At 46.7% G+C, this 1,153,433-nt stretch overlaps 1 protein-coding gene and 1 pseudogene across 11 annotated transcripts; one reads left to right on the top strand and one right to left on the bottom strand.

Moving 5' to 3' along the window:
• Positions 1-203,746: 203,746 nt before the first annotated feature.
• On the bottom strand, positions 203,747-1,100,473 carry ZNF280D (zinc finger protein 280D). 11 transcript variants are annotated; one of them, XM_085644119.1, is made up of 22 exons: positions 1,100,355-1,100,451; positions 1,024,373-1,024,443; positions 1,001,630-1,001,778; positions 972,492-972,557; positions 972,017-972,381; positions 934,315-934,429; positions 895,725-895,910; positions 895,425-895,534; positions 894,985-895,202; positions 874,597-874,754; positions 857,681-857,781; positions 857,447-857,593; positions 747,693-747,827; positions 733,756-734,240; positions 681,019-681,159; positions 633,552-633,614; positions 543,905-544,017; positions 481,226-481,247; positions 355,589-355,634; positions 320,385-320,449; positions 297,288-297,372; positions 203,747-205,622 (listed from the first exon to the last, which is right to left on the bottom strand). In XM_085644119.1, the coding sequence occupies exons 1-22, from the start codon at positions 1,100,364-1,100,366 to the stop codon at positions 205,620-205,622; spliced, it is 2,856 nt and encodes a 951-aa protein (XP_085500245.1). In that variant the 5' UTR covers positions 1,100,367-1,100,451; the 3' UTR covers positions 203,747-205,619. The 11 variants fall into 11 exon arrangements, with proteins under 11 accessions (XP_085500245.1, XP_085500248.1, XP_085500247.1 ...); XM_085644122.1 differs by having other exon boundaries at positions 320,429-320,449; XM_085644121.1 differs by having other exon boundaries at positions 1,024,362-1,024,443; positions 1,100,355-1,100,445.
• On the top strand, positions 469,462-470,483 carry LOC146860268 (casein kinase II subunit alpha' pseudogene; annotated as a pseudogene).
• Positions 1,100,474-1,153,433: the final 52,960 nt, after the last annotated feature.

The following is a 1,153,433-nucleotide window of genomic DNA, read 5'->3' as shown; positions in this document are numbered from 1 at the left end:
TGTTTGGTGCATAGAGTCCAGTACCATGGGTGTTGGTACTGCATGGCTCCGGTTGGTTCTAGTGTCTTTACACTCGGTGGGTAGACAGATCTGATCTTCCAGAGCATGAATACCTTCTCCTGATCATCTGCAGCATCGGTCAGGCCGGGGAGCTGCAAGGCAACGGACTGGACTCTGCTTGTCGGTGCCTGCAGACTACAGGAGAGTAGTTTCTCTACTCCAAGGAGACTGTCGGCCATTTTCAAAGTGCAGTTAGGCTACTCAAGGCTTTGGTAGTTCTCCAGCTCGCAGGACAAATCACTCTATCATGAATGTCACTGAAAACGGGCAGGGTTTGGGGCCAAAGTCCACAGATCTGCTACAGTTCTCGCCAGACAGTGACTCTTCATCCTTCTTCTCTTGATTCAGTGAATCTGAGTTCTTGGGATCCGGGGTGCCACCTAAATACTCAATTTAGTGGCGATTAAGTTGAGTGACAGATAGTAGCCAATGGACTTCTGACCTTTAGGGTGGCAACACCCTCTAAAGGACCACTTAATTTGGGAAGTGGGTATAACCCTGACCCTAGAATGCTAATTCCATCCAGAACAAGATGGAGGAATCTGAAAAGTGGGGTCCACATCAGCTAGCCCACCCAAGGGGTGGTGCTGGCTGAATGTGGGCACACCTCCTGATCTTATTGATTTTTCCACCTGTCTTGCCAATAAAGAGTGGGGTCAGGAAAGGGGGGTGGGCATCTCCACTATCTGGAGAGGCCTGTGTCACATAACCAAGACGACAGGGCCTTTGAAGCTTTCCGCCCTGTAATGCACATTTTGTGTGGAGGAGGTGTGAACACCTCCACCCAGAGCAGTCTTTGTTCCTGGCCTCCAAGAGCAAAGGCTCTTACCTCAGAAGGTCAACAACCTGTCTATGGTGACAGGCTGGTTAGGAATGGTCAGTCAACACACTAGTAGTCGGTAGGTTTTCATGGGCACCTTTAAAGTGCTCTTTGGGTGCATTTATTAATAAATCCAGCTTTGGCATCAGTATGGGTTTATCAATACGAAGTGTTCGGTATCAAACACCTTGGGGTACCCTGAAGCCATCATGTAGCTGGGGTATTCGTAATCAAGAGTGTCCAGCCCATCTACTCGTCATGGCTTCCCTTTGCACTTGAAGTATCTATGGGTGAGATTTCTAGGACAGGATAGGTAAACCCTGTCTATGTAACAATTTAGACATGACATAACGACTGTGATGAGGAAGGCTATGAATTGGAGTAATGAATAATACTGGTAAGTAATCAGGCATCAATCATTCCTCAATTACAAGATTTTTCGCAAGTATGCTTAAAATTGCTTACTTTGAACTGATTAAAAAATAAAATACCTCAACTCTACTAGCCCTGTGAACTATTGTCTAATGCCCTTTAATACATTTTCATGCAAACCTGTTGTAAGATCTGCCTCCAGATAAATGTCAGCCTTTATAGAAGATAACCACATCCCCCTTTATAATACTAAGCTGGGTTAAACCCCAAACTGAGATGACAAAGCAGAATTGTTCACCGCTTGTGAGGACAATAAAACTACTAATTACTCTAATGGAGATCTGGCATATCTGTTAATTGCTATTTCCTTTTCATTAATATTGCCCATCACCCTATGATGCTTCCGAGTCTTGACAACATAGCAATGCATAGAACTGTCTTTAAATAGACTACCTCCTTACTCAATGACATATCCCATATCATGAAGCATCCTCCCTTCTCCTTGACTCTTTTTGCCAATTATTCGTTCTTCTCTCAACCATTTCCCTCTTCAATGAATACCTTAGCGCCCTACCTGAATTTATCTGCATCTTCAACTTCAAAATCAAACACTACAACTTTGTCCATGAAACACAAACCATGCAATAGCAAGAAAATCTATCAGATCTCAACTACAGAATCATCATCTTTCAATGTATCCAAGTGGTTTGGTGAACCACCTGATGCTATCTAATCCCTAAATATAGTCAAGTCGAAAGGCTAGATTCTGGCTTGGGGCAAATAAATCAAATACCATCTCTTAACCATCCAGCCACGGAAACAAGCCCCACCACCAAACTACTCAACTCCATTGATATAGTACTATCGCACCGCACCTATGACAATGTATATCAACACAGGTCGGCTCATTTCCTACTTTGCAAATAACAGAGAATCCAGAACAAAACTGCCAGACAACTAATCAGTCTATAACTAAAAAGCCTACAATTGCTGCCACTGGCTAGACATATCACCTTTAATGAAAATGCTTATCACATATGCTATTCATGGCCCAGGACCACATTTCCATCAACATAAAATCTTCTCCTACTGACAAACAAGATCACTGAGTCTTCATAACATCTCTAACTGGCTCTTCTATCTTCAGACATCTGCAGTAGAACTAGTAAATCTCCACAGCACATCGTGCTATACACCACCATCAATTAAAATGTTTAGAGCACATGCTGAACCCTACCCAGTACCTCCATCTAGGCCAAACTACAACCAACACCCTTGCAAACAGGCATGCTAAAAGAGCATTATGAAGTGCTTTGAGACCTCACCAGAGTCATTAAGCACTATATAATGTGTACAGCACAATACCCTATGTGGGAAAAATCTAGTTTGACAGTTAGATTCACAAATAGTAAATCTGAATTGGAATTTCAGCTCGGCCTTCTATGTATGCAGTACAATATTATGAAATGCTGAAGGGTCACAAAACACAAAACAGCATTGCGAAACAGTCACACAGCCAATGGAAAGGCACAGGAAGAAAGTGGAATAGTTGGCGAACAGAAAATGTACCTAGACAATAAAGGACAGTGAGCTATGCCAAAGGAGGTTTGAGTGGTCAGGATATTTAGGAAACCGCTAGACCTTCGCCCGGCCAACATGTGCAAGATGTTCCACCGTCTTGTTCATTGCTGGTTCTGGGGAGCAAACTTCTAATTAGAGGCTATTCTGGCCCACAACTGTTGAAGCCATGTTGGGGTCATGCACCCACAATTGTATTTGTTCCAAATTTATGAGTCCCATTTTTTAAATATTCTAAGCAGAAAATATTTATCGTGTTAACGGACCCACCAACCCACCTCATATTTATTGCATCTTGGGCTGTTTACTGGATGAAAACCTGTGCCCGAGTTATTTTGTATTTTAAATCAAGGTTACCTTTTGTCCTCTAAATTCTGATCCTGAGGGATTCGTAGGTTCTCTCATCACTGAGGCTTTAAGGGAAAATGGGTCTACAACACGGCCACTGTAGTACTTTATGACATTAATGGGCTGATTTTGCCCTTTTCTGGCATCTGTACGTATCATGCTAGTACTGCATCAGAGAATGGAAGAATAGATGAATACCTCAATCATCTCAGGGTGTGATCCCAGTTGGTCAAATCACAGCCAATGAAAGAGAGTCTAAAAGTGATGTTAATAAAATATGGTCCAATACAGTGTTTGGGGCTCTCATAATGGGTCTCCCATTCTATCTTACCCTAAACACCAACTGAGGCAGTTTTGGGACGTAGTCTTTGTTTGATAATAATCATGCCTTATGTGGATTCTCAGAGTAACTGAAATAATCTGTAGTTGCTGGGATATAAATGTTAACCTCCATAGCAAAAAGCAAAATCTTTGTTGTGTCCAAAATCTTTCAGATTTGCTGAACACATGGGAAATCTCAAAAGTTGCCCGATACCTGGGAAACAATAGCTTACAACCATAATTCCTCAATGCACTGCTCCTGAAACCACAACCAAAATGACAAATGCCTGTCCATTTGGGTCTACAGGTTGCTCTTGTGGTATATGCATACCTCAGACCACACAACATTACTGAATATGATTCATATGACATCAGTGATGAAATTACTGATGCCATGACATACATCACCAATTAAATAATTGATATCACATACATTGGTTCACATCAAACATCCTAAATGGCATGTGTTAGACCTGGTATCCTTACGGTGGTCTTCCCTCAATCTTTTTGCCTGCTTTCCTCTGCACTTTTTGCTGCATCTTTTTGTGGGCCTTGGGACTCAGAGCACTTTACCACTGCTAACAAGTGCTAAAGTGTATGTACTTCTCCCCTAAACGTGGTGAAATTGGTGTATACCTGACTGGCATATTAAATGTACTTATAAGTCCCTTCTAAAGTGGTATACATATATACCCAAGGCCTATAATCTAAATGCTACTAGTGGGCCTGCAGCACTGGTTGTGGCACCACACTAGTAGCCTTTCAAACTTGTCTCCGCCCTGCTATTGCAAGAATGCTTGTGTGTGCAGTTTATTGACATTTTAACGACATTTAAAACTACTTGTCAAGACTTAAACTCCCCTTTTATTACACATTAGTCACCCCTAAGGTAGGCCCTAGGTCTCCCTAAGGGCAGGTTGCAGTGTAAGTAAAAGGTAGGACAAGTACTGTTAAGTTTTACATGTCATGGTAGTGACAAATACCTAAATTTGTTTTTCACTACTGTGAGGCCTACTCCTCTCATCGGCTTACCACCCACAGATAGCCTGGCAGACAGGGTTGGGATGAAAGGCTACCTGTGCACTGGAAGGGCTTGCTTTGAAGTCACCCCCACTAAAAAGCCACATTTGGGTATAAGTAGTGGGGCTCTGACCCTACCAAGAAATTACACTACTGGACCTGTGAAGAACTCTGCCAGGAGTAAAACCTGCTGTGCTACAAGGATTGCCACTCTGCCTGACTGACTGTTCTGAAGGAACTGCTTCACCGAGTTGCTGCCCTGCTGGCTGCTGATCTCTGTCCTTGTTGGACTTGGCCCTGAGCACTTTGGCACTGCAGTTTGGTGTAAAGTGCCTGTGCTCTATGCCCTCCATAGGGTAGCAATGGGAACTCCTCCCCCATGGATAACCCCTAAAGGAAACCAAATAAATATGTTATGATTGGTGTGGTTGAAGTGAAAATAATAAATGCTGCGCAATGGTGTACACAGGTTTATTTACACTGTTGTAGAAATGTCACTTTTAGCAGTCGCCATTTTGGTGTGCTTTGTGCCTGCCTGCCTGAGGTGGGTTGCCGGTCTAGTTCTCGAAGTGACATGGTGCTCTACACCTCCCCCAAAACCAATTGGGACCGGTTTCACTGGGGAGCCTTCCAGAAGCTTCTGGCATTTTCCAGTAGGTGGGGTGAGGGGTGTATATATAGAGGAGCTGAGACTCCATGTGGTGTGCGGTACTTGGACTTTGACTTGGAGGGGACACTCTGCCAGGAGGTACCGCCGCAGGGGCCTGCGTGCTGGCCCCTGTGTCCATCTGTACCCCTCTGCTGTCCACAGGGCCAGGGAGAAACCTTTACTGGAGTGAAGACTGCTGTGCCAGGAGGAGTGCCACATTATGGGGGTTGACTGTTCCTAGTAACTGTTGTCCTGTTCTGATGAGCTACCCACTGCCTGCTGATCTTGCCCAGCATGGACTGTGCTCTCCTACTTTCCTAAAGCCAGCACCCGGTGAGCGCCATAACTTTATTCCAGCTCTGCCTGCCTTACAGCGCCCTATGAGTGCTTTGTCTGCCCAGGAGTGAGGAGCTGACGCCTGCAGCGCTGTGCTGCCAAGGTGCTACTTTATTGCATGGGTCCCTGCTTTCCTGCCTCCTAGCGCCTCGTGAGCGCTACATCTAGAAGCTGCCCGGGACCTGAATGCGCTGTGTAGCGCTAAAAAGTGGAGCGCTGCCCGGGAGAACTGCCTGCTTAAAAATACAGCTGGAGCCTACCCCGTATATCTGCAGACGGTCGCGGGTGCCCACTCCGTGTTTTCACCCCTAACGGGAGCCTACCCCATTTCATGCCGATTTTGCCGCACGGGTGCCCACCCTGCGTTTGTGCCGGCTTTGCCTGTTCGGACCAGTGGGAGTCCACCCCGCGGTCTTTGTGCCAATTTGGCGGGAGCCCACCCCTCATTGCCACTGAGAAAAGAGATCACCACAGCAAAGCACCACCGCGGCCCGAGCGAAGGAAGCGAGGCAGTCTGCCTGGGTGTAGGCAGAGCCTCGCGGAAGCCATCTCTGCCTCCCCCTACCTGGGGAAGCCATCCGGAGCCTGGCGGGCTCCACGTCAAAGTCCCGGGTCCCAGGAGGGGGCCTGGGTGAAGTGGAGGCGGCCTGTTATTGGCGGGGCTCCCGGGAGCAGGAGGAGAGCCCTGCATGCTGCTGAAGAGGCCGGTGCCTCCCCCCCTACTAAGAGGAGTCGGCCGCACATCAGGAGCGACCGGAGGAGAGGCCCCGGACTGCCGGTGAGTGGGGCTTGGGTTTGTCTGTGGTGGGTGCCTCCCCCCTGCTGGAGGGAGCTCCCAGAGAGCCCGGTGAGGTGGGCCGGGAGGAGAAGCAGCGCGAGGAGTGCCCAGCAGCCCCGGTGAGGGGAACGGTACTAACAGCATTGCGGCGCTCCCGGGGGCACCGGGGCGCCGGAGCTGATTTCTGTGGGGGCACTCCAGTGGTAGAGCCCCCAGCGGGGGCTCCAGAGGGCACAGCCGTGCCTGTGAGTCTTGTTCTCCACAGCTGCGCCGCCCCAGCACGGGCAGCTGCAACGGGAGGCATTCCTGAGTTCTAGAGTCCCAGAAGAGGGACGCCAACAGGCCAGTGACTTGTGAGCCTCATTCTGCCCAGCTGTGCCGCACAAGAGCCGGCAGCTGCAACGTTGGGCATTGTCTTCATTGGAGAGTCCCAGAAGAGGGACTCCAACTTTACCAGTACTTGCTTCCTTTCCCCCACTGTTGCGCAAGTTGGCAACAGTTGCAACGTGGGGCACCTGCCTGCATTAGAGTCCCAGAGTAGGGGCTCCCCAGGCGCAGTGGCGCCAAAGACTAACCCGCAACATTAGGGGGCATTTATCATGTGTGCCTAAGGTATCTGATACCCCCCCTGTTAATGAGGTTTATGCCTATCTTTAGGCATCATGTGTTCTTGCTTATTGAAAGGCCTCATGGGTCATGCCCCATGCTGATTGTTACATAATGCATTGGTACCTATATTGATGCCTAATGACAGGATTATTATGTCCCAAGGTTATGCTTTTACGCTAATGTTAAGGCCTAATATCATGCAGTGATGTGCTAAGTTCATGCCAGATTACGTTTTTGCACCTAGGGAGTTGCATCATGATTTATGCCTAATGATATTGCCTTTATGCCTCATATGTTTAGGCCCAATGTACTGCATGATGTGATTAATGCATGTGATAATGCCTGTCATGCACAATGTGTCTGATGCCCCTAATGGGGTCTAATGTTATGATGCCTAACGTTATTACCATGATGTTTTAGGGTTATGCCCACTGCTAATGTTGTTTATGCTAGTGAGATACTCACACTGCTGAGGATTTTGTGCATAAGGAGTCTGATGCCTACTCCTACTGTCCTGCAGTGAGGTTTCCATGCTACGCCTACTGCAAATGTTCTTCATGCTCCTAACGAGATGCCTAATAGGATGTTTTAGGCTACGCCTGATCTCATACGTTCCTGCTTAATGCTTCACGCTTGCATGTTTATGCCTAATGCTAACGTGTTTAGGCCCAGTGCTTTTCCCTGAGGTGTGCATTGTTGATTTCATACCTAGTGTACTTATGCTGATGTTATGCTCACATGTTAGGCCTAATGCTCTTATGCTAATGGGATGTTTCTAAGTTCAGGATTTTGCCAGAACTTCTGCCCGTCATACCTTTATTGCTGATGGACTTTACATTTATTCTTTGTACTTTGCGATGGTTCTGGCAGCGGCCGATTGGCGCTGCCTTGTACATAATCCCCCTGTAAATGTTGACCTGGCGCCAGTTGGCACAGTGTACAGATTTCTGTGATTATCCTGTGTTTTACACAATACAAAAGCTATTTTTACATAACCTTGTGTAGAGTCTCTTTGTGGTGTGCCAGGTGTGGCGTTGTGGTGCTGCGCAGATGCTTTACACATTGCTCCTGAGTTTAGCATACCCGCTCCACGCCAAGCTACCTCGTTTCTAACAGTCCATTTGAGGACAAGGACTGCACCCATCCCACTTAAACCCAGAGTGACTCCAAGGGCACGCTGGCTTGACCCCTGTTCTGAAGTCTCAGGGCCATCAAAGACTTCCTTCAACTCTACAACAGCACCTGATCTCTGCTATCTGTGAGTCCTGCCCTTCCAAGTGGTGCCAATCCAGTCCTCGGCCCTTGAAATGTGATTATCGCTAATTAGAACCATTGATGTTGCCGCAGTAATCACTTTTGGTAGATCTGAACCGATGCATTGTCCTTCGCCACTGACACAGAAACCGATCAACGACATTGCCTCGACAGACTGCACGGTTCGATGATGACAGACAGTGTGGTTTGACAACAACGCAGTTCCTGCATGGCAAAGGGGTTCAATGCAAAGCCGTCATCGAATGCGCGGATCGGCCTGTCGCTGCGCCTCCATCCCCTGGATCGACGACGACATAGCGACTCCTCGCAGCGAGTCTTTGATGTCGACGCTTGCTCCATCCAAGGTACTTTGTCAGCAGGATCTGTCTGAGTCCAGTAGCCGGTCTGCCCTCCATCACAGTCAGCCTGAATTTTGGATTTACCCCGGGTTAGCGCGACCTCAAGTAACACCGTAGAGCTATTGACTTCTAAGCACTGTTTTTGCTTTATTCTTTAAAAATTCATAACTCTGGGTCTACTTATTGGATTTTGGTCCGTTTGGTCTTGTATTATTCATAAAATCAGTCTCTATTTTCTAACCCTGTATGGAACATTTCTGTGATATTTTCATTGTGTTACTGTATGTGTGCGTGTGTGTGTTGGAATGTGTGTGCTGCACAAATACTTTACACATTGCCTCTTTAGAAAAGCCTGACTGCTCTTTGTCAAGCTGCCAGATGGTGAGCACAGGTAATCTTTTACTGTGTATGCATCTAATCCTGACTAGGATTGTGGTCCCTACTTGGACAGGATGCATATATCTGTCAAGTAGAGACCCAATTTTTAACAGCATGATATCTGGCTAGTTAACTAATTTGGGGGCGTGGGTGTTGAAAGGGTTCACACACAATGGGACAGGACCCAATTCTTGGTGTTACACATACCTATCAGGCATCAAAATTAGAAACAAATATTTTGAAACTGCGATGGGGAAAAGAAATCCCAAAATGTAATGTTACGTTTTATTATAGTATTCTGTATTTTATCGTTATCATAAATACACGTAGCCAAAAGAACAGCCAACACGTGTTTTGCCCATATGGCCAGCAGGCCAAGGGCTTTCTCAAGGCTTATTGGAAAAGGGCAGGCATAATATTTGTGCAGAATATATAACTAAAGATAACATAATCACATATGGTCCAGGCTCAAAAAAAGATCCAATGCTAATATAATATCGTATTATTATGGCAAACGAATGGCAGGGTAGGGTAAGAATAAGATTGGTAGGAAAGAAAGATCAGTAACATCCTGTTGTGATAAAAGGGAGATAGGAAAGGTGGCCCAGGTAGGAAAGTAGATAATAGGGTACACTTATAGGAAAAATTAGGACTATAAGACATCAGTCGAGTTCTTAACACCATAGTAGGGGGAGAGGGTCGGAGGTGACAGATTGACAAGCAAAAAAGGAGAAGAGAGGTATAAGGGAGGAAAGAAACAGATCAGCAAATTAGTAAATATATATTGATGCAAATGCATAGTCAGCTGTAACGATATGGAATAATCAGCAAGTTTGTAAATTGATAGCAATGTATAGTCAGTTTAAACCAAAAGAGATCAACATCTGGCAAATGAGGCGCATCCTCATTTTGGGAACAACAGTGCAATCATTGTGTGTCCTCATATTGGAAACAACAGTGCAATCATTTATCAGTAAAATACCAGGGAAATCTATATGCACACAAGAGTCTAACTCTAGCTGGAGAGGTTATCTTTTAGTGTGTCTCTAGCTTACCCTGACAGCATGATATCTGTTAAGCTATAGTGCTTCTGCAACACAAAGAAATGATGGACGGAATGCTTATCAGCCAGGCTAGCTTGAAACCGATGGTGTAGTGAGCACAGGACCCACATCAGGGCATACCCTTCCCACTTAGGGTGAAATTGCAACACAAAAAGATGATGGACGCAATATTGAACATTGGTAAACATTCACTCCCTGTCACAGATCTAGGAATAATCCATTGTTATTTTTCTCACCACGCCATTCCAGTTTGGACCCAGCCATATGCAAATCATACTTGACCCCTGTTCTGTTTGTAAAACTCTAGTAATCAGCAGTTGCACGTTTCTCGCGGTCTCCTTTTTTCGGGTATCCACGACTTTGAGCACGCGGATACATACTACGAGCAATATCTGTATCAAGAGTTGGGGAAGGGTAAATGAAAAGCAATCCAGGTATGCGACGTGGAGAGTGCAAGCTTAGCAGATATGCTTTAAGCGTATGTATAAATCAGAAGTGTCTGTAGGGGATACACGTTGACTGTTAATTGTGTAGATCACAGGGATTCATCAGTGAGAAGCACAGTGGGAGGCGCATTAGTAGAATCGGCAACTCTGAATGGATATGAACATAAGACGTGTATGTGGATAATACTTGGCTGCCAAAAAAGTTATTGGAGAGCACACTACAGCCACATGATTGGACAAAGAGCGTGTACGCCTTTGAGGTGTGTGCAGAGGCTACAGAACTAGCATCAATTGTGTTCAGAATGTATTGATGCCAGAGGTGAGAATTGAGTAAGGGCAAATGGAAAATGAATACAAGGAGTGGGTCTTTACCCACTTAGGGGCAGTTTTACAAGAAAGTGACGCATCTGTAGAGATGCGTCACTTTCCCTGCGCCACCATGCAAAACCCTTATGTCACCATGGATGCGCCGTATTTATAATACGGCGCACCATGGCGCAAGGATTGACAGATGCATCAGAAATTCTGACGCATCTGCTGACGGAAAAGTCACGCATTTCTGGAGTCGTGTTGCAAGCACGACGCAACTCCAGCAATGCGTGTTGCGGCCTATTCCCAATACACTGCGTCACTTCTTACGCCTGCTTCAAGCAGGCGTAAGGTTTTGACGCAGTGGCGTCCTAAAAGTCACACCGTGAAATCTTGTAGATTTTACTGCGTCACTTTTACGAGGCTTTCCTGCGTGGGAACGCCTATCCTGCATACATTATACCTGACGCAGGTATAATGTCACGCAGGGCTTTACAACGTGACGCATCTCCCTAGATGCGTCACGTTGTAAATGGGCTGCAACTTTTACGCCGCCGCTGTGACGCAAGGGGCTTGTAAATCTGCCCCTTAGTTTGAAAATCCTATTCTTCGATTGATGTTCAAAGATGCCGTCATTGACAGGTAAATGTGGCCCGATCATTGATATACTTTGTGCTTGTGCTGTCAGGCATGATGACATCTTTGAAGTTGTGAAAATATTCTTAAATCATGTTGTATCACGCTTATATGTATATTCATGAAGTATATATATATATATATATATATATATAAAAATCACAAACGTATTCATTGTTAATCGAACATAAGTATTGTTTTCTATTTGTCTGACCGACACATAGTATTGTGTCAGTTGAAAACCTTCCATGGCCTCTGGAGCCCTTGGAGCGTTGTGCCCATGTTGTGCATTGCAACTTTTAAATAAGCGTAACATTTTTTGAACACATGGCAAAGGGAAACAGAATTTTGTGGGAAGAACGAAGTCAGTGTTTGGGGATATGAATGATGTCTCCCCTTCACGGGAGGCCACCCTGAGCTTCTTTGGAATGCAGATCCTGACAGATGCGCACTCTGCACGTTTCTGCTGGGAACAACAAATTCCTCTCCTGTGGTCGTACTGCATTGACTTGTATCGTCAGAAAGTGTATATACACTAGGACGATTGTACATGTGCTTTAGCCATAGTTCCAACTGACCATTTCTAGGGAGAGCCCTGGTCGGCTTAAATGACCATTGTCTTTTGCTTTGCTGCCTGCTATAGTTGGACTTTAACCTTATACTATAACACGGGATGTGTTTTATCTTTAACAAAGTCAAGAATTAGGATTGCAATTTACCCTGACAGGGGTACTTACGAACTTTTTAAATTTTGCTTCATAAATTCGGGGCTGCACAGTGACCTTACTAAAGGAATTTGGGGACTTATGATGTGCACAAGTGATATTTTGTAATGAAATGTCTATGATTTCTGTACTAGCATGGCAAGCATTCGGGTTTCCTGTTAATTTAAAAAGGTTTTGGTATTAGCTTATCTCTGCCGTCAGCTGGATGTGAAATGTGTTGCTTATTTTATTATAGGAACTAAAGATTTGCATTTACAAATGAGTATATTTATTATTACACATTTGCACGAATTGTTGCCATTTTTATGAAGGAAGATATATTTTCACGCAGTCGTCTTTACATGCCCCTTCCAGCACTACCACCTTGGGAATGCTTAAATTCAGGCAAAGATTCTGGGGGAGGTCATAAATTCCCTCACCGTGCAACCAGGGGGTCAGTTTTCAAAGCTTAAGGAAAGGGGGCTGCTGCATTCCGGCTGCCCACAAGCACATTTGTAATGCTGTTGGTGGTGCCCCTGTCCGCCTGGGTCCACCACAAGAAGCAGACAAATATGGAAATTAGCTTATCCTCAGGCATTATCGGGTGCTTTAGTGGGGTGCTTTAGTCTGGCGCAGGCCCGGTTCTAGAGGGTGGCCCACCCAAACATGAGCCTTGGCCCTCGCAGCGAATCTGCCACCGATGTACAACAATAAAAACTGTTCAGATAACTTGTGATTTACGATCCTGCTGCAGAGCAACCATTTGTCTGTTGGTAGTTTTTAAATGCTGATAAACTGAATTTTATGGGAATAGCTCAGTGGGTTACTGCCTTTGTCACAGATATCCTTGTGTTACTTGCAGTTCAGAAGTTTCTATCCTAACATACGACAGTGACCTATGAACTGTCATCAAAGAGCTGCATACAAACTTCGCTTTTTTGTGATGTGATATAGTTAGAACTTCTCCAGTCTTTTGTAGTATGGGTTAACCACTCCCTATGTACAACGCTAAGTTAGCATAACCTCGTCAGCTGTTAGAAAGCCAGCTTGCCGCTTTTGCTGCTTTTGCACGCGACACTGTTGTTACATGTTTTTCATTCGAGAACTGCTGACTCGACTTTGCTTCACATGAGAACCGTCTGTTGTTTAACATCTTTAACAGTGAGTAGTGACCTTGGTCTGTACACCGTGTAAAGAACGAGTTTGGGTCACTAGACGGTGCAGGTTGTTGTGTTCAGGTTGATCGTACCACTTCTTAGCCATAACATACATACAGCTGCCAATACCTGAAAGACGAGTCCTTTAATATTGCAGAGCAGCATGTTTTCACTTGCGTTCTAAACGAAGAGCTGTTGCAGGAGAGAGCCTAGCTGATCCTGTGATGTGATTCCACTAAGCTGATCCATAAGGTATGGGGTCCCCCATGCAAGCCTAAGAGACCTTCTATTAGTCTTATAATAACCTATTAGTTGCTAGAGAAAGGAGGGTGGTCGCTTTCCACTGTCATTATTATTATGATTGCTCCTTTCATTTTCTATGGTATTGTAACAATGCTGATGGTTCTGATCTTAACCATTTGTCTGCTTGTGTTAGCCAAAATACTGCATCTTAGGACGCGAGGTTTATAAAATAAACTCTTTAAACTTTACCGTGTCTTTGTTATTCTGTTGTGGACTGATATATAGATACAAACGGGTATTTCGGATTCCCACCACTCCTGAGAATATCTAAGTCGCTTGTTCTGGGTTGTCTATAAATTGGGACCGCCGAGCTAAATCTCGGATAACGAATGGGACACTAAGCTAGTCGGATAGGGGTTCTTGGTTCTGAGGGGAGTTTCTGGTACACCACAATTCTCTGAGGTCCTGGTTTCCTGCGCATAGTTCTGTGCATAAGCAGAATCCCCGCAACATGGCGCACCTAACGTTTGGTCTTTTGATCTGAAACGCCTTAGTAGTGCTTTTATTAGTCCACAACGCCCTCACTCTAGTTTCCGGACAACGGGAGTGACGGCTTAACCTACCTAGGTGTCGATTAAAGGTTCTTTCAAGCTAGATAATTAAAAAGGTTTTCTTTTTCTGAACCCCAGTGCTACTGTAGAGCTTGTTGTTGATCTTCTGTGTGTCCCGATGGCGGTCAACTTTGCCGCACATAGTCGGGTTCCCCTGACCGCACATTTACGGGTCTACGGGGTTCCTGATGATGGGTTGGCTGTTATTTTTGTGGTAGGGGCTGATGCGGCGTTCCCATATGAGTTGTTTTACTGTTGGGTGACGTTCGATGCAGTGGATGCGAACGATAATTTGTTCCACGAATATACTGCCACAGCGATGCCTGCAGCCTATGCCCCTTATCGGACACTTGAAATTCCTCTCATTGCCTGGCAGCATACCATTTGGTTTAATGGCGCCCTTCTCCATGTGGTAGTACCGGCGAGAATGGGCCCGTTGTCTATTGCAGGGGCCACATGGCCGGTGCTGGCCGGTTATACGCCCCATCCCCGCTACATGACTGTGGGGGTGGCGGAGTTGCGTGTGCTACACACTGCCCTGATTACGGTCCATAGGGCGTTAGTGCAGTACGTGTCTCGCAATGTACAGGTGGGGGCACCTGCAGTTGCGGGCCACACGACTGACCATCACGCGGTGGTCATCAGTCCAGTTATAGTTAATGCAGTTGTCGGCAAGCGCCCCCAAAATAAGGATGAATTTCCTTACTGGCTTGCTGAAAAGTTTGATCAATTAGAAGCCGTGTTTCCGCATACTTCTCCTGTGGATAAACACAGGATACTCACTATTACTTTGCCGAAGGACCTGGTCCCGGATATTGTCGACTGTGACAATTGGGGCAAGGTCTTTGCTGCGACCTATGCGAAGTGCTATGGCACTCCGTCTATGTCCATACTACCCTCTGTCATCAAGAAGGTCCAAGACAATCATGGTGCAGAGGCAGCCATTGAGTTGGGAATGAGGCTTGTCGACAGCTTCGATGTGGTTTGTTCCATGGTAATGGGCAACCTCAAAGGAGATGCCATGCAATTCCAAGTGGGCAATATGTTGGCACTTGTGGATCCGGCCGACAGGCCAAAGGAATTCGCTAAAATTATTGCGAAAGCCTACAGAATGGTGGGTCGTAGCGCCTTGGGTGTGAAACCCACCGTGATCATTCCTACTGTAGTACAGCGACCTAAAGTGAGTTCGTCTACCAACGACGAAAAGCCCAACTTTCCAAAACAAAGTTGGCGAGCCAAAAAACAGGGGAAGCAGCAAGAGAAACGGAGGTCTCGTTCTGCGTCGCCGGTGCAGATACAAACTGAACGCACTTATGATTTGCGTAATCGTTCTAATATTAAGTCACCTGATAGATTTCAGGTTCCTGAACAACGCTCTCCTCGTTCTTCACAGGAAACATCGGCTTTTCAATCGGTGGCGGAGATCGTGGGAAAGGAAGGGGTGCTCAAGGTCGTGAGCAGCGCCGTCAGACTGACGGTAAAGGCAAGCAGGACGAATCTGCACGTCAAAGACCCCCGTTTCAGAAGAAAAAAGTTGCTGCTCTAACTGCGAGATATGCCTCAGATGGTACGGACACAGCTTCTGAACCAGACATGGGCGCTAACGCTGCTAGACAGCGCGGCGGAAGTTACAGTAGTGCGACAAGCGCTGCATCCATATCTGGCGGCGACAGCAACTGATACATTTGTAAGTGTTGAAACTGCTGATACTTGCGTATCACCCCCTGAACGGATGTTTGAAATTGTCCTTATAATTGAGGGTGACATACAACGTAAAATTAAAGTGGTATTTTGGGATAATCTAACCTCCACCTATGATATCCTTTTGGCGGAGGCGGATTGGCCCCCGGCTTTTGTTTTAGATGCTCCTAGAGGGGAGGTAGTGATCCTCCCGTCCTTTGGGCACACGGTGCCACTGGAACATTCTAACAGGTTAGCCGGGGAGTGGGTGCAGGTGCTTGCGCCTGCGTTGTACCGTACTCAGTTGGGCTGGGACAAATTTTCTCCCAACCATACGATTCCGTTGCGGTCAGAACCCCAGCCACAGCCCCAATATCCCATGCGTCGCGAGGCTAGGTCTCACGCCGCGTCTATCCTTGAACAATTGGAATATCAGGGAGTAATTGAAACATGTGTGTCACCCATGAATAATCCTTTATTCAATGTGACGAAGCCTGACGGATCGTACCGCCTAGTTTTGGATTACCGGCACTTAAATTCGCACTGCCGGACATGTGCGGTACAAAATACTCACAGTTCGGCTCTCGTCGATAGTCTCGTGAGAAAACGGTTTAAAACCACACTTGACATCTCCAATGGCTTTTATAGCCATAATCTGGGTAGGTAGGGTGCTGCTTTCCTGGTGGCCGCCTGCTCCTCTCAGACATGGGCATGGGGGGCGAGCCTGCCAGCATTGTGGTGGTGGGGGGGCGCAATGGTGCTCCCCCTTCTTGCTTCACTGCAGGGGCCCAGAGATGAGGTCCCAAGCGCCCTTTACTATTTAGTCGGTCCAGAGAATGGGGTCCCAGGCCGAAATGAATTAATCTTGCTCCGACCCCAGACACTGGCCTACCCCGTGGGTCATTTTTGAGAACAGTGTGTAGCCCCATGAATGCCATTTTCTCCCAGGGGTCAAAGGTCAAATCGTTCACACACAAAAAAGGCCATAACTCCAGCCCCATTGGACCAATGTGGACAATCTTGGACTCATTTTACTACTGGGGGTGAGCTCTAGTCACCATTAGCATTTCCAGCATACTTTCTGGCCTCAAAAGTAGTGTAATTTTCAGGGAGCTGGATTTACTGGCTCCCTATGCCAGCTTTCCTCCTTTACTTTGTCTCTGGTGCTCCTCTCCTACTTCTGAGGCACAGAGGTCCAGATCTTTCCCCAACTGGTCCTCAGGGTATATAAGGGGGCCAGCATTACTGGTCCTTGGAGAGGCCAACTGGTCCTGAGGCAACTGTGGGCAAAGTCCTTAGTTCTTTATGGCTTCATGGGGCTTGTCCTTTCAGTGGTCGTTGACTGTTGCTGCCGTCCATTTCTAGCAAAAATGCACCCTTTCTCACTTGTGCAAGGGTATTCAAATGGTGGTGGAAGGTTCTAGAAGCCACGCACTCCTGGCCTATCCTAGGGTGCCACATCACCCTCTTTCCCTGTCTTAACTCTCATGCACAGCATGCTGAGACAGTAAATGTTGGTACAATCCAGAAGACACTGATCACATCTCCTCTTGGAGCCTCAGCTCCACCCCTCGCTGACATCACTGCCAGGGTCTTTCCCACCAAAACTTCCAAGAGGAGGCCCCTCCTGTGTTGGCTCCACTTGTCCGAGTTTTATCTTTTGTTCAGTGGGCCTGGGCAGTCACCATCCCTGGCACAGTGTGACAGATAATTAAGAGATTCATATTTTCTTCCTCACAGTTTTCCCCTAAGGAGCTGAGGGAATCACTGTTAACTATTCCTTTTGTGTGGGTAGCTTTTGTTCCTTCTGCAGGGAAGCAGGGTAATTAACCTGGTCCAGCAGGGTGACCAAAGCCCTGTACTCTGATCCTGAGCTGACCCAGAGAAATATGAAAATTCTGGAAGACCCATAAGAATTGCATATATCTGCTTGGGACTTGCATATCTAAACTGGGTGCAGAAATTCCACCCCCGTTTAATATCTTGCTGGACTTTGTAGGCCTAAGGGACGTGGAACTGCCCTCTAAGGCAGAATTTCCCGTACTGACTTTACATATGAGTGCCCACTAATATTAGAATGTCTACCCCAGGTCAATATTTAATCTTGCAGATTCCCCTCTGCGCCAGACTACCTGTGCCCGCACACTTGTTCATATGTAGCCAGGCAAAGGCACTTTACCAGAACTGCATCACAGCCAGTGCTTAATTTGAGCCGGAGCTTTCCGGTGCTGAGCACCGGCACTTAATTGGTTTCTGAGAATTGTCAACACCACACTTAGGGCAGTCTGCCACAAGGTGGTGCTGCTCATGAACTTTAGAGATGAGCAGTATAACAGATGTTTAGGAAAACAATATACATGAAAAATTACTAATACCTGCCTCCCCAGCCATTCCTTTAGCTTTGGACACCTGGACTAATCGGAATTGTCGCATTTACATGCGAGAGAGATGGTTAGTAGTTGTTTTGGCAGCAATGACGGGTTGATGGGTGGTGCAAGCTGCAGTGGCCTCCTGGTCAGGGCCCAGGCACTTAATATTTTACAAATTAAGCACTGATCACAGCTGTCTTATCTTAAAAGGAGGATACTGGTGGAAAACATGCACAGTTGGTTTACCATATGATTACAGTAGGTAGGAAAAGATAGTGAGACTCAACCACAGTAAAAAGTCCAAAACTGGGTGATCAAAAAAGGAAAAATCTGGGCATACTAAATGGGTGGAACCCAATTGTAACACAGGTTATCAACTTGAGATGTGAATAAATGCTTGTCAGTGTTTTTAGTCCCACGATCCAAAATAATGAAATCTGAAGTCACAAATACGTATATAACAATGAACATGTATTTACTGGACTACAGAATCGGTCTGCAGTATTTAATGTGCAGTATATCCCAGCATTAAAATGCTTTCCCCCTCCTAGATGATTTCCTGTGCACTTTTAGGATATGGCTCAAAGTTATTTTGGGGATTATCCTCCATTTCCTCTCACTCATCATATGGTGAGGGTTTTATAGGATAGAGATGTTTCAGCTACTCATCTGCTTCCTTTTGGTAAAAAAGACAATACTAGGACATTGCAGTCTTAGGGTCAATGTCATACTGGCTCTGCCTGTGGTCAATGCTAAAAAGTTCTAAAAACACTTATTTTGAAGAGAAACATCTACACCCAACCGATTGATGGTACATTAATGCACAACATGTAAATTACTGTAGAATAGGCTCTTTCTGCAAATCAGGTTTTTTTAATTTTTCTGTTGGGTTACAGTAATAAGTGTATTTGATTGCCCTACTGTACACCTGACATCAATACGCCCTCCATTTCAGGGTGGATTTAATTCCTCGGTTGGTGCACATTAAGAACCAAGTTACTTGTCTGTAACTACGGTTCACCTGCATAAGTATTGTTACTAAATTCACATGCTTCCATACCTGGCTATTGTCGAGTTGGAAGTCCCACAGTAATCTTCCATAGCAGTATTCGCTATGCAAGGCCATAAATGACCAATGACACAGCCACTTTATTAGTACAATAGCCTCTGAGAAAACAACCAACACTTTAGCCAAAAGGAGAAAACACTTTGCACACTCCTCCCCTAAGAGTCCACCATACCTTAGATTTTGTAGTGTGAAAGAATAATACATAACACAGGTGAGCCTCAGGCAGGGAGGAGGGATGGACAGCTCATGAATCTATGAAAAATACAAAAGTCTAAAAACACCCCGACCAGGGTGGGGGGGTGGAGTAAAGGGTACTCTGGATGCTTTTATCACAAGAGCGAAGTCCCTGTTAATACATGAGATACAGCGGACTGAGAAGAGACTGTCATTAGACACCCTTATAGCGCAGAAACGATCATCGATGGGCAAAATAGCAAAGTGCTCCACGCCTCGAGCAGAAACCCCATCTGACTAGGGCAACCCAGCGCATACTATACTCTCCCGCCTCACCAAAGCACAAGATCATGTTAACACTCTAGCACATGGGGTCACTGAGTTAGCTAATACAAACAGGTTGGTCAGCACCGACCAAAATTCCGACCAGCAATTTTTAAGCAGAGAGGAAGGGAATGCGGTTATTATACCCGGAATTGTGGAGATCGGTGGATTGGGTGATGGGATCTCCCCTACAATAGAAGAGAGCGAATCAGACCCCTCACGGGGATGGCTAGGGAAGTGGTCACACGCTCTAAAAAGTCCCTACTCGTATAAACCCCCCCTCCCCACAGCCGTACCACTAGAAGTTAATAGGGTCACTGGGAATTCAGTTAAAAGTGGGTTGCACACAACAAGACCCACAACTAAACCCAAATGGAGAGGGGCCGATAAAGCTAATAAAGTAGTAGGGGAGGGAGTCGAGAGCACAGCATGCCAAAACTGCGTAAGCTTTAGTGGGGCGGATTGGTCCCAGGGAATCGTCAAGGCGCTAGAGGTAAAGCTGGAACTGCTCCTAACCAAATATTTAGGGCCAGTAATGGAAGAAATTAACAGACTTGAAGGGAAAATAAGCAGGTTATTAGAACAGGATAGGGGGCAGTTATCCGTGACCATACCACGGGTGGTGGAGGTGGGGACAGGGCCCGCACAATGCCCAGAATCAGCATGTGCCAATAAGGGGACAGAGGAAGGAAACTCTAGGGGCACTAAGCCCACAGACACAAAATTGACAGTTAAAGAGGGACCAAGGGGCACCATCAGGAGTCCAAGTAATAAGGGTCCAAGCACTACTTCCGCCCCTGCTATTCTCATGGCACATATTGAAGGAAGAAAGGAGCTCGCTAATGCTCCTATCAAAAATTCTGCTGATCAAGTACGTAGCACCCAGGGCCTGCAGACGCTGGATTTACCACCAGCATCTTGTCACTATACTGTAGTATTAGTAGGGGTCCCAGCACTCAGTAAGGACAGAGAAGAAACAACAAGATCTCTGATTAATAAGGCCACACACTGGATGCATAATAACACGAATGTGAGTAGATTCCATCATAGACACATTCTCATGGCAAGGAGGGTGGCATGGATTGGAGACAGCAAGAAGAAGTTTGCAGGAGATTGCGTAATTGTTAACCTCAGGTACCCAGAGCTGGTAAGAGATTTGCTTGCCTCCCATTACTGGGGCCTAGAAAGCGGGACTTGTACAAAAATGCTGCCCTTGAACTTTTTATATAGGGACAAAGCGAAAGAGGTAGGCTCTGCTGACCACAGACGGCTGGCGAACACCCAAGGCTGGGAGGATAGGCCCGGACCAGCAACCAACAGATTTGTTCCGCTCTCCAGTGCATCTATATTGGATGAACTGGACTGACTGGGCATGGGAGGGAGATTGGAGAACGCTACAACACATGAGAGCTGCTCCAAGACTGACGCCAAAGGCACGCCAGGAGTAATAGATTCTAGTAACGCAACCCACACGGTAGCCCAGCGGGAGAAGTGGGGGGAAGGTATGGAAATAGTTGTAAGCAGGTTACAGACGTCATCATCCCCAGGGAAGGACAGCACAGAGAGAAGGGCGGATGACCCAGCAGCTAATGAGATTGGAGTGGTCTCTTGGAATATTGCAGGGATCTCAGCCAAAATACAAAACAAGGAATGGCTAGATTTCATCAGACAACACCATATTATCTGTCTCCAGGAAACCTGGGAAACTAACATTAGTGCCCCACATCTAGAGGGTTACAGAATGTTTTTTGCCCCGGCTAGCAAAACAACCATGGGCCGCGCTAAGGACGGCCTAATAACCTATGTGGTCCTGACAATTCAAGGGACCTGGGAGGATTTGGGATGGGACTTGGACTGCATCCAGGGAATTAGGTATCGTAAGAAGGGCCTAAAACTCATTTTTATAAATTTTTATAATGCAGGACAATCCATGCAAAGGTTGTGCGAGCTAGATGATAGATTGGCTAGCATACAAGATGCAGGGGACACACGTTCCCAGCTGATATTAATGGGTGATTTTAATTGCCATCAGTGCCCTTACTTGAAATGGGGCAGGGTAAAATGGGCTTCATGTCCATCTACCAAGGATTGGCACCTAGAGCATTCCAGAGAGGGTAGGGAACTAAGTAAGATTCTGGGCACATATGACCTAACACACACGATGGACCTGATCCGAAGCGGGAAGCATAATACAATCAACCCATCTTTTAACGGCTGACAAGAAACAAGGCCGCAGGCCCCAATGGGATTCCACCAGACCTATTTAAAAGCCAGGTAGACCTATGGGCCCCCATACTCACAAGAGTCCTCAACACAGCAGTGGAAGCAGGAATGCCCAGGTCATGGTCCACGGCTATCATTGTACCATTGTTTAAAAAGGGAAATAGGAGTGACCCGCAATGTTACCGCCCAATATCATTAATAGACGTGACAGTGAAAGTCCTAGGGAGGGCCATCCTTAACCGTCTGATGGACTGGGCTGATGAACACGAAATTATTACAGACACACAGTACGGGTTCAGAAATGGCCGCTCCACAACAGATCAGTGCCTTAATCTCTACCATCTGGTGGCCAAGTACACCATGGCAAGTGAGGGGACGGTGTACTTGGCCTTAATGGACCTGACAGCAGCATTCGACCGGGTCAATCTGAGGAAATTGTGGGAAACCTTAGGGCTCCTGGGTGTTGACCCAGGTCTGATAAACATCTTAAGAATGCTACACCAGAACACAACAGCACAGGTTAGATTTAGCGAAGAGGGGAATCTAACTGATCATTTCCCGTGCTCCATGGGGGTGAGGCAAGGATGCATCCTGGCGCCTTTTCTATTCACGCTATACATAAACGGTTTAGACAAGGCGCTCGGAGACTTGGGGGTAGACTGTCCACGCATTGGGAGGACAAGTATACCCGTCCTCCTATATGCGGACGACGCGGTCCTCTTGTTCCGTACAGCAAGGGGCCTACAGTCTCTCATTGATGGCTTCGTTAGTTTTATGGCGGATTTAGATTTATCACCCAATCTTACCAAATCATACGTTATGGAAACAGGGAAAAGACCAACAAAGAACTTTATCTTTACAATTGGGGCTCACAAACTAGAAAAAGTAAAGGTTTTTAATTGAATAAATAGAATGGATGATTGATCCCTGGTCGATATTGGCGCTCACCACTTCCAATATGTACTGTGTTCAAATATTAAGGGTGCTCAAAGGAAGAAGGGTCATCCACCCTTCTAACTGGTGACCCCTAGAGATCACAAACAATATAACACAACCTGAGCACGCCAAACAAGTATACACCAATATATTCAAAATAATATGATGCAGTTTCTTGGGATGTGAAATCAAGTCTTCATTTATTGATTCTTGCGCCAGCCAACACGTGTTTCGTCGCCTGGGAGTACCCGCGACTTCCTCAGGGCAGGAAAATGAATAGATATACATAATATACTTTATCTATATAGTAGACATTGTCTATATATCTCTCAATCCATATTCACTCATATAGTGAGAGAAAGGTGGAGCCCAAGGTGAGGAGCACATCTATTGAGTGGCATATCTTACAAGTGGTCTGAGAGTTACCACATATATACATAATTTTGAGACACCCACGATGCTAACATAAAGTGACATCAAGAGATATGTCCCTTAATGGACAAGATAATGTAGCGTGTTGTTCACCCAGAAAAGTGTATTAACTATGTCAATGGTGAGAACAGGGACCCAGAACCACGACACACTGACTTTACGGGTGTATCTACCTTTCGTTAGCCAATTATCTCCTTTGCATTAAATGGATGGACTCAAAATTCTCCGTTCTGAAAAGTATATGAATATGTATAAATAAATATCACAAAATGTATACATATGAGTACCACAGTGCATCATAAGCATGGTAACTCAAGGACTCATGAACTTGAAATGCTATCCTGACATTTGCAATTGTTAATCGGATACTAACAGTACTGGGGTGCAAAATCTGCATGGACGACCGTGTGCCAAAATTAGTAAACTAAACACCTATTATTCCAAAACGTCATCTTTACTTACTCCCCAAAGCCATAATTCGCAATCATTTAGAACTCACTTGTTAGAAATTACATGAGCATAATCGATTCACCATCAAGAAATGTAAGTAAACCAGACTCACGTGGTCAAATATTAGGTGGAAACCTTATCAGGAAAAAGAATTCTTCTCGTTTGTCGGCAAATCGCCATAGATAGCAGACACTCTAAAACCGTATGAAAATTAGCAAACAGTCAGACCTTAGTCTATGCCGTACTTTGAAGATCAAACAATTGTAAATGCGAATCGAGTAATTATTTGATAACTTACCAAATAGTGTGGTCACGTAATATCGACATGACTCCTAGTTTCAAGTATTGTGCGGAGTAACGTGACCCGGAAGTCTAAGTATTTAAAACCAGTGCAGCGTCAATGACGTCAAGTCAAACATGGGTAAATATCCGCATTAGCCTAATGCAGCGGCCATGATGCAGTTATCACAATAACGTGGCTCAAATACAAAAACAATCTTAAAATGTGCCGTGAACTGGATATATGGAGAATTACAAATATTAAATATGCTAAGTCACAAAATATCCGCATGACTCTCGATTTGGAAAATTCCACGAGTAATAAGACCCTAATATAAGTGTAGACACCAGTACTACGTCTACGTCATCGGAATGACTCTGTGTATTAAACACCCACCTCATAAGGCTGCCATGATGCAGTTGGCAATAATACAAACTCTATAGTGTAAGCGATGTGCCATGAGTAAATTGCGGAGAATAAATTCGAAATTGTATATGTGCAAAAGGCCAAATTGACCCCTATGCAATGTAAAGTAACTAACAAGATAACATTGAATCGACTGGAATATTTACATAATAAAATGTTGTCACCCTGTGTTAGCATCGTGGAAACAAAATTCTTTGTGATTTGAAAGGGATAAAGGTTGATCACACAACAGGTATGAGACATATTTCTTCTCCTTCTATACAAAGTCAACAATTATACCATTGTTCACAGCTAGTAATTGTATCTATATTTCTTGTTGCACAAATGGGGCTACTGTAATTAAAGTTTTATATTCTATTTGCCCAAAAAATAATGTAGCTCATGATCTAAATTGAGCCCATACTCAACAGCTCTCATCTTCATGATCCATACAGCTTCTCGACGTCGTAATTTTAGCTCTGTGTTGCCTCCTCTGGGATCATACTCGATCTTATCAATCCCACAGAAAGTAAATGGTTTCTGTCTATCGTGCATCGAGCAATCATTGATATGTACTGCGGTGGAATATCTTGTATCTTTATATCTAATCGCTCTTAAATGTTCACTGATGCGTACCTTTAAAGGTCGGATGGTGCTTCCTATGTAGAATTTGTTACATTTACATTACAACATGTAGGGGCGTGGCTAAGCAGCCGGAGATGGCGGACGCTTTCTAGATGAGCTCCGGGCCGGGGCTCCATTATCCTGCCGGTGACAGCATTCCCGCGAGCGGAGGAGCAGTCTGTCTCCTCGGCGATACATCTGCGGGTCAGCAGACTGCCCCGGTGATCCCCTGGTGGCGGAGCGGGACGCAGATTCCGCGTACGGCCGAGCGGCGGCTTTCTGACAGGTCGAGGCCTGGAGTGGAGCGAACGGGCTGCAGCCACGGAGCTCGAGTGCCGCGGAGCCCCAGGACGTGAGGTGGCGTGCGGCTGCGGGGTGTACCCGGCCTCCCGGATTGCGGCCTAGTGCCGGTTGGGCCTAATGATCCGGCCCCACATGCGGAGTCCCCCCGCTGTGCCCGCCTGCTTGCCCCGCTGCGGAGCCTCCGAGTAGCTTCACTGGATGCCGGCTGTGAGACCCGGTGTGCTGCGAGTCCGGCGGCGGAGTGGGAGCCAACCTTTGCGATCGGCCTGCACTGAGGCGCTCACGGACACACCAGAGGAGTGCAAGGCGGGAATATCCCGGAGGGCGACCTGAGCCTGGACCCCTATCGCGCTACAGCTCGGTGGCGAGGGGGACGGGGCCTGTGGTGGACATATACCAGATAGGGGGTGCATCCGGGGACCTGCTGTGTTTCGGGGGCTGGTTGCCCGCCTGCGCGGGGTCGTGCCTGCTGAGACGCCCCCCTGGTGATATTGGCCTCCGGGTTGGGGCGACTGCCGAGCGGCGGCTGGTTGCGGAGGAGGCACCCGTAACGTCCAAGGCGCCCGCGGAGTGGCGCCCGCTGCTGGGCCCGCGCTGGCCTGAATCCTGGAGCTGTGGCGGAAGGGGGCGAGTGGAGTCCGCGCCAGTAGTCCTCCCTGATTGGGCGGCCCCCCTCGGACCAGTGATGGGTGTTGGCTGCTAATGGGATAGCTGGGATGGGCGCACAGAGTCCTGCATAAGGGGACGCGGGGCTGTTGGGACTGTGCCCCCTACCCCTCGCTTCCGACAGTGATCTAGAGGGCCTACTGTTTCACTGGCCAGCCATTTCCTCGTGTTTTCCTACACACTGGAGCCTCTTGGCCGGTTGGGAGCCCGCTCGCCGCGCAGTGACTGTGAGTGTGTCCGAGGTGGGGCTGCGGAACGGAGCTGGCGGACCCGCAATTTCCTCTGCCTTTGGCGGGTCTTTGCTCAGGAGTGTTGACCCTCGAGAGATAGCCCGGCCGTTCCGGCTGGCGATCAGCCCTTGGCCTGAGTGCCGCAATGGGCAGGACTAAATCCAGGGTACCTACACAGCCATCTGGCGAACATCCTAGCATGATCCTCCAAGAGATCAGGGACACGCAGTCGGCGTTGGAGGGCCAACTGGGAGTGATATCCGTGGACCTGAACCTCCTGAAGGATGACCACAAGAGGCTGGCCGATAAGGTGCGACACACGAATCAGACAGTGGAACCTTTGGTATCGCAGGTGGCGACCCATGCAGAACAGCTGTCCCTTGTGCGCCAACAGATCGAAGCCCTACAGACACGGGCGGACGATGCGGAAGGGCGCGCGCGCCGCAACAATCTCCGTATAGTGGGATACCCGGAGGGCGTAGAAGGCTGGAACCCCACGACCCACATTGAGAACTGGTTGAAAACGGTGGTCGCCCCTACTGGGCTATCCCCTCACTTTACTGTGGAATGACCGCACCGTGTTCCGGCGAGGAAACCGCCGCCGGGTGCGAATCCCCGTCCTATGCTAGCACGCATCCTCAATTATAGGGACCGCGAAACCTATTGCAAGCAGCCCGAGCCGGAGGACCTCTCCGCGTGGACAACACCACCGTCCTCATTTTTCCTGACTACACGCAAGCAGTCCAGCGTAGGCGCTTCTCCTTCATGGAGGTCAAGGCGCGGATCCGAGCTGCGGGCCTGCCCTTTGCGCTGCTTTTCCCGGCCAGGTTGAAGGTAATGCATCAACAAAGAGCGGTCTTCTTTGACACCCCGGACAGTGCATGGGACTGGCTGGACAGGAACTTCCCGGAGGTCCTCCCGGCGAGGAGGATGGACTCTTCCAGACCGCAGTTGCAGCGGCCCCCGCGACGCCGTAAAAAGACTATGCTGACGAAAAGCACATCCTCCAGCGTCCCGCAACAGCAGCAGATCAGCGACGGTCAGAGGGAGGCGCTGTGCTCGGCCTCTTCCTTTCGCTCTGTACGACCCCCGCTTAGCACTAGCCCATCCTTGGGAAATTCCCCAGACTCGGACACGGAGGGCAGTGTGCCGCTGTTTCCGTCGGACTCCACGCGCTTGAGCGGGGACCCCCTGGAGACCCTCCCGGACTGACCTTCTTAGAATGCGACTGATTCTTGGTGGGTGAGAGGGAGGGGGAATACCCCCCTAGCTGCATACAAGTGAGAGCTCCTGAGTAGTTTGCTCACCTCAGTGGGCCAAGGGCCCGAATAGTGATCTTGGTTTATGTATGAGTAGTTCCCCGGCCTGCCCTGTCTTGGGCGCTTCCACGTCTGATATACGCTACTGTTAATTCACTGTGCTGTTAACCCCTTTTTTTCCCCCTTAGGCGATAGCACTGGTTTAGGATCTGAAGTTATGATTTGTTTGCAGTTTGGTCGGCTGCTCATTCTTAGGGCGGCGCTGTGTCAGCTAGGTGCGCTACTGATTTTAAAAGTTACCTTTTTTGGCTGTATTTGCTTTAAACATTAGTTTTAATATTTTTCCCTGCTTTTAATCGTCCCCCTTACACGCACTATAAATTGGGTCCTCACCGCTGTTTGGCGGGTCCTACATAGCGCGTTTAGCGTCCTTCCCGTAATTCTTGGGCGACATCTTGGATAGGGAAAGCTGTTTGGGCGCCAGGCGACGTAGCGCTACAGCTGTTAGGGATCAGGTGGGCTGCTTGTGGCAATCACCAGGAATCTATTTAAGCTACCCTGCCAGTTTTGCTTGCAGGTAAGGCTGCTCATTCTTAGGGCGGCGCTGTGTCAGCTAGGTGCGCTACTGATTTTAAAAGTTACCTTTTTTGGCTGTATTTGCTTTAAACATTAGTTTTAATATTTTTCCCTGCTTTTAATCGTCCCGCTTACACGCACTATAAATTGGGTCCTCACCGCTGTTTGGCGGGTCCTACATAGCGCGTTTAGCGTCCTTCCCGTAATTCTTGGGCGACATCTTGGATAGGGAAAGCTGTTTGGGCGCCAGGCGACGTAGCGCTACAGCTGTTAGGGATCAGGTGGGCTGCTTGTGGCAATCACCAGGAATCTATTTAAGCTACCCTGCCAGTTTTGCTTGCAGGTAAGGCTGCTCATTCTTAGGACGGCGCTGTGTCAGCTAGGTGCGCTACTGATTTTAAAAGTTACCTTTTTTGGCTGTATTTGCTTTAAACATTAGTTTTAATATTTTTCCCTGCTTTTAATCGTCCCCCTTACACGCACTATAAATTGGGTCCTCACCGCTGTTTGGCGGGTCCTACATAGCGCGTTTAGCGTCCTTCCCGTAATTCTTGGGCGACATCTTGGATAGGGAAAGCTGTTTGGGCGCCAGGCGACGTAGCGCTACAGCTGTTAGGGATCAGGTGGGCTGCTTGTGCCCTATATAGAGCTCTCATGCAGGCGCGCGGCGTGTGTGCCGCAGTAACGCCGGAGTCACGCCAGAGTCCAGCCCGTCTGCGCCCGTCCGCGCTAAGGACGGGCGGGACAGCGGGGAGACATGGCGGATTGACCGGGGGACCATCGGGACCGGCTACACGAGGCAGGACTTTATGACTCTGAAACCGCCCACGCTCCCTTGTCATCATCGGTACGTGCCGGAAGGGTTCCTGACCCCCTTTAGTTGTGACTGTTTCCGGTCTTCTACCTCCGAGCAGATTCCTGTTACCGTAAGTTCATCTCTATCGTCGAACTCTATGCCAGGTCCTAACCTGAGGACCGATAAGGGTTTCCTCGTCAATGCGAGGTCATTGATCAAAAATAATCTCGCTTTCAAGGACTTTGTATTGGCCAGAGAACCCGCCTGGGTCTTTATAACAGAAACCTGGGCAAAAGATTCCTCGGGCCCTGACTTGGTTGAGGCGGTACCAGAGGGCTATTCTCTTGTGAGGAAGGATAGAGTGGGTCGAAAGGGAGGGGGGCTTGGTATCCTTCATAGGGACTATCTGAGCTGTAATATCACTCCCCTGGAGGACTTTCAGGACTCTTTTGAGGCCATTCAGTTCTCTATTTATGGACCCTATGCCGTACCGTTTATGGGTTTTCTTATCTACAGACCCCCTGGGACCAAAACGGATTTCGGCCCTCAAGTGCTTAATATTCTAGAGTCACAGTTTGGCTGTGAGCACATCACTGTTCTTGGGGATGTAAATTTTCATTTGGAGAACTCAGAGTCAATTGAAATTTCATCCTTATTGGATATGTTCTCTGGTTGTGGGCTGAGACAGTTAGTCAAAGGTCCCACCCATCAAGCTGGGCATACGCTTGATGGGGTATTCTCCAATGATATTCGGTTGGAAACCGAGGCTCCTATCCCTCTCTCTTGGTCCGACCATTATGCGATCCCTTTGGTTTTTACAACTACCTTGAACAGTAGAAAGGGCAATGTGCCCAGTAAGATGGTATGGAGACGTAATCTTAAAAAGGTTACCAATAATCTGCTTGCCCCTAAGCTGTTGAGTCTAACGACTTCTCAGGAGGAAGATGTAAGATCTGCAGTTGACAGGATGGACAATGTCATTAAGACTGCTCTTGATGAACTGGCACCAGCTACCCTGCGTTATTCTGCTAGAAAAAGTCCCTCCGCCCCATGGTTTTCTGAACCACTGAGACTTCTTAGGCATGGACTACGGAGACAGGAACGTCTCTGGAGGACCAGTTGGGACTTGCGTGAGAGGGAAGAGCATAAAGCTCTCCTAAAGAACTACAAGAAGGAGGTTATAAAAACTAAACAAGAGTACTTCACCTCTCTTACCATCTCTCTCTCCTCTCTGAAAGATCTTTTTAAGATTGTGGATACTCTCATCTCACTGAAGACGCCTGACCCTGTGGTTAGTTCACAGCAGCTCTGCAATGATGTTGCACAATTCTTTAATTCTAAGATTGTGGACATACATTCTTCATTAGAGCGTTAAAGGCTAACGCTATCTACCCCCCTGGGCACCTCTGTTATTTCGGCAACATTACCGGAGGAAATATCATTAGGGGGCCTGTCTAGCTTTCCTCCCCTTTCCTTACAGGAACTTGAAGTCCTTTTGACTAAGATTAGGTCGGGGTCTCCATTAGACCCTTGCCCTTTGACACTTCTGAAACAATGTAAGGAGTGTTTTCTTCCCCCCTTACTAGACATTATGAATAGGGCAATGAGGGAAGGGGTTTTCCCCCCTCAATGGAAAAAAGCGGTAGTAAAACCTCTGTTAAAGAAGGCCACGCTTGACCCTGGGGTTCTTAAAAACTTCCGCCCCATCTCGCTGCTCCCAGCTCCTGCAAAGATGTTGGAAATCCATCTCAACCATCACCTTGCTGCTTTTCTGGAAACATCTGGCCGGTTAGATCACTCGCAGCACGGTTTTAGGAGAGAACATAGTACTGAGTCTGCCCTGACTATTGTGCTTGATAACATCCGCACTAGAGTAGACAGGGGTCAGACTACTCTACTTATCCTGCTGGATCTCTCGGCTGCGTTTGACACCCTGTCTCCCTCAGTCTTAACATCTAGGCTGAGAGAGATAGGGGTTGAGGGGCCCGCACTTAGTTTGCTGGCCTCTTTTCTCAACCAGAGGGAGCAGAGAGTAAAGCTGGGGGAGTTTCTGTCTCCATCCCATCCTGTGATATGTGGGGTTCCTCAGGGGTCGGCTTTAAGTCCGACCCTTTTTAACATCTATATGACCCCACTTGCCAGGCTTATTAGATCGTATGGGATGGAGACAATCTCCTATGCCGACGACACACAGATTCTTCTGTCTTTCGCCCAACCCGACACTCTTGTGGCTTCCAATCTTAGAAATTGCATGGAAGCCATTGCTCAATGGATGACTTGTAATTCCTTGAAGCTCAACGGCGAAAAGACAGAGATTCTGGTGTTTGGAGGAAAGGAGGATTTCTGGTCGGCTGAGTGGTGGCCGACCTCGCTGGGGCTGTGCCCGACCCCTACGACCCTGGATAGAAACTTAGGAGTCATGATTGACCCGACCTTGTGGATGGACCAACAAGTTAGGAGAACTATCTCCACTTGCTGGGGCCTAATAAATATCCTACGGAGGATTAGACATTATCTGTCTCCTCAAGCCAGAAAACAGATCGTCTTGGCAATGATAGGCTCCAGATTGGACTATTGTAATGCCCTTTACTTAGGCATTAACAAGGGCCTGCTAACACGACTACAAATGGTGCAGAATGCTGCGGCCAGGTTTGTTTTGGATTTGCCCAAACGGGCTTCGGTCCAGGCTGCCAGAAGGTCCTTGCATTGGCTCCCAATTGAGGCCAGGATTTCTTTTAAATCCCTGAGCTTGACATATTGGGCTCTGGCCTCCAATAGGGCTGGAGGCTTGAGGGACTTGCTGACCCCCTATACACCCTCTAGAAATCTCCGCTCTGCCAACAAACTTCTGCTATCTGTTCCCCGAGTCCGTAAAGCCAAATGGGGGGGCAGAGCTTTTTCATCTTTAGCCCCCAGGCTGTGGAATATGCTGCCAGTGGAAATCAAATCTCTTCCCTCCATGCAAGCCTTTAGGAAGGCTCTTAAAACGTGGCTATTTGCCAGGGCCTACCCCTAGTTCTGATCAGTCTACTTTTGAACTTTTTTTGGTTAGGCGCCTTGATGCCTTCGGGCTTAGTAGCGCGATGATAAATTTTATTTCATTCTTTCATTCATTCATTCGGATGCAGTTGGGGCGTCGGACCCAGTATTGGGCATGGGAGGTTTTGTTTACAGGACTGCCACATAGTCTGGGGGACAGAGGCGGGGGGTTGCGGTGGGGGCGGGGTGCGGGGGGTGGGGGGTGGGAGTGGGAGGGTGTTTTTTACCCTGACGTGATGACGACTCCAAGGTCATATGTCTTCATATCCTGGAATGTACGGGGTATGGGATCCATTCAGATGCGCCATCGGGTGGTGGCCCAATTACACCGCCGAAAGGCCCAGATTGTATGTTTCCAAGAAACCCACCTGATCCATACAGAATCCCTGAAGTTGCAGCGACGATGGAGGGGTCAATTCTATGCCACTTCCTACTCTGCCTTTTCTAGAGGGGCTGCAATATGGTTACGTGCGGGGGTCCCCTTTTCGTTACAAGAGAGCCGGATTGATGATTTGGGTAGGTATGTGCTGTTACGGGGCCTATTGGATGGTTCACCTGTAGTGCTGGGCTCTTTGTACGCCCCTAATGTAGAACATGCCCAATTTCTCTCCCGAGTGTCTGTGGCCTTGTCGGTCTGGAGTGATTGTCCATGGTTGCTAGGTGGCGACTTGAATGCTGTGTTCGATGTTGAGTTGGATCGATCTCACCCTCCTCTGGCGGGGACTGCGGCTCAGACTAGGGCCGCGGCCATGGGTCAGTGGACACGAGGGTGGAATTTGATAGATCTCTGGAGAACGCAGCACCCGACTGACAGAGAGTACTCCTTTTATTCTTATCCCCACCGATTGCATACCCGGCTGGATTACTTCTTGGGCTCGCCGTCATTGTCCTTCGCGATCTCCCATTGCACTTATTTGGGCAAAACCCTGTCGGACCATAACCCTATCGAGTTGGGCCTGCAGTGGGGGCGTTCCCCGGCACCAATACCGACTTGGAGGATGCAGCCCCTTCAGTTAGAGGACCAGGTTTTCCGTGATACCCTACAGAGGGCAATAGATACTTACTTTACTGTCAACGAAGGCACTGCCTCGTCCCGATCCATAGAGTGGGAAGCCTTCAAAGTGGCTATGAGAGGGGTGTCCCTAAGTTCTTTGGTGAGGGCCCGTAGTAGTGTAGTCCGGGACCTAGCGGAGCTGGAGGAGGTGCTCCAGAGGCAAGAGGTAGAGGCCCAGAGGGAAGAGCGGGCGGCAGAATCCTTGCAGGAGACCAGAATAAGGTATGCGGAGGCCCTGGAGCGGCTCCGCTTATTGGACCATAGAGCATACACCCAGCGTACGCACTCGGAGGCGGATAGGGCAGGCCCCTTACTGGCATGGCTGATTGCCCCCCCGACCTGCCCTACTCCCATCCTGGTGATTAACACCGCACAACACGTACAAGTCCGGACTCAGGTGGGCATAAATTCGGCTTTCCGGGCTCACTACGAGGCACTTTATGGCGCACATCCAGCGCCCAGTACAGAGGCCGTGTCAGACTTCTTGACACAGGCAAATCTCACAGTGCTGACTGCAGCGGAAATTCACGACTTAAAGGCCCCGATTACTTCGGCCGAGATTAAAGTAGCTATTAAGTCCTTGGCACACGGAAAGACCCCCGGTTCTGACGGACTGCCCATCGAATTTTATTCCACTTTCTCGCCTCAGTTGATCCCCAAATTATTGCAGCTCTACACGACTGCACTCGCAGAGGGAAGGCTCCCCCCTACCACTCGAGAGGCAGTCGTTACCTCCCTCTTGAAACCAGATAAAGACCCCTTGGATATGTCATCCTACCGGCCGTTATCGATCCTTAACACAGAATACAAAATCCTCAGTAAGCTCCTTGCTAGCCGCCTCCTTCCACTCCTGCCGCAGTTGATCCACACGGATCAGTGTGGGTTTGTCCCGCGGCGCAGTACCTCCCTTAATCTACGACGATTTCACGCCATCTTGCATGCGTCTGGGCCCCGGCCGGTGGGGGCGGGGTGCTTATCCTTAGACATATAGCAGGCCTTCGATACTCTTAGTTGGGCTTATATGCTGGACGTATTGGCAAAGATGGGCATTCCCCCAGAGCTGTGTGCCTGGATTCGGCTGCTCTACACCGCCCCTACGGCCCGGGCAAAGACGGGCTCGACTATCTCTTCTGCATATCCCATCTTTCGGGGCACTCGCCAGGGTTGCCCGTTATCTCCTATTTTGTACGTACTGGCGCTGGAACCGTTAGCACAAAACCTTCGGCGGGTCATGATACCCCATGGCATTCAGATGGACGGATGCCTCCATTCAGTCTCGCTATACGCGGACGACATGCTGCTGTACTTCCGGGATCTCCAGGCTGACTTGGGGGCAGTGGCGGACCTCTTTTTCCAATTTGGAGAGATATCCGGGCTACGCATCAATGCCTTGAAATCATTAGCCTACTCCTTTAGTGGGGTGCTGACGGCCCCGGAGGTCCGCTTTGGACCCTTGGCCTTACGAGTGGCACCAGTCACGTTTAGGTATTTGGGGATTAATATCTATCGTTCCAGGTCCGATGTCATAGCAGGCAATCTAGTACGTACGATCTCTTCCATACGTTCCCAAATTGCATTTTGGAACACTTTGCCGCTCACCATCGCGGGACGGATAACGATCTCTAAAATGGTGATGCTGCCTCGCTTACTTTACCATTTTATCAACATTCCGGTGGTATACCCAGCTTGGATTTTTCGTGAATTAGATACGCTGCTGACCTCGCTGGTCTGGGGCCCGGGGCGGCATAGGATGTCATTAGCTAAGTTGCGGCTGCCGAGCGGGGCCGGAGGAATGGGGGCTCCCGACATTAGGGCATACTGTATTGCGGGCCAGCTGCAGTGGCTGGCCTATTGGCTGGCTGGAAAAAACCTGTTTGACATCGGGTACACCCCGGCCCAATTGGCGCGCGGTACCTTACAGTCATTGTTGTGTCCTGGGGCCCCTAGACTATTAGGCCCCCCGGCCCTCCTGCACATAGCGCTGCTGTATTGGAGAAGGGCATGTAAATATGCCAAACTCCAATCTCCATATGCTTCCAACATACCACTGTGTGGACTCCCCACGAGGCGGGGGATCCTGAGGGCCGGTCAGGTGCGGCCTTGGTCGCAGCACGGAGTGGAAACGATAAGCGCATTCTTCCAGGACGGCGAGCTGTTGTCCCATGAGGACTTTGTGAGTGCAAACAGGGTACCTGGCACTCAATTTCTACTACATGCGGCGATCTCCAGGTATATTCGGGAACAATGGCCGGAAACGCCGCGGGAACCCTCGACATTCCAACTCCTGCGCTCCCTCCATATAATGGGGCATGGCCGCTACCTGGTCCGTTGGCTATATCGGGGCCTGGTGGAGCATAACCGGGTCTCCTTGGATCCTCTTCGGTTGCGGTGGGAAACAGACTTGTCCCGAGCATTTAGCGATAGGGAGTGGACCTCGGTGTTGGAATACCCTAAGAAAGTGTCCCGCAATTGTCAATTGAAAACTATTCAGGTGTTTGTTCTCCATAGGGCTTACCTTACACCCCATACACTAGGTAGGATGTATGCTTCAGCAGTCGCGTCCTGTCCACGATGTCCGGCGCAGGATGCCGACTTGCTGCACATGCTGTGGCAGTGCCCGGCGCTGCGGGGATACTGGGGCAGGATAACACATGTTTTACATATAATTACTGAGCGCCCCTCCTGGGACACAGCAGAAGCTTGCCTACTGGGTCTGCTGCCGCTCCCCCGTAAAGCGAAACTGTTGCGCCGTTTTACCAATCTGGCCTAATGCTGCCAAAGCGCCTGATCACCCAGCGTTGGAAGTCTCGGGCCCCGCCGCGGGTGGAGGTCTGGGGAGAGGAAGTATTGAGGTGGTTGGTAGCGGAACGAGAGGCGTTGTACCGGGAGGAGAGTCGAGGACTGCGAAAGCGCCCTATTTCCCTAGAATGGGCACACCTGACCGAGCTATTCAGGGGAGAGGTGGAAGAGGAGGATGGGGAGGCTGTGGGGAATGGTCCCCGGAGTACCCCAGTCTGAGATAGTATACGTACCAGCGGATGCGTTTGGGAGTGACTGGAGCCGGTTCCCTGGCACTGAGTATTGTAAATTCTAGTTTGACAGAGACCATTTTCTGGTGGGACATGATACAAGCCTTTCCCCCCCCCCGCTGTTATACTGGTCGGACACCATCGGATTCTCCCCCCGGGCCCCCCCTTCCCCAGCTGCTCACCATCCTCCCCTCATTCCGTGCTGGGAGGGGGGTGGACCCCGTCCGCTCCCCATCACCCCATCTTCCACGGGAGAGTGGAGATCTGAAACCCCCAGACTGAAAGTTGTGGTGCGTTTGCGTTGAATGGGTGGGTTAGGGTGGATTGGGAGTTAGAAGGTTGTTCGGGAGGCGTTGCCCCCATACATACAGAGCCTTGAAGATGGGGGAAATAACACGTAGTCGTGATCAGACAACTAGCAATGCATATATCTAATGTAATGTCAACCGCTCATATGGTTTATTTGATGTGCATTGACAAATACATGATACCAGCTGTGAGAAAGTTTAAGATACTTGCATAACATTCCTGGAAATATGTATAAGTACTGCGTGTAATACAGATTGTATCTCAATGATCCTTCTATGCAAAATTCGAATAAAGATTGTTTAAAAAAAAAAAAAAAAATACATTACATGTAAATAACAAATTTGCTATTACAATTAATCATTTGACTGATCGTAAATCGCTTGCCTCTAGGATTTTTAAACTCTTTTGTCTTGTCCATCGCTAGGTCACATACTTTGCAGCTTCCACATTTGTGGAAACCCTTACAACTTAATGATAACCAGTTTTCTGATGATCTGCTTATTGGATAACTCGGACTAAGAAGGGATCTGATGGTATCTGATGGTACGACCTCTTCTATATGAGATTAGTGGAAATTAGTGGAACTTCACCTAATTGGTGCTCAAAGTGTTTATCTGATTTGAGTATGTGCCAGTGTCGTTTTTAATTATCTAGGGATTTTATTTGACAAGCAGCTCAATTTTAAAACTCTGATCTTTGACAAATGCAGCCAACATATCAGATCGGTGGGTTCAATCATGAACTTTGCAAAAAGATTAGGTCGCTGGTCACCAAATGAAATTTTGCACTTGTACAGCTCGGTATGTTGCGCTAAGACCCTGTATGGGAGTGAGGTATGGGGCTTTAGAGATACGCCACTGATTCAAACTGAGGAAAATAAGTTCCTCAGAAGGGTCCTGCAAGTACCCCAAAGTACGCCTTCCCACACTGTTCATGAGGAGCTAGGCCTCACCTATATCAGCGAAAGGTCAAGTCTTAAACCTATTACATGCTGGATAAAAATATGGACTAACCCGGAGGCAACTCTAAGCAGACAAATACTTGAGGACTGCATCGCCCGGGATAAAGGTCATCGGATACCCTGGCTCAAATATGTAAGGGATACCCTGAAATGGTTGGGCTATGCCAACTATTTTGATGAGCCCACCACACTTACTACCAGAGGCAAGGGCACTATAAAGACTGAATTCCTACGGCGTTTAGCATGCGAAAGGGAGGACAGAGATATGATAAAAGTCTCAGTGAGAGCCCACCTGCTAACAAAATCAATGCCGGTAATGGAATTTTATCTGTCTAATATATACAACAAACATGACAGATTCTTAATGACCAGATTTAGATTGAATCTTTTGCATCACATTTTATCAGTTCCTGTAGGGTTCACAGCAGACATTGACACAAAGGGCCCTTGCGGCTGCGATCAGAGGTCTCCGCAAGATACTCTCCATTTTGTTTTACTTTGTCCCTTTTATGCGTACCCAAGGTCAATGTTTTAAAAAACTATTTTAAGACTAACTAAATTTAGCCAGGCTAAGGTGGCACTTTTGTTCCTGAAACTTTCCTCAGACCCATTTCGCTGTTCAGCACCGTGAATTTTTTAAGACTAGCTGTAAAAGTAAGGAACACTAGAAGTGAGGAGTAGCCACCCACGATTTTATGGGGTACAGATGTGTATGTTGCTTCAATATAGCCTAGGTTTCTCGTTTTTATTAGCTAATTTTATTCTGAACGTTTCTTACTTCTTAATATGTCCCGGTCGCGGTCTTAATGTACACTTTCTGCTTCCTTTTTAAAACTGCACCATCCATGGATCCGTTTAACATTGTTTAATAGTCAGACTAATAATAATAGGGAGTCTTACGTTGTTTACATTGGGCCGGGCTATGATAAAATATCCCGCCTCAACTCGCCAAATCCCTGCACTTTACCATAATATGCTGCTATATCCAGAGTCCCACTTCATTAGTGGCCCTACCGAATTCATACGCCCATGACGATTTAGTGACGCTGTTTTGCATAATTGTAGAAGCCGCGAAGTATTTATTGTTTTTAATTATGTGTATATTGATCTAAACATGCATTATTTTTTATTCTTTGTCATGCTCTTTTATGGATATTTGTATATCCGAATAAAGATTAAAAATAAAAAAATTAAAAACCTAGATAATTGTAGTTGCCGTCATGCAACTTGTTTCTGTTTCAGCACTGGATCATTAGAAATGACTTTATAAAAAAGTGTGTTTATATAAAGCAGAAAGAGGCTCAGTTACTGAAATAGCTGTTGCAGAACAGTTTCTATAATTAGGGAATCTCTGGATTTTTCTGTAGCTAGGTAGCCATGTTTTGTAAAAGTGAGGCACTTTTTCCATGTAGCTGTCCTGCAGATGTCAGCCAACTGCAACCCAGCATGCTGCTGTAGTGTCATTGCCATAGTCAATGTACTGACAAGGTATTACTGAGTGAGCAATCAGCTGTTTTGTGGCAGAAAGCAAATTTAGAAGCGATCCACCTTCCAGGGACTTACTTAGAAAGAGGGTTAGCCTTTTGTGGATGGCCGAAGGAGACAAAAAGATGGTCTGTTTTTTTAGAACCCTTTAGGTCCATCAGTATAACACTTGAGACATGTATCTAAGGAATTTAGTGATCATTATTTCACAGTTGTTAGGTTTTGAAACAATGCTTTCAGAATTAAAGGTTCATCCAGGCATAAGTATATCTTTAGGGCTAGTTCGTGATAGAAACTTGTCTTTATGGCATCTAAGGGATGGGCATTTTATCGTAACTCATGTATCTCGCTTACCATACACATGGTCATTAAAGCTAATAGAGTAGGTTACCTCCAATGATAAAAATGTTATGTCCATCTTGAAAATTGGTTCATACAGGCTTTTAGGCAGCGATCTCAGTACTGTCACCTTTTTGATATGCCTATCCATTCCTTTGAACTATTTATAAGTAATCCCTAACATAGGCATTATTACCAATAAGGGTGTGCAGTATTTCAAAGTAGGATATGAAGAAATTAATGTTACACATATCCTGACAGTGAACAGGTCCCAAAAGCCCTTATCACTGCACCAAAGATAGCTGTTCCATAGGAAAACACTGGATTATTCAAAATCTAATTTAAAGCCGAAATCCAATTTTGACTAACAATGTTGGAAAACACACTTTTAGAAAAGTTACCTGTCCTTGCCTAAACTTCAGGAGGTCTTTCTGCCAGTATTCAAATGTCAAAACAACAAGAAGGAGCACAAGGGGGTAAGCAGTCAGGTCACCCAACACTCAATATAGTATAAACAGACCAAGACCCGACATACTCAGAACAGTTAACTGTATTTTTAAGACAAAGGGAGAGCTTTTAACAAACATAAAACTTCCCTCACAGTACAGGCTCACTGCCACTGACCTGTTAGTCCAACTGTTCAATTTCAAAAAAGTGTCAATGTAACCACAAAGAATTGTGACCAAATTGGTGAAAAAGTGTGAGAAAGGTCAGAAAGTACCTCACCTTAGCATCACCGGGGGGGCTGCTGGTTGGTACTCACCAGTTTGCCCACGTTATCATCATCGGTAACCTTCTTGACCAGAAACGAAAAAAGTGTGTGTTGTCAAATTCCTCGGAGGTGAGAAATAAAAGAAAGATAATCAGTGAAAGCGTGTAAAAGTGCACTGTCAGTGCAAATGTCACTCAGTGCCCAGCTGGTCCCCGTGAGAAAAGAAATGCAATCCTCAGAATTAAAATGGGGGAAGACTCACTTGCGAAACGTAATTTTATTAGGTGCCGGGAGTGTCCTCAAATTAAAAGAATGGTGTATGCATGGCCATTTAGAAACAAAACGCCAACATGTTTCGTTGCCTAATCATTTACGGCAACTTCATCAGGGCTGATGGGGAAACCAGTATTCACCTCACTTGTCAGTCGCACCAGACTGAGTGGTTGCTGTCATCCTTCGTACCTGCGAAACACTCAAATGGGAGTAACGCACCAACTGGTCACATATCCCAACGATAACTGCAGTCGTCAGTATCACCGCATCCGTGCCGAGCCTGCAACTTGGTGCTCCGTCCCGATGATGATTTCTCACCTCCGAGGAATTTGACAACACACACTTTTTTCTTTTCCGGTCAAGAAGATTACAGATGATGATAACGTGGGCAAACTGGTGAGTACCTACCAGCAGCCCCCCCTGGTGATGCTAACATGAGGTACTTTCTGACCTTTCTCACACTTTTTCACCAATTTGGTCACAATTCTTTGTGGTTACAAATTTCCACTTGAAGCTTGTATGGAATGTGGTGCATTGACGCTTTTTTTAAATTGAACAGTTGGACTAACAGGTCAGTGGCCGTGAGCCTGTCCTGTGAGGGAAGTTTTATGTTTGTTAAAAGCTCCCCCTTTGTCTTAAAAATACAGTTAACTGTGCTGAGTAAGTCGGGTCTTTGAGTATTCAACTTTCACCTGATTGCTCCAGTGTTGTGAGATGTGTATTGCTCCCAGACAGAGGGTTTGGGTGTGGGGAGATGTTGGCCTTTCCTTAGCAGAATAGACCTGGAGCTGTGTTCAAGGACTAGTTACACTTAAAAGCGACCTACTCTGGCACCAGCAGATGAACTTTACATCAGACCTGCCACTTCCTTTGTCTCTCTAGGCAGCTTGGCTAGAAACCCAGTTGGAGGGGGAGCTGCTTTAGAACTGGTTTGGAATGACCACGAGGTAGGGTTGGCCCACAATCACAGCCACACCCATTCGTGTGCCCAGGGAGCACTGGCTAAGGGGAGAAGGGTCCTGCCATCTTGGCTTTAGGTAGAGAGGGGCACTGTGAGATAGTTAACAAAACTCACAGGAAGTGTTGTAAAAGTGGGCAGGGTTTTCTCTAGGAACCATACTTCATTGGCTAGGGTGTGACCAGTGGTCGTCTCCCACCCCCGTCTGGCACTGCATTAATGGGGCTTCCCCAGTACTCTCCTGGTCCTGAAAATAATCAGGACTGCTCTATTGTCTGAAGAACCTGAAGGAAGATTGGACCTGCTTGCCTTAAACCCCCAACCTCAGAAGTGACCCCAAGGGTAGGTGGCTTATCTGCTGTCTGAGCTATAGGGCTACAACAACCTTACAGAGGCCTTTCCTGCTTTCCACCTGACCAGTTTCAACTAGATCTGACCTGGTCCCCTCTGCTGCCCTCTGTGGGAGTGATTCATGAACCCCAATGTCTGTCCCCAAGATTCTAGACTTCTGGTTGTGGTTAGAGTGTACTCCTACCTACCCAATGGAAAGCCTTAATAGACTCTACGCCGAGCATTGACACTGACCACCTTCGTTGATGGCCTCACCAGATTCGACATAGAGGAGCACCCAATCAATGGCTTACACAGACTCAACACCAAGCAGCATCAAAGCAATGACAACATTTGTTAACAGTGTCACTGGGCTTGAGACTGAGCAGTCTACAAGAAACTCAGAGACCTTTTGCAATGGCTCCCCATCATCACAGAGCCCTTCATCAAATTCAAATAACTGCATGAACACGCTGATGACTTTCTACCTCCATAAAAGCTTCTAAGTGATCTGTCTTGAGTGGGGCGACATAAATGTAACAGGGAGAACGTCAGGGGGCACTAAGAAGTATTTGGACAGTTACCTTTTCACCAAAGCAGTCTCAAGTCCAGTTTCACACTTTACATCAAGACCACCATAGATTTTAATGGAGTGGTTCTGATGCTGGGGATACAGGATCATGCTGAAAGATGCTCTAGGTGCTGTGCGGTTGACTGAGGGGTCCTTGTGGTTATTCTTTGTTCCACAGGTAAGGTGGGGAGACTTTGGCTGCAGGGGTCGCTGTGTCTTAAACTTCTCTTTGAGCCAGTAGATGGGCAGTTGTTAATGGGCTACCGATCTCCGTACACAGTGGGTCTCGTGACTTCTGGGTCAAGCAGACTCATGTTCAACTTTTGGCCAATGAGGAACAGTCTCTTGAGTCGCTCAGCCGTGAGCAGCGGCGATTCAAAGCAAGTGGCTATTGCCTTGCCTGAATGGGCTTCTTCTGCTTTGTCGGCCCTGGTGCTGGTTCCAGGGGGTCAGCCGACTGACCTTATGTGTCACTTCTTTGGGCTGGGGCTCAGGAAAGAGTTTTCCATGAGCCAGGAGCCACAGGCACAGTCAACTCTTTGGTAGCCCAAGATGTAGTCTATCAATGACTGCAGCCTCTCTTGCCAGGTTTAGGGATCTGCAGGGTAGCCTGACTTTGGTCCTTACTCCAGTTCCATTATGAACCGAGGTTCAGGGTGCCATATTTATGCCTAGAAAGTGGCCTGGGGGGTTGATGCAGTCACTAGCCAATGGGCTACCCGGATCCTTACCACCCTATGATGATTTCTTGCTATGTGTGGCATCGACCAATCCCAGAGTGCACTGTTCTTCCCACTCTCAAGATGTCTGAACCCTTGTTCGGATGTTAGGGGTTTGACAGTCTAACCTAGGCGTGGCTACCTGTGGGCTACACTCCCATGGGAAAATCGGTTTGGCCATGGTTTCCCCTCTATCTTCCCGCCGCAACCCTGTGTACTAGAACAAAGGGGCAGCCCTTCAGTAGTCTGATCGCCATTTGGCCACCTAAGTCGGCTTCACCTTTGAAGCCCGTCTTCTGGACCAACACCTGAGTTGCTTTCTGCAAGGTGGGAGTTTACTATCCCCTCCTTGTAGCAGGCTTCTATTGTTCCTGAGCCTGGGAGTCATTCACACTACTCCGCAGGAGGGCAGAAGGCCGTCTGGTGGCTGGTTACTGTGCAAGGCCACTGGATAAACTGGGCAACTTCCTAAAAGTTGCCTTACCTTAAAATCAAGTCGGGTTTAATGCCACGATTAATTTGACACCTTGCAGTACCCACTGTAATAGATCATTCAGAAGTTAGCCAGACTGGGAAATCAGCTGGTAACTCTGAGTTAGCCAATGGGGCTACTAACCTTTCCACAGCAAAAATTACAATTTGGAAATGTTTGGGTTAGGACATATTAGAAGGATATGTAAAACTTAGGGGAAACGTGTATATTGCTAAGAAAATGTGGGGGCTTTGCCATTGGTTTAAATGCCTAAGTTAAACCATCAGTTTAAAGCTGCTCTTCCAGGCTGCAGTGGCAGGCTGGGAGGCTTTTTGTACTTTGCCACACACAAGGCGGCACAATCAGTGCTGGGGGGACACTGTCTTACATGCACTGGGTACTCTTGGTACCATATACAAGGGACTTATCAGTAAGTCAATTTATGGCAATTAGGGGAAGCTAATTCAACATACATTTTGTAAAGGGTCTGAACACTGGCACTGAGGTCTGGTTAGCAGGCCTCAGTGCACTTTGAGTCGGAAAACCAGCAGCGTCAATCCAAACCTCTGAGGTGATCATGCAAAAAGAGGAATTTCCTCATATGGCCACCCTCCAGATGAAAGATAATGGAAAATCAACCCTTGTCCTAGTATTACTCATCATCTAACTGGAAGAACCTGGAAATGTCATCTGTACTAGCATGGTCAGTCCTAGGTCTGTGTTCCACTCTATAGTCCATACCGTGTAAGGAAATGTACCACCTCAACAGTTTTGGGGTTCACTCCTCTCATCTGCATCAACCAGCTGAAAAGTCTGTGGCCAGTTTGAACTCTGAAGTGAGTCCCAAACAGGTAGGGTCTCCGCTTCTTCAGGGACCAAACGACAGCAAAGGCTTCCCTCTCAATGGGACTCTAACCCTGCTCTCTGGGGAGTAGTCGCCTGCGGATAAAGACAACTGGTTGATTATGACCCTGGTCATCCAGTTGCGAAAATACTGCCCCAATCCCAGCATCAGTTTGGACGACAAACTCTTTGGTAAAACCAGGTGCCTTGAGGACTGATGCTGAGCGCAAAGCTTCCTTTAGGGTGTCAAAGTCCTTTTGACACTGGTCTGTCCAGGTGACTTTTCTGAGCTGTTTCTTGGAAGGTAGCTCTGCCAAAGGTGCCACTATGGTACCATAACCTTTAAAATATCTTCTGTAGTACCCAGTAAGCCCACACCTTTTCTGGTAGAGACTCTATCTGGTCACAGATTACTTACCTTAAAATATTCAGACTGGACCTGGAAACTGTTGATAAGCAGTACCTCTGTGCACTGGTAGGTGGCGTCATTTGCACCAGAAATGATGTGCTCGGTGCCTATATAGGTGCCACCTCAGTGCGCTGACGTCAGTTTCTTTTTGCAGCTTTCCATGCCAGAAGCGGGGAGCCACAAGGAACACTGATCATTGGTGTGCAAAGCTAGTGCCCTTAGAAAGGGTGAACCCTTTACACTATAATCCGTTCGCAGAGCGGGGAGGATAGCAGGGTCTGTAAGGAATCTACATGTAGATAGAATCTCTACCAGATAAGTGGGTCCCCGAAGGTGAGTAACTTGTTTATCTGATAGAGACTTGTAGTTGCAGATTCCTCACCTTAGAATAGATACCCAAGTAATACATCTCCAGAGGTGGGCTGCGATACAGCTTAGACTAAAAGGTTCTGTAAAATTGAATGGGTGAAGTGACTGTCATGCTTGACTTGACAGCCCAGGCCGCAGAGCTTCATAAATGTATGCAAATAAGCCACCATTGCTCCCTGACCGATATCCAGGACAGGAACACCATGAGCGAACACAGTGGTCAAATCCTTGGTTCTGGTAGAGAGAAGACACAAGCCCTAGGGGTTTGCCTTTTGTCCAGTGAATAGCAGATTTTGATGAAGCGCACTATCTATCATGAGATTGTCTATTTCTGCACCCCCTACCCTTTCTTGGCACCAAAATACCCCACAAAGAGTTGATCGTCCACCTGTAACTCTTTTGTGCAGTCAAGGTAGAACGACAAAGCTCTTTTTGGGCCTAGCAGGTGGAGTCTCTCCTCTTCTTTAGAGAGATGAGGCGGAGTATAGAAGTTAGACTGAATCATAGACTGGCCTATGTGGAAATGCGTTACCACCTTCAGTAAAAAGGATGCTCAGGTATGAAGTACCAGCTTGTCTGGATAGATAGTAAGATACAGAGGATTTCCAGACAATGCCTGTAACTCACTGACCTTCAGGCAGATGTTATCGCCACTAGAAAGACAATTTGATGGAAAGCAGTCTGAGTGGGCAGTTGTGGAGTGGCTCAAATGGACCACACATCTGAAACCTAAGAACTACATTTAATTCCCACTGTAGCATAGTAAAAGGCGCTGGTGAAAACATATTGGACACCTTTCAAGAACCTATGTGCAAGAGGGGATTTAAAAAAGATGGCTGAAATGCCGGGATGGCTGAAATGCCGAGATGCCAAAGATCAACATTCCCAAAGCAGGGCACTGCTGGTCCAAGGAAAGAATAAACGGGAGATTTCGGAAAAGAGGTGTAGACAGAGGATAAACATGTTGGTCAGTACACCATGTCACAGAACTTGCACCAAAGGCAGATGTATACAGTCTTATTGGAGGGACACCTGGCTTCCAAAATAACATTGCAGAATTAGAGAGCAAGATCGAAAACAGTTGCCACTGAATTTCTACGCATGATGGCGAAGCTTCAGGTTCGGGTGCCGAAGCCTGACCTTTTGTTGCAACAGAAGATCCTCCGAAAGCGGAAGCCTGATTGGGGGACCGATGCTCATGCTCAACAGCTCGGGTTACCAGAGTCTCCATGCCCAATGACTTGGTCTGGTCGTTCCTGATCTTCTTGAAAACTCTGGGCAAGAGTGGTATTGACAGACAGGCAGGCAGGAGGCCAGGGCTCCACTCAATGCAAAAAGTCGCTGAGTGAGAGGTACCTTGGAAAATCGAGAGGGCAAAACTGCTGACATTGTGCGTTCTTGGCAGTGGCAAATCGATCTAACCAAGGCTCTCCCCACTCTTGAGAGGTCTTGCGCCACACCCGTATGAGGACGCTAATTGTAATCCACTGGACATCGATGACGGGATTCATCCACCCTGACGCTCAGAGAGCCTGACAGGTGTTGAACTACTAAGGATATGCCTTGGTGTTTCAGCCACGTCCAGAGACGCAGTAGCTCTGGACAAAGAATACACAACTTCACCCCACCCTCTTTGTTTCAATACCACATGAGGAGTTGGTGTTGTCTGTAAACACCTGTACCAGACTTACCCTGATTGAAGGAAGAAAGGATTTTAATACCAAACGGATTACCTGAAGCCCCAAAAGGTTGATGTGGATCCCAAAATCTGCTGGAGACTAGAGTCCTATGATCTCAACCTCTCCCAGTCAGCCACACCAGCCCAGGAGTGACACATCTGTCACTACAGTTGTCTCCAGGTGGTGGAAGAGAGAGTGGTCTGCCACTGACCCAATTGCAGTTCGTCAGCCACCACTGAAGATCTTTCGCAGTTCCCTCTGAAATTTGGACCATGTCTGAGAGATTCCCTTGATGCTGCACCCACTGGGCCTTCTGGTCCCACTGGGCCTTCTGGTCCCACTGCAGAGCCCGCATATACCAACGGCCATGAGTAACAAGCAGGATGCAGAAGGCCATGAGGCCTAACAGCCGCAGAGTTCATTTCACCAAAATCAAGGATAGAGACAGAAATATAGCCTGAAATTCCTGGACTGGCTGTTCAAAAGGATAGGCTTGAAATGCAGTGTGCCCAGAACAGCTCTGATGAAGTGGAGCATTTGAGAGAGAGCTTAGTGTGACTTTGGCACATTAGTAGTGAACCCCAGCGAGTGCAGAACGTTTGCCTTAGTCTGGAGGTGGGAGACAACTACCTGGGCTGAGCCCGCCTTCAACAGCTAATCGTTGAGGTAGGGAAAGGTTGGAATCCCTGACTTCCACAAATGAGCTGCAACCACCCCCATCACTTGGTGAACACCCGAGGGGCACTGGTAAGGCCAAAGGGGGGCACGGCAAACTGAAAGTGCTCTTGGCCCACTGTGAACCACAAGTAATGTCAGTGGCCAGGCAGGACGGGGATGTGGACATATGTGTCCTGTAAGTCCAATGCTACTATCCAGTCTTCCGGGTCCAGGGCAGTGGGGACTTGCACGTGCATGAGCATTTTGAATTCCTCTTTTTTAAGGAAAAGGTTGAGAAGGCACAGATTGCGAACAGGATGCAGGACTCCATCCTTCTTGGGCACCAGAAAGTAGCAGAAGTAGTTACTGTAATAAAGTCACCACACTGGATAAATGAATAGATTCAACAGAGGCTTTTTTGTCAAACCCCCTCCATCGGTGCCTTCAGCCAACTGCCCAGGTAAGAACCCCATCAACACAACACTCCATGTTCTAACATGGAACCACGCTACATCACACTTCTTCCTCTTTACATTTTAAACAAAATAGCAAAAGAAACAACACACACTTTACTTCCTACAATTGAAACACAGAACAATAGGAATCCCAAACCTTTCCTTCCTTATAACACAAACTAATTTTTTTTTTTTAAACAATAATTATCACTATTCACAAAAGAAGTGCTAACTTCTTACAAAGTCTTTGAGATAATCAGGAATTTTGCAAGATCTTAAGCTTTTGCGTACAGGTTCCAAAGACTGCTTTTCAGAAGAAGATGCTACAGAATTTCCTTTTTCACAGACACCACCACTTCTTGGTCCAAAATGAACTACACAGCTATGATTCCAAATGCGACCATCATTTGTCTTCACAGCATTTCTTTAACAATTTTACCACAGACTTTACACCAGTGAACTTAGACCAGTTCAGACAGCCCACAGGCGCTTTGATTTTAACTTTGTCTCCAACACTGAATTCAACAGGCTTAGCCGATTTGTGAGAGTCATGATAAAACTTCCTTTTCTTTAGCAAGGCCAATTCTTTCTCTCTCCACTGACCAATGTCATTATCCTTAAGTCCTTTGACCGAACACATCCAGCCAGGACAGATGATGGTATTTGCAGACCTTCCTTTGAATAACTCAAAAAGGGTTTTCCCGTTGATTAGTGCGGAGTAAACCTGTAAACTGAAATCCTATTTTACAATTCATCCCTCCAATTCAAATTGTTGACTCTTGCCAGTTGAATGCCTTCCTTCATAGTTTTATTCAACTTTTCAATGGCACCATTGCTCTTGGGATGATAAAGAGAAGTTTTTTATGTTTAATTCCACACTTTACTAAATATTCCTCCATTTCACCTGAACAAAATTGTGGACCATTATCAGAAAGCAAAGAACCAGGAAAGCTTTCTCGCTTGAAAACTGCATCCAGAAACTTAATAACAGACTGTGTCGGATGTCATGCACTGAGCTCACTTCAATCCAACGTGAGTACAAATCAATAAAACTATTGAGTATGGAGTTTGATGTTCACCATGAAGAGGACCGACAATATCAATGGCTACTTTATCCCACAGACATAAGGGTAATCTTCTACAAACCATGGGAGATTGTCTGGGCTTGAGAATCTTGTCGCTCAAAGAGCAAGGGGCACAATCACGCACCACCTGTTCCACCATGAGATCTGAACCTGGCCACCAGAAATCTTGTCTAATACGTTCTTAGGTTTTACAAATACCCATGTGTCGTCTTGTGGAAATGTGGATTTTCCTGATCAGTTATGTCCCCTATCTTGGACCCCAACGGTTCTATGGGCATGTCACAAGTACATGTATGTTCCCTCCAGTTCCAGTTTCCAAACGCAAACATATGTGCGTCCACCGCCAACATGTTCTCTGTCAGATCCGCCATCAATGGGCTGGATATTCGATTCCTAAGTATGAAAGGCCACCGACTTTATATGGCTAAGTTACTCCATTTTTACAGTTCAGGCAAGTAGGCCCGATTCTGTCCTTAAAGCCTTCCCTGCTCTCTGTCTCTGACAGCTTCAGCTTGAGCTCGCATCTGTATCCATGAACTTTGTCCTACTCCCTGTGCAGCTAACGGTGCCTGCCTCGGCCAGTTTTCGCCTGCCTGCCAAGAAGCTGTATTTCACCTTCGAATTATCTACTTTGCTCTTCAGCCGATGCATTCCTGTCCAGTGATTTAGGTAAACATTTCCTTTAGCTCACAAGCAAAGGACTCGGCCTTTCCGTCCTCCTGCAAGTAATTCATAGCCCTGTTGCCATGGAAAGTTTTCTGCCCCTCGCATCTCATATAGACACTTAGACGCTTGTACACGCACACAGTCAGTATAGAATAGATTCTGTCCGAGAGTCTTTTCTTGTGGATAACATAGTTCTCTAAACATAGGATGTTAGATATGATTTGGGATTAGGTTGACTTGACCCCCCAGACTTCTCGTCTCCACATGTAGAGCTAAATGTCAAGTCCCCGTCACCCCCTAGTTGCACGTCAATCACACGTCATGCTGCTGCGCGCGCATCTATGTTAAGTATTATCTTATAGATCCACCTATGCATGATAATCAGAGCCAATCATGTTTCTTTCTGCTCCTTATTACGCCTAGTTTCGATTACGTACCAATATGTCACTTCTCTTATCAATTGTTACGCCTTTTGCATTCATTTCATTGTAATGTGTGACCTATAAAAGTTACTTCTTGTCAATAAAGTATGGTACTTCACTTCCTGAACCCTCGTGGTGACGGAACCTGAAGGCCGCCACTCGAGTCGGCCATTTTGGAATAAAGCCCATTCAGAAAATCTCTTATACCACGGATTCTGCCTCTTGTTATTCTGAGCTATTTTACTTTATTTTCCGCATGAAATTCAGTCAAGGTAAAAAGAATATTTATTTACCACATAATGGCGCCCGAACAGGGACACTTTCTCATCTCACGCGCCGGCGGTGCGTTGCAGGCCCGGTCTCCTGCCACAGCTGGACGGACCATAAACGCGTACCAGCAGGATTTCCTGTAAGCTCCCTCCGGTCAAGCGGGGGCGACTGAGGCTGCGATCAACCCAGACGAGGCGGTGAGAAGTGCGAAGTATCCCGACCAGAGCCTAGCTGAGAGAGCAAGATCCGAGGTATACAGAGGCCCACCAGGTTTTCGAAGTCCCGATGTCCAGAGGGTCCGCTATCCGCAGTCATCAAGTCCCGTTCATTCTCTGAGGCCTTCCGTTTCAAGGAGCTACTCGGTGAGTACCATCGCCGGGGAGGCGTGTTGACGCGCACATAGGTTGTGCCGGTCAAGACGGATTTGGGTACACAAATTTGGTCTGCACTGTTTAGCAGTGTATATGTACTGTTTAGCAGTATATCAAGTATTCCGAAGTATCTAGCTATCGTCAAGAATTCTGCTTGGTGATTAGTTATGCAGACTGTCATCATCGTCGGTCATTTTTAAAAAAATGTTTAATGTTTAAATGTTTAAAGTGTTCAAATGTCTTGCATATTGTGGTATGAATGATTGTTCATTGTTCACCGTTCATTATTGTGTTTTTCGTATTAAGTGAATTCAAGAGTAAGTATCAGATCAGTTGTCAAGATGCCGCTCTTCTCGAAGTTAAGACAGATTACTACCAGAAAAGGGGTGCTCGAAGAAGCAGTTCCTATTCCTCCTAGGGACACCCCAGGGCATTTTATGTATCACAAGCATGGCTTAGATGCCATATTGTTTCTTGATCTATGGGTAGATTATACCAAGGGATTGCCGGAAAGTCAAAGGTGGCCCGCAGCGGGAACCTGGGATGCAGAGTGCATCATGAAAGTGGAGGAAGAGTTATGGAAAAGAAAAGTCAGACAGTCACAGAAAGACGCTGTTGAGTTATGGCGTAAAGAATCTCATAGACGTACAGAAAAAGCACGTAGACAAGAAGAGAGGAGTAAAGAGAGTTCAAAGGAAGTTCAAGAAAATATATTAATTGAGGAAGGTATCCGAGTGAAATCAGAACAAGTAGATAGACAAAGAAACGCTCTTATGAGTGGTATGTATCCTCTCCTAGCCGAAGGACTACCTAAGGCTGTTCCAGAGATGCCAAAAGACTTGCCACCCCCATTATTTCCAATTAAGGTACATCCAAAAGGGCATCCCAGAACCGCAGAAGATGTTTTTCTTTCCTCATATCTAGATGACGCAGCTCCCGAGTATGCTAACCCCACACCACATAGACCGTCTGGCGGAGGGGTTCAACGTCAGGATCAGGTATCTGTCCCCGTGCAACAGCAAGTCCCGACACGAGCTCCGGCAAGCACATCTGTTTCCGCATCTGTCCCCGCAATCGATTCTACAGTGGTATCGACACCTATAGTTGCTGTGTCACGTTCGACGAATCCATTCACACCCGACGCCCCTGAAGGGGCCACGGGAGGTGCAAGCAATACTTTTACGCCACCTAGAATAAATAAACTTGTTTTTCAAGAATCAGCGCATTCACGTACACCCAAATTCGTAAGTGAACGCACGCTTAAGGAACTCCTTATAGATTGTAGGTATGACCCGGTGGTCGGGAAAGAGGACGAAATGGTCCTGGCATCATTACGTATCAGACGAGCCGCAGAGTATTTAGCGAGGTTACCAGGAATGACTACGCATCTAGATAACATATATCATTTTGTCCAAACAGGGCGAGACCCAGAATGTATTAACAGAGCTATGGAATTCCAGAAAGTAGAGATACAGGGGGAACTGTTACGTTTCCTCATAAACTGCGTGATCAGAAATCAAGACCGTCCGGGGGTAGACCCGAATACAATGCTTATTCTTACAAAATGGAGCCAGAATATATCAGAAGGGAGACACGATAAGAAAAACTGTATAATAGCCATGTGCCGAAAAATCCGTAGGGAAATAGAACGTATTCATGAAGAAAGATTGGAAACAGACGAGTTCGAGCAAGATGAAGTCTCCGAATCAGGGAATTCCGCAAGACAGTCAGAAACCATAGCATACGTAGGCAGAGGAAGATCCTGTAATAATACTAGATGCTTTTCTGATCCCATACACTCTGTATGTCCAAATAATAGCAGAACGTATCCGACGCCTGTAATAAATTTAAAGTCTCCTGAACATCTGTTCCAAGCCGCAGATAAACTACTACGAGAACGAAGGGGTTACCACCTCCTCGATTCCATGGATGAGCAAGAATTAGCCAGATCAGCCGTTCACTGGATTGACAGTCCTGAAAAATACGGTGATGAGACCGTAGCACACACGTTTTTTAACCTTAGTGCAGATGAACAACGTTTAGCTGGAATCTATATGATTCAGCAACTCCTTATACTATATAAGAGCCAACATGCTGACCCTGGTCCTTTACCTGATATATTAACGGAACTACTCACGAACAGATGGAGAGGTTCTAGTAACAAGTTAATTAAGGAAATATTAGTGTCACGTAAACAGTATGTCCTTTTTGTAAGTCCGGATTCTTTCCCGCTGCCCCGCAGAGAAAGAACGCCGTATTATATGGATAGACAAAATCCCTTACGAGAAGTGCACCCAATAAAAGGCGAAGACAATGAGTTTCACCGTGTATTTGTATACACACCCATATCAAAAATTGAATTGTTAGAAATGAAGAAAGTAGTGCCAAGTCATGACAAAGACCCAGCGGGTTTCCACCGAGAAATTAAGGACATGTTGCTGATGGGAGAGTATACCTATCCTGATATTATGACGATATTAAAGGTGCTCTTACCTGCTGGTATTTATGAAAAACTGAAAGAAAAAGAGTGGGAAGTGGGAAACCAAAAGATAGATTGGACAGCATTAGAAACGGAAGAAAAGGCCCGAGCTGCAGGTTCAGGGCTCGGGGATAAAGTCAAAGCATTACCAGGTTTACTAGTACAAGTACTGCCACGTTTATTAACTACGAAAAAGGAAGATTGGGGTGCAATCACGGCCTGTAAACAAAAGCATGATGAAGACACAAGTGACTATTATGCCCGTTTTGAAAAATGTTTTGGAATAAATAGTGGTATAAAAACAAGTAGTGAGTCGTATCCACATTTATTTGTGACAAAATTAGTAGAAAATGCATTACCTCCAGTAAAGAATAGAATATTGAAATTCGAGAGTACCTGGCAAAGTAACACTCCGTCACAAATGCTACAAATGTTACAGTATCATCACAATAGAATTAGAGATGAACAAGAACACGAACAAAGACGTATGAAAGATACAAAAATGAAAATGCTAGTGTCTCAGACAGTACCGGCTGAAGGACATAAAAAGGGTATGACACAGTCCGATTCAGCAGGACCGGTAAAAGGGACATGCAATTATTGCAAAAAGCCAGGTCATTATGTACACGATTGTCCAGTTTTAAAACACAATATCGCCATAGGAAAAACACAAGAAAGATCACGGCCACTCAGACAAGATCAGAATGAACAAGGAGCTATGCCACATTCCCAGGCCATGCCAGCCGCACAACAGCCAATACAGTTTGTGCCAGCTGCACCACCGTTGCCTGTTACTGCCACACAAACCACCACACGACAAATGTATCAGACTGCACAGTATGAATATCCTGAGTATCAGCGTTACGCATGAACCAGCCTAGAGAGGGAAGTTGACTTACCGCTTATCGAGATTCCTGTAGATCAAGAAGGACCTTATGTACATAGTGAATTATTAGGTCAAGATAGAAAATTCTTACTCGATACAGGGGCAAGTCGAACAACTATAAAACGTAGTGAAGTTCCAGGGGCACCCCTCTCAGGCTCTCAAAATGTTTCCCTTGGTTTTTCAGGAAAACCTATTGTTAACGAAGTATCACAGCCTCTTCCACTTACGATAGGACCTTTGACACGAACTACAGATTTATTGCTTACTAAATCATGCCCAGAAAATCTGTTAGGAATTAAAACTCTGAAAGCACTAGGAGCCATAATATGTTGTTCTCCGGGAGGAATAAGGTTGTTTTTACGTGATTTTAAAGGTCACTATGTGTCTAGAGACATGGATCCCCGACTACAGACTTTACCAGCGCATCTATGGGCACAAGGCCCTACTGATGTTGGTTGCATGAACATTACACCATACCGAGTTACACTCAAGGCAGGAGTGGTATTACCACGAATGCGACAATACAAGTTACCGCAAGATGCTGTAGTGGCTTTGCTGAAAATCATTGATGAGTTAATTGCCCAAGGAGTAGTTGTAGAAACAGACTCCAATGTATGTAATTCGCCGATAATTCCGATTCTTAAACGAACTGACCCTACTGCTCCGCCAGTATACCGATTGGTTATTGATTTGCGTGAACTAAACAAGTGCATTGTGCCACAATTTCCTGTGGTCCCCGATATATCATCATTATTGACAGCAATTGATTCCGAAGCAACATTCTTTACTGTAATTGATCTCAAGAATGCCTTTTTTAGCGTCCCAATAGATCCGGAAAGCCAATATTTGTTCGGATTCAGTTTAAATGGGCGCAGCTTTAAATTCTCACGCGCTCCCCAAGGATTCACAGAAAGCCCCAGCATCTACAGCCAAGCACTGAAACGAGAACTTGACAGTATCCACATGCCAGTTAACACTGCACTGCTTCAATATGTCGATGATCTGCTGATCACCGCGAGAAGCGAACCTGAATGTGAAAAGGCTTCTCTGACAGTTTTACATTTTCTAGCCGACAAGGGGCACAAGGTGTCCCCTTCTAAGCTGCAATTCTGTGTCCAGCGAGTTATTTATCTTGGTCACTCGCTGTCCAAGGAGGGAAGGCAGCTTACACCAGATCGCATCCAGTTAATTGCTAACATGTCAATACCCAAGACACAAAAGGAGGTGCGGGCTTTCATAGGCCTCACTTCATATTGTAGGCAGTGGATCCCTCAGTACGCATTTCTAGCAAAACCACTCATTCAGTTAACCACACAGGAGGCAGCCACATCGACTGTTCTCCCTTGGACTCAGGAACATACACAAGCTTTTGAAAGCTTAAAGGAAGCTTTATGTCAAGCACCTGTTTTAGCAACACCATGTTATAGCAAACATTTTACACTCTTTGTCACAGAACGCGAAGGTACTGCTTTGTCAGTGCTCACTCAGGATCAAGCAGGATCACGCAAGCCATGTGCTTATTTTTCCAGTACATTAGATCCCGTAGCTCAGGCTTTGCCCGCATGCCTGAAATCAGTGGCAGCAACAGCTTTAGCAATCAGACAAAGCGATGCCATAGTGTTAGGACATCCATTGACAGTACAAGTACCACATGCAGTAGAAGTTCTTGTGAACCGAACACAAACACAACACTTGACCATAGCAAGACTTACCGGTTATGAACTGACATTGTTTCAGCCACACATAGAGATCCGACGGTGTAATACATTGAATCCTGCTACACTATTACCTGTAATTGGAACAGACCCACTAGCTCATGATTGTGTGGAAATTATTGAAATAAAGACGAAACCTAGACAAGACTTGACAGACGTTCCATTGTTAGATCCAGACCTGACGTTGTATGTAGATGGATCGTGCATGAGAGCAAGTACAGGAGACTTAGTGGCCGCGTATGCAGTCACAACAGACACTGAAGTTATTGAGACAAATTGTATAGATACTTTGTCAGCCCAAGCAGCAGAACTTATTGCCCTAACACAAGCCTGTATTCAAGCCACAAATAAGAAAGTTAATGTATACACTGACTCACGTTATGCATTCGGAGTTGTACACGACTTCGGCGTGCTGTGGCGAGAGAGAGGTTATTTAACCTCCCATGGTGCCCACATTCAGCACGGAACCCTCATTCATGCCTTGTTAGACGCAATACATCTACCAACTGCCATATCGATTATGAAATGTAAAGCACACACGAAGGTTACTGATATCATTTCTCAAGGCAATGATTTAGCTGACAGAACAGCTAAACAGACTGCTCAGAATCGCACATTAGACATGACAAAGCCAATAGTTCAGACACCAACACAGTGTATGACAATTAAGGATCCCGCACTTGACGTAATTGACATACAGACACATGCTACTGCAGAAGAATTAAAGAAATGGACTGAACTAGGAGGGATCCAGACAGATCAGGGATGGATGACGAAGGAGAAATCTGTATGGTTTCTTCCTGACTCTATGGTCCAAGCCATTATAGCTACAATTCACAGCCCAGCGCATTTAGGAGAGAAAGCTATGCTAGATAGCATTCAACACATTTGGTTCAACAAACATTTACGAGCAGCGGCTAAACAAAAAGTCCGTACCTGTATGATATGTTGTCAGTTCAACCCAGGAAAAAGTGTTCCCGTAGAACAGGGTGGATTCCAGACTCCTGATCATCCTTTTGAAGTGCTCCAAATGGATTATATCCAGATGGAACGATGTCGAGGATTCAAATATGTTCTGGTAGTTGTCTGCGCTCTCTCCCGATGGACTGAGGCATACCCAGTATCAGATTACACGGCCCCGACTACTGCCAAACAGTTAGTTCGAGAATTCTTCCCACGGTACGGTTTACCACGTGTTGTATATTCAGATAACGGCCAGCCTTTCTCATCCGAATTAATGAAACATGTCTCACTTTTGTTGGGATATCAGTGGAAATTCCACTGTGTCCGACACCCCGAGGCAGCAGGTCTCGTGGAACGACATAATCAAATTTTGAAAATCAGATTGTCTAAAATATGTAAGGAGAAAGGTGTTGACTGGATAGTAGCATTACCAGTTGCACTATTTTACATAAGAATGGTAGCACACTCTCGAACAGGGCTATCCCCGTATGAGGTGATCTTCGGAAGACCACCAAATATGTGGGGGACGCCTATACCACGTAAAATAACTGATGTTAATTGTAATATGCTGACAGATTACTTGGCTTCCTTGATGTCTGCACTACAATCTTGTCGTTCACAGGTAGCTGCAGCTTTTCCTGACAACACTGAGGTGAAACCCCATGACGTTGCTCCGGGGGATCTGGTGTTTGTGAGGAATTTCGATCGGAAAACCCAATTGGAGCCCAGGTGGAAAACACCGAAGCTAGTCCTGCTGACCACAAGAACAGCCGTGAAAGTGGAGGGCCGCAAAGGATGGATACATTCCAGCCACGTTAAGAAATTTCATGGACTATCCTCGGATATAGACACTGTGCCCTGCACTCCCTCACAGACTGATTCAAAACTCCCTTTTGTTGAACAGAATGACTCTCAGTGCTATAAATTAAAGCTTAGGCCCAAACAGTCGAGCAATTTGATTGTTTAAGTCCTCTCCAAGGTGAAGCGGTTGAATTGTCTCCGACATGTATCCCTTGGACCTGAGTAGAGAAAATACCCGAGAAATGTTGAAACGACAGGCGTATTGTAAATCACTGCGTAGCTACTGTATGAGGACATTATTAATTTTGTTTTTATTGAGTGTTTTAATAATTATTACAAGTGTGATTTTGCACATATATCATCCTATTTCTAGACATGTTTATAATGTTGCTGCTGAACATTCTTTTAGTGACCTACCGCCACATGAATTATCTTATAGACTTGCGCTGCGCAATAACACTTTCATTAGTATGTTACATCATTCCCATCAGACTAGTAATGCCACCAATTGTTGGGTGTGTGGCCGACTCCCTCCCTATCAGAATAACAAAGGAGTTCTGCCTTTCTTTCCACATCCGTTCACACACAATGGCTCCTGTGGAGCATGGTTTAGTTTACTAAATTCCATAGACCCAGACACAGCAGTTTATCAACAACATTGGATATGGGGAAATCTGAATCTAGTTTTATTCAAAGTCTGTCATCCTAATAAGGAGGGTCACCCCAGTAGAACAGGAACTGATCTAGAAAACGAAGTGTATAAATTAGGTAATTTTACACCTAATCTTATGATTCTGAATGTCAAATCCGAAGTTGAACTAATTCTGCCCACTATGTCAGTATTTCCAGTTAAGGGTGAATTATGTGTAAGAAAAGTTGGTTCCATACATATGGGCCATAGCCAATGCGTTACTACAGTAGAATATAGTGATCAAGGTAAATCTTCATTTAGAGCTTCTCGCCATTCTTACTTTATATGTGGTCAGACGACATATATGCTTCTGCCTCTGGATTGGGATGGTACCTGTTACATAGCATTCCTTCTGCCACCTGTTTTCCTAGCTCCACCTGATTATTATCGGAATGTTCATTTAGTACACAATAGAGAGCGAAGAGATCTCCCAGTTGTCGATTATACTGAGACGGCATGGGACAAGTATGTAGATTTCAATAAAGGTATCTTTCCCTATATAGGTACAATATCAAATAGTAAGCTGATACGCAGACTAACCAAGACTCTTGAAGCTGTAGTAAACGAGACTATAGCCGCCCTAGGCAATCTGACAGAGGAACAATCAGTGATGAGAATTGTTGTTCTCCAGAATCGTCTTGTCCTTGACGTCATCCTGGCCGATAGGGGCGGAGCTTGCAGGGTCATCGGATCCAGCTGCTGCATATTCATACCAGAAAATTCGCCATCTGTATATAAAGCTATAACGCGCCTTCATAAGATTGTGAGCCAGATACACGAGAATCCAGGCACTTGGACGTGGTCCGGGTGGTTTTGGAGTGTGATATCAGCCTGGGGATGGAGAGTTCTATCCTTCCTAGGTATTGGCCTTCTTATGCTCTTCAGTTGTTGTTTATGCCTGCAATGTGGACCAGCGATTTGTGGTCTGTGTGCCACATCATGCATTCCATATCAAAGTTCTCGTTCAAAATGCCGGAAGAAGAAGGAAGAAGAAATGATGCTCCATGAGCAAATCGATGGAATGATGAAGATTGATATCTCTTGAAGGGCAAGTAGGGGACAAGGAGGGAATGTGGAAATGTGGATTTTCCTGATCAGTTATGTCCCCTATCTTGGACCCCAACGGTTCTATGGGCATGTCACAAGTACATGTATGTTCCCTCCAGTTCCAGTTTCCAAACGCAAACATATGTGCGTCCACCGCCAACATGTTCTCTGTCAGATCCGCCATCAATGGGCTGGATATTCGATTCCTAAGTATGAAAGGCCACCGACTTTATATGGCTAAGTTACTCCATTTTTACAGTTCAGGCAAGTAGGCCCGATTCTGTCCTTAAAGCCTTCCCTGCTCTCTGTCTCTGACAGCTTCAGCTTGAGCTCGCATCTGTATCCATGAACTTTGTCCTACTCCCTGTGCAGCTAACGGTGCCTGCCTCGGCCAGTTTTCGCCTGCCTGCCAAGAAGCTGTATTTCACCTTCGAATTATCTACTTTGCTCTTCAGCCGATGCATTCCTGTCCAGTGATTTAGGTAAACATTTCCTTTAGCTCACAAGCAAAGGACTCGGCCTTTCCGTCCTCCTGCAAGTAATTCATAGCCCTGTTGCCATGGAAAGTTTTCTGCCCCTCGCATCTCATATAGACACTTAGACGCTTGTACACGCACACAGTCAGTATAGAATAGATTCTGTCCGAGAGTCTTTTCTTGTGGATAACATAGTTCTCTAAACATAGGATGTTAGATATGATTTGGGATTAGGTTGACTTGACCCCCCAGACTTCTCGTCTCCACATGTAGAGCTAAATGTCAAGTCCCCGTCACCCCCTAGTTGCACGTCAATCACACGTCATGCTGCTGCGCGCGCATCTATGTTAAGTATTATCTTATAGATCCACCTATGCATGATAATCAGAGCCAATCATGTTTCTTTCTGCTCCTTATTACGCCTAGTTTCGATTACGTACCAATATGTCACTTCTCTTATCAATTGTTACGCCTTTTGCATTCATTTCATTGTAATGTGTGACCTATAAAAGTTACTTCTTGTCAATAAAGTATGGTACTTCACTTCCTGAACCCTCGTGGTGACGGAACCTGAAGGCCGCCACTCGAGTCGGCCATTTTGGAATAAAGCCCATTCAGAAAATCTCTTATACCACGGATTCTGCCTCTTGTTATTCTGAGCTATTTTACTTTATTTTCCGCATGAAATTCAGTCAAGGTAAAAAGAATATTTATTTACCACAGTCTGGAGGAACTAATCTTGTCCCTCTTGTTAGAATGTCGTTATAAATAGCTAACTCATCACACACCAATGACCAAGGTTTATCAAGCTTGCTTCCTCTATCTTGTGAAACCATCTCTATGACTGTCAACATTTCAGGATCCTTTTTTATCTCTTCTTTCCATTCATCCTCTTTGATAGCACCTAAAGTGATTTCACACAACTTCACATCAAAATCATCCATAAAATCATCATCTCCCTTTATATCTTCAGATTCCACGCAGTCTACTAAACATGAGAGACAATCTGCCGAAACATTTGTAGCTCCAGGAATATATTCCATTCCAAAGGCAAAATCTTGAAGAGCGATCACCCACCTCCTGATCCTAGAAGAAATAGAGTCCATACCCTTCTTCTCAAATATCTCTTTAAGTGGCTTGTGATCAGACCGAACAATGAACCGAGTACCCCAGACACATTTTTTTAAACGAATTCAAAGCCCAGAAGATGGCAAACACTTCTTTCTTAATGACTCAGTAGTTCACCTCAGCACCTCTTAGGCATCTTGAAGCACATGCAACCAAACTCTCTTGATTATCTTTCTTCTGACTCAACAAGGCCCCAAGTCCTTTTTTACTCGCATATGTTACAATGTATGTCAGATCACCTGGTTTGAAAGCCTGTAAATCTGGAGCATTCTTGATATCAATCTTAACTTTTGCAAATTCTTCTTTGCAAACTTCATCCCACACAAACTCAGTATTTTTACACAATAAACTTCTTAGATGACAAGTTTTATCCGCAAAATTTCTTATAAACTCGCAGTAAAACTCAGCCAATCCCAAGAACGATGCAAGCTCTTCCTTTGAACACAGTTCTTTTAAATTAGCAATAGTATCTACCAAATCTTTCTTTGGTTTTACACCACACCCAGATATGTGATGACCAAGATAATCTACTTCAGTGACCCCAAATCTACATTTGTCAAAACGTAAAGTCAAACCTGCTTTAAGAAATCTCTCCTACACTTTCTCCATGCTACAATAATGTTCCTCAATGCTCTTACCATAAATTAAAAGATTATCCTGACAACACCTGACCCCCGAAATTCCCTTGACCACATCACTCATAATCCTTTGAAACACGGAGACCGCTGAAACCTATCCGAAAGGCATTCTTAAGAACTTGAACGCCCCCATAGGAGTAATGAAAGCAGTAAGCTCCTGAGAACCCTTATCTAGAGGCACTTGGTGATATGCTGAAGCCAAGTCTAGTGTACTGAAAAAAGATGCACCATCAGTGTCAACACCATCTCATCTATATTCGACAGCGGAAACTTGTCCACAACAACCTTCTTATTGAGCGCACGTAGATCAACACATAAACGAATCTCATTGTTACTCTTTCTCGCTACCACAATGGGAGCCAACCACTCTGTTGCTTCCACAGGCTCAATCACACCAGATTCAAATAGTCTGTTCATCTCTTTTTGTACAGACTCTTGCACACTCTGTGGAATCCTCCTGACCTTTGCTGCAATAGGCTTGGCACCCTTCAAACGCCCCAACGTATCCTTGAATAATTCTTCAAACTTCTTCACATATTTATTTTCAACATTCCCTACAGACTGCACTTGCACAGGGGGATTTCCATTGGGATTTAGTATAATTACAAGGCGAGCCTGGTGTGTCCAACTCAGTAAGTTATCTCCCTTCTCTGCCACACAGATTTTTTAATCAGTAAATCTCTTATTGCACTTCACACATGCCTAAAAATACCCCAACATTCTTATTGGAGTTCCTCTTGGTGCTAACTTCCTGAGAGCAGTCACATATTCTTCAACAGTTTCCTCTTTCCCTTGTTCTCTTAAACCAAAATAATAACGTTCCACGATGGTACTCGCTTTAGGTAGATAATGTATATCTAACTGCTTAATACATACTTCATACTCATTTAATCCTCTTTGGCTCACAGGGCTTAATTGAGGCAAATTCTCCAACACCTCCTGCTACTCACCACCTAAACAGTGAAGCAAAAGTGCCTGTTTCTTCTCTGCACTCAAATTTGTCCCACACACTCTGGAATAATTTTCATATATTTTCTTCCATTTCTGCCACTTTATAGGTGGTTTCCCTTGACTTGTCATAAAAAAAGGTGGAGCAGTTACATTTTGCATTCTCCTACCTCTTTTTACACTTTAAAAAAAAAATTGCACTCTAACTTATCTTTGTATGTTTCAGTATAATTACTTCTCCGGTTTCTTTTGTCTCTTAAACGTCAATTTTAATTATATACCAACACAACATATATTTTTATATTTCAAATTTAAATACATACAAGTGTTTCTCAAACAGAAAACAATCTTATTACTGTCAAAATCTGAAGATATTTAAACCTCCTGTGATCTTTACTCTGAACACTACTTCCTGTTGTTAACACTTTAAATAGAATAAGGTTTCTTTTAAAAAAAGGCAAACTCCTATTAATTTCCCGTTCAGCTGCATTTAAAATGGCCGCCGACGTCGCAACCTAAACATTGGTGCCAGTTTCCTTTGTTGATGTAGCTTGTTTTCTCCCCGCCGATAAAACTTTGCACTCAGTCTTATTTCTATGGGAGATCGGCTTTTAAAATGGCCGCCGACGTCGCTACGTAAACATTGGTGCCGGTTTCCTTTGTTAATGTAGCTTGTTTTCTCCCCGCCGATAAATCTTTACTCTCAGTCTTATTTCAATGGGAGATTTAGCTCACACTCACGCAAGCTGGATTGTCATGGCGCCTGACATGCAGCGCAGACGAGCTGTGCGTTCCACCTACTTGCGCTTTTCCTCCACTTGTCTTTTCGGCGCCTTTCTCCCCATCATACTTGAATTCAGCGATCCACACACCGTCCGCTGACTTCCGCTTGCCAGATCTTCATTTTCCAAACTCCTGCAATGTCGTAAATAAATTATTACGAGTTCAGAATTTCTAGATATCAATATGATTATGCATGAAGCAAGAGGCTGAGTCCGTGGTATCAGGTTCAAAAGGGCTTTATTCAAATAACTCGAGTTATAGGGAGAATAGTTCCATCACCACAAGGGATCAGGACCAGGATTCTCAAAAAGGTATTCTCAAACTTTATTCACAGAGTACAGTATATATACGTTTGTAATAATATACGTAAGCAAGAGTGCTTCAGGCGGAGCAAGAGAGAATGAGATAAGAGCATGTGGGTGTGTAAGTAGGCGTGAAGGTGGCCGTCCACTCGATGATAATAGGTAAGTGTCATAGGTGGGTGGATGCCTAGAGGGGGTTGCGTGATCAGCTGGAACTTTACTGGAACTTTGCCTTACTTGTGCTCAACTCGAGCATGACGTGTAACTGACGTGTGAAAGGGTTGCTATGCAACCGGGGAGTCTGGAGTCTGAAAATGAGGCCTTCAGTGTCAGGGCGACCAGTACATCTCATATTATCTGGTATCTAAAGTTTGGAGCAGGGACTGATTCGTGACATAGGTTGCCCATCACCAAGGGCCAATGTGGCATTTATTTCTTCGTTTACTGCTGAAGGCTATGGGCTTTTCACTGACGTGAGTTTTGTAATCACACAAAAAGAGACAGAAAGGCTAGGCTTTCTCCCTTGCAGATGGGTCATGTTTATCCCTCCTTCTCCAGGCAGGAATGTGGTTTCGGTAGGAGTAAGCAGATAACCGTGCTCAAAACTGTCTCGGACAGGGCCCCTTTGGCTGAGGCCCAAGTGTGCAAGGCCAAGGATACGCAGCTACAGCTTTCAGAGCGTTCTGAGGCCTGAAGCCTCTTTTCGGCTCTGGCTGGGCCACAATAATGGAAATGCGGGAAAACGTGATGCAAAACGTGTAGGCCTCAGAGCAGATTTGTCGTTTCTCTCATGGGAGACTGGATTATGGCAGGCCACGTTACAGCATAAGTATCATGGTAGACAGGCCATGGAGGGGAAATACATAGGTGACATGTATGTGCACATGAGTGTGGGGGAACACACGGGGACACATAGGCCTCATGATATTTTATTTTCCTCATTCCCTCCTTGTCCCCTAGTGGACCCTCATGTCATATCTATTCTCATTAGACAGTCAATCTGTTCTTGCAGCATTATTTTTCCATTTTCAATGCTTTGTAAATGGGGATGTGGGACACATGCAGTAGCGCACAGGCCGCAAATGGCCGGGCCGCACTGCAGACATAGGCAACAACTGAATATCATCAATAGTATTAGTCCACAGACGGTCAACACTTTCCATCCCCATGCTGATATTATTTCCCAGAGCCAACTGGACCAAGTCCACGTGCCTGGGTCTTGGTGTATGCTTTGGGCAATCTTGTGGAGCCTTGTTATTGCTTTGTATACAGACGGTGCATTATTAGGTATGAAAACGCAGCAGCTGGAACCGATGACCCTACAGGCCCTGCCCCTATCCGCTAGGATGACGTCAAGAACAAGACGATTCTGAAGAACGACCATTCTCATAGCAGACTGTTCCTGGGTCAAGTTCCCCAGGGCTGATGCAGTCTCATTAGCAACTGTTTCTAGAATCCTTGTTAGTCTGCGGATAAGTTTACTATTCTGGACGGGACCTATGAAGAAAAAGAATCCTTTGTTGAAATCTTTATATTGCTCCCAAGCTGTTTCAGTCTGGTCGATGCCAGAGGCATCGAGCCCTCGTCTGTGTCTGATAAGTGCTAGTTGAAGATTTTGATGATAGGTCGATGGGGCCAAGAAAACGGGTGGTAGGAGAAATGATATATAGCACGTCCCACCCCAGTCTAAGGGCAGTTGTACATAGGCTGTCTGGCCACAAATAAAGTAGGTGTGTCGTGATGCTCTGAAGTAAGACTTTCCTTTATCTTTGAACACTAGTATAGTGTTACACTCGCTGTGCCCCAAATGTACAGAGCCTTCTTTTCTGACACACAAGTTCCCTTTTACTGGCAGGACTGTGATTGAGGATGGACCTAAATTGTGTATGGGTTTGACATTCAACGCTATAAAGTCAAGGGTCGCATTTCCTTGCAGATACTCTTCATTTTCTAGATCGGTACCTTTCCTTTGGGGAAGACCTTCTTCATCTGGGAAACATGCTTTATTCATGACTTTGTTCAAGTTACCCCATACCCAGTCGCCCCTACACTCCTTGTCTTGACATTCTTTGGCATCACCATTGATGGATGTCATTAAGGCAAACCATGCTCCACAAGAACCATTATGGGAGAATGGAAAAGGGAAAAGAGGCAACACTCCCTTCACCTTCTGATACGGGGGAAGTCGGCCACAGACCCAGCAGTCTGTAGCATTGCTAGTCTGATGTGAATGGTGCAGCATCTGAATAAAAGTATTGTTGCGTAAGGCAAGTCGATATGATAGCTCATGGGATGGCAGATCACTAAATGTGTGTTTTATGGTATCATTGGTAGAGTGTAAGAGTGAGGCAATAGGAGGAAAAATAGCATGTAGTATTAAGCTGATACATATCATCGTGATGCACAGAAGAAATAAAAATATCAGAGTCACTATACATCTACCACGTAATATTTTACAGTATTTGCTTTTCATCTTGCTCTTTTTCTCATCCGCGGTATCCAAGATCTTATGCAAGCCAGAATACATGTTCAACCGCTTCACCACCTAGTGGACTTAATTGATCAAACGGGTTCTGACTTGTTAGATCTAAGTTTGGTTTTGTACTCCTGCTGGGGAGTCTCTTCTAGTAAAGGGGGCTCAAAGTCTGAAGTCTTTATGTCTTTTTTAAACGAATCGTTATTTCCAAAGTAGCGTTTACAATGATGAAGATGAACCCATCCTTTCCGTCCTTCGACTTTAACAGCGGTCCTCGTAGTTAACAATACCAATTTAGGCGTCTTCCACCTTGGCTCAAGAGGGCTCGTTCTGTCAAAGTTCCTTATGAGAACATAGTCCCCAGGAGCGAGGGAGTGTTCCTTGACCTGGGTGTTGTCAGGGAAGGCGGCAGCAACCTGCGAACGACAAGAGAGTAGTGCAGACATCAAGGAAGCCAGGTAATCTGTCAGCATGTTACTATCAACATCAGTGATCTTTTTAGGCATTGGTGTGCCCCACATATTCGGTGGTCTACCAAAGACCACTTCATAGGGAGATAAGCCTGTTCTAGAATGGGCTACCATTCGCATGTAAAAGAGGGCAACCGGCAGGGCTACCATCCAATCCACACCTTTGTCTGCGCAAATCTTTGCTATTTTTATCTTTAAGGTCTGATTATGTCTTTCTACAAGGCCTGCTGCCTCAGGATGTCGTACACAATGGAACTTCCAGGTATACCCTAACAGAAGGGACACTTGTTTCATGAGTTCAGAGGAGAAAGGCTGACCGTTGTCGGAATATACGACACGCGGTAATCCATAACGTGGGAAAAACTCTCGCACCAGTTGTCTGGCGGTAGTTACAGCAGTATAATCAGGGACTGGATAGGCCTCTGTCCATCTTGATAGGGAACATACTACTACTAGGACATATTTGTAACCTCTGCATCTGTCCATTTGGATATAATCCATTTGAAGGACTTCAAAAGGATGGTCAGGTGGATGGAAACCACCTTGTTCCATTGGAACGCCTTTACCTGGATTGAATTGGCAACAGATCATACATGTTCTGACCTTTTGTTTCGCTGCTGCACGCAGGTGCTTGTTGAACCATATATTCTGTAAGCTGTCTAGCATTGCTCTCTCTCCTAAGTGTGCAGGACTATCTGCGGTATTTATGATCACTTGTACCATCGAATCAGGAAGAAACCATGTTTCTTTGCCCTTAGTCATCCAACCCTGATCAGTCAGTACCCCTCCTTGTTCCGACCATTTCTTTAATTCGTCTAGAGTAGCATGTGTCTGAATGTCTTGTACGTCCTTGGAAGGATCCCTAACTGTCATGGCTTTGGACATTAATGGTACCTGTGATTTTGTCATGTCTAGTGGGGTCTGAGCTGTCTGTTTAGCTGTTCGGTCTGCCAGATCATTGCCTTGAGAAATGGTATCTGTGGCTTTAGTATGTGCTTTGCATTTCAGGATAGCTATGGCTGTTGGTAAATGTATTGCTTCCAGAAGGGCTTGAATAAGGGGGCCATGCTGTATCTTGGCCCCGTGAGAAGTCAAGAAACCTCTTTCCCTCCATAGGACGCCGAAGTCATGAACTACCCCATATGCGTATTGTGAGTCAGTGTAAATGTTTACTCTCAGGTGCTTAGCTCTTATGCACGCTTGGGTCAGAGCGATGAGCTCTGCTGCTTGTGCTGACAGTATGTCTATTCTTTTAGTCTCTATAATTTCAGTAGCAGTGGTCACGGCATATGCTGCCACTAATTCTCCCGCCCCCGTCCTCATACATGAACCGTCAACATAGAGTGTTAGGTCAGGGTCTGGGAGTGCAACATCTGTCAAGTCTTGTCTTGGTTTAGTCACGGTATGTATCACTTCAACACAGTCATGTGGGGAAACGTTTTCTTTACTGGAGGGCAAAAGAGTAGCAGGATTCAGTATATTGCATCGTCTGATCTCTATGTGTGGTTGAAATAACGTCAGCTCATAACCTGTCAGTCTCGCTACAGTCAGGTGTTGTGTTTGTGTTCGGTTCAAGAGAACCTCTACTGCGTGTGGTACTTGTACTGTCAGGGGGTGGCCCAGCACTATCGAGTCACTTTGTCTTATGGCTAAGGCTGTTGCTGCAACAGATTTTAGGCACGCAGGCAAAGCCTGTGCTACCGGGTCCAATGTACTAGAAAAATAAGCACAGGGCTTGTGTTTTCCTGCATGATCTTGTGTTAGGACAGATAGTGCTGTTCCATCCCGCTCTGTCACGAAAAGCATAAAAGATTTGTTGTAATCAGGGATCGCTAAAACTGGTGCTTGACATAAAGCTCTTTTTAATTCTTCAAATGCCACAGTGTGTTCTTGTGTCCAAGGGAGGACTTTAGTAGAAGCTACCTCCTGTGTCGTCAACTGTATTAGGGGCTTGGCTATGTGAGCATACTGGGGAATCCACTGCCTGCAATATGAAGTGAGGCCAATGAATGCACGTACCTCCTTTTGTGTCTTGGGCTGTGAAAGCCAAGAAATCAATTGAATACGTTCTGGTGTTAGTCGCCTACCCTCCTTGGATAGCAAGTGCCCAAGGTACGCCACTTGCTGTTCACAGAATTGTAACTTCGAAGGGGACACTTTGTGCCCCTTGTCAGCCAGGAAATGTAAAACAGTGAGTGATGCACTTTCACAGTCAGTTTCCGATCGTGCAGTGATGAGAATGTCATCTACATACTGTATCAGTGCTGTGGTGGTAGGCATATGAATACTGTCTAGTTGTCTTTTGAGCGCCTGACTGTAGATGCTAGGACTTTCCGTGAAGCCCTGTGGTGCTCTTGTGAATCTGAAGCTGCGGCCTTTTAAACTGAAACCGAAAAGATATTGGCTGTCCGGATGTATTGGGATACTGAAAAAGGCGTTCTTCAGATCGATAACTGTAAAGAACGTAGCCTTCGCATCAATGGCAGTCAATAATGAAGAAATGTCCGGGACCACAGGGTACTGTGGCACCACACATTTGTTTAATTCTCGCAGGTCCACAACTAATCTATAGACAGGTGATGCATTAGGATCAGTGCTTTTAATAATAGGAAGAACAGGTGAATTGCATATGTTTGACTCTGTCTCTATCACCACCCCTTGTGCGATGAGTTCATCGATAATTTTCAGCAACCCTACTTCAGCTTCAGGTGGAATTTTATATTGTCGAATCCGTGGCAGCACCACTCCTTCCTTGAGGGTGACCTGGTATGGTGTAATGTTCATGAAACCTACGTCAGTCGGGCCTTGTGCCCATAGGTGCTGTGGTACATTTTGAAGCCTGATGTCAATATCTTTCATAACAAAATGTCCCTTGAAATCACGTAAATACAGTCGCACTCCTTCTGGCGAGCAACAGATAACTGCTCCCAGTTCCTTTAATGTTTTTATGCCAAGTAAGTTTTCTGGACATGATTTAGTAAGCAGTAAGTCTGTTGTATGTATTAGTGGACCAACTCCTAAAGAGACTGGTTCTGAAACCTCATTGATAATAGGCTTTCCTGAAAAGCCCAGGGATATACTCTTTGAGCCCGAGAGGGGTGCCCCTGGAACCTCAGAATGACTGATGGTAGTTCTACTTGCCCCGGTGTCAATCAAAAACTTTTTATTCTTTCCTAGTAAACGTGCATGCACATAGGGACCCGCTTGGTCCACAGGAACTGGAATGAGGGGCAAGTCGAATTCCCTCTCTGGGCTCCTTCATGAATATGCTTGGTATTCTGGATAGTTAGTCTGAGCGTGCTCATACATTTGTGCTGTGGCGTGGGCTGGTGCAGGTGCATGGACAGGCGGCGGCGGTGGTGGAAATGTATCTGATGTCTGATGTGTGTTATTTTCTTTGGGAGGATAAGATCGTGGCTTTGTTTTACCTATCGCTATATTGTGTTTCAGGACCGCACATTCATTTACGAAGTGGCCTGGCTTCTTGCAATAATTACAGGTCCCAGTATTTTGTTTCGTGCTATTCTTGTTCGTGTTTGTGTTTGCCGGTGTCGATTGGGCCACCAGCATCTTCATCTTTGTGTCTCTCATGCGTCTCTTATCCTGTTCGTGTTCCTCTCTAATTCTGTTCTGGTGGTATTGTAACATCTGTAACATTTGTGAAGGGCTGTTTGCTTGCCAAGTACTCTCAACCTTTAGTACCCTATACTTTACTTCTGGTAGGGAATTTTCTACTAGTTTGCTCACGAAAAGATGGGAATATGAATCACTACCGGGCTTAAGACCACTATTGATAGTGAAACATTTCTCGAACCTAGAGTAAAAATCGCTAGTGTCTTCGTCTGGTTTCTGTTTACAGGCCGAAATAGCATCCCAGTCTTCCTTCTTGGTGATTAGTAATCTGGGCAAAACTTGTACAAGGAGTTCAGGTAGGTCTTTAGCTCGGGGACCCAGACCAACCCCCGGGCCTCTTCCCACTTACTCTCTTTCCAACAGATCCCAACTGAGCCTTTTCTCTCCCACCTCCCAGTCCTGTCCTTTCAGTTTCTCGTAAATACCAGCGGGCAATAGTACTTTTAATAACTTTAGAATGTCAGCATATGTATATTCTCCTAAGCGAAGAATGTCCTTTAGTTCTCGGTGAAAACCCCCCGGGTCTTTGTCATGGGATGGTAACATTTTCTTCATTTCCAGTATTTCTAATTTCGACAAGGGGGTGTAGACATACACCCGTTGCAGGTCATTGTTTGCATCCTTTACAGGATGAACCTCTCGTAGGGGGTTCAGCTTGTCGTACGACTGTTCCTTAACCTGGGGTGGAGCGGGAAGCAGGGATCTAGTCACGTATACTATATACTTGTGTCGCTGATCCAGAATGACATTAATCAGTTCAGTACCCATGTTCATCCACCTGTCTAGTATGATGTCGTCCAGCAACTTATACAATAGACCAGGACCAGAATATTGACTCTCATATAACGTGATCAAATGTTGGACCATGTAAACACCAGCTATGCGCTGTTCGTTTGGTGGGAGGCTCAAGAACGTTTGGGCTACGATATCATTATTATATATATCATATTGGGATATCCACAGGGTGGCTGATCGTGCTAATTAATTTTCGGTCGGGGTGAGGGGCTGATCGTTACCCAGCCATTTATTCACCGCTTTTTCGGTGATCTGGAACAAACTTTCAAGGGAATATCTTTCCTTTATGGCAGTTCCCTGTTTACGGTGATTGAGGCCCTTGGACCTTTCGAATCGCCGGGCACGGCCCACATAATGTATTCTGTCTTTGTCCCCTGCTTCGTCATCAGATGATAACTCAGCTGTTTCATTCGGGCTTCCTTCGTGTGATGCTATTATTGCCTTTCGGATTTTGGTCAACATGTTGTCTGTCTGGCCTGATTTATCATGCTGACCGGCATCTATGTGATCACTCCAACCAATATAACAACGGTCTACATCACCATCACCTTCGTCTTTTTCCCTGATCAGACAATTAATTAGGAAGCGAAGGATATAGTTCTTAATAATTACCTTTCTATTTTGTATGGCTTCTGCTATACACTCAGGACCTTCCCCTGTTCTTATGAATGTGTAGATTTTCTTTAGATGTTTATCCATATCTGGTAATTTTTCCAAATCTGCGACTGCTCGTCTAAGCCGTAATGAAAACACGAGCATTCTGCCCTTTCCTGGATCTGGGTCATATATACATTCGGAGATTGCTACTTTTACTGTCGGCCCCCCTCCTGATGTTGCCCCGGATCCTCCCTCCCCGCCGTCCTCGAGCTCCTGGAGCTGTTCTTGCGTTGGGGGTGCAGGGAAAATTCCGTCCACGTATGATGGTGGGGGTTCCTCTAGGTAGTTGTTAATGAACGTGTCGGATGCTGTTTGTTTTATTTTTCGGGGTACTGGCGGTGGCACTCTAACTAGTTTTTCTACTGGGGCCACTTTTGCTAGTTCCTCTGAAAGGACGGGATAAATACCAGCAACGGCAGTATTTCTTTCTCTTTCAGCCTGCTCTCTTTTTACCCGCTCCCCTTCTTCCTGTGATTTTTCTTCTTTGGCTTTTTCGGACTCCTGTCTACTTCTCTCTGCTTTGTGGAACTCTTTCTCTGTTCTTCTATGTGATTCCTTGCGCCATAACTCAATGGCATCCTTCTGAGCAGGTCTAGATTTTCTCTTCCATATCTCTTCCTCTACCTTCATGATGCATTCCGCATCCCACGTTCCCGTAATGGGCCATTTATACTTTGTCTCTAAATCCTTCGTGTAATCCACCCAAAGTTCTAAAAACAACACAGCATCTAAACCATGCTTACAGTACATGAAATGTCCAGGTGTGTCTCTAGGCGGAATGTTAACTGGTTCCTCTAGTACACCTTTCCTGGTACCTATCTTACGCAGTTTTGAAAATAACGGCATGTTGGAATGTAACCGAAAACGAAAATCACAATGAACAAAAAAAAAAAAAAAAAATCACAATGCAACAAACTTACACACAAACCTGACACATTCAAACCTAACTGAACCTAACTTAAGACGATAACATTCATACAGTTATATCGGTGCACCTAAAAACTTGGCCTCTAAATCTTGAAACATTAATTCTTGAATGCATGCTCTTGAACATACCGGTCTCACAAGTGAGACACGTCTTTACCGTGTTCATTAAATGAACCCGTCATGATTGCAACCCCCATGAGAAACTCACCGGGAAGCAGAACTTGAACTTGAAGGCCTCGGACACTTGACGCTGCGCAGGGAATGGCGTATCTTAGGTGGATCTCTAGAAACCTCGGACACAGCTCTCTCGCATGGTGGGCTCTGGGTCGGGACGATCCGCAATCCTCACCGCCTCGTATGGATGCCAGGTCGCAGTCCTCCTCCTTCGGTGGCCTGAGGGAGTTGGCGGGAAAACCCGCGACGTGTACACTCGAAGTCCGTCACGGCTGTGGAAAGGGCAAAACTGGACCTTCATCTCCGGCGCATGGGGAAGGAGATTTGTCCCTGTTCGGGCGCCATTATGTCGTAAATAAATTATTACGAGTTCAGAATTTCTAGATATCAATATGATTATGCATGAAGCAAGAGGCTGAGTCCGTGGTATCAGGTTCAAAAGGGCTTTATTCAAATAACTCGAGTTATAGGGAGAATAGTTCCATCACCACAAGGGATCAGGACCAGGATTCTCAAAAAGGTATTCTCAAACTTTATTCACAGAGTACAGTATATATACGTTTGTAATAATATACGTAAGCAAGAGTGCTTCAGGCGGAGCAAGAGAGAATGAGATAAGAGCATGTGGGTGTGTAAGTAGGCGTGAAGGTGGCCGTCCACTCGATGATAATAGGTAAGTGTCATAGGTGGGTGGATGCCTAGAGGGGGTTGCGTGATCAGCTGGAACTTTACTGGAACTTTGCCTTACTTGTGCTCAACTCGAGCATGACGTGTAACTGACGTGTGAAAGGGTTGATATGCAACCGGGGAGTCTGGAGTCTGAAAATGAGGCCTTCAGTGTCAGGGCGACCAGTACATCTCGTATTATCTGGTATCTAAAGTTTGGAGCAGGGACTGATTCGTGACATAGGTTGCCCATCACCAAGGGCCAATGTGGCATTTATTTCTTCGTTTACTGCTGAAGTCTTGCACGGGGGCTATGGGCTTTTCACTGACGTGAGTTTTGTAATCACACAAAAAGAGACAGAAAGGCTAGGCTTTCTCCCTTGCAGATGGGTCATGTTTATCCCTCCTTCTCCAGGCAGGAATGTGGTTTCGGTAGGAGTAAGCAGATAACCGTGCTCAAAACTGTCTCGGACAGGGCCCCTTTGGCTGAGGCCCAAGTGTGTAAGGCCAAGGATACGCAGCTACAGCTTTCAGAGCGTTCTGAGGCCTGAAGCCTCTTTTCGGCTCTGGCTGGGCCACAATAATGGAAATGCGGGAAAACGTGATGCAAAACGTGTAGGCCTCAGAGCAGATTTGTCGTTTCTCTCATGGGAGACTGGATTATGGCAGGCCACGTTACAGCATAAGTATCATGGTAGACAGGCCATGGAGGGGAAATACATAGGTGACATGTATGTGCACATGAGTGTGGGGGAACACACGGGGACACATAGGCCTCATGATATTTTATTTTCCTCAGCAAGGCTATATCGCTCTCCGTTTCTTCCTTGATGCACGCTGCTCGCGTGTTCTGTTCTTCCTCACCTTTTCACGATGTTGGGGTTGACATATCCTGTATACACGCAATCGTTGCCAGTGTAATAAAGTCGCCACACTGGATAAATGAATAGATTCAACAGAGGCTTTATTGTCAAACCCCATCCATTGATGCCTTCAGCCAATTGCCCAGGTAAAAACCCCATCAACACAACACTCCATGTTCTAACATGAAACCACGCTACAAGTGGAGAAGTGTGGTGCAGCGGACAGGGCAGCTGACTTCGAAGCACATGGCTCACGGTTCGATCCCGGCTCCGGCGGCAGCTCAGCTCAGCTCAGCACCGTGTGACTCTGGGCAATAGCTCACTTAATTTCCATGATGGCCCCCAGCGCCTTGAGACTCACAAGGGTGAGTAGTTCAAGCTTTACAAATACGGATTTATTTATTTATCACAGTAACCATCACCTACTTCTGATACCGGAACACTCTCTGAGACTCCCTTCGCCAAGAGAGCTAGCACTTCCTGACAAAGCAAGGCGAGGTGGTCCTCCGTCAGCCTGTCGTAAGTGGGTGGCATGAGTAGAGGAGTGGTCACAAAGGGGAGGGAGTAACCACTTTGGACAAGCTACAAAACCCAAAGGTCTGATGTTATTGACCTCCAGTGGTGCAGGTGATGGCGTATCCTGCCCCTCACTGTATGTTCCGGATAGTCGGAGGGCAAACCAAAGGAGTTTGGAGGCTGCTGCTGCCGGGGGGTGGTGGACTGGCCGGACTTCTGGCTACCTGTCCCATGTGGTCTGTGGGAACCGTGTCTTCAGCCATGAAAAGATTGGGAAATTTGCTGGCTGTGGTGGCTGGGAGGGTAGAGATGCAGTTGAAAGCCCCTTCCGTGGTCACAAAAGCAGCGTAAGGTGGATTGGGGTTGGTGAGGGGCCATGGAAGGGCACAAGGGCCTGGCCGTAACCCTACTATACCTTCAAGGGCTCCGTCGCATGAATCCCAGATCATATGGGAGTATTGGCCCAAGAGGATCATGGTGTTCACTGACCGCAGTGCTAGGCTGGCAGAGAGAACAAGCTCTTTCCAACGGTATCCAGCCCTCTTGGATTCCCTATCCAGTGGAGTGGTAGGGGACACGCCAGGGTTGATTTTGGAGGTAGAAGCCTGGACCACCAAGCTCTCCGGGGAGGGGTGCTGGATGAGGAAACTGGGGTCCCCTGGGGGGGGGCAAATGGGGGAGAAATTGTTCTGTGCACAGGAGCCCCTGTGCAGAGCTTGGGCCAGACCCGAGCAGGCCGTCAATGAGGGTTTCATTGAAAGGGAGAAGTGGTTCAGACGGGGTAACACCCAGTTGAAGAACCTCCGTGAAGACTTTAATCCTGACTACCATGGAGTGCAATTGAAGGTCCAAGACCTCAACTGCCCTTCTCACCATCATAGTGAATAAGGCACCCTTCTACGTAGCCACGTTAGGGGGAGAGACCAGGCCAGTGTCTGGGGAGGTGTTCAGCTCACTGGCATCTGCCATATCCTCATAGTAGGTGTCCTCTGGATCATCTAAGGTGTGGCAACCATAATGGTCCCCAGACCCCTCCCAATCAACAACTGATCCAGGCAAATAGTAGGAATAAGCCTATTGCTTCGATATGGGGAGTCTACCCCCGGTTAGCGACAGAACTGGAATCTAGAAATGCCTGCCCGGCTCTGTGTCAGAGTAGGGAATGATGATAGGATGGTGCAGCCACTGGGCACTGGTAGCATCGTCATTGGAGCGGGCGTCGGGGAAGGTCGCTATTGCTCGACCAATGCCGCTCTGGATCCGTCACTGGATCCCTGGTGTCCAACTAGCACCGAGGGTAGTCTGTCGGCAAAAAACAGTTGACGCCCCTCCCTGGACCCATGGGGGCATGAGGTTGCTCCAGAGGGGTCAGGCCACCCAAAGATAAATTGCATGGACCTCTTAAAATTATTTTAGCTAGGTAGGAGTCACTCCGGCTCTCAGAAACTCAGGGAGGTGCTGAAATGGCCCAGGTACAGGCTCCACCACAGAGCTAGGCCCTGAATGGTGCCGGTCCAGTGACTCATCCAAAGACTTGCTAAGTCGACAACCTCTTCTATTACTTCTATTTCATATGGGACTTACCTGATTCTGCCAACGACTTGGATGATCACTGGGTGCAGACACAATTTATCTCGGAACGTTCCTCACGGCCTAGATCTGGAACGTCACAGGGGTTGGTCAGCATCAGGCAATGAAGAGCTTGAGGGACTGCTCCCTCAGCAACTTGGGAATGCATGGTAAAACAATCCTCGCACATATTGGTGACGTGATGGTGCTTCAAACACCAAAGGTAAACCAAATGCGGGTCTGCCTCCGACATCTGACGGTGACAGGCGGTGCATGGTTTGAAACCTACCTTTTTGATGGACATCCTCACACCTGGAGACAAAGTCTCAAAGAAATATCAAAACAAAAGGTCAGTCAAAAAATTAGAGAGGGTAGCTCTCTAGAGATCTGTGCTGACTGGTGCGGGAAGAAAAGAACTGATGTCAGCGTGCTGGGGTGGCACCTATATAGGTACCGCACACATAATTTCCAGTGCGGGCGCCACCTACTGACACTCAGGCTTACTGCTCATCAAAAGTTTCCTGATCCAGTCTAAGGAAAGAAATTTGCGGCTAGAAGTCTTTATCAGATAGGCTCTGACTTGGGTTTTGCCTTAGAACTGTCTGGATTTTGGGCTAGAGCGGTTGAACATGGCCTCCACCTATTTGGTGGTCCAGGTACACAACAGAATCTAGCCCTATCTGGCATTTGCTTACCTTGATAGTCATCCTTGCCTATTGTAGGGATAGAAGCACTGAGGTGGACCACGTGATCCTCCGAGGAGGAACTAAATATAGCAGTATCATCCAGATAAGCTACACTAAAGTCTTCTAAACCTGAGAGTACTTTATTCACCAACCTCTGGAAGGTGGTAGGTGCATTTTTCAGCCCAAAGGGCATCACTTTAAATTGAAAGTGGCCATTAGGAGTTGAAAAAGCAGACCTATTATTAGCTGCTGGTGTGAGGGCTATCTGCCAATAACCTGAAGTCAGGTCAAAGGTGCTCAGATATTTTGGAGCCTCCAACTTCTCAATGAGCTTATCAGTTCTTGGAATGGGGTGGGTATCAGTCTTGGGGACTGCATTTAAGTCTCTGGTCCACACAAAATCTAATTTCTGGTTTTCTTCTCTTGGAGTGGGGCTTAGGCACCAGAACTCCTGGTCCAAACCATGGACTACTAGAGGGATCAATCACCCCCAACTCTAGCATCTTTGCAACTTCAGCTTTAATGTTTGCTTTGAATTGGTCTGACAGCATGTAAATGATACTTTCGACAAGCAAGCTGTCACCAGTATCCACATCATGGGTACACCATATTATTATTCATGGGGTCAATGAAAAAAGACTAGTAAATTGACTGAACAGGTTAGAACAGTCTATTGTGGGTTATGTTAAAGTGGAAAGAGAACTACTCCGTACACTGAGCCATCTTTGACATTGTTAGACAGCAGGTCAGTAAGAGGTTCACTTTCCTCCTTTTCTCCCCCACCTCTCACAATGAGCATTGTGATATTTGCTCTGACATGATGGAGCATGAGCCTATTCACATGTATCCACCAGATATTTGACTTCATCCTTCTTTTGCAATATAGGGTAAGGCTCAGTCAATGTGTCTTGGAGGGCACTGAGGGCCACAGGCGGCTCTAGGACCCACACGAATTGTACAGGTTGGTATTCAACCATGGAGGACTTCTGGTCCTATCATTGATTGATAAGCTCCTGGCTGGCCACCAACTTTGTTTGCTTTCTTCAATAAATTAGCCATTCTGGAGCGAAGGCCTAGCACATAGTCCAAGATATCTTGTCCAAGATATCTTGTTTTGATTCTTTGAGAGGTCGCTGCCAACCTTTTCTCACCAAACTCAAGGAACCTCTTACAGGGGGTCCAAAAAGTAGTTCAATAGGATTGAAACCTTCTCCTTTCTGAAGAACCTCCCTGTATGCAAGTAGTAGGCATAGTGAGAAAACATCCCTTCTGAGTTTCTTAGCTAAACCCATTGTCACGCCCTTCATGGTCATATTGAATCTCTCCACAAGACCATTCCCTTAGGGATGGTAAGGGGTAATGAACGTATTAGTCACTCCACACTCATCCCACATACCTTTTGGATTAGAAGACATGAAATGTGTGACCCTATCTGAAATGACCTCCTATGGGAGCCCAACCTTGGTGAAGATAGCAAGTAGGGCTCTAGCCACTGCAGGAGCAGTAACTGTCTAAAGGCAAATAGCTTCAGGGTATCTGGTGGCATGGTACACTACCACCAGGATGAACCTATTGCAGAGGCAATAGGTGGGTCCAGGGGACTAAACATTTAAATCCCAATCCTCTCAAAGGGAGTCCCCACCACAGGCAGCGGTATAAGCGGAGCTTCTGGCTTGTCACTGGCTTGACAAGTAACACAGACACAACAAACCTCCTTCACCTTTTTGACATTTGGGATCAGTAGAAGTGATTGACCAGCTTTTCCCAGTTCTTGGCTTGACCTAGATGTCCAGCCAAGGTGATGTCATGGGCCAGGTTAAGGAGGAATTCTCTGTACAGTTAGAGGACCACCACTCTCTTGGTTGCTCCCAGTTTGGGGTTCCTTACCTCCTTGTACAGGATTCCCTCCTCCCAGTATACCTTAGGGTTTCCAGTGACATCTCCCTCCTGTTTGACAACCAGCTGTCTCAGGCCTTCAAGAGTGGGACAAGCCTTCTGCACTTCACTCAAGTACTCTCTTGAGAGTCCACCTGCTACTTGCAATTCTGCCAGGTCAGAAAGAAGCCTCCTGTTCAGACACCAGAACATCTGCCTTAAGGTTAGTCTTCTTCCAGGCCTGAATACTTTTGGAAGCGGCCTAGCCAGACCTCCTGCTCTTTCTTTTGGAAATAGGTCTTTGGGACATGTTTCCAGATTTCAAGGTCTCTTGACTTTCCCTAAAGGCCTTATGCGCTCCAGTGGAAACATATACCCACTCAGGGAGAGCCACTGTTGCGCGAGTCCCCTCCACATCGGCCCAGGCAGACATTTCAAAGATATTGCCCAGCAGACACTCCATTAGGATGGCAGGGAACACAGCTACTTTCTTAGGATCAGTAACTGCTCCCTACTCAAAGTCTACCATAGCTATGGTATGAGACTTCGTAACATTGTCAGAGTCAATTATCTGGTGCACCTCATTCGGTATGATATGCCCTGTGGAATCCAGCTTGGCCATGACCATCATGATGCTGGAACCTGTATCCCTCAAGGCCTGGACTTCAACCACATTGATTCTTGATCACGGTCTTCCTTTCACCATACTGGCAGGCCAGTGAGCCATGGTTTTAAATTCCTCCTCACCGGTGGAGACACAAGGGCTTTAGTGTCTCACTGGAAATCCCCAGGGACAACTTCTACCCCTAACCCTACACTTACAATGCCTACACTTGCAATGCCTTAGGGATGGTCACCAGTGGGTTACATTTTGGTGCACACAGTATCTCCTCTCTTGTGCTCTGGCTGGTTACAATGATAGCACACCCCAGCCTATGTAGGGTCAACATTTGTTTCCAGATGCCCCATCCACCCATCAAATGGGATGTGGATCTGTGCCCCCCTTGGAATTTCTTTAGGGGACTCTTTGGAATTTTCTAACTTTATATGTTTGGCCCCATCTTTTCCCTAAAGGGAGGCCTGTCCTCCTTTCTTGTGATCACCACCTTGGGACTTCTTGGGCATCCCCGAATGTGTATCCATTCATCCGCTATCTTCCTCAGCCCTCTAGAGCTAGAAAGCTAGAAACTACTAGATACAGATGTAACTTCTCTGAGGTTCTATCTGTAAATGTGTGTTCTTTTACCACTAAATTATAGAGCCCGTCACACATACCTACCTGATTACCTTTGATCCAGTCTTCCAGTGAATACACAGAAGCATCTACAAAGTCTACCCATGTCTGAGTTGACCCCTTGTGAGTATTTCTGAACTTCTGCTATATTCTTCAGGTGTTCGACCAAACAGCTCAATATGTGCCTCCTTCATACATGAATATACTCTACCACATCATCTGCTAATGTCAGCAGCCCCCCTCCCCTGTTGGAATCAGTTCCCACAACACAACAGGCATTCCCAATGGTAGGCACCCACCCTTCTCATCTGGAATGCTCTTGCCTAAGATGCTAGATATGGATCTATCTCATCCCCGTAAATATACTTTGAGCAACCTAGGGTCATAGGCACCCCGCATCTACATCTGTGTCTTTGTTGCTGTCACCATGTTCCAGCTTGACCTTTCTCTTCTCCAGGGCCAGCTTTCTCTAAGAGGCTGAGCTGTGCCTCTAGGTCCTTGGGCCCCCTCATTGAAGTAGTACTCTTCTCACTTCCAGATGTAGGGGGCCACACTCTTGTTGTTCCCCTCGACTTCCTCATTAAAGAGATCTCTGACATCCTTCTCATCCCCACTACTGTCAGGGGTGATCACCTCTGCAAGTCCTTAGGGGCAGGAGCCTCTCCAAGATGGTCGCACAGAGTTGATGCTCCGATGTGAACCCTCTTACCAGCTTCCTGAGCGGTGTTCCGACATGCTGTTGCCCCATTCAGTACAGCGTTTTCGAAACCGGAATGCAGGCTGACCACCTGAAGCCTGAAATCGCCTATCTCCGATCTTGCATCCCGGAGATCTGAGCCCCAACGTCCCTGCCAGTCACCTTGCCAAGATGGCGCCTGGAGAGCTGCGAGACCGCACCTTCAACCTGTGGTCGCTGGCCTCCGTGCGACGGGACGGGCACCAGTAACACTAGGGCGTTGATCCCGGCATAACGGAAGGCCTTCACGGTGACGAGCTCGGCCTTTACCTGCTGGGGTCCAGATAACCATCGACAGGCCCATCTCGCTCGGCTCGGCCTCATCGGAGCCCATCAGCCACCTGCGGTAAGACAGCGGAGGGGTGCCCTAGACTCCGCCACCACCACGAAGAAACACAGTTTTTACTCCTCTCGCCCCCGTGGGGGCCAGCGACAGTGTCCTCCCTTGGTCCTATCAGAGACAGATACCGAATGTGCAGTAGTGATTGGGCAGAGAGCTGCTCCAGGATATGCTCCAGAATACCCTCCAGGTATTTTATTATTTTCCTATGATTCATTAGTTTTACCAATGATCAGCCTGTCTTCAAAATGGCCACGTAACTCAGTAAGATGGCTGGGTAGGTGTTTTTTGCCTCGGATCCCGGTCCGCGCAACACTCCCGTTCTCTTAAGCGCTCTAAACTTCTCCAATCTGAGCACATGAAACTCCTACCTGATGCGGAGCAAGTAGAGCAAGAACGGGTTGCCGCGGCATGGAACGGGTACCCCGGTTCGCTGAGGTCCGGGAGTACGGCGGAGGAGCAGTGCAAAATGGCGGCCGTCATTCAAAAAGAGGTGAGGGGCCATTAAGCAACTGACGACAACTCCGCTTGGTCTGAACGGATCAGGGGAGCCCACCCCCTCCCTTACAAGCGCACTGCACTGGTGACCGAAGTGCGGCAAATCGCATCGGCCTGAGTGTACTGTGACTGGACTGTACAGCACTGCGGCGACGGGCCACCATGAGGGACGTCACCCTCCTAATGACTGGTGGCGGGGGGCTTTAAATCGGCCCACGATGATTCAAATGGTGGCGGGGGGCAACCCTGCTCTTAGAGAGATCGGATTGCTCCTGGATATCGGTTGCTGACCTTAACATGGCGTCCAGAAGCTCTTTCACAACCCTAATCCCGGCGCTACTCATCCAGATGCAGGCGTGTCCCCGCTCGAGGCCCCCCTCGAGCGAAAGACTAAAATGGATACCGGCTGTTTCTAACTCCAAGGTCAGAATTCCTGGCCTGTCCCCAAGATGGCTGCCACAGTTTTCCCTACCACCAGACTCCGACCAGACCTTGATCACATCCCCCATCGGCCTATATGGTAGCCCCAGCTCCTTCTCTGGATTGTTTTTACTCCCTCCCCCCACCTCTTTCTTTTACCTCTATCGTCGTAGCCTATGTATCTATTCAAAACTGTTTTTCCTGAACGTTGAGACCTGAGCAACCTGGCAGATGCCTGGTGGAGTTGCTAGACAGCTAATGAGGAGATTGGCCCTGGTTTCCCCCTCGACCGTCACCTACCCAGCCGGATATTAGACAGTTCTTCCTCGTCTCCCTGCTATGGCTCCTTCCTCCCCTCCTTCACTACAAATCCTCTCAAACTCATTGTTTGTTTACTGTACCTTACTACGCTATTGTAACTGATGTAATTTGTAACGCAATGTTCCTCTAGTATAGCGCTCTAATCCCTCCGGGTCTAGCCAGCGCTATTTAAACCTTTTTAGATGTACCTTGTAATGCAACGATCCTCTGGTTAAGCACTCTGATACCTCCGGGTCTAGCCAGCGCTATATAACCTTCTCAAATCAAATAAACTAATGACTGGTTTTCCTGAACGCTGAGATCTGAGCAACATGGCTGATGCCCGGTGGAGCTGCCAGACAGCTAATGAGGAGATTGGCCCTGGTTTCCCCCTTGACCGTCACCTACCCAGCCGGACATTGGGCACAGTTCCTCCTCGTCTCCCCGCTATTACTCCTTCCTCCCCTCCCTCCAACGAATTCTTGAAACATTGCTCATGTGTACTATACCTTACTATGCTCTTGTATCTGATGTAACTTTTAACGCAAAGATCCTAAATGTAAAGCGCTATGATACCCTCTTGGGTCTAGTTCGCGCTAAATAAAACTTTATAAATAAATAAATAAAAATAAGTTGGGATTTCTGGTATCCTTCTCATTCCCACTACTGTCAGGGGTGATCTCCACAAGTTGGGTTTGAGCTCTCCTGGCTTCCTCTCAGGCTCGGAGGGCCTTCTCCAGGTCCTCTTTCTTGGCAGTGAGCCCCAGACTTATTGTCCCTGCCCCTGCACAGCACCCTTCTTGATTTTCAATGTGGGCAGGATAGGCAAGTCGATTTCCATGTTTTCCATACTTTGGAGACTCAGCAAAACTTTTACAAAACTTGTTAAACCTTTTTTACTTTGTGACCTTTTACTGCAAGTCCATAAACTCCTGGAAATAGATGGCTGGTGTAGAAAAGTAGGATCTGCTTTCATAGTTTCCCCCACTTTATGCTGGTATTATTCTGGTTTCTGACAAGTCTGACTGGGATTCTGCGGATCAGGACCCCAGTCACTGTGCTCTCTCCCTAAATCTTACTATGGTAAGTAATTTGGTATCTTCCCAATTGGCTACTGGTGTACACCTTCTAAGTCCCTAGTATATGCTAGTAAGGTACCCAGGTCATAGGCACACCAGGGGTCTCCCATTGGCTGCAGCATGTATTATGCCACCCACAAGAGGCCATTCAAACTGTGACTACAGGCCTGCCTTTGCAGCCCATGTGTGCTGGTACTAGCACCACTCACATCAGATATAAGCTTTCTTATATCTGAGGTCAGTGCACTTATAACCTATAAGTCACCCCTAAGGCAGACCTTTCAATCATGAAGGCAGGGTGCTAGGTTGTAAGTGTGAGGGTGCCCTGCATGAGCAGGACATCCCTTATAAACCCTGGTGTCGATTCACCAGGCTTTGTAAGTATAGTCAGCCATTTTATACATATAGCGGTCATCAAGTCAATTACGAGATGTCTAACTATATAGTGGCTGCACTGAAACTGGTCATGTTTGGTACCAAACATGTTGGACTCCTACCCAAAGACCTATTCAGGTGTTGGATGTAGGGTCCCATGTACTGGGAGGCTGCCCTAGGGAGCCCCCCTTTATTCCCAGTACCAGCCTTTCAGGGTCTAACATCAAGCTAGCGCTGCTGCCGACCATAGACACGGTTCTGTCCTCCTGCTGCTGAGCTAAGCTCGAGCATGGGAAGGTAGAACAATAGGTTTCCTGGCACAGGGAAGTGTGGGGGTGCTTGGCAGAACCAGACTTCTTTGGAGGGCACATTTTGTGCCCTCCTTGTATACTCCAGTTGAAACCAGTTCAGGGAGCCGCTGGCTCCCACTGAGGCGTGAAACTGGACAAAGGACATGGGAGTATCCTCCCCTCAGTCCAGCCCCTCCTCTGGGAGGGACCTCTGAATTGTCTCAACCCTTTCCCTTAGGTACTTACGAGCTTACCTGTGTGTGGCTCTTCAGATTTGTTGTGGACAAGATTCTGATCCAAAACCACTTCTACTTCTACCATCTGGTCACTTTGGACTTCGCTTTGGGAACCGAGACTGCATCAAGGAAGTAATCTCCGTTGGAGTGAAGGAGTCACACCCCTGCATCTGCAGACAAGGCAACTAAGCTGACCAGTCCCACGGACTCTGAAAGGCTCAGCAACACAGGTGGGGGTTCTGCAACTCCCTTAAGGCCTGCACTGTCTTCTCAGCCGGTTTGAAGCCAGTATCCCTCGTCGGAACTGCTGGAAGAGCACCCCTGCCTTTGCCAAGCCTTCTTGACTCTGTCCCACAGAGATCTACGGGCTGAACAAAGCTCCAGCATCTCTTCCTACCAAGATCTTTGTCCTCACTACATCCTTTGCACCGTGTGCCTGCATCCTTGGTGAGCTGCTCGAGGTCCTCTTGCAACTCCTGTGCCTCTGACCTGTGGGTCCTCTTGAGGGTCGTCTTTGGCTTCAGTGGGCTCCCCTGCTGGCTCAGGGCCTGCTCACACCCGCCTGCATTTGGAGACTCTCTTGGACCTTGCTGGCCCCGACACTGCACCTTCTTCATTTACCATGTCTGTTGCTACTGCCCAGGCTTGTTGGTGCTCCCGTCGGACACCGACCCCCTGGTTCTAGATTTCCGATGTGGGACAGCTTGTGAACGGCTCCTGGTCTTCCACAGCGTTGCCTGGTCCTCACAGCTGCAGGGACACGGTCACAGTCAACTCTCCTGCATCTTTAGTCATCTGTGTTTATTGGTATTCCATGCCTCCTGGTCACTCCAGAGTGGCATAGGCTCTGTCCCCTCTGCTTGCAGGTACTTCTCTTCAAGAAGTCATCCTTGGATTCCACCGGACTCTCACCTTCTTCGCCAGCGGCATCTTCACTAAAGTCCTCTATTGTGGTCTATGGTGTTTTCCGAAGTCACTTTGCACCTATGCACCTGACTTCCTTGGCGTAGGTATCATGGCTCCTGGGGTATCCACAGGTGGGGAGACCCTCCAACCTTCCACCTTCCACAGGATTTCTTCAGGGTCCCCTGGGAAGGGTCCTTCTTCAAAACTGCAACCGCGACTTCCTCATTGACTTGCATTGAGTACGCAGCTGTGTTTCCACTCTGCACACAGCCTCTCTTGGATTCCTGGGTACCTACCTTGGGTGGTTCCTTGGATCCCCAGCTCTTCTGAGTCTTCTGGGTCAAGTCTTTACTTTAGTCACCGTTTACAATCTACTTCAGTATATGGTTTGGTCTCCCCCTGGAGACCACTGTGTATTTTTGTCTACTTACCTGTTTCCTTTTTAAATATTGCGTGTATTGTGTTCGTATCTCCGGGTAGGTGATATACCAATGTGTTAGTGAGTGTGTATAATAAATATACCTATTTTTATAACTACTCTGTGTGGTTCTTTTTCTTTTAACCTACACTATATGATTAGTCCTGGTAAAATAAGCTGCTCAACATGCCTTCTGGACTAAGCCTGACGGCTTTTTCCAGAACTACCAGTTAGATAGCTTCCTATGGTTTTCTAAGACCACTAAAATCACTGTGAGGGTTGTTTGGTTTAGTGCAGGAAGCTTTACTTAAATAAGTGTGCACCATATACTAAGCCAGCCTTTTAAACCTTGGATGTTGGGAACTTGGCAAAAACATTTAAAACATTTACTCAGTGTCGAGTTGGCAGATTTTTGGTGGTTACCGACTTGATAATTGTCTGGTAGAGCTAAACACAAGTTCTGGACCCAACCTTAAGCACCAATAAGAGAACTGTGGTATATCATATGGTGTGGTTGTCAATCCTTACCATGTAATATACTCGAAAACTGTCTTGGGTCCTGTCAGGATGGTTTTTATAAAACCTTTAGCTCAACCGTGGGTAGTTGTAGCTTCAAGCAGGAAGGTTTTAACAAAGGAACTTGTGTACAGCCTATAGAAGCACCAAACAAAAAAAAGTCACACAATATGAAATAAATCCAATACCGATTAATAAACATAGAATACATTTTTATGAATTCTTAGACACCAAGATGAGTAAAATCTACTGGATGGTTCCGGAGATATAGAATTTTAGGTAAAACGTAAATCTTAGCTTTTAATCCAAAAGCACAAACAAGCTGTGTAAGGTTTAGAAACTATTGAATAGTTGAAAGGGTTGTGTTCAGCTACTCTGGCCCAAGTGGGTCAACTACATCAGACAGGAAGAAGGTCAAGGGGGTCACTAAGAAGTATTTGGACAGTTACCTGGTCACAAAAGCAGTCTCAAGTTAAGCTCCACACTTTATTTCAAGACCACTATAGACTTTATTGGAGTGGTCCTGATGGTGGGGGTGCAGGATGCTGAAAGGTGCTTTGGGTGCTGTGCGACCGATGGGCTACCGATCTCCATATAAAGTAGGTCCAGCAGTATCCGTTGGTGAAAGCTGATGTCCCTCTTTGATGAACAAACTCCGACAATGCCACCAAGAGGAGCAGGGTCAGGTGCAACGTTTGGCCATCCATAATAGCCCAAAGTGAGGCAGGTGCAGTCCAGCAGTCGGTGCAGTCCCTCTTGCCAGGGGTCAGCAGGTTAGTCATCCTTCGGTACTTTCACCAGTTCCTTCATGATGTGAGGTTCAGGGTGCCAGGAGTGCCATGTTTATGCCCAGAAAGTGCCATGGGGGATCATGTGGTCACTAGCTAAATGGCCCACCAGGATCTCTCCTCTCTATCTTGACGTCCGGCTATGTTTGTCATCTAGCAATCCCAGAGTGCACTATACTGCCCACTCTCAGGATGTCTGAGGAGCTTGGCATCCCACCCGAGAGGTGTGACTACCTGCGGGCTACACACCCACAGAAAAACCGGTATCCCCACTGGTTCCTCCTCTCTGTTGCCGCGGCCAGCCTCTCTACCTAAACAAAGGGATAAACCTTGAGTAGTACGATTCCCATTTGCCTTTAAAGATTGCCTTCTGGTCCAGCACTATGAGTGGCTTCCTTCAAGGGGGAGTTAATACCTCTCTTTAGCAGGTTTCTATTGTTTTTGAGCCTGGGAGTCATCAACACAACTCCCCCAGGAGGGCAAAAAGCTGTCTGGTGGCCAGCAACTGTGCAAGGCTACTTGACAAGCGGGGCAACCGAGTGGCATTTTTCTAAAAGTTGCCTTTCCTTAAATGTGACATTTAATTCAACTAGGGCTTCAAGTAGAGTTTAATACCATGGTTAATTGGATAGCTGGAATTACCAACTTTAGTAGTCCCATTTAGAAGTTAGCCAGACTGGTAGGTAATCCGGTAATACTGTTGTAGCCAAAGGGGCTACTAATGTTTCCACAGCAAAAACTACAGTTTTGGAAGTTTTGCTGTCAGGACATATTAAATTGTTATTTCCCACTTAAGAATATACAGCTCCCTGCTTTAGGGCTCCATAGGCCTTCCTTACGGCAACCTTAGATATATTGCTATGGGAATTGGAAGCTTTGCCTTTGGTTTAAATGGCAAAGCCGAACTAGCAGTTTAGCACTGCTCTTCTAGGCTGCTATGGCAGCCTGGGCGGCATTTCATACTTTGTCACCACCAGGGTGGCACAACCAGTGCTCCAGCCCTGTGTGGACACTCTGTCTTACATATCCTGGATACCCTTAGTACTATATACAAGAGACTTATAAGTAAGCCAGTCAGCTTATGCCAAATGTAAATGTCAAGGTACTTATAGAGCGCACTGTCACCAGACGGCCACCTTGCAGTGTCGCCTTTTGCGGTTTCCTGGCGCTGATACTCATACCGCTGTGGAACCCCTCCTGGCTTTCCCTGTGAAGTGTCCACTCCTGGGCACCCCCAGGGTGAAGCCAGGCATCCTTAGCGCTGTTGGGGCCGGTGTGGAGACTAAGCAAGCTATTGCCCAGAGTTGCAGCGTGCAGCCCGTGATTAGAATAGTCACCGAGGCGAGAATAGACAGGTCCGAGGAAATTGAGCCCGAGCCCCGCCGAGGCAGGAATCGAACCCTGGTCCCTGGCCAGAACTCTGTTTCAGGGTCTGCCGCTCTAACCATTGAGCCACACTCCTCCACCAATGCCAATTGGGGGTAGTCAATTCAACATACATTTTGTAAGGTTTAGAACACTGGCACTGAGGTCTGATTAGCAGGCCTCAGTGCACTCTCAGAGTTGAAAAACCAGAAGCATCTTTTCAAACCTTTTGGGCTGATCATGCAAAATGAGGCATTTCCTTACAAGTATCATCTGCATGTCACCCAGAAACACCAGGGTAATATTGACACTGCTCCCAAAACTAACATGGACAACTCTACAGCACTACAATGACAACGCCTGGTGTGGGCCCTGTAGGGAGGTGGTGATTGTTTTCTGGACAGATGGCATCTACCTTCTATTGCCAAATAGAGATAGTCATTACAGTAGGACTGGTAAGGTCCCATGGGTTTCTTCTAACTCCTCGGAACCTTCCTTGACACTGGTGATTATGCATCGGTCACCTTTTTTCCCAAGCTCTCCGAGCACAGTGCGTTGGCTGTCTATCAGGTGATGACACAACTCTGTAAAACAAATACTTAAAATATGCCCATTAATCAAATTGTACAGCTCATCATAATATACTTTGCTTTCCTTCACCCAATCATCCAGTGCCTCACTGGCAAAATCAACAAAATCAGTACATGACTGGTACAACTGCTTCTGGCTACCCTAGAAGTTCAGGTAATACTTCTCAGGAGTCAGAGCAAACTTAGTGATAAGGGCTGTCTTCATGGGGGCATACTTCATCTGGTCAGTCTTGGAAATGTGCCTCTTCTGTAGGGTCACCCTGATTTTGTTTTGCATATTTTACTGAACCCATGTTTTTGCTGGCTATAGAGCTCAGTGCACATTAGCCTTTCTAACCAGTAGTTAGGTGGCCCTGCTCCTCTTTCAATGTTATGAAATTGGCATACCCCTGAGTGGCATATTTAACTTCCCTACAAGTCCCTAGTATATGGTACCTAGGTGTACCCAAAGCCTGTAAATTAAATGTTACAAGTGGTTAGCAACATCCATTGTGCCATCCACTACAGTGACAAGGTAACCATAACTACAGGCATGCCACCTGTAGCCTGGCTATACAGGTTTTAACTGCACATTCAACCTTTCAAAATAGCCCCTTTTGACAGGCCTTAACCTTCCTTTTAAATATTCATAAGTCACCGCTAAGTAGTCCTATAACACCCATAAAGGCAGAGTGCATAGTATTTTTCTCCCAGGGTGTCAGCACAGTAACATTGACCAAATAAACGAGACAACAGAAATGCAAGGTTTTGGGAGAGGTAAGAAATAATTCACAGGGTCAAACAGATATTTAAGCGATATACAAAGAGAGAGACAAAACAAAATATAGATGAGCAAGAAAAGGTAACCAATTATAGCGACATAAATTATAGCCTAAGGCACATTACACATAATTTGATTATACATGACCCATTTATAACAACCTGCTATTAGATTTAATCCACTAATAAGTTTCAGTCAATCAGATTCTTTCCATCTTATTATAGGAGCCCAGATATTCTGTCCCAGCAGCTTCGCTTTCTTCCCCCTCCTTTCATAAATTGCCCTCTCTAGTGTGTATATAGAGGGTAGCCGAGCCAACCATTAAAGAAAGGTCGGGGGGCGAGGATCTAACCATGCAGAAGCAATATTAATCCTCAGAACCGCCATAGCAATAAACAGGAATTGACAAGCTATCTCATTTGAACTCATACTGCTGAGTCCTAACAAAATTAGTTCTGAGGTTAATATAATTTTTAGCCCAAGTGAGAAGTCTATAAATTCCCTAATTGCTTCCAATAACCCTTGCAACCGAGGGCAAGATGCAAACATGTGCACTAAATCCGCTTCGATCCCCCCGCATCTAGGACACGAGGTCCCCGATAGTCCACCCCACTGGGCTATTTTAGCCGGAGTATAGTATAGAGAAAAAGCAGTTCGATAGTGTTGCGCCTGAAGCCCAGCAGAATATAGAACAGTCTGGGCAAGCTCTAGAGATTTTATAAGTGCGTCTGGAGCAGCCCCTACGCGTTCAGCCCATTTAGTCCCATGTTTAATTAAATCATCCGGTTTTAAGTTAATCAGTTCTGCATATATTAGCTTAATAGATCCCTTAGCGTTGCGTTGCATAATATCAATGATTACATTGGTATTAAACCCACTCGCCCCACCAATTTTTTTACCAAAAAAGCTACAGAGCTGCAGATATTTAAAAAAATTACCCCTTTCCAGCCCGAACTCTACCTGAATATCGCTAAATTGGCGAAACCCTTCGTTCCGCATTTAGGTCCCCAGCCTTTTGAACACCCTTTGTGGCCCATCTTGCCATAGTCTCATCTGAAAAGATTTCCGGAAGGGTGGGATTTTTGTAAAGCACCATATAATGACTGAATCTCCCCAGACTAATCTTCTTTTTTAGGGCCCCCCAGATCTTAAAAGCCGATAGCAAGGTCTTAAATGTTGTCCTCTTATAATAGCTGGGCTATGTAAATTTCCAAAAGAAGTTCTCGGCATGTTCACCCAATAGTAATTTATAAACATCTGGGAGCTCAATTTCCCCTTCCATATCCCCGGAACGTAACCCAACTAAAATCCCCATGTATTGCAAAGCGGCTGCCCAATAGTAACTGCGGAAATCAGGAACTGAGAATCCCCCTTTTTCCAATGGCATAGACATAAACCGTAAAGCCCTCCTTGTTTTCCCCTGTGCCCAAATAAATCGATTAACTAAACCCTCCAAAATAATAAACCAGGATTTTTAAAATTCCATAGGGATTGCCCTAAACAAATAAACAATCTTTGGCAAAAACATAATCTTAATGACATTACACCGTTCCACCAAATAAAGATGAAGATTATTTAACCTGTCAAAGTCAAGCCTCGCCTTCCTAATTACAGGTTCCATATTTTTAGCCACCAGCTTTTCGAAGTCAGACGTCAACTTTATGCCTAGATATGTTGCCGATTCTACATCCCGGGAATCCTCATAGTTAACAAACCGATTCTTTACTATTTGAGTTTTAGAACTGTTAAGTGCATATCCGCTGTATATGCCAAACTCTAATGCGGTAGACCCAACCACTTCCATTGCCTAAAGTGGGTCACCAGTGATAATAGCCACATCAATCATCGGCATAGGCAAGGATTTTAGATTCAGCCCCCTGACTTACCACTGGGCAGATTCCGATGTTGGACTCAAATAACCTTATTAGGGGGTCCATATAAACAGCAAATAATAATGGTGAGGACGGGCCCCCCTGTCGTGTCCTTCTCTGTATATTAAAAGGAAGAGTATAATTCCCGTTTAACCTTAAGCGAGCAGTAGGTGCCACGTATAACATTTTAATAGACTTAATTAACCTTTCCCCCAGCCCAAACCATCTCATTGATTCCCAGAGGAAATCCCAGGAGACCCTATCAAATGCCTTCTCAGCATCTAATAACAAAGCAGCCATAGGGTCCCCTGAGACCTCCAATGCATCAAAGAGAGTGATCACCCGACGCACGTGTTGTGTGGTTCCCTGGCCCATTATAAACCCATGTTGACAGGGGTGAATAGTTCTTTTTAAAATCCTGTTTAATCGTGTTGCCAAAACTTTGGAGAAGATTTTAACATCACTATTCAGTAATGTAATAGGGCGGTATGAGCCCGGCTCTCTAGCTGGTTTGTCTTTCTTCAGAAAAACAACCACATCTGCTCCTGCCCAGGATTCAGGGACCAACCCACCCTTTTGGGCTAGCATCATAACTTCTATCAAATCCGGACCGATAGAGTCTTTGAAAATCATATAAAACTCGAGCGGGATCTGATCCGGACCGACTGCCTTTCCGGAGGGCAGACCTTGCAGAGCGTCCCATATTTCCTCTTGGGAGAACCCCTTTTTAAGTCCCTCACTGTCTGCAGGGTCTACTTTCGGTATAGCTACCTTATCTAAAAATTTGCGAATATACGCGACCGCCACTGATGGTCCTCTGCTATATAGATGCTGATAAAATAGCCTAAAGGTTTCTTGAATACCCGATGTATCTGTTATTAACTTTTTGTTGGCATCATAGATTTCAGAAATCTCCCCGGCTGCCATTTTTTGCCTAAACCTTACGGCCAGAGTATGTCCCACCCGCTTGTTAAATTCATAGCAGTGCTCTTTTTTAGACAGATATACCTCAGCTGCCCTCTTAGCCATATGATCTCCCGCCTCGGCTTTTTTTATAGCCAGCTGAGATAGTATTCCGTCTATCACTCCTCTAGTGCAGATAGCAGTAGCTAAGGCTTCCTCAAGCTTATTTAGTTCTTCCTGAACTGCCAGTACCCAAAGTTGATCCTTCTTTTGGCGACGTAAGCTATAACTTATTGTTTCTCCTCTCACCCCGCTTTAAAAGCATCCCAAGCAATTCCAACACTAGTACTCCCCCGATTAAAATCCCAGAATTCCTTGATCCACACTTTCATAAATACTATATAGTCTGGATCATATAGCAACCTCCGTTCGAAAGTCCATACCACATCTTTCTTCTCTATCATTGTAAAATTAACTGTCAAAATTAGCGGGTTATGATCCGATATAATGCGAGGGAGCCTCTCTATGCCACAATTAGTGATAAATTGTTTTGAAACAAAAAAGTAATCCAGCCAGGAAACTACCTTATGCGGGGTGGAGAAAAAAGTATTACCTGACTCAGAGGGCTTCAAGTATGCCCATACATCGGTCAGACCATTGTTACGCACTAGGTTAGTTAGGGTGCAACCAACCTTTCTTTTTTTCCCTGAATACGTACTTCCTGGCAAGCCCCATCGTGTACCCAGACCATTAATAATAAAATTGCCGCAAATAATTATCGGAGCAGGCCATATTGCCAGACTAGAATCTAAGGTTTCTAGGAGTTCCGGATCGTCACATGTTGAGCCATACAGTGAACAGAGTGTAAATTTAGAATTATTGAGCAAACACTCAATCACTACCCACTGGCCCCATTGGTCTACGGACTTTCTGAGAACCCTGACGTCATTCCTCCATGTAAGAATTGCCACCCAAGTTTGAGAACCCTGTGTGGTGTATGCCAGCAATTTAAGCCAGAGCTGTTCCATTATACGAGCTCTACTGCCCTCTATATGTGTCTCTTGAACACAAAGGAAGTCTGCACGTAGAGATTTCAACCAAATCGCTGCCTTATTCCTCTTGTTCTGGTCATTAAGCCCACAGATATTCACTGTCAGAATCCGCAGACTCATGTCTTAGATTTCTCAATTCTGTACAGTAAATCCTTCTTACAATTAGTCTCTTGTACCCCGCCTTTCCATTCATACTCGTTATTTGAACCTCCTTAAATGACCTGACCAGTCCATCTTGTATCCAATTCTGCTGCATCCTCATTAGCCTCGCAAATCAATATACCTCGCACTGTGCTGAACCCACACCAACCCCCTCCAACAACACCCCAGACCTCCTCCCCAACCCCCCCCCCCATGTTATGTTATGTTAAAAACAATTTATACAGCGCACGTTCATCAACGGTTTCTTTGCGCTAAGCGGGGTCAGTCAATTGCTGGAGCAGAAAAAAAGGAAAGTTCAGTTGTATGCCTGGACAAACAGCTAGGTTTTGAGAGACGTCCTAAACTGAGTATAGAAAGAAGACAGGCACAATTCAAGGGGGAGATAATTCCAGAATTGTGTCGCCAAAGTCCAGAATCGAAGACCCCCGAGTTTTTTACGCTTAAACGGACAAGGGGTCCCTTACAGGCAATTAGGTCAAGCGTGACCTAGATATGACCGAGATGACTCCCTCTCAGGCAGTGCCAGATCCCTCCCCCCGAGTGACCCCCAAAAAAAATACTTCAAATACTCTAAAACCCCAGTGCAAACTCCTTAAATCAATCTAACAAATAGTGATACCCCCTGACCCCGACCCTGCAAGGAGGCAGCCTCAATGGCCTCAATAGTAAGCAAACCACATCCTTCATGGCATCATTTTTTTCCCTTTTCCCCAAGCCCTATGACCCGTACTACATTGATGGTCGATTAGTAACTAACCAGGCTAAATTTCATATACATTTATACATTGAAAGTCCAGGACAAAGAACAGTCTTCGGGGGGCAGGCGGCCGTGCCTGAGAACAGGCCCAGTGGTAGTCATCTGATAATGCCAGAATGTATTCAATCACAAGTGGGGGGGGCTCCTCCAAACTAAGATCAGAAGAAGTGAACACTAGTATGGGAAGAGCGGCTCACCATCAGAAAACACCTATGGCAGAATCCTTTTCCACCCGTCTGTTGCAAGCAGTTCCTGCTGTTTTCTAAGTCTCACTTCGCCAATATGGCCACAATTCCCTCCAGACAGTCCTCGGTTTCATCGCTAACGCAAGCCATCCCACCACAGGCTGGTGTACCTCTACTCCCCTGCACGTTACAATTGGATAATACCCAAGAGCCCACAGCTCACCTTTCATCAGCATGTGTGACTGCAATCAGCAACAGTGCGGCCCTCCAAACTTCAGAGGTTGGGAAAGGGTCGGATCCAGCAATTCAAAGTATGATTGAAGTAATCCTCTCAGAGATCAAAGAACTTCGGGTCTCACAGACGATGGAAATCGCCTCACTGCACGCTAGGCTTTCCCAAATAGAAGACTCTTTGCGGAAAATTCCAGAACAGCTGAATGGAGTTGAAGAGTGTTATCCAGTCTTGAAGACAGAATAATAACTTATGATCAGGAATTCTCCCAATTAAAACAAAATACCGAGGATCTTGAATCCAAACTGCAGGACATAGAAAATTTCAACAGAAGGTCTAATCTACGGTTGGTAGGTGTGCCTGAGGCTGTTGAAGGAACTCCGGTGCGAGAATAGGTCAAGACCCTACTGAAGAAAGCAATCCTTGCAATCGAAGGGGACCTAACCATCACTAGAGCCCATAGAGTCCCTTTCCAGCGCTCTCTAAATGCTACATTTCCTCGCACCATTTTATTAAACGTTGCCGATTTCCGAATAAAGGGAAAGATCCTTTCCAAGGCCATTGAGAAAAGATCATTGTCTACACAAGAAGCACCAAATTTCAGAATTTTCTCAGACATGTCAGCTGTGGCGGCAAAGGGGCGTCGGGAATTTGTAAGAATGATTGACTCCTTTAGATCAAAGGGCGCGCAGGCAAATATTGTCCAACAATCGAAATTGAAAATTCTGTCAAAAGGAAAATTCTACATATTGGACAATGTCATCAAAGCACATGAACTGTTACAGCAGATCTCGAGCCTAGGCTAGGGCTATCAGAAAAAAATAAGACACAATCAGTGTACTGTAGGCTTGAGGTACTTGGGCCCTCTAAGATATTGATGATTCTATCGCTCCTGAACAAACAGGGCGGGGGAGCAGGGATCCGGAGGCAGTTTCGCCTCCGGCAGTGGAAACGCACAAAGAGAGGGTTGCAGTTACATGGCACCCAATGACCTCAAGGGGGGATTGGAGGAGAAGTGGGTTACTCTTCGACACACACAGGGGGAAGAACACTTTGAGGGTGGGGGGTGCACAGGATGTGAAGAGGAAGCATAGGGGTAAAAAAGGAGATAATTCTTTTTAATCTCAAGGCTTCCACAAGATGGCCAGGGAAAGCAACATATAAAAATCAAGCGCGAGCCTTGGGTAGTATTGCAACTTTCATACGCACTTTAGGCGCTATTTACACTTTATGGTCACTATATGGTCACTTTACTTGGACTTGTATTGCACGGACACTTTATTCTTGTTAAAACTTTTAGCACTGGAATGTATATCAGTCATCTTGCAAGTGATTATGAGTGCCAAGATAGGTATTGGATGGCCCTAAGATTTCCTATAGAGTTTCTTGAGGATCAAGGGGCCTTTAGGAAAGCACAGGTCTGCTTATCTTAACCAATTTACTTGTGCTGTCACTTTAATTGTCAACTGTTAACAGATTATGATCTTAGTCCTGTTTTACGTAAGCTTCTCTAGGAAAATTGTATCATTGCGAAACTCTGCTTAGCATTTTTATTTGCAATGTCACTTTATACCTATACAATTTATAGATTAAGCTTATTGCCTAGTCTCATTTCATTAGGTACAGATCGTCCGATGTGTTGTCGGATGGTCTTCAGGTGCCAGATAGAGTTTCTTAAGGACCAAGGGTTAGTATGTCTTCAGGAATCTATGGATTTGCTTACCCTAATTAAGTTTTTTACTTGCATTGTCACTTTATTGGTCAATTGTTTACAGATCAGGTTCTTAGCCCAGTCTTGTGCAAATGCTTTTAGGAAATTTACACTATTGTTTAATTCGGCTAAGTACCTTATTTGGATGGTCGCTTTATGTTTATATGACTTATCTTATATTATCGTGTATAATCTTGCTTAAAGGACTTAGGGATAGGAATTCGCAGACGCATACTAGGTTGAGTATTTATTATTATTAGTAATGGCGCTTATTGCATTAGAATTCGCTCTTTTACGCCAACGGCTTGAATAATAAAATTAAAGCGCAGGCTGTGGAAGAATGGCTCAAAGGTAACTCCCCAGATATTATCCTGCTGCAGGAAACCCACTATGTTGCCAATAGGAAACTCCCATTCAACATGTTCCAGCAGTGGGCTGGCAGTAGCTGTCTCTCATTGATAGGCATGGTTCAAAAAGGGGTAGCAATAAATTCTTCGCCTTCCAGACAACATACTCCCAGATAGATAAAGAGTGCAGACGGGGATTAGTCAACGGTATAATTAATAACACTAAGCTGACTGTAGCCACACCCTACGTCCCAATAGAGGATAATCCCGCTCCCTGTTGGATCTGTATCATGCATTACTGCTAATTCCTGGATTGATTATTTTAGGCGGGGATTTTAATTGCCTACAGAATCCAGAGGTAAATTTATCTTCAGGGTTGCAGAAACAAAAAGAAACACGGGCAGGAGCTGCATTAAAGGAATGCATGACAAATCTATACTTAGTAGACCGCTGGCGGTCAAGATACCCAGAGAAAAAAAAGAGTATTCATGTTATTCAGCAAAACATAACTCGGCCGCCAGGCTCAAATACTTTTTGATCTCTAGGGAATTATCTCAGGCCACCTGCACTTATACACAAAATAGTTTTTCAGACCATGCATTATTAAAACTGGATCTATCTGGAATTGGCAGGGATAAAAATACCCCAAAATGGACATTTAATAGAATTCTGCTGGAAGATGAAGACTGGTGTACAGGAATTCAAAGGGAGATAGAGGGTTTCTTTCAGATTAATAAGGGCACGACCTCACTGGAGAATGTATGGGAGACATTTAAAGCCACAATTCTTGGCGTTATATCATCCAAGCAGATCGCCATCAGACTGGCTTAAATCTTGGAGAGAAACCATCTTGAAGCCAAAGTTGAGCATTGAAATTAGCAATATCTAAGGGATAAAAATAGGAAGAATCAACTGGCACTAGAGCAGGCCTGACAGGAGATTCAAGATTATTAATACACCAAAGTCTACACTGCAAACTTTGCTTATCTTCAGAAAGTGTATGAAGACAGTGAGTTCACAGGCAGATTCCTAGCCTGGCAAATAAAGACAAACAAGCTCAGAATAGGGTGCATGCACTGACCAATAAGCTCACTAAGAGCCGCACCACAAACAAAAATACAATACAAAGCAAATTTGTCAGGTGTTATGAATCTATTTATTCCATTAGGCAAGAGGTGGATAGTAGAAAATTAGATTCTTTTTCTAATGGACAACAAATCCCAAAACTAATCTTGGACCAATGTACAAATTTAATGGCCGGTGTCTCAATACAAGAAATGGACGGTGTGGTTCAATCTATGGCAAATGGCAAAGCGTGTGGGGAAGACGGTATTCCGATTGAGTTTTAAAACAAATTCAGCGCAAGTCTGAACAATGAACTTGTGATATTAGCCAATCATATTCTACACGGTGGGGCAATACCATCCTCTTTTCGAATAACTGTCGTTGTCAGCTTTTTGAAAAAAGACAAAGATAAGTTCTCAACATGAACCTCTGAGGATTATCTGTTCTTCTAACCAGAGAAGAGTCTTCACCAGCAAAAAGGACACTAACATCCAATCCGGTCATTAGGCCGAACGTGGCCACCTTTCGGTCCGACGGCATCTCTAAGTCCCCAAGAGGCAATACACTTTATACATCAAATGAGCAAAACAATTATTTAACGATTATTTCTTGGAATGTGGCTGGTCTTCAGAAACTGAATAAAAATGATTCAGCCCTAGATTATCTTCAAAGCAGCGACATAATCTGTCTCCAGGAGACATGGGCAATGTCTACCACAGCTCTTTCCGGGTACTTTAAAGTCAATGTCCCAGCTTCAAGATGCAACATTTTTGTTTACATCAAGCATTGCCGAAGGTTGGAAGTAATCACACTTGCACCTCCCTCATCTGGATTCCAAGTATTACTTATTAGTGGAATAAAAAATCACTATAGATCGTTTCGAATGATATTATTTAACTGTTATGTCAATCCAGTTTTGCATCAGAGAAACCAAGCACATGATGATCAGGCGGCAATCATTGGCGATCTCCTCATCAAATATCCTTACCATAATCCACTTATAGTCGGGGACTTTAACAATAGATCACTGGACAAGACAGGATAGGAAAACAAACAACCTAAAGAGGTCGCCGTACTACAAACTTTATATGACGCCTGTTCTATATCATCCGCTCATAAACTCAAGAAAGCACAGGATCAGACATGGGCCCCGCTTCCAACATACAGGAACATCTCTACAATCGATTATATATTTATCGGCAGTACACTAGCTTTACATCTGAATGACTTTGATATTGACAATCGAGTAGAGAGTGACCACAGGCCCCTTAGAGCATCTTTCAGTCTCTCCACTGTTGTATCTTGCAAATTCATACCTATAGGCGAATCAACGGGCGAAGAATGCGATAAAGTCCAGCGCAGGATAAAATGGACCGCCAATCTGGTACAAAATTGTCCGCATGTATAATTAAAAATGAACAATTAAAAACTGCTTTTGGTTCGCAAGCCCTCTTAGACTTCTGGCCCACTCTCCTGATCGACCTGCATCGGGTGCTGGGGGGAACACCGGATGCTCAACAAAAACAGGGGCCAAATGATCTAAACCAGCTCCCAAATAAGGAAAAGCCAGAAAGCAAATGGAAGTGCCAATATACCCCAAATACAAGACGAGGGGGAAAAGCGTTGCAGGGCGCCACAAATGGATTACATCGAGCTGTCTACAAGAAGCGTGCATGGGAGCAACGTGCTAAATGAATTGAGGATGCCTGGCTTAAAATGTTCTCTCTTCTTAAAGAAAAAAATCCAGCTCCATTTTGGAAATATATTAACCAAGTCAGCAATAGTGGCCAGTCCAAGGAGAACGGGGTATCCGAGAATGTTTGGGTGACTCACATCAATCAGCTCTACAGTAGTGGGACAGAGGAGCTGTCAGCCCTCTACTCGCCTCAAGCACCAAATCATGAAAACATCCAGGGTCCAGGCATCGCCTAAGTGATCAAGATCATCAGCCGTATTAGGAATGATGGAGCGCGAGGGCCAAATGGAATACCAGCTACAGTTTTTAAATCAAATCAATCTTTCTGGGCAGAGCTCTTACACCGCTCTGTAAACAAACCTTTCTTACAGCTACAATTCCATCTACCTGGCAGTGTTCAATATTACATCCACTTTACAAAAAGCGTAACCGCTCAGATCCAGCCAATTATAGGTTAATAGCTTTATTGGACATCGAAGCTAAGGCCTATGCTCACGTCTTGTTGGCAGAACTCGAAAACTGGGTTACAGAAAACAGCATCCTCCCCCGCACTCAGTCAGGCTTCAGATCAGGCTGTTCCACGACAGATAATATAATAGCATTGTCCTACCTGTCATGGAGAGCCACTCTGGCCAATCATCTACCTCTATTCTGCTGTTTTGTGGATTATAGTGCAGCATTCGATAGAGGCAATCGAGGGACGTTATGGAACAAATTAAACTCCTGGGGGATACCATCCACACTGCTCTCTGCACTAATGTCACTGCATCAGAAAACTTGGGTGAGGATTAAAACAAGTGCCGCAACAGTATCTGCAAAAATTACAACAAAAAACTGGTCTGAAGCAAGGCTGTTTACTAGCTCCTCTACTATTTAATCTTTATACCGCCGACTTGTCTAAAGAACTGGCAGGCGCAACTCTGGTAGCTCCAAAATTGGGTGGTATACGACTACAGATTATGCAATATGCAGACAACATCATTATTATGGACCATACAAAAACAGGTCTACAAGGAGCGCTCATTGCCCTTAATACATACAATATAAAAAACAATCTTCTAATGAATGAGTCAAAAACTAAAGTTGTGATTTTTGGGAAACATCAAAAAAAGAAAATGTTGTCTTGGCGAGCAGGAGGTCTACACATAGCGACCTGCACTCGCTATAATTATCTAGGAGTTTGGTTTAATGAAAGAGGAAATCAAGTAACCCATCTCAAACACCTTCGGCCCAAGGGAGCAGGGGTCATACATAGTCTGAGGTGCTTGAATCGGCATTTACACAGTCCCACAGCCGAATCAATCCTGAGGGTCCTACGAGCCAAACTACTTCTGGCAGTGTCCTAGGGTCACCTAGCTTTCCCTGGTTAAATTGACTCATTTTTAGTGAATTATCAAATAATGGCCTATAAGAAAATATTTTCGTCTCCCCAGCATGCAAGGAGGGCGAGGCTTAGACTTGAGCTAGGCCTGGCAAGTGCAGATCTTCACTGTCTAGGAGACCTAATTAAATTCTATATCTATACTTTGCGTGCACCAGCTCAATCCATGAAAGAACAATTGCAATCAGTGTTCACGGACGAACTCTCTCCCTGGTACAGACAGCTGCACCTGGCCACTTCCACACTGAAGATTGAAATCATAAGCCTCTCTAATTCAATCATTCCTCTGTCAACGTGGAAAAAAATGATAAAAAGCCGAATCACTTTAGTGTCATTTGAGAGAGACATTGCTCGGCTTCCCCAAAAACCACTCCTTACAGCTCTTGATGCCGCTCTGCAATTATCTACATGAGTCCTGGTTACATCTGCTATGTTGTTGCCCCCATCTTGACAACGAACGTCGACGACTACTGGTCCCAGTCTATCGGGAAAAGTTACTGAGACATTGCAGGGAAGCATCTGATTTGTGCTTCAGTAATAATTCAGCCCATGTTCTAGCAAGGGCTGGGAAGTTTGTTAATATTATTTTAACTGCACTGCATAATGCCCAGTACTAAGAGAAGAAAAGTCTATCCTTACTGCACAAACGACCGTTAATGAAAGTTAACTATCAGTAATAAGCATTTTGACATTTTGTTATTGTCTCTCACTATATACTCCCTCTTTTGGACAAATCGGCTAATTGGGACTTATTGCCATAAACCTAAAATGCTCCTTTTGTAATTGACATTTTTTGTATTGCCAGATTTTATAAATGTGTATACAATTTTAATCTTTGAAATTTTATCAAGTACTACTATGAAGTATGTCACGGTTTTAATTAACTGTATAATAAATAGACAACGATAAGGAAGACACAAATTCATATACCTATCAATTTGCTCAACTCAGATTACAAAATTATAGCCAAATTACTTGCTAATAGGATTAGCAACTGTACAGGGTCAATAATCCATAAAGATCAATGTGGCTTCGTGGCAGGGTGACCATTATCTTTTAACATTACTTTTCTAATCAAAGCACTGGATTATTTTACCCAAAATAAAATTCCATCTCAGAATATGTTTTTAAGCACAGAAAAGGCTTTTGACCTTGTTTGTTGGGAAAGCCTGTTCTACTCACTTGCTAAATCTGATTTTCCTCCAGAGTTGATTGCAGTTATTTCAAAGTTTTATGAGCGGGCTATGGCTCAAATAATTGTAAATGCCAAGAGGGTGGGCTTTTGCAGAGTAGTTAGGGGGACTAGACAAGGCTGCCCCCTTTCCCCTCTGCTCTTTGCGTGTTTTATAGAGCCTCTAGCCATAGCCATCCATTATATAATCAGTATAACATCTCCAATGCCTGGTATGACTAACATCAAATTATATGCCGACTATATGGCCCTTTTTTTAAACCTGAAAGGGAAGTTCAAATGCAAAATTTGTATTTGTTTAGGGAGTTCCAATCCATTGGGGGCTATAAAATAAATACATCCAAGACGGAGATTCTGGTTTGTAATTACACATCTGAATTATTAATGACAGATTTAGTATTACTGGTTAATACGCGGCCCAAGAGGTACTTAGAGGTATACGGAACGGAAAATATTAACGATCTTTACGCCCTAATCATCAATAGAATAAAGAATAAACTGTTAAAATGGAAAGATCTTTCAGTATCAATAATGGGCTGAGTAGCCATAATTCGCATGATGCTTTTACCACTATGGAACTTTCTTTTCTTAGCTATCCCTAACGCGGTCCAAATGAATTTTTTTAAGGAAGTCCAAGGCCTTTTTTCCACATTCATATGGGCAAATAAGGTGTCTAGGCTTTCAATGGACATGCTTTTTAGACCAGTGTCAGAAGGGGGACTCGCTCTCCACGACTTGAAAGAGTACTACTATGCAAATGTACATACATATACAGAACTACAGAGGTTTTAAATATTAACAGGTACAATAATTTCTTTTTAGATTTCAATTATAAGGAATATCTCATCCAAGATTATATGCATTTAATAAAACCCCTCAAAAAAGTGGGATATATAAAAATACAATGGAGCATCAAACAAAAATAACAGCTGTTTAGGTATTTTTCGATTCCCACTTTAAATGCAGAAACTTTACTCTCTGACGTCTACGTAGGCCAAGATCCATTACTAGACCCTGCAATTATGGCTAATTGGAGAAGTCAGGGCTTTAGCAAAGTAGGAGACTTTCTACTGGGAGATTGGAAAACCTGGGCTGAAATAGAACCATTACTTAAAACATAGTAAAATTATTATGTGATTGTCGTTTATTAGGGTTAGAGGCTTTCTGTTGGAACTTAATCCAACACATATTAGCGACGCCAGTGATCTAGTGGGGCACCTACTAAAGCATACACATTGTATTTCAATAAGTGGCTGGTCTCCCTGTTCCGGACCGAGGGGCAGATAAACTATATTGGAAAGTACAGAGAAAATGGGAAAATCAAGAAGGGTGCATATCTCTAGCATAGATTGGAATCAGATCAACAAGTTTAATAGTTTCTTGTTGAAAGCAGCAACATTGTACTCTAAATGGTTGCTGTACAGCACTCCGGACTTTTTGCATAAAATCTAGAGGGAGGGCGGAACTGGACCCATACCATCTGTGGGTGTTCGAAACTAGATGGATTTGGGGCGAGGATTAATAGATATTGTCATGACACACTGAAAGTTTCTCAGACGCTGGATATCCAGACAATGGTTCTAACATATTCCACAGGCTTAACAGCAACAAAAAAAATATATATATTTTGATCCTGGCTGCTCAGTCGCTGATCCTTCAAAGGTGGAGGTCGGAGGGTATTCCAACTTTCTCACAGCTACTTAGTAAATTAAGTAGGATTAAGGAGTATGCTTTAAGAGCAGGCTGCTATAGGACATTTAAGGCCTTATGGGAGATCTCAGGTTAAAATGTAGCTTGGGGTTACTACGCTGCCAAGACGGATATACTTTTAGAACATTGTTAAATCCGATTTTACGATCATTGATGTGAATTATTGCACTTTAAAAATCTTTGTTTTAACTGTGTATGGTTTTAATATCGGCTCTAATCATGTGGATATGTTATTCGCGATACTAATGTATTTCTTCCTTTTAATGGTATTGTATTAATGGATTTATGAACTATCTCCAAATAAGTTGATACCCCTACTACCACTTGCGCTCTCCCCCCTCCCTTTGACTCAATGAGTACTTCCCCTAAGATACCTGGTATTTATCCACAAACACAGCTACAGGAAATCACACAGTAAAAAGGATAAAAGATAGCAAAAATAAGAAAACGACGCAAAGTTGAGAGTTACATCCACAACACAACTGTTGGCCATACAGGAGTGGAGATGAAAACCAACGAACGTCAGAAACAACAGCAGAAATAACAACTAGAATAATGGAAGAAAAAAAGTACTCCTAACAGAAGAATAAATGAAGCTCAGGAATAACACTGGAGTACGAACTTAATTAGAATAAAACCTCAATTGCCAGGAAAATTCATGAAGTAAAACCTTTGCGCAAAGTAGAAAACTGGCATACAAATAGAATAAAATCATAGAGCTCCTGAAAATCAGAAAAAGGTTTTGTGCACTAAAACTGAGAACTGACGTCAGCAATTAACCTTACAAACCGGTGTATGTAAATAATGTACGTACTTTCATTAGAAATACAGAAATATGAAAAAATTCATTAAAACTTGAACAGCAGAACTGCGAAATGAATCATTTTGAAATTAGAACCAAACATTAAAGCTTGAGATTACATTCTTAAAGAATATGAACATGTACAACCATCATTCACAAAATAGGAATCAAAGAAACTGAAGGTTCGCTCAAACATTTGAATGAATAAAACATTGAACACCTGAAACCATTAGAACATTATGGTGGTGATAATAAATTATCAACATTAACGTTGAACACAACGAAAATGCAAGTGGAATTGAATTTAAAATGAGTAGCACAGTATGACGAAATAAATGATGTACTGGAAAAAATTCTAACATGAAAATGCAGAAACTATCAACTAAATCCAGCAAGAACTAATAACACCGGTACTCGACCTAGTACCCGAGTGTGCACTAGAATGAGAAAACTTGTTAAGAAATGAAAATAAGCCATTTCAAAATAAACACAAAAATGACGCACTCTACTCAGATAAAAAAATAATGTTCACTATGCCAAGAGAAAATAAACATCCTTGTAAACAAAACGACAAGGCAGAAATATTTAGGGACATGACGAATTTTTGAAATCAATGCAGCAAATGTAAGCACAGTGATGAAACGACTTGCAATTGTTATGAAGAAAATGCCACGGAAAATGACACACTCGCAGAGTCACAAATCCTTCTTACACATCCTGGGAGAAAAGACTGTTCTGACGAACTTGCACTGTGACAGAACCTGAAAAATGTACCTTCGGTAATGATGAAACTGCCTCACAGCCGATGAGAAAAAACTCGGTTGGCAAAAGAAGAAAGTACCGGAAGATTTCAGTATGCAAGCAGGTGTCAGCCATAAGATGGCGGCACGTACAGCACGCCGTGCAGGATGGCTTCAGGCAGAAAATTGCACCAAACGTTGCTCCACTGCCACGGAGGCAGCATCCAAGGCAGAGAAAAAGGTACGTCATTGAAGAAAGCATAGTTGCAGCTGAGTCTTGAACTATGAAGGTAAGAACGCGCGCTAAGCATGGCGCACGCTGTTTTTCAAAAATGAGAGGGCGGTTAAACTGTTAAAAGAAAATGATGAATCCAGGCCCCTTGTTACTATTAAAAAAATTACCGCAAATGTTACAAAAACTGCCACCACAAGCAGATGAAGTATATAAGCGTGTACACAAAGTCATGAAACAGGCTCCAAAAATAATTCTTATGAATGGCACTTGTTAGAAGGATAAAAGAAACATTTAGCCTTTATGTACGAAGCTGGCATCAAAACGATAAGTCCACAGAATGAGGAGAATGTCATTCCCGTCACAGCCCCAAATCGTTGGCTTCTAATAGACAGGGACTACGCTCGCTGAATGAAGAATACAGCTTGCTACCATAGTCCAGAAAACCACAGCAGGGTCATCAGGCCAACTGCTTCTCTGTCAAACTTGTATTTGAAGATGTTGAATATGGTATGGCAAGCAGTGAGTTGCTGAGGGCACACAAGTAAAATGGAAACTGCAAGACACCGACTTTAAATTTGGCAGGACATCAGCATTAAATTTGAAATAAGGCAAAGTGAATCACTTAGACGCTTATCAGCAAAGCAAAAACTGGTCGTTGTGAAATTGGAGGCACACTCTCCAAAAGTGGCATGACAGGAACGTCATTCATGAAGTGATGGAGAGAAACTGGAAGTCAGGAACTTAGACTTTATTGAACCAGCCTCTAAAAGTAGAAGAAAGTTACAGCAGGGACTGGCTTGTTGAGATGAGGGCGACCAGTATGGTAAAACGGTCACTGGTGGGGTTCTGTCCTTGGGTTGCCAGTATGCTAGGAAGTCACTTGAAGAAATTAAAATTTAAACGTTTACCTTGTTGAAGAAAGTCCATTTGATGTCTGTAGAAGAAAGATAAAGTTGAAGTGCCCAGATCGTCGCCAAAATTGTAGTGATGTGAAATGATGGTCAGGTCCACGTAGGTTCTTGTAGAATAAGTATTTATTTATGTAGATGGTACAAGGTATCAAGATGAAGAAAGATGGAAATAAAAACCCCACCAGGAGCTGTCTCCTCACAGCTCAGCCCCAAGCTCCCAACTGAATTCACAGAGCTAGGAACCCAACATTCTAATGTGTCATCATGAATACCAACATTCCACATGGTGACAGCAGAGGATGAGCTATACAGGATGAGTAGCAATCACTACAGTTGATACCCCTACTACCACTTGCGCTCTCCCCCCTCCCTTTGACTCAATGAGTACTTCCCCTAAGGTACCTGGTATTTATCCACAAACACAGCTACAGGAAGCCACAGTGAGATTTAAGAATCCTTAAGTTGAGACCCCTTCACAATCCCCAATGCGACCCCCTAATGTTGCCCCACAGGTGTCAAAACCAAGACAACAAGTAAGGATGTACTTGAACTGGATCAGTCGAAGCCTAGTCGTTATGGCTGCTTCCTGCAGTGAACCCAGAATCTCTATTCAATCTTCACTTTCCAACTCCCCAACATCCTTCTCCCAGACTGCACGGGGTTCCTGGCTGATTAGGAATGAGTGTCTGATAGATTTGTGTGATTTTATGGGCACCTAGCTCACCCATAATGAGTCTGTCCTCTAAGGGATTAAATTTAGGAAGATCTGGCAGAGTGTTAATTAAAGTGGTCAGTGCATGACTGAGCTAGAGATATCTGTAAAATTGACTGTGGTGTAATTGAAAGTTAGTCTGGAGGGTTTGAAATGATTGGAGGACTATGCCTTGCATGACGTCCCCAAAGTAGAGATCCCAATGAGATTCCACTTCAGAAAACCAGTTAACGTGGCCACTTGTAAGTATTTTCCAATGCCATAACCACATCTGCTCCGTTAATCTACCCCACCACTTCATCCGTCGAAGTGTTGACTGCCACAAATTTAGGAAAGCTTTAGTTGCTGGGCAAAGAGTAGTACGATCCCCTTCCAATACAGCTAAGCTATCAGTCGAGTATTACCCATTGTCAATCTATCTAAAGCACAAGCTGGGTCCACCGTGCGCCACACCACCACTCATGTATAATAAGGAGCTGAGCTGCCGGTAGTATGACATCTGCTACTGTGATGCCCCCACAATATGTGGGCTGAAAACATTTGCTGAGGGCCACATGAGGAGTATCCCATCCCACAGGAAGGCATTCAGGATAAAATTCAATTTATGAAACCACTGTCACAGGATGTCGTACGGAAAATTCTGTAGTTGGTAGAGGAACTTGGGCATCGAGACCATTTTAAAGAAGCCCAACCATACAATCAGGGCCAGTGAGTGAACCAACTATATCTTTATATCATCCTTAGGGCGATCTGGCCCTGGTTCATCATTAACATTCCATACTAATGCCTCATTCAGGGACAAGAAAACGCCCATGTATTTGAACTCGTTAGTGGCTACCCATAATTCAGACACCCACCCAAGTCTGTGAGGGCCAGTGCCTACCATGAAAACTGTAGACTTAGAAGTGTTGATGTGGAGGCCCGATGTCTCCCCAAATGTGCGCATTATCTGTAGTAGTCTCGGTCCTGTCGTGTCCGGGTCTGTAATAAAAGACGAGGACGTCATCGGCATAGAATGCTATTCTGTCCGACAGCCCATCTCCCCATTCAAAGCCTGGTACCTGTGCATCCATACTCACCCACACCGCTAGCGGCCCTATGACAAGAGAAAACAGCAGGGGGAACAGGAGGGGATCCTTGCTGCATCCCCAACGAAAAGGGAAGGTGTCCAACAGGGCTCCCGCCACCCTCACTGAAGCAGTCAGGTATGTATACAATAATCAGAGATAGGGAATTAATCGTGGACCAAAGTTGAGGTGTTTGAGAAGGATAAATAAATTTTCCCAGCTCACAGAGTCAAATGCTTTGTCTATGTCTCCCAGAAGAAGCACGCTCAGCTTGGTCAGCCTCTACACTATCGCCATTGCAATATATACCCGACGAACATTTTGGCAGGTCACAAAACCAGATAGATCAAGGTGGACCAGATCCAGGATGTGGTGTATCAGTCTATTCGGTAACGCCTTAGCTAAAATCTGTACTTCTAGGTTTAATAATGAAATTGGGCAATATGAAGTGATGTCATCCGATGGGCGACCCTTCTTTGGAAAAACTACAATCTCCGTGTGGTGCCACTGGTGGAATGATCACTGCGGCTGCAGTTCCCGTGTTTGGGCATGGAGCCTTTGAAAAATATGAAGGGGAACCCGTTTGGCCTGGAAGCTTTGCCAGTATTCGTCGGCCACTGCTGACATAAGTTCCTCTCCTGTGAGCATACCGTCTAGCGATTCACAGAGCGCCGGGGAGAGTCAGTCCAAAGCAGGAATGCCCATACAAATGCCTCAATCTATGCCTGGAACAGTACCTCTCCCTTGGCACAGACCCGTTCAATGTAAGAAGTGAAACTATGCGCTATTTCCCTCGGGTCTATAAGTAGTGGACCCAACTCTTCTCTGATCAGGGGACAGGGAATTGTTCTAAGGACACCCTGGCATAATCAATGAAGCATTTGGCTCACCTTTGGCCCCACTGGTAGATACGGCTTTAGGATGCTTGCCAGGCTAATGGCGTCTTGCTTATCAGGGCCTGATGGTACTGTTACTCCACTAGACCAGTTTGTTTACGTGCACCCTGGGCGTCGTGTCAGCAGCCTTGCAAGTCTAGCTCCGCAATCTTGGCCTCAAGGTCTACTAAATCACGCAGTTTACGCCGTCTCTCTCCAGGGCAAAAGCTGATGTCTGCTCCTCTGAGTGTGGGTTTCAGAGCCTCCCACAGTGTCCGAGGGGATGCCACTGCACCTACATCGTGCACAAAATAACCATCTATAGAGCGTTCAATAGTCAAGGCTCTGAAGATGCCAAGGCGATAGGCGCCAGCGGAATACCTGTTGCCGTTAACCCACCCAGAGACACAAGACCACTGGGGAATGGTCCGACAGTTCTCTAGAATGCACTCTGATATCTGCTACTCTGTGCGACTAATTGTGGGGAACCAGGAAATAATCAAGCCTAGAGTACTGTGGTAAATATTTCATTACCGGTACTATTTTTTATGCGGTAAAGTCTAGTAAGAATAACTCAGTAAATATAAGAGGCAGAATCCGTGGTATTAGAGGTTTTAAAAGGCTTTATTCCTATACAAAGGAATACAATTCGAATTGCAGGCTTTCTATTCCATCACCACGAAAGTTCAGGAAGGAAGGGCATACATTATTGACAGATAAGCAGTTTTATAGAAAATACATTACAGTGAAACAGATGCAAGAGGCGTAACAGCTGATAGTACAGATAAAATGTGCATACGTAACTAATAGAGGCGGATATATGGGCGTAATTTAATAAACGTCATCATACATGATGTCACAAGTGGGTGGATCCATAAAAGAATCCTGCAATGTCAGCAGAAATATTTGGCAGAGATGCGCGCGCAGCCGCATGACGTGTGATTGACGTGCAACTAGAGGGTGAAGGGGACTTGACATTTAGCTCTACATGTGGAGACAGAAGTCTGGGGGTCATGTCAACCTAATCCCAAATCATATCTAATATCCTATGTTTAAAGAACTGTGTTATCCAAAAGGAAAGGTCTCTAGGATAGAATCTATTCTATACTGACTGTTAGTGCGTGTACAAGCGTCTAAGTGTCTACATGAGATGCGAGGGGGTAGGAATATTCCATGGTAACGGGGGCTATGAATTACTTGCATGAGGACAGCGAGGCCTGGCCCTTTGCACGGTAGCTGGAGGAATGTTTACCTAAACTACTAGACAGGAATGCATCGGATGAGGAGCGGAGTAGATAATCTTGAAGGTGAAATACAGTTTTTGGCAGGCAACAGGCTGGATCAGGCACCGTTAGCCGCACAGGGAGTAGGACAAAGTTCATGGATACAGATGCAGGCTCAGACTGGAGCTTTCAGAGGCAGAAGGCAGGAAAAGGCTTGATGACAGAATTCTGGGCCTACTCGCCTGAATCTGTAAAATGTGGAAAGTGAACCACATAAAGTCGGTGGCCTTTCATACTTAGGAATGGAATATCTGACCCATTCATGGCGGATCTGAAAGAGGACATGTTGACGGTGGACGCACATATATTTGCGTCTTCAAAACTGGAACTGGAGGGAACATACATGTACGTATAGCATGCACATGGAGCCGTTGGGGTCTACGATAGGGGACATAACTGATCACAAAATTCATATTTCCTCATTCCCTCCTTGTCCCCTACGGACCCTCAGGAGATATCGATCTTCATCAATCCATCGATCTGTTCATATAGCATCATTTGTTCTTCTTTCTTCTTCCGGGATCTTGAGCGAAAACTTGGATGTGGGATACACGATGTGGCACACAGACCACAAATCGCTGGCCCACATTGTAGACATAAGCAGCAACTGAATAGTATGAGAAAGCCAATACCTAGGAAGGAAGGAAGGATAGGATTCTCCATCCCCAGGCTGACAACACGCCCCAGAACCAACCGGACCAAGTCCAGGTGCCTGGACTCTGGTGTATCTGGCTTACAATCTTATGAAGGCGAGTTATGGCTTTATATACTGACGGCGAATTTTCTGGTATGAAAATGCAGCAACTTGATCCGATGACCCTACAAGCTCCGCCCCTATCGGCCAGGATGACGTCAAGGACAAGGACAAGACGATTTTGAAGCACAACAATCCGCATAGCAGACTGCTCTTCTGTTAAATTGCCTAAGGCGGAAATAGTTTCGTTCACTACTGCTTCAAGGGTTCTGGTTAATCTACGTATCAGCTTACTATTAGTGACTGTACCTATATAGGGAAAGAAACCTTTATTGAAATCTGTGTATTTTTCCCATGCTGTTTCAGTGTAATCGACAATTGGGAGATCTCTCTGCTGTCTATTGTGTACTAAATGGGTATTTCTATGATAATCAGGAGGAGCTAGGAAAACAGGTGGCAGAAGGAATGCTATGTAACAGGTACCATCCCAATCTAGAGGTAGACGTATATATGCAGTCTGGCCACATATGAAGTAGGAATGACGAGAAGCTCTAAATGTAGACTTGCCTTGATCACTGAATTTTATTACAGTGGTGCATTTACTATGGCCCATGTGTATGGAACCATTCTTTCTTACACATAATTCCCCTTTTACTGGGAATACTGACATGGCGGGCAAGATTGGTGTAGCTTCAGATTCAACGTTCAGGATCATGAGGTTAAGTGTAAAATTACCTAATCCATATACTTCATTTTCTAGATCAGTTCCTGTTCTTTTGGGAAGTCCCTCCTTGTTAGGGTAGCAGACTTTAAGCAAAACTAGGTTCAGGTTTCCCCATACCCAGTTGTCTTGATAAACTGCGGAATTTGAATCTAGGGAATTAATCAAACTAAACCATGCTCCACAGGAGCCATTGTGTGTGAACGGATATGGAAAGAGGGGCAAAACTCCCTTATAGTTCTGATAGGGAGGGAGTCGGCCACATATCCAACAATTGGTGGCATTGCTGGTTTGATGGGAATGATGTAACATACTAATAAATGTGTTGTTGCGCAGCGCAAATCTATAGGACAATTCATGCGGAGGTAATTCGCTAAAAGAATGTTCTGCAGTTACATTGTAAGCACGCTTAAGAATAGGGTAATACATGTGCAATAGTATGCTGACAATGATGATCAGAAGACTTAGAAAAAACAAAATTAATAATGTTACTGTGCAGTGACTACGAAGTGATTTACAATACGCATGCTTCTTAAGCTGCATCTGTTGATTTCTTTCTCTATTCCGGTCTAGAGGATACATGTCAGAGACAAATTCAACCGATTCACCTTGGAGAGGACTTAAACAATCAAATTGTCTGACTTACTAGACCTTAATTTTAGTTTGTAAAGTTCAGAGTTTGTTAATTCAGCCAAGGGGAGCTTTGAGTCTGTTTGTGAGGGAATGCAGGGCTGAGCGTTCACACTAGATGGTAATCCATAAAATTTCTTGATATGACTCGAGTGCAACCACCCTTTCCGTCCTTCAATCTTCACGGCTGTCCTTGTAGTTAGTAGAACCAATTTTGGCGATGTCCATCTAGGCTCCAGTTGGGTCTTTCGGTCAAAATTCCTGACCAAAACCAGGTCGCCAGGAACCACGTCATGGGGCTTCACCTCAGTATTGTCGGGAAAAGCTGCGGCTACCTGTGAACGACAAGATTGTAGTGCAGACATCAAGGAAGCCAGGTAATCTGTCAGCATATTACAGTCAACATCAGTGATTTTGCGAGGTATAGGCGTCCCCCACATATTTGGTGGTCTACCGAAGATCACCTCGTACGGGGATAGCCCTGTTCGAGAATGTGCTACCATTCTCATGTAAAAGAGCGCAACTGGTAAGGCTACTATCCAATCGACACCTTTTTCCCTACATATTTTGGACAATCTAATTTTCAGAGTTTGATTATGGCGTTCCACGAGACCTGCTGCCTCGGGATGTCGGACACAGTGGAATTTCCATTGGTAGCCTAACAAAAGGGAAACGTGTTTCATTAGTTCGGATGAGAACGGCTGGCCGTTATCTGAGTAGACAACACGTGGTAAACCGTACCGTGGGAAGAATTCTCAAACTAACTGTTTGGCAGTAGTCGGGGCAGTGTAATCTGAAACCGGGTAGGCTTCTGTCCAACGGGAAAGAGCACAGACAACTACGAGAACATATTTGAATCCTCAACATCGTTCCATCTGGATATAATCCATCTGGAGGACTTCAAAAGCATGATCGGGAGTTTGAAATCCACCCTGCTCTACGGGGATGCTTTTACCTGGATTAAACTGACAACATATCATACAGGTACGAACTTTTTGTTTAGCTGCTGCTCGCAAGTGTTTGTTGAACCAAATGTGTTGAATGCTGTCTAGCATAGCTTTTTCTCCTAGGTGCGCTGGACTATGTATAGTGTTAATGATGACTTGAACCATTGAGTCGGGAAGAAACCATATAGATTTTTCCTTCGTCATCCATCCTTGATCCGTTTGGATCCCTCCTAATTCAGTCCATTTCTTTATTTCTTCTGGTGTAGCATGTGTCTGTATGTCAATTACATCAAGGGCGGGATCCTTAACTGTCATGCAATATGTTGGTGTCGGAACTATTGTCTTTGTCATGTCAGTTGTGTGAGTCTGATTCTGAGCAGTCTGTTTAGCTGTTCTGTCAGCTAGGTCATTACCCTGAGAAATGATATCGGTAACCTTTGTGTGGGCTTTGCATTTCATAATCGATATTGCAGTAGGTAGATGAATCGCGTCTAATAGGGCTTGAATGAGGGGTCCGTGTTGGATGTGGGCACCGTGAGAAGTTAAATAACCTCTCTCTCGCCACAGTACGCCGAAGTCATGGACGACTCCGAATGCATAACGTGAATCTGTGTATATGTTGACTTTCTTATTTTTGGCTTGAATACAGGCTTGTGTCAGAGCGATGAGCTCTGCTGCTTGAGCTGACAACGTGTTAATACAATTTGTTTCAATGACTTCAGTGTCTGTTGTGACTGCGTAGGCGGCCACTAACTCTCCTGTACTTGTTCTCATACATGACCCATCTACATACAATGTCAAGTCTGGATCTGACAAAGGGATATCTGTCAAGTCTTGTCTAGGTTTCGTCGTGATAGTAATGACTTCGACACAATCATGTGCCAATGGATCTGTTCCGCCTACTGGCAACAGTGTGGCAGGATTTAACGTATTACAACGTCTGATTTCTATGTGTGGCTGAAACAATGTTAATTCGTAACCGGTGAGTCTCACTATAGTCAAGTGTTGTGTTTGTGTGCGGTTCAAAAGAACCTCTACTGCGTGTGGTACTTGTACTGTCAATTGGTGTCCTAACACTATGGCATCGCTTTGTCTGATTGCTAAAGCTGTTGCTGCCACCGATTTCAGGCACGCAGGAAGAGCCTGAGCTACTGGATCTAATGTACTGGAGAAATAAGTACATGGTTTGTGTGATCCTGCTTGTTCCTGAGTGAGTACTGACAAAGCAGTACCTTCGCGTTCTGTAACAAAGAGTGTAAACTGTTTACTGTAACATGGTGTTGCTAAAACAGGTGCTTGGCATAAAGCTTTCTTTAAGCTTTCAAAGGCGTGTGTATGTTCTTGAGTCCAAGGGAGGACAGTCGATGTGGCTGCCTCCTGTGTTGTCAACTGGATGAGTGGTTTTGCTAGAAATGCATATTGAGGGATCCACTGCCTACAGTATGAAGTGAGGCCTATAAAAGCCCGCACCTCCTTTTGTGTCTTGGGTGGTGGCATGTTAGCAATTAACTGGATGCGATCAGGTGTAAGCTGCCTTCCCTCCTTGGACAGCGAGTGCCCAAGGTAAACAACTCGCTGGACACAGAATTGCAGCTTAGAAGGGGACACCTTGTGCCCCTTGTCGGCCAGAAATTTCAAAACCGTCAGTGACGCTGTTTCACATTCAGGTTCGCTTCGGGCGGTGATCAGCAGATCCTCGACATATTGAAGCAAGGCAGTGTTAACTGGCATGTGGATACTGTCAAGTTCTCGTTTCAGTGCTTGGCTATAGATGCTGGGGCTTTCTGTAAATCCTTGAGGTGCGCGTGTGAATTTAAAACTTCGTCCATTTAAACTGAATCCGAACAGATATTGACTTTCCGGATCTATTGGGACACTAAAGAAAGCATTCTTGAGATCAATTACAGTGAAGAACGTTGCTTCTGAGTCAATAGCTGTTAGTAATGAAGAGATATCTGGGACCACAGGGTATTGTGGTACAATACATTTATTTAATTCGCGCAGATCAATAACTAATCGATATACTGGTGGTGCTTTTGGATCCGTTCTTTTAAGAATCGGAATTATCGGAGAATTACATACATTGGAGTCAGTTTCGACAACCACTCCTTGTGCAATGAGCTCGTCAATGATTTGCAGTAAAGCCACAACAGCATCTGGTGGTAACTTGTATTGTCGCATTCGTGGTAGTACTACTCCTGTTTTCAGTGTAACTCGATATGGTGTAATGTTCATGCAACCAACATCAGTGGGGCCTTGTGCCCATAAATGTGTAGGGAAATTCTGCAGTCGGTGATCCATGTCTCTGGACACGTAGTGACCTTTAAAGTCACGTAAAAATAGTCGTACTCCTTCCGGAGAACAACATATTATGGCTCCTAGAGCTTTCAATGTTTTTATGCCTAACAAGTTTTCTGGACATGATTTAGTAAGTAATAAATCTGTAGTACGTGTCAATGGACCGACCGTAAGTGGAAGAGGTTGTGTTACGTCATTGATTATAGGTTTTCCTGAGAATCCAAGGGAAATATTCTGTGAGCCTGAGAGGGGTGCCCCTGGAACTTCACTGCGTCTTATAGTTGTTCTGCTTGCCCCTGTATCAAGTAAAAACTTTCTGTCTTCCCCTAATAGTTCACTATGTACATAAGGTCCCTCTTGGTCTACAGGAACCTCAATAAGGGGTAAGCCAACTTCCCTCTCTAGGCTATTTCATGTGTATCGCTGATAATCGGGATAATCTGCTTGTGCATACTGATACATCTGTTGTGTCGTTGCTTGTGTGGCAGCAATAGGCTGCGCTTGTGGTGGTGCTACGATCTGTTGTGGAGCACCCTGTTGCGGAGCTAGTTGTTGCGGAGCTAACCTAGGTTGTGCATGCTGAGGTATTTGTTGTTGATTCTGATCCTGTCTAGGTAGACGTGGTCTTTCCTGGGTTCTACCTGTGGCAATATTATGTTTCAGGACTGGACAATCGTGTATATAATGACCTTGTTGTTTACAATAGTTGCATGTCCCTTTCGTAGGACCTGCGGAATCACCCTTTAGGTGACCATCAGCTGGAACTGACTGAGCAACAAGCATTTTCATTTTTGTATCTTTCATACGTCTTTGTTCATGTTCTTGTTCTTCTCTAATTCTATTGTGGTGATATTGTAACATCTGTAACATCTGTGATGGGGTATTACCTTGCCAGGTACTTTCGAATTTCAATACTCTATTCTTGATTTGCAGCAGAGAATTTTCAACTAATTTTGTTACAAACAGATGTGGATATGACTCGCTACTTGCTTTTATGCCACTATTTATACCAAAACATTTTTCAAATCGGGAATAGAAATCACTAGTGTCCTCATCTGGCTTTTGTTTACAGGCTGAGATTGCACCCCAGTCTTCCTTTCTCGTAATTAATAAACGTGGCAGTACCTGTACTAGTAGCCCTGCTAGTGCTGTAGTCTTTTCCCCAAGCCCTGCTCCTGCAGCTCGGGCCCTTTCTTCGTTTTCTAATGCTGTCCAATCTATCTTTTGGTCTCCCACCTCCCATTCCTTTTCTTTTAGTTTCTCATAAACACCGGCGGGTAATAGGACTTTTAATATTTTCATAATGTCGGGGTAGGTATACTCTCCCATGAGTAACATGTCTTTTATCTCACGGTGGAAACCTGCTGGATCCTTGTCATGGCTGGGTACTACTTTCTTCATTTCTAATAATTCCAATTTAGTTATAGGCGTGTACACAAACACGCGTGTAAAGTTATTACCGTCACCTCTGATTGGGTGTACTTCGCGTAACGGATTCTGTCTATCTATGTGATACATTCTTCTTCCCATGATGGGAACTGGAACGTGTTCTGGGCATACGAAAGTTAAATATTGGTTTCGAGATTCTAGAATTTCTTTAATCAAATCAGTACCTGACCCTCTCCATATATTCGTGAGTAGTTCTGTCAATATGTCAGGTAAGGGTCCTGGATCGGAGTGTTGGCTTTTATATAATATAAGGAGGTGTTGAATCATGTATATACTAGCTAAACGCTGTTCGTATGGGTCAAGGTTCAGAAACGTGTGTGCAAGTACATCATCATTGTATTCGCTGGGACTGTCAGCCCATTGTACTGCTGACCTGGCTAATTCTTGTTCGTCCATGGAATCGAGCATATGGTACCCCCTTCGATCTCGGAGTAATTTATCAGCGGCTTGGAATAAGTGTTCAGGGGATCTTGTATTTAACATAGGGTTTGGAAAATGTCTATTATGTTCTGGACGTATCGGACGTATCGGATCATTGAAACCTCTGGTATTATTATGGGGTCTTCCTCTACCTACATAAGCTATCGTTTCTAATTGCTCTGATTCTTGCTCCTCCTCTTCTTCTGATTCTACTCTGTCTATTTCTCGTCTTTCTTTATGTATTCGTTCTACTTCCTTTCGGATCTTTCGACACATGGCGATTATACACGCCTGTCTATCATGTTTCTCTTCTGATATGTTCTGACCCCATTTGGCAAGTCTTTGCATGGTATCGTGATCTGCCCCAGGCCTGTCTTGATTCCTAATTACACAATTTATGAAAAAACGTAGTAGTTGTCTTTGGACATCCACTTTCTGGTATTCCATAGCTTCATTAATACTTTCTGGACCTCGCCCTGTTTGGACAAAGCGATATATTTCGTCTAGGTGTTCACCCATTCCTGGTATCGTCATTAAATATAATGTAGCTCGTCGTATACGTAGTGATGATATGAGCAATTTGTCCTGTCTACCTGGTACTGGGTCGTATCTACAATCCACAAGCTGTTCTTTAAACATGTCGGATGTCGCTAGTTGGGGTGTACGTTGGAGTGCTAAATCTCTAAGGGTCTGTTTATTTCGCGGCGGGGTGGCAAACATGTCTGTCGTACCTCCTGTAGCACCATCTGAGGTGCTAGGCACGAAAGGATTCGTTGGGCGTAGGATAGAGATTGTAGATGCGGGAAAAACTGTAGAAACGGACGGACCTGTTGGGACTTGCGTAGGAGTTTGTAGTTGCGGGGATACAGACGGATGCTCTTGGTGTTGAACACCATCGGCAAGCGGTATGTGCGGTATGGCATTAGCATATTCGGGAGCTACGTCATCTAAATAGGAGGAAAGGAAAACGTCCTTTGCTGTTTTGGGATGTGTTTTGGGATGTGCTTTTATCGGGAGCAATGGAGGAGTTAAGTCTCTTGGTATTTCCGGGGTAGCCTTAGGTAACCCTTCGGCCAGAAGAGGATACATACCATTCATAAGAGTGTTTCTTTGTCTATCTACTTGCTCTGAGTTTACTCGGGTACCTTCCTCAAGTAATAGATTTTCTCGGGTTTTATTTGAATTCTCTCTACCTTTCTCTTCCTGTCTGAGCGCTTTTTCTGTACGTCTATATGATTCTTTACGCCATAATTCAATGGCATCTTTCTGTGACTGTCTGGCTTTCTTTTTCCATAATTCTTCTTTCACTCTCATGATGCAATCTGCATCCCAGGTCCCCGCTGCGGGCCATCTCTGACTTTCTGGCAAATCCTTGGTGTAGTCCACCCATAAATCAAGAAATAATACGGCATCTAGGCCATGCTTATGATACATAAAGTACCCTGGAGTGTCCCTAGGTGGGATGGGAACAGCTTCTTCAAGTACACCTTTTCTAGTTTTGATCTGTCTTAGTTTCGAAAAGAGCGGCATTTTTAGATCTTATTACTAGAACACAATTTATACAATAAACACAATAATGAACAGTCATTCATACCAAAATATATAGAACGTATTTAAAACATTTAACACTTAACAGTTTTAACGAACGATGATAACTAATAGAAAACTAGTTACTGACATAATACTGACATTAGATAATACTTATTTATATGCTAGACATACCATATATACTGCTAAACAGTACAGATACACTGCTGAAACAGTGCAGACCGGATTTGTGTACCCAAACCCGTCTTGACCGGCACAGACTATGTGCACGTTAAATGCCTCCCCGGTAATGGTACTCACCGGGTAGCTCGGAACGGAAGGCCTCGGAACGGAACTGAAACTGGACCGGACTGGACTCGACTTGACTGGACTCGGAACTTCGGAACCTGGTGGGCCTCTGTATACCTCGGATCTTGCTCTCTCAGCTAGGCTCTGGTCGGGATACTTCGCACTTCTCACCGCCTCGTCTGGGTGTTGATCGCAGCCTCAGTCGTCCCCGCTTGGCCGGAGGGAGATACAGGAAATCCTGCAGGTACGCGTTTTTGTCCGTTCAGCTGTGGCAGGAGACCGGGCCTGCAACGCACCGCCGGCGCGTGAGATGAGAAAGTGTCCCTGTTCGGGCGCCAATTTATGTGGTAAATATTTCATTACCGGTACTATTTTTTATGCGGTAAAGTCTAGTAAGAATAACTCAGTAAATATAAGAGGCAGAATCCGTGGTATTAGAGGTTTTAAAAGGCTTTATTCCTATACAAAGGAATACAATTCGAATTGCAGGCTTTCTATTCCATCACCACGAAAGTTCAGGAAGGAAGGGCATACATTATTGACAGATAAGCAGTTTTATAGAAAATACATTACAGTGAAACAGATGCAAGAGGCGTAACAGCTGATAGTACAGATAAAATGTGCATACGTAACTAATAGAGGCGGATATATGGGCGTAATTTAATAAACGTCATCATACATGATGTCACAAGTGGGTGGATCCATAAAAGAATCCTGCAATGTCAGCAGAAATATTTGGCAGAGATGCGCGCGCAGCCGCATGACGTGTGATTGACGTGCAACTAGAGGGTGAAGGGGACTTGACATTTAGCTCTACATGTGGAGACAGAAGTCTGGGGGTCATGTCAACCTAATCCCAAATCATATCTAATATCCTATGTTTAAAGAACTGTGTTATCCAAAAGGAAAGGTCTCTAGGATAGAATCTATTCTATACTGACTGTTAGTGCGTGTACAAGCGTCTAAGTGTCTACATGAGATGCGAGGGGGTAGGAATATTCCATGGTAACGGGGGCTATGAATTACTTGCATGAGGACAGCGAGGCCTGGCCCTTTGCACGGTAGCTGGAGGAATGTTTACCTAAACTACTAGACAGGAATGCATCGGATGAGGAGCGGAGTAGATAATCTTGAAGGTGAAATACAGTTTTTGGCAGGCAACAGGCTGGATCAGGCACCGTTAGCCGCGCAGGGAGTAGGACAAAGTTCATGGATACAGATGCAGGCTCAGACTGGAGCTTTCAGAGGCAGAAGGCAGGAAAAGGCTTGATGACAGAATTCTGGGCCTACTCGCCTGAATCTGTAAAATGTGGAAAGTGAACCACATAAAGTCGGTGGCCTTTCATACTTAGGAATGGAATATCTGACCCATTCATGGCGGATCTGAAAGAGGACATGTTGACGGTGGACGCACATATATTTGCGTCTTCAAAACTGGAACTGGAGGGAACATACATGTACGTATAGCATGCACATGGAGCCGTTGGGGTCTACGATAGGGGACATAACTGATCACAAAATTCATATTTCCTCAGTACGCGCCGCCAAGAAGGTGTAGCCTCCAGGTGTGGTGTGGTGAGCTTGCCACATATCTGTAAAACCCAGAGCTGAGATAAAGGATGATAATTGGCTGTTGAGGTGGGCCCCCCGACCTCTCAGATACCAGTTCTCCTAAGTGTTTATGGAATAACTGTCCACTAGTTTGAGCCTATCTTGGACTTCCCTATGCATGTTTCTACAGGTGGCCGCACAGTGTGGTGAGTAGGTGTTCTCGCTGCCTTAGATAGTTTGTTAATGTTGGATGAAGGGATTCATTGGGATGGGCTGCAATGGGCTCCCAGTTGTGGTCTATTGACAGTCTGTCCAGTGACAGATACTTCCAGTTCTCAAAGTATGGGGAGTGGGGTGTTTATTACCCGTTATACTTGTAGCAGTTATTGCGTCAAGAGTGTTTCAAAGTTGCTCATAGTTTATTATTTTCATTGCTATTTTTTAATGTTTTCCTTTTTATGTGCCTGCCTGCTGGCCACTACATCATACACCCAGTAGATAGGCATTGCATCTCAGGGCAAGACTTTTGGATACCTGACAATGAATTGATATTGCAAATAGAGGCCCTAATTAGAGATAACACCAACAGTATGGCACTCTCATAGCTAGAGATCATGATCATGTCTTGTGGGCATGTGCTATATTGACTGAGCCAGGTAAAAATGGTTTGAGAAATACTAGATGATCAACTGTTTGACGATAATACTAAGAAAACAGTTGCAATCTTTCAGAATGAAATACTGTTGAAGACAGTATTGGAAGCAAGGATGCCCACACTGGGTAGAGCTTTTGATTCTGTTTGGGATGCAGATCTTTCCCAAGCACCAAATGCCTTGTGGACTATAGGCCCCCATCATGTAGGCTTTATTTGTACAGCTACACCATTCAGAATTACAGTAAAAGAAGGTGCTATTATACCTAGGGTAAGACAGTATCCTCTTTATAAATAAACAGATTTGGGCATTGCCCCTACTATACAGACGTTTCTAGAGCAAGGAGTGATTTACCCTGGAGTGTCCCCTTGTGATACATCTACTTAACTGGGTTAAGAAATCTAAGGGTAATCACTTGGCATATGGTTCAAGACCTGCACCCTCGAATGATGTAGCAGTAAGAGCAGAATTTCCAATTGTTCCCAAACCTTCCATCATTCTGACAAATATCCTTCAGGATGCTAAATATTTCTCCGTTCTAGATCTCAAGAATGCCTTTCTTAGCGTCACTCTCAGGGTTCTCCTATCGCAGGACTCAAGATTTGTATTCTCATTTTCCTCAAAGGTATTGCGAGTCTCCTAGGCAGAGTCCCCAGGATTTTGCGATTTGTAAAAGAATCGCGAAATCAGCACTTTGTAAAAATGCTGCGATTTTTACAAATGTGCCCGCAAAATATGTAAAAATAAAATGCTGTTCACCCTCTCTTTACTGGTTCTGTGCTGCCACTGAGCCATTAAAGGGAGGGTGAACAAAATGCAGACAGCAGAGGTGATAACTTCCTCTGTCGCCTGCCTTTGAAATGCACCTTGCCCCCTCCTAAGCTGGTCATCCAATCGGAATAGTTTTGTGCGATCCAGGTAAAATGATATCGCACGTTTTGGATCTAGACGGTGGAGCCTCTCCTCCTCTTTAGAAGGATGCGGGGGCGGGGAGAAGGTGGGCAAAGTGATGGTCTGTCCTATGTGGAAAGAGGTAACCACTTTGTGAAGAAAAGAAGGTTGAGTCCGAAGGACAACCTTGTCCGGATGAACAGCAAGGAAAGGAGGCTTAGAAGAAAGAGCCTGAAGCTCACTCACCCTGCGAGCCGGGGTGCTGGGCCAAAGAAAGTAGGAAGAGGAGATCCTGAAAAATGGGGGCAGAAAGGAGATCCACAGCCTTTGCTGAGCACCATGCCACAAATTTGCTCCATCTACCGGCGTATACTGTTTTAGTAGCGGGACGCCTGGCTGCCAAGATAACATTACAGACTTTAGGAGGAAGGTCGAAGGCTGTTGACTGTCGCCGCTCAATCTCCACGCAGGGAGGTGGAGGCTGGACAGGTTCGGGTGGAGGTCGTCCCCTGCTGCTGCGACAGAAGAGCCCCCCTAAGGGGCAGTCTGATCAGAGGATTGACGGCCATGTTCAAGAGCTCGGGATGCCAGACTCTTTGTGCCCAGTCTGGAGCCACAAGAATTACTTGGGCCCGGTCGCGCTTGATCTTCTTGAGCACTGTGGGCAGAAGTGGTATAGGCGGAAAGGTGTATAGAAGAACCCAACTCCACTTGTGACGAAAAGCGAGTGCCGCCTTGGAAATTATAACACACAAAACTGCTGACATTGCGCGTTCTCTTTGGTGGCGAATAGATCTAACCAAGGCTCCCCCCACTGCTGAAAGAGACCTTGCACCACCTTTGAGTGAAGACGCCATTCGTGACCCAAAAAGCACCGGCAGCTGAGTTTGTCCACCCTGGCGTTCAAGGAACCTGCCAGGTGTTAAACCACCAGAACATGCCCTGATGTTCCAGCCACTTCCAGAGACGAAGGACCTCCTGACAGAGGGCCAATGATCCCACTCTGCCCTGCTTGTTGCAATACCACATGGCGGGAGATTTGTCTGTGAACACCTGCACTACTCTTCCTTTGACAGAAGAAAGGAATGCCTTCAGTGCTAGATGAATTGCCAAGAGCTTGAGAAGGTAAATGTGGAGCCCGTACTCCACCGGAGACCAGAGACCTCTGATCTCCACATCTCCCATGTGGCCGCCCCATCCCATGAGTGACACATCTGTCACCACTGTGCAATCCAGTTGAGGAAGGGAGAGGGATCTGCCATTCACCCAATCCAGGTTTGTGAGCCACCACTGCAACTGATGTGCAGTCCCCGCCGAGATCTGGAAGACAGATTCCCCTGATGCTGCGCCCACTGGAACTTCAGGTCCCACTGCAGAGCCCGCATATGCTGCTTGGCATGATCACCCAGCAGGATGCAGGAGGCCATGAGGCCCATCAGCCTAAGGGTCATTCTCATCGAAATCCGGGATAGAGGCTGGAACATCGGTATCCTAGCCCAAATATCCTTGACTCGCTGTTCGGGAGGATAGGCCTGAAACTGCGCTGTGTCCAGAACCGCTCCGATGAAAAGGAGCTTTTGAGAAGGGTGTAGTTGCGACTTCGGCACGACTGTAAACCCCAGTGAATGCAAGAGCTCCGCCGTACTCTGGAGGTGGGGGTCCACAACCTGGGGCGTGCTCGCCTTCAACAAACAGTTGTCGAGATAGGGAAAGACTGGAACCCCTGATCTGGGCAGATGAGCTGCGACTGCCGCCATCACTTTCGTGAACACCCGAGGGGCGCTGGGAAGGCTAAAGGAGAGCATGGTAAACTGAAAATGCTCGTGGTCGACAGTGAACAGTAGGTAATGCCTGTGGGCCGGCAGGACGGGATGTAGAAATAAGCATCCTGCAAGTCCAATGCTACCACCCAGTCTCCAGGGTCGAGGGCAGACAGGACCTGAGCCAATGTCAGCATTTTGAACTTCTCCTTCTGGAGGAAGCGGTTGACGTTCCTGAGGTCCAAGATAGGACGCAGGCCTTTGTTCTTCTTGGGCAGCAGAAAGTAGCGGGAGTAGCACCAACGACCTTCTTCTGGCACAGGGACTTGCTCAATGGCTTCCTTGGCCAAGAGAGCCGCAACTTCCTGATGGAGAAGGGCCAAATGATCCTCCAACATGCGATGGAGTATAGGTGGCATGGAGGAAGGGGTAGTCTCGAAGGGGAGGGAGTAGCCCCTTCGGACTATCTGCAAAACCCACCTGTCCGATGTGATGTTGTGCCAGTGGGGGAGGTGATGGCGAATCCTGCCGCCAACTGGTGGCCCTGAAAGGTCAGTCTAGGAAGGTTTAGAGGCTGCTGCAGAGGGGGCACTGATGGACTGGTCCGCCCGCTGGCCCCCAGGACCGTGGGTCCCACGTCTCCGCAGAGGCTGGCAGCCTGCGCGGGTCTGTGGCTCTGGGCAGAACGTGGTGGGGCACCCCTCCCATACCCACGAAAGGGACAAAAAGCAGACTATGCAGGGAAGAGGTGGTAGCAAGGCCCAAGGATCTGGCCGTAGCCCTAGAGTACTTGAATCGCTCAAGTGCATTTTCCGCCTTGTCGCCAAACAAGCAATGGCCATCAAAGGGCATGTCTAAAAGAGTCGATTGGACATCGCCCGAGAAGCCAGTGGACCTCGGCCAGGCGTAGCTTCTCAGGGCTACCGGTGTTGAAATTGTCCTGCCTAGCGAGTCAGTGGTGTCCAGCCCACAGAGAATTGGGAACTTTGCAGTATCCCTCCCTTTCGTGACCGGACAGGAGTGTATGGCCCGGGCCTCCTCTGGGCACTGTGGCAGCACCTGCCTGCGGTGTTCACCGACCGCAGCGCTAAGCTGGCGGAAGAAAACCTCTTCTTCCCAAGATGGTCCAGCTTCTTGGCTTCCCTATCTGGGGGAGCAGTAGGGAATGCGTCTTTGGATGTTGAGGCTTGGACCACCAAGCTCTCAGGGGTTGAGTGTTGGGCGAGGAAACTGGGGGCGCCCAGGGCCGGGCAGTGGCGGTGGGCAATCATCTTATCCACAGCCCCTGTGCTGGGCTTGGACCAGGTGCCCAGAAGGATGTCGATGAGGGCCTCATTGAACGGCAGCAAGGGCTGCGAAGAGGCTGCTGCTGGTTGAAGCACCTCAGTCAGGAGGTTAGTCCATCCTGCCACAGTAGGTAGCTCAAGGCCCAAGCCCTCAGCCGCCCTAGGCAACACCACAGAGTGAGAAGCTCCCTCCTCTGTAGCCACGGTAGGAGGAGAAAGCACACCAAAGTCTGGGGATGTATCCAGACCACTGGTTAAACCCAGTTCCTTGCTCCAGTCCGCCTCTTCCAGCTGGTCTTCTAGAGGGTCAGGAGATCCCTAGCAGTCCTCCTCACCCTCCTCTGGCTGCCACTCAAGGCGATAAGGAATGCCAGAATAGAAAAGAGGTACAAAAGTGTTGGTCGATGCCGGTCCGGCTCCGTGTCCATGTCAAGGGGGAGGCAGAGGTCAATGTAGGTTGGGGACACAACCGGCGTCGGAGGAGGCAGAGGTGTCGCCAATGGATTTGACGCCGTCGTAAGGTCAACCGGTGCCGATCCGGATCCAGGCCTTGTCACTGGGGGCTCTGCGGCACCGGAGCCGAAGCCGCTGGCATCAAAGGCCTAGAACCCCCAGCAGAGTCCGCTGGGTTCGAAGGCGCGCCGGCGGAGTCGGGCTGCCCAAAAATGGAGTGGACGGCTTCGTATAAGCTACTAAGTTGGGCAGGGGTTGCTCTGGCTCCCAGGAAGGGAGGACAGTTCGGAGACGACCCAGCAGGCTACGCGGGTGGAGCCGGACAACTACCTTCTGCATCCCGTGTCAACTGACGGACGGGTGAGAAGGCAAAGAGCAACAGTGCTTCTTCACCTTCTTCTTCTGCTTCGACTTACCCGAAGACTAAGACTTGAAGAGGAATGATGGTGGTGACTCGGCGACCAGTCCCGCGACCTCCCTCTCGACCGGGACCTCAAACGACGGAGAGCTGACTGCCGGGCCTCGAGAAGCTTTCAGGACCGTTCCCACAAAGACTTCGGGTTCATGGCCCGGCAGTCAGAGCACGACTTTCGGGTCAAAAAAGACTAAGGGTAATGCTCTCTCTGGATCTGCGTTGGCTGGCGCAGAAAAAGAATGAACTGGCGTCCAAGTAGATAACGCAACTTCATTCCGGCGATCACGACACCAAAGATGAACATGGAGTTGACCGAAGCCACCTACCGACGCGCAGGGGTACTGCTGAAGAAAAATTCTCCAGATCCAGTCTGACGCCTGGGGGTAGTTCTAAGGTAAGGAATCCATAACTAATAGTCTCTTTCAGATAGAGAGTGACAGAGACCTATGAATAGGCAAATATCTGCCACTAGATGTAATATATAGGGAGAAAGTACAGCTGGAATTTTGAATGACGAAATGCATGTTTATAACTCTGATTTAACTAAAGTTGTGAAGTTCACTTTTAAACAGGAAACAAAGGAGAAGCGTGCCACCACTGAGGTCGACATCCCAGTTGAGCACAAAGGTGATAGTGACCAGAAATGGAGAGAGCCAAAGTTCGACTGGCCTTTCACTGTGACAAGGTCCACCCCCACTGCCCTCCAGGTAGATGGTAGGAAGCCTTGAATTCATCTATCGGACATTCGACTAAATGCAGCATCACGTCAAAAACAAGAGGGGGGAGAAGACGGATCGTAAAAATACCCCCCTCCATCTTTGCTTAACAATAATTTTTTTTAACTAGGGAACCGAAAGTAATGTATCCTCATTCTCCTTTTTTGTCTCTTAATACTACCACTTCTACTATTGCTCTTTTATAGTAATGTACATTTTAGCTTGAACATCACACACCTGCGAAAAGAACTCTACTCTTGCTAATGGGTCCCATAATATCCATACCAGATTATTAGATAATATGCAGCATCAGCACATGTCGGACATAGGTTCCAATGAATCATGTTTCGTTTGCTCTGTAATTTCTCATGCCACAAGATCAGATAGGCTACATTCTACTTAAGTACCACCCCAAGCACAGCTCTATGTCTTTTACATCTCTACCTGATGTTTTATACATCCTTACAGATAGGCATGACGTTAATTAGGAGATAGGTAGGACATTAAGTGTGAGATAGAACGAATGAAGAAAACAGGTCATCCTGAAGAACCTAGACCTTATGGGCCTGGCGGTGCAGGGTACGCCTTAATCTCCTGAGTTCACCTGCTTTGTCGAACAGAGACACAGGACACTCCGTTAGGCGTAGAAGGTTTGGTTTATTAGCTGCAGCTAAGTACAGTTGTCCCAGAAGTACACTCGGTATGTTCTTAGGAGACTGCCACTTTCCTTCGTGGCGCACAATCTTTTATAACACACAAATTCACAAAGAACACTCCCAATGCATACAGGGTTAACCAATGAGAAGAATGTGAAAACAATAGATCAAGTAACTCAAATAAGCCTCCCTTCCAACTGTGATTGTCACCCTTCCCCACAGGTTAATCAGTGGTAGTGTTTATAAGTCGACTTGCAGGTGACAGGACGCATTTGTATGCCCCGCAGGACACTTGTGAAATGAGAGAATACGAGTAAAGAATAGCAAAGGCCAGAGGATAAGATAAAGTCAGGAAAGAATGGTGCGAACCAACAGATAGTCGAGACAGGGATCAGTCAAACCAGACGAGGATTAGTGGAGTCGGCCAGACCCTGATACCAGCTATAAACAGAGGCAGGAGGTTATTTGACACGTTGCAGTAGGATGAGGGAAAACAACACCTCGTTCACACCCTGCCTGAGTGAGGGCAACACAAAATGGCAGAAAGACACAAAATGGTGGCTAAATACGAAAACTGAATTACCTCAATCCTAACACTGCAGAATGAATACAAATGGTCTTAGATTTAGGGGTACCATGCCCGCCCACTGAGTGGAATAGTTATATAGTACATCCTTTACCCCCAGATTGTGTTCGTAGGCCACAATTTAGAGTTACTGGATCAGTTTATGCCCATGATCAATGTCATTCCGACATTGAATTTTCCTTTAGGGTCATGTCTTTATGGAATGGCATTAATATTAGTAAGGGTGCAGTAAAAAAAAGGGTGCGTGTGTATGGGATGATCATTTTGCGTGTTACACTAGGATAGATAGTACAATAAGTCCTCAGACAGTCATGAGACTAACAGCGGTTTCTGCAAGAGGAAACAACACCGCTAATGTAGGCAGGAATATCAACTGCAATAGAGCTTTGTTTGCCTTGCCAAGAGGATTCTTGTCCTTTTACTTTATCTTTTATTTACCTAGTGTGAGAAGCTGGCTTAGTATATGGTGCTCACTTATGTAAGTGTAGCACCTTGCACTAATCCAGACAGCCCTTATGGTGATTTTAGTGGTTTCAGACAACCTTAGAAAGCTATCCGAGTGGTAGCTGTGGAGAGCAGCCTTCAGGTTTAGTCCGGAAGGAGTGGAAAGCAGCTTGTTTTACCAGACCTTAATCTTATTGGTATACGTTAAGTGAAGAAGAACCACACAGTGTATTTATAAAAATAAGTATTTATTATAAGACACACATTAAAACATAACAATATCTCCTACCCAGAGATATAACACAATGCACATAATACTTTGCAAATAAAACAGGTATGTAGCACTAATACACAGTGGTCGCTAGGAGGAGACCAATCCACATACTAAAATAGTGGAATGCGAACCACGACTCAAGACAAGGGTGGACCCAGGAGACGTAGAAGAGCTGGGGACCCAAGGAACCACCCAAGGTGAGTATCTAGGAACCCCATGGAGGTAGTGTGCAGAGTGGGAACACAACCGCATATGTCGATTGAAGTCAATGGGTAAGTCGCGGTTGCAAATTTAAAGAAGAAGGACCCTTCCCAATGGACCCTGAAGAAACCCCGTGGAAGACAGACGGTTGCAGAGTCACCCCACCCATTGATACCCTAGGACCTAGGATACATACACCAGGGAAGCCGGGTAAGTAGATGTGAAGTGTAGTCGGAAACTACAGTCGAACCCGAAGGAGGACTTCAGGAAGATGCAGCTGACAAAGAAGGTGAAAGTGTCTGATGGAACCCATATGTGGGTTCAAGTTGAGAAGTACCTGCAAGCAGAGGGGACAGGGTCTATGCCACCCGGGAGTGACCAGGAGGCATGGAAGATGAATGCCCACCGATGTGAGGAGAGTTGACGATGATCTTGGAGCTACAGCTGTGTAGACCAGGCGGCGCTGAGGAAGACTAGGAGACATTCATGAGCTGTCCCATGCCAGATGTCGAGAGTTGAGGGGGTCGGTATCCGTAGGGAGCACCGACAAGCCTTGGCAACCGCAAACAACATGCTAGTCGAAAAAGGTGCAGTGTCGGGACCAGCAAGGTCCATGTGACTAACCACGAGCAGGGGAGAGGGGGTAGGCCCGAGCAAGCAGGGGAGCACCTTGTAGCCAAAGAAGACACTCAAGAGGACGCACAGGCCAGAGGCACAGGAGTCGCAAGAGGACCTGACCAAAGATGCAGACCCACGGTGCAAAGGATGCGGTGAGTACAAAGGTCTTGGCTGCAGGAGATGCTTGAGGCCGGAGCTTCTTGGAGCCTGAAGATCTCTGGTGAAGAGAGACAACAAGCCTTGGCAATGGCAAGTCAACGTGGTGCACTGGGGTTCGGTTCCTGTTTTTCCGACGAGGGATACTGGGCTCAAACTTGGTGAGAAAACAGTGCAGGCCTCAAGGGAGTTTTAGAAACACCACCTGTGCTGCTGAGCCTTTCAGAGTCTGTGGGAGCCCAGGATCAGGAGACCGGTCAGCTGTGTTGCAGTGCCTGCAGATGCAGGGAAGTGACTCCTTCACTTCAAGGGAGATTACTTCAGGTGTCTTGGCTGTCCACAGGCCTTGGAAGGTTCCTGTATGGGGCACGGATGTTGCAGCAGGCTTGCAGGATGATGAAATCAGGAGCAGGAAGAGTCTTCCCAGTTGCAGTCTCAGTGTCCAAGGTGAAGTCCAGCGTGCCCAGACGGTTCAAAGATTAAATGGTTTCGGATCTGAATTTTGTCCCACGACTATTCTAGGGACCCACCCACAGGTAAGCCCTTCAGTACGCTCAGGAAAGGGTTAGGACGATGCAGTGGTCCCTCCCAGAGGAGGGGCTGGACAGTGGGGAGGATACTCCCATGTCCTTTGTCCAGTTTTGCATCAGAGCAGGAGCCAGCGGCTCCCTGAACTGGTTTGAAGTGGAGTATGCAAGGAAGGCACCAAATGTGCCCGTCAAGCAGTCTCAGTGGCACTGAGAAGCACCCCCACCCTGCCCCAATACCCTAAACCCTGTCTGGGAAGTGGTCACACCTCCGTGTGACAGGATATCTACTGTTCTGCCTTCACATGCTTGAGCTTGACTCACTAGCAGTAGGGCAGAAACATGTCTCTGGTCGGCAGCAGCCCTAGCTTGCTGTCTGTTTCTGGAAGACTGGTACCAGGAGCACGAGGGCCTTTACTATCTGTCTGGTTCTATATACATCTTTGTTAGAACCCTTCTTGACATAAATCGAATCGAGTGAAGATATTCAGATTTAACTACAGCTCCCAGCATGCTCACTCATTTTACGTTTTCTGACGCATATGGCGTAGAAGCGCCCTTGTCATGTGACGGGGGCTCCGCTGACGCTGCGCTCGGCGTTTTGCAGACATTCTTTGAAGTCCGTCATATAAAACTGTTACGTCTATGCCTGTCAGGTCACCACTCGGAACAACTAGGAAGAAGGTCCGGGGTAACGACGGACAGGTAAGACCGGTTTTTGACCCTAGTACCTCTCATTTAGAATTACTTGATTTTGGCGCAATGGCGCCGTCATTACAGGTCGTGTTCACATGTCTCATGGTATTATCTGATTACTTGTTTGTCTCACGACCTTTTAACACTCACAATGCCTGGTGTAATAGTCACTGTGCTCTCAATGAGAGGCAAGTGGTTTTTTGGTCTCTCCTCTGATCATAATGGTATTCATTAGAGAATATGTACGTAAGGACCTGTGTGTGATGCGTTGTCTCAGTTCAGAACAACACTTGTTTAACCTTGTTTTTACACTTGGTTTTAGACGTGTATACATCTTTTGCACTATGTTTATTTATTTTATGTGCAGTTAGAGATTAGGCTTTACTAGTCTTGCTATGGAGAACAATTAAGCTCCTGTTTTCCCCATGGCACTAGTTCTTGTCTCTTTGTTTTTGTCTCCATAGAGCGTTGCCTCACGCCCTGAGTTGTTACCAGGAGTGTAGGACGCATCCCCGATTGTTTACGGGTAAGGAGGTTATTTAGATTCCTCTACGACAAGTATTTACTATTTAAACATTTGTTTCAAGTCATTGAGCATTTTGACTCCAACCAGCATTTTCCATTCACATTTTCCCCTGTCTTCATCTCTTTTAACAGGTGATTAATTTACATCCCTACTGTTCCGCCTATCTGAAGATAAGCAGGTACATTAGTAGGTTGTATCGTTCCATTTATGTTGTGACACTCACTTCACTTACAATATTTGCAGTAGTTCTACTATTTGGTCCTGATGACAGCCACTATCATAATGTTTAGATTCTAGTTGGCTGTAACATGTAGACCGTCGAGGACGTGTTCCAAAAATTCATGTGGACACGTTTTCCTCTATTTTTTGCTTTTTACTTTGACACCATTAGATACTGAAAATATATATATTTTTCTACTGGTAGTCAATTTTAAAATAACACTTTTCCTTATATACACTGCACTTAGGTTCACCACACCATTGGCAGCTTCTGTCACTAGGAGATTTTTTATCCTCCATGTTATAACTTAAAACATCCGTGAGCTCCTCCTTTTTATAATAAGTAAGGGAGTTGTAGCTCCTTAACTGCACCAGGTGCGGTTAAAGGAGGTCCCAGATGATGAAGCATGCCACTTCTGTGGGTGATAGGACTTTGTCCTTTCTTTGAGGACTGTTTGTGTTTGAATTTGCTGGTCTTTTGTCTTTTTGTCTCAGTTCGGCTGGTGTAGACCCCCGGATTCTTTGTTGTTATAGTACTGGTGCTACCACCAGCTTCCGCAGGCTGCAATGGCAGGCCTCTAGTCACAATTTGAGTGGTCTCCCATGGGTGGCATATTACATGCTTCGGCCCATGGGAGACGCCTGGTGTACCTATGCCCTGGGTACCATATACTAGGAACTTGGAAGGGTAACCCAGTAGCCAATCTGGAGTGTACCCAAGTACTCACCATGTCCAATTTAGGGGCGAAAGCACAGAGGTTTGGGTCCTGGTTAGCAGGATCCCAGCCAGAAACAGCATCACACCAGGCAAAAAGTGGGGGTAGCATAAAAGCAGATCCTACTTTCCTACACCCCGCAACAAAACTGTGTTGAGAGCAGACAAGAGCAGGGCCAGTGTGAGCATTTTGAATTTCTCCTTATGGAGAAAGTGGGTGCAAGTCTAAAATATGAGGAATACCTCTGTCCTTCTTTGGTACCAGAAAGTTGAAGGAATAACAATGTGTCCTACCTCTGGTGTGGGCACCCACTCTGCTTGTTTGGCCAAAAGGTCTTGCATTTTCTGCCACAAAATGGGGAGATGATCCTCAGTCAGTTAGTTGGGTTGAGGGGGGTAACTGGGGGGGGGGGGGGGGTTGTTGGATGGTGTGGTAGTGAGAGAATAAAGCGGCATATCCCTGCTGAACAATTTGCAGGACCCACCTAGCTGATGTTACGGACTGCCAACCAGGCAAGAATCGTCGCATTCTGCCTCCCACAGGTTGGTTGCGGTCCACTAACGGCAAACATAAAGGGGTTTTGTCAGGTGGTGCTGTGAGGGGGAGGGTTAGAAGACTGGGAGCCCATTTTACCTTTACCATGGAGGCAGTGGGCATCAAGGCCTCGACAGCAAAACCATTGGGAGCCTTGTAGAGGTTGTATTGGCTGGTGGTATGGGGCACCTCTGCCGAAACTGCAAGCAAAGCGGTAGAGCTGATGTGCTAGCAAAGTGAGGCAAATAAGACCAGGGAGAATGCTGTGGTGCTGCTCTCCTTCAAATGCGTGAGAGTGGAGTCTGTCTTGTCCCCAAAGAACAAATTACTTACCTTCGATAACGCCTTATCTGGTTAGAAGGTTCCTTACTTTAGAACAGGGGTTTCCAACCTTTTCTGCATTAAGAGCTACTTCCGATCACTGATAATCGTTGTAAGCTACTGAGGCTAAGCAACGCTCGCATTGTTACTAGAAACCTCCACGCCCAACTTGATTGACTTTAAGCCTAATGTCCACAGAGCCAGATACTATGATTTGAACAAAATACTTTTACTACGGACACAAGGACATGGCTGCCATGTGTGTCAATGAGTGCATGGTCTTTGGGGCTGTATGAACGTGTGTGCGTATGAATGGGAAATATTTGTATGGGTGACTGCGAGCCTGTGTCGTATGAACTTGCAACACAGGGCAGACCTTTCGCCATATGTGAAACCGTTACATGTAAACCAAAAACATACTATCATTTCTTTTTCCAATGGGAGTAATTTAACATGCAGAAAAATATTCTGCAAAAATGTTCATAATATGGAACATTATTCTGCACTTCAGATGTCTCATTTAAAAAAAATAGCTGTACTTTTCAGTGTCTACTGGTAAGGTCTGTTTGGAAATGCAACAATTTGAATTGGGAGAGAATTAAAATGAAGAGATAACTTAATCATTCAGGTAATGTTTCATTTACATTTTCTCCCATTTAAAAGCATTCAGAAACATCATTTTATTCACAGCTCCAATACTGGGTTGACAAGGACTTTTATTTAAAAGTAAAATACCTCAGTGCTTCAGTTGTTCACCTCTGTGTCCTGGGTCATACATGTGACTGAGCACTGCTCATTATCAGGCCCTGCTATCTGAAGCCTGAAGTTAATAATGTAAAATAAACACAACATTCCCTTAACTTTAAAAGCAAAATATGACCTTTTGCTAATTTAAAAATGAACTTGGGGCGTGGCCAAGTCATGAATGGAGTAGGACGCGCGCTAGTGGAGCTCCGCTTCTCCACGGCCAGTTACAGCCTCTACGCCACAAATTTTAGTGGCTGACTGGCTCGACTGCGGGGTCAGGGTCCTGGGAACACGCCGGGGGGATCCTGCGGCACCGGAAAATTGCAGAAAGCCACCCCGGAGACTCCCAGCCTCCGGGGACTAAACAACCGCGATCAGAGCACCCGCCACCTTGGGGCCGCTGGAAGGCCTGGCATCAGCGGCCTGCCTTTGCTTCCTCTGGCGACCTTGGAGGCACCCATCCAAGGGCGGTGCTACTACAAGGGGGTTGCCTTCCCCCCCTCCCCCAACGGAGGTCCCGGAGGCCTGATCCTGATACACGGGACTGCAAGGCAGACCTGATCTTGAGGGCCCATCGGCACACAGACTCATGGTGAGCGGCCATTGCTCTAACCCCACTGCGTAGGGGATGCTCTGGTGACCAGCCCCGGAGAAGACTGTGGCCCTTACCTGGGGCGGACACTTCTGGCCCATCCCCGCCTGCTGCATCGGCAGCTGACCGCCGCCGCGGAAAGAAGGGATCGGCTGCAGCGATCGTGCAGCGGGACCTTTTTCCCCCCCTCCCTCAGCTCGCGAGCATTCCTGAGACCCTCTTGCTGCCGGCTTTTCGCTTGAGGCTGGCTCTGGTTCTTGCCTGGAAGCCTTTTTCCTGCCTCCGTCCCCTGTGTGTGCTGCACATCTTGGGCCTAAGCAGCTGGGAAAGCCAGGGTGTTGCTGGCGGAAGAGGCAGGAACCTGACATTGCACTCGGCGACGACGAGGGGCAATGTCTGGCTGCTCACAGGTAGGGAGATCAGCTGCGGAAGCTGAGCAGCAGTAGGCCTCTATCCCCCTCCCTCTCCTGTTAGACCCATGGTGTTGCCCACGGGGCCCCGAACACTGAACTCTTCGCTCTGCCCACGGGGCTCACGTGGGCCCCTGCCTAGCTGTCTTTCCGGCTCCCTAAGTTTTGGAATGCCCTGGGGGAGGTTCTCAATTTGGTTTATGTCCTTCAGATAGCGGGCCCCGCATGCATCTCTAGCCAAGCACGTATCATTGCGGCATCTTCAAGTTCTTGGCCACTGCACGCAGCGAGAACCCACTTGCTGATCCTACCTTCACCTCCCACCTGGTTTGAAACCCCCTATTGGCTGCAATTTGTGCCCCCGGGGCGGATTGTTGCTGGCGGCCCCCGAGACGGTGGACCACAGACGATTTTGTCTCTTTCAAAGGCTGGAGGAAATGGCTGTGGGGAGCACACAGCAGGGCCCCATGTGTGGCCATATCCCCCTCAAGGCCTTAGCTTCTGAAGTTCTTGACAGCATTGGGGCTGTGAACATCGCGAGGACTGACAGGGAGCCAGTACTGAGCCTACTAGCCTCCCCTATACCTAAGCACACCCACCGTTGATATGGGCTTTTAATCTCTTCCTTGGAACTGAAATCTCCCATAGTCGGACCATAACGTTACTGGACTGGCTTACCAGCCAGAAAGCTAGCACTTCTTCCCCAGTCTTTTTAGACTTCCCCCTGTGGAACGTGACAACGAGGAAAGGCTGTCCTCCACTACGCCGCGGCCCAAAGCAGGCAAAGACTCCTTGCCTACCCCAGCTAACGATACCCTTGTGGATTCTCTATGGCTGAAATCCACTCTCCAACCGCAGTCTACCTCGGACCTCCCGAATACCTTGTCAATTGAAGACTCGATGGTAGCCCCAATAGCGCAAGCTTACATTACTTATTTTCTGCAAGAAATCAAGGCTGAAATCGGATCACTTAAGAGTGACTTTAAATCCTGCTTACAAGAGATCCGAGAAGATGTCACGGAAATTGGGGGCCGGGTGGATGACCTCGAGCGCACAATGGACACCTGAGCAGAAGACCACGAGAGCCTTTGGCGCAGAATGACCGAATTGGAAGACCAGCATATTAATCTACAGTTGAAGCAGGAGGATTTGGAAAATAGAAGTCGGCGAAATAATAAACGCATCAGGGGAGTACCGCAGGGAGCAGAGGGCCAAAATATTATGACCTTCACTGCCAACCTTCTACACTCAATCAGGGTGGATGATGATGCCTCCCCTCCGGCCCTTGACCAGGCACATCGAGTTGCTAGCCCCAGAGATCGCCCAGGCTTCGCCCCAGATATCCTCACCGAGCACATTTCTTTGTAGAAAAAGAAGTCATCCTTCAGAGGATAAGGGGTGAAACAAATCTAAGGTATAAAGGTCACGCCATTCAGGTCTTCCAGGACATTGCCCCGGTCAATCTCCGCTGCCGCAAAAAATTCAAACCCATCACAGACAAGCTACAGGATCTTCAAATCAAATATCAATGGGGACACCCTTTCGCACTGATTTTCTCATGGGAAGGCAAGCGCCAAGTTCTCTGCTCGCTGCATGAAGCAAAAAGGCTCCTTCAAATTTCAGCAGAATTAGATGACAAAGGACACTCTCCATCGGGATCTCCCCGCAGAGGGGCAATAAGACCGGAATGGTCCACCGTCCTGGCCCCCAAACGCAGGCCACGAGCCAGCGAACAGATCTACTCCCAAACAAAGCAAGAAATCATTAGCCATCTACACACCATGAGCGCTACACACTCGCCGACCCATAATTTGGAGGCCTCAGACAACAACAACCACGCCAAGCTGCCAACTACGCTCTAAGCCACTCAGAAAGGTCCTCTGATAAGCAAACTTCTATGTTCCTAACTTTAACTGCTGCACTGCAACTACTATATCCCTCACCTGCGTAAATGTCTTCGTGTGCTTTTCCTGACTCAGTATGCCTAGAAGTGACTCAAACTCTCCTTCACAGCCTTAGTCTGTCTCAATCCAACACAGTCACTCTGCCACCTGGCATACTCTTTTACACCCTCATTGGGCCATGGTGGCCCGTAGAGGCTACCGGCCTGCCCATGTTGATTACTCCGCCAGGTCTTCTCCCTGTTAACTAAGAGCTCTGCGCCTCCAACCGTCATCCTGACCCTGGCCGTGGAGCTCGCACTACCCACATTTACTCTTAACACACCCCCAACATACGTAGTGCCTATGGGTGGAGTGACTTCCTTGGAATAGCTCCTGTCTGGACTTCCGAACCATTCCAGAAGAACAAGTTACTTACCTCCAGTAACGATATATCAGTAAGACACATAGGTTAGTTATAGATTCCTTACCTTAGAATTACACCCCGGCGTCAATCTGGATACGGAAAGTATTTTGTCAGCAGTACCCCCGCGTGTCAAAAGGTGGCGTCGGTTGGCTCCGAGTTCTCCGTTGGCGTCGTGGTCACCGGTATGACGTCGCAGTAGCTACTTAGACGCCGCCCTCGCATGCTGACGTCAGTTCTGCACACGACTTTCCACGCCAGAAGCGCAGAGCCATGCAAGACACTGACCACTGGTGCACAAAACTAGGGCCCTGTACAGAATACCTTAACCCTAGAAGTCAGTTCGCAGAACAGGGAGGATGGGTGGGGCGGTAAGGAATCTATAACTAACCTATGTTTCTTACAGATACATCGTTAACAAAGGTAAGTAACTTGTTCATCTGAAAGAAACAGTTATAGATTCCTTACCTTAGATTAGATACCCCAGCAATGCCAACCCAGGAGGTGAGTCACACCAGTTCACACCAAAAGTCCTGGAGAACTGAACGGCCAAAGAAGCTGTCTCTCCGGACTTGGCTCTCCAGGCAGTAGTGTTTTGTGAATGTGTGCAGCGATGCCCACGTAGCTGCCTGACAGATGTCATTGAGGGGAAACTCCTCGTCCCAAAGCACTAGTAGCTGCCGTCACCCTGGTGGAATGGGTGCAGAACCCCACTGGGGGGGGCCCTTCTTTGCCAAAGAATAGCACGCTTTAATGCACAAAACGACCCACCTAGAGATGGTCCGTTTGTGCACACCCCGACCTTTTTTGGCGCCCACGTAGTCAACAAAGAGCTGGTCATCCACCCGGAATTGCTTTGTGCGATCCAAATGAAATGAGAGTGCATGTTTGGGATCCAGACAGCGGAGCCTCTCTTCTTCTTTGGAAGGATGCGGAAAGAAGGTGGGCAAAGTGATGGTCTGTCCAATATGGAAAGGAGTAACCATTTTGGGAAGGAAGGATTTAAGGATGGACAAGTTCTAAGGAAAGTCAGAAAAGTGGGTTTTGAAGAATTAGCTTGGAGCTCACTCACCCACCGGTAGCACATGGCGGTGGTGTTGTCTGTGAACACCTATAGTACTCTTCCCCGGACAGAGGGAAGGAATGCTTTGAGTACAAGACGAATCGCCCGAAGCTCCAGAAGGTTGATGCGGAGCCCGGACTCAGCCAGAGAGTAGAGGCCTCTGATCTCCGCCTCCATGTGACCGCCCCATCCCAGAAGTGATGCATCGGTCACCACTGTGAACTCTGGTTGGGGAAGGGAGAGGGATCTGCCCTCGACCCAATCCTGGTTCGTTAGCCACCACTGCAATTGGTGTGCAGTGCCCTCCGAGAACTGGACGCAATCAGTAAGGTTCCCCTGAAGTTGTGCCCACTGGAACTTCAGGTCCCACTGCAGAGCCCGCATATGCAATCTGGCATGGACCACCAGCAGGATGCAGGAGGACATCAAGCCCAGTAGCCAGAGGGTCATCCTGACCGAAACCTGGGATAGAGGCTGAAAGATCGGAATCATAGCCCGAATATCCCAGACTTGCTGTTTCGGGATGATAGACCTGAAACTGCATCGTGTCTGAGAGGGAGTTAGATGTGACTTCAGCACGTTGATGGAGACACCCAGCGAAAGCTGTCTGGAGGTGGGAGACGACAGCCTGGGGCGAGCCCGCCTTCAACAGCCAGTCGTCGAGATAGGGGAAGACTGAAACCCTGATCTGTGCAGATGAGCGGTGACCACTGCCATCACTTTCGTGAACCCCCGAGGGGTGCCGGTAAGGCCAAAATGGGAGCATGGTAAACTGAAAGTGCCTGTGGCCTACCGTGAACCGTAGATAACACCGGCAGGACAGTGATGTTAAAGTAAGCGTCCTGCATGTCCAATGCTACCATCCAGTCTCCAGGGTCGGGGGCAGACAGGACCTAAGCTAGCGTCAACATTTTGAACTTTTCCTTCCAGAGGAAGCGGTTGACATCCCGAGATCCAAGATAGGACGCAGGCCTTTGTTCTTCTTGGGCCCCAGAAAGTAGTGGGAATAACAACCACAACCTACTTCTGGGACAGGAACTCGCTTGATGGAACCCTTGGCCAAGAGTGCCATAACTTCTTGTTGGAGAAGGGCCAGATGATCCTCCGAAATGCGATGGTACTGAAGTGGTATGGATGGAGGGGTAGTCTCGAAGGGGAGGGAGTAGCCCCTTTGGACTATTTGCAAAACCCATCTGTCCGACGTGATGGTGCACCAGTGGGGGAGGTGATGGCGAATCCTGCCGCCCACTGACGATTGGTGGCCCTGAAAGATCGGACTAGGGGGGTTTGGAGGCTGCGGCAGAGGGGGCTGTGGTGGACTGGCCTGCCCGCTGGCCCCCAGAACCACAGCAGAGGTTCCCACGTCCCCGGCCATGAGGGAGCTGAACAGCTTGCGCTGGCCTGTGGCTCTGGGTGGAACGTGGCGGAACACCCGTTCCGTAGCCACGAAAGGGGTGAAAAGCAAACTGCGCAGGGCGGGTGGTGGAGAGGCCCAAGCACCGTGCCGTAGCCCGAGAGTCCTTAAAGCGCTCCAGCGCATTGTCTGCCTTGTCCCCGAATCGGCGACGGCCATCAAAGGGCATGTCCATAAGAGTGAATTGGACATCCCCTGAAAAAACATTTGACCTCAACCAGGCGTAGCGCCGAAGGGCTACCAATGCGGAAATCGCCCTGCCTAGTGAGTCGGTGGTATCCAGCCCACAGCGGATGGCAAACTTTGCTGCGTCTCTTCCTTCGGCAACTGCACGGGAGAGTACGGCCTGGGCCTCCTCCAGGCACTGAGGCAGCACTTGTGCCACTGTATCTCACACGGAGTGGGTATAACTGCCCAACAGACATGCAGTGTTTACCGACCACAGTCCCAAGCTGGAGGAAGAAAACATCTTCTTCACAAGATGGTCTAGCTTTTTGGATTCCCTATCAGAGGTGCTTTAGGGAATGCGCCTTTGGAGGTGAAAGCTTGGACCACCAAGCTCTCAGGGGTGTATAGGATCCTAAAATAATTTACCAATCCCCCCTCTTGTCAATCAACGCAGATCACCTCACAGGGGTGGATTGACTCCCTTTCAGCCTTCTTTGTGAACAAAATTAATATAATTCATAGACTCTTTCCCAACCAACCGGAACACCACCCCCAGAATAAACCATGACAATCCCCCCCCCCACACTCCAACCTTCTTAGAGAATTCCGCTTAGTCACTGAGGATGAAGTTTTAACGACCCTCACAAGGATTAAATCTGGCTCCCCCACAGATCCAGCCTCCACCCAGAGTATATCCAAAATCGGACCAGCCCTCCGGCCAGACTGACCAAACTATTTAATCATTCACTATCTCTGGCAACTGTGCCATCAATCTGGAAATAGGCCATAGTCAGACCCAGTCAGACATCAGTCGGCAACAGGAACCGCAAGCATTGAAGCCGGGCATCCCTGACGTGCACCAGGAGTCGAAGACTCGAAAACAGTGTCGACAAAAGTCAGCAAAAAAAGTCAGTCAAAAAGTGACTGGAGGTACCGCTCTCTCCGGATCTGCGCTGGCTGGTGCGGGAAAAAAAACGAACGGACATCAGCTACCATGACGTCCTCCCAGCGACCACTACGCCAATGACGAACGAGGAGCTGGCCGACGCCACCTTTCAACGCACAGGGGTACTGCTGATGAAAAACTTTCCGGATACAGTCTGACCCTGGGGGTATTCTAAGGTAAGGAATCTATAACTAACTGTTTCTTTCAGCTATTGCAGTACACCCAATAGGCCCTGTGGGCAGTTATTTGTTTTTTCCCCATCTGTGTTTTTTTCTCCCTATACTTAGGGCAGGACGAGTCCGACTTAATTATCCTCTCATGCGCCAGCATGCACGATCTCTCCACTGGGAATGCCCATCACCTGTCTCATAAGCTTTGTCTCCTTTCCCTAGGAGTGCACCAACCTCCCAACCATGGCTACACTACTACCTTCAGGCACTCCCCGTGACACTATGACCACAAATCCACCAATTACAATTCTTACTCTCAATGTCAAGGGCCTCAACTCTCCTAATAAAATGCGACAGATCAGGAGATACCTACTCCTCCAAGACCCCGACATTATCTTCCTCCATGAAACTCATTTACTTTCTAAAGATACCCAAGTCATGGCCCACCCGAAATACACTCGCCAATACTGGGCATCGGTGGCTTCCAAAACAGCAGGAGTTGCTATACTAATTAGATCCAGACTGGTGGCAGCGACTTCTCGAGTAACACGGGACGCTGAGGGACGGTATGTGAAATTTCAAATTCAACTGGGAGCGCAGCCATTGACCCTTATCAACATCTATGCGCCTAAACAGGTGAAAGATGCCTTTCTCAGATCCTTCTTGAAAGACCACTTGCACTCTCCAGAGTGCTCAGTGATTCTTGGGGGCAACCTCAATATGGTATGGGACCCTATACTGGACAGTAGTGCTGCCACATATCAGACCACAGGGGCAATGTCAGCTGCTTTGCAGAGGGACTTCACAGAAGCTGGCCTGACGGACGCCTGGAGATACCATAACCCAGGCACACGTGACTACACCTTCATCTCTCATGTCCATCGTTCTTACTCAAGAATTGATTATTGCTTTCTCTCACACTCTCTGATTAAATCCCTAGACTCAGTAGAGATCTCGGAAATATGACCTTCCGAGCCCCAGGTAGACGATATGACACCCCCTGTAGATGGCGTCCTCCTCCCTACGTCCTATGGGATCCAGTAGACGTGGCGGAAGTCCGTCAAGAGATCTTGGCTTACTTTGAGGCAAACACACCCCCAGAACTGCCCGTAGCCATAAAATGGGATGCTTTTAAAGCAACCATCCGAGGCGTCATCTCCTCTATAGCAATTACCCGTTCCCGTTTGGTTGAGCACAACTTAACCAATGGCATTAAGGCCTTGGAACGCAAAGACTATGCCACACCCTCGAAAGTACACAAGAAACACCTTGCCATACTTCGGGGCCAATTGAGACTACTTTGCACTATTAAGGCAGAACATGCTCTGATGTCACTTAAGCAGAGATTCTTCGAGGGGGAGACTAAGTCGCATCCAGGCTCAAGTCGCTAAATTTCATGTCTCCAAAATCAAACGTCTAGACAATACCTGGTTCACAACTGAACGGGACAAGGGTCAGGTCTTTGCCTCATTCTACACTCAACTATACACCGCAGCTGTCCACACGCCCGACGAAACCTCCTCTTTTCTTAATGCATGCATAACTGAAAATGTGGCTTTACACCCTGTAAACCGGACTTGCACTGGTTCCTACACACACAGATGCTCTGTGGACTTCCTTCATAAGCGCCTAGACGCCCCCGGGTAGTAGAGCGCTATATAAATACACAAATAAATAAAGGGCATACCTTTTGGGGGCCATGATCATAAAGTGTCCCTATTTGCAGACAACCTAATACTCTCGCTCACTACTCCGGATACGTCTATTCCAGCCCTAGCCTATCTTCTCCACTCCTTTGAAATAGCCTCAGGCTTTAAGATCAACATGTCCAAATCCCACGCATTGAACCCCACTATTTCTCCTCCAGATTTACAGAGACTTCTACTCCTTCCCTTCATACACTGGGCAGATCACTCCATTCGCTATTTGGGCCTCAACTTGACTGTCCCTCTCTACCTGGACACAGGCCAACTGCCAAGCCTGTCGTAGAGACATTCGAGAAGAATTACAACGCTGGAAAAAGCTCCCTATCTCCTGGTTGGCCATTACAAAAATGGGGTAACCCAAGGAAGAAGGACCTGGGTGGATTAGTGATACCAAAAACAATGGTCCTTATCCAATGATTAATAAATCTGAGATATGTTTTACTTAGTCAGTTAGTTAACTAATCATGAGCCTAAACAAAATTTTTCTTAAACAGAGGCTCGTAATATTCAATAGATAATTCAAAACAACGCAGGACAACAACCAAAACACTGAAAGCTGTTATATATACATTTATTTTTTAGCAATTTTTGCAATATTCATAGAACAGAACAAGGTTGCTCCAAGAGGAAACGTGCATCAGAGGAAAGTGATTGAAAAGTGCGTGGATAGGACAAGGAATGAAAGATGCATAGTAGTAGGAGTGATCAATCAATTACAGGCAATGTGAATCGGTTGTAATTCACCGTCCACAAGCCAAAAAACCTGGTCACATTTATTGAATACACAATTAGTATAGTTCAGAAAAAGACCCCATTGGTGGTCTTGCACGAAGGACTGGAATTGTGTCCCAGGTAGCAAAGGGTGGGCGTCGACGTTTCGACCCGTCTTGATGGCCTTTGGGGATTTTAAGCCTTGGCCTTGCGGGTCTTCATCAGGACCAATAAGGGGCAACCTGACTGGAGGGTAATTTTAACTGAACCACCTGAAATATCAAAACAATGGGGTGTGAGGAAGTTGTCCTGATTAAAAACATTTAAAATTGCGGTATGTTGGGAATTATTCGCCTACCTAGTGGTTTGGTTCCACTGGGAGAATTGCCGGGTTAGAGGGCTTGGTTATGAGGGGTCTTTTAATTCGTGTCTAATGGAAAAATAATTTAAATCAATTAGGGTAAGTATACCAGACAACCAATGATACAAAACATATTGGAATTAGCCAACAGTTAAAGGAACTGACAAAGTAATGGCTATCCATCAAGCTCTTCGTGAATAGTGGAAACCCGGGCACCTTACCGCTTCAAAGGATCAGTCGAGACTAGTAGCGATGTATCCAATGTCCGTTCATGGATACCCAAGGCAGAGATTCAATCAGGGCTAAAAACAAGGAGGGGGCATGGTTACTTAAAAATCCGCCCGGGTGAGTGATTGATCTACAAACTGTAAACGGTGGCACTGGTAGAGCTTACCATGCGGTTCACAACAAATGTGCTCGGAGAACCGGAGCGTCTGTCTCCGTTGAAAGCCCGGCGCAGTGTGAGCTCGTCCGAGGCTCCGTGCGGTTACCAAGGTAACCGTATGTGAGTTTATGTCAGAAGGTTAAGAGATAGTAGACGGACTGTAAAGACACTTCGCGTCTCGATAGGATTAACAAGAACGCTGCATGGCGGGAGTGAGCATGTCCGAGGCTCCGTGCGGTTACCAAGGTAACCATGCGTGGGTTTATGTTAGGAGGTTCGGAATTAGTGAGGGGATTTTCAAGATTGCTGCAGGGTATTAGATCGCGGTACAGTCCACCTCTGCTGCTAGATAGTGGATCGTAAATCTCCCTATTTGGGCAAAGTGGGAGGCGGGACCCCATTGGTTCCCGTGTTGTTACCATTGGCAACCCCAAACAATTTGATAGGCAGCGTGAAAAATGTGCATTGGGGGAAATAACATGTGTTACTCGAAAGAGATCCATTCTGGAACATGATGAAAACAATCAGCTTATTAGAACAACTTATAATCACAGTTTGGATGCTGCAATACCTTACAGACACTGCCTAGGGCAACAGATGCTGTTCACAAACCATGTATTGACAATTAGTGACAGAAACAATGATAAAAATTAAGTTCACAAACATTATATACACACATATTGACAATTATAAAACACAATATATACATTACTGTCATCCTACAATGGACTGGTATCCAGGTGATACTAACAGTCTATTCCCACTCAATACGTAACGCTGATTAAAGATCCCTTTAATCACAGAATGAGTTGGGGAGGAGATACACTCTATCTTTGATTCATGGTAGAAACTTGTTTGTTAGTTTCTTCCAGTTCGTTCAGGCCCCTGGTGACCGTGTCAAGAGAATGAATCCATCTATACTCACGTTTATTCAGTATTTCAGTAAAGTCACCACCTCTAGGGTTAGGTTTAACTTTTTCCAAAACCCACCACCTCAGGCTGTCTGCTGTGTGTTCAAAATTGGTGAAGGGTTCCACCAGAGGGGCCCCAGGTGTCTTGCATCGGATACGACTACAGTGTTGCAGTATACGGCACTTAACCTTCTGGATGGTTTGACCCACGTATAGAAAGTTACATGGGCAGGCGATAACATAAATTACTCCTGAGGTGTTACAGTTGCTGTGTTCCCTTAATTTGTAGGTGTGGTTGTTGTGTGTAAACTCTTTGATGGGTCTAGTTAGAGCGCATGCTTTACATGAGCCACATTGGTGGTGGCCCATGACCGGAGTACCCCATAGGGTAGTCTGTCCTACCGTGTGACTAGTAGGTAATAGAGATTTGATAAGATAATCTCTGATGTTTTTACCTTTTCTGAAGGCGTGAAGGGGAGAGGGCATGTTGCCTAATTCGTCAGCCACTAGGTGCCAATGCTGATTAATGGCCTTCTTGATGGCATTACTTTTTGTGTTGAACGTGGTTACACAAACCAACCGTTCCTCTTGGGTGTTATCTTTATTTTTGGGTGTTAGTAAGAGTTCCCTGTGGTTGTACCATGCGCGCTTACGCGCTTTTTTCAGAAGCCTGATTGGGTAGCCACGGTCTATCAATCTAGATAATAGGCCTGCGGACTCTTCCATGAAATTCTCTTTTTTAGAGCAGTTTCGCCGAATCCGTAGAAACTGTCCAAAAGGTAAGTTATCACGTAAGTTGCGTGGATGGTGGCTGGAGTAACGAAGAAGTGTATTTCTTTCGCTACTTTTCCTAAATAGTGTAGTGTATAGTTTCCCTGATTCTGAGTCTGATTTGATTGTGATGTCAAGGAAATCAATTTTTTCTCTACTGTAGTTCATCGTGAATTGTATATCAGTTGAACATGTGTTCAACCAATGATGGAAATTTTTGAGATCATCCTCCTCACCACGCCAGATGAATACAATATCGTCGATATATCGACGCCATAGTTCTATACACTCACTATATGGGTTAACCTGGTTGAGGACATAATATGTCCTCAACCAGGTTAACCCATATAGTGAGTGTATAGAACTATGGCGTCGATATATCGACGATATTGTAATATCCTCAACCAGGTTAACCCATATAGTGAGTGTATAGAACTATGGCGTCGATATATCGATGATATTGTATTCATCTGGCGTGGTGAGGAGGATGATCTCAAAAATTTCCATCATTGGTTGAACACATGTTCAACTGATATACAATTCACGATGAACTACAGTAGAGAAAAAATTGATTTCCTTGACATCACAATCAAATCAGACTCAGAATCAGGGAAACTATACACTACACTATTTAGGAAAAGTAGCGAAAGAAATACACTTCTTCGTTACTCCAGCCACCATCCACGCAACTTACGTGATAACTTACCTTTTGGACAGTTTCTACGGATTCGGCGAAACTGCTCTAAAAAAGAGAATTTCATGGAAGAGTCCGCAGGCCTATTATCTAGATTGATAGACCGTGGCTACCCAATCAGGCTTCTGAAAAAAGCGCGTAAGCGCGCATGGTACAACCACAGGGAACTCTTACTAACACCCAAAATACTAATTGTGTATTCAATAAATGTGACCAGGTTTTTTGGCTTGTGGACGGTGAATTACAACCGATTCACATTGCCTGTAATTGATTGATCACTCCTACTACTATGCATCTTTCATTCCTTGTCCTATCCACGCACTTTTCTATCTCCTGGTTGGGCTGCCTCAATGAGGTAAAAATGACATTTCTTCCTAAAATGTTTTACCTCTTCCAAAACCTACCTACCCAGATTCCTCAGGTAGACATCAAAAGCATGCAGCGCAACCTAACTTCCTTTATTTGGGGTAAAGGCCGCCCGTGCTTCTCGAAGAAAGTGCTTATGTTGCCCCGAGACCGTGGAGGCCTTGCGTGCTCTAATCTCCAGGAATATTATTGGGCAGCCCACCTTCGATATATATCTGAATGGGTGGTTCGGGAGAGCGAAAAGCATTTGTTTCACATGGACCGGGCAGTTGCTTGCAGACCCCTGTAGGACCTGGCATGGGTCTCCAGAGCGGCCAGAACCTGCAGTGCATATGTTGCAAACCCCATGAAAACAGTTCTTGAGATATGGGATAGGATTGCGGTCCCAAAAGGTCTGATGACCTTCCTCTCACCTAACACACCCATCGCTCGGAATCCTTTGTTCCCTCCAGCTCTACAACCACATGCATTCCCCGAGTGGAGTCAGGGGGAGTGCCAAGTTATCCAGGACCTTTTTGAAGGTGATACATTTAAATCTTTTGACAATTGCAAACAATCCTTCCATGTCACTGAGGCTAGCAGCCTTCAAAATGATCAACTCCGCCACTGTCTGCTCACCTCCAAACACACTCAGGAAGCCAGCAGACCGCTTACGCCCTTTGAGTCCCTGGTTCGAACCTTTGAAGGCACACAGTGTCTAATTTCTCGCACTTAACAAGTGTTACAACACTCGCAACACCGTCTCCATACATACCTGAAACAATGGCTCATGGATATGGAAGAGGAGCCCTCCCAGCAGAACTGATAACAACTATGGCGCAACATACCTAGGACCTATAGGAGAACTACACATCATGAATCAACATATAAACTAATGACTTGCTCGGATTACACTCCCACACTTTTACACAAAATCCTTCCTAGCCTCTCTCCCCTCTGCTGGAGATGCCAGTCTGAAGCAGGAGGCTTCCTCCATATCTGGTGGACGTGCCCACTTGTGAAGGTGTTCTGGAAAGAGTTTTTAAGCCACATCAAATACACTGTGGGGTACCCTATCCCAAACTTCCCCTCGTTATCCCTACTATGCATGACACCAACACAACTCAAAGCCATGACGCACTCTGATTGGCGCCTCATCATGCAGAGCTGCGAAACAAACCATAGCCCTTCTTTGGAAGACAACACCCCCCCGACCCCAATATCTGCCTAGTTCCTATGCCTATGGCATGTCATAGCAATGGAACTTCTGACAACTCGTCTCACCCACACAGGTACCAAATTCAAGCACACTTAGCAACCACTTATATCTCATCTCTGCCAAACTGCACATGCCCGCTACGCCCCCCCCCTACCCCCAGGCTGCGGGCTCTGCAACTCTTTGAGGACTCCCATCTACCATGCTCTTGAGAGAATGCCCAACGAGACCCCTTGATGTGAGAGGCAGAGGGTAGCCCCCCCTACTACCAAGCAACATACATGGGAGTAAAGGATTGCCCCCGACCCCCCTTTCATCAAAACTAACTCAACCTCCCTCAAACCCTGTACATTTATGGTTCCCCCTGGTTCTTCTTTATTATTTTAAATGTTTTTATGTTTTATTTTTGTAAATGGTACATCAAACAGAAGCAGCTGACGCTACTTTGGTCTCACCAGGGCCCTCTCAGACTAATTATTCACTTTGACCTTACAATACGGATCTTGATTGCTTTGTTTCACTTGCACTCTGACACTGTATAAGATATGTCCCTAATCTTCACAGCACTGAACACTTCTCCTCTAGCAGCCCAGTACCAAACTGCACTCAATATTGGCAATATTAACATGTTCTCTTGCACACTATGGCGAACTGATTTATGCCTGTAAGGAGAACGTTTTGTTCAGCACTCCTTAAAATGTATCTCTCCCTTTGTAACTTGTTGTTATCCGCGATGTGTCACAGCTTGACAGCTAAATGCTACATGTAAGGCAAGTACTGATTGATGCCATGTTTAACCCCGCTGCTCTCCACCCAGCTTGTATTATACAAGATGATGTATGTACAATTATTGCTTATAAAAACAAAATGTTTTAACTTTTCTTCCGACAAACAGTGTGTGGTATTCGGGAGTCCCTAACAGGGAAGGTGACCCAATCAAATGAAACTCTCGGAGTTCAACATGTGCCTTTAGTCTGACTCTTTATTCTAACACGCCCGTTACGTAAGATAGGGGTGTATTCCAGAAGGAGTTGGCCGGATAAGTCCTCGTAACAATACAACAGTTCATTCACGGTCTCTGGAACCTTCCTTGCGGTGGCCGTCCGGTATGGGGGGGGGTCCTTGGCTTCCAGGGTTCGGACCTTGCTTCTTGCGATGCTCGGTAGGTGAGGGAAGGGAGGAAAACAACAAAAAAAACAGGTCTGAGTCAGGGCTGCTATTATTGAGCTGTATGTCGTGCTACCACCACTGTGTGTGGGTAGGGAAGTGAGGGAGTTCGGTAGGATCTCACCCTCGTTCTAGTGCCTGCCCCCTCCCCTTAGCAACTCCACCGACCCCACCCGAAAGGTCCCCGAAGGTTCACTTGCCTTGAGCCACGGCCCGTTACACGGACCGCGGCGCTGGGACCCGGGGCGTCTTCTCCTCCCTTCAGCCCACCGGGTTTGTTCGCCGTGTAAATCCCTTTCCTGGGTTCGCCGTCTCTCGTCTCGCCTTCCTCCTCCGGTGCTCCTTCCAGTCGCCGCTCGCCTTCGTCCTTGTCCTCTCCTACTCCGTCGTACTCTTGCCTTCTCTCCCTCTTCTCTCCGGTATCGCGCACCTCTCGTCCTCTCTCTCCTCGCTTTTGGCTCCTTGAGTTTCCTTCTGTCCTTGGCCCCGCCCCCAAGGCCGAGTCCGAGACTAGACCACGTCCTGCTTCCGGAGCGGCGTTCAGAGGCTCCGTCCCGCCCCACTTCCGGTACGATCCGTCCTCCTCCTTACATATCTCTCCCTCTAGGAATGGACGGTGGGGCCATTCAGTTGAGGGATTCCTGGATAGGTAGTCTGCACAGCCTTGTCTGGCACCCGGTATATGCAAGGTCTGGAAAGAGAAAGGTTGTAGGGACATGAACCACCTGAGTATGCGTTGATTGGAATCCTTATGTTTCACGAGCCATGTTAAGGGGGCATGATCAGTGAGGATGGTGAAGCGGCGTCCTAGCAGGTAGTACTGGAGTGCTTCAACTGCCCACTTTATAGCCAGGCACTCTTTTTCGATTGTGGAATAATGAGATTCCCTAGGAAATAACTTTCTGCTAATGTAGAGAATAGGTTTGAGCTCCCCCCCAGAGTCAGGTTGTTGTAGTACTGCACCTAGACCAAGACCGGAAGCATCTGTCTGGAGGACAAAGGGCTTATGGAAGTTCGGGCAATGAAACACGGGAGCCTTACAGATGGCGTCTTTGAGCGCTTGGTAGCTGTGTTCGTGCTCTTCTGTCCACGAGTGTATCCGGGATGGATATGTTTTGGTTAGTAGATCGGTGAGGGGGCTCGCCAGGGAAGAGAAAGTAGGGACGAATCTCCTATAGTACCCTATGAACCCAAGAAAAGAGCGAATATCGCGTTTGGTTTTAGGGTTGGGAAGGGATTTGATGGCCTCTACTTTAGTCAGCTGTGGTTTTATAAGACCTCCTTGTATGGTGTAGCCAAGGTATTGTATGGTATCTGTGACTAGAAGGGACTTCTTTGGGTTTATTTTTAGACCCGCTTCTTGAATGGCTGAAAATACTGCTGCGAGGTGTTGCAGATGGTCTGTTCAGGTTGGGCTGAAAACGACTATGTCGTCCAAATAAGCTGCTGCATAAGTGGCATGGGGTTTCAGCAGGCGATCCATAAGACGTTGAAACGTCGCTGGTGCCCCATGGAGGCCGAAAGGGAGCAACCGGAATTGATAGAGCCCGGAGGGGGTGGCAAAGGCTGTTTTCACTTTGGCTTGAGGGGTTAGGGGGATCTGCCAATAACCCTTAGTAAGATCAAGGGTTGTTAAGTATCTGGCATTTCCCAACTTCTCTAATAATTCATCTATGCTCGGCATAGGATAGGAGTCGAATTTTGTGACACTGTTTACCTGACGAAAGTCCATACAGAAACGCAGACTTCCGTCGGGTTTCGGTACTAAAACTATAGGCGAACACCAGTTGCTTGTGGAGGGTTCTATGATATTGGCCTGCAACATATCAGTAACTTCTTTTTCTACCGCTTCTCTTCTCGCTTCAGGGATGCGATAAGGTTTCAACTTTACGATGCTGTTATCCAATGAAATTATGTCATGGTGGGTTAGGGATGTCAGCCCTGGGGTGGACGAGAACAGACCAGGGAAGCTGTCAAGTAGAGAGGATAATTGTGCCTGCTGGATAGCTGATAGAATATTCCCAACAGGGGCTTTCTCCCCTGTTGCTTCTTGTGTGTTGGCCGTGGATATTTCTAGGGGCTTCTCTGTGTTTATCGTAAGTATCGCTCGCCCTGGCTCATCGGGTGTAGTGGGTTCTACCCATTGTTTGAGCAGATTAACGTGGTAGATCTGTTTGCCCCCAGACCTGAGGGGTTGGAGGACGCTGTATGTGACTGGGGTGACTTTTCCATCTATAATGTAGGGTCCTTGCCACTTGGATAGCAATTTGTTCTCGGTCGTTGGGACTAATAGGAGAACTTTGTCTCCGGGAGCGAACTCTCTTACTCGGCTATTTCTATCGTAATACACCTTTTGAGAGTCTTGGGCTTTTTCCATGTTTTCATGTACCAAACCCCAGATCTTGGTCACAGCGGATTTTAAATCGGCTGCGTATTTGGGCAGTGTTTGTCCCTCCTCTTCCTCTGCCTCCCATTGTTCGGCTGCCATGTCTAATAGGGTTCGGGGTTTTCTTCCGAATAATAACTCATACGGGGAGAAACCAGTAGATTTCTGCTCGTGTGTTCGGATTGCAAACAGGACCAGGGGTAGTTGTTGGTCCCAGTCCCTCCCGGTTTCAGAGATAGCCTTGCGGAGCGTACCTTTGATGGTTTTATTGGAGCGATCCACAAGGCCGTCCGTTTGTGGGTGGTAAACCGATGTTCGGATTTGGTGGATACCCAAGATCTTACACACTTGGGACATTAACCTTGACATAAAAGGGGTTCCTTGGTCCGTCAGTATTTCGGAGGGAAAACCCACCCTGGTAAAGAAGGAAATCATGGCTCTAGCCACAGCAGGGGAAGTCATTGTGGTCAAAGGAAAAGCCTCAGGATATCTGCTGGCATAGTCTATGATGACTAAGATGTATCTATGCCCTCTAGCAGAGGGGGTGAGAGGGCCTACCAAATCCATGCCAACACGCTTAAAGGGGACATCGATTATTGGTAACGGATATAGAGGGGCTTTTTGGATCCCTGCGGGGTTGGAATATTGACACCTCACACAGGAGGTACAATGTTTCGCCACGTCCCTATAGACCCCGGCCAGTAAAACCTGCCCAAGAGATACTTCAGCGTATTCTCCTTCCCATAGTGTCCACCCCCTATGTGATTGTGGGCCAACTGTAATACGTGTGCACGAAAGGAAAGGGGCACTAAGAGCTGGGTTTTGACCTGTTTCCCCTCTTTTACAACGCGATACAGCAACCCTTTAGTAAGAACAAAATATGGTCCTACCTTGTCTGGATCTTGCTCCTGTGCCTGTTCCCAGGCATGTACCAGGGTTTGAACATCCCTCTGGGCTGAGCGGAAGCTAATCGGGTCTGCCTCAACGGGGTCTGTAAGGGAGATAGGAAAAGCGTGATGTGAGTTGTGAGTCTCTATGTATAGGTGTTTTGCTTTCCTTCTTTCCGTCTTGCTTTTCCTTTCTTTGCCTGCCCCATTCTCCAGGACACACTCGCGAAAGGGTGCCTCATGTAACCATGCTAGTGCTTCTTGCTTTGTCTCATTTAAGTACTGTTCGAACTTAGGGTGATCTGTACCAATAATGATAGCCTCAGGTAAAGACGGGATAACCCCTACTCTCCGCATTTGGGGATCGCTAGAGATATCGAGGAGTACCTCCGCGACGGGGTATGATTTTGTATCCCCGTGTACACAGGTGACTTGTACTCGTTCAGTTCCTTGTAGTTGGGTTTGGGGGACCAGTGATCTATCCACTACGGACACGTGACACCCCGTATCCAATAATGCCTGTTGCTTTTTCCCGTTAAGTAGTATGTCCTTTTTGTATCGAGGGGACCCCTGACCGCACACAAATATCCTTCCCCTAGAATACCCAACCTCCATGGGTTCCACTGTCGGGGTTTTATGGGGGCATTGTCGGGCTATGTGTCCCCACTCAGAGCAATGATAGCATTGGGGACCTGGACTACCTATACTCGTAATGGGAGGAATTGGTCTAGGCTGTGTACGAGGTTTTAACTCGGGTCTGGCTATATTTCTCGGTGGAAAAGAGGAGGTCCGGGCTACTCCGACTTTAAACTCAGGTGATCGGTGGAAAGCACAAGCTAAGTCGACCGCTGTTGCGGTTGTAAGGTTAGGGTGTTGTTTCACCCATGAACGGGTTGTTGGGGGAAGAGCATCGAGGAACTGTTCCAGGTATACTCTTTCTGTCACTTCCTCAACTGTGGATACATGGGGTGTTAACCATCGGTTTCCCATGTCTCTGACCCGGTAATATAGGGCCCGTGGAATGTCTCCGGTGTTCCACCTCTCTTTCCTGAATTTGGTCCTGTAATATTCTTGATCACAGCCTAGTCGTTCTAAAATTGCTCTTTTCACATCCTCATAGGCTGTCGTTCCAGCGGGGTTGGCGGCCTGATAGGCGGCTTGTAGTTCCCCCGCCAGGAGAGGCGCAATATACTGACTCCACCTTTCCTGGGGCCATGCAGCGGTAGTCGCTACCCTCTCAAAGTTAACGAAAAAATAATCAGGGTCATCTCCTTCTTGAAATTTTTGTAAGACCGACCCAGGAACATTTGGACGGACCCTTGTACTGACGATAGCGTCTGTCAGTCTAAGTATCGCTGTGTCTTGTACTTGTTGGTTGGAGGCGAGTATGACGGCTTGATCCCGTAATGCCCCATGCAACACTTCCCTGTCCTTTCGGGCTGCTTGGGCCTGTTCCTCTAGTGCCAATTGGAGGTGTCTCTGTCCCTCGGCCAACTGGTTGATGATGCTTTCCACAGTAATAGGCACGGGTTGTGTCATTGTCGACACCCTAATAATTCCCACTTCTGACACCAAAACTGTGGTATTCGGGAGTCCCTAACGGGGAAGGTGACCCAATCAAATGAAACTCTCTGAGTTCAACATGTGCCTTTAGTCTGACTCTTTATTCTAACACGCCCGTTACGTAAGATAGGGGTGTATTCCAGAAGGAGTTGGCCGGATAAGTCCTCGAAACAATACAACAGTTCATTCACGGTCTCTGGAACCTTCCTTGCGGTGGCCGTCCGGTATGGGGGGGGGTCCTTGGCTTCCAGGGTTCGGACCTTGCTTCTTGCGATGCTCGGTAGGTGAGGGAAGAGAGGAAAACAACAAAAAAAACAGGTCTGAGTCAGGGCTGCTATTATTGAGCTGTATGTCGTGCTACCACCACCATCGACTGTGTGTGGGTAGGGAAGTGAGGGAGTTCGGTAGGATCTCACCCTCGTTCTAGTGCCTGCCCCCTCCCCTTAGCAACTCCACCGACCCCACCCGAAAGGTCCCCGAAGGTTCACTTGCCTTGAGCCACGGCCCGTTACACGGACCGCGGCGCTGGGACCCGGGGCGTCTTCTCCTCCCTTCAGCCCACCGGGTTTGTTCGCCGTGTAAATCCCTTTCCTGGGTTCGCCGTCTCTCGTCTCGCCTTCCTCCTCCGGTGCTCCTTCCCGTCGCCGCTCGCCTTCGTCCTTGTCCTCTCCTTCTCCGTCGTACTCTTGCCTTCTCTCCCTCTTCTCTCCGGTATCGCGCACCTCTCGTCCTCTCTCCTCGCGTTTCCTTCCGTCCTTGGCCCCGCCCCCAAGGCAGAGCCCGAGACTAGACCGCGTCCTGCTTCCGGAGCGGCGTTCAGAGGCTCCGTCCCGCCCCACTTCCGGTACGATCCGTCCTCCTCCTTACACAGAGTTGAAACAAAAACGAACTCAAGGCTGTGAGCTACTCTGAAGGTGTCTGGGAGCTACTGGTAGCTCGTGATCGACTGGTTGGAGACACCTGCCTTTATATTATTATTATTGACCAGACATCAAACTGGATCTGGAAATTGGCTATGCGCCAGTATGTGGAGTCGTTCGGATCCACGTGGCATCGTCCGCACCGGAAATGACGTATGCGGTGCCTATATAGAAGCCACCCAGGTGCGTGGATATCAGTTGCTTTTCGCAACTTTCCATGCCAGAAGCGCAGCGCCACAAAGTACACTGACCACTGATGTGGAAAACTAGGGCCCTGAAAGGGAAAAGTCATGTCCCTAGAAATTTGTTCGGAGAGTAGAGAGGATGGGTGAGTAAGTAAAGAATCTGTAGCTAGATAGAGTTTATACCAGATAAGGCGTTACCGAAGGTAATTAACTTTTTCAGCTGATAACAGCCTTTTACTGCAGATTCCTTACCTTCGAATAGACACCCAAGCTATACCTCCCAGTGGGTCTGTGGACAAATTTCACACTAGGAAGTCCTGCAGGACTGAACGGGCAAAATGCATATCCCTACGGACCTGACTTTCCAGACAGTAGTGTTTGGTAATCCTGGGCATGGTGCTATCTGGCAGATGTCCAGGACAGTAACTTTGCGCGCTAACGCAGTGGTTGCAGCTTTAGCTCTGGTGGGATGAGCATGTAAGGCGTAGACAGTCTTCGTGCAGGGACGCCTGGCTGCCAAGATAACGTTAAAGACTTTGGGAGAAAGGTTGAAAGCGGTCAACTGTTGCCACTAAATCTCCACGCAACAAGGAGGGGCGTTGACAGGTTCAGGAGGAGAACCGTCTCCTGCTACTGCAACAGAAGATCCTCCTGAAGGGGCAGTCTGATCAGAGGACTGACAGCCATGCTCAATAGCTCCAGATACCAGACTCACCATGCCCAATCCAGAGCCACAAGGATGACTAGGGCATGGTTGTTCCTGATCTTCTGGAGAACGCATGGGTGGTATGGGCAGAGAGGTGTACAGGATGCCTGAGCTCCACTTGATAGAAAAAGCATCACTGAGCAAGAGCCGGCTTGGAAACTCCAGCATGAAGAACTGCTAACATTGCGTGTTCTCGTTGGTGGCAAATATATCTAACTAAGGCTCTTCTCACTATTTAAAGAGACCTTGCACCACATCCGGATGGAGATGCCATTCGTGATCTCAAGCCAGCGGAGTTTGTCCGCTCTGGCGTTTAGAGAACCCACCAGACGTTGATCCACCAGGGATATCTCCTGCTGTGTCCAGAGGTGCAGGCTCTCTTGACAAAGGGTCCACAACCCCCCACCGACCAGTTTGTTGCAGTACCACATGGTGGTGGTGTTGTTCCCGAATACCTGTACTAGCCTTACCTGGATCAAGGGGAGAAAGGATTTCCATGCCATTCGGATTGCTTGGAGCTGCAACAGGTTGATGTGGAGTTTAGATTCCTTTGGAGAGTGGAGTCCTCTGATCTCCACCTCTCGCAGATGACCTCCCCATCCCAGGACTGACCTATCTGTCACTACTGTGAGATCTGGCTGGGCAAGGGAGGGGGGGTCTGCCACTGACCCAATGGCAGTTTGTTAACCACCACTGCAGATCAGTTGCAGATCCCACAGAGATCTGGACCATGTCAGAGAGATTACCCTGATGCTGTGCCCACTGGAACTTTAGGTCCCCCTGCAGAGCCCACATATGCCAACAAGAATGTGTCACAAGCAGGATGTAGCCATGAGGCCCAACAGCCTCTGCATCAATCTCATTGAAACTCAGGCTGAAACATTGGCCTGATTATCCTGGACTCGCCGGTCAGGAGCATTGTCCCCAAAATGCACCATGTCCAGAGCAGCTCGAATTAAAGGGAGTGTCTGAGAGGGAGCCAAGTGTGACTTTGGCACGTTAATAGTGAAACCCAGTGAATGCAGTAGGTCCACCTTAGTCTGAAGGGGGAAGACGACAGCCTGGGGCGAATCCGCCTTCAACAGCCAGTCATCGAGATTGGGGAAGACTGGCACCCCTGATTTCTGCAAATGAGCTGCAACCACCGCCATCACCTTAGTGAACACCTGAGGGGCGCTGCTGGGGCATAAAAGGGAGAACATCGAACTGAAAGTGCTTGAGGCCCATCATGAATCACAGGTAACACCTGTGGGCTAGCAGGACAGAAATATTGAAATATGTGTCCTGCAAGTCCACTGCTACCATCCAGCATCTTGAAATTCTCCTGGAGTATGAAATTGAGAGAGCACGGGTCTAGGATAGATAAAAGGCCTCTATCCTTCTTGGATACCAGAAAGTGTCTCAAGAGCCTCAAGACCTGGCTCTTCGGATGAGCCGGAACTGCCCGAAACCCCCATCGCCCTCAGTGCTTTGAGACCCTCACGGGTGAGTATGGCGCAAACCCGATTGATTGATTGAAGGTAGCAGGAATAACAACCACTACCCACTCTGGTGTCAGCATTCTTTGGCCCCTTTGGCCAAAAGAGCTGTCACTTCCTGGCTAAAAAGAGACAGGTGTTCCTCACTTAGCCTGTCGTAAGTAGGTGGCATGGAGGGAGAGGTAGTCTCAAATGGGGGTGGAGGGTGGGGTGGGAGTAGTCCCTAATGGACAATCTACAAAACCCACCAGTCCGATGTTATGGACTGCCAGTGCAGCAGATGAAGGCAAATCCTGCTGACTACTGGGTGCCCAGTATGGCAAATGGGCAGACTAGGAGAGTTTGGAGGCAGTGGCTGATGGGGGTGGGGAGGGATATGGACTGACCTGACTGCTGGCCAACCGACCCTAAAGTTGGTAGGTACCATGTCCACTGCAGCACAGAGACTGGAAAGGTTGCGTACCACGGTGGCTGAGCAGGTAAGGATGCTGATGTACACCACTTCTGTGCTCGCGAATGGAGGATTGAGGGGGTCTAAGGGCCATTGAAAGGCCGAAGGGCATGGCTGTAGCCCTGCTGTCCTTAAAGCGCTCAAGCACCTAATCTGCCTCATCTTCAAAGAGACAATAGAAATCAAAGGACATGTCTGGACATCCCCAGAAAAGCAAATAGCCCTCAACCAGGCATGGCATCGCAGACCCACTGTTGATGGAGCCGCTCTACCTAGTGAGTCAGTGGTGTCTAGTCCACAGCGAATGGTTAACTTAGCTGCATCCCTCCTGTCATTAACAGCCTGGAAGAGCATGGCCCAGGCCCCTTCGAGGACTGTTAGCAGCACCTGCGCAACCGTATCCCCCAGGGCATGGGAATAGTGGCCCAAAAGGCATGCAGTGTCCACCGACCACAATGCCAGGCTGGTGGAAGAAAGCATCTTCTTGCCTAAATTGTTCAGCGTCCTGGATTCCTGATGTGGCGGTGAGGTTGTGAATGCGCCAGGATTTACATGAGATGTGGAGGCTTGGACGACCAAGCTCTTCAAGGTAGGGTGTTTTGTGAGAAATCTGGGGTACCCAGGAGGAGGACGGTAGTGGCAGGCAACAGACCTGTTCACAGGAGCCGCTGTGTCGGGCTTAGACCAGTTCCAAAGCAGGACAGGTCAGAGTTTCATTAAAGGGGAAAAGCAGCAGGGGACACTCCCAGCTGAAGCACTTCCATCAAGACATTAATCTTCACTGCCATTGAGGGTAAGTTAAGGTCAAGGACCTCAGCCACCCTCCATACCTCCATTGCGAATGATGCTTCCTCCTCCTTAGCCACAGTAGGCTGTGGGAACCAGGCCAGTATCTGGAGAAGCATCCAGTCCGCTGACTTCACACAGATCCTCACCCCAGTTCAAGGAGTCATAAGCCTGGTATTCTCCAGGGTCCAGCGACCCCTTCCATTCTTCCCTGAGTTACAGCCAGTAGAAATTGGGCTCAGTCTCCGGTCTGGAAGGCATGGCTCCAGTCGGACCCAGACGATGCCCCTTCAGCTCAGTTTCTGAGTAGGGAATGAGAATGGCACTGCGGATGGGTACTGGGTGCGACGACCTCAGGACTGGCGCCGGAGAAGGTCGACATGGAACGACTGGCACAGATCCAGATCCATTTATTGATCCTTGGGGCGCCAGAGTCCCTGACGTGGATCTAGTAGGAGCCCCACCCGAACTTCTGGGGCCGAAGGCGCACCAGAGGGAACGGGCTACTCAAATAGGGTGTGCATGGCATCACAAAACTGTTGTATTTGAGAAGAGGTCGCTTTGGCTCCCCGAAATTCGAGGAGGTAGGGAATCGGCGCAGGTGCTGGCTCAACCATGGAGCAGGCCTCGAGGGATGTTCCCTAATCTCATTAGCCAAGGAAGTCAAAGCAGATTTCACTTTTTCTTGTTTTGGGACAGTGACTTAACCAAACGGTTTGATGACATGGACATCGGACTCCGCGACCGCTCCCGGGACCTTCCTGTCGAGCCGCCATACGCTTGAGGGATCGCTCTCTCAAGGGCTTCAGATGCATGGTGTGGCAGTCGGGCCAGGCCTTCAGGTTGTCTTGTAGGAGGCACCACAGGCAAACAAGGTATCGGTCCGTCACCGACAAAAAAAATAAAAAACGTAGAAAAAAGCTTAGTCAAAAAGTGACCATGCTGTTTGGTGCAGATAGAAAAGAAGTGATGTCAGTGCATTTGGGTGGCGCCTATATGGGCACCACAAACGTAATTTCTGGCACGGATGTCGCCACCTGGATCCAAACAATGCTACCCAACAGCATACATTGGGACTGCTCACTCTAAGGTAATGAATCTGCAGCTAGAAGTCTCTATCAGATAAGGCGAGTCCCGTCAAGCAGCATGTACATGAGGGACTGGACATCACCTGAGGACCACAGCAAAGCACAGTGGTGAATGGAGTCACTGGTGCCAATGGCCTGTCCAATGAAATCCAGTGTTAAACTCACAATGAATTGTGAACACATCACAACCATCCCATATGGCCTCGATGAGGACAGGTCTGAGAGCTTAAGGAACACCTGGGAGGACTTGAGCTACTGAATGCGAAAGGGCGCAGGAATAGCACCCCAGGAAACAGCTAGTATTCACAGATCTTAGCACCAAGCTGATGGTAGAGAGGACCCTTTTTCTGAATGTCTCCTCCCTACCGCAAGGAGTATTTTTGAAAGTGTTGAGGTTAGTTTTACTATCAGACGCCAGAACCACCAAGCTTTCAGGGGAGGGGTGCTGAAAAACATGCCGGGTCACTCGGGGAGGGGGGTGCCATTGTGAAACCTGCTAGTTGACAGGGTGCCCGAGCATGCTGAGTCGTTTGGGCAGGGCGATGCCACCGTGCACTCTGCCAGTTGACAGGGGGCCTGAGAGAAGTTTGGCCCATGCCTCCAACAAACAGGGGCTCAGTGGAGGTTTGCCCTGACTGCAGGACTGCCATAAGAACATTGGTCTTGACTTCCAAGGAAGCTGGAGGCCAACAACCGTGCCTGCCGTAAGCATGACCATGGCATAAGAAGAACTCTCCTCAGTCACTGGATCAGGTGGTGAGAGTTGACCCAACTCAGGGGAGGTATCAAGGCCACAAATCTCTTGTAACTCGTAGTATCACGTGTCCTCATATTATGGCTGGGCAATCTCATCATACAGGTCATAAATGTTATACGAATCTGTGCCAAACAAGTTACTTACCTTCGTTAACGATATATCTGTAAGAAACATTAGTTATAGATTCCTTACCTTAGAATTACCCCCAGGCGTCAGACTGGCTCCAGAAAGTTTTTTCGTCAGCAGTACCTCTGCGCGTCTGAAGGTGGTGTCGGTCGGCTCTGCGTCCACTGTTGGCATCTTATCGCCAGGATGACGTAGCGACAGCTACTTAGATGCCGCCCTCGCGCGCTGACGTCAGTTCTGTACACGACATTCTGCGCCAGAAACGCAGAGCCATGCAAGACACTGACCACTGGTGCACAAAACTAGGGCCCTGAAGGGAAATCCTTAACCCTAGAAAACAGCTCGCAGAACGGGGATGATGGTTGGGGTGGTAAGGAATCTATAACTAACTAATGTTTCTTACAGATGTATCGTTACCGAAGGTAAGTAACATGTTAATCTGAAAGAAACACGTTAGTTATATATTCCTTACCTTAGAATAGATACCCCAGCAATACCAACCCCGGTGGTGGGTCTGTGAACCAATCTCACACCAGAAAGTCCTGGAGAACAGAACGACCAAAGAAGTCGTCTTTCCGGACCTGCCTGTCAAGACAGTAGTGTTTTGTAAACGTGTGCAGCGAGGCCCACGTAGCTGCCTGACAGAGGTCATTGAGAGGAACGCCACGTCCCAGAGAAGTAGTTGCTGCCATCACCCTGGTAAAATGGGCACGCAGCTCCACTGGAGGCTCATTTTTCACCAGAGAATAGCAGGCTTTGATACACAAAATGACCCATCGGGAGATAGTTAGTTTGTGTACGGCCTGACCATTCTTTGCACCCACGTACCCAACAAAGAGCTGTTCATCCACCTGGAACTGTTTTGTGCAATCCAGATAAAAGGATAGCGCATGTTTTGGGTCCAGACGGTGGAGACTCTCCTCCTCTTTCAAAGGATGTGGAGGCGGAAAGAAGGTGGGAAAAGTGATGGTCTGCCCAATGTGAAAAGCAGTGACAACCTTGGGTAAGAAGGATGGACGAGTCCTAAGGACCACTTTGTCTGGATGGACGGACAAGAAATGAGGCTTAGATGAAAGAGCCTGGAGCTCACTCACCTTCCTGGCAGAGGTGATGGCAACCAGGAAAGCAGTCTTAAGCATGAGAAACCTTAAAGGACAGTTGTGAAGCGGCTCAAAGGGAGCGCACATTAAATAGGTTAAAACGAGATTCAAGTCCCACTGAGGCATAACGAAAGGAATAGGAGGAAAGAGGTGAGTTATGCCTTTCAGAAACCGATTTACAACTGGGGACTTGAAAAGAGAAGGCTGACCTGAAAGTCGAAGGAAGGCAGAGATGGCCGAGAGATAGCCCTTGATAGTGCCCAGAGCAGAGCCTTGCCGGGCCAAAGAAAGGAGGTACAAGAGGACCTCAGAAAAAGGGGCATAGAGGGGATCCACAGCCTTTGCTGTGCACCATGCCACAAATATGTTCCACCGACAGGCGTATACCGTCTTAGTGGAGGGACACCTGGCTGCCAAGATTACATCGCAGATTCGGGAGGCAGGTCAAATGATGTCAACTGCCACTGCTCAATCTCCAAGCATGGAGGTGGAGGCTGGACAGGTTCTGGTGGAGGACCGTCCCCTGCTGCTGCGACAGAAGATCCTCACGAAGACGCAGTCTGATCGGAGGATCGGTGGCCATGTTGAGCAGCACGGGATACCAGACTCTTCGTGCCCAATCCGGAGCCACAAGCATGACTTGGGCCTGGTCAAGCCTGATCTTCTTCAGCACTCTGGGCATAAGCGGTATAGGTGGAAAGGCGGACAACAGACCGCAACTCCACTCGCGACGAAAAGCCTCGCCGAGCGAGTGCCGCCTTGGAAATTCCAACGTGCAGAATTGCTGACATTGTGCGTTCTCTTCGGTGGCGAATAGATCTAACCAAGGCTGTCCACACTGATGATAGAGACCTTGCACCACCTCCGAGTGAAGACGCCATTCGTGATCCATCATGCACCTGCGGCTGAGTTTGTCCGCCCTGGCGTTCAGGGAAACTGCCAGGTGTTGAACCGCCAGGGATATGCCCTGATAGTCCAGCCATGTCCAGAGACGGAGAGCCGCCTGACTTAGGGTCCACGACCCCACCCCGTCCTGTTTGTTGCAGTATCACATGGCGGTGGTCTTGTCGTTGGAACACCTGCCCTACTCTTTCCCGGACAGGGGGAAGGAATGCTTTTAGTGCAAGACGAATCGCCCGAAGTTCCAGTAGGTTGATGTGGAGCTTGCACTCCGCGGGCGACCAGAGGCCTCTGCTGTCCACCTTTCCCATGTGACCGCTCCATCCAAGAAGGGACGCGTCTGTCACCACTCTGTGTTCTGGTTGGGGAAGGCAGAGTGATCTGCCGTTGACCCAATCCTGGTTCGTGAGCCACCACTGCAATTGTCGTGCAGTTCCCTCCGAGATCTGGACACAATCGGACAGATTCCCCCGATGCTGCGCCCACTGGGACTTCAGGTCCCACTGCAGAGCCCGCATATGCCACCTGGCATGATCGACCAGCAGTAAGCAGGAGGCCCAGCAGCCTCAAGGTCAGTTTGACTGAAACCCGGGATAGAGGCTGAAAGATCGGAATCATAGCCTGAATATCCTGGACTCGCTGTTCGGGAGTATAGACCCAAAACCGTGTCGTGTCCTGAACCGCTCCAATGAAGAGGAGCTTCTGAGAGGGAATCGGGTGTGACTTCGGCACACTGATGGAGAAACCCAGCGAATGAAGGAGGTTGGCCGTAGTCTGGAGGCGGGAGACGACTGCCTGGGGCGACCCCCCCTTTAACAGCCAGTCGTCGAGATAGGGGAAGAATGAAACCCCTGATCTGCGCAGATGAGCTGCATCCACCGCCATCACCTTCGTGAACACCCCAAGGGCGCTGGTAAGGCCAAAGGGGAGCATGGTAAACTGAAAATGCTCTTGGCCTACCGTTAACAGCAGGTAACGCCGGTGGGCCGCAAGGACGGGGATGTGGAAATAAGCGTCCTGCAAGTCCAACGCTACCATCCAGTCTTCCGGGTCGAGGGCAGACAAGACCTGAACAAGCGTCAACATTTTAAACTTCTCCTTTCAGAGGAAGCGGTTGACGTTCCTGAGGTCCAAGATAGGACACAGGCCCTTGTCCTTCTTGGGAACCAGAAAGTAGTGGGAATAACAACCACAACCTACTTCTGGGACAGGAACACGCTCAATGTCTCCCTTGGCAGGGAGAGCCGTAACTTCCAGCTGGAGAAGGGCCAGATGATCCTCCGACATGTGGTGGTATCTCGGTGGCATGGCTGGAGAGGTAGTCACAAAGGGGAGGGTGTAGCCCCTTCGGACTATCTGCAAAACCCACCTGTCTGACGTGATGGTGCACCAGTGGGGGAGGTGATGGCGAATCCTGCCGCCCACTGGCGATTGATGGGCCTGAAATGTCAGACTGGGAAGGTTTGGAGGCTGCTGCAGAGGGAGGGGGTGGGTTGGTGGACTGGCCCACCCGCTGGCCTCCGGAACCAAGACGGTTGTTCCCACGTCCCCGCGAAGGTTGGGTAACTTGCTGCAACCTGTGGCTCTGGGTGAGATGTAGCGGGACACCCCTTCCGTAGCCACGAAAGGAGTGAAAAGCAGACTGCGCGGGGTGGGTGGAGAGGCCCAAGGACTTGGCTGTAGCCCGCGAGTCCTTGAAATGCTCTAGAGCGTTATCTGCTTTGTCGCCAAAAAGGAGACGGCCATGAAAGGGCATGTCTATCAAGGTGTTCTGGACATCCCCCGAAAAGCCAGTATATCTCATCCAGGTGTAGCGACGAAGCGCTACTGACTTTGAAATGGTCCTGCCCAGGGAGTCGTCGCTGTCCAGCCTACAAAGGATGGCAAATTTCGCTGCATCCCTCCCGGCGGCGACAGCCTGGGAGAGCACTGTCCGGGCCTCCTCCAGACACTAAGGCAGCACCTGCGCAACCGTATCACACAAAGAGTGGGAATAACAGCCCAAGAGACATGCAGTGTTTACCGACCGCAGTCCTAAGCTGGCGGAAGAGAAAATCTTCTTCCCAAGATGGTCCAGCTTCTTGGATTCCCTTTCCGGTGGAGTGGTAGGGAAAGGGCTCTTGGAAGTGGAGGCTTGAACCACCAAGCTCTCCGGGGTGGGGTGTCGGGAGAGGAAAGTGGGGTTGCCCGGAGCCGGGCAATGGCATCGGGCGATCATCCTGTCCACTGGAGCCCCCGTGTTGGGCCTGGGCCATGTGCCCAAAAGGACGTCAGTGAGGGCCTTATTAAACGGTAGTAGGGGCTCCGAAGAACTCACAGCCGGTTAAAGCACCTCTGTCAGGATGTTAGTCCTGGCTGCCACCATAGAAAGCTCAAGGTTGAGAGCCTTGGCTGCCCTACGCAACACCACTGCTTATGACGCTCCCTCCTCCGTATCCACGGTAAGGAGACGACAACATGCCAAGGTCAGGGGAGGTGTCAAGACCACTGGCATCCCCCAGTTCCTCTCTCCAGTCCTGCTCAGATCCCATCTGATCAGTTAAAGGGTCACCTGACCTCTCCCAGTCCTCCTCCTCATCTCTGGGTGCCAATCTGGCTGAAAAGGAACCCCATGAGTGAACAGGGGCACAAAAACCCCTCTCTGCGTCAGAGTCGGCATCGGGTGACGCCGGTCCGGCTCCGGGTCCACACTAGGATGGAGGCCGGGGTCGATGCTGGCCGGGCGACTGACCGGCGTCAAATGTGGTAATGGTGCCGAAGGAAGCAGCGCAGGTGGAGGTGTAATGTGGTCAACCGGTGCGGATCCAGGCCTGGAACCAAGGGGGGCCTGCAGCGCAAGGGCAGACGGCAGAGAAGGCCTAGGCCTACCAATCGCTTCTGCTGGGCCCAAAGGCGCGCTAGCGGATTCAGGGTGCCCAAAGATGCCATGCATCACCTTGTAGAAGGTACAAAGCTGGGAGGGAGTTGCTCCGGGTACCGGAAAGGGATGGAAACGCTGAGGCTCTGCACACGGAGCCGCAGGAGGGCATCACCCGCATCCCTCGTTGGGTCGGCCGACCGACGAGGAGAAGTCTAAGAACGATGATGCTTCTTCGCCCGAGTGCGAAGACTTCGATGACTTGGACGAATGGTGGTGGTGGGTCCGCGACCGGTCCCTCGAGCTCCCTCGAGCTCCCTCGCGACCAGTCCCTCGAACGGCACGGAGCCGACTGCTGGCGCTCAAGCAGGTTTCGGGACCGCTACCGCAAAGTCTTCGGCGCCATCGAACGGCAGTCAGAGCACGACTTGGGGTCATGGTCGCGCTCCAGGCAAAAGAGGCACACTCGGTGTGGATCCGTCACCAACATCAGTCAGTTGCAGGAACCGCATGCCTTGAAACTGGGCTTCCCTAGTGCACAGGAGTCGATAGAATCAAAAAAGTCGACAAAAGTCGAGAAAAAGTCAGTCAAAAAGTAACTGGAGGTACTGCTCTTCCTGGATCTGGGCTGGCTGGCGTGGAAAAAGAATGAACTGATATCAGCCCACGAGGGCGGCATCTAAGTAGCTGCCGCAATGTCATCCTGGCGACACGATGTCAACGACGGACGCGGAGCGACCGACGCCACCTTCAAACGTGCAGAGGTACTGCTGACGAAAAAACTTTCCGGATCCAGTCTGACATCTGTGTGTAATTCTAAGGTAAGGAATCTGTAACTAACGTATTTCTTTCAGACAGAGAATGCAGAGTATGTGTTCCCACTCCTTTATGAAGGCTCAGATGTAGGATGCGGTGCTTTGACAGCAGCCGGGCATGACCAAGGTGGAGGTAGCCGCGTACAAACCCTACAGCGTTATTCCGGATGGATTGCCGCTGTGGGGCATGAAGGCGTTCCAGAGGGAGTCGGCAAGGATCCGAAAAGTTGGAGCATGGCCTTGTGGAACTCTTCAATTTGTTCTGGCATGGTTGATAGCACCGGAAACTCTGGCTGTCCTAGAACAAGTTGCAGGATAGGCTCTGGCATTTACCAACTTCAGGTGTGAGACCGATAAGGATGGCGCTGCCCCTGCAATGTCTCAGGAGAGTGAAAGTAGCGGGCAGGGGCAGTGTTCTCACTTAGCTTTCTTGTGTTTTTTCCCCGCAACTTTGATCGAGACGAAGACAGACCCCTGGAGCAACTCCTGCTACTTCTGGAACTGGAATGGGACCGGGATCAAACTTTCAGTTTTAAGCAGTCCCATCAAGGAGCCTCAGAGTCTTATGGTATTAGGTGACTTAGAGTATTGCCTCAATGCCTTGGAGGATCTTTGGGTTTGTCGACAAGCAATTGCTGTAGGCCCCAGATTTGTGACTCAACCACAGGAAAACCTGATGAGAGTCTGTCACAGACGTATGTAAGCGACAGTCCCTACAAGGTTTCAAAACAGTCCTATTGAGAGGTAACATTTCCTTTGCACATTGTTTACAATTTTGAAGAGGTCAAAGTAGCCTCAAAGAGACGAGCTGGAGCTATGGATTCGCGTCTGGTGCTGTGGAAAGAAATAAACTGACATAGGCACGTGGGAGAGGCGCCTGCATAGGCACCGCACGTCTTTTCCAGAGTGGAATGCCATCAGTGTGAAGCCGCAAGGTGCCACCCACTGGTGTCCAGAAGTACTGTTTGAACTGCAGTGTTATGTGCTTGTCAACCGGAATTCCTCTTTCAAAAAGCTCCGTACCATTACTTCCAGTGCTCACTATGGGATTAAGCCATGGCGGGATACTTACCCAACCAGCCAGGTGCCTGCTGGGAACTGTGGTTCGCCGATGCGAACTGCAGTGAGGCTCCACCAATTAATATGTCTCAGCTGGACTGTGGCAATTAACGCGGGAGCAATTTGCATATATATATATATATTACCTACTGGCGGTCGCCAGTAGGTAGTTATAGTTAGGACCCTGTTTCCATAGGAAAACCGCAACATTCTATTTTGAATAACTTTGGCGCCGGTCGACGAATCCTCGCGAAATGTTCAAAATAGGTGGGGCGCTACGCTCCGCTCCTACCCTGAAAGTCTCGGGGGGATTCGTCAAGCGGGGGCTGAGATAAAAGGGGGGTCCCAAAACGCATTTTTCCCATGCATTTTTCCATAGGACCTTTAGACACAGCTACAGCCCGAACGGCTGAACAGAGTTCCTTGAAATTTGGCAGAGAGGTAGTCTACAGGTCAAGGAAGTGCCTTTTGTAGGTTTGGTGTAAATCTGTTCAGTAGATTCTGAGAAAATAGCCTTTAAATCAATATATATATCTGAGCCAGCTTACGGTGCGCTTACGGTGCGCTTACCGTACGCGTACGGTGACGTGCGCGAGCGCGATTCTGATTGGCTGTTCAATCTAAGTAAACATTCGAATCGGTCGAAACCAGGAAGCGGCGGCCGCCATTTTCTCTCTCGCACTCTGAGGGGGGCAGCAAAAACAAAGACAAAAAACATCTAAAGGGGCAGTATATTCAGTTCTTAACCACCCAGCATTGATATAGGTGTCCCCAAACAACCCCCAAGGCCAAAAAAACAATTTAATTTTTTTCCGAAAAATCGCCGATTACGCTTACCGTACGCGTACGGTTAAAATTAAAAAAAAAAAAAATTATCCACACTATCCCCACCCCGTGTGCAAATGGTGCCTGAAGGGCACCATCTGTGCATGGCATATCACCTAATGAAAAGTACAAATGAATACCTTTCACAACGATGCGCATAATATGTCCCCCATGTGTTGACCACCGTGCGTGCACGGCACTAACTGCGTAAAGTGGGCGCGCGGTGCGCGAAGCGCACCGCGTGCTCACTGTGCGCGCACGGTGCGCAAAGCGCACCGTGCGCGCACGGAACGAACTGCGTTAACTGGGCGCGCACGCCACGAATGGCGTAAAGTAACTTAGCATTTAAAAAAACGTACAAATTCACTGAAAAAACCATAGGTTTCACACACGTTATAGTTAGGAATTAGCATTTAAAAAACCTTGCAAATTCACTGAAAAAACCATAGGTTTCACACAAGTTATAGTTAGCTGTACATTTCACTCGTAAAAAAACAATGAAATTCCCCCGTTATAGTTAGTGCAGGCAACTATAACTCACGCGACCGCAATCCTCTGCTGATGACATATGTGTCTTTATGAAAAAAAAATATTTGTAATATATGTATAGCTAAAATTTAATGGAAGAAGACATGGGCAAATAAGTGTCTAAATACAGTATTAGCATCAGCAGAGGATTGCGGTCGCGTGAGTTAGTTGCCTGCACTAACTATAACGGGGGAATTTCATTGGTTTTTTACGAGTGAAATGTACAGCTAACTATAACTTGTGTGAAACCTATGGTTTTTTCAGTGAATATATATATATATATATATATATATATATATTTTACCTACTGGCAGCCGCCAGTAGGTAGTTATAGTTAGGACCTATTTTCCATAGGAAATCCGCAACATTCTATTTGGAATAACGTTGGCGTTGATTGATGAATCTTCACGAAATCTTCCAAACTTTTGGCCAGCTCCGGTCCGCTTCTATCCTGAAAATTTCACGGCGATTCGTCAAGCGGGGGCCGAGACAAAAGGGGGGTCCCAAAACACGTTTTCCCCATGCATTTTCCCATAGGACCTGTTGACGCAGCTACAGCCCGAAGTGCTGAACGGAATTACACCAAATTTGGCAAAGAGGTAGTCCTCAGTTCAGACTCATGCCTTTTGCTTAAATGGTGTAAATCCGTTCAGTAGTTCCTGAGAAAATCAAAAGTAAAATCACATATATATCTGGGCGGAGCCTAACCATACATCTCATCGTGTGATCTGATTGGCTGTCAGCACTTCATCCAAGAAGTGTTGGCAGCCATCTTGGGACCAATATACATGATAGCACCTCATTAAAAAGCATTGCAGTTAATAGAAGGTTTTAAGACTTTAGTTACATTATAAATCATTTGATGATGGTACCATACTCATTTTAGGAATTGTGGTGTGTTCTAAGGTGATTTTACCATGTGAAAAAGCCTTCTGCTGTGATATCATGAATCATGATTGAGAGAAAACTATTTTCTCATGCTTTTCCCACAGAGGTTTGGAAGGTGATCTAGAAGCTAAACTGAGAGCATATTTTCTGTAAATTCACATTATCTTTCTCAGTCATGTGAGAATGAAGTCTGACATTCTCAGTAAAACATGTACATCCAACAAGGGCAGAGACTGTCAGTTGATTCCTTTGTGTTCTACTGCAGCTTCCCAGAGTGTTCTAAAGAACAACTAGAGCGCTAACAGTCCTACTTATGACAAACGTATGGCACACCTGAAGCCATCTTGGTTGGAATAAAGTGGTAACTCTTAAAACATTTAATTTAAAAAGGAACAACATGAGGGGGTTCATTTTGCCATAGAAAGTATGATTAGTGCTGCAGAAAGAAAAATTAGGGCACATTTTGAGTGACTTCTCAAATCCTCTTCTATTTCATTAAAGAATTCTGACATGCAGACTGAAACATGCACTTTCAATACCAGCAGCAGACTTCCCTGGTGAGCAGTAGCTTTACTACAGTGATCTAATAAGCAACTAGAGTGCTAACATTCTGAATTTATGGCAAATGTGTGACACATCTGAATGCCTTCTTGATGGAATCAAAGTAAAAAACTGAAAGTATTTCCTACTGAGGAGACTGTAGTAAATGAGGAAATTAGGAAACATCATAACAAATAAGTCTCCCAAAATGGCCACCAGAGACAAAAGAGCCCAAATATCACCCAGATGTAGCCCAATGACAGCATGTCCCAGAGTGTTCTAACGAACAACTGGAGCGCTAACAGTCTTACTTATGACAAAAGTATGGCACACCTGAAGCCATCTTGAATGGAATAAAGTGGTAACACTTAAAACATTTAATTTACAAAGGAACAAAATGAGGGGGTTCATTTTGCCATAGAAATTATGATTAGTGCTGCAGAAAGAAAAATTAGGGCACATTTTGACTTCTCAAATCCTCATCTATTTCATAAACAATTCTGACATGCAGACTGAAACATGCACTTTGAATACCAGCAGCAGACTTCCCTGGTGAGCAGTAGCTTTACTACAGTGATCTAATGAGCAACTAGAGTGCTAACATTCAGAATTTATGGCAAATGTGTGACACATCTGAAGGCCTTCTTGATGGAACCAAAGTAAAAAACTGAAAGTATTTCCTACTGAGGAGACTGCAGTAAATGAGGAAATTAGGAAACTTCATAACAAATAAATCTCCCAAGATGGCCACCAGAGACAAAAGAGCCCAAATGTAGCCCAAATATCACCCAGATGTAGCCCAAGTATAGCCCAATGACAGAATGTCCCAGAGTGTTCTTAAGAACAACTAGAGCGCTTACTGTCTTACTTATGACAAAAGTATGGCACACCTGAAGCCATCTTGATTGAAATAAACTGGTAACACTTAAAACATTTTAATTTAAAAAGGAACACAATGAGGGGGTTCATGTTGCCATAGAAATTATGATTAGTGCTGAAGAAAGAAAAAATAGGGCACATTTTGAGTGACTTCTTAAATCCTCTTCTATTTCATTAAAAAATTCTGATATGCAGACTGAAACATGCACTTTTAATACCAGCAGCAGACTTCCGTGGTGAGCAGTAGCTTTACTACAGTGATCTAATGAGCAACTAGAGTGCTAACATTCAGAATTTATGGCAAATGTGTGACATATCTGAATACCTTCTTGATGGAATCAAAGTAAAAAACTGAAAGCATTTCCTACTGAGGAGACTGCAGTAAATGAGGAAATTAGGAAACTTCATAACAAATAAATCTCCCAAGATGGCCACCAGAGACAAAAGAGCCCAAATGCAGCACAAATATCACCCATATGTAGCCCAATGACAGAAGTGGGCAAAACACTTATTTTTTGTGTATTTGCAGTTTAATATAGTGCAGACTTGTCAGGTATTGGAGTGCTTTACATGAGCATTGGTTACATCACACAAGATCAAATTCATTTTGGTTGTAGACATGGGGAGATTAAGTGATTTGACCAGAATCACAGAATGTTGAGCTGAAGCAGAAACTCCAACCTGGTTCCCCAGTTGCAAAGTCTGCAGCTCTGGAAGTAACACCACATCCTCTCCCCTAGGTGCAACATTTAATCAAGTGGTCAACTGGATAAAAAAACGTTAAGATTACAAATAATTTAAAAGTTCTTTGTCGCTATTTGAAAACTCAGAAAATATGTCTTCATTTTAGTTTTTTAGAGCACTAACCATAATTTTGATGCAAATAAGACCCTCTCATATATGTAATTTCTATAGGAAATACTCTAGGTATTACAGTTTTGATTACATCAAGATGACGTCAAGCGTTCCACACTTTTGTAATAAATATAGAATGTTAGCAATTGAGTTGTTCATTGGGATACTGTTGAGAGGGAGAGGCCAGGGGCACGGACTCTGAAAATTGAAGGCAGGTAGAAGAGTGCAGAGGCAACAATTTGACCACACTGGGCAGGCAGGAAGGGCAGTGGCAGCACAACAGACTATGGAGGGCAGTAAAAAGGGGGGGGGGGCAACAAACCAACAATACAGGACTGGCAAGAAAGGCTGTGGCAATATAATAGACCACTGTGGGCAGAAGGAAGAGGCAGTGGTAGTACAACCATACATGTCAACAGACCCGTTTCAGTCAGGAAACGTCCAATGTTTTTAAGCTCAAATGGGCTTTATTTGATCTGTCTCCTGTCTACAATCTCCTCTTTTTCAATGTAACTCAAAGGGGAAAATCAATACCCCAGTAGCTTTGACCTGAAGATTAACATCAAAAAAACCTTCGTAATGTCTGTCGGGTCAAGGATCAAGGACATAAAATCTATTTTTATTGAAAACCAAAAATTAGAGAGCACCACTACATACCCGTACCTGGGCATCGTATTTGACCATAAAAGCTCTTGGAAACACGCTATTCATTCGAGAAAACTCACTTTTATGAGAACTACAGCTGCCTTGGCTAACTTCGCAAATAAACTAGGCCAGCGACCTACTGTAGAACTCTTAGAGATCTATAAGGCAAAATGCATCAGTAGCGTCATTTATGGGGCTGGTGTGTGGGGATTTGCCAAGGTCACGGAGGTGCAAAAGGTAGAAAATACTTTTCTGAGATTCTTGTTAGCTGTTCCGCGGGCCACGTCCACCTCTGCTTGTCATTTGGAAGCAGGTCTGCCCTATCTTACAGACCTGATCAGGATTCAACCCCTCCTCCTATGGCATGGCATTTGGTCAACAAATGATACCATCTTTTCTCAAGGCTTTATTGAGGAATGTCTTTCCCTAGATAACGCACATAGGATCGGATGGATTTCTTATATTAAGGAATTCCTTAGCGACCTTGGCATGCTACAATATTTTTATTCTCCCACTTTAATCGCTGTAATACCAAGAAAACAGCTGAAAAAGGTATGTTTGGCTCATTTAGAGTCCTTGAGACTGTCCAGTGAAGCTTCCAAATCCACTGTTCAACATTCTCTACTGATCTAAACAACCCTGACAATTCAGCCTTACTTAACTTTCAATTTCTCGGGCTACGAGAGGTTCTTGCTAACCAGATTTAGATTGAATATTTTCCATCATCTGGTTACCTTCCCCAAAATTAACACCTGGGAAAAACCTTTGCAAGTTTGCCCCTGCGATGAGTCTTCACCTCAAACCACAATTCATATCACGCTATTCTGCAAATTCTATCAGGATTTGAGGAAACAGTGGCTTATTCCGATTTTAAAAATTTGGGGTCTCCGTAGGTGCCGCCCTGCATTTCTTGCTCTCCAACATCTAGATGCAGAACCTTACGCCAAATCCATAGTTTTATTCCTGAAACAAACTGTTAGGCACAGACAGAACCTTGACTAAGCACGGGCTGTGTTTTATTTCTTTCTTACAAGCTTTTGTGAATCGTGCAAATGTTTTTAGCGCCTGTCTTGTAGTTTTTAAGATTGTTGTCACTTTGTTATGATTGCAATTAGCATTTTTCATATATTCCATCTTGAATTTCTGATGTCAGAAATCATCTTTAATAAGAAAATTGTTTCCTTTGCGGTAGATTGAGTAACTTGCACCGTGCTTAAATGAACTTGCTAGCCGCTTGGTATTTTTAGTATGGTTTTTTTATATCCCTGAAATCTTTTAACCTTGTTAATATATTGTGCTTTTATGGCTTTTTTTCTTTGCACAACCAAATAAAGCTCGTTTGTTTGGTTTTGTTTGATTGAATACCCCAGTTTTTTTCAAAATCTCCCTCTTACCAAGTTCAAAATGTTCGCAAGTATGCTACATTCGATCATGGTAGGCAGGAGGAATTGGGGTAGGGACATGGACTCGGATAACAGAGGACAGGAGGGACATGGAGAGGTGCACCAAACTGGCCCTACAGGGCAGGCATCAGGGTTTGGAGCAGCACGATACACCACACAGCGCTTACGGGGCGGGAGTGCAGCACAACAATCCATAGAAAGCAATAGGGAGGGGACAGAACCATGCACATGGACAACAGAGAACAGAGGGGAAAGAGGCAATGGTAGCTAGCTGACCATAATGGACAGACAGGAGAGAAGCTGCAGCATAGCAGACCTTAAAGGGCAGGAGGGACGGATCAGGGGCATTACAATGGAACAGACAAGCCGGGAGGGAGGGAATAGGGGTCTGCACATGGAAACAGAGGGCTGGGGGCAAGGGGGCAGGGCAAGATGACCATGGAGGTCAGGCAGGATGGGCACTAGAAACAAGACACACCATGGAGAGCAACAATGAGACTATGATGGCATACACACAGACCATGGAGGGAAGGTGGGAGGGGGTCAAGGGCAGCTAGCTGACCACACAGGGAAGGTGGGAGGGGCCATGGCAGCACAGAAGACCATGCATGGCAAGCGGGAGGGTTGGTGGCAGCACAATGGCTATGAGGGGCAAGAAGGAAGGTGCAGGGGCATGCACAAAGGACCATGGAGGATAGAAGGGAGGGGCCAGGACCTGGGCACAGACAAGAGAGTTCAGGGGAAGGGGCCTCACAACAGACCGCGCGGAGCAGGCAGGAGGAGCAGTTGCAGCACAACAGACCAGGGAGGGCAGAAGGGTGTGGCAGTAAAATGGACCATGGAGGACAGGAGGAAGGGGATAGGGGCATGGCATGTGGACAGGCAGGGTGGAGGTGGCAGGGACAGGTTACAGTCATCTGACAATGCTAGGCAGGTGGGAGGGGAGTGGCAGCTCAACAGAACACTCAGAGTAGATAGGGGTGGCAGGTCCATGGAACATGGTGGGCAAAAAGGATGGAGCAGGGGCATGCACAAAGACATCGGAGGGCAGGGGGAAGGAGAATAGGGGCAGCAAGCTAAGCACAGAGGCTAAGCAGGAGGTCAATGATGGGCCATAGAATTGGGCAATGGAGGGCAGGAGGAGTGGACTGGTACATCATGCTAAACAGAGGGCAGTGGCAGCACATCAGACCATGCATGGCAGGAGGGAGGAGGCTAGTCCATGGATTCAGACAACAGAGGATAGGGAGGAGGTGGATGGGGCAGCAAGCTAACTGTTCAGAGAAGGTGGGTATTAGGAACTTTATTGTTTTTAAAATGTGTGTCTGTGCGAACTACTTAAAATATGAACAAGTATGCAGCATAATCTCACTTTTATTCAGGAAGAAGAGGACGTTTGTGACTGTGACTCCGGGCTCACTTAGCAGAAACACCCCCTGACCCTCCACCCCCTGACCCTCCACCCCCCCATCGCAAAATGTAATGCCGGTGAAAAGGGTAGGTGGACGCAGTGTTATATAGAACATAGTCCTGAGAGCACGATTGAAAATGATAACTAGATATAGTATATGGTATAAACTATGCACCAAAAAGTGTGATATAAGATGAACTGGGGCGTGAAATATAATATGCAATACATTGTGCGCAATGACAGATTCATTGGAGAGCACGAGATAGCACAGGCACTAGCGCGTGGTATGCAATATGCGCTTTGGAGTGTAATATGCACAGGGCAGTGTTGTGTAACCTAACTAGTCTCTAAAGTTGTAATATAAAATATGTACTGGGGAGTGTAACGTTGCATATGCACTGTGACAAACATATGGATCCCAGATTGTAATATGTATGGCATAGCACTGTGCGTTATAACATAGGCATCGAGGAAGGTTAGATGGGGCAATATAACCCGTGCGAAGGCAAGTGTGGCATGACATATTCACGGAGTGGTGTTACAGTGCACATGGGCTAGAGAGTGTCATAGCATACGCACTAGCTGGTGGAATACAACACAGAGGTGTGAGGCACTTGGCGGGCACTGGTGGGTGTAATACAGCATTGGGCTCAGCCAGGAGCACGCTGTGACTCTCAAGTGAGGTTTGTCTCCTTTCCAGAGAGTAAAATAAAAAGTATTACACATCCGGCGGTGGATGTGTGTTTTATTAACCGTGAGGGGGGTTTCTTGCATAGTTTGGTCGAATTTTTGTCGAACCCCCTTTGAATGGCTTGGTGTGCGTGTATATTAAATGTGCCCGTCAATAGCTACCCATGTTTGTATAAATAAACGACAAGGGTGTCTACTTGGAGAGTACCCACCGGCGGGGCGCCGGGATTAGGCACGGTAGGGCGTCAGACACGTCAGAGCTTCACTAGCGGTGTAAATACATTCCATGTGGATTCATTCTATGCATACTCGCCTTTTAATGAATATCACGCAAATCGTCATGGTGATGGGTAGATACGGTTTGTCCAGCATGTCCTAGGTGTTTCTATAAATATATATATTTTTTAAAATATTAAAAAACAAAGGCCGGCCCCGGGGGATGGGGTCCCCGGGGCCATAAGTGGCCTGAGGAGGGGGGCAACGCAGCCCCCTCCTAAAGAAAAAAAAAAAAAAAAAAAAAGGCCATGACCCGGGGGTTGGGGCCCCCGGGGCCGATTAAGGCCTTGGGAGGGCCACATTTATTTTTTTCAACAAAATAAATTAGGGTGCAGGCCCTGGGGCATGGGGCCCCCCAGGGCCAGTAAATTGAAAAAAGAAGGGGGGCCACAGCCCTCCTTCTTAAAAAAATAAAATAAATAAAAGACCGGCATCGCGCTGGAGGCCACGACCCCTCCTTGCAGCCCCCTGGCCAGTTGTAAGTTGGGGAATTAATTCCCCTTCAATACGGAGGGTCCCTGAGGGCCAACTAGCCCAACAGGTATCTCCAGTATGCGCCAGGGAGCTGCGTTGCAGACAGGTGTTCTGAGGCCACTCCCCTTTTTACACCTCTATGCAACGCAGCTCTGTGGCTGCGTTGCATGGAGGTACCTAGTGGGCTAGTTTGACCCTAAGGACCCTTAGGATTCAAGGGGACTTAATCTCCCAACTTAAAAACGGCCACAGGGAGTGTTTTTACAGTGGGGAAGGGAGGGGACGGGTCCTGAGGTGACGTGTGCAAACACGCCTTATGGTGCGTTTTAAGTTGGGGAAATAATTCCCCTTCAATCCTGAGGGCCCCTGGGGGCTAACTAGCCCACCAGGTGCTTCCAGTAAGCGCCACTGAGCTGCGTTGCAGAGAGGTGGTCTAGGCTGTGCCCCTTTTTACATCTCTCTGCAACGCAGCTCTGTGGCGCTTACTGGAGGTGTCTAGTTGGACCCTAGGGACCCTCAGGATTCAAGGGGACTTAATCTCCCAATTTAAAACGGCCACAGGGCGTGTTTACACAGTGGGGAAGTGAGGGGACGGGGCCTGAGGTGACGTGTGCAAACACACCCTGTGGCTCATTTTAAGAGGTAGTTTTAATCCCCTGCCCTATTATATACTAGGGGCTTACAGAGGAGGTCATGCTGATCACAGGGGGACCCCAACGCATAGTGTTCCCTAGTGTATGTAGGTGTTTTCACTGTATTCTGAGTGTCTTTTAACATAGCACTGGCTCTAGGACTGGTTAGTCAGACTCAGTTACCACCAGTATCCGTCTGAAAAAGTTGAGGGTACAGGATGATTTTGCAACAAGGCTTTTTTCTTCTTTCTTCACATGTCCTCTCTAGGCATAGTTAGAAATTAGCATTTAAAAAACCTTTGAAATTCACTGAAAAAACCATAGGTTTCAGGCATGTTATAGTTAGGAATTAGCATTTAAAAAACCTTAGAAATTCACTGAAAAAACCATAGGTTTCAGGGGCGTTATAGTTAGCTGGACTTTTCACTCGTACAAACCCATTGAAATTCCCCCGTTATAGTTAGTTCAGCTAACTATAACTCGCGCGCCCGCAATGCACTGCTGATGACGTCACATATTACATCACTCATGACATCACTGATGACATCATCCTTGTGATAGAGAGTGGCAGACCTCCTCTCCCCCGAATATAACCTTTGATACACACATTCAAAAATAGAAACTAAAATTTTCAAAACAATGGACATACCAATATCAGTTACAACAACCTATTCAGTAATTCTAAGATCCACATACACATCCACTCATTCACCAACAGTCCTATACAGTCACTCATATATGTACTCACTCATCATATGTACTCATACACCTATACATCCTGTTACACAACGCCACTCATCCAGTTACTCACACAGTCACTCATGCTAATAAAGAATCAAACTTCCATTTACTTGCATATACAGTTATACACACACTGTCAGGATCCACAGGACAGCGCACCGCCGGCCAGGAATTAACTGCGAGCCGATTACGTTCCAAAGGCAGACTACAATTCCCGACGGGCGTTGCGATAGACGCGGCACGTGACTCGCGCTACGTCCGTCGCGGACGTAAGTGGGGAAAGGTCGACTCCATCGGAGCCGATAATTCTTGGAATCAAGACGCGACCATGAAGCGCTGGGTGTCGGTGAAGGAGCCAAAACAGAAGAAGGATTAGGTAGCAGTACGCAGGAGTCCCCGAAGTCATCACTACCGAGGTACGCGTGTTGGTTGCCGAGTTCTTCCTTCGGCTCTTCCTCGAACCGAAGAACAAGTTACTTACCTTCGGTAACGATGTATCTGTAAGAAACATTAGTTAGTTAGATTCCTCACCTTAGAATATCCCCAGGCGTCAGACTGGATCCGGAAGATTTTTCGTCAGCAATACCCCTTGCGCGTCGCTAGGCGTCGTCTGCGGCTCCGCGTCCGTCGTCGGCATCGTGCGCCGGAATGATGTCGTCGGAGTACTTAGACGCCGCCCTCGCGCGCTGACGTCAGTTCTTGTACATAGCCTTCCGCGCCAGGAACGCAGAGCCATGCAAAGACCGACACTGGTGCCAAAAATAAAATCTAGGGGCCTGACAAGGATAACCTTAACCCTAGATGTCAGTTCGCAGAACGGGGAGGATGGGTGGGTCGGTGAGGAATCTAACTAACTAATGTTTCTTACAGATACATCGTTACCGAAGGTAAGTAACTTGTTCATCTGAAAGAAACACGTTAGTTAGATTCCTCACCTTAGAATAGATACCCAAGCAATACCATCCCCGGTGGTGGGTCTGCGAACCAAGATCACACCAGAAAGTCCTGGAGGACAGAACGGCCAAAGAAGCCATCCCTCCGGACTTGGCTGTCAAGGCAATAATGCCTGGCAAACGTGTGTAGCGAAGCCCACGTCGCCGCCTGACAGATGTCCTGCAAAGGGACTCCCCGTCCCAAGGCAGTAGTAGCCGCTGTGGCCCGAGTAGAATGGGCGCGCAGACCAACGGGAGGGTCCTTTTTTGCCAAAGAGTAACAAATTTTGATGCACAAAACGACCCACCGAGAGATGGTCCGTTTGTGCACAGCTTTCCCCTTCTTAGCACCTACGTATCCAACGAAAAGTTGGTCGTCCACCCGGAATTGATTTGTGCGGTCCAAATAAAAGGAGAGCGCACGTTTTGGGTCCAGACGGTGGAGCCTCTCTTCCTCTTTGGAAGGATGCGGAGGCGGAAAGAAGGTGGGCAAGGTGACAGACTGCCCAAGATGAAATGGAGTCACCACTTTCGGAAGAAAGGAGGGACGAGGCCGAAGGACAACCTTGTCCGGATGAACAGACAGAAAAGGAGGCTTTGAAGATAAAGCCTGGAGCTCACTCACCCGTCTAGCCGAGGTGATGGCTACCAGAAAAGCAGTCTTAAGAGTCAGAAGACGAAGAGGACAATTGTGAAGAGGCTCGAAGGGAGCGCACATCAGGAATGTCAAGACCAGATTCAAGTCCCACTGAGGCATTACAAAAGGGACAGGAGGGAACGTGTGAGTAATGCCTTTTAGAAAGCGTGTAACCACAGGGGACTTGAAAAGAGAAGGCTGATCAGGAAGCCGCAAGAAGGCAGAGATGGCAGCAAGATAACCTTTCAGGGTGCCCAGGGCAGAGCCCTGCCGGGCCAGAGAAAGAAGAAAGAGGAGAACCTCAGAAAGAGGGGCAGAAAGGGGATCCACAGCCTTTGCTGTGCACCATGCCACAAATTTGTTCCACCGGCAGGCGTATACCGTCTTTGTGGAGGGACGCCTGGCTGCCAGAATGATATCACAGACTTCAGGAGGCAAGTCGAATGGCATCAACTGCCGCCGCTCAATCTCCACGCATGGAGGTGGAGGCTGGACAGGTTCGGGTGGAGGACCGTCCCCTGCTGCTGCGACAGAAGATCCTCCCGAAGGGGCAGACGTATCGGGGGATCGGTCAACATACTGAGTAGCTCGGGATACCAGTATCTTCGTGCCCAATCCGGAGCCACCAAGATGACTTGGGCCCGGTCGTGCCTGATCTTCTTCAGCACTCTGGGCAGAAGTGGTATAGGCGGAAAGGCGTACAACAGACCGCAACTCCACTCGTGACGAAAAGCGTCGCCGAGCGAGTGCCGCCTTGGAAATTCCAACGCGCAGAACTGCTGACATTGTGCGTTCTCTTCGGTGGCGAATAGATCTAACCAAGGCTCTCCCCACTGCTGAAAGAGACCTTGCGCCACTTCGGAGTTTAGACTCCATTCGTGATCCATCATGCACCGGCGGCTGAGTTCATCCGCTCTGGCGTTCAGAGAGCCCGCCAGATGTTGAACCACTAGGGTGACGCCCTGGTGTTCCAGCCACGTCCAGAGGCGCAGAGCCTCCTGACAAAGGGTCCACGACCCCACCCCGCCCTGTTTGTTGCAATACCACATGGCGGTGGTGTTGTCCGTGAACACCTGCACGACACTGCCCCTGACAGAGGGAAGGAAGGCTTTCAGTGCAAGTCGGATCGCCCTCAACTCCAACAGGTTGATGTGGAGACGAGACTCCGCCGGAGACCAGAGGCCTCTGATCTCCGCCTCTCCCATATGGCCACCCCATCCCAGGAGGGACGCATCCGTCACTACGACATGCTCCGGTTGGGGGAAGGGAGAGGCTCCTGCCCATGACCCAATCGCGGTCCGTGAGCCACCACTGCAACTGCTGTGCAGTGCCCTCCGAGATCAAGACATGGTCGGACAGGTTGCCGTGATGCTGGGCCCACTGAAACTTCAGGTCCCACTGCAGAGCCCGCATGCGCCGCCTGACGTGATGCACTAGTAGGATGCAGGAGGCCATCAGCCCCAGAAGCCGCAACACTAGCCTGACCGAAACCCAGGATAGAGGCCGAAAGATGGGAATCAGGGCCTGTATATCCCGGACCCGCTGTTCCGGTGGATAGACCCGGAACTGCGCCGAATCGAGAACCGCTCCGATGAAGAGGAGCTTCTGAGAGGGACTCAGGTGTGACTTCGGCACGTTGATGGAAAACCCCAGCAAATGCAGGAGATCCGCCGTAGTCTGGAGGTGGGAGACAACTGTCTGGGGCGAGCCCGCCTTCAACAACCAGTCGTCGAGATAGGGGAAGACTGGAACCCCTGATCTGCGCAGATGAGCTGCGACCACCGCCATCACTTTCGTGAACACCCGAGGGGCACTGGTGAGGCCGAAGGGGAGCACGGTAAACTGAAAGTGCTCTTGGCCCACCGTGAACCGCAGGTAACGCCGGTGGGCCGGCAGGACGGGGATGTGGAAATAAGCGTCCTGCAAGTCCAACGCTACCATCCAGTCTCCGGGGTCTAGGGCAGCTAGAACCTGAGCCAAAGTCAACATCTTGAACCTTTCCTTCCGGAGGAAGGCATTGACGTTCCGAAGGTCCAAGATAGGGCGGAGGCCCCCTTTGCCCTTCTTGGGAACCAGAAAGTAGTGGGAATAACAACCACGACCTACTTCTGGGCTCGGAACGCGCTCGACGGCCCCCTTGGCCAAGAGGGCGGAAACCTCCTCATGGAGAAGATGCAAGTGATCCCCCGAGATACGGTGGTGCTGCGGTGGCATGGCTGGAGGGGTCGTCTCGAAGGGGAGGGAGTAGCCCCTTCGGACGATTTGCAGCACCCACCTGTCCGATGTGATGGACCGCCAGTGGAGCAGGTGATGGCGAACTCTGCCGCCCACTGGCGTGGAATGGGCCTGAAAGCTCGGACTAGGAAGGCTTTGAGGCGGATGCTGCCGGGGTGGATGTGGGCTGACCTCGTCGTCCTCCAGATCCGCCTCGGCGGAAACCACGTCCGCGACCGCGCGCAGGTTGGTTCTGCGGCTGGTGGCTAGGCGCACGTGAGGAGGCACCCCTTCCTTGGCCACGAAAGGGGCGAAAAGCAGAAGATTGCGACCGCGGGGCCGAGAGGCCCAAGGACTTGGCCGTAGCCCGGGAGTCCTTAAAGCGGTTCAGCGCACTGTCCGCCTTCTCGCCAAACAGGCGAGTGCCATCAAACGGCATGTCCATGAGAGTGCTCTGGACATCGCCGGAAAACGACGTGGACCGCAGCCAGGCGTGACGTCGAAGCGCCACAGTGGTGGAAATGGCCCTACCTAGCGAGTCCGTGGTGTCAAGCCCACAACGTATGGCATGTCGCGCGGCATCCCTCCCATCGGCCAGAGCCTGGGTAAGTCGTGTCCGGACCTCCTCCGGACACAGGGGCAGCGCGTCCTCCACCGCATCCCACAGAGAGTGGGAATAACGGTCCAAGAGACAAGCGGTGTTCAAAGACCGCAGGCCCAAACTAAGGGATGAGAACAGTTTCTTGCCAAACTGCTCCAGTCTCTTGGAATCCCGGTCCAGCGGGGCGGTCGGGAAAGAGGATTGGGAGGTGGAGGCCTGGATAACCAGGCTCTCAGGGGTAGGGTGTTGGGACAGAAAACTGGGGTCGCCCGGAGCAGGGCGGTGGCGCCTGGCAACGTTCCTGTCCACAGGAGGAACTGTGGAGGGCTTGGACCAGGTGCCCTGGAGAACGTCAGTGAGGGCTTCATTGAACGGCAGCAGAGGCTCAGTGGAGCTTGCTGCAGATTGAAGCACCTCAGTGAGGACGTTCGTCCTCACAGCCACGGCAGGTAGCTCGAGCCCAAGGGCTGCGGCCGCCTTGCGCAGCACCACGGAGAAAGCAGCACCCTCCTCCGAAGCCACAGTCGGAGGAGAGATGAATCCAGTGTCTGGCGAGGTATCCAGACCACTGGCCTCCCCCAGTTCATCTGCCCAGTCCTGGGACAGTTGGGCCTGATGGGCCATAGGATCCTCGGATCCCTCCCAGTAGTCCCCATCATCCGACTCCTGGTGTAGAGGAGAAAGTAACGGAGCCGGGCGGTAGACAAAATGTGTCTCTAGCGGCGTCGATCTCGGCGTCCATCGGCGCCGGGCCCGGACCGGGACTAAACTGGGGCACGGCGTCGAGCGGAGTCGACGTCGGCGTCGGGGGTGGAACCGGAGTCGACGCCGGTGGAGGAGTGACAAGGTTGACCGGCGTCGACGGGGACTCGAGAACAGGTCCCTCGGGCGCTTGCGGCGTCGAGGCCGGAGCCGTCAACGGCGCCGGGGCCGCCGGCTGGCAAGGCAGCCCAGTCGGGTCCGCGGGGCCCGAAGGCGCACCAGCGGGCGCCGACGGCGGAGCCAGGTTCCTCATGGCCGAGAGGAAGGCACTGACTTCCGCCGGCGTCGCGTTAGTCCCAGGGACCGGAGGGTATGGGGACGGACGCGGCGCCTGCGGCTCCGCCGGAGCCGCGGGGGTGGAACCACCCTGACCCTCGACCGAGTCGCGCGACAGGGGGAGGGGAGTCCGAAGAGCGATGTCGTCTCTTGGACTTCTTGGAATGCTTCGACTTACCCGAAGACTTTGATCCCGACGACCGATGGTGACGTCGGCTGCGGCTCCGCGACCGATCCTTGGACCTCCTCCTGGACCGGGATAGAGAGGCGCGCGGAGCCGAGTGGCGAATCTCGAGAAGCTTACGGGACCGCTCCCGTCTAGCCTTCGAGGTCAGGGCCTTACAGTCCGAGCACGACTCCGCGTCGTGGTCGAGGCCCAAACAGTACAGGCACCGGCGGTGATGGTCCGTAACCGACATCAATCGGCTACAGTCCGTACAGGCTTTAAACCCAGGCATCCTACCGGCACCGGTGTCGATAGACAGGATCAAAAAGGATCAAAATGTTAGTCAAAAATTGACTAAAGGGGTAGCTCTCCCGGATCTGCGCTTACTGGCACGGAAAAAAGAAGAACTGATGTCAGCGCGCGAGGGCGGCGTCTAAGTACTCCGACGACGTCATTCCGGCGCACGACGCCGACGACGGACGCGGAGCCGCAGACGACGCCTAGCGACGCGCAAGGGGTATTGCTGACGAAAAATCTTCCGGATCCAGTCTGACGCCTGGGGATATTCTAAGGTGAGGAATCTAACTAACGTGTTTCTTTCAGATGTTTGAGACGATGTCTCAGCAGACTTGAAACGTATTCGGGAAGTTATCCCGGAACTTTTGCACATTATCGCCCCTCTGTTGGAGAGACCGGCAGGTCTCATGCAGAGGAGCAGTGGTATACTATTGGCCAGCCGAGTATTAACATGCATGTAAAAAGCAAGTTCTGTCTCTCGAAGTGAGAGAGCCAAAAGACTTAAGAGAAGATTCCAAAGAGATGTAATGTTCCCTGTGTTTGCTCTGCAGTGATAATCTATACATATGATCTCTCTTTTCATTTGTATTAGTTGCCTGAGACCACTGGTCACTGCCTCTTGCTCTCCCATATATGTCTTGACGTACCTTCTTTGCTTTACAGGTGAGGGGGCAATCTAGGTTTGAAAACGCTGATGTTTATGATGACGCAAGTGTCTCATTATACCTAGAAAAGGGTCTCATAGGTGTCTTGTTGTTCTTTGCTTTTCAGATCTCCCTCCCTGCAGTCCCCACCCTTTCCTTCCCCCGCTCGATCACCCCAAAAGTCCGTGTTCACACACACGCCGGACTTGGGGTCATCCAGAGGTGGGCCCCCCTAGAGCATCAACACAGCCCCGGGGACATCGGAACGGAGGAACCTGACACACACCACCCCACTTACTTCTACAGAAACTTACACATACTTAGTCTTTTAAACAATCACTTATAGAAACAAATACTTATTCATACAGGAACTCTTTCAATTTCTTACTCTCACATATACTCACTTATATACAGCAATAGTCACATATACTAGTTTAAAACATATTTAGTTACTCATAAAGACACTATTGAGACAGTCATTCACTCACTAACACACCCATGCACACACTCATCCACCCATACAGTCCTGCACACATGCTGTCTTCAACACATACAGTGAGTCACTCATTCATGCACCTATGCACTATGTAATACCCCCCAACGAACCATACAGACACTCATACTGATACTCAAAAAACCAACTAATAACCTATATAGACATTCATGTAGCTACTCACCAACCCATGCAGCCACTTATACACAGTGAGAGACTGATACAGATATTTAAACATTACTCACTAAGCCATGTATTCACTAAGATACACTTAATCAGTCAGTTACACAAACATTTTAGATGTCATGAGTGATGTCACTGACCATGTCATGAGTGATGTAATATGTGACGTCATCAGCAGTGCATTGCGGGCGCGCGAGTTATAGTTAGCTGAACTAACTATAACGGGGGAATTTCAATGGTTTTGTATGAGTGAAAAGTCCAGCCAACTATAACGCCCCTGAAACCTATGGTTTTTTTCAGTGAATATATATATATATCCATAATGCATTATGCTAATCTAATTACTGTGAGGACTACTAAAGCCGATCAGTGACGTAGTGCGTCTAGAGCACCGAAATCTTCCACCACCACCCCAGGGCTTTGAATTATGTGGGAGGGGGGCCGCGCGGCCCCCCCCTCCCCCCCTGGAGCCAATAATGGCCCTGGGGACCGCCACCCCCCAGGGCCGGCTCCTGCAGTGTCCCGGGGTGCCCACTGCTGTTTGCAATGGCAGGGCGGGAGCCTCGCGGCTTCCACCCTGCCATTGCAAACTGCTTTGCTTCATTGAAGCGAGAGCAGGGAAACCTGGCTCCCGCTTCAATGAAGCAAAGCAGATAAGCGGTAGCCGGCTGCGGCCGTGTGGGGATCGGGACCCACCCACGGTCCCCAACGAGGTGGCCAGGCCCCGGGGGATGGGGTCCCCGGGGCCATAAGTGGCCCGGGAGGGGGGCTACGCGGCTCCCCTCCCCCGTTAAAAAAAAAAAAAAAAAAATCAATGGCCGGCCCCGGGGGGCCTTAAGTGGCCACAGGAGGGGGGCTACGTAGCCCTCCTCCCTAAAAATATATATATTTTTCTTTAAAGGCCCATGCCCCGGGGCAGATTAAGGCCTGTTTACAAAAATTAGGGTGCGCCACGGAGCTGCGTTGCAGTGTTGTAAAAAGGGGCATGGCCTCTGATCAACTCCCTGCAATGCAGCTTCCTGGCGCATACTGGAGGTACCTGGTGGGCTAGTTGGCCCCCAGGGGACCTCAGGATTGAAGAGGAATTAATTCCCCAACTTAAAACGCGCCACAGGGGTGGATTGTTTGCATAAGTGTGTAGGATGACTTCATAAGTGATTAGGATGTGTGCTGGTGTGTAATGTCGATATAGGTGTATAAGTGATAGTGCTCTATTGATCATTGACAGCATGTATGAGTGAATCTATAGGTAAGTGATTAGATGTGTGTATAGATCTTGGAATCACTGAGTGGGTGTCTAGAAACTTGTATTGGTTTGTCAATGGTTTTAAATCTGGCACTCTGTATTTTACAGTGAGTGATGAAAGGTTGTACTAGTGTATGATGAGGTGTATCGGATTGTCACGTGGATGATGCCATCAGTGATGTCATTTGAGATGTCATCAGTGATGTCACTGACCATGTCATGAATGATGTAATATGTGACATCATCAGCAGTGGATTGCGGGCGCGCGGGATGTAGTTAGTACATCTAACTATATCGGAGGAATTTCAATGGTTTTGTTCGAGTGAAATGTCCAGCTAGCTATAACACCCCTAAAACCTATTGTTTTTTCAGTGAATTTCTAAGGTTTTTTAAATGCTAATTCCTAACTATATCAGGCCTGAAACCTATGTTTTTTTCAGTGAATATATATGTATATATCCAAAACAAAATCCCGAGGTTCGTCACGCTGGAGTAACACACGGGCACAGACTCCAAGTAGATGAAAGAAGGTGTTGATTGTAACATCACAAGGTCCAAGTGACTCATTTCGGCCGCCGTACTGCGGCCTTGATCACATGGCGCGCTGTAGGTAAGTTACAGCTTAACCCCTTCAGTGCCCATGACGAGATGGTCTCGTCATGGGCCGCGGTTGCGCTGTGCCCATGACGAGACCATCTCGTCATGAACTCCGCCCGCTAATAGAAAGCCCGGCACAGGGCGGGGAAAGGGCGGGGCACGCAAGAGGTTAAGTAGACATGTAAGTATTCTACTATATTCGTTTTTTGCATTTTTTCCAACTCAACGTGAATTCTGACCAGATCCCGGAGGGTCACATGCAAGTGACTCATAGTTAACACAGCCTGTGTTCAAAAGAAATAATAAACAGACTGCAATCGTGAAGTACACTAGAAAGCTACCTGTTGATGCTGCTGCACGATGGGTAAATACACTTTAATATTCCACGCACAGATGACCGGGATAAACCTCTCTTCTCTTTCCTTCTCTTCCTTTCTCTACTTCTAGTTTAAACGAATGTTCCCCACCGGTCTGTGGATGTAGGTGGCACCTAATGTAATGCTTGTCTTTTCAAAATCAATAAAAGCTTTTAAACCATAAAATAAGTATCGACCTGCATAACAGTGTACGGAAGTGTGAAACGTAACAAAACAATGGAAAGGTAAAAAAATAAAGCCTAAGCTAGTGTGGTTAAAGAGTTTGCCCAGAACTTAGGTCAACTACATGGCCCCAAATAGAGACAGGACACCAGGAAGAGAGGAATGAACTCCTGGTGGTGTAACAAAGGGACATGAGTGAGAGATAAGGCATATCACAATTATAGAGGCGAGCTCGAATATCAAAAGCACAAATGCGTGGCATGCATATCAGATTGGGCTATGGTCAGATTTAATGTGCAAAAACAACAGTAAAGATAAATGAGAGAATAAAAGAAAGAATGTCAAACTAAAGAGGCAGGAACAGACAGAGGTGCTAAAATAGTCAATATTGTGGTCACCGTGCAAAAAGCGAACGCTAAGTGGCAGTAGTGTTAGAAAAGTCGAAATTAGGTAATCAAACATGGTCACAGAAATGAGTCCAGAATGGGGACATCATAGAATTAAAATACTAAACCACAAAGTGGTTCCAGCCGGAACTAGTTATATAAAATTGTACACAACAATTATAACTGGAGTACAAAATGGCAACGGGGGGGGGGGGGGGGGGGGGAGTACTGTTGGCATACATATGGGAAAAAGCACCAACAGGCTCAAGCTAGAGATCAGCAGAGGAGCAGGACACAGGAAAGAGATCAACTTAATAGAAATATGAAATACAAAGTGATTGATCCATGTGTCCGAAAAGGAACGCAATGAGAGTGTAACAATACAGCAGGTACTGGAGGAGCCTAGCGCTTGACCAAGATGGCCGCGTGAGCTCTGAGCTCCCGAGACCCTCGCGCCCTCCGTCGACTATCCTGTCTCTAATCCTGTCTGTATGCATGGCATCGTGTAGTTGACCTGCCAGGGAGGCGATTGATGCTACCCGCGGTCGGATCGCCCACCGGGAACCGGAGCTACGCATGGCGGAAGATTGCGGCCTATCTCCGAGGAATGCCAGGGGCTAGAGTTGGCAGGACGCCCGACTTCTAGTTGAACAACAACGGCCAGGCGAGGTGTGAACTGTCGGATGGAGGTCCCCGTCCTTTCACTTTCGCTTTCTCTCCCTTTGTCTGCCCAGCCCCTGGAGAGCTCTTGGTGGCTTCATTATCCCTTGGACGCTCCACATGCTACTCTGGCGGCCCACTGCAGAACTGATCACTCCTGATTCCTCTCGTTGAGGGAGGGCCGTCTTATCTGAACCGACCTGCTTGGTACCAACCATGTCGGGCAAAGCAGAGGTGGATCGGCTGAAGCCTAAATCTACTAGGCGGGGGGCCTATACTCAGGTCAATAATATGGACCGCTATGCTCTGCAGAAGGGATCACCGAGTGGGTCGAGCCAGTCGCCAGATACCCAGAAGGAGGCCTCGCCCTTGGCCCCGGAGCTCTCGCTGCAGGATGTCATGGGCGCGCTTGAAGGGATGCAGACTTCGATTGGGAGGCAGTTTGATGCCCTGGCGCATAAGGTGGATGCCATCTTGGTGGATGTCAACCTGATCCGTGCGGACTTGGGCAAAACGAATGAACGGGTTAAAACCCTGGACCTCAAAACCACGGGCCTCGCCGATGATATCGCGGAACTGCAGACCGAGGTTCGTAAGCTAAGGACCGAGAGTGATCTCGCCGCCCGCAGGCTGGAGGACTTTGAGAGCCGGGCCAGGCGCAACAACGTGCGCGTTATCGGGGTCCCGGAGTCCTCGGATGAGGCTTCGGTTGACCTGCTCGTCGAGGACTTGGTGCTTAACCATCTGCAGCCTAAGGGTCTTGGAAAGTTCTTCGCGGTTGAAAGGGCCCATAGAGTGCCGGGTGGGAGGCCCAAGGTGGGAGCCCCACCGAGGCCGATCGTCGCCCGGCTCTTTCATTTTCGAGATCGGGACGCTATCCTGCAAGCATCGAGGGTGACGGGCCCGGTCCCCTTCCAGAACGCGTCGGTGAATTTCTATCCGGACTTCACCCAGCAGGTGCAGAGGCAGAGACAGGGCTTTCTGGGGGTGAAGAGGCGACTTCGGGAGAGGGATCTGAAGTATGCCATGCTCTTCCCTGCCAGACTACGTGTGGTGTACGAAGATCGGGCATTCTTCTTTGAGTCTCCTGTTATGGCCGATGAATGGCTGGACGCTTTGCCTCGGCGGCGGACGGGAGAGGATACTGCCGTGGATGGGGACAGTGGCCGGGATGGGCAAGGCTGATCTCTTGAAGCCGGTCTGACTCGATTTGACTTTATTTGATGACTTGATTAGAGTGCAGTAAATGCGGAGGGTTGCGGGAGGACGAGGGGAGCTCTTTCCTCCCTTAGGGTGCTTTTTGTAGATGTTGGGTTTTGTAGGGCGACAGGCACACTGCAAGTTGGGGGGCTTTGTAAGCTGCAGCAGGGGTGCAGGGTGGGGGGGATGGTTGGGATTTTGGGGTTGTTGTTGGGGGGTCTGTTTCTGCAAGGCGTAGTGATCATCTTCGGTATTGTCCCATGGTGGCTCTTCGGGGGGGGTGGGCCTCTTTGTGTTTGGGGATGGGAAGTAGAGGTTTAAGTGTTATTAGCTGGAATGTTAATGGTTTGGGGGATCGCATTAAGCGTGGGATAGTTTTGCAACACTTGAAACGGTCAATGCCAGATGTTGCCCTACTGCAGGAGACACACCTTATAGGTAACACGTGCTATGCTCTTAATAGGAAGGGTTATAAATTCATAGCTCACTCGGGATTCTCCTCCGGGTCTAGGGGTGTGGGCATCCTTGTCAGGGCCTCGCTGCCATTTGAGGTGGACTCCACCGTTGTTGACGATAGGGGGAGGTTTGCGGCGGTGGCGGGGAGGTGGGAAGGTAGAACTTTGGTTTTAGTTTCGGTTTATGTCCCTCCAGCCCTGCAGGCCTCCACGTTTGTGGATCTGGGTAGGGCCTTGCTGGATCTCCCGGGGGGTATGCTAGTGGTAGGGGGGGGACTTCAATGCTGTCGGCTCTGGGCTGCTGGATAGGCACCCGCCCAGAGACACAGGGGGGGCTCAGAAGTGGCTTCCAGACTTCCTAGACACACTCGGCCTGATAGACTGCTGGAGGCTCCGACACCCCACACAGCGTCAATACACCTTCCACTCCGGGGCGCAGCCTCTCTAGGATTGATTATCTGCTTACTTTGGCTGTGCACGCCCCTTTGGTTTCTGAGGCCAGGCACATGGCACGTGGCATATCGGACCACTCGCCAGTGTGGGTCAGGTTGGATGTCGGCCGAGAGGGAGGGGGCAGGGTGGCTCCTATTAACCCCTGGTACTTTCTAGATTCCAAGATGCGCAGCGCACTGGTGAAGACAGTTGATAATTTTTTCAAGGATAATCAGGGGTCCGTGGACTCGGCAGTGTCGCTCTGGGAAGCATTTAAGACCGTTCTGTGAGGGGAGGCCCTCTCACTTGTAGTGGCGGCCAAGCGGCGGAGAGATGGCGAGGTTATGCAGGTGGAGGAGGAGATCATGGCTTTGGAGGGAGCGCTAGAGGAGGAGGTGACAGTGGCTTCACTGCATGAGCTGAGCTTGAAGCAAGCCGAGTATAAGGACCTTGTGACAAATGCCGCTAAGACCCTCAGTAGGGAGCAGCAGGGCCGCCTGTATGATGTTGGTGACAAGGCCGGGAAGCTCCTAGTTTGGCTGGATAAAAAAGAACGGGTTAATAGAGTAGTGCCGGAGCTGACGGGAGAGGGGGGAGAGGTGATTGTGGACCCTGAGGGGATTGTCCAATCTTTCTCGGACTATTTCCGTAAGGTTTATGCCTCAGTGTCGGATAGGCCGCCCGGGGACTCGCGTGACCACTTGCGGGATATCGCTCTGCCCTGTCTTTCTGATGTAGATAGAGATGATCTTGATGGAGACTTAACGGTCGATGAGGTGGCGGGAGCTATTCGCGCGCTAAACTCGGGCAAGGCCTCGGGCCCGAATGGCTTGCCGATTGACTTGTATAAATTGTTCCCGGATAGGGTAGCCCCTCACCTGCGCGCCATGTTTGTGGAGGCGCGGGAGAGTGGGACCCTCCCGTTGGACCAGAGGCTGGCGGCAATTGTTGTGATACATAAAGATGGTAAACCCCGAGATAAGTGTGCCTCATATAGGCCCATATCACTCCTCAACGCCGAGCCGAAGATCCTGGCTAAAATCCTGGCGGGCAGATTGGTCAGGGTACTTGGAGACTTGATTCACCCGGATCAATCCGGTTTTATTCCGCATCGCAACACCGCCTTGAACCTTCGGCGCCTTCATGGGGTGATCGCCAGGGCTGGCACGCTGCGAGAACCGGCGATTGTGGCGTCTCTTGATGCCACGATGGCCTTCGATACGGTGGAATGGGAGTATTTGTGGGCTGTGCTAGCCAAGTTCGGCTTTGGCCCTGGTTTTGTGAGCTGGGTGAGGTAGCTGTATGAGGGACCCCTTGCGAGTGTGGTGGTAAATGGCCGGGCATCGACTCCGTTCCGGCTTGGGAGGGGGACTCGGCAGGGATGCCCCCGGTCGCCTCTGTTGTTCGCCCTTGCCCTTGAGCCTCTGGCGGCGTGGATACGCTGGCACCCGGATATCCGTGGCCTTCGGTGGTCGCCCGAACACGAGGACCGCATTTCGCTATATGCTGATGACATCTTGTTGTATCTTGCCTCGCCCAAGAACTCACTCATAGTGGTCTGTGACGTTCTTACGTCCTTCGGTAGGAATTCGGGTCTCGTCATCAACTGGAGTAAATCGTATTTATACGTCCTGAGTGGTGAGGTTCCGCCGGTCCCGCGAACTTGTTCGATCCAGGTTGCTCAGCAAGGTTTCGTGTATCTGGGGATCTTTATCTCCATGGACCCCGCTTTGCGGTATGAGAGAAACCTGCTCCCCCCCCTGGCGCGCCTGCGGCGGGATGTTGAGGGCTGGCGGAGGCTGCCGCTCTCCCTCGTCGGGTGCGCTGCCTTGTTCAAAATGATGTCCCTTCCTCGGTTCCTCTACGCATTGCAAAATACTCTAGATTGGGTGCCGGCCAAGTATTTTCGGGAGGTCGAAAGCCTCCAACGGACGTTGCTGTGGGATGGGCGACCGCGGATAGCGATTGCGAAATTGACGCTTCCATGGTATGACGGGGGTATCGCGCTTCCAGACATCCGACGCTATTACTGGGCCACTCAGTTGTCCGCGATTAACCACGGTTTCTATGGCCCGGCCCTCAGCCCTGGTTATGCCATGGACAGATGGTTGTTGCGCGGTGGGAACTATCTTAGGGCGTTGTACTCGCGGTCCCTCGACTCATCCCTCACGGGGCCCACTGGGGTGGCGGTGCGTGTATGGAAGATGGCGACTGACTCTCTGGGCTGGAAGGATAGGCTCACCCTAGCTGCCCCGTTGTTTGAATCTGAAAGGTTGGGTAGGCTTTGGCATACGAAAGGGTTTGATAAATGGGACTTGATCGGCATCTCCAGGGTTGGAGATATGCTGATTAAGGGTAGGGTGAAGTCCTTTGAAGAGTTGCAGAAGGAGTACGAGTTGGGGGCAGCTGAGTTTTTCCGATATGTTCAGGTGCGTCATGCCCTGCGGTCAGTCCTTGTGGAGGGTGAGAAGGTGCCTGAGTCCTCTCCTTTGGAGGACCGGATCCTTGATGGCCATATGCCGGAGAGCACGATCTCGCTCATCTACAAGAAACTAATAAATGTTCGGGCTGATTTGCTACTGGGGCTGCGGGACCAGTGGACTAGGGACAGACTCGAGTTGGATGATGAGGACTGGCAGTCTGCTGTTTCCTCTCCTAAGGAGGTTGCGATCCCGTCGCGTCTGAGGCTGGTGCAGCTCAAAATCCTGCATCGAGTGTATGTGACGGGGCCGCGACTGGTTCATATGGGATTCTCTGAGGAAGGCCTATGTAGGAGGGGATGCGGTATGGTGGGTACTTTCCTACATATCATCTGGGAGTGTGGTGTCATCACGGAATTTTGGAGGCGAGTTCATGCGGTGATGGGGGAGGTGACGGGCATTGCTATGCAGCCGGAAGCGCGGTGTTGTCTCCTGAATGTCTGGGGGCCCACTGACCATGATGAGGCACAGACCCAGTGGGTGACCCTGGGTAACATGATTGCTAAGAGGGACATCGCGCGCTTGTGGGGTTCCGGGGGGCCCCCCACGTTAACTGCGTGGAAAGAAAATATGGACTGGAGTATGCTCAGGGAGAAGACAGTATATTGCGCCAGAGGCCGCCCTCGGAAGTGGCATGCCATCTGGGGGCGGTGGAATCAATACAGGGGGGGAATATGTCTTGCCCCTGATCTGGATCCCCCCGAGGAACAGCTTTCTTCTTGACCTTCTTTCCAGCTCAGTTGCAGATGTGATGGTTAATTGACTTCTTGGGCCTCTGCTTTTCCCCCCTTTTTCCTCTTATCATAGTACTCTGACAGTTAGACGATTGGGGTCCGGCTCCCCCTGAGGGGCTGTCACCGTGGGCATTCAGTGTTGTTGCCTTGCTGGGGTTTGTTGTGTGTTTGTAATTATTAAAACTGGAACCTTCTCACTGCTCCTTCAATGTACTGTGGACGATTCTCTATACTCTCCTAATGAAGCTGCCGAACCTCCGGGTTGTCGGCTGAATAGCTGTGTCCAGATTCTTGAAGAAATAAAGGTTTTAAAAAAAAAAAAAAACAATACAGCAGGTATGAGATGAGAATGAGAAAATACCCAACTAGCAGGAGTACTATAGGTAATTGTGTAAGTACTCACTGATGTCAAGACCTGCTGGTGATTTTGTGTTTAACTCCAAATTATAGCGTGTTTCCAGTTGCCTAAGCTGTTTTTCGCAGTTGCCTTGCCACCACGTCTGAGAGGGGGTACACTATCAATAACAAAATATTTGAGATGGTCTAAGTTGTTGTTGTGTACATCCTTAAAGTGTCTTGCTACTGGGTACGTGGGACCGCTGTTAACAATGGCATGCAGATGCTGTAGGATGCGTAGGTGGACTTCGAGTTTGGTACTGCCAACATACCTCAGACCACAGTCGCACTGAAGTACATAGACTGCAAATTTTGTTTTGCATGCAAGTCTGCTTTTAATGGTAAAGGGTTTGTTGCGAAAAGTGGAATTGACTTTAGTGGTGTTGAGGCCAAACTTACATCCTCTGCAGCTACTGCATTTAAAAAACCCTTTGATATCAGTAAGCCTATTAGATTTGGAGATGACTTCTGGGCTGCTCTTAACCAAAGCGTCATGCATATTGAAGGCGCGTCTATATGTGATGGCTGGGCGTTGTGCTACAAGTGCCCCTAGGATAGAGACAGACAGAATGATCTTCCAATGTTTGTTAATAATCGATCTTATTACTCGCTCCTCCTTGTTATAGGTAATAATGAGACATGTGTTGACTACCCCCTCATTATAAGGCTCTTGGTGTCTGATCTGCCAGTCAGGAGCTCTTCCCTGGGTATAGTGTTGGCTCTGTTGGTAGCTTTAACTATGATGTGTTCAGAGTAATGCAAATCAACACCACCCCCTTTTGTACCACTTTGTTCGCCATAAGTTGGCAGGGTATGCTCAGACGCGAGTCCCTTGCTCACTTTGCCACTGGATTCATGCAAGCCTGGTTGAAGACGGCTCAAATGTCAGAAACCGGTCCTAGGAAGCTTGTTTCCGGTCCAGCGAAGGCATGGCTTGGCAGTTCGGGCTGGACTGTTCCCATGAGGCACAGGGTCAGACAGATTTACATATGGCCATGTCTGAACTGGGGTGGCAGAGTGGGCTAAAGAACGGTGATGGATCAAACCCAGATCTGTTGACTGGGTGTGAGTGTTTGACTGGTTCTGATGCTCAGTCCATCACCACCTCCTTTTGTACCGCTTTGTTCGCCATAAGTTGGCAGGGTATGCTCAGACGTGAGTCCCTTGCTCACTTTGCCACTGGATTCATGCAAGCCTGGCTGAAGACGGCTGAAATGCCAGAAACCGGTCCTAGGAAGCTTGTTTCCGGTCCAGGGAAGGCATGGCTTGGCAGTTCGGGCTGGACTGTTCCCATGAGGCACAGAGTCAGACTGATTTGCATATGGCCATGTCTGAACTGGGGTGGCAGAGTGGGCTAAAGAACGGTGATGGATCAAACTCAGATCTGTTGACTGGGTGTGAGTGTTTGATTGGTTCTGATGCTCAGTCCATCACCACCCCCTTTTGTACCGCTGTGTTCAGAGTAACCCCGTTCTCTGAATCTCTGGTGCACCTCGGTTTGGCGTAGTGCGAGGTCACTGTTAAGAGCTGTAGCCATAGCATTTCTACGTAAGGGATGCTGGCAATGAGATGTCTCGGATGGAAACTGGAGGCATGCAAAGTGGAGTTACCAGCAGTGGGTTCCCTGTTTGGAATGTAGTGTGCCATTGGAGATCTAAACATTGACATCGAGCAATTCAACAGAAGTAGCACAGATGTAGCATCAAACTCAAGGTTGAGATCATTGGAATTAAGAGCAGAAATAAATGGCATTGCACTGTTGATGGTACCATTCCAAATAACAAACGCGTCATCAATATAACGTAGCTAAGTCACAATGTGTCTGTTCCAGGCAGCAGCGTGTGTCACCCTGAGAACCTGCTCCTCCCACCAGCCCACATGGAGAAATGCGTAACTGGGGGAAAAACAGGCTCCCATGGCCACACCCCTGAGCTGCTGGCAGACCAATTTGTGGAACATGAAGTTATTATTCAGACACCACTCAACCATGAATAGGATCAAGTCATTGAGTCTATAGCACTGGATAGGTCGCTTTTTGAGAAATTGATGACAAGCAAAAAGACCATCACTATGACAGATACTCATGTACAACGAGGTGATATCCATAGACAGAAGGATGTAGTAATCAGACCTTAGGATATCTTTGATCTTTGGCAAGAAATCACTGGTGTCACTAAGATATGAGGGTAGTTGGGTGATAAATTCCTGAAGAAAAGAGTCTACGTATTTAGAAATAGGCTTTTGCGGGCTGAGATGATCTGGCGTCCTGGGACAGGTGAGATGCCTTTGGGTACCTTGGGAAGGAAGTATAGCACCGGGAGTACTGGGGAGTCATTACAGAGGGATAGAAATTCATCTTTAGTGAGGATTCCCTCTGATCCAAACGAGTTCAGTTTCTTTTTATGTTCCTTGCTTTTGGATGCTACTATCTTGTGGCTGGATAACTTGTAACAGGTGTTATCATTGAGATATTTGTTAGCTTCTTCGAGGTATAGAGCTATAGACCAGAGTACAATGTTGCCAACATGAGGGTGAATCGCGTGGAAATAATAAAGCTCGAAAACAGGCACGGAGCACTCGCGGGACATTCATTATTTTATTCTTAGTAAATGCATTTTGGCCCTCTGCCTTCTTCAGTGCTCATTCAAACTTCATTGAAACCGACACGTTTAAATAACTTCAAATATGATTTCATTGGTGCAACAGAGTTCGGCAGCTGGGTGAAACCTTGGAGCGTCAATTTAATTACTGCCAGAACCACCATGGTGGAAATATGAAACTTTCCTTTCAACCTAGAGGGATGTCAATCATTGAATTGAATGGATGCAGTCATACAGACAAAAACCTGTGGGAAAGAATACAATTTAAAAATCACAGCAGTGGCGATGGACAGAGAGATTGTTACCAAGGAACCTTGTTTGGGGCTACAAAGGCTGTTATCTCACAAAAGACTGTGTGGATTTGCCTGCATGTAAGCTACATCATGAATATTTCGTTGTTTACTCTATGTAAGGTTTAACATTGCATTGTCTATGAGAGACTTAAGAAGTTTGACTGAAGGCAAAAGTGTTTTACATCTGGTTTGAACAACTAATATACATGCCACAAAAATCGGCATTTGCACCAAGAACTCTGACAGTCCTTTGTTGCTTGCCATTTAGAAGTTGCACCAATGAAATCATCTTTGAAGTTATTTAAACATGTGTCAGTTCCAATGAAGTTTGAATGAGCACTGAAGGCGGCAGAGGGCCGAAATGCATTTGCTCAGAATAAAATAATGAATGTCCTGTGAGTGCTCTGGGCCGGTTTTTGAGCTTTTTTTATATAAATATATATAGATAATATATATAAATATATCTATATATAAAAATGCAGAAAAGGTGGAGTTCCCACAATTGTTTCCTACATTCATGACCAGGCCCAATGGTGCTCAGTGGAGTTGGGTTGTAAGATCTTAGATGGGCCACTTGTATAACCATAAAGTTGACCTTACTTTAGCCTGGGGGAAAAAAACCATAGTCCAGTCTGTATTTTTATCAGTTCTTGACCCCGCTGCCAACACTGACACGTGCATAAACTTTACTCCTTCATAACACATATGGTTTACTTTGGCTACTGATTTCACCACCATCCTTGGAGGCTCTTCAATACCATAAAAGGAGCAACTAATGCCTGAGAAAGTAACTACGAGTGCAGAACACTAAAGATGCTACTCAACCAATACATGGAATGAAAAGAATCCACCAGGGAGGGAAAAGCGTCCCCAAAGGCAGGTGCCACACATTCATCCCATTTGTCTCGATGACATGCTTCGTCCTCAGTCACTACTCCGGCCACATCATATGGGTGTCTAGGTATCAATTTGGTGAAATTCTCTACAGAATTCACACAAAATGCGCAATAAAAATTGGATTTTGATGTGGCAATAGTGACTGCAGTGCAGGTTAGGGGATGCCAAAGGTTGTGGTGGCAGAGGTATTTTGTAAATGTTTGTTCACAGACACTTGTAATTTCAAATGTGCCTTGGTAAGATGGCTTCTTGTAGTATTTTCTATAGCAGCGTTCATAATAAGTGATCAAACCCCCACTACAGTTCAGTCTTTTGTAGTATGAGTGACAGGTGTTTTCCTCATTTTATCTAATTTGGATACCCAGGTCCTGGTCAGCCATAAGTTCACTGTCACGTATGTTCTGATACTAGAGAGAGCTGTGATACTTGTAACTGGGCTAAGCAGGTCCTGGGATTTGTTCTTAGTTTACAGGATTTTTGGTAGTAAATGTGGTGGTACCTTCCTAGGTGACATGCGTACGCAGGACTACTGCTGACACGTGAAGGCAGGACTGCATGGATCAAGCTTATTTCCTTCACAGGGGTTTCACCTAATACCACTGTCAATGACAGTGTTCACAATGCAGTAATCACATATGTTAGAGAAAGATCTGTGCTAGATGGCTCTGCAGTAGTAGTAGTCATTGTTTAGGAAAAAGGTGACAAAGGTTATAGCAAAGTCGACACCTCAGCCCGTGTCTAACACAGCCGGTCTGGCTTCTTAATGGACTTTCTAGCAGTCTTATACAGAGATGGATGGTGCTTCTTCAGCCGATGCTCCTTTTTTGAGGTCTTAACATCATTTCTACACTTGTTTGGACAAACCTGAGAGAGAGAGGATTAATCTCCAGAATATGGCATGGTACTGGGCGTAGCCTTATTTTGAAGCCACCACAGAAGTAGAATCTCAAAGTAATTCAGGGTTTTCACTGAGATTAAACTGCAGATGTTCAGTCCTTTGCCTTATGCCTTGTGTAAAGGCAGTACATTAAGTCCTTGTGGGTGTCATCCATACAGAGTCAACAGAAGGTACAGCTCCAAAAGAATGCTTTTAGAGGCGAGTATTCCATGAAAAATAATTATCCTCTGGACCAAATCTATAGGCAGCTAGCTTAAAGAAAGTGCCAATAAAAATGGAAACATTTCCAAGAAAGAGGAAAAATTAAACTGAAAAGAAGCTAGAACAGAGCATTTGAGAGTACTTCCTTACGACGACGTACTGTGGAAAGTTTAAAGCATGATGATCACTAGGTGCACAATTTACTGAGTGGGTGAAACTGGTCTGTCTCACTGATCGTGGGCTACTAAAGTGGCAGAGTTTGCCACTTTCAGACCTTGTTTGAAGAGAACCTGTAGAAAAGTACCCCTTTTGGCATCGTTACCCCCCACTTTTTGCCCGAGTCTGATGCATCTTTGACTGATTGTGCACTGGGTTCCTGCTAACCAGGTTCCCAGTACCTATGTTATTTCCCAAAACTGTACCCTTGTTTCCACAATTGCCACACCTCTGGTCCACATACAAGTCCCTTGTAAAAGGTACCAGTGGTACCATGGACATTGTGACTAGGGGCAGTAGCATGTACTGTGCCACCCTAAGAGATCATTCGGCAAACACATGCACATTGCAGACTGTGTTTTTTGGTGCAAATAAAACTGAACAGTCGACCTGACACAGATACCGGTCTCAGGCCTACCAACACTGCAAGGGGCATAGGTAAGTCACCCCCTATGAGGGAATAACTGCATTAGCAGATATGTCCCTATAGTGTCGAAGTCCATTCTTCGACATTACAAGCGCACAGTGAAGCCATACTGAGTACATGGGCTGGGGAGCTTATTACTACGAGTTCTACAGCTCCATGATGGCTTCACCCAATTCCAAGAGGTCTGGTACCAAAAATCTCAGATTAATGAGCCCACACTGGTGCCACTGCTAGTTTCATTAATAAATGCATTCAGAGGGAGGGCACCTCAGAGTTGCCCCCTGAAAAACTAGCAACTCACTAGTGCCTGCCTGGTCTGCACCAGTCTGCCACCTCTAGACACGTTTCTGACCCCTGAGGTGGGAGTCTTTTGATCTTGCGGGTCAGAAACAAAGCCGGATCTGGGCAGAGGTGCTACACACCTACCCCCAAGCAGGAACAACATTGAAAAGCGGTGAGCCTCAAAGACTTCTTGTCCTTTGTCATGCAGACCAGGGCCTCTCCAGCTAGTGGAGAGCCCTCCTCCCCCTTCCCCCACCCAGCCAAAACCCACCTTTGGCCACAAGGTCGGCGGGAAAATTAGTAACAGGGGGAGGTGTGTCCCCTCTCAGCCAGGGCCACCCCTAAGGTGAACTCAGCTGAAGCGACACTCCCTCCTTTCAAAATCATCATTATTGTTGTAGAGGATTCTAGCCAATAGGGTTAGGGGTATGGCCCCTTCCAGAGGGATGGGACATACAAAGGGTGTGGGCACCCTACAGGTAAGTAGCCAACTGACTACTACCTTCTAACTCTTATAACTCCCCTAAATTGAGTATTTAGTGGCACCCCTGAACATTAATGGTCAGATTACCGAAGAACTATGAAGAAAAGGGCAAAGAAGAGCAGTCCAGCAGCAAAAGCCCAACTGACTTGTCCCCAACCCTACAGGCCTGTCTGCAGCCCTCAAAGACCCAGTTACAGAAAAGTGTCTCGTCCCACAGCCCTGCGACCTCAAAAACCCTGGGAGGACTGCCTGCCTTCTAAAAATACTCCTAATCTCTTGTGGACAGTTAAGCTGTCCAGAAGAAATCCAACTTTAAAGACAAAGTGCTCCGTCTGCGACACTGACCACCTCTGCCACAGATGCCCACAGACTGAGTCTAAGTGGCTCACAAGTCCAGCAAAGGTTCTCCAGCAATCTTGAGCAACAGTCCTCGTGGATTAACCCCTGCCGGACTCAACGTAAACCCCTGCACGATGATCCTCCCACCACGACCTGCACCGGAAAGCTTATTTCCAACGCCAGACACCCCTGCACCCAGAGCACCTGGGCCTTGGGGAGATCAACCAGCGGTGTCCCAATGCCCCAGCACATCCCAACTTACCTGTACAACTGTAGGTTTCCTAGATCGGCCTACTGGCCTGAGCCTGCAGCCTTTTTGCAACTTCGAGATTCTCCATTTGTTTGCATTGGGCATCTGATGTCTTGTTGGCACTCTGCACCCAGCCACCCCAGAGCCGCTGAGGGTTTAAGTTTGGTGCTGCCTTGTGCCTCCCCCCTTCCTTTGCTTACCTTAACCCTCAGAAACTGGGTTACCAAACCATTCTATTTACCTGTAAGTAGTACCACTTCGATTGCCCTTTTTCTCCATTGGGAGCAGATCCAGAGTTTGACCTCTGCACCCGGCTCCCTAAGTGACGCTGGTGGTGCAGTTTTATCACTTACCTGAACCTTGCCTGGTACGGATTCTTCAACCAAATTGTTTACTTACCTGCATATTGCTGAGGGTGTTTCCTCCCATAGGATAACATTGTACTGATTGAAAAATGCAGTGTCATCTTTTCACATTGAAGAACAGTGATATTGCAAAACGTATTTTAATGCAACATAGTATCTTCAAAGTATCTTTGGACCTATAAAATAAATATACTAAGTAATATTTTTAAAAACCATTGGCCTCAGATTTAGTCAATGAGTGTGTGTAATCATTTCTCGTCTGCGTGTGTATGACAAATGGTTAGCACTGCCCTCTGACAAGCCTAACTGCTCGCCCACACTCACACAAAAGAGAGCATTAGTATTATCTACTTTAACCTCTGTAAATCCTCTGGCGATCCACTGGACTCTGTGCACACTATTTCAGAGATGAAATTGTCTGGGTTCCAACAATGTTTTTCTTGAAGTCTATAATCGCTTAGGTGTCGGACGTATAGATGGGTTTAATTCTCATTTCAAGGTAGATCCTATAGAGGTTAGTTCTCATTTCATTTTGGACGCGGGCATAACTAGGGCCAATTCATGAATAGTGTAATGCATACTTGCTTGCTTTACCAGAGATTCCCTTTTTAACTACCTCAGTGTAAGTAAAGTCATCTTCACATAGGTGCCCTGCAGATGACTGCAAATAGGAAAGAGTGCTAAAAACTGCAGTCACTGCTCTACCGGACACTTTGCTATAATTGCGCAATAGGTCAGACAAGTCTAAAGCAGACACAGCTCCTTGAGGTAAACTTTGATATTAGGCAACAAGAGCATCTCCGCACACAATAACTAAATGATGCTGCCTGTGAATTAACACACAAAATTCCTGACGGCAACAATGCAGAGATGTCGGACACAATAAACATGATCCTGGGACCAGCTAGAGAAAAACCCATCACTGATCCAGTCACATACAAAGTAACTGGAGGATCGTGATATGCTCCAACATCTGAATTTATAAGATAGTTGCTGTTTAATGTGAAGGGGTTTTTGCTCTCCTGAACAGCTCCTATGTGATGGAAGTTCAAAAGAGGAGCAGTGGAAAGGGGGATGCTGTGATAAAGTGAAGTTATAGGTTTACACTCAGTTTAGTTTCCTAGATTTTGAACAGCTTGGGGTATTCTCATGCCACAGAGTTTGCCACAAATTGAGAATTCCTTTTCAATACGGAATTTGGTGTATATTACCACTGTACTGTCCCTTTATCCTAGTTTAAGATTATGTGCAGAAGTTAACTCTGTTTGAATCTAGTTTCCTTTTGGATAACATTAGGCAGGTTTTGAACGCACAGCAATGTTTTAGCAAGAATTAAACAGCACTAGCAGTCAACACTTAAAAATGGCCTGTTTCTTTAGGTAAAAAAAGGTGAAGGTTAAACATTATGTTAATCCTGCTTATTTACACATGAAATATAATCAAATGGGTGTCATTTGGGTTGAAATCTGTACCTGAAAGAGAAATGTAGCAATGTTTGACACTTATCTGTATGAAGAGTGAAAAATATGTATTCTACTTGCTTGCTAATTACCATGGTTACACATTTGATCTATATTACAGAAACAAGGTGGAGTATTTCATACTACAATACTGAAGACAAGATTATTGGTGGAGTACATATGCAGTATATCGATATATTAACACTACTAAAATCATCATATTCTTATTAGCACTACTAAAATCATCATACTATTCTTAAGAGCTACACTGCAGTGTTTTTTGCCTTTATAAGGGAAACATTACAAAACAGTCTAAATATGTAATGTAAAGAGAGCACAAGAACTTCAGTTTTGTTGCAAATATTTACTCAAAAAGAAGTAATTACTTACAGGGGTTTTAAAACATTTAACATTCATCAAAATCTAATTAACTGACATGAGTCCGATCAACAGTCTATGGGATTTAATGTTTTCAATGACGTTTGTTGGTACTTTAAGGCAAGCTACTTTTATTTACAAAACATAGTCCTATTTGCTAACCACATGACAAAAACTAAAGAATCGCTCAAAGTCTATGTACATAACCGACCTTAACTGAAAAGTATGTTAACAATTCCCCATATTCTTTAAATTTCTTGCAATAATTAGCAAGAAGTTGCTATAAAAATGGCAGTTGCCAATGTGTTTCCAGTTCTACTGATTTAGATTACCTACATTAAAACCATACTTTGGTTTAATTAAGGGACTGTGTGCATGGGGTCTACCACTAACAAGGACCATTAAATCTTTAACAGCCTAAATCTATAGCATTTTGAGCATTACGTTGTAGTGTACAGTATAGGATTAGGATATCGGGCCTTCTGCACAGCTTGCAAACCAACAAAACCCACAAATGTATTTGTCTGCATATATGTATTACTTATTACTGTAATTTCACTTTCACTGAAAGTTTAAAGATAAGCTTGCAGCTTTGTAGGATGACACCTGTATAGAAAGGTGTATAGATTTTTAAACAGTTGACATGCTTTGACATACAGGAATATAACTTTACCCCCAAAGTAAGCGTACACTGTGTAAAGTGGCTTTGAACCAACAAGCTGCCACCACACGAGGCATCCTCCCTTACTGATAAAATAATACAGAATGTTTTTTGATACCTTGAACCAACCGGTTACAAATTGATGTACTATGTAGTTAGAACCTTTTAAGCTATTTGAAGCATCATGAACACTACCTCAACGGAGGTATACTTTCAATATAGTATAGACATTTTTCAAATGAAAAGTCTATTGTTCGACTAAAAAACTTCAAATACTTCTTATCGTTGCCAATGTCACCAAGGATACATCATTTGATGCTAATTTTCATGAAAGGAGTTGCAATCAAATACTACCTTGAAAAAAAGTATTATTTTATTCTCTGCAATAATGTCAAACTATAAAAAGGTGAACTTGTGTAAATGTTGTAACATGGAAAATTCAGCTCTTCTGTGTGCTACCACTACATCAGTATCAATCAAAATACTCGGGACAAAGGTCAACATATGTTAATACTATATCTTTTAGCAACTTAAATGAAAAAGGCTGATATTTCAGCTTTTCTTATTGGCCTGTTTCAGACTTAAATTTGTCTCTATTTTGCTAGGACTACATTCTAAAGGAATGTCATCTGTCTGCTCAGAAAAGTGTCCGGCTTCCTTTGTGGAAGGAGAAATACCGCCTTTCTGAAGAATCTCAGTTGCTTCATATTCTAGCATTTCTGATGGTGTCAGAGGCTCCAAATGAATACTGCCTTGATCGCTGATATCAGAACAGACAGATTCAGGTTCATCCTTTCTCAAAAACTGCTCAAAAATAGCAACACCTGATGCAGGTTTTACGCTTGCTTTGTCATCTGCTTCTTCACTGAATTCAGCTTCCTTGTTTTCTTTAATCTGATCAATTGCCAAAGTATTCTCCATTTTTAGAGGCATCTTCACAATACTTTTATCACAAACGTATTTTGTTGATTTAACAACTAGGGCTTCAGTCTGTTCAGCACCGTCACTGGTCAGTGTTTTCTCAGAGGTCTGTTCCTTTGAGCTTGCTTTCTGGAGCTCTTCAATAGGGTCAGTCTCATTCTTTAATGGTGATTTGCTATTTCCATTCTCTTCAACAGTGTTTTTAGCAATTTCAGGATCATTGCATTTCTTTCTCTTTTCCAGTAATGCGTCATTCTCCTCTTTACTAAAAAACAATAAAAAAATAAATAAAAACAATCAATGTCAAACAATATAACCAAATTTAAATAAAAAATATGCTACAATTGGTAAGCATCCTGGCCAAGTGAACTTCTATTTATCAACGGAAAAAAATGGTGACACAATAAATACTCTTTGGGAGATGTGCAAGTTTAACAAACCACTGGGTAAAGTTTTCTCTGGTTGTTGCACATAATTTCCAGCACTTTTGTGTCTTTGGAGTTTCCACAGCAGTCAGACTGGATCTGGAATTACTTTTTATCAATATACCAATATACACTAGGGAGTGCTGTTATGATGCTATCTGCTATAGGTTATCCTCGGAAGCAACGTTGGTTTCCTAAAGGGACTACCGTGCCATTGACTTTGGGTGTGTCCAATTCCCTAGCACTAGAGCTTTTCATAAAGCTCTAAAGTAGAACCAGAAAGAGTTACCAAGTAATTATTCACTTGCTCAGAAGCTGGTAGGTCAATGAGAAATCTGCAAGAAAATCCAGTATTCCTAAAGAACAAGTTACTTACCTTCGGGAAAAATGTATCTGGTAAAGACATATGTTAGTTGTATATTCCTTACCTTAGAATTCATCCAGAGGGCCATCCTGGATCCCTAGATTTTTTCTTTGGCAGTACCGCTGTGCAGCTTTAAGTGACATCGTCGGCGCCGGGATAACATAGCGGGACCTACATAGATGCTGCCCATGCACGCCGACGTCAGTTCCTAACACGAAATTTCATGACAGAAGTGCAGAGCCATGAAAGATTGATGATTGGTGCGTCAAAACTAGGTCCCTGTGAGGGAGTTCCTATCCCTTGAAATCAGTTGGCAGAGCACTGAAAATGGGTGGAGCGGTAAGGAATTTACAACCAACATATGTCGACCTTAGGAAGGAATGTTTGGTCCAAAGACGCCACTTTATCAAGATAGACAGATAAAAAATTGGACTTAAAAGATAAAGCCTGCAGCTCAGTCACTCTGCGAGCAGGGGGGATGGCAACAACGAAGGCAGTTTTGAGAGTCAGAGACCTGAGGGGGAGAGTTATGAAGAGGCTTGACTGGAGCACACAAGAAAAGTGAGAACCAGATTTAGGTACCGTTGGGGCATTACAAAAGGAGATGGAGGAACAGATGAGTAAGGCCCTGAAATAATCTATTGATAGGAGATTTGAATAAAGGCTGATATGGCAGCCGAAGAAAAGCAGAGATGGCTGCATGATATCCTTGAGGAGTGCCCAAAGCAGAAGCCTGCTGGGCCAAAGAAAGTATATACAAGTGAACCCCCGAAAGAGGGGCAGAAAGGGGATCAACAGCCTTTGCAAACTTGTTCCATCGACAGGTGTACACCATCTTAGTGGAGGGATGCCTGGCTACCAAGCAGACATTACCGTTTTCGGGTGGAAGGTCAAAAGCTGTCAACTGTCGCTGCTCAATCTCCACGCAAGGATGAAGAGACTGGACAGGTTCGGGTAAAGAACTCTCCCCTGCTTCTGCGACAGGAAATCCTCCCGAATGGGCAGTCTGATCGGAGGATCGATGGCCATGCTCAGGAGCTCTGGATACCAAACTCTTTGCGCCCATTCCGGGGCCACAAGAATGACTTGGATCCGGTTGTGCTTGATCTTCTTCAGCACTCGGAGCAGAAGTGGTACAGGTGGAAAGGCATACAAGAGGCCGCAGTTCCACTCGCGAAAAAGACGTCGCCAAGCGAGTGCATTGGAAACTCCAACGTGCAGAACTGCTGACAATGCATGTTCTCTATGGTGGCGAAAAGATCTAATCAAGGCTCTCCCCACAGCTGAAAGAGACCTTGCACCATCTATAAGTGAAAATGCCATTCATGATCAACCAGGCACCGACGGCTGAGATCGCCCACTTTGGCGTTCAGAGAACCTGCCAGGTGTTGAACCACCAGGGTCATGCCCTGATGTTCCAGCCATATCCACAGGCGAAGAGCCTCCTGACAAAGGGTCCACAACCCCACCCCGGCCTGTTTGTAGCAGTACCACATGGCGGTTGTGTTGTCTGTGAACACCTGCACTGCCTTCCCCTTGAGGGAGGGGAGGAATGCCTTCAGTGCAAAGCGAATAGCCCTGAGCTCCAACAAGTTCATATGGAGCCTGGCCTCTACTGGAAATCAGACTCCTCCGATCACCGCCTATCCCAGGTGGCTGCCCCATCCAAGGAGTGATGCATCGGTCACGACCGTGAGGACTAGTTGGGGAAGGGACAGGGATCGGTCTCTGACACAATCCTGGTTAGTTAACCACCACTGCAGTTGCTGCATAGTTCCCTTCGAGATCTGGACGTAGTCGAAAGATTCCACTGATGCTGCGCCCAGTGGAACTTCAGGTCCCACTGCAGAGCCCGCATATGTCATCTTGCATGATCCACCAGCAGGATACATGAGGCTATGAGTCACAGCAGCTTCAGGGTCATTCTCACCCAAATCTGTGATAGAGGCTAAAACATTGGTATCATAACCCGAATATTCCGGACTCGCTGTTCGGGAGGACAGGCCCGAAACTGCACTGTGTCCAGAACAGCCCCAATGAAAAGGAGCGACTGAGAGGGAGTCAGGTGTGACTTCTGCATGTTGATAGTGAACCCCAGCAAATGCAGGAGGTCTGCTGTAGACTCGAGGTGGGAGGAGACAGCCTGGGGAGAGCCCGCCTTCAACAGCCAGTCGTCGAGGTAGGGAAAGACTGGAACCCTTGATCTGCGCCGATGAACGGCAACCGCCATCCCTTTCTTGAACACCCAAGGGGTGCTGGTAAGGCCAAAAGGGAGCACAGCGAACTGAAATACTTGTGGCCTACCGTGAACCGTAGGTAGCTTCTGTGGGCTGGCAGGACGGGAATATGGAAATAGGCATCCTGCAAGTCCAACGCCACCATCCAGTCTCCTGGGTTGAGTGCAGACAGAACTTGGGCTAGGGTGAGCATTTTGAGTTGAGGGCCCCGCTGGTCTAAGATAGGACGCATGCCTTTGTCCTTCTTGGGTACCAGAAAGTAGCAGGAATAGCAATCACGACCTACTTCTGCCACAGAGACACTTTCTACAGCTCCCTTGGCCAAGAATGACGATACTTCTTGGCAGAGAAGTGCCAAATGATCCTCTGAAGTGATCATACGAATGTGGCATGTTGCTGCGACTCCAGTCAATGTGCTAAGGGTTGTGGGAAGGTGGGCACCTTTTTTCACATCCTCTGGCCCAGTCCTAAGATTCAGAGATACTGGGAGGGGGTGTCTCGGGAAATGGTAGCAGTGGTGGGTATGCAGGTTCCAGTTGAGGCGTGATGGCAATTGCTGGGTGTGACAGGGGAATTAACCTGGCCCAAGCATACTAAAACATGGCTGGTGCTGGCATCTGGAGTTGCAAAGAGGAATATAGCGAGAGCGTGGGGTGTGGCTGAGCCGTCAAGGGTGGGGGTCTAAAAACTAGACCTAGACTAGTGTCAGCAGGCAAATAAAATGGTTTATACAAGTAGAGGATGCCCCAAAACATGGGAGAAAGTCTGGACCCTGTGGGAAAAATATAGAAGTTAATAAACACTGGAGCTGGGGAATTGTTAAAAATGGAAGGGATTACTGCTTAAGATGATTGGCTACGAATCGTGAGATCTAATTGTTTGCAATGGTACGGCTCTTTAAACTAACAGGATGCCATATTTCAGCCTATATTGACAATGTATACTAAGCAAATGGTTAATAAAAAGAATTTAAAGAAAAAGAATGCGGCATGGAGGGAGGAATAATCTCGAAGGGGAGGGAGTAGCTCTTTCGGACTATTTACTGAGCCCACTTGTCCGATGTGATGGATTGCCAGTGAAGTTGTGATGGCGGATCCTGCCTCCAACTGGCTGGTGATGGGCCTGAAAGGTCTGACTAGGAGGGTTTGGAGGCTGCTGCTGGGGGTGGGGGGTGAGGAGCCCACTGGCTCCCTGACCCCCGAGGATGCTGGGTACCACATCCGCGGCCAAGCATAGGTATGGCAGCTTGTGTAACTCAGTGGCTAGGCTGGAGAGGAAGTGGTTGGGCGTCCCTTCCGTAGCCACAATAGGCAGACTGACAAAAGGCAGACTGAGGTGGACGAGAGGTAGCCACGATGCCTAAGGATCTGGCCGTAGCTCGAGAATCCTTGAAGTGCTCATGCGCCGAGTCTGCCTTGATGCCAGAAAGCAGAGCAGCTTGGACATCCCCCGAAAAGCCAGACGTCCTCAACCGGAGGTAGCGCTGAAGGGCTACCGACTTGGCAATCGTTCTGCCCAGTGAATCAGTGGTATCCAGTCCACAGTGAATCATGAATTTTGCTGCGTCCCTCCCATCTGCCACGGCCTGCGAGAGAACGGCCCGGGCCTCCTCCGGGCACTGAGGCAGCACTTGCGCAACCGTATCCCAGATTGTATGGGAATATTAGCCACCACAGCATAGGACGCTCCCTCCTCAGTAGCCACAGTAGGGGGAGAAAGCATGCCCAGGTCTGGTGAAGTGTCCAGACCACTGGCATCACCCAATTCCTCTCTCCAGTCCAGTTCTTCCAGCTGGTCTGCCAAAGGGTCCTGCGACCCCTCCCAGTTCTCATCACCACCTTCAGGGCGATAGGGAACACCTGGGATGAACAAGAGAACAAAAGTACTCTTCAGCGTCGGATACGACGTCGGTCCGGGTCCATCTCAGGGATGAGGATGGCGTCGGCCGGGGGCACCGCCGACGCTGGGGCATCGTCGCCAGGTATGGTCAAGTAAGGTCGACGGCGTCGATCCGGATCCAGGCCTGGACCCACGTGGGCCCTTAAGTGCCGGAGCAGCCGGTATCGAAGGCCAGGGTCCCCAACCGACTCCGCGGGGCCCAAAGGCGCTCCAGTGGAGTCGGGCTGCCCAAAGATACGGTGGAGGTCTCCGTAGAATGTACAAAGCTGGGCAGGGGATGCCCTGGCTCACGGAAAGGGTGGGGCAGAGGGGGAGGAGGGGGAGCACGGAGTCGTCCCTGAATCAGGCATGGGAGACAGAGCTCTAGAGTGAAGACGCTCCGGATTCCGCGTCGCGTCAGCCGATCGATGGGGAGAAGGCGAAGATAGACAGTGCTTCTTCGCCTTCTTCTTGTGCTTAGACTTACCAGAGGAGTGCAAAGACTTGGACAAGGTGTGGTGCCTCCGTGAACGGTCTCGAGACCTTCCCCTCGAGCGAGACCAGGAGGGACAAGGAGCCGACTGCTGGGACCGCTCCCGCAAAGACTTCGGATTCATGGCCAGGCAGTCGGTGCACGACTTCGGGTCACACTCCAGACACCAAATGCACATGAGGTGTGGGTCCGTCAGAGACATCAGTTTGTGACAGACCTCTCAGGGCTTGAAGCCGGACAGACGATGGAAAAACCCTCGCGCACCAGGAGTCGATGACTCGAAAAAAAGTAAATCAAAGTTTATTCAAAAAATGACTTAAGGGGTAAGCTTTCTCACTAGCCTGGCGGGGAAAAAGAAAAGAACTGATGTCAGCGCGCAGTGGTGGAGTCTAAGTAGGCACTGCAACGTCATCCCGACGACCACAACGCTGCCGTCGGATGCGGAGTTGATAGACGCCACCTACAGACGCGCAGGGGTACTGCTAAGAGAAAAGATTCTTTGGACCCACTCTGACGCCTGGGGGCGATTCTAAGGTAAGGAATCTATAACTGTCTCTTTCAGGTAAAGAACTCGACATAAGTCGAAAAAGACTAACAGGTAAGGGGTAGACCTCTCCGGATCTGCGCTTCGGCTGGCGCGGAAAAAGAAAGAACCGACGTCAGCGTGCATGGGTGGCGTCCATGTAGGTCCTGCGACGTCATCCCGGCATCCACGAAGTCGGATGCAGAGCCGACTGATGCCACCTAACGAGGCGCAGAAGTTACTGTTGAAGAAAAAATCTCTAGATCCAGACTGACACCTGGGAGAAATTCTATATTAAGGAATCTACAACTAAAGGTCTCTATCAGATAAATTAAGTAACTGGTACACCTGGATCATGCTTCATGCATAGAATCTAAATCTTTGTACAGCTGCCAGTGCCACACATTTCAGAAAACAGTTTTGTGAATCTTTAAGCTACTAACCAAGTCATTTTGTAACTTTATAGGTGCTCTATTTGGGGAACGCTTTAAGTAATGATTAGAGTGATACATCGCAGAAGTATGAAACTGAGTTGCTTCCTGAGTGCGCAAAGGTAGCTGCCTTCACTTTCATATACTGAATTCCAATGCTGTCAGGGGACAACAGTGAGCAAGCATACAGATGTGTTTAATCAGAACATGATGTCTCACTGCTTTCCCTTTCTATACTACAGTAAATCTAACCTCAACTTCTTTATTTTATTGGATTGAGTCTTTCTAGGCCTCCGCTTTCTCAGATAGATGCTTTGTAGAACAAGTTACCTACCTTGGATAACGCCTTATCTGGTAGAGACTTGCTGCAAATTCCTTACATTGTAATATTGGTCGCAGCTTTGACTCCGGTACAGTGAGCACGCAAACCCTCAGGGTGTGCTTTTGGCCAATGCGTACAGGTTTGATGCATATAACTATCCTGCGAAAGATGGTGCGCTTCTGCACCACCTTCCCTTACTCTGCTCTGACATACCACACAAACAGCCGACTGTCCATCCAGAACTCAGGAGTACGATTAAGGTACGACGACAATGCTCTTTTTGGGTCCCGTCGGTGGAATCGCTTCTCTTATTTGGAAGCATGAGGCGGAGCACAAAAGGTAGGCAGCGTGATGGAGTGGCTTACATAGAAGGGATCTTCTGTAAGAAGGATGCTCTAGTTTGAAGAACCAGTTTTTCAGGGTAGAAGGTAAGGTATGAAGGATGCACAGAGTGCGCCTGTAGCTCACTGACCCTGCGGGAAGACGTGATCACTCTCTGTACCTAATACGGAGCCACAAGAATGACTTGGGTCTGGTAGTTCTTGATCTTCTCTGGGCAGGAGTAGTATTGGCAGAAAGGCTCAGAGGAGGCTGAAACATCAATCAAAATTAAAAGCGTCTTGGAGCGAGAGCTGCCTGGAAACTCCATCATCCAAAACTGCTGACATTGCAAGTTCTCGGCAGAGGCAAACAGTTCTACCCACTCTAGGAAGAGATCTTGCGCCACCTCCGGATGGAGACACAATTCTTGATCTGGACCGTGTCAGGTTCCACTGAGTCACAAGCAGGATGCAGGAGGTGATGAGGCCCAACAGCCTCAGTGTCAATCTCACCAAAATCAGGGGCAGAGGCTGAAACATTGGTATTATAGCCTGGATACCATAGACTTGTTGCTCGAGAGGATAGGCCCAAAACTGCACTGTGTCCAGAACAGCTCCAAAGAAAGGAAGAATCAGAGAGGGATTCAGGTGTGACTTTGGTACGTTGCGAGTGAACCCCAGTGAATGCAGAAGGCCTGCCGTAGTCTGGAGGTTGGAGACTACTGTCTGTGGCGAGCCCATCTTCAACAGCCAATTGTCGAAGTGGGGAGAATAATGGAACCCCTGCAACCACTGCCATCACCCAGGTGAACAACTGAGGAGTGCTGGTAAGAACGAAGGGGAGCACAGCCAAATGAAAGAGCTCTTGGCCCACTGTGAAATGCAGGCAACATCTGTGGGCAGGCAGGACAGGGGTGTGTAAAGTACAGCAAGTCCAATGCTACTATCCAGTCTCCCATTGTTCAAAACAGGCAGGACTTGCCCAAGCATCTTGAATTTCTCATTTTTCATGATGAGGGTGAGAAGGCGCAGGTCTAGAATATGGCAAAGGACGCTGTACTTCTTGAGCACCAGAAGGTAGCTAAAAAAGCAAACATGAACTACTTCTGATGAAGGCACCCTCCCTATAGCTCTCCTGGCCAAGAGAGAAAACACTTCCTGACAAAAGCAAGGAGAGGTGGTCCTCCATCAGCTTGCTGTAAGTGGTGGCATAGGAGGTGGGGTGGCCACAAAGGGGAGGGTGGAGCCCCTTTGGACGAACTGCAAAACTCAATAGTCAGATGCTATTAACCTCCAGTGGTGCAGATGACTGTGTATACTCCCTCCCAACCCTCCACCACATGCCTATGATGGTTGGAGGCTGTGGCTGCTGGAGGGTGGTGGATTTGCCCAAATTCTGGCAATCTGTTCCACGTGGTCTGTGGGAACCACTTCCTCGTCCACAAAAAGATTGGGAACCTGCTGGCCGTGGTAGCTGGGAGTGCAGAAACAGTTATAAACCCCTTCCATGGCCACTGAAGGGAAGGAAGGCGGATTGGGGTTGTCAAGGGGCCACAGAAAGGCTTAAGGGCCGCTCCAGTGAAGAGTCTATCTTCTCATTGAACAGATGGCAGCCATCAAAGGGCATTTCCATGAGTGAAGCCTGGACATCCCCCTAAAAGCCAGTGGTTTTCAACCAGGCAGGTCGCCTAACGGCCATAAACGATAAAATGGCTCTGCCCAGCAAGTCTGTCGCGTCTTGAACTTGGTGCATACCTTCCATCAGCAATTGCTTGAGAGAGTATGCCCAGTGCATCCTCCAAGACCATGGGCAGCACCTGCCCAACCGAGTCCCAGATATATATACGAATATCGGCCCAAGAGGCAAGCGGTGTTCGCCAACAGCAGTGCAAGTCTGTCAGAAGAGAACATTCTCCTCTCAAAGGTATCCAGCTGTTTGGATTCCCTATGCGATGGAGTGGAAGAGAATGAGCTAGGGTTAATTTTGGAAGTGGAGGTCTGGACCACCAAGCGCTATAGGGTGAGGTGTTGGGTGAGGAAAATGGGGTCACCTCAGGCAGGGTGATGGCGACGGGCAATTGTCTTATGAACAGGAGCCAGTGTGCAGGACTTGGACAAGGCCCCAAGTAGGATGTCGGTAAGGACTTCATTAAATGGGAGCGATGGTTTAGTGGGTACAACTCCTGGCTGAAGCACTTTCGTCAAGAAGTTTGTCTTGTCTGCCACTGAGGGTAGACTAAGGTCCAAGACCTCAGCCGCAATCTGCACCACCATTGCAAATGAGGCACCCTGCTCCGTAGCGTTGTTAGAGGGAGTGTTTGGCGAGGTGCCCAGTCCATTGGCATCCACCAGATGCTCATACTAGGTGTCCTCCAGATCTTCTAATGTTTGATGACCATAAGGGTCCTCAGACCCCTCCCACTCATCATCCAATCCAGACCAGTCATAGTAATAAAGCACTGGCTCCGATATGGGGAGCATGTCCCCAGTGCGAGCCGGAGTTGGCGTTGGACGACGTCAGTCCGGCTCTATATCGGAATCGGGAATAATGATGGGCGCAATGCCACCGCAGGGAGTCGGTGGTGCCATGGTGTGGGAAGCTGGCTTTGTATATACTATACCAAAATGAGGTATAGTGTGCACAGAGTCCAGTGGAACCCCAAAGGTAGGTAGAGGTAAAAGTAGATAGCAGCTTACTCTCTATTTGTCGTGGTGGCTTTATCAGAGGGTAGTGTTAAGCATTTGTTGTACACACTTGGGCAGCAAATGATGTCACACACTCAAAGACTGAACTCAGACCAATTTGTTTGTATAAAAAATATTAGTTATTTTATTTCTAGTACCAAGCGAAGCCTGGTGAAGGCAAGTGAAATAAATGCTCTGCAAAATCTTATGCAGTGTTTTACAGTTGAATGCAGGTTCAAATGGAGTTGGTTGAATTACAGGTAAATCAACAGTTTGGAATAACTTTTTAGTTACTTTACAGATTACTAGGTACATTACTTTTCAGATGACTTTTGCTAATCAGTGTGATATGCCTAGATATCACACTGAGACATCTCCTAGACAAAACGTAAGTAATTTACTTTTAGTACATATGCAGTTTTCAATATTCCATACAAACCAACTCCACACTTAGAACAACTTTCAAGAAAAGCTGTCAATGCAATCCTATGGGAGGAAATGGAGTGATAGTTTTACAGGTAAGTAGTTATTTGTGGGAGTTGGTATTCTGGGATTAGAACCGGGGTTACCCCAGGGTCGAGGATGCACTCTCAAAGCACCCTCAGCAGCACTACGGCGGCCGGGTGCCGAATGATGAGGTCCAATCTTATCCAATGGGGGAAATGAGGCCGCCAGTTGGTGGATGCTCACGAGCCGACCACAAGGCTGTGGGAGCAAAGCTCCTGGTGTTCGGCTCAGTCCAAAGTGGGATCCGAGTCAGCACACAGCACACAGCGGCAGGGCAGGGTGCTGTTTTGGCGTCGGGTGCCCTGTTTTCAATGGGAACTGCCGGTTTTGGATTTTGGCTGCAGGCTTGGTCCAGGAAGACGTCCGAACCAACAGCTGGGCAGGTAAGTTGGAGGGCTCGGGGACATAGGTGTACCTCGGGTTATCTTCTCCAGGGCGCAGGGAGGCTCGATACAGGGTTGTCTTTTGAAGTCGGATTTTACCTTACCAGGCCACTGGCGAAGGTGGGGAGGGGTGGGGTCCCTGTGCAGAGGCTGCAGGTGAGATCGGGGAGTCCTGGAGGGGTCAACTCACGGCAGTGGTGGTACCAGGCGTCGGGTTTCTTTTTCCTCAGCAGGCTCAGAGTCTATCTTGGGAGTTTCTTTTGAACAGAACTGCTGTTCACAGGAGATCTGGTCTTTCTTGAAGGCAGTCAGTCCTCCCCGGAGTTCTGGAGGTCGCTGGCTGCAGGACAAGGTGACTTTTGGCATAGGATCTCTGGAAACTGCAGAAGGGCCAAGGCCAAGTCAGTTATTGTCTGCAGTCTCATCTGCTGGGCGTCTTCTTTAGTCCTTCGTAGGTTGTGGGAATCTAATTTCTTGGTTTAGGGCTGCCCTCTAAATACTGTATTTATGGGGTGTTTTAGGGGTCTCTAGGTCAGTAGCCAATGGGCTACTGACCTTAGGGTGACTACACCCTTGGTGTGCTCACCCCACGTGGGGGAATGGGCACAATCCCTAATTCTGATTGGAGAGTGCCTGCACTCTGCAAGATGGAGGGCACTGAAGAGTGGGCTTCACCGCCTTCCTCACTTGAGGGGTTATGTTAAGTGGAATTTATAGAGCGCACTGACACCGTGGGTTTCCTGGCGCTGTAAGACAGAGGTGAGTCTGGGGTCAGAGGAGGCGGAATTTAGCAGAGTGAGGGAAAAAGGAAGGTTTTGAGCAGTTTTCTGAAATGAAGGGGGGGAGCTACTGGATTTGATGGTCAGGGGAAGAGGATTCCAAAATTTGCCAGGGGTGGGGTTGGCAGAGGTGGACACACCTACTGGGTTGTTTTACTTTTTCTCGCCTGTCTTCCCGCCAAAAAGAGAGTGCGGAGTACAAGATCTTGCCTGGAAATTACTGAAATCTTTTTTATCTGACAGACTACAGACAGTCTCACTAGGCACATTTTCAGCCAAACCCTATTCTCTGCCCTGTGGGGTCCCCCAGGAGTCCTTCTTAAGCCCAACACATTTTAACATCTATGTGTCACTTCTGGCTCCCCTGATCGAATCTTTCAGTTTTATCTGACCTCATATGCAGACGACACCCAAATTGTGGTGTCGTTAAGGCCAGGGAAGCTGCAGGGTACGGCTTCCAGTTTCCATGGTTGTATGTTAGCGGTGGGTAATTGTATGGTCAAAAACTGCCTCAAATTGAACTCCAGTGAAACGGAGGTAGTGTTGTTTAGTAATGACGCTAATTTCTAGACTCCGGAGCGGTGGTCTGACACACTAAGTCCTCTCCCCACTCCTGTAAAAAAGGCAAAAAACTTGGGCGTCTGGATAGATGAAAGGCTCAGTCTTAAGGACCAAGTGAATGCAGTGGTCTCTTCCACCTCTTGTATTTTAAGAGCCTGCAAGAAAAGTATGCCATCCTTGCCCAAAGAAAGCCAACAGTAAGTCATTACGGCTCTAGTCATGTCCAGACTGGACTATTGTAATAGTCCCTATGTCAATATTCAGGAAGGACTTTTAAACAAACTGCAACTACTGCAGAATGCAGCTGGCAGACTGCTTACTGGCACCCCAATATATGCCTCCATCTCTGCCGAGATCAGAAGGCTTCATTGGCTGCTGGTGCGAAAACTGGTTCAGTTTAAGGCTCTATGTACGCCCAGTTATGGAACCAGTCCCCGCTATCTGAAAACGCAATTCCACTGGTACATACCAACTAGATGTCTGCGCTCTTCAGAAGCTAAACTGGTGTTGGTACATTTTGTAAAAAAAGCTAACTGGGGTGGCAGAAGCTTTGTGGTTGGTGCAGCTAAGGCATGGAATGGTCTTCCGTTGCATCATAAGAGACATGACAGGCCTGCTTGCCTTTAGAAAGGCTCTGAAGACCTGGCTCTTTTCTGTCTAGACCCTGTCTGGTTTCTCCCTTTCATCTAGGACAGTAGGACATCACTCAGCGCCAGGACACCTTCGGGTATCATTTTGCACTTTGGAACTGTCAGTAACATTGACATTAACCACCTCCACCCAGGAAAGGCTTTGTTTCTGGGCTCAGGGAACGAAGGCTCCCACCCCAGGGGTCCAGAAACATGTTTTGTGGTGGCAGGCTGGTGTGTACCAGTCAGGGAAACCACCAGTGGCTGGTTGTTTTTCAGGGGGCACCTCTAAGATGCCCTCTGAGCATCAGTGTGGGTTTGATGTGCTGAGAATTTTGATACCAAACGTCCCAGTTTTCAGTAAACCCATTATGGTGCTGAGGAGTTTGTTATAAAACTCCCAGCACCATTTACTCTTAATGGCATTACTGCACTTACAATATCTAAGAATTGATCTAGACACTATAGGGGTACAAGGCTCATACACCTGTACACTCACCACTGGCATAGTGCACCCAGCTAGTTGGTTGGCTGACCTATGCCAGGGCAGTGGCATGGCACACAGGGATGTGCACCATGTCTACTCTTCACTTTGATCTGCACCAAAACACACAGTCTGCAATATGGGGGGGGGGGAGTGTGTGTGTGTGTGTGTGTGTGTGTGTGTGTGTGTGTGTGTGTGTGTGTCTATCCTTGTGTCTGCAATATGGGGGGGGGGAGTGTGTGTGTGTGTGTGTGTGTGTGTGTGTGTGTGTGTGTGTGTGTGTGTGTGTGTGTGTGTCTATCCTTGTGGGGACTTGGGTGTGATAACACACTCACGCTGTGGGGACTTGATTGCACTGTGGGGACCTGAACCCAGGTCCCCACAAGGCAATATCTTCTAAATGGTAAAAAAATGACTTCAGGAACATCTGTGCTAATTTTTACAACTTTTTAAAAAATTACCTTGTGGGGACCTGTGTTTCATCAAGTGTGTTTATATTTCTGCTCAGCTCTGCCCCCGTAGACAGGAGGCGGTACTGCAGTCTTAAACACACTTTGCATTTAAACACACTTTGCTGACCAGAAACACCCAGTAGCAGCAGAAAGGACAGATATTTCAAAGGAAAAGCTCCATAAGTTGTGCTTATCCAAATATTTTTCATCCAAATTAAACTTTTCTCTATTTATTTAAAATAAAAATGTATTTACATGAAGCTATTGATGTTAGATATTTTTGTATCTAAAAATTATTAGTGGTTTTATGAACATCGCTAAAAGTAATTTGGGTCAGTTTCAAATCCCAACATTCTTTGCTCTTGCCATTTGATCCTTATTTGTAACTAAACAATGATGGTGCACTACACTGTGATTCAGTATAAACTGAATTGATCATTTTTGTGCACATAACCTACAGGCATCAATGCCTATTGTTACAATTCTGAATTCCTGGTACAGACATTAAAATGTATGTTGCTTTTCCTCAGTTTACATATTTATATGCACACTAATATGTTTTTTTAGATGATGGCTAGATAAGCGAGTGACTAAGCTTCCACTTTGCTATGGGTTACGTTCTTTCAGACAGTGAACTGAAGTATGTTCTTATAAAATGAATGAACTTCTTAGAAGATATATTCTATTATTATCATATTATGCAATTACATTTAAATTGTTTGAATTGCTTAATTTAATTTAAAAACTATTCCTAAAGCTTTACAAATAAGCATTGGCAAATCCAATAAGTCTCACCTATGCGATTGCTATTGGCTTTGGCAATGTGTTTTAGCCATGTTGTACACCACTGTGGCTGCTGTTCAGCAAGGCTAAAAGTTCATGGGGTGGGGTAGGATAGACTGGAGAGGGGTAGATTGGGGTATAGTGGATGGTAGACTGCCATACATTGGAGTGGGGTAGATTGGGGTAGAATGGAGTGGGGTGGATTAGGGTAGATTGGAGTGGGGTGATTGTAGTGGGGTAATTTAGAGTGGTGTAGTTGGGTAGATTAGCGTGGTAGATTGGAGTGGGGGCAAATTGAAGTGGGGTGGGTTGGGGTGGAGTGGGGTGGGTTGGGGTGGAGTGAGGTAGATTGGGTGGAATATTGTAGACTGGGGTGGAGTGGGGTTGATTGGAGTGGGGTAGATTGGAGTTGAGTAGATTGGAGTGGGGCAGATTGGAGTGGGGCAGATAGGAGTAGGGTCGATGGGTTAGATAGGGTGAATTGGAGTGGGTAGATTGGACTGGAGTGGGGTAGATTTGAGTGGCATGTGGTAGTATGGAGTGAAGTAGAGTGGGGTAGATTGGCTAGAGTAGAATAGAATGTGGTATATTAGGGTAGACTGGTGTCAAGTAAATTGGGTGGATTGTAGTGGGTAGAATGGACTGAAATGGGGTAGATTACAGTGGCATTTGGTAGTCTGAAGTGAATTGGAGTATGGTAGATTGGGTAGAGTAGAATTGAGTTTGGTTGGTTAGGGTAGAGTGGACTGCAGTGGGGCAGATTGGATTGGACTACATTGGACTGGTGTGGGGTAGATTTGAGTGGCATGTGGTGGTATGGAGTGAGGTTGAGTGGGGTAGATTAAACTTGAGTGTGGTTATTGGAGAAGAGTAGAGTGGGGTGGATTGAGGTAGATTGGAGTGGAGTTGGCATGTGGTAATATGGAGTGTGGTAGATTGGGGTATAGTTGAGTAGGATAGATTGGGTGGATTGGGGTGAGTGAATAGGATTGGAGTGGGGTAGATTTGAGTGGCATGTGGTATTATGGAGTGGAGTGGAGTAGATTGGGTGGATTGGAGTGGGTTACATTGGACTAAAATTCAGTAGATTTGAGTGGCATGTGGTAGTATGGAGTGAAGCGGAGTGGGGTAGCCTGAGTAGAGTGGACTGGAGTGTGGTAGATCGTAGTAGAGTGTAGTGAGGCAAATTGGATGGATTGGAGTGGGGAAGACTGGACTGGGGTAGAGTGGAGTGGGATAGATTACAGTGGGGTGGAGTGGAGTTGGATAGATTACTGTGGAGTGAGCTAGGTTGGGGAAGAGAGGAGTAGAGTAGGATAGACTGGCATTGAGTGAAATGGGATAGATTAACGTGGAGTGGGGCAGATTGGGTGGATCAGAGTAGGGCAAATTGGAATGGAGTAGGGTCAATTGGAGATTGCCAGACCTTCACTTGACCAAGACTGGTCCTACCCTTGCAGTGGGACACACACTGGACCTCATTTTCTCTACTCTCCACTCTCTTCAAGCTAACACCCCAATTTCCCTAATCTGGACCGACCATTTCCTGATACGTTTTCAGATTCCTACCAGGATCAGATCTGCCAAACCTACAGTTCAGAAGGGCATTAGTTTGAGACAATGGAAGCAGATTACTATGGAAACTTCCCAATCTGTTTTTACTGCTCCCAATTTAGACAACTCACAGGACATAAACTCAGCTTTAGCCCTATTCCATGACACCTTTTCAGGAGGCACTTGATATCGTTGCCACTTATAAGTAACTTCCCGCAATAATGTCTAGGCCTAACGATTCGTGGTACACAGCTGTTGTGAAAAATGACAAAAAAATGCATGTAAATGGAGAGCTACTAAAACAAATACAGACAAACAAACATATAAATCTGCCCTTCGAACCTACCACTGTTAAAGATCAGCCTGAAGGCATTTCCTTGTCAACCAAATAGAACAAGCAGGCAATTCCTCCAAAGAATTATTTAAAATCTTAAACAACTTTGCTAAACCTCAAGCCTGCTTAGCGGCCATCCCTGCTTCTCAACTACTCTGTGACACCTTGCAAGACATTTTCACACTAAAATGGGCAATATTCACAATGGTTTTAATGCACCAGACCTTTCTCTAACCAATGGGTCACCTCAAACGACTGCATCAGTAATATTGGAAAGATTTAACCCTATCTCTAATACACAGACGCATGACCTGCTGCATAATGCAAAATCTGATTCTCCTTCTGACCTCTGTCCCCCTTATATCATTGCCACTCTCTCTTCTCGCTCCAGTTATCACAGTTCTATGCAACCAGTCCCTGACTCAAGCCTCTATTCTGCAACATTGGGAAGCAGCCCAGGTTACATAAATTCTGATAAGAATAAATGCAGACCCGAGCAATCCAGCTAACTATTGCCCGAAATTCTTCCTCCCTCTATTGGGTAAAGTTCTGGAGACCCACATCAACAAACAATTGTCCTCGTATTTGGAGACTTATGGCCTGTCGGATGCTTCTCAAACAGGTCACAGACCTTCCCACAGCAAGGAGACGACCCTTCTTGACTCAGCAGATACTGTCAGGCTATCCCTTAATGCTGGAAATCCAGCCATGTTGGTTTTGCTTGATCTGTTGGCGGCATCCAATACCATCTCACATTCCATGCTAACACAAAGGTTTTGAACAGATTGGCATCAAGGGCGCCGCACTCAACTGGCTGAAGGGCTTTCTTATGACAGGGTCTAGACTGTCTCTATTGGCCCTTATCACTCTAAACCACCTGCTTGGACAAGAGGTCCCTCAGGACTCCTCCTTGAGCCCCTCACTTTCTCACAATCAATGTGGTCCCACTAGAAAAGTTGGTAAATTCCTGCGGGTTTGAAATACTCTCCTATGCTGATGACACCCAACTAGTTATCTGATTCGGGTATGACATCAAGAATGTCAAACAGCAATTTGTTACTTGTATGAGGAATTTGGATGTCCCATAATTGTCTCCAACTGAAAAAACTGGCAAAACTGAGATTCTTTTGTTTGGTAAAGCCCAACTTTATTGGTCGAATGACTGGTGATCGGCTGAACTCCCCCTGAGCCCAGCAGAATAGCTAGGAATTTGGGTATACTTTTGGATGACACTTTGTCCGTGAAAGACCAGATCATCTCCATCTACAGTACCTGCTTTGGTACGCTGGTCCTTCTTAGAAAAGTCTTCCAATGGCTTCCTATGAATTCTCAGAAGACACTCGTCAGGAATTAATCATCAGTCGCCTAGATTACGGCAATTTGTTCCTTTGCATAAACGAATCTCTGGTAGCTAAAATGCAGGTGGTTAAAAAAAATCACTGTCTGAATGGTTAACAACCTGCCTCCACACACTCCGTCAGCCCTCACACTTAGAGCACTCCACTGGCCAACCATAAAAAAAGAGCACTGTTCAAACTCCTTTCCCTCACCTATAAATCTAGGTCAGGATTAGGCCTAAAATATCTCCAGGAATGATTTACCCCATACCTCCCTGACAGTAAACTAAGGTAACAAAATCAGCTTCTGCTACAACCTCGATGCATTCACACATCAAAATATGAAGACCAGGCATTTTCCGCTTCACTGGATTAAACACCCGCTGTTTATTTGTCCGTTTTAAAAAACATCTTAAATGTGGGTGTTCAATCAAGATGATCTTACAACGCCCTCTCATTTCCTGCCTGTTAAAGTGCTGAGATGTCCCTTCTCGGACAAGTTGCACACTATATCAAAACCCAATTAACATAACCTAGGTTGAAGAGGGATGACTGGCGCGTGGTAGTTTGCAGTGCGGTTGATTGGAGTGGAATAGATTGGAGTGGAGTAGATTAGAGTGGGGTAGGGTTGGGTGCGATAGAGTGAGGTTGGGTAGATAGCAGTAGGATGGGCTGGAGTGGGATAAAGTCAGGTAGACTAGGGTAGAGTGGGGTAGATTAGAGTGGAGTGGATAACAGCTCTACTGTCCCGTACTTGCTACAGCATGTCCACTTGGGAGGCCCTGTCCCTTGCAGTGGCTAGCAATACAAGATGATGAAAAGAGTGCTGAATCTTTTCAAACACCCACTCCCAGGCAAGAGCTCTGCATTGAAACCATCTTTCTTTTGCTCCCCATGCCATCCCAGTTTGGACCCAGCCATATGCAAATCAGTCTTGATCCTGCTCCCATGGGAACAGTTTGTTCTGAACTGACAGGCCAGGTCCTCCCTGGACCGGAATCAAGCATCCTGGGACCGGTTTTGGAGTATTACCCCTCATCAGCCAGGCTAGCTTGAATCCAGTGGCACAGCAAGCAAGGGATCCACATCTGGGCATACCCATGGGCAACGTCATCTGTGCATTTCAGCACCTCGCTGCCACATATGACATGCATAGAATACATATCTACCAATGCTTGCAGTTGTGTCATGCCCTCAAAACACCCCTAGTGCAACAGCACACCTTACCTGATTACAATCCTGTAGAGGCACGCATCACTATGGAAACACACAACAAGAAGGTGATTTTTCAATTGTGATCAATAACACTATTGACTGCATGCTAATGTTTGTGAGCCTTTTATAAGCCGCTTCTTTATATTCTAATGGTCTTCATTTTCTTATAATTCTTGTAACATTTTGTTCCCTTCATAAGATCACCTCATGAGCAGCGTTTCTTTTAGTTACAACTTTTTCCAGTGGACTGGTCTTTCCATATCTCATGGTGAACTTCTCCCAAGTCAATGACATATAATTCTACATTAATAGGCAGTATCCCTGTCTGTAAACAAAGTGGTGCATAGCAAAGAGTTCCTGCCTATATCCCACTTGTGACTACGGACCAGATGAAATCTTATCTATATTTTCCTCTGCAGCACTCACAGAGAATTAATTTAATACGGTCCAGATTTAATATAGTGCACTTCCTGGTCTCATATCCTAGCAAAGCTTTTCATGAATCTGAGCTCGTGTCCTTGTGTCTCAAGCTCTCCCCATAATACACTTACTTTCTTTTTCTTTTGCTAGCGAAAGGTTTTTGCTCCCACTCTTGAGCGCCCAAAATGTTAGATTATGTCGACCCGCTCTGCACCAACTGCAGATGCTATCATCCCAATACACATGTTTGATGGTATATACATTTCTCTCTGCAGCTTTTAGACTGTGAAAAATGATGGGGAAGTTAACTGCCTATTATACTCTGGTGTTATGTGTGTGGGGGGATGTTGATTGGTTATCGGTGAAACGTGATAAAATTGCACCCTTTTGTATATTAATTGTGGTATTTTTAACATTTGCACAAGCATGTTTTAATGGCAATTTCTTTTAAGTTATATGCTGTATCGTATTCTGTATTTTAAACATGAATCATGGCTTTCGGTGTCTTTGCTTTTATGCTCATATGTTTTTTTTATTTTCCTATCAATCAAATAAAGCTTAATATGACTACGAAGAAGTGACACACTTCTGCGCTTTCCCTGCACTGGCACAATTTCAGCAGGTATGCACCAATGCAGACACCCTAACAGTGCAAGGGTGTCTGCGTTGTGGTCAGCATACTTTTTTTGTGCAGGAAGGGGTCCCTTTCTGCAGAAAAAAATATGCTTTAAGGTAATTTTCTCTTTGTATGTGTGCTGCAGAAATATTTCAAGAGACAGTAACTCATTATATTTAATCTTTTTTTTTTTACGAAATGGGCACCGCATTTCATTTATAAGATCATTTTGTGCTAACAGCGCACACCAGGTACTTAACAGAAAATCGTAACGTTCTGTATGTGTTAATCTCTAAGGATGGCACTAGTTGAGAAGGATAGAGTAACATTACCCACAGTTAACTGAGTTGGGATTAACAATGAGCAGTTTTATTTTTATTGTGAATATGTGAATAGAAAACAAATAAATACACTGATCCTACCTACAAAAATGTAATGTGCACTTAAGGATATTCTCCAATAGCATTGTTTTCATACAAATATATATGCACGCTCTCTTTCTCGGGTGCCTTCTAAATGTTTGCATTCATTTTCTTGTTTATCGTGACAATCACTTTGCCTTGTGAGAACTTCGACACATAATATTGGGTTATCCATACTTTGAAATCAGATTGGCGTTTTATGGGTAAAAACCAAAGAGGCATAGATAAGGAGGCGCAGAGCCTGTGTGGGCTTGGGAAGGCTCTCACTGCCTGACATCTTTATGAATGGTATCCATGGTAGGTCATGAATGCACTGCAATGCAGAGATGGGGAAGCTGCCATGCCTTGAACCAGAAGCAAAGAAGAAGCTGTGTCAGACACAATACTGAGCGGTTCTTGTTTGATAACAGTAAAACAAGCTGCCATGCAGTGCATCCTGTATGTTCTCCAATACAGCAGTGCATGCATCAGTCTGCTGCTTTGTTGCTTTCTGTTCACTACAGGCCGAAGCAACAGGGCGAGGCTTATTTGCGTGCTGGATAGGTTTATTGACACTCTGCTGCAGTGGTCTAGGATGCTATCTTACCTTTTTAGCCCGCTTAATGCCTGAACTTTAGAAGGCGGCCACCCAATGAGAATGAAATAGACATTTTAACTAAAGCAAAAACAGTAGTTCTGTACAGTTCAGTACAGCTGAATATGCAGGCCAGACCGATTTGCTTTGCCAATGCTTGTTGCATTCTAAGGCTTATTGTTCTGCATTTAAAATTGGAAAAGCTGAACTACAACTTGCAAAACTTTAAGGATAGTACCAGAATTTTATAGGAGACTCTATGAAAGCCCATCCTGTATGCACTCAGCTTCCCATTTCAAAGGGAGAGACTTGCTACAACCCAGTGGTGAATCACACAGACAGCACAGAATTAAAGCCAAATATATTATCGGAGATAAAATTCAAGCCAGCGAAAAATTGCAAGCGCATCCAAAGTGTGTTGTAACCTCTTGCAATAATGCATGCGTACAGATTGTCTTTAAAAAAAAAAATATCTACAGATTTGAGATGAGACATTTTGTATTTCGCTCGAAATGTAAAATGTTGACAGAGATAGACTGCAGTCATTGTTTAAAAATCGTTTCTTAGAATGTGGTGAAATGATGCTTTTCAAAGACCTGAGACTGGGGGTCCCCTTTCTCCATCTCTGCATACAGGACAGTATTGTACTTCCAAAGAGAAGAGCTTCGTCAGTGTCTCTTCTCTGAAACAGCCCCTTCCCCCTCCTGTTGACGGGCGACTGCCGGGCTTCTTTTGTCATGCCTAAAGCTGACGAAGAGGTGTGAATGCGCGCCGTCCCAGGCAGCTCTGAATGTCAAAGGGCCTAGACCTTGACACTCCCAGCTCCAGCCGAGGCACGTTCACCCACTGGCACCGGTGTATGTGCATTTCTATTGAGCAGCAGCACTTCTCAACAATCTGGAGTCACTTTCTTCGAAGTCAGCACAGCGCACAAGCTTAAAACAAGACATTCTGAAAATGCTAACATTTATCAAACATTTATCATCCTTTAATTTATGTGAAAAGGCCGCCACACCTGCTACAAAGACAAAAGTTGAACACAAGAAAAGTATATTTTAATACGATGTGGTGATTTCTTTCCAGATTCAGTGGCAAAGCCAACAGTCCTGGCCTTAACATGCATCCATGCGCCGATGCAAGCTGCATGCCAATGTTTGTGCTATTTCGAAGCAAGTACTTCATGGTTTAATGTTCTTGTTCTTCATTAAAACATACCCTTACAAGATCCTTAAATATGCATTTATTTTAGTGACCGATTTTTTAGTTGAACCTTTCATAGCTCATGGTGTTCTGCCTAAAGTAAATGAGTATGATTTCACAGTAGTAGACAGAGGAATGCAGTCTTTACTCCGCAGGACGGCTTAACACAGTTAAGTACTATGCAAGACATTTTTGGGAACTTTCCCACACAATAGTTTATCACGAAGATAATTATTTTTTAAATGTCACCAATATTATGTGATTAAAAAAAGGGGATTTTAGGGAAATGGAATGGGTAAGTGTTCAGGGTGATACAAGTCTTTTACGGTCCCAGGGTGGGTTAAGGTACAGGATAGTAAGTATAGTAATAGGGTTTTTAGGGTTCAGGGTTGGGTAAGAAAACAGGGAAATAAGTTTTTTTGGGGTTCAAGGGCGGGTAGAAGGAAAGGGAAGTAAAGGATTTATAGAGTTTGGGGATAGGTAGAGGAAATGAGAGGTAAGGGTTTTTAGGGTTGAGGGGCAAGTAAAAATACATTGAGGTAAGTGTTAGGGTTCATGGGCGGTAAGACGTAAAGGGAGGTAAATGGCTTACAAAACGAAGGGATGAGGGATTACCGCAAAAAAGAAAACATTCAAAAAATGTAACAAAAAAGAGGATGTTGGCGGAGTAACCCCCAATATAAAAAATATTTACATATTTTCCCCAATGGAAAAACAAGTGTGTGTGTATATGTATATATACATATATATATTTATATAGGAATATCAGAAAATACCATTGCATTGTGTGGTAAAGGAATGGGTGGTAAAGCCCTGTATTACACCATGTTGTTAAGGCCAATCCATTGTAAAGCTTGCGAGATAAAGGCCTGTGTGGTAAAGAATGTTATTTGCAGGAAGTTTCCCTGCCTTTACATGAGCAATGGCAAAGCCAATAGGTCCAGCATTCAATGGCAGCCTTTTAACTTTGTCAATGCTTGTTTTTTGGGAAACCCATTGTTGGGGTAGCTGCTAGGCAATGTCCTTCATTAAAAAAAAAAAAAAAAAAAAAAAATGAGGCTAACAGTAGAATGAACAGATTTTGAAATCCAAAGCTGGGGATTACACAAACAAAGAAGGACTACAATTCTACATCGGCCACGCAACATAGAATGACTTATCTGACAGTGCTCAACAACACAGAATGTAGCACCAAGGGAACTAACTGGGATCTTTAAACATAACATTATCTATGTTAACTAAATTGATTTCTGCTACGGGATTCTTCAATTTCTGTACTGCAACACAAGAAACATGGGGGCAGATTTATGTCTGCTGGCGCATCTCTGCTAATCAGCAGAGATGCGCCAGAAGAGTTGAGACGCATCTGCCCACCCGTGTGCCACCACTGATGCGCCGCATTTACAATGCGGCGCACCGTGGCGCTCGGATGGCCAGATGCGTGACGCATCCCCCGTCGGAAAGGCGGCGCATTGCTGGAGTTGCGTCGCAAGCGCGACGCAGCTCCAGTAAGTCTCGGGAGTGCCCTATCCCTAACATGCTGCGTCAATCCTTACGCCTGCTTCAAGCAGGCGCAGGGTTTTGATGCAGCATGGCCTTAAAAGTGACTGGGGGAAATCTTGTAGATTTCACTCAGCCACTTTTAGGAGGCGTTCCTGCGCCGGAACGCCCCCCCCCCCGCGCCGGAATGCCTATATGTGGCGCAGAGCTTCATAACGTGACGCATCTCCCAGATGCGTCACATTATGAATACCCCGCACCATGGTGCAGGGTTTACGCCGCCGCTGCGTCACGAAAGTGACGCAACGGCGGCGTAAATGAGGCGCAAGGGCCTCACAAATCTACCCCATGGTCTCCCTCTGAGGTCTGCCAGCCCTGTCTGAAAACAGCAAGTGGTATATTTAGAGAATTTTACCTGGACAGGTCATAATTCTTACTGCATTTGCCACATTGTCCATCATCTGCTGCATAATCTGCAGATTTTACCCCCTCCAAAAAATCAAGTTGCTCTGCACTGAGCACAAGAAATGATAAAAGTACCTTACTGGTTGCTCATGGACAACACTGAAACGCTTCCACATAGGATCATAACAAATACAGCACTCTGTCAACCACACACACACCCACTGTGTAGCATGCTGCCATCTAATAATGTGCTTCAGAACCCCTTATAGGATATGAAGCACTATCTATGTGTTATAATACAATACAACAATAGCAGCACCCCAGTGCTTTGCGCTGGGAGCAGTCTGCAGTTGACTTTTAATTCGTTTGGGCAGCATTCCCACTGTACCAGCTGTACTAATGTTAGCAATGCTCCTGTGCTCTCTTCTGAGAGCCTATCTCACAGAATACTAACCCTTATGTAACCTGGGAGCAGTTTGCAATGGGTCCTCCGGCCCATGTGCCCTCGTGGAGTGCTCCTGGAGCACTAATGGCTGCTGTGGTCTTGTGATCCATGCTGGGAGGAGGATGCAGTGGGCTCCTGAAGAATATGAGGCCCTGTGCTCCCTGCACCTGCTCAATCCTCTTTTCTGGATTTTCCAAGCATTTCTCTCAGTAGAATATATTTTAGTATATTCAGCAAGTGAGTGTCTTTACCCTGTGCAATGCACTACAGGATTATGACGAAGCCCAATCGCACCTCCAGTCAACAACTGGAAGATGAGAGTGAGCCACACATTGACAATGCATTTCACAGTTTCCATTATAGCACTGGAGTACACAATATCATAAAATCCGCTAGTTGAGGATGTAAATTCAAGATATGGTGACCATTGTGACTGTGTGACTAGCTAAAATGAGTGTCTGCTTATTATCAATGATCCATTTTATAGCTTATTGTGAAACACTGCCTCTGGTCTTAAAACCACCAGTGATGGATGGCAGGTCTAACTTGGTTCCACTGTACACAACAACACTTTACACCAGTCTAGGCTGTTCCACTCTACGCCACTCCACTCAGCGCTGTTCCACTCTACGTCACTCCACTGTATGCCTTTCTAATCTACGGCACTCCATTATACCCTACTCCACTATATGCTATTCCTCTGTATGTAGCTAAACTCTGTCACTTCACTCTATGCTATTCCACTCTATGGGACTCCACTCCATACCACTCCACTATACTGTATACCACTGTACGCAACTACATTGTATGCCACTCCACTGTATGCTATTCCACTGTATGACACCCAACTCTATGCCACTCCTCTGTACACTATTCCACTGTACGCCACTCCACTGTGCCCTAGTGTGTGCCACTACACTCTACACCGCTCCACTGTACAACATAGTAGTGTACACCAATCCACTCTATGCCACTACACTCTATACCAGCTCACTCCACGCTACACCTCTAAACTCTATGCCACTCCACGGTAGGCCACTCCATTCTACACTGTTCCACTCTACTGTATGCCACTCTACTGTATGCCACTCTACTGTACACCACTCAACTGTACACCACTCAACTGTACACCACTCAACTGTACACCACTCCAGTCTCCGCCACTCCAGTCTATGGCCCTCCTCTCTATGCTATTCGACTGTACACCACTTGACCGAACGCTATTTGATTCTACGCCACTCCACCTAGGGCACTCCACTCTAACTTATTCTACTCTATGGCACTCCACTCTAGGTATTCCACTCTATTCCACTCCACAGTATGCCACTACACTCTACTCTATTCCATTCTATACCACTCCACTCTACGCCACTCCCCTCTATGATATGCTACTCTAAGCTACTCCACTATATAATATTACTCTCTACGCCACTCCACTCTACACCATTCCACTCTGTCATTTCACTCTATACCACTCCACCCTGCAATACTTGACTCTACTCCACTCTACGGTAATTCACTCTACCCTATTCTGCTCTAAGCCACTCCACTGTACGGTATTCCACTCTACTCCACTCCACTGTATGTCACTCCATTCTATGCTGTTCCACTCTTGCCACTCTTTGCCACTCAACTTTACACTATTCCACTCTATGCCACTTGGTCAGCCGAAGGTGGATGGGGAGGGAGTTCCAGGTCTTGGCTGCTAGGTAGGAGAAGGATCTTTCTCCGGTGGTGGCTCTGTGGATGCGTGGTACGGCGGCGAGGGCGAGGCTGGTCGATCGTAGCTGGCGGGTGGGCATGTAGAAGGTCAGGCAGCTGTTGAGGTACTTTGGGCCCAGGTCGTGGAGAGCCTTGTGTGCGTGGGTGAGGAGTCTGAACGTGATCCTCTTGCTGACGGGGAGCCAGTGCAGGTCTCTCAGGTGGCCGGAGATGTGGCTGGGTCGGGGTATGTCCAGGACGAGTCGTGCGGAGGCGTTCTGGATGCGTTGAAGTTTTTTCTGAAGTTTGGCTGTGGTTCCGGCATAGAGGGTGTTCCCGTAGTCCAGTCGGCTGGTGACGAGTGCCTGGGTGACCGTCTTCCTGGTTTCGGTGGGGATCCATCGGAAGATCTTGCGGAGCATGCGAAGGGTGTTGAAGCATGATGATGAGATGGCGTTGACTTGTCTGGTCATCGAGAGGGAGGAGTCCAGGATGAAGCCCAGGTTGCGTGCGTGGTCCGTTGGCTTGGGAGTGGCGCCCAGGGCAGGGGGCCACCAGGAGTCGTCCCAGGCAGAGGGCGATGATCCCAGGATGAGGACTTCCGTCTTGTCTGAGTTTAGTTTCAGGCGGCTGTTCTTCATCCATTCGGCAACGTCTTTCATCCCTTCCTGGAGGCTGGTTCTGGCGGTGGCGGGGTCGTTGGTGAGGGAGAGGATCAGCTGGGTGTCGTCGGCGTAGGAGATGATGTTGAGGTTGTGTTGGCGTGCGATGGCTGCTGAGGAAATAAAAATTATGAGGCCTATGTGTCCCCATGTGCCCCCAACGTTTATGTGCACATGCATGTAACCCATGCATCTCCCCTCCATGGCCTGTCTATTATGATGCTTATACTATAAACGTGGCCTGCCATCATCCAGTCTCCCATGAAAGAAACGACAAATCTGCATTGAGGCCTACACGTTTTGCTTCATGTTTTCCTGCATTTACATGAAAACCCATGTTTGTGGCTCAGCCAGAGCCGAAAAGAGGTTTCAGGCCTCAGACGCTCTAAGAGCTGCAGCTGCGTATCCTTGGCCTTGCACACTTGGGCCTCAGCCAAAGGGGCCCTGTCAGAGGTGCCGAGACAGTATTGAGCACGGTTATCTGCTGAACCACATTCCTGCCTGGAGAAGGAGGAATAAACATAACCCATCTGCAAAGGAGAAAGCCTAGCCTTTCTGTCTCTTTTTGTGTGATTGCAAAGCTCACGTCAGTAAAAAGCCCATAGCCCCCATGTAGGGCCTACGCAGTAAATGAAGAAATAAATACCACATTGGCTCTTGGTGATGGGCAACCTATGTCACAAATCAGTCCCTGCTCCAGACTTTAGATATCAGATAATACAAGATGTGCTGGTCGTCCTGACACTGAAGCCCTCACTTCCAGACTCCCCGGTTGCACAGCAACCCTTCCCCACGTCAGTTACACGTCATGCTCGAGTTGAGCACAAGTAAGGCAAAGTTCCAGTACAATTCCAGCTGATCACGCAACCCCCTCCAGGTATCCACCCACCTATGACATTCACCAATGATCATCAAGTGGACGCCCACATGGACGCCCACCTTCACGCCTACTTACACGCCCACATGCTCTTATCTCATTCTCTCTTGCTCTTCTGCTTACGTATAATATCAAATGTATATATACTGTACTCTGTGAATAAAGTTTGAGAATATTCTGAGAATACTTTGAGACCCTTCCAGATCCCTTGTGGTGATGGAACTATTCTCCCTATAACTCGAGTTATTGGAATAAAGCCCTTTTGAACCTGATACCACAGACTCAGCCTCTTGCTTTATGCATGATCATATTGATAAAGAAATTATGAGTACGTAATACTTTATTTACGACACTGCGAGGGGGCTCATGTAGATGTTGACGAGGGTTGGGCTGAGGGATGATCCTTGAGGTACGCCGCAGATGACTTTGGTGGCCTCCGATCTGAATGGGGGAGGCGGACTCTGAGTTCTTCCGGCGAGGAACAAGATGATCCCCTTAGGTGCCTTCTCTTGGATCCCGATGTTGCGGAGGGGCTGTACTAGGGTGCGGTGGCAGACAATGTCGAACGCTGCAGAGAGGTCCAGGAGGATGAGGGCTGCTGTTTCCCCGTTGTCGAGCAGGGATCTGATGTCATCGGTGGCTGCGATCAGTGTGGTCTCGGTGCTGTGTTTGGCTCGGAAACCGGACTGCGAGGGGTCGAGGGATCCGTTCGTCTCGAGGAAGGCGGCGAGCTGTCTGTTGACGGAAAAGGGAGGAGCGAGATGGGGCGGAAGTTCTTGAGGTCGGTGGGGTCCGCTGTTGGTTTCTTCAGGAGGGCGCTGAGCTCGGCGTGCTTCCAGCTCTCCGGGAAGGTGGTGGTGTGGAAGGAGGTGTTGATGATGTCCCGTAGTTGGGGTGCGATGATGGAGTCGGCCTTGTTGAAGACGTGGTGGGGGCAAGGGTCGGCAGGTGATCCGGAGTGGATGGTGTTCATCGTCCGGGTGGTGTCTTCGGTGCTGACCGGGGTCCAGACGCAGAGGGTGGTGGTGGGGGGCGTTGGTTCGGCGGTTGGGTGCGTGGTTGGTGCGCCGAAGCTGTTGTGTATGTCGGCGATCTTGCGGTGGAAGAACGAGGCGAGAGAGTCGCAGAGGTCTTGTGAGGGAGTGATGTCATTGTTTCCGGCACTGGGTTTGGAGAGCTCTTTGATGATGCTGAATAGTTCCTTGCTGTTGTGGGGGTTGTTGTCCAGTCCTTCTTTGTATGCTGTCTTCTTGGTGGTGCGGATCAGCTGGTGATGCCTGCGGGTGGCGTGCTTGAGGGCGGTCATGTTGTCTGCGGTCTGGTCGTGGCGCCAGGCTTTCTCGAGGGGGCGGCAGTTCTTCTTGGAGTCCTTGAGTTCGTCGGTGAACCAGGGGGCTTTCTTGCTGCCGGGTCTGCTGGGAGGATTCTTCAGTGGTGCGAGGTCGTCGGCGCAGGCGGTCAGCCACTGTGTGAGGTTGCTGGCTGCTTCGACTAGTGTGTTGGAATGGAGAATTTGGGCAGGACTGTCAGACCATTCCCATTTAACCTTGATATATGAATTAGTGAGAACTCGGCCTAATGTACCCAGATGATGACTCCGAGTTGAGGCCCTGGGGGATTGAGCCTTCCAAACAATTCTTAATGAGGAGCGGAGTGTACATTTTTATAAGAAAAGTAATAGGGTAGGGTAGGGTACTAAAATATCATAATTACATATTGTCCTATCTTAGTATTGAAGCACAAATATGGACAGAAATATCAAAAGGCAAGTATATATAGGTAATTATAGGTTTATTATTCTTAACTCTACAGTTCAACTAAATGTATGGCAATTAAAAATTATAAGTACAGTCACCTGCCCATAATCAGGGTTTTCAAGACTTTTCAGACACTGAATTTGCACCAATCACCCCAAAAATCATTGATTATTAAGATAATCTAGGCAAAATCAATCTTCATGGCCTCATGGGTGAACAGAGAAATGTTAGATTCCTGGCTCATGATGGAAGAGCTGAATGCCTCATTAAATTGGCCTACAAATAGTCTTCTATGTGGATAGATTTGAATTCCCTATGTAGGAAATCTGATGCTATTAGATCCATCACCCATTCAGAAACTATTCGTTCGGTTTGTCACAATACCCCACTGCAACCAAAGACAGAGAATGCAAGCTCCCATTAGAAGGTAGTTTTAAGTCGAAGACAGGAAAATAGGCCCGGGGCATGGCCACAGATCGGCGCACTAGATTGAACACTACTAAACATATGCTACTTTTGTTTCTTAGACATGTATATTTTAGAAAGATTTTGTCAGAGTCTAAACAGCGATCTCAAAATAATTTGGTTAATTTTTCTAGCTTCCCCCATGTAACTTCATGGCCCACCCAGGCTTCTTCATAGCCTTCCTAGATGTAGAATCCTGGAGCTGGGCCTGATGCAGCAGCAGAATTGTCACGCCATACCATTCCTGTGGTGGACTTATTTTCGCTTGAAGATTCTCTACTGGCAGCCAATCCCCAAAGTGCATATGAACTGGTCCAGAAGAAAATATACCCCATGGGGCAGATTTAAAATAAATACATGAAATGCAGCGCAGCACCCGAAGAGGATGCAGTACGCTGCGTGACAGGGAGGGAGCAGGAGATCTCCATATCTTTTATATGGCTATTTCCTCCCCTCTCCTTAGCGCCGGCACTGATTTTAGCTGCCGAGTGCCAAGCACACACCTCAGCGCCATAGCACGAGGGTGTGTGCATGAGTCTAGCATAGGTTTTATACAGGAATGGTACCCTTCCTGTACAAACACCATGCCTAGACAAGTTTAAACGTTTTCCCCACTGTGTATGTGTGCTGCACAGTGCAGCACGTATGCAAAGTCGGAAAAGAAGAAATTAAAACATTTCTCCTGTTAGCGCCTCCTATGAGGTGTTCTTAACTTTTAGCGCAAAACCCTGTCTGCAATTATTTGTAGATAGGGTTTTGCCTCAAAAGGCATTGGTGGTTGTATGAGAATGCCCATGTACCCCCCATGTAACGCCCTGTTGGGGCTAAGTAAAGCTAAGTAGTGCTTCTCGCGGATTTGCACCACTTTTAGGGAACTTTCCAGCACATACCAAGTTTTGCGGAGGAAAGTAAATTCCCCCCAAAAAACTTTTGTGCTGGTTAGCATCACTTTTGTGATGGTAATCCAGCCCAAAATGTTTGAAAATTTGGCCCAATGGAGCAAATGTTTTAAAACACATAAGCAACGCAGTACCCAAAGAGGCTGTGCTGCGTTGCATGACAGGGATGAAGCAGGAGAGTACCATATCTTCAGAGATATGTCTCTCTCCACCCTCTTCCTAGCACTGGTGCTGATTTCAGCTGCTGAGCACAACGCACATACCTTAGCGTCATAGCGCTAGGGTGTGCGCCTGTGTCTAACATAGGTTTTGTATAGAAAGGGTACCTTCCTGTACAAAATACCATGCATAGACAAGTTTAAAGGCTCTTTCCACTACAAAGTCGGAAAAGAAAGGAAAAAATAAAATTAATTCTCCTGTTAGCGCCTCCTTTGAAGCTTTTGGTGCAAACCTGTGTCTACAATTCTTTGTATGTAGGGCTATGCGTCAAAAGGCATGGATGTTTACATGGGAATTCCCATGTACCACCCCTTTAAGGCCCCCTTGGCGCTAAGTTACGCAAAACAGTGCTTTGCACATCTTTCACTTCTTTTAGTGTACTTTCCAGCACAAAACAAGTTTTACGCTGGAAAGTAACTTTCCCCAAAAACATTTTTTGCTGGTTAGTGTCAATTTTGTGATGCTAAACCAGTGCAAAATGTTCTATCCCTATGGGAAGATTTTCAAAAAATACACGCAATGCAGCACCCAAAGAGGCTGTGCTCCGTTGCGTGACAGGGAGGGAGAAGGAGAACACAATATCTTCAGAGATATGCAGGGCTTGAAGTGGGATGAAATAACTGGGGTGTCCCTTAAAGGGGCGGGCCAAGAACGTGGCTTAAAAGACTTAAGCTTAAAATCTGTGCTTAGTGTAGCGCCCGACTTGTATTTTGCTGTTTCTGTCATTGCAGCCAGATATATGATGCAATAAGTAACATCACACCTACAACAAGTCAGGACTATTGGCTGTGTCAATGGTTGTTAGTTGCATAGGATAAATAAGCAGCAACTATGACTTGTATATAATATTGAAAAACCTTCCACTTAAAGCTCTGGTGACACCACAACAATGTTGCTGCTCCCGAGTTTCAAAAAGAAAAGGGAAATCCAGAGAGAAAATGACTCTCTTTAAAGGATTTCCCTTCCCCAACAACGCTCACCTGGCATGACATCATGCTGCAACTTCTCCACTAGTGAGCAGTTTGAGCACGCGCACATCGATGTGCTGCTGTCACTGCAGTCCGGGAAAAACAGACCGCGTGTGCCAGAGCACAAAACAGAGACTGATAGAGACCCGTTTCGAGCCCCCCTTTAAAAAACTGCAGGTGATCAGCACCTGTGAGACACGGCCAACTTAAAGCCCTGGAGATATGGCTGATTCCTCCTCTCTCCCTAGTGCCAGTGCTAATTTCAGCTACTGAGTGCTACGAACACACTTTAGTGCCACAGATCCAGGGGGTGCGCGTGAGTCTAGCATAGGTTTTGTATAGGAAGGATACCCTTCCTATACAACCTACCAGGCTAGACATTTCTCTTGTTAGCGCCTATCTTGGAGTGGTGTTAACTTTTGGCGCAAAACCCTGTCTACTATTCTTTGTGGATAGGATTTTGCGTCAAAAGACAGGGATGGTTGCACAGGAATGCCCATGTAACGCCCCCTTGGCGCTAAGTAATGCGAAACAGTGTTTCGTGCTCCTTTGCGCTACTTTTAGGGTATTTTCCAGCGCAAAACTACTTTTACGCTTTCAAGTACATTTGGAAAAAAACATTTTGTGCTGGTTAGCGTCACTTTTGTGATGCTAACCCACAACAAAATGTTTGAAAATCTATTCCTAAGTGTCCTTGCAACACAAAAGAAGAGCAAACCACTTGTTAAAAGGACAGACAAAAACTGAATGTAGTGATAGTGACGATACACTGGCCTCTAACAGATAAAAATCACTATTTAAACAGAGTTTTCGTTTATTTGGATTTCTATCGTGCAATGTAATTGTAGCAATTTAAGAAACAACCTGTACAAAACCATAGTTAAAGATAAAAAGCTATTGAAAAAATAACCAGCATGTCAAATAACTGAAAATTTACAATCTGAGAAGGGCTTAAAAATATCAGACCCTTCCTGTGCAGCGTTTTTATTATTCTCTGCAAATGTTTGACAATATATCCAGATATTCGGTTGTTTTGCAGACATTTAGTTTAAAATTACATGGTTCTTTCGATTCCTGTTAAAAGAATTCGAAAGGCTCTGCCCAGCCTTCCTGTGCAAAGAAAAAAGAAAGGGCTCAGGGCGTTTCCATGGTCAGCCAAAGATGTGCAGATTCACATATCTGCATAACAAAGGGCCAAGTAATCAACGTTGCTGATACCTGCTGGCCGTGACTGTCGGAGATTGGGGGATGGGCGCTCCTGCAGCCTAATACACACACCTTAGCTGTGTGAGCAGACAGAGCAGGAGGCCAAGAGCAAGTAGCAGTGGGTGCGCCTTGCTGAAAGGCTGAAGATCTTGTCAAAGCTTTTTTCTCTCTGCTCACAGTAAAGATGCATGTCTGTGATTACAGCAAACACGTTTGTCCAAGCTCACGAAAAACACGTAAAAAGTATTGTTTTCAACTGCAGTAAATGATGAGCAGTAGCATTCCTATAAAGGCTACAGCAGCCTACTTTGGACATTAGTATCCTGGTTCGAGTCCCATGGTTTGCTAAACCGCCCATGATTATGGGAAATTATATTTATTCTCTTGGTAGTGAAAGAAACACAGCCCAGCCATGTAATGTCCTTGAGTCAAGTTCGCGCTAGAAAATAAAAATGCCAATAGCTGAGGCACCCTCGTGATTTAATAAGGGCTAAGCACCTTGTACAACTGCATTTATTGAACGGAACAGCACAGGGATTTCAGATGCACAGGCATGCAGAAAGTTTAACACCAATCCTTGTTTTGTTTTTATTAGAAAGCACCAATGCTTTCTTTCGTTTTAAATTCATATTTCAGCTTCTAGCCATTATTTTTCCTTGAGCATTTCAAATCCTCACCATCTTCTTTTTTGGGTCTTTTTGAAGGGGGATGATTTTTTTTTAAATTAATCAAACTCCTACTTGCAAAAATGTGCTGCTATTTCAAACAAGCATTGGCATAGCCAATAGGCCTCACCTTTGGGACCTTACGTTTAGCCAGAGCTTTTGTCTTTCCCAATGTCTTTAAGCTATGTTAAAGAGCAGCATAGCTGCTGTGCAGCATGTTGAAAAGTTATTATAAAAAAGTGTTATAAGCATTTGAAAGTTATTATAAACAGTGTTATAAGCATTTTTGTTCCCTTATATATAACCAAGAAGACATTATGTACAACTGAACACCATATTAAAAAAAGAACTAACATAAAAAAGTCTTCTGTTTTGTTTGTCTTTGGAATGCTGCCAAATTTTTCCTGCCTGCTCTAAAGTTGGTTTGTTATAGCTTTTTTTGTTGGGGGCGGGGGGGGGTCAGAAACACAAAAAGGCTTAATGAGGATAGAGAATGCTGCTGCACCAGCGAATGACATGAAGCCCTGTGCGCCGAGAGCCGGAGCACAATACTGAGCAGGCACTCTAAGGTAGTCAGTCGAGCCCCGGCAGGGAGATTTATCTCAGGGGTACACATTTTTCATATATACACCCGCCACGGTATGAGGGCTTGCGTTTCACTCTTGCACAGATTGATACCTTTATAGCTGTGAGGTGGAGTTGCCACACGTGATGCTTTCACCCAGTGCTTTTAAGATACAAACAGAATGTTTTGATTACTAATACTTGTAGAACTATTAGAAGTAATGTAACATTTCCTGTAATTATTGTGTAGTTGTCTGAAAACAGCATAGCAAAGGTGTTGTTAAACATGACATTGAACCTTGTAGGGACCTATATTTTGGTGATGGAGGCTTGCCATTGAAGGCCCCTGCTCAGGATACCGCACCTATCATACACACGAGGGCACCACTGAAAGAGCAGCATTAACATATAATTGTGCCAGGGCACCACCACACACAGTAACACCCAGGACACACTATAACACCACCAACCCCGTACTAATGGGCACGGTTAAACCAGTGCCACACCAGTGTTCTACCAAAAGCAGAGAAGTTCAAATACAGAATAGCACGAGCCACTACCAGACACAGAAACACCCATAGAAACCTACCATAACACTATAGCACCATGACACAAGTAGACCCTGTGGATTGCCAGACCCAGTGCAATAACTGGGCACCACCAGAAACACTGAAGCAGAAACACAGTAGCGCCAGTTCACATACAAACCGAGCAGCAGGCTAATCCTGCAGTATCTGCAGGGCATTGACAGACCAAAAGTACCAGCAAGGCACGGCCTGAGCACAGTGGGACCCTGAGTAGCATCAAACCATAACCAAAACAAGGCAGTGCTTGGCTTTAACCCAGAACGATACGATGAAGCTGACAGAATTGGCAAAAAGGTAAACCAATAACAGCACAAAGGCCGAACGTCACCCAAAACTCCACCAGGGCATGGCCAGAGCTTCACCAGGCCATGGCAGAGCTCCACTGGGCACGGCGAGGTGCAGGGTGCACCAAGCATACTGCCATACTACCCTGTGATCCAGACCTGCACCAGTGTAGGGCCAGCACAGCAATATGGCACAGCGGAAAGTAAAGTTGCAAGGCACAAGCCAGTAGTGCCAAGGTAAGGCAGACCCAATACTTGTGAGAACCTCACGTGATAGCAGGGCAAAGCAAGACCTAGCGCAGGGCAAATCAAGACCTATCGCAGCACCAGAGCAGCCAGATCTGCCAACAAACAGATCAAGGGAAGGGCAAATGCCACAGGTGGCAGGGAGCGAGCAAAACACTAGCAGGACAGGACCTCCTGGGTAACAGCAGCTGGGTGCTGTGACCATTGGCAGTCCGAGGCTGTGTGCGGCTGGGGAAGGCTGCCTGCCATTCATTCTCAAGAGTGTCCTTGTGTAGGGGTTGGGGGTTGTGGTCAGTTTCTACTGCTCTTCACCATCCCTTCTAGCTGTGCTCCCTCCAGAGCTCTTAAGCATACCCAACGCCATGCTTGGCAGCTGCATCAATGCACCTTCAAGTGTCACATTTTATCCATCTGTACAGCCCCTGAAGTCTGCCATCCAGACCGACCCCGTGGCTCCATCATGCACAGCTCACTATCTGCCGTGTGATCTCGGTGGCCGCCATAATGTTCAGGCTCAGAGGGCAGCAGCAGCCACAAAAAGAAACTGTTCCAGGGGGGTTGACACCAAGTCAGTAGCTGGGAGGGGCCAAGCAGGGGTTGGGCTGTGTGTAGTGAAGAGCAGCCTCACAGGCCTCAGTGCACAGTTGGACTGCACGCATTGAGCCTGTTTTAAAGTCAAAGGAATGAGCTGTATGTCTTTCTTTGATCTCCATAATGATAAAAGAAAGGCACCTGTCCACCTTGCTTAAATATAAAGCAGGTGCCATCTGATTAAGGTGTTCATGACCATGTCATGAATGATGTAATATGTGCAGTCATAAGCAGTGCATTGCAGGGGCGCAAGTTATAGTTCTCTCAGCTAACTATAACTGATGAATGTCTCCGGTTTTGTATGAGTGAAATGTCAGCCTAACTATGATGTCCCTGTAACCTTTGTTTTTTTTAGTGAAAATATATATATAAATATATAATCTACTGGCGGTCGCCAGTAGATAGTTATAGTTAGGACCTATTTTCCATAGAAAATCCGCAACATTCTATTGGGAATATCTTTGGCGCCGGTTGATGAATCTTCGCAAAATTTTCCAAACTTTTGGCCAGCTCCGCTCCGCTCCTACCCCGTAAGTTTCGTGGTGATTCGTCAAGCGGGGGCTGAGAAAAAAGCGGGGTCCCAAAACGCGTTTTCCCCATGCAATTTCCCATAGGATCTGTTGTCGCAGCTACAGCCCGAACCGCTGAACGGAATGACACCAAATTTGCCAAAGAGGTAGTCCTCAGTTTGGACTCGTGCCTTTTGCATATATGGTGTGAATCTGTTCAGTAGTTTCTGAGAAAATTAGGGTAAAAAAGTTAGTGACTAGGACAGTGGCGTACCACATGCACCCGCAGCCCCGGTGGTGCGGGGGGCCCCGAGCTGCAGGGGGGCCCCGAGCTGCAGGGAACCCCCTCAGCACAGTACTCTGGCCTGGGAGCTCTGGAGTAAATCCGGAGTGGGGCCCCTCCATGTACCTTGCAGGGGGCCCCCCTCAAGTTTCATTACCTACGTGGACTAGGATTGATTGCTGCTTGACCCCAGTCAACCAGGAACCCAATTTCCAACACACACACATACACACACACATAAATATATATAACAAGTATTGGTATAGCCAATAGGTCTCGCCTTTGGGACCTTATAAGTGTTTAGCCATGCAACAGCAGAGGGGTAGAAGGGTGCAAGGCAGAGCATGAGGAGCGTCTAGCAGCACCGGGCATGTCAGCATTTTTTACGGACCCCTATACAAACAACTATGCTGGGCCCCAAGTCACAAGCGCCTGTTCTGAAGTTTTAAAATAAAGTGTTATGGGAAAGAAAAAACACAGTAGCTCCAGTCTCCGCCACCAACTAATGATTTCAAATGCATCAGCTGAGATGAAAAAACACAAAATGCTAGCTTCGAAACCTATGCATAGATTTTATAGCACAAGCACCGGTGCTGTCAAAGCACAGGGTCTGAGGAAAAGAGTCCCTTTGGCAGTCCTAAGCATTAGTGCTTTCAGTGGGATGAGAATGGTAAGGGTTATCTTTAAAAGGGGCATGGTTAATGAAGCTTTATCTCGAAATCCTTTACAAGAGACGTGGTCTTAGATGAGCAAAACAAATCAAATAAAAATTGGAAATATCTATGTACGTGAGTCACACAGCGCACCAACAGAAGTGTCAAAGGAACTTCAAAAAAGTCACAAAGTACCAATTATCGGAGTTCCCTAGCTCAGAATCCTCTCCTAACTTGGTAGGTCTGGTCTAGAAAAATTCAAAGCAGCTCATATTGCAGTGGGCTGGATTTTTCATCTTCTCAGGATGAGGTCAGCAGCCTATGAAAAGAGAGCTCGGTGAAAGACTACACCACAGCCGGCCCAACTGGGACTTATAGTCTTTCCAATGTCCTTCATTTTGAGGATGAAATTCCTCCAAGCTTATTCAAAGAAAAAAAAAAAGCTCCCTGCACAGATTCGCAGGGCGGAAAGCTCCATGCAAGGGCATGAAATGTAATCTCGGTCCCTGCCAGGCAATGCAGCCCTGGTTACACTGCCTGAAGGTCACCAACCTAGTGGAGAAGTCAGATAAGCTTGGTGAACTTCCAAGGCAGACGAGTCCGATACTGTGAGCGCGGGGCACACAAGAGTTCTCGAGCTCACAGAGAGGGGGGTGACATTAGCTGTTTATAGCGCAGGTGGAAATGCTACGAGGTACAGTCGAGTTATTGTGATCTGCGCACAAGCTGTAGATACTGCCTGTTCTCACTTTAAATTAAAAAGAAAAAGGCTGGTAAAATGTCATCAGGTAAATGTCAACTACGGGATACATAATAGAATATTTCCAATGGTGCATTGAAAGAAACACGTTTTGCCTCATTGGATATTAATTATATATTTTATTATTATATAAACTGAAGCAGTTTGTGCTTTGCCCAGGAGTGAATATCATTTGCTAAATTCCTGTTACACAAGCAGAAAAACCAGGAAACAAATGCACATACACAAACAGCATATTTAATAAGTGATATTTTAAAAGATAGCCGTGACCTGATTTCCTGCACTTACACCGATGCATAACACGCTAGGTTGGGTCAAAACGGTATTGGACTTTTTCACCGTTATAGGTGTGGAATTAAAAAACAACAAACGAAGGAGTGCAAGGGGGGCTTACACTGTTTCCAGGGGCACTCCGGTTGGAGAAAAAACTCCTAAATTCTAATTACATCAGTACATTTCGTATAGTTCAAACACGTGTAATCGAGGTAATCATGCTTGAAAGGTCGTTTATTTAGTGGGTCACATATTAAATCATCATAGTAACTCCTTTGTGAAACGAAGCATTAAGGAAAACGATTTAAACAACATCCATGGATCTATGCATTATCCCTATGCATTTCGGGCAGAGCCCTTCGTCAGGGGATAGCGAAGAATCTGCAAGTAAATAAATAGATATCAGGAAGGGGATCTCGCAACCACGGATAAAAACAACGTTCTATGTGGGTGAAATGAAAACATGCATGTCTAAATTGACGACTGAAAAAAAAAAAAAAGAAAAGAAGCGAAAAATGAGCCAGTGTCGACCATATCGTGTTGTCAGGAGTTCAAGAGAAACCCGAAGTGGGTAGAAAAGAATCACCGTGTTATAGATGAAAAAAACCGGAAAGCACCCGATAGATCCGAGAACCATTGCGTGCGCGTAAAGTTGGTGACAATCGGAAACTGGAACTTCAAATGGTGGAGTTTTAGTGAAGTACCAGTGGAAGAAAATAGCCATACGAGTAAGGGTGAGGAGGAAAAACGCTTACCGATGGGTCAGAGTCGCAACGCGCCAAGCGCCGTGTTGCCAAAGGTTGGTGAACAAACGAGGGTGATGCGGAAGGAAATAAACTACCGTGAAAGTAAAAGACGGACTAATGAAAATGTGGGTGGGTGGAAATGTCGTATCTGTAAATACTCAAGTTAGAAACATCATAAAGTACACAGGAAGGTGTTGTGAAACATTAATCCAACGTTTCGGGTGAGGATAAAAGCCGAAGATTTGCGTGAGCTTACACAACACTAATACTCGAAAGTGGCGGCCATCTTGAAGTGGGCTCTGGGAGGTATACATACACAGTAGTAGCCTTGCTGGTATAACGGTAAATGGATGAAAAATAGACAGAAGGTATAAGTGAATAGTAAGTGAAACAAAAAAAAGGTGGAAAAACAGCTGGAGTGAAAAACAAAGACCAGAAGTTAAAGAAAAAATAAAAAAGGTAGGGAAAATTCTACCAGAGAGATTATAGACAGGGGGAAAATAGAGTGTACAACGTCAGACGAAAACGAAGAGAAAAATAGCAGTGAGAAACCACTTAAACAGAAGAAGAGGGGAGAGTAGGGAAGGTGAGAACGTGGAAAAACACAATGTAAGCATGTGGTTTCAGACAAAAAACAAATGAATGTATATAGGTTGGGACAACAATTATCTATAAGAAGCAACTATATTCCAGTCTGTCATTAAGCCCCTTAGGCTGGCAGGCATCCAGTCTCTTGATCCACACTATTTCCCTTTGGAGTAGTAGTTTCTTGTTATCTACGCCCGCTTTCAGTGGGACAACCTCCAAAACAAGGAACTTCAGTTGGCTCACGTTGTGCTGGTGTGTGGTGAAGTGAGCAGCTAATGGTGCTTTAGTAGATCTGTTCCTGATAGTGCTTTTGTGTTCGGTTATGCGAACTTTAATCTTTCGTTCGGTTTTGCCTACATAAGGCAGTCCGCAGGGACATTTGAGTAGATACACTAAGTTCATAGAATCACAAGTGGCGTTGGTTCTCAATTTGATGGCTTTTCCTGACGATGGATGGTTGAAGATATTGCCCGGAATAATATTGTGACAATGACTGCAATTGTGGCACGGTATGGTGCCGCAGTAGTTGGTGGAACAAAGCATGTAATGGTGGAGTCAAAGAAAAAAAACAGGGCTAAGCAAAAGTGTCGAAAGACACCACTGACTTGAAGGCATGAATAGGAGGCATTGCTGCAGAAGTACCTTCTTTCTTTAAAAAATAAAACCTCTTAATATATAGGGAAAAAAACACAAAATCAATGTGGGACTGGCGCATTAATGGAGAGGCAAAATGAGGGCGAGTGAGTGGGCGATGAGACAGGCACGTGAAAGTGAACGCGATCGCGTGCTGTAAGGGTGCCCAGGAGCAATGCGCCTAATGAGCCATGACGAGAAGAAAGCCAGATGGCACCTGTGCGTGTAACTGTGCACGTAACCGCACGCTCTAGGCCACACAAAGCGTGTGGTGAGATTTTTGAAGCCCACTTACTAAAAGTCTCAACAGTACAGTGCATGCGCTGGCTCAGGCGAGACCTAAAAACAAGGTTAAAGGGACATTAGGAATTGTAATTATATCTTACTTTACATTAAAAAACGAAAACCTTAGAAATTCACTGACTAAACCAAAGGCTAAAGCTACATTATACTTAGGTGAAAAAGACAGTTCACATGCCATTTTAAACTAAAAACAACACTGCAATTCACCAGTTATAGTTACCTCAAGTAATTATAAGTTGAGCTGAGTGGAAACACCAGGATTCAAACTGTGAGTGGGAGGTCAAACACTGATCCTTCAAGTGAATACATGAGTGTACAGATCCATCAGACTAATATAATCTGTTTGGTATCTTCAACATAGCATCATTGCACACATTATTGTGGAGACTTGAATTTGACTATGGTCACACACTATCAGGGTGGGGACCGTGACATCCCTATAATCACACACCATCTCTCTGGGGACCTGAGCATCCCTATCTCTGTGGAGACCTGGCATCTCTATAATCACACACTATGTCTGTGAAGACCTGGCATCTCTATGATCACACACTATCTCAGTGGAGACCTGAGCATGCCTATAATCACAAACTATCACTGTAGAAACCTGGCCATCAATATAATCAAATACTATTTCTGTCCGGACATGGCATTCCTATAATCACACACTATCTGTGTGGGGACCTGGGCATCCCTATAATACTGTAATAACACACTATCTCTGCCTGTGGAGACCAGGCATCTCTATAATCACACACTATCTCTGTGGAAACCTGACCATCAATATAATCACACACTAGCTCTGTGGAAACCTGGCCATTCCTATAATCACACACTATCTCAGTGGGGACCTGGGTATCCCTATTATCACACACAATATCTGTGGGGACTTGAACATTACTATAATCACACACTATCTCTGTGGGGACTGGCATCCTTACTATCACATACTATCTCTGTGGAAACCTGGCCATCAACATAATCACACACTATCTCTGTGGGGACCTGGGCATCCCTATAATCACACACTATCTCTATGGGGACCTGGGCATCCCTATAATCACACACCATCTCTGTGGGGACCTTGACATCCCTATAATCACACACTATCTCTGTGGGGACCTGGGCATACCTATAATCATACAATATCTCTGTGGGAACCTGGGCATACCTATAATCACACATTATCTCTGGGGGGACCTGGCCATCACAATAATCACACACTATCTTTGTTTGGACCTGGGCATCAATATAAACAATCACGTGCTATCTTTGCAGTAGGACACTGCACCTGCCTTCTCTATGGGGAACCTGGTAACACCATTCTCACACACCATCTCAGTGAGGACCTAGACATCCTCAAAATCACACACTATCTCTGTGGGGAGCTGGACATTCCTACAATCACACACTATCTCTGTGGGGATCTGGACATCAATATCATTCATCACACACTATCTTCTTGAGGAATTGATCATGGCTATCATCACACACTATCTCACTGGTGACCTTGCCATGTGTATAATCACACAGTGTCTCTATTGGGACCTATGCATCAATGTAATTACACTACTGCTTTGTGGGAATTTGAACATTATCATCATCACACACTATCTCTGCAGGGACATGAGTGTGTCTCTCATATCATTTTTCCATAGAGAGACTTGTACTTGACAGTTGTCACACACTTTCGCTGCAGGTCTACAGTCACTATTGTGGGGATGTGGGCAACCCTATTATCACACATTATCTCTATGGGGGCCTAGGCTTCATTATAATCATACAACACAACAATCCCTGCAGGACTTGAGCAAGACTATAATATGTGCACACAACTGGGTATGACTATAATAACCTACTATCACTACAGGGACCTGAGCATTACTATTATAACATTCTCTATGTGGGGACTTGAACATAACTATGCTCACTCACTATCTCTGTGGGGTTTTGAACATAACTATAATCACACAATATATTTGAGGGACCTTCAATGTGAATATACCCACACACTATCTCAATATGGTCTTCAAGGTGAATATAATTAAACGCTTTATTTGTGGGGACCTGAGCATTAATGTAATGACACACTATTTCTACATGAACATCAGTATGACTATTATCGTATCCTATCTCTACATGGACTTGAATATGACTATTATAACATTTTCTATGTGGGGACTTATGACACACTCTCTCTGCACGAACCTGAACCTGACAATCTCACACTATCTCTGGGGGAACTTGAACATGCCAATAATCATGCACTATCTCTGCGGGGACTTCAGCATGACAATCACACACTATCTCTGAGGGGACTTGAACATGACAATAATCACACACTATCTTTGCGGGGACTTGAACATGACAATAATCACACACTATCTTTGCGGGGACTTGAACGTGACAATAATCACACACTATCTTTGCGGGGACTTGAACATGCCAATAATCACACACTATCATTGCGGGGACTTGAACACACCAATAATCACACACTATCTTTGCGGGGACTTGAATACACCAATAATCACACACTATCTTTGTGGGGACTTGAACATGCCAATAATCACACACCATCTTTGTGGGGACTTGAACATGCCAATATTCACACACTATCTCTATGGGGACCTGGGCACTTCTTGAATAACACTCTATATTTGCATGAATTGCAGCATGACTGTCATTGAACACTATCTGTAGAGGGACCTGAACCTATTGGGGACTTAAGCATTAGTAAAACCACACATAATCTAGGCAGGACTTGAACATAAATATAAACACACACTATGCCTATAGGAACTTGGCACTGACTACATTGAAACACAATTTTAATAAAATCACGCCCTATCTCTGCAGTGGCTTAAAAATGATTATCATCAATTACTCTCTCTGTCAGCTGTAGAACATTACTATAATACCATACAAAATCTTTGGGGCTTATCATTGCATAACATGCAAAGAAAATGATGCCTAGTGGTGAGGTTGATGAAAATGAACTAGGTAATCTCAACTTGACTTTCCTATCCAACCACATTGCAGGATGTTTGGCCTCTAAATAATCTTAACGTTGTGTTGTTTACTTATTCTTGAAAGTTTGTGAGCACTCAGTAACAGGCTAAATATCTGTAAATCTCTTTCCAGGGACTTCATATGCTATAGGCCTCCGCTGAGAAATTCATTATCATCACAGTCCATGTTCTGTGTGCTCGTAGGACACAATGAGCTATTTATATATGACTAAACTATCATGTAATTTAAGTAGAGCATTGAAAAATTACATTTAGCCATTTGTTTATGAAGGCATTCAATCACAAATGATAATTATTGAGTAAGTCCCCACAAGGATGGTAACACATGTTCAAGACCCCACAAGGATGATTCTGTGCGCACGATTAAAAAACAATATTTTTGCAAATTTGAAGCAGGATCCTGTATTATGAATTTTTTCTTAACATATTTCTGTTATTGGTATATTTTTAAACCATTGGGGAAGGTTAGTCCCCACAAGGCAGGTGTTCACACATAGTCCCCACAAGGATGGTAACACGTGTGTGTGTGTGTGTGTGTGTGTGTATATATATATATATATATATATATATATATATATATATATATATATATATATATATATATATATATATATATATATATGTATATATATGTACAGGGCCTCTAAGGGCAGCACAATAAATCAATAAATGCTGCAGCCCTTAGAGGCCTTCCCTGTCCGGTGTCCTTGGTACCCATGGTACCTTTTACAAGGGACTGATATGTGGCCAGAGAGGTGCCAATTCTGGTGGACATCTTGCATAACAGAAGACAAAGTCTCAAAAATTCTTCGACTAAATGACTATAAAGGGTCCGTCAAAAGGTGACTGAGGGTATCTCTATTCGAAACTGCATTACTGGCACTTAAAGAAAAGTACTGAGAGTGTGTTGTGATGGCACCTTTATAGGGACTACACATGCCACGCGGAGCAGCAAACGCCATGTGCCTGTGTGCAGGGGTAGTGCTCACTAAATGTTTCCGGATCCAGTCTGACGCCTGGGGAATATTCTAAGGTAAGGCATTTGAGGTTAGAAGTCTCTATCAGATTAAAAAAAAAAATTTAAAATGCAGAAAGTGTCTTTTGTGAAAACCAAAAAGCTTATATGTTTAATACAAATGCTGGCAAACTACATTTTAGAGGAAAGTTTTGTCTCTGGTTAACCGATAATGCTTACAGCTGTGCTACTCCGCATGTTTCTGCTAAAAGGAATAGTACTTTTACATTTGGCAAAGTATACATGAATATTGGTGTTCAAATGAAACCAGATCCAGAAATTCAGCACCAAGTCTTATTATTATTATTGGGACTCTAGGTGATAATCTGGCAAACATACACAACAGTGCCCTCGGATTTGGAATGCCAGAAACCATGTTTATAGGGCAGAAGTAAGGACAAGTTAAGAATCAATCATAGATTACTCCCATGAGTACATCTAAAAAGTTGTAAAAATAATTTGCTGCAGTCAAATCAGTAGTGACATGAGTGTTAAAGTGCACAAAGGAGAAGTTACAAAGCTGTTGCTTGCAGATACAATAATACACCAACTAGAATGTTCAGTTTGGGTATGAATTATGTACCTTTTCAGATGAAGACCCAGTTTTAAAGGAACAAGAGTCCCTATGGCCAACAGTCACACATTCAATAAATAGAAAAAATTAGAACCAGATGTCTATGAAAGCAAGTAACATCACATTTTTTTAACAAGTCAAATGGAGGGTGGAGACCGAAAATACTAAATAAATCATATGAAGAGATTCAGGCAGTTATATGTGTCGCAAAACAGAAAAATACTGTCACAAATGAACATATAGCAGCAATTCTGCGCCATATAATATATAAAAAGTACAGGGTCTGCGTTTTAATCCTATATTAATGCAAGGATCATCATCAGGATATTACGATGCCTGAGAGTATTACTCAGTAGAAATAGGGATGGTATACGTTATCAAAGGGTGGTGACTAGGGACCAACCAACCGTGGAGAATTAGCACCAAAGCTATGCAATGGGACAATGCGAGGAAGTAGAGGAGTCCCGTAAACCAGAGCACGCCTGAGGTACCTGGGTTATTTTATCTCAAAGCTGCAGCTCGTGCAATGCAGAGAGCGCCCCCAGTCCAAGACTGGGTGTGAGAGGCATGCAAAGGATTTGATCACGTTGCAGTCACTAATGAAGGCAGTAAGTTGAAAGACGCACAGAAACCACCTGCGTCTTCATGTGTTTGGGCAAGAACCCCAGACTTCGGCGTGTCTTTCAACCTCCTGCCTTAATTAGAGGCTGCAACGTGATCAAATTCTTCACAAGTTTAAAGAGACTTCAAACTAAAACCATTCAACAATGGTAAAAAAAAAGGACTCCAAATAAACACTCTTAAAGAAGAGTAATATACACATAACGAAATAACTAAACTTGAAAAGAATAGACAAAATAATTGATCTCGAAATGCCCTAGCAACTGAATATCCACTGCACCATCTGATTTGATTAATATTTGTAAAGTGCAACGAATGCCCAAAGGCGCCTTGGCGCTGAAGTCTATACTACCAGGGACCACTAAAAGCATGACCAGAAAAAAACATTAGCGGTGGGGGGGGGGGGGGGAAGTCAAGTTTTTAAATGTTTCCTAAAACTCATCAAGTTCAATTGACATGGCATGCACAAAACCTCTGCAACCCCAGGAGGGTTTACAGTTCTTGGGGACTTGAATAGTCTTAGCAAAAGCTGATCACAAATATCTTCTGGGAGTGCACAATATTTTTTTTTTCTTCAGATAGACGGGGTCATGCAGGGCTTAATGTGCCATACAGAGCACTTGGGATGCAACTCTGCTCTTAATAGGCAACCAACGAAGTTCCTTGAGCCCTTAGGCTTCAGATTCGTATTTCCTAATATTTTTCAAAAGACGGACTGCTGTAAACTGCAGCCTCTAGAATTTACCAGACCTTGTTGCATGGTCAAATAGATGCTGTTACAACAGTCTATCCGAGAAAGCACAAAAGAAACAACCACTATTCTCTGAAGATTTGTAGAAATGAATGGCAGATTTGTATTTTCAAGAGACAGAAGCAAGAGGAGGATCAGCTAATTTTTCCCGTATTTCAATGTTAATTTGGAATCAAAGATCACTCCTAGATTTCTTACTTTGGTGACTGGAGTGTGTGAAGGGCCAATCGTAGAGGGCCACCATGGAGAATTTAAAAAGGCACATCTGACCCAAAAAGAAGCACCTCCGTCTTATCGGAGTTCAATTTTAAGCATTGACTTCCCATCCAATTGAGGTCATACAGTTCTTAAATCGAATGGCTACCTCATCTACATTGTGTGAATAGAGAACAATTTCAATGCCATCCGCATAAGATATTGTGTTGAAGCCAAAAGATTTAATCAGTGCTGCCGGTGGTGCCACATAAATGTCTTACAATGTGGGGCTTAGTGAGGATCTCTGCGGGACCCCACATGGCAAAGAAAACCAAATAGAAGTAAAGTCTCCAAAAGAGTGACTGGGTTCTGTTGCTGAGGAAAGATACCAAGAGATTGATGGCAGTTCCCTCTAGCTCGATCCCCATTATACAGTGAATCAAGACCCGGTATCAAAGTCAGTGGATAGGTGGAAAAGGACCACCGTAGCCTTTCCACCGCTATCCAAGATTCCACTAATCTCTTCTGTTGCCACCACAAGTCCGTCCTGTGTGATTTGCTGAAGCCAAATTGTGCTCCAGCTAGGATCTTGTAGTAAAATACAAAAATGCAAACAAAACTAATCTTCAGCAGGAAGGAATAGTGTATTACCCAGAATTCTCCTTCAGGGGAATCTCCATCGAAATCATAAGCACTGAATAGTCCACGCCCAAGTGCTGGAATCCTAGAGCACTTTTACTAAATTCACATATTGCATAGTATTGTTGCCTTACTGTGGAAAGGCCAGGAACTACATGTGATGCAAATGTGTAAATTAGCAGCCGCAAAACAGGCTAAATTAACAATTCCATTCATTTACTTTGAAATATGGAATTAACTACTTAAAGCTCAATTAACTACTTAAAGCCTACTGGCTACCAACCTAGAGACTACTAAACGCCCTCTAAAAACAGTATTGAGGGGGAAGCCCTGAACCAAGAAGACCGATTCTTGTAACCTACGAAGGAGGACTAAAGAAGACGCCCAGCAGAGGAGACTGCAGAGAAAAACTGACTTGGCCCCAGTCCTACCGGCCCGTCTGAAGTATCCAGAGATCCTGCGCCAAAAGTCGCCTTGTCCTGCAGCCAGCGACCTCCAAAACCCCTGGGAGGACTAACTGCCTTCACCCAAGACCGGATCTCCTGTGAACAGCAGCTCTGTTCAAAATAAACTCCCAAGACAGACTCTGAGCCTGCTGAGAACAAAGAAACCTGACGCCTGGAACCACCATTGCGCCCGACGCCCCGAATCCGGGTGGCCCACCGGTCCCAGCGAGGTCCCCAGGCGCACCAGAGTCAGAGTCCACCATAAATTGACCCCTCCAGGACTCCCCGACTTCGCCTGCAGTCTTTGCGCTGAGACCCTCCCAACCGCGAGAGGCCCGGTAAGATGATATCCGACCTCAAAAACACACCCCTGCATCCAGCCGCTCTGTGTCCTGGAGAAGAGAACCCGAGGTGCACCTATGTCCCCGAGCCCTCCAACTTAGCTGCCCTGCTATTGGTTCCTCCTGGAAATCTTCCTGGACCAAGCCTGCAGCCAAAACCAGCAACTTCCATTGAAAACAACAGGTCACCCCTTGCCAAAATAACACCCTGCAACCAGCCGCCTCTGCGCCGCAGCAACTTGTGTGCTAACTCGGATCCCCCTTAGCCCTGAGCCTAACACCAGGAGCTTTGCTCCGACAGCCTTGTGGCCTGTTCGTGAGCAGCCACCAACCGGAAGCCCCCTATCCCCCATTGGGCCTTAGCACTCTGCACCCGGCTGCCCTAGTGCCGCTGAGGGTGTTCCGCGAGTGCATCCTCGACCCTGGGGGAACCCTGGTTCTAATCCCAAAATACAAACTCCCACAAATAAGTACTTACCTGCAAACCGTTTACTGTATTTCCTCCCATTGGATTGCATTGACTGCTTTTCTTGATATTTGTGAAGTTGGTTTGTATAGGATATTGAAAAACTGCATATGGACTAAAAGTGAATTACTTACGTTTTGTCTAGGAGATGTCTCAGTGTGATATCTAGGCATATCACACGGATTAACAAAAGTAATCTAAAAAGAAATCTGAAAAGTATGGTACATAGAAATCTGTAAAGTAACTAAAAAGTAATTCCGAACTGTTGACTTACCTGTAATTCAACCAACTGCATTTGAACCTGCAATCAACTGCGAAACACTACATAAGATTTTGCAAAGCATTTATTTCACTTACCTTCACCAGGCTTCGCTTGGTTCTAGAAATAAAATAATGAAATAATATTTTTTATGCAAACAAATTTGTCTGAGTTCAGTCTTTGAGTGTGTGACATCATTTCTTGCCCAAGTGTGTACAACAAATGCTTAACATTACCCTCTGATAAAGCTTTATTGCTCGCCCACACTACCACAAACCGAGAGTAAGGTGCTATCTACTTTTACCTATGCCTACCTTTGGGGTTCACCTGGACTCTGTGCACACTATACCTCATTTTGGTATAGTATATAAAGAGCCAGCTTCCTACAACGTCACCCGCTGTGTTTTGCACTAGTCACTTGCGCCGTCACATTCTTGTCACGAGCACAACGTGCATTTTGCCTCCTTGATTGCCAGCACAATTTATGCTCACAGTGCTGTTGAAACTAATGGATAAGGAATATGCTACTTACCAGTATGCATCTGTTCTTGGCATGTAGAGCTGCAGATCTATACACTGTGCATAGCTCGTCATCTGGTGTTGGGCCCGGATGTTTGCAGTTTGTTTTTCCTCTTGGAAAGTCTTTGGAAGTCACAAGTTCGGTGACTCCTCCTTTGGTTCATATTGCGCATGGGCTTCGGCTCCATCCTCAGATTGTTTTTCACCAGCAGGGAAAGATGGAGCGTAGTAGTAACAGTAAAGAAACCCATGTGTCTTTTATCTAAATAAGATAAAACTGGAACGGATACAGGTAGCCGGGGAGGCGGGTGGGCGTGTATAGATCTGCAGCTCTACATGCCAAGAACAGATGCATATTGGTAGGTAGCATATTCCGTTCGAGGCATATGAGCTGCAGATTATACACTGTGCATAGATTATATAGCAGTACTCAGCCCTAGCGGCGACCACCGGCATCCGTTGCAGTTGTTTGAAACAGTGTTTTTAGTACAGCTTGGCCCACACTAGCTTGTTGCTTGGTTTGCACATCTACACAGTAATGTTTTGTGAAGGTGTGCGGTGTTGACCATGTCGCTGCTTTGCAGATGTCATCTAGTGGTATGTTCCCTAGGAAAGCCATAGAAGTCCCTATCTTCCTTGTAGAGTGGGCTTTAGGGGGAACAGATAGCGTTCGTTTTGCTTTGTGGTAGCAAATCTGTATGCATTTTACAATCCACCTAGCTATCCCTGATTTAGAAATAGGGTTGCCTTTATGTGGTAGGGAGAAGGAGACAAATAGCTGTTTGGTTTTCCTGAAAGGTTGTGTCCTTTGGATGTAGTAAAGTAAAGCCCTTTTAACATCCAGTGTGTGTAAAGCCCTTTCCGCAACGGTTTGGGGTTGCGAGAAAAAGACTGGTAATTCTACCGACTGGTTTAGATGGAATGGGGAAATGACTTTGGGTAGAAATTTGGGGTTGGTGCAGAGTACAACCTTGTTGTGATGCATTTGGAGAAAAGGTTCCTGTATAGTGAGTGCTTGTATTTCACTAACCCTTCTGAGGGAAGTGATGGCCACTAGAAAAGCTGTTTTCCATGTGAGAAATTGCAGCTCACATTTATGTAATGGTTCGAAAGGGGGTTCCATTAACCGTGTGAGGACTATATTCAAGTTCCAGACAGGTGAGGGTGGTACTCTGGGTGGAATTACTCTTTTGAGGCCTTCCATAAAGGCTTTGATGGCAGGCACTTTGAAAAGTGAGAAGTGCAGCCTGTTCTGTAAATAAGCAGCAATTGCAGCGAGGTGTAACCGAATGGAAGTATATGCTAGGTTACACCTTTGTAAATGGAGTAAATAACATATAATGTGCTGTATGGATACATTTAAAGGATTGATTGTGTTGTTGTGGCAGTAAACAACAAATCTTTTCCACTTTGCCGCATAGCACGCTCTAGTAGTAGGGCGTCTAGCTTCCCTGATAATATTCATGCAATCAGGGGGAAGGTTAAGGTATCCGAATTCTAGGACCTCAGGAGCCAGATTGCAAGGTTGAGCTGAGCTGGGTTCGGGTGCCTGATCACTCCATGGTTCTGGGTTAGGAGGCATGGTGAGAGGTGTAGCTTTTGGTGTGGTACTACTGAGAGTCCCAGCAGTGTGGTGTACCACGGTTGTCTGGCCCATGTCGGAGCTACTAGGATCAGCGTTAGGGAATGCTGTTGTAGCTTTCGCACCACTAATGGAATTAGTGGGAGAGGTGGAAAAGCGTATGCAAATTTGTTTGACCAGTTCATCCATATCGCATTGCCTTTGGACAATGGGTGTGGATATCTGGCGGCGAAGCTTGGGCATTTTTTGTTTTCGTGGGTGGCGAATAGGTCTATGTGTGGATGCCCCCACTTCTGAATGAACGGGTGAAGAACTTGTGGGTGAAGTTCCCACTCGTGGATCTGCTGCGTTTGTCTGCTGAGCAGATCTGCCACGGTGTTTTGGACTCCTGGGACGTGTTGGGCTAGGAGAAAGATCTTTTGTGGAATTGCCCTTCTCCATATGCTCTGTGCTAATTGAGAGAGCTGTGGAGAGTGTGTGCCCCCCTGTTTTTGAATGTAGTACATGGCAGTCATGTTGTCTGTGCGAATGAGGACTGCCTTGCCTGAAATCTGCGTCTGGAAGGATTTTAGGGCGAGGAAGATTGCCAGTAACTCCAGATGGTTGATGTGGAGTAACTTCTGTTGCGGCGTCCATGTGCCCTGTGCTGTGAGATGTAACAGATGAGCTCCCCAGCCGGAGAGCGATGCATCTGTTAGGATTATTTGTGGGACCGGGTCCAGGAACGGTCGACCTCTGGAAAGGTTTGTGGTGTTCCACCACTGCAGAGAGTGATGGGTGCGACCGTCTACCAACACCAGATCTGTCAGTTGTCCCTGGGCCTGGTTCCACTGGCGCGCTAAGCACTCTTGGAGTGGACGCATTTGGAGTCTTGCATGGGGCACTATAAAGATGCAAGAGGCCATCATCCCTATGAGCTGCATAAACACTCTTGCTGGGAGAGAGTGTTGGCATAGGAATTTTTGACGCAGAGCGTGTATTTTTGCAATCCTGGCAGGATTGGGATAGGCTATGGCTTTTGAAGTGTCTATGGTGGCACCGAGGTATTGTTTTGTGTGTGATGGTACCAGGTGGGATTTTTGATGGTTCACCGTGAAACCTAGCTGGTGAAGTAGTTAGACCATAGTGGCCGTATGTTGCACACATTGTTGGTAGGACGTGGCTTTTATTAGCCAGTCGTCCAGATTCTGGAAGACGTGAATGTGCTGGCTTCTGAGGTGTGCAGCCACTACTGCTAGGCACTTGGTGAAAACCCTTGGTGCTGTTGTTACCCCGAACGGGAGCACCTTGAACTGGTAGTGCTGTGCATCCACCACAAATCTGAGGTACTTTCTGTGAGACTGGTGTACTGGGATGTGAAAGTATGCGTCTTTCAAGTCCAGAGTAGTGAGAAAATCGTTCTGGGAGAGGAGTGGAAGAACCTGTTGAAGGGTTACCATGTGAAAATGGTCTGAATGTATGTTAGTGTTTAGAGGTCTGAGATCTAGGATAGGTCGTAGAGTCTCGTCCGTCTTTGGAATCAGAAAGTACAGAGAGTAGGCCCCTAAATTTTGTTGATTTATGGGGAACTGCTCTATTGCTCCTTTTTGCAGGAGGGAGATCACCTCTTGTGTTAGTAGCGCAGTATGTTCTTGAGACATAGGGCGGTGCCTGGGTGGAATGTTTTGGGGGTAGATGTTAATTCTAGGCAATACCCTGACTGGATAATTTGTGTCACCCATCTGTCTGAGGTGATTGTCTCCCAGACGTGAAGGAAATGTTGTATTCTGCCTCCGACCAGAGTGGAATGGTCTGGAGGGAGCGGGGGAAAGTCATGGGGCAGGAGGTGTGGCAGAGCGGGCGGTATTTGTTTTACCTCTGCCCTTATTATTATTGCCTCTGTATCCGCCTCTTTGATAACCCTTTGTGAAGGTAGATTGAGGAGGGGATTTGTAGGACGTGGATGCACTATCCGAGGAGTAGCCTCTGTCCGTGCCCCGAAGGGAAGAGCGGCGAAAGGAGTACGTGGGAGTATGTGACTGCAGGGCTCCCATGGATTTCGCAGTGTCTGTATCTTTCTTCATCTTTTCGAGGGCTTCGTCTACTTTGGGGCCAAATAGATGATCTTGGTCGAATGGGTGGTTTAATATAGAGGCTTGTACCTCAGATTTAAAACCTGAAACTCTGAGCCAGGCATGGCGACGGAGAAGGACACTGGTGTTTATGGCCCTGGAGGCTGTATCTGCTGCATCTAGGGCACAGCGTATCGAGGTATTAGTTATTGTTTTTCCCTCTTGAATCAATTCATTAGCCCTAGTCTTGTACTTTTCAGGGAAATGGTGCATGATGGTCTCTAGCTAATCATAATGCGCCCTGTAGTATCGGGCCAACAGTGCTTGCGTATTGGCGATACGCCATATATTGGCAGCTTGTGACGCAGTGCGCTTCCCTGACGCGTCTAGGAGCTTGGACTCTTTGTCAGGGGGTGGTGCTTCGCCTGACGCCTGAGAATTTGAGCGCTTCCTAGCTGTCGATACCACTAGGGAATCCAATGGTGCAGGGCATTTAATGTATGAAGGGTCTGGGGGGGCGGCTTTGTATTTCTTCTCTATACGAGGGTTTAGGACCCTGGCCCTGACTGGGTCTTTAAAAACCTTAGGTGCATGTTTAATTACGCCCTTTAACATAGTTAGAATGACAGTAGACCTATGTGCATCGTCAAAGGTGTCTAGGAGAAAATCTTCCTCCACTGGGTCAGTATGTAACTCCACCCCGTGGTAGTGTGCCGCCCTTTGTAACAAGTGGTGAAAGCCCAAGGAATCTTCAGGTGGGGATGGCCTAAATGGGTAAAGGTCATCCTGTGGGACATCTGGGATGTCCGGATTGTTATAATCATCCCATGGGTCTGGAGATCCAGTAGGGATGGGGTCTTGTGGCACATCTGCTGGATCATAATAAGGTTCTCCCAAATCGTCTGGGACAGGAGACAAGGTGGGGGAACGATGAGGTGGAGGGGGTGGAGGTGGAGAGGGTGGAGGAGGTGGGGAAGGCAGCCTGAAAGGAGAGGTAGCAATGTCCTTTCTCTTGGAGGTGGAGCTGGTTTGTCCAAGTGTCTCTTTTTTGAAGACAATGTCAAGTGTCCAGTTTTTGGATCCTTGGTGAGTGTTTTTTGCAGAGGATCCGGTGTGAAAAGTTCCTGCGACACTGGTTGTCCGGTCGGCGCCGAAGTTTTTGGGGCCGACGGCTTTTTAGGCTTATCTAAGCCGTGCTTCTTTGGAACCTCCGATTTTTTTGGTCGGTGCCGAAGAAGGCCTAGGCACGGGAGTGTCGGTGCCGAGGGTCTTGTGATGTTTGGTCGGCGCTGGAGGAGCAGGTTTCGACACCGAAGGCTTGGGTGCCGGGTTCAGTGTGGAGGTGGAGGCTGATTTTTTCTTCGGTGCCGAAGGGTGTTTTTCAGCACCGGTGGTCGGCTGGCTCGAGCCCGAGCTGCCGGGAGGCTTAATAGGCTTCTTTACTGGGCCTGAAGGCGGGGTGTTAGAAGCAGTGTCCTTGGTCTTGCCTAGGCCCGGAGGCGAAGGCGTGACCGAAGCCTTTTTCGGTATCGACGTGGGCGTGGGAGGGGGTAGTGTACTCAAGACACGCTGCGCTGGGGTGATGTCCTCCACATCTGAGTCGTCGGCCTCGGAAGCGCTGACGAGGTCGTCGTCCTCCTGTTCGATGTTCTGCTGTCCCGGAGGATCGACGTCGTCTCCGAAGATGTTGACTGGAGCGGAGGTCGATGAGTGCGCCATGTTGCGTATAACCCGTCGATCTCGAATGGTCTTTTAGAGCGAAAAGACTTGCAGGCGGGACAGTCTCGGGCCTCGTGTTCTGGGGAGAGGCAGAGTTTGCACACCTCATGAAGATTGGTGTGGGGAAACTTGGACCCACATCGAGGGCACTTCTTGAAGGGAGTTCTTTCCATCAGCCGAGACCGGAGCCGGAATAGGCCCGAAGGCCGCCGTCGACTACCGGAATCGAATCAGTGCCGAAGAGAAGGTGAGTAAGATGATTTATTATCTGAAGAAGCTCGATGAGCGAGGATTTTTGCGTCGATCATTGAACTGGGAAGTTCGGAACCGGAGCGTGAAGTATTATATCCGAGCCCGATGGCGGTAAAAAACAATCTGAGGCTGGAGCCGAAGCCCATGCGCAATACGAACCAAAGGAGGAGTCACCGAACTCGTGACTTCCAAAGACTTTCCAAGAGGAAAAACAAACTGCAAACATCCGGGCCCAACACCAGATGGCGAGCTATGCACAGTGTATAATCTGCAGCTCATATGCCTCGAACATCATGTTTTTTAAATATATGATGCCAAGAGCACATTTATAGAAACAATTTTTTTTCCCTTTCTTCCTTTTGCAGTGTCGTGTACATGCTTGTGTATTTATCTTCCTCATTGAATCCAGTTGAGGTATTGTTGTTAGCTTTTATTTCATCATGCCCTTGAGCATAGGAAGTGTTTGCGACAACCTATGTGTGGACTCTAAGGATTCAAACAAAAAAATCTTCCTCTAATGCCTCTTGGTGTAGTGCCACCCCATGATATTGAGCTGCCCTGGCAATGAGTTCTTGGTAGGATACATTGTCATCTGGGGGACGGATTGGCAGGGTAAAGGTCTGGGTCGTTATCAGCTGGGGGATCAATAGTATAATCGGACCATGAGTAAGCAGGTATATATGTACCCTCTTCATCAATATCATGATGAGATTGTGGAGAATCCAGAGATGTAATTTGTAAAGGATCTGAAGGAGGAGAAGATGGTGGTGGAGTGGATGGCAGTGTTAAGTGAAAAGGACTGGTGGCAACCGATTTCCTCTTTAAAGGAATTTTGTAAGAAGTGTCCTCATCTGGAAGTTTGTGTTTTTGAGGCAATTTATTTATTTTTATGAATTATAAAGCGCATAGCTTCCCAGGGGCTTCCCAGCGACGCAGAGAGGGCGGAGGATTGATGTGTAGGAGAGGTCAAGGAAAGAGCCAGGTTTTAAGTTTCTTCCTGAAGCAGCGTAGGTCTTTTAGAAGTCACATTTCATATGTCATTGAGTTCCAGAGTTTTGGGATCAGATGGGTGAAGATCTTCCACCCCATCTGGCTCTTTTTATTCTCGTAGTACACGTGAGATGATCAGATGAAGACCTGTGGGACCTGTTAGGGACATATGGGTAGACGAGGGACTGTAGCAGGGACATGCATAGCTTTGTGGGCTATGCACAGTGCCTTAAACTTTAGTGTGTATACGACCAGTGTCAGGGTTACTATAGAGTTCTTTTTGTTTCCGATACTTTTTTGGTGGGACATCTACATTCAGATCGGACAAGGCATGTTTTGTTGTCGGCGTCGACATGTGATGCTCTTTGGACGCGGACGATTTCAGTTCCAAAGTGTTTCCCTTTCGGCATGGAAAGTTTCGGCTCGGAGCTACATTTCTCCTTGGATCCGGATGGGTTTGGATCCGAAGAAGACTTTTGGTGAGTAAGTACGGAGCCAGCAGGTTTGACAGAGTGTTTCGGGGCAGAGTCTGGAGGTGGGGCGTTGGAAATATCGTCTTGATGTCGACCTTGGCCAGATAGCAGAAGTGGTGCTGAACCTTGTCTTTTTTCTGGAGAAGTTAGCTGGGCAGGGGGTCTTCGGTACACACGTGACCCAGTCCTGCGGCAATTCCTCAATGTCTAGCTCTATCTCGAGGTCTGAGCCGAAGAAGATTTCTTCTTCCTCCGTTGCTGATGACCCCACATCTTCCAGATCGGAATGTTCACCTAAGATGTCCAGTGTGTCTTTGATGCTTTGACGTTGCATTTCTCGACATCGGGCTCGACGATCGTGAAGAGTTTCTTTCGATCTAAATGATTTGCAGGCGTCACAGTCTTCCTCCTTGTGCTCCGGGGACAAGCACAAGTTACACTCTTTGTGTGACTCAGTGCGCGGATACTTCGCGTGGCACTGAGGGCAAAATTTGAACGGTGTACGTTCCATCAATGGAGAGCTGACCCAATGCAGTTAGGTCTGTGTAGTAATATCCAAGACATCTTTTAAAGGATTCTTTTATGAATTTCACCGGTAAATGCCAACGTTTTGACGAGTGCAGTAGCACCAAGTTCAGAAAGATGACGTGCGTACACGAGCAATGTCTTAACCAGCACCTCCTGCCCAGGGTTTTCACCAATTGAGCTGATGTTTTCTGCACATGGTAAGCCAGAAAATGGTGGAATGCTATCTTTAGTATATTACATGTTTCGGTGTACAGCCAAAGATTAAGTAGTATGCCAAAATCGTAACAAGAGTAAAATAAGTTAAATATAAAAGGAATTTTTATTCACCAAAGATATATAGCTAACCATCACTTTGACACTACTAAGAATCATACCTAAGCATTACTCATGAAGCGCAACACTGTGCAAAATGGAGTGGGAAACTAGCTGTACGAGTGGGTATGCTTTGAAGAACAAGTCCCTTATATTTGTTAACGCTTTTTCTGGTGGAGACTATCCGCAGATTCCTCACCTTAAAATCTTCCGCAGGCGTCAGGCTGGAGCAAGAAAATTGTGGGCAGTACCTATACACATCGTTAGGTAGCGTTGTTCGTATCAGAAGTGAAGTCACAGTACCCTTGTAAGTACCACCTAGTGCACTGACACCAGATTCTTTTTGGACTATTTCTGCGCCAAAATGCAGAGCCAAGTAAAACCAATGTTTGACTATTGTGCAGTGTCCAAAGCAGGGGTCTCCAACTGGTCGATCACATCCTACCACTAGACCGGTGGTGAGACGTTTGAGCTGTGGCTGGGAGCATTGAGAAGGCGCTGCCGCGCAAGTAGTGAGAGACAGAGAGGTGGCAGAACTTAAATTCTTGGCATTAAGCACTCAGCAAGCGCCTCACAGAGACGGCTGGCATCAGGCTAGTGCGACTGTGACGCATTTCAAAAGGAAGTCTCACATGAGAATTTATAAAAGAGCACTTTAGGATCTCGTTTGCTCACCACATACTCTTGCGTCCCTTTCCTATAAGCAAGATCAGCAGAACGTAACGTAGTCTGGAGCCTAGTGTTTGCATGTTCACACAGTTACACTCTTGGATCTTTTACCATGGTGAATTGAGAATTTGATCCCAGGATCTCAAAGGAGTATCAAGGGGGTCCTGGTGTGCAACATCTGTAAAGAGACCAGCGCTATCGAGCCTTCTTTCCCAAGTGTGAGTGTATGGCCAGCAGTAGGCCACCTAGTAAGCTAAGTTCACCTACAGTGGCTATCGTACAGTATTCAGACCTAGAAATTGCTCCTAGCTTACAACAATTTTAGAACATTCGACCGCAATTAGTGCACGCTGTGACTCCATCTAATTAAAAAGGGAAATCTATTGCTCTACCATGAAAATTAAAAAGCTAAGAAATTGTACTGTGGTTATGAAGAGGTTGGAACGGTGCAATCAGTGAGGAGAAGAAAGCAGAAACAGGAGCATATTGGCACTCTTGAAGAGCTAACAGTGATACCTGATTTGTTTCCCTACGATCTCGTCCACAACAAATGAAAATGGAAAAATGGCAAAAGGAGGGATCGCAGAGATTGGCGTAAAGCCAAGTGAGATCACAACTGGCACAGTTAAAAGCCAAAGAAAAAGCTGAGAGCAATTAGATAGATTGTCCCACTGAATCAAGTCAACAGCAGTCAACCCCCAGACTGCTTTAATCCATACTCCAATAAATTATTTCACACTGCCTCACTTAGACCTGAGCCATGTTCCTCACGCGGTTGAGTGTAAACCACTGAAAGAGACTCTTCAATTATTCAACAATACCCCAAGCAATGTATCAGGTCTTGAAGTCAATTTATCTCAATCACCGAATTTTCCTCTACTGACATCATCTCATCCCAAAAATAACTATTTTATTCATGTTTTCTTCATTTTCTAGTTATTTGATTTCTTTTTTACATTGTTTCCTCATGCAATAAAAATTCATCTCTTTTTTGGGGTGAATGAACAAACTTTACAAAAATAGTAATGTCTTTTTTTAAATACAAAAATGAGAGAAAATAAAGTTTACCCGTAAATAACCTCCCAAACAGAAGGCAACCAGACGGTAATTAATGTAGCGTGTAACGAAAAACTGCTCGTAAGGTCTGTAATATACCTACTCTACCCAGGGGAGAGATAATATGGGAATTAATTCTTAACCCATGTTTGTTGAGAGTGGTTGGGAACATGGCAAAGACGTACAACTAACGCGTAGTGAAATATATATACCGCAATGGCAATGGATGATGCATTATAGCCATGGATTATATATCTACAGATACCGGTCCCGTGATCGAGTCAAACAGCTAACCCTCCTCTCTCCCTCCTATGATTGATTAGGGTGCTAACAAACACATCGTAGATCCCGACGCAAGTACCCCCAGTAGGAGTGCCGATAGAGGAATAATCGGAAAAAGAACAGATTAAGAGAAAGCGAGACCAGGACACGAACAAAACTAGTAGGTTATATATCAACAATAGATGGATTTTTTTGAAACTTTCAATAGGCTTTTCTCTCAGTATCAGGCAAAGCCCATGAGGCAATAACTTTTAGTCTCTGCTATTAAACATAGGCAAGCAAAGTTTGCATGAGCGACGAACACAACCATGCTCCTTCAATCAAAGATCCTGATCGTATACTATGTGGTGATACTACGGCTCCAGCCCACGGACATTGTGCGACTAAGACACATACAAGGTATGCTAGAGAGTGACACATGGGGTTACCATGTAGGTATTGAAGATACGTTATACATAATTAGTGTAACCATCCATAACATCATAATAATTGTTTTTTATAGCAACGGCCAGAGTTAAGCGAGTCTTACAATAGAAGTTACTCGAAGAAGAAGTACAACAAGTGACATCGCTACCGGAGTATTGAAACAAAACAGGTAGATTAAGTCACATTGACTACCTGACTCTGAATAAACATGGAGTAGGCTCTATGATCTAATATCATACTGCACACCAGCCCATCACACTAAGTGATAATGTTTTTTAGCATCACATGAGAACGGACGTGGAATTAGGTGCCAAGAATGCACATCCTCCTATTCCTCATCTATCCTCCTTTCCTTTCCTTCTCTTTTCCTCTCTCAATAGATCTTTTAAATGACAGCCAGAGAGCAATGAACCCAGTAGCGCTGTTTGCTAGCTTGACAGACAAAATGAGCCCAATAGAATAATTTTATGGAGAACAATTGTATATTCTCCTGTGGGTTACACACTTGGTAACAAAATAATACTAAATAAATAATTGTTTCTAATAACATTCTATCTACTTTCAGACAATCAGGCCCCCACCTTTGCCCGTGACAAAAACACGTAGCAACAGGTCCTGAGGAAGGTGGCATCTAAAGAAAATTAGGCTACCGAAACGTGCGTCGACCAGCTTGAATGAAACACCCCAACGTTTAGCACAACATCTGAGGATCTAGCGGCTCGCTCTTGTTTGACGAGCATTGTACTCGCTGTTCCTTTTTTCCTTGGGGTGTAGTATGAAATGTGTTGTATGAAAGTGATATGCTTGTAGTATTTTTAGAGGTGTGAATGGTGTGGGGTTTTTCTTTGAATTATTGTTACGTTTTGTATGTTTTTCATATAAAACTTTATTTTCTCTCATTTTTGTATTTAAAAAAAGACATTACTATTTTTGTAAAGTTTGTTCATTCACCCCAAAAAAGAGATGAATTTTTATTGCATGAGGAAACAATGTAAAAAAGAAATCAAATAACTAGAAAATGAAGAAAACATGAATAAAATAGTTAAAAAAAATGTAAACATAGTTGCGGTATTTTTTCCCCATGTGTACCCACAATAAGTAAGTAATCTAGGTTTAGAGGGATACTATTTATCTATTTTGGTTATCTCTAATCTCTACATTCCCTGCAGAGGCTACTCATATCCATATCCATACTAGCACTGTTAAATCTGACCATTTACTAGAAATTCAGACTACAACACTAGAGTTTTTAGTGAATTAAAACAATCTGCCTACAGCTGCAAGGGTTGACCTCGAAGTGGGAGAGCAAACAAGACAGGCTGCAGACAGCCTCAAAACAGAACTCACACTGGAAATATACAAAAATTCAAATTCAACTCAAACAAGTAAGAGACCTGCGAAAAGGAAAAAAAAAAGAATAGGGGCAGGAACAGTCTATTCGCTCCGTAGTTTGTTCACAGAATATTTTATCAGATATGATGCCTGTGAGGAAAAAGATGAATCAAATGCAGAATCATAAAGCATAAGTCTTGTAAAATAACATTTTCTTCGTCTGCTGTCCCTACAAGGGATGCGGCAAAGGGAGCAAGTGGCCCTGCAAATAAAAATATGCTAACCACAGAGGTCGTTCAAACTTCAAGCAGGACTCTTCATCCTCTAAGGAAGCAAGGGCAGTTGCAATTAAATCCTCAGGCTGACCAAACCGTTGTTGATTTTTACAAAGGGTTATATTATCGGTGTAACCTGCCTCAGGAGGTCGCCAATGACCTTCTAGACACCAAACCGCTGCAGACTATACCCAGTGCCTTGGCCCAGGAGCTGGACCAAGCCTTGATGCTTGAGGAGGTGAATGCCACGGTATCGGGGCTGTAACCCCGGAAAACAGCCGGCCCTGAGGGGTATCCCATCGCATATTACAAGGATTTCCATGAGATCCTTTGTCCCAATCTCTGGAACTTCTACATGGCAGCCTTGCGGCAAGGGTCCTTTCTGTGGAAATTGGGTTGTGCCACCATCGTTGTCCTGCCGAAAAAGGCCTCCAGAGGTACCAGTGTTCCACCTACTGCCAGATCTCTCTGATCAACACTGACATCAAGATTTATGCAAAAGTGTTGGCTGAGCAGCTGGGTCGGGTTTTACCTCACCTTGCCCACTCGAATCAATGTGGATTCATGCCAGACCATAACACACGTCACTGTATATGGAGGGTCCACTTTGCTCTGATCTGGGTGTCGGAGCTTGATGGTAGCCTGGCCCTTTTGCTAGTCGATTTCACGAAGGCATTTGACACAGTGTCATAGGCCTATATGGATGGAGTCCTTCGTCGGGCTGGGGTGGGGGAGGGGTTTCATCAGATGGTTCAACACTCCCAGACCGCACAGTTCCGGGTGAACTGAGTCTTATCCCCAACCTTCCCCTTTGAACAGGGCATGTGACAGAGGTGCCGTCTGTCCCCACTGCTTTTTACATTGGCGATAGTGCCTCTGGTGCGGCTAATACGCTGCAAAGCTCAGATTTCAGGGTAGCGATGGGCGACTGGATTTGAAGACTGCGTGAGGTTATACGCCTACGATGTGCTCCTGTTCCTGAGGGATCCACAACGCAGGGGCCCTGCTGCTTAACACTTCTTCGGCTGAATGGCGAGGCATCTGGGTTCCAGGTCAATGAGGGCAAGTCCTGCTTGGCGGAGGTGAGGGGGGACCTGGGGAAAGTCTGGTGCCCCAACATTCCCATTCAACATAACTCTTAAGTATTTAGTGGTGCGCATGTCTCCTATGCCGGACCTTACTTGGGCTCTTAATTTCCAGGGGCTGGACCAGCGGCTTGAGCAGGACGTTAACCACTGGGCCAAACTGCCACTGAATGCCATGGGGCGCAGAGTCCTGTTCAAATTGTGATGTCTCCCGCGCTATCTGTATGTGTTGGCTAAGTATCCCTATTGTATTCCTCGCAAATGGTTTCACTCAGTGATTACTAAAATAACTAACTTTGTATGGGCTGGGGGTCAGCACAAGGTGGCATTCTATTTGTTGCGCAAATCTCCTTTCGATAGTGGCTTGGGCTTATCCGATCTGTACCTGTACTACCTTGCATCCCACATGGTGCGATTAACGACTGGTTCACTGATGCGTGGGATGATCCAACATATCAGCTGGAAATTTGCTCATTGGGCATAAACTGGGTGCTCGACGTCTACGGGACGCGATTACCAAATGCGCTGCCTTCCAGCACACTGGTTTACCTTAACTGCTGGAGGGTGGATCTTGGTCTCACAGGTTGGGACCATCATCTGAATGGGATGCCCCCATAATGGCGCAGGACGTGGCTTGGTCGGCTGCTGACAGAGGTTTTTTTTTGGCATGGGATCGCATTGGGATCACATACCTGGGAGATGTTTTTAGGGGAGGAACTATTTTGACATTTCAGGAATTAAAAGCAGATTACTATCTAGCTCGCAGTTCTTTCGATATCTTCCATTGCATCACACCCTGCTGGCACAGGAGCTTCCGGGTGAAGCTCTACCGGAATATAATCGGTTAGAGGCGAAAATCTTCTTAAGACGGTTGGGCAAAAGGGCCACAGCTGCGATTTATCCTTCTTTAGTAATTCATACTTGGGACAGTCTCAGGAGGGCCAGACAGAGATGTGCATCCTAGGTGGAGGACCCGGATGAGGATGATTGGAGGGAGGCGTGCAAGGCGCCCAGCGAGCTGGCAATTTCGGCACAGCTGCAAATGGTGCAACTATTTACATGCCACATATGTTGCGATGAGGTGGGTCACATACTATCTGCTGTCTTAACCATGCCCGGGAATTGGTGCCTCGTGTTGCATTACTAGGGCTCATGGAGGAGGTGAGAGGCCAGAGGGCGGACCGTGCTTTCCTGGGGACGGCATATTTGATAGCTAAGCGGGATGTGGCCAGAGTCTGGAGCAAAAACATCCGCCGACTGTTTGAGGTTGCCGTACAGGAGTGAATTGGTGTGCGCACCAGGAGAAGTCTATCTTTGAGGCCCGTGGTTGCATGCAGAAGCATGACCGGAAATGGGGGAAAGTGGTGGGACTTATGGCATATCCATATGATGAAGTACTGTTACACAACTTTGGTGTCGGAGCTGGTTACTATGCCGTACTTGTATGTAGATCAAATTTCGTACTGTGCTATGCTTTGCCGTAAAACTTTTAATAAAGTTGGTTATAAAAAAAAAGATCTGCCGGCCTCTAACTTCGAGAGCTTTACTCTTCCACAGGAAAAACCAGTCCACGCACAACCAGCTCTGAAACTCTATTGGACGGTCGGCGTTGGCATGCCCAATACAAAACCTACACTGCGTTCTTGAGATATCGCACCTCTTTGCAACTGCGAATGACACTTTAAATCGTCAAAGAGTTTTAAAGCTTCTGCACAACCTTACTCAACTTCAATCTCTCACTTCTTCTAAAAATAAAATTGGTGTATTTTCCTAATATGCAGGACTCCTCTACAGCACAGGTAGAATTTTGATCCAGCGTGATTCACCGTTGGTGCTTTAGGAAAGTGAAGGACTCCACATAAATGGTTTTGACATGGTGGGTATTCGTCATAAATCTCTTTCATCTCCTCCTCCACTGTTTGTGCCTAACAGGGGAGCAAATCATTTGTTTTCTTCTTCTAGCTGAAAGGACGATGAGTACAATGATGGTCAAGTGGATTCACTAACAATCCACATTGAGGATGGAGGTAGACAGATATGGAATCAAAGTCTCCCCAAAGTGGACAAAACAAAAACGGATGCCTCCTGGTCATTGCTCCTAAGGAGTCTAAATGAAAACAAACCAAGAGGTGTCTCTAAACTCCATTTTTAGCAATAATATTGCAATTATCTCTTGGAACGTTGCTGGACTGGAAACATCAAAGTTGCACAGCTTAAGATTCTCTCCCGAAGTTGGTCTAAGGCTAAATTAGATTGGAACAATTATTTTGTCTTTGATGTCCCTGCCACGAGGGTCAGACGTGGTCATGCCAAGGGAGGCCTTGCCATCCATCCTGCTTACAGTTGAGATAAAGTGGGACTTCGAAATTATTAATCTCCCAAGTGATAATATTCGATGCACCAAAATAAATCTTCCAAAAGTAAGAGCTAGATCAGCGGATTCTCTATTCTTATTTGATATATATGCTCCTCCCGGTTCCAAATTCAATCCTCTCTTGGTGAAAACGTTGGATTTAATAGAATCAACCCTCGAGTCCGGTGGAAACTCGTATATGATAATAATGGGTGACCTCAATGGAAAAATCTCCATTGCTATGTCTAAAGCATAAAAAAATAAATATCTGGAAGAAGCCTGGCAATTCCCTGATACAGTCTTTCCTGACACCATTAAGGCAGATAAATGTAGAAGAATACTACTGGAATCACTAAATGTAATAATGGAGTGATCCTAAATGGAGGAAGGGAGGGGGATGTTGCAGCAGCCTACACCAGAAAAGGGGTCACCGGCTACTCTATACTGGACTATAGCATAACTTCTCATGATTTATTTCAGTAATTTCTACTCCTTAAAACCAGATTTGTACAAGGTAGTGACCATGCAATATTATACTCGGAACTAGAGCTAACTATACAGAAAACTGTGTTGTGGCCCATAGCAGAAAGAAACAGTGAGGCTTCAATAGCCTGTTATCTGGGACGAATCATATCGAACTGTACCAATAAAACCAAGATAAATGCAGAAATATTTCATGGCAAGTATATCAAGCATTTGAAGCAAGTAATTCAATTCTAATCTTTGAAAAGATCATTTCTGCAGCAGTCCTCAAGCTTCAGAGGAGGTCTATAATGTGGCACTTAAGAAAAAGGAGTTTCCAGAAGTCGAACTTTCCCACAAGTTGAATAAACTAATCCGTCATCAATTCATCGCCTTCTCAGTTTCAAGGGGAAAAGAAATATCAGCTCTATGGAAGATACGGAGGAAACTTCACTGGAAAAACAGAGCCACCATGGACAAGAACTGGGCAGAACTGCAGCAAGCTGCCTTACAAACAACTGCAGAACCTTCTGGCTGCTTATCTCCAAGTTTATGGGTAGTAGGAAAAAGCCATCTGCAATTCCCATCCCACAGAAGGAATGGAGAAAGTTTTTTTCTGAACTGTATTAGATAAATCTCACCCTGCCTAACAGCAGGGTGTCCACTGAGTTTACGTTAGCCCCTGAGCTTTACCAGCACATATCAGCCCCTAGGGAAAAATTGATCACGCATATATCAGAAAAGCAAGATCCTTGACAGCGAAAGGCCCAAACAAGATATCCATAAAACTTCTTCAGGATGATGCTTTGGATTGGATTAAGCTCCTTACATCACTTTTGTCTCACTGCTATTAAACTGAACAAACTCCAAGCTCATGGTCTGGAAGTATAGTGGTGCCTCTTCAGTAAAAAGGTTCTCGCCTCTCCCCCTGCAATTACCATTAAATTGCACTTCTGGATGCAACAGGGAAGATCTTCGCCACCGGTGTTCTGGATCATCTCAAGGATTGGGCCTTTTCTAGGGAAGTGATACCCATTGTCAAAGCAGATTTTCAGCCCAATCATTCTGTTACAGATAATACTGCAATATTTCAAACGGTAATAGATAAGCATGTTGTGGCCAAATCGCAAGTGGTATATTGTGTGTTGATTTTCTAACCACATTAGATAGGGTTGATATACTCACTTTGTGTAGGAAACTTGAGAGAATGGAGATTCCTAGTGCTTTACTAGGACTTACAATTGCACTCCATACATCCACCTGGTGCAGATTTCTTATGGAAGGAGACATGGGGTTGCCCCTAAAATATTAACTCAAAATGTCCTTAAACAGGGATGGATTTTAGCTCCACGTGGTTTTCCATATTCCTTGGTGACTTACCAGATTGTTTTTTTGAATGCAAATTATTTTCCCCTAAAAAATTGCATCTCAAACTATATATGTCCTAATGTAAGCCAAGTACGTGGTCATTTTTGACCTTACACCTATCGGTCTACAGAGTAATTTGGATATCTTTATAAGTATACAGAAGACATTGTTTTTTAAAGCAAATATCACCAAAACAAAGGTGGTACCATTTAGAGGGAGGAAATGGTACCGTCCCTTTGACTGGAAGCTGGGTGGAAGGTCCGTTGAAGTAGTAAGAACATATACCTATTTAGGCAGGGTCTTCTCCCAGTCATTAGAATGTGCCACACACTTCTCTCATTATGGGTTTAAAGCTACCTCTCATGCAGGTGCTTTAAAAAGATTGTATTGCTCTTCGGGAAAAAGATAATGTGCACATGTTATAATGCCTGCAAAAGCAAAATTAAGCTACAAGCGAAGATTCCCTTTTAAAAACCTTTTGTTTAGGTCGAGACTAGCGCAGCGCGCATGCGCTGCTCTAGAAGAACAACTTCTTGGAATCGCTCTGGGCTTTTTTTTTTGCTCACACACTATTGGCCTTTGTGTGCGTCTTTCTAAAAAAGACTGCAAGCAATTGGGCAAAAGCAGGTGCATGTCCCATCTTTGTATCCGCCCACTGCATACGGCTTGCGAGAGCGAGCATCACGCCATATGTTCCCAATTTGCGCGCCCGCGTCTCGCATTAATTGGAAACAGATGGCAGTCGCGCTGGCCCTGGCTTTTTTGTCCCCTTGGTGATCTCTGCTTTTCTGTGCTTGTTTATCTGCTTGTTTAGCATGTTTTGTTCCCGCAGTGACTTCTCAGCCCTCGCGGGGTTATGCCCCTTCTCCTGGTCGTTGCCCCCAGAGAAGGACCGATGCTCAGCCCTGGTTCGGGCGCTCTCCCGTCTGGCGATCCACCATGAAGTGCTCCCGGGCTGCGGGACGCCCCAGCAGGGCTCCTGTTAATTAAGACAGGCGAGGCCAAGCTCCGCCGGGGCTGTAATTCCATCCCCCGGGCCAGAGTGATGTCATGGGCAGAGCCAGGGGGCAGATGAGGAATGCTGATAAGGAATGAGCTGTCAGAGCCCAGTCTGGGGCTGCGGAGATCCGCTGCAGTGTGATCCTCTCTGGGTTAGACTGAGGACTCGCTCACATACGATATCTCTGTCACTGGGCGAGAGCCGTTCCTCACGCTGGGGCGCCCTCAGTCCCTGCTCTCCATCCCTGACTTGTACTGCTGAGAGCTCATTCTCTGAACTTCTCATCATTGGGCAGGAGCCTTTACCTAAACCTGGGACTGCTGAGATCCGCTGCAAGGAGACCCGTCTTTGTCTGGCGCACATCCCATGCTTATACTGCCAGGAACTCACTCATACTCTTAAAAAAGTCATCATTGGACAGGAACCTTTCCTCACGCTGGGACTGCTGAGATCGGCTGCAAGGAGACCTCAGTCTCCGCTCCACACCTCTCACTTACACTGCCTGGAGGAACTCACTCACTTTGAGAAATCCTTAGCAGTGGGCAGCAGAATCCTCTATCCTGGGGCTTGAGAAACATGCCACAAGGAGACCTCAGTCCATCCCTCACTTATACAGACAAGGAGTCCCTCACTCCCTGAAATCTTTACCTCTGACAAGAAGCCTCCCCCTATCATGGAGCTGGTGGGGTTCACACCAAATTGGCGACATATCCTGCTTCCCAACCTCTTACACATACAGGGGGGCCTCACTCTCTGTGAGATCCCTCCCATGGACGTGCAGGAGGCTTCCCACGTCACGAGGCTGATGTGAGGTCTCACACCCCGCACTCCATAACTCTCCTAACCACACAGGGCTGCCACACTTTCCATGAGCTTCACACATCAATGGGGGATCTCACGCCGTCTTCTTATCAACGTCTCACGCTGCAAAAGTCTCACTTTCTCTCAAACCACTGATGTCACTACAAACATTAACGGCCACTCCCCCTCCCCCGTCTGCTTACACTGCAGACTCACCTGGTCTCGTGCTCCCTTCATTGCTGGCCCCCCACACATCAATGGAGGCTCACCAGCGCCCTCTCAATCATTCTCTCCCACTGCAAGGGATACCGCTCAGTCCCCATGCCTCAGTGGCCTCACTCCTGACTGGAGACCCCCTCGTGCCCCCCTTCATTCCTATACTGTTCCATGTCTACGTGTCACACATTGAGTCTCACAAACATATAGGGTTTTACAGTCACCAACACATCCCAGCTAGGCCCACACTGATGGAGTCTCACCGCTTCTTCCCAAGGACTCTCGCATCTTCTGACCATGCAAAGGAAAGGACCAGCTTCATCCACGCTGCACGTTACTCAGTCAACTAGTGTAAACTCCTCACTCACTCCCACATCACTTGCTGGTGCACTTCATAGAAGACTCAAAGTGCCAACCCTTAACTCTAGTATGCCTCTTCCTACGGCGTCCTCCTCCGCCCGCTCGCGAGTGCACTCCTCCGAGCACGCATAATGGTCACTTGATGGCCGCTATTGGACAGGTAGACCATGGCTAACTGTATAATGCTCGTTCTCATGAGTTTCTCCTCTGCTGCCCCTACATGGGCTCGATAGGCATACATACTACGAGTAATGCAGGAGCTCCTCTTCTTGAAGATGACACTCTTTAGGCCCTTTGTCAATGTGGGACAATGCTCACCATTCCAAAGTTGGTAGGTCCCCACATGCAAAACTAGTCTCATATCTTTGTCCTTGGCCAAAATGTATTTAGAGCTACATGCTTACGGCAATATAGCGTTAGCAACAACCTTGAGCATTCATTGGCCTGACAGCACTGACTCATTCACAATCCATCCATCATTCCATCCATCCATCCATCCATCCATCCATCGGCTCTTAGCTAATGCTTAAGCATAGTAAAAACACAATAACAGCACAACTCTGGTCCACATGCATAACTTGCAAACACTGCGTAGGCAAGACCACAGCCCCACACATCCATGGCTCCCCATGGAGCGGCGTGCTACCCATCTGCAAGTCAGGAGCATAAAGCATCCCAGAAAGGCACCTTCAATGCAGTGCAAAGTCCATACCTGTTGTACACAGCACTAGCCTCCCTCTCATGTACCTTTTCATGCCATTGCACATGTAGCCCACCCTGAACATCTTTCTGAAATGTGTGAACCCCATCACATAAATCAAATTCCCAGCTCAGATCTCTCTCAGAATTATACAAAAGAGCCACGGACATTGGAAAATACACAATTTCACAGGGCTGACTCAGTTTTGAAGCAACAAAACATGTATGCCGTACGCTCTGCAGCATTATCCTCACACATGTTAACATACATAGAACAAGCATTGACATAGCCAATAGGTCTCGCCTTTGGGACCTTATAAGTATTTAGTTATGCAGCACAATATCCTTGGTGCAACAACATCAACTGCTGCGTGGGTAAACACATAAGGTCCCAAAGGCGAGACCTATTGGCTATGCTGATGTTTTAAATATGTGTCTAGAATCAATGAGTTGATTGCATTACTAAGGCCACTGGTGAATTTGAGTGCTATAATCTGTATAAAGAATTTCAAATAGTTTTTATCTTTGTATTCACCAAAGAAAAATGTAGAGTTTGAAAAGTTTTTGAATTTTGTTGAAATTATTTGATTGTTTATATTGTTGACCTCTGTAGAGGTCTAAATCAACAAAAACAAATTGAATTGAATTATCAGTAGCTCTCAGGCTGCCTGTGAGTGGCTCACACATGACAATTAACTCATCTGGTTCGACAACACGCAGCTGTTCAAAGGCTATGATAGCACTTTAAAACACAGTGCAAAGCTTTCTGTGTGACATAGGAATCGGAAATTGCAGAAATATGCATTGCCTTCTTCGGAAAAAAATACTTTTTGTTTCTTTTCTTCCATTTTCTTTCTTCCACTACATTTCATTATTTCGCTATTTGTTTCTTTTCCTCCTTTTCTTCTGGTTCGTTAGCTCTTTCTTATGCTCCCTTTCATTTCTCACTTTCTCTCCTTTCTCCTACTTTTTCTTCTTCTTGCTTTCACACCGTTTTCAAATTATCTTCTGTCTCTTCTTTATTCTTCCGGCCTTTGTTTTTGATTTCTTGCTGTCTTCCTATCACCTTTCTCTTGTCTTTTCTCCTTTCTTACTCTATTCTCCTTTTTCTGTCCTGTTTTTTGTCACTCTTTTTCCTTTCACTTTCATTCTTCAGTCCTTTTGATTTTCCTTTTTTTGCCTGTATTTCTCTTTCACTTATATTTCTTATCTTCTTTCTTTCTCTCCTTTGACTGTTTCTCTTACTTTTATCTTCCTCTTTCTATCTCGACTTCTGCTCTATTTGCTCAACTTTTTTCTTTCCTGTTCTCATTTTTTTCTGACTTGCCCTTTCCTTGTTCTCATTGTTCTACCTTTCTTTTTCTTTCTTCTGCTACTTTCACTTCTTATGCTAATTTTTCTTCTTAATTACCCAAGTCTTCTGTTTTTTTTCTTCTTACACTTTCCTATTCTGCATTTTCACAATCCCTTGTTCTCTTTTTTGTGTCTGCTTTTATAGTCTTGTACTTTAGTCCTCTCCTTTTTTCTCCTTTGTTCTTGCTTCTTTCACCTTCACTTTCTAAAGCTCTTCTCATCTTTTTCGCTCTCTTACTTTCAATCCTGTTTCTTTCCCCATGTTTTTCTCTTTTTGTATCTTTTCTCTTTCACTGGCATGCTCGGTCTCTTCTTTACTGCTTTAATTTCTTTCTTCCTCTCCTTACATTTATTTCTCACTGTCTTTTTCTTCCTTCCCCCTCCTTTCTTTCTTCCTGATTTCACTTTTCCCCCATCTTCTTCCATTTTATATCGTCCTCTTCTTTCAGCTTCCTTTCTTTCGCTCCTTCACATTTAAATGTTGCAGTGAAGTTCGGTTACACTTTTTAAAAACGCATTCAAATACACGATTGCCAAACATACTATTCTGGTCAGCCAGGCCAGTGTGATTATCGGTGATGGTGGGAGGGAGAGGTTTAAGGAATATTTGTAGTCCCTTCAAGCAGCAGAACCTGGGGGCGCACGACAAAGGCGGCAAAGCCTTTGAAGCTTCCATCTCGTGTACTGTGCCTGCCTTGGCGAGGAGATATGACAACCCACCCAGGATGGTCTTTGTTTCAGGCATCAGAGAGCAAGGGCTTTCACCCCATGGGTCAAGAAACATGTTTGGTGGTGGCAGGCTGCCTAAGGTTTTCAGGGTGCACCTCTGAGGTGCCCTCTGGGTACATGTTTCAATAAATCCAACACTGGCATCAGTCTGTGTTTATTAAGAGGAGTTATTTGATACCCCACACTCCTGGGGAACTCGAGTTGTTGAGTTTCCAGCCCATGTACTCTCTATGGCTTACCTGGCATTTACAATATTAAGAATAGACTTAAATATTGTAGGGGCATATCTACTCATGTAGATATGCCCACCCCTGAGATATTGTGCACCCTGCCTTAAGGCTTGTAAGGCTGGCTGGAGAGGCGAATTAGGTAGAGCTGCTTGAGATGGCACCCAGGCTGTGTGCCATGTCGACTTTGTCATTTTTCTCAGCATTAAGGCATGCCGACGGCAGTGGCAGTTTGCATAGCCTTGGTGAAGGGTCCTGAGGGGATCCTCTTCAGACCCAATACCCCAGGTACCAGGGGTACCATTTACTAGGGACTTTCAGGGAGGTCTGAAGTTGCGCCAATCATGGTACAGTTTTAGGGAAGGAGCTCTGGCAAAGGGGACCTGGTTGGCAGGGACCCTGTGCACTTTCAATCGAGACTACATCATATTCCAAGCAAAAAGTGGGGGGGGCTAACCATTGCAAAAGAGGCACTTTCTCACACTCGATGTCACTGATGAGGCCAAAGTGGAGCAGAGCTAACGGAAAATGCTCTTGGCTACAGTGAACCACAGGTAATGCCTGTGAGCTTGTAGGATGGGGATGTGAAAATAAGCTTCATGTAAGCCCACCACTACCATCCAGTCTCCACGGCAGACTAGACCTGAGCCAAGGCGAGCATCTTGAATTTCTCCTACCATAGAAAGGCGCTGAGAGTAGCGGGAATAGCAACTATGTCCAATTTCGGGTGCAGGCTCCTTTGGCGAGAAGAGCCTGCACTTCTTGGCGCAGCAAGGAGAGATGGTCCTCCACCAGCCGTCCTTGGGATGGTGGCAAGGGTAGAGAGGTTTCCATGAATGAAGGGTGTTCTACTACTGCAAAATTTTGAAGCACCCACTTGGAGGGCGCTAGAGGGCGCCAAGCAAGATGGCGACACTTGCGTGAGGCTCTTGCAGCTCGGGCTATGATCCGTTAATTATCCTTGTCATCTCGGACGACTAGGGCGCTGGAAGCTGTGTTTCAAGCATTGGAATAGCGCAGCTTCATAGCGTGGCAAAGGGCGAAGTACCTGCTTGCTGAACTCCATAAACCGCAATCTGGCCTCTGCGGCCGCGACCCAAAAAATGACGGCGGCGCGAGCTGGTTGAACTGAGCCGGACGAGGCAGAGTAGAGCGGCTGGGGCTGGCCACCTGGGGCTGCGGCTTCGCGGGAGACGCCAGTGTGGAAGGTCCTGCCGGGCTCTGTGTGAGAAGCTGAAGAAGGCATATCTTTTCCCCCTGCATCAACGCTGTACCTGTGCTCCCTGGACAGGTCCGCCGCGACCCTGTGGTCTGCTGCGGCGTGGTGCGACCAGCGGACGAAGCGGATTTGCTGAGGACCCGGATGCGCTGGTGCGGTGTTGGGGAGGTGAGTGCCTGACGTTCCCCGGTGCGGCCGGGCCTTCCCCTGCAGGGGCGAACTGGGCGCTCCTCCACTGTGACCGGGTAGGAGCTCCGATAGCATCCCTGCTGCCCCAGCGGGGGACGGCCGCGCACTGCCACCCGGCTGCGCCCCCTTGCATGACTGAACATTTGCGAGACAACTGGTGCGGCGACAGCACTGACCACCGCGTGAAACCGCCTAGGCCCCACTCAAAGCACTGTATCAGTACCAGCCTGGCCCCCACTGCACTCCCCCTAAGGCCTGTGACGACTGCGAGACCCGTGCTCCTGGGCCCAGACATGCACTCACCATAAATGTGCTAAACGGCGTGGGATCCCGGTCTGTTGCTGAGGCCCTGCGGAGCCTGCGCGCCCTCTTCCCCTGCTGTTCCTTCTCGGGGGGAGACAATGCCCTGGGCCGGGTAGTTACGCACCGGAGATACCGTTGGTGACTGCGCTAGCGGTGACGGGACATTGGCACTTGGGCCAGGGACTATAGGTGCCCCGGCTGCTGCCTTGACACGCATTAGGCCCCAGGAGTGAGAGCGCACGACTGGCCCCTCCGGATTGCGGTGGACCTGGTAGCCTCATATCGCTGCTTGTGCTTGAGGGTCCAGCGACGAGGACCAAAGGCCATCCTGACCACAGGGAGAGAGAGTCTGAGTTCGCCAGGGAGGTCATAGTAGTGGGGTGCTTGACCCAACGAGGTGACGCTAACCGAACGGCTGAAGGGGCCCTGGTACGTGGCATAAGGGTCAGATGCATTCTGGGGGCACAGGGCAACCCTTCTGCGATAGCGCCCTATGACCACATAGGGCGTGACACATGCGGCTGGGGGGCGTTGGGGTGAGGGTCGGGGGGTGCACCTGCTGCACCAGACACTCTAGCTGCGGCATACACCACCGCCCTGCGGGCCCCTAATCGCCCCTACAAAAGCCGGACGACAGCCCTCCGGCCACTCTCCTTGCATTGAACTTCATATCCTGTCGCCATGGGGAAGCCGGATGGGCGCCAACCGAAACTCAACTTTGATGCGCGGAAGACCACCCGCTTCCAGACGGAACTCGAGGAAGATCAAGCTGAGGCCCCGGCCCCCTCCACTGCGGACCTAAAAGAACTTTTACTAGTCATGCAGTCCAGCCTGACTTCCATAGAATCCAAAATAGACTCCATGAATGCTAGACTCGATGGCGTCAAACACAGAGTGGACACACACGATGATCGGCTGGCTGAGGCAGAGCGTCGCATTTTGGACTTGGAGGACACCTCCACAGCAAACCACAACACGCACACTAGGAATGGAGCGGGTCCTTAAAGTTATCGCGGCCAAAAATGAGGATTTAGAATCCCGCTCTAGGCGGAACAACCTTCGCATCCTAGGGGTGCCGGAATCGACAGCTACTGGCAAGATGGAGGAATATGTCGAGCGCCTCCTCATAGCGCTGTTTGGTAGGATGGCCTTTTCGCCGGTCCTGGTGGTTGAGCGTGGCGGCTCGCCCTGTTCCTGGGGCCCGCCCCGCCCAATAAAAGCCAAGATACTCAATTACCGCGACCGCGACACAGCCCTCCACCTCTCTAGAGAACATGGTCAACTCCGCTTCGAGGGGATGGACATCTCGATCTATCCAGACTTCACCATGGCTGTTCAAGAACAGAGGCGGAAATTCCTCCTCGTAAAGAAAAAATTGCAACAACTTAATATGCCCTACGCAATGATATTCCCTGCCCGTCTAAAAGTCACGCTCCACGGAAAACAGCATTTCTTCAACACACCGCAATACGTGCAGGACTTCATCAAGACCCTGCCGAAGCAGCCCGCAGGCCGATCCTCCCCACCCCACCGCCCAGATGGTAGAGGTGACACTTCAGACATTGAATGACGCACTGCTATTCAGCTCTTGGGGTGGACGTTGCCGACCAACCATCCCGCAGTTGATGTAATTGAACAAGATATTACTAGGGGGGTACGTCACCCTGCCAGGTGAAAGCGCTAACTAAAAAGCAATTCTTCACACTACAACGAGATGAAAATACATGTTACCACCTGAGCACCCTCACTTTTAGCCTTCTAGAAGCCCAACAGGCAAACCCTTACAGCTTTCTAACGTAAATGGGTAATTTGTTGTACCTATCGCACCCTGTTGAGGCGGTGGAACTGGTTTTTTTTTCTTTTTGGGAGGCGGGAGGCGAGGGGCATGGTGAGATTAGGTCACTGCTTTGGGAGGGTCTGGGGAATGTCCCCATGTCGCAACTCAGGGAGATGCACGTCGTGACGAGTTGGGGACTCAGTTAGGGGGGGGATTGGGGAATGTTCTTTACGCACCATTTTGCACTGTTCCACTTCACCCACATATGTTGATGTCGCTCTTTATAACCATACGAATCGCACTCTGCACCAATACATTTCTCCATATGCACCATACTCCCGACCCAGAACCCTCCAGTATAACTTTTTGACATGAAACGTACGAGGCCTGGGGAACCCTCGCAAGCGTCGCCATATACTGGTCTACCTAGACCGTCACAACATCCACTGTGCCCTGCTCCAGGAAACACACTTTGCTCCAACTTCATCCTTCACTTTTGCAACCTGATGGGCCAGCAAGCAGATGCTTCTCATCCTATTCCTCATATGCCTGGGGTACTCTCATTCTGGTAAAACACACGCTTCCCTACACCCCCATCAGTTTTTACGGAGACCCGTAAGGCCGCTACAGTATCCTGTGGGGATGGGTATCCGCACAATCCATAATACTAGTGTTGTGCTACGGGCCCAACACTGATGACCCGGAATTTTTCCAGATATTATGGGGAAAAAAACAGGACATAGGGTCTATGCACCTTCTATGGGGTGGAGACTAATGTTACTATCAAACCGAGTTTGGACGGGTCGCACCCGCAGCCTCACCACTACACTAATGTGCAACTTACCCTAAAAAACATTGTAGAGGATCATGATCTTATAGACCCCTGGAGAACTCTCCATCCGCGGACTCGTGAAGTTCTTGCTACTCTTCTGTGCACTCCTCCTGGTCGCGTATAGACAATTGGTTGGTCGACAAAGGACTAGCATCCTGGGTGTCACATGCGTCACACCTCCCTCGTACATATTCGGACCATTCACCTCTGCTCCTCACTCTCACGCTACCGCATGAAGATCCCCCTTCTTCTGGCGCCTCAACCCACAGACACTCCCAGACCCCGTTTTCAAAGACGGAATCGAGCAGGAAATATCAGACATCTTTCTCCGTAATAACGGCTCAAACCCGCAATACTCCACGCTATGGGAGGCCTTCAAGGTCACCATGTGTGGCATCTGCATAGCCAAAAGTGGGGGAGTATTAAAAGATATTCGCAATACACTCTGGAAGCTAGAACTAGACATTAAACAAACTGAGTGGTCTATACAGTCCACATCCTCCCCTACATTGCAAACGCACCCTGCTTACAGAGTACCAGGAGACGGCGGAACGAGAATGCAAATTTAGGGGGAAATACCACCAGGCCCGTCGCTACGAAGAGGGGGAGAAACCGGGAAGGGCACTGGCCTCCTCGATCCGACCCCCTGCTTTGCTAACACTGTCCTTGCGATCGAGGATGAGGACGACCTAACGCACAGAAACACTTTGAATATACTTGCTGTTTTTAAACGGTTCTATAAACAACTGTATGCAACCCACCCACGAACTCCAGTAGATTTCATTTCATTCTTTGAAGACACTGCTATCGCTTGGTTAGGAAACGGCCAAAGAGAATTCCTTCTTGCGCACCACGAGGATGAGGAGATTATCTCAGCTATTATGCAGCTACAATCCGGGAAGGCCCTGGGGCCAGATGGCCTCCCGGACTAATTTTATAAAATACTTCGCCATCTACTCATCCCGATGTTGCGACATGTCTTTGAAGAAGCTCGGGAGTCAGGCATTTTGCCCCAAACAATGCGCGAAGCGCTCATTATCTCCCTACCCAAACCAGGAAAACCGACTACGCAAGTCGATTCGTACAGGCCCCTGTCCCTCATAAATGTAGACGCCAAGATCCTAGCTAAATTAATTGCAAACTATATTAGCCCTCTTATGCCAGTATTGGTCCTTCCTGACCAATCGGGGTTTATCCCGACTAGAAGTACATCCCATAACCTACGCACTCTTTTTGCACTGCTCCACGATATTGACCCCGACGAGGAGGCTGCCGCTATCTTCCTTGATGCCACTAAGGCATTTGACTCCCTGGAGTGGGACTACTTATCCTTCGTACTACACGCATGGGCTTTCCCCTCCCATTCTTAGCCTGGATAAATTTACTGTACACAGGCCTTCGTGCTACAGTGATGATCAATGGTATGCGATCCTCTACCTTTACACTGGCCAGAGTCACTAGGCAGAGGTGCCCTCTGTCTCACCTTCTTTTTGCCCAGGCTATTGAGCCCCTCGCCGCCAAGGTCCGACAACATTATCGAGACCACACCATTACTTATCCAAGCAGACAAATACTTATCTCTTTATACACAGATGACCTCATGCTCTACTTACGACATCCGGACGTCAGCCAGAATCCCATACTCCGGTTGTTCATTCTTTTCGGGCAGCTCTCCGGAGTCAACATTAACTGGGGTAAATCCCAGATATATCCCCTCACCGACTCCACTTTAAAATGCACACCGGATTATCCCCTCAAATGGTGCGATGACACGCTGACTTTTGGCATAATCATCTATCGCACCCGTGAGGAGCTGATGAGAGTCAACTATGGCCGCACGCTGGATTCCATAACTGATAAAATCACGAGATGGATCGCAATTCCCCTATCCATGGCTGGCAGAGCCACCCTCATAAAGATGATCATATTGCCCAAGCTTCTATATCTTTTTGTCAATATTCCCTATGCCCCCAGTCGCCATTTCTTTTCGTCCATTAGGACTCCGCTCATACGACTCACCTGGGGAGGGAAACAGGCGAGGCTGCAATGGGACACCCTCACACGTCCATTCTGTGCAGGCGGGTTTGAAATACCAGATAAAGAGTTATACTATAGTTGCGCACAAGCCCAGTTTGCCGCATACTGGATGAAGCCCCCCCTTACATGACCCACCTTGCGATTGAAGATGGCTATATGGCCCATAACCTGTCTACCTCAGCACCCCCGCAGTCCCGCGTCGCCTCGCCTCTACTACTGTTCAATGCGCTTCCAGCGCCTGGCGTAATATAGCTAAGCCCACACAGTGCACACTGATGTACTCCCCGCTCCTTCCAGGGCGTCAGGATATCCCGGTTACACAGGAGGGCGGATGCCATTGACTACTCTGTAAACTATCCATACAAACATGGGGACAACTCTACACAACCGGACAATTCCTCACAAGCGATTATTTGTTTAGCGATACAAATCCCACCCCCCCTAGAGCGATTTTATCATATCAGACTGCGCCAGAACGTGAAAGCTATTCCATCTGATTTCCCGCAAGAGCCCCTTATTATGCCCCCACTGCACGCACTCCTGCAACAAACTGCCCCTGCACATGTGCTTTCACTATTATACCGCACGATACAATCTAACAGAGTATGATCCACCTCTGGCCTGGGGCAGATGGGAGGAGGAATTAGGACACGCGTACTGAGGAGCAGTGGACATTTTGCTGCAAGCAAACGGGAGATATATCCGCTAGCATTAGATTTAGAATCGTACATTATAAATTCGTACATTGCTTCTACTACACCCCAGTGCGTCTGCACTGCCTATGACTGAGGTAACGACAAATGTGACCTCTGCGGAGTAGATGGTGCAGATTTTAAACACAGCCTGGGACTGCCCGCCCATCCAACGCTTCTGGTTGGAGAAACGAACGGCGCTAGATCACATGACGGGAGTACACATTCCGGAAGACCGCACTTCTCAGCTCCGTGAGTCATTATGGTTCACCATAGGGAGTCGATGGCCCAAAGAGGGCATGCATAAAGTCTAACTTCTTCAACTGAGCAGAAGATGCTATGACCCCAGGAAACTCTAGGAAGTGCGGAGGTGGAGTATAAAAGTGGGGCCTCGAAGCACGAGGCCGAGAGGGGAAAGCCGAAGAGTAATTAGAATACTTTTTGGGTTTCTTCAACTTTACCGGCCTATGAAGTGGACGACTTGAAGCAAGAAGATTAACGTCTGCAGAAACTGTCCAGAGATTACCTCGGGATGGAAAATTGCACGGAGCCTTCTGCCGTGTTGCCAGGAGCTTCAGCGACTACTCGCCTTGGGGTGCATAGACTTTCACTCAGCAGATGCCTTGGGGGTCGTGGCCCGATCCCAAGCACAAGAGAGAAACTAAGTGAGGGTAACACACTATCCATTGTCTTTGGCAGTCCCCACGATGTTTAAAACCTGTAGGTTTTGGCAGGATATATCCCTTAACGCACAGGTAGACAAAGCTCAAAAGAGGATCGGCAAAATGTCAAAAAAGTGGTTAAAAAAAGTGGCAGAGGTGGATCCAGTCGAACGCCCGGGGAATATTTAACATGAGGAATCTATAATTAGAAGTCTGTACTAGAAGAACAAGTTACTTACCTTTGGTAACAATGTATCTGTAAGAAACATTAGTTAGTTAGATTCCTCACCTTAGAATATCCCCAGGCGTCAGGCTGGATCCGGAAAGATTTCTCGTCAGCAATACTCCTTGCGCGTCGCTAGGTGTCGTCTGCGGCTCCGCGTCCGTCGTCGGCGTCGTGCGCCGGAATGACGTCGGAGTATTTAGACGCCGCCCTCGCGCGCTGACGTCAGTTCTTGTACATAGCTTTCCGCGCCAGGAACGCAGAGCCATGCAAGAGACCGACACTGGTGCGAAAAAATCTAGGGCCCTAGAAAGGATAGCCTTAACCCTAGATTTCGGTTCGCAGAACGGGGAGGCTGGGTGGGTCGGTGAGGAATCTAACTAACTAATGTCTCTTACAGATACATCGTTACCGAAGGTAAGTAACTTGTTCATCTGAAAGAAACACGTAGGTTATATTCCTCACCTTAGAACAGATACCCCAGCAATACCAACCCCGGTGGTGGGTCTGCGAACCAAGATCACACCAGAAAGTCCTGGAGAACAGAATGGCCAAAGAAGCCATCTCTCCGGACTTGGCTGTCCAGGCAATAATGCTTGGCAAATGTGTGCTGAGAGGCCCACGTTGCTGCCTGACAGATGTCCTGCAAAGGGACTCCCCGTGCCAGGGCAGTAGTAGCCGCTGTGGCCCGGGTGGAATGGGCTCTCAGCCCTACAGGAGGGTCCTTTTTAGCAAAGGAGTAACAAGCCTTTATACACAATACGAACCACCGTGAGATGGTCCACTTGTGTACTGCCCTTCCCTTCTTAGCACTGACGAATCCAACAAAAAGCTGGTCGTCCACCCGGAACTGTTTGGTGCGGTCCAAATAAAAAGACAGCGCCCGTTTTGGGTCCAGACGTGGAGCCTCTCTTCCTCTTTCGAAGGATGCGGAGGCGGAAAGAAGGTGGGCAAGGTGACAGATTGCCCGATGTGAAAGGGAGTTACCACTTTTGGAAGGAAGGACGAGTCCGGAGGGCAACCTTGTCCGGATGAACAGAAAGAAAAGGAGGCTTAGACGAGAACGCCTGGAGCTCACTCACCCGTCTAGCCGAGGTGATAGCTACCAGGAAAGCAGTCTTAAGAGTCAGAAGACTAATGGGACAATTGTGAAGAGGCTCAAAGGGAGCGCACATCAGAAAGGTCAAAACTAAATTCAAATCCCACTGAGGGATTACGAAGGGGACAGGAGGAAACATGTGAGTAATGCCCTTAAGGAAACGAGAAACAACAGGGGATTTGAAAAGAGAAGGCTGATCAGGAAGTCGTAAGAAAGCAGAGATAGCGGATAGATAACCTTTCAAGGTGCCCACAGCAGAGCCCTGCTGGGCTAGAGAGAAGAAAGAGGAGAACCTCAGAAAGAGGGGCGGAAAGGGGATCCACAGCCTTTGCTGTGCACCATGCTGTAGGAGAGTAGGGTCTGCAATCCTATGATCACCCAGATTTTTTGCTTTTGCTTCATTGGTTTATGACTTTCCCCGGCTGTGGGCCTGCCAATCAGACCCACAGCCTAGCTGTTCTCTCTCGAAATTAAACACATGTACATTAGGTGCATCCACCAGTTGGAACTGGGCCGCCTTGTCAGTCCCTGTCTCAGCATACCACAGGTATCCAGGGCATCGGTGTACCCAGGGCCTACCAGGGGCTGCAGCATGTATTATGCCACCCCTGGAATGGCCGCCCAAATCTGACACAACTGGCTGCACGACAGCTGGGGCACCGTGGTGTAATCACCCGTTGCTGTAGGTGTAGTATTCCTACACCTAACCCTAAAATGGACACATGGATTCCTATCAGTCACTCCTATGGCAGGCCTTATCAATCCTGAAGGCAGAGTGCAGGGAATCATGTGGGACGGTGCTCTGGCGCGAGCTGAGCCAGTCGACGGCTTGCGGAACCAAGTCCTAATAGCCGTTCCATGGTGACGCGGGCCAACTACTTTTAAATGCATTATAATCCTCGCGGTTATTTGCTAACTTTGGCATCGCATCACCTACACATGTCGAGTAAGGTGTCATACGAATCGGAATACGAATCCCTCGCCAGTTCTGGCGACGGGGTTAGCATTCCCCCCTTTTAGAGGGGCACGACATGGAAGTAACCTTGAACCCCGGTTAAAGTTGACTCAAGCCTCAGCATCACAAAATGGATGCTGCCACCAGACACAAGTCTGACCTCCTGCTGCTGGGAGACCTTCCAGCGAGGGGAGCTTGGACAAAGGGTTTCCTGTCGAGGGCGGTGTTAGCACCATCCCAGACAGGGTTTGTGTATCCCAGGTAGGAAGGGCTGAAAGGAAGGTGATTGCCAGTGGCACCCCGGTGCTCACTGTGCATAGCCCGGCTCAAACCAGTTTCGGGGGCACACCAGCCCCTGAGCTGGGGCGAAGCCGGACAAAGGATAGGGGTGTAACCACCCCCCTCCTGGCTCCACCCATAGGTAGAACCTAGTCACGGGCCAGCCCCTTTTTCTTAGAATAAAGGTAGGAGCGAGTCCCCTTCCCAAATTGGATAATTCTGAATCTTGAACTACTTTACACGAAAGGAACTCTTGACTATTTCTGAAGACTCTCCCTTGTGGCTAAGGAGTAGCCACCCTGCACCAGCAGGCACCACCTAAGCGCTTGCGGTTTGCTGTAAGTCTCTCCCACGGATCAAGACTGCCCAGCTCGACGAGACCCGAGTTCCCTGCCATCTCTGACCTTTTACCTACCTCATCAGCCCAGGTGAGAGTCGTAGGTGTGACGAGACCTGCGGGACCAGCCATCTTCAGAACCTGCACGACGCTTATCTAGCACGCCCACCGAGGGACCCTCGAGTGAGTGCACCTAGGGTTTGAGAAGCCCTAACCCTGAGCAGCTCCAGCACCGAAGTCTGCCTCCCCAGCATCCCCGAGATCTGCGTGGGGGCCCTTCCGCTCCTTGCTGTTCACCGCGTTGTTCGACCACTTGCCGACCGGCTTGTGGCCCTCTTCACGACGCACCACGTTTGTTTCATCACTAGTCTAGTTGCTCCAGACTGGCTCTTGCTCCCCTTCAACAGAGGAGTACCACGGACCCTCCTGGTCCACTCCAGACGCCATCTTGACTCCACCGCGTGGGCTTGCCACTGCCAAGATCCGCTGCCCCATTCCTGGGCCCAGCATCATCGACAGCAGACACCTTCGTGGGACAGCTCGCCCTCCATCCTGGTCGCCGCCGCGCCTCCTGGTCCGAGGAACAGCCGAGTCCGACGTCATCCACTCACCTGGTCGAGGTGACTTCAGCCGGTACCCTCCCGGTGCCCACACGATCGCTGGCTAGCGGTTGAGAACTGAGTCCCCTCTGCTTTCAGGTTTCCTTCATCACCGATCCAGGTTTGGATCTCGCTGAACATCGACACTGGTCGCCTGCCAGCAACTCTTCTTTCAGGCTCCTGAGACTACAACGAGGACTTCCGACATCTTGCCGAACCTTCCACAGCCGCAGCCTCTGGGCTAGGTAACTCGAGCATTTCGGTGCTCCATCACAGGTTCGCTTTACAAGTGTCCAGTTCCTTTTACGTTTAGTCCCACTGATCGGATCACTCCGGAATCAGTAACTTTAGACTTTCTAACTTCTCCCCTTCCACTTGCAGTGTAATGGTTTCGTGCCCTCGGGCATTTGTGTAAATTATGCAACCAGAAGTATTTTCCTAAGAGTTTTGTATTGTGCTTAGCTCCCTGACTCATAAAGAGCCAGGGTAGTCTTGTTATAAATAAATATCCTTTATTTTCATAACAACTTGTGTGGTGTCCTTTCACTTGGTGTTCAAGGGGTATATGTGATGGTAAACAGCTGGCTTAACACGCCCTCTAGAGTTTAGCCTAAGACTGCTCGTATCCACGCTACTAGGATAGCTGGTCTATAAGGTTGACTTACAACCAATCATCAATAAGGGCTGTTTGGAATGATACACAGTGATAACTAGAATAGTGAGCACTACATATCAGGCCAACTTCTCACACATGCCACAAATTTGTTCCACCTGCAGGCGTATACCGTTTTAGTGGAGGGATGCCTGGCTGCCAGAATAACGTCACAGACTTCAGGAGGCAAGTCAAATGGCATCAACTGTCGCCGCTCAATCTCCACGCATGGAGGTGGAGACTGGACAGGTTCGGGTGGAGAACCGTCCCCTGCTGCTGCGACAGAAGGTCCTCCCGAAGAGGCAGGCTTGTCGGAGGATCGATTGACATACTGAGTAGCTCGGGATACCAGTACCTTCGTGCCCAATCCGGAGCCACTAAGATGACTTGGGCCCAGTCCCGCCTGATCTTCTTCAGCACTCTGGGCAGAAGTGGTAAAGGCGGAAAGGCGTACAACAGACCGCGACTCCACTCGTGACGAAAGGCGTCCCGAGCGAGTGCCGCCTTGGAAACTCCAACGCGCATAACTGCGGACATTGCGCGTTCTCTTCAGTGGTGAATAGATCTAACCAAGGCTCTCCCCACTGCCTAAAGAGGCCTTGCGCCACGTCAGAGTTTAGACGCCATTCATGATCCATCATGCACCGGCGGCTGAGTTAGTCTGCTCTGGCGTTCAGAGAGCCTGCCAGATGTTGAACCCAGGGAGATACCCTGGTGTTCCAGCCATGTCCAGAGGCGCAGAGCCTCCTGACAAAGGGTTCACGACCCAACCCCGCCCGGTTTGTTGCAATACCACATGGCGGTGGTGTTGTCCGTGAACACCTGCACCACACTTCCCCGGACAACGGGAAGGAATGCTTTCAGTGCAAGTTGGATCGCTCTCAGCTCCAAAAGGTTGATATGGAGCTGAGTCTCCGCCGGAGACCAGAGTCCTCTGATCTCTGCCTCCCCCATGTGGCCCCCCCATCCCAGGAGGGACGCATCCGTCACTACTACGTGCTCCGGTTGGGTAGGGAGAGGGATCTGCCGCTGACCCAATCGCCGTTCGTGAGCCACCACTGCAACTGCTTCGCAGTGCCCTCCGAGATCAAGACATGGTCGGACAGATTGCCACGATGCTGGGCCCACTGAAACTTCAGAGCCCGCATTCGCCACCTGGCGTAATGCACCAACAAGATGCAGGAGGCCATCAGCCCCAGCACCAACTTGACCGAAACCCAGGATAGAGGCCGAATGATGGGAATCAGATCCTGAATATCCTGGACCCGCTGCTCCGGAGCATAGGCCCGGAACTGCGCCAAATCTAGAACCGCTCCGATGAAGAGGAGCTTCTGGGAGGGTCTCAGGTGTGACTTCGGCACATTGATGGAGAACCCCAGCAAATGCAGGAGGTCGGTCGTAGTCTGGAGGTGGGAGACGACTGCCTAGAGCGAGCCCGCCTTCAACAGCCAGTCATCGAGATAGGGGAAGACTGGAACCACTGATCTGCGCAGATGAGCTGCGACCACCGCCATCACTTTCGTGAACACCCGAGGGGCACTGGTGAGGCCGAAGGGGAGCACGGTGAATTGAAAATGCTCCTGACCCACCGTGAACCGCAGGTAACGCCGGTGGGCCGGCAGGACGGGGATGTGAAAATAAGCGTCCTGCAAGTCCAACGCTACCATCCAGTCTCCTGGGTCTAGGGCAGCTAGAACCTGAGCTAAGGTGAGCATCTTGAACCGCTCCTTCCGGAGGAAGGCGTTGACGCTCCTGAGGTCCAAGATAGGGCGTAGGCCCCCTTTGCCCTTCTTGGGAACCAGAAAGTAGTGGGAATAGCAACCACGACCTACTTCTGGACCAGGAACGCGCTCGACGGCCTCTTTGGCCAAGAGGGCCGTAACTTCCTCCCAGAGAAGATTCAAGTGATCCCCCGACATGTGGTGGTACTGTGGAGGCATGGCTGGAGGGGTCGTCTCGAAGGGGAGGGAGTAGCCCCTTCGGACGATTTGCAGCACCCACCTGTCCGACGTGATGGAACGCCAGTGGAGCAGGTGATGGCGAACTCTGCCGCCCATTGGTGTAGCATGGGCCTGAAAGCTCGGACTAGGAGGACTTTGAGGCGGATGCTGCCGGGGTGGATGTGGACTGACTGGCACGTTGTCCTCCAGTACCACCTCGGCGGAATCCACGTCCGCGACCGCGTGCAGGTTGGTTCTGCGGCCGGTGGTTAGGCGGACGTGAGGAGGCGCCCCTTCCTTGGCCACAAAAGGGACAAAAGGCGGAAGTTAGCGGCCGCGGGGCCGAGAGACACAAGGACTTGGCCTTAGCCCGGGAGTCCTTGAAACGAGCCAGCGCACTATCCGCCTTCTCGCCAAAAAGGCGAGTGCCATCAAAGGGCATATCCATGAGGGTACTCTGGACATCCCCCGAGAAAGACGTGGACCGTAGCCAGGCGTGGCGACGAAGCGCCACCATGGTCGAAATTGCCCGCCCCAGCGAGTCCGTGGTGTCTAGTCCACACCGTGTCGCATGCCGTGCTGCATCTCGCCCATCAGCAAGCACCTGGGTGAGCCGTGACCGGGCCTCCTCCGGACACAGGGGCAGCACGTCCTCCACCGCATCCCACAGAGAGTGGGAATAACGGTCCAAGAGGCAAGCGGTATTCAAGGACCGCAGACTAAAACTCAGGGAAGAGAACAGCTTCTTTCCGAACTGTTCCAGCCTTTTGGATTCCCGATCCGGAGGAGCGGACGGGAAGGAGGATTGGGGAGTCGAGTCCTGGATAACCAGACTCTCGGGAGTGGGGTGTTGGGACAGAAAACTAGGGTCGCCGGAGCAGGGCGGTGGCGCTGTGCCACGTTCCGATCCACAGGGGGTACTGTGGAGGGCTTGGACCAGGTGCCCTGCAGAATGTCTACGAGTGCCTCATTGACGGGCAGCAGAGGCTCTGTGGAGCTTGCTGACGGTTGAAGCACTTCTGTGAGGACTCACGGCCACAGCAGGCAACTCCAGCCCCAGGGATTCGGCCGCCTTGCGCAGCACCACTGAAAAAGCTGCACCTTCCTCCGAGGCCACAGTCGGAGGAGAGATGAAACCAGCGTCCGGGGAGATGTCCAGACCACTGGCATCCCCCAGTTCGTCTGCCCAGTCCTGTGAAAGGTCGGCCTGTCTGGCCATAGGGCTTCAGACCCCTCCCAGTCGCCCCGCCATTCGATTCCTGATAAACAGGAGGAATAACCAGAGCCGGGCGGTAGATGAAATGCTCATGCATCGGCGTCGGATGCGGCGTCGAGCGGCGCCGCACCGGCCCCGGACTAAACCAGGGAACGGCGTCGTCCGGGGACGGCGCCGGGGGTGGAACCGGTGTCGGCGCCGGCGGAGGATGCGTCGTGCGGTCGACCGGTGCCGGCAGAGATCCAGGTCTGGATCCCTCTGGGACCTGCGGCGTCGGGACCGAAGTCGGCGCCGGAGTCGCCGGCTCGCGAGGTCGCCCAGTCGAGCCCGCCGGGCCCGAAGGCACGCCGGCAGGCGACAACGGCGGAGCCAGGCCCCTCATGGCCGAGAGGAAGGCGCTGATCTCCGCCGGAGTCGCGCAAGTCCCAGGGACCGGCGGGTATGGAGACTGACGCGGCTACGATGTGACCACCCTGACCCTCGACCGAGTCGCGCAACCGGCGAGGGGAGTCCGAAGAGCGGTGTCGCCTCTTGGACTTCTTCGAGCGCTTCGACTTACCCGAAGACTTTGAGCCCGACGAGCGATGATGCTGACTGCGGCTCCGCGACCGGTCCTTGGACCTCCTCCTGGACCGGGAACGGAGTAGAGTGCCGAAGCTTGAGAAGCTTACGGGACCGCTCCCGCCTAGCCTTCGAGGTCAAGGCCTGACAGTCGCGGCACGACTCCGCATCGTGGTCGGGCCCCAGGCAGTAAAGGCACCGGCGATGGTGGTCCGTCACCGACATCAGTCGATGACAGGAGTCACAGGCCTTAAAACCAGGCATCCTACTGGCACCAGAGTCGAGTCGACAGAAGACCAAAAAGAGTCAAAAAAGTTTAGTCAAAAAGTGACTAAGGGGTAAGCTCTTCCCGGATCGGCGCTGTCTGGCGCGGAAAAAAAAAGAACTGACGTCAGCGCGAGGGCGGCGTCCAAGTACTCAGACGACGTCATTCCGGCGCACGACGCCGACGACGGACGCGGAGCCGCAGACGATGCCTAGCGACGCGCAAGGGGTATTGCTGATGAAAAATCTTTCCGGATCTAGCCTGACACCTGGGGATAGTCTAAGGGAAGGAATCTAACTAACGTGTTTCTTTCAGATACATATATCAACATTACCAGGGAAAAACCAAAATAAACGACAACCAAACAATAATTGCAGAACTCTATACAAGTCACTGAAAAATGCATAACTAAAAAAGTATGGCGATTAACATGAAATCTTACAATACTTAAACTGCTGCTGCCATAAGCTACAGTGAGTGCGCAGCAGGACCTGGGTAGGAGAGATCAGCTTAGATGGCAGTTTCTATTGTATCAACAAATATATGTGTATGTATGCGGTGCACACCTAGTACTGTGGTTTAAACCAATTTGTTGCTGTAGTTTTATCAATGTTTGTCTATTCTAAAGATCTAAGTTTCAATGTGCTACGTAGTATTTGTGGGCTGCCTGTCCCACATCTGACTCAATACAACACTATCAAGCGAACACTCACTTGAGAAACTACGTGCACTATCATTCATTTTAAGTACATTGGCCAAAATAATAAGATAACATTGCTTTTGATTCATAAACAGCTATGGTTAGCCCAATGCATTTCGGGACGCTAAGACCCTTCCTCAGATTAAACATTTAATCTTCTTGGCAACCGTTTGGGAGAAGGATGTACTTTGTAACAATGATGTGACGCTGTAATTCCAGTAACAGTAGGTTGTCGCTTTGTTGTGAATTTTACTAATACATGTGTCGCCGTTCAGTTACTAAGCCATAAGCACAGTCTTGATCACCATATTTGTATGACAATGGCCCCTGAGGAAGGGACTTAGCGTCCCGAAATGAATTGGACTAACCATAGCTGTTTATGAATCAAAAGCAATGTTATCTTATTATTTTGGCCAATGTACTTAAAATAAATGCATCTGTGTATAGGCTAAATAGAAACAAACAATTTGATGTATTCATTTTGATGTATTTGCGTTGTCGTATGTATTTATTCAAATCATACAACAAGAAAATATTTTTGAACACTATTCATCCTTTGTCTGTAGCGTTATTTTGAACTATTTTTGATATATATGGTTGAGCTTGTCGAAATTTCACTAGATTTATAGAACACACAATTATAGTGCACGTAGTTTCTTAAGTGAGTTTCTATTGTATGCCAGCAATAAGATCTCTTGGATAGGCATAGAGAATGAGACCACAAATATAACTTTCATCCCAAGGTTGTCTGGCACTGGTCTTCAAAATGCAGAACAATTTTAAACAGACAGTTGGTAAAATGTTAATAGTGGAAGAAACCTAAAGGTGTTACACACTCAATGGTAGCATTTATAGAATGTATTCTAAAATGACATATTGGAGCTGTGCAAAGTGGCAGGTAAATACACTGATGCTATTGGACTATCTCATGATCCCATTTAAGAGTTGTTAAAACAACTGCAGAAATGCTGGCAGTCAGTAGCAGAATAGATTTTAAAACGATGTATTGACTAAATACACTGGCAGTGAAGCACTGCCAGTCCACTAAGTCTTGGCAATGCTCCTGGATACTTTTCTGCATCCATTGTCCAACACAGCTCATGAAAGGAATATTCTGCTAACTACTGGTAGGAAATACATTGGCTCACGAAACATTTCAGAGGGATGTATGTCGTTACAACGCACACTTTTACAACGCATGCACTTACAACGCATTTTTTACAACGCAAAATCCATTACAACGCATTGCATTACAACGCATGACACTACAACGCATTTTTAAAAACTACCTTTACAACGCATTCCATTACAACGCATACTACCTTTACAACGCATACCATTACAACGCATAATATTAAATTGCATTTAAGGTAAGTATTAGATAGTATAGGGGTAAAAATTACTTAATAAGTGTTGGATAGTATAGGGTTAAAATTACTATTCTAACTCCAGAGGGTGCAACAGTAGGGTAAGTGTTGGATAGTATAGGGGTAAAAATTACTATTCTAACTCCAGGGGGTGCAACAGTAGGGTAAGTGTTGGATAGTATAGGGGTAAAAATTACTATTCTAACTCCAGGGGGTGCAACAGTAGGGTAAGTGTTGGATAGTATAGGGGTAAAAATTGCTATTCTAACTCCAGGGGGTGCAACAGTAGGGTAAGTGTTGGATAGTGTAGTGTAATATTATGCGTTGTAATGGTATGCGTTGTAAAGGTAGTATGCGTTGTAATGGAATGCGTTGTAAAGGTAGTTTTTAAAAATGCGTTGTAGTGTCATGCGTTGTAATGCAATGCGTTGTAATGGATTTTGCGTTGTAAAAAATGCGTTGTAAGTGTAGTGCGTTGTAAAAGTTGCGTTGTAAAGGTTGTTCCCCATTTCAGAGAGTAGAAGGCATACTACACCTCAGAGCATGGAGGTACATAATCCAGAATTCCCACAAGTGATGGTCAGCAGATCAGTGGCTTAAGCCAGAGACATACATATAGTGGCAATTCAAATTCGACTCATCAACAAGCAAAGGCAATGCAATTCAATTGATCAAAAAGCAAAGGCACATAAAAGGGGAACACATCTCCTGGGGGAATACTAATGAATGCTCAATGACGAAGTATATCCGATGAGTACATTTATCACCCCTGCAGGAGAAGCGAAATTCTGAAACTTTCCATCCCAGTCCCCAGAGTTGCACTACAGAGAATAATGGTCATCTGATAATCTTGCTATAGACGTCTGGCCATAAATCTTCAATACAAAGGTTCGGATCTAGGACAGACGCAGTTCGTTGTTCTAGACTGACCATAGTGTGGTACCCAGATGTTCTCCTATTTGAATAAGTAGGCAGGAGGCCTCCCTGGAAACTGGGCCAACTATCCGGAACTTCTGGATGTGCAACTTGCACAAAAGCTTGCTCTTACATTCTGATATTGAGAAATAAATAAACTCCAACGATAGACAAGTTATAAGTAAACTTCCATCTCCAACAAAGCTTCTATTTTATTAACAACCCTCCTGCTACCTCAGAAACCTGGAAGACCAGATGAGTTCTTATACTTATTTTAAACTTCGTAACTGTGCTAATTGGCACTGCACTGAGTTCATTTGGTGAGTCATTTCAGTTCAAAATTCCCCACTAGTATGGGTGATGCACAAGAGAATTAAAGTGTGATTTTCAGGTAACGTTCTTCTAATATAAACATTGATTCTATCTGGAAACAATGTTGAATTTAGATTGGTATTCTTTTACTTCATATATTCATTTCACAAGAACACACAGCTTTCAAGTATTTTTTTCCCACAGGTTTGGGCTGAGATCAAATAGCAATCAGGCCATGGCTGTTAAAAACTGGAGATTGAAAACGGACCAAACATAAATGTGAACTAAGAAAATATTTGACCAAAACTGCAAAGGAATGACTTTGCCAATATTATGTTATCACACTTGCATGTACTACAACAGAGACTCACGATATCCAAGGAAAAACAAAATCAGTCCCAGTGCACCACTGAATTTAATATAAATAGTCACTAAGGGGTTTACAAAGACTGCAGCCTACGGAACATAAATTATAGGTACAGTGTCATCTATTCCCATTTAGTTTCTAAAATGTTCTTACTGAGGTTATTGAAGGAAAAGACTTTGTAGACAACAGAACGTAAAGGACAGAGTACTTCACTAAAGTACTTGTAGATCTGTACCAGGAGAAAACAAGTTATTTACCTGCAGTCCTAGTTCTCCATCATGGGTAGCTTCATTGAACTCATTAACACTGAGAACTCCTCCCTGGGTGAGATCCTGGAAACACCTATATCAAACAGAAACTACTGTTTAAAAAAATAAAAAACACAAAATTGCAAACTGCCTATCTAAAGACCGAATGTGTTGCCTTTAAATGCAAATAGAAAGATAAATAAGTTTTTAACTGGACTGAAAATAAATTGTTTTTAAAAGCAGAAAATGGTTATAGGTAGGGCAGGAGCCTAGGAGTCAGACATGGTAACATTAAAGCAGCAGGCTGCTGGTGTATCTCCAAATTGAGTGCAGTGACAGTAAATTTCGGCAGCAAGAAATAAGATTTCTATTTTAATTTCAACATCCCCACAATAAAGGATAGTGGGTTGTTTATTAATCTATTGAAAATAAGAATTTGATAGAACTATAACTATAGGTAAGTCTTCCATTTTCAGCCTGAAATAATAATTTCCATTTATAAGGTTATCAAAATTTAAGATTAAATACTACAAAAACGCGTCTCTTCAGCTTCAGACATCCAAAATTTCAAACACTGCTTGCATATCATCTAGACTAGTGACCCCAGTACCTGACTGAAGCTCAACTGAACCAAGACAGCATTCCTGTTATCTGCCAAGAACAATGAACAGGGTACGGTACAGATCAGTCAACTGGATTCACCCTCGACAAAAACATCACTCGTAAGAAACACACCACAAAAACCAAAGCAAGTCAAACCATTTCTTTCCTACTCCATGGCCTCCCAGACTCCACACTGGTATCCCTTTGGGGCATTATACATGTCGAAACACTTCTCATCCAGGGCCTGGAGAAATATGATCACTTCCATCCTGATGGATCTCTACTGGTTCCCATCTTCGAAACCAGCGGCATCATTTGCAGAGCTATCAAGACCAGCACCTCCGCTGATACTGCAGATAAGCTCACCATCTCGGCATACCCGCACAGCCAGGACACCGTAATACTGCAAACTAAAAAGTATAAAAAAATAACCTAAACAAGACCGTAGCACCCAGGATCTGGAACAACGTCGCTGTATCCATCAGAATAGCCCCAATGCCCATTTAATAAAGAGTTGAAGAGACTCCTCTTCAAATGACCCACCATCAATGCATTAGTGGTCGGGGTCTTCGTCAGGACAAATTCTTGGGGTGAGCACTTGTGTAAGGAAGGACGGGCAATGTACGATCCTTAATGGGCTCTCAAGAAGCTCCTGAAAATTTCTGTCGCTTATCTTGCAAATGGGGTAGTAATTCTCCCGGTGCAAAAGATGGAGTGAATCCAGATCAGGGTCTCCTCAACGTGGCTGGGTAGCTCGAACAAAGGATCGTACATTGCCCGTCCTTCCTTACACAAGTGCTCACCACAAGAATTTGTCCTGACGAAGACCCCGACGTAAGGACACCACTCACCCTCCATCTTGCTGGGGTCGACACGTAGACCGTTTTACCCAAACACCCACGAGCTCATAGAATGGAATAAATCAATTGAAAACGTACCTATGAGCAATGTGTGTATAGGAACTAACAGACCTTTAATAGGCTGGAAAGGTCATTTTGTATATAATTTGAATTGTGTCTTTGTCACAACACCTTTACCCTGCCCCTCACTCGCCAATCCACTACCATTACCCCATCTTCCTTTCTTCTCACACTGAGAGCACTGTGAATACTTTATGTACTACCAATGTTTTGGAACTAATACATTGCGACCCATTAATGCTTTGATTGACAATCACATTTAATGCTGGTGTTACCAATGGAAATTAAATTTCTGTTTTTGAATTTGCTTTTGAATCTATAGTGGTGAATTGTTTTCTGTTGTAATTCTTATGAGAAATAGAACTACCACCTCGACCATTCTTTTCAACCTACTGTAATACTGACCCGGGCCGGGTAGTTTTTTCTTGGGGTCCACCCCGTAAAAACTTATCACAGTAACAGTATAAGGGGATAGTAAATTCATTGCGTCCTCATTGTCATCTTCATTGTGTGACATGTGTTAGAGGCCTAAAACGCATTGGAATCATAAGCTAAAACGGCATCCAACCTCCAATAACAAGGAAGCTGAGACAAGAGAACAGTAGGGGAATCAAGCACTACTGGAGTTGAGACAGGTGCTGAGCTGGGCACAGCTGGTAGGACCTGTGGCATAGAATTCAGTGCAAGGCCTTTTGCCAGCTGAGGCAGAATGAAGTCAAGTTACCACTAACCTTTAGAGGCAGCAAAGTCGAGATGTTAGGGATCTAGAACTTTTATTTAAAAGAGATTTTACATACTGGATTATTTTATAAAATAAACACTGTTCCAACATAATCTACGGGGCTATTTTCAGATCAACTAGTCAATGAGTCAATTATACAATATAGCAATCCTACTACAATATGTTTGGCCCTCTGCTACAGAGGATTATTATTCTTTGCACAACATGGATACTCAGTGTGCTGAAAGCATGCCTAGTGGTTACCCAACATCCGTGAATTGATGAAGCCCAGAGGTAATAGCGGATCAGCCCAAAAATGTTGGCATTTCTTATGAGCTAGGTGGGAAAGTCAGATACCGTCATTTCAATTCCTACATTTATTGGGATGGACTCTCAAATGGTGTTACAGGAAAACTACAAGAACTAGGCACTATTTCTCTAGGTCCTAATCTTACTTCTTGTGGAGCACCGCTGCAGGGTACTCAAGCCATTAGCAAAATGTTGCATCCTTGAGGCTTCTTCCTTACAGGTGGTCCACCCAGCTAAAAGTTAAAAAAAATCTGGAAATCAGGTGAAGCAAAATGGATAGCTGGTTCCATAATGAGGCACTGACTACTTCTAGGTGTTTTCTGTCAGGTTTTAGCACTGCACATTTTTGGAATTCAGTTTGAGATCAGCAGCAGATCTCAAGAGTGTTTGCATCTCCCTTACTATAACAAATCTCGAAAAGTAGAGGTTTATTTATTGATTTCCACATAATGAGAAACACCCTTAGTTTAAGCTAAGTAGCCACAAGCATCAAATCGATGTCTTGTTGCACACTTGCCACAGGATACTAACCCATTAGACTGAACACTGACAATATTTATTAATATTTAACATACTGCAGTTTGCAATGCAATGTCTTATAGAAAGGAAATCTTATTTGTAACTCCCAGGATGGGCACATTTTTTCATAACTGTACAAATGCAAGTAGGTGACCTTGAGAACAGCAAAACTCAAATGGGCAATGCAAAGAGATCCTGAAAGTATAGTAGCGCCCAGTCCCAAAATCTCTGCTTTACTTGCACTGAGACACAAGTAATTTGTAGATGACAGGAAAGATTGATTATTAACATCACTGGTACCTATGTGGAGGGCCAGTGTATGCAGAGTATCATAGGCATACATCAAACAGACCAAGGGCCCCCTATGTTCTCTGTCAACAGAATCATATTGTTGTGAAGAGTTCCAATAAGGTGACAGCCTGAGGTATGTGACTTCTCAAGATATACATTTTGAAAACAAACGGACCAGGATGGACCCGGCGATTTGTCAAATAATTGTATCCATTTGTGGGCAATACCACCACTTACAACCATGTTCCAAGAAGATAAGAAATGCAAATTGCCAGCATTCATCCACAACTGTTTCTATTATTTAGAAAGCAGTGTCTTTGAAAAAGCCTGATTGAAAATCCAAAACCAGGGACTACCTCTCCATCTACTCCTGTAACTAACCAAGAGCAAATTACATTTTCAACATAAAAGATATAGACATCATTTTGTGGATAACCAGAGCACTTGGGTCTAAAGAACATGCAAAGGTCATTGGGATGAATGTATACAAATAGTCTAACCACTGGCCATCGCTTGCGGTAGCATTCCAGCGCATCGTTTTTTGTCCACTGTCAATCTCAGCCCAGTGAACAAGGGACTCACATCTGGGCATACACTTGGCCACTTAGAGAGTTACATAAAACACACAGAAGATGAGCAGTTGGGTCAAAATCTGCCTTTTTAAAAGCAGAGTCATCATTTGAATCTATAAAGTATCTAGCTACATTTCCTCTTTGCAGTGAAGTGTTCCGTATCAGGCATATAATCTTAGCCAACAATGCAAAAAATGTATTGGCAAAGGAGACACGTGTCTTTATGCTCTTGCAAGTGGGTACTCTAGCCACAGATTCCTCGCCTTAAAAGGCTCCGCAGGAGCCACCCTGGATATGTAAAGCTTTCACCAGCAATGCTCTCCCATGCAGGGAGGTGGCACTGAGCAGCTCTATGTTAATTACATACCGCCCCAGAAGTGACAGAGTGGAGCCGCATACAAGTGTCAGCCTTGCATGCTGATATAGGTTTCTAGTGAGTCTCTTTCAATGCCATCAGACTCAGAGCATGAACAATTGGTAGAACTGGTGTGCAGATTTTTAACTTGGGATGTTTTTTGATGATAAAAAGAGACTACTCAACAGAACAGGGATGTGGGGGAGGTGGGAGGGCATTGACAAATATGTGGTTAGACAAGGTCTCTACCAGAAAGAGGGTTACCAAAGGCAAGTAACTTGTTCTTCTAATGGATACTCCTAACTGCAGATTCTTCACTTTACAAAAAGAAACCAAAACAGGATCTCCTCAGGATCTGTAGAGAAGTCTTGGACCAAAAGGCTCTATGGGACGTAGAGGGCATAAAGTCTTTCTCACCAAACCCAGCTAATGAAGCAATAATGCTTGGTTAACATGTACACTGACTCCCACGTTGCAGCCTGGCAGATGTCAAGGACAGGCAGCCTGTGAACTACCACATTGATAGCAGCCTTAGCCCTGGTGAAGTGGGCTCTTAGACCTTCTAGCAGTTGCTTCTTGGCCAGCATATAGAAGATCGTAATGCAAGTACTATCCACCTTGGAATAGTCCTCTGTCAAATTATAAAAAGCAGAAAGAGACGACAAATAACCTTTCATAGTGCCCACTGCAAGGCCTTTGTAGGCCAAAGAACAAGCGAACAGCCGATCAGTCAGCAGTTTGGCTTATATAGGGTCTGTGTTAAAGACCACATCAAGCCACAAATTTGTCCTAGCACCTGGAATAAATGGACTGCATAGAAAAGAAACTGGTGACAATTAGGACATCCACTTTGGTTGGCTGATAAATGCAGTTTGCTGCTGCTCAATCTTCACGCAAGGAGGTGTAGACAGAGCAGTTTTCAGCGAGGAAGCCTGCCATGATGGGCAGGCAGATGCTTACACCCAGATGTTCTGGGTACCACTCTCCTGTCCAAATCCAGAGCCACTAGGATGATTTGTGACCGGCTGTTTCAAATCTTTTTCATAACTGGGGAAAGGAGAGTCAGAACCAGTAATGCTTACAAGAGTTCTGAGTTGCATGTGAACCAGAATGCATCTCCTATTGAGTATCTGTGCAGAAACTCAATTATGTAAAAGTTTTGATACTGCGCTTTCTCAACAATGGTGGAAAGTTCTAGTCAAGGCTCTCCCCACTGTCAAAAGATGCCCTACATCACTTTGGGATTTAGGCGCCATTTATGATCAGCTAGATGCTGTGTGCTATGCGCGTCTGCTCTGGCTTTCAAGGTATCCGCCAGGTGGTTATCGATCAGGATATTGGAGACGCTCCGGCAAATTCCAGGGGTGAAGAGCCCCTGACACATCATTCTTCTCCACAATGCTAGTTTCTAGACCACATGGCAGTGATGGGGTCTTTGAAAAACTGCACCAGCCTCCCCTTTCTGAACGGTAGGAAGGCCTTCAACAGAAGACACATGGCCCACAACTCCAACAGATTAATAAGGAACTTGGTTGCCTCTGATCTCCAATTCCCCCAGATGCCCTCTAAAACTCAGAAGTGAAGCAAACGTCAGCTCTGTGTGGGGTTGAAAGAAGAGCCTGCATCTGGTCCAACTGTGAACAAGTAGCACCACTGCAGATCTTTGGCAGTCGTCTCAGAAACCTAGATAGAATCAGGTGGTTACCTTGTTGCTGGGCTCACTGGAACTTTAGATTACATTGCAGAGCCCTAATATGCCACCTAGAGTAGCAGAATAGGAGGATGCAGGAGACTAAAAGGCAAAGAAGCCTCACAGTTGTTCTCAACAAGATCCAGGACCGAGGCTGAAATATCCGCATCATAGCTTGAATCTACTGGACTCACTGCAATGGGGAAAGGCCCTGGCCTATACCGTATCTAGGGGACGGAGCACAGAAGTCGAGGCTGCCCGAGGACGCGGTTGACACTGACTATTGCAGTCGTGAAGGAGATACGCGACCATCTGGCGGGCCATCCTTTAAAGAGGTGGTTTGCAGGTATGAGGGATGACAGCAGCCACTCGGTTGGGTGTGATAAACGATTGAGGTGAACACTGGTACTCCATCAGCCCTGATGAAGTTGCCGAAAACAGGCAGGCAACAAAACATGGTGGCCTTTCGTGTTTGAAAGTGGGCCATATACATGCCTTTCTTTTAACCTGAGGACACTCACAGCATCAAATAAAGAATGTTTTGCATGTGAGTGGTACCCCATTTTAATTGTGAGAATAATTCTATTTTCACGGTTGGGGACCAGTGGGAACTGAGCGACACTCGTATTCTCAGTGGTATTTGCCACATTTTTTGATTTATTCTCTGTATATCTTCTCTGATTTCCAACCTCTGAGGAATTTCAGTACACACCTTCTCTTTTTCTGTATGATCATGAAAGCAACCTATGATAAACGTGGGCATAATGGAGAGTACCATCCAGCAGCTCCTTGGGTGTGCGCACATGAGGTGCTTTCTGGCCTTTTTCACATTTTTTCTGTTGTACACATTATTGTGAAGGTTTAAAGACACTCTGATGTGTGTATGTTATGTGGTTATTGATTTTTTTTTAAATTGACTGGTCGGACAGGTCACTGGCAGTTAGCTGTACCTGTAGGAAAGTTACAAGTTGTTGAGAAACTGGGAATGGGATAGAAGCAGCAACACACTGGCGCCAACTGCTCTTCCCAGACAATCATCAGTATCAAGGCCAGTACAAATCATATTTGTCCATATTTTGAGCATCCTGAATGGTTTGAGCCAGTGAGGCTCTAAAATCTTCCCAAACTGGTAGCAAGATCTCACTGGCCATGTACCAGAACACAGGCATATATCGGCCCAATAAACAAACTGCATTGACTGACTCAGTGCCTGGCTAGCCGAAGAAAACATATGTTTTTCGATAGTCTTAATCTTCTTAATGCCTTACCTGGGGGTTTTGTGCCAAAAAAACTGGGGTTTACCTTGCTGGTTGAATCCTGAAAAACCAGGCTCTCAGGAGTAGACTGTTTAGTGAGAAAATCAGTGTAGCTAGGAGCCGCTCTGTGATGTGTGGTCACCTGCCTATCACCACTGAGAAGAAAAAGGCTTTGACTAGGTACCCATTAAAGTGTCAGTGAGGGCCTGATTGAAAGGAAGCAAGCTCTCATGTGCAAATGGCCAAGATTTTTAAATTTCAATAAGAACGTTTGCCTTAATCTTAATAGAGGACAGCTGTAGATCCAAGTCCTCAGTGTTTCATTGAATTCCCATTGAAATTGATGATTCGTCTTCCTTTGGATGTCCAAATGACAAGGTTAATCTGTTTCGGGGAAGCATCAAGCCTACAAGTCCATGTATAAATTGTCATCATGATAATGAGGGTTTAAATCATCCTCATCTTTGGGTTGAGCAAGCTTTGATCAGAATCTATGCCAAAAAGATAAGGGAGCCTCTGATGGAGCATTCGCCTTAGCAGTGGTAGAGGATAAGAATCAGGCAGCATGGTGACCAGTCGCACTTCAGTAATTTTGTAAAGGGACATTGGTCGGGTAGGTCAGAAAGTTGGTTTGGGGTCAGACATAGGATCAAGCAACAAATTCTTCTTTGGCGATGTTGATTCCGGCATAGATGAGGGAGGGACCAGTGCAGGTTGTGGAGCCGGGTGAATGGTTGTACCAGAGCAGGTATGGAGCCTGTAACCAGTCCAAGGGGATCAGACAGTACACGGATGGATTTGCTGGTGATAACCCAACTGATGGCCCCTGTAGTACCTTGGGACCCAAAGGCACACTGGAGGAAGCCAGAAGAGTGCTAAAAATCTGAAGCATAGTTTCTTTAAAGGCTTTCATTTGCTGCTGCGCGCAGATGGCCTGGGAAATTTGGGGAGCATCAGGACAAACTGTGGAATCTGCTCTGCAACTTGGCATCTGGAGGGAGACCAACTGACACCATGATAACCTTGCGCATTCTCTTTGGGTAGAGAATGGCGGGATGGGATTGAGTCCTGCTTGACTCACTTGTGCTTTTGTTTGGACTTCGATTTTGACTTAGCAAATGACTGACCACGAAGTAGAGCTCTCTCTGGAGAAAATCTATGCCTTCAAATTGGAGCAGGACTTACACGAGGCCCATGACTTCATCTTGGATTCTGTGTCGTGCAGCTTTGCTTCTTGGACCCGGACTGCCTTCGGGCATACTAATTGCACAAGTTAAGGGTTGTGTCACAAGCTTGAGAAATAGAGACCTGCCTCGTGCGGGTTCGAGACTGACATCTGTTTTCTACACTCACTGCATGATAGGAAACCTGTAATCTTAAGAGGGGATATTGTTTCCTGGCACAGTGGAGTTTGGGGTTTTAGGATTCATTGTAAGGGAAATGAACAAACAACTTACTTATGTTCAGTAACGCCTTAACTTAGAGACTATCTAGGTGCAGAGTCCTTATCTCACATATTTCCACAGGCATCAGACTGGATCCGGAACCTTTTGGTGAGCAGTAGCCCTGCGTGCTGGTAGGTGGCATCGTTCAGCTTCAAGTGGCATCACCTACACTGGAAGGGATGTGGGTAGTGCCCTTTTAGAAGCCACCCCAGTGCACTGGCTTGTGTTTCTTTTCTTGACTTTCCACTTCAGAAGCTTGGAGCCATGAGGAACACTGACCACTGTTGTGCCAAGCTATGGCCCTTATAAGGGGTGAACCCTTTACACTAAAATCCATTCACAGAGCAGGGAGAATCGGTAAGGAATCTACAGCTAGATAGAGTCTCTACCATATAAGGTGTTACCAAAGGCAAGTAACTAGTTCATCTGATAGAGACTTCTAGCCGCAGACGCCTTACCTTAAAAGAGCCGCCCAAGCAATACATCCCCGAAGGTGAGTCTGTGGACCAATTTCATACGGGGAGGTTGGGCGGCAATGCGGATTACACAAAAATGTCCTGTAAGACCAAATGGGCACAGTGATGGTCATGCAGGACCTGACTGCCCAGGCAGTAGTACTTTCTAAACGTGTCAAGGAAACCCACTTTGCAGTCTGATAAATATCCAGGATGGGAACTCTGTGAGCTTAGCCAGTAGTCGCTGCCTTGCACAACCAAATCCCAGATAGTATGGGAGTATCGGCCCACGTGGCCACGGTGTTCACCTACCACAGTGTCTGGTTGAAAGAAGAGAACATCCTCTTCTAGAAGGTATTTTGTCTTTTAGATTCCCAATCAGGTGGAGTGGCAGGGAACGTGCCAGGGTTTATTTTGGAGGTGGAAGCCTCGACCACCAAGCTCCCTGGGTTGGAATGCTGGGTGAGGAAACTGTAATGCCTTGGGGTGGGACAATGGTGGTGGGCAATTGGCCTTTGCACAGGAGCCCCTGTGCGGGGCTTGGATCATCTCAGAGTAAGACGTAAGTAAGGGCTTCTTTTAATGGGAGTAATGGTTCGGTGGGGGCAACTCCCAGCTAAAGCACCACCATCAAGATGTTTGTCTCGACTGCCACCGAGGGTAGCAAAAGGCCCAGGACTTCAGCTGCTCTCTGCACCACCAATGAAAATGAGGCAACCTCTTCCATAGCCACGGTAGGGGGAGAAACCAGTCCAGTATCTCAGAAGGTGCCCAGTACACTGGCATCCACCAGATCCTCGTTCAGGTGTCCTTAGGATCTAATGGTTGGTATTTATAAGGGTACCCAGACCGCTCCTAATCATCACCCAATCTGACCTGCTGTAGGAATAAGGTAATGGCTCCAACATGGGAAGTCTTTTCTGGTCGGCGCTGGAGTCGGACGCCGCCCATCCAGCTCTGTGCCAGTGTTGGGAATGTTGGGGTGCCCATCACCATGGCCAAAGAATTCAGCTTATTCAGCGGTGCCTAGGTGATATGCTTGTGTGGATATTCTCAGTCTTTAACAACCTCAGCAAAATGTTCTTTTGGATGATCATGGAGGCTCTGGGCAACCATCACAGCCATGTCCTACATCCAGCAAATAAGGATAAAGCATTTATCAGCACAAAGCCAGACTCCTTCCAACAGAGAGCCTTCTTGCTGAGGGTTCAAGTTTTTTAGTCTCGGTCTTGAGTTAGACTCATTTGCCACATTAAGTGACCATTATCACTAGGCTCTCTAGTGATGGATAAGAAAGATGAGAAGGGTAAGTCTACTGGGGCTGGCCTACAGCTCCAAGCCACAGCCTTGCTGACATCAAGTATTGAAGAGAGCTTGCTGCACACGCCTTCAATAGGTTTCATGAAGGCTTAATTAAAGGGTAGAGAGGTTCAAAAGACATAGCAGGCTGAAGAATGCTGGAGAAGCCTCTACTGAGGACAAAAGCAGCTCCGGGACTTCCACTGGCTTTCTCACTATTGTGCACATAGAAGTCATTTCAGTGCAGACAAGACCAGGGGAAGTGTCTATTTCTATGTCAGGTGACATATCCAATCCACAGGCATTTTTCAATGCCAAGTAATCAAATATGTCTATAGCATAGGAAAGTAAGAGATGCACCCCACCATCAGAATCATCTGTCTCTACATGGTCATCTACCTATTGAAATGGTGTCTGAATTAGTGCCAAAGAGGTCATTCATTCTTTGTAAGGAAGCCTGTCTAAAATCTCGCACCAAATGGAATTATTTAGTCTCAATTCTGCTTTGATTCCTGAAGTGACGTTTAATAGGAGGAACAGGTATTTCTAACATTGGAGGAGGAGGAAGAAACAGTGGCAACTGAATCAGTACTGAGCCAGCTATATATAGGTGTTATATGAGGAACACTTGGCGCCATGGGATGTCCCATCGGTATTAGCCCAAGTGCACCACATTTGGACCCAGGGGCTTGAAGGCGCACAAAGCACAAAACCTCACAGGAACATGTTCTACATTGCATGCAAGAAGGCAGAAGAATCTACTCCCGGAACAGCGAACTCCACTTAAGCCAGCACCAGTGGATACAGCTTTGGTGCCAGTGGAGCTTGTGACAGTGGAGCCATAAGCGATGCTGGGGGAACTACATGGTTGCCTTTTGACGGATAAATTATGACTAACTAGTTCAAGCTCTGATGAACAAGACCTCAAAGGAGCTGGTGACTTACCCATTGATCTAGGCGAGGAAAAAAAACCAATGAAATAATTTGTTATTCAAGATAAAATTAATCTGAGAGGGTAGCTCTGGATCCACGTCGGTAGCTGCGGAAAAAAAGGAACTGACATCAGTTAGCTGATGGAAATGCTTTATGGGCTTACATGGCATTAAAAGGATGCCACTTCCAACAACAATGCCACCCCCATCAACACAGAGAGCTAATAAAAAAAAATTGAGATGCAGTCTGACACCTTGAGAGATATTCACAGGCCAAAAATATGCAGGTAGAAGTATCCATCAGAAACATTAAAAAACAAATATATGAAAAAGCTCCTCTGAATTAAGTTTCTATTCGTATTTGAATGAAGTCAGCCTACTTGGTCTAGTCACCCTAATTGTGTCCAAACCACTTCTTCCCTATTGGTTACAAGGTGCACCATTGTTGTATTGTACATCAAAAAACTCAAACTCATTTCTCTCCACCAAGTGGATAAAGGTCTTCAGTGTTTAATCTTTGCACAGTGGTGCAACTCTTCTACACCCCAAAAATCAAATGGTAAACTGTTCTTTATCCATGGAGAGCATTGCTCCCCACCATGGAGGCACTTCTAGCCTTAATTAATTCCTCTCATGCAGTCGCAGCATACACCACGAAAAGCAATTATGGTGAAAACGTCCTTGTTTCCTACTTTCTCTTAAAGCATTAAATTCTTGTGATGCTGGAGACTTTAGACCCAAAGGCGAAGTATAAATGGAGATAATCATATGGCATAGTAATTGAAATCTCAATCACATTTTTCAAAACCACTAGTCCCCTTAAGGTCCATAGGCAATTTGTCACCTTCTCTCACAAAATTAACACTCCAATCATACATGTCCAATTGCCTTTGGTTCAGGATAAACTAGTCAGCTCTATGCATAAGTCTTGGAATTTTTTTACAATCAGCCTACTTCTGGGCACTTAATACTCTGATCTAGGTGCCTGTGTAAATATTCACAGCATTATAATGTGGAGAGGCAGAACTGTTATATTTACAAAGCTCACCCTACTCTGGCCCACCTACGTTGCAGCCAGATCTTTTTAAGCTGTACCTTGCTCTGAAGTAAGAGGCCTGCCTGAGCCATCAATTTTCGTTTCTGACAGTGTTGGAAACTTTAGAGGCAATATTATGACAACCACAGGCAGACTCGGTTGGATTACGCTTCAGCAGTTGCAAAATTACGTCGTCCCATTTTGCCTCACTGTGATAAGGAAAATAAATTAAAACACACAAGTTGCCGCGATAAGTCTCCAACTGTGAGTATATATCGAGCATCCGGATAGGAGTTCACTTACACGGACGCTCAATAAACAATAATACTAGGTGCGTACGTCTTAGCTGACGCAGGCCCAATCTTTTGATGTTCCTGATAACTTTTACCTATGGATAGTGAAGTGATTTTTCACATTTAACATCGACTTCTATGACACTTCATTCCTTTGTTTGGACAGAGAATGATTTCCTAAACTGGATTTTTGATATATCCAACGGCTGACGTGAAGATATTGGACCTTGAACAAGTCGCTGTTGTGGCTGCTGCCATTTGATGTGTAATAAAGCACACAGCAAAGCTATTGAATATGCTACTTACCAGTATGCATCTGTTCTTGGCATGTAGGGCTGCTGACATTCATATCTGTGCATAGATCGCCGCCTAGTGTTGGGTCCGGATGTTTGCACGTTGTTGTCCTGGAAGAGTCTTCGAAGTATCCTGGGATAGGTGACTCCTCCCCTGGACTACAGTGCGCATGGGCATCCTCTCCATCCTCAGATTGTTTTTTGCCATTGTGGCAGTGATGGAGTAGATACAGAAAGTGATGACCATGCTTACAGTAATTCTGAGAGCTGCAGCTGCTACAGGCGCCGGGGAGGACGATATGAATGTCAGCAGCCCTACATGCCAAGAACAGATGCATACTGGTAAGTAGCATATTCAGTTCGAGGCATGTGGGCTGCTGAATTCATATCTGTGCATAGAATACATAGCAGTACCTCCTATTAGCGGCGGCTACCAGTGCCAGCTGCAGCGGTCTGAAAAAGAGTTTGAGAACAGCCTGTCCTACAGCTGCCTGCTGTTTTGATTGCACATCTACACAATAGTGTTTGGTAAATGTGTGTGTAGTGGACCAGGTGGCTGCTCTACATATATCATGCAAAGGGATGTTTCCCAGGAAAGCCATGGAGGCCCCTAACTTGCGTGTTGAGTGGGCTCGTGGGGGAATCGTTAATGTGCGTTTAGCCTTTTGATAGCAAATTTTAATACATTTAACGATCCATCTGGCTATACCTGCTTTGGAGATAGCGTTACCTTTGTGGTGTGGGGCAAAGGCAACGAAAAGTTGTTTAGTCTTCCTAAAGATCTTAGTCCTGTCGATATAGTACATGAGGGCTCTCACATCTAGTGTATGGAGTGCTCTTTCTGCGACAGTTTGTGGGTTTTGAAAGAAAACGGGCAGTTCAATAGTTTGATTCATGTGCAACTGCGATATTACCTTGGGCATGAATTTGGGGTTGGTATGTAGTACGACCCTGTTGGCATGAACCTGCATGAATGGCTCTTGAACGGTTAGTGCCTGGAGTTCACTAACTCTTCTTAAAGAAGTGATCGCTACTAGGAAAGCTACTTTCCAGGTAAGGAATTGAATCTCGCATGAGTGTAGAGGTTCAAAGGGTGGACCCATCAGGCGTGTGAGGACCAAGTTGAGGTTCCACATCGGAGCCGGTGGGTGGCTTGGAGGAATTACTCGTTTGAGTCCTTCCAAGAATGCTTTGATGGCAGGCACTCTGAATAAAGAGAGGTGCTGCCTGTTCTGGAGATAGGCTGATATTGCGGTCAAATGGACACGTATCGAGGTGTACGCCAGATTGCATCGGTATAGGTGTAAGAGGTAACAAATTATGTTTTGGATGGATGCGTCTAGCGGGTTAATGTCATTATTATTGCAATAGATGACTAATCTTTTCCATTTGGCTGCATAGCAAGCTCTGGTAGTGGGTCTTCTAGCTTCCTTAATGATGTCCATACAGTCAGGTGGCAGGTTCAGGTAGCCAAACTCTAGGACTTCAGGAGCCAGATTGCCAGGTTCAGCTGTTGCGGATCTGGGTGCTGAATCTCTCCATGGTTCTGCGTCAAATGCGCAGGTTTGATCCGCAGCCTTTGATGCGGCACCACGGAAAGTTCGAGAAAAGTGGTGTACCATGGCTGGCGTGTCCACGTTGGAGCAACCAGGACGAGTGTCAGTGAGTGTTGTCTGAGTTTGCGAGCCACCAGCGGTATCAACGGTGCTGGGGGAAAAGCGTACGCAAATCTGCCGGACCAGTTCATCCATATCGCATTACCCTGCGACTGTGGATGTGGGAACCTGGCGGCAAAGCTTTGGCATTTTGCGTTTTCGCTTGTGGCGAATAGGTCTATCTCTGGATGACCCCATTGCTGGAAGTACGGTTGGAGTACTGATGGGTGTAACTCCCACTCGTGCATCTGGTGGCTGTGTCTGCTGAGCAGATCCGCCATCTGGTTGTCCTTGCCGGGGAGGTGTTCCGCCATGAGGAACATGTTCCTCTGAATGGCCCACTTCCACATGCTCTGAGCCAGATGAGACAACTGTGGAGAGTGTGTTCCTCCCTGCTTCTGTATGTAGTACATGGTGGTCATGTTGTCCGTCCGGATCAATACGACTTTGTTGCACAAGTGTACTTTGAATGCTTTCATAGCTAGGAAGATTGCCATCAGTTCTAGGAGGTTGATGTGCATCTTTTTTTGTTGTGTTGTCCATAGTCCCTGCACTGTGTAGTTGAGTACATGAGCTCCCCATCCCTGGAGAGACGCGTCCGCCGTCAGTATTATCTGTGGAACAGGCTCTTGGAACGGTCGGCCCTTGCAAAGGTTTTGTGGATTCCACCAATGCAGAGAGTTGTATGGCCGACCGCTCACCAACACTAGGTCTTTTAGTTGTCCGTGAGCCTGGTTCCATTGACGTGCTAAGCACTCCTGAAGCGGGCGCATATGTAGTCTCGCGTGTGGGACTATGAAAATGCAGGAGGCCATCATGCCTATCAACTGCATGAACACTCGCGCGGGAAGGGAGTGTTGTGGTTTGAACTTGGAAATCAGCATTTGCATGCTGTTGATTCTCACTAAATTTGGCTGAGCTGTGGCCGCCAGAGTGTCTATGGTCGCACCTAGGTACTGTTGTACGTGTGCGGGTTGGAGATGTGATTTTGGGTAATTTAGTGAGAACCCCAGACTGTGAAGGAGGTGAATGGTGCGGAACATGTGGCTGGCACATTGCTGGGCTGACTTTGCTTGAACAAGCCAGTCGTCCAGGTAAGGGTAGACGTGTATGTGCTGCCTCCGTAGATGTGCCGCCACAGTAGCTAGGCACTTTGTGAAAACTCTGGGTGCTGTTGTGACGCCGAAGGGAAGAACCTTGAATTGGTAGTGCTGCCCTTGAATAGTGAACCTGAGATATTTCCTGTGTGATGGGTGAATGGGTACGTGGAAATACGCATCTTTGAGGTCTAGTGTGGCCAGGAAGTCTCCCTGTTTGAGCAGTGGGAGGACTTGTTGCAGGGTGAGCATGTGGAAATGCTCCGAAAGAATATAGCGATTGAGGGGTCTCAGGTCTAGTATAGGTCTGAGTGACCCGTCCTTTTTTGGTATTAAAAAGTACAGGGAGTACACCCCTGTACCTTGCTCGTGGACGGGTACGACCTCTATTGCGCCATGCTTAGCACTTCCTGCTGTAATAGCGCTAAGTGCTCTGAGGACATAGGACGGTGTTTTGGGGGTATTGTGGGTGGAGTAGAGGTTAATTCTAGGCAGTAACCGTGTTTGATAATATCTTTGACCCACCTGTCCGTGGTGATGGAGTTCTACGTGTCCAGGAACTTTTGCAACCTTCCCCCGACAGGTGTTGTGTGGTCGGGAGGAAGGGAGAGGGCGTCACTGTTTGTTCTTGGGAGAGGATCTGGTATTGCCGTATCCGCGTCCTCTGCCCTTTGTGCTTGAACCACGATATCCACCCCTGGTGTTTTTATCGTAGGTACTTTGGGTGTTGCCCTTGTTGTAGGTTTGCTGTGACCCCTGTCCTCTACCTGCTCCTCTATTACCGGGGCGACGAAAGGAGCCACTCCGAAAGGACTGCGTTTGGAGAGCCCCCATGGACTTTGCAGTGTCTGTGTCCTTTTTTATTTTTTCTAGTGTGGTGTCAACCTCTGGCCAGAATAAGTAGTCTGGGTTGACCGGCTGGTTGAGGATGTTATTTTGCACCTCAGGTTTGAATCCGGAGATTCGTAACCAGGCGTGTCGTCGTAACATGACGCTAGTGTTTATGGCTCTGGCAGCTGTATCTGCGGCATCCAGTGCACACTTGATGGATGCGTTTGTGAGGAGTTGTCCGTCTCTGATGAGGATCTCTTCTCCCTCTTTGTATTGGTCAGGGAGATGTTGTAGTAATGTTTCTAGTGTGTCATAATGCGCTCGGTCGTAGCGAGCCAGGAGCGCTTGAGTATTGGCAATACGCCATATGTTAGCTGCTTGGGCCGCAACCCGTTTGCCGGAGGTCTCTAACACCTTGGACTCTTTGTCCGGGGGAGGGGCATCCCCAGTCGTCTGCGAGTGCGCCCGTTTACGAGCATTCGCGACTACTATGGAATCTAGAGGCAACTGTCCTCTAATATAGGTAGGATCCCCAGGCGCTGACCTATATTTTTTGTCGATTCTGGGGTTTATTACTCTGGCCCTGGTGGGTTCTTTGAAAATGTCCTTTGCTGGTTTGAGGACACCTTTCAACATGGGTAGAGTTTTAACATGTTTTTCTGAGGATGCGAAAGTGTCCATGAGAAAATCGTCCTCGATGGTGTCAGAGTGGAGTTGAACACCATGATTGGCCGCAGCACGTTCAATGAGGGCGTTGAATGCGGCAGTGTCCTCTGTGGGAGACGTTTTTGCTCCATAGAGTTGCGGGTCCTGTGTATCCATAGGTGCACCCGAGTCTACAGGGTCATCCCAAGCTTGGTCAGGGTCCTGTTGGCCTTGAGGGTCCATCTCTCCGGGGTAGGGGACTTGGTCACCCATGTAGTCCTCCAAAACGTCTGTGTCGGAGTGTGTCGGAGAGAAGGACTGTGGATCTTGGTAAGAGGCATGGAGAGGCTCGTAAAGAAGTGGTTCCGAATCCACTGGCAGCTTTTTCTTTAGTGGGATCCGGTAGGAGTCCAAAGCTGGCTCAGAAGTTATCCTCCTTTTGTGAATCATCATTCTGCCTGTTGCGGCATCGATGATGTGTGAAGGCGACGTCTCCGTAGGAGAGTGTTCTGCAGGTGTGATCCTGGTGTGGGTGACACGTGTTCTGATTTCGAACAGTTTTGGCGCCGTGGATGGTGGCAGGCCAAAAGTGATGTTGGCCGGTGCCGGGGAAGCTTTTTGAGCCTTTTTCGGCTCTGAGCTTCATGTGTCCTGGAGGGCCGCCTTATCTTTGATGCGTTGCAAGGATGCTGAAACTTGCCGCACCTGGAACGCCGACGGTTCTTTGGCGCCGACCGGTTCCGTTGAGGCAGGCGTGGACGTTTTCGGTGCCACGGGCTCATCGAGTCGAGGAGAGGTAGCGGCTGTCGACGGCGTCGATGACTGTGCCTTTGGCGCTGTTTTGGAAGTGGTGTGAGATCCAGCAGCCATTTTGACCTTTGTGGTCGGAGCCGATTGTTTCGGTGCCGGGAGCCGAGGCGGCTTGGCGGTACCGATGGTCTTTTTCCGTGCGTCGGCGCCGACGTCGGCTGCTGCAAGCTCGGCACCGAAGTCCCGTTTGGTGCGGTCGGTGCAGACGGGTTTGGCTGGCGTCGAAGGCGTGGTGGGCTTCGATCCGACCAGTGTGACTTTCAGTTTCGGTTTCTGCTGAACCGAGACGGCTTTCGGTTTCGATGAAGGGAAACCAGCCGTTTTGGATAGTATAGGCTGCCGCTTAATGTCCGTGGCCGGGCCAGAGGGCGGGGCCGAATGGATGCGGGATAGGTCTTGGGTAAGGCCCGAAGGCGATCCCTCGACCGGAGCCACAGACTGACGCACTGGGATATCCAAAGTCTGTTCGGGAAGGCCTTGCTCGTCACCGGAACTACTCTCTTCGGCCCCTAAGGCCTCATTGTAGTCTCCTACCTCGGTGTCGGCTTAGTCTCTGTGGAAGAGTTGTTCTTCGACGTCTTCCGATCCGGAGTCGTGTCGGGAAGCGGGGCTGGAGGGTAGGTTCTCCACGTCTTGCACATCTTCGTCCTCGGCGTTGAAGATGTCAGTCGGGGCCGGTGCCGCTTGCTGCGCTTCGAGCCTCGCTGCTCGACGATTCCGGAGAGTCTTCTTGGATCGGAATCGGGCACAGGCCATACATGTGGACTCGTCGTGATCCGGTGAAAGGCATTTGTTGCACACCGGGTGGACGTCGACATGGGGATATTTCGCATTGCATACAGGGCACCGCTTGAAGGGCGTCCTCGATTCCATCGTCGATGTCGGGTCGATGGTCGGGTATGATGCGAAAAAGTTGGTTTCTGGAAGTTAGTAAACTAACAAATAACTATCGATACCGATCGGGAACAGTACCGACGCGAACTAAAGGCCTTTTGGCCTGTAAAAAGTTTTTCCTAACTTGAGTCAAGATAAGCACATCCGAACCCAATGGCGGAAAAAAACAATCTGAGGATGGAGAGGATGCCCATGCGCACTGTAGTCCAGGGGAGGAGTCACCTATCCCAGGATACTTCGAAGACTCTTCCAGGACAACAACGTGCAAACATCCGGACCCAACACTAGGCGGCGATCTATGCACAGATATGAATTCAGCAGCCCACATGCCTCGAACTTATGGAAATTCGGACCATAGCTGATGGACTCTTGTTTACTGGACTTTGTGAAGAGTGCTTCAGCATCATTACTTATAATCTGATGATTACAAACCTTTTGGTTCTTGATTCTCATACACCCTATGGTAGCAGGCAGTAGTCCACTATAGGTCATTTTTTGTACCAGACCCTATAATTGTATGTTTGGGATGTGCGGTTGCTAAACCGCGGCTACCCAATGGATAATCTTCCCCAGGTGATGGATGTAGAAATTATTAATGAAAAAAGAGGAAAAATAATAACTGGCTGCGATTCTACCAAATATGAGCACATGCTGCTTCTTATTGGAAATTAAGCCTGTTTATAACCATGTTTTACATAGATGTGTAAACAATATATGCTTACAAACAATATTTGAGCAACAGCAGCCCTGGGGCATGTTTTTCAAAGTGGAGAAACTTCATATTAAGTGAGCACATTTTCTGCAACACATCCATGGCACAATCCGGTCTTAGGTAAGGCATGAGGAACGACCAGTAACAAATATGTTGATAAGTGGATTCTCTTATGAGGCACAAGGTTGTCAAGCTCTTGAGTAAAAAGACCATTGTTTGCATTTAAGAAAAAGACCTGAAGTTTTTAACTTTCAGCCTATTCAAAACATGTCAAGTAATGTTGCAAAGTGGTCTCTGGTGCACAAGCCTGGGCAGAATTTATATTACGCTGGAGTAATCAGAGTAATTTTGATAATCCTGCGTTACTCTTTGAAGAGGTATTACCATTAATTACGCAATTACGACTGTTCACGTAAATTAAGAGTAACTTTGGGGAAAAATCCTACTGCAAGAGCACATTTAGCGAGTGCGAGCAGCTAAGCGCTATTCATGTTCTGCATTGAGCGCTGTTTCTTAGTGCAAAATGCATCCTTGCGTTCATTTTGGACATGATGACACTAAATGCTAATAGCAATTTGGGGGAAAATCCAACCCAAAACACATTTAGTGAGTGCTCGTGGCTGCTCGCACTCGCTATTCGTGTTCTGTTGCATTTAGCACTATTTCTTATTGCAAAATGCATCCTCATGTTCATTTTGAGCGTGAGGGGACATTTTTGTTCTACGATATAGAGCTAAACGTAGAATTACTCTTCTCCTGTAATTAAAGCGTAATCTTGTGGAATTCTTAGGTATTTCCACAGGATTACATTGCATGGAATTACACAAGTTACAACCAACCTACCATAGGACCCCCAGGCTATGCTATGGGAATGGAGTACAGTTCATTTAACACACTGATAAAAATGTAGCAGTCTTCACTAACTTCAAAGTGTGGGACCATCTGACATTAGTAGAGTGTTGTAAATCATTCAATGGAGCAAGAGCAGGCCTGGTGCTAGCTGTGAGGCGTTGCGTTCAATGCCCTCTTCTGTGACACAGGGAATACAATGTATAGAGACTGATTGTCAGATAGATGTAGTTCCAGAAATTGCTATAAGACTAGTTAGCAAAGGTGATTAATCTAGTTTGTGAAAACATTGATTTTGTACTAAGTACATTTCCAACAGCGCTCAGACGCTAAGGTGGTCAGGTGCCCGCATTTTAGGTGCTGAATCTCAAGTTTTGCAAACCCGTAGATATAGACATAGATAAAGAGACTAGTGAGTGGATCCAAGCCAGGAACACAGATAGGAGGTACTGCAATTTAATGTCAACATTTGGTATGAGAAGTAATAGGCGTCCTACTTGGAAGATTTCTGTGTGAGAAGTACCCCCGCACACCTGTAGACTCCCTGTGGCAAAAATCTTCCCGATCCAGTCAGAAGCCTGGGAAATTCAAAAGTAAGGAATCTGCGACTAGGTGCCCATCAGATACCCACTTCATCTGCGTGCAAATGACAGTTCTTGCAACAGCCACACACAGTATTCTTTAAAAAGAACTCCCAAAGGTGAATACAGCTTATTTCATTGTAGACATCTTGAGTGCAAAAAGATACCACAGTCTCACACTGACTCTGTGTAGCAACCTAAAGCTAGTTTGCAAGCAGTTTGCAAACACAAACATTTCAAATCTTTACTTTGTACACAGTGCAGCAATACCCCAGAAGCACATACTAATCGCACAGATATTACTTTCTTATGCTTGAGAGCAAACTGAGACTAGGAGGTCTTATTCGACTGAGCCACGGCCAGAATGCTTGATTAGTATTGGCAATGTGGAGGGTCCCCGCGGAAGTCGGAAAAGATTGGGGGGGCCTGGATGGCATTCCGGGGGTGATTTATTGACTGATTAAGGGGCATCACCTACCATCTTGCGGGGGGGCTCTTGGGAAAACAGTGATCACCTTGGGGATATTAGAGAATTAAGGGAAATGTAGATTAGGAATAATGATGTGTAACTGTATTTGCTTACCCACTGCTGAGTAACTTGTCTCATTGAAAGGAAAGCATTTTATTTTCTTGTCAATAAAATGGTGTTTTATCAAAAAAAGAATTGGCAATGTTCATCGTAGATTCATTTGTGAGCAAATGCAGAACAATTCAGAGTTCGAGTAACATTTTGAGATTTTGACCCATGAACTGTACATGGCTGTGATAACATAATTGGAGAATGTTTTACTGTACTGATAGTAATGCAAGGTTGTGCTGGGCCTGAATTCAATTTTGACTAAGGAATCGCTGACGTACGCCTGTTCTCAGATGAGAGGCTATTTTTCCTTTGCAGAAAATGCGACTTTTAAATGTGCTATGAATGGAAACAGAAGACAATTGCAGATGTACTTGTGAAACTTGTAGGTGTCCAAATATATAAAGGGATTGTTTTTCTCTCTTTATTGAATTAAGTGCTAATAAAACTGTTTTTCAAGAGACTGTTTAATAAGTTCCATTAAATCCTATTGCTAACCTGACTGAACTCTGGCTAGTTATTATGCATACTAAAATTAATCTGTGTAATGAGATTTTAGAACACCAGTGCATTAACATTTATTCTAATTGTAAAATAAGAGTAAATTCACCTCGAGCTTAGTAGTCTTTGACCTTTATCCAAGCGCAAATTACTTTCCACGCATAAATCATAAACTCTGAACCCAAATATATCAAACTGCTTAATTTTCCTTCCAGGTGCAGGGCTTCAGATTGTTGTAAGCTGCGCAACATCAAGGATCACCCAAAATGACTAGGGTGCGTGAGGAAACCCTGTGTATCGGAGGGACAGCAAGGACTGAGGTTGGGAGAAGGTCAAAGTTGAGATAAAGCATAACGTTCACCACGATGCATGGACCATAGGCACAACGCTGTCCAGAAGGCATTCATACAACAGAGGAAGGAAAAAACAAAAAAAATCATTCTGTCTCAGAAAGCAAGCAACGGGAGCAAGAGGAAAAGAAAAGAAATATTCCGATCAAGAGGAAGATTTTGAAAAAAGGGGACGGTCTCAAGAAAGTGCTTAGGATTCTTGCTCCAGAACAGAGAAGCTAACTTATGAACCTATTGTCACTGCACGGAAACCAAAAATGCAATAGCAGCCTGCCATTTATTCACATTTTCTGCATGTTTCCTTCTATGAAGTAGAAAATGAAACCTTTAATCAACCCAGCTAAAAAGTTATACTTTTTAACAAGCATTGCAGTTACAAACAAAACAGGGCAATTGTCTTTAGATAAGCTGTAAGACTTTTCCGTAATCCGTGGTATCCAATAGGCGTTTTCGGGATCTTACCCACAGGTAGAGACTAATTGTTAATAGTTATTAATGAAGATCCTGTGTCAGATAAGTTGAATGTTTGAGTTTATACTACTCTTCTTTTAACCACTTATTACAGCTGAAAATGTAATATTTCACTTAATAATGAAGCAATAACGTCATAACAACCTTTCATGTGATGCATTGACTGAATCCGCATTGTCTTCATTTACCTCAACATGCCTGGAGAACTCCTGAAATTAGTTGAAAGAAAATGGTGTCAATGTCATTGAAAACAATCTAAATACATCACTTAAGAGTGATTTGTAAATAACAGATTTACCAATTATCTGGAGCCAGTTTAGTTCAGACATTTTCAGGTTGATGTCAATACAGAAGTACTAGGATGTAATGTATGTAAATGTCGCTCTACTACAAAAATGAATTCTGTTGACTTTTTGGTATTGTGCACATAGGTACATGTCTTGGCTGTTTAAATAACAGGTTTTGCATGAAGGCTAAAAATTACATAAATATAGGATATTGTTATACTCTTATATACTGCACTGAAGGACCCAGTCGTGTTTAGGCAAACCTTTTAAATGTACCAACCCTAATTCCGTAGGATCTGAGCGAAAAACTGAAATATTCACTTCACCAATATATGTAAGGTGTAAGTATTGAATGTGAAATATACAAGTTACTCACCTTTGGTAATGCTCTTTCTGGTGGATAGTCGATCTAACCACAGATTTCACACCGTTAGGCTATTCTCAGGTGCCAGACTGGACCTGGAAGATTTAACAGAACTGCTCCTCTGCCCAAGTAGGTAGAGCTGAGCAGCTCTGCATGAACTTCATGTCATCCCAGAAGTGATGCACAGAACTGCTTATACGTGCCACTCCTGCGCAGAAACATCAGTTTCTTTCTTGACTATGTCCGCACCCTTGAACGCAGAGCCCAACAATACTCACCAATACTATTGTGCAGATTCTTTGATTAGTCTTCTTTCCAATCTAAAGAGGTTCCATTCCACAGAACTGGGAGGCAAGAGACCAGTGAGGAATCGGCAATTAGGACGAGTATCCACCAGAAATAGCCTTACTGAAAGTAGGTAACTCGTTATTCCGATAGATACTTCTAACCACAAATTCCTCATCTTTAGAATAGATACCAAAGCAGTACCACCCAAGGTGGAGGATATGTGTAATGGGTGAGATCACAAAGTCTAGGACTGAAAGAGTGAAATGTCCTTCCAGAATGACATGAACGTCAAAGCAACAGTGCATCCTTAACATGTGCACGAACTACCACAACGCCGTCTATCAGATGTCAAAGACATGCACTCTGCTTGCCAGTACAGTGGTAGCAGCTTTGGCCCTGGTGGAATGGGCCCTCAACACTTCCAGAGGCTAATTCTTAGCCAGTGAGTAATACCTCACGATGAAGAGGACTATACACAGTGACAAAGTTCTTTTCTGCTCTGCCTTTCTTTGCCCCCCACAAAGAATCGTGCACACAGCAAGTCCTTGTTGGGCCAGAAGAAGAAACAAATAAAGCATTCAACAGCTTGCACTGTGTAAAGGCTCAGTACTGCAGGTGCCATGCCAGGCTATAAACTTATCACAGTGCCCAGCATAAACAGAGTTTGAGAAGGGGCATTGTGTCATTGGGCATAACCCTGTCACAGAGTTCCTAAGTTTGCCTTCACAAAGTTGGCAGACTCTGAAAAGTCGTATCCACTTCAGGTAGCCCACCTTACGGTTGGTACTAGCCTGAGGGTGGGCACACCTATCCGATTAATAATTTTCCCACCTTGCCCAGGTGCCAAACAGGCTTTGTTTTTGACCTCCTGAGAGCAAAGGCCCTCACCCCTGTGGTCAAAAGCTTGTCTGTGGTGACAGGTTTGCTAAGACCAGTCAGCTAGCACACTACAAGTTGGTAGATTTTCAGGGGCACCTCTAAGGCGCCCTGTGTGTGCATTTATTAATAAATGCAATACTGGAATCAGTGTGGGCTTATTAATACGAGATGTTTGATATCAAACATCTCTGTTTTCAGTGAAGCCGCCATGTAGCTGGGAAACTAGTTGTCATCAGTGTCCAGCCCATGTTCTTAAAATGGCTTCCCTGGTCACTTGTACTGGTAGTATTGGAAAAGACCAACACAAGGGCATATCTGCTTATGAGATATGTCCTCACATGTGATATAATGCACCCTGCCTTATGGCTTTAAGGACTATCGCGCTAGGGTACATGGCACTCAGGGATGTGTGTCATGTTGTTTTTTCACTTTTGTCTGCAACAAAACACATCTGCAGTGGTATTCTGTATGTGTTGGATGAGGGGTCCCTTAGGCTAACACAATACATGCTGCAGCCGGTCGGTACACTCTTCAGCCTCCTTGCCCGAGGTATGCAGGAACCCAGTACACTTTCAGTCAAAATCACACCAAATAACAGTAAAAAAAGTGGGGGCGTCCTTGTAAAAAAGGGACTTTCCTACACAAGGCAATATCGAGTAGATCTTTTGATCTGACTCCTCAATTTCTGACATAACTTTCAGTTGCTTTCAACACATTTTTAAGTTTCTTCAGACTTGTCTGATTCTTATTAGCAATTTATGATACATATCATGCTTGATGGAGTTAAATCATAATTTATTCCCGATTCTTTTTCCCAATGGCTTCTGATTCTGTGTTCGAGGCTTGATTATTCCGATTAGAATTTGTTAATTGATTCATAGGTCTGCGTTGATCACATTACCAACACTTGTGATTATTTTAGGGTATTGTATTAACTCTGTAGTGTTATGTGTATGTGCATGAACTTACACAGTTGTGTGATTTAATTGTTTTTATTAATTGTGATTTTAAATTCCAGGTTTAAAGTCACTCTGTGGTTCCCCCCCCCCCCCCGAGCTGTTTTTTTTCCTCTACCATTGATTGCAGTAAATTTTGTACGACTTAGTGCAAAAAAAGGGGAGAGGATGTAACCTCAGGGTTAGAGCGGTCAACCTCGAAGCTGGGGAACCGGGTTAGAGTCTCTGCATCAATGCTCAACATCCTGTGATTCTGGGCAAATCACTTAATCACCCCGTGCCTAACAAAAAATGAAGGTGTCCTGTAACGAAACTGGTGCTATGTAAAGCGTTCTGATACCCGATGTCTCGGGTCTAGTTCGCGCTATATAAAACTAAAAACAAAACTAAAAAAAACCCTGCCGGTCTATCTGCTGACTTCGACAATTGCACCACAAGACAACTTGTACTGTGGCTGCTGTGTCTCCAAAGCCTAGGAGAACTGCCAGTGCCCAAAGCCTAGGAGAACTGCCAGTGCTTCGCCCAAAGAACCAGGAGGTGACCTACTGGTGCTGTCTTGGACCTTGCACCATACTCACCTTAAGTGCAGGAGATTGGTCTTGTAAGTCGCTGTACTCTATCTTTATGTCGTATTTGTTTTTTCTCCAACGGGATATCATGGCAGCCTTTGAAAAATACATTAAGTGTTGACTTTTGAAAAACTAAAGTATTCCTATCTCGAAAATACTTACCTCATCGCACTGATTCTGGTGCCTCAATATATATAGGATACTTGTTATTTTTATAAATTATTGAGTCGTGTGCATCATTTATTGTGTATTTTGCAGAAGTCTAACACGCCTCTCTGATAAGCCCAAGGCTGCTCGAACACACTAACCCCTAAAAGAGAGCTTTGGGATTGCTAGAGTGAGCCCATGTACACTCCTAAGGGAATACCTCGATGACAGGTTGATAAGAACGCAAGCATGCAGCAGTGTTTGGCCCACATACTGGTCACCATCGACCTTTTACACAATCTTGGTTGCACCATCAATGTGGGTCCGTCACTGACATGGCGTGGAGACAGGCATGGCACGGTGTGAATCTATAGTCTTCTAACACATGATGGAAAAAACCTACACACTAAAAAAAAAAAAGGAGGTAGACAAAACAATAAAAAAGGCTGTCAAAAAGTAATAGACGGTAGCTCTCGTCATGGATCTGGGCTGGCTGGCACAGAACGAAAAGAATGGATGTAAGGGCACCAAGGTGGTGCTTATGTAGGAGACGCGGACGTCACTTCTAGCGTAGACAGCAAGGTAAAGCAGAGCGACTGACGCCACCCATGGACACGCAGCGGTATTACTCAAAGAAAAATCTTCCAGATCCAGTCTGACGTCTGGGAAATTCAAAGGTAAGGAATCTGCGGCAAGATGTCTCTATGAGATAAACTCTGCAGGTACTGTAGGTTGAACAAACATTGGTCCAATTATGTTAAGATCAAAGTACTGGAATTCACATGCTGCCAGCTCACTGGGCATATCTGGAATTTAGATGGGAAAAAAACTATTCAAAAAGCACAATCCCAAAAATACCTAGGGGTGGAGTTTCAATAAAGAGTAACCTATAAACTGCATCTTCAAGTGATGGAAAACAAACCTGCATCATTAAAGTTTGCAATCATAAAACTATCCAAAACACCCGATGGTCCATCCATATCACCACTTCTGAGACCAGTAGGACATAAAAAATACATGCTACAAATTAGGTTACACACAAAAGTGAAAGACAAATTGCATTTTATTTGAAACAGCCTCCTTAACGTTGATACCTTGCAGCGAGAGTAAGCCTGTAAACATTCACTCACACTGTCCTGAATCATGGACGAAAGGTACATTTTTAAGCTTACATATTTTTTAACTTGAGAATCACAACAATTGTCCACACTGCTCCATTTGCACTGTGACATGCTTAGTACATGTGCCCAACATTAAATGTCATTAGTGTGAATTACTTGGAGTTATCAGCTTCCCCGTAACAATAACCAACAATTGAACACATTTGAAATCAAATAAGAGGCTTATACTACTAAAGGAGTCAAGTCAAATATACTTTTATTTGAGTTCATTAAAAAAAATCATAAAAGGGTGGAAATACCACCATAGGTAAGGAATACATAAGATGTATATTTTAAAAACTTTAAAAATATGGAAAAGCACAAAGAAGATATTCGGACCTTGTAGCGGTAATTTGAGTCAAAAAGTATTAAAACATACAAGTAGTACAGTAGAGGAGTTACGAGACTGATTATTCTAAAACTACTTGAGTTGGTTGGCAATTTCTAGTCTTTCCAATTCTTTTGCCGCGATTTTCATAAAGTTTATGGCATTAGAGGACAATTGAGCTGCTGACCCTCCAAAGACAATGGATAACTGCTGCTCTACAGGTTCTTATTTGTTCCTTCCTAAAGACTTCCCGAAGGATCGTTTTTCGAGTTTCTGCTAGGAAGGGGCAGATACATATTAAATGCAGTAAAGACTCATCCCCTTACTCTGCATAGGCGGCATTCCTTTGATTGCCACAGGTATTTCCATTTCGGGGTTAGGTCCTTTGATGGAAATGACCCAAGTCTCAGTAGCGTGAAAAAGTGCTTTTTCTGGTGAGGGAAGTGATCTAACAAATAAGGTTGAGGTTGCAGCCTCTGGTATGCCTGTTCAGGCATGAGATTTTTTTGCCAGGGCTGTTTTGTCTATTAATAAAGAATTCCGTTTAATAGCTTTGTTGACCAGAGATTTAAAACCAGAGTAGGTAGGGATAGTGAGCCAGGGCTCCTCTAGCTTCAGTGCTGAGAGGGAAGCCTTCAAAACTTTGAAGATTGAATAATTAAACCTGGCTTGGTTTTCGATCTCTACCCAGCAGTAATGTGTGAGGGTGTGGTCCTCTGCGTCTCTCATCCTCCAATAGTACTGGACTAGTGCACCTTGTCTGTCGGGTATCTGATTTCTTAGACCATATTCTAGTCTAATTTGGGCTTGTGGAATATGGAGGGGGATTGCAAACAGATTCTTGAAGAGAATTGATTGTGCTAGGTTTAGACCTGTGGCGTCTTTGACGTTCAAGATTTCGGTGCCATATGAGATGGAGGGAAGGAATTTTGCTAGGATAACTTTTACCAGGTGACTGGTGGAAAAGCCTGTGAGCTTGTTTTTTAAGATTTTGAAAGCGAACTGCAGCTGTTTGGCTTTCGTGCGACCTTGGTCCAGATGAATCTTGAAGTTGAGGTTGCGGTGAATTTGAGAGCCCAGGTATTTGTACGAGTCCACCTGGGTCAGGGATTGCTTATCCAAGGTCCAGATTAATTTACGATCTTTCACTGCATTAAGTTGTTTGGCAAAGCGCATCACCTTCGTTTTTTGGTGGTTCATGGTTAATCGAGCCGAGGTGATATAGGCTCCTAGTTTGGTGATTAGTCGTTGCAAACCTACTGGTATTTGTGCTAGTAGAACGATATTTTCTGCTTATTGAATACTAGGTGTAAGTATTTTGCCAAGTTTTGGAGGGTCGGCTTGAATTGACCGAAGGTGCTTATCCAGGTCAGCGATGTAAATGCTGAAAAGGCAGGGCGCCAGCATGCACCCTTGTTTTAACCCATTAAGAGTTGTGATCTTATTAGTTATACTGTGCCCGTCTCCTTTTCTGATCTGGCCCCACGTCTGAGAGGACAAGTTTATTATGGCCTCCAGCAACTTAGCTGGAACACCCCCCCCCCCCCCCCCCCCCACCCCAATTGTGCATTTTTGCCCATAGTTTGGCTTTCGAGACTTTGTCAAAGGCCGCTTTGAGGTCGATAAAACGTGTACAGTGGCCTCGATTTTGCGAGGGCTTGGTTGGCTAGGAGGGTTACTGCAGAGATGTTTGTGAGAGTGCCCATACCAGTCTAAATTCGGTTTCTGTATGAGGAATAAGATTTATTCGGGCCGCCCAGTCCTCCAAGTCTGCCAGCAGGTTCGATGCGTATATTTTTGCCTCCACATCGATTAACGTGATCAACCTTTAGTTTGAGGGGTCAGAACGAGAACCCGACTTGTATATTGGGCTTAGGATACTTCTCCTCCAGGAGTTGGAGGCGAAAACGTCGGTGAAGAGAGGAGTCAGACGGCTCGCCCACAATAGAGGAGCGTGCCGGAACAAGGCGTTTGGGAGACCGTTGGGCCCAGGGGCACCCTCGGATCTTAAATTTTTTTATTGTTTTTAAGACTTGCTCTTTCAGGATCCGCGGGGGAAGGTCTAGTAAATCGGAGGTGAAGTCGTCTTTTACTAGATCTCTGGCAGCGACTCCGTTCCTTGTCTGAAGGCCACGGCCGACGATGCCTTGGGTTGGACATTCGTTGTATAGTGATTCAATACGAGCTCTCCATGTTTCCTCCATTATGTCCGAGTTATGGTGTCGGTTCCTGCCATTGGTTAGCTGGTTGATAATTACCCAAAAGCGCTTGGAGTCTCTTTGTTTACAAGTGTAATGGAGATGTTCATGAAACGCTTTCTTGGCCGCCTTTATGTCTATTTTAAGGTCTTTTCTGGCTTTTGAAGGTAAGAGGTCATGGGAGGAAGCTGGGCCCCTGGTTCTTAGTTGTCGCAATTGTTTGTTCAAATTTTGTTTTTGGGTTCTGAGGCTTTTAGTGAACCATGCTGCCCCTGAAGGTTTTCCTACTTTGCTGACTGTTGCCCGATTTGAGCATTTGTGATTTAGTTCTCTGATAAATAACTCCCAAGCCTGGATGCTTGATGGTTCTGTTTTAGATTTCTCCAGGATACTAGTGCATGTACCCATGAAGTCGTATATGTTGTCCTTTTTTCCATGTGAGGCGTTTAAAGGAGTTTTGAGGGATTCATCTAAGATCAGCACCTATTTTCATTGTATGTTACAATCTAAAGGCCTATATTAAAGGCATCACACTCAAATGTATGGTAGATCGCAATTGAAAGCTTCGCAGTTAGGAAACTCAGCTTCACTCTGATTTATTCAATTTAGAGTATGCGAACGCAAGTGCAAATTTATCAAAAAGACCGATCCAAAAGGAATTGCTGTTTGCATATGATTGAGTGTTGCAGTAGATTCAATCGTATTTTGGGGGACAAAGTAGCTGCTTCTTACATGGTGCAGAAGAGGTGTGATTACAAGTACAGAGAGTCTATTGGGAAAATATTAGCCTATAAAATTAAAGAGAAACTGAGAAGATCCAGGGTACAGTATACTTACAAATGACAAAGAGCAAATCTGATCTCAGCCGCAAGAAATCCTACAGCAATTCGGCATAATTTATCTGATTATAGTCCAGAAAATCAAGCAGACTCACATGCTATTTATTGCCCAATATCTGGAAACCATACAGATTTTGCTTTTGAGCAAACACCAAACCGACATGCTCGAGGCTTATACAACTATGTAGGAAGTTAATGTAACTAGCTTATCACTCTCTTCTGGTAATGCTGCAGGCCAGGATGGACTGCTTGTAGAATTTCATAAATTGTTCATGGGTACAGTAGCTCTTATTTAACTCCACATTATTAAGGCCATTTCGTCAATATTGCAATCTTTTTAAAAAATGAAACCTCTTTATGGAGAGAGGATCATACTGACCAAGTTCCCTCATCAATACAGTCACACAAACAGTGGCGGCTGGTGGGATCTGAAAGTAGTGGGCGTAAAAGTCCGAAACAGTAACACACAGGTTATCACACAGAACACAACAGTAACACACAGGACCTTACACAGAGCACAACCGTAATACACAGGAAATCACACAGAACACAATAGTAACACAGAACACAACAGCAACACACAGGACATTACACAGCATCCTACGCCCGATTGGTTGTTGGGAGAATACTTGTCACAACACGCATCACACAATACTGTCCACAGCTGACTGCCTGAATGATTCTCGTTGGTCACGCTTTGAAGACTAGACACCCAGAGGTTTTGAAGTGAACCTCCCTGGGACTCTGCAGGAAGGCTCCTGACTCGGACTTAAGCGAGAAACCACACAGGGTCAATCACACCAACTTCTCTCTCCTGCTCTGGGGGACAGTCCTATGGAGCCAGTCTGTTTTGCCCATACTACTTTTGGCCAGTAGAACAGTCGAGAACTCTATTAATCAGGTGTGGTGTTATGTAGACCAATTACACCCTATTTTGCATTTTCTGGGCAATAGGACGCATTTTTGGGAGGCATGAGCTCACATATCGGACTGTTTGGCCCTTTAATGTCTTGGGTTTGCACTTTGTAGTGTTACAGAGCATGGTGAAGCAATAAATGACACACTTAACCATACGTGGTTTGTGCTGGCAAGTTCAAGCAATACTTATATTACTGGCGCAGGCGCACCAGTAAGCAGCAGCATTCAAGAGGCAAGCAGTGAACACTGGAGGTGTATTTCCATATTCAGAAGCCTCAGGACACAAGCTACGCATTGGGAAATAATACGCACCTCAAGTTAGTAGAATCCTGAGAAGGGCCTGGTTTACCCTGACAGTGATGAATAGCTGCAGAAAGTGCAAACAGGAGTCTCAGTCCGGTATTGTCAGTTGAATGTTTTTGGAGTAGGCCCAACATCACATATTTTAAACAAAAAACTCTTGAAAACGATTTTCAAGGTTGAACTCAGGTTGTGCCGACCCCTGTAATACTTTTATGATGCCGGTGCCCCAAGACCAGTAATGAAAGTAATTATTCCGCCTTCCCAATGTAAACACTTATCGGTGCTCGGAAGATAAGGGCTATAGGACTAAAAAGGTGTTTTATCAGATGGGGCTGAAGTTTGTAAATGCTTTACTTTTTTTGAGGAAGCAAGGAAAATTAAAGCCCCCACTGCCCCAAGCCATGAATTAATGTACCTTTAAAGGCAGCAGCAGCATGAGGGACGCTGAAACTCGATCCTGTGGGAGGTTGATGAGCACGGTTTATTTTGCTCTCCAGGTTACGGCAACCTCCCTGCATGAGTGAGAGGCTCAGGCATGTGCTGGTGTGACTCTCTTCGCTCGGGCTGCATCGCGCTCCGAGCTGATGCACTGACTGTGCTCCTAGTCTCCACGCCACACTCGCACCGCAACCAGAGCTTTCCCTGGAAGCTGAAACACCAATATCACAGGAGCTGTGCCCGTACGCTAATGTTCACCCCAACCACCAGCATAAAAACAACAATGTAAAATCAGATCTTAGTAAAAAACACACTGCATAGTATCCTTACCTTCAGGCTCCATGTTGAAATTCGTGCTCTGAAATGCACCTTTCTGCCCAGCATAAAGACCTGTTGGTATTTAGCAGGCCTCGGAAGTATTTCGCATATTGCTTGACGTTATTCCAGGTGGAATGCCTGACGTCTGTATGCTTCTGCCTGACTAGTTTAGGGGAATTGGTTTCACAGGGCGATGCAAACTGAAGCCCCGCATGGTGCCATTCAGTCGCGGCCGGTGGACTCGCGGCCCTCGAGTCATGATGCCGCCGGCCACGACTTAACATGGGAGTCAATCACAACGCTGCAATGGCAGCGCTGCGATTGGTGAGGCGCAGTGGAGAGCGCCTCAGCTGTGCCATTTCCTCTATGTAGGCTGCATGCACCAGTCTACATAGAGAAAAAGGGAGAGTGGGCGGTCCTGCTCGAGGGCGGGGGGGCGGGTGGGGGGTTGTGGAGAGTGGCTTACCCACTGTTGGTACTGACTGTTTGGTCAGCTCCAGGGCCGACCAAACAGTCAGTACCCACAACAGTGGGTAAGCCAGTCCCCCCCCCCCCCCTGCCATCGAACAGGACCTCCCGCCCCCAAATAGGCACTTCTGCTTTCTCGCATTGCGAGAAGCAGAAACATAAAATGGTAGTTTTTACCATTTTATGTTTCTGCTTCTCGCACAGAGAAAGCAGTTGAGCGACGCCCAAACGCCCCTAAGGCGGAGCCGCCACTGCACGCAAATCTACGCTAGACTTCTAGCCGCTCCGCTTATTGCAGTAATAGATGCAATCGCTAGAATGGTTTTATCTCTGGCCAAGATACTACCATTCACACTAATACTGCAATAGCCCTTTTCGTTGAAGCAAATCATTTATGGAGATCGGTCTGTATGTTCCTGAGAAGATCTCTGATAGGTACATGTACCGGGTTAATAGTCTCCATCAAAATCCCAACGCCTGGGTACTTATTGGTGAGGAACATGTGAAGCTTTCGTGATTAAGTGGGGGCACTTGTCAGAGGTGTTTATAGTCTCCACTACTATTCATTATATATCTTGAGCTATTTTTATCTTGGCTTTTTAACAATGACTATCTACTAAAGATACGATTGGTTCTAGAGGCCTGCTAACCATGTACGCGGATGATGAACAAGTTACTTACCTTTGGCAACACATTAGCTAGTAGAAGCTATCTAACTGCAGATTCCTTACCTTTGACTTTCCCAGGCGACAGGCTGGATCCAGAAACTTTTGCTGACCAATACCCCTTGCGCGCACCTTCGGGCGGCTCCATTCGTCTCCGTGAGACGTCGTTGGCGTCATTAGCTGCAGATTCCTTACCTTTGAATTAGATACTCAAGCCATACCATCCCGGCGGTGGGTTGCGGACCAATACCTCAAGCTAGGAAGTCCTGCAGGACTGAACAGGCAAAATGCCCATCCCTGCAGACCTGACTGTCCAGGCAGTAATGTTTGGCAAACGTGTGCAAGGATGTCCACATTGCTGCCTGACTGATGTCTAGGACTGGGACACCCTGAGCCAAGGCTGTAGTCGCAGCCTTCCCCCTGGTGGAATGGGCCCTTAATCCCTCAGGGGGCTGCTTCTTTGCCAGGGCACAGCAGATCGTGATGCAGAGAACGACCCATCGAGAAATTATCCTTTTCTGCACTGCCCTTCCCTTCTTCGCTCCCACGTACCCCATAAACAGTTGGGTGTCCACCTGGAACTCTTTTGTGCGGTCAAGTTAGAATGACAACACTCTTTTAGGGTCAGGTGGGTGGAGACGCTCCTCCTCCGAAGAGGGATGCGAGGGAGCAAAGAAAGTGGGCAATGTAATGGATTGACCCAGATGGAATGAGGGTACAACTTTGGCAAAAATGAAGCCCGGTTGCGAAGCACCACTTTGTCCGAAAAAGACATCAGATATGGAGGTGAGCAAGATAACACCTGCAATTTACTCACCCTCAAGGCAGGTGTAATCGCCACTAAGAAGGCTGTTTTGAAGGTCAACAGCCGGAGGGGACATTTATGTAAAGGCTTAAATGGAGCACACATCAGGTAGATGAGGACCAAATTAAGGGCCCACTGTGGCATAACAAAGGGCGCAGGTGGAAACAAGTGAGCCAGCCCTTTAAGAATCCTATGTACAATTGGAGACAAAGAGAGCTGGTCTGGCAGCTGCAAAAAAGCAGACAGAGCAGAAAGGTAACCTTTGAGAGTTTACACAGCAGAGCCCTGCTGGGCAAGGGTCAGAATGAATAAAAGGACAGTAGAAAGAGAAGTAGAAAGACAGTCAATAGACCTTTCTGTACAGTAGAATACAAATGTCTGCCAACGGCTGGTGTAAACCGACTTAGTGTAGGGCCGCCGAGATAACTTTGCATACTGCGGAAGAAAAGGCAAAAGCCATAAACTGCTGCGACTTAATCTCCACGCATGAAGGCGCAAAGTTGACCGGTTCGGATGGAGGACCCTCCCCTGCTGCTGCGACAGAAGATCCTCCCGAAGGGCCAGCCTGATCGGAGGATCGATTCTCATTTTCAGAAGCTCTGGATACCAGACTCTCCTTGCCCAGTCCGGATTTACAAGAAAGTCTTGGGCCCGGTCACCTCTGATCTTCAGAACCCTGGGCAGGAGTAGTATGGGCGTAAAGGCGTACAGTAGGCCTGAGCTCCACTGACGGCGAAAGGCATTGGTGAGCGATAAACGCCTTAGAAACTCCAGCAAGCAGTACTGCGGACACAACGTGTTCTCTTCGGAGGCGAACAAATCTAACCGAGATTCTCCCCACTGCTGAAAGAGACCTAGTACCACCTCCGACTGGAGAAGCCATTCGTGATCTGCTAGGCATCAACGGCTGAGTTTGTCGGCCCTGGCATTCAGAGAACATGCCAGGTGTTGAACCACGAGGGTTATGCCCCGCTGTTCCAGCCATTTCCAGAGACGCAGGGCCTCTCGACAAAGGATCCATGACCCCACCCTACCTTGCTTGTTGCAGTAGCACATGGCGGTGTTGTCTGAACACCTGCACTAACTTCCCCTTGACAGAGAGCAGAAATGCCTTTTAATGCCAAACGAATTGCTCGGCGCTCCAACAAATTTATGTGGAGCCTGACTCCGCCGGAGACCAGTGCCTCCTGATCGCCACCTCCCCCAGATGGCGGCTCCATCCCAGAAGTGATGCATCGGTCACTAAATTTGGTTGGGGAAGGGAGATGTGTCTTCCGTTGACTTAATCACAGTTCTTCAACCACCACAGCAGATCTTTTGCAGTCCCCTTCAAGATCTGAACCACATTGGTGAGATTTCCCCAATGCTGTGCCCACTGGAAATTCAGGTCCCACTGGAGAGCCCACATACGGCACCTGGCATCCTAACAGGATGCAGAAGGCCATGAGGCCCAACAGCCTCAGAGTCAGTCTGACTTAAATCCAGGATAGAGGCAGAAATATGGTATCATAGCCCGAATATCCTGGACTCGCTGCTCAGAAGGATAGACCCGAAACTGCACTGTGTCCAGAACAGCTCCGATGAAAGGGCGCGTCTGAGAAGGAGTCAGGTGTGACTTTGGCACGTTTATAGAGAACGCCAGTGAATGCAGGAGGTTCGCCGTAGTCTGAAGGTGGGCGACGACTGCCTGGGGTGAGGACGCCTTCAACAGCTAGTCGTCGGGGTAGAGGGAAGACTGATACCCCTAACCTGCACAGATGAACTGCAACCACCGCCATTGGTTAATACCCGAGGGGCGCTGGTGAGGCCGAAGGGGAGCACAGTAAACTGAAAGTGCTTGTGGCCTACTTTCAACCACAGGTAAAGCCGTTGGCCGGGCAGAACGGGGATGTGGTAATACGAATCCTGCAGGTCCAACACTACCATCCAGTCTCCTTGGTCTAGGGCATTCAAGACCTTAGCCAAAGGGAGCATCCTGAATTTCTCCTTCTTGAGGAAGAGATTGACCGGCCGAAGCTCTAAAATGGGCCTCAGCCCTTTGTTCTTCTTCGGAATCAGAAAGTAGCGGGAATAACAGCCGCAGCCTACTTCTGAAACCAGGACCCTTTCTATAGCTCCCTTGGCCAAGAGAACTGTAACTTCTTCCTGGAGCAAGGGCGCATGCAAGATGGCAGCACTGGTGTGAGGCTCCAGCAGCCCGGGACATAAATCAGCAATAATCCTGTCCCAGCGGGCAGCATTGATCACAAACACTGAGAGGCAATGGATTGCACAACCGAGGGTGATCTTGAGAGGCTCCTTATGTCACCGATGATATGATGAGACGCCCTGAGGCTGCGCTGCGGTTTATTACCTATAAAGATGGCGCTCGCCTGAGAAGCAGGCCGTACAGATTGTGGGGCTTGCTGTGGTGGGTGACTTACCCAGAGATTGCTGCTCCTGGATACCTCCCATGCTGCTGCCTCTCAGCTGCCTTTTGATCGCTGAGGCCGCAGTAAGTGAGGATGACTTCGCAGGAGCGGCGGCTGCCGGTAGGAGGGCAAACTGGCAGACGCCGAGGAGGGAGACCAAACTCCCAGATGCCTGGGGAGCAGCCGCGGAAGACCGAAGGTGAGAGGCGCCACAGCGAAGGGTAGATTGGGAGGGCCGCTCCTAACTGCCGAGCAGGCACGGCCACAGTCCCCGACCTGCGAGACTGCCGGCACGTGGGGGACGGAGCGCCTCCTGACTTTCTGCTGCTCTGTACGAGGTGTCCTGCCAGTGCAGGGAGGACGAGTCGAATCTGTGGCCGGACGGCCTGTAGTACACTACCACTGAAACCCAAGTGGGGAATAAAGCAAGAAATAAACAGGTGGCAAATGGGCATTGAAGCCATCGGCTGACACGCTGGATGTAAGAGCTTTTGACAATCACATGGTGGCGATCTGAGACCTTGGTGACATTTTCAAACATAAGCGCCAGGTGACTTCGCTGCTAGAGAGCAGGGGTTAACCTTCGAGCCAACAACACTATCCATTTCACTGAAATTGGATAAGACGTCTGACAGCCTGCCAGGACGTGAGCTGCAGCGCACTGGCTAACCCTAGAAAGCAGGCGGACATGGACTGCCTCTAAAGAGGGAAAGATGGTAGCTGGCAGCAGAACAGCGGCAGCTAATTCTGACCCCTCCTTGAAGCCCAGAAAGCAGGGTGGACCGACTACGATGCCCGGCTTAGAGGTTGACGTGAACACTAAGTACAACACTAGAATATCGAGGTCACTACTAAATGGTCATGGGCAGGACCGAAGGAAGACAAGCCAAGCTACAGTTTGAAGTCCGAAAACCTCCCCATGTGCAAAATAGCGTCACTGACTCAACCATGGGGGAAGGCTCCAATGAATATAGCCAAGTTCTGGCAGATGATCTCAAAACAGTGCTCACAACACTAGAGCACAGCCTCTCGACCATCGAAACGAAAATGGACTCAATGTGTAGCCGTATAGATGTGATGGCCCAGAAAATTGTAAAACACGACGGGCGGCTCGAGGATGCTGAGCAACGGATATCTGTGCTGAAAGATACATCGGAGGGCAGCCGGGAAAAACTACTGAATATGAAAAGCCTACTGAAAGTGATTGCGGACAAAAACGAAGACCTAGAGGCGCAATCACGACATAATATACGCATCATCGGCGTCTCTGAATCCACAAACACTGGGTGGATGGAAGACTTCGTGGAGCGGCAGCTAACCACTGTCTTTGGGACAGGAGCATTCTCACCACAACTTGTGGTGGAAAGAGCGCATAGGGTGCTGGCGGCGCGGCCACCCCCAGGACTATCATTGCCCGGCTAAATTACAGAGACCGGAATACTGCGCTCCGCCTAGCCAGGGAGCAACGCCAGTTCACTTTTGAGGGACTGACCCTTTCCATCTACCTAGTCTTTACCCTGACAGTTTAAGGGGCACGCAAAAAAATTCTACTGGTAAAAAGAAGCTGCAGCAAGCGAATATGGCGTATGCTATGCTCTACCACGCTCAATTAAGAATCACACACCAGGGAAGACCGCATTTCTTCACCACCCTGCAACAGGCAACAGAATTCTTGAAGAAGATGCCTAGTGGATACCCTCCAAAAACAAAGGCCCCAGGCTGCCACCCGCTCTCCCTCACCTATGTCTGAACTGGGTTGAGAGCACTCGCAGCTGACCTCACATGGCTTGATCTGAACTGCATAACAGACTTGACTCATGAACTGGACTACGAAGATTAAGTGACCCACGATGCAGCGACTGTTTTCCAGAGTAGAAGGAGCTACTGGGACACAGCAAATAAGCGATTGACCAGGATGATCCTCAATCTACCTGGTTAATAAACTGGCCTATTAGAACCACATCCAAAGGTTCCCAGACACCCTTGCTTAGGTAAGGGGGGGTCCATGCTGTCAGACCCCAGAAGGAAACTCCTAATGCAAGAACATTCTCTCTGCTGGATTGCACTCTTTCCTCTGTGTTCTATGCTTTCTTGCTTCCTCTCTCCTTCCTTTTTCCTCGCTCTGTGGTACCCAAGACAGGCCGTAAGATGCGTTCAAAGCGAGTGCCTTCAGCAAAACCTCGATACATGCTACAATACGGCAGACGCAGATACTTTTAACTTTATCTCTATTTCTTCATGGTTTGTTGGGACAGAGTGGGGTAAAGACTCCTACAGGTTTGGGCTACCGCTGTGGGTGAGAGGAAGGAAGGGGAAATTGATTGTTTTTCATGTTGCTACGAAATCTATGCTATGGTCTGGCACTAATAAATGGCAGGATACGTAAAATCCGGTAGCAGTCCACACCGAACAAATAGACAGACCCAACGTGAGTGCTCTAGTGATTTATTTCACTCTTTTTGTCGCCATGATGCGTTTCAGCTCGAAGAGCCTTGTTCACATGATATATATATATATATATATATATATATATATATATATATATATATCGACCGGCCAAGCTCTATCACAGACTGCTACCTATAGATGATGAACAACCATGCTAGATGAGAGTATATCTTCCTAAAATGGAACGTCCGAGGTCTAGGTAATCCCCATAAACGCAGGCACATCCTGGTTTATTTAGACAGGCACAACATACACATTGCTATGCTCCAGGAGACACACCTGAATCCTTCACTCCCAATCACTTTTGCTTCTCGTTGGGCAGCCCACAGCAGCTTCGCAGCATATTCCACCTACTCCAGGGGCACGGCGATACTTATTGAGAAGGGCGTCCCTTATGTAGCCAAGGGGTCCATGCAGGACACTTTGGGATGATACAATATCATGTGGGGCAGGCTAACTTCACTATCCCTAACACAGGTCTGCTCTTACGGACCTAAAAGCGATGATCCGGAATTGTTTAACAATCTATGGGGAAAGGTCATGAATATAGGCTCTACGCACATCAAATGGGGAGGAGACCTAACCATTACCATGGGCTCGCAGCAGAATAGGTCGCATCTGCAGTCCCACCACTACACAAAAGCCCAGCGGCAGGTCAGAAAAATAAGAGTCAAACCACTTGCTAGATGCCTGGAGATCTCTACATCCCTCATGTGCTGAGGGAAGGTACCACTCAGCAGTCCACTCATCATGGTCACGACTGGACTACTGGCTTATCTCTCGAGGGCTTAGCCCTTGGTTGAGAGAGACTGTTCATTTTGCCCGCACTCATTCAGATCACTCCCCGGTCGTGATGAAATCGGCGCCTCCTGACGTCCCGTCTCCTCACTTGTCTTGTCGACTCTCCCCCCTCGCCCTTCTAGATGCTGCGTTTCGACATGAGTTGGGGCAGGATACACAGGACTTTTTCCAACTAAATGCTGGGTCTGTGTCACTATGGCAACAGTATGGGAGGCTTCCAAGGTCACCATGCGAGGTATGTGCATAGCAAAGTGAGGAAGTATACTACTGATACATTCGCACCACCCTTCATAACCTGGAGACAGACATCAGAGGGATAGAAAGGGAGCTAGAAGAGGCTCCTAGCAACACTTAGACATATACTGTCTGAATATCCAGAAAGAGCAGCACATGAATGTCTGTTCCGAGGGAAATATTGCCAGGCCCGTAGATACGGAGAGCGAGCTGGGAGAGCACTCGCTGAACTACTTCGCAAACCCAGATTCTCTATCACGGTCGTAGAGATCACCACCGTGGATGGGAACGTATGTAGAGACACACCAGACATTACTACAAGCAGTTCACACCTTTTATATAACATTATATACTACACAGCGCGAGGAACCCCCAGATATCGACCAATGTATGGAGTACGTGGCACTGGGGTGGCTGGGGGATTCTCAAAAAGAGTTCTTCTTTGCGGATATTGAAGATCCCCGGGTCCGGTTGGCCTCCCAGCCGACTTCTACAAAACAAAAGTAGATTACTTAATCCCTATTCTGAAAGGCCTATATGAAGAGGCCCGGGAGTGCGGCATCCTTCCGCCGTCTATGCTGGAAGCCCTAATCATCTCAATTTTGAAACTGGTGAAACAGGGAAATAGATGCGAGTCCTAAAAAACTCTGTCCTTGATAAACCATATCACAATCTTGAAACCCTCTTTGCGGTAATACAAGACATTGACCATGATCTCTCTGCAGTGGCAATTTTTCTAGGCGCCACTAAGGCATTTGATTCCTTTGAATGGGACTATCTCCTGGTGTCTTGCGTCGTATGGGATTCCTATCTGGGTTTCTAGCCTGAATTAAATTGCTATATAGCCAGCCACGAGCGCAGTATCACCGGGAATACCCACTCGGATTCCATACACGGTACTTATTAATCTTCTTCTATGCAGCCGGCATCACACTATACCTTCAGAACCCCAAGTTCAGACTCAATCCGTTCCTGCGAGAACTCATTACTTTCGGTGTATGCTCCGGAATACAGATCAACTGGGAGAAATCCCAAATTTTCAGTCTTACCGCAACGACCCAGAAATTCATCACAGACTACCCTCTGGCCTGGTGTGATTCACAGGTTAAATACCTGGGGATAGTAGTCAAGAGATAAAATAGAATGGACGCGTTTACGGACTCCATAACGAGATGGATCTCCAGGACTATCTCTCTGGCAGGCTGCATCTCATTAATTAAAATGGTAATATTGCCAAGACTTCTTTATCTCTTTATTAACATCCCATTTTACCTGGGCAGACACTTTTTCAAAATCTTGAAAACCCAGTTGATCCGCCTGACCTGGGGAGGGAAGCAACCTAGACTGCTCTGCGAAGTGCGGACCCAGGCCTTTTCTAGAGGCGGATTTGAGGCTCCGTATATGGAGCTTTATTTCCTATATGCCCAGGTACATTTCGCAACATACAAGTTTAAACCCCCACCATATATGCCCCACTTGGCCACTGAACAGGGCTACATAGATCCAGTCCCGATGTCTGCTTTCTTCGGGGCTCCCACTCGCCCCAGAACATCAACAGTTGCTTGTACCTCGGCAGCTTGGTGGGGTTTGGCTAAACTACTACAAGCGCCCATGCTGCACTCCCCATTGCTGGCCATTTCTTGGCAGCCAGACCTTCCGGTAACGCACAGAACTGGGTGTCGCCAGTTGCTTCAGAAAGTGAGGTGGGGGTAGAGACATATATGAGCAGGGTATATTTTGAGACGAGGAGGCGTTCTTTCAGGGAGCGCAGCCTACCCCGGAGGGGTTCCTATATGTGCGGCGAGACAAGACGTTAAGAAAGTCTTCCCAGTGAATCCCCGGTGCTGCGTCCTTTGCATAGGCTACTCCAAAGCGGCAGCCCGACACATGTGATCTCGCTACTCTAACATACTACTCAGGCTGAGAGCAATGAGATAGATCGAGGCTCGCAACTGCATTGGGATCGGGAATTGGATACACCACTCGAAAAGGGTCAATGGCGATACTGCTGCCAACAGACAGAACAGATATCAGCAAGTAATATGCTGCGAATCGTACATTTACCATTTTTGCATAGGCTGTACTGCACCCCTGCTAGACTCCATCGCTTTCACTTATGAGCCGATGACAAATGCAATAGATGTGAGGGATGGGGGCGGACATCCTACACTTGGCGTGAAAGTGTGTGCCGGTTATAGCATACTGGGCAATGGTGTTCAAAGCACTGGAGCAGATGACTGGATATGTAATTCCTGTTACCCCACTTACAGCATTGCCGGGTTACACTGAGGAGCTACTGCCCTTGATCCGAAAGTATGTCTCCCTGGGGTTACTACTGGCTAAACAAAGGGTGGCCTGCAGATGGGGAAGGGGCGAGTCCCTAAGCTTAAGAAATGGCTGCAAGATTTAATATATTGCCAGGACCAATCACTCATTTACGATCAACTCTTACCTCCCCCCTCCCGCACCACGGACATATACGACTCTTTACAGGGATACCTATTTGAGTTGTGTGGACCTGCAAAGCTGTTATTGAGTATTAACCCCACGATAGGCACGATTTATTACCATAGCTAGCAATGATGAATTAGACTTTATGTACAAACTACTGAATGATCTGCAAGACCCATTTGTCCGATGCTATGGACCTACACCAGGGGAGATGAAGATGTTTCTCCCAACAACTGGAGTGGGGTGGTCTTGTAGGGTCAGACTAGGAGTGCTGGGAGGCTGCGGTTGCCGGGGGCAGGGTGGCCGACGATTTCTGACTTCCATTCCAAGGTCGAAATGAATTGCGCCCTCGTCCCCGCACAGTTTGGGAAACCTACGCAGGTTGGTGGCTGGTATAGTGCTGACGCGACTGGGAACTCCTTCCGTCGCTGCGAAAGGAAGACTGGCCACGAGGAGCAGTAGAGAGGCCCAAGGATCTGGCCGTAGCTCGAGAGTCCTTGAACCTCACTAGGGCCGAATCTGCCTTTTCCCCCAGAGCATGTCCATCAGATTTGCCTGGACATCCCCCGAGAAGCCAGTTGTCCTAAGCCAGGCGTGGCGCCTAAAGGCCACTGTTGTGGAAATCGATCTGCCCAGCGAATCTGTCAAATCAAGGCCACACCCGATGGTGAATTTTGCAGCATCTCTCCCTTCTCTACAGTGCCAAACTGTAACAAGTGTGCAAGATCAAACGTCTTCATGTTATCAGTCATTGAAGGGTGCCCACAGACTCCAGTGATTAACTAGAGGGCTACAGCCACGACCAAAAACTGTCAAGTGTCTAATATAACAAGTGACGCACACCATAATGTGTGCAATTCTAAGAATAAAAGCCTGAGGACAATAAAGGGTAAACGTGCAAAGCAGAGTTTGGCAAGCACAGGAAAACAGCTCTAAAAGTGGACTCCCAGGAAGTAAACACAGTCAAAGAGAGCTACGTGAATGCAGTACTATAATACACACAAAGTAGAGAATAAGAATCAGTGGAACAAAACAACAAAATGCTACACTTTGGTATCATATTAGAGTATGTACAATAAACCCATTAGGGTATGAACACAATACCTATGTTTTCCAAATTCCCCAATTAATCATTACACTGGTGTGCTTTAAATCCATATATTGTCTTTTAATTCTATGAAAGTTAATCTCTGCGTTCACCTATGGTCAGTAACATAACTTTAGGATACTATAAATATGGAGGTAAAGTAAAATTATGTTTCCATAAATATAACCGGAGACTGTTTTTTTATTACCTAGCATAATTTTCATAATCACAATACTTCATATTTCTTAGCTCAACATGCTAACGTCACTGCTGCACAAATCACTGACAACCTAAATAACACAAAGTTAACACACACAAAAAGGAATATGCTACTTACCAGTATGCATCTGTTCTTGGCATGTAGAGCTGCAGATCTACACACTTTTGCATAGATCGCCATCTGGTGTTGGGCCCGGATGTTTGCAGTTTGTTTTTCCTCTTGGAAAGTCTTTGGAAGTCACGAGGTCGGTGACTCCTCCCTTGGTTCGTATTGCGCATGGGCTTCGGCTCCATCCTCAGATTGTTTTTCGCCAACAGGGAAAGATGGAGCGTAGTAGTAACAGTAAAGAAACCCATGTGTATTGTAGCTAAATAAGATAGACTGGAACAGATACAGGTAGCCGGGGAGGCGGGTGGGCGTGTGTAGATCTGCAGCTCTACATGCCAAGAACAGATGCATACTGGTAAGTAGCATATTCCGTTCGAGGCATATGAGCTGCAGATTACACACTTTTGCATAGACTATATAGCAGTTCCCAACCCTAGCGGCGACCACCGGTATCTGTTGCAGTGGTTTGAAATAGTGTTTTTAGTACAGCCTGGCCCACACTAGCTTGTTGCTTGGTTTGCACATCTACACAGTAATGTTTAGTGAAAGTGTGCGGTGTTGACCATGTAGCTACTTTGCAGATATAATCTAATGGGATGTTCCCTAGAAAAGCCATAGAAGCCCCTATCTTTCGTGTAGAGTGGGCTTTAGGGGGAACATATAGCGTGCGTTTTGCCTTGTGGTAGCAAATCTGTATGCATTTTACAATCCACCTAGCTATCCCTGATTTAGAGATGGGGTTGCCTTTATGTGTTGGAGAGAAAGAGACAAACAGTTGTTTGGTCTTTCTGAAAGGTTGTGTTCTCTGGATATAGTAAAGTAAGGCCCTTTTAACATCTAGCGTGTGTAGAGCCCTTTCTGCAACAGTTTGAGGTTGCGAGAAAAAACCCGGTAATTCTACCGATTGGTTATGATGAAAGGGGGAAATGTCTTTGGGTAGGAATTTTGGGTTGGTACGGAGGACAACCTTGTTCTGGTGCATTTGGAGAAAAGGTTCTTGTATAGTAAGTGCTTGTATCTCACTGACCCTTCTAAGGGAAGTGATGGCTACAAGAAAAGCTGTTTTCCATGTGAGAATTTGCAGTTCGCATTTATGCAAAGGTTCGAAAGGTGGTCCCATCAGCCTTGTGAGAACTATATTTAAGTTCCACACAGGTGAGGGTGGTACTCTGGGGGGAATTATTGGTTTGAGGCCTTCCATGAAGGCTTTAATGGCAGGCACTCTGAAAAGTGAAAGGTGCTGTCTGTTTTGTAGGTAAGCGGCAATTGCTGCGAGGTGTAGCCGAATGGATGTATATGCTAGGTTACACCTTTGTAGATGGAGTAAGTAGCATATGATGTGCTGTATAGATACGTCTAGAGGGTTGATTGTGTTGTTATGGCAATAAACAACAAATCTTTTCCACTTTGCAGCGCAGCAGGCTCTAGTAGTAGGGCGTCTAGCTTCTCTGATGACATTCATACAGTCAGGGGGAAGATTAAGGTATCCGAATTCTAGGATCTGAGGAGCCAGATCGCAAGGTTGAGCTGAGCTGGGTGTCTGATCTCTCCATGGTTCTGGGTTAGGAGGCATGGTGAGAGGTGTAACTTTTGGTGTGGCACTACCGAGAGTTCTAGCAGAGTAGTGTACCACGGTTGTCTGGAGCTACTAGAATCAGTGTGAGGGAGTGCTGTTGTAGCTTTCGCACCACTAATGGAATTAGTGGGAGAGGTGGAAAGGCGTATGCAAATTTGCCTGACCAGTTCATCCATATCGCATTGCCTTTGGACAATGGGTGTGGGTATCTGGCGGCGAAGCTTGGGCATTTTTTGTTTTCGTGGGTGGCGAAGAGGTCTATCTGTGGATGCCCCCACATCTGAAAGAACGGGTAAAGAACCTGCGGGTGAAGTTCCCACTCGTGGATCTGTTGCGTCTGTCTGCTGAGCAGATCTGCCATGGTGTTTTGGACTCCTGGGACATGTTGGGCTAGGAGAAAGATTTTCTGTGGAATTGCCCATCTCCATATGCTCTGTGCTAGTTGAGAGAGCTGTGGAGAGTGTGTGCCGCCTTGTTTTTGAATGTAGTACATGGACGTCATGTTTTCTGTGCGAATAAGGACGGCCTTGCCTAAAATCTGTGTCTGAAAGGATTTTAGGGATAAAGATTGCAGAAAGATTGCCAGTAACTCCAGATGGTTGATGTGGAGTAACTTTTGTTGCGGCGTCCATGTGCCCTGCACTGTGAGGTATAATAAATGTGCTACCCAGCCGGAGAGCGATGCGTCTGTTAGGATTATTTGTGGAACCGGGTCCAGGAACGATCGACCTCTGGAAAGATTTGTGGTGTTTCACCACTGCAGAGAGCGATGGGTGCGACCGTCTACCAACACCAGATTTGTCAGTTGCCTCTGGGCCTGGTTCCATTTGCGCGCTAAGCACTGTTGGAGTGGACGCATCTGGAGTCTTGCATGAGGCACTATGAAAATGCAAGAGGCCATCATCCCTATTAGTTGCATAAACACTCTTGCTGGAAGAGTGTTGAGGTATGAATCTTTGAGGCAAAGCCCCAATGCTTGCAATCCTGGCAGGATTGGGGTAGGCTATGGCTTTTGAGGTGTCTATGGTGGCACCGAGGTATTGCTTTGTGTGGGATGGTATTAGCTGGGACTTTTGGTGGTTCACCGTGAAACCTAGCTGGTGAAGTCGTTGGATTGTAGTGGCGGTGTGATGTACACATTGGTTGTAGGACGTGGCTTTTATTAGCCAGTCGTCCAAATATGGGAAGACATGAATGTGCTGTCTTCTGAGGTGTGCCGCCACTACTGCTAGGCACTTGGTGAATACCCTTGGTGCTGTTGTGACCCTGAATGGGAGCACCTTGAACTGGTAGTGTTGCCCGTCCACTACAAATCTGAGGTACTTTCTGTGAGCATGGTGTACCGGAATATGAAAGTATGCATCTTTCAAGTCCAGTGTGGTGAGAAAGTCGTTCTGGGAGAGGAGCGGAAGTACCTGCTGAAGTGTTACCATGTGAAAATGGTCCGAATGTATGTATGTGTTTAGAGGCCGGATTTAGTAACGTGGAATGTTCTTGTGACATTGGGCGTTGCCTGGGTGGAATGTTGGGGGCGGGGGGGGGGGGGGGGGGAGGTAGATGTGAGTTCTAGGCAGTACCCTGAACGAATAATTTGGGTCACCCATCTGTCTGAGGTGATGGTCTCCTAGACGTGAAGGAAATTTTGTAGCCTGCCCCCGACCGGAGTGGGATGGTCTGGAGGGAGCAGGGGGAAGTCATTGGGTAGGCGGTGTAGCAGAGTGGGCGGTATTTGTTTTGCCTCTGCCTTTATTGTTATTGCCCCTATAGCCGCCTCTTTGATAACCCCTTGTGAAGGTGGATCGAGCAGGGGATTTGTAGGAAGTGGACGCGCTATCTGAGGAGTAGCCTCTGGCCGTACCCAGAAAGGAAGAGCGGCGAAAGGAGCGCCTAGGAGGGTGTGACTGCAGGGCTCCCATAGATTTCGCCGTATCGGTGTCCTTCATCTTCTCGAGGGCCTCATCTACCTTTGGGCCGAATAGATGTTCTTGATCAAATGGATGATTTAATATGGAGGCCTGTACCTCAGGTTTAAAGCCTGAAACTCTCAGCCAAGCATGGCGACGGAGGAGGACGCTAGTGTTAAGGGCCCTAGAGGCTGTGTCTGCTGCGTCTAAGGCACAGGGTATAGAGGTGTTAGTTATCGTCTTACCCTCTTGATTTAATTCATTGGCCCTATTTTTCTATTTTTCTGGGAGATGGTGCATGATGGTTTCTAGTTCATCATAATGCGCTCTGTCGTATCTGGCCAAAAGCGCTTGAGTGTTGGCGATACGCCATATATTGGCTGCCTGTGACGCAGTGCGCTTTCCTGATGCGTCCAGTAGCTTTGACTCTTTGTCAGGTGGTGTTGCTTCGCCAGACGCCTGGGAGTTTGACCTCTTCCGTGCAGTGGAGACCACTAGGGAATCTAGTGGCGCTGGCCCTTTGATATAGGCAGGATCTGTGGGGGCAGCTTTATGCTTTTTCTCTATGCGTGGGTTAATGACCCTAGCCCTGACTGGGTCTTTAAAAACCTCTGGCGCATGTTTTATTACCCCCTTGAGCATAGGTAGTATGGAGGTAGACCTATGTGCGTTATCAAAGGTGTCGAGGAGGAAATCTTCCTCTACTGGGTCAGTGTGTAGCTCTAGCCCGTGATAATGTGCCACCCTCTGAAGTAGGTGGTGAAAACCTAATGAGTCTTCTGGTGGAGATGGCCTGGATGGATAAAGGTCATCTTGAGGGACATCTGGAATGTCTGGATAATTATAATTTTTCCATGGGTCTGGGGATCCTGTAGGTGTGGGGTCTTGTGGCACATCCCCTGGATCGTAATATGGGTCCCCCTGATCATCATGGTCTGGAGATGGGGTCGGGGAGCGATGAGGCAGGGGTGGAGAAGGCGGAGGTGGAGAGGGTGGAGAGGTGGGGAAGGCATTCTGAAAGGGGAGGTAGCAGAGTCTTTACTCTTTGGAGGTGGAGGCGGAGCCGGTTTGTCCAAATGTCTCTTTTTAGAAGAGTGCCAAATGTCCAGTTTTTGGATCCTTGGTAAGTGTCTTTTGCAAGGGATCCGGTGTAAACAGTTCCTGAGACAATGTTTGTTCCGTCGGCGCTGAGGGTTTCGGGGGCCGATGACTTTTTAGGCTTGTCCGTGCCGTGCTTTTTCGGAACCTCCGATTTCTTGGTCGGCGCCGAGGTAGGCTTCGGCACGGGAGTGTCGGTGCCAAGGGTCTTATGGTGCTTGGTCGGTACCGAAAGGATGGGTTTCGACAGCGAGGGCTTTGGTGTGGAGCTCGGTGTCGAGGTAGAGGCCGGTCTCTTTTTCGGTGCCGAAGTGTGTTTCTCGGCACCGCTGCCAGGCTGGCTCGAACCCGAGCCGCCGGAAGGCTTATTAGGCTTCTTCACCGGGCCCGAAGGTGGGGTGTTTGAAGCAATGTCTTTGGTCTTGCCTAGGCCCGGAGGCGAAGGCGTGACCGAAGCCTTTTTGGGTGTCGGCACGGGTGTGGGAGGGGGTATAGTACTCACGACCCTCTGCGCCGGAGTGATGTCCTCCACATCCGAGTCATCGGCTTCGGAAGCACTGACAAGGTCCTCTTCGGTGTGCTGCTGTCCCGGAGCTTCGACGTCGTCCCCGAAGATGTCGACTGGAACGGAGGTCGAGGAGTGCGCCAAGTTTCGTCTGGCCCTTCGATCTCGAATAGTCTTTCGATCTGAAAGACTTGCAGGAAGGACAGTCTCGAGCCTCGTGTTCAGGGGAGAGGCAGAGGTTGCACACCTCATGAAGATCGGTTTGGGGGAATTTGGACCCACATCGAGGGCACTTCTTGAATGGAGTTCTTTCCATCTGCCGGGACCGGAGCTTGGATAGGCCTGAAGGCCGCCGTCGACGACTGGAATCGAAGATGTGTCGAAGAGAAGGTGATTGAGGAGATAAGGATCTGAACAATACCGCGATGAGCGAGGATTCCGCTTCGATCGTCGAACTGGAAATGTTCGGAACCGGAGCACGAAGTATTACATCCGAGCCCGATGGCGGAAAAAAACAATCTGAGGATGGAGCCGAAGCCCATGCGCAATACGAACCAAGGGAGGAGTCACCGACCTCATGACTTCCAAAGACTTTCCAAGAGGAAAAACAAACTGCAAACATCCGGGCCCAACACCAGATGGCGATCAATGCAAAAGTGTGTAATCTGCAGCTCATATACCTCGAACATAAACTTTTCTCCAGCGTCATTTGCATACATCTTCAGTTCCACGGACGCTGAATAGTGCCAATAGCCCTGGGGCCGACCAAACAGTCAGTATGTACAACAGTGGGCAAGCCACTCCCCCCCCTGCCCTCGAGCAGGACCGCCCACCCCCAAACAGGCACTTCTGCTTTCTCGCGGTGCGAGAAGGCAGCAACATACGATGGTAGTTATTACCATTTATATTTCTGCCTTCTCGCACCGGGAGAAAACAGTGTGGCAACGCCCCCACGCCCCAATGGGAGAGACGCCACTGCTTCTCTAACAGATTAAAAGAGCACAGCCAGGGCCTCTTTCGGGACTTGTGAAGGCATGAGCGCAACTGTCTCCCAAAGGGAGTGGGAGAAACGGCCCAATAATCTCGCGGTATTCACCGACTGAAATGCCAGGCTGAAAGAAGAAAGCATTTTCTTCCCCAGCGGATCAAGCCTCTTGAATTCCCTACCCGTAGGAGTGGAAGGGAACGTGCCCAGGGACGTAGAGGCCTGCGCCACCAAACTTTCTGGGTGGGGTGTTGGCTTAAGAACTTTGGGTTCACCCGGAACTGGGGGACGGCGGCATGCAATAGTCTTATTCACAGGACCCCCTTTGCTAGTCATGGACCACGTGCCTCGAAGGACATCAGTAAGTGCTTCATTAAAGGGCAAAAGGGGTTCTGAGGTGGAAGCCTCAGGCTGCACCACTTCGGTCACGAGTTTAGTCCTGACCTCCACTGAGAGCAGCTCCAGTCCAAGGACCTCAGCTGCCCTCTTAACCACCATGGCATAAGATGCCCCCTCCTCTGTAGCCACAGTCAGTGGAGAGAGCATTATCTGGAGAAGTATCCAGTCCACTGGCTTCCCCAAGTTCCCCATACCAGTTTAACTGCTCTGTAGGGTCCACAGACCCCTCCTATTCCTCTCCCGAGCCTAGCACGTCCACTAAGTGCTCAGCTGACAACATAGAACCTCTGGGTTCAATCAACATCAGAATCGGCATTAAGCTCCGTGTCGTCAGGGATGGGGTTGGCACTGCAGGCACCGACTTAGAGTCCGACGCCTGAGAAGGTCGCGGTGGCACGAACAGCGTCGACCCAGATCCTGGATCGGATCCCTGAGGCCCCACAGGCGCCGTGGCCGAAGCAGACTGCGTTGAATCCGGCGGGCCCGAAGGCTCACCACAGAGGGTCGGTCCGTTCAAATACATAGCACATAGCCTCATAAAACTCGGAAGGGGGAGCGCGAAGTCGACCCTGGCTCCAGCTCCACAGAATTGTGCCTAGAGCGTCAGTGCTCCTTACATCCTTAATCAACGGACGACATTCGAGGTGAAGACGAAGTACTCTTGGACGACAACTTCTTGCACCTCTTCCTCAAGTGTCCGGATTACCTCGAGTGAGACAAAGAGGACTTTGGGCTTCAGGAGTGCTTCCGCAACCTCCTCTTCGATCGGGACCAGGACCTCCGCAGAGTCTCGCTTGACTGTGTCAACTGCAGGGCCGCAAGGAGCTTCAAAGCCCGCTCCCTCAAGGTTTTAGGAGCCATGGCAGACAGTCCAAGCACAACTTTGGATCATGGTCACGCTCGAGACATCATAGGCAGACGAGGTGGCGGATCGGTGTTCGACATCGTGCAGGGACAGGCCCTGCACGGCTTAAATACTGTCTTCCTCGAAGACATCCTCGCACACGATGGAAATATACAGAATTCTACAAAACATCGAAAAAAAACGTGTCAAAAAGCGACGGAGGGGTAACTCTTCCCAGATCGGCACTCAACTGGTGCCGAAAGAAAAGAACTGACGTCCACGCACCTGGGTGGCGCCTAAATAGGTACTGCAACAGCATAACCGACGCAAACTTAACGCGGAGCCGAATGGAGCCACCTGACGGTGCGCGCAAGGGGTATTGCTCAGTTAAAGTTTCTGGATGCAGCCCAATACCTGGGAAATTCAAAGGTAAGGTATCTGAAGCTAGAAGTCTATCAGATATCGCTATATATTCTGGCAATGCAATCTCACATATACTGCATAACGAGCAAGAGGCAGACTTCAGAAAGGTTCCTGGTTATAAATTAAACAAACAAAACACAAATTATATTAAATCAACCAAATTAAATACCTGATTCAAGGGTTACTACCCATGCTACACATTTAGATGTTATATAAAATAATATGCACTCAATTTCTAAGCTTAATCATGAGACCTTTCTCTCCAAATATATCTTGCAGATTAGACTATGGCACCAGCTATCAATTTCACTAATTGGGAGGTGTAACATGCTAAAAATGAATGTGATGATGTAGTTTCTGTATCTATTTCATGCTACCCCGCTCGTGGTTAAAATTCTTTTCAAGAACCTAGAGGGGGAGGATAGAAAGTACAAAGGGTGATAGACTGGCCAAAGTGGAAGAGATTAACCACCTTTGGCGGGAAACCAGCCCTGGTTATCAATATCAATTTGTCTGCATAAAAAGTCGTGAAGGGAGTTTTTACACAAAGCCTGTGTAGGAAAGTAGGACCTGCTTTTATGATTACCCCCTCTTTTTGCCTAGTGCTATGCGGTTTCTGACTAGACTGACTGAGATCCTGATAATCAGGACCCCAGTCTCTGTGCTTTTTCCCCTATATTGGCCATGGTACTCCGGTACCCTCCTAATTGGCTACTGGTGTACACTTCTAAGTCCCTAGTATATGGTACTAAGGTTCCCAAGGCATAGGTACACAAGGGGCCCCCCCATGGGCTGAAGCTTGTATTATGCCACCCATGGGAGACCACACCAACTGTAACTGCAGGCCTGCGATTGCAGCCTGTGTAAGCTGGTGCTAGCACCACTTATGACACATATAGGTTTCCCTATATCCAAGGTCACTGTACTTAAAACCTAGAAGTCAACCCTAAAGCAGGCCTTTCATTCCTTAAGGCAGGGTGCTTGTTCTAAGTGTGAGGGTGCCCCTGCATGAGCAGGACACACCTACAACCTTCGCTGTCCATTCTCCCAGGTTGTAAGTGCATCAGCCATTATGATGCATAGAGTGGCCATGTTCCATTACGCAATTACCATCTCTAAACTGGCTGTAACAAACCCTGTCATGCTTGGTATCAAACATGTTGGAATCATACACCCACACCGGAAATGGTGTGGGAGGTATGATCCCCTGCACTGTAAAGCTCCTCTGGGAGGCCCTCAGTACTCCCGGTACCAGTCTTCTAGACCCGTACAGCACAATATGGCTGCTGCCGATCAGAGAAACGATTCTGCCCTCCTGCTGCTCTGCCAAGCTCAAGCAGGGGAAGGCAGAACAATAGGTATCCTGTCACAGGGAGGTGTGACCACCTCTCAGACAGGGTTTAGTGTATTGGAGCTGGGTAGGAGCGCTTGCCAGTGCCACTAAGTTTGCTTGAGGGGCACATTTGTTGCCCTCCTTGCATAGTCCAGTTCAAACCAGTTCAGGGAGCCGTTGGCTACCGCTCTGGCGCAAAACTGGACAAAGGACAGGGGAGTATTCTCCCCACTGTCCGACCCCTCCCCGGGAGGGAACCCTGAATTGTTCCAATGCTTTCCATAGGGTACTTAAGGGCTTCCCTGTAGGTGGGTCCCTTGATTCGTCGTGGGACAAGATTCATATCAAGACACCACTTCTTCAACCGTCTGGGCACTCTGGACTTCGCTGGATTTGGCTCTGGGTATCGAGACTGCAACTGGGAAGACTCCTGCTGCTCCGGGTCTAGTCGCTCTGCTCGTCTGCTGCAACGTCCATGCCCGTGCTCCATACAGGAACCTTCCAATGCCTGTGGACATCCAAGACACCCGAAGGAATCTCCCTTGAAGTGAAGTAGCCACTTACCTGCATCTGCAGGCACCACAATGAAGCGGACTAGTCTGCTGATCCTGGGCTCCCATGGACTCCGAAAGGCTCAGCAACACAAGTGGTGGTTCTTGACATCCCTCAACGTCTGCCCTGTCCTCTGACCAAGTTTGAGGCCAGTATCCCTCGTCGGAGCCGCAGGAACTGATCCCCTGTGCTCCGCGTCAACTTGCTGTTGCAAAGGCTTATTGGCTTCCTTCCACCAAGATCTTTGGGGTCCAAGTAGCCTCAACCTCAAGCATCTGCTGTAACCAAGATTTTCGTCCTCACCGCATCACTTGCATTGTGGGCCTGCATCTTCGATAAGCTGCTCGAGGTCCTCTTGCGACTCCAGTGCCTCTGGCCTGTGGGTCATAGAGGGTCTTCTTTGAATTCAGCGGGCTCCTGTGATTGCTCGGGGCCTGCTCTGACTCCCCTGCTTGTGGTGAGTCACCTGGACCTTGCTAGTTCCGAGACTGCACCTTTTTTGCTTTCTATGTTGGTTGCAGTTGCCATGGCTTGTTGATACTCCCGACAGACATCGAACCCTCAACTCTTGACATCCGAAGTGGGACAGCTCGTGAATGGCTCCAGTGTGTCGCTTTGTCTGCACAGCTGCAGCTCCAAGGTCACAGTCAGCTCACCTGCAACACCAGACATCAGTGGGCATTCGTCTTCCGTGCCTCCTGGTCACTCCTGGGTGGCATAGACTCTGTCCCCTCGCTTGCAGGTACTTATCTTGAATCCAACTTTGGGTTCCACCGGACACTTTCACCTTCTCCTGCAGCGGCATCTTCCTGAAGTCCTCCATTGTAGTCTGCGGCGGTTTCAGATGTCACTTCTCGCCTATGCATCGGCTTCCCTGGTGTAGGTATCCTGGTTCCTGGGGTATCCACAGGTGGAGTGACTCCCCAACCTCCTGTCTTCCACTTGGATTCTTCAAGGGTCACTGGGAAGGGTCCTTCAAAACTGCAACCGCGACTTCCCCGTTGATTTCTATGAGTACGCAGCTGTGTTTCCACTCTGCACACAGCCTCTGTGGGGCTCCTGGGGTCGCCAGCTTTCACGAGTCTCCTGGTCCAAGTCCTGACTTCGGACGCAGTTCGCATTCCACTTTTTTAGTATATGGTTTGGTCTTCCCCTGGACACCACTGTGTATTGTGCTTACCTCTTGCAATTTAAGTATTGTTGTGTATGTGTTGATATCTCACGGTAGGATATATACCTTTATGGTTTAACCTACACTACATGATTATATCTGGTAAATCAAGATGCTTAACACTCATTCTGGATAAGCCTGAAGGCTGCTCTCCACAGCTATCACTTAGAAAGCTTTATAAGTTTGTCTAAGACCACTAAAATCACCATAAGGGTTGTCTGGATCAGTGCAAGGTGCTTCACTTAAATAAGTGTGCACTATATACTAAGCCAGTCTCCTACACTGCCTATAATCTTTAGGCTGTGACTGAAGGCCCAAAGATCTCGTCGCTGCTTTGCGGTCCTTGAACCTCTCCAGGGCAGAATCCGCCTTGGCGCCAAAAAGCCATGAACCATCGAATAGCAAGTCCATTGAAGTTGCTTGCACATCCTGCAAGAAGCCTTTCCCCCCCCCCCAGCCCCTCCTTAACCAAGCGTGTCTCCTTGTGGTGACTGAAGATCCCATCGCCCTGGCGACATAATCACTGGTATCCAAACCCAACTGAATGACTTGATGGGCAGTCACTTGACTATCGTTCTGTAACTCTGAAAAATGTCCCTGAACATTGTCAGACAACTTAGGGACCACTGCCTTGGCTGATTCTATTAACGCATGGATGTATCGCCCTAACAAACTAGTTGCATTAGTCGACCTCAAGCACATGCTACAAGAAGAAAACACTTTTTGCACACTGTTCCATTCTCTTGGACTGCCATTCTGCAGGAAGCATTGAAAATTATCATCTCAGCGTTAGCTTTGAGGAACAGGAAGTTTGTACCACCAAACTCTAAGAAGTAGAATAAGACACGAATGGCGGATCACCAGGAGCAGGCTTATACCTTCTTGCAACAGACCTAGACACAGCTGCAGATGTCCAATATTTGAAGAATCGGCTCAGTGAGAACTTCATTGAAAAACAGCAAGGACTCTGTAGAGGATGAAGAAGAAAATTACTTTTAAATTCGGTAGAAGGCAAAAGGTAGCTCCATCATCTTGGCAGCCTTTTTAATCAGTGATATGCTGCGACTTCAGACAGTGGATTCCTTTTGCAGACAGCAACTCACATTCTGGGGAGGTATCCAAATAAATCGCTACATCAAGGCCTGCAAACTCCGGATCTAAAGATACGATTTCACCCTCTTCCACATCCGGATTCTGCTCATAAAAATACTGCTCCTCCTCAGTAAGCTTCTGGGCCTCTCTCCGAGACCTATACTTGACCATAACATCACTGAATGCAATACTCGCATCGCCAACTGTGCAGGATACTCAACCACCTGATCAGTAGAAGTCAGCTACACCAGAGTGAAGCGGCATTATGTTGGCACGGATCCAATTGACGCTGGAGATTCAACCAGCGCTGGAGACTCTTGGCAAACCTCTTGCATTGGTAATGGCGTAGCTCTTCTCGGTGCTGGAGGAGACCAGGAAACCTGGGCCATCATAATAAATGACAGGAACGGCGTCTGCTAATAGTATGCCAGAAAAGCACCCAAGGAGTAATAGTGGACCCATGAGGCCCGCAGGTGCATCAGAAGGAGCCAACGTTCTACTGAAAATGCTATACATAGCATTCAGTAAACTCGACGGGTCAGACCCCGGAGTCAAAAACACCAGGTACTTCTGCTCCTGTCTAGTAGGCATAGGTGGTGGCAAAACTGCATCACGAACAGTCTCCGAATCAGGGTGTCCAGGTGGAGTCAAGGACCTAGAACGCAAGGGTGACACCGGAGCAACCTCCGGAGATGGAGTCTTATCTCTGCCTTCATGAGTCTTTGAAACTCTGGGACACATGACTTTGGCGAGTTCTCTCGAAGAACGGCGTCGGGAACCATAATGTTACTTCTTATGCTTTCTCTAGGACGACTTGGAAGAGTGGGGAGACGGCGACTTCGACCAAGAAAGAGACCTGACATCTTGTCTTTTCCTTTCTCGCCTTGGCCATAAAAAGCTTTCCCTCCCTCTCTTTGGCAATAACAGGCGTTGACGTTGTGTTCCGAACTTAAGACAGTCGTTGTAAGGGACTGTGATCAACATTTGACTTACATTCCCTGCAAGGCTTGAATACAGACTTCCTCTGAGGCAATATTCTTCACATGCAACAACCTAGCTATTTTGAGGCAAAAATGTCACAAGAATTCATAGTACTATAGAGAGCCTAGAAAAAATTGTTTCGCATCGAAGGTGCGGAAAAAAGTGAACTGCCGTCATCATGCCGACGAGGGCTTCTTATGGCTCCGATGTCTTCACGCGGAGTCATGTGCGGAGCCGTGGCATTATGACATCCTCCTCAACATGAGAGAGCTGTAAAGAAAAGTTTCAGTGGAATGCTGGCGCAATGGGATATACAAAAATGAGCAATCCACAGGTGGATGTATCCATTAGAAATGCCTATTTGCACAAATTGAGTAAACCTGTTCCTATGACAAAATATCATGACCCAAAAAGGGTACTTGCATGGCAAAATCTCTTAGCACAAGTGGTGGAACTGAAGCAGTTACTCTATTGACACTGGCCTTAGACAGGACACGGTAGCAATCAAGCTTGGTTCAGGCAATGCTGGAGACCATGCTTGATCCAAGTATATATATGCACAAATAACACATCTACATTTTCCAATGCTTATCACAGTGTGGGTGTATGCAATCACAAACACTCCATGCCCTGAACTAGCTATCAGCTTCGAAATAAACCGGCAACATTCATTTGTAAAATATTATCAAGGTGGATGTGTGGTGGTGTGGAGTCTCATACTGTCTAACAGTGGCCACAACACGCTCCTATCAACATATTTTCAAACCTGGTACATGCAATCACATTACCTCTTACCTCAACATTCAGTAGTTTCTTTTCAATTGAAGCCTCAGTCTTAGGCCTATTGCAGAATAAGAAAAGATTACTCCAGATCCATAGTAAAATAACTTAACTATGCATTGAATGGTTATATTATAAAATAGGTTTCCAACAATAAAGTACTCAAACGCAGCTATATTTGCACTCCTATTTCTTTTAAGTAACTAGTGGGGAGCAATGAGTTACTTGTAGTTGTCAACATAATGAATGTCTTACACATGCTTAAAAAAAGAGTTACCAAACATAGATATCTAAAGGGGAAGATGTAATACACGCACAATGAATGTGCAAGATACATGAACATTAGTGAATGCAAGTAACATTAATCTGCAACAGTAAGGAAAGTGTTACTCACTCTGTACCCAACAGTTTATAGTGATGCAGACTGTTATCTAGTGTTGGCGTGAATATTTTCAAGTCTTTCTTCTCTGAAGAAGTCTTGGAACTTAAACCTTGGGAAACCTACCTGAGCCCACAAAGCACTGGCACAAAGAGTCTACCATAACATTGAATTTACCCCAGCGGGTGAGTAATATGGATAGTTGAGTAGCTGGGCAGACCATATTTATTGTACAATGCGAGAACCAACGGAAAATGTGAAAATAGTCTGAATCATTGGTCACAATTCTGGGGATAAGGGACTGTGTTTAAACCTACAGCACTACATGCTACAGATGGTTACAGTGTATCTTTTTCCATTTGTAGCATGTGGTGCTGTAGATACACATGCTCTGCATAGACTATAAACCTGTAGCTCCTGAAAAATAAGTTACTTCTCTTCGGTATTGCTCTGTTTCCTCACCTTGTGAATACCCACAGAAGACAGAATCTGGAGATTTTTCTCATAGACTCCTTTACGTGGCGTTGTGCGACGCCGCATCAGTTTCATCTGGCTATGGAATTTATGTCACGGCCAACTATAACCGGCACTTCATTGTGTCAACGTCTGGTGTAGAGCCCTTATTAATCCAATTTGACAGTGTGCAGATCTCTAAAAGGAACCTTTTTAGATGTAGAAAATAAAACCTATACCATCGAACAGGGAGCAAGGAGGGTTGGTGAAGAATCTGCAGTCAGATAAGAGTATCCATCAGAAAGAGCATTATCAAAGGTACCGTGGTAATCGATATCAAAGCAGTACCTTCCCAGGTGGTGGGTCTGTGGACTGGCTTAGACCAAGTAGTCCTGCCCTCATACCATCCAAGGTATCCAGACAATAGTGCCTCATGAACATGTGAATGGATATCCATGCAGCAGCCTGACAGATGTCCAACACAAGAACTCCTAACAGCAAGTTACAGTGTGGTGGTGGCAGCCCAGGACCTGTTCAAATGCACCTACAGACCTTCCAGAGGCTGTTTCTGGGCTAATCTATAGCAGATCTTTATAAAATGCACAGTCCAACTAATAGTCTGTTTATACACCGTTATTCTCTTCTTTGTCCCAGAGATGCGTTGATCGTCCACCTGACAGCTCTTGATGTGATGGATATAGAGGTTTAAAACTCTCTTTGGGTCCAAGCAAGAGTCTTTCTTCCTCCTTGAATGTTTGCGGTCAATCAAAGAACAGCAGCAGTGATAAACTGTGCAACATGAAAAGGCATCACAACTTTTGGTAAGACCGCTAGGCAAGCCCTTTGCACTAATTTGTCCAGAAAAAACATGATACATGGCTACCGGACAGAGATTGTAGATTACACATGCAAAGAACTGACTTAATAGCAATGAGGAACTCAGTTTTCAGGATTTTAAATACCTTTGAGTGCATTGGCATAGGATTCCTAGCGTAAGTGTGTTTATATGCATGGTGGTCTACCCAAAGGGGGCTCTTTTGTGACTAAGGTCGTTTTTGGTACCCTTCTCCTTTGGTGTCTGGGTCCCTATCTCTTTTTCTTGTGATCAATAGGGATTACATCAGAAATGTGAGAACCAAATTCGGATCCCACTGAGGCATCACAAAATGTTTCGGCAGCAACATGTGGCACTTTTAAAAAACGCATCACAACAATCAATCAATCAATCATAGCATTTGTATAGCGCGCTACTCACCCGGAGGGTCTCAAGGCACTGGGGGAGAGGGGTCCGCTACTGCTCGAAGAGCCAGGTCTTGAGTTGCTTCCTGAAGGAGAGATGGTCCTGGGTCAGCCGAAGGTGGGTGCGGAGGGAGTTCCACGTCTTGACTGCCAGGTACGAGAAGGATCTTTCTCCGGCGGTGGCTCTGCGGATGCGTGGTACGGCGGCGAGGGCGAGGCTGGTCGATCGTAGCTGGCGGGTGGGCGTGTAGAAGGTCAGGCGGTTGTTGAGGTACATGGGGCCCAGGTCGTGGAGAGCCTTGTGTGCGTGGGTGAGGAGCCTGAACGTGATCCTCTTGCTGACGGGGAGCCAGTGCAGGTCTCTCAGGTGGCCGGAGATGTGGCTGTGTCGAGGGATGTCCAGGACGAGTTGTGCGGAGGCGTTCTGGATGCGTTGGGAGTTTTTTCTGAAGTTTGGCTGTGGTTCCGGCGTAGAGGGTGTTCCCGTAGTCCAGTCGGCTGGTGACGAGTGCCTGGGTGACCGTCCTCCTGGTTTCGGTGGGGATCCATCGGAAGATCTTACGGAGCATGCGCAGGGTGTTGAAGCATGATGATGAAACGGCGTTGACTTGTCTGGTCATCGAGAGGGAGGAGTCCAGGATGAAGCCCTGGTTGCGTGCGTGGTCCGTTGGCTCGGGAGTGGTGCCCAGGGCAGGGGGCCACCAGGAGTCGTCCCAGGCGGAGGGCGATGATCCCAGGATGATGACTTCCGTCTTGTCTGAGTTCAGTTTCAGGCGGCTGTTCTTCATCCATTCGGCGACGTCTTTCATCCCTTCCTGGAGGCTGGTTTTGGCGGAGGCGGGGTCGTTGGTGAGGGAGAGGATCAGCTGGGTGTCGTCAGCATAGGAGATGATGTTGAGGTTGTGTTGGCGTGCGATGGCTGCGAGGGGGCTCATGTAGATGTTGAAGAGGGTCGGGCTGAGTGATGATCCTTGTGGTACGCCGCAGAGGACTTCGGTGGCGTCGGATCTGAACGGGGGGAGGCGGACTCTCTGGGTTCTTCCGGCGAGGAACGAGATGATCCACTTCAGTGCCTTCTCTTGGATCCCGATGTTGCTGAGGCACTGTACTAAGGTGTAGTGGCAGACAGTGTCGAACACTGCAGAGAGGTCCAGGAGGATGATGGCCGCTGTTTCGCAGTGGTCGAGCAGGGATGTGATGTCATCGGTGGCTGCGATCAGTGCGGTCTCGGTGCTGTGGTTTGCTCGAAAACCGGACTGCGAGGGGTCGAGGGATCCGTTCGTCTCGAGGAAGGCGGCGAGCTGTCTGTTGACGGTCTTCTCGATGACTTTGGCAGGAAAGGGGAGGAGCGAGATGGGGCGGAAGTTTTTGAGGTCGGTGGGGTCCGCTGTTGGTTTCTTCAGGAGGGCGCTGAGCTCGGCGTGCTTCCAGCTCTCCGGGAAGGTGGCGGTGTGGAAGGAGGTGTTGATGATGTCCCGAAGTTGGGGTGCGATGATGGAGTCGGCCTTGTTGAAGACGTGGTGGGGGCAGGGGTCAGTTGGAGATCCGGAGTGGATGGTGTTCATCGTGCGGGTGGTGTCTTCGGTGCTGACCGGGGTCCAGGCACAGAGGGTGGTGGTGGGGGGCGTTGGTTCGGCGGTTGGGTGCGTGGTTGGTGCGCCGAAGCTGTTGTGTATGTCGGTGATCTTGCGGTGGAAGAACGAGGCGAGTGAGTCGCAGAGGTCTTGTGAAGGAGTGATGTCGTTTCCGGCGCTGGGGTTGGAGAGCTCTTTGACGATGCTGAAGAGCTCCTTGCTGTTCTGGGCGTTGTTGTCCAGTCTTTCTTTAAATGCTGTCTTCTTGGTGGTGCGGATCAGCTGGTGGTGCTTGCGGGTGGCGTGCTTGAGGGCGGTCATGTAGTCTGTGGTCTGGTTGTGGCGCCAGGCCTTCTCGAGGGTGCGGCAGTTCTTCTTGGAGTCCTTGAGTTCGTCAGTGAACCAGGGGGCCTTCTTGTTGCCGGGTCTGCTGGGATGTTTCTTCAGTGGTGCAAGGTCGTCGGCGCAGGCGGTCAGCCACTGTGTGAGGTTGCTGGCTGCTTCGTTGGGGTCCGTTGTGCTGGCGGGTGGGTTCTGGCTGAGGGAGGTGGTGAGCTGCTCGGTGGTGATCTTGCTCCAGCGAGGAACCTGTTGCGGGTGGTGGTGGGTCGTTGTTCTTCTGAAGCTGAAGTGGACGCAGCTGTGGGTCGTCCAGTGGAGTTCGGTGGAGTGACTGAAGTAGACGTGTTTGCTGGAAGAGAAGACGGGGTCAAGCGTGTGGCCGGCGTAGTGGGTGGGGGTGTTGACCAGTTGCTTGAGTCCGAGGTTGGCAAGGTTGTCCAGCAGGGTGGTGGTGTTGTTGTCGTTGTTGTTCTCCAGGTGGAAGTTGAGGTCCCCTAGGAGGATGTAGTCAGCGGAGGGGAGGGCGTGCGGGCTGATGAAGTCTGCGATGTCTTCGCTGAATTGTGTGCGTGGTCCCGGGGGTCTTTAGAGGAGGGTGCCTCTGAGGGTGGTCTTTGGGTCGGTGTCTATCTGGAAGTGGAGGTGCTCGGCGGCTGTGAGGGTGTCGTCGGAGTTGGTCGTGCTGTGGATGGTGGTCTTGTGTACGATGGCGATGCCTCCTCTGGTCTAGTTGATGCGGTCCCTCCGGGTGATCTTGTATCCATCCGGGATGGCTATGGCGATGTCCGGCGCGGAGGAGGCGTTCATCCAGGTTTCCGTGAGGAAGGTGACTTCTGGTGATGTTGTGTCAAGGAGGTTCCAGAGTTCGACGGTGTGTCTGTGGACGGAGCGGGTGTTGAGCAGGATGCACTTGAGGTGGTTGTTGCTGGAGTTCGGCTTGGCGGGTGCGGTGCAGGTCCGGAGGCAGGAGAACTTGCAGGTTTGGCAGGTGAAGGGTCCGTGGGCGCGTTTCGGGGTGGCTCGGTAGCAGGCGGGGTCCCGTCCGGTGTTGAGTGCGTAGAGGGTGGCGGTGTCGTAAGTCCGTCGTGTGGGCTGGCATCCACGGGCGCCAGGGGTCCTGGCGCTGGGCGTGGCCCAGGCGCGGACGGGCGTAGACGGGCTTACCTTTGGCGCGCCTTCGGAGCGCAATCGGCGCGCCCGCTGCGCGTGCTCGCTGCGCGTGCCCGTGGACTCCGCCATAAATGGCGAAGTGGAAGGGAGGAGCAGCTGGGAGGCGGGAGCGGGGCGGCGAATGGGTGTACAGAAGAAAAAGGGGGCGGGGCAGCAGGGGAGCAGCGGCGGGGAGTGGGGGACAGGAGAGCGGGGAAAACGGGCGTGGGGGCTGGGCTAAAGACGGGCAGACAGCGGGCACAGAGACAGGCAAAATACAACAACCAAGACCACAGTACAGAGTACAATACGTAGCAAAATCACAATACTTAGCGGGGCGGCGGCAAGAACACGGGAGGAAACCGTCTCGGGAGGGAACACAAGCTCAGCTGCAGGTAGCGGCGAACTCGAGGCAGCAGCGGTGAGGGCTGGCACACTCACGGGGAGTCACGCAGTGTGTGGAGCGACCGGCCCTGAAGCAGGGACAAGGGTCACAGCTCACCACTACGTGGACTCCGCCATAAATGGCCAAGTGGGAGGGAGGAGCAGCTGGGAGGCGGGAGCAGGGCGGCGAATGGGTGTACAGAAGAAAAAGGGGGCGGGGCCGCAGGGGAGCAGCGGCGGGGAGTGGGGGACTGGAGAGCGGGAAAAACGGGCGAGGGGGCATGAAGCAGGGACAAGGGTCAACAGGACAACAGGTAATTTAAACCGAGATGGCTGATCAGACTACCACTAGCCAGAGGAAGGCCTTGCTATGCTAAGAATAAGAAAAAAGAAGGGCATCAGACAACTGGGCTATGAACCTCTCCCAGCATTCAGCATAAGCTGTTTTGGTGGAAGGATGCCTGGCTGCTAGGAATACATTCACTATCTCGGGTCAAAGTTAAAGGTTTTGGGTACCACACTCTCCTGGGCCAATCCAGAGCCAATAAGATGATCTGCTAGGCAACGTCGGCTGAGTTAATTCTGCACTGGTGTTTAAAGATCATGCCAGATGTTGAGTGGTCAACGAAATGCACTAACAACTTAGGCATTTTCAAAGGTGTGGAGCCTCCTGACACAGGACCAACAACCCCACTGTGCCCTACTTGTTGTAGAACAATATGGCAAAGGTGTTGTCCATGAGGACCTGCACCCGTTCCCCTTTAATGGTCAGAAAGAAGACTTAATGCCCACAACGCCAACAGACAACTGTAGAGACAGGTTTCAGATGGAGCCCAGAGTCCTCTAAGCTCTACCTCTCTCATATGGCCTGCCTCAACCTAGCAACAATGCATCCATCACAACTTTTGGCTGTGTGTGGGGTAGGTAGGGGGTCTGCCACCATTCCAACTGGGGTCTAGCAGACAACACTGGAGGTCATTCACAGTCTCCTCCAATATCGGGATGGAATCTGGCAGGTTTTCTGCTGCTAAGCCGACTGAGACTTCAGATCCCACTGAAAAGACTGCATGTGCCACACTGTGTGGTCCACCAGCAGGAGGCCACGAAGTACCAGAGCCACTCTCACTGAGACCCAGGTCAAATGTTGACAAATCCGAATCATATCCATAATGTCATGGACTCTTGTTGAGGCAGAGGCAAGGCACAGAAGACTACCATATCCAGGATAGCTCTAATGAATGGGTGCCTCTAACAAGAACTAAGATGTTACTTCAGCACACTGATGGAGAAATCCAGTGATGCTAACAGGCTGGCCTTGCCTGAAAGTGGATCACTACTGATTGAGGTAAGCCTGCTTTCAGCAACCAGTCTTTGCGGTATGGGACGACTGGTATTCACAACCTCCGAAGACGCGCAGAAACCACCATCATCACTTTTGCAAACACCAGAGGGGTGCTGGTGAGGTAAAAAAAAGAGCAAGAAAAAATAAGCATTTGTGGCCTGCTTGAAACTAAAGAGAATACCCCTGGGTTTAAAGGATGGGGATCTGAAGATAGGCATTCTGTAAACTCAATAATACCAACCATTAGTATGGAGCCAGAGCAGAAATTGTGCTAGAGTGAGCATCTTGAACATGTCCATTTTGAGGAAACATTCAAAGGGCGGATTTCTAATATACAGCAGTCTTACATCCTTTTTTGGCATCAGAAAGTAACAGGAGTAGCAACCAGTGGCGATTTCTAAAGCTAGCACCCTTTCTGTTGCTAGGTTGTCCAAGAGTCTGAACTTCCAACCATAGAATGGGCAAGTGTTATTCCAGTAGCTTGTGTGATGTAGGTGGCATGTTTGGAGGGGTGGATAGAAGTGTATGGCTTAACCATTCTGGGCAATTTGAAGCACCTATCGGTTTGATGTGATGCTTTTCCACCAGAGGAGGAATTAACTCATCCTTCCTTCAAATGGGTGATTATGTGCCACTGAGAGCAAACTAAAGGGGCTTTGCAGCAGTGGGTGAGACGTGGATTGAGTAGTGCATTGCAATAAAGGACATGGACGCTCTTGGCTGGATCCCCGATCTTCATCATGAAATGGTTGAGAGGTCTGTTGTTGATGAGGCAGATTTTGGTGCTGCCTTTATTGGATGCCTCTTCTGAAGCCTCCAAAAAGGAAATCTTGTTGGGGAACCAGCTACAGCAGCTCTTAAAGGAAGAATAAGCGGGCTGCAGTTTCTCTCCTTAAAGTGCTCCATGGCTGACTCTGCCATGTCTCCAAAGAAATGGGTGCCCCTGAATGGCATGTTCAAGAGTGATGCTTTGAAATCACATGCAGAGGCTCATGGATCAGATCACCGAATGGCACTGCAGAACCACGCTGGACCCAACTGCCCTACCCAAAAAGCAGGTAGAGTTCAGGCCTGACCAAATGACATTTTGCTGTGTCTTGGCCATCTTGAAGGGTCTGCTGCAGATTAGCTCAGAGGTAATCAGGGCCCACAGGCAAGATATCTTTTGCAATGTCCCACAAGTGCGAGTAGCACTCCAGGCAGCAAATTGAGTTCACCGATCTGAGGGAGAGGCTGGCAGAAGAATTTTTTTTCCCAAAGGCATCCAAGTATATGAAGTGTCTGTATGTATAGTTGGGAAGGATTTAGATTTCAACCTCCTAGTTGAAGCATGTCCCATGCGAATTACAGGAGTGGGATGCTGGTGGAGGAAAGATGGGTCCCCCGGATCTGGTCTACGTCTCCTAGCAATGTGCCTATTGACGCTGTACGTGAGGGTTCATTAAAACGGAAGAGAGGCTCTAAGAAGATATGCTCCGATTGCAGGACTTATGAAGACGTGTTTTGACCTCTACTGGAGGTAGCTGGGGGTTAGGACCTCTGTCGCGCTACTGAGCAGCATGACAATGGAAGTAGATTCCTCAGTGGATGAGCCCCACAGAGTGTTGAGGCCATTATCAGGGGATGTGTCCAGGCCACTGGCCTCTTCGAAGCCCAAAAATAATGTTACTTCCCCCGTAAGCATCTATTCATGGCATGTAGAGCTGTAGACTCACATGTTCTGCATACTCCTGCCATACAGTATTGGGCTTGTTTTTCTTCAAAGAAGTATTTCGAACCACTAGGTATAGTGACTCCTCCTATGGTAATGTGCAGAAGACTGAAAAAGAGTCTGTAGCCCAGTTTGGCCAACCTGTACTTGTTGGTGTGCTAAGATATCCACACAATAGTGTTTGGTGAATGTTGGTGGAGAGGGCCAAGTAGCTGCTTTACCTATGTCAGCTGTATGGATGTTGCGAAGAAAGGCCATAAAAGCACCCTTTTTGCAGGCAAAATGTGGTCAGACAGTAGTCTTTTGGCTTTAGTGTAGCATGTATAAATACACTTGACAAGCCATCTGTGAGAAGTGGGCCTGGTATATGCTGTTCACTAATTAAAGTGACCACCTTGTACCATGCCAAGCAACCCTTATGGTGTGGTTGTAAGTCAACCTTTTCTGACCTGCTGCCCTAGTGGTAGCGACTGCTAAGCAGTCTTTCAGGCTAAACTCATTTTGGCATGTAAAGCAAGCTGTTTTACCATATGTAACCCCCCTTTATACCAATGAAAGGACACCACACAGATATATATTCAAAATATATATGTATTTATTACTCAAAGTATCCCCTAGACTCTTTATGAGCACAGGAGCACAAATCGTTAAACAAGAAAGTATTACAATATACAGAAGTTGCACTTTATATGGATAGGCCCTGGTGGCCGCTCGAACCATATACTAAAATTGTGGTATAAGTACCACGAATAGGAAAGGGAAAAGGCCTAGGGCCTCTAGAATCGCTGGGCCTACAAGGAGCTAACTTCAGTTAGTGACCAGGAGGTCCACGGGTCGCGTGTGCAGTGAGGAAAGTTACATGCGGGCTCCCATAGGTTTTCAATGGGTGCGTAAAAGTTCAAAAGTTACTGCTAAAAGGGTCTTCTGGATGGACTACGAACTTAAGACTTAAAACACAGACACTAGAGATGTTTCTCTACACTTGTGCACCGGAGTGCCAGCTTTACCTCACCCACAGGAAGCGGGTGCATAGGTCTCGAAGTGCGTCGGGTTTCGTTATCTGTTCAATGGAGCCTGATGACAAAGATGCTGCAGGCGGTCGGTCCAGAAGAGATGCGGTGGACCCAAGGGTGGATCGGAGTTGTAGAAGACCTGTAAGCAGAGGGGACAGTGTTCACAGTCACTAGCCAGTGACCGGCGTGGCACCAGGTAGGTACCAGGCGATGTCGGGTGCAAACAGGCGAAGAGGTGTAGCTTGTCTCTGCAGCCACGTGGTCCCTGAAGGTCGACGACGTCCAGGAGTCGGTTCACGAGCTGTCCCACGCAGGCTCTCGCTGTCGGCGGTGTCGGCGACTCGAAGGAAGCAAACAAGCCTTGGCAAAAGCAGGGGTCGTAGGAATCGAAGAAAGCTTGTGGTTCTGACCAGCAAGGTCAGAGGGGCTGCTCCTTCGGAGGGCAGCAGGGGCCAGTCTGGAGCAACCAGACCAGCGTTGTAGTTTTCAAAGTAGGTCGCCAAAATGGCCACTAGCCAACGGGCCAGGGACCGGGCAGGCGCGTCGAGGTGCAGAGGGGCCCCACGCAGATCGTGGAGATGCTGGAGGGCTGAGATGTTGGGCTTCTCAGGACCCAAAGCACAACTTGGAGGGAGCCTCTGTTGTTGCGCTTGCAGCTTGTCGTGGGTCTTCCAAGATGGCTGGCTCCACGTGTCTCGGTGCCTCCACGGGTTCCTTCTTTGCAGGGACTGTGGATCGGGCTGTGAGAGGTCTGGAGGTCCAGGTCTTGTCGGGCTCTGGCTCCGGCAGGAGGCGACGGCAAAGCAGACGTCGAGTAGCTGGTTGGTGCTTGCGTTAGCAAGATGGTCACTCCCTGACCATAGGGGAGATTTCCTTCTGTCCTCTGTGCAGCAGAGCGTCGAAGTTCCCGTCTTCTTCTTTGTAGTAAGTTGATTCCAGGATGTCTGAAGTCTTAAGACACAGCTCCTACCTTTAAGCGGATTCTAGGGGCCGGTCTACCTGCTAGGTCCCTCCCTAAGGGTGGGACCAGGAAGGGGGGTGGTTACACCCCCAATCCTTTGTCCAGCTCGCCCCAGGTCTGGGGCTGGTGTGCCCCAGGACCGGTTGAACTGGCATATGCACCGAGGCTCCTTGTGAGCCTCAGGCATGTCTGAATCTATTCAAGCCCTACCTGACCAATACACAAAATCCTGTCTGGGGTGGTGCACGCACCTCCCCTGGCAGGAAACCCTTTGTCCATGTCTCCCAAGCTGGAAGGACTCCCAGCAGCAGGAGGGCAGACTTGTGTCTGTGGTGGCAGCGTCCATTTTGTGGAGCTGAGGCTATGTCTGATTTTACCCGGGTTTCAGGTGCTGTACATGTCGTGTCCCTCTAGAAGGGTGGAATGCTAACCCCGTCCCCAGAATTGGCGAGGGGTTAGTATTCCAATTCGTATGACACCTTGCTCGACATGTTTTGGTAAAGCCAAACCAAAGATAGCATTTAACCGCGAGGTTCATAATGCCCTTAAGAGTATATGGTATGACGATATCTGGAAACGGTAGAAGGAAGTTGTTCCGACCACTGCAGACAGGCTCAGCTCATGCCAAAGCACCATCTCACATGGAACCAAGCACTCTGCCTTCAGGATTGTTAAGGCCTGTCACAGGAGTGACTTATAGGTTAACATGTGTCCCATTTAAGGTTAGGTATAGGTATACTACACCTAAGTAAGAGGTGGTTACACCAACTTACCCCAGCTGAGTGATCAGCCAGTTGTGTCAAATTGTTAGGCCAGCCCAGGGGTGGCACAATACATGCTTCAGCCCCTGGTAGGCCTTAGATACACCAATGCCCTGGGTACCTAGTGTACACTGGTACAGGGGGCTCACAGGGTGATCTAGTTCCAATTGGTTATGCACCTAGAGTGCGTAGTGTCAATTTAGTAGAGAGAACAGCAGGCTGGGGGTCTGATTAGCAGGCCCACAGCCTCAATATGTCAAAAACCAGTGAAGCAAAAAGCAAAAATTTGGGGTGACCATAGGATAGCAGACCCTGCTCTCCTACACCATCTGACTATGTGCCCTTTAGATAGGGCGGAACCTTTGGGAGGTTTCGTGAAAAAGACTAAGAGCTGCCATATGCCAAACCTGATCTTTGAGGGTGGAGGAGGTAGCAAACTACAGCTTGGACTCCTTGTTTTAGTGGATCTGTTTTAGAAGACAAACCTTTTCCCCTTGGCTGCATAGCATGCACTCATGGTGGGTATCCACGCATCTTTGACATACATTCTGCAGTGAGATCAAGGTAACCAAACTTTAGTATTTCAGGAGCTATATGGCAAGACTGAGCTGCCTCAAGTTTGGATGCCTGATGGCACCATGGTTCTGGCCGGTTAGGTATTTTGCCATGAGGGACGACTGACAAGTCGAGAAGGATTGCGAACCAGGGTTGTCTGACCCATGTGGGGGTCACCAGGAGAAGGGTTAGAGATTTTTGCTGAAGCTTCCAAACCATGTACTGAAGAAGTGGAAGAGGCAGAAAAGAGTAGACAAATACCTCTGACCAATTCATCCACAGTGCATTGCACATGGACGGAGGGTGTGGAAACCTGAAGGCAAAGTTTTGGCAGTTGGCGTTTTGGGACGTTTTGAAGAGATCCAAGTCTGGGAAGCCTCAGTGCCAGAAGTACTGGAGAAGAACTTGAGGGTGGAGTTCCCACTTGTGGACTGGTTATGCATCCTGCTGAACATGTCTGTATAGCCTTTGTCCGCTCCCGGGAGGTACTCAGCTAGCAGAAGTATCCTGTGGTGGAGCACTCAACTCCAAATTGTTTCTGACAACACTGACAGCTGCGGAGTGTGTGCCTCCCTGTTTCTGATGGTAATACAAGGCTGTCATACTGCCTGTCTTGATGAGGACTACCTTATGTTGGACTTAATAAAGGAAGCTCGATAGCCAGCATCTCCAAGTAACTGATGTGAATGCCTTGTTGGTGGGACACCCGCAAGCGCTGGACGGTCGAATGCTGCAAATGTGCCCTCCAGCCCACAAGGAAAAGTCCATTGTGATGGTCACCTGCCGAACTGGGTTTAGTAGCCGACATCCTACAACAGGTTGTACCTGTTCCACCACTGTGGAGAGAGCGACGGGTGTTGGCCCAAATCAACACTTGATTGTTCCATTGAGTCTCTGTATGCGACCACTGTGCCGCCAGGCATTCTCGCAGAGGATGCTGGTGTAATCAAGCATGGGAGACTATGGTAATACAAGAGGCCATCACGACAAGAATACTCACCCCTGTTCTGATCTTTAAGTGGCGATATGGCTGAAAAAGAGGAAGTAACAGTTGGAAAGCTTGGACCAGCGCCTGACTGGCAAAAGCTTTACCGGTGACTGTGTTGAGAACTGCACCCAGGAAGAGCTAGAATTGGAGGAGTTGAGGGTGGGATGTGACTACGGGTGGTGAAGCTTAAATAGTGCAGAAGGTCTTTTTAGGTCTGAGTGTGGGAGAGACACTGTTGCTTATTCACACTCTTGATCAGTCAGAATGTCCTCATTGAGATGTCTGAGGTCAAGTATAGGCCAGAGTGTCCCGTCTTTCTTGGGTATGAGGAATTGGGAGGAATACACCCCTGTGCGCAGTGGTTTAGCAGCACATATTCAACTGCTCCTTTGAAAATTACCTGAAACTCCTCTTGACCGAGGCGCTGATGTTTTGTGGAGAGGGTAAGTCTGAGCGGTAGGATGTTAGGTGGGCATGCAGTGAGCTCTAAACAGTATACCTGCCGTATAATGGAGAGATCTATTCGTTGGAGGTGATTCCTTTCCACTGGGAGTGGCCCCATGCAACCTCCCTTGGCTGATACTGTGTTTTCTAGGGGTCGAGCAAGAGTCACTGCTTTTTTGGGGGGTGGTGTGGTGGTGTTGGGGGGAGGATGGGGGAAGAGACCCTTTCGTCGAATCCCCATTACCACAGCTCCTGGCATTGGTGACCCTGTAACCACATGTTGACTGCTACAGGCAAGTGAAGGGTCAAAAGAGATGTTCGCCGTCGCACAGAAGGTTTAAAAGAAGCCGCCGAACCCTCTGGCTTAATTCCAAAGACATGAAGCCAAGTGTGGTGCCGAATGAGGACTGTGGAATTAATACCCCTAGCCACAGTATTACTGGTGTCAAGGGAGCAACGGACAGAGGTGTTAGATATAATCTTGGCTTCTGAGGCTAGCTTACTGCCCCCAATGTTGGTACTGGTCTAAGAGATGTTGACTCCACCTCGTCCAAGTGGAAATATCGACAGAGCTAGCCGATCGAATTTCCAATCCTACAGTGTGTGGTAGATTATGCAGCGACCCTCTTGCCTGCCATGTCAATCTTCTTGACCGGGGTATTGTGCATCACCAGGTCATTGTGAATTTGCATCTGAAAGGCATGGAAATAAAGGAACAGACGTTGACTCGCAGAGGTTACGGTTATAGGTAGCCTGGCGTCACTTCTGGGTAGGACTAACCTGAAGAGTAGCCGCACAATGCAACCTACAGGTGCGTGTACAAGGCAATAGCTGAGAAAAATATATGGATCCAATCTGGTGCCTGGGGATATTCACAATGGGTGGAATCTGCAGGTAGAAGCATCAATCTGAAAGCGGTGGATAGCAAGCACGTGATAAACATGTTTGACACAAACTACTTTAAACAGTTTTTCTATCCAAAGTCTATTGACAGGCCCAAAATATCCACACAATAATGCTTCGCGAAAGTGTGAGTTATTGACACTGTAGCAGCTTTTCGCAGGTTCACAGCATAGTAGCTTTCTTCTTATGAGTGGAACAAACCCTTGGCACTGCATGTACTGTTTGACGATCCATCTGGCTATGCCACCTTTTATAATTAGTTTGACGGATGGATTTCATCCTGTCAACGTAATATCCTAATGCCCCTTTGATCTCTAGTGTCTGTAATGTCCTTTAAGCCAAAGTCTCTAGGAAGAAATGCATAAAAAGGGGAACCACCTTTTGTGGAAACATCGGGTTTGTTAGTAAAACCACTCTATAGCTGTGCACCTTAATGAAAGGTACCTCTACTGTTAATGTCTGCAGATCATTAATTCTAATTAGTGAGGTAATGACTACAACAAAGGCCAACTTTTAAGCCAGATCGCATTTCACAAGAGAGTAGTGGCTCAAAAGGAGGCCCAATAAAGCTGGTTAATAATACACTGATGTTCCAGACTGAGCTAGTTCCTGGAGGAACGGCTCTTAAGTCTCTCCCTGCCAGCCTTGACCTTGAAATTTAAACAGGGAGAAGTATTTTGGGTTTTGTTCGTAAGCCACCCTTTCAGCTAAATAAAGAAATAGAAGTGTATTCTAATCATGCCTTTTGAAGATGCAGAAAGTAGCAGATATCTTCAACTGAGACTTTAAGAAGCTGCATGTTTTCCTAAGCAGTAATAGAATTTTTTCTTTTGACAGGGTCATGTGGTTGGTTTGCATGATTTACCCAGGATTTGCATACACTCCTCTGGAAGTTTGAAGTAATCAAATTCTCAAACCTCTCGAGCCAGATGGATAGGTTCATCTCCATGAGGTTTGGATGTCTGATTTACCCCTGATGCTGTCAGGAGGTGGGGTCTCAGTGATAGTTTATAGTGTGGATGCATTAACATTTCCAGAAGCATCAATTTGTTTGTCGCACACAAGTTGGGTCGACAAAATTGAGGGTCATGGAGGTTTGCCTAATTTTTCTCATTATGTAGGTGATCAGTTGATGGAGAGGAACAGTACAGGTAAAGACCTCTAAACAATTCATCCCTGGTACTTTAATCCATGGACTGTGGGTACCTGGAGGAAAAGCTTTGGCATTTGATGGTGGTACACAGACCTACTGGTGAAATGCCCCATATTTGGAAGTACTTCTGAAGAACTTGGGGATTAATCTCTTGATGTGTCCAGCTGAACAGATCAGCAAAGTTGTTGTCCACTGCAAGCAGATGTTCCGCTTACAAATGAATGTGACTTAATATCCCAATGCCAACATTTCCGAGCTAGCACCGACAGCTGGACCAAACGGGTCCTACCTTGTTTTCAAATTTAAAACATGGCAACTATGTTGACAATCTTTATGAGGATTGCATTGCCTCAAATCTGGTTGTAAAATGCCCTGAGAGCCAAGTGGATTGCTGCCAATTCTAAGGAGTATATCTGGCAACCCTGCTGTACCTACATCCATGTACCCTGAACCGTTCTGTGGATGAGGTGTGCTCTGCAGCCCAGGAGGGAGACATACATAAGGGTCGAGCAATTGCCTACCTATGAACATGTTTGTTCCACCGTTTTAGGGATTGCTGAATACTGGGCTCCATCAAGACTAGATCTTCTCACTGACCATTCCCCTGCTAAACACTCCTGCAGTGGACATGTGCATTATTGCATGAGGCACAATTGCTATGCAGGAAGACTTCATCCCTAATAGTTTAATTTTCATCCAGTGAGGGGACCTAATGTCTGAAAAAGAGGTAACAACCTTTGTAACGCTGGAATTGGAAAGGTGTGACATGCAACTTGTTCACACTGATGGTGAACTCTGTGTACAACAGAGACACTTGTCTGTTAAGTGTGTGCTAGGCATTGTTGATGGCTGCTTCCCTTTATCAGACAGTTATCCAAGGATGGAAATATGGGCATAGCATTCCACACTGGGGTCCTGCCACCACCGCCAAGTGCTTGGTAAATACTCTTCGGGCTGACAAATTGGTGAACTTTAAACTGGTAGTGTTGTCCAGTAATAAAGCACTGGTAGCAGTGACCAATTAATCAATCAACCAGTCAATTTGTATAGAGCGACTAATAACCCAAGATGGTATACAGGCGCTGGAGGGTCGTGAGGCTTCAACGTCTCAGTTGAACTGCCAGGTCTTGTGTGCCTTCCGGAATTCCAGAACAGAGGTGCAGGTTATTTCAAGTTTTCACCACGAGGTAGGAGAAGGGGCGTCTTCTGCTTTTCCTTCGATGTATGGGGGGGGGGGGAGGGGGGGAAGAGTGAGAGGGACGTGGGTGGGTTGGTGGAAGTTCAGGTGGTGGTTGGTGTAGGTTGGTCCTTGGTTGTGCAGTGCTTTGTAAGCGTGGATCACCCGCTTGAATTGGCACCTCTTCAGTATAAGGAACCAGTGGAGTTTCCTGAAGTGAGGAGCGCTGTGGGTCCATCTGGGCAGATCGAGGATAAGCCTGGCAGCGGAGTTCTGTAAGGTCTGGAGTCTCAGCATAGAGTCCTACGACTAGGTCCTGAGTGAGGGTACATCTGGTATTCAGGAGGAGCCATTTGAAGATTTTTCTCGTAACACGCGAAGTGCAAGAAAGCAGGCTGGAGACTGCATAGATCTGGGACTTCATGGTCAATTCGCTGTGCAGTATAATGAGGCTTCTGGTGTGGTCAGTTGATTTGGGTGAGGGCTACAGGGAGTCATTCCAAGAGATGGTATTGTTGCTGAAGACTAGCATTTCCATTTTGTCTGTGTTGAGCTTCAGGCAGTGTCATTCATCCAGTCAGCGACGCTCGTCATGTACCTGTGGAAGCTTGTTCTCATGGTGGTGGGGTCTTCGGAGAGTGCGAGAATGAACTGGGTGTCGTCTGAATAGGATATGAGGTTTAATCTGTGGCATCTGATTATGTTGGCCAAGGGGGTCTTGTAGGTGTTGAAGAGAGTGGGGCTGAGGGAAGAGCCTTGAGTAACACAGCAGTTGTCCTTAGGTTCGGAGGTGAACGGTAGTAGGCGGATATTCTGTATTCTTCCAATGAGGAAGAAGGTGATCTACTTGAGAGCGTCTCGTTGGATACCAATGTGATACAGCCATTTGATCAGAGTGTGGTGGGATATGGTGTAGAAGGCTGCGGAGAGGTCGAGAAGAATCATAACTGCTGTTTCTCCTCGGTCGAGAAAGGCTCTGATGTCATTAGTGGCTCCCACCAAGGCAGTCTCAGTGCTGTGGTTGGTGCACACTTTGGTGGTGAAAGGGAGCTAGGAGTGGGAGGTTGAGTTTACCGGTGTCAGCAGATGGTTTCATGAGTTGTGGTTTGTCTTCTGCATGTTATAACCAAGTCCTGCGCACACGTTTCTTTTAAATGTCAATTTCAGTGTAAGAACCATCATTTAAGATTATTGCTTGTACAAAATTATGAAGGTCAACATCAGGAATGTCTTTCAAGTTGAAGATTATATCACGTGACCTCAAATAGATACAGAAAGTAAATCCAGCCGACACGCGTTTCGTCACTCGGGAGTTATCCCGCGATTCTTCAGGGCTGTAGGAGAGGAAAACACGGCTGTGAGAGATGTCGCTGGACCGGTGATAATTCCAACCCGGTCTATGAAACGGGTTAAATTCTTACGAGTGGTACGTGGAAATGCCACGAGACATGTTGGGGAGGACAGGTCCGTCGCTCTCCCCAAATGCTCCGTATTGTGTGACAAGTAGGAGGACGTGTAAGTCCGTCCTACGGGTGGACCGTAACTATAGATCCGATGCAAGACTGCTCAGTCTCGTCTTCCGGTTAGTCTTCTGCATGTTTCCAGTCTTCTGGAAAGGTGGCCGTGGTTAGTGAGGAGTTAAAGAGGGTGGTGAGCTCGCTGCTGATCCTAGGTCTTCTGGTGTTTAAAATGTGGTGCAGGCAGGGGTACGTAGGGGCTCCAAAGTGAATGGAGTTTATGACGGTTGTGGTGTCCTGGGAGGTGAGCTGATCTAATGTGCTAAGTCAGAGGTTAGTGTTGGATTCAGTGAATGCGTGGAGGAAGTCTGAATGCTAGGGCTGGGGTTCGAAGTTCTGGTAGATGGTGGGGATCTTGTTGTGGAGCACATGGAGAAGTCTATTTATCCTCATTCCTTGACCCATCTCAATCAGATACTTTCCTCCCTGCTAATATACTTTCAGTACTAGCTGAATGAATGATGTACTCACGGAGTTGAACACTCATTAGGGTTATAGGACTACAGTCATAATTCTTCTGCTGCTTCCTTTAATCTTCTGTGATACTCCTAAGACAAGTGTCTTTATTAACAACATACTATCCTTTTCAGTCACATGTATATAGTATTGTATATAACACCAGTGCACTATTTATTCACGTTATCACTTTTCACTGCGACCTCGAAAGATAAGAGCACCGTGATTCGAATTTTGGATGTTACTTGATATTGAAATAATTTGTTGAAACTAAATAAAATGCATTACAGGTATGAATAATCCTTACTTGTTCATAAAGAAGGACTCTATAAGAAACTATTGCCAAAGAAGTCAAGGGCTACATTTCACCCATCTGGACCATTTGTGTCCTTAAATCTATTTTACCCAGGTTCCTGTTTTAAAGGGTGCCCCTCCCTTTTTTCTAAATATCATGAAATGAGAACTAAATGGTGTTAATTGAGAAGTGATTCAACAGGATGCACCACTTCAATGGCCTTATGTCTTAGCTAGACCTCAGATTTGTGTTCTTTTGGGTAATGAGGAAGTACATGGGTTAGACTCTGGTCCACTAGCGAGGGGGTACTTGCTCATTGATACACTTATTGAGGAGTGTCTTCACTTCCTCAGCAATAGTCTTGACTCGCTGTGTGACGACAAGGTGGTATGTGTGGTGGTGAGGTGAAGAACTCTAGCCACCACCCATGTCAAACAACTGAGAGGAGCCTCTTATCGAAAGTCATTTCCTCCTATTGTGGAAGAAATAACCTTATTTTGCCCCCAAGAGGTGTGGAGTGATCAGAGCGAATGATTGGCGAGGCACTGTTTGGAGGTATAAGTGACTGTGCTGAAGCCACCACTACCCTTGCCTGTGCAGTTTCCCAGGTAGCCAGATCTTTAATAGGCTCTAGATGCCTGGACTTCCAAAAAAGATTGATGTTGCTACTATTCATCTGGAGATGGACTGTAGTCTTGGTTCCCCCTCCTGCTTGCGAAAGACAGATTTGGGTGTTTGGGTCTGCAGAGTACCCATGGCTTTAGCAGTATTTATGTCCTTAATCTACTCAAACATGTTGTCCACATGAGGACCAAAGAGATGTTCCCTGTTGAATGCAACATTAATGAGGTGCTTCTATACCTCTGGCTTGAATCCAGACACCATAAGGCGTGCATCGTGGTAGAGTGCGGCGACAATGCTTATCTCCCTGGAGGAAGCATCGCAGGAATCCAGAGCACACTGTGTGTTACCAACGGGAATTACTTATGCCATCTGTCAAAAGTTCTTGTCCAGTTTTGTGATATGTCTCCGGCAGGTGCCTAACCAACTGCTTTTTCCCCTTCCAGTGGCATATATTTTAGTGAGAGACCAGTCCTACTGAGCTGGCCATTCTACAGTTGGAGGCTGCCATCACAGCCACTCGCAATCTTATTGCTCTTCTTTTCTGGGCTTTTTTATTGTGTTTTTTCGGACCCTTTGGTGACGATTCATACCTTGACTGGGTTCTTGAATTGTTTTGTAGCTTTTACGATTTGGGAAGTACTGATCTGAGCACTCGGTCTTGACAGGATCTCCACAAGAAAATACTTTGCTGTCCTTAGGATAACATCGTGGTACACCATGGTGTCATCTGAGGAGTGAGGGGGCCTATAGGTCATAACCGCATAAGCGCCTCAGTCAGAATCATCCTGTAGTTTGACGTGATGATCCTCCAAGGTATCATCCCCCATCCCCAGCTATTTGAGGCTATAAATATAGGTTCTGCTTATCACAGGGTTTCCCTTGCATAGTCTGTGTGGTCTGAGTGAACAGACTGCTGAGGTCACTGATGAGGTGGGAGGATTTGTGTCCTTTGTAAAGGCTGGGGGGAAGAGGAGGGAATTTTGGTTGAAGACTAGTGGTCATGTCCCTACATTTCTTATGCACAAGATAGAATATTAACTCTCGCAATAAAGGCAAAAAGGCTCAAAGGGCTGCCACAGAAGCAAGAGGCGTGCCCAAACCAAAGCCTTGCCAGACCAGGGACAAACACAGAAATAGATTACTTGGCCTGAAGAGGGTCCACCTAATGGTCCAAGCTCTATGAACTTTGTCCAACAAATCAGAATAAAGACCATTGGTAGACAGGCGCCAAACCACCAGGAAATCATTGCCACTCCTGCAGGGAGGTCACACCCAGTCCCACTCAGTTGCTGCCCATGTAGATGTAGGCTGAGGGCATTCAGGTGCAAAATCCAGCTGCTGTTGGGAGACAAATTCCTGCCGAAGGGAGGAAAGTGCAAAACCTCAGACTCAGCAAGACAGAATACCATATCTAGGGCTATCAAGATGAGCTGTGTTTTGGCCCTCCTGTTGTTCTTCAGAACTCAGGGCAGACACGCAGCACAGGTGGCATGCAGAAGACTGGAGTACGCTGTAGGCAGATTGCATCTCTCAGCACACAGCAGTTGTGCTAGTGCTCACAGCAGTGGTGAAAAAATGTTCCCCTGGCACGCCCCACTGCACAAAGAAGCCTTGGGACGCCTCTGGATGCAGACGCCATTCCTGGTCTGCCAAATGAGACCTACTAGGTTGATCAGCACCCTGAAATTCAGCAACCAAGCTCCAGAAACGTAGAATAATGTCAGAGTTTAATTTATAAAGGACTGAGGGCAACTACTCAAAGTTCTGGTTAGAAGTCCAGGGGTTTCAATGCCTTCACACTGGATACAAAGGCTGCAAAATTTGGAACCCACTGCGGACCTCCAATCCACTACCAGTTACACCCTGCCCCTTTATCTCACTCTTGTCTTTTTAACTTTCGGGCATGTTTTTCCAGGCTTTTTCTCTTCCTCCTTCCTGCCCCTTTGTGGTCAGTAAATAACTGATGAGGAAAAGTGCTGGTCCCCAAAAATGAGTGTCAGTGGGGTCCACCGGCAACCACCTGCTCAAATTAAGCACTGGGTGTCTCTGCTCCACGGATGAGCAAGGTCCCTTGTTTGCATCTCCTCCAAGTAACCGCCCAGTCCCAAACTAAATTTATGTCTCTAATTTAAGATGTGGGTGCGGTAGGGAGAACAGCATGCAACAGCTCATGTTGGCTTCTGTCAGTAACCAGTGAAGGTCCCAGGCTGCCTCTTCCGAAATACAAATGTTGTCCAAGAGGCAACCCAAAGTGGTGGGGTCATTACTGGCATAGGCTCCACTGCACAGCTCATATATGCCCACAAGCATAATGCATGAACCTAATAGGCCAATAAGTCTCAGTCATCTGCCCTGGAACCCAGGATCAAGCTCAAAACACTACAGTAACTTCACTTTCTGAAGTGTTTGAAAGGGGTCTTTAAAGCCAATGTGCCCAGGATGGACAATATGTAGGAAATGCTCTGCTTTGGACACTGAATTTCAGCTCACTGAGAGAGAATCACAGGCTTGACAGCAGGGATACAATAGTCTGTAGGTAGTCTGCGACTAACTGCAGTGAGCTTGTCTTCAAGAGCCAGTCGTTGAGGTACAGGAATGCATGCATCCCTGAACTGTGGAGATGGACCCCAACCCCAGTGACAACCTCAAACACTCAGTGGCTGAGGTGAGACCGAAGAGCAAGGTGGTAAACTGTAAGTGTTCTACCCCCATAAAGAACCTAAGGACGAATTGGTGGGCCTGCAGGACGTGCACAGTCCTGCTAGTCCAAGGACACCCTCCAGGTCCACCGATCCAGGGCGGAGAGGATCAGAGTCAGCATTTTGAATGTGGCTTACCGAAACAAGGTGTTCAAAGTCCTAAAGTCTAATATTAGCTGCTGCCTCTGTCTTTTTGGCACCAACAAATACAGTGTTAACACCCTTCTGTGTCTCAGGGACTCTATAGTCTCTTTGGCCATCAGTGACTGAACTTCAATGGCAAGAATGGAGGCATTATCCTCAGATATCTGAAGAAAAACAGGTGGATTAGGAGGGGTAACAGATGTAAAAGGTAGGACATAACCATGTTGCACAACCTACAGCACCTACTAGTCTGAAGTAATTGCACACCAATCAGGTTGGCCACTGCGGTGCTGATGTCGCTCGTCAGCTGGTCGGTCTCTGTGGAGTTGGATTCCATATTGGACTCAAATAAGCTTTGGTAGCTGCAAGCGGTCCGGTACCCTAGGTATTGATGCAGGGTGGCTCTGGTAAATCCTGGCTCTTCTGACTTGGTGGGGAGACGGATCTGACCTCTTGGAGCACGGTGACCTCCTACTGAGCAGCTTCTGCGTCGGTGTACAAGGTAGTCAGACGAATGGTGAACCGGACGTTGCTGTTAGTGCCTGCAGGCAAGTAGCTCCTCCACTGCAAGGAAAATGCTGACGGCTTGGCCAAGTTCTGGAGGCCCTCCGAGGCTCTTGGGAGGATGAACAACTGCAGGAAAAGTCGGGCTGTAACAACAGTCGAGACAGGAGCAGGCAAGCAGGCCAGATTTGGCACCAAAGTCCACCAGAAGTATGCAGTTCTCGCTTTGACTCTTTTTTTTGTCCTCTATCTTCAGTCGGAAGAATATGAGTTACTGGTGTCAGAGGGCCACCTATATACTCAATTAAGGGACATTAAGGGGAGTGAAGGGTTGTAGCCAATGGGCTGCTCCCCCTTGGGGGTCACTACACCCCCTATATGAACACATCGTCTGGGGAGTGGGCATAATACTGTCACATAATTCCTAATTCCCCCAAAATCAAAACAGCTGAACCCTTCTTTCATGAAGCACATAAGGCAGACCAACTTAGGGGTGTGACTGGCCTGGCAGAGCACAACATTTCCTTGCATAGATAATTTCCCGCCAATCCTGGTGCCAAGATGGGCCGCAAGGCAGGGGGTGGCATTTCCCATGTCTGGGCGAAGCCGGGGACGCAGATCAAAGGAAAAAGAGGCTTTTAAATCTCTGGCATTGGTATGCAGATTCACTAGCCATCCTGCTGGTGGAGGTGTAAACACCTCCTGCCAGAGCAGGCATGGTTTCAGACCTCTGAGAGCCGGGCTCTCACCTCCAGGGGGTCAGTAACTCGTCTGTGGTGGCATACTGGACGATACCAGTCAGCTAGCACACTTAGAGGGTGTTAGGTATTCAGGGGGCACTTCTAAGGTGCGCTCTGTGTGTATGTTTTTAAAAAAAACACTACTCTTATCAGTATGGATTTCCAAACAACATAGGTTTCAGTGAAGCTATCATGTAGCTGAGGAACTTGTAATGACCAGTGCCGAATAAATATATAACAATTGGCTTCCCATCTCACTTATACCTCATAGCAATTAAACTAGACAACATAGATGCATATCCGCTCATAGAGCTATGTGGTCACATGTGATATAATGAACCCTGACATAGGGCTATAAGGTCTGCTGTAGGGGTGACTTGCATATATAGTTGCTCAAAAGCATTTTCGAAATTCCTGATGAACGGATGGCAAGCTCTTGACGGCAATATCCAAGGTGACATACATATTACATCCCAGAAGACCCAACACTGAGGGATGTCAAAGCCAAAACCAGCAAACAAGATGATTTTACCCAAATGAATCAGAAGAAGCAATGAAGAATGCACTGGGATTGATCTTGCTTGCGGAAGCTTGAACCATCAAGCTCATAAGAGTCAGGTGCTGTGTCAGAAATGCCAGATCACAGTCGCCATCAATGTATCTGTCACAGCTTTGTTAAAGGGCATCAAGGGTACTAAAGTGTTCGTAACCGTCTTCGTCAAAAGGGTTGTCTTAGGCATAAGGGCAACACCACTTTCTGCAGAAGGGAAACACACGATGCAGAACCACATTATCCTGAAAAGTACTGGTATACGGAGGCTGAACTGCCAGCAACTGTAGCTCACTGACAGATGCATAAGTATTTGCAATGAGGAATACTGCTTTAACTGACCACAATCTCAGACAAACTGTGCATAAGGCGTATAAATCAAGAGCATTAAGACAAAAGAAGATCCCACAGAAAAGTGATCAGAGGCACAACGTAGCATATATGTGAGTCTGTTTAAGAAACCGATCACAACCGGTGACTTGAATAAGGGTTGGGCAGGAAAACAGAGAAAGGTTGAAAGGGCGGATACATACCCTGCTACAGTGCCTACTGCCAGAGATAAAACAAACATCAAAATATCAGACTGTTTAGCCTGAAGAGTGCCATCTTGACAGACCCCACACCAGTCCTCTAAATTCAACCAATGAAAAGCATAAATATATTTTGCCAGATGGGGGGTCTAGCTGCAAGATTACATCTACAATTCTGCAGACAGATCAAACCTTCTAAGTTGTTGGCACTCAATTTCCACACAAGGTGTAGGTTGAGGTAGATATCAGGGCCAGTACCAGCTCGGTGTGTGCCCCTGCTCAGGTTTGTTTTGGTAGATACTGAACTGCTTGTAGCCAAATGTACACTTCCCAGATTGTCAGGATGGACTAACGGGAAGAACATATTTGTGGCTTGGGTGAATGGTCAATACAAGGCTTCAAATGCCAGAGCCTACTGAGACATCCTCTATTTTCTACCCATTTAGCCTGAAGACTTACCAGACTCCCAAACTCAAAAATAGAGGGCCTACTGAAAAGACCAGAAGGAAAGAGCTGCTGATGGAACAGTACAGCCAGAGATACTCAGACACAATACAGAGTTTGCAGAAGCAGGCAGAGTTGGACTGGCCTAAAAGGCAATCAGGCAGTGCCTGATGAGCTGGTCTAACAGTTCAGTGTGTGGGCCCATTCTGTAGCTGTTTGTGGGCCTATTTAATGGTCTGCGGGGACATTTTTTAGTGTTGAATTCCCTGCTTTTTTAACCAACATTGCCTGCTGCAAGCTTAAATCAATGGAGTTCTATACACTAAGCAGAAAAATTGTAGAGCCTGTCTTTACAAGTTTAAAACTCACAAGTTACTTACATTCAGTAACGCCTTATCTGGGAGAGACGATCTAGCTGCAGATTCCTTAGCTTAGAATAACCCCTGGTGTCAGACTGGATCCAGAAGATTTTTGAGTGGTATTCTGGCTGGCTGGTAGGTGGCATCGTTCTGTTCCACATTGCTGTCATCCGCACCAGAAGTGACATGTGCGGTACCTATATAGGAGCAACCCTGGCCCACAGACCTGTTGTACTTTTGCAACTTTCCATGCCAAGAGCACGGAGCTAGATGAAAACTGACCACTGGTGTAGAAAAACCTAAGGACATGAGAAGGGCGTGCCTGATATTACAATGGGCTCGCAGAGCGGGTAAGATGGGAGGATTGGTAAGGAATCTGCAGCTAGTGTCTCTACCAGACAAGGTGTTACTGCAGGTAAGTAACTTGTTCATCTGATTGAGATGTCTAGTCTCAGATTTCCTACCTTAGAACAGATACCCAAGTAAAGCCTTCCCCAGAGGTGGGCCTGCAAAGCCAATTCTAAGCCTCAACATCCTGTAGGACCAAACAAGCGAAGTGCCCATCAGAACAGACCGGGCTGCCAAACAGTAGTGTTGGATAACATGTGCAAAAATGCCCATGTTGCTGCCTGACCGATCTTCAGGACAGAAACTCCGTAGGCTACAATAGTGGTTGCAGCGGAGGAGGAGCCAAGATGGCGACCGGGACGGCAGCGTAGGCTCCCGGCTCCGTGAACCTCCGCACCCCGCACAGATATCCTGCACGAGATCCTTAGCCTGCGCCATCTACCCGTGTTGGTGAACGCGAGCGGCAACCGGCCGTGTGACCCCGAAGTTTCTGGCAGCGGTACCGCCGGAGAAATGTCCGTCTGAAGTTTGCGGCCTGTGCAGCCCCGGAGCCGGGACCTCGAGTGAACGCCGTGGCCGGGCGGCAGTGCAACAACAACGGCCTTTGGTGACTGGGTGTGGTCGGACTGCCGGAGTGGTGCGAATGTCGGACTGCGCTTCGCCGTGGTCGCTCCTACCACTAAGCGTAGCTGAACGAGTGCGTGCCCGTGGTGGCAACTCCAAGACTCTCCGGTGATTGCTTCAGCCTTCGCCGGTGAGCTGCCCGGACGCCGCCCGTGACTTGTACCGATTCTTGCGGGCTGCTCCCGGATTTTCGCGGGCGCTGGTCCGTGGTGGGGACGACCGTGGCCCGTGACCACACACCGGACACATTGTTTGCCTGCCCTCGGAACCCAGTTACCAGTGCCATGGAACCCGAGGCGCTTGTGTCTGAGCCCCGGCCCCGATCTGGGATGGACCTACCCAGCGGCCATTTTGGTATGCCTGAGTCCACCATCCTGTACACCGGGTTGCAGCAGGATAGGGAGGGTGCGACTGAGGAGCGTAGCGGAGCGAGCGCCGGGAGCTATACTGGGGTACGGTGACCTTCTCGAGGCTCTCGGTGCCCTTCACTCCACCCTGATTCACGGAGCCTGGGTGTTGGGGAGCAAGCTCGATGGAGTGACATCAGCGTCGGAACAGTTGCCGCCTGCCTATCCCCAGGTACACTGGGACTTCTCACGCCGCGCACGGGGGGACAGTGTCGTGGCCGCCCCTGTGAATAGTGCACGCCTGGACTCTCCGGACAGTATATTAACGTGCGATCAGCTGGCTGTGGATTTGGTCTGTCCCGGAGGTTTCGGACCTGAGTGGGGGGTGGTGGCCTTGCCCCGTGCGCGGTCTCCGACGACCCAGGCAACGTCCAAGCAACGGTCGCCCGCCCTGGCTGATTCCGCCTTCCTGGGCCTGGTGTGCAGTGTAAATCCTGGCTCGGCATCGGGAAAGACGATCCTCCCTAGAGCTGACTGTGTCGATCTTCAGAGCCCTCTACCCTACCTGTGTGTGTCGCTTCCTGAGTTTTATTGGACACTTCTCTTCCTGGTAACATTGGACATGGCACTGGGACGAGGGGTATGCATGGGTGGGTTTGCAAAGAGTGGCCAAGGATGATGCTGACCCTTCCGAGGTGGTCACCTACTAGGCGGGCGGGCTCGGGAGTTGTGTGCTCTCACGGCATAACTGTTAGTGTACCAAGTGCGTAATGCTCCTTACTCCTCTTTGACAGGGTCGATTTTGTGTTCTTTATTGTGTGCTTTATGGGAAACCGTGTGGTGCGGGAGGGAGAAGCCGGGGGCGTGTTTTGCAGGCCCTCCTCCAGTTTATTAATACTCTCTCTACCCCCCCGTCTGGTGGGGGCTCTTTTCCCACTTCTTTTCTCTGTTTCTTCTATATTTCGGGTCTGGTTCCGGGGCGACAGGCACACTGCTGGGGGGGGGGGGGCGTACTCATCTGCAGAGGTGCAGGGTGGGGGGTTGGGGGGGGGGATCCTCTAGTCTTTCATCTCCTTTTTCTATGGCCTCCTTTTCTTCTCTTATTCTTCTTTGTCTTTTTCTGGGATCAGCATGGTAGTACTCCTTTGTTGTTAATCACTGCTGTTTCCGGAGTGCCATAATTTCCGTGGAGTTTCCTGGGTCTTGGGGCAGGGGGTTGCAGGCGCAAATGGCCGTGTCATTCCTCTACATCCTGAACTTCCTGTTTCAGCGCCATTGCTTAGATAGACTGCTGTGTATTGTTTACGTTCATCGTTCTGCCTGCCATTTTTCGCTGCTGGGAAACTGTTTGGCACCTGATCCTTCCATCCTTTTCTATTATAAAATGTAAACCTTTATTATCCTGGTCTCCTACTTGGGCTGTTCAGAGACTGAGAGAATGCTAGCGTCGAGATTCTGCTCCCCGAGGTACTGACTGTGATAGACCTGCTTTCTGTTATTCTGATTGTTTAGCGGCCGGCCCCGGGGGTTGTAGGCCCATATGTGTAATTGATTGAAATGTCAATAAATGTTTTCAAAAAAAAAATAAAAAAATAAAAAAATAGTGGTTGCAGCCTTAGTTCTGGCCGAATCAATAAGCAAACCCTCAGCGGGTTGCTCCTTAGCCAGGATGTAGCAGATCTTGATGCAGAACACTTGCCATCTACAGATAGCCCGTTTCTGTACAGGCTTACTCTTCTTAGCTGTCATGAACACCACGAGGAGTTGATCCTCCACACGGAAGTCTTTCATAAGGTCTAGGTAAAACGGCAACGCTCAAAAATATCAACCAACCTCTTGCACTGGTGGTGTAAGGGATCACCACTATGGTGTACTGTTGGGTGGCGCCATCATTGGGTTTCCCACCTAAGCACTCGCTTCCCTAGGTGAGTACCACCTCCTTCAGAGGTAAAGTACTGGTCTGGTCCGTGTGGTCGTGCGTAAAATTACCTCTTGTATCCAAAAACTGACCTTTTAATATGGGTGAAGTATACATGAGTAAGGTTAAAAAATGAAGTTGTGATGCTGTACTGACATGGTAATTGTTCTTAACATCACATGTGAGCAGTCAACATGTTTCGGCCTCTGGTGCCCATGAAGACGTCCATACAACATCACAACTTCACTTTTTAAACTTCTCCCTGTATACTTTACCTATATTAAAAAGTCTTTAGATACATGAGGTAATTTTACGCACCATCACACGGATCCCACCAGTACTTTCCAGCAGAAAGCAGCTGTACTCACCTAGGTGAGAAACCCCATGATGATGCCGTCCAACAAGACACCACAGTAGTGATCACTTACACCACCAGTGATAGAGGTTGGTTGAGGGTTTCGATTCAACACTGAAGATACCCAGATCGCGGAGAACCAGCAGAGCTCACTCTCCTTTGATTATGGAGAACAACATCACAGGCTTCGAGGGGAAAGTCAAAAGCTGTCAACTGCGCCGCCTAATCTCCACATATGGAGGTGAACGGTGCGCAGGTTGGCGTGCAGAACTCTCCCATGCAACAGAAAATTCTTTCAAAGGGGCAACCTGTTCAGAGGAAAGATTGTCCTGCTGAACAGCTTGGGATACCAGACTCTCTGTACACAGTCGGAGCCACAAGAGTAACTTGGACCTGGTCGTTCTTGATCTTTGAAGAACTCTGCCGTACAGGAGGCTGGAGCTCCACTCGAGGTGAAAAGCATATGAACGAGAGCTGCCTTAGGCGCACACAACTGTGTGTACTCGGGGATGGCAAGCAAATCCGACCAAGGCTCTAAACACTCTCTAAAGAGACCTTGCACCACCTCCAGATGGAAACGGCATTCGTGATCTACTAGGCATAATCGGCTGAGCCCGCCAGGTGTTGATCCACCAGGGAAATGCCCTGGAGCTCCAGCCATATTAAAAGAGACACAGAACCTCCTCATAAAAGTGTCCACAACGGCACATCTACCTGTTTGTTGCAATAACACATGGAGGTGGTGTGGTCCTTCAACAACTCTACCAACCTTCTCTAGCTCAAAGGAAAAAAGGCTTTCAATGCTACAATGATTGCATGTGACCAGAGTCCTCTGATCTACACCTCTCCCAGATGGCCGTCCCACCCCAGAATCGATGCATCTAGCACCACAGTCTGCTCTGGTTGGGGGGGTGGAGGGGTTGGCTGAGGGGGGGAGGAAAATGGGGAGGTGAGGGGGGAGGAAAATGGGGAGGTGAGGGGGGAGGAAAATGGGGAGGTGAGGGAGGAGGAAGATGGGAGGTGGGGGGACTTTCACTGACCCAATCATGGTTTGTTAGCCACCACTGCAGAACTTTCACAGTTTCCTCAGAGTATTTTCCAAAGAAATCCAGGCCAGAGGCTGAAGCATCGGTTTCATAGCCTGATTATCCTGGACTCACCACTGGGGAGGATAAGCCCAAACTGCACTGTGTCCAGAACAGCTCAAATGATAGGGAGCATCGGAGAGGGACTCAGCTGTGCCTCTGGCACGTTGATAGTGAACTCCAGCAAGTGCAGGTTAGCTGAATTCTCAAAGGTGGTAGACAACAGCCTGGGGTAGCCCTCCTTCAACAGCTAATCGTCAAGCTAGGGAAAGACAGACTGGAACTGCCAATCTCCGCAGGTTAGCTGCAAGCAACGCCATCACCTTGGGGGGCATGGGTTTGAGCTGGTAAGGCCGAAGGAGAGGACGGTAAACTCAAAGTGCTCTTGGCCCAATGTGAAACGCAGATAACATCTGCGGACTGGAAGTATAAGGATGTGGAAATGTTTCCTGCAAATCCAATTCCATCATGCAGTCCTCCGGGTCCAGAGCAGACAAATTGCGCAAGCACTTTTACTTTCTCCTTTTTCAGGAAGAAATTGAGAAGGCACAGGTCTAGGATAGAATAAAGACAGCTGTCCTTTCTGAGCACCAGAAAGTAGTGGGAATAGCAACCATTACCTATTTCTGATGCTGGCACCTACTCAGTGTCTCCTTTGACCAAGAGCGCAAGCACTTCCTGACTGAGCACGGAGAGGTGGTACTCGGTCAGCCGGTCGTAAGTGGGTGACGGGATGGTAGGGTAGTCACAAAGGGGAGGGAGTAGCCCCTTTACTGACTGCCAGTGGGGCGGTGATGGCATATCATGCCTTCCACTGGATGCCCATGATGGTCACAGGGCAAACTAAAGGGGTCTGGAGGCTGCAGCTGCCAGGGTTAAACTGACCCGGCGTCTGGCTGCCTGTCCCACATAGTTTATGGGACGCACATCTTCAGCCACAGAAGGCTGAGTAGTTTGTTGGCCGTCGTTACTCGGAGGGTATGGAAGAGGTTGGAGGCCCGTGGCCACGAAAGGTGTGGAAGGCAAACGGGGTGAAGAGAGGCCACAGACAAGCCCAAGGACCTGGCCATAGCTCTGCTGTCCTTAAAGCACTCCAGCGCCAAGTCTGGCTTCTCTCCAAAAAGACTAAAGTCATCACATCAAAGGACATGTCTATAAGCGAGGCTTGATCATCCCCTGAAAAACCAGTCAATCTCAGCCAGGCATGGTGCCGCAGGACCTCAACGATGAAATCGCTCTGCTCAGCGAGTCAGTCGGGTCAATTTCACATCGTATGGTGACTTTTGCTTCGTCTCACATGTCAGCCTTGCTTGGGAGCGTATGAAACAGGCCTCCTCTGGGAAAATGGGCAGCACTTGCGAAACTAAATCCACGATGGGAAGGGAATATTGTCCCAAAAGGCAAGTGGTGTTGACCGACCACAGTACAAGTCTGGCGAAAAGAATAATCCTCTTTCCAAAGGTATCCAGCCTTTTGGATTCCCCATCCTATGAAGTGGTACGAAACGCACTGGGGTTGATACTAGAAGTGGAAGCTTGGATCACCAATCTCTCTGGGGCGGGGTACGAGGTGAAGAAACTGATCCCCGAGAGCAAGGCGATGGCAGCGGGCAATGTCCTATGACCAGGCCCCAAATAGCACAGAAGAAGTAACAGCTTCTTTAAATGGGAGTAAGGGTTCGGAGCTGGTGACTCCCAGCTGAAGCACCTCTGTGAAGGCGTTTTTCCTGAGCATTACAGAGGGCAGGTTAAGATCCAATACCTCTTCCGCCCTGCGCACCACCATAGCTAAAGAGGCTCCTTTTTCCGTAGACGCGGTAGGAGGAGAGAACAAATCAGTGTCAGGCAAAATCGATCTCAATGCCTCCACCAGTTGCTCACACCAATTGTCCTCCTCATCTAAGGGATACAAGTAACCACAAGGGTCCTCACCCCTCCCATTACTCTACAGAGCAAAAGGCACTAGCTCTGTTCCAGAGAGCATGGCTCTGAGGTGGAGTAGGGAATGAGAATGGGGATGGTGCAGCTGTGTGGTGTTGGCAGCAATGGGGCAGGCATTGAGGAATGTCTTGATCTCGCTAACTGCTTCGCTCTGGATCTAGCAAGGGATCCATGGGGCCCGACTGAAGCCAAGTGCAAACCTGTCGGCTGGAATCAAGTAGGGGCCCATCATGCACCCATGGGACCCAAAGGCGCTCCAGAGGGGTTGGGCCACCCAAAAATGAGATGCATGGCCTAAAAAATTATTTGAGCTGGATTGGGGGTCACTCTGGCTCCTGGAAAGTCATGGAAGCGCAGACCAGACACTGACTCAAGCTCTACCGAAGTGGAAGGCCTAGAATGCAAACGCTCCCGTGCCGCATCGGACAATTTTGACAGGCACGGATAAGTCAAAGACCTCGCTGACTATATGGATTTTTTGTGCTTGTGGAACTTAACCAATTTTCCTGATGACTTGGAGTGTGATAGCAATTGCATGGTGCTGCTCCACAAACAATCCCGGGACTTTCCACGCAACCAAACTCTTGAGCGTTGCAGTCTCGTCGGATGCCAGGTGGCAAGAAGCTTGAGAGATAGCTCCATCAGCATCTTTGGGTGCGTGGCAGTGCTCACAGATCTTGAAGTTGTGGTCACGCTCTAAGCACCCCAAACACACCAAGTGGGGGGTCAGACATCTGCCTGTGACAGGCTCCATAAGGCTAGAAACTAGCCCGGTTCTAGGGTGACATTCCTCACACAAGAATAGAACTAAAAAAAAAAAGAAAAAAAAAAGTAGACAAAAAGTTGCAAAAACATGCAATATTTTGCAACCAGCTCTGACCGGATCAGCATTATTCGGCATGGAAAGGAATGGATTATACCGGCATACTGCAGTGGTGCTTATGCAAGTACTGCACATGTCACTTTCGGCAAGGGCACCACTGACTCGGAGCTGAACAATGCCACCTACCGGCATGCAGACGTACTGCTTAAAAATGTTCCAGATCCAGCCCAGGGATATTCTAAGGCAAGGAAGAATAAGTTACTTACCTTCGGTAATGCCTTATCTGGTAGAGACAAGACCTATCTGCAGATTCCTTACCTGAGAATTATGCCAAGGCGCCAGACTGGATATGGAAACTTTTCTACAGCAATACCTCTGTGCATTGGTTGATGGCTTAGAGCGACTACCTAACAACGTCGACCACCGGATGTGACGTCAACAAAGTCCATATCAGCCCTCCCCCAACACGCTGACGCCAGTTTCTTCCGTGACAACTTTCCGCACTAGAACACAAAGCCACATATAGAAACTGCAATGGAAACAGTGTGTCCAAAAAGTATCCTCTTTTTGAGAAAGAATCATATATTTTTTTTAGTGTTAAATATGTGTTATAACTTATTTTTTTTAAGAAAGAGAGAGGATCAGGTCGCAGAGCAGGGAGGATGGGTGGGTCAGTAAGGAATCTGCAGCTAGATCTTGTTTCTACCAGATAAGGCGTTAACGGAGGTAAGTAACTTATTCACTTGATAACAGCCGTCAAGTCGCAGATTCCTTACCTTAGAATGAGATACCCAAGCAATACCATCCCCGGAGGAGGGTCTGCAAACTGGACAGCAAAAAAGATCTACCATCAGGCTAACCTTTCTGAAATAAGAAGGAAAAGAGCGACCAGTTGCCAGGAAGGGAGGTGATAGAGAGACATCTCACCTGAAACATTAGGGAGAAGCCTGCACTGAACTAAATCCGCAACTTGGGCAAAAACATGAGAAGAAGAGTAAAGATGATTTGGAAAGACCAGTCCATTGAAACACCTGTACAAGAAAACTAAACCGGAAGGCCAAGGACAGTAGCTAAAACTATGGAGTCAAAACTCCTAGCCATAGAAGAAAGAAATGCATACAGTACCAACTAATAGTATGAGAAAAGACTGTGGCCAATAACATCAATTGAGGCAACAGACCACACGTGGTCAGAGTGACAACTCAAGAGGGATAGGAGCTCTATGGGACTGTTCAATATAAATTCATCAGGGACAACAGAGGAGAGGCCCAAGCAACAACATGTGCATGCCTTCCCAGGGGGCGAGGAAGAGTGCAACAAATTAAGCAGAAACACACTCATCCGAATCAGAGGCAAAAGATCACTCACTATAGAGATACCAAGCAAGGAAGTTATAAAAAGATAAGAAAAAAATAATAATATATATATATATATATATATATATATACACACATACATACACACACACACACACACACACACACACACACACACATATATATATATATATATATATATACACACACACATATATATATGCAGCCGCATGTTCCTTTTTAACCGCGACTGCCTTTGAAGAAGAGGAAATCTCGAAACGCGTCAGGTGGCGGCTAACTGCTTGTGAAGGACTGGAGTGCGTTTCAGCTCGCTCCAATAAATGCTTTTATGGGGAAAAAAGCGTCTGTGGTTTTGAGTGCGGCTCAAATTGTAGGACCCCTACGGAGCTATAATTATTAGGTGGCTGTCCAGCCATCGAGCCAGCACCACCCCAGAAGCAGGGGGCCACAGAGCCCGATGTTACGGGACTCAGAGTGGAACACAGACTTATGGATTGGAGTTGGAAGACACTCTGGGGCTCATTGCGAGCTCTATTTCAGCAGGGATCACAAAAAGACATCCATCTAAGGAAAGTAAAAGACTGCTAATCCAGAATGCAATCTGTTACCTCATTTCGAGCGGCCCAGTCAGGGCGCACAATAGCGCTATTTAGGACGCTGCAGCCTCATGTTCCTTTTTAAGTGCCTTTGAAGAAGAGGAAATCTCGAAACGCGTCAGGTGGCGGCTAACTGCTTGTGAAGGACTGGAGTGCGTTTCAGCTCGCTCCAATAAATGCTTTTATGGGGAAAAAAGCGTCTGTGGTTTTGAGTGCGGCTCAAATTGTAGGACCCCTACGGAGCTATAATTATTAGGTGGCTGTCCAGCCATCGAGCCAGCACCACCCCAGAAGCAGGGGGCCACAGAGCCCGATGTTACGGGACTCAGAGTGGAACACAGACTTATGGATTGGAGTTGGAAGACACTCTGGGGCTCATTGCGAGCTCTATTTCAGCAGGGATCACAAAAAGACATCCATCTAAGGAAAGTAAAAGACTGCTAATCCAGAATGCAATCTGTTACCTCATTTCGAGCGGCCCAGTCAGGGCGCACAATAGCGCTATTTAGGACGCTGCAGCCTCATGTTCCTTTTTAACTGCCTTTGAAGAAGAGGAAATATCGAAACGCGTCAGGTGGCGGCTAACTGCTTGTAAAGTACAGGAGTGTGTTTCAGCTCGCACCAATAAAAGCTTTTATGGGGGGGGAAAAAACGTCTGTGGTTTTGAGTGCGGCTCAAATTGTTGGACCCCCACAGAGATATATATATATATATATATATATATATATATATATATATATAACTGAGCAGCTGTTTCCTGATATATATATATATATATAACCTACTGGCAGTCGCCAGTAGGTAGTTATAGTTAGGACCTATTTTCCATAGGAAATCCGCAACATTCTATTTGGAATAACGTTGGCGTCGATTGATGAATCTTTGCGAAATTTTCCAAACTTTTGGCCAGTTCCGGTCCGCTCCTATCCTGAAAATTTCACGGTGATTCGTCAAGCGGGGGCCGAGAAAAAAGGGAGGTCCCAAAACACGTTTTCCCCATAGGACCTGATGACGCAGCTACTGCCCGAAGTGCCGAACGGAATTACACCAAATTTGGCAAAGAGGTAGTCCTCAGTTCAGACTCGTGCCTTTTGCTCAAATGGTGTAAATCCGTTCAGTAGTTCGAGAGAATCAAAAGTCAGGGGTGGGGGAATCATATCGCCCGACGCCCGAACCAAGTTGTTTTTATCGGTGGGCAAGAAGATTTAATGTCTATTTCGTCCGACGGACAAGTGGACATTAAATCACGTAAATGAAACAGGCTGTGAGCACTATGGGGCTCACAGCCAATCAGAGAAGCGTGCCGGGAGCCTTTGGAGGCTTCCGATTGGCTGGCAGCCCATAACTGGGCTCTAGACAGTGATTGGCTGAGGGAGTGAAACGTCACTCAGTCTCTGCAAGTAGGAGTTTGTGGCCGCCGCGAGGTAAAATAAGGCGCACTAGCATAATGCCCGCCATAGCACTCGTAGAGTGTTCAAAAGGGTTATATTTTGCTCAGCTTGCAGATCGCTCCATAATTAGAATAGAACCGGTGTGCCTGCTGTGAGAGACCGTGTGTAACCTTGTGGTTCCAGAAAGCGCGGGCTCTCATCCCTGCTATTGGAGCGTGAGACGGAGCATAAAACGTGGGGGCGCTGAAGCAGAGGGCACAGTAAAGCAGTGCCGCAGTACCGGGGGATCCGCAAATAAATTGACATTCTGCCCCCACTTGTTTACACGAGGCCCCCGTTGTGTTGCAGGACCCTGCCGCCGCCTCTACCTAGTCCTCCTGTCCCATGGGCACCCGGAGATCACTGCTGCCACCGGCTTCCGATCCTCATTGCTTCGGGGTTAAGTGAGCGAGAGCCGACTGTGGGGTTTTGGAGGGGCTGTGGCCGAAGCGCTAGCAGAGACCACTGTAAACATCACTGGTTTCCACTTCCAGAGAAGCCCGCCAAAGTATCCGGTTTACGCGGCATTTGCATCAACCACGGTAAGGTGGGAAGTCGGATCGGCCTTTCCAGCCTACAGCTCTTCACGCTGCTGCTCCTGTCTTATCGGTTCAGGTAGGAAAGTTCCATCTGTGTGCTTTGAGGCTGCAGCCCTACCCCCTGTCCCCCCAACCCCCTCTTCCACCTGGTGGATATTGCACTTCAACAGAGGCGCAACTAGAGCCAAATTTCGGGGGGGGGGGCTAAGAAAAAATTTCGGGGGGGCTGAAACTTTAAGCAATAGGCAGAGTGGAGCTGCAGGGGCTCTTAGAAGGGGTGAGCAATAGGCAGAATGGAGCTGCAGGGGCTCGTAGAAGAGGTGAAACAACAGCAACAGGCCTCATTAACATGGAAATGGTCTTTTAAAGACCTGTGAATTGCTCGGGTGCGGCTGTGTGACTGCCCGGGAAGCTGTCTCATCCCGGGCTGCCACACGCGCCGGGGGGGGGGGGGGGGGGGCTGAAGCCATGTGAGTCCAATGGGTGTTGCGCGCCTGCACTTCAAAGATTATCGGGTTTCAAGCCTGGCTTGACCATGAACCCACTGAGTTCCTATTATTGGGGCCCAGTCACTGCGTGTTTATTATGGCTTGTGACCTTTTACCAAATCCTCCCAGCACTACGCTGCCTCAGTTTGTAGGGTTTTGAATATTAATATATAGCTGTTAGCAGCACTTTCATTTCAACTTCCCTTCCCCCCCTCCCGTTTTGTGCTGTGCTGTTGATAACATGTCAGGAAAGAGTGTCTTTGTTGCCCATGCTGTTCGGCGTCAGTGCCCTAGCTCCGGGAGCCCCAGAATTCAGTTAATTCCACACCTGAAGTACCAACAGATGTGACCAACCGTTGCTATTGTAGCCGTGCTGCAAGTCCTGCCAACTTCGCACGTTTCCATTGCTATGCAGAGAGCTGATTAGAACCCCCGGGGACCCCCTTTCACACCAGATGTGTGACACAGAATTGCCATACTGGGCAATTTCCCTCACAAATGGGCGATATCTTTCCCATTTGTGAGAGAAAATGCTCAATTGGCCGGTGCCTAGTATTTTAGTGTGTATAATTAAGTCCGTTGTAGGCATTTCATTTAAGCTGCCGCAGCGCTGCAGTTTCTTTCTTGAGCTGCCAGGATTGCTTAAATGCTAACTTTAACTGTAAAAGGACACTGGATAATTAATAGGTAAAGAGGTTGTCCAGATTATACCACGTTGGTAAAGCGGGGACGAGAGCTTGGATTAGAAGGCGCATTTTCGGACTCTACAACCAAATGTCCCCTCTGCATAACACATTTGATTTACAGTGCAGTGGCGCCAATTTAATAGTGCTACTTAATAAGAAAAATAAATGAATGTGACAGTCCTTGAGTAAATGTAACTGGCGCTCATGTAAAGCGCTCCAATACCTTCAGATCGAATTCGCGCTCTATAAAACCGCAAAAAAATGCCATTCTTTTATTAGCACTCAAAGTCTTATGCAAGCGTATTCAGGCCATATTAAAATTCACATTGATCCATCGGGTGAAGAAAATGAATGTCCTGCATTTTTTAAGTGCGTGCGCACAACCTAACCGTGCAAGTGGCTGTGTGCACAGGCCATCCGCTCAGAGCATGGATACCCCTTTAAAAGCAAGACATTCTTTCCCTCCTTTATTGTGCCCCAAGGTGAGAGAACCGCACAGGGGGTCTGCATTAGGGACTGCATTTCTGCAAGCCTCACCGCCCACGGGTATTTCCACAATATCTGCACACAGCAACAGAAAAGGCGAAACTTGACCCAGGCGAGAACAGGCAGCGCAATGGCTCTATTTCCATTTCAAAAGGTTGAAGCTGTTTGTTCCTCACCTTCTTATCTGTAACTCAGTGGTGTGCTGAACCTTCCCCCACCCCCTCGCTCTGTCAGCTGGAAGAGGGAGTGAGGGCTACAACTGGGCCCCTCTTAGCCTGTCAACCTCAAAATAAAGAGCAATGAATTCTACTTATGTTTGATGTGTGGACGGGAGTAGGTGGGACAAGTGGATTTTACAGGACATGTAGATCTCAGTGGCATTTTGTCCCATGGACAAGTAGATTATTTTGAAAATTCCACACCCCTGAAAAGTAAAATCACATATATATCTGGGCGGAGCCTAACCACACATCTCATCGTGAGATCTGATTGGCTGTCAGCACTTCATCCAAGAAGTGTTGGCAGCCATCTTGGGACCAATATACATGATAACACCTCATTAAAAAGCATTGCAGTTAATAGAAGGTTTGAAGACTTTAGTTACATTATAAATCATTTGATGATGGTACCATACTCATTTTAGGAATTGTGGTGTGTTCTAAGGTGATTTTACCATGTGAAAAAGCCTTCTGCTGTGATATCATGAATCATGTTTGAGAGAAAACTATTTTCTCATGCTTTTCCCACAGAGGTTTGGAAGGTGATCTATAAGCTAAACTGAGAGCATGTTTTCTGTAAAATCACATTATCTTTCTCAGTCAAGTGAGAATGAAGTCTGACATTCTCAGTAAAACATGTACATCCAACAAGGGCAGAGACTGTCAGTTGATTCCTTTGTGTTCTACTGCAGCTTCCCAGAGTGTTCTAAAGAACAACTAGAGCGCTAACAGTCCTACTTATGACAAACATATGGCACACCTGAAGCCATCTTGGTTGGAATAAAGTGGTAACTCTTAAAACATTTAATTTTAAAAGAAACAAAATGAGGGGGTTCATTTTGCCATCGTAATTATGATTAGTGCTGCAGATAGAAAAATTAGGGCACATTTTGAGTGACTTCTCAAATCCTATTCTATTTTATTAAAAAATTCTAACATGCAGACAGAAACATGCACTTTCAATACCAGCAGCAGACTTCCCTGGTGAGCAGTAGCTTTACTACAGTGATCTAATAAGCAACTAGAGTGCTAACATTCTGAATTTATGGCTAATGTGTGACACATCTGAATGCCTTCTTGATGGAATCAAAGTAAAAAAATTGAAAGTATTTCCTACTGAGGAGACTGTAGTAAATGAGGAAATTAGGAAACTTCATAACAAATAAGTCTCCCAAAATGGCCACCAGAGACAAAAGAGCCCAAATGTAGCCCAAATATCACCCAGATGTAGCCCAAGTATAGCCCAATGACAGAATGTCCCAGAGTGTTCTAACGAACAACTAGAGCGCTAACAGTCTTACTTATGACAAAAGTATGGCACACCTGAAGCCATCTTGATTGGAATAAAGTGGTAACACTTAAAACATTTAATTTACAAAGGAACAAAATGAGGGGGTTCATTTTGCCATAGAAATTATTATTAGTTCTGCAGAAAGAAAAATTAGGGCACATTTTGACTTCTCAAACCCTCTTCTATTTCATAAAAAATTTCTGACATACAGACTGAAACATTCACTTTCAATATCAGCAGCAGACTTCCCTGGTGAGCAGTAGTTTTACTACAATGATCTAATGAGCAACTAGAGTGCTAACATTCAGAATTGATGGCAAATGTGTGACACATCTGAATGCCTTCTTGATGGAACCAAAATAAAAAACTTAAAGTATTCCCACTGAGGAGACTGCAGTAAATGAGGAAATTAGGAAACTTCATAACAAATAAATCTCCCAAGATGGCCACCAGACACAAAAGAGCCTAAATGCAGCACAAATATCACCCAGATGTAGCCCAGATGTAGCCCAATGACAGAAGTGTGCAAAACACTTATTTTTTGTGTATTTGCAGTTTTATATAGTGCAGACTTATCAGGTATTGGAGTGCTTTACATGAGCATTGGTTACATCACACAAGATCAAATTCATTTTGGTTGTAGACATGGGGAGATTAAGTGATTTGACCAGAATCACAGAATGTTGAGCTGAAGCAGAAACTCCAACCTGGTTCCCCAGTTGCAAAATCTGCAGCTCTGGAAGTAGCACCACATCCTCTCCCCTAGGAGCAACATTTAATCAATGTCCTTATTTTAGTTTTTTAGAGCACTAACCATAATTTTGATGCAAATAAGACCCTCTCATATATGTAATTTCTTAAGGAAATACTCTAGGTATTACAGTTTTGATTACATCAAGATGACGTCAGGCGTTCCACACTTTTGTAATAAATATAGAATGTTAGCAATCTAGTTGTTCATTGGGACACTGTTGAGGCAGAGGCTAGGGGCACGGACTCTGAAAATTGAAGGCAGGTAGGAGAGTGCAGATGCAACAATTTGACCACACTGGGCAGGCAGGAAGGGCAGTGGCAGCAAAACAGACTATGGAGGGCAGTGGAAAGCGGGGCAGGGGCAACAAACCAACAATACAGGACTGGCAAGAGAGGCTGTGGCAATATAATAGACCATTGTGGGCAGAAGGAAGAGGCAGTGGTAGTACAACCATATATGCCAACAGACCCGTTTCAGCCAGGAAACGTCCAATGTTTCTAAGCTCAAATGGGCTTTATTTGATCTGTCTCCTGTCTACAATCTCCTCTTTTTCAATGTAACTCAAAGGAGAAAGTCAATACCCCAGTTTTTTTTCTAAATCTCCCTCTTACCAAGTTCAAAATGTTCGCAAGTATGGTACATTGGATCACGGTAGGCAGGAGGAATTGGGGTAGGGACATGGACTCGGATAACAGATGACAGGAGGGACATGGAGAGGTGCACCAAACTGACCCTACAGGGCAGGCATCAGGGTTTGCAGCAGCACAATACACCACACAGCGCATGCGGGACGGGAGTGCAGCACAACAATCCATAGAAAGCAATAGGGAGGGGACAGAACCATGCACATGGACAACAGAGAACAGAGGAGAAAGAGGCAATGGTAGCTAGCTGACCATAATGGACAGACAGGAGAGAAAGCTGCAGCATAACAGACCATAAAGGGCAGGAGGGACGGATCAGGGGCATTACAATGGAACAGACAAGCCAGGAGGGAGGGAATAGGGGTCTGCACATGGAAACAGAGGGCTGGGAGCAAGGGGGCAGGGCAGGAGCAGCAAGATGACCATGGAGGTCAGGCAGGATGGGCACTAGAAACAAGACACACCATGGAGAGCAACAATGAGACTATAATGGCATACACAGACCATGGAGGGAAGGTGGGAGGGGGTCAGGAGCAGCTAGCTGACCACACAGGGAAGGTGGGAGGGGCCATGGCAGCACAGAAGACCATACATGGCAAGCGGGAAGGTTAGTGGCAGCACAATGGCTATGATGGGCAAGAAGGAGGGTGCAGGGGCATGCACAAAGGACCATGGAGGATAGAAGGGAGGGTCAGGACCTGGGAACAGACAAGAGAGTTCAGGGGAAGGGGCCTCACAACAGACCGCGAGGAGCAGGCAGGAGGAGCAGTTGCAGCACAACAGACCAGGGAGGGCAGAAGGGTGTGGCAGTAAAATGGACCATGGAGGACAGGAGGAAGGGGATAGGGGCATGGCATGTGGACAGGCAGGGTGGAGGTGGCAGGGACAGGTTCTAGTCATCTGACAATGCTAGGCAGGTGGGAGGGGAGTGGCAGCTCAACAGTACACTCAGAGTAGATAGGAGTGGCAGGTCCATGGAACATGGTGGGCAAAAAGGATGGAGCAGGGGCATGCACAAAGACATCGGAAGGCAGGGGGAAGGAGAATAGGGGCAGCAAGCTAAGCACAGAGGCTAAGCAGGAGGTCAATGATGGGCCATAGAATTGGGCAATGGAGGGCAGGAGGAGTGGACTGGTACATCATGCTAAACAGAGGGCAGTGGCAGCACATCAGACTATGCATGGCAGGAGGGAGGAGGCTAGTCCATGGATTCAGACAACAGAGGATAGGGAGGAGGTGGATGGGGCAGCAAGCTAACTGTTCAGAGAAGGTGGGTATTAGGAACTGTATTGTTTTTAAAATGTGTATCTGTGCGAACTACTTAAAATATGAACAAGTATGCAGCATAATCTCTCTTTTATTCAGGAAGAAGAGGACGTTTGTGACTGACTCCGGGCTCACTTGGCAGAAACACCCCCTGACCCTCCACCCCCCCATCGCAAAATGTAATCCCCGTGAAAAGGGTAGGTGGACGCAGTGTTGTATAGAACATAGTTCTGAGAGCACGATTGAAAATGAAAACTAGATATAGTATATGGTATAAACTATGCACCAAAAAGTGTGATACAAGATGAACCGGGGCGTGAAATATAATATGCAATACATTGTGCGCAATGACAGATTCATTGGAGAGCGCGAGATAGCACAGGCACTAGCGCGTGGTATGCGATATGCGCTTTGGAGTGTAATATGCACAGGGCAGTGTTGTGTATCCTAACTAGTCTCTAAAGTTGTAATATAAAATATGTGCTGGGGAGTGTAACGTTGCATATGCACTGTGACAAACATATGGATCCCAGATTGTAATATGTATGGCATAGCGCTGTGCGTTATAACATAGGCATCGAGGAAGGCACGTTAGAGGGGGCAATATAACCTGTGCGAAGGCAAGTGTGGCATGACATATTCACGGGGTGGTGTTACAGTGCACATGGGCTAGAGAGTGTCATAGCATACGCACTAGCTGGTGGAATACAACACAGAAGTGTGAGGCACTCGGCGGGCACTGGTGGGTGTAACACAGCATTGGGCTCAGCTAGGAGCACGCTGTGACTCTCAAGTGAGGTTCGTCTCCTTTCCAGAGAGTAAAATAAAAAGTATTACACATCCGGCGGTGGATGTGTGTTTTATTAACCGTGAGGGGGGTTTCTTGCATAGTTTGGTCGAATTTTTGTCGAATCCCCTTTGAATGGCTTGGTGTGCGTGTATATTAAATGTGCCCGTCAATAGCTACCCATGTTTGTATAAATAAACGACAAGGGTGTCTACTTGGAGAGTACCCACCGGCGGGGGCGCCGGGATTAGGCACGGTAGGGCGTCAGACACGTCAGAGCTTCACTTGCCGTGTAAATACATTCCATGTGGATTCATTCTATGCATACACGCCCTTTAATGAATATCACGCAAATCGTCATGGTGATAGGTACATACGGTTTGTCCAGCATGTCCTAGGTGTTTCTATAAATATATATTTTTTTTAAATAAAAAACAAAGTCCTGCCCCAGGCCATGGGGCCCCCTTGGGCCATAAGTGGCCTGAGGATGGGGGCAACGCAGCCCCCTCCTAAAGAATTAAAATAAAAAAAAGGCCATGACCCGGGGATTGGGTTCCCCGGGGCCGATTAAGTCCTTGGGAGGGCCAAATTTATTTTTTTCAACAAAAAAAATTAGGGTGCAGGCCCTGGGGGATGGGGTCCCCAGGGCCAGTAAATTAGAAAAAGAAGGGGGGCAACACAGCCCTCCTTCTTAAAAAAATTAAATATATAAAAGACCGGCATCGCGCCGGAGGCCACGTTCCCCTCCTTGCAGCACTCTGCAAACGCGCCCCCTGGCCAGTTGTAAGTTGGGGAATTAATTACCCTTCAATACTGAGGATCCCTGAGGGCCAACTAGCCCAACAGGTATCTCCAGTATGCGCCAGGGAGCTGCGTTACAGACAGGTGTTCTGAGGCCACGCCCCTTTTTACACCTCTCTGCAACGCAGCTCTGTGGCGCTTACTGGAGGTACCTAGTGGTCTAGTTGGACCCTAGGGACCCTCAGGATTCAAGGGGACTTAATCTCCCAACTTAAAACGGCCATAGGGCGTGTATACACAGTAGGGAAATGAGGGGACGGGGCCTGAGGTGACGTGTGCAAACACGCCCTGTGGCGCGTTTTAAGAGGTAGTTTTAATCCCCAGCCCTATTATATACTAGGGGCTTACAGAGGAGGTCATGCTAATCACAGGGGACCGCAACGCATAGTGTTCCCTAGTGTATGTAGGTGTTTTCATGTATTCCGAGTGTCTTTTAACATAGCACTGGCTCTAGGACTGGTTAGTCGGACTCAGTTACCACCCGTATCCGTCTGAAAAAGTTGAGGGTACAGGATGATTTTGCAACAAGGCTTCTTTCTGCTCTTCTGTTTGTTCTCTCTGCATGTTATCCTTCTTCCTGCACTTTTCTTCGTGTATGAGGACTTCTGTTGCTTCTTTCTGCATTTCTTTTTTTGATTCTCTGCGTTTTTTCTTCTTTCTTCACATGTCCTATCTCTGTAGGCATAGTTAGAAATTAGCATTTAAAAAAACCTTTGAAATTCACAGAAAAAACCATAGGTTTCAGGGGCGTTATAGTTAGCTGGACTTTTCACTCGTACAAAACCATTGAAATTCCCCCGTTATAGTTAGTTCAGCTAACTATAACTCGCGCGCCCGCAATGCACTGCTGATGACATCACATATTACATCACTCATGACATGGTCAGTGACATCACTCATGACATCTCAAATGACATCACTGATGACATCATCCTTGTGATAAAGTGGCAGACCTCCTCTCCCCCTAATATAACCTTTGATACACACATTCAAAAATAGAAACGAAAATTTTCAAAACAATGGACATACCAATATCAGTTACAACAACCTATTCAGTAATTCTAAGATCCACATACACATTCACTCATTCACCAACAGTCCTATACAGTCACTCATACATGTACTCACTCATCATATGTACTCATACACCTATACATCCTGTTACACAACGCCACTCATCCATAGAGTTACTCACACACACAGTCACTCATGCTAATAAAGAATCAAACATCCATTTACTTGCATATACAGTTATACACACACCACCACACTTACTTCTAGGGAAACTTACACATACTTAGTCTTTTAAACAATCACTTATAGAAACACATACTTATTCATACAGGAACTCTTTCAATCTCTCACTCTCACATATACTCACTTATATACACCAATAGTCACATATACTAGTTTAAAACATATGTAGTTACTCATAAAGACACTATTGAGACAGTCATTTACTCACTAACACACCCATGCACACACTCATCCACCCATACAGTCCTGCACACATGCGGTCTTCAACACATACAAACAGTGAGTCACTCATTCATGCACCTATGCACTACGTAATATCCCCCACCGAACCATACAGACACTCAGAAACTCATACTGATACTCAAAAAACCAACTAATAACCTATATAGACACTCGTGTAGCTACTCACCAACCCATGCAGCCACTTATACACAAAGTGAGAGACAGATATTTACATATTTAAACATTACTCACTAAGCCATGTATTCACTAAGATACACTTAATCAGTCAGTTATACAATCAATTTTTCAAAAACAAATCATCCATTTAGACACTTATATACCCATTTATTCTTCCATCGACCTTGAGATATATATATATAAAACATATGTAATTTCCAGAAAAACACACATTCACTGGATGATGTCATCAGTGATGTCATCAGTGATGTCATTTGAGATGTCATCAGTGATGTCATGAGTGATGTCACTGACCATGTCATGAGTGATGTAATATGTGACGTCATCAGCAGTGCATTGCGGGCGCGCGAGTTATAGTTAGCTGAACTAACTATAACTAACTATAACGGGGGAATTTCAATGGTTTTGTACGAGTTAAAAGTCCCGGTAACTATAACGCCCCTGAAACCTATGGTTTTTCAGTGAATTTCTCAGGTTTTTTAAATGCTAATTCCTAACTATAACGTGGCTGAAACCTATGGTTTTTTCAGTGAATATATATAAGTACACAGTTCTCCAAATATGTAAAAGAACGCCAGGACACCTTGGATTTGCAGTGAAATAATACTGACTGCACCAGCAACGCGTTTCAGCTTTCGCCTTGGTCACAGCGTGACCAAGGCGAAAGCTGAAACGCGTTGCTGGTGCAGTCAGTATTATTTCACTGCAAATCCAAGGTGTCCTGGCGTTTTTACGTATTTGGAGAACTGGGTACTTATATTTCAGGGTGCCGATACCCTGTGCGAGGACCGCCCTATATTGACAGCCTCTACGCATTTATCGGGATTGGTATATATATATATATATATATATATATATATATATATATATATATATATCTCACTGAAAAAACCATAGGTTTCACACATGTTATAGTTAGCTGGACATTTCACTCGTACAAAACCATTGAAATTCCCCCGTTATAGTTAGTTCAGCTAACTATAACTCGCGCGCCCGCAATCCACTGCTGATGACGTCACATATTACATCACTCATGACATGGTCAGTCACATCACAAATGACATCACTGATGACATCTCAAATGACATCACTGATGACATCACTGATGACGTCATCCAGTGAATGTGTGATTTTCTTAAAATTTTCAATATCTTTTATATATAGGGAAAGGCCTGTTAAAGAATGAGTGGGTGTACAAGTGTGTAAAGGGATGATTTTCTGTGTTGCGTAACTGACTCTATAAGTGAGTCGTTTAACTGCATCTTACTTCACACTAGTGACTAAACTGTATAAATGTTTGTATGTGTCTGTGTGTTGGTGTATAAGTGGCGGCATGGTTTTGTGAATAGCTATATAAGTGTATATATGAGTTATTGATTGCTTGTCTGAGTATCTGAATGAGTTCCTGAGTGTTTGTGTGGGTAGGGTGTGAGTGACTCTGTGCATAGATGAGTGAGTGGGTGATTCTATGAGTGGATGTTTTTAAAAGAGCATCTGTGATGGACTGTATGGTTGAGTGAGTGTATATATGGCTGTGTTATGGATTGAATGTATATCTCAGTGGTACATTTGTGACTAACTACATATGTGAAAGGCAGTATATATGTGTGTAAGAGTACAGAAGTGGCTAGATGTGAGTGTGTGTGATTGTGACAGTGACTGTATGGATGAGTGTGTGCTTGTGTCAATGATTCTAATAGAGCATAAGCATGTGATACTATTTTTGTGAGTAAGGGAACTTGAGTGTGTATAACTGCATAGATGAGTAAATGGCAGTGTGATTATTTGCATGAATGACTAGGTGTGAGAGTACCTCTATGGATGATTGGTAGTGTGTGAGTGTCTATATAGGTGCGTGTATAAATTCATACGATACTTTTTTATAGAGTGAGTAACTATGAGTGACTGTACAGGTGAGTATGTGGAGGTGTATGAAGACCTAAAAGTTAATATGTGGGTATGCAGTTATTGGTATTGCATTATGTATGGATTTGAGAATGGAACTCTGTAATTTTGAGTTGGTATATCAAAGGTTATATAAGGGTGAGAGAAGATATGGTAATTTTTCACATGGATTGCGTCATCAGTGATGTCATCAGTGATGTCATGAGTGATGTCACGGACCATGTCATGAGTGATGTAATATGTGACGTCATCAGCAGTGGATTGCGGGCGCGCGAGTTATAGTTAGCTGAACTAAGTATAACGGGGGAATTTCAATGGTTTTGTACGAGTGAAATGTCCAGCTAACTATAACATGTGTGAAACCTATGGTTTTTTCAGTGAATTTGCAAGGTTTTTTAAATGCTAATTCCTAACTAGAACATGTGTGAAACCTATGGTTTTTTCAGTGAATTTGCAAGGTTTTTTAAATGCTAATTCCTAACTATAACGTGTGTGAATCCTATGGTTTTTTCAGTGAATTTGCAAGGTTTTTTACATCCTTTTTTTTTTCTTTTTCTTTTTTCCTTTAAACACTATGCTACCTATGTATATATTCATGGATTTACTGCATTCTGCAATATAGAAAGATTCACCTTTTTTAAATAAATGGTTAGATATAGTTCTATAACATAGTTAATATCTTTAACAAACCTTTATCTTTTTTTAAAATAATTTTTTACCGTGCGCGCACGATAAGCTTACCGTAAGCGCACGGTTCGCTTTATGTACGGTGAGCGTACGTAATATTTATACTCCTTGTGCGCATGCTTACGCAATTTACGGACGCGTCCGTACTTCCTGCGCGACGCGTGAGCGCATGCTTCATACGCGCACGCGGGCACGCACGTTACGCGTAAGCGTACCTCTAATACGCATGCGCGCGTCTTCCGTACGCGCATGCGTACTTTTACCGTACGCGCTCGGTAAGCTTAACGTGCGCGTACGGTTGGTCATGTTATCAAGAAACAACACTTTTGATTGGTTTAAACTACTTTCAGTTCCAGAATCTTCCTACACCGCACCCATTCCCCTCATTACTGCTTGTGATTACCTAGGAGAAGGAGCTGAATTGTCTTTGGGATACAATGGCAGAGCAGCAGTCCTCTTCTGAGAGTGAGCAGGGCAGCACCATCATTAGACAGAGAAGGAGGAAACAAAAGAATTCTTTTGTTTGGGAATATTTTACATTTCCAGAGGGGCAGAAAAAGGTAAATGCTCCATTAGTCACCTGCTCACTTTGTGAGCGTGTCTTATCTAGAGGTGATCCAAGGAAGAAGTATTCCTTTGGTAATCACACTATGGTTAGACACATTAGGGATGTACATCCCAGGACTTTTGCTCGACATACTGAAGAAACCTCTCCAGTAAGTCACCCGAGCACATCCGCAGAAGCTCAGCCGAGTACATCTTCGGCAGCTCAGCCGAGCCCTTTCTCTGCGGTGGGAGCATCACCCTCTTCTGCTCCTCTGGACATCTACCCTCGGTTTCAGAGAGTACAGATAAGGTGCAACACTTGCTATGCTCTTATTGCTTATGGGGAGTCTAGTATTCCTCTTATAGACAATAAGATTGCGCAACACAAGTGCGGTACCTTCTAATATTCCCATTCTTTCTTTCCTCTGTCCCTGTATTAACACAAGGGCTCTTTTAAGAGCCACCCTAGCTCACAATTTTTTTTAGTTCTTTTATCACTTTATTTTTTTAAAAAATTGTTGCCGTGCGCGTACCATTTAAAAAAAAAAAAAAAAATGTTTTTATTTCACCCTTCAATGTACTTGAGGGAACACAAGGGAAATGACAACAGCAGAGTGAGGAGAAGTAAAAACAAGCGACTACGAAAGTAAATGTGTGATAAATAAAGATATTTCGAAATCACCTGACCAACTAAATTTTCATTAACTGGTTTTTTTTAATTAGTAGAAAAAAGGATTAATTTTCCTCAAATTTATTTCACAATATGTAACAAGAAAAAAAGTATTAATATTTAATAATACATTTTACAATACAGTACACATATTTTCATATTTAACAAAGACATGTTTTGCCCTTTTTTTGCTGTTTTCAGAATATATTGAATTTCACTGCAAATTGTGAAACCAATTGCATTCATCACTTAACAGCGGGCAAAAAAATTTACAATCTGAAAGATTGTTTAAAAAAAGCCCTGAATCTCTTCTCAGTAAAACATACCTTGATAGAAATATAATTTATATAATAAAAATATCATCTAACAACAATAACCTTTTTCCAATAAATAACGTCTGTAAATCTTGTAGCTTAAGCTTATACACCCAAATAATATCTGTCAAAGAAGTCCACAAGAAAAATTATTACCTTTCCATGAGGCCAAATGGTAATTTTAAAATTCTTTTTTGATGAAATATCCAAAGATAATCCAATAAAATTGCAAAAAATGATTTGTTCAGATGTTGCAATTTGTATCTAAAATATTGGTTTTAGGAAAAATAAATAGGAATTTGGTAAATCTGCAGGCAAACGTTGCTTGAAAATCAATTTAGAATCATTACACAGTGTCCAGCCTTTTTCACATTTCAGATAAACTGTGTAATGACCGGAGGTTATCGAAGGTCCATCATGGAAAATTATTGCAACTGCAACAAAAGTTTTTCCTGATATTGATAATTGTTGTCCTACAAACTTCTTTATAGAAGTGTCCAATTTTGTTGCATCAGCTCTACAACGTTGCATCATTAAAATTACATACTGTCCATATTTCTTTAAAAATAACGTTGAAAACATGTCTGATTTACAATTAGAACATTCCATGCTGTGATTGGCATCTTTAACTAATTTACTAAAAGTGACTGATTGACTCTCTGGTAATGTTAAATATATGAACCTTTCTGAATCAACATTAGAGCTGCATGTCTGGAAACAGTTTTCACAACTATGTTACCATTTATAAGAGACACCAAATATATTTTCTACTTCTACCCCTTCATCTTCCAGTACCATAAGCATATACATTAAGAATTCCTGTGCATCTTGCTGGACATTTTCAGTAAACTCTGTACTTCCTGAACATACATCTAAAAGTTTTCTAACATCAGAAGTACTTTCTATATTAGTTTTATCATTACTCAGCTTCTCAAAAAGAAAACTCAGCAGAGAACAGAATCTTTTTTCATGATTTAGTATTATCTGCTCTTGCAAACTTTCAATATAAAATACAACATTCAGCACTACATTAGCATAGCAGTTGACACCAGAGCTATTTTCAAAATGACAACCAACAACCTCTTCAGCATTATCTTTTTTCTTTTTGCTTGCAATCACATTGTGGTAAATAAAATACCGGACTGAATTTCATACGGAATCTTAAAATAAAGTAAATAGCTCAAAATAACAAGAGGCAGAATCCGTGGTATAAGAGGTTTTCTAATGGGCTTTATTCCATTCAAAATGGCCGACTCGAGTCGCGGCCTTCAGGTTCCGTCACCACGAGGGTTCAGGAAGTGAAGTACAATAATTTATTAACAGACATGTATTTTTATAATAAGTACATTACAATGAAACGAATGTAGAAGGCGTAACATTTGATAAGAAAAGCGACAAAACAGTGACATAATCGAAACTAGGCGTAATAAGGAATAAAAGAAACATGATTGGTTAGAATTATCAGACATAGGTGGATCTATAAGATAATACTTGGCATAGATGCGCGCGCGGCAGCATGACGTGTAATTGACGTGCAACTAGGGGGTGAAGGGGACTTGACATTTAGCTCTACATGTGGAGACGAGAAGTCTGGGGGTCAAGTCAACCTAATCCCAAATCATATCTAACATCCTATGTTTAAAGAACTATGTTATCCACAAGGAAGAGACTCTCGGACAGAATCTATTCTATACTGACTGTGTACGTGTACAAGCGTCTAAGTGTCTATATGAGATGCGAGGGATAGAAAACTTTCCATGGCAACAGGGCTATGAATCACTTGCAGGAGGACGGAAAGGCTGAGTCCTTTGCTTGTGAGCTAAAGGAAATGTTTACCTAAATCACTGGACAGGAATGCATCGGCTGGAGAGCAAAATAGATAATTCGAAGGTGAAATACAACTTCTTGGCAGACAGGCGAAAACTGGCCGAGGCAGGCACCGTTAGCTGCACAGGGAGTAGGACAAAGTTCATGGATACAGATGCGAGCTCAAGCTGAAGCTGTCAGAGACAGAGAGCAGGGAAAGGCTTTGAGGACAGAATCGGGCCTACTCGCCTGAACTGTAAAAATGGAGTAACTTAGCCATATAAAGTCGGTGGCCTGTCATACCTAGGAATCGAATATCCAGCCCATTGATGGCGGATCTGACAGAGAACATGTTGACGATAGACACACATATGTTTGCGTCTTAGAAACTGGAACTGGAGGGGACATACATGTACTTGTAACATGTATATAGAACCGTTGGGGTCCAAGATAGGGGACATAACTGATCAGGAAAATCCACATTTCCACATTCCCTCCTTGTCCCCTACTTGCCCTTCAAGAGATATCAATCTTCATCATTCCATCGATTTGCTCATGGAGCATCATTTCTTCTTCCTTCTTCTTCCGGTATTTTGAACGAGAACTGTGATATGGAATGCATGATGTGGCACACAGACCACAAATCGCTGGTCCACATTGTAGGCATAAACAACAACTGAAGAGCATAAGAAGGCCAATACCTAGGAAGGATAGAACTCTCCATCCCCAGGCTGATATCACACTCCAAAACCACCCGGACCACGTCCAAGTGCCTGGATTCTCGTGTATCTGGCTTACAATCTTATGAAGGCGTGTTATAGCTTTATATACAGATGGCGAATTTTCTGGTATGAATATGCAGCAGCTGGATCCGATGACCCTGCAAGCTCCGCCCCTATCGGCCAGGATGACGTCAAGGACAAGACGATTCTGGAGAACAACAATTCTCATCACTGATTGTTCCTCTGTCAGATTGCCTAGGGCGGCTATAGTCTCGTTTACTACAGCTTCAAGAGTCTTGGTGAGTCTGCGTATCAGCTTACTATTTGATATTGTACCTATATAGGGAAAGATACCTTTATTGAAATCTACATACTTGTCCCATGCTGTCTCAGTATAATCGACAACTGGGAGATCTCTTTGCTCTCTATTGTGTACTAAATGAACATTTCGATAATAATCAGGGGGAGCTAGGAAAACAGGTGGCAAAAGGAATGCTATGTAACAGGTACCATCCCAATCTAGAGGCAGACGCATATATGCCGTCTGACCACATATGAAGTAAGAATGGCGAGAAGCTCTAAATGAAGATTTACCTTGATCACTATATTCTACTGTAGTAACGCATTGGCTATGGCCCATATGTATGGAACCAACTTTTCTTACACATAATTCACCCTTAACTGGAAATACTGACATAGTGGGCAGAATTAGTTCAACTTCGGATTTGACATTCAAAATCATAAGATTAGGCGTAAAATTACCTAATTTATACACTTCATTTTCTAAATCAGTTCCTGTTCTACTGGGGTGACCCTCCTTATTAGGGTGACAGACTTTGAATAAAACTAGATTCAGATTTCCCCATATCCAATGTTGTTGATAAACTGCTGTGTCTGGGTCTATGGAATTTAATAAACTAAACCATGCTCCACAGGAGCCATTGTGTGTGAATGGATGTGGAAAGAAAGGCAGAACTCCTTTGTTATTCTGATAGGGAGGAAGTCGGCCACACACCCAACAATTGGTGGCATTACTAGTCTGATGGGAATGATGTAACATACTAATGAAGGTGTTATTGCGCAGCGCAAGTCTATAAGATAATTCATGTGGCGGTAGGTCACTAAAAGAATGTTCTGCAGCAACATTATAAACATGTCTAGAGATAGGATGATATATGTGCAAAATCACACTCGTAATAATTACTAAAATACTCAATAAAAACAAAATTAATAATGTCCTCATACAGTAGCTACGCAGTGATTTACAATACGCCTGTCGTTTCAACATTTCTCGGGTATTTTCTCTACTCAGGTCCAAGGGATACATGTCGGAGACAATTCAACCGCTTCACCTTGGAGAGGACTTAAACAATCAAATTGCTCGACTGTTTGGGCCTAAGCTTTAATTTATAGTACTGAGAGTCATTCTGTTCAACAAAAGGAAGTTTTGAATCAGTCTGTGAGGGAGTGCAGGGCACAGTGTCTATATCTGAAGGTAGTCCATGAAATTTTTTGACGTGACTTGAATGAATCCACCCTTTGCGTCCCTCGATCTTCACGGCTGTTCTTGTGGTCAACAGGACCAACTTGGGTGCTTTCCACCTGGGCTCCAGTTGACTTTTCCTGTCGAAATTTCTCACAAAGACAAGATTACCCGGAACAACGTCATGGGGTTTCGCCTCAGTGTTGTCGGGAAAGGCTGCAGCTACCTGTGAACGAGAAGATTGTAGTGCAGACATCAAGGAAGCCAAGTAATCTGTCAGCATGTTACAGTCAATGTCAGTTATTTTGCGTGGTATAGGCGTCCCCCACATATTCGGTGGTCTACCAAAGATCACCTCATACGGGGATAGCCCTGTTCTAGAGTGTGCTACCATTCTCATGTAAAAGAGTGCAACTGGTAATGCTACTATCCAGTCGACACCTTTCTCTCTACATATTTTGGACAGTCTGATTTTCAGTGTCTGGTTATGTCTTTCTACGAGACCTGCTGCCTCGGGGTGTCGGACACAGTGGAATTTCCACTGATATCCCAACAAGAGTGAGACATGTTTCATTAATTCGGATGAGAAAGGCTGACCGTTATCTGAATATACAACACGTGGTAAACCGTACCGTGGGAAGAATTCTCGAACTAGCTGCTTGGCAGTAGTCGGGGCAGTGTAATCTGATACGGGATACGCCTCTGTCCAACGGGAGAGAGCGCAGACAACTACGAGGACATATTTGAATCCTCGACAACGTTCCATCTGAATATAATCCATCTGGAGGATTTCAAAAGGATGGTCAGGAGGCTGAAATCCACCCTGCTCTACGGGAACACTCTTTCCTGGATTAAACTGACAACATATCATACAGGTACGAACTTTTTGTTTAGCTGCTGCTCGTAAATGTTTGTTGAACCAAATGTGCTGAATGCTGTCTAGCATAGCCTTCTCTCCTAAATGTGCTGGACTGTGAACTGTAGCTATAATGGCTTGAACCATGGAATCAGGGAGAAACCATACAGATTTCTCCTTCGTCATCCATCCTTGATCTGTCTGGATCCCTCCTAGTTCAGTCCACTTCTTTATTTCTTCTGCTGTGGCATGTGTCTGTATGTCAATTACGTCAAGTGTGGGATCCTTAATTGTCATACACTGTGTTGGTGTCTGAACTATTGGCTTTGTCATGTCTAATGTGCGATTCTGAGCAGTCTGTTTAGCTGTTCTGTCAGCTAAATCATTGCCTTGAGAAATGGTATCAGTAACCTTCGTGTGTGCTTTACATTTCATAATCGATATAGCAGTGGGTAGATGTATTGCGTCTAACAAAGCATGAATGAGGGGCCCGTGCTGAATGTGGGCACCATGGGACGTTAGATAACCTCTCTCTCGCCACAGCACGCCGAAGTCGTGTACAACTCCGAATGCATAACGTGAGTCAGTGTATACATTAACTTTCTTATTTGTGGCTTGAATACAGGCTTGCGTTAGAGCAATAAGTTCTGCTGCTTGGGCTGACAGAGTATCTATACAATGTGTCTCAATAACTTCAGTGTCTGTTGTGACTGCATACGCGGCCACTAAATCTCCTGTACTTGCTCTCATGCATGATCCGTCTACATACAACGTCAGGTCTGGATCTAACAATGGAACGTCTGTCAAGTCTTGTCTAGGTTTCGTCTTTATTTCAATGATTTCAACACAATCATGAGCTAGTGGGTCTGTTCCAATTACAGGTAATAGTGTAGCAGGATTCAATGTATTACACCGTCGGATCTCTATGTGTGGTTGAAACAATGTCAGTTCATAACCGGTAAGTCTTGCTATGGTCAAGTGTTGTGTTTGTGTTCGGTTCACAAGAACCTCTACTGCATGTGGTACTTGAACTGTCAATGGGTGTCCTAATACTATGGCATCGCTTTGTCTGATTGCTAAAGCTGTCGCTGCCACTGATTTCAGGCATGCAGGCAAAGCCTGAGCTACGGGATCTAATGTACTGGAAAAATAAGCACATGGCTTGCGTGATCCTGCTTGATCCTGAGTGAGTACCGACAAGGCAGTACCTTCGCGTTCTGTAACAAAGAGTGTAAAATGTTTGTTATAACATGGTGTTGCTAAAACAGGTGCTTGACATAAAGCTTTCTTTAGGCTTTCAAAAGCTTGTGTATGTTCCTGAGTCCAAGGGAGAACAGTCGATGTGGCTGCCTCCTGTGTGGTTAACTGAATGAGTGGTTTTGCTAGAAATGCGTACTGAGGGATCCACTGCCTACAATATGAAGTGAGGCCTATGAAAGCTCGCACCTCCTTTTGTGTCCGGGGTATTGACATGTTAGCAATTAACTGGATGCGATCTGGTGTAAGCTGCCTTCCCTCCTTGGACAGCGAGTGACCAAGATAAATAACTCGCTGAACACAGAATTGCAGCTTAGAAGGGGACACCTTGTGCCCCTTGTCGGCTAGGAAATGTAAAACTGTCAGAGAAGCTTTTTCACATTCTGGCTCGCTTCTCGCGGTGATCAGCAGATCATCGACATATTGAAGCAGTGCAGTATTGACTGGCATGTGGATACTGTCAAGTTCTCGTTTCAGTGCTTGGCTGTAGATGCTGGGGCTTTCTGTAAATCCTTGAGGAGCGCGTGAGAATTTAAAGCTGCGCCCATTTAAACTGAATCCGAACAAGTATTGGCTTTCCGGATCTATTGGGACGCTGAAAAAGGCATTCTTGAGATCAATTACAGTAAAGAATGTTGCTTCGGAATCAATTGCTGTCAACAATGATGATATATCAGGGACCACAGGGAATTGTGGTACAATACACTTGTTTAGTTCACGCAAATCAATAACCAATCGGTATACTGGCGGAGCAGTAGGATCAGTTCGTTTAAGAATCGGAATTATCGGTGAATTACATACATTGGAGTCTGTTTCTACAACTACTCCCTGGGCAATTAGCTCATCAATGATTTTCAGCAAAGCCACTACAGCATCATGCGGTAACTTGTATTGTCGCATTCGTGGTAGTACCACTCCTGCTTTCAATGTAACTCGATAGGGTGTAATGTTCATGCAGCCAACATCCGTAGGGCCTTGTGCCCATAGATGTACTGGTAAAGTCTGTAGTCGGGGATCCATGTCTCTGGACACATAGTGACCTTTAAAATCACGTAAAAACAACCTTACTCCTTCCGGAGAACAACATATTATGGCTCCTAGTGCTTTCAGAGTCTTAATTCCTAACAGATTTTCTGGGCATGATTTAGTAAGCAATAAATCTGTAGTTCGTGTCAAAGGTCCTATCGTAAGTGGTAGAGGCTGTGATACTTCATTAACAATAGGTTTTCCTGAAAAACCAAGGGAAACATTTTGAGAGCCTGAGAGGGGTGCCCCTGGAACTTCACTACGTTTTATGGTTGTTCGACTTGCCCCTGTATCGAGTAAGAATTTTCTATCTTGACCTAATAATTCACTATGTACATAAGGTCCTTCTTGATCTACAGGAATCTCGATAAGCGGTAAGTCAACTTCCCTCTCTAGGCTGGTTCATGCGTAACGCTGATACTCAGGGTATTCATACTGTGCAGTCTGATACATTTGTCGTGTTGTGGTTTGTGTGGCAGTAGCAGGCAACGGTGGTGCAGCTGGCACAAACTGTATGGGTTGCTGTGAGGCTGGCATGGACTGTTGCTGAACTGGCATGGACTGTCCATGCTGCATAGCTCCTTGTTCATTCTGATCTTGTCTAACTAATCGTGGTCTCTCCTTTGCAATACCTGTAGCTATATTACGTTTCAGGACTGGACAATCATGTACATAATGGCCTAGTTGTTTACAGTAATTGCAGGTTCCTTTTACAGGAACTGCAGAATCACCAGAATGTGTCACACCCTTTTTGTGACCATCTGCTGGTACTGTCTGAGAAACTAGCATTTTCATTTTTGTATCCTTCATGCGTCTATGCTCGTGTTCTTGTTCATCCCTAATTCTATTGTGATGATACTGTAACATTTGTAGCATTTGCGACGGAGTGTTACTTTGCCAGGTACTCTCGAATTTCAATATTCTATTCTTCACTGGAGGCAATGCATTTTCCACTAATTTTGTCACAAATAAATGTGGATATGAGTCACTACTTGCTTTTATACCACTATTTATACCAAAACATTTTTCAAATCGAGCATAATAATCGCTTGTGTCTTCATCTTGCTTTTGTTTACAGGCTGTGATTGCACCCCAATCTTCCTTTTTTGTAGTTAATAAACGTGGTAGTACCTGTACTAGTAAACCTGGTAATAGTTTAACTTTATCCCCGAGCCCTGAACCTGCAGCTCGGCCCCTTTCTTCCTCTGCTAATGCTGTCCAGTCTATCTTTTGGTCTCCCACTTCCCACTCTTTTTCTTTCAGTTTTTCATATATGCCAGCAGGCAAAAGCACCTTTAATATCGTCATAATATCAGGAAAGGTGTACTCTCCCATCAGTAACATGTCTTTAATTTCTCGGTGGAAACCCGCTGGGTCTTTGTCATGACTAGGTACTACTTTTTTCATTTCTAATAATTCCATTTTTGATATGGGAGTGTAAACAAATACACGGTGAAACTCATTGTCTTCGCCTTTTATTGGGTGCACTTCTCGTAGGGGATTTTGTCTATCCATATAGTACGGCGCTCTTTCTCTGTGGGGCAGCGAGAGAGAATCCGGACTTACAAAAAGGACATACTGCTTACGTGACACTAATATCTCTTTAATTAGCTTGTTACTAGAACCTCTCCATCTGTTCGTGAGTAGTTCCGTTAATATATCAGGTAAAGGACCAGGGTCAGCATGTTGGCTCTTATATAATATGAGGAGTTGCTGAATCATATATATTCCAGCTAAACGTTGTTCATCTGTACTGAGGTTAAAAAACGTGTGTGCTACGGTCTCATCACCGTATTTTTCAGGACTGTCAATCCAGTGAACGGCTGATCTGGCTAATTCTTGCTCATCCATGGAATCGAGGAGGTGGTAACCTCTTCGTTCTCGTAGTATTTTATCTGCGGCTTGAAACGAATGTTCAGGAGATTTCAGATTTATTACAGGCGTCGGATACGTTCTGCTATTATTTGGACATACAGAGTGTATGGGATCAGAAAAACATCTAGTATTTTCACAGTATCTTCCTTTGCCTACATAGGCTATGGTCTCTGACTGTCTTGCGGAATTCCCTGATTCGGACACTTCATCTTGCTCAAACTCGTCTGTTCCCAATCTCTCTTCATGAATACGCTCTATTTCTTTACGTATTTTTCGGCACATGGCTATTATACAATTTTGCTTATCGTGTCTCCCTTCTGATATATTCTGACTCCATCTTGTAAGAATAAGCATTGCATTCGGGTCTACCCCCGGACGATCTTGATTTCTGATTACACAGTTTATGAGGAAACGTAACAGTTCCCCCTGTATCTCTACTTTCTGGAATTCCATAGCTCTGTTAATACATCCTGGATCTCGTCCTGTTTGAACAAAATGATATATGTTATCTAGATGCGTAGTCATCCCTGGTAACCTTGCTAAATACTCTGCGGCTCGCCTGATACGTAATGATGCCAGGACCATTTCGTCCTCTTTACCAACCACTGGGTCATATCTACAATTTACAAGGAGTTCCTTAAGCGTACGTTCACTTACGAATTTAGGTGTACGTGAATGCGCTGACTCTTGAAAAACAAGTTTATTTATTCTGGGTGGTGTAAAGGTACTGCTAGCACCTCCCGTGGCCCCATCTGGGGCGTCGGGTGTGAATGGATTCGTTGAACGTGACACAGCAACTATGGGTGTCGATACCCCTATAGGATCGACTGCGGAGACAGATGCGGAAACAGATGTGCTTGCCGAAGCTTGTATCGGGACTTGCTGTTGCACGGGGACAGATACCTGATCCTGACGTTGAACCCCTCCGCCAGACGGTCTATGTGGTGTGGCGTTAGCATACTCGGGAGCTGCATCGTCTAGATATGAGGAAAGAAAAACATCTTCTGCGGTTCTGGGATGCCCCTTTGGATGTACCTTAATTGGAAATAATGGGGGTGGCAAGTCTTTTGGCATCTCTGTAACAGCCTTAGGTAGTCCTTCGGCTAGAAGGGGATACATACCATTCATAAGAGCATTTCTTTGTCTATTCACTTGTTCTGATTTCACTCGGATACCTTCCTCAATTAATAGATTTTCTTGAACTTTATTTGAACTTTCTTTACTCCTCTCTTCTTGTCTACGTGCTTTTTCTGTTCGTCTATGAGATTCTTTACGCCATAACTCAACAGCGTCTTTCTGTGACTGTCTGACCTTTCTTTTCCATAACTCTTCCTCCACTTTCATGATGCACTCTGCATCCCAGGTTCCCGCTATGGGCCACCTTTGACTTTCCGGTAATCCTTTGGTATAATCTACCCATAGATCAAGAAACAATATGGCATCTAAGCCATGTTTATGGTACATAAAATGCCCTGGGGTGTCCCTAGGAGGAATAGGAACTGCTTCTTCAAGCACCCCTTTTCTGGTAGTAATCTGTCTTAACTTCGAGAAGAGCGGCATATTGACAACTGATCTGATACTTACTCTTGAATTTTCTTAATACGAAAAACACCATAAATGAACAGCGAACAATGAACAGTCATTCATACCACAATATGCAAGACATTTCTGAATACTTTAAACATTAAACATTAAACATTATAACAATGATCGACAATGATGACAGTCTGCCTAACTAATCACCACGCTGAATTCTTGACAATAACTGAATACTTCGGAATACTTGATATACTGCTAAACAGTACATATACACTGCTAAACAGTGCAGACCGGATTTGTGTACCCAAATCCGTCTTGACCGGCACAACCTATGTGCGCGTCAACACGCCTCCCCGGCGATGGTACTCACCGAGTAGCTCCTTGAAACGGAAGGCCTCAGAGAATGGACAGGACTCGATAACTGCGGACATCGGACCCTCTGGACGTCGGGATTTCGGAAAACCTGGTGGGCCTCTGTATACCTCGGATCTTGCTCTCTCAGCTAGGTTCTGGTCGGGATACTTCGCACTTCTCACCGCCTCGTCTGGGTTGATCGCAGCCTCAGTCGCCCCCGCTTGACCGGAGGGAGCTTACAGGAAATCCTGCTGGTACGCGTTTATGGTCCGTCCAGCTGTGGCAGGAGACCGGGCCTGCAACGCACCGCCGGCGCGTGAGATGAGAAAGTGTCCCTGTTCGGGCGCCATTATGTGGTAAATAAAATACCGGACTGAATTTCATACGGAATCTTAAAATAAAGTAAATAGCTCAAAATAACAAGAGGCAGAATCCGTGGTATAAGAGGTTTTCTAATGGGCTTTATTCCATTCAAAATGGCCGACTCGAGTCGCGGCCTTCAGGTTCCGTCACCACGAGGGTTCAGGAAGTGAAGTACAATAATTTATTAACAGACATGTATTTTTATAATAAGTACATTACAATGAAACGAATGTAGAAGGCGTAACATTTGATAAGAAAAGCGACAAAACAGTGACATAATCGAAACTAGGCGTAATAAGGAATAAAAGAAACATGATTGGTTAGAATTATCAGACATAGGTGGATCTATAAGATAATACTTGGCATAGATGCGCGCGCGGCAGCATGACGTGTAATTGACGTGCAACTAGGGGGTGAAGGGGACTTGACATTTAGCTCTACATGTGGAGACGAGAAGTCTGGGGGTCAAGTCAACCTAATCCCAAATCATATCTAACATCCTATGTTTAAAGAACTATGTTATCCACAAGGAAGAGACTCTCGGACAGAATCTATTCTATACTGACTGTGTACGTGTACAAGCGTCTAAGTGTCTATATGAGATGCGAGGGATAGAAAACTTTCCATGGCAACAGGGCTATGAATCACTTGCAGGAGGACGGAAAGGCTGAGTCCTTTGCTTGTGAGCTAAAGGAAATGTTTACCTAAATCACTGGACAGGAATGCATCGGCTGGAGAGCAAAATAGATAATTCGAAGGTGAAATACAACTTCTTGGCAGACAGGCGAAAACTGGCCGAGGCAGGCACCGTTAGCTGCACAGGGAGTAGGACAAAGTTCATGGATACAGATGCGAGCTCAAGCTGAAGCTGTCAGAGACAGAGAGCAGGGAAAGGCTTTGAGGACAGAATCGGGCCTACTCGCCTGAACTGTAAAAATGGAGTAACTTAGCCATATAAAGTCGGTGGCCTGTCATACCTAGGAATCGAATATCCAGCCCATTGATGGCGGATCTGACAGAGAACATGTTGACGATAGACACACATATGTTTGCGTCTTAGAAACTGGAACTGGAGGGGACATACATGTACTTGTAACATGTATATAGAACCGTTGGGGTCCAAGATAGGGGACATAACTGATCAGGAAAATCCACATTTCCACAACATCACTCTCCTTTTTTTTTCTCTTCTGTACATCCTCATTACAGATATTCTCAAATCTCCTTTTCCGACAAACAACACGTTTTTCAAACACAGGATACTGACCTAAATGAGGAGCATAGGTTCTTCTTAACCTATTATACTCCTTTACACAATTTGCATCAGCACTAACTTTTGAGTCATCAAAGTCTATCATGAATAGACCAGATATTGTTTTCACTCGTGATAAAGCAACATATGCCATACCTTCTTTGAACACAGTTGAACCAATGTTTACAAAAGCACTATCTACAGTTAATCCTTGAGATTTGTGAATAGTTACAGCATATGCTAGAGAAAATGAAAACTGCTTCCTACGTACATATAAGTCTTTCACAAGCATGAAACGAACTGAACAACGACAAATGTCTTTAACCTCTTCAATCTGATCAAATTTTATTTTTAAAAATTCAATTCCATCTTTTTTCTGGTAATTCACAAAACCCACTACTTTACCCATAGCTCCATTCACTAAACCTTTTTCTACATCCAAATTTCTTCTTAAAAATACTCGACAGTTCATACAAACAAAGATTTTTTTTCTAATCCAGCTGTTTTCGAAATGTTCTTCTCTAGAGAATCCAATTTATTTTTCAATTTTCCTGTTAATGTAATAGTAATACCTTCATGCTGAATTTTGTCTACTGCTTCCATTTTCTTAATCTCTTCCTTTTCCAATTTCAAAAGTTGCTCATTGAATATCGAGCATTCACAAAGTGTTGGCATTAAGCAGATTACAGTATTTTTTTTGCAATGTTCTGGTATATTTTCTCTGCAACTATTTCTTCATTTGGAAATAAATTATGTAGCAACCGACTCTGTAATGCTTCTCTGCCAACTTCTGTGAGTAGTCCAATTCTGATATCTTTCAGAATACTTGCATAATCTTCATCGTTTGCTTGCCTCATATTGGTAGTGAGTTCTTTGTACTCAAAGAACGACCAAATATTCGCATTACCAATACTTCCTAATGACTTCTTCGTGTCTTAATGTGTCACAGTATTAAACACTGGTTGTCCTTTAACTGGAGTGAGCTGCAGAAGATCTCCAAAAACTATAACATGTTTTCCTCCAAATAAAACGTCATAGTCTCTCTTCAGAATTTGCCGCATTCTTAAATGCACAAAGGCAAGCATTAGGTTTGATACCATGCTTACCTCATCAATTATGAGGACTTGCATCTTCTTCAACACTCTTGAAACTTCGAAGCATGCTTCTCCTGTTAGCTTGTAATATTCTATTTTGTTCTCATGCTCCACTGGTAACATTAGCAAGCGATGTAAGGTAATTCCTTTTATGTTATATGCTGCTAACCCAGTTGGAGCAGTTACAACACAAGACAAAGTTGAATCTGTTTTTTGCTGTAGGTAGCTTCGGATGACTTTAATTAAGAAACGTTTCCCAGTTCCAGCTTGTCCACTCACATACATCCTGATTGGTTCAAATGATGCACAAGAACACTCTTTCTTTTCATGTAGTAATCCATGATCTATTTTTTTTGTGACTTCTTCATAAATTTGTTTTTGTTCTTCATTCAGTTGCTGTTCCAAATTTGGTAAGTCTGTTAAATCTTCCTGAGCTTGATTCATAGCTTTTTCCACTTCAGTCATTGCTATTGCAGCTTCATCTTCTACGATTAGTTGTCCTAAAGGATCTTGACTGAGCGTCCCCGAACTTTGGCTGTCTTGAGAACTGTCTCTAGCTACTTCAGCTGCAATTGTAGCTTCCTGTTCAATTTCTTCATTTAACATTTGCACATAATTTGTGAAAGTACTGCATCCAATCGTTCCTTTACATGCATTAAAGGAATCTTCATAGCTCTGACAATCTCGAAGTAATTCATCCTCTGAACGCCATGGTTTAAACAGCTGTAAAAGTGCTAAGTAGTAAAATTCCTTTTTGTTGGGAGTGTCACAACTCAGCTTCCTGTGATTAATCAAACTTCCTTTTGTTTGCTTCACCAAACATCCTTCCTCACCAATGACTTTATATTTTCCATTGTTGATGTCTTCTGTGGCTTTCCGTGAAAAAATATAGTTCTGCAGCACTTCATAGAGACACATGTTCTCACGATGACAACTTCTTTTTGGGTAATATGTGTCCAACATGTTTGATTTCAAAATATCTGTACTTTCCGGGTCATTCTCTGCCAAATATTCAATCTCTCCAACAGATTTCAGTACCCGATTTCGCATTCCTGCAAGGCCTAAACTTACCCAAATTATTCTTCTGGATTTGGAGTAAAGACTCGCAGATGATAACCTATCTGAGCATTCGTAGGATCCAATTTCTCGATGCGATAACATCTTTAAACTGAAACTGCATAGCTTTTTACTGACAGTCTTCTCGTGAGAAATCTCTTCCCACATTTCTTTCAATTCCGTTTTCTCAGATTTAGTGATGTAAGAAGTGACATACCGAGCAACAGCAATAGAATTGTCAGCTACATACTGTATATCCATGTTAGTATTCCACATAGATAAAATGACTGGGTTGTAGTCATTTATATATTTTGACTCTTCTTTTCTTCTTAGGTTGTAGGTATTTTTAGGCGATTTTCTTGTAATAGTATGTCGCACAGCTGACATAAAACTGTTAACTCTTCCTTTTGAAAGAACAGGTCGTGGAAATCCAAATCGACATTTTGTGTAGAATTTTTCTTTACTCTTGTACTTTCGTCGACAGTATTTTCCACAGCGATGACTTTGGAAACGTAAAACTTGCTCTTTTAAGTGTTTCTCTTCTGTGCTTTTAGGTATAGCACATGTTGCATATCCTCCGATGAAACTTAAAACTGCATCATCAGAATCTGTTCCAAATTTTGGGGCATCCTTGATCCACAACAGCATATGAATATGAGGAGCACCTCTTGCTTGGTACTCTTTTCTCCAAAAGAAATCCACAACTTCTCCAAGAGGTGGATTTTTTTTATTGCAGATGAAGGACATCATAGCCTCAAATCTATGATTGAAATATCTAAAAACATTAACCGGATCCAATGAGCACAATTCTCCTGCTGTCTTGTATTGGATGTTTTCAATATTTGAATTTGCCTCTCGAAGAAAATCCAGAAGATCATCCCAAGCGTACTCAGCACAGCTTAGGGTGACAAACCATGTTGGAGTTCCTAAATTCCGTAACATACACTTCAATTCTCCATGGCGTCGGTACCAATATTCATTGGTCCCACGCTGACAAGCCATTAGATTAATCAATTGAGATTCCAAATGATCATCTCGCTGTTGCACTTTGTTCATAAAATCCTTTGCAGTCACATTACGTAGATGTACTCCAGTTTTCAAAATGTGATTTACTGCATAAGATAGCGCTGACAAGTCACATTCAAATTAAAGATGGAACAAATAAGGAATACTTTGACGAAATCTGGGATCTTCTGCATATAATCTTGTAGTCCGATACTCAGAAGCAGGAATCTGTACTGGACTGTAGAAAATAGGCCTCAGCTAGGCCTACCAGTGCAAGGGGTTCGCCCTTCTCTGCACAGAGTCCTCAGACTATTAGAAAGAAGTTGGCACAGAAACTGAAATAGAAAATACATAGTTTATTAAACCTCATGAGGTGGAACCACATTCACCCAGCACCCTGTGGTGCTGAATGAAGGTAGCACACAGAGTAGAAGAACCATGGTCTTTTATACCCACACAGGGGCTCAGGAAAAGGGCGGTGCAAGCATACATGAGAAGAGTTACATACATAGATGGTCATACAGAAATGCACCGTCAACAGTAAAGGAGGAGCTAGCAGTTGCTGACTCTGGTAGAAACAACCTGATGGTTACAGACTAAAAACAGATGCATGGACAGTTAGATATTCCTGCATATGTGCAGGGTAGCAGAGTCTTAGTATAGCCAGTCCTTTAAACAGAGCACAAGGGAAGACAAAATGGCTGCCAGAAATACAAAATGGATTCCACAAAATGTACAGGATAGCCTCTAAATACCAGATGGATTCTGCTAACGCTAATTTAATCGCAGCCAATTTACGACAGACGACCCTTTTAGCGTTAGCTGAAGACATCTCCCATAATCCAGTAGGAAAAATGAAAAATATGCATATTAATTTTTAATAATTTATTTTTTCCCCCATAAATTTCCTAATTCATTGCTAGGTGGGCATTTCTCATTCTAAATATTGTTAAGCGGGTATGTATGAGGTATAAACAGAAGTACAAAGGGAACAGAGAATTGGGTCATACAGATAGCAGGAGAGAGTAATTACTATTATCAGAAACAGAATTATTAGCTTTCTAGTCCTAAGCAAATCCTAGAACCATCCAGTAAAAATATTTTCAAGGCTCCTATGCATTTCAGTTACCATCAATTTCAACTTCAAAAACATTTTCGCTAGACTTTTCCAGTGTTTCCTTTATGAGGGCTAGAGTATCTATCATTATACCCAATACAAACATTAAAGCAGTCAGACATATTATTTACAAAAAATGATCCTGGATCCAGAGGACCAGGAGAACTACACAGGACCATGAGAATTAGGACGAAGAGCTGCAAAGGGTTGTTCCTCCTCAAAAATGGGACGATCAATGGGGTACTCTTTCCACAGAGAATGGACTTTGTTCTGCTTTTACTAAACAGAATAGTACTTTAAAACAATGGCAGCAAAACAATCCGTCTCCTAACACCTAGTCTATACAATCACACGGAAACCTTTTGTGAAATCAACTATGCCCAGAGTCCGTTCAAAAAGCCTCTCTGGCAGGCTTCTATTGTCCATCAAATCTTCTTTTGTTGTTTTCTTTCGCATAGGCCTCTCGATTCAGGCCTCTTCATGAGAAAAGTACTGCTTAGTTGGAGTGCCCTCCTGGCAAACACCCACAGCTCACTCGAAAGTCTCAATGTCTCAAGGCAGTGCACCAGTATCTCTCCTTTGCGGCAGGCACTACAGGTAGTGTGCTCTCCATTGATCAAGGGCACAGGTCATCTCGTGCAGACCCGGGACCATTCTCAGGCTCCAACACTCATCATTCAGTGTCAGAGGACGCTCAGGCTGCTCTTTCATGGGCACCAGAATGTAGTGCTTTGTGTCAATCTTGGATCCGCCGGTGCACTGCACTTCCATTGGAGCAAAGGAAAAAGGGGTGTGTGTGTGTGGCCAAAAACTCATGCCAAGGGGCTCAAGGGACTGCACACTGTCAGAGGTTGCCAGCACATGACAGGCGCTCTTTTGTACTGAAAATCTGGTTCTATGGCAAAACCAGCTCCTCCTTCTTTCCTGATGTTGAACGCCTTCTGATGAAGCAAGTGCGATGCTTTAAACAGTTCATTGTATAACAAGGAGACTGCAAACAGGTGGCCTGCAATCTTCAAAGGAGTGGCCACACGCCATGGGACAATTTTGGTCTAGAATACACTGTCATTCTCAAAAAGCAATACAAATATAAAGGCAGTAGGCAAAACAGTGCCCCTAAGCTTTTCAATTGGGTTTCCGTGTGAGAGCCTTCATCATCTAAGGGTAGATAACTACACGAGAATTCTATCTAAATGGATGTCGTCACATATGGTGGCATTGTCTAATGGGGTAATCACATATTTTCCTCAATGATCGCATAGACCTCTTCCCTGCATTCTACTTTTTCACAATCCAAACTATGCAACATCAGTTCTAGTAAGGACTGTCAGTTTATTTACACAGACTAGCTAATAAAACTAGCAATGCCCTTGCAAAACTGTATGTAGCATGAGAATAACAAACAATAGTGGTGTTGTCACCTGAGAATTTTCAAACAAAAACTACCCACAGCTAGTTCCCCTTAAAGATCAAATAAGGAAGCAGCAATCTAGACTACTCATCCTCTCATAATTCCATCAGAGAAGACGGGTAGTAACATAGCAAAATATATTTATTCGTTTTATTAATGCTAATAATGTTTAAAACAGTATTACTGAATAGCCAATTAAATGTCTCATGGTTATTTCACAGAAAGTTTAGACAGGCTCGAAAAAAATTAAGAAAAAGAGAGAGAACACAAATTTGCCTACCCTTAATTTGTAGAGGAGCTAGCCTCCTCTCCCCAGTTTTGACAGTAAGAAACCTGTAACAGGTTTCATTCTGTCAACACTATTAGCCCCAATTTGTAGCAACTGGGCATAAACAAACTCTGAGGAGCTAAATAGCGCAGTAAACTTAGCTAAAGAACATATTCCCTCAGCAAATGTAGTATAGCAACAGGAGGCCGCATGAATTCAAACTGAATCCCATTGCTTCCTGAATTCAACCCTAAAAACATTTATACTATATATATATATGGCAGAGCCATTGTCTTTTAAAGAGAGGTCACATATACTATGTTCATTGAGTGCACACAAAAACTTGCTTTTACCAAATAAAAGGTAAGCAAAAACCTCTTTCTTCCCCTGCCATTTCGTCTTTCAAATGTCGAAATGTCAAAGCTCATGTGAAGCCGAGCCCTGCCAGGCTTCTAAATGTAGGAGTTCGGCCTTTAACCGAAGCAGCTGTTCCAGCTTGTATGCAAGGTTGTCATGCGGTGCTCCCAAGTCAAAGTGACCCTAGAGACCGAAGGCAGAGCAACAAAACACACTCTGTGTGTCTACCAGCAATTTCAGAGGTAAGCTTAATAACTTCTGCCAGTTTTTGTACATAGGTATATTGAAAATCAGGGTGCTGAGTGCTTGAGCAATATAAATGTCAGCTATGAAGTTTTATGCGTACATATGTGCATTTACTTGAGTCTAAGGCAGTTTAAAAGCTGCTCTGACTGGAGAAATCTCATTTAAATAGTGAATTTTTACTCAATTTCGACTTTGATTTTTAGGGCACTTAAAAATTAATATCCTACAATGTTTTTGCATAATAGTCATCCCCAGAATGTCCTCTACATATCCCATAGATGTACCATCAGAAATGTATAATGTATGCCCTTATAAAAATGAGTTTTGTACGCCTGGATAAAGTGACATTTTCACATGTAATTGACCCCCTATTGCTGTATAGCACGGCTTAAATGCAATTTGGATGCCAGGAGGTCACAGTATCATTATTAGGCATTATAAATATTGAAAAACGAATTTAATGCACCTATTTGAAATCACAAAATAATAAAAATATATGTATATATATATATATTTTTTTTTAAATAAATCTAATCATTTTGATGAGTCCACATATGAAAAGCAAGCTGCATCCCTTTGCCTATCATATTGAAACACATTAATTCTTAGCCCTAAGCACAGAAGCTTATCTTGAAACATCTTAAGTCTGCGCCACTTTTAAATGAAGGACAGTCATTATTATTTAACATCAAAAACCACTCTTATCCTTATTTTAAAAAAAGGCATTAAGAAAAGAAATCCCTACTGTCAATCTGATCTGTTTATCAAAAATCATGAAACTATATTTCTAACTTTTAAAACAGCAGTCTGAAATGCCGCATTTTACAACGTGTTTGACTTAAGCTGTTCTCTGTGGCCGGAGTCCGCAGAGAATAGAAATAGTCTTGCTGACACAGCTGTTTGACACGTAAAGGCGTCGAATTCACACGCCTTTAAAGTCAACCTTGCAAGCCAACACAACTCTGTCGTTCTGTATAATGTGAATGCCTTTGAATACCCTATACAAAAGATAAATGCTGTGACATTTTGTATCTGAATTTAGTCTATTGTAAAACACACAATTTCGTTTTTCTCTTTACACAGGTCATCTTAATTTTAACTTTCTAAAGGTAAAACTCTTATCTGACAGTCCATGTTAGCTTTGCGCCACAATTTCCACTGAGAAAATTAATTCTCAATTGGAAAATCGTTTTTTAATAGGCATATAGCCCTTAAAATTTCAAGCAAGAGCATCATTTTACTTTTTGTCTAGGATTATTCCAACAGTTAAAAAAAAAAAAAAAAAAAAAAACAGTTTTCTATGGAAAGTCTAACTGGTCTTTGCACAAAATAGGGCCGAGGAAGGCTCCTTGAGTTTCGTTCCTCAGCTGCCTTGTCTCATCCGAGAAGCTAAAAATAGCCCCTCAGCGCAGAACCGGGCCACAGCGAGTGCTCCTGGCCCCCACCTTTCTCCAAGGCTGTCCTGCTGCAAGCATTACACATTTTCATGTCAGTGAAGCTTTCTAAGCAGTGATTTCACCTCCTGGTTCACTCTCCTATTTCTAGCCCCCCAGCTTACAGGCGGCAAGGTCAAAATCTGCCTTGCACAGCCCTGAAGCTGTCAAAGACAAAAAGTCTTCCTAATTTTATCTAAACTGCAATAATTTGCCCTATGGAAAAATTTATTTTAATATACAATTTCTTTTCAAGGGTCATAAGTTTAAGTTCAAATCTCAGATTAGCAGGTTCAGCTTAAATTAGAACCTACAACCCTGTGGACCCAGCACATTGGCTCACTGAACCACCAAGAACACAAAGCTGCATAGGAACAATTTGCAAATTCGAAATACCCACAATTTTTTTCAAGCTAAACTTTTAACCGGTCCCTAATTACTCTTCATTAATACTTTTGTACATTAAGGGTGTCATCAAATCACAGGGGTTGCTCTTTCTCTAGCTACACCCCTCTCAATTTCCTTTTGCGACTTATTGATGGTGATGAGACCAAATTAAATTTACTCCTTAACAATTTCACTTCTCAGAAGTCTTTCACATATTCACAGTCATTCAATCACACGCTTTTTCCAGTGCTAGCAATATCCAAAACACAATTTACCACACCATAACATGTAAACACACATTTAACCCACAGATCAACACTTAAGACAGAAACAAAAGACAGCCCACAGACTGTACTTAAACCAAACCATTTGTAAATACTAGTTGCAAGTCATATTCACCAGATTTGGCTGGCAGAACACCAAAAAAACGCTCTGCATCTCATCACTTATGAATGTTACTAAGTGCACAGACCAGGATCCTTTTATGTACATATTTAGTTCCTCGGGGTACTAGTCACCACTTACAAGTATTTTTATTCCATAATGCGCTGTACATTATAGAAGAAAGACCATACTTAATATACATATCCCTATTAGGCGTCCCCTCCGGGGGTGGGGACCAGTTGTGCTTCATCAAGTCTCATTTTGGTACCATTCCAAAAGCACCACATCCTTTGAAGTGTGCTAAAGACAGGCATGCCAAAAATAGTGCAGAATATGCAATATTATAATCAAAGTAGCACTTAAGGTACGATGTGCCGTTCAAATCAATTCAGTTAGAGAAAATTCTCCTCATTACCTGCCTATGTGAATTGCAAGTCACATATGTCAAAACAAACCAAGTTGGCCAACACAAAATATACCATACTCAAAGCCACAGTAAGTGTTACTAAACTACCTTACCAATCACAGGCATCAAAACCAACAGCAAGCGCCGCAGACACTTACCAATCACTTGGTGTCCAGATTCATCCTGCCAAGTTCCAAAATCGACCAAATGGTCACTGCACAGTGAATCAACAGAAGAGATCTCAGTCGAGGACCGGTGCCACCTGGATGGTCAGATCAGAAAGAAAGGAAAAGTCGCCGTGGATGCCAAGACTCTGGTCTTATCGGGCAGTGATCACGTCCAGAGCGAGATTCCAATCCTTCGTCGCGACCAATCCTTTGAGCATCCGAGTCACCGATGAGCCCCAAGTTGAGGCGCCAATTGTAGAAAATAGGCCTCAGCTAGGCCTACCAGTGCAAGGGGTTCGCCCTTCTCTGCACAGAGTCCTCAGACTATTAGAAAGAAGTTGGCACAGAAACTGAAATAGAAAATACATAGTTTATTAAACCTCATGAGGTGGAACCACATTCACCCAGTACCCTGTGGTGCTGAATGAAGGTAGCACACAGAGTAGAAGAACCATGGTCTTTTATACTCACACAGGGGCTCAGGAAAAGGGCGGTGCAAGCATACATGAGAAGAGTTACATACATAGATGGTCATACAGAAATGCACCGTCAACAGTAAAGGAGGAGCTAGCAGTTGCTGACTCTGGTAGAAACAACCTGATAGTTACAGAATAAAAACAGATGCATGGACAGTTAGATATTCCTGCGCATGTGCAGGGTAGCAGAGTCTAAGTATAGCCAGTCCTTTAAACCGAGCACAAGGGAAGACAAAATGGCTGCCAGAAATACAAAATGGATTCCACAAAATGTACAGGATAGCCTCTAAATACCTGATGTATTCTGCTAACGCTAATTTAATCGCAGCCAATTTACGACAGGACGTTCATCATATCGTCCACCTTTTCCTGTAGGAAATAGCTGGGGAAAATAACGAGCTTACAAGCTCTCCTCCCATACACTCACGGGAGTTCCTTGTGCTTTCTTCATCTGAAATAGATCAATAGTGTTTGCCATAACTTCTTTTGAATGAAGAGGATGTATGCTGAAATGTTCATAAATTTCTTCTTCTTTTGACTTATCCACTTTTTCAATTTGCCCAGCTTGTATTCCTGAGTCTGGTGGTAAAACTTCTTCCTCTTCATCCATATAAATTGTTTCATACCATTTTTTTTTTTCTTCAAATATACATTTGCTCTTTGTACTTTTCGTACATCTACCAGCCCCTGACAAATTTTCTTGTTCTTTGTTGGTACTCCATTAACCAAAATAACTAATGGTTCATTTTCCAATGTATCTGCATCAATAGTTTCCATATTTTTTTTCAAATCCAATGGCAAATAGACAACTCTCCCTTTTAAACCTCTTTGTAAATCCGAAGGAGGTAATTTGCCTGTTTTTGGCTCCATACGAACTATAGTCTGGAACGGATGGACACATTGTATGAGTATAGACTCATACGTATTTAAATCACTAAGTTCTGCAGGAATTTCAACCAATTCTAAATTATTATGTACAGCTCTTGCTGGCATTTTATTTTCTTCTAACTTGTTATAACAGTATTTACAAATACGGTGATATTCACCCAAATCAAAACAATTTTCTATAAATAAATATGTAGCAAAATCCAACCACTTAGTATTATTTTCTTTTTCACTTTTTTTATAGAGATCAACATACCTGGTTTGATTTTTAACCTCTTCGATGCCGATGACGGAACGGTTCCGTCATGCACGCCGGTTGGGCTGTGCTTATGACGGAACCGTTCCGTCATGGCCCCGCCCGCGCTCAGATCTTTCAGCACTGCGCGGGAATCCGCGCAGCGCTGAAGAGGTTATAATGGCTTCTCCGGCAACAAATACAAGTAATATTTGGTCTTTCATTAGAGACGATAGTAAATTTTGTCATTTGATCTTCAAAATTTGTACTAACAGTGGGTTCTACATTCTCTTTCCCATTTTCTTCAATAACTGTATCATTATCTGCACCTTCTTGTTCCGGACCAAAGTAACAAAACTGAATTTCATCAGTAACCTTCTCTACATCTGATACAGATCCACGGAACAAAGCCCTATTCAACTCATTTAATTTTAGTGATGGACTTTTAGCAGAATACAATCTTCTCACAAACTTTCTCATTTCAGTATGATGAACTGCCAGCATCCTAAAATGGTGAAAAACACTTTGGCAAACTTTCCTAGAAAGACAAGCCAGAGAATGTCCTTGCAAACCAGTATTCTCTCTCACTCTGCATGGATCTAGTCGTTGAAGCACCTTAATCTTCTGTTTAACACTCTTTTTACTATATTCTCTTAAAAACTGATGTAATTTATCAATAGATTCCTGTCGTACAGTACAAATACTACTACAATTCCAAGTGTACACTGGGGCCTTAGGACGTCTCCCCATAAGCTCATCAGCTAACACTTCTTCCTCATTTCTTGGAACCATTTTCTCCTTTTCCATTATACAACCATCTTTCACTTCATAAGCTCGGCCACTGGTGTCAACTGCATGCAGCAAACTATTACTTTGAAGTTAACTCTCTTTATTAAAAAATGGTTCAGTACTTGAACTATGCATCCATTCTCCTAAAAACACTTTACAAAAGTTATTTCTTTTCACTACTCTTTTGGTTTTGCTTTGGGACTTCATTACATTAACCATTTTATCTAATGTACGGATCCTGTTCAAAATTAAAATGAATAGTTCTCTTTTTAAATCTAAAGCCTTAGCTACAATTCTTTCAACATCTCTTTTTCGCTTATAAAATTTAACTTTCTTCTTATATTTTTTCACATCCTTTAGCAAATTTGACATCACTCTTCTCTGAAACATTTTTCTACGAATGTCTTTAAATGCTGTTTTTCTTTTTAAGTCAATCTTTAATGCTTCTAATTCGACATTAGCATTTTGTAATTTCTCACTTTTGTCCAGTTGTTTTCTACTTGAAACTCTATTTGTGGCAGGGACATTTTTCAAATTTGTTCTTTTTTTGAAGATATTTTTTTAAAAATCCTTAGTTTGCTTACCAGAAGACTTTTTCCTTTTTCCAACATGAGCATCTTCAACTAATTTGAGTCCTCCAGTTGTCTTCAAATATAAATGTTTTTTCTGTTCTTTTCTCTTCCTTGATTTTCTAGGCATCTTTAATTTATTTCACGGTCAGCAATATCTGAAAGAAACTAAAATAAAAATACCTTTATGTAATTTAAATTTATTGCTATATTTTTTATTGTGCTTTTCAAATCTTATAATACTATCTACCCCTTTCCTACAAGTGAAAAACACAATTGAACCAACACATATTAAAGCTTCCCCTTTCCTACGAATGTAATTCTAAAAGAAGCAGAGTTAGACGAATTGAATCTCTGAGAACAATTCCTGTGTGCGCACAGACTCATGGTGTGATTCTAGGCAGAAAACGAAATCTGATTTGCTATTTAAAAGCACACTTAATACTGTGGTAGAGCAAGTGATAATTACTCTAACAGTCTGACACATTTTCATTATTTGTTTCAGAAACAGAAAACAGCACTTGCCCAAACAGCTTTTTGAGAACATGGACATGTGCAACCTGAATGACGTACTACACTTTGGTAAAGGAAATGAGCCTTGGTGATGTTCAATGTATTAGCATTACTCACTGCTATGTGAAACACCACACAGCGCTGAATAGTAAGCATGACTGTACATGAGAAACAGCTTGCTCTCTGCTAAAATTGTCCTTCTAGAGACTGTCTACTGTCAGGTGCAAAAGAGATCTGCATGGACGCTTGCGCAAATGCATAAACATTGGAGACATGTATGTACCACTACATGTGTAGTAAGGCTGACACATTTTCATTATATTTTTCAGAAACCGAAAACAGCACTTGCACAAACAGCTGTGTTTATGCTGAATACAAACCATCACAGTTCTAAAAAACAAGCTGCGCCTTTCCTATGAATGCCATTCTTACAGAACCAGACCAACACAAATTAATTCTCTGACAACAATTCCTTTGTGCACACAGACTCAGTGTGATTGTAGGCAGAAAACAGTATTCCTGGGTGATACCAGTACACCTTAACTTATGGTGAAGACATACTCCATAATATCTGACATGTTCAAGGCACTTAAATATCTTCCTTAACATCAAATGTAAAACACAACTTTTAAAGTGCTAAGAAAATGTACCATGCTATTTTCAAATGTGTTTGCATTTGCCTCATTTGAGAGAAAGTGATTTCTGCTGAATGCTAACCATCATAGTTCAAGAAAACAAACTGCCCATTTCCTGCAAGTGCAAGGCTAACATACCAAGAGCAACACAAATTAATTCTCCGACAACAATTCCTGTGTGCACACAGACTCATAGTGTGATTCTAGGCAGAAAACATTATTTCTGGGTAATACCAGTACACCTTAACTTATGCTGAAGACATTCTCAATAATATCTTACAAGTTCAAGACAATTAAATATCTCCCACAATACAAAATGTGAAAAACATCTTTAAAAGACCAATCACATTTCTATTATTTATATCAAAATGCACCACATACATTCCCTCTCAAATTCATAACTCACCTTTAAAAGTAGTTAATTCAGAAAGCAATGCGGCACTTAAACAGCAGATTATCAGAGCCAGAATCTCTGAGCTGTACACCTCTCTCCTCTCACCAGAACCAGTTAATGGCAAAGTTTCCTTCTCTTTTTCCACACATATACATGTTAACTCCAAATCACAGTGTTTCCCTCATTTTTTCAAATGGAATCACACATTTCTATTGGTTGGTAATTTCAACCCTTTCCAAATGATCCCTTCCCCCAACTTGACTTCTGCCTGCTACCATAGCAACAGGTCATGGAACACTGGTGTGAGCAGAGAGGTCAGAAGTTCAGCACACAATGTTTCTAATCCAAAGAGCAAGAGTGCTTGACTTTTCAAACCTAACAGCAAATCCAAATTAATGTTCTGTGGGTACACATTTTTCTGCACCAATACAAAACATGCTTGTAAAAATCTAAACATACAGCCTAGTTTTAACCGTAAAATGGTTTGAATCAACCAATCAGTTATTTTTTTGTACAAAAAAAAAGTATGTTATCCTCCATTTTACATCTTTCTTTCTTTACATATTACCATTCTACTGAAACACACCTTCTGAGTGCATCCAGATCTCCTTGGAAGATGCTCACAGTGTGGATTGTAGGTCACAGCTGTCTTCTGGAGTGAAAAGTTTGCAGAAAAAAGAGGTATTGTGAAAGATCCTGCTTTGCCAAATGTAGACATTAAATGGATTGGTCAGAGAGGGTTAAAGTGGCACCAATTAATGCCTTTGGTGAAAACCTTTCTACATCTCCCACAGCCTGACCTTATTATTGTGCACTGTGGTGGAAATGACCTAGGCACTTTAACTGGGGTAGGTCTGGAAATGCTCATTAAGGACACCTTTGTGCAATTAATGTCACTTTTTCCACAAACTGCCTTTGTATATTCTAATATATGCCAAAGGCAAAAGTGGAACTGGTCCAACCAATTTTGTCCACATATTGACAAAGCGAGAAAGCAATTCAATAAGTCTGTTTCTGCTTTCCTCAGAGACTATGGTATGGGTTCTATATACCACAACAACTTGCGTTACAACATGCAAGACATTTATAGAGGAGACGGTGTACATTTCAATGATGAAGGGAACAGAGTCTTCCTCTTGAACTTTAGACTCTGCATCGGTACTTACTTGTAGGTACCCAAAAAAAACACTCAAACACAACGGCTCATTTTAGAGCCAACCAACATTTAAACATTTATTTTTGATTTTTAAGTCTTTTTTACCGCCGTACGCTTACCGTACGCGCACGGTACGCTTACCCCGCAAATTCTTTTAAAAAAATTAAAATGTATTTTTCACACTTCTGAGTCCTTCTTGGACCCCCTGACAAAGGCTAGGGGTTCTCCAACTCTCTACCTTTCCCCCTTTTCACGTTCTCCACCTTTGTTTTTTAGTGTGAGACACACAAAATGGCGGCCGACACTTCCTGATTTCGACCGAGGGGAATGTTTACTGTCATGTAACAACCAATCAGAATTACGCTCGCGCACGGCATCGTGCGCGTACGGTAAGCTTACGGTGCACGCTTATAGATATATATGTACTTTTAACTGCAATTTTCTCAGGAACTACTGAACAGATTGACTCCAGATATCCAAAAGGCACATCCCTGAGCTGAGGACTACCTCTATGCCAAATATCAATTAATTCTGTTCAGCCGTTCGGGCTGTACCTTGGACTAAAGGTCCTATGGAAAAATGCATGGGGAAAACGCATTTTGGGACCCCCCTTTTTTCTCAGCCCCCGCTTAACGAATCCCCCCCAAGACTTTCAGGGTAGGAGCGGAGCGCCACACCTATTTTGAAAAATTCGCGAGGATTCATCAATTGGCGCCAAAGTTATTCAAAATAGAATTTTCAGATTTCCTATGGGAACACGGTCCTAACTATAACTATCTACTGGCAACCGCCAGTAGATAATATATATAAATATATATATATACATATATATATATACACACACACACACACACACACACACACACACACACACACACACACACACACGAGGCCTGGGCGGTGAACTTCGCATCGATAGATATTATATATGCTCCACACTCTATTGGGATAGCCCGCTGCCTCCAAATCAAAGGGCGCGTTGACGAAATAGATCTCCCAGTCACGGTCCAAATTAATTCACCACACTTTCGAAACAGAAAAGGTCGACGCCGTGTCTGTGCGCAGAATTTGAATGCCAGCTGATAATGGTCGACGTATTTCGCCTGTCCTATTCACTAGCAAGTCAATAAAGTTTTCTTCGCATTTTTAACTGTGTGTGTGAACCTGTCACGTGATGAACTACAATGATAGAGTAAAAAAACAGACTGGTAGTTTAACACGTAAGTGCAGTGCATACAAAATTTACAATAATGCGGGTTGTTTTTAGCATTATTTTCTAAATTCATGAAAACCCACTGCACAGATACAGTATACAATTACAGCTTCAAATGCTAATTTGCATCACTCGTATCATTTACAATAAATAATACACTTTGCGCGCACCACGCTTAACTGGAATTCTGACCTTAGTGATCTAACTTACAACCTAAATTTACTGTGCCAATTCAGTTCTATACACGCAGTAAAATTTAGTCAAATATCTGATGCAATGGGTAAAATCATTAAACATCAATCAGTTGACTTTCTGATAATGTTAATATAACAATAACCACAATTCTGCCCAAGTGGGCTAATCCAAATTCATATGGATCATAACTGTTCCAAAAGACTGCAAGCAAACATGTTCCACCTAAACGGTACACTTCTTACATACTCAAACATCTGTTAAAAAAGTGCTCGTGTTATACTAAAAAGTTAAAAACAGCAGAGATACAGGAGGAACCTATAAATGTGTGTGTAGGTCTTCTTCCATGTTAAGACCTTCTGGAATATTGGTATTGAGTTTAATGATGTAACTGGATTCAAGTTTTTGTAATCTTTTCTCACGATCACCACCCCTTATACTCAAAGGGACAGCATCGATTACAAAGCAAAAAAGACCTTCAGCATTTTTGGTATGGTACTGCTCAAAATGTCGCGCCACGGGGTAAGATTTATCCCCATTCTTAATGGCACGTAGGTGTTGTAGCACCCTTTTATGAACAGGAAGGATAGTGCTGCCTACGTACTTCAACCCACAAGGGCATTGAAGCACGTAGACAGCATACTCCGTTTTGCATGAGAACTGGCCCTTGATTTTTTGTTGAATATTTTGTCCAAAACCCAATGGGAAACTGACAGCATTTCTTCCAAACGGGCAAGCCTTACACTTCATGCATCTGATAAAACCATCCCTTCTACTCAACCACGATACAGGTGGTTTTTTCACAATTTTACTCTGTAGTATACTGCTGACCAATGCTTGTTGAAGGGATCGAGCTTTTCTGAAGGTGAACTAAGGTCTAGTTTATACAAGTTTACCCAAAATTGGATCATTACGGATGATGTGCCAGTGCTTGTAAATGATATTTCTAAGCTCACCTTCCTGTCTGTTGTATGTAGTGATTAGTCTACACTGGTTGCTCCTCTCTTGTAATGCTTTCTCTTTCTTGCTCTTAGTGTTAAAGAGTATTTCTTCTCTGGTTTTACATTTTGCCTTGCAGATCGCCTCATCAAGGTAAGTCTCAGAATATCCTCTTGCCAAAAAACGTGATCTGAGGCATGATAATTCCGCCTCTAAATCTTGCCTACTGCTGCAATTACGCATGGCCTGAGGTATTCCCCATAGGGGATACTCTTTACCAATTTACCTGAAAGGAAGCTCGTTGCATGTAGTAACGTGTTCCCATCTGCAGACTTTTGATACAACTTGGTCTGCAATTTACCATTACGCACATACACTGTTAGGTCCAGAAAATTAACCTCAGATGCATTAATGTCACTAGTCAGTTTCAAATTCAAATCATTAGATTGGAGTTTTTTAAATAAACTCCTTAGCACTCTTTTCAGTGCCCCTCCAAATGACCAAAAGAACGTCGACATACCGACATTGTTCTGCCACTTGTATGCCACAACGTCTGGACCACCTGCTCCTCCCACCAGCCCATATGTAAATTAGCATAGCTGGGGGCGAAGCAGGTGCCCATCGCTGTCCCGCACACTTGATAGAGCTCACCATTAAACAGAAAACAATTATTCTCAAGGCAGATGGTAATCCTCTTGAGTAACATTTGTGTGTGGTGCCAGAATTTTGCTGGACGGCTACCCAAAATGAGTTTAGTGGCATTAATGCCATCCTTGTGACATATACTGGTATATAGGGTAGTGGCATCGGTGGTCATTAAAAGAAAATCTGCCTCCCAAGGAACATCATACACTTTACGCAGGAAGTCCCCTGTATCTAGGATAAATGAAGAGCCTCTTTTAGGATATTCAGACAGTCTGGTGGTAATTGTAAATAACCAAACTATGACTTCAGGAGCCAAATCACTAGGTTGAGTTCTCTGGGATTTGGTTGCTGATTTATCCATGGCTCTGAGTGAGGAGACTGGAATTGAGATGGAGCTTTTGGTGTGGAACTACTGAGAGCTCCAGCAGAGTGATGAACCAAGGCTGACGTACCCATGTGGGAGCTATGAGAATCAATTTGAGGGATGTTTGTCTGAGCTTGCGAACTACTAAGGGAATGAGTGGGAGAGGCAGAAAAGCGTAAGCAAATATCCCTGACCAGTTCATCCGTGGGGCATTGCTTTTGGAGAACAGATGTGGGAACCTGGAGGGGAAGCTTGGGCACTTTGCGTTTTCTCCTGTGGAGAACAGGTCTATGTGATGAAATCCCCATTCCTGAAAGTAGGGGAGGAGAATCTGGGTATAAAGTTACCACTTGTGGATTTGCTGTCTCTGTCTGCTGAGAAGGTCTGCAATCTTATCGTTTACTCCTGGAAGATGTTCTGCTAGGAGATACATTTTGTGGTGTATAGCTCATTCCCAAATGGCTTGTGCTGGAGAGAGTGTCACGCCTTGTTTCTGTATATAGTACATCGCTGTCATGTCTGTGCGGACTAGGACTGCTTTGCCTATGAGGTGATTTTGAAAAGCTCTTAGCGCTAGAAACACTGCTAGTAGCTCTAGGTGATTTATAAGGAGACTCTTGTACTTCAGACTCCATAACCCTTAGATTGTGTAGTTCTGTAGGTGAGAGCCCCAACCAGTGACCGATGAGTCTGCTGTTAGCACTGTTTGTGGAACAGGGTCCAGAAAGGGCCGCCCTTTGGATACATCTTGTGGGTTCCAAAACTGCAAAAAGCGATGGGTGCGGCCATCTACCAACACTAGATCGGTCAACTGACCCTGAGACAGGTTCCACTGACTTGCTAAGCATTCTTGAAGGGGACGCATGTAAAGTCTCGCATGGGGAACAATTACAATGCAAGACACTATCATCCCTAGCAATTGCATGAACACTCTTGCTGGGTATGATTGGTTGGGTTGAAACTGAGTGAGAAGGGACTGAATGCTGTTAATTCTGGCTGTATAGGGAGAGGCAAAAGCTTGTTGAGAATTTATTTTGACTCCCAGATAGGTTTGTGAGTTGGAAGGCTGTAGGTGAGACTTCAATGCGTTCACTGTAAATCCTAGTTGGTGAAGTAAGTGAATAGCGGCTTGAGTGTGTTGGAGACACATTTGGTAAGTGCTGGCTTTGAGGAGCCAGTCGACCAGGTATGGGAAGACGTGGATGTTCTGACTTCTCAGATGGGCTGCGACTACTGCAAGGCATTTGGTAAATGGCCTGGGAGCAGTGGCAACTCCAAACGGTAGTACTTTGAATTGGTAATGGTGATACGCTATCATGAATCTGAAGTATTTTCAATGAGCGGGATGAATTGGAATGTGGAAATATGTGTCCTTTAAGTCTTGAGTAGACAAAGTCGCTCTGTTGAAGAAGGGGGGAGCACTTGTTGAAGTGTCACAATGTGGAAATGTTCTGATAGTATGCAGTGGTTTAGCTCTCTGAGGTCCAGAATAGGTCTGAAGGAGCCATCCTTTATGGGAATTAGAAAATATAGGGAGTACACGCAGGACCCTTGATATTGTAACAATACAGGCTCTATGGCTTCTTTTAGCAAAAGACTAGACTTTGTTTGGGTAGGTGTAAATGTTCTGGTGACATTTTTTGAGAGCGTGGGGAAATGTTTGGAGGATTGTCGGTAAGCTCCAGGCAATAACCATATTGGATAATTCCTAACACCCATTTGTCTGTGGTGATAGATCACCAAATGGGGAGAAATTGTAGAATATGTGCCCCGACAGGTGTTAAATTATCAGGGGGTAAGTGTAGTCAAGTCACTGCTTGTTAGGGGAGGGGGAATTATGTGGTGTCGAACCTTTGCCCCTACCTTTACCGTTGTTACCTCTGTACCATCCTCTAAAGAAACCTCTTGTAGAGGAAGATTCATTGTTGATTTTGTACGAGTTGGTAGTATTATCTGAGGACATAGTTTTTGACCCTCCACGATAGAAAGAGCGACGAAAATTAGAAGGGGACTGCAGAGCTCCCATGGACTTGGCTACTTCTGTATCTTTTTACATCTATTCTAATGATTTATCTACTTCGGGACCGAAGAGATGCTCCCTGTCGAAATGAGTATTTAAAATGGACTGATGGGACTTCAGGTTTGAAACCTAAAATCCTTTACCATGCATGCCTCCTTAATAATACACTGGTGTTGATCTCTTTAGCTGCGGTGTCCACAACATCTAAAGTACATCTAATTGATGAATTAGAAATGCTTTCCTTCCTGCACTAAATCTCAAGCTTTTGCTTTGTGCTCATCTGGAAAATATTGGAGCAGTTGCTCCATTTCCTCCCAGTGTGTTCTATCATACCTTGCTAGTAGGACTTGGGTGTTAGCAATGCACAAATGATTTGCTGCTTGAGCAGCTACCAGAGGCGTCTAACAGTTTTGACTCTGTTTGGAGGGGGGCCCGTTTACAGGCATTAGAAACAACCAAAGAGTCTAGTGGCAACTGCCCTTTAATAAAACCTGGATCTGAGGGAGCAGGCTTTATATTTTTTTGCCTATTCTGTGTGTGAGAATACGAGCACGCACAGGGTCTTTAAAAATATCATCGGCATTTCTCATCACACCTTTGAGCATGGGTAGAGTGTGGCTAGCCCTTGGTGTGTTACTGTGTGTTTCAAATTAGAAATCTTCCTCCAGAGATGCCTTGTGTAACAATACTCCATGATATTCTGCTGCTCTAGCTAGTAATTCTAGATATCCCACATTATCGTCAGGAGAGGAAGGCTTTGCAGGGTAAAGATCTGGGTCGTTATATGTGGGTGAATCAGTGTTGTAGTTCTTCCTAGGATCTATTGGTAAAATGTCCCCTCCCCCTCCACCCCCCCACCCCCGTCTCCCTCATCATCATCATCATCATCAGGTGGTGGACAGTTAGTTGGTGTAATGAGTAAATGCTCCAATGGTGGTGCAGGGGAACGTTGTGATGGAGGGGAGGGGTTAGCACCTACAATCTTCTTCTTCAAAGGAATATGATGAATGTGTCTCTTGCGTTTCTGAGGCAGTTTAGAAAGGACGTGCCCTGCATGTGGATTTATATAAAGTTCCTTTTGTTTTGGGTCAGATTTCGGTGGTGGGACGTCCAAATTCGGATCCTGCGGCTTGGGAAGAACATTTTTCGGTTTCGGCACCGAGGACTTCGGTGCCAGGATGGGGAGACTTTTCACTGCGGAAGATTTCAGTTCCGAAGCAGTCTTATTATTTCGGTGTCAGTGATTTCGGCTCCGAAGCGGTTTTCGGCTTCAGGCCTGAAGGTTTCGGCTTGGTGCCTGACTTTGGCCAACCCTATCCCGAGCCGGAAGGCTTAGTGACGTGTTTCAGTGCCGAGCCGGAAGGTGGGGCGTCAAACATCTTCTCCGGTTCCACCCTTGAAGTTGGAGGTGGAACCGAGGCCATTTGTTTGGGCTGATTTGGAGGCAAGGGGTGTTTGGTACTCCCGGGACATTGACCTTGTGGCAAGTCTTTTTCCATCTCGGTGTCCGATTCCGGAAGAGGCAAGTTCTTTTTTTTGCTCCCAGGCCCCTTGCACATCTAATTCGAGCTTGGATCCCTCACCGAAGATGTCTGGCATGTATTCAACGGTTTGAGTCTGCATTTCGCGACGTCGAGCCCAACGATCATGGAGCGTTTTCTTCGATCAGAAAGATTTACAAGCGTCGCACGCAGTCTTGTTCGTTGTGCTTCGGAGACAAGCACAAGATGCACACTTCGTCTGAGTCGGTGCGTGGATACTCCAGTGGCAAGGAGGACAGAATTTGAATGAAGTCCGTTCCAGCGACAGCGAGGTGGACTGACTGCTTTCCCGTAGGTTTCCGATCGAAACTGAGGTTTACCTCGACGGATACGATGCGCGGAGAAGTAGTAACACGTTTGAAAACAATACTAACATGGGAAGAGTGGATTGCACACCGAGGGGAACGCGAAGGATAGTTTCGAAAGGGAGCGCAGCAATACACGTCCGAACCCGACAGGATTGCGACCATTGGTAATTTATAGAAAGACCAAATCACTGAAGAATCAGTTGGTACAAAGTAATTTACAAGACAAGCAGAGAAAGAACTGGCTAGAAGAACACCACGGATTTACAATATGTAACAGCAAAGCATGCAAAATTGGTATTAACACCAAAAACATAACTGATAAAGATGCCAAATTCTCAAAATAAGACAAAATCACAAGCAATGCTAAATTTGTAATCTATGTAATCCAATTCATATGTGGAATACAATATATCGGCAGTACAACTTGTATGTTAAAGAAAATAATTTTATAACATAAGAGCGGTGAAACAGACCTGTAAATGCCACTGCAAAATATATGGCTCAATGTAAAAACAATGACTGGAAAATTATGCATTTCTTTGAATGGACACAATCCCCCAAAATGAACGTGGAGGGGACAGAAAAAGGATGCTGCGACAAGTAGAGCAACGTTATATATTATAAGATTGACAACCAAGACCCTGATGGGTCTGAACAATGATGAGGAAATGCATGTACGTCTACGAGCTCATTGATCAGCACCGGAACAATTGATGAACTGCAAAGTATACATTTATATACTAATCATGAAATACAAAGGGAATAAACATTACATTGTAGATACTAATCAGGACAAACACACTGATTATGGTACTAGAGCAATAAATATCGACAATGTACACATATGTATTACTGCTAACACATAGCAATAATAGAAACCTAGGTCGTCTAATGGGAGTATCAAGTTCACAGTTTAAGTTGCCAATAAAGCAAATTATTTACTGTATTTATTATATATATCATTGGACTATGTTTCATTTAAGTTACCAAACGTAGGAAAAACAGGTGAATTGGTAAACAATGTAAAAAAAAATTTTTTTTTTAAACTTCAATTCCTACGATCCCCAATAATAGGCGGAAGTGGGAGTGGTATACAAGTGTGCAGAAAAAATGCTTAACCACCGTGAAAAAGGCCCAGTGAGGCCGAAACACATAGGTGAAGTAGCTGTGCTCTGAGAAAAATAAAGGAATAAGTAATGTATTTCTGAGTGCAGCGTACTCTATCGTTTGAAAATTCATTCTAGGCCATTGGTTCGGCCTCAAGTTGGCACCCGCTGCTTTTTCGGTCTCTCTCATGATAAACTGTATAACAAGAGTTGTCCAAGCAGGGCACAAATAAACAGCCACCATGTCGGCATGGGCCAAGGTGGAACAGCAGCAAGCTGTCAATCAACCACATGACCTCGTATAAAAAGAAAAGCAGCAGAAAACACCACCACTGACTGGGGCCGAGAGACCAGTGAAAGAAAAACAATCTCGCTAGAATAGAAAAAGGAGACCACTATGGAGAACTTTAAAAGGGTCACGTTGAACAAGGTAAACATAGGGAGGCCTATGCAGATAGCTAGTCCCAGTCTGAGGGAAAAATAACAGATAGGGAACGGACCTGGCCGAAGCAGCAGGCAAGACGGAGAAAATCGCATGGAAAGACTAATGCCACAAATGAAGGTCCAAACCAAGGATCCTACAGCCTAACAAGAACATGGGCTAGGAAGATAAGGAAATGCACGGGTTGAACTGTGCCCTGAAAACAAGCCATGTGACATCAGTAAGGGTCCTGATGTCACCCAAAAACATTATTGGTATACTAATAAGGAGAGGGAGAGCGAACCACCCAAGGAGATGTAACAGTATCTGTGCTTGCGAGCAGAGGGAATAACACCCCTGAAAAGAATCCTCCGGGATCACCAACCTTCGCACAAAAGAACCCAGAGTGAGAGGGCAAGGAATACATGTTCAAAAAGAAGATGAAAAGAAAAAAAAAACAAGTTACTTACCTCTACACTGTGGTTCTCTACTATTGACATGTTATATAGATTCACATGTTTGAATCTTCCCTGTTGTCATGGTGGGAGTCCCACGGAAACAGTAAAACAGCAGTACTAAAGCTTCAAACTAAATTACCATTGAAATTCCATAGCATTTAGCAATCTATTATCATGGTTTTAAAACATCCAAATATCAGCCAAACAGACCATAGACAATAGAGTATCTATTCCCTGCAGGTCCACCATACCTCAGATTTCAAGCACGAGTGCAAATAGAACAATAGAGGTACGGAAAGGTGAACCTGAAAAAGGAGGAGGATGGACCGTATGTGAATCTATAAAAGATATCAATACTGGAGAACCACAGTGTACAGGTAAGAAACTTGTTTTTTTTCCAGTATTGTATCTTTTATAGATTCACATGCTTGAACCAGAATAGTAAGTAGTTCCCAATTGACAATGGCGGCGTGTAAGGAGAACCATCCCACCATGCGACCCAAAGTTGAAAGCAACAATGTAAACCAGATACTGTAATCGCAGAAAAACAGGCATATAGCGTAGCTGTTATTCATTAAGATGCAGGTAACCAAAACACAACAACCTTAAATAATACAATAAGGAAAGAAATAGACATTAGTAGGTGCATAACTTATGCAAACAAACGTCGCAGGGCAGCTTGTCCGACTGCTATATCTGCCTTCTGCCATGTGTCCAGACAGTAATGCTTTCTTTAGGTATGGGCGTTCGTCCATGTTGCTGCCCTGCAGATGTTGTGTAACGACACTCCGGCAAATCGTCCAGGATGCTGCTATCTTCCAAGTGGAACGAGCTGCGACATTGGCAGCAAGTGGACGTCCAGCCTTCTCGTGGCAAAAGGTATTAGTAGAGTAGGCTCAGCGAGCAATAGAAGCTCATGTCAAGGTGTGACCCTTCCTGGGGCTAAAGAAGGTGATAAGCAACTAAGTTGAATTGCGGAAAGTCTTTCTTTTTTGCAAATAGAGTTTTAAACAATGTTAAATGTCCAGCGAATGGAGGGCTCTTTAGGCAAGAAAAGATGCAGCGTGGAAAAAAAGAAGGCAGGATCACCGGTTCATTTAGAGAAATGTGGAAGGCACGTTAGGAATAAAAGAAGGATTGGTGCGAAGGCCCACTCTGTTTTGATAAACTGCAGGTAAGGCTCTGTTGCGGTAAATACTTGGATCTCACTTATGCGTCTAGCAGGTTTGATGGCCAATAGAAAAGCCACTTTCCAGTAAAGTTATTTTAAGTCGCATTTGTGTATTGGTCAAAGGGAGACTACATAAGCTAAGACAAGGTTTAGCTGCCAGAGTACTGGATGAAGCCTTCTTGGTGGGTAGACTTTGAAGAGACCTTTCATAATCTTTTTATGAATCTGGATATTGCAGCCAGGTGTACCCTAATGGACGAATGAGGAAGGCCAGACTTGGCGAGATAATAAATAGGGTAAAATGTCTTCAGGAGGTGAGGAGAGGATAACAAGATTACACGACACATCATAAACAGAATCTTTTCCATTTAGCCGAGTAGCATTTGAGCGTAGGGGGAGCTTGGGCTTTCCAAAGTATCGATTGACTTTCGTCAGGAACAATTAACTTTCCGAACACCATTTAGTGAGGAGCCAAGCTGACAATGAACTGTGTGAATTTGTGGATGAACCACTTGGCCCTGGTTCATCGAAAGGAGATCCTCTATTGGTCGGAACAGGATTGAAGAAGACTGATAGGCGATACAGCTCAGCGCACCAGTATTACCTTGCTCATGCCGGGGCGATGAGGATGATGAAACAGGGCTCCTGATTGAGTTTCTGCAGAACTCTTGGAATGGGATGAAATGGAGGGAATTCGTAAGCAAACGTTCATTCCCCTCAGGAGAAGTGGAAGGTGTTCCCCAGAGGCCTGGGGAGGAAATCTGCTGGCGTAGAACCTGCATTTTCTGTTGAGTTATGTAGCGAATAGATCGAGGGTTGGAATCCCCAACACTGAAATATCTTCGGTAGCTGTGTCACGTTTAGCTCCCACTCGTAACATTGTTTGGTATCTCTACTGAGAGAGTATGCCCATTCGTTTTCTACTCCTGGTACATGTTGTACTTGCATTGATACCTTTACCTTTTAGCCATTCCCAGATCTGTTGTACTAGGACTGAGAGGACATGAGACCTCGTCCCACCTTGTTCCTGTGGGTAAACATGGCGGTGGTGATGGTGTTGTCCATGCAGACGAGAACTGACGACCCCATGATCCTTGGCAGAAAAACTGCCTTCACTTTCAATAGATTTATGTGACAACGCTTTCTGAGCCGACCACTTTCTGTGGATCTGCAAATCTTGTAGGTGGGCTCCCCACCCCTCCATGGAAGCGTCCGATGTCATTACCATTCTTGGTTCTGACGAGAGGAAGGATAGGCTTTGAGAAAGGTTGTCTTTGACCATCCACCGGGACATCACTGAGGTCATTTCTGATGTAATTGCAACGATATAGAAGGAGCCTCAAGATTGAATCCACTGGGCAAAGATGCTCCTGGAGAGGTCTCATCCGTAAGCAGCAGTGTGTGATCAATGGGATGCAGGATGACATCATCCCTAGCACTGATTTGTAGCTCCTTACTGAAACACACTTTTTTCATGACAGGAACTGCATAATCTTCTGCAGGGTTAAACTCTTTCTTTTATGGGAAAAGCCTTTGAAATCGTGGTATCCAGGGTTGCTCCTAGGAACACTAGCGATCTGGAAGGGATGAGAGAGAACTACTCCCTGTTGAGTGAGACCTAGGGAGCTAAAAAGCTGAAGATAGGCTTCCGTAGATATTCTGGTTACTTGGAAGGATGGGGTTTTGACCAACCAGTCATCCAGGTAAGGTAATACCTGGTGACCGGATCGTCGTAGGAAGGCCGCCACTGGCGCCAAGCAGTTGCTGAAGACTCCGGGCATTGTCTTTAGCCCAAAGGGAAGCACCGTGAACTGGTAATGGCACTCTGCCACCTCAAACCTGAGAAAACATCAGTGCTTTGAATGTATGGGGATGTGATAGTAAACATCAAGAAGATCGAGGGAAGCCATATAATTTCCTGCATCCATTACAAACAAAATCTCGTGGAGCGACAACATCCTGAAGGGTTGACTTTTGATGAAAGATCCATCACTTGCCTCAATTTTCCAGTCTTCTTCTTGATTAAAGAGAAATAAGAGTATAAACCCAGACTGTGCGGACTGCGTGGCACCTCCTCGATTGCTTGTGGAGTAATAAGATTCATTTTTGGAGAATTGCAAGATGATGTGAAGTCTTCCATGGAGTGAAATCCGGAGGCTGTTTAACAAATTCCAGAGTGTAACCATGGTGGAATGCGTCTAACACCCGTTTGGCAAAAGAAATGATCTTCCTTTGACTGAAGAATTTGGAGCAAGCGGGGCCAAATTGAGTGGGACTGCTGTGACAAGGACCTATAAATACTCATTGTCTTGTTAGAATCAGGAGATCATCCTTTTGACGCTGGGCGTTGACGTGCTGAAGCTCTGGGATAGGCTGGCGTCAAGGCTTGCCGAAAGGCTTGTGTGGAATACTGCAATCGAAACCCCTGTTGCTAGTATCATTTAAAACACTGCTGGAGTTGAGGTTGAGAGAGATACTGACCTCTACTTCTTCCTCGAAAGGAAAAAAACTTCATTTGCTGTAAATTTGTCAGTGATTTGGCCGTGGCTGTGTTGTCTCGCACAATCCACGTGCTTGCTAACTAGGTATTCGCTGTTGAAAGGCATATCCAGCACCTTAGCCTGAACTTCTGGGCAGAGCGTTGTAGCCTTGAGCCATCCCGGTCGTCTCAACACCGCCGCCACTGCCATCTGCCTGAGCGCTGTAGATGAAAATTCCAGTGCCACATCAATAATAACAGAAGAGGCTCTCACCTTCTGATAAAACGTAATTCGCCTCCTTCTTGTCCTTGGGAAGATCTTCCAACAAAGAGGAGATGTGGGACCACATTTGTCGGTCATATCTCACGAGGATAGCCATGGCGCTAGAAGCTCTAATGGCAGTTGCTGCCAGCGCGGAGAACCTTTTGCCAATATTTTTGAGCCGGTGTCCCTCGTTGTCTGGTGGAGCTTCACATGGCGAGGAAGGATTTAGGGATCTTCTTTGAGTGGCCTGCATGATAACGGATTCAGGCCGAGGAGGACCAATAAGGCATGCAGGAGATTCTTCTGGCGCCCTGTTTTTTTTGTTCAGTTTCGGGACAACAGCAGGAATGGAGGCTGGCGTCTTCATTATTTCAGGCCTTCTTGCCCTAGGTAATCCACAATGGGAATGGTTCGGGTGGTGTGCTGTGTACTAGCCTTAAAATCATATAGAAAACACTTTGTCTGCTTGGCAGGCAGAGAGAGATCAAAGTACTCTGACGCACGCTCTGGAGGTCGTGAAAACCACCAACATCTGCAGGTGGAGAATTGCCCATAGGGGGAATAGACTAGGGCGGCATGGGCACCACCTAATCGTCCCGTTTTTCTAGCTGCTGGTTGTTACTGTCTTGCATATTAATAGGTATTACCAAAGGTGGTGGTATATTTCTGGTTTGATAGTGTAGGTGTGGCCTGCAGCACAGGAATGACGGTAGATATGCCCTGTCCAGGTAGTGGCTGTTGAGTGGAATCGGCCTCAGGGATGTTTATAATTATCACTAAGCATCATACGTAGATCTGTTAACAACGAAATAGGAATGCTGATGGAAGGTTCCTGAGTATGTTGCTGCTCAATTTCATTCGGATAGTGTTCCTGAAATGCATCCAAGTGTTGAGCGCAGGGACGCAATGCATTAGAGAAGGAGTATTCACCCTCTAGATAGTTTGAAGGGTCATCTAGTGCCTCATCCTACTCTGAATCATGCACTTGACTCTGAGCTGCGGAGGGCTGTATGCAGGAGCATACGGATAATCATCCTCTGATTTTTGAAAATCCAAGAAACTAGTAGGATGCAATGGAGAAGTCCTGATGAAGAGATGGAATTGCCCTTGGAAGAGCAATGTCTTTTTACCCTCATCGACCGAGCTTTTGATGTGCTCATCGACGACACTGCAGATGCTATCGCCAATTCTAACACTGATTGTGGTGCCTAAAGAGAAATGCTTGCCAACGGTGTAGTGACGAGCTTGACCGTCGATGGTGAGGTCCTCATTGACGGAAACGATCTTAACGTTGGCGACATCGCCACTTCCACCTTCGACGACTTAGCCATTATCGCCATCTTGACCGTCAACGTAGTAGAAGTCACAGACGAGACCGTCCATGGTGCGCCTCATCCTATGGAGACAAAGGTCGTAGATTGAGTGTTTCATTTACAGTCGATGGGCGGATTTTCTTTGATGAAGAATCTCTAGAGAGTGTGAGGCACAGATGGTGGTGCTGAGACAGCTAATTGCTGTGTGGTAGAGGGAACAGGCTGTTTTTTTTTTTTTGCCCTCTTTTTCTCAGGTAGTTCTTTACTCTGAGATCTAGATCTCTAAGTTTCTCTATGTGAAAAAGAAGGTTCTTTCTTTCTTTTCTGAGAGGGCTTCTCACCGTCTGAGTCCTTAGCAGCCTTCTTCTTTTGCAGCCAGAGAAGCAGCCTACCCTCACGGTCATTTAGGGGATTTTGTAGAAAATGTACTGCAGTATTTTCATTCTCTTGGCTTTTGGTCTGGATAGAGGTAATAAAGACACTCTTTATGGGAGTCCTCAGAATAAAGTCTTGACTTTCACAAGTCTTGCAGGGCGTAAACAACCCCTTTTAGACTCAAACATTTTGTAGAAAAAGACAGGCGCACACACACTCCAGAACTGTACCTCAGATGAAGAGATGAACTGCAAGCTGGAAGTTCTAAAGGGTAGCAGTAGAAACACTGACTGAGCAGAGCTCAGGGAGACTCCCTAACACACAAAACGCGGTACGAAATATGAGGTAAGGTGGCCCTGCAGAGGATGGATACTCTATGGTCTATGCACTGATTAACTGAAGTCTGGATGTATTAAAACAATGATAATAGGTTGCTAAATGCTATTGAATTTCAATGGGAATTAAGTTTAAAGCTGTAGTACGGATGTTTTACTGTTACCGTGGGACTCGCACCATGACGACATGGAAAGATTCAAGCATGTGAATATATAAAAGAAGGCATATCTAAAGAACAGACGGCCAGTACAAACACTGGGGTTGGCATCCAAGGTATGGTGTAAATGTCTCCAACACCACAATATCAACAAGGGCAAAAAGTAACAGTAGCTTTGTGCATGGCAGAAGTAGATTAAAGCAGACTATAAAAAGACATTGGAGAGAAGGGATCGGCATATTGGGCCACCCATGCCAAGATACCGGCACATCACGTCCGTAAGGTACACAAGAGAAAGAAAAGAGGAGAAGTGACAGAAGCTCTTTTTCCCCATGCATAGCTAGATCCAACACAAGAAGGCTAGTGTCTGAAGAGGGAAAATAGGGAACAACTTTTAAGTCTGGGCCAGTGAATGCACCTGAAGCCAAGAACCATGCCCCTACCAGTGCGTCAGATAGAGAGGAAGGAAGAACCCCTTGGTCAGTGTAGAGAAAGACTCAACACCGGATGCCACTCTGACGCGACACGTGAAAGCAAAAAACCAACAGCACCGCCCTATAATGGCTCACATAGAAAAGCAATCAAGGAGACCATCCCCGGCCAGACTGAGTACGGGGGAAAGAGGAGGATGGTAAGCAAGTAGTGGATTAAGATTTTGCTCCACTCAGGCTATCCCGAAAACAGAGTAAAGCGGAGTCATCTTGAGAGCCAAAGAGCTATTGGCCATCGAAACGCATGTCCACTAAGGCAGACTGAACAGACTCAGAGAAGCCAAAGGGGCACGCTGGCCAAGAGCTACAGTGAGAGCCATGGCTCGTCCTACAGAATCTCTGGTAACCATGCCATATGGAATCAGCAATATAGCCGCATGATAGCCATCCTGGACCATCTGAGTAAAAGTGTCCCAGGTGTCATCAGGGATGGAGGGGAATAGGCGCAAGACCGAATTCCACATGTATGAAAAACAACCCAAAACACAAGTGGTATTAACAGACCGCAACCCAGAGCTAGTGGCAGAAAAGAGATATCGACTAAGAGCATCTACACTTTTAGATTCCCTGTCAGGAGGGACGTCAGGCACGTTGCTGAAGACGTGGGAGGCTGTAGCGGCCTAAACGACAAAGCTGCATGGAGTATGTCGTCTGAAAAGGCAGAGCGGGTCTCCAGGGGTAGTATGGGGTCTATGAGCTACAGCCTGTTCCACGGAAGCCCTTGAAACAGGTTTAGCCCAAGTGCCCTTCGGAAATTCAAAGATGGCTTGTGAGAAGCTGGATTTCTGTTGCAGTAACCCCCCCCCACTTTTTGCCAGACTAATGATGCACTTTGACTTGATGTGCTCTGGGTCCATGCCAATCAGGTTCCCAGGGCCTATGTTCCTTCCCCAAAACTGTACCCAATTGGCATCTCTGGCCACAGGTCAGCGCCTGGTAAATCGTACCACAGGTACCCAGGGCACTGTGACCAAGGAGGACCTCTAAGGGCTGCAGCACTTATTGTGCCACCCTTAGAGGCCCTGTACCATTACACTCACACACTGCCCTTGCAGGCTGTGTGTCTTGGTACAGAACAAAGTGAAGAGTCGACATGGCACACATCCCTGTGTGCCTGCCTACAAGCCACTGCCCTGGCCTAGATCAGTCACCCCTCGAGCTGGGTGCCCTATACCAGTGGTGAGTGTACAGGAGCATGAGCCCTGTACCCCTACAGTGTCTAAGTCCATTCTTAGACATTGTAAGTGCAGTGCTGCCATTAAGACTATATGGTGCTGGGAGTTTGTCATTACGAACTCCACAGCACCATAATGGCTGCACTGAGAAGTTTGGTATCAAACTTCTTAGCACCTCAAACCCAGTGTGTAAATTTAATGAAAAATGCACACAGAGGGCATCTTAGAGATGCCCCCTGAAAAACGATCTGCTTTCAGTGGCTGCTTTCAGCTGCCACCACCAGACATTGTTTCTGGACACATGGGTCGAGAGCATGCTGCTCTCTGGGGCCAGAAACACAGCACATCCTGGGACAAGGTGCCAAGCCGCCTCCACCAGGATGGGCAGGGTACACGAAGGGGAAGCTTCAAAGGCTTGCCGCCTTTGTTTGCTTCCCCACGCCACTTGCTGCTTTCAGCAACTGGTCCTCACTGGTTCTGACCCCCACTTTGGACGGGAGAACCGGCAGGAAAAACAAGTGAGTTATAGAGGTGTGCCCACCTCTGCCAACTCCACCCTTCAGGTGGGGGAGGCGAGGTGAAGCACAACTCTCAGTCTCTGTCATCTTGCAGATGGGGGAACCCACCGAACCAGATAAGGCTTATGTCCCCTCCAACTGGAGGGTGGCATAATAGAAGGTGTACTCACCTCAGGGAAGGGACGTCCACTGACTTGGCCCCAACCCTACCGGCCTGTCTCCACCTCAAACCTGCACCTTCAAAATCCCGGTGTGTCCTACAGCCAACAACCTCAAAAATCCCGGAGGACCTGCCTGCCTTCAACCACAAAGACTTGTCTCATGTGAACACAGGATTTTTTCATCTCTAACCTCTGGCTCCGGCCGGACACTGCGAACCCGCACCACTCTGCACCCGCCGTCCACTGCCCGAGTGGGCAACCACCACGAGGAGGTCCCCCGGTGATCCTGACCCGAGATCTGGCGACCCGAGATCTGGCGACCCATGACCTGCCTCAAGCCGACGCCTGCAGCCTAAATCCGGAAGGTCCCCCCCAACCACGACCAGGAGCTGGTAAGAAGATCCGACCCTAAAAGGCCCCCCGCAGCAGATGCCTTACGGCCTTGGGTGGCCAAACCAACGGTGCCTAACCAAACCCCAACATCCCAACTTACCTCTCGAAGTGGTGCTCGAACCCAGAAGACCTTCGTCCCTAAGCCTGCAGTGCCTTTGCAAACCGGATGTTCCCCATTACAAACAGGGCGTCCGAAGTCGAAACAGCACCCTGCACCCGGCCACCCTCGTGCCGCTGAGGGTGCACCTTTGGTGCTACTTTGTTTCCCCATTTGCCCTTAGCTAAAGTCCAGGAGCTTTGCTCCCACAACCGCCTGCTCGTAAGCAGCCTCCAACCGATGGCCCCCTAACCCCACTGGCCTCAGCACTCTGCACCCGGCCGCCCTAGTGCCTCTGAGGGTGTAAAGAGAGTGCATCTCTGACCCTGGGGGACCCCTGAGTCAACCTCCAGAACCTCAACTCCCACTACCGAATACTTACCCTAAAGCCGATAACACTATTTTCCTCCATAGGATAACATTGACTGTTTTTCTTGGAAAAGTTTGAAAACCTAAAGAAATTCTTTAAATCTACTAACAAAAACGATTTTACTTGCATGTTTACAGGAAATATTCCAGTGTAGTATCCAGGTAAACTATACTGTGTAAGGAAAGTAATCTCAAAAGTAACGCAACTGTACTTGAAACCCTATACAAAGTATATGTACTGTATTCTGAAAAGCAATGCATCATCAGTAACACTACTGTAATCAAATCAAAGTACATTTACAATTGCAATCCAAAATGTTACAATCTGTATATTTACTGGAAAGTACTGATCACTTACCTGTGCCAGGCTTGCTTAGTTCTAGGAAATTAAATAACTAAAAGAATATTTTCATAGAAAAACAATTGGTCTGAAGTTCAGTATTTGAGTGTGTGAAATCATTTGCTGATTGAGTGTGTACAACGACAAATGCTTAACACTGTCCTCTGATAAAGCCTTACTGCTCGACCACACTACCACAAATGGAGAGTAAGGTGCTATCTAACTTTGCTATCTAACTTTACCTCTGCCTACCTTTTCGGTTCCAGTGGACTCTGCGCACACTATACCTCACTTTGATATAGTATATACAAAGCCAGCTTCCTACATGGCTTCACTTAAGGGGAGTACAGGCTCAGTCCCCATCTGGCCCAGATGAAGCACCCCAAGTAGAGGATCAATAGCCAGCTCCACGGAAGGAAGCTGCAGCCCCAGAATCATGGCAACTCTCCGCAAAAGCAGAGCTACCCATTGAAGTGAGAAAACAAGCCCTATGATGGGGAAGAATCAAGGCCACTAGCCTTACCAAGGTTAGACACCCAATAAAACTGAGGCTGAGATATGTCATGTATGTCCTTCCCGACCTCCACAAAATACCTGTGCCCCAAGGGGAAAATAGCAGGGGGCTCCTCTGAAAGCAGTGGAAGGTAGCGAGAAAAGAACTGTTCCTCCAAAAAGAGGAGACACCTTGGCATTGGGGAAGAGAGACCAAGTAGGGGAGATCAGTTCAGTTGACGCCAATGACCGCGCCGGCGGATCCAATACTGGTGTCACAGGTGGGAACCCCGAATGGCTGTGCAACAGAATAAGGGATCGATCACGGATTTGGAGGGCCTCACTGACACAGAGGGATGCCGTGTGGTGTAGTTCCTATAAAACCTATATAGGATCTGCATTAGACAACATACACTGTAGGATTGGTGTCAGACTGATTCTATACACCCACATCGGGGATGTTGGCCTGTGTACCAAAAATGACCACCCTGATCCCTCAGGACCGTGGAAACAGTGTACTACTTTTCGCTCAGTCACCTGTGCTCACTTAGTCTCAGAGATACACAGAATAAACAGTATCAATGTTTTTCAATAAGCATTTATTGAACAGTCGTTATTCTGGTGTAAAATAGGATTGCTGAAACAACCATTAGACAGTAACCAATATAAATGATTAGAAGCACTAAGAAAGTAAAAGGATGGTAGATTTCTACCATCTTGCTATTAACATGAATACAGGCAAGTGTATAAAATACATGACAATAAAAATGCGTATTCCTACGATGCTACCTTAACTAGATGTACCTAAGTGTACCTAGCATGCATGTAGGCGTCAACCCAAAAATCCCGCTAGGATAAAGTCAACCCCATTATCCGAAGTGAGAGACTGTGGGACCCTGTCTTGGTCTCTAGTTGGACACCCCGCATGGATGTTAGACCACCGCGAGCTGGAGTATCTGCATGCAGGATCCTCAGCGTCTCGCGTCATTGTGTGTCGGCAGGGAAATCCTGATCTCCTCTACTTGTCTCAGCATGATGTGATGTTGTAATACTCAAAGGTCTCCCCGGGGGTTCTACCTCACTGTGCCACTTATCGGATTTAGGATGACGTGGGGAATGAACTTTATACATATTTATTATACAGGAGATGGTAGTCCTGCTGAGTTTCCAAGAATACTCCCGCATAATGTATGAGGCTTTTACCAGGGAAAATCCTGCATTCTGTGTGCAGTGTTGTATCTAGGTAAAAGGTCAGTCCCCAGGAACCGTTGTGTGTGTAATGTATGGGAGAGTATAGGGGGAAAGGTTACAATATTACCCGAGTCTATATTGGGGTACCTATATGGACTAGAACAGTGGGCTTGGAGTTAGTCAAGGCTTCTCCCAACATCGTGGGGCCGAGGCGCACACCAGAGAGAGGATGAGAACAAAAAATGGCATGATGGGAGAGATAGTATTCACTCATCCGAGCCAGGCGCAAAATTGCTGACTGCGCATTCTCTCTGGTGGCGAACAGATCTAACCAAGGCTCTCCCGCCAGGTGTTGGAACCACCAGGGTCATGTCCTGATGTTCCAGCAATGTCCAGAGGCAAAGGGCTGGACCCCACCCCGCCCTGTTTGTTGCAGTACCACATGTCTTTAGTGTGGTCTGTGAACATCTGTGCCACTCTCCCTTTGAGGGAGGGAAGGAATGCCTTCAGTGTCAGTTAGATCGCCAGGAGATCGATATGGAGCCCGGACTCTGCCGGAGACCAGACTCCTCTGTTCTCTGCCTCTCCTAGATGGCCGCCCCATCCCAGGAGTAACACATCATTCACCACGGTTAGATCTGGGTGGGGAAGGTAGAGGGATCTGCCTCTGACCCAAGCTTGGTTCATTATCCACCACTGCAACTGTTGTGCAGTTCCCTCTGAGATCTGAACGTAGTCGGAAAGATTCTCCTGATGCTGCGCCCACTGGAATCTCAGGTCCCACTGCAGAGCCTGCATAATCCATCTGGCATGATCCACCAGCAGGATGCATGAGGCTCAGCTGCCTGAGAGTCATTCTCACCGAAATCCGTGATAGAGGCTGAAACATCGGTATCATAGCCCGAATATCCGTGACTCGCTGGATAGGGGCCCGAAACTGCACTGTGTCCAGAACAGCTCCAATGAAAGGGATGGTCTGAGAGGGAGTCCGGTGTGAGTTTGGCACGTCGATAATGAACCCCAGCGAATGCAGGAGGTCCGCTGTAGTCTGGAGGTGGGAGACGACAGTCTGGGGCGAGACCGCCTTCAACAGCCAGTCGTCGAGATAGGGGAAGACTGGAACCCATGATTTGTGCTGTTGAGCTACGGCCACCGCCATCACCTTCGTGAACACCCTAGGGGCACTGGTAAGGCCAAAGAGGAGCACGGTGAACTGAAAGTGCTCGTGGCACACCGAAAACCGCAGATAGCGTCTGTGGGCTGGCAAGACCGGAATATGGAAATAGGCGTCCTGCAAGGCCAACGCCACCGTTCAACGGGGTCAAGGGTAGACAGGACCCAGAGCCAACAGGAGCATTTTGAATTTCCCCTTCCGGGGGAAGCGGTTGAAGGCCCGGGGATCTAGAATAGGACACATTCCTTTGTCCTTCTTGGGCACAAGAAAGTAGCGGAATAGCAACCACGACCTACTTCTGGCGCAGGGACCCTCTCGATAGCTCCCTTGGCCAAGAGAGCTGAGACTTTGTGGCGGAGAACTGCCAAATGATCCTCCGACATGCGATCGAAAGATGACAGCAAGTAGGGAGGGGTAGTCTCAAAGGGGAGGGAGTAGGCCCTTCAGACATTTGCAAAACCCACCTGTCCGACGTGATGCATTGCCAGTGGAGGAGGTGATGGCGAATCCAGTCTCCCACTGGAGGTGGATGGTTCTAAAATGTCAGACTAGGAAGGTTTGGAAGCTGCGGCAGGGGGGCTAAGGGTGGACTGGCCCGCACGCTGACTCCCAGACCAGCGAGGTGCCATGTCTGTGACTGCGCGGAGGCTGGACAGCTTGTGTGACCCGGTGGCTAAACTGGCCCGGACATGGCCATCCCCCAAAAAGCCAGATGTCCTCAACTAGGCATAGCATCTAAGGGCTACCGACAAGACAATTAAGAACACATGGGTTGTCCGGGCCGGGCAGTGGCGTCAGGCAATCATCCTCCCCACAGGAGCCCCTGTGCTGGGCTTGGACCAGGTGCCCAGGAGGACGTCAGTGAGGGCTTTGTTAAACAACAATAGGAGTTCGGAAGTGGACGCAGGAGGTTGAAGCACCTCCGTCAGACCTTGGCCATCCTTCTCACCACTACAGCATAGGACGCTCCCTCCTCCGTAGCCACTGTAGGAGGAGAAAGCAAGCCAGTGTCTGGAGAAGTGTCCAGACCACTAGCGTCACCTAGGTCCTCTCGCCAGTCTGGTTCTTCCAGCTGGTCAGTTAAAGGGTCCAGTGACCCCTCCCAGTCCTCATCACCACCCCCTGGTCGATAGGGAACAACAGGGATGAACAGGGGAACAAAAGTACCCTCCAGCTTCTGTTCCGATGTCGGTCCAGCTCCGGGTTCAACTCTGGGATGAGGATGGGGCCGGCGTCGGTCAGGGGTACGAACGTCACCGGGGTCGTAGTTGGGATGGGCACCAGGGTAGGTCAAGTGAGTTCAACCGGCGTCTATCCGGATCCAGGGCAGGATACGCAGGGTCCCCCTGCGCCAGGGCCGGAGCCGCCTGCATCAAAGACCTAGGACCCCCTGACCTGCGGGACCTGAAGGAGCGCCAGCGGAGTTGCACTGCCCAAAGACAAGGTGTAAGGCCTCGTAAAATTGTCGGAGTTGGGCAGGGGACGCTCCAGAGGTGCAGAGTCGTTCCTGAATCAGGTACCGAGACGGAACATTGGAACAACAATGCTCCGAATCCTGCGTTGCATCAGCCAACCCACCAGGAGAAGGTGAAGAGCCCTTGTGCTTCTTCACCTTCTTGTGTTTGGACTTACCCAGTGACCTAGACGACTTGGAGTGCGATGTGGAGTGGGGGCTCCACTAACTGCCTCGAGACCTTCCTCTCGAATGAGAAAAGGAACGACACAGATCCGACCGCCGGGCCTCCAACAACTTTCAGGACCGCTCTTCCAAAGTCTTTGGATGCATGGCCCAGCAGTCGAAGCACAACTCCGGGTTGTGGTTGTGCTCCAGACAACACAAGCACGCAAGGTGAGGGTCCGTCACCGACCTCATCTTGTGACAGGACCCACAAGGCTTGAAACCGGTTTGATGTTGGGACACCCCTTGCACACTAGGAGTCAACAGACTCGAAAAGAAGTCGTCAAAATGTTGCAAAAAGGCTAGCCAAAAAATGGCTAAGGGGTAGCTCTATCCGGATCTGTGCTAGGCTGGTGCGGAAAAGAAAGAACTGACATCAGTATGTAGGGGTAGTGTCTAAGTAGGCACCGCAACATCATCCTGGTGACCATGACCACGGAGTCGACCAATGCCACCTACCGAGGCGCAGGGGTACTGCTAAGAAAAATCTCCGATCCAGTCTGACGCCTGGGGGAAATTCTAAGGTAAGGGATCTACAACTAACTCTCTTTCAGTTGTGTTCCCACCTGCTCAGTAAATCAATTAAAGAGGCTGAGACACCAACATTAAAATGTTCTTAATTACTGTAGGAGAGAAGGATCTGCTTCTTATAGTTATCCCCACTTTTTGCTGATGTTTCACTGGTTTCGACTTAGATTGACTGGGATCCTGCTATCCAGGAGGCCCGTCTAGCTGCTTTCTCCTCTAAATTGATTGCATGTACTTTATGTACACTCCAGATTGAATTCTGGGGTACCCTTATAAGTCCCTAGTATATGGTATACTATGTACCCAGGGCATAGGTACCTCAGAGGCCTCCCAGGGGCTGCAGCATGTATTATGCCACCCCTGAGAGACCATTCAAAATGACACCACAGGTCTGCTACAGCAGCCTGTGTAAGGTGGTGCATGCACCCCTTACTTAGATATAGGTTCACTATATCTATTCTATATCACTGCACATATAAACCAGTAACCCCTTTGGCAGGCCTCATCAATCCTGAAGGCAGGGTGCTGGGTTTTATGTGAGAGGGTGCACCTGCATGTGCACAGCCCCTCTGCAGCCTTCGGAACCTATTTTCCGGAGTTGTTTGTGATGCAGCCAACCATATATATTTAAGTGCATTATAACCTCGCGATAAATGCTAACTTTAAAACGGCTGCATAGAAACAGGTCATGTTTGGTGTCAAACACCTTGGAATCATACCTCCTTGCCAGTAACTGGCAGGGGAGGTATGATTCCACCCTCCTAAAGGGACATATGCGACACACTGGTACACTTGGTACCAGCTTTCTCGACCTGGGTATGACAAAATTGATGGTGCTAGCCAGAGACACGAGTCTGCCCTCCTGCTGCTGAGCCAAGCAGGGTAAGCCTTGAAAATAGGTTTCCAATCACAGGGAGGTGTGACCACCTCCCAGACAGGCTTTAGTGTATTGGGGCTGAGTGGGTGCACTCCGAGAGTGCTTTGATGTCTGCATTGGGGGCACATTTGGTGTCCCTGTGCATAGTCCAGCTCAAACCGGTTGCAGGAGCCATTTGCTCCTGCTGTGGCGCGAAACTGGACAAAGGACATGGGTGTAGCCACCCCTCTGTCCTGACCCTCCCATAGTTTGTCCCACCCCTTCCTTGGGTATAAAGTAAGAACCCCTGACTACAGGACTAAACTCTGCTATAGAAACCAAGTACTTCGATGATCTGCACGACGCTGGATGACTGAAGAATCTCCTTTGGAGTAAAGGAGTTACTCCTCTGCAAAGCAGGCACCTAAAACACATCTGACCGGTTTGCATCCCCTGAGCTCCTGAGGACTCCGAAGATTTCTGCAACACAGAAGGTGGGTTACCGAGGTCTCTGAGGTTGATCTGCGCTCTCAGCAATTCTGAGGTCCGTATCCCTCGTGGAGACTGTGCAACCCGAACCCCTGTGCACCGCATTCTTTTGCTGCAGCATTAGCTTTTTGGCGATCCCCGAGGCTGTGCTTTGGGCTACTTGTAGTCCTGACCCCGAGCAGTATTTCCACCGAAGATTTCCGGCCCACACTCCACGAGTGTTCCTTGGGCTGGTATTTCGTGATTCAGCTCGAGGTCCCTTCGTGATCCCTGGTCCGTTGTCCTGTGGGTCCTGTGAGGGTAACTGACTTTACGTGGGCTTTCCTGGTTGCTCCAGACATGCCCTGACTTTCAATAGCTTGGAGAGTTCCCCGTGGCTGCGGATTCAAGCTTCACCTCGTCTATTGTGCCCCTGGTCACTGTGAAGTGACCCAGACTCTGTCCCCTCTGCTTTCAGGTTCTTCTCACCTCGGATCCAGGCTTGGATTCCACCAGACACTTTTCATCTTCCCGGCAGCAGCACTCTTTCGCATGACGCCATTGAAAACGACAAAGGTTTCCGTCATCACTTGACCCCTATGCACTCTCCTCCTCTGGGACAGGTAACACGGGTATCTCAGTACTCTCAAGGGTGCTGGCCTTAGAACCTTCTATGTTCCAAAGGGTTTGCTTGAAGTCCTCTACTAAGTGTCCTTAATCTTTAAAATTCCAACGGCGACTTTCCCATAGTTGTACGGAGCTCGCACCTGTGTTCTCACACTGCACCCGTTCTCCGTGGGTCGCCTGTGTCACTACCTTGGGTGGTTCCTTGGGGTCCAGCGATTCTACGTGCTTAGGCAATGTGTCTAGTCAAGTCGTGATTGTTATACCACTTTCTTAGTATATGGTTTGGTCTCCCCCCCTGTTGCTCACTGTGTATTGCGCCATTTATTGTCGTTCTAGTGATTTCATATTGTGTGCTTTGTTCTCTAATCTCATAAAGAGGTTAGTAGAGAGTATTTAGTAATAAATACATATATTTTATATATATCTTGTGTGGTTCTCCTTTCATTTGGTCACTCACGGGGTTCTAATCTGGGAAAACAAGTTTTTTACATTCCTTCGAGACTTAGCCTGAAGGCTGTTCTCCATAGCTATCACAAGGATAGCTTTCTATAAAGGTGGTCTTTAACCTAATCATAATTAAGGGTTGTTTGGACTGGTACAATGTGCCCACTTTAACTAGTGCACAGCATACACCAGGCCAACTTCATTTCCTATGAATGAAGCTGCCCAAACTGATTTGCAACAATGCAAAAATAAAACCTCATTTTACACTGGAAACAATGTTGGTACTGTTTAAGAAAGTGGCTCTGTATATACTGATCCCAAATAGGTGTAGTCCGCAGCCCCCAGAAGTTTGGCAGGGGCTAAAGTTAGATATAACCGTACTCTCTAAAGTGGTAGCTTGGTCGAGCAGTAAGGCAGTATCAGAGGACAGTGTAAAGCATTTGTTGTACACACTCAGTCAGCAAATGGTCTCACACACTCAAGAACTGAACTCTAGGCCAATGGTTTGTATATAAAAATATATGGTTGTTTTATTTTAGAACCAACAATAGGTATCAAAATATACTTTCTCAGAATGAGATGCTTTAGTTAAATACTTTGCAAAAGGCAATTGACTTTGAATGCAATAGTTACAGTTTGTTGCAATAGGCAACACAATTTCAAACACAATAATACATTGAGATCAATGAGAATTTTAAGTTATATGCAATTGATTACTTTCAGGATTACTTTTCTAACTCCAGGACTGGATCCTAGATTCAGTCCTGGGACAGTTCTTGGAAACAAGTGAGTAAATACGTTTTAGTTACCGTTGTGATTTTTAAGCAATATTTTTCTATTTTAAAAGTTGACAATTAGAAACTTTTTCTAATCAAATTACCAATGTTATCCTATGGGAGGAAATTCACTTAGCAGGTAAGTGGGGTTATGGTTACTTTTTCGGGCTCAGTGTTGGATCCTGGATCCAGCACTAGTATACCACCTGTAAGAAGTTGATAGAATGCGTTTAGGTTATACAGGCGATTTTTAACGAATATTTAGAAGTTTGCAAAATCGACAAAAGAAATTTCACAGAAAAACAGTCAATGGTTTCCTATGGGAGAAAGTTCAAGTAACCGGTAAAGAATGTTCTTGTTACTTTTGTAATCCAGTGCCGGGCTCCTAGGCTCAGTACTGGGACATCTATCTAAAACAGGTAAGTAATTACGTTTTCACAGTTGGTACGATTTTTAAAGAATATTTAGAGTTTGCAAAAATCGACACAAGAAACTTCACAGAAAAACAGTCAATGTCTTTGTAGGACTTGGCCCTTTTTCCCTCATTTGTTTTCATTTTTCGTGTTGCTGCAGATTCAGGGAGCCATTTTACCTACCCCTGAAACTTCTGTCTGAGGGCCTGAAGCACAAAATGGTGTCCACCTGTGACATCACCAGCATCCACTGGAACCTACCAGCACCTTCCAGAACATTCCAGAACCCTGTGACAGTTGGAGGCGGTTTAGAATGTTGGGAAGCTAAGACAGAGAGTTGGCAGTTGGAGCTGGCAGTTGGCACCTGACTGGTGAAGAGAGAGCAGCACAACAGTGAAGGAGGAAGGAGTGAAGCAGCAGGGGTGGAAACTTGTGCCTGGAGTGGGGTCCATAAACCCACCCTTGATACTTGTCCCTACTGATGGATCCCAGCCTGTAGCCCTGTGTGGGAAGAAGCCAGAAAAACTCATCCTAAGGACCTGGACAGCAGGAACAGGCCTTAGAAGCAGAAAGCAGCAAGATCCTGACCTGGAAACTGGTTTCCCTGGAGTCCGGCGTCGAGTAGCCTAAGACCTGGAGCCCGAGGTGGAGAAGCGGCGCTGACTGAAGAAGCAGACGTCGTACCCGGAGCCGCCTGAGGTCGTGAGAGGGCGCCGACGGAGGTCGTGAGGAATACCAGAGGTCGAGGAGGAAGTTAACCGAGGTCGAGTGAGCGGCGTCATCGGAGGAGTGAAGTCCGCCCTCCGGAGTCGTCGGAGACCGAGGTGAAGTGTACCGGAGGTCGGGAGTGAGGATCGCACTCCGGAGTCGCCCGGAACCTGAGAGGAGGAGCACCGGAGGTCGGGGGTGAGGATCGCACCCCGGAGTCGCCGGAAGTCGACATCGAGGCCAGGCCGGCCGACGTCATCGAAGCCGAGAGCGCCATCGGACCGGAGCCGCCCGAGGTCGACATCGAGTAGAGACTGCCCGACGCCGTCGAATCTGAGGTAGAGATCGAATCGAGGCCGCCGACATCGGACCGGAACCGCCTGCCGGCGTCGTCAAGAACTGACATTGTGCCGAGGCCGCCGAGACCGAACCGGAACCGCCTCACGGCGTCGACACGACTCCAGCGGCGTCGGAACATCAGAAAAAGGGCAGTAAGTGGAGTAGAGGGCGCCTAAGGCCCTGTGGAGACCTGAGAGACTGCTCTAAGGGGCTAGGGAGGTGCTGGAACCAACCTGACTGTGCCAGGGGTGAATTGGGACTAACCTAGAGAGGTTGTGTGGAGAGAGAAAGCCAGGGCACTGGTATTCCCCCCTTGATCTACCTCAGTTTAGGCCTCAGCCTTGTCCCAGCCAGGGAGTAGAACCCCTCAAGCCTTCCACAACCCTACAAGCTGTGCCTGGGCCAAATCAGCCCTTAAGAATTGAAAAGTGATCTGATTACATGAGTGTTGCTGTATACTTTTAATTATTTATTGGGGGCACTGTATTTATTGAGTTTTTACCTATTTATTGCTTCACTATATTTATTGGTCTACAGGACTTGTTGGTGTACAATATTTATTGGTTCAGTATTTATTGCCTCAGAATATTTAATTGCCTGTATTACCTGCACTTATATTTATGTCCCTTGTATTTATGATCATCCCTATTTATTGAATCTCCAGACAGTATTTATTTGACCTGCACTATTTAAATTTGTATATTGTGATTGTCTTATTTATTTTTCCAATCAGCAACTGAGAGAAAAAGATAAAGAAGAATATTTTCATAATTTTTACGGTGTAGAGTCGTTTTTGGAACGGATGCACGCATGGTTATTGTTTGGGTATGTTGTATGCTTAGCACGGAGCCTGATTCCTGACCACTCGAGCCAAGCTACCACAGTGTGTTCGGGGAGTCCACCACCACCCTTTCTAGTGTGGGAGTGGGCTGTTTCCAACATAAATTGGTGTTCAGTGGTGGGATAGAGCTGTGCCTACGCATACTCAACAATAACTGTGGGTAGTCCATAGGCCTACACCGGGAGTTTTCTCAAGAGCGGCCTTCCTAATTGTGGGTTTTTGTTTTTTCCAAATTTACTCTGGTGGTGGGAGGAGGTATTATTAAAGGTACCCCCCTGCATTGTTACTGCACAAAACCTGTCCTCTAACCTGAGTGGGCGAGATGGAGTTTGTACTAGAAAATCTAGAAACGTACACTGTGGCCCAACTCAGGGAGTTTTGCCAGCGGGAGGGGGTGTACTGTCCCCCAGGAGCAAAGAAGGGTGCACTCCAAACCAGCTTAAGGGCTTGGGGGGAGGCACGCCGAGAAAGCAAGGCTGAGGAGGAAGACAGGGATGGAGAGCCTGACCCCGAGGGGGCTGAAATGTACCAACCTGAGGTGGGGAACCTGTCAGCAGGGCCCAGAACCATTTCCAGGAAGGGCAGCAGTGCCTCTAGCGGTGGCTTGTCTAAAGTGGAGTTAACAGACCGGAGGGAGAAAAGACAGCTCACATGGGACTTAGCAAGGCTGGAGAAAGAGATGGAGGAGAGAAGGATGGCGCACGAGCTTCAGATGAGGGAGTTGGAGCTGCGTGCCCTCCAGATGAGTGTGTCCAGCGAGGACACTGGTGGCAGCATACCGGAAGCTCCACAGGAGCTAGAAGTTTATTTACCCCAGGATGACATCACCAGGGTGTCTGAGGAGGCATTGGGGTGGGAACCTGAAGGGGGTAGTGCAGGGATCTCTCAACCCAGCGAGGTGAGAGAAGTGGCAGATAGCCCAGCTAGGTCCCAGGGAGAGAGGGTTGTAGGGCCTCACGACCTATCTGTAGGAAGGCGTGAGACGGGGAGGTGTCCCGAGGTGCCCCAACCGAAGTCTCAGGGCCTGGAGAGTTCCGCAAGGGAGCCCCAGGTTGGGAGCCTAGGCTGTCCCGATGTGCCCTCCAGTGCAGGGGAGCCCCTAGTGTCAGGAGGACCCAGGGCAACTGTAACCAGCGCGCCTGAGGTTCTGGGGTTAGCCCAGTTTCAGGGTTTAGGTCCTGGGCTGGGATGCCAGGCTCAGGGGTTGCCTGACCTGGCGGGTGGGGCCTCTGTTAACCGGGTCCCCCCGAAATTGACTTCCAGGGGTACTTTTCCCGTTAGGAGGGTGCTGAAATCTGGAAGGGGGTGCAGAGGGAGGAAGGTCTCGCCTCGGGCACCGACTCAGCCTAAGGGTTTAAACCCTAGGTTGAAGGATCAGTTGAGGGGTCAAGGCCCTAGACTGAGGAGGAAGTGTTGGTCTGAGGGTGCCTCGCAGGGTAGGGTGGGGAACCCCAGAAGGAGAGTTAGGGGGAGGAGAGCCTCGCCCCTGAAGGCTGGTCAGCCTAAGGGTGTGAACCCCAGGAGGAAGGACCAGAGGCAGTTTAGGACTGCAAGGAGGAGGACCGGAGTGGTCAACGGGCACTACAGGCCTGGGGCTACTGCCCCCCACTCCACGAGATCACCCGGGCCAGAGACATCTGGACGGCCCAGGGGCCGGTCCTGGCCACAACTAGCTAGGGAGCCCCAGTGGGGTGGTTTTGTTGGTCCAGGGAGGTTCGTTAGGGAACCATTGGGTTCCAGAGCGGAGGAGAACTTGCGGGTGCTCCTGCCGTTGCGGGCCTGCGTCCACCTTTTCTCGCCCCAAGCAGGGAAGTCCATCAAGGCATTGATCGGTCTACCCTGGCTTTTGGCTGGAAGGGGGTTGTGTAGGACTTGGCCCTTTTTCCCTCATTTGTTTTCATTTTTCGTGTTGCTGCAGATTCAGGGAGCCATTTTACCTACCCCTGAAACTTCTGTCTGAGGGCCTGAAGCACAAAATGGTGTCCACCTGTGACATCACCAGCATCCACTGGAACCTACCAGCACCTTCCAGAACATTCCAGAACCCTGTGACAGTTGGAGGCGGTTTAGAATGTTGGGAAGCTAAGACAGAGAGTTGGCAGTTGGAGCTGGCAGTTGGCACCTGACTGGTGAAGAGAGAGCAGCACAACAGTGAAGGAGGAAGGAGTGAAGCAGCAGGGGTGGAAACTTGTGCCTGGAGTGGGGTCCATAAACCCACCCTTGATACTTGTCCCTACTGATGGATCCCAGCCTGTAGCCCTGTGTGGGAAGAAGCCAGAAAAACTCATCCTAAGGACCTGGACAGCAGGAACAGGCCTTAGAAGCAGAAAGCAGCAAGATCCTGACCTGGAAACTGGTTTCCCTGGAGTCCGGCGTCGAGTAGCCTAAGACCTGGAGCCCGAGGTGGAGAAGCGGCGCTGACTGAAGAAGCAGACGTCGTACCCGGAGCCGCCTGAGGTCGTGAGAGGGCGCCGACGGAGGTCGTGAGGAATACCAGAGGTCGAGGAGGAAGTTAACCGAGGTCGAGTGAGCGGCGTCATCGGAGGAGTGAAGTCCGCCCTCCGGAGTCGTCGGAGACCGAGGTGAAGTGTACCGGAGGTCGGGAGTGAGGATCGCACTCCGGAGTCGCCCGGAACCTGAGAGGAGGAGCACCGGAGGTCGGGGGTGAGGATCGCACCCCGGAGTCGCCGGAAGTCGACATCGAGGCCAGGCCGGCCGACGTCATCGAAGCCGAGAGCGCCATCGGACCGGAGCCGCCCGAGGTCGACATCGAGTAGAGACTGCCCGACGCCGTCGAATCTGAGGTAGAGATCGAATCGAGGCCGCCGACATCGGACCGGAACCGCCTGCCGGCGTCGTCAAGAACTGACATTGTGCCGAGGCCGCCGAGACCGAACCGGAACCGCCTCACGGCGTCGACACGACTCCAGCGGCGTCGGAACATCAGAAAAAGGGCAGTAAGTGGAGTAGAGGGCGCCTAAGGCCCTGTGGAGACCTGAGAGACTGCTCTAAGGGGCTAGGGAGGTGCTGGAACCAACCTGACTGTGCCAGGGGTGAATTGGGACTAACCTAGAGAGGTTGTGTGGAGAGAGAAAGCCAGGGCACTGGTATTCCCCCCTTGATCTACCTCAGTTTAGGCCTCAGCCTTGTCCCAGCCAGGGAGTAGAACCCCTCAAGCCTTCCACAACCCTACAAGCTGTGCCTGGGCCAAATCAGCCCTTAAGAATTGAAAAGTGATCTGATTACATGAGTGTTGCTGTATACTTTTAATTATTTATTGGGGGCACTGTATTTATTGAGTTTTTACCTATTTATTGCTTCACTATATTTATTGGTCTACAGGACTTGTTGGTGTACAATATTTATTGGTTCAGTATTTATTGCCTCAGAATATTTAATTGCCTGTATTACCTGCACTTATATTTATGTCCCTTGTATTTATGATCATCCCTATTTATTGAATCTCCAGACAGTATTTATTTGACCTGCACTATTTAAATTTGTATATTGTGATTGTCTTATTTATTTTTCCAATCAGCAACTGAGAGAAAAAGATAAAGAAGAATATTTTCATAATTTTTACGGTGTAGAGTCGTTTTTGGAACGGATGCACGCATGGTTATTGTTTGGGTATGTTGTATGCTTAGCACGGAGCCTGATTCCTGACCACTCGAGCCAAGCTACCACAGTGTGTTCGGGGAGTCCACCACCACCCTTTCTAGTGTGGGAGTGGGCTGTTTCCAACAGTCTTCCTATGGAAGAAAACTGAGTTAGCGGTAAGTAGGGTTTGTAATTACTTTTCAGGGTCCATGCTGGGCACCACGATCCAGCACTGGGATCTCTCCTAATAGCAGGTGAGTATTTCCGTTTTCGTTACTCGGTTGATTTTAGGTGAATATTTTAAAGTTTAGAAACTCCACACTTGGAAGAATTTGAGTGAAACCAGCCAATGTTACCCTATGGAAGAAAAGTGAGTTATCGGCTTTTGGGTAAGTACGGACGCCAGAACCCATGATGATAGCGGGAGTACACTCCTCTTCCGGATTTCATTTTATCTATACTTTTCTGGAACCATATTACAAGTCCGATTGACATATTTTTATGGAAGTCATCAGAATGCTGAAGAATACGTACAGTTTATATGCTTTTTAGACCCATACTATATGGGACTACACACAGGTTTTACCTGGAATGTGGTGAAATAGCTTCCAGAGATTTTGTGCTTGCCCTGAGGAAGTCAGCGGGTGAATCTCCCCGAGACGAAACACGTGTCGGCTACTGGCTACATTTGGCGATGTCATCTATACCAACCTATTTATTGCGAAATTTTTGTACACTTCTGACAAAGATAAAGGAAAATATGAAAATAAAAATAAGAAAATTCATTTGAGTACCCCCTGAATATGGACAATTTATTGAACTGACCTGATATGGTTTAATTGTGAATGCTAAATGGTGTTTTGCTCGGGGGTCGATACTCTGTTTATTTTCGTTTCCTAGAGCACTTTTGAGAGAATTCTGTTTATACTATTACCTAAATATTGGCTTTGCGCAAGGTGTAACGTAGCCACGCTTCTGAGAATATTGAAACCAGCCAATGCTACCCTATGGAAGAAAACTGAGTTATCGGCTTTTGGGTAAGTACTTGACTGGTAGAGTTAAGGTGCTGGGCATAGACTTAGGGGTCTCCCAGGGTCAGGTAAGTACAGTTGTTACACCTTCAGCAGCACAGTGGCAGCCGGGTGCAGAGTGAGTTAGGCCCAATGTTATCCTAAAGAAGGCAGGGGGCCCTTGGTTGGTGGCTGTTGACTGGCAGGCCACGCAGCTGTGGGAGCTGGGCTCCTGGTCACTTGCTCAGGGCAAATGGGGAAGTAGGTAGGAGTAGAAGTTACACTGCCAGGGCCACTCGGGCAGCTGGGTGCAGGGTGCTTTTGAGCCTTCGGGCGCTCAATGGTTTGCAATGGAAAAGCTCAAGGACGAACAAAGGCTGCAAGCTCGGGGACGGAGATTCTTCAGGTGCGACCACCACTTCGAGAGGTAAGTTGGTTAGTTGGAGGATAGGTAGGTACCCATGAGTTGGGCACAGGGGGCCGCAGGGCGCCGGGGTGCCTTTTGATGTCGGGAAATCTTACCATCTGTTGATCGCGGTGGGGGGGGGGTCCCTGGTTCTGAGGCTGCAGGCGTCGTCAGGAGCATAGAGGTGGGTCCTTGGGTGTCGGATTCGGGGTCACAGTCACCGGGGGGACATACTCTGGGTTTTTGTCCACTCCAGCACCGGCCAGGCTTGGCAGGTGCAGAGGGTGCAGGGTTCGCGGTTACTGGCTGGTGCCAGGGGTCAGTTACTTGCTTTGAGCAGTGCCACTGCTCGTGTGAATTCCAGATGCTCAGAGTCACAAGGTAGCCAGGTCCCCCGGGGCTTGTGAGGTTGCTGACCACAGGAGATGCCGGGATTTAGCAGGAGGAGGTTCGAGAGTCGACAGGCCAGTAGGGCTGGGTCCAAAGCTGTTGGTGTATTCCTCTTATTAGCAGCTGCACGGCAGGGGTTCTTTCTTCTTGATCTTCTTTGCTGTTTCGGAATCTGGAATCTACGGAAGGAAGGTTCAGGGTGCCCCTAAATACTAAATTTAGGGGCGTTACAGGTAGGTAAAGGGCAGGGACTACTGGGTCCCTGCCCTGGAGTGGGTACACCCCCTATCCTGCCACTCTCCTGTGGGAGGGGGCAGTGGCCTTGTCCTGATTCGGCAGGGCTCCCCATCTTCAAGATGGCGAGAGCCCGGAGATGTGCTTCACCTCGACCCCCACCTGAGGGGTGAGGTTGGCAGAGGTTCGCCCACCCCCTGTCCTTCCTTGGGGTTTCCGGCCAGTCTTCCCGCCAGAGTGGGGGTTTAGAACCGGTAGGGGCCAGTTGCTGAGTACAGCAAGTGGCCTGGAGAAGCTAACAAAGGCGGCATGCCTTTGAAGCTTCCCATGCCCATCTTGAGGGAAGGAGACCTAGCACCTCGCCCAGGATGTGTATTGTTGCAGGCCAAGGAGAGCGGATGGCTCTCCACCCAGGGGTCCAGCAACATGTCTGCTGTGTGGCAGCCTAGGCAGCCCCTCAGACCAGACGTGGATTGTAGGTTAGGCTCAGGGGGCATCTCTAAGATGCCCTCTGTCATGCATTGTACATCAAACCCTGCACTGGCATCAGTGCGGGTTTAATGTGCCGAGAAGTTTGATACTAAACTTCTCAGTCTTCAGTTGAACCATCATGGTGCTGTGGAGTTTGTGATGACGATCTCCCAGCACCATATACTCTTAAATGGAAGCACTGCACTTACAGTACCCAGGAATGGACCTGGGTACTGTAGGGGCACAGGGCTCATGCTCCTGTACCCACACCACTGGCATAGGGCACCCAGCTAGAGGGGTGGCTGATGTAAGCCAGGGCAGTGTATGTTGTGGGCATGGCACACAGGGATGTGTGCCATGTCAACTCTGTTTTGTTCTATACCCAGACACTCAGCCTGCAAGGGCAGTGTGTTTGTGTCAGGGTAAAGGGCCTCTAAGGGTGGCACAGTAAGTGCTGCAGCCCTTAGCGGCCTTCCCTGGTCACAAGGCCCTGGGTACCATTTACCAGGGGTTGACATGTTTGCCAAATTGGGTTTTAGGTTTCAGCATAGTTTTTAGGGGAGGAACATAGGCCCTGGGCACCTGATTGGCAGGAGCCCAGGGAACACTCAGTCAAAGTACATTCAGCAATTCAGCAAAAAGTGGGGGCATACCATGCAAGAAAGATGGCACTTTCTCACATACTATTAATCACTGATCAAGTAGAGAGACTTAACACTAAAAGCTCTTGAATATTTAACTTCAGATGCTGTACTTTGATCACTTCAAAAAGCAAGATGCGCTCCACAGCACCGCCTGAAGCCCCCGGCGCCCCTCTCCCTCCCTGCCCGGCCCTTCGCTGCCTCTTGCTGCTCCCCGCGCCGCTACTGGGCCGCCGACCACAGCGCTCTTGCTTCCTCTTGCCACTGCGTGAAGCAGCCCCCCGCCATGCCCAGCCTCGCCGCGGGGAGCAGGGCCCGGGTCTACGCCGAGGTGAACAGTCTGAGGAGCAGCGATTACTGGGATTATGAGACGCACGTTCCGAGCTGGGGAAACCAGGATGACTACCAGTTGGTGAGGCACCTCGGCCGGGGGAAGTACAGTGAAGTGTTTGAGGCCATTCAGACCACAAACAATGGAAGGGTGGTCGTGAAAATTCTGAAGCCAGTGAAGAAAAAGAAGATAAAGAGGGAGGTGAAGATTCTGGAAAACCTACGAGGGGGGACCATCATCAAGCTAGTAGATATGGTCAAGGACCCTGTGTCCAAGACTCCATCTCTGGTGTTTAAATTCATCAACACAGATTTTAAGCAACTGTACCAGATCCTGGCAGATTTTGATATCAGGTTTTACATGTTTGAGCTGCTCAAAGCTCTGGATTACTGTCACAGTATGGGAATAATGCACCGAGATGTCAAACCTCAACGTTATGATCGATCAACAGAAAAAGCTGCGGCTTATAGATTGGGACTTGGCAGAATTTTACCATCCTGCGCAAGAGTACAATGTTCGTGTGGCATCCAGGTACTTCAAAGGGCCGGAGCTTCTTGTAGACTACCAGATGTATGACTACAGCTTGGACATGTGGAGTCTGGGGTGTATGCTTGCCAGTATGAAATTCCGAAAGGAACCTTTCTTCCATGGTTAAGCCAACTATGACCAGCTAGTTCGGATCGCCAAGGTTCTTGGTACAGATGAGTTGTACGGGTACTTAAAGAAATACCATATGCAACAGGATCCACACTTCAATGACATCTTGGGACAGCACTCCCAGAAACGCTGAGAACAGACATTTAGTGAGACCAGAAGCCCTGGATATGCTGGATAAACTGCTGGGATATGACCATCAACTAAGGTTAACGGCCACAGAAGCGATGGAGCACCCCTATTTTTATCCTGCAGTGAAGGAGCAATGTCAGCCAACTTCGTACAACACCGTGCTTTCCAGCAGCTTGACAGCAACACGGTGAAAACTGGAAAAAACAACACGGGTCCGACTCTGTTAAAATTTTCTATAAGCAGAACAAGAACTAAACCCACGTGTACAGAGATGGCGTGTCGCTGAAGGACAGAAGCTGAGCGGGGTTGCGAGAGGCCACGATTAGACCACATGCTGGCAGCACCCGAGTGGAACTTAAATGTTTTTCAAAACAGATAAAACGAACAAAAAATATCCCACAAAACTGTTCTTCTGAATGTAAAAGGTTGTCATAAAATGCCTTTGACTTCCTGTAGACCTCTTCCTGACCTGGAAAAGCATGGGGAAAATGTGAACGGTATGCAAAACGGTTGTTGACTAATGTTGCTTCTTTCCCGATTCTGCGCCCTCTCCCGACCTCCCCTCTCTACACCTCTTTACCAACATAAAGTGTTATTTAGCTGCTCAGAAACTACATTTCGAGGGAGAGGTGGTCTATATAGCATGATGGACAGTTATATTATAGTTTAAACAGAATGGAAGGAGAGGGGGAAGAAAATATATTACTGAATATAAGTTTTAAAAGAAATATGTCACAAAAAAAATTAAATATGCAAGGAAGTTTGAAAACTGAGCATCCAGTAGGTCATAAGAGCGTGAACATTGTGATGGCATTTTCTTCGAAATAAGTTAAGCTTTTACAATGGATGAAAATGAGTTTAGCAGACACAGAATTAAGAGCGTTTTCAAATAATTATTAGAAATCCTATTCTGGGCAAGAACTATCTGCCCATTCTCAAATTTTATCCCACAGGACTGTTTAAGGTTGCGCTGTTAAGCCTCAAATTAAGTTCACTGCTCAATCTATGCCAAGCACGCTTTTTTCTCTTGTGATTCGTGACCTCTTCAAAGAGCGCTGGACAGTTTCTACAAGTTGCAGTTCTACTCTGGTAGTACCATCATTGAAAGGAATATGGTCTTGATTGATCCGAGCCTTCTCCTGTTCTATCCATTTCACTTTTGCATATGAGAGCAAAGATTATTACATTCTGTTTTCAATCACAATAGGGAGCTAAACTACGTTTAGCTTATTTTTGTTCTCTCAAATACAGCATTGAAAATGTTCTTGTATTGATTTTGGTTGGCCTTCATCTAATAGTCATTTTTGGGCACTATTTCTTCTAGATCAGTTAAGGGCTTTTGAAACTATCCAAAATGCCACTGTTTGCCACGATCTCCCAAAAAATCGCAAGTGGAGACACTACTTTTAAGTGGTTGCATTTTCTCTTGGCTGAGTGAGTTCAAATGTTATGCATACCTTTTTATCAGCTAGATACGTCCCTTGAGTTGTGATGTTTCGCTGTATTTTGCTCTGTCACCAAGCCTGTTTATCTCCTATATAGAAACTCAAGAACACCTCATCCCTTTATGTGGTTTCTATTTGCACCTTTATTGTGAGGCCCTCAGCAGACCTCCTTAGACAGTTTTTGGTGAAGATTAGTGTTGGAAAGCTAGCCATTGGCTTAGGTTGAATCCCTTTAGAACTGAAGTAATGATGGTTGTTACTTGTGTGGACATCTTTGACTCGAATTGTGGCCAAAAGAGTGAGGGAGTTAAGCCTGTAAAATCAGTTAAGAATTTAAGTATGAAGACGATGCAGATCAGCCTCTGGTATCTCAGATCTCTGCACTCTCCTTAACCGGTTTATTTCATCTAAAGCGGTTAGCAAGATTAATTTGGGTCTCCATTTTGAGGACAGGCATTCTTCAGTTACTGCTGTTGTTGGTTTGCAAATGGATCACAGTAATGGACTACATCTTGGCCTTGAAAATGGTTAGCTTTTCAGGTGCTTCAGAACTCTGCAACTGAAACTGGTAGGCGCTCATAAATTTGAACCAGCAAAGCATATTCTAGACAAACTTCATTGTTTTGCTGTTGCCATTTACATTTATTTCATTGTACTGTTGAATGTGCATAAATCTCTTTAAAAACTTGGAAGTTGTATCACCTGTCTTGTCTTGCACTCAGCTCACCAAGGTTTACATTTGGTGCTGCAAAGGATGGGATTTTAAGCATTTACTATCTTGACAGCATTCCAGTGAAAGTCTTTCTCTTCAGCTGTATCTTCACCAATCATTTCTCCTTCAGAATGCAACTGAAAACATGACTATTTGTCTCATACTAGAAGTATTGAGGAGTTCCTCCTCTGTGGAGTTCAGTACAACTATTAAAGATCCCCTGTAGTGTATAAACACGCTATAAGGACTGACCTTTAAATGCCAATTAGAAGTATCTTATTTTTTTCATTGTTAATTTCACTTATGCATCTAATAAAGCAAACACTGTACTAAACTGAGGTTTGAAAAATATGATACCCGTATTTGACTGGGGAAGTGAAATAGTTCACTGTGTTCTTACTTTCATATCAGAATTGGCGATGTTATACTTTTAGTCTCTTTCTCATCGCATATCATACTTGAGCGTGCATTTAACTGAGTTTAAGAGAATTTAAGAGAGTGCAATTTAAGGCCCTCTGTATTGTGTTTAGGGCCCTCCATGGCTCTGGCCCTGTCCCTCTTCAATCTAAATTTACGTGGTACGTCCCTACTAGACTTCTCCGATCTTCGGATGCCAAACTGGTGGTCATTCCCAGTTTCAAGAAAGTCAGATCCGGAGGCAGATCTTTTGAGGTCTCCGCTGCTAGACTCTGGAACACCCTTCCCAATGAGATCAGACACACTGATGAACTTTTGCCTTTTAGAAAAAAGGTAAAAACGTGGCTGTTCCCTGGCTAGCCTTTCGTCTTCTGTGGTCTTCTTTCTTCCTCAGACTCTGTCAGCGCCAGGATGCCTGTAATTGGCGACAGTTCGCGCTTTACAAGATCCCAAATAATAATAACTGTAGAGCATGAACTTTTAAACCTCTTTCTAATCCTAAAATGTAGTTCTGTGTGTTTAGACCCCTACTTTTGACTCATTTCCCTGCCTCCATATCAGGTTTTTTTTATTTTTCACTAGGCGAGCTGCTTGGTTTATGTTTTTAACGTTTGCTTGTCTTCCACTGTTTGGCTTTTTTCTTCATGTAGACAACTGTGATGCTTGAAATCTGATTTTATCCTTCTTTCACGATCTCTTGATGTAGGAAAGGCTTTCCTAGCCAGCCAAAGCAGTTTCAAACTAAATTAGTTATTAGGGTTGGGTCTGTAAGAGCATGTGCTAGTGTCTCGCTTGCGAGACACTGTTGTATACAAAAAGGGCTTGGAGCCCGCCCATTGCTTTACCATTTGTTGGCTTCACATTCTTCTTATTCTTTGTAGCCTCCTTAATTGGCTGATAAGCCGAAATGTCATTTACGATGATTTCTGTGGAGCAGGGATCAAGAACAGATTGATTTAAGTTAATCTGTTACCGTCCGCTGCTCCAGACGTGATTGAGGTACTATTTTTCTTTACTGATTCTTGCCCCTTCTCGCTCCCCCGTTGTTGCCAGCTTTTTGCAGGCTTGTATAGTGTGAACTCGCTCACAAGTACTGTAGCTCTTTACCCGGTCATCGGTCAAGTTGTCGTTCAAGCACTGATTTTTCAAATAAACACGGAGCTCTTTTTTTAAATTTGTTGCAGACTTGTATAGTGAAAACTTACACGTACACATGAAGTGATTTAACCAGAATCACAAGACGTTAAGCCGACGGAGAGACTCGTAACCTGATTGCTTCAGCATTCCTGGCAACGACGCCACATGCTCTCCCATTCAATACATCTATCTTGACCGCTCTCCATGCCTTGAACACCGTGAACGGGTCCTGGTAATGGGAGATGTGTTCCCAGCAAAAAATATAGATGAGGCAGCTAATTCAGCACCCCATATTCTGCATCTCCCTCTCCTGTTTCCAATCCTCTGAGAGGAGGAGTAGGGGCAGAGGAGGGGGGAAAAAGAAGCCCACAGCAAGCACTGTTCCTAGCCACAACATTAAAAACAAGCATTTGCAAAGGCAATAAGTCTTGCCTATAGAATATGCAGGCCTCGAAAAATCTACTCGCCCACTCACGATACTGAGTCAGATTTTATCAGGTCAAGCTATTTTTAGCACCTGCTGGTCCGTTCTGGCGAGTGAACATAATCTGGAAAGGAACAGGTGTTTGGTTTATTCAGAAAGGGAACGAGCAATAAAGAGGCCTTTAAATTGTTTGTACCTTGACACATTTGCTATCTGTTCAAGTTAAGAGGTCAAGGGCCTCATGTAGGTAGCGAAATACCGGTCGGTAACGGCCCAATTTCGGTAAATATTCCGTTACCGACCGGTATTCAGACAAGTGAGATGTAGGAGACCAAAAACCACTGTTCGGTAAATATGAGGCGGTAAATACCGATTCATATTCACCGAATACAGAATTAACGAATCGGTAAACATGAAGTGGTAAATATGAAGTGGTAAAAAGTTAAAATGACATGTAGGAGCACTCGGTAATTAAGAAATCCAAGAAAATCGGTAAATAAGAGTCGGTAATTAACACGGATTGAAAGCAGGTGGTAACCAACAACAGTGCAGCTAAGCAATCCCAAAATGCAACAGCGTGGACACCCTGGCAGCTATGTACGTCATTGCAATGCGCCTACGTCTACAGGCAGCTGGACTGAGGGTTTGGCGACGGAAGGAACGCATCCACAGACAGCCCATCACACTATTCCAGCTGACTGATGCAGAGATACATGAGAGGTACAGGCTACACCCCGAAACCATCATGGACTCAATCAGGGACCCGCACCCACTCCTGGACCAGCCAATGAGAAGGGCGCACGCCATACCCCCACATGTGCAGGTGCTCTGCAGCCCACATCTGCTGGCATCCGGCATTTCTCAGGTGGTGACAGCTGCGGTGGGTGGTGCATCCCAGAGTTGCCTGTCCCGTTCCTTCAGGAATTTCTTCCCCCATTATATTGGCTGCATTGATGGGACACACATCCCACTCTGTCCACCAGCTGACACAGAGCACATCTACAGGATCAGGAAGTCCACCCACTCCATCAATGTGCATACCGAATGGAATGATATTGTGAATGGTCCCGTGGATGGCAGAACCAAAAGGTGCGCGTATGCTATTTACAACGAGGTCTGCAAGTTGTCGCACAGTGAGGCGGCTTCCAGACTGAGAGCTATTGACCAAGCAAACATGGAGAAGGCCTAAGCCGATATAGACATTAGCTCTAGCACTCTCACTTCTAGGATTCATACATGAGACAATAGGCACATGCAAGTACACGGCGCATGCAATGTACAAGTCCCGATTTTGGCGTGCGTCCTACGAGGTATCCCAGTGCCTGTGATTACACCTTCTGTCACTGTGCTTGCAAACGGTATTCATTTAATAATGATTGATGAAGTTTGCTGCGGGATGTGAGTGGTAATCCCGTACATAACTGTCTCGCATGAAGTTGTCTGCTGCAATACTGTTCTTTTTCCACCCCCGCATGGGCGGCGGGATGTTTCCATCTGGCCTTCGATTCCAACCTTGAAAGCAGAGTCCAACAAGTTGAGCAGAATAGAGCGCCATTGTCCCACAAAGAGGTGCCTTTGACTTCCTCTCGTTAAAATATTTGTCCTTCACGTTGCTACTACGCGCACTGAGGAACAGGCGCCTCTGAATACTGACCTCCCCCTGCATTTCGGCTCTTTGATCCAAAGTATTATCAATGCCTCGTCCACGACCGGCCTGGCTCAATTTTTTCTAACATGTGGGGCTCGGGTCTCGTGACCTCTTTCCAAACAATTTGTGGTGTAATTCCGGCATTTGTTCATTCACTGTTCTCGAGCATCTTTGGAGGTGTTCCGCTGCTTCTGGCGCTGGTGGCAGGTGTGCTGCTTTTACTTTTCATACTACGGAATGGCTGCTCCTTCTGTGCCACACGAGCACCTGTCCCGTCTGCATCTTCTTCGTGATAGGATGCTTGACTTCTATTGTACTTTGCCATTGGCGACTTTGAGCCTGGCTTATGGATTATCCTTCAGGTATTCCTACTTCACCTGCGTACAACCTGTATTGCACTGCCTGGATTGTCCCTTTGAATGGCCTGTGGATTTGTGCTTGACCAACATGGTGTCTCCGGTGCCGGATTTCGATCGACTGATGAGGCCCTTAGTGTCTCACGAGTTGTCCTGTTCTGGTGTCCGGATCATGGCGTGTGGAGCGGCGCATGGTATCCTGGGTAATTGGGACATCTCAGCGGCAGCCTACGACTTCTTGTCCATGAGCTATTTGGAGGAACATTCCGGGTGCCCTCTGATTGTGCTAGAGGCTCCGTTGGTTGGAGAACACGTATGTTCCTTTTCTTTACTCAATTGGATGGCTGAGACTTTCAGTGGCCCTGAAAACGATTGCTTGTTGGAAGCCGTGGCCACATATGCTGCCTATACATTCATGGATTAACTGGATTGTAGTCCATTGCGCCTGTGCTACTGGACAGCACCCTGGCGCAACATTTATTTCTTTTAGTTCTCGTTTTTCTCTTCCTGATGGTCTGCTTGAGTTTTTTACTATACTTGCATTGTGTTTTTGGAATTGTATGCTGCAATTAATTGGACTGTAGGACTTTGGCGCTGCATTGGTTACGCCCTGTTCTGCTCTGACGAAACTGAACTCTGCGTTCTCTCTTTTCTTGCCTATTGCATATTGCTTCGCTCAAGGGGGCGTGTAGTGAGTTCTCCCTGAATACGTACATGCATTGTTCAGTTGGCATTACCACGTTGAATGTTATGTAGCCATGTTTGTGTCTTTGCACACGACACTGCGTTTACATGTTCTTTCTTGAATAAACTGCTGACTCGAGACTTCCTTCAGACGAGTGCATTCTGTTGTTCCCATCCCAAGCTCTGCGCAGCGACCTTGGTCTGTACATGCTGTGACACACAGTCTGGAATTTTACACAATGCATGTTTTCCACTCTATGTTGTTCGACCCACGATTTAGCCATGGCACACGCGCAGCTGCACATACCTGACAGTTGGTGCTTTTCATATCTCAGACGTCATGTTTATTATTCAGACCGAAGACGAGCCTTCCTGCGAGGAGACTCCTGATGCTCCTGTGATGTGATTTCACTAAGCTGATCTTTGAGGTATGGGGTCCCCTATTCAAGCCTGAGAGACCTTCTATGATGACATGATTGTGATATTGGCTACTTAGTTAAGGGAAGGTGGTAGTGTCCTCGGTATTTTCCGATTAGCTAAATACCACCTCGGTATTTACCGATTCGGTGGATACCACCTCGGTATTTACCGATTCGGTGGATACCACCTCGGTATTTACCGATTCGGTGACTTCCGATTCGTATTTACCGAATGTTACCGAATCGGTAACTGTTACCGAATTTTTACCTACATATAACTTACCGGTTCTAATTTACCGATTCGGTACGGCTCGGTATTTATGAACCGGTAAAATTTATTTACCTACATGAGGCCCCAAATGTCTATCTGCCTTTTTATTAACTGCGGCTTGTAAAATAGATTATATTTATCTTTTCTCTTACTACATTTATTGGTTTTTGTCAAATGAGCTATCTGACAATTATTGTAAAACAAAAGGCTGTAAGATGTCAGTTTTTTTTCTAACATTTAAATAGCTTATAAATTAATAGTACAAATATTTCTAAATATATAAGCAAATTTTTGTAATTAAGAAAATTGACACCAACAGATTTAAATAGGAGAAAAACAAATCAGAACATTTTACTTGGTAATGTGCAAATGAGAAATATTTACAGAAACACGATTTTTAAACATTGTACACTACATAGTTTTATCACTAAAACCGCATATCAGTGGGAAATTTTGCAGCCATTTCAATGTCAAATCTGCTGATTGCAAACTACAGTGTGCGATCACTTCATGCTTTAGTTATGCATTTATTAAAAGTGATTAAACATGCTTGAGGAACATGCCTGTCCCTGCCCAGATTACAATGCTGTTAATGAATTAAGGGCCACATTGGGGATCTTGTCTATGCTATATGTGGCTAGATTTGTATTATATATATAGAGCAAAAGTTTAGTCTATTAAATTAATCAAAAGAGTTTTTTGTATAGAAGACATGCTGAACCAGCATATTTGAAGGTGCTCTCATATGTGATAATGAAGAAAAAGGCAGCTCAGTGAATTAAAATATTTTCCCAGGATCACATTATTTGAAACCAGTTTATAAGTCAAGAGCACTACAATTATTTTGAGTACATTATTTAAATCAGTAGCCCTGCAGGTTTATTAACGTTTTTATGATTTTCCAAAGCTTGAGAGCTATTGGCTTTGTCAATGTTTTTTCTCCATGTTGCACAGAAGCTGCACTGCTGTACAACATGGTGAAAACATATTACCAAAGCCAACAGATCTTGTATAGGTGAGATCTATTGGCTTTACTAATGCTTGAATTTTTAGCTTTGGTATCTTTTTTTCTTTTCTTTTTAAATTGCTGCCCCCTGCTTCTTGAAGGTGTCACAGAAACATCCTTTAATTGGTTATAGCTTAAAAGTCCACCTGCTGTGTTGTATTTCTGCCTGACCAGCTGCAATCTTCACAGATTTTCAAGTTCACTCTGCACATAGGAAATCAGGATTTCACAGCCTAGCTTGAATGGCAGTCATTTTCAGGAGAAGGGGGAATCTGATCATTGCACCCACTGAAAGAGTTGGATTGAAATCCTCTGGTGCTTTAGACTCCTACGACAGTATGTTGAATACTTTTAGATTGTGACAAGCATTAGGTTTTACGTTTAGCTTTCCAAATTAAATATGGTGATGGGAAGCAAATATGAATCATGATCATCTGCTATTGGTTGTCCTAATATCATACCTTTTTTTCATAAAGCTATATAGCACAGTACCCTGACAACTGTGTTGTAACACAGGCTTCACCTCTACATACAAGGTCTTCCCAAAAAACAGATACATGCATACAGACACCTGTACAGTCTGCCGAGACACACACCCTATAGAGACCTTGCAGAGAATGACATGCATACTGCAGATAAACAGATCCACTGTGCACACTGCGGGTACACACACACACACACACACACACACACACACACACACTCGACAGAGAAGTGCCATACTCCCAAACATTGCAGAGGGGGACATCTTACAGGCACACATTCGGCTGACTCACACATAGCCTGCACACTGACACACAAACATACTATGAATGTGCAGACATTCTCTGAATACTTCTGCCAGGAAAAGCATACATCCGCAGCCTACCCTCAAGCAAACTCAGCCTCCATAATGGTACAGGATGCTGCCTGGATTGGTAAATGACCCAAGGCAGTCGCTATGACTTCCCAGCTGAGAGGGAGAAATGGCCAGTTGATCTGATTTAATTTTGTAAGGTGCTCGAATGCCTGGAGGAGTCTTAGCGCTGCTGCTGCCTAATCGTTCAGAAACTAAAAGGGGGGGGAGGGGGGGCTCAGTGGTGGGAGAGATTGACTAAAGCACCTATTGTGTGAATAGCCAGGTCTTTAATAATTTCTGAAATGCCAAGAAATCTGAACACTTTCTTATATTACCTGGCAGGCCATTCCATAGCTAGGTGGCTCTCAGCAAAAAAGCTCCTGCCACCCCTAGTTGCACACTTTGTTCTTGGAGGTGTTTGTAGCATCGCATCTGAAGATCTGATCTTTCTCTATGGAGAGTACCAGTCAAATTTCGAGCGACAATAGCTCGGTCCAATATTGTGCAGTGCTTTAAAAGTAATGCAAAGAGTTTTAAAATAGAAACGTCTGGCTATAGGGAGCCAATGCAATTTAAGCAGAGCGTGGGCTGCTGACTTCTGTTTGGTGATTCCGGTTAGGAGTCGAGCCGCAGCGTTTTGCAGCATTTGAAGTTTTTGCAGAGACTTTTTTCAGATGTCGATAAAAAGGTCGTTTCCATAGTCAATCTTGCCAAGAACTAGAGTGGTGACTACTGTTGAAATTTTTATTTTTTATATAGCACTTCGTAGCCCATGTAAGTGTATGAAGTGCTGTATATATGTATGATGTTTTATGTTTATAATTTTGTATATAAATGCAACTACAAAAAGGGAAATCTGGGAAAAATAGAAGGGTCAAGTTTCACAGAAGCTCTGTGTTCTTGGGAACTACAGAAAAGACTTTTAGATGGTATCCTGCTGTTTTTAACGGTTTTTCCTTTCTGGTTTCAGTGCAAGTTTGCAAATTACTGATCCTTCTAATTCAGCACTGTAAAGAAAGTGTCAGTTCAAAGAAAAAGCTTTTATACCTTTTTTTTTCTTTACAGAGTCTCTCTCCAAATCATGTCATGAAAAGATGTGAGCTCCTCACAAAGGCTACTTCACAGTAATTATCCAGATTGCTAGTCTCCACAGCACTGCACATTTATTTTAAATTATTGCCTTATTATAAGAGAAATTACAATTTAAATGCCACAAAGTAACCAACATGTCCCGGGCTTCGGGCAATAGGTATTCCCTATCTCTGTGCCCAAGAGAAATAGTAAAAAATGCGGTGTAAACTGCACATACTGCGCAATAGATGTCCAATGGTGACCAAACAGATACAAAGGGTCAGTCCTGTGAACATGCATGAACCCAAATTAAAGCTCCTTTCTTTCCTTATGCTTTTTTAAGCATAGGTAAAAGCAGATGTAGTGCCCTTGCGGCATCATCCCAAGAGTCCATATGCGGGACACTGGATATACACAATAGAACACATATCTAAATATCTAACACTATACATACTTACATAGCCATTATTAACTATCAAATTATCATTAGTAGAGTTGCACTTACTTTTGTAATCCTTGTCCAGCATCTAGAGAAGAGAGCAAGGCTTATGAAAATAATGGAAACGTATAATTTTACTTGTTTAATACATTTCAAAATAAATTATAATATGCAGGTTGACATAGTTTCTAAATGGGCGAAATTACATTAGTTTAATCATGAATGTTCCTTAGTATTGCTATGTTTTATTGATTCACAAGCTTTAAGCAATCACCTTCAGATGGTGACCTGTATTTAAAGTTAACTAAACTTCAGCACTGGATAATTTACAACGAAGGAATAGTTAGTTACTTATAATTCAAATAAACCATCATTGATACTCTCTCTGCAGTTATAAAATAGGACAATATTTGCCTACACATGCAACGTCCCCGAACACTTAAAAATATATATATATATAAACATAATAATTTTTCACATTTATATAGAAAGGAAAACATGCCCATAGGAGGAAACGTCTGAATTAAGTAAAGGCAATTAAAGCAAAACAGCCCTAATGAATGTTACCAAAAACAACTGAGAAAGTCTATACATAGGTTTTATACTTAAGTCAGGCGTTATAACCAAGTATTCTGAAAGTTTTACTGTCCAGTCACAAAAAGCAGGGTGTTGTTTTCTCACATGAAATTCTGTCATGTTGCATAGGCTCGCACTTTTTTTGTTGTTGGTTGAAACAGCTTACGGAATTGGAGTGCTCAATCTGGTAATTGCTCCTATGGGTTTGTTTGTGATTAGGTTTCTAAGCACAGCAGTTGCCATCAGTCCTTTCTTTTGCATGAACTGCGTTTACACTGGTTATTAAAACTTGTTATCTTTTAATCATTGGAGTTGGGGCTTCTTTCATGAGGCAGTCAGGAACTTTGTTTTTGGACAGTAGTTGCCTAAGGAATCGACTGAGGTCAAAAAAGGTTTAGTCCTGGTCCTTGGGAAGTAGGTGGGATGTTGATGAATTTAGATAAAATGTTCCTGATGGAGAATTAGTATTTCTGCATCATGAAATTCTCACTGCTAATCATAAACTAGAATTCATTAACCAGCTTAACACAGCAGAAGAGAGAAAAACTAGGCAAAATCAGAACTTTAGAAGAAAGCAAAGATTACTTACCTGTAATCCTGCTCTCCTGCACAGGACTCATTATAATACTTGAAAGGAAAAATTGGTTCTGTCGGGGTGTCAATTACTTCGAACAGGTAGCAATAGCTTACTGATAACAAAATGAATGATTTGCAAAGAAAAATGAATAGAGTATAACACACACCTGAATTATTGAGTCAATAAAGTTTTAAGAGAAAATCAAAAAATTATAAAGGCTGTCACAATTTACAATTTCAATTGCAATGTGAAGTACGGGACTGTGGTGAGCAGTGACATGTGGTGAATGGTGGTAAAATACTATATACAAAAACAATTTGGAGAGGGGGGAAAAAAAGATTTCATAAATGTCATTATTATTTAGCACATATGCTTAATGATCCAATGGCGAATAGGACTGTGGTCGTTAGCTTTGTATGGACATAGACATGCTCAAAGCTTAAGACCATAGTCCTATTCGCCATTAGATCATTAAGCATATGTGCTAAATAATATGGACATTTATGAATTCTTCCCCCTCTCCAAATTGTTTACAATTGTTTTTGTATATAGTATTTTACCACCATTCACCACATGTCACTGCTCACCACAGTCACACTCAGTAAGCTAATGCTACCTGTTCTAAGAAATTGACACCCCGACAGAACCAATTTTTCCTTTAAAGTGCATATACCCAGGTTCTGAGGGACACTGGGTTGCCCCATTACGTTTACCATCACATCATCATTATAATAAACACTGATTAGTGCTAGACATGATCTCAAACCAACACATATATATGTTACACTTTTCATGAGAAAAGTTAAATTTAAAAATGCTGCTTTTCCTCTAACACATGAAAATAACTATATTTTAAAACTACACTAAATTAATCTAAATCAATAGAAAATAAACTTTCACGAACCACAGTCACGTACTAAAGGGCAGCCTTTATAGGCAGAGGGCAAACAAGTTTTCACATCAATTCCATGCCATTTATCAAGGAGAAGATTCTCCTGCTCCTTGAAAATTTTGCAAGCCAGAGGCAATCCCCGACAAGATTCTAAGAACACAAATAGTACGTTATCTGGATTCTTCCGAAATACTAAACACTCCTTAGCACACGTGATAATTTCAAAATGACAATATATATAGCGCGTTTCCATAGATGCTCAGCAAAAGAAAACAAAAATGATTTGTCTTCCTTCTTCTTAGTTGTTCTCTTTATTTTATGCAAGTCTTCTCAGTTATTCTTAACAGCCAATACGTGTTTCGTCGCTACAGGGGGATGTTGTCCCGCGACTTTCTCAAGGCTGTGTTTATATAAAGAAATATAAAAGACCAGTATATGTATTGGGACAATAAACAAACTTTTAGACAATGACATTTCTTAATCTTAAAGTAGTGGGATAGTCACCGTGTTGGTGTAGCTCATGCTTCAAAAGTGAAGAAAATTAATATCACTAAAGTTAAGAACCAAAAGCATAGAAACACAGAATGTACCTCTGTGGAAACAGTAGGTCTATGAACCTAATAGCGATGGAGAGAGCAAAATTAGGTGCGTTTAAAATGATTTGTCTAGTTCCTGAGTTTCTCCAGAGAAAAAGAGAGAAATAAACCTAATGTGGTTAGCGATATCGTGTGAGGTGAATCATTCAAGGTGTTTGAGGGGTCTGGTAAAAGTGATCTTATGCGTGCATTGACTAGGTGAAACACTCGTGATGTGCATCAGTGCAATTAGCGTGATAAATTGATTGATGAATTTGTAACTACCTATATCTTGTGTGGCTACTGTATCTGAAAATCATAAGCAATATATATGTGAGGTCAATTAAGCTGTTCACAGTTCGCTCTATTTGAATTTTCGACATTAATATTAAGCTCTTGAAGAAACCTACTTAGTAAGCGGTGATAATTCCAAACCGCAAATGGTTTCAGGTGTGGTGGCGTCTTAAATATCGGAAGTGTTTATCCGGTTCTTGTTCCTTCAGGTTTAAACCTCTTAGTGCTGTAAAATTATGAAAACTCTAATTAAAATTTTGTCAACCGGCGTCTTTTATAAATGTTATCAAAATATAAGCTGGCAATAAACTAGCCAAAATTAGTTTGAAAAAGGGGTTGAAAAGGCAAACACTGGGTAGATGTGTATCTCAAATCGGCTATAACGATATGAGTGATAAGCAAAAATCTTCCAAAATTGTAACTTTAAACCATGCGTGGTGTCCCATAAGTAACAGGTATGGTTTCCCAGACTTTACATGGATCTACATAGGGAGGCCACAGTCAGAAAGTTCTGCTTTAGGATCGACTGCAATATAATGAGAATCGGTATCTTGATCCCAATTATTGTCATTACTAAACCATAAGTGTCGAGAATAAAACTGCTCTGTTTGTGATTACAATATTGTGCCCCCTAGACACTTCTGTTCGAAATGTCAGGCTTCTGCCTTTGTGTGTGCATTAAAAAGGGTTAAATATATCTTTAACGAGTCACGAGTCGTGATCCCCGCTTTGCAAATTCACGTAGCTTACCTTATTCCACTAACGAGGAAGTCCTCCGTGACGCCAGCCTGTAGTTGTGATGCCGAGTGCGCTCGTGCGATGGGTTCCCCACACTAGTTTTAAAGCCGGAAAAATTACCTGTGTATTCACGTTGTACGTGAATTTAGTTCTAACTCTCAGGGTGTAAGTAGAGAGGAAGGACTAAACAGACTGTTCTAATTCGGCGGCCATCTTATGATGTGAGGAAAAGAACATGTACTAATGTTAGGTTGGACAAATTACATGCCTTTAGCAATATAATTATTATGCTTCCACTTAAAAGTTGTGATAAGCAAGAACTAAAAAGATAGAAACCATGAATGGTCTGAAATCAGTCTTGTTGTATGATTGATGTAGAATAGTCTTAGGTAAATTCAATAAAGATAATTGTAGTTGAATTGATGGGCTCAAGAATATTCGGACCCTCAGTCTAGTCATTCTAGTATTTATATAGTTGAGAAATTGAGTTATTGGGTTTGTAGTGCAGGGTGAAATATTCGTGGGTGAACGAAAACTAACGTGTCTCTCCATCCATTAGAGTCAGTACAATAAAACAGAAACTGATACTAATGTGGGGAACCCATCACACGAGCACACTCGGCATTGCAACTACAGGCTGGCGTCACGGAGGACTTCCTCGTTAGTGGAATAAGGTAAGCTACGTGAATTTGCAAAGCGGGGATCATGACTCGTGACTCGTTGAAGATATATTTAACCCTTTTTAATGAATGCACAAAGGCAGAAGCCTGACATTTCGAACAGAAGTGTCTAGGGGGCACAATATTGTAATCACAAACGGAGCAGTTTTATTCTCGACACTTATGGTTTAGTAATGAAAATAATTGGGATCAAGATACCGATTCTCATTATATTGCAGTCGATCCTAAAGCAGAACTTTCTGACTGTGGCCTCCCTATGTAGATCCATGTAATGTCTGGGAAACCATACCTGTTACTTATGGGACACCACGCATGGTTTAAAGTTACAATTTTGGAAGATTTTTGCTTATCACTCATATCGTTATAGCCCATTTGAGATACACATCTACCCAGTGTTTGTCTTTTCAACCCCTTTTTCAAACTAATTTTGGCTAGTTTATTGCCAGCTTATATTTTGATAAAATTTAGAAAAGACGCCGGTTGACAAAATTTTAATTAGAGTTTTCATAATTTTACAGCACTAAGAGGTTTAAACCTGAAGGAACAAGAACCGGATAAACACTTCCGATATTTAAGACGCCACCACACCTGAAACCATTTGCGGTTTGGAATGATCACCGCTTACTAAGTAGGTTTCTTCAAGAGCTTAATATTAATTTCGAAAATTACAATAGAGTGAACTGTGAACAGCTTAATTGACCTCACATATATATTGCTTATGATTTTCAGATACAGTATCCACACAAGATATAGGTAGTTACAAATTCATCAATATATTTATCACGCTAATTGCACTGATGCACATCACGAGTGTTTCACCTAGTCAATGCACGCATAAGATCACTTTTACCAGACCCCTCAAACACCTTGAATGATTCACCTCACACGATATCGCTAACAACATCAGGTTTATTTTTCTTTTTCTCTGGAGAAACTCAGGAACTAGACAAATCATTTTAAACGCACCTAATTTTGCTCTCTCCATCGCTATTAGGTTCATAGACCTACTGTTTCCACAGAGGTACATTCTGTGTTTCTATGCTTTTGGTTCTTAACTTTAGTAATATTAATTTTCTTCACTTTTGAAGCATGAGCTACACCAACATGGTGACTATCCCACTACTTTAAGATTAAGAAATGTCATTGTCTAAAAGTTTGTATACTGTCCCAATACATATACTGGTCTTTTATATTTCTTTATATAAACACAGGCTTGAGAAAGTCGCGGGACAACATGCCCCTGTAGCGACGAAACACGTGTTGGCTGTTAAGAATAACTGAAAAGACTTGCATAAAATAAAGAGAACAACTAAGAAGAAGGAAGACAAATCCTTTTTGTATTCTTTTGCTGAGCATCTGTGGAAACGCGCTATATATATTGTCATTTTGAAATTATCACGTGTGCTAAGGAGTGTTTTCTATTTGTAGAGGGCTAAGGCCCCCTTTTTTTGAGGAGTAGCGTGGTTCTTCTCACCTTTCAGCACCGTCATTTAAAGAGTCTCAAATATTAATGTGTGTGACTATTCTATGTGGCGCCTTAACCTAAAATAAAGACCACTGCTGTGCTTAATTTGATCATCCGAAATACTGTCTGAGCTGGATTCCCTTAGACCAATTTGGGTGCAAGGGCTTAGTAAATGTAGCAATACTGAGCCAAATAACCTACTGAACTATAACCTCACACACCTATTGCACACTAAATGGAGATGGTGTTTTTGGGGTGAGAAACAGTACTGAGAAACTCACAGGAGAATTTGTTAGTAGGTCCCAAATCCTCTTTCACAATGAATAAGCACACTCAAACATATGTACTAATGATATACTCTTAGAATTTCTATTTAAAACAATGTGGAAGCATATTCTACAATTAATAAATCTGTGCTTTTAACTAATACAAGAGAGCCGCAAATGCTATGTTTTAACTTTGCTTAGCATATTAAAAATGTTAAGCTTGGCATTAGTAGGCCTTGGTCTACTGGTGTTTTCAAAACTGAACATTTCAAATGTGTGTGAGGCGCAGTGCCTAACACAAACTTGCTTTCCACTCCCTGCCTATGCACCAAGAAGCTTCAATTCTAACCTACGGGTTTCATTAAATGCTTGAACTTCAGTCATTTTTATGGTCTTGCTCGAACGGCTGTTCCTGAAGATGACAGATTTATAACTGTAGACAATTGAAAGGCCACTTAGGCCAAATGGATGTGTACATTTTTTTATGTGCTTTTTTTCTATTGTAAAACATAATGCATCACTAATGAATAGACTTCGATTATACCATCTGAAAGGTTTTCTGTTTTACTATTAGATAACCTGATGGTACTTTCTTTATCGTACCACAGTGACTGTCCAATTTGTTTGTCAAAAAGTGTGTAAAAACTTCCCATTTGGTAAGTGAGCCTGGTTCTTTCCTGACCGCCTTCGAGAACAGACTACAAGTTAGTTTATCAGTCTGCACTTTTTTTTGTTTCTTCTGTCCTGCGCTTACTGAGCAGTCCTTATGTGAAACACTCCTTGATTTTCATTTGCCTTGTGCTAGAACATATTCATTGCTCACTATTGATTAAATTAGGGCTCAGTTTTTGCTCCTATGATATTTTACTCATTTGCATTTTGCAAACTTTGAATTGATTGGCTAACTATAGCCTTTTTGCCTAATGTATTGATACTTAATTTGAAAAATAAACCTTCATGGTTTCCATTCCAACCCTTGCATTGTGTGGATTTTACTGCATGGATTTTCCTATGTGCTTTCTCTGGGTTTTCATGATTTGTGTTTAGGGATCACTTCTTTAAAAACACACATATCCCCGATCCATCCATCGGGCCTTTTAATGCTAAAAAGCACTGACAAAAGTAAAATCAAAGTCTTACCCTAATGCCAAAAAATACACAAATTAGCAACTATAAAAACAAACAAAACAGTGGCAATAACAGGCTATATAAAAAGGAAAATTGCAACACCATAAAGGTCATGTCACTGAGCATACTTGAAAAAATCTTGGTAAAGCCTTTTGTTTGCACAGCCCATGGACAATGCGAAGTCATAGCTGGGGTGAATGTCAGATGTCTTTGGACCAACAGCTCCCTGGATACACGCGATTCTTGCTTTCTCCAAGTGTACAGAGGATCGTGCCTTATGTATAGTTTCTCACAGGATGTGAGAGGTGTCCTTTGTCGTAGTAACATGTACTGAGAACAGTAGCCATATAATTTGCTCAGGGAGTGTACTCACATGATGGACGTGGCAGCCCAAATTATTAACTGTATGTTGTGTAGACTGAAGTATACAAAAAAGTGATGGCTGGAATGCTTGAATTAATCCCAGCCATTGGCATTTACTTGAGCTTCATCCCAGCCCAGTTATTTAGCACACCATGCCACTTCAGTTTGGACCCTGCCAAATACAAATAAGTATTGAGCCCACTCCAAAGGTAACAGTCCAGCCTGAACTGTCAGGCCAGGTCTTCCCTGATCTGGCACACAAGAAACACAAGATTGGCTTTGCCCCTTAAAGAGATCAACAGTCCGGTTTAGCTTGGTTTCAGAAGCACAGGCCTTATTTCTGGGCATACCCATCCCACTAAAGCACCACACTGAAGAATATAAAAAAGTGATGGTTGGAATGCTTGAATTAATCTCAGCCACTGGTAACTACACTGGCTGCATCAAAGTCCTTTGTTATTTTGCACACCATGCCACATCAGTCTGGATCCAGCCAATGGCTAATCGGTCTTGACCCAAGTGAGAATCGAGCTGGACTGTTCCCATTCGAACAGGGTCAATTGCTGTTAATGGCTGTATGGTGTGAGGAGGCCTTTGATCCTCCTGGCGGCCAGCAGAGTAATTATTTTGGCCCGAGAAAGGGCCTGAAATCAGATTATTGCTGTGCCTGGGAAATAGGACTATTCTTAAAGTGCAGTATGTTGTGTAGTTTTGAAGAAAGGGACTGTGGATCTAGACTCTGGATGCACGTTTACTTTAAGGTTGACACCTCACTGGACCTAGTAGACATAAGTGGTGCAAAACTACTTTGGTGCAGATTAATTAAGCACCACAGACCTGTGGTATGCAGTACAGACGTACACTATGAATGCCCACTCACATTTGAAGGCCTACCCCAGGTTAGCAGGAAGCCCCGAGGTATCCCCTTTGCTTCAGGCTACCTGTGGGCAGATACCAGGCTGCACAAGGCGGTAGTCTCACACGTGTGGTGCTGTGTAACCGACCCGATACCTCTTACTCTACTGGAGCAGCAGAATAACTGTACCTTAAAAGGCGGACACTAGTGGCTAGCTCTTTCATTCCATTTATACTGAATTTACAGTAGGTGACACTCCGGTAGAGAGACTCGCTCACAGTGAAAGTTAAAAAAATGGGTCGTCAAAAGCGAAACATCAAGAAGGATTAAATGAGCGGAACTCATTTGCTACAGGCCTTCATGACCATCTTATTTTTAGGTAACACAAAACAAAGTTCCTGGGAGTATTGTGTTTGGAAGGCACCAACTGCTAATGTGAAAGCGATGGCTACCACAAAAAGAAAATTCCCTTCACATATTTTGTTGGAAAGCTTAACAGATTGACTAAAATGGAGGAACAGAGTTTGTAAAGGACTAGAATGAGTACCTGGGGAGGGGATGATCTCTTAACAGGTGGAAAGACTTTAGTTGCCTCTACGAAGTCCTTAATGACTGGGCTCTCCCAAAAAAATAAAATGTTTGTCTGGAGCACTCCAAGTATGTTGATAGTACGGAAAGTAACTCAAAATGTCTTTTGTTGAATTATAAAGATAATCCTGTTTATTGTACATAGCACCAATATCTATGTCTTCTTCCAGCCAGTAGGAGAATGCAGTATATTAGAGATAAACAGTTTAATAGCACAACCAAGTAACAGGAATGTGATATTCAGTGTCTGACAAATTGTATGAGATGTGAAGTTTCACCGTTTATTTAAAAAAGCATCTAATACAGCAAACTAGATTCGTAACTATGGCAATTTCAAGGCTGTAAAGAACAAGTTACTTACCTTTGGTAATGATATATCTGTAAGATACATTAGTTAGTGATAGATTCCTTAGATGCCGCCCTTGCGCGCGGACGTCAGTTCTGTACACGACTTTCCGCACCAGGAATTCAGAGCCATGCAAGATACATTGAAACTAGGACCCTGAAAGGGATGACCTTAACCCTAGAAATAAGTTCGCAGAACGGGGAGGATGGGTGGGGCGGTAAGGAATCTATCACTAACTAATGTTCATCTGAAAAAACACGTTAGTGATAGAATCCCTACCTTAGAGTAGATACCCCAGCAATACCAGTCCCGGTGGAGGGTCTGCGAACCAAGATCACACCAGAAAGTCACGGAGAACAGAACGGCCAAAGAAGCCGTCTCTCCGGACTTGGCTGTCAAGGCAATAATGTTTAGTAAAAGTGTGCAGGGAGGCCCATGTGGCTGCCTGACATGTCTTGCAGGGGGAACCACATCCCAATGCAGTAGTAGTGCTGTCGCCCTGGTAGAATGGGCGCGCAACCCCACCGGAGGTTCCTTTTTAGCCAGAGAATAACAGGCTTTTATACACAAGACAACCCAGCGGGAGGTAGTCCTCTTGTGTACAGCCTGGCCTTTCTTGGCGCCTACGTAGCCAACAAAGAGCTGGCCATCCACCCAGAATTGTTGTGTGAGATTCAGGTAAAATGAGAGCGCACATTTTGGGTCCAGACGGTAAAGCCTCTCTTCCTCTCTGGAAGGGTGCGGAGGCAGAAAGAAAGTGGGCAAGGTGATAGTTTGCCCAATGTGGAAGGGAGTAACAATCTTTTGCAAGAAGGAAGGACGAGTGAGAAGCACAACCTTGTCCGGGTGAACAGACAGAAAAGGGGGTTTACAGGAAAGAGCCTGGAGCTCACTCACGCGCCTAGCGGAGGTGATGGCAACCAGGAAAGCAGTCTTCAAAGTTAGTAAACGAAGAGGACAGTTGTGAAGCGGCTCAAAAGGAGCGCACATCAAATAAGTAATAACCAGATTCAAGTCCCATCGTGGCATCACAACGGAATAGGAGGGAAAAGGTGAGTAATGCCTTTGAGAAATCTATTTACGACAGGGGACTTGAAAAGAGAGGGCTGATCAGGGAGCCTGAGAAAGGCCGAAATTGCAGAAAGATAGCCCTTAATAGTGCCCAGAGCAGAGCCCTGCCGGGCCAAAGAAAGAACAAAAGGACTTCTGAAAGAGGGGCAGAAAGGGGATCCACAGCCTTTGCTGTGCACCATGCCACAAATTTGTTCAACCTGCAGGCGTATACCGATTTAGGGAGGGCATTTGGCTGCCAAAATTATATCACAGACTGCAAAATGCAAATCAAATTAAATCAACTGTCGCCGCTCAATCTGGACGCATGGAGGTGGAGGCGGGAGGGACAGGTTCGGGTGGAGGACTGTCCCCTGCTGCTGCGACAGAAGATCCTCCTGAAGAGGCAGTCTGATCAGGGGATCCACGCTCATATTGAGTAGCTCGGGATACCCAACTCTTCGAGCCCAGTCCGGGGCCAAAAGAATGACTTTGGCCTGGTCGTGCATATCTTCTTCAGCACTCTGGATAGAAGTGGTATAGGCGCATAGAAGTGGTATAGGCGGAAAGGCGTACAATAGACTGCAACTCCACTTGTGACGAAAAGCGTCGCTGAGCAAGTGCCGCCTTGGAAACTCCAACGCGCAGAACTGCTGACATTGCGCGGTCTCTTCAGTGGCGAATAGATCTAACCAAGGCCCCCCCCACTGTTGAAAGAGACCTTGTCCCACCTCCGAGTGAAGACCCCATTCGTGATCCAACATGCACCTGCGGCTGATTTCGTCCGCCCTAGCATTCAAAGAACCTGCCAAGTGTTGAACCACCAAGGAAATGCCTTGACGTTCCAGCCATGTCCACAGACGCAGAGCTTCCTGACATAGGGTCCACGACCCCACCCCACCTTGCTTGTTGCAGTACCACATGGCAGTGGTGTTGTCTGTGAACACCTGCACTACTCTCCCCTTGACAGAGGGAAGGAATGCCTTCAGTGCAAGTTGGATCGCCCGGAGCTCCAGAAGGTTGATATGGAGCCTGGACTCCACTGGAGACCAGAGGCCTCTGATCTACGCCTCTCCCATGTGGCCGACCCATCCCAGGAGGGATGCATCCGTCACCACAGTGTGCTCAGGTTGGGGAAGGGAGAGTGATCTGTCGCTGACCCAATGCTGGTTCGTGAGCCACCACTGCAGAGGGCCCTCTGAGATCTAGACGTACTCGGACAGGTCCCCTTGATGCTGCGCCCACTGGAACTTCAGGTCTCACTGCAGAGCCTGTATATGCCATCTGGCATGATTGGTCTGCAGGATGCAGGAGGCTACGAGGCCCAGCAGCCTCAAGGCAATACCGACCGAAACCCAGGACATGGGCTGAAAGATCGGAATCATAGCCCAAATGTCTCGGACTTGCTGTTCGGGAGGATAAACCCGAAAATGCACTGTGTCCAGAACTGCTCCGATAAAGAGGAGTTTCTGAGAGGGAATCAGGTGCGACTTTGGCACGTTGATGGAGAACCCCAGCAAATGCAGAAGGTCGGCTGTAGTCTGGAGGTGGGAGACGACTGCCTGGGGCGAGCCCGCCTTCAACAACCAGTCGTCGAGATAGGGGAAGACTGAAACCCCTGATCTGCGCAGATGAGCTGAGACCACCGTCAACACTTTCGTGAACACCGAAGGGGCGTTGGTAAGACCAAAAGGAAGCACGGTGAACTGAAAGTGCTCATGGCCTACTGTGAACCGCAGGTAACGACGGTGGGCCGGCAGGACGGGGATATGAAAATAAGCGTCCTGCAGGTCCAACGCTACCATCCAGTCTTGCGGGTCGAGGGCAGACAAGACATGAGCAAGTGTGAGCATCTTGAACTTCTCCTTCCGGAGGAAGCGATCGACGTTCCGAAGGTCTAAGATGGGACGCAGGCCCTTGTCCTTCTTTGGAACCAAGGAGTAGTGGGAGTAACAACCACGACCTACTTCTGGCGTCGGAACGTGCTCGATGGCCCCCTTGGCCAAGAGGGCCGCAACTTCCTGCTGGAGAAGTGCCAAGTGATCCCCCGACATCCGGTGGTACTGAGGTGGCATGACTGGAGGGGTACGCAAGTCAAAAGAATGTGCAGTTCCCAACAGTGGGGAGGGGAGAACAGGTCTCTTATGGATTGCCCTCACACACCCAGAAGGGTGTTGAGCTTCATCATTGGGCTGTGCTCCTCGTCGGGCCGGCGCTGCAATGCCTGACGGACTCCCGCAAAGGGGCTCTTTTCCAGAGATCTTTTAGAGATAGCCGTAAGGTGCATGAGGGTGAGTGGTCAAGGTAGTGTGTGAGTGTGAATGGTGGCTTAAAATAGGTTTAGTACTGCCCTCAGTGAACTAATTTTATTTACTGGGTGTGCTAACCTAATTAAAATGTGTGAGCCCTATTTGGAATAACAATGATCCCACAGGGTCTAGTGTATGAGTGTGGTCAACATGTTTCTTGCCTTCTGCCCCTAACGGGTCACTCGGCAATTCTTCAGGACCAATGTCTACAAGAGTGAATGCTCTGAAACTCTAACACTACTACAAGGCCAATGCTGAGTACTGTCAATCTCACCAGCATTGTTTTGAGAAGATCCAGGCGAGGCCCGGATTGTTGAGACCTGTAAGATATGCAAAATTAAAAATTCCAGAACCCATCTGGAAAACAATAGTACCCCCCAATAGTACAGTGACTTCCATGCATGGTCAAACAATGCCAAAAGGGAAGGATGACATACTGTTGGTGAGTGCGGATTAAAAATGAAACTAGACTCAGTGTACATCACATTGCGTAATAAAGATACGCGCTTAGCAACAAAGGATCGGATGTAACATCGCATTATCTTGTGACACCCAAAAAGTTGTAGTGCCAGCGTTATGTTGCATGCGTTCAGTGGCGATTACATGTGGGTTTACGGCAATTCATTCGCAACACGCCCAACAGTGTGAGCGCATAGTCAAGTGCAACGGTAAGCTGATGCACAACAAGTCGTACAAACAATAATCAACTCTTAAACATGTGACAGGGCATCAGTGAGTGACGCATTACTTTAAAATCTTTACCTAGTCATGGAGACCGTTTAAATGTGGGTATATGGCACTCCACTCGCAGAATGCCAAACAGTGTGGGCGCATAGTCAAGTGTAACAGTATGCTGATGCACGAACAATTTGCGATAATCAAGTGCCAGGGCATAGGCGTGTGACCCATTATTTTAAAATCTTAACTTGTGCTGGTGACCGTGGCGTAATCATAAGAGAGCAGAAAAGTAACTCACCCCCAAAGGTGCATTGCAGCGCCGGCCCGACGAGAAGCACAGCCCAATGTTGAAGCATGACACCCTTCTGGGTGTGTGAGGGCAATCCATAAGAGACCTGTTCTCCCCTCCCCACTGTTAGGAACTGCACATTCTTTTGACTTGCATATCTTCTAGGAGCGTTGTGCAGGACCTCCTAGGCTCCGGGTTCCTTTTTGATTAAAGAAATGGCTGGAGGGGTAGTCTCGAAGGGGAGGGAGTAAGCCCTTCAGACTATCTGTAAAACCCACCTGTCCGAAGTGATGGTGCGCCAGTGGGGGAGGTGATGGCGAATTCTGCCGCCCACTGGTGTGTGGTGGGCGAGAAACAACGGACTAGGAAGGTTTGGAGGCAGTGATGGCAGGGAAGGTGGTGACTGACCCGCCCGCTGGCCCCGTGACCCACCTCGGCGGGTCCCGCGTCCACTGCTGCGCTGAGACTGTTGCTGCGCAGGCTTGTGGCTCGGATACGAACGGGTTTGGGTGCCCCTTCCTTGGCCACGAACGGAGTTAAAAGAAGAAGGAGTGCGCGTGGCTGAAAGGCCCAAGGACATAGCCATAGCCCGTGAGTCCTTAAAGCGCTCCAACACACTGCCTTGTCCCCAAAAAGGCGAGTGCCATCAAAAGGCATGTCCATCAGTGTCCTGGACATCCCCCAAAAAGCCAGTAGTACTCAGCCAGGCGTGACGGCGTAGCGCTACTGTCGTGTAAATCGCTCTGCCTAGCGAGTCGGCGGTGTCAAGGCCACAACGAATTGTGAACTTGGCGGCACCGCCCGGGCCTCCTCCTGACACTGAGGGTGAGTAACGGCCCAAGAGGCATGCAGTGTTCACAGATCGCAACCCTGAACTGGCGGAAGAGAAAATCTTCATCCCAAACTGCTCCAGTTTCTTGGGTTCCCTCTCCGGAGGTGCGGAAGGGAATGCGCTCAGGGACGCAGAGGCTTGGACAACCAAGGTCTCAGGGGTAGGGTGTTGGGAGAGGAAAATGGTGTCGCCCAGAGCCGGGCGATGGCGTCAAGCCCCTGTGTTGGGCCTGGACCAGGTGCCCAAAAGAACGTCTGAAAGCTCACCATTAAAGGGCAGCAGCGGCTCTGCTGCAGAAGCCGCCAGCCGAAGCACTTCTGTCAGGAGGTTAGTCTTGAATCAAAGATTCAAAAGAACAGAGACAAATAATCCCCCAAAAAAAGCTGAGTCACAAATTGACTGGGGGTACCGCTCTCTCCGGATCTGCGCTTGCTGGCACAGAAGAAAAAAAAACGGACAGCGCGCGAGGGCAGTGTCTAAGTAGCTGCAGTGACCTCCTCCCGGCTATCACGACGCCTACAACGGACGCAGAGCCGCATGCCGCCACCTTCCGACGCGCACGGGTACTGCTGACGAAAGCTTTCTGGATCCAGTCTGATGCCAGGGGGTAATTCTAAGGTAAGGAATCTATCACTAACGTGCTTCTTTCAGATAGAAGTGATGTAAAGTAGACCAAGAGATAACAGTTCGGGTCACATTGAACTGGCAAACAGAAAGAGAAAAATCATTCCACCTGGTTACAAACAGAGTGGCATGCAGGTAAAAAATAAATAAAATAAAAAAATGGGCGTGTAGTTTAACAGATACATTAAAGATCAAGATTAGCCATAAAGATGGATACTAATGGTGGATGCTGGAATAGAGATGAGGAGAGATTTGATCCACAAAGGCCATTTGGGATACTGATATGCTTACTGAAGTCACAGGTAAGGTTGGAAAAAAGAGAAATTGACACAATCTGCAAAATTAGGGTACAGTGAACAATACATGAATATCTAATTCCAAAAGCATGGTTGGTAATCTGCCCTACAGTTGGTCCACTTAACAATGACTTAACATATGGTGGAGGAGTAGTGAACCATGTTGGTTGGAAAAACAAAAACATATGAAAGTAATGTCTAGCATCAATTTGTATAAATAATTGGTGTGGATAGTGGCATGATACTCGCATCGACTGAAAGGATTCACATTTAACTCTAGTTATAATGTGAGATCTTGTAGCCTTGGATGTAATAAATAAATAAATAGGTGGGACACAAAAAGCCAAAAGGTTGGTTAGTTGAAAAATGCGCAGTTTTAAAATCTAGATACAATAGTAAATTGGCTTATATTGTGTGTATAGGGTTAAGATTGTTTAATTCCAATCATAAAGGTAGCAATTGAACATAGCTTACTACAATTAATCTAACAGGATCCCAGTTCCATTATTTTATACAATACAAGCATAATTAATATGAAAACGTTCCAAAAATCACAATAGGCAACAGTAGAAAAAAAGAGGGAAAGAACAGTTCTCTTCCTGGATCCATTCTGGCTAAACAGAAAAATATACCTGAAGTTTGTGACCAGAGTACCAAACTGTGAGATGTACATATGCTAGCCTTCAAGGGCAACTGTCCTGCCATATACAGGTACTATAGCTGTTCACTATATTGAACAGGCTTTTCATAATGCAGATATTTACCATAATCAATTCACAACAATGAGAAACAAAGTGTGATTCTCTGTTTTTTTTTTTTTAATTTGTTTATCGGGATTTTTACATTACTTATCACAAATCAACAGCTTACATCATTATCATGCATTGACACATAACTGCAGTTGGGAGCTGAATGATTGCAAGTAGTTACATACATATTTTTACTGCCTTACAGCCGTTATGGATTGTATACATTGAAAACTGTTTCTGAAGGGAACCCTCCTTCTGGTTTGTACCGCTCAGTGAAAGTTTCTGAAACTCTGGCTGGGCTCATTCCCGATGAGTATGTATCAATGTTGTACTCATAGGTTCTTTCCCAGTGTCATTGTGTCCAATCTTGTGTGAATGTGTTCCCAGCTAACATCGGGATTGCAACTGCTGACGTAAAATAGCAAACTGTTAACTATGGAGGTACAACTAGGGGTGACATTGGGGAGCTATCGGACCGGGTGTCAAAAATATCGATAATGCAGACAGTGTCGTCATCTTCGCATGTTGTGTTGGTGCGTATTGTGTGATGGTACGTTTATGGGGGGGTTAGAGCCTTCATGACTGGCTATCACCGTGTATGAGAGTAGAGCTCCTGGCATGACTTTAGCGGAGCATTGTATCTAGACTGGTGGGGTTTGTCGAGGGACTGTTGCTACCGACCCTGCAGGGGACAAAGGCGGGGTCTGAGATTGGGAGTCTGTTGGTACTTCCACCGTAGTCGTTTCATGTGTGAATGTGTGTAATAACGGTGTCCATTCTAAAGAAATGGGGTGCTTACGGATGCCCTTGACTTGCTCTTCCCTCAGCACCTCCTCCTCCGCACTACCCCATTATTTCATGGCGCCCACCTATGCTGCTACCCGGGGTCCCATAGGGGCTCGCCAACGCATGGCTATTCCCCTTTTTGCTAAAAGAATGGCGAGGGATGCAAAGCGGTTCTGCAATTTTTCGGTCTTCCGCCTGCGGAAGATCCCGAGGGCGCAAGCTTCCCATGTGGTCATAGTCGTACTATTGGTCATGCGCCTGAGTGTCTGTTGAACGCTTTCCCAGTAGTCTTGAATGGTAGGGCAGTCCCAGAACATGCGTTTAAAGTCTGCCTCTGGGCTTAGGCATCGGGGGCATGCAAAGTGAGTGGCGGGATAAAAACGGTGGAGGCGGTGCAGCGTGAGGTATGCTCTGTGAAGGACATTGAATTGAATGTTCCTGAAACGCGTTTTCCTGGAGACCTTTTTGGGGTATTCTAAAGTGGTGTCCCATTCTTCGTCGTTAAACACTCTTCCCATTTCCGTTTCTCACGTCTGACGCAATGACTGTAATGGGGTGAGTATCAGTTCCCGGATAGCCCTGTAAAGCCACGTGTTCAGGCGTCAGCCCGCTCCCATGTGTAAAATGGTATGTATCACTGGGTGCTACAGAGTCTCTCCCTCGTTTAGATCCCAGTATCGACGGCTGCTATCTATAAGTTGCCTATGTGTTAAGAACTGGCCTGGCGGGAGGCCATAGTGGTCGGCCATCTGGGCAAATGTCTTAAGTTGGCCCTCCTCAAACAGGGACTCCATCTCTGTGACCGCAAGGTCGGTCCAGACCTGGAGAGCGCCAGCAGTGTAGTATTTCTTCTCTCTGGGGAAACCCACCAAAGGAAGTAGGGGTGAGTACGAGGGTCTGCCTTTGGACATGCGATGGATTCTCATCATAATGTGCGAGCTATGGATAGCTGGAGAGGTCGAGAGCGCAAGGGCCTGGTGCCCGGTAGCAGCATTCTATGGATTGCTTGGAGTGATATATGGCCCTCCTCTGTAGTGGTTTCCCCGATGTGACTGTGTCGAGTGTGACAACCACTACAGTTGGGCTGCTAGAAAGTATGCCTCAAAAGATGGCGCTCCCAATCCCCCTTGATTCGTGGGCAAATACAGTGTAGTCAATGCCACCCTGTGTCGACTCCCCCCCGCACCTCCCGATCAGTTCCGTGAGCAGGGTATCTAATTCTCATAATCATTTTTGCAAGAGCTACTCGTCCGATGGGGGCTAGGGGAAATGTTTTCCAGAACGCCTCTGCCGATCGTATCTCCGCTAACGCCCTACGGTGGTTCCCATCATACAGGTCCTCCGGGGAGTAATACAATCTCACCCTAAGGTATCTGGGCACCTCGGCGCTCCAGGCAAGTGTCCGAGGTCCGATCTGAATTTCAAAAGGGGCCATGTGAGGACTCGGTGGATACAGAGTGGATTTTCCCCAGTTAACGTTAAGGACGGAGGCCTCCCCGAATTCCCTTAGTGCCGACCAGATAGGTGTTAAGTCTTGGGTAGCATCACGGACATAAATTAAAAGATCATTCGGGTATAGGGACACACAATGCACCGTGTCAGATACCCCAGGTCTCACCCTCTCGTTGCAGGCTTATTGCTAGGGGTTCCACCACTAGGGCGAATAGAAAGGGAGATAGTAGACAACCCTGTCTGGTTCCCATTTCTACGACGAACGAGGGAAAGATGTATTTACCTATTCTGACTCGTCAGGTGAGGCCTGTATAGATGAGCTTCGTGTAGGCTGTCAATGTAGGTCCTATATTGCTTTTGCGGAGGACCGCAAATAAGTATGGCCATAGCAGCGTGTCGAAGGCCTTTTCAAGGTCTAGTATCAGGCATGCTGCGTTGGGAAACTGCGCTCTTGTCCTATCTTGGATATGAAATAACCTGCGTAGGTTCTGCGAGGTGTTACGTCGCGGAATAAATCCACATTGGTCTGGATGGATCTATGGTGTCAGGATTTGGGTATATCGATCTGCCAGCAATCTGCCCAGTATCTTACAGTCTGCGTTTAGGAGAGTAATTGGCCTGTATGAGGAGGAGAGCGTGGGGTTCCTGTGTGGTTTTGGGAATGTAATTATGACCGATTTCCTAAGGGAGCCTGGAAGTTCGCCTTCGTCTAATGCGTCATTGTACATGGTCACCATGTGGGGGTATCAACCGGATTGCGAAAGTGCCATAATATTCAATTGGAAAGCCGTCCACTCCTGGCGCTATGTTACGTGCCAATGCTCTGATAGACTGGGAAAGATCTGTGGACTTGATCTTCCCCCTCCAGTGCTTTTTTGTCTGCGGGAGGGACTTGGGGCAGGTGCAATGGGCGCAGGAATCTGATAATCGTTTGATGGTTACGTTGCTCTGGGCCTCAGTAAATGTCAGAATAATAATCATGGAAGATGCGCAGAATATCCAGTTGTGAGTGTCAGAGAATGCCAGCTTCATCAGCGAGCTCGGTAATTGGTTTCGCAGTTGAGTCTTGCCAGGCAAGCCAAGCTAGTAGTGTTCCTACCATATTGCCTTTCCGGTGTACTTTGGAAGCATGAACCCTAAAACTATATTTGCGAAGGTCTCTCAGCGTTTCCGCGTGGGTTGTTTTAGCGCTGGATATTTGATTTGGGGTGGCCTCACCCGCGTCAGCTTTTTTCGTTAGAGCCGCTAATGTTTGTTCCGCTTCTGCAGTGTTTTTTCCAGTATCCTGCGTACCCCTACTATTTGTTGTATGCAATGATCCTTAGCTACCACATCGAATGTGTCCCATTCGATCAGTCGAGATGATGCCGTGCCCGCGTTTAACGTAAAGTGTTCTTGGATATATTCCCCGTGATCGTGACTGAATACCTGGTCTGTGAGGTACTCTCATGGTAGTTTCCAGGTGGGTATGGGGCGGTTTCCATCTAAGGGTCAATATGTGGGCATCGTGATCTGACAGCACCCTCTCCAGATAGTCAGTGTGTTGTACTTTTAGGAGTATTATGATGGACCATCTCTCTCAGTCATTGACCTGGACATCATATCAATGTGTCCGCCGTCTGAGGGGCCACCATCGGAGGTGTGACCGAGCAGTCTCGAGAGGTTTGTGCGTCACTGACTTCTTTAGACATGAACAGGTGCGGGCCTCTATATCCTTCTGAACTCTCCCCAGTCAGTCGCGTCACTGCTACTGCTGTTCTGCGTTCCGCTATGATTTGTTCGAGATCGGGGGAGCTTTTGGTAATAGGATCCGATCTTTGGCTCAGTTGCGTAAGAGTGATCCGCTTGTGTTGTCGCCGCCGGCCAGATGGCCACTGAGTCTGTGTGTTTCTGCATCCATTAAGTTCCCCTAAGTATTGCTCCACCCAGGTGCTCGCTTCTGTGGGGTCTGTAAAGAAGTGTGAGATCCCATCAAATATGATCTTGAGGCGGGCTGGAAATAATAGTGCGTATTGTATGTTCTTTTGGCGTAGGGTGCATTTTAATGTTAAGAACGAGTCTTGTTGTCGTTGGACGGCTTGGGAGTAATCCGTGAACAACAGGACTTGTTTGTCCTCTACTCTGAGTGGTCCCGCCTGTCTTGCTGCTCGGAGCACAGTGTCTCTGTCTTGGTAATGGAGCAATTTCAACAAGAACGGTTGGGGTGATGATGCCGGAGGTGGTTTGCGGACCGAGACTCGATGCGCCCTCTCCACTCAAAAGTACTGAGTCAAATCTTTCTCCCTCGTGAATGTTTTAATCCATGTTTCCACATATCGGATTGGATCCCTCTGCCCACTCCGGTAGGTTCAGGATGGAATGTTGCTCCGACGGGAGCGCCCTTCCAGATCATCTGCTTTGTTTTCCAGGGCCTTCACTCTAGTTTGTAGTGCTTTAATAGCTCCTTGGTGTGATTGGATCTGAGGTTCCACCGTTTGGAGTGTTCTCTCCCCCCGTTTGACTTTATCTGCTAGTTTTCTATGATCACCTCGCAGTAAGTTGAGGTCCGTAGCTAACTCTCCATGGTCACTCGGGAGTGTTCGATTGCCGATAGGACTTGATCCAGTTTAGTTGACATGGAGTCCGTGCTGGGAGGCTCCCCTATCGGTTGTGCTGTTTTGGGGTCTGGAGAGGGCTGTCTCACTATTGATGGTGTCGAAGTTGCCCCGGTGATCCGTTGCCGACCCATGCTGCTCTGGGTGTGTGCAATTACGTTTCAGCAGGCCTTGTTTATGAGGTATCTTCAGGGTTTGCTGCGAGCTGGCAGCGAGATCTGCAGTATCACTCTTCGCGTGTGGGGATGGTGTTCTTCTTGTGGTGTGGAGTCACATTAGTATCGGCACCATCTATGGCCGTGACAATTACTGGCCGTGGCTTTGTTATCCAGTGCTGGGCGGTTGAGAGGTCACCAATAGTTTCGGGTCTTTGGTGGACCCCAATGACTTTGAGGGGGTGGTAGGAGGATATTACATGGCAGTATCGCCCTGATGACATTGATGGTGGGACCCACTCCCCGCTGCTCTCCGCGGTCCATCGTTACTTCGCGGTCCTCCATCTTCGCACTCCTGAGTTGGAATGGGGCCTTGCTATGTGGTATTCTGTGGATTCCCACTTCGGTGAGTGCCCCACTCGGCACCTTCCTCCAACTCTTGGTGTTAGCGGGCCCTGCTCCGTGCACCTGGGGGTGTCTGGTACCGTCTGTGGTCTGCTGTGGGGGTCCTCCGTGCCCTGGCCATATGTCCCCCTCGTGTTTCACAAACTTCCTCGGTCCTATCTGGTCCTGTGTGCGTCGTTAGGAGTGTGGGAAGAGGGGGATCGGATCTAATGGCGCCCGTCTTTCCCGGTATTCAACAATGGCATCTTGGGGTGTCCTCATCACATTGGCGCTTCGGTGCTGTTAATTTCACAGTGTCCCCGGTTGGAGGCGAGCAGTTTGTCCCTGTGGGTCCCCCCTCCGCGCGTCTTGAGTCTCAGCGCCGTGCAGAGGGGGGGGGGGGGGGGGAGGAGTTCACCTTGTCTGGGTAGCCCAGAGGCCCGGGCGGAGCATTCCTCGTTTCGGGTAGGAGTTCATCAGGTCAGGTGCTGTGTTCGCCTCCCCCTCGTTGCGGGTATCGTTTGGAGGGGGTGGGGGGAAGGATCCAATGATGCCGGTGAGGGCCTCCGACAGAGCCCCGTCTCGCTGGGGTATTAGCGCCGGCAGCTCCGCAACGTCCCCGGAGGCGCGCTGCGTGTCCCTGTGAGTCCCCCCTCCTCGTGCCTAGAGTCCTAGCGTCGTGCGGGGGGGTGGGGGGGTGAGAGGGAGGAGGGAAAGAGCTCCCCTCTTCCAGGCAGTCTAGGGCTCAGGACAGGGCACCATCCACTGGGGGCGAGAGCCTTTCAGAGCGGGCACCGAGGTGCGGTGGGATCTCGCCTCTTTGTGCTGCTCCCGGGGTCGCGCCTTTCACGCGGCAGGTTCTCACCTGTTGTCAGTGGCGCTGGTTGGGCACTCCAAGAGGCTTACTTGTCCGGCCCTTCCACAAAGTTGTAGCAGTCCTAGTGTCGATCACCGGGTCGTGCCTTCTCAGTCTATTTCGCGGTTGACAGATAGGAGCGGTGGATGCCGCCATTTTGATTACGGCCCGCGGCCGCCGAGCCGATCTCTCCTCAAGGCTGATTTTCCCTCTGGTCCGCATTTCACGGTTCAGCAGGGGACTCCTGTGGTCCGCGCCAGCTCCGGTGCGTGTTTTCAGGGGATTGCGGGCATTTATAACATATGGGCAGTTATTTAGCGCGGGCTGCCGAGCGGAGACCTAGAAAGGTGCGTCCGCCATCTTGGCTGGCTTGGCCACGCCCGCTGTGATTTCCTATGTTGTGACTTGGCAATGAAACAGCCTGGAGATGGAACCTGCTTCCTCGTGACTTGGCAATGAAAAAGCCGGGAGATGGAACCTGCTTCCTCGGATCAGGTTTATTTCTTGGTTTAAAATACAATAAACCTAGTCACAAAAGTGGGTGGGTTTAAAACCTGCACACACCATAGATGTTTATGGGTAACTGAGAAATGAGATGCTTTTCACCTTGGTGTTCATAGTGGCATGATTGAGAAGTTGAGCTAAGAATCCACATGAAAACTATTTGATCATTTTTATTTGTAAAACAAGGTTTGAGCAAAGTTTAGATTTCAAACAATGCTTCAATAAAAAGTTACTCTTTATGCCACAACCAGGGGGCTGTTCTAACTTAGGCACTGTGCAAAAGGCAGCTGAAAGCCACTGAGGAGCCCAAAGGACACGGTCTGCTTAATGCATAAGGGATACCTCTCCTGGGTGCTTTGTGGGAGCTAGCTCTTTTGCCCGTTTCATCCTTTAGAGTCCAGCAAGGGCAGGAGCAAGTAGTACTGTGGTTCCCACTACTACAGGCAAGTGTCTCTTTCGTCATTTTCAAATAGGGTGTCTTAACTAAACATGGTTGGATTTCAGTCACAACATTGTTTTCAAGACGATGTATTTGAGCCTAGCACTATGCATCAACTCAAAAGGATTCCTCATTAGTTGGGAAAACACTGTGTTGAGCTCCCATTTTACTGTTGGATTGCTTAAGGAACGGAAGGATAAAAAAAAGGCCTTTTATCTATTCTATAATTACCTTGTCAAACCATACAAAAGGGTGGTTCGGAGAATGAATACACCTTGATATGGCGGACAGGAGCACTTTACACCTTGCCTCATGCTTGTACCAACTAGCTGTGGCATGTACTGAGAGAGGATGACCACCACATGCAAAACATTTTTCATTTAGCTGTATATGTCTGGTTTAAAAGCAGAACTCTAGTCTGATTAAGAATCTCTCTAAAGTCAACCTAAACTTCTAAATGGGAATAATAATTTAATACAGAAGCAAGGCTGATAGTTGCAAAGATACTGGATTGTTATGCAGGAATTGAATGTGGCCTGGAGAGAAGGCTTGTCTGTGACCCAGTGGAGTGGGTAGCAGTTCCACGGACCAGTACTATATGGGCTGAGTCAGAGCAATCAAATCATCTGGATAGGACTCTTTTCAGCTTTGTGATGACCCTTGGCATTAATAGGAGAGAAGGAAAAGCATACACACATGCACCTGACCATGCAATGAAAAATGCATTCCCCTATGCTCTCGCCTCTGGCTACCTGCTTCCGTATTACAGGTGTTTCCTGTTGGGTCACGACAGACAAGTTGAATTTTGCTTTTTCCCGTGCATCACACGTCAAAAGATAGACAGTGATTTCCCATTAGTAGCAATCGTGAATTGTGCAGCTGAGGAAATCCACTTTATCCCTCTCTGCTCTGGGAAAGCACTCTGCCTCTGACAAGATCTGGAGTCGTATTGCCCAGACACCAAGCTTCTCTGCTTGTGGATATTAAATATTGATTTTGTGTCCAAGCCAATTAACACCAAACAAGATACTCTGGGAGGTAAGTAAGATTCTAGGCCTTTCCCGATAATGCTCAATCATGTGCAATTATTATGCATCGGATGTGCAGGTTTGCTTCTTAAGAGGAGATTCCCATCTTTGAACTGACTCATCCATGGTCATAACCAAGATGGGGTAAGATGGAAGCTACAAGAGGCTTTTCATTGGAAGAAGCCCCCCATGTGGCAGCATCTTTTTCTTGATGTGACCTAAATTATGTTTTAATAAGAGCCAGATATCCACCTACAAGTCTAGTAATTCCTTTATTGGGCAAATATTCAGCCAGCACACCTATACAACGCAAAACTGTGCCCAGCAGTCGCTTTAGAATACCCACTGACATTTCAATATTTTTTTTTTTTCGTTCTGGCTTGTTAGGGAAATTAGGTTTGTTTACCATTCCTATGAAGGGAATCACCATGCCTAACCAAGGAAATAAATAATAAAGCAGAATATTATTAGGGATGATTTTTGACATTGTTCACAGTCAGTCATTGCTTCTCAAATAATCCTCCACAAGTTATTAATGATATTTTGTAGCATCTGTTGCAGCATCCTTGACGAACCAGTCATTACTGCTTCAACCTTATCAAGTCATTAAAAAAATTATTTGACTTCATCTCCTTTACTGCAAGGAAGACAGTTACGGTGGCACTAATCCTCTCGCACCATGACTTCTGCAACAACCTCCTAAACAAACAAACACTAAAAAGACTACAAGTGGTACAACACGCGGCAGCCCACTTAGTCCTGAAATTATATAGGTCCTCCGCAGCACTTAAAAGCGTCCATTGGCTTCCACTGCATAAGAGAATCCTATTTAAGATACTCCTAATCACTTTCAGAGCTTCACTAAACTTAGGCCCAACGTACCTCTCAGCCAGATTCACCCCATATACCACGATCAGGACTCTCAGATCCTCATAAATAAACCTCCTCAAACCCCCCTGCTTTAGGTACAAAATCAAGGGAGGAAAAACAGTAGCAGCAATAGGAACTAAAGCCTGGAACCTCTTGCCAACACACCTGAGGCTGTTGAAAATAGAGACGCAGTTTAGGAAGGCACTGAAAACTGGGATCTTCGGATCCTCAGACAAATTCTGCCTATCCCTCATATAGGTTCCCCGCGGCTCCATCTCTACCTTCCTCTGACTAGCGCCAGGATGCTCCTTTCGGAGTATTAGCCCACGCTCTATAAATGTAACAATTAAATCAAATCATCACGGTATTAGTATATATGAAGACCCAAGATGCACTACTTTAAATCTTTAAAATTATCAATCAAAAGATTTAATGGAGGAGTAAGTGGAAGTAGTCATCTTGGAGACTTACAGATGGAAAAAACATTTCCATCAACTGCTTGCAACACCTCCTGCAAGGTGGTCAAGCATAGTGACTGCTTTCTCACTAAGACACTGAGGTGGCGTAAGTCTAACTGGAGTAGCCTACAAAGTGATTACTTTTTGGGACTCTTATGATTTTCCATAGCGAGACCTGAAGAACAAGTTACTTACCTTCGGTAACGCTTTTTCTGGTAGATACAGTATCTGCCTGTGGATTCCTCACCCTGTGAATATCCCCTGCGCCAGCAACATTCGGAACCTTTTGTAGCAGTCCACACCGATGAGGTCTAAGACTACGTCACAGAGACACGGCTCCGCTCGCGACTCCGCTGACGTCACCGGCTCCATAAGAAGACCTCGTCGGCGTGATGACGTCAGTTACGCCCTTTTTTCCGTGCCTTCGAGGCACACGGACAGACTGACAGCAATATATACACAGTATACACAGTACATAATATACAATGCAACACACAGTGTGAAGAATAAATAGGAAGGCAAAAGAAATAACACAATGCCTTTGACAGTAACAAATACATTTTGAAACATCATTAGAATTGTAGGTATACAAGGGTGGACAACAGGGAGGCAGGTGGGTCAGTGAGGAATCCACAGGCAGATACTTTATCCACCAGAAAAAGCGGTACCGAAGGTAAGTAACTTGTTCTTCTGATGGATACATCTGCCAGTGGATTCCTCACCTTGTGAAAAGATTCCCACAGCAGTCCCACTCCCGGAGAAGTGTGTCCACCCTTCTATACCAGAAAGTCCTGAAGGATGGAACGAGCAAAGTGTCCGTCCCTCCTCACCTCGGAATCCAAGCAGTACAAAGTGTGGAGGGAGGCCCAAGTTGCCACCCTACAAATGTCCTCCACAGGAACACCTCTAGACAAAGCAGAAGTGGAAGACTTAGCTCTAGTAGAATGAGCCCTTAAACCCTCTGGAGGTTCCTTACCAGCCAAAGAGTACCATATCTTGATGCACAAGACAATCCATCTGGAAAGGGTGCGCTTGTGCACCGCTCTGCCTTTCCTGCAGCCAACTAAGCCCACGAAGAGCTGGTCATCAACTCGAAAGTCTTTTGTCCTGTCAAGGTAGAAGCTCACCGCCCTCTTAGGGTCCAAGCGGTGAAGCCGCTCCTACTCCTTGGAAGGGTGAGGGGGGAGGATAGAAGGTAGGGAGGGTAATGGATTGCCCCAGATGGAAAGGAGTTACCACCTTAGGTAGAAAAGCAGCCATGGTCCGTAGTACCATTCTTTCAGCATGAATGGTCAAGAACGGGGGTTTTGAACTCAGAGCTTGAAGCTCACTTACCCTCCTTGCCGAGGTGATCGCAATGAGAAAAACAGTCTTGAAAGACAACAGTCTCAAGGGACACTTGTGTAAGGGCTCGAAGGGAGAACCCATCAGATAAGTTAGGACAAGATTTAAGTCCCATTGAGGCACAATAAAAGAAGTAGGAGGAAACTTGTTTGTAAGGCCCTTTAGTAATCGTAAAACAATAGGCGATTTAAACAAGGATGGCTGATTCCGGCAAGCAAAGGAATGCCGACAAAGCCGATAAGTAACCCTTTACAGTGGCTACAGCAAAACCTTTCTGAGCCAGAGAAAGGGCAAACTGCAGAATGTCAGAGAAACGAGCCCTCAAAGGATCAATTGACTTCTCCCCACACCAGAGCACACATTTAGACCACCTATAGGAATAGATAGATTTGGTGGAATGACGTCTAGCAGACAAAATTACATCTACAACATCTGGTGGGAGAGAAAAAGAATTCAGGTTGCCCCGTTCAATCGCCAGGCATGAAGGTGTCAACTCTGGAGGTGGGAGTGTAGAACCTGCCCCTCCGACTGCGAGAGGAGGTCTGCCCTGAGAGGGAGACCGAGCGGAGGGCACGAGGAGAGGTGGAGAAGATCTGTATACCACACCCTTTTTGGCCAATCTGGGGCGTTCAATATGACTTGGGCCCGGTCTTGGCGAATCTTCCTCAGAACCAGAGGAATCAAGGGTATGGGAGGAAACGTGTAAAGGAGTTGTGAGCCCCAACTCAACTGAAACGCGTCCCCCAACGCTCCCTGCATCGGATACTGAGACTGCAGAATGACGGACAGTGAGCATTCGAGAGTGGCAAACAGGTCCACCCGAGGAGTTCCCCACATCCGAAAGACGTGACGAACCACCTCCGGATGAAGCCTCCACTCGTGCTCGGCAGAAAACTGCCGACTGAGACCGTCTGCATGTACGTTCAGAACCCCGGCCAGATGATTTGCCATCAGACAAATCCGATGATCCCAAGCCCAGGACCAGAGACACAGAGCCTCTCTGCAGAGACAAAGAGACCCCACTCCTCCCTGCTTGTTGACATACCACATCGCGGTAGTGTTGTCCGTCAGGACTTGAACCAACTGACCACGAAGGGAAGGGAGGAAGGCCTTGAGTGCCAAACGTATCGCCCGCTATTCCAGAAGGTTGATGTGAAGCAACCTTTCCTCTGGAGACCAAAGACCCTTGATCTCCAGATCCCCCAGATGCGCACCCCACCCTAAAGTGGACGCATCCGTTATCACTGTGGCCACAGATGGCGGTAGATGAAAGGGCTTTCCTTGAGACAGATTGCCCTCCACGCTCCACCAAGACAGATCCGCTGCAGCTTCTCTGGAGATCCTCACAGACTCCCTGAGATCTCCTTTGTGTTGATACCACTGCCAGCGGAGACACAACTGGAGTGCCCTCATGTGCCAGCGTGCGTGGTTGACCAACAGAATGCAGGAAGCAAACAGATCGAGCAGACGAAGGACCTTCACAACTGGAACGACCCCTCAATCGTAAAACGAAGGAATCATTTCCTGTATGCCGTGAATCCTTTGTGGAGGTGGGAATGTCCGACACACAGTAGTGTCCAGTACCGCCCCTATGAACAGGTTGCACTGAGAGGGCACCAGGTGAGACTTGGGCACGTTTATCGAGAAACCCAATTTGAACAACAACTGAGTTGTAATCTGCAGATGATGAAGCACCTTCTCTGGCAACTCCGCTTTGATCAGCCAGTTGTCCAGATAGGGGAAAACCGAGATCCCCCGACCTTCTGAGATGGGCTGCCACCACTGCCATCACCTTTGTGAAGACTAGAGGTGCAGTAGTAAGACCAAACTGAAGGACCACAAACTGATAATGTTGCAACCCTACCGTAAACCAGAGATACTTCCTGTGCCACTTCAGGATGGGGATGTGAAAATACGCATCCTGCAAGTCGATCGACACCATCCAGTCCTCCTGATTCAGCGCTTGAAGAACCTGCGCAAGGGTGAGCATCTTGAACTTCTCTTGCTTCAGATAAAGATTCAAGATCCTGAGGTCCAATATCGGACGCAATCTGCCGTCCTATTTCGGAATCAGGAAATACCGGGAGTAGCATCCCTGAACCCTCTCCTGCTCTGGAACCACCTCTATCGCACCTTTTTTTTTTTAGTAACACCAGGACTTCCTCCTGTAGGAGAAGACGGTGGATCTCTGAGCAAGCCCCTTGACAAGGAGGGTAATTTGGAGGGAATTCCCGAAAGGGAAGGGCGTACCCATTTTCTACAAGATCTAGAACCCAAAGGTCTGTAGTAACCGATTCCCAATCTTGTAGAAAATGGGCAAGCCGGCCCCCACAGGATCAACATGATCCAGAATGGTGGATCTAGGGCTGCTTTGCAGTGGTGGGAGGGGCTGAGGAGGAGGAGGAGGAGGAGGAGGAGGAGGAGGAGGAGGAGGAGGAGGAGGAGGAGGAGGAGGAGGAGGAGGAGGAGGAGGAGGAGGAGGAGGAGGAGGAGGAGGAGGAGGAGGAGGAGGAGGAGGAGGAGGAGGAGGAGGAGGAGGAGGAGGAGAGCTGTTGGACACGAGTGCGACCCCTGATTCTGCCTCTGTAACCCTTATACAGAGTGCTTTGCTGCTGCTGTTCTGCTGCTGTCTGTATGTACGAAAAGTAGAGCTTCCAAAGCTCCTGTACCTCTTGAATGAACCTCTTGACTGAGTGAAGGCCCAAAGATTTAGACGTGGCCTTACTCTCCTTAAATCTTTCCAGCGCAGCATCCGCTTTCTTGCCAAAAAGACTAGAGCCATCAAAAGGCAAGTCCAAGAGCGTTGACTGGACATTAGGGGAAAATTCCGATGACTTAAGCCACGCACTCCTAGTAGCAACAGAGGATCCCATGACTCTTGCTACCGAGTCAGCTGTGTCCAATCCACTCTGGATCACCTGACGCGCCGCTGCCTGGGCATCCGAAAGGACCTCATTAAAACCAACCCTATCCTCCTCTGATAGTTTTGGGGCTAGCTGCTTTGCTGAGTCCATAAGAGCATGTATATAACGTCCCAAGAGACAGGTGGCATTTGTTGATTTAAGGTCCATGCTGGCTGAAGAAAAGACCTTCTTGGCCGACTGATCCAGTTTTTTAGCTTCCCTGTCACTCGAGACCTGGGGAAACGAACCTGAGGATTTTCTTGAACATGCAGCCTGAACCACCAGACTCTCAGGAGACGGATGGTCCCCTGGAGCTGCCCTATACCTCCTGGCAATGACTTTAGAAACTGCCGGAGCAGAAAAGGGCTTACACCACACCTCCATCACTGGCTCTATGATGGCGTTGTTAAAAGGGAGTAAAGGCCCAGAAACAGTAGAGGGAGAGTGCAGAACTTCCGTTAAGATGTTAGGTTTGAAGTCTGCAGAAGGCAACTGCAGATCTAAAAGTTCAGCTGCTTTTCTTATAACAGCATGGTATGGTGCCACATCCTTTGAAGGAGCATCAGAAGGAGGAGTAATCTCCCATTCAGGCGATAAATCCAGGCCACTAGCCTCCTTCAACTCCTCAAAAACATCGTCCGATTCCATGAGTTCCCCTTCCTCTACCTCCTCCATCAAGTATCTTTGCTCATCCAGCACTCTCTGAGCCTCCCTCCTAGACCTGATTCTCACAACCAGAGTCGGCAGAGCCGTGACCGAATCCGACGGCGCCGGAGCCGGCGTCGAACGTGGATCCAAAAGGACAGCCGGCGTCGAACGAGGTTGAGTCGGCGCCGGTGAAGAAGGGAGCGGCGTCGATGTCCTCGGCGCCGGTAGATGCCAAGACAGCGTCGCCGGAAAAAATGGCATGAAGGGAGTCGGAGGATAGGCTTGGGGAACTCCCAAACTGAAGGCCATAGGACCCATAGGACCCAAAGGTGCACCATAGGGGTACATGGCTCTGGAGAATACTCCGTACATTGCATTAAGATAATGCGTAGGGTCCCGACCTGGCCCTGGAAACGCAGGATATTGCTCAGGCATCACCGAACTCGGACCGACCGGCGCCGACGGTGGAATCAGCGGAGCCAAAGGCTCACTCGGGGCCGGAGGCTCCTCACACGGGACTGGGGACGAAGCCGGAGCATGTTCTGGCGAAGCCACAGGTGACGACAGGCCAATAGGTGAATCCGGAATGGGCGAGGGAGACACAAACTCCTTACGGCGTCAGGAGGGCGATGCCGATCTCAGAGCCGCATCCCTATCCGAGTTACGTCGAGATGAATGCCTCCTCCTCTTCTTGTGCTTCCTGGATTTGGAAGCATGCCCCGAAGTCGACTTCGACACCGACCTCGATTTTCTCCGGCCTCTTTTCTCTTTCTTCATCTTCGCGATGAAGAGCTTTGATTCCCTCTCCTTAAGAGCCTTGAAACTCATCTTGTGGCAGCAAGACCATCCTTCGACATCATGGTTCGATGACAGGCACCACACGCAGTCGTCATGTGGATCCGTTATGGACATGTTTCCCACATTCACGACAGGGTTTAAATCCTTACTTCTTAGTCGACATTTCTGCAGAAGAAGACAAAGAGAAACCAGCAGAAAACAAAGTAACCAGTATAGCTATAGAGAGATTCCCGAAATCCGTTGGCGTAGACGGCGCGGAAAAAAGGGAACGGACGTCATCACGCCGACGAGGTCTTCTTATGGAGCCGGTGACGTCAGCGGAGTCGCGAGCGGAGCCGTGTCTCTGTGACATCGTCTTCAACCTCATCGGCGTGGACTGCTACAAAAGTTTCCAAATATTGCTGGCGCAGGGGATATTCACAAGGTGAGGAATCCACTGCCAGATGTATCCATCAGAACACGTGCTCCAACTTGGGCATTTGCTCAGGGTGCTGACAAAACTCCAATGTATGCTCAAAAGAACTAGTTACTTACCTTCCGTAACGCCCAAGCTGGTAGAGACTATCTAGCTGCAGATTCCTTATCTTAGAATATCCCAAAGCTGCGGACTGGATCCAGAAGATTTTCAAGCAGTACCCATGTGCACCAGTAAGTTTTCATTGATCGGCTACACCAAAGTGACATGCGCAGTACTTATATAGGCACCACCGCGGTGCGCTGACATCCTTTTTGAGACTTTCCAAGCCAGGAGCCCGGAGTAGCGATGAGAACTGACCACTGGTATGACAAGCCAGGACCCTGAAAAGGGTGCCCCTTACACCGTAATTGGTTCGTAGAGTGGGGAGGATCAGTAAGGAATCTGCAGCTAGATATTCTCTCCAACAGATGAGACATTACCGAAGGGAAGTAACTTGTTAACTGATAAAGGCCACTAGCCGCAGATTCCTTACCTTAGAATATATACCCAAGCAATACCTCCCTGGAGGTGGGGCTGTGAAGTCAAATAAAGTACTGCAGGACCGAATGGGTGAAGTGCCCGCCATGAGGGACCCGACTGTCCATTCAGTGACGTGTGCAGTGAAGCACATGTTGAAGCCTGACAGATGTCCATGATCGGGACGCCATGCATTAACTCAGTGGTCGCAGCCTCAGGGGTTGCCTCTTGGCCAATGCGTGGCAGATCTTAATGCTTAGAACAATCCCTGCTAGACAACGGAGAAACTGCGGCCCTCATCCTCCTGGACCTGTCTGCCGCCTTCGACACGGTCTGCCACCGCACACTACGAACACGCTTCTATAACACCGGAATCCAAGAGAAAGCCCTGGACTGGACCTCCTCCTTCCTCTCCGGCAGAACACAGAGCGTCCGCCTCCCCTCCTTCCGCTCCGAAGCCACTGAGTTCATCTGCGGCGTACCCCAAGGCTCATCCCTCAGCCCAACGTTGTTCAACGTCTACATGACACCACTCGCCCACTTCGCACGACCTCAACATCATCTCCTATGCCGACGACACCCAGCTGATCCTCTCCCTCACCAAGGACCCCCACACCGCCAAAACCAACCTCCACGAAGGAATGAAGGCCGTCGCCGACTGGATGAGGAACAGCCGACTGAAGCTGAATTCGGACAAGACTGAGGTCCTCATCCTCGGATCCAAACACTCGTCCTGGGACGACTCCTGGTGGCCGACTGCACTAGGAACACCCCCACCACCCACACAACCTGGGGGTTATCCTAGACTCTACCCTCTCCATGACGAAGCAGGTCAACGCCGTCTCCTCCTCCTGCTTCAACACCCTCTGCATGCTTCGCAGGATCTTCAAGTGGCTCCCCACCGAAACAAGAAGGGCGGTCACCCAGGCCCTCGTCAGCAGTAGACTGGACTACGGAAACGCACTCTACGCAGGAGCCCCGGCCAAACTCCTGAAACGGCTTCAACGCATCCAGAACGCCTCCTCACGCCTGATCCTCGACATCCCTCGCCGCAGCCACATCACACCCCACCTGAGACCTATGCTGGCTTCCTGTCAACAAGAGGATAACCTTTAAACTCCTCACCCACGCACACAAGGCCCTCCACAACACCGAACCAACGTACCTCAACAGCCGACTCAGCTCTACACCCCCACCCGCCAGCTCCGCAGACCTCGCCCTCGCCGCCGTCCTCCGCATCCGAAGAGTGACCGCTGGCAGCATATCATTCTTCCACCTCACCGCCAAGACATGGAACACCCTCCCCATCTGCCTGCGGCAGACCGAAGACCTTCTGACCTTCAGAAGACTTCTCAAGATCTGGCTCTTCGAACAGTAGCAGCCTTTAGCGCCTTGAGACCCTCGCGGGTATGTAGTGCGCTTTTACAAATGCCATGATTGATTGAATCCATCTTGAGATGATCAGTTTATGCGCTTCCTTCCCTTTTTTAGCTTCTATGTATTCCATGAGGAGTTGATCATCAACATGCAATTCTTTTGTGGGATCAAGGCAGAACAATGCTCTTTTGGGTCCAGGCAGTGGAGTCTATCCTCCTCTTTGGAGGGATGAGGTGAAGCAAAGAAGGTAAGCAGGGTGATGCTCTGGCCTACATAAAAGGGAGTCCCAACCTTCGGATGGAAGGACGCAATTCTCTGCAGAACCAGCTTTTCTGGGTTGAAGGTGGTATATGCCTTCAATTTTCTGGCCCTCCTGGCCGAAGTTATGGCCACTAAAAGGAAAATGCTACTTACCAGTATGCATCTGTTCTTGGCATGTAGAGCTGCAGATTCACACACTGTGCATAGATCACCATCTGGTGTTGGGCCCGGATGTTTGCACTTTGTTGTTGTTTTGGAATAAGTCTTTAGAAGTCACGAGATAGGCGACTCCTCCTTTGGACAATAATGCGCATGGGCATCGACTCCATCTTCAGATAGTTTTTTCGCAAAAGAAGGGAAATGATGGAGTTTTGTGAGAAATAGATGTTGATGTAGGTTGTATCTAATGAAGATAATACTGTAACAGATAAATATAGCCGGGGAGGTGGGTGGGCGTGTGTGAATCTGCAGCTCTACATGCCAAGAATAGATGCATACTGGTAAGTAGCATTTTCCATTCGAGGCATATGAGCTGCAGATCACACACTGTGCATAGATTGCAATGGCCACAAGGAAAGCGACTTTCCATGTAAGAAATTGTAGCTCGCATTTAGGTAGAGGTTCGAATGGAGGACCCATTAATCTAGTGAGGACGATGTTTAGATTCCACACGGGGGGAGAGTGGTACCCTGGGAGGAATTATTCTTCCATAATTGCTTTAATGGCAGGTACCTTGAACAATGACAAATGTCTATTTTGTAGGTAAGCTGCTATGGCAGCGAGGTGTAATCTAATTAATGTGTATGCTAGATTACATCTTTGAAGATGCAGCAGGTAACATGATGTGTTGAATGGACGCATCTAGAGGATTGATGGTGTTGTTGTTACAGTATATAACAAATCTTTTCCACTTGGCTGCATAGCAGGCTCTAGTGGTGTTGGCGCCTAGCCTCTTTGATTAACATTCTTACAATCAGGTGGATGATTGAGGTAACCAAATTCTAGAACTTCAGGAGCCGGATCGCTAGGTTGAGCTGTGCTGGATCTGGATGTCTGATCTCTCCATGGTTCTGTGTTAAGAGCTGTGGGGAGAGGTGTAGTTTTTGGTGTGGGACTACTGATAGTTCCAGCAATGTTGTGTACCCTGGTTGTCTGGCCCATGTTGGAAAAACTAGGATCAGTGTTAGTGACTGTTGTTGCAGATTGCACACCACTAATGGAATGAGTGGGAGAGGCAGAAAAGCGTACGCAAATTTGCCTCACCAATTCATCCATATCGCATTGCCTTTGGACAATGGGTGTGGATATCTGGCGGCGAAGCTTGGGCATTTTGTGTTCTAATGTTTGGTGAAGAGATCTATGTCTGGCTGCCCCCACATTTGGAAAAACGGTTGAGGAACTTGTGGATGAGGTTCCCACTCATGAATCTGTTGTGTTTGACGAGTTAACAGATCTGCCATGTGATTCTGAATTCCTGGAAGATGTTGGGCTAAAAGGATTATGCTTTGAGGAATAGCCCACCTCCATATGCTCTGTGCTAGTTGAGAGAGCTGCAGAGAGTACGCCCCCCTTGTTTTTGTAAATAGTACATTGCTGTCATATTGTCCGTGTGGACTAAGACAGCTTTGCCCGATATCTGTTTCTGGAATGATTTTAATGCCAGAAAGATTGCTAGTAACTCCAAATGGCTGATGTGGAATATCTTTTGCTGAGGTGTCCATGTGCCCTGTATGGTGTGATGCAGTAGATGAGCTACCCAGCCGGTGAGCGATGCGTCTGCTGTTAGCACAATCTGTGGAACCGGCTTTAAGAACAGTCGCCCTTTGGAAAGGTTTTGGGTATTCCACCACTGCAGAAAGCGATGTGTGCAGCCGTCCACCAACACCAGATCTGTTAGCTGACCTTGAGCTTGGTTCCACTGACCTGCTAAGCATTCCTGGAAGGGGCGCATCTGGAGTCTTGCATGAGGTACTATGAATATACAAGAGGCCATCATCCCTATTAGTTGCATGAACACTCGAGCTGGAAGTGAGTGTTGCGGCTGGAATTTTGTTATAAGGGCTTGCATGCTTGCTATCCTGGCTGGACTAGGATATGCAAGGCCTTTTGAGGTGTTTATTGTGGCACCTAGATATGGTTGGATGTGGGACGGTTGGAGGTGAGACTTTGTGAGGTTTATGGTAAACCCTAAGTCGTGAAGTAGTTGAATTGTGGTGTGTGTGTGATTTACACACGGAGTATGCGACTTGGCTTTTATGAGCCAATCGTCCAAATATGGGAAGATGTGAATTTGTTGTCTTCTTAAGTGGGCTGCTACCACTGCCAGACATTTTGTGAAGACTGGGTGCTGTGGTGACTCCGAATGGGAGAACCGTGAACTGGCAATGTTGACCGTCCACTACAAATCAAATATATTTCCTGTGAGCAGGGTGAATGGGAATGTTGAAGTAGGTGTCCTTGAGATAAGGTGGCAAGGAAATTGCCTTGTTTGAGTAGAGGAAGGACCTATTGAAGAGTGATCATATGAAAATGGTCTGATTGTATGTAGAGGTTTAATGGTCTGAGGTCCAAGATGGGTCTCACGGTTCCGTCCTTTGGAATGAGAAAGTACAGGGAGTAAACCCTTGTGTTTTGGTGATGCAGGGGAACTGGTTCTCTTGCATGTTTTTGTAGGAGGGAAAGCACCTCTTTTTTTAGAAGCGCTAAATGCTCTGTTGACATTAGACGCTGTTTGGGTGGTATGTTTGGGGGAGTTGAACTGAGTTCTAAGCAAAAACCGGATTGGATGATTTGTCTCACCCACCTGTCCGTGGAAATGGTGTTCCAGACAGGTAGGAACTGTAGCAATCTTCCCCCGACCGGAGAAGAGTGGTCCGGGGGGAGTGGAGGGAAGTCATTGTTTGAGGGTGGAGGCGGTGCGAGTATTGGTAGTTTTGCCTCTACCCTTGTTGTTATTGACTTTGTAGCCTCCTCTGTAATAGCCTCTGGTAGATGAGGTCTGGGTGAGACTTTTGTGGGAAGTGGAGGGGTTATCAGTGGTAAAACCTCTAGAGGCGCCCCCATAAGAGGAGCGACAAAAGGAACTTCTGGGAGCTTGCGATTGCAAAGCTCCCATTGATTTGGAGGTATCTTTTTTCATCTTCTCCAAAGATTAATCTACACTAGGCCCAAATAAGTGTTCCTGGTCAAACCGTTGGTTTAGTATGGTAGTTTGAACCTCGGGTTTGAATCCCGAAATGCGCAGACACGCATGTCTGCGGAAAAGGACACTGGCATTAATAGCTCGGGAGGCTGTGTCTGCAGCATCCAGAACACACTGAATGGAGGTATTGGTTTTGAGTTTGCCTTCCTGGACGAGATCATTGGCCCTTGTTTTATATTAATCTGGAAGATGTTGTAGTAGGGTCTATAGCTCGTCATAGTGTGCCCTATTGTACCTAGTCAGCAAAGCCTGTGTGTTGGCAATTCTCCATATGTTGGCTGCTTGGGACGCTTTTAATTTACCAGATGCTTTGACTCCTTATCAGGAGGTGGAGCATCGCCTGAGGTTTGGGAGTTAGCCCTTTTCCTGGCGTTGGAGACTACCACGAAATCCAAGGGAAGCTGCCCTTTAATGTAAACCGGGTCAGCTGGGACAGACTTTTATTTCTTTTCCAACCTGGGGTTAATGACTCGAGCCCTTACAGGATCCTTAAAAACTTCAGGAGTGTGTTTGATTACCCCTTTTAACATTGGGAGAATGGAAGTGGACCTTTGAGATGGTGCAAAAGTGTCCATGAGGAAATAATCTTCGACAGGGTCTGTGTGCAAATTCACACCGTGGGATTCTGCAGCTCTGTGTATGAGCTGGGTGAATCCTATAGTGTCCTCTGCAAGGGATGGTCTAGATGGGTAGATATCATCTTGTAGTGTATTAGGAAAATCTGGTGTGCCATAATCGTCCCATGGGTCGTCTGGGGTATTAGGATGACTAGGTTACCCTAAAGGTTCATCATCCCCTTCCTCCCCAGAGGTGTCATCATCCTGAGGTGGAGGAGATTGTGAGGGTACTGGAGATGGGATAGGAGAGATGTGGTGTGGAGGAGGTGGAGAAGGAATTCTTAAAGGAGAAGTGGCAATGTCTCTCTTCTTTAAAGGGCGTGGAGCTGGTACAGGTTTGTCAATTTTCCTTTCCTTGGAAGGACTAAGTATAAGTTGACCTGTCTTTAGGTCTATTTCGAGAGTTTTTTGGGTTGGATCAGGCTGAAAAAGCTCCTCCTCTGGAGTGTGTTTCGGTGCAGATTTTTTCGGGTCCGATTGTTTGTGTGGCACAAGTTTTGGAGTTGTTTTATGCTCCTTAGGTTTGGAATCGGGAGTTTTCCTGGGTTCCGTTGGGGTTTTTGGAACCGGTTGTTTCTTTGGTTCCGATGATTTTTTGGGATCCGAAGACTGAGCGCCAGTGGTCTTTGGAACCGGTTGTTTGCTTGGTTCCGATGATTTTTTCGGAGCCGAAATTCAGTACCTGTGGATTTCGATGCCGATGTGTAACCAGGCGTCGGTGTGGACGAAGATAGTGGTTTCTTCTTGCCGGGGATGGGGTTTCGGCACCGATGGTAGGCTGGCTTGATCCAGAGTGGCCTGAAGGCTTATGTATTGACTTCTTTGCCGAGCCCGAAGGAAGGGGCGTGGGAAGTTTTGTCCCAGTGTGCACCTAGGCCCGAAGGTGAAGGTGTTACCGAAGCCTTTTTGTGAATGGGTGGGGGCGAGGCGGGAGACGTCAGTACTTACGACCCGCTGCCCTGGAGTGATGTCTTCGATGTCAGAGTCGTCGGCTTCGGAGGCACTAATGTTGTCCTCTTCGATCTGCTCCGGTACATTGATGCCTTCTTGGAAGATATTGTCCGGTATCGATGTTGATGATCGAGCCATGTTTCTTTGCGCTCGACGATCCAGTATTGTCTTCTTGTAGCAGAAAAAAGGCACAAGCTTGACAGTCTTCGTGCTCGGGCGAAAGGCAGCGGTTACACACCTCGTGAAGATCGGCGTGTGGAAACTTGGATCCACATTGGGGACACTTTTTGAAAGGAGTCCTTTCCATGAGCCAAAGGCCAAATGGTGCAGCTAGGCCCGAAGGCCTGCGTTGACGACCGGAATCGAAGAATTAAAGTTTGTAGAGATGCGCATCGAATGGGAAACACGATCGAAACGATACCGAAGAATGGGTGAAAGATTGCACGTCAAAAGGTAGAACTGTGGTAAATAATTTAATTACCGGGACTTAATTTGATACAGAACATAATAAAAAATAGCTCAATAAATAAGAGGCAGAATCCGTGGTATTAGAGGTTAGGAACGGGCTTTATTCCAATGGACGATTTCGAAATCGTGGACTCCAGGTTCCATCACCACGGAGGTTCAGGAAGTGAAGTACATACATTATTGATAATTAATCACTTTTATACAATAGGCATTACAGTGAAGCAAATGCGAGAGGCGTAACAATTGATAAGGAAGATAAAACATACATACGTAGCAAAAGTAGGTGTAACTGGGTGTGGCTAAAGTACGTCATCAGATGTGATGTCATAATAGGGTGGTCCCATGAAAGAATTTCGCAATGTCAGCAGAAATACTTGGCAGAAATGCGCGCACAGCAGCATGACGTGTGATTGACGTGCGACTAGGGGGTGAAGGGGACTTGACATTTAGCTCTACATGTGGCGACAGATGTCTGGAGGGTCAAGTCAACCTAATCCCAAATCATATCTAACATCCTATGTTTAAAGAACTATGTTATCCAAAAGAGAGGTTTTTTAGAGTAGAATCTTATTCTATACTGACTATACTGACTGTTAGTGCGTGTACAAGCGTCTAAGTGTCTACACTAGATGCGAGGGCAGAAGTCTTCCATGGTAATAGGGCTATGAATTACTTGTATAAAGACAGAGAAGCCGGGCCTCTGCTCGGTAGCTGGCAGAATGTTTACTTAAACCACTAGACAGGAATGCATTGGATAGGGAACGGAGCAGATAATTTCGAAGGTGAAATACAGTTCTTGGCAGGCAGCAAGCTGATGTCAGGCACTGTGAGCCGCGCAGAGGATGAGACAAAGTTCATGGTCACAGATGCAGGCTCAGACTGGAGCTTTCAGAGGCAGAAAGCAGAAAAGCTTGATGACAGAATCAGGGCCTACTTGCCTGGACTGTAAAATGGCATAAGTGAACCATATAAAGGCGGTGGCCTTTCGTACTTAGGAATGGAATATCCGGCCCATTCATGGCAGGTCTGAAAAAGGACATGTTAACGGTGGACGCACATGTATTTGCGTCTTCATAACTGGAACTGGAGGGAACATACATGTACTTGTAACATGCGAATAGAACCGTTGGGGTCCAAGATAGGAGACATAACTGACCAGAAAAATCCATATTTCCACAAAACGGTAACAACACCGAACTGGAGCGCGACAAACACATTCGAGCCCGATGGCGGAAAAAACCAATCTGAAGATGGAGTTGATGCCTATGCGCACTATTGTCCAAAGGAGGAGTCACCTATCTCGCGACTTCCAAAGACTTATTCCAATACGACAACAAAGTGCAAACATCCAGGTCCAACACCAGATGGCGATCTATGCTCAGTGTGTGATCTGCAGCTCATATGCCTCGAACAGTTTGTCTTGATGGTCAATACCTTAGAGGGAAATTGTGAAGAGGCTCAAATGGTGCACACGAGGAAGGGGAGAACTAGGTTGAGGTCCCACTGAGGTATGCAGAATGGGATAGGAGGAAAACATATGCTGCAGGCCTTTAAGGAACCTAGCTACAAATGGTGACTACGAAACGGTTGGTATGGCACCGGCAGAAAAAGCTGAGGTGACAGAGATAACCTTTAACTGTACCCAGGGCAGAGCCCTGCTTGGCCAAAGATAAAGCAAACAAGAGAATCTTGAATAAAAGTGCAGAAAGGGGGGTCAACATTGCGGGGAGCACACCATGACACAAACTTATCCCACCAGCAGGCACATCACTTGGTAGAGGGATGCCTGGCTACCAGAATAACATCACAGACTTTGGGAGGAGGGTTGAAAGCTGTCAAATGTCGCCACTCAATCTCCATGCTGAAAGGTGGAGTGTGCGCAAATTTGGGAGCAGGTTCTCCCTTGTTGCAGTGACAGAAGATCCTGTCGAAGAGGGACACTGGCTGGAGGACCAATAGTCATGCTCAACGGCGTAGTATACCAGACTCATGCCCTATCCAGAGTCACAAGGATTACTTGGGCCTGGTCGCATCCTGATCTTCTTGAGAACTGTGGACATGAGTGGTATTGGCAGAAAGACGTAGAGTAAGCAACAGCTCCACTCGAGACGAAAAGCATTTCCAAGCAAGAGTGACCCTGGAAATTCCAGCATGCAAAACTGCTGATTTTGAGCGTTCTCAGCAGTGGTAAACAGATCTAACCAAAGCTCTTCTCATTGTTTGAAAGACCTTGAACCACCTCCGCATGGAGATACCATTCGTGATCCGCTAGGCATCTTCGGCTGAGTTTGTCGACTAATGCGTTCAAAGAGCCCACTAGGTGTTGCACCACCAGGGAAATGTCCTGACATTCCAGCCATGTCAAGAGGCAGCACCACCTCACCCTGCCCAGTTTGTTGGGAGTACTACATGGTGGTGGCGTTGTCCATTAGCACCTGCACGAGTCTTCCTCTGGTCGAAGTAATCAAAGCTTTCAACACCAAGCAAATCGCCCAAAGCTCCAACATGTTAACGTGGAGCTCGGACTCTGCCGGAGACCAGAGTTCTCTTATCTCCACCTCTCCCAGATTGCAACCCCAGTCCAGGAGAGGCTCATCTGTCACTACAGTCAGATCTGGTTGTAGAAGGGAGATGGGTCCATGACTGACCCAATCGCGGTTTGTTAATCACCAGTGCAGATCTCTTGGAGTTCCCTTCAAGATCTGGACCATGTCGGAGAGATTTCCCTGATGCTGCGCCTACTGAGCCTTCAGGTCCTATTACAGAGCCCACATATGGGCATGAGTAGGATGCAGGAGGCTGTAAGGCTCAACAGTCTCACTGAAATCCAGGATAGAGGCTCAAACATTGGAATCATAGCCTGAATATCCTGGACTCGCCGCTCGGGAGGATAGGTCTGAAACCGCATTGTGTCCAGAGCAGCTCCGATGAAAGGGAGCATCTGAGATGGAGTCAGGTGTGACTTTGGTATGTAGATAGTGAACCCCAGCGAGTGCAAGAGTTACACCGTATTCTGAAGGTGGGAAACGACTGCCTGGAACAAGCCTGCCTTCAAAAGCCAGTCTTCAAGGTAGGGGAAGACTGGAACCCTCAACCTCCGCATATTAGTTACAACCACCCCCATTCCTTTTGTGTACACCCGAGGGGAGATGGTAAGGCCAAACAGGAACACAGCAAACTTAAAGTGCTTTTAGCCCACCTTGAACCGCAGGTAACTTCTGTGGGCAAGCAGGACAAAGATGTGGAAATATGCATTCTTCAGGACCAACGCTACCACCCAGTCTCCCAGGGCAGAGGGAACTTGGGTGAGCGTGAGCATTTTCAACTTCTCCATTTTCGAGGGGTGGTTGAGAAGGTGCAGGTTTAGGATAGAACAAAGTCCTCCCTTCCTTCTTTATCACAGGAGGGTAGTGGGAATAACAACCATGACCTACTTCTGATGCAGGCACCTTCTCGATGGCTCTCTCGGTGAGGAGAGCCTGCACTTATCGACGGGGTAAGGACAGATGATGCCCTGTCAGCTGATCATAAATGGCTGGCATGGGTGGCGGGGTTGTCACAAAGAGAAGGAAGTAGCTCCTCTGGCAGTGAGTGACATCAGATCGCTGGATTCTACACATCTCCCAGTGGGGCAGGTGATGGCATTATGACTCCTACTGGGTGCACAGGATGGTCGGAGGGTAAACTAAAGAGCCTTGGAGGTGGCTGCCAGGGGGAGATATGGGGGTTGGACTGAACCAACCGCTAGCCGCCTGTCCCACATTGTCTATGGGACCCGTGCCCTCAACCATGAAAAGGATGGGAAGCCAGTGGCACATGGTGAGAGAGAATAGACACAGCTGGGGACCCCATCCATGACCACAAATGTAGACTGAAGTTTGCAAGGGGCCATAGATGAGCCCAAGGACCTGCCATAGCTCTGTTCTTTAAGAGCTCCAGCATTGAATCTGCCTTCCCTCCCAAAAGTTAAGAGCCATCAAAGGATATGTCCATGAGAGAAGCCTATACATCCACTGGAAAGCTAGTTGTTCTCGGCCAGGTGTGGCGCCGCAAAGCAACAAACTATGAAACTGATCTGCCCAGTGAGTCGGTCGTTCTGATCTCATACCTTATGGTGAACACTGCTGCATCTTGCTGTAAGTAAACGCCTCTTTTCGTATGTCACGCACAAGTTATTCGGCTGATGCAGATCAGATTGAGGGAGAAATATCAAAACACTGAAAAGACTGGAAATATCAGTCTACAAAAGAAACAAGGGTGAAATGATTGCAATGCATGCAGTAGTTCCAATAGACCAGCAGCAGTTGCTACTGCTTGTTCAGATTTTTCTGACTGCTACAGTCACAAGTGGTCAAGCAGTATAAAACGGGTTATAGGACATCAAGCCAGACAGCCCTGCAGTGTTAGATTGAGATGTTATTTTAAGGGGTCATTTTGGTAGCATCATTAAGGCTTTACACATAATTTGCAGGCACTGAATGTAGAGTTTAGAACACCTGCACAAGCTAGTGAGACAAAATTAACTGCTCAGACACTCCTAATGAACTGAAAAAACAGATAATTCCATCCACATTATTTCTAATTTGTGAATATGCATCTTCTGACAAAATGTCACCTAAGGAATATGCTACTTACCAGTATGCATCTGTCTTGGCATGTAGAGCTGCAGATCCACACACTGTGCATAGATCGCCATCTGGTGTTGGGCCCGGATGTTTGCACTTGTTTTTGTCTTGGAAAGTCTTTCGAAGTCACAAGGTATGTGACTCCTCCTTTGGCTCATAGTGCGCATGGGCATCGGCTCCATCCTCAGATTGTTTTTCGCCAGCAGGGAAATGATGGAGCTTAGTAAGAAACAGGAAAGATGCCCATGTGTGGAGTATCTAATTAAGATAATACTGGAACAGATACAGGTAGCCGGGGAGGCGGGTGGGCGTGTGTAAATCTGCAGCTCTACATGCCAAGAACAGATGCATACTGGTAAGTAGCATATTCCGTTCGAGGCATATGAGCTGCAGATTACACAATGTGCATAGATTGTAAAGCAGTATCCACTCCTAGCGGTGACCACCAGTATCTGTTTCAGTAGTTTGAAGGAATATGCTACTTACCAGTATGCATATGTTCTTGGCATGTAGAGCTGCAGATCTATACACTGTGCATAGATCGCCATCTGGTATTGGGCCCGGATGTTTGCAGTTTGTTTTTCCTCTTGGAAAGTCTTTGGAAGTCACGAGGTTGGTGACTCCTCCTTTGGTTCGAATTGCGCATGGGCTTCGGCTCCATCCTCAGATTGTTTTTCGCCAGCAGGGAAAGATGGAGCGTAGTAATAACAGTAAAGAAACCCATGTGTGTTGTATCTAAATAGGATAGACTGGAACGGATACAGGTAGCCGGGGAGGCGGGTGGGCGTGTATAGATCTGCGGCTCTACATGCCAAGAACAGATGCATACTGGTAAGTAGCATATTCCGTTCGAGGCATATGAGTTGCAGATTATACACTGTGCATAGACCGTTGCAGTTGTTTGGTAGAGTGTTTTTAGTACAGCCTGGCCCACACTAGCTCGTTGCTTGGTTTGCACATCTACACAGTAATGTTTTGTGAAAGTGTGCGGTGTTGACCATGTCGCTGCTTTGCAGATGTCATCTAGTGGTATGTTACCTAGGAAAGCCATAGAAGCCCCTATCTTCCTTGTAGAGTGGGCTTTAGGGGGGAACAGATAGCGTTCGTTTTGCTTTGTGGTAGCAAATCTGTATGCATTTTACAATCCACCTAGCTATCCCTGATTTAGAAATAGGGTTGCCTTTCTGTGGTGGAGAGAAAGAGACAAATAGTTGTTTGGTTTTCCTGAAAGGTTGTGTTCTTTGGATGTAGTAAAGTAAGGCCCTCTTAACATCCAGTGTGTGTAAAGCCCTTTCCGCAACTATTTGAGGTTGTGAGAAAAAGACTGGTAATTCTACCGACTGGTTTAGATGGAAGGGAGAAATGACTTTGAGTAGAAATTTTGGGTTGGTGCGGAGTACAACCTTGTTCTGATGCATTTGAAGAAAAGGTTCCTGTATGGTGAGTGCTTGTATTTCACTAACCCTTCTAAGGGAAGTGATGGCCACTAGGAATGCTGTTTTCCATGTGAGAAATTGCAGCTCACATTTAAGTAATGGTTCGAAAGGGGGTCCCATTAGCCTTGTGAGAACTATATTCAAGTTCCAGACAGGTGAGGGTGGTACTCTGGGTGGAATTACTCTTTTGAGGCCTTCCATAAAAGCTTTGATGGCAGGCACCCTGAAAAGTGATAGGTGCTGCCTGTTCTGTAAGTAGGCAGCAATTGCTGCGAGGTGTAACCGAATGGATGTATATGCTAGGTTACACCTTTGTATATGGAGCAAGTAACATATGATGTGCTGTATGGACGCATTTAGAGGATTGATTGTGTTGTTGTGGCAGTAAACAACAAATCTTTTCCACTTTGCAGCATAGCATGCCCTAGTAGTAGGGCGTCTAGCTTCCCTGATAATATTCATGCAATCAGGGGGAAGGTTAAGGTATCCGAATTCTAGGACCTCAGGAGCCAGATCGCAAGGTTGAGCTGAGCTGGGTCAGGGTGCCTGATCTCTCCATGGTTCTGGGTTAGGAGGCATGGTGAGAGGTGTAGCTTTTCGTGTGGTACTACCGAGAGTTCCAGCAGTGTGGTGTACCACGGTTGTCTGGCCCATGTTGGAGCTACTAGGATCAGTGTTAGGGAATGCTGTTGTAGCTTTCGCACCACTAATGGAATTAGTGGGAGAGGTGGAAAAGCGTATGCAAATTTGTTTGACCAGTTCATCCATATCGCATTGCCTTTGGACAATGGGTGTGGATATCTGGCGGCGAAGCTTGGGCATTTTTTGTTTTCGTGGGTGGCGAACAGGTCTATGTGTGGATGCCCCCACTTCTGAAAGAACGGGTGAAGAACCTGTGGGTGAAGTTCCCATTCGTGAATTTGTTGCGTTTGTCTGTTGAGCAGATCTGCCACAGTGTTTTGGACTCCTGGGAAATGTTAGGCCAGGAGAAAGATTTTCTGTGGAATTGCCCATCTCCATATGCTCTGTGCTAATTGAGAGAGCTGTGGAGAGTGTGTGCCCCCCTGTTTTTGAATGTAGAACATGGCAGTCATGTTGTCTGTGCGAATGAGGACTGCCTTGCCTGAAATCTGCGTCTGGAAGGATTTTAGGGCTAGGAAGATTGCTAGTAACTCCAAATGATTGATGTGGAGTAACTTCTGTTGCGACGTCCATGTGCCCTGTACTGTGAGATGTAACAGATGAGCTCCCCAGCCGGAGAGCGATGCGTCTGTTGTCAGGATTATTTGTGGAACCGGGTCCAGGAACGGTCGACCTCTGGAAAGGTTTGTGGTGTTCCACCACTGCAGAGAGCGATGGGTGCGACCGTCTACCAACACCAGATCTGTCAGTTGCCCCTGGGCCTGGTTCCACTGGCGTGCTAAGCACTCTTGGAGTGGACGCATCTGGAGTCTTGCATGGGGCACTATGAAAATGCAAGAGGCCATCATCCCTATCAGTTGCATAAACACTCTTGCTGGGAGAGTGTTGAAATGTGAATTTCTGACGCAGAGCCTGTATGTTTGCAATCCTGGAAGGATTGGGATAGTCTATGGCTTTTGAGGTGTCTATGGCAGCACCGAGGTATTGTTTTGTGTGTGATGGTACCAGGTGGGACTTTTGATGGTTCACTGTGAAACCTAGTTGGTGAAGCAGTTGGATTGTAGCGGCGGTGTGCTGCACACATTGTTCGTAGGACGTGGCTTTTATTAGCCAATCGTCCAAGTATGGGAAGACGTGAATGTGCTGTCTCCTGAGGTGTGCAGCCACTACTGCTAGGCACTTGGTGAATACCCTTGGTGCTGTTGTTACCCCGAACGGGAGCACCTTGAACTGGTAGTGTTGCCCATCCACCACAAATCTGAGGTACTTTCTGTGAGCCTGGTGTACTGGGATGTGAAAGTATGCGTCTTTCAAGTCCAGAGTAGTGAGAAAATCGTTCTGGGAGAGGAGTGGAAGAACCTGTTGAAGGGTTACCATGTGAAAATGGTCTGAATGTATGTAAGTATTTAGAGGTCTGAGATCTAGGATAGGTCGTAGAGTCTCATCTCTCTTTGGAATCAGAAAGTACAGGGAGTAGACCCCTAAATTTTGTTGATTTATGGGGACCTGTTCTATGGCTTGTTTTTGCAGGAGGGAGATTACCTCCTGTTTTAATAACGTAGCATGTTCTTGAGACATAGGGCGTTGCCTGGGTGGAATGTTTGGGGGGGTAGATGTTAATTCTAGGCAATACCCTGAATGAATAATTTGGGTCACCCATCTGTCTGAGGTGATTGTCTCCCAGACGTGCATGAAATGTTGTATTCTGCCCCCGACAGGAGTGGAATGGTCTGGAGGGAGCGTGGGAAAGTCATTGGGTAGGCGGTGTGGCAGAGCGGGCGGTATTTGTCTTGCCTCTGCCCTTATTATTATTGCCTCTGTATCCGCCTCTTTGATAACCCTTTGTGAAGGTAGATTGAGGAGGGGATTTGTATGACATGGATGCCCTATCCGAGGAGTAGCCCCTGCCCGTGCCCCGAAAGGAAGAGCGGCGAAAAGAGCGCCTAGGAGTGTGTGACTGTAGGGTTCTCATGGATTTCGCCGTGTCAGTATCTTTTTTCATTTTTTCGAGGGCTTCATCAACTTTTGGGCCAAATAGATGATCTTGGTCGAATGGGTGGTTCAATATAGAGGCTTGTACCTCAGGTTTAAAACCTGAAACTCTGAGCCAGGCATGGCGACTGAGAAGGACACTGGTGTTTATGGCCCTGGAGGCTGTATCTGCTGCACTAGGGCACAGCGTATAGAGGTATTAGTTATTGTTTTTCCCTCTTGGATCAATTCATTAGCCCTATTCCTGTATTTTTCAGGGAGATGGTGCATGATGGTCTCCAACTCATCATAATGCGCCCTGTCGTATCTAGCCAATAGCGCTTGCGTGTTGGCGATACGCCATATATTGGCGGCTTGTGACGCAGTGCGCTTCCCTGACGCATCTAGGAGCTTGGACTCTTTGTCAGGTGGTGGTGCTTCGACTGACGCCTGAGAATTTGAGCGCTTCCTAGCTGTAGATACCACTAGGGAATCCAATGGTGCAAGGCCTTTAATGTATGAAGGGTCTGGCGGGGCAGCTTTGTATTTTTTCTCTATACGGGGGTTTAGGACCCTGGCCCTTACTGGGTCTTTAAAAACCTCTGGTGCATGTTTGATTTCTCCCTTTAACATAGGTAGGATGGCAGTAGACCTATGTGCATTATCGAAGGTGTCTAGGAGAAAATCTTCCTCCACTGGTTCAGTATGTAACTCCACCCCGTGGTAGTGTGCCGCCCTTTGTAGTAGGTGGTGAAAGCCTAACGAATCTTCAGGTGGAGATGGCCTAGATTGGTAAAGGTCATCCTGTGGGACATCTGGGATGTCCGGATTGTTATAGTCGTCCCATGGGTCTGGAGATCCAGTAGGGGTGGGGTCTTGTGGCACATCTGCTGGATCATAATAAGGGTCTCCTAAATCATCTGGGACAGGAGACAAGGTTGGGGAACAATGCGGCATGGGTGGAGAGGATGAAGGTGGGAAGGGTGGAGGAGGTGGGGAAGGCACTCTGAAAGGGGAGGTAGCAGTGTCTTTCCTCTTTGCAGGTGGAGGTGGAGGTGGAGCTGGTTTGTCCAAGTGTCTCTTTTTTGAAGACAATGTCAAATGTCCAGTTTTTGGATCCTTGGTGAGTGTCTTTTGCAGAGGATCCCGCGTAAAAAGTTCTTGCGACACTGGTTGTTCGGTCGGCGCCAAAGTTTTCAGGGCCGACGGCTGTTTAGGTTTGTCTAAGCCGTGCTTCTTTGGGACCTCCGATTTTTTGGTCGTTGGCTTCGGCACGGGAGTGTCGGTGCCGAGGGCCTTGTGATGTTTGGTCGGCACCGGAAGGGCAGGTTGACACCGAAGGCTTTGGTGCTGGGTTCGGTGTGGAGGTGGAGGCAAATCTTTTCTTCGGTGCCAAAAGGTGTTTTTCGGTACCGCTGGTCGGCTGGCTCGAGCCCGAGCTGCCGGAAGGCTTAACAGGCTTCTTTACCGGGCCCGCAGGTGGGGTGTGAGAAGCAGTAGCCTTGGTCTTGCCTAGGCCCGAAGGCGAAGGTGTGACCGAAGCCTTTTTGGGTATCGGCGTGGGTGTGGGAGGGGGTATTGTACTCACGACCCTCTGCGCCGGGGTGATGTCCTCCACGTCTGAGTCGTCGGCCTCCGAAGCACTGACAAGTTAGTCGTCCTCTTCTTCGATGTTCTGCTGTCCCGGAGCTTCGACGTCGTCCCAGAAGATGTCGACTGGAGCGGAGGTCAAGGAGTGCGCCATGTTGCGTCTAGCCCGTCGATCTCGAATAGTCTTTTTAGAGCAAAAAAACTTGTAGGCGGGACAGTCTCTGGCCTCGTGTTCAGGGGAGAGGCAGAGGTTGCACACCTCATGAAGATCAGTGTGGGGAAACTTGGACCCACATCGAGGGCACTTCTTGAAGGGAGTTCTTTCCATCAGCCGAGACCGGAGCCGGAATAGGCCCGAAGGCCGCCGTCGACGACCGGGATCGAAGAAGTGCCGAAGAGAAGGTGATTAAGATGATTTATTATCTGAAGGATCTCGATGAGCGAGGATTTTTGCGTCGATCGTTGAACTGGAAAAGTTCGGAACCGGAGCGCGAAGTATTACATCCGAGCCCGATGGCGGAAAAAACCAATTTGAGGATGGAGCCGAAGCCCATTCGCAATACGAACCAAAGGAGGAGTCACCAACCTCGTGACTTCCAAACACTTTCCAAGAGGAAAAACAAACTGCAAACATCCGGGCCCAACACCAGATGGCGATCTATGCACAGTGTATAATCTGCAGCTCATATGCCTCGAACATAGTATTTTGAGTACAATCTGGCCCACACTAGCCTGTTGTTTAGTTTGCACATCGACACAATAGTGTTTTGTGAATGTGTGCGTTGTAGACCATGTAGCTGATCTGCAGATATCATCTAAAGCACAGGTCTTCAAACTGTGGTGTGCGCCCCACTGGGGGGGGGCGTCGATGGGTTCCAAGGGGGGCGCAAAGGCCTCTGCAAGCACATGTAAATGAAGGCGCCTGGAAGTGCAGCAATGTTTATTAGCTGCATTTCCAGGCTGTCTTAATTTACTCCGAAGCCCTCAGAGTGCCGTGGGGCCAGAGGTCAGTGGATGTGCTGCTTGGGGCTCGGCTGGGCAGTGTCTGGAGTCTTATTAAGACTACAGCAGCCCCGGTTTTCACAGGTCTTTAAAGACCATTTGCATACCTTTGGAAACTGGTTACGGAGGCTGGTTTTTTTCTTTTTCCAGTACCCCCTGGGCCCCAACTCTGCCTATTCCTCCTTACATTTGTATTTTAAATATACTGCTATAGTGTGAAAATGCATTTCATGAAAAGGAATATAAAAAAAGTGCTGCCAATAGAAGAAATGCCAGCCATGTATGTTTAAAGAGCCTGCAAAGACCTTGCTTTGACACTAAGAAGGGTCTTAAATAAAAAGTATGTATTCATTTGTAATTTAACTTCGTCTGTTCCTTTTATTTTCAGTCATGAAACATTCAGACAGCCCTAGAAAACATTTAAAAGTGCTTTATATTTGCTTTTCGAAATACGCACAGATAAGTGCTGAAAATAGGGCTTTAGGTGACTGTTTATTTTTGTACCGTCTGCAACTTCAAAATAATGAGCTGGCAACCCTAATCATAAGACTGGAAGTTTGTTGCAGGATCAGTACATTATTTATTTCCTTCACCCTCGATTTCCTGATTTAATTCCATAGTAGCAATAGTTTAACTTATATCTGAAACCCTACGCCCCGTCAATAACATGCTGATTAACTTAAAGTGTCTGGGAATTCATCCTGCATTCAGACAACTGACTCCTTATTCTCACCCTTCACTTACACACTCACCCTGCACTCACAGCGCATAGTTATGGTTTTCCCACATTTGCCACAAAATCCATCGTCTGCTGTATAATTTGCAGATTGAAAAATGCAGCAACACATGTTACCTCACAGTGGAAGGCCCTTTCTAAAGGTTGACTGGTCACCTTTCTGTAGCTTATTGCTATATGTGGGTGTAAATGTGGTACTTATGAGGGGCAATAAAGGCCAGGACAATGTTAACATGTGTAAAAATATCAAAATAGTGCAGTAATGCTATCACAAAATATGCAGCATAATTTGCCTTTGCTTGCTGCAGAATTTAGTCAACCATGCTGCATAATTTGGTCTTCTCCTGCCGCATAATTCCAATTGCCCTGTTTATAGTGCTATGAGGTCCCAGCCTGTGGCAGAAAGCACTGTGAATATGCAAGTCATTATTTTAAAACAGTATTTACATACTCTAAGCTAGGCTGCTGCAACATGATACAGTGATTGAGATAAAACAAGTTCTTACAAAACATACTTTTTAGTAATAAGTAATCAAAATGTATCAAATGCAGACATTTTTTTAAGTGTCTCCACTAGTCCAGATCCCAGCTGATAACTCCTTTACATTACATCTTAAAAGAATAGATCTTTGCCACCATAAAGCTTGAAGCAGATCCACTGGAATTATTCAGCAGAAGAGGACAACATTATGCGGAAGGTTTGACTAAATTATGCAGCAAGAAAAGGTAAATTATGCGGTACAATGCCATATTTTCTGGTTAGCATTACTTAATTATTTTGTCATTTTAACTCACGGTAACACTGTCAGGGGAAATATTTCACCTCATTAGTACCAGTGTAGCACCCAAATACAGCAGTAAGCAACTACAAGATTACCAGTCAATCTTTGCAAAGGGCCTACTACTGCTCCGGAACACTTTGTCACGCTTTAAGTAACTTTTGTTCCGTTTGAGCTAGAATCAAGTTTTTTGTTGTTGAAATCTGCAGATTATGTAGCAAATGCAGTACACTGATAATTATGTGGAAAACGCTGCTGCAGAAACTCAAAATTCCATGGTTTCTTTTTTAACTTTCTGCACTACCACCCACACTTCAATTTCAGGCAGAGGCATCTCAAAGTCAGTATTAACCATTCAGGGGCAGTTTTTGTGTGAAAGCTGAGTCCATGGTGTAGCAGGTAGAAGGCCAGCAGGGTTGCATTCAGATGCAGAGCCCTAATCCTCTCAATCCCTGGGGGCCCCACAGTAATGGTCTAGGAGACGGAGGAAAGGAGCGAGATTCATAGATATTGTCAAAGAGAAGGCCCAGAATAGGGAGCTCTTTATGCAGACTCATTGTTATGTTTACAAATGGCAAGAGACCGCTTCTTCAGCGAGATACTCCAAAGAAGGGGACAATATAAGTGTTTTTGTTTTTTAAAAAGGTACATTCTTTAGTGAAGCTGGTACTGCTGCCAAGTGTGTAAGTGGCCACTGCTGGTTATCATAAAGGAGCAGATGCAGCAGGACTGGGGCCCAGGGATTTGGGGGGCCAACTGCATCACAATTATGACTGTCTGCCTTTAAAAAAGGGGCATCAGTGCTTATTGTCCTTTCAAGCATTAGGACAGAGGTGATGATCCATCACGGAGGGGAAGAGGTAAAAAAGGCAGGACTGCAGTTATTAGTGCAGCAGGTATAGTTGCATTGGGGTCAAAGAGTGTGAGGGGCTCACAACACCCCAATTATGGGGAGCAGTTTGTTTGGGATATCTGTTTTTGTTTGAGGCATTTGTCTCATATTTGGTGCAGTTCAGAAGCTACAGAATAAGTATTCCTGAAATCATCTCATAAGCCCCGCTCCCTGCACGCAGCCATGTCCCTCCCGCTCCCCCAATCCTTGTCATAAAGTTTTGGAGGGGGGCCTGACCTCAAAACTTTGCTTGGGGGGGGGGCTCACAGTAAAAATAAAAAAGTTTGAAGACCTCTGATCTAAAGGAATGTTTCCTAAAAATGCCATTGAAGCCCCTATCTTTCGTGTAGAGAGGGCTTTAGGAGGAACAGATAATGTACGTTTTGCTTTGTGGTAACAAATCTGTATGCATTTGACAATCCACCTAGCTATCCCAGATTTTGATATGGGGTTGCCTTTGTGTGGTGGTGAGAAAGACACAAATAGTTGTTTGGTCTTACGAAAGGGTTTTGTTCTTATGCAGTATAGTAGTGCTCTTGACATCTAAGGTGTGAAGAGCTCTTTCTGCAACTGTTTGTGGCTGCGAGAAGAATACTGGTAGCTCTACAGATTGATTGAGGTGGAAGGGAGAAATGACTTTAGGGAGGAATTTAGGATTAGTTCGGAGAACAACTTTATTAAGATGCATCTGGAGAAAGGGTTCTTGAATGGTTAGTGCTTGTAGTTCAATAACTCTTCGGAGAGAAGTAATGGCTACGAGGAAAGCTGTTTTCCATGTTAAGAATTGTAGCTCACATTTATGTAGAGGTTCAAATGGAGGCCCCATTAGTCTTGTGAGAACGATGTTTAAATTCCACACAGGGGAAGGTGGTACTCTGGGGGGAATTATTCTCTTGAGTCCTTCCATAAAGGCCTTTATGGCAGGTACTCTGAAAAGTGAGAGATGCTGTCTATTTTGTAGATATGCTGCAATGGCAGCAAGATGCAGTCTGATAGACGTATAGGCTAGGTTGCATCTTTGGAGGTGTAGTAAGTAGCCTATGATGTGTTGGATAGACACATCTAGGGAATTAGTGTTGTTGTTATGGCAGTATATGACAAATCTTTTCCACTTGGCTGCATAACATGCTCTAGTGGTAGGCCGTCTAGCTTCTTTGATGACGTTCATAAAGTCAGGAGGAAGGTTAAGGTAACCGAATTCTAGGTCTTCAGGAGCCAGATCGCTAGGTTGAGCTGAGCTGGGTCCGAGTGTTGGATTTCTCCATGGTTCTGGGTTAAGAGGCGTGGAGAGAGGTGTCGTTTTTGGTGCGGAACTACTGAGAGCTCCAGCAGTGTGGTGTACCATGGCTGCCTGGCCCAAGTTGGAACAACTAGGATGAGCGTTAAGGAGTGTTGCTGTAGTTTGCGCACCACCAGCGGAATGAGTGGGAGAGGCGGAAAAGCGTACGCAAATCTACCGGACCAATTCATCCATATCGCATCGCCTTTACACAATGGGTGAGGATACCTGGCGGCGAAGTTTGGGCATTTGGCGTTTTGTTGGGTGGCAAAGAGGTCTATCTGTGGTTGCCCCCACATGTGAAACAAGCATTTGCAATGCAATAGGTCTCGCATTACTAAAAGTTTGAGTTATTGGTGTTGCATAATTATTTGCAAAGCCAATAGCTCAAACTTTCAGTAATGCGAGACTTATTGCATTGCAAATGCTTTACCTTATAAGTAAAGCGCGGGTGCCGCGATTATACCACAAGTAAAGAAATAAAAAAAAATATCTATTCCTTTAGGTATAATCACGGCACCCGCGCTCTACTTATAACATTAAAAGTAAAGCGCAGGTGCCGCGCTTATACCAAAATTAAAGAAAAACAAGTGGCGCGCGCGTCGCGCCTGTGTCTGGGCACGATCATAGCTCCTCCCACGGCCTATTGGTGTCTATTATGTGCTTGGTGCACGTAACAGACACCAATAGGCCATGGGAGGAGTTATGCGCGCGCCTCGGGCCAATTGCGTGCAGTCTTTTAGAATAAGACGCACGCAAAGGCCAATGGGGGAGCTGAAAAGGAAACGCACACGCACAAGCGTGTGCGATTCCTAGTACAACGCAGGTCGCGAGACCTAAATACGGTTGAAGAACTTGTAGATGAAGTTCCCACTCGTGGATTTGTTGTGTTTGACGGCTCAAGAGATCGGCTATTGTGTTTTGGACCCTTGGGACATGTTGGGCTAGGAGAAAAATGTTCTGAGATATAGCCCACCTCCATATGCTCTGTGCGAGCTGAGAGAGTCGCAGAGTGTGTCCCGCCTTGTTTTTGGATACAACACATGGCTGTCATGTTGTCGGTGCGGACTAAGACAGTCTGGCCTGATATTTGTTTTTGAAATGCTTTTAAGGCTAGGAATATGGCTAGTAACTCCAGGTGGTTGATGTGGAGTAACTTTTGTTGAGGTGTCCACCTGCCCTGCATGGTGTGATGTAGTAGGTGAGCTCCCCAGCCGGAGAGCGATGCGTCCGCTGTCATGACTATTTGAGGAACTGGCTTGAGGAACGGTCGCCCTTTTTGGTGTTCCACCACTGCACAGAGCAATGGGTACGACCGTCTACCAACACCAGATCTGTTAGCTGACCTTGAGCCTGGTTCCATTGGCGTTCTAAGCACTCTTGGAGAGGACGCATCTGGAGTCTTGCAAGAGGCACTATGAATATGCAAGAGGCCATCATCCCTATGAGCTGCATGAACACTCGAGCTGGAAGAGTGTGTTGCGGTTGGAATCTGGTGAGAAGAGTTTGGATGCTCTCTAAACGGGCGGGACTGGGGTAGGCGAGCACTCGAGGTGTCTATTGTGGCACCGAGGTATTGTTGCGTGTGAGACGGTTGCAGCTGGGACTTGGCGTGATTTATTGTGAACCCCAGGTTGTGAAGTTGTTGAATAGTGGCGCGAGTGTGTTGTACACACCGATTGTACGATTTGGCTTTTATAAGCCAGTCGTCTAGATATGGGAAGACATGTATGTGTTGTCTTCTTAGGTGTGCTGCCACCACTGCTAGACACTTGGTAAACACTCTTGGTGCTGTGGTGACTCCAAATGGGAGCACTTTGAATTGATAGTGCTGACCGTCCACTACGAATCTGAGATATTTTCTGTGAGTGCTGTGAATGTGGAAATAGGCGTCATTGAGGTCTAGAGTAGCAAGGAAGTCGCCCAGGGAAAGCAGAGGGAGGACCCTCTAGGAGTGTGACCATGTGGAAGTGGTCTGAATGTATGTATAGGTTTAGGGGTCAGAGGGTCTAAAATAGGCCTTAGAGATCCGTCCTTTTTCGGACGGTGTTTGGGTGGTATGTTTGGGGGGGGTAGATGTTAGTTTGAGACAGTAGCCTGATTGAATGATTTCTTGGACCCACCTGTCTGAAGTGATGTTTATCAAGGCAGGGAGAAATTGGTGGAGTCTTCCCCCGACTGGAGTGGAATAGTCGGGGGGTAGTGGAGGGAAGTCATGGGGTAGGTGTGGAGGCAGAGCGAGAGTAGTTGTTTCTGCCTCTGTCTTTGCTGTTTTTCCCCCTGTAACCACCACTTTGGTAACCTCTAGTAAAGGTGGATTGTGCGGGAGCTTTGTAAGAGGTGGAGGGGCTATCAGAGGAGTAGCCTCGATGGGTACTCTAAAGGATGAGCGATGAAAGGACCGTCTGGTAGCTTGCGATTGCAAGGCTCCCATAGATTTGGCGGGGTCTGTATCCTTCTTCATTTTATCGAGGGATACGTCTACATTGGGCCCAAATAGGTGTTGCTCATCAAAAGGCTGATTGAGTATATTACTCTGTACTTCGGGTTTAAAACCTGATATATGTAACCAGGCATGCCTGCGCAAAAGGACACTGGTGTTGATTGCCCTTGAGGCAGTATCTGCTGCATCTAGGGCACAGCGGATGAAGGTGTTAGTGATGGTCTTACCCTCTTGGATTAGGTCACTGGCCCTGTTTTTGTATTTGTCAGGGAGGTGCTGCATTATGGACTCAAGCTCATCATAATATGCCCTGTCATACCTGGCTAGGAGCGCTTGGGTGTTAGCAATGCGCCAAATATTTGCTGCCTGTGACGCTGTGTGTTTGCCAGAGGCGTCTAGGAGTTTTGATTCCTTGTCTGGTGGTGGTGTGTCACCTGACGTTTGGGAATTCGCTCTCTTCCTGGCATTAGAGACTACTAGGGAGTCTAGTGGTGCGGGCCCTTAATGTATACTGGGTCAGCTTTATATTTCTTTTCTATTCTTGGGTTGATGACCCGAGCCCTGACGGGGTCTTTAAAGATCTCTGATGCGTGCTTAATGACCCCTTTAAACCTGGGCAGTGTTGAGGTGGACCTTTGTGAGGTATCCATAAGAAAATCCTCCTCTACTGGGTCTGTATGGAGGGTCACCCCGTGGTATTGGGAAGCTCTTTGAAGGAGCTGGTTGAATCCGATATTGTCCTCTGGGGAGGAAGAGGAGGAATCCGCAATGGAGAGGTAGCAAAGACTCTTCTTTGGTGGTGGTGCGGGCGCAGGCATTTTAGTGGTCTTTTCTTGATGCTGAGCATTAAATAACCAGTCGTAGGATCTTTCATTAAAGTCTTTTGGGTAGGATCTGGATGAAACAGTTCATTTGTGGGAGACAGATCCTTCGGAGCCAAGGGCTTCGGTGCCGTAAGTTTTTGGGGCGTCGACTCGGTAGCGGTTCTAGGCGTGGAACTGTGTAGTTTTGAAGTGTCTTTATCAGTTGGAACCGTTGTTGTTTTTTCGGTTCCGAGGTCTTTGGCTTGGAAGTATCGGGGCCTTTCGGTGGGTGCTTTTTAGTCTGTTCCGAGGGTGTTTTTGGTGCCGAGGAACTGGTGCTAGCCTTCGACGCAGAGTGCTTCGATGTGGGAGCAGCGGTCGGCATGGATGAGGTCGATGATGCCTTTTTCTTCGGTGCCAGATGGCTTACTAGGCGGGCCATGGGAAGCAGTGTCTCGGTGTGCACCTGGGCCCGAAGGTGGAGGTGGTACCGAAGCCTTTTTTGATGGTGTCGAAAGGGGGGAGCGACGTCTGTAATCAGGGCCCTTTGAGCTGGAGTGAGGTCTCCGACGTCGGAATCATCTGCTTCGGAGGCACTGATGATGTCCTCGACTCGACCCTGCTCTGGAACATAGACGTCCTCTTGAAAGAGGTCAGCTGGGATCGAAGATGACGAGCGCGCCATTGTTCTTCGAGCTAGTCGGTCCCGGATGGTCTTTTTGGAGCGGAAGGAGGCACAAGCTGGACAGTCTATGGCCTCGTGCTCTGGTGAAAGGCAGAGGTTGCACACCTCATGTAGGTCAGTGTGGGGAAACTTCGACCCACAGAGGACACTTTTTAAATGGCGTCCTTTCCATGAGCCGGAGATGAGGCCCGGGTAGGCCTGAAGGTCTTTGTCGACGACCGGAATGGAAGACTTCGAAGTTGAAGGGTCGCGTGTGGCTGGAAACGCGTTCGAAAACAATACCGTCGAGATGGGAAGGATTGCGCGTCGAAAGAGAAAACCGTTAACGGTTCTGAACTGGAACGCGAGAACACTTCCGAGCCCGATAGCGGGAAAAAACAATCTGAGGATGGAGCCGATGCCCATTCGCACTATGATCCAAAGGAGGAGTCACATACCTCGTGACTTTCAAAGACTTTCCAAGACAAAAACAAGTGCAAACATCCAGGCCCAACACCAGATGGCGATCTATGCACAGTGTGTAATCTGCAGCTCATATGCCTCGAACATGAAGATATGTGGGTCCTTCTTGACTGTTAATGGGGGTCTTACAACGATGACTGTATAACATCCCTTTTATTAGGGTGTCTTCATTATTTTAGTTCTGAATGCTAGGTAACAGGTAGGGTCACTAAAAGTACACACAGTATTAGTTTCACCAAGAGTGAGACTCAGAGTGCCCTGAGGTCTGCTAACTAGACTTCAGTGCCAGTGCCCAGCCCTTGAACTGTATGTTGAATTGGCATACCAAATTGGAAATGGCTAACTTACCTCTAAGTCCCAGTAAATGGTACCCAGGGCATGCCTGTTAGAGGGGTAGCCTGGGGCCTGCAGCACTGGTTGTGCCTTCTCTAGAGATCCCCCAAGTAAAAACAAGTCCCCCAGCTTGCCACTGGAGACTAGCAGAGCAGTTGTGCACTGCTAGCCCGACTCTGCCATTGTGAGCAATGGCAGAGCCACTAATACTACAGTACCCGCTAACTAGAGGAAATCAAGATTAGCCACATCAATTGAGGATCGCTGCAGATGCCATGCACGCTTTATGAAGAACAACCTACACATGCTTTTTATCTTCTGGCAAAACCTCAAGAGAAGGGGTTAGATTTTACCACATTTCTTTCTTGTTCCTACCCAAGATAGTCATGGTCTTAGTTACTTTTATGTGACTGCCATAGAAGACACCCATTTCCCTAAGGTCGCCATTCTTCTTCCTTCCCTGTCTAGGGGAGCTATACAGGGTGAGCCTGGATTACTTGAACGTTTCTGGGCCACCTACAGCATTAATAATTCAGACTTGCGATGGTCGACAAGACCTGTTGGGGTGTTGTCTGGACACTTTTTTGTCCAGTCTCGGATGATTGCAGCTGCTGTTGCCAGCATCTGTATTAGCTTAATGTTTACTTGACTGAGATGACATAGGAGTGAAATTTTTATGAGCTATACAAGTGGAAATATTTTGAGTCATTTTCTGACTGGCTCCATAAAATAATATAGGATGCAATCAGTTTCCTTTCTTGTTGCCAGAATATCAAATCTTCTGAAGGCATTTTCATAAAAGCACATAAAATCTGGCAGTGTTGTCTGGTTATCAGTAGGAATCACTGGTGGTGGTAGTGGGGAGATAAGAGAGTGGGGAAAGGCATGACTGCTTCTCGTTACACCACCAGAACACTGCAGTCATACACAACTCACTTTTGCATGAAGTGAATCTTAAAGTTGCCGAGTACTGGTCGTCATCTAATGCATGCTTTCATTTTGGACGTGGTGGCAGGTCTGGGCAAGTTCACACTTATGGCATTGGCAATCCGTATCATATGGTTATTGAGGTTCTAGTCCTGTGGTGGAGGAGGGGTCCTCTCAAGGGTTTGCTAAGGATCTAACCAAACAGATGGCTCTGTAGGGAAACTAGCAAAAACATTTGGCATATTATGAATATTTTTAAGCGGATCTATTGTCACTTGCATCATGGGTGGGGTATGGTGATATCTTGTAAGTGTCACACTGTCTGTCATAATGAACACTATCACTTGACCATTTCTCTTCCCACAAACATGGAAAGATCTGTGACAGGTGAACCAGCTTAAGTTGGGATGAGCAACCCTGCTCCTCTATGTCTTGGCATTTGATTTTCGCTTGGCTTGGACGATGCACCACTTGGATCATTTGTATCAGACTACTCCACTGGCTCCATCTTCAACATAATAGTAGGCAGCTTTAGCAATACCACAGATGTTGGGTATCCCTTTAATCATTTAGCACCCTTCATCCCTGGGAGGTGGTTATTGGAGAAGCTGTCATTTACTGGATTACTGTAGACAGGAGACCAGTCAGCTGAATGTTTGTTAGTCAGTTGCAAAGACTAAGTTATAAAGGGTTTTGGTTTAGTCAACAAGAGAGTGTCAATGTAAACTTAGCCATTTTTACTCAAGAAGATTGTGGGTGACAGATGAGTCCAAAGTCTTTCTCAGAGCTTTTATGAGTGGTGGAGGCCAATTCATCCTTCAATTATGCTTTCTTTGAAAGTCTCCAGATTAAGCTTGTTCGCTTCCGTTTCTTGCACTTAGGACAGATTCATCCCTATGCAAGGGGATATCAGCAGCGGTAGAGTTTAGTAGCCATGTCTGTAGTCTTTCCGTACAGTCACGAAGGGCTTTGGTAGACCTTTTCCTGCAATTGTTTCTGCTTATTATTTACAAATTTGGATAAAGGAAATAAAAGCACATTATGCGAGGCTCATTAGTCAAGACTCGTCTTGCCACAAGTCTCATTGTCTTTGAAGCATATTATTTTTGAAGATATTTCCATGTACAAATATATCTAATCCACAGGTTATAGTGGAAGAATGCAACACATAAAACCTAAGGGATGGTTTAAGTTGAAGTGTCTGAAGTGGAAAAATGACTTCTCTGAAGAAAGCGCGAAGCTCTAGCACTCACTATCCACACAAAATGCAGTAAAAAATCTGAGGTGATATGGCCTTTGGGAAGGGTGAGGTTCAGACCACTTCCCTTATTTGTTGTACCTCAAGACCTTTTCAATAAGGTGATTGTGCTACTCATGTTACACTGGTTTAGGCATATCAGGCTTATGATAATTTCATACTGCCACTGTAAAGTTACCATGGGTCTCCCACCTCGATAACAGGGAAAGCGTCAAGCATGTGAATCTATGAACAATCTAATGCTGGAGAATACTGTATTTCTCAAGCTGGAGCGGTTTGCCAAATAGGAGAAAATAATTGTGTCAAGCCCTATAGAAAGTCTATGAAATCATGGTCGTGCACAGTAAAAGGTCTGTTGCTCTCTTCCAGTACTTTGCTATTGCAAATAGATGAACCATTACAGATGATAATTGAAGACCACTGACTACCAAACGCAACAGGTAGAGCAACAATTGAAGTGACAGAACACTTAAAAGCTGTAAAGCATTGAGCGAAAATTAAGAGCAGAAAGTCTTCCACTTCAAGTGTTCATAGTCTGATGACAACCTATGGAACCAGGACAATGAGAGAAGCACACGTTGGACCACGGTATTATAAAAACTTCCGGCATCAACTAGTGTTTATTCTATTTAAATTTGAAGTTAGGCATTTTTGACTGCTGTAGATTATGGAAATATCTATAGTGGACGTTCAATAAATGTGAAACAATAACTTTAACTGGAAGCTGTTCAGGTGTCGTGACAGCACTAAATGTAATAGGTCCGAACCCTTTTCAGGGTATTTCTGACTCCAAGTAGATGCTCAGTGTGGCAGTGCCTGACGAACCGATCCTGCAAGCCTTGAGATTCTTCTAGATACTTGTTGATGAGGAAAGCGGGAGGGGGCAGATCATGTTCCATTCCAATGTGCAAAGGATCTCTTAGATTGCCATTAAACAGACTGACTAGCAAGAGGGAAATGTGTTCATGATTTGATCAGATTGAGGGAGGAATATCACACCACTGAAAAGACTGGCAATATCAGTCTACAAAAGAAACAATGGTGAAATGATTGCAGTACATACAGTAGTTTCAATGGAACAACAGCAGTTGCCACTGCTTGTTCAGTGTTTTCGGATTGTTACAGTCACAACTGGTTGATCAGTGTAAATGGGTTATATGACATCAATCCCTATAGCCCTGCAGAGTCAGATTTAGGAGTTATTTTAAGGTTCATTTTTTTACATCAATAAGGCTTTACACATGCTTTGCAGGCACTGAACGTAGAGTTTAGAACGCCTACACAAGCTAGTGAGACAAACTAACTGCTCAGACACTCCCAATGAAATTTTTAAAAAACATAACTCCATCCAGATGATTTCCAATTTGTGAATAAGGATCATCTGCCAAAATTTCACTTAAATAGATATATATGGGACCTTCCTGGCTGTTAATGGGGGTCTTACAACGAGGACTGTATAGGCTCCCTTTTAGTAGGGTGTCTTCATTATTTTAGTTCTGAATTCTAGGTAGCAGATAGGGTCACTAAAAGTATACACAGTATTCGTTTCACCAAGAGTGAGAGAACTGAGAATGTATCAACAGCAAAAGGAACAAGATTTTCTAAGATCCAATATTAGAAAAAGATCTAAAGAATGAGTGTTGAAAAAACTATCAATAATACATGTTTGAAACATCCCTTACCGTTCTCAACAATTTGGCATGAATGAGTGTTTTCGCTCATGTGTTTAGCCATAGTATCCATTCCGGAATCACCCATCAGGAAGTCACAATTAAGACAAACTGTTGTTACACCTCTGGGAAGAGAAAATTATTGCACTGTGAAAATTGCATAAACATTTTTTATTGAATAAAACAGGGCTTCATTAGAATTGAATTGGAGTAAAATTTCAGAAACCGATTATTAAAACTTAACTTTATGTCAAAATAATACAAGCAAAGTGTTTACCTGTAATTCTAGTGCTCCATCGTTGATTTCTTTAATGACTACATAAGCACTTTTAGATATAAATACATTAATAGTACTGGATTGAATATGCTACTTACCAGTATGCATCTGTTCTTGGCATGTAGGGCTGCTGACATTCATATCTGTGCATAGATCGCCGCCTAGTGTTGGGTCCGGATGTTTGCACGTTGTTGTCCTGGAAGAGTCTTCGAAGTATCACGAGATAGGTGACTCCTCCCCTGGACCACAGTGCGCATGGGCATCCTCTCCATCCTCAGATTGTTTTTCGCCATTGTGGCAGTGATGGAGTAGATACAGAAAGTGATGACCATGCTATATAGTAATTCTGAGAGCTGCAGCTGCTACAGGCGCCGGGGAGGAGGGTGGGCGATATGAATGTCAGCAGCCCTACATGCCAAGAACAGATGCATACTGGTAAGTAGCATATTCAGTTCGAGGCATGTGGGCTGCTGAATTCATATCTGTGCATAGAATACATAGCAGTACCTCCAATTAGCGGCGGCTACCAGTGCCAGCTGCAGCGGTCTGAAAAAGATTTTTGAGAACAGCCTGTCCTACAGCTGCCTGCTGTTTTGAGTGTACATCTACACAATAGTGTTTGGTAAATGTATGTATAGTGGACCATGTGGCTGCTCTACATATATCATGTAAAGGAATGTTTCCCAGGAAAGCCATGTTACGTGTTGAGTGGGCTCGTGGGGGAATCGTTAATGTGTGTTTAGCCTTTTGATAGCAAATTTGAATACATTTAACGATCCATCTGGCTATACCTGCTTTGGAGATGGCGTTGCCTTTGTGTTGTGGGGAAAAGGCAACGAAAAGTTGTTTTGTCTTCCTAAAGCTTTTGGTTCTGTCTATATAGTACATGAGGGCTCTTTTGACGTCTAGTGTATGGAGCATTCTTTCAGCGACATTTTGTGGATTCTGAAAGAAAACAGGCAGTTCAATCGTTTGATTTATGTGGAACTGCGGTATTACTTTAGGCATGCATTTGGGGTTGGTACGTAGTACGACCCTGTTGGCGTGAACCTGTATGAATGGCTCTTGAATGGTTAGTGCTTGGAGTTCACTAACTCTTCTCAACGAAGTGATTGCTACTAGAAAAGCCACTTTCCAGGTGAGGAATTGAATCTCATATGAGTGGAGAGGTTCGAAGGGTGGACCCATCAGTCGGGTGAGGACCAAGTTGAGGTTCCACACTGGCGCTGGTGGGTGTCTTGGGGGAATTACTCGTTTAAGTCCCTCCAAGAAGGCTTTGATGGCAGGCACTCTGAATAAAGAGAGGTGCTGCCTGTTTTGGAGCTAGGCTGCTATTGCGGTTAAATGGATACGTATTGAGTTGTATGCCAGATTGCATCGGTATAGGTGTAAGAGGTAACAGATTATGTTTTGAATGGATGCATCTAGCGGGTTAATGTCATTGTTATTGCAATAAATGACAAACCTCTTCCATTTGGCTGCATAGCAAGCTCTGGTAGTGGGTCTCCTAGCTTCCTTAATGATGTCCATACAGTCAGGTGGCAGGTTTAGGTAGCCAAACTCTAGGACTTCAGGAGCCAGATCGCCAGGTTCAGCTGTTGCGGATCTGGGTGCTGAATTTCTCCATGGTTCTGCGTCAAATGCGCGGGTGTGATCCGCAGCCTTTGATGCGGCACCACGGAAAGTTCCAGAAAGGTGGTGTACCATGGCTGGCGTGCCCATGTTGGAGCGACCAGGATGAGTGTCAGTGAGTGTTGTCGCAGTTTGCGTGCCACCAGCGGTATCAACGGCGCTGGGGGAAAAGCGTACGCAAATCTGCCGGACCAGTTCATCCATATCGCATTGCCCTGCGACTGTGGATGTGGGAACCTGGCGGCAAAGTTTTGGCATCTTGCGTTTTCGCTTGTGGCGAATAGGTCTATCTCTGGATGACCCCACTGTTGGAAGTACGGTTGGAGTACTGACGGGTGTAGCTCCCACTCGTGCATTTGGTGGCTGTGTCTGCTGAGCAGATCCGCCATCTGGTTGTCCTTGCCTGGGAGGTGTTCCGCCATGAGGAATATGTTCCTCTGAATGGCCCACTTCCACATGCTCTGAGCCAGATGAGACAACTGTGGAGAGTGCGTTCCTCCCTGCTTCTGTATGTAGTACATGGCAGTCATGTTGTCCGTCCGGATCAACACGACTTTGTTGCACAAGTGTACTTTGAATGCCTTCATGGCTAGGAAGATTGCCATCAGTTCCAGAACGTTGATGTGCATCTTCTTTTGTTGTATTGTCCATAGTCCCTGCACTGTGTAATGGAGTACATGAGCTCCCCATCCCTGGAGAGACGCGTCCGCTGTCAGTATTATTTGTGGAACAGGCTCGTGGAACGGTCGGCCCTTGCAAAGGTTTTGTGGATTCCACCAATGCAGAGAGTTGTATGCCCGACCGCTCACCAACACTAGGTCTTTTAATTGCCCGTGAGCCTGATTCCATTGACGTGCCAAGCACTCCTGAAGCGGGCGCATATGTAGTCTCGCGTGCGGGACTATGAAAATGCAGGAGGCCATCATGCCTATCAACTGCATGAACACTCGCGCAGGAAGGGAGTGTTGGGGTTTGAACTTAGAAATCAGCATTTGCATGCTGTTGATCCTCACTAAATTTGGCTGAGCTGTGGCTGCCAGAGTGTCTATGGTCGCACCTAGGTACTGTTGTACGTGTACGGGTTGGAGATGTGATTTTGGGTAATTTAGTGAGAATCCCAGACTGTGAAGAAGGTGAATGGTGTGGGACATGTGGCTGGCACATTGCTGGGCTGACTTTGCTTGAACAAGCCAGTCGTCCAGGTAAGGGTAGACGTGACTGTGTTGCCTCCGTAGATGTGCAGCCACAGTAGCTAGGCACTTTGTGAAAACTCTGGGTGCTGTTGTGACGCCGAAGGGAAGGACTTTGAATTGGTAGTGCTGCCCCTGAATAGTGAACCTGAGATATTTTCTGTGTGACGGGTGTATGGGTATGTGGAAATACGCATCTTTGAGGTCTAGCGTGGCTAGGAAGTCTCCCTGTCTGAGGAGCGGGAGAACCTGCTGTAGGGTGAGCATGTGAAAATGCTCTGAGAGAATGTAACGGTTGAGGGGTCTCAGGTCTAGGATAGGTCTGAGTGACCCGTCCTTTTTTGTTATTAAGAAGTACAGAGAGTACACCCCTGTTCCCTGTTGGTGGACGGGCACGACCTCTATTGTGCCTTTTTGCAGCACTTCCTGCTGTAATAACGCTAAGTGCTCTGAGGACATAGGACGGTGCTTTGGCGGTATGGTGGGTGGAGTGGAGGTTAATTCGAGACAGTAACCGTGTTGGATAACATCTTTGACCCACCTGTCCGTGGTGATGGTATTCCACGTGGACAGGAACCGCTGGAGCCTTCCCCCGACAGGTGTTATGTGGTCGGGGGGGAAGGGAGAGGGCGTCACTGTTTGTTCTTGGGGGAGGACCTGGTATTGCCGTAACCACGTCCTCTGCCTTTGGTGCTGGAGCCACGATATCCACCTCGGGTGTTTTTATCGTAGGAACTCTGTGTGCCCCCTTTATTGTAGGTTTGCTGTGCCCCCTGTCCTCTACCTGCACCTCTATTTCCGGGGCGACGAAAGGAGCCACTACGAAATGTCTGCGTTTGCAGAGCCCCCATTGACTTCGCAGTGTCCGTGTCTTTTTTTATCTTTTCTAAGGTGGTGTCAACCTCCAGTCCGAATAAGTAGTCGGGGTTGACCGGCTGATTGAGGATGTTATTTTGGACCTCAGGTTTGAATCCGGAGATTCGTAACCAGGCGTGGCGTCGTAGCATGACGCTGGTGTTTATTGCCCTTGCAGCAGTGTCTGCGGCATCCAGTGCACACTTGATGGATGCGTTTGTGAGAAGTTGTCCCTCCCTGATGAGGAGCTCCGCTGCCTCTTTGTACTCGTCTGGTAGGTGTTGGAGTAGGGTCTCTAACGTGTCATAGGGTGAGCGGTCGTAGCGAGCTAGGAGCGCCTGTGTATTGGCAATGCGCCATATGTTTGCTGCCTGGGCTGCAATCCTTTTGCCGGAGGTCTCTAGGACCTTGGACTCTTTGTCCGGGGGAGGAGCATCACCAGTCGTCTGCGAGTGTGCCCGTTTGCGAGCATTGGCAACTACGATGGAGTCCAGAGGCAACTGGCTTCTAATGTACGTGGGGTCCCGAGGTGCGGGTTTGTACTTTTCGATCCTGGGGTTTATTACCCGTGCCCTGGTGGTTTCTTTGAAAATGTCCTTTGCTGGCTTGAGGACACCTTTCAACATGGGCAGAGTCTTTACAGTCCTCTCGGAGGATGGGAAAGTGTCCACCAAGAAATCGTCCTCGATAGTGTCTGAATGGAGTTGCACTCCATGATTGGCTGCGGCACGTTCGATGAGGGCGTTGAATGCAGCAGTGTCCTCTGTGGGGGACGTTTTTGCGCCATAAAGTTGCGTGTCCTGTGTACCCAGAGCGGCACCTGGGTCTACAGGGTCATCCCAGACTTGATCAGGGTCTTGCTGGCCCTCAGGGTCCATGTCACCAGGGTAGGTGGTGTCGTCACCCATGTAGTCCTCCACTGCATCTGTGTCGGAGTGCGTCGGGGAGAACAACTGTGGATCTGTGTAAGAGGTGTGGATTTGTTCGTAGAGAACTGGTTCCGATTCCGCCAGAATTTTTTGCTTTAGCGGGATCCTATAAGAGTCCAAAGCCTGCCCGGAAGTGATCTTCCGCTTTCGGAGCATGAGCCTGCCGGTGTCGGCGTGGATGAAGTGGGACGGTGATGTCCCAGTAGGAGAGTGTTCAGTAGATGGGGACCTTGTCTGGGTAACACGTGTTCTGATCTCGAACATTTTCGGCGCCGTGGATGGTGGCAAACCAAAGGTGATATTGGCCGGTGCCGAAGGTGCCTTCTGTGCCTTTTTCGGTTCGGAGCCCGACGAGGTCTGGAGGGCTGCCTTTTCCCTGATGCGTTGCAAGGACGCTGCCACTTGTCGCACCTGGAACGCCGACGGTTCTTTGGCGCCGAGTGGTTCCGTAGAGGCAGGTGTGGACTTCTTCGAAGTCACCGGGTCATCGAGCCGAGGAGAGGTAGTAGCCGTCGACGGCGTCGATGAATGGACCGTAGTCGCTGCTTTCGAGGTGGATAGCGATGCAGTGGCCATTTTCACCTTGGTGGCCGGTGCCGATTGCTTCGGTGCCGGGGGCCGAGGCGCTTTGGCGGTACCGATGGCTTTTCTTTTCGGGTCGGCGCCGACATCGGCTGCAGCGAGATCGGTACCAAAGTCCCTTTTGGTGCGGTCGGAGCCGACGGGTTTGGCTGGCGTCGAAGGTGTGGTGGGCCTCGAGCCGACCAGTGTCAGTTTCACTTTCGGTTTCTGTTGAACCGGTGCGACGATTGGTTTCGGTTTCGTGGAAGGGAAACCAGTCTTTTTAGGTAATAATGGCTCTCGCTGTATGTCTGTGGCCGGGCCAGAGGGCGGGGCCGAAGAACTGCGGGATTGGTCTTGGGTAAGGCCCGAAGGCGATCCCTCGACCGGAGCCGTCGACTGACGCACTGGGATATCCTCCATTTGGACGGGTAGGCCCTGCTCCTCACCAGAGCTACCTTCTTCGGCCCCTAAGGCCTCATCGTAGTCTCCTACCTCATCGTCGGCTTCTTCCCTGTGAAAAAACTCTTCATCTACGTCTTCCGATCTGGAACCGTGTTCGGAAGCAGGGCTGGAGGGTATATTTTCCACGCTTTCGACATCTTCGTCCTCGGTGCTGAAGATGTTGGTCGGGGCCGGTGCCGCTTGCTGCGCTTCCAGTCGCGCGGCTCGTCGATTCCGGAGAGTCTTCTTGGATCTGAATCGGGCACAGGCCATGCTTCGATTCGTCATGATCCGGTGAGAGGCATTTGTTACACACCGGGTGGACGTCGATATGTGGGTATTTGGCGTGGCAAACAGGACACCGCTTGAATGGGGTCCTCGATTCCATCGTCGAAGTTCGGTCGATGGTCGGATTTAATGGATCCGAAAAGTTGTTAAAATCGCTAAACTAGCCTGTAAACTGTCGATACCGATCGGGAACAGTACCGACGAAAACTAGAGGCCTTTTGGCCTGAAAACTAAATTTTCCTAACTAGAGTCAAGATAAGCACATCCGAACCCAGTGGCGGAAAAAAACAATCTGAGGATGGAGAGGATGCCCATGCGCACTGTGGTCCAGGGGAGGAGTCACCTATCTCAGGATACTTCGAAGACTCTTCCAGGACAACAACGTGCAAACATCCGGACCCAACACTAGGCGGCGATCTATGCACAGATATGAATTCAGCAGCCCACATGCCTCGAACATAATTTTCACCAATAGTCCCACTCTACACTACTGAAAGTCTCATAAGGCTGCCTTCATTGGGCCATTATCCTATTCCATTTGTGTGGCAGGCTGACAAACACACTCCTTGTCTAAAGCTATGTGTCCTATAAGTAATACTGAAGATCAAGCTCCTCAGTTGATTCTAAATAGTGGCAATATACAAAGGGAAGTTCTGCAGGAGACTGCACGTGTCTCCAAAAAATCAAGTTAATACACAAAAAAGCATCATTTCCTGTTTCATTCTGGAATTAAATAGCTTGAGAAGGAATCTTGAATGCATTTGTTGGAAAAATCACTAACAAGAAAATATATGCAATTTACATAAGCCTAAGGAAAACCTAATTATCTGTAATGAAAGTTCTTGTAAAGAAATTCCTCTTTCCGTATGGTCACCCCTAAGTTTTTCGACTGTTGCTGAGGTTTTTCAACTCTGAGAATGCACTGAGGCCTGCTAACCAGCACCAGTGCCCAGACCCTAAAGTGTATGGCAAATTCACAATACCAAATTGGAAATGCTTAAATATCCTGCAAATCTCTAGTATGTGGTGCCCAGGGAATGTATGTAAATGGGGTACCCAAAGCCTTCCAGCACTGGTTGTGCAATCCTGGAGGTACCTTAAGTCAAACGAGTCCTCCAGTCTGCCTGTACACCTGTGCAAGTTTCCCCTCTGGCAGGCATACTGAGTTTCAAGACAGGGTGCAACATATGTCACAGGCAGGACATGTATTTTTCACATACTGACAGTAAACACGTGAGCTACTATTTTTGCTATGGAACGACTTGGTCGCCTAATTGATGAGTACACGATTACACGTTGACCCCTCAGAAGTGCCAACTCCTAAACGGTGTGACTAAAGTGGGCACTCTAAGCTATCAAACAACTTATTACATTAAGCCAGACCAGTATAACAATTCGAAATTAATGTAACTTGTTGCAGAGTGCAGCTTTCACAAAGCTGCCACTGCTGCCTTGTTTTTCGGGGACACATGGAATCTGTTCAGCAAGACAGCTTTTGCCCTCCTGGAAAGATGTGCAAGTGAATCTCAGGAAGGGCAACAATGAGAAATTGCAGGTCAGGAAGGTGTTATCTCCCTCCCGCATGACGTCATGTAGGTGTGAGCTCCAAAAGACAGGCTTCAAAGGAGAAGCAGCCTTCGAAGGGCAGATGTGTCATACTAGGGAAGAGAGCTGCCCCATTGCTTAGGCAGACAGACTGGCACGGGGAGCAAAGGGTGGGAGGGGGAGGGCTGACCAGTTGCCTAACCGGTTTCCCCAGGCACATGTAGCCCTGAGGTAGCCACACTCCAGGGATGGGCTAGGGAGGTCTGAACACCAAGAGAGAGGGGTCTTGCCATTGTGGGATTGGGCAGAATGGTGCAAACTGGGATAGCCAGATGCCACACTCCACAGGAAGGGGTCACCAGTTGAGAGGAAACCCCATAGCTCATTGGCTACCATCCACAACCTGCCCGAGGACATTTTCTGAGAAAAAAAAGGTCCTCTACTGGTACCCAGACCTCAGATCTCTACCAACTGAAAGAATGCCCTGTTGTACCAGGGGACCAGCAAAGAGGCTGCACGGAAGAGGACTGCACCTGCTGCAGCTGGTAGCTATAGTTGGAAGGGACTGCGCTTGCTGTGTCCTGCTCAAAGGAGAAGCTGTTTTCGGAGCCCAGCAAAGCCAAGAGACTCCAAGTGCCAGCTGACTGGCCTCCTGTCTGCACGACAGGGACAACGGCTGAAGAAGCCTGCTGGGGCAAGTTGGTACCCAAAAGTCTTCAAAACCACTACAACCGCCGCCGTATAGTACCAAGGACAAAGACCCGATGCACAGAATTGCACACAAATTCGATAAGCCCAGAAGTGCTGTCAGAGAGCTACTGGGACCCTAAAAAGTCAAGTTATCGGCCCAGGAAAGTTTGGACTGTGTCCGCAACACCAGGCAACTGGTAGTCCAGTGGAGACCGGACTTCAGCCAGACTGGAGAGGACTTTGTGGGACATCGACCCTTCAACCAGGACCCCCTCACCATCTTCATGGACAAAGGAATGCCCTCAGGAAGTCCCCCATCGACTGCATCGCATCCACAGCATCCTTGAGTATCTTCAGCATCATTCATTCCTTGGATCAGGACCACTCCCTACCAATCCATTGCAACATGGATAAAGTGCTTGGAAAATGCTCCTTCTGTTGAGGTAACTGTTTCTAAGGACCTGTCTGGTCCCCCGGACTACCTCCCTGCTAGAGTTGGTCATCCCAAGTCCATTCATTGCCACTTACTCAATAAGATTTTCAAGTGTCACATTCAAAACTGCCAAGGCTCGTTTGCGGTTTAGTGAAAATACTTTAGTTTATTAATACTTTTGTAAAATCCATATCTACGAAACCCTCTGTTTTATCTTTTTCGTACTAGTTTCTAAATTCTTACAAAAATGTAGTCTAGTTTTAGAAACTGGTATCGGATTTCTTGAGCGCCATATCAATTTCATCTTCAATTGTTTTGGTACAGTTTAAATGCTTTACACTAGATCCTCTGTGTAAGCAATACTGTTCAGTGCCACAGCTACACTGGGTTGACCAGAGGGTTTAAAAGACGAAACCTATAGGCCTATGGGGTTAGTAAGTGCATTTCATGGCGAGGTCGCACAGCCACACCATATAATACACCCCAATTCCACACAGTTCTCTTCCTGGGAAAACCTCATTAAAGTCGTATGCACGTAACTGTCCAGCCTGAGAGAGGGCTATACTCCGCTTAACTATACCGTGTTCACACCATCACCCTGGGACCTAGTGATTCTAACACACACTATGTTATTATTAGGAACTGCATACCCTTTTGTTAAAGATTGATTGTTGGGCATGTATGCTGGACCTGCAGTATCATTTAGTTAGGTTATTATTGCAAAAGCCCCGCCTTTCCCTTTTTTTGTTTGAGAGTCATTGCACGGGTTCGTCCCGTGGGAAATTTAGGATACCAAGCAGCTGAATTTATCTGTTTGGACCATTTTATCAGTAGGCAGAACTCAATAGTGTCCTTGTCTTCTTTTTTAATATTATTGGTCCTTTTGGACCCCATCTCGCGGTTTGTAGATGGAGGACTTTCAAGGGCTCAGCTTCGATGATGAAGCAGCAGCAGCTATTCTTAGAACACCATCACTGTTGGCTGCCGATGGCAGTGCTGCCTCTGGGAGCCATACAGAAGATTGGACTTCACTGTCTAACCTCAAACATGAGTGGCTCAAAGTAACACTCCATGGAGCCATGATGACGGAATATTTAAGGGCAAATATAGCTCCTAATGGACTCATTGTAAACAATTTCTCGCCTGTTTTTGGAAGATGCATTGTTTAAGAAGGAGTGGTCCCTGGTAGCATGGAAATGCACCAGGGACTGGCTTATTCTTATCATTAATACAGCAAAAAGAATAGCAGATGCTTTATTAATTAAGATTCAAACAGCAGAGGGAGCTATTAAAGTCATTATTCAAACGACCACATACAAGACCAAATTAGCTGAGATCAACGCCGAACTGGCTGAAAATAGGGAATATCTGATGAAGCAGAAAATAACTAAACTTCAAAAAGACATCAAGAAGTTTTCGCAAGAAAAGGTATATCCCTACTTGAAGGCAGACTATACGTCCACAGTCACGAGTTACTCATCAGATGAAAACTCAGGACCATCTAGACGAGGTTCCTCAACCAACAGTGACTCCAGTACAGGTAGTTGGAATAACAACAACAGGAAGACCAGACCTTACCAACAATCAGGCTACCCAGCATACAATATGCCTCCTTTTCAGGGACCACCCCCCTTCTGGCAATATCCGATGTACCACCAAGGCCCCCCTCCGCCCTTTTTCCAACCCCGGGATGATCAACCTTTTTTAGACAGAGGCTGGGGCAGAGGAAGAGGGCGCAGAAGAGGGCGACAACAAAAAAGAGTCCAATGGCAGGAACAACCACCGAGGACAGTGGAAACCAGGAGCCAGACCAGGGACAAGAGAGACTGATGCTTAATCTGTCCTCTAGACCACTTACCCCAGTGGAAGTAAGTGTGCTCCAGAAAGGGTTAGGGTTTGTCCCCACACCCAAAACAGATAGATTCCGTGACACGTGTGAGATCCAGAACCTTTTCCGCAAAATCAGGTTAAAGGCATTTTTTCAAGATCATCCACCACCCAATCACGAAGATTCTGGCCTTCATAGGCCTTCTACCTTCACGCCCACAAGGAGCATGGTCCCACCAGAAGTACTGACCTTTGAAAAGGCAGTCTTGAAGGATCTCAATACAGATACTGGTCCCATTCCTTTTCAGAACTTAGCCACGAGTGAGAAGGCAGCCATAAGAGACCTGGCAAACGATAACACCATCGTCATAAAACAAGCTGACAAGGGTGGGGCGACGGTTATCATGTCTGCAGTTGACTACGACATTGAATGCCGCAGGCAACTTACCAATACTAGATATTACACACCCATCCAAGAAGACCCCACTCCGCGCCTTACTCGTACCATAGGCTCTATGGTCTCCACGGCTGAGTTAGAAGGGTGGATTACTAAAAAAGAAGCTAATTTTCTTATAGCTAAAGAACCAGTGATCCCCTTCTTTTACTGTCTGCCTAAAATTCATAAGGGAATATCCCCTGTTCCAGGACGTCCGATTGTTTCCGGTATAGGTTCTATTTTGGAACCATTATCACAATTTGTTGACCACTTTATCCAGCCCCTGGTTAAAGCAACCCCCTCCTATATCCAGGATACTTCTGATATTCTTCGTCTTCTGGAAGGGTTCCAATACCCACAGGAAATCAATCTCTTGCTGACACTAGATGTCGAGGCGTTGTATACCAACATACCCCAACAAGCAACCCTCCAAGTTATCGAGGATGCATTAAGCAGCAGTGAGATCAGCTCCAATACACCAGTATCATTCATCATGGAATGTGCTAGCCTGGCTTTGACACAGAATTTTTTCGAGTACAACACACAATTGTACCATCAAACCCAGGGCACTTCCATGGGCAGTACATTCGCGCCGAGTCTGGCATGCATGTACATGTCAGCCTTCGAGAGTAGGGTGATACATCATCCCTCCAACCCCTACTCTGCGAATGTACTGCTCTGGAAAAGGTTCATCGACGACATCCTGGTTCTGTGGAAGGGAAACTACACGAATTGCACAGAATTCTGTACGTGGATCAACACCCTTAATCCCTATTTGAGATTCACCCATACCATTTCTGATACAGAAGTACCTTTCTTGGATCTACTTGTCCACCTGGAAGGGGGGACAATCTCCACGAGTCTGTATCGTAAGCCCACAGACAGGAACAGCCTTCTCTTATTCAGCAGCTACCATCCCAAAGCGTTAAGAGAAAATTTACCTTTTGGTCAGTTTCTGCGAATCAGAAGGAACTGCAGTTCTGTGGCTGATTATCAGAAAGAGTCCTTAACGCTTATGCATGACTTAATCAAGCGCGACTACCCCTCACAGGTTGTGTCTCGTGCTCGCAAACGAGCGAGAAATAACAACAGAGAGAGTCTGTTAGAAGTTAACACTAAAGAACCTGATCAATCCTTAACCTGTGTCACCACCTTCACCCCTGATTCGAACAGGATTAAGGCGATCATTAAAAAACACTGGGGTATTCTCAACACTGGAGATCTAGATTTGGAAGTCCCCAGATTTGCGTTTAAACGCACGAGCAACCTTAAGGACCTTTTAATACACACTAGACCTAAGAAACCAGCTACTGGGTCTCAGAGACTACTATGGAACCTACCCCCAGTTAAGGGTCATTACCCTTGTGGGATGTGCTCGATGTGTCCTCAGACACAAATCAGTAAAGAACTGGCACTCCCTAATGACGTGACATGGCAGATCAATAAACATACCAATTGTAACTCAACAAATTGCATTTATCTGATGACGTGCCCATGTGGCTTACCATACATAGGTATGACCACACGCACAGTTAAGACACGTATGCTGGAACACAAGAGTAATTTCAGATGCGCTAAGACTAATACTAAAATGACGACCCACTACAACTTGGTACGTCATGCACCCACTTCTTTCAAATGGGTGGTTCTGGAATCACACCCCCACATGTCAAAAAATGCCCTCTTCAGACTTGAACAGCGTTGGGTCCTGAGATTGACAGCTGACACAACTGGCCTGAATGAGGACATTCCGTGGAGTAGTCTAACTTGACTTAGACTAACTTCCTCTTGGAAATGTGGTTTTATCTTGTATATGTAACTTTACTTATATCTATACTTGATGAGCCTTTTCTCTGCACAGGAATGCATTTTTTTAGGCAATTATTATAATTTTCGACATCCTTTGCTGAACATGCCATTGATTTCGGTTGGTCTTGACTTTCTAAGTCAGTCAGTGGTCACATAATAATTATTGTTATTTTTTAAAAAAAAATTTATATTTAGGACTCACGAGCCCATTCCCGAATATTAGGGTTGCCAGGACTGTGTGCCTATTGCGCTCCGCGCTCCATCAGATTATGGTGCGCGGTATATTTACTGAACACCACAGCGTTGAGGTAGATATCATTTAATCTCACGATCGGGTGCATTGTTTGGCTGTTGTGAGCACGCGTCATCCCAATGCTCACATTAACTCCATTACATTAGTAAACACTCTGTGACAATCGTTGAGGGGACCATCGTATTGGTCTATGGGGTCCCCGCCCTCACGTGTCTTTCTCGCGTCAGAGGGGGAGTCTTTCTTGCAACTAAATCCCTTTTTTATCACTTCCGGCATCTCGGACTTTTTTGTACAGGAATAACGGGTGGAGGTCTAGTTTCCAAGACGTAGCCACGCCCCCTTCACTGGTTACCGCCCGAGACGTAGTCACGTAACACGCTGCACGGCTCGCTTAATTGGGAGCCTCCCCATGGGAACTTCACCAGACTCGAGCAGCTGGCGGGGTCATAGGTTTACGGTAACGTGAGTCCAACGGAACCGTGAGTACATATTATTCGTTTTTGTCGTCAATTTCGGCATGCCCGAGAGTGTTGGTATGCGGCTCATTTAGCCGAGTGTTCACCACGCTTTAGAGGCGACACTGTTCGTAGGCAGTATGTACTAACTCTGCTCACGGCGGTCTCCCCAGCGCTTCCGTGCCTCGCGCTGGGTTGAATCCATCCTTATTTTCCTATCACCAACTGCGTGTGCAAGTCTTTTGATTAACTGACTGCCACAACCCCTGTACGCCTTCTGGCAACACGCGAAGACCAGCGCTGCCACGTTTCGAGTCCCATACATGGGGGATGCGATATAAGGAGCACTGACAGGGATTGCACCCGCGCTATCAGCACTGAGCGGGCACTGTTTCAACATTTTCAAAGTATATGCCATAACTGTAGCAAGCATCTACCAGAGTGCTCCGGGGAGTTTGTTTTACAAGTATCTTTATCTGCATCAAACAACTTTATACGCTGTTGTTCCCCATGAGAATAATTACCATATGGGTTGTCCATCATATTTTGAGTACATTTGACACGGATTTTCCTGACGCACTTGTTGTTTGTTTTTTACTTTTCCTCTTTAGGACACTAACAATTAGTGTGCTCCTACCCTGACCACATTGTCTCCACAGCCCAATGGGGTGAGTTCTGTATATAACCAAGAGTACCATGCCTTCTAAGAAATATAGATTAAGTCCTCCTATAAGAATCTGCTGTTTGCCTCGACAAAGTCCTTTTAATACATGCTCACATTCGACGCATGCCACGGTTTCTGGTTTGACATAATACGTAACTTTAACTTTAATTGAATCAGATGCCTTGAACTGATGTACAATAACAATGTTTTTTCAATAATTGTGTGTTTTTCTTCACAGGTTGTGTGTTCTTGATTTACACGGCACCACACGTTTTTAGGGTGCTGTACGTGTGGCTACCATTGACACCTCTTAGAGGTTGTGGCCACCACCAAAAAGGTGCAGGTAGCCGTATTCATTGGTCCTGAAGAATTGCCATTTAATTAATATCCAGGCAAGAAACATGTTGACCTTTTTTATTATTGTTGTAGCACATATCACTCATACACCTAATGGTGAGAGATGTGCAGATTGTTTTTAATCAGGGTGGTGACCATACTTTATTAAATCAGTTTGAAGTGGATCACCTACCCTGTTTTAGTACACTTACCTTTCACTCCACTTGCACCTACACTAGTTATATCAACTAACTGTTTCCCCACACACCTCACTCACCGGCGTTTGGAAATAAAGATCTCCGATAGGAAGGCCCCCTTGGGGTGCCTGATCGGGCATTGCACCGCCGGCCCGATAAGGAGCAAAGACCCGGTGATGAAGCAAGACACCCGCTTGTTGGGTGTGTGAGGGTCTTCATTTCCAGTAGGAGTACCCTTTACTCCGCTTAACTATACCGTGTTCACACCATCACCCTGGGACCTAGTGATTCTAACACACACTATGTTATTATTAGGAACTGCATACCCTTTTGTTAAAGATTGATTGTTGGGCATGTATGCTGGACCTGCAGTATCATTTAGTTAGGTTATTATTGCAAAAGCCCCGCCTTTCCCTTTTTTTGTTTGAGAGTCATTGCACGGGTTCGTCCCGTGGGAAATTTAGGATACCAAGCAGCTGAATTTATCTGTTTGGACCATTTTATCAGTAGGCAGAACTCAATAGTGTCCTTGTCTTCTTTTTTAATATTATTGGTCCTTTTGGACCCCATCTCGCGGTTTGTAGATGGAGGACTTTCAAGGGCTCAGCTTCGATGATGAAGCAGCAGCAGCTATTCTTAGAACACCATCACTGTTGGCTGCCGATGGCAGTGCTGCCTCTGGGAGCCATACAGAAGATTGGACTTCACTGTCTAACCTCAAACATGAGTGGCTCAAAGTAACACTCCATGGAGCCATGATGACGGAATATTTAAGGGCAAATATAGCTCCTAATGGACTCATTGTAAACAATTTTCCTCGCCTGTTTTTGGAAGATGCATTGTTTAAGAAGGAGTGGTCCCTGGTAGCATGGAAATGCACCAGGGACTGGCTTATTCTTATCATTAATACAGCAAAAAGAATAGCAGATGCTTTATTAATTAAGATTCAAACAGCAGAGGGAGCTATTAAAGTCATTATTCAAACGACCACATACAAGACCAAATTAGCTGAGATCAACGCCGAACTGGCTGAAAATAGGGAATATCTGATGAAGCAGAAAATAACTAAACTTCAAAAAGACATCAAGAAGTTTTCGCAAGAAAAGGTATATCCCTACTTGAAGGCAGACTATACGTCCACAGTCACGAGTTACTCATCAGATGAAAACTCAGGACCATCTAGACGAGGTTCCTCAACCAACAGTGACTCCAGTACAGGTAGTTGGAATAACAACAACAGGAAGACCAGACCTTACCAACAATCAGGCTACCCAGCATACAATATGCCTCCTTTTCAGGGACCACCCCCCTTCTGGCAATATCCGATGTACCACCAAGGCCCCCCTCCGCCCTTTTTCCAACCCCGGGATGATCAACCTTTTTTAGACAGAGGCTGGGGCAGAGGAAGAGGGCGCAGAAGAGGGCGACAACAAAAAAGAGTCCAATGGCAGGAACAACCACCGAGGACAGTGGAAACCAGGAGCCAGACCAGGGACAAGAGAGACTGATGCTTAATCTGTCCTCTAGACCACTTACCCCAGTGGAAGTAAGTGTGCTCCTGAAAGGGTTAGGGTTTGTCCCCACACCCAAAACAGATAGATTCCGTGACACGTGTGAGATCCAGAACCTTTTCCGCAAAATCAGGTTAAAGGCATTTTTTCAAGATCATCCACCACCCAATCACGAAGATTCTGGCCTTCATAGGCCTTCTACCTTCACGCCCACAAGGAGCATGGTCCCACCAGAAGTACTGACCTTTGAAAAGGCAGTCTTGAAGGATCTCAATACAGATACTGGTCCCATTCCTTTTCAGAACTTAGCCACGAGTGAGAAGGCAGCCATAAGAGACCTGGCAAACGATAACACCATCGTCATAAAACAAGCTGACAAGGGTGGGGCGACGGTTATCATGTCTGCAGTTGACTACGACATTGAATGCCGCAGGCAACTTACCAATACTAGATATTACACACCCATCCAAGAAGACCCCACTCCGCGCCTTACTCGTACCATAGGCTCTATGGTCTCCACGGCTGAGTTAGAAGGGTGGATTACTAAAAAAGAAGCTAATTTTCTTATAGCTAAAGAACCAGTGATCCCCTTCTTTTACTGTCTGCCTAAAATTCATAAGGGAATATCCCCTGTTCCAGGACGTCCGATTGTTTCCGGTAGAGGTTCTATTTTGGAACCATTATCACAATTTGTTGACCACTTTATCCAGCCCCTGGTTAAAGCAACCCCCTCCTATATCCAGGATACTTCTGATATTCTTCGTCTTCTGGAAGGGTTCCAATACCCACAGGAAATCAATCTCTTGCTGACACTAGATGTCGAGGCGTTGTATACCAACATACCCCAACAAGCAACCCTCCAAGTTATCGAGGATGCATTAAGCAGCAGTGAGATCAGCTCCAATACACCAGTATCATTCATCATGGAATGTGCTAGCCTGGCTTTGACACAGAATTTTTTCGAGTACAACACACAATTGTACCATCAAACCCAGGGCACTTCCATGGGCAGTACATTCGCGCCGAGTCTGGCATGCATGTACATGTCAGCCTTCGAGAGTAGGGTGATACATCATCCCTCCAACCCCTACTCTGCGAATGTACTGCTCTGGAAAAGGTTCATCGACGACATCCTGGTTCTGTGGAAGGGAAACTACACGAATTGCACAGAATTCTGTACGTGGATCAACACCCTTAATCCCTATTTGAGATTCACCCATACCATTTCTGATACAGAAGTACCTTTCTTGGATCTACTTGTCCACCTGGAAGGGGGGACAATCTCCACGAGTCTGTATCGTAAGCCCACAGACAGGAACAGCCTTCTCTTATTCAGCAGCTACCATCCCAAAGCGTTAAGAGAAAATTTACCTTTTGGTCAGTTTCTGCGAATCAGAAGGAACTGCAGTTCTGTGGCTGATTATCAGAAAGAGTCCTTAACGCTTATGCATGACTTAATCAAGCGCGACTACCCCTCACAGGTTGTGTCTCGTGCTCGCAAACGAGCGAGAAATAACAACAGAGAGAGTCTGTTAGAAGTTAACACTAAAGAACCTGATCAATCCTTAACCTGTGTCACCACCTTCACCCCTGATTCGAACAGGATTAAGGCGATCATTAAAAAACACTGGGGTATTCTCAACACTGGAGATCTAGATTTGGAAGTCCCCAGATTTGCGTTTAAACGCACGAGCAACCTTAAGGACCTTTTAATACACACTAGACCTAAGAAACCAGCTACTGGGTCTCAGAGACTACTATGGAACCTACCCCCAGTTAAGGGTCATTACCCTTGTGGGATGTGCTCGATGTGTCCTCAGACACAAATCAGTAAAGAACTGGCACTCCCTAATGACGTGACATGGCAGATCAATAAACATACCAATTGTAACTCAACAAATTGCATTTATCTGATGACGTGCCCATGTGGCTTACCATACATAGGTATGACCACACGCACAGTTAAGACACGTATGCTGGAACACAAGAGTAATTTCAGATGCGCTAAGACTAATACTAAAATGACGACCCACTACAACTTGGTACGTCATGCACCCACTTCTTTCAAATGGGTGGTTCTGGAATCACACCCCCACATGTCAAAAAATGCCCTCTTCAGACTTGAACAGCGTTGGGTCCTGAGATTGACAGCTGACACAACTGGCCTGAATGAGGACATTCCGTGGAGTAGTCTAACTTGACTTAGACTAACTTCCTCTTGGAAATGTGGTTTTATCTTGTATATGTAACTTTACTTATATCTATACTTGATGAGCCTTTTCTCTGCACAGGAATGCATTTTTTTAGGCAATTATTATAATTTTCGACATCCTTTGCTGAACATGCCATTGATTTCGGTTGGTCTTGACTTTCTAAGTCAGTCAGTGGTCACATAATAATTATTGTTATTTTTTTAAAAAAAATTTATATTTAGGACTCACGAGCCCATTCCCGAATATTAGGGTTGCCAGGACTGTGTGCCTATTGCGCTCCGCGCTCCATCAGATTATGGTGCGCGGTATATTTACTGAACACCACAGCGTTGAGGTAGATATCATTTAATCTCACGATCGGGTGCATTGTTTGGCTGTTGTGAGCACGCGTCATCCCAATGCTCACATTAACTCCATTACATTAGTAAACACTCTGTGACAATCGTTGAGGGGACCATCGTATTGGTCTATGGGGTCCCCGCCCTCACGTGTCTTTCTCGCGTCAGAGGGGGAGTCTTTCTTGCAACTAAATCCCTTTTTTATCACTTCCGGCATCTCGGACTTTTTTGTACAGGAATAACGGGTGGAGGTCTAGTTTCCAAGACGTAGCCACGCCCCCTTCACTGGTTACCGCCCGAGACGTAGTCACGTAACACGCTGCACGGCTCGCTTAATTGGGAGCCTCCCCATGGGAACTTCACCAGACTCGAGCAGCTGGCGGGGTCATAGGTTTACGGTAACGTGAGTCCAACGGAACCGTGAGTACATATTATTCGTTTTTGTCGTCAATTTCGGCATGCCCGAGAGTGTTGGTATGCGGCTCATTTAGCCGAGTGTTCACCACGCTTTAGAGGCGACACTGTTCGTAGGCAGTATGTACTAACTCTGCTCACGGCGGTCTCCCCAGCGCTTCCGTGCCTCGCGCTGGGTTGAATCCATCCTTATTTTCCTATCACCAACTGCGTGTGCAAGTCTTTTGATTAACTGACTGCCACAACCCCTGTACGCCTTCTGGCAACACGCGAAGACCAGCGCTGCCACGTTTCGAGTCCCATACATGGGGGATGCGATATAAGGAGCACTGACAGGGATTGCACCCGCGCTATCAGCACTGAGCGGGCACTGTTTCAACATTTTCAAAGTATATGCCATAACTGTAGCAAGCATCTACCAGAGTGCTCCGGGGAGTTTGTTTTACAAGTATCTTTATCTGCATCAAACAACTTTATACGCTGTTGTTCCCCATGAGAATAATTACCATATGGGTTGTCCATCATATTTTGAGTACATTTGACACGGATTTTCCTGACGCACTTGTTGTTTGTTTTTTACTTTTCCTCTTTAGGACACTAACAATTAGTGTGCTCCTACCCTGACCACATTGTCTCCACAGCCCAATGGGGTGAGTTCTGTATATAACCAAGAGTACCATGCCTTCTAAGAAATATAGATTAAGTCCTCCTATAAGAATCTGCTGTTTGCCTCGATAAAGTCCTTTTAATACATGCTCACATTCGACGCATGCCACGGTTTCTGGTTTGACATAATACGTAACTTTAACTTTAATTGAATCAGATGCCTTGAACTGATGTACAATAACAATGTTTTTTCAATAATTGTGTGTTTTTCTTCACAGGTTGTGTGTTCTTGATTTACACGGCACCACACGTTTTTAGGGTGCTGTACGTGTGGCTACCATTGACACCTCTTAGAGGTTGTGGCCACCACCAAAAAGGTGCAGGTAGCCGTATTCATTGGTCCTGAAGAATTGCCATTTAATTAATATCCAGGCAAGAAACATGTTGACCTTTTTTATTATTGTTGTAGCACATATCACTCATACACCTAATGGTGAGAGATGTGCAGATTGTTTTTAATCAGGGTGGTGACCATACTTTATTAAATCAGTTTGAAGTGGATCACCTACCCTGTTTTAGTACACTTACCTTTCACTCCACTTGCACCTACACTAGTTATATCAACTAACTGTTTCCCCACACACCTCACTCACCGGCGTTTGGAAATAAAGATCTCCGATAGGAAGGCCCCCTTGGGGTGCCTGATCGGGCATTGCACCGCCGGCCCGATAAGGAGCAAAGACCCGGTGATGAAGCAAGACACCCGCTTGTTGGGTGTGTGAGGGTCTTCATTTCCAGTAGGAGTACCCTTTACTCCGCTTAACTATACCGTGTTCACACCATCACCCTGGGACCTAGTGATTCTAACACACACTATGTTATTATTAGGAACTGCATACCCTTTTGTTAAAGAGGGCTATAAATGCAAATTCCCTGGGGAAAAAAACTAAGGTTAAAGTGACATGATAGTAACGCATGGTTATAAGATCTGAATTTATGTTAAAAAAGAAAAACACCAAAGATTAAAGTAAGGTTAGAGTTGTGTGCTGAAATGAGATTCAAGTAGCATTTAAACTTACCCCCCAAAAAATTAAATACACCAATTATAGTATGTTGCCAACTATAAAATGCACCCATATCATGCACTTCTTATGACCTCACATACTACACGTCTCATGGCATGTTAAATGACATCAATAATGACATCATTGATAAGTGATAACAGCACAGAGTTACTGACTGTACATGTGCGAGTCCATTGCACAAAAATAGGTGAAGCCCTGGAGCAAATGTGACTAGGCATGTTGAAAGTTAATGGTGAATCATTTACAAATCACTCCAGTCTGGGGTGCAAGTATTACTCCACGTTACACAACGTAAAGGCTGAGTGCACCTGATGTGTGTTGAAGTGGTATGCTTCAAAGTAGGTTGTAGCTTAAAGCCCAAGCCTGTTTGAAACATCTGTAAGAAAGGCCAAAGTTTCTGTTGACAATAGATTACCCACCAGTGAATATCTGGGCAAGTGCCAATGTTAAATAGTTGTAATACAGTTGTAGGAAGCTGGCTCTGTATACACTATACCAAAGTAAGGTTTAGTGTGCACAGAGTCCAGTGGAACTCCAAAGATAGGCAGAGGTAAACGTAGACAATACCTTACTCTCTATTTGTGATAGTGTGGGCGAGCAGTAAGGCTTTATCAGAGGGTAATGTGAAGCAGTTATTGTACACCATCAGGTGTCGACTCTTCACTTTGTTCTGCACCACGACACACAGCCTGAAAAAGCAGTGTGTGTGTGTGTGTGTATAAAGGTACAGGGACGCTAAGGGTGGCACAATAAGTGCTGCAGCCCTTAGAGGTCTCCCCTGGTCACAGTGCCCTGGGTACCTATGGTACCATTTACCAGGGGCTGACCTGTGGCCAGAGATGACAATTGGGTTTAGGTTTCAATGCAGTTTTAGGGAAAGAACATAGGCCCTGGGTACCTGGTTAGCAGGAGCCCAGGGCACACTCAGGCAAAGTACATCAGCAATTCAGCAAAAAGTGGGGTCAACCATATAGAAAGAGGGCACTTTCTCACATGTACATAATTGGTTGAACGCAATTAAAGATCGACCAGTCCTGCACGTCCTGCTAGCGCCGGATGCTGAGAAAGCATTTGACATGGTACACTGGCCTTTCTTAGAACTCACATTGGCCAGATTTGGGCTTGATCCTCGGTACAGAAAAGGGGTTCGGCTACTCTACGAGGCCCCACGACCATTGACCCCAGGTTAGGGTCAATGGTATGAAGTCCCCCGAGTTTCGGATAGAGAGGGGCAAGAGGCAAGGATGACCCCCTCCCCCCACTTTTATTCGCCCTTACCATAGAATGACTGGCATGAAAAATCTGTGACAACCCCGAGATTCAGGGATTAAGTATTTCAGGCAAAACTACTTTTGAGGAGAAGATCTTGCTGTATGCGGATGATGTCCTCCTATATAATCACTGAGCCCACCCATTCCTCCCCTTGCTTTTTAATCTGCTCGAGGAATGTGGGGATCACTGCTGCTACAAGGTCAACTGGCAGAAATCCATACTCCATCTTCCACAGTTGAATATTTTCGTTCCCTCTGCCAACCACCGACTCCCACACACAACTTTGGGTTGTAAATACCTGGGGATTTTTCTGACACTACAGAAAGAATTATGTTTCAAAAGTGTAACCTGGGTAGGGTCATAAATACCTGCCGTTGTGAAATGGAGAAATGGCAAGGTCTACCCCTCACACTACTCAGGAGGGCCGCTGATTAAAATGGTGTCCCTGCCCAAGTTATTATACATCCTTCATATTACCTGATTCCGCGGGAGACACGCTTTATGTTAGGAAGAGATCTATGGACCCTGCTGTGGCAAGGGAAAAACCTTATAGTGGCCATGCTGACCTTTCAGCAAAACCAATACAACGGGGGCATAGCTTTGCCAGATATACGGACCTACTACTGGGCATCTCATCTCATCAATGTGAATGATTGGATTTATGCCGTCCCCCTCCCCCGACCCCCAACACCATTCTACCTTTAGACCAGAACGTCCCAGCGACTCTGGCGGGGATTGTGGCATGGACTAAGGCCACAAAGTATATGGAATTCAGCAAACTGAAAGGCTTTCGATGCTGGGACTTGATCGGGATATCCAAGTTGGGGGTCTCATGCAGCAGGGAGGTATAATGCGGTTGTCCCTTCAGCGTAATCATGACATGCAAAATAATATTCCTTGAATATGCAAAGATATAGCATGCTTGGGGTACGGAGGGGCTCCCAGGGGAGGCTATCCTGGATTTTGCACCATTATAGGGGAGGCTACTTATAGAAGACTTGGGTAAAGGCGCGATTTCCTCCACTTATAAAACCCTTTTTTTAAAAAAATCTGTTTAACAGCTTGTCAGAGCAGAAAAAATACACAGGCCCACACACAGGTAGGCTGAGCAATTCTCCTGAGCCAATATATCTAGTACAAGCCAATTTTTACATTTCACATCAACCTCCCATGAAAGAACAACACCCCGCCTCACAGCCCCGCCACCCGGCACTTTATATACAGTTGTGGCTTCTGGTGGTAGTATATTGTGGCGCGCTAGAGCCCCAGGGAGCAAGTCCAGTCCTCCCGGCCCATTGTCAGTGCACAACTCTACAGGGAATTATGACAAGTCCGGATTTGTAAGGAGATACCCAGAAAGTGGGGCCCAAAAGTCCCTAGGTTGGGATGCTTCAGGCAGCTCTTCCCCAAATATTTCCAATTGGGCCCTGCAATAAAGTAACTTGCGGATCCACCTCTTAACCGAGGGCACAGCCTTTGCGCCCCAGCATTGTGCCACCGTTCTCTTAGCAAAAAGGGTGCATATGGCTACTAGACGCCTGTTACAGGGTTGAAGCTTCTGTACCCAGCCCAGCAGACACTTCCGGCACACATTCCACAGGTTCCGAAATGACCTCCGCCAACACATGCGTGACCTGTACCCAGAATTTGGAGATGCCAGCACACGACCAAGCAAAGTGCATAAAATCTGCGTCAGCCTGGCTGCAACGCACACAACATGTGCTGCCACGCAAGCCATACCTACATAACTGAGTCGGTGTATAGTAAAGCTGGTGTAAATACTTGAAATGTATTATGCGGAGGTTGCAGTTTGCTGTCAGGTGCCCCGTTAGGGCACAACAAAACTTCCAGGCTTCCAAGGTCAGCTCAGAGGATAGTAGGCCAGTCCATTTATTAAAAGAGGGAGACGCCGTAATTTCTTGTTCACGAAGATACGCATTATACAGCTTGGTAATTAGGCCGCTGCGTTTTTCACCACCCGTAAGGCCAGTAGTGTTCGCGGTTCATTAGGGAACTCAGGGTATAATTCCCGAATCGCCTGCCGCACATGCACATAGGTAAACCCCACCATGAATCCGGTGTCTCGACCCGCCTGCAGGTCAGAAAAGGTCCGGAAATGACCAGATTCGTATAGGTCTCCAATGTAAGTAATCCCCACCGCACTTAATGCCTGCAAGGCTGCAGGTTACCTAGCGGCCGAGATATCGGGATGGGCGGCAAGCGGTAATTTTGGTGCATACAAGTAATCCAAATGCGCTCTGTGTGCAAGAGTTTTTTCCATGCCCAGGCCGTACAATGAACTGGGCTCATTTCAGTGCGCGGGCCACCTCCCCCGCCTATCAGCGCAGCCGCTTTCAGAGGTATCGGTAGTACAGAGTCCGCCTCAATCGCAGTGTGCGGTTGAAACTTCTGTGGGAAATACCAAAAGGGCACGAACTGCGCCTAGTCGCATAAGTAATATAGGCGCATGTCCAGAGCCTCAAACCCGCCGCGGTCAAGGGTAGAGTCAGTACACTCCAACTATAACGGGGCTTTCTGCCCCCCCCAGACAAATGATAGAAGAGACAACTGCAACGTAGCAAACAGTGTTTTGTTCAGAAGGATAGGGATATTAATAAATAGATAAAGGAGTTTAGGCAAAAAAGACATTTTAATAACCGCTATGCGGTCCGCGAGTGAAATGAGGAGTTTAGCCCAACATGTAGCCTGATCTGTGATCTTATCCACAGCCCGACCATAATTAGCCGTGATCACGACCTCTGGGTCCCCTGTGCAATCATACACCGAGACACTTCACTGGATCGACCGACCATTTCAAGGGATAGTCTAGCTCAACCTCCGTGGTCCTCGCCATCGACGGAAACACGGTGGACTTGGCCCAATAAATACCCAATCCAGAGTACCTCTCAAATTTGACATTCACGTAAGAATGCAGATAAATAGGTGGCGGGTTCCCGGACATAAAGCAACAGGTCGTCGGCGTATAGCAACAGCACCAATGGCCTCTGTCGGAACCGCAGCGCCGCCTGGGCATGCAATTGACGTAGCCTGCACGCCAGAGGTTTGAGTGCCATAGCAAATAACATTGGTGAGAGGGGGCAACCCTGCCGCGTGCCTCGTTTAATAAAAAATGGTTCTGTGATCCACCCGTTCATCCGAATCCGTGCCACCGGTACAGTGTATAAGAGGTGTATCCATTTTAAAAAGAACGGTGGCAGGACCATTCGCAACAGAACAGTAAACATGAACTCCCATTGGAGCGAGTCAAAGGCCTTAGCCGCGTCCAGAAGCACGGCTACCGCCTGGAAGTCCTGCTCGAAATAATGGAGAGTGGAGAAGATTGTGCGGAGACTGTGCATGGTGGACCTAGAGGGCACAAATCCAGACTGGTCTGGGAGGACCAATTTGGGAAGTAGCGGCTGGAGTCTGGTCGCGATCATGTCGGCCAGAATTTGGGCATCAATGTTTATAATAGAAAGGGGCCTGTATGAGTCGCAGGCATTCACCGTCTTATCTGGTTTCAGAAGCATAACTGGTAAAGCCTCCTTGAGGGAGGGGGGTAGGTCTCCCGAGTCATATGCTTCAGCAAATACCTTTACAGGTGCGGTGCAAGGGCATCAGCATATGCCATATAAAATTCACTAGGGAGCTCATCGAGCCCCGCTGCCTTGCAGGTCAGGAGAGCCCTGATAGCCAACTTGACATCCTCCTCGTCAAAGGGTTGCGTGAGATACTCACGATAGTTTGGCGGCAACCAACCAAGTGCCACATCATCCAAGTAGGTATGGATGTCCTCTGCAGCTGGGGGTTCACGGTCCCCATATAAGTCCGTATAATAGTCCAGCACCACTTTGCTAATCTCAGTGTTGCCGAAGTGCGGCACTCCCTCCCCATCCAGCAGTTCGGTTATGTAGGCCTGGCATCGCGAGGCAGCCAGCTTCTGTGCCAAAGAGCGGCTTGGGCGCCCTGTGAGAAAGTGGCTCTGTCTACACTGTTCCCAAATAAGTACAGAGTCCACAGTCCCCAGAGGTTTGGCAGAGGCTAAAGTTAGATATAACCTTACTCTCTAAAGTGGTAGCTTGGTCGAGCAGTAAGGCAGTATCAGAGGACAGTGTAAAGCATTTGTTGTACACACTCAGTCAGCAATTGGTCTCACACACTCAATAACTGAACTCTGAGCCAATGATTTATATAAAAAATATGTTTATTTTATTTTAGAACCAACAATAGGTATTAAAATATACTTTCTCAGAATGAGATGCTTTAGGTAAATACTTTTGCAATATGCAATTGACTTTTGTAAATACTGGTTACAGGTTGTTGTAATAGACAACACAATTTCAAACACAATAATGCATTGAGCTCAATAGAAGTTTTAAGTTATTTGCAATAGACTACTTTTGCAACTCCAGGACTAGATCCTAGATTCAGTCCTGGGACAGTTCTTAGAAACAAGTGATAAAAGTCGACTTAGTTTCTGTGGTGATTTTTAGGCAATATTTTGCTATTTTAAAAGTTGACACTCAGAAGAAATTTCATAGAAAACAGTCCATGATTCCCTATGGAAGAAAATTGGGTTGCTGGTAAGTACGGTTGTGAATATTTTTCAGGGTCAGTGCTGGGCACCAAGATCCAGCACACGGATCTTTCGCAGGTGAGTATTTTCGTTTTCGTTACTCGGTTGATTTTTGGTGAATATTTTAAGTTTTAGACACTCCACACTTAGAAGAAATTTCAATGTTACCCTATGGAGGAACATTGGGTCATCGGCTTTTGGGTAAGTACTCGCCTGGCAGAGTTAAGGTTCAGGTCACAGACTCCGGGGTCTCTCAGGGTTAGGTAGGTACAGTTGTTACACCCTCAGCGGCACAGGGGCAGCCGGGTGCAGAGTGAGTTAGGCCCAATGATATCCTATGGGAGGCAGGGGGGCCTTGGTTGGTGGCTGCTGACTAGCAGGCCACGCGGCTGTGGGAGCTGGGCTCCTGGTCACTTGCTCAGGGCAAATGGGGAAGTAGATCGGTGCAGAGGTTACACTGCCAGGGCCACTCGGGCGGCTGGGTGCAGAGTGTGCAGGGTTCGCGGTTCCTGGCTGATGCCAGGGGAGAGAAGCTGGTTTTGAGCAGAGCCTCTGCTCATGGGAATCCCAGGGGCTTAGAGCCAAAAGGTAGCCAGATCCTCCGGGGTGTGTGAGGTTGCTGGCCACAAGAGGTGTCGGGATGTAGCAGGAGCAGGTTCGAGGGTCGACTGGCCGGAAGGGCTGGGGCCAAAGCAGTTGGTGTCTTCCTCTTCTTAGCAGCTGCACGGCAGGTCTTCTTTCTTCTTGCTCTTCGGAATCTGGAATCTAAGGAAGGAAGGTTCAGGGTGCCCCTAAACACTAGATTTAGGGGCGTTACAGGTAGGTAAAGGACAGGGACCAATGGGTCCCTGTCCTGGGGTGGGTACACCCCCTATCCTGCCACTCTGTGGGAGGGGGGGGGCAGTAGCCTAGTCCTGATTGGGCAGGGCCTCCCATCTTCACGATGGCGAGCGCCCGGAGATGTGCTTCACCTCGCCTCACCCACCTGAGGGGTGGGGTTGGCAGGCTGGCACCTCCCCTGTCCTTATTTGGGGTTTCCAGCCAGGCTTCCTGCCAGAGTGGGGGCAGCAAGTGGCCTGGGGAAGCTCACAGAGGCGGCATGCCTTTGAAGCTTCCCCCTGTTCATCCTGGAGGAGACCTAGCACCTCGCCCAGGATGTGCATTGTTGCAGCCCAGGAGAGCGGGGGCTCTCCTACCCAGGGGTCCAGCAACATGTCTGCGATGTGGCAACCTAGGCAGCCTCCCAGACCATACGTGGATTGTAGGTTAGGTTTCAGGGGGCATCTCTAAGATGCCCTCTGGGGTGCTTGGTACATTAAATCCCACACTGGCATCAGTGCGGGTTCAATGTGCTGAGAAGTTTGATACCAAACTTCTCAGTCTTCAGTGTTGCCATTATGGTGCTGTGGAGTTCGTGACAAGCTCTCAGCACCATGTACTCTTAAATGGCAGCACTGCACTTACAGTGCCCTAGGAATGGACCTGGGTACTGTAGGGGCACAGGGCTCATGCTCCTGTGCCCACACCACTGGCATAGGGCACTTAGCTAGAGGGGTGGCTGATGTATACCAGGGCAGTTTATGTGGTGGGCATGGCACACAGGGATGTGTGCCATGTCGACTCTTTGTTTTGTCTTGTACTCAGACACTCAGCCTGCCAGGGCAGTGTGTGTGTGTTAGGGTACAGGGCCTCTAAGGGTGGCACAATTAGTGGCCTTTCCTGGTCACACGGCCCTGGGTACCTAGGGTACCATTTACCAGGGGCTGACATGTGTCCAGGGTTTGCCAATTTGGGTTTGAGGTTTTTAGGGAAGGAACATAGGCCCTGGGCACCTGATTGGCAGGAGTCCAGGGCTCACTCAGTCAAAGTACATTCAGCAATTCAGCAAAAAGTGGGGGCATACCATGCAAGAAAGATGGGGGGCATGTGAGAAAGTGCCCTTCCCCATAGTAACGAGCAGAGCATCACCGGGATCCGTGTGCCACCTCCTGATACACCGTCTCATTGTGCTCTGTTACCAAATCGAGGATTTTAGATAGCGTCTCCGGGTCTGGGTTGCGGGCATAGGCCTGTTGCAGAGCGGCTATTTCACCGGCTAACTTATGGATTCTGCGACACAGATCTTTAAGAACCCACGCGTGCGCACCAATACAGACCTCCTGAATTGTAACCTTAAAGGCTTCCCAAAGAGCCCTCTGACTATCTACCGACCCTTCATTGTCCCTGAAAATGTTTTGAATAGCCTCCCCACCGTATGTTTAAAAACCGGATCCGTCAGGGAAGATGGTTGCAACCGCCACGAAAACGGAGGTCTTTCATAGCCAGGGACCTTTAGTTCGAGAAGGACGGGGGGAGTGGTCAGACAGTGTTTTTGCTAGGTGTTGTACATCTAGTACCCAGGTGCAAGCAGCCTCCAATAACCAGTAGTCCAGCCGGGACCACGTTCCATGCACCGTGGAGATAAACGTGCTTTCCCGGGCCTCTGGGTGCCTCATGCGCCAAATATGCAGATTCCCAGCCCCCAGAATGCTCAGCAGTGCCGTGGTGGTTTGTCTATGCCGCACTGCCCCCACCCCCAACCTGTCTGTCTTAGCATCCAAACAAGTATTAAAGTACAACCCCCCCCCCCCCCCAAGACTATCTCAGCAGCAGGAAAAGCAGATATACGACGCCACACATCAGCAAAAAATGGGTGATCATGCACATTCGGACCATATACATTCATTCACTAATAGCACTCGTACTCCCAAGCGTTCCATGCACAATGGCCAGCCGACCCTGATTGTCAGTCTCCGAGCTATGAACCTGAAATGGAACCCCCTGCTTAACGAGTATCATCACCCCCCGGGAATACGATGAGTAAGATGACATAATACACACCCCAGCCCACCAGGACCCCATCTTCCATTTAGAAAGGGTAGTAAGAGGAGTCTCCTGAAGCATGGCCACTTGCACATTGAGTCTGTCTAGGGCCGCTAGCACGGTGCGTATTTTTTTAGGGTTATTAAGGCCACGTACATTCCATGTTAAAAATTGAAAATTAGCACTCATAACACCTGGGTGAGCCACAGATACGTACATATACTAGACTCCAGTGAGAACAGTAAGCCAGGAGTCTGCTGAGCGTGCCGTCGTGAGACCGTTGGGGCCACATTTAGTCCAAGTTAGGAGTTTTAACACACTACACATGGGTCTGGACGTCTCCGAGATGGAAGAATATTCAAAGGTCAGTTTGCGGACCCACTTATAAAACCCTTAACAACAAGCCAGATAAACTGAAAGGCCTATAGGAGAGATGGATGGCTGATGTGGAAGACATTGACTGGGAGGCGGTCATGATTCACCCTAGGGAGGTCGCCATTAAGGCACGTCTCAGGCTTGTTCAGTCTTAGATGCTACATCAAGCCTACTATGATAGACATCGTCTCCACATAATGGGGAGGGTACCTGAGCCGAAATGCCCGAGATGCAGTGCTGTTGAGGGTTCCTTTTGCAACTCAATTGGGAGTTTTCCCTGCAAACAGGAATACTGGGGGTCCATCACTGGGGAATGTAATGCCATATTCGCAATATCCCTTCCTTTTGACCTCAAATTCCTTATTTTGGGCATTTCCAACGATGTTGACCTGCCCCGGGCCCAGCTACTGTTCTGTAGTTTTTGCTTAGTGGTCGCAAAGTGAGACGTGCCTAGTTATTGAGGATCGAAGGACTGCCCCACAAAGCAGGAGTGGAAAAGAGGAATGGATATGTATATGATGGCTGAGAAAGTCACATACTCCAACACAGGTTGTCCACAAAAGTTCTGGAAGGTGTGAGGTAAATGGATTTCTTACTACTCCCTCAAGGAGATACTGAACGAGGAAACTGCTGACTGAGGATGGTGGTGGTGGTGGTGGTGGTGGTGCGGGGGTGAGGAGACTGCCGCTGGGTCTGGTCCCTTGCTTGATTTGTACGTGCTTGGATGTGCTCTTTCATTATCATGCTACTGCTAGGTCTTGTCAGAGTTTAGGGAGGGATAGGGAGGGGGAGTTGGGGGGTATACAATGGAGTGTTCTGTACAAGTTGCTTACAAGAATGTCTAAATCCTTATGGCATTAGTCCATGTGAGGTTATTCTTAAAATCCATAATAAAAATATTCCACACAAAAAACAATATCCTTTGATAAGCCTAAACTGCTTGCCCACACTCCAACAAAAAAAGAGCATTTGGTGTAATCTTTTTTGCCTCTGTAAACCAATAACTGTTGCTGGACTCTTTACATATTATACCTTGTTTTGGTCCACTATATAAAGTGCCAGCTTCCTACACAGAAGTCCAACTTTTTTCCCCAACTGGTACTCGGCGGTTAAAAGGGGGCCAGTATCACTGGCCCGGGATAGAACTCAGTCAGATGCAGAAAGAGTCCTTCGTCCATTAGGGAGATTGTCCTTCCAGCTGTCCATGGTGCTGCCGCTAAATCCAGGGTCTAACTCCCCGTCTCTCAATTGTGCCGGGATTTAAAAGTGTGGGCGGAAAGTTCTAGATGCCAAGTATCCCTAGCCAATCCCAGGATGCCATATCACCTCTCCCCCCCATCCTAATTCTCATGCACAGCATGCTGGGACAATTAAAGACGGTGCCTTCAAGTGTCCCCTGTTCACATCTCCTCTATGGGCCTCAACTCTACATCTACCAATATCATTGCGAGTGACTTTCCTACCAAAACTTCAAAGAGGATCCCTCTCTTGCGTTGGCTCCAAATGTCTGCAATTCCTCCTTTGTTCAGTGTACCTGGGCTGCCCTAACCACGGTACAAAATGACAGCTAATGACCAGCTACAGATCTCCCTTCCCTTGCTCCTTTTGTGTGGGGAGGCCTTTGCTCCCTCTGCTGGGGAGCAGAGTAATTAACTTGGCCCAGCAGAGTGACAAAATGCCTGAAATCGGATTTTGCACTGGCCCACAAAAATGACAATTCAGGATGACCCATAAGATGTACATGGATATTCTAGGAACATGCGCATTCAAAGTCAGCGAGCATGGCCAACACCAGAGTGACACTTCACTGGATTGAGTGGAGAAAAACTGCAATTTACAGCTGATTTCCTACGTGTGTAATACAGTAACACTGCAGATAATCCAGAAATGTCTACTTACCTTACCTATGAGCACCTACCCGCTAATATTATACGGTTTACCCCCAGATCTACCCCATGTAAATATCTATCCTTGCAGAGTCCCATCTGCAACAGACTACCTGTGCACAATAACCGGGCTGCACATTACAGTAGTCTCTCACACAGCCCGCACACATGTTCATGTGCAACCAGCACAGTGCACCTAACCCAAGATGCATTACAGCAACCCTATCTTATGATATTCTGGCTGCCATCGCCCCATCACGGGGTGGTACTGCTTTTCCACAATGATTTCCTTCTAAATACACTTATCAATTAACTGCTGACAAAGTTCAGTTTGCAACCATTCCTGGGGTTGGTGGTCATCGGATATCCAACCTCTACCGCAGACACTCTAATAGTGGCCTCTCATGAAGGTATTAGTTCTGCACATGCAGGAGTAGCTGCCACTGTTTCACTCTTACAACGACGTTATTGGTGGCGGGGTTTGTACTAGCAGACTCTCCAGTATGTCCTTTGTTGTGATGTTTGTCAAAAAATTAAGCCTACTACTGTATCGCGTCCACCACAGACACCTTTAAATTTCTAATCAACCGTTTGGCTGTATTTATCTTGATCATTGTGGTCCTCTTGTTTCAGATAATGCATTCAAATGTATTTTGGTTGCAGTAGATTCTTGCTCTAGGTTCCTCTGGGTCTGGCAACAGCGAACTGCTGATGCTCGGACTGTTAAAGATTTGCAGGCCTTTGTCGGGACATATGCCTGCGGAGCTTTCCATTCAGACCAGGGTCCGGCTTTCGCCTCCAAGGCGTACCGTGATTCAAATATGTCCATGGGGGTTCTGGGGCATTTCTCGTCTCCATATAGGTCCGAGGTCAATTCTGTTCTGGAGCGCATGAACCATGAATAAAAGCAGTCTTTAACAGTGAGGTTATTAGGTATGGGTCATAGCTGGTTAACTCATCTGAAAGTGGTTCAACGAGCACTTAACTTCCCTAAAAGATCTCTGGGTAGGCAGACCCTATATGAAATGCTCTTTGGCATCAATATGTATGTTACAGACCTTGATGGTCTAGATTTGGCGGCAGCTGCAATCTTTGACATAGATAACCACTGTACTGTCTTACAGGATCTACAAAAATGTTATAATGCTCTTGCTAACATTCATTTACCTACGACTCTCCCATCAGATGCAGCTGCTCAGATTCCTGTTTCTGGTTGGCTTCCTAAAGTTGGTGATCTGGTTTGTGAAAACGTGGCGATCCAGAAAGAATTTGGTTCCTCCTACCATGCTCCTTTTTCAGTGATTGATCTTCAGGGCACCTGAACTGTGATTTTACCACCACTTCCCAGATACAGAGAAAAATCGCTTAATTTCCATTGAACACATCTAGTTACACCATATGACCGATCTCAATTAGTATGCCTAGAGGTGATCCATCACAGACTGTTGCTTTACAGCCAGTGAGCACCATCTTTGCTGATTCTCCCCGGCTGCCAGAGGAGGAGATCGACTCTTTTGACCTGGTACCCGTTACACTTTCTTCACAATCCATAAATGGATTTATTCTGATACTCCAGTTGAGGCCACTTCGGTCATTCAAGCATCAAGTCTCAATCCAGAATCACAACCTCCTCTATTCCAGCTGAGTACTCCTGGTTACTACATTGATCAAGATAACTTCTCTTCAGATAGTTCTTCGTTGTCTTCTGTTTTGCATCCACCACCAGCAAGGACTTGTGTTTTCATCTCCTGGTTAAAACACACTTATCTTGGTCCGCCGTGGATATATACATATCTGGATCGTGTTTTCAATGGTATTTTTGTTCATGTAGATTGGATATATTAATGTTTTTTCCTTTTAATCAACTGCCATTACCTCCCAGAACGTTCTGCTCCCAAACTGATCGATGGGGTGTTGGCCCAACATTCTTCCTCGCATAAAACAAAATGAGGCTAGTCCCTTGTTAACATTTCAGCTGTCTCTGTCACTGATGGAACTGTATGGGATAAAGTACCATTCGATATATTCGGTCCTACAGAGACCCTGCAGATACCATGTGTGTTCCAAGTTTCAATGGGTTATGTTATAGTTCCTGGGTTGCAATCGGATGATTGAGATGTTGATACTGTGAATTCGATGTTTTCTGAATTGCAATATTACGCTGTCTTAGAATCTGAGGATTTGGATTTCAATTCTGCTAACTATGCCAAATTATTCTGTTACCAACATTGACACCATTTTTTGCATAGAACAAATTGACAGAGTACCCAATATAATTTTACTCAATGGGAGCACAGCCCAACTACACCTCAGGGTAGTTCAAAAGCACAAAAGATAAAGTACACATATTCCAACAGTTACAATGCTTCAGACCCGAAATCATACTATCTTAAATTGGTTCCTACTACTTCAAAGAAATACAAGCTTACTCAAACCAAGCTAATCTATACAGCGTCCTTTACTGAGGAACTGGCCTTGAAAGGCTAGATTATTGGAATGACAATATTGACTTGAAATCAGTTTGGGGCACTGTCTCTATTCTGAGCATGTCTTATACCTACACAAATCATTTTTATAAATTACACTAACAGACTACTTGTCTAGGATTGGCTAAAATTAAAGAACTGAATACTCCTATTATTCAATCACTTGTCTCTTGATTGGCAATTGTGAGAAAGTGCCCTCTTTCTGCATGGTTGCTCCCACTTGTTGCTGAATTGCTGATGTGCTTTGACTGAGTGTGCTCTGGGCTCCTGCTAATCAGGTACCCAGGGCCTATGGTTCTTTCCTTAAAATTGCATTGAAGCCTAAACCCAATTGGCATCTCTAGCCACATGTCAGCCCCTGGTAAATGATACCACGGGTACCCAGGGTACCGTGACCAGGGAAGGCCTTTAAGGGCTGCAGTACTTATTGTGCCATCCTTAGAGGTCTTGCACCCTTACACACACACACACCCTCACACCCACACCCTTACACACACACACACACACACACACACACACACACACACACACACCCTTATACACACACGTCCCTACACACACCCTTATACACACACACACCCTTATACACGCACACACACACACCCTTATACACGCACACACCCACACCCCTACACACACGCACACACCCACACCCCTACACACACACACACCCCCTAAACACACACACACACACTTATACACACACTTATATACACACACACACTTATACACACACACACACACACTTATACACACACTTATACATTCACACACACTTATACATACACACACACCCTTATTGACATACACACACCCTTATACACACCCTTATACACACACACCCTTATACACACACACACACCCTTATACACACACACACACACCCTTATACACACACACCCTTATACACACACACACCCTTATACACACACACACACACACACCCTTATACACACACACACACCCTTATATACACACACACACCCCCTTATACACACACACACCCTTATACACACACACCCTTATACACACACACACACCCTTATACACACACCCTTATACACACACACACACACACACACCCTTACACACACACACACACCCACACCCTTACACACACACGCCCACCCTTATACACACACGTCCCTACACACACCCTTATACACACACACACCCTTATATACACACACCCACCCTTATACACGCACACACCCACACCCCTACACAAACGCACACACCCACACCCCTATACACACACACTTATACACACACACACCCTTATACACACACACACTTATACACACACACCCTTATACAAACACACACCCTTATATACACACACACACACACCCTTATACACACACACACACCCCCCCTTATACACACACCCCCCTTATACACACACCCCCCTTATACACACACACACCCTTATACACACACACACACCCTTACACACACACACACACACACCCTTATACACACACACACACTTATACACACACACACACTTATACACACACACACACGCATACACGTGTTACCATCCTTGTGGGGACTATATGTGGATACCTGCCTTGTGGGGACTAGCCTTTCCCAATGTTTTAAAAATATACCAATAACAGAAAAATGTTAAGAAAAAATTCATAATACAGGATCCTGCTTCAAATTTGCAAATATATTGTTATTTAATCGTGCGCACAGAACCATCCTTGTGGGGACTTGAACACGTGCTACCATCCTTGTGAGGACCTAGTCTATAATACTATTTGTAATTGGATGAATTCAAAGGCACATGGCTGAAATGTTAATTTTATCAACAATAGACACAAACAACATTACAATATATTAATATATGAATAGCTGCATATATACTAGGGGTATACACAAAAGACAGAAACATGTTAATTTGTCCGAAAATAAATCATGTTTACCTAAAGGCACTTAAAATTGTATTTAACCTATTTATTAGTGCATAAAAACTTAAGAGATAAGGGACCTAAAACATAATGAAATTAACATATGGAACCAAGGAATATGATCAAGTGGAACCCTGAGCTTGATTATCGGCTTACATTTTTACATAAAAAGCTAATGGACAAAACCTCCCTAGGAATGCATATAATGTTAATGTGTGCATAGGGTTAGTGTCAGATGATGCCTACAGAGGTGGTATGTCATCACTGCATTGAGATAGTGTGTGATAATATCAATAGAGGTGGCTGTGATCACAGTAACACTAGGGTCTGTATAGAGATGGTGTCTTCAGCCATGATGAAAGTTCCCACTAAGGTAGAATGTGAATATAATTTTATTCATGTCACCATAGAAATATCATATGGTTATAGTAATCTTCACAGCGAGAGTGTGTGAATGTAATCATGTCCATATCTGCACAGATATTGTGTTAGATAATTGGGATGTTCAAGTCATTAGAGTTAGTGCATGAAGATGATTGTGTTCAAGTCCCCACTGCAATAGTGTGTAAAGACAAACCTTAAATTCCCATACAGTGAATGTGAAGCTAAGATATTTAAGTCCAAACAGAGCTTCTGTGTAGTTATAAGAATGCTCAAGTCCCCACAGAGATTGTATGTTATTACAGTGATGTTCAGGTCCCCACAAAGATAGTGTGTTATTATAATGATGTTTAAGTCTCTACAGAGATAGTGTGTGAAGATGTTAGTGTTTATGTCCCCATTAAAATAGTGTATAGATTTAAAGCTTAAATCCCATTATAAAGAGTGTGAAGCTAATGATGGTCACGTCCATACAGAGGTTGTGTGTCGTTACTGGAATTCTCAGGTCCTCAAAGAGATGGTGTGTTATTATAGAGATGTTCAAGTCCCCACAAAGATAGTGTGTTATTATAGTGATGTTCAAGTCCCCACAGAGATGGTGTGTTATTATAGTGATGTTCAAGTCCCCACAGAGACAGTGTGTTAATATAGTGTTGTTCAGGACCCCACAGAGATAGTGTGTTATTATAGTGATGTTCAAGTCCCCACAAAGATAGTGTTATTGTAGTGATGCTCATGTACCCAAGGAGTTACTGTGTTATTGTAGTGATGTTCAAGTCCCCACAGACACAGTGTTGGAAGATGATTGTATTTAAGTCTCCACTGATATAGTGTGTAGAGACAAAGCTTAAACCCCTATACAAAAAAAGTGAAAAGCTAATGATGTTCAAGTCCAAACCGAGGTTGTGTGTCCTCGACCTTCCCCAACGTGAACCCTTATCACACCCCACCTCAAGTGGCTCAATTGACTCCCTGTACAGCAGAGATGCCAATTCAAGCTGCTGACACATACACACAAGGCTCTCCACAACCAAGGACCTTCCTATATTAACCACCACCTGAACTTCGACCAACTGTCAAGAAAACTTCACTCTGCCTCCCCTCACTTGCCCACTCCCTGCATCTATCGAAGCAGAAGTGGAGGACACACCTTCTCTCACATTGTAGCAAAGACCTGGAACAGCCTCCCTACACAACTCTGCACCATTACCTCACTTCCGGAATTCCAAAGTGTTCCCAATGTCTGACTGTTTGATTGAACCTCTGTGACCTGCAAGCACCTGTATACCCTGTTGGGTGATAAGCTGTGCTTTACAAATCCTGATTGATGAATTGACTTCACCTCTACTGGTTGCCTCCCGAAAATCTTATGCTTCAGCCATAATGTGCTCCCCTTAATGTACGCAACAAGTGCACTGGCATTTGGGGTGTGAGTATTGTCCCATTCCATTCAATTTGTAGACCTCAAGACATGTTCTCAAATTTTCCTAACCACCAGTGGCATGTCAATCCAAGTACCTTTACCACCTCATCTACAGCCTCTCTCCGAGACTATAGTTGTGCCCTCTCAGGTTCTTGCATATCATAGCACAGCTGGCTCTTCAAGATCATTCTGGCTATGATTCAGCCAACTGCTCACAGGAAACCAAGCTGCGGCTGTCAATCTTCCAATACCTGGCCCTTGTGAATCTCTGGAGCAGCCTGATTCCCTCGGGTTATCTCCACTCTATGAACCTTAGGTGGCCATCTCACTCACATCCTGCTCTGTTGGAGGGGGGCTCTCTGTACCGCCATTGATAATGCATTGTGTTGTGACTCAGGGCCAGATGGTATTACTTTCAGTCTCCTGCCACTGTATCCTGCCATGAGTTGCCAGATCATCCAAAAACAACAGCTGCCATATTTGTCACTGTCCACAATGCCTTGATAGAACTGTAACATTATGTTATTTAATCATGAGCATTTGTTTACATGCAAAAAAAAGTCAATCACATCTAGTTAAAATTACAGGTTGAAATGGCATTGTGTTTGTGAATCAGGTCCTCTTTTTGGAACAGTTAAGAAGTAACATGATTCAGAGTATCAGGGTTGACCCTACATATGATACAAATTATGCTTTAACCATATATAACTCAGAGGGAAGTGCTTCAGATGTCAAAACGGGTTTGTATTTGTTTTTGCTGTTGCAGGACCACTGGAATTTTATGATTGTGTAGCCAAGTCAAAATGTTACTTAGGAATTCCTACTATTTGTCATGTGACAAAGCCTGGCATTGAGTTTGTAGAGGTTATAAATATTTTTAAAATCTAGTTTGATTTCATCTTCGAATACTACATTTTCATGGAAAATGCAGTCTATCTTCAGAAACTGTACACAGTGCCTTACTACGAATCAGAAGAGGATGTCCAAATATGTGGGAAAATGTGCAAAAGTGTGTAGGAAGATTTGACAACGTTCTGCTGAAAGATTTGGTAAAAGTCTAAAAACTTATGTAATCTGTAACAAAACATTAAGATATGATATATTTCAAGAATAAAATAAGAAATTGACTGTTTACGACTAAACTCAGTCTATATATATATTTTGCCTTTGGAATTTTCCCTGTGATAACATTCTACTCAACCCTGCATGTTATACTCTGGTGAAAAGCATTTATAGTAATGTCAATGATTGGCTTAAAAAAGAACACCAATATTTATTTAAATACATAGGTTTGAACAATTTAAATCTATAGCTAAAAAGTATCACAGGAAATATAGGTGGACTGAGGAGACCACTAAGAAAAAAAGAGGCACTCTGGAATGATCCTCACAGTTCAAGTTTACTCGGCACTATGATATGCGACCTTCCCTGCCGCAGTCAGTCACCTGCTGCTTGTCTTTGAGAAGCAAATGAATGACCAAGTGCTAGATCAGAAATGCTACAGACAACATAAGTGTCTGGAAGAGTTCAAAGGTGCAGACTCCTGGGCGTTTCCACTCTGCACTGTCTCCACTAGGGGTGGGCGGAATTTGCGAAATCCACTTTCGCAAATTATCGTGAAAATGTTTAAAATTATCGCAAACAAGCGGAAATATCGCGAAGATGCGGAATTTTTTTTCCCGCATGTTCGCAAGATTTTCTGCATGGTTGCGGGTCGCCAACTTACCCATGTGGTTGCTCGCGGGCGCGGCCATCTTGTTTTGAGTTGTCTCGCGGTGCATGATCGTGAGAAGAAAGACGTGATCGAGCGACGCATGACGTCACTGCGGGCGCGAACTGTCGCGAGACAGCGCAAATGGCTAAAAACAATCCAACATCTCATGGAGAACGCGACCGGATCAAGAAAACTTGTCGGCGAACGCAGGGATTCAGGTAAGGCGATCGCGCGCGCGCGAGAATGTATTATTTTACAGCGCGAGCAAGAAACAAATTATCGCCAAGCTGCGGAAAGCGGAAATTTTGACATTTTCGCGCTCTCCGCGGAACGCGAAAATGTCAAATTTTCGCAATTTCCGCAAACGGAACGAAATTTTCGCCCAGGCCTAGTCTCCACCCATCATCTGTTAATTGGTCTAATTGGACTTTAAATAGGCGTGAATCTTTCCAAAAACTTAACTCCTGATAGTTGTCTAAAACTGGAAGAAACTTGTGCAAGCTAAATGCACCTAAACAAGTCAAGGGAATACTTGTTTTGTATTGGGGCTTTTACTAAAGCATTGCTTGCCAGCTAAAACGAACCAAAAAGATGTGATGAAAATCAATGTTAAATGTAGAAATAAATTCATGCCCAGGTAAATATTCCAGGTTCCTCCTGTAACTGAGTCACATTTGTGTTTTGTTTCATCTTTTATTTTTAATTAAAAGGTTTCTTGCACAATTGATGTTTACATCACATTTTCACAGCAGCAGTGTTTTTTGAAGGGGGCAGTTAAAAATATTTAACACACATACTGCATGTATGGCATTTTTCTAAGCAACGACGTTTTAACCACAAAATAAAACATAGGCTAACCTTTGGTAGTTTTGAAACTTTGCTAGCAAAAGTGTTCTATGTTTTATTGCTGAATAAAAAGCTGCATATAATTTGTTACACATGCCTATTTACTTTTTCGGCAGCCTGCACTTTATGTTCAACTTGACCACAGTACATTAGTTTCATATCTGCGCTTTTTGAAGGAAAGTGAGAAAGCAAGCAGCCATAGATTTCAGTAGGCCCAGATGAAATTTAAATTACACTGGTGTCATTTGTGTAATTACGGGAATTTACGAAATTCCATAATATATACCATTATGTCATGTTATGTAAATAGTCTACAGCAAAATTATAGCACAGCAGTGCAGGACCAACATGAATAACCATAACATGAGCAGTTGTTGCTCGTATCAATTGTGTTTTTCATGCTTTTTTTAGCGTAAAATTCATCCTTGCATCATGAGGATGTTGTTTTAGCTGGAATATAGGGTACAGATGTACAAAAGCTTTTTGCATTTTTTAACAGGCCAAATCGCAATTTCTGCCCATTCAGAAATGTAAAATAGCCTTTTCATATTTAAAAAGGCCAAAGACCAGTCGCAATTTGCAATTTCTACCTGGTAGAATTCACAAATTGTGACCGCGATTTACGAAACGTAAATAGGGATTACCTATTTGCGATTCCCTAAGCACATGTACAAAGCCTTTCCTAAATGCGAATTAAGCATTTAGGAAATGCCATTGCCATTGACTCAAATGCGATAGTAACCATTTGCAAAATTAAAAAATGCATTCAAAATGCATTTTTTAATGTTACATGAAGCCCACTTGTGCCCTTAGGGCATATGTGCACTTACATATGCACTACTAATTTTGGGTTGCCTCCAGGGGTCCTCAAGCCCAGAGGCACCCTTGTGTTTGTATTTCCTAAATTGTGATTTCTAATTCGAAAATTGCAATTTAGGAAATGCAAACTATTTTCTATTTTGCCCATAGGTGGGAATGCAATAGAATTTACTATTTGCGATTTCCTAATAGAGATTCCTACTCTGTAGGAATTGCTATTAGGAATTTGCAAATTTTGTACTTAACAATTTTAATTTCCTAAATAGCAATTCCATTGGAATCGCTATTTAGGAAATGTAAAGTAAGAATTTCATACATCTGACTAGGCCTGGGCAAAATTTCCGTTCCGTTCGCGGAATTTGCGATAATTTGGCATTTCCGCGTTCCGCGGAGAGCGCGGAAATGTCAAAATTTTCGCATTCCGCAGCATTGCGATAATTTGGTTCTTGCTCGCGCTGTAAAATAATACATTCTCGCGCGCGCGCGATCGCCTTACCTGAATCCCCGCGTTCGCCGACAAGTTTTCCCGATCCGGTCGCGTTCTCCATGAGATGTTGTATTGTTTTAGCCATTTGCGCTGTCTCGCGACAGTTCGCGTCCGCAGTGACGTCATGCGTCGCGCGATCACGTCTTTCTTCTCGCGACCATGCACTGCGAGACAACTGAAAACAAGATGGCCGCGCCCGCGAGCAACCGCAGGGGTAAGTTAGCGACCCGCAACTATGCAGAAAATATTGCGAACGGGCGGGAAAAAAACTTCCGCATCTTCGTGATATTTCCGCTTGTTTGCGGAGATTTTTAACATTTTCGCGATAATTTGCGAAAGTCGCTTTCGCAAATTCCGCCCACCCCTACATCTGACCCATAGTGCTGAATGACAGGTTTTCATTTTGTGTTCTAACACTAATTTTTCTTCATTTTCCAAAAATGTCAGTTTATGACTTGAAACAGTTTTGCACACCCTTAGGCTTGGATCTTCTAAACTATCATGCAAAGCAATGCTGCAAGAGAACTTGCTGCAGTGCGTTGTGAGAAAGAGAGAGCGAATAATGACACCCTATATACAAAGATATGGTACACTTCTGCTCTCTCCTTGCACTGGTGCCCTTGTGGCAGCATAGCACCAACACAGGCATGCTTGCGCAATGTGGTCCAAATAGATTTTGTTCACAAAAACTATTCTTACTGGCTATTGTTAGAATGTGGGACATACGCAAAGAGGTAATAGCGAGAAGAAATAACAATAATTCTCCTCCTTACACCAGCTTTGGGTTGGCGCACCTTTATGGAGAAAACCACGTTTACAGACTTTAGTATCGGAGGGGCATATTTACAAGGACGGCGATAAATAAATGCATAGCGCGCTTAGAGCTTTTTTATTTATCGCCGTCTATCTCTGGAATTTATCGCCCTGGTAGCGCGTTATTAACAACTCGTTTCTCCAGGGCAATAAAAATTCCTGCTATAGCGGGGAAATCGCCGTTTTGCAAGGAACATCGCTGGTTTTTCAGCAATGTTCCCTGCAAAACAGCAATAACCTTGCTGATACGACCCTGTGGTCGTATCAGCATAATCCACCCCCAATGTTAGGGAAAGGTAAGTCTGCATTTTAGCAGACGTTAGTTTTTTGCGAAAACAGCGGTTTTCTCCAAAAACTAACGTCTGCTTAAATGCTGGGGCAGCCTTGTAAATATCGCAATGTGCACATCAGCGATATTTGCAAGGTTGTACTGTCCAGGGACGCCCACGTTGCATCTCATTAGAGATGCAAAAGGAGGCGTCGGGTAAAAGGGTGCTAACATGCGCTAATGCATGTTATCACCCTCTTGTAAATAGGGCGAAAAGATGATCTCTGCTTATTTGGCTTTTAAAGCCAAAAAAGCAGAGATAATGCCCTTGTTAATATGCCCCGGAGTTGGCCTCAAAGTCCATGAGCATATGAACGAAAATGCCTATGGTCCACCCATGGAACGGCTCCCCAACGCACAGGAATACAAGACAGTGCTATGCACTACCTTTCATTGCTTTTATTTAACTGAACCATGCAAAGCCACGTAAATTGGGCTTTTACATGTCTTAGTAAATCCCAACATACATTTTGCATCAGGGTTGCGTCAAAAAACGTGACACCAGCCAAACATAAAATGTGAGTAAATCTGTGCCCCTCTTTTTAGACCCATCTAAATGCGTTGTGCTTGTTGAAAGTTGAATGCAAATTGTACTTGCTAGGTATATGCACTTCATTTTACCTCTGAAAACAATCTGTTACCTGTGAAAAAGAAGCAGCATTCGCGCTGCAGAGATTTACTACACAATTTAGACCTTGATATAGACCTTTCCATGTAGTATTGGAGAACGGGCAAACATTTCTTCAATATTTTAAACTACATTTTAGTGAACTTTATCACTGATGCACCATTTCCACTGGTTATTGTTGAAACCTCTCCTCACAGCAACAGGCTGCTTGCGGCATCAGAGTATATTTCAAATGTTCATTAATTTTTGCCAAGTCAAACTTAGTGCAGTTAAATAGCGCATGTGCATTATGAGCGGAACATGGAATACAGCATAATGCGTTGTTAGTGCATTATCCCCCAACATTCAGAGGTGTGCAAAGAGGAATACGGTACCTAGTACGTCCTGAGAATAGATCATGCTGTATTTACAGGGTGTACCACTTGTGCGTAGGAGGCCTCATAATTTGTGGCTCTATAGTAATATGGCTATTGTATGCCTCTATACATCATAGTCGGCCTCATTATATATGCCTGGATCTGTCTGTTGCATACAGAGCCAGTAAAATGGTTCTAAACTGTCATAGGCATATCTCATAGGTGACAGGTGGAGTGTGATACTGGACAGTGGACACTGTGTCACCCCATCCTATTTGCGCTGGAACAATCTTGGTGCAATATCAGAAGGAATTGGGTGGGATGAGGCCTAACCAGGGTCAGTAGAACTAGATGATTCTACGGCTACAGCCTTTTCCACATTGTTATATATATTCAGCACTTGCCACATAATCCATCGTCTACTGCAAAATTTGCATATGTAATCAAAAAAACGTTTGTAGCTGATACGATTCAAAGGTTTTTTAAAATGCTGCGACACATGTTGGCACACAATGGCAGGCCTTTTACAAAGATTAACAGGCCATCTTTCAATTGCAAATTGCTTTGTTTAGGTGATAAGTTGATATTAATGAAACTCACCACACTACATAGTCAATGAAAATACATAGAGAGATATCCAATGTAGGGGATGGGAATGCAATGTTCTATCAAAATAGAGTCGCTCAGAGTGTGCATCTCAAGTATATCCAAGCAAATTATTTGCTACACACATAACTGACCTATCGAGATTACATAATCGTCAAACCACTACACTGACCAACCTCCAAGGTGAAGTACACCACATGCAAACTTAATACACACAGTGTGGCACTTTTTAGGTATCGAAATCATTTAGAATCATATCACTATCATATCTGCTGGGTTAAATCTGGATCCCTGCCTGGCACGTGTTTCAAAAAATTCCCAATGTGGTTTGTCCCATATTCCAAAATCTTTACAATCTGTCTATTGGCAGTTCAAACAGTCCCTTTTATTTGTAATAAGCCCACATTGCCCCTTTGTTAAGAAACCCTTCACCTGATCTCGCAGCTTTTAGTAATTACTCATCTTCCTTTTCCCATCAAAATCTTAGAAAGAGAGATCAATAGTCAGCTCTCTAATTTTTTAGAAGTCTATAACCTGCTGGATCTGAATCAGTCTGGATTCAGAGCTAAACATACTACTGAATCAATACTAGTTTCTGTCTTAATGATCTGAGGCTCATTGTCAAAATGACACTGTTACTTTGATCATGTTGGATCTAAATGCAGTGTTTGACACATCAGATTTTATTTACCCACCTTTCTTCAGCAGACTTTCATGAGCATACATTAGCCTCTCCACTATTTAAATCCTTATGATTGCCAATCGCATATGAAGTCCCACAAGGCTCTGCTCTAAGCCTTGTCTTGTTTATCATTTATATGGCCCCACTTGCCAAATTAATTTGCTCTTGTATCAATACCTAGCTGACTTATGCCGATGATACACAATTTGGTTCATCTTGATTTAGGTATAACATCTCAAACAAACTTCGTATCTTGCCTTACTGTAATAGTTCACTGGATACAATCCTAATATCTTAAAATCAATACTGGCAAGGCGTAAAACCTTATTATTGGCAATTCACAACATATTTGGAAGTCAAAATGGTGGCCTGCAGACCTTGCTCCAGCTCCTTGTCCAGTGACCACTGTTCAAAATGTAGGTGTTGTCTTTCATAGTTCTCTCTCCTTCATCTGGTAGAGTAATAAACTTTCCTTAAACTGGTTCTACCATATTCATCTGCTGTGTTAAAGCACCCTGTTTTTACCTCTGTCGGCTGCACAAGTGGATGTCTATCAAACCTTGACTATTGTAATTTTATATACCTAGGTTAATCTTTGACTCTATTGACTTGTCTTTTTTCATATTCAGAAAGCTGCAATCTTCGTTATTTTTCATCTCACTCCTTACTTTGTTCCTTTGCATTTAAAATTTAAATATTTGTCTTGTTCACTGTGCCTTTGATCAAACAGGCCCGTACCTCCAGCACTTTCTCTATTATACTGCGAGCAGTGTTGTGCGATCGTCTTCTCATTGGTTCCTCCTACCGTTTGTTCTTTCACTGGTTCAGCTTATTTGCAGCCAATGCCTGGAACGATCTTCCATTATACTTTGCATGATTAACAATATATGGGTTTCTTGGAAGCTTTAAACACTCAAATTTCTACTATGGCTTTTCCACATTAGCTTTTCTGCTTTGAACATAACACCATAGCAGACATCTACTTTTAGAACTAGTATATCGTTAACATTTTCAAAAGTGGCGACTATATATATAAGATATAGCGCCTAGTTGAAAACATACACCGCAGATGTAAAAATGCCCTGATGCTCTTCTTGGATTCTTAAACTGATGCTTTCTGGAATGTGCACTTTGGGAGGGTCGATCAGTTACCATGTATCAAAAGTTATAATCTATCTAACTGCAGATTCTTCTGCCCATTTTTATTCATGGGGTACTAGCCAAGGCTACCAGCTGTTGCTTCTTATTTAGTATGGCCTTCCAACCATAAGCCAAATAAAAACACACTAATTCTGATATTACAGGAATAAATATTAGCCAAGACAGCTTCAAATTGTCCAATGTATGTAGATGACATTTCGGAGTCTCTGTATGACCTGATCAAATCTCTCTTTCCCTTGATGCAACAACTGGACCGTTAAAGTTTGGCTGAGGAATGCAAAATAAATATTTAAAAATCTGAATCTCTTCATAGAGTGGGAGCCCTTAACCACGAAGCTAGGCTTGGTGAATTACTCACCCTTCAATGGGCCTCTAAATCTATCATATAGTTTGGTATTCAGGTTACACCCACAATTGACCAAATGATCCTACAAACTACCTTCCAAACCACTAAGATATACAAAGCGATTTGCAAACCTGACATGACTCCGCTCAAATTGATTAGGGCAACTCTAATGAAATAAGAGCAGTACCTATGATTTTGTACCCTTTCCAGACAATATGATTGCCAGTGTTCCCTGTACTGCTTGAACAATTCCAAAAAGACATACTAATTAACCTGGATGTGGGATAAGCCCAGGCTAGTGCACAACTTTCTATATGTGTACTTAGCTACAGAAGATATGGCTCATCCCAAAAGCCATTGCTATTGTCAAGCTACATAAATAGGTATTCTTATTAAATGGGGAGAAAAAACATATCCAATTAGCAATGGTCCATATCCATCAAGCTATTGCAGGAAGCTCCTCTGGGTAATTCTGTGGCTTCAGAAGAGGTATTGTAGCTGGAACCATACTTTTCACTGATTAGTAAGATCACCTTGATGACATTGGACAAAGGGTGTTTGAAAACGGAACTTTACCTTGCCATTTACTTCCATTGACCACTACTCAGATTTCACCCACTACTCAAAGAGGGACAAATCTTTGGATAGAGATAGAAAGGATTTAGAAAATAGAAGATATGTGCAAAAATGAAGCAGTTAGGATCTTTAAGGAAGTTATGGTTAAGCTTGGCCTTCCAGAATCTGAGAGATTCTTCTATTACTAGGTAAAGCACTTGGAGTGCATGAGTGTCCACTATAAATACTTTCCATGCAGCACAACAATCAAAGTTAAGATATGACGCTGTCATCCTCTCTCCACTGTGCTGGTGCACCTTTGGTTACCATGTGCCAGTGCTCATCTTTCTACTTCTGTTTCTGTACAGTAAGGGCCCTTTGTCAAGGGTTTGCATCATGTTTACACCACACAACATGGTGGATCTGTGACTCAAACCCTAAAATGCGATTTATCAAGCCTCACAATGTCACTTTGCCTGGCCTTGTGTGGCTTGATAAATCAGGAGTAATGCAACACAGCACAAATTGCTGCATGGCGTTACTCTACCTTGGAAAGGAATTCCACGAGCATTGCATGGGTGTTCCCATGCAACTTCCATAGTTTTTAACACATTCGCAGCTTTATTATCACTGGTAGGCCTGGGAATGTGGCAAAAAGATACTCCTTCTTAGGAGAAGAGTAAGGAGGAGACATATCTTTATTTCTCCTCAATACTTTCTCTTTCTATGTGTGCTGCATTTTGCAGGACACATAGAAAGAGGTAAATGCTTCTCTGAATTGTTTATCTGCAGGAAGGTAACCCTTCCTGCACAAAAACAATCCTGCATGCAACGCAGACATCCTTGCACCTTGGTGCCCATTGTGCGCTAGTGCAGGGGAAAGGACAGATTACAAACACTGGACCACACAGGGCTGGCTTTCTTGCTGGTAGTGCCTGATGCGAAAACCTTTTTTGGCATCCCTCGCCCATGACTTCATTCTCCAGAGACTCCCTTACTACCTCCCTCAACAGTGCCCCTCACATCTCCATAGCCCCTTTTTCACATACATTTTATTATTTTTATAGCACTACTCATACTAGAGTAGGGTTTCAGGGCACTTTACATCACACACACATTATACTGGGACTATGAATGATGCATGTGAAAATCAGTCTAGAGAAAATGTTACAAAAGGCAATGAGGATTAAAAGGTGTACGAATCACATGTCATCCAAACTAATAGGCAGTATACTTTAAGAGTGTTTGGCGTAGAGAAGCAAAAACTTAGAATTTAAAATGTACCAAAGGGCTTGGGGTTGGCTTTACTAATAAGAATGTATTTCTATCTGAACAAACCCGTTTTTAAGAACATTAGGATAACGGAAGACTGAGGAAAACGCTGATAACATTCTAACATATACTGTGCACTTTGCATGCAACGGTTCGTAGGTCACTGTGCTATGTTAGGATTATAACTTCTGAACTACAAGAAACAAATGGATCTCTGTGACAAAAGCAGTGACCCACTGAGCTATTCACATAAAAGACAGTTGAGTGATCTGCATGGCAAACGTTCTTTGCCGCTTGCATAATAACCCTCTGTGCTACTTGTTGATAAGTCAAAACTGCCACTAGAGAAATCTCCAATCTCTCTCCAGCAGGAACATTATTCACCAAAGATATCTTGATATTTGTATTGTTAATTGAAAATGTCTGGGCACACAAGGAACTCTGCGGCAGGTGCTTTAAAAACCCATAAGTTAATTCTAAAATCAGCACTCCCTAAGGTCAGCGTCAGGTGCAGCTGCACCGGTTGCACCACCCTAAAAGCCGGCCTTAAGACCACATTTATCACAGTGAAAAAAAAGTTAGGACTGGAATTTCTTCTGATATCGGACAAGGGACAGACCCTTGCGAAATAGCGCTGCTCTCCAGGTGTTTTTCTTAACTGCTCCTCTTTCTACAGCAGTTCCTGCCCTTCCTGCATTCTCTCTGTCTGCCCCTCTCCCCTCGTTAGTCCCTGTATCTGATTTTGCTTCAGAAGCTCTTGCTTTTCCCACATTTATGAACAGCTATTTGCGTGCCAGCACTGATCTCCCTACGTTTCCTATAGATGCAACGTTTTTTAAATTTCAATTTTGCGCATACCTAGCTCTCTCAGCTGGTCCTGTTTTTCACTGTGTGCACTTTCATCTACCCTCTGTAATAGCCCTGATTCTCTTGGTCTTCCTACTCTCTCCTCGTCATATCACTTCCTCTCCATTTACTTTTTTCTATGATTCTCTTTTTCTCTTTGTCTCCATTCGTTTTCTCTGTTTCTTTTCCATTTGCCTTTGTATGTCACTCATTTTATTTTCTCCACGCTTTTATTTAGTTAGAGCAATGTTTTTCCGAAATGAAAGGGTAGTTTATTTGTATGCATTTGTTCTCCCACATAACTAATCATTATTTACCTGGAGAAAAATAGCTTGTTAAAAATATAAAAAGGACTGCAAATACCTCCTAATATTCCTCCTTCAAACGTTTCTCATATGAATTCTTTACACCGAGCGCAAACTCTGACGAGTCATGTGCAGCCCGGGAATGGTTTTACTTAAAATACAATATTTAACAGGCACATGGGTTTAATTTTGTATGGCGCTTGCTAATGTTGTTTAATTTTTTTTCTAACCATAGTTTGTAGTTCAGGTTGAGGTGATAATCACTGAGCGTCTCTGTTTGGGCGCTGGGCCCCATGCTTGCTGTTCTCAGGGCAAACAAGTCGTATGCCATGCTCCTTCTCTGTTGATGAAGTTTATCAAGGTGTGCTTCATTGTAACAGGGCCCATCCCCCCTTCAGGAAGCGTTTCCTGTCTTTCACAGTCTACGGGGTTTTCAGGGACGAGCCTCTTGTCATGCTAATTGACCTTTTGAGATGCACAATCGCGCATTTGCACTTCTGCCAGTGGCCATCCTGAAGTTCAGCACTGAATGCTGCTTTTCGGTTTCTACTCGCTCAATAGCAATCTTGCTGATAGACATTTTGGAGGTACTTGAAAACATTTCCTTGTTTAGGGAATATAAGGTATATTGTAGGATGGATGACATTTAGTGTTTAAACTATCTGCTTGCAGTGAATTCAATACGCCACATTTAATTTCCTCTCTTTCCCAAATAAACATTTAAAAAAAATAACATGTGTCTGGGAAAATGCATAATGTAATTCTGTCTTAGACAATATTATTGATGTTAAGTTCCCTATAAAAATTGAACATGTATATTATGAGTAGGAGTTGGCAATTTTAATTTAGACCACTTTGCCAATGCCTTAAAATCGCTCAGATTTGGAGACGAGCAGAGAGGTTGCAGAACAAGCGGGAAAATTGCATGGCAGTACATATTGAACTTAAAAAGGGTACTCCTGCTATTCCCATGTTCACCCAAATAGACGGGGAAGAAAACTGAGGCACTAGAAGACAATATCACTTTTCCTGAATGAGTGGGAATGAGGCAGGTGTCAAGGCCTAAGCACACCAGTCAATGATATTCCTGTGATGCATGGAGATCAAGCCTGCTACAGTAAGCATACACTAGCATTTACAATGTTTCAGAGCAAAAACAAAAATGGAGAATACATGCCCAAGAACCATAGACTGGCAAATGTCCATATTGTTGCAATGAGGTAACCCTAATCCTCAAAATATTTGAGAGACTTTGATGAAAAAAACTGTGAAAAGGGACACAAGTAATGGAGGGGGTGTAGAAATGGTAGGTGTAATATAGGGTGTAAGCTATTTTAAAACTACTAAGTATTAGGCATGAGTAGAGACTCTAGCGTGAACAGAGGGCTATAGGCATAGACATGGACATATATACTAGAACGAAGCTGGGGGAGAGGTAAATATGATGTGTGTAGGGGTTAACATTCTAGGAGAGAGGTGTTAATAGCAGGGTAGAGGCAGGGTTAAATACACTAGGGTTACAGCAGGTTTAGATGTAAAGGCTGGAGTTGATATAGTACAGTTTAGGCAGTGAGAGAGATACTTGCGAGTAGAGCTAAGTTATAGTCATGGGTAGAGATTCTAGGGTGTAGGTATGATAGAGGTTGTAGGGTAGAGGGAAGGGTATCGATACGTGAATAAATATAGAGGTAGAAGTACCAAGATACAAATAAAAAGGACTAGCCCATGTAATAGCACGAGGAGCAATACTTTAAGTAAAGTTAGGGGTACGGGTAGTAGGGTCTAGGTATCGGCAGAGGCCGGCTTAGAGATACTGGTTTATAGACAGAGATGCAGGCACTATGGTGGAAATACAAGACAATAATTGGGGCTATAGGTTGTAGAGAATATTCTGTGGTACTAAAGTATAGGTAGTGGTGGCAGCACTAGAGGTACATGTATAATTGTTCTTGAGTAACAGCTCTGAAGGGTATCAGAAGAAGAGGATGTACTAGATAGCAAGAATAAACAGTACTATGGTACAGCCAAGGGTACAGGTCCTAAGTATGATTAAAGTATAGGTCAGAGGATTGTACAATACTGCATTGTATCCTAGTGTTTATATGTCATGTAGATTTGTAGAATGCAAAAACAACAGTTGATGAACAGAATGCAGAACAATGTCATACATTCACCCCAGTACAGAGATCTGGGCCTAAATCCATAGTTTTTTGCTCACCATGCCGTTCCAGTTTGAACCCAGCCATATGCAAATCAGTCTTGACCCTGTGCCTCATGGGTACAGTCCAGCCCGAACTGCCAAGCCAGGTCCTCCCTGGACTGGAAACAAGCATCCTAGGACCGGTTTCGGGGTTTCACCCCTCTACAGCCAGGATAGCTTGATTCCAGTGGCATGGAGAGCACAGGACCCACGTCTGGGCAAACCCTTCCCACTCGGGGTGACAAATGCAATACATTCACCCCAGAACAGAGATCTGGGCCTAAATCCATAGTTTATTTTGCTCACCATGCCGTGCCAGTTTGACCCCAGCCATATGCAAATCAGTTTTGACCCTGTGCCTCATGGGTACAGTCCAGCCCGAACTGCCAAGCGAGGTCCTCCCTGGACTGGAAACAAGCATCCTAGGACCAGTTTCGGGGTTTCACCCCTCTTCAGCAAGGATAGCTTGATTCCAGTGGCATGGAGAGCACGGGACCCACGTCTGGGCATGCCCTTCCCACTCGGGGTGACAAATACAAAAACTGCGCCACTGGATTCAAGCTAACCTGGCTGAAGAAGGGTAACATACCCTGAAACCGGTCCCAGGATGCTTGTTTCCGGTCCAGGGAGGACCTGGCCTGGCAATTCGGTCTGGACTGTTCCCATGGGTCACAGGGTCAAGGCTGATTTGCATATGGCTGGGTCCAAACTGGGGTGGCGTAGTGGGCAAAAGAACGATGGATTTAACCCAGATCTTTTGACTGGGGGAGAATGTTTGCATTGTCAGCATTCCGTCCATCATTTGTTTGCTGTAACACTTTTCGCCCTAAGTGGGATGGGTATACCCAGACGTGGGTCCCTTGCTCACTGCGCCACTGGATTCAAGCTAGCCTGGCTGAAGAAGGGTGACATACCCTGAAACCGGTCCCAGGATGCTTGTTTCCAGTCCAGGGAGGACCTGGCCTAGCAGTTTGGTCTGGACTGTTCCCATGGGTCACAGGGTCAAGACTGATTTGCATATGGCTGAGTCCAAGAATGATGGATTTAACCCAGATCTTTTGACTGGGGGAGAATGTTAGCATTGTCAGCATTCCGTCCATCATTTGTTTTCTGTAACACATGTAGATTTGTAGAGCACACCATCACCTTCAAGGATATTCTGATGCTAAGTAGATGTGATCCTACCCAAACCCAGAGCTTAGTGAGACAACTCAAAAAGCCAGGTCTTAGGCTTTTTATGGAGCTCAAGAAATGTGGAGGAGACTCTTATGTGTAGTGGCAGGTTGTTCCACCTACACTATAAAAGCAATGTAGACGAAGGTTATCCTAGATACCTTGATGCGGTGTGTCAAAGTTATAGTTAGTGCTGCTAACTATAACTGTTGAGTTTCTGTGTTTTTCTTTTAGTTCAAAACATTAACGTTGTCGGTGAGAAATTCACCTAACTTTAACGTTGCTTTAACCTTTGGATTTTTCAGTGCATTTCTAAGGTTTATTGTAATTGAAATCTCATATTTACATTCTTTGTATGTATCTTTACATAAACGTCATATTTATAGTTCAAAAAGACACTGATCAGTTTTTCCTGTACTGTAAACTATATGGTTTCACTAGGTACATCTATTTTTAAGGTGTGTGATCGCGTTCACAGGAGGTTCGCAAGATCGCTGAGTTATACATTTTGTTATAATCTGTTGTGCAGAGGTCTTTTTCACCTGGTCAGTTATTATTGAATGCTATTGTTTGATAATAAAGTCAGTACAGTATGTATATTGTATTTATTATTTTGTTTACAAACTTTCAGCTCTCGCAAGCCGATCACGGGAGCTGAAGACACAATCCTCCGCATACACTACCAGGGAGCTGTATTTTCTGTCTGGCTCTCGTGTTATGCTAGCGAGATCCTACATTTGGAATTAAGTTCGTAGAAGCGTACGTTTGTAATTTTGAAGAAAGTAAGACATGAAAATTGTTGTTTTTAAAGTGCAAAAAAAGTTGATGTATTGGTGCATTCGAGATAGTAACATTTTCTGCATTTTATGATCTCGAGGCCCTCTCATGATACACCTGCGAGATGCCCGGTAGAGGAAGGACATTCTCTCTTACTTTGCTCATTTTCTGTGATCAGAATGTCATCACCTGATTTAGAAGAGAAACCTACACCTGTTCCTGCAAGTCAGACACTTCAGCTAGCCAAGAAGACCTTGGTCTTGCAATTTTTTTAGATGAGGCCTGGTGGGAAAAAAGTGTCTGCAAATACGTAATTTGTAACATAGGAAAAAAAGTGTTCTGCAGGGGCAACCGGAACAAGCAATATTTCAAGAGTACCACTGGGATGTGGCGAAATTTGAGAGTTATGCACCCCGAACGTCTTGCTCGGGTTGATGTTAGCTGTTGCAGCAGAGCTTGTTAACACCACAGGGGCTTCCGCATCTTTCCAACCTGGTAACAGTGTGCCCGACCAGGTGTTCACCATGCAACAGAAAACAACCACTCAACCAAGTCCTTTTTTGCGGTTTATGCCAGAAGATTAATTCTTCTTCTGAGACGAGCAGTGGTGGACGGGACAAGCTTGTCCAGGATCATAAAAGCCCACCTAGGCAGTTTTCCTTTTTTTAATGTAAAAAAAAAAATTCGATATTTTTCTCCTCTTTGTTTTGAAGGAGATGACTTTTTCACTCCCAGTTTCTTGTTTTTGTTATATTCTTTAAAAAAAAAAAACCTTATGTTAAAAAACGCAAAAAATACAGTTGTTGAAAATATTACTTGGAAAAGCTCTTTTTCAGAGCTACCTTATACTTTCATTATGTAAGTTGTTTGTACCGTGTACCCACTTTCTTTCCTTCTTGATGACTTGCGAGACACTCGTGAGAGCCGAGGCTCCCATACATAGCATGCTTGACTGTTGTGGGCCTCTCGTGAGAGCCAGGTGCACAGTCCTCCACATCCATTCCGAGGGGTAGTGTTAGCTGCTTCACGCACTCGAGCCTCTTGCAAGAACATACTTTTGTAATGTAGTTTTCTTTTTCACTGAAAATATCCTTTTGTTAAAGGTATAATTTATATGCACCACATTTTCTCTACCCCTTTTTTTTCGTATGATCGGTGAGACTCTTGCATGATTGTAAAAATACTTTAGAGGAAGAATTTACATTTTTCTTTATTAAAATATTTACCTCTTTCAATCCCCACTACTAGACTATGGGGAGACATTGCCCTCTCCACTGAGACCTTGCATGTAGATTACTTATGTGTAGAGTGCAGGGCAAGCTCCTTCACTAGGGTGGAGAAGCATCGCCCCACTGCTTTCCCGTAGTGCGAGAAGAAGAAACTTAAAATGGTAATAACTTTTAGTTATTACCATTTTATGTTTGGTTGAGGGCTTGTGCAAGTTAGGGTGTGAAAAGTGGCTTACCTTTGTGGCCACATGTCTCACCGTTATGAAAGAAGTACAAGTAAAGTATGAAGTTGAAATTAACTCTCATACTCATAAGTATATCTTGCATACCAATTATAGAGACTATGATGTGAAAACACACTGCCCTCTCAGCTGAGACATCTCCCCATCCCCAGAGTAACACATGTGCAAAATACGATGTGGGTACAGACTGCTATCTCTGCTCATACCTCTCTTCATGATATGAATGTCAGTAGTAGAGGGCAAAATGGAGTATCCTCTCTGTTGACAACTGTGTCTTGCACAACCAGTGTGCACATTTGAATGTAAGAACACACTCACCTCTTCCTCAGACAACTGCTTATGGGGACAGCCATGTATAGTACGGTGACCACAAAGACATAACTCTGTGCTGAAACTTCTCTCCAGATGACAAGCATATATTCTAAGATGTGCAAAAGAACTGCAGTCTCCACCAGACGACAGCAGTGCATAGTATACTATGAGAATGCATTCGCCTCTGTACCAAAATCTGTCTCTTATATAAAAATATTTATTCTACAGTGGGAAGAATGACTAATCCCTCTATACTATCTTAAACATACATATACAAGCAGGAGAACAGTTACAGTTCTTGAAGAATGAACTTCCACTTTAAGTCAACATTAGAAGACTATATTAATTTTCAAATCTTTTTAAGCAATTAAGGAAATAAATCAGCAATAACTTCAAACATTTTATTTAAAAAACAAATTAACATAATAAACAATAACAACATCAATGAACCACAACAACAACAGAAAAACAACAGGCGTTAAAAATTATTATTTATCTTTGCTGATTTGTGAGATCCAAAAAAGAGTTACGCAGGAGCAGCAACATCAAGGAATATACCATGAGTTCCACTGACACGTTGCAACATTTGAGGGCTATGCACCCACAACACCTTGATCGGACTGAGTTAACCCATTTTGCAGAGCTTGATAACTCCTTAGGTAGCATGTGAAGGTAAGAACATTCACATTTAAACAGGTGTGATAGGCATGTTCTACCCTGCACATACATAGAGTGTGAATATAGGGATATTCATGTCTTAAAAAGATTTCATGTGAAGTAAATGATGTTCAGGTCCCCACAGAGATAGCGTGTGATTATAGGAGTGTTTAAGATCTCACATAGAGTGCGTGTGAAGGTAATCATGTTTAAGTCACCACAACAATAGTGTGTGAAGATAATGTTTAAATCTCCCCACAAAAAATGTGTATTTTGTTTGAGTCCCCACAGAGATAGTGTGTGGAAGTAAGGATGTTCACGTTCAAATAGAGATAGATTGTGATTCTTGGCATGTTCAATGTTCATGTCCCCACAGAGATAGTATGAGATTAGAGTATGATCAAGACCTCACATAGATAGTATGGGAAGGTAATGATGATCAAGTTCCCACAAATACAGTGCATGCAGACGATGTTCAGGTCTCTATACAGATTGTGTGTGTAGATAATGATGTTCAAGTCCCCATAGAGATAGAGCGAAGTGAAGTAAATGATGTTCAAGTACCCACACAGATTGTGTGTGATTATAGGACTGTTTACGAACTCACACAGATTGTGTGTCAAATTAATCTTATTCAATTCCCCACAAAGATAGTGTGTGAATATAATGTTCAAATCTCCGAATAAAAATTGTGTGATTAACATGTTCAAGTCCCCACAAAGATAGTGTGGGGTTACAGGGATGCTCAAGTCCCCGCAGTGATAGCGTGTGGTTACTGGGATGTTTGAGCCACCACAAAGATAGTGTGTTTTTAGTATTATATTCAAGTCCCCAAAAAGATAGTGTGCAAAGATAGTAGTGTTCAAGTGCCTGATTTAGATTTCGGAAGAAGGGTTACTCTGTCACAACAGTGACAGATATCCTGTCTGCCAAAATATAAGTCCCTAAGAATATTGTGGGATTTATATTTCGTGGACGGGATATCTGTCACTGTTGTGACCAAGTAACCTGTCTGCCAAAATCTAAATCAGGCCCTAAGTCCCTACAGTGGTAGAGTTTAAATATAATCTTTAACCCCCCACTCAGATAGTGTGTGAAGGTAATGATGTTCACATTTAAACAGAGATAGTATATGATTATAGGCATGTTCAAATCTGCATATACATGGTGTGTGATTATAGGGATGTTCAAGTTTTCCAAAGATTGTGTGTGTTTATAGGTACGATCAAGACTTCACAGAGATGGTGTGAGAAGGTAATTATAATCAAGTTCCCACAAATATAGTGCATGAAGATGATGTTCAAGTCTCCACAAAGATAGTGTGTGTAGATAAGAAAAGTTTAAGTCCCCAAAGATATAGAGCGATTTCAGGAAAGTTCAACGATAGTGGTTGATTATCATGTTCAAGTCTCCACAACGATAGTGTGTGACTAAAATGCTGTTTTAGTTTCACAGAGATACTGTGGTCCTGATTCAGAAAGGTAAAATTAAACTTTTATGCAAGTTTACAATTTTTTGCAATTAACAAAGGCATTTTATGAGTAGTATCTTTACGACTGCAGAGCCTCTGAACTAGTGGCAGAGACTCTGCACATTAAAAGATAGGTTGTCGTAAGATACTAATTGTAAAATTGCTTTGTGAATTGCAAAATGTCATAAACCTTCACAAAAGTGTATCTTTGTGAATCAGACCCTGTGTGATTATGGGAATGTTCAAGAACTCCCACAGATTGTGTGTGAAGTTGATCATAATCAAGTCCCCAGAAAGATAGCGTGTCAATATAATGGTCAAATCTCCCCATAGAAAGTGTGTGGTTATTGGTATGTTCAAGTCCCCACAGAGATAGTATGTGGTTACTGGGATGTTCAAGCAGCCACAAAGAAAATGTGTGTTTATTATTATATTCAAGTCCCCACAGAGCTAGTGTGCAACTATAGTAGTGTTCAAGTCCCTACAGTGATAGTGTTTAAAGATAATCTTCATGTCCTTACACTGATAGCATGTGAAGGTACGATTGTTCACATTCAAACAGGTATTATAGGCATGTTCAAACCTGCACATACATAGTGTGTGTTTATAGGAATGTACAAGTCTTAAAAAGATTGTGTGTTAAGTAAATGATGTTCAGGTCCCCACAGAGATCATGTGTGATTATAGGAATGTTTAAGATCTCACAGAGATTATGTGTGAAGGTAATCATGTTCAAGTTACCACAACGATTGTGTGTGAAGATTATGACGTTTAAGCGCCACACAAATAGTGTGTGATTATAGGACTGTTCAAGAACTCACACAGATTGTATGATTAATTAATCTTTTTCAAGTCCCCACAAAGATAGTGTGTGTGTGTATAATGTTGAAATCTCCCAATAAATAATGTGGTGTTACTAACATGTGCAAGTCACCACAGAGATAGTGCGTGGTTACAGGGATTTTCTAGTCCCCGCAGTGATATTGTGTGGTTACTGGTATGTTCAAGCTGCCACAAAGATAGTGTGTGTTCATTAGGGTGTTCAAGCCCCCACAAAGATAGTGTGCAGAGATAATAGTGTTCAAGTTCCTTCAGCAGTGGTCTTCAAACATTTCAATGCCGGGCCCCCATTGGAAAAAAAAAAAGCCATCGGGCCCCCTCAGAATTGTTAACAACTATTCTAATACATTGGCAATGTTTAAATATGTCTAGTATATTGTTTAAACCTTGCAGATACGTTATTTTACTGTTTTACAAATGCAATCAAATACATGATTGCCAAACATACTGTTCTGGTGCCGGCAGGCCTTGCTAATGTGTACAAGTAGCCACAGTGTGATTATTAGAAGTGGGGGGGTGTTGAAGAATACCTTTTTTTCAAGTTAAAAAAAGCACTGCTATCAGCATAATGCTTTTTTGGCCAGAACCTGGTGCCTCCCCAGAATCACTTGAGGCCCCTGGGGGGCATGCCCCCAGTTTAAAGACCCCTGCCCAACAGTGATAGTCTTTAAATATATTCTTTAAGTCCCCACACAGATAGTGTGTGAAAGTAATAATGTTCATAGTCAAACAGAAATAGTATAGGATTATAGGCATGTTCAAATCTGCACATAAATAGTGTGCAATTTTAGAGATGTTCAAGTCTTCCAAAGATAGTATGTAAAGATAATGATGTTCAAGTACTTACACCCAGTTTTGCATTTGAAGTGGGGGTGAATTTAAGAAGAGCATTTGAAAAGCACAGAAGTCCTTTCTTCCCAGCTCTGGCTCCAGAATATCTGTAATGGGTAATCGGTCCTTTGTGTGGGGACAGGACTCTGCTATTCAGGTATTAGTGTCAGCTCCTCCCTCCCTCCCATCCTGCCCGGGATGAGCCACAAGAATGTAGATGGGTACTCAGACACCTATGTACATTTCACAGAACGTTGGTTTGGTATTCTAAACAAGTGCTCACTTGATTTAATATTGTTAATAATAGAGGAATTATCAAGAGCACTCGAAGAACTTGAAAAAGAAGTGGGACAAGTCAAACAAGAATTAAGTGAAAAATTATCAGCCGACGAATGAAAAAAACTCTTGAAGATATCAATTTCCAATTAGAAAAATACACTACAGAAATTAATGAAAGAAAGTTAAGAAAATTTAAAAGAGACAGCGCCAACTATAAATTAGGAGAGGTTTACAGTTGGGCTGAGGCTTATGCCTCTCTAAGACATCGAAGACCTTTTGGTAACAGATCAACAGAAGAAACTTCATCATCTTATGACTCTCAGTCCAAAACATATCAAAAGGAACAGCCACCCAGAAGTACCATCTCTGAAAGAGACAGCAGACCTTCCACTTCACAAGCAGGAAACTCAACCACAGCTCCTTTTTTAGGAAGAGGCCGAGGCACGCCCGCAGAACCAGGCGGTCAAGATACAACAGAAACAGATCTACCCATAGCAAAATCCACCAGAAGCCAGAGAGTTTAGTTATTAATATCTCTCAAGTTGAACTATCCACATTTAAGATGCAAACTTTACAAAAAGGGACATTTTTTGTAGCATCGTACGATTCTAACGAGCTCGAATCTCAGATTAGTTTGTTTAAATTCATGAGATCATTACATCTCAAGCATTTCTTACGAAACATTGTTGACCCATAAACAGGAGAAAAAGGTACGCTCATGGATCTAAAACCCAAAAGCTAATTTCTAGCACCAATAAGCCACACAGTCCTTGATTCGTTTGAAACTGTGGTACAGAGAGAACTTCATGAAGCGTACAGAACTAAAGTGATTAAGAAACCCAATTTTACAGCTCAAGAACGCATTGCCATAAGACGTCTTGCTAACAATGAGAAAATTAAGTTTTGCAAAGCTGATAAAGGTGGCGCATTAGTCATCCTTGATACTGATTTTTATCTTGAAAATATACAAGCCCATGTTTCGGATAAAACCATTTGTATGGAACTCAATTCAAATCCCACCCAAGAATTCACCATTGTTCTCAAAACCATCATCGATAAAGCATTACATTGGGGAATAATCACTGACCGCGATAAGAAATATTTAATCAAGGAGAACCCAAGTACACCGTACTTGTATATGATCCCAAAGATCCACAAAAAGTCAGACAAACCACCATTCAGACCGAATGTAAGCACAAGAAATTCTATCCATGAGCCCATCGGTAAATACATCGACCGACACTTACAACCTTGTGTTCAAAAGATGACAACCTATCTTCAAGACACTACTGACTTCATTAACAAACTTAATGATATTGACATTCATGAATATAACGATGTACTGTTGTGTACAATTGACGTAAACTCCTTGTACACCTCAATCCCACATGACTTGAGTTTACAAGCCATGGAATCCTTTTTAATTGATGCTGACACAAAAAAGATTTGAAAGTTTTCCTACTTGAACTAATGCATTTTACGCTGTACAACAGCTATTTCTCTTGGCAAGATCAGTTCTATACCCAACTCTCAGGAACATCTATGGGCAATTGCGCAGCGCCTGCGTATGCAAATCTTTTTATGCACCGATTTGAGCTGGATTACATTCTATCAAATCCAATCCGGCATTACAATCTGGTTACTTACCACCGATACATTGACAATATTTTCCTAATCTGGAAAAACCAAGAAATTGATCTATTACAAGCCATCAGCACCATCAACACCATTGATGACCGTATTCATTTTACTCATATCTTGGACAAAGAAAAAAAAATATTTTTTGGATGTTGAAATTACTTTACAAAACAATGAGTTGACTTGTACCGTGTTTTCTAAACCAACAGACAGAAACAATTTTTTACATTTTTCAAAATTTCAACAAATGGGCCTAAAAAACACTTGCCTTATTCACAACTACTCAGAGCAAAACGAATTTCGTCTACCCAGGATCTATATTTAGAGAACAAAAGCAAAATCATCATGGAATTCAGACAGAGACAATACCCAGAGGCAATCCTTAAACAAGCAGAGGAAAGAGCAGAATTAAAAAATAGAATGGAGTTACTCAAACGAACACTCGTTCAAAAAAGGATGATGAACGCATGGTATTTGTATCTAAATACTCCACAAGAAGTAAAAAAAATCAAAAGCACTATTTGCAAATATTGGCCGCTACTGCAGTTGGAAACTGATTTTAAAGGCATATTTCATCAGTTACCCATTTTTGCCTATCAACGCACCAAGAACTTACAACAGGTTTTACAGATGAAAACAGATAAAATCGACCAAGTGTACACGGTTACCCTCCCGTGTCACAACTGTGGTAGTTGTAACAACATTATAAAAGGCACAACTCTTACGCATCCTACTCAAGGGACACCCATCAGGGACAAATAACGTAGTATATTTACTCAAGTGCCCCTGCGGATTACCCTATGTAGGGAAAAAATAAAGAAAAAGAAAAACATGTTTAACTGAGCACAAGAGCAATATATGATTGAAGGCAGGGACAACAAACAATTTCTGCTACAGCGTGAACTATATTGGATCCACAAATTGAACTCGTTACATCCGAAAGGTCTCAACGAACGCCTTGAATTTAGCTGTTACTTATAAGACTCTTTAAACACCTAGTGGTGTTATAATCTCAAAAATGCTTAATACTTCCATTTGATTGCACTGCATATAATTTTTTCACCTACATTATTTTTCATTGTGGTTTCATAATATTTCATCTCTACATTGGTTTTCTTTTTTCTGGCACCGCATTTTTAAGATTCATTAGTCATAGGTCAATATATCATGTTTCAGATTAATTGCATTTTTTGGATACACGTTTTATTCTTAATTGAGAGGATGTATTGTATTATAATTTTTTCTTATTCTTGTCTTTTCTTATTTCTTTCCCATTATTCTTTTCATACATTTGTCCTCACAGCATAGCGAAAGACTCAAGTCTTTCCTTTTCTCTCACACGCTTGCCGCATCTATCGTCACTGTTTATTACTAACTGCGGTTCACTTCCGGTTTTTACACTAATTAACACCGGAATGACGCGCGCTGACCGGCGATTCCAGCGTGAAGGATTTGAATGTTGCACGCTCGTTTATGAGCTTTTTCTACAGGTACCCGTTTTTATCACGATATTTCTTGTTTCTTCGTTCAACTCATATGCATGTTTCACACTGGTTTACTTCACACGTACGGTGTTGCGTTAACGCATCTTTATTCAGATTACAGTTTAAACGCACAGCGTTTTTTATTTACTTTTTCCTACATCTTAATCGGATCTTTCGCACATTTTGGTTTTAGTTTTCCATATTAACAGCATCACCCACTGTAGATAGATAGCGTTTTCCGTACTTTTTGCATGACCTGCTACTCACTCCAACTATCGCCGAATGTTTTTCCATTATTAACACCGTTTTCCGAGTTCTTATCAATCATTTTAGATTTGATTTGGACTACGTCGGTGGCCGATCTGCGGGCCGACTGTACTCCCTGCAGCTGGTCTGATCATTTATTGGTCAGCCTTCTGCTCCCTCTTGAGCACCACCCTAAGCGAGCGCCAGTAGGGTGGAAATCGTTTCGGAACTGGAAGGCTTTAGACCCTACTACCCTAGAAGACGCCCTGAGGTTGATGTCTGCACTCAGGCCGGGGTCCACAGACCCAGATTTGGCTTTGGCTGAGTTTTCCACCTGGCTGACGACAGCCATAGATGCAGTCATCCCCATCCAGAGGACCAAGTCTCTGTACAAAACTGCTAGAGTCCCATGGTACACCTGTGAGCTTAAAGGAGAAAAACAGGTCGTCCGTCGGGCGGAACGACTTTGGAGGAAATCACTAGCCCCAGGTGATAAGGAGAACTTTAAATCCAAATTAGCCCACTATAAGGATTCCCTTATCAAAACTAAATCAGCTTTTTATGAAGACAGGATTTGTAAGGCTAGTAATAAGCAAAAAGAGATCTTTACTATTCTCAAAGAACTGTGTAGGTTGCCTGAACAGAAACCTACTTCCATTCAAGCCGACTGTGATAAAATCCAGAACTATTTCTTAACTAAAGTTGAAGATATTATGTTGGCAATTAAAAACACATGTGTCGCTCCGTGCCCATTACCAGTGGTGGAGGGGCCCTTTGATCTACCAAAGACCTCTTTCAATCAGCTCCCGCTGCTTGAACCAGGGGCCCTTGCCCGTATAATGTCTAAGGTGAAATCAGGGTCCCCGGAGGACTTCTGCCCCCCTAAAGTGTTTAAAACGCTTTTCCCTCTGGTTGAGACCGAGGTCCTGGCCGTTCTAAACCTATCCCTTAGTTCCGGACTGGTTCCCCGGAAGTTTAAGGAAGCCATAGTACTCCCATTGCTGAAGAAAGCAGGCGCTGACGCAAAAAATCTGAAGAACTTTCGCCCTATTTCTCAACTTCCGTTTTTGGCTAAAGTCCTTGAACAGCACGTGCTCAGAGCCCTGACATTGTATACCGAGCAGCACAACCTACTGCATCATCGGCAAGCAGGGTTCCGTGCGCATAACAGCACCGAGCTGGTCATGCTTTCAGTTCTGGATGACCTGCGGCTTGCAGCCGATAGAAAGGCTCACTCTGCTCTGATCCTGCTTGATCTCTCAGCCGCCTTTGATACGGTGAATCATGGGCGACTACTTTCCCGTATGCAGCGGCTGGGAGTTACAGGTACGGCTCTCCAATGGTTTTCTTCCTTTCTGGAAGATCGCCAGCAGAAGGTCCAGCTAGGGGCTCTTATGTCCAAACAGGGCTCTCTGCCTTGGGGGGTCCCGCAGGGTTCGGCGTTGTCCCCCCTGCTTTTCAATATCTATCTCCAACCCTTGATCGAGGCCCTGGCTGGGCTAGACTGTCAGGTATTCAATTATGCGGACGATACTCAGCTAATAGTTCGCATTAACCACTCCTGTGATTCACAACGGAATGTTCAGAACGTCCTTAGGTACACCATGAACTGGATGACTCTGAACTCGTTAAAAGTAAATCCTGACAAAACTGAAGTCTTGGTACTCTTCCCAGACTCCTCTCCTTGGTCTGATTTGTTCTGGCCTCTAGAGTTGGGCCCTGCCCCCACTCCAGTACCTACCGTGAAGAGCCTAGGGATTATATTGGATTCCGGAGTGACAATGAAGAACCAGGTTTCTGCTGTGGTGGGAAGCTGTGTCGGACTACTGCGTCAGCTACGGAAACTATCAGCCCTCTTATCATTCACTACCATGCAAACGGTGGTAACTGCCTCGGTACTGTCTCGGCTTGATTATGGAAATACAGTCTATATTGGGCTTCCTGGATCACTTCTGAAGAAACTCCAGGTGGTCATGAACGACGCAGCTAGATTGATTTTTAAGCTGCCACGAAAAACACATGCTACCCCTTTGCTGCGGCAGTTACATTGGCTCCCCATTAAACAAAGGATATGCTTCAAGGGCTTGTGCATCGCTCATAAGTCCCTATTCGGTGAAGCCCCTACCTATATCAAAGACCGTCTGAAGCCCTACATTCCCGGTCGCCACCTCAGTTCTTCGCAGGCCAGTCTCCTTACCTGCCCCCGTTTCAACTTATCGACACTCGGGGGTCGTGCCTTTTCTGTCTGTGTCCCGCAGCTGTGAAACAAACTCCCTGAGGTGCTCCGAAAGGACACTCATCTACTCTCATTTCGCAGGAGGCTGAAGACTATGCTATTCTCTGAGGCCTTTGTGTAGGCTTACGGGATGGGGCCGTGTTCAGAGTGTTACCTTGTTTGTCAGTTGTCTAAATATTAGCGCTTAGAGACCTTGGGTGATTAGCGCTATATAAATTCAACAAACATAAACATAAACATAAACTTTAGACCGGATGTCTTTATACACGGAGAGTGTACATTTTGATTATTTTCGGTGGAGGTTTTTCAGCATGACACACATTCATTTGAATTTCAGTTAATAGTTTGTGCGCATTCTGCTCAAGGTATACTTAGTACCTTCATTTTCTTTTTAGGGATTACCCCCTGAAGAAGGGTTGGACCCGAAATGCATCGGGGTTATGACATTTAATTCCTGTGGATTGAAATAATGTTTGATCACATACACCGCTTGTAATGAAGAGTACAATCACAACCACGTAATACTATGGATTACTGACTAGGTAATGCACACTATTAGGGACTTACAGATACATTAGAAATCCCAAATGTGGGTATGCCAAATGTAACTATCTTTTAGGGGAGAAGCACATACACTTTAGCACTAGTCAGAAGCGGTAAGGTGCTCCGAGCCCTAAGGCCAACAAAAAGAATCACCTAAAAGTAGAGGCAAGCAGGCAAAAAGGCTGGGGGTAGACCACTCTAAGGTTGACAGGTCTGACAGGCACCAACGCTCATTCTTTTACAAATTCAGCACTGGGGGTATCCCAGTATGTTAAGCCCTTCCACAGAGAACCCTAGACATCCTTCTATGGCATGGTAATGTGATCCATCTGCCCTATATCCAGATGGGCAATCAAGAAAAGGAGCCCTCTTCCTAACACAGTCAGCTGCATAAGGAAGCACACCAAATTCCTATTGGCTATCATAGCAACCCAGCCCTCCAACCCACAAGCTAATCAACAATAGTTCCTATTTGCTGGATCCCTGGATGTCCTCACTTGGTATCCCTTGCTAAAGCTAAGAAATACAGTGGTCTTTTCTCTTCGGACCTGCGGATGAAATTGCCCAAGGGCCACAAATCCTGAATCTTCCGACTGACACCACACAGCATTTCAGAAAGACTCATTACAATATGACGTGTACCCTATCCACTTCACCATTGTTAATGACTCCTGCAAGAATCATTTTTCACAGTTGCATTTTTATATAAGGTGATACATGAAAAATGTGTGTGTACGCATTTACGTATTTATGTATGTAATGTTTATATAGTGCCAACCTAGCTGAAGAGTAGCAGGACGCTGTACATGGTCCAAGGCAAAGACGTGTAAATGGAGAGGTGCTTGATTTCATGTTACTGTCTCATGATGTGGTGTTCTTTATACAAGTGTGTCTTCAATTATTTTCCTAAACTGGAGAAGGGTTGGGGCAATCCTAACAGACAAGGTGATGTTCTAGAATCTAGTTGCCTTAAAGGAAACCTGTTTCCTTTTTGTTTTGCATTTCTTCATCTCCAGTCTGAAGGACTCCTTGCTGAGGGTGGGTTGAAAGCCATTGGAGATGATGAGCTTGCCATACCAAAGTGCAGCGTGGCCTGTTGTGATACCTCAGTCTTTGACACAGCTTTTTTTCAGAATGTAGTGGTTTCAATTTAGTAGAGATATATTTTTTCAAACCATCTTGGTTTCTTGGCTACATGCTTCTTGAGGATGTGGTCGCTTTCCACAGTGCATCCAAGTTGCTTGGCACTGGATGGTAGTTCAGGTTAGAATCTGTCCACATTCAAGTCACTGAGCCAGGTTTGTAATAGTTATTACTTGATATTCTTGGTGAATAGCGGGTATACTGTTTTGATGGGGTTAAGCATCACGAAGGCGCTCAACATCTAGGTCTGGATGAGGTGCAGACAGCATTTGAGGATTCTTTCAAATATAGTTGTGTCCTTAGAAACATGTTTGATTTTAAAGCTGGTGTTGTTTATTAGTTTCCCATTATTGAGAATGCTGAAGATTAATAAAACAATTCCAGAAATTAATATGTAAAACTGAAAGCACTGCCTGTGAATAAACAAAAGTAATGGGTGGAATACTTACAATATTCTCAGCCACTGGTAATCATTCTGGACCTCTTTCTCAGTGAGGCCTCTTAAGTGGGAAGTACAGACATGGATCTTGAACTCACTTTGCTGCAAAACTCAAGCTGCAGCCAACTAAAAAGGCCCAGCAAAGCTGAAACCAAATTAAGGTTGATGGTGTTCCCATGCAAAGAGAAACCAGTTTGGGAACCTGGTGTAGAACACTCCTTATAGAGTGGGCCAAGACTGACATGCATGTGGTTGGTTCTTGCCTGTAATGACACAGACAAGCTAAAATAACATGGAGTGGATGTAGCCCAGAATAGTTGCAAGTGGCTGAGATTGATTCAGCCAATCCATCCACCAATTTTTCTGCTCTCTGTGTTTGTCTCAGAGAGAACTAACTTTGCACGTACTCAAGATTCTATGGAAGCCACGCTCTTTTCCATCTCTTACTGCCACCACCAGTAACTACATACCCAAGAATATGTGGGCTAATATTAGTCAAGGTGAATGAGAAATGGGGTAACAGAGAAAACAGTGACACTGGACTCCACTATTGTTCCTCGCCTCTTTTGCAGGGCACTGAGTTCTACAAGATGTGATTGTTGTCTAAAGGCAATAATAGGTATCTTTAGTAAATGGTCATAGCAGTCCTGGGATAAAGTGTAACATTGAATGGATATACCTTAGTGATATCTCTGTGCAGCCAAATCTCTGTATTTTGATGTTATTGTGACGAGAATGTCCTATGCATGGTGTACAGTCATGTCCCCCGCCGTCCCACCTGCACAGTGTCTAGAATCCTGTTTTTTTTATTTTGGCCACAGCCTCATGCTGATCTAGCATGAACACAAATTCCTAGGCCTGCCATTGACAAGACTGCGGTCTTGGACTTATTCTGCTCCTAGAGGGGTACACTAATAACCAATATCACTGGACCTAGCACTGACCTTCGGTTCCAGAGTAGTGTACCATCAACCAAAGGGCTCTTCAGTGCCTCGTCAGGAGCAGCAAACACTATATGAATACAATTAAAATACAGGATAATACAGTCCTAGTATCTGATGAGTCAGTAGGACTGACTGATCATTTCAGTGTGTTTAAATTACAACTACAAATGTGTACTGAGTGAGTAAACAAATTGCACCACACAGAAATACGTAAGAAGGCATGTTGCTGATGGCAGAGGTAAGACATGGATGGATGGCAGAGTAAAGCGATGGATAGATAGGTGAATGGACAGGTGAAAGGGTAGCAGAGTAAAGGGATTGCTGAATGGGTGAGTGAATGAATGGATAGGTGGATGGGCAGGTGAAAGGATGACAGATTAAAGTGATAGATGGATGGCTCGATGAGTGGATGAAATGAGTGAATGAATGGAAGGTTGGATGAATGAATGAATGAATGACAGAGATGGGGTGGCTGAATGGTTGGCAGGGTGTGTGGATGAATATATGGATGATGGATGGCTGGATGGATGGCTAAGTGGGTAGATGAACAGCACAGTGGATGGGTGGACGGTAGAGAGGATAAATGGAAGAGTGAATGGATGGATGGCAGAATGGAGAGATGGATGACAGAGTGGATCGATGGATGCATTTTAAAGTGAATGGATGGCAATGTGGATGGATGGATGGCAGACTGGATCGATGGATGGCTTGATGGATGACTGTAATGAGAAGACTGAAAGACAGATGAAAGAATGGATGGGTGTTACAATGTAAAGGTGAAATAGTGGATATCAACAGATTGGTGGAAGGGTAAAAGAATCAATGAATAGATGCTTGGATGGAAGAGAAAGTAACTCTTCTAGGGCCGGTTTGGCTAACTTACTTGGTGCCATCAGAGCTTTAGTTCAAAGTGGGGGGGTATGTTCATTTTCTGGCTACTCACTTGTTCAGAAACATGGAGCTGTGCTGTCACCCTGTGATCTAGATAAACTAAACTTGGGGCAGTGCTATATAAATATTTGTAATATTCCATTGCACTCCCTTGGATTAACAGTAAAAATATTACAGCACCATATTTTCAAAGAATCGAATGCCAATGTCTGTTTTGTGTGATTCTAATCATTGCACGACAGGGCTAAGGCAAGCTAGTAGGGTCTTGTGTGAGATTTATATGCAATGAAGCCCTCCAGTACAACCTTCAGCACAATGTCAAGAGGCTAAGGGTAAGTTGGGTCAAGTGGATATTTTTGCAGAAATTACACATGTGTAAGGAAATATCATAGGCTTTTCCATTTACCCACTGTTTGTGCCTGGTTTCATTTGGTGGTATAACTTCATGCAAAGTCAGGACACGTTAGTTAAGGAGATCTGGCTTTGTGTGTATTTCAGTTGTCTTTGCACTGTTCCCAAACCTGCTAGTGGGTTGGTGCAGCACAGAGCCGAGAATTTGGTGCTGCACCCGCATCAACGTTTGGCATAAAAAGCATGCTATGTGGCAACGTTGATTGAATCCCCCTCAATGCCACACGAGTACATGGTCAAAATGTGAGTAAAGCATGGCTGTATTTTTAATGTCTACAGCTTAGCCACTAACTTAAAATATTTCCATGCTAGGTTATGTATGAGCTGTAGGACCTGTAGGATCCTTCCCAATTCGGCTTCAGGGCCGAACATAGTACTGAGACGACATTAATAAAAACCACAGATGAATTAAGAACTATCTTGGACAAAGGAGACTCCGCAGCACTTCTTCTCCTTGACCTGTCTGCGGCTTTCAATAGGGTCAATCGTCACCCTTGTTGGCCGCCTCAAAAAAATTGGGCATTGCTGATGAAGCTCTTGCCCTACTCCAATCATTCCTAATAGACAGAAGTAATTCAGTCATCTTGGAGAAATTTTCATCCAGCTCCTTCTCTCTTCCGTGTGGGGTCCCGCAGAGATCCTACCTAAGCCCTCTGCTCTTCAATGTTTATGTTTCAGAATTGGCCTCCCTGATTGGATCTTTTAGATTTCCCCCCACATCTTATGCAGACTATACTCAATTTGTGGTGTCGGCCTCCAATAAGACAGAAGTCACTATCTCTCAGTTTCACAATTGTATGAGAGCTGTTAGTGACTGGATGGGAAAGCATTGCCTCAAACTAAACTCAGAGAAAACTGAGGTGTTACTCTTTGGTAATAATCCTCAGTTTTGAAGCCCAGCATGCTGGTCAGTGGAGTTGGGAACTCTCCCAACCCCAGTCCAAAAATCCAAAAACTTTTTGTAATAAGCGTATTAGTTCCGTTGTCTCATCCTGCTTTAACACTTTGAGAATCATCAGGAAGATTCTGCTGTATGTTCCCCCCACTTCCAGTAAAACATTAATTTCCTTATTAATACTGACAAAGCTGGATTATTGTTACAGACTTTTTCTTAAGCTCCAAAAACAATACGTGAAGAAACTCCAAAGCGTGCAGAATGCGGCGGCCAGGCTTATTTTTGATTTTCCCAAATTCCATCCGGTTCCAGCCTTCATTAAGGAACTTCAAAGGCTCTCAGTGAATAACCGCATTACATTTAAGGCACTATACCTTACCTATAAATCCTTGCATGATCTAGGTCCCAGCTACCTCAAACAGTCATTCTCCTGGTATAAACCTAATAGAGACCTACAATAAAAAAACTCCCTGACTGTCCCTTGTCCCAGCTTTAAGAGACTCCAATGGGGAGTCAGTTGCTTTTCCTCTGAAGCCCAAGCCATCTGGAACAGTCTGCCTATACATATTAAAGCAACTCCCACATTATTGAGTTTTTAGGAAACTAATAAAAACCTGGCTTTTTAACCTCTAGCTTTCCCCTGCTCTCACCTTACTGATAGTCCCAACTAGCACCAAGACACCCTTGGGTATTTGAGCGTTTTAGAAACATTTTAACATAACATACCATAACCTGTAGTGCAATTACATTCCAAAACAGACACACATTTACTTTTTGTGCCTGCACACATATCCATGCTATTTGTTTTTCTTTATGTATACCAATACTTTTCTAGGCTTAGTCAAAATATTAAGCGTAGTGCCTCATTTTAAAAAGTACTGCTCTCCTTAAATGACAGTCTAATTACATCAACAATCATGCTTCAAATTCCAATATACGTATGATAGATTTCTTGCTAAAGGTAGGCCTCCAAAACTAATAAACACTCTTAATAGTCTGCAGCTAAGGAAATCCCACAATCTCTGCTCCCAACTGCTGACCAATATGATCATAGACAATATATTATGCCAAAGAAATATTTCACTTCTAAGCTAGAAATTTCAGCTCCCTAAGTGTGATATTCTTGTCCATGCTTTATGTACTCAATGTCTGTGGTGAAAGCCCTTCTTATCTTGGGTGGAGTTTTAGGCTCTCCAGGATTGGGTAATTTTAATACAGAATAAGTTTATAGTCATAATAAGGGCTCTGAGTAGCTAAAAGAGTTCAGCTGTGTACAACAATTATGTGCTCCAGGCATTTTGCTAATGATGTATGTTATGCCATGAGCAAATGTTTTTAATCAGTGAGGCACTCTGTTTTGGATGCTTTATTCCCTGCCTAGTTGCTTTCAAGGTCATCAGGCACAGCCCATGCCTCTTCTCTTCCGAAAGGTGTGCTCTTACCACCAAGGCCCATCTCCCACTGTGGGAGTGGAACCAACTTCAGGAGGTTTAGGTGCACCGGCCTATTCACTTGTTAATGGCCCATTTGTTATGTGCGAGGGTCATTGCCCTGAAGCCCTGCCTGAGTTTTTTCTCAAGGCAGATATTAACTTTTCCAATTGAATGAAAGAGGAAGGAACAAGAACACATGGGCAGTTCATCTTCTCAGCAGGACTAGCACTGATGTGGGACAGGCTGCAGCTACCTCATGACTGATCTCGAGATCTGAGAAGTAGTCTATCTCATCCTTGCCCATGGTAGCATTAATAGACTTGAACCACACAAAAGTCCTCATGATGAAGCAACAGAAGCCACTTCTTACGTACTTCTGTAAATGCCTCATTCCCACTAGTGGTGTGCTTGTGTCACTCCACTTTGAAGCACTTAACATGAGCACCAGTTAAGTCACGTACAATTTCTTTAGGCATGGGGAGATTAAGTGATTTGACCAGAATCACAGGATTTTAAGCCAACGTCAAGAATTGAGTTCCAAGTTTGCAGCTCTAGCATAATGCCACATACTCTCCACACTTCCGGCTTGAAAGCCATCTCACTCATAAGGCAGGTGGTTGAGCACAGCCTATGCTACTGCAGTATGTTGTAGTTAACCTAGTGTGGTCTGGGAAGGCAAACTATATTTAAATACACCGGAAGGGCAAATTGAAGTGGACACCAACATGGCCCATTTTACAGCAGAACTTTGCACCTTAGCTGGAGCACTAAGTCCAAACTGTAATGGGTGTGGGTTCCAATGCAGTAGCAAGGGCACCATGAGCAAGATAGGGATTTGGTCTCCTGTCTACCTACTCTGTTTTGGCTTTATAAAAAATAGCCACTAATTATGGTGAAGTACGACCCTGTGTCTCTTCACCTACTTCACTAAGCTTGATATATATCAATCTGCATTTTATAATATTATGAGGCCAAGGAGTCTCTGACAACTGCTACTGTGATCAGTAGTGGCTGCGTCAGTGATTGTTCTTTTCCCTACCCCCTCCGTTGTTAGTGTTGACTCCTCACTGGCCCCCACCCTCCCACCAACCATAAAAATAACTGTCATGATGTGGTTCCCTTGGGCTGCATCATAGTGCTTTTTGAAAATTTGAATTTCAATTTCATCCATGCTGCAGAGCAGGCATAGTGCTGTACAACATGGCAAAAAACTCTGACAAAGCCAGTAGCTCCTTTGTAGGTGACACCTGTTGGCTTTGCCAATGCTTGTTATAGGACTATTCGTCACCCATCTCTGGGAATTAAGCTGCTTTACTTTGTAAAGCTTTGGGAATAGTTTAGAAATTGAGCAATTCAAAGGATTTAAATGTAATTACATCTTATGGCAATATTAGAACAATAGTGACATTATTAGAAAATATATTCAAAGAACATGCTTTTTTCTGTTAAAATTAAACGTCCCCATGCTGTGGGCATAACATTACTATGGTTCGGGGGCTGTAGAGAATGTACCTATTAGCACAATGCAACTCTAGCCACTCACTCATCTAGCCATCATTTTAAGAGCGTATTCCAAAGTGCATATTAATATGTAATCAAATTTGCAAAAAAAAATATCGGATCATTTTACATTGGTTCACGGTTTAATGCACCATCATTCTTTAATTGCAGATAAGGATCAAACTGCAATAGTGAAGTAATCTGGGATTCAAAGCTGACCCAAACTGCTTTTAGCAATGTTTATAAAACCACTAACAATTTTTCATCTCAAATAGTCTAAATTCAATGTTTTCTGTAAATAAAGTTTACTTTATTAAATAGGGAAAAGGTTACTTTGCATGAAAAATATTTTTTAACACAGGGTTTTGCAGCTTTTCCTTTGAAATAGCTGTGCTTTGTGCTGCTAACGTGTGTTGCTGGTGAACAAAGTGTGTTTAAATGCAAAGTGTGTTTAAGGCTGCAGTACCGCCTCCTGTCTACAGGGGCAGAGCAGAGCAAAAATATAAACACACTTTAGGAAACACAGGTCCCCACAAGACAATTTTTTAAAAAGTTGTAAAAATTGGCACAGATGTTCCTGAAGCCATTTTTTATAATTTAAAGGACATTGCCTTGTGGGGACCTGGGTTCAGGTCCCCACAGTGCAATCAAGTCCCCACAGCGTGAGTGTGTTATCACACCCAAGTCCCCACAAGGATAGTAACACAAACCCACTTACACACACACACACACACCCTTACACACACACACACACACCCCCACACCCTTACACACACACACCCATACCCTTATACACACACGTCCCTACACACACCCTTATACACACACACACCCTTATATACACACACACCCTTATATACACACACCCACACTTATACACGCACACACCCACACCCCTACACAAACGCACACACCCACACCCCTACACACACACACCCCTATACACACACACACCCTTATACACACACTTATACACACACACACCCTTATACACACACTTATACACACACACACACACTTATACACACACACACACACACACTTATACACACACACACTTAAACACACAGACACACACACTTATACACACACACACTTATACACACACACACACACACTTATACACACACACACTTATACACACACACACTTATACACACACACACTTATACACACACACACACACTTATACACACACACACTTATACACACACACACTCTTATTGACATACACACACCCTTATATACACACACACCCTTATACACACACACACACACACACACTTATATACACACACGCACCCTTATATACACACACACCCTTATATACACACACACACACACCCTTATATACACACACACACCCCCTTATACACACACACACACCCCCTTATACACACACACCCTTATACACACACACACCCTTATACACACACACACCCTTATACACACACACACACACCCTTATACACACACACACACACACACCCTTATACACACACACCCTTATTGACGCACACACACACCCTTATACACGCACACACACACCCTTATACACGCACACACACACATCCTTATACACACATACAACCACACACACATCCTTATACACACACACATCCTTATACACACATACAACCACACACACACACACACACACACACACACACACACACACACACACACACTTGCAGGCTACATGTTTTGGTGCAGAACAAAGTGAAGAGTCGACAAGGCACACATCTGTATGCCATGCCTACAACAAACTGCCCTGGCATAGATCAGTCACCCCTCTAGCTGGGTGCACTATACCAGTGGTGAGGGTACAGGTGCCTGCGCCCTTCTACCCCTACAGTGTATTAAGTCAATTCTTAGACATTATAAGCGCAGTGCTACCATTAAGAGTTGATGGTGCTGGGAGTTTGTCATTACGAACTCCACAGCACCATAATGGCTACACTGAAAACTGAGAAGTTTGGTATCAAACGTCTCAGCACATAAACCCACAATGATGCCAGTGAGGGATTTAATGAAAAATGCACACAGAGGGCATCTTAGAGATGCCCCCTGAAAACTAACCCAACACTAGTGTCCAGGCTAAGTGGCTGCTTTCAGCTGCCACCACCAGACATGTTTCTGGACCCCTGGGTCGAGAGCCTGCTGCTCTCTGGGGCATGAAATAATGCACATCCCCTTTGCTTTGTGAGCTTCCCCAGGCCACTTGCTGCTTTCAGCAACTGGTCCCCACTGGTTCTGACCCACACTTTGAGCGGGAGAACAGACGGGAAAAACAAGTGAGGAAGAGAGGTGTGCCCAACTCTGCCAACTCCACCCTCCGGGTGGGGGAGGTGAGGTGAAGCACAACTCCCAGTCCCCGCCATCTTGCAGATGGGGGGGACTCAGCCAACCAGGGACAGGCTCACGCCCCCTCCCACTGGAGGGTGGCAAAATAGGGGGTGTACCCACCCCAGGGAACGGACCCATTGGTCCCTGCATTTTACCTACCCCTACATCTAGTATTTAGGGGCACCCCTGAACCTTCCTTCCTCAGACAAGAAGAAACTACAAGAAGAAGAAGAAGAAGGACCGAACAGCTGTGCAGCAGCTAACAAGAGGAAGACGCTCACTGACTTGGCCCTAGCCCTACCGGCCTGTCTCCCCCTCAAATCTGCTCCTGCGAATTCCCGGCATGTCCTGCAGCCAGCAACCTCGAAAACGCTGGAGGACCCGACTGCCTTTAAGAACACTTTGTCTTCCGTGAACATTGGATTTGTTCATCTGCAACCTCTGGCTGGACACCGCAGATCCGCCCCACTCTGCACCCACCGTCCACGGCCTGAGCTTGAATGGGCAAACACCACGAGGAGGTCACCCCGGCGATCCTGACCCGAGATCCGGCGACCCCTAACCTGCCTCAAGCCTCCAGCTGACGCCTGCAGCGTAAATCCAGAAGGTCCACCCAAACGCGACCAGGAGCTGGTATGAAGAGCCGACCCCAAAAGGCACCCCTGCACCAGACGCCCCACAGCCTTGGGTGCCCAAACCGACGGTACCTAACCAACCACTAACTTCCCAACTTACCGAAGTGGTGGTCGCACCCAGAAGACATTTGTCTCCAAGCCTGCAGTGCCTTTGCAAACCAGAGGCTCCCCCATTGAAAACAGGGCGCCCGACGTCGAACCAGCACCCTGCACCCGGCCAACTTAGTGCCTCTGAGGGTGCACCTTTGGTGCTACTTTGTTCCCCCATTTGCCCTGAGCTAAAGTCCAGGAGCTTTGCTCCCACAATCCAGTGGCCTGTATGCCAGCAGCCACCAACCAGAGGCCCCCTATTTCCTATTGGATAAAATTGGGCCACAGCACTCTGCACCCGGCCGCCCTTGTGCTGCTGAGGGTGTAACTGGAGTGCATCCTTGACCTTGGGGGACCCCCGAGTCTACCCCCAGAACCTCAACTCCCACTACCAAATACTTACCTCAAAACCAATAACACTATTTTCCTCCATAGGATAAAGTGTGGAGTTTGAAAACCTAAAGAAATTCTTTAAAATTGTACTATTGTACTATTTAACAAAAATGATTTTACTTACCTGTTTACAGGAAATGTCCCAGAGTAGTATCCAGGTATACTACTCTGAGTAAGAACGGTAATCCAATAGTAACTTACCTGGTATTTTATAAGAAAGCCCATTCAAGTCTATGTACTTTATTTACAAAGTATTGCATTTCTCTGCAACCATACTGTATGTCAAAACAAAGTGCATATACAATTACAATTCAAATTGTTTACAAACTGCATTACTACTGTAAAGTATTTATTGCTTACCTGTGCCAGGCTTGCTTGGTTCTAGAAAATAAAATAACTAAAAGAATATTTTTATACAAAAACAATTGGTCTGAAGTTCAGTCGGAGTGTGTGAATTCATTTGCTGACTGAGTGTGTACAACAAATGCTTAACACTGTCCTCTGATACTGCCTTACTGCTCGACCACTCTACCACAAATAGAGAGTAAGGTGCTATTTAACTTTACCTCTGCCTTCCTTTGTGGTCCCACCAGAGTCTGTGCACACTATACCTCACTTTGGTATAGTATGTACAGAGCAAGCTTTCTACAGCAATCCTACACAAATTATACTGAAGGCCAATTAAATAGTATGCTACAAAACTATACATTTTATTCCTCAGTTATAGCTCAAGAGTGGGTGGTTAGTATGGACAGTGAACACTAATGTTAGTCATGCTCGTTTTTTAAACTCCACATCTGGGTTCACATCACCTACCGCTGATATTCACAATCCACACATGCTAAAACTGTTACTACTTACTTTATGGGTAAATTATGCCAACAATGGTTAGAATACCTCACATTGTCTGCAGTGAAACAACATCTTTCTCTCCTAACCAAAGACATGAATTTGACTGACTTCCTTTTGGGTCCGTTCTAAAATATTTGCTTAAGTTGCCTATAATGAAATTTGGAAATTGTCGCAAATGGAAGCTGTAGTACGTTTACGCCAGATTTATCAAAATAATTTGGATAAAGTGCTTGCTGTAGTAGACAACATTATTAATACTTTGTCATCTCGTATTAACTGTTTAGATAATATTGAATCGTCCGTCATTGATATTGTGCAAAAGTGATGTGTCTACATTGTATCAGGATCAGACTCAACTTAGAGCGATACCAAAGGGGATGATGGACGGAGCGTTTGAGCAAATCAAACACTCACCCCCAGTCAACTGATCTGGGTTTAATCCATCATCATTCTTTAGCTCTTTAGGCCCAGATCTCTGTACTGGGGTGAATGTATGACACTGTTCTGCATTCTGTCCATCAATAGTTCTTTTTGCATTTGTCACCCCGAGTGGAACAGGTATGCTAAGATGTGAGTCCCGTGCTCTCCATGCCACTGGAATCAAGCTATCCTGGCTGAAGAGGGGTGAAACCCCGAAACCATCCTAGGATGCTTGTTTCCAGTCCAGGGAGGACCTGGCCTGACAGTTCGGGCTGGACTGTGCCCATTGGGCACAGGGTCAAGACTGATTTGCATATGGCTGGGTCCAAACTGGAATGGCATGGTGAGCAAAAAAACGATGGATTTAGGCCCAGATCTCTGTACTGGGGTGAATGTATGACATTGTTCTGCATTCTGTCCATAAATAGTTCGTTTTCCATTTGTCACCCCGAGTAGAACGGGTATGCTCAGACGTGAGTCCCGTGCTCTCCATGCCACTGGAATCAAGCTATCCTGGCTGAAGAGGGGTGAAACCCCAAAACCAGTCCTAGGATGCTTGTTTCCAGTCCAAGGAAGACCTGACCTGGCAGTTCGGGCTGGACGGTTCCCATTGGGCACAGGGTCAAGACTGATTTGCATATGGCTGGGTCCAAACTGGAATGGCATGTTGAGCAAAAAAACTATGGATTTAGGCCCAGATCTCTGTACTGGGGTGAATGTATGACATTGTTCTGCATTCTGTCCATCAATAGTTCTTTTTGCAGACTCAACTTAGATCAAATATGGAATTTAGTTGGACACTCCAAACATTTAAAATGGGCGGGTTCCTTGGTATTTACTCAATTCTACAGTTTTGTTCTCACCATTTAATTGAACAAATAAACGTCAATCAATGGCTATGAAGGATGCTAGTTACACCATGTTACACATGGACAACTTCCCTACACCATTGCGGAAACAACTTCAGCAGTCTGGTTAATACATGGGGTTATTTTGTTGCCCATCTCAACTTTTCAATTCACTGTTGTGGTCCCTGCCATTTATGTATCATTATCAATGGGGCGAGATAGACGTTTTCCTTACAGGGGAGGAATGCAAATCCTCTGCCGGTCATTTTCTGGTCTGTCAACATAAAAAAATTAATGGCACCTAGAATGTGTCTGCCCGTAATTTGGCTTGTTTATTAAAAGGAACTCCTGTTCCCGCAATTGTTCCCACTATCACATTACTTTCGAATGGAAGTTCTGTTGTCCTTCATAATCAGGACTGTTGCGGTGTGCGGGCGGGAATACCGTATGTGGGGTTAGTTTTCCGCCGTTAGTCACTTTACTGCAGCAACGTACTGTTTCCCCTTCCGCACAGCAGTTCATTATGGCCTTCCATTCCAACTTTGAAAACAGATTTCAATAAGCTAAGCCAACTCAAATCGATATTGTGTCAACAAGAAGAGGCTCTCACTTCAGCTCGCGAAATCTTCGAATTGCAGGTGGCGGGAACATCCAGTGAAATACAGTCATTGTTCAACACACATCTCCCTCTACATTATGGTGAAATAATACATCAAATATTTAATGCTTCTGATACCACAGGCCTAGCACACTTTTTTAAACGTGTGGGTTCCGGCCTCGTAACATCTTTTCAAAATATTTTTGGAGTAATCCGAGCTTTTATAAAAAAAAAATTCCAGCGTGTTTGGTGTGGTCCCGCTGCTGCTCTACTCAATTTACTGCATTACAGTGCTGTTCCACAATGGATGCTCCTTTTGTGGCCCTTCCAGTCCATGCATTGCTGCAGCTGTACCATGAGCGAAATATACAGCTCTTTGGACCGGTGCCCCAGGACGCTCTAGATGCAGAGTTTTGTTTAACGTTCCGCTAAGCCTACTTCACCTGCTTGCAACCTGTGTTACAAAGCATCCGGTGCCCCTTCCAATGGGCCCTGGACGTCTGTCTGGCTATACCATCACACGCTGCCTTGGATTTTAAACTGTTGATGAGTCCCTTAGTGGCCCATTATGTGGCCTGTTCCTTGGGCATGCTACTTCTTCATAACCCTGCGCTATGCCCATTGGCCAGAGATGATCCCTGTGCAATGGCACAGCGTCTTCTGGATCTTAGTTTCATCAAAATCAACACAGATTGCCCTCAGATTGTCTTGTCCACAACTGGCATGGAGGCGCATGTTTGTTCCTTAGACTTGCTCAATTGGACGGCTGATATTTTTACCTCAGAAGGTTCAGATTTCTTATTTGAATCCATGGCATTTCAACTGGCACCCCACATTGTGGGCCCCGACAACATGCTGTAACTGATTACACTGTTAATTTTATTTTTGTTCATATGGCTCTTTTCTATGAACCAATGACTGACCTACTTTTTCAAGGCTTTGGATTGGCTTATCTCCTGAATTCTGTTGTCACTCTTGTGTTACCATCCTGACCAAGGGGAGGGTGTCATGTGTGCCATGCAGGCCCATTTTCATTTTCCCGATCTTAGCCTGAGCAGGTTGCAGGCTGCACTCTGCTTTGGGCACGTTACTATATAAATGAATTTTGCTTGTGCCACGCTGTACTTTCACACAGAATCTGTCGTTTTTGCGTTCTGTTCTTTCCTGGGGTTTAGTCTGAACACAGTAGACAAGGTCAGACAACCATGCCCTTTATTATTCTGTTCTGGTCAGGTTATAGTACCTAGACAAAACACACAAATGCAGCTGTTTGGGAACACATACTCATTATCATATAGGTATGCGCAGATATGCAGAACACACACTTGGAGAGAGATTTTTCAGAGAAGAGATAACTACACCTGAGATGCAGAACTTTCAACTGTGCATGCTAGAGTGCAGGGTCCACTGCAAACACAGATCTTTGATATATAATCACCTTGCCTCTGTAGAAGGGGAGGGGGGGTTTAGTCTACCTGGTTTTATATCATGACAGCTCCTTTTATGATTTATGGGTTACATACTATGCTGACCGTATTAGTTCTAGGCATCTTCTTACTTATTGTGGCACGTATACTGCATACAAGAGCACGGTAGATGAAGAACAAGTTACTTACCTTCGGTAACGCTTTTTCTGGTGGATACAGTATCTGCCTGTGGATTCCTCACCTTGTGAATATCCCCTGCGCCAGCATTCCACGGAACTTTTCTTTCCCAGCACTCCACGTCGACGTGGGCGACGTCATAATACATCGGCTCCGCTCGCGACTCCGTATGACGTCACCGGAGCCATAAGAGGCCCACGTCGGCGTGATGACGTCAGTTCCACCCATTTTTTCCAACAAATGTACAAGCATCACAAACAAGACTTATCCTATGGCATACGAAGGTGGACAACGGGGAGGCGGGTGGGCCAGTGAGGAATCCACAGGCAGATACTGTATCCACCAGAAAAAGCGTTACCGAAGGTAAGTAACTTGTTCTTCTGATGGATACATCTGCCAGTGGATTCCTCACCTTGTGAATAGATTCCCACAGCAGTCCCCACTCCCAGAGGAGGGTGTCCACCTTCCTATACCAGAAAGTCTTGTAAGACAGAGCGCGCGAAGTGGCCCTCCCTCCTCATCTCGGAGTCCAAGCAATAATGCTTTGCGAAAGTATGGAGGGAGGCCCAAGTCGCGGCTTTACAAATATCTGCCACAGGAACACCCCGGGCCAGAGCAGATGTTGAAGACTTAGCTCTAGTAGAGTGAGCACGAATACCCTCAGGAGGAGTCTTACCAGCCAGGGCGTAGCAGATCTTGATGGCAAGGATGATCCATCTTGATAAGGTGCGCTTGTGCACCACTCTACCCTTCGAATGACCAACGTAGCCAACGAAGAGTTGATCATCAAGACGAAAGTCTTTAGTCCTGTCCAGATAGAAACTCACAGCCCTCTTCAGGTCAAGGCGATGGAGTCTTTCCTTCTCTTTGGAAGGATGAGGGGGTGGATAGAAAACAGGAAGGGTAATAGACTGGCCCAAATGGAAAGGAGTAACAACTTTTGGCAGGAAGGCAGCCCTGGTCCTAAGAACCATCCTTTCAGCATGTAAAGTAAGAAAAGGGGGTTTAGAACTAAGAGCTTGAAGCTCACTTACCCTCCTTGCCGAGGTTATGGCTACAAGAAAAACCACCTTAAAGGACAACAGCCTCAACGGACAGCTATGTAGAGGCTCAAAAGGAGACCCCATAAGAACGGTTAAAATAAGATTAAGGTCCCACTGAGGCATTACAAAAGGAGAAGGAGGAAATATGTTTGTAAGGCCCTTGATAAACCTCAGAACAACCGGAGACTTAAATAGCGACGGTTGATCTGGAAGGCATAGAAAGGCGGATAAAGCCGAAAGATAGCCCTTGACCGTGGCCACAGCACAGCCCTGCTGAGCCAAGGAAAGAGCAAACTGTAGCACATCAGAAAGATGGGCTTTTAAAAGGTCAATGGATCTCTCTCCACACCATTTAACAAATTTAGACCACCTGTAGGAGTAAATGGACTTGGTGGAGTGTCGCCTGGCCGATAAAATAACATCCACCACATCAGGCAGGAGAGAGAAAGAATTCAGGTTGCCCCGTTCAATCTCCAGGCATGAAGGTGTAAGCTCTGGAGGTGGGGGTGTAGAACCTGCCCCTCCGACTGCGAGAGGAGGTCTGCCCTCAGAGGGAGACGGAGCAGAGGGCACAAGGAGAGGTGGAGAAGATCTGTATACCACACCCTCCTTGGCCAATCCGGGGCGACCAATATGACTTGGGCCCGGTCTTGGCGAATCTTCCTCAGAACCCGAGGAATCAAGGGTATGGGAGGAAACGCGTAAAGGAGTCGTGAGCCCCAACTCAACTGAAACGCGTCCCCCAACGCCCCCTGCATCGGAAACTGGAGACTGCAAAATGACGGGCAGTGCGCGTTCTCGCGGGTGGCGAATAGGTCCACCCGAGGTGTCCCCCACGTCCGAAAGATGTGACGAACCACCTCCGGATGGAGCCTCCACTCGTGGTCGGCGGAGAACTGCCGACTGAGACTGTCCGCACGTACGTTCAGCACCCCGGCCAGATGATTTGCCATGAGACAAATCTGATGGTCCTGAGCCCAGGGCCATAGACGCAGAGCCTCTCTGCAGAGACAATGCGACCCCACTCCTCCTTGTTTGTTGACATACCACATCGCGGTCGTGTTGTCCGTCAGGACTTGAACAGACTGACCGCGAAGGGAAGGGAGGAAGGCCTTGAGTGCCAAACAAATCGCCCGCAATTCCAGAAGGTTGATGTGAAGCAACCTTTCCTCAGGAGACCAAAGACCCTTGATCTCCAGATCCCCAGATGCGCACCCCACGCTAAAGTGGATGCATCCGTTATCACTGTGGCCACAGATGGAGGTAGATGAAAGGGCTTTCCTTGAGACAGATTGCCCTCCACGCTCCTCCAAGATAGATCCGCTGCAGCTTCTCTGGAGATCCTGATCGACTCCCTGAGATCCCCGTTGTGCTGATACCACTGCCTGCGGAGGCACCACTGGAGCGCCCTCATGTGCCAGCGTGCATGGTTGACCAACAGAATGCAGGAGGCGAACAGACCGAGCAGGCGAAGGACCTTCAGAACTGGAACAACCGCTCCATTGTGGAATAAAGGGACCATTTCCTGAATGTCGAGAATCCTTTGAGGAGGAGGGAATGCTCGACACAGTAGTGTCCAGTACCGCCCCTATGAACAGGTTGCGTTGAGAGGGCACCAGGTGAGATTTGGGCACATTGATTGAAAAACCCAATTTGAATAACAGCTGAGATGTTACCTGCAGATGATGCTGCACCATCTCTGGGGACGCCAGTCGTCCAGGTAGGGGAAAACCGGAATCCCTGACCTCCTGAGATGAGCAGCCACCACTGCAATCACCTTTGTGAAGACTCGAGGTGCGGTAGTAAGACCAAACGGGAGGACCACAAACTGGTAGTGTTGCGACCCAACCGTAAAACGGAGATACTTCCTGTGTGATTGGAACGTGGAAGTACGCGTCCTGCAAGTCGATTGACACCATCCAGTCTCCTTGCTGCAACGCTTGAAGAACCTGCGCAAGGGTCAGCATCTTGAATTTCTCTTGTTTTAGGTAGAAGTTCAAGACTCTGAGGTCCAGAATCGGACGCAATCTGCCGTCCTTCTTGGGGATCAGAAAATACCGGGAGTAGCACCCATGACCCCTTTCCTGCTCCGGAACCGCCTCTATCGCACCATTCTGAAGCAAGGCTAGAACCTCTTCCTGCAGGAGAAGCAGATGGTCTTCCGAGCAATAACCTTGGCAAGGAGGGTAAGGGGGAGGAAACTCCCGAAAGGGAAGGGCGTACCCAGTCTCCACGAGGTTCAAAACCCAAAGGTCTGTTTTAACAGATTTCCAACCCCGTAGAAAGTAGGACACCCGACCCCCCACAGGTCTTACATGATCCGGGATGGGGGATCTAGGGCTGCTTCCCTGAAGCCTCATTGGGAGCAGAGGAAGAGGACCAAGAAGAGGGGTTACGGCCAGAACGTCTCCGACCCCTTTGTCTCCCTCTATATGATTTATAGAGGGGATTCTGCTGTTGCTGCTGCTGCTGCTGAGGCTGTCGGTAGGAGCGAAACGACGATCTTCCAAAGCCCCTAAACCTCCTAAAAGCAGAACCCCTTGCCGGAGCTTGCAGGCCCAAAGACTTCGCTGTTAGTCTGCTATCTTTAAACCTTTGAAGTGCAGAATCCGCTTTCTCCCCAAACAGCTTCTGTCCATCGAATGGCAGATCCACCAAAGTGGCTTGCACATCTGCAGAGAATCCAGAGGACCGAAGCCATGCCTGTCTTCTTGCAGCAATGGACGAGCCCATAATTCTAGCCACCGAATCTGCTGTATCTAAGCCTGACTGGATGACTTGTCTGGCAGCAGCCTGCGTGTCAGAAACCACTTCTAAGAAGGACGCCTTATCGCCCTCCGGCAGCTTAGGGGCCAAAGTCTTCATTGAATCCATCAATGCATGCACATACCTCCCCAGTAAACATGTGGCATTAGAAGATTTCAAGGCCATGCTACCTGATGAAAAAGTCTTTTTAGCAGCCTGCTCCACCTTCTTAGACTCTGTCTGCGGGAGACTGTGGGAAAGCCCCCGAAGCATGCTTGGAGCAAGATGCCTGCACGACTAGACTCTCCGGAGACGGGTGCACCGATAAAAATTCCGGATCACCAGGCGCCTCCCTATACCTTCTTGCCACCTGCCTGGAAACCGCCGGAGAAGAAAGTGGTTTCCGCCACACCTCCAACACAGGCTCCAAGATGGCCTCATTAAAGGGCAACAAAGGCTCTAAAGTGGAAGTAGGGGAGTGCAGAACTTCAGTCAACAAGTTAGACTTATACTCCACCGATGGTAACTGCATATCTAATAGCTCTGCAGCCTTTTTGATAACCGTATGGTAGGGAGCCAGCTCTTGAGGAGGTGAAGATCTTGCAGACGTGTGCTCCCATTCTGGTGTGGTGTCCAGGCCACTAGCCACCTGTATGCCCTCAAAATCATCCGAGGATGTATCAACCTCGCCTTCCTCTGCCTCCTCTCTGTATCTGTCTTCATCCAACAATCTTTGGGCCTCCCTTCTAGATCGAATCCGGGGAGCCGGCGTCGACGACGTTGTACGCGGCGTCGGCGGAGCCAGAGGAGTTGGAGTCGGCGGCACCATAGACTGCGTCGGCGGCGCCATATGCGGCGCCGATGAAGATGGCAGCGGCGTCGAAGAAGGCTCCGAAGTAGGTCGGTCCATCCGAAGTCGTGTCGATCCACAGACGGCGCCGGAAACTGCCACAAAGGCGCCATCGGCATGAAGGGCATGAAAGGGGCCTGAGCAGAATTCTGCGGCACCCCTAACGCATAAGCCATCGGACCCACGGGACCAGTTGGTGCTCCGGACGGGTAGGCTGCCCTATTAAAAATACCATACATGGCATTTAAAAACTGAGCAGTGTCAGTACCTGGAGCCGGAAATTGGGGATAAGGTGCCGAACCTGCATCCCTCTGTGGAGTATCCGGCTGCGGCGCCGTAGTGTCATCCACCGGAGCCACAGACTCATCCATCACCGGAGTCGGCCCTTCTTGATCCGAAACCTCCACCGGATCCGGAGACGACGCCCGAGACGGCGCCAGGGACTGCGTCGGAGACTGCACCGGCGAACCCTCTGGAGCCCGCTTCGGGGAAGGTGATCCTCCCAGAGTCTTAGAGAGAGAAGGAGAAGGTGAGATGCCCTTACTCCGATGACGCCGAGGTGAAGTCGACCTCGACTTCCTGCTCTTCGAGGATCGGCGTCGTGAAGAGTGTTTACGCTTCTTATGGTGTCTTCTGGACTTCGACGACCTCGAAGTCGACGACTCCGCCCTCGATTTTTCTTTCTTTCTCCCCCGCTTCTCCTTACCGATCTTTGCCATGAACAACTTGGCCTTTCGTTCTTTTAATGCTTTAGGGTTCATCTTCCTGCAGCATTCGCAGTCCTCCACATCGTGGTCCGAGGAAAGGCACCACAAACAGTCCTCATGAGGATCTGTCATGGACATATGCCCACCACATTCCCTACAGGGCTTAAAGCCCGACTTCCTTGTCGCAGACATTACAAAAGTTTCAACAGAAACACCGTATAGCTACAAAGTAGCAGGAGCACTGGAAAAAACCGTTGCGCGTAGACGGCGTGGGTAAAAGGGAACCGACGTTATCACGCCGACGTGGGCCTCTTATGGCTCCGGTGACGTCATACGGAGTCGCGAGCGGAGCCGATGTATTATGACGTCGCCCACGTCGACGTGGAGTGCTGGGAAAGAAAAGTTCCGTGGAATGCTGGCGCAGGGGATATTCACAAGGTGAGGAATCCACTGGCAGATGTATCCATCAGAAATAAATATTTATAACTTTTGTATGTCTGTAAGAACTTTTTGTGGACAAATACTAGTGTGAGAGCGAAAGGGTGTGTCCTGTCAACGGGATTCTCGAGAGGGTCGGGAATGTTGTTCTAGGGGTCTAATCACTTGTTCCTCTGTGAGTGAGTAGGAGGACAAGTGAGACACTATAGCTAGTCGTCCCGAGCTCATGGGTACTACGGTGGTAGGATGACTCAGTCCCTGCCTACTAAGGTTCTATGGTCACAAGATTAGTTCTGTAACCCTGCATACCGACACTACACTGACCATGCTTTTGCAGTAAGCAGTGCTCTACTCTCACACTGGTGAAGTCTGTGTGCTGTCTGCAGGGGGTATCATCAATCTGGAAGAGGAGGGCTGTTAGAAATGGGGTTTCTGGTTGGCTGGGGTAAGCACCTAAGCCAGGCAAGACCCACCACTCTAGTCAGGGCAAGTCATTTACACACCAAAGATAACCAGTGCTCACCCTCTGGTGGTGCCAAGCAGGCAGGCTGATCAGAGGCGATGTGTAAAGCGTTTGTGCAACACACTGACAGAAATACAATTAATAACCCGCACAAAAGAGACTCCACACAGGGGTATATAAAAATAACTTTCTATATTGTGCAAAAAACATGAGACTAAAACAACCTGCAATACTAAATACTTTAGAAATTATGCAGACAAAGGAAGGCTCTTGGGTTACAAAATAACATGAATTATATAATCAGTGCAAGAGGTGCAATCAAAAAGTTCAAATGGCAAAACAAAGGAAGGCTCATGTGTGGCAAAACGACAAGTTTTAAATTATCAGTGCATGTTGGAAGCACCTTACTCACCCCTTACAGACAGACCGGTCTGGAATCTTAGGTCAGCGGGCACCGCTATATTGGTAGTGCCAAAAATTCAAAAGGTTCGTTTGGGAGGCAGATACTTTAGCTTTTTAGCAGCTGAAGCCTGGAACCAACTGCCATTGGAGCTGAGGAAGTGCTGTTCCGTAGAAAACTTCAGACATGGTTCTTTCAGTCACCTTCAGGGTGCTGGTGGTAATCTCGGTTTTGGGATAGGGCTTCTCTGTAAGGACTAGGGTATTTTAATAGGGCTTCTCTGTAAGGACTGGGATGTCTTAGAGCAGGGACACCCTGTTGGAGTAACCAAGCACTTTACAAGCTTTAATCTAATGTGAAGATTATAAAGCCAGCACTGTCTGGTTACAAGTCTCACGCAGTGTCTAAAAACATAGGGTCAGAGCCCCAGTACTTGTACCCAAAAATGTCTTTGATAAAGGGGTGACTTCAGAGAAACCCTCAGAAGTGCACAACAATCATTTACTTCCCAGCCCTGGCTCCAGACGATTAGTAGGGGGTATATCAATCCTTTGTATGAGGGCAGGACACAACCTATACAAATGTTAAGTGTAAGCAGCTTCTCCCTCTTCCAGCCCAGGAAGACTATCAGTATGCAGATGAATGCAGATGTATCCAGTCACACCCAGCCCTTGCAGTGTTGTGGCTGTCTAGAGAGAACACACAAAGGGTCGCTGTTGCCCAGACGTGTATTGGAGACCGGCTCCAAAGCACATAAAGTCATAAGCACAGAGAAATGGTTCTTCTAAAAGTGGCATTTCTGAAATAGTAATGTTAAATCCAGCCACACCAGTAAGGAGGATTTATCACTACCATTCTAAACATAACACACATGGCAACGCCACTCCTTTCTGCTAAGGAATTACCACTTAAACGTATATAAGGTAATTCCCACGACTAGCCTTTGAGAGGAGTAGGCCTCACAGCAGTGAAAAATGAAATAGGTTGTTTGTCACTACCAAGACATGCCAAACACATAAGGTACACGCCCTATCTTTTACTTATACAGCACCCTGTCCATAGGACTATCTAGGACCTACCTTAGGGGTCCCTTATGTGTAGGAAGGCAAAAGGTTTGGTGATAACCCTGCAAGGCCCAGGTCCAACGAGCGTGCTGTAGCACTAAGGAATTTGCTACGGTCCAGGTTGAAACCAGACAGAAAGGAGACACTTCTAGAGCGAGCAACAGAGAATGACCAAAGATGGTTGTTAGGTCACCACTTCAGTGTCAATAGAGATAAAATGGGCGACTGGCAAGAAAGTCAGGTACAAAATAAATCTATATGTCAAGTTATGTCCCTTATTAACATGGCTTAAACTGAATCAGATTTACTTGTTAAATATAATACATAGTAAAATTAACAGATTACTACCATTAAAATGTCTCAGTGATGTGTTCAAGTGACAACTGGCAAAAAAAGGCATCAGAATTGGAAATTGATTACCTCTTCTCTTTCGATGGCTTCTTAAAAATCGAAAATCGCTTACTTGGACGATTACTGTGAAAACTATACAAAAGGGAAAAAATGATAATTGCATCATAATATGTTTGAACTGGTATTTTTATAGCTATCCAAAATACAATGATAAATTTTATACAATGGTACTTAACAATTAGATTTGTTAGTAGTAAACATATTGAGTAAAGGCTCTTAAGATCATTAATGAGGTAAACTCATACTTTAATTGCAGAAGCAAGAGCATCCTGAAATGAAATCTTACAGGCGCACTTCAGAAGTAATAAAGCAAAAATCAACTGCATCTCCAAGGATATTTAGTGTAAAAAAAGCAAGAAGTGGTCCATAAACAAATATGTGGATATGTTTTATTATGAATGCAATGCTTGAGTCACATACAACCTATCTCCATTCCTATGTGCGTTTTGCCAGAAACCTGTAAACTGAAAAAAAAGCTAACAGGTACATGTTTTTAAGCCAATGGCTGAGGCGCAGGATTGGCCAATGACAATGGAAAAAAGCAAGATGGAATAGGTGTCGATAAGTTATCAATAAAGTAAACTTCCTTCTACTCTTACATCATGGATCAGTTCCATTCTTAAACTATGGGAGGATTACTTAGCCACTGAGGAAAAAAAAACAAGTGGGGCCTGCTCCTTGGGAGGGAAAAAACAACGAAAAAGAAGGGAAAAATAGGACAACTAAGAAGCAAGGGCTTTTAAAGGGCACTCAAATGAATAAATGAAAAGCAGTGAATGGACTGTAAGCCCAGAGTGAATACAGCATGTCTCAAAGAGACAGCGCATGCGCTGCCTAGGCTTTACCTAAATAGATGATGAAGGCAGCATTAGACAGCTATAACATAGGCAGTGAGGTTGCGAATCAAATCTTGCAGATTTACAGGAAGAAGTCTCAAGACAGCAGTGTGCCAGAAATCCCTTGGGGTAGCATGCCACCACTAAACATGTCTATGACAAGTACATGCCCGATTACTACAATAGATGTCACGCTAGCTATCTTTTTTCGTAGTCCTTTTACTTGGCAGATAAACCCACCATATGGGGTCCTATCCAGGTTCCTCTGACGTCATACGACCGCTGCCGCGCATGGTTGTCATCTTCAGTCTTTATTTTCTTCTTCTTTCCCATCTTTCAGGGGAGCTAAGTGGGTCGCCTGTGAATCCAGATGAATTCTCCAATTTGGAAAATCATACCTACAAGTAAGAAACTATTTTGTTTTGCAGTATGAATCTTTTCTGGATTCACAAGCTGTGCATTGGTTTTGTAGAGGTTTGTTAAACTTCGTGAAGGTTGGGATGAAGTGAACTTGTAAATATGTTTTAATATTTTTTGCCCCAGATGAGCTTTCTCATACATTGGAATATTTATACAGTAATTTTTGTAAAAGTTTGCCCTGATGATTAAGTGGCTGCCATGCAAATGTCTTGCAAAGGTGTATTTGCTAGAAAGGAGCTCCTTTCTTGGGTGTAAAGCGTTCCGCTGGTTTGGAATCTAACTGTACCTCAGCATTTGTAACAGTTGTATTGTTTTTTAAATCCATATAGAGATGTTTACTTATGTTGTTGGCTGCAAATGACACAAATAACTGCTTTGTTTTCAAACTAGCTTCTGTTTTTTACATTTAGTATATGATCACTCTTTTGTGTCCAGTGTATGTAAAGCTCGTTCCGCTTGATCTTTAGGTTCTTAGGAAAAAAACGTGTTTTTTGAATGGACGGATTTATGAGGAAATGTAAAGTGGCGTTGGGTAGAAATTTGAGGAGCTGTCCTCACGACAATTCTGTCCTTGTGGATGTGCAAGCATGGCTCTAGGATGGTAAATGCCTGCAGTTTACACAACCTGCGAAGAGATGTCATTGCAACCAGGAATGCGGTTCTCAGGGTGAGCATCTTTAGTGAGGCCTTATGCAAAAGCTCAAAAGTCCTTGTGCAAAAGCCCAATAGCCCCTTTTTGCATGGTTACCCCCAAACATTTTGCCAGATACCAACTTGACTGAGTGTGCCCTGGGTCCCTGGCAATCAGGCTCCCAGGGCCTGTTTAATGCCTGTGTTTTTCCCCAAACTATACCTTTGTTTCCACAATTGGCACACCTCTGGGCGACATGCAAGTCCCTTGTAAAAGGTACCCCTGGTACCAAGGGCCTTGTGACCAGAGAGGGTCTCTGATGGCTGCAGCATGTATTATGCTACCCTTAAAGACCCCCTCAGCTGAACAACCACACACTGCCATTGCAGGCTGTGTATTCTGGTGCAGGCTAAACAGAAGAGTCAACATGGCACCCATCCTTGGGTGCCATGCCCACCAACACTCCCCGTGGCATAGGTAAGTCACCCCTCTAGCAAGTCTTACAGCTCTAAAGGCAGAGTGCACCATACCACCGGTGACGGCATAGCTACACAAACAATATGCCCTTACAGTGTCTGTGCCATTCACAGGCATTGTAAGTGCAGTGAAGCTATTTTGAGTATAGGCGCTGGGAGTTTTGTCATTACGAACTCCACAGGTCCCTGATGACCCCCACTGAAAACTGGGAAGTTTGGTAGAAAACTTCTCAGCATAATAAACCCACACTGATGCCAGTGTGGGATTTAAAATAAAATGCACTCAGAGGGCGTCTTAGAGCTGCCCCCTGGAGAACGACCAGCCTCTGTGTGGTTTCTGACTGGCTACTAGATATCTACCACCACCACACAGGTTTTTTGACCCCTGGGTAGAGAGCGCTCCGCGCTCTGGGTCCTGGAACAAAGCACATCCTGGGCAGAGAGGTCATGCTTCATCTGCCGGATGGATAGGATCCACGAAGGAGAAGCTTCAAAGGCCTGCAGCCTTTGTTAGCACAACCAGTCTATTGCTATCAGCAACTGGCCCCCACTTTGGGCAGGAAAATCGGCAGGAAAACCTAGCCAGGAAGGGAGATGTGCCCACCTTTGCCAACCGCACTTCACAGGTGGGCGAGGTAAAGTGAAGCAACCCTCGGTCCCCTGTATCTTGAAGATGAGGGGACTCACTCAATCAGGAAGAGGCCTATGCCCACCTCCCACTGGAGGGAAGCATAATAGGGTGTGAAGACACCCCAAGGAAGGGATCCATGGGTCCCGACCTGCACAAACCTGTCATGCCCCTAAATCTAGTATAGAAAAGCACCCCTGAACCTTGCCTCTTCAGATACGACAAACTAAGAAGAAGGAACAAAGAGCCGTGGAGAAGAGGACGAGGACTGACTTGGTACCAGCCCTACCAGCCAGTCTCCTCCTACAGCGACCCTGCTTCAAGAAACCAGCATGGCCCGCAGCCAGCAACCTCAAGAACCCCAGAGGACAGGTTGTCACAGTAACTTCGAATGTTGCCCTGGATTGCCTGACAAGTGAAGCTGTGTGAGGAGGTGCCCTGAACCATCATGGTGCGCCGTAGAGGCCCCTAGACGACCTACAGGGCCGCTGGAGGCAGAGGAAGAGATCGACCTTATAAGTTTAGCCATGCAGCAGACTTCTTTAATTGTTACAATTACAGGCCACATTGTATACCTCTCTATATGCCTGTCCTAGCCTCTTTCTCGCTCTCTTTTCTAACCGCTCATCCTGCACCTACTTCTCTATCAAAAATCTAGCCAGCAAGGGAGTAACCGCCTAAGACCAGTAATGTACTAAGGTTTTCTGAGAGCCGTGGTTAACCACGCTACTGCTTTTGTGATTGTAACCAATCTATAAAAAAAAAAAAAAAAACTATTACAGGACACATGTAGCCACAAGATCGCAGAAAATGCACGCATGTACGAACGATGCCAAGAAGCGGAATGAGTGCCACAAGCACAGATGCCACCCACTGATCTAGCTGTTTTGTCTGTTTAACAAAACGATTTTCGAATTTAGTGCGACATCATTAACTGGCTTCCCGTCACGAGATTCTCAGGGGGTTACTCATCTATTTAAAATGCTTTAATAACTATCCTTTGAAAATATATTTTTGGAGTTTAATAGAGCGCGAACACGATCGAAGGTATCAGAGCGCTTTACATGAGCACTAGTTGCATTATAGACGGACATATTCATTTTGTTAGGCACGGGGAGATTAAGGGATTTGCCCAGAATAACAAGATGTTGAATGTTCTGCCGTGGCTCAAACCTGCTTCCCCAGTTTCGAGGTCGACCGCTCGAGCCAATAGGGTACATTCTCTTTTGTCGAGACATCTGTGACATCCAGACCTAGACGCACAAAGCCAGTGTCATATGTAATTGTAATCTAAAGGCGTAGGTGGTTTGAGTTCAAGGTATTAAACAACGTTGGATTTGCAGTTATACAGGGACCCGTTTACCAATGCGTGTAGTTACCCAGCTATAGGTGTAATGCTGTGAATGCGGTAAATGTCCTTGTGGGGTTCGTGCGAGCGGGCACTACATGAGACAGGTCCTGAAAGGTTTGGAAACACACGTGGAACTTGTGAGTATTTATAAACGTCTCAACGACTTATTCACACCCTGGAAACGAACTTCTGTTTAAAGCAGGAATCAGTCTTTCTATTTTCCAGTGTAGGAATGAGTACGAAACAGTTTAAAAATGAGTGACACTTGCAAGAAAACGGGTTTAGAGGAGAAATATACTACCACTGCGCAAATGCGAAGGTATTTTTGTATGCAAAGTTTTACTCGGTATACACTTGTTCATGCAAAAAGTATTTTCCTTATTTAAAAGTCGGAATTCATAAAGGATTTACCAGAAATAATCTTAAAAATATTTGTGAATTCCTAAAATGGCACTCATTCGAGGGAGGTAAATGGTAGGTGCAGATTTCCAAAGATTTTTGTGATTTGGGGCCCCCGCGTGTAAAAAGAGCTCTTGGTGGGCAGAAACGTCGGCAACCACTTCTGGATTGTTTCCAGCTCACAATCCTACCACTCATACTCCAGAAAAGTACGCCTTTTGCAGTGTGCCCTGTGTACCCCTACTAGCAATAGCTATAGAGAGAGGATGCGGCGTAATGTCAAGAGCTGCTGACTGGGGCCCAAGATCCTGTGATTCTGCGCCCCCTTGTCTACAAAAAATGGTGTCTTGTGTAATAAAACGGGTGCTCATGTAAGGCGCTTCAATAATTTCCATCTAGTTTGCGCTGTTTAAAAATCCAAAAAATAAACCACAAAAGAAACCCTACAACATATGGAAATTATGTTGCCATGAACGGAACCATTCTCTGTGCGCCCCCTATGCCCAATTCTACCTTTTCCAGGTGCAGTTAAGGGGAAGAAATCATTGCATGTGTTTGTGAATGTTCACAAAGCTGCAAAATTGTGGGTATTCATCACTTCTGCCTGGCCTCTCCAGTCTCACGGCATTCCTAGGGGAGCATACATGCCTGCCCCATGGCCTGACAGGCTGCCCGGGCTCCACGTAGGGGACCCTCCTCACAGGGCGGCCTCCTTAGTGCTACAGGAAGGCACACTAAGCAGCATACCAGTGCCCCCCGGCCTATGGACCAGGGGGTCAGCCGGCTGCGTCACTTCCGGCCGTGGTGGGGGAAGGCAAGGGTACAAATACCTTCCCCCGCCCACGATGCAGCCTCTTGTCTGCTGCCCATCTCGCTGTTTGGTCTCGCTGGGATCGTCCCTTGTTTCGTCCATTTGGTTGTGGTGAGTGTTGTGTTTGCAGGCTGCGTACCTGCAACTGCGGGACAAATTGTCTGGGCCCCCCGGCTGGAGTCCATTGTGAGCGGGGTACCGGAGGTGACTCGCGCCCTAGTCGGGGCTTTGGATCGATGCGGTCACAGGGGTCTCACAGGCAGGCATTGGCAGGAGAGTTATGTTGGTGGCCGGCCTCGTCGGTTTTCGAGGTGAGTGCATGAGGGATGCTGCGAGTGAGCGGCCCCCACGCTCATAGGCGGTAGTTGGGGTCCGGTGCGGTGGGGCATGACGCTCGAGCTAGCTTGCGACTATTTTTATATCGGAAGCTCGATTTTGCCGGTTGTGCGGTGGTTGAGGATCCGAGGTGGTGGTGTTGGACAATGAGTCCGGTGGTGTCGCTGTTGTGGCCCCCTGCCTGTCTGTTGGGTTGCTCGCGGTTGCCCGTTCTGCTCGCCTACCTTGGTAGTACGAGCAGTGGGGGGAGCTTTGTGTGTGCTCCTTGGGTGGCGCGGTTGCACTGCAGGGGGTTGGTGGGCACACCATGGAGAGCCCTTCTCCCAGGTGTATGTGCAGGCGTGGGCGCTCCCGTGGATTATTGCTTGGGGGAGGGGGGCATGGTTTGGCTGCATCAGGGCACGGACCGGCACGGGACAGGTGCACCAGGCCCATGAGAAGCGCGATATCCATGGTAGCATTGTCAACGGAGTGCCTTGGGAGGCTTGAAATGAAGAACCAAGCATTAAAATGAATCATCAGTTCCAAATTGGCCGTTTGTGGGGCCTATGAAAAGTGTTTTTCCCGAGGCAGGGCACCCCCTTACCTATCGGACTGCCGGTTCTGGGGCCACGGCCCTCGGGGACTGGGTGTTGTACTTGTGGGGAGTGCGTGGGCGCCGTGTGGTTCCCTCTCCGTGGCGGTGCTGCCGATGGCGGTGTCGGGGCTTCGGCCCGAGCGGAGGTGGCGGGCATTGTTTGTGTGCCGGCAGCCCTGACTTGTGGTTGGGAGGATGCTGCGGGTCACTCGTGTGTGGATGCAGTATGGGAGCCAGCTGTCCACAGGTCGGCGGCGTGGCGGCCAGAGCCTGGACACATGGGTTTGCCATGCCCTCAATTGTGTTGCGAGGGGCTGGGCCCGGGCGGGCGGCGCGGGTGCCGTTCACTCAGTGGGGCTGCAGCATGGCTTTTACGCTGGTCCCCGGACAGCATGTTTTCAGGGACTGCTGTCGCGGTTGTCTCTGTGGCTGTGCTCACGGCCTAGTGTGCACGGGCCTAGTTGCTGCTTGTTTTTCATATGCAGTTGACAACCATTGACTGCGTCGATGGTCCCGACTTGTGGGATTGGGGATAGCTGTTTGGCCGCCGGGGGGCACTGCCGCGTTGCGTTGCTTCCTGCACATGCCGGTTTTGTTGTGTTGGTATTGTGTGGTATTTTGTCGTGGTTCTAGTGTGTGTGTTGCAGTGGTGACGGGTGCCGTTCTGTGCTCCTGGGCAATGCGCTTGTCTCCCATGCCTGAATGTTCAATGTGAGCCAGTGCGCATGCTAGCGCACCAATACCGTTCTGTGCTCCTGGGCTATAGGCTTGTCTCCCGTGCCTGAATGTTCAATGTTAGCCAGTGCGCATGCTAGCGCACCAATACCGTTCTGTGCTTCTGGGCAAGTCTCTTGTCTCCCGTGCCTGAGTGTGCGGTGTGGAGCTGGGCGCATGCTGGCGCTCCGGTGCCATTTTGTGCTTCCGGGCAAGTCACTTGTCTCCCGTGCCCGAGTGTGCAGTGTGGAGCGGGGCGCATGCTGGCGCTCCGGTGCCATGCTGTGCAGCTGGGCAAATCACTTAGTTCCCGTACATGAATGTGAAATGTAATGCACTGCACACGCTAGCGCGCCAATACCGTTCAGTGCTTCTGGGCAAATCACTTATCTCCAGTGCCTCAGTGCAATATAATGCGGTGCGCACGCTGGCACGCTAATACCGTTCTTTGCTTCTGGACAAATCACTTATCTCCTGTGCCTTTGTGCAGTGTAATGCGGTGCACACGCTAGCACGCCAATACCGTTCGGTGCTTCTGGGCAAATCACTTGTCTCCCGTGCCAGGTGCAATGTAAGGCGGTGCGCAGGCTTGCGCTCCAACACCGTCGGGCAAGTCGCGGCCAATAAATTAAAACATGCATATCGGAGTTGCACTGACTATGAGCAGAGGAGTGGTTGCTTTCAAGGAGGCTGGCCTCTGGCTGCCTGCAGCCCAGTCTGGTACGTCACAAACAGATTGTGGCGGAAGGAAGGCAGGGAAGAGGGGTGCTCTGGACAAGGGGGGCAATTGTGATGCCTGATTTTGTTGGCCGGGTGCATCAGTGTGTGGGACCTCAACCTTGCCACAGCATAATGGTGGTTCATACACTACCCAGGTGAACGAGATACGCTGTATTGTGCAGTTTAAAGTTTAGGAGGACACAGCTCCCTCATATACAAACCGCCGGATTTCCCCAGCTCAGCAGGCTGGTGGGGCGATTATGGAGGGAGCCAGAGGAAAGGTGTTAGGGGTAGTTATTTGGCCCTGTGAACGGTTTGACCCAGTGGTGCATTGCCGAGGAGCACAGGCATCCCGGGAGAGCCCAAGTGACTTGGCTGATAGGGGAAATCACACATTCTTCAGGCCCGTAGGGGACCATTCATTACGCCTGGATGCGGTCCTGAGGCCATTTTATGGGGCATGGATAGCCTCAAATGCTGATAGAACTTTTTCCCCTGCAATTTTGTGCTTTAGGCAGCTAAGGTGGGTCCCCGGGACCAGTGCATCTGCAGCCCCGACTCGTGGGGTTGCCAGGCCTCAGATAGGGAGGTCGATTGATGGTCTTTCGTGCTGCAACGGGGGCCTTGGTTGCAATGTTTTGTTCCATTGGCAACTGAGGCTGAGTGGCCTTGGCTTGTTCTTATTTGGTGGTTTTGGGCTCTGGGTGGAGCCCAAGAGCTATGGGTGGGAGCAGCTAGCTCTCGGTTGGCTATGCAACTGAGCTGTAATGGTGGCTTATTTCACCTTATGCAAATAGAAGCACTGATTAGCCAATAGAAGGATTTGTTGTAGGTAGTGCTCCTTTTGGTAGTAAATATAGGGATGCAACGACGTGCTCAGTATGTCATAACTAGAGCTCATGTTTAACGTTTCAACACCTTTGCGTTCACATACATTTACATTTGTATAATTGAGATGTAATTCTCAATGCGCGTTAGATTAACGCTATGAATGGTGATCAGTCAGGCTTTTCAGTGAGCGGAACACCTAGTAAATGCGAGGTGTACTGGTGGACGGTCTGAATGCCATAGTCATTGCCTGAGCAAGCTGGGTAGCCCTGCAGATTAGTTTTAACTCAAACAATCCTTGAAGCTTGCTCAGGGCTCCCTCGGCTCTGTTGGTGTCTTTTATATTAGCCGGGTCCTCCTGGGACTCTTCACCGCTGTGTCTGGGACCAGGTGGAAGGTGTACACATCGCCTTCAGCACCTATGCTAAGCAAAGATTTAAGCTTAAGTGTTGAGAGTGATTTAATGTTCCCGGGTCTTTCAGATGGGCTCCATAGGGTAGGATGACCCAGCGGCAAGGAGCAGCTAGGGTAGTTTACATGTGCATTATCGACTATGAAACAAGTATGCATCGCGGGGCCCTGCTCACACTAAAGTGGGCAAAGATCACACAAACTATAGGTGCCGAGGTCTGCACCGATGCTAAAGGCCTTGGGATCCCAGTTCACTTCTGAAACGGCGATGGCTTCAGATGCTGAATGGATATCCGTTGTTATTTATTCGATCGTTAAACGATTAGTTACTTGCGGTGTTAATCCGCGGGTGTAGAGTGTGAGGCTCCTGTTGTCTTTCCATCGTGTCTGTTTGATGCGGGATGGTTGTTATTTGGGCACAGCTGTGTGTGGGGTCTTTCCTCGTAATATTGGGGTTAGCCTGACTTTAATCTCCCCGTTTGTCACACATGGTTTTAATGCGGGGGGTGTCCCCAAGCCCTGTGCCCTGAGGCACATGGGCGGCATGGGTCTTCCTACAAGTAGATGGATTTGAACGAAGCCCCCACAGTTCACGTTCCTCCCTGGGGCTCGACGTGGAAATTGAATGTCGGTTTACCGTCTTCAAAAGAATTCATGGCATGAGGCGCACATGAAATACAGAAGGATGATAACCAGACAGCTTTGAGTGACGGACTAGTAGACCTATACTGGGCAGTTGATGACCTTCAGTATAGGGTCTACGGCCAGATGGGGAATTACAGAGCACGTGTTGCTCTGATGTGCTGGGTGGACGGCAACTGCTGTAACCCTTGCTGTAACCCTTCCCTCGCTCTGACCCCCGTTATTGGGCAGACAACAATAAAGAATTCTTCAGATTAATTACACCAAACAGGTAGAGTTTACGAAGGGTTGGACAACTTGTCGACATGTTCTAGGCGCTGTGGTGACTTGTGGGTGGTTTATAGGTATGAAGCTGCCCCTCCCCATACCTGAGACTTAAACACGGCGCTCTTACAGAATGAAGACTTGGGGGTTTTATGTTTATGCCTAGGAAATAATATATATGCCCCAAGTACTTAGCCTTGCATAAGAGGAGAATTTTTCATGCAACGGCACCTAGTTAAAATTAGGATCCGTGTAGAGCGAGCTACAGCGACATCTGACTATAGACTCATCCTTTTACTCAGGCCCATGGCTAGGTGCACGGGTAACATTTTGTTCCCTTATACAGTATTTATTTAGTGGTTAAACAGGACTAAGGTGAGGACTCCTTTGGCAGTATTTCCATGCCTGAACATACGTAGGGATGAAGTAACAGTGTCCCAAGTTGCGCAACATGACATACTTGTGTATAGGAAGTTTGTTAATAGGTTCATTTGGTCTAACAGTGGCAGGTAACGGGGGCGACTTGTACCAGAAACTAACATGAATGGCTCAACACTGTTGGTTAGAAGGGACTTATCAAGCGCAGAACCCAAACTAATTAGCATTAAACACAGGATGGAGACTATTTAAGCGATATGCATAAAAGCTGTAATGTGATGCTAAAGGGATGGCATGCCAAGGGAGATTACTTCCATATGTGGAACAACACGCCTAAGTAAGCGGAGGATGCCTGATGGATTAGTTAGACCTGCTATCAGTTTATTAAAATCACCCGGTACTATGAATGAGTGACATTTGTACTTAAATCATAGGTACTTCCAGGACACATGTAGTTCATTACACACACCCCTGAACAGGACTGCCCCCCCCCCCCCCCCACCCCACCTTGAGCTATTGGAAGTATAACACTAGATGGGTTGGCATACTTTTGCAGGCGCACGTTGGTGGTTAGCTTGCACACATGGGTGTTCTGCTGAGTGGGGGCAGGTTAGCATGCTTCATCTTGTCTTCTCTGTCAGAGCCAGCAGACCCCAATGGGGACAGCGTGCTCAAATACACGTCATGTTGGAGGTAGGTCCAGGATGAAAGGTTGTGCTTGGTGAGGCTCAAATCCAAAGTGGTTGTGGTATCTTTCCAAGGGACACATCGGGTTGGGCAGTACGAAATTTTTAAGTACAACCGGAAGGAATGCCAGGCAAGATTCTAGCAATCGCCGCCATGCAGGGGACCATGTACATAGGTCACTTCCATCAGGCGGAGGTGCCCAGTGGGAGCAAAGTAATCCTGGACTGATTCACATGTTGGGTGTGGTGGTGGTGTTCCCTACCTCATTTCTCAGGATCTCTCCCTGTTGGGCTTACCTAATGATTATCTTATTGGCTTTTAATTTACTGCCTCTCTTGTCTCTGCCATACTGCGAGTAGGTTAGCCATGGACTTTAAGAAGTGCTACAATGGCCCTCTAATGCTATAGTACAGCATCTAGTTTACCGGTGCTATTGGTACCTCATTAGCACCAGCAGAGGCTCACATGGGTAGCAGTAAAGCTTCCTTTTATTTCGCCTGGGATTGGGGCTGGCAATGTCATCATACTTTGCATCCTAGAAAATAAAGAGGCAAAGAAATCCTGTGATGGTGCAACGCGCACTCAGCAGTAGAGCCAGCTAAGTTTCAACATAATACTGGTATACCATCAGTGATAAACGTAAGGTCATGGGCTACACACGAATAGGCACTTTCTGGCAGCTGGGGCGTTAGTGTGCCATTCCCAAGAGGGTGCGGGTTGCTTTGTTTTTGTTGATAGGGAGGGGATGGGGCACTAATACGGACAAACTACCAGAGCACTTTTTGCAGTAATAGTTAAGGTTAAATTGATTGTATTGTTGACATGTTACCAGTTGCTTCAGTTAAGCGAATTTTCCTTGGGAGTTGTCAGCGAACATTCGGATTGCAATGTTGGTGGTTAGCCGGTTGGCAGGCCTTTTAGATTTGTGTTTCTAGCTCAGCCATGTCCAAGTATGGGTTATGGTGCCTGAAGTCTGCCCTGGGATACAAGTTCACAGGCAGGTGGGTAGGGCGAACTGAAAAGGGCTTGGGTTCGACTGCTGGTCACAGGTTCAGATCCTGGTAGGTCCTCTTAGCTGTTCATCCTCCTGAGGTCGATGAAACAAGTACCATTGAGTTGAGTAACAATAACCTGGGCAAATCCCCCCTCCCTATAGCCTTGGCTGGCAGCCATGCAGGTTGTGGAAGTTGTCATCCAACAAGTGTGCTATGGGCCATAAGATTGGGGAAACCCCTAGGTTAAGCACAAATGGACTACAAAGTATTAAAGAACACTTGGCATTCCCAGTATTCTAAAAGAGCAGGTATTTATACTTGTGGTTCCCCTCGGGTTCACACTGTCCTGTCTGCTCCCTGGTATACTAGCAGACGTTTGGGAGGGCGAGGCGTCACCCGGGCTGGTGACTGGCGGTATGCGATGGACATACTCCGACAAGTGCTATACACAGATAACAGGGTGAATGAGGAAGTAAGACGGGCTTGATAACTCTTACTTCCACCCGCATTGGCACTTCTTGTCAGGAGTGGATTGTCAAAGGTATTGCTCTTCAGCCAGGCAATGTTTACATTGAACCAACACCAAACCAATTGTGGGTGCATATACATGAAGGGCTGGGCGAGGCAGGTACTACGAATACTGGGTCCCCCTCCGAGTTGCAGACTCATCAGGACATGCTAACAGGTGGGGCGGTGGGAATCCCAAGGTATTTGAGGGGACAGCCGGCCATAAGCCACCCTGGGAGGGATGGTGTAATTGAGCAGGCACTGGAACAGTTTCTGTAGAAGCAGCGGCCCGGACAGGGGGGTGTCAGTCTATAGTCCACAGGGAGCTTAGAAAGGATGGAAGCACCTGTCCAGAAGAGGCATGCTGTCCTCCGGTCCTATATGGGCTTGGACTTGTTTTGGCTGGACCGGGGAGAGGCCCGGTAATCAGCAGGATGGAGGTAAAGATGCCTACCTTGGTGGGGGGCCCTGGTTGTGACGGTGGCCACCCACAGAGCTGTGGAGGAGTACAGGGTGATCCAGAGTCTGCAAGGTACAGAAGGGTACTACATGCAGCAGCACAATAAGGGTGCAAAGCCAAGTATACAAAGGGATGTCTTAGCGTTGTCCCCTGGAAGATCGGCGGCGCCCCGTTAGTCCTACGGGCGGTTGTGGGCCTGAGCAACCGGGGGCTGCCTGGAATGCTCAGCCCCCCTTTTGGGGATGTGAGTAAGTGTGATGGGAGGGGTGGCCCCTCCCAAAATTGCTAACCACCGACTGGCGACGGCCACGGTGTAATTTGCCTCCTCAGGCGGACATGCAGCATAAGGGCTGGCCTGCCGTTGGATGGCCCATAAGATAACCCACCATGTTGGCATATTTGTTATGCAAATAAACCTGCAACAATTTTCTCCTCTAACAAAGTGTCGTGTGGTTTATGTGTTTTGCTGTACGAAAACCGAGAAGGTGTCTTGTGGTTTATTTATGTATGTTGTGGTATGAGAACTGAGAAGTGTTGCTGATATTGGCACTATGACAGGCTGTCCGGGGTCCACGTAGGGGACCCTCCTAACAGGGCGGCCGCCTTAGTGCCACAGAAAGGCACACTAAGCAGCATACCAGTGCCCCCCGGCCTATGGACCAGGGGGTCAGCCGGCCGCGTCACTTCCGGCCGTGGTGGGGGGAAGGCAAGGGTACAAATGCCTGCCCACGCCCACGATGTAGCCTCTTGTCTGCTGCCCGTCTCGCTGTTTCCCGCCCTACCGCTTACCCGGCAGTCGGCCAGAAGGTGGTAAGGGAGGGGAAGAATCTAACTTATTATTTTGTGTTGCAGGAGGTGATACAGGGCGATCCAGAGTCTGCAAGGTATAGAAGGGTACTACATGTAGCAGCACAATAAGGGTGCAAAGCCAAGTATAGCCAGGGATGTCTTAGCGTTCTCCCCTGGAAGATCGACGGCGCCCCGTTAGTCCGGGCGGTTGTGGGCCTGAGCAACCGGGGGCTGCCTGGCACACTCAGCCCCCCTTTTGGGGGACGTGAGTAAGTGTGATGGGAGGGGTGGCCCCTCCCAAAATTGGTAACCACCGACTGGCGACGGCCACGGTGTAATTTGGCTCATCAGGTGGGCAGACGGCTTAAGCGCTGGCCTACCCTTGGATCGCCCGTAAAATAACCCACCATGTTGGCATATTTGTTATGCAAAAAAACCTGCATCAATTTTCTCCACTAACAAAGTGTTGTGTGGTTTATTTATGTATTTTGCTGTACGAAAACTGAGAAGGTGTCTTGTGGTTTATTTATGTATGTTGTGGTATGAGAACTGAGAAGTGTTGCCGATATTGGCACTATGTATATATGACTGGGCAATACAGCCCACTGATGCATTCCCCCTGTAAAGATCTGCATATCAGGGGCTTGCATTGCTGGCGCACGTGACACCTTGTGTTTGACTAAGTATTATTACGAGATTACGAGGCACAAATGTTCGCGCCTCTGGCTCTAACCTTTCAGAGAAACAAACCCACTGTGAGCCGGGCTCTCCCACGTTGCGTGAATTTCATCGCCAGAACAATGGCCGATTTCCCTGCACAAGGGTGGAAGTGTTTTGCATGCAACGTTTTAACTCTTTGGCGCACATGCACACGACCAGGGCTGTCCAATCGCAAGGCCTATGCAAACACAGTGCTGTCGTTACATGCGCGCGCTTGTGTACCATGTAGTTATATGGCCATGCAAGAGGCTTCGCTCCATACTGATACTCCATCTCGGTGTTTACTCTGTCTTTAAGAGAGGGCCCTGGGACTACAAAAATCTCTAGCTCCATCTTGGTGGGTGCTGGGTGCCTGCCAGGCTGGGGTACATACGGGCCCCGCAGGGGGCATCACCAGGAAGAAGTTCTCCTGCGTTTGTAAATGTGGGCAAAAGTGCCACCAGCTTTCCCATGGAAAGGTCCGTCATTGCTGGGTTAAATCGGAGACTGGGTACACTCTATGGTCTTTTTCTGCTGTCCCTGGAGCGCCCGAAGGACGCCAACTCGGTATGCGCTACAAAAAGGTGTGGAATGAGTCCATGAATGAAGCACTTCGCTTCACACGTTTGTTTCAAGGCGGCTTAGTTGTTTATCTTTTTAATTATACTATTATTTTGGTTGTGAATTACGTTTTTGTGTTCTACTGCTTAAAATGCGACGGCTGTTTACTTTAAATATATTGGACGCACTTTGCCAGTAACAGCGTTGCAGCCAGGCTCAGGGACTCAGTCTCCCAGGCTACCCTGCGCTGCAGGACGCGCCCGGAGGAAGCCCGGACCAAGGGAAGGCTCGTCTTTGCCAGTCATTGGCAGGAAGAGGCAGGGCAGAGCCATGCCTCTAACATCGCTCCAGGTCAACTCTTTTTAATATCTGAGGTACTGTTAATCCAACTGCTTACGGCTCACTCTAGAACTCTGTACTAATTGGTCTTTGTACTTGTTATCTGGACTAATCTGACTCACTCTATACTATTAGAGTTTGTGTGTTATAGCCAAGCATATTCTGTAAGCATTTGGTAAATAAGTGCCCCTTTCTCATTATTTTTATAGTTTTAAGTATGGGCCAAAGAAAGGCTGTGGATGATCTAGGGATGGGAGGGGTAGGAAAGGGCAAGAAGTCTAAAAAGCTGACAAAAGGTGCTTTGGCTAAACGGAATAATTCTGTCATGAATCACATAGATAACATAAGTGAGAATGAAGAGGTTCGGACAGCTCCCATGGGTTCAGATGCAGGTACTTCTGGGGCACTAGCCATTAATTATCCCTCCTCCCCGCGTATTGTAAAATCTGTACCAGCCATGATTAAAAAGTCCACAGAGCAAACATCTATAAGATCTGATATAGGGGTTGCTGTAGGCGCAGGTCTGGACATACAAGCCTCCTCCTCATCTACTGTAAGTAATGATTTACAGCCAGAGTTCGCCGTAGTATGTACCAACAGATTTACCCCACTGACGAGAGTAACTGAGGATAACATGTCTGCCCAAGTGAACATTAGCCCGGTGTCATCAGGTGAATTGGTTGATTCAATAACCCAAGTGACATGTACTTGTAAGTGCTTGGGTTCTTCAGCAGACTTAGTAGCTCAGATAGGAGGGGTTACGGAGTTAGTAAGCTTAGTAAAGGGGTTGATAGAACTATCTGATATCATGAAAAGTATTTTACACAAAGATACCCCCTTTTAGCCAACATAGACAACGTAGCTACTTTAGCCACTTCATTCCAGAATAGACATACAATTGATAGTATTCCTTGTAGTGCTTATAAAGGCAGACGGGTTAACGATCTAACATCTTAACAGCTAACCTCTTGCCCGCCACCCAACGCTAGCTGACAACCGAATCAAGCAATACGGTATGTTTCTGCAGGTGCTAAACAGGCCTTTCATAGTGATTGCCAAGATCAGAATAAGGGTTCTGCAGATTGTGCAAGGTCTTATTCCTCCGACATTTGGGGCTCTAGTCTATTGCTGCAGGGGACTGTCCGAAGGCGAGCAGGGCCTATAAATGGGTTTTCAAAATGTTATGTCTTCTTGACTAACATTCCGAAAGTACCATTTAGCTCATTCAATGAAGATGAGCAGGCTTTGATTAACAAAAGCATACATTTGCTCCGACACGTTAGGAACTGTTGTTCATTAATTAGAGAAGACATCATATCCACTAAAAGGATTAAGTCTCAGGAACATAGCATTGACTGTGTTAGCTTATTACTCAGGTCTGTAGATCTAGCACAAAACTTAGTGGCATTTGATCTAAGAACCTCCCACCTGAGTAGCTCAAATATTCGGATTAAAAACAACCCCCCTACAGTCAACATTAGCAATTGTTCTAACAACCTAAATGTATGTGGTAATGAGGGGTCCTCTTTAGAAAAGGTTGATTGTAGGTTAAGGAACCTTCATTTACCCTCTCAGCTTAGGGACGCTTCTAAGGAAGGGGACGATGTTGGTTGTAGTAACAGGGCCCTAGGGCCTGATGGTCTTAGTGGGACAGAACTGGGTACTGAGATAAGGGAGAAAGGCCCCATTAAAACTCATTCAGCTAATCTGCCTATGCCTATTTGTACCCAAGGCTCGGAAGTGTTGGCCAAATTTCACGTACTTTATACCCCTGGTAATCTCTGGTACTATGATTCAAGGGCACCAGAAGTCAAATTAGTCAATTGTTTCCTGGAATATAGCAGGCTTATCCTCGAAAAATGCATCAATAGAATGGTCAACATTTAATGAAGAACATGATATTTGGGCTTTTCAGGAAACATGGTCATTGTATCAAATTTACCTTCTTGGGTTTCTAAAGTTTTCAAAGGCAGCTTTGGTGGTGGGGGGGGGGATTGACAGCGAGGTCGAACTTTAGGTGGACTAACCCTCTGGGTTAGACAACAAGCAGGCTACAAGGTGGAGGAAGTATTCATGGATAGTCCGGATATTATGGCCGTACGGCTTCATCTGGCAAATGTACCTGATATAATGATTATCAATGTATATGCAAGAGGGTTGCCGGGTGGTAAAGGATCTGACACAATCACCCTTATCGATCGTTTTTTGGAAAATAACAGGGGATACTGTAATCTGATAATTGCTGGGGATTTTAACTGTTCCTTCGAGCCCTTAGATCAAGACTATGGTGATCTTAGTGCTGAGGAGAATGCACAGTGAAATATCCCATCCCTAGATTTATGTCCAATTAAAAAATGGACCAAGGCTGCCCTACAATTGAAAGGTTTGTGTTTGGAACGGGGAGTTAGGGCAGTTAATGGGAGGTTCCACTCGGATAGATCAGGTTCTCATACTTTTAGTAATGGGATGAGAAGTAGTCGTATAGACTATATATTCCTTAATATCGAATTGTGGTCCTCCCTTCTAGATATGGTAGTACAGGAGCGGACTGAAAGTGACCACAACCCACTGATATTATCATTGAAGATATTGGGACTATTCAGCCATAAAAATAAGATAGTTGAGAAGGTAACAGCAGATGTCATGCTTACTAATGACATGAGGAGAGTTAGATGGGCCACGGTTATTGATAATGATAGGGCTATGGAACAGATGAAGGCTGCGGGCGTTTGTACCCTAGCGACCCTACAAAACTGTGATTCACAGGAGGATATCAATTCTATCATTTTGCAGGTCCACAATGATATTTCTCTGAACTTAAAAACTTTCATTAAAACCCAAAAGCCGAACAAGAAATCTCGTCCCAGGGCAGCATCGTGGTTTAATAAATATTGTAGATATGCTTATAAGTCTTTTAGAGCCATTAAATCAAAAGCAATGGGTGAAATCAAAGTAGCAAGGGTAAGGTACAAAGAAATCCAACTACAGGCAAAGAAGGACTAGGATGAAAAACGCTGGCAAGATTTACTTCTAGCCAGCAAAGGGAAAAATATGGAAAAATGTTGGCAGCTCGTTAAATGGGGAAGTGGTGATTCCATCCAAACACCAGTCAATTATGTAGCCCGAGCTGTGGGCCTCATACTATGAGGCCCAGTTTGCTGCCACTTTTAATAGTAAGAGTAAAGAACAATTACAGCACCCAATCCCAGAAACAACACTGCATTTTGATAGTTCAGAGGTTGAATCTGTACTTTAATCGATCCCGAGAGGTAGGGCCCCCGGTTTTGACTGTATACCGGCTGATCTGTTTTTGCATGACAAAGGAAACTGGGTAACTTATATTCAGGTTCCTAACCAATGCAATAGCCAGTGGCACCCCCATCCCTGATACATGGAGAGGTGCGGAAATCCTGCCAAGTTATAAAGAGGGGGACTGTTCCCTACCAGGCAACTATAGGCCGATAAGCCTCAGACTCTCTTCAAAAGATTGTTGCCAGGATAGTGTTGAGCAGAGTCCAGTCCTGGATAGTAGAGAATGACATCTAGACAACGCTTCAGGCAGGGTTCCGCCCACACACTGGCACCATAGACTAGGTTTTTAGGTTTATGTTAATTTATTGGTGGGTTGTCATCATTGGAAGGGATACAATCTTCGGAGCTTTTGTTGATGTCAAATCCGCTTTTGATTTGGTCCCTCGCAATAAAATGTGGAGTGCTTTTGCGGATATGGGGATGCCGTTGGAACTTCTGGCAATCTTAGTTAAACTCCATGATTCTAACTATGCACAGGTTCAACTGGGGCTCGCAGGGGAATATCACCGACAGGTTCCCTGTTTCTAAGGGTGTACGTCAAGGGTGCGTTTTGGCACCTACCCTATTCTCTCTATTTAGCAATAAGGTTGTTCAATACTTCTCTACCCACCCAACAGATGCCCCCACATTAGCCGGCATGAAGATACCCCTGCTCATGTTCGCAGACGATACCTTGATTATTTCAAAGCCACAAAAGGGGTTGCAGTCTAACCTAACTAGATTTGAGGATTTCTGCTGTGATCATGAGCTTGTGGTTAACGTGGAGAAGACAAAGTTTATGGTCGTCCGTAAACACAAAGTTATTAAAGGGAGAGTCTTCATGAATAACATTCTTTTAGAACAGACTGACTTTTTACATATTTGGGGATAACTCTGGGTAGGAAATTACAGTGGAAGCCACAGATTGATATACTGGCTCTAAAACATGCCCAGCTAGCCGGTGTACTCATAAAAGAACTAAGGCTTTCACAGACTAAGCCAATAAGCCCCGCCCTAAAGATCTATAATTCCAAGATCAGTACCTCTATACTCTATGGTGCTGAACTTTGGGGCTTCGATGATTTATCGCCCTTGACTACAGCTCAAAACAAATTTGCGAGAGCTATAACAGGCCTCCCGCAGTCAACACCGCTTAAGCCCCTTTACTTAGATCTGGGCTGTCACACTATAGAGGATACAGCACGCTATAGACTGTTAGCATTCTGGAGAAGGCTTTGGTCAACCCCTGAATTGTCTGCATATGCCGAGGCGTTATCTGATGTTCAGGGGGCAGACCGTTCATGTAAGAGCGCTTGGTTATGCAAGATAAAAAGTTCATTGACCAATATGTAGTTGAGCAACTTGTGGGAAGATCCAGCAAGTGACACATTCCCTTTGAAAAAGAATTTAAGGCAGCATATTGGAACATGGTTAAGACCAACCAGTTATCATCTAATTTTGGGCATACTTTGTCCGGGGCATTCTTGGAGTTTAAACAAGATATGGGATTTTATTACCAAACCAAGTGACGGGAAGTTGTTACACCAATTTAGGGTGGGTTCCCTCCCAATAAAATCATTTACAAGTAGATGGCATTCCTTGACGTATGATAAACGTAATACATGTCCAGCTCATATCGAAACGTTAGCACATAATTTATGTCCAGCTTACAAGTTACCAAGAAATAAATGGTTGAAACCAATATGCTTGAATCTGGGCACAAGGTCCGGCACCAAGACGCTACGGATCTTGAAGACCAACACACACGAGCCTATAGTAATTGCTGTTGCTACATTTTTGAGTTGGATGTGGTCAATCCGAGCCACTACGATGAGGGTACACTAATTCTTGTTAGTCCCAACTGACTACTCTAACCTCAGTGGATTGGTATCGTAAGTTCACTCCCAGCATGGGTGGCTGTCATAGATACCCAAACTGGGTGTATGTCCTGTTTTTTGCACCAAAGAAGGGGTATTTAGTATCTGCCAATAGTTGTGTAAATATATGCATGTTGTGTATTATTGCCTATGCATTTTACCTACACCTTTTAATCAATTATTATCTACGTTTTAACATGATGTACCTTTATACAATATGAATTTCACTTTTTGTATTGTGTCTTTGATGATTATGACAATCGAGATAAAGACTAAATTGACTTGACTAAAGTATCCTGATAAGCTACATTGCGACGTTTCGGTACAAAATTGGGAAGAAGGGAAAAGTAGGAGTTGAAGAGGTGAACATAAGAGAGAGAGAGTGAAGGATAATACAGCGCTATCAGCAACTCCTTACTCCAGGTCTCTGCAGACAGCTCCCTGCTCCCTACGTGTCTTATATAGAACAAGCCCAAGAGTGGTGCGCGCGCATGTGCCCGCCTTAGGCCGTGGGTGGCTACAATTCCTGGCAAAGGTGGGACATGCACCCGCCTTTGCCCAATTGCATGCTGCCTTTGCATGCAAAGACCTATAGAAAGAAAGCAAAAGAGAAAGTGCTGATTGATTACAAGAGGTCGTTTTCCTAGAGCAGTGCATGCGCTGCTCTAGGCTCAACCTAAAAAGAAGCACTGCTCTACAGCACATCCAGAGGGAAGACCTGGGCTTGGTCCTTGTCTGCATCTGTGGCTGACCTCTCCAGGACCCCCTCTCAACGCCTGAAGCATCTGTTCAAAGGGACCCCACCCCACACCCAAACCGGAACCAGCTGAGAAAACCAGACACCAAAAGGCACCCCTGCACCCTCCTCCCCCTAGATGTTGGGGAGCCCCGCTGATGGTGCCCAGGTGCCCCCCAGATATCCAACTTATCTACCCAACCATTGGTCGCCTTCTTCAGGCCTCTTTCCAAAACAGACGACCTCCACTGAGAAGCATTGGGCTTCCAACACTGATTTGCACCCTTCACCAGGCGGCCCTGTGCTGCTGGTGGTGTAGCTTCAGTGCTGCTTAGTGCCCCCTCCCCGTTCTCATTTAAACTCAACTGGGCATTTGCCCCAAGACCGCAGGTACCCACCTGCAAAAGATGCCTCTTCGAGGAACTCCCTGACTCCAATGGATAACATTGAGTGGCCTCTGCACCCGGCTGCCCCTGGTGGTGCGGTACCTACCTGGTCTTGAACCTTGCCCTGTGTGTGAGAAAGTGGCTCTGAATTTACTGTTCCCAAATAGGTACAGTGTGTACAGAGTCCACAGTCCCAAGAGGTTTGGCAGAGGCTAACGTTAGATATAACCTTACTCTCTAAAGTGGTAGCTTGGTCGAGCAGCAAGCAGTATCAGAGGACAGTGTAAAGCATTTTGTTGTACCCACTCAGTCAGCAAATGGTTTCACACACTCAATAACTGAACTCTAGGCCAATGGTTTATATATAAAAAATATATGCTTGTTTTATTTTAGAACCAACAATAGGTATTAAAATATAATTTCTCAGAATGAGATGCTTTAGGTAGATACTTTTGCAATATGCAATTGAATTTTGTAGAAAGTTACAAGTGGTTGCAATAGGCAACACAATTTTAAACACAATAATGCATTGAGTTAAATGGAAGTTTCAAGTTATTTGCAACAGATTACTTTTAGGATTACTTTTGGAATTCCAGGACTGGATCCTAGATTCAGTCCTGGGACAGTACTTAGAAACAAGTGATAAAAGTCGACTTAATTACTGTGATGATTTTTAGACAATATTTTGCTATTTTAAAAGTTGACACTTAGAAAATATTTCATAGAAAACAGTCAATGATTCCCTATGGCAGAAAACTCAAGTTGCAGGTATAGTATGTTCTCGTTACTTTTGTAATCCAGTACTGGGTGCCTAGACTCAGTACTGGGACCTTTATCAAAAACAGGTAAGTAATTACGTTTTCAGAAATTATACGATTTTTAAAGAATATTTAAAGTTTGCAGAAATTGACAAGAAATTTCACAGAAAAACAGTCAATGATTTCCTATGGAAGAAAATTGGGTTACTGGTAAGTACAGTTGTAAGTATTTTTCAGAGTCAGTGCTGGGCACCAAGATCCAGCACTAGGAGCTCACCTAATAGCAGGCGAGTATTTTCGTTTTCGTTACTTGGCTGATTTTGGGTGAATATTTTAAGTTTTGAAAAGTCCACACTTAAAAGAAATTTCAGAAAAAAACCAGTCAATGTTACCCTAGGAGAAAATGGAGTTATCGGTTTAAAGGTAAGTACTCGACTGGCAGAGTTAAGGTTCAGGGCATAGACTCAGGGGTCTCCCAGGGTCAGGTAGGTACAGTTGGTTCACCCTCAGCGGCACGGGGGCGGCTGGGTGCAGAGAGAGTTAGGCCCAATGTTATCCTATGAGAGGTAGGGGGGCCTTGGTTGGTGGCTGCTGACTAGCAGGCCACACGGCTGTTGGAGCTGGGCTCCTGGTCACTTACTCAGGGCAAGTGGGGAAGTAGATAGGTGTAGAGGTTGCACTGCCAGGGCAACTCGGGCGGCTGGGTGCAGGGTGCTTTTGAACCTTCGGGCGCTCAATTGATTTCAATCGGAAAGCTCCGGTTTAGAAAAAGACTGCAAGCTCGAGGACGAAGATTCTTCAGGTGCCACCACCACTTCGAGAGGTAAGTTGGGTAGTTCGAGGTTAGGTAGGTACCCCGGGATTGGGCACAGGGGGCCGCGGGGTGCCGGGTGCAGGGGTGCCTTTTGGTGTCGGGAAATCTTACCCTCTGTTGATCGCAGTTGGGGGGGGGCACCTGGTTCTGAGGCTGCAGGCTTCTTCAGGAGTGTCGAGGGAGGTCCTTGGGTGCCGGACTCGGGGTCACAGTCGCCGTGGGGTTGTCCTCAGGGTCTTTGTTCACTCCGGCACAGGCCAGGCTTGGCGGGTGCAGAGTGTGCTGGGTTCGCTGTTCCGGGCTGCTGCCAGGGATTAGAAGTAGATTTTGAGTAGAGCCTCTACTCATGGGAGTCCCAGGGGGCTTAGAGTCAAAAGGTAGCAAGGTCCTCCGGGGTTTGTGAGGTTGCTGGCCACAAGAGATGCCGGGTTGGAGCAGGAGCAGGTTCGAGGGTCGACAAGCCGGTAGGGCTGGGGCCAAAGCAGTTGGTGTCTTCCTCTTCTTAGCAGCTGCAGGGCAGGTCTTCTTTCTTCTAGCTCTTCTTCGGATTTCGGAATCTGGAATCTGGGGAAGGAAGGTTCAGGGTGCCCCTAAATACTAGATTTAGGGGCGTTACAGGTAGGTGAAGGGCAGGGACCAATGGGTCCCTGTCCTGGGGTGGGTACACCCCCTATCCTGCCTCTCTCCTGTGGGAGGGGGGCAGTAGCCTAGTCCTGATTGGGCAGGGCTTCCCATCTTCAAGATAGCGAGAGCCCGGAGATGTGCTTCACCTCGCCTCCCCCACCTGAGGAGTGGGGTTGGCAGGCTGGCACATCCCCTGTCCTTATTTGGGGTTTCCGGCCAAGCTTCCCGCCAGAGTGGGGTGTTGCAGTGGCCTGGGGAAGCTCACAGAGGTGGCATGCCTTTGAAGCTTCCCCCTGCCCATCCTGGGGGAGGAGATTTAGCACCTCGCCCAGGATGTACATTGTTGCAGGCCCAGGAGAGCAGGGGCTCTCCTACCCAGGGGTCCAGCAACAGGTCTGCTGTGTGGCAGCCTAGGCAGCCTCAGAACAGACGTGGATTGTAGGTTAGGTTTTTAGGGGGCATCTCTAAGATGCCCTCTGGGGTGCTTGGTACATTAAATTCCACACTGGCATCAGTATGGGTTTAATGTGTTTTGAAGTTTGATACCAAACTTCTCCGTCTTCAGTGTTGCCATTATGGTGCTGTGGAGTTCGTGTTTGACGAGCTCTCAGCACCATGTACACTTAAATGGCAGCACTGCACTTAGTGCTCAGGAATGGACCTGGGTAGTGTAGGGGCACAGGACTCCTGCTCCTGTGCCCACACCACTGGCATAGGGCACCCAGCTAGAGGGGTGACTGATGTATGCCATGGCAGTGTAGGTGGTGGGCATGGCACACAGGGATGTGTGCCATATCGACTCTTTGTTTTGTCTTGTACCCAGACACCCAGCCTGCAAGGGCCGTGCGTGTGTGTAAGGGTACAGGGCCTCTAAGGGTGGTACAATGAGTGCTGCAGCCCTTAGAGGCCTTCCCTGGTCACAAGGCCCTGGGTACCTAGAGTACCATTTACCAGGGCCTGACATGTGGCCAGGGTTTGCCAATTTGGGTTTTGTGTTTTAGGGAAGAAACATAGGCCCTAGGCACCTGATTGGCAGGAGTCCAGGGCACACTCAGTCAAAGTACATTCAGCAATTCAGCAAAAAGTGGGGGCATACCATGCAAGAAATATGGCACTTTCTCACACTGTGTTGTCCTAAACCCCCGAAGCCTGGGAAAGTAAGTAGAGTACTTACCTGCAAAGTGTTAACATAGTTTTTCCTTAATAGGATTGCACTGTAAGTCCCATCTATTGCATTGAACGGTCTACCTTTATCACTGCAAACACCTACAACTGTATTTGATTGGCACTAACAGAAAGCATTTTTAATACTGTTAAATATACTACAGCATTCACATATCATAACTGCATTCTCTAAAAGTATTGTATATTTTGTATAAATAGGAACTTACCTGAACTAAGTGATTCTTGGTTTAGTAATAAAAATACCGAAGTAACTTATTTTGTATACAAACAATTGGTCTGGATTCATTCTTTGAGTGTGTGACATCATTTATTGCCTGAGTATGTACAACAAATGCTTAATACTACCCTATGATATTCCTAACTACCACTAATTTGAAAGTAAGTTTTTATCTACTTATACCGCTGCCATACATTTGGGGACTCTGAGCAAACCATACATCTTTTTGCAATACTATATACAGACCCAGCTTCCTACACTCATTAGCTGTTAAGTTTCCATGTAGGTGCATTTAGGTGGCGCTATCCTTTTTTCTCCCTTTAGGAACATTTTTAGGTCTCGCCTGCATGGTCTGCGCAGATGTGCAGTCTCGCTGGCGAGATTTAATGATTTAGAGGGAATTCTGTGAAGGGTTTCAAGCCCCGCCCCTCTTTCCCATTCGCCAGCGTCACCGTTTATGCTAAACGGTGGCCAGCCATTGGGAAAGAGCACTTTGTGACGTAGACTTTTCCACTTTTCGGTTCGATTCAACGCCGATAGCATTTGAGGGTAATAAAAGGTGCGCATCTTTTACTCTTTACACACCGAGTTTCCAATAGTTGTGTGACTGGGAACCTCGGTTACTCTAACAGAGGTCCCATCTCGGACAGTCGGGGTAGCACGTGCTCTGATGGGTGACTTACAGCCTCCAGGAAAGGGTGCTTTGTAAATAAATGTAGGGTGCCAATGAGAAGGCACGTCATAGCCTCCTAGACCTACTCTGTATTACTCAGCTATACTGTGCATGTAGTGCCTGGATTACTCAGCTATACTGTGCACGTAGTGCCTAGATATGCTCTGTAGGAATTACTCAGCCATACTGTGCATGTAGTGCCTAGATATGCTCGGTATGAATTAGTCAGCTCTACAGTGCATGTAGTGCCGAGATACGCTCTACGTGAATTCCCCAGATCTACATACACTACAGGCATTGTCTACCTACGCTCTGTGGGAATTTCCAATATCTACACTGCATGCAGGGCCCCCAGACCTGTACTGCATACAGTGCATAGATAGGCACTTGCATCTGCTCTGCCCGGAGTGCTTAGCTCTGCCCTACTTGTAGTGTATAGCCATTGTGCACATGGCGTCCAGATCCGCTATGGATGTATTGCCTAATTGTGCTCAGAGTGTAGTGCCTATCTGTGCTTTACACGTAGTGGATAGACGTGATGTTGGCTGGATAGGCACCTAGCGTCTAATTCTGCATCTACTGCCTGGTCCTTCCCAGTGTGCTTTTACCAAGTGTAATCCGCATAGAGTAGCGCGCGCCTAAATCGGCTCTGCATTGACGCAGATAAAATGCCTCCTTGAGTTGATCTGCGCGTGCCCTGCAGGTCACACTACCGAATCAGGACAGGGGGCTGGTATATACAGCTGCACCACACTTTAAGAATGATGCAACAATCAGATTTGTTACTTTATGAATAAGCTTTGAGAAGCGCCTAAAAGAACTCTCCATAGGGGCCTGCGCTTTGCGAAGAGCTGAGGGGTTCGAAGGAGTTAAATACTCTGATGTGCACGGATTTGCTCCCGCACCTCCAAAGAAGGGAAACAGTTCAGAAGCTCTCCTGTCTATGCGCGCGTTACCCTAAGTGCACCAGTCTCTGTATAACCCGACTAGTTATGGATCACTGCTGAGTCCCTTTTCCATTTCACAGACTGAAGCGCCCCTCCCTTTGCAGCTAGCGTCAGGGGTAGTAAGCGCTATAGAAATACCTCCAACCTCTCGCGTGCATGCGCGTGTTACACTGAGTGCACCAGTGTCAGTGTAGCACGACTGGCTGCGGATCACTGCTGTGTCCCTCTTCCTTTTCACCGAAGCGCCCCCTCCCTTCCAGCTAGCGTCAGGTGTAGTAAGCGCTATAGAAATACCTCCAAAGAAGGGGACAGTTTTGAAGCTCTCTTCGATGCCGGTGTTACACTGAGTGAACCAGTGTCAGTGTAACACGACTGGTTGCGAATCACTGCTGTGCCCCTCTTCCTTTTCACTGAATGAAGCGCCCCTCCCTTTCCAGCTAGCTTCAGGGGTAGTAAGCATTATAGAAATACCTCCAAAGTAGGGGTCATTCTGTGCTGGTGCTTGTTTTAAAATATATTCTTGGGAAGTTTTCTGCGCATACAGAACATGATTAAATCATTGAGAAGGGTTTTAAGGGAAAATATCGACCTTTTAACTGCTGACATCCAGCTTTGTGTCAAGAAGTAAAAAAAATCTTTACTTCCTTTGGAGGTGGGGGTTTGTGTGTGTGCGCGCGCTTGCCCGCTGGACGGACCATCGTTTCCTTACTCCTCTAAATAGTACAGCCTGTATTGTCTCTCTCGGCTCAAAATGGTTTGCATCATGCCAGAGGGCCTTCCCTCCCTCTTCCCAGCCACACATCTCTGCCCTAGGAAACTAGCCAGCGTCTGTGTTTGTGTGCGCCGCCCCCCCTTCTCTCTCTCGTTGTTTGCTAGGGCACGTATGCGTGTGAGGGAAGTCAGAGTCTAGAAGTCCGTCAGCTGCACTGAAAGCGTTAGTGGATTACTCAGAATGGCTGTGAGCGTGCAGGATGAGCCGCCATAATGTGCATGTTAAAGATGACTTGTGCGCCAGCGTGTGTATTTGCAGTGAGACACAATGTGTGTGTAAGAGTGCCTTGTATGTAACTGCAGAAGCTCATGATGTGTTTGTATAAGCGCATAGAAGTGAAAATATGTCTGAGAAGAATATCAGGGGAATGTCATGTGAAACAGGGTTCTGTTGTGCACTTGAGCCCCAATTGTGTAGTCAGTTTCCCCCTTTTTTTTATTTTTTATTTTTAAACGAAAAAGCAGGAGGCCGGCTATTTCACTTCTCCGTCAGGGGGTTTACGTCACACGGTTTCACCTCTTAAGCTGTTGCCCATTTACAACTTGGTCTCTACATTTCTACCCGTGAAACTGCAACGAACAACAGACAAGAAATGCTCCACCAGGAGTCGGGAAAAATGAGTAACCCTTTGTAAAAAATCATGTGTTTTTTTCATGCAGCCACGATATGAAATGTCTGGTGCACAAGAAATAAAGTGGTTTTCCACCAGTTATGATACTGTGTTGTAGCCACACGTCATACTTAAAGTTGCCGCCTGGCACCTGTTGTGTTGGGGGTGTGGGGGGGGGGGAGGGGTGGGGGGAGGGGCCGGGGGGGATAATGTAGTGGCTCCTGCTATGCTGTCTTTACCCAGCGCTGTGAGTTGTCTACTTGCTATTGCCTCAATAAGACATCGTTCATTAGCGCGTCGACTTGTTACACTGACCGGTTGGGTACATCTGTGTACCTGTTACAGACAGGTAGGTGTAAGGCGCGTATCTGCTAGTAAAACTCGCCACCATCTGAGTTTCATTTCCCAGAAGCAGCTAAGGCGCATGTTATCACAGAGGCCCATTAAACAGAGCGCTGTAACATCTATTATCTGGAGCGCTTAGAAATGGCCGATGTGCGGTTTGAAGCGCTGGATACAGTTATTATTTAACGAAGGACTTGAAATCAGCTTGACAGGGGCATCGTTTTAGGGTGGAGAGAGACAACTATTACAGTTTTGAAAGCCGCTCGGGTGGAAGGGATACAGTTTTTAAAATGGACTCCAATTTGAAACACTGCTTGCGGTCTGTATATAAGAAACGCATTTATGCGTCAGTGCGCCTGCCATGTCTGTTTCACAGAGTTTATTGAAACGTACTCGCATTTTTTGTTGAGATCTGATTGGTCAAATAAAATGCATCACCACATCTCCTGAACATGGTTTCCGTCAGACGAGCAGTGATTGTTAGCAATTTCTTAATGGTGCTTTTTTGCACTTGTCTTGTGCTACATTAGATGCATTTGATGGAGCGTTACGGGCACGGACACTGGAGCTGGTTCATACAGCGTGGACCGGCAGGTGAAGGGTGCTCGTGGTCCATACAGCGTGTACTTGCAGGTGTAGAGTGTTCTATCAAAGCCAACCAGTGCTAAGCAATGGGTGGGTTATAAGCCTACTTAAGTTTTTGCTAAGCCCACAAAAGATCTTTTGCAACCAGATAGTTTGTGCTCTTTGTTGAGAAAAACAAAAAAATGCCTGGACTTCGAGGGAAATATGGCGGTTTTGTGGACATTCTGCAGTCTTTATTTTGGCTTAAAGGAGGTGGTTCTCAGTGGAAGGTGACAACCACTGTGAAATGTTGTGACCATCAAAAAAATCATAACTGTGATTATTCGCTGACGTATCTAGCGGCTTATCACACCGTCAATGAATCCCAGACTTATTAATGGTAGTAATAGCCTATTACTCTCAGCTGATCTGCATATATGATGAATGATATGCTATGGTACTTATTCATGTGTAAAAGTAAACAATGTTATTTCAACGTAACCAGTACATAGTGGCTAATTAAGTCTGTTAGTGTTGAAATTCCATTGAATAGGCCTTGCAAGTAACCCTTCCTCTGTATAGTACAACATGTGATTCAATAAGCAGTGCTGTCACTACCTGGATCCCTTGCGCGCAGCCCAACAGGGTTACAGTTCACAGGGTGCTAGGACTTCCTTCGGATGAGGCCAAGAACGGAGAGGAATTGTAGTTGTTGAGGACAAGTGTTTTTTTTTTTTTTTTTTTACAATCAAACAACCTCTGCGACACATGCTAGAATAAATAAATTATAAGTTTGAGTAAAGGGCCATGTGGTATCTCACGCACAGTTTGCGCGTTGTGGGCTGGGGTGTCACACAGAGCCCTGCGGTGCAGGGGAGAGTCGATCATTTAGGAGGCCCAAACCTTGCAATTGAAAATAAGCACATTTTTGTTATTAGTTCACAGGTGCTTTGCTGATACTAGCACTGTATTTAAAGTTAATCTTACAAACATTTTTTCAGTTAGTTGATAAAAGACTAAACTATTTCATTAATAGTACCTGAGGCATTTATTTAATGGTTTAGTTATTTCGTAAGGAGTCTACAGAATATAGGACAATATGATTGACTGAGAAACGACTAAGCTGGAGAATTACATCTCTATTGGACATTCCTCTTCCCTTTGAGAGAATAAAAATGCAGTCAGTTGCCAGTTTGAGGAACTTAGTTTTTAGGAACCAGGTTATCACAGTTAGTCTTGTGTTCCCTTAAGGCGTAGATTCAAAGCATTCCAGTCCTTGGTCTGAGAAACTTTTTCGGTGCATCAATATATCTCCTGTAGTGTCGTCTAATATTCATGCAGTGCTTTCTTTCCATCTCCCTCCCTGGACTTAGAACATAGTTAAAATAAAGGCAGGCTGTAACTTGTGAGCTTCTCTCAGTACAGGACAGGCCCTTCCCCCAGGAAGCGCTGGGCATGTCATTTCCCCTCCTCCTTTTCTCTCCTCCCCTCTTGTATCTCTCCAGCCTATCTCTCGCTCACATAAATACACCTCACATAAAACCAATCTATACCACAACCATATAAACACACTCTACACAATGCCATATAATTCCAATCACTAGAATTTCACTCAGTGCCACATGGTTCCACAAAATCGACTCGACACGTTTCCATTCCACACCACATAATTCAACAAGAAATCACATAATACAAATCAATAACAGCACATACATACAATCCACACCACATAATTCTATATCACGCAACATAATTAAACTCCACTACATAACACTCCACAACACAAAATACCATACCATATAATTACTCTCCATGACACACAATCCCAATCCACGCAATTCCAATACACAAAATACCACATTATTAAACAAGCATTTTCAATGCAATAGTTCTCGCCTTAGTGAGAGTTTGAGCTATTGGCATTGTAAATGACAGTGCCTTTCATTTATGTGTTTTGAAAACCTGTAAGCAACTATAAATAGCGACTATAAGTACAAAGTGCGTGTTTACGCACCGCTTGCAGGTTTTCAAAACACATAAATAAAAGGCATTGTCATTTACAATGCCAATAGCTCAAACGTATGCAAAGGCGAGACCTATTGCATTGCAAATGCTTGTTTATTATGGGTGTTATGAAGAAACTCCTTCCTATCTGGCCTCTTGTGTAGGACACTATTGCTGCTACATGTATCTTTAATGAAGAATAGGTATGCAGTCTATGAGGTGTATCAGACACTTAAGGACTGTTGTGTCCTGTAATAACCCTTTATATTGGCACTACTTTGAGCATTTTTCCCATCTGGGTATGTAACACTTACTTGTCTTCGATAAAAGTACATTTGAGAGATCCCGGAGATTGAGACAAGCTGCTATGCACATTGCACTTCGTAATGCCTATTGGGGGAGGAAATTAACTGTTTGCTGTTAGTTAAATTGCTAACATTCTTTTCAAAATGCGTTAAACAAATGTGGGATCCTGGTTTGTGGATTTTATTGAGCCATGGTATGGTTAATTTTAATGTTTATATGGCTGAATTTGTATAATTTGAAAATGTGTGTGGTAGAAAGGATCCAACCATCTATTGTGTACTGTCATTTTAGGATATTTAGAATTGTCTATTTTTATAAATTGAATGTGTGAATATTTCTATAAGAATTTATTTCTTGGAAATAAAGTATTTTTGACTTTGAAAAAGTACTAACAATACTCAAACTTAAAACCCTTCCTTGTTGTTGGCTTTTTTGCTTGGACATTGTGCTCTCAGGTAAACCTAGGAGAGCAAATTCTGTCCTCAAGCACCAAGCTGTTAGGCTTAAACTTACTGGCTCTGGATGTAGAACTCATTCCCTGCCCAATGACCGCAGGTCTTGCTGTCACAGTAACTTCGGAATGTTGCCCTGGACTGCCTGACATGTGAAGCCGTGTGAGGAGGTGCCCTGAACCATCATGGTGGCCGTAGAGGCCCAAGACGACCTACAGGCGCGCTGGAGGCAGAGATCGACCTTAAAAAATAATATTTAAAAAAAGAAGCACTGCTCTACAGCCCATCCAGAGGGAAGACCTGGGCTTGGGCCTGATTTAAGGGCCAGTGGGCCCTGGGCTAGGCACCTGATGCTGGAGTGACAATCTACGCTCCCCTCCCTCCTGTGCAGATATATTGAGGAACTCCCAGATGACAAATAGACACCAAAGACGAACAGATTGTTACCGCCATCTTGCATGCACACATAAAGCTGTGGTGAAAAGTATGGAAAGGAGTCAAGAGTGAGCATTTGATGAGCGATACAACCGACGCTGCTCTGGTGGTACCGCAAACTGAAATACATAGTGACACTCAACGTCCCTACCAGGGTGATATACGTTGCCTGCTCCTTCTTGCCAGGCCCTTGTGACTGGCTTGTCCACACCTCCCTTCCCACTTTCCCAATTACCCGGTGGGGGGTGGGGAGGGACCCAGAGGGGCTGCTGCACTCGTACACTGTTGCTACTGCGATTGTTGAACAACTAAAATTATGGCGAAAGACCCTAAACACCACAGACAGGGAAAGATGCACCACTATACAAAAGTGGTGGCCCACCAGGTGGAAGTTGGAGGCCACACAGCCCCTACCAGATACTGCCATATTACTTAAGGCGATAAAATCCTCGAGAGAGGCGCTGGAGGGTAAAATTGAGGAGGTATCCTCTTAAGTCACACAATTTGCGCAAGGATCTACACAATGTTTCAGAAAGAGAAACAGAGACCATTGTCTCAGAGGTGGAATCCGTAGTGAGGGGTCTTTAAAAGGCAGAGACGGAACTCCGTAGCATGTATAACGATGTACTAGGGCGTCTAGAAGATGCAGAAAACAGAGCACGTAGAAAAAATTTACGGGTGCTGGGTTTTATGGAGGGAGTAGAAGTAGCTAATGTACCTGCGTTTCGGGAGACCTGGCTAAAAGACACCCTTCCACCTGAACACTTTTCAGCTTGTTTCGTAATAGAGAGGGCACACAGGGCGCCGAGTTTAAGGCAACCACCCGGGACTCTGCCCAGATTAATTATAGCTAAGTTTTTGAACTTCCTCGACAGAAATAGGATATTACGGGAAGTGCTCCATAAAGGGGAAATCTGGTCTGAAAACTTCAAAATTATGATATTCCCAGACTATAGCAGCAAGGTCCAACGCCAGAGATGGACATTCGAAACTCAGAGCCCTCCAAATCTAATATATGCTTGTAGGAAGCTGTCCAGTGGATCCCCAAAGGTAGGCAGAGCTAAAGTTAGATAGCACCTCACTCTCTATTTGTGGTAGTGTGGTCGAGCAGTAAGGCAGTATCAGACAACAGTGTTAAGCATTTGTTGTACACACTCAGTCAGCAAATGAATTCACACACTCAGACTGAACTTCAGAACAATTGTTTTTGTATAAAAATATTCTTTTAGTTATTTTATTTCCTAGAGCCAAGCAAGCCTGGCACAGGTAACTTGATAAATACTGTGCAGTAAATATACAGTTTGAAATGCAATTGTAAATGTACTTTGAAAAGGTGACAGTTTCAATTACTGGTAATGTAATACTATGAAATGCTGTACATATACTTTGTATCGACTTCGCAATGAAAATTACAGGTAAGTTACTTTTACGTTACTTTTTAGATTACTTTGCCTAGAATTCACACTGGGACATTTCCTAGAGAAAAGGTAAGTAAAATCAGTTTTGCACCATTGGTGTTTTTAAGGTTTCCATACAAATCAACTCCACACTTAACACAATTTTCAGAGAAAAACAGTCAATAGGTTCCTATGGAGAGAAATGAAGTTAACCGTTGCCAGGTAAGTAATCGGTCTTTGAAGCTGATCTTCTGGGGTTAGAAAAAGGGTTCCCCCAGGGTCAAGGATGCACTCTCATTACACCCTCAGCGGCACTAGGGCGGCCGGGTGCAGAGTGCTGAGTCCCAATGTTATCCAATGGGGGATAGGTGGTCTCTGGTTGGTGGCTGCTGGCAAGCAGGCCACTGGGTTGTGGGAGCGGAGCTCCTGAACTTTAGCTCAGGCAAATGGGGAAACAAAGTAGCAGCCAAGGTGCACCTCAGCGGCACTAGGGCGGCATGATGCAGGGTGCTGTTTCGACGACGGGCGCCCTGTTGGCTTCAATAGGGATCCTTTGGCTTGCAAAGGCACTGCAGGCTCGGGGACGAAGGTCTTGTGGTTACGTCCACCACTTCTAGAGGTAAGTTGGGAAGTTATGGGTTGGTTAGGCACCGTCTGTTTGGGCACACAAGTCCGTGGGGCGTCGGGTGCAGGGGTACAAGGGCACTGTGACCAGGGAAGGCCTCTAAGGGCTGCAGCACTTATTGTGCCACCCTTAGTGGCCCTCTACATTTACACTCACACACTGCCTTGGGTAACATCGATTTAAATTTGGGAGTATTAGCTTAGTCGCGTAAAATAAACAACAAGCTCGTATGAGGAGGTTGATGCGTTGCGAGTTTTACATCAGGTATGCACAGGGGCTGGAGATGGTGATAAACTTGATATAGGGAAGCAGTGTCGTTTTTTCAGGGGGGTTGTGTCAGTTGGGCAAGGGTGGCCTGAGGTTTACAGGGGTTTGATTTTCAGTGGGTTAGTTCTTTGAGGGTGCGTGGGCTAAAGTACAATGTAAAAGCCTGGGGCCAGATTGAGGAGCACATGATATGATTTGTATTTTTTAGTTGATGCTTGGACTTATGTCACAGGGGTACAGGATTGTGATTAATTGGCATTTGAAGTTCAAATCGTTTGGCACTAAATAAGAAGGGAAGATTAGTTACTTAATATTTTTATACTATGAGGTGGTGTACATGCAACGTGACTGAAACATATTTTTATAACTTGTATATACTCCTGACGAAGGTTTTTTAACGGAAATGCATTGAGTAGGATGTGAATCAAATCTTGTGGAGGATTTGAAATTTGCTATATGTTCATGGATAGGCCTGGATGGGCAATACATCGAACAATTAAATGCTAAAAAAAAAAAAAGAAAAAAAAAATCAACAAATTTTAGATCTTCTGACGTGATGGATAAAATGCGAAAAACGAGGACATAACGAGAAAATAAAATTGAACAAAATTTGATTACTATGGTGGATGAGTAGTACTTTGGGATACCAATGCGTATACGGCTGTGCAACCCACGTGACCTGCTAAACCAGCGGGCCACTACTTTTGAATGAACACATCTGTGTGCCATGCCTACAACCTACTGCCCTGGCATAGATCAGTCACCCCTCTAGCTGGGTGCACTATACCAGTAGTGATGGTGCAGGTGCCCGAGCCCTGTACCCCTACAGTGTCTTAAGTCCATTCTTACACATTGTAAGTGCAGTGCTGCCATTAAGAGTATATGGTGCTGGTAGTTGGTCCTTACGACCTCCACAGCACCATAATGGCTACACTGAAAACTGAGAAGTTTGGTATCAAACTTATCAGCACATTAAACCCACACTGATGCCAGTGTGGGATTTAATGAAAAATGTGCTCAGAGGGCATCTTCGAGATGCCCCCTGAAAAATGACCAGCCTCTGGTGGGATCCCTGATCAGGACACACCAGCCTGCCACAACGAGAAATGTTTCTGGCCCCCTAGGGTGGACGCCTTCGCTCACGAGCCCAGAAACAAAGCCTTTCCTGGTCGGAGGTGTTCACACCTCCCCCAGGCCAGGAAGAGCCATCTGTAGCAGGGGAGCTTCAAAGACATTGCAGCCTTTGTAATGCGACCCCCAGCCTCTCCTGCTATCAGGAGCAGGCCCCATTCCTGTCTCCCATCCTTTTCGGCGGGAAGACAGGCGGGAAAAATTAGCCAGCTTAGGTGTGCCCACCTCTGCCAACCCACCCCTCAGGTGGGGGAGGTGAGGTGAAGCCCACTCTTCAGTGCCCGACATCTTGCAGAAGGAAGGCACTCCCCAATCAGGAAAAGGGATTGTGCTCACTTCCCCACGTGGGGTGAGCACACCAAAGGTATAGTCACCCTAAGGTCAGTAGCCCATTGGCTACTGACCCAGAGTCCCCTAAAGCACCTCCTAAATACAGTATTTAGAGGGCAGAACTGTACCAAGAAAAACCAAAGGGGATGATGGACGTTGAACATCATCCCCTTGAACAAGTGTTGAACATTGCAAGCACTCAACCCCAGTCAACTGATCTTGGTTTTATCCATCATCATTCTTTAGCTCACTCCGCCACCCGAGTTCAGACATGGACATATGCAAATCAGTATGACCCTGTGCCTCATGGGAACAGTCCAGCCCGAACTGACAAGCCATGTCTTCCCTGGACCAGAAACCAGCATCCTGGGACCGGTTTTTGGCTAATCAGCCATCATCAGCCAGGCTAGCTTGCATCCAGTGGCAAAGTGAGCAAGAGACCCATGTCTGGGCATACCCTGCCAACTTAGGGCAAACAAAGCAAAACTAAAGGGGATGATGGATGGAGTGTTGAACATTGCAAGCACTCGCCCCCAGTCATCGATCTGGGTTTAATCCATCATCATTCTTTAGCTCACTCTGCCATCCCAGTATGTCATTTTTCTGCATTCTGTCCATCAACTGTTGTTTTTGCATTGGTCACCTCCAAGTGGGACGGGTATGCCCAGACGTGGGCCCGAGCTCTGCATGCCACTGGAATCAAGCTATCCTGGTGAAGAGGATGCTTGTTTCCAGTCCAGGGAGGACCTGGCATGGCCCAGGTCCTCCCGGGATGGATTGTTCCCATTGGGCCCAGGGTCAAGACTGATTTGTCTAAACTGGGGTGGCATGGTGAGCAAAAGAAGGATGTATTTAACCCAGATCTCTTGACTAGGGGTGAATGCTTTGATTTGTTCTGCATTCCGCCTATCAATTGTGTGTCTTTTGCATCACCACAGAGCTAGGCACAGTTTCTGAATCAAACTAAGGGGTACAGTTCTCAAGTGAACACATTATTGCGTGTGACCTGCAACTCTTCACCGTGTGGATCGCACATTTTGGAGTTTCCTCAGTGTGCTTCTCTATTCACCTCTCCAACTGTCAAGTACAAGCCCGCCTGAGAGGACGACCAGCCGCAGCCTATCAATTGATCAAAGCAGAGGAAATTACGATGCGGTTTTTATGAGCTCAGGTTTTTCCTCCTTTTGGTCATTCTACATCTGTCTTCCGATGGCGTACTGACATTGAAGGACCACTCACCTGACAGAAAATTATTAAAACTGACAAAATACTAAGTGTCCCTCATTGAAAGCTTTAGCATTCACAATAATATGCTTTCAATTACACTTTTTTCACAGGAAGCTTTTCGAATACTACATTGAGTACCGATGTTTCCATAACTTATTTTGTTTTTATCATTTTTATTTTTCTCATTTACAATCATCGCAGTTCGTTATTTATTTACATGTTTCTTGGTCACAACGTGCAGATTAGATCTCCTCTACCTTTCTTTCTAACATTACCAGGTGTCCTCCGTAGTCAAAATGGAAACACATTTAATTAATTACTTGAAGGTTTGTGGTCCAAACCCATCTCCAAAAAGATTCCATGCTTTTACACTGCTCAGAAAAAGAGCCAAGAAATATTGGATAATTTGTCAGATTTAGATGACAATGGGTCTCAATATTATAATGAATTATCAACAGTAAAAGGCCTTGTAAAAGCCAAGGATGGCACAACTGATGTTACTTCATCTTCCTAAGGCAGTGGACCCAAAGTGCTCAATAAAAGTATCAATGGGAAGGAATTAGCTTCCCTAGGCTCATCATTGTGTAGAACAATAAAAATGTAGGCCAAGGATAGTCCTGTTGCTTTTTTCTGGCATTTAATGATGGAAGGCGTCTTTGCTTCAGCAAAAAAGTGAGGAAAAATGCTAACACTGGAAATCCAAAAGCTACAAATGTTCAATGAAACACAGATCAGTTAAAATGGGACATAAAGACCTTATGTTCATGTGATGGCATAATGATTACTCACAGTTCCTGTCTAATCAGTGGAAAAATTAACTGTCTCAGCTGATACAGGCATGCCTAAACGGTTTAACACTGATCATTCTGGTGTCAATAATTAGAAATGCCGGTTTTGCCTTTGGCTTGCTGAGCATTTTTCGTCACCCTCACCCTAGCTCTCTAATAAAAAGATGCTATAACATGGCAGCAAATACTTTGGTGCATCTGAACAAATAAGAAAACCTAGAGAGGTTTGGTGCAGCGGCTAGGGCAGCTGCCTTCAGAGCACAGGGTTCACGGTTCGATCCCCGGCTCCAGCAGCAGCTCAGCACCATGTGACTCTGGGCAATAGCTCGCTTAATTTCCACGACGCCCCCCCAGCGCACTGAGACCCGTGAGAGTGAGTAGTTTGCGCTCTACAAATACGAATTTACATTTACAAACAATGTGCAGCAAATATTTGATCCCTACATTCACAAGTGTAATGTTACGATACCCAACATTTTTTGGGTGAATCTCCCTGAATTCATTGCTCTTTTAATACGTTTACTTTCAAGACACGTCAGTGGTTCGGAGTTTGTCTACTGTCATCAATGCGATTGTTCATGCGTAGACCATGCCCAAAACAGTATGAGTGGGATGGTGCTAGATGCTAGAATTTCCATGTAATTACATTTCAAGAGTGGGAGGGTCACTGTGCTGGGCTGCCCAATCCAGAATGAGACAGTGGTATTTCTAGGGTTGACTTTGTAGGCTGTATCACAAGTCAGTAGGGGAAGAGTCATTGCTTGAGCATTGTTACGAGGGCTGTACCATGTATGCCGTTACCACAAAGGCAGTACAAGGAAGACCATTACAACACAAATGGGTTTTGTGTTTTTTTTTCTTAAAAGACACATTTACAACGGGAGTATACAACGTGATATATAAGTATATATGTTATACATAAGTATATAACAGGAGTATGTAAAGTCCTTATACAACATATAGGGACTTTATAAGCAGAGGAGATAAGGAACTTACAGTTCAGAGATCAGTAGTTTTTAGGGGTAAGGAATTTATAGGGTTTACGGTAGGGTAGTTTTTGGAGTGATAAAGCATTTCTAGGGTTTAGTGGTGGGTAGTGAATATATATATATATATATATATATTTTTTTTTTTCCCAACAAATTCCCTCAAGAAGGAAACACTGCACACCAAGGAAGTTGTAGATTTATGGGATTTAATCTCAGTGCAAATAATCACCAATATCCATTTTTAGGCACAGTTGTCAGGCCAAAGTATCTTATGTTTTGTCTCATAGTTTCTTTATGGGTTTTTAGATGTTTCGCAATTGCATAGTTGGTATCCTCATTCTGTACAGCTTGTAAGTGTTCCAAGATTCTCTTATTTAGTGGGCAGATGGTACTGCCTATATACCAGAGTCCGCATCCACAGACAATGACATATACTACGTATGTAGATTCACACGTGATTCTTTCCGTAATGTTGAACGTGTTTCCCATAAAGTCAACTGTTTGTTTCATGTTTATGCCATGTTTACACGCCTTACATGTATTGCAGTGTACGAAACCTGTTTGTTTGGTCTCCAACCAGTTTTTTTCCTTTCTTGCTTGTTGTCATATGGCTTTTCACCAGTTTATCTTTTAGGGAAGGTGCCTTCCGATAAGAGATCTTAGGTTGGTTACCAATTATATGTCCACTATCCGGATCCTTCTTCAAGATATCCCAGTGTTTTCTTAGGATATCTATAATTTGATAGTTTTCCTTGCTGTATGTTAGTACTACTCGAATTGCAGCATTTTCCTCTTTGTGTTCTTTCTTACGTTTCAAAGTCTGTGCTCTTGGGATGGCTCTTGCTCTTTCCTGACCCTGTTTTATGTCTTTCTCCCGGTATGCTCTTTGTTGGAATCTTATTTCTGTTTCCTTGAAGGTTTTTTCCATTTCTAGATCGTCAGAGCAGTTGCGTCTCATTCGTAAAAATTCCCCATATGGGATACTTTTTTTCAATTGAGGGGGATGGAAACTTTCTCCATGTAAGATGCTGTTCGTATATATATATATATATATATATATATATATATGTTTCAACAGTTTTCCCCAGAGACGAGGCCGCACTCCTCCACAGGTAAGTGACACCACCTTTATTTCAATTGGCAGGCTGCTTCACACCCCGTCATGGTGCCCCCCCTGGCCTTACGCGTTTCAAGGAGACATTCCTCTTCTTCAGAGGCCAAGAGCACAAGCAACCACTTTCCGTGCGTCTGCACTGTCCCTGTCTTGCTCATTTGCATACAGTTAATTAGCCTCCGGTGTGCAGCTTCCGGTGTGCCTCTTTTGTAATGCTTTCTGGGACCTGCAGTCCATTCATGCACAATTAATCCCTCCGGTGGGTTTGGTGCTCGTGCTGTATTTGTAGGGGCCGCTTCATAGCTCTCCATTGAGCCCCCGAGTGAGACGTAGCCTGCCATATTCAATACCTGCTTCGCTGATCGCAACGGAAAAGTTCCATGCGCAGACCCACTTTCTTTCTCGGGCTGGTGCGTTGCCTCCACGGCCGGGAAGCGCCGTGATTTGTGTTTCAGCAAGACAGGGACAGTGCAGACGCACGGAAAGTGGTTGCTTGTGCTCTTGGCCTCTGAAGAAGAGGAATGTCTCCTTGAAACGCGTAAGGCCAGGGGGGGCACCATGACGGGGTGTGAAGCAGCCTGCCAATTGAAATAAAGGTGGTGTCACTTACCTGTGGAGGAGTGCGGCCTCGTCTCTGGGGAAAACTGTTGAAACACAAATCACGGCGCTTCCCGGCCGTGGAGGCAACGCACCAGCCCGAGAAAGAAAGTGGGTCTGCGCATGGAACTTTTCCGTTGCGATCAGCGAAGCAGGTATTGAATATGGCAGGCTACGTCTCACTCGGGGGCTCAATGGAGAGCTATGAAGCGGCCCCTACAAATACAGCACGAGCACCAAACCCACCGGAGGGATTAATTGTGCATGAATGGACTGCAGGTCCCAGAAAGCATTACAAAAGAGGCACACCGGAAGCTGCACACCGGAGGCTAATTAACTGTATGCAAATGAGCAAGACAGGGACAGTGCAGACGCACGGAAAGTGGTTGCTTGTGCTCTTGGCCTCTGAAGAAGAGGAATGTCTCCTTGAAACGCGTAAGGCCAGGGGGGGCACCATGACGGGGTGTGAAGCAGCCTGCCAATTGAAATAAAGGTGGTGTCACTTACCTGTGGAGGAGTGCGGCCTCGTCTCTGGGGAAAACTGTTGAAACATATATATATATATATATATATATATATATATATAGGTAGTAGGTAGTTATAGTTAGGACCCTGTTTCCATAGGAAAACCGCAACATTCTATTTTGAATAACTTTGGCGCCGGTCGACGAATCCTCGCGAAATTTTCAAAATAGGTGGGGCGCTACGCTCCGCTCCTACCCTGAAAGTCTCGGGGGGATTCGTCAAGCGGGGGCTGAGATAAAAGGGGGGTCCCAAAACGCGTTTTTCCCATGCATTTTTCCATAGGACCTTTAGACACAGCTACAGCCCGAACGGCTGAACAGAGTTCCTTGAAATTTGGCAGAGAGGTAGTCTACAGGTCAAGGAAGTGCCTTTTGTAGGTCTGGTGTAAATCTGTTCAGTAGTTCCTGAGAAAATAGCATTTAAATCAATATAAATATCTGTGGCAGCTTACGGTGCGCTTACGGTGCGCTTACCATACGCGCACGCCGCCGTGCGCGAGCGCGATTCTGATTGGCTGTTAGATCTTAGTAAACATTCGAATCGGTCGAAACCAGGAAGCGGCGGCCGCCATTTTCTCTCTCGCAGTCTGAGGGGTGTAAAACAAAGGTGGATAACGTGAAAAGGGGGCAGGGGGTCTCAGAAGGACCCCCAAGGGCAAAAAATTAATTTAAATTTTTTTTGAAAAAAAAATCGCCGAATGCGCGCAGCGTACGCGCACGGCGTAAACGGAGAAATTTCGCGAAATTCGCAGAATTACGCGCACGGTTAAAAAAAAAATTCCAAAAAGGAAAGCTTAAAAAAAAAAAAAAAAAAAAAAAAATTGTGAGGTAAGGTTGGCTCTTAAAAGAGCCGTTGGGTTCATAGAGGGATGGAGGAAAGAAAGAATGGGAATATTATGAGCGTCTACAAACGTGCTGGTCTATCTTATTGTTAATAAGGGGAACACTGGTCTCCCCAAAAACAATAAGACCAGAACACGTTATACACCTCATTACAACCCTCCCAAATCGAGGGTTGACGTCCAGAGGAGCAGAAGAAGGTGATGCTCCCACCTCAGAGGAAGGGCTCAGCTGAGCTGCCGATGATGTACTCGGCTGAGCTTCAGAGGCTGGGCTCTGGTGACTTACTGAAGAGTTTTCTCCAGTATGTCTAGCAAAGGTCCTGGGATGTCTATCCTGAAGGTGTCTCATCATAGAGTGATTTCCAAAGGAATATTTCTACCTTGGATTCCCTCTAGATAAAACACGGTCACAAAGTGTGCAAGTGACCAGTGGAGCATTGACCTTTTTCTCCCCCTCTGGAAAAGTAAAATACTCCCATACAAAAGAAGTCTTCTGTTTCCTCCTTCTCTGGATGATGGTGGTGCTGCTAGCCTCACTCTCAGAAGAGGTCTGCTGTTCTGCCATTGTATCCCAAAGACAATTCAGCTCCTGCTCCTAGAGAATCACAAGCAGTAATGAGGGGAATGGGTGTGGTGTGGGAAGTTTCTGGAACTGAAAGTAGTTTCAACCAATGAAAAGTGTTCTTTCAAGCAGTAATGAGGGGAATGGGTGTGGTGTGGGAAGTTTCTGGAACTGAAAGTAATTTCAACCAATGAAAAGTGTTCTTTGTGGATCACATGGCCTACCGTGCGCGCTCCGTAAGGTCACGGTACGCGCTCGTAAACAAGTACGCATGCGCAAACGTGACGCTTACAGAGCGCTTACGGAGCGCGTACGTAAGATGCACTCGCGCATGCGCATTACACGCCCCTGCGTAACCGCGACGTTGCTTCCGCGTGTACGTCACGCACGTATCACGTAGGCGCGCTGTACTTATGACGTGCTGAGCACGTAGCGTCAGCTTACGGTACGCGTATCCTATTACGTACGCGCACCGTACTTATGACGTACGGAGCGCGTACCGTCAGCTTACCGTACGCGCACGGAAAAAAATGCATAAAAAAAAAACACCTTTCCATAATGCAGGATATAGTACATATATTATTGTATACATAGGTTTACAAAAAATGTCCCAAAAAAAATTTGCATTTAAAAAACCGTACAAATTCACTGAAAAAACCATGGGTTTCACACACGTTATAGTTAGGAATTAGCATTTAAAAAACCTTGCAAATTCACTGAAAAAACCATAGGTTTCACACAGGTTATAGTTAGCTGGAAATTTTACTGATAAAAAAACCAATGAAATTCCCCCGTTATAGTTAGTGCAGGCAACTATAACTCACGCGACCGTAATCCTCTGCTGATGCTAATACTGTATTTAGACACTTATTTACCCATGTCTTCTTCCATAAATTTTTAGCTATACATATATTACAAATATTTTTTTTTCATAAAGACACATATGTCATCAGCAGAGGATTGCGGTCGCGTGAGTTATAGTTGCCTGCACTAACTATAACGGGGGAATTTCATTGGTTTTTTATCAGTAAAATTTCCAGCTAACTATAACATGTGTGAAACCTTTGTTTTTTTCAGTGAATATATATATATATATATATATATATATATATATATATATATATATATATATATATATATATATATATATATATATATATATTCATAGAAAAAGCTGCTCCCAGCATTGAGGTGCCACTCACTTCGTGCTTCAGAATCCTTTATTGGAGTTCTCACAGGGATGCATACAGCGTGCAGCAAAACAGGTACTTCAGCCTTTATTCTTTCTTCTGACGCGTTTCGGGAGCCATCTCCCTTGATCACAGGCACAGGCAGTATTGGAGCGTGGCAGTCATGTTCACAGCGCAGCTGCGCTGATTTTGAATGTTTCCGCCCTGTACAAGGTACAAGTGCATGATGGTACATGAAGTTTTGTTTAAAGTCATGTTGCCGTTGGTCTCCATAAAATATTAATATTCCACAGTGGGTTAGTGATGCTGACACCCCATTTACAGCACTGAAATTTCAAACTCCAAATGGACACGGAGTTCCTGCAACGTCTCTTCGTCTTTTACGTTGCGGATCGGCTCTTCCGCCGTGGGGCACCTCTCGGTCCGAGCAAGACCGAATTACATTCATAGAAAAAGCTGCTCCCAGCATTGAGGTGCCACTCACTTCGTGCTTCAGAATCCTTTATTGGAGTTCTCACAGGGATGCATACAGCGTGCAGCAAAACAGGTACTTCAGCCTTTATTCTTTCTTCTGACGCGTTTCGGGAGCCATCTCCCTTGATCACAGGCACAGGCAGTATTGGAGCGTGGCAGTCATGTTCACAGCGCAGCTGCGCTGATTTTGAATGTTTCCGCCCTGTACAAGGTACAAGTGCATGATGGTACATGAAGTTTTGTTTAAAGTCATGTTGCCGTTGGTCTCCATAAAATATTAATATTCCACAGTGGGTTAGTGATGCTGACACCCCATTTACAGCACTGAAATTTCAAACTCCAAATGGACACGGAGTTCCTGCAACGTCTCTTCGTCTTTTACGTTGCGGATCGGCTCTATATATATATATACACACATACATACATATATATACACACACTTAAAAAAACCATAGGACATGTTATAGTTAGCTGGACATTTCACTCGTAAAAAACCAATGAAATTCCCCCGTTATAGTTAGTGCAGGCAACTATAACTCACGCGACCGCAATCCTCTGCTGATGACGTCAGATATTACATCACTGTATTTAGACACTTATTTACCCATGTCTTCTTCCATTAATCTTTAGCTATACATATATTACAAATATTTATTTTTCAGAAAGACACATATGTCATCAGTGATGTAATATCTGACGTCATCAGCAGAGGATTGCGGTCGCATGAGTTATAGTTGCCTGCACTAACTATAACGGGGGAATTTCATTGGTTTTTTAACGAGTGAAATGTCCAGCTAACTATAACATGTGTGAAACATATGGTTTTTTAAGTGAATTTGTACGTTTTTTTTAATGCTAAGTTATGCATTTATAATTTTTTTTTTCAGGTTTTTCACCGTGCGCGCACCGTGCGCGTGCAGTGTTGGCGCTCGGTGCGCTTTGCGCACCGAGCACCCACGGTGCGCAGTGCGTGCCGTGCGCGCAACCCGCGATTTTTTTAAACAAAAAAATTTGGTTTTTTCTCCCTTGGGGGTCCTTCTAGGGGTCAGGAATTGTCCACCCTGCCCCCTTTTCACGTTCTCCACCTTTGTTTTTCACCCCCTCAGACTGCGAGAGACAAAATGGCGGCCTACACTTCCTGGTTTCGAACGATTTGAATGTTTACCAACATCTAACAACCAATCAGAATTGCGCTCGCGCACGGCAGGGTGCGCGCACAGTGCGCGCGTATAGATATGGATATGGTTTTAAATGCTATTTTCTCAGGAAATACTGAACAGATTTACACGAGACCTTCAAAAGGCACTTCCTTGACCTTATGGCTACCTCTTTGCCAAATTTCACGTAATTCTGTTCAGCCGTTCGGGCTGTACCTTCGACTAAAGGTCCTATGGAAAAATGCATGGGGAAAACGCATTTTGGGACCCCCATTTTTCTCGGCCCCCGCTTGAAGAATCACCTCGAGACTTTCAGGGTAGGAGCTGAACGGAGCTCCCCATTTGTTTTGAAAATTTCGCGAGGATTCGTCAACCGGCGCCAAAGTTATTCAATATAGAATTTAGAGATTTCCTATGGAAACTAAGTTGTAACTATAACTATCTACTGGCGACCGCCGGTAGATAATATATATATATATACATATACACACACACACACACACACACACACGCATATATACACACACACATAGACAAACCTTAAAGAAAGCAACACAAGTAGTTGTGTTGTGATGATCAGTCAGTAGTAGTGACTTCTTGTAATTGATGTGTGGTACTGATCTGCGTTGCTGTGTCCCGAGTGTTAGTGACCTATATTTTTGTCATTTGAGCTCTGCCCTATAAGTGTCAGCTGGGCTAAAAATCAGTCTTGTGGGAGTTGTGGCAGATCTCGAGCTATATGGGGTGTAAATGTACATTCCTAGGTGTGCGTAGGTTGGCGGAATGCATTGGGCCTACTATAAATCTGAGAGTTATTAAGTTGATTCTAAAGTAAGGCTGCAAGATTGGTGACCTGCATAATCTCAGAGTAAGAATTTTAGATTGCTGTTTAAGTCAGTCAAAGTAGGTAAATATCTCAGCATTTGTGATTTCCTCATTGCAACACCAGTCAGGTAATATACCTTTTTTCATGTACCACTGTCCATCAGTGCCCTCGACTTTATCGTGTTATCCTGGATCTCCCTTTGCAGGAGCATGCGAGTGGTGGTGGAATATTTGCATACCTAAGTGGTCAACAATTACTTGGCCTCTTGGCTGACGTAACCACTTGCGTCTGTAGTTGTGGGCCTACGCCTGGAGGATTGTGGGAGGTATCTGTGGGGCATGCAGGGATGAACGAAGGGCAATTCACACTTCCCATGACTACAGTATGTGTTGGTGGCATTGTGTTTTGTTGGGTTGAGAGCAATCTTGTGACCGTGTAGTGAGTCTGAAATCATGAATTTGGGAGTTTAAACGGTTGGCTAGAAGCCAAACAGTTGTGTTATATCTTTATGAGCAGCATATGAAATAAATGAATTAAAAAAGGCTGCACCTTTCAACACAAGTCAAAGGATTCTGCTTTTTCTACATTCTAGTTCAAATGTTTCTTTACCGAATTCCTCCATAGTATTTTCCTAGTATATTGCATAAATAGTATATTACAGTAAATGTGATTGAAATTTTTCATTGCTAACAATGAGCATGTAATTTTACAATAGGAAAAAGGAAAAAATTATGTATTACAGTGGACCAGAATAGCAGCCACTCGGCAAACGTATCATATACGACTGTTGCTTTATTTGTAGAATTAATATTTTTGCTCATATACTTGAATGTAGCCCAATTTGTACAGACAATAAACAGAATTCCCCCTTTTCAAAGTAAGCATACACCAAATATGAAATATTATTTGAACACTGAAATAAACTTATAAAGAAAGAGAACACAAATTATACAAAGATTATATATTATGAATGTGACTTACCTCACCATATGATTTGCGTATGCCTTACCACAGCTAGTATTGTATCTGCATAAACTGCAATTGACATACGCTGTAAAGTGGCTTGCAAAATCTTTCACGACAGAATCGCATTCAATGCACTTCTGTGTTCCAAAGGGATTCCTAAAAGTACAATAAGCAAATTACACCAGAACATACACTATTTTAAACAATTGAAGAAGGGTACAGCATTAGACATTCTAGATAAACCATTTGAGCACAAAAAAAGAAAAAACAGTGCTAAGTGTTGCAATTAACAAAATGGTTTGCCACCCTCCCCATCCCAAAAAAATGCCTTAAATTACACTTCAATTTGAGGTTACCAGATTTACGATTTTTACGGGTGCACTCAACAAAAAAAAGTTAATCAGAAGGTTTTGAAGCTGAATTACTTTGCCACCCACATATTTTATGGATAGGTTTTCCTGTATTAGGTTTAATCCTTTAAGAACTGATAAAACACCACCAAAAATGTAATAGTCAGTTGCTGTGCTTAAAATGATAAGGGTTAACACCTGCAGGCCCACCGTCATATGACAAAGTAAAGGACGCAAGAAAGTGTCATTTTATATTATTTTTACTAAAGTGCCCAACACAATGTGATTGTTGTACAGGGCATCATCAAGAAAGACTGGTACAAGATTAGTCTTCTTGCATTTTATTCTTAAGGGCTGTCACTAAAAAGTGTTTTTTTTCATTTTAATACCTGTTTTCATGCCTAGTGTATTTTATGACCTGCAGAGGAGCGGAGTATTAAATTCATATATCTTTTCAATCAATCAATCAGTGACACTTATAAAGCGCGCTACATACCCGTAGGGTCTCAAGGCGCTGGGGGGGGGGGGGGGAGCCGCTACTGCTCGAACAGCCAGGTCTTCAGCTTCTTCCTGAAGGAGAGGTGGTCTTGGGTCAGGCGCAGGTCGGTCGGGAGGGAGTTCCAGGTCTTGGCGGCCAGGTAGGAGAAGGACCTTCCTCCTGTAGTCGCTCTTCGGATGCGGGGGACGGCGGCGAGGGCGTGGTTGGCTGATCGGAGGTGGCGTTTGGGAGCGTAGAAGTTGATCCGGCTGTTGAGGTAGCTCGGGCCTTGGTCGTGTAGGGCTTTGTGTGCGTGGGTGAGGAGGCGGAAGGTGATTCTTTTGTTGACGGGGAGCCAGTGAAGGTCTCTCAGATGTCCGGAGATGTGGCTGGTTCGTGGGATGTCGAGGATGAGTCTGGCTGAGGCGTTCTGGATCCGCTGGAGTCTCTTCTGGAGTTTGGCGGTGGTACCGGCGTAGAGGGCGTTGCCGTAGTCCAGTCGGCTGGTGACGAGGGCCTGGGTGACGGTCTTCCTAGTCTCGGTGGGGATCCACCAGAAGATCTTCCGTAGCATGCGTAGGATGTTGAAGCATGCCGAGGAGACGTTGTTGACTTGCCTGGTCATGGAGAGGGAGGAGTCCAGGATGAAGCCCAGGTTGCGTGCATGGTCTGTCGGTTTGGGTGCGGTGCCCAGGGCGGGAGGCCACCAGGAGTCGTCCCAGGCGGAGGGAGAGGAGCCCAGGATGAGGACCTCCGTCTTGTCCGAGTTCAGTTTCAGGCGGCTGGTCGTCATCCACTCGGCTACCTCTTTCATCCCTTCGTGCAGGTTGGCTCTGGCGGCGGCGGGGTCGTTGGTCAGGGAGAGGATCAGCTGGGTGTCGTCGGCGTAGGAGATTATGCTGAGGTTGTGTTTGCGTACGATGGCCGCGAGGGGGCTCATGTAGACGTTGAAGAGGGTGGGGCTCAGAGATGATCCTTGGGGGACGCCGCAGATGACTTCGGTGGCCTCTGACTTGTACGGTGGTAGGCGGACTCTCTGTGTTCTCCCGTCGAGGAAGGAGATGATCCATTCCAGCGCCTTGTCCTGGATTCCGACGTTGCTGAGGCGCCGTACTAGGGTGCGGTGGCAGACCGTGTCGAATGCCGCGGAGAGGTCCAGGAGGATGAGGGCCGCTGTTTCTCCGTTGTCCATCAGGGCTCGGATGTCATCGGTGGCGGCGATGAGGGCGGTCTCGGTGCTGTGGTTGGCTTGGAAGCCGGACTGTGAGGGGTCGAGAGATCCGTTCGTCTCGAGGAAAGCGGCCATCTGCTTGTTGACGGTCTTCTCGATGACTTTGGCTGGAAACGGGAGGAGCGAGATGGGGCGGTAATTCTTGAGGTCGGTGGGGTCCGCTGTTGGTTTCTTGAGTAGAGCGCTGAGTTCGGCGTGTTTCCAGCTCTCGGGGAAGATGGTGGTGTCGAAGGATGTGTTGATGATGTCACGCAGGTGGGGTGCGATGACAGCGTCGGCCTTGTTGAAGACGTGGTGAGGGCAGGGGTCGGTCGGTGATCCGGAGTGGATGGAGTTCATCGTGCGGATGGTGTCTTCGGTGCTGATCGGGGTCCAGGCGTGGAGGGTGGTGGTGGGGGGTGGTTGTTCGGTCATGGTGTGCGTTGGTTGGTTGTTGAAGCTGTTGTGTATGTCCGCGATCTTGTTGTGGAAGTATGTAGCCAGGGAGTTGCAGAGGTCTTGCGATGGGGTGATGTCTTGGTTTCCTGCGCTGGGGTTGGAAAGCTCTTTGACGATGTTGAAGAGTTCCTTGCAGTTGTGTGCGTTGTTGTCCAACCGGTCCTTGAATGCTGTTTTCTTGGCGGCGCGGATCAGCTGGTGGTGTTTCCGGGTGGCAAGTTTGAAGGAGGTCCTGTTGTCCGGTGTCGGTTCCCTTCTCCAGACTTTCTCGAGGGCTCGGCAGTTCTTCTTGGAGCTCTTGAGTTCGTCGGTGAACCATGGGGCTTTCTTGCTGCCGGGTCTGCTGGGCGGGGTCCTCAGTGGGGCGAGTTCGTCCGCGCAGTTGCTGATCCACTTCGTGAGGTTGTCGGCGGCCTGGCTGGGGTTCGCTGAGCTGGCAGGAGGGTGCTGGCTCAGGGAGGTGGCGAGCTGGTCTGCTGTGATCTTGTTCCAGCTTCTGCGGGCGGCCTGTTGCTGGTGGTGGTGGGTCGTTGTTTTCTTGAAGGTGAAGTGGACGCAGCTGTGGTCCGTCCATTGAAGCTCTGTGGCGTGGCTGAAGTCGATGTCCTTGCTGGATGAGAAGACAGCGTAGAGTGTGTGTCCGGCGAGGTGGGTGGGGGTGGACACCAGTTGCTTGAGTCCCAGGTTGGCGAGGTTGTCGAGCAGGGTGCTGGTGTTGCGGTCGTTGTTGTTCTCCAGATGGAAGTTGAGGTCTCCCAGGAGGATGTAGTCAGCGGAGGGGAGGGCATGCGGGCTGACGAAGTCGGCGATGTCCTCGCTGAATTGTGTGCGTGGTCCAGGGGGTCGGTAGATCAGGGTGCCTCTGAGGGTGGTGTTCGGGTTGGTGTGGATCTGGAAATGCAGGTGTTCGGCGGTGGTCAGGGAGTTGTCGGTGCTGGTCGTGAGACGGATGGTGCTCCTGTGGATGATGGCGATGCCTCCTCCCATCTGGTTGGCGTTTCGGTCCCTCCGGACGATCTTGTAGCCCTCTGGGATGGCGATGGCGATGTCGGGAGCTGAGGAGGCGTTCATCCAGGTCTCCGTGAGGAAGGCAACGTCTGGAGCTGTGGTGTCGAGGAGGTTCCAGAGTTCGATGGCATGTCTGTGGACGGAGCGTGTGTTGATCAGGATGCACTTGAGGTGGGTGCTGCTGGTGTTCGGCTTGGTGGGTGCTGGTGCGAGGCAGGTCCGGATGCAGGTGAACTTGCAGGCGTGGCAGCTGAAGGGTCCGTGGGTACGTCGTGGAGTGGCTTGATGGCATTCTGGGAGTCGGCCGGTGTTGAGAGCGGTGAGGGTGGCGGCGGAGTACGTCAGGCGGGTCGGTCGGGGTCTTCGAGGTCCAGGGGTCCTGGCACTGGGCGCGGTCCAGGCGCGGACGGGCGTAGACGGGCTTGCCTTTGGCGCACAATCGGCGCGCCCGCTGCGCGTGACCGCTGCGCGTTCGCACGGTCGCCATTTAAGGCGAAGTGCGCGGGTGGGCGGAGTAGCTGGGAGGCGGGAGCGGGGAGGGTACAGAATAGAAAAGGGGCGGGGAAAGCGGCGGTGGCGGGAAGGGAGGGCGGACAACAAGGAAGGAAACCACAACACGGGGGAAATAAAAATTATACAGAACGGGCACAAATTCTCAGCAAAACAAGGAAAAACAAGGAAAAAACCAAAGTTATATCAAACAGGCACAAATGTTGGACAAAACAAGGGCGAAAACAACCGCAGCGGCGCCCGCCGGCAATCGGCAAAACGAGGCAGCAGCGAGGCAGAGGGCAGGCAAGGGGCACACGCAGCAGCTGGTGGCCGTGCGGCGCGGGGGTGTCCCACAAGTGGGTCACACTCACCTGCGTCGCACGGTCGCCATTTAAGGCCAAGTGCGCGGGTGGGCGGAGCAGCTGGGAGGCGGGAGCGGGGAGGGTACAGAATAGAAAAGGGGCGGGGAAAGCGGCGGTGGCGGGAAGGGAGGGCGGAGGGCGGACAACAAGGAAGGAAACCACAACACGGGGGAAATAAAAATTATACAGAACGGGCACAAATTCTCAGCAAAACAAGGAAAAACAAGGAAAAAACCAAAGTTATATCAAACAGGCACAAATGTTGGACAAAACAAGGGCGAAAACAACCGCAGCGGCGCCCGCCGGCAATCGGCAAAACGAGGCAGCAGCGAGGCAGAGGGCAGGCAAGGGGCACACGCAGCAGCTGGTGGCCGTGCGGCGCGGGGGTGTCCCACAAGTGGGTCACACTCACCTGCGTCGCACGGTCGCCATTTAAGGCCAAGTGCGCGGGTGGGCGGAGCAGCTGGGAGGCGGGAGCGGGGAGGGTACAGAATAGAAAAGGGGCGGGGAAAGCGGCGGTGGCGGGAAGGGAGGGCGGAGGGCGGACAACAAGGAAGGAAACCACAACACGGGGGAAATAAAAATTATACAGAACGGGCACAAATTCTCAGCAAAACAAGGAAAAACAAGGAAAAAACCAAAGTTATATCAAACAGGCACAAATGTTGGACAAAACAAGGGCGAAAACAACCGCAGCGGCGCCCGCCGGCAATCGGCAAAACGAGGCAGCAGCGAGGCAGAGGGCAGGCAAGGGGCACACGCAGCAGCTGGTGGCCGTGCGGCGCGGGGGTGTCCCACAAGTGGGTCACACTCACCTGCGTCGCACGGTCGCCATTTAAGGCCAAGTGCGCGGGTGGGCGGAGCAGCTGGGAGGCGGGAGCGGGGAGGGTACAGAATAGAAAAGGGGCGGGGAAAGCGGCGGTGGCGGGAAGGGAGGGCGGAGGGCGGACAACAAGGAAGGAAACCACAACACGGGGGAAATAAAAATTATACAGAACGGGCACAAATTCTCAGCAAAACAAGGAAAAACAAGGAAAAAACCAAAGTTATATCAAACAGGCACAAATGTTGGACAAAACACTCTTTACTAAGTCACCGATTGGAGAAATGTTTCGCTCATAGGAAACTTGGCCAGTATGAGTATCACTTTTTAGCATACACATACAACTAATAACAAGCATTGAAAATACAATAGGTCTCACCCTTGTTTAAGTTAAAGCAATTCTGTTTGTAATTAGGTTGTTTTTTAGATTTGCTTTTATTAGTGTTTTTCAAACTTTCATGTACATAACATACATATGTATGTGTATATGTATGCATGCATTTATATTTGTATTTATATAGATATGCAGATGTGTATATACATATATATATGTATGTATAAACTCCACTAGTGCTTCGGTGAACCCACCACCTCCAGAACGAAGGGCGTGTCTGCGTTGCGGACCTCCGAAACTCGGTCCAAATACGCCACAAAATCCCAACAAAGGTGAGTCGACGCCGTGTCGTTCAGTTAATCTGATTTATTGTCAGCTGTTAATGTCAGACGCGTTTCGGCTGCCCAGCAGGCTTGCTCACTAACATTTCAATAAAGTTTTTACCATCAATTTAACTGAAAATGTTGCCGTGTCATGTGAGGACTACAAAACATAAAGGGTGAAGACAGACTTGTAGTTTTAACTCAGAATTCATCATTTTAACCAAGCCAGTGCCATACCTTGTACAATAGTTACATTAATTATTCATGATACAAATGCAAGTGCGGGGAGGGTAGTAGAGGGGTGGGATACAGGGGTAGTAGGGGGGCAGTAGGGTAGTGGGGCAGTAGGGGGTAGTGGGAGTAGGTGGGTAGTGGGGTAGTAGAGTAGAGGGGTAGTAGAGGGGTAGTGCGATAGTGGGGTAGTAGCGTAGTGGGGTAGTAGAGGGGTAGAAGGGAAGTAGGGTAGTGAGGTAGTAGGATAGGGTAGAGAGGTAGTAGAGGGGTAGTGGGGTAGTAGAGGGGTAGTAGGGACGTAGGGTAGTGAGGTAGTAGAAGGGTAGTAGGGAAGTAGGGTAGTGAGGTAGTAGGATAGGGTAGAGAGGTAGTAGAGGGGTGGGGTAGAGGGGTAATAGAGGGGTAGTAGAGGGTAGTAGGACAGTGGCGTGGTAGAGGGGTAGTAGGGTAGAGGGGTAGTAGGGTAGTGGGGTAGTAGGATAGTAGGGTAGAGGTAGTAGAGGGGTGGGATAGAGGGTAGTATGGGGGTAGAGAGGTAGTAGGGTAGTGGGGTTGTAGTGGGAGAGTAGGTGGGTAGTGGGGTAGTAGAGGGATAGTGGGGCAGTAGTGGGATAGTAGGGTAGTGGGATAGTAGAGGGGTAGTGAGATAGTAGAGGGTTAGTAGGGTAGTGGAGTAGTAGTAGAGGGGTAGTGGGGTAGTAGGGTAGTAGAGGGGTGGGGTACAGGGGTAGTCGAGGGGTAGTGGGGTAGTAGAGGGGCAGTAGGGGGGTAGTAGGGAAGTAGGGTAGTAGGATAGGGTAGAGAGGTAGTAGAGGGGTAATAGAGGGGTAGTGGGGTGGTGGGGTGGTAGGGTAGAGAGGTAGTAGAGGGGTGGGATACAGGGGTAGTAGAGGGGTGGGATACAGGGGTATTAGGGTAGTGGGGGGTAGTGGGGTAGTAGGAGAGTAGGTGGGTAGTGGGGTAGTAGAGGGGTAGTAGGATAGTAGAGGGGTAGTGGGGTAGTAACTTAGTGGGGTAGTCGAAGGGTGGTAGTAGGGTAGCGGGGTAGTGGGGTAGTAGAGGGGTAGTAAGGTAGTGGGGTAGTAGAAAAGTAGGGTAGTGAGGTAGTAAGATACGGTAGAGAGGTAGTAGAGGGGTGTAGTAGAGGGGTAGTGGGGTAATAGAGGGGTAGTAGAGGGGTAGTGGGATAGTAGAGGGGTAGTGGGGTAGTAGAGGGGTAGTAGAGGGGTAGTGGGGTAGTAGAGGGGTAGTGGGGTAGTAGAGGGGTGGGGTACAGGGGTAGTAGAGGGGTAGTGGGGTAATAGAGGGGTAGTAGGGTAGGGGGCAGTGGGGGGAAGTAGGATAGGGTAGAGAGGTAGTAGAGGGGTCGAGGGGTAATAGAGGGGTAGTGGGGTGGTAGAGGGGTGGAAGGGTAGATAGGTAGTAGAGGGGTGGGATACAGGAGTAGTAGGGGGGCAGTAGGGTAGTAGGGGGTAGTGGGAGTAGGTGGGTAGTGGGGTAGTAGAGTAGAGGGGTAGTAGAGGGGAAGAGGGATAGTGGGATAGTAGCGTAGTGGGGAAGTAGAGGGGTAGAAGGGAAGTAGGGTAGTGAGGTAGTAGAATAGGGTAGAGAGGTAGTAGAGGGGTGGGGTAGAGGGGTAGTAGGGTAGTAGAGGGGTAGTGGGGTAGTAGAGGGGTAGTAGGGACGTAGGGTAGTGAGGTAGTAGGGTGGGGTAGAGAGGTAGTAGAGGGGTGGGGTAGAGAGGTAGTAGAGGGGTGGGGTAGAGGGGTAATAGAGGGGTAGTGTGAGAGTAGGTGGGCAGTGGGGTAGTAGAGGTGTAGTGGGGTAGTAAAGGGGTTGTAGAGAAGTAGTAGAGGGGTAGTAGCGGGGTGGTACTGGGGTAGTGGGATAGCAGCGTAGTAGGGTAGTGGAGGGGTAGAGTAGAGGGGTAGTAGTGTAGTGGGGTAGTAGGATGGTAGGGTAGAGGGGTAATAGAGGAGTAGGGTAGAGGGGTGTAGGGTAGTGGGGTAGAAGGGTAGTGGGGCGGTAGTGGGATAGTAGGGTAGTAGTGGGGAAGTAAAGGGGTAGTAGAGGGGTAGTGGGGTAATAGAGGGGGTAGTGGGGTAGTAGACGGGTAGTAGACAGGTAGTAGAAGGGTAGTAGGGAAGTAGGGTAGTGAGGTAGTAGGATAGGGTAGAGAGGTAGTGGTGGGGTAGAGGGGTAGTAGGGCAGTGGCATAGTAGAGGGGTAGTATGGTAGTGGGGTAGTAGGATAGGGTAGAGGTAGTAGAGGGGTGGGGTAGAGGGTAGTATGGGGGTAGAGAGGTAGTAGGGGGTGTAGTAGGGTAGTGGGGTTGTAGTGGGAGAGTAGGTGGGTAGTGGGGTAGTAGGGTAGTGGGGTAGTAGAGGGGTAGTGGGATAGTAGAGGGGTAGTGAGATAGAGGGGTAGTAGGGTAGTGGAGTAGGGGTAGTGGGGTAGCAGAGGGGTAGTAGGGTAGTAGAGGGATAGTAGGGTAGTGGGGTAGTAGAGGGGTGGGGTACAGGGGTAGTCGAGGGGTAGTGGGGTAGTAGGGTAGTGGGGCAGTAGGGGGGTTGTAGGGAAGTAGGGTAGTAGGATAGGGTAGAGAGGTAGTAGAGGGGTAGAGGGGTAATAGAGGGGTAGTGGGGTGGTAGGGTAGTGGGGTAGTAGGGTAGAGAGGTAGTAGAGGGGTGGGATACAGGGGTATTAGGGTAGTAGGGGGGCAGTAGGGTAGTGGGGTAGTAGGGGGTAGTGGGAGAGTAGGTGGGTAGGGGGGTAGTAGAGTAGAGGGGTAGTAGAGTGGTAGGATAGTAGAGGGGTAGTGGGGAAGTAGCGTAGTGGGGTAGTAGTAGGGTAGTGGGGTAGTAGAAAAGTAGGGTAGTGAGGTAGTAGGATACGGTAGAGAGGTAGTAGAGGGGTGTAGTAGAGGTGTAGTAGGGTAGAGGTGTAGTAGGGTAGAGGGGTACTGGGGTAGTAGAGGGGTAGTAGGGGAGTAGTAGGGGGTAGGATAGTGGGGTAGTAGGATAGTGGGGTAGAGGTAGTAGAGGGGTGGGGTAGAGAGATAGTAGGGGTAGAGGGGTAGTAGGGGGGTAGAGGGGTAGTAGGGTAGGGTGTAGTGGGGTAGTAGTGGGTAGTGGGTGAGTAGGTGGGTAGTGGGGTAGTAGAGGGATAGTAGGGTAGTGGGGTAGTAGAGGGGTAGTGGGATAGTAGAGGGGTAGCGGGGTAGTGGGGTAGTAGTGGGGTAGTAGAGGGGTGGGGTAGAGGGGTAGTAGGGTGGGGGTAGTGGGTTTGTAGGGTAGTGGGGAAGTAGGATAGGGTAGAGGGGCAATAGAGGGGTAGTGGGGTGGTAGAGGGGTGGTAGGGTAGTGGGGTAGTAGGGTAGAGAGGTAGGAGAGGGCTGGGATACAGGGGCAGTAGGGTAGTAGGGGGTAGTGGGAGAATAGGTGGGTAGTGGGGTAGTAGAGGGGTAGTAGGGTAGCATGGTAGTAGAGGGGTAGTAGGGTAGTGGGGTAGCAGAAGGGTAGTAGGGTAGTGGGGTAATAGAGGGGTGGGGTAGTAGAGGGGTGGGGTAGAGGGGTAGTGGGGTGGCAGAGGGGGGTAGGGGTAGTGGGGAAGTAGGGTAGTAGGGGGTGGGGTAGAGGGGTGGGTAGAAGGGTAGTGGAGGGGTAGTAGGGTAGTGGAGGGGTAGTAGGGTAGAAGGGTAGTAGGGTAGGGGGGTAGTAGAGGGGTAGTAAGGTAGAGGGGTAGTAGGATAGTAGGGTAGAGGGGGTAGTGGTTGGGGTGGGGTAGAGGGGTAGTAGGGTAGTAGAGGGGTAGTGGGGTAGTAGAGGGGTAGTGGGGGGGTAGTGGGGTAGTAGGGTAGTAGTAGGGTAGTGGGGTAGTAGAGGGGTTGTAGGGTGGTAAAGGGGTAGTAGGGAAGTAGGGTAGTAGGATAGGGTAGAGAGGTGGTAGAGGGGTAATAGAGGGGTAGTGGGGTGGCAGGGTAGTAGGATAGTAGGGTAGAGAGGTAGTAGAGGGGTGGGATACAGGGGTAGTAGGGGGGCAGTAGGGTAGTGGGGTAGTAGGGGGTAGTGGGAGAGTAGGTGGATAGTGGGGTAGTAGAGTAGAGGGGCAGTAGAGGGGTAGGATAGTAGAGGGGTAGTGGGATAGTAGCGTAGTGGGGGTAGTAGGGTTGCTGGGTAGTAGAGTGGTTTTAGGGTAGTGGGGTAGTAGAGGGGTAGTAGGGTAGTGGTGTAGTAGAGGGGTGGGGTAGAGGAGTAGTAGGGTAGTGGAGGGGTGGGGTAGAGGGGTAGTAGGGTAGTAGAGGGGTAGTAGGGTGGGGGTAGTGGGGAAGTAGGGTAGTGGGATAGTAGGGGGTGGGGTAGAGGGGTGGGTAGAGGGGTAGTGGAGGGGTAGTAGGGTAGTGGAGGGGTAGAGGGGTAGTAGGGTAAAGGGGTAGTAAGATAGTAGGGTAGTGGGGTAGTAGAGGGGTAGTAGGATAGTAGGGTAGAGGGGGTGGGGTAGAGGGGTAGTAGGGTAGAGGGGTAGTAGGGTAGAGGGGTAGTGGGGTAGTAGAGGGGTAGTGAGGTAGTAGGGGATAGTAGAGTTGTAGGGAGTAGTGGGGTAGTAGAGGAGTAGTGGGATAGTGGGGTAGTAGAGGGGTGGGGTAGAGAGGTAGAGGGGTAGTAGAGGGGTAGTACGGCAGTGGAGTAGTAGGCTACTAGTAGGATAGTAGTGTGGAGGAGTAGTAGAGGGGTAGTAGAGGGATAGTGGGGGTAGTGGGTTAGTAGGGGGGTAGTGGGTTAGTAGAGGGGTAGTAGGGTAGAGGGGTAGTAGGGTAGTAGAGGGGTGAGGTAGAGGGGTAGTAGAGTGGTAGAGGGGTAGTAGGGTAAGGGGAAGTAGGTTAGTGGGGAAGTAGGGGGGTGGGGTAGTAGGGTAGTGGAGGGGTAGTAGGATAGTAGGGTAGAGGGGGTAGTGGAGGGGTGGGGTAGAAGGGTAGTAGGGTAGAGGGGTAGTAGGGGTAGTAGGGGGTAGTGGGGTAGTAGAGGGATAGTAGGGGATAGTGGGGTAGTAGGGGGTAGTGGGGTAGTAGAGGAGTAGTGGGATAGTGGGGTAGTAGAGAGGTAGAGGGGTAGTAGAGGGGTAGTAGAGGGGTAGTACGGAGTGGGGTAGTAGGGTAGTGGTGTAGTAGGCTACTAGTAGGATAGTAGGGTAGAGGGATAGTAGAGGGATAGTAGGGGGTAGTGGGTTAGTAGGGGGTAGTGGGTTAGTAGAGGGGTAGCAGGGTAGAGGGGCAGAGGGGTAGTAGGGCAGTAGAGGGGTAGTAGGGTAGTGGGGTACCTGAGGAGTAGTGGGATACTAGAGGGGTAGGGTAGAGGGGTAGGGTAGAGGGGTAGGGTAGAGGGGTAGTAGTGGGGTAGTAGAGGGGTAGTAGGGTAGTAGAGGGGTGGGGTAGTAGAGGGGTAGTGGGGTAGAGGTGTAGTAGAGGTAGAAGGGTAGTGGGGTAGTAGAGGGGTAGAGGGGTGGGGTAGAGAGGTAGTATGTTAGTGGGGTAATAGTGGGGTAGAGGGGTAGTAGGGTAGAGGAAAAGTAGGGTAGTAGGTGGTTAGTAGGGCAGTGGGGTAGTAGAGAGGTAGAGGGGTAGTAGAGGAGTAGTGGGGCAGTGGGGCAGTAGAGGGGCAGTAGGGTAGTAAGGGGGTGGGGTAGAGAGGTAGTAGAGGGGTAGTAGGGTAGTGGGGTGGTAGAGGGGTGGGGTAGAGAGGCAGTGGGGTAATAGGTTAGAAGGGTAGTAGGCTAGTGGGATAGTAGGCTAGTGGGGTAGTAGAGGGGTAGTAGGCTAGTGGGGTAGTGGAGGGGTAGTGGGATAGTAAGGGGTAGTAGGGTAGTAGGGTAGTGGGGTAGTAGTGTAGTAGGGTAGACGGGTGGTAGTGGGGTAGTAGAAGGGTAGTAGAGCAGAGGGGTAGTAGGCTAGTAGGGGATAGTGGAGTAGTAGGGTAGTAGAGGGGTAGAGGGGTAGTAGGTGTAGTGGGGTAGTAGGTGTAGTGGGGTAGTAGGTGTAGTGGGGTAGTAGAGGGGTAGTGGGGTTGTAGAGGGGTATTAGGGTAGTAGAGGGGTAGTAGAGGGATAGTGGGGTAGTAGAGGGGTAGTGGGGTAGTAGAGGTGTAGTGGGGTAGTAGAGGGGGAGTGGGGTAGTAGAGGGGGAGAGAGGTAGTAGAGGGGTAGTAGCGGGGTAGTGGGGTAGTAGTGGGGTAGTAGCGGGATAGTGGGGTAGTAGCGGGATAGTGGGGTAGTAGCGGGATAGTGGGGTAGTAGCGGGATAGTGGGGTAGTAGAGGGATAGTGGGGTAGTAGAGGGATAGTGGGGTGGTAGTGGGGTAGTAGTGTAGTAGAAGGGTAGTAGGATAGTAGGGTAGTAGAGGGGTGGGGTAGAGCGGTTGAGTGGTAGTAGGGTAGTAGGGTAGTGGGGCAGTAGGGTAGTGATGGAGTAGTAGGGTGGAGGGGTAGTACAGGACTAGAGGTGTAGTAGTGATGGGGTAGTAGGGTAGTAGTGATGAAGTAGTAGGGTAGAGGGATAGTAGGGTAGTACAGGGGTAGAGGGGTAGTAGAGGGGTGGGGTAGAGAGAGTAGTAGAGTGAGTAGTATGCCAATGCCAAGTTACACAGCGCGCGTTTCAGCCAAATAAATACAAACTCAGTGTAAGCAGCATTTTGAAGAAACGTGCCGGTTAAGAATAAATAAATAACAACCATTTTTAAATGCTAGGAGCTGCGTACTTCCAAACTCTTCAAACCCCGGCAAGCTGCGTACTTTCAAAGTTATCAAACCCCAGCAAGCTGCGTACTTTCAAAGTCATCAAACCCAGGCAAGCTGCGTACTTTCAAAGTCATCAAACCCCAGCAAGCTGCGTACTGAAAGCAGGCTTTTTAACAACAAAAACACACTAAAATGCACACCAAGTTACACGGCGCACGTTTCAACAAAATAAATACAAACTCAGTGAAAGCGGCATTTTTAAGAAACGTGCCGGTTAAGAATAAATAACCATTTTCGTTGCTAGGACACCTTCAACGCCGTACAGGAAACAGCATTTTCGTTGCTACGACACCAAAATGCAAAATGGCGTTGGGCTGTCCACAGTCCCTACGGACTACGGACACGCTGTTTGCTATTTATAAATGGCAAGAGCAGCCATGTTTGTCCATGCAGACGCGTGCACGCAAGCCCTCGGCAGAATCGATTCCCAAAGGTACTAGTAATAGCGAGAGCAGCGCATGCGCTGCTTTCACTAGGCGAGACCTAAAAACATCTGATAAATAGGGCCTCTTTGCTCACATGCAATTATTAATAGTAGGGCAACTGCTAAACACCCCAGGCTTTAAATATTCAATCGAAGGTGTAGTGATAGTTACCTGTGTGTTGGCGCCATGTGCATGGGATTGTGGAGCAAGCAAGGCACACAACTTTCCACAAACCAAAGAAGCATAACAATAATATCTGTAAAATGTTGCTCCGGGAGGAAGAAGCGTGAACAGCATCCTTCACCTTTCTCAAAGGGGACCTGTTTGATGCTACCCTTCGGCAGGTAATAGGTTTACTTCCTGCGTCAGGGTCATTAAGAGCTACTCTAAAATGTGCTGTGGGAGGAAGATGAGGCAGAGAGGAAATAAAGGGTAGGGTGTAAGTCTTTTCTCAACTCCAGAGACACAGCCTCCTGGCACAGGACAAATGACCCCTACTACATCCTGCTTGTTGCAATACTGCATAGCAGCAGTGCTGTCCATGAGAACTTGCTACAGGCTTCTCTTCCATGGACGCCAGAAAGGCTCGGAAGACAAAACATATTGCTCAAAGCTCCACCAGACTGGGCAGGAGCAGTCTTTCCGCAGACCCCAAAGGCCCCTCCACGTTCCCCCACGTGACCCAAGAGAAGCTGTGAGCTCTGGGTGGGATTGGAGAGCGACCTTCCACTGGTCAAACTTGATAAGCCACCACTATACAACTTGACTGAAGCCCACTGGGGATTTTGACTGAAACCCAGGCGACAAAAGGAATACCTCATGGGGGTCTGTGACTAAAAAGTGCTTCGAGCAGTATTGACATGGCTTGAAGACTAATTGTCAGAGGAGGCATGCATTAGTAGAATATTTTGTGAGTGATCACAGAACGACAAAGTTCAGAGTAGGGCTTCAGATCTAGGTTGGAAGACACTACTGACAGCACACACGGGTGGAACTTATGTGCAACTCCGTTCCATCAAGTCCAGCATGAGGGAGCACTCATGCTGAAATTCTTCAGATCTAGTCTTGTGCCTGGAGATATGCTAAAGGTGAGGCCTCTACACTTATAGGTATCCATCAAATGGAAAATGTTACTTGCACTAAATCACCTGTTTATAGCAGTTTTGCACACTCAGCGTGTAGTGCTGTAGATTCACATGCACAACCCTCTTGCCCAAACGATCCCAGAAATTTTGTACTTTCATTTCACCTTGCATTTCAAAATGCACAGTGCACTTGTCGTTGACACTCCACTTAACTTACAGTACTCACCCACTGGGCAAACAAGCATTTACAATGCAATAGGTCTCGCATTTACGCGAGTTTGAGCTATTCACATTGCAAATAACAATGCCTTTTATTTGTGTTTTCGTTTTTAAAACATAAATAAAAGGCATCGTCATTTACAATGCGAATAGCATAAACTCACGTAAATGCGAGACCTATTGCATTGCAAATGCTTGTTTAATAAGGAAATGTATCTCTAATAACTTGTCCACACCTATTCCCTCTCATAAACAAGTGCATGGAACAGATTCACCTCAGAAGTTATTACTGAGGTTGATGTCAGCTAGCAAACGGCACGCTCTAATACCAGCGCACAACAAAAATGAGACGTCATCGATGTGCGCATTAGCGCTTTCGGCTCAACGGATGGGGGCTTTCTTGAACTACTGACAGTAATGTCTCCAGTAGGAAAACCGCAAAATCACTCAACAGCATAACACACTGTTATAAGCAGGGCCACTGGAATTCTGTGATTGTGCGGCCACTGCTCTTTTCCGCATAATTATAGATCTGACACATTTGCCACACAACTCATCATTTGCTGCATAATCTGTAGATTTCAACAAACAAAAATGTTGTTACTCGCGCAAATTGTTCAAAAGTTAATAACAACGAAGCGACACGTTTTGCGCGCAATGGAAAGCCTTTTGCAAAGGTTGACTGGTTACATTTCTGTTGCTTATTGCTGCATTTGGGTTCTAAACGGGTACTCATGAGGTGCAACCAAAGCCCAAACGAGTCTTAAGAAGTGTGTAAAGGACAAAATAATAAAGTAATAGTATCACAAAATCTTACACATTAAGCCGCATCATGTGCCTTTTTACCGCATAATTTACTCAGCCATACCACATAATTTCAGGTGCTCTGGTTATAAATCAACTTCAGCCCGCCCCTGCAGCCGTACGTAATAACTAAGGCAGGTTGAATGAACTTTTTAATCACGCCTCTCTGAAAGCCCCAATTACAACTCCGACTGCACTTTTAAGAAAAGCTCCGAAAATAGTGATAACTCGCTTAACTCCTCACACCGCCAAGCGCAACCATCCTTGGCAGGTGGCTGGAAATCCACCTCAAGTCAATAACCGCATAATCACTGCCGTTGGCATGCTCTGCGGGAACACGGCTTGAATACGAAGACAACTCATGGGTTAACTGACAATCTTTTTTTTGCATAGCGCTACGTACCGCACTTCAGCTGTTTTAGGAACTATGAATAACACAATGAAACTGTAACCCAATTTAAACCACTCGTAAGGACGGAAGGCTGAGTAGAGTTTCAACTCATGACCTTCAGGGTACTGCATTTTACAGGCGGAGGCCTCCTGCACACTTTGTAGTGTGGAGTCTGGCTCTTTCACCACGGGCGCGCCAGCCCTCTCTGCAGCTGCGGCCTTGGAGCGCTCCCACGCCTGGGTTTGTCTGCTGGGAGCTGCGCAGGGTGGGGGGTTTCCTGAATGGAATTTTTTTTTTAAATGTTATTTTATTATTATTAGGGGGGAGTGACATATATACAAACTTATTTTCCTTCCGCCATAGCTCTGCTTTGATATACCGTACTGCGCTTGTGGGGAATGCCCCACCCACTCTTTTATCGCTTGCTGTGTCTATGCACCTGGATTGCCACTCTGCATGCGTACCGTTCATCTACTTGTTCCCTTGAACCGTCACCGAGAAGGACATGTGCTGATCTCAAGCAAAACGACCCCCCCCCCCCCCCCCCTTGTGCCGCACATCTCCATCGGGGAGTTCTCACCTTACACGCCGCCTGCCTGCCTCTCCCTGACCTCTGAGCTTTCTTGGGTAGTGGTGGGGGTGACACCCTGATGCCGCGGGCGGCCCTTGCGGCATCTCCGGCCTCACGGCGATCACAAGATGGCGGCTCCGCCTTGGTGATCTCCCGGCCCGCTCAGAGGCCCTGAACTCCGGTACTCCTCCTAGTGCACCCCGGAGAGAGCAGGATCCTGGAGAATTGCTGGCGCCGCTCCTGCTGAATTAGCGGTGCTGCCTCCCCTCCTTGGCAGCGGCAGAGCACCCGCCTGATTGTGAGGCGCTGGGAGCGCCTAGAGAGATCCTACCCGCCGTACGTCCTGGGCGGACCGGACTGGAGGAGGTGCGGCGCCGGACAGTCGATACACGCTCGGCTGACGATCGGGCGGCGACAAAACGAGAGGAATGTTGCTTCCCCCTACTGTTTCTGTGCCACTTTGCCATAGAGGGAGCCCACACAAACTACTGGGCCTGTGACTGGCGGCCTGGTGTGGTGGTGAGCCCTACGGCAAGTCAGACGGTGGCAGAAGGGTTGCGCGACCCAATCATACGCGCCCCCTCCCCACGCTGGTCTGCGCAGGTGTGCCGGGACCGGACTGCCGCTGGAGGGATCCTGGGCCAGACACGAGGCCCCCTCCTAGGAGGTGACTGCAAGTCAGGAGCTGGGGTGAGCCTGGGAACGGACTGTCGCACTTCCTGGCAGCCGCTAAAGAGATGAGGAGCCTGGGCGCTTGCTTGATCCTGGGGAGTGGGGGATCTGGCCGTCAGTCTGGCGGCAGGGAATTTTCCCTCCCCTTCTGCCCCCCCTTGTGCCGCACTCCCGGCCCCAGCAAACCCCCGCCTGCCTCACGCATCTCCCCCAACCATGACGTATTTGCTTGGCTTTTCCTGCCGGCCTCGCCTGCCAAAAGGTTTCTTGTCTTTATGGGGCCATGTGTTTGGCCCCATAAAGATAAGAAATCTTTTGCGACCAACACATAGCAAGCGAGTCCGTCCAAATGGGACTGCTCGAAAAGCCAAGCAAATACGTCACCGACACCTCTTTTCCAATGGCTGGCCACCGTTTAGCATAAACGGTGACGCCAGCCAATGGAAAAGAGGGGCGGGGCTTAATGCACCTTACAGAAAACACCTGTTAACACTAAATCTCACCAGCGAAATTGCGCATGCGCGCAGCTACGCCAGGCGAGCCCTAAAAACAATGTGCAGTGGAGTCTTTTTCCTGGTGGATTGAGGACTAAGGGAGAATTCACAACAGGTCTTGTGACTGGAAACGTCAATGGAGAAAACTAAGATGCAAACATCCGGGCCTAACACTAGATCGCAGGAACATGCAGAGCAGGTTTATCAAAAGCCACGCATGCTACAAACATATTTATGCTCTGTGTCAGCACTTCTTAACCTTTTGACAACTGTGAACATCGCCCGCAAGCAATCACACTCTTCAAATCTGAAAGGCCTGTGTTGGCATTCCAAGTGTAAACTCTGTACTATGACTGGTGTGGGAAGGAAGAAAAGGCAATACAGCAATGGAGTCCTTAACTGCTATCATCGCTCTAGTGACAGAGGATACATACATGAGCTGGCCTCATGCTTTTAGGGATTCATTGTACTTCACCTAATGGCGTTGCTTCAAGAGTTTGGTCTTTGTAGGACCTCAGTTTATCTGTTTTCCCTCTTAGACATTCAATCATGTAGCAGAACTGGGATGCATGGTGAAAGTGTAATAAATACGGGATTCCCAACCCTCCCTTCTCTGGGGTGTTTTGTGCAGGTCTTGAATGCCACTTTCTATCACTTTCCTTCCCAGATATAATACATACAAACTGCCTGGAGGAGAGATGTGTTGTCACTATTGATGGGGAGAGGCACAACTTGAAACAGGTACAAGATACAGGTTATGCACAGCAATACACCCCATCCATGAAATCTCTTGTAAGGGACTAAACGGGATGTTGGGCAGTCGGACTACCAGTGTCCATTGGTAGTTGCCACAGTGACGGGCTCAGCCTTGAAAGAAGCATCAGATTCTCGCTTTATACAATGTCAAACTAGTACTCCATCTCTTCTCTTGAAAGTGACATCTTTCACATGACGTCAATAGTCAGCATAGATTTTCATTTTCTGTTTGTGACCCGAATCCTCTGTGCAAATGTCTCTTAGTCTTTGATCTGAGAATGGTCTGTTGGAGTACCTTGGTCGTCATGGCTTTCCCAAATATTAAAGTTAGAGCTTTCCCTTGTAGTCATGTAATGGGTCGATCAGTAAGCTCAAAGAGTGGTATTCAGAACAACCTTGAGGGTGAGTTTCTCTAATGCAGCACACTGCACAGCTTTCTTTAGAGTGCTCACAAATTTTTCTACAAGACAGTGACCTGGGGCCAAAAAGGAGCACTTTCCTGATGCTTTACATTAAAAATCTCCAAACTTGACTATCGAAGGACGGTAAATTAATCACCATGTTTACTCTGATCATATAAAGCTGCTGGAAGTGTAGGAAAGATTTGGGTTTAGTTTTTAGGGCATCTTTACAAAGATTTCAAGATCTTAGGTACTCCCCATGTCGCAAAGATGGCATCTACTATGTCAATAACTTTTTCATGAGTGATGGATGAAAGATCTTCTACCAATGGCAAACGGGAGTACTCCTCAACAATGACCATTAGATGATGTCCATTCTCCAGAGAACCGACGAAACCAACAGCAATTCTCTCCCAAGCACGGTTCGACAATTCGGACACATTTAAAGGGTGCCGAGTTATGTGTAATGAGAGACAGTTGCATAAATGATAGGCCTTTAACTCTCTCAACCCTTTCATTGAGATGAGGAAACCATACTGTCTCAAAGAGCTCTCTTCGTGGCAACTGTTCCTCTGTGACCCTCATGGGCTACTTCAATAATGTAGACTCTACGGAATGGCAACATGTGTACCTCGCAAGAGGAGGCCTTTCTCGGTTACAGATAAATTCATCTCTGAATTTAAGCACTCTCTTTCACTGGGTACAGGTTGAGAGTACTGGTTCCATGATTGGTGAGCAATAATGTCTTTCAATTTCAACATGTCACTGTCTTAGCTCATGGCAGTGACAATTTGCTCTAATGACTTGACTGCTATTGTGCATGATTTTACGATGAAGTTTATGTAGGTTTCAGCTGTCTTGGATGGGTTACCAGGGCAATGTATGGGCACTCTTGAAAAAAAATAAGCTGAAGTTTCAAGTCAGAATATCTTTATTTCTGCGCTTGGGCAATAAAAGCACATATAAAAGATAAAACAATAAAAACATGGAATACAACATTAAAAGCATATAAAGTAAAATGACAAAGGTCATCGGTCTATAGCACTTACAATTGAGAAAGATGGATGCGGCCATTCATTTGATGGGCCAATTAGACAATAGATCAGGTTCAAACCTCTAAGTAAGAATTCCAAGGATCATAACGATAGAACTCATTTTGTGCGTCCAACGCCTGAAACATTTAAAACAATTAAGTGCATCTGTACATATATGACGTACTGTTGTGTCAGTTGTAGTCAAGCAACAATTGCCTCAGTCATTAACTAGCTCGTCTCCAGGCTCATTTGTGGGCGCAGCACACATTTTTTGCATCCTTGGGGAAATTCCCATCAAATAACAGTTAAGTGCAAAGACTAACTGTTTGATAGAATCAAATCTCAGCATCCTAAGCGCCTCTTTATAGTCCCTTACTCCCAGCTTCTGGCACGGCAGAATTATCCAATGTCGCCTACTGTTCTTATAAACTGGGCAAAAAAACAAAACATGCTCAGTGGTTTAATTACCATCACAACAACATGGACACCTCCTATCCGGTCCCCTCGGAGCTTGCAACCATTTGGCAGTTAAAACATCAAGGGGCAGGGTACCATAACGAAACTGCAGGTAGATTCCCCTGGCAAGGGGGCTCAAGCTCATCCAGGAAATCCTCCTTCGTGTAAGTTTCCTTTACTGCATAAAAAATACGTCAGTCAAGATGCCATGGGTCTCCTTTGCTGAGATGGAGGGAGTCTCTGTAAGCCCTATAGGTTGATTTGATGAGGGCCTTAGAAACATTCTTAGCCACACTACATGCACACTCAGTCACCCCACTCCAAACAAACTATTTTGGATGCCAAACCCGCTGCATTCCAGGAAATCAGATTAAGTTGAAGGGATTTGGACGTCAAATGCACGGGCTCCCTAGTATAACTACCAGATGAGTGGATTAATGATCTTGTGGCCCCCTAAAGGACAAAGGGGACCACCTACTGACTCAATCTTCCCACCAATAGGTCTTTCAGCAAAATCAGCCTGAGGAACAGGGTGACGATCGGCTAAGTTCCCTACACCATCAGCCTGCGATACTAAACAGGACACAGAACTCTGTGCCTCCCAGTGTCATGTTTCCAAACATCCAAGTAAGCAGAGTTTTGATCCTTCCCTGGAGGGTGAACAATGGTTTAATTGTGTTCCTGCAATCTCAGACACAAACGTTCAATACGAGGAGGCATTTTGCCTTTTGGATTGCCAAATATTGTCAATAGTGCTTGATGATCGGTCACTACTGTGAACAGTTTCCCATATAAGAACACATGGAAATATTCACAAGCTGACAACTGCCAAGCTTTCTTTCTCCGGTTGTGAATAAGCACATTCAGTTTATGACAAGCTTTTACTTGAGTATGTCACCATGTGCCTCCGGTCATTCTGCTATCCAATGTGCTGAGCAAAGATTGCGCCTAGCCTAACAGGGCTAGCATCAACTACAATCTAGGTATGAAGCTTAGGATCAAAGTGGGCCAATTCAGTGGCATTCTCGATGCCTTGCTTGATTCGTTTGAAATTCTTCGCACTCACAAGACCAATGAAGTAAGTTATTTGCTGTCAGTTCTCATAACGAATGATGCACTGAGAGTCACAGAGTCTTGCATGTATCTAAAACAGTAACTGGCCATCCCAAGGAATGAACGCAACATGGAAATGTCCTGTGCGGGCTAGGCAGTAGAGAGTCCCTGCACATTAGCTTGATCAGGTGTTATACTCCCATCAGAAAATATATGGCCATAGAATTTCAAACTTTTCTTATGGAATTCACATTTGTCAGCATTCAGTGTCAATCCAGCATCATTTACAAAACAACACTTTAGTGAGCTTTGTCAAGCTATTTCTGAGTGGCTCCAAGAACCAATATGTCAAAGTTCTGCAACAGAGGATACCTGAAAACGTAGTAATTTATAGCAAAACAAACCAATGTGTGTAGAAACGGTGGTTATGTACCTGCAATATTCTTAAATCGAAATAAAACTTTGCACCATTTAATTCATTTATCATATCAGAAATGTATGACTTGGATGTGGTGCTCTCTTAATTGTCTTATTGGCTTGACGCATGTCAATGCAAAAGCAGACACCTCCTTTACTGTCTTTTACTACTATGGGAGATACCCATTGAGCTTGACCAGTGGAGCGTTCACTGATTGTGTTTGAACAATGAATTAAGTTCACTTTCGACAGCTTCTTGCAAGTGTAACTCAACTCATCTGAGTCTTTGGGCAACAGGAAAAACATCCTCATTTATATGTAACTGTACTTTCATAGTCTTGAGCTTTCCTAATCCATGAAGTAATGAAGGAAATTGAGTTACTATTTCATGATGAACACTCCTATGTGGTTCAATGATAACAGTCCCATTTCAAAAGTGGTGTTAAAATGGGCATGTGAAACAGTCGGAGGGAGTACATGAAGGAGCTCGTACCACAGTTTTCTTCTGCTTCATCATGGCTACAAAGGAACCTTGACTTTTTAAAGTTGCCCACACAGCCCACGTATTCAATTTAGTTTTCGACTGTGTGACTTGTGGTAATGGAGACAATTCAGAATTTCTCTTCAGGAATTAAGTTTATCGACGCACAGCTATCAATAATTAAAAGTATCGAACACCAATTTATCTTAAAGATGATCGTAGGACAATATTTGTAAGTCTTTGGTACTTTTTCGAGTCAATTTTTCTTTAGTGTGTGTTTTTTCTCTCATTCAACTAGTCCCACATGCCTCTCTGAAATAAACATCGACATTGTCCAATTATCACGGTCACTTTCACTGGAAACTGATGAGGATTTAGAGGACGATTGACTTTGGTATCGATTTGCTTCCGTTAATGTGACCGCTTGGCCTTCTGAGAGGGCGAATGTCGTTGATGAAGCGCTTGGTCAGCCATTTGAATTCACGCTGTGACGCACATGCTTTTCCCTTTGCCTTGCAAACCATTACAAAATGGCGCACTTTTGCACAGTAAATCTGTCCAATAGCAGGATATCTACCGTCATGTAGAAACGAAAATCCACATCTGAAGCACATTTTCTTTTTCTGTAGAGACATTACTTTGTGTCCCACAGCTTATGGCTTTGGCCTACTTTTCATGTTCATGACCAACGCAATCTTGGCACCACTAGCCTCCATGTCAGCCGCTTGTCGATTAGCATGCTCCTCAGCTCAGGAAGCTGTGAGGACCTGCTCCAAACTTAGTTTACTTCAGCATTCCTCATCAAAATTAATCCGACAGACATCCATCTATAACTCTTAAGCGGGTAGCTTCCTCATCATTAAATTCATTGAAATTGCAGTGCTTTACAAGGAGATCCAGTCTCAACAAATTCATCGATGGTTTCACCTACTCTCTGGTATTTTTGACTGAAGATGTATCGTCCGTAATCTAAATTTAGCACCGGATTAAACTTGACATTTAGAGCTGCTTTGATTTGCTTGTACTCACTTCACCATCTTGTGGGATTTTGTTTATGGCTTCTTCACCAGCCATGTTCTTCAGATACTTGATAATCTTATGGTCATCCGTTTCATCTATGGCATCTATAAAAATCCTAAAAAGTCTCTATCCAAGCAATCCATCTATTGCCAATAAGTTGCTTTTCAGGCAGTATTAAATGATGGTGGTTTTAAGAAAGCAGCAGCCATATAACAATTGGTGAACAGCAAGGATCTCCGATTCTTGAGAAGCTTACTCATGCAGACCATCCCTAGAACTTTACGACATGCTGGCTTCAGGGTCAATCTTCACAGCTGTAGGAACTTTAACCTCACCCTTGCTCTCCATTGGGGTTCTTTATTTTGATTGAGATATATGGAGTTGTTCTGAGCCCTTACTCAGCAGTTTGCTTGATGAACAGCTTCCTTTATGGACAGCTCCACGAGCACACCCCGCCCTCTCTCTGGGACCACTCAACAGCAGGCGGTGGTATGACGACCCGCTTAGTCATTTCGGTAAGTAGACTAGTCATTTTGTATTCGAATGATTTAATAAGCAGATAACGTTATGATATTCAATTGACTTTGCACTCTAAATGTCTCTTCGTACCCACCTGGTTGATCGCCGCTTATAGCACATAAGATTACAGCTTAACTTGTACTGTATTATTACCATACACCGCCTTTCAAAACCTGGTTACATCCGCCTTTAACGTTATCACTCTGTATGACAGGTCATTAATTTGTGCAGTAGTGTGGTTCCTCTGTTCGTGGCTTTTCCATTTGATTCTGGTCCAATGTGTAGATTTTTAATGATGCTTTCTTTAGCAGTGAATGCTTTGCACAGGCTGGAGTTGCACTGAGAAACCATAGGTGTCAGCCTGGATTCTGCACTTCGACAGTGGCAAACGTGGCACACTCAAGCAGTTTGCTGGACCATGGCAAACTCTCTGGGAGAGCACAGTCGATTTACCAGTTACTTATCTCCTACTAGTCGCCAGTTATAGCGTCCTACCCAGCCCGGGTACACCAATGACTAAGCCGCACACAGTAGTTATAAACGTCTTTATTCTTCCGTGTGTAAGCAAGAACTCAACGTTCTAAACCTGAACTCACTTCATTACCCTCAAATGCCTACATCACAGGCCTACAGTCTATTGGGAACCAAAAGAGTTCGCGATTCTTTATTTACACAACACTACAACCAATAAAATCTTTAACCGCAAGAAAGTTCATATTAATCGATTTGTATTTCAAATATGTGGCTAATATTTCCTTGCTTTGTTGTCTTCCTATGTCTGAAACAACTTCTGTATACTGACCCAAAGTTGTGCTCTAGAGCTAAAAATGTTATTGTATTAATATTTTTGGTTGAGTATTTCCAGTAGTTCATTTCCTCTAGTTTTCCTGAAGTGTATTTCCAATTATTAGATTTCTCTTTCTAGCTTATTAAGGTCTTTGTTTAGGTCTGTATTCGTTTTAGCCAAAACATGAACCCTCTAGGGTGGATTTAAATGCATCTTCTCTTAATTGCGTGTGCGGCATTCTTCTTTAGGATTAGCTTAAAAATCTTAATTAGAGATCTGTGCTCTGGACTATCAGATCTTGATTCACCCGTCAGTGTTTTTGTGAAGAGCGGAAGAATTCTCATTGAACAATAATGTGCACGCTGAATGATCCTATTTTGTACTTGGCACTATAGAAGTTTCAGCTAAAGAAGATACAAGACTGGAGCACTGTAGTTTGGAATCCATTCCTGATTACCATTTGAGTGGGAGAAAAAAGTAAAGAGTTTCTCAACTGGATGCTCTAATCTTCAGTAATCTTATAAATCATAGTTCTTACATAGCAATATGAGCTTTCTGTGAAAAGGAGGGAAACATTTACAGCTAGAGCAGCTATCCAGGGTGATAGCCAAAGGTAGGTTTAAGTCACTGCCTACAATGACCTACTTCCAGAATCAAGTCCCATCCATATTTGGTGCATAAATATTTAGTGCATAAAAGATCTATATATGGAGAGTTGTGAAAAAATCACATATCATTAGTGTCTATTTTTGTGTTAATGAAAGATATATTGGCTTTGCTATCAACGAGTGTTATTGTGCCATTTCTCTTTTTAGTTGCTGGGGAACATAAAACTTCCTCAATCCAACCACCCCTCATAGACACTTCCTTCTGAGTGACTTTTGTCTCCTGACGGAACATGAGGTCTCCTTTCAGTTTATAAGTCTCCAATTCTCCTTTTTTGCTGGTGGATACATCTTTAACATTTTGGGAGACTATCTTAAGGGCCTCGAATATTTGAATCATCATATATTCAAATGTTTACATATAGGTATTTGACTGAGAGATGTAAGACTGGTCAGGCTATATGTACATTTGAGGGTGATATATGGTAAGGTATGGTAAGGGGGGAATTCTTAAAATGATAGCGATCAGTGTCAGTAGAGGCTGATCTGAGTATCGAGTGACTGAGGGCAAATCTCAACCAACAAAACATGGGATGTATACGTTAAAGAAAGCTAAACACAGGAAAGTGAGGTAAGTGAGAGCAACCCCATTTGGGACCTTATAAGTATTTAGTAATGCAGCACAATATCTTTACTGCAACAACATTAACTGTTGTATGGCTAAACACTTATAAGGGCCCAAAGGCGAGACTTATTGGCTATGCCAATGCTCGTTTTCTTATAGCCTTTGAGTAAAAAAAGACAAAACCAATCACACAATTCAAATCCCCTCCATAGCACATCCCCGTCACTCTTCCCTCTTCCCCCCCACTTCCCCCCACCCCTCCCAAGTCTGCCAATGGATAAACATGGGGCAGAAGGATGCAAGCATTGAGCCCGCCAATCCAAACCCAGAATCAAAACCGGCTACTTAAAGGCTATAACAAGCATTGGCATAGCCAATAGATCTCGCCTTTGGGTCCTTACAAGTATTTAGTAATGCAGCACAATATCTTTACTGCAACAACATTAACTGTTGCATGGCTAAACACTTATAAGGTCCCATAGCCGCGACTACTTGGTTAGTCCAATGCTTGTTTTTTCTGTGCAGTGATTGTGGTTGCCATTTTATAACAAGAGTAATCTTTTTCCGCATGAACATAAAATCAAGATATATTTCACATTGATTAAGTTGTTTAGAATAGCAACTCATTGTAATTTAAAGGCGTCCTGCACATTATTTAAACTTCACATTGAAGGCATTAACAATTGTTGTGCCTGTGATACTGTGATTTGATACTACATGAACTCCCTGGTATGAATCGAAATTCCAGGTAAAGATGGCTACAAAAGTCTTTATGAACTGGTTACAGAGGAAGACCTAGAACGCTAACTTACAAATTTCGAATAGAAAATAGCTAACGACAAGCTCCCGGAAAATCAGCTCTAGAAAGAAGGTTGATCTATTTTGAAAGTAAAGTTTATAAACAAAAATTTCTTTTTTAAGCTGGTACCTATTGCAGAAGAGTTCGCAAAACATACTGTTCTATCTTTTAGCTATTTTATTTTTGTGACTTTATATAGCGTAGATTGCCCCAAAGGCACTAGAGCAATTCACAAGACAGAGCAGAAAGTACATAGTTGCCATGCTTTCACATTCCATATGTGTGCACTGCATTTCCATGGTTTCAGTATTTGAGTAAAAGTGACATTCTACTACCAAATTCGACACTTTTAGGGGGGGGGGGGGAGAAGAGAAGAAGGGGAGAGAGAGAGAGAGAGATAGAGAAAGAGAGAATTGCTGCTTGCGCAGTCTGCTCATTTTCAAAGGTTGGTGAGATATTTTAAAGCTGTCTTTCAAGTGTCCCCGATTTAAATCTTACCCCCATTATATTTTTATTCAAATTGCAGTCTCACTACCTAAGAAGAAAGTCTGACAGTAGTGCTATTTTAACACTTTTTTTTTTTAAAAAAAGCATATATAGCTAACAAAATTTGTACTGCTCCAAAAATACAGAATGCAAAGTCCATTTATCATAATATTTTAATCCACTCACAAGTTTATGAAGCAAGCTGTTAAATTCGCTGTTACGGTCAAAACGATGCTGCACATAAGAACAAAAACTCTTCACTTTGAAAAGCAGATACTTGTTTAAATTTAAATTAGCAGCTTACAATCCCGATACTTTTGCTCTAGGTAATAATGGAATCAGCGTGTAACTGCATTAGAAACACTGATTACCAAACATTAATCACGCAGAGGTAATTTGTAAGCTTTCTAAAACGTAGAAAGGATTACTACTTAAGTGTATTCATTCCATATATAGAGGGGTGGGGTGCAGAGAACACTGGCACAACAGCAGAATTACAGGGCCGACATCTAACAATTATGATTACATTATTTTGAATTATTATTCTCATATTTAAGGTAACTACTTGCAAATTGGCACTCACTACACTCTTAACCAAAAAACAAAAAACAAAAAAAAAAGGTACATCGTATCCATATTTTTAGAACCGGAAAACAATGAAAACTTGCATTACTGTCGAATTACCTCTAAAGTTTTAGCAACCACTAAACAAAAGAAGGTCTGAGCAGTAAGTTAGAGGCATTGCCACTTTAGTACAGCAAGTCCCCAGACATAAAATAGAGGACACAGAAGGCTGCCACAAGAGCCAGTAAAACTGCAAGGGTTACATCTAAGGGCTATGGTGGTTTTATTTTGAATGCATACAAGTACTAGGTACTACTAAGGTTAGTGGCAATACACGGTCTGACTTAGGTTAGGAGTGGAGCTAATAAAACTGGGCAGAGCATACCAACCTTTTCCAAATGAGCCAACTCGATCTATAATCCCAATCTAGAATTGTAAGAGCATTTCCCCAATTTGGCGGGGGTAATCGACCTTTTCAGTTGGACAGGGAAAAAATTATCATAGCTGGAAAAAAAAAAAACAAGGAGTGGACAAATAGTGGACGCGAGTGTTGCGCGTGCGCGCACGATGGGAAACAGTGAAAGTAGGCTGCATACGCGAAAGTGAAAGTGATCGCGGCTGTACATATTGCAAAGCTGCCGGCTGCGTGCGTGCACGCTCGTGTGAACGCAAGCTTGTCGCCAGCCAGCAGCACTTTGAAAACTCACCTACTAAATGTCTCTTCGAGCAGCGCATGCGCGCTAACTCAGCGAGACCTAATAAAAAGACAAGCAATATCTTATCTTTTTAATGCAATGAGTGTGACAGTGCTTCATATTACAACATATATTAGACATATGAGCAGTCTGTAGATCCCCATCAGCAGGATGCTATATAGGTTATCACATAACATACCTAGAGTACAAAACCCGTTTGAAAACACATTCTCTAATCTAAAAACTTTGAAATTGAAAATATAAAGTGATTACCAAGATAGATATCAACAAAGACAAATCAACATTTCTACAACGTGTATTACCACTTAATCATAAAATGTGAGCAGATGTTATGCTTAATTAACTTCCTATAAACAACTGAAAATGTGCATGTAGTTTATAGGTAGAGTACAGTAAAAAAAAAAAAATTGTATAGTCATCTTTATAAACATCAACACAAACAATTTTGTGGGGCACGTCCCTACTTCAGCTATGGAGTCAAGTCAAGAATCTGGAGAGTCATAGACCAGATTTACAGCATAAAATTCAACCTGTCATCAGTCATAGGTTTGGTAATAGAGACAGCCATGGCTGATTCAGAGAGGTTTTACATAAAGTATTCCAAATCAGCTGGCGAGTCTGAATTTTGAAGGACCAACGAAGGCGCAAGGAATGTTCATTGATCAGAGTTTCGGTCTTAAGGCTAGGAAGCCTTTTCTCATTTTCACTGTATCTCTACAGAAGTCTTGTGCGATACTCATTTATCTAGCTTCGAACATGAGGTTTTTGGTTGACACAGAGTCCAGGATGTTCTCAACATGGCGATATCGCAAAGGTTTGCAAATTATTGCCCTTGGGGCATGTTTTGTGGGGAATTGGTGGATTTGAAGGATGGTACCCACAGTGCTCTCTCAAGTTCAAAGAAGTAGTTCGCAAACGACAACCCTATTACTTTGGGTGTCCATTGTTTTAGGAAAACATGCATGAGCCTGTTTTTTATGTTCTATTCTCACTGGTAAGACAAGCATGCATACATTTCCCCTTCTATTCCTATCTTCTAACTCAGCTATTTCTCTCCACATGTTGATTGCGTTGGTTCAGGTCGATGACAGTTCTTTCCCAAGATTGAGTTCTGCATCTTCCAGGTTGCTTATTGTATTTTCAGCTGTGGTGATTTTCACATTGATCTGCTGTATTTCCTTCTGTGTGCCAGCGATGTACAACCACATAGGATCAGTGTTTTTCCTTGTACTTTGTGCCAATTTCAAGACATCAGAGAGTCTTTTAAGGATAACGTGTGTGCTACTTTAGACATTAGATTTGTGGGGCGTGGCCAGGACGAGATGGCTGCTCGTTTGTGAAGCTACAGAGCCGCCGCAAGTAGAACGCAGCCATGCTCGGCTTACACGCTATTTCAGAAGCCGAAAAGTAGGCTGAAGAATGTTGAGGCACCCAGGAAGTGATCCAGTGCCTGAGAGGCTGCTGATCCTGGCTCTGGAGAAGGCACGCTGCTGCTCTCCAGATGCGGCCTGACGTGAGCCTCGGAGGCCCTGCGCTGACGGGGGTTGCAGGTGAGCCTGAGGGTGGGGCCACAACCGGGTCGAGTGGCCAAGCTATAACTCTAGGCACGTGCGGGATGAAGGTGCGGTGATATAGCGACCGTCGGGCCTCTCCAGCCAGAGGTAACTGTGCCTGCCTGAGACTGGCTGGGCATGCACCTGCCACCGCAAGCCTTAAATACGTAGATCAGCACGACGTATGGGAGCAGCCCAGGTAGACAGCCAGGAGTGGCCCTGTGGTGTAGGTTTTGAGCCAGGCTCCTTTTTCATGGCACACTAGACGTGGGAGCAACTAGGTAACCTCCATGCCCTGATGCCACAGTAACAAAGGTGTAGTTGAGAGTATTGTGCACAGCCGCTGAGGTGGGGGTGACATCCTGCTCTGACGCTGCACCGCCCGTATAACTACAGGATTGCAGGCATTGTCAAGAAACGGCGGGCAGGTGCTCAGATGGCCCGTGGCTGACTTGCCCCTATATTCGACGGACAGGGGAGGTGCTGCTCAACTGAAGGGACGGAAAGATATTGTGATCTCCCCCTTGGACCGGCAATACTGGCGCAAACTGCCTGCCTGTGTCGCGGGACATCGCCACTATCTTTTCTCCAAAACCTGATCCGCCATGGGTCGTGGACATCTCAAACAGCGACAGTTGTCGTTTGACGTGTCAAACTCCCAGGCGGGACGACAGTGATGGTGCCCACCTAAGGAAACCATCGGGCTCACCTGACCCTACTGAGGTCGGCCTCTCCTCTGCAGACAGCACTATTGCCATCAGGACGGAGCTGCGGGCTGGTTTTAAGGCTATAGACGTGCATTTCAACACTCTAGACACAAGCCTGGACGATACGCGCAGCTGCCTTGATCAACACGAGACCCGAATCGACACTGCCGAACAGCGCATCTTGGAAGTTGAAGATACCCACACAACTGTGATGAAGCGCCTTGAACGTTTTGAGCGACTCCTGAAGACCTCTGCCTCCAAGGTAGAGGACCTGGAGGCCATGTTCCGGCGCAATAACGTCCGCATGGCTGGGATACCCGAAGGCACGAACAATGGGGCCCATGGCAGCCTATGTTGAGAGAATCCTGGCGGAACGCCTTCTCCCCAACGTTTGCGGTTGATTGGGCCCACAGGGTGCTTGCCCTCCATTCGGCCCCCGGTGCCCCTCCGTGATTGCTGATGGCCTGGTTTCTAAACTACCATGATCAAGACACTGCCCTGCGTATGGCCAAAGAGTGAGGTGAGCTGCAGCATCTGAGCATGTCGCTTTCACTGTACCCTGACTTCACCTGCTTAGTCCAAGAAGTATGGCGCAAGTTTCAAGAGGTGAAACGTATCCTGCTAGCGGCAAATGTACACTATGCCATGCTTTACCCCGCTCGTCTACCTATTCAAGTAGATGGAAAGACTCACGTCTTTGATTCACCCTCCGAAGCCTCTGATTTTTTTGAAGCGCAATAAACTGAACTTAAACCAACCTGGCGGGAAATGAACTACAGCTTGCGCTTTGCTATTACAGATGCCTCCAGGAACGGATATTATCATGCTCCACCATGGGCATTTAGCTATAAAGCGGACCATTTACTTGCCTTTCTCCCTATACCTGCTCTTTCCTTTATATGCTGGCTGTATTCAACCAAACGGTAGAATGATTATTGTTGACATGGTGGCCTCCTTTGAGTGTTGCCCAGCCTCTAGGAGATCTCTGCGGCCCTCTGTTCTTATTACTCTCACCTATATACAGCCCGCTCCCCACCGACTGATACGGCTCTCACTGAATATCTTGGAGGTGGAGATGGTGTGGATAGAGGGGGGGCATCGCAGATTTCTGCCTGCACCCATAACCGAAGCTGAGGTGGCACAAGCTATAGAGGATTTGAATGGATCACGTGCCCCCAGCACAGATGGGCTTACCGGTTTATGTTATAAAACTTACAAAGTAGTGCTGATCCCTCACCTCTTTGAAGTTTACGCCGAGGGTCTGGAGGTCGGTGCTTTGCCTCCTACAATGCAGGAAGCTGTAATCTCCCTGCTTCTCAAACCGGGCAAACCGCCCAACAGATGTGCATCCTATAGGCCTTTGTCGTTGCTTAATTGGGACTACAAAGCTTTAGCCAAAATACTTGCTACTCGTATCTCTTTTGGTAGATCAGATTATATCCACTTTTCAAACAGGTTTCGTCCCTGGCCGATCTACAGCAGTCCACCTCTGCACGATATTTGCGGTAATCAATCAGACTGAGCCAACTTTCCCTGCGATATTACTTGATGCCGAGAAGGCATTCGATTCTCTAGAATGGCTTTTTCTTCATACTACACTAGGCAAGTTAGGTTTTCCCTGTAGATTTCGAGATCTGGTACACCTTTTATATATAACTTAACAACAAGAGAGAGAGGGAAGCTACTGGAGCCACGCTTAATCCCCCTAGACTATAATAGTTAAACAACAAAAGAGTGTATCCTAAAGTAGAAATAAAATTAGACTAAGAACTAGCAAAAAAGTGAATCACTGTGTTTTAAAAGAACCCTCACTCACCAACCTGGTTGGTGACATGCTTCATCATTGGGTTCCCACCAGAGAGGCCGAGTGCCTCTCCGGTGTGCTGCGACGCCTGAGTTACAGCGGAGCTGGATTTGGTGAAGTCAGTGCAAATTGTGAGTAGTGAAAGTGTAGTTTAAAATGGTGTCGCAATTTCATCCAAAAATAGTTTTAATGATGGAAAACTGGACACAGTTAAAAGGGTGTGTTGGACGTGTAAGCTCTGGTGATTATTAGACCAGCTACATCCTAGTATATGTGAGAGGTGGTCAACATGTTTCTGCTTCCAGGGGTATTTAGGCGAAGCATTCGTCAGGACCTTAGTGGACTACCACGACGGTATGCGCTCGCTAAGGCGCACCCTAACCTGTGGTGTCTAGAAGCGCTTCGACTTACGGTTCTTTTAATGGCCTTCAGGATTTTTGAAAGCTTTTGATCTCTGTTGGAACAAAAGTAAAAGGACAAACAAAGAGTAATACACAACATAAATATCGACAGATAGACAATGTGTACAGGATAAACATGCCTATAAGTGCTCTACATTGGTCTCCATTGATAATGTGTATAAGACCTCATGCATGCATGCAGATACTCTGTTCTCCGTCGATAATAGTGTGATTTGCTAGTAGATAAACAGTGAATAGCTGTATCACTACTTGATATCAGTATTTCAAATCAGAACACTCCTATATTTTAAGAGGTAACAGGATGTTAAAGTTTTCAGGTCAATGAGAGTGTTAACAAAAGATTCGTTTTGTAATAGAATAAAATGCCGTCAACAAAACTCAGGGTAATTTAGGTTTACTGAGAAAAGGAGGCAGACTTAAAATCTAGTATGGTGAAAAAACGCAGGGCTTTATCATACTTGATCTGATACCTATCAGATACATCTGGGCTGGTGGACAGGCGCGTATTGGCTGGCAAACACTGATTATGCCCTTTCAGTGTCAGGGATTTGAGGTCCCAGATTTTTATTTATATTACTTAATCGCCAATGCACAGTACGCATACTTGTGGTTTCATCCTCTCTCCTTATCCCATACAGACTACCATTGTCCCCCTCTGAAATTTACACGATCCATACCACGTCATGGCCTTGGGAAAAGTTGAGACTGTACGTGGCTGCGGACTCTCTATACTCCCCCCACCCCCCACTTGCCATTGCACGACAATCCCTGGATTCCCCTCACTTGCGAATCCCTAACTAAGCGGGCACGATGTTGCGGTGTCAGCTATACACAGTAGGCGATCTTTTTCGGAATGCCGAACTATGAGCTGTGGTTAGCTTGGCTGAAGGTCGCACGGTGTCTCCAATGGATAGGTTTCTCTTACACAGAACGCAGGTCTCTGCACAGGCTGCGCTGGGTTCCTCGATTACTGAACCGGGAGAGTTTCTTCCGCTTATTATTATTATTATTATATCGGCCAATGATTCGCAGTTAGTCTCCTGGCTGTATCGATTAGCTCAGACAATCCGCACCCCTGGTGGGAGGGGAGGCTCATTTTGTTGTGAGCAAACACACTATGTCTCGAATAACTATAGGCACAATCTCCTCTATTTCAAGTATTTGCATAGGGCCTACATTACACCTGCACTCCTGGCCAGGATGGACCCCTCTAAACTCCATAGTTGCCTCAGATGTGCTAGAGAGGACGCCGATTTTATGCATTTGCAACAAACAACGTCTCAACTGGAAGTTATTAAAACAGGACAGTGAAAAACAGTGATATAAATCACAGTGGGGGTAGGGAACAAAGAAAGGGAGACAACAATGCAGAAAGTAAAGTCAAAAAAGGGAGTTATTATTTGTAAGTAGTTATATAGGCACTACAGTACAATTAAATATACAATGACCTTAACACACAAAGTGAGCACTGGGCGTGCTTAGTGATAGAGAGCAGCGCAGTGACACAATGGTGACGAGAACAGTGTGAACAGCGACGAAGGATCAGAGGAATTTGGTGAAGATTTACAAAAGTATATATATTTATATATATATATATATATATATATATATATATATATTCACTGAAAAAACCATAGGTTTCACACACGTTATAGTTAGCGGACATTTCACTCATAAAAAACCAATGAAATTCCCCCGTTATAGTTAGTGCAGGCAACTATAACTCACGCGACCGCAATCCTCTGCTGATGACATATGTGTCTTTATGAAAAAAAAATATTTGCAATATATGTATAGCTAAAATTTAATGGAAGAAGACATGGGCAAATAAGTGTCTAAATACAGTATTAGCATCAGCAGAGGATTGCGGTCGCGTGAGTTATAGTTGCCTGCACTAACTAGAACGGGGGAATTTCATTGGTTTTTTATGAGTGAAATGTCCGCTAACTATAACGTGTGTGAAACCTATGGTTTTTTCAGTGAATTTGCAAGGTTTTTTAAATGCTAAGTTACTTTACGCCGTTCGTGGCGTGCGCGCCCACTTTACCCAGTTAGTGCCGTGCACGCACGGTGGGCACGCGGTGCGCTATGCGCACCGCGTGCCCACGTTACGCTGGAAGGGCCATGTACGCACGATGCGCTTCGCGCACCGTCCGCACACGGAGGACATATTATGCGCTTCGTTGTGAAAGGTTATCTATTAAATGTTCAATGTCTATATAAGCCATGCAAAAAGGCTGCCCTGCGGGCACCTTTTGTACAGGGGGAGGGGGGGGGGAAATTGAGAAGATTATTTTTTTTTAAATTATTTTTGTACCGTACGCGTACGGTAAGCGCAATCGGCATTTTAAAAAAAAAAAAAAAAATGAATTTTTGCCCTTGGGGGTTCTTTTGGGACACCCTAACCAAGGCTAGGTGGTTAGGAGCTGTCTAGCCTGCCCCTTTTCCTGATATCCAACTTTGTTTTTCCTCCCCCCCTCAGAGTGCGAGAGAGAAAATGGCGGCCGCCATTTCCTGGTTTCGACCGATTCGAATGTTTACTAAGATCTAACAGCCAATCAGAATCGCGCTCGCGCACGGCACCGGACGCGTACGGTAAGCTTACCGTAAGCGCACGGTAAGCGCACGGTAAGCTGCCACAGATATATATATCGATTTAAATGCTATTTTCTCAGGAACTACCGAACAGATTTACACCAGACCTACAAAAGGCACTTCCTTGACCTGTAGACTACCTCTCTGCCAAATTTCAAGTAACTCTGTTCAGCCGTTCGGGCTGTAGCTGTGTCTAAAGGTCCTATGGAAAAATGCATGGGGAAAACGTGTTTTGAGACCCCCCTTTTTTCTCAGCCCCCGCTTGACGAATCCCCCCGAGACTTCAAGGGTAGGAGCGGAGCGTAGCGCCCCATTAGTTTTGAAAATTTCGCGAGGATTCGTCGACCGGCGCCAAAGTTATTCCAAATAGAATGTTGCGGATTTCCTATGGAAACAGGGTCTTAACTATAACTATCTACTGGCGACCGCCAGTAGATAATATAAATATATATATATATATATATATATATATATATATATATATATATATATATATCCATATGCAAGCACACCACAATTGAGGCGCCACACACGGTATGTTGGTTCACCTTTTTAATTGGCAGGATGGCAGGGAAATAACAGCACCACCTTGTCAGCAAAGTTCATGGCCATACGCGTTTCAGGTTAGTCACCCTTGTTCACTGGCATCCGGTGGGGAGAAAGCAGCAACAGTTCTTTCGCCGCATTCGCAGCTATTTGAAGTAAGTCCGCCCCAATGGGCGTGTCTCAAAATTGCATTGTGGTCTTTGTTGTTCTTGATCCATAGTGGTTTGCCGCTGTAGCCCCAAGTAGCTTTAAACCTATAGTAGGTTACTGTCCCAGGTAGGGCTGAGTCCCCGCCTTTGTAGATCCCACCAACATGGTCACACCGTTCCTCTGTAGCTCGTTGTACTCAACGCGCTGGAGCCGCACATCTGCAGCGGGGCGTCTCGCGATCCGGAGCCGACCGCTATATATCCATATGCAAGCACACCACAATTGAGGCGCCACACACGGTATGTTGGTTCACCTTTTTAATTGGCAGGATGGCAGGGAAATAACAGCACCACCTTGTCAGCAAAGTTCATGGCCATACGCGTTTCAGGTTAGTCACCCTTGTTCACTGGCATCCGGTGGGGAGAAAGCAGCAACAGTTCTTTCGCCGCATTCGCAGCTATTTGAAGTAAGTCCGCCCCAATGGGCGTGTCTCAAAATTGCATTGTGGTCTTTGTTGTTCTTGATCCATAGTGGTTTGCCGCTGTAGCCCCAAGTAGCTTTAAACCTATAGTAGGTTACTGTCCCAGGTAGGGCTGAGTCCCCGCCTTTGTAGATCCCACCAACATGGTCACACCGTTCCTCTGTAGCTCGTTGTACTCAACGCGCTGGAGCCGCACATCTGCAGCGGGGCGTCTCGCGATCCGGAGCCGACCGCTATATATCCATATGCAAGCACACCACAATTGAGGCGCCACACACGGTATGTTGGTTCACCTTTTTAATTGGCAGGATGGCAGGGAAATAACAGCACCACCTTGTCAGCAAAGTTCATGGCCATACGCGTTTCAGGTTAGTCACCCTTGTTCACTGGCATCCGGTGGGGAGAAAGCAGCAACAGTTCTTTCGCCGCATTCGCAGCTATTTGAAGTAAGTCCGCCCCAATGGGCGTGTCTCAAAATTGCATTGTGGTCTTTGTTGTTCTTGATCCATAGTGGTTTGCCGCTGTAGCCCCAAGTAGCTTTAAACCTATAGTAGGTTACTGTCCCAGGTAGGGCTGAGTCCCCGCCTTTGTAGATCCCACCAACATGGTCACACCGTTCCTCTGTAGCTCGTTGTACTCAACGCGCTGGAGCCGCACATCTGCAGCGGGGCGTCTCGCGATCCGGAGCCGACCGCTATATATCCATATGCAAGCACACCACAATTGAGGCGCCACACACGGTATGTTGGTTCACCTTTTTAATTGGCAGGATGGCAGGGAAATAACAGCACCACCTTGTCAGCAAAGTTCATGGCCATACGCGTTTCAGGTTAGTCACCCTTGTTCACTGGCATCCGGTGGGGAGAAAGCAGCAACAGTTCTTTCGCCGCATTCGCAGCTATTTGAAGTAAGTCCGCCCCAATGGGCGTGTCTCAAAATTGCATTGTGGTCTTTGTTGTTCTTGATCCATAGTGGTTTGCCGCTGTAGCCCCAAGTAGCTTTAAACCTATAGTAGGTTACTGTCCCAGGTAGGGCTGAGTCCCCGCCTTTGTAGATCCCACCAACATGGTCACACCGTTCCTCTGTAGCTCGTTGTACTCAACGCGCTGGAGCCGCACATCTGCAGCGGGGCGTCTCGCGATCCGGAGCCGACCGCTATATATCCATATGCAAGCACACCACAATTGAGGCGCCACACACGGTATGTTGGTTCACCTTTTTAATTGGCAGGATGGCAGGGAAATAACAGCACCACCTTGTCAGCAAAGTTCATGGCCATACGCGTTTCAGGTTAGTCACCCTTGTTCACTGGCATCCGGTGGGGAGAAAGCAGCAACAGTTCTTTCGCCGCATTCGCAGCTATTTGAAGTAAGTCCGCCCCAATGGGCGTGTCTCAAAATTGCATTGTGGTCTTTGTTGTTCTTGATCCATAGTGGTTTGCCGCTGTAGCCCCAAGTAGCTTTAAACCTATAGTAGGTTACTGTCCCAGGTAGGGCTGAGTCCCCGCCTTTGTAGATCCCACCAACATGGTCACACCGTTCCTCTGTAGCTCGTTGTACTCAACGCGCTGGAGCCGCACATCTGCAGCGGGGCGTCTCGCGATCCGGAGCCGACCGCTATATATCCATATGCAAGCACACCACAATTGAGGCGCCACACACGGTATGTTGGTTCACCTTTTTAATTGGCAGGATGGCAGGGAAATAACAGCACCACCTTGTCAGCAAAGTTCATGGCCATACGCGTTTCAGGTTAGTCACCCTTGTTCACTGGCATCCGGTGGGGAGAAAGCAGCAACAGTTCTTTCGCCGCATTCGCAGCTATTTGAAGTAAGTCCGCCCCAATGGGCGTGTCTCAAAATTGCATTGTGGTCAAAGACGCGTATGGCCATGAACTTTGCTGACAAGGTGGTGCTGTTATTTCCCTGCCATCCTGCCAATTAAAAAGGTGAACCAACATACCGTGTGTGGCGCCTCAATTGTGGTGTGCTTGCATATGGATATATAGCGGTCGGCTCCGGATCGCGAGACGCCCCGCTGCAGATGTGCGGCTCCAGCGCGTTGAGTACAACGAGCTACAGAGGAACGGTGTGACCATGTTGGTGGGATCTACAAAGGCGGGGACTCAGCCCTACCTGGGACAGTAACCTACTATAGGTTTAAAGCTACTTGGGGCTACAGCGGCAAACCACTATGGATCAAGAACAACAAAGACCACAATGCAATTTTGAGACACGCCCATTGGGGCGGACTTACTTCAAATAGCTGCGAATGCGGCGAAAGAACTGTTGCTGCTTTCTCCCCACCGGATGCCAGTGAACAAGGGTGACTAACCTGAAACGCGTATGGCCATGAACTTTGCTGACAAGGTGGTGCTGTTATTTCCCTGCCATCCTGCCAATTAAAAAGGTGAACCAACATACCGTGTGTGGCGCCTCAATTGTGGTGTGCTTGCATATGGATATATAGCGGTCGGCTCCGGATCGCGAGACGCCCCGCTGCAGATGTGCGGCTCCAGCGCGTTGAGTACAACGAGCTACAGAGGAACGGTGTGACCATGTTGGTGGGATCTACAAAGGCGGGGACTCAGCCCTACCTGGGACAGTAACCTACTATAGGTTTAAAGCTACTTGGGGCTACAGCGGCAAACCACTATGGATCAAGAACAACAAAGACCACAATGCAATTTTGAGACACGCCCATTGGGGCGGACTTACTTCAAATAGCTGCGAATGCGGCGAAAGAACTGTTGCTGCTTTCTCCCCACCGGATGCCAGTGAACAAGGGTGACTAACCTGAAACGCGTATGGCCATGAACTTTGCTGACAAGGTGGTGCTGCTATTTCCCTGCCATCCTGCCAATTAAAAAGGTGAACCAACATACCGTGTGTGGCGCCTCAATTGTGGTGTGCTTGCATATGGATATATAGCGGTCGGCTCCGGATCGCGAGACGCCCCGCTGCAGATGTGCGGCTCCAGCGCGTTGAGTACAACGAGCTACAGAGGAACGGTGTGACCATGTTGGTGGGATCTACAAAGGCGGGGACTCAGCCCTACCTGGGACAGTAACCTACTATAGGTTTAAAGCTACTTGGGGCTACAGCGGCAAACCACTATGGATCAAGAACAACAAAGACCACAATGCAATTTTGAGACACGCCCATTGGGGCGGACTTACTTCAAATAGCTGCGAATGCGGCGAAAGAACTGTTGCTGCTTTCTCCCCACCGGATGCCAGTGAACAAGGGTGACTAACCTGAAACGCGTATGGCCATGAACTTTGCTGACAAGGTGGTGCTGTTATTTCCCTGCCATCCTGCCAATTAAAAAGGTGAACCAACATACCGTGTGTGGCGCCTCAATTGTGGTGTGCTTGCATATGGATATATAGCGGTCGGCTCCGGATCGCGAGACGCCCCGCTGCAGATGTGCGGCTCCAGCGCGTTGAGTACAACGAGCTACAGAGGAACGGTGTGACCATGTTGGTGGGATCTACAAAGGCGGGGACTCAGCCCTACCTGGGACAGTAACCTACTATAGGTTTAAAGCTACTTGGGGCTACAGCGGCAAACCACTATGGATCAAGAACAACAAAGACCACAATGCAATTTTGAGACACGCCCATTGGGGCGGACTTACTTCAAATAGCTGCGAATGCGGCGAAAGAACTGTTGCTGCTTTCTCCCCACCGGATGCCAGTGAACAAGGGTGACTAACCTGAAACGCGTATGGCCATGAACTTTGCTGACAAGGTGGTGCTGTTATTTCCCTGCCATCCTGCCAATTAAAAAGGTGAACCAACATACCGTGTGTGGCGCCTCAATTGTGGTGTGCTTGCATATGGATATATAGCGGTCGGCTCCGGATCGCGAGACGCCCCGCTGCAGATGTGCGGCTCCAGCGCGTGGAGTACAACGAGCTACAGAGGAACGGTGTGACCATGTTGGTGGGATCTACAAAGGCGGGGACTCAGCCCTACCTGGGACAGTAACCTACTATAGGTTTAAAGCTACTTGGGGCTACAGCGGCAAACCACTATGGATCAAGAACAACAAAGACCACAATGCAATTTTGAGACACGCCCATTGGGGCGGACTTACTTCAAATAGCTGCGAATGCGGCGAAAGAACTGTTGCTGCTTTCTCCCCACCGGATGCCAGTGAACAAGGGTGACTAACCTGAAACGCGTATGGCCATGAACTTTGCTGACAAGGTGGTGCTGTTATTTCCCTGCCATCCTGCCAATTAAAAAGGTGAACCAACATACCGTGTGTGGCGCCTCAATTGTGGTGTGCTTGCATATGGATATATAGCGGTCGGCTCCGGATCGCGAGACGCCCCGCTGCAGATGTGCGGCTCCAGCGCGTTGAGTACAACGAGCTACAGAGGAACGGTGTGACCATGTTGGTGGGATCTACAAAGGCGGGGACTCAGCCCTACCTGGGACAGTAACCTACTATAGGTTTAAAGCTACTTGGGGCTACAGCGGCAAACCACTATGGATCAAGAACAACAAAGACCACAATGCAATTTTGAGACACGCCCATTGGGGCGGACTTACTTCAAATAGCTGCGAATGCGGCGAAAGAACTGTTGCTGCTTTCTCCCCACCGGATGCCAGTGAACAAGGGTGACTAACCTGAAACGCGTATGGCCATGAACTTTGCTGACAAGGTGGTGCTGTTATTTCCCTGCCATCCTGCCAATTAAAAAGGTGAACCAACATACCGTGTGTGGCGCCTCAATTGTGGTGTGCTTGCATATGGATATATAGCGGTCGGCTCCGGATCGCGAGACGCCCCGCTGCAGATGTGCGGCTCCAGCGCGTTGAGTACAACGAGCTACAGAGGAACGGTGTGACCATGTTGGTGGGATCTACAAAGGCGGGGACTCAGCCCTACCTGGGACAGTAACCTACTATAGGTTTAAAGCTACTTGGGGCTACAGCGGCAAACCACTATGGATCAAGAACAACAAAGACCACAATGCAATTTTGAGACACGCCCATTGGGGCGGACTTACTTCAAATAGCTGCGAATGCGGCGAAAGAACTGTTGCTGCTTTCTCCCCACCGGATGCCAGTGAACAAGGGTGACTAACCTGAAACGCGTATGGCCATGAACTTTGCTGACAAGGTGGTGCTGTTATTTCCCTGCCATCCTGCCAATTAAAAAGGTGAACCAACATACCGTGTGTGGCGCCTCAATTGTGGTGTGCTTGCATATGGATATATAGCGGTCGGCTCCGGATCGCGAGACGCCCCGCTGCAGATGTGCGGCTCCAGCGCGTTGAGTACAACGAGCTACAGAGGAACGGTGTGACCATGTTGGTGGGATCTACAAAGGCGGGGACTCAGCCCTACCTGGGACAGTAACCTACTATAGGTTTAAAGCTACTTGGGGCTACAGCGGCAAACCACTATGGATCAAGAACAACAAAGACCACAATGCAATTTTGAGACACGCCCATTGGGGCGGACTTACTTCAAATAGCTGCGAATGCGGCGAAAGAACTGTTGCTGCTTTCTCCCCACCGGATGCCAGTGAACAAGGGTGACTAACCTGAAACGCGTATGGCCATGAACTTTGCTGACAAGGTGGTGCTGTTATTTCCCTGCCATCCTGCCAATTAAAAAGGTGAACCAACATACCGTGTGTGGCGCCTCAATTGTGGTGTGCTTGCATATGGATATATAGCGGTCGGCTCCGGATCGCGAGACGCCCCGCTGCAGATGTGCGGCTCCAGCGCGTTGAGTACAACGAGCTACAGAGGAACGGTGTGACCATGTTGGTGGGATCTACAAAGGCGGGGACTCAGCCCTACCTGGGACAGTAACCTACTATAGGTTTAAAGCTACTTGGGGCTACAGCGGCAAACCACTATGGATCAAGAACAACAAAGACCACAATGCAATTTTGAGACACGCCCATTGGGGCGGACTTACTTCAAATAGCTGCGAATGCGGCGAAAGAACTGTTGCTGCTTTCTCCCCACCGGATGCCAGTGAACAAGGGTGACTAACCTGAAACGCGTATGGCCATGAACTTTGCTGACAAGGTGGTGCTGTTATTTCCCTGCCATCCTGCCAATTAAAAAGGTGAACCAACATACCGTGTGTGGCGCCTCAATTGTGGTGTGCTTGCATATGGATATATAGCGGTCGGCTCCGGATCGCGAGACGCCCCGCTGCAGATGTGCGGCTCCAGCGCGTTGAGTACAACGAGCTACAGAGGAACGGTGTGACCATGTTGGTGGGATCTACAAAGGCGGGGACTCAGCCCTACCTGGGACAGTAACCTACTATAGGTTTAAAGCTACTTGGGGCTACAGCGGCAAACCACTATGGATCAAGAACAACAAAGACCACAATGCAATTTTGAGACACGCCCATTGGGGCGGACTTACTTCAAATAGCTGCGAATGCGGCGAAAGAACTGTTGCTGCTTTCTCCCCACCGGATGCCAGTGAACAAGGGTGACTAACCTGAAACGCGTATGGCCATGAACTTTGCTGACAAGGTGGTGCTGTTATTTCCCTGCCATCCTGCCAATTAAAAAGGTGAACCAACATACCGTGTGTGGCGCCTCAATTGTGGTGTGCTTGCATATGGATATATAGCGGTCGGCTCCGGATCGCGAGACGCCCCGCTGCAGATGTGCGGCTCCAGCGCGTTGAGTACAACGAGCTACAGAGGAACGGTGTGACCATGTTGGTGGGATCTACAAAGGCGGGGACTCAGCCCTACCTGGGACAGTAACCTACTATAGGTTTAAAGCTACTTGGGGCTACAGCGGCAAACCACTATGGATCAAGAACAACAAAGACCACAATGCAATTTTGAGACACGCCCATTGGGGCGGACTTACTTCAAATAGCTGCGAATGCGGCGAAAGAACTGTTGCTGCTTTCTCCCCACCGGATGCCAGTGAACAAGGGTGACTAACCTGAAACGCGTATGGCCATGAACTTTGCTGACAAGGTGGTGCTGTTATTTCCCTGCCATCCTGCCAATTAAAAAGGTGAACCAACATACCGTGTGTGGCGCCTCAATTGTGGTGTGCTTGCATATGGATATATATATATATATAAAATGTTGGTATTTTTAAATTCAGGTTAAATAAATATACCACAACTTTTTAAATTCAGGTTAAATAAATTGACCACAACAGCGCCCAAGTTATATGCTGGGTAGTCGACGGAGTTTCAACTTGAATCATTTCAGGTCATCATCAGGACAAAGGTCAATAGTTTGAAAGTAGTGCTGTATAGAAGGGAAAAGTAGAGTAGATACGCAAATAAGAGGCCCAAGAATGAAGCAAAAGGGATACAAGAGTTCAAGTATATGATATTTACCTGAACTGGACAAGGATTTAGTGAAGAATCCAAGTACGATCAATCAGGATGTGGTGGTAAAGTCAGCGTGATGTCAGGTATCTGCTTGTGTACTGAAAGGGGGGTGGGTGCAGAGTCATGGGTGAACAAAGCGCCTTACAATAGACTAACAAGGTAATCAAGTCGACACCAGCGACAGCATGAATGTAAAATTACTCAATCAATTAAGTCGCACTGCATGATCGATAGGAGGGAGGGGGGGGGGGGAGGGGTGGTCTGGCGGTCCAATTGAGGTGTGCGAGTTCCTGGTGGTCACGGAGATTCTGAATGGTGAAGGGGAGTAAGGATAAAATTGAGTAAATAAGGGCAGCATTGAGGCAAGTGGAGTAGAGAGGTCCCCAGTAAGGGTCAGGACTTACTTGAATGAAAATGGGTTCAGGGCGGAAATCCGAGAACGGGGTCGTTGAGTGGCGATCAATGTTCTCTGGGGCTGTAGCAGAGGAGTCAAACCTGCGTGTCGCAGCCCAGCATGATATAGATTGCCGTTTCACTATTCTGGTTTTTACATGTCCAGTATGGCTACAGCTATGTACCTGTATGACAGCCTCATTGTTGAGATAAATACAATAAAAACATATATAAATAAAAAAAGAAATTAGATTTGTTAGTAACTGGTGAGTCATAATTTGGCGGGTCGGCTTTGGTGCGTTTCAGGGTTGATTTATATGTTTTTTCTGCCGCTTGTTTCCCTTGGAACATGGTTACTATTCGTCAGACCAAGTGAGCATCAAAGGAAATAAAATTAGCTCCTAGCAGCCCATACACATCACCGCATAACCAAGCCACCACTATGTACTGATGCAGTATATGTTGTGATAATAGTTGGGGTAGAACACGAAGAACGAGGTACAATGAAAATAAACGAAGCAAATGCCCATGCACATTATTAGTATTGGGTGGAGTCACTATATCTTGTAACTTAAGATAAACTTACTGCACCCGTTCAAACCCAACACTAGATGACATGAGTATCCAAATCTTGTATCTCTACAGCTACACATGCCACAAACATGAAGTTTCTGCAGGTCGACGTTTTGACTCATGTCAGTTTGCAACAGGTTTCCGTCCTGACTTTCTGGGATATAATCAATAAAGTATCTATGTTATTCCTAGACACCAAGATTATCGAGCTATTGTATCTTGTGGCAATATGCTCCTTGTTCGAATTAGTAACCTTGAAGGGATTCCCTCTCAACACCTTTATGTGAGCAAGAAGCAAGAATGCTACTCTAGTGGTAAGCCATTGTTCCCGAATCTTGATGTTCCACTCGGATGAGCTGCACTGAGGTCACAAGCTGTAGATGGACTATTTACATAAGATTCAACATCAGCATTGTTGTGAAATAGTGTGACAAGTTAGCGAGGAATAGCACAGGGAACAGTGAGCAAGGTCCTCAACCAATCTCTATTATGCAACTGATGACACGATCGCCATATTGGTACAAAAGAGGGTGGTGATGGACGGAGCATCAGAACCAATCAAACACTCACACCCAGTCAACAGATCTGGGTTTGATCCATCACCGTTCTTTAGCCCACTCTGCCATCCCAGTTCAGACATGGCCATATGCAAATCAGTCTGACCCTGTGCCTCATGGGAACAGTCCAGCCCGAACTGCCAAGCCATGTCTTCCCTGGACCGGAAACAAGCTTCCTAGGACCGGTTTCTGGCATTTCAGCCGTCTTCAGCCAGGCTTGCTTGAATCCAGTGGCAAAGTGAGCAAGGGACTCACGTCTGAGCATACCCTGCCATATTGGGCGAGTGTTGAATGAGGAGACTCCTAATTCTAGGGCCTGAACAGGTTATTAACAAAGGCCAGTATCTGGACACCTGAGTGGGATTTGGTGTGTGAGAATCCTCAAGGTAAGAGTGGAAGCTGGCTCTGTATATGGTATACCACTAGGAGGTTATACTATGCAGAGTCCAGAGATTTTCCAAAAGTGTACAGGGCTCAATGTAAAACCCAATGTGCTCTATTAGTGGTAGTGTGGGTGAGCATCCTTAGTCCTAAAAAAGAGGAGTGTAAGACATTCATTGCACAACATTGACCAATAAGGCGTACACGAATCGAAAAGGAGATCTACACCAATTTTATAAAAAAATAAGCTTTGTTTGAGGTTTATTTTAAGACCAAGATCTTCGCAATAAGGAAAGCATGTTTTGCAGGAAAAACTTTCATGTTTATCCTATAGAGGAAAACAATAATGAAGTTATACAGGCAAGTTTACAACTTACAGTTCTAGTCTTGGAACCAAAGGTCAGCAAGTGGCAATGGTCAAGTCAATACCAAAAATGCACCACCAGTGGCAAAGGGGTGGCCGGGAGCAACGTCAAAATCGTTTTTTGACCCAATGGGGATGGAGGGCCACAATGCAGCACCAAACATACACCACCAGCTGCACAGGGGCGGCCAGATGCAGAGTGCAAATGCAGCGTTGGGCCCCACTTGCTCTTCAAGGAAGAACTTGCTTCAGACAAACAGGTTGCAGGTGTCACACTAGAGTTTGTAGGAGAGATACCAGTGACAACAGAGGTAAGTTGAGATGTAGGGGTCATAGGAGCACCGTCAATTCAGCTCACCAAGGCCCAGGGGCTTCACGTGCAGAGGTGCCTTTAGATGTGGGAGTCTTCTTACCAGAACCGGTCGGGTCAGGGGGAGACTGTTGAGTCAGACTGCAGCGTCGGAGTCCAGAAGGGGTCAACCAATGCTGGACTTGAGGTCAGGATCCCTGGAAAGCCTGTTCTGGGTCAGTGGTTCGTCTCGACACCGGCCAGAGGCATCTGACAGAATCCAGAGGGCACCTGAGTCCTTTGTGTAGGTTTCTTAGGACAGAGCAGCTGTCCTCAACAGTCTCTAGTCTTTGTGGAAGAGAAGGAAGTCTTCCTCAGGTTCTAGAAGTCGCCGGCTGGAGGACAGGCGTCGACTTCTTCACAGGGTCTTTGAAGCTGGAGACATGCCGGTAGGGCTGGGGCCAAGTCAGTAGTCTTCTTCAGGCTTATCTACACGCCGTATTATTCGTCCTTTTTGGGTCGGCAGGAACTAGTTTCTAAGTCTGGGAAGCCACCGAACTACTAACTTAGGGGGCGTTTTAGGGGAGTAGCGGGTAGGGCAAATAGACACCATAGACCTCAATCAATCAAGGTTCTTGTACAGCGCGTCTAATCACCTGTAAGGGTCTCAAGGCGCGGTGGGGTGGGGGTGTGGAGGTAAGGAGGGTTCAGCATTTCAGTTGAAGAGCCAGGATGGTGAGGTCCTTCCTCAATTGAGGTAATGACAGTGATTGCCTGAGATGCAGAGGTAGGAAGTTTCACGTCTTCGCAGCAATGTAGGAGAGGGAACTTCCTCAAGCCAGGGTCTTGCAGATCTGTGGCATAGTGGCCAGGGCCAGATGGGCGGGCGGAGATGTCTGGTCAGTGTGGAGGGAAGAGGTAGTGGTTGAGGTATTCGGGTACGGTGTTGTGGAGGACTTTGTAGGCGGGCATGAGGAGCTTGAAGGTGATTCTTTTGTTGATCGGAAGCCACTGGAGGTGACTCAGGTGACCAGAGATATGGCTTCGGTGGGAAATGTCCAGGATAAGTCTGGCAGAGTTGTTCTGAATACGTTGCAATTTCTTTTGGAGTTTTTGGGTTGTGCAAGCATAGTGTGTTGTCGTAATTGAGCTTGCTGCTGACGAGTGCCTGGGTGACCGTTCTCCTGGGTAGGAGGATTCCAAGTGCTGCTGGCCACCAAGTGTCGCCCCAAGCAGAGGGTGTGGAGCCCAGGATGAGGATTTCAGTTTTGTTAGAGTTTGGATGAAGGCAGTAGCCACCTGGATGAAGGAGAGCTGCCTCAAACTCATCGTGGAAGTTGCTCTTAGCGGCTGTAGGTTTATCAGTGAGGGAGAGAATCAGCTACATGACGGCGGCGTATGAGACTATGTTGAGTCTGTGGTTTCTGACGGCTGCAAGCGGAGACATGTATATGTTGAAGAGGGTGGGGCTCAGAGAGGAGCCCTAGGGGACTTCGGAGATGATCTCTGTAGGTTCTGAGGAGAACAGTTGGAGCCTGACATGACCTAGTCCTGGATTGGAGGGGTCTCCCCATCTTCAAGATGGTGTGGACTGAGAGATGTGCTTCACCTTGCCTCCCCCACCTTAGAGGTGGAGTTAGCAGAGGTGGGCAAACCTCCCATCCTATTCTCCCAAGTTTTTCCAAAGTGAGGGTGTAAACCGGGGGCTGCCATCTGCTGCTAGCAGCAGAGGCTGGGGGTCGCATTACAAAGTCGGAAAGACCTTTGAAGCTTCCCTCTCGAGGGCTGTCCCATCCTGGAAAAGGTTTTGGGACATCAACAATCAGGATGTGCATTGTTTCTGGTCCCAGAGAGTAGAGAACATGTCTGGTGGTGGCAGGCTGCATACAGCTAGCCTGTGACCACACCAGGGTTGGTAGGCTGTCAGTGGACCCTCAGAGTACATGGCACAATAAATCCCACACTGGCATCAGTGCGGGCTTATTGAAAGTAGTTGTCGAGTTTCCAGCCCATGTATTCTCTATGGCTTCCCTGCACTTACAATATCCAAGAATGCCCTTCGATATTGTAGAGTGTACCATGTGGACTTTGTCATTTTTGTCTGCACCACTCCACGCATGCTGCAGTGGCAGTCTACATGGTCTAGGGGACCCTCTTTAATCCCAATACCCTAGGTAACCAGGTACCAATTGATAGGGACTTAAAGGGGGCCTGAAGGGCCAATTGTGGAATAACTTTTAGGGAAGAAGCACTGGCACAGGGGTCCTGGTTGGCAGGGACCCTGTGCCCTACAATTGAAACATCAATACCAGGCAAAAAGTGGGGGCTAACCATGTCAAAAGAGGCACTTTCTCACAAAGAGCCCAGCGGGCGCATGCCTCTCCTTACATCTTACTTTGGTTAGCTTACCGTAGGCCTTATATCTGACCAAGGAGAGGAACGTAGCATCCCCCCAACAATGATCGTGTAAAAGACTATGCACCTTAGAGATGTAAAAAGCGATCGCTGGCTTACTCACGTAGACGCATTTGGCTGAGATGTTTAACGGAAAGCGGGATTTGCCGCTCTCTGCCATGCCTCTTAATTTCCTAGTATCATAAGGTAGCAGCAACCGTTTTCCTCTCCTAAGGAATTATTCTCCAAAACTGGGATCGACTGAAGCTTCAGTGGTTTTTTGTCAATTCATGACTAGGAGTCACTTGAACGTCAACAGCAGCGGCAGTATTGAGAGTGGTGGTTCCTTCAGGACAGAGCAGCTCACCTAGGCGGCAATCTTCCTCTCCTACCAAGCACACCCCCAACTTTTCTTTATCTTCAATAGAAAGTGTGACGTTCTTAAAGCACATGCAAAAATGCAGGTATCACGGACGAAAACTTTGCAGTCTGATTTTTTTTGTTTATAGGCTCAGCCATTACAATATGGCCTGTTACAGTGTAAGCTTACGGTTTACAGCGATGGATGCTTAATGTTAAGATGTGGATAAAGATGACAAAGTTTGAGCCATGTTGGTTTCATCTGACAGTAGGCTTGTTGTCAGCAAAACATGCTTTCTTTTATAAATAAGAGATAAAATCAGTGATCAAATGATAAAACAACTCAGGGATTTAACTATTAATTGGGAGAGATCTTCGTGCCAGAATGCCGATCCACCTGCTCTCAGTCGGAGAGTTGATTCCAAAAACTGTGCAGGTGGTGTCCTTCATTAAGAGCACATATCCAGTTTCCACTGCAGAGCTCTGATAAGGAATAGCTGCAGCCAGCTACTCAAATGTGTGCTGTGCATATGAACTATGAAACGTAAAGATAGGTTAAGCTATTTAATGCTGTAGCTAAGGTTTAGCACCGCGCTTAAAATTAGCATTGGGGTATTAGGAGGACACGGCTCTCTAACAATGCTAGAAACATTAATTTGTTTTCACTGCTGAACTGCTTTTATTCTCTTATTCTGTGTTGCTATCCAACTTATTTTTTGCTTTCACACTAAACTAAATGCTCATATTTCTCAGTGCCTTTTTTGAGCGTAACATTCATAAATGATATATTATTTGATTGCCATTGTATCCCAGAGCACATCTAGAGTGACCAAAAGTAACCTGAAAATACAGCCTGCAGAGTATTTCTCTGCGGGGCAGTGGCAGAGATGCAGTCCAACTGGCTTTTTAGTTCTTTGTTGATGCATTGAACTAAGGGCCATATGTAGGTAGGCTGTGTTTTGCGATTCTCTAATTGCAATTTTTAGGGAATCGCAATTAGAGAATAGCAAAACGCTATGTAGGTAGGATTAGCAATTTTGTTTGCGAATCCCACCTATTCCTTATTTGCAATTCTCTAATTGAGAATCGCAAATAAGGAATACCTTGCCATTCATTCCTATGGGCTAAAAGGCCCATAGGAATGAATAGGAAGACATTCTCAATTTGCGATTCTCAATTAGAGAATCGCAAATTGAGAATACAATTTCAAGGGTGCAAGGGTGTCAACATGACACCCTTTTGCACCCCTGTAATGAGCATGGGTGCACATGTGGCGCACATACATGCCCTAAGGGCATGTATGTGTGCCACATGGCACTTTGAATAATGCATAAAACTTTATTATTGAAAGAAATCGCAAATTACCATCAACCTGAAGTTGGTGGTAATTTGCGATTCCTTAAGCCAAAATAGCACAACTTGGGTGCTTTCTACATTGCATTTAAGGAATCGCTATTTGGGATTCCTTAAATGCATTTGCAAAATAAGGAATCGCAAATTTTGCGATTCCTTATTTTGCATGCAGATTTGCCTTCCTACATCCCACTTAGCAAAATTGCGATCGCAATTTTGCTTTCTACATATGGCCCTAAGTCCTTGCATCAGAGGGTTAGAAATTCGACCCCTGCTGCTCTGTAGACTGCCCACTGATTTCTTACCAAGAGTGGGTGGTCAGTGCTAAGACCCTCTCCTACTGTTGTAATCTGTGAGAGAATGTGTAACAAAATACCGATATATAGCCCGTAACACAATGTGATAATAAACTGTTAAAGTTTAGTGGTTTAAACAAATGATTTTCATAATTAATAAGCTTGGCTTTTGGCTTAATGTTTCAGAGTAAGCAGACCAGATTTATGGCACGGGACACAGCATTTCCCAATGCTCCAATAAGGTTCATAGTGTGTCAACATAATCAACTCAAGCCTACAGTTTTGAGGATAAGCTTTTCCATAATGCAACCATCAAACCCAGTCATAACATTAGAAAGATACACAGAATTATAGTTGGCTAAGTAAACTACTCTCTCTTAAGAGGACCTAACAAGGATTTGCACAGAGCAAATCGTTTATAGCCAATGAGTGCCACATGTGATGACCAACACCGAAGCCATTGTCTGCTACAATAATCTGCAAGATTACATGTAAAAAATAGTTCTCTGTAAGCTTTATTACACAAGTAATAACAATCCACGTGTAAATGACCACTGACTTTAAAACATGTTTGTCACAGTAAATGTACGCCCTAGAGCCTTAGTCATAGCTTTTCAGAACAAAGATCAGACCCACAACCATGATCATTTGCTTACCACCAGCCACTTACTCCTGTTTTATGAAGTATAAGCTGCCCTACCTGCCACAGAGTGCAATACAAACAGCACACAAATTCAGCCCAATCAAATCAGGTACTCAGGGGAACCAACATGTGACTGGAGCCTGGGTCTATCTCTCTCAGTAGTACTGTGAAAGCGTGTTATGGCAAAATTGCACTCTGAAGCCAAACCCAAAAATCCATGTAGATTAGTGGAGCCCCGGCAACTTTTGCTGCTCTCAAACAAACTCCACTCCGAAGCCTAAAGTTAATGTTGGAAGGCGAGGGTGCTGGGGCCGGAATACATTCCTGGTGATTTCTCTCTTACCATCTGTGCTGTTGACTCAGAAAAACACTGTACATTATCTAGAACACTTTAACAGAATTACAATACCATGTGCGTGACCCTCAAAGTTCAAGCTCAAGCAGTCATATTGCTGCTGACTCGGGGAAATGGATAAATAAAATAATTAGAGCAGCGTGGAGGGGAAGTCATTTTTTGTGTAAGCCACACAACTTCAGTCCTGTCAAAACATATACTCCTGGCTACCAACATGTGGATGGAGCCAAAGCCTCTCGCTGTAGTAGTCTTTTTCAGACTGATCACATTCGGGTGACAATTGCGCTGCCAAGCCTAAAAAAGGACGTTGGAGGAACTCAGAAGCAAATGAGGGGAATGAAATGGGAGTGGGGGCGGAGTGCCGTTTGTAGTAAAAATGAAGTTGGGTGGAGTATGGGAAAAACTTGCACGAGGGGAGGAAATCAAACTGAATGGGGTAAGAGAAGTTTACAAGGGGCAGCGCAATATAGCACACATGATGTAGTCTGGTAGTGGGAGAAAACCAACGAGAGAGTGAGCAACACATGCAGGAGAGAGCAACACTGAGCACAGGAGCAAGTATTTGGTAGGAGCATATGATGGAGTGAGTTGTAAAACATGCCCTCTAGGTGCAGAGCTAAAAAGAAAATTTGTTCACTACGATTGAGCAGTGGAAGGCTACAAGTCATCTGACGAAAAGGATTGTAAAGAGGCTCTGCCCCAGGGGAGGGACAAAGAGGAGGAGGAAAGCGGGCCACAGGATAGGAAGCAAGCAAAAGAGAGCACAAATAAAGCCAACCAATGGTAAGCAATGGGAGGCCAATACAAGTTCTTGGTAAGTTGATAACAGGTCTTCTGTAACTAGACAGCTTGCACTATTCGGTAGGTGAGACCTTAAAAAGCTAAAAATATTTACACTTAATATTCTTGATTTAATTAGGTGTGAAAATAGCAAACTAAATAAACATACCTTAAATTCTTTAAAGCAGTGTTGGCAGTTTTTGTTTTTTTCATGCTGGTGACAATATTCGTTTTCTTCAGAGTAGGAGGCTGCAATTTTGACTGATTTGCACTGGATTGTGTTTTAAAAGAAGCTGCATTTGTTTGCAATTTTGAAGGACCTGCGTTAGGCGGTGGCTTTGTTTGAACTGTGCTTGACTGTGATTTTGACTGACTTGCATTTGGCTGCGATTTTGAAATTTTTGCATTAGGCTGTGATTTCGAAATGCCTGTACTAGGCTGTGACCTGGAATTGCTGGTGTTAGGTTGTGACTTTGAATTAATTGCATCAGGTTGTGATTTTGTTGTGCTAACTTTGGCTGCAGCGCTTGGTGGTTTGGAGTTAAGGTTCTTAAATTTTGAAGTGGGCTCAAAATGTGAAGAAGAGCTTGTACTTTCAGGAGATGTGGCTGATGATTCAACGTGAAGAGATCCAACAGTAGCTCGTATTGTAACCTAGAGAAATATAACAAACATTTGCATAGGATTCTCCATGTTTAATTGAAGCTTACATTTCAAAGCAAAAAGAATACACTAATTAGTTTTACAGAATTATATGTAAACAAATATTTATAGTTCTTATACGATCAATCTTCATATAAATTTAACATCTAATAAAAGAGAATGCAACAGAATCTTTGGTCAAATTCGCAGAGACAACTGCATAAATTTCACAATTGTTGCAAAATAGTGTACCATACGAAGACATCTAGAGATGTTGATTTGATGGGTGACACAAACAATGAGCTGTTTCAAAGGATTAGTGAAAAATTGGATTAAAATAAATTTTCCAGAACAGCATTGATTGGCCAAGCACAAATTCCTCAGTCGGTAGAACGATTATCTTGTTATTTTTACACAATTCAAGCACATATAATAGCACATATAATTCTTGCACAGCCCCTTCCACATGCCTATCAGCTTGTACAATTACAAGAACACCTAAAGAGAGACCGGGCTGGTTTTCCCATTTGCGAAGAAGGCACGGTGGTTATAGGAAAGACAGCATGATCAGGACCGTACTTAAGAGGAAGCAGTAATCAGGACTATGAGTGACATGTGAGTGTGGTCCAAATAGAAAATAAGTACTGTAGGAGCTATCAAACTGGGTCTCGTCTTCCCTTGGAGAAGTATAGGTTTTCCTATATTCAGTTTCAATTTGCTGTAATACCGGGTTAGACGTTTTTCCATAATGTTTCAATGTTATTAAAAACTGCAAAAATCAGTGGTTATCATGTTTTATGTTTTTTTGTCCTCTGTTGATAATCAGAGGTGTTTCTTCACGGTTTAGAAAAAACGTTACTTTTATTTCTCTTTCCCTCATTGATTGCTATAGTCAATTATTCTCATATTCTTTCATGCTCTTGTCTTCAACTCTTTGTTGAATCTTCTCTCTCAAATAACATTTCATTATTTCTCACAACTCCCTGTCTGTCTAGATACTCAAGTACTCAAATCCCTTTTCTGTAGTCTAGACCCAACCCATGTCAAAGGTTTGCATGAATGGAGTTAGTTAGCAACCCATTACGATTTGATTGCAGTAGAGGAAAGATTAATTGTGGGCATTTAATGGACCTTCCTGATGCTCTGCCCTTTAGACAAATGACAAAGATTTTCTCAATGAAGATTTTCTATTTAGGTCATGAGATAAAGTTAGCAGGGTGCTCTGCGCTCAGTTATTACAAGGAGGTGTCACTAGGTCTTTCTTTTCTTGAGAAACAAAGGAAAACTGGTATAATATTTTTATTGTCTGATCTAGACCTATATCTGCTCATAGGGAAGAAGCTTGCTATTAAATTAATATGTATACTATTAGCTATAGGGATAATTGTGGCATTAAATTGTGTAGTAAGCTGTGCAGCCAAGGATGTAACGAAGCCTGGAAAGCTTGTGAGTCATTTGCATAAGCACTTCACAGTGGGAAAGAATTTCTTTTACATGGTTGTGCCGTGTCTGTACGATTCTTTGAAAGCTAGCACAAGAACCTCTAAGTATTACTTTTTACCAAGCATGTGGGTACCTCTTTACTAACTGAAAGCAGTGATGGGATTATGTTGCTGCTGGGCATTTGAGACAGATGCAAACACGACGAGATGATGGACGGAGCGCTGAAACTTTCCAGACACTCACCCCCAGTCACAGATCTGGGTTGAATCCATCATCGTTCTTTAGCTCACTTTGCCACCCCAGTTCAGACACAGCTATATGCAAATCCGTCTTGACCCTGTGCCTCATGGGAACAGTCCAGCCCGATCTGGCAAGCCATTTCTTCCCTGGACCGGAAACAAGCATCCTGGGACCAGTTTCGGGCTAACAGCCCTCATCAGCCAGGCTAGCTTGAATCCAGTGGCAAAGAGAGCAAGGGACCCTCGTCTGAGCATACCCTGTCAACTGACGGATGCAAAAGGCTGCTGCAGAGGCAAGGGGGGGGGGGGGGGTGTGGGGGGGGGGATGTGGAATAGAGAGCTTGATATTTGATTTTGTTTTGTGCTGCTCAGTCCTTTTTTTATGCTATTAAGATATGGTTTATCGTCTGCTGCAGCACAGGTGAGCCCAAATCACTCTCCAGTGCATAACACAGCCTGGTTTTCTCTATACACTTACAGCACCACAGGATGTTAGGACAAATTGATTACACACAAGGAGCACAAGAAGTCTCACTGTAATACCGTTTCAATCAATCCCAAACCACTTGTAATCTTTCTTGGTGGAGAGTTGTAAGAAAGCGTCCTTTTTTTTCATGGTTGCTCCCACTTTTCTGCTAAACTGCTGATGTACTTTGACTGTGCCCTGGGCTCCTGCCAAACAGGTACCCAACACCTATATTCTTTCCCTAAAATTGCATTGAAAACAAAACCCAATTGGCACTCTCTGGCCACAGGTCAGCTCCTTGTAAATGGTACCACAGGTACCAAGGGCACTGTGAACAGGGAAGGCCTCTAAGGGCTGTAGCACTTATTCTCCCACCCTTAGAGGCCCTGTACCTTTACACACACACATTGTTCTGCACCAAAACGTGCAGGCTGCAAAGGCAAATTGACGAGTCGACATGGCACGCATCCCTGAGTGCCATGCCTACAACCCACTGCCCTGGCATAGATCAGCCACCTCTCTAGCTGGGTGCACTATACCAGTGATGAGGGTACAGGTACATTAACCCTGTACCCCTACAGTGTCTAAGCCAATTCTTAGACATTGTAAGTGCAGTAATGCCATTAAGAGTAAATGATGCCGGGAGTTTGTCATTACGAACACCACATTACCATAATGGCTTTACTGAAAACTGGGAAGTTTGGTATCAAACTTCTCAGCACATTAAACCCACACTGATGCCAGTATGGGACTTAATGAAAAATGCACACTGTGGGCATCTTAGAGATGTCCCCTGAAAAACGACCTAAAACTATTGTCCAGGCTGAGTGGCAGCTCACCAGCTCCCACCACCAGACAGGTTTCTGGATCCCTGGGAAGAGAGACTGCTGCTCTCTCGTGTTTCTGAAACAATGGACATCCTGGGACAAGGTGCCAAGCTTCCTCCAGCTGGATGGGCAGAATCCACGGAAAAGCTTCTAAGGTTTGCCGTCTTTGTGAGCTTCCCCAGACCTTTTTCTGCTTTCAGCAACTGGCCCACCAGTAGGGCGAGAGAATCAGTAGGAAAAACAAGTGAGGAAGGAAGGTGTGCCCACCTTTGCCAACACACCCCTCGTGTTTGGGGGGGCGAGGTGAAGCACAACTCTCAGTCCCCGCCACCTTGCAGAGGGGGGGGGGACCCAGCCAACCACAGTGAGGCATATGGCCCCCTCCCACTGTCAAAATAGGGGTTGTACCCACCCAAAGGAAGGGACCCATTGGTCTCGGGATACCAGACGAACAAGTTACTTACCTTCGGTAACGCTTTTTCTGGTGGATACAGTATCTGCCTGTGGATTCCTAACCTTGTGAATATCCCCTGTGCCAGCAACATTCGGAAACTTTAGTAGTTCTCCACGCCGACGAGGACGACGTCACAGAAGCACGGCTCTGCACGCGGCTCCGCTTACGTCACTGGAACCAAAAGAGGACCTCGTCGGCGTGATGACGTCAGTTCCACCCTTTTTTTCCCGTGCCTTCGAGGCACACGGACAGACTGACAACAATATATATACAGTATACATAGTACATAATATACAAACCAACACACAGTGTGAAGACAATGCAGGAAAGCAAAAGAAATAACACTTCTTTTGACAGCAATAGAAAAATGTTGACATCACTATTGTAGGGATACAAAGCTGGCCAACGGGGAGGCGGGTGGGTCAGTGAGGAATCCACAGGCAGATACTGTATCCACCAGAAAAAGCGTTACCGAAGGTAAGCAACTTGTTCTTCTGATGGATACATCTGCCAGTGGATTCCTCACCTTGTGAAAAGATTCCCATAGCAATCCCACTCCCGGAGGAGGGTGTCCACCCTTCTATACCAGAAAGTCCTGAAGGACAGAACGAGGAAAGTGACCGTCCCTCCTCACTTCGGAATCCAAGCAGTAATGCTTCGCGAAAGTGTGGAGGGAGGCCCAAGTTGGCGCCCTACAAATGTCCTCCACAGGCACACCTCTAGATAAGGCAGATGTAGAAGACTTTGCCCTGGTAGAAAAACCCTTATACCCTCTGGAGGTTCCTTACCGGCCAAAGAGTAACATATCTTGATGCACAAGATAATCCATCTGGAAAGGGTGCGCTTGTGCACCGCTCTGCCTTCCCTGCAGCCAACAAAGCCCACGAAGAGCTGGTCATCCACCTGAAAGTCTTTAGTCCTATCGCGGTAAAAGCTCACCGCCCTCTTAGGGTCCGATCGGTGAAGCTGCTCCTCCTCCTTGGAAGGGTGAGGGGAGGACAGAAGGTAGGAAGGGTAATGGACTGCCCCAGGTGGAAAGGAGTTACCACCTTAGGCAGAAAAGCAGCTCTGGTCCTGAGTACCATTCTTTCAGCATGAATGGTCAAGAACAGGGGTTTCGAACTCCGAGCTTGAAGCTCACTTACCCTCCTTGCCAAGGTAATGGCAATGAGAAAAACAGTTTTGAAAAACAATAGTCTCAAGGGACACTTGTGCAAGGGTTCAAAGGGAGAACCCATTAAGTAAGTTAAGACAAGATTTAAGTCCCATTGAGGAACAATAAATGGAGTGGGCGGAAATTTGTTGTTCAAGCCCTTAATGAACCGTAATACAATAGGTGACCTAAACAAGGACGGCTGATCCGGCAAGCAAAGGAAGGCCGACAAAGCCGATAAGTAACCCTTCACAGTAGCTACAGTAAAACCCTGCTGAGCAAGAGAGAAAGCAAACTGAAGGATGTTGGATAAACAAGCCCTCAAAGGGTCAATAGACTTCTCTACGCACCAAAGGACAAATTTAGACCACCTATAAGAATAGATAGACTTGGTGGGATGACGTCTGGCAGACAAAATCACGTCCACCACGTCAGGCGGGAGAGAAAAAGAATTCAGGTTGCCCCGTTCAATCTCCAGGCATGAAGGTGCAAGCTCTGGAGGTGGGGGTGTAGAACCTGCCTCTCAGACTGTGAGAGGAGGTCTGCCCTGAGAGGGAGACGGAGCGGAGTGCACGAGGAGAGGTGGAGAAGATCTGTGTACCACACCCTTCTTGGGCAGTCCGGGGCGATCAATATGACTTGGGCCCGGTCTTGGCGAATCTTCCTCAGAACCCAAGGAATCAAGGGTATGGGAGGAAACGCGTAAAGGAGATGCACGTCCCATCTCAACTGAAACGCGTCCCCCAAAGCTCCCTGCATCGGATACTGGAGACAGCAGAATGACGGACAGTAAGCGTTCTCGCGAGTGGCAAACAGGTCCACCCGAGGAGTTCCCCACGTCCCAAAGATGTGACGAACCACCTCCGAATGGAGCCTCCACTCATGGTCGGCAGAGAACTGACAACTGAGACTGTCTGCACGCACGTTCAGAACTCCGGCCAGATGATTTGCCATCAGACAAATCTGATGATCCTAAACCCAGGACCAGAGACGCAGAGCCTCTCTGCAGCGACAATGCGACCCCACTCCTCCCTGCTTGTTGACATACCACATCGCGGTAGTGTTGTCCGTCAGGACTTGAACCGACGGACCGCGAAGGGAAGGGAGGAAGGCCTTGCCTTGAGTGCCAAACGCATCGCCCGCAACTCCAAAAGGTTGATATAGAAGGTTGACCAAAGACCCTTGATCTCCAGATCCCCTAGATGCGCACCCCACACTAAAGTGGATGCATCAGTTATCACTGTGGCCACCGATGGAGGTGGATGGAAGGGCTTTCCTTGACAGATTGCCCTCCACGCTCCACCAAGACAAATCTCCCTGAGATCTCCGTTGTGCTGATACCACTGCCTGCGGAGGCACCACTGGAGCGCCCTCATGTGCCAGCGTGCATGGTTGACCAATAGAATGCAGGAAGCAAACAGACCGAGCAGACGAAGGACCTTCAGGACTGGTACGACCGCTCCATTGTAAAACAAAGGAATCATTTCCTGTATGTCGAGAATCCTTTGACGAGGAGGGAATGCTCGACACACAGTAGTGTCCAGTACCGCCCCTATGAACAAGTTATGCTGAGATGGCACCAGGTGAGATTTGGGCACGTTTATCGAGAAACTCAATTTGTACAACAGCTGAGTTGTAACCTGCAGATGATGAAGCACCTTCTCTGGCGACTCCGCTTTGATCAGCCAGTCGTCCAGTTAGGGAAAAACTGGAGTCCCTGACCTTCTGAGATGGGCTGCCACCAAGGCCATCAAGACTCGAGGTGCAGTAGTAAGACCAAAACGGGAAGACCGCAAACTGATAATGTTGCGACCCTACCGTAAAACTGAGATACTTCCTGTGCGACTTCAGGATGGGGATGTGGAAATATGCATCCTGCAAGTCGATCGACACAATTCAGGCCTACTGTTGCAGCCCTTGAAGAACCTGCACAAGGGTGAGCATCTTGAACTTCCACTGCTTCAGAAAAAGTTCAAGATCCTGAGGTCCAGGATTGGACGCAGCCTGCCATCCTTCTTTGGAATCAGGAAATACCGGGAGTAGCAGCCCTGACCCCTTTCCTGCTCTGGAACCACCTCTATCGCACCTTTTTTAAGCAATGAAAGCACTTCCTCCTGCAGGAGAAGAAGGTGGTCCTCCGAGCAAGCACCTTGGCACGGAGGGTAATTCAGAGGGATTTCCCGAAAGGGAAGAGCGTACCCATTTTCTACAAGATCTAGAACCCAAAAGATCTGTAGTGACCAATTCCCAATCTGGTAGAAAATGGGTAAGCCGACCCCCCACAGGACCAACATGATCCAGAATGGTGGATCTAGGGCTGCTTTGCAGTGGTAGGAGGAAGGGAGCAAGAGGAGGAGGAGAGCTGACGACCTCAAGCACGACCTCTGTTCCTGCCCCTGTAGCTCTTATACAGGGTATTTTGGTGCTGCTGCTGAGGCTGCCTGAATGCACGAAAGGTCGACCTCCCAAAACCTCTGTACCTCCTATAAGAGGAACCTCTAGGCTGTGCCTGCAGGCCCAGAAACTTGGCCGTGGCTTTGCTGTCCTTGAACCTTTCCAAGGCTGCATTCGCCTTCTTCCCAAACAACCCAGAACCATCAAGAGGCTGGTCCAGAAGCGTTGCCTGCACATCAGGGGAGAACTCTGAAGATTTAAGCCAAGCACTCCTCCTTGTGGCGACCGAGTCCGCAGTGTCCAAGCCACTCTGGATAATCTGACGTGCAGCCGCCTGAGTGCCCGACAGGCCTTCATTAAAATTCTGCCTGTTCTCCTCAGATAACTTGGGAGCCAGCTGTTTAGCAGAATCCATGAGAGCGTGGATATAACGGTCCAAGAGACAGGGGGCATTTGTGGACTTTAAGGCCATACTCGCCGAGGAGAACACCTTCTTGGCCGATTGGTCGAGCTTTTTCAACTCGCTATCACTAGGAACCTGTGGAAAGGCCCCAGAAGACTTCTTTGAGCAGGCAGCCTGAACCACCAGACTTTCAGGAGAAGGATGGGAAGTAAGAAAGTCTGGATCTCCTGGAGCCGCCCTGAACCTCCTAGCAACAGACTTCGATACTGCCGGAGCCGAAAAGGGCTTACGCCATATCTCCATGACTAGCTCAGTGATAGCATCATTAAATGGAAGTAAAGGCTGGAGGGAGAACGAAGAACCTCAGTCAGGATGTTGGGTTTAAATTCAGCAGTTGGGAGCTGCAAGTCCAAAAGCTCCGCTGCTTTTCTTATGACCGTGTGGTAAGGAGCCACATCCTTAGAGGGAGCATCAGTAGCAGGAGTAAGCTCCCATTCCGGTGACAAATCAAGGCCACCTGCTTCTTTTGGTTCCTCAAACAAGTCATCTGACTCCATGACCTCACCCTCTTCCATTTCTTCCACCTGGTAACTTTGCTCCTCCCAAATTCTCTGTGCTTCTGGCCTGGATCTGATCCTCAGAACCGGTGTCAGCGGCGCTGCACACGCCTCCGACGGAGCCGGCGTCGAACACGGATCCGGAAGAGCAGCCGGAGTCGAACGAGGTCGAGCTGGAGCCGGAGAAGAAGGGAGCGGCTTCAACGTCCTCGGCGCCGGGAAATACCAAGGCGGCGTCGCTGGAAAAAATGGCATAAATGGAGCCTGAGCATAGGCCTGAGGGACCCCCAGAGTAAAGGCCATTGGACCCATGGGACCCGAAGGTGCTCCAGAGGGGTACATCGCTCCCGAAATGACGCCATACATAGCATTTAAATAATGCGATGGGTCTTGCCCTGGGCCAGGAAGGGAGGGGGGGGGGGGGGGGGGGGGGTGGAAGGCTCAGATTGAGGCATTACTGGACTCGGGCCAATCGGCGCCGACGGTGGAGCCAATTGAGCCGAAGACTCATCAGCCTCTTCTACCGGAGCCGGAGAATGTGTCGGCGATGGAGCCGGAGCACGCTCCGGAGAAGCCGCAGGCGAAGTCGGGCAAACAGGAGACGCCGGATTTGACACAGAAGGAGAGGGAGACACATAGTCCTTACGACGTCGAGGAGCAGGTGAAGTCGATATCGGAGCCGTCTCCTTATCCGAACGGCGTCGAGAGCCGTGCCTCTTCTTTTTATGTTTCTTCGACTTCAAAGCATGAACCGACGTCGACTTCGAGCCCGACCTCGACCGCCTTCGACCTCTCTTCTCCTTCCTCATTTTCGCTATGAATAGCTTAGCTTTTCTTTCCTTTAAGGCCTTTGGATTCATCTTGCGGCAGCAAGAGCATCCCTCGACGTCGTGATCCGACGACAGGCACCAGACACAATCCTCGTGTGGATCCGTAATGGACATGTATTTACCACACTCTCTACACGGCTTGAATCCCGACTTCTTCATCGACATCTTGAAAAAGAAGCAAGAAGAAAGCAGAAACACCAGCAGAAACACAAAGTAACCTGTAAAGCTACGGAGAGTCCCAGAAAACCGTTCCCACTTGTTAGTTCTGTTAGTGTATTGTGGTGGTAGACAGAACTGGAAAGCCTTGCAGGATAAATGTCCTGCTCAGATGTCCAAATCAGGGCTATACTAGCCACGCCCCATCTTGCACCAAAGGACTTAGAAGAGTACCCCGGACCCACAATGGAGATGTGGTGTAGGAAGCTGGCTCTGTATATACTATACCAAAGTGAGGCATAGTGTGCACAGAGTCCAGTGGAATCCCAAAGTTAGGCAGAGGTAAAAGTATATAGCACCTTACTCTCTATTTGTGGTAGTGTGGGCGAGCAGTAAGGCTTTATCAGAGGGTAGTGTTAAGCATTTGTTGTACACACTCAATCAGCAAATGATTTCACCAACTCAAAGACTGAACTCGGACCAATTTTGTTTGTTTAAAAATATTCTTTTAGTTATTTTATTTCCTAGAACCAAGCAAGCCTGGCACATCTAAGTTATAAATACTTTGCAGTAATAATGCAGTTTTAAATTGCAGTTGTAGATTTACTTTGGTTTGGTTACAGTTTGAATTACTGGCAATGCAATCCTGTGTAATACAGTACATATACTTTGTTTTGACTTTTCACTAGCAGCTCATGTAAATTACTTTTAAGATTACTTTTCTCACACAGTGTAGTTTTCCTGGATACTACCACTCATAACGTGTTGAACAACCGGATCGTCTACGGCCACCTTGCCGTTTGCTGATATACCTTCTTTATCAGGCTTTGGAGCACTTTCATTTTAGCAGTGCCCGACGCGTTACTATTATCGGTTCCGGCTGAGTCTGTCCACATGGCTGCTTTGCTGCTGCGCCGGTTACTATCTCTCTCAATTTAGGGACCTCCCTGCCCGCCTATCGGGGAGAGACTTACTATTAGATTATCAGCACCTCCCGGAGGGTTCGTCTTCCACTTGATTGCACCCGCACGGGTTGTGAACGCGCCATCCTCGAATTTGCATCTTCATCCCAGGATCTTTTCATCTCCCACGACTTTTGAACTTCTATTCATCTAACGGTTACGTCTCATGGATGGCCGGAGTATCCGTGTGCCTCCTTTTATTTCTCTGGTCAGTCTATCGTTTACCCACTAGCAGCTTCAGCTGTCTTATGTGCCCTGAGGCAGGTGAGACTCACATTGGGGTCTAACACAGAAACACGCGTCGGCGCTGGATTAAATACACGATTGGAGAAATTCCCCTCAGGGTGTCTCTGAAAAACGTTTACCACTGCATAAACATGCAACCGAGTTTATCATTTGATTAAATAACTGATCTTTAAGCCCTGATATGTTATTCCTTTTTGAGATACTATTGTACTTCCTGTAAAGTGATCGTCACCTCCTATGTACTCTTTAGACCTACTGGGGGGATTCCTTCTAGTTTATTTATTGAGAGCGTACTGTTGAATGTCTGATATTGTTAGGCGTGTGTGTATGCGAGCTTATGAGATGGTATGTCTGAGGCCTGAGTGAATGTGTTGTGGGATGTGTTTAGACAATATTTTATCTGAATATGTATCTTTATAAAAAAAACTTACGTGTTATATTACGTAGCTATAATAAAACTTTTTTGATAATCTTTATTTATCTGTGTGTGGCACAATTATATGTTTAGGCCTGTGTTGGCAATGTACTATTGAATAATGACTTTTGCATCATTGGATTTATACAGGTAGAGAACTTTTTGTTTTTGATTGCTCATACCCGGATACTACACTGGGACATTTCCTGTAAAAAGGTAATTAAAAGTGTTATAGTTATTCGGTTTTAAAGGATTTCATAGATTTTCCAACTCCACACTTAGAAACGTTTCACAGAAAAACAGTCAATGTTATCCTATTGAGGAAACTGGGGTTATTGGCAAGAATTCGGTTGTGGGCGTTGGTATTCTGGGGGCAGACTCGGGGGACCCCCAGGGTCAAGGATGCACTCTTCTTACACCCTCAGCAGCACTAGGGCCGCCGGGTGCAGAGTGCTGAGGCCCAATGTTGTCCAATGGGGAATAGAGGGCCTCCAGTTGATGGCTGCTTACGAGCAGGCCACTGGGTTGTGGGAGCAAAGCTCCTGGACTTAAGCTAATGGCAAATGGCCGTACAAGCCAGCACAAAAGGTGCACCCTCAGGGGTGCTGCGGCGGCCGGGTGCATTGAGCTGTTTTGGCGTCGGGCACCCTGTAGCTTTCAATGGGGAGTCTACGGTTTGCAAACACACTGCAAGCTCGGGGGCGAAGATCTTCTGGGTGCGACGACCAGTTAGAGAGGTAAGTTGGGATGCTGGGGGTTGGTTAGACACCGTCGGTTGGGCCACCCAAGGCCGTGGGGCATCGCGTGCAGGGTTGTCCTATAGGGTCAGATCTTCTTACCAGCTCCTCGTCGCTGTTGAGGGGACCGTCCGGTTTGAGGCTGTAGGCATCGGCTGGAGGCTTGAGGCAGGTCAGGGATCACTGGATCTCGGGTCTGGATCGCCGGGAAACCTCCTTGTGGTGTTGGGCCACTTGAATTTGGGCCATGGGTTTCGGGTGCAGTGCCCCTAAATACTAGATTTAGGGGCATTACAGGTAGGAGAAAGGTCGGGACTAATGGGTCCCTACATTGGGGTGGGTACACCCCCGATTATGCCATCCCCCAGTGGGAGGCAGGAATAAGCCTCACCCTTGTTGGCTGGGTCCACCCATCTGCACTTGGTTTTCCTGCCGGTTCCTCCGCCGAATGTGGGGGTCAGACCTGGTGGTGACCAGTTGCTGGAAGCAGCAAAATGCCTGGGGTAGCTCACAAAGGCGAGCAAGCCTTTGAAGCTTTCCCTTCATGTACCCTGCCCATCCTAGGGGAGGAGGCTTGGCACCTCATCCCAGGATGTGCACTGTTTCAGCATTGTTTTAGCAAGCTCTCGACCCAGGGGTCCAGAAACATGTCTGGTGGTGGCAGCTGAAAGCAGCCACTCAGCCTGTACACTAGTGGTAGGTCGTTTTTCAGGGGGCATCTCTAAGATGCCCTCTGTGTGCATTTTTCATTAAATCCCACACTGTGTTCAGTGTGGGTTTAATGTGCCGAGAAGTTTGATACCAAACTTCTCGGTTTTCAGTGCAGCCATTATGGTACTGTAGAGTTCATAATGACAAACTCCAAGCACTATATACTCTTAATGGCTGCACTGTACTTCCAATGTCTAAGAATGTTCTTAGACACTGTAGGGGTGCAGGGCCCATGCACCTGTACCCTCACCACTGGTGTAGTGCACCCAGCTAGAGGGCTGACTGATCTATGCCAGGGCAGTGGGTTGTAGGTATGGCACACAGGGAGGTGTGCCATGCCAACTGTTCACTTTGTTCTGCACCAAAACACGCAGGCTACAAAGGCAGTGTGTGAGTGTAAAAGTACAGGGCGGCTAAGGGTGACACAATAAGTGCTGCAGCCTTTAGAGGCCTTCCCTGGTCACAGTGCCCTGGGTACCTGTGCTACCATTTACCAGGGACTGACCTGTGGCCAGAGAGCGCCAATTGGGTTTGGTGGCCAATGCAGTTTTAGGGAAAGAACATAGGCCCTGGGTACCTGATTAGCAGGATCCCAGGGCACACTCAGTCAAAGCACATCAGCAGTTCAGCAAAAAGTGGAGGCAGCCATGCAGAAAGAGGGCACTTTCTCACATGTGGGGTGTAGGGAGTTGTGTAGTGGAGTACTTCAATCAACAACCTGTCAATTACTTCACAGAAGAGAGTGCTTTCTGTATTTTAAGTAGGATTTTCTCCTCCTAATTGTCTTCGCACTGTATACATAGGAGCTATGTGATGCTGGGGTGTCATGCTTTGCTGTGGTAATGACGTATGTGAGTTCTGTTGGGCTTCATTGGCAGATCAGTGGATCAGGATTAGGAGCAGTTGTGGCTCAGTCCTTCTCCCGATTGGGGTCTTTGGAATAAAGAACTACTCCGATTAATACTGGCCACGTTTTCTTTACACGCTCCAAGCACTGTTGCAGTTACTGACATTAATAGGGAGCTGTATAATTAGCTGTAGATCTCAGAGCTTTAATTCAATCACACTTGTCAGATTGATGCCACTCATCTCTAAAAGATACAGTTTTACTTGTGTTATTTACAGAGTTGCTCATTGGGAGGACAACTCTTGAGCAGCCACTGAGGTGGCACTGGAGAGATTGACATTAATACCTAGTTGGCTTAGGACAGAAGTTGTCCTCTGAATGTCCCGCAAAACCTCTTTCTGGATTGCTTGCCTTGAGAGTTCAAACAAAAATACATGAACGTTTGTAGTGACATTTACAGTAAGACAATAAAAGTTTAAAAAAACAACCTCAAAGGCTCACCAACATGAGTGTTATAACGCAAATTCACTATACTACTCCAACACATCTCCCCTTACCAAAGCACAAACACATGAATGGATGATTTCCATCACTAATAACAATTTAAGCAAGTCTAAATGTTACCTTTGTCCCTGGAGGTAATCCTTCCAACTGCTTAGGTTTTTTAAATGTCCGATGATGTTGAGTTCTGTGATCCATTTTTTCTTTACTTGTCAAAAATTGCAATCGGCATTTAGCACAGCGATATACTCCTTTTTTCTATATACAAGAAAACAATGATTAGCACGTTTCTATAACTGTGAGTTTTGCTGTAAGTGTTCCTTTACATCCTCCCTTTCTTTTCTGGATTACAGATGATATTTCCAAGAAAGAAAGGCTTGCTTACTGAGACAAATAATTGCTTTACCCTGTTCAAACGTTTCCGCACTGCCCCACCTACATATACAATGCTAAGCCTTTCACTCTTCTTACAGGAGCTCATAATGAGACATTTGGTTATTTCTCTGTACGTCATGCATTTAGAATAAGGGTTGAAAGTAAGTTTACATTGCTTTAGGTTTCGGCAGCAAAAATGAAAGGCGAAGTTACTTATTATTAATCTTGGGTCTCCATTACGGGCACTCTTCTTGAATTTATTAACTGTACAATAACTCCCCACAAAAAGATTTACAAATCCCGTTTAATAAGAATTATTTTTCAATTCAAGACCAATGTGATCACACCAAATCAGCGACATTAAATTTGAAACTAAATTAATAAAGACAGAGAGCTAAAACAGACATGGCCACGATGATTCTCATCATAATATCATTAGATAGATCCCTGACAGCTAGGTGGGTCACACCCACAAGGAATATTACAGATAAAGCTGCACCAACATGGGCAGGGGTTTCCAACCTTTTCTGTAATTAGAGCTACTTCTGATCAGTGAAAAATGTCAAGAGATACTGAAGGCCAAGTAACTTGCACATTGTTACCAGACACCCCCTTGTGCAGCTTAACTTTAAACCTAATGTCCATGTAGCCCAATACTATGGTTTGAACAAAAAACTGACTAGAGGTACTATAATAGGGCTGCCATGTGCGTCAGTGAGTGCATGGTCTGTGGGGATGTATAAACGTGTGTGAATGAATGGGATGTATGGGTGGTGACTGACAGCCTATGTCTTATGTACATGTGGCATAGGACATAATGCTCACCATATGTGGCATTGTTACATGTACAACACAAAAGAAGCATTTTTTTAAATTATTTTTTATGGGAGAAATTTAAAGTGCAGAAAAATGCTCTGCAAAAATGATCATAATAAGGAACCTTTTTCTCTGCACTTAATTTCTCCCATTTAAACAAATGGCTCCATGTTTCAGTTACAAATATGGCAGTGTGTCTACTAGCCTCTGGCAGAAAGATGACAGTTGTGACTTTAGAAAGGGAGAAACTTAAAATGAAGAGTTAACTTAACCAGTAATTCTTCATTTTAATTTTCTCTCAATTTAAAAGCATTCCGAAATATTTTGTTTTCATGCTCCAATATTGAGTTGAGAACGACTTTTATTTAATAGTTAAATACAGTTATGCTTCAGTTCTGAACCTCTGTAACCCACATTGTAGGAAGCTGGCTCTGTGTATACTATACCAAAGTGAGGCATAGTGTGCAGAGAGTCCAGTGGATCCCCAAACGTAGGCACAGGTAAAGTTAGATAGCACCAAACTCTCTATTTGTGGTAGTGTGGTCGAGCAGTAAGGCAGTATCAGAGGACAGTGTTAGGCATTTGTTATACACACTCAGTCAGCAAATGCATTCACACACTCAAAGACTGAACTTCAGACCAATAGTTTTTGTATAAAAATATTCTTTTAGTTATTTTATTTTCTAGAACAAAGCAAGCCTTGCACAGGTAAACAAATACTTTACAGTAGTAATGCAATTGAAATACAGTTTGAATGAGGATTGTATACGCACTTTGGTTTGATTTACAGTATGGATGCAGAGAAATGCAATACTTAGTAACTGCAGTATATAGGCTTTTTAGTGAAATAGCAGGTAAGTAACTTTTGAGATTACTAGGCTTACACAGAGTAGTAAACCTAGATAACTCTGGAAACTATCCTGTGATCCCAGTCTCTCCCCCGGACTCCAGGACACCTACCTGATCACTCCTCCTGAGTGCACCGGTGCTCGGCTGAGCGTTGACCGCTTCAGCGGGCTCGCAGCGGCAGGGGCCGCCATCTTGGGCCGGGTTGCTCGGGTGAGGTGGGAGGAGAGGCCAGTGACATCACCGCCACACCCCCGAGTCCCGCCCCTACTTAGGAGGGCGGACTGGAACCTACCCTTGGCATTTGCAGGCTGACGACCCTGTGGCAGGGGGTCTCCGCCTGTGGCTAAGGAGGTCAGCAGCAGTACCCACAACGCGGAAAAGACATTGCTGGATCAGTATTTTAATTTTCTTTACACATCGCCGCATTAAGCGTAGAGGAGCGCTTTTAACTCTGGAAACTATCCTGTGATCCCAGTCTCTCCCCCGGACTCCAGGACACCTACCTGATCACTCCTCCTGAGTGCACCGGTGCTCGGCTGAGCGTTGACCGCTTCAGCGGGCTCGCAGCGGCAGGGGCCGCCATCTTGGGCCGGGTTGCTCGGGTGAGGTGGGAGGCGAGGCCAGTGACATCACCGCCACACCCCCAAGTCCCGCCCCTACTTAGGAGGGCGGACTGGAACCTACCCTTGGCATTTGCAGGCTGACGACCCTGTGGCAGGGGGTCTCCGCCTGTGGCTAAGGAGGTCAGCAGCAGTACCCACAACGCGGAAAAGACATTGCTGGATCAGTATTTTAATTTTCTTTACACATCGCTGCATTAAGCGCAGAGGAGCGCTTTTAACTCTGGAAACTATCCTGTGATCCCAGTCTCTCCCCCGGACTCCAGGACACCTACCTGATCACTCCTCCTGAGTGCACCGGTGCTCGGCTGAGCGTTGACCGCTTCAGCGGGCTCGCAGCGGCAGGGGCCGCCATCTTGGGCCGGGTTGCTCGGGTGAGGTGGGAGGCGAGGCCAGTGACATCACCGCCACACCCCCGAGTCCCGCCCCTACTTAGGAGGGCGGACTGGAACCTACCCTTGGCATTTGCAGGCTGACGACCCTGTGGCAGGGGGTCTCCGCCTGTGGCTAAGGAGGTCAGCAGCAGTACCCACAACGCGGAAAAGACATTGCTGGATCAGTATTTTAATTTTCTTTACACATCGCCGCATTAAGCGCAGAGGAGCGCTTATAACTCTGGAAACTATCCTGTGATCCCAGTCTCTCCCCCGGACTCCAGGACACCTACCTGATCACTCCTCCTGAGTGCACCGGTGCTCGGCTGAGCGTTGACCGCTTCAGCGGGCTCTCAGCGGCAGGGGCCGCCATCTTGGGCCGGGTTGCTCGGGTGAGGTGGGAGACGAGGCCAGTGACATCACCGCCACACCCCCGAGTCCCGCCCCTACTTAGGAGGGCGGACTGGAACCTACCCTTGGCATTTGCAGGCTGACGACCCTGTGGCAGGGGGTCTCCGCCTGTGGCTAAGGAGGTCAGCAGCAGTACCCACAACGCGGAAAAGACATTGCTGGATCAGTATTTTAATTTTCTTTACACATCGCCGCATTAAGCGCAGAGGAGCGCTTTTAACTCTGGAAACTATCCTGTGATCCCAGTCTCTCCCCCGGACTCCAGGACACCTACCTGATCACTCCTCCTGAGTGCACCGGTGCTCGGCTGAGCGTTGACCGCTTCAGCGGGCTCGCAGCGGCAGGGGCCGCCATCTTGGGCCGGGTTGCTCGGGTGAGGTGGGAGGCGAGGCCAGTGACATCACCGCCACACCCCCGAGTCCCGCCCCTACTTAAACGGTCCATATGTGTCAGCGCAGCGGACGAGCGCAGCGGGCGCGACGAAGGCGCGCCGGAGTTGCGCCTGAGTTAAGCCCGTCTGCGCCCGTCCGCGGCCGACCGGGACCCGGGCCCACCCCCCCTGGCCATTTTGTGAGGTATTCCTCTCATGATCTATTATCACTACAACCTAGCTCCCCCTCAGGAATAGCCCTCCCTTCACTCCCCTCGCACACTTGCACACGTATACAAACATTGGGGCTCTCCCGCCGTCCCCTGCTGGCTGACGATATTCAGTCTATTCCACCATTGCCGAATGAAGCTAGATCGGCTCCTTTACTACTACATAACATGAGATGCTACTACCTCAACACAAGGTCCCTAATAAAGAACCAGGTCAACATCTTCCTTTTCCTGACGGAAGAAAAACCAGATCTTCTGTTGTTGACCGAAACATGGACCAACCCTCATTCTTTACCGGACATTCTGGCATCACTTCCCTCAGACTACTACATTCTGACTGCCAACCGTGCACAAGGGAAGGCTGGAGGTGGGGTAGCAGCAATTATTTCGAAATCCTTTCATTTCCGGGAATTACCTTCTCTCACTCTCCCCAACACAGAGAATTTGGTAATCACACTAGACTCAGAGAGCGGGGCTCTTACTGTAATTCTGTTATACCGTCCTCCCCAATACATGGCCAATTATCCAGGACTTTTGGCAGAACAACTGGCCTCCCATGTAATAAAGCACTCTAAAACTGTCCTAGTGGGGGATTTAAATTATTGGTTCGATAGAACAGACACAGACACTCAAGCTGGAGAACTGAGGGATCTGCTTACAGATCTAAACCTGGTCCAACACATTCACTCTCCCACTCACCAGAAGGGTCACAGCTTGGACCAAATCTGGACATACAACGTACCATCATTCTCTCCTGTTATAAGCCCTTGCATCTGGTCAGACCATTATCTTATCCAGTTTCCGCTAGAAATTCAAGGGCAGCACAAGGCCAAACCTCCCATGGGTAAAGAGTTCCGCAAATGGAAATCCATGGACCGCTCTGGGTTCATGGACACGTTGAACAACACCCTTCCCCCATTAGACGAAGATCTGGAGGTTGACGAGAGGGCACTGTCCTCCTGGCTTCTCCATGCTGCAGATCTGTTCGCCCCCTCTGTATACCTACCTAACATTAGAGGTAATGATGCCCACAAATGGTTCACTCAAGAACTTAGAGCACTTAAATTAGGGGTACGACAGAAAGAAAGACAGTGGAGAGCCACCTACTCTTCACAGGATAGGGAAACCTTCTGCGTCACTAGGAAAAATTATCAAAAAATTTTAAAACAACACAAACTTAATTTCTTCTCCTCAAAAATGTTATCGTCATCCAACAAGTCCAAAGATATTTTTAATATAGTTAATGAACTCTGTGACAACGACAGGACAGCCCCTTCAATAGCTCCTACGCAGAAGCTATGTGATTCCCTGAATAATTTTTTCAGAGAAAAAATTGTCACTATCAAATCGAGCATTGCTAGTTCCCCAACGTCACTTCCTTTGGATGACGTCTTTTACAATCCCTCTGTATTAGATACCTTCCCGGTCATTGATGGTAAAACTTTTTCTTCACTTTTGACGAGGGTAAAGTCCGGATCCCCTAACGACATCTGCCCCCCCCACATCTTCTCGGAAATCGGTCAGACTATCCCTCAGGGGATTCTACCCCTACTAAATAAATCACTGACCCAGGGCAGGGTACCTACTGGCTTTAAACACGCTCTGCTAATCCCTCTAATTAAAAAACCAGGCCTGGACCCTCAGGACTCATCAAATTATCGTCCTATATCCCTGCTGCCGTTCCTATCCAAGATATTGGAGGCTCACGTCTCCAATTGCCTTTCCAACTTTGTGGAAACCACTGGATTTCTGGAGCCAAATCAAGCTGGGTTCCGTCCAGGCCATTCGACCGAGACGGTAACCCTGGCAGTCCAGAATACACTTCGGTGTAACGCAGACAGGGATGTCCACCAGGCACTGGTGCTTCTTGACCTGTCTGCTGCATTCGACATGGTCGACCATACTATTTTGGTCGGCCGTGTCGAGCAGGCAGGCCTCAGAGGTGTTGCCCTGAGCTGGGTGGAATCATTCTTGTCCGACCGGACTCAAGCAGTGAGACTGGGCACTTTCACAGCCCCTAGAATTAAGAACGATTGCGGGGTCCCTCAAGGCTCATCCCTGTCCCCCCTTTTATTTAATTTATACTTGCGTCCCCTTTTGTACTCCTTGAGGAAATTCAAAGTGTGGATCTTTAATTACGCAGATGATCTGCAATTGGTTTTCCCCCTGGGGTCGCCGGATGCTGTCACTGAGTTTAGGGAGGTCATGGCTCACATCCAGAGATGGATGGCCCTTAACCACCTAAAACTTAACCCAGGCAAGACTGAATTGATCTTGCCTGGGAAGAGCGAACTCAGCTGGGGACCTCAATTTTGGCCTTTGGAGATGGGAAACCCCCCCTCCAATTCCCGCACAGTTAAGAGCCTTGGAGTCACCTTTAGTGAAGACCTCTCCCTGAAAAGCCAGGTAGGGTCAGTTGTTTCCGCATGCTTCTTTCAGCTGCGCAAGATTAGAAAGATTGCCCATTTCCTAACCCATTCTGCCCTGATACAGGTGACCATCGCCCTTGTGCTGTCTAGGCTGGACTACTCAAATAGTTTATATTTGGGCCTTCCAGCCGGGCAGCTCAAGAGGCTGCAGCTGGTTCAAAATCAGGCGGCCAGGCTGATCTGTGGGCTTCCTAAATGGCAGTCCATCGGGCCAGGCCTGGCAGACCTGCACTGGCTGCCGGTAGCCCAGAGGGCGGCTTTTAAAACCGGCTGCATTATCTTTAGGGCATTACAAAGTAAAGGCCCCAAATTTATCATCAATCTGCTTGCCAGATACACCCCCTCCCGCAACCTCCGCTCTGGTCACAAAAACTTGCTCATGGTGCCGGTTGTTAGGAAACAACGTCAGGGCGGCAGCTCTTTTCATTTTCTTGCTGCCTCCCTCTGGAACTCCTTGCCAGCTTCTTTAAGGTCACACGAGGATATTCTAGCCTTTAGACTTGCCTTTAAGACCTGGCTTTTTAGAGAAGCTTATCCTTAGACGTTCTAAGTTGTCCTCCTGTTGTTGTGTTATGCTCTGAAAACCTCCTACAGCGCCATGAAGCCTACGGGCGTACGTGCGCTTTATAAGCTAAATTTAACATAACATAACATAACATAACATAATACTCTGGGACATGTGTTTAGGTTTCCAAACTCCACACTTTGAAACTTATCACAGAAAAACAGTCAATGTTATCCCATGAAGGTGGGAGTTGAGGTTCTGGGGGTAGACACAGGGGTCCCCCAGGGTCAAGGATGCACTCTAGTTACACCCTCAGCGGCACAAGGTCGGCCGGGTGCAGAGTGCTGAGGCCCAATGTTATCCAATGGGGAATAGGGGGCCTCCAGTTGGTGGCTGCTGGCAAGCAGGCCACTTGGTTGTGGGAGCAAAGCTACTGGACATTAGCTCAGGGTAAACGGGGAATCAAAGTAGCACCAAAGGTGCACCCTCAGCGGCACTAAGGCAGCCGGGTGCAGTTTCAACTTTGGACGCCCTGTTGTTTTCAATGGGGAACCTCTGGTTTGCAAAGGCACTGCAGGCTTGGGGACGAAGGTCTTCTGGGTGCGACCACGACTTTGAGAGGTAAGTTGGGAAGTTAGGGGTTGGTTAGGCACCGTGGGTTTGGGCCCACAAGGCCATGGGCGTCGGGTGCAGGGATGCCTTTTGGGGTCGGATCTTCTTACCAGCTCCTAGTCGCGGTTAGGAGGACCTTCTGGATTTAGGCTGCAGGCGTCAGCTGGAGGCTTGAGGCAGGTCAGGTGTCGCCGGACCTCGGGTCAGGATCCCTGGGGTGACCTCCTTGTGGTGTTTGCCCACTTTAGCTCGGGACGTGGACGGCAGGTGCAGAGTGGGGCGGATTTGCGGAGCCCGGCAGGAGCCAGAGGTTGCAGATGAATAAATCCGGTGTTCACGGGAGACAACTTCTTTGTTCTTGAAGGCAGGCAGGTCCTTCTGGGTTTTCGAGGTTGCTGGCTGCAGGACACACCGGGATTTCGCAGGAGCAGGTTTGAGGGGGAGACAGACCGATAGGTCTGGAGCCATGTCAGTGGGCGTCTTCCTCTTGTTAGCTGCTGCACGGCTGTTCGGTCCTTCTTCTTGTAGTTTCTTCTTCTCTAAGATGCCCTCTTTTGGCATTTTTCATTAAATCCCACACTGGCATCAGAAGTGGTGAGAAGTTGGATACCAAACTTCTCAGTTTTCAGTGTAGCCATTATGGTGCTGTGGTGTTCGTAATGACAATCTTCCAGCACCATATACTTTTAATGGCAGCACTGCACTTACAATGTCTAAGAATTGGTATAGTGCACCCAGCTAGACGGGTGGCTGACCTATGCCAGGGCAAAGGGGTTGTAGGCATGGCCTTTGGTTTTTGCTACGCAGGGATGTGTGCCATGTCGACTCTTCACTTAGTTCTGCACCAAAACACGCAGCCTGCAAAGGCAGTGTGTGTGTGTGTGTGTAATGGTGGAGGGCCTCTAAAGGTGACACAATAAGTGCTGCAGCCCTTAGAAGCCTTCCCTGGCCACAGTGCCCTTGGTACCTGTGGTACCATTTACAAGGGACTGACCTGTGGCCAAAGAGTGCCAATTGGGTTTTGTCTCAATGAAGTTTAAGGGAAAGAACATAGGCTCTGGGTACCCGTTTGGCAGGGACCTAGGGCACACTCAGTCAAAGTACATCAGTAATATAGCAAAATGTGGGGGCAACCATGCAAAAAGAGGGCACTTTCTTGCACCACCCAGCTGAATGTTTAACCTGAATTGCTGGGGTTCCTGGGATCGTTCAACCTCTGTTCAGGGACAAAGGTGGAGCAGGACATGGGAGTGGCCTGGAGACATACACTGGTTGGCCCCACCTCTCCTCCCCCCCTAGTCTTATTCTGTACTTTGACTTATTATTTTTCCTGCCCTTCATTGTGTAGGCTGAGAGTGACTGCAACAAGCAGTTGTGATCACAGGACACATACGAAAAATGTGGTGATGTATGCTAGTTTTTCCCCATAGTAGTCCTAATGCAAAATTAATGTAGGAAGTTTCAATAAGATTATGGGAAACAAACAAACAAGCACTGGCAAAGCCAGTCGGTCTGAAGTTGGTGGTCAGCCTCTTGGTTTTGTCAATGTGTATCTTGTTTTGGTATGGTTTTTGTAAAAACGTATTGGTGTGGGAGCTGCGGTTCTCACCATTATAACAAACATTGGCAAAAGCAAAAATAGTTTTTGGTCTCAAAAAGCACATATTGCCAAAGACGTTCCCGGCACTGAACAAAACAACATTGTGTGCCGATATGCTTCTTGTGAAAGAGCAGATTACGGTCACTCGCAGTAAAGCCAGCTAATAGATCGAGAGAGAGAGGAGACAGACTTAATAAACACAAAAGGTAATGGTTGATGCCAGACGTATTTAGGGGCCCAATTATTAATGAAAGTCTCTAAGTGTACCCATGGTATATGTCCTTCCATTTAGCGCAGAGTTTATGAATTCACAAGAATTTACAGAAGTAGACCAAGAAATAGTACTGCTAAAAAATATTTGTATATTGCATTTTAGCATGAGTAAATATGAATGTGTAGATCTGCTCAAGCGAAAATCTGTTGTGTTTGCAAGTACACTTTCGCTCCAGCCATTTTTTTCCCAGCCCTGGAAGAAATTTTACCTCTACCATTGTCAGGAGTAAATTTCAAACCTTTCTCAGTATGGGAAAAGATTAGAGGCGATTTGGTGAAAACCCTTAAAACATGCAAATTAGTAGGGTTGATAGACACAAAAGGGCAGTCCAACCCTGGAACTATTGCATACCGCTACCTTCAACCCCATTATGTAGATCTGCAGAAACGTGGCAAAATAAGGGAATTGCTAGTATTCAAATCCTACTATGGTATGAGCCCAGGAATAATCAGAGAGGATATATCAAAGCTCTTATCTAATTAGATTGCTGCCATAATTTGTCGCCGCATTACAGGGCACAAAGGGGACATGTAGATTTTGCTACAGGACATGTAGATTTATTAAGCAACCTGCTCCAGAGACATGTAGATATTTTATTAAATTCCACACCCCAGGTATGCACTGACGAACACGCAGAAAGGGTCCTCGAGTACTGGGATAACAAGCTGGTTACGTTGCACTGGGAAGCGGCTCAAGTTTGGCCACAACGCAAAGAGGAGACGCGGCCACTACAATTGCGGATTCTGACTCGACTAGTTGGGCAGCTGCCGCTTTCGCATTTACTCTCACTCCAATAATAATAGGTCCACTTCTGAAACACAACTTGACTAGACTTGCACATAAATCTCCCATGAAGCGCGTCAATAGAAGGATGCCTGGCGTTTGGATGTGTACCCCCCCACACACACTTTTTACTTGTTCTCAACTAGGAATTCCTGCTTCTGTACCTACTACACCCATAATGTATATTTGCTTGAAGATGCTATGCTGCACTATTGGTTTTTGTATCGTCTTGAAACTTGAATAAACACATTTTCAAAAAAAGGATTTAACAGATAATTAACGGTTGTATGACAAAGGCACGCATGGCTAAAACAGGCGTGCCTCTACAACACTGCCCTAACCACGAATGAGTCTGAACGCTGCATTCCTGAGCCCTAAAAACTAACCCGACCCGTGGAGCCCTAACAAATAACCACGATCCCTGCCCCGAGCTCTTAAAACTACCTGACCCCCCGAGCTCTAATAACTACTCCAGCCCTAAAAACTTCCCCAGCCTCCCCCCCCCCCCCACCGAGCCCTAAAAACGCCCCAGACAGCCCCAGAGCCCTGAAAACTTCCCCGACCTGCCCGAGCCATGAAAAACACCAGCCCTAAAAACTACCCCAACCCTTAAAAACATCCCCGCTTCCCCCACACAATCTCCCCAAAACCCGGACCCTGCCCCACTCCCCTCACCGCATCTTCTCCTGGTCCTTCCTGTTCCCAGGCCCAACCATTCCAGCATCTAGACCGTACATATGCCTTAAACACGGATATGTGTGGCTAAGGACAGCCGAGTTGCGCTGAGGGGAAACAGCACACATAGCTTAGCCCGCATTGTAAAGTCCATTCCCCATCAATAACTAGTACATGTAAGAAAAGGGACACAAAGAAATGATGTTTCTAGGACCTTTTTGTGTCACACAGTTCCAACCAATAAACGTATTTTGAATCTCCCTCACACACAGCAATCAAATTCTTAGGGACCATGTTAACCAATGGAGGATGCTTCAGATCAAATTGATAACATTTAGAAGTGCACTGGTGTCTTTGCTAAAAATTGAAGTTTGCCTCACAGAATACACGTAGCTACACTGGTATCCCGGCTCCATTTTAATCATGGACAGACCAACTTCCTGGACGGTGAACTTTACGTGGTCATACACGGATTTCAATTGGGGGCATCTGAAATTCCATGAGCTTTAATTCAGCATTGTATTCACCATGCGGTTTACTAGAAGTCTGATGTCTGCACTCCACACTATCAGTTTGATATGTGATCCCAACTGGGTATCCGCTGCTGCAGAAGTTCAGGATCAACTTCAATAAAAAGTCCCGCTCTCAGCATGGTGTGGCATATAGCAATATGCTAACCAGTAGCGCATTGGAGACGTTTTCCCATTCCAAATATGCATGATCTAGTCTTTTGGTTAGTTCTAGGCACAAACATGACACTGACTGCCTTAGGACCTCAAGAACAGGCTTGGGGACACCTTGGTGGTTGCTTCACCACTCCATCTTATTTCCTCCCTACTGAAAAAACTACAAGACACTGGGGTCAGTTGGGTCCTAAACTGATCTCGCCCTGAACCATTTCTTAACTGGATACAAACCACCATTAAATTGAGCATCAACGCTAAATTAGTCATAAAACCCTAACTAGCAAAAAAATGACCAGTTTGGAATTTGGGCTAGCAAAAACGCCATGAAAAATTGACGTGAACTCTTAACTTCTGAGAACACTAGTAAAATACTATTTTTTACTTTATATACATTGTTTAACTACTCATGTTACTTAATGGTCACTAAAAATTCCTACTTTTCTGCGGACCTATAGCACTGGCTATATCACAAGCTTATCTAATCACTACTGATGTCTACAGTTAGCATCAACTTCACTAAACCTGGAGAGTTGGGTGTCCAAATAAAGAAAACATTACTTACTTTTAACTACAGTCCTCCAACATCGGATCTTTTTTTAGATTCACACGCTTCAGTACTGATTACCATGGCATTAACTGTAGAGCAAGTGATGCACAAGTGATAACAGGACTTAGCTCAGTTAAGCGAGTTGTGCATTACCACCTGAATTTCTGCTATCTCAGACATCTTCTGAATGTTGAAGCAGTAATGCTCTGTAAAAAGGTGTGTGGTGAAGACAAAGGTGCTATTTTACAGATATCAGCAAGTGGCACTCTAGCAAAGAGTGCAGGCTTCGGCATAAGGCATCTGGTGGAGTCTGCTTGTACGTGCTTCTGATACATCTGCCGGATTGTCTATGGTACAAAGCTATGCATGCAGGAATCAAATTGGGGGACTCATTTTTTGATGAGGATGAATCGTAATGAGTTATTTGCATCATATGGAAATGCTGACATTTTTTTCTAAACGTCTTTGTCTAATCATTGTAGAATTTTAGGTAGCTCTTCAAATTCAAAAAATGCAGAGCCCTTCCAGTCAGAGTGGCTGGATTTGTGAAGAATGTTGTATTTAAGTGAAAAGATGGTACTCTGGACATGAAATGGGGTGGGGTTGTTTTCAATTGCGAGATACAGGGCCTTTATAGCTAGTACTTTAATCTCCCCTCTTACGCTGGCAAGGTGAAGGCTAACAAAGTAAACCAAAATCGATACAAGGTGACAGACTAATGAGTTAGCACTTCACTATCTTTTTGCTGCTTTATCAGGATGATTGTGCAAAATACTCCGCCACCTGTCACCTATTGGTCCTCTGGTTACAGATTCCCACAGCAATTTGCACAAATGGAAGTCCAATTATATTTTCTTTACTCTTGTCTTTTATTTCAAAATCGACAATAGTTCATAAAAAAAATCCAATGTGTTTCATTTCCCAAAACCAGAGGATTTTGGCACTTGAACGCTTTAATGGATAATGAAAGCTTCTCAATAGAGTGATAATGTGTGGTGATTCCTGGAGTGGAATTATCGTCTCAAATAAAAGACAAGAGTAAAGAAAATATAATTGGACTTCCTGTATTGTGTTCAGCGCACCACCATTTGTTCAGAAGGCTAACAAAGTAGCTGTTTTCCATTACAACATTTTCAGAGTGAATCTGTACATACGTTCCAATGGATTTTTCATGAAAGGCCATAAAAAGTATTTAATCATCAGGCAGGCAGTGGTTTTGAAATTGATGTACAAGTGCAAATACACTTTCCTAAACTCCATCATCATCCTGGTGAACAAGAGGGACAGGGTTGATGAGCTTCTGACATACCTGTAGATTGTGGCAAAATGCACATGGATGGAGAAATATTCAATCAAGATTCTGTCAAATATAGGAGGTAAGAGAAAATTTAGGGAGGACACATGACTGAAGACATACGACACCTAGATACTACCACCAGTAGTATTCTCTGGAAGTCCAGCAATTTCCAAGCCAGTAGCAGTCAGGTAGAGTGATCAGGGATTGTGGCGTAGAATACAACTATGTCCACCTACCATAAATCCATTTAAAACATCTCTCACAGATTTGTGTACCAAAAAACTGTCTTGACTAAGTTGGGGATATCTGGATCAGCTTGCACGGCGCTCTCTAGTTTGGGAATAACTCTTGGATTCGGAGGGATAGACGAGACGATCCAAGGAGCTGCTGTTCAATCTATAGACACAAACAGTTTGTGTTAAGTGGGTATATAAAAATTGTATGGAGTAGCAAGCAGGTCTTTAGGTGACACCCCATCTGTGGAAGTTTAGCTTTAGTTCCACACGTGGCAGGACCTACAAACAGTGCTAGGTTGGAACCTCTGCTTATGTTGTCACCAGGTCATAAACCGGTCTGCTTTAATTACATGCAGAGCTTATTCTACAAGGTTCCCGAAAAGCTGCAGTCCATCAAAATGCTCATCTAGCACTTTTTACTGTACTTCTGAATGAAAATATGTTCTCCTTAACATAGGTACCAGCGTGTTACTGCACCTGTAACCATCTGCTGGAAACTGTTTACTATTTACTAAGGCATTGACTAGACAGAAGAGAAGAGTTCACCCTGTCTGAGCAAGGATTTGGCTTGATCATTGCACCCACTGGTTAAATTGAGCAGGAAAACTGAAATATCATGCCATAACTGCCTGCCATGAAGCATTAGAATAGTGCTGGATTTAGATATTTTGACTCCCAAAGGTTTGAATGTAAAAACGCTCTTGCCCATGATGTTGCGGTGGCAGCCCTCTTTGTCTAGTCGAAGTAGGCAGAGTGATGGATTCCTGGGTATCATTTGAGATGCAAGTGAGAAAACGGATCATTTTTGTAAACTGGTCAAGTTGGGAAACTGGAGCAGCATGTGTTGGTTTAGATTTTTCATCCAAATTTGCAATTTAAGTTTTGCCTGCGGCTATGTTTCTTAAAGAGGACATACCTTCCTCCCATGGATGATCGATTAAGGGATTAACGGGATAGCCCTGATAGATTTCCTTGATTTATTAAAGTCTAAAAGGAAAGAGGTTTTCTAGTCCTGAATCTAGCAGATTGAACTTGTTAGGTGCTCTTATGATGGGACTGTGTATGCTCTTATGATGGGACTGTGTATGCTGTAGCTATCACCTAGTGGCAAGCGTGTTGGTAGGGGCTCACTGCTTGACTTATTATTGATCACAGACTGATTTTATGTGGATACTATTTTACACAGAAGGACACTCATGATCATTCCCATCAACATCACTCATCACTTTGACCATGATCTGAAACATAATTTAAAAGTTTGTTGACACTGACTTCTGGAGGAAGATCAGAGCATTTTGCTGGAGGCTCAGTTGTTTGTAGATCCGCAGGTGGTATTACCTATATATTCTGCAGCAGAGGGGTGGATTTCAGCATTGGCTCCTGATGAACTGGAGCGCCAGGCTGTTTCACTGGCTGCAGAATGTTGTGGAACTAACAAGTTAGTACAACAGCCAGGAGAAGACAGTCTGTTATACACATTTTCTATTATGTGCTTCAACGGCTCTATCAAATCTGATAGCATTTAATGCACAGGATTTAGTGGGAATGTGGGACATCTATCAAATGGGCATTTATAAAACTGCTCCTCCTCAGTCACTTGGGGTGAGAACAATATATACATCATGAGAGCCAGTAGATTGATCTTGATGCTTTTCTTCAACATGCAACACACCACAAGCTACAATGGATTTCTCATGGTCACTGTCACGTCTGCAAATGCGCAAGGCCAGATGGAGGCTCCTGTAAAATTTGAGCCATTATCACTGGTATCATTATGATTGGCAAAATATTCTGCATAAAGGGAAAACTAGAGGCCAGCGGACTGTCTGGAAACTAGGCGTACAGCAGCCACAATGGCTAGAGTGGTCTTAGTCAAGGTAGTTGCTGAAGTGAAATTCTTTGAAAAATGTAAATCAGTTGTCACCATCAACAAAGCAGAGTTCATCAAAAAAGCGGTCTGTGTCACCATCAATGAAACTCTGTTTTGTTTGGCTTATAAGCGATGAGGCAAATTTGTCTGTGCTACCGTAGACCAGTAGAATCACCTCACTTGTGCATCTTCAAGGAGGAAGCCATGCCTGCAGTCAGCGGGGAAGACTTGATCAATGCTGTAGACAACGCGAGTCATCTTCAACATGAAAGGCTGAAGAGAAACTTGTGCAGTGTTTAAGGTCTTTGTTTGAACTCTAGACCTTTTCTGCAAGCTTACAACACTGAACAATGAGGTCTGCGACTTCTGGATATGCTCAGAGGGTTTCTGGGTAGGGGTTTTGAGAGTCTACACAGATGAGGCTCTGACCAGCTTCAATTTTCACTTTATAGCCAGCACAAATTTAGCGGATGCAGCATCTGGCAACTGTTTGCTTCATTAAACTTTCATAGGGTTCATGACTCTGTGTCAATAAAGACAGATGTCACATCTCTTTGCCACATGCATAGAGCGCTGAAGACATGGAAGGAATTCTGTTTTGGAGTCTTCATGGTACGTCTTGGTAACAAAATATTGACATGCTTAAAATAAGGCTCTGATGTCTAGTGGGACCCCAAGAAATAGAGCTGAATGTCCATAAAAGGTGAATAGCATAGACCTGAAGCGATGAGCAGAGCTTGAGATTTCTATTGTTGTCCGCTCATATGGAGTAAAAAATCTCAGCAGCTACACCTCAGTGGGGAATTGGAGCTCTGAGCCCATTCACATCATTGCCAAAAGTTCAGGTGACATAATTAGATTGCATATAACTAGGCTATCCTTAGGTTGAAACCTAAAATAACTGATAAAACCCTACCGAACGGGAAATAGCCCTCACCAGTGTAAACATATAAGCACTGAAAAAGCACCTGCACAACCACAAACTAAATGCCATTCAAGTAAAGAAGAAGGAGAGTGAAGGGACCATTACAATGTAACTTTGTTATACAAGGTAGCAGCAAGAAAGACCGGGCTAACATTATTCTGGTTTAGTTTTGTTGTTTAAGGATGTCACTAAAGGAAAAGGCTACTTATCCAGTATACATTTTTTCTTGGCATATGGAGCTGTAGATTCATATGCTGTGCACAGATCGCCACCTAGTGTTGGGTCCGGATGTTTGCACTTTGTTTTTCTTCGAAGAAGTCTTTCCAGTCACGAGGTAGGTGACTCCTCCTTTCAGTGATAGTGCGCATGGTCATCGACTCCATTGTTAGATTGTTTTCCCGCAGAGGGTGATAATGGATTCAGTAAGAGTAGTAAAAGGAGATGTCCATGAATGCATGTACCCAAGTAAGATGTTACTGCAACAGGTATAGGTACCCGGGGAGGCGAGTGGGCGCATACGACTCTACAGTTCTATACGCCAAGAACAGATGCATACTGGGTAAGTTATTTTCCGTTCGAGGCATATGAGCTGCAGATCATATGCTCTGCATAGACTATATAGCAGTTGTCTCCCATAGCAGTGGCTAACCTGTATCTGTTGCGGTGGTCTGAAATAATGTACATAAAACTGCCCGGCCCACTCTAGCTTATTGTCTTGCTAACACATCAACACAATAGTGTTTTGTGAATGAGTGAGGTGTAGACCATGTTGCAGCTTTGCATATGTCCTCAATGGGTATATTTCCTTAGAATGCCATAGAATCCTCCAGTTTGGGTGTAGAGTGTGCCCTAGAGGGAACTGTTAACGTCTGTTTTGCTTTTGCATAGCATATTTGAATGCACTTGTCTATCCTCCTTGCAATACCGGATTTTGATATGGGATTGCCTTTGTGTGGTGGAGCAAAAGCGCCAAAAAGTTGATTTGTGTTACTGAAAGGTTTTGTCCTTTCTATGTACTAAAGCAATGCTCTTACTATAGTATACAGTATCCCTCTAGACCTATATTGCTTTAATGTACGTGGGTTCACATAGAGAAACACAACAGCCTATAAAATGTATTGTTTTTTTGTCTTTTTTATTTAATTTCTTTTGTTCATTATTTTTACGTGCAGGTAAAATTCATCTCTTTTTTTTCATCTCTTTTTTCATAGAAAACATACAAACATTTATTCCTATTTTTATATGTACAAAACTATCTTAGTTGTACCAAAATCTATAGCAGGTTTTACATATATTTTGACTTTTAAAAAGCAAAATTAGTGCAAAATTATACGTGGGGACGGCCTTACGTGTGAAACTGGCCAACCTTTGAAGGTCCACTCGGTAGAAGAGAATCATTGATCAACAAAACGATATCAGAAACGTTGTGGCCCACCAAAAAAAAGGATAAAATGAACACAAAAGAAACAATATAAGGGAAAACTCAAGAAATATCCACATGAATACGAGACGAACAAATGAAGGCTGGCACCTAAAGTTGCACCCACTCAGATAAGACTCAGAGCACGCATCGCGTGACAAAACAATTCGTTCAAACTCCAGTTCCAAAAGTATTTTTAAGAAGGCAAACACAGTAAAAAGAAAATTTATCTCCCCATCCATACCCGTTACAAAATTGTTTAGTAAAAGGTCTTGAAGAAGATGGCAACTAAAGGAGATTAAGCCATCGAAACGCGCGTCGACCAGTGTGTATGACACACCCCAGCGTTCAGCACAGTATTAGAGGGTTGAGCAGTTCACCCCTGTTTTGGTTCTTCTGTGCATGCTGATTGGTTCTGGGGTGTGTAGGGTGTATGCTATGTATGAGAGTGATATGCATGAGAAGTGTGTAGAGGTGTAAATGGTGTGGGGACCCTTTTGAATTAACGCCAATAATTGTATGCTGGTGTCAAACAATATCCATATCTATTTTGCACTAATTTTGCTTTTCAAAAGTCAAAATATATGTAAAACCTGCTATAGATTTTGGTACAACTAAGATAGTTTTGTACATATAAAAATAGGAATAAATGTTTGTATGTTTCTATGAAAAAAAGAGATGAAAAAAAGAGATGAATTTTACCTGCACGTAAAAATAATGAACAAAAGAAATTAAATAAAAAAGACAAAAAAACAATACATTTTATAGGCTGTTGTGTTTTCTCTATGTGAACCCACGTACATTAAAGCAATATAGGTCTAGAGGGATACTGTATACTATAGTTTGTTGTCTTCTTTTCCCCTGTTCCCTGACCTTAAATAATTTTCGTAGGGGGTTGCCTTTTTTCACTTTCTAAAGCAATGCTCTTGTCACATCTAATGTGTGTAGGGAACGTTCTGCTACTGAAACTGGTTCAGGGAAGAACACAAGTAACTCAACAGATTGATTGATGTACAAGTTACTTACCTTCGGTAACGATGTATCTGGAAGAGACGGTTCTAGCCGCAGATTCCTTAACGTAGAATTATCCCCAGGCGTGAGACTGAACCCGGAAAACTTTCTTGCCCAGCATCTCCGCGCGCCGGGGGGGGGGCGGCACCTTGCGAATCCGTTCGACGTCCTCCGCGGGCGTGACGTCAGCGAGGTCACATAAGCCCCACCCCGGCGCAACTACGTCAGTTTGCTTCGGAGAATTTTTCCGCGCCACAACGCGGAGCCATCACAACAAAACTGAGAAGACATTGGGAACAGTGTGCGAAAAAACCAGAGAACAAAATAGAGAAAAACAAAAGGTGAGAAACATCACCAGACGGCACCAAGCACCAGAAGGCGATAACAGCAAGCCAGATCAGGAAAAGAGCAGAGCACCACTCGGAGGAACAACTGTGCAAGCCAAGGCGAAAACACCAGATGGCAGTAAAGCACCAGAAGACCGGAGCAACGAAGCCATAGCAAGAAAAGCAAAAGGTACCACTCCGAGGAACCACCTTGCAAGCCAAGGCAAGAACCATCCTGGAGGCACAAGCATGTGAAAGCGCCGTGACAGCAATAGAGAAAGATAGAGAGAGTCTGCAATCATAACCATAAAGGGAGGGGCCACAGCCCGGAACAGAGTAGCAACAGCAAGTCACCCCCAGACTACACAGCCAAGGATGGCCATACCTCCTGAAAGGAGCAGGAAGTCAAAGGACAGAAAATCCATCCGCAGACCACAGCGCGAGGAGAACCATAACCCCTGAATGGATCCGGAGGTCAAAGGACAGGTAACCCATTCGCAGACTACACAGTCAAGGCGGGCCACAACCCCTGAAAGGAGAAGGAGGCCAAAGGACAGGTAAAAGAACTCCTAACGAAGAAGACCGGTAGGGAACCTGAAACACTATCCACAGAGGGAAGAGCAAAAGTAGACCCTCACGCTGGAGAGAAACCAGCTAGAGGAAAGCCTGACAGGAAGAAAACGAAGACAAGCCACCCAGAGGGAGGCGACTGCAGAAACCCAAGCTGAGGGTCCTTGCAGAACAGTTACTTACCTTCGGTAACGCTTTTTCTGGTGGATACAGTATCTGCCTGTGGATTCCTCACCTTGTGAATATCCCCTGCGCCAGCAACATTCTGAAACTTTTGTAGTTCTCCACACCGACGAGGACGACTTCACAGAAGCACGGCTCCGCACGCGATCACTGGATCCATAAGAGGACCTAGTCGGCGTGATGACGTCAGTTCCGCCCTTTTTCCGTGCCTTCAAGGCACACGGACAGACTGACAGCAATAGTTACACAGTATAAATAGTACATCATATACAAACCAACACACACAGTGTGAAGATAATACAAGAAGGCAAAAGAAATAACACCTCCCTGGACAGAAATAAATGACTCTTGAAACATCACTAATGTAGGTATACAAGGGTGGACAACAGGGAGGCGGGTGGGTCAGTGAGGAATCCACAGGCAGATACTGTATCCACCAGAAAAAGCGTTACCAAAGGTAAGTAACTTGTTCTTCTGATGGATACATCTGCCAGTGGATTCCTCACCTTGTGAAAAGATTCCCACAGCAGTCCCACTCCCGGAGGAGGGTGTCCACCCTTCTATACCAGGAAGTCCTGAAGGACGGAACGAGCAAAGTGTCCGTCCCTCCTCACCTCGGAATCCAAGCAGTAATGCTTCGCGAAAGTGTGGAGGGAGGCCCAAATTGCCGCCCTACAAGTGTCCTCCACAGGAACACCTCTAGACAAGGCAGATGTAGAAGACTTTGCTATGGTACAATGAGCCCTTATACCCTCTGGAGGTTCCTTACCGGCCAAAGAGTAGCATATCTTGATACACAAGACAATCCATCTGGAAAGGGTGCGCTTGTGCACCGCTCTACCTTTCCTGCAGCCAACGAAGCTCACGAAGAGCTGGTCAACCACTCGAAATTCTTTAGTCCTATCGATGTTAAAGCTCACCGCCCTCTTAGGGTCCATGCGGTGAAGTTGTTCCTCCTCCTTGGAAGTGGGAGGGGGAGGATAGAAGGTAGGAAGGGGAATGGACTGCCCCAGATGGAAAGGAGTTACCACCTTAGGCAGAAAAGCAACCCTGGTCCCGAGTACCATTCTTTCAGCATGAATGGTCAAGAACGGGGGTTTTGAACTCCGAGCTTGAAGCTCACTTACACTCCTTGTCGAGGTAATAGCAATGAGAAAGACCTTTTTGAAAGATAACAGCCTTAAGTGACACTTGTGCAAAGGCTCGAAAGGAGAACCCATTAGGTAAGTTAAGACAAGATTTAAGTCCCATTGAGATAAAAGACAACAATTTGGGTTGTTTCTCTTGCATTTCTAGCCTACAGTGCTGTAACAACTGTAATTTGCTTTAGTTTATCTTTAGGATTATAAATGATTGAAGCCTAGTGCATTTTTTCAAAAGAATCTTTGCCCGAGTCTCCCTTTCTCGACCCTGCTAATGTCATGTACATAAAAATATAATTGTCCTGTATAATTATACCAGTTGAGAGTTGTTGTCCTTTATCTCTCGTACCTACCCACATCTCAATGTGGTCTATGGGTTATACTCCTGTTGATACATTTAAGTCCCATTGAGGCACAATAAAGGGAGTAGGCAGAAACTTATTAGTAAGTCCTTTAAGGAATCGTAAAACAATAGGTGACTTAAACAAAGAAAGCTGGTCTGGCAAGCAAAGGAAAGCCGATAAAGCCGATAAATATCCCTTCACAGTAGCTACAGCAAAGCCTTGATGAGCCAGAGAGAGAGCAAACTGAAGGATGTTGGATAAACATGCCCTCCAAGGGTCAATAGACTTCTCTACGCACCAAAGGACAAACTTAGACCACCTATAAGAATAGATAGATTTAGTGGAATGACGTCTGACAGACAATATTACATCTACCATATCAGGCAGGAGAGAAAAAGAATTCAGGTTGCCCCGTTCAATCTCCAGGCATGAAGGTGTAAGCCCTGGAGGTGGGGGTGTAGAACCTGCCCCTCCGACTGCGAGAGGAGGTCTGACCTCAGAGGGAGACGGAGCGGAGGGCACGAGGAGAGGTGGAGACGATCTGTATACCACACCCTTCTTGGCCAATCCGGGGTGATCAATATGACTTGGGCCCGGTCTTGGCGAATCTTCCTCAGAACCAGAGCAATCAAGGGTATGGGGGGAAATGAGTAAAGGAGATTTGAGTCCCATCTCAACTGAAACACGTCCCCCAAAGCTCCCTGCATCGGATACTGGAGACTGCAGAATGACGGGCAGTGAGCATTCTCGTCAGTGGCAAACAGGTCCACCCGAGGAGTTCCCCAAGTCCGAAAGACGTGACGAACCACCTACGGATGGAGCCTTCACTCGTGGTCGGCAGAGAACTGCCGACTGAGACTGTCTGCACGCACGTTCAGAACTCCGGCCAGATTATTTGCCATGAGACAAATCTGATGATCCCGAACCCAGGACCAGAGACGCAGAGTCTCTGCAGAGACAATACGACCCCACTCCTCCCTGCTTGTTGACATACCACATCGCGGTAGTGTTGTCCGTCAGGACTTGAACCAACTGACCACGAAGGGAAGGGAGGAAGGCCTTGAGTGCCAAACGTATCGCCCGCTATTCCAGAAGGTTGATGTGAAGCAACCTTTCCTCTGGAGACCAAAGACCCTTGATCTCCAGATCCCCCAGATGCGCACCCCACCCTAAAGTGGAGGCATCCGTTATCACTGTGGCTACCGATGCTCCGATGAAGGTAGATGGAATGGCTTTCCATGAGACAGATTGCCCTCCACGCTCCAAGACAGATCCGCCGCAGCTTCTCTGGAGATCCTGAAAGACTCCCTGAGATCTCCTTTGTGCTGATACCACTGCCTGCGGAGGCACCACTGGAGCGCCCTCATGTGCCAGCGTGCATGGTTGACCAACAGAATGCAGGAAGCAAACAGACCGAACAGACGAAGGACCTTCAGGACTGGAACGACCGCTCCATTGTAAAACAAGGGAATCATTTCCTGAATGTCGAGAATCCTTTGTGGAGGTGGGAATGCTCGACACAGTAGTGTCCAGTACCGCCCCTATGAACAGGTTGCGCTGAGAGGGCACCAGGTGAGATTTGGGCACGTTTATCGAGAAACCCAATTTGTACAACAGCCAAGTTGTAACCTGCAGATGATGAAGCACCTTCTCCGGCTTCTCCGCTTTGATCAGCCAGTCGTCCAGATGGGGAAAACCGGAATCCCCGACCTTCTGAGATGGGCTGCCACCACTGCCATCACCTTGGTGAAGACTCGAGGTGCAGTAAGACCAAATGGAAGGACCGCAAATTGATAATGCTGCGACCCTACCATAAACCGGAGATACTTCCTGTGAGACTTCAGGATGGGGATGTGGAAATACGCATCCTGCAAGTCGATAGACACCATCCAGTCCTCCTGTTGCTGCACTTGAAGAACCTGCGCAAGGGTGAGCATCTTGAACTTCTCTTGCTTCAGAAAAAGGCTCAAGATCCTGAGGTCCAGAATTGGACATAGCCTGCCATCCTTTTTCGGAATCAGGAAATACTGGGAGTAGCATCCCTGACCCCTCTCCTGCTCTGGAACCACCTCCATCGCACCTTTTTTTAACAACGGAAGGACTTCCTCCTGCAGGAGAAGAAGGTGGTCCTCCGAGCAAGTACCTTGACAAGGAGGATAATTCAGAGGGAATTCCCGAAAGGGAAGGCGTACCCATTTTCTACAAGATCTAGAACTCAGATGTTTGAAGTGACCGATTCCCAATCTTGTAGAAAATGGGTAAGCCGGCCCCCCCACAGGACCAGCATGATCCAGAATGGAGGATCTAGGGCTGCTTTGCAGTGGTGGAAGGGATGGAGGAAGAGGAGGAGGAAGAGGAGGAGGTGAGCTGCTGACCTAGAGCACGACCTCTGATTCTGCCCCTGTAGCTTTTATACAGGGTGTTCTGTTGCTGTTGCTGCTGCTGCTGGGGCTGCCTGTAGGTCCAAAACGACGACCTTCCAAAGCCTCTGTACCTCCTAAAGGAGCCCCTAGGTTGTGTCTGCAGTCCCAGAGATTTGGCAGTGACTTTACTTTCTTTAAATCTCTCTAGTGCAGCATCAGCCTTTTTACCAAAAAGTCCAGAACCATCAAAAGGCAAGTCCAGAAGCGTTGCCTGCACATCAGGGAAAAACTCAGATGACTTCAGCCATGCACTCCTGCTTGTGGCAACAGAAGAGCCCATAATTCTGGCGACAGAGTCTGCGGTATCCAGGCCACTCTGGATAACCTGACGCGCAGCCGCCTGAGTGTCTGAAAGCACCTCATTAAAGTTCTGTCTGTCCTCCTCAGACAACTTAGGGGCCAGTTGTTTAGCGGAATCTATGATAGCATGGATATAACGGCCCAAAAGACAGGTGGCATTTGTCGATTTTAAGGCCATACTGGCAGATGAGAAGTCAAGTTTTTTAGCATTTCTGTCACTAGGGACCTGAGGAAAGGCACCAGAAGATCTCTTAGAACAAGCAGCCTGAACAACCAGACTCTCCGGAGAAGGATGGGAAGTAAGAAAGTCTGGGTCCCCTGGAGCCGCCCTGTAGAGCCACAGTTTTAGAGACCGCAGGAGCTGAAAAGGGCTTATGCCATACCTCCATGACTGGTTCAATGATGGTGTCATTAAATGGAAGTAAGGGTTCTGACAGAGGAGGGAGAATGTAAAACCTCTGTGAGGATGTTTGGCTTGAACTCAGCAGATGGTAGCTGCAGATCCAAAAGCTCCGCTGATTTTTTAATAACTGTGTGGTAGGGAGCCACATCTTTAGAAGGAGTATCAGCTGGAGAAGTAATCTCCCTCCCTGGTGACAAATCCAGGCCACTAGCTTCTTTCAACTCCTCAAACAAATCATCAGACTCCATGAGCTCACCTTCTTCCATCTCCTCAACCTGGTACCTTTGTTCTTCCAGAGGAGCAGCCGGAGTCGAACGAGGTCGAGCCGGAGCCGGTGAAGATGGAAGCGGCGTCGATGTCCTCGGCGCCGGGAAATGCCAAGAAGGCGTCGACGGGGAAAAAGGCATAAATGGAGCCCGAGCGTAGGATTGAGGAACCCCCAAGTTGAAAGCCATTGGACCCATGGGACCCGAAGGGGCTCCAGAGGGGTACATCGCTCTAGTGAAGACTCCATACATCGCATTTAAATAATGTGTTGGATCTTGACCCGGGCCTGGAAAGGGAGGATATGGCTCAGACTGAGGCATAACCGGACTCGGGCCGATCGGTGCCGACGGTGGAGCCAGCGGAGTCGAAGACTCATCAGGAGCCGGATCTTCCTCAACTGGAGCCGAAAAATGAGCCGGCATCGGAGATGGAGTCGGAGCCGAAGAATGCTCCAGTGAAGCCGCAGGCAAGGTCGGGCCAACAGGAGAGGCAGGAACAGTGACAGGAGAAGGAGACACAAAGTCCTTACGACGTCGAGAAGGTGAGGTCAATCTCGGAGCCGCTTCTCTGTCCGAACGATGTCGAGAACCATGCCTCTTCTTTTTGTGCTTCTTGGACTTCGAAGAATGCCCCGACGTCGACCTCGATCTGGATCGCCTTTGACCTCTCTTCTCCTTTTTCATTCTAGCAATAAACAACTTGGCCTCTCTTTCCTTTAAAGCTTTTGTACTCATCTTGCGGCAGCAAGAGCATCATTCGACGTCGTGATCCGACGACAGGCACCAGACACAGTCCTCGTGCGGATCCGTGATGGACATGTGCTTACCGCATTCCCTGCATGGCTTGAATCCGGACATCTTAGTCGACATTTTCTAACAGGAAGCAAGAAGATAGAGAGACACCAGCAGAGAAACAAAGTAACTAGCCAAAGCTACAGAGAGACCCAGAAAACCGTTAGCGCCGACGGCATGGAAAAAAGGGAACTGACATCACGCAGACGAGGTCCTCTTATGGATCCAGTGATGTCAGCGGTGCCGCGTGCGGAGCCGAGCTTCTGTGACGTCTTCCTCGTCGGCGTGGATAGATACAAAAGTTTACGAATGTTGCTGACGCAGGGGATATTCACAAGGTGAGGAATCCACTGGCAGATGTATCCATCAGAAAAAATCTGCGGCTAGAACCGTCTCTACCAGAAGGAATATGCTACTTACCAGTATGCATCTGTTCTTGGCATGTAGAGCTGCAGATCTATACACTGTGCATAGCTCGCCATCTGGTGTTGGGCCCGGATGTTTGCAGTTTGTTTTTCCTCTTGGAAAGTCTTTGGAAGTCACGAGGTTGGCGACTCCTCCTTTGGTTGGTATTGCGCATGGGCTTCGGCTCCATCCTCAGATTGTTTTTCGCCAGCAGGGAAAGATGGAGCGTAGTGATAACAGTAAAGAAACCCATGTGTGTTGTATCTAAATAAGATAGACTGGAACGGATACAGGTAGCCGGGGAGGCGGGTGGGCGTGTATAGATCTGCAGCTCTACATGCCAAGAACAGATGCATACTGGTAAGTAGCATATTCCGCTCGAGGCATATGAGCTGCAGATTATACACTGTGCATAGATTATATAGCAGTACCCAACCCTAGCGGCGACCACCGGCATCCGTTGCAGTTGTTTGGTAGAGTGTTTTTAGTACAGCCTGGCCCACACTAGCTTGTTGCTTGGTTTGCACATCTACACAGTAATGTTTTGTGAAAGTGTGCGGTGTTGACCATGTCGCTGCTTTGCAGATGTCATCTAGTGGTATGTTTCCTAGAAAAGCCATAGAAACCCCTATCTTCCTTGTAGAGTGGGCTTTAGGGGGGAACAGATAGCGTTTGTTTTGCTTTGTGGTAGCAAATTTGTATGCATTTTACAATCCACCTAGCTATCCCTGATTTATAAATAGGGTTGCCTTTATGTGGTGGAGAGAAAGAGACAAATAGCTGTTTGGTTTTTCTGAAAGGTTGTGTTCTTTGGATGTAGTAAACTAAGGCCCTTTTAACATCCAGTGTGTGTAAAGCCCTTTCCGCACCGGTTTGAGGTTGTGAGAAAAAGACTGGTAATTCTACCGACTGGTTTAGATGGAAGGGAGAAATGACTTTGGGTAGAAATTTTGGGTTGGTGCTGAGTACCACCTTGTTATGATGCATTTGAAGAAAAGGTTTCTGTATGGTGAGTGCTTGTATTTCACTAACCCTTCTAAGGGAAGTGATGGCTACTAGGAATGCTGTTTTCCACATGAGAAATTGCAGCTCACATTTATGTAATGGTTCGAAAGGGGGTCCCATTAGCCTTGTGAGAACTATATTCAAGTTCCAGACAGGTGAGGGTGGTACTCTGGGTGGAATTACTCTTTTGAGGCCTTCCATAAAGGCTTTAATGGCAGGCACCCTGAAAAGTGATAGGTGCTGCCTGTTCTGTAAGTAAGCAGCAATTGCTGCGAGGTGTAACCGAATGGATGTATATGCTAGGTTACACCTTTGGAGATGGAGCAAGTAACATATAAGGTGTTGTATGGACACATTTAGAGGATTGATTGTGTTGTTGTGGCAGTAAACAACAAATCTTTTCCATTTTGCAGCATAGCATGCCCTAGTAGTAGGGCGTCTAGCTTCCCTGATAATATTAATGCCATCAAGGGGAAGGTTAAGGTATCCGAATTCTAGGACCTCAGGAGCCAGATTGCAAGGTTGAGCTGAGCTGGGTCCGGGTGCCTGATCTCTCCATGGTTCTGGGTTAGGAGGCATGGTGAGAGGTGTAGCTTTTGGTGTGGTACTACTGAGAGTTCCAGCAGTGTGGTGTACCACGGTTGTCTGGCCCATGTTGGATCTACTATGATCAGTGTTAGGGAATGCTGTTGTAGCTTTCGCACTACTAATGGAATTAGTGGGAGAGGTGGAAAGGCGTATGCAAATTTGTTTGACCAGTTCATCCATATCGCATTGCCTTTGGACAATGGGTGTGGATACCTGGCGGCGAAGCTTGGGCATTTTTTGTTTTCGTGGGTGGCGAATAGATCTATGTGTGGATGCCCCCACTTCTGAAAGAACGGATGAAGAACCTGTGGGTGAAGTTCCCATTCGTGAATCTGTTGCGTTTGTCTGCTGAGCAGATCTGCCACAGTGTTTTGGACTCCTGGGACATGTTGGGCCAGGAGAAAGATTTTCTGTGGAATTGCCCATCTCCATATGCTCTGTGCTAATTAAGAGAGCTGTGGAGAGTGTGTGCCCCCCTGTTTTTGAATGTAGTACATGGCAGTCATGTTGTCTGTGCGAATGAGGACTGCCTTGCCTGCAATCTGCGTCTGGAAGGATTTTAGGTCTAGGAAGATTGCTAGTAACTCCAAATGGTTGATGTGGAGTAACTTCTGTTGTGGAGTCCATGTGCCCTGTACTGTGAGATGTAACAGATGAGCTCCCCAGCCGGAGAGCGATGCGTCTGTTGTCAGGATTATTTGTGGAACCGGGTCCAGGAACGGTCAACCTCTGGAAAGGTTTGTGGTGTTCCACCACTGCAGAGAGCGATGGGTGCGACCGTCCACCAACACCAGATCTGTCAGTTGCCCCTCGGCCTGGTTCCACTGGCGCGCTAAGCACTCTTGGAGTGGACGCATCTGGAGTCTTGCATGGGGCACTATGAAGATGCAAGAGGCCATCATCCCTATCAGTTGCATAAACACTCTTGCTGGGAGAGAGTGTTGAAAAATGAATTTGTGACGCAGAGCCTGTATGTTTGCAATACTGGCAGGATTGGGATAGGCTATGGCTTTTGAGGTGTCTATGGTAGCACAGAGGTATTGTTTTGTGTGTGATGGTACCAGGTGGGACTTTTGGTGGTTCACAGTGAAACCTAGCTGGTGAAGTAGTTGGATGGTAGCGGCGGTATGTTGCACACATTGTTCGTAGGACGTGGCTTTTATTAGCCAGTCGTCCAGATACGGGAAGACGTGAATGTGCTGTCTTCTGAGGTGTGCAGCCACTACCGCTAGGCACTTGGTGAATACCCTTGGTGCTGTTGTTATCCCGAACGGGAGCACCTTGAACTGGTAGTGTTGCCCGTCCACCACAAATCTGAGGTACTTTCTGTGAGACTGGTGTACTGGGATGTGAAAGTATGCGTCTTTCAAGTCCAGAGTGGTGAGAAAATCGTTCTGGGAGAGGAGCGGAAGAACCTGTTGAAAGGTTACCATGTGAAAATGGTCTGAATGTATGTAAGTCTTTAGAGGTCTGAGATCTAGGATAGGTCGTAGAGTCTCGTCTCTTTGGAATCAGAAATTACAGGGAGCAGACCCCTAAATTTTGTTGATTTATGGGGACCGGCTCTATGGCTTCTTTTTGCAGAAGGGAGATCACCTCCTGTTTTAGTAACGTAGTATGTTCTTGAGACATAGGGCGTTGCCTGGGTGGAATGTTTGGGGGGGTAGATGTTCGTTCTAGGCAATACCCTGAACGAATAATTTGTGTCACCCATCTGTCTGAGGTGATTGTCTCCCAGACGTGAAGGAAGTGTTGTAGTCTGCCCCCGACCGGAGTGGAATGGTCTGGAGGGAGCGGGGGAAAGTCATTGGGCAGGAGGTGTGGCAGAGCGGGCGGTATTTGTCTTGCCTCTGCCCTTATTATTATTGCCTCTGTATCCGCCTCTTTGATAACCCTTTGTGAAGGTAGATTGAGGAGGGGATTTGTAGGACGTGGATGCACTATCCGAGGAGTAGCCTCTGCCCATGCCCCGAAAGGAAGAGCGGCGAAAAGAGCGCCTGGGAGTATGTGACTGCAGGGCTCCCATGGATTTCGCCGTGTCAGTATCTTAATTAATCTTTGAGGGCTTCAGCAACTTTGGGGACAAATGGATGATCTTTGTCGAATGGGTGGTTTAATATAGAGGCTTGTACCTCAGGTTAAAAACCTGAAACTCTGAGCCAGGCATGGCGACGGAGAAGGACACTGGTGTTTATGGCCCTGGAGGCTGTATCTGCTGCATCTAGGGCACAGCGTATAGAGGTATTAGTTATTGTTTTTACCTCTTGAATCAATTCATTAGCCCTAGTCTTGTACTTTTCAGGGAAATGGTGCATGATAGTCTCTAGCTCATCATAATGTGCCCTGTCGTATCGGGCCAACAGCGCTTGCGTATTGGCGATACGCCATATATTGGCGGCTTGTGACGCAGTGCGCTTCCCTGACGCGTCTAGGAGCTTGGACTCTTTGTCAGGTGGTGGTGCTTCGCCTGACGCCTGAGAATTTGAGCACTTCCTAGCTGTAGATACCACTAGGGAATCCAATGGTGCAGGGCCTTTAATGTATGAAGGGTCTGTGGGGGCGGCTTTGTATTTTTTCTCTATACAGGGGTTTAGGACCCTGGCCCTGACTGGGTCTTTAAAAACCTCAGGTGCATGTTTAATGACTCCCTTTAACATAGGTAGAATGGCAGTAGACCTATGTGCATCTTCGAAGGTGTCTAGTTGAAAATCTTCCTCCACTCAGTATGTAACTCCACCCCGTGGTAGTGTGCCGCCCTTTGTAACAAGTGGTGAAAGCCTAAGTAATCTTCAGGTGGGGATGGCCTAGGTGGGTAAAGGTCATCCTGTGGGACATCTGGGATGTCCATATTGTTATAGTCGTCCCATGGGTCTGGAGATCCAGTAGGGGTGGGGTCTTGTGGCACATCTGCTGGATCATAATAAGGGTCTCCCAAATCGTCTGGGACAGGAGACAAGGTGGGGGAACGATGAGGTGGAGGGGGTGGAGGTGGGGAGGGTGGAGGAGGTGGGGAAGGCACCCTGAAAGGAGAGGTAGCAATGTCTTTCCTCTTTGGTAGTGGAGGTGGAGCTGGTTTGTCCAAGTGTCTCTTTTTTGAAGACAATGTCAAGTGTCCAGTTTTTTGATCCTTGGTGAGTGTCTTTTGCAGAGAATCCGGTGTGAAAAGTTCTTGCGACACTGGTTGTGTTTTCGGGGCCGACGGCTTTTTAGGCTTGTCTAAGCCGTGCTTCTTTGGGACCTCCGATTTTTTGGTCGGTGCCGAAGAAGGCTTCGGCACGGGAGTGTCGGTACCGAGGGCCTTGTGATGTTTGGTCGGCGCCGGAAGAGCAGGTTTCGACACCGAAGGCTTTGGTGCCGAGTTCGGTGTGGAGGTGGAGGCCGATTTTTTCTTCAGTGCCGAAGGGTGTTTTTCGGTACCGGTGGTCGGCTGGCTCGAGCCCGAGCTGCCGGAAGGCTTAATAGGCTTCTTTACCGGGCCCGAAGGAGGGGTGTGAGAAGCAGTGTCCTTGGTCTTGCCTAGGCCCGGAGGCGAAGGTGTGACCGAAGCCTTTTTGGGTATCGGCGTGGGCGGGGGTATTGTACTCACGACCCGCTGCGCCGGGGTGATGTCCTCCACGTCTGAGTCGTCGGCCTCGGAAGCGCTGACGAGGAAGTCGTCCTCCTGTTCGATGTTCTGTTGTCCCGGAGCTTCGACGTCGTCCCCGAAGATGTCGACTGGAGCGGAGGTCGAGGAGTGCGCCATGTTGCGTCTAGCCCGTCGATCTCGAATAGTCTTTTTAGAACGAAAAGACTTGCAGCCGGGACAGTCTCGGGCCTCGTGCTCTGGGGAGAGGCAGAGATTGCACACCTCATGAAGATCGGTGTGGGGAAACTTGGACCCACATCCAGGGCACTTCTTGAAGGAGTTCTTTCCATCAGCCGAGACCGGAGCCGGAATAGGCCCGAAGGCCGCCGTCGACGACCGGAATCGAAGAAGTGCCGAAGAGAAGGTGATTAAGATGATTTATGATCTGAAGAGGCTCGAGGAGCGAGGATTTTTGCGTCGATCGTTGAACTGGAAAGTTCGGAACCGGAGAGCGAAGTATTACATCCGAGCCCGATGGCGGAAAAAAACAATCTGAGGATGGAGCCGAAGCCCATGCGCAATACCAACCAAAGGAGGAGTCACCAACCTCGTGACTTCCAAAGACACAGCGATCCAGGAGCCGGAAGGTCGGGGGCGCAACGCAAGCCACTCCAAAACCACCAGCAGGAAGATCGCACTCGCGACATACTGTGACGCCACGGAGAGCAGAAGTGCGAAGGACAACTACATCTCCCCAGCACATGATAAAGATATATAATTGATACCATTTTTTTTTTTTTGGGTTTTTCAAAAACCTTTATTTTCTCAATAAAGCGTACACTGCTATTCAGCCAACAACCCGGGGGCAGGCAGCATGGTTTCGGTGCAGCAAATCGCACAATCGTATCCACGGTGTACATTTGAAGAAGGCACAAGAACATCATTTTATATGAACAAAAAAACAATACCAACTGTAAACCAGAGTCAGGGAGGAACCCTCCAACAGGAGGGGGAAATTTCTCGGCTACCTTCCACCGTGCGATCCCGCACCATCTAATTCTCCCAAACATTATGTCTCTCATCCCCACCATACACAGTATCAGCCAGAAGGGGCGCTCGGACTAGGCCGGCGCCATCACCACCCGCGCGTCACACAATACAACCCATGCAGTCACGAACTACTCAACAGCCGTCCACCCAATTGACTCAGTCCTCCTCCTCAACTGCCGTCCCTGCCAACCATTCCACCAACGGCTGCCACACATCTACTGGTCTGGACCGCTGCGGCATTTGGTCCCAATAGGCTGTCAGTTGCTCCTTCCAGTATGTCGCAGAACCCATCCAGCCAGACACCCTCGGAGGGGCCCTCTTCTTCCAGTGGATCGCTATTTGGCGCTTGGCAAGCAATAACAAGAGGGCAACAAGCGTACGCGACGTCCTAGGCACTCCGAGCACGAATCCCAGGAGGGCCACAAGCGGGTCCAGCACCAGTGCCGCTCCTACTATCCGCCCAATAATGTTGAAAACTTTGTCCCAGTATTTGCGTATCGGTCCGCACAACCAGACAAGGTGGAAGAACGGGGCCTCACTCTCGCCACATCTCCAACACGTCGTGTCGGCTCGGAGACCCATCCTAAACATTTGTATGGGTGTGCGGTAGGTCCTGTGCAGGTAATTGAAGTGTATCAGTCGCAGTCTGTAATTAGGCGACAGGTGTTTGAGTTGGGTGCAGCAGAATTCCCACTGCTTTTCTGTGATACTTATGCCTGCGTCTTCTTCCCACAAGGTTCTGGAATCAATGTGTGTGACAGGCGTCGTGTTTTGTGTGGTCCTGTATATGCGTGTTATCAATTTACACGGGGAAGAGTTCGACAGAATATTTTCCAGAGCTGCCAGCGTCGGCGGAGCCCTAGGGAACATGGGGTATCTGTGTTTGCAAGCCGATCGCAATTGATAGTACAAGAGGAGCTCCGAGGCCGTCGGCTCAGGCGCCGCCGTCAGGGCCTGCAGCGTGAGAAAGGTGTCATCCGGATACAAATCCCCCGCCACCTTCAGGCCACAGGCGTGTGCACGGCGTGCAACCGCCGTGTCCGTAAGCGGGCCCAGCAGGGGGTTGGCCTCCAGGGGCATACTTGGGGCATATAGGTCCATTGTGCCCGCTCGCTTCGCGATGTTTGACCAGGCCCAACGCACCATTTATACGGTGTCAATGTCTTCCCGCTGACGCTTATATTTTTGGTACACCGCTGTCCGTAGGGGACAAGGAGCCGCCACATCCATTTCTATTGCCACGTGGGGCAGGTAAGGTATCGGATGATGCCAATAGTGTAAGTATTGGGCCTGCGCACTGTACGCATACAACTCGAGGTCTGGGGCAGCGAGACCTCCCTGCTGGAAGGGGAGTGTAAGAAGGTTCCAGGCCACCCTGGGTTGTCTACCCGCCCACACCAGTTCAATCATCGCTGAGCGGAGTCGCCGAAAGAATGCCTTCGTCAACGGCACGGGAACGTTGGCGAACAGGTAGAGGAATTTAGGCGCCACGACCATTTTCGCGATGGCTATGCGGCCCGTCAGAGACAATGGCAACGCCTTCCACCTCTGCACTTTACTCTCCAACCATTCCATAGCCACACCGAAGTTAGCCAGTAATATTTCGTGAGTGGAGCGGCTCATCCGTATACCCAGGTATTTGACCTCGTCCGTGACACAAGCGATCGGGAACTCCGTGTGGCACTTCTGCGAGCTGTCCGTTAGTGGGAGCATTGCCGACTTCGACCAGTTGATATCTATGCCAGTGAGTCCACTGTATCGTGTCACCTCTCTCATTAACGGGTCAAAATTTTCCGACGGGTTCATCATATATATTGTGATATCGTCGGCATACATAGAGATTAGCTGGCCACGCGACGTAAACCCTATGCTACGCCCAGTATGGTGTTGTCGCATGCGGGCCGCCAGCGGTTCCGTCGCAATCGCAAATAATAACGGCGACAGTGGGCATCCCTGCCGGGTCCCTCTGGTTATGGAGATCGGGGCAGAAGTCTGGCCATTCACCCGCACCCTAGCCGATGGGTCGTTATACAATACGCCTATCCTCCTGGCAAAGAGCGGACTAAACCCCATTCGGGTAAATAATGTCCGTAAAAACTTCCATTCCAGCGAGTCGAATGCCTTCGTCGCATCCAACAGTGCCGCAGCAGCAGGGACTCTAGGATCCAAGTAATGCAGGAGCCCAAATAGCACTCTTAGGTTATGGGAAGTAGACCGTCCCATTATAAATCCCGATTGATCCGATAGCGCTATCTGTGGCAGCATGTATTTTAAGCGGTCAGAAAGCAGTTTAGCATATATTTTGGCATCCAAGTTTATGAGCGACAGTGAGCGATAGGAGTCCGGGTGCCTGGGGTCTTTGCCAGGTTTAAGCAGCGTAATGATCAGTGCTTCCCACAGTGACTGAGGGAGGACTCCCTTTTCCACAGCCTCTTCAAACACCCCATGAAGCCTCGGGACCAGTATGTCCGCATATTCCTTATCGAAGGCTGCCGTCAGCCCGTCCGGGCCCGGCGCCTTACAGAGTGGGAGAGCGGCAATCGTCGTCTTTATATCGTCTGGCGTGAACGGCAAGTCCATGTATTGTCTGGCACTATTGCTGAACCACGCTAAGGCTATGGTATCCAGGTAATCGTCGAGCACTTTATCATCCGGCGCCACCTTCGTGGTGTATAGCTCTCTATAGTAGTCTGTCATCGTGTCTAGGATGTCCTGCGGCTCTCGCACCACGTCACCCTCCGTACGCTGTAGTTCCAGTATATGATCCGACCCACGCGGCCCGCGCAGCATATAGGCCAGTGTACGTCCTTGGACAGGTACGCGACTTCCCTGTCCGCCTCCTCCTGGTATCTAGTGAGCTGTGAACGCAGTTCGGCACGTACCCTATCTGTGGGCGCATGTGTCAATTTAGTCTCCAGACGCGCAAGGTCAGTTTCTAATTTGCTCAGTGTATCTCGGATCGAGCGCAGTACGCCCGTTTTCAGCGACATGCAGTGGCCTCTCGTCACCACCTTACAAGCCTCCCAGAACGTACCCGGCGAATCCACGGTGCCCTCATTAAGCTCAAAAAATTCCTCTAGTTTGTCGCGCAGTCCCTGCTGGAAGACCTGATCTCGCAGCGCCCGAGAGGGGAACCTCCAACTAAATGGTTTGACAAATTGGGATAGCGTGGCCATCGTGAGGAGCACCGGGGCATGGTCGGACAATGATCTCGGCAAATGCAACACCGTCCGCACTGACGAGTGCAGGTCCCTGGAGAGCAGCCAGTAATCCAGCCTGGACCAGGCGGCTCTGTGAGCCGTGATACAGGTGCCCGCTCGGTCCGCGGGGTGCAGCAGCCGCCAGGAGTCCACCAACCCTGTCTCTTGCATAATACAGCCTAGCATCTCTGATGCCCTAGGGTGGTGTTCTCTAGCAGCGCCCTGTCTATCCATATTGCCTGAAAGCACAACATTGTAGTCCCCCCCCACAGGATCGCCGCCGGGCCCCGCGCCCGCACTACATGCCACAACTCCCCGAAGAAATCTGGGTTATCATCGTTAGGGCCATACACATTCACCAGTATCAGCCGCATGCCACACAGCGTCCCCACAAGCAGCACATACCGGCCTCCCGCATCCCTGAGCACCTCGTGTGTCGTCCACTGGAGACCCCTCCTTATCAAAATCGCGACCCCTCTGGAATAGTTGGAGTAAGATGCATGCACTATCTCCCCCCATCTGTTATGTCTAAGCATCTGTGCTGCATTGGCCGTCAAATGAGTCTCTTGCAAAAGGCATACGTCTATTTCTTTTCTATGCAAGTAGGCCTGCACCAACCTAGCCTTGCGTCTATCATTCATTCCTCTCACATTCCAGGTAAGGCAGTTTATGCTCGCCATATTGACAGGAACCTGAGACAGCTACAATCAGACAGTGTATCCAAGCCACACGACATGCCTTCCGACCCCCACCAGACGAGGCGCACAGTAGAACACAACAGTCCAGCGGGCCACACGGCGCGTGAGCAATCATAGTACAGTAAGCAACGTGGATTTCGACAGTGCAGCACATCAAAGTTGGCAGCTGGTATATTAGTAACGTTCCCTTCCTCTGACTCTACTCCACAAAACAATCCTACCCCATGACCACCCCCCAAACTCCGGTGAGCCCACCCCCCACCCGCTCCAACCCCCCAATCAGGTTGTGCATTATCCACCCAAACTACCTGCCATGGCATAAAACCCATGACTAAACCCAACAGCAATAGCAAGTGATTGGGAATCATCCCCTGAGGTGCGCAGGTTGGCCGCCTACTAACCCCGTACTTATGCCAGGGCGATCGAGCGCCGGCTCAGGGTACCGGCTCAAGGACCCTCTCCACCCCGGAATCGTAGTGGTTTACATAACCCTCACAGCCCAGGAAGCGGAATTCAGTCTACACCGGACAAAGTATAAGCCCCCAATCGGCCCATCTAATAAGCCAACGTCAGAGCCTCAAACAAATAACATATGCATTCACTCAATGTCACTTAGCCTGTCCTGACGATCTTGACCCTCAGCAGGCGGTTGATTATGCTGATCCCTTGCAAGTTGTTTTGCATATTGTAGCACCGCTTTCGTGTCCAGGAAGAAAGACGGTTTGCCAGGGCCCTGCACACGGAGCTTCGCAGGGTAAATCAGGGAGTATTTCATTCCTGTTTGTTGGAAGAGTTTTTTTGCAGGCATGAATTCTCTGCGAGCTGCCTGCACCTGCATAGTATAATCCGGGTAAATGGCGATATGATTGCCCTTGTACTGCAGGTCTTGTATGTCTCTAGCCATACGCAAAACCGTGTCACGGTCTCTATAATTCAGGACGCGCGCAATAATTGGCCTGGGCGGTGTTCCCGGCTTAGGCCTGGGCCCCAGTGTCCTGTGCGCTCTTTCCACGAGGAACATCCCGGATAGGCCAGACCCGAATAGATCTTTCAGCATCTGTTCTATGTACTGCTCCATATTAGTAATGTCCGTTGTTTCCGCCACACCCGTGATGCGAACGTTGTTGCGCCTCGAGCGCGCTTCTAAGTCCTCATTCTTCCGTTGTATTAACTCCAGGACTTTGTCCATGCCGCGCAGTTGTTTGACCAGATCGGTTTCACCCTCCTCCGTGTCGGCCACACGGGTTTCGAGCGCTTCCACTCTACCTTAATGCTTGTCCATTCGCGCCGTGATGCCGTCCATACGTGCCGCCAGCGCGTCCATTTTGCAATCTATGCCCCGCAGGCCCTCCTTCAATTCTTTGAACATAGATTTGATGTCCGCATCAGGTGGGCCACACTGCTCCGGGTGCGCCGCTTCAGCGTCTCTATGGTCTTGGTCCGAGGCTTTTTGCTTCGATTTGTCGAACGTGATTTTCGGTTGGCGCGTATCTGGTTTGCCCATGGCCGCCGCTCCGCACAGCCAGCGGATAAGCACTACTAGGCCCCAAGCTTCTTCACCTCACCGGGCGCCTCTCACCATGCACCTGCAGCAGAGAATAGGTCGGGCAGGCCCACTCAGCAGACCAGAGAGCCACTGCCCCCGCTAGATAGGGAGCCAGGTCAGGTAATATGGGACAGCCACGGGGCGCACCCACAGGCTCGGGTCGCCCCTCGTCCGGCCCACGCAGTCCAGACGGGCCGTCCCACGCAGTTCACTCACCCGCTCACAGCAGCGCTCCAGCGCAGGCATCCAACGGTCCAAGCGATAGCCAGTCTCCGCCAGCCGCCTCGGACGCCAGCTCCGGCCAACCTCTGGCTGTACCAGCTTAGTCACCGCATCGACCGGGGCCTCAGAATCAGCTCGCGTCGTGATCACCTCCTGCGCATGGGAGTAGGCAGGCCCCGCAGTCCACCGCCTCCTCTAGGCCTCCGTCTCAAGGCTCTCGCTCGTCGTGGGCAACACGTCGTATTGTTCAGGCGCAACCGCGGAGAGCGGACACCCTGCAGGAACGCGGCAACTCCACGTCGCGACGGGCCGGGCACAGCAACAGCCCGCTCAGGGCGACGACCCGGGCTTCAGCCACCTCGCCTCCTGGAAGTCCACAGGTCCGCAACGGTCGGGGCCGCAGGTACACCTCCCCGTGTCACAGCAGGCAGAATCCCAGCACTATACTTGTGCCAGAGCCGTACCGCCACTCCGCCAGCGAGGAAGTGCGAGCCAAGGAGACAGCGCCCCCAGCATCAGGCCGACTCCGCGACCCGCTCACCGCGGCGCGCAGCCACCACGGATCCGGCTCCACGCAAGTGCCCGGCGTCCGTGTGCGTCACAGGCCGCACCACCGCCGACCAGCCTCCAGGCAGATCTCCGCCGCCGCTCCAGTCTCGGGCCCAGGCACTCCGTCGGGAAAGGCAGACACCAAGCGCTCTTGATCGGGGTAAAAAGGGCAGAGCTCCAGCACCTGCACGGCCGATAAATGACGGATTAATTCACTCGATCGGCGGAGCTGCGCGTTCAGGCAGCCATTCCGCTCTGCAGCCAAGCCACGCCCTATAATTGATACCATTACCCCGCATAGGGCGTGGTACGTCCCAGAACATGGGAACCCCCTTAGGAAAAAGTTTCCGCAGCAGAGGACAAACAGAAGATCCTGCGGAGAAAAAACCGCAGGTGGCTTGTCAATCAGCCAATAATGAAAAGACAGAAGGCCCAAACCCAGGACCTACATGGCTTACCAACAGTCAATGCCACAAGGCAAAAAAAAAAAAAAAAGGGGGGGGGCCGGACCAGCAGCCAACAGCACCAAAGTCCCAACAAAAGGACCTGAAGGCACATGAACCACACAGAACACACAACCGGGGCTACTCGGTACAAGGCCCCAGTACAACAACGGAAGAACACCTCCCTAACACAGACCGACTCACAGGTCACTGAGGACGAGGAGGAGGGCGGCGAAGCACCGCAAGAAACCTCTGAATGGCAGAATCCGCAGGGGCGTGGAAGAAAAGAGTGCCATCAAAAGGAAGATCCACCAACCGTTCCCTCACGTTCTCTGGGAACACACTATCCTGGAGCCAGGCATGGCGACGAAGGGCCACAGAAGTAGCCATGGTACGACCAAGCACCTCCGAAACGTCCAGAGCCGAGCGAAGAATAAAGGACGCCAGCTCCCGGCCATCCAACACATGGTGCCTCAGATCAACACAGGCACCCTCCTGAGAAGATGCAGACATAAGGGACTCCGCCGAGTCCCACAAGCAAGAAGTGGCCCTTGCCAAAACACAGAGTGTTAAGTGCCCGCAAAACCACACAGGCGAAGATATTGTGCCCCCAGGAATCCAACCAGCGGGCCTCACGCGACCAAGGGGACAACACCGATGGGAGGGAGGGAAAGGTAGTCTGCAAAAGAGGGTCCCTGGTAGAGGGGTAGGGGGAAGGAGACAGGTTCATGCGGTACAGGACGGTGGCGGTGCAGAAGCGGCTGGGGCACCGGGTCCACTGTGGCGGGCCGCCCCCAAAAGAGACGTGTGAAGTGAAGCCTCAAAGGGAAGAAGCAGCTCCCTACCCCCATAACCCTGATGAAGGACTTCCAGAAGATGATCTGTGGGGAAATGGGCAGCTGGATCGCCCATGCGCAAGATCCCCGCCGCCGTGGAAACAGCCCGAGCAAAAGCAGCACCAGCCTCCATAGGGCCCCGTGGAGGGGAAAGCAGCTCCTCGGAGGGCGACGGCTGCAAACAAAGGTGGCCGTCCCCCATGCCAATCGGAGGAAGGAAAGGCCAAGTCTGAAAAGGAGGAGGAGGATGAGGAGTGGCCGGGGAATGGGGAACCTGAGGATCTTCCCACGAAGACTGCGGGCGCGGCGACGCCGATGAGCCGTCTTTGGAAGACGCCGGGGAAAACTCCACGACGCAGGGCAGCCCGTCTCCGGAGAAGACGAGACCAACAAGCGCTGAACCTCTGGGAAAGAGGGGGCGTCCGAAGATGACTCAATTACCAGACGCCGGCCCCGTAGAGTCCGCGACCGGGGTCAGGTAGACGTCGACCGGCGTCAAAGGGAACGCCGGAACGACCTCCGCCACAACTCGCAGCGCAGGAGACCGAAGATGGGTCGGAGCCCGGGCGGCTACAGAACGGCGCTGAAAAGGCATCGACTCGACCTCCCACGAGGCAGCCGCCAGGTTGGAGGGACGAGGGGGGCCCGGGGACAAGCCCCGACCTCTAGCCGGCCCCTGCGGGGCCGCCATGGCCAGCAGCCGTCGGCACCTGAGCGGCGTCACCTCGGCCTCGGACAAGGCCACCGTCTGCCCAGAGGACCGAGGGGGACTCGAGGACACACCGCGAGCCCAAGTAACCTCCCGCGACACCACAGGGACCCCTGTGCGGGATTGCGGCGAGGCAGAGGCGCCGTGGTCTGAAGGAGGGAACCCCGAAGGGCCGAACCCCGACGGCACCACATCCTCCGAACCTGGATCCGAACTGGTCAGCGCCGGAGCCGCCGGCGACGTCGCAGGAGCCCCCGCACACAGCAAGGAGCCCGCAGAAATCCCAGGAAGTGAAGGAGGAGATGGAAGAGCCTAAGAGGCCTGCAAGGCTGCCGCATAGGCCTCCATCTGGGCTCTGGTCACCCCCGTGCCGGGGAACGGCGGAAAGGGTGGCGAAGCGCTGGGACGCACGCCCCCAAAAGGCCGGAGACCGTGCCTCGGGGACAAACTGCAACACTTACCAACAGGTGAGCGACGCTCTTGCGGCCTGGGAGAGGGACGATGTCGGAAGGCGGTGGTTCTTGAAGCCGTCCACAGGGGACGGACGCGGCGACTACGCCGACCTTGACATGCGTGCCGACAGGAGCTTCATCCGGCGCTCCCACCGTGACTTCCGCTTCATCTATCTGCTGACACACCTCACAATCCGTGGAGTCGTGGTGCTCCCCCAAATAGCACATACAGATGGGGTGAGGGTCCATCGCCGACATCTGGCGCGCGCAAGACGAGCACGTTTTAAAACACGAAGGCATTCGCACACTGTACCCAAGAAAAGACCAGGACACAATCCGGGTCTGCACTGCACTCGGAAAAGAAGAAAACTGACATCGGCGCGCCGGGGTGGGGCTTATGTGACCTCGCTGACGTCACGCCCGCGGAGGACGTCGGGGCAGAGTCACGAGGTGCCGCCCCCTGGCGCGCAGAGATGCTGGGCAAGAAAGTTTTCCGGGTCCAGTCTCACGCCTGGGGATAATTCTACGTTAAGGAATCTGCAGCTAGTAATCTCTATTAGATATGAAAAGCAGAAATGACTTTAGGAAGAAATTTAGGATTAGTCCGAAGAACCACTTAATTTTGATGCATTTGTAAAAAGGGTTCTTTTATAGTTAATGCCTGAAGGGCACCCACTATTCTGAGTGATGTGATAGCAAAGAGGAAAGCAACTTTCCATGTGAGAAATTACAGTTCACATTTGTGCAATGGCTCAAAGGGTGGACCCATTAGTCTGGTGAGAACAATGTTGAGATTCCACACTGGAGCAGGTGGACATTTCGGGGAATGACTCACGAGTCCCTCCATAAAGGCTTTGATAACAGGTATTATAAAAAGAGATACAAGTTGTCTATTCTGGAGGTATGCAGCTATTGCAGCCAGATGTAAACATATGGACTGTACGCTAAATTGGAACGTTGTAGATGTAACAAATAACATATAATGTTTTGCACAGAAGCATCAAGCGGGTTGATGTGGTTGTTATTACAATACATCACAAACCACTTCAACTTTGCGGCACAGCAGGCTCGCGGTAGGACATCTAGCCTCTTTGATAATATTCATGCAGTTTGGCGGTAGATTAAGATAGCCTAACCAAGACTTCAGGAGCCAGATCGCCAGATTGAGTGGACTGGGGTCTGGATGTCTTATGTCTCCATGGCTCTGTGTGAGGAGATTGGGTGTAAGACGTAGTTTTTGGTGAGGAACTACTCAATAGGGTTGTGAACCAAGGTTGACGTGCCCCCGTAGGAACAAATAGGATTAGTGTCAGGGACACATGTTTGAGTTTCCAAACCACTAATGGAATGACTGGGATAGGCGGAAATGCATAAGCAAATATCCCTGATCAATTCATCCATTTGGACAATGGGTGTGGATACCTGGACACGAAGTTTGGGCATTTGGATGTGTGGCGAACGGGTCTATGTGTGGGAATCCCCACATTTGGCATAATGGGAGGAGAACTTGAGGGTGTATTTCCCATTTGCTGTGTCTGACGACTGAGCAAATCTGCCATCTGATTGTCTACTCCTGGAAGGTGTTCTGCTAGGAGATGTATTTTGTGATGCATGGCCCATTTCCAGATGGTCTGTGCTAGCTGTCACAGCTGGAGAGAGTGTGTCCCTCCCTGTTTTTGTATGTAGTACATGGCTGTCATGTTGTCTGTATGAATTAGGTCAGTCTTGCGTACGAGCTGAACTTGAAATGCTTTCAGTGCCAGAAAAATAGCTAGGAGCTCTAGATGATTTATATGAAGCCATTTCTGCTGCAAGCTCCAAATGACCTGAATTGTGTGGGTTTGGAGATGCGCTCCCTAACCTGTCCGTGATGAGTCTGCTGTCAGTACTATTTGTGGAACCGGGTCGCTGAAGGGCCGCCCTTTTAAAAGGTTTTGTGTATTCCACCACTGCAGAGAGCAATGGGTGCGGTCGTCTACCAAACACTAGATCTGATAACTGACCGTGAGCTTGGTTCCACTGATGTGCTAAGCATTCCTGTAGGGGACGCATCTGAAGTCTTGCCTAGGGGACTATAAAAATGCAAGACACCATCATTCCCAGTAACTGTATGAACACTCGAGCTGGTAGGGAGTGTTGAGGCTAAAACTGAGACATCAGGGTTTGTATATTCAGGACTCTGGCTGGAGCTGGGTATGCTAGAGCTTCTTCTAGATATGCTTGAGACGTGGATGGTTGGAGATGGGATTTGGACAGATTTACTGTGAATCCTAGCTCGTGGAGCAATTGCACAGTTTTTTGTTTGTGGCGTAGACAGCTGTTGTGCGAGCTGGCTTTTAGGAGCCAGTCGTCTAAGTATTGGAATACATGAATATGTTGTCTTCTTAGATGGGCTGCGACTACCGCGACAGCTGCTAAGCATTTTGTGAAAACCCTGGGCGCGGGTGTTAATCCGAATGGGAGGACTTAGAATTGATAGTGCTGACCTGCTACCACAAACCTGAGGTATTTGCTGTGCGCAGGGTGTATTGGAATATGAAAGTAAGAGTCCTTTAAATCCAGAGTGGAGAGAAGCCTTGCTGAAGAAGGGGAAGCACTTGTCGGAGTGTTACCATATGAAAATTGCCCGACTGAATGTATAGATTTAGCTCTCTGACGTCTAATATAGACCTGAGAGAGGCGTCTTTTCTGGGAATTAAAAAGTAGAGGGAGTACACCCCTGCTGCCTGTTATGGTAAAGGGACTGGTTCTATTGCACCTTTCTGCAACAAAGTGAGAACCTTTCTTTAGAAGGGTGAGATGTTCTTGTGACATGAGGTGTGACGGAGGAATGTTTGGTGGAGTGCTTGTAATCTTCCAGGCAATAACCAGGTTGGATAATTTGTAGAACCCATTTGTCTCATGTAATCGCTTTCCAAATGGGTGGAAATTGGGAAAGACGTCCCCCGACAGGAGTGGAATGGTCGGGGTATGGTGTTTGCAGGGGAAGTGCATGTTGAGTTACCTCTACCTCTTCCCTTGCCGTGGTTTCCTTTTTATCTACCTCTAAAATAACCTTATGAAGAGGGCGACTGATTGTTGCCCTTGTAAGAGGAGGAGGGATTGTCTGTGGACATATTTTTGGAGCTGCCCCTGTAAAATGAGCGATGAAAGGATCCTCTGTTGGAAGGTGATTGTAAGGCCCCTGTGGACTTAGCAACCTCAGTATCCTTTTTCATCTTTTCTAGTGATGTACAGACAGCTGGAGCAAAGAGGTGTTCTTTGTCAATGGGTTGACTAAGAATAGATGCTTGTACCTCAGGCTTAAATCCTGAAATTCTTAACCAAGCATGTCTACGGAGAAGTAATGCACGAGCTGCAGTGCCTGCCTGATCTAGAGCACACCTGATAGAGTTATTGGTTATTAATTTAGCCTCTTGAATAAGGTCACTAGCTCTAGACTTGTGCTCATCAGGAAGAAATTCAATGAGCTTTTCGACTCATCATAATGAGCTCTATCATATGTTGTCAATAGTGCTTGAGCATTGGCAATACGCCAATGATTAGCTGCTTGTGACACTACCCTTTTGCCCGAAGAGTCAATTAATTTTGACTATCCGGAGGAGGGACTTCCCCTGTTTGCGAATTAGCTCTTTTATGAGCATTGGAAACAACCAGAAAGTCCAAGGGTAACTGGCCTTCGATATATACAGGGTCATTAGGTGCAGATTTGTACTTTTTCTCTACCCTGGGAGCGACGATTCTAGCTCTTACAGGGTCTTTAAAGATTATCAGTATGTTTAAGCATACCTTTTAACATTGTTAATGTTTGTGTAGCCCTTTGAGATGCACTTAGTGTGTCAGTCAAACAAAAAATCCTCCTCTAAAGTCTCTTTATAAAGCTCTACTCCACGATATTGTGCAGCTCTGTTAACAAGTTCAATATATCCAATGTTATCCTCTAGAGGAGAAGGTCTGGATGGATATAGATCTGGGTAATTATCTGGATGAGGGTCAGCATTATAATTATCCCATGGGTCAGTATCCTGTGGTGTGTAGTCCTCTATATCCCCATCCGCTGTATTCTGTGGGTCAGGTGGTGGTGGTGGAGGAGAATGTGTAGGTGTAACGAGTAAATTTGGATCGGTGGTTGAAGAGGGTGGAATGTATGGTGAAGAAGGGTTAGTACCCACATTTTTCCTTTTTAGAGTTATGTGGTAGTCTTCTTGTAAGCTCATTTTCCTTTTCTCAGGATGTTTGGCATGAATCTGTCCAGTTTCTGGATTAATCACAATCTCCTTCTGTTTCGGATCCGAAGGTGCAATATCGGTCCAAGGCTCTTTAGTTGAAGTACTTTCTTTAGACGCTGGTTTTTGTGTTGAAAGTTTCGGCTCTGAAGTTTTCGGCTCTGAAGGTTTAGCCTTGTAGACCGGTGGCATGGTGTAGGAAGGTGGAATCTGACTATATGGTTGCCCCCAACTTTTTGCCTGGTATTTGAATAGTCTGGCTGGGATCCTGCTATCCAGGACCCCAGCCTATCTGCTTCTTCTCTAAACTGATGTGAGTACCCTAGGTACCTTCCAATTGGATACTGAGACCCCTTGTAGATGGTACCCAGGGCATGGGTCCCTCAGAGGCCTACCAGGGGCTGCATCACTTATTGTGCCACCCCTGGGACAGCCATACCAAATGACACCACCAGACCACTACTGTAGTCTGGGTAAGGTGGTGCTTGCACTTCTTACAGGGATATAGGTATCCTGTATCCCATAATACAACACATATATCCTCATAGGTCACCCCTAAAGCAGGCCTTGCAAATCCTACAAGGCAGGGTGCTGAGATATGTGTAAGGGGGAACCCATATCTGAGTAGGGCCCCTCTGCAACCTTCGTAAAACCATTGCTGGGAGTGTTTGTAGTGTAGCCATACCATATACTCTTAACCGCATTATTAGTAAATCGCGATAGCGTGATAACTTGAGAATGGCTACACAGAACCATATCGAGTTTGGTGTCAAACATGTAGGAATCATACCCCCAATCCAGCCATTGGACTGAGGGCATGATTCCCCCTGCTAGAGGCACGATATGGGAAAAGCGGCAGAATTTAGACACCAATTTAAAAGTGCACACGTAGTACAAAATGGATGCTACCCGCCACCCACACGACTCTGGCTGCCTGTTGCTGGGCAGAACTACAGCTGGACAATAGGGATCTTGTTGCAGGGAGGTGCTCCCACCTCCCCAGACAGACTATGTGGATTGGAACTGGGTGGGTGCAACCATAGGATGTCTTTCAGACTTGCACGTAGGCTTCTCCAGTGCCTACTTCTGCATACACCACCCTTTTCCCGCCTGACCTCTCATTGGTGGGCTCTGATCTGGACACTTCCCTAATCTTTGGATAAAGGAGAATACTGGGTCCCCAGAGCCTCGGATTATTCTTGAACTTTACAGACTTGAACTTCGACTTGCTGCCGCACAGCTGACTGTAGTTTAAGTTTAAAAACATTTATAAAGCGCACGTTCACCAGGCGGTTTCTTGGCGCTATGGAATGCTGAACCGTTTAGAGAGCAGGAAAAATCTGGAGGGAGTGAAGAGGTTTATAGTGGGAAGGCTTGTAGGAACAAAAAAGTTTTCAGCGCCTTCCGTAAGTAAGAGTATTCGGAGGAAGATCTGAGGTGGACTGGTAGAGTTCCAAAACGAGGGGGCGAGTGTGGAGAATTTCGATCCCCCCCACTTTTTGCGCCTAAAACGGGGAACTATCAACAGATGTTGGGAAGACTAGCATAGTTCCCTGACTGGGGCATAGGAATTTATTTCCGAGGAGATGAAGGAAGGAGCAGTGCCAGCCCGGGCCTGAAAAGTGATACAACCCATCTTCAACTGAGAGCGTTCTCGGATGGGGAGCCAGTGTAGAGACTTGAGAAGCGGTGTGACGTGATGGGATTTGGCCAGGTTATAGACTAGGCGGGCAGCCTGGTTTTGGACCAACTGTAGTCGCCGAATACTGTAAGCGGGCATACCACAGTATAGGGCGTTGCCATAGTCTAAGCGAGAGATAACCATAGCCAGGACAATGAGCTTTAAGGCAGGGAAGGAAAAGAAGCGGGAAATCTTTCAAATGGAGCGAAGTGAAAAAAAGGAAGAGGACACCGCTGAACTAACCTGGGAGTGTAAATTGAGTTGGTCGTTCAGTTTGATTCCAAGTGTTTTTACAGAGGAGGATGGAGAGGGAGGAGAACCTAGAGAGGGGGGCCAAAAGAGAGGAGTCCAGGGACTGGAGGAGCCACCCGTCAAGACCAGCTCGGTTTTGTCTGGATTTAATTTCAGATGGTTGTGGTTCATCCAGTCTTGGATGAAAATCATAATAGATTGAAATTTGGCAATAGACTCAGGGAGTGATGACAAGGAAAAAATGAGCTGGAGGTCATCCGCATAGTTATAGACGGAGACCTTCATTTGTTGAAGGGCAAAGATGAGGGGGGCAATGTACAGGTTGAACAAAAGTGGGGAAAGGGAGGAGCCCTGAGGGACCCCACATTGAATCTTCCGTGGCTCCGCCGAGAAATCACCTAGGCGCACAGCCTGGGTTCGGTCCCTAAGGAAGGAGATCAACCAGACCAGAGCAGAGCCTCCAACCCCAACCGCCCTGACACGGGAAAGTAGAATGGAATGATCAACCGTGTCAAAGGCGGCGGAGAGGTCAAGGAGGACAAGGGCCTGGGGGAGATTGGTGTCCATACCCTCTCTGAGGTTGTCAAGGACCGAGAGAACCACGGACTCCGTGGAGTGTGCGGGCGGAAGCCGGCCTGACGGGGGGCAAGCACCCCGTTTTCCTCCACGAAGGCAGTGAGCGTTCTGGACACATGTCGCTCCAATACCTTCCCTAGGAAGGGAAGTAGAGAGATGGGGCGGTAGTTAACAGGGGCGGAAGGGTCGGCATCAGGTTTTTTTTAGGATGGGGACAATGGTGGCAGATTTTAGGGAAGGAGTGACAATGCCCTGAGACAGAGAGCTGTTCAAGAAGGTGATCGGGGGATGCACACAGATCGAGTAGATGTGCCTGAGGATGTGAGCAGGACAAGGGTCTAAGGGAGAGCCAGATTTAACCAAGGGGAGAAGGGAGAGGAAAGTCTCTTCCGTCAAAAAGGGGAATGAGTCAAGGCGAGCCTTGGCTGAAGGACAACATGGGTCAATGAAAGAAGGGGAGGTATTGGCTTTGATTTTTGAGATTTTGTCCATGAAATAGGTATTGAGGGAGTCGCATAGAGCCTGGAGGGGGTGGGTTTGAGGATGGTTCTATCAGAGTAGGCGAGGTCATGGACGATAGAGAAAATTTCTTTAGGTTGGTTTTCGGCAGCTAGGATTTTAGAGGAGAAGTAGGCCGTTTTTGTGGTCAGAATAGTTTTTTTATATTGAGACAAGAGGGTGGTGAACTGAGCTTTAAGAATGGGGCAATAATCTCGCCTCCAGGCATGCTCAGCCTGACGGACTAAGTTTTAAGGCCTTCAATTCCTCGTTGATCCAGCGGTTGGCATCGTTCACTCGTCTAGAAGACACTCGCCTGAGAGGGGCGACCATGTCGCAGCCTGACAGAAGCCAGGATTTGATAAGGTCTGCTTGTGCAGAGATTGGCTGGCCGAGTAAACTTGGGCAGGAGGAAGAGAGTGTGGAGGAGAGGGAGGCCGCGTCCACCTTGCTCCAAGAGCGTGCCCAGATGTTTTTAGGAAAAGAAGGCTTGGTGGCTGTGCTAAAGTGTAGGGAAAAAGAAATCAGAAAGTGGTCAGACCAGGGGCATGGGGAGATGGACAAGGAGCTTATGGGACAGTTAAGGGACCAGATCTGATCAAGGGTGTGGCCTTGGATGTGAGTGGTGAGTGGACATGGGACTCGAAATTGAGGGAACGAAGGGTGTCCGAGAATCCTTTGGAGGTGGAGCATTCTGCGGGGTCTGAGGGCCAAAAGTTGAAGTTGCCTAGTACCATGATGGAAGAGTTGTTAACCGCTAAGGTGGCCACAAGATCTTGGAACCCAGCGATAAAGGGTTGAGAGGGTTGGGGAGGGCGATACATGAGCAGGCAAGTAAGTGGAATAGTAAAAGATGGGGCATGAACAACTAAGAAATCTGATGAGCCAATGGACTGAAGAAATCTCCCTTGGGGTAAAGGAGTTACCCCCCTGATTGGCAGGCACCTGAAACACTGCAAGTGACACGGTTGGAACCTCGCTGCTCCTACGGACATCGACGACTCTTTCCTACCTTGAGGTGGGTTTCCAAGCATCCCAGAGGCCAGTGAGTGTGCACAGCAAAGCTCAGCACCGTGGACCCCGTGGGTGCCAAGATCCCCAATACCCCAGGACACTGGCCACCTCTTGCATAGCACCCGACCCCGACGAGTGGGGAAGATGTGCTTTGGCCCATTATTGAGCCAAACTCTCAGCATAATCTGTACCAAGGATCGATGTCCTAGCCCACTCCGGCGACCCGTGGGAGCATCTTTACGCACGCCAAATTGCTGCCTTCCGCGGGCCCGTGTCTCTCGACTTGTGGGCCCTAGCGGAGGTCAATCTTCGATTCCAAGAGTTCTCCTGGTTGCTCCAGGCCTGCTCTTCAGTCTCCTCGCTGGAGACCTCGCTCAGACCTCGTGGGTCTGCACCAGTAGCAGTTTTGTGTTTCTTGCGTGGGTTGCGATTGCCAAGGCTTAGTGGATCCAATCCGGACACTAACACCGCAGCGACCCCCATCCTTCGTGCGACAGTCGCCATCCAGAAGCTGGCCTTCCTTGACGCCTCCTGGACCCCGTGGCTGACGATCCAAGCTACACCTCTTCTACCTGGAAGCACCCGACATTGAAGGGCTCCTTCTCTTGAGCCCCCTGGTCACTGTGCCGTGACCCAGACTCTGTCCCATCTGCTTTCAGGTCCTTCTCTACAAGATCTACATTTTCATTCTTCACGACAACGCTTCTTGCTAGCAGCAGTTCTTCACGTTTTGCCATTGAAAATGAGCCCGCGACGCGACATCGAAAACGACCTATGCACCCGGCTTCACTGGGGCAGGTAACAGTGGTACCTCGGTACTCTCGTGGGTGTGGGCTCTTCAAAAGCTTAACTCTAAAGTATTGAACTCCTGCTAGAAGTGTTTTTAGTCTTGTAAAATTCAACCGCGACATTCTCCATAGGCTTTAATAGAGATCCAGACAGTAGCTTTAGCCACTGCACGCGTCTTCCGTGGGTCCCCTTCCTCACTACCTTGGGTGGTTTCACAAGGGGACAGCGACCCTAAATGCCCTAGGCATTGTCTGTAGAATTGTCGTGGTTCTTATACCACTTTTTTGATATATGGTTTGGTCCCACCCTGGGGCCCTGTGATTCCAGTGCTATTTATTGTAACTATCAATGCTTGTTTGAATTGTATCTTCACCTCTAGCCTCATAAAGAGACTAGTGCGGTTATTCCTAGAATAAATACATATATTTTATATATATACCTGTGTGGACTACTCTTTCATTTGGTTATTCAAGAGGTTATCTATGGTAAAACAATAAGCTTAACACTCCTTCAAGACTTAGCCTGAAGGCTGCTCTCCACAGCTACCACTAGGATAGTTTTGTTTTAAGGTGGTCTTTAACCTATCACCATAAGAGTAGAACTGGACTGGTACAAGGTGTCCCCTATAACTAGAGGACAGCATATGCCAGGCCAACTTCTCACACACGGAAACAGAAGGTGTTTGGATTTCGAAGCAGAAGGGACTAGTAGATCCTAAACCAGAAGGCTTTTGTTTATGATTCAGCGCCGAACGCTAAGGCAGGGCGTTCAAAACCTTTTCTCGGTGCCGCCCTTGGTCCGAAGGCAGAGGAGAGATGGGAGCCTTTTTATGGAGCTGGTAGACGAAGAAAGTCTCTTTACTCACTATCGGTTGTCCCGGTGTGAGGTCTTCGGCATCGGAGTCGGCTTCAGACCTGGAGATGTGTTCCTCCTCCATTTCGGCTTCCTGCGCTTGTGATTCTTCGTGTTCGGACTCGTCTCCGAGGTGATCCGGCGCAGAGCCACTTTGCTGGCACATTTTGTGAAGTCGAGCCTGACAGTCACGGAGCATCTTCTTCGATTGAAACGACCGACACGCGTCGCAGTACTTCTCAACGTGACAGGCAACGGTTGCACACTTTGTTCAAGTCGGTGTGCAGAAAATTAGCGCGACACCCTGGACAGAACTTGAATGGAGTCCGTTCCATCGACTGCTACTGATCCCTGCGCGGGTAGGCCCAACGGCCATCCACGAATCTTCCGATCAAAGGTTTTTGAGTGTAAACGTTACACGGAGAATGGGAAACGCAAATCGATAGTACCATCGAGGGTAGTGGATTGCGCAGAGCGCAAAAGTTCAGATCCAAACCCGATGGCGGAAAAAAACAATCTAACAATGAAGTCAATGCTCATGCGCACCATCACCGAAAGGACTCGTGATTGGCAAGACTTCTTTGAAAAAAAGCAAAGTGCAAACATCCGGACCCAACACTAAACCGATCTATGCACAGCATATTATCTAGAGCTCATATGCCTCAGATATATTGTTTCTTCTTCCTTTGGTATTTTCAGTTTTGTGGTCTTTTGCCTAACGATGCAGAGTTTAACCCCTTCCCCGCTCATGACGGAACCGTTCCGTCATGAGCCACGGTTGCCGTGTGCTCATGACGGAACGGTTCCGTCATGACACGCCCGTTGGCGGCCGCTTCGCCTACGCGGCGCTGTTTCCCCGCCTGTGCGGGGGGACAACGCAAATGGGCGGAGTCTTGACGGAACCGTTCCGTCATGAGCACAGGTCAACCGTGGCTCATGACGGAGTGGCTCCGTCATGAGCACAGGCCCGCCGCGCTGCCCCCCTGCCCCCCCCCACGGCTGCAGCGGAATGTCCGCAGCAGCGAAGGGGTTAAAAGCAGGTTTTAGATCTTGTTCAATAATTTTATAAACCGCAGAGAATCACAAAATATCAAAATTATATTTGATATTTTGGCTACTTTTGATTCTTTCACTGAGAGGTAAAATGGCTGGTTTCATAAGACTCTTTTCCCTATATGTACCATCACATTTACCCATAGAGAATGGGTGAAACCCTTTGATACATAAGCCCCATTTTCTAGTGAGTCAGTATTGATAGTACGTGAATTGCAAAACACCCCAGGCTTTAAACATTCAATGCAAGGTGTAGTGCCAGGTATATATGAAACAAATGCTGTTGAGATAGTGGTGAAAACAGGACACCAGACTTTTGGAAAACATGGAACGCAGTGTCACTTGGAATACTGCTGCAATAAGTTCTTACCAAGTTCATCAAAGATTGGAGTGATATTGTTTGTATTTACAGTTATTCAGCTACGTATATGAAAAAGTTGCGTGATGACCTGTCAAAATTGATACCTGAGCCGAAGGGGTTCCCTGTAAGAGATCCTTGCCACTTGTTAAATGGTGTGCTGAAAGCATCTTTGCAATATTCAGAGTTAATGAAGAATGCTATTGACTTTTTAGTCCATTCTGGTGCACTGTTATGTTATGCGCTGGAACTAAAACACACATTTTTCTCATTTTGTGCTTTGTCTGGCATCAAAGAAAGAGTCATCCCAACTGTGTCACTTAGCTGGTGGTTCTCCGTCCTAGAAGACGTGAATGCTACATTATCCAAGTGTCAACCATTTACAGAATGTTTGCTGAGTGAATGCCAAAGGCAAGAAATATGAGGATCTTAGGTCGCATACTGATAGTGATAACAATTATACTACTGCATTCTTAGATCTTTACAGGAAAACATGACTGCTGTAGTGGACAGAATAAAAATAAATAGAGTCTGAAAACACCCTTGTGCACCTAGTGTTCAGCATAATTAGTGTAGATGTTAAACATTTCCTTGAGAGTAGGCTGGGCGACACTTTTAGTGACTCTCGTACTTACTACAACACGTTCCATTGTATTGTAAATGCGTTTATATAGCACTTGCCACCCTCTGATGAGGTGTTGAAGTGCTTTTTGGCAGGTAGCCCGCTACTCCGGAAGGGGAGGTGGAGGGGAAGAGTCAGAGGGAAAGGTTTAGAAAGGCTTGTATGGTAATCGGAACAGGAGGTATGAGATGATGCAAGGAGTCTATAAAGAGTTATTTTGAGGATCATAGTAGTGGTATGGGGTTTGGGATGAATGACAGCGTGGAGGTAGATGATATATTTAGAGAGATAAAGTGTGAGAAATAGGGTAGTGCATTGGAAGGAGTAGTAGAATAAGGTTTGAGAGGAGTCAGAGTGGAGGTAGGGGATATATTTCAGAACTCCCTTCATAAATGCTTGTGAAAGTAGGAAGACAGTAAAGGAAAAATACCCTGCCTACCCTATTCTATGAACACAGGCCTCAATGCCCCGAACCATCTCACCATTTGAGCAACAAAAATGCATACTCAGATTAGTGCATACCAGCCCCAAATAGTTGGTCCCAACAACCACCAGATACCATCTATGCACAACCAACTGACAGCATGCTTAAAGAACCGTCCTGGAGGACCATGACACCCATACATACCGGGTAATAGATTTTCAAGATAATCCAGGCTTCTCAACTATTGACCATCCTTTCATTAGAATCATGACCCGATGCCAAGAATTGGACCCCTTTTCAGCCCTAGCCCGTACCAGATACCGGTGACTTCTCGTCCTAGTGTTCCATACCACCTCCCACTTCCATTCCCCTCGGCAGCCATACCTTCCTTTGGAGGCACAAGGCTCTATAATCACATTTTCTTTGTAGTTTTGTCCAATTACCTGCAGAGCCCTGGGCAAGGGCTGCCCATGTTGGAATGCTTACCACTTGGTAAGCAAAGAAATGTTGAGGAGCAATGAAGAAAATTTTATTTTACAATGTATGAGAAATGGCCTGTAATGATGCATAGAATTGAGCCTTCAACTATGGCATTTGAAGTCCATGAAGTCTCACTGTGATACTATGCACAAGTTCTAGATCCCTTCCGTAAAGGGGAATTTTCTCCAGACTTTAAAAAGTGCTGCCCAGTTCAACACATATGTTGCAAAACCTGTCCCAGAGAACCGCAATCTTCAGGTGCACCAGTATTGGCATGGAAAGCTATGTCAGTGGCCAGAGTTAGCAAATTGAGCACTGGCTGTTTTTGGCGTTGCCCGTCTCAACTGCAAGTGTTGACACGGTCTTTTCACAGATAAAGGTTTACATAGGAATGAAAGAGCAGCGCGTATGACTAAAGACTCACTGAAGAATTACTGTATGATGTACTACAATAAGTTAGATTTTTAAAAATGTATTAGGACCTCATATACACTGTATGTACACTGTCTATATACCATACACTGTTTCTTTTGCTTTTAATGGAGAGAACATTTGTAACCACTGAGGACTATTTTAAGGTATTGAAATCACTTGAAAAACAATGAAACCCCCCAAAAGAATTTAACAAAAATAGAAGCTGGAAACAGGAAAGTCCCATATAGCCAATTTTCAATGTTACTTGTGTCTAGATGGACAAGTTACTACCATTCAATAATGCTTTATCTGGTAGAGACTATCTATTCACAGATCCCTTACCTTAGAATTATCCCCAACCAGCAGACTGGATCTGGAAATGTTTTGGTCAGCAGTACCCCTGCGCACCAGTAGGTGGAGTTGTTCGGCTCCACGTGGTGTCGTCCACGCCGGAAAGTACGTGCACGGTGCCTCCCCAGCGCGTTGAAGTAAGTTTCTTTGCGTGACTTTCCACACCAGACGAGCAGAGCCATGAAAGAAGAATGACCACTGGGGTGTGGAACTAGGGCCCTGAAAAGAGGAGCAGCCCTAAACTATAAAATCTGCTCAAAAAGTGGGGCGATTGGGCGAGTGGGTAGGAGGGGGTTGCTAAGGGATCTGCGGCCAGATGGAATCTCTACCTGATAAGGCGTTACCGTAGGTAACTAACTTGGTCATCTGAGAGAGACTTCTAGCCGCAGATTCCTTAACTTTGAATAGATACCCAAGCAATACCTTCCCGGAGGTGGGTCTGCGAACATGATTTAAACCAGAAAGTTCTGCAGAACTGAACAGGCAATGTGCCCATCTCTGTAGACCAGACTGTCCAGGCAGTAGTGTTTGGTGAACTTGAGCAGCGAGGTCCACCCTACTGCCTGGCAAAAGCACAGGGCCAGAACTCTGCATGCCCAACGCAGTAGTCACAGCTTTTGGTCCGGTGGAATGAGCATGCAAGCCCTCCGGGGACTGCTTCTTGGCAATTGCGTAGCAGATCTTAATGCAGATTACGATCCATCGGGGCATGGTTTGTTAACGCACACCCTTCTTTTTCATGGCCCGACACATCCCACAAAGAGATGATCATCAACCCAACACTGTTTTGTGGGGTTCAAGCTAGGATCACAATGCCCTTTTTGGAAACAGCCGGTGGCACCTCTCTTCCGCTTTAGAGGGATGAGGCGAAACATGAAAGGTTGAGATAAGTGATGGACTGGACTATGTGGAACGGGGTGATTACCTTCCGCAAAAAAGATGCTTGAGGCCGAAGGACCAACTGGTCTGGGAAGAAAGACACATGGCGGCTGCGATGACAGCTCCTGCAGTTCACTGACCCTCATGGCAGATGAAATTGCCACCAGAAAGGCTGTCTTGATGGTGAGAAGCCTAAGAGGGCAGGTATGAAGTGGCTCAAAGGGAGAGCACATCAGAAAAGTAAAAACCAAATTAAGGTCCCATTGAGACATTACAAATGGAGTTAGGGGAAACATGTGGTGGAGACCTATAAGGAACCTATTTAAAATAGGAGACTTTAAGACGGAAGGTTGATCTGGCACCCGCAGGAAAGCGGTGATGGCAGATAAGTAACCCTTTAAGATGCTCAATGCAAAGCCCCAAAGGGTAAGGATAAACAAGACTTGTGATCGGAGGGCAGATAAGGGGTCAACCTGGTTGGTTTTGCACCATGACAAACTTGCTTCAACGGCTGGTGTATACTATCTTGGAGAAGGTACGCCAAGCTGCCAAGTTCACAGTTTTCGGTCGGAAGGTCAAAAGCTTTTAACTGCCGCAGCTCAATCTCCACGCATGAGGGTGGAGAGCTAAAATGTTCAGGTGGAGAACCCTCCCCTGCTGCTCTGACCGAATATCCTTCCAAGGGGGAAGCCTGATCGGAGGACTGATGGCCATGCTCAACTGCTCGGAGTACCAGACTGTCCGAGCCCAGTCTGGAGCCACAAAGATGACTTGGGGCCCAATCGCTCCCGATCTTCTTGAGAACTTCAGGGAGGAGTGGTATAGGCGGAAAGGCGTACAACAGGCTTGCGCTCCATTCGAGACAAAAAGCCTTGGAAATTTCAGCATGGAGAAGTGCAGACATTGTGGTTTCTCAGTGGGGGGAGAACCGATCAAACCAAAGTTCTCCCCTCTGCTGAAAGACAACATGCCCCACCTCCAGACGAAGGCACCATTTGTGATCCATTAGGTATCTTCGGCTGAGTTCATCCACTCAGGTGTTCAGAGATCCCACCAGGTGCGGAAACACCATGGAAATGATCTGATGTTCCATTCAAGTCCAGAGACGCAGGGCCTCTTGACAGTGTCCACGACCTCACCTGCCCTGTTTGCTGCAGTACTAAATAGCAGTGGTGTTGATGAAGGGTAGAAAGGCTTTCAATGCCAGTCAGATTGCTTGAAGCTCCAACAAGTTGAAATGGAGTCCGAATTCCAGTGGAGACCAGAGTCCTCTGATCTCTACATCTACCAAATGGCCGTTCCTGCCCAGAACATTGCGCATCTGTCACTACACAGCTAGATCTGGTTGGGGAAGGGAAAGGGGTCAGTCGCTGACCCAATCGCAGTTTGCTAGCCACCACTGCAAATCTTTTGCAGCGCCGTATAAGGTCTAGACCATGTGGGAAAGATGCCACGCCAACTGCAACTTCAAGTTTCATTGCAGAGCCAATATATGCCAGTAGGCATGTGTCATAAGCAGAATCTAGGAAGCCATGAGGCTCAGCAGTCTAAGAGTCGGTCTCAGTATCATAGCCCGAATATCCTGAACTCACCATACCCCGGAGGATAAGACAGAAACTGCAGCGTGTCCAGAATAGCTTGGATGAAAGGGAGTGTCTGAGAGGGAGTCACATTGATAGTGAACAAATGCCAGAGGTCCGCCGTAATTTGGAGGTGGGAAGACGACTGCCTGAGATGAGTTCGCCTTCAACGGCCAGTCGTCGCAGATGAGCTGCAACCACCTCCATAAATTTTGTGAACACCAGAGGGGTGCTGGCAAGGCCAAAGGGATGCACTGTGAATTGAAAGCACTCTTGGCCTTCATTGAACCGAAGGTAATGTCTGTGTGCTTGCAGAAAGGGGATGTGGAAGTAAGCATCCTCCAAGTCCAACGCTAACAGCCAGTCTTCAGTGTCCAGGGAAGATAGGGCTTGAGTGAGAATTTTAAATTCTCCCTTCTTCAGGAAAGAATTAAGAGAGCACAGGTCTAGAATAAGATAGAAGGAAAGCCTTCATCCTACTTGGGCACCAGAAAGTAGCAGGACTAGTAACAACAACACAATTCTAATGCCGACACCATCTCTATGACTCAATTCGCCAAAAGAGTCACCACTTGCTGGCGGAGGAAGAGGAAAATGCTACTTACCAGTATGCATCTGTTCTTGGCATGCAGAGCTGCAGAATTATTATACTGTTCCATAGATCGCCATCTGGCGTTTGGCTCGGATGCTTGCAGTCACGAGATAGGGGACTCCTCCCCTGGACGATAGTGCGCATGAGCATCAGCTCCATCCTCATATTGTTTTTCGCCATGATGAGAAATCAGGTTTGTGAGAAACAGAAAAGTGAATGCATCTAAGTAAGATAACACTGGAACTGATACAGGTGCCGGGGAGGCGGGTGGGCGTATGATATTCTGCAGCTCTACATGCCAACAACAGATGCATACTGGTAAGTAGCATTTTCCGTTCGAGGCATATGAGCTGCAGAATTCATACTGTTGCATAGACTGTACAGCAGTGTCTCCCCTAGCGGTGGTCACCTGTATCTGTTGCAGTGGTTTGGAAAAGTGTCTTAAGAACAGCCTGGCATACATAAGCCTGTTGCTTCGCCTGCACATCTACACAATAGTGTTTAGTGAAGGTGTGTGTAGTAGAACATGTCACTGCGTTACAAATGTCTTCTAGGGGAATGTTCCCTAAGAATGTCATGGAAGCCCCTAGTTTGTGTGTTGAACGAGTTCTAGGGGGAATAGTTAATGTGCATTTTGCTTTCTGGTAGCATATTTGAATGCATTTGACTATCCACCTGGCAATCCCAGCTTTGAAGATGGGGTTTCCTTTATGAGGTGGAGAGAAAACTACAAACAGTTGGTTTGTCTTTCTAAAACATTTAGTCCTGTCAATGTAATAAAGTATAGCTCCTTTGACTTCAAGTGTGTGAAGAGCTCTCTCTGCTACGGAATGTGGGTTTTGGAAAAACACTGGTAACGCGAACGATTGATTAAGATGAAAAGCAGAGATTACTTTGGGAAGGAATTTTGGGTTTGTTCTAAGAACCACCTTGTTACGATGTATTTGTAAGAATGGTTCTTGTATGGTTAAAGCCTGGATCTCACTTACTCTCTTGAGAGAGGTGATTGCGACAAGGAAAGCTACTTTCCATGTAAGGAACTGCAGTTCACATTTGTGTAAAGGCTCAAATGGGGGACCCATGAGCCTAGTAAGGACAATGTTTAGGTTCCACACCGGAGAGGGTAGCAGTCTGGGAGGAATTATCCTTTTAAGGCCTTCCATAAAGGCTTCGATAGCGGGTACTCTGAACAATGACAAATGTTGTCTGTTTTGCAGGTAGGTGGCAAGAGTAGCCATATGTAATCTTAAGGATGAATATGGTAGATTACATCTTTGTAGATGCAGCAAATAGCAAATGATGTTCTGAATGGAAGCATCTAGCGTGTCAATTTTGTTATTATTGCAGTAAATAACGAATCGTTTCCATTTGGCTGCATAGCAAGCTCTAGTAGTAGGGCGTCTGGCTTCTTTGATAATGTTCATACAGTCCGGTGGGAGGTTAAGGTAACCAAACTCTAGGACTTCAGGAGCCAGATTGCTAAATTCAGTTGTGTTGGATCTGGGTGCCGTATCTCTCCATGGTTCTGCATCAGCAGCTTTGGGGAGAGACGTCGTTTTTGGTGTGGAACTACTGAGAGTTCGAGGAGTGTTCTGAACCATGGTTGCCGTGCCCATGTGAGAGCAACTAGGATCATCTTGAGAGACTGTTGCTTGAGCTTGCGTACTACTAGCGGAATTAGTGGGAGCGACGGAAAAGCGCACACAAATCTGCCTGACCAGTACATCCATATCGCATTGCCCTCGGACAACGGGTGTGGAAACCTGGCGGTGAAGATCGGGCATTTTGCGTTTGTGTGTGTGGCGAACAGATCTATGTCTGGATGGCCCCACATCTTGAAAAATGGTTGAAGAACTTAAGGATGAAGTTCCCATTCGTGTATCTGCTGTGTCTGGCGACTGAGCAGATCCGCAATCTGATTGTGCACTCCTGGAAAATTTTCTGCCAGAAGATGTATGGTTTGTGGAATGGCCCATCTCCATATACTTTGCGCTAGATGAGACCGCTGCAAAGAATGTGTTTCTCCTTATTTCTGTATGCTGTCATATTGTCCGTGCGGACCAGGACGGTCTCGTTGAGGAGATGTGTTTGGAATGACTTTAACGCTAGAAATATTGCTAGCAATTCTAGGTGATTGACGTGGAGCACTTTTTGTTGAGGGGTCCACCTGCCCTGAATTGTGTGGTTTAGGAGATTGGCTCCCCAGCCGGTGAGCGATGCGTCCGTTGTTAGCACTATCTGTGGAACTGGATCTAGGAACGGCCGCCCTCTGGAAAGGTTTTGTGTGTTCCACCACTGCAGAGAGCGATGTCCACCAACACCAGATCTGTAAGTTGACCTTGCGCCAGGTTCCACTGACGTGCTAAGCATTCCTGAACAGGGCGCATCTGAAGTCTTGCATGAGGTACAATGAAAATGCAAGCGGCCATCATTCCTATGAGCTGCATAATCACTCGAGATGGGAGTGTTGGGGTTGAAATTTTGTGATGAGGGTTTGCATACTGGCTATCCTGGCTGTATTGAGGTATGCTAGAGCTTTGGAAGTGTCTTTTGTCGCCCCTAGATACTCATGTAGGTAGGACGGCTGTAGGTGTGACTTGGTGTGATTTATTGTGAATCCCAAGTTGTGTAGCAGCTGAATTGTTTGATAAGTGTGGTGAACACACTGGTAGTATAATTTGGCTTTTATCAGCCAGTCGCCCAGGTATGGAAACACATGAATCTGCTGTCTTCGCACGTGTGCGTCTACTACCGCAAGACACTTTGTGAAGACCCTTGGTTCTGTGGTCACTCCGAATTGGAGGACTTTGAACTGATAGTGTTGCCGTCAACTGTAAACCTTCGATAGTTCCTGTGAGCAGGGTGTATGGGAATATGGAAGTAGGCGTCCTGGAGATCTAATGTGGCAAGGAAGTCACCTTGTTGAAGCAGTGGAAGGACTTGTGGAAGAGTGATCATGTGAAAGTGATCTGACTGCATGTAGAAATTGAGGTCTTTGGTCCAGTATTGGTCTGAGAGTACCGTCCTTTTTGGGGATTAGAAAATATAGGGAGTAAACCCCTGTCCCTTGATGTTCTAGGGGAACTGGTACTATTGCATGCTTTTGAAGCAGTGAGAGAACTTCCTGTTTGAGGAGCGTTAGATGTTCTGTGGACATCGGACACTGTTTGGGCGGTATGTTGGGGGGAGTTGCAGTAAGTTCCAGGCAGTAACCATACTGGATAATTTGTCTTACCCACCTGTCTGTGGTGATGGAATTCCAGACAGGTAGGAACTGTGAGTCTCCCTCCGACTGGAGTGGAATGGTCTGGAGGGAAGGCACTGTTTGTTAGTGAGGGAGGTGCAAGTGTTGTTACCTTGGCCTCTCCCTTTATTTGCCCTGTACCCCCTCTGAAATTTCCCTTGTTGGGGGATGTTTGTGTGGGGCTTTTATAGGAGGAAGCAGTGTATGTGCTGATGTTTTTGGATGCGCCCCTATAAAAGGAGCAACAAAAGGAGCCTCCTGTTGAAGGAGACCGTAATGCTCCCATAGATTTTGCAGTCTTAGTATCTTTTTTCATTTTCTCTAAAGCTGTGTCTACAGCTGGGCCACTAAGTTGTTCTTGATTGAACGGCTGATTCAGGTTAGTAGTTTGCACTTCTTGTTTGAAACCAGAAATGCACAACCATGCATGTCTGCGTAATAACACACTAGTGTTGATAGATATAGATGCGGTGTCTGCTGCATCAAGGGCAAATTTAATGGATGCATTTGAAAATAACTTGCCCTTCTGAATCAAATCATTGGCTTTGGCTTTGTATTGGTCAGGCAAATGCTGCATTAGTTCTTCAAGCTGGTCGCAGTGAGCCCTATCATACCTGGCACGCAATGCTTGTGCATTAGCTATTCTCCAGTGATTAGCTACCTGAGAGGGAACTTGTTTGCCTGAGGCGTCTAGTAGTTTAGACTCCTTGTCTGGAGGTGGAGCATCACAGGAGGTTTGAGAGTTGGGACGCTTCCGTGCATTGGTCACTGCCAGTGAATTTAAAGGGGGTTGACCTTTAATGTAGGTGAGATCATTGGGGGCGGGTTTATATTTTTTATCAATCCTGACAGGGTCTTTGAAGATGTCCGGTGCATGTTTAATGACACCTTTGATCATGGGTAGTGTTTGTACTGTCTTTTATGACTGTGCAAAAGTATCTATCAGGAAGTCTTCCTCCCTGGGGTCTGAATGCATTTGAACACCATGATATTGGCCTGCCCTATCAATGAGCTGACTAAACCCAATGTTGTCATCTGGGGGAGATGGCCTTGTGGGTATGCATCTGGATCAGGAAGGGCTGGAGGATCTACAGGGGTATCTTAGTCGTCCCATGTTTCCTGTGGTATGCTCGTGTCATCATCAGGATCATTGAAAGGGTCATTATGTGGAACCCCACCCCCTAAGTCATCTTCATCCTGTGGTGGTGGTGGTGAGTATGGAGGAAGTATGGGAGACTTTATAGGAGAAGAAGGTTTAGTAGGAAGAACAGGAAGAACAGGAGAAGAGGGTCTTATTGGTGAAGTTGCAAAGTCCCTTTTCTTCACAGACACCTCAGAAGACTGTGGAGTGTCCAATTTCCTCTTCTGGGTTGGGAGACTGACAATATGGCCTGTTTTAGGGTCCACATGCAACGTCTTTTGTTTCGGATCAATAGGATCTGGTAGAAACAGTTGTTCCCCATTGGCGTTTTTGGCACAGATTTTTTCAGTTCAGAACGCAACTTGGATTTCTGCTCTGGAGCCTTAGTAGGGGTTTTTGGGTCCTTCGGCTTCGGTGTCCGAAGGTTTGAGGTTTGTTCGGATCCAGGGCCTTTTGGTCTTTCGGTGCCGAGGCCTTTTTGGAGACAGAGGGAGTAGGATGCGTTCCCTATTTCGGCACGACGGTGTTTTTGGGGCACCGACGTGCGGCTTGCTCGGTCCCAAGCTGCCGGAAGGCTTCTCCTTTGTCTTCAGAGCCAGGCCCGGGGGCGGGGCTTCTGAAGTTCTTTTTCAGTCGCGACTTAGGCCTTCAGCCGAAGTCTTGACCGGAGCCTTTTGTTTTTCATGTGGGGTTGGGGCAGTATCCGTTGTACTCACTTGTTGACCTGGAGTGATGTGGTCATCGGAGTCTGAGTCATCTGCTTCGGATGCGACTTCGAGATCCTCCGAATCCTCTGCCTCTAGAAAGTCGGGCCTTCATCGAAGATGTCTGTTGGCACAGGTGCAGCCTGTTGCGCCATAACGTGCCGTTGAGCCCAGCGATCACGGAAAGTCTTCTTGGACCGGAAGGAGGCGCAAGCTTGGTATTCTTTTTCTTCGTGTTCCGGTGAGAGACAAAGATTGCAGACCTGTGTTGGTTGCTGTGTGGGAATTTAGCTCCACACTGAGGGCATTTTTTGAATAGAGTGCTTTCCATTAGCCGTAGGCCTGAATGGCGGCAATAGGCCCAGCGGCCCGCGTCGACGACCGGAAAAGAGTATTTGAGTTAGCGCGTCGAAAGGCACATGAACAAAACAATACCGTCGAGTTTGCGATGGTTTGCGCATCGAAAAAGTTTGGAAAACAGTACCGAACCAGAGCGCTGAAGTTACATCCAAACCTTAAAAAAAAAAAAAAAAACTGAGGATGGAGCCGATGCCCATGCGCACTATCGTCCAAGGAAGGAGTCACCCATCTCGGGAGTACAAAAGACTTCTTCCAAAACAACAATGTGCAAGCATCCGAGCCCAACACCAGATGGCGATCTATGCAACAGTATGAATTCTGCAGGTCATATGCCTCGAACATGTTGGTCTAGGTCAGCATGTATCAAGTAAGTGGGATGGGTGGAAGGGTAGGCACGAAAGGGAGGGAGTAGACCCTTCAGTTGATCTGGAGAACCGAGTGGTTGGATGTTATTGACCTCAGGCGGTGCAGGTGATAGTGGGTCCTGCCTCCCAAAGGGTGCACATGATGTTCGGAGTCAAACTAAAGAGGCTTTGAAGCTGCGGCTGACGGAGGACTGGTGGACTGGCCCGACCTCTGGCTACCTGACCCACAAGACCGGTGGGTGCCGCATCCTCAGCCATGCAAGGGCTGGGAGGCTTGCGTGCCATGGTGGTTGGGCGGGTAGAGACATGGCTGGAAGCCCGTTCCATGGCCACAAAAGGAGTGAGAGGTGGACTGGGGCTGGCAAGGGTCCATGGAATTGCCCAAGTACCTGTCCAAAGCACAGCTGTCCTTGAAGCACTCCAGAGCAGAATCAGCCTGGTCTCCAAAGAGATGGGAGCCATCAAAGGGCATGTCCATGAGCAAGGCATGGAAAACCACTGAAAAGCCAGTGGTTCTTAACAAGGTATGGTGCCTAATGGTCACCGACTACGAAACGGCTCTGTGCAGAGAGTCAATCGTATGTAGTCCACAGTGTATGGCGAACTTGGCCGGGTCCCTTGCGTCAGGAATAGCTAGGAAGAGTATGGCTCGAGGCTCCTCCGACACCATAGGCAGCACCTGTGCAACAGAGTCCCAGAGTGAGTGGCAGTATCGGCCCAAAACTACCAGTCTGGTGGAAGATATCTTTCTGCCTATGGTATCAAAGCCTCTTGGATTCTCTGTCCAGTGGAGTGGTAGAGAATACAACAGTATTTAGTTTGGACATGGAGGCTTGGACCACCAAGCTCTTCGGGGTGATGCGTGAGGAAGCTAGGGTCCTCTGGGGCCGGTCAATTCTGGCGGGCTATTTTCCTATTCATATGAGCCCCTGTGCAGGGCTTGTACCAGGCCCAGAGTAGGACGTCCATGAGGGCTTCATTAAACAAGAGAAGTGGTTTGGATGGGGTGAATCCCAGTTGAAGCACCTCCGTCAAGACATTAGTCTTGACAGCCACTGAGGTTAGCTAAGGTCCGGGACCTTGGCTGCCCTCCTCACCACCATTGCAATTAAGGCTCCCTCCTCCGTAGGAGAAAAAACCAAGCTAGATTCTGGGGGAAGTGTCCAGTCCACTAGCCTCTGCCAAATCCTCACACCAGTTGTCCTCATTATGGTCTAAGGGCTGGTATATAAGGGCCCATTGACCCCTCCCAATCTTCCTTGAGTCCTAGCCCATAGGAATATGGCTCAGGCTTTTGCCTGGAGGGAATGGCTCCATTGGGTGTCAAAGAAGTCTTTGACTTCCTGCTTTTCTTTTTCTTGTGGGTCTTACCCGAACCCCCGGATGAGTTCGACAAAGATTGATGGCACAGCAACTGATACTGGGACCTTCGTCTTAACAGGGATAGAGACGGTCACAGCATCACACGTCCAGCAGCAAAGAGCTTCAGGAACCGCTCCCTCATTGCCTTGGGGTGCATGGCACAACAGCTGATGCAGGTCTTGGCGTCGTGGTCGCACTCAAGACACCAGAGGCTGACTAGGTGTAAATCCATCCCTAACATCTGCTGATGACTGTCTTCATAGGGCTTAAAACCAGCCTTCTTCGTGGACATCCTGCCAAACCAGGAGACAATGTCTCAACAAGTATTTTCAATGCAATAGGGCTCACACTTAAGAGTGTTTAAGCTACTGGCATTGTAAATGAAAATGCATTTTATTTGTGAGAGCAACTCATAAATAAAAGGTATTGTTATTTTTAATGCCAATAGCTCAAACTCTCACAAATGCGAGAACACTAATGGTGGCCACACCCCTTTCTTTAGGTGCTGCACCTGTACTCAAGTTACAGTGAGCAGCGTCTAAAGAAAGAGACGCGACCACATTAGAGTAAAAGCGACCAGCTCTGTTAATGAACAAGTTACTTACCTTCGGTAACGATATATCTCTCAGAAACATTAGTTAGTTAGATTCTTTACCTTAGAATATCCCCAGGCGTCAGGCTGGATCCGGAAAGATTATTCGTCAGCAATACCCCTTGCGCGTCGCTAGGCGTCGTCTGCGGCTCCACGTCAGTCGTCGGTCTCGTGATCGCCGGGATGACGGAGTATTTAGACGCCGCCCTCGCGCGCTGACGTCCGTTCTTGTACATAGGTTTCCGCGCCAAGAATGCAGAGTCATGCAAGAGACCGACACTGGTGCCATGAATCTAGGGCCCTGAAAGGGATGAACTTAACCCTAGATATCAGTTCGCAGAGCGGGGAGGATGGGTGGGGCGTTAAGGAATCTAACTAACTAATGTTTCTTACAGATATATCGTTACCGAAGGTAAGTAACTTGTTCATCTGAAAGAAACACGTTAGAGTCCTTACCTTAGAATAGATACCCCAGCAATACCAACCCCGGTGGTGGGTCTGCGAACTAAGATCACACCAGGAAGTCCTGGAGAACGGAACGGCCAAAGAAGCCATCTCTCCGGACTTGGCTGTCCAGGCAGTAATGCTTGGCAAACGTGTGCAGAGCGGCCCACGTTGCTGCCTGACAAACGTCCTGCAGAGAGACTCCCCGTCCCACGGCAGCAGTAGCCGCCGTGGCCCGAGTGGAATGGGCCCTCAGCCCCACAGGAGGATCTCTCTTAGCCAAGGAATAACAGGCCTTAATGCACAAAACGACCCACCGAGAGATGGTTTGCTTGTGCACTGCCCGTCCCTTCTTAGCGCCCACGTAGCCAACAAAGAGTTGGTCGTCCACCTGGAACTGTTTCGTGTAGTCTAGATAGGAGGACAGCGCTCGTTTTGGGTCCAGACAGTGAAGCCTCTCTTCCTCGTTCGAGGGATGCGGAGGCGGAAAGAAGGTGGGCAGTGTAACAGACTGGCCGATGTGAAAAGCAGTTACCACCTTAGGGAGAAAGGAAGGACGAGTCCTGAGCACAACCTTGTCCGGATGGACAGAAAGGAAAGGAGGCTTAGAAGATAGAGCCTGGGGCTCACTCACCCGTCTAGCAGAGGTGATGGCAACCAGGAAAGCAGTCTTAATAGTCAGAAGACGAAGAAGACAATTATGAAGTGGCTCAAAGGGCGCGCACATCAGATACGTCAACACCAGGTTCAAATCCCACGGAGGCATTACGAAAGGAACAGGAGGAAACATGTGAGTAATGCCCTTAAAGAATCGAGAAACAGGGGATTTGAAAAGAGAAGGCTGATCAGGAAGCCGTAAGAAAGCAGAAATAGCTGAAAGATATCCCTTGAGGGTGCCCAGAGCAGAGCCCTGCTGGGCCAGGGAAAGAAGAAAGAGGAGAACCTCAGAAAGAGGGGCGGAAAGGGGATCCACAGCCTTTGCTGTGCACCATGCCACAAATTTACTCCATCTGCAGGTGTATACCGTCTTAGTGGAGGGATGCCTGACTGCCAAGATGACATCACAGACTTCAGGAGGCAAGTCAAATGGCATCAACAGTCGCCGCTCAATCTCCACGCATGAAGGTGGAGGCTGGACAGGTTCGGGTGGAGGACCGTCCCCTGCTGCTGCGACAGAAGGTTCTCCTGAAGAGGCAGTCAAATCGGGGGAACGATGGACAGACTGAGTAGCTCGGGATACCAGTATCTTCATGCCCAATCCGGAGCCACAAGGATGACTTGGGACCGGTCGCGCCTGATCTTCTTCAGCACTCTGGGCAGAAGTGGTATAGGCGGAAAGGCGTACAACAGACCGCAACTCCACTCGTGACAAAAAGCGTCTACGAGCGAGTACCGCCTTGGAAATTCCAAAGCGCAGAACTGATGACATTGCGCGTTCTCTTCGGTGGTGAATAGATCTAACCAAGGCTTTCCCCACTGCCGAAAGAGTCCTTGTGCCATGTCCGAGTTCAGACGCCATTCGTGATCCATCATGCACCGGCGGCTGAGTTCGTCCACCCTGGCGTTCAGAGAGCCCGCCACGTGTTGAACCACCAGGGTGATGCCCTGATGTTCCAGCCATGTCCAGAGGCGCAGAGCCTCCTGACAAAGGGTCCACGACCCCACCCCGCCCTGTTTGTTGCAATACCACATGGCGGTGGTGTTGTCCTTGAACACCTGCACTACACTTCCCCGAACAGAGGGAAGGAATGCCTTCAGTGCAAGTCGGATCGCCCGCAGCTCCAATAGGTTGATATGGAGCCGGGACTCCGCCGGACAGGTTGCCCCGATGCTGGGCCCACTGAAACTTCTGGTCCCACTGCAGAGCCCGCATCCGCCACCAGGCGTGATGTACCAGCAGGATGCAGGAGGCCATCAGACTCAGTAGCCGCAGTACCAACCTGACTTAAACACGGGATAAAGGCTGAAAGATCGGAATCAGAGTCTGAATATCCCGAACCCGCTGTTCCGGAGGATAGACCCGGAACTGCACCGAGCCCAGAACCGCTCTGATGAAAAGGAGCTTCTGGGAGGGACTCAGATGCGACTTCAGCACGTTGATGGAAAACCCCAGCAAGAGGTCGGCCGTAGTCTGGAGGTGGGAGACGACTGCCTGGGGTGAGCCCGCCTTCAACAGCCAGTCATCGAGATAGGGGAAGACTGGAACCCCTGATCTGCGCAGATGAGCTGCGACCACCGCCATCACTTTCGTGAACACCCGAGGGGCACTGGTGAGGCCGAAGGGGAGCACAGTAAACAAAGTGCTCATGGCCTACCGTGAACCGCAGGTAACGCCGGTTGGCCGGCAGGACGGGGATGTGGAAATAAGCGTCCTGCAAGTCCAACGCTACCATCCAGTCTCCAGGGTCTAGGGCAGCCAGAACGTGAGCTAAGGTGAGCATCTTTAAATTCTCCTTCCGGAGGAAGGCGTTGACGCTCCTGAGGTCCAAGATAGGGCGTAGGCCCCCTTTGCCCTTCTTGGGAACCAGAAAGTAGTGGGAATAACAACCCCGACCTACATCTGGGCCAGGAACACGCTCGATGGCCCCCTTGGCCAAGAGGGCCGTAACTTCCTCCTGCAGAAGTTGCAAGTGATCCCCGACATGCGGTGGTACTGCGGTGGCATGGCTGGAGGGGTCGCCTCGAAGGGGAGGGAGTAGCCCCTTCGGACGATTTGCAGCACCCACCTGTCCGATGTGATGGTACAGGTGATGGCGAACTCTGCCTCCAATTGACGTGTAATGAGCCTGAAAGCTCGGACTAGGAAGGCTTAGAGGCAGATGCTGCTGGGGTAGATGTGGGCTGAACGGCTCTCTGTCCCCCTGCTCCGCCTCAGTGGAATCCACGTCCGCGTTGGAGCTGGTTCTGCGGCCCGTGGCTAGACGGATGTGTGCATGCGCCCCTTCCTTGGCCACGAAAGGGGCAAAATGTGGAAGCTTGCGGGCGCGGGCCGAGAGGCCCAAGGACTTGGCCGTAGCCCTGGAGTCCTTAAAGCGCTCCAGCGCACTATTCGCTTTGTCGCCAAAGAGGCGACGGCCATCGAAGGGCATGTCCATGAGGGTGCTCTGGACATCCCCGGAGAAATTCGTGGACCTCAGCCAGGCGTGGCGACGAATCTCCACCGTGATTGCAATTTCCCTACCTAGTCTGTTGCGTCAAGCCCACATCATATCGAGTAACGTGCCGCATCCCGCCCCTCGGCAAGAACCTGGGCGAGCTGCACCTGGGCCTCCTCCGGACACTGGGGCAGCACGTCCGCCACCGTATTCCACAAAGAGTGGGTGTAACGGTCCAAAAGGTACGCGGTGTTGATAGACCGCAACCCAAAATTAGAGGGGAGAACAGTTTCTTCCCAAACTGTTCCAACCTTTTGGATTCCCGATCCGGGGGAGCGGACGTGAAGGCGGTCTGGGAGGTAGAGGCCTGGATAACCAAGCTCTCAGGCGTGGGGTGCACCGACAAAGCTGGGGTCGCCCGGTGCGGGGCAGTGGCGCCGGGCCACGTTCCGGTCCACAGGAGGGACTGTGGAGGGCTTGGACCAGGTGCCCATCAGAACATCAGTCAGTGCTTCATTGAAATGCAGCAGAGGCTCCAAGGCGCTTACCGGCGGCTGAAGCACTTCAGTGAGGAAGTTAGTCCTCACGGCCACTGCAGGGAGTTTCACCTGAAGAGCGTCGGCAGCCCTGCGCAGCACCACAAAATAGGTAGCACCCTCCTCCGTAGCCACGGAAGGAGGAGAGATGAAGCCAGTGTCAGGGGAGGTATCAAGACCACTGGCATTCCCCAGCTCTTCTGCCCAGTCCTGAGATAACTGGCACTGCTGTGCCAGAGGGTCCTCAGACCCCTCCCAGTTATCCCCATCATCCGACTCCTGGTAGACAGGTGGAAAGGTCGGAGCCGGGCGGTGGATGAATCTGTCATCCATCGGCGTCTGATACAGCGCCGCTCCAACGCCGGGTCCGGACCGGGACTAAACCTGGGGACGACTTAGTCTTAAGACGGTGCCGGGGGTGGCACCAAAGGGGTCGACGCCGGCGGAGGGGTCGTAAGGTCGACCTGCGTCGACCGGGATACAGGCCTGGATCCCCCGGGGGCCTGCGGCGTCGGGACCGAAGTAGACGACGGCACCGGGGCATACATAAAAATAGCAATATATATGCATATAGAAACCATATCATAGGTAACCTAGAACCAGGAAGTAAAGTAGCCAGAAATCAAAAGGACAAAAATCCTCCACTTTCATGACTCGTCCAAGTCATTATATAAAGCCCAAACTACAGCCAACCAGGCGACAGCACCACCCAGAATGTTCTCCTCAGAGGCTCAGGCTCTCAGATTTTCTAGCACAAGTGTGATCCAGAGTGAAAAGAGCATAGAGCATAGAAGAGCCTCTGAGGGGAGGTGGGTGGGTTGCATGTGAATCTATGAAAGACACCAATACTGGAGGACCACAGATTACAGGTAAGTAACTTTTGTTCTTCCCCAGTATTGGGGTATCTTTCATAGATCAGAGTAGAGAGCAGCAACTCCATAATAATATTAGTGATATCATCATCACAACATAAGCATATGCATATCACAGGCAATATGTAATCACAAATATAGATATTTCTATACCTATATACACATATATAGATATATATATCTACGCATATATATACACACCAACAATCATAGAAGATCTGTATGTCACAAAATAGCAAGAGGAGGAGGGAAGAACAGCGGCTCACCTTATTTAAAAAGATTACGGAGAACCGCCTGTCCCACAGACGTGTCAGCATCGCTGGCAACTTCCAGATAGTAGTGCTTGGTAAAGGTGTGCCTGCTGGACCACGTAGCAGCTCTGCAGATTTGATGAATAGGCACACCAGCAAAGAGCGGTAGATGAAGAGATTGCTCTAGTAGAATGTGCTCTCGGAGTTGTCTGTAATGGTCTGCCTGCATGCTGATGACAGAAATAAATTGCAGCAGAAATCCAACAATCAATGGACTGTTTGGATATTGGGTGGCCTGTACGCATCTTTCCATAAGCTATAAAGAGCTTATCAGATTTCTGTATTGAAGATGTCCTCTGTAAATAGAATTTTAGACACCTCTTAACATAAAGAGTATGCAAAGCCCTTTCTGCAGGCGATTGAGGATTAGCAAAGAAAGTCTTTAAAATGAACGGTTCGTTGAGATGGAAGTCCGAAGGTACTTTAGGCATAAAAATGGGGTTAGTGCGTAGCACTACCAAGTCCTTACTGAATTGAAGGAAAGGCAGTTTAATAGTGAAGGCTTGAATATCACTGACCCGCCTAGCTGACGTGAGAGCCAACAGCAGAGACACTTTCCATGAAAGAAACTTCAAATCTGTCCTATGAATAGGTTCAAAGGGGTGTTGCATGAGCTGTGAGAGCACAACATTAAGATGCCAGGATGGAGGTGGATGGCAGATGGGAGCAAACATGTGAAACAATCCTTTGAATAACTGCTGAATGACCCTAGGGGAGTACAGAGAGTTGGAACCATCCTGTCGAAATCTTGAAATAGCCGCTAAAAATACTTTAAGAGTAAAATTGGAAAAGGCCTGATCTTGCCAAATGTAAAAAGAAAGGCAAAATTTGTTCCGGTTATGCATGTATTGGATGAATGTTGGCGGCTTGACACCACAGGCAAAATAGTTTCCATTTGAGCCAGTATTTATTGTGAAGGCGCTCTAGCATTGGCCAAGACTTCCCTACAGTCCGAAGGAATGTTTAAGTGAGCGAATTCAAGGTGCTCAGGCGCCAGGCCGCTAAGCGTCGAGATGCAGGATCTGGGTGGCAGATCTGTCCCTTCTGAATGGATAGAAGGTTCGGTATTGGTTGCAACTGAATGGGATCGCATACGGAGAGAAGGAGAAGTTCGGTGAACCAGAACTGGCGAGGCCACCTGGGAGCTACGAGTATTAGGCGACAAGGTTCTTACTTCATTTTCCGGAGAACCCTGGGAACGAACGGCATTAGTGGAAAAGCGTAGGCATAAATCCGCAACCAGTTAATCGAAAACGCATTGCCGCACGATCCCTTGTGGGGAAGCCAGCTTGCGAAGAATGGACATTTGCAATTCTGACTGGTCGCGAACAAATCCAGATCGGGTCGACCCCACTTCTGAAAATACGATCCAAAGTTGGTTGATGGAGCTCCCACTCGTGATTGGAAACTGTCGACCTGCTGAGGGAATCCGCAAGGACATTGGAAACTCGCGGAACATGGATTGCTGTTAGACTTATCCGATGTCGGATCGCCCAATCCCAAATTTGCTGGGCTTGCTGAGACAGTAAAACGGATCTTGTCCCTCCTTGTTTGTTCAAGTAATACATACTTGTCGTGTTGTCCGTTCGGATCAACACCGATGCTCTGAGAATGATGGTGCAAAAAGACTTTAGGGCCAGGAAGAAAGCTAGCAACTATAAAAGGTTGATATGCCAAGTCAGTTGTTGAGCATCCTATTTGCCGCGGACGGTGAGCCCTTGCAGATGCGCACCCCATCCTTCGAGGGAGGCGTCTGTGGTGATGATGAAACTTTGAGCTTCCACTAGAAATGAGCAACGCTAGAAATGCTGTCAACGTTGTTTGTGCAAGTCCACCAGTGTAAGGCTTCCCGAATCCGAGAATTTATGTGGATGTGATCGTCGAAGGTTCCCGAAACCTGCAACCACTGTTTGTTGAGCTCCTCTTGCAGAAGTCTCATCTTGAGACGGCAGTTGGGGACCAGGGGAATGCAGGATGACAGCATCCCCAGAAGTGACTTGAACTGCCGGACTGAAACGTACATTCTTGATCGCAACAGTTGGGCAAGTTTGCAAAGTTTCAGTTGCCTTTCGTTTGAGACACAGGCTTGTGTCAGCAGAGTGTCTATGGTGGCTCCCAAGAACGTTCTCCTTTGTGATGGGCCGGTGAGACTTGTCGAAATTGACAGAGGCCCAGAGATTGAAAAAGAGACCGACATCTCTGAGTATGGGCGTTTGCGACTGTGAAAGAATTCGCCTTGATAAGGCAATCGTCTCAATAAGGAAAGATTTGAATTCCCTCCAGTCGAAGGTGAGCTGCCACCAGTGCTAAGACCTTGGTAAAGACATGGGGCGTGGAACGTAGTCCGAAAGGAAGGACTTTGAACTTGAAGTCCATGCCAGCCACTCTGAACCTCAAGAACTTTGTGTCTGGGGAGAATTGGTACATGAAAAAAGGGTGTCTCGGAGGTAGAGGGTGGTCATGTAAACCCACGCCATGAGGAGTTGAAATATTTCTTGAAGAATCAGCATCCGTAAGGATAACTTTTTTAGATATTCGTTGAGGGAGGGAAGATCTAAAATGGGGCGCCATTTTCCCGATTTCTTTCTTATTAGAAAAAATCTGGAATAGAAACCGGTTCCTCTTTGCAACTGAGGAACTACCTCGATCGCTCCCTTTCGTAACATCAAATTTATTTGGGACAAAAGCTCTGTGAGGTGAGCTGGAGGTGGTCCTTTGGGAGGAGTATTCGGAGGAAGTTTTACAAATTCTAGAACATGACCTCTGGCCACAATATCCAAGACCAATTTGTCTGTTGTTATTGCTGACCAGTTTGAGTAAAAACGGGAGATTCTTCCTCCAACTTTTAAAGGGGTAAGCGGTAGAGCAGGTGGCATTTGTCACTGCTTTTTAGACGCATCACGTCTGCGGTAGGAAGACTTTCTTCTGTTTTGTGAATAAGAGGTAGGTGGTTGTTGCCTGAAGGATTGTTGACGCTGAGATGAGTAACGTTGGTTACTCTGATAGGACTGATATTGTCTTTGCGGACTATAGCCTCCTCGACAAGAGAAGGATCTACAGCCTCTAGCGCCACGAAAAGGCGGTTTCCGAAACTGAAGAGTATCGAGAGATCTTGCTGTCTCGGAGTCCTTTTTAATGGCCTGGAGGGCCTCGTCCACATGCTGACCAAAAAGAGACAAGCCGTCAAAAGGCATATCAATTATTTTAGCCTGAACCTCCTGGCGAAAAGATGTAGCTTTTAGCGAGCCCCATCGCCGCAGGACTGCGGCACCTGCCAGTTGTGGAAAACCTGTAGATGCAACATCCATAGCCGAATCAATCTCAGCCGAGATTCGTTCAACCTCCTGAAGGATTTCTAGTGCCTCAGACTTAGAGGGCTCAGGCAACTTGTCGATGTAGGGAGAAATGTCCGATCACATTGTCTATCATATCGACCGAAGATGGCCAGTGAATTAGCTGCACGGACGGTTGTTGCTGCCACGGTCGAAACTCTTTCCAATAGCGTCCAGACGTCTCCCATCCCGATCAGGAAGAGCTGACAGTGGAGAAGAGGGATTCCGCGCTCGACGTTGAGCTGCTTGGGTGATAATGGAATCTGCCTTTGGCTGACCTATCAGACATGCTGGCGAATTGTCCGGTGCCTTGTATTTCCTCGAGGCGGGGCAAGACCACAGGAATAGAAGCAGGAGCTTTCATAACCTTTAGTCCTTCCTGCCAAATAAAGTCAATAATAGGAATCGACCGCATCTGATTTCTCGGATGATCTTTAAAATCGTAAAGGAAACAATCATCCATCTTTGTTTCCATAGGAAGGAGGAACCGTTGTGTTGCCCTCTCCATGAGAAGATGAAAACCTCCGATGTCAACTGGAGGAAAGTCAACCGGAGCAGGCGTAGATGGTGACGGAGTTTGTATCTGGTAGTCGTCCCACTCTGTCATGAGTGATCCTTCATCCAGTTCACCTTCCTCCCTATCATCATCCGTGGTGTGAGCGTCCTGAGAGTGATTCGAAGGTCCCGGAGAATGTGGCCTGGGCGACCTCAATGCTGATGAAGATTGAGGAACAGGTGTAGGTCGTATAGAAGAAGCCGATTCAGATGGAGGGAAACGGCGATAATAATCTTCCAACATGTATTGCAGATTATTTAGAAGAGCCAAAGGCATTTGGGCCGTAGGAATTGGATCTGGAGATGAAGAAACCGTCTCCGGGCAGAAATCCTCTTCTTGATCCACATCCTGATATTTAATGAACAGCTCGGAAGGGCTCCTGGTAGTACGAAACCAATCACCCTCATCCGATTCTTAATCATCCTTTCCATAATCCAGCAACTGTTCAGGTAACACAAGAGGAACCTTAGAGTGGGAGGTGTGAATTGGAGAGAGAACCTCCAAGGAAGCCCCACGTCTTTGTAGCAAAGAAGGCATTGCTGTCGACGGAGGCAACTGTGTAGACGGTGCCGCTGACTATGTTGTTGGCGTAGACGAAGACCAAACCTGGTAAAACGATGTAGCTGTTGACGAGGCAACAGTCGACGAGGCAGACGACGAAGTGATAGTCGACGAGACAAACCTAGACGATGAGGCGTCCGTCGACGAGGCGTCCGTCGACGAGACGAGACTGGCTTGACGGATACCAGCGTCGACGGCCATGATGCCGATGACATCATCATCTGTGGCTTCGGCGACGAGAAAGTAGCAGTCGACGTAGTCGTCGCGCCGACGGTAGGCTTCGATGAAGACATCGTCGTCTAGCTAGTCGACGAGACACCCCGTTTCTGAGGTAAATCTCTATCAGAAACTTGTTTTGAAGCCTGAGACTTCACAGTCTTTCTCAGGGGCGTAGTAGGAAGAGTTTTACTCTTAGAAGATGGAGGAGCCTTTTTTGAAGTAGAAGGCAGCTCAGGACTCTTAGAAGTGTGCTGTTTTTTCGACACCTTAGCCCCAGGAGAAGATAAATCAGTGTCAGCTGTTCTCTTCCTAGAGGAAGCAGTCTGGACAGAGGCAATACTCCCAACTTCAGATAAGGGATTGTCCTGATCTTTAATCTTCTGTAGCCACAGAAGTAGACACCCTTCTCTGTCCCTCAGAGTCTTTTGTGGGAAAGTTCTGCAGATCTTGCAGTCTCACCTGGTGGTCAGGATACAAGCAATAAATGCACTTCTTGTGGGGATCTTCTTAAAACAGCCTGAGCTTCCCACAAGATTCACAAGGTTCGAAAGAGAGATTTCTTTGAAGAAGACATCATAAAATGAAGAATTCCTAAAGAAACCAGAGAAATACTAAGCAGAGCTCAGGCAGACTCCCTTCACACGACGTGCGGTAGAAAATCTGAGAGCCTGAGCCTCTGAGGAGAACATTCTGGGTGGTGCTGTCACCTGATTGGCTGTAGTTTGGACTATATATAATGACTTGGACGAGGCATGTTTACTTCCTGGTTCTAGGTTACCTACGATATGGTTTCTATAAGCAGATATATTGTTATTTTTATGTACCATGGGACTCCCACTCGACGACGGGGAATGATTCAGGCATGTAAATCTATGAAAGATACCCCAATACTGGAGAAATGTAAGCTCTTGTTATTAAAACAATATTTGAAAGACTGATGTGGTTCACAGACAGACAGAAATCCAGATCTTTAGAGTGCTCTCTGAGAAGGATTGAAGAAACGTTGTTCGTCTTTTGAAGGCAGGTTGTTTCCGGATAAGAGTTTCTGGGCTTTGAAGTGGACCAATCGGACACCGCAGGAGCTCTCCTGTCACCAGAAATGGAGGCCCGAATCTTTCTAGAATATCTTGAGACATTCAGGGATGTTATAATGACAGAGAAAGAGCAAATATTAACAGCAGGGCAGCCACTGTATCTGTCGCCGATGAAATACAACACGTTTTTACAGGCACTCGAAAAGGAACTTTCACAAGGAGCGGATGTCAGGACTTGTATGTGCAGCCGGGAGAGTTAGGTGGGGCGGAATGGCAGCCGATGAAGAGCGCCTCCCCCTTACATCAAGAACCCGGTGAAATGTACTAATGAGGACAAAGATGCTGGGGCCTGGCTCACAGATATGTCACCAATTGTTTATGGACAGCGCATCGCAAAGTTGCCCGAAAGCAGCCCTAATAACGAGGGCAACTTCCAGCTGGAGTGTAAAACTTCATTTCCTGTAGCATACCCATTCATAATGCTCAGAGCTGGTGTAAGACTAATACATAAGGGCGCTGGAAAGAAACTCAGAAGTTAGATTTGGGTTGAAGCAGTGAAATGAGGCACAAAAAAAAGATGGGTTTAGCGTAAGCAACATAAAAAAATATTGGCAATGAAATAGGTCTCGCATTTTAATGTCAGACCTATGTCATTGGAAAGAAGTGCCTGCCATTGTCCCGGCTGCTTGAAAAGAGAAAGCTTTCATGGCGCGCTTAATGCAAGCAAAGCACTTCGTGCCTTTAGCAAGAGAAACTCAATAAAGAAAATGGTGCTTACAGACTAAATAATACGTACAGTGTAACAACCAAAGTAAAAGAGCCAGTCGATGCGGGAGGTAACAAATTAAGACAAGGCGGTACTAAGGAAGGACAAACAAGCCTATTTATGAATCAGAAGCTAGCATTTACAAAGAACAATGACACAAACTAATGACAAATATGGGTGGGGCGGGGCTTCTATTCCATACTCCAGTACAACAAGTCTCGTAGAGGAGTGTATGCGCGCTGACTCTAGATTCGACCTGAAAAGTCTTTGACAAAAGGTTAAAAAAAAAAAGAGTCAGTCAAGAAGTGACTGGGGGTATCTCTTCTCCAAGTCTATGCAGAAAGAAAACAACTGAAGTCAGTGTGCTGTGGAAGTGCCTATATAGGTCCCGCACAAGTCATTTGACGCAAACAACGCCAACGGCACCATGCGGATCCGAATGATGCCACCTACAGGCACACAGAGGTACTGCTCATGAAACCCTTCCTGATCCAGTTTAATGCCTGGAGATAATTCAAAAGTACAGAATCTGCAATTAGAAGTCCCTACAGATACAATAACCTTGGTGATTCATAAGACCCCAGTGATAAAGAGTACCCAATTTGTATACTGTCCAATAATCACTGGCTGATTCAGAAGCCAAAGACGTCACATATTACATCACTCATCATCTTCATCAATATTCATGCTGTGTAAAGTGGCCTTCCACCTGTGATAGCCATGCATCTAAAAGCCACATAACAGAACGTTTCCCCACTTCCAGAGGTAGCATGGTTGCATACGCTGTCCACAGCACAATGTAATGTGGTACGGTCCAGGGGCAGTATCATGCATAGATATTGAACACACGGACACAGATAGATAGTGGAAGTGGGTACGGGCACGTGCGCTCAACTCCTTTTTATTACCAGGGTCACATATCAAGTGATGTCTGTGCTGAATGCGTGCAAGGGTGAGTGTAAAGCAGCCCTAAGGGAATGGTTGCTGCTAGCATCAAACTACAACAGTAATCATTGGATCACACACAGAGATTTAATAATAAAAGGGTCAATAGATTGTGCTGCAGTAAGGTAGGGACACTAGATGTGAAATAATACAGAAAAGATTCTATTGTAAAAGAACCATAACTTGTGGTATACTGAGATACAGGCAGTAGATCTGAAATAATACACAAAAATATTGTATCATAAAGGGTCCATCAGGTCTAGTGCACTTAGATAGCCACATCAAAAGCTTTCAGCATGTGCACAGCCAGCGATTATGCGGGCTACGGTCGGGCCGTACTAGGAGCAATGTCTGTTGCCTACAACACTACATCATCCTCAATACCGACTCGATCTGAATTGTAAACACTGCTGTTTGCAGTGTAGGCCAGAGAGCAGTCAGCAAGGGCCCACAGCCACGTGGCGTTGACTTGAGCTGCCCAGTTTGTCATACGCAAAGCAACAAAAACTGTGTGCGAACCCTGCGATGAAGCGCATGTGTGGTGCGGACAGAGCGCACTGGAGCAATGTCTTTTGCCTACAGGACTGCGTCATCTACACTAGCGACTCGATCTGAATTGTGAACACTGCTGTCTGCAGTGCAAATTGAAGGCAGAAGTGAGCACAGTCTTCCATGAATACTTTTTCTCACTTCCTCTTCACAAAATACAACAACATATATTAAACAAACTCTGCAATAAATCAAAACAATTCGAATTGCGATCTCTGCTGTCCACTGTGTACACTGTTATTCAGTGTTCCTTACCAGTACCAAGAAGAATTTAGTCATTGTACTTAAAAAACTTCTTCAAGCAAGTATCCTAAAAGGCTACTGTATATATTTCAATAGACGTAGTTAGTTGCCTACTGGATTCTGTAATTAAACAATCACCACTCGATCTGAATTATAAGCCCTGCTGACCGCAGTGTAGGCCAGAAGCAGTGGTCATTAACGCCTCACAGTCACGTGCCGTTGGATTCGGAAGCACGGAGTTGGTTGCACCTGATCGGAGGGGGTACACCCAAATCATCACAAACTAACTTCTGACATCCTCAATCACAGAATCAAGACCCAGTTTCATTGTTCCGACCTGCTGTACCGCGGTTTACTCCACCGACTGCAGTCAGCCCACCCCAATAATCATGTGCAGCACTTAGCTATGGAAGCACAGAGCCTGATGCACCTCAACGGAGGGAGTTCTGTGAAAACCAAGCAGCACGTAATATCGTACATCGTCTATCGTCCATTTTGGGATCAAGACACTGTTCCACTGTTGGGACGTAGAGTTGGTTGCACCTATTCGAAGGGAGTACCTTCATCTCCACTCTCAGATGCAGTTCTAACATCGTACATTGTGGGATCAAGACCCCGTTTCACAGTTCGGACCAGCTGTACCGCAGTGTACTCCAGCGACTGCAGTCAGCCAAGCCCAATGATCATGTGCAGCAATTAGCTACGGAAGCACAGAGTCTGATGCACGTCAACGGAGGGACTTCTGTGAAAACCAACAAGCAGCAGGTAATATCGGGCATCGTCCATTCTGGGATCAAGACACCGTTCCACTGTTGGGACCTAGAGTTGGTTACACATGGTCGAAGGGAGTACCTTCATCTGCACTCTCAGATGCAGTTCTAACATTGTCCATTCTGGGATCAAGACCCCCGTTCCATTGTTCGGACCTGCTGTACCGCAGTGTACTCCAGCGACTGCAGTCAGCCAAGCCCAATGATCATGTGCAGCACTTCGCTACGGAAGCACAGAGTCGGTCTGATGCACCTCAACGGAGGGAGTTCAGTGAAAACCAAGCAGCAGGTAATATCGAACATCGTCCATTCTGGGATCAAGACACCGTTCCACTGTTGGGACCTAGAGTTGCTTGCACCTGGTCGAAGGGAGTACCTTCATCTGCACTCTCAGGATGCAGTTCTAACATCGTCCAATGTGGGATCAAGACACCGTTCCACTGTTGGACTACTGTGTTAGTAGTATACAGAGCACTCCACGGTGCTGGGCATCAGGCTGGGCGCTGTCTGCCTGTGTCGCGGTAGCCAGCGTTGATCTCAGGAGCCTTCCCAGTTCGCAGACCTCGGCCCAAAAGCTTCTGCCGGCACGTGGTGGGCCCTCTTTCACATACGGCGGTGTCGAAAGGTGGACTGTGGGGCATATGCGCGTTGCAGCGGCCATGACGGTTTCTGGGTATCAGCAGGCTGAGAGCATTATTCAAGCAGCCACCTTCACTCACGGCGTCAGCCTCGTGGCGGTGTAAGCTGTGCAGACCTGACAGACATGTTCGCCATTCTGGAAGAGAACCACACCGAGAGAAATGTGCCTTTTATTCATACCCCTACGCTAGCCTTGCGTACGCCGAGCCAGCCCACTACGCTAAAGATTTATGGAGGGGGGGTTGGAGGAGGGCACGTACGTGCTATCTTTTCGTGATCTTCCCTACTGACTGTACTATCATGGTTGCGCCCACTGTCCACTTCACTCAATAGACCATCATTGTATGTTGACATGTACATGTCTGTGCTCTGCATACTCAAGTCTGTCTGGCATATCCCCTCAACACTTTGCATTGTATACTTTTAATAAATCGAGAATCACTTGCCACCTTCGCACATACTTTGCTCCCATCTCTCCCCGCATTCTGCATTGTGTGGCAGAGGTGCAATGTTTGGTTTGTGTACATGGCTAGCCACGGTTCACACAGTACGCAGTATCGTTGTGTCTGCTAGGTGTACATGTTGTTTCTCATGTTGTATGTGATTATATAAGGTAGCGCGTTTATTTAAGAGCAGTGGTTTCTCCCATTTACATATCGCGGTCTTAAAGAGGATACCAAAAATTCTCACAGGTGAAAAGTGGGACCACAATGGCAGTCATTCATTACTATGCAAGAATGTCCAACTGCACAACGCTTCTAAGCTTACAGCCCCCAATCTTGCGTGCTTTCTTAAAAGCACACCAACTGACACAATCAGACCAACATTCACACAGCTTTCTAACGGCAGTTATCTGCTTCTTAATAACATGGACTGCTATGCAATGTAAGCTGGCATACCGTATGTCCTTACTGTTTCAAACCGTATAACTTTCTCTGGCAATCTCTATTCCCACCCACACAAAGTAACTCCCAAAGTTCAACTTGGCCTTCAATACCTACTTTGAAAACAGATTTTATTAAACGGAGCAAACTGAAAGCGCTTGTTTCAAACAGAAGTGTCCCTCACTTCTCCAAAAGTAATTTATCGACTGCAGATAGCACGAACTTCAAGTAAAATACACTCCCTTTTAAATACGAACCTCCCATTACATTTTGTGAATTGTTACACAATATTCAACACATCTGACATTTAAGGTCTGGCACACTTTAACACTGTCTCCTCCAGCCTGCTCACAGCCTTTCAAACAGTTTTTTGTCTAATACCAGAATTCATTCATTCGATCATCTCTGGAATAACAGCAACAGTGCCCATAATTCTCGCTCGGTTTGCGGCCATCCTACTACTATTTCAGCTTGTTAAAAATGGCTTCGCTCCCTGTGGTAACAAGCATGTCCGACAAAATACGCCTCTAGGCGAAGCTACATCAATACCGTGAAAAAATAGAACAACTTTTCGGCTGCCTGCCTCCATTATCGGAGCCAGCTACAACATGACATTTAATTACACATATACAATCTGCATGCAACCATCTTTTTATTGCAAAACTTGCCCAATCGACTGGCGAATGGATCTATGCCGTGCCAACATCCCAGCAAACGCTCCAGATATCCAGCAGGTAATGGAGTATCTTAAAAACCATTAACTTGATTGTTCGGGCAGTGGAGCAATGGCGGAGGCAACGCAAAAAAGTATCCTGGCGGAATGGGATTACTGCGCAGCCGCGAAAGATCTCCTGCAACGTGTGACCTTTGACAACATAGCAGATTGCCTGCCAATTCAAATTGCCGCTCCAACATTCTAGGAACATTACCTCCTCGTCAGCCCTCCCCGTCCCAGTCCTAACTACATGAGCATAGCTCCTCCCACCTGGACTGGGACGGTGAGGGCTACGACTCGGAGTAATGAATATTACCGGTGAGTAACCGGTCATTACTGTCCCTTCGAGGATATGAATTGGATCACTTTGCTTTTCTCACACGATGGCAACAATCGCCTCTTGGAACATTACACATCTCAAGCTGCTGAAGAACTTCCGGACTGCAATCTACAAGACTTGTAAGAAATTCACTTTATTCTTGGATTGTTTTTTCCCAACTTTTTTGACTTTTTCCTATCAAATTATTTAATACACTTCAATTGAACTATTTTCATATAATAACGAAGTATGCTTAGGCATTTGAACTGTGTTTTCATTATTGGCCCTTACGTCTCCACACTAACCAGGGATGGATGATGTATGGCCTATGCAAATACGCTATTTACTTGCTAAATTAGCTTAACCCCTTGTGTGCCCCGCCCTTTCCCCGCCCTGTGCCGGGCGTTGAATTAGCGGGCGGGGTTCATGACGAGATAGTCTCGTCATGGGCACAGCGCAACCGCGGCCCATGACGAGACCATCTCGTCATGGGCACTCAAGGGGTTAAACCCGACATCCATTTTGAAACAATATCTGTTCTTTGTACACACGTCTCTCTGCCTGCCTGTTATCCACGAAGTCGTTTCACACAAATTAGCTCATTCTCTGCCCACGAGCTAGCGACTAAGATCCAGAATCACAGCATTGTTTTGGAACTGGTTGGCACAGTGTGGTAATCGTATCCTACCTTTATTTTCATTCTACAAATTACAGTCATTCATGTCTAATAGGTATTGTTTATGTCTCATGGAACTGTAATGTGGAATTGACTGATGCAGGAGCTTAGGTTTGAATACAGCAGAAGCGGTTGGAGTTTGCCTCAGCTGGATGCCTTAGCTATTGCACAAGTGGTTCCATTTATGGCACTTAAATGAAGACACTGTTTATATAACTTGCAGGCTCCATCGCTTTATCTCACACAGCCGCTTTCTTAAACGCACCTGATTTCACCATTTGTCTTCTGTGGCATTGGAACATTCTGCATTATATTCTTCACGATTATTTCTTTATTCCTATTTGCTAAAACACAACATTAGAGTCTTCAGACCGGTTGGGGTGAGTAGTTTGCTTCCCACTCCCGCTATAGTCTAAACCCATACTAACACCACTTGCACAGCTATGCTACAGCGGCCAGTATGCTACAGCGCCCAGAGCACATCAGTTAACAGCAATCAGCTCACGGTTTCATCCCAGAGTGCACCGGCACCTCACCTCAGCACCATCTCACTCTGGGCAAAACAGCATTTTCACACCGGTAGAGGTGAATACATTGGTTCACACTCCCTGTGGTGCACACCCTAACCACCCCACAGACCTCACAGACCTCCTACCCTCCTCTTTCCTACTCTTTTTGCCCTTTATTCCCCTTATCGCTTCAACGGAATCACAAAATGGCTGCCAACACTTCCTAGTTGCAACCACTCGCAGCCAATAAGCAGCAAGCTCGTGCTCGTAACCCCTCAGCCAAACAGAAGGCAGAATTCCCAAATATCGATATCTGTAAATTTCGATATTTGTCCAAAACTACTGAACGGATTTACACCAAATAAACAAAAGCGTGCTTTCTAGACGAAGACCCCTCTCCCTGCCAAATTTGGGGTAATTCCGTTCACCCGTTCGACCTGTAGTCTTGTCTAAAGTTTCCTATGGAAATTAACATGGAGAAAATAAGTTTTGGGACCCCCCTTTTTTCTCAGCCCTCCCCTTGACGAATCACCCCCAAACTTTCTACATAGGAGCTAATATGAACAAAGAATTAGTTTGGAACATTTCATGAAGATTCATCACATGACGCCAAAGTTATAAGCAAAACAAAAAACTTGGTCCTAACTATAACTACCTACTGGCAACCGCCAGTAGGAAGGATAGATAGATAGATAGATAGATAGATAGATAGATAGATAGATAGATAGATAGATAGATAGATAGATAGATAGATAGATAGATAGATAGATAGATAGATAGATAGATAGATAGATAGATAGATCCAGCACGGTTAGTTTTCACCCAGCTTCAAGCGCTTCTCGAGGGGTGCGTGACCAACGCGGTTGAACCAAACCGCCGAAAATGAGCACAGAACTCCCGAATAGAAGTAAAAGGTCACACTCCAACAGCTTGTTACCAATTTTTAATTCATCCGTTAAACAGCAAAACCAAGATTAACCAACGCGTTCTGGTATCAGCATATACCTTGTTCACGGTTGTATGTTTGTGCATGCTTACATTAAATTTTTTAATATAAAGCCAATTGAAGGCAGCGAAATTACATCACTTCCTGTTTTCTCCCACGGCTTCCCGTTGGATTGTGGGTAATGAGGTTCGTCCCAGTCCAAAAGGTTTTTTCCTTTGATTTTTTATATATGTTTATCCAAAACATTATAACTTTATTAAGGCTTATACTTTGCTTGTCCTGGGCCTTTCACCTTTATTATCTCAAATGAAAGTACTGGGTAGATTTGTATCTGTTGATACTTGTCCATTACACGGCGATTTCTTCATTATCTTATTTCCAACTCATATGTGTCATTAATTTAAACTTATACACTTTCACCTCTTAGTGGGCGTTTAGAGGCATTTGTCCGCTCTTTCTTGGCCCTCTGGTGGGCTTTTCCTTTCGCCCCTGGGTGGGCATTTTGAGGCATTTTGTCTGTTCTTTCCTGGCCCTCTAGGGGGCTTGTGAGACATTTATTCACGCTTCATTCCACATTTAATATGAGCCTCTGTTTCGTTACTCTGTTGGGCAGACAAAACCCGTTGCTTACTTTTGTATTCAGTTTTATTGTAGGTGTATATACAGTTCTTCCGATTGATTCAAACCAAAAGGGGTCATAGTTCTGAAGTTCAAAATGTGACGGGATTCCTTTTGACGTAGTGTTCTCTCCCGGTTACCACCACGTGCATTAACCGGGACAGATTCGATACCATAAAACTTTAAAGATTTCCAATTAGCATTATGATGCGTCTCCATATGTTTGGCTACTGCATTATTTCTATCTTTATTTTTTGTAGCTCGTACATGTTCCAGTATTCGTTTCTTGAAATCACAAATGGTGCTGCCCACATATTTTAATGGGCATGGGCATTCTATAACATATACCGTGTATTGACTTTTGCACGAAATTAAATCTTTAATTTGCCAGATTTTTTTAATTTGCCGTTGTAACTTCCATTATTGGTTTCACGATCTCACAAACTTTACAGTTATGACACTTAATGAAACCTTTTGTGTTTAACCATGTCTCTTTTGATTTTTTTACTTTGAAATGGCTGTGTACCAGTCGGTCTTTTAAGTTTCTAGCTCTACGGTATTTTATTGTTGGATGACCTCCCATTTTTTCTCCAATGATTGCATCTAACTGTAGAATTTTCCAGTTCTTCTTCAAAATGTTAACAATTTCTTTGGATTCTTGACTGTAATCCATAATAAATCTTATAGGTTCCTCCGTGGTTCGCTCTTTTGTACCAGTGATGTAATATGTGACGTCATCAGCAGTGGATTGCGGTCGCGCAAGTTATATTTAGCTGAGCTAACTATAACGGGGGAATTTCAATGGTTTTTTACGAGTGAAATGTCCAGCTAACTATAACATGTGTGAAACCTATGGTTTTTGCAGTGAATTTGCAAGGTTTTTTAAATGCCAATTACTAACTATAACGTGTGTGAAACCTATGGTTATTTAAGTGAATTTGCAAGGTTTTTCAAATGCTAATTTCTAACTATAACGTGTGTGAAACCTATGGTTTTTTTAAGTAAATTTGCAAGGTTTTTTAAACGCCAATTTCTAACTATAACGTGTGTGAAACCTATGGTTTTTTTAGTGAATTTGTAAGGTTTTTTAAATGCTAATTTATGTATGTATTATATTTTTTATATATTTCTTTTACAATAAACTACCTATGTATATAGTTATAGATTGACTGTATCCTGTAATATGGAATGGCTCGTTTAAAATGTTTTGTTTTAAGGGTTTTTCACCGTGCATGCACCGTGCGCGCACCCCGCGATTTTTTGAAAACAAAATAAAATGTTTTTGTCACCCTTCGGGGTCCTTCAGGGACCCCCTGACAAAGGCTAGGGGTCAGGAACTCTCTACCCTGCCCCCTTTTCACGTTCTCCACCTTTCTTTTTCACTGCCACACACAAAACGGCGTCCGACACTTTCTGATTTCGACCGATTCGAATGTTGACTGACATCTAACCACCAATCAGAATTACGCTCGCGCATATAGATATTTATGTACTTTTAACTGCAATTTTCTCAGAAACTACTGAACAGATTGACACCATATATGCAAAAGGCACATCCCTGACCTGAGGACTACCTCTTTGCCAAAGTTCAAGTAATTCTGTTCAGCCGTTCGGGCTGTACCTTCGACTAAAGGTCCTATGGGAAAATGCATGGGGAAAACGTGTTTTGGGACCCCCCTTTTTTCTCAGCCCCCGCTTAACGAATCACCCCGAGACTTTCAGGGTAGGAGCTGAGCGGAGCGCCCCATTAGTTTTGAAAATTTCGCGAGGATTCGTCAACCGGCGCTAAAGTTATTCAAAATAGAATTTTCAGATTTCCTATGGGAACTCGGTATTAGCTATAACTATCTACTGGCGACCGCCAGTAGATAATATATATATATAGATATATATAGATAGATATATATCTCCTACTGGCGGTCGCCAGTAGGTAGTTATATTTAGGACCTATTTTCCATAGGAAATCCGTAACATTCTATTCCCAATAAGTCTGGCGCCGGTTGACGAATCTTCGCGAAATTTTCCAAACTTTTGGCCAGCTCCGGTCTGCTCCTATCCTGAAAGTTTCGTGGTGATTCATCAAGCAGGGGCAGAGAAAAAAGGGGGTCCCAAAACGCATTTTCCCCATGCAATTTCCCATAGGACCTGTTGACGCAGCTACAGTCCGAACTGCTGAACGGAATTACACCAAATTTGGCAAAGAGGTAGTCCCCAGTTCAGACTCGTGCCTTTTGCATAAATGGTGTGAATCTGTTCAGTAGTTACTGAGAAAATTAGGGTAAAAAAGTTAGTGATATCTATGGCCGGGGAGGATCCGCGGACCCTACCCGCACCGTAAGCGCACCCTCCCCGAACCGAGCGCGCACTCTCCCGATCACGCGCTGAATGCTAATTGGCTGTCAAGTGTGTCTACATTCGAAACAAGGAACTGTTGCCAGCCATTTTGTGCCTTGGTAGAAGCCAGGCTGATTAAGTAAGGAAAATAAGTGTGTGAAAGATGTAAAGGGGGCAGGGTAGAAATACTCTGACCCCCTAGTGTTGCTTAGGGGGTCCCAGAAGGACCCCCTGGGGCCCCCTTTTGTTTAAAAAAAAAAATGGCGAATGCGCGCAGGGTGCGCGGATCCGGCCGGGAAAAAAAAACCCGAAGCGCGGACTTCCTCGCTTCGTTAATAATTAGCCCCCGGGTGGGCCAAATCCTGGGGGCAAAATCTTTACAAATTAATGGGGGAGGGGGGCTGCGTGGCCCCCCTCCTGGAGCCCTCGAGGGCCCTGGGGACCGCCACCCCCCAGGGCCGGCTCCTACAGTGTCCTGGGGTGCCCACCTCCAGGACACTGTCGTTTGGTATGAGAGGGCAGGAGTCTCCCGCCCTCCCATAGCAAACTTCGATAGGATTTTGACAGAGAGAGCAGGGAAACCTGCTCTCTCTTTCAAAATCCTAACAATATTGCTTTTCCACACGGGGAGCTGCATGTCAGCAGCTGTGGAAAAGCAATGCCGGCTCCCGAAGGACGCGGGGAGCCGGCTGGGACCGTTGGGGCTCCCCCCACGGTCCCCAATATTTTTTTATAAGCCCCGGGGGATGGGGTCCCCAGGGATAATAAAAGTTAGTGATAGGGGCTATTTTTTTTTTTTACAGTAAAATTAGGGGTCACGCATCCTAACACGTTGGGTGCACGGTTTCTCTCGCGTTGGGTGCGCGGTTCCTAGCGCGTTGGGTGCGCGGATCAAAGAAAAAAAAACTGACATTTTTGGGAGATAAACATCAAGCTTAAGTGTTTTGTTCTTGAGTGGCTCTAAAAAGAGCTGTTGTGTTCATTGACAGTTTTTGGTACTTATAAGTAAGTACCTACAAAGAGTCTGTTGAGGAAGACTCGGTTTCCTTCATCAGTAAAGTGTACTCCATCTCTCCTATACATCTCTTGCATATGAAAGCGCAGATTGTTATTGTAAATGGACCCCATTCTATAGTCTCGGAGAAAAGCAGAAACAGATTTATTCACATGTTTCCTAGCTTTCTCAATTTGTGGACAAAAATGATTGGCCCAGTTCCATTTCTGCCTTTGGCATATGTTAGAATACACAAAGGCAGTTTTGGGAAAAAGTGAAATCAATTCTGCAAAGGTGTCCTTCATAAGCATTTCCAGACCTACCCCAGTCCAAGTGCCTAGGTCATTGCCACCACAGTGCACTATTATGAGATCAGGGTGTTGGATATGCATAAAGGATTTTAACAATGGCATACATTGGTGCCACTTTAACCCGCTCTGTCCAATCCATTTAATGTCTACATTTGGCAAACCTAGGTCTTTGTGAATGCCTTTGTTTTCTGCATACCTTTGGCTCCAGAAAATATAGCTGTGTCCCACAATCCACACTGTAAGCATCTTGTAAGGAGGTCTGGATGCACTCAGATGGTCTCTGTAAATGAATTGGCAGTTTGAAAAGTAAGATGTTCCTAAAATGGTGGCTAAGATGCAGTTTTGAAAAAAGACAAGAAATCATTGGTTGTTTGACAACCTTCTACACTGAAAACTAGGGTGCATGTTTCTGTTTTTTAAACACATGGTTCTTATTGGTCAACAAAAACGGATTGAAAGGAACATTATATATGATAAGCTGATATGTTGAAAAGTCAAGCACACTTGCTGTTTTGATTAGCAACATTGTGTGCTGAACTTGTGACCTGTGTGCTCAGTTCAGTGTTCCATGACATGTTTCTATGGTAACAGGCAGAAGGCAGATTGAGGGTAGGGTCCAAATGTATGTCATTTGCAAAGGGGTTGAAATGTTTAACCAATAGAAATGTGTGTTAGCTTTTGAATTAATGTGGGAAGGAATGTGATTTGATGTTTACATGTATATGTGTGGAAACTGAGAGGGAAACTTTGCCATTCTTTGGTTTTGCTGACAGGTGCACAGTGCAGAGATTCTGTATAAGAAAATCTGGTGTGTGACTGATATACTTCTTAATCTATAAAACAACTTGAAAGGTTAGTTATTTAATTGTGAGGGGATGTGTGTGGTCTATTTTGATTTTAATCAAACTAATGTGTTTCCCCTGCTAAAGTGCAGGGAGTACTTTTTTTGTCTACAATCATATTGACAGTGTGTGTGCATGTAGAAACCATTCTGTGATTAGCATTTGTGTTTTTCATATGTTTGCAGACAGATAAGTGTGCTGTTTTTATATTTTGGTACAATTAGAAACAAGTCATTGTTTATGAATTTGCAAAATGAGTCATGTTTAGTACTCGTAGATTAAGAAATGTGTTTTGGTATAGTGCAAGGGATAGTGTTTGTCTAGAATCACACAGTGAGTCGGTGTGCATTTAGGAATCATTTTGAGAGTAACATTTTGGTACTAATCTGTAGTAGAAGATTTTCTGCAATGTGTGCAGTCACCTTAGATCTTGTAGACTAGTAAATGTATTTTGTACAAGGGATAGTTGGTTGTCTACAATCACACTGAGTCTGTGTGTATTTGGGCAAGCATTGTGAGAGAAGCATTTGGTAACATCATGTATTTGCTGACAGATAACTGTTTTAAAACCTGTCATCTTGCCAAGTTTTAGTAGCATTAAAAGCCAGTCTTTGCTTATGCATTGATAAAATTAATCAGGCTTTGACACTAAAGTGCAGTACTGAAATATGTAGATTGTGTGCAGTACCCTTACCCCTTCCAGACTAGTGAAGTGCTGCTTGTTTAGAATCACACTGCGAGTGTGTGTGCATTTGGGTAACCATTGTAAGAGAATCATTTGGTAACATCATGTATTTGCTGACAGATAACCGTTTTAAAACCTGTCATCTTGTCAAGTTTTAGTAGCATGACAAGCCAGTCTTCGCTTATGCATTGATAAAATGAGTCAGGCTTTGACACTAAAGTGCAGTACTGAAATATGTAGATTGTGTGCAGTTCCCTTACCCCTTCCACAATAGTGAATGAGTTTTGGTAAACTCCTAGTGATAGTGTTGCTTGTCTAGAATCACACTGAGTTTGTGTGCATTTGGGAACCACTGTGAGAGAAGCATTTGGGTTCTTCATATCTTTGCATACGCATAACTGCTTAAAAACCTTTCCTGGGGGGCGTGGCCAAGATGGCGGGGTGAGCGGACGCTTCCTCCCGTAGCTCCTCCGGCCCGGCCAAGCTAAAGCCCTTTTCTTATGCTTCTCTCCCCCCGCTGAGGCTCAGCGCGGGAGAGGAGCGTGGCGGAACATCAGGGGCATGCACCGGTGCTGTTTTTGTCCGGATCGCCCCGGGGGAACCCCCCCAAAAGTTCGCCCGAGATCAAGGGACGACGGCGGCGAGCCCGAGGGGCGGAGCGTATTGAAGAGCTGTCCGGGCGCCTCGGTTGGGCCTGGTGCTGAAAGTTGCGGTTTGGAGGGGATCTGGCCCGCCGCTTGACGGTGACTGAAGGAGCCTGGCAGGAAGGGGCCCAACGGTGTGGACGGCTTAGGACGGGTGCCCCGGCACTCGGGCTGGTGATGGCGACACCTTGCACTGCGGAAGCCCTGACCCCTAGCCGAGGTACGGCGGACTCTCTGATGGGGTCGGACCATCTGGCCCCCTGTGCGTGACAATCGGGAGCCGGGGGTGGTACCTATTTTACTGCGGGGTGCCTCGGGGCCCCAGAGGTGTCGCCGGGCCTAGTCGTTTTGGCTTGCTCCGACCGGCCGCCATTTTGTCCCCGAAGGAGCAGTGGTGGCGGTTTCCGCTGAAGTCCTGGCTGCTGGCGGCGGGCGACCTCCCGCTATTGCTGGGCTGCCTACCGGAGGGATGAGCTGTTGGGACCCCTCCGCTGCGGCCTCCTTGGTTGTCTCCCGCTAGCTCTTGCGGCTGCCGGTGACCGGACTAGGCCGCCATTTTGTCACCTGTGACGCAGCGACCTCACTTGTGGGGGATACCCGGGCCGAGTGCTAGCCGGCGGCTGAGCTTCCCTGGGGCACTTGGACCAGTGCCCGACTGCGGAGCTGGCGATGTCTGGAAAAGGAGGCCCGAAGAAAGGGGACCGTACTCTACCGGACATGCTTGGCAGGGTCCAGCACTTGCGGGACAGGGCACAGCCCTCACCGGGGCCCTCCCGGGCTCCGGCAGATGTGACTGGAGGGGAGCCACCCGTCACGAGGGCCTTTATGGAGGAACTGTTTAGCTCCCTCAGGGAGGACTTTCAGACACTGAAGCGGGAGGTGGCCAGCGAGGTCCGAGAAGTGCGCAGAGAGGTGGAGGGCCTAGGTGAGCGTGTGGAAGCGGCGGAGACGGAGGGCCAACAGCGAGCGGAGGAGATAGTCCATCTCCAGCAGGACGTTCTTCGCCTCCGGGAACAGTGTGTGGAGCTCCAGGCCCACTCTGAGGACCTTGAGAACAGATCTCGGAGGAACAACATCCGAGTGCGGGGCGTGCCGACTGCGGATGAGGGGTCCGATCTGGGGGGCTACCTGCGGGCCCTGTTCCGAGAGATCCTGGGGGAGGCTACGGACTTTCCCATCAGCATCGACAGGGCGCATAGGGTTGGCCGTCAGCGCCAGCCATCGGCACCCCCGCCGGACATTCTGGCCTTCCTGCCCGACTTTTCACTAAAGGAGCGTATTATGGCTGAAGCCCGCAGGAAACAGCCCCTGACCTTTCGGGATCGGCCAGTGGCGCTTTACCAGGATCTCTCCGCCATCACTCTGCAGAAACGCAGGTCCTTTAGGATTGCCACTGACTTTTTGCGCGAGCATGAGACGCCGTACTCTTGGGGTCACCCCTTCCGCCTGATTTTTCGGTGGAACGGAGTATTACACCAGCTACGCTCCTTGCAAGACGTTTGTGGTGTCCTGGGGCTCACGGCAGCGGAGGAGGAGGGAGCTACGCCGTCGTGGAGGTCCTCGGAGGGACGGAATCGGCGGAGGTCAACGAGGCGGCGCTCAGCGACCAGTGCAGGGCGCCCGGACTCCCCTACCATTAGGGCGGACAGGGCTGACGCCCTGAGGGCGGCGGCCGGGGACTCAACCGGCTCCTCTAGCGTGGCCTTGACGGCCTAACACGCACTCCGGGGGGAGATGTCTTTAGCTTCTTAACATGCTTGGCACGGGGCGGGGGGGTTGGGGGGAGCGGGGGGAGGTGAGTGGCCGGACGTCCACTTTGCTCTTCTCTACGGACTTGCCCTTTGGGGCTTGACTGAGACTATGGGGTGTTTGAGTTTGGGGATGGCTAGTTGCCGAGGGTGGGTTTTGGGTGGGGGAGGGGGTTGTTTTGGGGTTGGGAAGGTCCCGTCCGATGTTGTCTATGCCCGTTTTGTTTTGGCTTGTCCCGCGCTGCGGCCCCGCGCGCCCCGCCCGCTGATTCCCTACCCATTGCATGGCGCTCCCGATCCCTGTGAGGAATGCCGGGCCTAAAGGTAGTGACCCTTAATGTTCAGGGTCTGAATAACCCGGTGAAGCGCAGAGCGATCCTGTCGTTGCTGGAGGGGACGCAGGCGGACATTTGCCTTTTGCAGGAGACACACTTATTGCCCCGAGACTGCCATAGGATGCGATCAGCTAAGTTCCCCACCCAGTTCTTTTCCTCGGCAGCGAACAAGACAGCGGGGGTGGCCATTCTCCTAGCGAGCTCCTTTCGGGGGGAGGTGTTGCATAAGTGTGCTGAACAGAAGGGGAGGCTCCTTGCGTATCGCATGCGCCTGGGAGGCATAGCATTTACAGTTGGCTCCGTTTATAGCCCAAACGAGCATCAGGAGCGCTTCCTAGATTCCGCGCTGGTGGATGTCACTGCTTCCCCAGACCGACACATTATCTTGGGCGGAGACCTCAACATTGTCTTTGACTCTGGGATGGACAGATCGGCCCAGCGCTTCCCGCAGACGGGGGAGCTGTCCCAGGATGGGAAGGCCCGGATTGCGGAAATGGACTTGCATGATCTCTGGCGCTCCCTGCACCCCACGGATAGGGACTACTCTTTCTTCTCGCACGCACACCGCACCTACTCACGGCTGGACTACCTCCTGGTGAGTGGACCGATGCGTGCCGCTGCCACGGCGGCGGACATCGGGGTCCTGTCCCTGTCTGACCACTCTCCAGTCACCGGCGTTTTCCGGTGGCCGGCGGCCTCCCCCTCTCGGGGGGCGTGGCGCCTCCGGGACACACTTCTACACAAAAAATCGGTGGTACAACGCGTCGGGGAGGTCATACGGGACTATCTCACTCACAACAGCAACACTGACACTTCGCAGGCGACACAATGGGCGGCACTGAAGGCCGTCTTACGGGGGGAATTCATCTCTATCTCTGCAGCCGAGAATAAGGAGCGGCAACTGAAGAGGGATGAGTTGACAGCTCAAGTCCGGGAGCTTGAGCAGGTCCACCGCCGTACGGGAGCGCCGAGGGTATGGAGGCAGTTGCAGGCAGCGAGGAAGCTCCTCTCGGCTCTGGATCTTGATAGGGCGGAGTACGCCGCCTTACGCTTGAAACATGCCTACTACACTGGGGGGGACAGATGTGGCAAGCTCCTAGCACACCGGCTCCGGGTCGCGCAACAGCGCAGCGTGGTGAAAGAACTGGTGGGTGCGGACGGGGGGGTTGTCTCCGGGGACGCGGAGGTAGCGGAGACTTTCCGCGGCTTCTACGAGGCGCTATATGCTGAGGAGCCCTCCCCGCCACGGGATGCCGATAGCTATCTGGAGTCGGTGACCCTCCCGGTACTGGACCCGGCTCAGGCTGACCACCTGGAGCGGGACATCCATGTGGAGGAGGTGATTTCGGCTATCGCGCGGCTGAAACATGGCAAGGCCCCGGGCCCGGACGGGTACACGTCGCTCTTCTACAAGACTTTTTGCACGACCGTGGCCCCTGTCCTTACGCGGCTGTTTAACTCCTTCTCCGAACCGGGAGCCATCCCTCCGGATCTCCTGAGGGCGACGGTCGCGGTAATCCCGAAGCCTGGGAAGGATCGGGCCCTCTGCGGCTCGTACCGGCCCATCTCGCTCCTAAATGTCGACCTCAAGTTGTACACGGGGATTCTCGCATCCAGGCTGGGTCCACACCTCCCCGATTTGGTGGAGGCGGACCAGGCTGGTTTTGTGCCCGGTAGACAGACGGTTGACAACACCAAGAGAGTGGTGCATGTTCTGGAGAAGGCCTCAAGGATCTCGGGGGAGCGGATGTTGTTGTCCGTTGATGCGGAGAAGGCCTTCGACAGAGTTCACTGGCCGTATCTTGAGCGGGTCCTCACAAAACTGGGAATCGGCGATAAGTTCCGCACCATGGTATTTAATTGCTATAAGCATCCTTCAGCGTCGGTGCGGGTAAACGGGTGTAGCTCTGGTGGCTTCGCCATCGAGCGCGGCACGCGGCAGGGCTGCCCTCTCTCGCCGCTCCTGTTTGCCCTCTACATGGAGCCGTTTGCTCAGAGGATCCGTAATAATCCGGATGCTGTCGGGGTCCGGATGGGCCGGTACGTCCACACCGTGAGTCTCTACGCGGATGATGTCCTGCTGACTCTGGATGACCCTAGGAGGTCGCTACCTGCTTGCCTCCGAGAGTTGGACGCCTTTGCGGGGGTGGCCGGCTTCAAAATGAATATGAGCAAGTCGATGGCATTAGACGTGTCCCTGGCTGCGGACACCAGGAGGGATCTTCAACGGCTCTTCCCCATGCAGTGGTCCTCGTCCACGGTGCCGTATCTGGGGATTTTGCTGGCGCCTACATTATCGGAGATGGTTACGGCCAATTATGCCTCCCTCAGCAGGAAGATCAAGGACGAGCTTGGCCGATGGAACAAAGGCCTGCTGTCCTGGCTGGGGAGAATCGCGGCGGTCAAAATGACGGTGCTGCCCCAGATACTATATCTTTTCCGAGCCCTTCCGCTCCAGCCCCCGGTGGGCTGGATCCGACAAATGCAGGCTGACATCTCCCGCTTTGTCTGGCAGGGCCGCAGGCCACGCATGAAGAGGGTCCTCTCCACGCTCGCTCCGGAAGCGGGGGGCCTCGGCATTCCGGACCTCCGTAAGTACTTTCAGGCGGCACAGCTTCGCTATCTGGTGGAGTGGAGCAGGTGGGAGTCCGACAAACATTGGCTTTTTCAAGACCAGGCAGTGGCGGGCCGCACCTTACAAGAGGTCCCATTCTTGCGCCGCACGCACCGCCCCCCTAATCTTTACGCCTCCTTTGTTACGCGGGTCCCCCTGCGTGTGTGGGACGCGGTCTGCGAAACCCGGGGCCTCACCACCTTCCCCTCGCCGCTCTCGCCCATTGCGGGCAACCCGGACTTCTCCCCGGGGATGGAGCCGGGGGTTTTCTCCCACTGGGTACGGGCGGGCTGCAGGGCACTCTTCCAGATCTATGGTCCGGAGGGCGTGGTTCCTTTTCAGCAACTCCGCCAGGAGTTCGGCCTGACGGAGCTGGACAGACTGCGCTACATGCAAGTTCGGCATTGGGCCCTCCAGCCTCAGGTGCGTGCCACCGCTGCCCGTCCAATTACACCGTACGAGCGGTGGTTGGCTACTCGGACCTCCGACGCTAAACTGATCACTGATCTGTATAAACACCTACAACCCCCGCCGTTTCACTACTACAACCCGGGGAGGGAGCGTTGGCACAGGGAATTGGGTAGGACACTCAGCCACAAGGAATGGGACCAAATTGCGTATCGGGCTCGGCACTCTGCATACCACACGGGCCTTACGGAGACATTCACTAAGGTGTCCACATACTGGTACTACACCCCGGAGAGACTGTATGAAATGCATAAACACACTGACAAGGGGTGCTGGCGGAGCTGCGGGCAGGAAGGTACCCTTACACACATTCTATGGGATTGCCCAGTGCTGACCGCCTACTGGAAAGAAGTCTTGGACGAGGTGGATGAGCACTTTGGGATAGAGCTGCCGCGTCTCCCGGCGTATGTCCTGCTGGGCCTCCCCAATGCCCTAATGTACCCACTGAAGTCCCGCAGGGGTAGGCAGATTGCAATAGCGCTGGGGTCTGCGGTTCAGAACATTCTGGTCCACTGGCGCACATCCACCGTCCCCTCCATCACCGGTTGGTTGCATAGGCTCTGGCACGTGCTGGGGATGGAGAAGCTGTCGCTTACGGTTGCGGGGGAGGTAGACCAATTTGAAGAGCTATGGCAACCCTTTCTAGCGCTGCTGTCCACTGAATTCCGGGAGCTCACCTGCCCGAGGTACCTTAGGCTTCTCAGGCTGAGGCCGCCGGTGACCCCGGCGGACTAGCTTACATGTGAGATGGGGACCCCCGGGGAGGGGGGGGGGAGTGCGGGGCTCCTGGCTAGGGCTGCTTTGATGCGGGACCATAGGACGGGGGGGAGGGGGGAGGGTTGTTGTTTTGTTAATGGGAGGATGGGGGATGGGGGGGGGGGGATGGTGTTCTGTTGAGGTGTTGATGGGGGGGGATGCTCTTGCTCAGCTTTGGGGTCTCGGATACGCGCGTGGGATTCCACAGCTTGCAATTCTAGCGTTCAGTCACTGTGTTCTTCCCTCTGAGCCACCGCGCCACCTATTGCCAACCCTCTGGAGATACATCCCCTCTTCTTTGACTGTATTCCATGTATCCTGCCTCCTATCCCCCTCCCCCATGGTTTGTTTTGTTTCAATAAAAAGTTTTAAACATAAAAACCTTTCCTGTTCTCAAGTTTTGGTCGAATTAGAAGGCAGTCATTGCTTATGTATTCACCCAGGAACTGTCCTTGCAATACTGTAAACATTCAGTTAATATCCAAGTAGTAATGGAGTGAGGCAGGCCTTAGCACATGCATGGATTCAAATGCTTATCCACTATGCATGCAGTCCTCTAACCATCTACACAGTTCTCTTTCACACCTTTAATTCCACAGTCAGTATCCATACACTTCCAGCAAACATCCTGTCACTCCCCCTGTACTCCTCTAGTGACCCATTCAGCACCATGTACTAATCCATTCACTGCGCCAAAACCCAAACACTTATAAATTCACCGAAGCACTCTCCTTGTAGTACTCTAATGATTCAGTTAGTACCCAGGTACTTATGTAGTAAACCCGGACTTAGCACATGGACTACTTGAAACGTCTATCCACTATGCATGCTTGCCTCAAATCACCTATACAATTGTCTTTCACACCTTCAATTGCCCAGTCAGTATCTATATACTCTAATAAACATCCTGTCACTCCCCTTGCACACCTCCAGTGATTCATCAAGCACCATGTACTAATCTATTCACTGCGCCAAAACCCAAAAACTTAAAAGATTTATCCAGGCACTCTCCTTGCAGTAGTGTAATGATTCAGTCAGTACGCAGGTACTCATGCAGTGAACTGTGCATTACCACATGGACTGCTTCAAAGGTCTATCCAGTATTCATGCAGGCTTCTAACCTACTGTACACTTGTCTTTAACAGCTTGAATTCTCCAGTCAGTATGCATGTACTTCCAGCAAACATCCTGTCACTCTTCTAGCACTCTTCCAGTGACTTATTCAGCACCATGTAGTAATGCATTCACTGCGCCAAAACTGAAACACTTATAAATTCTCCCAGGCACTCTTCTTGCAATAGTCTAATCATTCAGTCAGTACCTAAATGCTAATGGAGTGAGGTAGGCCTTAGCACATGGATTGATTCAAACGTCTGTCCAGTATGCATGCAGGCCTCTAGTCACCTACACACTTGTCTTTCACTTCTTTAATTAACTAGTCAGTATCTATATACTTCAATAAACACCCTGTCACTCATCTTGCACTCATCAGTGACTGATCCAGTACCATGTTCTAATGTCTTCACTGCACCAAAACTGAAAAACTTAAAAGTTTTACCCAGGCACTCTCCTAGCAGTAGTCTAATGATTCAGTCAGTTTCCAGGTACTCATGTAGTGAACCATGCATTACCACATGGACTGCTTCAAATGTCTATGCAGTATGCATGCAGTCTTCTAACATACTATACACTTGTCTTTAACAGCTTCAATTCCCCAGTCAGTATCCATGTACTTCCAGCAAACACCCTGTCACTCCCCTTGCACTGTTCCAGTGACCTATTCAGTACCATGTAGTAATGCGTTCACTGCGCCACAACTGAAACACTAATAAATTCACCCAGGTATGCTTCTTGCAATAGTCTAATCATTCAGTCGGTACCTAAGTACTAATGGAGTGAGGCACGCCTTAGCACATGGATTGATTCAAACGTGTTTCCAGTATGCATGGAGGCCTCTAACTACCAACAGAATTGCCTTCAGACCTTCAATCTCTCTGTCAGTATCTATAAACTCCAATAAACACTGTCACTTTAATTGCACACCTCTACTGACTCATTTGGCACTAAGTACTAATCTATTCACTGCACTAGAACCCAAAAACTTAAAAAGATTCACCCAGTCAGTCTGTTTGTAGTACTCTAATGGTTGTCAGTACTCAGGTAGTTTTGCAGTGATCCAAGTGTTACTCTATGGACTGTTTCAAACGTCTATCCACTATGCATGTAGGTCTGTAGCCAGCTACACACTTGTTTTTTACACCTTCAATATCCCAGACAGAATTCATACAGTTTCCGCAAACACCCTGTCACTCTCCTTATACTTCTCCAGTGACTTATTCAGCATCATGTAGTAATGTATTTATTGCACTAAAATACAAATACTTATAAATTCATCCTGGCACTCTCCTTGCAATACTGAAAACATTCAGTCAGTATCCAAGTACTATTGGACTGAGACAGGCCTTAACATATGGATGGATTCAAACACGTATCCACTATGCATGTAGGTCTCTAATCACCTACACACTTGTGTTTCACACCATCAATATCCATGTCAGTATTCATACACATCTAGCAAACACCCTGTCACTCATCCAGTGTGTCTCCTTATAGTACTGCAATCATTCAGTCAGTTAGCATGTAGTCTTTTAGTGAGGTAGGCTTTAGGGCATGAACTGCTTCAAAGTAGTATGCACTATGCATGTAGTGTTTTAACCATCGTCACACTTGTGCGTCAGGGCTATAGTTTTTAGTCAGTATTTATATATAATGTGTTTCTACAGTAATAGAATAGTATACATTTGAAAGTTATTAATATACATTTATTTGTGATTCTTTTTTACAGATACTGTTTTTCAACGTTAAAATAGAGAAATCATGCAAAGAAAAGAACAGAGACAGGAGAATTACTTGAAGAAACATCAACCACAAGTATTGAATGAACAAGATAATGTGGCTAAAAAGAAAAAAATCTTCTGGTAAGATCACAAAGCAATTTATAAAAAATGTTTGTAGGACCAAACAGAATGTACAGAATGCTGAAACCTCTGAGAATGTTTCAACTGGAAAAAAAAAATCAAAATAAGAGGAAAAGCAAAAAAGCAAATGGACATTCAAAGGAGACAAAGTATGGTAAAAGAAGGCAAAATCAGTATAAGGAATTACGCAAAAAACATTTTAGTAGAGAGTAGTACATAATTTGCTGAAAGATGTGAAGAAATATAAAAAGAGAGCTCTATTTTATAAAAAGAAGAAGCATATTGAAAACATTGTTGAACAGGCTTTTGAAGTAAAAAGGAAACTATTCATGTTAGTGTTAAACAGAATTCGATCACTAGATAAACCAATCCATTTAATGAAGGCCAAAAGTAGGAGGAAAAGAGTAATTAATAGAAAAAAAATTGTGCTTTTTTTGGGGGGGGGGGGGGGGGGGGGGGGAGAATAAAAACACAGTTCCAGTTCAGAGCCTTTCTTTAATGAAGAGAGTTATTTACAGAGCAAAAAATTATTGTATGCAGTGGACACCAGTGGTAGAGGTTATGAGGTTAGAGATGGTTGTCCAATTGAGAAAGAGAAAATGGTTGAAAGAAATGCAGAAGAAGTGATAGCTGATGAAGTTCTAGGAAGACGTCCTAAACACACTGTGTAAACTTGGGATTGCAGTAGTATTTGTAGTGTACGACAAGAATCTATTGATAAAATATGTACTTTTTTTTACGAGCATATAGTAAAAAAAGTGTTAAACAAAAGATTAAGGTGTTGCAAGGACTAGACCCTTGCAGAGTGAGAAAAAATACTGGTTTGCAAGGTCATTCTTTGGCTTGTCTTTCTAGGAAAGTTTGTCAAAGTGTTTTTCACCATTTTAGGATGCTGGCAGTACATCATACTCAAATGCGGAAGTTAGTGAGAAGATTGTATTATGCAAAAAGTCCAGCACTAAAGTTAAATGAGTTGAACAGTGCTCTTTTGCGTGGGTCAGTATCAGATGTGAAGAAGGTTTGTGATGATATTGAGTTTTGTTACTTTGGTCCTCAGCAAGAGAGTGCAGAAACAGACACATTAGTAGAACAAAATGTTGAAGACGATATAGAACCCGTAATTACAAAAAATTGAGGATGAAATCACAAAGTTTAAGGTAATGTCAGGTGAAAGACCAAATGTTTCTTGTATTTGTTGTCAGCGAAGTCACTATAAAAATCAGACTAGGGGTGTCAATCTGTATTTAAAAAGTGAAATAGAAGATAATAAGAGGAAGGAATTTGCAACTTATTTGTTGGTAGAGGATTGTTTTGATTTGGGATCTGAGCAGCGTATTTACAAATATTGTTATAACAAATTAGATGAGAATAAAATGCCTGCTTGAGCTGTTCATAATAATCTAGAGTTGGTTGCTATTCCTCCAGAGCTGATAGATTTAAATACGTATGAGTCTATTCTCATTCAATGTGTGCACCCGCTTCAGGCTATTGTTCGTATGGAGCCTAAAACAGGTAAATTACCTCCATCAGAGTTACAAAGAGGATTGAAAGGAAGAGTTGTGTATTTACCGTTAGATTTAAAAAAATATATTGAAACTATTGGTGTAGACCATGCAGAAAATGAACCACTAGTCATTCTAGTTAATGGTGTTCCTACTAAGAATAAGAAAATCTGGCAAGAGTTAGTGGATGTTAGAAAAGTGCAAACGGCATCATTTTATCCGATAAAAAATAATGAATACTATAGAAATGTGTTTGTAGGAGAAGAAGAAATAGATTTAGCAGAAGATACTGAAATATTAAGTGGACAAATTGAAAAAGTGGACATGTCCAGATGTGAAGAACTCTATGAACATTACAGTGTACATCCACTTCATTCCAAAGAGGTGATGGGGAATACGATTGAGTTGTTCCAAATAAAAAAAGCAAGAGGAAGTCCCATGAGTGTATGTGAAGAGAGTTTGAAAGCTCGTTTCCCGCAGTTGTTTCCAACAGGAAAAGGTGGACGATATGATGAACGTCCTGTGCAGATTCCTGCATCTGAATATCGGACAACAAGATTATATGCAGAAGATCCAAGATTTCGACAATGTATCCCTTATATGTTTCATCTTCTGTTAGAAAGTGACTTGTCTGGACTTTCATATGCAGTAAATCACATTTTAAAAACTGGAATGCATCTGCAAAATGTAACTGAAAAGGATTTTATGGATAAAGTGCATCAGAGAGATGATCATTTAGAATCTCAGTTGATTAATCTGATGGCAAGTCAGCGTGGGACTAATGAATATTGGTACCGTCGTCATGGAGAACTGAAATGTATACTACGGAACTTGGGAACTCCTACATGGTTTGTTACACTAAGCTGTGCTGAGTATGCTTGGGATGATTTACTTGAATTTCTTCAAGAGGCAAATTCCAATATAAAAAATATTGAATACAAGACACCTGGAGAATCGTGCTCTTTGGATCCTGTTAATGCATGCAGATATTTCAATCATAGATTTGAAGCTATGATGTCTTTCATCTGCAATAAAAAGAATCCTCCTCTTGGAGAAGTTGTGGATTTCTTTTGGAGAAAGGAGTATCAAGCAAGAGGTGCTCCTCATATACATATGTTATGGATGAAGGACGCCCCCAAATTTGGAACAGATTCAGATGAAATTGTTTTGTCTTTCATTGAAGATTATGCCACATGTGCTGTGCCCAATAGCAGAGAACATAAAAACTTAAAACAACAAGTCTTACGATTCCAAAGCCATAGGTGTGGAAAATACTGTTGACGAAAGTCCAAGTCAAAGGATAAGTTCTAAACCAAATGACGTTTTGGATTTCCACGTCCTGTTTTATCCAAAGGAAGAGTGAACAGTTTTATGTCAGCTATGCGACATACCATCACAAGAAAGTCTCCGAAAAATACCTACAGCTTAAGAAGAAGCGAAGAATCAAAATACATTAATGACTACAATCCAGTTATTTTATCCATGTGGAACGCTAACATGGATATTCAGTATGTTGCGGACAATTCCATTGCTGTTGCTCGATATGTAACATCCTACATTACTAAATCAGAAAAGACGGAATTGAAAGAAATGTGGGAAGAGATTTCTCACGAGAAGACTAAATAAGAAATTATACAGTTTCAGTTTGAAGATGTTATCGCATCGTGAAATTGGAGCATATGAATGTTCAGATTGGTTATCATCTGCAATTCTATATTCCAAAAGTAGAAGAATCATTTGGGTGAGTCTAGGTCTTGCAGGAATGCGAAATCGAGTACTGAAATCTGTTCAAGAAATTGAATATTTAGCAAAAAAGAACCAGAAAGTACAGATATTTTTAAAACGAATATGTTGGACACATATTACCCAAACAGAACTCATCATCTTGAGAACATGTGTCTCTATGAAGTGCTGCAAAACTACACTTTTAAACGGAATACTACAGAGATCATCAATGATGGAAAATATGCAGTGATTGGTTCCGAAGGATGTCTGGTGAAACAAAGGAAATTTAATTAATCACAGGAAACTGAGTTGCGACACTGCTGACAAAAGGGAATTTTACTATTTAGCCCTTTTGCAAATGTTAAAACCGTGGCGTTCAGAACTGGAATTACTTGGAGATATTCAGAGCTATGAAGATTAATTTAATGCTTGTGAAGATAGCATACAATGCAGAGCTTTTGCAAATTATGTGAAAATGTTGAATGATGAAATTGATCAAGAAGCTACAATTGCAGCTGAGATTGCTAGAGACAGTTCTCAAGACAGTCAAAGTTCTGCTGCACTGAGTCAAGATCCACTTGGACAACCAATTGTTGAAAATGAAGCAGCAACTGCCATGAATGAGGTGGAAACAGCAATGTATCAAGCTCAAGAAGATATAATACAGTTAGGAAACTTGGAAGAACAACTAAAGGTTGAACAGAAACAAATATATCAACAAGTGAAAGAGCAGATTGATCATGAATTACTTCGTGTAAAGAAAGGGTGCTCATGTACATCATTTCAACCTATCCGAATGTATGTGAGTGGTCAAACTGGAACAGGAAAAAGTTTCTTAATTAAAGTAATTACAAGTTATCTGCAGAAAACAACTAAGTCGCATTTGTCTTGTGTAGTCACTGCTCCAACTGGGTTGGCAGCACATAATATTAAAGGAATTACTTTACATCGTTTACTAATGCTACCAGTAGAGCATGAGAACAAATTGGAATACCACAAGCTATCTGGAGAAGCTTGTTGTGAAGTTTCAAGAGTCCTGAAAGAAAATGAAACTTCTCATTATTGATGAGGTAAGCATGGTCTCAAACTTGATGCTTGCCTTTGTGCATTTAAGAATGGAGCAAATTCTTCAAACAGAGTACGACGTGTTATTTGGAGGAAAACACGTCATCGTTTTTGGAGATCTACTGCAACTGACTCCGGTAAAAGGACAACCGGTATTTAATACACTTGCACATGAAGATACCAGAAAGTCTCTTGGTAGTGTTGGTAATGTGAACATTTGGACTTATTTTGAATACAAAGAACTGACAACAAATATGCAACAGGCAAATGATGCTGAATATGGAAGTATTCTTCAAGATGTAAGAATTGGAATTCTTACAGAACATGGCAAACAAGCTTTGGAGAGTCGATTACTTTGCAAGGTGTTTCCAAATGAAAATGTAGATCCTGCAAAAGTGTACATGAAAATTGCAGAAAATACATCGGTGATCTGCTTAATGCCAACACTGCGCGAGTCATACGAAGAACTATTGAAACTTGAAAATGAAGAAATTATAAAAATGTAAGCCATCGATAAAATAGCGCGTGAAGGAATCACTATTATTTTGACGGGAAAGTTGAAAACAAAACTGGATTCTTTAGAAGAAGAAAAATTTCAAACAGCTGGTTTAGAAAAGACACTATATGCATGTGTAAACTGTCGGGTAATTTTAAGGCGTAATTTGGATGTAGAAAAAGGTTTAGTTAATGGCGCAATGGGTAAAGTAGTGGATTTTGTTAATTATCAGAAAAAAGAAGGAATTGAATTTTTAAAAATTAAATTTGATCAGATTGAAGAAGTTAAAGAAATTGGTCGTTGTTCAGTTCGTTTTTTGCTTGTTAAAGATTTATAGGTCTGTAGGAAACAATTTCCATTTTCTCTGGCATATGCAGTGACTATTCATAAATCTCAAGGATTAAGTGTAGACAGTGCATTGGTGAACACTGGATCTACCGTATTTAAAGGGGGTATGGCATATGTTGCTTTGTCGCGAGTCGGGACATTGTCTGGTTTGTTTTTGATTGATTTTGATGAGACAAAGGTTACTGCAGATGCAAACTGTGTAAAAGAGTATAATCGGTTAAGAAGGGTGTATGCTCCAAATTTAGGTCAACATCCTGTATTTGAAAAGCGTGTGGTTGGTCGAAAAAGAAGGTTTGAGAATATCTGTTTTGAAGGTGTCGAGAAGGGAAAAGAACAAGATAATGTTGTGATTGCAAGTAAAAAGAAATCGTACACTGTTAAAGAGATTGTTGGTTATCTGTTTGAAAATAGTTCAGGTGTCAACTGCTATGCTAATGTAGTGGTCAATGTTGTTTTTTATCTTGAAGGTTTGCAAGAACAAATTATGCAGAATCGGCAAAAAAGATTTTGTTCTCTGTTGCATTCCGTTTATGAAAAATTGACAACAGATACCAGTAAAATACAATCTGTTTCAGATGTTCGTAATCTTTTGGATGTGTGTTCTGGTCCTACACAATTTACACAAAATATCCAACAAGATGCTCAGGAATTTTTAATGTTTATGCTTACCATTTTTGAAAATGAAGGTGTAGAAATAGAAAAACGTTTTGGCCTTTCTTACAACTGGGAACATCATTGTGAAAATTGCATGTAAACATGTACCACTAATGTAGACACTGAAAGATTTCTATATTTAACATTATAAGGTCTGTAAATCAGTGTCTTTCAATAAATTAGTTAAAGGTGCAAATCAAAACATGCAGTGCAGCCAATGTAAATCAGAACGGTTATACACATTTTTAACAAAATATGGACAGTACATAATTTTAATGATGCAACGTTGTACAGCTGATGGAAGAAAATTGGATACTTTAATAAAGCAATTTGTAGCAACACAACTATCAATATCAGAAAGGACTTTGGTAGCAATTGCAATAATTTTCCATGATGGTCCTTCCACAACATCTGGACATTACACTGCCTATCTAAAATGTGACAAAGGCTAGACACTTTGTAATGATTTCCAGTTGGTTTTCAAACAACGTTTGCCTAGGGAATTACAAAATTCCTACCCAATATTTTAAAAGTCAAAGTTTTAGGAAGATAATTCACTCTGAGGAATTTAATATTATAATTTAATAGGACTACCATTGGACAATTTACATAAAAAGGAGTGCAAAAATACCATTTGGCCTCAAGGAAAGGTATATGTTGGATTTTTGGACTCTTTTGTGCTCATTGACTCGGTAAATATTTTAAAGCGACAACATTTACAGTTTTTAGAAGTTAAAGTTATAAAATTTTGCTAGCCGTAAGCATTTCATATATGTGTTATTTGTATTTTCTGGTATTTTACTGAGAATAGCATGTTGGGTTTTTTTAAACAATCTTTGATTGTTTTTTTTTTTTTGCCCGCTGTTAAGTGACTAGTACGATTGAAATCACTATTTTTGGTGAAATTCAATATATTCTGAGAACAGCAAAAAAGGCAAACAAATTACTTTGTCGAAATTATGATGTGTTGTAAAAAATGTATTATTACATGTTATATTTTTTCTTTTCTTTCACAGATCCTAATTCTAAAATAAGCAATTTACCTCAAATTACATTACAAAAAAAATCTGAAAAAAAATGTGTACCATTTTTAATTTCTATTACTGTGAAGGTAAGTTTAACTAAGTATTAATGTACAGAATGGGCAGATCTGCAAGAAGCTACAAAGTTTCAACACGTTTTTAAAAACACTCTGTTTATACCTATGTAGTTTTGAAATCTCTCGGTTATCGGATATCATGTGACCTCCAAAAAGTGGTTCATAATATTTCCCATTGTACCTATTGAAGGACCGCAATCATTTCAATCATTCTTCTTTGAGCATCTTTGCAGACCAAACTCTGTTTACCTTCTATCATTCGCAAGCAATTTTAAAAAATGAAATATGTCACTTTAACAGTTATTGCGCAAGACACTTTCATCTTTACAAAGAGAAGAAAAGGCACTCCGTGTACTTTTTCTACTCCATGTAAATACAACCTCATCATACACACCACTTTGCGTTGAAAGGGTGTTCTATAAGTGTTGTTGTGCCTGATTGCACTGAATACTCATAGAACAATACACATCTCCAGATTTATCAGAAATCATAAATCTCTTTTGTAGGTTTTGTGAAACCTACAAAATAAAAATATTTTGGTTCTCACCACTCAGTTTTAACTTCACCACACTTTTTCCTAAATTAGCTTATTGTTTGCGCTGCTGTTTTCTCACTCCTCTCACCGCATAATGGACTAAAAAGGATCTCCTTTGTATACAGCCTCATCTTTACATATAACATCCCTGGACTCCTCCCTCACAGTGAGGGGGTTGTAGCCCTCGGTGGAACTAGGTTTTTCCATCGGGAGAAAGAACTCCATGATGAAGCATGTCACCCAGGGTGAGTGAGGGTTCCAGTCCTATAAAGGGATTTTTCCTAGTGGGAGTTTACCGTAACTAACCTCTGTCACTTGTGATAATTGTTCACTCTTAGACCCAAGTTAAGCTCTACAGATATCCTTGCACCATGGTGCAAGGGTGCCTGTGTCACCACATGGCTGCAGTTTACGTACATATGTTGCATCCCTGTGTTTCGGAAGTACCACAGCACACTGCAGTTAAAGAGCTTACTGTGTGATGCTGCAGCACTTCCCCATAGTTCTGCACTTATACATTCACCATATACTACTAATGCATTTGTTCAGTCAATTACGTACTACACATACATTCATCTATACTTTCACACACTAACAAACCTATATAGCTCTTTTTTTTAAACCAGGAAAGTTAGTTCTTAGAAGAACTTTTTTTTTCTTCTTTTTTCTTTTATATTTTTTTTGTTTTTTTCAACGATTTTGTGATTTTTTTTTTTAAACAAAAAAGTGAACTTTAGGAAAAAAATATATATATTTAGCAGTGATGGTTTCTCTTAAGCTCAACGGACTGCTCACCGTAACAGCAGTTTGTTGCATTTAATGCAACTAATTTTAAGTTGTCCAAATTCGGGACATATATCTGGGTGAACAACAGTTGGCGGTGCTGTAGATGTACTTACCACTGCTGGCGGAGGGTTGTGACGCATTCTTCTGCATTCTTCCCTTGCCAGGTTGATGGGGTGGAGAGTCCTGAGGTGTTTCATCATGCTTGCAATCCCGCAAGAGTATTTTTTAGTTGGATCTCCCCTTGATAGGACTCTCTGGCAAATTTTGCACGTCACCTTCGTTGCATTTGTCTTGGTTTCTCCATCAGGAAAGGTAAAAAATGTCGATACCACTGAACTATATCGGCGAGGAGCTTCTGGAAGAAACCCATCATCTGAAGAATGTTCTGAAGCAGATGGTGCTTGCTGTCCAGAAGCCATTTTCTTTAGAATAAAAAGAATGGTAGCTGTGGAAATGTCCCAAAAAAAGTTCTTCTCTGCAGAGAGATGCTCCTCCAAAGAAGGTCAAAGAAGAATGATTGAAATGGGTGGAGTCTTACAATAGTTAGAATAGGAAGTGTAGTGAACCAATCAAATCTCTTTTTTTCATGTCACATGGGATCCGCGCACCGTGCGCTTACGCAGCACGCACCCAGCGACCATCCGCGAAATTGAATTTAAAAGGAATATAGGATTAGAAGTAAAAATGTATTACTTTTATGAGTAGTCTAGAGTTTGTCTCAATTAATATTCACATGAAATACATATATATATGTTTTATTAAATGTAAAATATTTTGCGGGATTCGCGCACCCTCCGCATCATACATGCACATGACGCATCGCGGAAGCGCGAGAGCATCGCGTAACGTGCATCGTACGCGATGTGTATAAGCTTGGAGTCGCGTACCGGTCGCATTGCAATCGCGCACCACACATGTACCCAACGCGGTATGCGCAGAGATCGAGAACGGTGCGCACAGGGTGCGCGAATCCCCCCCAAAATTGAAAAATAAATAAAAAATAACGTTTTGAAAATATAGTTTAAAAAATATTTAAAATTTTTTTTACAATTTAAAAAAAAAAACAACAAATCTTTAATTCTTAAAAGAATTAATTGAAAAAATAAGTTACAAAAATGGTGATTAAAAAGTATTTTAAAAAACATAATTAAAGGAATTGACACACAAATAGAAAAATTTAGAAACCCAATGAAAATCATTAAACATCATAGCTTTAGAGATAAGTTATAGATAGGAATTAGCATTTAAAAAACCTTTGAAATTCACTGAAAAATGTAATATGTGACGTCATCAGCAGTGCACTGCGGGGGCGCGAGTTATAGTTAGCTGAACTAACTATAACGGGGGAATTTCTAGGGTTTTGTACGAGGGAAATGTCCAACTAACTATAACGCCCCTGAAACCTATGTTTTTTTTTGGTGAATTTCTAAGGTTTTTTAAATGCCAATTCCTAACTATATCGTGCATGAAACCTATGGTTTTTTCAGTGATTATATATATTACATATATATATTATTAGTATCGCCTTTTCTTTGGCTTCTGCAGCAGCCAGTGATTATTGGACAGTATCCAAATTGGGAACTCTATCACTGGAGTCTTATGAATCACCAAGATTATTGTATCTGTAGAAACTTCTAATCGCAGATTCTGTAGTTTTGAATTATCTCCAGGCATTAGACTGGATCAGGAAGGGTTTCATGAGCAGTACCTCGGTGTGCCTGTAGGTGGCATCATTCGGATCCGCATGGTGCCGTTGTCTGCATCACATGACTTAAGCGGGACCTGTATAGGCACTTCCACAGCGCACTGACTTCAGTTGTTTTCTTTCTGCATAGACTTGGAGAAGAGATACCCACACCCACATATATATATATATATATACACTTTTAAGGGTTAATATACATGTATGTAATACTTCACAAATAATCAGACTAAGTTTCTCTTCAGGAACCCAACTATAAGATTGTTCTGGAGTTATAATTATTAAGTGCAGCTTTGTTTTCTGTGATGAAACAGTTCTGTTAACATAAATACATATTTCCTTTACTACTAAACTTGCAGACAAACCACCAACTCACCTGATGTTTCATGTAATGCTGCATATACGGTGTTCCAATTCTGACAACTTTGAGGCAGAAGGGGCAAAGCAAGGCTTTTGTATTTTCATGAACTGTTCTAAAGTGGCTTTCTACATCAGAGAACAATGACGACCTGTAGCTACACACCTAATAAAAAAAAAAATAACACTTTGATACATTAACTGAAATGAAGTTGCACAAGTAAAGTTGCACAAGTGGATTACTTGAGAGTACCTGGCAAACATATGGCATTTCACCTGGCTTGTGATTATCCTTCATGTGTTGTAACAAAACTTGCTCATTATCATAAGATAATTCACAAATTTTACATATTGCTGAAAACAAAAAACAGGAAAATGATTAGTTGAATATTTCATAAAATTGATTTCAATATATTAATTGTAAACATGTCTTCATAAAACAAATCATATGGGGCCCATCTAGGAGTGACGGGTGGCCACTGTGGAGGCCATTCTTGCAAATTTGTAACAGAACTGACAGAACTTATGGCCATGGTGGTGAAGAGAACCAATTTAAGGATGTTTAAGGTCTTTCCCCCTTGGACAAAAAGTAGGAATGTATTGTGACGTCCAGCATTAAAAGGAATATGCTACTTACCAGTATGCATCTGTTCTTGGAATGTAGAGCTGCAGAGTCACACACTGAGGATAAGATCGCCATCTGGTGTTGGGCTCGGATGATTGCAGGTTGTTGTTGTCTTCGGAAGAAGCCTTTGGTCACGAGGTTGGTGACTCCTCCCCTGGACAACAGTGCGCATGGGCATCCACTCCATCGTCAGATTGTTTTTTCGCCATGATGGGAAAAGATGGAGTGTATAGGAATGAAAGAAAGGATGTCCATGTGTAATGTCTAAGTAAGACAGATGCTGGAACAGATACAGGTCCCGGGGAGGCGGGCGGGCGTGTGTGACTCTGCAGCTCTACATGCCAAGAACAGATGCATACTGGTAAGTAGCATATTCCGTTCGAGGCATATGAGCTGCAGATCACACACTGAGGATAGATTATACAGCAGTGCTTCCCCTTAGCGGTGGTCGCCTGTATCTGTTGCAGCAGTTTGAAATAAAGTTTTTAGGACAGCCTGGCCCACTGAGGCCTGTTGTTTGGCCTGCACGTCAACACAGTAGTGTTTAGTGAAGGTATGCGTGGTAGACCACGTGGCTGCCTTGCAAATGTCTTCTAAGGGAATGTTACCTAAGAAGGCCATAGAAGCCCCTATTTTACGCGTGGAGTGCGCCCTAGGGGGAACTGTAAGTGTACGTTTAGCCTTTTGGTATGCATTTAACTATCCACCGGGCTATACCGGATTTGGAGATGGGATTGCCTTTATGTGGTGGTGCGAAAGCAACAAAGAGTTGTTTTGTGTTTCGAAAAGGCTTTGTCCTGTCGATGTAATAAAGCAAGGCTCTTTTGACATCTAAGGTATGTAGGGCCCTTTCAGCTACGGAGTCTGGGTTTGGGAAAAAGACTGGTAGCTCTACTGATTGGTTAAGGTGGAAAGGGGAAATCACTTTTGGAAGAAATGTAGGGTTTGTCCTAAGAACCACTTTGTTACGGTGTAGTTGTAAGAAAGGTTCCTCTAGTGTAAGGGCTTGTATTTCACTTACTCTGCATAGGGAAGTGATTGCGATAAGGAAAGCTACCTTCCATGTTAGGAATTGTAATTCACATTTGTGCATAGGTTCAAATGGGGGACCCATAAGTCTGGTTAGAACCACATTGAGATTCCACACTGGGGCAGGTGGCAATCTTGGGGGAAGAATTCTTTTGAGACCTTCCATAAACGCTTTGATGGCTGGTACCTTAAAAAGGGACAGGTGTTGCCTATTTTGCAAGTAGGCTGCCAAGGCTGCTAGGTGTAAGCGTATAGAGGAATACGCTAGATTGCATCTTTGCAAGTGTAGTAGATAGCAAATGATGTTTTGGATGGAAGCATCCAATGGATGTATGTCATTATTAGCACAGTAGATGGCAAATCGTTTCCATTTTGCGGCATAACATGCTCTAGTAGTAGGTCGTCTAGCTTCCTTTATGATATTCATACAGTCTGGAGGGAGATTGAGGTATCCGAACTCTAAGACCTCAGGAGCCAGATCGCTAGGTTCAGCGTTTGAGGATCTGGGTGTCTGATTTCTCCATGGTTCTGGGTTAATAGATCCGGGGAGAGGCGTAGCCTTTGATGTGGAACTAAAGATAGTTCCAGAAGTGTGGTGAACCACGGTTGACGTGCCCAAGTGGGAGCTACTAGTATTAGCGTTAGCGACTGTTGTTTCAGTTTGCGTACCACAAATGGAACTAGTGGGAGAGGCGGAAAAGCGTACGCAAATCTGCCTGACCAGTTCATCCATAGGGCATTGCCCTTCGACTGTGGGTGTGGAAACCTGGCGGCGAAGGTTGGGCATTTTGTGTTTTCGGGAGTGGCGAACAGGTCTATGTCTGGTTGTCCCCATTTTTGGAAGAAGGGGAGTAGAACCTTGGGGTGTAATAACCATTCGTGGATCTGCTGCGTGTGGCGACTTAGGAGGTCGGCCACTTGATTGTGGATCCCTGGGAGATGTTCTGCTAACAGGTAGATGTTTTGGGGAATTGCCCATCTCCAGATTTGCTGTGCCAGTTGGGACAGTTGGAGAGAATGTGTCCCTCCCGGTTTCTGTATATAATACATTGTCGTCATGTTGTCTGTGCGTATGAGGACAGTTTTGTTCGTTAGGTGTACCTGAAAGGATTTTAGTGCTAGGAACACTGCTAAGAGTTCCAGGTGGTTGATGTGGAGCAGTTTCTGTTGACTGGTCCATCTGCCCTGAGTGGTATGGTGAAGGAGGTGGGCTCCCCACCCTGTGAGAGATGCGTCGGTAGTTAGCACAACTTGTGGAAGAGGCTCTAAGAACGGCCGCCATTTGGACAGGTTGATGGTGTTCCACCATTTCATTGAGCGAAGTGAGCGACTGTCCACCAACACCAGATCGGTAAGTTGTCCGTGAGCTTGGTTCCACTGTTGTGCTAGACATTCCTGTAAGGGACGCATTTGAAGTCGTGCGTGTGGGACTATGGAGATGCATGACGCCATCATGCCTAGGAGCTGCATGAACACTCTTGCTGGAAGAGATGGATGAGTTTGAAATTGAGAGATGAGATTTTGTATACTGGCTATCCTGGCAGTGCTGGGATAAGCAATGGCTTTGGAGGTATCTATGGTTGCTCCTAGATACTGATGTAAGTGGGAAGGTTGGAGATGGGATTTGGGGTAGTTGATAGTGAATCCCAAATTGTGGAGAGTTTGAATCGTGCGATGAGTGTGGAGAACGCATTTTTGGTGAGTATTGGCTTTTATGAGCCAATCGTCCAGATAGGGGAAGACATGGATCTGTTGTCTTCTGAGGTGCGCCGCCACGAGTGCTAAGCACTTGGTGAACACTCTGGGTGCTGTTGTTACTCCGAATGGGAGAACTGTAAATTGATCGTGTTGCCCATCTACCACAAATCGTAGATATTTTCTGTGAGCGGGATGCATAGGGATGTGAAAGTACGCGTCCTTGAGGTCCAACGTGGCAAGGAAGTCTCCCTGTTGTAATTGTGGGAGGACTTGTTGGAGGGTCGTCATATGAAAATGATCCGAATGTATATACTGGTTTAGTAGTCTGAAATCCAGTATGGGCCGTAATGTTTTGTCCTTTTTGGGAATGAGGAAGTATAGAGAATACACCCCTGTTCCCTGATGTTGAAGAGGGACTGGTTCTATCGCATGTTTTTGTAACAGGGATTGAACAACTTGTTTGAGGAGAGAGAGATGATGTGAGGACATTGGACGTTGTTTGGGTGGTATGTTTGGGGGGGATTGTATGAGTTCGAGGCAGTAGCCAGACTGGATAATTTGTCTTACCCATCTGTCTGTGGTGATGGAAGTCCAGACAGGTAGGAATTGTTGGAGCCGCCCCCCCGACCGGAGTGGAATGGTCTGGGGGGAGTGGTGGCGAGTCACTGTTTGGTGGCTGGGGAGGTGCGGGTGTTGTTGTTGTTGCCCCGCCCTTTGTTATTGTTTCCCCTATAACCTCCTCGGAAATATCCTCTGTTAGGGGATGTTTGGCCAGAATTTTTAAAGGTGGACGTGGTCTCAGTTGCCATGTTTTTGGAGCCTCCTCTATAAAAGGAGCGACGAAAGGAACGCCGGTTTTGAGGAGACTGCAGTGCTCCCATAGACTTGGCAGTCTCATTATCCTTCTTCATTTTTTCTAATGCAGTGTCCACTGCAGGGCCAAATAACTGCTCTTGGTTGAAAGGTTGAGCTAGAATTGCAGTTTGAACCTCCGGTTTAAAACCGGAAATACGGAGCCAGGCATGTCGTCTGAGTAAGACGCTAGTATTGACCGCCCGAGAAGCAGAGTCTTGAAGCCTGTTTCAGTGCCGACAGTAGTTTTTTCGGTGCCGAAGGTGTTATAGGTACAATCACATGAGGTTTGCTCGAGTCCGAGCCACCTACAGGCTTAGATGTCTTCGGAGCCGGGCCCGAGGGCGGGGCTTCTGAAGAGGATTTCCGGTCGCGACTGGGCCCAGCTGGCGGAGTCTTGACCAATGTCTTTTTGGATGGGGCAGGGGCAGGGGGGGGTGATACTCACACGCTGCCCTGGAGTGATGAGGTCATCGGAATCGTCGGCCTCGGACACGATCTCGAGAGCTTCGGTGTCATCTTCAGGAACATCCTGAGCAAAGATGTCCTCCGGTTCTGGAGCTGGTTTGGCCATAATATGGCGTCGAGCTCTTCGGTCCCGGAGGGTCTTCTTGGAACGGAAAGCGGCACAAGCTGGACAGGTCGATTCGTTGTGTTCCGGCGACAGGCAGAGGTTACAAACCTCGTGGTGGTCACTGTGGGGGAACTTCGCTCCACACTGGGGGCATTTTTTAAAGGGTGTCCTGTCCATCAGCCGCTTCCGGAACCGGTCCGAGTTGATTTTGTTGTCGATGGAATTAAGATTGAACAATTAAATCGATTGCTGGAAGTTTTCTGCTGGAGCGGAAAAAGTTCATCCGAACCCAATGGCGGAAAAAAACAATCTGACGATGGAGTGGATGCCCATGCGCACTGTTGTCCAGGGGAGGAGTCACCAACCTCGTGACCAAAGGCTTCTTCCGAAGACAACAACAACCTGCAATCATCCGAGCCCAACACCAGATGGCGATCTTATCCTCAGTGTGTGATCTGCAGCTCATATGCCTCGAACATGTCATTTCTTTTTTACATTTTCTTTTTAAGCGCCCAAGTGTAGCAAGCATCAGCCAGAGTCCCGTTGTTCACTTGGAATGGAACATTTCTCATGATGCAGGTGGGCACCCAATACTAAGTTGGTGCTCTCATAATAAAGGAGCTTACTTCGAGAGCAAAGAAGGTACTCTGTCGTGAAGTACCCGCTCCACTTGGTCTACAGTTTGGAGGACCTTAAGCATGTCAGTGACAGAGACCAGTCCATTTCTGTCACTGACATATTTCACCGACAGCTCAACAGATTAAGTGCGGTCAGAGATTTCGTCACTTGACCGCCTGCCCGATTTAGAGTGGGCAGTCGAATGCCCAATTTTTACTTTCTCTTACGGCATGAAAAATTAGATGGTAAGGGACAGTAAAAACTTTAAAATTACACCCACACCATGGAAGAACACTATCTTGGTGTGGTGGTCATTAAAACAAGTTAAAGGTTTCACAAACAGTACCGTCACTTTGATGGCAACGTCTAGAGAGGTCTGCTTTGGAGTACAATCTGTGCTCTGAACCCTAAATCATGACCCAAGTCTTCATTGGAATGAAGTAGAAAATGTTCCAGTGAGAGAAAGAGCTGCAAGACTATCCCCACAGGATCTCTTAATACCAGAGGTAGAGAATGTAGGAGAGTAGGGTCTGCTATCCTATGGTCACCCCAAATGTTTGCTTTTGCTTCACTGGTTTTATGACTTTGTGTGGCTGTGGGCCTGCTAATCAGACCCACAGCCCTGCCGTTCTCTCCCTAAATTAATGCCAATGCACACTAGGTGCATAACCAATTGGAACTGGTTCACCTTATTAGACCCTGTAACAGTGTACCCCAGGTAGCCAGGGCATAGGTGTATCCAAGGCCTACCAGGGGCTGCAGCATGTATTATGCCACCCCTGGCCTGGCCGCACTATTTGACACAACTGGCTCATCACTCAGCTGGGGTAAGTTGGTGTAATCACCTCTTACTTAGATATAGTATATCTAACATATATGGACACATGGTAACCTATAAGTCACTCCTATGGCAGGCCTTAACAATCCTGGAGGCAGAGTGCTTGGTTTCATGTGAGATGGTGCTCTGGCATGAGCTGAGCCTGTCTGCAGCTATCGGAACAACGTCCTTTAGCTGTTTTCATGATATTGCCATACCATATACTCTTAAGTGCATTATGAACCACGCGGTCAAATGCTAACTCTGGTTTGGCTTTATCAAAACATGTCGAGTAAGGTGTCATACGATTTAGGATACTACCCCCTCGCCAATTCTGGCGACGGGGGTAGCATTCCACCCTTCTAGAGGGACACGACATGTACCTAACCTGAAACCCGGGTAAAGTTAGACAGACTCAGCATCACAAAATGGATGCTGCCACCACAGACACAAGTCTGCCCTCCTGCTGCTGGGAGTCCTTCCAGCTTGGGAGATTTGGACAAAGGGTTTCCTGTCAGGGGAGGTGCTTGCACCACCCCAGACAGGATTTTGTGTAGTGTGTTAGGGTGATGTGAATAGATTGAGCCATGCCTGGGGCACACAAGGTGTCCCTGTGCATATGCCAGTTCAAACCGGAGCTGGGGTTCTCCAGCCCCATCCCTGGCGCGAAACTGAACAAAGGAGAGGGGGTGTAACCACCCCCCTTCCTGGTCCCACCCAGAGGAGGGACCTAGCAGGTAATCCGGCCCCTAGATTTGGAATAAGAACTACAGTAATTAAATCCAGCTCAAGTGAGACTTATTTTATTGTTGTCTCCTGAAGTTCTGGAAAAAACATCTGGGAAAGTTATCTACCCTACTGTGTAGTCACATTCGATAGGTTTCTACCTAAAATGGTCCAAGGCAATCACCAGATCCCAAAACTAGACTGCCTAATCTAGCTTCCTGAATGCTGTATAGGCTTTGATTAGTGAAAATGAAGGGGAGAAGGGAAGGTTTTAAAAAAAAAAATTTTTTTTAAGTATTGTGGATTAGTAATTTGCTATGAATATTGTTAAGGACCATAGTTGTCTGGTATTTGGAACCAGGACATCACCGAACACCAGCAGGTGTCAAGCTAAATGTCTGTTGGAGATATGGTCCCAATTGTCAAAGGTACTCCTGCTGGTGTGACTAGAATGCACAGGGCTAAAAGGTCTAACTTCAGGTGACCCAAGAACAAATATGCTCAAACAGGGAAGATGCCAGCGATGCCATTTAATTAGCTGCCTTTAGGCCAGCTGTTAAAGTAGAGTAGTATAATCAATTACAGCAGGGTAAGAGAACAGAAAGGAAGAACCACAAGCAATTTCGTGACCACTAAAGCAGTGAGGATTCAAGCCTTAACCATGCTGGGCTAGGATTAGGGAAGAGACATTACACTATCCCACCAACTACTTTATGGAAAAACGCAAATCAAATAAAGCGAAGGAAATTTAAAATGAGCAATTATGGTACACCAAGAGTTCAATAGCACAACACAAGTGTGAAGATAAGAAATATTGCAAGTTGGTGGATGACTTTGTGAGATGTTTTCTCTTCATGTCAAACCATTGCAAGATGACACAAGTTTGACCACAAACGTCAGCAACCGATCCAAGAACTACAGAAGCACTCAACGCCAATGTGCCTAGCATTTTGGCTACCTCATTCCTGATATAAATGCAGATCATATTTGATATCCTGCAAAATCGTATTTTTCCAATGGGCCAGCCAGTGAATAGAAAGGTCTGCTTACCCAGTCCCACATCACCAACAATAGGCAATGATAAGTATTTTACAATGTGGCGTTTTTTTATGACTTTTCCTTGGGTTTTGAGAGATATTGTGACAGTCATTGGATGGCCCTTTTTACAGGCAGACTGACTCCATCTGCTTTGTAATTGACACTAGAGATAGGGAGGACATAAAAGTGGATAAAGCATAAACTGTAGATCAGCAGCAAGTCATGCCGCTGATATAGCTGACCTCATAACAAATTAACCCGACCTTATCATTTTAACTGAAACCTGGCTAAACTAATCATCCACATCCATCTTAGACACTTTAGTTCCCCCAAACTATTACATCACAAGACTAGATCGAGTAGATAGGCTAGGGGGTGGCATAGCCTGCATTCATAGGAACAACTTCTCTGTGAACCGCTCCAACTCCCTGGTATTATCTTCCTGTGAATACCTTTGCCTAGACATCACGAGCAATAACAAACCAATATGCTCACTTCATTCATTCTACCATCCTCCTGGTAACAACCTTAACTTCATCGAACACATAATGGATATTCTAGCCACAAATGTAGGTCAACAGAATACTCAAATCTTCCTGGGGGACTTCAACCTCCTCTGGAACGATCTTAATGACCCAGAGGTCAATAGCCTCAAAGCTTTCCTGTGCCCCCTCAACTTGTCCCAAATATGTGACAGCCTCACCCATGATAAAGGCTCAACCCTTGATCTAGTAATTTCCAAAGTAGATTCTACCCAGTTGGAATCGATTCTCCCTTGCGACTGGTCTGACCATCACAATAATCACTTTCCATATCAAGGAAGTAGTTAAACTACTCTCCGTCCAACCCACGTGAAAGAAAATCTGGTAGAGGAACCTAGAAAACCTCAATCCTGCTGCACTCGCAACCGCTAGCCACATCCTCTCGCACCCACCAGATGGACTTAAGGATGTACAGGATCTGACCAATCACTACTTCCACTCTATGAAGAGGGTACTTGACAACCTAGCACCCCTACAATTGAAAAGAGTCTCCACAAAAGACTCAAACCCCTGGTATGATGGTAGGCTAAATGAAGACAGAAGATCACTGAGCGCAATTGAAAGACAATGGAGAGCCGCTCCATCCGCTTCCCACCTCAAATTACTAAGAAGCACCAGAAACTCCTATTACAGAAAGATAAGACATTCAAAAGCTGATTTCATATGTAAACAATTAGACCAAGCTAAGAATCACCCCAAAAAACTATTCGAAATATTCAATCTAAGGGTGTCTCCCACTCCTCCCAAGCTAATCCGGAAACACTCCCCAATTGCTAGGAACTTGCCTAATTTTTCACAACAAACACTGAAAACTTCAGGACAGACCTACTTAACGACCTATTATCCCATACATGAGCTCCTCGCTGACCACACCAATGACCTCGCTTAACCGCTCTGCAAAGCTAGACCTCAAGAACGACTCCTGGACCACCTTCAACTTCTACAGCGAAGAAACTATCTTAAACACGCTCACGGCTTTGAATCCCTCCAATCATTTTACTGACCCCTCTCCCAGCAACGCACCTTAAGACCTTCATTCCACTGTTAGTGCCCCTATTGACCAGGATTAGAAATACCTCGCATCTGCAAGGAACCATCCCAGAAATCCCCAAAGCTGGTCAGGTATCCCCCATCCTAAATAAAGTATCAGCAGACCCGTCAGACCTGAATAACTATCGCCCAATATTCAACATCTCGACCCTGGCCAAACTACTCGAAAAATGTGTCCAAATGCAGCTTAGTAACCACATTTACCATTTCAACCTGCTCGACCAATTCCAATCTGGCTTGCGATCAGGGCACAGTACCGAATCAGCCATGACCCACATAATAGATGACGCACTACAAATACTGGATCAAAACAAAGCCTGTTTGATAATACTACTTGACTTATCTTCAGTCTTCGATACAGTCAAACACAACAATCTACTAGACCTCTTGAAACATAGAATGGGTTTATCTGGAACTGTGTTAAACTGGTTCACTTCCTTCCTCCAAAACAGAACACAAAGATTCAGGATCAACCAATCTCTATCTAACCCCACACCAGTCACCTTGGGAGTACCCCAGGGATCTCCCCTCTCCCCAACACTCTTCAACCTGTTTATGGAACCACTCACTGAGCTTCTTAATTCCTCAAACATCCAATATCACATGTACGTCTACGACACACAACTGTACATTAAGGTCCAATCTCTTGAAGACATCAAGTCCCTTAACTCAACGCTCCAAAAAATACAATCCTGGCTGGCAAAGAACCATTTCAAACTAAACACACTAAAAACAATTCCTCCTAATGGCCCCCCCCAACCAAACAACCATCATCCGCGAGTGGATGAAGCACCTAACTGCACTCGACGGTCACCCTCTTATCATTGATTCCGCTAAATCTCTAGGAATAACTCTGGACAATAAGCTAAGTATGCAGAAACACATCATCGCTGCAACTAAAGGAGCTAATTTTCAAACTGAAACCTTTCATACCCGCAAATGACTTTAAACAGGCAGTTCAAACTCTAGCAATTCCCAGAGAGGACTATGGGAGTGTCGCTCTCTGCGGCCTTTCCAGAGCAACAACCGTTCAGCTAAGAGCCTCAATCAATACAGCTGCTAGACTGATCACAAGCTCCAAAAGAAACTGCCGCATTTTCCCGGACCTTTGTTCCCTCAACTGGTTACCGTTTGAAGCCAAAATCCATTTGAAAATCGCCTGTATGACACAAGGCATTACACCACAAAACCCCGAGATACCTTGCAGAGAAAGGAGTAGTTCCTTACCTGTAACTCCAGTTCTGTAGTAGGGGTATCTCTGTTATAGTCATAATCATGTGAATAGTCCCGCCCATGTGCGTGGAGCCCGGAGCAATCGAAATAGTCTCTTCTGCCATCCTGCATAGACACTTAAGAGAAAATAAAGACAAATAATGCAGCCTGAAATAAACAAGACTACTCTGGCCAGTACTTCATCCTGAAGTGAAAAAGGATAGCCAGATAACACTGCAATTTAAACATTTTGCTAAGTTTCACACATAGAGAAACTCCCCTTCACAAAAATCCTTTGTCATGATAGAGGGGAAGGGTTGGACAGACAAGCCCCCATAGGCTGCCATTATGCATCTGTAAAAGGATACCGTGCCTTTAAGGAACCCTCCAGAGTCCCTCGGTATCCCATGATGCACAGCCAAAAGCAAGTTACTTTCAGTTATTTTTGAAGGTGTAGAAAGCCAGGCCTGTAGCATTCAGGATATTATCGTTTCATCCACCGTGGAGGAGGGCGGGTTACTTATGACTATAACAGAGATACCCCTACTACAGAACTGGAGTTACAGGTAAGAAACCACTCCTTCTGTAGTAGGGGATCTCTGTGTATAGTCATAATCATGTGCATAGAATGGCAAGCCCATCCCCACAAACCAAACCCAGCGGTGGAAGGAACAGACCACCACTACTGTGCAAATAAATTTCTCAGCGAAGCCTGCCCAACCTGAGCATCTGCCCTGGTATCAGAGTCCAGGCAGTAGTGTTTAGCAAAGGTATGGACTGACTTCCAAGTGGCAGCCCTACAGATGTCTGCAATGAGAACATTGTGCAGCAAAGCCGCTGTAGAAGCTTTACCTCTGGTAGAGTGAGCCTTAGGTTTACCCCTTAGAGTCTTGTTAGCTTTCTGGTAACACAGTTGAATACAGGACACAATCCACCTAGAGATGGACTGTTTAGAGGTATCAAGACCAGTCCTGACCGATCCATAATTAACAAATAATTAATCCGATCTACGAATCTACTTAGTCTTATCCAAGTAGAATTTCAACACCCTTCTCACATCAAGGGAATGAAGGGACCTTTCTGCTGGAGAAGGATGCTGAAAAAACGAGGGCTACGTGATCGTTCGAGTCACATGGAAATCGGACACCATCTTAGGAAGAAACTTTGGGTGAGTTCTCATGACAACTTTAGATGCATGAAACACAGTATAGGGATCTTGGCAACAAAGAGCTTGGATCTCACTCACCCTGCGAGCCGATGTTATAGCTACAAGGAAAGCTGCCTTCCAGGATAGATGCTGTAGAGAAGCCTTATGAATAGGCTCAAAAGGCTCCTGTCTAGACAGCACCACATTAAGCTCCCACGGAGGCGAAGGACACCTAATGGGAGGAAAAACCTTCTACAAACCTTCCAGAAAATCTTTGATGACTGGGATTTGGAAAAGGAAGTTTGTGAAGGGCATTTCCTATATGCAGTTAAAGCTGCTAGGTGAACCTTAATGGAATGAAAATTAAGGCCAGATTGAGCCAAATGAAGTAAGTATGGGAAGATGATATCCTCCTTGCAGGATGTAGAGTCTGCACCCTTAGACGTGCACCAAATGCAGAATCTCTTCCATTTGTATGCATAGGAAGTCCTTGTAGACGGTCTTTTTGACTCTTAATATCTTCATGCAGTTCTGAGGCAGATTTAAATGCCCATACTGTACTAGCTCAGGAGCCATGCTCCCAAACTCAACGACGAGAGGTTGGGATGCACCATCTGCCCTTCGAACTTCGTGAGAAGGTCCGGCCGACACTGAAGTCGAAGATGCGGCAGGAGAGAGATGTAGGAGGTCGGTGAACCACCACTGCCGAGGCCATTCCGGAGCAATGAGAATCATCCTGGCCCTGGACTGGGACAGTTTGATCAATACTGCCGGGATCAGGGGAATTGGTGGAAAAGCGTAGAGAAAGCTGTTCGACCAGTTGATCCACAGTGCATTCCCCAGCGTCCCCGGTTGGTAAAACCTGGAGGCGAAGTCTCGGCATTTGCTGTTTTCTGCGGTGGCAAACAGATCAATGTCTGGAGTGCCCCACCTTGCGAAGATGCCCCTTAACACCTCGTCGTTTAAGACCCATTTGTGATTTTCTTGAACGAGCATGCTGAGCGCGTCTGCCGGAGCATTCTGCACACCTGGCAGATGAGTCGCTGTGATAGTCAGGCCCCTGGCCAGCAGCCAGTTCCAGATCGTCTGCGCCTCCCGAGGCAGTGTGCGCGATCTTGAGCCCCCCTGCTTGTTGAGGTAATACATAGTTGTTGTGTTGCCCGTCTGTACAAGCAGGGAACTGGTGTGGAACGATGGCTGAAAGGCTTTCAGCGCCAAGTGAACTGCTCGGAGTTCCAGAAAGATGATGTGATACGTGGACTCCGTCTGGGACCACGTCCCTTTCCGAATGCGCTCCCCAGCCGTGGAGAGACGCATCTGTCACAATGGTTTGAGTCGGTATCTCTTTGTAGAATGGAATCCCACTGAGGAGATTGTGAGGTAAACACCACCACTTCAAGGACTGGGCAGCGTGTTGCGACAGTTGGATCCTGGCGGAATGGAAGCACTGTATATTGGTAGTGATTGGTGCCGACTAGGAACCCCAGAAACTAACGATGCTTCCTTGCAATGGGTACATGGAAGTGCACGTCTTGCAGATCTATGGCACATAGCCAGTCCCTTTGATGCAGCGGAGGGTAAATCTGGTGCAGGGACAGCATCCGGAACTTTTCTCTGCGAATCCATTTGTTTGCCTGCCGCAAATCGAGAATGGTCCCGAATTCGTTTTTATCCTTTTTGCGCACCAGAAATAACCTGGAGTATAGACCTTTTCCCCTTTGAAGAGGAGGAACCAGTTCTATCGCCCTTTTTCTTAACAGGGTATCGGCCTCCACTTGAAGTTCGCGCAACAGGTATTGTGAACAAACTGGTGGAATAGATTGAGGAGGACTGATGAAACGTAGACAGTATCCATTGCGAACAATATTCAGCACCCAATTGTCCAGAGTTATTTTTCTCCACTCTGCCAGGTAATTTTTAATGCTTTCCCCCCCCCCACCGGAGTGGGTCACAGAAGAGGGGGAAGTAATCCCTCAGGGCTTAGAACCAAACTGGGCCCTTGTTCCCCGGTGTGGACTGCTGGTTGGCCCTGCCTCTCTGACGTCTCTGAAAGGGCTGCCGCTGAAACTGCTGCTGCTGTTGTCCAGCCGGACTTCCCTGTCCTCGTTGGAACCGCTGGGCAGAGTATCGCCGTTGGTAGGGGCGGAAACTCTTACGCTGTTCCTTCGGCTTCTCCAATCCAACAGCCTTGAGGGTCTCAACCTCCGCCTTCATACGAGCCATTTCCTCGTCCGCATGGGAACCAAAGAGGGTGGAACCCGAGAATGGCAGGTTAGCGATACGTTGCTGGGCATCCGGTTTCAGGGAGGTGAGACGCAACCGTGAATGGCGCCGCAGAGTCACACCATGACAATATCCAGGAGCTGCCAGGACAGAGGTGTCCGCAACCGCACTGATGATCTGATTGGAGGCCATCAGACCCTCATTGTGAACCTCCTGAAAGACCTCGCGTTTGTCTCTAGGCAGGAGTTCCACAAACTGTTGACTCCCACAAGGAGCGGTCATACCGGCCCAAGAGAGCCGTCGAGTTTGCTGCCTTTATTGAAGTGGCTGCAGTGCTGCAGACCTTTCTCTCCGCAGAATCAAGTCTACGGCTTTCCTTGTCCAGTGGAACTGTGGTCGAAGGGGCCGTAGCGTGCTGCTATTTCGCCGCCACCACTATGACTGAATCCGGCGGGGGATCCACCCGCAGGAATGCAAGGTCCGAGTCCGGGGGCCTGTATTTCTTTTGAAGTCTCGAGGGAGCAGACTTCACTGAGGCAGGCGTCAGGAACAACTCAATCGCCGGTTCCTCCAAACCGGGTACCACAGGATGCAGAGGACGAGAGATTTGCTTCCGTTGTAGTGTCTCAAAGATCAGACGTGGACGGGGTAGGCACGGACAGTGCAATGCCCAGTTTCGCCGCTCCCCATACCAGAACCTCCTGAAACGTGGTAGTGTCATCGACCGGTGACACCCTCCGTGGTGGGGAATCAGACAGTCGGCGAATATCTACTTGCACTAGAGAACTCCATGTCCCTAGTATACCAGGAACGTGATCTGGTTGAAAACCGGTGCCGGCTACGAGAGCGATGTCTCGGCCGGGATGGAGATCTTGGCCTTCTTGGCACCGCCGGGACCACTGGCACAGGTGGAGCCGGCGGCGGCCGAGGAAGCGGCGTCGGCGGAGGTGGAGGTGGAGGCGTTGGCAGGCGTGAAGGAGGTGGAGGAGGAGGAGGAATAGCAGGAGTAGGCGTCCTAGGTCGCAGCAGCGACTGACTAGGAGCCACAGGCAGAGCGGATTCCGGTGACCTGGTTGGAGAATAGGTCCAGGAGTACTCAGAGTCCGAAGTATGAATCACCCCCCTGCGCTTGCGGGCAGGCCTCGAAGAAGCAGCTCTGGAAGTAGTGCCCCTTAACAGTGAACGTAGACGCCGTCTTGACCTTGAGCTCCCAGAAGTGGAGATGCTGACCGCAGAGGGCGACGGGCTTCTCGACGACGAGCTCCGAGGACTTCTGGACGTCGACCGTCTTCTTGACGTAGACTTTCCCCTCGACGACGACTTTCTCCTCGACGGCGTTGATCTTCTCGTCGACGGCAACCTGCGCGTCGACGGCGAACGACGGTGTCGCCTCGACGGCGAGCGCCAATGTCTCCTGGACTCAGATCAACGGCGATGATGTGTTGACGTCGTCTGTGAAGTCCTCGACGTTGACCTCGTCCGAGGTCTTGACGTCCTTCCCCTCGACGTTGATCTTCAATATCGTTTAGACCCAGAGCCCTGGGTCGACGGGGAGCATATGGTAGTCCTACCTGGCCTCGAGGTCGTCGCCTTCGACGTCGACTGGGACCTGCGTAGTTTCTGAGCCTTCTTTCGACTGGGAAGCCCCCCAGAGGCCAACGCATGGGTTGTGGAAGAGGAAAGGCTCTCTCCATGCCCAGATGTCCCACCTGCAGCCTGTTGTCTTCTCTGCTCAAAGCCTTGAAGACAAAACTTCTCCCTGTCACGCAGGGTCCTCCTGGAGAATGACTTGCAGATGACACAGGAGTCAGTAACATGAGATGAAGGAAGACAGAATAAACAAACCCTGTGAGAGTCCAACTTGGCCTTCTTCCTGCCACATTCTGGGCACTTGTCATATAAAGATGGCATTTTGACAAGAAAAAAAGTGGCTAAACTGCTCCAAAACGACAGCAAAAGGAAGATAAAGGACTCCGATGTCGAGTGAAACACTCAAATTATCAAAATAACTCAATGCTCCAGGGTCCTGCTAGCAGGAGCCATAAAAAAGAACTGAAAGTAACTAGCCTTTGGCTGTGCATCATGGGATACAGAGGGTCTCTGGAGGGTTCCTTAAAGGCACGGTATCCTTTTACAGGCACAATGGCAGCCTATGGGGGCTTGTCTGTCCAACCCTTCCCCTCTATCATGACAAAGGATTTTTGTGAAGGGGAGTTTCTCTATGTGTGAAACTTAGCAAAATGTTAAAATTTCAGCGTTATCTGGCTATCCTTTTTCACTTCAGAATGAAGTACTGGCCAGAGTAGCCTTGTTTATTTCAGGCTGCATTATTTGTCTTTATTTTCTCTCAAATGTCTATGCAGGATTGCAGAAGAGGACAACTTCTGAGACTATTTTGATTGCTCCAGCGTCCACGCACATGGGCGGGACTATTCACATGATTATGACTACACACAGAGATCCCCTACTACAGAACTAGTGCTATCGGGTGGTAACAGATCTACTAGGAGTTTGGATAATCTTCTACTTAAACCACAACGTTTCTCCAAGAAAAAAAACATACAATCGCACCTTCTCAGAAATGGCCCCCAGGATTTGGAATGCCTTGCCCCCAGAAATGAGACTCAATCCATCCGCTGCTTTCTTCAAAAAAGAAGTGAAATCCATTTTCTTGTCCAAATTCACCTGAACTTTCTATTCACCCTTGTAGATAGGTGCTAGTCTCTAATAGTTACCGGTAATGTATTTGCATAATTCACTTTATTTATATGTATGTGTCATTCACCTGTATTTTCCCTGTGAAGCGCTCTGATACCCGCAAGGGTCTTGTTCGCACTATACAAAACCGTCAAAATAAAATAAAAAATAAATAAATCCCAGCATAGTTTGACGTGTTTGCGGTTTAGGGGAAAAGTTCAAAAGCAAAACTCACTGCCGTTCACACTCAGATTTTGGTCACTTATTATTTCTTTGACAAAAAAAAAAAAGTAGGTTCATTAAGTATTGTAACAAACTTACTAGTAGATTCATAAAGGGTATGTGAACTTTCAATGTGACATTGCAGCTGAAAAGGAGTTGGGAACTGCCTATAACAGTGGTGGCAAGTCGTGTGGCTTTCCCAGCTTTCACTGTTCTGCTTTTCAAGCTCCAAATGGTGCTTCATATGGTTCATAAACCTAAAATGACATAGTAAAACATAAGACCTGGTTTTTCAATTGAGAAAAATACCACAAAATGCTTTTTTCAGGAATAATTCAAACAGTAAGACAGCAAGAAAGTTAGCTTTGCCAAATTAATGTGCTATACAGACACCCTTTCTTATAACCCAGAAGTTGAAAACTTGATAGCCCACTTACCCCCATCCTCAATTGCTGCTGGGATCAATATTCTCTGCACTGCCTGGAAAAGCTTTAACATCCAGCCCATATACATTTTTATTATCAGCCCAACATTATTTCACTACTTGAATGAACTATCAAGATCGGTTTAACTTTTCTGTTTGTCATGCAAGCTGGATGTGCACTTACACCCACTCAAAATGCAGCACCACCAAACCAGAAACAATTAAGCTCTCCACACAAAAACAAAAAATGCAGAGCCAGTGTACATGAAGCCCACTTCTTCAGGCAACAGAACACACAAGTTGCATGACCAATCACCTTTGGTCCTATTGTCGGTAGCCAGAGAATTCAATAATAGCAGGTTTACAAGGAAAACAAAAGGTGGGCGCTGCGTGTAACTGAAAAGAAAGTGCATGCAATGGACAGAATCATCATAAATGCACCCTCTCCTATACCTTATTCAATTAAGTACAAAATTCAGTTATCAGAACAGCAAACAAACATGTGGAATAATATGTGACATATGCAAGACTTCAATTAAAAATGTACACAACTGTAGGCTGGTTTGACTGGTCATCATCCTTTTATTAAATATAGCTCAACAATGAGCAAAGAAAAAAAGAAAAGAAAAGAAAAATTAACAGGGGCATCTTCAAACATTTCCTTTACTGAAAAGCAGTTGTGCGTGTGTATTGAAACAAAAGAAATATCTGGATTCATATGCTGTGCATTATTCTGCAATCCTGTGAATGGGTATGAAATGGTCTGGTTATTTTCTTTTTTTTGCTGAGTGTCGACCATTAGGAGCTATATTCATCCTCCTGTGATGTCAGGCATACCTCAGAAGCACTCATGTGGGGTAGCCATCTTCAGATTATTTTTCATTTTTGACAACTAAGCTTTTTTTGGCTTTTCCATTTATTTGCATCAGTTCTTAAAGTTCAAAATCACCTAATTCCTTGTGGAGGTGGAAGGGTCAAATGTGAATACATAAACTTTAAGCTGCAAAACTACTCCTACAGGTAGGTAACCTTTTCATTTTGCAGTCTGCAGAGAAGAACTGACTTCGTTCCAGCCCTACCTGCCCGTCTGCAGTTTCCAGAGATCCTGCACCAAAAGACGCCTCGTCCTGCAGCCAGCAACCTCCAGAACCTTGGAAGGACTGATGACCGGATCTCCTGTGAACAGCAGCTCTGTTAAAAAAAACTCCCAAGACAAAATCTGAGCCTGCTGAGGGCAAAGAAACCAGACGCCTGGAACCACCACTGCACTCGACGCATAAGTCTCAAATCCGGGTGGCCCACCAGTCCCAGCGAGGTCCCCCAGCACTCCAGAGTCTGACTACACTGTGGGTTGACCCCTCCAGGACTCTATGACGTCGCCTGCAGCATCTGCATGGAGACTACCACCCCCAGAGCGAGTGGCCCGGTACGGTGAAATCTGACCTCAAAAGACACCCCTGCATCCAGCCGCCCTACGCCATGGAGGAAGGAACCTGAGGTGCACCTACGTCCCAGAGCCCTCCAACTTCAATGCCCAGCTGTTCGTTCCTCCTGGAAGACTTCCTGGCCCGAGACTGCAGCTAAAATCCAAAACCGTCAACTCCCATTGAAAACAGGGCACCCGATGCCAAAACAGCACCCTACACCCAGCCACCGCTGCGGGTGCACCTTGTGTGCCAACTCAGATCCCCCTTTGCCCTGAGCCTAACTCCAGGAGCTTTGCTCCCACAATCTTGTGGCCTGCTAGTGAGCAGCCACCAACCGGAGGCTTCCTTTCCCCCACTGGATAACAATGGACCTCAGCACTCTGCACCCGGCCGCCCTAGTGCCGCTGAGGGTGTTCCGAGAATGCATCCTGGACACAGGGGGAACCCTGGTTCTAACCCCAGAATACCAACTCCCACAAATAAGTACTTACCTGCAAACCGTTAACTTCATTTCCTTCCATAGTATTGCATTGACTGCTTTTCCTTGAAACTTCTTCTAGGTATGGAGTTGGTTTGTATAAAACATTGAAAAACTGCAAATGTCCAAAATGTGATCTCTAGGCATATCACACTGATTAGTAAAAGTAACTTAAAAACCTGCATTCTATTGTAAATCACAGCATAAGATTTTGCTTACCTGCACCAGGCTTGTCCTAGTTCTAGAAATAAAATAACTAAATACTTTTGATGCAAACAACTTGGTCTGAGTTCAATTTGAGTGAGTGACATTTCTTGCCTGCGGATGTACAACAAATACTTAACACTACCCTATGATAAAGCCTTACTGCTCGCCCACACTACCACAAAGAGAGAGTAAGGTGCTAACTACTTTCACCTCTGCCTACCTTTGAGGTTCCACTGGATTGTGTGCACACTATACCTCATTTTGGTATAGTATATACAGTGCCAGCTTCCTACAGGCAGGCACTGAAGAATGGCCTTCACCTCGCCTACCCTACCTGAGGGGTGGGATTGGCAGAAGTGATCACACTTTCTGGAGTGTGCTAATTTCTCCTGCCTGGAGGGGAGAAAGGAAGGGGGCCTGCTGGGTCATGTTACAAAGGCGGCAAGGCCTTTGAAGCACCTCTGCTACAGATGGCTCTTCCTGACCTTGGGGAGGTGTGACCACCTCCGCCCAAGAAAGGCTTTGTTTCTGGGCTCGGAGAGCGAAGGCTCCCACCCCAGGGGTCCAGAAACATATCTCGTGGTGGCAGGCTGGTGTTTACCAATCAGGGAAACCCACCAGAGGCTGGTAGTTTTTCAGGGGGCATCTCTAAGATGCCCTCCGAGTGCATGGTAAAATAAATCCCACATTGGTATCAGTGTAGGTTTATTATGCTGAGAAGTTTGATACCAAACTTCCCAGAATTCAGTAAAGCCATTATGGTGCTGTAGAGCTTGTAATGACAAACTCCCAGAACATATACTATTTACAGCTTTACTGCACTTAAAATGTCTAAGAATGGACGAAGAACTTTAGGGGTACAGTGCTCATGCAACTGTACCCTCACGAGTGGTATAATAGACCCAGCTAGAGGGGTGTCTTACCTATACCATAATCAGTGGGTTGCAGGCATGGCACACAGGTATGTGCGCCATGTCGACTCCTCACTTTTCTCTGCACCAAAACGTGTGTACATGTGCATACGTGTGTGTGTGTGTGTGTGGGTACATGTGCGTGTGTACATGTGCGTGTGTGTATGTATTAAGGTACAGGTACTCTAAGGTTGACACTATGTGCTACAGCCCTTAGAGGCCTTCCCTAGCCACAGTGCCTTTGTATCCATGGTACCTTTTACAAGCGACTTATATGTGGCTAGAGAGGTGCCAATTGAGGGTACAAAGGTACGGTTTTGGGAAAGAACACGGGCCCTGGGAACCTGGTTGGTAGGGACCCAGGGCACATCAAGTCAAAGTGAATCAGAAATATGGCAAAAAGTGGGGGGGATTACTGCAACAGAAACCTAGCCTCCTACAATCTTGCAACAATCCTCTTCTGCAAAGGAAATTAGAGATTGTCCTCAAAACTACCCTACCAATATATATCTGCAGGTAGGGTTACGGGGTTAGGAATGCCTACAATAGCAGGACGGTTACTAGGGGAGACAAATACAGCAGCTGGACCAATTCCTATTCCAGCACATAGGCGTATGTTACTGATGGGATCCAGACCAATAGCAACTCGCCCGTTGCCGGTGACGTAATTGCAGGCAACGCATTCACCGAATGTCATATGAGACTCCGCCTTATACCCCCTTGCTACCACTGGCAGGCCTTCCACGAGATCGGGGACACTATACTGCGTGAGCACTCCAAATCTGGACAGAACACTCACTCACAGAGATAGGTGCTCTGTTTGCAGAAGGTCACCTACTTACCTTTGCTGAGTTGGTAGAAGGGACGGATCTCCTCAGAGGTCAGTTCCTTCTTTATGAGCAACTGGTGGCAGATTGCAATCGGACCTGGCAAACAATAGACAGGGAACCAGCAATGCACCCGGTCCTCCATACCATTCTGCAGATGGGTCCCGGGCGCCCATATACTGACGTGGACCTATAAGGCCATTCGCAACCTAAAAACAGTGTCCCTTACCACCCTGGGGAAAAAACGAGAAGAGGAATTCCAGCGGCCGCAATACCCGAAGAAAGTGTCTCTTAAATCCCGGTTTAAAAAATTACAATTCTTTGTCCTGCACCATGCGTATTTGACACCCGAGCACCTGCAACGATACTACCCAGACGCGCAATTCGCATGCCCTAGTTACCACGCCCCAGCGCGAATTTTTTCACATGTTTGGGGACTGCATAATATAATAATACACACCTACTGGAACGTAATTCACACCATGCTCGTGAAGTGACAGAGCTCAGAGAGCTTGCCACTTGGGATGCATTAGCTCTGGGCATATTCAAGCGTCACAAACACCACAAAGTCAAAACACGCTTTGCAACCCTGGCCTTCTTACTATCTAAAAGTGGAATCGCCATGCACTGGAGAACCCTGGCAGGACCCTCCACTGGCAACCTGGGTGGGAGCGGTAGTTAAATGGGGAGCATCGGAAGAGGATGTTCTAAGTCATGAGGAAGCCCAGGGCATACATAAGCGTCATATCTCTATGCAATGGATGACGCCATTACATAACTTTAAACACGCGCCAGCACACATAAGATCACCCTTATCACCACATCCCCAACCGATCCCATCGGTTACGTCCACCTCAGAGCCGGAGCACGAGGACCCACCAAAAAGGTGCAACAGGCACGACACGAGCGAGTAAGCCCAGGAGCAACCCCCCCACTGAGCCCCTTTCACACTTAAAACCCAGGCGTACTGTCCGCACCAGAGTAAATGTATACTCGCAGTATCGTTCTTCCACGTCCATTATCGTATTCCTTCATACATTCAGTGTGGCCCCAGTTCAATTCATCTCCCCAAGGTTAATGTGGTTGCAATGTTCTGATGCAAACATTGTATAACATACAGGAGATACAGGAGATACACGTATTGCACTACACGCTGGTTAGAATGATAACTATCATACATTAATAGAGACAATGTAATCATAAGTCAAACGCATGCATCACCAGCAATGTATCTAGATCAACATAGATGTAACCTTGTGTTGCATATGATGAAAACCTACTAAAACAGTAAAAAAAAAAAGACTGACTACAATTCATTTAATCTATGTAATGATGCAATGGTTATGAGAAAGGTTGTCCTGAGTATTAAGCATGAGTTTACCCTTAAACATAGACTCTCAAATGACACTTTCTTTAGCTGTGTTAGGGCTTCGATCCAGACCTTGGTGAGGCATTCATTTTGCACCCTGTAGAAATCTTTGATGACTGGTGTATTGAAGAAACTCCTCCCTATGATGCCCAGTGTGTATGCCACTATGGATGACAAGTGTGAAGTATGAGAGGTACTGAACTGTTCATAAGGGCTTTCTTGATACACCAGTGGGAAAAAAAACAACAGTTCTATTTACAGGTATAGCATTATTATGTAGTGGGACTCCTAGCCTTCCGTGTATCTTTGAGGTGAGCCCTAGGTATCTGAATTTGAGGTCTTTAAGTGCCATGCAGATAAGCGAAGGGTGGCTCACCTAACCACCTTGTATTGTCAAAAAGTCATAATGGACTGATGTAGGAAAGTGCACCCTGACATGGTCACCCCCACTTTTTGCCCGGGATCTAATGCCATTTTGACTGACATGCATTGGGTTCCTGCTAACCAGGTCCCCAGTGCCAGATATCTTTCCCCAAACTGTACTATTGTTCCCCCAATTGGCCATACCTTTAGAACCTATGTAACTCCCTAGTAAATGGTACGACGCGTACCAAGAGCATGCGTACTAAATCAGGTCACTAAGGGCTGCAGTCTGTATTCTGCCACCCTAAGGGACCACTCAAAAAAACGCATGCACACTGCCATTGCTGGCTTTGTGTCTTGCTACAGATAAAAGTGAAAACACAAAATGGCACTCAGCCATGTGTGTCATGCCTGCAGACACTGCATGCAGCATAGGTAAGTCACCCCTACAGCAGGCCTTACAGCCCTAAGGCAGTGTGCACTATACTACACACAAAGTGGTCATGTAGGGGGTGTAGTGACTCCAAGGTTATGTAGCCCATTGGCTACCACCGTTTACTTCCCTTAAAGCCTCTAAATCTATTATTTGGGGCTCCCCAGGCACCAGAGAAGGAAATTCTAACGAACTAAGAAGGACACCGAAAATCTGTGAGGAGCAAGCACTGAGGAGCAGCAACCGACTTGGAGCCAACTCTGCCAGCTGTCTCAGACAACTGATCCAAAGACAACTCATCCTGAAACTGCTCTGCTTCCAAAAGCATGGGAGGGCTGCCAGTATCTCCCGTAGAGTAGCGGAGCTACTTTCGTTCACCCTGCAGGCTTCCAAGAAGAACCATGAGGATTTAGAAACCCCGACACTGGAAAACACAACTTCACCCGTGCCCCTAACCCGAGTCGAAGTGGGACAATGGTGCAAACAAAGATCTCGAGACTATCCAGAGTCGAACCTCACCTTGAGTTTGCCAGGACTGGAATCCCAGTCGCACCTGCAGCCTCTCTGTGTAGGCCCCCTAAACCACGAAGGTCTCCCGCAGCACTGGCCAGATGCCTAAAAGCACACTGCACCCGAGCCCTACAGCCCTACAGCCAGAGGAGAAGTGGACCGACAGTGTCACTAAGTGCGCGAGCATCTTAAGAACCGAGCCCCGCCGTGGGTTCAATCTGACTGGATACCCAGTCCCAGCTTGCAGCCTCTTTTCCACTGGACCGTTTGAAACCAACAGGGCACCCAGTGCCAAATAGCACCTCTCCAACCAGACGCCCCAATGTCTTACCGAGGTGAACTGTTGGTGATGTCTTGGACATTGCCCCATACTTTCCCCAACTCCAGAAGATTGGTCTGTAAGTAATTGCCAAGTACCCTTATGCAGTATGTGAGTTTTTTCAACATAGGATAACATTACTGCATTAGAGACAATACAAGTATATTTACCGGTTTTCTTCAAAACGTCCATTTTAAAAAAAGTAGTTAACCAAATAAAGTTCTTGGTGTTAAAAATTTCATAAAAATACGTGCTAGTTTTCTATATTGGAGCAGACCTCCACGAGTGTGTGTGTCATTTATTGATTGTGTATGCAACTAATGTCTAACACTCCTTCATAAGTGTAAGGCTGATGAACCACACTACCAAAAAAGAAAGCACCTTGGGAGTATTCAAGCAAGCACCTGGCCACTGTCAGGGGATACCTGGATTCTACACCATACACCTCTTTTTGGTATACTATAAAAAGATCCAGCTACCTACAACTGGAAGCCTCATCACCCTTTCCTGTTCAGTCACCACAATATCAAAAACCATGTCTGCCTGCGCCATGGAAGTGCTATTAAAATTAACATCTTGGGTGTTTCCTTGCACTTTTCCAGCACCAGATGCATCGTGAGAAATTAGGCAATTCATAAGTGTGTTGGTACCCGGATGCAACGTTTTGGTATTTCCTGTTCTCTGGTGTTGCAAAGAGATCTCCACCAGGTCTTGGTTTAGCCCCATCACATGTGAGGCAAAATTCGACCTGCTTGGCCTTTATGTTTTGAAGTTCTGACAGGTTTATGGCAACTAGGCCTGTGTCTCTCAACAGCCCATCTACATACATCCTGCGCTAGTCAGGACAGTGCGTGGCTTTGTTCCGCCTTGGTTGGTGAGATAAAACATGGTGGTTGTATGTTTTGTCTGGAGTTGAACCATTCTACCCCGGACTTGCATCTGGAAGGCCTTCAGGGCTATAAGACTGTGTACAGTTTCCAACACATCTGTTTCACTGTATCCTATAGGCTTGATAAGATCCTGATGTTTAATGTAATGTGTTGTGATGGTACGAAATGACTTTGGCACTTGGAAGGGCCTGTCCAATGTGATAGTCTTTGTATTCCACCATTGGACTGTTTCTGCACCCTCTCAGTGACCATCACTAGATCTTCCCAACACCTGGCTGCTTGCAACCATAGACAATGTAGCCAATCCTGAATTGGTCTAATTTCTAGTCTGGCAAGGCTAATTAGGTGTATGCAGAATGCTTTTTAGGCTCACCACAGTCCTCATGGTCAGAGGTATTAACTCCTGGTACAAGCAAGTTTGCTCTGTCAGTGCCAGGACTCTTAGGAACTGGGAATGCTTAGGTCTCACTTGAAATTAGACATGCTCCCAGGCATGTCATCTGTAACGTCTGGCTCTTAGTCAGCTAAACAAGTGGAGGTATGGGGGTAGAAATGCTGGTGAACCACTTGGCCACTCTTGAAATCTAGTGTAGTAGTCCACTGACATCTGCTGCGAGTCTCGGACTAAAGATATGGAAATCTGAATCTTGGGTTTGCCATATCACTGCTTATTTCCATATGGATCATAATCCTATTGCCATCTCCTTCATAATGTCTGGTATGAAATGTGGCATACTTCACCATTACCTTCTTCCTCTGCATTCACTTGCATGGAAAGTTTCCCCCCTCATCTGGACCCTGGCATTTTGCCTACAACTGCACTGGCCTAAAGGCAGGGCCAAAAGAACCTCTTCAGCATCCTCGGTATCAAGCAGCATAAACGGGGAAAGGGAGACCATCTTTGGAAAGGTGTCCTTTGACAGCAGGACTGTAAAAGCGCTGTTCTCTGAAAGAAATAAGTTACTTACCTGTAACTGCAGTTATCCAGTATTGGTATCTTTCATAGATTCACATGCCTGAATCATTCCCCGTCGTAGTGGGAGTCCCGCGGTACAAATAACAAAGCAGTAAATAGTAAAACACCATAGGCCTAATAGATGCAAACATGCATTGTATAGCCTATCAGTCTCCTTTTGTAAAAAAGGACCAAACTGAAAAGCACGACCAATCAGATACCAGCACCCTGTAGAACCTTCCCAAGAGAGGCTGATTCCCTCAGATTTTCTAGCACAAGTGAGGTAAGTACCATAGTTTAGAAGCAGCCTCTCCGGGGAGGAGGGTGGGTGCATGTGAATCTATGAAAGATACCAATACTGGATAACTGCAGTTACAGGTAAGTAACTTATTTCTTATCCAGTATTGGGGTATTTTTCATAGATTCACATGCCTGAATCAGAATAGCAAGCAGTGCCCCTATGGATAATAGATACTTATTCATATATATACGCACGCGTATTAGTTGGTAAGCACTATAGTGGACGGTGGGTAGTGCTAATTTATTGCTTAGTAGCCTCCTAAACATGAAAAAAGATGGAGTGCAAAGCAAACATTTTCCATTACTAAGAAAACCGTCAAAAAATGCTATCTATAACATAGAAAACATAGATATAGTCATATTAGTGTATATAACATGCACCAGTACATTGTAAGAAACCAAAATTGGTTTACCTTCATGAAACAGGTTTCGTAGTACTGCCTGTCCAACAGCTGCATCAGCTCTGTGCGATGACTCGAGGTACTGATGCTGTGCGAATGTGTGGGTTGTCTACCACGTTGCCGCTCTGCAGATCTTTTCAAGTGGCACTCCGGCAAATAGAGCAGCCGAGGAAGAGACTGCTCTAGAGGAATGCGCTCGTACAGTTCGTGATAAAGGCTTGCCAGTCTTGGCGTGGCAAAACTATCGCATTTGCTACCCATCTAGCTATGGTAGCTCTGGTGACTGCAGCTCCCTGGCAGTTTTGGCCGTGAGCCACAAACAACCGATTTGATCTGCGTATTTCTTGTGTCCATTGCATCTTTTTATGTCCAGAGTGTGTAAAGCTTTTTTCAGCCGGCGTGGCTGGGTTAGGGAAAAAAGTTCTTAGGATCACTGGTTCATTCAAATGTAATTGAGAGGGCACCTTCGGAATACACTTAAGGTTTGTTCTTAACAACACTGCCTCATTAAAAAAACGTAGGAAAGGATGAGATATAGTGAACGCTTGTATTTCACTAACTCTTCTTGCTGAGGTGAGAGCCACAAGAAGGGCGACTTTCCAGGTTAAGAATTTTAGTTCCACTTTGTGAAAAGGTTCAAATGGTCTCCTCATCAACAGACAATACTACATTCAGTAGCCACTCTGGGGGTGGAGCCTTGACGGGTGGAAAAGTCCTAAACAGGCCTTTCATGAATTCTTTCACCAATCTTGATGACCATAATGATGGGCAGTTGGGCAATTGCCTGTATCTCGAAATAGCAGCAAGATGAATGTGTAAGACCAGATTTCGCTAAGAAGAGCAAATAAGGTAAGATTTCCTAAGCAGTAGAGCAAAAAGGATCTAAGGCTTTGCGTCTGCACCATATACGGAAACGCTTCCACTTGAGTTTGCATGTTCTAATGGTGCTATCAGCTATCCTGTGAAATGTTTAGGTCTTTAAATTCAAAGAATTTAGGAGCCACGCATGGAACTGTAGTGTAGCTGGTTCCGGGTGACACTTGATCCTTGCTCCTGGATAGCAGAGTTGGCGTCAGGAGGAGGCGAATGGGTATCGTTTCTGACAACAGGAGAAGTTCTGAGTACCAGTGTTGCCTGGGCCATCTGGGGGTTATGAGCAGAATGCGAAAGCGTTCCCACTTAATCTTCGTGAGGACTCTGGCAATCAGTGGTATGGGGGGAAAGCATACGCATAGATCCCTGACCAGCGCATGGAAAGTGCCTTCTATCGAGATCCTGGGAGAGGGAATCTGCTTGCGAAGAATCGTCATTTGGAATTTATCTGGGTTGCAGAGAGATCCAGTTCTGGCTTCCCCCATGTCGCAAATATCCTGTCTGGTTGAAATTGTTCCAGCTCCCACTCTTGACAGCTGTCGTTTGCTCTGCTCAGGGCATCCGCTAGGGTATTTCTTAAACCTGGACCATGTTCTGCTGTTAAAGAGATCTTGTGGAGCGTTAGCCAGTCCCAAAGTTGTTGGGCGTCTTGTGACAGAGATAGGGACTTGGTTCCTCCCTGTTTGTTGACATAGAACATGCTCGTGGTATTGTCCGTGCGGCCTAGAACCGAGGATCCCTGAATCCGTGGGAGGAAAGCTTGGAGTGAGAGAAATATTGCTTTTAACTTTAATCTGTTTATTTGCATTTTGCGCTGAGCTGAGGACCACTTCCCTTGAACTTGAAGGTCCTGCAAGTGTCCTCCCCAACCTTCCATGGAAGCGTCTGTTGCCACGACATAGTCTGGAATCACTGGGAGAAAAGAAAGCCCCTTGGATAGATTTGATTGCTGAGCCCACCAGAGGAAATATTCTTTCATTTGTGGAGTGATATCTACTACATCGTCGAAAGAGCCTTTGGTTTGTATCCACTGGCATTGGAGCTCCTCCTGAAGAGGTCTCATGTCGAGTCATTGGCACCAGGAGAGGTGCGGTGCAGCGGCCAGGGCAGCTGACTTCGGAGCACAGGGCTCAAGGTTCGATCCCCGGCTCCGGCGGCAGCTCAGCTCGGCACCATGTGACTCTGGGCAGTAGCTCACTTGATTTCCACAACGGCCCCCAGCGCCTTGAGACCCGTAAGGGGGAGTAGTTTGCGCTTTACAAATAGGGATTTACTTTACAAATACGGATTTACTTTACCAGGTCTATTGCCAATGAAAGCATTCCCAGTAGAGATTTGAACACCCTTACAGAAACGCACCTTTTTCTGGACAGTCTTAGTGCTAGCGTCTGCAATCGTTGTTGTCTTTCCTGGGAAAGGACGGCCGTGTTCTGAATTGTGTCCAGAATTGCTCCCAGAAAAAACATTCCCTGGCTTGGAATGAGCGAGGGTTTTTGATAGTTTAATGATAGGCCTTTCGCTGAAACAGAGAAATGCAATCTCTCGTTGCCTCTTCCACTAGACAAACTGATGGCGCTTTCAGAAGCCAATCGTCTAGGTATGGAAATACCCGATGACCACTGTTCATTAATGCAGCTGCTACTGGAGCCATGAATTTCGTGAAAGTTCGTGGAGCTGATTTTAAGCCAAAAGGAATGACTCTGAATTGGTAGTGGGTACCAGCCACTGTGAACCTGAGGAACTTTCTGTGCTTCAGGTGAACAGGGATATAGAAATACGCATCTTCGAGGTCCAATGAAGTCATGAAGTCGCAACTGTTGAGGCTGCGCAAGATGTCTGCTAGAGTGACCATCCTGAATGTTTGAGACTCTAAGAATTTGTTTAACTTTGAGGTCTAGGATAGGTCTACACTCCGATTTCTTGCGAATGAGGAACAAACAGGAGTAGAAACCCTTCCACCTCTGCAAAAAAAGGAACTTCTCTATTGCTCCTTTTTGGAGCATATTTGCTTTGTTTTTGAGCAAATGCTGACGAGGGGGGTGCGATCTCCTGGGGGGTATTGGGTGGTATCTGAATAAACTCCAGGGTGTGGCCGTGGGACACAAGATCTAGGACCCACTTGCCTGAAGTAATATTGCCACTGGTGAAAATGCCTGGAGAGCTTTGCACCTTTTAAGGGGAAAGGAGCACTCGCTGGTACCCGACTGAACTCCTTGCTTGCGGCCGGAGTCACCGCCTTGGGATGCGGTCTTGAGCCTTGACGAGAGAAACCAGCCGTAGAGGATTGACTGTTATATTGGTTTTGATATCCCGGTCGAAATTGCAGTTGGTAAGACTGATAGTTCTGAGAACGCTGGTAATTGCTCCTGTAGTTTGAGAAACCTCGGCCTCTAGCTCCCCGAAAGGTGTGTATCTTTTTTAATTGTAGTCAAGGGCTCATCAATGTGACTACCAAACACGCTATCCCCATCATAGGCCATATCCAGAATTTTGGATTGCACTTCCGGGCGGAAACTTGTAGCTTTCAGCAACCCTTGACGCCGTAGGACGACAGCTCCCGCTAACTGACTAAAACTGGTAGTGGCAATGTCCATAGCAATGTCAATCAGTTCCGACGCTGCTCTTTCTGCTTCAGTGATGGAGGAAGGATTTCATCTCCCCTACATCAGACCATAGTTGTCGATCGTATCTGCTAAAGACTGCTAGAGCATTAGCCGCTCTTACAGAAATCGCCGCCATTGATGAAAATGTCTTACCGATTGTGTCGAGACGCCTACCATCTTTATACGGTGGGGAGGTAATAGGAGCAGACGGATCCTTCAAGCATCTCTGAGCCACCTGAGAAATTACTGAATCCACCTTGGGGTGACCTGTTAGACAGGCAGGAAAGTCCTCAGGGGCTCTATACTTCATATCCAGTCTCGGCAACACAGGGACCACAGAAGCAGGCGTTTTATCACCTTCACCCCTTCCTGCCAAATGTGATCGATGATAGGTATGGACCTCACAATTTTTCTGGATTATTCTTTAAAATCATATAAAAAACGGTCTTCCTCACACACAACTGTTGGCAAGTGGAACCTATTAGCAACATTGTCTACGGTATTATGGAAACCACTTATATCTTCATGAGGTGAATCCGAAGGACGAGGAGGTGGTGGCGATGGTGTTGGTATCACATAGTCATCCCAATGGTCTGCTGGTGTCGTAGGGTCAGGAATCTCACCCTCTTCCGGCTCCTCTTCAGAGGTAGCAGGGTCCTCTTGTGGAGGGATAGAGGGATTTGGCATAACAGGCGGCGGCAGTGGTGGTAAAACTACTGGCTGTGGTGGAGGCACTATAACTTCCTGTTCTTGAGGGGGAAACCTCTTCTGTAATCTTGCAGCATACTTTGGAGGTCTAATAGAAACGCTGGTGGAAATTGGGCAGGTGGTTGCACAGGCTGCTCAAAGTAAATAAATTGCCAGTAGTGAGTAGGAGGGGCTTCATACTGCTGGTAGTAGTGCTCCTCCTCATCATAGTCATCGTACTCCTGACATTTAACATTCAGCTGCGAGGGGCTATAAGCCGCTCCAAATTGACCCTTTTCATCGTCCGTTTTTTCCACATCAAGAAGATTGCTGGGAGGCAAAGGTGAAATCTTTAGGGTTTTACTCTCCATGCGCGCCCTCTGCAATACCGGCGTTAAAAAGCTGGAATCTATAAGTGCAGGCGAAATTCTGGTCAGACGGATCCGTCGTCGACGGTGGTATTGCTGCCGACGTAAACGGTATCGTCGTCGACTGTGTCGGCAGCAGTGGCGCCGTCGACGATGGCATCGTCGCCGAGAGTGATGCTGTCATCGGCGATAGCTCTCGATTTGGAAGCCTTCAACGACGGATGTGTCGTCGACGATAAAGGCAATGTCGATGGTATGGAACCCTTGAGACTTGCCGTCGACGAGGTAATTGTTGCAGAAGGTCTAGAAGATGACAGTCGTCATTGCGGCGGTTCAAGAAGTAACAGGTAAGGCTACTGAACTTGCTGAGGTGGTTTTCTTCCCAGATTTCGTCTTAGTAGTTCCTGCTGGCTGAGGGGATGAAATCCCTGAGGAGACTTTATATTTTTTCTCCTGATTAAGGGATTCTTTTGCCACAAGAGAGGTTTTAGGTTGTTTCCTTTTTTCCTCAGGCTGTCCCTCAGGCGACCTCTATCTCTTATGAGACCTGAAGGAAGTATCACTTTCCGCATCTGAAGAAGCGTCATTCTTCTTTTTCTGCCATAATAAAAGCCGCTCTTCTCTATTGTAAGAAAGCGGGTTTCTGTTGCAGTAACCCCCCCCCCCTTTTTTGCCTAATAGTTGAAGCACTTTTCCTTGTTGTGCCCTGGGCTCCTGCCAATCAGGTGCCCAAGGCCTGTGTTCCTTCCCTAAAAACTGCCTAACAGCCAAAACCCAAATTGGCAAACCCTGGGCACCTGTCAGCCACTGGTAAATGGTACCCTAGGTACCCAGGGCCCTGTGACCAGGGAAGGCCTCTAAGGGCTGCAGCACTCATTGTGCCACCCTTAGAGGCCCTGTACCCTAACACACAGACACACTGTTCTTGGCTGAGTGTCTGGGTACAAGACAAAAAGTTGACATGGCACACAATGGATCCCTGGGTAGGAGAGCTCCTGCTCTCCTGGGCCTGCAACAATGCACATCCTGGGCGAGGTGCTAAATCTCCGCCCCCAGGATGGGCAGAGGGAAGCTTCAAAGGCATGCCGCTTCTGTGAGCTTCCCCAGGCCACTGCAACCCCCCCACTCTGGCGGAAAGTTTGGCCAGAAAACCCAAATAAGGACAGGGGATGTGCCAGCCTGCCAACCCCACCCCTCAGGTGGGGGAGGCAAGGTGAAGCACATCTCCGGGCTCTCGCCATCTCGAAAATGGGAAGCCCTGCCCAATCAGGACTAGGCTACTGCCCCCCTCTTACAGGAGAGAGGCAGGATAGGGGGTGTACCCACCCCAGGACAGGGACCCATTGGTCTCTGCCCTTCACCTACCTGTAACGCCCCTAAATCTAGTATTTAGGGGCATCCTGAACCTTCCTTCCCCAGTTTCCAGATTCCAAAAATACAAAGAAGAGCAAGAAGAAAGAAGACCTGCCCTGCAGCTGCTAAGAGGAAGACATCAACTGCTTTGGCGCCAGCCCTACCGGCCTGTCGACCCTCGAACCTACTCCTGCTCAAACCCGGCATCTCTTGTGGCCAGCAACCTCACAAACCCCAGAGGACCTGGCTACCTTTTGGCTCTAAGCACCTGGGACTCCCATGAGTAGAGGCTCTACTCAAAATCTGTTTCTAATCCCTGGAAGCAGCCCGGAACAGCGAACCCAGCACACTCTGAACCCGCCAAGCCTGGCCTGTGCCAGAGTGTACAAAGACCACGAGGACGACCCCACGGCGACTGTGACCCTGAGTCCGGCACCCAACGACCTCCCTCGACACTCCTGAATAAGCCTGCAGCCTCAGAACCAGGTGCCCCCCCAACCGCGATCAACAGAGGGTAAGATTTTCCGACACCAAAAGGCACCCCTGCCCAATCCCGGGGTACCTACCTATCCTCCAACTACCCAACTTACCTCTCGAAGTGGTGGTGGCACCTGAAGAATACCGTCCCCGAGCTTGCAGTCTTTTTCTAAACCGGAGCTTTCCCATTGAAATCAATTGAGAGCCCGAAGGCTCAAAAGCACCCTGCACCCAGCCGCCCGAGTTGCCCTGGCAGTGCAACCTCTACACCCATCTACTGCCCCACTTGCCCTAAGTGACCAGGAGCCCAGCTCCCACAGCCGCGTGGCCTGCTAGTCAGCAGCCACCAACCAAGGCCCCCTACCTCTCATAGGATAACATTGGGCCTAACTCTCTCTGCACCCGGCCGCCGTTGTGCCGCTGAGGGTGATCCAACTGTACCTACCTGACTCTGGGAGACCCCTGAGTCGATGCCCAGAACCTTAACTCTGCCAGTCGAGTACTTACCTTTAAACCGATAACTCAATTTTCTCCATAGGGTAACATTGACAGTTTTTTCCTGAAATTTCTTCTAAGTGTGGACTTTTCAAAACTTAAAATATTCACCAAAAATCAACCGAGTAACGAAAACAAAAATACTCACCTGCTATTAGGTGAGCTCCCAGTGCTGGATCTTGGTGCCCAGCACTGACTCTGAAAAATACTTACAACTGTACTTACCAGTAACCCAATTTTCTCCCATAGGAAATCATTGACTGTTTTTCTGTGAAATTTCTTCTGTCAATTTCTGCAAACTTTAAATATTCTTTAAAAATCGTATAATTTCTGAAAACATAATTACTTACCAGTTTTGGATAAAAGGTCCCAGTACTGAGTCTAGGCACCCAGTACTGGATTACAAAAGTAATGAGAACATACTATATCTGCAACTTGAATTTTCTGCCATAGGTAATCATTGACTGTTTTCTATGAAATACATTTTAAGTGTCAACTTTTAAAATAGCAAAATATTGTCTAAAAATCATCACAGTAACTAAGTCGACTTTTATCACTTGTTTCTAAGTTACTGTCCCAGGACTGAATCTAGGATCGGGTACTGGAATTCCAAAAGTAATCCAAAAAGTAATCTATTGCAAATAACTTGAAACTTCCATTGAACTCAATGCATTATTGTGTTTAAAATTGTGTTGCCTATGGCAACCACTTGTAACTTTCTACAAAAGCCAGTTGCATATTGCAAAAGTATTTATATAAAGCATCTCATTCTGAGAAAGTATATTTTTATACCTATTGTTGGTTCTAAAATAAAACAAGCATATATTGTTTTTTTTATATATAAACCATTGGCCTAGAGTTCAGTTATTGAGTGTGTGAGACCATATGTTGACTGTGTGCAACAAATGCTTTACACTGTCCTCTGATACTGCCTTACTGCTCGACCAAGCTACCACTTTAGAGAGTAAGGTTATATCTAACTTTAGCCTCTGCCAAACCTCTGAGGACTGTGGACTCTGTACACACTGTACCTATTTGGGAACAGTTTATACAGAGCCACTTTCTCACATCTATCCCTCAGAGTTTACGATGGGAAAGTGCGGCATATCTTACAGTGTCTTGCTTCATGCTTTGGGTATAGACAATAAATACAGTGTTTGTGGGCATCATCAATGTGAACGTTCTTTTTTCCACAGGACTGGCAAGGCCTTAATAATCCTTTAGAATCTGACATAATCCTGATAAGGTATAAGATATACACTTATCTGAATCTGTAGAACTGAGCCAAGCTCAGGGAGACTCCCTTACACAACGAAGTGCAGTGAAAATCTGAGGGAATCACCCTCTCTTGGGAAGGTTCTACAGGGTGCTGGTATCCGATTGGTCGTGCGTTTCAGTTTGGTCCTTTACAAAAGGAGACTAATAGGCTATACAATGCATGTTTGCATCTATTAGGCCTATGGTTTTTTACTATTTACTGTTATGTTATTTGTACCGCGGGACACTCACTACGACAACGGGGAATGATTCAGGCATGTGAATCTATGAAAGATACCCCAATACTGGATAATAGGACTGACCTCTGAGATCCTAGCAAGTGGGCTTGCCTGTATTTTCACTGATAGGGTTGTCGGCTAGAAAGTGGGGGGTGTGGAGAATTCTTTACAGGGTATTGATGACTTGGATATGGACCGATCAGGATAAAGTTTAGGATAAAACTTCTTAGTCCCACATACTGCATTAAGAGAAGAGCTGAGATCCATTGCAGATTTCTTGTCCAGGTTTTTTGTAGGATTTTTAAAGTTGGCCCTTTGCAGGTTGAAGACAGCATCTTTAGAAGGTCTTAAAGTAGACCTGTGCTCTGAATGTTGCCACTGAGAAGATGTTTAGGCACCTGAACTGACTCATTTGGCTTATCATCTGCTAAAGAGGGGTTATCTATTGCTCTGAATTTTTGCAGCCACAACAGCAAAAAGCCCTCTCTGTCCTTCTAGGTTGTACTGGAAAATCCCCTGCTGATGTTGCAGTCCTCAGCCTTGTGGGTTGGATGCAAACAATAAATACAAAATTTATGAATAGTCTCAAAGTTGTCACCTCATGGTAGCAGCTTGGTTCTTTCAGTAAGGTATCTGTACTAATAGTGTGAGTGTTCAAATCCTAGGCTGTTTTGATATTACACTTTTTAAATTACAGTATGGCAATCAGTTCAACGGCAGGGTTGAGGATTCAAGCATGTGAATCTATGAAAGATCCAATTCGGGAGAATGAAACTGGGCCTCCTTCCTTTGTTCTAACAAGGCTTTCAATTTACAGGGATTGACTGAAAGCAAAGTTAACACTTTTAAGTTGTACAGAGGAATGAGAGCAGCTACTGAGGCAGAGTAATCCCCATTGAATGTAGTAAAAACCAGCTCTTCAAAGGGCACATCTGGAGAAAGTCAGTGAAACTGCCCTAGCTCTGATGGAGTGAGCATGAATACTCGCTATGATCTGTGCAAAGTGTAGCAGTCATATTGTAATAAGTAGTTAATTGCACAATGGCTTCAACAGCAGACCTACTAACATCTGTCACCAAAGGTTACCTAGGACGGTCAGTAAATAGCAAACCGCGATTAAAGCACTTTATTTTTACTTAAAAGATAAGCACTGAGATGAACATTGCAATACTGTGTCTATTGGAGGGTTTTTGACTACTGAGCTGTTGCTCCCCACCTCACCATCATTACCACCATGAGAAGCCTGTTACTAGATTGCCTTTTCTATCCAGAGTCAAATGCAGAGAGAAGAGTACCTTGCCAAATTTGCAAAGCCATAGTTGGACACACACCAGTGACAACCTACCTCAATCTCCACAAAAGAGTCCAGCAGCCCTTGTCTGCCCTGCGCCCCCTAAATGGGATCTTCTTAAACCTACTTTATAGCATCAATGTACTACAAAAGAAAGTTGATTTCAGAATACATGTATTAATAAAGCCATATAATACATAGGACATCAAAGTTGTGTAACCTGTGCATGGAAACATTTATTTTAAGTAGATTTCAACCCAAAACCTGGCAATGAAGTAATACAGATCAGCCTGTCCCACTGTAACACCTGAGCAACAAGATCGGAAATAATACACAAGAGTAATCCTAGTCTTACATCACGGATATTTTTTCAAATTGTAACAGTAGAATACTCCATGCAGAGGATCCTGGAGCCCATTTAATAAGCATTTTTATTTTCATTTTTAATTACAACTTCAAAATGAATATTATAAACTACATGTAGTTGAATCCCCCTCTACACACACTATTAATAAACTAAATAAGACATGTGCTTTGCTTTCAACAAAGTGGATCAGAACCTGCCTGTGTACATTATGGTTTGCAGGGTCAGTTGACAGTTGATTTTTGCGTTAACAACTCAAGACTCTCCCAGTAAAGATCCTTCTACCCACTTGGTTCAGATACAGGTAGGATGTTTATCAATTCAGACAGAACTAGGACAACAAGTAGTCTACCAAAGTATTTGTTCTCACACAAACATACAGGGTAAACAGTATTTACCTGTCTGCATTTATTTTTTAAAGCATTAAAAAAAAATGTAAAAGACAATTGAAAGGTACACCTTCTACAGACTATCTCTATGCTATCATGCATGACGACAGCTAGCCCCAAAGAGGTCATGAATTAATACCATAAAGTGAAGGAAATTATGTTATAACTCAATGGTCATGCAATTATATGCCAACGGGTAGCACAAGTGCCCACATGCATCTAAGTGAAGTTGAATACATTTGCAAAAATTGTAAATAGAGTAGAGAAACAGACATACCTCACATTATTTTTCAGAACTTTTCCACAGCTGAAGCATTTGAAAGTAGTATTCGTTTTCTGCTCCTGCTTAACCAGTTCCAAATCACCATCATGTTTTCCATAGTAGAAATCGCTAACTAACATGATCAGCTTTCCTTCCTCATACCTTGGTGAACTTGGGAGTTCTGTCGTTACCACTCCAGCAAAGAACGTGTTTATCATATCTGGGCAACAATACTAGAAAGAACAAACACAAAGTTTGACTATTAACAAAACTATGTGCATGGATGTTTTATGCAAATAAATATACAAATAAATATCTGAGTAAATAACTTTCCTATCATGGAGATTTCAAAGTATATAATATCTCCAAATGTTAAATTATCATCAGTCTTAAAAGTTTGAGCTTCCAACATAATTGTTCTCTATACAATGTAATTTATAGGTTTCAATATTTACCTTCATATGGTTTTTTAAGGGATCCATGAGACTGTAGTGAATACTGCATTTTGGGCAAGCTTTAGGAATAGATGTTCCATTTTTCATTTGGTTGGATACAGCACTTATACCTAAAAAGACCAGTACAAACATGGGATTTACTTTAGAATATTTTCAATCCAACAAACATGGAGTGCAAATATTGTACATAGACCATTGTAAAAAGGTACCTAGGTTTAAACTGTACATCAATTGTACATTTAACAGTTGTAAGTCCTCATTTACAATATATTTCACAAGACATGAATTGACTTCACCTACCTTTGGAAGAACTCAATGTTGATGGGGAGAGGGACACTGTGGCAGGTTGGACTGGAGGCAATGTATTGGATACACGGTTTCCTTTAACTGCCTCAATGGGTTTTGACATTTTCGGGGGAACCATATTTACTTCAGATGTAGCAGGACGCTTATTCGCAAACGTGTTGTCTTTCAAGCTTGCAGTGGCTGTAAGTAACATAAAAAAGCATCACACATGAAACTGTCTAAATTTCAGCACAATTTTAAATGACGCTAAAGGACGTTACTCACCTTCGATGATGCCTTTTCTGATAGAGACATAATCTAGCTGCAGATTCCTTATCTTAGAACATTCCACGAGGCAGGCTGGATCCGGAAACGTTTGCTTTAGCAATACCCTTGTGCGCCAGTAGATGGTTTTGATCAGTTCCGCTTGTCATTGCCTGCGTTGTCCGTGCTGGAAGAGACGTCAGCGTCACCTACATAGGTGCCACCTCGGCACGCAGACGTCAGTTACTTTTCACGAATTTCCATTCCAGGAGCGGCAGAGCCATGAAGTGCACTGACAGCGATGTGCATAGAATTAGGGCCTTGAAAGGCATCAGCCCTGACTCGGAAACCCTGTCCGCAGTGCAGGGAGGATGGGTGGGTCGGTTAGGAATCCACAGCTGTAAAGCGTTACCGAAGGTAATTAACTTTACCATCTAATAGAGACCTCTAGCTGCAGATTTCTTACCTTAAAACTGATACCCCAGCAATACTAACCAGGAGGAGGGACAGTGGTCAAGGTTAGACTAGGAGGTCCTGTAGGACAGATCACCGAAAAAAGTAATCCCAAAGGACTTGACTGCCCAGACAGTAGTGTTTGGTAAATGTGTGCAGCGATGCAGACGTTGCTGCCTGACAAATGTCAAGGACTGGAACACCACGTTGCAGCGCTGTGGTAGCAGTAGAGAGCTCATTACACCAGAGCTACAAGACTTCAGGAGCTGCTTCTTGGCCAGAGCATAGCAAATTTTCTCGCCCATCCGATACCACTTGAGAGAGAAGAGCCCGGGTTTCTCCGGAACCTATGGTAGCACCTGCACAACAGTTTCCCACAAGGAGCGGGCACAACGGCTCAATGGTCATGCAGTTCACGGACAGCAGCGCATGGCTGGCGGAGGAGAACATTTTCTTTCCCAAACTATCCAGCCTCTTAGCTTCCCTGTCCAGGGGTGCAGAAGTGAACACTCCTTGTAAGATTGAGGCTTGGACCACCAAGCTCTCTGGGGTAGAGTGGTTAGTAATGAATTTTGGGATCGCAGGGCGATGGCGGCGGGTGATGAGCCTATTCACATGATCCCCTGTGCTGGCCTTGGAACAAGTGCACAGGGGGACATCAGTTTAGGCCTGTTGAAAGGCAGGACAGGTTCCAATGAGGATACACCTGGCTGCAGGACCTCCGTCAAGATGTTAGTCTTGATGTCCACTGAAGGAATCTGAAGGTCCAGGACCTCGGCTGCCCTTCTCAACACCATAACATGAAGCTTCTTACTCCGTAGCCACAATAGGGGGGAAAAAGCAGGCCAGAATCTGGGGAGGTATTCAGGCCACTGGTCTCACCCAGTTCCTCATACCTGTCCATTTCGTGCTCAGTCTGGTCTTGTAAAGGGCCAGCGACCCCTCCCAATCTTCCTCCATGCCTAGCCCCTCAACACGGGTGCCGTCGGCATCTGCACCAAAAGGCGCTGATACGAGCCGTTGGGGATAAGGATGGGACTGCCGCCATTAGGGGAGTGCTAGCGACGCCGGAAGTCTTACTGCGGGGGGAAGGTCACAGAGGGACGGCCGGCATAGGCCCACATACACCACTGGATCCATTGGTGCCGGAACAGCTGGGTGGGACCAGATGGAGCCCTTTCCGAGCCTCAGGGGCCATGAGGCGTGACGGGAGGGTCAGGTCGCCCAAATATAAGGCACATGGTATAGAAATCTTTAAGCTGGTCAGGGGTTGCTCCATCTCCCAGAAATGCAGGGAGGCGTGGAACCGGCCCAAGCGCAGGTTCCGCAGAACTAGGCCTGGAGCAGTGAGGGTCTTTCTTTCTGTCAGCCGATGGACAGGAAGCACACTTCGACTTCTTGTGTTTCTTATGCCTGTTACCTGAGCGACTCAACGACTTCACGCGAAGGGTGGGGTGAGGGGGCTCCCTCAAAGCCGCCATAGCCTAGCAATCTGAGTACGACGAGGAGTCATGGTCACGCCCCAGGCACCAGAGACAAATTAAGTGTGGATCCATCACCGACATGACGTGGTGGCAACCTATACAGCCGACACGGACGTCACTCCAGGCACGGACAACGCCGATGACTACTTCATTCAGAGGCGATCGATGCCACCTACTAGCGCACAAGGCTATTGGGCGAGCAAATGTTTCCAGATCTGGCCTGACACCTGGGATAGTCTATGGTAGGGAATCCGCCGCTCGTTTTCTCCATCAGATACATTACTACTTTCTGCTATTTTGTATTGCTATGTTTTGTGCCTCTGCAGTCTGTTTTCAGACATTCCCTACACCTTCAACATTGGTCCTTACTGCAAAATAATTTCCACTTTTCAAAGAGAAACACCGATTGCCCCTTCTAACAAACATTACCAGTTAAACAGCAAGCACACTCTTTCCTGATGTAGAGAGATGAAAACACCACTGCAGGCAAAGTAACCTTCAGAAAGACAGTAAACACATTTAGTCAAAGACTATCTATTGCCAAACCAGAAGACCGGTCTCTGTAGCAAGCCTGGAGGGCCACTTCTGCCCAAGACAAGAGTTGACTGCATATTCCACTCTCACGTAATTGCCCCCACCAACTTCATTAAGAGACAGGTTGCTAATAGCCCTGGAGGAGAGGAGACTCTGCCATGAGGGGGGCAGCTGGGACTGCATCCAACACATAGCACTACCCACTAAAATAACCAGTAAGTAAAACGCAGGGAAATGATTACACCAGGGACAAGGGAAACACACACAGATTAAGCTTGCCACACACACCAAGACTATGACGAAGGGGTAAAGTGATACTGAATCGAGTAGCATACTGAACATGTGTAAGTATATGAGCCATCTGCACCTTATCCAATCTAAACCCTTAGTGTGTTGGTTACCGACGTTTGAGAAATCTACCGTTGCAAGAGGAAGGATGATACCAGGAGGACACTGGGAAGAAGAGCTACAGGGCCTCAACTTAGTTTGCAATCAAGTTTATCGTGCTGTGTGATTTAAGAACTTCGCTTTTCCTTAAAAGAGAAGTACTGGGATGAACACTGCTATACTGTGTCAATTGGAGGACTGTTGATTTCTGAGCTCTTGCTCCCCACGCCACCATCATTACGACTATGAGAGGCATGTGAATGGCTTGTGTTTTCTAGCCAGAGAGTCAAATGCAGAAAGAGGTGTACTTTGCCCAGTTTGCAAAGCAATGTTATGTTAATCGATATTTGGTATAGCGCTCGACTCTGCCCCAAAGCGGCATCTTGGCGCTGAGGTAACAGATAAGTAAAGAGCAGTCATTAAAATAGCCACTTTTTAGTTGTTTTTTAAAACCTACAAAATAAATGCAAGGTCTAATAAAAAGGGGAATTTATTCCAGTGGTAAGGGACAAGGTAAGTAAAGGCTCAACTATCATACTTGGATGTGCGAATGCGTCGAGGACAGAGGGAGCAGATTTCTTGATCTAAGGTTTCTATCCAGAAGATAAGGAACCAATTTGTCCTGTAGGTATTTGGACCCCTTACCTGCCAGATCTTTATATGTCAGGCAAAGGAGTTTGAAAATTAATCTCTTCTTTAAGGGAAGCCAATGCAAGGCTATGACCAGGGGGACTTAAGAGGTGCCTGGTGGCTGTTTATTAACCAGTCAGGCTGCCATATTTTGTACCACCTGCATCTTGGCGTGAACAGATGCATTTGAAGTTACCACAAGCGGGTTTCCATAGTCCAGGCGACTGATTATGAGGGCTTGGATGACAGTCTTGCGAAAGGCTAGTGGCAGCCACTGGAAAATCCTTTGAAGGCGCATTGTCCCGAAGCACATGCCACGTGGTCCTTCACTGATAGCTTATCAAAGAGAATGCCCAAGTTCCACACTGTGCTTCTGGGAGACAGGGCAGAGCCAAGCTCCATAGGACACCAGTCCTCAGTCCAGTGAAGATGTGTTTTGCCAAAGAGTAGTATCTCAGTCTTGTCCCCATTCAATTGTAGACAGTTTAGGGACATCCATTAGGCAATTTTTCTCATGCAGGAGGTGAAACGCTGTTTAACATCCGCCATGTCTTGAGCAAAAGAAATGACCAGCTGAGTATCTGCATAAGAAATAATTTCGAAGCCAGATGACTTGACTGGCCGAGAAAGGGAAGCAATATAAATGTTAAAAAGTTTCTACCATTCGTGGCTAACCCTGCAACAGTAATTGTGATTGTATACTGTATATATAAAAAAAAAAAATTGTAAAAAAAAGTTGGATTTAAGGCAGAGCCTTGAGGAACTCCCTTGCTCAGGTACAAAGTCTTAGACTGAAAAGGGCCAAAAGTGATGGCTTGAGTGCCGCTCTTCAAAAAGTCGGTAAACCAATGTAAGGCAGTTCCAGGTATTCCCATCTCCTGGAGGAATTAAATCAGAATAGAATGTGACACTGTATCAAATGCCGCCGACAGATCGAGAGGCTTGCCGGCAGCCACAGTAAGTCTGACAATAGTGAAAAACCACCTCAATCACTACGACTGAGACCCTTGTCTGCCCTGTCACCCCTGAACATGGTCTTCTTAAGCCTACTTGATAGCATCAATAGTCTACAAAAGAAAGCATATTTTATTTCAGAATCTGTGTTATAATTTCCTTACAATGAGCTTTGCATTTGTAATATGACATGCATTATTACACATTGTTGGATAACCTTCCTAGTCGTGGTTTATGTCACCAAAACCTCTAAATTGCAATACTGCCCATATTATACAAATACCAATTACCTGTTATGTACATTCTCATATTTGCAACAACTAGAGAAGAATAATTGGTAAAAGGCTGTGGCATCAGGGGGAAATCCTCAAGGACCTTCCTGAAAAGGGGGGGGGGGGGGGGGGGGGAAGGGTAGAAAATAAGCCACGGGTGTTGAACTACTCTCAAGCAATACCAATGATATTAAAACATGCTTTTTTGGGGATTCAAATATGGTACATCCCCGGTCTGATATTTTGGGGGGTGAGGGTAGGCAGGGGAAAGGTTTGGTCAAAGGAAGACCATAGCCTTTAGCAAGATGATGCTCCGGTTGCGTGGGGGAGGGCTGGAAGTGCCAATCATGGAATCGTATTACCTAGCAGCGGAACTGGTCTGACCAATGAGCTGGTTCAAGATGGTCAGTAGCTGCACTGCTTTAGGGTATAGATTACTAAGAAACATCCGACGGCCCATCGATATTGCGGCACAAAAAACTGGAGGTCAAAAATATCTATGTCCACGAGATTACACTGTGATGCCACCAGCGATTTAGTTGCTAGCCTAAACACTACGATATGCAGACCAGAACAATGTCAGACTGGAGAGGATGGGTGAACTGTTCTCTGGAGAGTCAGGAGGGTGATTCTTTAGGTCCTTTGATGTTAAATGTTAGGAAACAGGATCCAGAATGTGCAAGACGTCCTAGTACCATCGTACAACCTTAACCATGACAACTACAAACACATTAACACACAGTGCACTTATCACAGTTTTTCATATCGAGACACGAAAGAAAAGCCACAGGTGAGAATAACTTAGCAATGAGCTTGTGGATAGTACTAGAGAGAACATGCTGAAATATGTGCACTAGATTTAAAGGAACAATTGTTTCAGATTCACATAGGTATATTACCCATATCAGTTAATAGATTTGACCTTAATCGTGGCCAAGAGGAACATCGTTACGGACTGGAAGGCACACCCTGCCCCGAAGTGGTTGAAGGACTTGATTAAATGGGCATAGTGGAAGACAATATGGCCACTCAACAGAAGAAGCACCACAGACGCCGATGGATGTCTGGGACAAAATACTAATAGTGTCAGAAGCAAAATCTGACATGCATCCACCTTGAGGGTGAGAGTGTGGATACAACAATGTACTTCACTATCTTCAATGTAGTTTCACACACAACATAGGAGAAATATACATATAGTATATAGTTACAGTAGATAGTTCTAGTTAGGACCGTGTTTCCATAGGAAATCTCAAAATTCTATTTTGAATAACTTTGGCGCCGGTTGACGAATCTTCGCGAAATGTTCAAAACTAATGGGGCGCTCCGCTCAGCTCCTACCCTGAAAGTCTCGGGGGGATTCGTCAAGCGGGGGCCGCGAACAAAGGGGGGTCCCAAAACACGTTTTCCCCATGCATTTTCCCATAGGACCTTTAGTCGAAGGTACAGCCCGAACGGCTGAACAGAATTACTTTAAATTTGGCAGAGAGGTAGTCCTCAGGTCAGGGATGTGCCTTTTGCATATATGGAGTCAATCTGTTCAGTAGTTCCTGAAAAAATTGCAGTTAAAAGCACATACATATCTATAGCCGCGCACCGTGCGCGCACCCTTACGTTGCCGAGCGTAATTCTGATTGGTTGTTACATGTCAGTCAACGTTCGAATCGGTCGAAATCAGGAAGTGTCGGCCGCCATTTTGTTTGTTTTCAGTGCGAGAGTGGAAAAGGAAGGTGGCGAACGTGAAAAGGGGGCAGGGTAGAGAGTTCCTGACCCCCTAGCCTTTGTCAGGGGGTCCCTGAAGGACCCCGAAGGCAGAAAAAAACATTTAAATTATTATTATTTTTTTTTTAAATCGCGGGGTGCGCGCACGGTAAAAAACCATTAAAAAAATAGTTAAAAATTTTTAATACATAGTTTATTGTAAAATCAATATAGAAAAAAAATACATACATAACTTAGCATTTAAAAAACCGTACAAATTCACTGAAAAAACCATAGGTTTTACACACGTTATAGTTAGGTGGATATTTCACTCGTAAAAAAACAATGAAATTCCCCCGTTATAGTTAATTCAGATAACTATAACTCGCGCGACTGCCACTCTAACACAAGGATGATGTCATCAGTGATGTCAAGAGTGATGCAACTGACCATGTCATGAGTGATGTAATATGTGACGTCATGAGCAGAGGATTGCGGGCGCGCGAGTTATAGTTATAGTTATCTGAATTAACTATAACGGGGGAATTTCATTGGTTTTTTAGTGAAATATCCACCTAACTATAACATGTGTGAAACCTATGGTTTTATATATATATATATATTACCTACTGGCGGTCGTCGCCAGTAGGTAGTTATAGTTAGGACCACGTTTCCATAGGAAAACCTCAACATTCTATTTTGAATAACTTTGGCGCCGGTCGACGAATCCTCGCGAATTTCTCAAAATAGGTGGGGCGCTACGCTCCGCTCCTACCCTGAAAGTCTCGGGGGGATCCGTCAAGCGGGGGCTGAGATAAAAGGGGGGTCCCAAAACGCGTTTTTCCCATGCATTTTTCCATAGGACCTTTAGACAGGGCTACAGCCCGAACGGCTGAACAGAATTACTCAAAATTTGGCAGAGAGGTAGTCCCTAGGTCAAGGAAGTGCCTTTTGTAGGTTTGGTGTAAATCTGTTCAGTAGATTCTGAGAAAATAGCCTTTAAATCAATATATATATCTGAGCCCGCTTACGGTACGCTTACCGTACGCTTACGGTAAGCGTACGGTGGCGTGCGCGAGCGCGATTCTGATTGGCTCTTAGATCTTAGTAAACATTCGAATCGGTCGAAACCAGGAAGCGGCGGCCGCCATTTTGTGTATTTCACTCTGAAAAAAAAGAGTGAAAACAAGGAAAGGGGGCAATGAGGAGAGTTACAGACCCCCTAACATTTGTAAGGGGGTCAAAGAAGGACAGAAAAGTACAAAAAAAACATTTATTGATTTTAAAAAAAATCACGGGGTACGCGTACGGTAAGCTTACGGTAAGCGTACGGTAGAAAAAAAAAAAAAAAAAATGAAAATCAGATTTAAGTGTTTAGATATTAGGGGGCTCTAAAAAGAGCCGTTGTGTTTATGAAATGATTTTTTAGTGGTACCTACAAGTAAGTACCGATGCAGAGTCTAAGGTTCAAGAGGAAGACTCTGTTCCCTTCATCATTGAAGTGCACACCATCTCCTCTATAAATGTCTTGCATGTCATAACGCAAGTTGTTGTGGTAAATGGCACCCATACCATAGTCACGGAGGAAAGCAGAAACAGATTTGTTGACGTGCTTTCTTGCTTTGTCATCGCACCGCGTGCCCACCGTGCGTGCACGGCACTAACTGCGTAAAGTGGGCGCGCGGTGCGCGAAGCGCACCGCGTGCTCACTGTGCGCGCACGGTGCGCGAAGCGCACCGTGCGCGCACGGAACGAACTGCGTTAAGTGGGCGCGCACGCCACGAATGGCGTAAAGTAACTTAGCATTTAAAAAACCGTACAAATTCACTGAAAAAACCATAGGTTTCACACACGTTATAGTTAGGAATTAGCATTTAAAAAACCTTGCAAATTCACTGAAAAAACCATAGGTTTCACACATGTTATAGTTAGCGGAAATTTTACTGATAAAAAACCAATGAAATTCCCCCGTTATAGTTAGTGCAGGCAACTATAACTCACGCGACCGCAATCCTCTGCTGATGCTAATACTGTATTTAGACACTTATTTGCCCATGTCTTCTTCCATTAAATTTTAGCTATACATATATTACAAATATTTTTTTTCATAAAGACACATATGTCATCAGCAGAAGATTGCGGTCGCGTGAGTTATAGTTGCCTGCACTAACTATAACGGGGGAATTTCATTGGTTTTTTATCAGTAAAATTTCCGCTAACTATAACATGTGTGAAACCTATGGTTTTTTCAGTGAATATATATATATATATATATATATATATATATATATATATATATATATATATATATATATATATATATATAAATTCACTGAAAAAACCATAGGTTTCACACACGTTATAGTTAGCGGACATTTCACTCATAAAAAACCAATGAAATTCCCCCGTTATAGTTAGTGCAGGCAACTATAACTCACGCGACCGCAATCCTCTGCTGATGACATATGTCTCTTTATGAAAAAAAAAATATTTGCAATATATGTATAGCTAAAATTTAATGGAAGAAGCCATGGGCAAATAAGTGTCTAAATACAGTATTAGCATCAGCAGAGGATTGCGGTCGCGTGAGTTATAGTTGCCTGCACTAACTATAACGGGGGAATTTCATTGGTTTTTTTTGAGTGAAATGTCCGCTAACTATAACGTGTGTGAAACCTATGGTTTTTTCAGTGAATTTGCAAGGTTTTTTAAATGCTAATTCCTAACTATAACGTGTGTGAAACCTATGGTTTTTTCAGTGAATTTGTACGGTTTTTTAAATGCTAAGTTACTTTACGCCGTTCGTGGCGTGCGCGCCCACTTCACGCAGTTCGTTCAGTGAGCACGCGGTGCGCTTCGCGCACCGCGCGCCCACTTTACGCAGTTGGTGCCGTGCACGCACGGTGGGCACACGGTGCGCTAAGCGCACCGCGTGCCCACGTTACGCTGGATGGGCCATGTACGCACGATGCGCTTCGCGCACCGTCCGCACACGGAGGACATATTATGCGCTTCGTTGTGAAAGGTTATCTATTAAATGTTCAATATCTTAATATGCCATGCACAACAGGTGCCCTACGGGCACCTTTGGAACACAGGGGGGGGGGGGGAGGGCAATTGAGGATATTTTTTTTTTTTATTATTATTTTTTACCGTAAGCGCAATCGGCGTTTTAAAAATAAATATAAAAAATAATTTTTGCCCTTGGGGGAGCTTTAGGGACACCCTAACCAAGGCAAGGTGGTTAGGAGCTGTCTAGCCTGCCCCTTTTCCTGATATCCAACTTTGTTTTTCCTCCCCCCCTCAGAGTGCGAGAGAGAAAATGGCGGCCGCCATTTCCTGGTTTCGACCGATTCGAATGTTTACTAAGATCTAACAGCCAATCAGACTCGCGCTCGCGCACGGCACCGTACGCGTACGGTAAGCTTACCGTAAGCGCACGCTAAGCGCACCGTAAGCTGCCACAGATATATATATTGATTTAAATGCTATTTTCTCAGGAACTACTGAACAGATTTACACCAGACCTACAAAAGGCACTTCCTTGACCTGTCGACTACCTCTCTGCCAAATTTCAAGTAACTCTGTTCAGCCGTTCGGGCTGTAGCTGTGTCTAAAGGTCCTATGGAAAAATGCATGGGGAAAACGCGTTTTGGGACCCCCCTTTTTTCTCAGCCCCCGCTTGACTAATCCCCCCGAGACTTTCAGGGTAGGAGCGGCGCGTAGCGCCCCATTAGTTTTGAACATTTCGCGACGATTCGTCGACCGGCGCCAAAGTTATTCCAAATAGAATGTTGCGGATTTCCTATGGAAACAGGGTCCTAACTATAACTATCTACTGGCGACCGCCAGTATATAATATACATACATATATATACACATACATATTTACACCCACACATACATATAATACACACATAATATACACATAATATACACATATATATATATCTCCAATCCACAATCCTGATACGCACTCTCGATGAGAAATCAGGTACGGACCACTCGAGTAGATTCAAAAGTGAAGTGCTTTATTTTTCTTCTCACAGCAACATGACGCGTTTCGACCGGGTTTCCCCGGTCTTGATCACGACATGATATATATATCTGAAGCTTCTGTATGAGCTGTAGCTTCTGTATTCTTACTGGTGCACAAATAAAAATACACAATCTGTATCAATCACGTGCACTGAAAAGCTAATAACGAACAAGGTTTTTAAAAAATAAAGTACATTCTCATATTATATACACATACACACAGAAACACTAGACTCGCTGAAAAGGGATTCAACTCTCCAGCACGGCAAAAAGTTGTACAAATATCAGTCTCCCCTGTCAAATGAGAAAAACCCATCTCACGGAAAAAAGATGTAAAAGAGAAAAACAGTGGAACATTTTTAGTTAATAGTCACACTGGCTCCCAAACTGCATGTCTTCTGCAGGTGAAAACTTAGCAAAATATAGTGCCAGAACTCCTATATATACTAATATATTCGAAGAAACACAAAAATATAAAACATTTCCTAAAGCAGCATGTCTGAAATCCTTATGCAAGTACCAAATTAAAAAGAGGAAATAACTGACTGTAGAGAAGGCTAGGAGGTTGAAGAGATTTAGAAAAGTATTAGTGACACCACCATTTTCTCTATAGGAGGCTGATTTGCACGTCTATGGGAATATTTCAAATACATTTTTTCAGTTTTAGAAGCAGAGGAATGAGAATAGCTTCTTCACAGCAATGCTTTCATATGTGGTTTAGATGCATTTAAAACTTTACTGAGGGTTTTGTTCTCATACACCTATTTATAAAATAAAAATAAAATGTTGAGAATGTTGAATGCTGACAAGAGCTTTCTTATTTCGCTTTATTTGAGAATTGTTTCTCTCTCCATTTTCCAAATGTTCTGGGATCCCACAATGGGCCATGACTATTATGAGTAGTTTTCTCAAGTCCAATTGCAGTCCAGATAAGGGGGGGGGGGCAAACTAGCACACTGGGCACGTTTGCTTCTTCATATCTCAAATGGAAAAGCACTGCAAAATGTGGATTATGTATTCGATTCACTACAAGGCAGAGACTGAACAAGGAAGGAAAGTGGGTTTTACACGTTTATGGAACGGAATGACACAGCAGTAAAACTGCACAACCAATTAGGTTCAAATGAGTGAGGGCCTCTCAGTGTGTCTGCAAAATCTGTACCAACAGTCCGGGTGGGGAAGGCTTCCGCAAGAGTACCTTATTGTTTGAACGTTCCGTGTGTATTTTGTTATCCTGGGAACTTCTAGACTCCCCTGCGATACTGAGACAACGCCCATCCGGGCCCGTCAATGGTACACATGGGGCCAGAGGGGCAAGGCTGGGCTACCTTCTTTGTCTTTTGCCTGTTCTGCATTATGGTTATGGGTATGTGACAAGTCACTGCGCTCACCAGCATTAGTCTCTGCTAGTCAGAACCGAATGCCTTCTGCCACTATCGATACATTGTTCTACAAATTGACTGGGATACTAGATAAAGACATTGCTCACACAGTTTTCTACACTAATGTTTTGCAGTCTGAAAGCATTACGGTGGGTCTCGGCTTTGCAAACTACAGACAACCGTTCTAGCGTTCTGCAAGTGGCCACATCAAATCAGTCTATTAATTCCCAGGGGACTTAAATTATAGGTAAAGCAGATGTTGACAGATTATCTGAAGAGTCTAGTGTTTATGGAGAGGAGAGATGCAATATCAGCACCACTCGTCCCCTTGAACAATGATTTACATGGGCACCGGTGAACCACTGTTCCACAGAACAGAACTGTAAATAATTAGCTTCTCTGATTCTTGTGTGAGAAAGTACATTTCTTTGAATCTTGTTCAAGTAACATATATTGTAAGAGTAACATTATAACGGATGATCATAATTACAAATTGGTTTTATTCTTGACCCTGTGGAGGAGAACACTTCATGTAGTCCTAGTGAAAAGACCATAACTTCACAATCTAGGATTCCTCCTGCCCAGGCCATTGACATGGTGTTTTAACTATCACACCCAGTGTGATCTAGTTCACCAATCGGTCCCAGAGCTGAAGAGCATAAAATTGTTGAAACCAATTTAACAATGCACTTCAACTCCGGATGAAGTTTAATTACCTCCACAATTTGCTCCTTGCATAACAGTAATGAACAAGGTTCCTTGTTTGTCCAAGAATACTAAAGAAAACTATGCTGACCTCAAAAATAAAGTATCACTCTGCTTTAAGTTATGCCTAAGGCACATTCCAGAGTCCAGGGTATCTCATAAGGATATCAACATGGTTAGAAAAGTAGGGACAGAGAGCAAGTTGCATTGTTGTCACTTTCAAGCAACCTATTCAAGTGTCGCCTCACCTTGAGTATACCCTGTCAAGCTTTACATTTCGTTAGAGTGGTAGACCGCTAGTTATTTTTTTCATAGTCCAAAGACAGTTCACTCCTTGAGTCATTCATCTTCGCAAACTTGCTCCATAAAAGATTCTTCTGTCCATGGCCTTACAGACATCAATCAATCCCGGTTTCTTATCAAATAGATTTGCCCCGCTTGCTTATGTGGAGGATATTCACGGACTGTTCATTCTCATTCTAATGACTGGCACAACTGTTACTTGTCCCAGGCTTATCAGGCTGCTGAACTAATTGCAGAAGGTCCTAGTTTTCTCCTCTGGGCTCCAAATCATACTCAGTTAAGAGAGCATGAATTACGATCTAAATTTTGGGAAAATACAAAGGCCTGCAATCAAAACCTCAGACACCAAACCCCTAATGGGTAGCTGGATTAATGAAAGCCACTTAAGGGAATGAATACTTTGGAATTTACATAGCCAGACATCAAGCATGTGCCTGGAAGAGTAATCTAAATCCCCAGATAGCAAGACTGCAGAGCAACTTCGCCTTCTGGAACCCTCTCCTGTTGTCATCGATGGGTCATGCAGCCATCTTTAATATGGTCTTGCTACTGAGGTTGCCGTATCCGTTCCAAAATTATCCATGAAATATACCAAGTGATTTTAAGGTCTCGCGCCTAGCGGTGCAGTGAGACTTTTTGTAGGGGGTTTGAAAACTTACCTAGGAATCGCACACGCTCGTGCTTTTCCTTTTGGGCCACGCTATTGGCCTTTGCGTGCGTCTTTTTAATCAAAGACAGCACGCAATTGGCCAAAGGCGGGCGCATTGCTCCGCCCATGGCCTATTAGTGTCTATTACGTGCATCGCTGCCATGTGGTTTCAATTATCATGACCAGACATGGGCGCGATAATTGAAACCACGTCTCGCTGTGGCGCGCGCGAACACCACTCGCGGGCTTCTTTTTTGGATCCATTTCACAGGGAAGCAAGTTAATGAAAGAACGAAAGAGGTGGGCTGATCGCACGCAACACTCGTTTCCTTCGGCTGTTGCTAGTTACACATATCAGCGGTTTCTACTCAACAAACCTACTGGTATTGAACGGGAAATAAACATTGAAATGTTAACTTAAATAGTACGATACTGCGAGAATAAACCTGCGATCTCAGACATGGAACCAGCTGTACATCAGATTGTCGAAGCCTCGGTTGATGTCATGTCCACTGGAGTATGGCCATATTCTCTCCCGGTTGCCTACATGGACCCTTGTGTACATCTCCCTCTTCTGCCTCTAGCCTGAAAAAAGTACAACATTCCTCTAGCTGCTCAGTCCTTGCCTTAAATGTCCAACGAAGAAAGCTACCTCGCTATCCTGCGTTACTTGGCGGACCACAAGCAGCTGTATGCGCCTGGTACCACAGGTAATGCCAAAAGTAAAATACGCAAAGCAGCTGCTTGCTACGTTGCTCAGGGGAACACTCTCTACAATCAGCGACGACTACGCGGACGTCAGCGCTTCTGCGAATTGGAGGTGGTGCTTCCGCGTGAACGCCGATTGCGCCTGATCTGTGCAGCCCACCAACCCGTATCAGAAGCCCGACATCGAACTCGCCTGCAAACCTGGCAGCAACTTTCCCAGCGATATTGGTGGAGAGGTACGTACCCGCGGGTAGGAAGAAGGCGCACCCATCACAGTTCATCTCTACTATAGTGTTAAAGACTCGCGCTCCCGCGGGTTTCTGATGCTGTTTTTGTTATAGCAGGTCCCGAGATGGCACAACTGTGGCTTCTGGTTACTGCTGGCCTGCACCGTTGCACTCTGATACCTTTGGGTCAAGTTTGCGCTATAATTTATGTGATCAAAATTTGCTTCTCCTCTGGCCACCCCCCATTGCTCCCTTCTTCCTTCCAAGCTGGACTCTGCAGTGCAGAGGGCAGTTAACAAGGCTTGGAATGCAGGGAACCTCAGGGTTTGCCGGCGGAAGACCACTCTCGTCTGTGATGTTGATGCCAGGTAGGTACAAGGGTTACTGAGCCAGGCGGCGGACAGTAGGAGTTTTGAAATAAAAAATGTATTTGATTCGAAGTTCCTTTTCTGTTAATCCTGTGCCCACTCCCCATTTTTCCTCTCTCCCCCAGTGTTCGCTCCCCAACCCTTTCATCTGTTGCTTCCTTCATTTTCGTTTTTTTTTCTTGTTTTTTTTTTTTTTAACATTTATAGCTAAAAAGGGGGTTGTTTTACAATTTATTACGTTTAACTGGTAACTGCCATTTACTGCCGGACTGCTCTGTAGCGCTCAGATACCTTTGGGTCGAGTTTGCGCTATATACTTTTCCATTGACTTAAAATGTCTTTCTCCTCTGTTACTCCTGTGTCCGCTCCCCATTGCTTTTGCAAAGCAATAGGTCTCACATTACTAAATGTTTGCGCTATTGGCGTAGCATTATTTGTAGCAATGCCAATAGCTCAAACTTTTACAAATGTGAGACCTATTGCATTGCAAATGCTTGTTTACAAATACACTGACGCAATTATCCAGTACTTCCAATGGGCAGGGGCTATCCCGCGGACCACCTTGACCAAGTGCTGCAAATCTCCTCAGGATGGTGGAATATGTGCGACAGATGTTATGGCATTCTACCATGCAGAATACTTTATCACTGTAAACAACTAACTTGGTGACCTACAGAAGAATTTCACCTTCAGAACAGAAAAATGGATAATGGGAGACTCACACTTGCCGCCTGCCATGGTCACTAAACTATGGCATGAAACAATAGGGAGAATAAAGCAGCATAACTGACTCATTAGAGCGAAACCACCCTAGAGATTACAAGAGCGTCCCATCCAAACTTTGCAACGTTATGACTGACCATACTATATGCTCGTTTGAACAACTCACTCTCACATATGTACAAACAACAATTTCATAAATATCCTGACTATAGACATGCCCTGCCTCCTCCCACATTAAGGAATTGACTTTAAAAGAAAAAGTGGGGAGTACGCTAAAGTTATGCAGTGGGAAATCTTTAAAAACGGCCATGCATGTAAGATCAAATTATTAAAGTCTCTTAATCAAAAGCTCACTGTATATTTTATTGTCTTGTATGTTGTATTTGTATAGTCAGTTTTTGACAGAATAAAACTTTTTTTTTATTTTTTATTTGTTATGTCGTAAAATAACTGGGAGTTATTCAGTTATTCTCACATTTATTGTCTATTGGATATTGTAAAACTATCACTGACAACACCAAAAGGTCTTGCCTTTATAATGAGTGCCAAGCTGTTGGTTTGCCATTGTTGGTTATATATTGTTTAAAAAAAGTGAAAGAAAAAAATATTTTAAGATAGTAAAGGAAAACCATACATCTTATGCAATCCCAAAGCTGCACATTGAATTCAAATGTTTATAAACGTCATGGTGCATTTTCTAAACACGTTTCACTGAGGAAACTGCAGAGAATTTAAACATAATAAGGAAGTGTTAGAATGAAAAGGGAAACATTTGCCAAAGCCTAATTTACTTCCCAAAGCATTTACCCACTTAAATTCTCTGCAGTAGCCCAGGGAGTAGATTTATAGTCCGTCAGGAGAAGTGTCATGCTAAGTACACCTTCAACGCCAGCTGACTGAGTGGAGCGGATAGCTCTTCTCCCAGTGCTATAAAAGCCTGTGTGTGCCAAAGCTTATGCTTTAGTGGAATGCAGGCGATAAGACAAAAACAACCCTTAAAGTACGCTATCGCAAAAAAGAAGAAAAAAAAAAGAAATGGCTGCCCCCTCCAGCTGTCCGTGTTGATGCTTGACCCTACTGACCATTCATGTTGTCTGCCCCCTCCTGCTCTCATGTGTTATTGATTTGCTCCTCCCATTGTACATGTTGCCCCTTCCACTCACCTACTATAACAAAATAGCAGTATGATTTTTACTTTCAGAAAGCACCCCCTCCTACCCATCCACCATGACTAAAACAAAACGCTACGATACGGACACTGCTGTCCATGTCATAGCACTTTTTATCTTTTACTTTGTCTTGCTGTAGTAGTACTGTTGAACAGGACTAAAACAGGCTACAATAATAGTTGAGAGAATACTTGGACTTTGGAGGATACAGTAGGTGCCAAAGTCTGGAAGGACACCTTGACGAATGTTTGTCTAAAAAGTCTGTTTGCCTCTAAACTCCCTGTTGGGCACAGCAGGTCCTAAATCAAATTAAAGAAAGGGGCAGTGAATCTTTTGGCTGTGTAAGTTTGAAATGCATGACTGAGTGCGTTTGTCTCGCACATTCTTGTGATCAATACATTGGTTGGCCTAACAAAGTTGAAACTAAGGGGAAATTCCTCTGTTCACATTTAGGAATCTGATTTCATAAGTCCCGAGACAAGTCACAAGACCCCTCTGAGCTGTAAGAAGGTGGCTGTAAACATGTAGTCCCTCAGTATTAGATTAATTAGATAAGAGGGATCTCAAGGCAATTTTAACTGTTAGTACAGAACCCAATACTTGAATAAGAGCGCCTTTCATCAGAAGGTTGATCCCACCCAGACACACTAGGTGTCTGGTGAAGACTCAATGGTGAATCATACCACTAGCCTGTTCTAGTGGGTGAGAGTCCTTTTAATAGCTTCCAAGGATTGCCTGAGGAGCAACATTGGGTTGAGAAATCTAAATTTCAGATAACAAGTGGACTCTCAACTGATTGTTGTGTAATTCTAGTAAGAGGAGTGAATCCACTCATAAGACTTGTACCTGCTCCCCAACTTCCCCTTCACCCAGGTATGATATTAAAAGAATAAATAAATGTAAAAAAATAGAAAGCCAACTTCTATCTCACGGGCGACATCTATGCTTTGCCAATATTTGTTAACTGCTCTTTTCATATACAGATTGTATTCTGAATATATAGCACTGTACCAGATTTTACTAACCTCGAGCAATGTTTCACTCCAATACTTTGCTACATGTGAGAAGTCAACTGCCCAAACCAACCAACTCCGTTATACCTTGGAGTGCAGTAGCACTGGTGGCTCTCAGACACCACTGGTACATAAGAGTACCCAAGCAAAATACAGCATGATAGTTGCCCCAGTACGACCAAGGTCCTACAACATTCTCTTAGACCACTTCTGGCAACACTGATGTGCAATTGACCCTAGTGCCTTGCTAGCTCCTTAACTATTGGGTCCTGTGTCAACAGTTTACAATATTTTCTTAAGCACAGAAGTTCCTATTGATGTTCCTGCATTGTTTTATATTGGTGGATCATTCAATGTCGACTGCTTTGATGTTGCTGGAACTGTTCACATTACAGCTCACTTTGATGCTGGTGTGCTCTTTGCTGGGGATGCAGTTGCCAGCAATTTCCTTAACAGTGACAGATTACATTGAGAAATATGAAATTCTCCGGTGCTCCATTGCCACCTATTGAAGAGAACAGCTATGGACTTTCCACTCTTCTGTGTGGCATGAAAAAGATTGTCAAAGACCTTTTTGATAGAATTTTTACAATTATTATATATAACGCATGGGATTCTGTAATCCCTGTATAAACGCCGGTAACTAATTTCTTTATATCCAGCAACTTGTGACGCACCCCGTCGCCGATTTTAAAGAAAAGAAGTCAGAACTCCACTATTATGCAGTTATTACAGAGGAGTTCTGTATGCCTGCTGCCAGAGCCGGAGGAGGAGGTGAAAGGCAGGTCAGGTCATGGATCATAATTAAAGCAGCTGTTTAAAACAACAAATGGAACTTTGCTTTTCTTTCTTCTGCTCAATTTTAATAGCTTCCAGTGACAATCATAGAGAATATGTTAACTTTTTGCACTTCTTAGAAGAAGAAAAGCTAGGATCTTTCTCCATGTTTCTTCATGTTCTGAGCTACAGCTGCTATTTTTTTTACTGACTTGTATTGAACTGTTTGCAACAATAGGTTTTGATGTTTAATTTTGCCCTATAGGTGTTATTTTAATTCTTCATGTTTGCAAACATGCTCACACTTTCATATGAGAAACCCGGAACACTACAAAGTGAGCCTCCATACCCACAGTTTCTCTCTCCATTGTTCTTACCTTTTCATTATTTTTGAGAAAGGTAATAGACATAGTATTGTCAGCTTAACATTGAGGTTTCAAACAATAATTATGCTCTATTGAGTGTAACTAAGTAGAGACAAAGTAGAAGGAAGACAGTATATGCAAAGTAGGATAGGAAAATCGGTCAGAAGTAATCAGTCTTTATGAACATCACAAATACAAATGACAGAGCATTTGATTATTATACCTCTTAAAGCTGGCTTGTATCACCTTCTCATGAATGGAGGACCTTCAGACCTACTAACTCAGCTACATGAATCCCCCCCCCTACAACCTCCAACTGCACACTTTAGCATTCCTTAATTTCCCCTGAAATCGTTTACAGTTTTTCTTAAATACCGTACTCCCTGCTCAAAACAAGCATTGAAAATGCAATAGGTCTCGCCTTTGATTAAGTTAAAGTTATTTCCTTTGCTAATGGTATTGTATAGCAACGCAAATGGCTTTAACTTAATGAAAGGCGAGACCTATTGCATTTTTAATGCTAGTTTGTGGGGGTTTCCCTAATTTGGTCAGCTCAGAGGTGTCCAACCTGCGTCTGGTTCCAATACAGGCCAGGATTCCCTCCTGAACAATCCGAGGGACTCAAGCCCACCCCTCCCCTCTCAGGTAGGCCTCGTTCACGGGAGGAGTAGTACTCCACCGAAATAAAAATGGGGCCAAATGGTGTATGTTCCCAAAAGTCATTAGTATTATTTAAAGGTACACCTGAAGTTACAATCTTTGCATTATATACATTTGATCCTCACAGTGCACGTGACTCTCTGCCATCACTCCTTGGTGAATGAAAGCGGGCCTGAGTTGAGTGTTTTTAATTTACTAACAAGTTGTTACTACAATGATGGAGTGTTGTACTAATCTTGAAGAGCCCAACAATGGCTGTAATGGAATGGGGGGGCGTGGCTAGCAGCCGAAGAACATGGCCGCAGCCTAGAGAGGCTCCGAGGGTCCCAGAACCGACCCCGCTAATCCGATCGTTTATCCGGCGGCATTCTCGCTTCAAACTGAAGGACGAGGTGGCGGAAGGTCACCGGGAGCGGCAGCATTCAGGGACGCTCTACACTGAAGAGATCCGGTAAGCGCTGCTGCCTGTGAAGCGCACGCTGCTCTCCGGTCGGTACGCAGCTGGGGCCCAGCTCCGTGGCAGGTGCGGGTGGGCGCGTGAATCCAGAGGCCCCCCCCGCCCAGCATTGCGATACCTGCGGGAGTACACCAGCAGCACAGCACAACTGAAGCGCGGGTGCACAGACACCGTGCAACCCCTTCAAAAGGCCCCAGAAACACAAAAATCCGAGGGAAACTACTTTAGCAGGCGCCATCTTGTCAGAGAGCACAGCGCTCTCATACAAAAACTATCCTCCATCCCTGAACTGACCTAGGGGAGAACTAACCTCTAAGCCCCCTCCCCCGCCCAGAACTGTTGCGATTGACAGTTGCATGCGACTGCTGAGGTCCTGAGGCGGAAGCCGGGACTTGTGATTGTGTGAGAGAACGGATTTTAAATTACAACTTTTAACAGTATTTTAACGGCTTTTAAGGTTTCTTTTAAGTGTTATTGTGTACTGTACGCGACCTGCCTTGGAAACAGAATCGCTTAGTTTGGGGCACTCTTACCTGGGTATTGAACTTTGCTTCTCTTGTTCTCTCCCCACGAGCCTGCCCGCCCCATCGCAGCCGACCGGGCGCTGCCGGGGACTAAAGCGAAGGCCGCCATCTTTGGTGAGGACGAGGCGAGCGGCACAGCGCTCGGCCCCTCCCACCCCTAATCCTTCAAAATCACCAATTTGGAGCGCGTGCACCGATTGACAGTTGCATGCGACTGCTGAGGTCCTGAGGCGGAAGCCGGGACTTGTGATTGTGTGAGAGAACGGATTTTAAATTACAACTTTTAACAGTATTTTAACTGCTTTTAAGGTTTCTTTTAAGTGTTATTGTGTACTGTACGCGACCTGCCTTGGAAACAGAATCGCTTAGTTTGGGGCACTCTTACCTGGGTATTGAACTTTGCTTCTCTTGTTCTCTCCCCACGAGCCTGCCCGCCCCATCGCAGCCGACCGGGCGCTGCCGGGGACTAGAGCGAAGGCCGCCATCTTTGGTGAGGACGAGGCGAGCGGCACAGCGCTCGGCCCGTCCCACCCCTACGGCCATAAATGCCTCACCCCGGCAGGAAGCGCAGCGGGCGCGTCGATGGCGCGCCGAAGACGCGCCAAAGACAAGTCCGTCTGCGCCCGTCCGCGCCTGCACGGGGCTGGGGGCTACCAACTCAGCCGCACAGACCATCGACAAGTCAAACACATGGCGACTGATGTACACCAAAGACAAATTAATGTCACTTGATACTAAGCCCCTACAGGACCACTCACAATGTGCTAAAGTGGAACCCACTAACATCACGGGCTCATTTGTTTGCTGTACATGCAGCTGGAAAAACAAACCCAAAGACGATCTCTTCAAACAAAATCCTTCCATACTAGATATATCCTGTATCTATCTTAACACACGATCCCTTCCTAAACACGCCGTTGAACTGTGGGACACCCTATATCAAAAGCAACCGGACCTAGTGTTCCTTACGGAGACCTGGCTCGACACGCACAGTACTCCTGATATTGCAATAGCGCTCCCCACAGGCTATAAAATCCTTAACTTAAATAGACCCAAAAAAAAGGGTGGGGGGGTTGCCCTGCTATTTAAAGGAAAGTTTACTTGCACCCAAGAAGTGCCTGTCCAAGATAGCAAACACGAAGTAATGATTTACTCAGTCTCCTTAGGCACGTACCCACTGATGGGAGGAGCAACTATCTATAACCCTCCAGGAAGTACAGTAGAATTCAGTATGCAGCTTCTTTCTCAGATACTTCCCGTTTGTTTAAAACACAAAAATATTTTAGTACTAGGAGATTTTAATGTTCATTTCGAGTTACATACTAACTCACTTACCAAGCATCTTGCAGATAATATGGAAATCCTGCAATTAACCCAACTAGTCAACCAAGACACCCATAGAGCGGGACACATGTTGGACCTGATATTTACGAATATTAAGTCCGCAACTATCAACAACATTGTGCCTCTCACATGGACTGATCATTTCAGGATTGACTTCACCATCAGCGTCCCCATAAAAAACACGAGACCAATAATACAGGCACAGGCCACAAATAGAAACTGGAAAAAAATTTCATTGGAAAAATTCCAACAGCACTTCCATTTTAAGACCAACCCGGGCTCATCAATTGAGCAAGAAATTTATGGTCTACAAAAAAGCATCGGGGATGCTCTTTAACACTGCTCCACGAACGCTACCAAAACTAAATCTAGACGAACGATCTCAGAAAAGTGGTATAGCCCGGATCTTAAAACTCTTAAAAGAAAATGCACCACGCTGGAGCACAAATGGAGGTTAAGCAAAACCATGATTGACAGACATTTATAAAAAGGAACTGAAAGCTTACAATACAGCCATACGAAAAGCAAAAAAAGATTACTTTTCACAACAAATTTTCGAACATAAACACTCTTCTAAAGCACTCTTTAAAATTGTTCGAGAACTTTGCATTCCCCCTGGCCTTACAACAAATTTGTCACCTTCACAGGAAAGATGCAACGAAATTAGTAATTTCTTTTTTGATAAAATCGATAAAATCTATTCATCCTTTTCAAGTACCGATCCGGTATCGCCAGAGCAGCACACCGATGCAGAGTCCTGCACATTGGCTAGCTGTCCCGCCTTCGGGCCTTTTTCAGAAGAGCAAGTAGCCAAGGTCATGTCTGAAATTAAATCAGGCTCTCCACTGGATCCATGTCCACACCACATATTCCTACAAATAATTCCTCTCATTTGCCCAATAGTGACACAATTTTTCAACATGTCTCTCGACCAGGCGGAATTTCCAACTATTTGGAAAACAGCAGTGGTTACGCCTTTACTAAAAAAAGTAGGTACAGATATAAAAAACCCAGCTAACTACCGACCCATATCACAGTTACCATACCTCTCAAAAGTTTTGGAGAAACTGGTGAACAAGCAACTCTCACAATTTTTGGAAGCTAACAACCTGCTTGACGTTTCACAGACGGGCTTCAGGTCCAACAACAGTACTGAAACAACCCTTTTGGCAGTACTCGACGACATCAGAAACCAGGTGGATAGGGGTAAAACGGTGGCCCTGATATTGCTAGACTTATCAGCGGCTTTCGATACCGTATCCCACAACCTCCTGATAAAAACATTAGCTGCTAAAGGAATACAGGAAAAAGCCCTGCGGTGGTTGAATTCCTTTCTAACTGACAGACTGCAATCGGTTCGACTTGGCGGCTTTTCTTCCACTCCCCGAAAGATTAAATATGGTGTACCACAGGGGGCATCATTAAGCCCAACGCTATTTAATGTTTATGTCTCCTCACTAGCTGCGATCGGGAAGAAGTGGGGCGTAGACATCTGCTCCTACGCAGATGATACGCAACTTATGATTGCATTAAATGGTGAAGTGGCACTAAAAACAGATTGCACAACTGTCTTTCTGAATTATCTAGTTGGATGCAAAACCACTGTTTGAAGTTAAATGCTGACAAATCAGAGATTTTGCTATTCGGCGCTTCCCAGCAGCTTTGGGATGATACCTGGTGGCCCAACAGTCTTGGCACACCCCCCAAACCAACTCAGAAGGCGAAGAATCTGGGAGTCCACATTGACAATGCATTATCAATGAAAGACCATGTATCAATTACTTGCGGCAAAAGCTTTGCACTTCTGAAAATGCTTCGAAGAGTATTTCCCTGGATTCCCTTGGAATGCAGAAAGATCTTAGTCCAGTCACTATTAATTAGTAGACTGGATTACGGGAACTCCCTATTTGTCGGCATGGCAGATTACCTATTTTCAAAACTACAGCTTGTTCAGAATGCGGCAGCGAAAGCTGTATGCAACAAGAGAAAATATGACTCAGCGACTAGCTGCCTGAGAACCCTACACTGGTTGCCAATGAGAGAAAGGGCCGCCTTCAAAATACTGTGCATTACTCACAGAGTCCTGCACGACACCGGCCCGAACATTCTAAAACATAGAGTCAATTTCTATGTACCAAACAGAAACCTCCGATCCCAAACCGCTGCAAGAGCAGTAACCACCCGTATAAAAAAGGTCAGGACAGGAGGCCGTGCTTTCTCACACTTAGCCGCAAATCTGTGGAACAATTTATCAACAGACCTAAGACTCACTGATGATTACCTCACCTTTAGGAAAAAACTTAAAACCATGCTGTTCCCCAACACTTGCTAACTTTCCTGTCTATTCTCGGCAACACTCTGCACTCTGTCAATCTTAGCGCCATGATATCCTTTGGGATGAATGACAGCGCTTTAGAAATATCCTTACCATTACCATTACCAACTGTTATACTGGTTGCGATGATGTAAGTGGTGTGGCGGGTGCACAGCTACACCACCGCGATGCAACCCCACCACAAAGACCCCAGCATAGGGGACGGCGAGAGGAGAGTGCCTGATTTGCAGCAATCTTGTAAGGGAGAAGAGCGCTCCCAAGTGACAGTGTTCCTCCGTCCCTCTGTGGAGTCAGAATTAAGGGCCAAACACACAAGACTATCATCGATCTGGGAGCAACTGTGAAGGCACCGGAAGAGAGGAGAAGGGGTGGGAAAGCAGACAGGCCGCGGAGGTCTGACTAACCCTCTGGCTGGCGGCGGTGAATATTGCCCTCGATCCCAAAGCGGGTGCACACTCACTCTGACAGCCAGGATGTGTAACAGGAATCCGAGAGGCTTGAACCAGACAAAGCTGGAAAAATATGCCTACTCCAAATCGCAGACGGACCCTGAAGATAAGGAAGCCCAGCCTGCACCAAGTCTAACTAGTGCTGCGCCACCAGAAGTAACCCTACAAGACATTATGGCCACACTGACCAAGGTGGACACACGCATTGGGGCTCTCTTGGTGGAAGACTCCCTGATCCGAGCCGACTTTAATAAACTGTCCACTAGAATAATGGAGGTGGAGGAAACTACGACAACTCTAGTGACCGACACGGCCACTCTGAAAAAACAAGTGACCCAACTCATGGCGGAAAATAAGCTGATGGCTGCAAAGCTGGAAGACCAAGAAGGGCGATCGCGGAGGAATAATATCCGCCTTATTAGTGTACCAGAACGAACGGGTGGCCCAGCCCATGATCTCTTTGTTGAAGACCTCATCACCAATCACCTCCAACCACAAGGCCTATCCAACTACTTCTCCGTTGAGAGGGTGCACCGTGTCCCCGGGGGACGACCAAAACCGGGAGCGCCTCCATGCCCCATTTTGGCCCGTATATTCAACTTTCGAGACAGAGATATAATACTGCAAACTGCACGTACTGCTCCCCCGATATGCCTCGACAATGCTACAATCACCATTTTCCCGGATTACACGGCAGCAGTCTCTAGGCAGTGTCGCGGATTTCTTGACGTGAAGAAGACCCTTGGAGACCGAGGGATTAAGTACTCCATGATGTTCCCGGTGAAGTTAAGGGTGGAAGCAGGAGGGAAAACGTGTTTTTTTCTTACGCCAGAAGACGTACAAGAATGGCTGGAGGGATGGCGGAAGGCCACATGATCGGGAAGATCGGGAGGACAGGAGACGCACCGCAGAGAACACATGAGGAGAGAAGAACAAGAGTGAGGGAACCTACTAGACTGTCTTGCATTGAAGCAGAACTGTGACGATATGTATAAAAGGGAGGCAACCAACTGGACCCTGTTGGCCTCTCGCAACCTGAGGCCACCATGGCATCGACTGGCTGAAACTTGAGACATTCCCCCTGAACTGACTATAAGCCATGGGGGGACTGTGTTGACCACATACAGAAATTAATGGGGGTCACCGTAGAGACCTACCCTCTTTGAAACGATGCTCCATACTATATAACAAAAAGGGAAGAGAAGCAGCGCTTAATGAGGTCGCCGGGGGGTGGGGGGTTCTAATACACAGCGGACGCAAACTCTCAACCCCAAGTTATGGTAACGGGGACGGGCACTAAGCACTCTGCACAGTTGGGGTGGCAGGTAGTTTTAATTCCGTCAAGCAGGGAGGCAGGGAGGGGGGTGGAGGGAGGGGGATGTTTAATATGGTTATGTTCTTTTTTGATTGCAGTTTCCAAAAGGACACATATATGAGACGTTCTCAGACATGGCACACCAGGCACATTGCAGACACGAATCCGTGACAGCGCATATCCATTATACCAGTAATGACAACGCAGGATCCACAAGAGCCTAATCCGCAGACGTTCCCCGTGCCGGAAGTAACTCCCCGATCGCTGATTACATGGAATGTGCATGGCCTGGGGGACAAAATAAAGAGAGGTTTAGTCTTGCAGTGTTTAAAACTATGTTCGCCGACGGTCGCCCTCCTGCAAGAGACGCATCTAACCGGCACCACTTGCAAAGCACTAGATAGGTGGGGGTTCAAAATGGTAGTACATTCCGAGTTTCTCTGGTTCAAGAGGAGTAGGTATATTAATCAGAAAGCAGTCGCCGCTAATAATACATCAGACAAAGTCGGACCACTATGGCCGCTTTGCGGCTATTGCTGGTCAATGGGAGGGGCGACCTAATAATATAGTATCAGTCTACGTTCCTCCAGCCCTTTACGCTGTGACACTCCCAGCACTTAGTGACTTCCTGCTTGCTCTTCCGGAGGGGGAAATACTGATTGGGGGAGACTTTAATGCCACGATTGATGGGGCCCTAGACCGATACCCCACAAAGGTACACACAACTGGCATCACTCATATGGGGGCTTTCTAGACGCACTTGGGCTCACCGATGTATGGAGATACCGCCACCCCACAGCACGACAATTTGCTTTTCACTCTGGAGTTCACAATAGCCTTTCCAGAATAGACTACTTCCTCGCGTCAGCAGACAGTTTGAGAAACGTGGTAAATATTGAAATCCGACCCTGGGGCATATCAGATCACTCCCCAGTAATGGATAGCACAAATGCGTACACTAGATGGTCTACTGGTAGCTGATCCACAGACAATAGTATGCACACTAGCTCACCACTTTCAACAGGTTTACACGTCGCTGTCCACCAGGACTACAGAAGAGGCGCTGACCTATATACATGATATTAATATGCCCAAGCTCATGCCAGAGGCGGCTCTCACGCTCGAGACCGATTTTACGGCCGAGGAGATACAGGTGGCAATCGGAGCTCTACATTCAGGGAAGGCAGTGGGACCCAATGGTATACCCATTGACCTCTATAAAAAGACAGCTGGGATAATTGCCCCGCATCTATTGCATATTTATTGTGATAGCTTGCAGGCAGGAGAACTCCCACTAGATCAGCGGATGGCCACCATAGTAGCAATCCCGAAACCCGGAAAGCCCCCTGAAGACTGTGCCTCATATCACCCCATATCTTTAAATCGATACGGAGGCTAAAATCCATGCGAAACTCATTGCTACAAGACTGACTCCGCACCTTGCGACCCTAATACACCTAGATCAGTCAGGATTCATGCCGGGCAGAAACACGGAGACGCATACATCGCTTGATAGCCCGTATACCGTATATCCAAGAGCCAGCTGTCATCCTTCCCTTGGATGCCCGAATGGCATTCGATATGGTGGAATGGCCCTTCCTTTTCGCAGTGCTTACTCACCTAGGGTTTGGGCCCAAGTTCTGCACGTAGATACGCTTATTAAATGCTAAACCACTGGCACATGTTACGGCAAACGGCCACCTATCCAAAGATTTCCCATTGACACGTGGCACGCGCCAAGGTTGCCCACGGTCACCGCTGCTGTTCGCCCTTGTGCTGGGACCACTGGCGGCATGGATTAGATGGAACCGATGATCCGAGGGATTGGGTGGGCGGAAGGATGGGAGGACCGCATCTTGTTATATGCGGATGATGTATTGTTATATATGGCCTCCCCTGAGCACTCCATTCTGGTGCTCCTAAATATTTGTGAACTCTTTGGTCGGGCATCTAGTTATACCATAAACTGGTCCAAATCGATCTCATTTGTACTTCATGGCCCACCGCCACAACTTCCTAGAGATTGCCAATTGCAGATCGCTGAGGGCACATTTAAGTCGAATATGCTACTTACCAGTATGCATCTGTTCTTGGCATGTAGGGCTGCTGACATTCATATCTGTGCATAGATCGCCGCCTAGTGTTGGGTCCGGATGATTGCACATTGTTGTCCTGGAAGAGTCTTCGAAGTATCACGAGATAGGTGGCTCCTCCCCTGGACTACAGTGCGCATGGGCATCCTCTCCATCCTCAGATTGTTTTTCCCCATTGTGGCAGTGATGGAGTAGATATAGTAAGTGATGACCATGCTATACAGTAATTCTGAGTGCTGCAGCCGCTACAGGCGCCGGGGAGGAGGGTGGGCGATATGAATGTCAGCAGCCCTACATGCCAAGAACAGATGCATACTGGTAAGTAGCATATTCGGTTCGAGGCATGTGGGCTGCTGAATTCATATCTGTGCATAGAATATATAGCAGTCCCTCCATTAGCGGCGGCTGCCCGTGCCAGCTGCAGCAGTCTGAAAAAGGGTTTTGAGAACAGCCTGTCCTACAGCTGCCTGCTGTTTTGAGTGTACATCTACACAATAGTGTTTGGTAAATGTATGTATAGTGGACCATGTGGCTGCTCTACATATTTCCTCTAAAGGAATGTTCCCTAAGAAAGCCATGGATGCCCCTAACTTTCGTGTTGAGTGGGCTTTTGGAGGAATCGTTAATGTGCGTTTAGCTTTTTTATAGCAAATTTGAATACATGTAACGATCCATCTGGCTAGCCCTGCTTTGGAAATGGCGTTGCCCTTGTGTTGTGGAGAAAAGGCAACGAACAGTTGTTTTGTTTTCCTAAAATCCTTTGTTCTGTTTATATAGTACATGAGGGCCCTCTTTACATCTAGTGTATGGAGCATTCTCTCAGCGACATTTTCTGGATTTGGAAAGAAAACAGGCAGTTCAATAGTCTGATTCATGTGGAACTGCGATATCACTTTAGGCATGAATTTGGGGTTGGTACGTAGTACGACCCTGTTTGCGTGAACCTGTATGAATGGCTCTTGAATGGTTAGTGCCTGGAGTTCACTAACTCTTCTCAACGAAGTGATTGCCACTAAGAAAGCTACTTTCCAGGTGAGAAACTGAATCTCACATGAATGTAGAGGTTCAAAAGGTGGACCCATCAGTCTGGTGAGGACCACATTTAGGTTCCACACTGGTGCCGGTGGGTGTCTTGGAGGAATCACTCTTTTGAGTCCCTCTAAGAAGGCTTTGATGGCAGGCACTCTGAATAAAGAGAGGTGCTGCCTGTTCTGAAGATAGGCTGCTATTGCGGTTAGATGTATACGTATGGAGCTGTATGCCAGATTGCACCGGTATAAGTGTAGCGGGTAACAGATGATGTTATGAATGGATGCATCCAGCGGGTTAATGTGATTGTTTTTACAGTAAATGACAAATCTTTTCCATTTAGCTGCATAGCAAGCTCTGGTTGTGGGTCTCCTGGCCTCCTTGATGATATTCATACATTCAGGAGGCAGGTTCAGGTAGCCAAACTCAAAGACTTCAGGAGCCAGATCGCCAGGTTCAGCTGTTGCGGATCTGGGTGCTGAATTTCGCCATGGTTCTGCGTTAGAAGTGTGGGTGTTAGCCGCAGCCTTTGATGCGGCACCACGGAAAGTTCTAGAAACGTGGTGTACCATGGCTGGTGTGCCCACGTTGGAGCAACCAGGATGAGCGTCATTGAGTGTTGCCTCAGTTTGTGTGCCACTAGCGGTATTAATGGCGCTGGGGGAAAAGCATACGCTAATCTGCCTGACCAGTTCATCCATATCGCATTGCCCTGTGACTGTGGATGCGGGAACCTGGCGGCAAAGCTTTGGCATTTTGCGTTTTCCCTTGTGGCGAAAAGGTCTATCTCTGGATGACCCCACTGTTGGAAGTATGGTTGAAGTACTGATGGATGTAGCTCCCATTCGTGTACTTGGTGGCTGTGTCTGCTGAGCAGATCCGCCATCTGGTTGTCTTTGCCTGGGAGGTGTTACGCCATGAGGAACATGTTCCTTTGAATGGCCCACTTCCACATGCTCTGAGCCAGATGAGACAACTGTGGAGAGTGTGTTCCTCCCTGCTTTTGTATGTAGTACATGGCAGTCATGTTGTCCGTCCGGATCAACACGACTTTGTTGCATAAGTGTACTTTGAATGCCTTCATGGCTAGGAAGCTCGCCATCAGTCCCAGAAGGTTGATGTGCATCCTCTTTTGCTGTGTCGTCCATAGTCCCTGCACTGTGTAATTGAGTACATGAGCTCCCCAACCCTGGAGAGAGGCGTCCGCTGTCAGTATTATTTGTGGAACAGGCTCTTGGAACGGTCGGCCCTTGCAAAGGTTTTGTGGATTCCACCAATGCAGAGAGTTGTATGCCCGACCGCTCACCAACACTAGGTCCTTCAACTGACCCTGAGCCTGATTCCATTGACGTGCCAAGCACTCCTGAAGCGGGCGCATATGTAGTCTCGCGTGCGGGACTATGAAGATGTAGGAGGCCATCATGCCTATCAACTGCATGAACACTCGCGCTGGAAGGGAGTGTTGAGGTCTGAATTTTTTTTATCAGCAGTTGTATGCTGTTGATCCTCACAAGATTTGGCTGAGCTTTGGCTGCCAGAGTGTCTATGGTGGCGCCCAGGTACTGCCGTACGTGGGCGGGTTGAAGATGTGATTTTGGATAATTTAGTGAGAATCCCAGACTGTGAAGAAGATGAATGGTGTGGGACATGTGGCTGGCACACTGCTGGGCTGACTTTGTCTGAACAAGCCAGTCGCCCAGGTAAGGGAAGACGTGAATGTGCTGTCTCCGTAAGTGTGCAGCCACTGTTGCCAGGCATTTGGTAAAGACCCTGGGTGCTGTTGTTACTCCGAAGGGGAGAACTTTGAACTGATAATGTTGATCCTGAATAGTGAACCTGAGATATTTTCTGTGTGATGGGTGTATGGGTATGTAGAAATACGCATCTTTTAAATCTAGTGTTGCTAGGAAGTCTCCCTGACTGAGTAACGGCAGAACCTGCTGGAGGGTGAGCATATGAAAATGCTCTAACAGAATGTATTGGTTGAGAGGTCTTAGGTCCAGTATAGGTCTTAGAGACCCGTCCTTTTTTGGGATCAAGAAGTACAGAGAGTACACTCCTGACCCTTGTTGTTTTGCAGGCACGGGCTCTATGTCTCCTTTTTGCAGCATACTTAGTACTTCCTGCTGCAATAATGTTAAGTGCTCTGCGGACATAGGACGGTGTCTTGGTGGTATGTTGGGTGGATTGGATGTTAATTCTAGACAATAACCGTACTGGACAATGTCTGTGACCCACCTGTCTGTGGTGATGGATCTCCAGACTCTCAGGAACTGTTGTACTCTCCCCCCGACAGGTGTTATGTGGTCGGGGGGCAGTGACAAGACGTCACTGTTTGTTATTGGCGGAGGACCTGGTATTATTGTTGCCTTTGCCTCTGCCTTTGGTGCTGGATCCACGGTATCCACCCTTATTGTTCTTATTATAGGTACTCTGGGTACCTCCTTTATTGTACTGCTGCTGGGACCCCTGACCTTTAGCTGCTCCTGCATTCCTGGGGCGATGAAAGGAGCCACTCCGAAACTGCTGCGATTGTAGAGCCCCCATTGATTTTGCAGTTTCAGTGTCCTTTTTAATCTTTTCTAGTGTGGCGTCAACTTCTGGGCCAAATAAAAAGTCTGGGTTGACTGGTTGATGCAAGATATTAGTTTGAATGTCAGGTTTGAAACCTGATATTCTCAACCATGCGTGCCTCCTCAACATCACACTAGTGTTGATTGCCCTTGCTGCAGTGTCAGCTGCATCTAGTGCGCATTTGATGGACGCATTTGTAATGAGTTGTCCCTCTCTGATGAGGAGCTCCGCTCCCTCCTTGTAGTCATCTGGTAGGTGTTCTATAAGTGTGTCTAGGGTATCATAGTGGGATCTGTTGTATCTGGCTAGGAGTGCCTGGGTGTTGGCAATGCGCCAGATGTTTGCTGCTTGTGCTGCCACCCTTTTTCCTGATGTTTCAAGCACTTTGGACTCCTTGTCTGGAGGAGGAGCATCACCTGTAGTCTGCGAGTTTGCTCTTTTGCGAGCATTAGAGACTACCATTGAGTCTAATGGCAATTGACCCTTAATGTACATAGGGTCTCCTGGGGCTGGTCTGTATTTTTTTTCTATTCTTGGGTTTAATACCCGTGTTCTTGTTGGCTCCTTAAAGATGTCTTTAGCATGTTTAAGAACCCCTTTTAGCATTGGTAGAGTCTTGACCGTTCTTTCTGATGTTGAGAACGTGTCCACCAAGAAATCCTCTTCCACAGAGTCAGAATGAAGTTCCACTCCGTGATTGGCAGCTGCTCGTTCAATGAGGGCATTAAAAGCAGCAGTATCTTCAGCGGGAGATGGTTTTATATTAGAAACATGAGTGTCAGGAGCATTTTGTGTGTCTCCATGGTCATTAGGGTCTCCCCATGCTTGATCCTGGTCGTGCTGTTGGTCATCAGGGTCATTATCCATAGGATAAGTGGTATCCTCATAATAGCCGTCTCCTGCATCCGCCTCCGAGTGTGTGGGAGAAAAGTATTATGGTTCCTGGTTATATGTTTGGTAAGGTTCCACAAGCACTGGTGTGGAACCCGACGCCATTTTCTTTTTGAGTGGAATTTTGTATGAATCCAAAGTGTTTACTGGGACAATTTTGCGCTTGCGGAACAGCAGTCTACCAGTATCTACGTCGATAAACTGCTCCTGTGAGTCTTCAACATCTGTTCTTTCAGTGGACGTTGTTTTTGGGTGCTCGATACTCTTCCTAAGTTCGAACATCTTGGGTGTCCCTGGTGGTGGCAATCCAAACGTGATAGGCGCCGGCGTTGAGGGAGCTTTGGCGACCTTCTTTAGTTCGGGGCCTTGTTTCGGTTCGAGAGTGTCCCGTTCCCTGATGCGCTTTAGGGACTCCGATACCTGCTTTAACATGGATGTTGACGGTGCTTTTGATCCGACAGGCTCTTTGGAGACAGGCTTCGACGCTGTCTCTTTCCTGTTTTAGGGGCTTCGATCCGAAGTTTCGGGCCGACGCTTTGTTGATCGGGCATCTTTGCAGTCTCAGCACCCCTCGGTGTCGATGTAGTCTGATCGACCACCTTGACTTTGGTCTTCGGCGCCCCAACCTTCGGTGCCATAGGCCTTTGCGTCTTTTCGGGACCGAGGGCCTTCGTTTGCTTCTCGGTGCCGAAGTCCTTTTTTGGTTTCTCGGTACCGAAGTCCTTGTTAGGTTGTTCGGCTCCGATGTCCTTCTTTTGTGTTGACGGATTGGAAGGTTTCGATGCCTTCGATCCGACCAGGACCAGTTGCACTTTCAGTTTCGATTTTACTGGTGCAGCTTTTGGTTCCGATTTTGCGGGATCGACTCCAGTGTTTTTAGATATTTCTGGCTCTTTTGTAATGTTCAAAGCCGGGCCTGCAGGCGGGGCTGTAGAACGATCCGGGCGATCTTGGGTAAGGCCTGCAGGCGAACCCTCGACCTGAGCCTTATGGAGACTATGTCCCCCGGCCTCCGTATCGACGGATTGGCTTAGCTCTTCGCCTGAGCTATCTTCCTCGGCCCCAAGGGCCTCATTGTCATCTCCTACCTCATCGACTACGTCTTCTTCCTCGAAGATCTCCTCGTCGTCATCGTAATATTGGGAGTCATGCTCCGAAGCAGGATCAGATTCTACTTCTTCGACGCTCGACATCTTCATCCTCGGTACCGAATATGTTGACCGGGGTAGGCGCCGATTTGTTGGCCTCCAATCGAGCCGCTCGTCGATTCCGAAGTGTTTTCTTGGACCGGAACCGAGCGCAGGCCATACACTTGGTTTCATCATGATCCGGTGATAAACATTTGTTACACACCGGCTGGACATCGACGTGTGGATATTTGGCGTGACATAGAGGACATCTCTTGAAGGGAGTCCTCGATTCCATCCTCCAACGTTGATTTTCTGTTTGAACCGAACTCGATCCGATAGAGGTGAATAAAATAATCTATCGATAACGAACGCAAACGATACCGACGATATCTAAAGACTAAATAAAGTTTTTCCTAACTTGAGCTAAGATAAGCACATCCGAACCCAATGGCGGAAAAAAAACAATCTGAGGATGCCCATGCGCACTGTAGTCCAGGGGAGGAGCCACCTATCTCGTGATACTTCGAAGACTCTTCCAGGACGACAATGTGCAATCATCTGGACCCAACACTAGGCGGCGATCTATGCACAGATATGAATTCAGCAGCCCACATGCCCCGAACATTTGGGTATTTATAACGGCTAGCACGGATGAATTCTTAAAAAGGAATCTAGTACCTCCCCTAGAGCGTTTAAAAAGGAATGCGATACACTGGGGCGCCTTACCACTGACACTGCTAGGAAAAGCAGCTTTTTTAAAAATGATGGCGCTCCCCCGATTCCTGTTCGCATTGGAAAACACGCCATTCCCAGTACCTCCAGGCTACTATCCCTTCCAAATATACAATTGTACTATTGGGCAGCTCAGTTGAAAATCATTACTCAGTGGATAAACGCCCCGCAAACAGACCCCGCGTTCCAAGCAGATAGACATGGGTTGGGAGAAGAAGGAATTATGGCAGCACTTTACAACAAAACACGACCCCTTCGTTAATCGGGCCTACATTGCAGACAGTCAACATATGGCACACGGCACACACTAAATTGAGCTGGCAAGGAGTTATAACCCAGCTTACTCCACTTTGACATACACGGCGGCTTGGGAGACTCAAGAACAGTAAGGGGTTTGCCCAATGGGATTAGATAGGCATTTCCACGTTGGGTGACCTATGGAATAAAGGGGAGGTGGTCACATTTAAACGCCTTAAAGAACAGTATGGGTTGGCACCCTCGGAAATATTTATACACACAGATCAAACATGCGCTACAGACAGCCTTACCCCCCGGCACCAAGGTCCCAGAGGCCACTCCCCTAGAAGATAGGCTACTAACTGACTACATGCACAAAAAGGCTACTTCCCTCACCTATCAAAAGCTCGTTAACAATTTACCTGATCCTACGGTGGCACTCGGGGAAAAATGAACCCGAGATGTAGGGGAACTGGACGAAACCGAATGGCAGGGGGCAATAGCGTCCCCGCGTGAAGTGGGAATACCCTCGAAACTCAGATTAGTGCAACTCAAAATATTACATCGTACCTACTACACTACACTAACCCTATGCAAAATAGGGGCGACCCCACACCCGTATGCTTGAGGGGATGTGGGGAGGAGGGCACGTTTTATCACACCATATGGCAATGTCCGAAGATCGAAGCATACTGGGTAAAGGTAATGAGAACAATATCACAAATCGAGGAGGTGTCACTGGTGCCAGAACCAAAGAGGTGTTTGTTGAATGTTTGGGAGCCGAATGACCTTACTCTCCCAGCACAAGATTGGGCTACACTGGGAATAATGATTGCAAAGCGTAATATTGCCCAAAAATGGGGTTTGGAAGAGTCGCCAACAATCGCCGCATTGTGCAAAGACATGGACACAGCAATGGTGGCCGAAAAAGTAGTGTTCATCAATCGAGGATGTCCTTGAAAATGGAATAAAGTATGGGGGGGCTTGGAATAAGTTCAGGGGTTACATCTGTGAACCACCCAGGCTGCAGACAGATGAGGTTTCTGATGAGGAGGAGGGAGGGGAGATACGAGAATAACGCAGGGAATACGGTTATACCTATGCCTGCGGATAATAATGATGTGCAAAATGTCAAGGGAATGTTTAACAACGGACTGCAATGTATGTAAGTGCTATATGATTGAACTCTGCATTGTTTCTAATAAAAAGAGTTTAAAAAAAAAAAGCAATGCCTGTAATTGGCAGGTCTCAGGTTTTAATACTAGTGATACAGCTCAGTGGGTTTAGAGTTCCTTATGTAAGCTGCATGTAACTAGTTCTGAGCCTAAGAAACAGACCCGAGAGTTGGATGCATGCAGCAAATATGTCCATGTTGTTTGTGTGGTGTAAGCTTGCATCTGTGCAGGGCTTTCATCTTCAGCTTTCGATCACATGAATGTCATTTAGTTGGAGAATATTAATATTAAATGTCAACAACAATTTCTATTACTGTATGACTCATACAGTAATAGAAATTGAGATAAGTAAAAGTTCATAATTAGTGTAGGAATAACTAAATGCATGAAATAATGCATATTATTCTTGAACACAGACAGATAATAAGTGACATATTTCTCTCGTGTTCTTCTTGTTTACATGTTTGTAAATCACATTTCCATGGAACGCAGCAATATCCGCTGGGATTGTTCTCGGCATACAGTAAAAGCAACATATGACACTGCCCATCCAGTTCTCCAGATGGTACCATGTCTAAACCACAGCACGTGCTGTGGCTGCCAACTCTGAGCAGGGAGATTTAGAAGCAAGGAGGCAGTCTAGGGTAAACGTGGGATTTGACTTCAATGTATGGCCTCCACGTGGCTGTCTCGAGTAGGGTCACAGTGAGGGTTGTTGAAACGTCACTATGATGTAAATTGTGCTCCTGTGAGATGTCCATGAACCAGCCTTTAGGAAATACCTCAGAATTTAGGACCGCTACAGCATGCTCTAATGAAGGATCCCGCTCTTTGAACACCACAGTGGCCCTCGCTCAGTCCTGTAAACAACAACTGTCCCACAGCAGAAGATCTGGCTGATGCCTGTCCCTGTATGCTACGCTTGAAGCTGCAGGAACAGTGACCAGAGAGTCGACTGCTATCTGAGTCAGATCACTAGCAGCTGCAATGCCGGATGTATAGAGCACAGTGGCATCTGATTCAAGTTAAAAGACCTGCAGTGTGTGTTCCATAGCGCGCTGTGACATCTGATTCAAGTGAATAGGAGCTACAATGTGTGCTGCATAGAGCGCTGTGGCATCCTATTTAAGTTAATAGGAGCTACAATGTGTGCTGCATAGAGCGCTGTGGCATCCGATTCAAGTTAATAGGAGCTACAATGTGTACCGACATGAAGGAGAGGGGGGGGCCCCCCCCCGCCCCCCCCATCTATCGCCAGAGCCCTTCATCTGCTCGCGCGCGCAATGTCAGGGACAGGTCAGCAGTCTGCGATAATGAGCGGATATATATATAAATAAAACGGGATCGAGGCACGGCGCTCAGCGGCAGGGAGTCTGCTGTCCCAGTGGAGAGGCACCGCTGAGAACTATAAATCTGGGTGCGCGCCAAAAACATAGTGCTTACCGACATGAAGGAGACAGTGTATAACACCGCAAGTAAAAGATCCAGTCCCGGTGGACGGCGCTAAAAGTGGACAAGGCGGTAACAAGGAGGGACTAAGAAGCCTCCTTTACAATCAGAAGCCAGCATTTCGCATGGAAGATGACGCTACACAATAAAGAAAGATTGGGGGGGGCGGGGGGGGAGGCTTCAAGTCCCCTTCCAGAAGCTTCCAAAAGAGTATTGATTACAAAAAGCCCTCGCATGGGGAGCTGCTAACGCCAGGCGAGACCTAAAAAGGTTTGTGCTACATAAATACCTACACAAGTCCAGAGTGTTTAAAGAAAGTGCCTTTTCATGCAACAGAGAGCAGGAATGGAGCTTTGGGTGCATATCGGCAGGTAGAGGTGTGCCAACTAGGCTTTAATAAAAACCTGTGGAGAGGGGTTCCAGTTGCCTCAGATCGAAAAAATGGCCAAAGAGTATGAATGAAGAGAGGTTGTGTCTTTACAGCTGAAGCAGTCGACCTTGAAGCTGGGGAAACCAGATTCGAGTATCGGCAGGTTCGAGTTTCAGCAGGGACGCTCAACATTCTGCGATTCTGGGAATATCACTTAATCTCCCCATGCCTAACAAAACACGAATGTGCCCTTCTGTAACGCAACTAGTGCTCACGTTAAGCGCTCCGATACCTTGTTAAACTCAGAAACAAAAAAAAAAATGAGTGGGGGGGGGGGGGAACATAATTGACCATGAGGTACCCTTTAGAGTGCCTGAATTTAAAGCAAAATAGCAATCAAAATTCAGACTTATTTGTGCTTAACATAGAAACATATCCTGTGGCACAATGTTCTACATATATATCCCAATACAATGCAGTCTAACAGATTTCGCCGATGAAACATTTCTGTGAATCCCCTTTCTCATGGTACAGAAACCCAAAGCAGTATGAACAGATTTAAATTGGATCAAACTGTGAAGTTTGCAACATTAGGACAGTGTTAAGTTCAAGATAACTTCCCTAAAGAGAATGACTGGAAAAATAATTTTAGTTCACTGCATAACACAAAAATCCAAGTCCACTTCCCCACCCATCCAACCCATATTCCCCTCAAAATCTATTTTATTTACTCACCAGCCAGAGGAATTGTTGGACTACTCGGGTATTGCTTAATTTCTTTTTGTTGCACACCAAACATTGTACCCTGAGAATTATTCTGTGTTACTGACGGAGAAGTCAAAATGTAGCCCTAGAAAAAACCAACAATGAAGCTATAATTTCTGAATGTTACACAACTTATTTAATAGTTTTGTGTGTTTACTACAGAACTATATATACACTCACCTGGATCTAGTAACACTTTGTTCAAATTATAAATTATGATAAAAGAATTTAATTTGAGCTTTCTAAAAAGAAAACACACTTGGTGCTAAAGAAATCAAGATAATGAAAGGCATGCTGTGGACTCAGTAAATGTTGAATGGTGCATTGGTAGAAGTCAAGACATACTATTGATGCTAGTGGAGAGCCCTTCTGTTGTGACAGTTTGGCTTATCCAAGTGGTGGGTGGCCCGCGCAGCCTCACTTGCTCCACTGCCTGCACCCATTTCATGTACAGTGGGACCACACATTGCTCCCACCCCATGGGAGCAGCTTTTCGTTTGCTCTGATCAGGCAGTAGCATTGTGTGACTGCCTGCCAGCGAGAGAGTTGGCAGGGAATGTCGATTCTCATAGATTATTGCATAGAAAATCGTGATTTTATTTTAGATAAGGAGGCTAGCATTATGCATATTGCTTTTATTTACCACTTCTGAGCGGCACTTTAAAGAACTTTAGAATAGAACCTTAACACCAAACAATAGAAAAGAACTCGAAGGTCCCATAAGATCCTGTCGTCCACCATCTTCTACCTCTTTCGTTTTCTCCAAACTTCCTCTTGATCAAAACATAGATTCTTCTGTAACTATGTCTTGTAACCACACAAATACAAAAATGTATCCTAACTTTCTGTAAATAATAAAAATTACTTATTTAACCAAAACTCTAAACCATCACTTTTACACATTTAAGACTAAGTTACTAAAGACGATTTCTTAAGTCAATATACTTCTCAAAAAAGCGCTCATCATAAAACCCATCTCCTCTTACTCCAAACCCAAACCCAAGGTGGGAGGGAGGGATAATGCTCGCCTGCTTGTCTTTAATAAAATAACAATTCTCTATGCAATACATCTATGAGAATTGGAATTTTATGGCAAGACAGGAGGGTAGCATTATGCATGTTCAAAACTTTTTTTGCAACATGCTCAATTTGTTTGAAATACAATTTCCTGAAATCTAAACTTCCACCATTAACGAAAAAGTCTTGCTAGGTATCGCACCCCTTAGAGAATGTGCTGTAAAACATTCAAGTTCACACCTGCCTCCTTCATAACTGATTATACCCATCTAGCAATAGTTGCTGCAGAAACCGCCTTATACGGTTTAACATATGAAATCAGCAACAGCTCTTAACGCCAAAACCCTGCTCTCACATTCTTTAAAATACTTGAACGGGGGGCGTGGCTAAGATGGCGGCCGAGTGAAATGAATGGGGGGGCGTGGCTAAGATGCCGGTCGAGTGAGACGTGTTTCTCCGTCTCTCCGGCGCCGCCACCTATCGCCTTGTGTATCCGGTCCCCTGATGCCCATCAACTTCTGCTCTGTCGCCTGCTGGAGTGGCCCACGTACCGGCTGATCCCGGAGCCCCCGTTTCGAGGAATACCGGGGCTCCGGTGTGAGACGCGAGCCTGCCCCGCCCCGGTCTTGCTGCGGCCCGGCAGGCCGCGGTGCGGGCGCGGCGACGGAGGCGACTCCTGTGGGATCAGAGTACGCGGGCCGCCTGGTGCTGACTGACGCGCCACCGGTGGAGGCGGGGGCGCTGGTGGAGACCCGCGAAACGTGAAGTTCGGGCGGCGTCGGCCGCCGAATATGGCCTTGATATATTGGTGAGGCGGTTGACGCACGTGTGGGCCTGCGGCTGGTGGGGATATGGCCGGCGGACTCTGAGGCCTTGAAGCTTACCTGTGAGGTGGGACGTTGCTTGGTGGCTCCAGCGGGGCCCTCCGGTCCCGGCACAGCTACGACCCGGCGGCCCAGCGGACTCCGGCGATGGACCTGAGGGTGCCGGCGGTGGGAGCTAGTGCAGACCTCCTTCACGACGGCTGGCGACAGCGAGGGCCACGAGGTGTGAGGATCTGCTGGAGGGTCCCTCTGCGGTTGGTTCCGGCGCACGCTACCTGGCGGGGCTTCGCACCCTCTGTGGAAAGCGCCTCTCTACACCCCGGTGAGTGCTGGCTTCTGGGGGTGCTGCTCGGTCCGCATTTCGGCGGACGGGGGACCGGTCGCTGCTGGGGTGTGCAGTGAGGGAGCTGTTGGTGCGTTACCTGCGCGGCCTTGGAGGGAGTTGGCCCGGGGCCTGCATTTTGGCCTGTGGTCCGGAGGGAGACGCTTTTGTCCCAGTGCACTTAAGTGAGGGGTCGGTGGTGAGGCCTGATCGGTCCGCATTTTGGCGGATGGTGTGAGCGGAGAGACTGGGGTGTGCCCGGGTCCTGGCTGGGGTCCCTCTGGTCGACGGCTGAGGTCGTGCTCCGGGTGGCCTCGGGGATAGCGGCACCCTTGAGTGGTGGAGAGCTGAGACTGTTCAGGGGCTCCCGGCCTTGTCAGAGTTTCGGAGGGCCTGGCTGGGGGTTTGAGGGGCCAGTGTCCCTGGTTCCTGGGCCTGTGGATCGGCGGGCGGTGCTAGGTGGCTGGTGCCCCTCGGCGGAGGGCCGGTGGAAGCCTGCTGGGCCCGGAGGGTGGAAGCCTCTTGTTGCAGTTGCTGGTGTGCCACGTGCTGTCACACGACTGAGGGGCCTTGGCTGCTTGAACAGGGATGGTGTTCGGGCCGCAAGTCGGCTGTCGGGGAATGGGCTGGTGCCCCGTCAGCATTTTGTAGCCGGGCCAGGGTGGTATTGGTGCGTGGCGCCCTGCTTCGAATCTAGGGGCCGGTCTGCCTGTGTTGGTCGGTGGAGAACCTGGGCAGCCGCCATGTCTTCCACTAAGGCTCGGCGTGATAAGATTCCGAAGGATGCTCTGCAGCGATCTGGGGGGCAGGCCTCCTCTCAGCCGGTTGCCCCCTCGCAAACACCTGAGGACAGTGACCAGCCGGCTACTAAGGCCTTTATGCTCGACCTCTTCTCTGCCATTAAGGAGGACATCCTGGAGCTCCGCTCCCAGATCTCATCTTATCTTCGTGAGGTGAGGCGCGACGTGGATGCTCTCAGGGACCGCGTCGCCACCGTGGAGGAGCATGACTTAGGACGCGAGGACGATATGCACCAGCTTCAGCAGGAGGTCCTTCGTCTCAGAGAGCAAAATCTAGACTTGCAGGCCCACGTCGAGGACCTTGAAAATCGGTCCCGCCGGAATAACATTAGAATCCGCGCAGTGCCATGGAAGGGCGAGGGGGATGATCTCCGGGAGTATGTGCTCCAGCTTTTCCGTCAGATTCTCGGGGAGGAGACGGAGAGGGCCATCCAGATGGATCGCGTGCACCGCGTTGGCTTGCTGAGGGGTCCAAGGGCCCCCCCTCCAGACATCTTTGTGTGCGTGCACGACTTTCAGCTTAAGGAGCAGATTCTACGCAAGGCTCGTGAGCATAGCCCAATCCGGTTCCGTGGTCACCAACCAACCCTCTTCCAAGACCTAGCTGCTTCCACCCTGGTGAAGCGTAGGGAGTTCAGACCCATCACTGCTCACCTGCGTGAGAATAACATTCCGTACTCGTGGGGCCATCCACTCAGTCTTATTTTTAAGCACCAAGGCAAATTGCATCAGCTACGCTCGTTGTCTGCAGCTTATGTGGCTCTGGGACTAGAGCGGCCCTCCTCTCCGGCTAGGGTAGCCGACGCCCTGCGCGGTGGCGTAGGCGTTCGGATGGCTGTCAGCGGGTTGGCCGCTCACCCCGGCCCTCGGGGCCCGATGTGTCCGCTAGTCTCCTGGAACGGGAGGCGGCGGTCACTTCGGTAGTGCAGGTGACGGACAGCAACGGTGCTCCATGAACGCTCTAGAGCAGTATCAGGTGTTTTTTCTCTGGCGGCGAAGGGGGGGGGGCGGAGGTCCTTGGTGGGGGGTGCTGGTCGTCAACTGCCGTGTGGGGTTGGATGGCTGATGCCCTTTGTGCCGAGGGGTTGTCCTCCTGGGTTCCACGTTCCCCATACCGTTGGCTCTATCTGTTAGACTGTCGTCTCCTTTTGGGCTCTTTGGGTTCTGGGTTCTGCAATGGCTTTCCTATGTCTGCTGTGTTTGTTGCCTTTGGGATTGGGGGTGGAGGGAGGGGGTGGGGGTCCGGGGTGTTTTTGGGAATGTGTTGGGGCTCCGCATCAGTCCTCTTTGGGGTGGGGGGTTGTTTGTTTCCGAGCCCTTACTGGTGAGTCTCCTTACTGGCTCTGGGTTCGTGCGCCTGATCATAGCCTCTCTTTCCCATGTCTTTTATGAGCAAGAGTCTTAAAATGGTGAGCTTGAATGTTCGGGGCTTAAATAATCTGGTTAAGCGCTCAGCTATCCTATCCCTCTTGGAGGGTGATGTGTGTTTGTTACAGGAGACTCATCTTCTCTCTAAGGATGATAAGCGGATGAAAGATCGTTGTTTCCCCCTGCAGGTGTGGTCTTCCGGGGCGGCTAAGAAGCATGGGGTGGCTATCCTTTTTAGTGCGCATGCTCATTGTAAGGTTCTCGCCCAGGTTGCTGACGTGAAAGGGAGCCTTTTGGCGCTTTGTGTGCAGTGGGGGGGTGAAGGGGGGGGGGGGAACATGTGCTTTACTGTGGGGTCCATCTACGCCCCGAAGGACCACCTAGTCTTTCCTAAAGAGGACCTTTTCTGATTCTCGCCTGATTCTCAGATACTGATGGGGGGAGGCCTGAATGTGGTGATGGATGCGTGTCTTGATAGGTCAGGGCAGCGATTGCACCAAGTGGGCGCTCTCTCCCCCGGGGGCAGACAATGGTTGAGCGATGACGGTCTGCACGACGTATGGCGCCTACAACACTCTACTGAGCGCGATTATACCTTCTATTCAGCGGCGCACAAAACTTATGCCCGCCTTGATCATTTCTTTGCCTCCACCTCCCTTTTGCCCTCTCTCTCGGATTCGACCGTCGCTCCCCGCTCCCTGTCCGATCATTCCCCTCATCTCTGTGCATCTCAGTTCTCCAGCGGTCCATCCCTCCCAGTCTGGCTGGCACCTGCACGATTCTTTGCTCAACTCTGACTCCACAGTTGCTCGGATTCGCGAAGCGATCATTACTTACTTGGCGGTTAACGATCAGGGCACTACGTCGGTGGCGGCGGTCTGGGAAGCTGTCAAGCTGGTGGTGCGGGAGGAGTTCATTGCGCTGGCAGCTGCATTTGCGTGTCTCCGTAGGGAAAAGAGGGCGGAACAGGAACATGAGGAGGGGGCCCTAGAGTTCATCCATAAGCGCACCGGAGCGCTGCGGGTGTGGCGAGAGTTAGAGGTGAAGTGGCGTATGCTGAAGCATCTGGATCTTGACAGGGCAGAGTATGCGCTGTTACGTCTACGGCATAAAGGGGGAAGGTTATTGGCCCACAGGCTTCGAGCGAACATGCAACGCGCGGCGGTTCAGTCTATTCGGGATGCTCGGGCGGTGGAGCAAACTGCTGACGCCCTCATTGTGGAGTCTTTCCGGCAGTTTTATCAGCACTTGTACTCCAAGGAGGCGACCGATCTGGCGGACCAGGATGCTTACCTCGCCTCTTGTGGTGTCACGCAGTTGTCTGAGGCTTCTGCTGATGCTTTGGAGTCTACCACCCGTATTGAGGAGGTCATATCGGCGATTGCTCGCCTCAAGATCGCCAAGTTGCCTGGGCCTGACGGTTTTTCCACCCTATTTTTTAAGACCTTCTGTACTGAGCTGGCTCCCCTCTTGACTCGTCTTTTTAATTCTTTTCTGGAGACGGGGGAGGTGACCCCCACTATGGCAGAAGCTGTGATTACGGTTATCCTTAAACCCGGGAAGGACCCGCGGGACTGCGTCTCGTATAGGCCAATTTCCCTCTTAAATGTTGATGCTAAATTGTTTGCGGGCATCCTGGTGGCGTGCATCAGTCAGGGTTCATTCCTACGCGTCAAGGAGGGGACAATACAAAACGTCTTCTCCATCTTATTGACTTGGTCCATCGGTCTCGGACCCCGGCCTGCCTCCTTTCCATTGACGCTGAGAGGGCCTTTGACCGGGTTGACTGGGACTACATGTTTGCGGTCCTGCGTACTTTTGGCTTCAAGCAGAATTTCCTTCGCTGGGTGCACTGTCTCTATGTCGCTCCTAGGGCGTCCATGAGGGTGAACGGGTGTCGGTCCTCACCCTTTCCCATCACTAGAGGGACGAGGCAGGGGTGTCCCATGTCTCCGCTGTTATTCGCCCTTTATATGGAGCCCTTTGCGCAGCGCATATGGTCGAGTCCGGGGGTTGAGGGCCTTAAATTCGGCGCAGGCATTCACAAAATTAGCCTTTACGCGGACGATGTTATTCTCTCTCTTACCCGCCCGCGCACCTCCTTGGACTTTGGATCGGTTGCGGGCTTTAAAGTTAACTTCTCCAAATAGATGGTGCTTAATCTTTCTATCCCTGACGAGGATGTTGATGATTTGCGGAGAGATTTCGCATTCAAGTGGGTGCATTCTGACATCTCTTATCTGGGGATGCGCTTGGCTCCGTCCGTCGTCAAAACCGCTCACCTTAATTATAGGCTATTGGTGGAGCACACCACTAAAGCATTCGCAGATTGGTCTCGGCTTGGTCTGGCCTGGTATGGGCACCTCGCGGCGATCAAGATGACGGTGTTGCCGAGGGTCCTTTACCTATTTCAGATGCTTCCTGCGCAGCCGCCTCCTGGTTCCCTCCGCAAGCTGCAAGACCTGCTCAATAAGTTTTTGTGGCACAATAGGAGGCCACAGTTCGCCTTCTCAATCGCTACTGCGCCGAAAGCTGCTGGTGGCTTGGGTTTTCCGCTGTTGCTGGCGTATTACCAGGCCTCTTGCCTCCGGTATATCACGGAGTGGAATCGACCGTCCTCTAGCAAGAATTGGCTTTTTATGGACCAGACGGTTGTGGGCTGTAATATCTGGCGCGAGCTCTGGCTCCCACGGAAGCACAGGGCCTGGGGTCTTTACTCCTCCCCAGTGACTTCTCCGACTCTTAAGGAATGGGATCAACTAGTGAGCACTCGGGGGTGGACTACGTTCCCCTCCCTACGACGCCTATCGTGGACAATCCTGATTTTCCGCCGGGTTGCGCGTCACCTGTATTTCAGCGTTGACGTGAGGCAAGTTGTAAGAGAGTGGGTTCCCTGCTGGAGCCGGATGGTGCGATTCCATTCTCCCGCCTGCGCAGAGACTATTTTGATCTACCGCCCGCTGACGCCCATCATCATGCACAGCTTGCACATTGGGTGTCCCTTCCTCGTAACTCGCCTTGATGTCCCGTCCCTTGACCACTTTTGAGCGCTGGTTGATCTACAAGAAAGATGATCGGAAGCTCATCTCGGAACTCTATGCTCTCCTAATGGCGCGTCCTACGCAGCAGAGGTCGAGGGCGCAGGTTTGTTGGGAGACTGAGCTGGGGCGCCCATTGACGGCTAAGGAGTGGGAGCAGGTCTTCTATCGCGCCCATCATAAGGCATCAGATACGGCGGGGGCTGACTCCGCTTATAAAGTGGCGACATACTGGTACTATACCCCGGCGCGCATTCACTCTTGGGACTCTGCTAAATCGGGTCTTTGCTGGAGAGGGTGTGGGCAGTCTGGCACTCTGTTGCACTTGTTGTGGCGTTGCCTGAAGCTGGTTCGGTACTGGGCTACGATCTTGGATGACCATGATGAGGCGTTTCAAATTACACTGCCGCGGGAACCTGTCCATACGTTGTTAGGCCTTCCGCACCCCAAGTGCTTCCCCTTGCGCTTGTTGCGGGGCAGGCAGCTGGCCCTGGCGCTGCTGGCGGCACAGCAGGTGCTATTGGCGCAGTGGGGCTCCTCGGCTGTGCCGGATCAGCGAGATTGGATTCGGAAGCTCTGGCATCTGCTGGCGATGGAGTGCCTATCACTTAGAATCAATGGGAAGGGATCGGATTATGTGAAGCTCTGGGCCCCCTTTGTGCAGCTTTTATCCAAGGAGATGCGGGAAGTTACGTGCCCTAAATACCTGCAAATTCTTCAACTCATCCCGCTAGAACCAGAAAGGGGCGCTAGGGAGGTTTGATTCCCCATTGATTGAGATTGTGGGCTCGTAGGGTTTCGGGGTAGTGGGTAGAGGCTGATGCGGAGAGGGGCGGGAGGGGGGTGGGGATTTGTTTGTTTGTTTTGTTTTGGGTTCTTGCGTTAAACCTGGGATTTTCGAGTGCATTCCTGGCTGGCCTGTCCGGTTTTTCATCTCGGTTTGCGTGGTCTACCTGGGCGCTGTGTATGGCATATATTGTGTCGCTCTGCCGGCCCATGGATGCAGGCAGCCGAGCTGTGTATTTGGCAAGTGTATCACCCAATAAAAAGATTGATTCTAAAATACTTGAACGTAAAAAGCTTCAGGAATCAATTAATCAAACACTTGTAGAGCGCACTACATACCCGTGAGGGTGTCAAGGCGTTGGGGAGGGGGGGGGGGGGGGGGGGGCGCTACTGATCGAACAGCCAGGTCTTGAGTAGCCTCCTGAAGGTCAACAGGTCTTGGGTCCGTCGTAGGCTCAGTGGGAGGGTGTTCCAGGTCTTGGCGGCGAGGTGGGAGAAGGACCCCCCCGCCGGTGGTTGTTCTTCGGATGCGCGGGACAGTGGAGAGTGTGAAGTCGGCAGAGCGGAGCTGGCGGTTGGGGATGTAGAAGGAAAGCCGTTTGATGAGGTAGGCTGGGCCGGTCTTGTGGAGTCCCTTGTCTGTGTGGATGAGGAGCTTTAAGGATATCCTTTTGTTGACGGGCAGCCAGTGCAGGTTTCTCAGGTGGGGGGTGATGAGGCAGTGGCGTGGTACGTTGAGGATCCGTCGCGCCGAGGCGTTTTGGATGCGTTGTAGTCGTTTGATGAGCTTGGTCGGGGCCCCTGCGTAGAGGGCGTTTCCGTAGTCGAGTCTGCTGCTGACGAGGGCCTGGGTGACTGTTATTCTTGTATCTGTCGGGATCCACCTGTAGATCTTGTGGAGCATGCGGAGGGTGTTGAAGCAGCAGGAGGAGACGGCGTTGACAGGCTTGGTCATGGAGAGTGTTGAGTCGAGGAGGATTCCAAGGTTGCGTGCGTGGTCGGTGGGTGTCGGGGCTGCCCCCAGTGCCATCGGCCACCAGGAGTCGTCCCAGGCTGAAGGGTTGGAGACTAGGAGAAGGACCTCCATTTTGTCCGTGTTCAGCTTCAGTCGGCTGGTCTTCATCCAGTCGGCGACGGCCTTCATTCCTTCGTGGAGGTTGGCTTTGGCGGTGATGGGGTCCTTGGTGAGGGAGATAATCAGTTGAGTGTCGTCAGCGTAGGAGATTATGTTGAGGTCGTGCTGTTGGGCGATGTGTGCGAGCGGGGCCATGTAAATGTTGAACAGTGTCGGGCTGAGGGAGGAACCCTGGGGTACGCCGCAGGTGACCGCGGAGGCTTCGGATCGGAATGGGGGGAGGCGGACGCTCTGGGTTCTGCCGGAGAGGAAGGAGGTGGTCCATTTCAGGGCTTTGTCTCGGATCCCTACGGCGTGGAGGCGTGCGCGTAATGTGTGGTGGCAGATGGTGTCGAAGGCGGTCCAGGAGGATAAAGGCCGCGGTCTCATCGTTGTCCAGCAGTGTCCTGATGTTCGCGGTGGCGGCGATGAGGGCGGTCTCGGTGCTGTGGCTGCTGAGGAACCCTGACTGGGAGGGGTCCAGGATTCTGTTTTCTTCGCGGTATCGGGTTAGCTGTCTGTTAACGATCTTCTCGATGACCTTGGCCGGGAGCAGCGAGACGGGCCGGAAGTTCTTGAGGTCTCTAGGGTCTGCCTTGGGTTTTTTGAGTAGGGCGTTGATCTCAGCGTGTTTCCAGCTCTCTGGGAAGGTCTCGGACTCGAGGGAGAGATTGATGACGTTGTGCTGGTGGGGTGCGATGGAGCTGCTGGCTTTGTTGAAGATGTGGTACGGGAATGGGTCTGACAGGGAGCCAGTGTGGATTGTGCTCATGGTCTTGGTGTCATCGATGCTCACGCTAGTCCAGGCTAGCAGGGGGTCGTGGTCGATGGTGTGCGGAGATTCCGTTGTGTTGCTGTCTGTTGGGGCTGTCTGGGTGTTGAAGCGTTTGTGGATGTCTGCTATCTTGCGGTAGAAGAAAGTGGCAAGGGAGTCTCACAGGGCTTGCGACGGCGGGATGTCGTTGGGGTTGGAGCTGGGGTTGGAGAGTTCCTTTACGATGCTGAAGAGCTCCTTGCTATTGTGTGCGTTGTTGTCGAGGCAGTCTTTGAAGGAGGTCCTCTTGGCAGTCCTGATGAGGTGAAGGTGCTTGCAGGTGGTGTCCTTGTGGGCTGCATGGCTGTCCGGAGTTTGTTCGCTGTGCCATTTCTTCTCTAGTTTCCGGCAGGCTCGCTTGATGGCTAGGAATTCTGGGTGAACCAGCTGGCCCTCTTGCTGGTCTCTGTGGGGGGGCGGGGGAGTTCTTCAGCGGGGCAAGGGTGTTGGCGCAGTCGTCGATCCAGCATCTGAAGCTGTGGGCAGCGGAGGGATCGGTGGGTGGGCTGAGAGCGAGGTTTGCGTGTAGTTCGTCTTCGGTGATTTTTCTCCAGCAGCGGCAAGGGATCTGTTGGGTGCGGTGGGTTTCTGGAAGGTAAAGTGGATGCCGCGGTGGTCGGTCCAGAGGAGTTCGGTGATGTGGCTGAAGGCGACGTGGGGGCTTGTGGAGAAGATGGGGTCAAGTGGTTAGGCGTTGTGACGAGTTGCCTCAGTCTGAGGTTGGCGAGGTTATCGATCAGGGTTGTCGAGTTGCTGTCGTCGTTCTCCAGGTGAAAGTTCAGGTCTCCGAGGAGGATGTAGTCGGTGGAGGTCAGGGCGTGCGTGCTGATAAAGTCAGCGATGGAGTCGCTGAACTGGGGCCGGGGTCTGGGGGAGTCTGTAGACGAAGGTGCCTCTGAGGGTGGAGTTGGGGTCTGTGTGGACCTGGAAATGCATGTGTTTGGCGGTGCTGAGGGTATCGTCGGTCCTGGTCGAGACCCTGATGCTGTTCTTGTGGACGATGACGATTCCTCCTCAGACTCAGTTGGTGCGGTCTCTGCGGGGGATCTTGTAGCAGTCTGTGATGGCTATGGCGATGTTGGGTGTGGAGGAGTCGTTCATCCAGGTCTCTGTCAGGAAGGTGACGTCCGGGGATGATGTGTCGAGCAGGTCCCAGAGCTCGACGGCGTGTTTGCGTGCGGAGCGGGTGTTCTGTAGGATGCATCGGAGGTGGTTGAGGTCTTTCTTGGCAGCTGCCATATATGGGTATGTGGGAGGGAGGAGCAGGCAGGCGACAGGGGCAGCGAATGGGCAGTGAAGGGGCGGGGCCGGCAGGGACACAGGGGCGAGAACGGGAGCGGCGAGGGCACCTGAAGGCAACCGGGCACAATCAGGGGCAGCGAGGGGTAAACAGAAGGCAAGCAAAACGGGCACAGATAAGAATGCAGGCAGTACAGGGAAGAGAGACAGCGACAGAGATACAAACCTAAGGCCTACCACTGGCCGCCAGGAATGAGGCGTAGGTGGTAGCCTGCGGGGGGAGGAGGGCCTCAACTTCTACAGCAGCGCCAGCTGCGCGACACACAGGCGGAGCTGTGTGGTGGGGGAGCGACCTACCAGCAAGGTCAAGGGTCGCTCCCAACAAAGGATAAAAGACTGACCCTGACATAGTCTTAGTTCTTCTCCAAATTTCAAACATCACTCCCTGAGGTTGATAAAACCTAGAACTAATATTCAATGCCTTTACATCCAACACTCCCTTTATCGAAACCAAGCACAACAAAGTAAACCATTTCCACAACAATTCTCTCAAACCCAAATACTTATTAGCAGGCAAACCTTCTAACAACTTTAAAACCAAATTAACATCCCAAACTGAACTATACTTTGCTTTAGGAGGTATTTTCAACCTTATGTCCTTCATTACTCTACAAACCACTGAACTCCTACTAATCGATACACCCTGGATTAAAGGGCTACCCAGCTGAAACGGCCAATCTGTAATAATTTATAGTTCTGTATGACAATCCTTTTTCAAACTGTTCATCTAAAAAATGTGATGCCATCAACTCATCAGCCTCCACGGGATCCAAATCCCTTTCCACGCACCAACGTAACCAAACTGAACATACACCCCTATATCTCTTTCAAGTCCCAGGTGCCCATGACTCACTGAGTAATGCTGAAGCTGTTACCGAAAGGCCTGAGAAGCTTTCGGATCCCATGATATTTTCCAAGCTAAAAGATTGAGCGAACCTTCCTCCACCAAAGGATGTTCTATCCCTTCCTGTCCAATTAACATTCCACTGTAGGCCCTTATCAAAAGGGACTTCTCCATCACCATCTTCAGTACTGAAGGGAACCATGCTTGAATCCAAAACAGGGGTCACTAACACTATCTGAGTAACCTGTTTATCAACAACCTCTGAATCACTGCAAACGGGGGAAACGCATACCCCCTCCTCTCCTTCCAATTTGGAGTGAAAGCATCTTTCCAACCACCAAACTAGCGCTCTCCTTGTTTTTTCTGGTACACAATCCCCATACCATAAGCCAACTACCAGACCCAAAGTCTTAAAACGTTGCAAAGCTATGTAATGCAAAGGCTTTGGAAATACTGCTTGCATCGAGGAAGATAAAAGACCAATTACCCTTGCTCACTCTCTCAAACACACCATGAGTTTACTCAATAAAGATACCACTTTCTGCCCTTCTTTAGCCTATTTTCTGGTAACAGTAAACGACCTTTGACCGTGTTCACTACAAATCCTAAAAAGTCTAAAGCTTGAGCAGGCTCTACAATTGATGGCTCCACATTAATCATAATACTCTAAGATTGTAACCGATCTTAGACAGTCTCTAATTGTGACCTCAAAACCATCACGTCCTGATTCATAATCAGTAGATCATCTGAACGCACAATCATCCAAATTCCCCTTTCTCTCAAAAAACCAACAACTGATCTCATCACCTTCGTAAAACATCAAGGGGCTGAAGACAACTTGAATGGTTGACAAACAAACTGAAAGACATGTACTTCCCACCTGAACTGAAGATATCTCCGACTGTTCTCCAACATTGGAATCGTAAAGTATGCATCTTCCAGACCCAACTCTACTAACCAATCTGAATCCTGTAAAACATCTCTCAACAGATGAATGCCCTCCAACTTGAAAAGCCTGTATATCATACAATAGTTTAGATCCCTTAAATTCATAACTGGTCTCCATCCTTTATCCTTCTTTTCTACTAAAAATAACATACTCATGAAGCTTACCTGGTCTCCTACTTCCACTATTGATTGCCCCGTTGAAAAGCATACTCTCTATTTCTTTCACTAGGTTTTGTTGCCATTTGCTTAAACAAAGAAACAAAGAAGTCGGATGTCTGGAACCACCACTTCATGGGACGCTTTCGGCCCAAATCCAGATGGCCCACTGGTCCCAGCCAGGTCCCCCAATGCTCTGGAGCCATTGGCCACCATGGGTTGACTCCTACAGGACTCATCGATGTCTGCAGCCTCTGCCTGGAGACTCCCCCTCTGCACCACCCCACCCCCATCCACCAGTGGCCTGGTAATGTGAAATCAGACCTCAAAAGACACCCCTAGACTGTTTGAATATGTCAATCAATCAGGTGATGGTATAGCGCAACTACTTACCCGTAAGGGTCTCAAGGCGCTGGGGAGTGGGTGGGATTTGCTCTGTTGAGATTTGGAGTCATCTGAAGAGCCGGGTCTTGAGGTCTTTTCTGAATTGGAGCAGTGTGGGGGCTTGCCAGAGTTGGAGGCGGAGGTCGTTGCCGGCTTTGGCTGCGAGGTAGAAGGACTTGCCTCCTATTCTAGTCTTGTAGAGGTGAGGGATGGAGGCCAGGGCGAGGTCCACTGATCGTAGAAGTCTTTTGGGTACCTGGAAGGAGAGGCGGTTGTTCAGGTATATAGGTCTGGTGTAGAGAAGGGCCTTGTATGCGCAGGTGAGAAGTTTGAAGGTTATTCTTCTTTCAACTGGGAGCCAGCGGAGGTCTCAGAGGTGTTGGGCGATGTGACTGAGACGGGGGTTGTCGAAGATCAGAATAGGGCTGCGACGCTTTGGACAGTCTGGACTTTGCAAAGGAGTTTCTTGTTGATTATGGTGTCGAGAGCGTTGCCGCAGTCCATTCTGCTGATGAGAGAGTGTGAGACAGTTTTTCTGGATTCGGATGGGATCCATCTAAATGTCTTTCGAAGCATGCGGAGGGTGTTAGAGCAGGTCGAGGATACGGCATTGATCTGGCTGTTAATTGTGAGCGGTGAGTCTCATATGATGCAGAGCTCTACCCAAACTAAAATTGAGGGGGCGGTGGGCATAATTTAAGTATTTTTACTTCACAAACAGGATGGCTCAATGCTAAGTACATGGCACAATGCTAAACATTATACCAAACTATAAGAATATGAAACAAATAGTCTCATTTCTCACTGTGAGTACAGAGAGGTGAAGGTGGACTATTAAACCCCATTTGAGTTATTAAAACACTATACAACACCATGGCTATTGGTTAAACAATATAAAATGTGAACAAATAGTTCTAAGGTTCAAGAAGCTCAGCACTTGCAAAAAATGTGTAGTATTGAGGTTTTCAATTTGCATGGATCCAGTCGATCAAACTGGAAACGAGTTAGGACTGAAACCTAAAAATGTCTGATTTTGGACAGTTATGAGTTCACCGCTGTAACAATAGTGCACCCACATTCAAGCCTGAATAGAAAGACAAAGGTAATAAACACGCAAATATAACAACTTATAAAGAGCGTGCGGATTTAAATGTTTGGCAGCAATCATCGTAGAACTGAACTCTGACGCCACCGGCATTTTGGAAGCCACAGATGATAGTACGCCAACACCACTGGGGGCGTGGAGGCCGAGATATATATATATAAATTATATTAATTAACCAGTGGCTGTCACCACTGGGTTACAATTAGATGGGATTTAGGGAAAGCACATTTTGATTTGCTTATAACTTTGGCGGTATGTGAGAAAGTGCCCTCTTCCTTGCATGGTATGCCCCCACTTTTTGCAGAATTGCTGATGTTCTTTGACTGAGTGTGCCCTGGGCTCCTGCTAATCCGGTACCCAGGCCTATGTTCCTTCCCTAAAAGTGCATTGAGGCCTAAACCCAATTGGCATCTCTGGCCACATGTCAGCCCCTGGTAAATGATACCACAGGTACCCAGGGCACTGTGACCAGAGAAGGCCTCTAAGGGCTGCAGCACTTATTGTGTCACCCTTAGAGGTCCTGTACCCTGACACTCACACACTGCCTTTGCAGGCTGCATGTCTTGGTGCATAACCGCCCACAAACCACTGCCCTGGCATACATCAGTCACCCCTCTAGCTAGGTGCCCTATGCCAGTGGTGAGGGTACAGGTGCATGAGCCCTGTACCCCTACAGTGTGTTAAGTCCATTCTTAGACATTGTAAGTGCAGTGCTACCATTAAGAGTATATGGTGTTGGTAGTTTGTCATTACGAACTTCACAACACCATAGTGGCTACACTAAAGATTGGGAAGTTTGGTATCAAACTTCTCAGCACATTAAACCCACCCTGATGCCAATGTGGGATTTAATGTAAAATGCACAACAGAGGGCATCTTAGAGATGCCTTCTGAAACTCGACCAACTTCTAGTGACCTGATTGAGTGGCTGCTTAGGCTGCCACCAACAGACATGTTTCTGGACCCCTGGGTCGAGAGCCTGCTGCTCTCGGGGGCCTGAAACAATGCACATCCTGGGACGAGGTGCCAAGCCTCCCCCCCCCCCCCCCCCGGGATGGGCAGGGTTCACGAAGGGGAAGCTTCAAAGGTAGGCTGCCTTTGTGAGCCTCCCCAGACCATTTGCTGCTTTCAGCAACTGGTCCCCACTGGTTCTACCCCCCACTTTGGGTGGGAGAACCGACGGGAAAACCAAGTGAGGGAAAGGTGTGTGCCCACAACTCTGAGTCCCCGCCATCTTGAGGATGGGGGGACCTAGCCAAGCTGGGACATGCTCCTGCCCTTCTCCCACTGGAGGGTGGCACGATAAGGGGTGTACCCAGCCCAGGAAAAGGACCCATTGGTCCCTGCCCTTTACCTACCTGTAACGCCCCTAAATCTAGTATTTAGGGTCACCCTGAACCTTGCTTCCGAAGATCCAGCCTGACAACAAGAAGAAAAGAAGAAGGACCGAACAGCCGTGCAGCCAGCTAACAAGCGGAAGACGCCAACTGACTTCACCCTAGCCCTACCGGCCTGTCTCCCCTCGAACCTGCTCTTGCAAAATCCCGGTGTCCTGCAGCCAGCAAATTTCAAAAACCCAAGGACCTGCGTGCCTTCACTTCCAAAGACTGCTTCTCCCGTGAACACCAGATTTGTTCAACGGCAACCTCTGGCAGCAGCCGGAGACCACAAATCCAGCCCACTCTGCATCCGCCGAACCCGGCCCAAGCTCCAGTGGTAAAGCACCACGAGGAGGTCATCCCGGCAAACCTGACCAGAGATCCGGCGACCCCTGACCTGCCTCAAGCCGACGCCTGCAGCCTAAATCCAGGAGGCCCCCCTAACTGCAACCCGTAACTGGTAAGACGATCCGACCTCAAAGGCACCCCTGCACCCGACGCCCCTCTGCCTTGTGTGCCCAAACCAAAGATGCCTAACCAACCCTTAACTTCCCTGTCATGATTCTGCGATCCGCCCGCTTCCGAGGAGGGGAGGTTAGCGGTCTAGTGTTGCGGGACCACAACGGAAGGCCGAAATCCTCACTTCCGGTTGACCGCGCATAACAGCCGGGAACTCCGGCTGCTTAGCGCTTTGAATTCTCGCCTCAGCCGCAGAAGGAGAAGACGCCGTTCCCGAGCTCCCGAACAACCACCGAAGAAGGACACTGCTGCGGACTTCGAGAGGGACAGGTTCAGCATTAGCAGAGGGCGCACCGAAGGTAGGTGGACGCTTGACTCTGCCGTCTCAAACATTGTATGTCAGTCATCCCACTGCAGACCGGGGAGTGTGCAGTGGAGCGGGATACTTACATCGCATTTATATTTTGCGCAGGAGCGCTGGTTTTGTTTCCATGATTTTGGCCACACACCTTCCCTGAAACAGGACAGTACCGGACTGGTACACCAGGGACCTTTATTATTTGCGCTGGAGCGCTGGTTTTGTTTCCTTGTTTTTGGGTCGTCAACCATCAGTGAGCTACAAGACATTATTGCGGCCACTGTAGTCCCGGACCTGCGAACTGGAAGCCGGATATCTGAGGAGGGTCTCACAACATCGCACCAGCTTGAAGTCCAGCGTCATCCGGACTCGCGCCTCTCTGGCTTCTACCCCGGGTACCCCCTTGTCCTAAGCGGTGCTCAACCCCGACTAGGGCACGGCGGGAAACGGGGTGGAGGTTCTTGTTGCCTCTGCAGGAACACCCCATCAAGCAGAAGGTAAGCCTTGCAAGGGGACCTTGACAGAATTCAAAGCCCAAGTACTTCCTCCTGCCCGGGCGACATGGGTGACCCTGAGATTACGCTACAAGACATTGCGACCATCTTGGCCACTATGCAAGCGGAAAACCGCAGCCTGCGCCAGGACATAACCGCGTTGCAGACACAGGTTGCAGATACCGGAACAGGGCCTTGGGGACAGTTCCCCACATCTAGAGTACTGCGAGAAGGCCTGTTGAGACCCGCCACTGTAGTAAGGACTCCCTTAATACGTACATACATTGTTAAGTTAGCATAACCACGTTCGAAGTTAGAAAGCCATCTTGCTGCTTTTGCACACGACACTGCGTTCACATGTTATTGCTTAAACAAACTGCTGACTCGAGTTTTGCCTCACACGAGAGCAATCTGTTACCATCCTGAGCTCTGCGCAGCGACCTTGGTCTGCACACGATGTGACAAACAGTCTGAGTTGTTAGACAATGCATGTTTTCCACTCTAGGTTGATCGACCCACTATTTAGTCATAACACACGAGCAGCTGCAAATACCTGAAAGTTGGTGCTTTTAAGATCACAGACATCATGTTTATTATTCAGACCGAAGACGAGCCTTCCTGCGAGAAGGCTCCTGTGATGTGATTTCACTAAGCTGATCTTTGAGGTATGGGGTCCCCTATTCAAGCCTAAGAGACCTTCTGTTAGTCTAATAATAATATTAGCTTCTTGGTAAAGGGAAGGTGGTAGTATCCACTGTCATTATAACATGATCACCCCTTTTATATTCTATGGAATTGTAACTATGCTGATGGTTTTGATTTTAATCATTTGTCTGCTTGTATTAGCCAAAGTACTGCATCTTAGGACACGTGGTCTATAAAAATAAACTCTTTATTTTCACCGTGTCTCTGTTGATTCTTGTTGTGGACTGATGTGAGAATAATATACGAACAGGTATTTCCGATTCCCACCATTACTGAGAGTATACTGAGTCGCTTGTTCTGGGTTGTCTTTTCATTGGGATCTCTGAGCCGAATCTCGGATAACGAATGGGACACTTATGCTAGCCGGATACTGGGTTCTGGGTTCTGAGGTGAGTTTCTGGTACACCACAACTCACTGAGGTCCTGGGGTTCTACGCATAGTTCTGTGTATAAGCAGAATCCCTGCAACACCACCTTGCAACCCGGTGGTTCTCCATCGACTCCCATGCAAGACACCTCCATCCAGGTGATAGCCCCGCATACCGTTCAGCTGGCCCCCCCAGAGCGCTTTTCTGGTGACAGCACGAAGTACAGCGTTTTCATGCACCAGTGCCAGCTGCATTTCATGGCCCGTTCTACCGCCTTCCCAGACGATGCCTCTAAAATCGCCTTTATCCTCTCCTATCTGGGAGGGGATGCCTCCCTGTGGTCCATACCATTGGTGGAGAATGACGACCCGGTTTTGTACCACTTACCAGCCTCAAGGATACGATGCGAAGGATGTTCGCCCGTCACACCTTTGTACAGGCCGCGGATAACGAGCTGCTCGGATTGAAACAGGTAACCACGGACTTGTTACATTACATCACCACTTTCAACAGACTGATTATCGAAGCCCGGTGGCCTGAGTCCAAGAAGGTGTCGGTCTTCTATAGGGGATTACGGGACGACATGAAAGATCTTCTATCCCAGATCCCGGACCCACCAGACGACATCGGGCCGTTTATCGATCTGGTTGTTAAACTGAACTTCCGGTTACAGGAACGGAAGACCGATCGACACAGAGGCGGGGATCCCCGAGTGGTGCCACAGAGGGAGAAGAACCCCGACATTGCGGTCCCCAACCCTGACTCACCCGAACCTATGCAGATCGGAGGGATTCGGGGAGCACTGACCAAGGAGGAACGAGAGAAGAGACGGCGACAGAACCAGTGTCTGTATTGTGGCAAAAGCGGCCACTTCGTGAAGGAGTGCCCTGTTAAACCCACAAAACCGAGGCCGAAGAGACCCTTTGCGCTTCCTATTTCCAGGGGAGACTGGTCGGGAAACGAAGAAACCCAGTAAACGGTGGGGTCCGGCTACTGGGTTCGTCATCCATCAGGATACCAACCCCGGGAAACGGCGTCGGTTGCCATCACTTCGGGGTAGAAGTTACACTGCAGACACAGACGGGACTGGTATGGCAGGTGACAGCCCTTATCAATTGCGGAGCCACAGGCAATTTTATCGACAACCACTATATGGCTAGCCTAGGAATGGCAGTGGTACCAAAGAAGACGCCGGAGGCCGTGAAGGCTGTGGATGGGACAGATCTTACGTCAGGGCTCATCCGTTTTTCAACCGAACTCCTCGAGATGACGTTCCAGAATAGCCATACGGAATCCATCACCTTTGATGCCATTGACGCACCGCAGTTCCACCTGATACTGGGACTTCCATGGTTGGCGGCTCATAATCCACGTATTGACTGGGCGACCAGGGTGATGTACTTGGATTCAGAAGGTTGTACGTCTCTGTTACCCCCGACCGTGTACCCCAGGCCCCTCTGGTATACAGGCGCACGTGTTGCCCCTTACCAACACTGTCTTAACCGTACACGGGACGGTACCTGAGGCGTACCTGGACCTAGCCGAGGTGTTCAACAAACAAGGGGCGAATACCTTACCTCCACATCGCAGCTTCGACTGCAGAATAGACCTGATTCCGGGCTCGAAGCTGCCCTGTAGCCGCATATACTCGCTCACCGAAAAGGAAAACAAACACCTTCGTATGTATCTGGACGAGTATTTACGTAATGGGTTCATCCGCCACTCCAGATCACCGGTATCATCTCCCCTCTTTTTCGTGGCAAAGAAGGAAGGAGATTTACGAACGTGTATCGACTTTAGAGCGATGAATGCCATCACGGTAAAAAACAGATACCCGTTGCCACTGATCACGAACTTACTGGATCAAGTAAAAACCGCCAACATATACACCAAGCTGGATCTTCGGGGGGCCTACCATCTTGTCAGAGTCCGAAAGGGAGACGAGTGGAAGACCGCGTTTCGGACCAGATACGGACTATACGAACACCAGGTCATGCCTTTCGGACTCTGCAACGCCCCGGCGGCTTTCCAGTATTTTATTGATGAAGTATTGAGGAACTTCATCGACCGGTTCTGTGTCGTCTATATCGACGACATATTGATATTCTCCAAAACACGCGAGGAACACATTCAACACGTGCGCTCCATTTTACAGCAACTGCTACACCACGGGTTGTACGTCAAGTTGGAAAAGAGCGTCTTTCACACCACCGCCGTTGAATTCCTGGGTCACGTCATCACCCCTGAGGGGGTTACCATGGATACCAAGAAGACGGCAGCTATACTACAGTGGCCTTCCCCCTGGTCTGTAAAGCAGGTACAACGATTTCTGGGGTTTGCAAATTACTACCGTCGCTTCATCGAGGGGTTTTCTCGGATCGTCACTCCCATCACTCGTCTTCTGCGAAAAGGGGTATGCTTTGAGTGGGACCACGACGCCGAACGTGCCTTCCGAGCCCTGAAGACTCGGTTCACTACGGCCCCCATCTTGCCACACCCGAACCCGGAACGGCCTTTTATTGTAGAGGCCGACGCCTCCCAAGACGCCCTGGGTGGGGTACTGTCCCAAAGGGATGCCAACACGGGCTTGCTGCACCCGGTAGCATTCTACTCGAGAAGACTACAGCCGGCAGAGCAGAACTACACGGTTTCCGACCGGGAATTGCTGGCCATAAAGGCCGCCTTCGAGGAATGGCGCCACCACCTCAAGGACGCAAGATATACCGTAACCATATATACGGACCATAGGAACCTCCAGTTCCTTCGTTCAGCCAGGGCCCTGACCGCTCGGCAGCTGCGGTGGACCTTATTCTTTAACGAATATGACTTTCACATCCAGTACCGACCTGGCAAGAACAATGCCAAGGCTGACGCCCTGTCACGACTCACGGGAAACGAGGAGACCTCGCCTGCTGACGTACCGGCGCCGATCATCCCGAACCGCTGTTTTCTGGGAACCGTTCTGTCTTCTGGCTTCTTGACCCGACTGCAGGACGACCTACAACAAAAGGCCGCCTCGTTGTGGATGGGGGAACTTAAAGGGCTTACCGCTAAGGATGGGTACATATACCAGGGAGACCGGTACTACTTGCCTCTACCTCACCTTCAGCAACAGGCCCTGTACATGTGCCATGATCACCCTCTGTCCAGTCACCCTGGTCGTCAGAAGACGAAGGACTTGTTGTCAAGACACTTCTGGTGGCCTACCCTAGACACGGATGTACATGCCTACATCGCGCGGTGTGCCGTCTGCGCTCAGGGAAAAGGGTCGTCTCAACCCACGGTGGGGCTGTTGCATCCTATCCCTGTGCCTCCGTACCCGTGGCATACCATATCCATGGACTTCGTGGTAGACTTACCCAGAACTAAGACAGGTTGTACCACCATCCTCACCATTGTGGACCATCTCTCCAAGATGGCCCATTTCGTCCCATTGGAAAAGCTACCCTCGACGGTCGCCTTGGCAGGGATCGTTCTGCGTAACGTGATACGCTTACATGGCATTCCATCAGTAGTCATCACGGACAGGGGCTCCCAGTTCGTGTCCAAGTTCTGGAACGAGGTTTGTCGCATCCTGCGCATGGAGGTGCGCTTATCCACGGCATACCACCCTCAAACCGATGGACAGGCCGAGAGAACCAACCAGACCTTGGAGCAGTACCTCCGATGTCTCCTCCTGTCCGTCGAGAACGAATGGTCGGAAGTCCTTTGGCTGGTGGAATACGCCTATAATAACAGCAGACATTCCGCTATCGGCATGTCCCCGTTCTTTTGTCTCCATGGACGACATCCCCGAACGACCCCTTTGGAGGGTCCTGTTGCCAGTCCTCTGCCCACAGTGCAAGCGTACCATGGGTTCCTTCGTGATCTCTGGCAGCAGGCCAGGTTTGAACTAGCCAAGGCTAAGGAATCATACAAGCTGTTCGCGGACAGACGTAGACGGGTCGAGCCGCAGTTCAAGGTGGGTGACAGGGTGTGGGTGTCACTCCAGCACATCAATGCACACGGTCCCAAGAAACTGTTGCCCCGGTTCGTGGGTCCATACGTCATTGCTAAGGTGATCAACCGTGTGGCCATTAAGTTGGCTCTGCCTCCTCACATGAAATGCCATCCTGTTTTCCACGTTTCCCTCCTGCGAGCTGCTCATCCTGATTGTGTTGCCTCCGCTCCTCCCCCTCCTGTTCTTCGTGGTGACCACATCGAGTACGAGGTTCGGGCCATTCTGGATTCCCGGAGGACCCGGGGCCGGCTCTTCTACCTGGTGGACTGGAGGGGTTATGGTCCTGAGGAGCGGTCGTGGGAGCCGTTGTCGCATGTCCGCCACGCCTCCCGGTTGGTTCGGGCCTTCCACTTGGGTCATCCTGGCTGTCCTCGGCCTGCCACCTCGGTGTGATCCTCCGGCTGCCGGGTGGGGGTTCTGTTTCGTGGTGGGTGCTGTCATGATTCCGCGATCCGCCCGCTTCCGAGGAGGGGAGGTTAGCGGTCTAGTGTTGCGGGACAACAACGGAAGGCCCAAATCCTCACTTCCGGTTGATCGCGCATAACAGCCGGGAACTCCGGCTGCTTAGCGCTTTGAATTCTCGCCTCAGCCGCGGAAGGAGAAGACGCCGTTCCCGAGCTCCCGAACAACCACCGAAGAAGGACGCTGCTGCGGACTTCGAGAGGGACAGGTTCAGCATTAGCAGAGGGCGCACCGAAGGTAGGTGGACGCTTGACTCTGCCGTCTCAAACATTGTATGTCAGTCATCCCACTGCAGACCGGGGAGTGTGCAGTGGAGCGGGATACTTACATCGCATTTATATTTTGCGCAGGAGCGCTGGTTTTGTTTCCATGATTTTGGCCACACACCTTCCCTGAAACAGGAGAGTACCGGACTGGTACACCAGGGACCTTTATTATTTGCGCTGGAGCGCTGGTTTTGTTTCCTTGTTTTTGGGTCGTCAACCATCAGTGAGCTACAAGACATTATTGCGGCCACTGTAGTCCCGGACCTGCGAACTGGAAGCCGGATATCTGAGGAGGGTCTCACAACATCGCACCAGCTTGGGGTCCAGCGTCATCCGGACTCGCGCCTCTCTGGCTTCTACCCCGGGTACCCCCTTGTCCTAGGCGGTGCTCAACTCCGACTAGGGCACGGCGGGAAACGGGGTGGAGGTTCTTGTCGCCTCTGCAGGAACACCCCATCAAGCAGAAGGTAAGCCTTGGGAGGGGACCTTGACATTCCCAACTTGCCTCTCAAAATAGTGCGTGCACCCAGAAGTCCTTTGTCTCCATGCCTGCAGTGCTTTTGCAAACCGGAGCTTCTCCATTTAAAACAGGGCACTCTACCTCAAAACAGCACCCTGCACCCAGCCACCCCAGTGCCGCTTAGGGTGCACCTTTCGTGCTACTTTGTTTCCCCATTTGCCCTGAACTAAACCCCAAGAGCTTTGCTCCCACAACCCAGTGGCCTGCTTGCCTGCAGCCACAAACCAGAGGCCCCCTATCCCCCATTGGATAACATTGGGCCTCAACACTCTGCACCCGGCCGTCCTAGTGCCGCTGAGGGTGCAACAACAGTGCATGACTGACCCTGGGGGACCCCGGAGTCTAACCCCAGAACCTTAACTCCCACAGTCGATTACTTCCTGTGAACCGTTAACCTGTTTTTCCTCCATAGGATAACATTGACAATTTACTTCAAAAAGATTGTAAGTGTAGAGTTTAGAAATCTAAAAATAATCTTTAAAAATCGCACAAATAACCAAAACGTATTTACTTACCTATTTACAGAAAATGTCCTGGTGCTGAATCTAGGTATCCAGCACTGTGTTAGAAAAGGAACACAAAAAAAACTTCTGTAAATCACTGAAAAAGCCTATTCATTTTAATGTACTGTATTTACCAAGTGTTGCAACCTGCTGCACCCCCTGTAAGTCAAACAAAGTACAATTTATATTGCATTTTCACACTGTTCTATATTCAGCAACTTATTACTGAAAAGTATTTATTGCTTACCTGTGCCAGGCTTGCTTGGTTCTAAAAATAAAACTGTATATTTTTTTATACAAAAACAATTGGCCTAGAGTTCAGTTCTTGAGTGTGTGACTTCATTTGCTGACTGAGTGTGTACATCAAAGGATTAACACGGTCCTCTGATACTGCCTTACTGCTCGACCACTCTACCACAAACAGGGGTACCTGGACTCTATACACACTATACCTCATTTTGGTGTAGTATATATAGAGCCAGTTTCCTACACGCTGTTTGATTAATCTTCATGAAACTTTCCAGAAAAAAGTCTCATCCATCTCAGCTCATTCCCGAAACGTTTTGGGGTGATCCGCCAAGCAGGGGCAGAGAAAAGGAGAAGGGGTCCCAAAAATTATTTTCCCTATTTGCTTAGGAAATTTGTACAGCGATGCTGCAAAAAAATCGTATACGGCACAAAAATAGATCTTGGCCCAGAGAGTATGCTTTGCTATTTGACGTAAATCCTTTGAGAACTTAAGACTCAAAGTATGTATGTGTCACACCTCAGTGATCTGTGGAGCTGAAAGCTCCCAAGACTAGATCAGAGTGGCTGCAACCAGATCAACTGCGAGGAGCGGCAGCCGTTATAGGAGTCTGGAAAAAAAACATATAGGGGACAGGAATACCCTAGAAACTCACCCTTTCTTCCTCCCCAATGTTTTAATATATATATATATATATATATTCCAATTTGTGGTGCACATGCAGCCCTCTCCTCGAACCTCCATGAGGCCCAGGGGACTCATCACCGGTGGGCCGATATGTAAATGAAGGGGTGTGCCCGAGCCATATTATGACGCTGGGGACATCATCTGCAGGGCCAGCTCCATTACTATGTCCTGGAGACCACAACTTCCAGGACACCGTAGTTTCCCTGTCCACGAGAGTGCATGGAGGGAAGTCTTATGTGCACCCACCCGGGGGTAACAGAAACCTGCTCTTGCCTGGTGGCAGCCCACAAGATTTTATGGCAAGACAGGAGGCTACCATTATGCATATTGTTGTTTTTTTTACTACTTCAGTTCAAAGAACTTTAGAATAGAACCTCACAACCAAACAATAGAAAAGAACTCTAAGGATAAGATACTGTCGTCTGCCATCATATTCCTCTTTTGTTTGCTGCAACTTGAGCAGAAAAGTATTCTTTGGTTATTTATTTGTTAAATCTTTCAAGGTATGTGTGTATGGAGTTTGGTTTGCTGCAAAGTGGTTCAATTTACAGATTAAAAAATTGAGTTGTTGTCTGGTGTGTGTTTAATTTAAAAAAATAATTTTATTGATATAGTTTTAACTTGTAAATGTATGTTAAAAAAATAATAGCGAGAGTGAAAGAATTTGAAGAAGGTTTCAGAAACTTTAGTATAACTGTTTTTATTATGGCATTTATTGAGCAATTCTGCTCTTACCGTTGTTAGCGTGCGACTGGAGACAGCTTGGTGTGAGCGTGGCAGCTCAAGTGTGGTATGCGGTGCGGCCTGCCATTTTAGGAATAGAAGCTCCATAGTGGGGAGCTCACGGCTTGTTTGCAATACAAACGGCCATTAAGTGATTAGACGATAATGACGTATGACGTATGCTGGGCTTCACCTCGCCTGCCCCACCTGGGTGGTGGTTGAGGGGGGTTGGCAGAGGTGGGCACACCCTCTGGGCTGTTCGCATTTTTCCGGCCTGTCTTCCAGCCGAAAAGGAGTTAGACAGGCAAAGGGAGCCTGCTCCTGATAGCAGGAGAAGCTTGGAGTCGCGCTACAAAGGCGGCAAGGCCTTTGAAGCTCTTCTGCCATAAATGGCTCTTCCTGACCTGGGGGAGGTGTGGCCTCCTCTGCCCAGGAAAGGGTTTGTTTCTGGGTCAGGGATCGAAGACTCCCACCCCATGGGTGCAGAAACAAGTCTCGTGGTGGCAGGCTGATGTTTACCATTCGAGGAACCCATCAGAGGCTGGTCCTTTTTCAGGGGGCATCTCCAAGATGCCATCTGAGTGGATGGTATAATAAATCCCACACTGGCATCAGTGTGAGTTTATTATGCTGAGTAGTTTGACACAAAATTTCCACAAATTCAGTAAAGCCATTATGGTGCTGTGGAGGTTGTAATGACAACCTCCCAGACCATATACTCTTTATGGCTTTACTGAACTTACAATGTCCCTCATCAGTGGTTTAGTACACCCAGCTAGAGGGATGTCTTACCTATACCATAAGCAGTGGGTTGAAGGGATGGCACATATGTATGTCTGCAATGTAGACTCTTCACTGCACTAAAACATGCAGCCTGCAATGGCAGTGTGTGTATGTTAAGGTACAGGAGCTCTAAGTGTGGCAAAATATGAGCTGCAGCCCTTAGAGGCCTTCCCTGGTCACAATGTCCTTTGTATCCATGGTACCTTTTACAAGGGACTTCTATGTGGCCAGAGAGGTTCCAATTGGTTTTACAAAGGTACAGTTTTGGGAAAGAACACAGGCCCTGGGTACCTGATTGGCAAGGACCCAGGGCACATCGAGTCAAAGTGCATCAGTCGTCTGGCAAAAAGTGGGGGGTTACTGCAACAGAAACCCGACTTCCAACTTCCTACATCAACCTCAGGCCTAATCAAGTGGAAATTACCTTGACATAAGGGCATCTTTGATGGCCCTAACAACTTAACAGAAATGCAAGCCCATCTGCATCAAAAAGCAGTGGAAGCAGCAATAGAGTGGCTATATGTGAAAAACGTAATACCATACAAAAAAGGTTTCACAAAAAGCCTTGCAAAACCACCCGACATTTAAATCCAGCTACTAGGGTTTGCTAAATGCACTCCTGTGACTAACATTTACAATTTGACCTATTTGATGGATAAATATAATTAAATTGTAAACTCTCCATTCTTTCATGTATAAACCAAAGTTTCTATTTATTCATCTTTCAGTCTAAACAAAACTCTACGTGTTCCAAAGCTAGTTTTTAATGTACATGTACAATCTCTACAGCCCCTGAGCAGATAAAACAATTGTATTTTATCCCATAATCGGTTGATTTTGTGAAGCTCATGAAGGTGACTGAGTGGAAAAGAATTATTCCTCAAACATTATCAGTCTACAATGGTGGAGAAAAGGGTAAGTTACTTACCTGTAATCCTAGTTCTCTTCCAGGGGTATCCTCATCAAAGTCATAAGCACTGAATATTCCCGCCCATGTGCGGGGACCCCGGAAATAATAAAATTATATATGTAAAAAACATACATATATACAGCTCTGTATATGTATAAACATATATCATTTTTCCCAAGCAAATGCAGCTCCCATAAAAGGCTAGGCAATGTAAATATACACATCCAATAACACACATATATATATATATATATAAAGGTATAACAATACACCTAAATCTCTTTTTTTTTTTTTTTTTTTAATGAGGTAAACACTCATGAGAAAGCAAAAAATAAAGAGAACAAACTGTGGAAAAACACAGATGTACAACACATTGCCAGCCTGCAGGCTGCATTGCAATACAATACCATAGAGACTAAAAAGCCCTGTACAGGTAAAAACTGGCACCGTGCCTTTAAGGCAGCCCTGACTTCCATATCCCATCATGCCTCAGGGGTGACAGTTAGGTCAGTTGTTCTTTGCGGGACCGTAGTCCTAAACACAAAGATATATCCTTTCCATAATGAATAATACACCTCTTCTCATTTGCCTGGGGAGGTGGGTGGGTTGCTTATGACTTTGATGAGGATACCCCTGGAAGAGAACTAGGATTACAGGTAAGTAACTTACCCTTCTCTTCCAGGGGATCCTCATCAATAGTCATAAGCACTGAATAGAGTAGCAAGCTCCCCTTCCACCAGCAGGCAAATGAAACTAAGGTTGTATCACCCATGGAGAAAAAGAATCATGAAAATGATTATGTTTGGAACAGATTCCTCAAGGAGGCTTGTCCTACTTGAGTGTCTGCTCTGGTGTCCGAATCCAGACAATAATGCCTGGTAAAAGTGTGGACAGATCTCCAAGTGGCTGCCTTGCAGATCTCGGAGAGTGGGACATTATTGAGAAAAGCCGCGGTAGCCGCTTTTCCTCTTGTCGAATGCGCTTTAGGGCGCGCCCCCAATGGTTTCTGAGCCAGTTGGTAGGCCAAAGTAATACTAGAAACAATCCACCTAGCAATGGAACGTTTGGATGCAGCAAAGCCCATACGGACAATCCCATAGTTCACAAACAATTGGTCAGATTTCCTGATATTCTTAGTCCTATCTAGGTAGAATTTTAGGACCCTTCTGACATCTAGAGAATGCAACGCCCTCTCTGCCGGAGAGGAGGGGTTGGGAAAAAAGGTTGGTAAGGAGATGGCTTGGTTTACATGAAACTCCGATACCACCTTGGGTAGGAACGAAGGGTGAGTTCTCATCACCACCCTATTTAGATGAAAAACAGTGTAGGGTTCTTTAGAACAGAGGGCCTGTATCTCACTGACCCTCCGTGCTGAAGTGATGGCTATTAAAAATGCTGTCTTCCATGTGAGGTGCTGTAGGGTAGCCTTATGAATAGGCTCAAAAGGCGAACCCATGAGCTTCGACAGAACCAAGTTTAGCTCCCAGGAAGGAGAGGGAGGTCTAACAGGGGGATAGACTTTCTTGAGCCCTTGCAAGAAATCCTTCACTACCTGCACTTTAAAAAATGACTGCTGTGAAGGCGAACGCCTGTATGCTGTTATGGCTGCTAGGTGAACCTTTATGGATGAAAATTTCAACCCTGCCCTTGCTAAATGTAGAAGATAGGGCAAAATTACATCCTCCTGGCATTTAGTGGGATCATAATGATGCTGAGCACACCATATATAAAATCTTTTCCACTTACAGAAGTAGGAGTGTCTTGTCGAAGGCCTCCTGGCTTCCTTCAGTATGGACATACACTCTTGAGGGAGGTTCAGATGGCCATACTGGAGGACTTCAGGAGCCATGCTGTTAAGCTCAGCGAGGGAAGGCTGGGATGGTAAATCTTCCCCTGCATCTTGGATAACAAGTCCGGCCTGCACGGCAGCCGCTTGTGGGGGCGGATCGACATGTGTAGGAGATCCGTGTACCACCACTGCCTCGGCCAGTCCGGTGCTATGAGTATCATCTTGGCAGATGAATTCTGTAGCTTGGTCACCACCTTGGGAATTAGTGGGAGAGGCGGAAAAGCGTACACAAATGTCATTGACCAATTGATCAAAAGGGCATTCCCTAGGGATCCTGGTCGATGGTATCTTGAGGCGAAGCCTCGGCATTTTGTGTTTTGCTCGTCCGCGAAGAGGTCCACTTGCGGGCGCCCCCATTCCCCGAAGATGTCTTCTAACACTTCGTCGTTGATTACCCAGTCCTCTGGCTCTTGAAAATGCCGACTGAGCAAGTCTGCTTGCACGTTGAGTTCTCCTGGTAGGTGCACCGCTTTCAATGAGATGTTCCTTGCTAGGATCCAGTGCCACAGGGACTGAGCTTCCAGCGAGAGCGTTCTGGATCGAGTACCCCCCTGCTTGTTCAGGTAGTACATTGTGGTGGTATTGTCCGTCTGTACTAGAATGGTACTCGTCGTTATCGCAGGTAGGAACGCTTTGAGGGCTAGGTGGACCGCCCTGAGCTCCAGCATGTTGATGTGGTACAACTGCTCGCTGCTGGACCACCGACCTTGAGTTTGCAGAGTCCCAAAATGCGCACCCCATCCCTGAAGGGATGCGTCGGTGATTAAGGTCTGAGTTGGGGGCTCTTGATGGAAGGGAATCCCCACTTGCAGATTCCTTGGCTTCAGCCACCACTTGATTGACTGTTTGGCTGCAGAGGAGAGGCAAACCTTTTCTTCCCACAGGGAGTTCCTTTGATCCCATTTGTCCTCGAGATCTTGCTGGAGAGGACGCATCCTTAGCCTGGCATTGGGCACTAGGAAGATGCAGGATGCCATGGCCCCTAGCAGAGATGAGATTTGCCTTGCCGACGACAGATTGCTGGTCATAATCTGTCTGCCTTTTAGCATAATGGATGACTGTCTTTCCTCCGAAGGAAACACTTTTCCTACTACGGAGTCTATAGTTGCACCCAGGTAGTGGATCCTCTGCGTTGGTGAAAAATTGGACTTTTTGACATTCACTCTGAGACCCAACCTGCGACATAAGTTCAGGCATAGCGACAGCTGTGTCCGCACATTCTGTGGTGATGAGCCCTTTATTAGCCAGTCGTCTAGGTAGGGATAGACGAAGACTCCTGCGCGCCTCAGAGCAGCCGCTACTACTGCCACGCATTTTGTGAATACTCGAGGAGCTGACTTCAGGCCAAATGGGAGGACTTTGAACTGATAGTGAGCGTTGCCTACCACAAACCTGAGAAATTTTCGATGATTCCTTAGGATGGGAATATGGAAATATGCATCCTGAAGGTCCAGTGAACACATCCAATCGCCCATCCGGAGAAGAGGATATATTTGGTGGAGCGCCAGCATGCGAAATTTTTCCTTTCTTATGTGCTTGTTCAGTATCCGTAGGTCTAAAATGGGTCTGAACTCCACCTTCACACTCCTCTTTTGGATGAGAAAATATCTGGAGTAAACTCCCTTTCCTCTCTGGTTTATGGGCACTTTCTCTATTGCAGATTTGAGTAGTAGCGTCGCTACCTCTTCTCTGAGCTGCTTTAGATGCTGGGATGACTTGACAGGAGGAATAGATGGGGGGTGACTTCTGAAACGAAGCGAGTACCCATGACGCAGTATATTGAGTACCCACTTGTCCTTTGTGATTGTCTGCCACTCTGGAAGATGATGCGCAACACTTCCTCCCACCGGAGCGGTGGACAGCATCGGAGGAAGCGGTTTCTCATTGCTTCCCCGGTGCTTTGTTTCCAGCATTAGACTGCCTGTTGTTACCTCGTCCCCTGGATGGCTTGCGGGACTGGTATTGCTGTTTCTTTTGACCTTGCTGGTCCTGGTTCTTTTGCCAATGAGGGGTTTGAACCCTCTGTTGGTAATTGCGCCTGTCATTTCCCTTGCGGCGTCGAAACTCTTTCCTCTTTTCAAGCCCGACTGCTTTCATGGTCTCCAGCTCTGCTTTCATACGGGCCATTTCCTCGTCTGCATGGGACCCAAAAAGAGAACTACCGGAGAAAGGCAGATTTAAAATTCTTGCCTGCGCTTCCGGTTTCAAGGCCGTCAATCTAAGCCAGGATGTTCTTCTGGCTGTGACTCCATGTGCATATTCATGCGCTGCCAGTGTTGCCCCATCCGCCGCTGCACTTATGATCTGGTTAGAAACCAGACTCCCCTCATGCAAAATCTCTTCAAAGTCCCGTCTGTCCTCTGAAGGAACTTTTTCAATGAACCTCTGAAGAGAGTCCCATAGTGACCTATCATAGCGCCCCAGAAGCGCCGAGGCACTTGCCACCTTCAAGCTTGAGGATGCTGAGCCGCAAACTTTCCTCCCCCAGGAGTCTTGCGTTTTACTGTCCTTATCTGGTGGCACCGTTGAAGATCCAGCTACTGCATGCGTCTTTCTGGCAGCGGCGGTGATGACAGAGTCCGGTGGAGGATCTGTTTTAAGGAATAGCGGATCCTCCGGAGCTGGACGGTACTTTTTTAGAATTCTCGCCGGCGCCGTTTTGGTGGTTGCTGGCGTGAGAAAGATATCCATTACCGGTTGTAGCAAACCGGGGACTAGTGGCAATAACGGGCGTGTCACCGTGCGTTCATGAAGAGTTTCAAAAATTATGGATGCGGTGGTCTCCTGAACCGGCATAGGGATATTTAATTTTGTAGCTCCTCTACACAACACTTCTTGAAATGTAGAAATATCATCTACCGGAGATACCCGAGAGGGTGGCGTCTCCGAGAGTGTCGGTGAATAATCCCTTTTGGATGATCTGGAAGAAGGGGAGGTAGAAGGGGTCCTACGGCGCCTTCTCTCTGATCTGGTCGACTCTCTTCTGAGGGAGGCAGACCTGGATCGCCTTCTTGGTGCTCGAGAGTGACTTCGGGATTCTCTTTCTCGAGATCTTGGTCTGATCGGTGTCGCTGGGAATACCACGCCCCTTATTCTTGATAGCGATGCCTTTATTGCGTCTGGTACAGCAGGGTTCTGAGGCATCTCCCTTACGGGACTCTGAGGTACAGCATTGTCCTCCTCCTGCGAACTTTCTCTTGCAGGTACTGGAGATTGATGCACAAGCTCTGGTGATTCTGATCTTGAACCTGAGCCCTCTGATCCTGAAGGCGAGATAGATATGAGACGCGGTGACTCAGGAGTCGTATATATCAGTCTATGAGGAGATTTTCGCCTTGAGACTGGTCGAATCGTGAGGCGAATATGCGACACCTCCTGCGTACCCTCAACAGAGGGCTGCCTCGACGGTGATAGGCCTATCACCGGAGATCTTTGACTCGAATCTTCGAGGCTCCGAGCTTCTTGTCTCGACGTCGAGATTATCTTCGACGGAGGCTTCATGTACCTCACCAAAGCTTTGGAGACCTGTGAGGACGGAGGCACCTGCCTCGACGTCGACTCCGACGGAGGCACCTGCCTCGACGTCGACTCCGACGGAGGCACCTGCCTCGACGTCGACTCCGACGGAGGCCTCTGCCTCGACGTCGACTCCGACGGAGGCCTCTGCCTCGACGTCGACTCCGACGGAGGCTCCTGCCTCGACGTCGGCCCTGACGGAGGCGTCTGCCCCGACGTCACTCCTGACGGAGACTTTTGTCTCGACGTCGAATGCTCAGACGACGTCGAAAGCCTCTTCGCCGTCGAACGATGTTTCCTCGACGGCGATCTTGATCTTGACGGCGATCTTGGTCTCGACGTTGACTGTGGAGATCGCCTACGTACTTCTCGCGACGTCGAATGATGTCTCGCCGACCTCGACGTCGAACGATGTCTTTCTTTCGACGACGAACGATATCTCTGTGCAGACGTCGATCGATCTTCTCTTGACGTCGACAGATGCTTTTTCGACGTTGAACTGTGGCGCCGAGACCTCGACGCCGAGCTTTTAGATGCCGTCGACGTCGAACGCATCCGCTTCGACGCTGAATCTAAAGTCGACGACGATTTTCTCTTTGCAGCATGACTTCCCCTTGACTCCTCACCTCTCCGCGACGATCCCGCCGCTGGAGTCTTCGACGCCGAGCCCGACGTCGATGGGGAGCAAACAGGGACCAACTGCCTCGACGTCGACCGTTCTGCTAGGCCATACAGCCTAATCCTCTCCCTCTCCTTTAAAGTCCTTTTGGAAAGGTCTTCACAATGACGACATGTTGCTGGAGAGTGAGAGTCCGGCAGACAGATGATACACACCTCATGTGTGTCTGACGCAGCCTTCTTTTTTCCACAAGATGGGCATGGAACAAATAAAGAAGGCATTTTTCTGACAAAACGGCTGAAAAATCAGTCAGAAAAACACAGGATACTGACTTCCTCACAGAAGTTGTAAGAAGAAGTCCAAAAAAATCTTAAAGTTGTAATAATTCTTGACTAAAGAGTCAAAAAAGAAGAGAGCTGAATTCCAGGGTCCTGACTGAAGGAGCCGGAAAGAACAACTGACCTAACTGTCACCCCTGAGGCATGATGGGATATGGAAGTCAGGGCTGCCTTAAAGGCACGGTGCCAGTTTTTACCTGTACAGGGCTTTTTAGTCTCTATTGTATTGTATTGCAATGCAGCCTGCAGGCTGGCAATGTGTTGTACATCTGTGTTTTTCCACAGTTTGTTCTCTTTATTTTTTGCTTTCTCATGAGTGTTTACCTCATTAAAAAAAAAAAAAAAAAAGAGATTTAGGTGTATTGTTATACCTTTATATATATATATATATATGTGTGTTATTGGATGTGTATATTTACATTGCCTAGCCTTTTATGGGAGCTGCATTTGCTTGGGAAAAATGATATATGTTTATACATATACAGAGCTGTATATATGTATGTTTTTTACATATATAATTTTATTATTTCCGGGGTCCCCGCACATGGGCGGGAATATTCAGTGCTTATGACTATTGATAAGGATCCCCTGGAAGAGAACTCGCTGGTATAAGTTTCTGCTGACCCCACTCTGGAAGGTAACTCCGAAGTCCTCCTCTGACCAGTGTTGTGTGGTGTGGTCTGTGAACTTGTATGGAGAGTCAGTGCTTGGTGGAAGAGGTCTCCCTTCCTTCAGCACCTCTCGTCTTAGAGCATTGCAGGAAAAAATGGTTTGTAATCTGTAGAGCAGCCACTACTACATACAGTTCAGCTGGAGCACTTACCTTACCTGTATTACTCTTGTGTAAAACTGAATACAAAGGCTGACAGACTGTCAAAAGTTTGCTTGAGTGACATGTTTTTCCACAACAAAATGTAGACAGTTGCTTCAGTTAGAGGGCACCCACAACTAGCTGTGTCAATGTGATTGAATTTAACTGAAAGTCATCCACATGAGGGCCAGACAAAAAGTGCTACCCACCAAATCGTAGGATGACAAAATGAAGGGAGTAGCTCTGTGCGGAATCCAGAACAAACTGGACTTGTCGCAATCTAAAATTTGCTACCTCCAAGGAACACAAAATACTAGCATTGGAAATGACATGATTTGTACCACTAGCACCACTCTTCTGCCCTTCTACAAAGATCAGACAAACAGTGCCCTAATATCTTAATATCTTTTCATTTATGCCTGCTATATTGTGTTAAGGCTTCTTGCAAGTTGTTAACCGATTCAATCTTATTGCTCTTCTGTCCTGATGACAGAATGTCCATCAGAACCTGCATAAAATCTTTCATTTAGCTATGTATATAACCAGAAAAACAGATTACATGATGTCTAAAAGCAGACAAGCCGCTAAAATATAAATGTAAATGTGACTGCTGATGAGAAACACAGAAAACCAGATGTGGCGTGTGCAGAGTTAACAGCACAACACAAATCTGAGCAATCAGACAAAAACCATTGGCATAATCGGGCAACAGGATGCTAAGTTGCATGACCATGTTTATCTTTTATGAATTTGTATATAAATTTGAATAAAGATTTGTCTGACTCGCACTATGCCTTCAAATGCTTCCATTCTCCTGCCCTATGGTTTCCTGCACAGTAAACAGTGGGGTAGTTTGGGGTTAGTTGGGAGAGGTGGGAGCAAAGATGGCTATTTTTTCTAGAGAATGGTAGAAGCAGGTTGAGAGCTGGAAAGTGGTCTTTCTTTTTTGCATAAACTTTATTTGAAGACTGCCAGTTAGAAAGTGTATTGTCATGTTTTGATAGTGATAGTATAAGAAGTCTTTTTAAGAGGACCTTGTATAGCATAGGTTGCTGAATTTTTCAAGCACTGAATTGTATTATATAAATCAATTGTCCAAACATCAAGACAAATTCACTTTGCAAATTAATCCAAAATAAAATTAACTAAAAAGTGCATCCAACTGCAGAAATTGAAGAAAGCACTGGGATCTTCCTCGTATGAAGGTAGACATGTTTCGAGGAAGCACAAGCTTGCAGTATTTTCCAAGAGTTAGTTAAAAGACAATATATAAACACAATTTTGTGGCAAACAAATACATTTAACATGTTAATATGTGGAAACTAAAGAATATAATATGGGGTAACAGCCTAACCATCTAGTTCATGATATTCTTCAGCCTAGCAAGATATTTTGCATTTTTTAGCTATTTGAAGACAATAGACATTATTGTAAGAAAACATGAAAGGATCATCAAATAGTAATGTAGCTAAATACAATGCAACGTATTGTAAGAAATTGAGAGGATCATCAGAAAAGTAATTAAGAAAGTGATTACAGACCTAAAACGGATTTATTGTCCGTAACATATCTTTTGCAACTGGGAGTTTAATAGCTAATAAAATTTGGGATGAAGAACTTTTCATCCGCTTGAATTAGATAAAAAGGAGACATTTGCCAAGCCGTGTGATATGCATTGTCAGTTGGAAACATATATGCAATTCAATTCACAAAAGGAAATATGATTTCCATGAATCATACCATAAAATCACAAAGAAGCATTGTTCAATTTGGCAACCTCCTAAATACTGGTTCATCCAAAGCATTAGCAACAAAAAGAAAATTAATTTCTATATTTAATACTGTACCAAGGCTGCCTTGTAGAGTTAAAAGTAGTGGTAATAGACAAACATACTCAACCATTTGTTGCTTCCCATAAACATACAAAATAGAAAAAGACCATTTATCACAAAACAACTTCAATGGACTATGTAGAGGAGAGTTTTCTAACCACCTCTGAGATCTCTCATATTAGCCATTAATATTTCTAGGTTTACCATCGGAAAGGAATTCTAAAAACCTTGCATAGTATAGAATAGCATTCCTAGTGGCATACTATAAGGTTTTATCAATAATAGATGTAGATATTTTTAAAGGGGAAGGATTTACTAGAAGAGAAAAATAGTTTTGAGAAAGTTATAAGTTATAAAACAAGGAACCAAATATTAAAGACCCTAAACAAATTTAAAACCGAAAGTGCATAGCCTTTCTTCAAATAGCTTTGTCAATAGTTTTAATAGATTTTAATTAATATACTTCACCTTCATGCTATTTTATCACCTGAATTGCATTTGCAAGAGTTCTAATCAGGGACACGTTTAACTATGGAAAATGTCAAAAGCATATCACCATATTTACTTCTATCAGCAGATTTAGATATGAGAAAAATGAATTTAAAACTCCTAGTAGGTTATTAGTACACTATATATCCAGGGCATACGAGTAAAAAAAGCTTCCCACAAAGAAGATGCTCAAAATGTGGTAATGCCACTTTATGGTCTCATACTCTAATATAACAGGACGTTCTGGAGTAGTTAGCTATCGAAAATGAAGGGTTGTAATCACTCAGATAAGCCTGTCTTTATATTATACTGAGGGCCGTAGGAGATAGTTTGATTAACTGCATAATGGATTGAAAATTATTATAGATGTTGCTATTTTGATTTCTTGTTACTGTAAGTCTAAGTGAGCAGAAAAATACCATTTTCCAATAGGTAATTTACCATGCAGAACTAAACATTTTACCAACATGTGGGAGCCGATAATTCTAAATGACGTCTTACCCAGATATTTGATAAATGTGAGCCCACACGTTACCTGATTTGCAGTCACTGGCTGTGCTGTTACTGTAGCGACTGGTCTGGGTCCTGGTGGAGCAGTTATTGGAATGCCTGCATTTCTTGAAATTGGTTGAGATGTTACAGGAATGGTTACAGGTCTACTAGCTGGCTGTAGCACTCCAGAAATTGGTCTAGACGTTTGTTGTGGTGATAAACTACCAGGAACAGGTCTTTGTGATGAATGTGTTGATCCAGAAGCACTCGACCTAGATACTGGCTGGAGGACTACTGAGGTTGTCGTAGGTCTGGATGCAGCTTGATAAACTGGCTCAACAGCCATAGTACCAGCTGAGGGAAGATTCTTGTACTGTGGACTAGGAGACTTGAAAGTAGTAACCACACCTATTAATTTTAAATTAGACATTTCAATACAGGATCTTGTAAGCAATACATTGTATGCTGTTTACTTAACACAATTACAAGTAGCACATTTTTGTTTCAATGGTTTATACCTCTGCCTGGTGAACCATTCTGCATTCCTATTGGTGAAGAGCCAGGATTAACTCTGTTTAGATTATCTGAAAAACAATTATGCTTACAGTGAAGACAAGCATATAATATAATTCCAACATTACAACAGATTCTTACAAAGAACTGTTGAGCAAAAAAGCCATCTTCCAAGCTTAACACTAGTGTTGGTGTTCAGAGTTCAGGTTCAATCAAGTGTGCTGTTGATATAAACTGATGGCTTAAGCAACGGAACGTGAACAACTGATTAAGTCAATCCAACTTAGGGGGTGGGGAACTTTACTGAATAATTACATCCCCAGATAGCTGCAGATTCCATCACCACATGGAGAAATACCACACCAAAGAAAAATCTACTCATCTCAGGAAATCTTTCTGGTGGTTTCCCTTGCCAGACTCAACTTGAAATAGGTATCCAATGCGATTAACATAATGTACATTTTTAAAGCACACATTAACACAGAAGGGTATCTTGGTGCCAATGAACAAGTTACTTACCTTCGGTAACGATGTATTTGTAAGAAACATAGGTTAGTTTTAGATTCCATACCTTAAAATTACCCCCAGGAGTCAGACTGGATCCGGAAAGTTTTTCGTCAGCAGTACCCCTGCGTGTCGAAAGGTGGCGTCGGTCGGCTCTGCGTTAGTCATTGGCGTTGTGGTCGCCGGGATAATATCGCGGTAGCTACATAGACGCCGCCCTCGCGCGCCGATGTCAGTTCTGTACACAACTTTCCACACCAGACGTGCAGAGCAATGCAGGACACTGACCACTGGTGTACAAAACTAGGGTCCTGAAAGGAAGTCTTTAACACTAGAAGTCAGTTCGCAGAACGGGGAAGATGGGTAAGGAGGTAAGGAATCTATAACTAACCTATGTTTCTTACAGATATATCGTTACCGAAGGTAAGTAACTTGTTCATCTAAATGAAAAAAGTTAGTTATAGATTCCTTGCCTTAGAATAGATACCCCAGCAATACCAACCCCAGAGGTGGGTCTGCGAAGTAAGTTCACACCAGGAAGTCCTGGAGAATTGAACAGCCAAAAAAGCAGTGTCCCGGACTTGGCTGTCCAGGCAGTAGTGTCTTGTGAACGTGTGCAGCAATGCCCACGTAGCTGACAGACATATGTCATTAAGGGGGACTCCACGGCACAAAGCAGTGGCAGCTGCATCGCCCTGGTGGAATGGGCGCGCAACCCCACTGGAGGTTGCTTCTTTGCCAAGGAATAGCAAGCTTTGATGCACAAAATGACCCATCTGGAAATGGTCCGTTTGTGCACAGCCCGACCTTTTTCTAGCGCCCACGTAGCCAACAAAGAGCTGGTCATCCACCTGGAATTGTTTTGTGCGATCCAGGTAGAATTAAAGCGCACGTTTTGGATCCAGACGGTGGAGCCTCTCTCCCCCCTTAGAAGGGTGAGGGAAAAAGGTAGGCAAAGTGACGGTCTGTCCAATTTGCAAAGGAGTAACCACTTTGGGAAGGAAGGATAGACGAGTTCGAAGGACAACCTTGTCCGAATGAACAGTCAGAAAAGGAGGCTTAGAAGAAAGTGCTTGGAGCTCACTCACCCTGCGAGCAGACGTGATGACCACCAGAAAAGCAGTTTAAGGTTAGAAGCCCAAGATGACAGTTATGTAGCGGCTCAAAGGGAGCACACAATAGATATTTAAGAACCAAATTCAAGTCCCACTGGGGCATTGTGAAGGGAACAGGAGGAAAAAGATGAGTAATGCCCTTAAAGAAGCGATTTACAACAGGGGCCTTGAAAAGAGAAAGCTGTTCAGGAAGCCTAGGGAAGGCGGAAATGGCCGAGCGGTAGCCCTTTAGAGTGCCCAGAGTAGAGCTCTGCTGGGCCAAAGAAAGAAAGTACAAGAGAACCTCAGAAATAGGGGCAGAAAGGGAATCCACAGCCTTTGCTGTGCACCATGTCACAAACTTGTTCCATCTGCATATATACCTATACCGTCTTAGTGGAGGTACGCCTGGATGGCCAAGATAACATCACCGACTTCGGGAGGCAGGTCAAACGTCATCAACTGCTGCCGCTCAATCTCCACACAAAGAGGTGGAGGCTGGAACGGTTCAGGTGGAAGACCGTCCCCTGCTGCTGCAAAAGAAGATCCTCCCGAAGAGGCAGTCTGATGGGAGGTTCGAAGACCATGTGTAGCAGCTCAGGATACCAGACTCTTCGTGTCCAATCCGGAGCCACAAGAATGACTTGGGCCCGGTCGCGCTTGATCTTCAGCCTAGCAAGTGCCGCCTTGGAAGTTCCAACACGCAGAATTGTTGATATTGCACGATCTCTTCGGTGGCGAATAGATCCAACCAAGGCTCTCTGCACTGTCGAAAGAGACCTCAGAGTGAAGACGCCATTCGTGATCCATCATGCACCTGCGGTTGAGTTTGTCCGCCCTGACATTCAGGCAACCTGCCAGATGTTGAACCACCAGGGATATGCCCTGATGTTCCAGCCATGTCCAGAGGCGGAGTGCCTCCTGACATTGGGTCCACGACCCCACCCCGGGCTTGCTTGTTGCAGTACAACATGTCGGTGGTGTTGTCCGTGAACACCTGCACTACTCTTCCCCAGACAGAGGGAAGGAATGCTTTGAGTGCAAGATGAATCGCCCGAAGCTCCAAAAGTTGATGTGGAGCCCTGACTCCGCCAGAGAACAGAGGCCTTTGATCTCCGCATTCCCCATGTGGCTGCCTCATACCAGAAGTGATGCGCCGGTCACCATTGTGAACTCTGGTTGGGGAAGGGAGAGGGATCTGCTGTCGACCCAATCCTGGTTCGTTAGCCACCACTGCAATTGGTGTGCAGTGCCCTCCGAGATCTGGACGCAATCGGACAGGTGACCCTGATGTTGTGCCCACTGGAACTTCAGGTCCCACTGCAGAGCCTGCATATGCCATCTGCATTGGTCCACCAGTAGGATGCAGGAGGCCATCAGGCCGGAGGGTCATCCTGACCGAAACCTGGGGTAAGAGGCTGAAAGATCGTAATCATAGCCCGAATATCCCAGACTCGCTGCTCGGGAGGATAGACCCGAAACTACGTTGTGTCCAGAACCGCTCCAATGAAGAGGAGCTTCTGAGAGGGAATCGGGTGTGACTTCAGCACGTTGATGGAGAACCCCAGCAAATGCAGGAGGTCGGCAAAAGTCTGGAGATGGGAGACGACAGTCTGGGGCGAGCCCACCTTCAACAGCCAGTCGAGATAGGGGAAGACTGGAACCCCTGATCTGCGCAGATGAGCTGCGACCACCACCAACACTTTCGTGAACACCCAAGGGGCGCTGGTAAGGCCAAAGGGGAACTTGGTAAACTGAAAATGCTTGTGGCCTACCGTGAACCACAGGTAACACCGGTGGTCCGGCAGGACAGAGATGTGAAAATAAGTGTCCCGCAAGTCCAACGCTACCATCCAGTCTCCAGGGTCGAGGGCAGTCAGGACGTGAGCGAGCGTCAACATTTTGAACTTCTCCTTCTGGAGGAAGCGGTTGACGTTCCTAAGATCCAAGATGGGACGTAGGTCTTTGTCCTTCTTGGGCACCAGAAAGTAGCGGGAGTAGCAACCACCACCTATCTCTGGCACAGGGACTTGCTCGATGGCTCCCTTGGCCAAGAGAGCTGCAACTTCCTGATGGAGAAAGGCAAAATGATCCTCCGACATGCGAGGAGTATAGGTGGCATGGAGGTAGGGGTAGTCTCGAAGGAGAGGGAGTAGCCCCTTTGGACTATCTGCAAAACCCACTTGTCCAAAGTGATGTTGTGCCAGTGGGGAGGTGATGACTGATCCTGCCACCCACTGGCCGTTGGTGGCCCTGAAAGTTTGGACTAGGAAGGTTTGGAGGCTGCTGAAAGGGGGGGGAAAGGGTGAACTAGCCCGCGAGGTCGCTGGGTCCCACGTTCAACCCGTGGCTGGGCAGCTTGCGTGAACCGGTGGCTAGACTGGGCCAGACGTGGTGGGGTGCCCCTTCCGTTGCCACGAAAGGCAGACTGTGGTGAACGGGAAGACGCAGTGAGACCCCATTGATCTGGCCATAGCTCAAGAATCCTTGAAGGGCTACAGCGCAGAGTCTGCCTAGTCACCAAAAAGGCGACGGCCATCAAAAGGGCATGTCCAGCAAGGTTGCCAGACCTTCTCCACCACGCGTAGCGCCGAAGGGCTACCGACGTGGCAATCGTTCTGCCTAGTGAGTAGGTGGTATTCAGTCCACATGGAATCATGAATTTGGTTGAGTCTCTCCCATCTGCCACTGCTTGGCTGAGAACAGCCCAGGTCTCCTCCGGGCACTGAGGCAGCACTTGCGAAACCGTATCCCAGATTGTATGGGAGGATCGGCCCAAGAGGCACGCGGTATCCACGGACCGTAGTGACAAGCTGAAGAAAGAGAAAATGCACTTCCGAAGATGATCCTGCTTCTTGCATTTCCTGACTGGGGGAGCAGAAGGGAATGTGCCCTTGTAAGAGGAGGTTGGACCACCAAGCTCTCAGGGGAAGGGTGTTGGGTGAGGAAAACTGGGTCGCCATGGACTGGGCAGCGGGCAATCGTCCTTTCTACATGAGCCCCTGTGCTGGGTGTGGACCAGGTGCCCAGAAGGACGTCAGAGAGGGCTTTGTTGAAGGGCAGGAGGGGTTCAGAGGAGGTTGCCGCAGGCTGAAGCAACTCTGTCAAGAGGTAAGTCCTAACCGCCACTGAAGGGATCTCTAGGCCCAAGGCCTCGGCTGCCCTTCGCACCACCACAGCGTAGGACTCTCCCTCCTCCAAAGCCACGGTAGGGGGAGAAAGCATGCCAAGGTCTGGAGAAGTGTCCAGACCACTGGCATCACCCAGCTCGTCTCTAAAGTCTGGCAGACCAGCTTGAAGAGCCAACGGGTAATGATGACCCCTCCCAGTCCTCACCACTTCCCTCTGTGCGACAGGGAACATCCGGGATGAACAGGGATACAAAAGTACCCTATGGCATTGGCATCGACGTCGGTCCGGCTCCATCTCAGGGATGAAGATGGGGATGGTGTCGCCGGGTGGGCGGCGTCGCCGGGGGCTCGGCCAATGCCAGGGGAGTAGTTGCCGGGGAAGGTCGATTAAGATGAACCGGTGCCAACCCGGATCCAGGCCTGGATCCACAGGGGCCCTCCGGTGTTGGGGCTGGAGCCGCCGGCATCAAAGGCCCAGGGCCTCGCCCGGCTTTGCAGGGACCTAAGGTGCGCCGGCGGAGCCTGGCTGCAAAAGATACGGTGGAGGGCTTCATAAAATGTACAAAGTTGGGTAGGGGGCGAACCTGGCTCACGGAAACTGGAGGAGGCACGGGTCGTCCCTGAATCAGACACCAGAGACGGAGCCTTAGAACGACGATGCTCTAGATAAAGAGTGTCGTCAGCCGATTGAAGGGGAGAAGGCGAAGAGCACCGTTGCTTCTTTGCATTTTTCTTGTACTTGTACTTACCAAAGGACTTTGAAGACTTGGAATGGGAAGAGGAGTTTGGGCTCCACAACTGGTCTCGAGACCTTACCCTCGAACGAGACCGGGAGCGATGTGGAGCCGACCGCCGGGCAACCAAGAGCTTTCCGGACTGCTCCTGTAAAGACTTAGGATTCATTGCCCAGCAGTCGGAGCTCGACTTAGGGTCATGGTTACCCTCCAGATACCGAAGACATTCGTGGTGTGGGTCTGCAATCGACATCAGCCTGTGACAGGCCTCGCAAGGCTTGAAGCCGGTCCGACGATGGGAAATCCCTCATACACCAGGAGACGAAGACTCGAAAAGAAGCTGAAAAACGTCAAAAAAGGTTTAGTTCAAAAGTCACTAAAGATGTAGTTCTCTCCGGATCTGTGCTAGGCTGGCGTGGAAAAAGAAAGAACTGACGTCAGTGCGCACGGGTGACGTCCAAGTAGGCATAGTGACATCATCCTGGCGACCACAACGCAGACGACGGACGGGAAGTCGACCGACTCCACTTATCGACGCGCAGGAGTAATGCTAAGAAACATTCTCCAGATGCAGTCTGATCCTGGGGGGAAATTCTACTGTAAGGAATCTATAACTAACTGCCTGTTTCAGATCGTTTATGCCTTGGTATCTTCAAAAATAAGCCTGGCTGCGGCATTTTGCACCAGTTGGGGATGCCTAACCAAACTTTGAGGAAGGCTGAGAAAGTAAATTTCATCTGAATGTAATAAGAACATATACGGCTGCCTTTGCCACCGAGTCAGGCGAGATGTTCAAAAATGTCTTTTAAAAAAGGATCTAGATATATTGTTGTGAAAAAAGGACCTTAAGTTACTGCAGCAGGTGTGTTCTTAAACGGCTTTGTGACTTCGGGACTAGGGATGCACGGATTAAAGTGGTTACCAAAACTACACCTGCTGACGCAGGAGAGCTACTACAAGTTTCTCGATTCAGTACAGTGTCGTAATGGATTTAGGAGATAAGAAATATGCAGGAAGACATATCCATCATAAGTATGAATTCTCTCCTAATGCTGGCGTGCATTTATTGGTCTGTACAAAATGGCCTGATAAATGCAAGGCAGTTGGCAGAGACCGTCATATTAGGAAAATTACTGGCAAGTCTTTTGAAGAGAGCAAAGGTTTTAAGTTAAAAACATATACTTTCTGTGTACTGAGATGCAGAAATGTTTTTATAATGTGTTTATTAGCAGTTTTATTTAACGTGATGCAGGCCTAACTAAAAATGGAACAGTATTTAACATCGAATTGAATACAATGTTTACATAGGCTGAGGTTGATTTAAATTTGGTCATTCATGAAGTACATACAGAGTTACAATGCATACAGTAAGTGAGGTTAACAACTGAAACAAAACAGAAAAGAACAAAATAATCTTTAAAATAAATTAGTTAGCTCCAAGTCCTTATCAATTGGATCTCCGACAAGCAATGTCATTTAGCCTATAGAGCAGCAGTTTTGGTGGTTTTCAAGATTTCATAAGGAGATAAGGATTCAATTGATGCTGTCATGGAATTATAAACTTGGGAAGCAATGCCCTATAAAGATAAAAAGCGTTCCGTCTTTACGATTGAATATTTTTTTTGTTACAATTCAGTCATACTGTATTAGAAACAAAACAAACTTGTGTTTCAATATACATAACATAGCAAACCCCAGGCATAAACTCTGAACAGAAGATTAGAAAACAATTTGTTTTGAACATCACCATTTCTAGGCTAAAAATCAGTTCACAGTTACTGCAAGGAAAGCAAGAGTGGGATAGACATGAGACATAAAAGTATACAACTTAGACACTTAAGGGGCATAGCATCAAAGTAAACTAGTAGCCACAAAAGAAAGTAGATCAATAGGTTCACATAAAACTTTATATTTGAGAAAGAAGGGGGCAAAGGGTTCCCAATTTGTAGACACTACCTCTGGACTTCTAAGAGGTCTCTAACAGCACTGAGCTAGGAACAATGTGTACTATCTTCCATTGTGTAGGCAACCAGAGGGGTGCTTCAACACCATTAGACAGCAGGCTATTTTCAATCACGTTGTACGGGGCATGCCAGTTCCGCCAAGAGCTTACTTTCTTACTGCCAACTGCACAACGTCAACAGCCAAGATTCTTCTACCAACATGTGATACGGTGGTAACCACACCGCCCAGGCACACAGTTCTGCGATTCGAAGGCCATCCCTTCAGCCCAGACTCTACTGTGCTGACTTGATGCTCCAACTAACTCACCAAGTTCAATCCTTGTTATATGAACTTTTAAGTCCATCATCACACGCTCAAACGCTTTAGTAAATCTCTGAAGATAACATTTTCAGTTGCATTGCCCATGCCATGCAAAGGCAGCTGGTGCCAGCATTCGGTCTATTAGCCCTGGGGCTCACTGAAGGTTTTTGACACATGGGAAAAGAACATTAACCTCTTTTCTGCTTTTTTTCCATTAGCATTTTTAGCCACCTCCACCACTAGCACACAATGCACTCAGTAAATAAAAAGCCACCTCAGTCTCAACCCACTCTCCCACCTCACCTCAAGTGTGTGAATCTGCTATTACCATGACGTACCAAGTTCAGCAGGTTGCTTCTCCACTCCATTCCCAGCAGCATTCACCCTTCAACTTCGTGTGCCACTGTCAGGATAATAAAAACAAACACTTCCCACATTGCATTCACACAACAAAGGTATTGTCTGCAGATGGGGTCTGGTTTCACCCTTCAAAGGGGGTTTCAAAGTAATGGCAGGCATCTCAGATTTTCATAGTCATCCTCTTTAGGGATCAACTCTGTTGGAATTTAGGAGGTCCAGATGGTCTGAAAGCATACCCTAGGCCAACTTCCTCACCAACAGCTGACGCATACGGATGTTTGACAGATACTAGTACTAGATTGCAACCCAGAAAAGCAGTTTCCCCATTCATAAAAATCGGCACATATAATTTAGTATAACCAACAGAAGGGCGTTGGACATCCAAAATGCTCAACTTACAAGATAAGAATGGAAGTACGTACTACAATCATCAGGGATAGAGGGTTTATACCTCCAAAAGTTGGTAGTTTGTATTGTGACCCTTTTGCTAGAGTGAATCATGTCCAAGGATTAAACTTGAATATGTGCATTCTGCTAAGTGTATAGCCAGATCAAAAATTAAGATTCCTGCATACAAGTTTGAAAAATTGGCAAATCCATGAAATTATTGAGCAGCTTGCACATCACAAAAGTACAATGTTGAACCTTTTTATGCCAACAAGAATACTTAGTGCTGGTTGAGAGAAGCTACATCCATTTTTCCACACTAAAATACTTACCTTTCTTGCTTAGGTGAAGAAACTGGCAAAAAATCATTTAAGTAGCCCAAAGAACAAACACAAATGAGAAAACCTTTCCATGGACTATGAAACATGTCCTTTTGGCTAGCGAGTCAGGAACAGTTGTATAAGCTTTTCTACTTATCCCATTAATTAGGTAAGTGATAATGAACCTTTGTACTCCAAGGACAGAATGACCCTAATAATTCCAAAACAGAGACCTCTCATAGGGTTATATGCATATTGAATGTCCCCTCCAAACTCCGTGAAATCTTTTGCCCTAAACTACCATCTTTGAGTTTGATGGCATGGTTCCCCAATACATCCATGGTGTATGAAGATTTTGCAAAAGACAATGCACCCTTTCAATAGGGCATCACATCTGTAAATTAAGAAGCCTCTGCATGTGGCGCACTGATATGCATTCCAATTCTAAATAGGTGGAAGGAGCGGTTCTGCTGCATCTCCTCTATGTGGCTAGGTCCGATCTGCAGTGCTGATCTATAATGCCTCATCTTGCTACGATTGCAATATATAGAAAAAGCCCTTCCTAGGGTTCTTTTTCGATGTTTCCTGTGACCAAAGGTGCTGCGTAGAGTATTAAAGCCTTCCAAATTAGGAGAGCATCTCGCCCAGGGTAATTAGATAATAGTCAGATGAAAAGTCATTGACTCTTCTTCTGAACCATTCATACAACATTTCTACATCATCTTAGATGACAGCCTTACTGATAGCAATCCCTTACACACATGCAGGTCTAGTGAGAGAAGGTCTCTGCTCCCAGAATCATTACATAATTTCCCCACTCGCAAAGGGTGGTCACAAAAACCTACTTTTTGTTTTTATCAAAGGTGTCTGATCAATGCGAGAAATCTACTTGCCCATTGTTTTCCAACCCAAACCTCTCCAGGATAGAGAGATTATTTTTTTTTGGTAAAGGAAAATAAAAATCAGACAATTGCAATTAAACAAATATTGTGAACTACCCTTATTCAAATGTCTACTGTCCAACTAAATTGTTGTTAACAAAAGGCTAAAATAACTCTGCCTTCGAAACCTCGAAATCTAAGACCCACTAAACACAGTGAAGAGGTGCCATTGAAACTTTAGTAAAAAATTGTTCCCATTTCTGAGATTTATCACAACCTGGAGGTCTGTTTACACAATTACCAGATAATGTTAGGATTCAAACTGCCCAGTATACTCCAAGTATGTCAAATTTTCCTCAGGAAACAGTCTAGATAACGTGTGCTAGTTTCTGGTCCCACCATCCCCTTCCTTTCTAGTGCATTCATTCAGTGCATAAGACCGTTAAGTTACTTGCCTGTAATTCTATTGTGTCACAATGCAAACCTTTACTGAAGTCAAACAAACCTTTCACCTCCGTGGCAGTAACAGGAGTGTATTATATACAATATCAGGAACTGTTTCTGTCTAAAAAAAAAAAAAAAGTAAAGTAAAGCACCTAACAAGACTGGGCACGGAGTGCTGGAGCTGCTGGCTACCTAAAGCTGAAGTATCAAATTTCAGGTTTAGTAATCTGCTGTGTATACGATTACATAGGACTATATTCTTTACATTTTCCTTTTAAGAGGAGTAATATTAACTTACCTTCACCAAATGAAATCTGAACATTATATATTAAAATGAAACATACTCCTGATGTTTACCAATCTCCTGTATTTACTTCCTTGCTCTAGGAATGCTTACTATCCCTCAAAGTAGTAATAGCCATATAAGCTACACCTACCTCGTTATGCAATATACATTCACAAGTTACACTTTTCCTACCCATATCTAGTAAGACTAGGTTTTTATTTTTCCACTGTCGATTTAGGATATGATGTTTAAAGACTTGCATGGTTGGTTTGCGGTTTTTCACCAACAAGTCAGAAAACCAATTACACTCACTACCTAACCTGATTAATCAGCACAATGCTAACCTGCTGCACTCAGTCCTGTGTCACTATGTAAATTTATGATGTGAGGGTTCAAACCAATAGCTGATGATTTTTGTTTTACTCCTCAATGTTTAATGTCCTACTGTGCTTTCCTAGCATTGGTTATTTGACCAATGCAATTTGTTTATGCCATGTGGCACTTCCACCCTGTCCATCCCTGCACTGCAAGCCTTCTGTGTCTACTCTGGTTGCATAGTGCTCTAAAACCTCCTTGTGTACATTCTGTGCTATAAAAGATCTTTTATAGCACAGATCCATTTAAAATTGCTATTTTTGATAAAGGCTATTTAGAATGAAAGTGCTTGGAGAGATCGTACATTGGCTTCTTCAGAGGATGCTTTGATAATGTTTGGGCGAGTTCTCTAGTCCAAAAAGTGCCAAATTTACTTACCTCTTAATAAAATATTTTTCTTTTCTCCAAGTAGAGTACTGGACATTCACGTTACTGAGTGCTTCACAGCATACTAGATTCTAAACTCCCCACCTCATGGAGAAGCTTTAACAGCTCATCTAAGTACGCAGGTCCTGGGCTCACTCTGCCATTGGATTCAAGCTATCCTGGTTGATGAGGGGTGAAACCCCAAAAACGGTCCTAGGAGGCCTAATTCGGTCCAGGGAGGACCTGGCTTGGCAGTTCGGGCTTGACTGTTCCCATGAGGCACAGGGTCAAGACTGATTTGCATATGGACAGGTCTAAGTTGGGTGGCATGGTGAGCAAAGGAATGATGGATTTAACCCAGATCTCTTGACTGAGGGTAACTGTATTGATTTGTTCTGCATTCAGTCCATCAATTGAATGTCTTTTACTGAAGTATAGGTAGGCACACACACTCACAGGGAAAGCCCCAGGTTAGACAGGAGTTCAAGGAAGGAGGAGGAGTCCTTACATAAAGGGTCATTAAGATGGAAATTAACGTTACCCAGAAGGGTAATAGGAGTATTTACTAGGAATGGTTCGACAACCAGGCCCCAGATCTCAATAAAGTTGGCCCTTTAGACAGATGGATGGTATACCATAAGGCCAAAAAAAAACATCACTGACTGAGATTGTAAGACTAACAAAGGCAGCCTCTTTTTGCCCAAGGCCACAGAGTCCAAATTACATCTGAATCCATCCCATACAGTAACTGCTAACCCAGCTCCCATGCAACCCTAGCAGTCCAATGTAGTGATGGTATAACCTGGTGGGATAGCTTCCACCTGGTTAGGGCCAGAGTCCTATGTAGCCCATGTTTCTGTTATGAAAAGACAGTCCAGGCGAACGCCAGAATTTCCCTCTTGTGTCTAATGAGGGACCAGTAGTTGAGCAGGGTGCACATAACCGTAACTTGCTGTGGGGTCCATGACTGGTGACTACATCCAGGTGCAAGTCTCACAAAGACGAGGAAGAAGGGATCACAGGACCAGTGCAGGTGTTAGAGTGGAAGTTAAGACAGTGCTTGACTTTGTTATTGTAAACATCCAGTGTAGACTGACAAGTCGATTTTGAGTCTCGATTCTGCAAGTCCAGGGTAGGGCATGTGAGTAGGTCCTTACCATGGCCAAACTGACCTCAGAAGCAACAGCATCCTTGGCGTCATCCAGACTCAGACTTCGGTGTGGCAGCTGCACGCATACGCGCTGCCATGTGCCTTGAGTAGGTGTAGAATGAGTTAACCACGTGCGCAAAAAGAACTAGACCGCCAACAACCAAGATGGCGGTGCAGTACGACCAAGCAGGAAGTACAAGAACAAAATTTCCTTTAGAGCGCCGGCACCCTCTCCGCACTAACAGCCAAGAAAGCGGTGGCAGATAGGAGGATCACGGCCAGAAGGAAAATAAAGAACTCCCATCCACCCAACACAGACCCCACAAAGAAATTAAGTTATGCGGCGATTAAAAAGTAAAAGTATGTATTGCAGCAATTTAAAACAGTTACTTTATATGTTGAGCCGTGATCCGCCAATGCTGAAGTTTCAGGTCGGGTACAATTGCACTGGTGTGGCTTAAATTCCATGTTGGTTATAAACAGGGCCACTGGAATAATGCAGCAGGGGAGGGACCAATTATGAGGCAGGGCTGGCTAAATTATGCACCAAGAAAAGCCAAATTATGTGTAATGCGGCACATTTTCAGATAGTATTACTCCATTATTTTGTCATTTTTAAACTTCTTAAAACTGTCCGGACAAAGGTTGCACTGAATTAGTACCAGCTTAACATCCAAACATAGCAATAAACAACAAATGCAACCAGTGAGAATTTGGAAAGGGTCTTCCACTGCGCTGCGGCACGTGACGGTGAGTTTTTAATAACTTTGAACCGTTTGAGCTATAAACAATTGTTTATTAAAATCTGCTGATGGATTACGCTGCAAATGCGGTAGATCCCCAATTATGTGAAAAACACCTCAACCTATGCTGTGGTCCTGGTTATACATGTGTTTATCTATTATGAGTCTGTTGATTAGATATGGGCAAGATAACTATCAATTTTTATATGACTATCTAAGCTGGAACATTACTAACTTGTAGGTCCATTAGTATTGGGATTTCATCAAGAGCAAAATGAGTCAATACGGTGGAGTAGGAGATTAATGCCAATGTCATTATCAAGAGGTCTTGAGTTTGATTGTTATTGCTCAGGTTTTCATGTGACCAATTAGAGAAATAATGTTTGGTTTGCATTTAGGCGTGTGCCTTACTTGAATGGTCCAGAAAATTGTGATAAACTGACTATGAAGAATTTCCTTTTAGAATTGAGTCAAGTACTGTCATTAGTATTGCATTCGATTAGAAGTGAAATTTGACAGTATGGTAGGGGGAAGGGATTAAATTTGTGGCTACCATAAAGAGGTTCACAGCTCCATTCAGATGTATACTCAGGCAATAAAAGGAGTGAACTAGAGAAACGATTACTAATTTGGATAGTTTCGAAGAACAATGTTTAGGACAAGATTATTTGCATTATGATTTTGGTTTGGAGTTTTTCAACATAAGAAAAGTTACTGGTCACTCGGTTATCACAACAGTGGTGCAGCTTTATCAGTGGAGGTTTCCAGTCAGACAAGTGGGTGTTCGATCCTGGGAAGGAAATAATATGATCATGGTTTCTTTAGTTAATTATTTTTTATTGACGAATGACCTTCGAAGAAAACATTCCTTACTTCTAGGCAGATATTATAAAGTTTCACTCAGTTTTAAATATTTAAATAACTGAATGAATTTAACACATTTCCAGTTCTTTGCATCATGCAATAGGATTAGAACTTGAACAGGATGTTTAGTTTAAAATTTTGGATAAACCAGGTAGTAAACTCTGATTTCCTAGGTGTGAGAGTGGGAACAACTTGGCGGACATTCTGAATGCCATATAAATAGGCAGACAAACATCAGGGTCGTATCTAGACCGGTCTTCCTATTCTCTCTATTACTCGCACTTATCAAGTTAGTAAAGATCATGACAAGAGCTGGAGAAGCATTATATGTTTGGATTAGAATGTCTATAAAAATAAGGTCTTTTATATTATCAATATTATTTCTGTTAGATTCCGGTATCATGGGGTTAAGGAGCACACAGAAATGATGTAAAAAGGTGGTACTTTTTGATCATCACAAAGTAAACCGAGTGGACTTCTTTTGGAGTAAGGAATGAAGGATTTGATGCGTTAGATAAAGATTGGGATATTAGCGTTGTGCATAATTATCAGTGATACGGACTGTTGGGTCAATTAGGACGTATGATCATTATTGATTTGTTTCAACTCTATTTAATTGTATTTAAGAGGGTTTTAAAAAGTGTCAAGGCAACACATATCCGTGGTGCTGTGGTGATGCCGACAGCATCTTAGAACCAAATGGTGTCCTCATGTTAGTAATGATCATTTTTCATTTACAAACAGATATACGAGCAAAATACTAATTAATTTCACTTTGGCAAGTGATAATTTGCAAAGATAGAAGGGAACAACCAGTGAAGGACAAGAAGGCAACACTATTTAAGCAACCTAGGTGAGGTGGGTAAATTTGTGCATGTTATTTTTTGCATATCCTATATTTGAATTATAGGATTGTCCCTCCACAACACTGCCAATGACTAGGTCCCGTCTGTTTTATTCCCATCGCCTGACTTCCTGGGAGGTTGAAGGCTTTATCTACTTGACCATTTCTGCCTCCAACCTAGACTGTCGTTGATACAGTTTGGATTTGGCCTTGTTTCTGATGCATGGTCTGGTTGCTCCCCTCCAAGCCACATTGAAGCTCCCCACATGGATAAAATGGATCCTCACTAATGATCGCCAATGTTGACCTCCCTGAACTGTGTTTACACCAATGCTCAATTCTCTTCGTGCAGCTGAACATGCTAACTTGTCTAACATTATCTGGCTACTGCCCCCTGAGACCTCAGAGCTGACCGCCCCCAGGTTGATTAGGACTCACTTCATAGATACCTTTTGCCATTCTCCCTGACCTTTCAAGCTCGGTTTAATTTCCTCTTCTAGCTGTAGTATCACACCAAAATCCCTATCCCTTCCCCAGTCTTCCTTTCCCCCACACCCTCATCTTGCGACCAAACATGTACCCCTCTCTCCCATTCCCTCCCCGCTCCCCCTGATCCTGCTCTCTCCAAACATGGCCTCAACTCGTGGACCATCTTATACCCGCCTAATCTCTCAAAAAGCGCCAGAAATTGTTTAAACAAACATTTGATTCGTCACCCCGAAACTCTTAATTGTTGATAGCCTCTCCTCTCCTATGACAACACATTTTATTTTCTACACTAAGCGTCCCTCCAAATGGAAAAACACTTTCCTTCACCACCTTACCATCTCTAAATCAATCAAAATCCCCTAGGGACACAAATTATCTACCACCCCATCACCTACCTTTCTTGGTGTTATTGACATTTCCATTTTCAAAACTGGTATCATTCTTATCCAAGCCTATGAAAATCACCTCAACATCTCTGACAACCACTTCTGTTCCCTATCCTAACAACTATCCCAACCAGCTCTGAACATCTCACCAACCCAACCGCTAGACTGCCACCTTCCTTCTCCCTCCCCCCTATACTCACCTTCCTCTCTACACTCAACCCAACTACCCCTACCGTCGCTGAAGTGACCCCAATGCATCGCCCCAGATCCTCCCCACACTCCCCACTCAACACAGGCCCTCTTCCCCTTCCCAAAACTTCGACTTCATCCACTCTGCCACTACCCTCTACCCTGACTCTGCCCCCAACTCCTCCCATAGACTCGAGCACCTTCCAGAGTCCCCACCAGTCCTCTACCATTTGTCCAACCCTTCTCCTCCTCCTCACACTCCTCACGTTGGCATCGTCAGTCCCCCAATTCCCCCCTTTCCCCCTGAACCTCCCACTAAATCTCCACCAACTCTCTCCTCTCCCCTTGGAACCTCCCCTGTCCAGTCTTCTAGTTCTCAAGCTCCATTTTCTACTCTCTATATCAGAGTTCTTCAATCTGTGGGGCGCGCCCCCCTGGGGAAGGGGGGGGGGCGACACCCTCTCAGGAGGGGCGCGCACTCCACCTTAAACTCACCTTTGTTTTCCACTGTCCCGCTGGAGCAGCAGATAATCAGCCTGGGGCTTCGGCGGTAACAGAGGGCTGTAGGGAAGAGGGAGGGGAAATCGGTGGGGTACGACGTGCCCATGCTTTTGTCTATTTTGAAAAGCTAATCGTCCCAAGAAGGTGTTAATTCCTAGAGCTGAAATACTTCCGCTGCAGTAGAATTCAAAGAGTCTCCTCTGTTATGAAACCGAAAGCAACCAACATTTCAGCTCTAGGAATTAACCCTGTCCTGGGACGGTTAGCTCTTCCCAGAACGGAGAGAACATTTCTCTTAAAATTACACAAACATCTCCTGTGGTTTCAATGCCCCGGTTTATAGCCTCATTCCAGGGCTGCTGTAACTTCAGAATCTGCAGAAAAGAGTTTTTGTGCCCAATTTAGATTGTCAAATTCTGCGCTAAGAGAGCTTGGACCATAGATTTTAACCACTTAAATTCCAGCAGGGCACTTTACATAAACCACACCTTGGAGTTCCACTGATTATACTGCAATGCATGCCCTCTGCTTCCACCTTCTACACGCCATGCACGGTTTGCCTGCTATGAATGTCTATATTTCCCTAGTTCCATCTCAGTTTGCATTTTTTGGTATTCCAGCATTATCTTCATTTGCTTTTAAGTGCCAAAATGTGACAAGATACCCTCACTGAAATACAATACGTAAATAGGGAGATAACATCTGCGGAGGCATCTACTGTGCTACACCTGCGCCACCCGAAACCCAGGGGTTTCAAAATTTATCAGAACGTTAAATCAATTGCCTTCTCTACAGGAATAATTAGACAAACACAGAGATCCCTTTCCTTTCCACTGCTTCTGGCTAAGGTTTCTATAACCTTTTCTATTTATTCTACCCGTACGACTTTCATACTTAAGTATGTCATCCAATAAAGTGCGACGGGCACCTACTCTGGACCAGAAGGATGAATGTCCTCTCGGCTTCAGCCGCCTGGCAAGAGGCAATGCAGGTGTAATTACCAGCATCGAAGGCCTGCACCTGAGAAATACTGGGAGAAAAGGGGCGGAGAGTAAAAGTGACACAGTTGGTTAATGTCTTGCTTTCAGTTACTGCACATCTTATTTCAGTATAGGACAGAGGGGCAGAAACACCCATGGACTCTTGTTGTAAAATGTGCCCTAAATATTGGTTTAGATGTCATTCCCACAATTCATTGCACATTAGAAGGTGATGTTCTACATGTATGATGTTGTCTGCGCTTCTGTCTCAGTGACCCCCACCCTTCGACCTGTGCTGTCTCTTGGAGCAGTAGGACACCATCAGGCGCGCAACACCCAGAGGGCTAAAAGGGCTTTAGTCCCCCCACCCCATTGTGTCTCAGCCCGGGCTGCTGCAGCCAGGGCCTGGCTTTAGGGCGGTGCGACCGGTGCCATCGCACCGGGTGCTGGCTTCTGGGGGGAGCTGCGTTTGCAAGTACTCTCACACTGTCGCACCCCTTACCGTGCACTCACATGGGCACTCCTGCCACCCACATAGCGCAGAAGGTTAATGTGCCTGCTACAAAGAATGTGTAACAAGCAGATCAAAGAACTGAGTGTGAGCAAACTATGAGAAGCGCTATAAAAAAAATAAGTTTGTCAGAAAGGTGCTATAGTGAGATGAGGTGCATTGTTGCTGAGTGGTAGTGAGGGAATTCATGGAGAAGGAGGAAATGGGGAGGGGGCACCAAAAAAGACTTGCACTGTGTGCGACCAGTGCTAGGACCAGCCATGGCTGGGAGTGTTAGATCCCCCCCCTCCCCCGAAGTTCAGGTCTAGTTGCACCCCTTACAAATTATGGTCATCAAGGTTTTCGTCCTAAAAAACTAAAGTACACATTTACATGCACTGCAATCCAGCCTTTCAGGGGGCCCCTTGATAGTGACAGCTCGGTTTTTGCGCTGACGGCCTGGAATAATTCCTAAACAGATTCTTGTAAATACTGTTTTTTTTCATTTCTTTTTAATGTGATTGATGTGAGAGAGTCGATTACTATTTGCAGAGAAATGTGTTTGTTTGATGCAACAACCATAAAATAGTTTATTTTAGATCAGAACGGGTCCTCACAAATGAGAAATTGGAGGATGTCACAGATATTATGCGCTGTCAAATTAGTGGGCTGCTGCGGTGTTACAGTGAAAACACACATCACTATCTATGAATATTAGATGCAAACACTTTTAGAATTTCTGGATGTGGAGCAAATCTGAGTATGGCAGTAGCAAAGATCCATCCACAGACTGTCCGTCTGTGGCGAAAAACAGGCACACTAGTCACATTAATGTTGGTGGTGTTATTATCCTATGTCATGTGTAAAACAAAGCATCCTAGTAAAAACAATTTGTGCACATTTTATCTTGGAAATCTGTGTTTTGAGCTGAGTAATAAGCCTCTGCCATTTAACCACACCCACTCACAAACCTGCAGTTTACTAAACACACTTATTGTGTTGAACATTATTTGCCGGATATGGCCTGGGATATGCGGGTGGCGGTTGATTATTTAGTGTACCAGATTCCTGAAATTTGTCAGGTGGTGGGGGGGCCCGACATCTAAAACAATACAGCTGGGGGGGCTCAACCTTCAAAAGTTTGAAGACCTCTGCTCTATATCAACCCCCCTCCTCTAGCCCCTACCTTCCCACCTTGCTCTCCCTCTAACCCTATTTTGACTTGACTATTTGGGAGGACGATCCCACTTTACTCTCCCCTACTTCTAACTCTCCATTTCCTAAGATCTTACTCCCCGCTCAACCCTACGTGGTTGTTCCCATTACCCATCACTGTCTGTCCCTCTCACATTACGTCTCCTGATTTTAAGACTAACGTCCTTCTGTACGCAAAATACCTTAATCAATAGCATCCTACCTTCCCATCCCGAAGAGGTTGAGCCCTGCATCCCTCTCTCCCTCCTCTCCTCTCCCATCACTCTCCTTGATACTAGTACTGAACCGCCCTTCCCCACTCAAAATCATGTGTTCAATAATCCCTACTCCAGCCTCCTACCTCACCCCATCTCCGCTCATCAGACTACCTTCATCTGTCAACTCCGACGCCTCCTCATCCCCCCCACTTCTCCTCAGACTCCCCCCTCTATCTTATAGTACAGACACTAACCAACATGGACTGCAAACTCTCAGTTATGACGACTGAACTTTCACATCTCAGGGAGAACTACCACACCCTCATCTCCAGGACCTTCCCCAACCGCTCCGATCCAGTTTGTCCCTCCTCCCACAACATTTTCCATCACACCCGATGGAGCACAAACCCCTCTGCAGCCGAACTCACAGACCATTACATGCGGTGGGTTACCTATCCTCTTCTGACCTAGCCAACCTAGTCAACTCTTACCAACCTAACCCCCTAATAATGGATCACGGGCGCCCCTACTCCAATATCCCAGTGATTATGAGCATACACAGAATTCCTTCCTCTCCCATCTCTCCTCGACCTCCAGCTCTACTCACCTCCATCTACTCTAACATACCTGTCAATGTCCCAGTGATTATGGGCATTGAGAGAACCCCTTCCTCGCCCCTCTCTCCTCAACCCCCAGCTCAACTTACCTCCATCCACTCTTGCAAACCTGTCAGAGACAACCATAATCCCCTTTCTTGCTTTCTTATTAATTGCCGTTCGGCAGTCCGACAAGCTACTGAAATTTCAGAAACTATCCTCAGTGAGGCTATTGACACAGCCTTCCAGACAGAAACCTGGCTCAATCAACTCTCGACAGCTATCCTTGACTTACTCACCCCCCACTATTCACCCCGGCTACTCCATTAGGAAAGACAGACCCAACAGAATAAGGGGTGGACTAGCTATAATCTATAAAAATGAACTCCACCTCAACACCTTAAAAAACTCTGATCATTTAACTTTTAAATACCTTGGCGCCGAACTCACCATTCAGGGCTCCCCCCGATTAGACTACACAACATCTACCACCCTCCTGGCGAACCTCTTCTCTTTGCCGATGAATTATCCGACCTTCTCTCATACTCCTCCCTTTCTGACTCTAAAAATCTTTTCCTAGGATACTTCAACATCCATTGTAATAATCTTGAGGATCCCACTGTCAATCGCCTCATCAACCATCTCGAGATTAATGACCTTAAACAACTGTGTCACAAACCAACCCACATCAAAGGGGCCACACTGGATGCCATTATCTCCAACTTTGACGTGACCTCCCTTTCTAACATCATCCCCACCGACTGGTCTAATCACCACCTCATCCTATTTAAGGATGGACTACAATGCCCCACTTCCCCCTACTATACACACCAAACACTTGAAGTGGAACAGAAACCTCAAACAAATCCCTCCTGGAGTACTCGAAGCTAAACTCCAAGCACAACTTCTACCCCCATCCCAAAACCCTAACAAACTGACTGATCACTTTAACAAGACCGTTAGCGACGTCCTTGACCAAATTGCCCCTCTTAAACTGAAGCATCAAAGAAAAACGAATTCCACATCTTGGTTCAATCCGGAACTAAACCACAAAAGACGACAACTTAGACTGGCAGAGAGAGCATGGAGACAACACCCCTCTCCCTCTCATGTCGCCCGCCTCAGGTCAGCTAGATCAACCTACAGGAAACACATTTTCTCTGAAAAGGCTACCCTTTTTCGAGCTCAACTTGAGCGTACGAAAAATAGGCCCAGAGAAGTGTTCAACATTGTTAGAAAACAAAGGTCATGTTCCCCTCCTGAGTTGTTGGCCTCAACAGAGAGGTGAGGAAATTGCTAACTTCCTCACGGACAAAATCACCAAAATTGACCAATCCTTCCATCTACCACCTGTCCCGTATAGCCCCACATATGCCCTTAAAGTTACCAATAACACGCTCCCCTCATTAACACCACCACAACCTCTTAATCCTCCCATGTTCCTACCCTCCACAACTTCTACTGATGACAACCCTTTCAACGTACTTCTAGAAAACAAAGCCTTCTGGCATAATTGTCGCCCTATGACTAAACTCGAAGTGTCCACGATCATCTCTAAACTAAAACCATCCTCGCATACTAAAGATCCCCTCCCTTCCAACCTTGTTCATGAGCTTAATCACATCATTGCCCCTGTCTGGACTAATATCAACTCCTCCCTTGCCACTGGTTGCGTACCAAACTCACTTCAACTTGGTCAAATCACACCCATACTGAAAAACTTGACTGCTGACCCGAACGATCTCAATAATCTCCGCCCTATATCTAACCTCCCACTTCTATCCAAAGCCCTTGAAAAATGTGCATTGCTCCAATTGGACAAACACATTGGTAATTTCAATTTACTGGACTCCCTTCAAACTGGCTTCAGAAAAGGCTGCAGTACAGAAACCGCTATGCTAAACATTGTTGTTGACATTTAAGGTTCCCTCGACAATGGTGAGACCAGCCTTCTTATACTCTTTAACCTCTCTGCAGCTTTCGATACTGTTAACCATTCTGCCTTACTGAATTCACTTAAAGCTTGCTTCGGCCTTAATGGTCAGGTTCGCTTCTTTCCTTCAACATAGAATGCAACAAACCAAAATCAAAGACTGCCTCTCCAATCCTACACCTGTCTCCCTGGGCGTCCCCCAGGGCTCTATTCTCTCCCCCTCCCTCTTTACTCTCTTTATGGAACCACGTACCCTCCTTTTGAAAAAAGCCGGAATCAATGACCACCTTTATGCTGAGAATACCAAACACTACTACAAGATTAGATCCCACTCTGACATACTTCATCTCAACAACACCCTGAGTAAGATCCAAGCTGGTTCTTCTCCAACCACCTCAAACTAAACCCTAAAAAAACAGAAATTATTCTCTTTTCTCCAAACAACAAGCGACTCCCCATCCAAAGCTGGATCTCGGACCCTAATGCTCCATATTGCCCGCTCTCATTATCCAACTCGGCAAAATTACTTGGTTTCACTCTTGATAAAAACCTCATTCTCAAGGACCACATAAAAAACTCGGCCAAAAGTGCTCTTTTCCCCCTCCGACACCTCAAGAAAATAAAACCCTTCATTCCATCAGATAACTTCAAATGGGTTGTCCAATCTCTAGTTCTCTCCAAACTAGACTATGGCAACGCTATACTCACCGGAACCCCTAAAGTACACTTAAGCCCCCCCCTTAGAGCTGTACTCCACTTGGCTGCTAGGCTCATCACTGACTGCAAAAGATTTGACCACATTTCTCTGACTCTCAAAGCCCTCTATTGGCTTCCCATTGAAGCAAGATGCCTATACAAGACTGTCTGCATTGTGCACAAAGCTCTTTACCAGCAAATCCCTTCCTATCTTACAAACAAACTCAACGAAGCTGGGTGCTCTCCTCCTCGTCCCCCCTCTATTTAATAAGAAATCCACCCAATCTCGCTCCTTCACCGGGAACGCCCCGAACATCTGGAACTCACTCTCTAAGGAGTTGCGCTGTAACCCCTCCAGGCTTGTACCGGGATTCTCTTGTATAGAGCCCCGGGGTCTGCAGGGTCGTTCTTTGATGAACTACAAGTCGCCCTCTCCGTCCCTTGTCTCAGATCAGAGCACTGTATTCTTCTTGGGGATCTCAATGTTCATATGGATATCGTAGCGGACCCTGACGCAATGAAACTAAGTGACATTACAGTTCCATTAGGACTGTCTCCGTTTCTACTGAAGCCGACGCACAATAAAGGCCATACTCTTGACCAGATCTTTTCAACAAAAGCTATTGCGATAAAGTCTATACAACCCGTATTATGGTCTGATCATTTTTTGGTCTCTTTCTCGGTACCTGCCACTGCTCTTACTCGGGTGGGAGAATCAATAGAGACCATGCGAACTTCGCGCCCTTTCCATCTACTTTCGGCGAAAATGTTATCTGAGGCCCTTACTACCTTTCCATGTCCTCTTTTGGGTAATTTGGAAGAGAATCTTAGTCTCTTTCAGAATTGGCTGATAGCCAGACTCCAGACCTTAATTCCCGAAAAAAAGCTTATATCAGGCGAACGTAGAGCGTCGGCCCCATGGTTCACCCCCCAGTTAAGGGAGCAGCGGCAGGGCTGTAAAAGGGCGGAGAGAGTTTGGCGACGGACCTATGACTTGACTGAGAAAGCGAAATTTCGAGTAATAACCAAAGCCTATCACCAGTCAATCTGGAATGAAAAAAAAAGCTTATTTTGAGCGTCGAATTGATGAGGCCGAAAATGGCTGTAAGGAAATTTTTAAAGTTGTTCTGGATTTTACCTCCCCAGCTATTTGCACTCCATCTCATACTCACTCTGAAGTATGGATAAAACAGCTTGCAACTTTCTTTACCAGCAAAATCACAACTATTCAAGCCTCTCTTCTCCACTCTAGTTCTCAGTTGGTCGCGGGTCCCTCATCCCCCCCCTTCATTTAGGGAGAGTCTAGGCCCTTCTCTTTCACAATTTCCACATCTATGCCTTGACACCTCTCTGGAGCTTTTGTCAGGCTTGAAATCAGGCTCTCCACTTGATCCGTGCCCAGCTAAACATCTGGGGAAGGTGGCACCTGCTTTAAATGCCCTGCTGAACCCACTTCTGAATTCTTCATTGCTAACGGGAGTAGTCCCGCAAGCATGGAAACATGCTCTGATCCTGCCATTGATCAAGAAGCCTACCTTGGACCCCCTCATCCATGCCAACTATAGGCCTATCTCCCTTCTCCCTGCCCTGGCGAAAGTGGCCGAGAAATTTGCACATCGGACGATTTCCAATTTCATCGAAGAACACGACCTGCTGCATGACACGCAATCTGGGTTCCGTGCAAATTTCAGCACAGAGTCGGCTCTCTTAGAGGTCACGGATGCCATCAGGGAAGTACTCGACTCTGGAGGAAGGGCCATGTTGGTAATGTTAGATCTATCGGCGGCCTTCGACACTGTCCCTCACGATCGCCTCCTTGTAAGACTCTGGGAGTGCGGCATCCGGGGGACGGTGTGGAGTTGGCTCAAATCTTTTCTGGCCGGCCGCCGACAAACGATCTGGGCGCTCCCTTTCTCCGCGGATATGTCTCCACTAGAGGTAGGGGTACCGCAGGGTTCCATCCTTAGCCCCATGCTATTTAATATCTTTATGGCCCCTCTGGCGGCAGTCGCGGAGTCTTTTGGCGCCCAGATCATATCTTACGCCGATGATACCCAGCTCCTGTTCACCTGTGACAGGGGAGGGACTTTCGATGGCGTACAGATCAAGGATTGTCTGGGGGCGGTTTTCGAGTGGTTTAGGTGTAATGGGTTAAAGTGCAATCCCGACAAGTCGGAGCTGCTCTTTTTTGGTTGCACCTCTGAGCCTGACTGGAAAGCCTGGTGGCCTCAAGATTTGTTTCCACCTGACAGCGTGTCTCTCAAGGCAAAAAATCTGGGAGTGATTGTGGACAGTGAATTGTCCTTTGGGCCACATGTTTCGTGCCTCTCAGGTAAATGCTTTGGCATTTTACGGATGCTGAGAAAGTTTCTTCCTCTAGTGTCTTTCCAGCATAGGAAGATTATTGTTCAGGCTTTGATCGGATCGCGACTGGACTACAGAAACGCCCTTTTTTTGGGTCTACCAAAATATCTTTTGACCCGTTTGCAAGTGGTCCAGAACTCGGCAGCCCGTGCTATCTACGGGCTCCCGAGAAGAGCCGGTGCCACGGCCTTATTGAAAGCTTTACACTGGCTGCCGATCGCTAAAAGAATTCTTTTTAAGTGCCTGACTTTTGCCTTTAAGGCTCTACAAGGCTCTGGCCCCAAGTACATAAGGAAACGTCTCTCCCGATATGTACCAGGCAGGGCCTTGAGATCATCTTTTCTATCTAAAATGACAGTCCCGGTCATTAGGCGCGCAAGGATGGGTGGTCAATCCTTCCGCTACCTAGTCCCGAAGGAGTGGAATGAATTACCATTTTCTCTTAGACAGGCTCCCAGCCAGTCTCCTTGCCTTTAGAAAGGAGCTTAAAAACGTGGCTTTTTACTAAATAAACTTTTTTTCATCTAAATAAACCTGATTCATTTCTTCAGTCTCCTCTTTGTGGTTGTTATGTCCTGTTTTGCCTGCCGATGTTCTTCATCAAAGCGCCGGGATGCTCCTTGGAGTAGCCGAGCGCTATAGAAGAAATAAATTAACATAACATAACTGCAGCTTCAAAAAAGATCTTAAATCACACCTCTTAAACAAATACTTTGGTCCTTAGCCCTCCTCAGACTCTACTCTCTACCTCCAATTCACTGATGATCCTCGTGTTCCCCCTGCTCACTCCTCTCTCCTCACATTACACATCTATCCTCCTAACTTCTACCTGCTCCCTCATTCTACCCCCTCCCCATGCAGTCTCCTTTCCTTACTCCTACTTCACTTCCCTCCATCTCTTCTCCTTCGTTTCTCTCCTCTATGCCTAAACTTGTTCTCTCCTACCTATTCCTCCCAAGCTGCTCATCTCACCACACAGCCCATATTTTTAGCCCCCTACTTTACTCAACTGCTCCATCTCCCCCTGCATTTTCTTATTACCTTTGTAAAATTGCTACATCGTATTCCCTCCTCTCATGTAAATTGCTCATCCCCCGTCCCCTCTTTATTTTTAATCCAATTGCTGTTTTAAATGATTGTCCAGGTCTCGCACTTAAACCCTCCTCTCATGTAAATTTCTTCTCCCCGTCCCTTTTCTATTTCTAACTCAAGTGTGGTGTTGTAATTTGACTGTTTATGCTTTACCCTGATAAAATGTTTTCATTCCTGTACTGTGTCTGCTCCTGTAAAGCGCTCCGATACCCCCGGGTCTAGCCAGCTCTACATAAAAACCTTTAAAATAAAATAAATAGTTCGAGCAGTACTAGTATTGTTGATCCATTAACTCATAAATTATTAACCCAAGCAATGCATTTTAAAGATAAAAATTTGATTATGAATCTTCTCATCAGAGAATGTAGTGAAAGACTTGAGGAATTAAGTCATGTTGATCAAATATATTTAGTCATTTTAGCTAATAACAGATGCTTAGATGATATATGGATTGGGTATGCATTGTGTTTTCTCTCAATATTTTAAATTTGACTTAATTCCAAACAAGCAATATTGTAAAAATGTTAATAAGTATATATCAAAGGACCACGTTACTGTCAATTGATTACAATCCGTCTAATCAACAGTGCCATGTTCACAAATGATTGCTGATTGACAATACCTCACTTTTATTGACTACAGTGCATGTGATAGGTGTAATGTTTGGTAAATTTAAGTTGGTGTTCTTGTTATTATGTTACTACGGCTAACAAGAAGTATAAATATATGCCATGGGTGAATTATAATTTTATTAACAGCCTTGAAGAAGCAATTGTGTCACGAAAGATGTGTTGGCTGTTACTTTAATTTAGGACTGACTGTTCTAGTGGTATAAAGCACAGTGATGTGAATATTTCTAAAATTTCCTGAAAATTGAAGAAATTTATGACAGAAATAGAGACTTTACTTATTAAGGATCAAAGATGGATTGACTTTTGCATTTATACAGTTGTGTTCTACTCTTAGAAATTTGAAATCATATGGACATATGAGATACACTGCTGGGGTAACCAGTGACCTGGGTGTTTAGCACCAGGCAAATAAATATTCCTGTTAACAATATTCAATAAAATCATGAATGTTTGTCTATATTCTGAAGAAAGTATTGCAACTACAGTGTTGTAGAACAGTGTCAACAAACTCACTTGCAAAGCCCTCAATGATATGCACACATTATAATAACCCTATTTTCTTCTCCTTCTCGGATAATACAAGCTGTGTATTTAGGCACAGGTTTCAAATAGAGGCACAATTATTTATGTTGTTATTCACTGTAGCATGACAATTGAATCTGCTTGAAAATATTTATTTTATTCAGAATGGATTTTTGTTTTTACATAATGAACAAGGTTTTATAGAAGCTGATAATAAACAAGAAGTGAAGCTGTTTTTAAACATTAGGCAAGGTTTCACACAATCTAAGTAAGTGAAAGGTTGCCAGGACTTTACTACCAATGGTTTAATCTGAAAATGTTCATTTAAATACTTAGAGTGTGTTGAGCTAGAGGGGAACATAGTATCAGGGATTCAAAACGGAGGGTCATAGAGAGCAGTTATCACCTTCCTTTACTGAAGGCTACAGGGAAGGCACATCCAGCCTTCACTTAGAAGCCTTATATGCCTGCCTCTGGACAAAGAAGAGAATAGCAGACGCAGATTATTTGCTAAACATTAGTTCTATTGTTCAAAACAGGTATGCATACTTCTTAGGTTACTTTGTTCACTACAATGAATTGATCTTTGGGTACTTATAGTTTAATGACTTATGAGCATACTGAATTGTATTTAATCAGTCAACTTTATCATATTATATTTATACCTATTACTGGTGTGATTCTGTATTTTTTGTAATGTATTTCCTCTTAATATTCCAAATTAATTCTTGTAATGAAATATGCAATTTATGTTTTGTTAGCTTGACATTCTATTTTCAGCTTTTTCGATTTGTCAAATTAATAGCTTAATGGATTAATATTCCCTATTCACTATTTAATACTTAATGAGTATTATCTTTATTTGATATAATACGTTTTGCCCCTAATTTCCTATTTTTTTCCTGCTATTCTATGGATTTTGTTACATTTGTTCTATATATAGTTGTATTCATTACTCTTTCTCTATTATAATGCATTTTAAGATATGCAATGTTATCATATTTCTTGTATCGCAATTATGAAATCCTAATAAAAAATTAAAACAACAAAAAAAACAGGTATGCAGGTTTGAACCATCACTGAAACTCTAAGAAGCCCTCTTTTGGTGCCATGTTAAGCAGACGAAAAGGGGATGATGAAGATATTGTTAAAGTAGCTTTTAGATATCACCACAACGTACCCATATAATTTATTATTTACCTTTATGATAGTTACTATTCATATTGTATGCTATAGGATAGCATTTTGATTTAAAAAAAATCGATCTTGAAAATTGATTACATTATTTCTGGACTCCTACTGTTTTTGATTGTGCCTTTCAATAACGAAACAGAGTTTGAGCTTCTTTCACCAACTATCCCGGTGAAATCTCACAGGATAGATGGTTACCTAGAACGCATCCCACTCAAATAATGCTCAGTAGATTGTGGGGTGGTTGTGGTCCAGCAGGGTTTCTGTCTCAGACTGGCACACTTACTAAGTCCAGGGTTTCAGAGTGTTTAGAGAACCCATTTACAGGCCATGTCTGGAAAGGAATGTTTAAAACAAATCACACACTGGCGATTGGTTTTCCAAAGAAGTTTTTGTAAGCAGTCTAGCTCTCTAGGAAGCTGTATGGAAAGGTTGTCGGAGGCCATCCATTTGATTCACTTGTGTCCATCCAGCAGAAAAATGCAGATTGCAAATGACAATTAAGTGTAATGGTTGTAAAGAAACTTGAAAGGACAGTATTGAGAGCATTTTACACTTGTGTTTCTAAAATACATAATTCCATATTATGGATTTTGTAACAGAACTGCTAATGGAATGAGACCTACAAGTCTCAGGTGAGTTCTTTGTGTGTAAACTCCCATTACCATCGAGTCCAGAATATGTATTGCTGCACAGACTAATACAAACGTTTAAGCTTATATATACTTAAGCCTAAAGAGTTTTGGACATCTACAAAAAGTAAATTATTATTTTGTTCCCAAGATTGGTATTGGTTCAAACATAAGACATTGCACTGCACAATATCACACAATCAGATACCACAAAAATCTGTTGATAAAACAATCATATGTCCAAAGCACTCAGAGGAAATCTGTGCAAATAGCAATAAAAAGAAAATTACTTGTACTGGCTGTCTTGGCACTGACAATTTCACCAACAAATATTAACTCATCATCGTCATCATCATCTATTACTATTCCCTTCAGTTTTCTCTGCCATGGTTGCAGCTCTTCTTCTTCGCACTCCATGAATAGTTCAGCCATTGTGATCCTAAAGAAACAGGATAACACTATATGAGCGTCTTTGCTAGACGCGTAAACAAAAACATACGATTATTTTATAGTAAAATAAAGAGTGTAACTGTTTATATGCTGCATATCTATGCATGTACTGGGTTAAAATCCTATTTATTAAATATGGTGAAAGAGTTGAAAAAATGTACAAACAATGCAGCTGTCGGGGGTTAAATGTACTGCACATTAAGAATTTCCACTATAATGCTCTAGTCTTATTGGAAAAAGATAAACCAATGTAAATAAACACATCAAAAATGTAGTTTACAAGGCACAGTCTACATCCGTGGTACTCATAGTACGACCCGCGGGCTAAAAGCGACCCGGCCGGCCTTCCTTGGTGGCCCGCGGACCTTGCGGGTAATGTACCCATGGCCCCCCAGAGAGAGAGACACAGGCAGACAGAGAGACACAGGCAGACAGAGAGACACAGGCAGACAGAGAGACACAGGCAGACAGAGAGACACAGGCAGACAGAGAGACACAGGCAGACAGAGAGACACAGGCAGACAGAGAGACACAGACAGACAGAGAGACACAGACAGACAGAGAGAGACACACAGGAGAGAGAGAGCGACAGAGAGAGACACACAGGAGAGAGAGAGCGACAGAGAGAGACACACAGGAGAGAGAGAGCGACAGAGAGAGACACACAGGAGAGAGAGAGCGACAGAGAGAGACACACAGGAGAGAGAGAGCGACAGAGAGACACACAGGAGAGAGAGAGCGACAGAGAGACACACAGGAGAGAGAGAGCGACAGAGAGAGACAGACAGGACAGACAGACAGACAGGACAGACAGACAGACAGAGCGACTGACTGACTGACAGAGCGACTGACTGACTGACAGAGCGACTGACTGACTGACAGAGCGACTGACTGACTGACAGAGCGACTGACTGACTGACAGAGCGACTGACTGACTGACAGAGCGACTGACTGACAGAGCGACTGACTGACTGACAGAGCGACTGACTGACTGACAGAGCGACTGACTGACTGACAGAGCGACTGACTGACTGACAGAGCGACTGACTGACAGAGCGACTGACTGACAGAGCGACTGACTGACAGAGCGACTGACTGACAGAGCGACTGACTGACAGAGCGACTGACTGACAGAGCGACTGACTGACAGAGCGACTGACTGACCGACTGACAGAGCGACTGACAGAGCGACTGACTGACCGACTGACAGAGCGACTGACTGACCGACTGACAGAGCGACTGACAGAGCGACTGACAGAGCGACTGACTGACCGACTGACTGACCGACCGACTGACTGACCGACTGACAGACCGACTGACTGACCGACTGACTGACCGACTGACCGAGCGACTGACCGACCGGAAGAGAGACTGACCGACCGGAAGAGAGACTGACCGACCGGAAGAGAGACTGACCGACCGGAAGAGAGACTGACCGACCGGAAGAGAGACTGACCGACCGGAAGAGAGACTGACCGACCGGAAGAGAGACTGACTGACAGGGAGAGAGACTGTCAGAGACTGACTGACAGAGAGAGATAGAGAGACTGACACAGAAATACTGATTGAAAGAGATTGACAGAGAGACAGACGGACAGAGAGAGAGAGAGAGAGAGAGACTGCCTGACAAAGAGAGAGACTATCAGACTGACTGACAGAGAGGGAGACTGACGGACAGAGAGAGAGAGACTGACGGACAGAGCCTGACAGAGAGAGAGAGAGATTCACTGAGATAGAGACTGATTGAAAGAGAGACTGACTGACCGAGCGAGAGTGGGAGACTGTGATGGAATTGAGGTCAAAGTGTGTTTGAAGCTATGCAATGCCTCTTAAGATAGCTATTGTCTGCTAATAATTTTTTTTTATTAAAATGTGCTCTTTGTAGTTACATCTGCTTTTGAAATACAGCATTGTCTAATGTTTTGAATCGGGTTTGATCGTTTTCACTCTAGCCCGCCCCCCTCCTGCTCCCCTCCCCCCGCCCCCCACTAACCCCAACCCTACCGGTGCGGTCCTCGGCCACAAACCACATTGTAATTTTGGCACCAGACAGAAAGTTTGTGAGTACCCATGGTCTACATCAATGCTATCCAGTAACCACATTCCATATAATTGCAATAGTATTTGAATCTTTTTTAAAATACCCACTACCCCCAAGACTTCTTGTACTTCAAATACAGTTTATTTCTTTATAGTTTCTGAGGCAGGTGTTAGAGCTCAAAAAAGAAAGGTAAACATTCCCCCTCACAGGAGAATTCCCTTCCAAAGTGTATGCAGCCGGTTTGGTCTGACAACCATAGCTTGAAAAGGCTTGACATGTGGACTGTGGCAGTCATTAAAAGGGCTGAACAGTTAATGTCACACGGTCTCAAAACCCAGCCAGACATCAAACAAAAGAACATTCAGGTAGGCCTATTGTTGTTGACGGTTTGTAATGTAGGACTGGGTGGAGAGCCCCTTTCATGTTTTCTTTCCTGGGTGGCCAATTCATGAGGTTCACAAAGTACTCAATCAACCCATGAATACTGCCCAAGGACCAAGAAGAAATTGGTACATACTCTAGACCTACATTCCCGTTCAGCACATAGCTATGCAGCTACTTATTGGCTTATGCCAATTTACCCATGCGAGGAGGGCTGTTTTTACAAAAGGTACCACAGCTTTGTGAAAAGAGAGAAGTGTGTCATGTAGGCGATTGAATCCTAAATGGCCACTCCATATTCTCATTAGCAGGCCTGTGATGCTCCTCAAGGTCCTCTGGAATTGCTTTCATATGCCAGAGCTGGCAGTTACTTTATATTTTAATAAATTGGTAAACACTTACACATCTTCCCTATAATCATATTTACATACTGTAATACTACGATATAAATGTATCATCATTAAAACAAAAACAATAAGCAGTGTCATCTATGCATGTTATCTATATAACACACACGTTAAGCAGCAGCATTTTTTCTTCTAATATATCTAACAATAGTAATATATACATGCATATAGACCAACCCACGTATCTAAATATACACATATATACTTATACATGTACAATGAACTGAATTGATCCCTATCTATGCCCATATGTACATAGATGTAATAATATTTACATGCTCAAATACACACGTCTGTTGTGCATAATTATACATACTAGAATCCTAAAAGAGGTACAAGTGTAACACTTAAATACATAAAACATACATCAAAAAAAATTATGCATTTTTTGCATTGTGTTGTGTTTTTGTCTTGTCCTGAACATCCTATTTTGTATAATTTCTTCCTCAGCCACTTTTTGGATTACACACTGTAGTGTTTATTCTGTTTGTGTAACGTGTTGAGCTCCAATGTTACTATAGGTTTTTGGATGTAATTATTTATCCTTTGTTAATACATTTTCTACAAATTGAATTTACTTATGCATGGGTACTTAATATTTGAATTTTTTTTTCCTTATATTCATGATTCTTATTTCTTTTTTCTTTGAATAGCATAATGTTTTTTGGGTGTATGTTTTATATATTTGTATTACACTTGAACCTTTGTTAGGATTCTAGTATTGATTGCCCCTTGGTCAGGTTTCAGGGCTGCCCTGGTTGTTGATAATTAATCATATTTATACATAGGCAATATTTCTTTAATATCTAAAATATATGGTTATACCCTCATAGGTACCCTCCGTATAATCACAGTTACAAAGGTAGACATATTTATGCAGTGAGCGCCGCGAGGTGAAGCTTGCCACAACCTTTTTAATCCTATAACTGCGTGATAACCAATTGAATTACGAATTGTGTTACATGGTGTGTTTTTAAATCTGTCAAGTCGCTTTTCCCTTTTAAAACCTTACTTTTTAACTGAAATCAAGAATCTGTGTTAACTGTGCTCACTCACCCTCGCATTGCCGCCAATCACTCACGGGGCATCCTAGGGAGTTCATCGTACCCCGGTCCGTCACGGCTTGTTGTGCAGATTGAACGGAGGGGACGCGACTCCTCCCCCCGCTTCCTCCCTCACTTCCTGCCGCCGGCCCTGACGCGCATATAGCTAGATGGGGGCATGGCCGGACAGCGGCGCGCGCAGGTGGCGCGCCAAAGGCAAGCCCGTCTGCGCCCGTCCGCGGCCGTACATGTCCAGGGGCCTTAAACTCTGCCCTTTCTCTAAAATACTCTACTATGGAACTGAGAGAGTTACATGGGAACTATGAGATTGCTGCCCATATCCGCCTTAGCTAAGCTAAATCAGGTATTTTCAAACATAGAACCACCTTCCCTGAAGTCTTCCCAAGCCACAACCTCGACACCTCCACTACAGTATTTCCCCTTAACACCCTCAGTAGTCATGGACAAAGGGGATTTTCAGTTATATACCTAAACACACTGTCCATGGTAAAACACCAGCTCGAGATCTTCCAACTTTTACAGTTGGAAAGGCCCGATTTACTTCTCCCTACGGAAACGTGGCTCACTGAAGAATCTACACCTGACATTCTGGCAGCCCTACCAGCTAACTACTATACCCTGCAAACTAACCGCCCCCCAGGGAAAGCGGGCGGTGGAGTAGCAGCCATCATTCTTAAGGACCATCAGTTTAAGACACTGGAGATTAAGGGTGTGCGCTCTGTTGACAGCCTAGTTTTTAAACTGGAATCCCCCCAGACATCCTTCACTTGCGCCCTCTTTTATAGACACCCCTGCTGCATGTCTAATTTTCCCCAGGCCCTGGGAGAAATGATCTCCCACCTGGCTATCGCTCACGCTAGACTCCTTATCATAGGTGACTTCAATTACTGGCCTTTAGACGTAATGGAGAGTGTCAGCTCTATTGAACTGACGGATCTTCTGTCTGGCATGAACTGCACCCAGCATGTGCAGGCACCCACCCATACCAAGGGACACATTCTAGATCAAGTCTGGACAGCCAACATGACACCCTCGACCCTCTTGATCTCTCCATGCACCTGGTCGGATCATCACTTTGTGTCCTTCACTCTCCCGGATGTTCAGCCTAACAAACCCAAACCTACTAAAAATTACAAGTCAAGAAACTGGAAAAACGCCAATATTGATCATTTCTGCTCTCGTCTCATTTCCACGGTCCCTCTTGCCACAGAGTCAATCCACATTCAGGCCACAAACCTTAAGTTATGGCTTGAATCAGCATGCGAGTGCGTCGCTCCCCTTAAATACACTAAAACTATTAGACCGCATGACGCTCAGCGATGGTTTTCCGTGGCCTTAAAACCAAGAAGCTAGCACTGAGACAAGCGGAGCGTAGATGGAGACTTCACTATTACTCAACTGACAAAAACATCTACACTAACCTACTGAAAGAATATGAAAACTCCATTCTTCAAACCAAAACTGACTATTTCTCAAAGAAAGTCGTGGACTCAGCTAGCAAAGCCAAAGATATCTTCTCTATAGTCAGCGAGCTATCCAAACCTGATAGAATAGTACCCAAGCTAATCCCTTCTCAACCCCTTTGCGGCTCACTCAACTCATACTTTATGGATAAGATTACTGCCATCAAAGCTAGCATTCCGTCCTCTATCACCCCAGTCAACTTTCCTAATACCGGTGATCTGTCACCCCTGATGACCCTGTTTCCCCAAATCTCCTTAGAAACCTTTCTGGTTCTACTAAAAAGAGTTGGCTCGGGGTCCCCAACAGATTGCTGCCCCCCTCATGTCCACCAGGAGACCTTCTCCATGTGCCCTGACCACCCTCTCTCTCTCCTAAACAAATCACTGGAAGAGGGCATAGTTCCTGACCTCTTTAAAACGGCGGAAATTATCCCCATCTTGAAGAAACCAGGTGCTAATCCCTCTACCCCTGGTAACTACCTCCCTATCTCATTACTACCTTACCTTGGAAAGGTCTTAGAGGCCTATGTCTCAACTCAACTAAGTTCCTTTGTCGAAATGCACCACATCCTGGACCCCCACAAGGCCGGCTTTCGACCCTCTCACTCTACAGAATCTGTCATCCTGACAGTCATGGACGAGCTTAGAGGGGGCGCTGATAGAGGGCTTACCCAGGCCCTGGTTCTCCTGGATCTGTCAGCAGCTTTTGACACGGTCGACCATAACATCCTTTTGGACCGTGTCAACAATGCCGGGATCCAGGGCCTGGCTCTAAAATGGCTCGCCTCCTTTCTCAGCAACCGATTTCAATCGGTTCGCCTCGCCAACCTCTCTTCAAAGAAGATTGATCTCTTCTGCGGAGTTCCTCAGGGCTCTTCCCTCTCCCTGCTTCTTTTCAATCTCTATCTCCTTCCATTAATCTCATCTCTCCGGGACAGGAAAGTCGGAATATACAATTATGCCAATGACCTCCAGCTGGTTTTTAACATCAACCTCCACCCTTCCTCGCTAACCCATTTCCAAGGCACTGTGATCTTCATTAGCGAATGGATGAATGGAAACCAACTGAAACTCAAGCCCGATAAAACGGAACTGATCCTCACGGGCAGACCTGCTAACCCATGGAACTCCAACTTCTGGCCATCCTCTTTAGGCAACCCCCCCTCCCCCGGCCAGCTCCGCCAAGAGCCTTGGAATAGTGGTCAGCAACGACTTATCAATGAAAGCCCAGATCAGCTCGGTGGTCTCTGCCGGCTTCGTCCAACTACGCAGAATCTAGAAAATAAGCAGATTCCTGTCTCAGGAAGCCCTGACCTTAGTAATTTTAGCTCTGGTCATCTCCAGACTTGATTACTCCAACTGCCTCTACGTAGGCATCCCGGCGTACCAGCTTAGACGCCTCCAACTTGTCCAGAACCAGGCTGCCAGACTGATTTTCCATCAACCTAGATGGCACCGTATTCAGCCTCTGATGAAAGGCCTCCACTGGCTGCCTGTGGCCATGCGTGGTCTCTTCAAATTGGGTTGCACTATCTTCAAATCCCTTTATGGGAACAGCCCAGCCTTCATTTCATCCAAAATTATACGTTACGTTCCCAATCGTAACCTTCGATCCATCCACCTGAATTTGCTAGTCACCCTGACAGTAATATCATCCCTTATTCATTGGGACCAATCGGGCTTTAAGCCACAAAACAATCTGTCGTCTAGCCAACTGGATGTACACGGCAAAGAATAGATCCGCAGCACACCTGTTCCTTTCCTCAGATGCAGAGAATGCCTTTGACACAGTGCATTGGCCATTCCGGAGGCAAACCCTGTCAAACTTTGGATTTGGCCCAGCTTTCACAGCCTGAATGCAACTACTATACACCAAACCGATGGCCAGGGTCCGAGTTAATGGGAAGACCTCGGAGGCCTTCCAGATCCAGAGACGCACAAGACAGGGTTGCCCCTTTTTTTAGTTATTTGCACTGGTACTGGAACCGCTGACCTGCATAATCAGAAAGCACCCAGGGATTAATGGTTTTAAAGAAAATGAGAAGGCCCTTCCAGACGAGCATATATCGCTCTATGTCAATGACATCCTATTAGATATAACAAACCCTGACAGGACACTCCCAAAAGTCCTGAGCACTTTCCAGGAGTATGGTCAACACACAGGATATAGCATTTACTGGGTCAAATCTCGTCTCTATTCGGTAGTGGGGCCCATAGACAGGAGATGACTCCCGAGATGCTTGCAGGTAGCCCAAGAGGGATTCTGATGACTGAGTCTATATATCGGAAAAGACAGGTAAGAGCAGTTCCTCTAAATGGCCAATTTGGAAAAGATAGTAATGATTAATCTGATCTGAGAAGGGAAAGTTCAATTTCAGATCTTGTTGCCCTCACACACCTGTTAGGGTGTCATGCTTCATCATTGGGCGTGCTCCTCGTCGGACCGGCGCTGCAATGTCCGACGGGCCTGGTGGCATCTTTATCGGAGATCTTTTGATCTGAGAACGTCGTTTTGTGTGAAGACCATGTAAATGATTGTGGAGGGTAATAGCTCCTAAGAATGTGGGGATTCGAAAGGATTAAAATAGGCCCTGGCCCCTCAGTAGTTTTAATAAGGTTAGGTAGGGCTGGGACTAGGTAAAACCAGGGAGGCTACTCAGGTGATTCTAGGTATCAGGGTAGCCTATAGTTGACAGGGGTCAACATGTTTCGTGTCACAGATGCTCAAGTTCGAGCGACACTTCTTCAGGACCGTGGGACCAATAATAAGTACATATACCTCAGTTTCTTATAACGGGGTATTGGAGGTCAACCACATGTAAAACTGAACCTAAGTATGGTACAGAATAAATGGCTCCGCCTAAACAGAGGGAGACAAAAAATATAGAGGACAAGCATAAGCCACCCATTCGTAGCTTAGTCAAAAGTTAAGGGTCCAAACGTCATATTGAGGTGTCAATTATCTCCTTCAAAGGACCATGATTTCTACTCTAAATAACGAACTCGTTAGAGAGAGGACAATAAAAGAAATTATAACTAGTACATATAAAACACAACTAAATAATCTCAAGCAGTGATAAACGACTCAATTCTCCTTAAAATTATCAATAGATTTTCACAAGCAAATTTCAGAAAATCGGTCTTACCTCAGAGTGAGGGGTTCAGAGCTTCATAGGTAAAGGAGTAGCAACCGGACCACTGGAACGGTCCCACTGTGGCAAAGATATAAGCATCGCAAAATAACATGCTGTACAACATGTGAATGAAATACTCTATCTCTTTTAAGAGCGTGAGATGTGTTGCTCAGGGTGGTCAATATGCTACTTGGTGCCGATCGGCTCTCTCCTCACAATGGGAATAATGTGAAGTGCTGTGGGCTAAGTAGTCTAGTACACTGTGGTAATGGTTGGTGTCCAGAAATGATGGTGATAAGCATGGAAATCCATGGCTGTGAAATAACACAATATGACAAGGTCCGCCGCGGTGGGATGTAATGGCACACACTCGTACAAGTTAAAAAATATATAATCTAGATCGTGACAAAATCCGATCTCTATCAATTAACCCTGACACGATACGCGAGGTTGATAGGAGGTGTGTTTTATATTGTGGTGAGCCTCCGTCTATTAGTGCATAATAATTTACTAATTCGTGAATACCAGTGGTTGCCCAGCTCCTTACGGGTAGCGTGTTACGGCCAAACAAGTGTGGGCAGAACAGACCCATAAGTCGAGTGCGTGGTGCTCGTATCCACCCATGGCTAGAGTTCCGGTAGGGACTCAGTGGCGAACATATTGCATACAGTGAGCGTAGTCGAACACTTACCCAAACGCTGGCGGGGGGCAGGCCAAAACAGGACGTGTCTGCTCCTCACCTGAATATTACCGGTGTCGGATTCACTTCCTGTATTTAACCTAAGGTCGATTGCGTGGTCTCGCGAGACTACGGAGGGCGCCATTTTGTCCCAGGAGAGATGCCTGACCTTGGATATCGAACCCTATTACGAGCTGGTTGGTGTGGTACAAGGAAGATACATACGTTGGAAAACAACGTTATATCTTGGTAGACTGTTATATCAGGAAAGAAACTATCGATTTACACGGATCTGGATATTGAAACTGGCATATTGTAAACCTAATAAGGATAAAGGTTACTGGACGTTATTAGTAACTATATAGTCATCAGTAAACCTGCGTAGAACCCAGATGGTGCTATCCCTTACAGAGGTTGCAGGGTGTATAATCAGGAAATGTTACATAACTGTCCAGGGCGGAAATGTAAATTAGTGTAAAACATAATTTATGTGTAACCAACACAAGGTATGGTTTGGTGATGACAACCAAGGGGTATGAACATGTTTGTATATATGTTAGTTCTATGTACATATAGAGACAGGGGTAGTTTGATACCATTAGAGGCCTTGCACCACCGTCTTGTTAGTGGAGGTGTGGTACTGACAGAGCCCTGTATAGTAGGTGTATTATCACATTAGTTCTGTCCATGGAATTTCGTCGTTAAGACCCCTTTCTTGTGTGGATAAGCGAAAAATCCATCTCTGTTCAATTTCAAAAAGTTTTTCCTGAGACCATGAGGGGTTACTTTCAATCACGGTCCAGTGTAAATCATTGTGTCCATGCGGGTGAGTGAGGTAGTGTGTACTCAGTTTAGTCGTGGATCTTCCACACCGTATGTTGCTGCGGTGTTCCATAATTCTTGTCTTTACTGGGCGTGTTGTCATGCCGACGTATCTTAATTTGCAGGGGCAAGTAATTAAATAGACGCAATTATTGGTGTTGCAGTTAGTATGATTTTTCTGAGTCCAGACTTTGCCTGCTTCAAGAGTAAGTTCTTTTGTTGTCTTGGTAAGATCACACACTCCGCATTGTCCGCAGGGATAATGTCCACGTACGGGATCCATATCCCACAGGGTCCTTTGTTTAGTTTGTTTTCCAATCTTAGGACGAGTATGTACTATGATGTCACGTAGGTTGCTAGTGCGTTTGTTCGCAAATCTTGGAGGGGTTAAAGCCACTTTTCCCGTAGTCAGGATCTTCCAGTTCTTTTTTATGATCTTCTGGATCGTATTAGATTCTGGTGTGAACGTTGTCACGCATATCAGTGACTCATCGGTGAGTTTAATTTTAGGTTCCAGCAGAGATTCTCGGTTGTTGTTGAGTGCTCGTTTGTTTGATCTTTTTACAATAGATGTGGGGTAGTCGCGAGTCTTTAGTTGGTGACTGAGAATAGCTGCTTCCTTTCTGTAATCGCTGGTTTTTTCGCAGTTTCTGCGGAGACGGAGGAACTGTCCAAAGGGAAGGTTATCCCTTAAGGCTTTTGGATGATAGCTTCCATATAATAATAAGCTATTCCGATCTGTTGGTTTTTTAAAAGTCTTGGTTGATAATCCACCATCTTGTAAGGTTATGGTCAGGTCTAGGAAGTGGATCTCTGTGGATGAAACAGAACGAGTGAACTTTAAGTATGGGTCCAGAGAGTTGACCCATGTAAAGAATCTGTCACACGTCTCACTATCACCTTTCCATAGGATCAGGATGTCGTCTATGTAGCGTCTCCACAATACAATGTTGTCACAAAAGATGTTATCTGTCATGTGAAGATGTTCGAAATTAGCTACATAGAGACAGGCCAGGCTTGGAGCAAAGGTGCTGCCCATACAAGTACCTTGGGTTTGGTGGAAGAACTGGTCTTTGAATTGGAAGTAGTTCTCACACATAGCTATTGTTGCGCACTCCATAATGAACGACACTGGTGTAGTAGAGGTCCAATCTTCTTTAAGAAGAAGGTCTTCAATCACTCTAAGGGTTTCAGTTTGAGGGATATTAGTATAGAGTGCCTCCACGTCCAATGTCATTAGGAGATCCACTTGATTGTTAGTATTGAACTCGGATATGAGATTCAAAACATCCCTGGTGTCCTGTAGGTACGATGGTATACGTTTCACCAGTGGACGAAGAAAATGATCACAAAATTTGCTGAGGGGTTCTAATACTGAGCCGATCCCTGATACTATAGGGCGTCCAGGGGGTGGGTTCTGACCTTTGTGAATCTTGGGAAGCGTGTAGAACGCTGGTATGCGTGGTAGTGAGTTCCCAAGGAAGGCGGCCTCGTTTTTAGAAATCCAGCCCTGAGTTTCTGCAGATTCCACGATAGATTGTATCCTCGTCATCAGCTTCCCTGTTGGGTCCGCCGTTATTCTCTTGTAGTATTTCTCTTGTGAGAGTTGGCGTAGGCACTCATTGTCGTAATCTGTAGTGTTCATTAAGACAATGGCACCACCCTTGTCTGCTGGTTTTATTGTAATGGTGAGGTCTTCATTGAGGGTCTTCATGGCCTCTCTCTCGGCTTTAGGAAAGTTGTCGTAGTGTGACCTTGTGGGAATGTTATTCATTTCTTTCAAAACTGCTTGTTCAAAGGTTAACACCTCAGGAGGGACCATCCCATCATGTGGTGTAAATGTTGATGGTGGACGCAGGCCTGAATCCATGGATTCCTGGGGGTTCTTGTCTTGAAAGAAGGCCCTTAGGCGTATCTTTCTAAAGAAGATGCTTATATCTTTGCCACAGTGGGACCGTTCCAGTGGTCCGGTTGCTACTCCTTTACCTATGAAGCTCTGAACCCCTCACTCTGAGGTAAGACCGATTTTCTGAAATTTGCTTGTGAAAATCTATTGATAATTTTAAGGAGAATTGAGTCGTTTATCACTGCTTGAGATTATTTAGTTGTGTTTTATATGTACTAGTTATAATTTCTTTTATTGTCCTCTCTCTAACGAGTTCGTTATTTAGAGTAGAAATCATGGTCCTTTGAAGGAGATAATTGACACCTCAATATGACGTTTGGACCCTTAACTTTTGACTAAGCTACGAATGGGTGGCTTATGCTTGTCCTCTATATTTTTTGTCTCCCTCTGTTTAGGCGGAGCCATTTATTCTGTACCATACTTAGGTTCAGTTTTACATGTGGTTGACCTCCAATACCCCGTTATAAGAAACTGAGGTATATGTACTTATTATTGGTCCCACGGTCCTGAAGAAGTGTCGCTCGAACTTGAGCATCTGTGACACGAAACATGTTGACCCCTGTCAACTATAGGCTACCCTGATACCTAGAATCACCTGAGTAGCCTCCCTGGTTTTACCTAGTCCCAGCCCTACCTAACCTTATTAAAACTACTGAGGGGCCAGGGCCTATTTTAATCCTTTCGAATCCCCACATTCTTAGGAGCTATTACCCTCCACAATCATTTACATGGTCTTCACACAAAACGGCGTTCTCAGATCAAAAGATCTCCGATAAAGATGCCACCAGGCCCGTCGGACATTGCAGCGCCGGTCCGACGAGGAGCACGCCCAATGATGAAGCATGACACCCTAACAGGTGTGTGAGGGCAACAAGATCTGAAATTGAACTTTCCCTTCTCAGATCAGATTAATCATTACTATCTTTTCCAAATTGGCCATTTAGAGGAACTGCTCTTACCTGTCTTTTCCTACGTAGACCCCTGGGAGCATTAGAACAGGACCTCTTTAAACAACCAGCTCTCGTGTCCCCCCTTCCTGATTACATGCTTATGCACGGCATCATTGCCGAGGGACTTAATTATTCATATAATTGAATTAATCCCACATTTGACTTTGTACTATCATTCACTCTAAGTCTCAAGCAGATACATATTCCCGATTCCCAACGTCCCTAAAACCCTCAACACCTCACCATGGATAATCATGGGCTAAGTTTTTCTGACGACATGGTGTCGGAAATCCTACGGGCTCCCTCCCTACTACAAACTGACAGCAGCACGCCTTCTAGCAGCACTACTGAAGATTGGAATTCAATTACAAATCAGAAGAAATTACAGACCAAGATTGCACTTCACGGTGCAATGATGACAGAATACTTAAGGGCAAACATCGCCCCGAACGGCCTACTGGTCACTAACGCTCCTAGAATCTTCCTGGAAGACATTGGGTTCAGAAAAGAATGGTCCCTGGTGGCTTGGAAGTGCACCAGGGACTGGTTGATCCTGATCATTAACACTGCTAAACGTTTGGCTGACAAACTACTTATTGAAATCACCATCGCGGAAAACAACTTAAAAGCCTCCATTAACATCACCGCTTACAAAAGTAGACTATCAGAAATTAATGCTGAAATAGATGACCACAAGAATCATCTGATGCGACAGAAAATCACGAAACTGCAGAAAGATATAAAGAGATTCGACAAGGAGAAAGTGTACCCCTATATAAAGGAGGATTACCAAGCGCCAACTGGCGAAGACTCCTCAGATGGCAGTTCGGTAGAGAGCAGACCACGCTACAACTCTAATAGCAGTACATCAAGCAATGAAAGTCGTTCCAGCTTGAAGAAGAATTGGGGACAACCACCACCACCCATGTATGGATACCCAATGAATCCCTTCTATGGTCAACAACCACCATGGAATCCTATGTACCACATGCCTGCACCCATGTACCACTTCAACCAGAACCAACAGCCTTTTTTAGGAAGAGGCCGGGGCAGGGGAAGAGGCAGAAGACGAGACGGTCAATCGAAACAAGTCCAATGGCAGGACCAACCCATTCCCCAACAACAAGAACGAATGGAGTTGAGGAGCAGGAAGAACAACAAAACCTAGTGCTCAACTTATCAGACAAAAACCTAACACCCACTGAAATAAAAGTTCTAAATAGGGGGCTAGGATTTGTACCCACTCCACGTGTGGACCACTTTCTCCAACACAAAGAACTCCACAACTTCTTTAGAAAGATACGCCTAAGGGCCTTCTTTCAAGACAAGAACCCCCAGGAATCCATGGATTCAGGCCTGCGTCCACCATCAACATTTACACCACATGATGGGATGGTCCCTCCTGAGGTGTTAACCTTTGAACAAGCAGTTTTGAAAGAAATGAATAACATTCCCACAAGGTCACACTACGACAACTTTCCTAAAGCCGAGAGAGAGGCCATGAAGACCCTCAATGAAGACCTCACCATTACAATAAAACCAGCAGACAAGGGTGGTGCCATTGTCTTAATGAACACTACAGATTACGACAATGAGTGCCTACGCCAACTCTCACAAGAGAAATACTACAAGAGAATAACGGCGGACCCAACAGGGAAGCTGATGACGAGGATACAATCTATCGTGGAATCTGCAGAAACTCAGGGCTGGATTTCTAAAAACGAGGCCGCCTTCCTTGGGAACTCACTACCACGCATACCAGCGTTCTACACGCTTCCCAAGATTCACAAAGGTCAGAACCCACCCCCTGGACGCCCTATAGTATCAGGGATCGGCTCAGTATTAGAACCCCTCAGCAAATTTTGTGATCATTTTCTTCGTCCACTGGTGAAACGTATACCATCGTACCTACAGGACACCAGGGATGTTTTGAATCTCATATCCGAGTTCAATACTAACAATCAAGTGGATCTCCTAATGACATTGGACGTGGAGGCACTCTATACTAATATCCCTCAAACTGAAACCCTTAGAGTGATTGAAGACCTTCTTCTTAAAGAAGATTGGACCTCTACTACACCAGTGTCGTTCATTATGGAGTGCGCAACAATAGCTATGTGTGAGAACTACTTCCAATTCAAAGACCAGTTCTTCCACCAAACCCAAGGTACTTGTATGGGCAGCACCTTTGCTCCAAGCCTGGCCTGTCTCTATGTAGCTAATTTCGAACATCTTCACATGACAGATAACATCTTTTGTGACAACATTGTATTGTGGAGACGCTACATAGACGACATCCTGATCCTATGGAAAGGTGATAGTGAGACGTGTGACAGATTCTTTACATGGGTCAACTCTCTGGACCCATACTTAAAGTTCACTCGTTCTGTTTCATCCACAGAGATCCACTTCCTAGACCTGACCATAACCTTACAAGATGGTGGATTATCAACCAAGACTTTTAAAAAACCAACAGATCGGAATAGCTTATTATTATATGGAAGCTATCATCCAAAAGCCTTAAGGGATAACCTTCCCTTTGGACAGTTCCTCCGTCTCCGCAGAAACTGCGAAAAAACCAGCGATTACAGAAAGGAAGCAGCTATTCTCAGTCACCAACTAAAGACTCGCGACTACCCCACATCTATTGTAAAAAGATCAAACAAACGAGCACTCAACAACAACCGAGAATCTCTGCTGGAACCTAAAATTAAACTCACCGATGAGTCACTGATATGCGTGACAACGTTCACACCAGAATCTAATACGATCCAGAAGATCATAAAAAAGAACTGGAAGATCCTGACTACGGGAAAAGTGGCTTTAACCCCTCCAAGATTTGCGAACAAACGCACTAGCAACCTACGTGACATCATAGTACATACTCGTCCTAAGATTGGAAAACAAACTAAACAAAGGACCCTGTGGGATATGGATCCCGTACGTGGACATTATCCCTGCGGACAATGCGGAGTGTGTGATCTTACCAAGACAACAAAAGAACTTACTCTTGAAGCAGGCAAAGTCTGGACTCAGAAAAATCATACTAACTGCAACACCAATAATTGCGTCTATTTAATTACTTGCCCCTGCAAATTAAGATACGTCGGCATGACAACACGCCCAGTAAAGACAAGAATTATGGAACACCGCAGCAACATACGGTGTGGAAGATCCACGACTAAACTGAGTACACACTACCTCACTCACCCGCATGGACACAATGATTTACACTGGACCGTGATTGAAAGTAACCCCTCATGGTCTCAGGAAAAACTTTTTGAAATTGAACAGAGATGGATTTTTCGCTTATCCACACAAGAAAGGGGTCTTAACGACGAAATTCCATGGACAGAACTAATGTGATAATACACCTACTATACAGGGCTCTGTCAGTACCACACCTCCACTAACAAGACGGTGGTGCAAGGCCTCTAATGGTATCAAACTACCCCTGTCTCTATATGTACATAGAACTAACATATATACAAACATGTTCATACCCCTTGGTTGTCATCACCAAACCATACCTTGTGTTGGTTACACATAAATTATGTTTTACACTAATTTACATTTCCGCCCTGGACAGTTATGTAACATTTCCTGATTATACACCCTGCAACCTCTGTAAGGGATAGCACCATCTGGGTTCTACGCAGGTTTACTGATGACTATATAGTTACTAATAACGTCCAGTAACCTTTATCCTTATTAGGTTTACAATATGCCAGTTTCAATATCCAGATCCGTGTAAATCGATAGTTTCTTTCCTGATATAACAGTCTACCAAGATATAACGTTGTTTTCCAACGTATGTATCTTCCTTGTACCACACCAACCAGCTCGTAATAGGGTTCGATATCCAAGGTCAGGCATCTCTCCTGGGACAAAATGGCGCCCTCCGTAGTCTCGCGAGACCACGCAATCGACCTTAGGTTAAATACAGGAAGTGAATCCGACACCGGTAATATTCAGGTGAGGAGCAGACACGTCCTGTTTTGGCCTGCCCCCCGCCAGCGTTTGGGTAAGTGTTCGACTACGCTCACTGTATGCAATATGTTCGCCACTGAGTCCCTACCGGAACTCTAGCCATGGGTGGATACGAGCACCACGCACTCGACTTATGGGTCTGTTCTGCCCACACTTGTTTGGCCGTAACACGCTACCCGTAAGGAGCTGGGCAACCACTGGTATTCACGAATTAGTAAATTATTATGCACTAATAGACGGAGGCTCACCACAATATAAAACACACCTCCTATCAACCTCGCGTATCGTGTCAGGGTTAATTGATAGAGATCGGATTTTGTCACGATCTAGATTATATATTTTTTAACTTGTACGAGTGTGTGCCATTACATCCCACCGCGGCGGACCTTGTCATATTGTGTTATTTCACAGCCATGGATTTCCATGCTTATCACCATCATTTCTGGACACCAACCATTACCACAGTGTACTAGACTACTTAGCCCACAGCACTTCACATTATTCCCATTGTGAGGAGAGAGCCGATCGGCACCAAGTAGCATATTGACCACCCTGAGCAACACATCTCACGCTCTTAAAAGAGATAGAGTATTTCATTCACATGTTGTACAGCATGTTATTTTGCGATGCTTATATCTTTGCCACAGTGGGACCGTTCCAGTGGTCCGGTTGCTACTCCTTTACCTATGAAGCTCTGAACCCCTCACTCTGAGGTAAGACCGATTTTCTGAAATTTGCTTGTGAAAATCTATTGATAATTTTAAGGAGAATTGAGTCGTTTATCACTGCTTGAGATTATTTAGTTGTGTTTTATATGTACTAGTTATAATTTCTTTTATTGTCCTCTCTCTAACGAGTTCGTTATTTAGAGTAGAAATCATGGTCCTTTGAAGGAGATAATTGACACCTCAATATGACGTTTGGACCCTTAACTTTTGACTAAGCTACGAATGGGTGGCTTATGCTTGTCCTCTATATTTTTTGTCTCCCTCTGTTTAGGCGGAGCCATTTATTCTGTACCATACTTAGGTTCAGTTTTACATGTGGTTGACCTCCAATACCCCGTTATAAGAAACTGAGGTATATGTACTTATTATTGGTCCCACGGTCCTGAAGAAGTGTCGCTCGAACTTGAGCATCTGTGACACGAAACATGTTGACCCCTGTCAACTATAGGCTACCCTGATACCTAGAATCACCTGAGTAGCCTCCCTGGTTTTACCTAGTCCCAGCCCTACCTAACCTTATTAAAACTACTGAGGGGCCAGGGCCTATTTTAATCCTTTCGAATCCCCACATTCTTAGGAGCTATTACCCTCCACAATCATTTACATGGTCTTCACACAAAACGGCGTTCTCAGATCAAAAGATCTCCGATAAAGATGCCACCAGGCCCGTCGGACATTGCAGCGCCGGTCCGACGAGGAGCACGCCCAATGATGAAGCATGACACCCTAACAGGTGTGTGAGGGCAACAAGATCTGAAATTGAACTTTCCCTTCTCAGATCAGATTAATCATTACTATCTTTTCCAAATTGGCCATTTAGAGGAACTGCTCTTACCTGTCTTTTCCTACGTAGACCCCTGGGAGCATTAGAACAGGACCTCTTTAAACAACCAGCTCTTGTGTCCCCCCTTCCTGATTACATGAGTCTATATATCAGCATCAATGACATGGCTAACCTCAATCAGAATATAAAGCGGGGGTTTACCGAATTTCACGGGGGTTGTTGAGAGGTGGAAACTACTTCCCACAAACGATAATGGGAAGATCAGCATTATATAAAATGATTATGCTCCTGAAACTGCTCTACGTGTTGCAGAACACGTATTGCAGAATACCCGAGGCTATATTTACACGATAAACACTGACCTACATACTCTACTGTGGGATGGAGGGCATTCGAGAGTCGCATTGCAAACACTTCAACAAAATCAATATAATGGGGGATTTACGTTATGGGACATAAGAGCATACTATAGGGCAGAACATCTTATAGTGGTCAATCAGTGGGGGCATGCAGCAGGAGACCACCCCACTTACGCCCTAGAGAGGCTACAGTTTGGGAACCGTACAAATCTCCTCTATCTATATGGAGGCAGGGGAACTAGTCAGCTCTTGCCAGCCACTCAAACAGCAATAGAGGCCTGGAAAGGGGCTGAAAGACAAATGGGATGGAGCAAACCGATTACGAGGGAGACTTCCCTGTGGGAGGGAGCGAAACTGCCAGAGATTGGTAAACTCTTCAGTGTTCCAAAAATGGGATCTAATCGGGATCTCTAAGAAAGGAGACATCATAGAGGGAGGTACTCTAGTCCTCCTTGATGAGCTCAAGCACATATACCAATTATGTGACACCCAGAGATACTTGTATCTCAGACTACAACATGCCTGGAAAACAGAGGGGATAAACACAGACATCCCAGAGTTCGCCCCTTTAGAAGGCAGACCACTTCAAGACAAACTCTACAGCTAAGCTATTTTATCGACCTATAAAACGCTATTGAATAATATCCCATATAAATTGGGGCTACTTCGGGCCAAGTTGGAAAATACCACGGGGCCTCTGGAGGACATGGATTGGGAGGCATCTCTGATGTACCAGAGGGAAGTGGCCATTAAACAGCAGCTACGCCTCATACAATTCAAGATTCTCCATAGAGAATATTTCGATAGGGCGTATCTCCACGCCGTGGGCAGAGCAGAGACACTTCAGTGCCTGCGGTGTAAAACAGAGTAGGGTACATACATACACACACTCTCTGGGACTGTAGTCAGATTCAAATGTACTGGAGTTAAATATTGGCGGAACTGAATAAAGTGTTGGGGGCACAACTAAATGTGGAGCCGAAATATGTCCTACAGGGCATTCCCACCGAGATAGACCAGCCACACAGCAAACTCCTACTGTGTAATTTGGGGCTCATAGTGGCCAAGAGAGATATAGCTCGTCAGTGGGGGGCCCAAAATCCGCCCAGACTTCCCGAGTGGAGGGCCATATGGATCTCTACATGGTAGCGGAAAAATTGGCATACCAGGCGAGAGGATACCCCCAAAAGTTTCACAAAATCTGGACCCCTTGGCTGAAATACTACGGGTTGAGAATGGAGGGAGTCAGCGAGGGACATAGCGTAGCGGGACAAAGCCCGAGGAATAACAAGACGAAGAATGCACCCCCCCCCCCCTCAGTTACCCAATTCTCTTAGTCCTCATATACCCTTGTTTTCTTTATACCTCTCCCAGGTCCTGACTGCTAATATGATGGTCAATGTATGTAGTCCAAAGATTACCAATTTAATCGCTGACTTACTGATGTCTAAACCACACTGTACTATTTTACTTGTGCTACCACGATGTCCGATCTGTTTCTATGCATTGCCGATTCTGGATTGTCCATGTACTGCCTATATTTGTGCTAATAAAAACAGTTTTAAAAACTATGTATATGCATAGAAACATATAGATATATATGTATGTGTTCTCCTATACATCTAGAGCACAATACAATCCCTCTACAAAGTATAGACCAAAATATTTCCACATATGCACAAAGATACATATATATTTATATATGAATGTGTAAAGTTCAAAATATATACACATTTAATATATACATATACACGAGTGGAATATAATTTACTTTTTTTCCATGTATATAAATATATAGGACCCTCTTGGCTGGCGAGATATGTACTAGTGGCTTTACATATATCAGTAGCCTGGCAGCAGAGTACAGAATTCTCTTTAATCTTCTCAGAGATCAGCATCACTAATTTCATCTACCTGGTGCATTGCTCCCAAACCCAAACCTTGGTTAACCAATTCTTTTGTGCTAAGGTCGCCTGAATGTTTAGTGCCTTGCTTCTCCATTTCCTCTTGTACCTTGCTCCATTACCCATGCCTTAGTCTTTATTCATCTACCCTAGTCTCAGATCTTGGTAGTCTTATGTCTCGGTTGTTATCTCCCAACCCTATTATTCTTCAATAACCCCATCACTCTTGCACTTCGGTCGCCATCTCTCTTGTGCCATGGTCCTCTAGTACCAGACTCTTCAAATCCTTTTAGAGCCTCGCTCTCATTGTCCTTCACTTGTCCCTCAACCATCTTAGTACCCTCAACCCTCTGTGCCGTGTTTCCAGCCCTCTTAGACCGCTTACATTCCCACAACAGAATGAGAGGGGACACAAGACATCCTTCTTGTGCACTGTTTAGTCATTCTGTTAGTTAACAATAGTAACAGAGTGAATTTAGTGCTGCGTCCCTAGTCCCACTGTTGTCAATCACTATCGGTTTATGGTGGAGATATAAAGAGTCTGGGAAAGCCGTACTAGTACAGCTCACTCTTCCATCAAAACACAGAAGTGAAATGAACTTAGAGGGCTAAGAGCAGAACACCTCCCTCAATGCTATTAAAGATAAATGGGCGGAGAATATAGGGATCTCCAGAACAGAGAATAATTAGGTGAAAAGCCTGTGTGCAGTCCTGAAAGAATCTAAGAATGCACTGATTAAATTGATCAATTACTACTTCCTCCACAGGGCGCATCTTACGCCAGGTAGAATTAATAAATTCTTTCCACATGCCCTGCCTACTTGTCCCAAATGTAGTATCATGGTAGCAAAGATGTTACACATGGTTTGGGAATCCTTGCACCTTACATAATACTGGGCTGAAGTCCTTAATTACCTTAATGACATCACTGACTGAAATATAGAACTATCCCCTATAACGTGTTTACTGGACCTGAGGAAAAAGTTATATAATATGAACACAAGTGCAGATTTTTTTTTTTTTAATCCACCTGACTTTGTACAACGCTGTCTGAGGAATTTTCCATGTACGTACTGACATTGTGCATTCTTTTCTTACCATGCCCTTGGAAAAGTACTGAAAGGTTGCTAGAATAATTACACTTTGTTCATCTTTTGTGCTTCTCTGAGATGGAAAGACACACTGTTTTTTCCATTCAATTTGCAATTAGTGATGGTCTGTGATTACTCACCTTGAAAATGTAGTGTGGTTAGCTATTCTTTTTGTATATATAACGAAGGAAATTACCAATGGATTAAGGGGAGGGGAGTGGAGGCAGACTTGTTTGAAGTATGGTATAAATATGAAAGGAGAATTGTTTTAGTGGTTCATTTACCTTCATGGAACATGGATTTTCCTTGTTGGTTTTGCACCTGTTTAAGCGTGAATAAACTGATCTGTTTTAACTCCGACTACCTGTACTACTTTGAATTTAATTGGACAAGAGTGGAATTTTACAGGAGCACAGAGGTGCGCTCTCCACAAATGGCGCCCGAACATGGGGCATCTACTTGGGTATTCCAACAGCATTTGTGTCTGCGGCTGAGGTGACACGACCCGAGGATAACTGATTGCTGGGGCCCCTGCTAACGAGACTAGTTTCTCGTAGCTGCCATATGAAGTCCCAAACTACTCACCCTCTGCAACAGAATCTCCCCAGCAGAGATTCCAAACTGGTCAAGTGAAAAGTGGCTGAATTGCAGAGTAGCGAGAGTCAGACGTCTTCAGCGAAAATACTTTGTGAGATTATTCGGCGTTAATTTGTAACCAGCATTTTGAATTATTAGTATTGAGAATTGTATTGCATTATACTGTTTGGGGTTCAGGTTGGACCTGATAAATAGGCCTGTATGGATTGTATTGGTAAGTTTTCTCACTAAGATAGTCTTTGACTTTAAGGCACAATTAGCAAAATAATTACATATATTTCACCGTGTCCTTGTTGGCTGTTTCATGAGTCCACGCCTGAATGAGTCCCAACCAGTCCCAGGTCGAGGGTAGTCCTGCATGGAAGATGACAAAATATGGGACAGGTGTGAAGTTGTGAAACAGACTGTGGCATCGATATACTAAGGGAAATGAGGATTTGAGATGGCCGCTGGACAGTTCATTTGATCTAGATAAAATTCAATATTTGCAGCAATGTTTGTTTGAGAAAAAGGTCAGACGAGCAATGTCGGACAGTTTAAATAAATGGGAAAACATGCTACAAAAGAGAAGGAATGAGAACAGAAAAGGGGAGGGTTTGCAGAATTCCAAAGCATATGATCAATAAAAATAAACTGAAAGTATAGATGTATGGACAAAGAGTTTAGAATGACCACTAACAAGACATACGAGACCCAAGAGAAAAAACATGTGGACAAGGATGAGGTATTAGAGATACTATTGGAGAATCCCCCACCATATGTCCCACAGGTTCTCATACCTGCCCGCACAGGCACAAAATGTACAACTACAGAGGGGTCAGCAGGAAAATGCACCTCTAGTACACATTCCAAATGAACCAATCGTTCCTGCCCCATTACCAGGTCAGCAACTGCCTGTCCTACCCAGACAAATACTTAATCAGTCTTCTGTTCAACAGCAGTCACAAGCAGGACAAGCGATACCCGGACCAAACTTATTGACTACACTGCAGGTAAATATTTTATCAAGGCTAGTGCCTGGACAAACCCCTTCTGCATCCCAATCTGCTGGAAACACGCCTGCAGGTTCACAAGCATAGTGGTAATTTGAGGGATAGGAGTGGGAATTGGAGGGACAGACCCAATACTTAATATGGACCACAGAGAGCTGATCCAAAAGAGTTAAAAGAGATAGCCCATAGACGGATGGATGACAAATAATGCCACCATGAATACTGTTATGCAAACTGTTAATAGGTTTGATGTTTTTCAGCAAAAGGTACTCATTAAATATAATACTAAAAGGATAGAGGACTGGTGGACATGGTGTAATAAAATATAAAAATACCCCACAAGAGGTGTTACAATTGTGGCATGATGAACAAGGTCATATGATTACTTCCCCAGATGTCCCACGGGCTGTTGAAAATTGTTTGCATTGGGGTGTTAAGGTTAAAAGAAAATATCAAAAAATGAATGGGGAATATCCCAGGAGGGAAATACACCCCCTTCCTGCACCTCCCGCTGCTGGTGCTCCCGTTGTTCATACTCCGTGGAGTAGGTATGAATTAATGACAATAAAGAAAGAGGAAAACCTAAAGAGATTTTATGAAGCCTTAGAGTCGGCCACTATATTATGTGTAATGACATTCAAGGACTTGGATCTATTTTTTGATGCCTTACTCCCCAGAGAAATATGGAATGGAATACATAGACATAATTATGTAGCGCACTTTGGGCATGCTTGTGTACATTCTGAAAATCTTGACACACAGAGAAGATCAGGAGACAGACCAGATCAACTTATACTTGATTTACCTGATCTCATTATTACTTAATTGCTACGAATAATACCAAGGGAAAATGTACATTGGGATAAAATACCAGCTATTTCACTAGGACGGAGGAAATATTCAGGGCTCATAGTGGTCAGGATTTGGCAACTGTCATGGGGAAAGGATAAATTTGTGAATAATTAGATGAAAGAATTAGAAGAGTTTATTAAAGTATCATAGAGCACCTGGCCAACTAAAGAATCTGCAGATCTTTTGGTAATGGCTACATATTATGATAATTACTAGAAAATAAATACAGAAAAGAATAAGAAAATTAAAGAAAATTAAAGAATTAAAAACAAAGGTTTTGCTGTAGCAAGCATTCCTAGACAAGGGAAGACAAAGGGGTATGGGAAATGTGAGGGAAGGTGGACGTGGAAGAGGGGCTGGCAGAGCCTCATCAGATCCTGCGCAGCAACATAGAGCAGCATTAGGCCAAAATCAGTGTGCCTATTGCTTTCAGGAGGGTCATTGGAAGGATGAATGCAATAGCTTCGGATAGTTTTAGAAAAAGTTTTACAATGACCTATGTTACGTCACCAACCACCTGAATTACAGGCAATTGATAAAACATTCTGGGCTTCAGCAGGTAATGATATTGGTAAGATGGACATAGAGCCCATAGTAATCACTGTTAAACAAGGTGTTCCCTTACCCCGCATTCCTCAATACAAAATATCCCGTGAGGGAGAGGAAGGTCTCAAAGAGGTTATCTCCGATTTAATACAGAAGGGGATAGTTAAAGAAACAGAAGGCAGCCCATGTTAAATTCCTATACTTCCTGTTCTTACAACAACAACAAAAAATAGAGGGAATCCCTGATAAATATAGATTCGTGATTGATCTCTGAGCTATTAATAAAATTGTAGTACCCCAATATCCTGTTCCGGACATGAATTCTATTTTTACCATGATTCCTTCTTTAGCCAAATATTTTACTGTGCCGATTTTTAAACACTCCTCAAAGGTATACAGAAAGTCCTAGTATATATAGTCAAGCGTTGAACAAACAATTAGATCTTTTTACCCCCTCAAAAGGCTCTGTATTACTCCAATATAATGATGATCTATTAACTGCCTCAGATACGAAGGCTGGAAGGAGACAACAGTTAATTTGTTACATCATTTAGCACTCCTAGGACATAAAGTGTCCTTATCTAAAATGCAATATTGTAAACAGGAGGTTGCCTATTTAGGTCACCTTCTGTCAAAGGGGGGGTAGATGACTGCACCCACAAAGAATTGATTTGGTACAGAAAATGAAACATCCACAGTCCCAATCTGATGTTCATGCCTTTACAAGTATTACTTCCTTTTGCAGTACCTAATTACTCTTTAATTCCAAAACCTTTGCTTGCTCTTAACATCTAAAAATATTAGTAACACACTCCCTTGGACAGATGAGTGTGAGCATGCTTTTCAACAACTAAAGAACGCTTTATGCAATGCACCTGCTTTGGGTACTCCTGATTATTTTAAGGAATTTTGTTTCTTTTGTCCATGAGAAAGATTGCTGTGGTCTATCTGTTTTAACACAATCCCATGGGAGGAGGAATACACTTTGTGCTTATTTTTCCTCCACCTTGGATCCCGTAGCTAAGGCTTTGCCAAATTGTTTGCGATCAGTAGCAGCTGCTGCTGTTGTCTGACTACAATCGGAAATATATGATCTAGGTCACAATTTCACAGTTATGGTACCGCACGCTGTGGATGTGCTACTAAACAAAACTCAGACCCAGCACCTGACCAGGGTATGAGTTAACACTTTTTGCTACAAATATCATTCTGAAACGTTGCAATGTTTTGAACCAAGCCACAATGCTACTCATCCCCAGTGATTCAGGGGAAGAACACCATGATTGTTTGTTCACCACTGAAGAAGAGACCCCAGGGACCGGTAGACCTAACCGATACTCCCATATCTGACTCACAGGGAGAGTGGTTTGTGGATGGTTCATCTTTCAAATTACCAGATGGTACAAACACTGCTACACATGCCATCACCACTTTGAACAGTGGTAGATTCATGCAAAATACAGCAAATCTCAGCACAAGCGCAGACGCAATTGCCATTTCATGGGCATATGAATTGAGTAAAGATCGGATTGTAAATATTTATACTGACAGTCAGTACGCCTTTGGTTTTGTCCAGTCATTTGGAAGATTATGGAAAGAGGCTTCTTGACCTCACATTTGACTAAAATACAGCATGGGGAATTAATAGTAATGCGCTGGTAACTCTTTAGTGTCCGAGCTGCTTTTTCTGCTGGTACTCCTCTTGCCTGGGCTGCGGGCGGCCGACCTCTGCATTACCGGTCCTGCTGCAACTCCTGTTTGTGCCAACGCCACTGTTACAGCCTGGTGGGAGTCGGAATCCCAGGGTGCACCATACTACCCCAATCCTCATCAGCTACCGGTCTGAGCCCGTCAGAGACCGAAAGAGCCCGGCCCAAGTTATTTACATGTTGGTCTCATTTTCTTAGACTGCTGGAAAATTGCAGTAATTTGTTTTATCAGTATGGTACTGTGATTGGTGTATGCCCTATCCTTTGTTATTTTGAGGGGACCTGCGATGAGTAAACATAAGTCGCTAACAGGGCACGGCGTTGTGGGTACTCTAGACGCTTTTTTGTTGTGGCCTGAATCCGCTCCAATGCATGAAATTGCTTTAACAGAATGCAGACTTTTGCTTGAGCCATTAGTAGCCCAGTCTCATTTGCTACCGCTTGTACAGGAAACTAACGTGGCACAAGTTTCTGACCCAGAGGTACTCACTCTGCCCTATTCCCCAGTAACAGACAGAGAAAACCCTAATCCTCTGGAGTCACGGGAATCACATGTTGGCCTAAACAGACCTAATGTCATTACTAGGGCTCAAAAAGTGAAAAATAATCAAGCGAGGTCTATTGCCCCTCCCGCGAAAAGAAGAAAGGGGCAGGATTCCAACAGGCAGAAAACACTTGGTCAAGAAAACCCGACTAGCGTGAGCGAATTAAATCTGAATTATACTCTTTCCCCCAACCCTAGTGTAGTAATTAATGGCCCTACAGACTTTGATCAAGGGTTTGTTCTGGAAGAAGATGGAGAAAACATTTGCAACCCTTTTTAAACCTTTATGCACCACGTTAACAAATATAGAGGGGAGAATAACCAATATGGAAAGATATATGAACCGCCCACCAGCAGAGGACGGAAGGTTCAGTAGGCAGCTCTAACGCCCCTCCCATTAACAATATGGGTGATTCTGGGATAAAACATCCCCAGGGTATTGCCCCGTTTAGCGTACCAACGTCCCAATTAGTGTCGATGCCCCAAGTATCACAAGGTGACCCAGCACAATTTTTTCCCCGGGATGTTGAAGCAGCGCTAGGGTTGGTGATACGGACAGAGGCGCCTCACCCTAGACAGGACAATTCTAGATCTGTTCCTAACTGGGTAACTGTAGGTAGCGAGGGCCCTGTGAGCTGTAGAGAAGATCAGAGGAATGGGGGCATAGGGGTCATAAAGTATGCCGGGCTTCCATAAGCCCGTTTTGGGCAGTACCCAGGGTTTAGGAGTATTGCATCTCCTGCCTGAAGCAACTCCTTTCACTGTAGTACTGGCAATTGTCCCCCCATTGCCATCAGGAGAAGTCTAGCATTGGTCGACTCTCCGAAATAAAGCCCTGCATTTTTTGAGTGGGAAAACAGGTTTGAACATCAATCTCTTTACCGAATTTAAGATGGCAAAGCGGATTGGGTGGGTCGGACCATCTAATAAAACCTTGCCTGGAGACTGTATAGTACTGTCCATTAGAGCCCTGGTCAGAACTATTATAGAAAGGACGGGAAACTTGTTGGCCAGGAGTAATGGGATTAATGTTGTCCCCCTAGCTTTTTTCTACCATCCCCCTATAACATCACGTTTTCCCTGGATGAGCATTTCTGCTCGGGCCTTTACAGCACAGCTATGTTGCCCCAGTCAACAACCATTATGAGGCCCTTAACAACCTGGAAGACAGACTGACTAACCCCTTCCCCTCAGCAGCTGGACCTGGGTGGTAGACTAGCAGTGGGATGTGAAGAGGGGTCCTCGAAACAGGTGATGGGTTTGGATTGCTTCACTCCAGGGAAGACGGTTTCCCATATGCAGACAAAAACTGACCCTAGAGGGAGAGACGTTGATTTAGTGCATCTGTTACAGAGGCCAGAACAAGGTGTGTTCCGCATTAGCCCACAGGTGTTAAGTTGTGTTGATCAGACCATTCCATCAGTACTGGCCTCATTAGGTCCACCGCCTACCCTCGCAGCCCCTATTTGGAGGATCTCTTCATGGAATATCACGGGGCTGCGATCTAAAATTCAAGATCCCGCTTAGGGTGAGGTCATAGCAAATAACGATATATTGGCATTGCAGGAAATATGGTGCTTAGACCCAACTCACATTAATGGTTTTAAAACGCTTAACACCAATGTGGTAAAGGGTTTGGGAGGGAGACCTAAGGGTGGTCTTTGCACTTATATTTCTAACAGATTGGCGATTGTAAGAATAGCCCAATGTGCCGAGGATTGCTATTACCACATACTGGTAGGTTTTACGAGTGCAACACAATGTATGATTTTGGTCAACTTTTATAATAACGTTACACCTGGGGAACTGGGTACCGTGGTTAGGAATTTAAATGGGGCTTTGACCGACAGCTGTAAGAGGGATACAAAGGATTGTATGATAATCTTGATGGGGGATTTTAACTGCACGATGCGTAACCTTGCTGATATAAGAAGATGTGGATTTGAGGAGGTGGAAGGTGAACGAATCACTGATTTTTGTCATACCCCGACGGGTGATTTGTTCAACGAGTTATTTGCTAATGACTTGGGTTTTGTGAACAATTTTTTATTCCCCCCTGTATCTATGCCACATAGTTTCAATGGAAGAGGACTAGCATCAACTATTGACTTCATCCTGTTGTCATGTTCATTTGCAATCAGGGTGTCTTCTTTCAAGGTCGGGGACAATCCAATGAGCGACCACTTTCCACTCTGCTTAGAGGTGAAACTGCCTCCCTCAAGAACTAGGAAGGCTAGACAAAATCATCCAGTAATAGGTAACATAGAATTGAGCAGAACAAATGGCTACTCTTTACGATGGTCTAAAGTGGACCCTGACATAATGCTCACGAAATTAATCACAAATTGCAAACTGGCCTTTGATATAAGTTTGAGTGAGTCGTCCTCCAGTGATAGTATTGTACATTCTTTTTTAGATACATCTAATGAGGTGAGGAGTCTACTCCATGTAAAGCACCGTAGCAAACACAAAGAATTCGGGTGGTTTGATAAAAAATGTAAACAAGCCCTCACAAATTTGAAACATGAGATACACAGGCAACCTAAATCCCCCAACAGGGTCATACAGGCGAGAGCGGAATACAAGTGGGTTATAGCGGACAGGAAACGCCTGTTGAAACAGGAAGCTTGGCAAACCCTCCACACATCGGCCCAGCATAAAGACAGTGCCGCTTTCCAGAGAGCAGTAAGGGCCCCATTTTATTAAACGGCACCGGTCCCTCAATTGAGACGGCAATATCAGAGGATGCATGGGTTAATCACTTCTCCAAGGTGTATAATGGGCAAGGTAATTTTGATCTACAAATGTCCTCCACCTTTACAGCTCAGTTCGATAAGGCAGAGTTTCAAATTCCGCTGGACAAAGTTAATAGAGCACATTTATGTAGTCTAGGTGGAAAGGCCCCTGGACCGGATGGAGTGCCAGTTGATCTATTTAAATCCAACGTGTCTCTTTGGGGTCTTGTAATTACCCAAGTTATAAATGCCGGTGTCAGAACATCACTACCTGAGACCTAGGTGAAATCAATCATCATTCCAATCTTCAAGAAGGGGGACCGACATGACCCGGGCTGCTATAGGCCAATTTTCCTGCTTGACTCAACGGTAAAGGTGGCGGGACGTGTTGTCCTAGAACGTCTGCAGGATGGGGGGTGGGGGGGGGGAGGGAAGACAACCAGGTACTGTCTGATCTACAGTATGGATTTCGCAAAGGGCTAGGTACCATCGAACAAAGTCTAAATTGATCTATTCTGATGGGTAAATACATCAGAGCAAAAAAAAGTTCCCTGTACCTGGCATTTGTGGACCTTACTGCAGCCTTCAATTCTATGAGGCATGGGAGACTGTGGGAGGTCCTTGCAGTCATGGGGGTGGATCCAAACATTTTTGTCTTTTTGCAGCGTCTCTACTGTGGAGCCTCTTCTAGTGTTCGGTACAGCCTGTATTGGGAGCGTACTGAATCATTCCCCATTAGGAGAAGGTCAGTCAGGGATGTGTCCTGGACCCTTTCCTTTTTAATTTGTATACAAATGGTCTTGGCGATGCACTGCTCAGACAGGGACAAGACTTTCCCCAAGCTGGAGGGCGACCCATCCCCAGCCCTTCTCTAAGCAGATGACGCAGTCCTTATGGCGCGCACACAGAATGGTTTGCAAAGGGTTTTGGATAGTTTTAATGATTTTATGAAAGACCTAGGTTTAAGTGTTAATGTCTCTAAAACGTTTGTCATGAGATGCGGTAACTGGTTCCAGAGGGTCAGGGAAATGTTTCTGGATGGAAACAAGACCAGGAATTTCTCATATCTTGGGATTTTATTTAATCAGAATGATACCTGGTTCCAGATTTAAAATGCTAAAAAACTTGCTTTCACTTGAACAACCTTAGCCCTAGCCTCTTTTGCTAAGAAACTGGGGAGGAAGCCGCCAGGGGAGTGGTTACATATATACAAAGCAAAATGTATCACATCCGCAACGTATGGGGTTTTGTTAATACCCTTCCACTGCAGCTGGTGGAGAATTCTTTCTTGCAATATATTTTGTCTTGATTCCGGATGTTGGATAGATCCGTCAGAGAAACAAAGCTGGATGCTTCCCAATTGTTATTTTAACGCTATTGTTACTATGGCACATAGCCCTGCTCACATTCGTGCCAAAGGAATAGTGACATTAGACCATGTATGGTTAAACAAACTGATTCCCAGGGAGGCAGATTCCCATGTCAAAAGATTCATGATGTGCGCTACTTATAATCCAGGAAAAGGTACCCCAGTCTTAACAGGCCATTTTGCAACTCCAGATTTGCCCTTTGAAGTCCTGCAAATGAAGTTCATAGAAATGGAACGAGTGGGCAAACTTAAGTAGGTCTTAGTGGTGGTTTGCACCTTTAGTAGGTGGGTGGAGGCACAAGATAACGCAGCCTTAAGTACTGCAAAAGTACTTCTCAAGATTTGGTTTTCTCAGAGTTCTTTGGAGCGACAATCGGCCGCACTTCACTGGCCAAGTGATAGACCTGGTCTGCAAAGGCTTGCAGATAAGGCAAACGTTTCATGCTGCCCACCATCCAAAGGCTGCAGGCCTAGTGGAAAGATACAATGGTATCTTGAAAGGAAAACTGGGAAATATATGAGCTGAAACAAAATTAAAAAGGCCCGATGCTTTGCCCATAGCTTTGTTTTCAATGCGCAATACGAAATATTCGAAAATGGGATTATCTCCATTTCAGGTAGTCCTGGGGGGGCCTGCAAATGTATGGGGTGTATTAATAAAGAAAATATTTTATGAAATTGAATATCCTCTTCTTGTTGATTATTGTGACCAATTGAGTAAAGAATTGCTTTCGATTCATTCACCGGTGAAGGCCTGTCTGAAAGTGCTGGGTGAAGACCCAGTCTCCAGGGAGAGGAAATCCAGTCTTAAGCCACGCTGGAAAGGACAGGTGCAAGTGCTACTCGAGACTCAGACTGCTGTTAAGAGCATGGGACACAAACGAACAAGTTACTTACCTTCGGTAACGCTTTTTCTGGTGGATACAGTATCTCCCTGTGGATTCCTCACCTTGTGAATATCCCCTGCGCCAGCAACATTCGGAAACTTTTGTAGCAGTGCACGCCGATGAGGTCGAAGACGACGTCACAGAGACACGGCTCCGCTCGCAACTCCGCTGACGACACCGGCTCCATAAGAAGACCTCGTAGGCGTGATGACGTCCGTTCCGCCCTTTTTTCCATGCCTTTGAGGCACACGGACGGACTGACAGCAATATACACACACAGTATACACCGTACATAATATACAATGCAACACACAGTGTGAAGAATAAATAGGAAGGCAAAAGAAATAACACAATGCCTTTGACAGTAACAAATACATTTTGAAACATCATCATTAGAATTGTAGGTATACAAGGGTGGACAACGGGGAGGCGGGTCAGTGAGAAATCCACAGGCAGATACTGCATCCACCAGAAAAAGCGTTACCGAAGGCAAGTAACTTGTTTATTTGGAAGCATGTCCTGAAGTCGACTTCGACGCCGACCTAGACTTTCTCCGGCCTCTTTTTTCTTTCTTCATCTTTGCGATGAAGAGCTTTGCTTCCCTCGCCTTAAGAGCCTTGGAACTCATCTTGCGGCAGCAAGAACATCCCTTGACATCATGGTCCGATGACAGGCACCACACGCAGTCGTCATGCGGATCCGTTATGGCCATGTGTTTCCCACATTCACAACAGGGTTTAAATCCTGACTCCTTAGTCGACATTTCTGCAGAAGAAGACAAAGAGAAACAAGCAGAAAAAGTAACCAGTATAGCTACAGAGATTCCCGAAATCCGTTGGCGTCGACGGCGCGGAAAAAAGGGAACCGACGTCATCACACAGACGAGGTCTTCTTATGGAGCCGGTGACGTCAGCGGAGTCGAGAGCAGAGCCGTGTCTCTGTGACGTCATCTCCGACCTCATGGGCGTGGACTGCTACAAATGTTTCCGAATGTTGCTGGCGCAAGGGATATTCACAAGGTGAGGAATCCACTGGCAGATGTATCCATCAGAAACTGGCTGCATGCCAACCATATTAAGAAGGAAGTCCTGATTTGGAAAGTGCACAAATTACACAGAAAGTATCTTTTAATGATGGTGAGCCGGTTGAAGAAGTAGTAGCGCATCCACTGATCAACTTCACTCAGGTTAAGCCCAAATTGATACCAACACCTCTATTTGAGGATCCGGATTGTGATTTGCCTAGGTATATTTTGAGACCTTGGAATGTCGAAAACTACAGACTTTGAATGAACCAACTATTTCTGGAGAGATCGCAACCCAGACCGCCAACGTCTGAAACTGTACATACACTTGCCAGTGAGGCTTTGAAGTAAAGGACACTCAGAACTCTTGATGTTCTTTGGTAGGATAAGGAATTTTTAGGCCTTAGCCACGTTACTCTGCAGGGGATTTTGCTTTGTTTCTCTTTTTGGGAAAAAAAAAAAGGCCTGCAGAAACAAGGTTATCTATCCAAGGAAAGGAAGGGTAGAAAAGAGAAAGAAAAAAAAAAGGAGAATGGTCTGAGCATAAAGACAAATATTAGGAGAAGCTTCACTCATCAAGAACAGGTATTAGTACATCAAACATAAATAATACAATATGGGTAAGACTAGGAGTATTGAGCGGAGACCGTTTGGGAAATCACCCTTTGATTTATGGCAGGAGGAGAAGACTCCAGTGTCTGGTATACAACAATTTTGGACCAAGAAAGTGAAAATTATTGTGCTTCGGTGTCTTCTGATAATAATATTAGGAATGGTAGGGTTGTTCTAGTGGTTAGAAGAAAGCAACCCAGTTTCTAAATTAGTGGCATCAGTCATCACATCAATACCGGAACATTAGTACATAACCCTTGCTCCTCATAAGCAAGCACACTGCTTGCAATATGGGAATTATACATTCATTCAGATTTCACATAATTCCAATCTTGGATATAATGCTACTGATTTTTGAGATTTGTGGCTTCCTCCCATCTTCAGTCAAAAGAAAGGCACCTCTTATTACTCTACCTTTATCCTATAATCGGTCTTGTAGTGCCTGGTGAGAATTGAATTTTGCTTCTTATATCAAAGTTGCTAATAAAACAGTGCAGAGCCAGCTAAGGGATCACCTTTAATATCTGTGCTGGCCAGATGCTGTTAGAATCTATGGCACTGAAAAATCTCTGGTTGAGGTAGTCGACAATAGTAGACTTGCCCAGTACCTCGGACAGTCAGCCATACTTGTCCTGTTGGACCTGTCGACTGCCTTCGACACCATCTCCCACAGTATTTTAGAACAACGACTGTGGAAGATGGGTATCAGAGGAACAGCCCTAAGCTGGCTCAGAAGCTACTTCAAAGACCGAACTATCATTGTACAACTGGGCACCCTAGCTTCTCGAAGCAAGATGGTCGACAAGGGAATCTCCCAGGGATCTATACTTAGTCCCATTCTTTTCAACCTTTATGTGACACCCCTGTCCAAAGTGAGGAGATCATATGGGTTTGATGTATTGTCCTACGCTGGCACCCAGCTACTAATCACCCTTGGTCCCAATCCAACTGATACTAGAAATAGATTTAAAAACTGTACGACTCATTAACATTTGGATGCAAGCTAAATATCTGCAGCTCAATGCCAGTAAGACCGAGATCATCCTATTTGGCAAGGCTCATGAACACTGGTCTAACAACTGGTGGCATTAAAGTCTTGACCCCTGTCCTTCTCTTAAACCCACGGTATGCAACCTTGGAGTAAAAATAGAGGACAATCTATCTATGAAAGACAAGTTAACCCAAATAGTGATCACCTGTTACGGCCTAATAAAGAGCCTACGCAAGATCTTCCAATGGATCCAATAAGAGTCAAGAAAACCGCCACTATCATCGCACCCTATGCCATCACCTCCATGGACTACATACTCAACGGAGACCTAAACTTCCACCTTGACAATCCCAGCAACCCCAACTCCACCACCCTCCTGGACAACATCGGACTGAAACAGCTCATCACCACGCCCACACACAAGGCAGGACACACCCTCAATCCCATCTTCGCGGGAGGTAACAACATACACTCCAGCCACACCAAACAACCCCCATGGACGAACCAGCACTGCGTACAATTCCACGTCGACATACCCACACCACCCAAACCTGCACCGTGCCCTCTACAAAGGAACTGGAGCAAAGTCACTGAGGAGCAGCTCAACCCCACCCTCAACCACTACGCCCCCACCACCTCGACCAAAGTCAACCTCGCAGTCAAAGAACTCCACAGATGGATCTCCAACTGCGCAGACTAGCTCACACTCCTCTGTAACTCCGACAGACAGCACAAGCAACAAGCTCGGATCCGAACTTTCATCTGAAAATCAAGAGCCTCTACGACCACTTCAATTACCAGACACCTGAATCCGAAACCACCTCTTTCTCCGGCAATGCCAGCCAAACCACCATCTCCTCCTGGACCCCAGTCACCACGAAGACACCACTTCAACCATGAAAGGCATCCCCTCAGGAGCCCCCACGGACGGCTGCCCGCCGCACACCTTTCACAGAGCCCCCACCACTCCAGAACTATGACGCACCATCAACGCCACCCTCAAGACCGGCATCTTTCCCAACGAATGGAAGTGCGCAGAAGTCAGACCCCTGCTCAAGAAGCCCTCTGCAGATCCCACGGACCTCAAGAACTACCGACCCACCTCCCTCGTCCCCTTCGCGACCCAAGTCACCGAGAGGACCGACAATGCCCAGCTAATAAAATTCATCAAAGAAAACTTCATCCTCGACCCCTCCCAATCCGGATTCTGAAGCAACCACAGCACTGAGACCGCTCTACTTGCCGCCACAGACTACATCCGCACCGTCCTCGACAAAGGACACACCATGGCCTTGATTCTACTTGAACTTTCTGCAGCGTTCGACAACGTCTTCCCACCGCACACTCCCTGCCAGACTCCATGACGCTGGCATACAGGGTACTGCCCGACTGGATCCGCTCCTTCCTCATCGGCAGAAGCCAAAAAAATAATCAGACTGTCACCCTTCCTCTCCGAACCCACGCAAATCAACTGCGGAGTACCCCAAAGATCGGGGATCAGTCCCATGCTGTTCAACATCTACATGGCCCCCCTCGTCAGACTGCACGGACTCAGTATAGTATCCTATGCTGACAACACCCAGCTCATCCTTTCCCTCACCAAGAACCCCATCACCACCAGACTAAACTTCCAGGAAGGAATGAAGGATGTTGCATTCTGGATGAGCAGCAGCTGCCTGAAGCTCAAGTCGAAGATGACAGAGGTCCTCGTCCGCAGACCCTCCCCCTTGGCATGGAACACCACCTGGTGGCCCACTGCCCTCGGCAGCTCTCCCACCCCCACGGACCACACCCAAAACCTTAGCATTGTACTCGACTTCTCCCTCTCCATGACCCGACAGGTAATCACAGTCACCTCCAGCTGCTTCAACACACTCCGCATCCTCGGAAAGACCTTCAAATGGACCCGCCCCCGAACCAAGGAAGACAGTCACCCACGCATTCATAACCAGCAGACTACGGAAATGCCCTCTACGCCGAGATCAACAAATCTCTGCTCCGCAAACTCCAAACCATACAGAACGCAGTAGCAAGACGTGTACTTGGCATCCCTCGACACGAACACACCACCCAACACCTGCGTAAGTTCCACTGGCTCCCCGTTGAGAAGAGTGACTTTCAAGATACTTACCCACGCCTACAAATGCCTCCACAACACCAGACCCCAATACCTCCAATCCAACGACCTTGCCCTCGCCGAAACTCCGAGCATCCGGAGAGAGAACAGGTGTAAGAGCCTTCTCCTACATCACAGCCAAGACCTGGAACGAACTCCCGGTCTACATCAGACACGCACCCTCCTAGAACATCTTCAGGAAGACACTCAAGACCTGGCTCTTCGACTGAATGGAACTGCTTCCCCCCCCACCCCCAAAGTGCCTCACGATTGAGTAGCGCGCTTATAATTCCCCTGATGGATTGATGATACGTCTCAAGATTGCTGGTCTTGAAAATCCAATAGTCAGTTAAATGGTTATATTTGCACCCAAGTTTTAAATAAAGTGCATTAAAAAACATGTTTTTTTTTTTTTAAGTCATAGCTTTGTTTCATACCCATTTTTTTTTTTTTTTTTTTAAATCAACAGGTTTTACCTTATGAATTTTTCCATGGTCAAAGCCACAGCTCAGTTGATGGCTCTGTAGTTGCATGTTTCTGGACAACCACCACATACTATATATCTCTACTATTGAAAGAGTCATAGAGACGTAATAGTATAATACAGTTGTGGATAGGCCTTCAGTGCTAAACACTAAAGATGAGAATATGACTGCGTATTATTTTTTTCAGACTTACTTTCACTATATTTAGATTTCAACTAATAGTTTCTTTGGGGAAAATCAAGTGCAGAATTCAGAATTTTGTCTAGGTTTCAAAAATGTATAGGCTCTGGTGAGTCGCACACCTTCCGCCCGCAAATTCGAGCCACACAAATAGGTTATAGAAAATTTGAAAACTGCAAAACCTATGGCAAAAAAGTATGTTTTCTTTCCAACTGTCTGTTCCTGAAAGTTGGAAAGAGATCTTAGCACATCAAGAATTTTTTAGTAAGTTTTTTTAATGAAAAAAATAAAAGCACACATACTTGCACAGCACTTTTCCCCACTGTTCTAAAATAATAGTTTTAAAACAAAACACACACTGGACTTTGCACATTTTGGCTATTATCTAAGTCCTCCATAGAGCATTCACATACTTTGGGTACCCCAACATTTGGGAAATCAACAAATTTGCTCTTGATACTTTATGTGGGAGAAAAGCTATGAAGATGGTCGCCAATGTCCAACAGATCACTGGGTTAATCCTTAGCAGACATGGGGAGTACGAATATGCTAAAAATTGCTAAACCAAGAAGCAAACGGTAGACTGGTGGACAAAATGTATTATGCATCAGGGGAGAACAAAAACATGGAAGACTAAGTTAATTGTCTACTGTCTCTTTCCTGGTAGGCATCATAACCTTTTTGCAGTTATTTGTCAGAAACTGCACACGCACTGTTTTTACTTTTGATACCAGGATAACGCCTATTAAAATTGTTGTGTGTCCTGGTAGCCAATTTTAAGATATCACTTCTCACACACAATTTTTACATGCACTGCAACCATCACCTTTAGAAATATTTGGAGGCTCCACATCTTGGGATCATAGTAGATTCCATCTCATACTACTCCCAAAAAAACATCCGAGAGCTCCCTTCTACCGTTGAGAAGGTTATAGCCCTTAGTTGCACTAGGGTTTGCAACTAAGAGGGGATCCCAGATGGTGAAGCATGCCACTTCTGTGGGTGATGGAATTCTATCCTCTTAAAGAGGACTACTTTAAACAATTCAGACTAGTTTGTTGCTGTTGAAGCGTAGTGTGAACAGACCAACGTTTTTTCTTGCGTTATTAAAGGTTCAGATTGGGGATAATATTCAGTTTGGTCTTTAAACATTTTCCCTAGGACCCCTGTTTGAATAATCTTGTGATATATAGGCATCATAAACAACAAACTCATAAGATTCATTTAAATCATTCGTTAAGATTATGTTGCATTTTTTCTAGCGTGCACGGAGAACCAGGATTTCTCTTCAAAAGTTACATTTGGAAAACAGCGTAATGGTGTATGCATTGCCCACTTTTACTCATACCAGTGATCAGCTCTTACTCCACAAGGCACACAATGGTTCTCTGCTGTCATACAACTCTACAAGTTTGCTGAAAGGAAATGTTGTTCTCACAGTAGATCCTGCCTAATTTTAGGATTGATTAAGTTCAAGTAAGGAACTCTAAAAATATCTTTGACAAACATGCTCTGTCTTTACTAGAAACTTAAAAACATATAAAAATAAAATTAGAAAATGCCACTATAGCTTAAAATGAAGGGCTGGACTGTGCCAGGTGAGGAATCCAATTCGCCCTTTGGCTACAACTACGGATGCAAAGGAGCTTCTACACAGAAAATGTATGCTATATACAGCTAAACGTGGATTTTATCACAGCTCCTCTGGTTATTTTTGGATGGACAACAGAACTAACTTAGAGATGCTCGACTTGCATCTTGCTGACTTTAATAGGTATAAAACAAATTTTAAAAAAAATAAATAAAAAAAAATAAATCACACCCTTAATCCTCTCTCCTTGTTAGAGCTCCCGATGGCAGTGTCAAAGCAAACTTGATCCTGGTACTGTGCTTCCCAGGAGTGTGGCATGTTTTTGTTGTCCTGGGAGAGCCACACTAGTCGATAACCCAGCATACAATGGCTGGCGACCGCTGAGACCATCAAATTAAGCGGGAGGGCTCATAGGGGTCGGAGTTCTCCCTCCTCCTCCTTCTCCTCTTTTACCCCTCAGTTTGAGGCAACAGGCAGCTACGGTGAAAACTGGGCGGTGCGAGTCCTAGGACCGACGGCGGTCAGCCGCATTAAGAGCAGCGTGACCTACAAACTAATAAGGAACCAGCACACACATGAAGGTTATGCGCTCCCGGACTCCTATCAGCAACAGAGTGGAGACAAGCGCTCCAAGGGGGGTGCGGACTCTGGCACCAGGCCCCCACGGCTCTTCTTTTCTAGCCCCCTTTAGGCCAATTGGATCGTGGCAGAGGTTGGCCAACTGGAGACCATTTGCAGAACATGAGCCTGTGGGGCCCAGAGTGGGAACAGGACTGAATGCAAAGCTGTGGAGGGTGGCCAGTGAGTTATTGGCAGAATTGTTCAAGGCCCCCCTTTCCTTTCCACTCACCCCCACTTTGGATTGAGGGGAGGGTGATCAGCGGCAATGTGGAACAACGGGGTGGAGGAATGGAGGCCTACACTTGGGGTTGATTTTGGAGGACGAAGACGACTCACTCCAGCTACACGTGCTGGCCGCTCAGTGGTGTAAGCAGGCTGTGGAGTGACAGATGGGCCTTGTCCTGAACTCTGAAGAAGTGAAGTAAGTGGATGGGGCTCCATTGAGGTTTTGGGGCCTAGTTGAGGTTTTACCATGGGTCGCGACAGACCCGCCGGAGCGCAGAACCAATCCAAGATGGGCCGTTACACTACCCAGTTTTTAAGCGCAAGAGAGGACAGATACCCAGAGACCCCCCACCCACCTAACCACCACTCTCCCCCCCTTCCCAGCAGACGAATCCAGAGCAATTCTGTTGCCCATTGAAGCCTCTCGGATGACGGAGACCAAGATTGGCGAGGTGGGAGTTGAGGTGTCCCCTTTGCAACAAGACTTGAGAAGTGGCGGACAGAGTGGGGTGAGACAGCTCTCCGTGGTGGAAGTAACTTTGGCGGTCCCTGCTGCTGCTGGCCTTGGTTGTTCCCTTGATAGCTTTGTTGGAACGTCTAGTGTGATGTAGTAGGCACGGTGCCTCCCCTACCACTGGCCTTCTCGCGGGTGTACCCCTTCTCATTCCTCTGAACTCCAGCGCTCCCATGGACCTTGCTGTCTCGTCCTTTTTGAGCTGGGTTTACTTTTCGTCAACTGGTGAACCAAACAGTTGCTCTCTGTTAAAAGGTGTGTTAAGGATGTTGTTTTGCACCTCTGGCTTGAAGCCTGAAATTTTAAGCCATGCGTGTCTTCTCTCGGTCACCCCGATCATCATTTGTCTGCTGGATATGTCCGCAGCATCCAAGGCCGATTTCAAACATGTATTCGCCATGTGTTTGCCCTCTTCTACCAGTTGACCTGCCCTTTGTTGGTACTGGTCTGTTAGATGCTTTAGGAGTTGCCCCGCTTCCTCCCAGTGCTGGTCTGTGTGCGCCTGTTGACCAGGGCGTTGGAGTTTGCGATGCGCCATTGAATTGCCGCACTCCGCTCCACCTTTCTCCCCACAAGGTCCATCCTTCTACTCTCCTTGTCTGGAGGTGTACCGGCATTTGTGGGTACATTGGTCCTTTTCCTAGCCGTTGCTGTAGGATGGAATCGGCTGGCACTGAACCCTTGATGTATGCAGGGTCCTTTGAGGAATGTTTATATTTTTTCTCTGTTCTAGGAGTCACTCCTTTGCATACTGCTGGTTCATTAAAAGCATCCCTTCCCTGGTCCAGCACACTAGGGAGCATGGGCAGGAACTGGCTGCTAGTCTGTTGAAGCAGCAGTTTTTCCAGGAGGAAACGTGCCTTGGGCTTCTCTTCCTCCAGTTTCACCCCATATGTCTGTGCAGCCTTTTGGATGACCATATTGTAGCTCCCTATGTAGTCTGGCAGTGAAGGCCTCGAAGGGTATGTGTCTACTCCTATCAGCAATTCGGCGTTGAGTTCATGCCACCAAGTCTTGTGCCTTCGAGGACGTCGAGTCTCGGTAAGTCTGCCGATCCGCGTCGTCTTCTTCCTCAAAAAAATAAAGGACTTCTTCCTCCTGTTTCTCGACCGGTTCAGGTGTTTTCGGTGGTTCGGCGTCCTTGTCGTCTCGGTCTACTTCGAGCGCGGGCTTCAGTGGGATGGTGTACTGGCTCTTCCTTTCGTCGAAGTCCTTCCTTCGCTGCTGGCCATTTCGGCCTTGAGCATCCTCTTCTTCCTTTCCATCTCGGCGGCCTGTTCGGTGTCGAGAGTTTGTGCGCTTCGCTATCGTCTAAGTAGTTGCTGGCCCTTCTTTTCTCGGCGCCAAGGTGTCCTTTGAGGGCATCCTTCGACGACCTCGATTTTTCGTGGGCTTTCCCCGTCAGAGTCCTTTTCGAAGGGTCCACAGGGCTGTTTGTCCTTGGGTGCCGTTGCTTTCACCGGGTGTTTCGGCGGCAATGTTCCCTTCGAGGACTTTGCTTCAGTCCTACGAGTGTCGTTCGAGGACTTGCTTCACCCTTTCGAGTGTCACGCGAGTATCTGGGGGTCGACGCCTCCCTTACCTCCTTCAAAGTCTTCTTTTGGACCTAGACAACAGTGCAGTCCTCTGGTCCTTCGGCGAGGTTGTCCTCCTATCCACTGGAGAGGCCCAAGTCTCGGAGCGATGGCGGTGGCCCCTGCTCAGTGTGGTTCGCCCTTCTCTGCCTCTCTTACTCTGAGGGTTTAGGTGTGAACACCGAGCACGCGTTGCAGTCCTCGCTGTTGTGGTCGAGAGGCAGGCAGAGGTTGCAGACTGGAGGCTTGTCCTGGGCGTATTTGTGGTGACGATTGGTGCAAAACTTGAAAGGTGTTTAGTCAATTCCGGCGCTCAGGGAGCCCCCTGCGAGCGCATTCTCCGTGGAACGTCGAGATCTTGGTCGAAAACCTTCTCCCTCGTCGTCCCGGTTACCTGACTGTAGTCGGGTGTGCTGAAAAAGTTTGATTTCCGTCGATTTTCTTCTCTTCCGTCGATTCTTTCTCCAAAAACTCTGGAACTCTTCGGAAACGATCAAGACCCAACGGCAGAAAAAAGATTCTGAAAATGGCGACCAAAGGTGGGAGCTTCCGGAGGAAGCGCGTCGACGTCACGAAGGACACCGAATGGTGGTATGTCGATGCCCACCTGGGCGACAACAAAAAAAAAAAAAAAAAAAGAAATACTACAATTCCGGACCCAACCACTAGATGGCAGAATGATGCACATCATAGCGAATCCAGAAAGATTCACGCTGCAAATCTGCAACTGAGATTCGACTCCCTCACAACCTAATATTTAGTGGTGGGGATTTCAATGACATTATGATCTCTGGGGAGGACTTCCTGGGGCTGGGTGCAACCAGAGGAAGGGAGAGTAGAAAACTGCACAGGTGGTCAGAGGACCCTGGCCTCTGATGCCTGGAGGGTATAGAACTCTGGCATAGCGGCTTACACCTACCACTTCACGGCCCATAAATCCTTGTACCGTATTGAGGATCTCCTTTTTCTGGCGTTGGATTTGCCCGGAACCTCTGGATCTCAGATTCTGCCCAGAGGGATTTCAGACCATACCCTGGTGACTTCTATTTGGTAAGCATCTGCCCAAACCCAATGTGGGGGCTTAATGCCTGGTTTTTGCCAGGTGCCTTTTGGATGGCTAGTAAAGCTGTTTAGAGGGGGTGGCTAGGCCATATTTGAAGGGGCAGGAGCGGACCCAGCGGCAATAGATCATGCAGCTGAAATCCAATATCCTCAGTTTGGAACATGGAGGCCATGCAAATATGGCGGCTGCGGACTTACACCATGTAGCTGTGCGGTGGAAGTTACTCCATCAATTAGCGCTTGATGAGGCCCTCCAATGTTGTATGGCCTCGACATATAGGGTCTACAAGTGAGGACACAAGTTGGGCAAGCTCCTGTACTGGTTGGCGACAAGAGAAATGGCCTCCATGGTAGTTCCTTCTATCCAATTTGGAGGAGGGGGGTAGAAGGAACTGCTGAGGATATAGCAACTGTATTTGCATGCATCCCCCGGGGTTTGACATCCCGATACCCACGATCTCGGCAAGTGATAAGGCGGACTTTGATCGCCCGTTGGAGTCAGAGGAGATTGCGTTGGCCGTCTGGGACATGAACTTGGGGAAAACTCAGAGCCCAGATGGATCCCTCATGGATTATTACAAATACTTTCTGGCCCACTCAATGCCTTACCTCCTTGGACTGTATAAAGAGGCGATGGACAAGGCACATTCCGCCCCGAACTTGAGTTAGCAACTATAGTACTCCTCCCTAGGCCAGGCCACCCTGTGGATTGGTGTGTGCCAGATCGCCCGATTTCACTTATTAACTCTGAGGTGAAGATCCACGTACAAGTGTTAGCGAACCAGCTGCTTACAATCCTCCAGCTGGTGCAATTGCAATTAAGGACTCGCAAAAGCATATCGTGATGCATGTACCCCTAAGTGAACTTCAACCTTAACTACAGATATAATGAAGCAGGTTGAAGAAAAATAATGAACTTTATTTTACCAGTGCTTTTTGGGTTTTGAGTACAAAAATATAGATTTGCCAAACGTATCACCTAATAGCCTTTTAATATACATCTCCATCAAATTTGTCAATTAAGGATATGCCAACAAATAATGTTATTACGTCACTCAAACTCTTCCATTTATTTGCTTTTCACTTTTATTCGCACATAACTTTTCCCATGTTATCTACTTCTCATTACGGCTCAAAGTATCATCCTTCAAATCATCTTCACAAACCCATATAGGTCTTGTTCCCCATTTACCTAGGAATTCTTGCATATGGTTCAACACGCACGTAAACACCATTTCAGTTTATTGCACCTTAGCAAAAACAGCAATCTTCCAACTGACAGATTTGATGTAAAAGTTCAAGTAATAACATTCTAAATCTAGAACTAGGATTCTTATTAAAAGGCACTGGAGTGGAACATAAAATATACCACACTTTTTCTTCCCAATAACATGGTTGACTCATACTAAATGGTATAAGTACAAGACCATATAGTATATAATATAAAAAAAAAAACACAAAAAAATGAAACCAAGTGGTCTAAACAAATAGGAAATTAAAACAGAGGTAAACGTATAACAAAATCGTAAAAGCAAGATGGCTTTCAAACCACACTCACTTTTCTTACAACCACCTACTCTTCACCATTGGCTCCATGTATCAGTTCCTAACTCTCACTCCGACTACCGTTCCCCATACACACGGCCCCATCATCCCAATCCAATAGTTGTCTTCACTACCATCACTCTACTTTTGCTCCAAATCCTGCTGTAATCGGTTTTAACTGAATACTTGAAAAACAACCTTTAAACGCCTTCTAAACTTAAATCAGACATTGCACCATGTAGGAGCCCTAAGTTTAATATGATCACCTATGGTAATTTTAGAGACTTTCCCACTTTACCTCTGGTCAAACTGCTTCCTCTTGACCCGAAATTCCTTCTCCTTTACTAGCCACGTCCAAATCTCATTATCAAGCACACCTTTGTTCCACGACATCGACCAAGGGCACATCTTAGTACCAGAAGTTCACCCATTAAACATTTCAAACTAAGATTTGACCGTGGAGATTTGCAGTAAGGCTTTATTGTAACTCCTTTATTCAATACAGATTTTTTTGCTCATGCTAGTTCAATGCTACTTTCAACCTCTCATTCATATGCTCCACAGCTCCATTCATCTCAGGATTATACAAAGAGCTTAGTTTCTGTACAATGACACAAATCTTTCAATATTCCTCAATAGAATTAGAATACATTGAATATAATTTTGAGACAGGGTGCCCTTTGGGTAGCTTTCCCATTTAATTATGCTTTTCAAGAATCTGACAACGACAACAAACATGGAAATACATATTCCTTCACCAAGACACCTCCGCAGCAGTGCATGTATACCTCTTACTGGATTTACTTGGTCCTCCCATGAGTAACTAGGTATTTTCCTGCACACTAACAGCATTCCTCTCACCTTCAATTGTATGTTATAAATGCCGGTCTGTGTGCCGTTAATTTACCACCTCCTCTCCTTCAGATGGTTACTGGAGTTTGGTAGGAGGTCAGTGAAGAGCAGGTCTTAGGCCTGGTGGTGTTCGAGAACGCATACGCAGGCCGCTCAGGGCTGTTGCCCGCAGGCACTGGCCAGTACTGCACGCAACCTCTGGGGGCAAGAGGAGCTCGATCGCAACCCTAATTGCCAGACTGCGACTACTGGCATTTATGTATATGTCTCCCAGAAGGTGATCAGGCCTAGCTTCTGGCAACCGGCCTCTTCTGAAGGCCTCCAGGCCCGGCCACATCGTTTTTGCGAGTTATGCGGTGCTTGCAGGCCCTGGTGTGTGGGAATTGAGTGTTTGGGTCACCCGTAGGAATACGTGGGCTAAAGATTACACTGGCTGAGAGTTCTAGCAAGTCCCAAGACAGTCAGGGGATATGAAGAGGTAGCCTCATGAGGCATGGCCGTCCCACTTCTGTGGGAAGCGCGTTATTGGTGGGTCTTGGTGCGCAGGGGGTACACAGGCAGGGCTCTCAGCCTTCTCTGGCTAGGCCACCTCAAGTGTAATGGCCACAGCGTGAGGTCGGCCTGCTGCATGTCAGCTCAGGGCACGCAGGCTGTACACTGCATCGAAGATTCCGTCCAGGGACCTGACGTGCGTAGGGCTGCCAGCACTAGAGGCCTCCGGGCCAGGACATCAATTTCTTTGTTATACAGCATGCTGATCGGTGTTTTCTCAGGGGCTGCGCGACTTGGTGACGAAGCCAGCCATGTTGCCGACGCAGGCCTCAAGGCTTGATTCAGCTGTGCTGCTTCACACCATCTAGTAGCCCTTCCTCCACCGCCCCCCGGGAGAGAACTGTGCTTACACGTGGCAAGTAGTAGGCATTGCCACATTCTTACTCAGTTGAGATAAGTTTTCTAAAACGTGTGCCATTCTGCACCTAAACAGTGCAAGAACAGGTGTTCTTAGCCTGGGTTTTGCAATTGCTACTCAAGGGGGTAAGCGACTGTTTAGAAAATTAAATATTAGCAAATTAATAAAAAATAAATACAAAAGCAAAACATTTTAAAGTTCTATATTGTTAAGTAATTTGAAATTGGAGGCTATATAAGAGTTTGGTATCCATAGCTTGATTTGTGAGGAGCAGCACAGGTATTGCATAAAGAACATAGGTAGACAATGGGTGAACATAAATGAAATGTCACAATTCTTTTTGTTAAGAAACTGATAGGGAAAGAATAGGAATACATTCTATAGACGCAAATATAAAATCACAAACCCCAATACAAACATTTCAGTTAAGGGATAGTTCTAAACCTACGTAAATAGTGAACTTGCCTAGGTTAATTAAATGGATGTGCTGAAAAAGATTACTGTTGGTTCTGCAGAAATACATATGTCACAGTGCACATTAGTTTTAGAAAAAACACATTGAAGTCGCAAGGTCAATTTAGCTGCGCTGAAACACAAATATTTTATATTTCTTTGCGACTCAAACTTGACAGGACATCAATAATTATTATTTATGTCACAGAAAAGGTTACCATATTTCTGTCAAACAATGAGAGGCCAACAGTAGAAAATGTTTTTGGTCATGGAGCATTGAGCACAGGGTGTAAACAAGGGTCAATTCTACCTCAGCGCAGGCTATGTGAGAATATGAAAGTCAGATGGGCTCGGATGGGCCCATTGACGTAAACCAAGAGATAATCACTTGTTTTGTAGAAAAACCAAAAATGTGTTTCTATGTTAACTCATCATTATTCTGAGAACTAACCCACAAGAGGGGGCTTCTGCTAAGCATGGACACGTACACAATTCTTGGGAATATTTACATGTTTTAGCAGTATCTTATCTGCCCAGCTTACTATTTGCGTAATCCATGTTTTTTGTGGCTTTTCCAGTATATATACACTACTGCCTTTAATCCAGAACTATGAACTTCAGACTTTCATCTCTTTTTGAGACAGGCAGATTTTCCCCGATTGATTTCTTGAGTATAACAATTATTGTGTAAAATTGTGCTTTAGTACTTTATTAGAGGGATTTTCCCTCCAACATATTGGCAAGCCAGCCAGGAGCTCTCCTTGACTTCAACTGCCAGCCCACAATACTGCCTGTCCCCCAAGAAGTGACTTGCACACTTTTTAAAAAGGTAAGAGAGACTCCATCATTCAGTAAAAGTCTCTGCATTTCTAAGGAGCAGGTAGGGCGTTAAGTGTTTTTAAGATGGGAATAGTATGAAGGTCAATTCCTTTGTATATGTAAAGACATTAACAATTTTCACAATAATATATGTTTTTATTTTTGACACATGCAAAATTGTGTATTGACACCATATTAAGGGATCACAGTGGTTAAGTCTGGAAGATTCCAGGGACTCAACTATACAAGTTGAAAGTGGTCAAGGTAAAACAGGGTTTGAGGATGAGCAATCACCGTATGTTCTGAAGTGTGATAAAGGGACAGGTAAGAAGCCCTGTGTTCATTGGAACTTCACCCTAACTAAGAACAGAACAATCAAACTACCAAGACCTTACGTCTGGAAGTCACAATTTGTAGTTGCAAACCGTAAAAAGTTGTCCTCACTACGAACCCAGAGAGAAGTGACCAGTAGTGTTTGGTTTGCCCTAGTATATAATTTAGAATTCATGCAGTAGTGTTTTGGTTGCCTTAGCAAGAAATTTAGTATTAATGTATATGTATTTATAGGTGTGAGTAGAAGCGAGGCCACAGATTAATGACATTAAAAAAAAAAATGTGTTCTGTAGTGTATAACTTAGGATTTCCTATTTTGTGAGGAATGTTGTACAATGTTAGCAAAGGAAATTTAGGTAATTGACAGAATTAGGGAAATTCCTCAAGAGTCCACGACTAACAAGTGATTCTAAATCAATCTCCCCCATTACCTTGTCAGACTAAATGCCACAAAGTGAACTGTATGAAGATTACTTTTTTTTTAACAAAATTTGTAAATGGCCCTACTAAATATAATAACAAAATGGAAAGGCTCTCTATAGGGAAATATATATACACATATACATACACATACACATATATTAGTCTCAATAATATTAAAGTATGTACCCATCAATATGGCACAAAAAGATCCTGTTAATCTTGCACTAAAATTAACAAGGAGAAAAAAGACAGACATACAGGAGTAATAAAAAATATAATTTACAGTGGTGTTCGAATATTCAAATCGAGAAGTTGTTCAGGGCTAGAAATTGTAACAAACTTAGAAATAGTGTTAATAACAAATAGTCAGTATGTGACAACATTTTCCTATTGAGTAGATTAAAACTGCAGCATAAAAATGTTTTTGGAGATTGCGATCATTTTAACACATATAAAAGTAAAATAAAATATTTATCATATCTACAAGTGTATACAATATAGGTTGTTAGACTAGTCTCTGCTTATAGATTCATCAGCTAAAAGAAACTGGACTATTTAGAATAATAGAAACAATGAAGCTAAACAGTGGAACCCTATAGGCCACAGCACCAGACCTGCTATCCTTATGTTATATCTATATATTCTGGAACTACCCAGAAATCTGTGAGCACACCTTAAAACACCTACTGTCACAATGTAATTCCAATCCAGGAATTTCACAGTTCAAACAAAAGCAAGGGTGCACCACCAAGAAGCCCAGACAAGGAAAAAGGAATCTTTAAATCCGTGTCCACAAGTATATTATTCCAAGTTCTTTGATTATTATGATGCAAGTTTAAAACACGGTCAGGGTGATCAAAAAAACAGCAGACACATTTCATCCTTACAAAGGACTTCTTCAGGGCTGTTGGTTTAACATACATATACACAAACAAATGTGTGACAACGGACATTTGACAGAAATACAACACCATTTATAAACATTTAAAAACCAAATTGCTCTATGCATTAATGTTATATACAAGCCATATTCTACACAAATATGTAACACTGATCGCAATCATTGTATTATTACTGTCATCTGTGCAGGAAAAGGATCAATTTGCATAATTAAATAGCAAAGACAGCAACAAGGTTTAAGAGATACAAACACTCATGATCTGATATTTACACAATACAGGCAAAAAACGACCTTTTATATGCCTATATAGAAAAAAGGAAAACCTACAATTAAAAGATGGAAATTAGAAGAGAAAAAATGATATATGTGTGTATATATAGATATATATAAAAGGAAAGAATAGACTTAAAGCCCATTAGGAGTACCAAATGTGTGATACATCAAAAAAAAAAAAAGTGCAAGAGGCCATAGGAACCCTATTCCCAGTATATGTTGAAATTATGAAATGTACCCACCGAGATAAATCTGTACACTTATTAGGGCGGTGGATGATCCAATAGTGTTAATAGCCGAGGATGTGGTATACTTCCGTCAGCTTTTCTATCAAAAATAAGGGAAGGGTAGGATTACTCTTTTAATCTACTAATTAAAAGAGTTATGAGTATCCTGAGCAGAAGTCAATCAAATTCGCTTCTGTACTCACTTTGTAGGATAGGCAAATGGCTCTTCACATATATTGAACGAAGGAAGTGGTCCAGATAGTCAAGTAATCGGTGCCATTGGTAATATCAAATTGGATGAAGGCTTCGATTTATCTAAAACTGAAAAAGAGGGGAGTAAGAGTGATTGACCACATATGTTTATGTAGTAGTGAGCTGAATGGGAGAGCAGGGGCAAAGCAAGAAACATGTTCCCTATACGCACTTTACCTTGCATTTAGGCAGTGCCTTGTCTGCCAAGAAAGATATTTATATAGTCACTCCATGGTGAAATAATCCATGGTCCAGAATCAATAAGGGGGAACCAAATTAGTTAGAAGAAATGCCACGACCAGCCTGAATTGGAAGAGTTAGTCAAAATCATGATCAAGGTCAAGGTAGTAATCAACCAGAGAAAAAATGATCAAGTTGGCAAGGTCAACCAAAGCGTTATTATAGTGAATTTCCTTCTAATTCTTATTAGTTGATTATTTATAAAAAGCCAACATGATAAGGAAAAAGATAGGAGCTTTAATCCCAGCCAATTCGCCACTTGTAAATGTAGCAATGTCTAAGCCAAAAAGTGTGTGTAGAGGAAACTACCGCTATGGGCATGAGAATCTTATTGCCTATGGGGCCAGGGTGGATAGGCTATACCCATAGATAAATAAGAGTAACAGCCAGAGAACACCAGATATTAACCAAATAGCTTTAAACTAGGTCCACGACAACCTTGGAGAAAAGAAGTAAAATAACCAATTCCATAAGGTAAGGGGTAAAGGGAAGCCTAATCGCGTAGAGTCTCTTACCAGGATCCGTCGGTAGGCGGGTTCCTTACGTCTGTTCGTCTCGAGTTTCAGGACGGAATGAACTAGTATTGGCGATCCAGGTTTTAAATACCCGCGTCTATCTCGGGCAACATGAAACAGCTGTGAGCAGTGACGAGTGCCGACTTACGGTATTCCGCGTTCGGCGATGCGTCTATGGTAGTCATCTCATAGTGATGTTATTCCGGGTATCGGACTGCCGGGAGATTTAAACAATAAATAAATGTAAAAAAAAAAAAAAAACACTCTCCAAGTCGAAAGAATTGGCAACTTGTGCCGAAAAAATATATTTTGCATTACGCATAGTGGAAGGGAAGAAGTAGATATACTTGCCCATGAGTAAAACCGGAAAGGCTGCCATCTTAGCCTAGTATCAGGGATTAGGCAGGAGTTATAATATTCTAATAAAGGAAGTAATTATTAATTTATGTAAATTATATAAAGGAAGTGGTTTACACATTCATAGTTTCTTGGGCAACAAAACTGAAAAATTATCCGGATATAAAACCGGACTGACCAACGATCTAAGCCAGAACGGCCGCCATCTTGAAGAGGTGGTTTTTACAGTGTTGAGATAAATTTTTAAATCTGCAAGTTGGGTACACAATTGTAAGTCAATAGCCTGCATACTAGCAAAGTCAAGTATCTTTACTTTGATTACCCATAGCCTGTGTCGACATGTATGCTTAATCGGTTTACTATGTGAATGATAAAGATAAACACGAGGAATTTTTATTCTACAAGGTGGAAACACAACTTATAGGTCAACTATAAAAACCTACATAGTAGCAGAGTAAGAATATCTTTACTTCTATAGCCCATTGCATAGTAAAGCTTTGTTGACCAAGACTTATGAGGCATATCCTAATAAGAATAATTTAATATAATTCCATGGTTCTCCAATCCTTAGAGAAAATGAAGACCGTAGCGAAACTAGTGTTATCACCCCGACCGGGTTTTAAACTTGCATCATAATAAAAGAAGAACTTGGAAGAATATACTTGGACACGTATTTAAAGATTCTATTTTCCTTGTCTGGGTTTCTCGGTGGTGCACCCTTGCTTTTGTTTAAACTATTTAGAATAATGTATGAGAATATGTGAGTTTGATGGGAGGAAAAATAGGTTGTATAAGGAAAATAAGGAATAAATGGAAGGATATGATCATATTAGAAGAATTGAGGAATACAAAAAGTTAATAAAAATGAGGTAGTAAGACAACAGGCCTACCAAGTAGAGTTTTTGGAGGTTAGCAAGAGAAGTGAACAATGCATTAATGGAGTAAATATTGACGCATTGTCCAAATCAACCTCCTATTCTAATTTAAGTGTTTGCCAAAGACATATGGGGTCCCCTGTAGAACACCTGGTTGAAGTCCTCCGCTGAGACAAAGACAGGATAGAAAAACAATGTACATAATGGTACGATGCCACTAAAAACCACACACACCTGTGGCCACAGGAGCCTGCCGGTCCTCCCACTCAAAAGAGACCCAGAGACAGACCGAAGGGCAGTACAAAGAGAAATTATTCTCAGAAACAAGTAGTAGGTGCACAAGTTCAGAAGAGGTCAAGAAAAAGGCTCCAAAAATGGCCAACACCAGAGGGTCCTAGTGATAACATAGTAAAGAACTGGATACCCGCTAAAGTACAGGACAAATTACATAACCAAGTGCTTTAGATACAAAACCATAGACTGAGATACATGCACTTATAATACACTTTTGTAAGATGAGACAGGAAAAGAGTGAGAAAGACAAAATAGAGAAAGCAGCAGTAAAATTGGTCCAGCAGAAGTTGGCCAAGAAAACGGAGTGACGAATTGCCACTGCCGCTACTAAGTCAGTCGCTTTATTCCTGTGTGTGCTTCCTGCAGGCATTTCACAATGCCAACCATATGCCCAAGGAAAAAAATTATATGCATAGAAGAGGAGGGAGAGGAAGTTTGAGGAAATAGATCAAATTTATTTCAGAGCGGACAAACATGCTACTATCGCAGGAAGCCAGGACATTTTATTAGAGAATGCCGGTCTAAAAAGAATGTTGAATGGAATTGCCAGACAATGGCAACATATGGCCGACAATTCACAGAGCAGCATCCAGCAGACAGATGCCCGAGACTGTGAAAGGAAAGCAGAAGATCCTGCACTTGTGTAATTAAGTTAGACAATTGTTTTTTTGATAACAGTACTTTAATATTCCCACTGCTTGCATCTATCAAACGGGCTAAAACACAGAAGGACAGGATAACATGAACTAAAAGAGATGAAACAAACATTTAGTAAGTTAAAAACAGAGATACCAAATGCACTAGTGCTAGGAACACCAGACTACAATAAAGTTTTTTTTTGTTTGATGACGGCAGTCCTCACTCAAGTATCCTTTAGGCCCCAAGCAACTGCAGAATTTAGTGGCCTACTTAATTCGGTCATGAAAGGCCATTACCCTTATAAAGAAGTACTAGCAATGGTAGCCTTGTAGCCTTTGCAGTGAAAGAAGGCGCCCCCATTGTTGTAGGTGAACCTCGGATATTGTATGCCGAATATGCAGTATTTGTGATCATTCAGAAAGCCAAAACAATAGAGTATCAGATTATAAAATAACAAGGAACACTACACACACTACTGCTGCTGCCTGACTCCAAAATACCACCTGCCACTCCCCCTCTGCTTAAAACGGCCCTCCTATATTGGAGACGAACATTACAATATACCAAACAGACTTCCCAATATTCACCCAATGTTCCATTACTTGGAATTCCCATTACAACAGGGCTAATTACCAGACGGAGAATCTCCCAATGGGCACAAGAAGGAGTAACAACGGTAGGAACCTTGTTTATAGATGGTATACTAGCTGACCACGACAATTACACCCACATTCAGGGAGTGCCACAAACACTGTTCATTTTACACGCTACCATAGTTTATTATATTAAGAAACACTAGTCCTCAAAAGTGAAAGAACCCTTCACACATGGATTGGTAAATGCAGTGTATTTGATGGGAGAGGGACATCACTTAATCCGCTGGCTTTACAGAGGTACCAGAATACACATGGGTGCCTCTCGTGCCCTTGCATGAAAAATGGGTGAGGGATTTCGGTAAAGACATAACGGATAGGGAGTGGGCTTACTCTGGCGCTCCCTAAAAAAGTGTCCCGTAATGCTATATTTAAGTATATTCAATACATGATCCTAAATAGGGCATATCTTACCCCACACCACCTCAATCGTATATACCCAGATGCACAAGTCTGCTGCCCTAGATGTCAGACGTTAGATGTTGATATATTACACATGTTAAGGAAATGCCCATGCCTGAAGGGATTCTGGTCAAGGATAGGTCGTGTAATACAGGAAACAACAGGCACCTCCGTCTGGGACACAGCAGTTAGCTGCCTGCTAGGGCTACACCCTCGCCCGAAGAGTCAGAAAATACAGAATAAATTTGCAGACATGGCAATCCGCATAGCGAAACATGTCATCACAATAGGATGAAAATCAGCTCCCCCCCCCTACGTTACACACTTGGCACACGGAGATGGTCATCATCATAAGAGAGGAATTACGTGGGCTGCGTTAAACACCCATTTCCATGGAGTGGGACCAGATGCTGGAAATACTAAAGGCTGCGGATCTGGCGGAACCCTCTGGGCCCTAGTGCGTTTTCGTCCCCCTTCCCCGTATAACACTGAGTTTGTGTAGTACCGTCCCCCGAATAATGTTGTCAAATAAGAAAATGCTTAGTAAATGCACCAGTTAAGACGTGATAACCCACAGTACGAATGTACAACTTGACACTAAAACATTAAGTAAGGGAGTGAGCCAGTCAAGAGATATTAGGGAGTTGGGATATGTTACTGTGTTCTAGGTTAGACGACTTTATAGCAGAGACATCAAGAATGTAAAGAGACAACATGCACAAGAATGTAACAAAATGCACATGCAAATATTGGACAATTATAGCAATTATAACAAAACTTTGTAAAATAACGAGTATACTAATGGGGAAAATAACTGTGCAACAATGGAGGTCTCCTGATGTGCAAAATAATGTCATAATAGGCTGTATTGCTTACATAAATAAAATCAGTAAAATTGGGTTTATAAAAACAAAAAAAAACAACAAAAAAAAAAAATCACGTTATGAAATAATATCATCACCATCCCTAAAAACAGTTAAGTGTCATACTGTCAACCTTGCTACCTTCTTTGCGCACACAACAGTTTTGGTAGCTAGTGAAATATCTACACCATCTGATCCTTTGGACGCATCAAAACATTATACTGAGACAGTTTACCTGCACCCTAGAGGGATACAAGAAAGTGTCCCAAAGAATGAGAAATAGTTGTGCGAAGCTAGAGGACACAGACAGGAACAGATTTAACATATAAGATATCCACAGGGAAACCAGTCATGCCGTATGCATTGCTACTGTTAGCCCTAAACCAACTCCATCTTCTTTTACACACTGCCAGAGACAACAGCTTATTCCAAAATATGCCAAGATTAATTTGTAATGTATATACACATCTGTACCCTGCGCCGGCAGTATTCACCAAGCACCATCTTTAAGGTAACAGCTTCCATATTACCCGCACAACATGGACCACTCACGGAACTTCACATTGACGACATTGATATGATTACCAGGTGCACTCATTATCGCCATCTGATAGTTGTAGTCTGCCCTTTCTTAACCCCTTCCCTGCTCATGACGTAACCACTCCGTCATGAGCCACGGGCGCCGTGTGCTCATGACGGAGTGGTTCCGTCATGCTGCGGCCGTTGGCGGCCGCTCCGCCCACGCGGCACTGATTCCCCGCCTGTGCGGGCGATCAATGCAAGTGGGCGGAGTCGTAACGGAACCACTCCGTCATGAGCACAGCGCGCCCGTGGCTCATGACGGAGTGGTTCAGTCACGAGCATGGCGGCGCCGCAAACACCCCAAACCCCCCCCCCAGCGCCGCGGCAAAATTCGTGCCGCGGCGAAGGGGTTAAGAAGCCTGACACTGTGTCCGCTGTGATGTCAAGTCTGCTGCTAATATTTTGGTCCGTGAGGAAGTTCCCGAGGAGCACCAAGTCCAACTTTGGCACCCACGTCCTCAATAATATCTCCTCCAACCTCCCTACCTCATTAGGGGGAAAAAAAACACAAAATTTGTTAACTCCAAGGACAGCCTAATAAAAACAAAATCTTTCACTAGCACTGTTCACCTTAAGAAACACCTCAAGACCAGATTACCAATTGACCCCACATCAGACTGACAGGGAGAGCAATGAATAGATCTGTGCCACTAGGTAGACATAAATTGTAGATTGAAAGTGCGCCTGAAGCAGTGGTGGCCAGCTATGCTCACGGGTGGCGGGGCAGGCGGGCAAATAAACATTTTTTTTAAAGTACCTTGCCGCTGGTCCTGCGTCTCCGCTCCCGCGTCTCCGCTCCTGCTCTCCACGAGGAACAGGAAGCCCAGCAGCATTAAGACTGGTTCTGAGTGTCCTGGTTGAACGCTCAACTAGAAAATGGGGGCCTGGGAACGTTCTCCACACAGGCTGTAATGCAGCCTGCATGGAGAACAGGGAAAGTGTGCATGGCTGGTTTTGGCGGCCAGAGGGGCTGACCAAACAGTCATTGTACACTTAAGCGTGGGCAAACTACTCCTCCCCTGCCCTGCTCTGAGAGCAGAGCAGCCCGCACACACGCAAAACAGCATGAAGCATAAAATAATAATAAAAACAAAAAACCTATTATATGTTTCTACTATGTACGCAGTGCTTAAAAGCAGTGGGGCGATGCCCCTCCGCTGCAGCGGAGGAGCGGCCATTGGCATGAAGTCGTACAAAGTAAAATGTCTGTCTACACTTCTAATCTAACAAAGCCACACAGTTCTTCTCTAAACAGGTTACACTTATAGCTGTGCCATCCATCCTTTCTGACACCGAGGAGGAAAAAGAAAGGGGGGGTGGGGGGAGAACAGGAGAAGCAACCAGAGTAAAGCCTCTCTCTATCATTTCAACAATACTTCCTTCAAATTATGCATTTCCAATTTGTTTTTCCTTCTCTGTGTACCAATTCTGCTATTCTTATCCCTAGTGCATGTTTATTTCTTTGATCCTACATCAGCTATTACACACACGCATAGAACTGTTGATAATGATACTGACCATTACCCTCTCCATAATGCTTTATTTGAGAATGTGGTACCAGCAAATGTACAGTACAGGCAAATCCACGCCCAACACTAGTTATATATGCTCCGTCATCCCCTATGCTGCTGCCATGGACAGATTGCATCTCCCTTAATAAGTATTGCTAAATATTACACGCTGTCTCCTGCACCTCTTTTTATACAGAATAAAAGCACAGCTACAACAAACTAATGTTAGCTCTGTAACTGCACAAATTAATACAACTAGATTTGATACCACCCCTAAAGTCCTGACATAAAACAGGAGATAATAGACGAGATAACAAGAACAAAGAAGGCAGGGCAAAAGAGGGCTCACACAGAGTGGGGAAAAAGGGGCATTACACCGAGGCATTTTTGGAAGGTCTTACCCATCGTCCGAATGTAGTAATTATGTAGTTAACCTCTACCCCAATTGAGCGATCAGACCACTAAGTCTTAGCATTACGGTATCAGTATTTGCCCATGACAAATGGCACACTGGAGCCAAGTTCACATGTAGAGCAATAGCATTATGGGATGATACTCAGACAAACGGTTACCTAAGATTTTATTAGCTAACAGGCCAATGTTAAGAAATATGTAATACAAACATACCAAGTTATTAATGGACAGGAATTAACACACACCCTCGACTAGCAATGAAATTAATACAATTTTCTCTTGGTTTCAGAGGAAATGGGACATTAACGGTGAGGGGCAACCTCAAGTGCAACATCACCACCTACAACGCTGATATGCAGGTTAGCACCTCCAGGCGGATAGATCACTATTGGATGCGTGGGGCGAGCCTCTACATGCAACTACCCCCGTACTGGAATAGCATCTGTTTGCTTGTGACTCAACAAAACACCTACCTGGTGATGCCAGGTGTGAACATCTTTGACTTGCATTACTTTCCATGGGCCGCCCAACGACCTTGTTTCATGAGCACCGGACACAAAGAACTGCGGAAAACTATGGTACTGCAGTTTGGAAAGAAGTCCCACAGGAACACAGACTATTCAATGACACAAGTAGTTAGAAGTACCTCTTAAGGGTACAAAAATACATGTTGAAGTAAGTTTCTATGTTTTAACAATAAGGGTGTACTCACCAAACAAGTGCAATGAGGCTCTCCCTAACTTATGTCACTCCCAAAAACATCTAGAATATTTATTGGAGAGATATTTAACTTATAATAAGTTACAACTACAAAAATGAAGTGAATAACAATCACCTCTGGTGTGATTATAACCACTGTGAAGACCAGTAACTAATGTATACCAATCACTGGTACTGCAAGCACTCAGGAGGTTGTCACCCACTAGAGGGCGCTTATCACCATGAAGGACAAACGCACAAACCTACAAACTGACCCGACACCAGCTTTCATTTTAAAAAACAAACACAGGTAAGCACTTCTCTTGTTGTTATCCAAGTATATACTTTTGCAATGCAATATAGCCCCAACAGTGACTGGAAGAGACATTGCGCAGCTGTGGGGAGGGGGAAGTGTGGGGGGGGGAGGGGGGGGGGGGGGAGTGTTACTATGGCCCAACTGGTTCATTGGGGTTTGAATATGGACTGGTGGGAGAACTTCTATATCATGCATGTGGATGCCCAAATAATTTTGACAAGGAGGGCCCCATGGAAGGTAGTTGGTGAAAGAGTTATGATCATGTGTGCCAGCCTAGGTGATAATACCCTACGAGAGGGAAAAAGGTCTGAAGGGTTAATATGCTTGCAACATCGGTGGACAATTTAGACCCAATACATACACTACTGGTCTGTTATATCTGTGTAAACTACTATCCCAGAGTTGCCATATTGGTTATAGTGTTAGTTTTCCCTATGGTATGTGTATGCATACTATTAAAAAACAAAGATGTATGGAGAAAAAAAGACCTTCTCTGGAAGGCAAATATAAGGGTGTGTCCATCACCAGATGAGTTCTTCACTTCACGTTGAGGTCATCTCACGCACAACCCATCTTCACGCTGTGCATCAGAGCCACTTAGTGTAAGCCTTCACCAAGATGGCTGCACAAATGCTGGTACATAATGAGTCACTAGGTATGTGGTACCAAGAGAGAATATACCTTACTCTGATGCAACAATAAAGAAGGTATGACGCAATCATCTTCTTACTCTGCGCTGTGCGCCACAATCAATGCTGGCAAGAGCAGACTTTCTCTACCATGCGTTTCCTTTATGTAACTGATGTTGCCAACAGTTTTATCACTTTTCAAACAATTCTTCAGGAAAGCGATGCTGGATTCTTTCACAACTTGCAACCTCCACATCTACCTCTCGAACAACAATTGGTCCGTACAATCTTCTCTCTTTATTTATTTATTTATTTATTTAAAACCTTTATAGAGCGCGGCTGTCACCTGGCAGGTATCCTGGCGCTGGTAGCTTACTCCTGGGTTAGAAGCGATGGGTATTGATTAAGGGGGGGCGGGGGTGGAAGGCTGGGGGAAGAGCCATGTTTTTATTCGTTTCCTGAAAGGTAGGAGCTGTGGAATTTGGCGAATGTCGGCAGGCAGACTGTTCCAGAGCTTGGCGGCAGCTACTCTGAAAGATCTTCCCCCGATCCTGGCCTTCTTAAATCTGGGTACTTTCACAAGGCAGGCGGTCGCGGATCGTAGCGTTCTGGTAGGGATGTACCAAGAGAACAGATGTTGAAGAGGTCTTGGCCCTGAACCGTGTAGTGCCTTGAAGACCAAGCAAAGGGCCTTGAAGGCTATTCGTTGCTTCAAGGGAAGCCAATGCAACTCGGCCAAGGCAGCGGTGGCCGAGGATCTCCTGGTCCATCCAAGGGCCAGTTTGGCTGCTGCCGACTGGACTCGTTTGAGTCTGTCTAACAGTATTGAAGGAGATTCAAGCAGGAGGGCGTTGCAATAGTCGAGGCGACTCAGAATAGTGCACCTGACTATCAATGCTCGGGCTGGAGGTGGTAATAATGGCAGGATTTTGCGCAGTGAGCGCATAAGGGCCGAGCAGGTGGCGACTGTTCTTGTTACCTGCGTTTCCATGCTAAGTTTGTTATTTAGCATGACGCCCAAATTGCGAACGCTGGCAACAGGTAGCGGATTGTTTGGGTTTTCCGAGGGCCAGAGCTCCGCAGGCAGAAGGCGAGGGATACGGCTCGCAGGACAGAACAGAACCTCGGTTTTCGAGGAGTTGAATTGGAGAGAGTTCCGATGTAACCAGCCTGCGGTGTCTCTTAGGCAGTTGTGGAAGGCTTCCAAGGGAATGGAATCTTCGCCCTCCCAAGAGAAAAGGAGCTGGGTATCGTCCGCATAGTTTACTGTAGTCATATTATGGGATTTGATTAAAGTGACCAGTGGTTTTAAGTAAACATTGAAAAGGATCGGACTGATAGAGGAACCCTGGGGTACACCGTGAGGGACTGGGGAGAAGGCAGATTGGAAAGGAGGGAGGGATACGGCCTGTTTCCTATCTCTGAGATAAGAGTGAAACCAGAGCAGGGCCGTGCCATCAACCCCAGCCTCTCTCAGCCTCTCAAGCAGGGTCACGTGGTTGACAGTATCGAATGCGGCAGACAGGTCTAATAAGATCAAGGCCACGGCTTGGCCCCTGTCTGCACGCACTCGAAGTTCTTCCATGGCAGTAAGCACTGCTGTTTCGGTGCCATGGGCTGGACGAAATCCGAATTGGAAATCGTCCAGAACGTGATGCTGCTCAAGGTGGGTTGAGAGGCAGGTGCTGACCCATCGTTCTACCACTTTCGCCGGAAAGGGCAGAACGGCTTGGCTGGAGATTTTGTCTTGTTGAGGTGCTCTCTGTACCATAGCTGCTCAGTAGTCACCAGTAGAAACAAGAATTATGCCACAGGTAAGGAAGATCGAACAGATATGTAGGCTCAGCTCAGAATATTTCAAGTCATCCAAAACACCAATATTTCAGTTGACACAGCAGATGGATGTAAACATAGTCAAAACAGTCTATACACAAGAATAACAGACTTATAAAGGCATTAGACCCCAACATAAGATATACCATACAATTGTTGCTAGGCTCTCCTTCCAAATATACAAGGCAGCTTTGGCCTGTGGGTCTGAAGCGCTCTCAACTCGCTAGAAGCAGTGTAAACTCTGAGCAGTTCCATCACTTTGTTCATCCATCGTTGCTGGATCTTGAATTACTTACATCACCCATTTATCACAACACAGTACAAAGGTTGTGCGCTTATGAAGAATATGACCTCCGAGCATGGGGTATGATCACTTGGTCTTTCAGAGGGTGGCATAAGTAATACAAACAATACCGTGTACACAGCTGTGGGATCCCAAACTACATGTGTGGTATTTGAGCAATTGCTGAGCAAGATCTAGGGGCCAACAAAGGCCCTTCATGGTTGCCTCGGAGTTACACTTCCCATTGATGCTTCCTAAGGTCCAGACCAAACTGCTCTCCATCTTCATGGTTACCTGGTTTGGGTTCATGCCTACATTTTACACATGTGCACACCATTCACGTGCTTCCCAAAGGAGAAGCGTATCACTGTCTAGTTTAAGTCAAGGCCAATCCCACCAGTATTCCATTCTCCCAGTCTTACCCATCCACTTCAAAATACATACTTCAGCATTACTTTTGGATTGCTTGCAGTGAGCATTTTAAGGTTTTATATTGATTGGGTTAGGCCGGTCCTCTTTCAGCTACAGCCCACCTATTCCACTCTACGTGACTACTGCACCGAGGGTGAAGCCAGGGGTGCTGGATTATCCCTCATTTGTCTATCCAACCTACAGTTAGTATGCGCTCAATTGACTGTTCTGGTCCTAGAATCAGAATAGCGTAAAAGCTATTACCTTCCCATTCCTTGCAAAGATAAGCAAATCACAGCAGACATTCAAGACAGCGCAATATAAGTAGGAAAAGTTTGTTTTCTGGCCTTAAGGTTGTAATCCCATGTCCATGTCTAGGCTTGGGCCTTTCGTGTAAACATCAAGTGATGACGTCTAACTGTCTGCTTGCAAGGTAAGAGAAAAAGTATGTTCCATGATCAATAAATTTGATACAGTAGTCATCAGGGTAATAACTGCTAGAACGTTGAAATATCAGGATGGGTCTGCAAGGCTGAGGACAAACTTGCACCTGTGGAGGATCGTATGCTCAACGTGTTCAACCTCGCAAGACAGCTGGAGAAGGCATTGTTGCAGGTAGCAGAGAGGGCTGAGCGCAGGAACTGATGAATCAGAAACAATAACATTGCAGTGCTTACCCTGAAGGAGGCTGCAGACACATGTACAAGGAGGATTTCAAGAAGATAACTGCTCCAGACACTTCCTGGCAAAGACAGTCCATTGATCAGTTAGTCCCCTGCAGCTCATCTGCGCCCAGTCATAGTACATATAGTGAACTACTACACCAGGAGAGAGATATGGAGGACAGCTTGAACGCTCGTTAAACACTACATCAAACCCTTTTCCCTTAACATCACCTTCGAAGCATAAAAGACCAGTGCTCTTTAGCCAGTGAACGTTCCCCCACAGAAACAATATGATTATTTCAATTGGGACTACTCACGAAGGTATACAAAAACACACAAACTTTCCAATATATAGACTTGGAGACGACTAGTATCTTTTACGAGAGATCTTTAATCTTTTCACAACAGATCCTGACTGACTCAATATATCCCACCCAGTAATGGCCGATGGACTGTTCCTACGAATACTACCTTCTCAATTATCTGTAGATATTACTCGTCTCTGGGTAAGTGATCCAAAACCACCAGATATGAGCAAGGTAGAAGATCCCCAGATCAGACTCACATATTAATTAGGCTTATTAAAAATACTACAATATGAAGGATAGCTCTCTAAATGTTCACACAAACGAAATAAAAGAGCAAAATGCAACAAAGATGACTCGACACCCAATTAAGATCCCAGAAGTCAAGCTATTTAACACTTCCAGGATGTACATTACACTTTCAGGAACTACACTCGACAGAGAATTAGGAAATCCATGGATACCATGTGACAGACCGAATGCATCCCAGAACAAGCATTGCTGCAGTTGTCTCCTCCCTTTGTGTGTGTGTGGTTGTGGGTGTGTGTGGGGGGGGGGGGGGGGTTGTGTGTGTGTGTGTGTGGGGGGGGTTGTGTGTGTGTGGGGGGGAGGGGGGTTGTGTGTGTGGGGGGGGGGAGGGTTGTGTGTGTGTGTGGGGGGGTTGTGTGTGTGGGGGGGTTGTGGTTGTGGGAGGGGTTGTGGTTGTGGGGGGGGGGGGTTGTGGTTGTGGGGGGGTTGTGGGGGTGATTGTGGGGGTGGGGGGGTTGTGCGTGTGTGGGGGGGTTGTGTGTGTGGGGGGGTTGTGTTTGTGGGGGGGATTGTGGGGGTGATTGTGGGGGTGGGGGGGTTGTGCGTGTGTGGGGGGTTGTGTTTGTGTGGGGGGTTGTGTTTGTGTGGGGGGGTTGTGTTTGTGTGGGGGGGTGTGGTTGTGTGGGGGTGTGTGGGTGTGTGGTTGTGTGGGGGTGTGTGGTTGTGTGGGGGGGTGTGGTTGTGCGTGGTTGTTAGACGGACCGGGAGGGTCGGCCGAGGACAAGGGGAGAGGTCTCCGGCGATCGTACAGACGAGTAACTCCCCCCCCCCCCCACAGATGTACACCACACAAGGATAGGATTTAACGTTCTTTATAAGCGATTTCTTAAGGTACGATGGAATGGTACAAGGAGGTCTGGACTCAGGGGTCCCCTCGATTCTAGTCTCTGGGTTTGGGAAAAGGGGGTAGCGGGACAGTCTGGTTACCAATCTGGTAGCTGAGATGGTATGGTGGATGGCTCACAATCCTCGAGCTCGGTGTTCTAGCTTGGACGGGCCGTGGCAGCGCCAGCAGGTCCCGGTGAAGGTGGTCGTTACACGGTCCGCGGCAGCGCCAGCAGGTCCCGATGAAGGTGGTCGTTACAACGGTCCGCGGCTGCGCCAGCAGGTCCCGATGAAGGTGGTCGTTACAACGGTCCGCGGCAGCGCCAGCAGGTCCCGACGAGGATGGATGATGCAGAAGGCCGCGGCAGCGCCAGCAGGCAGGACGATGTTTCACAAGGCAGAGCTACGGCAGCGCCAGTAGTCCGTCAAGGCTGAGTTCTTCTCGGTGTCTCTCGACTCCAGGATACAACTGCCTTCCTGCTCTGGAGCTGCCCTAGTTATAGGTCTGGCGCCCTTTGATGTCCGGACCCTCGCACTTGGAGGTCGGGGGGTCCGGGATGAGGGAGTCCAGACACCCAGCAGGGGGTGGAGCCAGCGCCTGGGGGAGCTGGAGGGCGATCGGCACCTGGCGTGGGAGAGCCATCGACACTTCTTTATCCCATTGACCTGCCAAGTGGTCCGTTCACCTCCTGGGTGGATGGTGGTGCCGGGATGTCGGGGCCGGCCAGGCCCAGGGTTAGGGTCGAGCTGAGGCCACGCGGCCTCGTGGCGCAGTGTCCAAGATGGCGGCTGATCCGGCCGGGGGAGCCGGTAGGGGTTCGGCCCCATGATACATGGATGTCCGGGGGCAGGAGTTCCGTTGGGAGACGGGGTGCGGGTTGCCCTTGCGGGTAACACCTGGGGGTCCGGGGCTTGGGCCTTGTCATGCGGGGAGGGAGCAAGCCCTTCATGTGGCCTGTCCAACAGTGGTGTGTGTGTGCCTGGTGTGCGCGTGTGCCTGGTGTGCGCGTGTGCCTGGTGTGCGCGTGTGCCTGGTGTGCGCGTGTGCCTGGTGTGCGCGTGTGCCTGGTGTGCGCGTGTGCCTGGTGTGCGCGTGTGCCTGGTGTGCGCGTGTGCCTGGTGTGCGCGTGTGCCTGGTGTGCGCGTGTGCCTGGTGTGCGCGTGTGCCTGGTGTGCGTGTGTGTGTGTGCCTGGTGTGCGTGTGTGTGTGTGTGTGCCTGGTGTGCGTGTGTGTGTCTGGTCGTGTGTGTGTGTGTGTGTCTGGTCGTGTGTGTGTGTGTGTGTCTGGTCGTGTGTGTGTGTGTGTGTCTGGTCGTGTGCGTGTGTGTGTCTGGTCGTGTGTGTGTCTGGTCGTGTGTGTGTCTGGTCGTGTGTGTGTCTGGTCGTGTGTGTGTCTGGTCGTGTGTGTCTGGTCGTGTGTGTCTGGTCGTGTGTGTGTGTGTCTGGTCGTGTGTGCGTGTGTCTGGTCGTGTGTGCGTGTGTGTGTCTGGTCGTGTGTGCGTGTGTGTGTCTGGTCGTGTGTGCGTGTGTCTGGTCGTGTGTGCGTGTGTCTGGTCGTGCGTGTGTGTGTCTGGTCGTGCGTGTGTGTGTCTGGTCGTGTGTGTGTGTGTCTGGTCGTGTGTGTGTGTGTCTGGTCGTGTGTGTGTGTGTCTGGTCGTGTGTGTGTGTGTCTGGTCGTGTGTGTGTGTGTCTGGTCGTGTGTGTGTGTGTCTGGTCGTGTGTGTGTGTCTGGTCGTGTGTGTGTGTCTGGTCGTGTGTGTGTGTGTGTGTCTGGTCGTGTGTGTGTGTGTCTGGTCGTGTGTGTGTGTGTCTGGTCGTGTGTGTGTGTGTCTGGTCGTGTGTGTGTGTGTCTGGTCGTGTGTGTGTGTGTCTGGTCGTGTGTGTGTGTGTCTGGTCGTGTGTGTGTGTGTCTGGTCGTGTGTGTGTGTGTCTGGTCGTGTGTGTGTGTGTCTGGTCGTGTGTGTGTGTGTCTGGTCGTGTGTGTGTGTCTGGTCGTGTGTGTGTGTGTCTGGTCGTGTGTGTGTGTCTGGTCGTGTGTGTGTGTCTGGTCGTGTGTGTGTGTCTGGTCGTGTGTGTGTGTCTGGTCGTGTGTGTGTGTCTGGTCGTGTGTGTGTGTCTGGTCGTGTGTGTGTGTCTGGTCGTGTGTGTGTGTCTGGTCGTGTGTGTGTGTGTGGTCGTGTGTGTGTGTGTGGTCGTGTGTGTGTGTGTGGTCGTGTGTGTGTGTGTGGTCGTGTGTGTGTGTGTGTGGTCGTGTGTGTGTGTGTGGTCGTGTGTGTGTGTGTGGTCGTGTGTGTGTGTGTGGTCGTGTGTGTGTGTGTGGTCGTGTGTGTGTGTGTGGTCGTGTGTGTGTGTGTGGTCGTGTGTGTGTGTGGTCGTGTGTGTGCGGATGTGTGTGTGGTTGTGTGTGTGCGGATGTGTGTGTGGTTGTGTGTGTGCGGATGTGTGTGTGGTTGTGTGTGTGCGGATGTGTGTGTGGTTGTGTGTGTGCGGATGTGTGTGTGGTTGTGTGTGTGCGGATGTGCGTGTGGTCGTGTGTGTGTGTGGTCATGTGTGTGTGTGTGTGGTCGTGTGTGTGTGTGTGTGTGGTCGTGTGTGTGTGTGTGTGGTCGTGTGTGTGTGGTCGTGTGTGTGTGGTCGTGTGTGTGGTCGTGTGTGTGGTCGTGTGTGTGTGGTCGTGTGTGTGGTCGTGTGTGTGTGGTCGTGTGTGTGGTCGTGTGTGTGGTCGTGTGTGTGGTCGTGTGTGTGGTCGTGTGTGTGTGTGGTCGTGTGTGTGTGTGGTCGTGTGTGTGTGTGGTCGTGTGTGTGTGTGTGGTCGTGTGTGTGTGTGGTCGTGTGTGTGTGTGGTCGTGTGTGTGTGTGGTCGTGTGTGTGTGTGGTCGTGTGTGTGTGTGGTCGTGTGTGCGTGTGCGTGTGCGTGGTCGTGCGTGTGCGTGGTCGTGCGTGTGTGTGGTCGTGCGTGTGTGTGGTCGTGCGTGTGTGTGGTCGTGCGTGTGTGTGGTCGTGCGTGTGTGTGGTCGTGCGTGTGTGTGGTCGTGCGTGTGTGTGGTCGTGCGTGTGGTCGTGTGTGTGTGTGGTTGTGTGCGCGGGTGTGTGGTCGTGTGTGTGTGCGGGTTTGTGTGCGGGTTTGTGTGCGGGTGTGTGTGCGCAGTTGTGTGTGTGTGGTTGCGTGTGCTTGTGGTTGTGCGGGTGTGGTTGTGGTTGGGTGTGTGACAGTAATACTAAAAGCATCTCAAAATAAGGAACACAAACATCGAGTTTGTGGAAAGAGAAAGCACATTGAGGCAGCAATGGAAGATACATTTAAGGTGGGCGTGATATTGCCCGACGGAGATGCACCCACTGGGAGAATCCCGAACACTTGTAAGCGCGAAGGCGGGGGGAGGGGCAGAGGCAGGGAGCAAGCAAGAGGAAAGACAGATGGCGCTGAAGGCTGGCGGTAGGCGCGTGCACGCTCGCGTGAACTCAAGCTTGTCGCCAGCCAGCAGCACTTTGAAAACTCACCTACTAAAGTCTCTCCGAGCAGAGAATGCGCGCTGACTCAGCGAGACCTAAAAAACTGAATATAAATAAAGGGTCCGACCCGGCCTCAGACCCAGTTACGTGAGAACCCAGTGAGAACCACTACACAGAAGCTGATTTGTCCATCCCTCAGTCATGAAAAGATCAGACAGTCACCTGAGCGGGTGCGAGGGATTCTAATCATTCGGTCCAAGCATGGCACACCCTGCCCGCCCATGATCAGCACTACTCCCACCCAGCTTCCTCCCTCTTCTCAGCCAGGACCACGGTCAACAGGGACCAAGATAGGCTGACAGCATTCTTTCAATGACCCGTCAAACTATTACTGCTGCAAAACTGGGCATGGGCAGCAGCCCGTTGACAATTGGGAGGGGACGGCTTGGACATAGGTATGTGCAAACTCCATAGCCAATCAGCACTAAGGGATTGTGTGCAGCCGATTATGATTGGCTGATGTGCCACCAATGCGCCAATCCTAAATCACCTTAGAACAGTATCAAACCCTGCACGCAGACAGACCCCAGAATATGTTCATCAGAGGAATCGGCTGGTATGCGACCCAGAAGAGCTGAAAATGCGGTTACATTGTGACCAGTGTGTTTCAAGTGCAGCGTTCAGCTCTGATAAAGGCTGAAGTCACGGACGTCCAGTATAAGTAGAGGACAGTTAATGCATGGAAAGACTGTCGGGAGATTTGATTTTGAAACGTGGAACCCAATCTTGGCAATATGAAGCAAGCATTAGCAAAGCCAATAGGTCTCTCCTTTTGGAACTTTTTGCCAGTGCTTTGTAGCATCAGTAAATAGAGCATTGCATTTGTGTAAAACATATTTAAGTAATACAGTAAAACTAATGGTAATCAATGATAAATGGGTTGTAAAAAGTGAAGATCGGAAACGTATTTGTAAATATGAGTAAAGCTTTAAAAGGTTTGTTAGCAGTAATGCAAAATTGTAAAGGTGCATGTAGAACCTTTTGTGTTGCATAATTATTTTTCACATTGGTCTGTAATTTTATTTTCGTTTTCAATAGCAGTGACGAAAAAGTAAGCGCGAAGGCGGGCGGAGGGGCAGAGGCAGGGAGCAAGCAAGAGGAAAGAGGGATGGCGCTGAAGGCTGGCGGTTCGCGCGTGCACGCTCGCATAACGCAAGCTTGTCGCCAGCCAGCAGCACTTTGAAAACTCCCCTACTAAAGTCTCTCCGAGCAGCGCATGCGCGCTGACTCAGCGAGACCTAAAAAGGACCTACTTTTGGTGCACATAATCGGATTATCTTGCCAACTATGCTGAAGTAAAATTTCAGTTTCTTAAAATGGTTTGAATATCCTACCAGGTGATCAAATAGAGGAGAATTTATCTTGCTCCTGACCCATCTTTCCAGATGCCACATTAACACCACTGCCAAAACAAATTGAATGGCAATTGTCTGGCTTATTTATTAAAAACAATGTAAACGATTCACACCTTTGAGGAGTGGCAGATATGCCATAAAATATCATATCACAACCATATATACAGCTAGAATTCTTACGTGAACAAGTATGCCGTCATTTCTAAGGCTGCGGTGGACCAGAAAGTGAAAGTGGAACTTCCTTCAAACGCAATGTAGGATATCTTCCAAGTCCTCCATATCCTCACTAAGTGACAAGGATATGTCCAGACGTGTGCCCCATGTTTACTGAGCCAATGAAACCAAGCTTAAACTGACTGATGTGTCTCAATCAGGTCAAAACCAGTCTTAGGATGCTTGTGTTCCAGTTCAGAAAGAACCTAGTCTTATTTTTGGAGCAGGATCAAGACTGATAAAAATATAAGCTTTTTTGGGGTGGGGGTAGTGGCTAAGATGGCAGCTGAGTAGGAGTGTTTCTTCAAGGCGGCACTGACCAACCAGCTGCATCGCTTTTCTGCCCTCATAATTGCTTCCCCTCTCGTTTGCAGAGGGACCCTCCGGTGCAGGGAGTGCCGAGGTGACATAGGGGTGTTACGGAGGAGTGAGGTGGCCAGTAAGTAATGGCCGCGCGGGGTCTGGTCCAAACTGTGGCCCCTAAGATAGCAGTTGGGCCGGCGCACAGCCCTACAATGCTCCATGTGATTGAGCCTCGCCTGGCGGTATCCCTCAAACTGTGCAGCTGTCGGGCCCATCAACGAACTGTGTTCTGCCCAACGTCGCTTCCTGCTTGCCCGTCGCCCAATCTCCATAAATGGATTACCACACCAGTGTGCAAGGCTATGGCCAGGAGCAGCAAAATGTGCTTTAGCTTGCACTGCCCCGCAGGTTTCATCTGACCCTCTATGGAAGCCCCCAGCCTAGAGTCAGCACCTGCCGAAGGCAGACCAGAAGTCTGAGCGTGGGAGACTGGTAGGGGCAGGCTGCGATCTTTACTGCAGCTAGCTGGCCCTGCCTCCTGTAGCATCCATTGCCCCAGGGACTGTATCTGCTGCATCCACATGCTGGGCTTGTATCAGGCCTCAGGATCGCTTTGCACTGGTCCCAGCTCTTGGCAGACACGGCAGTGGCTGGTGCTGTAGAGGAATATGGTGCCGGGCCTTCTATGGTGTTAGGCGGCAGACTTTGCTGCATGAGCGACACACATTATGGCGCTTCCACCCTAAACCGACCAGGGCCTACCATTCTTCACTGACATTGGCCACTGAAGAGCGTGCTCTTGACAGACCACAAGCAGGGAGTGTGTAGCGGTACCGGTGTCTCTGGGACTCAAAGCATACATCATTATAGAGGGCCTGCTTCTGGGTTACTCGCCCGTGTCCCTTTCTGATATCCTCTCATCTTGGCTGTGGCAGCATGGGACCTTGAATTGCTCACCCTGTTGAAGTCTGATAGCTTCTGACGGGAGAAAGCAGGTGCAGCTTTCCGGAGGAGCGTTCCAGATCCCTCTCCACCCTCACCGTCTCACACACTCCCTGCAGCCTAAGCATGGACTGAAGCCTTTGATCGATAACTTTCACATCAACTCTGGGGTCAGTACATTCAAACCACCCTCATGGCTACTCACTAAGGTCGGAAAAAAGAAGACTACAATGTGAAGGACTTACTTGCTGAAGCGGCAGCTAAGAGACATTACCCACAAAGTGAGGAGCATGAGGATGGTGAGTCAATCTGAACCAGTGAGGGTCAGCTCCACCTCTGATGACTTGGAGGCCCCCCATCACCCAATCATTTTGGAGAGTTTGTTTGGGGCCCTGTAGGAAAGGGCCCCTTTTTGCATGGTTGCCCGTCACTTTTTGCCTGATATCTGATACAACCCGACTTGATGTGTCCTGGGTCCCTGCCAATCAGGTTCTCAGGGCCTATGTTCTGTCCCAACACTACCTTTGTACCCAAAATTGGAACATCTCTGGACAGAGGTAAGCCCCTTGAAAAAGGTACCATGGGTACAAAGGGCAATGTGACCAGGGTTGGCCTCCAAGGGCTGCAGCACCTATTGTGCCATCCTTAGAGGCCCTGTACCTTGACACCCACCCACTGCCATTGCAGGCTGCGTGTTTTGGTGCAGAGAAAAGTGAAGAGTCTGGGTCCAGAAACGAAGCCCATCCTGGGCAGGTGTCATGTCTGTTCCCCCAGGATGGGCTGGGTCCACGAAGATGGACGTTTCAAAAGGTCTGCCGCCTTTGGCAGCGGTCCCTGGCTTTTGTTGCCCTCAGCAACTGGCACCCACCGGTTCTAGACCCCAATTAGGGGTGGAGAATCGGCGGGGAAACCAAGCTAGGAAGAAAGGTGTGCCCACCTTTGCCAACCCCACCCCTCAGGTGCGGGTGGCGCGGTAAAGCACACATCATAGTCCCCTACATTTTGAAGACGGCGGGGACTCAGCCAATGAGGAAGAGGCCCATGCCCCCCACCCACGGGGGTGGGGGGGTGGCATAATATGGAGTGTAGCCACCCAAGGAAGATCCATTGGTCCAGACCTGCACACACCTTTAACGCCCCTAAATTTAGTAATTAGGGTAACCTCGCCTCCTCAGATTCGAGGAAGAAAGAAGACTTAAGAGCTGTGCTGACCCAGGAAAAAGAAGAGGACACAAACTGCTCTGGCCCCAGCCTTAACGGCCTGTCCAGTCTACGGCCTGCCTGCATCAAGAACCCCAGCGAGTACAGCCACCAGCAAGCCCCAGAGCCTGTAGGACCTGCCCTGCAACCATCTTACAAACTCTCCCATGAGCACCGGATTTGCTCAATCCAAGACTCAGCCTCAGAGTCCGGATTCCGGCGACTCTGCGGTTCTGCACCAGATGCCCACGGCCTGAGTTAGTGGTCCAACACCATAAGGACGTGGCCCCAGTGATCCAGACCTGGGATTGCCCCAAGTTTCAAGACGCCTGCAGCTTCAACTGGAAAGGTCCCTGCGACCAGAGTTGGTAAGAAAACCAGACACCAGAAGACACCCCTGCACCAGACTCCCCACGGCCTTGGGTGGCCCAACTGACGGGGGTCCAGGAATCCCCCAAGAACCCACATTACCTCTCCAGCCAGTGGTCACCTTCAGGAAGTCTTCCTGCCCAAGTCTGCAGCTACACCGCAGAACCGAAGGGCTCTATTGACAAGAACTGAGTGCCCGACATGCTTTTTGCATCCTGCATCCGGCCACCCCAGTGCCGCTGGTGGTGCAACTCCTGTGCTGGTCGTTGGCCCCTGCAGCGCTGACCTTAACCCTAGGAGCTTTGCTCCCACACTTGAGTGGTCTGCTCGTCAGCAGTTCCTAACCGAAGGCCCCCCTGAGCCCCGTTGGCTAACACTGGGCCCTCGCACTCTGCACCAAGCCACCCCAGTGATGCAGGTGGTGCAACTAGAGTGCCCATCTAAACCTTGGGGAATCATGGTCCTAACACCCAAAACTCCCACTCTTAAGTCGTGTACTTACCAGAGAAACCGCTAACACTTTTTCTCACATAGGAACCCAAGTTAAGAGATTTTTGGGTCTAAAATGTTCTGCTGAACTGATGTTTGTATGGATAAAAGAACTAAACTGCAAAGTATAAAACGTTTTACCGTGTATTGAGATCCTAAAGTGTGGTATCTAAGCATACCACCCCCAACACTCGAAGTAATACAAAAGTAAATAAAAAGTAATCACTGTGTGATTTAAACTGCATTTAAAGTGATACAAACATGTAACAACTGTAAATCCATCCTCAATTGCATTTCTGCGTAAAGGTCTACATTTGAAAGTATATTTTATCTACCTGTACCAAGTCCTGCTTGGTTCTAGAAATAAAATACAAGTATACCTTTTTTATACTTACCCAATTGGTCTGGATTCAGTCTGAGTGTGTGCATCAGTCTTGATTGAGTGAATACAATAAATGCTTGACGCACCCTCTGGATAAGCCTAACTGCTCGCCCACACTACCATAAAGAGAGAAGTTACTACTTACCCAATTTAGCCTCTGCTATACTTCTGGGGATGCCCTGGACTCTGTGCATACTATACCTTACTTTGGTATAGTATATACAGAGGCAACTTCCTACAGACCCTGAGAGATAATGTTCTGAGCCTCCGCCAAGAGCTCATAGCAGACCTTAAATAGGAGCACCATGATCTCAACCATCTGGGTATAGGGTCTCTTCTTAGGAGGATGGTGGGGATGCTAGTGAGGAAGAAATCGACACACTACGTCAAGCAGTTGTGGAGTTGCAGGTGTCATGGTTCCGCGAGCCGCCCGCCACTCGAGGAAGAAGGGTGAGTGGTCTAGTTCTTGCGGGACAACAACGGAAGGCCGAAAGACTCACTTCCGGTTGGTCGCGCATAACAGCCGGGAACTCCGGCTAATCACAGCTTTGAATTCTCGCCATCGCCACGGAAGGAGAGACGCCAATCCGGAGAAGACAAACAACCGCCGAAGGAAGGACGCTGCTGCGGACTACAAAAGGCACAGGTACGGTCTTAAACAGAGGGCGCTTCAAGGCTAGAGGGACGGCTGTTTCTGCCATCTTAACTCTGTACACTTGGCTTACCACTGCACACCGGAGGGTGTACGGTGGAGTGGGGTCTCCCACCCTACGTTATTATTTGCGCAGGAGCGCTGGTTTTGTCCACATGATTTTGGTTACTAAACTGAACTAGCAGGATTGGGCATGTTATTTGCGCAGGAGCGCTGGTTTTGTCCACATGATTTTGGTTACTAATCTGAACTAGCAGGATTGGGCACGTTCTCATTTGCGCAGGAGCGCTGGTTTCGTTTTCTTTATTTTGGTTCCTGTGGAGCTGCACGTCAACCCTGCGGCCACTGCCGTTCAGGAACCGGGAAGTGGAGGCCAGTCACTTAGGGGGGTCTCGCGACATCGCAACAGGTACACCAGGGTTTCATAGGCGGGGCACGACACGGGGGAGGAAAGAGAAGGAACGGGCAGTAAGGTAACCGTGTTCCCTTTTTCCCTCACAGCTTGGTGTCCAGCGCCATCTAGACTTGCTCCTATCTGGCTTCTACCCCGGGTACCCGCTTATCCTAGACGGTGCTCAACCTCGACTAGGGCAAGGCAGGGAACGGGGTGGTGGTTCTTGTCGCCTCTGCAGGATCACCCCACCAAGCAGAAGCCTTGGGGGGGACTGACAGCAGGATCAAAACATAGATCTTTAAACCCACCTAGAAGATTTAGAAAACCGCTCCCGCGGGCGGGGGTGTGGCCCGATAACGATCCTGACATACTCCTGAGCTCATACTCATTCTAAAGCCCTGCACTCCCGACCCAAGTGTAGGGGAACACAGTGCGCCAGTGGAGAGGGACTTAATGCCCGTGTTGCTTCGTGACACCCGGAGAACAGACGTGCGGAGACTTCACCTGGAAGTCAAGATGGGGTCGGGAGGAATGGCGTAGAGCGAAATACAGAGAACAGCCTGAGACAGCGGTACCGAACCGAGCTGGGTAATTGAGGAAGGCAAGGAGACACTGAGATTACCTGGAGGGTTGTCAGATCAGAGGTTTTCTTCCCCCCACCTCTTTGGAGACCGGGCCGCCGCAGTAGGTGTGTACGGGGGTTGGCGGTGCGCGGCGGCCTGGGTCCGGCTGCCGGCTGCTGAGAGAGCACCCGAAGGGGGTGAGTGGCGGCTGAGAACAGCGGGACAAGAAAGACGAGCCTTGATCCCTCTCGGACTCCAAAGGCAAGAAGACAAAAGCAGCTGTCGGTCAAGGGAAGGGAGCACCCAGACAGTGAGAGTAAGAAGCGGGAGAGCCGAGCGACCGCACACATTGGGCTCATGCAAAGTGGTGCACCAGAGAGAGAAGAGTAGGCCCTGATGAGTTACGGGACCAGACCTGGGCGTGCTGAGAGTGGCGCCGCGACAGAAGCTCGCACAGTAAGAGGGGAGAGGAGGCTGAGGCGAGCCGCGGTGCCCCCGCTTAGAGTGGAGCACTACACACGCGACAGCGAGAGAGCAGCAGCCCGGGGGAGGGGGAAATCGGCAACACATGCATGGCTTGACCCCCAGGCCACGCCGAGTGGACTGAGGAGAATAGATTGAAGAAACACTGATCGGCACGAGTGTGACCAAGGGAGTGAACCCCCCCTGCTGGGAAGTCAAGAGAGGCCAGGTGGCAGTGAGGCCCCGTGAGAAGCCCAGAAACGCATATAAAAAGGCTCCTAAAGAGGTGGGGTGAGCCCGGTGAAGTGGGGACAAGACAACACCCCTCACGGTTGGGCGCCTGAAGACCCTCGAGAAGCAAATGCTGGAGCGCAATCCTAGCCAGGGGCCAGAGAAACCTGCCTGAGCAGCGTGACAGTGGTGCAGTAAACCTACCTGGCAGAAGACGACGGGTGGTACCAACGGGCACCGGGTGCGTCAGTGCCAGGGGTTAAGACCCGAGAGGGAAAACCAAGCGGAGACTGGTCGACTAAGCTGGCTGGCCGTGAAGAGAAGAGTAGCACGCCGACGAACAATAATATAGGGGGAGGCGAGACCATGAACTTACAGCTGGAGCTGGACTCCCTGACAGAATTAGAAAGGTGAAGACCAGCGGTGCCGTTACAGAACCCGGGCATCAAGAAAAGTGGGTACCAATGGCGCAAGACAAAGACCCTAAAACGTAGAAACAGGGGAAGCTGGACAAATTCGCTAAAGCCCTGCAGGGGACAGATCCCTGCCCCCCCCTTCCCCCCACCTGGCAACCATGGATGCGCCAGACAATGGTCTTCTTCAGGTGATCCGGTCCTCTAGGGAGGCGCTGAGGAAATTCGATTTTCGATCTCGATCGTATTGACCCGCCATTTTGTAAACCGCCGCCATTTTGTGTTGCCCTCACTCAGGCAGCACGACAGACGATATTGTGTCAAAATAGCCTTCTGCCTCTGTTTACGAAGCTGGTGTTAGAAACTGGCCGAGTACACTAATCCCTGTCTGGTTCTTCTAATCCCCGTCTCAACTATCTGTTGGTTCACACTATTCTCTCCTGACTTTATCTTATCTTCTGGCCTTCGCTGTCTTCTGCTCGTATTCTCTCGTTTCACAACTGTCCTCCAAAACACACGAACGTATCTCGCCACCTGCAAGTCAGCTACAGACACGTTAATACCTTAACCTGTGGGGAGGGGTGGCAAACACAGTTGAAGGAGAGGCTTCTTCGAGTTACTCGATACTTTTGTTTTCCAACCTTTTCTATTGGCTCTATCCTATCTAAAACTTTCCTTATTGGCTTTCAATGTGTGTAAGAGGTGTGTTTTCTGGTTAATGTATATGTCTTCTATACCAATATAAGATTGTACGCCACGGAGTGAAGTGGCAGTCTCCTGAGAAAATACCGTGTGTACTTCTAAGACAACTGTACTAGCTGCAGCTAATAAAATCTGATCTTTTACGTCGACAGAGTGTCCGCGTGTCTCTGTTAGCTGAAGCAGGAGAACCCAGGAGATTAAAGCGTACCCTGCGCCGCCGGACCCAAAAGGTTCTGGTTCTTCAGCGCTGGAGCATAAAATTGATGGCATTAAGATAGACGTCAACCTGCTCCGTCAAGATCTACGAAACGTCTCCGAAAAAGTCACGCAGGCAGAACAACGAATATCATAAGTGGAAGACACCACACATACACTCCGGAAGGAGGTCACAGAACTGACGACGGCTATGAAAGATGTGCTATGGAGGGTGGATGATGCTGAAAATAGGGCACGGAGAAACAACCTCCACTTCAGTAGCTTTCCGGAGACCATTGAGGGCACGGATGCCGGTGCCTATCTGCAACAGTGGATATTAGACTCTCTCCCAGAGGTAAACTTCCCGCTGTGCTGCATCATTGAAAGGGCACACTGCATACCCGGAGCTCGGTCTCCGGTGGGTGCGACACCAAGACCGCTGATAGCAAAATTCCTCAACTATCAGGACCGTGACCTCGTCCTCCAAGGAATTCGAAAGAAAGGGGAAATCCGGCTGAATAACATAAAAATCATGGTGTTCCCAGACTATTCACGTGAGGTCCAGAAACAGCGCAAAAAGTTGGACTCTGTCAAAGACAAGTTGAGGCAGATGCAAATCACCTACATGCTCCTCTTCCCGGCTAAGCTCAAGGTGACATATCAAACTAAGACAATGTTCTTTACCACACCCGAGGAGGCCTGGCACTGGATAGAATAACATCCTAAGTTCAGAGCTGCCGGGGCCCAACGCCCTTTCAGTGGGAAAGCACTGATCAGACGCAGTAATAGGCTCCGGACAAAGAGGCTTGAATGGAGAGACAGAGAGGCGTAACAAAGAGGACACAACAGGGCAACACCGTATGGCGCTAGAGGGGCTACAGGCCGGACACGGGAGCCTCGGACTCAGAAAGCTTTTCCCGGAGGGACCTACCTCGTGAGCGACCCAGAAGGGAAGAAGCAGCTCAACAGATCGGCGGACTGTACCGACCAGGATTTCACCACAGACTCGGAAGAAGATCATCCCCTTATGCAGAACATTAATCTCCTAGAGAATCCAGGAGAAACAGACATGACAACTGGTGCAGAAACACAAACAAGACAGGAAGACATTACTGAATGATGAGCAGTGCTGGGCACGGAGAACTGAAAGGGCAGTAAGCAGACTGAAGGGCTCTCACGCTTGCCCACGTGTGCAGTTCTTTGTTTTGGTGTATTTTAGAGTAATTTGATTCGTTCCTTTTCGTGTTTTTCGTCCGTTTACCCCCCTTCTTTTTACCGTCTGTTTTCCCGCCCCTTTTCTTTTAGTGGATTGTTTGTGCCTTTTATACTTTGAATGTGTGTCAGGTTTGATTTTTCTTTTTTGTATTGGTCTGTTTGGTGGATCACCCCCTTACCTTGAAAACCGTCTGAGACGCCGCAAGTGAGATTTTGGTCTTCTGGGGGTGTGAAGGAGGCGTATAGTTTTTCACAGAAGGGGCTGGGGGGGGGGGAGGGAGGGGAGGTTGAAGGCTTAACAGTTGGGGCGACAGACCTCTCTTGATCCAAAACGACAAAGTTTGTCATGTTGACCCGAGGGAGAGTCGATTGGGTGAGGGGCGAGTGTGGGGGCGAGGGGCGAGTGTGGGGGCAGGGGGGGCAATGGCAGGGAGGGGATGGGAACGAGGGGTTACTGCAGTTATTTGGGAAAAAGTCAGGAAAGTATTAGTTGCAACCATTCAGAGAAGAGAAGATGGAGGAAGAGCAGAGTGGGGGGGAGAAACAATGTTCAATAAGACTTAAAAGGAATGACATCTAATCAGACCCCATATTCAGTTTTATCATGGAATGTCAACGGGATGGGGGAATAAGGTTAAGCGAGGGTTGGTGGCAGCGTACTGTAGAAGGCTAAAGCCGGATGTGATTCTTCTACAAGAAATGCACATAAAGGGCACGAGATGCAGCTTCTTGGGACGTAGAGCATACACAACACTGGCACATGCAGGGTTCTCTATAGGAGCAAGAGGGGTTGCCATACTAATACGGAAAAGTCCGCCATTCTGGATAGAGCGCACATGGATTGACCCTAACGGAACATATGTGGCAGTGAAGGGGCTTTGGGACAGAAGACATATCACATTTGTGTCTACGTACCCCCTAGGTTACAGAAGCAAACGATGTACAAACTGGCCGCAATTATTCTTGAATCAGGTTCACCCACATTATAGTAGGGGACTTAAACGATGTGATGGACCCTACATGGGAACGCACGACAGTCCCAGCAGGAGGCCCCAGGAAGACCCCATTCAAGAGATTTGCAGATACACTGACTCTCACTGACCTGTGACACAGAAATCACTCCAAGAGGAAAGCATATTCTTTGTATTCAGGCGCCCACAAAGCCTCGAGACTGGACTACATATTCACCCTGGCAAGGGAAATAGGGGAGGTCCAAAAGATTGAATACTTAGCAAGAGGTCTCCCAGACCACTCACCCTTAAGGCTGACAACGGGGGCTCAGACAATGCCAAACGGGAGAATGGAAACTGAACTCATGGGAGCTAGGAGACCTACAGGTGGCTGCGGAGATTAGAGTAGATACAGAACTATATTTCCGGGAAAATGTGGGGTCAGTGGATTCTGCCATTATTCTGTGGGAGGCTTATAAGACAGTCCTCCGGGACAGAGCCCAAAATATCATAGCACATACGAAACGTAAGGAGAGTGAGGAGGTTGCGAGAATTGAAGCGCAGCTCCTGCAGACTGAATCGCAAGCCACCGCAGGCGGTAACCCCTCCCAGCTGAGAAGACTGAAGCTCCTTCAGCAAGAATACCTTGCGCTAGCCAAAAGGGATGTGCAACATGCGATACAGGCCATGCATAGGCAACTGTACGATGCAAGTGATAAAATAGGTAGACTGCTTGCATTGCTTAGCAAAAAGGAGCTGAAAAGAAGTTGGGTAGCCCAAATACAGACGGAAGATGGACAGGCCCACGTGACCCTCGTTGCAACAGCGCACGCTTTTGCCGGATATTACGAGGCCTTCTATGAGAAAGGATCCCTAGCAGACACTGAGCAGATTCACACGTACTTACAATCTATACAGCTCCCTTGGCTATGCTCCAGTGAATCACAAGCACTGGAGGAAAAGTTAACAAAAGAGGAAATTGTAGAGGCCGTAAGCCAGATGAAAACGGGGAAGTCCTCTGGTCCCAATGGGCTCCCCCTGGAATTTCTTTAAACAGCATGGGGCACTTTTTAGCACACATCTACTGCAGATGTACCTAGAGGTGCAAGAACGAGGCAACCTTCCCGAAGAACTGCAGACAGAGACTATTGTGGTGATACCCAAAGAAGGGCGGTCGACAAAGATGTGGTTCGTATCGGCCCATCTCCCTCATAAACATGGAGACTAAAATATTGGCCAGGATTCTGGCCAATAGACTCACTAAGGTCATCATGGGACTTGTTCACAGGGATCAGTCGGGCTTATGCCTACGAGGTCGATCGGACTTAACCTTAGAAGAGTATCTAACTGGTTGGTGATTGTACAACATAGAACTGACCCACATCTCATACTGTCCCTAGATGCTGAAAAAGCATTCGACACAGTCCACTGGCCGTTTCTCATGGCAGTACTGGAAAGGCTGGGATTTGGTCCTGAGTTCAGGAGGAGGATAGCCATTCTGTACGAAAGACCGTTGGCAAGGGTTAGAGTCAACGGGGTGACGCCTCGGTAATTCCCAATAGAAAGGGGCACTAGACAGGGTTGCCCCTGTCCCCTCTGCTTTTGGCAATGGTTTTGGAACCCCTTGCATGTGTCATCTGAGAGCATCCGTACATAACTGGTTTTCGTGTGGGTGACAACTATGACCTCGATGAGCGCATCTCTTTGTATGCCGATGGCATACTGTTGTATGTCACAAACCCCGAAACGACACTCCCTAATATTATGACGAGCTGCGAGGAATATGGCACACACGCAGGGTATAGAAATAACTGGGAAAAGTCATGTATTTATCCAGCAAGGCAGAATGTCGAACATGCTGTCTAACCAAGCCAACTACAGGTCGCACCCTCTGTGATAAAATATTTAGGTATTTACGTTACGCTGGATATGCCACTGGCGCTAGAGCGGAGCCTTTATAAGGTGCTTGGGGAATTTCGCTTGGATGCAGAACGATGGGCATCACTACCGTTGACGCTGCTTGGAAGAGCGGCGCTCTTCAAAATGATAATACTTCCAAAATTTTTATATGTTTTGCAAAATACCTACCACCCAATTCCAGAAGAGGTGTTCACCAAGATTGATGCTATTCTGGGAAAGGTCCTCTGGGGAGGGAAACCCCCTAGGATAGCATTGGGAAAGCTACAATGCAACCAATACAGTGGCGGCATTTCCCTGCCGGACCTTCGGGCCTATTACTGGGCAGCCCATTTGAGAGTAGTGAATGAATGAGCATTCGAAGAGAGGGACCACCCCACATACGCGCTTGAACACACACAGTTCATCAAAAGGCCATACTTGCACTATCTTTAAGGGGGCAGGGGAATCGCAAAGCTGTTGCCGGCCACACAAATTGTGATAATGGCGTGGAAGAAAGCAGAGATACATGAGATGGGACGGCCGGGAGACCAAGGGAACCCCGCTCTGGGTGGGAACACGGCTCAAAGAATTTGTCAAGCTGACAGGCTTTCAGAAATGGGATTTGGTGGGCATCTCTCAGCTTAAAGACATAGTATATCGTAAGGAACTGGTGACGTTCTCGCACCTCCAGAATGAATAAGATATGAACAAAACTCAGCATTTTAAATACTTGCAATTGAAACATGCTTGGCGGGCACAACATATTAACCTGGAGGGTCTCCCTGAGTATGCCCCGCTAGAAGGACGGTAATTGATGGACGAAATTGGGGAAAAGGCAGTGTCCTGGACATATAGGACAATTATGAACAACATACCAGACCCTTTACGAAAGCGAAGGTCAAGCTGGGAGGCGGATCTGGAGGACATAGACGACTTAGATCGGGAAATGGCTCTGATGTTTCCCAGGGAAGTAGCTATTAGATCAAGACTTCGACTGATCCAACTTAAGTATTTACACAGAATGTATTATGACAGAGCCCGACTACATAGGATATGTAGAGCAGAGTCACCGAACTGTCTGAAATGTAAGATCACGGAAGGGACAATTTTCACACAGTCTGGGGGTGCACGCATGTACAGATACATTGGGGAACGCTGCTGAGAAAGCTGGAACTTATTTTGCAGGAATCAATAGCCCCAAATCCCATGTATATTTTGCTGGGCATACCTACAGAGATTGACCTCCCCAGAGTGAAACTGACGCAACACCCCATGACCTTGCCAAGTCTCGTTTGGTAGTAGCCAAACGAGACTTGGCAAGGTCATGGGGTGTTGCGTCTAATCCAACGCTAGAAGAATGGCGAAGGGGTATGGAGATGTATATGCTAGGGGCGAAAACAACCTACAAAGCAAAGGGGTGCCCGAATAAATTCTGGAAAATATGGAAGCCATGGTTGACATATTATGGTCTTACACTCACGGACTCAGTTAATTGAAAGGGGGGGGGGGGGGAGGATACATGGGGGAGGGGGGGGGGGGGAAGGGTTTCAATTGATTGGAATTCTTTTTATATCATTGACTATTGTGTAACAATATTGCCGAACTCCGCTCTGGTTGTAATGAAGGAAGAAATGAGATGCTTTGAATATCTGATTCTTTTTTGTATTGTAACTAAGAAAATGCAAATAAATACATTCCACACAAAAAAGAGAGAAAGAAAACTCTCCCGCCGTTCCAATATTTGCACCCTCATGATGCCATGGGTGCGGACAATGGCGACATCAAGAGCTATGACACCCGGGAGGGCCCATAAATTGGGCTTTTACGGCATGTTGTTCCAATGCTTACAGACTCCGATGTCCATTTGGATCACAGTGAAGGACAGATGGGCCCCAATGGGGCTGGGGCGGATATCCTCACCTGTGTCCATCACTTCCAGCAGAAGGAATTAATCATGGCGGCGGCCCAGGTGTCGGGCCCCATCATTTTGGAGGGTGCGAAACTGTGTCTTTACCAAGACTTGTTGCAGATAACGCTTCAAAAGCATAGCCACCTTCAAACAGCTACAGTAAGTATAAGTGGGGTTACCCCCTGCCTCCCACCTTCCAGTGAAAGGACATCACCAACTCAGTTCGCACATTGGAAGAAGCAGACGCTTTCTTACACCTGGAGAGTTCAGCAGACCTTCTCGCGCCACCTCTGCAGATGCTAGACCTACCTCTGACAAAAGATACTAGGGTTGGACTCACCGGTCCACGAGGAGCGCAACCCGTAAACCTTCCAAAGAAGACAGCTGCAAGGAGCAGTCAGCCCTCTTACATCATCTGAAGTTGCAGGGCCTTGCTGAGGGTCGCTGAGAGTATGACAATTCCGAGACATCACTCACAACTGTCGGCCCCTACTCCTGACTGCACCCATGATGGGGCCTTCGCAGCACACATCGCGGGGCTTCTACTGACTTCCATACCCAGCTTTCTCCAGATTGTTCCACAGTTTGGAACTTGGTTCCTGTTGCTATTTTGTCCCCCGCTCAACTGCACTTTCTGATGCCATACAAGCGGAGGCTCGGCTGCACCACACACACACACACACACACAAAACTCCCCCACAAGGGCGCTCCCATGTCCTGCGCATGTGGCATACACTTCACCAGTGCATAATTTGTAGGGAAAAAATTAATAAGTGCTAGGGCCCTCATTGGTAGCCCACTGCTGCTTGCATTACCCATTGCTCCGACCAGCACAGCCAATGAGAGCACCAACAGAGCTACTAACCATCACTCTTACAAATGTGACAATTCAGACTACTCCAGGCCCCCAACGCTATAAGATAGCTTGGGCAGTCGGTACGAGTCATTTCGGAAGTATGTTGATTTGACAAACAACTGTTTTTATGCTGCTCTCTAAATTAGACAACAGCACCACCACTGTCATAAGTGCCGGTGTTGGCAATTAAGTGCCGGTACCGGGAACCACCGGCTCAAAATAGGCACTGTGCTTCACTCTGTAGAACACTATATTTGAGATACTCAGTTTGAGTATCTGTGGCCTCAATGCCCTCTCTAAGAGGTTGGTGATCTTAGCTATGCTCCAAGAAGCCAGAACGGACATACGTCTGCTCCAGAAAACCCACCTAAGCAAGAAAGACTGCCCATGACTCAGGTCTATAGCATATGCATGTCAGTTTCACACCTCCAGCTCCAAGAAAACTGCAGAAGTCGCGATTCTGTAGGCGCATAGTTTGACAGGTCAGGTTTAAGTACAGTCGCTGAGATACCAGGGCGCCTTCTGGCTTTCCGGTGGCAAGCATTACCCTGGTCATGGCAGCAAAATACACTCCTAATGAACACCAAGAAACCTTTCTGGGCAATGCAATGCAATGGCTTCCACCGCACATCTCCTGATAGGAGAAGACTACAGTCTGGTTTTACACTTAACCCTGGTTCGTTTAATCCACATGGCCAGTTATACCAGTGCTTTTTCCACTGAGGGGCTGCAATGATTCGCCAAGATGAGTTTGACTGAAGGTGAGGAACCCCTTTTCCATTGATTTCACTTCCTATTCTGCTGCCTGCAGAAACGTTTTACGAAATGGGCAAAGTGGGCTTGGCCCAGGGCCCCAGCCTTTCAGGGCCCACCCCCATAGATAGAGCAAGCTCTGTCCTGCTAAAAGTCTTGCCCTGTTGGCCTTGAATAACTCTTAAACAGAATGTTTTAAAATACCCTTTTCCTTTAATATATTTTAAAGTGGGTGATGTGCGATTGTCTGTTATAGACATTATGCAGAGAAATGGGTTTGTTTCATACAACACCTATAAAAAAAAGTTTCTTTTAGATGACAATAGGACTTCACATATGAGAAATGGGAATGTGTCACTTAGATTATTTGCAGTAACATTAGGGACCTGCTGCTGCTGTTTTACAATATTGAAAAAAAGTCACTATCCCTGAATATTAGATGTAAATACATTTAGAAATTGAACGAGTGTGCCTGTACACTTTCAATCTTTCAATGGCCTGGCCAAATAGGGCATGAAAGAGCTGAAATTGAATCATAAATTCAAAGTTGTTCCAAACAGGAGCTCCCAAAATACATTTGGCCCAGGGCCCCCAAAATCCTTACAACCTCCCTGGCTGCATGGCAGTAAGACGCCAAGCTAGATTATTTCTGGACTTCCTCCTTTCTGCAACCTAACGTGCAGGTTACATCTACTGGAGTCTCCGCCCTCTCCGACTATTTCCCCTTAATAATCCAAGTCCCTCCCTCCCTCCAGTACCCCCATCGCCTGTTGTGACAAACGACACCATACAATGTCAACAATAAGTTACGGTTGAGATACAGGAGATATCGGAGCAAAATACTCTCTACCTTCAGGGCCAACAATACTCCCAACATTACCCCCTCCCTCTCATGGGAGACCCTTAGTTTTGTCCTCAGGGCTGCAACCTAGCTCAGCTCAGTTTAAAGCCCTTTGGCAGGAAAAATGCATGGAACTTGAGCTTAGATTGAAGGATCCAAAAGCCCGCCATAATTAAACGGCGGCGCGCTCAATCTGGAGACAGCAGTCTGTCACTCGCAAAGAGTTCAAAGCCCTCAGACAAAGCTGAATACCCAGAGGCAAAAATATTACACTGGTGGTAATAAGTCCGGCCAACTAGTAGCATGCAAACTCCAAGCCAGACTCCACAGTGAACTAGTGATGCAGATCCTCGGTCAGGATGGAAACGAGGCCCAGACGGACGAGAACATTGCCTGGGAATTTGAAGAGGTTTACTGGGCCCTCTATGCACCCGACCAGTGTGAGCCATCGGCTATTTCTCAGTACCTTTCTGGATGTTCGATCATATCTCTTCCTTCGCAAAAGGCAGATCACCTTGAGGAAGATATTCAACTGGCGGAGATCATCTTTGGCATCTCCCAACTCAAGGCTGGGAAAGCCCTGGGCCCCGGTGGCTTTACCCCAGCCTTTTACAAGATCTTTAGCCCACTCCTCCACCTATTCAATTCCATCAGTATCACAGGTCACCTCCTGCCCACTATGTGTGACGTGGTGATCTCTGTGATCCCCACGCCAAGGAAAGACACCAGCCTACTGCTCCTCATATGGGCCTCTCTCACTTCTGAACGTCCATGCCAAACTGTACACTGAGGTCTTGGCAAGCTGCCTGAAGCCATACATGCAGGGGCTAGTGGACCCAGACCAAGCGGACTTTATTCCAGAAAGGAGCTGTAGCGACAACAACACCAAACACATTTTACACCTTATTGATAAGGCCTTGCACTCGTAAGCCCGTGCTGATGGCCTCTCTCTGTGTCGAGAAGGTGTTCGATTGGGTACACTGGCCCTTTCTACAGGAGACCTTGGAGAAATTCAGATTGGGGCCTCTGCTCCGCAGATGAATCAGGAGTGCTTATATCTGACCCCAAGCTCAAGTAAGGGTTAATGGATTTCTCTCGCTGTCCTTTAAAGTACTCCGAGGCATGCGAAAGGGCTGCCCACTCTACCCCCCTCCCCTCCTTTTTGCTCAATACCCTCCTTTTCACTCAATACCCTCCTTTTTGTTCCAGACATGGAGCCTCTGGCTGAACACATTCGAATGAGCAGGTGGATCACAATGGTGGGAGAGACCATAAATTGGCACTATACGCCAAAAGTGTTCTGGTTTCCCTAACAGATCCATTAACCACCATTCCGGCCTTCTTGATGAGCTCTGCCTTTTCTGGAAGTTTTCGGGCTTTAAAATTAATGTTCAAAAGTCCCCAATCCTCAACCTCTCCACCCCAGCCAATGACGGCCGCGCCTTAAAAAGGTATGTTCTCGCTCACCTCAGGCCATCACATACTTAGGTCTTTCATTATGCCAATCAGTAGCTGGTACGGTGGAGCGCAATTACAAAGCGCCAGTAACTGTGCTGAACTCGAACCTGCAAACCTGACCCTCCGGGGGTTATTCCTGGCTAGACCGCAGGGCAGCTTTGAAAATAACCCTCTTGCCCAAAATACTTTTGATCATGAAGACCCTCCCGGCTCAATCCCACCCCTTTCCCTCACTAAATTACAACGTCCCTCATGGTGGGGAATAGGGTGGCAGATTGCATGGGGCGGAGCCAGCTGTACCACCCTCAGACAGGTGGCGGCATTGGGATTCCAAATCTTACCAATTATTATCTTGCTGCCCAATTATGATATATGTTGGAATGGCATAGATCCCCCCGCTCCCCAGCTGCTACCGGCAAGGGGTTTCTAGGATGACAGGAAGCTAACTTTAAACTAATGGGGGATTTCTTCGATTCGGACAGCTTGATGCCATTGATCAACTTCGACAGTCATATGGGCTTCTGGAATTCGAGCACTGGCGATATATACACACCCGCCACTAGGTCTCTAACCCTCCATTAAATTTCATGCTGCCAGATCACTCGCCCGCTTTGAACAATGGTTGCTGACCAAATATGATGATATGCTGCTATCCAAACTGTATAAAATATTGGTAGGGGCCTCCTCCTCTGCAAGAGTAACGGCACAGTGCCATTGTGAACTGGAGTTGGGCCTCCCCTTGACGAAGAATAGGCAGCGATATATTGTAGAATACAAATCTCGCCAACTAGCACAATGGCTACGGAAACAATACTCAAAACAGCACAATATTGATTTTATATCCCAGAGCACATGGCCAAGTAGAAGCCAGGGGTGTCCTCTGCCTGTTGGTCTAACTGTAGGGGACACAGGTTCCCTGACACACCTTTTATGGTACTGCCATAAACATCAACATTACTGGGATGCAGTACTGACCAACATAGAAAGCATCTTTGATATCAACCTCCCTCAATTCTCCAGTTATATCCTACTGGGCTTCCCCAAAACACTCACATATCCCCTCCACTCACAAAGTCAAGGCAATCACCCTGGCACTTTACGCTGCCCCTGCAGGTAGTCGCGGCCCAATGGGGTACGGACTATGAGCAGGACCAGAGGGACTTGCTCCAAAGGTGATGGGATACTCTGGGTATGGAGAAGATTTCCGCCAACATTAACTGTCACCAGTGGCAGTTTGAGCATCAGTGGGGCCCCTGTGTGACCTTTTTGGCTAAAGAATTCAGGAAACTCTTGCCTCAAACATTTCCTGGTACTTGCGACTCAAGGACTTGGACTCGTGTGCAGTGCCATGTGCTGGCTTTTTGCCTGGTACTCTATGAACTACCTGTCTTGAGCTTCACTTTCATCCTGGTGAGCGTTGGGAAGTTTCTTATATTGTAACCTTTGTTTTTCCAGTGACCCCTTGGATGATTTCCCTACTTCCCACTCCCCCTCATTCCTAACCATGGTCAGCATGGTTAGCCCCACCGGCCAGCAAATGTAGGTGGGAGTATGTGTATTCCCAGTTAAAAACAATACAACAGATTTGAACCATAAATGTAAACCTTCATGGGCTGTGGTGGATTCACTTAAAAGAGGTAGGTTTAATGATTTATTTCAAGGACACTTTTTGAGTAGATCAATAAAACATTTTTGTGCAGTGTTAGCACAGGGGAAGTCTTCTTTAGGATCAGGCTCCAAAACTTACATCAATTGGCATTTTCCTAAATTTAGGGCTGTTTAGGCTGAGGACCTTCAGGAACCTAAGAGTGGTTGGACAACAGGACACCAGCCATACTTCTGGATCAGAAAAAAACAGAGCCTAGGATTCTGAGCTACTAAAATGCTGGAGTCTAGTGCAGTGGTGTGATCAGGGTAGCCTTTTTCTGAAATGTAAACCTAGCAGGTTCAATGTAGCTGCTGGGATTCTTTTCCTTCTCCAAAGTGTATACACCCAGTGCTTTTGCATGTGCTGCAGAAAATGGAGGCATTGCTGATATAAGGGACTTCCTTGCAATTAAATCACACGGATGCTTTTATTTTTTTTACCCCTCACTAGATCAATTGGTTGTGAGATTCTTCACAATTACATGAAATTTAGCACTCTATGCACCACAACATGTCATTGAGGAGAAATCCAAGCAAACAAACCCTTTCCTGCATATCTCTCCAAAGTCCTAGGGATAAAAAGACCAGTTAGGAGCATAAAGGCATAGATAATGAACGCTTTGGGGTGGATGATTCTGAACAATCTACTGCGCATTGTGACAAAACAGAGTAAGATGGCTAACTCCAGAGAGCCACTGGCTGATATGATACTGGCATCCAATAATACTTTATCACTAAGGAAAATTCTGGAAACGGGCGAACCCTCCGGAGACGATCAGCTGGACGCACTCACTTCAGATATGGGCGCAGGCAGAAAGCACAGCACTTCATAGGGAAGAGACGGCGGGGCTCCGTAAATATCCCATAGCACTACAATGGGACGCCCTACTGACAGCTTTCAACACTGTGAATACTGGGGAGGGCTACCACACCTAGGCAGTCGTCCCATACGACACATACCGACGGTCCTGGGGGGAGGGAGACGGACACATGGAGACCTTCATTCACTCACCTCTCACTGGTTGCATTTAGTGCCGTGGGCCTGGCGCAGCGTAATCCTCTGCCCCCCCCCCTTTTTTTTTATTATGTCCCGGCACCTACGCACCTGGAGCGGGTCCATGGCACTGTCATGCGCTCGACCTCCGCCCCAGTGCCCTCTCCTGCCATACCTCCTGCATTTAAAAGTCCCATACTCTGTAGTGCAATGATTTTCAGAACGGTCTTTAGAAGGCAGCCTTTTAATTGTTTATAGTTTATATAAAAAAGGGTTAATTTGTTGGGGTATCTGCTTTTCTCCTTCCTATTTCCCTCTGGCACCAGTCCCTCGTCAGCCTGGTGTACTGGCCACTGAAGATTGTTTTTCAACACTTGTCATTCGCACGACAATCTGATAAGGGTGGTCTTACTGCTATAGGAAATGTTGTTAAGTAGCACTGGCATCTTTTTCTCTCCCTCACTTCTCACTTGGCTGTACTCCTCTCTCTCCGCGGGCGATTAAGCACTGTGGCGGGATATGTAGGTCTGCTGATCAGGGGAGTGTTAGGAGCGATAGTCACTCGATGAAAATTGTGTATGTTGGAACGCATTGTACTATGATCTGCAATAATCGGAGTGGTTTACTCGCAACAATATTGACGCAAAAATGCAATGTATATTTGGAAACATTGCTCTTATTTAATCTGTTTTCTGAAGAACTGTTATGATATGTACCATGAGCAAATGGGGAAATTTTTTGGAACAAAAAAAAAAAAAAAAAAAAAAAGAAAACCCTAATAAAGATATTTAAACAAAAAAAAAAATCACTAAGGAAAATTCTGCATGCGGATTCCTCATACTACAAAATCACCACTTCAACTCTAGGCTTTTCCATTGTTTTACAGCACACTTGAGGTGTTTAGTTTAATATGATACTCCAGTTGCCTATTCCTAGAAGGAAAAAAAAACTTACATTTCTGTAACTGGTCACATGAAAAGTCCAGACTGAGGCATTCAGGGTGAGCATGTTGGGTGTGTGATTGTCTAAGTAATTTCTCACCAAGGCCATACATTTTACCTTATTGCTGGTAAAGTAAATGGGTAAAAGAAGAGTATTTTTACTCATTTATTAAAATAAAAAATAAAAATAAGAGTGCACAATTGAAACTTACAGCCATTTACAAAAAATAGCTTCAATGTCATTGAAGTTTGATGATACACAAAAGCCCCTTTTTACTTTGGAATATTGTAACTGCCCCAATAGTTGTACTAGACCTGCCTAAAAATGTCTCTGAAACATGAACAAATGGGTTTGTTTCTCATGAAGGTATTAGTAAATCCATTAACAGGTGGGGATATGATGTCAGCACCGATAGCCTACAGCATTCACATGGGCATACCGTCACCTCCTTCCATGTTCCCTCTAATTTACAGGGCAACCTCAGTTCAAGTAACAAGAAGGTCTAACTTAATTAAGATCAATATACAATCTTCCTTCTTAAATTTTGCGAGGCAACAAGATTGCCAAAGGACCAGGATTGCCCCTCAGCAGAAACAACATTGGCTATATGAGTAACACTGCCCCCTTATCAACAGTCAGATACATGATGCTAAGAAATAATTTGCTGTCTAATGAATAAATATTTACCACCCTCTAAACTAAGGATAGCTTATGTCATACAAACGAAGCAAGGCTAAAAATAATTTTTTGTATTAAGTTTTTCACTGAATTGTACATCCGATGCATAGCAAGCAAGCGAAAGTAGATCTATGTACTAAAGCTGTGTTTTGCCTATCTGTCCCATTTAAAGCAAGCTTTATAGGACCTACCATCACACTATGTGGTTAATGTAATGGTCTCTGTTAAGATGCTTGCCATAAAACTTTATTTTTGCTAGGTTTGCGAGTCCATTCATTTTAGTATGTGTAGAATACTCTGCTTTAAATTACAGTCAACTTTCTATTACAGAACAAAAGTATTCTATATTTTAAGCTGTACACATGTAACTCGCATGCGTGTGCTCTGCTACAAAGTAATGAGTGCTATACACAATGGGGGCTTTATTGATGCAGGAAAAACAAAGAGTTAAGAGCGAAGATGCTGCATATGTTTTCTGCATTGCTTTATATATGTTCCAATATTATTTTTCTTTGGCACTCTTGCCATCCTTCATAATTAATATCCAGAAACACAAGAGCACTTTATTAAAAACCGTTAAAGATCGTATGAGTTTCAATGGGATGATAGTAATTCGGCTTGTATCGTACTTAACTGATGGCTTTCAACAAACGACAATTAGAAATGATTCGTGAAATCCGGTTCTCCTACAGATAACAGTACCCCAATGCTTCCATTCGGGGAATCATTCTCTGCAATGTACACACTGTACCCGTGAAGAACTTAAAAAAGTGTTCTGATAGTCCTATCAATTTAATACTGTTAATACAGATCTCTATCTGAAACATGGTTCTGCTAAAAACGACACCACCACCAGACTCTTGTGAGCATTAAGAATGAATACCTTATTGACAAGGTCACACCCACGTTTTGCCTGGTATCTGATGCAATTTTGACAGAAGTGCACTGGGTTCCCGTTTTTCCAGAACCCCAGTGCCAGATCTCTTTCCCTAAAACTGTACAATTGTTTCCCAATTGGCAAGTTCTTTAGCACACCTATAAGTTCCTAGTAAATTATACACCTGGTACCTAGAGAGGGTCCCTAAGGGCTGAAGCATGTATTGTGCCAACCTAATGGACCCCTCACCACACTCATACAGACTGCCATTGCAGACTGCATGAAATGGTGCAGATGAAAGTAAAAACACAACATGGAACACATACTGTGTGCCATGCCTGCAGACACTGCATGCAATATATGTAAGTCACCCTACAGAAGGCCTTGCAGCCCTAAAGAAGGGTGCATTATATTACATTACATGTGTGGACATATCTACATGAGCAGACATGCCCATGTGATATCCAAGTCAATTCTTAGACATTGCAAGTGAACCAGGATGCCATGTGGAGTATACGTACTGGGCACTGGCGATTATGAGTTACCCAGCTACATGCTGGCTTCACTGACATGAAAGATGTTTGGTATCAGACATCTTGTATTAATAAACCACACTAATTTGAGTGATGGATTCATTAATACATGCACCCAGAGGGTACTTTAGAGGTGCTCTACCTCAACCCCACTAGTATTCTAGTGTGCTGGCTGACTGGTACAGTTGAGCCTGCCACCACAGATGTGCTTGTGACCCCCTAGGAGGTGAGAGCCCTGCTTTCAGAGGTCAGGAACAATATCTGCTCTGGCAGGAGGTGCTTACTCTAGCAGGACGGCTAGTGAATCAGCATACCAAGGCCAGAGGCTTCAAAGCCTCTGCCACCTTTGATATACGACCCTGGCATATGCCACCCCCTTTCACTGAAGCCCATTTGGCACCAGGACAGGCAGGAAATTAGTTATGCGAGGAGGGGAGGAGCACACCCAGGTCGCACACACTCCAAAGGCGAGTTGCCTGATGTTCCTCACTGTAGGAACATTCCACCATCTCGGTGCTAGCAGAATTAGAAACACTGGGACAGGGTTATGCCCACTTCCCACATGAAGTGATCATTTAAGAGGCACAGTGATCCCATAGGTAAGTAGCCCATTGGCTTCTAACCTACGCTCCCCTAAATAGAAATTTTGGAGGCCCCCTGACACCAGAACTTAAGATTTATCTGACTAACTAAGAAGAGGACACGGAAGGGACAAACAATGAGAGAACTTAAAGACTGCCTGCACGCTCCAGACTCAATTGCAAAGATCCAAAACGTCCTGCAACTGTGCATCCTCCAAAAGGGGAAACAGCCTTTCAATAGAAGCGTTACAACACATGCCATTACAGCGCATATCATTACAACGCGAAAGGCTTGTTGCAGGAGGTAGAAGCTGTTGGAGTTAACTCCAACACCTTCCCTACTGTTGCACACAATGGAGTTGGTATAGTAAATCATACTATTCCAAATTCCAACGCATCCGACAGCAAGTCGGGGTAAAGGTATGCGTTGTAATGGCATGTGTTGTAATGGCATACCACCTGCAAAAGCCTTGGAAGGTTGCAAGAACTTCGAAAACCAGCCAGCATATCCCTTAGAGTGAAGGAGCTACTCGCCTGCATCCTACAGGCACCGACCAGGATGTCCAGTTCCAAGAGGCTGCTGACCACTGGGTCCACTGAAGCAGTAGCCACTGCCTGCACCAATAGCCAGGGTACTGGACCCTCGCAGTGACCAACACTTGTTTGGAGAACAATCCGGACTTCAACAATCCGAAGGTTAACCAGCCAACGAGGGATATCAGCTCAGCAGAGGACAGCCCAGAGAGTGGCCTGGCTGTCCTGTTTTGTCCCTCTTTGCAGTTCAGATCAAGAAACGTGATGACCTACCATAAACTAGGGCCAGTCAACTAATACTTCCTGTACCCAAGCTTCCGGCCCAGGTCCATGAACACAGACTGGCCCCCCTTGCTCCCAGGACCCTCACGAACAGAGCCTCCCGATGGAGCTCCCGGACTTGTCCCGTTTGCAGCCTATTTCTACTTGGCCCCCTTCTTAGCCTACGGTGTAGCGCGCAAGGCTACAAATCCATCTAGCACTTCTGATCCCAGACACACACGGGCAAGTAAAACCTAACTGCTGGTGGAACATGGGACCTTAGCACCCCAAGAACCCCCGACTTAAAGGGAACCCTCTAAATCATATTTGATTGCAAATACCTGTAAGAAGTAGATATCCTTCTCTCTATAGGAAAGCATTACAGCGTAAAAATGCACTATTTGCTAAGATTGCTAAAAACTGTAAAAGTCCTAACTTGAAAAGCAATTACCCAATTACAAAGTTCTTGTTGAAATATATATTAAAATGTGCTTTTTTTCAAAATTGGTGTGGATCTCCTTGTTGAGTGTGTGTATCATCTATTGACTCAATGTATGCAACAAATGCTTAACACTCCTCTCTGATAAGCCCAAGGCTGCACGACCACACTTACACAAATAGCGCACCTTTGAATTGTGGAAACAAGCCTCAATCCACTTACTTATAAGGGATACACAGCATCTCGCTTTTTAGTATACTATATAAAGAGCAAGCTTCCTACACTCCTCTCACATTGAATCGATATAAAATTATTTTCTTCCTTATATCGCTTCCTCAAGTTAGAGATCTGTTAAGTTCTAGTTTGACAAAATTAACATTCCAGACTAAAAGCTTTCTACGTACAAACTCTCCAGGGGTCTGAAATTTAATAAATCAACTTGTCCATGGGGCAGGTTGCTTCATAAATCTACTTGTCCTGTAACAAAATCCACTTGTCCCTTTTGTGCCATGTAATGCGGTGACAAATTATGGCAGCAATCTCATTATGTAAGAGCCCCGAAATAGCCTCTCTGATTATGCCAGGGGTCCTTCAATAGTAGGGTTTGAATATTAGCAATTCAAAAACGGGCTTTGGGCTACAGGAATTCCACGTAACTGCTCTCTATGGTTCATTTTAGTTAAGAGGCTGAATCTAAATACCCTTATCAATCATTTGGCCAAATTTGAATTTAAACTTCAACTAGGGATAAAGAAAATACTATATGCCTCAATAATTTCCAACTAATGTTCCAACATTTCCAAAAATATGAAACTCTTTGCCTCTTGTCTTTCAGATTAATTCATCCTGCCTGGCTGGTAAGAATAATGTAAAAGTCTTCCCATACAGTGACAATAATTAGTAGTCAGAATTCTAAAACTTAATGGTAAGAATCGGGAAAAACTGTAAAAGGACTCCCAAACCAGAAGAGACTTGACACGGCTACAAGAGTACCTTAACCAATTTCAACCTGTTGCATCAAGTTATCCAACAAGCCATTCCATATCCTGTCTCATATTGTTCTGAAGCTCTTTTGACCAGAATTACCCTGAAACTTCTGTTACCTCACAACTACTTCAATTGGACTGCTCTGCCAACGATGCCAAGTATTCTCCTTGGCTAGTACCTCATTTACAAATCACCACATTGACCATCATCAAGTCACTTAATTTACAACTACAGAAGTCACTCCAATGAATCTCCTAATCTAACCAGTTCAGTAAACCCCTTTAGCCCCTCACCTGGTACCCTAGCTGTCATTCCAGGTAGTTTTCTGCCATCCCAACAACTACTTAACTATTTCGCTCCATGACTCTACCCATCTCAACTAGTCACTCACTGCTTCTACAACCATTCAAATAACCTCCACCACTCAGTCATCGATCTACCATTCATTTCAGGTATATCAAGTCTCAGATTTCAGCCAGCTCCACCACTTACACTGTACCTCCCTTTACCATCACTGTCATAGATATTGCTCTGTGCTCCCGACAACCAACTGGATCTAAAGAGAGCCAGATTCCTTCCTTCCAGTGCGGTGTTAAACACAAGGCAACACTTCTCAGTGTGACCAAAGAACTACTCCTCTCCATCGCTGCACTAAAACTCACAGCAGTTAATGAACTCGCTTTCCATATGTAACAGTTGTTTCTGCAATTCTGGCATACAAGTATGTCCAGTCCCCTTTATTCTAGACCCTTCTGTGGTCCAGGCCATTGGGGCCACCGCAGTGTTCACAAAATGGATGAAAGAAAGAAGCCTACAAGTATGCCCAAAACTTGTATATCTAAATCACTCTCCTCGCATGGTCGTGTTCTCAGACTTGTTTTACCCTACATTATCAGTGGATAACCCATAAACTCTTCGTATCTAGGAGACCTCTAAGACAGGGGCGCTTGTGAACCAGTTGTTGCCACCTCAGGCTGACTGTTTACTTCCACATACATGCAGATAACTGGAGTGCCATATAAAATTGGTGTATAAAGTTAATGCATTCTCCACCTCTACCCCTTGGGTAGGCTTGCATCATGGGGACAAAATGAATTCCCTAAGATACCCTTCCTCCAGCCAACAGTGAAGAGGGTTATGTGAAACTCCTCTGACATGACGGGTTTTAAGTCTTCACATTAAAAAGTGCACGTCTTTAGTGAAATGTGCTATTGGTCAGGTGGGGCTGGAATGGTGGTGATGCCGCCATCCTTCAAACAGTTGCATCTGGCTACGGATGAAGTGGACTGCTGCCTGCATCCTCCATGCACCAAAAGCCTAATGCTTGTGCTGGAGATACAACCTTCCAAACCAAACCTGCTAAAGATACATTGTTAAAGTCAATTATGACCACCACTAAGAAGATGGCACGGGTGTAGTTAGTGATACTGTCTCAATCTTGATACAGCTTTAATTCTTAAAAACAAACAGTAACAATCCACCCTAATGGACAACCTCCCCTGGTGTCCATACGCCTCACCTTCAGCAAACCAAGCACAGGTTTTGCTCAAAAGCAGAGTGCAAGCACCCTATACTTTACGTTCTAGGAATACAAATAGGTCAGGCCACTCAAACATGCTTGTAGTACGTTCACAAAACATTAAACCACTGGAAAACATACCAAAAGTGGCTGGCAGAGGATGATCTTATGTGCCTATTGTTTCATAAGCCACATATGATAGCACTACAAGTGGATTGTTAAATTAGGACCCAATTAAAAGTGATTCGACGTTTATCACATCCAGTATCGCGGTGTGATAAAGATCGAGCTTTTTGTTAGATTTCAGCAGTGCAAACCTGACTGAATTAAACTAGGGACAAAAGCCCACTATAAGCACATTAGCCATTAAGGATCACATACACAATAACCTGGAAAACATCTTTGGCTAGACAACCAACTATTACACTCTGGAGGGCAGACATTACCCAGGTATGTGGCATTCTTGTTACCTACTGCAGGATGAAAGACTTGAGTAGGCGTTCTTGGATTCCAACCGGTCTTGGAATCCAACCTGTGAGGGTTACACTCAAGATACAGCACATAAACTTAATGAAGCCATCAACCACCCAGTAAAAAAAGTTAAGATGAAGTAGACGGTATGTAGTATTGCACTGACTTTTTATTCCTCATCAGCAAAATGTGAATAAAAGGAAATGTCTTAAACAAGAACATTTTAAAAATTGGAGTATCAATTTGAGATGGAAAAGATCAAGAATTGAAGTTCGAATTTAAATAACAAACGGAGCATGGAGACTGAAGTGTCAGACAGCAACTTATTTAATACAAGCAGAAAATGGGCCGAGGGGTTTACAGCGCACTGTCTTGACCTCCGACACTGTGTTCACATGCTGGAAGGTTGGTTTGCTTTTATTGCAGTCCGTCCCTGGAACAACACAGTTATATAGCTGGACAGCTAATTTTGCGTTCATTTTTCGAAACACAAAATAGCAAAAGCTGAGCCCATATTAAATGCACTAAATCTGCCATAAATTAAAGGTAATTAAATTGCCCATTATTTAATTAAACTGCTCATATTACCAGATTGAGCTATAACAAACACACTGTCTGAGATTCAGTGAAAATCATGTATGCATATCAAACTCGGCACATGTGGATATAGGAATGACCCTGAACTAAGACATGAGCTAAGGCATTTCCTCTGGCCTGCATGACCACTACAAGGTTGCACAGGCAAACACTAGCACTTCTCCCTACATGACAGTTTTTAACAGTTTGACATAACAGATTGCATGACAAACTACATGGCTGGCCGCATACAAACTGTGTAATAGCTGACAAAATGTACCTCCATGTGCATGACGTCTACAACATTGTAAGGATGTCAGAGTACATGCTACCCATCAGCGAAGTGCTTCAGCAAATTAGTGGTACAAAGGGCTACACAAATATTAAAACGAAGGGGCATATTATCAAGAAACGGCGTTACAATAATCGCCGCTTTAGCACCAGAAAACTGCCACTAAAGCGGCGATAATGGGCTTGATAATATGCCCTGAAGAATTCCAATAGAAGCCCATGTTCTGGTGTCAACATTTTTCTGCCGCTAAAGCGGCGATAATTGGAACGCCGTGCTTGATAATATGCCCCATAGTTCTTTCAAAGTTCTGGACTCCTGCTGCTAGGCCAGATCACAGTTCCAGCTCTCACTGTGAACTATATACACCCATGGAAACACAGGACTCTTACTACTGATCACTTTAGTAGAGAAGGCTTAAAAAGGGAACATTTGGATTGCAATGAAAGGGAAGGTATAGCACGATCGCAATCTCCTGAGCTGGAAATCCAATTTAGTCAAAAAGAAAAAGGGAAAAAATGCATGCAAGAGTTAAAAACGTGCTCCAACATCTATCCACCTACTTTAAAAAAAAAAAAATATATATATATATTCATATATTCCCCAACAAAAAGTTTATTTCGGAAATTGTTATTCACCTACGTACTAAAACATTGTTTACATTGCAAAACCCCAGGCAAAATAATGCCACTTTCTAACACAAATTAGATGATGGTAGGTACCGACAAGTTTTTGAATGAGAGAGATGGGACCACAAGGGCTTCCACGTGCCTACTAACTCGTTCTCTGGATAGCCGTTGCCCGTGTAATAGGTGCCCGACTACGAGGGAGGAGACAATGCGTACATCTCAGACTCCTGTATCAGCTCCGTTGGTCTGATGATAATGTTGGGGGGGGGAGTTTAGACCGCTTCCCAAGGAACCTAGCTGCGCCGTCATGCACACAAACACTGCCTCAAACAAAACACACAGGACCAGGGCTCTATATGCCGCCCAGAAAAGTCAAAACCACGCGCATGAAGCAGGTACTTTTCCAACCACAAGCAAAGGCTAAAGGAAACTACGTATCCCGCCTTCACTCCTCCCCCGCACGAGCCCCGCAAAATCAAAACAAGGATGGTCAGCAGCCTTCAATGCAGCATCACGCTCAGCGTAGGTAACGGAGATCAAGTCTGTAGTGATGAAACCTTCATGCAGAAACCTCAGCCGCGCCGCGCGTTTTGGACGAATATTTTTTTTTTTGTTTAATACCTGCTACCACTTGGCTGTCTCTCGGGGTGGCAGTGCGAAAAGTAACATACAACCCAAGATGGCGACCGGCACGGGCAGTAGTCGGCAAACCACAGTGGCCTACAAGACCGTCCTCAGAGGAAGGCAGGTGCAGCCAGGGGGCGCACCTGGACCCTCCACAGGCACTCAAACGGAGAAGAAAAGTGTCTTACCGTACGCGACATTAAAAGGGACCCATCGGTCCACTCAGTAGCTCTGACGGCAGTAAGCGGCGCCGGGGCTTCCTAACGAGGTGAAGTAGCTGCGGAGCATGCTGGGAAATTTCAGGTCAGGCAAACGCGGCTCCTCATCTAATGTCGGCGCAGGGCCGGGAGGGAAAGCGCGTTGAGCAGACTCAAGAGCATGTGCCTAATGAAGGTTGGTTTGCTCACAAAGGTGGATACGTTCCTTATTTTTGTGATTCATCCCGCATGTGTCCATCGGAACCTGTTAACATTTTAATAAGTACATTGAAGGGAATTGAGCGTCAAAGAGAAATTGACTTGATGGCACACGCTGCCTGACCTTGCATCTGAAGTATGCTCAGAATTTAACACCATTAGTTTCTTTAGCAAACATTTGTATAAATCATGTCGCATGGGTTTCCTATCTTATTAGGCAACACAATTGAAAGAAAACTTTGAAGAGTAACTGCTGTAGAATAATGTCTTACTATAAACATTGCCAATGGAATTTGCAGCGTATTTGCCACACATTTTGTTATAGTATCATACATGCCTGTTGTGGGGCCAGGTAGGCCCCACTGTTGTGCCAGGGGTACAGGAAGGACACTGGCATCAATTTAGTTACAGCGTGGTGATTTATTAACTGTATAACACCAACAACATGTGAAATACTGGGCCCACGAGGAGCGGCGATCTCCACTCGCCGGCCGCGCTCTCCTTCAATGTCCCGTCCCCCTCCGCGTCACGGAAACGCCCGTCCTGATAGGACGGGGCGTCACGTGACACAGAGGACAACGAGACATGCGTCTCTATGATGCATAAAACACTAGACCGTACAACATCTCCCCCCTCAACAATATAAACAGCAAAACATTATTCATGTCATGACAAAATCTTCAAAACGCTTGGGCGCCCTAACAAGTCTGGTAGGCCTCCTCGGAGTCACAAACCGAGGTTGCCCCTCGGCGCTTGGAGTGCTACTACATCTGGCCCTGGGAACCTTGGATGCCTTCACACTCTGGCACAGACTTCGTTCCACCCCGCACACCGGCACCACTATGCCTCAAATCGCATCTCTTCACAACATGCAGATTCGCCTTTGCTAGCTCTATCGATAGGCGAGGTGTGCAAACATCCATCATCCTCCCTCTCACTCCTATCCGCAACCTCATTACCTTGCCACTCTGGTGCATTATCGTCATTCCTAGACCCACTCGCACGGCCTCTACTCATGATGATTTTTTCCTGGCCTGCTTTGAGCCTGACGATGTCATCTTTGCTTCTCCATCCTCCACCCTCCAAGCACACTGCCCCTTTCCTAACCTCCTGCACCCGTACAGGAGTTTGAAAGACTGACTCCCCCTTCATCACCTTATGCGGCTTCTTTACTAGCACCCAATCTCCCTGTTCCACGTCCTTTGCTCTGGCTCTGTTCACAGTATCAGCGTATCGCTTGGCACACTCCTGTTTGGCCATGATACGCTCCCTGACTCTTAGCGACTCCTCTTGCACACCCTCCGTGTCTTCACTTACATCATACCACTTGTTGTATTTGGGAGTAAGCTCGCTGGTGCACCTTCTCCCCCTCATCAGATAGAAGGGTGTATGGCCTGTAACAGCATTTGGGGTGTTATGGTAAGTGTGCACCTTGTCCGCAAGGAACATCTTGACGTCCAAATTGGACGCAATGGCTAGCTGAATGCCCTCTTTAAGGAACCTGTTCATTCTCTCCACCTGCCCATTGCTCTTCGGGCTGTACAACGAGGTCTTCTCCTGCTTGATCCCTGAGTGGGCGAGAAAGTCCGTCATCTTCCTGGATACGAGCTGTGTGCCATTATCAGAAACCATGACCTTCGGTTGCCCTTCCTGGGCGAAAATTTTTCGTAGCACTTGTATCACCCGGACCGTGGTAACTTCTCGGACAAACTTGTACTGTATCCACTTGGAGTAGTAGTCGGTGATCACGATGAGAAATCTGCAATCCTCCGGCAGCAACGAGAACGGACCTGCGAAGTCGATGGCAATCTTGCTCCATGGGCCAACCGGAATGTCAACCCTCTGCAGTTCCCCTCTGCTGGTCTTCCAATGCTTGTCCGCCTTCAGACATTGCTCGCATCGGTCTATGAAGTCGCAGACGTCGCTGGTCATCCCCGGCCACCAGTAGTACATTTTCAGCAGATTCTTGGTCGCGGTGCCGCCAGGGTGACCCTTGTGGGCAATTCTTATCAGTTTGCTCCTGAGGCCTTCCGGGGGAACGAACAGCTCGTGCCGTTTCAAGAAACCATTCTCGAGAGTGAGCTCCGCACTCACCTGCTGGAAGCTTCGTAGCGAACCGTGTAAGTTCCGAACAGGAGGCCAATGGGATGTCATGTGACCCATCACGGTGCGGAGAATCAAGTCCTTCTCCTGAGAAGCCAGCCATTCCTCCTCTGAGATGGAACCTTCGCACATCGTCGTGGCATCCACCAGAGCCACCACACACTCCGCATCATCGAGGGACACGTCATCATCCCCTGCCACCGGCAAGCGGGACAAACAATCCGCTCTGTAGTTGAGGCCACCCTTGATGTGCCGGATCGTGAAGTGGTATTCCTGCAGCTTGGACAGTAGGCGCAGCAGCCGCGAACTAGCCTTCCCATTACCACGGCCCTCGCCGGCCATCATGTAGATCAGGGGTTTATGATCCGTGACGATTTCGAACACCTTGCCCCACAAGTAGTTCTTCAGTTTCTCCACCGCCCAGACACAGGCGAGCGTCTCGCGCTCGATGGTACTGTAGTGCTTCTCGGCGTCGCTCAAAGAGCGGGATATGAAGGCGATGGTGTTTTCTTTCTGCCCGTGGAACTGGCAGAATACCGCCCCAATGCCCTTTGCACTGGCATCGACAGTGACCACATTCCGCAAGTCCTTGTTGTAAGGTTGCAGCACCGGAGCCAATGCGATACCCCTCTTGACGGCCTCGAACGCTGCGTCCTGCTCCGCTGCCCAGACGTACTTGACATTCTTCCTCAGCAAGGCCCTCAGTGGCTCCACCGTGGTCGCGTACCCCTGCAAGAACTTTGAATAGTACTCGCTGAGCCCCAGGAAAGACCGCAGGGCGTCCTTGTCGCCAGGGCACGGAGCTTCTCTGATCGCTCTCACCAGGTCATCCTTGGGAGCAATACCATCCGGGGTCAGGACATGCCCCAAGTATTCGATCTTGGTCTCCATAAACTTACATTTGTCCTTGGAGACTGTCATCCCTTTCTCACGCAAGACCTCCAACACCTTGCCCAATACCACCAGGTGCTCCGCTTCGTCCTTGGTGTGAATCAAGATGTCGTCCTGGAACGCTTCGACCCCCTCCATATCACAGAACAGCAGATCCATCAACTTTTGGAACACCCCCGAAGCAGAGGCGAGACCGAAGGGCAGCCGGACGTACCTGTACGCCCCGAACGGAGTGACGAACGTGGTCAGCTTCTTGGAGCCCTCGGTGAGGCAGACTTGGTGGTACGCAGACTTCAGATCAATCAGGGTAAAGAACCGGGACCCTGATGTTGACGCCAAAATGTCTTGAATGTTGGGCAGGGGATGGCAATTGACCAGGATATTGTTATTGAGGGAACGCAGATCCACGCATAGACGGATGTCTCCGGACCTTTTCTTCTTCGACACGACAATTGCGGACACCCATTCCGAAGCACCGGCACCTTCTATCACACCTTCATTTTCCAACTTGTCCAGCACAGCCTTGAGTTCCGCCCTGACCGAGAGAGGCACGGTCCTGACCTTGTGTTTGATCGGCATAGCCCCCTCCTTCAGCTGTATGTCATGCACAAAGCCCTTCACACACCCTACTTCATTCGCGAAGACTGAATTAAATTTTGCAAGGACTCCGGACAACCCACCCGGCTCATCGTCTGCCTGAATAGAGTTGACCCAGTCTGCCCTGAGGACTATGGGATCATCTGCCCCTGGGATTAGCATCACTCCCAACTTCGCCAGATCCTTCCATCCCACGAGGCTCCTCCCTTTCTCGGCTACGTAAATCTTAGTAGTGATGGCCCTCCCTTTGAAAGCGAGGGTATCGGAAAAATACCCTTTCATCACTATGTCCTGCTCCCCAAACGCTTTCGGATTAACATCCGTCACACGCAACTGCACATCATGCCACTTCGCATCAAACGTGGTGTCGGAAATCAGGGTAATAGGGGAACCTGAATCAGCTGTAAACGGAAGCTCAACAGAGCCGATCATAACGGAGCCTATGGGCCCCTTCACTCGCCCATCCTCCGCATCAATAGAGAGTACAATATCCCCAAGCGCCTCGAGATCACTTTCGCTCACAGAACTCACTTTCACACTGCTAGCCGACTTCCTGGTCTTGGATACGGCAGCAAAGTGACCCACCCTTTTGCACTTAGTACACTTCCTACCAAGCGCTGGGCAGGCCTTACTGTCCGCCAAGTGATCCAGCGCTCCGCACCTGAAGCAAGCGAGCGGCTTCCTACCCGCCCCCTTGTCACTCGCCCCTCTTTCAGGAGGCCTCTGGGCGGACCTGCTTCTGTCCTGCACAGAAAACACATTGGCAGCGTGGCTAGTATTGGCAAGTTCCTTTGCGGACACCAGTGATCTCTCGATGGCCTTCGCAATCGCCACCACCTCCTGCTGCGTAGGATCACGGCATGTCAGTAATCTTTCCTGCACCTTCTTGGAATGGCAGTAGAACACCACCTGATCCCTGATGTACGTGTCCGTCATGCCCGCAAATTCACAGTCTTGGGCCAGAACGCGCAAGCAAGCAATATATTCCTCTATGGTCTCCCCTTCATCCTGCTTCCGAAGAGCAAATTTGTGGCGCCCCACCATGATGTTAGTCTCCTCAGCATACTGCAGCTCTAACCTCTTCACCGCCTCCTGAAACACATTGAGCTGAGTGGTAACCCCAGGCGGATTCACGTACACGGGCAAACTGTCGAAGACCTCTTGCCCAGCCTTCCCCAGCAGTCCGAACAAAAGCGCTTTCTTCCGCTCCGCCGCGTACCCTGCGCCATCAATGGAGACAATATAGTTCTCGAAAGCCCTCAACCAGCTCTTCCACTTCATGCACGGCTTGCCGGGAACCTCCAGGAAGAGAGGCGGGACACAGATGGTGCCCCCGTGCGCCATCGTGAACGACGTATACTCCCCACAGACGTGGCACGGAAGGCAGGCACCCCCACGCAGCGGCAGCCCCCAGGCCTGGCAGAACGTGAGCACGATGGGGAAGCACCAAGCAGGGCGCAAGCACCGCTAGGCGAGACCCCGCAGCAACAGAAAGTACCTGGCACTCAGGGCTGGAGACAGCAGCTTGCAGGCCAACCGAGGCCAGAGGATGGGGGGGGGCGCCAGCACAGAAAGGCCCCGGGAACAGCACCAGCAGGCAGGAGCACGTGGCCAGAAGACGGACGAGGCAGGCAGCAACACGGGAACCAGAGGATGCAGGGAGGGGCTTCAGCAGCACACAACACAAGGGAGGGCTCCGCTTCAACCGGCGAAGGCAGCAGGTCATGGAGAGACACTCGTGGGCCCAGATGCAAGAACCCTCGTCGCCATTTGTTGTGCCAGGGGTACAGGAAGGACACTGGCATCAATTTAGTTACAGCGTGGTGATTTATTAACTGTATAACACCAACAACATGTGAAATACTGGGCCCACGAGGAGCGGCGATCTCCACTCGCCGGCCGCGCTCTCCTTCAATGTCCCGTCCCCCTCCGCGTCACGGAAACGCCCGTCCTGATAGGACGGGGCGTCACGTGACACAGAGGACAATGAGACATGCGTCTCTATGATGCATAAAACACTAGACCGTACAACACCCACCTAGTTTCGCGCTATGCTGTCGCGCACCGCAGGGCGGTTATACATGGAGACACCAACACTCATACAGGGTATAACCCGCCGGAAGTCACGAGCGACCCCGGCATCTTTATTTAAGCCCTCTGGCCACGCCTGGCCAGAGAGTGATGCAATGTGTGTTATGGTTTCCGGGAAGGGGGTGCACTTAAATAAACTAGACCATTACATCCCATCCCAAATCAGTTCTTTTCAACATTTGCATTTAAATAAATCAGCATTCAAAATCTGCCAGTCTTCGGTTTGGCCGAGGATTAGGCCTGAGGTTGTATTGGTGTTGATAATGACTCAGGCCCCTTGTGGGACTAACTGTTCCTCCCCCACTGGTCACTACTTGCGGGATGCACTCAGCAGTGCGTGTAGATGATACTTGACTCTGAGATACCCCATTAGTGTGAATAGGCGTAGACTCTCCCAGGGTGGCGTCGTTACACCCCGTGAGTTTGGTGCCTAGACTCTCGACGTTGGCCCTGGGCACTCTTTTAAACCATGAGATGTTTCTGGTTATTACTTCTCTGCAGTCACAGCTGTCCCTCGGACGGCCCTCACAGTCCACAAACCTGTTTCGTACGGAACTTTCCTCCGCTCCTGCGATTTCTTATCAAGACTCCACACCCTGGTACCAGTGTTCGTGTTTGTGGTCGCCTCCTGTGGCTCGCTTTTTCATTGTTCGCTACTCTTCTGGCTTGGGTGCTTGCAGGGTCATATGGTTCGTGCTCCCAGTTATCAGCTAGTGGAAAGTTATCTCGTCGAGGCCCTGCCAGCATGAGGGACCACAGAGATCTCTGGGTTGTGCAGTGAGGTGTGCTGCGGTATTCTCGTAAGAATTTCTGCAACTCCATTTCTGGGTCAGTTTGTTCAGCGACTGCTATTTGTAAAATCTTATTCACTGTCCGCATAAAATGTTCTACTTCACCATTGGCTTGTGGCCATTGCGGTGTGATTTGGTGGTATTTTATCCCCAACCGGGTGAGGAAGTCTTTGAATTCGTTACCTTGGAATGGGGGACCATTGTCTGTCTAGATCACTTGTGGTAGACCAAATAGTGCAAATATCTTTGTCAGCACTGGCTCTAGGTGGTTGAACGCTGTGGACGGTAGGACTTCAACACAGGGATATTTGGTGTAGCTGTCGACTAGAACTGCTGTGACCCTACCATCTGGGAAGCTCCCAAAATCAAGGCTCACCCATGACCAGGGTGATGGAGCAGGGTCCTCAGTTATCACAGGAGCTGGTACTTCTGCGTTTCCGGTGAGTTGACAGACCTGGCAGTTCCTTACGACGTTGTCAACAGCTTTCTCTAGTCCAGGAAACCACAGTTTCTCTCTCATTCGGGACTTCATCCTTCCTGTGCCTTGATGACCTTCATGCGCTAATACAGTCGCGCGTTCTTGGAGGCTCTGAGGAATAATGATACGTGACCCTCTCAGCAGTATGCCACACTAAGCAATGCTGATTTCATCTCGGATTCTCCATATCTTCCCTAGTCAGGACCTGTCGACAGTGTTCCATCCTTGGAGATTTTGGAGAAAGCCTTCCCAAGATCTGTTCCGTATTGCTTCCGTTACCCTTTTGATTACCATGTCTGTGTCCATGTGAGTCTTGATCTCGTCAATTGAGAGAGCTTGTGGGCAAGACCACTGGGAGATCATGTTGACAAACTCTTCCGTCTTCAGCTCTTGATCAGAGCTTGCTTCTGCGGGCTGTGCCGGGTGACACAACAGGAAGTCGGCTGGGTTCTTGGCGCCTGGTCTGTACACTAGTTCAAGTTGATAGTGCTGAAGTTGTATCGCCCACCGCTCGATCCTGGGTGGGGGATGAGGTGCAGTCCCTTTGAAGAGCGGGAGTAATGGCTGATGGTCTGTTACTACTCTGAATGGGTGACCGCTGACCTATAAATGAAAGTGATTGCAGGCCCACTTAATAGCCAGTGCTTCTCGTTCAATTTGAGAGTAGCAAGTTTCGGTCGCTGTCAATGCTTTGCTAGCAAATGCCAGCGGAACCCAGGTACCTGGTTCAGTTTCTTGAGTTAGTAAAGCTCCTAAACCCACTGGACTGGCATCCACTAACAGTTCTGTTGGCCTAATCGTGTTGAAGTATGCCATAGTTGTGCTCTCCAGCAATGCCGATTTTACTTTCTGGAATGCTTCCTCTTCCACCTGAGTCCAGCGCCAGGAAGACTCTTTTTTTTTTTTGTCAGGTTACGCAGTGGTTTTGCAATTGTGGCAAAATTCGGGATGAATCTCCCACAGTATGTCACCGTGCCCAAGAAGCTTCTGACTTTGGATGCCGTAGTGGGAGCTGGGGCGAGTTGAATCGCCTGCGACTTCCTGGGGTCCACTTTCACTCCGTCTTGGCTGACGACATAACCGAAAAATTCAATGGATCTTTTGAAGAATTGGCATTTTTCTTTGTGGAGAGTCATTCAATGTTCTCCCAGACGCTTTAGGGCTGCTTTGAGTCGGCGGTGGTGGTCTTCAATCGTGGCTGAGTGTATTAAAATGTCGTCACTGACATTAATGACTCCTTGAAGCCCCAACAGAACTTATTTCACTTCGTTCTGGAATATTTCAGCTGCTGAAGATATCCCGAAGTTTAGCTTTTTATAGCGTCGCAGACCTAGATGCGTTGAAATGTGGTAATGTACCTACTTTCCTTGGCTAGTTTCAATTGGTGGTAACCGGCGTTTAGGTCTAATTGTCAAGAATTCCTGTCATACGAGGGGAGGAAAACGGTAACCAGCGAAAACGGACTACATCTCCCAGGATGCTTAGCGGTTGAGAGGTTATGTAAACAGGAGAGCTGTTACATAACTCAAGGGAAACACGCCCTTATGTAAACAGGAGAGCTGTTACATAACTCAAGGGAAACACGCCCTTATGTAAACAGGAGAGCTGTTACATAACCCAAGGGAAACACGCCCTTATGTAAACAGGAGAGCTGTTACATAACTCAAGGGAAACACGCCCTTATGTAAACAGGAGAGCTGTTACATAACTCAAGGAAAACACGCCCTATAAAGGGAGGAACCGGGAGGTACAAGGCTGTCGGATATTGTGTTTACACCGACGTACCTGCTTCGTGAAGAGCAGTGTTCCGGAGTGGTGCTCCAGTAAGGCAAGAACGGAGGTAGGTCGAGTCGTTACTCCCTGGGCCGTGTCTTGCCCCATCGTCACCTGTGAAGGACCCGGAAGCTCTACCGGTCAACCATTGAGCTTCGCTTTTTGACTCGGCTGAGTCCAAGCGCAGTGGCGCTTTTGCTGGTTGGAGTCGTAACTCCCAGCCCGACCAGAGACACAGGGACTGCCAGCTGTAACGCACACCAGGAGGTGTTTGCCGCGTTACAGACTCGGAAGTCCACAGGATTGATCGAGCGGCTGCTCTCGGTTCAGTCTTCTTGCTTGTGATTGGGGTATCGGTGACGCATCACCAGGAGGTGACTCCGCGTCCCGGTGCAGTCTGAGGAAGAGGTTGAGCGGCTGCTCCCTTCAGGTAGAGACCCCGGCTGGGTGTTTCCCTGACTCCTCGATTCTCCCCAACACTCTTCGTGCCCCTCACAGCCTACCGATTGGCATTGTCGGCCATTTCATTTCTGCCCTCTGTTGGCATACGCCGGGATCGGCGTATATGCAGAGGACGGTTAGGACCATCCGTGCTGTGGGCTGGTAACGTACTTAGCCTGGAGGATTCCAGTGACTATAACTTTTGTTTGTTCTTTATATTTTATTTGCCTTCATTAAAAGAACTAACCCTTCACAAGTGGTTGCGTCCTCATTGTCGTGTCTGTTAAACGATCCTGAGACGTTCAGGGCGTTACACTAATTTAGAAAACCACTGCGATCCGTTGAGGACAGCCAGTATGTTGTCAACGGTAGGTGTTAGGTGCCTTTCTCTCCTGATCGCTTAATTTGGCATCCTCATATCAATGCAGATCCTGATCTTTCCTGGCTGCCTGGGCTTCTCGGCGATGACCATGGGGGACACCTAAGGTGTTGGGCCCGTCACTTTTTCTATTACCCCCTGCTGTTCAACCTTCAAGAGTTCTTGTTCCACTAGTGGTCGTAAGTGAAATGGTATTCTTCGATGCCGTAGGGCAACGGGTTTCACAGCTGTGTCGATGTGTAGTCTTATGGGTGGTCTTTTTATGCTCCCTAAGCCTTCAAACAACTGTGGGAATAGCTCCAGTATGTCTTCTGTTTGAAGTGACTTTACTGCGTTGGCAAACGTGACCAGGCTCAGGTCTTCGGCAGTGTGACTTCCAACTAATATGTCTGCTTCCCTGTACACTATGTGGAAAGTTGTGGTGACTTCGTGGTCCTCCGATTTGACTTGCACAGACATCTTTCCTTTCAGAGGAAGCGGAGTCTGCCTTCCGTACATGAGGATTCTGGCCTTGGACGGTGTGAGTGATGGCCATGGACTTAGCATTTTGTAGTGTTGACACCCCATGACATTTGCTGATGCTCCTGTATCAATGAGGCCTGTTACCGGTGTCTCGGCTATCTCGATGGCACATGTTGGTTGTGGCCGACGTCTTCGCTTGAGATCATTCACAAAGGAGATGAGGTGGCATTCCTCTTCGCCATCTGAGGAGGAGTCCTCTAGGTAATGCAGACGGTGCGCTGTCGTCATCGGTGTCTTTGAGGTGGCAGGTTCCTCCAGTGTGAGGTGTCTCACTTGTTTGGATGGTGGTTTCCGCCCTGAAGTCCCTCTGTATCTCGTACCACCTTGACATACACTCGCAAAATGGTTGGGAATGCCACATTTTCTGCAGGTTTTCCCCTTCGCTGGGCAGCTGTCTTGGGGGTGCTCCTCTTTCCCACAGTATCCGCACTGTTGTTGTCGTAAGTTCCTGTTGGGCCACCTTCGTCGCCCACCGCGACTCGTTGCCCGAGCGGCATCCACTCGTTCTGTTTTGTCCGTCACCGCTTGTACGGTCGTGGAGTTAAGGGCGGCCTCCATGGCGGACGCCCAGACATCTGAGAGCTCATGCGATCTAACTAGGATTAGTATGTCTTCAAGAGATATGCGTGACTGTCGAAGAATGAGGGTCCGCAGAGTCTTGTTGCGGCATCCTTGGATAAGTTGCGCCCGTACTTCTTTTACTTGGTCATCTTCAGTGCATGTGCTTGCCAACTCGCGTAGGCACGTGTCCACAGACTTCCCTTCCCACTGGCGAGCTTGTCGGAGTTTGAAACGTTCATAATCAGGGTTAAGTTGAGGGTCAAAATGGGCATTTAAGGCTCTGACCACTGCGTCGTAGTCTGTCTGTGGTCCTGTGTTTGGTAGATGCGCAAACAACTTCTATATTTCGTCCCCTGTGAAGTGTAGCAACAGTGATCTTTTTACCGCTCCATCTGTTTCCCTGGTGGCTATAAAGTAATTGTCAAGACGGCCAATCCATACCTTCCACCTGGGCGACGCTGTTGCACTGTCAATTAACTCACTAAACGGAGGAAGTGCGCTCACTTGTGTGTGCAGGTGTGAAGGTGTAGCTGCAGGGGCAATTGGCTGTTGTGCTGGCGCAGCTGCTGCTTGGTCAACCATGGTTGGTTGTCGTTTTGCGCTCTTCCTGGTGTGAGTCTATCTTGATATGGCCACTGTGTGATTTTAGCCACTATGTATGGTCTAATTTCCTGGCCTGGGGCTTGCACTTGCCAGTGCTAGACGCTGCTTAATGCCCCCTAGTCATTTGTTTCACAAGCTGGCTTTTTACTGGTGTTTTTGCACTTGCATTAGCTTGGGCTTGTTTGTTTGCCCCTTCCTTGTCCTTTGCACCGTGTGGAGTCAGCTGTGCTGCGCTTCCTGAGCGCTGATGATGCGCTCGTGTTTTCACTCCCCCTTTCTCAGGCCTGGACGTAGCATGGTACCACTGCGCATGCGCACTGCTCCTCCTGACGCGTGCTCGACCGGGCTTGACTCGGGAGCTTCAGCGCGTCTTATCCTGGATACGTAAGCGGGCGCTGGGGTCTCCGCTTGCGAGCACTCACCGGCGGCTTGGGTGACGCAGGCAGCTTGCGGCGCCTACCTCCGTCGCACTCGGCAGGATTTCTTTGGTGCTGGCAGCCGCGTCATCCACGCTATGCAGCGCTAGGGTTCTTCCTTCTCTGGTAGACCGGCTCTCGTCGGGGGTGATTCTCGTAGTCGAGGGAATGGCACATCCCACCCTCGTCGCCAGTGTCGTGGGGTCAGGTAGGCCCCACCTAGTATCGCACTCTGCTGTCGCGCGCTGCAGGGCTGTTATACATGGAGACATCAACACTCATACAGGGTATAACCCGCCGGAAGTCACGAGCGACCTCGGCATCTTTATTTAAGCTCTATGGCCACGCCTGGCCAGAGAGTGATACAATGTGTGTTATGGTTTCCGGGAAGGGGGTGCACTTAAATAAACTAGACCGTTACACATGACAACATTTTGATATTGGAAAGAGAAAGATTTTGGAAAAATGCAGGGAACTTATTTTTCGCATTGATTTCTGTTGAGGCAATGGTCAATGGCAAAAAGTAAATGCTACAAATGTATACTTTGCGGCAATGTCATTGTGGGCAAATTCGTCTCACATCCTCTAACAGGGAGGCAACACAAGCTGAAGCCTTCGGCCAACTACAGCTCACAAGGGGTGGTATATGCTATTACCTCCTCGTAAGTCTTCCTCACCACCCGAATTATGTAGTGAGCTTTTAGCTCCACACCAGAACTCTCCAAATCAAATTAGCATCCCATGCCTCCCATCCCTCCCCAACATGGCCGATCACCCTTGACCCAGCATAATGGGAGGATCGACCCATCCCACTACCTGTTTCTTTTGTTCTGCGCTGCAGACTCTTCCAGAGCACATTTAAGGTAAGTTGGGGCAAGGTCCGGCTCTAGCCTTGGGAGGAGGCCCTGTGCAAGCTGGCTCATTTTCTAGGTTCCCCTCCCATCCCCCCATGCCTCATGGCTACCAGCTGGTGTCAAGGGTATCTCCCCTTGCGCTGTTTGCTTCTGTGGCTGCCCTGCACTAGCGGGCACGGGGGTATGGGGCTCTGCTGTTTTATTCTGCCCTGCTCTATCGGGCTCTGGTGGTTTTGGGCTCTGCTGTTTGGTTCTGCCCTGCACTAGCGGGCTCTGGCGGCATGGGACTCTGCCATATTGTGCGGCTCTGCACTTGCAGGCTCACCTCAGTTTGCCCGGGTCTCTGCTCCAGCGGTGGTCACGAGTGTGCGGCAATGTTTGCTGACCGGCGTGCCTGTTTCCCGGTCTGTTTGTCTTCCGCATTTCTGCCTCCGCGCCGTCTCTCTGATGGGTCGTGGGGCACGTGACGCTCTCCTACTCGTCTCCTGATGTTGCACTTGAGTGACCGGAGGTTTTTACGACTCCGGTCTTCCTTCCTTTCCTGCCTCCAGGGGGGGCGGCGCCTCTCGCGGCTCATGGGCCCAATGCACTACAGCATTTTGTTTTGCAACCCTGTTGTGATTTTTGCATTCAGCACGTCTCACATTGCACATTTGCAGGGGTTTGGTGTATGGCCTACCTAATGGTTATTTATTGGGCAGATTCTGATTGTGACCCCTTGAGATTGACGGGGAATGCATGCATGGTCTCCTTCTATAGACGGCATGCCTTTACATTATATTTCCCACGCTGGTAAGTACTAAGCATATTTTTTGTCTGGGTTGAGAGCATGGGGGAGTGGGAGGCAGGCGGTGGTCCTGCAGCTCACAGTCTGCTTCTCTCCATGTGTTACTGTCAGTTAACGTACGGTTTTCCTTTTGTGATTCGGTTGTCACCCTCTGTGGGGTACTGGTATCTTTTCTTTGCTTGGTATGTGCGATTGTGGGCACATATCTTTGATTCTTCTCGTTCTGCGTAGCGAGTGGGTGGTGACTTCCCGTTCCCTCCACCTTCTGACTTGCTCTTATTCCCAATGATTCACTAAATCTACTTTTGTGTTTCAGTAAGACCTTTTCGGACTCACAATGGGGGCCTGGTACTTCGCCTAAGACCGTTTGTGGTCGTAGTCGGTGCTTTCGTTGTGCAGTTAGTCTGGTGCCGAGTACCTGCACTTCTTTATTGTTGGAAGGGAGATTTCCTTCCCTCTTCGAGTCTGCTGCAATGCATTTTATGGGAGAGTGTCGGCACTTCTTTGGGGCAAACAGGTACTCTCCATACTGGGTATCTGCACTTATGGTTTCCATTTGTAGGGCTGGTCGCATGCCCTTTGATTTTGTGGTTCACAGGCCGTGTCTATGAATTTATTGGGTATATTTGCCCTTGCATTGCTGATTCCCTTTTCCTGACTTTGGTTCTTCCTTGGAGGATATTGTGTACAGGTCTGCTGAGGGAGGGAAGCTGTTGGCTCCGGTCCGTCCTTCCCAGGTCCGATTCTTCAGTCCCATGTGGGCTTTTTGCTTCTACTTCTGCTCCTAGAGGGGCTTGCTATTTCATGGATGGGGTTCACGGCCGCAGCACCCCGTTCTCCGCCATCTCCCGGTCTCAGCAGGCTGCTTCTGCCACATGTCCGAGTCCTGCTTATCTTTGGGTTCTAGCTGTCGGGGCTCCTATTGGGGGGCGTCTGTTGCCTTTCATCATGACCTGGGTGGCCTCAGTCTCAAATCCGTGGGCTCTGCCTACTGCTATACCACCCTGAAGATACCTGTTCTCAGATGTTATGCATGGGTAGGCCTGGTTAGTACCTGGATGGGATCCTGCCTGTGATTTCCAGGTGCTGTCGGTTAAGCAGATTTTGCAAGGACGTTCCCAGCTGTTTTCAACTCCCTCCCTCTGGAGGCTTTCATTGACACACTTGTCTTCTGCCACGCCTACTTGGGAGGCTCCGTTGGCTGGCATTCAGAATCTTCTTGTGTGGGTCCATTCATCCCATTTCTGTTTGTCAGTAGGATCTTGGAATTTCCTCTGTCCTTTTTCTGGTGAGTTCGGTTTCTGTGGACTTCCGTCAGATGTTGGATTTCCAGAGGGTGCGTTCGTTTCTCTCATGTAGTATATTCTTCCCTTCCTGGTTCAGGGGGTTGTGTTGGCTTCCTGGGATCTGCTGGTTGCCTACCTCCATGTGCCTGTCCCCCTTCGTCTCATTGTTACCTCCAGTTTTGTGTGTGGGACATGCTCTTCAGATTCCAGGTCCTTTCCCTTGGTTTGTCTTCTGCCCCATGGGTCTTTGCGATAGGGTTGGCCCCCTTGGTAGGGATTCTCCACGGGAAAAGGACTTCTGGTGTTCTTGTACCTCGTTGACTGGCTGTTCTCTGCCTCGTCTTTCTCTGTGGGAGCTCTTCCCAACCTGAGGGTCTACGTGGTCCTGGGACGTCATGGGTTCCGGTTCACCCATATGTAGTACCATCTGGATTCTACCCAGGACTTGGTGTTCATCGGGAGTCCCCTGGACATGGACATGGTGTTCTTTCCTGCAGGGCGGAGGGTGCCCTTGAGGGGGGACCTGTGTTGTCTCATGGCCTCGGTTTACACCCCTGTCCGTCAGGGGTTGAGGTTGCAGGGGTGGATGGCTGCGGCTGTCGGTGTGCTTCCCTGGGCTCGTCTTCATCTGTTCCCATTGGTGAACCTGCTCTTGTTCCAGTGGTCTCCTTGTTCCGAGGATTTCGTTCTGCCGGTGGTTGTGTCTCCACAGGTTCGGTCCAATCTGGGTTGGTGATAGGTGGCATCCAATCTCTCCTGAGGTCTTCCTTTTCTAGTGTCCCCTTCCCGGGTGCTTACTTCCGCCGGCCTGAGTGCTGGGGGGCTACATTGGTTTTCCGGTCTGGTCAGGTTCGGTTGGATCGCCTGTAGGTGGGTTGCTGGTACAGCTTCCGGGATATGTGGGCCGTTCCTTTGGATTGTCTGGCCTTTGCCCCAGACCTCTGGGGGCATCCTGTTTCTGTCCGGATAGTCACTCAGGTGGTGATGGGCTGCCTCATTCCCCTGAGGGGTTGCTGGAGTCGCTTCCTCTGGTTTCTTTCACAGGTGCTTCTGTCCTGGGCAGGGGTGACGGTATTGTCACTCTTAGCTGTTTTTCTCCCGGGGAGGGTAACCTGCGTGGCGGTTCCCTTGGGATGGGTCTTTCCTCCCATGGCTTCCTTATCCCTGTGGGCGGCCGTGTCCCTTCTGTTGCAGGCTCGGTTTGGGTGCCCTTCGGTGGTTCAGTTTTCTTTCGAGTTCACTGCTCACTTGCCTTCTTCTGCGCTCTCCTCCCGTGCACTGGGGTGTGGTAGCTGGATGAACTGTCGTTCCGTTGGCCGGGTTCCCTGCTTTACGCTTTTCCTCTGTTTGCTTTGTTTGCTCGAGTTACTCGGCTGGGTTCACCGCCCTTGGTTGCCTTGGCTGAGGGAATTGGCAGTCCTGGAGTGCAGGGCAATCTTTCTTGTCCTTTGTGGGGCCCTCCGCTTCCTGTGGGGGTTCTACGTCGTCTTCATCTTCGTGCCTGTGCCTAGTTTTGTTGAGCCTGCTGTCTCGGGGTTGCTCCCTACGGGTGATCGTGTTTCTTTAGGCTCTTGTCTCCCGGCTCCTCTTCTGTCTTGTATGCACCAATGGGGGTCTTTTTTTCTCATTGGTGTGTTTCTGTGGGGTTCACCTCTGTTTCTGGGGCACCAAAGGGGGTGTTAGCTTTCCTTTCTGATCGCTTTGCCTTGGGCCTAGTCCCTTCTCTTCGGGCTCAGTGGGAGGCCTTGCGGGTGTTCCACATCCCTCTGTCGGAAGATTTGGATCCTTGGTGGCTGGGTTGCTTCAGGGTTGTTACCTGCAGAATCCTAGGGCAGTTTGCCTTGTGCCATCCTGGGTTCTTCCGTTGGTGTTGCGTTCCCTTCCGGGGGGTCCGTTTGAGCCCCTTGAGTCTGTAGCCTTCTGGTTCCTCACCATGTAGGGGGTATTTTTGGTGGCCTTTGTTTCTGCGGGTCGGTGTGGAGAGCTGGGGTCCTCTCGGTGCTGTCCTCCATTCTCGCAGGTCCTGCCGGACCGTAATGTGTGGCATCTGGATCCTGGGCTTCTGCCCTCTGTCCCCTCAGTTGTCCTCCGGTCCCAGAAGGTTGTGTTTCCAACTTTCCCACCAGGTCGTTCGGTCTGGGATGGATTCTGCTCTCTTGCTGTTGGTTGTCCGACGTGCAGTATTGTTGTATTTGGCACGGACTGTGTCTTTTTGCTGCTGTGACGTCTTGTTTGTCACTGTTGGTCCTGTCCGATCTGGTCATTAGCCTTCTCTCTCCACCCTGGGTGGTTGGGCTCAGCTGTCTATCTTGCTGACCTAGGTTGCACGGGTTCTGAGGTGTCTGCCCGGGTGCAGGGTCGGTCTATCAGGGGCCTGTCTGTATCCTGGGTCTCGTTCAAGGGATCTCTACTGCGGATCTCTGTGGGCCGCTTCCTGGTACTCCCCGCTCATGTTCCTGGTTCGCTACCGGGTGGTGTTGGGTGGTCCTTCTGCGAGGTGCTTTGCTGTGGCAGTTCTTGGGGCTGGTTCTTCCAGCTTTTGTTTATTGCGCCTTCTGTGTTCCTTCTTGGTTGTTGTCCAACGTATTTTATTTTTTTGTCTTCAGCTTCCTGTTTTGCTTTATCCTGTTGTCTGTGGTTTCTTGTGAGTTTCCATGAAGCTGTTTGGCTTGGGTATGTGCTAACTACGTAACTCTGGTGGCGAGGAAGACTTACGAGGAGGTAATGCCCCGGTTACTTACCAGTAATCTTCATTCCTCTGAGTATTGTCTTCCTCGTAACATGAGTTCCCATCCCTCCCTCCCTGTTTGGCAATCGGCTTCATGTGGTTCTTGGGGCTTGGTAGTTCTACGGATAGTGGGATGGATCGACCCTCCCCGTATACTGGGTCAAGGATTTCGGTGGTCAGCCATGTTGGAGAGGGATGGGAGGCATGGGATGCTAATTTACTTTGGAGAGTTTTGGTGTGGAGCTAAAACTCACTACGTAACTCATGTGGCAAGGAAGACAATACTTGGAGTAATGAAGATTACCGGTAAGTAACCGAGGCATTAATTGCCCATGTGGTCTCCTTCATGTCGGAAAGACAGAGAGGAAAGTAGTCCAGATGACAGAACATTAAAGCTTGATTAGACTAAAGAACCCCAACTCAACTATAGCAGAAAGCACTTCCTGACATACCAAGCACAAAAGGCCCGAATCAGGCAGGGTGGGTGGGAAATATGACTGGGTCGAGGACGAGTAATGAGGATTATTGGTAAGTAATCAAAGCTTTACCTCTACATCCCTCGTCCTCGACCCAGTCATAACTAACGAGGCATACTAAAGCACGCAAATACATGAAGGCCTTTGGAACACCAGCAGAAACAAAAGAGACCGCACACAGGGTTGAAGCGCACCAAAGTGAAATGTGTAATAGCCTAACAGATTCAAGGGGGAGCAACATGCTCCACAGCACGCAAAACACCACAACCAAAATTCACACGGTAATTTAGTGCACAATTCAATTGGTAAGGCTACACAAAGGTAGAGTCAGAAGCCCAAGTTTCAGTATGACAGATCTCATCCAGTGGCACCCCATGAAAGGCAGCCCAGGAAGCAGAGACACCCCTCGTAGACCGGGCCTGCACCCCAGAAGGAAAAGGCAAACCAGAGTCTTGATATGCTAAAGAAATAACCGACTTTATCCAACGACCCAGTGTAAGCCGCGAAGCAGCTTTCCCAGGACCAGCCTGCCCAAATGTCACAGAGAGTCCATTGAGCGAAAAGCCACTGAACAGTCCACATACACAGTCAGAGCACGCTTAACATCAATAGTGTGCAATTAATGATCAGCAGGGGAAGAAGGAGAAGGGCAGAAAGAAGGCAAGACCAACTCCTGAGAAGTATGAAACCTAGAACGCATTTTAGGTCAAAAACTAGGATCCAAACAGAAAAGCACAGCGTCGTCCATAAGCCTCAAGAAGGGAGGGGAACAACTCAAGGCAGTGAGCTCACCCAACCTCCGAGCCGAGGTAATGGCCACCAGAAAGGCCCCTTAAAAGACAGGAACTTGAGATCAACAGACAACAAAGGCTCGATTAAAGAGGACTGCAGAGCACGCAGGACCAGAGAAAGATCCCACAGAGGAACAGAAGAACGAACAGCAGGAGTGGAGAGAGAGAAATCCTGGAACATACGAGACACCAACAACCCATCGGAAGAGGGCAAGGAAACCGGATCCCGAAAAGCCAGAATAGCAGCCCACTGGCCCTTCAGGGTAGACAAAGCATAATGTTTGTGGAACCCATCCAAAAATAACTCCAGAATTTCAGCGACAGGGCTGGAGGTGGGAGACAGACCAAGCCTAGAACACCAGGAGGTGAAAGAGGCCCAATGCTTAGAACAACGGGAACCAAGACCTTCTGGGCCAGTGAGGTAACACAGCCACCACCTGAGCGCCCACCCTCTGAACCTTTAGCAGAAATTGCAGGAATAAGAGGAAAAGGAGGGAAGGCATACTGTAACCAAGGGAGCCACAGGAGAGACAAGGCCTCCACCCCTCATGCTCCCAGTTCCAGAATCCGGGAACAAAAGAGCGGAAGCAGAGCATTGGTCCTGGATGCGAAGAAATCCACCATGGGAGTCCCGAACTTCCAGCAAATCAACCTGAACACCCAAGTCAGAGAGGACGAAAACCATTCGACTCAGTGCATCCGCCACCACATTGTCGAAGCTCCGGATGTGCTGAGCAGAAATGGCCTGGAGATGAAGCTCTGCCCAACCTGCAATCGAACAGACTACCAGATCCAAGAACGGGCTGCAAGTACTGCCCTGATGATTGATGTAAGCCACAGTTACAGTGTTTTCGGACTGCACCGGAACATTGGAACCCAGCAGACAGTCCTGAAAGAACCGGAGGGCCCGTTCCACAGCAGACAGTTCCTTCCAGTTGGAGGACCGGTGGGACTCCGAGCCCTGCCAACGAGCCTGCACAGTCCACTGACTCAGAGTAGCCGCCCCAACCCGATGCACTTGTATCCATCATCAACACCACAGGTGGAGGAGGATGCAGCCACATGCCCCGGGAGAAATTTGAAGAATCCATCCACCACTGCAGAGCGGTCACTACCTCCGGACACACTAGAACAGGCATGGATAAATCCTGAACAGGGAAAGGCACCAAGCGGTGAAGATGCCACAGCAATGGGCGAAGATGCAGCCTGGCCCATGGAACCATGAACACTGATGCAGCCATATGACCCTGCACCTCCATCCACTGACTGCAGATGCAGAATCCGGGAAGGAGGCAGGAACACATTGCCCAGAACAGAATCGAAGTCCGCTCCTATAAAGGATCTCCAGGTGGCAGGAAGAAGATGGCTCTTCGGAAAGTTCAGGAGAAACTAGCGTATTAATGGTCAAAGTCAGATGCTGAGACATCACCAAGACAGAGGGGCCTGCTGAAGCCAGTCGGCCAGGTAGGGAAACACAGACACTCACAGGAGATGAAGATGGACAACAAGAGCCCTGGGAGACGACCTCAGACCGAAAGGTAGGACTCAAAACTGCCAATGTCGACCCTTCAGATAAAACCTCAGAAACCGCTGGCACTCCAGTGCCACAGGAACATGAAGGTATGCATCCCGAAGATCTAAGGTAGACATCTCCCAGCCAGCCTGAATCAACGGTATCACATGCTGCAGGGTCTCCATCTTGAAGGGAATCTTCTGGACAAACTAGTGCAGAGGCAGGAGATTTATTACGATCCGAAAGCCCCCGTGACCTTCGGCTCAAGAAAGATGACAGAATAAGTCCCCTGACCCCACTCCGACCGTGGTGCAGACACAATCGCTTTCTTCTGAAATAGGAACTGAACTCCGTCCAATAGGGCTCAACGATGCAACACATCCTTCGGCATCGGGGTCTGCATCCTGACCGACGCTGGGGGGGAGGATATGAACTTGATCCGGTAACCCCTTCCCAGGACATCCTGGACCCACCGGTCTGACGCAGAGAGATGCCAAGCCGCCAGTAAAAAGTGCAACCTTCCACCAACTTCTGGCAGCACTCTAGTCGGAATGAACCGGGAGTCGGCATAGTCTGGTACGCTGATTACTAGGACCTGCGTCAGGAGGGGTTTTCTTCTGAAACTGCCGTTGGAAACCTTTCCCAGAGCTCTTCTGGTTTTTGAACGTATTCCTGTGCAGACGAGAAAGTTGACAAAAAGATTTAGCATTGGAAAAGAACGACTCCTTACAACGTGCCGGAAGGACAAAGAATGTTTCTGTTATTTGAACACCTTGTGTAACTTCTCCTCAAGGCCTTTCCCAAAAAGCTGAGGACCAGTAAAAGGCAAACGCAAAGTCATGGAGCGTTGAGCCACATCAGTGTTCCATCCCTTTAGCAATAAGTTCCGCCTCGCAGCAGTGGATGTACCACAAGACATGGCTGAAGCACACACAGAGTCTAAAGCAACATCAGAGAAGAGCTCAGCCTGATGCTCCATGGTCTCCAGCAAGTCCGGACAACTGCCACCCACCAGCATGGTGGTGAATAAGGTCTTAAAGTCGGTCAGCAGTACTGAGCGACATAAGCACCATACACCCCAGACCAGATGGCGAGATGCGACCCTTCATAGGCCTTCTTCAAAGAAGAGTCAATCTTCTTATCTAGACCATCTCTGAGGATATTATCATCAGTCGTGTAAGAACGCCCCACCAAACTGGACACAATTGAATCCACTTAAACAGTCTCAGGAATGTTATCCTCCATGTCCTGCAAGGGGTAGAGCTTTGACATGAAGCGAGGCATCATAATGTTATCCGGATCGTTCCACTCCTTTAAAAGTACGTCCATTACAAAGAAATGAATGGGCAGAGCCTTCGTAGCCTGCTTCCGAAACTGCTGCAACACTTTATCCCTGGATGTGCTAGCAACCTCCTCATCTGGGAAACCCATGTTCTCACTGACATGGGACAAAATGTCCAGCAGCATATCCTTGGAAATATATTTCCCCTTAAGGTCCACTGCACCTAAGGAGAAACCATCGGAAGACTCAGAACTGGAAATATAAGAGTAGAGGTCACGACCCCCACCCGAACGTACACCAGCAGACTTCTTGGAGAACTTCAAGTCAACAAAGTATCCAAAATCAGCCTTCTCAAACGAACGTCATCATCTAAGCTGGCCTGCTTTATAGGAGGGCCGGAATCCACACTGTCCCCTGGAGAAGACATAGGAGAAACATGCCTGCGCTTCTGGTGATGCTTCCCCATAGTGACAACAAGCGTAAGTGACTAAGCATCAACAGCAAATTACATAGAAATGTACTTTCCCCCCTTTTATGCAAATAAGGGTGTAGAAGCAGCTTACACCAGTTCCAGCGAGCTAAGTGACAGGCAGTACACCCATCGGTCAGCTGACTTGAGGAACGAAAGCAATGAAAAGGGGGGCCTGGCCTATGACACCGGGAGTAAAAGGCATGGAAAATTTCAGCTGCCGTAGCCCACATTTGCAGTGGGAGGGGCTCCCGCTGCACACAGAAGCGGACTAGCGGAAGTCCGAACAGCTGCCGCCCATCGTTGCAGACCCGGAACCAACCCCCCGAGTCTGGCAGCCCTGCTTATGCCGACAAACATGGAGCGCCACCTCGCCCCAGCAACAGTTGGAGCAAACAGGGGAGGATGGAAGACGGCACAACCCTGCTAGCTCACAAGGAAGCCATCGTCACCGTGCCTCCCATGCACACTGCAAACGGAGAGGCTCTCGCTGCAGCACATAGCAACGAGAGCAACAACGTTGAGGAGCAGGCAGCAATCCACCTCGGCAGCAACGGATCCCCACCACTCCCCCCTATAGCGGAGTGGAAGGGGAATCCAATAGTAAAAATTAATGTTACCCTTGTTGTCCCACCAGCTGGAGTAAAGGAAAAACCGGTGGCACCCCACCGCGCAATCTGAGAACACTGCAGGGGCATCCAGCCATCCTGGGGCAATACAGCAAATCACCTCAGAGCCATGGAGCGAAGGGGAACGGAGAGTACGCACTGTCTAGCAGGGAGAAGAAGCCGAAGACAACCGAGGCCTAACAAACCCAGCAACTCAGGCACCCGGCGTCACTTATTGAGTCCAGGAGGCCATAGGTCCTGACTCCAGAAAGTGGAGAACAAGGGAACCCTACTCACTACGGAACCAGGGTGACTGCATATAACAAGAATACAATGGTTCCTGCGGAATAGTCTTATATCTATATATAAATATATTCGTGCGTAATCGCGATAGAAGAGTTATACTGATGTCAGAGAAAAAGGGACCAAAACACCAAAGGTCTTGTTGAACACATATGTATGTATTATTCAAATAATATACAAAAAATATAAAAAGGAAGGCAGTTGTGCAAAGTGTTACATGAACCCAACAGTTTAGTGACATAGTGTGACAATATTTACAAGGTTTCAAGGATTTTTTTCTACCGAGAACGACCATTTCTGAAATTTTCACAAAGTATGCAGCAAATCTATACAGTAATAAGTGCTGAGTCAGTGGTTTGCTTTCATCATTACTGTCAATGGCGTTTCGACCCTCTCTAGAATGTAGGGTCTCATCAGGACCTATGATTACAGGGACATCTAGGAAAAGAAGGTGAAAAAATGTGAGGTGAGCATATGGCCCTTGCACCAGCACAGTAGTGGTGGATCATGTCAGCAAAAAGCAATTGAAAAAATACCTGGGTTGTCAATCGCGCTGTTTAAGTGAAGAAATTGTGCCAACCGTGAGTGAAGTGAAAGTAAGATACTCACAGGGAGACCCAGCCGAGTTCTGGTGGTATACAAGGTAAAGAAAGATAGTGAAAGGATAGAAAGTCATAGGGCTCCTCTAGCGATAAATTACAGATATGGAACAGTGGGGACACTTACCACTGTTGAGGGTGTGGACTGGCGATCACGATGCAGTGCGGATGAGATGTAGGTTTGGATCAAAAGGGGAACTCTGGTAAGAGGAAAGCCAATAGGAGCATGTGGTGGCGCTCACACCCAGTATGGCAACTTAAAAGATATAGTCTTGTGAGTGACAGAAGGCTGGGTTGTTAAGATTCTTACCAGGGCGTTGCTTCTGGTACGTGAAGGATAAGGAATGCGGGCCAAGATGTGGCAGGTTTTCCGCTTTTCAAAGAATTGTGAAACGATTCCTTTAAGTGGAGGAATCGGAGTATTAGCATCGAGGGTGAGCCCTGTGTGTCCCTGTGAGTATCTTGCTTTCACTTCACTCACGGTTGGCACAATTTCTTCACTTAAACTGCGCAATTGACTACCAAGGTATTTTTTCAATTGTCTTCTGCTGACATGATCCACCACTACTGTGCTGGTACAAGGGCCATATGCGCACCTCACATTTTTTCACCTTCTTTTCCTAGATGTCCCTGTAATCATAGGTCCTGATGAGACCCTAGATTCTAGAGAGGGTCGAAACGCAGTCGACAGTAATGATGAAAGCTAACCACTGACTCAGCACTTATTACTGTATAGAGTTGAAGCATACTTAGTGAGAATTTCAGAAATGGTCGTTCTCTGTAGAAAAAAATCCTTGAAACCTTGTAAATATTGTCACACTATGTCAGTAAACTGTTAGGTTCATGTAACACTTGACAAACTTTGCACAACTGCCTTCCTTTTTGTATGTTTTGTATATTATCTGAATAATACATACATATGTGTTCTATAATACCTTTGGTCCCTTTTTCTCTGACATCAGTATAACCCTTCTATTGCGATTGCGCACAAATATATTTATATATAGATATAGACTATTCCACAGGAACCATTGTTTTCTTGTTAGTTAATGGGTCCTGACTCCAGCCGCTTCCACTTAAGTCCAAAAGCACCCCCAGAGCCCTGAAAAGGTGGGAACCAGAGGACATCCAGCAACAAGGTAAGAGCCCGGCAATTACTACAGCGTGCCCTGTAATGTCCACCCACAAGAAACAAAATAGGAAGTGTTTTCTGCTGGCTATGTGGTTATAGCCCCTGGCAGGATGGTGGGTGGAGCCTAAAAGAGTTTCCTGTCAGTGGAATATACCTAATTAGTTATGACTGGGTCGAGGACGAGGGACGTAGAGGTAATGTCTCAGCAAGAAATATTCTGGATCAAATATCTGGATTCTTTAGCACCCAGAGGATTAAATGATTAACTGGAAATGGCATGCTTTTTGTAAAGTACTACACAAGTCTTGCATCTATAAGCGTTGCTCAAAACCCACCACATTTTTCACATATGATATTCTTCACATATGGTATCTTTTCACTTCCTTTTTCCTACATTTGCACATTATACATATAGTGCAGACAGATTTCTGTCACAGTTTCAAGAGACGTTGTCATAAACACATTATGTTGTTGCAGGACTTATCACACGTCATCAATTTTTAGTTTGAACTCTCAGGATCTTGAGAAATAATTAATTTCAAATTACATATTTCACCCTGTACCCTACTATGTGCTGCTATCAATGTAAATGCTATGCAGTTTCAGGAGTTGTTGTTGCCAACACTTTACATCTGTTCGCAGTGATCATATAACTGTATGTTTTGTTTACTACAATATTTCATTTTTGATCATACCTATCATGCATCGAAATCTTAGGAATCGTTGTTAGTTCTTTAGATCTGCCTGTAGTGATCAGATAACCCCATGTCTTGGTCACTATGTCAACATCAGAGATAAGAGACCAGTATACTCACTCATATGTTAAGCATGATTTAAACTTCATTCTATGTCATTTTTCAGAGTTTTATTTTATTAAATGATACAGGAAGTCTTTCATTATTCATTCCCTATCTTCTTCTTTGCATCGGGAGGGAGGGATGGGGGGGAAGCAGGCCACTGACAAAAGTTTGTGTGTAAAAGGCCGCTTTATTGGAACAGGTGCACATTACAATTTTAAAACCTTGGCCAAACACCTTCCAAAACTAGACCTCACTAAATATAACGTACCTAACCCCGCACCCTGCCCCCTCCCCTAAATTCCTTCGAACCCGCCCGTACATTACAACATTACAACAATATCAAACATTACATTCCTGTATAACCCCACCAACAATCTCTAAATACAAACCTTCCGTTAAACAAACTCCCCTGCCTGCCCCTTTACAGCTATCGACCACCCAAACTGTGGAACCGAACTAAACTTACCAACCTATCCTTTCCCTGTCGATAACCCAACTCAACAACATAACTCCACCAACCTCCGGTAAAACTGTCCAAAATTCACCATAACCCCCGCCACCCAGAAAGAAAGGGGTGGTGTAACCACTACCCACCCCTCTTTCTGCCCCCCAACAAAAGAAAGCTTTAAACTCCTCAAGCATGATTCTGCACGTTCAAACACCGGGACAAAACCTCCCTAATTTCCAACAAATAAAGGTCCATGCCCAACCTTGACAAATGCACCCCATCACCCCGAAAAAATTCTACCGCCTCAAAACGAATATCCTTGTGGGTCACTCTCCCGAAACCCAAATCGCTGCAAAATCTGGAAATCTCCGCATTCACCTTCTTCCGTGCCCTGTCAATAGCTCTGGGGTTCAAAGCCCCTCTCCACACCCTCCGCGGGACCAATTCCGTCCAGAGCACATGACAACCCGACCAGCGCTCCTTCAGCAAAGCCAAATCCCTCTTCATTGCCCGCAATAAGACCACCCATTTCACACCGCAAAGATCGTTCTCTCCCAAATGTATCAAAAGAATATCAGGGCATTGTCCCCTCACCATGGCATTATTTAAACATGGAATAAGCTCCCTCCAAAGCATACCCCCTTTTCCTTTCCAGATGATCCGAAAAAGACTGTCATTGAACCCCAACCTTCCCCCAAAATAACTTTTGCACGCTTGTACATGTGCCCACTTGACGAAGGAATGCCCCACAATCCACACCGTCAATTCCTTTGCGTGGGGCCCAGCCACCGAACCTGAAAAGAGAAACGAGAATGAGAATCACACCAAAGAGGTTGACGCATGCGCCTCCGCTGCATTCGCTCTTACATATTTATGAAAACAGTCTGATGACCAACGCCCTAAGCGCATGATGTCGCCCTGAGACCAACCCCGGTTATGCGCTTCAGTCGCTGCCCCGATCCTAAAAGAGTGAGTCCCAAACTGGGCCCCATCCAAACCAATCCGCTGTAACCCCTTGCGCAAAACCATACGCAGCTGATAATCTGTGACGCGTGACCCATTCATATGCTTAAAAACAAAGTCGCCCCCATCTCCTCCTGATAGTATCTTCCATTGCTTTGCCAAACGCAGCGGACAAGTACAACTGGGGGTTCCTGCCTCTAACCACACCCCCTTTCCAACACCCCTCTGATCCGTTTTTGAACTGGACAGCCAAATGTTCGCACCTGTGTCCGTGAAGAACACGTCCTGCCAACAAATGCCCCGCTTTACCTTGGTCCTGAGGAGCTCAGAAACCCGAAAAGCCCCAAAAAACATAAACACCATAAGGGTAGCAAACAATGAAACCTCAAAATCATCCCTGCAAACTGCAGGCAAAACTTCCAACAAACGTGCTAACGTCTGCCAGGAAATAGGTAAACGGGACATAACGGTCCCACCCCGCTCCCTAGCCCAGCCCTCAAGCATCCTGCGTCCTATTTCCCCAGCAGAAGGGGAATAACCCCAAAAAAGCTTACCCATAAAGGAAATCCTGCATTGCAACTGAGTCAAGCTCAATACCCAGAAAGGAGATGACAGTATCAGGCCCCATTGTCTTTTCCGGTGCTAGCAGCACCCCCAGCTCCTTCATAAGCTCGTGAAAAGAGTCCAGAGCATGCTGGCACTCCGAGGAGCCCGGGGAACCCACAAAAAAGAAATCATCCAAGTAATGTGTGACCAAGCTGTGACCAGTGTGATTCGTGAAAAACCACTGTAGAAAAGTGCTGAACAATTCGAACAGAGCACATGACACAGAGCAGCCCATTGGTAGCACCTTGTCTACATACCATTTACCCTCAAATTGTATCCCCAGCAAAGGCCAATCGTCCGGATGAACCGGGAGCAGCCTAAAAGCCGACTTGATATCACACTTTGCCATGCCTGCAGCTGCGCCCGCGGTCACCACAAGTGACATGGCGACGTCAACTGAGGAATATGACACCGAAGCAGCGTCTTCATCGATAAAATCATTGACTCACGACCCTGCCCTTCCTCTTTTTTAGGCACCACACCAATAGGGGAAATGATCAAATTGTGAACTGGCCACTCTCCAAAAGGGCCTGCCATCCTCCCCTCATGCACTTCTTTACTCAATTTCTCACGTACCACCAATTTGTGCTCTGATGCGGATTTCAAATTATCCGCCCACCTTCTCAGCCGGGGCCCGTGGTACCCCAAATGAAAACCCCACTTAAAACCATCCAAAAGTGTCTGTCTTGCCTCCACATTCCCGTAGCCCTTCAATGCTTCCTCAAGCTGAGCCAATTTAATTGGCGTAGGAGCCTTTTGGCCCAGAACCCTGTGCTCCCCTTCCCCCCCGTCCACCCTGCGACTGCTGCGCATTGCCAGACATCCCTGCACCTGCCTGCTGCCCTTGCTGTCCGCCCGATGGTCTAACGCCCCAGCAGTTGACGAGAGGGTGCCGCTTCCCGCACTTAGAACACTCATGTCGGTATTTGCAAAATTCCCGTGTACATAAGCCTTTGTTGAAATCCCAACATGCCCCAACTCCAGTTTGTGATGCGACTGAGCCTCCCACCCCACCCCGGGTGGGCTTTCCCTGAAAGGGCCGGTAAACTAGAGGCAGACCACTAGCTGTAAAAATAGTCTTACCCCCTGGCGCTGCCCCCATGGTATGTTGCCACAAATCATTATCTAGCTCACCACATTTTGCCTCTGAATCCCAAGCCATACGAGCCCTAAACTCTTCGTCATACTGTGCCCAAGCGGAACCACTACCTGTAATCTGGGCCTTCCTTATTACATCCATATACTTGAATATGGCCACGCAGCGCTCCGGGAACTTCTCACCGTACACACTGGCGTAAATTAGAAATGCCGCCGTCCAATTCTCAATTGTCAGCGGCACCTTAGGGCGCTTAGCCAATTCATACTCCTCCTCCTTAGAGCCCTCCTTAGACCTCACCTCCCTGTGTAATAGCTTCAAAATCTCCACATATTCACCCTTCCATATACGCTCCTTTGTTGCCAACATTAAGTGGGCACCTAAAGGCTTAGTCACCCCCATATAAGGAAGCTTTTTAATTTTCAACTCTTTACTCTGTGGTGTCTCCTTGGTAACCCCTGCCTCTGTATTAGTCCCACTCTCCACCTTGGCCCCTGACACCACTCCCACTGATCCCGTGCCAACCCCTGTATCTCTTACATACTTTCCTTTGTGCAATCTACCCTCCGACACACCCCCTCCCCCGTCCTCCCCGGACCCCACAGACACCATAATAGGTTTGGCCTGTGATGTAACGCTCTCACCTGGCTCTAAAGAGGGTGCGCGGACCGACTCCGACTGCCTCTCCAACCTCTCCGAAGAATCCCTTGGAGGATGAGCCCTTACCGATGGGCCGTGCTCTCTCTTGGATTTCACCACCACAGACTGCTTAATGGGTGCCACACCTGAAACCTGCAAAAAACGACGAGAAACATGAGAGTGTCCCCCCCTCCTCATATCCCCGTATTTCCCCTTCTTCAGGGCTGTCTTCTTCATAATCAAGCAGAATTGGCTCCTCCACCTGCAAAATTTCCTCAGCAAAATCCACCACACGGGCCTTACCAGACCCTACATTACCACAGCCGGCCTTAACGGCCTTAAAACCACCATGCGGGGGAGCCGACTGTACTCGCCACTCCTCCCCCTTTCGTTGACTCCTATAACCATCCATCTTATCTGAAAACTCCGTCCACCTTGACCGTCGTGACGTTGGGGCCAGCGAGGTCGCGCCTGGCCCCGACCGGATCCCCCACCGGTACGGAATGTGCCGCTCAAGGCCTCACCCTCCCTTCTCCTCGGCGATAATGGGCCGCACCTCGCCCTACCGAGTCTGCTGCGCTGCTACGCTTCTTGTCCTGAAAAGAAAAAGGTTGGACTGGTGTGCTGGATCCCTGAAAGCTAACCGCGCCTCCTGCCCTATGACCACTCGAAAAAACTTCCCTATTCTGCCTACCCCCGGAAAAACCTGCCTGCACCATACCGCCCGAAAACGTCGAAACCACACTGTGGACGGTTCGGACAGACGACTCAGGACACGGCGTCTAGTTAGAGAAGGTTTTATTTTTGGAAGATTGATTTTGTGCTCTTTATCCAGTTTCTGGCGTCTCTTTCCCCAAGGGGTCGGCTTTCCCGGTCTTCTAGGAGTGGCGTGGCCAAGGGACGGGTCCCGGTGGTGGCGTCAGAGGACTCCCGATGTCGACCTCACCGATAGAGGGGAGACAAAACCAACAAAGACTCTGGTCAGTAGGGTGGTAAAGGTAAAGGACAAAACGGGGCCCAGGACGTGAAGGGTACACTCCGGTGCTCGTGTGTCAGTCTCCTACGCTCAGTACGACCGGGGTGCTCAGGAAAGGTAGTGCCAGTGAGGGGGGGGTAGAAAGGACCAAGTGCTTAAATATTTACAGGTGCGGCGGCGAGAGGCCTTTAGGTTCTTTTTCAGCCTTCTCCCTCCTCCCGACCCAGCCCGTAAAACGTTCACGCACCTGGGTCAGCCACGCTCCTCCGTGGGCGCGGCTCGGCGAAACGTGGGTGCGGAGTCCTCCCTGCTCCGACTTCTCCTTCGACGTAGGCTCTCGTCTCTCCGACGTCCCCGTCGCTGTAGACTCTCTCGTCTCCGACCTCTCCGTTGTGGTAGACTCTCTCAACTCCGTACTCCTTCGCTCTCCTGCTTCCGCTCCGGTGTAGCCACACACCACGGGTCCGTCAAGCTCCGATCTTATTGGATGTTCGACGACTACGTCACAGTTGTGGGCGTGCGCTCCGGGTAGCTGATCCCAGTTAAAGGGGAAGACCTCTGATGCGGTTTCTTCCTCGGCTGTCCCTCTCCACTCGTCTTCCTGTAAATCATAAACAACACTGTCCGTGACCTCCGGCACCTCCCACCAGTCCGCCCCATGCAATCCGGTGTCCCGGCTCGCCTCGTGACACACACCTTCCTCGTCTCCACTCCAATCTAGCATCGCCTGCACCACCGCAGACGCAGATCCCATATCCTGCGCAACCCCACCGACCCGTGAACTGCCTAACCCAACGCAACCCGAGCCGCAAACATCCACGCCTGCCCGCACCCCTGAATACAAACCAACGCCGCGCCCCTGCACCTGAAACGGGCCCGACGCAACTTCCCCCGCAATACCCCGAACCCCCTCAGACCAAGAGGGAAAAATATCCAAACCTTCCCAGGCTAAATTCCCCCCCCCCCCAGCTGGCTCCAGATCCCCGAAAACCAAAACCTCATCCCCACCCCTGCCCTGACCGTCTTCAAAACCCATAGAACGCGAACCCCCCCCCCCCACGCGAAGAAACTGAAGCCCTAGAAACCCCAACATCTCTGAAAGGAAGTAAGTCCTGCTCAGAACCCCACCCCCCCCCCACCTGAGCCCACTCTCCTTCTCCCAAAGAACTCGCCCCTACAGACGCCGGCCCTCCCCTTAAAGATAAAGGGGGGGGAAACAATAAAGGACTCTCACCTCCTGAGACCCCTACAACCCCCTGCTCCCCAGCCTCCTCTGACATGCCGAACGGCCCAAAATCCTGCTCCTCGCTTGATTGCCCCACAAAACGCTCCTTAAACGTGCCAGCACCAGACAGCTGTCCCCTCAAGCCCCCAGCACTGCCTGCCCTGTCACCTGCCTCCCTGAAAACACCCGCGCGATGAGAAAATGCAGCACGCGCCATATGCGCGACCTCCTGACCCGCCCGACCAGCTCCGCGCCCATTGACGCCTCCCGCCTCCTTCTGTGACAGAGCCGGAGCCTCCGGCATGGAAGAGGAACGCCTCTTGTACACGCGCCCTCCCCCGCGCTTGCCTCTCACCGCGGGGGAGGAATAGGAGTGCACCGCTGCAGCCGGCACCCCCGAAGCGAGCTCCTCAGCGCGCCAGACCTCCCGGCCCTCCCCACTCACACCTCCCGCGTCACCCCCCGGTACCGGAGCCCTCCGCTGCATACCGTCAGCTGGGGCCGCCTTCTTAAAGCGCTGGTGGCCCCGCTCACTCACCGCCATATGTTTCATGTGCTTCGGTGAAGTGCATGCCGCCACCGCCGCCGCTACGCCTGCCGAGGCCTGTCGCATGGGACGCGACGGCCCCGCAACTTCCCCGACGACAAGGTCCATCCGGCCCGCCTCGCTCAGGAGCCGGAGGGCTTCCAAAACGCGGTAATCACCTTCCGCCATCGTAAACCGCTAAATTCCAACCAATTGAAAGCTCAAAAAGCACTTGACAAAAAACACCACTAGCCTAGCTCCCAGCCACCAGGTCACCAAACCTAAAATGGTGGCCGGGAGCAGGCGCCCAAAGCATTTATACTTGGGCTACATTTGGGCTACAAAAAGGAGCCCAAATTCGAAAATAGCCGCGCGGGGCCAGCCACGCCCCCCCCCACGCCCCCTCCCAAACCGCCTGGGGGTGGGGACTCCCTGCGGTCGCCTGCCCCCCCCAAGCTCCCCTTTTAATGAAGGTGCTCGCACTAGGAATGGCTTGTTTCCCCTTTTCATTACGCACACGCACGTTGCGTTGTGAGTCACTGATTAACACCTGGGCATATAGCAAGGTTTAGGTCTCAGTTGAACACTCCTCCTGTTTCAGTTTCAGAATAAATCTCCTAAGTTCTTCGTACTCTTTGGATAACACTGTTTTGATAGTGTGTGCGTTTCTTCATACCATTTTGTTGGTTTTATTTACACAGACGCCACACCTGATGTGACGCTCCTCACTGCGACGGTCGCAGCAGCGCGCAGGAGCAGGCCCTTTATTGCAGGACTCGCAATAAGACTACCGACTATTGGAACGGAAGTCACGTTTATTTATACTCTCTGGCCACGCCTGGCCAGAGAGTGCTACATTGTGTGTATGCCCTTCCGGGCCAACAGGTTGCGGGGTGGTCTTCTTGCGGGATCTAGATCGCTACACCTGACGCTTTGTGCATTACTAAAAAGTAGACGCTTGTTATTTCATTTTTGGGGGGGAATCACAGTGCCGTTATGGATATGGTATTAGCTGATTTCTCACACCCTTCTTGACAGCATGAAAATATTGAAGTTTTCTGACACTAGTATTAATAGCCATACAGCTTTTGCAGCCATTTCATTATGTCTGAATTAAGATGTCTTCTGTTCGCACTTCACTGGTGTCGTGTTCCCCGGTCACTTCGGGTTTCTACGATGTTCGCAAGACACTGAGCACACAATTTTTTATCACCTGTCTTTAAAATATTGGACCGCTTTTTACTGACTACAACACCAATGCATGCTGAATCTTGAAGTCTTTACACACCCATCAACAATACTGGTTGGTTCCTTTGTAATAGGATTCTTGATGCATGTTGCGGGATAATAGACATGAATCACAGCTTTTTCTTCCTGGTGTATACACGATGTTATGTTGGTAATCGGTGTCGCCTTGAAAAATCCTCTTTCTGGTTGCAAAATTAGTTGTTCTTTTTTATTCTTCTAGTTACCCATGATGAAGGTTATTATACCCGAAATGCATTGGGTTCTATACATGGCCACTGTGGACACAGTGTTGAGAGAAAAAATACATGCTTTTTCAACTACAGTAACAAATGTGATGTCAACATTGGTGTCTTATTCTTGATTTCTACTATCAACCGGATTACAAAGATTGCTTGTTTTGAGCAGCAGCTGTTAATTCGAGTTTGGACTTTGATTTAAGATTGACTACTATTGAACACTGGAAGCCTTTAGGGCACAGCGGTACACGCTGATATTAGGATATTTGCTCTCGCTATTTTTGCATGAATGACTAAATTAAAGCTATTTTAGAGTTTTAAAAAAGTGCGTCTCCCGCCTGAGTCGTTCCTGTTGGCACGTGTATGCAGTATTACTTAATTATTTTGCAATTTTCAGACAGGGTAACCCTATCTGGCACTTAATAGTGCATATTTGATACCAAATACAGCGATCAGCAATTGCAAAAAGGCCAGTCAACCTTTGCTAAGGGCTTTCCATTGCATGGGGAATTGTGCAGGCACATTTTTAGCAACTTTTGATCCATTTGATCTACAACCAATTTTTTTGTTAAAATGTGCATATTATTTTAAGGGGAGACTGAGAGGGTCTGGCGTACCTAGTGGAACTAAACCTGATGGGCTTGGATACTATAATGGGCAACATATATGGGGCCCAATTTCACGAGCCCTTATGGTACTAAGTCAGGCAATAGTCCCTATTTGGAGATCAGCGCTTCACCTCTTAGGCAGGGATGATAGACTGACGAGGATGACTCCCTGCTGATGTAGGAATATATGCATCACACTGCAGGGCTAGAGGGGTTCTCAAAGTGGGACACCATGGGTATCGCGCATCTCGGGGATGTATGGGCTGGTGGTCACATACAGGCGTTGCAAGAAATCCATCCGCAATTCCAACTGTCACATTCGTTTTCACAAATACAGTTGAGACACGCTCTCTTGGCCAACATCCTCCTGGATGTTAGCCCCTTAAAGACTAAGTTACTAACCAGGAAACTCCACAGGGGTGCCATATCCAGCCCACCCACCCTAGTTTTCAATACACCGGACCACTTCGGCAGACAGAGACTGAAGTGCGAAGCATGGGTAGGTGAGCTGGAGGACACAGAGTATCGGGAGCCAGTATGGTTCCCTGAGAATGGGCCATAATCACAAGGCACAAACTCAGAATCTCACATATATGATCCTTCAGAAGTTACACCGGGCGGACATGATTTCACAAGTAGCCTGCTTCTGCTGCCTCACCAGTCGCGGACTTCTTTCATGTGTTGTGGTCTTGCCCAATGATAATACAACACTGGAGGAGGATAGAGCAAGAGTTCTCCTTCATCCTGAACTGAAAACTGAAGGCTCACGGCGAGAGTGTTCCTGCTGGGCGTGTGGGAGGACTTGGGTGGACCAAGGGCGGAATGCCTGTTCATTGGGATGGCGACAGTGGTCACTAAGAGGTATATTGCACAGAAGTTGAAATCCGTGGGACACCCTTACGATGGTCGATTTGCAGGCGGGTGTGGATTGGTGGGCCGAGCAGGAAAAGCCTGCCTATGAAGGCTGGGGTTAACCACAAAAGCATGGAAAGATATGGGGCAAATGGTGAGAGTACCATGGTTTGGACGAGTGGGATTGATAGCTGAAAACCGATTGATACTGTTCAACTTATGATGTATTGGGGCTTAGGGATAACTATTGGAGCGGTAGCTGTGTTTGTTGGGTACTGGTACGAGTGAAAAAGCAATAAAATGGGTTTTAAAAAAAACAACATATTATGTAGCAGATGATAGATTATGTGGCAGAATTGCATAATACCAGTGGCCTTGACTGGAACCCAATTTTAATAGTACTTTGCTGACCTTGAAGGATGGAAGAATGAGGTGTGATTCAAAATTGTGATTTGCCAATCTCTGCATACATCAGAGAATCAAATTAGTGAACTGACTGCACTAGATATCTCTGAGTTTAATTCATCGAGGTATCCTATTGACTGCTTCACCAACATTTCTCAAGTAGTTTTGAAAAAGTTACGTGACAGAAAAATTACTGAATTTTGTCCAAGAAATGTGAACCATTGTTGTTCTCCATGTACATTAGAAAAATAGAGCACAAAACAACACATTCCACTTGGCACCTGCATAACACAGACACAAATACATGCATCCTGGCTCCGGGTGCAGCTTCAGGGGTTACATGAATAGAGCCTGTATTAGTTTCATAGTTGCCTCTGACACAGGTGTCTGTGTCATTATTGGAGGCCCTAGGGCATACTACACTGCTGGGCACCAGAGAACCGCAGAAATTTGTGCTGTCCCGCAGTTCCTGGGCTCAAACGACACAGTACAAAACCCACAATAGCATGCTCGTAGAGTCTCTCACCTGAGACTGTTTCCTTTCATGCTCCTGGGCACCAGGCTGATGTTCCTTCTCTCAACTCCAAAATGGCAATCACCTGCTTGGGGGTTTACAGCTGCCTTTTAAAGCGACTCCACAGCTAGTCAACTTCAGTTTTTCATTTTCTTTTCTCTTTCCATCATGGCTGTTCCTTCTGTTTTTCCCAATCCAATATGTTTTCTGTCATACGGTGTTTGATGTCATTTTCCTTTTCCTGTTCTTTTACTGCTTAAAAGCCTCAGTCTGGTTGAAGGGTGCAGTGCAACAAAGCTGCATTCCTTCTCTTGTTTCCTCGCTTCCTCCTTTTTCCTAGATTGATTTTTTTTTCCCGAACCGTGGTCAAGCCTTTACCCACAAAGAGGCATTTTACGCCTATGGATTTTTCCTCCTGAAAATTTGGCAGGTATTCAAGGGCACTTGCCTACCACATAGGCAAGTGTATGGTGCCATAGAGACTTCAGGAAACAGTGAATACCATGATTGACTCAGTAGTGGTTGAATGTCAGTGGTGTTGAGTGTCCACCGATCTTGGCAGACCTGCAACTGTGATTACCGTAGACCCCAGTAACGGCCCATGGCAAGATGTCCTCTTTGGCTCTCTCCCTGATGCAGATACGTGCTCGTTATTTCTTACACGTATTCTAAATTTCAGGTAGTGGAGATACCGGCGTTCATGGCATTTGATCATGAACAACCCAAATTAGAAAAGATGATCCAAAGTTTTTGGGTACCAAAGACAATAAAGATGTAGAATGAACCACTGTTTAGGACTGCTGATTTTAAACTTTATGTGTATTCATTTGGAATCAGCCATAGGAAAATAAGTCCCTCCTGGCCCCAGGATAATGTTGAGGTAGAACGCCTTATGAGAGCCCTCAACAAAGCGATCCTTGTATGCCTGGAGCAAAATAAGGACATTGAACTTGCCATTCACTAGTTCTTGCAGATCTATAGCTGCACACCTCACTGTACCTCATAACGGTTTCCTCCTGCTTGCTATTTGGTAGGGGTGGGTATGACATCATAAGCCACACTGGCAAGTGGTCTCCATAACTATTCGACCTTGTAGATTGCCAGCATCACTAGCACAGCAACAAAGAGACTGCCAGAAAATGGTGCAATCCATACACTCCCAACACCCAACTGAGAGACAAAAGCTTGGATCTGATCTAAAAGCTTGGTGGGAAAATCTGCATGGCCTTTGAAAGACACCATTTGAAAACAGGATTGCTCAGTGTGACGGGATGGACACTGAGAACTTACCTCTTATTTCCTTGGATTCGTCCATCCCATCACCACTGGAACGACCTGGAAGAGAAAAAAACCAATTACAGGGAAAAAGTACAAGGGCCACAAGGGGAAAGTGTGAAAAGAAGGGCTTCTGTTTTTTTCCTCTAGAACACGACACCGGAATGAGGCAGACCAGAGAAGGAGTCTTGGTACGCCAGGGATGTGCAGAGGGAGAAGAACTCCAAGACCTGGGAACCAAAGCTGTGTGGGACCCAGAGGTAGCAGGGCCAAGTGGAGAGCAGGACACTCCTAGGATCCCCAGCCGATGAAGGGGGGCCTTACGAGAAGCCCTTGAGCTTCCTGTCTACAGTGAGGACCAGAGGAACGCTGGATTCTCACTCCACTCCAAGAGGGGCATAGTTTGCTCAGTGCATACACGACAAGGGTGCAAACGGTTTAGCGGGCAGGCTCTGAGGCACTAGTAAGCAGAGGGATTACCCAACAGGGCAGTACTGCCAACTCGCATTATGAGTTTTGTTTTTTTCTTTTCTTTCCCATAATAAAAGGTGAAAGGCAATAAGTCATATATAACTTGAGAACACTCGTCATTAAAAAAAGGGGACAAACAAAGGACACTTTCCCTTAGTTGTTACAGTCCATGTCTTTGGAGGAGACGTTTCCTTATTGTTATTACTACTTTGAGTTTGCTGTTATAAGAACCCTCAAAAAAGTAAAGAAAAACTGCACTTTTGAAAGGGACCACATAAAAACTTTGCTTCTCCCTATCACTTTGCAACAAAGTTCTTCATTGCAAGCAATTTTTCCAAACCATAACAACGTTGTATCTCACAAACTTGTTTGGTATTTCCAGTGCTTCCACTCCCCCTCCTGACAACATGGGGAGTCATAAGTGGGATCAGCCACCCATTTGATAAAGATGGAAACCATAGTGCATCGACAGCAAGGTCAAGAAAAACTTGAATGGGCCTGGGAGAGGTACATTAAGATGGCTGATGCCAAACCGAGCATCTTCAAGACACTGTTAAGAACCAGGCAGAACAGCTGCAGAAAGTCCATTGCAGTTGGCAACGGGATTCGTTCAATGTAAAGGACTCAGACCCACCACTTCCCTGTAAAAAAATACTTCTCTAGAAGCCATGGGGCTTTCCTTATCAATTTCGATCTAGCTGAGCAGACTAGTCAATTGACAAAGGACAGGTGGCAACATCTCGCCCCATTGTTAGTAGGCAAAGCCCAAGCAGTAAACACCAGAGGAACCATAACCATAGCCTATCATGGTATAAAACGGATACTCCTTGGTAAGTTGGGAGTGGATGAGAAGAGCTGCCAACTCTAGTTTCACTAAGAAAGAGGAATGATCAGTGATAAAACAAGAACAATGTTTTTCAAGCTAAAAGACGCTGCAGATCGCTAGTTGCAGTCGTACTGTCAAGAATTCCTGTCATACAAGGGAAACACGCCCTTATGTAAACAGGAGAGCTGTTACATAACTCAAGGGAAACACGCCCTTATGTAAACAGGAGAGCTGTTACGTAACTCAAGGGAAACACGCCCTTATGTAAACAGGAGAGCTGTTACATAACTCAAGGGAAACACGCCCTTATGTAAACAGGAGAGCTGTTACATAACCCAAGGAAAACACGCCCTATAAAGGGAGGAACCGGGAGGTACAAGGCTGTCGGATATTGTGTTTACACCGACGTACCTGCTTCGTGAAGAGCAGTGTTCCGGAGTGATGCTCCAGTAAGGCAAGAACGGAGGTAGGTCGAGTCGTTACTCCCTGGGCCGTGTCTTGCCCCATCGTCACCTGTGAAGGACCCGGAAGCTCTACCGGTCAACCATTGAGCTTCGCTTTTTGACTCGGCTGAGTCCAAGCGCAGTGGCGCTTTTGCTGGTTGGAGTCGTAACTCCCAGCCCGACCAGAGACACAGGGACTGCCAGCTGTAACGCACACCAGGAGGTGTTTGCCGCGTTACAGACTCGGAAGTCCACAGGATCGATCGGCTGCTCTCGGTTCAGTCTTCTTGCTTGTGATTGGGGTATCGGTGACGCATCACCAGGAGGTGACTCCGCGTCCCGGTGCAGTCTGAGGAAGAGGTTGAGCGGCTGCTCCCTTCAGGTAGAGACCCCGGCTGGGTGTTTCCCTGACTCCTCGATTCTCCCCAACACTCTTCGTGCCCCTCACAGCCTACCGATTGGCATTGTCGGCCATTTCATTTCTGCCCTCTGTTGGCATACGCCGGGATCGGCGTATATGCAGAGGACGGTTAGGACCATCCGTGCTGTGGGCTGGTAACGTACTTAGCCTGGAGGATTCCAGTGACTATAACTTTTGTTTGTTCTTTGTATTTTATTTGCCTTCATTAAAAGAACTAACCCCTCACAAGTGGTTGCGTCCTCATTGTCGTGTCTGTTAAACGATCCTGAGACGTTCAGGGCGTTACAAAATATCCGACCTTAATAACACTAACTGTCTCCCGGTCGATAACAGACATGGCAACACTTGATGATGTGCTGGCTGCTTTAGCGGCCATGCAAGTTGAAGTGGCTGCCTCTAGGCAAGAAACAGCCGATGTAAAAGCCAGACTGGATGCTATCCAATTGGACCCGCTCACGCCCAGCACCTCCCTCACGAACCAGACCCCTGCGGTAGTAGTGGAAATGCCGGTAGCCATCCCCTTGGCAACACCAGAGAGGTACAGTGGGGATCCTAACACAGTGCAGGTATTCCTCACACAAGTGGCGCTACATTTATCGTGCAAACCAAAGGCGTTCCCCACGAGTCAGGCTCGTGTGGCTTTCCTTATATCCTATTTGGCTGGAAACGCGGCACAATGGGCCGTACCTCTGGTGAGCAGGGACGACCCCCTCTTATGTGATTGGGGTGCTTTTCGCGAGGAATTCCTGAAGGTATTCGACAGAAGGGCTGACTCGTACACGGCGGACCGTGAAATGCTTGAGTTGAGACAGGGATCCAACGACCTGGTGCAGTATCTCAACGCGTTCCGAAGGCTGGTTGCGGAAACCAAGTGGCCTGTTGCTAAACAGACGGCGCTCTTCCATCAAGGGCTGTGCGATGAGCTCAAGGACGCCGTGGCTCATATTGACCCTCAACCCAAGACATGTGAGGGCCTTATCAACCTGGTATTACGGCTGGAACATAGGCTAAGTGAAAGAAAGGGGGATCATGGGAGAAAAGGAAAATCCCTTCCAACCTATGTGACGGTGGGAAGTCCTGAAACTTCCACCGCATCCAAGGGAGAACCCATGGACATCAGCGCAATACGAGCGAGCCTCACAGCCACGGAGAAAGAGTCACGCCGTAAACAAGGATTGTGCCTATATTGTGGCAAAAAAGGCCACTACGTACGTGAATGCCCTGCCAAACCGAAGACGTCACGTTATCGGGCCAACCGGTCGGTAACAGCCGTGGTGGACATACCGGCGGAAAACTAGAGGACTCCAAGACCAGAGAAGGGGCATCTCGGAGTCACTCATCCATCCCTTCACTTTCCAACTCGGTCACTAAGGGACAACGACACCTGTTTATCACGGTGCACGTGGGAGTGCATGACCAGTGGATACCCGTTGTGGCCATGGTGGATTCAGGGGCCACTGGCATGTTTATGGACCACAACGAGGCATGCAGGCTAGGGCTAGTGCTTCTTCCCAAAGCAGTACCCGAAGACGTCTATGCGGTAGACGGAAGGCGATTGGTGACGGGGCCCATCGGACAGCACACGGGGGTCCTTCCGATGAGATATGGGAGGAACCATTTGGAACAAATCGATTTTAACATCATCCGAGCGCCCCAATATGGCGTCATATTGGGATTGCCGTGGCTACAGAAACACAACCCCTTTGTGGATTGGCCAACACATCGCATCGAAATGACGTCACCGTATTGCATCCTGCATTGTGGAATAAGAACGGAATCCCTTGACGCAGATGAGAGCGGGAGTCAGACGGTGGCTACAGCGGCAGAAAAAGATGTGGCTCTCCCCCAGGCTTATCACAGTTTTGAGGATGTATTTGATGAGGTGAAGGCGGAAGTGCTACCACCACATAGACAGTTTGACTGCCAGATCGACCTGGTGCCAGGGGCCAGCGTTCCCAGCGGCAGGCTGTATGCCCTGACGGAGCCTGAAAACGTGCATCTCCGGGGGTACCTGGATAAACTCCTCAAGCTAGGATTCATCCGCCCGTCCAAGTCTCCGGCCGCCTCGCCACTCTTCTTCATCCCGAAGGCTAATGGGGAGCTGAGAGCCTGTGTGGACTTTAGGGCATTGAATGCGATAACCATAAAAAATCGGTACCCCTTGCCTCTCATCAATGTACTTCTGGAACAGGTCAAGAAAGCTCGTATCTACACCAAGTTGGATTTGAAAGGGGCATACCATCTGGTGCGCATGAGGGACGGAGACGAGTGGAAGACCGCCTTTAAGACCAGGTTCGGCCTTTTTGAGTACCTCGTCATGCCGTTCGGTCTGTGCAACGCCCCGGCAGCCTTTCAGTACTTTTTGAATGAGGTATTCAGAGAGGAGTTGGATATCTACGTGGTCGTATATATCGACGACATCCTCATCTATTCGTCCAGTGTGGAGGAGCACGTACACCACGTCAAAGCTGTGCTCCAAAAGCTGAGGGAAAACATGCTGTTTTGTAAACTCAGCAAGTGTGACTTCCACGTCACATCCGTGGAATTCCTCGGAGTGATGCTGAGTCCAGAGGGACAGGAGATGGCAGAACGAAAGATCAAGGCGGTGAAAGAATGGCCGGTGCCCCAAAGCGTGAAGGACGTCCAAAGTTTCATTGGCTTCGCCAACTTTTACAGGCGGTTTATAGATGGATTTTCAGGAGTGGTGGCCCCAATCACACAGCTACTGAGGAAGTCCAAGGAGTTTGTCTGGTCCCCTGAAGCGAACAAAGCCTTTGAGGCCCTGAAAAGCGCCTTTGGTAAGGCGCCGGTGTTGGCTCACCCCGATCCGGATCTCCCCTACGTGGTGGAAGCGGACGCGTCGGATGTGGCGCTGGGGGCTATCTTGTCCCAACGCAACCACGACACAGGGGTGCTTCATCCCGTTGCGTACATGTCCCGCAAACTCAACGACGCCGAACGCAACTACCATATTGCGGAGAAGGAGCTTCTCGCAATCAAGGACGCCTTCACCGAATGGAGGCATTGGTTGATGGGGGCAAGACATGTGGTATCGGTGTACACAGACCATCGGAACCTACAGTTCATGACGGCCACTAGACACCTTTCTCCCAGGCAGCTGCGGTGGATGATCTTCTTTGCGGGGTTCAACTTCCGCATCACATATCGGCCGGGGACGGAAAACCGGAAGGCGGACGCCCTGTCCCGTCAATCTGCAGTTAAGGAGCCATTGCCTGCAACCGAGCGTTCCATCATTTCCCCGAGGATGGTATTGGGGGTTATCCAACCGGATACTTTCCTGAGGGGAATAAAGAGAGGGATCGGGTCATTCGCATGGCGGAGGTGGCTCCTCAGTCACAGAGAATGGCAGCTGAAGGACGGGATACCCCTGAAGGGCAGGTGCCTATTGATACCCACGCCTAGGCTAAGGAAACAAGCATTCATCTGGTGCCATGACTCTCCATGCGCAGGTCATTTGGGCTTTGAAAAAACGGTGGCTAGCATGGGACGGCATTTCTGGTGGCCAACCATGAGAGTGGATGTCAGGAGGTGGGGACAGGAGTGTCCTACGTGTGCTACCATGAAGGCCGACCATGGCCGAACCCAAGGGCTCTTACATCCACTTCCGACCCCGGATAGACCATGGGATAGCATATCACTGGACTTCGTGGTGGGCCTACCGGTAGACCAGGGGATGACGGCAATACTGGTGGTGGTGGATTACTTGACGAAAATGGGGCACTTCATCCCCTGCAAGAGAGTCCCTACGGCCGGGGAATTGGCGTCACTACTCATAAAGAATGTGGTACGACTGCATGGATTACCTGGGGTGATCGTGTCGGACCGGGGGTCGCAGTTTACTGCGCAATTCTGGAAGACTTGGTGCACTGCGCTGCATGTTAAGACCGCCCTGTCCACCAGCTACCACCCTCAAACGGACGGCCAAACCGAGCGCCTGAACCAAACGCTCAAACAGTATCTGCGATGTTTTGTGGACCAGGGCAGGGAAGAATGGGTCGACTTGCTATGGGTTGCAGAGATAGCCTATAACAACGCCACTCACAGCTCCACACAGTCATCTCCGTTCTATAGCAACTATGGCCAACATCCCAGGTTCTTGCCATTTCTACATCCGTTCAGAGAGGACAGGATTCCCGCCACAGCGGACAGGGTGGCACACATAAAAGACACGTTGATGCGCTCAAGGGCTGTCCTAATAGAGGCCAAGAGAAGATACAAGGCTGCGGCAGATAGGAAGAGAAGGCCCGGGCCACTGTACCGCACTGGAGACTACGTCTGGATATCCACAAGAAACATGAGGTTTCGAAAGAACAGTGTGTTCCATCCCAAGTACATGGGCCCCTATCGAATTACCAAGTGTATGGGTCCCGTGAACGTGAAGGTGTGCTTGCCCCAGTCATTGCGGATACACCCTGTCTTTCATGTATCATTGCTCAAACCAGCACCCTCCAAGCCGTCTGGGACACCTAGGCCGGTATGCGTGGAGTCGGAGGTGGAGTATGAAGTGTCGGGCATACGGGCGTCCAAATGGCGCAGGGGGAAGCTGTGGTACCTGGTTGCGTGGAAAGGCTATGGCCCGGAGGAGCATTCATGGGAACCGGCTGAAGGGGTTCATGCTCCGCGCTTGGTCTCCTTGTTCCATCGGCGTTTTCCTGCCAGCGCTGGACCCGTGGGGAGCCGCTGAGAGGGAGGATGTACTGTCAAGAATTCCTGTCATACAAGGGAAACACGCCCTTATGTAAACAGGAGAGCTGTTACATAACTCAAGGGAAACACGCCCTTATGTAAACAGGAGAGCTGTTACGTAACTCAAGGGAAACACGCCCTTATGTAAACAGGAGAGCTGTTACATAACTCAAGGGAAACACGCCCTTATGTAAACAGGAGAGCTGTTACATAACTCAAGGAAAACACGCCCTATAAAGGGAGGAACCGGGAGGTACAAGGCTGTCGGATATTGTGTTTACACCGACGTACCTGCTTCGTGAAGAGCAGTGTTCCGGAGTGGTGCTCCAGTAAGGCAAGAACGGAGGTAGGTCGAGTCGTTACTCCCTGGGCCGTGTCTTGCCCCATCGTCACCTGTGAAGGACCCGGAAGCTCTACCGGTCAACCATTGAGCTTCGCTTTTTGACTCGGCTGAGTCCAAGCGCAGTGGCGCTTTTGCTGGTTGGAGTCGTAACTCCCAGCCCGACCAGAGACACAGGGACTGCCAGCTGTAACGCACACCAGGAGGTGTTTGCCGCGTTACAGACTCGGAAGTCCACAGGATCGATCGGCTGCTCTCGGTTCAGTCTTCTTGCTTGTGATTGGGGTATCGGTGACGCATCACCAGGAGGTGACTCCGCGTCCCGGTGCAGTCTGAGGAAGAGGTTGAGCGGCTGCTCCCTTCAGCTAGAGACCCCGGCTGGGTGTTTCCCTGACTCCTCGATTCTCCCCAACACTCTTCGTGCCCCTCACAGCCTACCGATTGGCATTGTCGGCCATTTCATTTCTGCCCTCTGTTGGCATACGCCGGGATCGGCGTATATGCAGAGGACGGTTAGGACCATCCGTGCTGTGGGCTGGTAACGTACTTAGCCTGGAGGATTCCAGTGACTATAACTTTTGTTTGTTCTTTGTATTTTATTTGCCTTCATTAAAAGAACTAACCCTTCACAAGTGGTTGCGTCCTCATTGTCGTGTCTGTTAAACGATCCTGAGACGTTCAGGGCGTTACACGTACAAAGTTACTAAAAAAAACTAAGTCAAAATCTGTTTATGGTTCAAATCTCTTTATACATATTTTCACATCAGATTGTCGGGCTCCTCAACTCCTCAGGATCGGAACGATGCTCTTAAATGGTCCACCTCTTGATGGCTCTAAGTCTGAGTGCTGTTATGGCGCAGATCAGTGAAGCGATCAAGCGAGGGAAGGAAAGGGAGGGGACAGCAGGGAAGGAGAGCTGAAATGACACGGAACAAGAGATTTAAGCAGTTAACTTCTACTGACTAACCTATTCTCCCCCGTATATCAATAGACGGAAACATATAGAATAACTACCTGTAAAGAAAAAGAAGTAACTGGTCCAACCAGAATCAACGTGTACCTTCCAGGACCAGAAGGTCGGAATGCATATGACCCATGTGAAATCAAGCTACAGTTCTTTGCATTAAAGAAAAGAAGATATCCAACTGTTAGACATAAACAAACAATACAACATAAATGTTAGTGAGACCCAATACCTTGGGTTGGCATAAGATACTCCATAGTAAAACTCATATGATATTTCTCTGTGCAATACTTTGCATGTTAACGTAGTTCTGTATCGTTTCACCCAGCCAGGTTACTTTCTGATACGGCTCAATGGAACAAACACCAGTTGATATATGTGTTACTTGTCTATAGTTAGGTTCACCTCCGCATGAGTCAAAGGAATACGTTAACTCTCCAACGTGAGGGGAAACTCTCCACACCGAAAATCACCAGTGCACACAGGCACTTTTCATATTGTTTGAGTGGACTGGGGGTGATGTTTACCACTCACTCTGTACACCCTGCGCCAGAACCCCTATCACTCGCAGGAGACAACAAATGTGTGTCTCACCAATGAGGAGGGACACCTTGCGCAAAGGGTTTGAAAGTATGGCCAAACCTGAATCACATTGAGCGCCTTGGAAATCTGGAAAGCCTTATTTGGTTGTAGTGCCAAAGTTTACATACACGCACTCTCTCCATCAGCCAGAATACCATGAACAGTCCAAATGCTGTGGTGCTGCCGAACCCTTACCGGACCTAGACTCGGCTCCGCAACAGGGCTCCAAGGACGAGTCTCCGCACCGGGGCTCCACAGATCAGCTCCGCACCGGGGCTCCAAAGATGAGTCTCCGCACCGGGGCTCCAAGGATGAGCTCCACACCGGGGCTCAAGAAACAGATCAAAAGCTCCGCAGCCAAGCTATCCGTCGATTACCTAGAAAACAAAATACTCAGCAACGTCTCAGAGGCGGAAGCGGGTTTAATGCTTTTCCGCTCCTCTGTGGACGTAACGTGCCGCCGCCAGTGTTCATGGGACTTGTGGTCTTCTGTGCACCAAGGCGCTTCCTCGCACACGCTGACCCGCAGAAAACAGGACAGGGTTCAGTTGCGTGTCCTGACACAGATATAGCAACAAGAGGGCCACAGCGCACTGCATAAGACCTATATAATATATTCAATATTAGTAAATAACAAAATAGTACCTCCAACAAAACCAACCCCCCTCACCCAACCCCTCAGTACTCAGTACAGTGAAGTAAAACTATAGTTACGACACAGGAGACCTTGCAAAAGTTGCCTAATTAATGTTCGTCAACAGGGCAGTGGGGGTAAACATCTGTCAAATGGAGTATGCACAGGTATTTGGGGCAAGTGAGTTCTCAAAATTCTATTGATAAAAGAGAAGGGGACGGTGGTAAAGCTCCACTAACGAGGCACTTGGAGCAGCAAGGGAGAGGGTGATCTTTTCCATACCTAGGATATGCCTTAAGCGATGAAGCCATCACTGATGTGTAGGTATACAACCTGTACCCCAGAGGGAAAGAATATTCTGGTTCGATTTTGTCAGGGTTTTGAGCGTGCCGCGCCTACCATGCCAATAAAGAACTACACTTCCCAGAAGGCTTGGTGGAGGAAGCGGATTTAGGGGCCGGCGGCGCTCAGGAAGCCGCGCATTATTCTGTGTTCTGGACGTCTTCGCTCTCTCGGCTGGGAGAACGGAAGAAGTCAGCGTCGCGGAACTACTCTGGCTTTATCGGAGTTCAAACCCCATAGTCCTGAATACCGGAGAAATCCCCACGGATCCCGTGAGTACCGAAGGGAGCCCTTGTTTGGGGGACATTTGTGGAGCGGAATACGGCGGTAGGCAAAGCCGCGTATTACCGTTCCTTCGGGGACCACAGTGCGCTTTTGGTGGTGTTGTTGCGTGAATTTACTTGGAGGAGGCGCAGCGGAGTACGGCGGTAGGTTGCAGCGTACTTCCGTGGGCGTGAGCTTTGGGACCTTGACACTAGCTCCACAGCGGAGTACAGCGGCTTTGTGGACCGCGTATTACCGTGTGTGGGTATTTTGAGAGATACTGAGCACTCATTGAGGTCCAGCGGAATACAGTGGTGACAATAACCACGTATTACCGTATGGAAGCGGATTACCACATACTAAGTTATTGGCAAGACATAAAGGCGGTGAGGATTAACCGCTATTTGAACGGCTTTTTTTTTCCTTTTGTATGTTGAATGACTATCGTTTCTGGTGCTGAACATTCACAGCTGCCGTTCATCCTAGAAGGTACTTGTTGTGAGAGGTGAATAAAACCTCGGGGGAGAACTAAGGGTTTCTGGCGCTTTGGCTCTGCATCAAGGAAAGGGGAACCTTGATCTCTGGTATATGCACCATGGTAGTTGGAACCTAGGATTTGGCTGTGGATATCACTAGCGGATAGACAATACAATCTGTGGGGTATGTATGAGTGAGCATTAATGAAGGTGGAGATTCGCATGAATGCGGTGATTGTATATAACGCTTCTGCTTCTCTTCCCTTCTTTTAGCACCATACCGGGTGTGCAGAACAGGTGTTTCGCCATGTCATGAAAGTGTCCTCAGCAGTAGCCAGATTTAGGTACGCAGCAAAAACCCCTAGAGAGATCTTACTAAGAGTAGGCTGTTTTGTGGTATTAACTTTTTACATTTCTTGTTGCAGATTCTTTTCCCACGCTGTCCCTTCCTTTTCCCTTTCCCTCACCCGATCATTCGAGCACCCGGTGCGTATTCTCTATCTGCGTGCTGGAAAGATCAGGAGTCGGACCTCTCATTTCTACTGCGACTGAATCCTGCGGAGCTGGGTCTGACAGAATAATGCGCCCACGTATTTAGCTCTGCCCGATTCAGTCCGGTGAAAGGTATGGCTACCATGGAGGATGTCCTCCTGGCGTTGGTTGGTTTGCAACAGGAATTGGCTTCTTCAAAAGCCGAAACCGCAGCACTAAGAGCGAAAGTAGAAAGACTTTCTAGAAATCCTTTTGATGTAAACCCCATGGCTTCACAGATACAGGTCACAGTGCTTCCCCCCATACCTTTAGCAAGTCCCGAGAGATACGCAGGTGATCCAGCGAAAGTGCAAGTGTTCTTAACGCAGATAATGTTACACTTTTCGTGTAAACCCGCTTCTTTTCCCAATCACCATTCTAGGGTTACCTGTGCCATATCTTATTTGATTGGGGATGCAGCAAATTGGGCTGTGCCGTAGGTAAGAAATAACGATGCAATACTGTCAGACTGGGCGGCATTCAGGGCGGAGTTTGAAAGGGTTTTTGATCGTAGGGCGACCACCTTTAGCGCAGATAGAGAACTATTGGAGCTTAAACAAGGGAGGAGTGATTTGGTCACGTATTTGACTACATTTAACAGATTGGTGGCTGAGACAGCATGGCCGGAGGAGAAAAGAATGTCTCTGTTTTATCAGGGACTCAGGGACGAGTTGAAGGATGTGTTGGCGCAGATAGACCCCCAACCCACGAATTGCGCAGATATGGTTAACTTGACGTTAAGGTTGGATGGAAGAATGGCGGAGAGAGAAAGAAATGGGAGCGGGGCTATTATCGATCTGAGAAACCCCAACGGCGAGTGGGGTGTAGCCCAGAGACATCCGCTGAACCAATGGACATAGGGGCGGTTCGTGCCACTTTGTCTAAAGAGGAAAGGGACAACAGGATGGTACATGGGTTATGTATGTACTGTGGAAAGAAAGGCCACTACGTCCGGGAATGTCCCTCCTAAGCCTAAGGTTTCTGAGGCCTGGTCTCGGGGTAAGCGGGTGGCCGTGTCCTCTTCAGGTAACCTCCCCCCTTCAGGGGGTTCTTTAGGCTCGAGTGGGGATAAAGGGTGGCAACTCCCATCCTTGGCCACTTCAGACCAGCCAGATACTGCATCACACATAGTGCTGCCCATGGATCTTGCTTATCGCGATCAGTCCCACACAGTGCAGGTGATGTTAGACTCGGGTGCAACTGGTAATTTTATAGATAGTGGGATGGTTGCGCACATTGGGTTGCAGAGGGTGCGCAGACAAACAGCGGAAGAGGTGTTCGCTGTAGATGGCAAGCCCCTGAAATCAGGTTTGGTTAGGGAACAAACAGAAACTGTCCTTATGACGTTCCACATGGTAAGGTAAATAAAAAACATACTGAGGAATTGTCTTTGAACATAATAGAAGCCCCGCAGTATGAGGTTATTCTGGGGATGCCGTGGTTAGCTAACCACAATCTCACTATTGATTGGCAGGATAAAACCATTCAGTTTCTCTCGGAAGGATCCCAAAACCATTTAGAGTCTGTGACTAGCTCACCTGTGGAGGCTTTAACACACCCGTATGTGGTGGCCACGGCAGCTGAAAAAGATGTAACCTTACCCATAGCGTATGTCCAGTTTGAGGACGTTTTTAGTGAAGTGCAGGCGGAACAATTACCTCCCCACCGAGAGTTTGATTGTAGGATAGATCTAGTGGAAGGAGCTACCTTGCCTGCCTGTAGAGTGTATGCTCTATCTGAGCCCGAGACAAAACATATGCGCACATATCTGGATCATTATTTGGAGATAGGGTTCTTTAGGCCTTCCATATCACCCGCAGCGTCCCCGCTTTTTTTTATTTCGAAAGCCAATGGGGATTTAAGAGCTTGCGTAGATTATCGCGTACTGAATAAAAATACCGTGAGAAACAGGTACCCCCTGCCCCTCATTTCGGTGTTACTTGATCAAGTGAGGGGAGCCCGGATATACACCCGGCTAGACTTGAGAGGTGCCTATCATTTGGTACGTGTCAGGAGTGGGGATGAATGGAAAACAGCTTTCAAAACGCGCTACGGACTTTTTGAATATACTGTGATGTCGTTCGGCCTTTGCAACGCCCCGGCGGCCTTCCAGTATTTATTTATTTATTTATTTATTTTTTTTTTGAAACCGTTTATTACAAAATTAAAAAAATATACAGAGATGGGCCTACAACCTTCAGGCCGGCCGCTAGCAAGCAAGAGGAGCATTGGATACAAACAATAGCGCCCATGCCGCGGCAAAGGGAAATGCACAGGAGTTAGAAGCAGTGGTAGCCACACCATCCGGGCACACATAACGGTTTCATTTTAATATAAATAACAACAAAAGAACAAATCCACAAGGCAACCCACAATCGGAAACAACAGCATGTGCTCCCCTAGCGGGGGGGACCCTACCAATCCATAGGAGTAGCAAGGGGGGGAAAAAGGGCAAGACTGGGATTAGGTGGACTCAGTGCCCGGGACCGGGGAGATAAACTGGCTAAGGGGATGGGGCCGGTGACGGATCGGGCAATAACGGCGGGGTACAGATTCCCCCGCGGTAGGCGTTCCAGGGGCCCCATACGTTCACCCATGTCCCAGGCTTACCTCTCGCAACATACACCACTTTTTCCCGAAACATGCACCAATCCATGTTATCCTTCCATGCCGAGACAGTCGGCGACCTCTGGGAACCCCACAGTTGAGCTATGTCGTGTTTGGCCACCATATATCCCAGAGTCACCCACCGCGTCTGTGGTACCGAGTAGTCGGTTGGCTCCCACACATTCAACAGGCATCTCCTCGCTTGGGGCAGCAGCGACACACGCGTAACCACCCGCAGGACCTCATGCACACCACGCCAGAATCGCTCCACCTCCGGGCATTCCTACAAAATATGGAAAAAGGTCCCCAAAGAACCACACCCACGCTTACACAACCCGTCTACAGCATATCCCATACGCAGTAGCCTTGGCCCCGTGACATAGACCCTATGGAGTACCTTGAGCTGGACGAAGCGAAGGCGGGCCGGTATAGCCACCTCTTTCGGGGAGGCCACCGCCGATACCCAGTCCTCGTCATCCAGCTCCAATCCATCGGCCACCCATGCCTCACGAAGGTTAGTCAGCAGTCCCGAGCGGTCATTGATAAGTTTTTTATAGATCGTGCTGTCCGGTACATGTCCATCTAGCACTCTATCCTCCAGAGGGGAATACTCCGGGATGGAGGCAACGCGGCAGCGACATCATCTTAAACAATGCCGCCCGGCCGAGCGGCGAGAGCGGCAAGCGCCTCCAACGCGCAACATCCTCCTTCAGGCGCTGGAGGGGGGGAAGCAAGTTCTGACTATATCGGGCCTCCGCGTCCAGGGTAATGAAGACACCAAGGTACCGAAATCCCCGCGGGGCGATCTAGATGGGACAGCCCCGCGGAAGGATAGGGTCCTCCCCAGAGAGAACATAGACGCACGATTTAGCCCAGTTGATGACAAGGCCGGAGTTCAGACCAAATGAATGCAATACATCAACCAGCACTATCAGTGATTTACGTGGGGAAGCCAGGTACAGGAGGATATCGTCAGCGTATAGAGATACGCGGTCCTCATACTCGGGGGTCCAGCGGTGACCACGAATAGAAGGTTCCCACCGCTGCCACTCCGCCAGGGGCTCCAAAGCGAGCGCGAAAAGGAGCGGCGATAACGGGCGCGTGCCCCTGCCCAGCTCGAACGAGGCCGACACTCTACCGTTGACCACGACCTGCGCCAGCGGGCCAGAGTACAACAATTTTACCCAACTGATGAATCCTGGGCCAAACCCAAACTTCGCGAGCGTCGCCCAAATATAGGGCCATTCAAGCGTGTCAAACGCCATAGTGGCGTCCAAGGACGCCAAAATGGCCGGCTCTCGTATGAACGGGACACGTGCGAGCACCCCATGCAAACGCCGCAGGTTAAGCGCTGTATTGCGATGAGGGATGAAGCCGGACTGATCCTGGTGAATCAAGTCACACACTACGCCGACCAGCCGATTGGCCAACACCTTGGCGAGGATTTTGGGCTCTGCATTCAATAACGAAATAGGCCGATAGGATGTGACCCGGTCCCGTGGCCTCCCCTCCTTTTGGATAACCACGATAGTAGCTAGACGCTGGTCTAGCGGGAGGGAACCCGCCGAGTGGGCCGCGAGGAACATAGCACGGAGATGTGGCGCCAGCGTATCCGGTCGTAATTTATACAACTCGATGGGAAGACCATTAGGGCCCATGGCCTTGCCGGAAGCGACCGATCGTATGGCGAGGGCAATTTCTTCGGAAGTTGGAGCATCGTCCAACGACACTCTGTCCTCCTCCGAAAGGGAAGGCAGCGCGATATCCCTGAGCAGGGCGTGGGAATCCTCTTCAGAGCGGGAGGACACCGGGGAATACACCCCACGGAAATAGTCTGCAAAGCAGGTGACAATTTCTTCTGGTTCAGTGACACACACACCATTCTGTTTCTCAATCGAAGGGACAACTCGACTCGCTCTCTCCTTTTTGTCCAACCATGCAATCAATTTACCAGCCTTGTCACCCACATCATACAGTCTCCCCTGTTTCTCTCTACTGAGGCCCCTGGCCGCCTCCGTGACGAGGGCCTTATAAGCCGATTGCTTGAGTCGAAGAACATGTAATTTGTCATCCGTCACCCCACATTCTAGATCACCCTCCAACTCGGTTATCTCCGCTTCAATACGAGTCACCTCCTCCCGCTCGCGCCTCCGGGAGTGGGAAATAAGGGACAAGGCCTCTCCCCTGAGTACCGTCTTGAGCGCCTCCCACAATGAGATCGCTGATGACACAGACCCCATATTCTCGTCAAAGTAGCGCTTAAGGGATTTAACCAGCTCTGCGCGAATGGTGGGGTCACGCAGGTACCAGGGATTAATCGGGACCACCCTACCCTCTCCCCTCGGAAGAATA

This window comes from Triturus cristatus, chromosome 3_1 (genome assembly GCF_964204655.1).
Source record: "Triturus cristatus chromosome 3_1, aTriCri1.1, whole genome shotgun sequence".
In the NCBI taxonomy this organism is placed as follows: Eukaryota; Metazoa; Chordata; class Amphibia; order Caudata; family Salamandridae; genus Triturus; species Triturus cristatus.
This window is presented reverse-complemented; position numbering and strand designations above follow the sequence as displayed.

Excerpts from the sequence above, each read along its gene's own strand:
- ZNF280D (XM_085644115.1), bottom strand. Across the intron at positions 857,594-857,680 it reads AAATGCCATATGTTTGCCAG|GTGTGTAGCTACAGGTCGTC; the intron begins GTACTCTCAAGT and ends TTTTTTTATTAG. Across the intron at positions 320,450-355,588 it reads AGAAACTACTGAATGTTGAG|GAGTTCTCCAGGCATGTTGA; the intron begins GTAAGAGGTAAT and ends AACTAATTTCAG.